This window comes from Sciurus carolinensis, chromosome 5 (assembly GCF_902686445.1).
Source record: "Sciurus carolinensis chromosome 5, mSciCar1.2, whole genome shotgun sequence".
In the NCBI taxonomy this organism is placed as follows: domain Eukaryota; kingdom Metazoa; phylum Chordata; class Mammalia; order Rodentia; family Sciuridae; genus Sciurus; species Sciurus carolinensis.
Genome location: NC_062217.1, coordinates 81,071,074 through 82,217,827, shown reverse-complemented (window position 1 = coordinate 82,217,827; position 1,146,754 = coordinate 81,071,074). Strand labels below are relative to the sequence as shown.

The following is a 1,146,754-nucleotide window of genomic DNA, read 5'->3' as shown; positions in this document are numbered from 1 at the left end:
CCCAGAATTTTTTTCTCAAAAACAGCACATTTTTCCCTAAAAGGAATTCTTGTATCGGTTGCTAATAATATACATTTTCTTCTCACATTGTTGTGTAAAGAATTTTCTTGTGACATGGGAAAATGCTTATGATAACATGAACTAAGCAGAACAAAAGCAAGACACAGTCCTAAAACTATACCTAATATAGTCTCAACCATAAACAATAGGCATTATGGGAAATTTAATCAAACAGTAGCAGTGGCCAGCTCTAGTAATAGGTCTCTGGGCGATTTTTGTTGTTTTATACATACATAGTTATTTTCCAAGTCTTCAGAGATAATGTAAATATTTAGAGCCATTCTGCATTGCTATTCAGAAAAATGTAAATATCAAGAAGTGGGGCGCAGCCAGCGTGGGAAAGCAAAGTGCGAGTTCCTCACCCGGTCTAGGCATGGGCAGCCTGGTTCCAGCTGACGTTCCTGCCCTTCTTGACTTGCAGAAGCTTGACAGATCAAATGTTTTTAAAAGGCAGATAGATCTAGCTTTCTGAATTCTCCTTAACCTGCTGCCAGACTGCCTGCAGACACACTGACAAGATTCCTAGGAGGACAGGGGAGGTACCTGCTGGTGAGTGGGGGAGGACCCTATTGCTGCAGAATGCATGCAGGGTACACCTTCTGGATTCAGGATGCTCAGAGCATTGGCAACTCACCTTCAGAGTGTTGCACCTTGAAATACAGTTTGAAATACAGAAGGGAGATGAGTGGAGGCGGGGAAGGAAATTGAGGGGGAGAGAAGAGGGACAGGAAAAAGGAGGAACTGCAGAATGAAACTGACCAAGTCATGCTGCCACGGGAGAAGAGATGTCTCTGCCAGAGTCGGACTCAGGACCCATGGGGGTTGTGGCATACCTAAAGGAAAAGAATTTCAGCACAAACCAGACAGAGGCATAGACAGAGGTTTATTTAGGAAGGTAGATACACATTCAAGGGAGAATGCAGGTTAACTCAAGAGTGAGAAGCCTGCCTTGGGTGGGGTCCAATATTTATAAAAGGGCTATATCAGGGGTCTGACTGGAGGTGGATCCAGGGTGGAGCTGCATAATTTCCCACCAGTTTTCCTGGGCTTGTGTATTTCTCATTTTACAAGGGCAGGGGCCAAGGGCATGGGTCACATGTTTTTTGCATCTCAATACCTTGATTCTGCATTTCAATGACTTAAGGGTGTTTTCCCTTAAGATTTCTCTCTCCATATTCTAAATCCATATCTCAATGCTATGTGCATATATGAATATACCATAGTGAATTCCACCTTTATGTAAGCTCCAATTAAGAAAAAAGCAATAAATAAGTAGAAGGAAGACCCATAGGATGGGAATCTGGGTGAAGGAGAGGGGAGGGAAAGAGGAAGTACTGAGGATTGAAATGGAGCAAATTCTATTTCATACATGTATGATTATGTACAAATGAACTCCAGTATTATGTATAACTATAATGTGCTAATAAAAACATTTTAAATAATATAAGTGTGTTCCCTTCTTTTCTCAGGCTAGAAGAACTAAAGGAGTCAACTGGAGAAATTGGTTTATCTTACCACCTTTGTTAAATATTTAACTTCTGACTAATCCAAAACCATTGCTCTGGATGTAAACAACACACCATTGTGCAGTTCATAGGCCTGAATTCATGAGAGGGTAGAAGGGGCGCTAATTCTTCCGCATGAAGCAATTTCCCTGCATTTTTATAGACATGCCTTGGAGTCACACACAAACCTCAGTGATTTGGGTGCCTCGGCAGCACACCACTTTGTAGGTGGATGGCACTTGAATGGGGCTCTTTCTTCTCGTCCTCCCTCCAGCAACATGAAGTGCTGGAAGAAAATGCTTTTCCCTGTTGATGATGTGCAAGACATTTCTTGTAGGTGGTGTGTGCAGACATTCTTTTTTAACTTCTTTAAATCATCATGAGATGTCGGTTCTCTGTGTATGTTGGGATGAATTCTTTCTTGCACCTGTGAAAACGACATTGTTCTGTCACTCTAACTGGATGGAATCCCTCTCATTCATGTGCGATGCATTATATTCACATGGGCATAACCCCTCCAAGACTCTCATTTTATACACAGAAGGTTAGAGACACAGGCAGACACCTGAGTGCTATTTTCTGTTTCTCCCCATTCTGCTGCTAGGTAGGAACAAACCCAGGGAAGGAGACAAGAATTGAGCAAAGTTTCCCTGGGAGAAAAAAAAAAAAAAGGGTGGGCCATGGATTCACTTAGACATGCATCCCCAGGGAGGAAGAGGGAGAAAGGCCCAGCAGGATCAGGGGATCTGAGAGTACAGAGTAGATGATGAAAAAGGGAAGAGGCAGGAGCAAGAGTGGACCTGCTGTCTGGTAGATTCCAAGCTGAGGTACCCAGAGCACATGGTCTTCACCTCTTTCTAATTCTTCCCAGTAAACACACTCTAGGAGGGGACAAATGCCAGCAGTCAGGGTTCCACGTTAGCTTACTCATCAGTAATCCCAAAGCGATTCCAGCTTTTTGTACATTCCAATTAAAACAGTGTTCTTGGAGTACAAATACAGTGTCAAATCAATTCTCCTAATCTTTTTTTCCAACCAAACTAACTCTGAGCTCTTTCTCTATAAAAATTCTAGAAGGTTCTAACAGAGAAGTGATGAGAACTGACTTATCTTTTAAGAATGTCATCTGGGTGCCCTGTGGAGATTGCATTTAGGGCACAAGATGATCATAGGGAGGCCATTTAGGAAACTGTTTTGGGAATCCAGGAAGGACTCATGTTGGTTTAGACCATGATGGTGATAACAGAAGCAGTGAAGTGCTCATGGACCAGTTCTCAGATCCCACTGTTAGTACTATTCCCTCCTAAATTAGTGCTAAACATGATGTTGGAAGAGCCACTTATAAAACTGGATGTAACATCTGTGATAACACCTTCTACATTTATTTACTAATATTCAAAAGTGTTTACTGAGTTCAGTAAAACAAAATAAGATAGATACCCTAAGTTGGGTGTTGTGATATAGCCATATGGGAAGTTAAGGTAGGAGGATTACTGCCCAGGAGTCCAAGGTCAACCTGGCCAGCATAGCAAGGCAAGGAAGAAGGAAAGAAAGAAAAGAAAGGAGGGAAGGAGAGAGATGGAAAGGGAGGAAGGACTGTAATGGTGGTCCATTTTATGCTTTGAATATAGCCCTTGCTGCTCTGCTACTGCAAGTTATTTTTACTTTTTATTTATTTACCTATTTATTTGGTACTAGGATTGAACTCAGCGGCACTCGACCACTGAGCCACATCCCAGCCCTCTTTTGTATTTTACTTAGAGACAGGGTCTCACTGAGTTGCTTAGGACCTCTAGAAGTTGCTGAGGCTGGTTTTGAACTAGTGATCCTCCTGCCTCAGCCTCCCAAGCCACTGGAATTATAGGCCTGCACTGCCATCATCACCACCACCACCACCCACCTGACCCCTGCCACCTTCCTTCCCCTCAATCCCCTGTCCCTCAACTTATTTTTTAAATGGATATGTTTCTTTCTCTTCCTCTCTCCCTGCTCCTCCCTAATTTCTCCCCCTCCCTAATCTCAGGGGAAACAGGGTTACCTTTCTTCCCCATCCTATGCAGAGTTATCTGTCCCTGAGCACACACCCACCATAGAAACAAAGTAATCCAGACTTTGAGATGGAACCAGAAGATCTCAGAAATGACTATCTCCCAAATTAACAAGTGAATTAATACTCCAACAGATAATGCGAAAAATGTAGCTTTGAGTCACCTCTTTAGAAACCCCGTGTCCCTACTGATGGACAGATCACAGCCTCTGGAACAGGAAACTCCTGTGTTTCTCCTTAATAAGCCTTCTTTTTCCTCTTTCTCAAAACCGTGTCCTCACTATTGGATTGGCACTGGGGACTGAGCTTTCTGCAACAGGAGGAGGGAAAGAGAGAGGGAGAGAAGGCAGAAGAAAGAGGGAAAGAAAGGAGAGAGAGAAAGGGAAGGCAAGGAAAAAGGGAAAGGAAAGAAAGAGTAGCTTATAAAATCCAGAATGGAAAAGTTCAGTCTGTGACAAAATGAGACAAGTGTCATTTGAGAGGTATAACACAACAGGGTTCAGCCCCTCTAAAGGGAGAAAGTGACCACAGCCTGGGATGACCTACAGCTGCTTCCAGGGAGCAGGCCTCACTGCATTGACCCACCAAGGACCAGCTGGTCTTGGTGAGCAAATGTGGACTTTCAAGGTTCAGTAGTGGCATGTGGGACAGGGTAGGGCAGGAGGAGAAGAGGGATAGGAAGTATACCACGTGCTCCAAAGTTGTGAGTGCTGGTTTTGGCTAGAGCGGGGAGATTCACGCAAAGGAGTTGTTCCTAGAAGGGAAGCCTGAAGGTAGATCAAGATGAGTATAAAGAAAGATCCAAGTGCTAGATTAAAGGGTTTCTTCTATTGGGGGAGGGAAATGTTGGAGGGTTTTGAGCAAGTGAGGGTTGGAATTTAAGAGAGATTGCAATTGTCTATAGGCAGGTGAATTGAAGAGGACAAAACTGGGACTTGGAGATGGGCCACCCATCGGGCACTAAACAAAAAGAGAGACTAGATTCTAGGAATCCCTTAGGTACAGAGGCACATGTGAATGGTAAGGGGAAGAAATAAAGGGGAGCTAATGGATACTGAAGCGTAATGACTAGGACTATTTATTTCTAATTGAATTTCAGAAACATCTGGCACAAGAGGGTAAATGTGCTCAGCAGGCATGTGAAGACACTCATCCGATGCTGAGGAAGACACCTCTCTGAGCCTTCTCCTTAAAGATGGCAGTCAGAGCAATGGGAGTGCACAAAATTGCCAGAGAGAATAATGAAGACCCCTAGAGGAGGGAGGGAAAGGGAGCAAAGGGCTAATCCTGGAGAAAATCCCCGGGGAGGAGGCAGAAGATGAAGCAGGAAAGTTGTCAAGGGCATAGTTCATATCTGCTCTGTAGACCTTCAACTTGTTGAAACTTGATGCCTTCCTGACCCCATAACTGGCTTGCAAATGTTCCAGATGACCTCTGACTTGCTTCTCTGGGAATTGTCTCTACTTCACTGGACGCCATGAGGCACAAGTAACAGAACTTACTGTTGCTGAGAAAGCCTTTTGACAGAATGTCTGTTGTAGAATTTGGTTTATGAACAAGTGTTTCATCAGACCACCATTCTGCATTTTTAGGTTTCCAGAACTCTATAAATAGTATTTATATCTTTCTGGATGAGTATCTCAAAGACATTTCATGATATTAAAATCCTAGGCTAATGTGCCTTTTGGTATTCTTTGCTTAGTAATAGTACATTTCCTTGTACAAATAATTATTATTATTATTATTTTTTTTTTTTTTGCGGTGCTGGGGATCGAACCCAGGGCCTTGTGCTTGCAAGGCAAGCACTCTACCAACTGAGCTATCGCCCCAACACTAAATAATTATTTTTATGAGCATTATAGTTACACATATGAGTTGGGTTCATTTTGACAAAATCATATATGCATGGAATTTTATTTCAATCCCCATCCTCCCTACTTTTTCCTCCCTTCCTCCTCCCCCATTCTCCTTCTACTGATCTTCTTTTTTCTTTTTAGATTTGTTCTGGTTAGTTATACATGACAGTAGAATGCATGCTGACACATGGTACACAAATGGAGCACAACTTCTCATTCCTCTGGCGGCACATGGTGCGATCACACTGGTAGAGTAGTCATACATATATATAGGATAATAGTGTCTGTCTTGTTCCACCATCTTTCCCACCTCCACACGCCCTCCCCTCCCCAGGATCTTCTTTTTTGATTGGTCCTTTCTGCATATCCATAAAGGTAAAATTCCCTGTGGTATTTTTGATATGCACATATGCATATGATTTTGTTAAATTCATTCTGCATTCCTTCCCCTTTCCTGCCCCTCCTTCCTCCTTCTCAATCTCCTTTTTCCACTGATTTTCCCTATATCTTTATGATATAGGGGTCAATCCACCCCTCCCCTGACCCCCGCAGCAGCCTTCTTTCCCTTATTTCTCTCTAGCCTCCACACATGAGAGAAAACTTAAGACCCTTGACTGTTCTGAGTCTGGCTTATTTCAGCATGATGTTCTCCATTTCCATTCACTTACCAAATGCCATAATCTCATTCTCCTTTATGGCTGAGTAAAATTCCGTTGTGCATATACATCACATTTCCTTGATCCACTTATCTATTGACAGGCATCTGGGCTGATTCTATAATTTAACTATTGTGAATTGTGCTGTTTTTAGCAGCACACACACACACATACAGATATATAGATAGATATATCTTATATAGGATATATATTGAAGTTACATATATAATGCATATAGAAGTTAAATATATATGCATATATATTGAAGTTTTATATATATATATATATATATATATATATATATATATATATCATGCTGATTTAGTTCTTTTGGATAAATACCAAAAGTGGGATGATTGAGTCTTATGGTGGTTCCATTCCTAGTTTTTTGAGGAAGATAGAAGTAGCTATTCCTACGATTTCTACATAAATCATATTGTATTTATGTACATCCAGATAAGTGAATAGAACCTTTATCTGGTAAATAATCATTTCATTAACCACAGCTAGTTGGAAATTATGGTTCAGACTGCAAAGCTGGGCTGGCTTTGTGGCATATGATGTCCAGTTTCACAAGGCTTAAGCTGGGCTAATGGCCCACTGTCGTGTTTTGAAATTCTTAATACTTTTTGAATAGGGATTCTTGCATTTTTATTTTGCATTAGACCCACAAATTATATAGCTGGTCCCCAGAGCTTAACACATGTCCAAGTAATAACAGAAAAGGTCAGCGGGGTTTCTCCTGAAAATAACGTTTGAAGTGGTTCTGTAGGTCAGCGCAAGCTGGATGGGCCCCATGGGCTTCCCCCAATCCTGATGGAGGTCAGCCTGGGGAGGAGTGGGGGCTTTCAGACTGTGGCACTACCTTTGAGGCCCGAGGTGGGGCAACAGCTGCTCACCCTGTTTGACCAAAGAATTCAGTTGCAAAAATCTAATTTGGAGCTTCCTAATTAAGCTAATGAAGTAGATCATTCTAATCTGTCCTTGGTCGAGCTCTATATCTAATCCTAGAATAAATAGATAATTGCAATTTTGTGACACATGCATCCCTTTTATTGGAATATATAAGCCTGGCAACATGTTTTTATGATTTTTTTTTTCAACTCAGGGAAGGCACTAATTTTTCTTAACCAAACTCAATGTTTGAAATAAGGCAAAATTCTAACAATTTTAAAATAAATAAAGCATGCTCCCGTTCTATAACCTTGGGCAGACTACCATAAACAAGTTGTGCCTAATAGTTCCTTATTCCTGGGGGTCCTACTTGACCCTCAGATTTTTCTTGCATATGTGTTTTTTTGTTTGTTCATTTGTTTTGTACTGGGGATTGAACCCAGGGATGCTTAACCACTGAGCCATATCTCCAGTCCTATTTTGTATTTTGTATTTTATTTAGAGACAGGATCTCACTGAGCTACTTGGGGCCTTGCTTAGTAGCTGAGGCTGGTTTTGAACTCATGATCCTCCTGCCTCAGCTTCCAGAGCCATTGGGACTACAGGCAAATACCACCATGCCCCACTCAAATTTTTCTTGTATTAAAGAATATCTATGAATACTAAGTGCTGCCACACAGAGATGTTTCCTGACATAGGCTGTGGTTGCCCAAGTACATGCCAACTTGCGTCTCTCTCTTTTGCCCCTCATTCTATAAATTAGGAAAACTACTAATTAACCTTTAAGCTATTCCTTGAAACTCATACATCTTCATAATGTTGGGAAAACTTATAAAATCCAAAGACTAAAGGGATTATTCTCTTTGATCCTTCCATCTTCCTTCCAATTCAGGCTGTTCTTTATGAAATATTTTCAGTCTTTTCAAAAACTAAAATGAAGTTGCCTTCTCATTGGAATTTATTGATTTATTCACTAAATCTTAAAAATATTAATCCAAATATTAGGCTACTTGCTAGCATTATCTTTCCTACTCTTTGAGGGGTTTTGTTTCCACCTTCCCTCTTGTAATTTAATTTGTAAACCTACCAGAAATATTTATAAATATTACACTTGGAGAGATCCAAGATGGTGGACTTAGAGGGAAGCTGTGATCCTTCTTGCTTCATAACTCGGGTTTCAAGCAGAGGAAAATCTGTTTCTCTGTGAGGCAGTCTTTGCTGCTTATTGATCTACTGTTGTTTACCACTTTTGTCCACCTCGATCACCCGCAGTCTGCCAGCATATTGACTACTTTTTGAGTGCAGATTGCTCACTGACTGCTGCCTATCATCTGCCATTTGCCCATTTGCCTGCCTGTCTCCTGCCTTGCACCTAACCATCACCCACCACCCACCACCTGAGGTCCACCTGCCAATCATCCCCTGGTAGCCTACAGCCCACCTGCAGACAGACAGCGGATCGCCAGTTACCTGCTGTTGCCTGGAAGTTCACTGTCACAGTACCTGCAGGTTTGGTTACCTGTGGCTACTGCCGTTTTGGGACAACAGCCAGACCTGCTAGACTCCAGGTCCCACTGACTGCACCCTACCTCCAGGACCCCCCCAGCCTGACCTATCGTACCCCACACAGACTCGGCACCCATGCCCCGAGCTGCAGCTCCCCATTTGCCAACACGTTTGGAAGCCAGTGTGGCCAACCTGGATTATCCTGGAAGTGGAAGTTGCCATCTTTAGGTGGGGCAAATCCCACCCTGAGATGCTTACTGGAGACTGGAAGCTCATTGTCAGGAACCTCATATGCATCAGGCTACTGAAGACTGGGAGGTTTGAATAGTACATGACTGTTATAGTGTAGCTTTTTTTTCCTCCTTTTTGAAAATTTTTAAGTGTTTCTTTGTTTTTCTTTCTTTCTCTAATTTTCTTATGTTTTCCTGTTTCTTCAGAGTCTCTTTCTCCCTTTCTCATGCTAACAACCAAATTCTTTTGATTACACTTTCAGTCCCTTGTTTTTTCTTGTTGTTCACGTATCTTCCCCTCTAGTGGTGCAGATCTGGGGTATTGCAGTTCCCTATAGGCTTATGGTGATCCTGCAGGTTCCCAAAACCTCTTCTTTAAGGGGGAGATCAATATTAGCAGTACAGATAATATGCGGCCCTAAACCAAACAGCCCCTATGAAGACGTTAACAATATTGTCATAATAAACAGAGAGGATGAGTTCAATTATTATCTATGGTATAACAAATAGATTTGCAATAAGGTCTGCAGTTTCTAATGGGGGACAAAGAGGATGGGGAGGGGTGTAGGATGTAACTGTTAATGGGATAAGAAGAGAGTATGTAGAAGTTCTAGACAAAATATTTAATTTTGAAAATAAATTGACTAAACAGAGATGATGTTAAGAAATCATGAATGGAACCTCCAAGAATTATGGGATATCATGAAAAGACCAAATTTAAGAATTATCGGGATTGAGGAAGGCACAGAGATAAAATTCAAAGGAATGAACAACCTATTCAAAGAAATAATCTCAGAAAATTTCCCAAACCTGAAGAATAGAATGGAAAATCAAATACAAGAGGCTTACAGAACACCAAATGCATAAAATTACAACATATCCACACCAAGGCACATATAATGAAAATACCTAACATACAAAATAAAGATAGGATTTTCAAGACTGTGAGAGAAAAGCATCAGATTACACATAGGGGGAACCAATATGAATATCAGCAGATTTCTCAGTACAGACCCTAAAAGCTAGAAGGGTCTGGAACGACATATTTTAAGCTCTGAAAGAACAAGGTTGCCAAGCAAGAATCTTATATCCAGCAAAACTAACCTTCAGATTTGAAGATGAAATAAAATCCTTCCATGATAAACAAAAGTTAAAAGAATTTACAAATAGAAAACCTGCACTACAGGACATTCTTAGCAAAATATCCCATGAGGAGGAAGTGAAAAACAACAATGTGAGTCAGCAAAGGAGGGAACTACATTAAAGGGAAATCCAATCAAAGGAGAAACTAAGTAAAGGTAAAAACCAAAAATAAACCAAAATGGGAATACAAATCGTATCTCAATAACCCTGAACGTTAACGGCCTAAACTCATCAATCAAAAGACATAGACTGGCAGATTGGATTAAAAAGAAAGACCCAACAATATGCTACCTTCAAGAGATTTACCTCATAGAAAAAGACATCCACAGACTAAAGGTGAAAGGATGAGAAAAAAACTACCACGCATAAGGACTCAGTAAAAAAGCAGGGCTTTCCATCCTTATATCAGATAATTGGACTTCAAGCCAAAGTTAGTCAGAAGGGATAAAAGAAGGACATTTCATACTGCTTAAGGGAACCATAAATCAGGAAGACATAACGATTGTAAATATTTATGCCCCATCCACGTACGTCAAACAAACCCTTGTAAATTCCAGGAATCAAAATAGACCACAACACAATAATTCTGGGTGATTTTAACACACCACTGTCACCACTGGATAGTTCTTCCAAACAAAAACTAAATAAAGAAACCATAGAACTCAATAACATAATCAATAACCTAGACATAACAGACATATAGAATATTCCATCCATCAACGAGCGAATACACTTTCTTCTCAGCAACACATGAATCCTTCTCCAAAATAGACCATATACTAGGCCACAAAGCAGCCCTTAGTTAATGCAAAAGAAAAAAAAAATAGAGCTACTATTCTATCAGATTACAATGGAATGAAATTAGAAATCAATGACAAAATGAAAAACAGAAATACTCCAACACCTGGATACTAAATAATATGCTATTGAATGAAGCATGGATAACAGAAAACATCAGGGAGGAGATTAAAAAAATACTTAGAGGTAAATGAGAATGATGATACAACATATCAAAATCTCTGGGACACTATGAAAACAGTACTAAGAGGAAAATTCATTGCATAGAGCACAGTTGAGTTCTACAGGACCTTCAAAGAAGAACTTATACCAAAACCCCTCAAAGTATTTCATAAAATAGAAAAGGACAGAACCCTTTCAAATTCATTCTATGAAGCTAGTATCACTATGACACCAAAAGTAGATAAAGACATATCAAGGAAAAAAAAAACTTTAGACCAATATCTCTGATGACTATAGATGCAAAAATCATTAACAAAATTCTGGTAAATTGCATACAAAAACATATTAAGGAGATAGTGCACCATGATCAAGTGGGGTTTATCCTGGGGATGCAAGGTTGGTTCAACATCAAGAAATCAATAAATGTAATTCATCATCAATATACTTAAAGTTAAGAATCATATGATTATTTCAATAGATGCAGAGAAAGCGTTTGACAAAATACAACACCCTTTCATGCTCAAAACACTAGAAATAATAGGGATAATAGGAACATACCTCAACATTGTAAGGATTAAATATGCTAAACCCATGGCCAACATTATTCTTAATGGAGAAAAATTGAAAGCATTACCTTTAAAAACTGGAACAAGACAGGGAAGCCCTCTTTCACCACTTCTATTCAACATTGTGCTTGAAATACTAGCCAGAGCAATTAGACAGATCAAAGAAATTAAAGGGATATGAATAGGAAAAGAAGAACTCGAGTTATTACTATTTGCTGGTGACATGACTCTATATTTAGAGGGTCCAAAAAACTCCACCAGAAAACTTCTAGACCTAATAAATAAATTCAGCAAAACAGTAGGATATAAAATCAACACACATAAATCTAATGTATTTTTATTCATAAGCAATGAATCATCTGAAAGAGAAATGAGGAAAACAACTCCATTTGTGATAACCTCAAAAAAAATACTTGGGAATCAATCTAACAAAAGAGGTGAAAGATCTCTACAATGAAAATTACAGAACATTAAAGAAATTGAAGAAGACCTTAGAAGATGGAATGATCTCCTGTGTTTTTGGATAGGCAGAATTAATATTGTCAAAATGGCCATACTTCCAAAGGTGCTATACAGATTTAATGCAATTCCAATTAAAATCCCAATGACATTCCTCATAGAAATAGAGAAAGCAAACATGAAATTCGTCTGTAAGAACCAAAGACCCAGAATAGCCAAAGCAATCCTGAGTAGGAAGAGTGATGCAGGAGGTATTACAATACCAGAAATTAAACTCTACTATAGAGCAATAGTAACAAAAATGGCATGGTATTGGCACCAAATAGACAGGTAAATCAATGGTACAGGATAGAAGACACGGAGACAAACCCACATAAGTATAGTTATCTCATACTAGACAAATGGTCCAAAAACTTACAATGGAGAAAAGATACCCTCTTCAACAAATGGTGCTGGCAAAACTGGAAATCCATATGTAGTAAAATGAAATTAAATCCCTATCTCTCACCCTGTACTAAACTCAAAATGAAACAAGGATCTAGGAATTAGACCTGAGACCCTTCATCAAACAGAAGAAAAAATAGGCCTGAATCTTCATCATGATGGCTTAGGACCACACTTCCTTAACAAGACCCCAAGAGCACAAGAAATAAAAGCAAGAATCACTAAATGTGATGGATTCAAACTAAAAAGTTTTTTCTCAGCAAAGGAAATAATCAATAATGTGAAAAGAGAGCCTACAGAGTGGGAGCAAATCTCTTCCACACACACTTCAGACAGCACTAATCTCCAAAATTTATAAAGAACTCAAAAAACTTTACATCAAAAATATGTAGAACCCAATCAATAAATGGGCTAAGGAAATGGACAGAGACTTCACAGAAGAAGATATAAAACCAATCAACAAATATATGAAAAAGTGCTCATCATCCCTAGTAATTAGAGAAATGCAAATTAAAACCACCCTAAGATTTCATCTCACTCCAATTAGAATGGCTATAATCAAGAACACAAACAATAATAAGTGTTGGCATGGATGTGGGGGAAAAGGCACAGTCATACATTGCTGGTAGAGTTGCAAATTGGTACAGCCACTCTGGAAAGCAGTGTAGAGATTCCTTAGAAAACTTGGAATGGACCCACCATTTGACCCAGCTATCCCACTCCTTGGCCTATACCCAAAGGACTTAAAATCAGCATACTACAGAGGTGCAGCCACATCAATGTTCATAGTTGCTCAATTCACAATAGCCAGATTGTGGAAACAACCTAGATGTCCTTCAATTGATGAATGGATAAAGAAACTGTATATATACACAATGGAGTTTTACTCAGTCAAAAAGAAGAATAAAATTATGGCACTAGCTGGTAAATGGGTGGAGTTGGAGAATATCATGCTAAGTGAAATAAAGCCAAGTCAAAAAATCAAAGGCCAAATGTTTTCTCTGATAAGTGAATGATGATACATAATGGGGGTGGGGGGTGACAGGGGGGGTGTCAAGAGAAGAATGGAGGAACTTTGGAAGGTGTAGAGGAAAATGGGGTGGGAGAGGGTGGGGGATGGAAAGGTAGTAGACTGAGACAGAGAGTATTACCCTATGTTTGTGTATGATTACATGAATGGTGTGAATCTACATTATGTACAATCATAGAAATGAAAAGTGGCACCCTATGTGTACAGTGAATCAAAATGCAGTCTGTAAAAATAAAAAAAAATTACAGTTGGATAATAATATAATAGCTAATATTTAACATTTGAAATGTTCAATTGACACTAGTAATTGTACATATTTGGAGGTATAGTGTGACGTTTCAATACGTGTACACAATGTTAATGATTGATTGCTTACTATGTATGTCAGGGACCATGCAAATGCTTCATACGTATTATCATTTAATCCTCTCATCATTGTAAGAGACAGGGGCTCCTACTACTACATATGAGAAAATCAAGACACAGACTGACCTGGCTGTTACCAGCAGTGTTGGTAAGTGGAGAGGAGGCCCTAAGCCTGAGCACATGGTCTCTCTACAACTGCAGGCAAAGCTCAGATTCTTTTGTGTAGGGAAGATCACTGCCCTATAGCCTCCAACTATACCTTTAGCTCAACTTAGTCCTAAATGTGAGGTTTTCATTTCAGAGCCACCACTGGGAGTGTGTGTATGAGCACCTGTTTTCTTGTGGCAGAGTTAGCTGCTTTATCCAGCGGATACAAGGATCAGCAAAACACAGACAGTACCTTCAGAGAACATGTGGAAATTTTATAAATTCCTCCGATGGGTACGTTCCCAGCCATCCATGTTCACTGAGATTGAGGGTCTTGCCAAGGCATGAAACTTTCAGTTTTAAAATCAGGAAAGTTCTTAGCAAACCAGAGTGGCTAGTCACTTTGCTATCAGAAAAGTAAGTAGTACCATTGTGTATTTGGAAAAGGAAATACAGTAAGTCCCCAGCTTAGGCTGGCTTAAACTATAGTGTTTCAATTTTAGGATGGTGTGAAAACAATACACACTCAGTAGACACAGTGCTTGGAGTTTTGTTTTTGGTTTGTGGTGCTGTAGAGCAAAACAAAGGTCCTCCAGTATTCTAGGCAAGTGTGATACACGGAGCTACATCCTCAAGCTCAAGGAAGTTGGAATTTGGCTCTCATGAGGTCAGTGCCGTAAGCTTCTCTCTCAGGTTGCTGGACAGTTACACAGACCACGGCTCCCAGTCAGCCCATGATCACCAGAAGAAACCCCTGGTAAGCACAGCATACTGTGCTGCTGAGCCAGGATGCTCAGCAGATTAGGTGGATTACACGCGTTTTCCACCTACCGTAGATATTTTGATTTATTAAGGGTTGATTAGAATGCAACCCCATGGTAAATTAAGAAGCATCTGTGCAAGCTCTCCTGTCTGTGAGGCGTCCATCTGAATACACACATTTTGTTGACCCTTCTATGAGGCAGAATAAGTCACCCAATTAAGCGAAGTGCTCAATACCAACATCTTGATAACTGACATCTTAATAATAGTGAAGCTTCTTATCTGTGATCATAGGTTAACTTACCATTTATTTACATTCTACTCATTTATTTTTCCAGAAATCTGGATGTGTTGTTATACTGATCTTGGTCAGACTCACATTTGTCTACAATTTCTTGGTTCTAGCAAGTGGTATTGTGCTTTGCATTTCAAATCCAAGTATTCATTCGCTGATTTACAGAAATAAAATTAAAAAACTAACATCTTGACACTTATGGATTCCCAAGGACTCCACTGTGCCACTCTAAGGACCAGCTCTAAGGACCACTTCAGGGAAAGACAGTCTCTAAGAAAGGGCCTGTGGGCAGGAGCAGACAACCTGTAGCAGCTACCCATATGGGTATGAGTGCTCTGAGAGAAGCCCTTCGGATCACCATGTGCCTCTTCTCTCCTCTCTCTCTGGACTATCCTCCACCATCCCATAATCTCCCCTAAAACACCTGACTCCACAGCAAGTGTCAGGGACCACACCGCTGCTTGATCTTCCACTGCAGCTTCCCCAGGCCCACTTCACATGTGGCAACCCAACAGCCATGTCCTACCAGTCTTGGGCCATCTCCCTCCCTACATCCTGCTATTCCACACCTGGGGCAGGTGGACAAAGCTCACTAGGGCAGACATTCTAGAGGAGGTTCATTTTCTTCCAAGACAGACACGACTGCCCCTCTCCAGAGCTTCCTCACACTGAGGTGGAAGACACTAGGTGGACGGAACTGGAAGGGTTTCAAGAAGCCTGGTGAAGGAATCCCAAGGAACCAAAAAGAACAGAGAAAGAGAAACATTGTTTTTATTTTGATATTTGTTCTTGAACAGGTCCCTTGTGTACGATCCTTTGGGCATGTGCTCAGTACTCATGATGGTGCCCATGGCAGAGCCAAAATGTGAAATGAGACTCATTGTCCACCGCAGATGTGCTGCTGGGGGCCGGGGCGGGGCCATGGCGAAGAGGGAGGTGCGGGGTCAGCTGAGCTGCAACAATGCTACGCTCTGTGTGCTGTTTACCACCATCGTCACAATAGTCCAGATGGGAAGCTTTTCATCCGAGGTCTGACTCCCTCAACAGAACAGATCCGAGGGAGAGAAGAGGGGAAAGCAGTTGCATTTGGATAGATGAACTGGGTTTGAGTTCAAAGAGAGACACTTCACTGTCATCAGCATCATTGGCCAGCAAGTACTCGCTAGACCCAGCTGTTAACACAAAACAGGGTCTTTGGGAAACAACAGATGCCCGCCACATCAGTCCTAAAGCTGATTTAAGTGTATCTTAGTTTGATTCAAATGTATCCCCCTAGAATAACATTTTTTACTTCTGTCTTAATTTCAAAGTTGAAATGGGAACAATTGCAAAACCAAGCATGAATTTAAGTTCCCTATAATCTCTCAGAAGGAATATGACATCGACATCAGAGCTTACATTGAAGAGCTATTTAACTAAAAAACAAAAAAACAAAAACAAAACAAACAAAAAAAAATGTCAGGCACTATGGTGTTACTCATGTGGAATTAACATAGGAATCTCCCAGTAATTTACAAGGAATCTCCTAGTAAAATGAGCATTCCACTTCATTTTTATTCCCTATTTAGTCATCTGTACTCATGACTAAACTGAAAATTTCAGGAGAGAGATGGGATCTGTCTGTATGCCTTGCACACTGCACAGCAAGCACAAAGTAGTTGCTCAATAAGTGCTTGTTAAACATATGAACACATGAATGAATACAGTTTATATAAGGTGGGATCTCTGCCCTCAAATTGTGCAATCTGATAAAGCAAATGCATTTAATTTTTTTTTAAATTCATACAAGGCAAATTAAACTAACTGACAATAGAGGTATCCACATTCACTCTTTTATTCAGTCAACAAATATGGTCATCTTACAGTATGTGTGGGGGATTGGTTCCAGGACCCTTTTTAGACCCCAAAATCTGTGGATGCTGAAGTCCCTTATAAAATGGCTTAGTATTCCCATATAACCTAGACACATCATCCCAAGATGCTAAATAATCTCTAGATGACTTGTAATACCTAATGCTATGTAAGCAGCTTTTACACTGTACTGTTTAGGGAATAATGGCAAGAAAAAAGTCTGTATATGTTCAATACAGATGTAATTTTTTAAAAATGTTTTTTATTTGCAGTTGGTTGAATCCATGGATGCAGAACAAATACAAAGGACTAATATACTTGTTGAGAACTATTCAGAGCATAGCACTGTTGTACTAGGGATGGAACAGCAACAAGAAGACCCCAAGTTTCCCTGCCTCTGCAGAACTTCCATTCTGATTGAGAAGATGGACGATAGCAAATAAATAAGGAGGACATAGCATGTTAGGTCATGCCACAGGAAAAGTGAAACCAAGGAAGAAAAAAGGAGGTGCTGGGTAAAGACAGAAAGAGATTTTTTAAGGAGAGACTAGGTATGGAGCAATTTGACCTTGGGTGGCAGGGGGAGGGCCAAGAAAGGTGAGTGCACTGGAGGTGGCTATAAAGGGTAGTGGGGCTTGGGGGTAGGTGGGGTGTTGTAGCATCGCTCCCTGTGGAAAGGTGGGCTCTAGTTGAAGCAGCCCAGGAAAAGAGGGGACATCCCCAGTGGGATTAACCTTCCTCTCTCTCCCCCATGAACTACAATATGACTCCATCTTTTCCCAAGATCTTGTTCCCAGCAGGGTCTAGCCTGCCCTCTGTCAAGCCCCTCACAGCCCCTGTCACCCACATTTCTCGTGGGTCTACTTCAGGAAAGGTGCTCAAGGAAGGACAGAGAAAGGAGAATAGTCATCATGTTTCTACCTGGAAGGTGTTTGTGTGTATCAGAGGGTCAGCAAGAGCAACTCTCCAGCTAGGGCTCCCAGCAGTGGAAAGGCCAGGGACCATCCCACAACCAGAGCCCTTCCCACTGCCGATGACAGCTGAACACTTCCTACCATGGAACCCAAATTCTTGCTCCACATTCTGCCATCATGGTCATGTTCCTCTGTTTTCTATATTCTATGTTGTGGACTGACACTCCACAACAGCAAGACTCACAATAGAGCTAAAATAATCAAGGCTGTATAGTTGGCAAAGAACAGACATATACACCAATAGAGTAGAGAAGAGAGACCAGAAATAGAGCCACATAAACATAGCCAACTGAGCTTTGACAAGAGTAAAGGCAGTACAATGAAACAAAGATAGTCTTTTTATCAACTGGTGCTGGAACAAGTGGACATCCACTTGCAAACTAAAAAAAATTTAGACACAGACTTTATACCTTTCACAAAAAATAACTCAACTCACGAAAATCAAAGGGAGATCAGGAAACGGACCAAGAGGTAGAAGTAAGGAGGGAGGGGGAAAGTGCTGGGGAGTGGTATTGTGATATTGCTCAAATTATATTGTTATATTGTGTATTGTGTGCATGTATAAATATGTTAACAACAAATCCCATCAGTTTGTACAACTATAATGCATCAATTTTTGAAAATAAGAAAAATAAAACTTAAAATGGATCACAGATCTCAATGTAAAACTCCTAGGAAATACAAAGAAAATCTAGATGATCTTGACTATGATTATAACTTTAAAGGTATAATATCAAAGTTCTGATTAATTATTAAGTTGTACTTAATAATTATAGACCACAGAAAATATTTACAAAAGACTATGGATATAGCTCAGTGATAGAGCACTTTCCTAGCATGTGCAAGGCCGTGGGTTTGATCTTCAACACACACACACAAAGCAAAAGACATATTGAGTAAAGAATTATTATCCCAAACACAAAAGTCTCTTAAAGCTCAAACAAGGCAATTTTTTAAAATGGTCCAAAGACCTTAATAGACCTCACCAAAGAAGACATATAGATGGTAAATAATCATAAGAAAAGTTGTTGTCCACCATGTCATTAGGGAAATGCCAATTAAAACAACAATGAGATATCATTACATATTTATTACAATGGTCAAAATCAAGAATGTTGATAGGCGATCCAAGATGGCGGCCTAGAGGGAGACTGCACCCCAAGTCGCTCCAGAACCCAGGAGTTAAGAAGGGGAGGCATTGAGAGACTCGGACTGAAATAGAGCCACAGGTGAGTCTGCCCACTGGGTAAAGCTCGGCCCGGGTGGCAGGCCCAGATAGAGGTGGCTTATTGGAGCTGGGCGGGGCAGCTAGAGTCTTCCCAAGGTAGCCTTCCACACTCCGGCAGTGGGCTCCTCCCACACGACCAGCTGCACGGCGCAGGCCCACAGTGAGAGCATTTCCGCACAGAGCCAGTTCCAAACCGTGGAACCAGTAGAGGGCTAGGGGCAGTTTTCTTCGGATGAGCTGCTTTATCAGATTCCTCCAAGACATCAGGCTACTGAAGGCTGGGAGGTGATACACTGGAAATCTACCGGGACATTATAAGCCAGTAGCGGAAAACTGCAATATCTCAGGGTCCCACTGACAACTGACCAATATGAGAAAACAAGGGAAGAAAATGTCCCAAACAAACCTAGATACTACATCAATAAAACCCAATGACAGCACAGCAGAAGAAATGTCAGAAAGGGAGTTCAGAATGTACGTAATTAAGACGATCAGGGAAGCTAATGAGGAGATGACAGAGCAAATGCAGGCATTGAAGGAGGAGATGAAAGAGCAAATGCAGGCATTAAATGATCGCACCAATCAACAATTAAAAGAGCAAATACGGGAAGCAAGAGATCATTTCAATAAAGAGTTAGAGATACTGAAAAAAAAAAACAAACTGAAATACTTGAAATTAAGGAAACAATAAACCAAGTTAAAAACTCCATAGAAAGCATAACCAATAGGATAGAACACCTGGAAGACAGAACCTCAGACATTGAAGACAAATTATTTAATCTTGAAAGCAAAGTTGGCCAAACAGAAAAGATGGTAAGAAATCATGAACAGAATCTACAAGAATTATGGGATATCATGAAAAGGCCAAATTTAAGAATTATTGGGATTGAGGAAGGCTTAGAGAAACAAACCAAAGGAATGAACAATCTATTCAATGAAATAATAACAGAAAATTTCCCAAATCTGAAGAATGAAATGGAAAATCAAGTACAAGAGGCTTATAGAACTCCAAACATACAAAATTACGACAGACCCACACCAAGGCACATTATTATGAAAATACCTAACATACAAAATAAAGACAGAATTTTAAAGGCCGCGAGAGAAAAGAATCAAATTACATTCAGAGGGAAGCCAATAAGAATATCAGCAGATTTTTCAATCCAGACCCTAAAAGCTAGAAGGACCTGGAAAAACATATACCAAGCCCTGAAAGAAAATGGATGCCAACCAAGAATCTTATACCCAGCAAAACTTACCTTCAAATTTGACGATGAAATAAGATCCTTCCATGATAAACAAAAGCTAAAGGAATTTACAAAAAGAAAGCCAGCATTACAGAACATTCTCAGCAAAATATTCCATGAGGAAGAGATGAAAAACAACGATGCAAATCAGCAACAGGAGGCGCTAGCCTAAAGGAATAGCCAAATAAAGGAGAAACCAAATCATGTCAAAAACAAATATGAGTCAATTGACTGGGAATACAAATCATATCACAATAATAACCCTGAATGTTAATGGCCTGAATTCATCAATCAAAAGACACAGACTGGCAGATTGGATTAAAAAGAAAAATCCAACAATATGCTGCCTGCAAGAGACTCACCTCATAGAAAGAGACACCCATAGACTAAAGGTGAAAGGATGGGGAAAAACATACCATGCACATGGACACAGCAAAAAAGCTGGAGTATCCATCCTCATCTCAGATAATGTGGACTTCAAACCAAAACTAATCAGAAGGGATAAAGAAGGACATTACATGCTGCTTAAGGGAAGCATAAATCAGCAAGACATAACAATCATAAATATCTATGCCCTGAACATTGGCTCATCCATGTACGTCAAACAAATCCTTCTCAATTACAGAATTCAAATAGACCACAACACAATAATACTAGGCGATTTTAACACACCTCTCTCACCACTGGATAGATCGTCCAAACAAAAATTGAATAAAGAAACTATAGATCTCAACAACACAATCAGCAATTTAGACTTAACCGACATATATAGAATATACCATCCAACAAAGAACGAATACACTTTCTTCTCAGCAGCACATGGATCCTTCTCTAAAATAGACCATATTTTATGCCACAAAGCTACTGTTAGCAAATACAAGAAGATAGAGATACTACCTTGTACTCTATCAGATCATAATGGATTGAAATTAGAAATAAATGACAGAATAAAAAACAGAAACTTCTCCAATACCTGGAGACTAAATAATACACTATTATATGATGAATGGATAACAGAAGACATCATGAGGGAAATAAAAAAATTCTTAGAAGTAAACGAGAACAAAGACACATCATATCAAAATCTCTGGGACACTATGAAAGCAGTACTTAGAGGAAGATTTATTTCATGGGGTGCATTCAAAAAAAGAAGTAGAAATCAACAAATAAACGACCTAACACTACAGCTCAAAGCACTAGAAAAAGAAGAGCAGACCAATACCAAAAGTAGTAGAAGACAGGAAATAGTTAAAATCAGAGCCGAAATCAATGAAATCGAAACAAAAGAAACAATTGGAAAAATTAACAAAATAAATAGTTGGTTCTTTGAAAAAATAAATAAAATTGATAAACCCTTAACCACACTAACAAAGAGAAAGAGGGAGAAAACTCAAATTACTAAAATTCGGAATGAACAAGGAAACATCACAACAGACACAAGTGAAATACAAAACATAATTAGAAGCTATTTCGAAAATCTATACTCCAACAAAACAGAAAACCTCGAAGACATCAACAAATTTCTAGAGACATATGAACTACCTAAACTGAACGAGGAGGACATACACAACTTAAATAAACCAATTTCAAGCAATGAAATAGAAGAGGTCATCAAAAGCCTACCAACAAAGAAAAGTCCAGGACCAGATGGGTTCTCAGCCGAGTTCTACAAAACCTTTAAAGAAGAGCTCATTCCAATACTTCTCAAAGTATTCCATGAAATAGAAGAGGAGGGAACCCTACCAAACTCGTTCTATGAAGCCAATATCACCCTGATACCTAAACCAGACAGAGACACATCGAGGAAAGAAAATTTCAGACCAATATCCTTAATGAATATCGATGCAAAAATTCTCAACAAAATTTTAGCAAATCCCATACAAATATATATTAAAAAGATAGTGCACCACGATCAAGTGGGTTTTATCCCAGGGATGCAAGGTTGGTTCAACATCCGGAAATCAATAAATGTCATTCACCATATCAACAGACTTAAAGTTAAGAATCACATGATTATTTCCATAGATGCAGAAAAAGCATTCTATGAAATACAGCATCCCTTCATGCTCAAAACACTAGAAAAAATTGGGGTGGTGGGAACATTCCTAAACATTATAAAGGCAATCTACGCTAAGCCCATGGCTAATATCATTCTAAATGGTGAAAAACTGAAAGCGTTCCCCCTAAAAACTGGAACAAGGCAGGGATGCCCTCTTTCACCGCTTCTATTCAACATCGTCCTTGAGACTCTAGCCAGAGCAATCAGACAAACCAAAGAAATTAAAGGGATACGAATAGGAAAAGAAGAACTCAAACTATCCCTGTTCGCTGATGACATGATTATATATTTAGAGGAACCTGGAAATTCCACCAGAAAACTTTTAGAACTCATAAGTGAATTCAGTAAAGTAGCAGGTTACAAGATCAATGCTCATAAATCCAGTGCCTTTTTATACATAAGTGATGAATCTTCAGAAAGAGAAATTAGGAAAACTACCCTATTCACAATAGCATCGAAAAAAATAAAATACTTGGGAATCAATCTCACAAAAGAGGTGAAAGACCTCTACAATGAGAACTACAGAACACTAAAGAAAGAAATTAAAGAAAACCTTAGAAGATGGAAAGATCTCCCATGTTCCTGGATAGACAGAATTAATATCGTCAAAATGGCTATACTACCTAAAGTGCTATACAGATTCAATGCAATTCCAATTAAAATCCCAATTATGTACCTTGCAGAAATAGAGCAAGCAATTATGAAATTCATCTGGAAGAATAAAAAACCTAGAATAGCTAAAGCAATCCTCAGTAGCAAGAGCGAAGCAGGGGGTATTGCAATACCAGATCTTCAACTCTACTACAAAGCAATAGCAACAAAAACCGCATGGTATTGGTACCAAAATAGACAGGTAGATCAATGGTACAGAATAGAGGACATGGACACAAACCCAAATAAATACAATTTTCTCATACTAGACAAATGTTCCAACAATATGCAATGGAGAAAAGATAGCCTCTTCAACAAATGGTGCTGGGAAAACTGGAAAACCATATGCAATAGAATGAAATTAAACCCCTATCTCTCACCCTACACAAAACTCAACTCAAAATGGATCAAGGACCTCGGAATCAGATCAGAGACCCTGCATCTTATAGAAGAAAAAGTAGGTCCAAATCTTCAACTTGTTGGCTCAGGATCAGATTTCCTTAACAGGACTCCCATAGCACAAGAAATAAAAGCAAGAATCAACAACTGGGATAGATTCAAACTTAAAAGCTTTCTCTCAGCAAAGGAAACTATCAGAAATGTGAAGAGAGAGCCTACAGAGTGGGAGAATATCTTTGCCAACCATACCTCAGATAGAGCGCTAATTTCCAGAATCTATAAAGAACTCAAAAAACTCTACACGAAGAATACAAATAATCCAATCAACAAATGGGCTAAGGAAATGAACAGACACTTCACAGAAGAAGATGTACAAGTAATCAACAGATATATGAAAAAATGTTCAACATCCCTAGTAATAAGGGAAATGCAAATCAAAACTACCCTAAGATTTCATCTCACCCCAATTAGAATGGCGATTATCAAGAATACAAGCAACAATAGGTGTTGGGGAGTATGTGGTGAAAAAGGAACACTCATACATTGCTGGTGGGGTTGCAAATTAGTGCAACCACTCTGGAAAGCAGTGTGGAGATTCCTCAGAAAGCTTGGAATGGAAACACCATTTGACCCAGCTATCCCACTCCTTGGCCTATACCCAAAGGACTTAAAATCAGCATACTACAGAGATACAGCCACATCAATGTTCATTGCTGCTCAATTCACCATAGCCAGATTGTGGAACCAACCTAGATGCCCTTCAGTTGATGAATGGATAAAGAAACTGTGGCATATTTATACAATGGAATATTACTCCACAATGAAGAATGATAAAATTATGGCATTTGTAGGCAAATGGTCAAAATTGGAGAATATCATGCTAAGTGAGATAAGCCAATCTCAAAAAACTAAAGGACGAATGATCTCGCTGATAAGCGGATGAGGACATATAATGGGGGGTGGGAGGGGCTAGCATTAGGTTTAGGGTTAGGTTTAGAGTTAGGCTAAGGAGAGCGGCAAGAATGAAGGAAAGAAGGACTGTGTAGAGGGAAAAGAGGGGTGGGAGGGGTGGGGGGAGGGGAAAAATAAAATAAACATCATTACCCTATGTAAATGTAAAAAAATTAAAAAAAAAAAAAAGAATATCATGCTAAGTGAGATAAGCCAATCTCAAGAAACCAAAGGACAAATGATATCGCTAATAAGTGGATGATGACACATAATGGGGGGTGGGAGGGGTTAGTGTTAGGGTTAGAGTTAGGGTTAGGGAGCGGGGCAAGAATGGAGGAAGGAAGGACTGTATAGAGGGAAAAGAGGGGTGGGAGGGGTGGGAGGGAGGGAAAAAATAACAGAATGAATCAAACAGCATTACCCTATGTAAATTTATGATTACACAAATGGTATGTATGCCATGTACAAACAGAGAAACAACATGTATCCCATTTGTTTACAATAAAAAAAAAAAAAAGAAAGAAACCATAAAAAAAAAAAAAAAAAAAAAAGAATGTTGATAATCCCAAGTGCTGACAAGGAAGTAGAGCAACAGGAACTCTCATACATTGCTGGTGGGAATCCAAAATAGTACAGCTAGTTTGGATGACAATGTTACAAAATTAAACATACTCTTACCATACGGTCCCGCAATTGTACTCCTTGATTATTTACTCAGTGAGCCAAAAACTCACATCCACATAAAAACCTGCATATGAATATTTATGGAAGCTTTATTCATAATTTCCAAAACTTGGAGACAACCAAGATGTTTTTTGGTAGATGACTAGATAATAAAGTGCAGCACATCAAACAGTGGAATACTATTCTGGGATAACAAGAAAGGAGCTCTCATGCCATAAAAAAGACATGGAGGACTCTTAAATTCATATTGTTAAGTGAAAGGAGCCAATCTGAATAAGCTATATGACATTCTGGAAAATTCAAAATTATGGAGACAATAAAAAAGATCAGTAGTTGCCAGAGCTGTGTTGGGAGAAGGATGAACAAAGGGAACACTGGGGATTTGGGGGGGCAATGAAACTATTCTGTATGACACTACATGTGATAGTATTCACACATGATGGTATATACATGTCATTATATGTTTTTCCAAACACATAGAATGTACACAATCAAAAGTGAACCTTAAACTGTTGACTCTAGGTGATAACAATGTGTCAATGTTGGTTCATTGATCACAGTAAATGTACCCCTCTGGTGAGGAATATTGGGAAAGAGGGAGGCTGTGGGTAGGTGGAGAACTCTGTATCTTCTGCTCAATTTTGCTGTGAGCCTAAAACTGCTTTAAAAAAAAATAAAGTATAGTATAGAGGAAAGAAAAAGATTCACAAGGTCAATTACATAAAATCGATACTTTCTGTTTAGACAGTATTACCAAAAAAGAAAATGTTAAATTTAGTATTTTAAAATAAAATTATATTTAAAATAAAAATGTATCTAAAAATAAAATAAAATAAAAATGTAATAAGATAAAATTATAGTATTATAACAACCTGTGTTGGTGTCCCAAGCTCACCAGGGCACTGACACAACTTCTCCTCAAATCACCACTGTCATCTGTCCCTTGTATCTCTGCAAAGAAGCGGCTAAGAAATTCAGCAGGATTTATATTCTGCCCATGCTGTCTATTCAGTCCTCGAGGAAGCACTTCCCAACCCTACAGAGCCTGATTACCCACAGGGTTTCCAATCCTCACCAGAAGGGCCTTTTACATATTGCTTCCTTAGGCTCTGGCATTTGTGAGCTTTCTGGGCATTTCTTATTTGGGAACAACAGAGACAGGTGTAGCTTCTCATTGTAGATGGCTAATAAGTTCACCTGCTTCACGTCTGCCTTCATCACTCCGAATTTGAACTTCTTACTGGTGAAAGGCAGTCAGGAAGGCCTGGGTTTTCCATGGGGAAGGCAGCTTTTTGGCTGTGGTTGCACGTGGATCACTCAATAACCAGACCCTGGTTTACTTTCCTCCCCAGTTCTTTGTACCTGGGCTCCAGACTTCCAAAGTCATAACCTACCAGGAGCATGAAATTCAATCAGAACATCTTTGTTTTCATCCCTCCCTAGTTCATCAAGGCTCTCTGATCCCACTACTCACAGGCCCCTGGGGCTTAGTAAGCTCTGCTTTCATTTCAGCTTTCCCCACAGGCTGCCAAAAAAGTTACTCATGCCTCCCACATGACAAACAGCCCTCCATCAGCAGCTCTGAAAGCTACAACTCCAGGGGTGATTTCCAAGTCCCCAATCAGAAAATTGCAGCCAGCTAAGGCAGAGATGAGCTTCTGTCTGGCATCCAGAAACTTTTGGGTTACCAAATCAATCTATTTAGCCAATCATTCCATCGTTTCTCATTCTTTGCACAGTTTATATTAAAGCAAACCACAAATGCATCATTTCTTTGCATTAAAACTTTACTGCCTTTTGTCTTATGAAGGCAGAATGTTTTCCTGGATAAATATCATTAATATGGCCACTGGTCATTCTGCACTCTGAATTCCTGTTTCAAAGATATATTGCTGCACAATAAATCACCCAAAACATAGTTGCCTAAAACAATACTTTATTATTCCTCATGGTGCTGTAGCCTGGCAGGGCAACTTGTCTTCTGGTCCTACCACAGTTTACTTACATGGATTCATCCATCTGGGAAGACTCTGTGGCCCTCCTTAATCCACTGCAGTGTGCCATGGTCCTGTTTGAGGACCATGGGGAGAAGAGCAACCAATCCTTCCCCTTTCCAGCACCCTGTATTTCTTCACCATCCCTCCTCTTGTCTCCTCATGCATTTGTGTTCAGGTCAGTGGGAACTTTAAGGACTGGAGAAGAGTTCACTGAACGGGTGTTCTTTGCAGACTCCAGTGCAGAAGCATCTTAGTCATAGTGAACTCTCAACTTCCTCCCAGCCTGATCGGAGGCTGATTCTACCTGCTTCTTCAGGTGACTGACAATTCCGCCTCACTGAAATAACAGTTTGTCTCCAGCTTGGACTGTCTTCAGCTCTGAAAAGCACTGGGTGTTATGGTTTAGATATCAGGTGACCCCCAAAAGCTTATGTGTGAGAGAAAATGCAAGAAAGGTTAGATATGAAATGATTGGTTATAAGATGTTTAACCTGACCAATGCATTAGTCCCCTGATAGGGATTTACTGGGTGGTGACTGTAAGCAGGTGGGGTATGGCTGGGGGAGGTGGGTCGATGGGGTGGGCCCTTGGGGTTCATATTTCTTTTGTGATGGGAAGCTCTCTCTCTCTCTCTCTGCCTTCTGGTATCATGTTCCCAGTCACTTTCCTCCATCACACTTCCACTGTGATGTTCTGCCTCACATCAGGCTCCAAGGAATGGAGTTGGCCATCTATGGGTCAAACCTCTGAAACTGTAAGCTCCAAAATCAACTTTTTAATCTTAAAATTGTTCTCATCAGGTCCTTTTGGTCATGGCAGTGAAAAAACTGACTAAAACACTGGGTTAGTATTTGTTCCAGGTGTTCACAGGCAGTAGAGTAGTCTGCTATGGAGACCACTCCTTTTAGTCTGTTGGCTGCCTCCTTGTTAGGGGAAGGCCTTGTGGTGGTTATATTTTATATGTCAGAACACAGAACCCAGATACAGTCATCCCGCTTATCCAAGGTGTCACTTTCCATGGTTTCAGCTATCCTCCAATGACCATGTTCCAAAAATATTTTTTAAAAAATCCCAGTTTAAATCCTAAGTCTTAAACTGCACACCATTCTGAGTAGTGTGATGAAATCTTCCAATGTCCTATTCTATTCTGCCTGAGATGTGAATCATTCCTTTGCTCAGTGTATCCACACTATATATTCTACCTTTCTGCTAGTCACTTAGTAGCTATCTCTTAGCAGATCAGCTGTCATATTATCATAGGGCTTGTGTTCAAGTAACCCTTATTTTACTTAATAATGGTCCCATGGCACAAGTGATACTGGTAATTTTATTACAGTATACTGTATGATAGCCCTGTATTATTTGTTTTTATTGTTGTTAACCTCTGGGGGCTGGGGAGATAGCTCAGTCAGTAGAGTGCTTGCCTTGTAAGCACAAGGCCCTGGGTTTGATCCCCAGCATCCAAAAAAAAAAAAAAAGTAACCTTCAAGTTAACCTCTTACTGTATGTATAGGGAAGACATAGTGTATCTGTGAGACTCAGCACTATCCAAAGTTTGAAGCTTCCCAAGAGGGTTTTGGAAAAATATATCCCCTGTGTATAAAGGGGGACTACTGTGTTTTGTCAAACAACGGTCTAAATGTTGCTCATCTTGTAGATGAGATTAACATTTAATTAGTAGATTTTGATGAAACAAATTACTCTTTATAGTGTGGGCCTCATCTAATCAATGGAGGACCTTTCGGGAAAACACTCAGGTTCCCTGAGGAGGAGGGAATTCTGCCAGCAATTTGCTTTCATACTTGAGCTATTTGTTGTTGTTGTTGTTGTTAGCTTTTCATGTCTGTGACCAAAATATTCAATAAGAGCAATTTAGAGGAGGGAAAGTTTACTTGGGGCTCACAGTTTCAGAGGTCTCAGTCTATAGATGAACAATCTCATTGCTTTGAGCCCAAGGTAAGACTGCACATCACGGGGGCCAGGGCCCAGCAGAGGAAAACTGCTCAATTTGTGGCAGGGTCAGGAAGGAGAGAAAGAGAGGGGGAGAGAGAGAGAGAGAGAGAGAGAGAGAGAGAGAGAGAGAGAGAGAGAGAGAGAAGGGAAGGGACTTCAGGGAGAAACAACCCTTCTAGTGCACGCCCCCAGTGACCCACCTCCTCCTGCCATACCCCACCTGCCTACAGGTACCACCCAATCAGTCCATTCAAACTAAGATGGACAAATTAGGTTATAGCTCTCATAATCTAATTATTCTTACTTTGGAATATTCCAGCAATAATAGGAATCCTTGGGGGAGACCTCATACCCAAATCATAGCAAGTTACAACAACTCTTGACTGGGTCTTCAGCCTGCCTGCCTACCTGGCAAATTTTGGACTTTGCAAGCCCCCACAGTCATGTGAGCCAGTTTCTTAAAATAAATAAATATCTATATCTATATGCAGGGGTAAAAATAGTCCTGATGGGAAATAGCAATACATGTAGAGAAATGTGTAAAGATGTAGATGCTCTATCTGGGATGAGAAGCTGAGAGCTAGAGGGAGGGAAGATCCCAACTCTGTCTAGACTTCAGCATCCCAGCCCACTCCTGCCCTGAACATTCTACCTTCACCTTTCATCTAATGTGCTCAGAAGACCTATATGGAAAATAAAATAATTTTTAAAGTGAAGAGAGTTTAGGAGAAAGAAGGAAGGAAGGGAAGGGAAAGAGAAAGAGAGAAAAAAGAGAGGAAAGGGAGGAAGGGAGAAAGGACAATTTTGCCTATCTGTCAAAATATAAAAATTATGAGGGTCGAGAAAGCATAGTCTGGCATCCACTCTGTGTTATTGTTGTTGTTAACTAAATGATGGGAAAGTTGTCAGAGTCAAAATGGAGTCACTGTGTCAAACCCTAACAAAAATTAATAAAGCTGGGAGGTCTTGAATAAGGGGAATTCATTTTAATGCATGGATATCTCTTAATAAGAACCATCACAAGAGACCCTGCCAGAACCTCAACCATGCACAGTGGCCACTGTAACCTTAAACCAAAAGTGTTTCTTCAAGGACATCTGCCCAGCAACAGCCCACTCAACCTTGGAATGACGCACCCTTATTATTGATCTCTATAGCCAAGGGGAGTTATTTCAAAACTACTGGCATAACCCTCCTCATTTTACCTTTAAAATCTCTTATCTCCCTTTGCCTCCCTCAATATATATAAAATTTATTATGGCACAAATATTTGTATAGAAATGTTCACTCCAAAATAAGTTCATTAGCTTAGGAGAATACTCTGTGTTATTTATCTAGGTTAACAATAACAGTACTTGTTTTCTCACCATTAACTTCCAGGCACTGTTCTGCAACACCACCATGCACCAGTGAGCTTTGCTGCAATAGCGCTTGGTAACAAACAACCACAAAACTCAGTGAACCACAATCAAAACTGTTTCTCCCTCATAGCCATGCTCCTCTTAAAATCATGTGAAAACATTCCTGGTATTCATAACTACTCTACATGCCCAGTAAACTCCCTTAATAAAAGCCAGGAATTTTATTTGTTATGTGAAGCCCTATTTGCTGTAGGTCATCTGACCATCCACATGCAACAGCACCACAGGAAGCAGTGAGTTAAATCTCAAACCTCTAAATGATCCAAACATGTGGCATTTCTTTCTTTTCTTTCACTATCCAGTGCAATCATGTGTTCATTATTTCAAAGGACTGGTTGCTAACCAGGAATTCTCGGCACAATAGTAGCAGCTCCTATGCTGGGTTTGTGTGTGATCACTGCAATTACCATTAATGACCAGTCCACTCATCTGAATGCCTGATGAGCTGTCTCATATGACTGTCCAGTCCACAGTGTGGGTGTGCTGTTGCAGAACTGTGTATTTGTGCACACACATCGGCACATGTACACAGCCAGCCCTTGGTCAGCTGTGAAATGGTTTGTACCCCGATCTGACCATCATTGTTTGAACCCTTGAGCCTGTACCTCAGACCTGGGTACCCCAGCAGGGTAGGCCTCCCCACTGCATCTCAGAGATGACAACTATCCCTACTACCCCATTGAGTGGACATGTGTCAGAGTATTTCCATATGTGAGCTCTCTTACCTCATTCTCATCATATAACCCTTCAAGGCAGGTGTTGCTAATTCTCATTTACAAATGAGAAAACCTGAGGCTACAATTTAATTCACTTGCCCAGAGCTAGATGTGGGAGTTAGGGCAGGTCCCATGACTCTCATCAGTCTCAGAAAATAGAAGTGTTTCCATCAATTTTAGCACAGTACCATTTCTGTAATTAAAAATGTCCAATTTCACATAATATTCAAAGTTCCAAATTCATTTAAAGTGAAACGTTCTCCATATAGATTTGGCCTTTAAATACCATTTCCTCTAAGAGGAACCAGGGTTCCTTGGAGAGATGACTGGCATCTTATTTGGGAGAGGAAATGTATAAATGTTAATAGAAGGCTAGGAAGTTGTCAGACCAGGGTACTTCTAAAATGAAGTACCCTGAAGGTGCACCGGGGTGCCAAAGATAGGATAATTTGAGCATCTTAAAAAGAAGATTGATGGCAATCAAATATATGAAAACTCAAGGATTTTGTAATAATGCTAAGTAGAACAAACAAAATCAACCAAACAAAAACTTACCCCAAACTTACTGGGTACCTTTGGAAGTTTCTAGGACATCAAAATGTTATTTTGAAATTCAATATGTCAAGGGGAAGAATTCTAACTGATCAATGAATCCAGATAATCCAGAAGAATTCAGATAATTAATAGTAAACTAATTATATTGTTAGAAAATCACAATTTCACAACCCCTGATGAAATGGTGGAGCTCGACAGAAATTATCAGTGTCTGTTAAAAACCATCAGGAGAAAAAGAAAGAGTTATGAGAGAGTTATGACCCAAATGGAAGGCAGGTTCTCGTGTTGTTCCCAATTTGAAAGAATGCCTGAAACATTTGTTTTTTAAGACAAAGAGGAAAATTAGAACATGGACTACTTATTAGATAGTAGATATTATAGGACAAGTATTAGTTTGGTTGGACATGATAAGGGCATTGTGGGTTTTTCTTTTGTTTTGTTTTGCTTTTAGGGTTCTCATCTGTTAGAGACACAAACTTAAGTTCATACCAGTAAAATGATACAATTTCTAGGGTCTGTCTAAAATACTCTGGTAAAAATAGTATTGGGGAAGAAGAGATAAAGTATAAAAGGCAGAATACCAATAATTGTTGAAGTAGGGAGTGAGTGAATAGGGTTCATTATCCTACTTTTGTGCATTTGTGGAATTTTCCACAATAATTTAAGTTTCTTTCTTTCTTTTTTTAAGTTAAAGTGTCTCTCCAGCTTCTTTGGGCTGGAAGTTTGTGAAGGACAGAGAGGATACCATTTTTGCATGACCTGTCCCACTTCTCCTTGTCCATGCTGCCAGAGGACAGAAAGGCAGGAATTTATCACCTTGTGATCCTGTGCCCTTCAGATGTTCAAAGCCAATTTTTCTACAGGGTTGGGGTGGGTGTTATTTTTGTAGTGACTCATCTTTGCTAGGGCTCTCCCACCCACAGGTAATTCCATTTGGGCTATGTCACTTGTCACAGGTCTGGGTTTCCAGCCATGTGCCCCACCCTGCACACACCCAGACTCTATGTTGCTGTCCCAATGTCCCTCTCTGCCGATTTCTCAAATGAAGTCCTTTTAAGATGGCTCCACGTTGCTATAGTTTGGATCTTAAATATCCCAAAGGCCTATGTGTTAAAGGCTTAATCTCCAGCTTGGCACTATTGGGAGGTGGTGGAGCTCTAAGAGGTGGAGTCTACTGGGAGGTTCGCAGTCATTGGGGGTGTTCCCTTGAAGGGGATTGTGGGACACCAGCCTCTCCTCTTCCTCTCTTTCACTTCCAGGTCATGAGATGAGTGGATTGTGTCCCACTGGGCACTGCCCATCATGATATACTACTGCCTTGCAAGAGGCCCAAAGAAGTAGGGTCAATATATCATGGCCTGAAACCTCCAAAACTGTGAGCCAATTAAAGTTTTTCTCTTTTTTTTTTTTTCTTAAATCTTTTATAAGATTATGGAGTTGAACTTCTTTTTTTTTTTTTATTGTAAACAAATGGGATACATGTTGTTTCTCTGTTTGTATATGGAGCCAGGCATACCATTTGTGTAATCACAAATTTACACAGGTAATGTTGTTTGATTCATTCTGCTATTTTTTTCCTTCCCCCCTACCCCTCCCACCCCTCTTTTCCCTCTATACAGTCCTTCCTTCCTCCATTCTTGCCCCACTCCTTAACCCTAACCCTAAACCTCACCCTAACCCTAACGCTAACCCCTCCCACCCACCATTATTTGTCATCATCCGCTTATCAGCGAGATCATTCATCCTTTGGTTTTTTGAGATTGACTTATCTCACTTAGCATGACATTCTCCAACTCTATCCATTTGCCTGCAAATGCCATAATTTTATCATTCTTTATGGTGGAGTAATATTCCATTGTATAAATATGCCACAGTTTCTTTATCCATTCATCAATTGAAGGACATCTAGGTTGGTTCCACAATCTGGCTATTGTGAATTGAGCAGCTATGAATATTGATGTGGCTGTATCTCTGTAGTATACTGATTTTAAGTCCTTTGGGTATAGGCCAAGGAGTGGGATAGCTGGGTCAAATGGTGGTTCCATTCCAAGCTTTCTGAGGAATCTCCATACTGCTTTCCAGAGTGGCTGCACTAATTTGCAACCCCACCAGCAATGTATGAGTGTACCTTTTTCCCCACATCCTCGCCAACACCTATTGTTGCTTGTGTTCTTGATAATCGCCATTCTAATTGGGGTGAGATGGAATCTTAGGGTGGTTTTGATTTGCATTTCTCTTATTACTAGAGATGTTGAACATTTTTTCATATATCTGTTGATTGCTTGTACATCTTCTGTGAAGTGTCTATTCATTTCCTTAGCCCATTTGTTGACTGGATTATTTGTATTCTTTTTTTTTTTATTGTAAACAAATAGGATAATTTTGTTTCTCTGTTTGTACATGGTGTAAAGGCATACCATTTGTGTAATCATAAATTTACATAGGGTAATGTTGTTTGATTCATTCTGTTATTTATCCCCTTCCCCCCACCTCTCCCACCCCTCTTTCCCTCTATACAGTCCTTCCTTCCTCCATTCTTGCCCCCCTCCTTAACCCTAACTCTAACTCTAACACTAACCCCCCCCCATTATGTGTCATCATCCACTTATTAGCAATATCATTCGTCCTTTGGTTTTTTGAGATTGGCTTATCACACAGCATGATATTCTCCAATTTCATCCATTTGCCTGCAAATGCCATAATTTTATCATTCTTTATGGTGGAGTAATATTCCATTCTATATATATACCATAGCTTCTTAATCCATTCATCAATTGAAGGACACCTAGGTTGGTTCCACAATCTGGCTATTGTGAACTGAGCAGCTATGAATATTGATGTGGCTGTATCTCTGTAGTATACTGATTTTAAGTCCTTTGGGTATAGGCCAAGGAGTGGGATAGCTGGGTCAAATGGTGGTTCCATTCCAAGTTTTCTAAGGAATCTATCTCCATACTGCTTTCCAGAGTGGCTGCACTAATTTGCAACCCCACCAGCAATGTATGAGTGTACCTTTCTCCCCACATCCTTGCCAACACCTATTGTTGCTTGTATTCTTGATAATCACCATTCTAATTGGGGTGAGATGGAATCTTAGGGTGGTTTTGATTTGCATTTCTCTTATTACTAGAGATGTTGAACATTTTTCCATATGTTTGTTGATTGCTTGTACATCTTCTTCTGTGAAGTGTCTGTTCATTTCCTTAACCCATTTGTCGATTGGATTATTTGCATTCTTGGTGTAGAATTTTTTGAGTTCTTTATAGATTCTGGAGATTAGTGCTCTATCTGAAGTTTGATTGGCAAAGATTTTCTCCCACTCTGTAGGCTCTTTCTTTCGCATTGCTGATAGTTTCCTTTGCTGAGAGAAAGCTTTTTAGTTTGAATCTATCCCAGTTATTGATTCTTGCTTTTATTTCTTGTGCTATGGGAGTCCTGTTGAGGAAGTCTGGTCCTAAGCCAACATGTTGAAGATCTGGACCTACTTTTTCTTCTATAATCTGCAGGGTCTCTGGTCTGATTCCGAGATCCTTAATCTATTTTGAGTTTAGTTTTGTGCATGGTGAGAGATATGGGTTTAGTTTCATTCTGTTGCATATGGATTTCCAATTCTCCCAGCACCATTTGTTGAAGAGGCTATCTTTTCTCCATTGCATATTTTTGGCCCCGTCGTCTAGTATGAGAAAATTGTATTTATTTGGGTTTGTGTCCATGTCCTCTGTTCTGTACCATTGATCTACCTTTCTATTTTGGTACCAATACCATGCCGTTTTTGTTACTATTGCTTTGTAATAGAGTTGAAGATCTGGTATTGTGATACCCACTGCTTCACTCTTTCTGCTAAGGATTGCTTTAGTTATTCTGGGTTTCTTATTCTTCCAGATGAATTTCATAATTGCTTGCTCTACTTCTGTAAGGTACGTCATTGGGATTTTAATTGGAATTGCATTGAATCTGTATAGCACTTTTGGTAGTATGGCCATTTTGACAATATTAATTCTGCCTATCCAAGAACATGGGAGATCTTTCCATCTTCTAAGGTTTCCTTTAATTTCTTTCTTTAGTGTTCTGTAGTTCTCATTGTAGAGGTCTTTTACCTCTTTGTGAGACTGATTCCCAAGTATTTTATTTTTTTCGAGGCTATTGTGAATAGGGTAGTTTTCCTAATTTCTCTTTCTGAAGATTCATCACATGTATAAAAATGCACTGGATTTATGAGCATTGATCTTGTAACCTGCTACTTTACTGAATTCACTTATGAGTTCTAAAAGTTTTCTGGTGGAATTTCCAGGTTCCTCTAAATATATAATCATGTCATCAGCAAACAGGGATAGTTTGAGTTCTTCTTTTCCAATTTGTATCCCTTTAATTTCTTTGGTTTGTCTAATTACTCTTGCTAGAGTTTCAAGGACGATGTTGAATAGAAGTGGTGAAAGAGGGCATCCCTGCCTTGTTCCAGTTTTTAGGGGAATCTTTTCAGTTTTTCACCATTTAGAATGATATTGACTGTGGGCTTAGCATAGATGGCCTTTACAATGTTAAGGAATGTTCCCACTACCCCAATTTTTTCTAGTGTTTTGAGCATGAAGGGATGCTGTATTTCATAGAATGCTTTTTCTGCATCTATGGAAATAATCATGTGATTCTTAACTTTAAGTCTGTTGATATGGTGAATGACATTTATTGATTTCCGGATGTTGAACCAACCTTGCATCCCTGGGATAAAACCCACTTGATCGTGGTGCACTATCTTTTTAATATATTTTTGTATGGGATTTGCTAAAATTTTGTTGAGAATTTTTGCGTCGATGTTCATTAAGGATATTGGTCTGAAATTTTCTTTCCTCGATGTGTCTCTGTCTGGTTTAGGTATCAGGGTGATATTGGCTTCGTAGAATGAGTTTGGGAGGGTTCCCTACTCTTCTATTTCATGGAATACTTTGAGAAGTATTGGAATGAGCTCTTCTTTAAAGGTTTTGTAGAACTCGGCTGAGAACCCATCTGGTCCTGGACTTTTCTTTGTTGGTAGGCTTTTGATGACCTCTTCTATTTCATTGCTTGAAATTGGTTTATTTAAGTTGTGTATGTCCTCCTCATTCAGTTTAGGTAATTCATATGTCTCTAGAAACTTGTTGATGTCTTCGAGGTTTTCTGTTTTGTTGGAGTATAGATTTTCAAAATAGCTTCTAATTATGTTTTGTATTTCAGTCGTGTCTGTTGTGATATTTCCTTGTTCATTCCAAATTTTAGTAATTTTAGTTTTCTCCCTTTTTCTCTTTGTTAGTGTGGCTAAGGGTTTATCAATTTTGTTTATTTTTTCAAAGAACCAACTATTTATTTTGTTAATTTTTCCGATTGTTTCTTTTGTTTCAATTTCATTGATTTCGGCTCTGATTTTAACTATTTCCTGTCTTCTACTACTTTTGGTGTTGGTCTGCTCTTCTTTTTCTAGGACTTTGAGCTGTAGTATTAACTTCTTTTGTTGAATGCGCCCCATGAAATAAATCTTCCTCTAAGTACTGCTTTCATAGTGTCCCAGAGATTTTGATATGATGTGTCTTTGTTCTCGTTTACTTCTAAGAATTTTTTTTATTTCCTTCCTGATGTCTTCTGTTATCCCTTCGTCATATAATAGTGTATTATTTAATCTCCAGGTATTGGAGAAGTTTCTGCTTTTTATTCTGTCATTTATTTCTAATTTCAATCCATTATGATCTGATAGAGTACAAGGTAGTACCTCTATCTTCTTGTATTTGCTAACAGTAGCTTTGTGGCATAAAATATGGTCTATTTTAGAGAAGGATCCATGTGCTGCTGAGAAGAAAGTGTATTCATTCTTTGTTGGATGGTATATTCTATATATGTCGGTTAAGTCTAAATTGTTGATTGTGTTATTGAGATCTATCGTTTCTTTATTCAATTTTTGTTTGGAAGATCTATCCAGTGGTGAGAGAGGTGTGTTAAAATCGCCTAGTATTATTGTGTTGTGGTCTATTTGATTTCTGGAATTGAGAAGGATTTGTTTGACGTACATGGATGAGCCAATGTTCAGGGCATAGATATTTATGATTGTTATGTCTTGCTGATTTATGCTTCCCTTAAGCAGTATGTAATGTCCTTCTTTATCCCTTCTGACTAGTTTTGGCTTGAAGTCCACATTATCTGAAATGAGGATGGATACTCCAGCTTTTTTGCTGTGTCCACGTGCATGGTATGTTTTTTCCCATCCTTTCACCTTTAGTCTATGGGTATCTCTTTCTATGAGATGAGTCTCTTGCAGGCAGCATATTGTTGGATTTTTCTTTTTAATCCAATCTGCCAGTCTATGTCTTGTGATTGATGAGTTCAGGCCATTAACATTCAGGGTTATTATTGTGATATGATTTGTATTCCCAGTCATTTGACTCATTTGTTTTTTGACATGACTTGGTTTCTCCTTTATTTGGCTATTCCTTTAGGTTAGTTCCACCCGTTGCTGATTTGCATCGTTGTTTTTCAGCTCTTCCTCATGGAATATTTTGCTGAGAATGTTCTGTAATGCCAGCTTTCTTTTTGTAAATTCCTTTAGCTTTTGTTTATCATGGAAGGACCTTATTTCGTCGTCAAATCTGAAAGTAAGTTTTGCTGGGTATAAGATTCTTGGTTGGCATCCGTTTTCTTTCAGAGCTTAAGAAATGTTCAGGCCCTTCTAGCTTTTAGGGTCTGGATTGAAAAATCTGCTGATATTCTTATTGGTTTCCCCCTGAATGTAATTTGATTCTTTTCTCTTGCGGCCTTTAAAATTCTGTCTTTATTTTGTATGTTAGGTATTTTCATCATAATGTGCCTTGGTGTGGGTCTGTCGTAATTTTTTATATTTGGAGTCCTATAAGCCTCTTATACTTGATTTTCCATTTCATTCTTCAGATTTGGGAAATTTTCTGATATTATTTCATTGAATAGATTGTTCATTCCTTTGGTTTGTTTCTCTAAGCCTTCCTCAATCCCAATAATTCTTAAATTTGGCCTTTTCATGATATCCCATAATTCTTGTAGATTCTGTTCATGATTTCTTACCATCTTCTCTGTTTGTCCAACTTTGTTTTCAAGATTAAATATTTTGTCTTCAATGTCTGAGGTTCTATCTTCCAGGTGTTCTATCCTATTGGTTATGCTTTCTATGGAGTTTTTAACTTGGTTTATTGTTTCCTTCATTTCAAGGATTTCTGTTTGTTTGTTTTTTTTCAGTATCTCTAACTCTTTATTGAAATGATCTCTTGCTTCCCATATTTGCTCTTTTAACTGTTGATTGGTGCGATCATTTAATGCCTGCATTTGCTCTTTCATCTCCTCCTTCAATGCCTGCATTTGCTCTTTCATCTCCTTGTTTGCTTCCCTGATTGTTTTAATTATGTACATTCTGAACTCCCTTTCTGACATTTCTTCTGCTGTGCTGTCATTGGGTTTTATTGATATAGTATCTAGGTTTGTTTGGGACATTTTCTTCCCTTGTTTTCTCATATTGGTCAGATATCAGTGGGACTCTGAGATATAGCAGATTTCCTCTATTGGCTTATAGTGTCCCTATAGATTTCCAGTATATCACCTCCCAGCCTTCAGTAGCCTGAAGTCTTGGAGGAACTTGATAATGCAGTGCTTTCGAAGAAAGCTGATCCTAGCCTGCTACTGGTTCCAGGGCTTGGAGCTGGCTCTGTGAGGAAAGGCTTTCACTGGGCTGTCTGCCCTGAGAAGCTGGCTATGGAAGGAGCCTGCCGCCGGAGGAAGCAAGGCTGCTTGGAGAAGTCTCTGGCTGCCCTGCCCTGGTCCCAGAGGCTGCCTGTGGGCCGGAGCTCGCCGCTGGCTCTGGGACTTGGAGCTGGCTCTGTGCAGAAAGGCTCTCACTGGGCGGCCTGCTCTGAGAAGCTGGCCATGAAAGGAGCCCGCCGCAGAAGGGGGCAGGGTTGCTTGAGGAAGTCCCTGGCTGCCATTCCCTGGTCCCTGAAGCTGCCTGCGGGCCGGAGCTCACTGCTGGTTCCGGGACCCAGAGCTAGCTCTGTGCAGAAAGGCCCCCACTGGGTGGCCTGTTCCGAGAAGCTGACCGTGGAAGGCGCCCACCGCCGGAGGGAGCAGGTTTGCCTGGGGAAGACTCCAGCTGCCCTGTCCTGCTCTGAGAAGCCGCCCCTGTCCCGGCCTGCTGCCTGGGCTGAGCTTCACCCAGTGGGGGAGACTCACCCCGTGGCTCTATGTAAGGCTTTTCTCTTTATAAGTGGATTATATCGAGTATTTGCTACAGTATTGGAAAACTAACACACATGTAGACCTCACCTCATCCCACCCCAATGACCCAGCAAGAGGATGGACTTCTGGGTCTCTTCACTGTTTCCTTCACAGATTTTCCTGAGAAATACAAATCAGTACACTTTAACTGAAGTAGCATCTGACATAGGGGTGGAGACAATGGCCCAGAGGACACCCAGAAGGTAGTGCTATTTCTTGGCTAAAGTTATCAGTAAAGGAAACTATCCATCTCCTATCCATCCTTCCTGTTTGCATTGAATGAAACGAGCTTCTCCAGACTAAATTCACTATTCTGGGCCTGTCCCAGAAGGTCCTAAGGTGACCTTGATGTGTAATAAACAAGTCAGAGAGCTTTCAGTGGAAAATAGCATACCTGTAAAAGTGGCTTAACAACGGGAGTTTATTATTACTTACAATAAATGCAGAGGAAGAAAATTCGACGTTAATCTAGTGGTTTCATGATATCAGGACTCTGGGTCAGCTTCTCTGCTTTCTCTTGACTTTTTTCTTCTTGGTCATGAGGTGGTTTCTCACAGTTTTGGGCATCACATATTCATACAATAACATTCAAAAGTAGGAAGGAAAAGTCCTACCAGGTCTCCCTGGCCAGCCTGCTTCACTTTTGACTTGACTTCCCCAGCTGGAAGCCTAAGTTTGCTTAACCCATGTGGGGATAACCCAGCTAAGAACTAACATACTTGTGATACAAAATAGAGCCAAGCCATGTTTAGGATATGTACAGAAAAGAACAGGAAGCAGAAGAGCGCTAGGACCGGCTGTGAAAATCAACCAGAACAACGAGAGTGGTGCCAGAGCATTTAGGACCCAAGGCCGAAACGGCTGCTACCATGGCCATAGGAAGAGTATGTCACCTTTAACCCTGATGGAAGTGAAAGACAGAGGGAATGGAGGTAGAGAACAGGAAGGAAACAGGAGAATGGGGAAGGAGAGAGAAAAGAGTCATTTTCTCTGGGTTTGAAGGTTAGCTTTTAGCAATTGTACTTCTGTTTCTGTTTTCTGCCCATTTCTGGTATGTAGTTAACACTTTTAACAGGCTATAGTGTGGCTTGTTTTAAATACCCATGCTCTGGGCTTGGGGGTTAATTTAATTTTTCACCACTGTGATAGCCAAATCAGACCCTCCTCTTGGGGAGTTTGAAGGTGCAATACAGAGAATTAAAATGGAAGCAAAGTGCAGAAGAATGCAGGCCACAGAGAGCAGGAGGCAGCAGAAGCCTGAGAGAACCATGGGGGAAGAAGCAGTGGCCACAAGGATCCTTGGAAAATGAAGCTGTTCCCCGGTAGAAATGGAGCCCTAGGACTGGAGACCAAGGGTGTTGTTCACAGGGACACTGAGGCTGCAGAGGAAGCTCAACCAGTGTCTGCTTCATGGGGAGGCATGACACAATCCTGTCCTGGGGGCTGCTCTGCATTTAGAAAGAGGCATTTGGCTTCACACTCTGACCTTTTAAGTCTGGGCCAGGCGACACATTCCTCATTTCTCTATTTCCTTATGTGTCCCTTTAAGCAGCTCTCCATTACTTAAAGTCACCAGATAAGCCTCTTCTTAAGCACTAAAAGAGCTCATTAAGATAATCTTTGGGTACTTACTGTTCATTAACCTTCTTCAGTTTATCACGTCTCAGTTTTGATCCTGAATCAATAAGAACATGCTTCCAGTGGTGAAATATGTTCCAATTCTCTATCTGTGAATGATGTGATTGCTGGCATATTGAAATGTGTGGGAGGTGTGTGCCAAGCTGGCCAAAATGTATTCATTCATGAGTTGACTCATTCACTGAACACAAATTCAATACGCACCAAGCCCCAGGTGATGAGGTTCCAAAGATGAATGGGTCAGCATTAAAGCACTTCAGTTCTATCCAGGAAAGATCATGGAAAGCTGAAATTTAGGACAAGAAGATTATGAAGGACCATAGACTAAAAAGATACTCACTGATGTAAGGGAGGAAGAAAGGAGAAAGGAGCACAAACCATTCCATCTCCCACTGGGGATGAGAGGGAGATGGAGAGACCATCCAGGCATGCACAGTGAATTCCCTCTGGCACATGACAGTGCCATCCCTCAATGCCACTTGGTCCTCTCCAGGCCTGCAGCTTGTCCTTGGGGATGACATGACAAAACTCCCCTGCTAGCAACCCTGAATCAGAGCACCCTCAGCTCTGGGTGCTTCTGAATCTGGAGGTCAACCCAAGGTCCAGCTGTCTGCCCTAGGGAGTATGATGATATATAAGTAGGTCACTATCCACACTCTGGACAACAGCCACCATGCGTTTGACTTTTAAAACTGATATAAATGAAGGTGTGTGAGGCCAAGAGTGACTATAACTGTTGCAATGACTCATCCCAATGAGCGTCTAACTGTGTGAGCTCTTGTGGGTCAGGGATTCAGCTCAATTCCAGAGATAGGAAACGGAACTTCCCTGTTAGATGCCAGCTTTCCTCGAAGGAGAGAATGAGCCAAAGCATCCAGTGGGTGTATTTTGGACCATCAAGGAGAAGGATCTGCTGCAGCTAATTGACTGGCTAATTTGAGGCCAAAATCAAAGGCTGCACACTAAATTCATTGCATGTTGTTTAGATGTTTTTTGTTCACAAAACAGAATCATGCAGAAGTTCAGTTGAGTTGTGTGCCTTCTCAGAATCCTGGACATGACAGATGTATTCCAAGGGTACCCGAGAATGGACTTAAGGATGATTTTCCTACTTCCTGCAGTAGCTGGACTTCACAATCAGAGAAATATTCTATGGTCATAGCTAATATTTTCATATTGCCAATTGACACTTGTACATTGTATGGAAACTGCTCAAAGACAGTGGAGACCTATGGAGTAATTTGTGAAATGCTTTATTCCACATTTCCCTCAACAACACCCTTCTTAGTACAAATGCAAACAATGACTCCAGATTGAACCTACCCATAAAGAAACATAGGCCCAGGTTAGAGTAGTGCTGATAAGAAACAGAGGCTCCACTTTTGACTCACAAGCCAAAGACTTTAAAATAATTTAGCCAAAAATCTTAATGAAATAAAAATAAAGCAAAAATAGGAAAACTTTTGGATAAAGTCTTTTTGAAGTATTTTAATTTTTCACACTGACAAAATTATCCCCACACTGAATTAACCTATTATGTTCCATTGTCCCACACGTAGGACACCTATAAAAAACTTAAATTGAAAAACAAATATACCACTTATGGTCACTTTGAAATAAACAATGTTTTTAGAGTTCTGTTCTTTTGAGAAAAATAATAGAGTATTTGAAAATAAATATATAGAATACATAAGCTCTGGGTTATAATTTCCAACCTATTTTAGTAACCTGCATCAATTTTGTTGAAATATTCACAGAATTGAAAATTTGGGGTTAATCTGACTTACACAAACTGCATAGCTTTGCTTCACTTCCTTCTAGAACATTGTGCATGTGCAGAAGGGTGTTTTTTGTGGGAAAATTGGCCTACTCCTGTTTGCCTTTATATTCTTTGTGTTGACACCAGATAGTTCTGTTAGGTGGGAAAAGCTGTTGGTTTTCAGGGACAGCAATCCCCTTTACCTCTCTGGAAGCTCTATCGATGCCCATGAGCACCCCACATAGGTCCTCAGCCACGTGTGCACTTGGGGGTCATCAAGTTTCTGGATAACAAGTTGGGGGAAAAGCACCCTCAGCCCACCAAACAGATATTCCCACTGATTCTTAAAAAGAGCTCTTACCAGACTTAGTTCCATATTAGAGTGCTGCTTAGCATTAGCAAGGTCCTCTGTTCCATATCCAGCACCACAAAGCAATCAAACAAAAAAATCATTTTTGTTTTGCCTCACACCACCACCACTCAGTGCATGGTCTTGAGAGCTTGGCCCCAGGAGGGACTTAGTAAGTGTTGGAAGAGAGACTACCAACCGCATGGCCTCAGCTCATCCACGGGTGGTCATCCTGCCCCTTTTCCCTGCATCAGCCACCTCTAAGTGAGACTAAGTGCTTCAGGCGGGTGTCTCAGGACCCTGGCCCATCTGCAGGGACAGTGGGGAAGGAAGGAAGAGAAGAGAAAGGAGCAAAAGAAGGAAGGCAGAGAGGAAAGCAGGTAGGGAGGGAGGAGGGAAGCAGGAAAGGAGGGAAAGAGGAATGACCCAGGAAGAGAGGCAAGCTCCTCACTCCAAGTTGGGGCCTCTTTCCTACTCACTGACCTCCTCACTGGTATCGCAGGGAAGGCAGGGAAGAACTCAAGAAACATCCTTCAACAGATGGCTCATTTTATTACATAGCATCCCTACAAAGAAATAGTCATTTTAGGAATCTATCTCACCAAGCTGTATTGGTTTTACCATTTTAACATTAGTCTGTTTCATTAAAAATGAATTTCTCAAAGGCTCCAGACCAGAAAAGAGCCCTAGGGTGTGGCATTGTGTTAAGCCTCTTAATAATCCATTTCGATAAGATCAATCATTCCACATACTGCTGTAGATCTTCTGTCAGAGACTGAAACCCAGACCTATTGGACCCTGGTTTTTGTTTTTGTTTTGTTTTGCTTTTTCTGTTTTTGTTGAGAGGCCACCTCCCACGTGGGCTGGCCAGGGACACAATCTGAATCTCCTGATTCAGTGCAAAGGCTAAGGGCTTTACAGAGACCGTAGGAACTACCTCCTGAGCCCTCATCAGGGGCCAGGAGAGGCAGAACAGGTGGATTGGAAGCTCTGGCATCAGTGTCCTCCTCTGTGCTGACCACCAATGACCTCAGCCAGGGACTTTCCCTCCCCTCAACCCCAGCTCCCTCCTTCATAAAGCAATACTCCAGGCAGTGCAGCAGCACATGCCTGTAATCCCGGCAGCTTGGGAGGCTGAAGCAGGAGGATCTCGAGTTCAAAAACAGCCTCGGTAACTAGCGAGGCCCTAAGCAACTAAGTGCAATCCTGTCTCAAAATAAAAAATAAAAAGGGCTGGGGATGTGTCTCAGTGGTTAAGCACACCTAGGTTCAATCCCTCATACCAAACCAAACCAAACAAAACAAAACACTAATTCCTGTTGTGAAGGGCTTAGCCAAGAAAAAGCCTTCATTGGGTTGAGTTGACTGTTCACCAAATGCTCATAGCCCCAGGGTTGGGTGTGAGCATGCACATGCTCTTGTTTATTTGCTTCTTTACTATCTTCATTGTACAAAGCAGGAAAGTGAGGTGGGGGGCAGTTAGTAAACATCCATGGGAAGTCACCCTGATAATGTCAGGTCCTCAGGGGGAGATTAGGATTCTCACCAGGTTGATTTGTCCTTTGCACCCATGCTTCAAGTCCCCCATGTTGTGATCTGGAAGGAGAAAAGAAAGCAGCCATAGGTTTGCATTCCCACCCCAGGATTTCCTTAGCCCATGTGGTGACCAGGTGTGAGGTGCCAGCAGAGCGCCTAGGTCAGCCTCTCCCAAGTCCAGGTGGTGCTTCACTTTCTCCAAAAATTAGCACCAGAGTTTCTTTATCCATTTGTCAACTGAAGGGCATCTAGGTTGGTTCTGCAATCTAGATATTGTGAATTGAGTAGGTATGAACATTGATGAGACTGTGTCACTGTGGTATGCTGATTTTAAGTTCTTTGGGTATAAACCAAGGAGTGGGATAGCTGGGTCAAATAGTGGGTCCATTCCAAGTTTTCTGAGGAATCTCCATACTGCTTTCCAGAGTGGTTGTACCAATTTGCAACTCCACCAGCAATGTATGAGTGTGCCTTTTTCCCCACATTCACACCAACACTTATTATTGCCTCTGTTCTTGATAATACCATTCTAATTGGAGTGAGACGAAATCTTAGGGTGGTTTTAATTTGCATTTCTCTAATTACTAAGGATGATGAGCATTTTTTCAAATATTCGTTGATCACCTGTATATCTTCTGTGAAGTGTCTGCCCATTTCCTTAGCCCACTTATTGATTGGGTTCTTTGTATTTTGGATGTAAAGTTTTTTAAGTTCTTTATAATTTTGGAGATTAGTGCTCTGCCTGAAGTGTGTGTGGAAAAGATTTTCTCCCACTCTGTAGGTTCTCTTTTCACATTATTGATTGTTTCCTGTGCTGAGAAAAAACTTTTTAGTTTGAATCTATCCCATTTAGTGATTCTTGCTTTTATTTCCTGTGCTATGGGGTCTTGTTAAGGAAGTCTGGTCCTAAGCTAATGTGATGAAGATTCAGAACTACTTTTTCTTACTCAGCCATTAAAAGAAGAATAAAATTATGGCATTTGCTGGTAAATGGATGAAGTTGGAAAATATCATGCTAAGTGAAATAGGCCAAGCCCAAAAAACCAAAGACCAAATGTTTTCTCTGATAAGTGCATGACAATATATAACAAGGGGGTGTGGTGGGGGGGGGGGAAGAGAAGAATGAAGGAACTTTGGATGGTGTAGAGGAAAATGGGGTGGGAGGGAGTGGGGGACAGAAAGAGAGTAGAATGTAACAGACAGTATTACCCTATGTATATATATGATTACATGAATGGTGTGAATCTACATTGTTTACAATCATAGAAATGAAAAATTGTACCCCATTTATGTATAATGAATCAAAATGCAGTCTGTAAAAATAAAAAGATTTTAATTAAAAAAAAAAAAGAAAGAAAGAAAAGAAATTAGCACCAGACAGGATCCCACCTTAGCACCAGCTCTGTGGCTTCACTTGTTGGGAACATTGTCTCATCTCTCTGAGCTTCTGACTCCTTAACTGTTAAATGCTAACCCAGATAGTCCCCTTTATCTGTGGGGGACGCATTCCAAGACACCCCTTGGATACTTGAAGCCACAAATAGTACTGAACCCTGTACATATTGTTTTTTCCTATACATACATATATAAAGTTTAATTTATAAATTATGTACAGTAAGAAATTAACAATAACTTACAATAAAAGGGAATAATTATAACAATATACTGTAATAACATTTATTTAACTTTTGAATTGTTTATTTCTGGAATTTTCCATTTAGTATTTTCAGACCTCAGTTGACTGTGGAAAGTGAAACCGTGGATAATAGGGGACTATTACTCTACTCCCTGCTGTACATCATCTAGAGTATTAAAGTGAAGATCAAATGAAATGATAAATAGAACAATCCCTTATAAAATTTGAGTTGGTACACAAATGAAGTTGGGGCTTTGTTTTGCCCAGAAATCTCTCAGGGAACTACAAGAAGCACTTACAGTCCTGGTTCCCATGCATGGCCAGAGAACCTTGGCCCAAATCCTCGGCACTTCCCAGGTTTTCCTTCTGCGTTTGGACCCCAGGCACAAGCATGCTCCTCCCTGGGCTATTATGAGGGTTAAGTGAGAAGGACTGTGAGGGGGTCTGTAAGCCAGAAAACTCTACCCAACTCTAAGATGTTATTATTCCCTTTAGAGGAAAGTGTTCAGTTTTTTTTTCCTTCATATGACTCTGTCAGTTGATTCACTGTGTGCCCTTAGGGAAGGAGAGAGAATGGTCTTATCCAAAGATCTCCTGAGAATTTCAGACTCTCTGACTTCCTCTCTCCCATGCACCATGAAGGAGAGCAGTAGCCCACTTCCTGTCCATGGCGACTCTCAATGGAGTCTTGGCTGTACATCAAACCCCTGGAATGCATGTGTCCTATGTGATCAGACTTATCGTTCTGACTTCCTAAGAGCACTTTTGGAGATAAAATATTTCTGGAAGAGTTATTCTGAAAATTTTGATATAAAATAATATTTATGAAGTATTCTAGGCTTTTGGTTGAAAGTGAAACATGATGGTCATAAATATACCATGGAGCTCATTAGGCAAGTCACAGTCCTGGTGCCACATCAAGTGGGTCTGTAGCTCTGGGCTCCATTCATCACACTATCCTGTGATTATCTTGAAACCAATAGAGAGTCCCTTTTGTGGGAGAGATGATTAAAGATGACATTTATAACTCAGAAGTACAGAAGTCCAACTATGCTGCCAATACATAAAAAAGAACTGGGTGTATGAAAACTTAGAAAATGATTTTTGATGTCCCTCAGTATATGACAGGGATTAAAAATAAATTTGGAAAACATAGCATATTGATGGCAGGTCCCACATATACCATTTCCCCCAAATAAGCAGAGAAAAAGCCTTCTGCTTTCTCCATATCTGAGTTGCTTGTCCTCAGGAGCCCCCAGCACTGCAGGGAGGAAAGGCAGAGAGCAAACTTGACTGGAATTTAGTGAGTTCATTCTGACGGAATCGCCTCAGCATTACTTTTACTTGGGTGCTCAGTTAAGTTAAAATGTTGGGTCTGTCAGAGATGTCCCTTCTTCTGGACCTTTTCCAAGACAGAAAAAGTGAGATGGAGGGTTTGTATTAGTCAGCTTTCCATGACTGTGACAAGACATCTGAGATAATCAACCTGTAAGGAGGAAAGGGTTATTTTTGGCTCATGGGCTCAGAGGTTCAGTTCATGGTTTAATGGCCCTATTGCTTTTGGGTCCATGGTGAGGAAGAACATCATAGCAAGAGCATGATGAGAGTGAGCTGCTCACCACATGATGGTCTGGAAGCCAAAAAAAGGAAGTGTAGGGAAAGGACACTAATTTCCCCATCAAGGGCACACCCCTTATGACCTAACTTCCTCCCTTTAGGCCCTACCTCCAAAAGGTCCACCACCTCCCAATAGGGCCATGGGCTGCTAATCAGCCCTCAACACTTATGCCTTGAGGGACATTCCAGATTCAAAATGTAGCAGGTGGCTTGTGACAGCACGTGGTATTGGGGAACCTCTTCTTCCCTGGTGTCTTCCAGAGACCCCACTCTACCCCAGCCATGACAGTAGAGTGGCTGATCTGATCAGGGTCACTTCAGATTTGCTGAGAAATAAATGACTGGGCCTGGCTAGATTTGGTGGGAGAAAGATGTACCCTCTGCAGGATTCCTCATTATTGCCCAAGTGCTAAGCTTCTGCCATTCCTGGGGCCTCCCCAAGTTGCAAGAACATATCTGGTGCCCTGCACACCATAGCTGAGGGGCCAGCACTGCCCCATAATGGGTCACATTTGGAATTGGTGAAAATACAAAAGACCCTTCACAAAATAGTATCTGTGTCTTAGCATTGATTATAACAAATAACATGTGCTTAGATTGATTATAACAGATAACATCTACAGCAGACAGTATCTTGTCAGAGATAGTGCCACGAGACAAGCAACAGATGCTGGGGAGCCCTGTCCCAGGTCACATTTGTGGTCTTTCAATCATGAAAGAGACGAACGATGGATTTACCACCAAAAGAACACAGCAAAATGGAGATCCCAGATATCACCTGCTATAGTTTCGGTCTGAAATATCCCCCACAGGCCCATGTGCTAAAGGCTTGGTCACCAGCCTATGGTGCTATTGGGAGGTAAAAGAACCTTTAGAATATAGGGCCCTAGTGAGAGGAAGTTAGGTCATTGTGTGTGTCCTAGAAGGGAATGGGACCCCAGTCTCTTCCTGTATCTCTCTTTATTTTCTGGCCACTGTGAGGTGAACAGGCCTCTTCTACTTTGCACTCCTTGGGGATAGATTGTGCTGCCACAGGCCCAAAGCAATGAGGCCCAAGGCCCAAGGACTGAAACCTCTGGAACCATGAGGCAAAAATAAACCTTTCCTCCTTTTAAGTTGATTTATCTTTGGTATTTGTTATAGTGACAGAAAACTGACTAACACACCAGCCCTTCTAGTTTTCCTCAGCAGGCAGTGAGAAAGTTCACACTCTCCTCTCTACTTTCTCAGCACTGGGTTCATTTTTTTTGTTGTTGTTGTCTTTTTAAAAAAATTTGTTCTAATTAGTTATACATGACAGTAGAATGCATTTTGACACTTCATACTTAAATGGAGTATAACTTCTCATTCTTCTGGTTGTTACACAGGTCATGTAATTATCTATGCATATAGGGTAATAGCATCCAATTCATTCTACTGTTCTCCCCCCATGCCCCCTCCTCTCCCTTCATTCTCCTCTGTCTAATCCAAAGTATCTTTATTTTTCCCTACTCTTATTTCCCCCACCCCTATAGCGAATTAGCATTTGAATATCAGAGAAAACATTTGGCCTTTGGTTCTTTGGGATTGGCTTATTTTGTTTAGCATGATACTCTCCAGTTCCATCCATTTACTGGCAAAAGCCATAATTTCATTCTTCTTTAAGGCTAAGTAATATTCCATTGTGTTATATATCACAATTTTTTTATCCAGTCATCTGTTGAAGGGTATCTAGGTTGATTCCATAGTTTAGCTATTGTGAATTAAGCTGCTATAAACAATGATGTGACTGTGTCACTGTAGTATGCTGATTTTAAGGCCAACCAAGGAGTGGGATAACTGGGTCAAATGGTGGTTCCATTCCAGATTTTTTGAGGAATCTCCATACTGCTTTCCAGAGTGGTTGCACCAATTTACAGTCCCACCAGCAATGTATGAGTGTACCTTTTTCCCCACATCCTCACCAACATTTATTGTTACTTGTATACTTGATAATTGTTATTCTGATTAGAGTAGGATGGAATCACAGTGTAGTTTTGATTTGCATTTCCCTAATTGCTAAAGATGTTGAGCATTTTTTCATATATTTGTTGATTGATTGTATTTCTTCTTCTGTGAAGTGTCTCTTCAGTTCCTCAGCCCATTTGTTGATTGGGTTATTTGGGTTTTTTTGGTGTTGAGTTTTTTTGAGTTCTTTGTATATCCTGGAGATTAATGCTGTACCTCAGGTTCATGTGGTTAAGATTTTCTCCCATTCTATAGGCTCTCTCTTCATATTATTGTTTCCTTTGCTGAGAAGCTTTTTAGTTTGAATCCATCCCATTTATTGATTCTTGATTTTACTTCTTGTGCTTTGAGAGTCTTATTAAAGAAGTCAATTCCTAAGCCAACATGGTGGAGATTTGGGCCTACTTTTTCTTCTCTTAGGCGCAGGATCTCTGTTCTAGTACCTAAGTCCTTGATCCACTTCGAGTTGAGTTTTGTGCAGGGTGAGAGATTAGGGGTTTAGTTTCATCCTGCTGCATGTGGATTTCCAGTTTTCCCAGCACCATTTGTTGAAGAGGTTGTGTTTTCTCCACTGTATGTTTTAGGCACCTTTGTCTAGTATAAGATAACTATATTTATGTAGGTTTGTCTCTGTGCCTTCTATTCTGTACCATTGGTCTACCTGTCTGTTTTGGTGCCAATACTATGCTGTTTTTTTACTATGGCTCTATAGACTGGGCTCATTCTTTCAGTACCAATACTCATGTGCCCCCAGGCACTATATGTCCAGCTAAGACACAGTTTATACATGTGATTGCTGTTATTACTATATTGAAATTATAAATAATTTCTGAATAAAGACTCCTCCTAGGACCAGAGGAAGGACATCTACTCCTCCAGCAATTGCTAAGTCAGGAGACAGCCAGGCTAAGGAGAGTTCGTGTCTACCCACTGCTGTGCATGCTGGCCACCTTCATGCCTTTCTTCTGGTTATCCATTGCTGTGTAAGCACAAAGACTTCCTCCTGGACAGAATTTGAGTGACCTCCTCTGGACCTTCTTTTCAATGAGGCCTTGTCCTGGACCCCATCATTGGCCCACCAGTTTAGCAAAACTTTCTTGCTAAGCTAGTTCTCTTTTTCTTTTCTTTTCCCTTTTCTTTCTTTTCTTTTCTTTGTGCTGGAGATCAAACCCAGGGCCTCATGCATGCTAAATGTGCACTCTTCCACTTACCTATAATCCTGCCCTTATAAGCTACTTGAGAATTTACTATCTTTAATATACAATCAAGCTCCTTGTTAGCCTTGCTAGCTAACCAAGCTTCTCTTGATAATTGTGCATTCATCCTACAGGTTGGCTATAAAGCCCCACTTGTCCCTACTGTATTCAAAATTGAGTTCAATCTCTCTCCTCACTTTTAAGACCTTTGACCTCAAATCCAATAGTTTTGAATAAAGGCTTTCTTGGCATTTTTAACAAATGTCAGAATAGTTTCTCCTTAACAGTTTCAAGGCTATCCTGAAACTCAGTCACTGGAAACCACAGTTAGACTTTGCTCGCAGTCGGAAGGGATCCAGTGAGCAGTCTGTCTCTGACCGGGGTGTCAGCTAAAAGCTGGGGCCGGGGGAGCCACTTCCATGATGACCTCTTCCTTCCCGGGCTCCCCTGCCTGCCCTTGTCTACCTGGCAGCTCACCCTCAGGTCCTCTCCTTGTACTTGGGTTTCAGCAGCCTGGTGGGCTCAGGCATTCTCTAAGCTTCTCGCATGGCAGCTTGCATTTCTGAATTCGTGTCCCAGGAAGACCTGAAGAAGCTATTGAATTCCTAGTAACCTGGACCTGGAAGTTCCACATGTCACACCTGTCTGTACTATAGGTCAAGCAAGTCACTAAGTTCAGCCCAGACTCAAGGAAATGGGAAGAATACACTGCTCTCAAAAGGGAGATGGCTGGCTTGGCCAGAAAGGCAAGGGATTGACGGCAACATTGTAGGGACCAGTTACCTTGCCTACTGTCAGTCATCTTGGATTGTCAGTCATCCACTCTGAGAACCTTGACTTCTCTCTTATAAACTTCACAGTTTACATTTTTTGTAGTAGACAAGTGTCCGTCTAAGTCTGTTTAATGTTGCTAAAACAGAATACCAGAGACTTGGTAATTTATAAAGAACAGAAATTAGCTGAGGACAGTGGTGTGTGCTGATAATCCCAGCAACTCAGGAGGCTGAGGCAGGAGATCACAAATTTGAGTCCAGGCTCAGCAACTTAGCAGGACCCTGTCTCAAAATAAAAAATAAAAAGAGTTGATGATGTAGCTAGTAGTAGAGTGACCCTGGCTTCAATCCCCAGTACCACAAAAGATAAAAATAAAAATAAACACATTTATTTAGCTCACAGGTCGGCTAGGAAGTCATAGAGCATGGTACCAGCTTGCTGCATCGTAACATGGCAGAAGGCATCACATGTGTGCCAGCTCATGTCGCTTCCTCTTTTTACAAAGCCACTAATGCCATCACAAGGGCCCCACTCTTATTACCTCATCTGGGATGGACTCAGTAACTTATTTCCAAAGAGCAGAATTTGAAAAGGAGAGAAAAAGCAACTGAATGGTGGAGAAACCTGAGCAACACTACCTCAGCCAGGTGATCAAGGTCAACATCAAAGGGTAAGTCATGCTGGGAGCATGGACTGTTGACAAGGTGGGAGGTCTTCCTCACAAGAACACATAACTCCAGTTGTATCATGACACAAACAGACAAGTCCAACAGAGAGAGATTCTTCAAAATTCCTGACCAGCACTCTTCAAAGCTGTCAAGGTCACAAGAAGCAAGGAAAGGTTAAGAAATACTCATAGCTCAAAGGAGGACATAATGCTTACATGGGATCTTGGAATGGAAAAAGAGTAGTTGCAAAAAACTAATGGGAAATGTGAGAAAAGTATATTTTTAGTTAATAGCAACGCACCAATGTTAGTTGTGACAAATGCACCACAATAATGTAAGGTGTTAACAGTAGGAGAAATGGGGTATGGAGTATATGGAATTTTCTAAGCCATCTTTGCAACTCTTCGGTAAATCTAACACTATTCTAGAATTTAAAAATCATCTAGAAGCCGGGATATAGCTCAGTGGCAGAGCACTTGCCTAGCATGTGGAATACCCTGGGTCTCATGTTCAGCACCACTCAAAAAAAAAAAAAGTTTATCTAAAATGTCAGATAAGTCTAAGCTAAAACAATATTAAGTCATTTATAGGAAACTAAGGAGTAGAAAATGGGGTGCGGGTGCTAAGCCTAATGACACCTGAATCTTAATGCTTCAAACAGCAGTTAAGATGACAAATGGAATCAAAAGCAGATAATGACTTTTACCAAATTGTAATTACCTCTGACTTGGGATTTAGGATTTTGAAATAATCAGTGACTATACTGAGTCATTAATTATAAAAAGATTAACTAGACAGTGATTCAGTTTACATTTGGAGTTTCAAATTTTACTCCCTTTTCTTCTGGGTAATCCCAGTCGAATACATTTCTGAATTGTAAATTGCACTGGCAATGATAGTAAAGGAATTTGAATCAGATTGTCCTCCAGTACAACAACACATTCATGAAAGGATGATAAGTCAATAGAGTCCTCTCTTTTGCATTCAGGCTGCCTGATGAACCCACCACCAGCAGCAACGAATCCTAGGTGCTGAGAGACTTGCAGGGGATTGAGAGTTCTAGAGCTTAACTCCCAAGGTGCTGGTGAAAATGATGCTGATATTGGTGAGAGCAGCCACATTTTCCCACAGCTGTTTCTCAGTGGAGATGGCCCTTGGAGACTCACTTGACCTGGCAACAGGGTTGTCAGCTTCCAATTATGCTGCCATCTGAGTGGCAGCTCAGTGGGAAGCCCAGAGGAGGCACAATGTGGGCCCGGTCTTCAAGGCTGACTCAGTAATAATTGTAACTCTTTTCCCAGGCCAAGGGTACTGTGAAATGGCCCTTATTTCCTGCATCCTACTGTTTCATTTCCCATTGCTGTCCTTTTCAATAAGCCAGCATTCATACATGCAAAGTGGTAATAGCATGGTCTCGATGGTGTATTTGATTTTGTCTTTCTAAGGGGGACAAATGTCCCTTTCATCACATTCTAGTGCTGCACACAAGAAAGAAGCTGGCAGGAGAGGTTACACATGTGGTGAGGGGGTGAAGTTTTATGCTGAGGACTCTGGGAAGTCTTTGAAAGGTGCAGTCATGCAAAGACTGTGTGCTGGGGAATTCAAGAGACCTGCCTGCAATAGGAGGGGGTAGGGGGAGGAGTTTAGTGCCTCTGTCATTGCCCTCATAATTCTTGATGACATGGCAGAAAGTTAGGATCAAAAGAAACAATTTCCCAAAGTCTTGGTCTCTGAAGAAGGTTATAAGCAGCTATCTTCTTGGGATCCCACCATACGATGGAACTGGACTTCTGGGACATCAGGAAGCTTTTTTTCATTTAGTCCAATAACGAATATTTATTCTGTACTAGCACTGTGCTAGGCAGGCAGCATGCCGGGTACCAGGAATCATATGATGTGTAAAAATCAGTCCCAACCCTCCAGACACTTATGGCTCAATGCTGCAGAGAGGCTGTGGATAAATGGACACTGGCTAAGAAAATCAGCTCCAGTTGCATGAGGCTTTTTATAAGTTTTATATACTCACCCCAAGTTTAAACATCAGAGAATTTTATATCAAATTCTCTCTTGATTGAGATCCTTTCAACATCTGTAGTGCGTATGTGATTTAAGAATTACCTTTTCTATTGAGATGAATGAATTTATGAAGGCTAATTGACATCTACTCAGAGGCCTAAAGAGTTGGGACATTGACAAAGTTGAATTTGGTGGCCTCCTGTTCATCTTTCTGTATCATTTCTGCTCTTTAGAATTCCCAAATCACTCATTTATTCTCACCCATTCCAAAATAAGATTCTCAAGAAAGAATCTAAAACTCACCCACACTGAGATCTAAGGAACTAAAGAATCTCAAAGTGTGTTCTGACAAGGGCAAGTTTCTCTTTTGGTTTTGGCTTAAGTATCACTAAATTCCATTGTAGATTGTTAATATACGTTGAATAAAAGAATTCATGAGTCAGATGCAGTGGCACATACATGTAATCTCAGCGACTTGGGAGGCTTAGGCAGGAAGATACTAAATTCGAGGCCAGCACTGGTAACTCTGTGAGATCTTGCTTCAAAATAAAAATTGAAAAGAGCTGGAAATGTAGCTCAGTAGTAGAGTACTTCTGGGTTCAAACCCTAATACCACAAAAAATAAGACTGCCCAAAGGAAAGGAAGAAGGGGAATCAGGAAGAGTGAACACTAGCATTCTACTACTGCAAATAAGTTCATTAAGCAATCAACAAACTGAAAAAAAAAGTATAGTATAAAATGTAAAAAATGTAAAAATGTAATATGGCGTGCTCTCAGAAACAAGGATTATCCATTCCAAGAGAAGATAGCTAGCAACCTGATCTCTAGATCTCACGCGGGAACTCACTACACTGTACTTTTTTTTTTTTTTTTTTGGTACCAGGGATTGAACTCAGGGGCACTTAACCACTGAGCCACATCCCCAGTCCTTTTTTGTATTTTATTTAGAGACAGGGTTTCACTGAGTTGCTGAGGGCCTTGCTAAGTTGCTGAGGCTGGCTTTGAACTAGCGATCCTCCTGCCTCAGTCTCCTGAGCCGCTGGGATTACAGGTGTGCACCACTGTGTTCAGTTACACTGCACTTCTTTGCATTTTACCAGAGACTGGAACAGCTTTACCTTGACCTGAGGTCAACAGAGACCCACAGGCTACCTGAAATCTGAACCACTGAGCTGGAAGCTGACACTAGTGACAGAAGCCCTTTCTCTTTTACTGAAAAGAAATAAAGTGTGCGGTGGAAGCCATGGAATTGTGCATCTGGTCTATGTGTTTACTTCTTTGATATGCAATGCCTGTTCCTATAAAGATAAGGACTATCAAACCCATAATCTTCTAACTGCCTTTGCTCAGAAAGAGGGTGTCACTTCCCTGAACTCTCCTTCCGTTCAGTTCCATTGCCTCTCGTGATGCATCTCCTGCCAGGGATCAATAAACTCTTGATTTATTTTTTCAAAAAGGAACACTTAAAGGCCTTAAATTATTCAACCTGCACCAATTAACATTGACTCCTTAGGCAATTCTTTTCTCAGGCAACCCTTCAAACAGCACAAAGATTGTGTTGTATGTTTCTTATCCACACAATGCCCCACGCACACACATTCACACACCTGCTCTATCCAAGCAATTCTCGCCTTTAGGGTGAATTTAAGCAAAGCTGCCCACTCAGCCCTCCAGGCCTCTGTGGGTCCGTATTGTGTGATACTTTCCAGAGGAGGAAGAAGACAAAAGCTCAATCAACTGACAATAATATTTTCTTATGGTTCTACCTCTGAATTATCAATTTTTTGATATCTGTTTTGTATTCAGTCACTTTACTGATTATCAAATGAAATTCTTTTCCCATTGATTATCTGATGTTTTTTAGGTAGACAACAATATTGGACATTTTTCTTCTTCTAAATAAATTGTTTCTTCTCTTAAATAACTATGTTTTTTTATTTCAATTTGGCATTCAATTGCATTGTGTAGAATTTCTGGGCAATAGTAAATACTAATAGTGATAGCAGACATCTTTGGGTTTTCCCTCCGATTTTAACAGAACCACTTCTATGATTTCACAATTTTATTCCTAGTGTGCACCTTCACATCCTTAGTATTTTAAAGATTTTTCTGATCTTGATAGGACAAGAGCCCTAAACTTCATAAATACTCTTTAGGCTCTATTCTTCTTTTTTTTTTTTGGTGGTGGTGCTGGGGATTGAACCCAGGGCCTTGTGCATGCGAGGCAAGCACTCTACCAACTGAGCTATATCCCCAGCCCCCTCTTTAGGCTCTATTGAGATGAATTTCACATTTTATTATCGTATTAACGTATTTTAAACCAGTATTCTCATTTTCCTGTAAGAGATCCTACATGATTATAGTCAATGATTCTTTTTTTTTTTTTTTCCCTTGGCAGATGCTAGGGATTGAACCCAGGGCCACGTACTTGCAAGGCAAGCACTCTACCAACTGATCTATATCCCCAGTCCCAGTCAGTTATTCTTTAAAAGCACTGTTAAATTTAAACTATACTTTATTGTAAGATTTTACCTCTTTGTTAAATGTGAGGGCAGAAACTACAGTGTTCTGTCCTAGAATTTTGTGGAAATTAATCTTTAAAATTTAAAGTTTGTTTTTTATTACTGTTCTATTCCAGTTTCCCATGTCATAGTTAATATTTTTCTATTTATTAGCATTTATTGTGCTTTGTAATCTGTCGATTTCTCCCTTTGTTTAACCAACATTGAGTGTGTCTGACTTTTTGGTTTCCACTCATAATGAAGTGTCTGCGTAGAAACTTCACATTCTAGGGTTTAATCACTGTACCTGGTACTGGTTTTGCTGCTGGCAGCAGAGTTGTGAATGTGGCTGGAAAAGTCCAATTCTAATAGAGCCTTCTTATATCCTAGCTGGAGTGAGGGCTATAGGAGTAGTAAACAAATTGATGTAGTCTCGGAGACCTGTGAGTGTGGCTGCCTGGGATGAGGTGGTCAGAGGTGAGTTCTCCAAGTCTTCCCAGATGGGGAGAGCAGTCAGTGTCATGGCTCCAAAGCCAGTGCAAGCACGGCAGAACAAAAAGGGTGGGAAGAAAGGGAAGGAAGGTGTCATGGTTTGGATATGAGGTGTACCCCTAAAGCGCTATGTTAACACAGGAACATTCAGAGGTGAAGGATTGGATGAGAGTTGTAACCTAATTGGTCCACTTTAGCTTGAAAGCACTAACTGGGTGGTAACTGTAGGGAGATGGGACAAGGCTGGAAGATGGTGTGTCATGGGGTGTGTCCTGGAAAGAGGTTTGTGTTGCCTGTGGTCCTTTCCTCGCTCCCTCCATTCTTCTCTCTCTCTCCCTCCCACTTCTTGGCTACCATGAGGTGGGCACCTTTTCTCTCCCACAGCCTTCCACCATGATGTTTTGCCTCACTTCAGGCCCAAAACAAAGGAGTTGGTCAACCACAAACTGAACCTCTGAAACTCTATGTTCAAATTAAACTTTTCCTCCCCTTGTTGTTTTTGTCAGGTATTTTGGTCACAGCAACAAAAAACTGACCTAAAAGGCCATAAAGGAAGTGAGGGAGAGAGACACAAATGAAATCACGAATGCCTCCAGGTTATGGTTAGATGCTGGATGTATTCAAAGGGCAACAGGAAGATACTGGAGAATTTTATGCAAGGAGGGGCAGATCCAAAGTACACTATGTGATGAGTCTGGCTGTTACATGGAGTGTTGGAGCAGTGTCTTAGTGCATTGGGGCTGCTAAACAAAATACCTTAGATTGGTAATTTATAAACAACAGAAATATATTGCTCATGATTCTGGAGCCTGGGAAGTCCAGGACCAATGCACCAGTAGATCTGGTGTCTGTAAGGGTTGTTCTCCATGGATGGTGGTTTCCTTGTGTCCTCACAAGGTGGAAGGGGCAAGGGAGCTCATTCAGGCCTCTTCTATAAGGGCACTAATCCCATTCACAGGGATAGAGCCCACATAACTTAATCACTTCCCAAAGTCTATGCCTTTTAATAACTATCACAGTAGGTATTTGGTTCCATCATATAGATCTTGAGGGGACATTGACATTCAGATCAACAGGAAAGGAACAGGACAAGCAGCTGGGAGACTAAGAGGTTCTGTGGTTGCCTGGGCAAGAGTTGGTAGTGTTGCCACCTCACTTTCTCATTTTGTTTCCATTGTCTTTCTCCCCATTGAGTAGGTATTCTGAAAGTTTGCCTCTTTGATTATTTTTCACCCAAGAAACAGCTTTTGGGTTTCTTGATTTACTCTTCTAATGTTTTCTTAGCAATAATTCAGGAGTGGTGTTTTACCTCTACACTTGCTCCCTGTCTACTCTTTGCTTTTTATGGGTTATGCTTATTTCTGATTCTTATGTTTAGCTCATTTGTTTGCTGCTTTCCTTAAAATAAAAACGATTGGGTATTTTAATATATCCTACAAATTCAATAGGTAGCAAAAACTTAGTTTCACTAGACATCAACAGTTGGAGTGCTAATTGTCTCACATCAATGACCCAAATTTTTCTGGGTCCAGGTCCCACAAGAACAATTGTAATTTTTAAAAAATCCTTTTATGTTTGAGGAACTTCCCATCATAAAAGCATAACTTGCCTACCCTATGTTAAATAAAAATCTCAGATAATTTACCAACTCCCTTTGTGCTGAGACATGGACCCTTGACTTTCAGTTAGAAGCCAGCAACAGTAAGAGCCAGTGGTCATGCAGAATCCTCCTGGAATGGGGAGCAGGAAGGGCCAAAGTCACATATTACTATGGAGTTTGTAATACCTGGAGGTCAACAACAGAAGAATTCCATGAAAGAGGGGCAGTTAAACAAGTCACACCTTCTAAATTCCAGTTAAGTGAGCCATGAAAACTGACCAAAGGAAGTAACACGGGGAGAGGGTGGAGGTGCTTTTTCCAATGACATCTCTATCCTCTTAGTGGACAATGAAAGGCAGTCATCACTTGGGAGGAAGGAGGCAGGGAGAGAGGTTGGAGGTTGGAGAGAAAGAATGCACGTGAGAATACACTGGAGGAGTCCACCAGCTACTGAGTTTGGAGGCCTTTGGAGATTTCCTGAACATTTACAACCTTTTCCAAAAAATTTTATAGCAATAAAATCCCCATAACTTGCATGCATATTTGTTTCAGAGAATGCAAGAATAAAAGTTGGAAAAACTGCATCCTACTCTGGAGCCAGTATTAGCAGGTATAAGCTCCAGGTAGCTGGAAAGATCCACTACAGCACAGAGTCTGCAGAGTGAAATACAGAACTGCTCAGGTAGACATGCTGAGCTGGTGATGAGTGCTGAGCATTGACAGCCTAGCAGGGACTGTGTGAGCCTTACATCCTATGCCCTCCTGTGTGCAGCTTTGTCTTCCATGAGAAAAATTGTACTTAATGTTTAAAATTCACTAATATGAGATATGGAGATCTCTCCCGCCTCCCCCATCTCTACACACACACACACACACACACACACACACACACACATCCTCCAATACAACCCTATAATTACAAAAGACTAGTGGACTAGTGGAGACTGTTTGACATACTCTTGCTTTCACTGAATAAAACATATATTGTCTGCTGCCTGGTGAGTACACATTTGTAGTATTCTTCATCAGGGACCTCCACTTTACCCTGTGGTCTAAATGCTTATCTTTAAATATACTCCAATTCTATGGGTGAGTTAGAAGAAGAGCATAAATATTTGACAAGGCTAAAAGCAGGCTTTTCCTGCCTAAACCAAAAGTGACTTTCAAAAGCTTCCCTTTTAGCCAATATCCCCTGACAACACTCCCAATCTTACGTTTGGGCTTTCTGATTACTGACTTTCACCTTTAAAAGAATGAGAGATCTTCCGTACATGTTCCTTAGGATATTAAGTCTCCACAGCAGACAACTGATTATAATTATGAATTAAAATTAAGTTATAATTATAAAATATAAACAAAACCTAAAAAGTATAAATTAAATCTATAAATTGAAATCTACAAAAGTTATAAATTGAGGGCCAAACACTACAAAACTAAATTAGAGAATCTTTACCCTATTTCTGTTTACAAAAGGATATTTGACTATCCAGTCCTTATCTGTTTTCATGCCAATGTTCAGGATGAGTTATAGACCTATGAAAAAATAGACACACTTTCCACATTCCAAGAATGAAATGCTCTCTTTGATTTGGGTTGTAAAGCTACACCACTGAGTGGGGATGTTTTCACTGGCTGCATTTGAGCCCTGGAATAGGAACCTAAAATAATCCTCTGAATAGCTTGTTTTATCTTTTTCCAAAGACACTAGTAAAACACTGTGAAGAACAACCAAAGATTTTACCGGTCATACTTTGAGATCAGGAAAAAAGAGAAGATAATAGACACTCAAATAAGAACCAATTCTTTTTGTTATTGTTTTTGTGGGGTTTGCAGTACCGGGGATTGTAACCAGGTGTACTCTACTTGAGCTACATCCCCAGCCCTCATTATTATTATCATTATTATTGCGGTGTTGGGAGTTGAACCCAGGGCCTTAAACTTGCAAGGCAAGCACTCTATAAACTGAGCTATATCCCCAGCACCCCCTCATTATTTTTTGAGATAGGTTCTTACTAAGTTGCCCAGGCTCGTTTTTTTTTTTTTTTTTTTAATTTGGATTTATTTATATATATTCTGTGAAAGCAAGACTTTTAAAAATTTATTTATTTTTTATTTTTTTATTTTTACAGACTGCATTTTTTTTTTTTTTTTTTTTTTTGGGTGCTGGGGATCGAACCCAGGGCCTTATGCTTACAAGGCAAGCACTCTACCGACTGAGCTATCTCCCCAGACCCAACAGACTGCATTTTGATTCATTGTACACAAATGGGGTACAACTTTTCATTTCTATGTGCACGATGTAGATTCACACCATTCGTGTAATCATACATGTACATACGGTAATGATGTCTGTCCCATTCCACCATCTTTCATACCCCTGCGCATACTCCCCCAGGCTGGCATTGACCTTGCAATTCTCCTGCTTCAGTTTCCCAAGTTATGGGATTACAGGTGACTACCTAGTACAATCTTTATAGTTTTGATTTTAATAGGGTTCATATCAACTCAAATCCATGGGCAGAAGCCTGAAGAGAGAAAATTAAGTGAAATGGCCAGTGGAAGCTAAGCCTGGTCTAGTTGTACACTCACAAAGAAAATTAACCTTTGTTCAGAAGTGGACTTTTTAATAGTGATCTGTCACCATGGAGAGGTTACCAAAATTGCAGGTTCTTATTTTCCTTTAACATTTCACATGACAGATCATTCTTGTTCCGTCTTCCCCCATCTTAACTTCCTGTATTCTCATCTGTTCAACAGATCATTGGGCATCCACCATGCCCTGAGCTATTGAGTTACATCACAGCATGGGGACACGTATCTCTGTTCTCTTGGAGCACATGTTCAGGGGAGCTGACCAGCAGTTTAACAGGATCACTCCTGACCTATGTTGGTAATGAACTAGAAAGGTGGGTAAGAGAAGCAGCCAGTGCCTCTCCATACACTAAGTTCCTTGGGCATTCCTGGAAGCTCCTGCCCTCCAGCCTTTCCACCTGATGCTAACTTCTCACTTCCTTCCTGTATTTGCTCCCACATTACCCTCTCAGTAAGGCCACCATCACCTGCCCTCCTCCTAAGCCCTATTACTCTCATTTTTTTATAGTAATTATGTTTCTACCATACAGTATAAATTTATGATATAATATAAATATAAATTTAGTTTATTATCTGTCTCCTAATTCTCTGACAGCTCTTTCTGAGTTTCTTCAGTGTCTCTTGTCCACCTTATAAATTCCCTTGAGTACGTTAAGTTCGGTCTGGAGCTGCGTCTGTACATAATGAACTGTAAGCTAACTTGATGTGTACAGAGGATAACCTATACTGGAACAAGTCTCAGCCAATCACAAGACACTAACTGTTCAGCCAATCACAAGTGATCAACTGTTCAAACTATGTTCACTTAAGACAGGAGCTATAACCAACTGGGATGTCTCCCTCGGTTCCATTTTCTGTATGTCACTTCCTTTTCCCTGACTATAAATATAACCTGCCAATGTGGTTAGGCAGGGCATTCTGAATCATTTTTGGCCTATACTGCTGCCCTATTCTAGAATCTCAAAGAAATTAAAATCTGCAAAACTAGATTTGTTGTAATTTTATCTTAGCAGATGTCACATTCAGTTCTTCTCAGGAATGATTATTGTAATTCTATAGGTTATTGAGGTTATAAAGAGTAACTAAGCCTCAATACCTGTTCTCAAGAAGCTTATGATGTATTTGAAGAGGAAAATATCTTCATTATTCTGTCCAATGCTGTGTATGTTATTTAGCTTTCTGTTAATGTGACAAAATGCTGGAGATAAACAACTTAAAATAAGGAAAGGTTTATTTAGGATCACAGAGTTAGAGGGTTTCATACATGGTCAGTTGGCTCTGTGGTTTTGGAGCCTGTAATGAAGCAGAGCATCATGTTGAGGAGCACATGGCAAAGAAGGCTACTAACTTCATGGCATCCAGGAAGCACAGAGGCAGAGACAGAGACGGGAACAGGGCAGTATAGACACACACAGGCTTATTTGATTCCTACAAGTCTATCACAATTGGACTGCCCAGCTCTGACTGGATTCAGGTTAGTTCTTCTGTTTACCAAGAATTCAAGTATTCATTGGCCTAAAATAAAATTTGAAGGACAAGTGGAATTTGGCTAAAAGGAGGGACAAGGGGGTTAGTAAGGATATGGGTGACACTGGAAGAGCTAATGAATTCCCCCAATGCCAGCAGGGTTCCTCCGTCCTCTGGTTCATACTGCAGCTTCTGGTGGCTTTCCATTGCCCTTGGAATAAACCCAAGAACCTAACCTGTGAGCATGCCTGTGTGCCTGCCTCACCTTCCTGTTTGTACTACTCTCAAAGGTAGTCTTACTGTGAGATTTAACTCTCACAGGAAGGGATGAAGTCTGAAGTTAAATAAATGATTCAGAGAAGCTGTGTTAATCAGTTTTTCATCACTATAACTAATACCTGGTATGATCAACTTTTAAGTCAAAAAGGTTTATTTTGACTCTGCAGTTTTAGAAGTTCTAGTCAGGCAAACCTGTTGCTTTTAGGTCTTTGGTGGGGGGGTACCACCTGAGGACAGGAGCAATGGTAGAGCAAAACCACTCACTGCATGGCCAGAAGTAAAAGAGAGAAAAAGAGGAAGAAGTCTGGGTCTCACAATCTCCTACAAAAATATGTCCCAATCATCTAAAGACCTCCCACCACCTCCCAATAGCACCTCTCCAGGGAGCAAGCCTTCAGTATGCAGACCTTTAGGGGATATTCAAGAACTAAATTATAGCAAAGGCGATCTGTACATACCTGAGAAGGTCCCCAAAGGGATCAAGGCCCAGTTGCCCACAGATGTGAACTCAGTAACTCACTCTCATATTGGTTTTTGCTCCTTCCTGTATGTTCATGAATCATAAAACTGCCAGGAATAAACCTCTTTTCTAAGCTCCACCCCTTCTCGCAAGTATTAAAGCCCCTGCACTTCCAAGCTGAGCATGTTCTATGTAGAACACGTAGGGCAAACAGTTGCATCCTTGAAACAAAAGCTTCAGTGTCCAAGTACATCGAAGGCACATGAGGTGCTCACTTTTAGCACGGGCACCAGAGACAACTGATGCCTGCCCAATCTAATCCATCCTCCTTCCAAAATGGCTTTGTAATATATAAATCTGATTATGTAACACACACGTGATTTAAAATCCTCCAGCTCACCAAGGCTTTCAACCCAAATAAAGTAGAATAAAAACCTGTGTTCCATCAGCCACCCCCATGGATGCACTGGGCTCCTGCTGTGTCAGAGCACCTGTAGTACCTAATTTGTCATAATTTATCTCATTCCTTTGTGTCTGACCATCTCTTCATTTTGAATGTTCCTCCTCCATCTCTGCACCTGGTCAATTTCTTCCCACTGTCTTAAAGTTCAACCCAACACTGCTTCTCCTGGTTCCTACTACATGTCCCCACTTGGCCCATAGAGAGAGCTAGAGCTCCTATCCTGTGATTCTATGACACTCATTACAAGCAAATGTTATAGGTGGAATAATGTACTCAGTTTATCAATTTTCTAGTATTACAAACCTGTTTGCCTCCCCACTATCTTATGAGACCCTCCAGGACAGGACCTACTATATCTGATTGTTTGTAGTGCTTTAAACAATGTTTGACCCATAGGTCATTCACTAAATACTTCTTGAAAAATAACAATATGAATTGGTCACTTGGTTCATAAATTAGTCACTTTGCTAAGTATTTAATGCACATATCACTTAAATGCCTAGTGGAATCAAAAACTTGTCCAAATAAAGTATGCATGAAACAAACATGTAGTCAGGCAAAGGGTTAAATGAACAAAGAATCAGATATAAATAGCTGGAGATGCCTCTCCCCCACCCACCTGTGCTGGGTATGTAACCCAGCGCTTTGTGCATGGGCACATGCTGCCAAGTACTCTACCACTGAGCTACCCCCATCCCCCCAGGTTCCATTCTTCTACCACTGACCCTTTTCTACCAGACAAAGCAGCTTTCTCTTTTCTTTTTATAATTTACCCATTAAAATATAGTCCTGGGAAGGCAACTGCCATCAATTTATTAGTTCAAATCACAATCCCCAGGAACTCGAAAATGAAATGTTGAAATTGGAGGATTTGGAGTGAGAGGCATTGGGAAAGGGTAAATGGAGACAATGACAATGCAGAGTAGAAACTGGGTCACAACGTTCAGTGGGAATAATGAAGGAGAACAGAACCAAACACAAGGTCTTCCAAAGGGGAAATCACAGCTCGAGCAGCTGCATAGGAAGGAGACCCATCAAACATTTATTAACATTGTGCATTTTCAGAAACCATTTGGCAGAGTGCCACCTGGCCTGACTCCTGGAGCCTTGGCCCAAGCACCCCCACTTGGTGCTGGGAGGCTGCTACAGAGCACAGAGACTGCTGAAGTGGAATCTTTTCTGTTGAAGGACACAGGAGCCCTCAGCAACGTTAGGTATCCCCACTAAGATCCTATGGGCGTATCATATTGAATCAACAAATTTAAAAATTCTAACTCAAATTTTAAGGGAAGAGAAAGCATTGTATCAATATTTTAACATGGTTCTTCTAATTTTTCTCTATCTTAACGTCATATGAAATTAGGGAATTTAAAAAAACCCTGAAAAGTCTGGACCTGTATAACCATCATCCATCCATTCGTTCAGTCTACTAACTTACTGTAGGGTATTAGACATTATGCTTATGTGCTGAGGATTTTTTTTTTTTTTAATTTATAAAGCTTTGTCATCAAAAGCTTTCTAGTTCAAGACCAAAAAAAAAAAAAAAAAAAAAAATCCCTGTATATTTCTTTATCCATATCCAGGCTATCAGATATACTTATTCAGCTTTTCAAATTTAATGAACTTCAATGTACTTCAATTCTTTTTTTTTGGGGGGGGGGAGGGGTACCAGGCATTGAATCCAGAGGCATTTAACCCCTGAGCTGCACCCCAACCTTTTTATTTTTTTGAGATAGGGTCTCATTATGTTGCTTAGGGACCTCACCAAGTTGCTGAAGTTGGCTTTGAACTTGTGATCCTCATGTCTCAGCCTCCCTAGGCTGCTGGGCTTATAGGCATGAGCCACTGCACACCTGGCTCAATTTTTTTAATGAATTAGTTATACAGGTAAGTTGACTTTTTTCCCATACACACACACACAAACACACACACACACACACACACACACATATATATATCTGCAGTCATCAACTGTATTTATTCATCATCCATCAGCTCATAAAACCACAGAAATCTTATGTCTGCCTCTATTACCTAATACTGAAACTGCTCTTGGCAAATGACAATGACATGAACAATTCCTGCTCTTTAAATGAAATGACTTCTAGGTGGTATTTGACATAGTTAATAACTTTCTCAAACTTTCTTCCTCATTGAAGTCTCTGTTTTTTTTTTTTTTTTTCCTCTCAGGTCTGTCTAGATTTCAGGTTTCATTTTCAGATCTATTATTTTACTCTAAAATCTCCTGAAAGCTTTTATGCATACCCATAGCTTATTTATTACTATAAATTGGTGCCTTCCAAATTTTCCTGAGGTCTATTCTCTTAATACTAGTGCCATAGTCCAATTTTTATAAAATATCTCCACTGGATATCCCAATGATATCTCCAATGTAATGCACCTAAATCCAAAAGCATCTCTCCCTCACATACCTGATTCTCCTATTTCCTGTTGAGGTGAGTGGCAGCTCATCCAATTATTCACCTTTGAGTCATCACAGATCTGTCCCTGTGCTCATGCCTGGACCCTCTAATATTAAAATCTGACCTTCTGACACTCTTGCTTAAAACCAAAGCTTCAAACTGTCCTACTGAAATTGAGGGAAAACATGAATAAATTCTGTAGCTTCACTTGCTTTTAGTTACTTGGGTTTTTTTTTTGGGGGGGCAGTGGGTATTGGTGATTGAATTCAGGGGCACTCAACCACTGAGCCACTTTCCAACCCTATTTTGAATTTTATTTTAGAGACGGGGTCTCACTGAGTTGCTTAGCGCCTCGCTTTTGCTGAGGTTGACTTTGAACTGGAGATCCTCCTGCCTCTGCCTCCTGAGGCACTGGGATTATAGGTGTGTGCCACCGTGTCTGGCTTAGTTGCTGGATTTATCCAGCAATTTCACACACGCCCATGAGCTGCCCTATAGACAGCCCTCTGATGTTAAGGGTCACAATCCTAACAGTTATCTACACAGTTTTTCAGGAACTTGGAGGCTGCTCCTATTTATCTCAAGTCAGTTGAAACCCATCCCTTCACTTGGGCCTGCACAGGGCTGACAGGTGACTTTTTGAGGTCAAAGAGCCAAAAACTCTGCTCTCAGAGCACACTAACAGAGTCATTTTCTGAAAAGGCATCCTGTGAAGAGCCAGGAGGTTTGGTTATGCTCAGACCACCAGTCACTTCACTTGTCCCTTGCCTCCAGGCACCTTTCCTTTTTTTAATCCATAAATACCCCAAAACCCAATCCCAAGGGAGGCAGATTTGAGACTAAGGATTTCCAAATCTTCACGTTTAGCTGCCTCATGAAGAAATTCTTGCAAAATTTGTCACTTTAGTGATTTGCTGCATAGCAAGTTAAAAGGGCCTCATCCAATAACACTGCCATCTTTTCTAATATAACATCCAGTATCAACTCTTAGTACTCTCTAGTTACCTTCATTATCAGCACATTCTGAAACTACTTAAGAGTTCTACCCACATTCTCCCGTACTTCTATTCCTCCATAATATCCTAACTGAATAACATTCCCCTTTTCTTTACCTGGCTAAAGCCCACCCACTCATGCAAAAAAATGAAGCTTTTCATGAGCCTCCTACAGCTGGCTTAGGACTTCTTTATGCCAGAACAGCAAAAATTTTTCAGCCACTACAACAGCAAAAAATGACAAAAAACAAAAACCTTAAATTGAAGGCTGACCAGTCACAGTGGTTCTCAAACTAAAATATGTCTAGGAATTATCCAGGAACCTGTCAAAATGCTGATATGCAATATCCACTCCAACATTCAAATTCAGGAAAACTGGGATTGGGCTTGAGAATCTACATTTTAACAATGTACGCTAAGTGATTCTGACACATTTGATGATTCTGACACATTTGATAGGGGAATCATCTTTTGTATACCACTGAAGTACATACAGGCTCTCCTCCAAGCCACTGAATACATTGCTACCAAATTAATGTTCATGAAATAGCTTTCATAATTTTTAAATATCAAGTACTTGGCACAAAACATGATTATGTGCTTCATGCTAGATAACTAACTTGAATTCAGTGGGGCCGATATTATCTTCAGACCAAAAAAAAAAAAAAAAAAAGAATGGGAGTTAGCTCTATCACACTGCTAACAGCTAGACTTAAACTTCAGCCTCCTTTTAGGAGGACACTATGTCCTGGGTCATTCTCTGCTCCTCAAAAGCAATAACCAGCAGTTTCACTGGTATCTCCATGATGGTCAACTGGCTCAGATCCCTGACCTGGACTGCAAAGCTCTCAGTTTATGTCCCTACCTAATTTCCAATATACCCCCACGATCTGATAATTTTCTATTTAATACTCCCTTCCCTTTTACATTTTTAAATGTAATACTTCCTCTTCCCTAATGTTCCCCCCAACTGCTACAGATACTTTGATCTTCATTCAGTAAAATCACAAGCAACATTTCATCCAATCAACAGCAACTTCTTCCTTCCCATGAATTCCCTTGCTAACTAATTGATGGGGGGAGTCAGATTTGGGCTCCTTTTTATCCCTAGGATTCTTTGTCCATTGGCTATGCAATAAAGCTTTTTTTTTTTTTTGTAAGCAAAAACCCAATGCCATAGTACTGACTTCTACAGATTGGGCAGTAGGCCCTTTCCCAATAACAGTTGCCCAACTCAATATTGACTAAAACTCTTAAAATGGATGAAATTTAGAATATGTAAATTATACTCAATAGAATTTTTTTAAAAATAAAATCTTGCCCTTGAAGAATGAATTATAAAAGTCAGAATGGACTCTAACACTCAACAGAGAGCAGGGCTTCATGGCAATTTTCCTCAAGGGTAGATTCACATCCCTCCTTCCCAGTTAGCCTTTTTACTTGCTGCCATTACAAGGTAAGCCTGCTGAAGACAAGACATTTTGTATTTTGTTCTCTTTTATATCCCCAGCTCCTAGAATAACAACTGGTACACAGCAGGCATGTCAACTAATGTTAAATGAATGAATTTAAAAATATGCAAACTTCCATTTTTTTTTTTTTTTCCTTTTTCTCTCACTCCACCACATAAAATCTGACTTCCTTCTCCAGGGAGGGGTTGGCCAACTTCCCCAAAGCCACAGATGCCTCAAGGCAGAGCTGGCATTGGCCATTCTCCAGAGTCTGTACTCATAACCACTTCTCAGTGCTGCCTCCCCAAAAGCATTGAAAACAAACGCTAGCTGGGATTACCATCAAATCTGCAAAGAACTAGACTACACAGATCCTAAGAAATGGTCAACTGATTTGTAGTTTCTTCACTTACAATTAGGATGGGTAAATAAAGAAGTCAGATTTTGAAATAGTAGAAAGAGTGCGGATTTTAGAATCCAAAAGGTTAAGCACTAATACAGATTGCTGGTTGTGTGATAGTGGGCACAAAACCTAACTGCTCTGATTTGGCTTCTTCACAAAAATAAGATACTGCTATCCTTGCAGGGTTACTGTGAGACTTAACCAAAATGTCTGCTACATACCCTGCACCCCACCTAGGATGCATGAGACACTCAATAAATAACAAATGACTGAAAGAAATGGGAGGACAAAACCAGAGTGGATAAAACCATACAGGAAAGAACAGGGAGAAGATAGGATGAGTAAGACGGGACAGAAAAAATAGGCAGAGAGGCTCACTGACATCTATGCGAAATTAAAACACACACAAAGTACTGGGACCTACAAGGACATATATTCAATACCTTAAATGAATGTTTTGGGAGAAGTGGAGGGAAATATAGACAAGGCAGGGGCTTCTGTGAGTTGCCACTCCTTATGGAAACACTTGAGATCCCAGACACTGGCCCTGCACCCCAATTCTCACTAACATACTCCTGCCTGTAAATAAGCAAGGACAGGCAGTGGGGGAAGAAAGGCCAACATCTCTTTTTTGTTCCCAAACTCCCTGATGTTTTGTTCTCCTATCTACCAACTGCTCAAAAAATCTACCCCCTGCCGGCTCCACTGAGCCTAAAATCCTGCACAATTCCCCTAGGTCCCCACCCGCCACAACCACTTTGCCATCAGTTATCCTTCCCCTCCTCAAATGCCAAGATGGCTTGCCAAGGACTCAGTTTTTGACAATCTGTTGAATGTCTGCTATTTCTAGAGAATACATTATTAGATAAATTAAAAACATTAGGATTTACATTTTCCTGTAGGAACTGTCCTGTATGCAGGTACACAGTTGGATTAGTTTCAAAAGAGAACAAAAAAAGCTGACAGTGTCTTCTGACAAGCTCTCAAAAACTGAAGTGAGGAACAGAGCTGGACAGGTGAGGTCCAATCGCCTACTCCACATTGCCCAGGACTGGAGACACATTCACCTGTTGAGCACTCTTAAAGTGTGCTGAGTCCAAATTGAGATGTGCTGTCAGTATATAATATAACAGATTTTGAAGACCTAGTATTAAAAAAAAAAATCACAAAAAGTTTTATGTTGATTATTTGTGGGAATTATATTTTGGATATAATGGATTAAGTAAAATTTATCATTAAATCAATTTGACCAGTTTTCTTATACTTTTAAAATGTGGTTTTTAGAAAATTTTACATTGCATATGTGGTTGCTTTATATTTAAGACTGGTCTGGACTTTCCCCACCATTGTTTTTCAGTCAGTGCTTTATCACAGGAATACCCTCTGCTGATATCTGATGATCTGGTAGTCTAAGAGCTTCTCACTCACCCAGTTTCACACTCTTGTGAAACATACCCCCAACTTCATTTCTTTTATAACATTGCAAGTTTGCTTTCAAATGGTAGAATGAATCTAAAACTTTTCATAAAGCCTGCTTAAGTTTTTTTCTTTTTTTTGGCAACCATATCAAAAGAAGAATTGGAAGATGAATTGAAAGGTGATGATTTAGTCAATGAAGCTGAGAGTTTCCCCTCTTTCTTACAGAAATGACAGGTTTTCATGGTGGTCACCTCTCCTTCAGTTTACCAACCTACAGCATGCCAACATGAAAAAGTAGTAGGCAAAAGCCAAACAAAGACCTCATAAGAAAACTATAGACCAATATCCCTTTGGAATGCTATACAAGAATCCTTATCAAAATTTAGCAAACTCAATTCAGTAATACATTAAAAGGAATTTATTCCTGAAATGCAAGGGTGATTCACATATGAAAATCAATCAGTTTTATACACCACAATAACAGAAAGGACAAAAAATAACTCTACTTGATCATCTCAATGTAGGAAAAGCATTTGACAAACTTAAATATTCTTTCATGATAAAAACACGGAACTAAGCACAGACAGAAACTACCTCAACACAATAAAGGCCACATATGAAACTCCTTAGCTAACACCATACCAAATAGTAAACAAATGATCAAGAACAAGGCAAGGACAACAGACCCCCAAGACTGCTGTGATCCTAAATAAACCTTTCCTTATTTTAAGTTGTTTATCTCCAGCATTTTGTCACATTAACAGAAAGCTAAATAACATACACAGCATTGGACAGAATAATGATGATACAACATATCAAAATCTCTGGGACACTATGAAAGCAGTACTAAGAGGAAAATTAATTGCATGGAGTGCATTCAAGAAGAGAATAAAAAGTCAACAATTAAATGACCTAACATCACATCTCAAAGCCCTAGAAAAAGAACAACAGAAGAACACCAAAAGGAGCCAAAGACAGGAAATAATTAAAATCAGAGCCGAAATCTATGAAATTGAAACAAAAGAAATAATTCAAAAAAAAATGACAAAACAAAAAGTTAGTTCTTTGAAACAGTAAACAAAATAGATAAATCCTTAGGCACACAAATGAAGGACAGAGAAAACTCAAATTACTAGAATTTGTGTGAAAAAGGAAATATCATGACAGATAAAACTGAAATACATAAGAAGCTACTTTGAAAATCTATACTCCAGCAAAATAGAAAATATTGAAGACATAGACAAATTTGTAGAGACATATGATCCTCCCAAACTGAAAGAGGAGGACATACACAATTTAAACAGATAGATTTCAAGCAGTGAAATAAAAGAAGCCATCAAAAGCCTACCAATCAACAAAGCCCAGGACCAGATGGATTCTCAGCTGAGTTCTACAAGACCTTCAAAGAAGAACTCATTCCAATACTTCTCAAAGTATTGCAGGAAATAGAAAAAGAGAAAACCCATCCAAACTCATTCTATGAAGCTAGTGACCCAAACCAGACAAAGACACATCGAGAAAATTTTAGACTGATATCTCTGATAAATATAAATGCAAAAATCCTTAATGAAACCCTGGCAAATTATACCCAAAGGACTTAAAATAAGCATACTACAATGATGCAGTCTCATAATGTTCATAGCAGCTCAATTCACAACAGTTAGATTGTGGAACCAACCTAGATGCCCTTCAGTTGATGAATGGATAAAGAAAATATGGTATATATACACAATGGAATATTACTTAGCCATAAAGAATAAAATTATGGCATTGCTGGTACATGGATGAAGCTGGAAAATATCATGCTAAGTGAAATAGGCCAATCCCCAAAAACCAAAGGCCGAATGTTTTCTCTGATAAGTACATGACAATATATAATGTTGGGGGGGGGAGTGGCGGGCGCAAGAGAAGAATAGAGGAACTCTGGATTGTATGGAGGAAAATGGGGTGGGAGGGGATGGGGGACGGAAAGGTAGTAGAATGAAACAGACAGTATTACCCTATGTATATTTATGATTACATGAATGGTGTGAATGTACACTGTGCACAACCACAGAAATGAAAAGTTGCACCCCATTTGTGTACAATGAATCAAAATGCAGTCTGTAAAAATAAAAAAGATTTTAATAAAAAAAAAAAACCCTGGCAAATCACAAACAAAAACATATTAAGAAGATATGATCAAGTGGGGTTCATCATAGGGATGCAAGGTTGTTGGTTCAACATGCAGAAATCAATAAATGTAATTCATCACATCAATAGACTTAAGGTTAAGAATCATATGATTATTTCAATTGACACAGAGAAAGCGTCTGACAAAATACTACACCCCTTCATTCTCAAAACACTAGAAAAAAATAGGGATAGTAGGAACATACCTCAACACTGTGAAGATCATTATGCTAAGCCCACAGCCAACATCATTCTTAACGGAGAAGAATTGAAAGCATTACCTTTAAAAACTGGAACAAGACAGGGAAGCCCTCTTTTACCACTTCTATTCAACACTGTCCTTAAATCCTAGCCAGAGCAATTAGACAGATCAAAGAAATTAAAGGGATACAAATAGGAAAAGAAGAACTCAAACTGGCACTATTTGCTGAGGACATGATTCTATATATAAAGGATCCAAAAAACTCCACCAAAAGCTTCCAGACCTAATAAATGAATTCAGCAAGACAGCAGGATATAAAATCAACACGCATAAATCTAAAGCATTTTTATTCATAAGTGATGAAACATCTGAAAGAGAAATGAGGAAAACAACTCCGTTCACAATAGCCTCAAAAAAAAAAAAAACTTGGGAATCAATCTGACAAAAGAAAAGAAAGATCTCTACAATGAAAACTATAGAACATTAAAGAAAGAAACTGAAGAAGACCTTAGAAGATGGAAAGATCTCCCATGTTCTTGGACAGGCAGAATATTATCAAAATGGCCATACTTCCAAAGGTGCTATACAGATTTAACACAATTCCTATTAAAATCCCAATGATATTTTTCATAGAAATAGAGAAAGCAATCATGAAATTCCTCTGTAAGAACAAAAGACCCAGAATAGCCAAAGCAATCCTGGGTTGGAAGAGTGATGCAGGAGGTATCACAATACCAGAACTTAAACTCTACTATAGAGCAATAGTAACAAAAATGGCAATGATACGGACACCAAAATAGACAGGTAGACCAATGGTATGGGATAGAAGACACAGAGACATACCCACTTAAGTACAGTTATCTCATACTACACAAATGGGCCAAAAACTTACAATGGAGAAAAGATACCCTCTTCAACAAATGGTGCTGGCAAAACTGGAAACCCATATGCAGCAAAATGAAATTAAACCCCTATCTCTCAACCTGTACAAAACTCAACTCAAATGGATCAAGGATCTAGGAATTGGACCTGAGACCCTTCACCAAAGAGAAGAAAAAGTAGGCCCAAATCTTCATCACGTTGGCTTAGGATCAGACTTCCTTAACAAGACCCCCATAGTGCAAGAAATAAAAGCAAGAATCAATAAATGGGATCTATTCAAACTAAAGAGCTTTTTCTCAGCAAAGGAAATAATCAATAATGTGAAATGAGATCCTACAGAGTGGGAGAAAATCTTTTCCACACACACTTCAGACAGAGCACCTGTCTCCAAAGTTTATGAAGAACTTAAAAAAACTTTACGCCAAAAATACAAAGAACCCAATCAATAAATGGGCTAAGGAACTGGGCAGACACTTCACAGAGGATATACAGGCGATCAACAAATATATGAAAAAGTGCTCATCATCCCTAGTAATTAGAGAAATGCAAATTAAAACCACCCTAAGATTTCATCTCACTCTAATTAGAATGGCTATTATCAAGAACACAAACAATAATAAATGCTGGCGTGGATGTGGGGAAAGAGGCACACTCATACATGGCTGGTGGAGTTGCAAATTGGTACAGTCACTCTGGAAAGCAGTATGGAGATTCCTCAGAAAACTTGGAATGGAACCACCATTTGACCCAGCTATTCCACTCCTCGGTTTATACCCAAAGGACTTAAAATCAGCATACTACAGTGATACAGCCATATCAATGTTCATAGCAGCTCAATTCACAATATCTAGATTGTGGAACCAGCCAAGATGCCCTTTAATAGATGAATAGATAAAGAAACTCAGGTATATATATATATACACACACACACACACAATTGGAATATCATTCAGCCATAAAGAAAAATAAAATTATGGTATTTGCTGGTAAATGGATGAAGTTGGAAAATATAATGCTAAGTGAAATAAGCCAAGCCCAAAAAAACCAAAGGCCAAATGTTTTCTCTGATAAGTGTATGATGATATATAACGAGGGGGTATGGTGGGAGGAAAGAGAAGAATGAAGGAAGGAACTTTGGATGGTGTAGAGGAAAAAGGTGTGGGAGGGGGTGGGGGATGGAAAGACAGTAGAATGAAACATGAGTGTATGATTACATGAATGGTATGAATCTACATTGTGTACAACCATAGAAATGAAAAGTTATACCCCATTTGTGTACAATGAATCAAAATGCAGTAAAAAATAAAATAAATAAATTTTAAAAAGGCCAGGGATGTAACACAGTGGTATATCCCCAGAGTTCAATACCCAGTACAAAAAAAAAAAAAAAATTAAAGAACCACTATTTTGTAATACCTCATGAAATAACTGACTAACAAATAGGTTGTTAGGGAATGGAATATTCAATTTGATGCCCTGAAATCACCCAACAGAGTATTTGCTAAGTGTAAAGAGAAAAAATGTACCTTTATGATGGAAAGATAAATCACATGAGTGAACTGAGAATCACTCACAATGGAACAACCTGGCACTATACTCTCCTCCAGTAGTTCAAGATCAAGTATCTAGCATCTTTCCTTAAAAAAATGGTCTGAATCTAGTGCCTCCTTGACAGAAAGCACAGCAGACAGAGGAAGTGTCAGACAAATGTAGAAAGTGGGGTAACTCTATAGCAGGTCTGGTTCAGTTAATGCAGAGCGGCGGAAAGGTGAGGGCACTGTCCAACACAGAGACCAAAGGGCTATAAGCAAATGTAATACATGACCCTCAGCTGGACACTAATGCAAAATGACAAGTCAAAGCCATTTGGGGACCAGAAGTTATCCTCTTCTCGGCCAGGCACTTTCTTCCTCATACTGACATCGGAACTGCCCCTGGATGTGCTAACCCTCCCATCTGGTTTATCTTTGAGAACAGGATGCCTATAAAACATCCTCTTCAGGTAAGTTAACCAAAACTGATTGGATCTAATATCATTGCCAGAGTAACCCCCCAAAACCTGACTTCATTATAATCCATCTATATGCTAAATGACATAACCCCCAGCACAATGACAACACCAGAAAGAACCATAAAAGGAAGAAAAAGAGATGGCACTTGAATTCCTGGAAAATCTCCACTTCTTCACAGAAAGACAAGAATATTCCACCCCTTTATTGGCCTATCCCCTCATTTCTTTTACCATATTATTAATAACCTCCCAAACCCCAACAGGTTAAGAAGTTAATTTGAGAGTTTATCTCTTACTTTTCCTATTCTTGGCCAAGAAATAAACAACTTTCTCTCCACTGCTCAGAATTAGGCCTTACAAATGATTCCACAATTTTGGGGGAAGGGGCAGTTTAAGGTCAAAAATTGGTAAAAGAATGTTTGTACTCACTGGACCCTGCCTTCCATTAACAAGGTGGTAATGGCACAATAAGTTCTAACTGTAAGACAGGCCAAGTGACAGGAGATAAAGGAAAATTTTATAAGTTATTAACTCTTATCTGGCAAGTCTTTTAGCCCATTATATTGCTTTTAAATATTGTGGGAAATATTTTTGTATATAATAGTGATTATTTACTAACAATCTTTAGGGAAATGAATTTCTGAAAACTTATACTGTCATATTACTATAATGTGAAAGACCATTTGCCTAGGTGAGAAAAAATACAACTACACACAACTCAATCCCATTTGTTTTTTCCAAAAGAAAAACATTCAAAGTAAAACATGGACATTTAATAATCTTTAAATAGTACATGAAATAATTTACATGCTATATATTCCCAAACACAATGAACATAAATCCAATTGTATAAGACATATACACAATCTACTTTTTGACAACATATATCCTCAAACTCAGGATGTTATTTGTTTCTCAGTCCATGTGTGAGAACACACACACACACACACACACACACACACACACACACACGTCTAAACTGAAGATTAAGATAATAAACCAAAGAGTAGAATATAAGAACACTGCCAAGGAAGATTCTAAAACCACAATCTGACTAGATCCAAGGCACAAAAGTTTCCCTTTGTGGTCACAAAGTTTCCTTTCCCAGTGCTTACATATGTAAATAGGATTGATTAATCACATATTATGTGTTATTTTTCTGTTTAAAAAGCAGTATTTTTCTTATTATATAAGGTATTACACAACTGCATTGGAAAAATAAACAGGATTAGGTAAGCTCACATACAATAAAGTTTTCTTTCATTTGAAAAAGATGTATACGTTCAAAGCTAATAACAGAGATGTAATAAAGAGACTCAAGAGGGATCCTATGCAAACTTCCTAGTACCCTTGAGTTGTATCTACCTCATGCCACCCATATTATTTAAATTTTTAATTTTAAAGCCAGCTAAGTGATACTGCCAACAGCAATTGATTTTTTTTTTTGTTTGCTTGCTTGTTAAAGATATGTACTAGTACATAGAATAAACGGTTAACAAGGCAAAATGAAACACTTCCAGAGTTTGAGTTGCTTTTGTTAAATATTACCTCGGCTCTCCCTGGTGTCCTTTTTTTCCTTTAAGACAGAAGAAATAAAAGTTCCACACAGAAATGACTGTTTTAGAATTCATGCAACCAAGCATAATCCACACTATCTGTACATCCATTTTTACTTACCCCAAAGTTTTTGGGTACACTGAAAGTTAAATATTTTAGGAATAGCAACTCATTGGAAGATAAGGCAGTTTAAAAATATATATATGTGTACTTCATTGTTTTTAAGAACAATTTTAGGGTTTAGCTCTTAAACTTACACAGTTATCAAAAGATTAAAGCCAACCACAAAGTAAGAATCAATAGAATGCAGTAATCCATATGTAAAAGACAGTCAGATGTGTTAATATGTATTCAAGAAATCAATAATCTAAGCTATAAATAATAAATCATCATATGTAGCACTAAACAAATTACAAACAGTATAAGACCTTCAATTTCATTAATTTTGAATACAGAAATGGGGCTGGCTAAACATGAACTAAACAGTACTTCTGCAACTGTTTACCAGGAGTATTGATGCATGCAACCCCTGCAGTAATGAGAGTGCAATTCTTTAAAAACAAAATGAGGTTAATCAAAAGAAAAACAAACAAAACAAACCCCATCTTGTTCTAGGCTATAAAACTTAAAGGTAAAGAATAAACTGAGAATTTATTTTAAGGCTCTCTTAGAAATATTTTTCATGGCACTTCAATATTAAACATCACTAAAAGGCAAAATATGTAAATATTCATAGTTGCACAGTTACATAATTGAAAGTACATGCCATGTTAATTATTAAGGGATCACTTTGTTGAGTTTTCTTACCTCACAGTTAAATTATACTTAAGGAAAGCTATTCATGTTTTGCTGTAATTAATATATAAACCATACAGAAATGTCAATTCAATAGTATACAGTGCAAATTCTGTTTTGAGTAAATATGCCAAATACCACTCATTTCTTACAGAACTGAATGTCATTCCTTGCTAGAAATCCAACTAAACTGACTTATTTCTCTTACAAGAGCAGTTATTTTCCTTTCTTCAACCATTCATATACTGTTAAACCCCAAGATCATTATTAACTCCCTTTTGGTCATGCTCACAGACCATCCTCAGCACAATCCATTTCTTGTACTATGGTCAGTCCAGAAAATACTCAAAAAGTCTTAACAGGTCATTCTTGCCACACCATATTCTAAGCTGACCACACCAGGTTCCGCTTTGGAAAACTCTTCTGTATAATCACAGTAACGATTATCTGCTGGGTTGCTGCCCTCTATAGTTCGAAGCGCATCATTCACTGGTAGCAGAGTCTGTTCTTTAAGACACAGGGAAGTTTTGAGGGCAGATGATTCAGGATGAACTGAATGCAACAATTCCTTGGTGAGGACACCATCTGATTGCTTATTTTTACATTGCTTAATTTTCTAGAACAAATAAAATTTGAAAAAATTATATAATCAAAACATGCTTTTGCAAATATTCTCCTATGTATGATACAAAATTAATCTTGAAAAATAAAATCTAGTGCACATGACACACCTTAAAATTCTGACTGTTTACAACTTTTACCAGGGAAAATACTTTTCTAAGTTTTTATATTTATTAAACAAACAATCTAGCCAGACTTGACTATAGATCCCTAGGCCTACATTTGAAAAGGGCATATATTTACCTAGAAAGTATAACAAGTAGACATTTTATAATGAAAGAAACATATATAAGACTCTGTCTTTGAAGCTGAAATTATACTAACAACCACACACTTATGACTAAAGGTCATAATGACTGTGAAGAACTTTTCTTACAGGGTCTTCTTCCCATGGTTTGTTGGGTGAATATAACAGGTTTTAGAACACAACAGAACTTATTATTGTTTTAAATACAAAAGTATCCTGTGGCATAGTATTATGCTCTCTAAACTTTGAGCTGATCTCCAGATAATCTTGTGCTACCCATATTTTGGACTTCCTCTCTTTACCATATTCTCCTACAATTTACGCAAGCCTTCTTATCTAAGAGGACTAAGGGACATCTTCCTAAAAATGGCTCTAAAATCCTAAAACAACGTCTAGGATTTTTAAAAAATACATATGCATTTTCTGATTCTTTCTGGTTATAAATGATGACAAAGAAAATATTAAAGGAAAGTCTTAGGAAGAGAGTGACTTATTTATTTTCTTTTGGGTACCAGGGATTGAACCCAAGTGTGCTTTACCACTGAGCACATCCCCAGTCCTTTTTTATATTTCATTTAGAGACAGGGCCTCGATGAGTTGCTTAGGGCCTCCATAAGTTAATGAGGCTGGCTCATGACCTCCTGTCTCAGACTCCTGAGCCACTAGGATTACAGTCACAGGCATTTGCTACCACACCCAGCAGGAAGAGAAGGATTTCTTAATACATACTCAAAAAATAAAACATAAGGATTGATCAGTCTAACATAGGAAAATTCAAAACATCAAAATAAAACATACCATATATAAAGTGGAAAATATAAGAATAAGCCGGAGAAAGCTATCTGTTAACATATATATGTAATACACACAACCAGAGAATTAGTGTCTTGTATGTAAAGCACTCTTACGAACTGATAAGAAGAAGGTAAATGAGCCAACAGAAAAATATTCATAAGTTTGAACAGTTCATTCACAGAAAAGAAAAGCCAAATGGGTAATAAACACATGAAAATTCACTCAACTTCATTTCTAATCATGGAAATTCAAAAGTGGAACAATTTAAACATAGTAAATTAAGCTAATTTAGTATTTCAAATATATTACTTTAGATACTTTAGAATACTTACAGATTCTAGGTCTTGAATATCTTTCTCTAACTGCTTATTTTGCTCATTCATGTTCATAATTATATTGAATACAGACTGCCTAGGATGCAATGTTCGATCAAACTGGTGGTACATGTTTCTCCAAAACCTTTATGACAAAATAAAAACTTCTTACCAAAACTCAAAAAAAATAAGCTCTAATGTTCTACAGTATAGCAGGGTGATGATAATTTACAATAACCTATCATTTATTTTATGAATAATTAGAAGAAAGGAGCTTAAAGGCTCTAAACCCAAAAGTAATGAGAAGATACAAACATTAGTTACTTGCTCAGTACACACTGCACTTTGCACTTCATAAATATATACATTTATTATATTTTGGGAGGGGGTTTCTTTATTTGGGGTACCAAGGATTGAACTCAGGGGCACTCAACCACTGAGCCACATCCCCAGTCCTATTTTGTGTTTTATTTAGAGACAGGGTCTCACTGAGTTGCTCAGCACCTTGCTTTTGCTAAGGCTAGCTTTGAACTCACAATACTCCTGCCTCAGCCTTCCAAGCCGCTGGGATTACAGGCATGCACCACCACACCCAGCCAATTATTATATGTTAATCAAAAAATTTAAAGTAATTGTTTAAAAAGACATGGAAATGCTAACTGCTCTGATTTGATCATTACCTATATATTATGCTGTACTCGACAAACATGTACTTAGATAATAATTAAACAATTTCAATAAACTGTTTCAGAAAAATCAAATATAAACATTTCAATGATGCCAACTTACTTAAAATTGAAAGATACGGTATTTGGCTCCAAAACTGTAAACCTCTGAGATTTGGAACTGTAGAGAGGATTTAAGTACTTCTTTAGGTCATCCAAAAGAAATGGCCAGAGGGAGTAAGTTTTCTCCTTCAACCTTAAGATAATAAAAAAACATAAAGATCTTTCCTAGAGATGCAAATTATTATTGCTAATACTCATTTTTATAAAGCAATTATTTCCAAAGTAGATTTAAGTTTTAGTTTTTCTATTTGGTGTAACATCTTGTCTTTCACTCATAATCACATAATAAATAAACCCATGTTTCTTGAACATAACACAGGTACACCATTTTCTCTATAACCATACACTTTAAACAATTCCTCTCAACTCACACAACTTTAAACAATTCCTCTCAACTTGGACAACTTCAAAAACTTGGATTTTCTTATACCTATTTCAAATCACTGAGCATATACATGTGGAACAAGGCATTACTAAAGCTCTCTATTTGGCCTTATTCTCTTAAGCCCATATCTAGGCCCTGCTGGTATCAGTGCAGGAATACATTTAATGTGGGTGGGTACAAAAAAAAGAAATAGGCAAAATTAAGCCATTATGCAAGAGTTTTTAACTCCAAATCTAAAAGGAGGTGGCAAAGGCAGAATGGTATACATTGGAATCCAGGAAGCAAAGGGAGAATCTATTTTTCCATGACACAAAGATGAGTCATTGGCATGTTCTTAAATAAAGACTACTATTAAATATACCCTTTATTTCCATTTTCTCATTTCTGAAGATGTTTGGTACTAATTGAGAATAGATTTTTCCTAAATTTGTTTTGTACTCCAAGTCACCTGCTTCGAGTTATGATTAACTCTTGTGAATAATTGTAATAGAGTGAAAGTCTTAATGTTTTTGACATGTTTGTCTCTGGCATATTTTATTTGTTATTGTCTTTACACATCTTTATAATTTTCCACATGCTCAGTTCTGCCATCAACTCTATTAGGTGCATGTGGCTGTCTTCAAACTACTACCAGATTTAGCTTCTCTAATATGTCATTTAGACATCTAGAACTTTTCTTTACTGCTACTGAAAGAAATGCAAATTCAGAAGCCAAACCTAAAAACATATATAGGCCCTTTTCAGCCTTACCCCAGATTTCACCTGCATCAAAATTTCACCCTAAATCCCCATTCTCAGAGACTGATTGGGAAAGAAAAGGAGAATTAGGGTCATACACAGTGTCTCAGAGGTTATAGGAGACCTCATACAGGAATAGACACACCACGGCCAAGATAGGTAGACTTAATTTCCCCAAAGAACTCTCTGTTTAGAAACGTGAGAAGAGCTATAAGGTTCCATCTTATCTTAAAACAAACCAGTGTTTTAAATATTTTACCACATTTTAAAATTAGTAACCAATGCTTTCTGGGAAATAATGTAAAGACCTCTCTATTCTAAAATATATATTTGAACTGAAAAGGACAATGAGGGAAGTTTCTGAACTGAAAACAAGAATGAGGGAAGTTTCTAGGGTGCAGGCTTTTCTAGGTGCTGCTTATATAGGAGAGTCTGGTAAGATTTACTGAGCTGTGCACTTATGCTAAATGGAATTTTCTGAATCTATATTATACTTCAAAATATACTTAAAGATATATTTTTACTATTAATCTGCAGGGTGGGGACACTAGGAGGATGTCTAGTTTTAGAAATATAGATAATAAAATCTTCACAATAAAATTTAGCTCTATTTCATATTGTTGAGCCATTTTATGAAGTCAACCATAATTTATAGTTGTGTGACTTCAGCTATGTAGGAAAAAAGAGGGGCTGGGGAGATAGCTCAGTTGGTAGAGTGCTTGCCTTATAAGCACAAGGCCCTGGGTTCAATCCCCAGCAGCCAAAAAAAAAAAAAAAAAAAAAAAGACGGTAGGAAAAAAGAGAGCCCATTTTCATGAAACCATCTTACTTGAGTTCTTCTCTTTCCTTCTGACAATTTCCAAGGAAGTTTCCAAATTGGCATGAATGAATGTGTTCATGAATCTGAAGAAGAAATGCTTCATTGAATTCAAAGGCTTGTGGAAACTGCTCTGTCAAATGCCACACACATTCCAAGAATTGAGTAAACACTGGTGAAACTTCCTTTGGGTCACCATCCAAATGGCCACACCTAATGGTCCCCCCCCCCCAAGAAAGCGAAAGCTTTTAAAAACACACCTGAAAATAGTCCATTGTTCAAGTACTGTTAAACATACAAACTATAATTATAAAATGCACATTAACACCAAAACTACACTTTTTTATTGAAGCCATTTATCCATGAGTTTTATAACAACAATTTTAAAGGATCTGTTACCTTCTAAATACTACAATTCAGACAAAAAGGAAGGTGATAGTCATGAAAATAACAAAAATATTAGAGTTAAAAGCCAAGACAGACAAAAATTGTATGTCTTCAAATACAATACCATGTAAAACCATACCTCTCTCACCTTCCATCAGACATATAAGTTAAACAACAGAAACATTTACAAGGAGGTAAATGTATAACTGCCACTTACCTCTCTGAAAATTTATGTCCAAATGAGATCCAATCTTTTTCTATTAAAACCTTAATAAGAAAAAGTAAATTTTATTTTGTAACTATTTTCAACTTTTTTGAAAATGGTTTAGATTCTATTGGCTTAAAAACAACATTTATACTTTTGGTTCATGGTTGAGAACAGAGCAAAAGAAAAAAACCCAAAAAACTACAGACAAAAGATGTCTAGAACCTACATTAGTGGTAGGATTAAAGAGTGAAAAATACATAAAAAGAATGGTCTCATGACAAATTTCAGTTTTATTTATTACATTTTAAGTGAATAGTGCATGTTATAAAGCAATATTACCCTTAATTTTTGTACATAGGAAGATGACATAGAAAAGGCTAGGAAAATCAGGCCACAGGCCTATAATCCCTGCTACTCAGGAAACTAAGCCAGGAAGAACACAATTTCAAGGCAAGCCTGGGCAATTTAGGGAGAATCTGTCTCAAAATAAAAAATAAAAAGGGCTAGGGATGGGTTCATTGGTAGAATGCCACTGGCTTCAATCCCCAGGACCAAAGAAAAGTAAACTAAAAAGTTAATAATGGTGAACTCTGGGTAGTAGATTGTGGTAGACATTTTAAACCTTTTAGGTTTACTTTTACATTACTTACACAAAACTTTTCTCAAGAAAAAATAAATTATCAAAAGACCAATGAAAATGGCAATTTAGATACAAAACCAAAATGTTAATATTTATCCTCCCGAATGGACTAGCTTTATTTATCTGTCTTTTCTGTCACAAGCTTCTCTATTTATCAACTCCACTGAAATGCAGACTTCTGATGTTTTCAGTCTAATTTAAACATATCTTCTCAGTACTTAACATACCTTATAATTTCATTATTTAACCAGCAAGCAAATTTTCAGTGTCAAAACTGCCACTTTCATTTCTACAATTCTGTCTTAAATTTATGTGATTTAGGCAAAAGGTTATATGTCATAAGGGTTAAGGATGAAGTTTCTGGAGTCCAAGCTTGGGCTCAAACCCTAGCTCCACCACTTCTTCATTTGTGTGACCTTGGGCAAGTAATCTTTGGGCTGGAGTCACTGATTTTATTCTAGGTCCTCTGGCATTCTTGACACATCCATTTAGACACAACCACACCTAAATCTTAGTATCTTACTGAACCTGTTCCTTTGCTCAGTGAGGAGAACCATCCATGCTGAAAACCAGTTCAGGAGCCTGGAAATCCTCCTAAAGGAGGGTTCCACTACCACACACCCAATTCTGATTCTAAGTCCTTAACATTCCTGAAACCCAATACCTCCCTATTCATTATGTGTTGCTACCTTAATTCTGGTCCTTTTTTCTCTCCTCAGTTATCATGATGGTTTCTATACTGGACTCCCAGCCTCCATTTCCTCTTCCCTCTGCTTTCAAGACACCAACCCATTTTTAACAAGAAATTTAATCTAATCAAGTTACTTGAAGTTACTGTTTTTTAAAGGTTAATGCTCAATGTCCAAAGAAGGTAAAGTCCAATTCTAGCCTTTTCTTCCTCAGGCCCTCGAGGACCCCACTATGCATTCAGGACCTCATTCAAACACTTACCCTAATCTCCATTCTTCGTGAATCATCTGCAGTCACCTAAAGGGGCAATGCTGCAGTTCACATTGTTCCTGTTACCTGGGACACCCTTGGTACCCCTGATCACTCATTACATTACTTCATTAGGATACCCAGCAAATAATTAAAACAATTAAAACCAAACATGCCAAAGAAAATATTCTTTATTTTATACTCAGTTCAGTGGTAGTATGCTTGAAATTCTACTTCTAGAAGGCTAACACAGGAGAATCACAAATTCGAAGCCAGCCTCAGCAATTTAGTAAGACCCTGTCTCGAAAATAAAAAAACAAGCCAGGCGCAGGGGCACACGCCTGTAATCCCAGCGGCTCAGGAGGCTGAGGCAAGAGGATTGTGAGTTCAAAGACAGCCTCAACAAAAGTCAGGTGTTAAGCAACTCAGTGAGACCTTGCCTCTAAATAAAATACAAAATAAGGCTGGAGGATGTGGCTCAGTGGTGGAGAGCTCCTGAGTTCAATCCCGGGTACCCCCCCAAAAATAAATACATTAAAAAAAAGAACTGGCCGTGTAGCTCAGTGGTAGAGCACCCCTGGGTTCAGCATCCAGTATCCTATTCCAGACTCAATATGTTAGCAGCACAAAACAACAGTGCTGAAAAGGGTTTGGTGATTTTAAATCTTTCCTTGCTTTAGATGACACTAATGAAAACTCTAGGGAATTGGTGATGTAGCTTAGTGGTAGAGCACTTGCCCCAGCAAGTGCAAGGCCTTAGGTTCAATCTCCAAAACTATCACCATAAAAAAAGAAAAAAAGTGAAAAATCTACAGCTGGGGGCATAGCTCAGTAGTAAAGCATGGCAATCGCCTAGCATGATTGAATCCTGAGGTCAATCTCCAGCATAGGGAGAAGAAAATTCTAAACTTATGAAAAATTTCTAGTATTTCTTCATCTATTAAATACACCATATGATGTGAAATTTGAAAGTTAATCTGATCATATGTTAATAAGCAAAAAACATGGGCCAAGATTGTGGCTTAGTCATAGAGCATGTTTGCCTAGCATGTGTGAGGCACTGGGTTCAATCCTCAGCACCACGTAGAAATAAATAAATAAAATAATGGTATTGTGTCCATCTACTACTAAAAATAAAATGTTAAAAAAAAGCAAAAAACAAAAATAAGAACAAAAAACAAAAGCCCAGAGCCAGTGCTTTATTTTCATAAAACATGAAATGTGTTCAGTGGAAACTTAATCTTTACATATAAACATGCCCAATATGTTACTACACCTACCAAATAAAGGTGTTTTAAACAGAGAGTTCCCTTCAGAATCTAATTTTTAAGTACTCTTATATGTGCATTGTTCTACCACATTACTTTTATTTTTTAGACAAAATTTTACAATATTTCTACTGTTAACATTTAAGATGGGAAAACAAATAAGCAAACTTCTAAGTCTGAAGTTTTTACCAAGGATATAGCATGAATGGAAATCAGCTGAATTCAAGATTTCTCAACCTTAATAGTACTAACATTTGGGGCTGATATTTCCTTGTTATGTGTTTGTTCTGCATGATAAGGATATTTAGCGATATTCCTGGCCTCAACCAGCTAGAGAGTTGCACAATTGTCTTGGGCACAAAACTGTATTCTAACATTGCCAAATGTCCCCTGGGGGGCGGGGGACAAAAATCACTTCTGTTTGAGAACCACTAACTGAATAAATCCTTACCATAAATCCTTTGATGGTCCTGTAGTAGGAATCCAATAAAAGTGAACCAAGGGAACAAACCTGTGAAGTTCTATCCCACCCATCAGAACAATGGACCAATACACTTGCATTTTCGACCATTATTGCCTGAAAAGAAATATCACATACTTAGTTATAGCAGAACGCCTTTTACATATATAAGAAGTTTATTTACTTGAAAACCATACTATAGCAGGTATCACATTACAAAGGAGAGATATACCTGCAATGATGTTGACACAGCATAATTAAAAACAAACCAAATAAACAACAAAAGACAAAAATGTTGTCTCAAAGTATCTGGGGATTTCTTTTAAGTATCTCCGTTGAGTGCTACATGATATTTTTAAAGCTCAAATTAAGGAGAAACTCATTAAAGAGCAAAGTAATAAAAAGTTACCTGACCAGAATATATACCAGTACCCAATAGGATAAATCCACCCTTCCTAACCATTATATATGCCAAGATCAAACATGAAAGATAATTACTTTGGCTAGAAAGATTGCAGCATCCATAACAGCTTTGATATGGCGAAGCCATCCTGAGTTTTCCAAACCAGAGTAGAAATCATTGACAGAAAGCCCTTTGGTACCATTGACTGAAAAATAGGGGGAAATTTTTTTCAGTTAAAATGGAGCTAGAATTTCTACTAGTCTTTTTTCAAGATCTTTCAAGGTGAGTTGAAAAAGGACAAAATAAATAGGCAAGACTTTTAAAAATGAAAAGATGCAATAAGAACCTTAATACATTTTGGAGTAAATTTTTCTAACATTCATGTGCTTAAAAGAAAATGGTACAAAATCTCTTTAAAATTTTTTGTAGGGCAAGTATTTAACTAAAACTAGTCTTCTATTTTAAATTTTTTAAATTTCACATTATGACTGAAAGATATATGAATATTTAAAAGAAATATTATCATAAATTAATCATTATTGCACTGACAACTCAAGAATAACTATCTAACAATTGCAATTTTTGCAAAACTATTAGAATTTTACTAATAGAGTAGTCACAACCCAGACTGGATTACTGAACACTTGAAATGTAGCTAGTCCAAACAGAGATGTGTTCTATGTGTAAAATACACACTTGATTTCTAAGACTTAATGAAAAATAAAATATTTCATTACCAATTTTTATATTGATGTTAAAAATGTTTTTGACATTAAGTAAATTTTTAAAATTAATACTGCTTGTTTCTTTTTTCTTTAAATGTCACTAACAGAAAATTTTACAATATGTGCAACTAGCATTACATTTCTATTCAACAAAGCTATCTAAAAGCAAGCAATAATCATACCTTCCAATAATTTCTGAAGGCTGGACCTCATGACATGAATATTTTCTATTCCAACAAACTGAAATCTAATATTAGAATAGTTGTCTTCATTTTCATAACCTTTTCCAGCTGCTCTGTTGGCCATTGCATTCAGCTAAAATTTAAAATTTTAGAAATATAGAAACAAATTACTTTTATCTTTTAATTTATCAAAATGTCATAAAAACATTAAATAAGTCACGTTTTATCTAGAAGAGATTTTGAAAGAACCCATAAAAAATAAATAAGCTACCATTTTTTAGTAAGCAAAAAGTCACATGTTATCAACAATAAAGAAATGTTACTATAAAACAACAATATATGATTATTACATAAAGGAAAGAACAGGACAGGAAATCCCCACAAGTTCATGAAGTTAATTCATTTATATTTAATGTTTTTTTGTATATCTGCAATACTTTAAAATTAAAAATAAAGGAATGTTCCTATCTAAATCTTAAATGACTGCAGAGCTAGCAAGCTTTTCTTTCACAGAATGAAACTATGAGATTTACTTCAGAACAAGCCTAGAGTAATTGATCATTCAGAAAGTCATAGGGCTTATGAAAATCAGATCCAAAACATGCCTCCAACTTATTGGAGGTCCTCCAAATTAGAGATTACTGGAGACCCATACACCATACAATATAGTATATGATCTGCTAGCCCAATAGAGCTAGCTCCAAGAATGAGGTTCAAAATAAACTGTCACTAAAGAGAAAACAGACTGCCCACAGATGCATAAGTCCATGACCATGCTTTGGTTATTACAGCAAATGTTATCACAGGTTCACTTAGGATTTGGATACTTACTTCCTTTGGACTAGGATTTCATATGGTATGTTACTTTACTATTCTTTCCTAATGAACTTGGATAAAAGAGAATCTAAATTGGAAGTAAAAGTAGCTTTTCATTGGGCCTCAGGTTGGTAACAAATATATTTAAGTGACATCTACTGACTCACTTGTTATTTAGGACCTATGAAGACTAAAGTAAAATTAAGAGTTAGATATTAAAAATGTTTCCATTATTACTTCTTGATTTTAACTAGCAAAGCAATTAAAGATATATTTTCTGTGTAAAAGACAATTATATAAGTAAAAGCTATCAGCGTTCTTGAGATACAAAGTCAGACATTAATCTTCAAAGTCTCATAATATCTTTTATATCTTAGATATGAACTACTTAGAATTTCTTAGTATTCTGTTTTTAACAAAATATTATCCAATTGCCAATTTCTAATTTTTAATACTTTCTAATTTACTCAAATTAATCTCATTTTCAGCATTCTCCATTATTTCTGTGAGACTGCATAATGATGAGAATTACTCTAACACAGCTACAATTCCTTTCACAAAGCTGCCTAAAATTGCTTGTTTTATATTGCTCACTCGCTTTCTCTCATCGCTTTCTCTTATTTTCTCATCATTCCAGATTTTTGAAGAAATCCTCACTATAATTCTGCCAATGTCCTTTTGTGTAGCCCACCAGCTCTGCATGCGAAGCTATAATAAAAATTAAAAGTAAAGTTAGCTATTACCACTGCAGAATTTAATTACTTTAAGTTCAGGGTCCTATGTGAATTGGCTTTTAAACTGAGCTTATAAAAAGAAAACAGGATTCTGACTCTATCCCAATGATAAAAATTTAGCCTTATACCACAGATACCTAACAGAACAATAATTTCCTATTCACTATAATTCTCTAGTCAGTGTTTCCTAAATTAGCTCATTATTTTTCCTACTTTTTGAATACTTCAGATTAAGGTCAATTATATTAACAAAGTGTTTTGTCAATTAAAAATTCTATAAGATAGAGTTAAGAATTTATAACTTTTGATAACATACACGTTTAAGTCATACACATTTAGTATTTCTTAACAATAATGTAAGACTTATACACCACCCTGAGTTCCCAGTATAAAATTCAGCTTTCCTACATTGATTAGTGTATGTGTGTATGTATGTATCAGATGCATGTGTCACATGTCAGAAGTCATAAGAAATCACCACCTGGGTTACTGAACAGGCCTTCTAAGTTGATATTCCAAAAATAGAATTGATTTCCTTCATATTATTAGCCTTGGTTAATTTAAAACCAGGATTCAGATTATTTTAAATATGGACAAGTTTATTACCTCCCCCCATTAATTAAAACAATAGAGATAAGTAAACTAACAGATTGAACTGTATTTAAGTTACATACTTTGGGCCGGGTATCCACAACATACATGTAGCGATTGACTGGATTGGCTTTACTAATGGCTTGAAGCAAATGTTCATCCTCCAGGCACCTGGCACTGAATCCTGACAGTGGTTGACTACATCGACAAATGGCAGCCTAATTTTAAAAAGTCAGAAAACATATTATGCAGAGTTCTCTCAAAACACTTATCAAAAAGAAAAAAAGCCTAAAAGAAAAAAAACTAAAGTTAAAATCAAATATGCAATCTGTTTAAAAGTTAGCAACACAATTAGAATACATTAATGTTGAAATCCAACTTTAATTAAATATTATTTCAATATCCTGATGTTCCCTAAGTTTTCCCAGTATTTTCTTCTCCTAAAGAAGCTTACCTAGTCTAAAAGAAAAAAAAAACTGAGGTCTTAAGAAAGACACAGTCAATTCTTTAACAAGTAACCTACTGTTAAGATATCTGCATCCTGTGCTCTATTTGACTTACAGGATACTTTCAACTTCAGTTCAAGAAAAGGAATAGTCAACCGTGTAAAACCTGAATTTTTGCAGTAGAAATATTTGAACATCTGAAAATCCCAAAAATTTTCAGATCTCTTTAAAAATAGCAATCTTTGTATCAAATAAGACATAAAATGAGAAAAGTGACCTTCAAATCAAATTTGGATTAAAATATAGTCAATCTAAGTTGGCAAGAATATCTTTGAAAACTAGGGAATGGCTGAATTAGATATTTACTATATTTAAAGTCCTGAATAAAATGAAAAAGATTTAGACCCATATATTTTTTTTCCAATTTCATCCATGCCAACTCTAACTTAATTCTACCTGAATATTCTACATACAATCTCATTAAAAGAAAAAAAGTAAACACAAATGTATATTTTTGCATATTTTAAATTCATATACAAAACAAAACCATGAAAACATAAAACAAGAAAATAAGAACTATCTTATTAAATTTTTTTCACACCAACTTTCTGAGTTCCATTAAGTTGGCTACTATCTATTTTCAGCCCAGCTTTCCAATAAACAATGTATGTAAACACAGGTGTGTCAAACAGAGGCCACATCCTGATAACCTCCTCACAATTTAGTAATGAAAAGTAAATTAGAAACTTTTGTTTAAATATTCACCTTTATCTCTGCTCCCTTTCAAAATGCAAATAAAATTCTAAAAAACAAATTTAAGATTATAAAGTCACAAGGACAAAAAGAATAGAAAAGGATACAATAGAGATGTCAGTAAAATTTGGGGAGATGAAGCAGGATATGATGGAGACTGAGGCAGGAGGATCACAAGTTCAAGGCCAGCCAGAAAAACTCATTGAAAATTGTCTTAAAATTTTAAAAAAGGGTTGGGGATGTAGCTCAGTGGTAGAGTGCTTACCTAGCATGCATGAAGCCCTGGGTTCAATCTCCAATACTGACAAAAAAAACGGTGGGGCCGGGGGAATAATAGCAGATTGTCAAGTGATAAATGATGTGGCAGAACAAAGAAAGCTGCCAACTCTCTTAGGTTAACAAGAAACAAAGTGGACTGGAGTTGTGGCTCAGTGGAAAAGCACTTGCCTAGCATGTGTAAGGCACTGGGTTGAATTCTCAGCACCACATGTAAATAAATAAATAAAATAAAGGTCCATCAACCTCAAAAAAGAAAGAAAGAAAGAAAGAATTTTGAGTATCAAAATCCCAGAAAAGCTCAGGGGTTGGTACCTCTGAAGGCCTGAGTAGGGGTATGACTAAACACAGGAGAACTGGTTGAATTGCTACATAAGGACTAGTTAAGATTTCCAGAATTCTCCTTACCCTGAAGACAAAGTTTATTCTATGAACAGAATTAACCTGAAGACTCTGGACAACAGGTACAGCTGTGGGTGGGGGTGAAACCATATGCTCCCCCCCCCGCAAAAAAACACAAGACCCCCAAAACACGAGAATGAAATAAAGTCTACATAAAAAATGTGAGATCCTACCATCCCTGTTACCTTGGTGTGGGTCACAGACAGAGTTACTACATACATTGGCAAAAATTAAAGATTCCTCTTTAAGGATACTGACCTACATATCATAAAGAAGCCAATGATACAGAACTTTATACACACAGTTTCAATATGAGAGGCCAGCTAAAAATCCAGATATTTGAAAGACATGAAAGACAAAAAAAAGAAAGAAAAGAAAAAAGGAACTCTAGGGAAAAGATAACATGTGGAAGCATAAGCATTCTTTTAAAAAAACAAAATCCCTTTTCTCAGAGAACTAAGACACTATATCCAACAATAGAAAACCAAGTAAAAAACTTTTAGGAAATAGGAAAAGAGCTCTTCAGTATTAAAAAATTGAAATAAAAAAGAATCAGGCTAGGGGTGCAGCTCAGTGGTGAAACAATTGCCTCTTATATATGAAGCACTGAGTTCAGCACCACATAAAAATCAGATAAATAAAGGTATTGTGTCCATCTACTAATAAAAATATTATAAAATAAATAAAGAATCCAAGAGGCAGGCTAGAATAGAGATAAGGTTGAGGAAATCTAGAAAATAGGGATAGAGGGAAAGAAGCCAAAGGAAAATGGAGATGCTAGGAAGCCCAATTGTCAATTAACAAATTAAAAAAAAGAAGAAAACTAACAGAGGAAAGAAAATTAAAATTACCAAAGAAGAAAAGCCACTTGCCAAAGTGAGATCTGAGCAATAAGCAATCCCAACTACAGCACCCCACCATAAAGATACCTCCTTCACCTTTTCACTTTACAAAATCCTTATGATTTGAAGAGTTTACTATTAAAACAGAAGCCTGAAATGTCCTTGGTCCTCTTCCTTCTCTCAGTGGTTGTTGGCTTGTCAAAATATATGGTTTCCCCAAATAAGCAGAATCAAAAGAGAACTAGAGCAAAAAGGGAAGAAACTATTTGCTCACTATTCCCCTTGTTTTTAAGTCACTAGAAAAACAAATAAAGGGATGGGAAAGGAAGATGACAGGCATGAAAAATTCTATATTTTGAGTTAGTTGTAAAATTTTAAAATTTTAATTAAATGAAAAGCCAGCATTTTTCTATTATCAACATTATAATAATGGGCTTTTAAAGTAAAAATTAGTGTTCTTCTGGATATATAAACCTGAAGAGGAGTTGCACTATGTTTATAAAATCGAAAGAAAAGCTTCCTACCTCCTTTTCTTGATGATAGTAGGAAAGAACTGGGAATCTTCCTTTGCTCCGGAATTTGGAACTACCAACAATTATTGGTTTGCTTGCTATGCGGGGAACATAAAGTTCTCTGGGGTAAGTTTCACAAATCTGTAAATATCAAATAAAACATAACTACTCTACTCACAACTCAAAAACCATGAGGTTAAAAATCCTTTAAAAACCTGTAAACGTATAAAATCAAAGAACAGCCAGCACAAAAACTTGCTACTATGACACACTCTGCCCCTCTGGTACTAACATTTTCTGAATTTCTCTAAAAGGTTGCTAAGTTACCTTGTATTCTCGGTTGGCATCAGATAACTGCCAGTGTGGATTTGGCACTCCCATCCTCTTATATTCCTCAGCAAGGTCAATGAGCTGCCAACCTTGTAATCGTTCTGAATCATTTTGTTTTGGATTATAAGAGAATGCATACAGATCTTCATATTTTGCTATAGAATACAAAATACAAAAATGTTAAGATGCAATCTGTAAGATTTAATACCTTTAAATAAAAATTATTTTTCAGTCTTTTCCTCCATTTTTTTCTTTGAAATCTTCAAAAAGATAACAATACATGAACATAACTGAACTTAGTATTTTTCAGCTTTTGTAACACAAATGATTATATCTAAAGGTGCACATATGGACCTAAGACTCAATTTATGTCCTTTGAAAAAATTAAGCTAATAAAGGCTATAGATTTTTTAAGTCAAATATAAAAACTACAAATAGATACTTCTTAGTCATCACTTTCCTCAAATGCATGTGCTAAATGACTAATGCTGTAATGAAAAACTAGAGATGGCATGGAAACCATGGAATTGCATTATACAGACTTATAGAACAGCAGGACCAAAAACAGCAAGAGTTCAGGAGAGCACTTACTTCCAAATGATAAGCATGAGGTCACAAAACCACCTTTATAAGCTCTGGCTTAAATGCGGACAATGAATGTTACAGGTTCTATGTGAGTAAACACAGACCTTCTCCTAGTCACTAGGTCAGGTTACAATTCAGGTCCACCCAACTAAAACCCAGTTCAACATGTAATCAAAGTCATGCTGGGGAAGGAAGCCTCCAGATCCCTGGGGCACAGTAATGATAATAAGCCTCTTCAGGGCCTATATCCCTCCCAAAAATCTATAGCTACTAAAGTAGGATTCACTCTCTCGTCCCTCTTCTTCCTTTTGTCCCACCCCAATTCACTAAATATTTTAGACCCACTGCTACTAGAAGACCTTGACCTTCCTTAACTTCTCATTTAGTCTTTAAGACTTCAAGAAAGTCTCCTTGGTTGTGGAGTTCCCAATTTAAAAAATACAAAATGTAGCCAGGCACAGTAGTACATGCCTATAATCCCAGCAGTGCAGGAGGCTGAGGCAGGAGGATCGTGAGTTTAAAACTAGCCTCAGCAACTTAGCAAGGCCCTAAGTAACTCAGAGAGAACCTGTCTCTAAATAAAAATATAAAAAGGGGCTGGGATGTGACTCAGTGGTAAAGCGCCCTTGGTTTCAATCCCCAGTACCAAAAAAATTTTTTAAAAATACAAAATGTGCTACCTGCTATCAAGAGACTTCAACAATGTTTAATATAATGTAGGTTTCTTCAGTTTATACTATACATGCTTTACTTTTTACTCACTATTACTTCCTCTTTGGATACCATTTTTGCAATTCACACCAGTCATTTCTAGACCATTTTGGGGAGTTAGCATGTACAAGTACCCAACTGACAGAGCAACTTAAAAGTATTTAAAAAAAAAAATGAGACATTAAAGTATCTTGACTAACCCATATTATAGTTTGAATATAAGGTGTCCCAAAAAGCTCCTATGTGAATGCAGGAATGTTCGGAGATGAAATGATTAGATTATAAGACCTGTGACCTGATCAGTGGATTAATTCATTTGATGGATTAATACTTTGAAAGGATTACTTATACTGGGTGCTAACTGTAGACAGGTGGAGTATGGCTAGAGGAGACAATTCCCTGGAGGCATGCCTTCAGGGATTATACTTGGTCCCCCTGGTTTCTCCTTTTCTCTCTGATTTCCAGTCACCAGAAGCTGAGTAGTTTTCCTTTGCTATGCCCTTCTGCCATGATGCTCTGCCTCACCTCCAGAGCAGCGGAGTCAGTCAAACATAAAATGCATCTCTGAAACTAAGCCAAAATAAACTTTTCCTCCTCTAAGTTGTTTTGGTCAGGTATTTTTGTCACAGTGATGAAAAGCTGACTAATACAACCCATCTCAAATTGAGCACTTAAGCTTTGGTCTCCTAAGAACAATACCTTGTTTTGATAGTTGTAGCAAAGAATTATAAATGTCATGGCAATCTCTTTCTCTGGGAACAATAAAATGCACAATCCTGAAGTTCTTGCACTGAATCACAAGTGGGCATCCAGAAGTAGTCAAGGCAAGTTTCTCTACTGAGGCAATATGGTGGTGCAATATCTATGGTATGAAAAAACATTAAACTCATCAGTACAGAAAACACTAAGTATTCATTCTCTTACAGAGTGCATAAATGTTAGCAAAGTCCTTCTCAAATAAATTCTCAAATAATATATGCTACACACTCAAACAAAATTTTAAACTGACTGAATGCCCAAGTCAGGAATATATGTGTCATTCCTGATACCTTCATCTATCACAATAAATGTTTACTGAGTGAATGGATAAAAAGACCCACTGTAAAATTAATACTTGATGGCATTTTAAATATATGATCATCATTCTCACCTGCAAACAATATTTTGTTTACTACTAAAAAGTTTTTTTCTCAATATCATTTCTATTCATTTAAATGTTTATAGAAAAATTTTTGGAAGAACAAAAAAGAAATTCCTGAATGACAAGAATTCAACCATGGCAAGAAATCAATTTATCCCAAATTATCTTAAAGTTTAGCAAAAATTCCACCTGCTTCTATTTGTGTATTAGAAGATAAAGGAGGTTTTTCAAGATGGCAGACTAGAGGGCAGCTGCATTTCACGTTGCTCCAGGACGCAAGATTCAAAAGAGGAGACAGTGAGAGACTTGGGACCAACTCAAAGCCACAGGGTGAGTCTCTCCCTTTGGGGAGGCATCCCGGATGGGACGGTAGCCCCGGAATGCAGGGAACTTTGGGAAGTAGAGTTGCTCGGCGAGACGCCCCTCCCCCCGCTGGAGCGGTAAACACGGACCACTGGGATCATCATAGAGGAGGCGGCTCAGCACAGCACTTGGACTCAGAGCAACCACTGGGGCTCCGGGTGGCTGTCTGAGGAGGAGCTGCGTGGCAAGCTGTTTGGACTCAGAGCGAGCGCTTCTGAACACCGGGGTGTTGCCCGGAGGAAGAGGAGTAGCGCGGCGGGTCGCTTGGTCTAGGAGTGACTGCATCAGAGCCACAGGCAGTTGCCAGAGGAGGAGGCGAGTGGTGAGTTGATTGGACTCAAAGCGACCACTCCTGAACACTGGTGGCCTGCCTGGAGGAGGAGTGCGGTGAGTCAATTGGTCTCGGAGCCACCATTCCTGAACACCCGGGGGGCTACCCCGAGGAGGAGGAGGAGGAACAGGGCGGATCACTTGGACTCGGAGTGACTGCCTAGGGCTACAGGTGGTTGGCGGGAGGAGGAGACGCGAAGTGAGTTGCTTGGACTCCTAGGGACTGCGTCTGAAACCAGGCGGCTGTCCGGAGGAGGAGGTGTGTGGCGGGTCTCTGGGTCTCAGAGCTATTGTACAGGGCTCCAGGAGGCGGCTCAGAGGAGGGGCCGCATAGCCAGGCGATTAGGTGCAGAGCAGGGTCCCAGAAGCTAGGCGGCTTCTTGCTGGAAGAGCCGCATAGAGACACGCCTAGGGGCAGAGCGAAGTTTCCAGGACTGCGGGCAAATTCTCTGAGGAGAGGCAGCCTAAGGAGACTCGCCTGCGAAGGGTGAGGCTCCCAGGCCCAGGAGGTAGGTCCGGGCCCCTGGGAACGTTGCAGAGGAAGACAGCCCAGCCCAGGCGGTAGTTGTAGATTGAGGGGAACCTCTAGGAGGGGAACTGACCAGCGAGACCTCCCCACCGGGTGAGTCTTCCCTGCCGGGTGAGGTTTTCCCACAGGGACAGTAAAACCAGAGACACAGGCACAAACAGGCCTTGCCTCAGCCCGCAGTCTAGTTCCCCTTTGGATAACCATTGGTCAACAAGTGAAGGCACCTCTGCCCACTAGCAGGGAATATACCCCACCTGAGGGTCACCGACCCTAGAGAGGCAGGTTCCTTGTGGAGCACCACATTATCAACTTCCTCCAAGACTCAGGCTACTGAAGGATAAGAGGGGATATACTAGCAATCTTCAGGGACATTATAAGTCGATAGAGGAAATCTGCAATATCTTAATGACCCACTGATTCCTGAACAATATGAGAAAACAAGGGAAGAAAATGCCCCAAACAAATCTAGATGTTACATCAATAAAATCCAACGACAGCATGGCAGAAGAAATGACAGAAAGGGAGTTCAGAATGTACATAATTAAAATGATTAGGGAAGCAAACAATGAGATGAAGGAGCAAATGCAGGCATTGAATGATCGCACCAATCGACAGTTAACAGAGCAAATACAGGAAGCAAAAGATCATTTCAATAAAGAGTTAGAGATATTGAAAAAAAAACAAACAGAAATCCTTGAAATGAAGGAAACAATAAACCAAATTAAGAACTCCATAGAAAGCATAACCAATAGGATAGAACACCTGGAAGACAGAACTTCAGATATTGAAGACAAAATATTTAACCTCGAAAACAAAGTTGAACAAACAGAGAAGACGGTAAGAAATCATGAACAGAATCTGCAAGAACTATGAGATATCATGAAAAGGCCAAATCTGAGAATTATTGGGATTGAGGAAGGCTTAGAGAAACAAACAAAGTAATGAACAATCTATTCAATGAAATAATATCAGATAATTTCCCAAATCCGAAGAATGAAATGGAAAATCAAGTTCAAGAGGCTTATAGAACTCCAAATACACAAAATTATAGCAGACCCACACCAAGGCACATTATGATGAAAATACCTAACATACAAAATAAAGACAGAATTTTAAAGGCTGTGAGAGAAAAGAACCAAATTACATTCAGGGGGAAACCAATACGGATATCAGCAGATTTTTCAATCCAGACCCTAAAAGCTAGAAGGGCATAGAACAACATTTTTCAAGCTCTGAAAGAAAATGGATGCCAACCAAGAATCTTATACCCAGCAAAACTTACCTTCAAATTTGATGATGAAATAAAATCATTCCATGATAAACAAAAGCTAAAAGAATTTACAAAAAGAAAGCCAGCATTACAGAACATTCTCAGCAAAATATTCCATGAGGAAGAGATAAAAAACAAAGAAGCAAACCAGCAAAGGGAGGAATTATCCTAAAGGAACTGTCAAATAAAGGAGGAACCAAGTTGTGTCAAAAAATAAATAAATAAATAAATAAAATTTTAAATATGAACCAAATGACCGGGAATACAAATCATATCTCAATAATAACCCTGAATGTTAATGGCCTGAATTCATCAATCAAAAGACATAGACTGGGAGACTGGATAAAAAAGAAAGATCCAACAATATGTTGCCTGCAAGAGACTCACTTCATAGAAAGAGACACCCATAGACTAAAGGTGAAAGGATGGGGAAAAACATACCATGCACATGGACTCAGTAAAAAGCTGGAGTATCCATCTTTATTTCAGATAATGTGGACTTCAAGCCAATGTTAGTCAGAAGGGATAAAGAAGGACATTTCATACTGCTTAAGGGAAGCATAAATCAGCAAGATATAACAATCACAAACATCTATGCCGCAAACAGTGACTCATCCATGTATGTCAAACAAATCCTTCTCAATTTTAGAAACCAAATAGACCATAACACAATAATACTAGGTGATTTTAACACGCCTCTCTCACCACTGGACAGATCGTCCAAACAAAAATTGAACAAAGAAACCATAGATCTCAATAACACAATCAATAATTTAGACTTAACAGACATTTATAGAATATACCGTCCAACCAAGAGCGAATACACTTTCTTCTCAGCAGCACATGGATCCTTCTCTAAAATAGACCATATATTATGCCACAAAGCTAATGTCAGCAAATACAAGAAGATAGAGACACTACATTGTATTCTATCAGATCATAATGGATTGAAGTTAGAAATCAATGAAAGAGTAAAAAACAGAAACTACTCCAACACCTGGAGATTAAACAATATGCTATTATATGATGAATGGATAACAGAAGATATTAGGAAGGAAATTAAAAAATTCTTAGAGGTAAATGAGAACAAAGAAACATCATATCAAAATCTCTGGGACACTATGAAAGCAGTACTTAGAGGAAAATTTATTTCATGGAGCGCATTTAATAAAAGAAGTAAAACTCAACAAATAAATGACCTAACACTACAGCTCAAGGCCCTAGAAAAAGAAGAACAGACCACCACCAAAGTAGTAGAAGACAGGAAATAGTTAAACTCAGAGCTGAAATCAACGAAATTGAAACAAAAGAAACAATACAAAAAATTGACAAAATAAATAGTTGGTTCTTCGAAAAAATAAACAAAATTGATAAACCTTTAGCCACACTAACAAAGAGAAGACGAGAGAAAACCCAAATCACTAAAATTTGGAATGAACAAGGAAATATCACAACAGACACGACAGAAATACAAAACATAATTAGAAGCTATTTTGAAAATCTATACTCCAACAAATTAGAAAATTTCAAAGACATCAATAGGTTTCTAGAGACATATGAATTGCCTAAACTGAACGAGGAGGACATACACAATTTAAATAGACCAATTTCAAGTAATGAAATAGAAGAAGTCATCAAAAGCCTACCAACAAAGAAAAGTCCAGGACCAGATGGGTTCTCAGCCGAGTTCTACAAAACCTTTAAAGAAGAGCTCATTCCAATACTTCTCAAAGTATTCCATAAAATAGAAGAGGAGGGAACCCTCCCAAACTCATTCTATGAAGCCAATATTACCCTGATACCTAAACCAGACAGAGACACATCAAGGAAAGAAAATTTCAGACCAATATCCTTAATGAACATTGATGCAAAAATTCTCAACAAAATTTTAGCAAATCGCATACAAAAACATATTAAAAAGATAGTGCACCATGATCAAGTGGGTTTCATCCCAGGGATGCAAGGTTGGTTCAATATCAGGAAATCAATAAATGTAATTCACCATATCAATAGACTTAAAGTCAAGAATCACATGATTATTTTGATACATGAATAAAAAGCCTTTGATAAAATACAGCACCCCTTCATGCTCAAAACACTAGAAAAAATAGGGATAGTGGGAACATTCCTTAACATTGTAAAGGCCATCTACGCTAAGCCCATGGCTAATATCATTCTAAATGGTGAAAAACTGAAAGCATTCCCCCTAAAAACTGGAACAAGGCAGGGATGCCCTCTTTCACCACTTCTTTTCAATATCGTCCTTGAAACTCTAGCCAGAGCAATTAGACAGACCAAAGAAATTAAAGGGATACGAATTGGAAAAGAAGAACTCAAACTATCCCTATTTGCTGATGATATGATTGAATACTTAGAGGAACCAGGAAATTCCACCAGAAAACTTTTAGAGCTCATTAGTGAATTCAGTAAAGTAGCGGGATATAAGATCAATGCACATAAATCTAAGGCATTTCTATACATGAGCGATGAATCTTCAGAAAGAGAAATTAGGAAAACTACCCCATTCACAATAGCTTCGAAAAAAATAAAGTATTTGGGAATCAATCTCACAAAAGAGGTGAAAGACCTCTACAATGAGAACTACAGAACACTAAAGAAAGAAATTAAAGGAAACCTTAGAAGATGGAAAGATCTCCCATGTTCTTGGATAGGAAGAATTAATATTGTCAAAATGGCCATACTACCAAAAGTTCTATACAGATTCAACGCAATTCCAATTAAAATCCCAATGATGTACCTTACAGAAATAGAGCAAGCAATTATGAAATTCATCTGGAAGAATAAAAAACCCAGAATAGCTAAAGCAATCCTTGGCAGAAAGAGTGAAGCAGGGGGTATTGCAATACCAGATCTTCAACTCTACTACAAAGCAATAGTAACAAAAACGGCATGGTATTGGTACCAAAATAGAAAGGTGGATCAATGGTACAGAATAGAGGACATGGACACAAATCCAAATAAATACAATTTTCTCATACTAGACAAAGGGGCCAAAATATGCAATGGAGAAAAGAGAGACTCTTCAACAAATGGTGCTGGGAGAATTAGAAATCCATATGCAACAGAATGAAACTAAACCCATATCTCTCACCATGCATGAAACTAAACTCAAAATGGATTAAGGATCTTGGAATCAGACCAGAGACCTTGCATCTTATAGAAGAAAAAGTAGGTCCAGAGCTTTAACATGTCGGCTTAGGACCAGACTTCCTCAACTCCCATAGCACAAGAAATAAAAGCAAGAATTAATAACTGGGATAGATTCAAACTAAAAAGCTTTCTCTCAGCAAAGGAAACTATCAGCAATGTGAAGAAAGAGTCTACAGAGTGGGAGAAAATCTTTGCCAGTCATACTTCAGATAGAGCGCTAATCTCCAGAATCTATAAAGAACTCAAAAAACTCTACACCAAGAATGCAAATAATCCAATTGACAAATGGGCTAAGGAAATGAACAGACACTTCACAGAAGATCTACAAGCAATCAACAAACATATTGAAAAATGTTCAACATGTCTAGTAATAAGAGAAATGCAAATCAAAACCACCCTAAGATTCCATCTCACCCCAATTAGAATGGCGATTATCAAGAACACAAGCAACAACAGGTGTTGCCGAGGATGTGGGGAGAAAGGTACACTCATACATTGCTGGTGGGGTTGCAAATTAGTGCAGCCACTCTGGAAAGCAGTGTGGAGACTCCTTAGAAAACTTGGAATGGAACCACCATTTGACCCAGCTATCCCACTCCTTGGCCTATACCCAAAGGACTTAAAATCAGCATATTACAGAGATACAGCCACATCAATGTTCATAGCTGCTCAGTCACAATAGCCAGATTGTGGAACCAACCTAGATGTCCTTCCATTGATGAATGGATAAAGAAACTGTGGTATATATATATATATATATATATACAATGGAATATCACTCAGCCATAAAGAATGATAAAATTATGGCATTTGCAGGCAAATGGATGAAACTGGAGAATATCATGCTAAGTGAGATAAGCCAATCTCAAAAAACCAAAGGACGAATGATATCGCTAATAAGTGGATGATGACACATAATGGGGGGTGGGAGGGGTTAGTGTTAGGGTTAGAATTAGGGTTAGGGAGGGGGGCAAGAATGGAGGAAGGAAGGATTGTATAGAGGGAAAAGAGTGGTGGGAGGGGTGAGGGGGAAGGGAAAAAAATAACAGAATGAATCAAACAACATTACCCTATGTAAATTTATGATTACACAAATGGTATGCCTTGACTCCATGTACCAACAGAGAAACAACATGTATCCCATTTGTTTACAATTAAAAAAAAAAAAGATAAAGGATAAAAAATTATTCATATATGTTAATATTACTATTTGTTAATCTAAAGTTGACATGTGAGATTAAAAGAATATAAGTAATCAAGAAAAGCCTGAGAAAGAAGTCTAAAAATTAAAACTATATATAACAAAGATCATTAACACACACATATGTAACCCACACTTATAGCTAAGATTAAGCACATTAATGTTTATATTATTTTACTTGAAATGATCTAATTAATGACAGAATCTAAAACAGAGAATAAAGGACATAAACTTAATATCATATCACTATTATGATTTTAATTAAGACCCAAATTTATTTGCAGAATTATGAGGGATCTGGTTCTACCACTACTGAGTTATGTAACCTTGAAAAAATTATTATCTGTAAAATGAGAACAAGGATAAAAGGCTGGTAAGGCTCCTTCTAGAATTAAAATAATCATTTACATGAATCTAGCATACTAATAGACTTCACTTCAGAGAGACAGCATTTTTAAGACAATAGTAGAAGAGAACAAGTTATTTTTTTGGCTGCCCCCTAAACTACTACCAATATTTGAAAAAACAGCTCTCTGCAGGAATGAACTACTGACATTGTTCAGGAATTACCCATCCATATTTCATTTATGTCTCTAGGAGATGGAATACATATAAAGAAGATATTAAGGCAGGTGAATAATGAGGAGGTGGAATGCATAATATAAGCAATAATTTTACAAGGCTCTATGAGGCAAAATTCCTGGCAGTTCTTATACAAGCATGAAGTGGGGAAGGGATCCAGTGCTTCCAAGGAATACAACTTCTCCAAGGTCAACAGCTTAGATAAGCACCTTAACTTGATACAATCATGTCAACTGGATGACCTTCCTGGGAAGATAAAGAATAGAGACAGAGAAAGAGAAGACAGCATGTGCTCTAAGGGGTGTACCCCAGAGTAAAATGGATCCCTGCACTGGGAGACAGAATCGACCTCTAATATTGGTTCTATTGCTTAGAAAAATAATAAAAGCAGCTACAATTTACTGAGCCACTGCTATACTTTAGGCACAGAAGCTTTTCCTATTTTCTCTCATTTAAGATTCACAAAGCCCTACATGATGACTAATGGTATACTCATTTTATGGGGGGTACTAAGCTTAAAGTCACACTATGGCAGACATTATGGGTCAGTTATTCCTCTCTACCTTCCTTATTGGCAATACCTAGCTCCCTAAGGAGATTTAAAATGCCAGAAATCTGTGTTCTCTGCCTTCTATGCAAGTAGCACTATCCAAGTGTTCCAATTTCCAAACAATCAGATGTTAGGGAAAGTCAGCAGGGAGCCAGCTGGAAAAACGTCCAGCTAAAGGGAGAGGAGAGTACTGAGGAGAGTCTCCCTTCTGCTTTGAAGGGTTTGGTGCCATTTTCAACCCTACAGTCAGTGACTTACAGTACAAGCACCCTGATATACTAGCCCAAGCAGTAAGCAATAGAGCTGGCATTTGAAACCAAAGTTCCCTGACTGCATTACCTAAGCTCTGTTAACTACTTTGAGATGCCTGTGTGATACTAAACAAATTATGCTTCCCTGAGCTTCTTCATTTATAAAATGGAGAGTTTAAAATCTGGCAGAGTCAATGTGGCACATAAACAAGCCCAAGTCTCTCCCTTTCAAGCACACAGACACAAAAAACTACACCTTATTTCTCTTTCTTACTTATGTCTCTTGTTTAGTGCTTATCACTATGCATTGCACTTATTTATCCTATTTATTATTTATCTCTCCCAACTAGAATGTGAGCTCCTTGAGGACAGAATTTATTTATCTGTTATGACTGGCTATTATTTCCAAAATACCTAGAATAGTAAAATAAAAAATATAGTAAGTGTTTAATAAATGTGTTAAACGAGTAAGTCTCGAGCATGTCCGACATGGGCAAGGGAAAGGGTTCCTATAGGAGGGATGGGTTGGCTGCAAAATAGAAGCTATAAAATGTATCAGGAATAACAACAGAAGACAGAATTATCTTAAAAGCAGGGGTATGGTCTGGTTCTAACAAAGAAGTCCAAGCTTGCTTTATTTGTAGAGGTACAGATCAAAAGGGGACCAGTAGGAGTTTCTTCAAGAAAAACAGGATAGGGGGTGAAGTTAAGCAAGTCATTTGCCTCTAATGGGTCATTCCCACATCCAGGGCTTGCATTTGAATTTTAGTAGTGAACCAATGCAGGAAAGCCACATGACTCAGGCAATCTCAAACCATTTTCCATAATTGTGATTTCCTGAGGCCAGATTTTCCTGTATAATAGTTCAACCAAGCTTGGTTCTCCTACAAGCCCATGGATGGCTCCCCACAAGTGAGTGAACAAATAAGGGGAAGAACAAAATAGTCATAACAAATATGGAGAACAAGCTGAGAAGATGTGCTGTACTAGATATCAAAACTTATTAAGAAGCAAGTCAATAAACCAGTGTAGTACTGGTACAGTTGTAGTCAATATTCCAAAAGAACAGAAGAATATACACATATATTCTCACATACACAGAAGCTTTTTTTTGGGGGGGGGGGTTGCTGGGGATCGAACCCAGGGCCTTGTGCTTACAAGGCAAGCACTCTACCGAATGAACTATCTCCCCAACCCTCAGAATCTTTATTTATGACTGTTCATTGTAAAGACAAAAAGAATGAAACAGTCAATAAATGATGCCAGCTGTTCATAAGAAAAAAGGAAAATGAATACCTATGTCATACCATACACCAGGGTATTTCCCAGATGTACTAACAACTTGTATGTAAAGCTTTTAGAAAAAATTATAGAAGACTCTTTATGACCATAAAAGAAAAAGTGAAAAAGTTATAGTATTAAAAATTGAAACTTTCATTAAAAGACATACATACAAAATCACACCAAAGACAAGCCCCAGGGCTAGGGAGATAGCTCAGTTGGTAAAGTGCTTGCTTTACAAGCACAAGACCCTGGGTTCGATCCCCAGCACAGCAAAAAAAAAAAAAAAAAAAAAAAAAAAAAAAAAAAAACAAGCCCCACAATGGGAAAAGCTAATGGTAATTCATGTATCTGACAAAGCATTAATATCCAGGACTCCTTTAAAATAAAAGACAAACAATCCAACAGAAAAAAAAGGCAACTCAAAGACCAAAATATTTGAAAAGGTAACTTTTTCTAATCTGCAACTTAACTGCACACCAGACAGGATATGCAAAAATCTTTGAGTTGACAATACCAATGCAGGATGCAGATAATGTGTAACACTATACTGAGAATAAATCAGAACAGCCATATTGAAGAGGTAACATTCTTAAATATGTGCTTATCCAAGAACCAGTAATACTACTCTTAGGTAAATATGCCAGGGAAACTCTGGCACATACAAAGGGAAGAAACACACACAAGATGTTTGTACAGTTGACCCTTCAACAACACAGGAGTTAGGGGCACTGAAACCTCAAAAGCCAGATATAACTTTTGACTCCTCCAAAACTTTACTAATAGCTTGCTGTTGACCAGAGCCTTACCTATAACATAAAATGTTGACTGACACATATTTGTATATTGTACATTACTTACAGTAAAAACATGAGAACCATGAAAGATCAATAATACAATGCTATTTCCTAGAAAGAAAAACACCAACTGTTTATGATCAGTGTCCCAGCGTTTTAAATGGATACTCACAACATTTGAGTTCACAGCAACAGGAGGTAGCTATGAAATTATTATAGTATTATAGTACACACTACCTTAATTTCATGCAGTTATGAGTTAATACTGAATTTTACATTTTTCTTAAATGCAAACTGTGCCATGTAAGGCCTTTAAGTGTTTGTAGGGTAAGTTTTGATAAGTGTTAACTTTTTGAAACAGAATTTGTGCAATTTTTTTTTCTTGGCAGTACTGGGGATTGAACTCAGGGCCACTCTACCACTGGGCAACAGCCACAGCCCTTTTTAATTTTTGTTTTCAGTCAGGATCAGGCTAAGTAGCCAAGTCTAACCTTGAATTTATAATCCTGCCTCCAGGGTTTATAATCCTGCCTCAGCCTCCTGAGATCTGTGCCACTGTGCCTGGAGAATCTGTGTATATTTTGTAGTAGTAAATGACACAGAATATTATCTACATATATTTTATGCATCCATGACACATCTAATTTTTCTTAATATTTATGCTACATAGTTTGTATGTTTACTCAAACTGTTACAAAAGAAGGAAGAATAGGCATATAAATAGACCTGTAAAGTTCCAACCCAACAGGTTGTTCAAGGGTCAACTGCATACTATATGCATATGTACATTTTCAAGTATATATCTTTTGAAAGTATACCTGCTACATATAAACATACTTGAAAATGTACATGCTTATGTAAGTACACATATACTACAAGGTTTATACTAACAAAACAAAATTAAATACCCTAATTGTAATATGGTATTAAAATACTGTGGAATATACCAAATAATTCATTTGATCTGTTAACATATACATATATTATTTAGATTTTTAAAAATTAAAAGGAACAAATAGATATTTTTAAACTATTATGGAGATAGTCTGGTATTCTACAGATATGAGAGATACATGATATCTATATACCTGATAAAGATATGGCACATAGGATGAAAACTGAAAAAATTTCTGGTTAAGTAACCAATGATTACAAATTATAATACAGGACTGGGGTTGTGGCTCAGTGGCATAATGCTTGCCTAGCATGTGTGAGGCACTGAGTTCAATTCTCAGCACTGCAAATAAATAAATAAATGTTCATTGACAACTAAAAAAATTTTTTTAATTATATCATATATATTCAAAATAACACAGTAATAGACCCAGTACATGGTTCTGCTATGGTCCTTCTTACCCAGGTTTCTTTTTGATGAGAGTCTATAAATAATAGATGTGTGGCCGTGAGATACAGTGTTCCTGTTAATGACTTGTTGCTGGTACTGAATCGATCAAGCAATTTTACTTGTTCAACCTGAAAAAGAAAAGGATGTTATTTTCATTTCAAAAAGTAGTATAAATAATTTTGTTGTTGTTGTTGTTGTTCCAAGGACCAATAAGCATCATTTTTGATTGTTTCCTCCCTCTTTCCAAAAACTACGAGTTCATTTAATACTCAATGTTAAGTTTCATTCATCTTTTGGAGGAACATACAAACCACAAACAACATAGGTATTATTTGGTTACAAATGTAACCAATAGGGAATAAGTTGGAAAAAACATTAACACTAATACTGACAGGAGTGTAGTATGAATAAGTGAAAACATTTTTCATAATTAAGGGTCTATTTTTACCTGAAATAGAAAAATCAATCAGGTAATAAGTATATAAAGTATTATCTAGAGTTCTAGAAGTAAACTAATAGGGAAATTAAGTCAGAAAACAATTAAATGTTGACAAACTCTAGCTTAGTCTGTTTTCCTCACCACCCCATACCAGAACAATGGTGGTTTTGTGTCCAGCTCTTAGTTTTTACTCAGACTGACATGTGTCCTTTCCTATATGGGTCTCCTCTCTTAGCTGAGTGTACAGCAGTCTTCAAGATTCACCAATAGTGATGCCCTGCCTCGTAACATGAACTCTTCTCAGAAAACTAATGTCTTAGTGATGTCTTAGCTTTGCATTCTTTATAGCTCTGAATTCCCTTGCACAGATTATGTCCTATGCTGCATCAGCCTCCTGCCTGCGCGCGTGCGCGCGCACGCACACACACACACACACACACACAGGTCACAGAGTGGAAAGTGGGATTAGGATTAGTCAGGAATTGTGCAGGAAACTACTGCTGCTTTGAAATTTAAAGTTATCTATCCTTATGGGGAAAAAAAGTAAAATAATCATTCAACTAAAAAATTTTAATTTACAGCTATGGCAGTAGGTTGTATATATTCCTTTAAATTGTGTAGGTCTTCAAAATCAGACAGCTAATCATTATCTCATTAATACATACATTCTTCTTTTCCCTTACCAACTAAAGAATATTCCCATTACAAAATTATTTATTTCCAAGGTAATCAATAACCATCACTTAAAAGGCTGATTAGCTTCTGCCTCTGTTCCTCACTTTTCAGAATTTTGTTTCCATGGAGAGTCTGCTTATAACAGCATTTGTTCAAATAAGTAAAAATTTAAACTTGAAGATAATGAATTTGTTTTGATGTAAAATTTTATTTGCATGGTTATGGCAATAAATTCAGTTTGAATATTCTCTGAAAACTTAGATATATGATCTAATTTATATAGCTCATGTCTGACAGTTGATTTGATATACAAAAACTGTCTGGTTATTATACACTGACATTTAAGAAAACAGGAAGATGTGCTAGGTCCTGGGTTTAATCCCCAGCAATGCAAAACATAAAGGAAGGCTTCCTACTAACCTGAATAAAGATTTCCTTTCTTTGAGGTCAATATTTATTTCATTGTTTAGGGACCATTTCTCCATAAAATATCTAACATCATTATACTTTCCATTGTGAATCAAAAACTTGGAACACATTTTAATACAAATGGGGTCAACAACTATATACTCTTCTCTAACTGTGCTAGACTTGGCTGGAAAGGGCACTTAGACAAACAATAGCAATTATAATTTCGCAACACAGCTCTCAACCTTACCTGCATAAGCAAGTAAAAAAAAGTGTTAAGAGCTCTATAAAAAAGGGAAATTATGAACAAACATGAAAATAATGATTATCATAAACTACTGACACGATTCAAGCTAACACGAGTGCCAAAATCATTTTTAGCCCTTCAAATAGCTATCCAACTTAGACAAAATAACAAAATATATTAGTGACTAGTTTTAACAGGGAGTTTATTAAAAATAAATAAAAATTTAAAAGGGAGTGTATTAATGAAACAGAAAAGTTTTATTTTAAAAAGAAGTACACGTGAGCCGGGTGCAGTGGTGCATGCCTGTAATCCTAGTGGCTAGGGAGGCTGAGGCAGGAGGATCACAAGTTCAAAGTCAGCCTCAGCAATTTAGCAAGGCCCTAAGCAACTTAGCAAGACCCTGTCTCAAAATTTAAAAAAATTAAAAAATTAAAAAGGGGATGGGGATGTGGCTCAGTGGTTGAGCACCTCCGGGTTCAATCCCTAATACAAACAAACAAACAAAAACCCACGTGCAGTTTTTAATTTTAAAAAAAAAATATTTCTCCAATCATAAGCCTAAAATGGAAGACAATTACACCACTTTTCACCTGGATTTTTTAACACTCTGTCTATCCCCTACTCACTACTATTTTCCCTCAATGATCCCTTCTCCATAGGAATGCTTCTCACTGTCAAGATTTTAGTCATTTATTAATGACACCCAAAACTGTATGTCAAACTGACCTCTCCTGAGTTTATACTGTCTGCTACACATGTAATAGCAATTCCTGACATTATTGAGAGCTTATTATGTGCCCAGGTCCATAATAAGTGTTTAACATGCATTATGTCTTTTCTTTTTCACAAATTCTATGTGGTAGGTACCATTACTACCCCCATTCAGCTAGCAGAAGCTAGGAAGTGGGATAGCAATTATAACCTTGTGTGGTCTGATTCCTGAGCTGGAATGCCTTTCCTGGTGCTATACCACCTCCACCTAGATATTCTCAGAGTCATATTAAACATACTAAAAACAGAACTGATTTCCACTCTTACCCCTCACAAATATGATCCTAATTCTGTGTTTGAGTGTGAGTTAATGTAACTCCTCCTCAAGTCACCCACAATGGAAATCTGGAAAACACCCTGAGTTCTTGATTCATGATATTTGCTAGTTCCTACGAATTTTGTCACCTAAATATTTCAAAATCAGCTCCTTCTACTACTATTAAAATAACTGCTAAGTTAGAATGAAAGCATCTATTCATAGGTCTGTCTGCCCCACTAAAAACCATAATATATTACAAGGTGAAGACTGTCTCTTATTTCTGAATATCTCTTAATGTTTGACAGAGTAAATGTTGAACCAAGTTGAACTGCCTCGGAGAAAATATTTCTCAAAGGGAAAAAAAATGGAAGGTGCCCACAATCCAAGTGATTCCCATTATTGAAGTCATTCATGGTATTCATTAAATAGGATTTTTCTTTATCCCACTGTACTATTCCTTATTTCTCTCAGATACCATTTCACTGTACAGTGGATGAACAGCAGATATTAATTCATGAATAAATAAGCAAAAAATGCTTAAAAAGTAGAAAAACTTTTAGTAGGACACAGTTAATATTCAGCTTGTTTCATCTACATATTTATTTATTTTGGCTATACACCTTTGGACTTTAAATTCTCTATTTCTAACCTATCACCCAATCAGGGAAAAATCACTCTTTCTTTAAAATTGTATAGTACAATTATATAGTACAGACTTGTTTTCTACTAGATCTTTATCAAGATGGGAAATTCAGACAGAAAATACTCTTTCCAAAACTCTAACCTTATTTCCTGACTCCCCCTAGTATTACATTCAATATTATCTGAAATTCCCTTTGTTAGACCCATTTGTTAATTTTGGTTCACTATATTCAAGAGTCAAACCTCATCTGAATCATCTCTAAAACTTTGTGCAAGTGGAAATTCCAAGCCTCATCTCACTTGAACTCCATTCAGTCATGTGAGAAGATAGAGACCAAGATTCTGTATTTAAAAAGTTCACTCACTCATTCTTTTTTCACAATACTGGGGATGGAACCCAGGAGTACTTGTCACTGAGTTATATCTCAACCTCATTTTTTAATTCATGAAGTGGTCTTACTAAGTTGCTGAGACTGGTTTCAAACTTATAATCCTCCTGCCTCAGCCTTCTAGGCAGCTGGGGTTATAGGCAAGCATCACTGTGCCCAGCTGTCACTTGCTCAATCTTTTTTTTGTTTGTTTGTTTTGGCGGTGCTGGGGATTGAACCCAGGGCCTTGTGCTTGTGAGGCAAGCACTCTACCAACTGAGCTATATCCCCAACCCACCTGCTCATTCTTATAGAACTGATTTTTCCCTTTAATTCCAAATTAATCCCTCATGCTCTGAATTCACATGAGCTAGCTTCCCTCTCTAGGTTCTTTTTCCAAATATTTAAGGCTCTGACATGTCTAGTTCTCCCACTTTTTAAAGGAGTTTAATACTCTGACCCTTTAAAACAACTGCATTACACACACATATACTCACATCCATAATATCAGTAATATCAGTGTGTGTAATATCAGTAAAGAGAGTTTACTAATTCACTCAACAAAAATTTACTGGCTATTAACTAAAGGACTTGTCTGGATCTCATGCTCTCATCTGTAAAATAAGGGCAATAATCTCTTCCCCAGAGGGGTAATAAGGTTGGATAATAAATGTCAGATATTTTACTCTTGCTTGCCTGATAAATATAAGCAATAAAATGCCAAAGAAGTATCTGCAAAAATTACTACAGTTAGTAACCTGGTATGGTAGGTTGTACTATTTATTCAGTTAGGTTCAAAAGGAGGAATGAAGGATATGTATGAGTTTAAAAAGCAAATTCAATATTCCAATGTGCTCTATAGCTGGAAAAAACTACTATTTCCCTAATACAAACTGTTGAAAGCAAGAATCAACAATACTTCCTTCACTAATAGGAATACAGAGAAAATACAGAATTCTCAATAGAAGAGATAAAGCATTTATATTTCAATACAGGAGGAATAGCATTTTGCCTGATGAGAGAAACATATTAATGTAGAGTCTGTGCTGTGGATAAAAGGATACAAATAGAGGTTGTTAAGCACTGTAATACATGACAGATATGGTTCTGAAAATCATTCCAGGATCACTGTGGAGAAAATGCTGGATTGGGTAGGGGTAACCAGGTAAGAGATTAATGAAGCAATCCAGGGGTGGGTAGGAGAAATATTAAGGTCTGGAGTAAGCTGTGACAAGAGAAGAAACCTGTCTCAGACTAATAATGTAACAAATGTGAAAAGGAAGAAAAGAGAAATAAAGATCTTTTAAAGATTTTAAGCTTATCAGATTGGTTACCATTCACCAAGATCAAGCATAAAGAAGGAAAAGTCTGAGGGAAAAGTATCTGAATATAATAAACTGAGGATTATTTATTACCTTACTAAATGCAAAATCAAATTCAAATCAAGAAAATAGCAGAAATTCATTACACATAACTGCTTCAGTAGAGCAATAGGCAAATGGATGTAACAGGTAATAAAATTAATCTGAAATTATTCCAAAACATTTATTCAGTATTTAAAGTTCTGGAGAAAATAAGTTTCTGAGAAAATACACTGATTATTCTGCTATTTGCTGCAAACCCTCCCCCAAAAGAGAGAAATTGGATCTTTTCTGTTACTAAAATATCAGTATACAAATTTCAGCCTATAGATTTAGTCAATTCTTAAAAGCAACTGCTTCTTTTATATTTCTTCTTATCACCAAAGAATGAAATGGAGCTCCTGGGGTCTGAATTAGAACAAGATATATTTCCATGCTAGTGTAATTAAATCAAGATGGATTCTACTCTCATGCATAACTAAAAAAGAACCAATTAAAAAAAAAAAGAAAAAAATGTACTTTACAGATGTGGCTGTAGATTTCCCCCAGGCTTTTCTTAGAAATGTTTAAAGGCAGATATTAGGAAGCAACTACAACTCCTTCAGGTCACCATTGCCAGGCACTACAAAAATAGTGTTAGGATCCTTAAAAAGGCAAAAAGTAAATGGGGAAGGGATAAAAAACTTTTATCCCTGTTGAGAAAAGACTTTTGAGAAAAGAATAAATGAAGAAAAATGGGACAAGAAGAAAGGAACTGGAAGGTGTGGTTACTTTGGTGAGGGATAATAAATGCCAACACACATTACTTTAAGGACCATTTAGTTCAAACTATGTAGGCTTCACTGAAAGGTAACTACTGAATGGTTTATATATGAAGTTCAAATTTCAGCTGTTTACAAAGTTGGAAATAGACATGGAATCACACATTCACAAAATAACATCAGAAATTCAGATACCTGGTTATCTCTACTGGGACAGGAAGGGATCCATGGCCTTCTTTAACTTCTCTGATCAACAGCTGCTAACTCTACAACTACATGACAGTATGTGTAGTGAATTCCAGGCAGAAAATACACCATCACAACTTCTGTGGCTTGTTATGTTTCCTCCCTATTGCCAGAACACTCACTTGGAACCTACAGAATCATTATTTCACGTGGACATCCTATAACAATTAGCTATCAAAAAGGAAGTGTAGCTGGAAGTGGCAAAACATGCCTGCAATTCTAGGGACTTGGAAGGCTGAAGCAGAAGGATTACAAGTTCAAGGCCAGCCTGAGCTACTTAATAAGACCCTGTGTCCAAACAAAAAATAAAAAGGTCCAGGGATGTAGTTCAATGATACAGTGCCCCTGGGTTCAGCCTGGGTACAATCCCCAGTACCAAAAAAGAAAGAAAGAAAAGAGTACATCATGAAGTAGATGTTAAGTGGAAGGCAGAGATTATCTTTTTTTTCAAACATGTATCCCCAGTTCTTAGAACAATGTCTGACTGAATAAATTAGCAATGAAATAGTTATGAACTTGAGAGAGAAAAATGTAACCTCAAATCACAGAGCCAGTGGGAAATTTTCTATCTTATGCTGCTTTTCTGCAATGTTAAACACAGCTGACACTCCATCAATGGCTTTCTAACTCAAAGAAGTAAGATTTTTAGCATACTACAGTGATGCAGCCACATCAATGTTTATAGCAGCTCAATTCACAATAGCTAGATTGCAGAATCAACCTATCCATTATGAATAGATGAATGGATAAAGAAACTGTGGAATGTATACACAGTGGAATATTACTCAGCCATAATAAAGAATAAAATTATGGCATTTGCAGGTAAATGGATGGAGCTGGAGAATATCATGCTAAGCGAGATAAGCCAATCCCAAAAAACCAAAGGCCAAATGTTTTCTCTGATAAGTGGATGCTGAAACATAACGGGGTGGGAGGATAAGGGAAGAATGGAGAAACTTTGGATTGTGCAGAGGGAAATGAGGGGAGAGGAAAAGTTGGGAAAGATGGTAGAAACACAGACTTTATTACCCTCTGTACAAATATGAATGTACCAATGGTGTGGCTCTACATTGTGTACAACCAGAGAAGTGAAAAGTTGTACTCCATTTGTATACAATGAATCAAAATGCATTCTGCTATCATGTATAACTAAATAGAACAAATAATTTTTAAAAGTAAGATTTTAAATTGGCCTTCAAAGATCTACAGTAATTTGCCCCTGTCCTCCAACTTCAATCTTCTACTCAGCTCTTCCTCACTTACTGTGCTAGGTGGTTCTTAGCATCAAGTATGCCTTACAAAAGTTTTTTCTGTCCCTGCCGTTGGAACCCTCTCTCCCTTCCCTCAGATGAGGATGGCACATTCTCTTACCAGTTTCAGATCTGAACTACCCAATTGACAACCAATAGCCCTGTAACCCCACCTGGTATGCTCCAGCCCTTGCTCACTGTATTTTTATCTACAGCATTTACCACCATACCGCATATTATCTACTTGATTTATTTATTATGTCTTCTCCAACCAGAAAATATATTTTTATTAGGGCAGGACTCTTTGTCTGACTTTCTCATCACCATTTTCCTTGTACTTAGAACAGTGACTAGTCCAAGAAGGATGAAGAATTAAGAGCAGAGAAGGGCATGAAGAAGGAAATTAGAACAGGGAAGATGGCTCTCTTCCCATTTGCAACTCACCTCTTCCAATTTTAACTGTGCTACTCTTCTGCAGCTTGCCCCCTCTTAAGGGTTCCCAGGCCCTAACTTTCCCACTCTTCTCCACAGAGTCTCAACATATTCTTGTATACACTCATCCACAAGTGAAAAACTTTAATGATTACAGACAGCTCCCAAATCTGCTTGACTGGGTCGGACCTTTTTCCTAGCTCCAATCCCTCATAATCAGCTAGTTACTAGACAAAATCTTACCACTTAAGTTTTCTCACATTCATTCCCTCCTCTCCATTCCTACTCACACTGCCCTACCTTGACACTCAAATCTCTTGACTAGATAATTATTCTGTGTGGTAGGAGAGTGTAGTGGTTAAAAGAATAGGCCTGATATCAGAAGGACCTGAATTCAAGAACCCATCTCCAGCAATTTCTTAGCTAGCTAGTTCCCAGATAGCTATGTGAGTCAGTACAACTTATTTTATTTTGCCCAGTCTCTACAAACTTCAATTTTCTCACCTGTAAAATGGGTTAATGTTAGTGACAGTCAAAATAGCACACCACTTGGGAAAAAGTGTTCAAGTACTCCTCAAAACTTTTTGGCTCTTATTACAATAATTTAAATAATACTAGTTTTTCCTTGTTGGTTTTAGTTTTATTTCTCCTTCACTCTTTGAAACAGATATCATACATTTATATAAATCTACAAATATACATGTATGATCTCACATTCTAATGACAAAAAGAAGGATCAAGCTAAAGAACAAGTTGGGCGTTACTTGAGCCCTCATAGAATCATATTTTGGGGGACATTCAATTCTTTAACAAACCCTAGGAAGCAGTCTTTCAAAAACAGCTTATATCAATTACATGAATTATATCAAGCTTATATCAATTATATCAAGTTCTGTTCACAGGCAGCATAGTATCATATCAAAATCAATATACAGTGTTAGCCAAATTACTGGAGCCTAGCAGGCAAAGGAGAAAGACAGCATAAAGAAGAACTGCCTTTACATATTTTTCATTATTTCTTAGCAGAACCACCTCATAATGGCAAAATTAGAGCTCAAAGATATAGGCAGTAGCTACAGTGTTCCTAAGTATAACTTGGAAATGCACTTTCAGAAATTCAAATTCAGGGACTTAACATATGTACTGACCCTATAAAATCAGTAAACTAAATGTGACCAAAATAGGATGATATATCTGTTACTGAGAAAGCCATTTAATTAGTACTCAGCTAAAATACTAATCTCTAGTTAGTGGTCCAGAAAACAAAGACTCTAAACAATAACATATGGGGTTTGGATTGTGGCTCAGTGGAAGAGCACTTGCTTAGCATATGTGAGGCACTGGTTTTGATTCTCAGCACCACATACAAATAAATAAATAAAGGTTCATCAACAACTAACAAAAGTATAAATAAAAATAATAATAATATATAAGTATTACTTATGACAAGAATAGGTCTGGGAAAGAAAACTTTCCGAATTATCTGTATTTATTTCTAAATTAATACAAATTTAACAATCGGCTTAAGACTAAAGAGACAATGAAAAAAGCATACCGTCTTTGGAGTTAGACAAACTTTAATCTAAAACTAACTACTCCTCATAAGCTAATTGGGCAGATTATGCAAACTCTAAGCCTATTTCTTCCTCATCTGTAAATGGAGATAATGAAATCCAATGGACAGGATTTTACAGCTATCCAAACAAAATGAATCACCAAGTAGTCATACAGTACCACGGTTAATTCTTCGTTAAACTGACTAAACTATATAAGGTTCAAAAAAAGCTAATAAACCTAGCATAATCAATTTTTCATTTTGAAATACTTACAATTATCTTTGCAGCAAATTAACTATGTCCAGGTGAAGGTTATGCATAATGGAAAGAAAAAGCGGGCTATGTTCAAATCAATTTTTTAAGAAGTTTTTACAACAAGTTAATGATTTAAGAAAACATTAGTCTATACAATAGTTATCAGAATGTCTTAGGAGGTCCACATCTAACTTGCTGTTGTATGCCCAGTGGTCTGTGCAGTGCCTGACACAAAATAGGTGCCTAACAAGTATTTGTTTAATTGCAGTCTACCTACACCCACTTAAGCAATACTATTTAGTCTAATGCTATAAAATGGCACATGTAATAAAGGAACACATGAGAAGTAATTTTAATAGAAAATTAAAAATCTCTTAATACTTAAAAAGGCATAAAGGGGCCTTAGTAAACTACCAGTAGAGTGAAAAAATGAAACTAAATCATTTTACCCCTGTGAAAAAATAAAATTAAATCAGAACATAAATTGGAGAATGTTCCATTAACTGGTAAAAAGGAACATGAGGCTCAACCGAGGTCACTAGTGACAATCTTCACAGAGATAATAAGACTGGTTATAGCTTTATGAGTAAAAACAGATATATATTCATCATAAATTGAAGGGGGAAAGACTTAACATAATGAAAGGGTTCTGAAGATTTTCCAACAGTGTTTACTCTTATCATTCACTTAGGAGCAGAGTTTTAGTTGATTAGACTCAATTCATTCTGACTGGTTTTCTACTGTGTACTATGCACTGTGGTAAGCATCTGAAACATGCAAAGATGAGGTTCAAACTGGTGTAGAAAGAAGTCATGTGCCAAAAGCCCCTACATTAGCTGACATCTGGAACATCTAGATGTCTTGACATCTACAGGACAAGACTCTGATCCCATGACTACTCTAATCCTCTTTCCACCTTTGCATCTCTTTAAACTTGGTTATTTACCCACTCACCCTTCTATTTTCAAACTTCAACTGCCAGCAACTTGAATTTTTTAGCTACTTTATCTTTCTACTCTTTAAATTTTTTTTAAAAAAATCAATGTGCATCTTATAAAGGACTGTGAAACACTTTAAAGACAGATCTCAAATTCTCTTTGTAACAGGGATGATAACATAGGTCTGCTTCTTCCTAAATGAGCTGTAACTTTTTAAGATGAGCAGCAACTGACTGATGGTTTCTGCTCTGGCAAATACAGAGTCAGCTTTCACAAAAGGTCCTTTTAACAAATAAATAAATAAATAAAGATTATGAAGGAAAAACAAAAAAGTCCTTCTCCTGAATGATGGACTGCTAGTGATCTTGTTCCTCAGTTCTGACCTCAGCATTTTACCCCCTCCAGAAGATGAAGTTTGCTTTAAATGTTGAAAAAATAACTTAGTAATAGTCTGATGTCATTTCCTTCCAGTTTTACTCTTATAACAGAATCATAAAAACTTATTAATGCACAAATCTCTCGCAAATAAAAACTGAATACAGGATTTAATAAATAATAATCTCAACTGAAGAAAGTTCCAACCGACCTTTTGAAATACAACACTTTCCCCTTATGTATAACTCCTCTGTTAAACTGACTATTGACCCTAAGAACAATGCCTAAAGTTTGAAGCACAGATACAAAAATACGGGAGACCGAGAAAGAAAGTAATACGGAACACAGTGCTGATTTGGACTCCTCTAAAATATGCATCATGAATCTGTGACACGGGACAATGAAACGTAAGGGCTACCTTACACCGCATAGTAATATTAATTTGGGAACCCACCAGTTATTCGGTATGTAAGGGGGAGAACGGCTGAATAACCCAAAGTTAAAGTAGCCCCAATTTTGCCCTAGAAATGTGTAGAGCTAAGGGGGGCGGCAAACAATTTTCCAGGACTTATCCCCCGCAGCACCCCGAGCTCCTGAGTGACCGTGCCTCCATAGGTACAGACCTCCACGAAGGGCCCCCTTAGCCAAAAATGACCCTGCAGTGCCAGTCCAGGCCCCGCCAAGTCCTCGGGCCCTACACAGGCCCCCGCCCCTCCCGTCCCCAGCCCTGCTGGGGCCAGCAGAGCCTTCGTCGCCTCCCGCCTCCGCTAGGTGGGACCTAGAGTGGCTAATGGCTTTCCCGCGCCCGGCTACCTTGGTCGTACGGATGTGCTCCATCCTGAAGAGACGTCTGTTGGCAGCCGGCGTCACAGGCGTACCATGCAGCGAAAGGAACCGGGAGCCGAAAGCGACTCTGAGCCAGCGGGAACTCCTTCAACCGGCCAGCGCCTACATCCGTCAGGCCGCCCCCGAGAGCGTCAACTGCGCAGGCGCAGTCGGCGAGCGCCGTCTCCTAGAAACACTTCCCCAAACTCGGAGGCCGCCGAGAGGGCACAGCGGGATGGGTAGAGCGTCCACCCACAGAGAGCAGCAATCTAGGCCCATCTCGGCAGTCCGCTGATTCCACAGCGCCCTCCGATGGTGAATGACTGATATAACTCGCCAACCCTTCAGGGGCAGTCCTTTGTCAACCGCAGCTAGACTAGAACCCGCAGTCTCTGTGCCCGGCGGTCAGAAGACTTCTCTGTTTAAGAATGAATCCTGTGTAAAGGGCACTTGGGGGGTGAGGTCGAGACTGGATGTCTCTGAAGTTCTTTACCATACCAGTGGACAGTTTCAGATTTAGATAAGAAATAAATTTAGTACAGCTTTATTTAAAACAATTATATTCTCTAGTACTACAGGATTCATTTATAAAATATGGTGCATTCATTCAATGTTAGAGCATTACATAACAAAAATACTGATGATGTATTACTGAATGAGGGGAAAAAGGTAGGCTATAGTACAGTAGATTCAAAGGGACATGTTTTATAATTTTTAGGTTAAGTAAAAAGTTTACATTTCTAGATGGCAGAATTAGAGGTGATTTTGTAATTCCTTTAATCCAGTAGTTCGCATGGAGCATTTTCTCATTTTCTCCCCAGGATCTCTGGTGAGATCTGGAGATATTTTTGGTTGTCCTGGCTATGGATAAGGGAAAATGCTACTGACATCTAGTGGGTCGGGATCAGATTTACTGCTGAACATCCTACCATGCCCCAGACCAGCCTACTCAACAGAGGTATCTGCCCAAAACGTCAGCAGTGCAGAGATAAAGAAGTCCTGCTCCATGTGTTCTGTACTGAAGTTTCACATTTGTAATTAGAAAATGTTATTATTATTTTTTTAAGGTTAGGAACGGGCTGGGGTGTAGCCAAATGGTAGAAAAATGTGCCTATCCTGTATGAAGCCCTTGTTCAATTTCCCAGCCTCAAAAAGTAGGCGGGGGAACCATCTTTCTTACTGTAATTGGTAGGATAAATAACTAATATCTAATTGTTACTTTCTAAGTAAAAAATTTGTTTTATTCCATTTTATTCAAGTTATCCTGGTGATTTGAATGCCTACTGTTTTTCAAATACAGTGCCAATGCAATAGAAATGCTTATTTTTCACAACAGTATTTGTGGTGGAGTTGCTGACCCCTATAAGGTAAATGTGTAATAAAAATAAGATCAAACCACCTAAAACAAGTCTTGGTATAGTTCCATACCCAAAACACACACAATTCCTTCTCTTTACAAATCTTTTGATCTTCACAGAAGATTGTTAGAGAAAACAGAAAGAAGAAAGGTATGTTGTATAACATACAAGATTTTCTTAACATAACCACTTTTTAATATCATTTTCCCTCAAAATTTTATCTTACCCTTTCCCTGTTCCTGTTCCCATACAAATCATCCATCTCTTCTCATTTATTGACATTTGTCATTTCCTCTCTTACCAACTCTCACAGAGTGAAAAATCTTAAGGATGTTAACTATCATTTACCAATTGATAATCTGGTGACAGAATACTAAATACTCTACCTATATTATGAGGAAAATACTATTATGTGCCTCATTTCAAAATTGAGAAAAGTGAAACATGATGATATAATCTACCCAATATCACACAGCAGATAAAGCCCTGATTCTTGAGAATAAAACCAGACAGTCTGACTCCAGAGTCTGTCTTAACAACTGTTTTATATTGATTCACTTTTCGAAATCCATATTAAAGTTCCATTTTTGGTAATATGATACACTAGAAAATATCCTGATTTTTAAAAAAACTAAAATTATGAACATAAAATCAAATTCTATAACGTATCAAGTAACTGGCAAGATAGTGAGAATTTAGAAAAGCAAAATATAAAGAGCATGTATACCCAGAAAGGTAAGCAGGACACTGAATTTAATGTTGCAAGAGGGCACTTCAAAATCAGGCCAATTTATATCTGTTTTAATGTCCTCTCAACACAAAGTTCAAGGCCCATTTCAAATGGGGAACCCAATGAGAGACTCTCTCTACATAAACCCAGAGCCCAAAGGAAAAAGACAATTCAACCCCCAAAGCTGTGAGAAAATTTGCCTTGATATTGAGAAAAAGTCATGGGATTACTCAGCACTATCTTGGAAATATTAAAGCCATGAGGAGGTCATTGGGCATACTTATACCTTAGATTCATATCACCTGTGTGATCCAAAAACCTCTTGGGATATGGTTTAAAGTGGTTGAAAGTAGTAGTGTCTGGGAACTTTATTGTTACGAACACAAATCCCTTTAGGTAGTGTAGCTCTATAGTAGGCCCCAAATAATTCCTGCAATTAATTTTCCATTGAAAATTAAAATAAAATCACAATAAACAACTAGTGTATAAGGAAATAATTGTCAAGATAATTGGTAGGAACAATATTATGACAATAAGAGATTTAGTAATTATGAGATTTAATTTAGAAAACAACTATGTTGCTGGGAGCAGTAGTACATGCCTGTAATCCTAGCAGTACAGGAGGCTAAGGCAGGAGGATCTTGAGCTCAAAGCCAGCTTCAGTAACTTAGCAACTCAACAAGACCCTATCTCTAAAATAAAAAAATACTTAAAAAGGGCAGGGGATGTGGCACAGTAGTAAAGCACCTCTGGTGCCAAAAACAAACAATGGAGAAAAGATAACCTCTTCAACAAATGGTGCTAGAAAAACTGGAAACCCATATGCAGTAAGATGAAATTAAGGGCCAGAATTATAGCTCAGTGTTAGAGTGCTTGCCTGGCATGTATGAGGCACGGGGGTCAATCCTCAGTACCACATATAAATAAATAAATGAAATTAAAGATCCATTGACAACTAAAAAATATTTTTTTAAAAAAATGTAATGAAACCCCTCTCTCTCACCCTGCACAAAACTCAAATCAAAATGGATCAAGGACCTCGGAATTAGACCAAAGTCCCTGCACCTAATAGAAGAAAAAGTAGGTCCAAATCTTCTTCATGTTGGCTTAGGACCAGACTTCCTTAACAAGACTCCCAGAGCACAAGAAATAAAAGCAAGAATCAATAAATGAGATGGATTCAAACTAAAAAGCTTTTTCTCAGCAAAGGAAACAATCAATAATGTGATAACAGAGCCTACAGAGTGGGCTCCACACACACTTCATATAGAACACTAATCTCCAAAATTTATAAAGTACTTACAAAACTTTACACCAAAAATACAAAGAATCCAATCAATAAATGAGCTAAGGAACTGGGCAGACACTTCACAGAAGATATACAGGCAATCAACAAATGTATGAAAAAGTGCTCATCATCTCTAATAATTAGAGAAATGAAATCAAAACCACCCTAAAATTTCATCTCACTCCAATTAGAATGGTTATTATCCAGAACACAAGCAATAACAAGTGTTGGCATGGATGTGGGGAGAAAGACACACTCATACATTGCTGGTGGAGTTGCAAATTGGTACAACCACTCTGGAAAGCAGTATAGAGAGTCCTCAGAAAACTTGGAATGGACCCACCATTTGACCCTGCTATCCCACTCCTCAGTTTATACCCAAAGGACTGAAAATCAGCACACTACAGTGATGCAGCCACGTCAATGTTCATACCCGCTCAATCTAGATTGTGGAACCAACCTAGATGCCCTTCAACAGATGAATGGATAAAGAAACTGGGGCACATATACACAATAGAATATTATCCAGTCATAAAGAATACAATTATGGCATTTGCAGGTAAATGGATGGAGTTGGAGAATATCATGCTAAGTGAGATAAGTCAATCCCAAAAAACCAAAGGCAGAATGTTTTCTCTGGTAAATGGATACTGATACATAATGGAGTGAAGTGGTGGTGGTGGAGGAACTTTGGATTGTGTAGAGGGAAATGAGGGGAGGGGAGGGGGCAGGGAAGGAAAGATAGTGGACTGAGACAGACATTATTATCCTATGTACATGTATGATTACATGAATGGTGTGAATCTACATCATGTACAACCATAGAAATGAAAAGTTGTACCCCATTTGTGTACAATGAATCAAAATGCAGTCTGTAAAAATAAAAATTTTTTTTTAAAACTGGGTCTATACTGGCCATGTACAAAATTTTTTCTTGTCATCATTCCGTAAACAATACAGTATAAGTACATCGCATTTACATTGTTAGGTATTACAAATCGAAAGATGATTTTTTTTTTTTGGGTGCTGGGGATCGAACTCAGGGCCTTGTGCTTACAAGGCAAGCACTCTACCGACTGAGCTATCTCCCCAGCCCCTCAAAAGATGATTTTAAGTGTATGGTGAAATATATACGTTACATGCAAATACTATGTTTTTTTTTTCGTTTTTTTGTTTGTTTGTTTGTTTTGTTTTGTACCAGGTTACCAGGGATTGAACTCAGGGGCTTTTTACCATTGAGCCACATCCCCAGCCCTTTTTAATTTTTATTTTGAGATGGGGTCTCAATGAGACCCTAGGTCCTCACTAAGTTGCTGAGGCTGGCTTTGAATGAGTGATCCTTCTGCCTCAACTCCTGGAGCCACTGGGATTACAGGCATATGCCACTACCCCTGGCTATACTATGCCATTTTATGTAAGGGACTTGAGCATCCTTGGGTTTTGATGTTCAAAGCAGATCCTGGAAACCCCAATAAATACCAAGGGAAGACTCCACAAAAAGTGAAATGGAAAACCCATTAGATGGGTTTGACAGATCAAATACAGCCAAAAAGAAAAAAGACAGAAAACTGTAAGCTATTAAGAAAAAATTACTGGAGTGGGAAGGGGTAGGGGAAGAAAAGATAGTGAATTGATACAGACATTATTACCCTATGTACATGTATGATTACACAAATGGTGTGAATCTACATTGTGCACAACCATAGAAATGAAAGTTGTATCCTATTTGTGTACAATGAATCAAAATGCAGTCGGTAAACATAAAAAAATAATTAAAAAGGAAAATATTGAAAAAATTACCTTTCCAGATGTGGTGACACATGCCTGTAACCCCAGCAATTCGGAAGCTAAGGCAAGAGGAAGGATGATGAGTTCTGTCAGCCTAAGCAGTTTAGCAAGGCTCTAAGCAACTTAGTGAGACCCCGTCTCAAAATAAAAAATAAAAAGGGCTGGGGATGTGGCTCAGTGGTAAAATGCCCTTGGGTTTAATTAATTCCTGGTGAAGAAAGGAAGGAAGGAAGGAAGGAAGGAAGGGAGGGAGGGAGGGAGGAAGGAAAGAAAGAAAACCTAGAAAGCAGTATAGAAAGACAAATATTGTATCTATAAGAAGTCAAGAGATATGGAGGATACAGTAAAAAGGTCTAGTAAAATTCTATTCACAGTTTTATAAGAATAGAAGAGACAGGGAGAGAGGAATGGGAGAGAGAAGAAAGAGGTAAAGAGACAAGGAGATTGGGGTTAAAATAATATTTGAAGAGATAATGCCTAAGATTTTCAAAGTGTAGGGAAGATACCAATTCACAGATAAAGCCAAACAAATCCAAGAGGAATAAATAAAAAAGAAATTCATACGTAGACACATTATAGTGAGATACAGATTCATTAGGTTGAATTTACTATGGCATCATCAAGAACAAAAATGGGTCCCAAAAACATCCAAAGTGAAATAAAACATTATTTACAGTAGATCAACTGTCAATCTTTTAACGGACTTAGCAACAGTGGAAGCTACATAACACTGGAATGGAATCTTCAATATGCTGAAAGAAAAACAATTGCCAATCTAGAATTCTTTCCAAGAAAAATACCTTTCAAGAAATAAGAGAAGGGGCCAGGCACAGAAGTGCAGGACTGTAATTCCAGCTACTTGGAGGCTGAGGCAGGAGATTAATAAGTTCAAGGCCAGCCTGGTCAAGTTGGTGAAACCCTGTCTCAAAATAAAATTTTAAAAAGGTTGGGGATATAATAGCCCAGTGGTAGAATGCCCCTGGATTTTATCACTAGTACCAAAACAAAGAACATAAAAAGACAATGAGTGGGCATATTTTCAAACAAACAAAAAACTCACGAGTTTCCCATGACTCATATTAAAGTAAATTCTTAAAGTATACTTCAGTATAAGGAAAGTGATGACAGAAGATCTAAGGTACAAAAGAAATTACATTTTTTAAATGTAAGAAAATGAGTAAATGTAATCAAATACTGACTCCATAAAACAATAATGAAGTTTTGGGAGATTGAAAAATTTTTTAAAAATCAGATCTGAGTCAAGAGTGAGACCAAGTGTTCCCGGATCCTTGTGTTGTTCTGGAACAGAACAAGTGTATTGGTTGACTTTAACCTTCAAAAACTTATGTTCATGTTTTCATTTCTAAGGTAACTGCTAACATAATAGAAATAGCAAAATAAGTTCTAAGTTCCTAGAAGGGAAAAAACAGAATTTTCACATGATATATTTGCCACACCCTAAAAAAATCAAATGTCAATGAATAATGGTCACAAAACATGCATAAGATCCTTACAGAGTATGTTACAGAAGTAGGTAGACACATAAATCATACATACATGCTCATAAAGACCCAAGTAAACAGAGATATATATATATATATACTCTATTTGTGGGTTTGAAAACTTTCTTTTAAATGTCAATTATTTCCATTATGATCTATATGTAGTTTCAACATATTCCCCATCAATATCCTAATAGGCCCATTAAATGTGTTTACTATAGTGAGGGAAGTTAACAGTGCATGTGTGTTATATATGTCTGATAAGCTAATTCTATTGATTATAATTCTTATATATATAGAAATGTAAAAAGCCAGGAATTATCTTGAGGAACAAAAGAAGGCAAGATTTATTGAAAGCAATATAAGATTCATTATAAATATAATTTAGGTGGTGTGTTGCAAGGATAGGCAAATAGGCTTCCAGGAACAGAATTGAGAGTGCAGAAATAGAACCACATACACATGATGTTTGATTTATAAGAAATGTCATATTTTGGATCAATGAGATGGGGAATACTATTTTTAATAAACAGTGCTGAGACAGTTTGGTACCTATGTGTGTAAAAAAATGAAATATGATCTTTACCCCCAACTGTGCATTTCCATGTTGAATAAAGACCTAGATATGGAAAGCAGCACAGTAAAACTTTAAGAGGATATGTGAGGATACACTTGTAACTACTATAGAGAAGAATATTTAAAACAGGGCACAAAAATTTGAGATAGTAAACTCAATTATATTTAGATCACAAGATTGTGTTCCTTCAAAAAAGAATATAACACAGTAAAGCAGTTATAAGGTAAGGCATGATATGTAAAACATTTTTAGCACACATATTATACGAACTATTCATCTTCAGGATATATAAATTCCTACCTACCAATCAATTAGAAAAAGACAAAGACTCATTAGAAAAATAGGTAAAACACTGCAGCAGGAGCTTTACAAAAAAGGATATCCAAAACTCCAATATATGTAATCTAAAAATATTTAACTTCCTTATATATCAGGAAATAATTTTTTTTTTAGAAATAAAAATTTTGACAGTGTTAAGACACTATTCCAATATCCCAAATAAAACTCTGGGTCCTTTTGAAGTAAAAGACAAAGGATTTATCTGGCCAGGACCAGGGAAGCAGAAAGCAAATAGTTCTGCAATCTCAGACACCCAATGGGGGTTGAGTGCCGCTTAAAAACTGGAAAAATGGCGGGGGATATATCTCAGTTGGTAGAGTGCTTGCCTCGCATGCACAAGGCCCTGGGTTCAATTCCCAGCACCACAAACAAACAAAAACCAAAACTGGAAAACCACAAAGGGGAGAGAGTGGGTGGCAGTTACAACCACAAGTTACATAAAACATGTTTACTCAGAAATTGTCAGTACATTTTCAGAAGGGCAAGCTTACATTCTATAAGTCAAGGATATTGTGGTCAGGGTGCAAGTGGGGGAGGGTGGAGGTATCACCTTCTATGCAAGTGAGCTCATGAAGAAATGGGGTGGTCGAGTTTACACAGGGTGAGATGTCTGAACAAAATGGCATCAGTTTAGCTTAATTTTCAAATCAGCCCATAACAACACTAAGAGGTATTGGCAAGGGTAAGTAATGACATGGACTCTCAGACATTGCCATTGGGAGTATAAACTGTTACAATGCCTTTAGAAAATTTATCATCATAAAGTTGAACATGTACATAGCCTAGGAGCTAGAAACCCACTCCTAAATGTGTAACCCAGATAATTTTACCCATATATGTAAAAGAATACACATAAAAGAATGTACATAGCAGCCTTGCTTGTAACTGTCCAAAACTAAAAACATTAAATACCAGCTGTAGAATGGATAGACTGTGATTTTGATAAAATGGAATATTATGCAGCAATGAAAAGTTTAAAAATCTTCAATTACATGTAACAACAGATAAACCTCATAAACATAATGTTGACCAAGAAAAAAAACAGTACATATAGCATGATTCTGTTTATACTGACTTTTGAATAATTCCATTTATGACATAAGACAATGTCATCCACCAACAAATCAACAAAAGATGGAGTTTCTTAACAGTATTCTCACACTGTAAGAAACAAATGAAAACCAATGGCTTACCAGAGAACTTAGAATCTTAATACTTTGCTCCATCCTTGGAAAATAGCAATTAACGTAGAGTTGACACATGGGTTCAAGTCCCATGTATAAGTAGTAACTGGAAGATCCATTGTAATAGAATTTTCTACTTTGCTACACGAGGTAAGGAAGGTCAAGTCAAATTCCAGTGCCTTAGTTTTGTGTGGCTGGGCAATCGGTTTTCGGCTAATTTGAAGCAGGCATGATGCTCAAGTGATTGCCATTTTACTGTCAAGTTTTCAGTTGACTAACCAAACAATTGAGCTTATCAAAACTGCTTTCTTGGGGTTGTGTTTCTGTGGCACATAAGAATGTAAAGTCTTATCTTTTCTCCTTGCTAACAGGGCAAACAAAAATGTATGAGATAAAGGGTCTTTGAGGTTCAGTCTCACATTCTGTGCATCTAGAGGCATGTGGGAGTTTATAACATTGTTTATGATATATTCCGGTTTCTGTCTTTGCAGTGCTCCACCCTGTGGGATTTAGGGGTCAATTGCTACTTTAGCATAACTTCACTCTACCACATACAAGACAGAAATATCACACTAAAATTTTTATAAAATAAATTCTGAAAGAATTGTCAATTTAAATATCTTCCCTCAAAGCCCAAAACTATTATCTTTTGAGTTGTATGGCCTTCAGTTCTATAAATTTATTTTTAAAGTTACAGATTTTCATCATTATAGAGTTTCCTTATACCCACAGCCAGTTTTTCCTATTATGAACATTTTATGTTAGTCTCTACTATATTTTTACTGATCTATGTCTTGTTAATTAACGTATTTCTTAAATGAGAGGTATTTTGCTCTTGCTAATTTTATGTAGGTTTTCTTCAAAAGTTTTGGAAAGAGTATACTATAGAATTAAAAGGCATACAGAGATGCTTCCTGTCTTCCCACAAAAATAATCTGGATTCATTTTTTAAAAATTATTCAGTCAAAAGGAAATATCTTAGATTTTACAACAGTTCTCTTCTGGATCATTCTATAGCCATCACTGAAAATAGCATCCTTTGGATTGTCAATGTTAAGCACACAATAATCTTTTTATTTTCTCTTGTTTAGTAACTATGAATTTTTTCTTTATGAATGAAGTTCAACCATGTCCCTTTCCTTTTTTTTAATCATTCCCACTGTGACTTCAATACTGCTTAAAGTTTTATTTATTTCTAATTATACAAACACAGGTTAGCATATTTGTGTGCTTAGGCTGCTATAACAATATCATAAACATTTATATTTCACAGTTCTTTCTGGAAGTTGAGAAGATCAAGGTTAAAGTGCTTACAGATTGGGTTCCTGCTAGGGACCTTCTTCTTGGCTTTCAGGCCTCCTTTTGCTGTGTACTTTTGTGGAGAAAAGAAAGGAGTGCAAGCTGTTTTGTCTCTTATAAAGGCACTAATCTCATCATGGGGGACCCGACTTATGATTTAATTTAAATTTAGTTATCTCTCAAAGGACCCAGGGAGGCAGGACTCGATATATGGATTTGGAGGCAGATAGAGTTTTAACATACAAATTTGGAAGCATACATAAAGCTTCAATATGAATTTGTTGTGGGGATGTGTGGCATAATTCAGTCTATAACAGGTGGCAAATATCAAACTCAATGCTGCAGAAAGCGTTGAATTAAGGGTAGCTGTGAGATAAGACGTTGGAAAGACTGGTCATGTTGAGGACTTTGAGTGCCCCTTGGAAGACACTGGGCTTTTGACCAAGGCACTATAAGAATTACACCTTAGGAGAACAAATCCGAGGGGTGCTTTTTCGGAAGAGACGCAGTAGGCAAACCATTTGGAAGAGTAACAATACCTGATGGAGAAATAAAGACCAATATTCTGATGGTTGCCTCCACATGCACAACTGCCAGGAAACTTTTTCTGATGCTCCCACCGAAGAGGGATTTCATCTCTAATCCCACATATTTCGTAGGTTGCTTAAGAAGATTTCGCCTTTATAATATTTGTTCCTGTACTTTTCTTAAACCTTCCTCTCGGCAATTCCCCTAGAACTTTGCAGCACACAGCCACGAAACAGCCGTCTGGGAAGGACCCCACACGCAGCATCTTGGCCGGAATTCCTAACTCCAGGACGCTGACATTATTATCATTGTTGTTGTTCTACCAGGATTGAATCCAGGGGCACTTAACTACCGAGGTCATATCCCGGGTCCTTTATTTATTTTGGATCGTACATGAACATACTACCTTCATTTTATTTTTTTGAGGTGCTGAAGCGCGAACCCTGTGCCTCATATATGTTAGGCAAGCGCTCTCCACTGAGCCACAACCGCAGCCTCTCGCACTCCCAGCCCTTTTTGTTATTTTGAACAGGGTCTTGCTAAGTGGCTGAGACTGGCTTTGAACTTGTGATCCTCCTGCTTCAGCCTCCTAAGCCGCTGGGATCACGGGCTTGCGCCACCGTGCCGGCCGGAGACCTGATTTGTGGACGTGACCGTACCACACGCGGGAGACCCGGGGAGCTTGGCCCAGGCGGCCTGGAGGCACCACTACCCCGCCGCTCCGCAGCCGAGGCCGCGGTGGCGCTTCTCAGCCCCCCTCAGGGCACCGACTTCGCCAAACCGACTCTGCATGCCCTGGGGCTCCCAGGTGGAGCTCGCGTCGCGGGGCGAGTCCGTGAATAACTATCGCCCGATTTCTGAATTCTCGAGGAGCCGGCGTGCTCCCTTTCCTTCTCGAGGATGGACGGCCAGCAAGGAAAGCCCGACGACCCCCTTTTCTTTACCGGAGGTTTAGGGATGTTCACTAGGGCCCTTCCCAACTCTGAGGTTCTGGGCATCCTTTTTAGCAGGAGGCAGGATAGAAGCAATAATTGAGATTCATCTGTCATAAAGTACATAACAATAAAGAAGAACTAAAAAGGAAAGAAATGGTTGCTTTAAAACTCGGGGCGCCTACCCCTTTAAGAGAGCCGGAAGCGAGCCAGAGCCACCGCAACCCGGCGTGCCTCGCGCGGCAAGTCGATCCCACTGCCGTCCCAGAGATCCCTGCGCGGCCTTCTCGCTTCCGGCGTGTTAGGAGCTCGCGGCGTGCGTTGGGCGTGTTTTAGATTACTCGCTCCATCCGTTTTGGCCTGGGTTCGCGGCCGCCGCTGGGGCTTGAAGTGCCCGCCAGGTCCGGATTGGGCGAGAACGATGCTGCTCGGTCCACTTCGGCTTTAAGGCTAGAGGAGGGTCTCTGACCTTTTTCAGCTTGCTGACGGCGTCCAGCTTGGGGCAGCCATGTCCACGGGGTTCTCCTTCGGGTCCGGGACGCTGGGTTCCACCACCGTTGCGGCCGGTGGTACCGGCACAGGCGGCGGTTTCTCCTTCGGGACTGGGGCGTCTAGGTAACCGCACTTCTTCGCCTTCCGTGGTCCGAGCTTCCCTGTGAAGTTCTTGGTGCCCCACCTTATCCCCCTGACTTCTTTTCCGGTGGGCCTGGGGGAAAGCACCAGCCCTGACGCCAGCAACATGGGCTTCCCGCTAGCTAGGTCGGTGCCTGGGCCTTGCAGGCGCCCTGGTAGAGAGGGGGGCGGGCTGTTCTATGTCGTGAGGTGTGGGAATTCACAGGTGGTTCAGGTATTGTTACAACCCAGTCTGACTAGGTTAAGGGGCCTGGAGCTTCACTTCTAAACTTTAATCAAGCGCCAGTGTTAGGCATAGGTGAAAATTGGGAGAATGAATGAAAGTATAGTTTTTTTTAGGGTTTTAGAAAGGGACAAGTGATAAAAATTGTTGAGGAGGACAATTAAAGTTTCTCCTTGTTAACTTCGATTCCATCGCAGTATTTACGGTTTTAGACACTTAGGTTTTTTTATGATTTCGTGGTAATTTTTTCTCGAGCTTTGCAGACTTTTGTGCCACATGGGACCCAACTTGTCTGGGTTAAAAAAAAAAATTCTTTTTGCAGCATTTATTGGTAGTATTTTTGTGCAGTATATGCATATTAGTATATCCTTGATAATAATGTAATGGTTCACTTTATCACTAAAGTACAAAACGTAGGTAGTATATTCACCATTTTCGTGCAGTTTACTAGTTCCGGTGGACACAAAAATATAAATAAGGGAAGTTCAGAAAGAAAATGGGGAGAGGTTATGTTAATGAAAACTTTAATCTTTAGAACTCACAGTGTAGGAGTTCATAATATTACGGAATATGTACTTTGTTGACAAGCTGTGGATATGGATAGCTTAAAGGATATGGTGGTAGATTGAAAAGGCAAAAATACCTTCAGCATTATCTGTATTTTTAAAAAGGAAGGGGAGGACTGGGGTTGTAGCTCAGTGGTAGAGCACTTACCCAGCATGCATGAGGCACGGAGTTAGATTCTCAGCACTGCATATAAATAAATAAAATAAAGGTCCATCAACAATTTAAAAATATTTAAGGGAAAAAAAGACTGGGTAGGGGAGGGAACCACATACTACACAGTCAAGCTAGAAATCTGGGAGTTTTCCTCCATACCTGTTATTCTATGCTTTTAATGTAAATCCTGATCATTTTACTTCTGCAGTGTTCATTTGTCTGTATTTCCAGTGCATCCTGCTATAAGCTATTATCCTTCATGGCACAAATACTTGTTCAGCAAATTTCTAAGTGTTAGGATCTATTTTGGATGGTAAGATAAATGAGTTGCCTTTTGACACTCAAATTCTTAAGCAAATTCCTGATTCCTGTCAGGTTTTCAACCAACCTTCACTTGTGTTGGGTAAAAACTACTGTCAAGTCCTGCATGGATTAGGTCAGTGGAGTCCCAATTGCTGTCCCAAAATCTCCTTTTACATCAGTGACTTCAAAAATCTTATAGCTCCTCCTTCAGTTATTTCCTGCCATCTCTAGAATGAAGTAAACAAAAAATAGAGAAAAAAAGATTTTTGATTTTCAAGACCCCAAGTAATCTTCAATTTCTCCAGACTCATCTTGGGCCCATTTTATCATTTCAGTGATCCAGACCCACTGTAAAAAAAATAACATTTAAGTTACTACCCAGTACATTTACACAAATAAGCAATTGAACAATCTCATAGAAACTGTTAATAATTACTTTTGCTTCATGGGATGCATTGCTATTTTCTATGCTATCCCATTTCAATTTTTAAAATGCTGTGACCTGCAAAATTAATTTTTTACTTTTCTAGTGGCCCTGATCTTAAAATAATTCTGTTCTAGCAACAGTCTTCTCAGTTCCTCAGAGGGACACGGCTAACCATTCCTACTTTAGAGTAGTTTGCTCTGTTTAGAATGTTCCTACTTCCTCTCTACCAAGCAAATCCCTGTTTATCTTTTCGTATTCAAATGGTCTTTTCCTAAGAGGCCTTTTCTAACATGTCAGTCTAAGGGAACGTTCCTTTCTCATACTATCTTGTACCTAAGGCACTTAATATATTAAGTGTATATACATATTGTAATTGATAGTTAATATTTATTTTTTTCTTGTTTGTAGTGTGACCCTAGCAGTAGATTGTAAGCTCCATGATGGTAGAGACCTTTTCATTCTGTTTTCCCAGCAGACATAGTACTTGGACCTCAGCACATATTTAGTAAATGAATGAACAATGAGTATCTATGTCTCCCACTATCTGAAAATTTCTGAGGTCAGAGTCTGAGTATTTACCACTCCATCCTCAGTTCCTAGAACAATATCTGGCATGGAAAAGATCTTTAATAAATCCTTATTGAATGAGTAAATGAATCATTAGTAATAAATCAGGAGAATTTACTCAGACTTTAGAAAGATTGGGGTAAAATAATGAAAGATAGCCAACATGTGTCAGCCAAAGTGGTGTTTGGGAGACCTGACTTTCTTAGTTTCACCTGGTGATTTGAAGAAAGTCATTTTCAGGGAATTCCTACATTTGGAAAAGGGGTATGATAGTATATTTACCTTGGAAATTTTAGTTGAAGGTTGTCAGTTTAGCATCATGTCTGGCACTTGCTAAATGCTCAGTAAGCTATTATGATAGCTCCCAAGTCTACTTAAGGCAGACTGAGAAGTTAAAATCACATTCCTAACCTGATGGAGTTTTGTTTTTTCACAGCATCTTCTGTCAAGTCATTGGCAGACAGCACTGGATTGAGTCAATAATTAGTTGGGTCTAGGATAGATTTCGTTAAAGCAAGTGAATTTCTCTGTCACAGGGAAATTTTTCTTTTGTAGATTGAGATTTTACTTTGATGTGTTCTTTTGGAAGTAATTTTCAATTTTATTTATGTAACATTCAGTTATCAGGAAATTTTACATATTTTGATTCATTTTTCTGAAAACAATTTCACCATGCATCTACTACCACCACCCTCCAATCCCCTTGGTAATAAGGATTGAACCCAGGGGCACTGTACTACTGAGCTACATCCCCAAATCTTTTTTTTTTTTTTGAGACGGTCTCGCTAAACTGTCAAGTGTCTCACTAAGTTGCTAAGGCTGGTCTCAAACTTGTGGTCCACCTGCCTTAGCTTCCTGAGTTACTGGAATTATAGGAATGTGCCCCAATGCCCGACTCCTTTTTATTTTTATTTTGAAACAAGAGTCTCACAAAGTTGCCCAGGGTGACCTTGACTTAAGATCCTCCTGCCTCAGCTTCCTAAGTAGCTAGGATCACAGGTGTGCACCAGTGCAACTGGCTAGTGCTCATCTTTTGTATACTTTTGGAATAGCAGTGTAAAAGAAAAGGATCCCTGTTTTGTTTGGGAATAAGGGGAACATAATAACCGTTTACTTGATCAAATACCATCAAAATTGACCTGTAATTTTTTTTTTTTTTTTTTAATCTGTATTGGAGTTGTGGTTCAGTGGTAGGGCATCTGCCTAGCACATGTGAGGCACTAGGTTTGATCCTCAGTACCACATAAAAATAAATAAATAAAGATGGTATCTATCTACAACTAAAAAAATATATATTAAAAAAATTCTGTAAATTTTGTAGTCCATGTTATATGTTGTTTTATATACATAGTAGATCCAAAATAACAATACTGTTAGACTACTACCAGTGAAACTATGTGTTTATGCACTGTTTTTAGTTGTACTACCTAATGCTATCTGAATATATAGTCATTGTATACTATAATATCTTTTTTTTTAACTTTCACTTAGCTGTTTTGTTTGTATTTTTTAAATTGGGTATCTCACTTAAGTTTTCATTGTGGTCAATACTGTTTCTTAAAATACTTTTTAAATTTGTTCAGTAAGCATTCAAAGATCCTTACTGAATCATCAGTGAATCCTTCTAGCCTTATTTGGCCTCCCTCCTGCCCTGCATACATCCAGGAGCACACACATACATTATTAAAGTCAGGGGTAAACTAATACACAATAGTATAATCCTCCTTTTTTCTACTCAGCATTGATGTCCTATCAAGGCCTAGTTCTTCATTAGGCTCCTCTGTCTCTGCAGCACACACTGATAAATTCTTTATCTCAAACTTCTCCATTACTTTTTGCCATAATTTGGCACTTGATTATAATCTGCTTTATTGAAGGTATACATTTCTACTGCTTGAATCATAACACTACCTTTTCCATAGGTCTCCCAATGTGTACAGAAAACTAAATGACTTTTTAGGTGATTATGGAATTGATGATGCTTGCACCTAAGTAACTTGGAGAACTGTTTTGACTTGGGTTACAATTTGTGTTATTTTATTCCTCTGGGGAACAACATCTTCCTTGAATAGGAATTACCTTGGTTATCTTTGTATCCTTTGCAATTTCAGGCACACTGTCTTGTACATAATGTTATTTAGTTGAATTTTTTTTTTTTTGGCACGGTGCTGGGGATCGAACCCAGGGCCTTGTGTTTATGAGGCGAGCACTCTACCAACTGAGCTATCTCCCCAGCCCTCATTGAATTTTTGAGTATTCCTAATGATAACAGTAATAACATTTATTGAAGTGAATTTGCCATGCACAATTTCTTAACCATTATAAATAAACCTGCTTAGTGGCTTCTGTTATGCCTGTTTTGCAGATGAAGTAATAGAAACTCAGTAGTTAAGTATTGTCACACTAATACTAGCACATGGGGAAGCTGGTACTGGAACCCAGACTCTACTTCCTCTCCTTACATTGAAACATCCTATGGATATTAAGATTTTTTGGAAAGACATTGGGTTCTCTCATGGTGATGATGTCTTTATAGAGGAGCAGAGAGGGAAGTAGTAATAAAGTTAAGTGGGAGTTCCCATTCTGTTATGCATGTTATAATATCTATTAACTCTCCCACTTTTGCGGGGGGGGGGTAGGTTCTGGGGATTGAAACGAGGGCCTTGTGCATGTTAAGCAAGCAGTTTACCACTGAGCTATAACCTCACCCTTCCTGCATAATTCTTGAAATATCAAATTGTGAAAATTTCTTGCTTATTTTCATAATTTGCCCTCCCACCAGTAGATAGCAAATTTGAGCCTCTAAGGCTTGATAAAAGCAGTTGTAAAGTTGTCAACTTTGTTCATGTCACTTGTTTTTATCCACTATTTTTAAGCATTTAAGAAGCTCTCTGAAGAGAGCTTTTGCTGCTGAGCACATAATCTTGATAGATGACAATTTTGCTTTGCAATTAATTTTTACCAGGATGTACTCAACTTCAGCACACCTCCAGCCCCCAGTGTCTCAATTTTGGTGGCAAGATATCATTCTCCCCATTTCCATGAATATGGTACTATAGCTTTAGGCACCTTAGAATAACTTGTCTATTTTTCTTTGTGCCTTCCAATTTTTTCAGATGAATTTGGAAATGTGAATTCTATTTGAGTAGTTCCAAAGGAAAGTAGTCCACATTTATAAGATTTCTTATGACCATTTTCAAATATGCTAGTTTTCAAACAAAAACTAATAGAATGTGTGTGTTCCTTTCTTTTGATTATCTTGAGATCTGAAATCCTAATTGCTATAGACTGTGCTTTTCTTAAAGTTTGGTATTTTAATACTAATATTACATTTGGCTTTATTATATTTGGAGAACAAAGATATTTGAACTTGGCTAAAGTTTTATTAGTTTCTTTTGAATATTAGGTGTATTAAATGTATAATACAGAAGAAAATAACCCAGAAGAATTAATTCTTATTTTACTTAAGTAAACATTGACTTTAACAGATTTTTAAAAATTTGTGTGTGTTTGTGTGTTTTTTAAATAAGCAACCCTTCTGTGGGGCTCAATTTTGGAACTCTCGGAAGCACTGCCACTCCAGCAACTACATCTGCTCCTTCTGGTGGTTTTGGAACTGTACTCTTTGGATCTAAACCTGCCACTGGGTTCACGCTAGGAGGAACAAATACAGGTAAGGAGGATCTTCACATTTTCAGGGAGTAGGCTTGGGATATTTCTTTTCCAGTTTTCATCTTCTGTCTCCATTTAGAGGTTGTTATTGGTAGTAGAACTTAAAATAAGAGTAAATACCAAGATGAAAAGAATTACAGGGATTTGAAAGTAAGGGCAATAGGTTGAGTTATGGACTATGACCTACTGTAGTATAAGGAAGAAAGATCTCTCTTTAAATATAGTGAATTAAAGTGATTTAAAATTTTATATTAGATTATATGTTTCTTTAATAGTGTTATTTAAACCAACTTTATCAATTTGGGACATTAATTTATAATGTATGGGACAGACACCATTGAAAAACATTTCACTGGAGCTGACCACTTAGAAAAATTTTGTGTCCTTATTTACTTCTGTCCTCAAAGCCTTCTGGCTTTGCCAAAACCTTTGGTTTGACCTACCAACTTGGAGAGCAACTTGTTTCACAGCCATACCCTAAAATGAAAGGACAACTGGGATACTAACCTGTGAACTTCTTGAGACAGTTGTGTGCCTGCATTCTGTCTGTAGTAGCTTTTTTTTCCTCTTTGCTATATTTTGTTATAAGCAATAGTTGCATTTTATAAACCTTATTTCCTAGTTAATCAAATTATGTAACCTGTAATATGAAAACCAGTTCCATAGGAAAAATCCTTGTGTTAGTGGTATGGTAGCTGATGTCATGATATGTATTGGTCTTAATAGAAATGTTATCACTCCCTGAGGGTGTTTTTCTTTTTAATTCCCTTATGATAAATAAACTGAAAGAATGCCATCTTCCTTGATGCTTAAATTTTATTTCTCTTTTTGGTCTCCAGGAATAGCAACAACTATAACTACAGGATTAACTCTGGGTAAGAATTTTTGAGGATCCCAGATCTGTGGTTGTTCTAATAATTTAAATGAATTGAGTAATCGTTCTACTCTTCTCTTTTCTAATATCTCACTGTACTGGAGTATAGAAGAAAGAATGTAAAGAACCTGAGTATAGATCCTAAATACTGACTGTTCAAAGAACTTTTCAGTGTTTGAGTACTTAAAAAAAAGAGTGATTCTTATTACTTCTAAAAATTCAGGTGAATATTTTAAATACAGAAAGGGTTTTTAAGGTGGAAGTTTATTTTACATTACTTTTTCAGTAATTTTGACTGTTCATTAAGGAAAGAGCCAGGCTGCATGCTAGAAGTCTTGGAATTAATCTCTGGTTGGCTCTAAATAATTGTGAGGCCTCAGACAGTCACATAAAGTATGTAGTAGCAAAAGTCTTAGCTATATATAGCTAAAATGACAATATTGTAGGGCTGGGGGTGTAACTTAGTGGGAAATTGCTTCCCTAGCATGTATGGGGCCCTGGATTTAATTATGATGCTACTGGACTAAAAAGTTATTTGATTCTCTTCTCACTAAGAAACAATAGTTTCTGTAGTGGTATGCTTAAGGCAATGTAAATAACTAGGTTTCAGCCTGCCTTGATGCTGACAGTAAATAATGGGTGACAGTAAAGTGAAAGGAAAGAATGAAAGGATGTTGAAAAGCTTTTAAATTGATTAAGGATTGACTATTCACTTGAATGCAGTTAACTTGTCAACAGTAAACACATCTTTTTTGTCAAATTGGACAGGATTGGCTATGAGGGCAAGTAATTGATTCCTATTATTTTCTGAGATCATAAGATCTATCTATACATGATTTTGGAGTACTGTGCTCTGGCAAGAACTTGTGATCAGGGCAATCCAGAAACATAGTTTCTGACTTCTTTTTTCTCAGTAACTTCAGGAGAAGCCTGAATGGGTCATTCATGCATTTATTGTTTGATCAGTTACCACTTCCTGTGTGATTATAAGTATGCATGGTGCCTTGAAAAGTCAACATTAGCTTGTATTTGCAGTGGTGTTTGTGAGAATGGTTTGGATGATGATGTCAGGAACTGTTGGGTGTACATGCAAAACATTGATCTAATATGAGATGAGGGGGGCACACAGATATATAACATGGTCTTTTTTTTTTTTTTTTTTTTCCGGCACTGGGGATTGAACCCAGGGCCTTGTGCTTGCGAGGCAAACACTCTACCAACCGAGCTATATCCCCAGCCCTATAAAATGGTCCTGTGTGATTTGATAAATGTCCTCATAGACATAGGAAAGATACATTAAAGGAAGAGGAAAAAGAATAGGGTTATTTGGGGTACAGGAAACATTATTCTAGACAGAAAAGGAGAATGTGCAAAGTTTGCTCAATCATAAAACAATCCAATTGAATAAGAAAAACATTTTGTTCATGGGGCTTAGGATTCAGAAGAGGAAATGGTAGGAAGAGTTGAGATTTGAGAGCTGATTGGAACGAAATTAGAAGGGTTGCTTATATTTCTGGTTTTTAGACTATTTTAGAACAATCTAGAATTAATGGGAACTATAAGTTGACAGAATCACCAGGATGTTGTTTTTAAGGTAGCTGGGATAATGCCAGGAACAGAGTTTGGAGGAGATTGGCAGAGAAATTAAAAGTCTATTGTAGTAGTTCTTGAGAGAGAGGTGACTTAATTTAAGACTTTTGAGAATGCCAATAATCCAGAGATATTTCCGAAACAGATTAGCAGGATTTGTAGCTAGTGGAATTCAGAGGAAAGAAGGGATGTGAAAAAAAATTGTGGTTTCTGGCTTTAACAATAGAAGTGATCTTGGTGGGGCTGAGGCTTTAGAAAAGTTAGATTTATTTTGTTTTTTTGGGAAAGATACGTTGAAAACCAAAGGGGCATCAAGGTAGAACCAACCAATGGGGATTCAGGTAGATGCAGATTTTACTTTCATTTATCTGAAAGTGGGTGAGATCATTCGGGACATAAAGGGAACCCTAAGGAGTATCAGGACATGAACAGAGAAAGGAAATCTATAAGACTATGGGAAAGGTGTAGCACAGAAACAGTAGTAAGAGAGCTGAGAGCTGATAGACGGGACCTAGAAAGAAGAGTATTTTAAGGATTAGAGAATGGTTGTTTGCATAGTCTTGGAGAAGAGGGACTATTTTTCTGCTGAGAGTAAAGGGAAGGAAGGAAGATAGATACTGTTTTAGGTAAATCCAGGTATTGAATTTATTGATCACAATATTACATTGATTGGGGCATTTTTGCCTTTCTTGATCCAAAGGACCATTTTTTCTGTATTCACCATGATTTACTTCCAACTTCTATTTTAATTTTCTTGTATACACATACATCCTTATTCTGTTAACACAAAATGGTATCACAAACTTAGGGATCCTGATTGAAACCAGTATAATGTATATACACTTAAAGTAAAATTGGGATTTTTATCTATTAAAACAGGAACACCAGCCACTACATCTGCGTCTACAACTGGCTTCAGTTTGGGATTCAATAAACCTGCAGCATCTGCCACACCATTTGCTCTTCCTATTACTTCTACCTCAGCAGGTGGTCTCACTCTTTCATCTGCTCTGACATCAACTCCAGCAGGTGAATAGAGAACATAAATATCCACCTTTACTATCTTATTTTATTTAATTTATTTATTTCGTACCAGGGATTGAACCCAGGGACACTTAACCACTGAGCCATGTCCCCAGCCCTTTTTTTGTTTTGAGACAGGGTCTCACTAAGTTACTTAGGGCCTCACCCTCCCCAGCCGCTGGGATTATAGGCATGTGCCACATGCCCAGCGATATCCACCTTTTTTAAACATAACTACAGTTAAAAGAAATTTTGATATTAAATTTTCACAATTTTGACCTACAGGATTATTGGTTTGTAAAGACAAGTCAGTGTTGGCCATTACTGCAGCAGGGAACATTTTGAAATATGTTCTTTATTTACAGAGTAGAGCAGGAGACAGGATTAGAAGGGTGAAATGTAGAGTTTTTAATACCTGTTTTGTTTTCAAGGAGCCATTTTGTAAGAGGGAGGGATAAAAACATTATGGAAACCTTATTTAGCTTAGAATTTGTTTAATTGTAAAAGTGGAATTGGAAGCCTGGGTTGAAAACACTAATGTGTGGAACCAGTTACCTGGTACCATTCTAATATTACCTGAAGCCCTTATTTCTCTCATAGTTTTTGCTTTGAAGCTATTATTTCTTTTGTTCTGAAGTGTATATAATTTTATCTTTAGCAAGTAGATTTTGCAAAGGGCCAATCATGAAAATCAGCTTAAAATTTTTTTTTCTTGTATTTTTCTATGTTGTTCTTGAGTAATGTTGCCATTAAAGGTTTAGTATCTCATTTTTCATAGCATCCACTGGATTTACTCTAAATAACCTGGGAGGAACTACAGCCACAACTACAACTGCATCAACGGGCCTTTCTTTAGGGGGAGCCTTAGCTGGTTTGGGAGGTTCACTTTTCCAAAGTACAAACACAGCAGCATCAGGTAATTGATGATATTTATTCTACAGAACAGTAAGTATTTGTTTTTAAATTTACTTTATCTTTATTTTGGCCTTTTGAGCAGATTGCTTTCTCTTTAATATATATGTTTTCCTTTAATGTTAAAACTGAATTACAAAATGTTTTTCATGCATAATTGGACCTTTTAGTCATATTTTAGAAATATATTTTCCTCTTTCTTAATATCGACTAATTAGATAAGGAATTGAGCCTATTTAAGGACTTAAAAACTTAAAATAAGTGACATTTAAATAGTTTGGGGGGTAATTGGAGATCTAGTTCAGTGGTAGAATTGCTTATCTAGCATGCTCAAAGGCTTGGGTGAATTCCCAAGCTAGGGAAAAAAAACAAAATGTCTTGAGTCATTTACAGCCTAACTTCACTATAAGGCAGCTTGTAAAGTCTTAATTCTAGGAATGACTTTCCATTATGGAATTTCAGGAAAGGCTATTAGCATGCCATCTACCACTTCTTTCTATTATTTTTTCATTCTACTTTTATATTAATCTTTATGAGAGATGTTTAAATATATATCCTGCAAAATATGCATGTTATGGGCATCTCATGATTTGGTTATTAGAAGAAATTTTGAATACCTCCAAAATTAGACAATAACAAAAAATTAGTTTTTGAGAGACCAGTACAAACTAGAATGGTATAATATTCTTCAGGTTATTCTGACCATCCTTTCCCTTCCACTGACCTGAATTTTCTCCATCAAATTGGTATCTGAAGAGAGGATAAAAAAGAAATATAGTATCTAGAAATAAGAGTGTCTTTAATAAGACAAAGTCAAGTCATTTTTCTTTCCTTCTCTTGTACAACCAAATGAAGTATTAGGCACAATTAGGGGCCCTGTGAAACTTCTGAAAGTAAAATAGTCATTATAAATCAGCCCAAAGTGTAACTGGAAAGTCTATGAGTTTGATACATCAGCATTTCCTAATCTGTGCATTGTTAAACAGAATTTTTTTTGTTTTTTAAGAGATGAAGTCTCATTATGTTTCCCAGTCTTGAACTTATAAGCTCAAGTGATCCTCCTCCCTCAGAGTCCCAACTAGCTGGGACTACAGGAGTGCTGCATTATACCTAGCTAAACAGAAATTCTTGATGTTACACTGCTTTGTGAAATACTTATGCAATTTCTTCAAATAGTAGAAAAGCTTTTCTCACTCCCACAAAGCCCTTGTTAACTTTTCAAAATATTCATTTCTTTATGCAGTCACTAGCTATAACCAATATTTAAAACATCTGTAGAATCCTTACCATGAGGCAAATTTCATAATAAGAAAGAAAATAGAAATCAACCTGATAAATAAAATACTAATTCAGTATTCTCTGCCACATGAATTGATACTTCAGTATTTTGCCTAATGACTTTGATGAAATTATTTAATATCTGCTTTAAAATAGTAAGAGAGGTCTGGGGAGGTAGCTTTATGGTAGAATGCTTCCTAGCATGCATGAAATCTTGGGTTCAACTCATGGCAAAGACAAGAAGTAGTCGTCATCATTATTGTCATCGTAAGAGAGACAGGGTTTTATGCTTCTTACCCAATTTTTAGATGTGTTTTGATTCTTCTCAGACTCTTAATATTTAATGCTTTTACTTATCTTAATCTAAATGTATTATTGAATTTTTTTTAATTACCATAGATTGAGTGTCCCTTTTTTGAAATGTTTGGGCCAAAAGTGTTTCATATTTTGGAGTTTTGGGTTTTAAAATATTTACATAAACTTCAGCAGTTGCAACACAATGATCAAAAAGTTTCAGATTTTTAGAGCATTTTGATTTGGAATTTTTGGATTAGGTATGCTTAACTGGTATAATAGTAGTTCTTTCTTTAGCTGTTTTCTGTCATATAGCCAGAATTTAAATCAAAATTTCAGCTAACTGGTTTATTAACTATTTTTTCCTTTTTTTAAAATAGATGGTGTCATCTTAGGAATGCATGGATTTTAGAAATATATGTTTATCAACACAGGACCTTTGAAAGTTTGCTACTTGGCTCAAATATAAGTTAGTGACTTAGAATTAACTGTAGTCCTTTTGATTTCTTTTGCCAGGGAGGTGAGATTTAAATAGGTAAAGCAATTCTTTTATAAATAACTTTTCTGGAGAGGACTTGGAAATATGCAGTTATGCTTAATGTATATTATACTCAAAGTTTATAAATTCACACTGGATTATTTTTAACATGTGCAGTTCCAAAATATGATTGAAAGGTAAGACTTACTCCCCTGAAAATAATACCAACTTAAACTGCTTTTGTAGAAAAGTTTCAAAAATAACAAAAATTGAATGTTCACTTATATTGAATTAACATACATTCTGGTCTTTTTAATAGTAAAACATCACATTATTCAAACTACATATATCATTGAAATCAAGCAAGATTGCCCAAAGCATGCTCCAGACATGTACCTTGATATTTTCCTAAATCAAATGTGAAGAAAATCTTAAAAGCATATGAGTACTTTGTTTAGTAAGGGGAGATTCTTGTAGTCTTTCCTTGAAGTTGTATGTAATATTTGGTTTATTTGCAGGACTTGGGCAGAATGCTTTAGGCCTGACTTTGGGAACTACAGCAGCTACTTCAACTGCAGGCAATGAAGGCCTTGGTGGTATAGATTTTAGTAGTTCATCAGATAAAAAGAGTAAGTAATGTTAAATTGTAATTTTGTCTTCTAACAGTATTGTTAGGCAACTTCCAGATTACTCAAAATTCCTATGTCTCAAAAATCTCTACTTATGTGTTGGTTAGTATAGTTTTAAGTTTGTTTTACATTAGCATTAATATTGTACAAATTTTGTGTATTGATTAATAAGGTTTTATTTTTGTAGCTAACTTAGATTCATATGTGCATATCTTATTTGTCCACCTTAATATCTATGTTAATATATATTTTTAAGGTGGGGTCATCATAACATACTTTTTGTAATCTGTTGTGATTCATATAACACATTAAAAGCATTTGGCAGTGTAATTCAGCTAGGTGTTTTACTCTAGAGAGAAATATGGGAAATATAAGAAGTTAATTTCCCCTCTGTACCTCTCTCCACATCATCATCCTACACTTGTAGTATGCCTAAGCTGAAGTTGAGCACAGAGAATACATAAAAATGAATATGCATAATCACATGTACCACGTTCCATTTCCCTTTAATCTGTTATATCTCTCAAAGGATTTTTGTTGTTGCTGTTAACCTACAGAATTTCTTCTTTTTCTAGTAGCTATAACAGTTATCTTAGGAACTGCACTATTGGTGGGATTTAACCAGATGTAGAGTGGTAGGAAATAATAGGTAAAGAGGGAGAAGCATGCAGTGGACTAGAATCAAGAAGTGCTTCTCTTCTGAAGAACTAATAGAAGGCTAGTACAGCCAGAGAGCAGAAAGATCAGATACCAATGATTTTAAAGAACTTTCTGTGCCACATTGAATTTTGATGAAAGAGTTTTGATGAGTTATGTATTTTAAGATTAAGAGCATTCTGATAGCCAGGTGGAAAATAATTGTAGGAAGGCAAGAAAAAGCATGGACAAGTGTTAGGAAGTTATGTAGTAGTCCAGGTATATTACTGAGGCAGAACTAGGTAGACCAGTCAAGTGTCCTTGGCAGTCTAGAAATAGGCCCAAGTTTTACCTGTTTGTGTATGCATAAATAAAAATGAAATATCAAAGAAATGGTATATTAATAAAAAATAATTGATGAATTATTTTGCAAAACAAAATCAAAGCCCTATTTTTATTTCCATTATTAAGGCATTGTTTATAGAAGAAATGTGCCAATTTCAGAAATGTCAGAAATGTTAAAATGGAAAAAAAATTTTTAGATTCAATGAAGTATTCCAAGTCTTTGTGAAAAAATAAATTAGTTAGATGAAAGATGTAAAAATTGAAACCCCATGTATAAAGATAAAAGACAAATATAAAATACTTGATTTTTAGATGCTTGCTTTTTCACACTTTTAATATCTCTGAAATTAAGATATCTTATAGATTCAGTTTTAGAAACAGACATGAAATATTTGTGAGACAAAGAATTATTATACTAAATGTTGAAATAACTCTTAGAAATTAAAAATACAATGAGAGAATTGTGCAAAAAAAAAAAAAACCCAGGAATATAGAAATTACATGAATAGGCAGTTCACAACAGAAAAAATACACTTGTCAGATGAACATTTGAAGACAATGTTGTTTCACTAGTATAAGAAATATGAGCTAAAATAAAAATAAGTAGCATTATTTAGCTGCATGACTGGCAAAGATTTAAAAATATCATGGCCATTGATGAGGGTGTGATGCAAAAGGTGCTCTCATCATAGTTGGGAAGGTACAATTGTTTTAAAGGATCGTTAGACTGGAGAAGTTCAGAATGCTAATCTGAATTAGTATTCAATACTGGTGGGGCCTTAAAAAGTGTCAGATAAAGTTACCCAGAGTTAAGTTGGTAGAAAAGAATATAAACTATCCATTCAGGTTATTTTTTATGGAAAGTAGTTGAGAAAAGAAAGCTTTTGTCCTTGAAAGAAGTAGGTGCAAATCAGTTATGTAACATCGACTCTGTATTCATCTCCTTGATAATGCTGCATACTTCTAAGTTTATGACAAGTCATTTCATTGAGCAATGTTTAAGAAGCAAGCTAAGAAATACTTTGTTTATATTTATACCTTAATTTTGTGTTCATTTAAAACGTTTGGAATGTGTTGTTGAATTACCTATTTTTACATGAAGCTTCTTGAATTTTCTAGGTGATAAAACAGGAACAAGACCAGAGTAAGTTTGTAATTTGTTTTAATCAAGAGTTTTATTAAATTTGTAGGCAGATGGTATAGTTGTAAGAAAATAGAATCAGGTACACATTTAGAAGAAACGAACACTTTTAATAAGCATTTGTCAAAAATAAAATAATAAATATATGTTCTAGAAAAATCACATCACATCTTCAATTTTTAGTCATTAAAAACTTTAAAACATATCTTTTTAGAAAGGTGATTGACATTTTCCCCAAATAATACAAATAAGTTTTAAGTTTGCCATTTTTTTGGTTGCTGTTTTCTTTTAGTTTCTGGTGCTGGATTTTGAACTGAAGGCCTTGGTACATGATAATTAAGCCCAAGTTCTACCATGAATTACATACTGTAGCCTTTTAAAAACTTAGCTTACATATGTAAATTATTATGCCAGGACTATTTCTTATTTACTGGTGTCTTCATTAAAGAAAGTAGTTTTCATATACATCATATACATACATTTGAACTTGATCATTATTTTTATTACAAATTATATTTTTTTACATAATTTGTATTAACCATTTATAAATAAATGATCAAATTTGTTGCTCTACAAACGTCTTGTGTATATTTTAGCCTAGTATACATTGAGTATCCCTTATACAAAATGCTTAGAACCAGAAGTGTTTCAGAATTTGGAGTTTTTCAGACTTGGGGATATTTGTATGGAACGTACACATTGAGCATCCTTACTCTCAAAATCCAAAATGTTCCAGAATCTGAAACTTTAAAAAAAATTGAAATGAAGAAACTGAGTCTGAGATTGTCTAAGATTATGAAATCTAACTCATGACCATTTTAGCCTGCCAAATTTTAGTTGTTTCTGTCCTCATTAATTATTTGTAGTTCCCTTAAGCTGCCCCTTTGTTTTATTTTCCCATTCCAGTACGTGTTGAAGAACAAATTGAAGTTTTAAAATAATAAAGTATTTGAGAATCTTATGAGAAGTTCTATAGACTTTCTTTAATTAATACTTTAATAATTCAAACTGAATAAAATGTCAGTCATAGAATCTTTTAGACAGAGGGAACTTAGTTCAGCATCTCATCCAGTAAGTAGCATTTTCTAATTTTTTTCCTTAGGCATTAGTTAAAAGCTTTTAAGTATATTTATAATTGCTGCCACTTTTCTTAATTAAGAAATCTCGAGTTCAAATAAATTGCTAGAATTAGGTCGGGAAGTTTTATTTTTATAAAGAAGTTTGAAATCATCCAAAGAAGCTACAAGTAGAGAACATTTGCTATATTTTCTCTATCTTAACACAGTATACTAAAATTGTGTCAACTTTCTAAAGTGTGAATGGAGTTAATATATTTGTGGCTTTTTTTTCCTTAGGGATAGTAAGGCATTGAAGGATGAAAATCTACCTCCTGTCATCTGCCAGGATGTTGAAAATCTCCAGTGAGTGTCAAATATAATTAGATAAATAATATTCAAAGAAGTCTAGAATACATTTTAGGGGAGCATCTCTTCCTTCTAAACATTTTAACTTCGGTTAAACTATTATTGTTTTTTAAAATAAGAGAAAATAGAAAAACAATTAAAATTCTGTAACTGCCATTCTCTAAAATAGTGTGTGAATTATAGATGAATATTAAATTTTTGGTTTTTTAAACCCTTAGACTCTCACAAACTTATTTTTTATTCAATTAGTCTTCTAATTGATGCATTATAATTTTACATAATAGTGGAATTCATTGTGACATATTTGTACATGCACATAGCGTAATTTGGTCAGTTTCATTCCCCACTACCTCCCCTTCCCAGCTTTATCTTCTGTTTTCATGAGAGTTCCCCAACTCCCTCCACCCACCTTTTTTCTCTGTAGCATTCACATGTAAGAGAAAACCTAAGAAACCGTGACTTTCTGAGTCTGGCTTATTTTGCTTAACATAATGCTCTCAAGTTCCATCCATTTCCCTACAGGTTACAGAATTTCATTCTTTATAGTTGAATGAAACTCCATTGTGTTTATATGCCACATTTTCTTTATCCATTCATCTGTTGGTGGACACATAAGCTGGTTCCTTAACTTGGCTATTGTGAATTTCTCTGGTAGCATCATAGGATGCATGTATTGCTGACTTTAATTCTTTAGGATAAATACTGAAGAGTGATACAGCTTGTCATATGGTGGCTCTATGCTTAGTCCTTGGAGAAATCTTTATACTGACTTCCAAAGTGGTTGTACTGATTTGCAGTTCTACCAAGAGTGTATGAGTATTTCCTTTCCCCCACATTGTTCCCAGCATTTATTGTTTGTATTCTTGATGATTGTCATTCTAACTGAAGTGAGATGAAATCTCAGTGGTTTCAGTTTGCATTTCTCTGATCACTAAAGAAGCTGAATATTTCATATGTTTGTTGGTCATTCGTGTGTCTTCTGTTTCATTCATTTGCCCATTTATTGACTTTTTAAGTTTCTTGAGTTCTTTATATATTCTGGATATTAATCCCATTAGAAGAATAACTGGCAAAATTTTTCTCCCATTTTTTAGGTTCTCTCTTCATGCTTTCCTTTGCTTTGCAGAACCTTTTTAATTGATGACATTCTATTTATTAATTTTTGGTATTATTTCCAGAGCTTTAGGGATACTGTTAGGAAGTTGTTGCCTGTGCCTTTATGTTGGAGTGCCCCTCATTTTCTTGTAGGAGTTGCAAAGTTTGTGGTCTAATTCCTAGGCCTTTGATCTATTTTGAATAGACTTTTGTGTAGGATGAAAGATTTAGGTTCATTCTATGTATGGATTATCCAGTTTAAAACTCTGTATTTCCTCCAGTGTATGTTTTTGGTGCCTTTGTCAAGGATCAAATTACTGTATTCGTTTGGGTTTGTCTTTTTGTCTTCTATTCCATTGGTGTTAATGTTTTGGTTTTTTTACAGTACCATGCTGTTTTTGTTACTATAGCTGTATAATAATTTAAAATCAGGTATTGTGGTGTCTCCAGCCTTGCTCCTTTTGCTCAGGATTGCTTTGGCTACTTAGGATCTTTAGTGCTTCCATATAAATTTTAGGACTTTTTTTTTTTTTTCTTCTGTGAAGAATGTCATGGTATTTTGATGGGGATTGCATTCAAACGGTAATAATAACAAGGCCATTTTAACAATATTAAATTTGCCTATCCATGAACATGGGATGACCAACCAATTTTAAATATCTTTTAAATATTCAGTTTTATTTTATTTTTTTAAAGGAAATTTGTGAAGGAACAGAAACAAGTCCAAGAAGAAATTAGTAGAATGTCTTCAAAAGCAATGCTTAAAGTACAAGAAGATATTAAAGCTCTGAAGCAGCTTCTCTCATTGGCTGCCAGTGGATTACAGAGAAACACTCTTAATATTGACAAATTGAAAGTAGAAACTGCTCAGGTATGCTAAATTACAGCCATTTTATCATAGAATGTTTTGCTTTGTTTTTTTCCAAAATGAAAAAGGTGATTTATTTAAAGTTTGATACACACATACTGTGAGAACCAAGTAATTCATATTTTTTGTTTAAAAAAATTTTTTGTGATGCTAGAAATTGAACCCAGGCTCTCATGTGTGCTAAACTCTAGTGCTTTACTACTGAGCAATATCCCCAACCCATCTAATATTTTTAAATTGTTGTAATAAATAATAATAGTTACTAGTTTTTATTGAGTGCTTGCTATGTATAACACTGTATCCTAAGCAATTTATTTATATTTGTTAACCTGCTTTAATTTTCATGAAGTAAGGGACTGTTATTCTCATTATGTAAATAAGAAAAGAGGCAAAAAACTTTGTTAATAAGTTGAGGAACCTGAATTCAGGCCCTGTTAACCTAGCTCAAGTTTATGCTGTTAACTACTTTGTTTGATTACATTACCTGCTGACTAAATTGGTCTGTTACATAAGAGAAAGAACACCTAGTCAGAAAATGTTTTTCACATGTCAGTTATTAAATGAAAATTATATCACACTTTATAGATTGATTTGACCGAAGACTTGCTAGTCTTGGTTATATTTTAGTTAATAAAAATAATAGTGAAGTTAGTATCTTCTGTCATTCTTGTCTAATTGCTTATACCCCATGGCATAATATACAGTACATACTAAGTAAAATATGTAGTTCTTTTCTACATCAATGAGGAAGAATGATGGTTGGTGATTTACTTGGATTTTATATGTCATAATTAGAAAACATACTTGATATTTTTGTGACAATCCAGACATCCCTTCCCTTTAAGTTGTTCCCAATCTGTTGATAAACTTCATGGGATGTGCCTTTACTGTGATCTTATCAGAGTGCTGTACTTAAGTGATGTTGTTTTAAGTAAAATTTTTAAATGTGTCTTCAGGTCAACTATTAGAGAATACTTTTGCTTTTTAAATATGTTACTTAAATAACTATTCTTAACTATTATGTTTAAAGAGAATTTGAAGACTTTATCTCAGATTTCCAGGTTATTTAGAAAATCTTTGGTTAAGTATGAATATAGTATTCCCCCATGTTTCCTCCCCCCTTATTTTATCTTTATCATCAGGTACATACTTTCTAGGGAAAAAAAAGTGTTAATTATATTGTTAGGAGGGAGAATGTTTAGACTCAGATTAAACGTTACATAAAGTATATGAAATCATAAATTTTATATGCAAAATATATGGAATCATGTAAGTTATAATTAATGAAATAATGGAGCAAAGGCAAACAGATGAATTCTATAATGGTACCTGTTGTATCATTGTAACTCTAAAAGTGAATGATTCCATTCACAAATATATATGGGGCATCTGTTGTATATCAGACTTGTTAATCCTATTTAGTAATAAAAAGACTGGGGGATAAATGAAATGGTAAAAGATTTAGGAAGAACGAAAAGTTTGCAGAGAAAAAGGGTAGGAATCAAAGTTTCCTTAAGGAAAAATGAGCTGAGTTTAGAAAACTTTGTAGGCTATCAAATAAATTTGATTTATGAATACTATTATATAGGAAACTAGTACTCCATCCAGCATCTAGAAAATTACCAGGTGAAAAAAAGTGTTCTGAATCCCTTGTGTAAATCTTGTTTTACCTTATTTAACCCCAAAGCATTTTCATCAAATATAACCTTTTTGGTAAATAGAAACAATTCTCTGGTCAAGCATGATGTGGACCAAAATTGTATGGAAGTAAATTCTTTTTAATACCTCATTTTTTGGCAAATAGCTCGAGTTTAAGTAAATGGAGTGGGAAGTTCTTTTTGATGGACTGGGTACTATGTGGTTTGTTGAAGTTATATTGCTGAGTTTAGCTGGCCAGTCATTTTGTGAACTTTTTTTTTTTAATCTCTATGTGCCAAGTAATGAGGATCAAAAGAACTGGAAGAAAGCTAAATCAATCAGGTTTAAATAATATGTTACAAGTACAAGGGTTACAGAGAGCTCAAGCGGGCACATTTATCATCTCTCCTGGGTAGGATACCTGTATATTGAGTCTAAAATGTATGTATTTCTCTACCTATGTAGGTAGGTAGGAATGAGCAAAGCCAAGGAGGCATGACAGACATGTTTTGTTTGCAAGCAGTGTAGTATTACAGATGTCTGGGCCTAGCAAAAGTCAGTACTTAGAGAGGTAGGTAGGCATCAGTATTGAATGGTCCAGACCTGTCCAGGACTTTGAGGAATAGTAGAAGGTGATAAAGAATTGAACTGCCAACATTCAGTTCTCAGGTCTTGTGGCAACATGGCATTGAGCAAGTTATAGCTCTATAACTCCACTTCTGCATCTGTTTTTAAAAAAAGCATTACCTGCTTTTACTTTTGAAGAGTAATCAAGGTGGTGTAAGCGAAGCCTTCAGCATTGATTTTTGTACATAATAAAATAAGCATTAGATGTTAATTGTTGCCCACATCAGCTGCAAATAGTAGCACAGTCTTTTCACCCTGAATTCATGAATTGTACAGAAACCCATAGTTCTTAAAATAGATCAGTTCATTTTAATCTTATAAAACTTATCAAAAGTTTAGTTGTCTTAAAAGAGGTTTTAGCATTTTCTTACAAAGCATCTTCATCCATAATATGTTATTAAAGCATACACCTCCAGCTGGAAATATTTGAAATCTTAGTTCATAAATTGTTGGCATTTTTAGCCTAACTCTAAAATGACTTTCTTGTTTTTTAAACCTTTGGCATATTAGGAGTTAAAGAATGCTGAAATAGCTTTAAGAACCCAGAAAACACCACCTGGCCTTCAACATGAAAATACAGCTCCTGCTGAGTAAGTTACTGGATTTTTATTTTTATTTATTTATTTTTCTGTTTGTTCCAGTTAGGTTATACAGGACAGCAGAATGCATTTCGACTTATTGCATTCCATACAAATGGAGCACAACTTTTTATTTCTCTGGTTATACACGATGCAGAGTCACAGCATTCATGTAATCTTCATGTACATAGGGTAATAATGTCCATCTCATTCCATCATATTTCCCATCCCCATACTCCCTTCCTTCCCTCACTCCCCTCTGCCCAATCTAAGGTTCCTCCATTCTTCCTTACCCCCCACCCCCACCCCATTATGGATTAGCATCCACATTTAGCAAAAACATTTGGCCTTTGTTTTGGTATTGGCTTTTTTGCTTAGCGTGATATTCTCCTTCTCCATCCATTTACCTGCAAATGCCATCAATTCATTCTTCTTTAAGGCTGAGTAATATTCCATTGTGTATATATACCCATCTGTTGAAGGGCATCTCGGTTGGTTCCAGTTTAGCAATTGTGAATTGAGCTGCTATAAATATTGATGTGGTTACATCACTGTAATATGCTGATTTTAAGTCCTTTGGATATAGACAGAGGAGTGGGATAGTTGGGTCAAATGGTTCCATTCCAAGTTTTCTAAGGAATCTCCATTCTGCTTTCCAGAGTGGTTACACCAATTTGCAGTCCTACTAGCAGTGTATGAGTGTTCCTTTTCCCCCCACATCCTTGTCAACACTTATTGTTGCTAATATTCTTGATAATTGCCATTCTGACTAGAGTGAGATGAAATCTTAGAGTAGTTTTGATTTTCATTTCTCTAATTGCTAGAGATGTTGAACATTTTTTCATATATTTGTTGATCGACTGTATATCTTCTGTGAAGTGTCTGTTCAGTTCCTTAGCCCATTTATTAAAATATTTTTTAGTGGAACACAATACCTTTATTGTATTTATTTTTATGTGGTGCTGAGGATCGAACCCAGGACCTCACATATGCCAGGCAAGCATTCTGCCACTAAGCCACAACTCCAGCCCCCTCCTTAGCCCATTTATTGATTGGGTTATTTGTTTTTTTGGTGTTAAGTTTTTTGAGTTCTTTATATATCCCGCAGATGAGTGCTCTGATATGTGTGTGGTAAAGATTTTTTTCTCATTCTGTAGGCTCTCTCATCACTTTACTGATTGTTTTCTTTGCTGAGAAGAAGCTTTTTAGTTTGAATCCATTCCATTTATTGATTTTTGATTTTTATTTCTTGTACTTTATGTTACTGGATTTTTAAAAACAAATGTTTCTCATTTTAAGAAAGTATAACTGTAGTAACAATATGATAAGCTGTTTCATTTATTATGTGGATATACTGTGTTAACCACTTCACATGGATTTTTAAATTTATTTCTAATAGCACCTAAGAGGGTAGTTCAGTGTTTCTTTTTTTACTTCAGGGTAAGTGAAGGCTAAGATCTGAACTTTTTACAGACTTATACACTTAAATGTTTTTGTATTCCACTTTATTAAATTTTGTGGGTAAAGGAATTTTAATTTTTCTCATTTGAACTTTTAAATTAGAATTAATTTTATTGATAGTCCTGTCCTTAAACAGGGCATAATAAATATAGTTTAACCCTTTCACTTATTTGCACAAATTTTATTTATTCATATAGCTAATAACATATTGAGGTTGAAAAATTAGAAAACATAGATAAGAGAAAAAATTCCACTGTTAATTGAATCACTTCAGATTGTGTATCCACCTAGTTTCCATACATGCAATACAGATTTTGCCTGTTTTTATGTCCTTCTGTATCAATAAAGATAATAACTGATATACACCAAGTGTCTCCTATTTGCCAAGCAGTGTGCTCAGCACTGTCTGTGCTTTACCTCATTTATCTTTCACCAAACCTGTATTGCTTTTGTTACTCCAATTTTTGTTACTCCATTGAGGAGCCAGAGGCCTGCAGAAGTGATGATCTGTTTCAGCGATGGTGTTTAGTGATGGTCTGTTTGACTCCTGGCTCCTCACTTTTTTTTTCCTTTTAACTTTTATTATGGTGTTATTTCAAACTTACAGGAAAATTTAAAGAGTAGAGCAAAATTTCCTGTATACCTACAATCCAGATCCCCTGCATTTAAACATTTTTACCATATTGGTTTTATTCCTCATTCTCTTGCTGTGTAGTTTTCTGCCCTTGAGCAGTTTGAGTTATTTGTAAACATAATACTCATTTTGCTTAAGTACTTTATAGTTCTTAAAAGTTAAGGATAGTCTTTTTTTATTAAAACATTATAGTTACACGAAGTTGGGTTCATTTTGACAAAATCAGACATGCATGGAATTTGATATCAATCTCTGGATAATCTTCTGTATAAACATATAATTATTAAAATGAGGAACCACTGACAGTGGTACATCTGTTATGTTACTCAGACTAGATTGAGTAGGCTTTCTTGCTGAACGAATTCCAGTATTTTATCCCTCTTGTCTTGTTCTTCACACTGCTGATAGAGCTAATTTTTGCAAAAAGTTTCATAATGGCCTGTAGTTTTGTTTTTATAGAAAATGTTATATTACTATAACAAATATTAAGGACTAATTGTAAAATCAGGTTGACAGTTGAGATTGGGGTTTTGATTTTTGTTTTTGTTTTATTTTAAACTTATACTTACGGAAAACTTGTGAAAATAGTATTGCAAATAATTTCCTTATTTCTCTCACCTTGTTTCCTCTAAAATTATAACATACTATGTAACTATTGTACAATTACCAACAGTAGGGAAACTGGCATTGGTACAGTCTTTTTTATGAAACCACAGAACATATTGGAATTTTACTGTTTCTTTTCCTGTTAAATGTAACTTTTTTTCAGGATCTCATTGGGAGTTCAAATTGCATTTATTTGTAATTTCTCCTTAATCTTTATCTGTAATAGTTATTCAGTCTTGTATGACCTCATTACTTTTCAAGATGATTAACTTATTTTGTAGGTGATGATTTGGATTTGTGTGCCCTGATTAGTAATGATATCTTAATAATTTATAAAGTTTGGGCATTTGTTTCAATGATTGTATCTGTGACATTATATCCTCAAACTAATTGAAAGGTTTATTTAAAAAGGGGACATTTATTATTTTGAATATAAAGAAAATAATTTTTAAAATTTGATCTGTTTTAACACTTTTTTAATAGCTACTTCAGAATTTTGGTTCAGCAATTTGAGGTACAGCTTCAACAGTACAGACAGCAGATTGAAGAACTAGAAAACCATCTTGCCACCCAAGCAAATAATTCACATATAACCCCTCAAGGTAACATGCTTACTTTGGTGATTTTTTTTTTTTTTTTTTTTGACAGTACTGTTACTTTATTTGTAGGAGAGAGATTAAACTGTGGTTGTATAGTAGGTATACAACTAATAGTTATCTTAAAGGCTTTTAAGAAAGTTTCCTTAAGTCATTAATTAGTTCTTTATTCCTTGCAAATATAAACGACTTTGTGAATTGTAACTGTGGTACCAGGGCAGAAATTCTAGAACCTTCCCCTTCCTCCCAGATTACTAATGTCCTTTTTTCAGCCTACTCAATCTGCTATCTTCTCTAGCCATAGGATCATTGATGTACCTTTTTCTTTTTATCACAATAGTTGTGCCAAAAATTAGACTTAAATAGTGGAAAAATAAAGTTGATTGTTTTATTGTATGATAATATAATTTTCTTTTATAGATTTGTCAATGGCTATGCAGAAAATTTATCAAACATTTGTAGCTTTAGCTGCGCAACTTCAGTCTATTCATGAAAATGTAAAGGTAAGTTTTCAGTGCCAATTTATCTGTTTAGATACCTAGCTCCAAGTATTTATTCATTGGAAATACATGGCCATGCTTATTACAGAAATGGCTCAGATTACATAAAAGTGAAAAGACTAAGTCTGTTGTCATCCATAATTATACACTGATAAAATTATTGATGAAATGTGTTCACATTGATAAAATCTTTTATAAAATATTCCATTATCCTCAACATTTTTTCAGCAATATATTGGAAGTAATTATTAGTACGCATATTTCCTCAACATCATTTTTTGTATTACATATATCATTGCACGTGCATTCTTTGTTTAACCCATCCTTGGTAATGTACGTTTAGATTGTTCCATTTCTTTACCACTGTAACACTACAGAAAATAAATCTTCTTAATAGAAAAGTCATATTACACTGACTTTTTACACTTAATGTTATGTGTTTTATTTTATTTATTTATTGACAATATTTCTCCCTTCTACATACAGGGAACACTGTGTTTATTCAGTAATATAAATCATTTATCACTGAATATCTCATGTAATGTTAATTTTTTAAATTTAAGTGAAATATTAGATACTTTTTCTAACTAACCAAGCCAAGTGTAATTAAATTCTTAGAGTCATATGTAGTCCAGAAGAACCTTTAAAATTCAAAGCAGCCAAAGCTGAGTCTAAATAGTGTACAAACCAGTATTTTCATGCTTAATCTAATGCATGGTAACAGAATCTTTTAAAAAGTTAATCATTTAAATTATATCATTTTTGAAATGATACCATGCTTTAAGCCTTTCTCTTTAACATTTTTAACATCCGATAAACTTTATCAAAATTTTTAAGGAAGAATTTTTATCAGATTTTCTTGAATATTTTATCAGTCTATAATGTTACTTTTAATCTTTTAAACTACTAAACAATTCTATTTTGGCACTTTGAAGTCTGTGCTGTGCTGATTTTTTTTGTCTGTCTTCTCTCCGGTTTGAAAAAATCCTTTTTGGTAATGTGACCATAAAACAGTGAGATTGAGATTTGCATAAGATAGCCCCAGGTCATGATGAATAAGCTTTACATGAAAGTTTGACTTACTCTTTCTTTAATAAATTTATTTTTAATATACTACCAAGAACCAAAGAATATTCTGTGATCAGACGTGGTAGGTTAGCATTTAGTTTTAGCTCCATTTAGTGAGCTAGCTAGCTAGCTATAAATTTAAGTAGTTCATTTCTTACAGAAATCTCACAAGGTGTTTGTTTTTTGGGTTTTGTTTTGTTTTGCTTTTTTCCTTCTATTTTCATTAGATAATCTGTTGAAACCAAACTCAAACTGCCTTCTCCAGCCAGGGCTTGGAGGCATTTGCAAATTTTGAAGTTTTAGAAATTACTTATGTAACTCATGGTTGATGTCAGTTTTTTTTTTTTTTTTTTAACTAATCGCCATTTTCAAGTCTCTATAAGGCATATCAGTATTTCCCATTATCTGAAATAGAACTAAAAATTTATGTGCTACTGATGCTGTACTTTGGGAATTGCCTGGAATTGCACAGGTAAAGGAAGGATGAATTTGGGGGAGAACAATAAGTTTTTCTTACATTACATGTCCTGCTTCTGACTTCACATTTTGCTCAATTTTTGGTTCTTAGCAGGTTCATTTTATAATCCATTATAAAGATAGCAAAGTTTGGAACTGGAGCATTAAGTACAGACATCCACACAAAAATATAATGATAATTTTTAAATACTATTAATAGCAATAAGACTTCAATATGCTGAATATGTCTCATAGTTATTTCTGTTAAGAAAGGTAAGAAATGTGAAAATTCTGTCTCTTCAAAAAGTGGTATAAAACTATCTAAATTACACTTATCTTTAATGAACACATTTAATAATTCTCATGTAAAATAGAATCATTCCTATTAATGACCTTAGTTTTATTCTGGAGTTATAAACTTAAAAACTTGAGTCAGGGAGGGATTGGGTACAGCAGCCATCATCACTATACACTAGTCAAACAATATTGGTAGAGTGGAAGTCTTGGTTATACCTACTCCAGCCTTTCTCTACTTGAGGTGTGACATTTTAGTATGTATCACCCAGACCTTTTTAAAAAATGTACATATTTAGTGCTGGCTTTTCATAAAGGTTATAGAAAGGTTGGACATTTGGGAAATTTTTCATGAAAAATGGTTCATAATTAATATTTTGTGTGAGTATACTAGGGATTGTACTTAGGGATGCTTTACCTCTGAACTAGACCCTCCCACCTTTTTTAAATTTTGAGACAGTGTCTTGCTAAGTGACTGAGGGTCTCACTAAATTGCCCAGGTTACCCTTAAATTTGCAGTCCTTCTGCCTGAGCTTCCAAAGTTAATGGGATTACAAGTATGCACTACCATTCCAGGCATTAATATTAATTTAAACATTATTCTGCTTATCTAAAACTTAGTGGACTCAATTTTCAACGGTCTCATGAAGCCAGAATCTTTTATGTGGCATATTGTAAAAGATAAATGGCGGGGCTGGGGAGATAGCTCAGTTGGTAGAGTGCTTGCCTTGTAAGCACGAGGCCCTGGGTTCGATCCCCAGCACCCAAAAAAAAAAAAAAAAAAAGATAAATGGCAAAATTGGGAATAAAATATTCAAAGAAACAACAGAACTCTGAAATTCACAGTTCCACATCAACATGCATTACAGTTTAGGTGGAAATTATAGGCAGTTTCTTAGACTTCTAGTAATTTATTTCATAGTTATAATCATTTACATATTATCATAGTCAACCAGGAACTTGATTATCCACCCCTCCCCCATTTCTTTAGGTACTCAAAGAACAGTACCTTGGCTACAGAAAAATGTTCTTAGGAGATGCTGTAGATGTATTTGAAGCCAGGCGAACAGAAGCTAAGAAGTGGCAGAATGCACCCAGAGTTACTACTGGACCCACCCCTTTCAGCACCATGCCAAATGCAGCAGCCGTTGCCATGGCTGCAACACTTACACAGCAGCAACAGCCTGCTACAGGTCTGAATGCATTCAAGTTATAGCTTCTTACTGTTCAAATGCAGAACATTTATGTGCATTTTTATAAGTCTTCCTTTTGTGTGAGCCCTGAAGAAATTTCTATGAATAGCTGTTCCAGTAGTCTAAAAATTGTGATTAACACAATTATAAACACACCTGATAAAAAATGCAGGGTAGTCTAGCAATAATTATACATCAGATATTGACTATTGTGAATTTACTCAATGTTATTTGCTGTATTGCTATAAATACCCTTTAGACTTTGGTGTTTCACTACTGAATTACATTTAAGAAAACCGTTAGATTCTAAAATTGTGATTGTATCATTTTTTTTGTTTTAAAGTCAGAGATGATCCATCCATCCGTTGCATTTTTCATATATGATACTGAAAGATGGTGCATTCTCACCTTCATGCATAATGATTGCAAAGTACCCACATTCAGGATACAGTGTGATTTTTATTGACTGAAGATGTGTTGACGTTTGCTTGTATGTACTTTGACTAGAAATAGAACACAGGTCCTCTAAGCCAAATTTTGAAGAATATACATATTAGAATTATTTGTTCCTTTTCAAAATAAACAGAACAGTAGCAACAGCAGGAAGAGGATATTTTGAGATGTGGATTTCATGTTAAGTAGGAACTGGGAAGTTGAGCAGATGAAAATAGTGAAATACTGGAAAGTAGATCCTTGTAGTCCTTGATTTAATTCCACTTCAAATCAGAAAAATTTTTGTGATGTAGTTCTACAGTGTTTCATTTGGTCTTTTGAAAGTAGGGAGACTTACTTGTTCCCTTTTGTCAGGCTTCAAGTTTGTCTTAGGAAACTATAGTCTTAGTGGGTATTGATTTTTGTTCTTTAATCATTCATTAATTTTTGAGGCTTGTTTATTCTATAGCACGTGTCTTTCTGGGAATTCCATATAGTCTGGATATGGAATTTTCCAATACAAAATAATTTTAAAAATACATATTTAGATTGCATTCAGGCTGCCTGTACTAGAGAAACATTTTCTAGTAACTGTTGGCAGTTTAAAGAATTGTTCTTCACATTTGGAGATAACAGATAATGACTTGCCATCAGTAAAGGGTTGATACATCTATGCCAAATCCTCCACGTTCCATGGCTGGACACATGTGAATAGTGGCTCACATAAGCACTATTTAGTAGCTCTCTAGCTGGCTGGAGTATAGGATTGTATTCTTAAGTTATGGAGGGGAAAAGTCATTATGGGATTGATTGCTTTGAAAAATCAACCCCCAAATTACAACTATTAGTTCTTATTATTATTTAACCAGCTAATCAGATCAACCATAGTACCAGTTTACTTTTAGAGCCAGTACTCTTTAAAGAAGATTAGATAAGCATGGGTATGGTTAAGTGTTCATTAAATATAATTGATTTCCAATATAATAAAGCTTGAGAAAAGTCAGTTATCTAAAATGACTATATTCTATGGTAAATAACTAAACTTGAAGCAAAATCACCTATCAAGGTTTTTGTTGTTCTGTTTTTTTGCTTTTTAAAATGTGGACTAATTTAAAGAAATTAATAGATTTTCACTCATACATTTTGGGCTCATGAACATAACATGTATGTTCATTCTATAAATATGAGTGCCTCCTATGTGCTAGATTTGGGGGCTATAAAAGTAGATGTAGAAATAATGATCTTCGCTCTCTGTGGTAGTAGAAATAACAGCTTAATTTGTAGTAATCATCCTGAGGAGCCTTTTGCTCGTATGCTTTAGTTTTATCTGTAAGTTTTGCCAGGTTGTTTGGTTTTTTTTGTTTTTGTTTTTTCTTTTGCCAGAGGAAATTTACTGATTTTAGTGGTATTGCAATTTTGGAGCCCTTAGGGACTGTCTAATAAGATGGCAGGAATCAGAATGTATGAACCTAACAGTCTTACAGTATTAATACTTATAGGTTGTATGAATTTTTAGAACTGAGAAGCTTAAACAAAAGTGACAATAATCTTGGATTATGTCTCTCTCTTCTGTTTCCCTAAAGGTCTCCCAGACTCTGTAGTTCATTCCTTTATACCTTCCCATTCAGTATGCCAGTGGTTTTAGTCACTAATCATGTCATCCTGATTATGAGATTTATAAGCTCTGTTAGTTAAACGTGTAACAGTTTTATGAGTTACAGCCCAATTAGTAATGTCCTTGTTTATTAGGGTTATGTTTTGTGTCCAAAGAGATATTCCTTCTGCCTTGTTCCTTTCATGAAATCTTTCATAAGTGCCAATAACAGATTCTAGACCATCTAGATGAAGTGAGATAGAACTTGTTCACTGTTTTTATACATCACTGTTGATCTGTACACACTTTGAGTTATCAGAAGATTTTCAGTTTTATTTGCATATACGTTCTTGATTTCATTAGAAATATGACATAGAGCAGATAGCTTTTCTTAAACTGCTTTCTGAATGTTTCTCTCAGAGGTAGGAGGGTGGATTTAAATGACTTATTGATCCTTCTTCAACTTTTTTTTTTTTAATGTTATTGGGGATCGAACCCAGGTCCTCATACATATTAAACACACACTTTACCACTAAGCTACACTCCCAGACTCCAATTCTTTCTTAATGAAACAATTTACAGTAGGACTTAGGCATGTGTGATTTATGGAAGTTTGTTCTGAAGGCAAAGAGAATTGCTGAAAAATCAGCAGGCTATTTATGTATGAAATGAGCATCAGTACATGGATAAGTTATATGTTAGTAGATCTTGAGTATACTTGTTCACAAATGCCTCAAGCCTCCTACAAAGACATTTGCATTAAGCTTTTCAGTACAATTTTAATTTAGAGTGGACTTTTAAAGCATTGTACTAGAATTGAATTTTGCTGTTCTGACACTTTTAAACATTCTTGATGTTTACTTCGTATGATTTTTCTCATGTGACTTAACTACTGTTTAAGGAGAGCTGAGACATTTGTTAGAAATTCCTACTTTCTAGCTTCTAGTGACAGTCTGGATATTTAAAGTGTAGTGTTAAATAGGGAACTTTGAGTATTTTATCCTAGTTTCTTGTGGTTTTGTGATTTTGTTGTATTCAACAACCAAAGGAATGTTCCCCATCAAATCAGTAAGTAAAGTTTTTCAAACTGGGGAAAAGGCATTTTGGTTTTTTAAGAAAAATTATTATTTTAAAAAAGATGACTTAGGAATTAACTGTACTAACTGCATTAGGTATTTTTAGTGACAATAGAAAATTATAAAAAAAAAAATTTAGCACTTTAGTCCTTTTCCTGTGAATGCAGTTTTTACTTTTAAGAAAGTAGAATTTATTCTGGAAAATATGAATGACAGTGCTAAATCTCATTTTGTTTCGTGTGAATATATCTTATGGTAACTTTTGTAAAATGTTACTCTACATGAAGATTTCACTTTGGGCAATCATTGGTATATATTACTATTAACTTGGTTTTATTTATGGAACTAAGAGCCTCTCATTGAATGATTATTCAGATTTTAAAGCAGACTTGAATTGTTTATGTAACTTTTGCCTGAAGGATTTTGGTTCTGCTTTCTAATAGTGAAACTAATATATATGGCGGCCAGAGTGTAATATATGCTAATACTTTGGTGTGGGAGATATTTATGATAAGTTTATACTATTAAAAAATGTTATACATTTGCCTACTAGTTTTATAAATGATGTTGCCTTCAGAATTTGTATGAAGGTCCAAAACTCACTACCATGTATCTGTTGTGCAATGGAAAGTCTTGTCATTGTTAGCTATATGAATTCTTGATAACCTAACTATTGATTACAGAAACTATTCTGTTGCTCTAAAAAACAGACCCACACACAACAAAAAAAAACATGCTATTTGAGTAACTCTTACAACTTAGAAGGCTGAGGGCTGTGGTGTGCATTATTCTTTAGGGTCTTCCACCAGCAGTGCCTCCTATTAACATGTGACACTTAAGTCTCTCAATGTTAAAGAAACTGGACATGTGTTTTCTACATATTATTTTTGTTAGAAATAAAAAAAGTAATATGCTTATTTTCTTTTTCCTATAGTAACATTTTACAAAAGAGCTGCTAGGCAGGTATTATATTCTCAAATTGATCTCAAACTGGATGTAAAAATTTAAATCCTTTTTTAATTTATTTTTTTAATAGTAGTATAAGAACTCTGGCCGCTATTAGTTATTAGTCTTTATTTTCTGGATAGAAGCTATTTGAAAAGTCCAGTTTCTGTCCCAGCATGTAGCAAAATGTAGTTCCTCATTTTTTTTTTTAATGCTTTATAGTTTTACACTACCTTTTGAATATATAAACCTCATTCTTCATTGAACAACTTGAAGGCTTTGATTTCTTTAAAAATTTAAATTTTAAGATGTGTTTTACTTTGGCATTCCCTCAACTTTGAGATGCACTGATCACTGTGCTTGAAAAAGACAAGACTGAAGATTGTACTATGAAATTTATTGAGTAATTTTCATAAATTATTTATCAACTGAGATTTTTAGATTTTTGTATTCTGCTTAGCTTAAGAAAAAACAAAAAGTAGTAGTTAAAAAGAGAGGCTAGTAAGTTTGATGCTATTTTGCCAGACAAACTCAGCCAAAATCTTTAAAGTAACAGACGGGAAAAGGATAACTAAACGTTCTGTATCTGAGTACATTTTCCAAAATGTTGGAAAGAAACTTCTGAATTGAAATCTTGAATGTATTGAATTTGTCAAGGTACACAGCGGTGCCTTTGTAAATGTTCATTACCTATCTATTTAATCAGGTGATAAGTGGTGTAATGTAGCTGAGCTGAAGAATAGAACTCAATTATCACTTTTTGTGAACAAGTTGGAATTGTCATGTTACTGTGTAATTGGTTTGCTTTAAAATGAACAATAAATTTAATAAAATAAATCATTGTCTTGTTTTTTATCTATTTATTGTATATATCATTTATATATCATATAAAAAATCATGCCTAGTTTTTTGGGTACTCTTATGAAGTAACATGATAGTTTTGCCATGTTAGTGTCAGTCTCTTTTGATCAATTGAGACTTGACTCTAACACTTAGGAACTTGTTTGAAAAAAAAAAAAAAAAAAGAATAAAAGCCTTTACTGATTATACCAGTTTTATCAGAAAACAAGTGGGGAGAACTAAAATAATTCTATAAGTAAATCTAAAAGAACTATAATTTATGATATAGTAAGACTTAAAATTATTTCATAGATATAAACTAACTTTCATTTTCGTAAGCCTCAATATAGTTTTGAGCAGGTTAATTAAAAAGATTTTTTTTGATAGTAAATCACTTTGGGCAGATAAGTTAGGTCAGAAAGACATCTCGAAAACCAAGTTTTAACAAATGGAATTGTTAAAAGTAATCACTGTTCAGTTTAAAAATTATTTCATAAAGGAATTTTAATCTCGAAAGAGTAAGGCAAATTTGTTTTCCCCCCCCATTTTTTTTTTATACCAGGGCCACAGCCATCTCTGGGAGTTAGTTTTGGAACGCCATTCGGCTCAGGTATTGGCACTGGCTTGCAATCAAGTGGCTTAGGTTCTTCAAACCTTGGAGGTACACTTTAACTTTTCTAATATTTCATTGAACTATTATACATTTGAATTTATACTAGTCTGTAAAACAATTTCTAAGGATCCTCTGCTGTTTTGCAAGTTAAGGTTCCATCTGGCAAAATGATTCTCCAAACAATCATTGCATTCTAGTATTAGATTTAGAACTTAAAAAAATCATTTCATCTTCTGTGGTAAATATTAAAAAGTATTAAAATTAAGTGGTAGGGATGTTCATATTTTCAAATCAATATGCTGATATGAACTTTAGAATTACTTAGTTTCAATAAATTTTTTAAAAATTACTTAATCTTTAGACTCCAATGGACTTCTGGATGTCATAACGGTTTCCTAATCATTATCTTTTTTTCCATGATGATGAGCACTTTAAATGGCGAATTAATCTTACTGTAAATTAAACAACTTGGCTTCCATTTCTAAGCAGTTTTGGCATACTTGTATACATAAGCAGTTGAGCTTATTTCAGTAATGATGCAAAAGCATCATACTAAATACAAATGCGTTCACATTTCTTTGAATAATTAGAAGTTGTCTTTTGAAAAACACATTGTAATGTAATGAACAAGGTTCCCTTATTTCCACTAAAATACAACAGGGAAGACATAAATTATGATTATTTAAGATAGATTGTTCTATATTAGGAATTACTGGAATCATAACAGGCAGCATAATTTCTGTGATTTATAATCCAGTTTGTCATACTGTTTCTAAGATTTGTAGATAGTGATAACTGTCAGTCTCGGCATTTTAGATAAGCTATTACAGTGTAGCCTAGAAAGAATTTGAATTTTATTTACATAGAACATCGGGGAAACTGTTCTTTAGCTACGTAAAATCTCTTCATGAACTTTGTGATAAAAGCTGTTTTAAGTTTTAAAAACTTAAGAGGAAAACTATGCTGCCCTACTTCCATTTTCCCACCGTTAACATAGACAATAGTTGACACAAATCTGTTTCAGTGAATTGTTATGTAGTTTTTCAATGTAAAGATTTTTAATTAACCAAAAGTGTTTGGTAAAGAGCAGAGTAAAATAATCTTGTGGTATTCAGTGTGTACATTGTTGTGCATGTTATACTTACTTGTGAATTTAGCCAGTTTTTTTTTCCCCAAAACAAAGTACCCCTCAAGTAGATATGTTTATAACTGTTTAAAATCATATTTCAGTGATCACATTTCTAGAACATTAAGAAGAAAAAATAATCTGTTTCTTATACTTATGCACAGGAATAAATAACAGATTTTCTTAATAAGGCCCTGTTTTTGAACAGTGTTTTTGTTAGACCTTTAATAATTTTTGGTTTTATTGTGTGTAACCTTTAACCCGTGTTTTATGTACCATTGTATATTTCTCTATTACCCTTCCACTAGGATTTGGAACTAGCTCTGGTTTTGGATGCAGCACCACAGGGGCCTCCACATTTGGATTTGGAGCAACAAATAAACCCTCAGGAAGTCTTAGTGCAGGTTTGTGTGTTTCTACCTGAATTCCAGGTGAATTTAAAGGTGGAAATTATTTAACTTAAAAGTATAAGTGTTATTTCCAGTTATTCAAAAAGATCCCTGATTCATTTTTTTACTTCCTGGATGAAGCATGCAAGCCTGACTAATTACATAGCTGTCTTTCTTATGAACTAAAGGAAAGATGTGTTAAATATTTTCTAACAAACCTTCATAGTTTGATTTAATAAGTAATTGTATCTTCTTTTACTTAAGTACAGATTCGTGGTTAAGCAGTTTTCTTTATTATTGCAGAATGAACCTATCATTGTAAAAGTTTAACCTGGTTTTTGTTTGGTTTGGTTTAGTTTTTAATCATTGTTCATCTGGGAGAGCCATTTATTCTAAAGAATTGTTCTTTAAACCCCTCCAATTTTAAGAATACCACAATCTTACAAAAACAACTAATTTTGTTCTTTGTTTCCTTTCTAAAATAGATGTAGTCTTTTGACTTTTCCAGTGGAAAATTCCAAATTTCATCTATTTTACATTTACTCTTTATATATAAATAATGGCTTGTTTGAATGTGCAGTGCTTGGGGATAAATATTATGTCCAAAATAATGACATAACACTGTTAAACATGTGTTTTAAATTCAGGAAATTTGAAGGAAATTCTGCTTATGTTAAGTAGTGTTTAAAATTAGCAGTTCCAGTAGTGTTAAGATGTACAATTCATTGCTATCAAGACTATAAATACTGTTTTAGTAAACAAGTCAGTACTAGTACTTGATCTCAATTATGCAGGACTTTGTCTAAAATGAAAACAATAAGTACTGCTCTTTGATGTGTCCTCTGTCTTGAATATTGTGAGTTTAGGCTTTCTTGGAGGGTTTGGGATCGCAGATGTTGTGAAAGTCTTGTACTTGATGACAGAGTGTTTTTGGTGGGGCTGAGGAGGAAGACACCTTAACTTATTTAATTAATGGAAAAGTTTTTGGCAACTTGAAGTTTTCTGTAGATTTCAGTTTTTTGTGCTAAGGTTTCTCCTTTGGCCTGTATTACTAAACCTCTGGCTTTCAAGATGCCACTTAGTTGTTAGCTAAATTATTTTCCCGTGAGATTCCATGGTAGAAATTCAGGGGCCTAAGATAATTTGCCGTTCTTACAAATTATGTATTTTTTCAGATAGAAGTTTACTGCTCATCCCCATTTTCTGTATTTGTGTTTTATGATTTGACTTCTGATACGAATATTTTCTTCCCTAAACATAAGGCTTTGGCAGCTCAAGTACATCTGGGTTTAACTTCAGCAATCCTGGCATCACGGCATCAGCTGGTTTGACATTTGGGGTGTCCAATCCTGCCTCTGCAGGTTTTGGAACAGGAGGACAACTCCTTCAGTTGAAGAAACCTCCAGCTGGAAACAAAAGAGGAAAAAGATAAACATATGGGTTGATGTGTTAAGAGAATCCTCAGCAGCACCGTTCATTCTGAACCTATTTTTCTAATGATGCATTAATTAAATTGCATCCCAGGAGATTTATAAAATTTTGATATTTTTCCCTACTCTGGAATTTGAACTTTGTTTGCCATACTGAACATCTTCTTTCTTGTGAATTTGAACTCCAATTGTGGTGGGTTTTGTTTGTTTGGGTTTTTGTTTTTTGTTTTTTGTTTTCCCATTATTTTTGATTCTCTATGTAAGAAATGTTGTGATTACATCACTAATAGCAGTTTAAAAAATGACCTAACGTCTATTATTTAACCTAGTGTTAATAGCAATGTTTTTGTTGATAAGGTTTACATTATGTGAATATATGCACATTGGTTTCTTATGTAGATGGTATGAACTCTAGGGCCTGTAATAGAAGTAGTTTGTCAAAGGCCTTTTGAACTACACTGCAGGGCATCTTGTGAATATGTATGTAAATATACAGAATAATACACACAGTTGTGTGTGCATATAAAATATATATTTACAGACCTACAACTTTTGCCTCAGACTGTTCCCCTTTTCTAAGGGTATTCAATTTTTCACCTAAAAGCTTCAAATCCTCACTGCTTATAGAATGATGAGCTAGAGGTACCCTGTCATTTCATTTGTTTGCTTAAAGATTTATTAAGTGGTTACTGATGTATTTTGACCAACTCAACTTCATTGCTGCAGTCTTTTCCATTTTGTTTTCTCCTTAACTTTTAGCAGCTACTCTGAATAAGGAATGCTGAAAGACTCATCAAACAGAATTTAACAATTTTTTTTTTATTACCCTGTAGTAGTCTCATATTGCTTCTATGAGATCTTTTTTCATATCTGGGATGGACCTTCAGGAGCATATTTGAACTCCAGACTGGTGTTCTGGGGGCAAAGAGCTATTAAGCCAAATTGACTCTATGCAGGTGAAGGATGCACTATTACTTTAGTGAGAACTTTTCTAGCTATTCCAATACAGAGTTCTTTCTTATAGGGCTATTGATATTGACACCAAATGGAGTGGCTTCATAGCCTCTTAATGTCTTAAGTAAGTGCTTAACTTGGAATAGAGAAACAATATATTTTAAGAAAGAAAAATATTCTTTATAGCAACTATAAAAAATCCCCAGTTTTAACAGTGAACAGAGCTCCAGGTAATAATGCATAGGCATGTCAAGTTGCATCTGTGTAATACTTGTCTATATTAGTATTAGTGGTGTCAAGTAGGTGAAAGAGAACTGCCTTAGCCATGATTTGAGAGAGAAAACATTAGGTAGACCTATTTGTCTTTCAAGTACAGTTTTCAGATGGGCTGTAAACATGGAATTTCATTGAAAATAGTTTAATTTTTTATATAGACGTTTTTGTACATAAATGTGCACCAGTGAATATTTTCAGAATCATTTTCACCAAGGCACCTTTTTTCTAAAATAGGTATTGCATATATAAATATATACACACGCACATATATATATATACACATATATATATATATTTTAGTACAATGTTAGTTGGGTTTGATTATAAAACTGTTGTCAAATCTGTTATATTTATCTGCATATAGCAATGATTAGCTTTTTTGAATTCTTTTTTTTTTTTGCATATTGCATTAAAATTAGGAAAATTATTTTGTCTCTGAGCACTAAACTTATTTTCTTGCATATTTCTCTACTACTGCAATCCCCGATCCAGATCATTGGGGAGGTTAGGAAAAAAGGTGTGATTTTGTTTTGAATTACTGTCAGATTTACATACAGTTCTCTGTAAACTTTTTTTTTTTTTTAAAGGACATCGCATTGTGTTGCAAAAATCTGAATATTTATATTTCTTGGGTTTTTTTTTTCATACATTTTACATTTTAATATGTGGAACCACTGGAAATTTGTAACAGATTAATTTGTGATGGCAGTTTTAAGTGTGTTGTCATTGTCTCCATTGTCTTCACTTTGTCTAGATCCTATTATGGAAACAATAAAATTTATTGTGTCGGTTGCTTTGAATCTTTATAGGTGTCAGTGATTGTTCTTACTATGTAATTTTATTATTTCTCTTTTAATCTCTTTAGTTGGTTTTTAGTATTTTTCTTATATTCATCTCTTTAACAAGACTAAACATGAGATAGTAAGTTTTTTCATTTGCTTTTATCTTCTCAACATTACAAAAACATTAAAATTTTAGTTATATAAAATATTGAGTAAGAAGCAAAGACTCCTTCAATTCACAGGCCTAATCCCAGTCCTTCCCCAGAACGTCTACTCTAAAGGTTTGGTGTATATCCTTGCAAATCCTTCTAAAAAAAATGCCTGTTTTCAACATATATGTATAAATGCTCTTCTTTCTCTCTCTCCCTTTTTAAAAAAAATTTTTTTTTCTTACATTTTATCATTCTTTTTCAGATCCTCCTTTTTCTTTAATCAGTGGGTTTAGAAAACCATGTATTCTGTGACTTGCTTGTTTCCCCTTAGTGGTATATAATTAATATATTTCATGTCACCAATGTAGATTTATGTTTTACATACTGTGCCCCAGTGGATGTCCAGTGATCTGTTCAGCTATTCCCTGTCAGGGACAGTTAGGTTCTTTCCACTTTCAGAGGAAGTTGCAGTGAGTGTGCTAGTTTTTGGCTTTTTGTGCTCATGTTAATGTTTCTTTGGGATGATTCTGAAAAAGGAATTGCTGAAAGGGCATATAAATTGTATGCTTTGATGTCAGGCTGCCTTCAAAAGGTACTATATAAATATACAATCCTACCATTGTATATAAGTACTCATTTCCTAGCATTCACAGTATTCCAAGTTATCAATCCTAATTTTTCTAATATAATAATCCTAATAAATACCTGTGAGGTTGAACTTTCAAATGTTTGTATATACATGTATATAAGCTATTTGCATATTAATGTAAGTGCACATTATACCCTTTGTCTAGGTTATTTAGGAATTTTTTTAATGATTTGTAGGAGTCCTGTTAATGGATATTATTTTTCCCATGAGATGTCTGCAGTCAGCTGGTTTCAGAACCCTCCCTTGTCCCTGCATGATATTGAGCAAGATAACTTTTTTAGACCTCAGCTTCATTGTCATTAAGATGAATTTCAATATCCCATTTTGTCAACTTCTATTTTTCTTTAAAAATTCTATTGATGTTGATTGGATTTACACAAATAAATTTATTAATATGATCTGGGAGAATTGAAATTTTAGTATAGCATAATATATGTACATTTTTTATTCCTTCAGCAAGATTTTGCAGTTTTTCTAGGTCCTTGGTTGGTTGTTTTCCCTAACAACATCTTGGTTTTATTTCTGAGGTGGATTTTTATCCTGCAACAAGGTCATTTACATGATTAGACCCTTCACCTCAGATTTTCTTGGACACTGGCCATATATAGAAAGCCCTAAGGTCTCTTACCCAATAAGCCTGTTTTGGTGTGTACTTCAATAAGTGCTGTGCAGCTCAACTTAATGTCCTTCTAGTCTTACATAGTGTTTTTTGTTTGTTTTTATTTTTGCAAGAAGTGAATTTGAATAGTAACTTTAGAAGTATTATATTGGGGTATTTGTCTTGTGAAGCATTTGGTGTTAGTGGTCTAGCAGAAGGTATTTTTCTTTGACAGCCTTTTTCCTCTATACCATTCCCTGTGAATAAGCCTGCCTGTACTGCACTGTTGAGTTGGAGGGCTTAGTTTAAATCTCATTCACAAAGTCTTCCTTGCCTTTTGTAACGTTGTCATTCTGAATGCATAATCTGTGTTTTATTTACTTGACTTTGTTTTATCTCAACATTGATCTATGTTAGAGGTCTCCAATTTATAGGTGAAGGAACGAAGGCTTAGGTTAAGAAACTTACCTCAGGATTACGTATCTGTTAAGTTATGGAACCAGGGTTTGAAAGAATTTTTAATTTCAAAGCACAATATGATATTGCCCTTCTGTGATCAGCAGTAGCACACTGATATCTGTACCTAACCTCTGCAAAAGCACTGAGGGTAGTGTGATCACACAATTTATATGTGAAATTACAGGTACATTGTAGACTATAGACAAAGCAAGATAAGGTAAGTACTAAGGCCTACAGGGATGGATGAAAGGAGGATGAAAAATATTTGGTGTATAAAGGGTGTTAGGAAGAAGCAAGACCTGGATTGTGTATCCCATCTCTTGACATTTTTTCCAATTTCCTATGAAGAAGGTCATTTACTAGGAAGTGTTTCATGATTCCCGTAACCCAGAGAAGTGCTGCTGTGTGCCATGACCAGCTAAGATATGGTCTTTTTCTTGCCTGTATAGATAAAGAAATGTCAGTGGGACTTTAAGCAGCCCAAGGGAACCATGAAAATAGGCAAGAAGCTTCAGGTTCTACAAGAGCAGCAGATAAAGGGAAGAGTTGGGAATTGTGGAAAAATAGGTCCTGGTGCAGAATGGTTTTTGCCTTTTCCTACTCATTCAATCTGATTTTTACTTCCTATTGTCAATTAAAACAACCCTCCCAGGCTTACAAAGATCACAGTACTAAAAAGTGTTTAACTTGGAGAGACCTCCTTTTTTGGCATACCCACCTCTTTGAATCCCTTGGTAGCAAGACTGTTGAATTTCTTCATTTGCTGTGTTTGTGAGCCAATGATAGGAAGTTAGAGGGATATAAATATAATTAGGATATTGTACACTAAGTAATGTTAGCTCACATTCAGGACTAAGTAGGGGCCAAGCTTACTCTTTTTTTTTTTTTTTTTTTTGGTATCAGGGATTGAACCCAGGAGTGCTTAATCACTGAACCACTTTCCCCAACCCTTTTTATTTTTTATCTTGAGATGGGGTCTCAGTAAGTTGCTGAGACTGGCTTTAAACGTGTGATCTTCCTGCCTCAACCTACCAAGCCTCTGGGATTGCAGGTGTGTGCCACCATGCTCAACTCTAAGGCTTTCTCCTAAGAACTTTCCATATATTAACTCATTTAATCCTCAGTCTTGTGACAGTACTATTCTTGCTTTTTAAAAGAGGAGGAAGTGGGAAGTTAAATGAGGAAATGAGAAGTTAAATAGCTTACCACTCAGCTCTCAGGCGGATGATCCACAATTCAAACTGAGGCAGTCTTATCTAGAGTTTAGGCTTTTGCTGTCCACAGCCTGTAAAATAAGTGATCTTGTTAAGTGATAAAGATAGCAAAGAAAATTCTTGAGTATGCAGAGATTAATTTGGCTTAGGGGAATCAAAACATCAATAGGTGGTTTTAAGGGATGAATATTTTAATGAAATTTACAATTTTAAAAAGTCACATTTTTTTAATTAAAAATAATCCTTGGGGCTCAGTGATAGCTACTTGCCCACATGTATGAGGCCCTCAATTCTATCCCAGCACTGGTAAGATGACACCATAATAATTTGAACAACAGAAAGGTGTTTAAAATAAAAAGCAAATAATACTTCAGAGGAAGTTCTTGTTAACTTTTAGTTTTTTTTAATTGGGATTGAACCTAGGGGCCATCAACTACTGAACCACATCCCCAGCCCTATTTTGTATTTTGTTTAGAGACAGGGTCTCACTGAGTTGCTTAACACCTTGCTTTTGCTGAGGCTGACTTTGAACTTGCGACCCTTCTGCCTCAGCCTCCCGAGCCTCTGAGATTACAGGCATGCCCCACTGTGCTGGCTTTATATTTTATTTTGAGACAGAATCTTGCTAAGTTACTTAAGACATTGCCAAGTTGCTGAGGGTGGCCTTGAATTCATGGTCCTGCCTCAGCCTCCCAAGCAGCTGGGGTTACAGTCATGCGCTACCATGCCTGGCTCTAACTTTCTTTGTATCTTGATACAGTTTTTTCTTCATTCTTTTCAATAGCTTAATATATCTGTCCATATTCTAACTGGTTCCTTTTGGTATTAGAAATAGTTCTACTGCTAGGAGAGCTGATACTGGCATCTAGTTTTATTAGCATTGTTTTGTGAGGGAGATTCTCATGTGGGTATTAGCTATTTGAGAGTTCTAATTACAATCATTTTCTATCCATAGAGATGTTTGGAAAGATTTTTAAACTCTAGTCTTGCACCTATGTTGTTTTTCAGTGAAAATTATATCCCACATCAAGTTGCTGAAAACATTTTTATATTTAAAATATTTGTCTTATGTGTTGCAAAATGTTTGTTACTTGTTTACTTCTGTTTAAGGTTTTTTGTTTTGTGTAGATGTTTTAATTTTTTTATGTAGTCAAAATGTCTTTTTAAATGATTTTTGGGACTGAGTAAAAGCTATGGGAGGAGAAAAGTATTAAGACATTCGAGATTTTTGCAGTGTAGTGTTTCATATTTGTCATTAAAACTCTATGTGAGGAAATGCTTGTAAAAGGCTCAGCTAGGTGGCTAGAGACAGACTAATCAGAGTGTAGTGGCAGGATTTTACAAAAACATGCCACTTTACAGAGCCCTTTACAGTTGAAAAGGTTCCACGAGCTTCGGGTTAAAGTGCCACAGTAAATCTAAGGTAGGTGGTATGATCCTTTCCCCTTTACAGATGAGTGAAGCAACCAAGAAATTTGCCCAGAGTCATGTAAGTACTAAGTGATGGTGATAAAATGCACCCAGATCCCAGTTGTCATTCCTGTGAAAAAAATTTTAAATCGATTATCAAAATAGTTAATGCCGTCTGCTAGATGTGGTTTTCCAAATTTAATAGCACTTTTTATTGCAATTACAATTTATGAAGTTAAGGACTGGGGATGTAGCTCCGTGGTAGAGCACTTGCCTAGCATGCGTGAGGCCCTGGGTTTCATCCCCAGTACTGCAAAAAAAAAAAAAAAAAAAAAAAATCTTGGCAGAAGAAAAGGTAAACTATTATGACCAATTAACTTTTTTTTTTTCCCTTTTGCAATTTTGATGTTGTACATAAATGTGAGGATCTGATTCAAGGGCATAGACTCCTAGATAAACAACATGAGCAAATTTTGCTGTTCTCATCTTAATTGGCTATAATCTCTGTAGGCACTACTTTGAAAATAGAAATTAACTATTTTAAGTGGACCTTTTAGATAAGTCTTTGTTAGATGTAATTATTTTCTTATTTTTTAAAATAATCTTTTGAGAAGTTAGCACTTCTACACTCCTGATTTTGTGCTGTAATGTTACATTTTTCTAAAATTATCAGTATTTATATACATATAAATATGTAAAAATATGAAGTCATTCCTATTTTTATAATTAAGATATTTCATAACTATTTCCCCCACATTGACATTAGTTTAGTGAATTTATTACTCTTGAAAAAATAACAGTTTATTTCCACTTTTTAAATTCAAGGTTGGCTTTAAAATTTTAATTTTTCAAAATATTCTTTTAGTTGTCTATGGACCTTTATTTTGTTTGTTTATATGTGGTGCTGAGAATCGAACCCAGTGCCTCACGCTCACTACGCAAGCACTCTGCCATAGAGCCACAACCCCAACTCAGATTTTAATTCTTTTTATCAGAGTTACACTGATTAAAGAGTCAAATAGTTCTGTGAGAACTGTTTAAAAGGTAGCCCTTTCTTTATTCTTTCCATTTTGAGATGACCGCTTTCACCTTTTAGGCTTTCAGTCCTGCCTTCACGCCTACTGGCAGAAATACAAATGGCTTTCTCCTTAGTCTTAATATTTAGCTCTCTGGATCTGCTAAATAAATTCCCTTTCCTTTCTGATTTCTTTGCTCTTTTTCTATTCTCATTTTCTTTGTGGTTTTCGACCACATTTTGATATTTTTTTAAAACTCTTATGCTTAAAAATTTTTTTTTAAACTTATGCTCATTTTAATACGAATTCATTTAACTTTAATTTTCTTTTTCTTTTTGGAATGCCCAATTGGTCCTTTAAAGTGTATCTAACCCCTTTTTTATGATCCCTTAAGAACTCCTAGCTTACATACCAGGAGTGGTGGTACACACCTGTAATCCCAATAGCTCAGGAGGCTGAGGCCGGAGAATCCCAAATTCTCAGCCAGCCTCAATGTCTCAAAAAAGACTGGGGATGTGGCTCAGTTGTTAAGTGTCCCTGGGTTCAATACCTGGTACCAAAAAAAAAAAAAAAAAAATCTAGCCTACACTTTCTTTTTTCTAAGCATAGCATATTTGTCATTGATAATTCCAATATTTAAAGTGATTGAAGGTCTGATTTTGTTGTTTGGGTTTTCTTTTTTTCCTTTTTGCCCACATTTATTCAGGGTGATTAATCTGTTTCCCATTTTGATTATTGTTTGTGAACGCGTTGTGTGTGTGTGTGTGTGTGTGTGTGTGTGAGAGAGAGAGTGAGTGTGAGAGAGAGAGAGAGAGTGGGGATTGAATCTGGGACCATACCACCGCTGAACTACATCCCCAGTCCTTTTTATTTTTTAATTTGAGACAGGATCTTGCTAAATTGCTGAAGCTAGCCTCGAACTTGTGATCCTCTTGCCTTAGCCTCTGGAGTTGCTGGAATTATAAGTATGCAACAATGCACCCAGCATGGGCTCATTTTAGTAGAAATTTATCTTTAGGAATTCTTTGAGTTAGAAGATGTTCCTCTACAGAGAATTTGTTATGTTTCTTTCAGGAACCTGAAAGCACTACCAACCCAGGACCATCTTAAAATAAAAATATGATCTTACTCAGGTTTTTTTGGGGGGTAGTGGATTCATTCCACAGCCTCTTCTGAGAGTCAGCTAAAAGTAATGACTTTCCAGAGTTGTAGTTTCCTACAGTTGTAGTTTCCCTTCAGAGAGCCATGGCCACAGTTTGCAAGTTTTCTTTGTGAGACACTTATTTTCTTTGGTAATGTTGTTGACAAGGAATTAGCCTGTGAGTTAAATTGAGACTCTCTCCCTATTTTTCTACATATGCTTATTGGAACACAGCCATGCCTATATGTTTATATGTTATCTGTGGTGCTTCTGGCACTACTTTGGAAGAGTTGAGTAGTTGGGACAGAGACCATCTGATCTACAAAGCCTCAACTCATCACTATTGCCTGGCGCATAACAAAAAAGATTTCTTCATTCCTAGAGAAGATCTTTGGAATCCCTATTTTAAGGGGTTCTCTATTATCTTGTATACCTTGAATTACTTCAGATACAAAGCTGTTTTATTAAGAGACTCAAATGCAGTGCTTAAACAAGATTGTTTATTTCTCTTCACATGATGATCCAAGAACAGTCCAGAGTTGATGTTGCTTCTCAGTGGAGTCAGAGGCCCTGACTCCTAATAGAATTGTTCTGCCAATTTGAGGGCAGTGCCCTTGTCTGAATGGTGGAGTATATTTGCCTTCCAGCTCATGGGAAGGAGGAAAGAGTGAAGCAAACACCCTTCTTTCCTCTTTATTTTTTTTTAGACAGGGTAGCCTCAAACTTGGGATCCTTCAGCCTCAATTTCCCAAGTAGCTGGACTTGCAGGCTTTTGCTAGCATGTTGGCCTCCTTTCCCATTAAGAGTATGATCCAGAGGTTGTATACTTCACTTCTGCTCATATCACATTGACTAGAACCTAGTCATACAGCTGTGAGTGGTCTGGGATGCCTTTTGATAGGTGGCATGCATTCAGCTAAATCTCTTCCTAGTAAAGCAAAAGAGGAGAATTTACTGGGGGGATAATTAGCCAAGGGTGCCTAGGCCTTGGCTTGTCTCCTAAACAGCTACTAAAACCTTTAAGTCTTTACTATTGGTGGTTACCTATCTAGGCATCCTGCCTTCCTCACTTTCACTTCATTTTTGTCTTCCAACAATTTACCCTATTTTCTTGCTAATTCAGCTGTGTGTTTAAAAGTAATTTTTAAAGAATTACACTTTACACTTTTTAAAGAATTACACTAAAATTATAATTTTCAAGTTTTTTTGGTAAGTGTGCATTTTAGGTTATCTGATCAAAGCAAAAGGCCTTATTTTATGACTTAAAGTTCTATGATGATACTTATTTTTTGTGGTTTTTATAGGTTTGTTAACAAAGAGTGATCAAGAATTGGCCTAAAGAACAATAGTCCTTTCAGATAATTTGGAAAAAAAAAAACAGTATGTTGAGTATTTTTTCCTTCTGGACTCAGAAAGAATTCCTTCTGTTTCTATATATTGTTTTATTTCCAATTGTTGAGAATTAGTGATTCTCTTTTTAAATTCTCTGCTCTCTGAAAATAATGGATATAGTTAGTGGGCATCTATTATAAACTAACCAGAAGAGTTGGGCAAGTCATTCTTTCTTGGGTGAAATCTAGTAATAGTCTGCATTGTCCAAAATGGTAGCCACCAACCATATGTGGCTGCTGAGCACTTGAAATATATGGCAAGTGCAAGTAGGAGCTGAACTTTTACCTTTAATCAATTTAAATTTAAAACCAGACATTCAGTTCAAATATTGGACAACATTTAAGTGTGTTTGTTATAGGAGTTCACATTTTCAATTATAAATTTTATGAAGTCTAAATGTTAAGTAGTTTCCAGGGAAATTTAGCATTCAAATTGAGAATTACTTGGTTATAAAATTCATATTGAGTTTCACAGATGTAAGAAAAAAAGAATGCAAACACTTGTTAATATGTTTACATTGATATCATGTTGATAATACACTGAGTTAAATGTTAAAATTAATTTCATGTGTTGTCATGTTAGGATGAAATTTAAATCTACAAGTGGATCACATTATATTTCTGTTGGACATTACTGCTTTAGATGGTACTAACCATGGTCTTGCGATGTCATTTGGTTTATGTACCTGAAAGAGAAACTGTAGATATTAAATTTGTGAGGTTTTTTTTGATCTCTCAGAACAATTGTTAAAACAGCCTCCAACCCATAATCCCTCCTTTCATTGTCTGTAGCTTTGTTCATCAGAGTTCTTGCAGTTATTTTTTTCAGAATACAAATAGGATCATGTCAAGCCCACTTATTGCTGCTCTTTATGCCAAACTCCTTACCATAATATACAAGGCCCCTCGCTGTCTGGCCTTTATTTCATTTACCAACTCCTTCATATGACGATCATACCAAGGCCATTCAGGAACATTGTACTTTTTCATATCACTTTGCAGTTTCATTTCATATTGCAGGTTCGTTCATTGGTTCTTTTCTCTTTCAACATTCTCTCCTTTGTTTTTAGCATGGGGTCTTGCTATGAATTTTCCACCTCAGGTTTCCAAGTACCTGGGATTTATAGATGTGCACCCCACGTTTTCTTTTGTCTGAAATAAATGTTAAACCTTCCAGCACCATCTTTGGTTGTCTTCCAACTCCTTCAGCAAAGTTAATTTGTACCTGCTCACTTTAAAAATAAACTTTAAAAATGCTAATGATCATCCAAGGCTTCAGAAAATCATCCTTTTTTGCTGGTGGAGGGTCTTGACTTGATGTCAACGGGGGTTGCTGAAGACAGGTGACTTTGGTCAAACTTTTCAAAAGCAGCTACACCATTTTACTTTCTTGCCAGTCTTTGGACTTTGGACCTTTTGGTACAGGCTGACCACATGATATTTTTTATTATTAGTATGCTTGTCTCTCACATAAAACTATGTAATCCCAGGAGCTCTGTCTTGATTTTATTTGGACTTTTGTATCTTCAAAATTTAGCATCTAATTGAATTCTGTATTTATTAATTGGATAATTAATGCAGTGGCAAAGGGGTTAATCGAGTGATCCCTCCTAACCTTTCTCCACAAATGCTTTGGAACCAGGTTGCTGGGGTTAGAATCTCAGCTTCACTACTTGGTAGCTCTTTGACATTAGGCAGGTTATTTAACATCTTTGTGTCTCATTAGCAAAATCGAGATAATATCAAAATGAGTTAGCTTATGTAAAGTGTTTAATGTTCCTGTGCAAACTAAGCATGCAATAAATATTAACTTTTATTGTCATAATGCATTCTAAACTATTTTTCTCTTTCTCTCAGGCCACAAATCACAGGTTTTAACTGGATTTCGAAAACCTAGTGTTACAGAAACCAATGAAGTAGGAAGAAAAATCCAGTTCTGAACAGTCATTGAATCACCAAATATCTACTTGCAAGGAACTTCTGACACTCATTTTGTGAATCTCATTGTTTAAGAAGAGTACTATAAGACTTAGAATGAGTTTGGTCAAGCTGCTTAGAATTCAGGAAAGAAACCTTGACCTTGATATTTAAGTATCAATTATTTAAGGCTATGAACCTAATGGATCATATAAGTAGATTCCGGGAGGGTTTAAAGAATTGAGAAGCAAGCCACTAGTTCAGTATGTATAATGGATGGTGGAAAATTCACCAAGTATAGTGAATTCATAAAATAAAATTGACCAAGTATAGTGAAATAAATATTTGGTAATTTTAATTATGTAACTCACTCTTTTTAAAAACTTGAGATATAATTCACATTTATAGTTCACCCATTTGAACTGTACAATTCAATGGTTTTTAATGTTCATGAAGGTGTTGAATATTGCCACAGTCTAGTTTTAGAACATTTTTGTCACTACAAAACAAAACCCCTTACATGTTAGCAGACATTCCCCTTCCTTACCACCACCACCCTACGTCCTAGGTAACCATATATTTACTCTCTGCCTCTCTCTATATGCCTATCCTGAATATTTCATATAACTATGACTGAATTATTTCAATTGGCATAATGGTTTTAAGAGTCATCCTTTGTGGCTTATGTCAGTACTTCATTTCTATTGTCAAATAATATTCAATTGTAAGGTTATTACACATCCATTCATCAGTTGATGAACATATGTGTTTCCCATTTTTTACTATTATGAGTAATGTTCTCTGAACATTAATGTGCAGGGTTTTGAGTGGACAAATGATTTTAATTATCTTGAGGTTTTCACCTTGGAATAGAATTGCTGGGTCAAATGATAACTATATTTAACATTTTGAGGGACTGCCAAACTTTTCAAAAGTGGCTACACCATTTTACATTCTACCAGCAATGTATGAGGTTTCCAATTTCTCTCTCTTCTTATTGCTCTTTTTCATTATAGTTATCTGCCTTGTGTGAAGTGATATCTCATTGTGGTTTTGATTTGCATTTTCCTGGTAAGTAATCATGTTGATCATCTTTTCATGTGCATATTGGTCATTTGCACATTAATGAAACTAATTATGTATAGTCATTTTATTAGCCAACAAATATTTGTTGAACAACTATCATGTGCCAGACACTTCTAAGTATTGTGATAGGTAAGTGAACACATCAAACCAAAATACCAGCCCTCATGGAACCTATATTCTAGTTGGAGAACAAAGAAAATACATGAAATAAATATTAGAATGTTAAGTGATAATAAGTGCAATGAAAAGAAAGTAAGGAAGAAGACTAAAAACTCTGGGACTGAGACTTGCATATTTAAACAAAGTACTTAGAGAAGGCCTTATGGGAGAAGATGATGTTCAGATGCAGACAGGAGATAAGGAAGGGAGACAAGGAGAAAAAGGCTGAAGAAACAATCAGCTCAAACACTGCAATACAGCAGGATCCACTGTCCCATCCAAAGAGGATTAGTATGGTTGAAATGGAGAGGAGAGCAGAAAAGATGAGATCAGAGGGGTAAAATGAGATCAGATTGTGTGAGTTCTTGTAAGCCACCATGAGGCTTTTATTCCAAGATCCTAAAGTTCCAGAGAATTTGTACAGAGAAGTGATATGATTTGACTTTCATCTTAACAGGATGTTTAAAGATTCCTGTTTGAGGAGGTAATACTGCCACAATGATGGGAGCAGGAATACTAAACATTTCGCAACACACAAAATGTTCTTATACAAAAAGTTAGTGGAAACCTAGCTAGGAAACACTGGCAAAGAAACAAACATGCCTTGGAAATATTTAAGTTCCATTCCAGACCACTGCAATAAAGCAAGTGACATGAGTTTTTTCCCAGTACATATGAAAGTCATCTTCATATTGTAGTCTGTAAAGTATGCAGTAGGTCTGGGTATATACTCATGATAAAGAGTGCTTACTCAATATTTAAGGCCCTGGGCTCAATCTCCAACACTAACAAAAACCAAAAAACTCCAGCTACAGTGTGCAACAGCATTATATCTAAAAACAGTGTGCACACCTTAATTAAAAATACTTTTTACTTAAAAAATGATAGGGGCTGGGGAGATCACTCAGTTGGTAGAGTGCTTGCCTTGCAAACACGAGGCCCTGGGTTTGATCCCCAATACCAAAAAAAAAAAAAAAAATGAATAAAATGCTAATGATCATCCAAGACTTCAGGAAGTCATTCTTTTTTGCTGGTGGAGGGTCTTGGTGTTGATGGCTGCTGACTGCCTGGGGTTGCTGAAGACAGGTGGTTTTGGCAATTTCCTAGTAATAAAACATGAAGTTTGCTGTATCCATTGACTCTTCCTTTCGTGAATGATTTCTCTATATATGTGATGCTGTTTGATAGCATTTTATTCACAGTAGTACTTCTTTCATAACTAGAATCAGTTCTCTCAAACCCTAACACTGCTTTATCAACTTAGTTTATGTCGTGTTCTCAATATTTTAGGATCATTTCAACAATGTTCACAGCTTCTGCACCTAGGGGTTGTTTCCAGCTCAAGAAACCACTTTCTCATCCATAAGACGCAACTCCTCATCCATTAAAGTTTTATTAAAAGGTGGGAGCAATTCAGTCACATCTTTAGACTCCACCTCTAGCTCCAATGCTATTTCTACTGCATCTACAGTTACTTCCTTCACTGAAGTCTTGAACCACACAAACACATTCAATCAACTTCTTCCAAACTCCTCTTAATACTGATAGATATTTTGACCATCTCCCAAAAATCATGAACATTCTTAGTGGCAACTAGGATGCTGAATCCCTACAAGAAGGTTTTTGATTTACTTTGCTCCGATCCACCAGAGGAATCACTATCTATGAAGCTATAGCCTTATAAAATGTATTTCTTAAATAATAATAAGACAATAAGACTTCAAATTACTTCTTGATCCATAGGGTACAGAATGGATATTGTGTTAGCAGGCATGAAAACAACATTGATCTCATTGGGCATCTCCACCAGCTCTTAAGTGACCAGGGGCATTGTTAATCTGCAGTAATATTTTGAAGTATTACTGAGCACATGTCTTAATGGGCTTAAAATATTCAGTTGTCATTCAAGCTTTGTTATTCCTCATTTATAGAACACAAGCATATTAGTTTTAGTATCATAGGACTCAAGGACCTAGGACTTTTGGAGAGCTAAATGAACATTGGCTTCATCTTAAAAGTCTCTAGGAATATTATCTCTAACAAGACAGTCCTTTGAATCTTTGAAACCAGGCACTGACCTCTCTAGCTATGAAAGTCCTGGATGGCATCTTCTTCCAGTAGAAATTGGATCAATATACATTGAAAACTTGTAGTTTAGTGTGGCCACCTCTAACAGTTCACCTTGCACTTTAATGCTGTGGGTACTGCTTTTTTCCGCAGACCTCATCAACCAACCTCTGCTGGCTTCAGACTTTTCTTTGACATCTTTCTCACCTTTCTCAACCTTTATAGAATTGAGTTAGGACCTTGCCCTGGATTAGACTTTGGCTTAAGGGAATGTTAACTGGTTTGATCTTCTATGCAGACCACTAAAACTTTCTCCACATCAGCAAACAGGCTGCTCTGCTCCTCATCATGTGTTCACTGGAGTAGCACTTTTAGTGTCCTTCAAGAACTTTTTCTTTGCATTCACAACTTGGATAACTAAAGAGTATCCAGGAATACTAGATTTGGGCCTGTCTCTGTTTTTGATAAGTCTTCCTGTCTAAGCTTGACCATTTATAGCTTTTGATTCAAAACAAAAGATATACAACTCTTCATTTCACTTAGAGGCCATTATAGAGTTACTAATTGGCCTAATTTCAATATTTTGCCTCAGGAAATTGGGAGACCTGAAAGGTTAGTAGAGCAATCAGAATACAGCATTTATCAATTGAATTAGCCATTTGATTTGGCATGTTTTATGATTGCCCAAAACAATTACAGTGACAATATGAAAGGTTATTGATCACAGATCACCATAACAGATATAATAAAAGTGGAAAAGTTTGAATATTGTGAGAATTACTGAAACATGACAGACATGAATTAACATGTGCTGTTAGAAAAATAGCACTAACAAATTGCTGGATGCAGCTGCCACAAACCTTCAATTTGTAAAAACCATATTCATGAAGTACAATAAAGCAAAGCACAATAAACACAAAGTATGCCTGTAACAGAAGAATAGAGAATCTGTTGCTGCAATCCAGGTGAGAAATAAGGATGACATGGATCAGGCAAGGGCTGTTTACATGATAAAGATATCAGATTAATCCAGACATTTTGAAGGTGAAAATGACTGGACTTTCTTACAAATGGAGTATAAAGTAAGAATAAGGAGAATCAAAGGTGATTTTAAGAACTGTGTTCTGAGCACTGGGGAAAATTGAGCTGGAATTGATTAAAAAGGGAAGGACTGAAGGGGGAGTCAGTAGGGAAAAGAGTGCAGAATTATGTGTGTAGTCAGACATTTGAAGTTTGAGATGATGCATACTGAGTGGGCAGTTGTAAATATAGGTCTACAGTTCAAAAGAGGTAAAAACTTGGTGATATAAACTTGGGAGTCCCATCAGGCCAGATGATCAACAAAGAGTGACTTCTAAAAGGCAAGGTCTAGGGCTTTCCAATTTGAGGAAAACAGTAATGAGTAGGAAGCAGCAAAGAGATTTAGCACGTCCACTGAGACACAAGGTGAAAGGATTAACTGTCGAGAAGAAATCTCTGGTCACCTTATAAAGCATAGTTGGGTGGAGTGTTGAAGAGGAAGCCTGACTGGAGTGGAGTCTGGCTATTATGATCTACGTCTCCAGTAATCTATCCTTGACTACAAATAAAAACAATGACTTGAAAATTGCAAAAATTCCAGAATGGAAGGCAGATTGGGGTAAAAAGTCAAAACTTGTAGAACACTGCAGGGACCCATTGCCCAGAATTATTTCCCCCAACCCTTGTGTGTGTGTTTTGTTTTCCCTCAGTTTTTTGCCTCAGTGTCTGACCGGTACAATTTGGTTGACTAAAACTCCCATTAAAACTTCAGTCTTTCTGTCCAAAAGACTAAGTAAAGGAACCTTTGTGGACTAGAAAGTGCGTGTGGTGGTGGTGGTGGGGGGGGTAGGGGAACCTGAGGAGGTAAATTTAGAGAAGGAAATGACATAACTCTGTGTATGAAACTGCATGAGTCTCAAATTAACCAAACCATGCATTGTGCAGGGCAGACCCAAGTTAGGTAGCAAACAAATGAACCTAAACAATGGATTCTTTTTTAGATTAAATTTTTAATTCTAATTAGTTATATAGGTCAGAAGAATGCACTTTGACACATCATACATAAATGGAGTATAATGTCTCTTTCTTCTGGTTGTTCATGATGTAGAATCACACCCCTCATGCAGTCATATATGTACATAGGGTAATAATGTCTGATTTATTCTATCCTTTTTACCCTCATACTCCCTCACCTCCCTTCACTCCCCTCTGCCTAATCCAAAGAAAATAATAACATGGAGAGCCTAGAGAATAAGAGAAAATCTTTACCACATACACCTCAAATAGAGCATTAATCTCCAGGATATATTAAGAACTCAAAAAACACCATAGAAACAAATAACCCAATCAAATGGCTAGAAAATGGAATCTTAGTCAAGTTCTACCAGACCTTCAAAGAAGAGCTAATACCAATATTCCTCAAATTATCCCATAACAGAAAAGGAGGAAACACTGCCGAATTCATTCTATGAAACCAGACAAAGACATCAAGGAAAGAACATTTCAGACCAATATCCTTAATGAACATAGATACAAAAATTTTTAATAAAATATTGAAAAACTGCATGCCAAAACACATTAAAAAATAGTGCACCATGATCAAGTGGGTTTCATCCAAAGGATGCAAGATTGGTTCAACATATGGAAATCAATCAATGTAATTAACCACTAGAGTTAAGAACAAGAATCACACGATTGTCTTAATAGAGGTAGAAAAACTATTTGACAGTAGAGCACCCATTCACTTTTTTTTTTTTTGATGATGAAAAGACTTATTTTTTTTCCTTTTTTTTTTTGTTTTACCCATTCACTTTTAAAACACTAGAAACTAGAGATAGATGCAACTTACTTCAACATTTTAAAGGTTATATATGGAAAACCCAATATCAAATCATACGGAATGGAAATAAAAAAGCAAAGCATTTTCTGTGAAAACAGGAATAAGAGATGTTCACTTGCACCACTTCTATGCAACGTAGTCCTTGAAACCCTAGCCAGAGCTATCAAGCAAGAGAAAGAAATGAAAGGGATACAAATAGGAAAAGAAGAGGTCAAATTATGTTAGTTTGTTGATGACGTGATCTTAAATTTAGAAGACCCAAAAAATTCCACCAGAAGACTTCTAGAACTGCTAAACAAATTTAAGAAAGTAGCAGGATACAAGATCAACATACATAAATCAATGCATTTCCTATATTCTAATAATGAATCTGCTGAAAAAGTAATTAGGAAAACCATCCCATTCACGATAATTTCAAAATACTTGGGGATTAAGCTAACAAAGATGTAGAGATAAAATGAAGAAAGAAATAAGACCTTAGAAGATGGAAGGATTGTCCCCTATATGCCCCCTCCATGTTCTTGGATAGACAGAATTAATATTGTCAGAATGGCCATACTACCAAAAAGCAATATACAGATTTGATACAATCTCCATGAAAATACCAATGACATTCACAGAACTGGAAACAGCAAACTTCATTTGGAAAAGTAAGAGACCCAGAGTAGTCAAAACAATACTTTCTGAGCAAAAATAGTGATTCTGGAGGCATTACAATACTAGACCTCAAATTTATACTACAAAGGAACAGTAACAAAAATAGCACCATATTGGCAAGAAAATAAATGTGAAGACCAATGGAATAGAATAGAAGACAGACAAACCCACATATTCGGTTAGCTGATACTAGACAAAGATTCCAAACATACACTGGAGAAAAGATAGCCTTTTTTAACAAATAATACTGGGAAAGTAGCTATTTGTATGAAAAAAGAATGAAAGTTGACCCCTATCTCTCATCAACTCGAATCACACCAGATACACTACAACAGCTAGAAGAAAATGTAAGCTGAACACTCCAACATATTTTATTCCACATTGCCAATTCAACAGGAATCAACTTCCTTAACAAGACTCCTAAGTGCAAGAAATAAAACCAAAAATCAGTAAGTGGAGTGGCAACAAATTAAAAAGCTGCTATATAGCAAGGGAAACGAGCATGAAGAGAGAGCCTACAGAATGAGAGATCTGGGCTGGGGATATAGCTCAGTTGGTAGAGTGCTTGCCTAGCATGCACAAAGCCCTGGGTTCAATCCCCAGCACCACCAAAAAAAAAAAAAAAAGACCCTCCCCAGAATGAGAGATCTTTGCCACCTGCTCCTCAGATAGGGTATTAATATTTAGAATATATAAAGAACTAAAACTTAACACCAAAACAAATAACCCAACTAATAAATGGGCAAAAGAAATAAAATCAATATATAAAAAATGTTCAACATCTCTAGCAATTTGAGAAATGCTAATCAAAACTACTCTAAGATTTCATCTTAACTCCAGCCAGAATGGCAATTATCAAGAACACAACAATAAATGTTGGCAAGGATGTAGGGAAAAAGCTACACTCATACTGCAAATTGGTGCAACCATTATGGAAAGTGGTATGGAGATTCCTCAGAAAACTTGGAAGGGAACCACCATTTGACCCAGTTATCCCACTCCTCAGTCTAAAATCAGCATATTACAGTGATGTAGCCACATCAATGTGTATAGCAACTCAACTCACAATAGCTAAACTGTGGAACCAATCTAGGTGTCCTTCAACAGATGAATGCACAAAAAAAAATGTGGGTGTATATACAGTGGAATATTACTCAGCCCTAAAGAAGAATGAAATTTATGACATTTGCTGATAAATGGATGGAGCTAGAGAATATCATGCTAAGCAAAATAAGCCAATCCCAAAAAAACCAAAGACTGAATATTTTCTCTTTTAAGGTTGGGGGGAGGCTACAAAAGAATAGAGTTACTTTAGATTAGGTTGAGGGGAGTGAAAGGAGGGGGGTATGGGAGTAGGAAGGATAGTAGAATGAATCAAACATTATTACTCTATGTACATGTATGACTACACAACCAGTGGGATTCTACATCATGTACAACCAGAAAAATGAGAAATATTACTCCATTTGTGTTTAATGAATAGAGAATTCTTCTGTTATGTATAACATTAAAACAAACAAAAAGAAAAATCTTTAAAAAAAAGAACTGTTGTCTTTTCCTTTTAAGTGCCCAGGTGTGTTTGTGTTTTTCATTATAACATTTTTTTTTTTTTTGGCTAGGTGTTTGACCTTGTTCCTATCTACTGTTAAAATTCAGCGGAGTTCCCTCAGGGGTTATTCTTGGGAACTTCTGAGAAGCCTCTTAACTCCCCTTGTGCCATCTGGCAGGATGGGTAAGGGGCTTTTTGACCAGTGGCTTCCCTTGGAAGCATCAGGGACATTTCCCTCTTCAATGAACCTCCTCTTTGCAGCAGGTGCGCTGATCAGCTTTTTCTCCTCTAGGAACTCATGGATCCTCCTAATTGCAAGGCCCTTAAAGAAGTCACCCTGTTTCCTGGGTTTGAGTTGACCTCAGAGGGCAAGAGCCAAATATTGACTATTTTCTTTTTGGCCCTTTTGCTTCCTTAACTTTAGTCTTTAAGTTTTAGTTTTAAACGTTCAACAAGCCAGTTTCACAGTCTTAAATTAGGAGTACTGGGTATTAACTTTAATGTCTATAACTTTACAGCCATTTAACCCTTCCATTTAATTGGGGTCAGTATTAGTACTGGAAGTTAGCCTTATAACTTGTCTGTCCTGTTACCTCAAATTTACTCAGGTTGTTATATTAGAAGTTGTACTTTTATAAGGCACTAATGGATAATAATTATAAAGTTTATAATGAAAATAAAAAATAAAGTTAACAAGAGTAATAACATTTAATTCATATAATAGCTATGAATCAAAAAACATTGTTTTGTTGTTTGGTGTTTTGTTGTTTGTTTGTTTTGTTTTGTTTTTGTACCAGAGATTGAACCCACAGGTGCTTTACAACTGAGCCACCTCCCTAGCCCTTTTTATTTTTTATTTTGAGACAGCATCTCACTAAGTTGCTCAGGGTCTCACTAAGTTGCTGAGGCTGACTTTGAACTCAAAATCCTTCTGTCTTAGCCTCCTGAGCCACTGGAATTACAGGTGTGTACCACTGCACCTGGTAAGAAACATAATTTTTATAATCCCAAACCTTTACTTTAAATTTTGGGTTGAAGAACACCAGCTTGGTAAAATTTTCCTCTAAACCTTATATTTGAAAGACTCATATGCTTGGAAGATATGAATACATCTAGTATACAAATAAACCAGTAACAGAACCACAATTACACTGATGTTCTATATTAACCAAGTTTAACTTTTAAAGAAAAATTCAGACTCTATAGTGTAGTATAATACTCTAAAATAACAGTTGTCTAATCAGGGTTGTATAAACCCTAATTCCTTAACAGTAGTTTCTGTAAATAATAAAACTTAATAGACACAATAAATTATCTTGATATATAAGAGCAGATTAATGTTTTAAGAAATCTTTGTTACTTCAACATATAAAGGATTAAACTTTGGTTTATATCAGTACATAAACATTTGTCTTGAGGGAAAAACCTTCAATAACTTTAATTGTGCTAATTAGTGCCCTTTTAGTTACACACAAACTTTTTTGAAATTTACCCAGTACAAACCTTATGCAACTTAGACATCCTGCAACTTCTCACTTTACCACACAAGATACTTTCTCGAATCCAGAAACATTTCTTTTTCCTTCTACTTTCCATATTAAAATATATTTCCATACCCAGAACCTTCTTGCATCTCTTTCCTAGCTGTTTACCCCTTTTTAAAATTTATATTATGAAACAATTCTTATAAATTTCTAAGTTTAGACAAACTATTTTAATAAGATGAAATATGTTGTACAGTACTTGAATTGAACCCAACTGAGACCTCATGTACTCTGTATATTGAATTAAACTGATAGAATCTTAACTCTTAGTAACCTTGTTTTTAAAAAGTGAAGACACAGAAACAAAGTAATCTCAAAATTTTTCCATTTACCAATTTATGAAAACACATTTAATGTTTAAAAATATTACCTTGTGGGATTTAAGAAGTCAAGAGTATTTGGTTTTATATTTAGCAGTTGATGTTTTAGCACTTTAACAGCAAATTAATCAGATGTCTCCTCTAACACATTTGTGAAGATTAATCCCATTTATGTTAAATCTAACCTACTCATTTTTAACTATAAAGACCAAGATATCAGACAAATGTAGTTAACAGTATTAGCCATCTCTTCCCTGTTGAAGAAAAATCCTAGAAGCAATGGTTATTACATTCTAGACATTCTATGGAAACCCACACTCTATTAATAGTCTGACCACCCAGAAAAATTTGTGAGTTAGTAATTTAAAGGCATCTTTAGCTTTTTCACAATGGGTTTGCCGCCAGAACACAGGTGTTGTGAAAACCACGGCTAAATCAAAGCAAAAATGGGAAAGGAAAAGACTCATATCAACATCGTTGTCATCGGACACATAGATTCGGGCAAGTCTACCACTACTGGTCATCTGATCTACAAATGTGGTGGGATCGACAAAAGAAAAATTTGAGAAGGAAGCTGCTGAGATGGGAAAGGGCTCATTCAAGTATGCCTGGGTCTTGGATAAACTGAAAGCTGAGCGTGAACGTGGTATCACCATTGACATCTCCCTGTGGAAATTTGAGACCAGCAAGTATTATGTGACTATCATTGATGCCCCAGGACACAGAGACTTTATCAAAAACATGATTACAGGCATATCTCAGGCTGACTGTGCCGTCCTGATTGTCGCTGCTGGTGTTGGTGAATTTGAAGCTGGTATCTCCAAGAATGGGCAGACCCGTGAGCACGCTCTTCTGGCTTACACGCTGGGTGTGAAACAACTAATTGTTGGTGTTAACAAAATGGATTCCACTGAGCCACCCTACAGTCAGAAGAGATAGGAGGAAATCGTTAAGGAAGTCAGTACCTACATTAAGAAAATTGGCTACAACCCTGACACAGTAGCATTTGTGCCAATTTCCAGTTGGAATGGTGATAACATGTTGGAGCCAAGTGCTAATATGCCTTGGTTCAAGGGATGGAAAGTCACCCGTAATGATGCAGTGCCAGTGGAACCACACAGCTTGAAGCTTTAGATTGCATCCTGCCAACTCGTCCAACTGACAAGCCTTTGCGTCTGCCCCTCCAGGATGTCTACAAAATTGGTGGTCTTGGTACTGTCCCTGTGAGCTGAGTGGAGACTGGAGTTCTCAGGCCTGGCAGGGTGGTCACCTTTGCTCCAGTCAATGTCACAACTGAAGTAAAGTCTGTTGAAATGCACCCTGAAGCTCTGAGTGAAGCTCTTCCTGGAGACAGCGTGGGCTTCAATGACAAGAATGTGTCTGTCAAAGATGTTCGTCGTGGCAATGTTGCTGGTGACGGCAAAAATGACCCACCAATGGAAGCAGCTGGTTTCACTGCTCAGGTGATTATCCTGAACCATCCAGGCCAAATCAGTGCTGGCTATGCCCCTGTACTGGATTGTCACACAGCTCACATTGCTTGCAAGTTCGCTGAGCTGAAAGAAAAGATTGATCACCATTCTGGTAAAAAGCTGGAAGATGGTCCTAAATTCTTGAAGTCTGGTGATGCTGCCATGGTTGACATGGTTCCAGGAAGCCCATGTGTGCTGAGAGCTTCTCTGACTCTCCTCCTCTGGGTCGTTTTGATGTTCGTGATATGAGGCAGACAGTTGCTGTGGGTGTCATCAAAGCAGTGGACAAGAAGGCTGCTGGAGCTGGCAAGGTCACCAAGTCTGCCCAGGAAGCTCAGAAGGCTACATGAATATTACCCCTAACACCTGCCACCTCAGTCTTAATCAATGGTGGAAGAGCGGTCTCAGAACTGTTTGTCTCAATTGGCTATTTAAGTTTAATAGTAAAAGACTGGTTAATGATAACAATGCATCCTAAAACCTTCAGAAGGAAAGAAGAATGTTTTGTGGACCATTTTTCTTTTGTGTGTGTGTGGCAGTTTTAAGTTTTTAGTTTTTAAAATCAGTACTTTTTAATGGAAACAACTTGACCAAAAATCTGTCACAGAATTTTGAGACCCATTAAAACAAAAGTTTAATGAGAAAGAAAAAAAAAAAAAGACATCTTTACTCTCATCTTTTACTTAATTTAAATTGAACTTTTTAAAAGTCACATGAATTAAATGGAATTTGGATTTATTTCTTTTAAATTTTAATTTGAGTGCTCATTTATATGCCAATTTCGATAGTATGTACATGATATATGGACAGAAGCACATATGTAGACACAACAATACAGTACACAGGTGGGCATACATACACACAACAGACAGGAAACAAAGATCTTGCAGCTTTTGTAGGTAGATCTCCATAGGTAGGAGAAAATGCTGCCATGAGCTGCACAGCATCAACAAAGGATCTTGAGTAGGGGCACAGGAGATTGGGAAAAACACAGAGACAAAATAGACATTTTTAAGCAAAGCTGGGGCCAGGTGGGACATTGCCCTCTGATGGAGTAACAGTGACCCAGAACTAACTCTGCAAATTTATTATATAGGGTCTCATAATCAGGAAGTTTAACTATAGGGGCATTATAAATTGTTCAAGTCTTCTGAGTTATTAAGAGGCTTCTTTGTGCACTAAAAAAGTTACAGAGCTAGAAACATTTTTGTAACTATCCTGCTGTTACAGCATTAGGAACATCCTGCAACTATCTTGCTATTCCCAGAAAATCCATTGTACTGGAATGTCTGATAACTATTAGTGTCAGAACTGGGGTATCAATGCTATTCACATCCTTGCCTTTTGGCAAGGAATGTTTCCCAGGCTTGACTTTTGCCTACGCCCCAGTATGAACCAATAACTGGAGCTCATCCACTCTCCACACAATGCTTCAGAGGTTCATTAAAACCTCTAAAGATTTAATCCATCAGAAATTAGAGACTTTCAGACTTTTACATTATGACTTAAATATAGGACAGTCCTGTAATGTTGGAAATGTTAGGTATAAAGTCTGACAGGGATGGTGGACACTGAAATCAAAAGTTCAGGTGGCCACTTGTCCTTGATGGCTATCAGATTTATTTCCAACATCACCATGTCTATGTCCTTCTTAGGATTTTGTGAAAGGAGATCTTTCAGCTAGTCTTTGAAAAAGTGGCCTCTGAATTAAAAGAGAGTGTAAAAACCTCTGTAGTTAGATAAGACTGATCAGAAAAATATATTAATTTATTAAGTAAATAAATTAATATATTAATTTATTAAGTAAATAAATTAATATATTAATTTATTAAGTAAATAAATTAATATATTAATTTATTAAGTAAATAAATTAATATATCACATTTAGGATCAAATGTGAATTCACCATAAATCATGAGCTCAAAAATATAGATATTTAGGGGAAAAAACAACAGGAGTTCTGAAAAAAAAATCATACGGCCATAAATCATGCAGAACATTTTTATCGGATTGGAGTGCACTTTTGGTTCAGATTAGACTCAGTCCCGATATTTAAAGAATGTGAGAGTCCTGAAATCATCAGGTAAAGATTCTCAAGGTAAAGAAGACATGTACATATGAAATCATTCTATTTTTCCTCCCTGTGCTGTAGTGTGTAGGGAGGAACTTGTTAAGAAAGTAGGTGGTAGAGTACAGAGCAGATAAGATAACCAGACATTAGGTCCCACAGCAGCTTGAATTTAAAAGAGACACCTCCCCACCCCCTTTTGTCTCAAACTGGTTTTGGATAATTGCCTCTTTAGCTTACATTTCAGATGCAAGCCTTGAAGAGCTAGAGATTGGGCAGAAGGCTAACAAGTAAGGAAAGCTGCTGTTTTGAGCATGAGAGGCAAAACCTCATGCATAGGGCCTTTTAAACATTTTTTTTTTAATTTTGTAAAATAGTCTCTTAAGTTGTGGTTTTGTAGTTTATTTTTCCTCTGGAAAACCATTTTCCATTCCCCCAGTTGGTAATGAGGCCAGGCTTAGATCCAGAAAATTATTAGACATTTCTTTACCCAACAACCATGATTAGGTCATTTCCCAAGCCTGGCAGCAGAAGAAAATGAGGTGCTCTTTTGAGCATTTGTGGGTCAAATTTATCCCAATTTTTCAGTATTCAGGCTAGTGGTGGACCTGGGATAACTGTTGAGAATGAAGCTCCCATCTGAGTCCATTTCTTTAGGGACATCTCCCTACATGAGCTTCTGATGGCCAGCAAACCTGTCTGCCGTATTTATTGCTGTCTCACCAGGGAGAAAGATCAAGGTCCCTGTTTGTCACATAACAATGACCCTGTAGGATTCCTGCCACTACTAAACTTCCAAATGTGATGACCCACAGGGGTTAAAAAAAAAAAAACAAAAAAACAACCTTGTGGGTTAGAAGAGTCTCCAGAAGATAAGGAGGACATCTAGTGGTTGTTAAATGCTTAATGTCCTTTTCTTGGAGGAATGAATTAAAAACACCTCCCTTTTTGCAGTCAAAGAAACTCATGGAGCACAGAAACAACAATGGGGAGAACCCCTACAGATTTTTAAGGGCTTAATATATGAACAAAGGGAACACAGGCAAACCATTCCATGTAAAATGTCCCTCTCTCAACAGCTAGAGTCTGATCTTCTAGAGTCTGATCAGGGAGGGGAGTGCTTGAGGGGAGTGAGCATAGGAGAGTGCAATTTGGCTCATAAAGGGGTGTATGTCACTGGAGTATTCTCCAGCACCAGTCACGTAAGATACTCTATTAAGGCTGTCAGGAGAGGTGGTCAGGGGGAGAAAACCTTGGGATTCATTGGGGAATTGTTTCAACACTTTGTACATCTCTCCATGCATTTCAAGGCAAACTGGGTCTAGGGACTGAGTATACTGCTGCCAGATATGCTCTGAGCCTGGATTGGACAGTACAAAATGGCTTTAGGAAAACCCAACTTGCCTGATCTGCAGGACATGTAAATAGGAGCTGCCAAGACTGTCAGTCCCCTGAACTGAGTCTGGTAGGATGGCATTTTGCACTAACTGCGTTTAATTAACTAACGGGTGCCCATAATTGTCCTCCAGAAAGAAATAAGGACATAGGAAGGTGCATCTCAGAAAGATGCGAGGTGCAGAGGAGCTTACCTCAGTAATGATTCTGGCTGAGCCCCCGGCTGTTATCCGTCTTGAAAATCAGAATCTGTTCTAGTTCCTCTGGTATTGAAGATTAAACACGCCAGAAATGCAAGGCAAGAACGAAAAGTAAATTTTATTTAAGAGAAAGAAGCGGGGTGGGGGTGGGGGGTGGGGAGGAGAGAGAGAGAGAGAGAGAGAGAGAGAGAGAGAGAGAGAGAGAGAGAGAGAGAGAGAGAGAGAGACTCCTTCAGAAGGGAGGGAACCTAGAGCTGGGGCTCATGGGAGTGGGGGTGTCTTGCCCCTTTGGATTTTAGGTTTCCTTTCTTCTCATGCCTACATGACCACAGGGCATGAAAAGATCAAAAGGCAGTAAAAGAGCTGTCTAGAAAGTTAGGTAGTTATCATAACTACCTATGAGGTCAATACTATGAGGTCAATACTATGATTATCACTGTCTTACAGAAGAGAAATCAGAAAGAACTATGAGGTCAATACTATGATTATCACTGTCTTACAGAAGAGAAATCAGAAAGAATTCATCTCTCCAAGATCACAATGCTAGTAAGTAACAAAATGAAAAGTCATACATGGCATTCTGTCTGCAGAGGACAGCTCTTAACTGCTGCACTGTACTGTCAATAATCGAGGCAGGTGTTTTGAAACAATATCGATGTATCTTGTCAATTTCACACTGAAGTTATTTCAATTTTTAATTATACACAATAATGCTATTCGCTTAGGTGAATTGAATCATTTATCAATAAAGAGAATGCTATTTTTTTCCTAGTACTACTTTTTATTTATTTTTGTCTCATTATCATAGTCGGTCCTGTTTTCTTTTTGTTAATATCTCCATAATATGACTTCTCCATTCTTTTGCTTCCCATGTTTATACTCTTGTACTTTTGGTCTGTCTTTTATAGATAACATTTGACTAGACAGTTTCTTTTAATTATTTCATTTTTATTGATACGATTATATAAGAATATAAATCTTATCATTATCTTTAAAGTACCTCATAGATTCTGATATCTGGTGTTGTTTTTTTAAATACCTTTGTTCTTGAGAAATTTTGTAATTTTTAAAAAATTTCTTTCACCTAAGAGTTGTTAACTATAAGGTTTTAAATTTCTAAAGGAAGGGCCTTTTAAAAAATGTTCTGGGCTCAGGGATGTAGCTCAGTTTTAGAGTGCTTGCCATGCACATGTAAGGTCCTGGGTTTTGGTCCTGGGTTCTGGTCCTGGGTTCTAGTCCCGGCACACATGCGCATGCACACACCCGCAAACATAACCTGTCAAGATCTGCGGGGATCCAGCCCTAGCAGCAGTCAGGGATCCTAGGTGGATGGGAGGCGTCAGTGCAGTGGAGAAACAGCACACAGAGACACTAAGTGTTCTGAGGCTGAATCTGAATCTTCATTGTTCACAAAATTTTTTTGTATGTTTTTCCTTTGGTATTGATTATATCTTTTCACGGTTAATACAAGGAAATGTTAAGTAAAAAATCTTTAAGAGTATAATTAATGATCTTGTTTAAGAAACATGTTCTTACTGTATGATAGGTTAAATTAAAAAAAAAAAAATCAGTTCCCAGCAAGGTAGAGGGCACCATACTCCGTTTAGTTTTAATTTCTCTGAAAGAATACGTCATTAAGTTTCTATAGAATTTACCCTTTCCAAGAACTCTAATGTTAGTTATTAACAGTTGAAAGTTTTTGTTATTACTAACAGAGAATAGAGGAATCAGCTTATAGTTAATATTTATTCTATTTCATGTACTCAATGATGTACTAAAACTATTTTGATCTTTAAAGAACTAGACGTAGGAAGAATACATATTGTACTTATGATTAACCTATTTATTTTTTATTAAGTGGGAAAAATATCCTTAAACTTAATCATAAACACCAAGAAAGCAATGAGGAACAAACACCACATCAAAGCTCAAAGGAATATACTTTCATATACCTATATATAACTTTTAGAGAATTTGTATACTAAAATCACAGGCTCCTTACAAATTTGAGCAAATCATAATTGTTTATTTATAATTTCATCTAAGTATTAATATTAAACTTTATTGTATGTTATTTTGTGTCCCAGTATCATGAAAGCTCCCCAGTATTCTCTATAATCTGAATCTAAGGATATATTGATTATTAGTATTAAAAGCAACTGTACATGGAGACATACCATGCCTATGGCCCCCAAGAGGGAGGCTGCTCTTTCAACAGAACCATGTCAAGTGTTGGATGCTCTACTCCAACAGAACCGTGTCAAGTATTGGGGTGGTAGGAAATAGATGTGGCAAAGACTCTTTAAAGGACTAGAAACACACACACACACACTTTCTCCCAAGCATGCTGATTCCAGTTTATTGACTGTGCCAGTTTGGTTGAATTTCATGAAATTTCTCAATAAAACTTTCGAAGCAAACACACACTTAGGTTTCTATCCCAGCAGGCCTAATGAAGTTTCATCTCCACAATTTCACTGGGATATGATAAATAAATTGCCAGGTGTTCTGTAGAGTAGCCAAAAATAATGGAAAGATCTTTTTAGGCACTCATCAAGTTTTCAATAAAAACTAGAATACTCCAAGTGGTTATGTAAGTTCTAAACTTCCTAGACTTTAAGTTTAGTTTTAAAATTTTTCTATACTGGGGCCAGGGCTATAGCTCAGTGACTGAGTGCTTGTCTAGCATGTGTGAGGCACTGGGTTTGATCCTTAGCACCACATAAAAGTAAACAAATGGTATGAATCTACATCTTGCCCAACCATAGAAATGAAAAGTTGTACCCCATTTGTGTACAATGAATCAAAATGTAGTCTGTAAAAAAAAATAAATCATAAAAAAATAAACAAAATATATGCATTCTGTCCATCTACAACTATAAAAAAATTTTAAATTTTTTTTCCTATACTTATAATTTTTTTTAACTCTTTGATTATGTCAAATCTATAATTTTCAATACTTATATGCTAGAGTTTATAACTAATGATTGGGTATCCACAATGAGCAAGCATGTGCTCCACGATTTAATTTAATACTATTCACTTTCCTTCAGTGTTACACATGAGGAAAAGGTTGAACAATTGCCTCAGTTTGCTGAGCAGATAAGTGGGTGATCCTGTGCTGTTAATCTCTGTGCATTTGGCATCACAGATAATAGATTCTGCTTGTGTATTTTAGCTTTCAGAGTCATGTTTAGTACTACAATTAAACTGCAGTGTTTCTCTTTTAAAATAACGTGTTACTGTGTTCATCATCTTTACTATGTACTGTGAAAAAAAAAATAACTGATATAAACAAAGCATGAGGAGGAAAGGTTTATTTTGGCTCTTGGTTTCAGAGATCTCAGTCCAAGTTTGTTTGGCTCCATTGTTTTTGGGCCTGTGGTAAAATAGTACATCAAGCCAGAGTGTGTGATGGAGCAAAGCTGCTTACCTTGTGGTAGCCAGGAAGGAAAGAAAGAGAGAAGGGGCCAGGGTTCCAATGTCCCCATCAAGGACATGCCTCCAAAGACCTATCTTCCTTCATATTCTTAAGGTGTTGCTGTTAACATTTACCATGATATTTACTTTAACCAAAATAGTATTCACATTTAATGTTTATTCTTTGAAATGAATGTATTGTTTATAACCCATAAACACACTATTAGTCTATGCATCATATTTCAATAGTACTATAATTTGTACTTCTTTTGTGAAATGCTTTCATTTTGTTATGCTTTAAATACATGTACAAAAAGATTCTGTTTGTAGCTTTGAAAATTGTGTAATATCCTAATATAAATATTAAAAAAGAAGACCTACCTTCCTCCTAGGAGGCCCCACCTCTTAAAGGCACCACCATCTCTAAATTGTGCCACAGGCCAGGAACTAAACCTCAACATATGGACTTTTGGGGGACATTTAAGATCCACATTGTAGCATTAATTAATAGCTTTTTACATTGCTATCAGAATGTTGTTTTTAATATTTTATGGAATTTACTGAGGCTTTTGTGTTGTGTATGGGGGTACTGAGGATTATTGAACCCCAGACTTGCGTATGCTGGGCAACTGCTCTTCCACTGAACTGTATTTCTAACCCTCTGATGCTTTTTTTATTACCTAATATGTGATCACTTTTTGAGATTGTTGCAGGTGTAGTTGAAAAGAAGATAAAGTCTTTATTATCAATGTATAAGATCTTATACTTACTGCACAAGCCCTACTTTACAATTATATTTTTTAGGTCTTCATTTTCCTTACTTTTGTGCACTTAACCTAATCTGTACTAAGAATGTTACCTGAAAATCTATGATTAATGTGGTGGAATCTATATCTCCTTGCATCTCCTATAGTTTCTTGCTTTATAAAGGTGATTAATGTCACTTGGTAGCTAATTTAATCTTAATTTCTGTTATGATTTTGCCTTTTGCTACAGTTTTCCTCTATTTTATTTATTTATTTATTTATTTATTTATTTATTTATTTATTTCCCATCCCGCAGTACTGGGGATTCGAACCACGGTCCTTCTGCATGCTAGGCAAGCACCCTCCGAGATGGGCTATATTGTCAGCACTCCCCCTATTTTAATCAAATTTTAATTTTATTTCTTCCTCTTTGGGAGTCATTTTGTAACTATTTCATTAAAGTTTTAATACCCAAAGACTTGAGAATATTTAATTCTGTTTGTAGTATTATATTAGAGTTTATATTAGAGTGCAGTTCATCAAGTATCAGTTGAAATGGTTTCTTATTTTCTATTTTCTTTTAGTTGTTTTGTTTAGAAGACTGTTTATGCATTTTATTTATTTATTTTTTATTGTTCTCAGTTTGTTTTATGCATTTTAAATATTATATGTTTATGGTGTGCTATCAGTTATCCATTTTATTTTATTTTATTTATTTATTTATTTTTGGTGATGCTGGGAATTGAACCAAGGGCCTTGTCCATGCTAGACGAGCACTCAACCAACTGAGCTATATCCCCAGCCCCCAGTTATCTATTTTAGTATAACAAAATACCACCATAAAAATTATTGACTTAAAACAAAAACTAATGTCTTGCATGTGTGTATTGATTGGGTGGATACTGAGTTGTCTTACCTAGATTCATCCATGCAGCTACATTTAGCAGGTGGGTGACTGGGCTGCACTAGGTTGCCCAGCTTGGCCTCTCTGTCCATATAGTCTTTCATGTTAAAGGTAGTGTCCTAAGAAGGTATCAGTGGAAACAGTGAGAGCTGTTGAGGCCTAGGCTCAGATATCACACAGAATCACTTCCGTTGCATATTACCATCAAAGGAAATCATGGAATTAGTCCAGACTGAAGGGTAGGAAAGTGCTTAAATCACATTATGAGAGGGCATATGTAGATGCTAAGAGGGACCGTTGTATCCATCTTTGTGAATGATTAAGTAGAGAAAATTCCTAGTTCAAGAGAATACTCTGCTGTTGAAGTAGCAAAGTGAATATGTAAGAAATGGCTGTCTTATTGGATGATTTTATTTATTTATTCATTTATTTATTTATTACTTTTATTTTAGGATTGAAAGGGAGACTGGGACCCTGTGTCAGCTATTGGTTCTGCTTTGTCTTTGAGGAGTCCCTCAAAGTTTTATTCCCTCTATAGTCTATTTGTTTTCCATCACCAAGTCTCCACAAGGGACCTTGCTGGTCTTGTAAGCCTCTTCACTTCAACTCTCCCTGCAATGAACTAATGCTTTTCTGTGATACCTACACATTTTAAAGTCCCTTTTCTGCACTTAGTGCTCCGAGACACTAGGACTCTTTTCATTCTCACTCTTGGGACAGAGTTTCCTTTCTTGTGGTTCTTTTAGGCAAATCCTAAACTCTTTCTTTCTTTATTTCCTTTTCCATGGAGACCTCCCTAGCTTCCCACAAAGACTGGTGGTGAGAACTTGAGATATTCTTTCCTGGAAATTGCTATTTATTTTTCTACATAGGGATAATTTAAAGTTTGTAATATCTGTCTTCTCGTTCAGCTGATAGAATAAGCTATTTTAGTTGTCCTTCTTAAATGTCACTATTTGCTAAAGGATATGTGAGGAGATTCAGCTGTAGATGGCCACCATTGCGTAAGTCACCTTAGAATGATTATTTCCATCCCCTTGTACTTCCGGATAATTTTTCAGGTTTGCTCATGAATTATTTTTTTTCAGGTGGAATTTCCTTTTCTACTTCAAGTATAGTTTTCCCTTTGAGATTTTCTCTCATTGAGAAAGTTCAAGGTTTAATGCTTCCACTTTCTATTGGGTTTCAGGAGGCAATGCTGCCTCCAGGGCAAAACCTATCTTTGATTGTTGTTTACTATTCCCATTTCAGCTTATTGTTCTTTTTAATTTTTTCCAATCTCCCTCCTGCCTATTCCACTCCACGTTCTTTGTACAGTGCTAGGGATGTAACCCAGAGCCTCGCGCATGCTGAACGAGTGCTCTTCCGCTACGTTACATCTCTAGCCCTCACCCCACATTTTTTGATGCCTTTTATGCTTTCTTGTGACTGCTAATACTTTAAAAGTTATCATGATGACCATTTACACAGCACCTGATTGTTTCTTATGGAAGCCCTAAGTTTCCATGATTTATTTTTCATTGACTCTTCTTCAGTACCACCAGGCAACTCCAGTATCTCTAGCCTGATTACATAATGATATTAAGAAGAGCAAAAGGAATTGATTGGGAAATATAGAATTATTTAAAGTAACAAAAAGATATGTATATAAGCATCACCTGTGACATGAGGCAGTCCCCAACAGGGCTTTGAATTAGAACTAGAATACACACTATGTAAAATTGTCTCTGAGGAAGTAGCAGCAAAACTTAATTAACTTTGCACATTAAAATCCTATCTGGGAATTGCGAAGGGTTTTCTTTAATACGTTAATTTGGTTTCCCAATGAGTAAGCCTAATGACAAGCATAAAGGTTCACCCCTCCATTTACAACTTCTATTTAGCAGTGATTGTGCCTTTTGTTGTTCCAACTCATAAGGCAGGAAGTTTTCAAATTCCTTCGAATTCTCACACTGAGTCCCAGGAGCCTGTTCTTTGGACTTCAGCCATTTCGTTGAGTCATATATATAAACCACCAGGTTCCTCCTAGGCTACCTAAGTACCAAGTCTTCTGATTTTCCATATTCTCAAGTTATGGTGAACATAATTTTCCTTACACAAGGTCAGATGAATGCCCTTGACTTCCAGCTTTACTCACTCTTTTGTTGACATAATATGTTTTTTTAATACTAGTACAGTCATGATTTAAACCTTATAATTTTTTTTCAGGGTAGGATGATTATCATCCTTGTTTGGATGAAGAAGAATTAAATGACTGGTCTCAGTTCACATCTGGAAGGAGCTCTGTGAGAGAGATTCAAACCTCTCACAACATTGCTCTGATAGACTTACTATACTGGAAAAACTAGAAAAGTGGCTGTAATGGGGCTTTAGTAATTGGCAGGGGGCTCTCTTCTATAAACCTGTTTTTCCCAAAAGGTCTTTAGGTAATACGACTAGCCGTGCCTTTGAATGATTCTGAGGGTTTGCAAAAATCTACTTTCTGTGGTGTAGCAGGGAAACCGGGAGGAAAAAATCTCGAAAATGTAAAACAGGCTCCATTATAGAAATTATCCTAGCAAAAAGGACAACTGAAAATGCAGGATCAGAATTGTCAAGCTGCCCATGAAGCCTTTTCATGCATATGGCCAACAAGTAACAAGTATTCCCTGCCTTTAATCTGCCTGAGTAACCCCTAGCCAGAGGAGTGTACACTTGGGTAAAAAATAGCACCTTGCACAGAGTGAGTTGCCATAACTCTGCAGTGACAGCTGCCTTGTTGAGGGTGTCACTTCAATCTTAGCTTCAGACTGAAAGACAAAGTGTCAACAATCTGTGCTGGATTATTTTCCAGAAAGGCCAGATGCACAGGTCCCTGAGAAGGCCAAACATTTCATTATTCCAAAGACAAGATCACAATTGCTGGTGATAGATACCTAGGTGGTAGAGACAGATCTGGCTTTTCACCAAGTTCTTTCCAGGGGGTTTATCAGGTTCCAAAGCACCTGTCCTTATGTTAATTGGTAGAGCCATAAATACTCTCTGCAAACAGGGTGTTATTAAAAACCAAATCTTTATAGTACCCAGGTTGACCTCTTTGTTTATATAAATCCATATTTCTTTAGCATAATTCAGAACATTTTCAGTCAGATTTTATTGGTCCTTGTTTAATTTATCCTTTCAACATTCCTGGGAGAAAGGAGCAGCTCCCCTTTGCAGTTGAATTAATTTAATATGTGAAGGAGAGTGACCTATAAAAGGTGTACAGTAGTGATCTGGGTCCAGAAAATGCATCATTGTTTTTAAAAAGAATAGTTATTCCTCAAGATCACTATGAAGCATTTAATCTCTCTTAGCCCCTGCTTATAAAATAAATGCATGCCTGTAGTAAGGATTTGAAAAACACAAAAGAAAGCCCATCACTCAGAGACAGTACATGTAAAATTTCAGTATATTTTCTTCTATTCATTTAAATTCTGCATGACAGATCTCTCTGCTTTTTGAAGTATATTTAGAAAGATACTAAATAAGATGCAAATGCAAATTTAAGATAAAATTTGGAAAGACTTTAAATTCATGCTACAAAATCCAAAGAATATGTCAGACAAAATGTGATTTGATTATTTTGAAAGAGTATGTGGATCCAACAGATTTTTTTTTTTAATATTTAGACCACAGTATAGTTAGAAAAATACAAAACACATAGGATATATTGAGGAGATTTAATATAGGGGATTGGTTACTGTATTAATCAGCTTTGTGTCACTGTGACAAAATACTTGAGGTAAATAACTTTTAAGTAAGAAAGGTCTATTTTGACTCATTGTTTCAGAGGTCTCACTTTATGTTCACTTGGCCCTGCACAGTATATCATCATGGTAACATGTAGTGTAGGAGGCCTGTTCACCTCATGACAGTTGGGAAGCAAAAAAGGAGAAAGAGGCTGTAGTCTCAGTATTGCCTCCGAAGGCAGATACCCAAAGACCTAACTTCCTTTCAGTAGGCCCCACCTCTTAAAGTGTCCGTCTACTCCCAGTAGCACCAAAAATTGAGGACCAGGCCTTTAATACACAGACCTTTTAAGGACATTCTACTATTGTTTAAGATCTAAACAATAGTAGTTACACAGATGTTGGGGGCCAAAAGAGCAAAATCCAAAGACAGTAGTAACTCCAGGTAACTCTAGCTACTGTGCCTAGATTGGGGGAGATCGAAGAAGAGATGATTCTCATCAAGCGTGGGAACTTGACAGCACCAGTCAGTGCTCAGACCCCCAGCAGGACACAGACAGCTGCAACTATACCTCAGGAACATGGAGATGAGAGTTGAGGCAAATATAATGCCCATGTGCTTTTCCTGAAATATTTACCTGTAGACACAATTCAGTCAACTGAGAAATAAAAAATGGATTATGCTCATGGTGAATTCTGGAACGTAATCATAAAACAATAAATTCAAGAAGTTAAAAGGATAAATGATAAAGTGTATGAAAACAGGAGTTAGTAAAGACAAAGACATGTATAGAGAATTATTAAAAAAACACATAAAAGTAACACTTGGAGAAGAATTTGGAAATATATGCTTAAGAACAATTTAATTCCTATGTCTGTACCCTGGAAAAACTCTCAAAATATGCATTAGGAAGGACATAAATGTTAATGTAACATTATAATGGTAAATTCTGGAAAAGGCCTAAATGTCCTTCAGTAGAAATGGGTAAATAGTAGCAGTATAGGCACAAAATGTCACATAACATTTCCATCTATATGTGTCACTAGATAAAAAAGTTACAAGGAATTACACTCCCACAAAGTACTCAGCCAGACAATTTCATGGATGAATTCTTAAACTTTCAGAACATAAACAAAAGCAAATACTTTGAAATCTTTATGAAAGCTTATGTGCTTTACATGAACTCTCACAATAGCACTATGAAATCATATTGCCGCCATCGTCATCATCATCACCATCATCATCATCATCATCATCATATTTTATAGATGAGGACACAGTGGCACAAAATGCTTACTTTGTCCAATGTCACACCAACAGGAAGTGACAGATTTGGGATTCAAGTTCAGGCAGTCTTCCTCCAGAGTCTGCACTCAAGCACTGCGTCACCTTGCCTTACCCCTCTGGTATCAAACCCTTCCAGAGCCTGACAAAATATGACCTTTTCCAAATATTTTTAAAGGTACAAAAAATTTAATTAAAATAATACACAAAAAGAGAACACAGAACAATATCGACCATAACATTAAATGTAAGTATCCTAGTAAAATATTAGCAAACAGAATTTGATATAGGACCATTCAAAGGTGCAACCAGAGCACATGGAGCTATTCTAAGAAGATATGGATTATTTGCTCTTAGGAAGTCTATTTAAAAATCTTACCAGATAAATCAGTTAGAAGGATGAAACCAGACATGCTGCTTACCCCACGACTTTTTCAGGTAATACAGGAAGACAATTCTAGTGTAAACAATTTAGCAAAGAAAATACATGGAATTAAAATGAAAACCTATGTCCTTCTTCTGCTTTTTCCCATTTTTAATTCCTTTCTCTTCTCTAAAGGTAACACCTTCAGTATCATTTCAGAACTTACTTACGAACATACCTTTTCCTCTCTTTTCTTTTTTGCATTTACATAGAGGCACATGTGGAATTAATTAGTTAATTAATTTTAGTACCAGGGATTGAACCCAGGGTGGGTTTAACCATTGAGCCTCATCCCTGACCCTTATTTTAAGAAAATATTTAATTTGAGACCGGGTCTCCCTAAATTGCTTCGGGCCTCGCTAAGACTGATTGAGACTGGCTTTGAATTTGTGATCCTCCTACCTCAGCCTCCCCAGCTGCTGGGATTACAGGCGCAGGTGCACTGCACTTTGCCTGGCTTGGTTAAAAATTTCTGCCTCAGAAAGTTGAAGGCATCACATTTCTTAGTAGCGTTATGTAAGTGAAGAGGAACGTTCTGTCTGTCTGATCTCATTTACTTCAGAGTAACATTTTTTGTGGGGGAGGGACATTCCAAGATCTTCTCTCTTTTCCCTGGTATTCTGAAATTTCACAGTAATTTGTGGAGTTTTGTTTTGTTTGTTTGCTTTTTAAATTCCCTGCATTAAGCACTTGACTGGTTCTTTTAATTAGAAAACTTGTGAAGATAACTATAGAATTTTTTTTTTTTTTTTAGTTTTTAAAAAACATTCCACCTATTAATTTTCTCTTCCTGGAACTCCTATTATCAAATTAATTTTCTAATTTTTAAAATCCTTTCTATCTTATTTCCCTAAATGTCTGTGTGCCATAATTTCTGTGCATTGGGTAGATAGATTAGTCTGGATGTGTGTCTGAACTTTGTCTGAGTTTGTATCTGTGCTTGTGTGTACATGTGTATTCAATGCATGCTTGTGTGTGTGCCATGCAAGTGCATGCCCCATGCTTGTGTTTGTGTAGGCATTTGGGTGCATACACCTCTTGACCACTCAGGGTTCCACTGACTCCCCTATTAGCAGTTCTTCATCAACCCTTTCTTGTGTGTCACATTGCTGAGCTGTGAACCTTCTCTGGGTTCTGGCAGGCAATCAAGCTCTGTCCTTGACCCTGCCTTTTCTCTGCTCCCCTGGAGGCTGCAGCTTCCTCCACCTGGAAGAGGGGACTTGTCTGTGAAGGGTGAGATAGTTCTCAGAAATAGATGAGGTCTTTGTTGGAAATCCAGAATACAATAAAGATCCACCCTAAAGGTGACATTTTCAAGTGAGGAAGAAATGAATATTTCAATAAACAGCATGAACATTCCTTCTTGCGATGAAAAAAATAAAATTGGACTCCCTGCCTTTTTTTCTAAAATAAAATTGATTCCAGATGGAATAAAGATTCAGATGTGAAAAAGGAGAACACTAAAATGCTTAAACAAATGAATCATTGTTTAAGAGTGAAATCTTGAGACAAAGGAGGCTTTCCCACACATTGTGAAATCCAGAAAGCTTTAAGGTAACGATTATAAACAACTGTACAGCCTCAACATGAAGCACTGGTTGTTAGTGGGCTTTGTGTCCAGCGTCCTTTCTCTCTTGGGAAGCGCATTACCTTCCAATCCTCACTTCTCCTGTCACCTGTCCATGCAAGCTTGGCAGCTCACAGAGCCTTAGCCACTTTGACTCTGGGGTACGGTCAGGGCAACTGAATATGGTGTTCTCCTGAGGAGACTGTCTGGTACCCGTACTTTGGAATGTCATGGGATCTGCTCCTCTTTAGGCTCTGTTGCTCCATTTTGCCATTGGTTTTCTGAGGACCTGCGTCTTTTCATAAATTCTGTGTCTGCCTAAGCTACCCAAGTCAGTGTCTATTGCTTGCACTCATAGGATTCTAACAAATAATCTGTTACCTGCCTCTCCTCCAAGGAAAAAAATAATATAAATAAGCTGAAGGAAAAGTAACAAAATGGAAAAATATTTACAGTAAGAAAAAATATCAATTAGAGAAAAAAATAGACTAAAAATTTCAATGGCTAGTTCAAGAAAGAAAAATACTAACTACCAATAAATATATAAAGAGATGATTAATCTTTTCTTTTTCCTTCCTTCCTTTTTTCATACTAGGGATTTAACTCAGGGTCTTTTATTACTGAGTTATATCCCCAGCCCTTTTTATTTTATTTTGAGACAGGCCCAGGCTGGTCTCAAACTTGTGATCCTCCTGCCTTCCAAGTAGCTGGGATTATAGGTGTGTACCACCCTGTTTTGCAATGTTTAATCTTTTAAATTAGCAAAGATATATAAACCTTAAAAGACAGATATTTAACACCTATCAATTTGCCATATTGACAGAGTGAGCCGCAAGCCAGATTTTGCAAGACCAAGCTGTCAGCTCTTGAGAATTTTTTTCTCCAGTAAAGATCTCTATTCCCTTAACCCTCCTGAACATGCTGCTCTGTTTTCCAACTCCTATCATCAGGCCCTTTTGACTTCTCAGGGTTTCCTCTTGTCTCTAAGCTGTGACATACTACGCTGACAAGATCTACTGAAAGGCTCCGCTGACCCTGAGTTGGGAACAATGTGCAGCAGGTTAACTCTGGGATCACTGTGTCTCTGCTCTGGGTCTAGAGCTCAGCAAACTAGAGCCCATCCCCGTGGCCCCTCAGTGCAGCAACACCAATCCTCAGCTGAGTCAGACACTTTGACCAGTCCACCTTCTAGAACTGCAACCCTCTGCCAGGCACTGCTGACACATGACAACTTCTGAAACAACTGCCAGCACTGCAGTAAACTAGAGAAAAGGAGGGAATGGGGCAGGGAGTGGGGGCTTAGGACCCTGCAGCCATTAGGTGTTACAACAGGTAAAGGGCTGATTCCTGGAAGAAAAGTTTGTGTGTGCAGGTGGAGGTGTGCATTCTTCTGCGCACGTTTGTACCCTCAAGTAGGAGAGTGTGGACTTGCTAGCGAGTCCGGATGAGTGGTGGTAGAGGCTGAGCTGACCTGGGCATCCTTGGGGATGCCTGTGTGGCAGTACAGATTACTATTGCAGTTGAGGAGAAAGGCAGAAGTGGGGTCAAGGGTCCTGCAGGGTCGATGTCCAGAAGAGCTAGCGCTTGATGCTTTTGACCTAACTGCTGCCGTTTCCTTCTTTCTCCATTCCTCACTTGATATTTCTCTTCTGCATGGATGCTACTATGTCCTCATTTCCTCTTTTGGCTCAGTTTGTTAGTGGTGGCAGGAAGAAGTTGGGTCACCACTATATGCATGCATGAGGATCCCAAGACTGGTGACCTTGTAGAACACCAGGGAACTGTTTCTGGAAAAATTTCCTGGGGAGACCATTGCAGCATGTATGTGGACGTGCCTGGAGAGGGGGGTGCCTCTGAGATCTGCAAACAGCTCATGAGTTTCTGATAACCTGGATAGCGTTTATTTAAATTTCTATTTTTTATTTCTTAAGATGGGCACTTCATTCTCCATAAACTGAGGGGAGAGTTTTTTGCTGGGTGAATTTAATAGATTTGTTTTTTTAAAGTTCAATCATAAGTGAAATGGTGTACATTGCCACTGTCCTTCAGGAGGACATAAATGGATTCATATTGGCAAATATTCAAATCTGTTGAACAAAAAGTGCTGCTCAAAATCACAGATGTGGGTGTAGTTAAGCTGTATCATGATCAGGAGTCTCGTGGCCTCCTGTGGCGGAGGTCACTGGTTCTTGGGAGGGCAGCAACCAGGCAGGGTGTATGGGCAGGGGAAAGGAGCCAGATCATGCCTCACCTTAGGGAGCTTGAGGGCGCTCTCTCTCTCCAAACTTTCTCCTTGCCTCCTATCTCGTGCAGGCTTGAAGAGAACAGGCTCCACTCTCCTTCCTGACTGGGCAGTATGCTAGGAACATCCTAAGTGCACTTTTGTTACTCTGCCAAAATGTAACATAAAGCATTTTGGTTATTAAATAATTCAGGAGTAGCCTCATCTGAAACATTTCATCTCCCTTTGTTGTTGCTCTTAAAACTCAGAGCAGGAAAGTAGATAGAAAGTAGAATAGTGAGAAAAAGACATCAACGGTTATTGTTACAGGAGCATTAATGTGTCTAAAATATTTTTAGCTCACGGAAGTGATGGAGCAGATAGCAAAACAAATATTAAATGTAAATTTCTCAAAGTTTTGCCTTCAGGTCATGCCCTTATAACCTCAGGACCCAAGAGAGGGATGCTTTGGTTCATTTTGTTTCCATTCCCTTTAGTGAGGGTCCCGAGCGTTGAAGCCTATGTGACAGCAAGCCTTTATATTTTTCATAACATGTTGACTGTTTTCCTTAGGGTTGCTCCATTAGGGAAGGGTGTCCAAACCTTTTTATTTTCCACAAGTGATGAGATGTCCTAAATAAAACTCCAGGCTAGATAATGGAGAGAGGAGAGAAAGAAAAGAAAGTCAGTTTAACTCATAACTTCAAGCTAAATCAACAAAGAGAAAGAAACACACACACACACCCACACACACACACACACACACACACAAAAAAAAAACAAATGAAAACAAAAACAAAACTTCTCCACATTCCTTTCCTGTGTGCTGGAGATCAGCCATCAAGGCCATGTTACATTCTACTTTTAGAACCAAGAAGCAATAGCAACTCCTTTTTATGAACTCACCCCAATCTCAGCACTTCTCCTGCTTTGCATTGTCCTGCCTTTCTTGTTCAGAACCAATGTAGATTCAGTGTAAGCAATTTATGGTTTTTCTCCCCAAAATTTCATTAAAACACACCCTGGCCCTTTTTCCAACTGCTATCTGGCTATGGTGCTTTCCACTCAAGGAATGTATCCCAGGACTGGTCCTTTCACCCCTTGACTAGCATCTGTAATATTTCAATAAGCCCTTTATTTCAGACACCTCTTAGTCTCAAAAGTTTGATTTGATAACACAAGTAAAACTGGGTACATTATTGGGAATAATGTACATATCAGGGGTGCTCCTTCATAGAATTGGCCATATCTGTATTTGGAACATGTGAACATAAATAAGCATTTATCTCCATCATTTAAAGAAGAGTCATTTAAATTCAATGATTTAAGAAAAGAAATAATAATCTATCAATCATAAAGCAAAAGTTCTATCATTCATAGCAAAAGAGTTTTAAAAATGGTTCTTGACTTCATGGACAAAGTCAGCCATGCCATGCTTCCCATGTAGTGGAAACTCCACCTACCAGAGCCCTCCACCTGTCTTCTAGTGCCCCGGGCACCTCAAATCTGGGCTGGAGGAACTTCTACATATGGCTGCTCTGGCGGTGTCCAGTTAGGAGCAGGCGAGAGACCTTCATAGGATCAGGACACCTGGATCCTATCCCTACAACTTGTTGCCTCTTGTTCCAGAAAGACTGCTATCCCCAGCTTCCAAGGTATTAGTGAGGGAAGATGTGCATATGGTTCTCAACACATAAGTAGGAGTGAAATTGTGTGTTCAACAATAATGCTCCATCACCTTTTTTTTTTTTTTTTTAAGTTGGAATGGAAATACATTCGGCCCTCTGTATTCATGGATTCAGAATCTATGGATTCATCCAAATACAGATGAAAAATACATGAAAAAAATCATATCTGTACTGATTATGTATAGATGTTTAAGAATCATTATTCCCTAAACAATATGGTATAATAACTTTATATAGCATTTACATTGTATTAGGTATGATAAGTTATCTAGGTATAATTTAAAGTCTAGGGAGGCTATGTGTAGGTTCTATGCAGATGCCATACATAGAAGTCCCTTCTTATAAGGGACTTGAGCATCTGTGCATTTTGGTAGCTATGGGAGTCCTAGAACCAATCATCTGAGAATACCAAAGGGTGACCGTACATGCTGTATGGACGTTCTACCCTGCCATGTAGGCAACACAAGCTGGGGAACCCACTGTGATGTAAAAGTCTATGATCTGTTTTGAGTTCATTTCCCAATGTGGCAAGAGGAAAGGGTCTAAATTCATCTACTTTTGTATATGGGTCTCCAATTGTTCTAGCCTCACTTGATAAAAAGTATTCTTTTTAAAAAATGTACAAAGTATAAATATCCCTAACAGTGTCCTTGCACAATATGCTAATCAACTGGCGTACCATGCAGTCTCGTTTGTACTGGAGGAGTCCCTTGTTCTAGAGAGGAAGGGTGGCCACACAGGCCTTCTTCCCTTGTTCATCTTAGACACATCATGATAGAGTGCAGTCTATGAGCGCCTGGTTATGGAGAGGTGCCACTTACGTTCTCTAACCACAATACCCTTCACAAAGTTAACAAGTTGCATTAAAAACTGAGTGAAGATCAAGGAACAATAGTTGCCTGTAGGAGTGATCAAAGTACTGATGTAAGAACAGATGAGGCTGGACATTTGAGGAATTTTCAGGAAGCAGGTTTATTTAGCTGCAGCAGCCCAGAGGGAGCTAAATGCCTAAAAATCTCTGGACCTCGGGTCCGGAAATTCTTTTAGATTTATACTCAGTGGGGTTGGTACAAGTCAGTGGGTGGGTACATAACGGTTGCTCTTTGTCCCACATTCTTAGGCTAGACAGAGGTTTCACAAGTTCAGTCTGCAAACCTGGCATTTACAAACAAGAAGAAGCTATAAACTACAATGCCCTCTGCAGAATTTTTTTCTGATATCCTGTTGACATTCTGTATAAAAATCTCTCTGACAAGAAGAGAAGCTTAATTATGGCAAAGGTTTTTTGGGTAGGGGGTACCTGGTCTGTTTCAGCATGAGTAAGTTGCCAATGCTTCTATAAACTCTGCATTAATTACCTAATTCACATTGTCCATCCACAGCACTCTCTCTTTTCTGCTGGACATTCACGCTCTCCTTTGTGTTCCAGTGGCTTGGAGTCAGAGAGGGCACATTGTGTCAAAATTGCCTTTCAGGCTATGATTATAGGTAGAGGAGGAAAGATGGCAGGGGATGCAGCTTTGTTTCCAAGTCTGCTTTTAGATTGTTTCCCAGAGGATGGGCATTCATGACTACCTCCTAGGTGGACACTGGGGCCTGAGGTCCTGGAATGAATGCTCTATCCAAGCAAACTTGCCTCCCCGCTCTGCTACCTTCCCCCTTGAAGTGGGCCCAGGTTAAAGATGGTCCCACTTCTTGTGCCTACATGTACACAGTCATACCTTACACGTATTCCCACCTCTTCATCTGAACACTCTCCTTTCTCTGGATCTCCACACACCTACCCCAGCCGCCACTCTCTCAGGTTCTTTCTATCCAAGTCCATATGTAGTTCTGATTCTCAGGTCACTGGACAGTGGCCATTGTTGGCAGCCCAAAGGTCAGGGGCCCATTCTGGGTGGATCAATGACATGAAAGTTTCCTCTGCTTTCTATTTATATAAAATATAGAAGTTGGATTGAATCTAAAGTATTTTTCTCAGAATGATGCATAGATCATATGTATATTATATATAAATTCAAATTCATATATATAAAATGTTTATAAAAATTCAGATACAACTGGCCTGTCTAAAGACTTACTGAATGAGGAGAGGAAGGAAGTAGGGGATCTGCAGTTCAATAAATGCCTCAGTTTAATTAGTGGAGAAAGTTCTCTTATAAGTGAAAGTCTGATATCTACTGGCTCAATGAATAGTAAGGAAAGGCTATCAGTTCATGGTTGACTGCTGTTAATGCTATTGTAGCACTAGATTTTTTTTTTTCAAGTACCAGGAATTGAACCCAGGAGTGCTTAATCATTGAACCACATCCCCAGCACTTTTTAATATTTTATTTAGAGACAGGGTCTCACTGAGTTGCTTAGGGCTTCGCTAAGTTGCAGAGGCTGGCTTTGAATTTGCAATCCTCCTGCTTCAGCCTCCCCAGCTGCTAGGATTACAGGCATGCACCACTAAACCCAGCAACACTGGATATTTTATACCACCTGGACTTTACTATTTTTAATATCATTGAATTTCAGAGCTTAAAGGGATCTGCTCACTAATTTACATACAGAGAAAAGAAGACCAATAGATACAATATTGATTTGGTCAAGAAATCCTGTTTTCTTTCTTTCATAATTTCTTTAATGAGATTTCCATACAAACTACCCAAATGAGAATCCTAAGGGCAATAAATCTTTTACCCAATGACAAAGTGCAATTCAGAGAAAGAAGGACTGAATGAAACCGAACAAAACAAGGAAGAGGAGAAAAAGTTATGTATCAGTTATCTTTCAAATTCATGTAAAAGTGGAAGATTAACTTCCTCTGATGATAAATAATATTCTAGGATAAATACAAATAATGATGTAAAAATTTATCTATGAAAATTGTCTCACATGACATTGTAACCCTGCTTAAGTTGTGTAATTCATTACTATGAGAAACCATGTATTTAAAAGTTTTTATAATTCTCTGAAATTTCTCCCTTTGATATTTAAAAATTTATGTTACAGGTGGAAGTCTACTGTTTATAGTCTTAGAATCCTAAACTTTCTCTAAGAAAAAGAAATAATTCAGAACACATTTGAGGAATGGAAATTAGGAAGTAGTTTATTTCTGGAAAATTATGTAAATGAGAGGAAGACACTGATGGGGATATTTTTGACCTATAGACTTTTTTGTGTTCATCATGGTCTTACTTATTTTTCCAGCATCACACACATGGAAATAACAAGGTACAAATAAATGTAGACTATAAGATTAGAGATTTTTCTTTTTTGTGATGGGACAGACAACATGGTACCCTGGGAAGCTCTTGTCTAGAATGATACTAATCTGTGCCCATTCAAGTAAATCAGTGTTTTCTGGGAATAAGAGATTTACAAGCCAATAAACCAGCTGATGTTCATGAGCACATGATAGTTTTGAAAAGTCAACAGTGTTGAAAAACATTTTGAGAAGCATTGCTGTTGCTTCATTTTTATGCTGCTATTCATTCACCTACACACAGCATCTTTTAAAAATAATAGCCTATTCCAGGTAAATTTAATGACAAAGAGAAGAGGAGCAGAAAGGATGAAGAGATTTGTACTAGTCCATACTATTTTGCTTATAAGTGGTATAATAACTAGCATCGCTCCTGGGAGTGGCTCAATGAGAGATTTAGTTCCCATTTGTCTGCTGCAGCCCACACAGTGCAGGCCGTGAGCTGGGTTGAGGAAATACACTGCTCATGACACCCATTCCCATTATTCTCCAGTATCCTTCCATAACTCTACATCGAAAGTGAAAGCAGTGCTTGCTACAGCTTTGAGATATGTTTTCTAGCTTCTTCCTTTCCTAAGTCCTTCCTACGTAAACATTCTAGAATTTGTATATAATCTTAAGTAAAAAAATGGAATTTATTCTATCATATAAAGTCCAGCAAGTAGCCTGGTCTTCAAAATGGCTAGATTAACCAGAGCAAACAACGTGATGAGAAAGTGAATCTCCTGGTTAGATAGCTAGGTCTTTCCTAAATGGTGCCAAGATGGCTTCTGGAAGCCCCAGGCTCAGACTCCTTAGAGCTCAAGCCTGTTGGGGCTTAGGCTGCTGACTCTGCCTCTCGAAAGTCCTCTGGTTGCTTCTGTTCGGAGCATGTGATGGCCTCCAGATAAAGCAGGTTTCTAGGGAGACTTGCCCTAATTGGTCAGGAGGCTCTCAGTCCATCCCTTGGACAAAGAGTTGTGTCGGTGATATTGTTAGTCCTATCCCCCAAATCACAGAGAGTGAGGAGAGCGCAGTTCATAAATTCCAAAAAAGCAACAGATATTCAGTGATCAGAAGGTTGATGAGAAATTTCGGAATTTAGTTAAATATGAGTTTTTAATTCATTTTGGGTAGGTAGGAGAGTGCATGTCCTCAAAATAGTAACTGCCTCTGTTGGTTTTTGGTCAGCAGAAGTGACAGAAAATACAGATGTTCAATTAAAGCCCTTCATGCAGTTTATACAAAAGTCTGCTTTTTGGTTTGTGCTACTGTGACTGTTGAGGAAAAACATTTTTTTTGAACCTCTTCTCTGTTGAAAGACATCTTTGGAGATGGAGGGGAATACAATAGTCACAAGATCATGAGTGTGATCACGCAACAAGAGCTCACTTCTGGTTCTACTCACTACTTACCTATTTGATCTTTTTTTTTTAAAATATTTTTTAGTTGTCAATGGACTTTTATTTTTTTTACTTCTTTATATGTGGTACTGAGGACTGAACCCAGTGCCTCCCACGTGCTAGGCAAGTGCTCTACCACTGAGCCACAACCCCAGCCCTGTTTGATCTTAAGCAAATTTTATAACTTCTCTAATTCTGAGTTGTTTCATCTGCAGAACAGAGATGATAATGTACTTTGCATTATTTTGAAAATTAAAAGGGAAACCCAAGTAATGGATTAAATGACCAATAGTGTAAATGACCAATGTATGCACTTAAAATGCTAGCTGTTGTATCATTATTATTGAATGTTAGGGAGTTTGATTTGGCAACCATATTAGTCCATTCTTTGTTGCTAATAACACATTACCTCAGATCAGATAAATTACAAAGGAAAGAGAGTTCTTGTGGCTTACAACCATGGTCCAAGGTCAGAGGATTGCATCCTGGTGATGGCCTTCTTGCTCGAAGAGTCCCCAAGTAGTGCAGGGCATCACACGGCAAGAGGTGGGAAGTACGCATGTCTCCTCTGGTGTCTCTCTCTTCTCTCTCTCTCTTTCTCTTTATAAAACTACGAGCATTCAATCATGAGGGCTCTATCCTGATGACCTTTCTAATCCTAATCTCCTCCCTAAGGTCCCATATCTAAAGACCATAGTTAGATTAAATTTTCACCCTCTTAATATCACACAATGGGGATTAAACTCCAACACAAGTTTCGGAGGTGACAAACCATATTCAAACCATAGCAGTAAGCAGCACTTGCTTTGGTCCCATGCAGACATTCATCCTGGAAACATGGTCAGCCCTGTTTTAGATGGAAGCCTTAACTTTGGGCTGACAGACTCACTGTACTTCTACACTTCATTTAAAATGACACCATTTCTTGCTTTCTTTTTTTAATATTTTCTAGTTGTAGACAGACACAATACCTTTATTCTATTTATTTATTTTTATGTGGGTGCTGTGGATCGAACCCAGTGCCTCACACGTGCTAGGCAAGCGCTCTACCACTGAGCTACAACACCAGCCCATGAATGACACCATTTCTTACTGTAAAAAAATTTGAAAGATACTAAGAGGTATAAAGAGGAAATTAAAAAACCACCATTCAGAGATGATTATTGTTAACATTTTTTGTGTGTGTGCCAGGGATTGAATCCAGGGGTACTTAACCACTGAGCCACATTCCCAGCCCTTTTTATTTATTATTTTGAGACAGTGTCTCACTAAGTGGCTTAGGGTCTTGCTAAATTGCTAAGGCTGCTTCTTTTTTTTTTTTTTTTTTTTTTTTCCTTTGTGGTGTTGGAGATTGAACCCAGGGCCTTGTACTTGCAAGGCAAGCACTCTACTGACTGAGCTATCTCTCCAGCCCTGAGGCTGCTTCTTGAACTTTCCATCCTCCTGCCTTAGCCTCCCAAATTCCTGGGATTACAGGTGCGTGCCACCACACCCTGCTTACTGCTAACATTTTAATACTTCTTTCTCTAGATATGGATACAGACATATGGTATATGTTGATAAAAATAAATTTTACATAATTTACATAAGTGTGATCAGTTGAAAAATGGATTACAAAATGCCCTTTCTTCATTGTTAATCACTATAAATATTTTCTCAATCCATTAAATATTCTTCAAAAATTGCTAATTTAAAGATAATTCATTTTTTAAAAATTTTATTTATTTTAATTTTTATGGATTGCATTTTGATTCATTGTACACAAATAGGGTACAACTTTTCTATGTACACTATGAAGATTCACACCATTCGCGTAATTATATGTGAATAATTAGGTTTTCTTAGGAAAAAAATTAATCTTTTCTCATGGGCCTAATTTCCAGATTTTTGCTATTATAAATAACATTATTATATCTTAGTTCAAGCATTTAAAAAATTAATTTATTAGTATTTTAAAAAGTGAGTTTTAGTTTACACTGAAATGCACGAATCTTAACTGTACAGTTTGATAGTCTTAACAAACATATATACCCAATATTCACTCCTTTGTCAAAAACTAAAAATTTTCCATCATTCCCCAAAGTGCCTTTGAGTTCCTTCCCTGTAAATCTCTACAATCCGATGCTTAGAGTTTATTTTTGCCTTTTCTTAAACCTCATTTACATGGACCCTACTATGCATATTCTTTTATATTTTGCTTTTGCTAAATCCACCTATGGTCTTTAGAAGTGGACACTTTGTCAGGAGATTAGAATTAGAAAAGGTCATCAGGATGGTGTCTGGTGGCATACTGGTGACTTTGTAAGAAGAGACACACACACAAACATAATGTGTATTTGTTAATTTGTTCCTTTTTATTGCTGAGTCATATTCCATTATAGGAATAGACCACAGTTTGTTTATTTATCTGTTGATGGACTTTTGTATTGTTTCCAAATTGTGTCTACTATGAATAAAGCGGCTATTAACATTACTGTTTGAATAGTTTTGTAGAATATGTGTTCATTTCTTTGGGGGAAATACCTAGAAGTAGAATTTATGAGTCACAGAGAAGGTGTACATTTAACTTTATGAGAACTACAAGTTTAAAAAATGTATAAAGCAAGACGGGTATGGTGGTACATGCCGATGACCCTTGGAGGCTGAGGCAGGAGGATTGAAAGTTTAAGGCCAGCCTCAGCAACTTAATGAGGCCCTAAGCAACTTAGCAAGACCCTTTCTCAAAATAAAATATAAATAAGTCCTGGGGATGTGGCTCAGGGGTTAAGTGCCCCTGGGTTCAATCCCTAGTACCAAAAAACTCCCAACAATTTACATTTCCACCAACAATAAATGAGTTCTGGTGTTCAACATCCTCTATAATATTTGAGTTAATCTTTTTATTTTAACAAGTGAGTGTGTGTAGAATATTGTTGTTTTAATTTGCCTATTCATGATAACTAAGGACTTGAGTACTTTTTCATGAACTGGTTGAACTTTTGTATATCTTTGTCTGTAATGTGTTTGTTCAAGTTTTCTGACCAGTTTTATTAATATTAGATGTCTTTTAATATTGAATTGCAGAAATAATTTATATATTCTAGATATAGGTCCTTTTTCATTTGTATGCATTGTGAACATCTCCTCCTAGTCTGTGGCTTCCCTGTCCACTTTCTTGGTGGTATCTTTTATTGAGCAGAAGCTTATTTTTGATGATGCCCACTTTATAAATGTTTTCTTTTACAGTTAGTGTTTTCTATGTCCCTGTATGAAATCTTTTCTCCAATGCTATTTTCTAGAAGATTTGCATGCTTGGTTTTTTTTTTTCCACTTGTAAATTTATGATCCGTTTTGAATTAATTGTATGTGATGAAGAGGTCAAAGCTCCCCACTCCCACATGGTTATTAAGCTGTTATACTCTCATTTATTGAAAAGACTACTCTTTATTAAATAGTCTTAGTGCCTCTGTCGAAATTAGACAATCATATGTGCTTGGATATACTTTAAGTCTGTCTATTATTTCGAAAACGTATTTGTTTATTTATATGCTAACACCACATTGTCTTGGTTAGCATTAGTACTACAGAAGGTTTTGGAATCAAATAGTAGAAATCCTTCAACTTTGTTCTCTAGGATCCTAAATACCTTGTTTTCAGCATAGAGGTCTTCCACATCTTTCAAGAACTTCTCCATGACTTTTATATGATTATGATATAATTATAAATTATATTTTATTAACATTAATCTTGCTTGCTGGTTCTGACAGATTGTAATTCAAAAAGTGGCTGCAACGATATTTCCAACTTTAGTTATCTTCTAGAATCTTGTCACTTTTCCACCAGAAGGCAAGTCTATTTCTTCTTCCCTTGGACAGACAGGGCCTCTGTGACTACTGCCTCGACAAACAGGGTATTGTAAAAATGGGGCTGCATACTTCCAAGGACATGCTTTACAAGATCAGCTTCCACCTGATACTCTTTCTTGGGAATTCAACCTTGGAATCAAACCACCATGTTGTAAAGGGGCCCCTGGCCGAGAGGCCATGTATAGGTAGGAATATCAGCTACCAGCCCCATCCAAAATCCCAGCTGCCAGCCACCAAATATCAGACATGAATGTGAATGAATGAATGAAATGACTGATGGTGGAGGAAGGGTCTGGGACAACTGCCCTTTTTGTCATCGGGAAGACAGAAATTTACAGTTCTTCTGAATATTTCTTCTCCTATGCGCAGTGTGGGACATTGCTCTGTAAAAACAAATGTATAAAAATAAGAAGAATTCAGAGAAGATTTAAGTAATCAAAATACATTTATATAATGCTTAACCCATTTTGCCCCATCATCCCAGAAGTGAAACACATTAAAAATATAGTATGTGATATAATTATATAATAGTAATTATATTAATATTAGCATTAGTCAATAAAATAATATATAGGTTCTAGATTGCTTATTATTTAAGTTATTTTAATACACCTATGTCAATTTCATTGAAATATTTGCAGCATTAAAACCTTGGGACTTAATGGGTTAATAAGAACATCACGGAATAAAGATTTCCATGAAACGGTCCTCCTGGGACCCTTGCCCAATACTATCAGGGTTGATTTTTAGTTCATTAGTCTGTAAATAATAACAAGGAGAGAAAAAAGACACCCAATGAAGAATGGATAAAAGGAAGTTGGTCTGGGGAACAGAAGGAAAAGAAAGGAATTAGGGAAGAATACACAAAAGTCTTCCACTGAGTCTGTATTGTGATGTTTTCTAAACCAGAGAGATGACATATGGATGATTAATATGTGCTCATAACCTTTTAACATGCCAAACATATATGCCATTTTCTTTTAAAAATGTTTTATACGTATGTGTATAAAAAGATACACATTTTTTAAAGAAACGGGGCTAGGGTTAAGGATATAACTCGGTAGTAGAGCACTTGCCTAGCATGCTGTGCCTCTGGGTTCAATCTCCAGAACTGCAAAAACTGACAAACAGACAAAAGAAATAGAACTTTTTCAGTTAGAAGAAGGGGGCGGGGGTTAAGAGATGGCTGGAAGTCTTTTTTTGTTTGTTTGTTTTTGGTACTGGGGGTCGAACCCAGGGGAGCTTACCTGTGATCTATATCCCCAACCCTTTTTATTTTTTTATTTTTAAAGAGGGTCTTACTAAATTACTGAGGCTGGCCTCTAAAATTGTTCTTGTAAATCCCTTCTCAGCCTTTTGGCTAAGATCAAGTGTAAGATTGTTTTTGTCAGGTCTTTTGGTCACTGCAGCAAAAAAGCTGACTGACACACTTAGCACAGGTTCTTTCCGAACTCTGTTCTGTCAGTCCCTGATATTTATATAAAATGAAATCATCATATCAGTATTCACAAGGTCAGACTCTTACCTGAATTTTTAACTCAAGCTAGAATTTCATCAGACATGATAAAGATTTTTTTCTCTCTCTCTCTCTCCCCCTCTCTCTCTACCAAATTTGCCTAGAGGACCGAGCAGTTTAAATATTAACTGACAAACAAAACAAAAATAGATTGAATGACCTTGGACAAGTCACCTTACCTCTCAATAATTTTGTTTCTATGGAAGAAGATGAAAAGTGTGCCTGGGGTAGGTGCACTAAGGTGTTTCCTTGGAATGTTCCCAAGGTTTCTTACAGCTCTAACATGCCACTAGTTAGACTTCTATGCAAGCTGTGGTGGGTGGGAGTCTGGGGCTGCAGACCCAGGACTTTGAGTTCTGAGGCCACACATCAAGTGTCTTGGAAATATCTGTTCCATGAAGAAACTATGCAGTTAATACCAGGCCAGACACAGAAACTACGAAAAAATGGAAGGTCAGGAGTTACATTGCCTCCACCTGCACCATATGACAACTGACAAGCAGGCAAAGAGGCAGCTAACAGGCTCAGACCAGAAGTCCCCCAGGCGCTCCCATCTTCTAGAAGAGTCTCCCTAAAGTACCAACCCAATCCTCCATCAGCCCGCACTACCGCATTCCCCACCACCTGGAAGCCCCCGGTGCTGCGCAGCGCTGCGGTCCTTCCCAGCCTCCCCAGCCCGCTCCTCCTCCTCCTGCGGGGTTCTCCGCAGCACCGCCGGTCCCCCGCCCCCCGCGCCGCAGCCCGGGCCAGCGGGGCCCGCAGCGGTGGCGTTCGCGGGCGCTGCCGCATTGGCCGTTGCGGCACGAACGGCGCAGCCTCCGCGGCTGTGGGGCACGGGCGCCGGCGGGCCGGGCCAGTCCGCAGCCCAGAGAGTCGCCGGCTCTCCCATGGCCCTCGCGCCGCGGCCCCTGTGCCCAGCCCTGCGCCCAGCCCTGCGCTCAGCCTCCTCTGCTCACCCCGGGCGGCCGAGCCCGCGACACGGGCGCGATGCTGAACAGCGCAGGCCTGGACAAGGCTCTTAAGATGTCCCTGCAGCGAAGGGCGAGGATCGGCTCCTCAGTGGGTGAGCCGGGAGGGGCGCGGCGGGGAGGGTGGGCCCGGGCTGGGGGCGGGGGCGGGGGCGGGGGCGGCGCGCCCGCTGTTATGTGACACTGCCCCGCCCTTTGCTTTGCCCCCTCCTGCCTGGGCTGCGGGGGCTGCAGGACCTACTCACGCCGCGCTCTTTCTGTACTGGGGGTGGGGTGGCGCCAATGCACCTGGGAGGCCAAAAGGACCAATGCCAGGGCAAAGGGGGCGGTGGGGGTCAAAGACTCCAATCAGCCTGGTACAGATTTGTGTGTGTGTGTGTGTGTGTGTGTGTATGTGTACGTGTGTGTGCGCGTCGCGCGCATGCCCGTGCGCCCTACGCGGTGCTGGTGCTGCTACTGACGGACGTTACTAGAGCCGCAGTTGCCGGCAGTGTCCCCAGTGGCGGTGCGCGCGGTTGGTCGACTTGGGGAACATCTCGCCTCGCCTGATGGCGACCAGCGTTGCGGTGTGCAGTATCTGCTGCAGAGTTCTATAGCCAGCGCACTGGAGTGTTTTCTACCACTTGGGGCCCGGGTCCTCGCGCTCACAGTAGCGACGTATAGTAGCTCACCATTACCTGCAGACACTGCATCCAGAAGCTCACACAGATAGTACAGGCAGACAGACAGACCCTGTGTTCAGGTTCTTAGGTGTTGGAACTGGAATCCTTGAAGGCAGTAACATTCTTGGGCACTTCAAATACAGCTTCCCCAACCACTCACTTGGTTAAAGTCCTTTGTTATATTAGAGAACATATTTAGAGAGCATGATCTTGTGGAATTGGCTAATCTGTGGTTATGACACATGATGGGTTACCTAAACGCTTAGATAATACAAAATTGAAAAAAGACCTTCCAAAGATTTGGTTTCTTACTGTTTCAGGACTCTACGCAAGAGTGTAGGGTAGACCTTTGACATAAGAAATGTTCTGGGTTTGGAGCTGGGTTCACTTGTCATCTTCCTGTTTTGAGAAAATAGGCAGAAAAATAAGTAGTTGAGTGGGAGGTAAACAAACTTATTATTAGGTAATTTTGACTAATGTTCATTAAACTTGAGGAAAGGCAGGGCACTTTCAAATTCATTTTGGGGAGACTCCCCTCCTGAAAGGACCACCAGCCTCAGGGTCTACACAGGGGAGAAAGAGTGTGGCAACAGGGAGACAGTTGAGAGGGCTTCAGTAATCTAGTGGGGGTATGTTGAACCCAGGTGGGGACACCAGGGTATTTACTCATGCTTTGGATGAGGGGCTTGTAAAGGGGGAAAATCAGAGTGGCTCCAAGGTGATTGGTCTGAGAATTTCCACGAGTGGGCCACTCAATAAGATAAGGAGACTGCAGAGGAACAGTGTTCTCTTTTGGAGTTGGGAGGGTGGGGGAGATTTGATTTTGACCATATCGCATCTGAGATGCCCACTAGAGAGCAGAGTGGGTATGTGACATCTGGGTAAGTGTTCAAGGCCAGAGATCTAAATTCAAGAATCTTCTCTGTAGGATTGACTCTAGGCATTCTTCTCCTGAAGATGGGGAGGGCCCACCTCTTGGAAGAGCCTTGCACTTGCTTTAATGTTCTACTCTTGCTGTTTTGAATTCTTAATAACTTCTAAAGAAGGTGCCCGCAAATTTATTTTGTACTGGGCCCTAAAAATTACATAACCATGCCCAGCTGTCAGTGTGTATAGATGTAGCTTAGAAAAGAAGCATCTTGAGGGGATTCTAAGCATTCCAGTATTTCAAGGTTGGGGAAATCAGGGGCAACAGAAGGTGTCTGTGAGAATGGCCTGTGTATATGGAAGCCCAGTGAGGCAGGAATGCTGCCAAGAGCTCAAGAAAGATGAGGCCTGGGCACTGGTGCTTGATTTAGCCAAGTGGAGGTCACTGTTGACCTTGAAAGAGCTGCTGTTGTGTAATTATAGGGAAGAGTGTCTGATAGAAGGGGTGCAAGAGAGAATAAGAGGACAAGAATTGGAAACAGCAAGTTCAGAAAACTACTTTGGGGCAATTTTGCAGAAAAGGGAGGGGAGGAAATCAAATTGAGTAGTAGCAGGAGGAAGACGTGAGTTCCAGAGAGAATGCTCTAAGACTGATCTTACAGTGGAACAGTGTGATGCTACGAATGTCAAAGTAAGGGGCTTTAGGAGCCGGGACAGTGGTCTGAGAGCCACAGTGAGGAGCAGGGTGCTCAAAGCAGAGCAATTAGGTGAGAAGGTTCAGGAATATTTGGAGAGATAAGGGATCTGGGAGTCTCGTTGTTGAGAGGTGCACATTCTAGAAGACAAATGAGAGATTTTATGGGATGGGGAACTATTTAGAGCATTTCCATAATGGGCAAGAGAGAAGACCTGTGGCTTTCAGGATTGACTCATAGAAACTTGGGTAAAGGGACTGCCAGTTGTGTAATCCCATAAAAATATTAAATATGTGTGATTTTCAGTGACATCTCAGGCTTCTCATTTTGAGCAGTCTTGTTGCAAAAGGATCACAGATCACAGTCAGCTTCAAGATTAGGTGCTAAGCAGAGTACTATTTAGTAAAGCAGTTCTGGGACTATTATCTCTCTGTGGAGACATGTTTGACTTCTCTTTTTATCTGGATTATTCTACTGTGCCTCTGTCAGTTCTGTCTTTGCCATCTACTGTGAGCCAGGCACTGTTCTGAGTGCTGGAGAGGGAGCAGTGCATTGAGCAGGTGTGTACTCATGGGGCTCATGGTCTAGAGGCCCGTGGTAAGGGACGACAGCTCCAATCCAACTCTGAGGTCACACTTGCCACGACCTACAGGGCTGACCCTAAAGATTGATGAGGGGCAAAGGGGGGATTAAGAAAGACACATAAACATTTACAAAGAGAAAGTTGGGACCAGGTGGGACACCAACTGTTGGTGGAGGAACAGTTACCCAGAGCTGGCACAGCATGTTTATAGGTTTTATCCATCAAAAGTTTATTTGTGGGAAAGTTTCTCCAAAGCAGGCAGGTTTGAAGGTCACAACACTAAGGAAAATACTGTGGTTGTCTTGTTATGCTCAGAAGTCTCCATCCCCAGAAGCTGGTGTCTGAGCTCAAGGTCAAGACTGTTATTGCTCCATGCCTTTGCACGAAACATGCTGCATATTTGCATGGAATTTCCTCAGGCAGGGCACTGCCATAGCTCCCAGGAAATCTCGTCCTGTACCTTTGCATAGAATATTCCCAGGGCAAAGCGCAGCCACAGCTTTGAGACAGTTAAATAACATGGTCCAAGTCACCACTCTCCACATATACTCACAGGTGATACAGACACATGAATAGGAAAGTTAAGCAAGTGCGCGAGATCACGGGTGTGTGGGGGCAGTAGGCAGTGGAAATAGGAAGGGGGAGTCGTTTTCTATGGACTACAGCTTTACTGCTGCCTAGGGCAGAAGCTTCCAACCTATCTTATTGAATTTTTGGATTTGGCTAAATGAAAGATTATCAATAAAGAGTAGGTGCACAGACCAAATACTAAATCCGACGACTGCAGATCTTCCAGAAACTGCCCTTGGAGTGCTGCTCTAAATCTCACACCTAATCCTTTCATCTCTCCTGCCCTCTCCTGGTCATGAAAGGAGTTTTTTTTTGTTTTGCTGTTTGTTTTATATGAGTTCCTACGTAGATGTGGACCTTGTTTCCCCATGACACCCTGCCCCAAGTTTTGAGAAGAATCAAGGCAGCTGAAAATACCAGGAGCTGTAACATTAGAACATAAGAGCTGGGAAATATCCTAGAGCTCATTTATTCCCTTCATTTCACAGGATGAAAAAAAAAAAAAAGGGAGAGAATTCTTTACTTAGTGGTTAATCTCCAACAGAACCAGCTGATTTCTAGGCCCAGTGAACTTTCTGCCATCTCCAACCAGCCTAGTTCAATATCACATCTAAGGTGAACGGAACAAGTTCATTTATACCACATTGTTTCCTCTTCTTTCATAGGGAGACAGACATGGGTCTAATTTCTGGCTTCTATTTTTTGTACTATCCAGTAACTACTCAGTAAATAAAGATTTGACTGAATTGTCCGGGGTAATTTTTGGACTTGTTTGAAAGGTATAGATTGTGTTTGGAAGAATATGTGTGTCAGGATCAAACTACCAAACTTTAGGGCTAAGAGAATTTGATTCAAGTTTTACACTTTCCATTATCTATATGATTTAAAATGTTCTTTTAATTCTCTTACAGAAGACGATGTAAACAAAGGGTTTGTGCCTCATGAGGTTGTGGTAGTTTTATGTGTGATGTATACACAAATGCATGTGTTAATTATTTATGTGTGATGAAGCTTATGTAGATGATTTATATTTCTCATGCTGCCTGTCGTCAACTAAGACAAACTCCACCACCAAGATATTTATCCTGCAGAATAGCAGAAAAGGTAAAAACTTCAGTTGTCCTTGTTCCCTCTAAATCCAATCATGGAAGCCTGACTAAGAGATTACTGCATAGTCATGATAGGAGAATTTAAGTGTTTTTTCAGCATCATTATCCAGGCATATGCGATTGCAGAAATGAACACTCACCAGCCACTCTGGTTCTATAATGCTTGTCCTCTGGTGTCTCTGAAGGTTATCACCTCTTGTTGGAAGTAGTGTGCCTTGTGCCTACAGGTGGCCAATATGTGCCTCACTTGATAGCTTCAGTTGTTTAATAATTGATTTTACATTTACAACAGATGTTTTATCATAAGTCCTCATCTGAGAGAGGTGCCGGCTAGACATATGGTTTAAATTAAAATTATTCTCTAAAAAGATTTTAGACTTTTATGAGAGGATGTGTGTACTGTGCCTCTAAAGACGGGTCTCTACCCTCACTGTTTGGATCTTTACAGTTACTAAATATGCCTCTGGTCAATATGACACTGATATAAGATGTTATTTACATCCTTTTAGGCCGGTAAAAGCCCTCAGAGCAAATGTTAATAACCATTAAGAAAGGCTAAAAATAAAAGTGATCTCACTTTCATACTCCCGGAATTTCTCCTTATCACTGTCAAGGGCAAACAGAAAACAGGACCTACTCCAGGCCAGGAGAGGGCTTTTGTGGGGATAGAGAAGCACTGAAGTGGGGAACAGTCATGTCCTTGTGGCTCCCTGTGACAATCTGCAGGGATGTGTCCATAAGAATGTGTGTGAAGCTGGTGGTGCACACCTGTAATCCCAGCAGCTCGGGAGGCTGAGGCAGGAGGATAACAAGTTCAAAGCCAACCTCAGCAAAAGTGAGGTGCTAAGCAACTCAGTGAGACCCTGTCTCTAAATAAAATACAAAATAGGGCTGGGGATGTGGCTCAGTGGTTGAGTGTCCCTGAGTTCAATCCCCAGTAGGAAAAGAAAAAAAAAAATGTGTGTGTGAAGCCAGACAGGATGCTTGTAGTCTTAGTTACTGTGGACCAGGCTGAGTCAGAAGATCACTTAAGCCCAGGGGGTTCAGAACCAGCAAGCAGCTTTGTCAACATAGTGAGAACTAGAAGGAAGGAAGGAAGGAAGGAAGGGAGGGAGGGAGGGAGGGAGGATGTTCATTCACCAGCTGTTGTTGGAGGGCTCACTGTGTCAACACGTTACCATACATGTGTCTTATTTTCGTGCGTGCCTCTTGCTCTGATGGTTCATCTCTTACCTTCCTCCCTATCTCTCTGTAAGAACCCTCATCTGACATACCATCATATTTCATCCTAAAAAGTGACCTAATCCTGCCCAATTCATTAATTGTTCTTTGCTCAAGTAAACTCAGTTAAAATTTTAAAAGTGACCTAATTCTCGTTTATTTTGATTCAGAAATTTTGCATTTGGAAGTGAGTTTTCCCAACGTTGTGTAATCTTATGCCAAATAACCAGCGTGTGCACATTTCATGTTTCAGAGAAACATTTGAGTGTACTTCCCCCTTTTCTATCTCCAGAGATTCAGTGTTAGCTGGATGCAGCTCCAAGGATCCCAGGATTACTGTAAATATATTAAGCACATTACAGAGACTGATTATCTGGGGAACTAGGGTAAGAAAATGACTCCATAGAATGAGGACTTCCTTAGTCTGAAATTTGAAATCTCCCAAATACTAAATTCAAAGACACTTGCTTTTTTTATGGTCATATTGCCCTAGTACAGTGGAGCAGATCATTTATATTCAATGGAGAAAACAGAGGATTGCCTGCTGGTGTATTCCGTTGGTATATCAGGGGATCAGGCCTCTTACCAGCTATTTTTAGCTGCATAATGATTATCTTTATTTAATACTCTTCAATTTTCTTTTCCTTTTCCTCATTCTAATGTGTCAAGGAGGCATAATTTTGGCTTTAAAACTACAGAATTTTTGCTTTTAGGCTCCACAGCTGTAGTTGCTGTATATATAGCAAACAAGGTGATCTTCTTTCCTCAGGAATCTCAGGAGACTTGTTCAGCAGCTGGGGTTCAGCTGAGCAGAACCTATTGCTAAGCTTTAAGAGAGTGTACTGTTTCTGCAGCGTCCCCAGCCCCACATGCCACTTCCCCAAGTTACCCTGCTGTTTGTTCATGCTGGAGAAAAATAATAGAAATACACTTGCTAGGTCTACTCTGAGTTCATTTTCATGTTGCCCTTTCTGGATGTTTGGAAATACATTTCTTCAGCTCTGTTTAATTATCACACTGTCTGATTTTCTGATGTTGGGGATTGGGCAGATTTTCTGGAAGGAAGACACCAGCACAGGCAGGCCACAGAGAAGGGTTCTCCAGTAATAGGAAATTAGACTGGACACAAACTGAAAGGATGAAGGAAGATTGCAAATGAAATGCAGAGTTAGGGCCTATCATAATATACCAGTTGGGAAATGTTCGAGGAAGTGAAAATGCTAATTACCCTCATTTGATCTTTATGCATTGTATAGGTACATAAAATTATCATACTGTTTTCCACAAATATGTATAAATAGTTTGTTTTAATTAAAATTTTTAAGTTAATGAGGCTGGAGTCAGGGCCACATCAGAGGAGAGAGAGTGCTTATGGGAAACAGCTGGGTTGAAATCCATACTCCATAGAGATGGAAATCAGGAAATGAGAGATGAGGGAGGAACTTTCATGATCATGGGCAAGTAGAAAAGTGGTATTATTTGTCTTTGAGAAAGACCAAGATCCTTTATACAGACTTAGCAATACTTAATAGAGTTCGAGGTTATCAAAATCTAAGGTAAGTTTTATAGATCTGTGTCATCCAGTGTAGTGGCCCCTAGCCTCATGTGGCTTGAGAAAAGGTGAGTCAGAACAGAGCTGTGCTGTTATTGTAAAACACACACTGGAGTTCTAGGACCTAGTACAAAAAATAAGTCTAAATTAGGTTTTAAGGAAACAGCAGTATGTTTTATATTTACTACATATTGAAAAAATATATATTTTAGATATATCAGGCTAAGTAAACTGTTATTAAAATTATTTTCTGAATGTCTTTTTATTTTTTTTCATGTGGTTACTAGAAAATTTTAAATTCCATTTGTGGCTTGCATTATATTTCTGTTAAGAACAGTATTACAAATCATCTAGTCCAAACATTTTTGATTGGCTATTCATGGAATTGCAGACTCTCAGAAATAAAATTATCTGACCACTGACCACTTCTATTTGTAGGTGGGGACACCAAGGACACAAAAGGGTAAGTTCTAGGGACTTACCCCAATGTTCCAAGGGCAGGGTCAGAGTGAAGGACATTAGACACAGTGTCTTTGAATGCCTGCAGTAGTCTTTTCAGGATTCTTTTGTCTTCCTCTTACCACATACAGAAATCTCCCTTGGGCATAATCTAAGATATTCATCTTAAATTAATTTTGAAAATGAACTGGGTCATAGTACTGTGAAATGCTAGTATTTCTTTGAACCTAATCTCTAATAAAATCCAGTTACTTGAGTCTTTGACTATTGGCTGATGTTATCAGTCAGTGTGTGTAGAGAAGATCTTCAAATAGTGTGCGCGCCTCACTTACCATTAAAGGAGCCCCTGTCTGCATGTTGCCCAGTCTGGGGAGAGCAGTGGCGATTCTTCACAGCTCCCCACCCAGCAGCCTTTAGAACTAGAAGGCATCTCAGCAGCAGTTTTCTTTTCTCGGAGACCAGACACTAATTAGAGTTGAATTGAATTTATTCTTTTCTTTTTTTTCTATCGCCATCTTCTCTCCCTTCCCTTCATTCCCCTTTGTCTCATCTAGTGAACTTCTGATCGTCCCATCACTTGTTGTGAGTTAGCATCCACTAACATTCTGCCTTTGGCTTTTGGGACTGGCTTATTTCGCTTAGTGTGATATTCTCCAGTTAGAAGTGTCTCCTCCTTCACATATATCTTCTCCATAATTTATTACTTTTCTCAAATAAGTTTGTCAGGAAAAAGGAGGAAGTAAATACAAAAGAAAAAATTCTGAATAGGTGTCGTTTGCATGGTTTGGATATGGTTTGTTTGTCACCCACAGGTTCACGTGTTGGAAGCTTAGTGGGTGCTGTTAAGATGTGGGGCCTAGTGGAGGTGTTTAGGTCACTGGGCTTCAGTCCTTGGAAGGGATTACAGTAGTTCCTGTAGGTCCCTGAGTTGTTTCTATTGAGAGGGTTTTTAGAAAGGATCAAGCTTGGCCGGTCAAGTTACCATGACTGGCTTCTTCTCTCACTATGTGATCTCTCTCCCTCACACATGCTCCCATCATTGTGATACTATCCAACACCTGAGATCCTCACCAGAACTAAACTGATGCTGGCACTATGGACTGGAAACCTCAGAACCATGAGTTAAAAAAACCTCTTTTCTTTATAAAGTTATACAGCTTCGGGTATTTCATTGTAGTCGCAGAAAATGGACTACCATTTCTGTGTTCAACCACTACTGGGTTCTTAGCATCCCTGACTCTTCTCTAAGTCTTGCTGAGAAAACAAAGGTAAATTTTATTACCAGGAGATAATGCTACACTTTTTTTTTTTTTAATTGTTCAGGACTTTGAGTTTTTAGGAATTTCTTTTAAACTGTACTGAAGAAATTATGGGCTGTAATAATACAGTGATGATAATCAAGATGATGCTTGTATGATTATTGGTAGTCTGATATCTTGTATCAATAGTGTAGTGTGCTTCTGATGGCAATCAGTGAGTCTGCAAAATGAAGAGCTAAGCTCTCTGTAGCCTAGGATATTTTTCAAAGGAGATCTTGTCTTTATTTATTTATTTTAGAGCTCTGGGAATTGAACCAGGGCCTCACGCATTCTAGGCAGGTGCTCCACCATTGAGCTACTTGTCCCAGTCCAAGATCTTGGATTTATAAACATGGGCATAGAGTATGACTGAAGGTACCCAGGTGTTTTAGTCAGCTACTTCACTGCTGTAACTAAAGGATCTGACCAGAACAATTTTAGGGGAGGAAAAGGGTCTCATGGTTTCAGAAGTCTTAGTTCATAGAAGGCTAGCTCCATTCCTCAGGGCTTGAGGTGAGGCTGAACATCATGGTGGAAGACTGTGGCAGATGGATCCGGTTCACAAGAAGATCAGGAAGCAGAGAGACTCCACTCCCCAGATACAAGCATATACCCCAAAGCCATGCCCCCAATGACCCATCTCCTCTAGCTACACCCTACCTCTTCAGTTACCACTCAGTTAACCCCTATTAAGGGATTAATTCACTGATTGGGTTAAGATTCTCACAATCCAGACATTTCTCCTGTGAACCTTCCTGCATTATCTCACATGTGAGCTTTTGGGGGACACCTCACATCCAAACCATAACACCCTGGTAGGAGAGCTATTCGGAAGGCCCAAGTTCATCATCCAGGCTTTATGCAGGATGATACACTGACAAGATGTCCCAGGGCAATGGGACATCAACAGTACCATGCTGAGGTGGTGAAGACATCTTGGAGTTGGTGAAGTCTGTGTTAACACTCTGAATTGAGCATGATAGTGTCAAACTGTGATGTCAGCACCATGATGCCAGCACTGAAGTGTCATTCTGTGACAAATTCATAATGACATGTATCCTCCATTGAAGTATCATACATAAGAATCCCCTGTCCCTGCCCACTCATTCGTCCCTAGAAACCACATCTCATTTTACTGTCTCTATAGTTTTGCTTTCCCCAGAATGTCATGTAGTTGGAATCATGTACTCAAGATTCTCCCATGAATTTCCATGGCTTGATAGCTCATTTCTTTCTATCCCTGCATGGTATTCCATCATCTGGATATATCAGTTTATTTATCTAGTCACCTACTGAAGTACATTTTGGTTGCTTCCAGTTTTAGGGAATTATGAATGAAACTGCTATAAACACTTGTGTGCAGTTTTTTTTTTTTTGAACTTAATTTTTCAACTCCTCTGGGTAAATACCAAGGAGTGCAATTGCTGGACCGTATGGTAAGAATATGTTGGGTTTTATATGAGACTGCCAGACTGTGTAAAGTAGGTGTATCATTTTGTATTCCCATCAGCAATGAGTGAGAGTTCCTGTTTCTCCACATCCTCACCAGCATTTGGTGCTATTATTTGGATTTTAGACATTTAATAGGTGCGTAGTGTTATCTCATTTTTGTTAGAATTTGCAATTCCCTGATGACATATGATGTGGAGCATCTTTTCACGCTTAATTGCCATCTGTATTTCTTCTTTGGTAAACCCTCTGTTCAGATCTTTTGCCCATTTATAAATTATTTTCCTACTGTTGAGTTTTAGGAGATATTTATATGTTTAGTGTTTTAGTCAGGTAGTTTGCCACTGTGACAAAAAAGACCTGATGAGAACAATTTTAGAGGGGGAAAAGTTTTCTAGGGGTTCAGAGATCTCAGTCCATTAATGGCTGACTCCATTGATCTGGGCCAGAGGTGAGGCAGAACATCATAGCAGAAGAGCGTGGTAGAGGAGGGTGGCTCAGGATAGGGCCACCAGGAAGCAGATAGAGCTCTGGCTCACCAGGGACAAAATATATACCTCAAAGTCATGCTCCCGGTGACCTCTCTCCTTCAGCCACACAGTACCTGCCTACACTTATCACCCAGTTAATCCCTCTCAATGGATTAATGCACTGATTATGTTAACCCAATCATTACACCTCTAAACTTTTTGCATTGTCTCATATATGTGCTTTTGGGGGACTCCTCATATCTAAACCAGAAAGTTTAGGATGGAAAGATGTGTTTTCCAAACATTTTCCCCTAGTCCATGACTTTTCTTTTCATTTACTTGACAGTAGATTTTGCTGAGAAATTTTAATTTTAGCAAAATCCAACTTATTATTTTCTCTCATGAATTATAGTTTCAATGTTTCAAATTTTCTTCAATAATATTTTTTCTTAGTAGTTTTGAAATTTATACATGTACACTGATTCTTCCAGATGATACTTGTAAATGATGAATACACGTATTTATTTATTTTTGCTCCTAATTATGTCTAGAGTTACTTAGCATATATCTCCTTTCCTGTCCATAGTGACCTCCCCCAAAGTGAAGACGGAAACCTTTGATTAGTCTTATTCCCTGCTCTCTTATTCCATTCCTTATCAAAATCACCTGAATTGATGGCTCTGGAAAATAATTCATTTTTTTTCCCAGTGTTTATGAATCTCCTTGCTCACCAGTGCTTCCTTGCGTTTCATTCTTCTTGGTGAGCAGGTCCCTGGGGATCTTTCAGGTAGCATCTGTGAGTGCTAAACAGTTTGATTATTTGTGTTCCTGAAAATGCTTCTATAGCATCGTCCCAGTTAAGTGATCATTTGCTGAATATGGAATTCTAGGCCATAAATTTCTTTCTGTCAGCACTTTAAAGATACTACTTCATTATCTTTTGGTTGCCAGATTTGCTGATAAGAATCTATGTTAATCTGATTCTTGTTCTTTTGCAGCTCTTTTGATTTTTGTTTTTTACTCATATAGTCATTCTTTCTTTGAGCTTTTTTATTTGTTCTTTTTAGTTAGATATAACAGTAGAATATATTTTGACATATTATACATACATGGAGTATATCTTCCCATTCTTGTGGTTGTACATGATGTGAAGTTACACTGGTTGTGTAGTCATATATGAACATAGGAAAGTTATGTCCAGTTCATTCTACTATCTTTCCTATTCCCATTCCCCCTCCCTTCCCTTCCTTTCCCTTTGTCTGATCTGGTGAACTTCTGTTATTCTCCCTCACCCCTACTTACTGTGTGTTAGCATCCGCCTATCAGAGAGAACATTTGGTCTTTGTTTTTTTGGGACTGGCTTATTTCACTTAGCATGATAGTCATCCATTTACTGGCAAATGCCATAATTTCCTTTCATCTTTATGGCTAAATACTATTCCATTGTGTATATATACCACATTTTCTTTATCCATTCGTCTGTTGAAGGGTACCTAGGTTGGTTCCATAGCTTAGTTATTGTGAATTGAGCTGCTGTAAACATTGATGTGAACATATCACTATGGTATGCTGATTTTAAGTCCTTTGGGTATATGCAGAGAGTGGGATAACTGGGTTGAATGGTGGTTCCGTTCCACATTTTCTGAGGAATCCCTATACTGCTTTCCAGAGTGGTTGCACCAATTTGCAGTTGATATAGTCATTACTGATGTCCTGAAATTTTAGCATGATTTATTTTCCCCCTGCTAGGTATCTGCTCAGCACTGGAAAGCCTTATCATTATGAAAATTGTATCTTTTTTCTCTTTGGGCTAGGAATTCTCACATCTAAGTCTTCAAGTCTGCCCTTCCCTGAGTCTTCCCATTCTCCCTCCACTGTAGAATTGAATTATTCTCACTGCCTTTGTCTCCTCCCTAGTTTTCTGAAATTTCCTTTCATATTCTTCATCTCCTTGTGCACATTTTGAACAAATTTCTTGGCTTTGTCTAATAGTTTAGTAATTCACTCTTAAACTTTGATTTATTTTTTTCCTCTTCAGTTATTAGTATCTATTGAGTTTTCATTTCAACAGTTATATATTTTTTATTTGATACACTTCTAATTCTTTTTTTTCATAATAACCTGGTGTTTCCTCATGCATTGACAACTCATTCATTTCCTGGAGGATATGAATGACAGTTATTTAAACCTTCTGATGGCTTTAGTATTTGTGAGTTCTGTTGTCCTTCCTCTTTTTTGAGGTATTCATACATCTTAATTGCTCTCTCTCTCTATTTTTTTGCAGCTGGGGTCATGTACACTGTGTTTAGTGAGCTCAGGGATGGGTGGAATGGGCCACTCATTGGACTACACCAAAAATGGACAGTCATTGCTTGTCATTCCTTCTACATGATCAGCTCAATATCTCTTGAACAGAGAAGCCCTCTCAAAAAGAAAACTGACAGCCTTTCTATTTCCAAAGGGCCAATGTTGTAGTGGTTTATCTCTTGCCCAAGGTGGACCATATGAGCCCTGAGAGGCATTGATTTTGCTCTTTCCTTTCTTTTGCTGAAATACTCACTGGCAGAGGAGGGGAAGCAAACAATCTATGCTATTTTTGTGTGATTTAGGCTGCAGTTGAGGCTGAATCCAATATCCTTTCTTTATGCAAAGCTATTTCCCAGACAACTCCAGTTAGACTTGTTTTGAGCATGACCCTGCTACTTACTGCCTAGGTATCCATAGGGAAGTTACCTGATTCTCTTAGCCTCATTGTCTCTGTCTATAAAATGTGGCTCATAATACTTCCCCACTGAATTATTGAGAGACTTAACATAACATATATAAAGCTCAGAACATTACCTGAAACTTAATAAGTATTACTTATCATTATAAAATTAATTATTAAAGCAATGACTATTAATGTGACATAATTATTTCCAGAATATTATACTAGGGATACAGGGACCTGGACTACCTCCATTTTATTTTGTTTATGACTAGATTGTTCCCTTCTCTCCAGATCATTTGACTTCTATGTGGATACAATGTCTTTGGAGGGTCTAATGACTACCATGGTCAGCTTAACTTTAAAGAGCATTACAAATGTCATTTGTGAAAATGTGGGAGAATTTGTCTTTTACAGAGAAACAAAACCAGTTTTCAGTGTGGTTATGGTATTTTGTGAAACTTAGAGGAGCTCTGTGGTTATGCAGCATCCTGTTAACCAACCTTGCTGCTCCCTCTCCAGAGTAGATATGGCAGCAGACTGAGTTGACCCCCATTCAAACCTGCACTTCAGCAAAACTGTGCTAAGCTCTGCGGTAGGATGAACCATGAAAAGGGATGGATGTTTCTCTCTTTGGAACCGGTTATATCCTTTCCTTTCTGAAGCACTTTAATGATGTCATTTTTTTCTTCTGCCTTGATTTCCCCTTAGAACACACCACTGAGGGACCTTCCTAACTGGTCCTGTAAATACAGGAATTGATCGCTGTCCTTCTGGTCTGTTAAGGGGATAACTTCTCCCTTCTTTAACCTTTGAAAATAAAGACAACAGCCTCATTCTGTGCTTGGAATTAAGTTTCTAAATAACCAGACAGAATTTTACTTAGGTGGCTGTGCTAGAAAGAAATTGAGGATTTCCAGGGCAGTGGTGACAGCCATGAGCCTCAGACCCCATGTATCAGCAGGAACTAAGACAGTGTAAATGGGTCTGAGCAGCAGGGTCTAAATGAACATCTTTTCCACATCCTAAACTTTTGTCTTCTCTCATTTGTGTGTGCACATTCACCTCTAAACTCTTGCTTCTGCTCTTTAGGTCACTCTTGGTGGCTGAGTCCTGTGCACATCCTGGGTTATTGTTAGCACATCCTAGTTATTGTAGGTGTTGGACTGAGCTCCTGGTGGTGTCTACCTAGTCGAGTCCATGTTTAATAGTAGTTTGCATCATCCCTGGGATGTGTATAACTGCATGGCCTCGGGTACCTCACTGGTCCCTAAAATGGGTCTTGATAACAAACCCCTTCACCAACTCACCTCATTGCACCTCTAGAAAAACAGCAGAATGTTTGAAGTCATTGAGACATTACTTAGGACCATAACTTCCTAAAACTCAAATGATAATTTTGTAATTTTAAGAGTTTTTGAGAGTGTCCTTTTGCAAGCATAAGGCCCTGGGTTCAATCCCCAGCACCGCAAAAAAAAAAAAAAAAAAAAAAAGTTTTTGATAGGTGTCTACACTCATAGTTGTTTTTCTTTAATCTGTAAATATATTTATATTTCTTAATTAAAACCTTTTATCTTTACTAATGTATTAGCTTTTTCTTACAATTAAAAATATCTGAGATAATCAACTTATAAAGAGAAAAAGTTAAATTTGGGTTCACAGTATTGGAGGTTCTTGTCCATGATCCTCCACGGATCCTTGGCCCCATTTGCTTTGGGTTCTTGTTGAGGTCGCACCTCATGGTAGATATACATGGCAGAGAAAGCCTTCTTGTCTCATGGCCAGAAGGAAAGAGAGAGGAAGCAGCGGGGTCCCACTGTCCCCTTCAAGGGCATACCCTTAATGTCAAAAAGACATCCCTCCAGCTCCAGGCCTCGCCACTGAAAGCTCCCACCCGCTCCCAATAGTACCACCCTCAGGACCAAGCCTTCAATACAGGGGTCTTTGAGACATTCAAAATTCAAACCATTGTAGTGTTTTCAGACATTTTTGTTGTCAAGGTTGTTTTTGTGGCGCTATTGTGGGATCTTTCTTATTTTGCATTGGGATTAAGAAAGGAAGGGCAGAAGAGGATGGGGGTGGGAGAGGGAGGAAGAAAGGAGGGAGAGAAAGAAGGAAGGGCACTACCCCAATGAGAAGCTGGAAAAGTGGCTGCTGGAGGACAAGTAGAGGGCTCTAGTGTGGTTTCAGTGGCCAGGAAAGCGTCCCTCTAAAGAATGGTCTGAGCACGGGAGCAAGGTACATAGGCCAACAATTGGTAGAAGGGGAAATTGGTGTGAGGGCAGGTGTGCATCCAAAAGAGCGCTTAAAAGAAATCTTGTCTGATAGAAAATAGATTCACCAAGGAGCTAAGAAACACCCAATAGGAAACCAACTAAAGGGCCTCAGGCACAGCTCCGTGATACACAAAGAACATCATTTTACAACTATGGCGGGACTCAGTGAGCACAGGACAAACTGCCTGCTCCCTACCAGGAACTAATGAAGGTTAAATTTCCTCTTAAAAGGATGCAACAGTGCCAGGAGTGGTGGTGCATGCTTGTAATCCCAGCAACTACAGGGGCTGAGACAGGAGAATTGCAAGTTCAAAGACAGCTTTGGCAATTTAGTGAGACCCTGTCTTAAAATAACAAAAACAAAAACAAAGGCTGGTAGCCTGGTGGTAGAGAGCCCCTGGGTTTAATCCCCAGTACTAAACAAAACAAATGAACAAACAACAAAAACAATAAGACAAACAAAAACTAAACTAACTCAGTTTAAATAGTGACACTTAATAAAATTTGGGGGAATACAGGAATGGAAATAGTCATCGTTTCATGAACTGATAATAGGTAAGTTTGGAATTAATAAAACCCAGCATTTTAGATGTAAAGAGGATAAAATAGAAATTGTTAGACTTTATAATATTAAAGCAGAGATGAAATTTTATTGAGTCTGATAAGTTATTTTTATAAAGTTTCCTCCCTAAAATACTGGATTAAATGTGGCCAGTAATTATCAGTCAAGGAAATAGGACTGAGAGGGAGGTATCAGAGCAGAGTCTAGCACTTTCACTGAGGCACGTTCACTGTCCCGGGGTTACCTAGAGTTTTTCAAAGTCTTAATCTTTTTTTTAATCCCCTTGTGGTACAGAGGATCACACCTGGGGTGCTTTACACTGAGTTCCATCCCCAGCACCCTCCCCCACCTTTTACTTTAAGTTTTGAGACAGGGTCTTGCTAAGTTGCTGAGGCTGTCCTTAAACTTGCACCCCTCCTGCCTCAGCCTCCCAAGTGGGTGGGATTATAGGAGTGTGCTGTCACAACAGGCTCACCTTTTATGTCAGTGATAAATCAACTTGAGAAATGCATGAATGATTGATTTAGACATTTAGACATTTGAGAAAAGTTGTGTTTGTGATTAATGGAGAAACACACTTGTGAGCTTGTTTATCATATTTAAGCATTGAAGCAGTACCCAAAATATCCTCACATAGTAAGTCTTATTCAAATCAAAAAGTATTTATGGACCATTTCTCCTAATGTGTCAAGCAGTTACCTGTATACAGAGTGTGGATGAAGGGATGCATTCTACTATCTGTTTTCTGTTTCCAAGGAATATGCCATCTGGCTGGGGAGATAAGACCTGGACATGGGAAAAGGAAGTGATAGAAAATAAATGATATTCCAAGACAATCATGAAAGTGCCTATAAGGCAGAATTAATTGTTAAAGGGGTTATGAGGATGATAAATGATTATTTACCCTCAGAATAGATGAAAGTTTGTCCAGGTGGGGTGTCCTGAGCATGGAGACCTTTTGTCTCTTGCTTTTCCATGGTTAGTCTTTCCTAGTTAATGATATTTCATAACAGCTGTGTTTTTTTTTGTAAGAGAACTTCAGAGGAAGTCTGTGTGCTTTGGGAGAGAAAAAGGATTCAGACAGGTCAAGGTTGGGGAGGAAGGGTCAGAGATAAAAAGGTTGTTCCCTTAGATCCAATTCACCATATTCTGGAGTTTGGGGTATCATTTTCTGAGCCCCAACAGTGAAATGAGAGAATGGAATGAGTCATGGAGATAATGTTCTGACTTTGGCAGAACTGGTAAATCAGAGAGGAAGAATCTGATCTGAGGTTTTGTTTTAATTTTATTATGTATAAATCCATATTAATAAATCCTGCCTCCTCCTCTACATTCCTACCTGAATTCTTATGTACCTATTCATTCTTTGTCCATAATCTTCATCTGCCCATTCATTCTACATTTATATACCCATTTCCATCATCTATCTATTTTATTTATTCATTATTTATTAATATTTGTTGAAGGCCTCCAGTGTACTAGGCTTTGAGCTATGATCAGGTTAAACAAATTAAAACTCATAATCCCTGCTCCCAAGAAGTTCTTCGGGGTCTTGTGGAAGAAACTGCAAGAAAATTGCTAATGAACGAAAGCAGTTATCATATATGGTTATAATTACTTTACATTTTTATTGACTTCCCATGTGGGTCTTTGAGGGCAGGAATCTCACCTTGCCTTGAATATCATTAAGACTTCAATGAATTTCAAAGATTAGTTTGAGTTGAAGTTCTTTAGATACCTTTTGGTATCTTGTAAGTATGCCTGTTGAAGTTCTTGCACTTGCAATTTGTCATTCAGAGGTCATGGAAAAGTAATCTTGGTCATAGTGGAGACCATCCTTAAGAGGATGCCGGGCTCAGGGGAAATGACAGCATGTAACAGTCACATTGTCCCTGTTGAGTGTTTGTGGTTTAAAGAAAATGGTTTGGAAAATGCCAGTAGGCATCAATCTGTCATAATGTGCAATAAGCAAGTACATGAATTGAAAAATAAAACTATCAAATTCAATTGCACCAAAATGGATGGTCAAAGGTGGCCAGGATGTCCCTGGATGTACCCCATTAGTGCTGAGTCCATGTAATATGAGTGCAGCATTCCCGGGTCCCCTTCTATTGAACAAAGTGTTCATCGCTGATCTCATAGACTTGATAGAAGCCAGTGACTGAGAGTAAACACCACCCCAGCAGATTCTTGATACTGCAGTCAGAAGAGGATTCTGCTTTTACTGCTTTTCCACACACCATGCCTTTCCTTTGTACACCAGCACATGTCCATCCTGGACCAAATGTCCCTTCCTCCTTGAGGCCCTTCCATGGCTGATCAAAATGGAGGACTTTGCTTTTTTTGCACCACTGTGGCACTTTGTACCATTTTTTCATTTGTGGTTGCTTTTTTTTTACCTTCTGAAAATTATTCACGTAATTTTTCACAACTCTATTGACTTTCATTGTTTTGAAGGAAGAGTCTTAGATTCATTTCCTTGTACACATGTCTTGACTGTAATAGATGCTCAATGCACAGTTATGGACAATTTAAATAAGGCAATAGGGTTAATTGGGAGAAGTTCATGCTTTTACATCAGGCAAACACTGAGGCTGAATTTCCAGATGCTGGTCATGAGATCTTGGGAAAAACTAAGAAACTTCTTAAAGACAGTCCACCAACCTATAAAACAGGAATGCGATCTCAGAATCATTGAGAGGAACTAGACAGTCTGCAAACTGCCTAGCTTTTGATAGTTCTCCCATAAATGCAGTTCTTTTTGCTTGGGTTGTCATATAATTAAGTGAATGATCAGTATAACTATCATCACCTTATAAATGCATCTTAAAAACTGTTTGCAAAGGCTAAGGGTATAGCCCAAGTATAGCATGTACAAGTCCCTGGGATCAATTTCCAGCACAAAACAAACAAACACACACCACCAGAATACAAAGGTTCTGATGGATAGTTTCTGTTTCCTAAGTCTACTTCATGGACTGTAGCTGTAGTGGGTTGTCCTTCATTGTGTGATTAAACAGGGTGTCTTCCTATCTGATCTTTGGCAGGCTAAGATATAGATGCGACCATCCCAGGGAAAAGAAGAGCTCATTATAGTTGAGCAATGATAACAGAGAAGTTGGATTCAGGCAGGCATCCTCAAGGATGTTGCTTTAGGATAATTCATTAAGCCATACATTTGCTTTGTGGTTTTCCTTCCATGTTTATATTTAATTTTAAAATAGAAAAAAAAAAGTGAAAAAAAAAAAAGTAAACCAAAACCCAAGACAAAAGAAAAATCCAGGTCTGACTGGAATGCACAGTCTTAAAGCAAACTGTGCCCCCTGAGCCTGAGAAAGAACCAGTCAGAATAGGCAGATAAAGAAAAGATGACCACTGGCCAGGCTGGTGACGCAGTTCAGGTCTAGGCTTGCCAGACCTGTGAAGAGAACCAAAATGCGTTACTATAAAATATGCCTCTTTGTCATGAAAATAATTTTGAACTGAAAGCAATTAAGAAATAGTAGATGCAGAAAAAACACTGCTCGCTATCTGGCTAAGAGCAGAACATAAATACCCATTTGTAAAGGTGCCTCCCTCTTGTACAGTGGAGAGGAGACACTCTGAATCACCTGAGACAACTGTGGACTTTTATCAGCCCAGAGCACTGAGGGGTCTGGTGACAAATTGTACTAAACAACCCTTATTTTCCATTGGTTTCCCATATATTTACCTTCCTATAATTACTGCTCTTAGCAATGCTCCCTTTCCTTTTCCCTTTGCCTAATTGAAAGTTCCACAAATTATTATTATTTGTTGAAGTGGTGTATAGCCTTTCTGGCCTATATGATTTTGAGGAATCTTCTTTATTTCATGTATATATGAAAGCCTCTGTTACACATAAAAATATTAACATCAGCTGTGTGTGGTGGTGCACGCCTGTAATCCCAGCGGCTCTGGAGGCTGAGGCAGGAGGATTGTAAGTTCAAAGTCAACCTCAGCAATTTAGTGAGGCCCTGAGCAATTTAATGAGACCCTGTCTTAAAATAAATAAAAATGGGCCAAGGATGTGGCTCAGTGGTCGAGAGTTCTGGGTTCAATTCCTGGTACCAGAGTAGGGGAAAGAAAAATAACATCAAATAAAATTGACTTCCTTTTCTCCTGTTACTCTGCCTCTTGTCAGTTTAGTTGGCAGGGCCCCAGCTGTGGAACCTCGGAGGGTAGAGGAAAAGTACTTGGCATTCTCCTGGCTGCCCTTCAGTAGGTCCCTCGGCCATCTGTGTGATGTGTCTGCTCCAGAAGCTTGTTACCAAAACAAGGGACTTTGCCTTGGGTCTGAGGGAATGCAGTCTTTTAGGACAATGACCTTGGTGGTCTGCTTGGCATCCTCACCTCCAGCTCTGTTGCTTTTGCCTCTAGTATCGTGGGATAATTTGCCCTTGAGTCCAGGTAGCCTTCAGTCACACAGGTGCCCTTGGACACATTATTACCTTCACGTTCCCAATGTTTCACTCTCTTTTGTAGCTGAAAATTTGGTGTTTTTAACACTGACTAAGCTGTAGGTGAAAGCCTGCCATTAGCAAGTCTGCATGTCCTTGTCCTTCTACTTTCAGTCCAGGTGACTGTGGAGCAGGTTCACTGTGACCCAGACTTAACACTTGGGCGGTGCCATGCAGTGATATCAGTCCCCTTGTACAGGTCTGTTGGGACAATGATCACAAAACAGGTTGAGCAAAGCAACTTTATTACTCATGGATAGGCAGCGAGGGTCAGCAGAGGTCTGAGATCCAGGGTGAGACGGTCCCCTGAGGCTCAGGAAAGCTGCCTGGGCTGATGGGGTCTTGTCTGCACCTGCCTCACTTGCCCTGACACTGACAGATCCTGAAAGGGTGCTGAACCCTGATTTTATACCCAGAGGCAACAGGAATCCCTGGGCAAAATATTGCCTGCCATCCTATCCCAGGAAGGAGAATAGAGACCATCCTATTCCAGCCAGTTCCTCCTTATCTCAGGACATTGCATTCCCAGCACATTCTTATCTTTGAGAACTACATGTGAGAAAGAGAAGAGCTTACCTCCAAGGCCACCCAGCAATGTTTCCTGCAGTAACTTTGGAAATGGCTTGTTCCTTTCTTACCAGACCTTATGGAAGCCCACTTAAGTCACCCAAACTACCAAGATGCTGATTCTTTGTATGGGATCCTAAAAACCCATCTTCTATGAACATATGGTCAAAATACCAATTTGCAGAGGTCCCTGTCAGCCTGCCTGTTGTGCTGCCATTAAAGGTTTACAACTTCCTTATCAGGGTGGAGAACGGGGGGCTGTCTCTGCTCCTCACCCATCTTGGCTCAGTACATGTTCACATGGCAGGATTAGCAACTTGCAACATCCCACTTCTAGAGACATATTTTTCTTCATCAGGATTCTTTTTTATATAACTTCCTTGAACTTTCCCTTACAATTAATCATTACACTCCTAGTGTACAATTACCTGATTGTCATCACTGTAGGGCATCAGGTGAATGAAGCAGCTCATGCCCCCTCTGCTTTACTACTATGTCCACAGTGCTTGGCATCCAGTAGATGTTCAATAAACATTGTTGGTTGATTGTCCTTTGATAAAATTTCTGGTGATACAAATTTGAGTGACACTTGCTCTCTGTCCTTAAAGAATTCAGGAGGGAAGAATTTGTTTATGTAATTACTTCCAATACAATGTGATAAATTCTCTCAAAAACTATGGATAAGGTTGAGAGGTGACAGAGAAGAGGAGAGTGCCCATTTTTCTTGGGGTGGGAGTGACCACAAAACACACAAGAGCAAGTAATGCGATCTGCCATGAAGTCATAGATTTGAAAAGAAATGACAGGTGACAGATATTATAAAACTTACGCTTTGTACATCACACAGACACACACACACACACACACACACACACACACAATTACTTTTCTTAGTCTTTGCTTGAAAAGTTTGCTGCAGTTCATAGCAGTGACCACCAAATACCAATTTGCAGACTAACTGAGGCATATGGGACCTGGGTATCTGTTCTGCACATTTAACCAGCTCCTCAGGGGATCTGACACAATGTCTAGCATGGGGACTCAGTGCACAGTGTGGTTCTCAAACTGAAACATGCATCAGAGTCACTTGGAAGTTTAATAAGTGCAGATGGCTGGGTTCTACCCTCAGGGGTTCTGAGTCAAGGAGATCTGGGGTGATACTAAGGATTTGCATTATTAATAAATTCTCAGGTGCTGCTGCTGCTGACCTGTGACCACACTTCGAGCATCATTAGTATCTAGGAAGAGCCCAATTGCTTGGCACTTCTGAGGAATGCAGTGTTCCATATGAATGACTTATCCAGATGAATGAAGCTTATCTCTCCAAATGCTGAACCTTTATTTCTTTAAATCATATTTAGAGAACCCTTTTTAAAATAAATGTTCCTTTCTTTGCTTTCTTAACCAGAGGATTCTGAATATCATTAAGCCCTTTCTTGGTGATTCAGCATTATCATAATGATAATGACTTTGTATAGAAATGTACATGGGGAGGGATGGGGTGGGTTGGTGGTGTTGGTGGTGGTAGTAGTCAAACCATTTAATCTCAGACAGCCTGAGGCTACACCAGTCAGCGCAGACTCCTCTTAGAAGGGAGAAGAAAGGTTCTGAGGGCTTCTGTGCTTTGACAGGCACTAACCTAGTATTTACTGGCTTATGAGAAAGCCTTGGGGGCCCGGGGAAGGTGTCTGAGGAGGCTGAGTCTTGGGAGACCACCAAAGTGCTTGAGATAGTGATTGTTTACCTGCTAATACAGAGGCATTTGAATACTTCAGCTTTCTATTCCTACAACAAAATACCTGAGGTCATCAACTTATAAATAAGAAAGTTGTATTTTGGTTCACAGTTTTGGAGATTTCAGTTCATGATTAAATGGCCCTGTTGCTTTTGGGCCTGTGTCAAGGCAGCATATCAATGGTGGAAGTGTGTGGTGGAGCAAAACTGTTCACTTCATGGTGGCTGGGAAGTGAAAGAGAGGAAGAGACGAGAGAGTCCCATAGTCCCTGCAGGAGTACACCCTCAATGACCTCAAATTTCCCACCTCTTAAAGTTTCCACAACCTCCCAGAAGTGCCAAGCTGGGAAGTAAGACTTTAAACATAGGCTTTGGGGGAACATTTTTAGATCTCAACTATCTCACGTACTGTGGTACTATGCTTGTCAAGAAAGAAAGTACAAAACAATAAAAATTACCTGCCATTCAAGTAGCTCTGAATAAAGCCCTGAGCTGTCATTTATCATTAACTCTTATTAATCCATAAAGTCACTGTCAGGCTTCTGGGTTTCCCAGAGCTGGAGCAGGCACGTATGAGCCTGCCTGTCTACTGGAAAGTGATGTGGGCCCTTGACTTTTCTGGGACTCTGTACTCTTTTGGTAAAATCTAAATGCATTCTTGCCTTATAATATTGTCGGATAGGGAGGATAAAAAGGACAAAGTATAGAAAACCTCTTTAAAATAGTCAAATGTTATACAAAGGAAAGGGGTTATTATTCATTCTACAGCTAAAAAGAAGTGACATTTCTTTTTCTTGTTTTCTTGATGGTATGTGATAAGAAATGTTTCTATCTATTAAGTTACAAATTTGGTCTGAAAAAAAGGCCAGCGGCAATATTCCTAATAAATGCTTGCTCAGGATATAGTTAGGTGGCTTTTGTTTCCCTTAAGTGACAGACAAAAGCATTTTTTTTCCTCCAAAAATAACCATTTTTCATTACTTTTCTCTTGCTTCAAGCTCTTCCTTTTTTTAGCAATGAATAAAATTTAGGTTAGATTGTGAGTGACAGAGATTAGTGTTTGTTGGTTCTCAGGGGAGCTGGGAAGCAGTAATGAGAGCAAGGTGTCAGCTACAAATAGGCTTTGTGATCATCAACCCTCTGTGTGTTAGGGAGCACATGTCTTTCTGCATGGATGAAACGATAGGACGGATTCAAACAAAGGTCTTTTAAAAATAACTTCTGTGCTGGTTTGCCCTGGCCCTGGCTCCTAGGTCAGCACCAGAACAAGTATATGACCTCTTGGTTCTGTCTCTTCCTTTCTTTTCCTATTTAGGAGGGAACACCTGAGTCAGGCTGGTCGCCAATGAAAAAGACCCATGGGAAACACAGCAGCTATGGTATGAATGTTTGTGTCCCTCCAAACTCATGTTGTTGAAGCTTAGTCCCCAATGCAACAGTGTTAGGAGGTGGGGCCCGTAGGCAGTGATGAGGTCCTGAGAGTGGTGTGAGTTTACTGTCTCAGTGTGTTTAGGCTGTCACGACTAAATACCTTACACAGGGTAGTCGATAAATGATTTCTCAATGTTCTGAAACCTGGGAAGTCCAAGATCAAGGTTCTGGAAGATTCCAATAGCCTATTTCCCTACCAATTTGATTCCAAACATTTGTGGAGCCATGAGCAGTGTAGCCTAGCCTCTTCCCCTGAGGGACAGTAGTACCTCCCAGTAACACTTTTGGCAAAATAGTGAGGATCTGCCCTTGAGCAACGTAGCTCAAGCTCCCAGTAATCTCTGAAGAGGAGAGGGTTCAAATGCTTGTGACTAGCCAAAGGAAACTGCAGTTAGAATATCAGGAAAAATCCCTATAATGCCTGAATCCCTATAATCCCAGGTTTTTTTCCTCTTTCCTTCCTACTGCAGCGACTACCTAAAAATGTGTTATCGAGTCATGACTCATTCATCTATTCACTCATTCTTTCACAAAAAAATATTTTGAGGACTTAGCTTCCAAGGCATGACCGGTACTAAGAAACCAAAAGTGAACTAAATGGGAGTTTGGTTCTATGGGGACAATATGGCATATGCTATAACAGAACCAGGTCCGTACATTAGTGCGAGCTCTAAAGAAGGACAAATACATCTTCCTGGGAGTGCAGCAGGGACAGAGCAGGCTCGCAGAGGAGGTGGCATTTGAGTCTAGTCTGGAGTTGACTTTGTCCAGGTGGTTAACAATGAGACCACACTGAGATCTCCTTCTGCCTCTCCCATATCACCTCCTTCTCTGAACTCTTCTTGTTCTTCAAGGGCCAGGTTCTGGGGTAAAGAGTTGATGAACCAGTTTTGCCACTTTTCTCAGAAAATATACCATCTCTTCCAACCATGGTATTTTTTATTTAAACAACACCATTGTCTAGCTAATGCCTCAACCCAAACAGTGGCGTTAAGTAATGGTGGGTTGTATTTTCAGACTGCCAGATGGTCTTGCCACCAAGGTGGTTACCCTCTCTATTGGCTCTGATCTTTTGCCACAGTTTCCAGATTCTGGGCAGCCACAGCATTGTTGAGAAAGTACACTTGCGTGGCCTTCAGGATTTTAAGGGCCTGTTAAAGATACCATAATTGGATTGGATTGGGATCTGCTGAGGGGATCATCTGAGTCTCTGTGTCATACTAATATTCTCAGTATCAAGGCAAGGTGACACTATAAAAAAGATTGTATCACTCAACCATTTCAACTAAGAAAACTGATGGTTTGAGAAGAGAACAGACATCCCATCATGGATGTATAATATTTTTATGAGGCTATTTAAAAGAAAAATAAAACTTACATAACTCTTTCTAGGAAGTCCTATTTCACATAAAAGAAGATCTTTTAAAAATTCCTATATAAGGTTTTGTTTCTAGACTGTATTTTTTGCAAGTTAATTTTAATGAGATGATAAACAGAGTTTTGCAGAAAGTACTTTGAAAGCCATGATATTTTCTCAGGCCTGTATGGATTCTAGGACATAAAGGTACACAGTAAATATATGTTAAACAAATAAATGAGAGAATGAATGAATAGAAGTTTCCCTATGATTGCACTGTCAAGTTCAACGTTATGGTGGCAGTCACAGTTCTCTGATTTTGAATTAAAGCTGGGGACTGTCTTGCCCAATCAGTACTTACAGAAGCACAAACAATAAAATTAAGGAATACCTGCTGACTTCCCCTCTTCTTAAGTTCTAACTATTCTTAGATGTAGTAGAATCTGTCTTTAGAGGCAGGATTAATAACTTTCATTACCCAGAACAATCCAGAAATCGTACATTCATATAAGTGAAGGGAATCACCTAATGAGTGATCCACAGTATTTTTCTGTCCACTTATAGATGCAACTCTGGCTCTTTCTTGCAGGCTTCATTTACCTGGTTAATCCTAGGAAGAGAGGAAGCACCCTCCTTTCCAAGGAGCTTTACTGAGCTCTGATGCCCAAAAGCTAACATCATGATCGGGTGGTAGTAGAGGGGAGGGTTCCCCATGGAACCTTGAAAGAATAAGTCTCACTTCAGCAGAAATCAGTTGACTCTAAGTTTGGAAGGCTCTGTGGGAATGTGTCACTGATAAATACTTGAGGTTGCATGGAGGGAAAGAGACAGTGTTCTTTGAGGAAGGCAAGAAAGATGCTTCCTTAAGCCTTAATAGTTTGCTTCTTTCCCAGCTTGTCCCCAGGATCTTGAGGAAAAAGAAGCCTAGTTGAGTTTATGCTCCCTAGGAGCATAACCCTAACCCTAACCTTTCCTATCATTTCCAAGGGTTTAAACCCAGGAAATAGGGAAACATTTTTTAAAAGCCAAAATCTTCCAAATGTTTGTGTTTTGGAAAGTACAATTTGCTTTAGTTATGGTAATACTGAAACATAATCTAAAAGAGAAACTTGAATCCCAAATATCCAATGAAGTTATGGAGAGTAAGAGAAAAAGCTATGTTCTCACTGCCTGTAGAGTTTTCTTTGGTATGGAGTCTAAGGAAATGGCTCTCATGTTGGCAAATAGGACTTATTAATTTAGAGAAGGATTATACAAACACATTATGAGGAAAATAGTAAGCAGCTCTTTTTTTTTATGGAAAAAATTCTCATTTTTATTATTATTATTATTATTTTTACGTTTACATAGGGTAATGATGTTTATTTTTTGGAATTTCACAGGCCTGGTGTAGCTCCATGGCAGAGTGCTTGCCCATCATGTGCATGTGCAAGGCCCTGGGTCCATGTCCAGCACTGAGAATAAAAGAAAGAAAAAGAAATTTCACAGAGGGAAAACGATGGAAAAACCTAGAAGAAAGTGGGTTAAAATGAAAGATGAGTGTCTGCCATCAGGAAGTCTTCCTGCTTAGATTTTCCTGGAAAGTTCTCTGTAGGTTCCCAAAGGAGATTGCAATCTTTCCTCCGGGAAGTAACATAGATGAGTCAGTCAATTTGCAATGGAAGGTTGGAAGATAACACATTGGTTCCAAGGGGGAGCCTAGATGGGTAGGACAGGGACTCTGACTCTATGACCTCTCAAAGACATTCACTCAGGAGAAGGAATCAGTCTTCTAACAGTTTTAAAAAATAAATGTGTTAAGAATATTCTGTCTTCACAATTTGTAATTGGCCAGCTCACATTCATTAACATCAGCCTTCTTTCCTCCTGTCCATTTACATCGCCTTTTCCTGAACTCTGGTCTCTGGAACTGAGCCTTATACCAATGTCTTCTTTTGAATTTTTATCACTTACGTTGGGGATTGAATCTAGAGGTGCTTCACCACTGCACTATATCCTCAGTCCTTTTTTATTTTTTATTTTTATTTATTTATTTTTTAATTTTGAGACAGGGTCTTGTTAAAATGCTTTAGGGCCTTACTGAAAATGGTCTCAAACTTGCAATTCTCATGCCTCAGTCCCTCAAGTCACTGGAATCACAGGCATGTACCACTACACCCAGCTCAGTGTCTTCTTAAAAAAAAAAAAAAGTCCCTATTTTAGAGTAGTTGTAAGTACACAACAAAACTGAGTGGAAAGAACAGAGTCTACCTACCCCTTGCATCCTACTCTCCCTGACAATCAATACTCCAAACCAGAGTGGTACATTTTTATTATGATCAAAGAACTAAGAGTGTCACATTCATCACTAGAGGTCCATGGTTGTCTCTTAGTTCTTGTACATTCTATGGGGCTTTTCTTGGCGGGGGTGGTGTCCCTGGGGTTGAACTCTGGGGCACTCGGCCACTGAGCCACATCCCCAGCCCTATTTTGTATTTCATTTAGAGGCAGAATCTCACTGAGTTGCTTGGTATCTCACTTTTGCTGAGACTGGCTTTGAACTCATGATCCTCCTGCCTTACTGTCTTGAGCCACTGGGATTTCAGGCGTGTGCCACCATGCCCAGCATATTCTATGGGTTTTTGACAAATGTAAGAGGACATGTATCCACCATTAAATCATACAGAACAGTTTCACTGTCCAAAAAATTGCCTGTGCTCCACCAATTCAATCCTTCCTCCTTCCTATAAACCCCAACAACCACTGATTGTATTACTATCTCTATAGTTTTGCCTTTTCCAGAAAGTCAGAGTTGGAATCCTACAGACAGCAGACTTTTCACATTGGTTTCTCTCACACCAGTAATAGGCATTATTCCATGCCTCTTCTTCCATATCTTCTAATGACTTAATGACCCATTTCTTTTTAGTGTCAAATAATATTCTAGCCCCTCATCCAGACCCTTCTCAACTCTCAGGTTGCCTCCTGATACAGAGACAGAAACACAGGATATATAGTTGCCTGGAGGGCCAATGTCCCTTGGGCACTGAATTTGAGAAAAAGTCACCCATGAAAAGCTGGTGTGGTGGTACATGCCTGTAATCCCAGCTACTTCAAAGGCTGAACCAGGAGGATCACAATTTTGAGGCCAGCTCAGCCATTTAGCGAGACCAGTCTCAAAATAGAAAATAAAAAGGGCTTGGGATTAGCTCAGTGGTAGGATTCAATTCCCTCTGAACTGCAAAAAAAGAAAGAAAAGAAAGAGAAAAAAAAAATAAATAAAGGAGTTGCCCATGGAGAAAAGCCCCATCCCTTTAAAGCTCTGCCCATGAGGACATTTTGAAGTTGTTGATCCTGTTAGGGGAAGACCTACTTTATTTGCATGATCATATTGTCCTGCCTTTGGAACAGACTGGAACAGTCTCCTGGTTTCAGACTCTGAACTCACAGGAGCAGAAGGATTGGAACTTATATCCTCTCTTGCCTCTTCCACAGCTCCTCCTCTGCTGACCTCCACTTTCTGTCACTGCTGGTGTTCTGTTGTCACTGCCACTTTCAGGCTCCCCACAAGGTGGCCTCTGTTCCAGGAGCTGTACTCTTTTATTCTTTCTTTTTTTTTTTGTGCGGTGCTGGGGATCGAACCCAGGGCCTTGTGCTGGCAAGGCAAGCACTCTACCGACTGAGCTATCTCCCCAGTCCCGAGCTGCACTCTTGTTTGGGATGATGTGGGCAGGTCTGGGCGTAGGCTGGATTTGCCCCTGTAGGATTGGTGCAGTCGGTCTAATTTTATTGATGTGCAGCTGGTGTCCTTCCTGGCCAAAACAAGAATGCTCCACTGAAGCGAGAGGAAGTCCTTTCTCCTTCAGTGTTAAAATCTTGACTCAGGATCCCAAATAAGTTGGCCATACCCTCTCAGGTTCCTGTGGGACAGGATGGAGGGCAGCCAAGACTTCTACATGGTTTGCTGTGGCAGGGTCACTCACATTGACATATTCATTTTGCTGAAAGTCATTTTTATTCTGTCTTCGATCACTGAACGTACAGGTTTTAATACAACAAAGTAAAAATTTGCAAAGTATTGTATGAGCGTCTTATTAATGAGTGCTATTTATTGGTTATGCATACTAAGCCATTGCCTTAAACTTTTCCCTTTCCCCAAATAATCTTGGACTTATTTTAAAAAACTGTTTAATTAGAGAATCCTCCTATCACTTATGCTTTGGAAGTTCTCTTTTGGTTCCTTAATGGATAGTTCAAAGAAACTAATTTTATATCTAATAATTTAAATTTCTGATTATAGATGCAGAACAATACTATGATCCTCTTGGAATGCTGTAAAAGGATCAGCTTAAATGTAGGAATAATGAGCTTTTTGCAACCCTGTGAAGAATTATAATAATACTTTGAGAAAAATTGTTATGATGCTTGATTTTAGTACCTTCAATTATAGGTTGCAAATTCATGTATTGTTTCATGGAATCATAATTCGAAAGTCTCCTCTTTATTTTCTTGTACTAGTATATGTTCTTTTCTATTTTGATCTTCCCGTAAAGCTCTCTTTTTCTGCACACAATTTCTGGAAATAACACTACTGGCTAGACCAGCAAACCAGCATTCATCTCTTCTTGGCTGTGATGCACACTATCTACCAATGTATTGACAAAGTCTGCAGGCTTAGTAATGATGTCTATTGTGTCTATTTACAGAAAAGGAATTTTCTGGGTTTCATTTCCTTTTGGGGAGGAAGGGGATGATTATATTTTTATATAACCTTGAGTGTAATTATGTTGAAGCATGAAAAATATAAAACAAAAAGACAAGATCTGGGACATCCGGGACTGAAGATCTAAGATTAAAGATTCCAAATACCATAACAAATATCCAAGCTGAAATAAGAAAAATATGGCAAAATGAATAGTCTGGAAGGGTCTATGGAATGGAAAAAAATATGATTCAAGAGAATGATAATTTCTTATTTCAGGTTCTTGAATGGATTCATCATGTGCAGAAAAGAGAAAATGTTATAGCAGGCACCATGAAACTTGACCAAATGTGGTCCCTTTCATAAACAGAGAGGAAAACTGGGGAGCAAATGGGGAAAAATTAATGTACACCAATGAAATAGAGGTATTGGGTAACAGTAAGAATGTTACGCCGTGTGTAAGTTTTGCCAACAGAGGTAATAGAACTTTTGCATTGAACCAAGTGATAATTACTTTATGGCTCATAGAAGAGATGAAGATGTAGTCTGACTCCAACTGGCAAAGAGACTGGTCTCATTAGTGTAGTGATTTTCCAAAATAAATGAAATGCAAGGTGGACTCACCCTTTTGTGCAACTCTTGTTATAGTAGTTTGGTTCACAGCACAAGCACTGTTAGCTTCTGCACTCAGCCATGGCTCTTACAAGTACAAATGAATTTGTGCAGACAGTTCTTGATGGCGGTTCCCCTCTTGGTGTAAAATGACCTCCCTCTAGTTTCTGATTATTGAATTCATGTTTCTCTTCAAGACCTTGGTCAAATGCTGTTTTATCGGTGAAGTTTTTCCTCATTGGTCCTGCAGATTGAATTTAACATTTTCTAAAAGCCCCAAAGCACAGTTTTGTATATTTATATATAGAAGCCAAATCATTATCTTGGATTATCATTTACCCACCTGTCTTTCCCACTGAATTTAAGTTATTTGAACTCAATGATCATATTTTATTCTTTTTTGTCATCTCAGTGCCCATCGACGGGACATGCAGATTTATCCTATAGAGAGTAGAAGGCCTTTTGTAAGCAGAGCCTTGTTTAGGGTCAGGTTTTCTGCTAAGCCCTTTAGGAAGGGCTGGAAGAACATGCCCAGTGCATTTCCTCATCTGTTAAGTGGGGTGGTGCTGGGTTATTCTGAAGATCCAGTCACTTGTGTGTTTAATGTCTAATACAAGAGATAATCATTGTTGCCACTACAAATTTCTCTCTACAGTTGACTGACTTCATCATCCCAGGGATCCACTTTGGGAATTTCTCTTAACTGGATCAACCCCCTTGTGGGCCTGCAGCTTGCTTCCAAGTTCTCCTGGGTTTTCTTTCATCATTTTCCCTAGTCCTTGCTATTAATACTTTCATTTCTTCAATGCTACTGGATTTATCCAGCTGCTGTTCTACTGTGTTCTTAGTGTCTCTGTTCTACTGATGGTCCTCTAGAAATTCTGGGCTCTTCATCTCCCAGTTTTCTCTTTTCCTTTCTCCTGAAAGAAATCCATTACAACATTAGCAAAAAGACCCTGGCTTTTATATAATGTCATCAAATTTATGTATGTTTAAACCCTTTCTTAATAGCTCAACTTCAAGAAGAAAAATTTCTTTTGCAAAAACTTTTAGTGTTTCCCTCTGGTGCAGCTTGTGCCGTGTCCTAGTCAGCCTCAAAAGAGTATATCACATGTGTTTCCACATTGTCACTGGTTATGCGGAAGCTGCCAATAGTCTGAGAGAAGACCTGGATGAGGGTGGAGAATCTGGTGTCAGCCTTGTGACTCCCACCACAACTCATTAACTTCTCAGGGTTTTGTCTGTAAAGCAGGAATTAAAGTCCCTATCTATATCAGGAAACTGTCACCTGTCTTGTCAACAAAGATGTGTTATCCTGTTGTGAAAAGACTTTTTTTTAACAAATTAGATATATCCATTATATGGAATGCCAAGTCATAGCTTAATAAAGTTTAATTTATAAATTAGGCACAGTAAGAGATTAACAACAACTAACAGTAAACTATAACAATATACCTTCTCACAGATTTGTGCGTTTAGGAAAAGCCTAGCATACACAGGACTCAGTATGTCTGCAGTTTTAGGCACCTATGGTGGTTCTTTGAATGCATCCCCTGTTCATAAAGGGGAAGACTGTATTAGAGCTGGAGGAACCTTGATAGTCATGGAGTCTGATATTCCCTCTCAAATTGGTGAACTGAGACCCACAGAGATCAAATACTTTGTTAAGAATCAGAGCTGTTATTAGAATCTGATACTCTTGACTCTGTGACTATCTTACCAAAGAACTATTTCTAAACAGATATCAGTCAATGCAATAAAACAAATTCTCGACTACACTGGCTGTTCTTAACTCCAGGACGTAGCCTGGAAATCTTCATAAACCAGCCTTTTGACTGGTCTTATTTACATCATTTCCCCATAAAGTGAGGGCCTCCCTACCTAATCTGGGGTTCCCACTCACCAATACCTCATCATAAAGATAATTCCATTTTGCTGAATCTCAGGACACAAATGACACCGAATTTCATTACTCAATTTGTGGCTCATGATCTAGTGGATACTTGATTCTCAGAGAATTGCTCTTGATTACTGTTTATACATAGCCCCCTCTTTTGTGCTCTCACCACTACATGACTGCTGTTTTGTGCCTTTTTTAGTTCTTTATCAGTGGCTGGTGGCGCAGGCTCCTGCAGTGCAGGGACTGTGTAAATAATTAACTAGGAGAATAGGCATATTTCAAATGTGCCCAGCAGAAGAGCATGGTACTTTTGTAGGTCAAAATGATGAAAAAGAGAGATGGTTTCTGAGGAAACGGTCACTGTAAGCAAAGACTTTGACAGATGTGATGATTTCTAAGCTTCCCACCAGATGTGCATTTTCATCACTAAAGACCCTGTAGTGAAGAATGTTATTCATGTCCATATATTTGACTGTGATTGTGTTGGACTCATTCGATGTCTTGTGGATCTCTTACATTTACTCTATGTATCTAGGGTTCTGGGAATGGAACCCGGGGCTTTGCACACGCTAGGCAAGCGCTCTAGAGTGAGCCACATCTCCAGCCAGGAATACAGTAGATCTAACGAACACACTTCTCCACGTGCCTTTTTTCTTGATAGACAGTATGACCGTGCACCCCAGTGTGGAGCCCAGCATCTCGGAGCAATGCTTGACTGCCCTTTCTCACACCCACATCTAGTCCATCTTTTCTAATTTCATTCATAGTGCTGGCTCCACCTTCACATTGTGTCCCCAGTAGACCTGCATCTCAACACCTTCACAGCTCAGGCTCTGGGCCAAGGCACCATGGTCACTCAAGTGGGGTCTTTTCTGGCCCTCTGACTCACTTCCATCTCCAACCCCTTACTCTTTAGCCCACAGTGAGATTGCACCTTTTATGATTTAATATATCAAATCGTACTCCTGCGCGAATTCTTAAGTGGCTCTTTAGTCCCACCTAGATGTACTCCAAAGCTTGTCCTAGGTAAGGGCCCTACATGATCAGGTCCCAGGGGCCTAACTGGCTTCTTCCTCCTAGTCTTCTCTTGAGATGTGCTCCGGCATGCTGGCCTACTGGCTGGTCTCACATGTGCCAACCCACTCGTCTTGGCCTTTTCAGTGGTTTGCTGCCCCATCTTGAATGTCCCTTTCTCACTGGACAACTTCTTTTATCTTCAATTATCAGCTTAAATGTCACCTCTTCAGAAAGACCCCTTGACCACCCCATCTAACACTGAATTTCTTGGTCCCCCTCTCTTCCCTATCTTTAATTTTCTCTCTAAAATCTATTATGCATGCATCTAATTTCTTTGTGTGTCCGCTGACTAGATTGCAGTCTCCATGAGATAAGACTTAGTTCACTGTTTTCTACTATAGAAAATAAATATTTGTCAAAAGGAATTGTTGGGATTATCTGAGAAGGGTATTTCAGTGATTAAAATTCCCTTTAAAGTCAGAAGATGTGCCGCCTGTGAGGACTGAAAGGGCACATGCAAACGGCACAGTTCTAGAACTTTTCACCTCATTGTCATTGGATATATGTGATGTCATTTCCTCCTGCCCCACATTGTTTTATGAAATTGAATCTCTCGATTTCATGTGAAAGTCTTTGGGAAAACTCCAGGGTGAGTCCTGGCACCAGGGTGGGAAGGTGAAAGTCCTGTGGGTGCCTTATCGTGTTCAGACAGTAAGCTGGACAGTGTGTGTGGATTCTTGGCAGCTTTGACATCTTAGTGATCATCTCCTTTACAGAAATTAAAGAATCTACATTACTCCCCACTTGTCCTCTCAAAATGTACAGATTCTGAAGCCCTCAGAAAACATGAGTCATTACTGTCATTATTTGGTTAATTTTTTTTTTTTTTTGGTATCACACAACCTGTAAGTTGCTTAGAAGAAGCATAAGTTGTCAATAGTTCTTTCAGAATGACTCTCTGTATTAATATTTATGACTTTATAATATGTCTTTCAATGGTTTCTTTTATCTTTTCTGTTAACATTCATGGGAGATTACTATAAACAACTTTTCAGGTTGAATATATTGATGCATAAACAAACTGAAGATATTTGAATAAAGTAACAAATGAAACCATGTTTTGTGCTTGTAACCTGTGCTCCTTGATAATGATGTGAGGACTCGTGGTCTTTGCTGTCTTGTGGTTTAAAACATGTATCTCTGTGGGGAAAGGATTAGGACACTGAATTCCAGGTTAATAAAGCCACTGATCAGGACTTTAATCATGGACTGTTCAGCTATTTTGTTTCTTCCCACTTGTCTGAAAAGACTGTCTTTGCTTCCTGGGACCTTCTTTTGTTTCCAGTTTTCCATAAACTCTTGGCCTTTTATGATGGTGGGTATAGTTGAGTTTCCCCTCAGTTTAGGCTGAATCTGGCATTTCCTGAATCTTGCTGGTATAATTCTCTCCATCTTTTACAAAGCTGTGTCCTGAGTGCCCAATAACTTTGACTCCATTTTATGTGATTTTCTTCTTTTCTTTCCTAATGCTTGGTTCATAAGTCCTGCCTCCTTGCTCTGGGCAAGACTTTATCCCAGTCTCCCTTTATAATCTTGGCCACGTCACTTTTACCATTTGTTACTTAGTTTCTTCAACTACAAGAAGAGAAATTTGTTTTGGACATCTGTAACTGCATTCATTAGCCAACAAATATATATGGATCGCCATCTTCTCAGACACTGGATAACTTTCATTCATTGACTTATATATTCTAATTTGTCTCAGAAGGAATTTAAGGTAAAAGGGCAGTAATTGGTATTTGCTATCATGAGCATACAAAGCACCATCACATGTATTTTCCCATTCAATTATGTGAATCCCATGAGGCAGATAATATGGATATTATTAACTATATGGTACAGAAGGTCTAGAAGCCTCTTCCCACACCTTCAAATGATGAGGCAGTCCTTCAGGTAGTGGACTGGGCAGAGGAAGGAGGAAAGATATATCAGAGTCACTTGTTGGGCTGTGTGTTTGTGTGTGCCCACATGTTGGAAAAGCTCCCCGCATCCTCATTGATACAATATGACTGTTCATTGTCCAATTGTTCAATTTAGATTAGTGAGTTTAATTATTCTGTTTCAATGATTCTCAAACTTCAGAGCATATTAATAAGACATTGGCTTAAAGTGGTGATTTCTATTCACCATATTTGGGGTGCAGTCCAAGAATCTGCACTTCTAACAAGCAATGACAATGCCTCAGATCAGGGGTCTGCTGACTGCATTTTGAGAAACAGTGCCTTCTATGCTAACACAGTGCTTGTAGTGTAGATGCTCACCAAATACTTACTCTCTTAATTTATGGACAACAAGTCTCAAGTCTGTACTAGCCAAATAGAAGTGGAATGAAAACTTTCAAGCATAGAAAAAGAGGTGACAGCCTAAGAGTGGATGCAGTTGGCAACTCAGCTATATTATGGCATCAATTAATTGGCCCTTGAGTCTGAAAGTAAAAATAGCTGGTGCTCTGTGTACTAGCTTCCCAGGTGGTCTAAATGCCCTGGACCTTCAAATTTTAGTTATATACTTCTAATAATATATGACCACATCACTTATAATTATCTCCCTCTACTCTCTCAACCTTTTTTTTTTCCTTAGATTGACTGCTTCAGGAAGCCCATGATTCCTAGCAAGTAGGAATCCAAAGTTTCCCTGCCCAGGACATATCTGCCAGTGACTTCAAGTCCTCAAATTTGCAACACTGGGGAACTGCATAAAATTCCTCTGATATTTCTCCAGAAATAAGACAGGCTCTGTATTAGGGAGATATCAAATGGTGTTTCCTTGAAGTCTTTTGGAGTTTATGGATAAATGACAGGCCCCTTCAAAAGTTAATGAACAGGGTTTTAAACTTTACAGCTGTCAGACCTCCCTGAGGAACTGTGCTCTCCTTGGGGTCCAGGCAACTGTACCTCTTCTTGGTCTGGTACTGTGCTATGTTAAAAGATAATTAAAAAAAAAAAGTTGAACTGAGGGTGTAGTTCACTGGTATAGCATTTACCTAGTACGTGTGAGGTCCTGGGTTTGATCCTCAGCACTGTAAAGAAAAAGAAAATTAAATCATGACTTTCATAGAGATGGTGTTAAGAGGGAACTCAAGATGCTACCATCTGTTCAAAGTAGAATCCAAAGAATAGGCACAATTATAGGTCATGAATATTGAACATGCAGAGGCCAAGTTAACACCTTCCATAGTACAGGGGAAGGGGATCATGAATGGAACTGAACTCTGACCACATTTCCATGTCTACAGATAAGAATGATTTTGCTTTGCCTTCTGTTATCTTTCATTCACAGAGCCCAAAGATAATTAAACACCAGAATCAAATTACACAGAAAGGTGTGAGCTCAACAAGTCATGTAGCAGGATCCCCATAATGCTGTGTGTGTGCACATCCTATGACTGCTCTGAAGCGTAGTTTCCTACCACCATCAGGTAGTGACTCCAACCACTTGTCCCCAGAGACTTTAGATCCAGTCTTGGTCAATGACTCGTGCCTCTTGGGGCTCTGGTCTTATAACCTCTCTCCAGATGTCTTCATTGATAACCTGGAGAAAGGGGGTATGAAAGATGGTGAACTGAGACAGATATCATTACCCTATATACATGTGTGATTACATGGTGTGAATTTACATCGTGTAAAACCACAGAAAGGAAAAGTTATACTCTATTTGTGTATAATGAATCAAAATGCAGTCTGTAAAAATAAAAAAAGAAAAAGAAAATGTCAAAAAAAATACTAATGTACCTACTGTGGTAAAGCAAAAATTTCTTTTCCTAACCTACCACCAGGGCCATTACTGAGACCCCTATAACAATTGACAGGTTAACAGAAAAACATACACAATTGCTTAATAAAATTTTACAGGAGACGGGAGCCTTTGAAGATGAAGACCCGAAGAAGCCAGAAAACCTGTGTGTTTTTTATGCTAGGTTTGATAAAGTTTGATTGGTCTTAGCGAGGTCTGTTTGTTCAGGTTCTTTTAGGTGCCTCAGTATCTTCAGAGATAAGGATGCTGCTTTTCTTTGGGTATTAGGCAGGGTACATCTCACATGAGGGGAGAAGGACAGGAGAAGGTCAGTGACCTTCTTGTTCTGCTGTTTTCTCAAATGTAGAAGTACCATTTGTTGAGATACTGTGTTCTTTCCTTCACCACTGTCTTATGAGGTTTGACTGAGGATCAACTCAGATAATGCATGATAAAACATTTTACATAATAATGTGCACCACATGTGTATAGCGTTCTTATTTTCATTAATGTGAGTTGCTGAGTTCCAACTGTATTGCCTTTGTCATTGCTATTGATTTTTGCCCTTCTGTTTTATCTTTTTCACTCTGTGGAGGGGAGTCAGACATCACCATACAAGCCTAGCTCTCCTTTCTACTAGCCATTGAGCTTGGACAGATCATGGAACTTCAGAGATAACAGTGTTTCCCTCCTAGGATCTTGTAAAGCTTAGATGAAATGATGTATGAAGTAAGTTGGGACTTGGTAGGTCCTTCTCAAAGGTGGGTTTGCTTCCCTTCTGCTACCTGTTTCTCCTTGGTCTACTGGCTTTCTGTTCATCTGTCATGAAGTTAAGTGAGAGGCATGTACAGTCAAATCACAGACAACCAAAGAGTTGAACTAACTCCCAGTGCACCCTCTCACTGGGCAATCTGTTCCAAGTAATAGAAGAGCTGTGATTTAAACAGGGAACAGACTCTGGGAATGAGAAGTAATGCTTTTGTTTGTTCTTATTATCTGTAATGTATTTAGTCCATGCACTAATCCTGTGCAGGTCTCTAAAGAATTATAAGATACAGTTCTTTACTTTGGGAAACTTACATTTAATTGGAAACATAACATTAACAGGTAGGAAAGAGAAAGTGCAAAAGTGGATATGTAATCAAGTGCTGTGGAGAGGTGTAATGTAAAAAACGATAAACGTTGTGGGTGGGCAGGAAAGTGTGCTCTGTGAAGAGCCCTGGGCCTCTGTTTCTATTTTCTAACAATTCAAATAAAAGCAATCTTGGCTGGATTTCTGCTGACTATTAAAAAGGAGCAAAGAATTAAACAGGCACGAGGATAGTTCTAAAAGGAATGAGACATGTGACTTATGGAAAAGTTAGTCGTGAATAAATGATCTCTGCAGCTCTCTAGGCTTTTGTTTGTTTGTTTGCTTTTTAACTGAGGAATTTCTGGAAAAAACCAGTCCTAGACACATCCTTCAAACTTCGGTCTGGGAACTCCTCAGAATCTGACACCATTTTGAAAGATGGAGAGAGGACTGAGTGAAATTCCTCCTGTTCCTTTCAAGATGTACTCCTTTCTCTCTGTGAAATTGCTTGCATTTGTCTTTCTTTAAGCCTATTTGGAAAGAACCCATTTAGAATTAATTAGCCTGGAGAGGTTGACACAGGGAGGAAGGTGGCACAGCTGGGACCGACTGGCAACAGAGACAAGAAGCAAGTGAAATAGGTGGCAGGAGTGGTTTCGCTGGAGCAGAGACACAGCCTTGGAAGAGGGGTATGCCTCTCTGGTTATCATTTTTAGCCCTGTTTTCACAAAAATGTGATAGCTTTGCGTTTATTACATTGTATAGTGAATATGCTTTTAGATGCAATCTTGGGAATACAAAACAAAATTTTGGTGATAATCAAAAGGGGTTTAGTTAAATGTTCTAATACGGTTACTTATAATTTTCAGCAAATACTTGTGGAATACCGATGATAGAAGTTGTTATATAAGCAGATGACTTGAGATACTTTAAATCGTCTTCTTTCAGTAATCTCAAGTTTCAACTGACATTAAAGTTTTGAAGTTTAGCTGGCACAGGTATGAACAGCTTGTTGAACAGTACGGTGGCACACGCCAGTAATCTCAGCGGCTCAGGAGGCTGAGGCAGGAAAATCACAAGTTCAAAACCAGCCTCAGCAACTTAGCAAGACCCTAAGCAACTCAGCGAGATGCTGTTTCTAAATAAAATATATATATAAAGGGGCTGGGGATGTGGCTCAGTGGTAAAGCGCCCGAGTTCAATCACCAGTATCAAAAAAGCAAAACAAAAAACCCCCAAAACAAACAACACTTGTTGTTTATTTTTCATTAGTTTCCATGGAACGTATTCCAGTCTCAATCATGCCTTCCCTTTATTTATAAAACTTTGATTCCAGTTCTGAGATTATGTATGAAATATTTGGGATTTTGTCAATTAAGTAGAATGGGACACAACTCTGGATCAACAGAGAGCTCAGATTTTTAGAAATGATATTAATCATGTTGGCATAGAATTGACAGATCAAAGTTCATTTCACAAGGACTATTTCTTTAAGGTTTCTGGCATTGTGGTGGATGACCAGATAATTACTTAAGAGTACATTTTGGTTTTGGGGTCCTTCTAGGACTTGTTCTGTGCTATGTGTGACCCATGGAAGCTATCCTTTTTACACTTCTTTAAAACATGTTTCTCCACAACTTTTGATCACTTTTCCTTCTGAAAGAGGAGACTGTACAACAGCTTGAAAATTGCACAAGTAATTATTACTTTTTTACCTGCATGGAACTGAAGTACACAGCAGGGAAAAAAAATAAAGCAGAGTTTAATCTGACTAACCTTGCACCGGCTCTGTTGCTGCCACAGAAATCTCTGAAGATGAAGCGTGTGTGTGTACACATTTGTTACTGAGTTCTTGGCTCCTGCAGGTATGATAGAGGCAACATCTGACCCAAATTTCTTTTGAGAATATTTGTGTGTCCTTCTTTCTTTTTTTGAAAATTTATCTTCCCTTCATCACAGGCTATCTAGAACTGATCCTCTTATTACATCCTCCCACCCCAGTCCCACAAGTTATAAAACAGGGATAAAGAATAGTTATTGAAAAGAGATGAAAAGAGGTGTGCCGTGGTGCACACCTGTAATCCTAGCAGCTCGGGAGGCTGAGGCAGGAGGATCTTGAGTTAAAAGCCAGCCTCAGCAACTCAGTGAGACCCTTTATCTAAATAAAATACAAAAAAGTGCTGGGGATGTTGGCTTAGTGGTTCAGCACCTCTGGGTTCAATCCCTGGTACCAAAAGAAAAAAAAAGTGATGAAAACAGGTATAGGACTCAAACTTTGAGTTCTTGTTTTCAGAAAAGACAAAGCAATATTGCATTAGTCTATTTTGCTAGTATAATGAATGAGGTAGGGTAATGTATAAATTTTAGAAAGAGATCTATTTAACTCATAATTTTGGAGGGTGGAAGTTTAAATAGCCTGGGGCTGGCTCTAGGTAGGACTGCCCTGGCTCTGTTACCTCATGGTGGATGGCATCATAGTGGCAGGAAGATGGACAGGAGTGAGTTTACATGATAAGACAGGAAGCTGGAGAGACTAGGGTTCCATAAGAACTACAAGAATCCCTTTCTTCCATGGGTATGTTCCCGATGACCTAATGACCTCCTGCTAGACCCCACTTCTTGAAGGTTTCAACCCCTTTCAACATCATCACGTTGGAGACCAAGCTTCTAATACCTTAACCTCTGGGGAACAAATCACTTCCAACCATAGCAAATATTATTTCTCTTTTTCTTTTCTGGCTTGTTCCTTCACTATAGTATTACTTAAACTGACAAAACACTTATGAATTGAGAACATTGAGACAAAGAATTCCTTAAGGGCTTAATAAATACATACAGAGGCATATTGATCTCAGTAATGTATTTTGGCGTAAGTATTTGTTCAGTAGAGTAAGTGATGTTTATTTATTTCTAAAGCATCAACTTGGGCTGAGGGTGCAACTCAGTGGTGGTTCCATCCCCTACGCCTGAGGCCCTAGGTTTCATCCCAAGCACCTCTAATTAAATTAATGAACAAACAAATCGATTAATTTATAAAAGCATTGACTTGTATGCAATGACTCATGAGGGTATAGATGATGTTTAGCAGTACACAATTAGTAGGATATACCAACTTGACATAGAGATTTAAAAAAAATATCTCCAGTGAGTTAAAATTCTCACTGTTATCATAGCTCTGTCAATATACACTCTTGACTTTCCTGTTTTGCTGTTGGTACAATTTTTTTTAATTACTAAGAGACTTGAACATGTTGCTATAAAATTCCATTAAAGTTCATAAATAATATACATTTCCCTATTTTTAAATGGCATAATACATTCCATAGTATGTATATATAAAGATAATGAAATGATTTCTCCATTGATAATCTCTTAGGATGTCTAACTTTTACAATGCTTGCTGAGTGATCCTTAGATATTTGTATTTTTTGTGTATATTTTAAAATATTTTTTGCATGATAGAGTCCTAGGGGTGGAGTTGAGTTTTTAATTTTGTTGTATACTTCTATATAATTTTTTCGAAAGGTGGTGCCAGTGTATATCTCTATGACAATCTATGAGATTACTCATTTCCACTTAGTCATAGCAAAACTGAATATCAGCAGTCTTAGATCATTCCACTTTAAAATATGTCAACTAGATTCTCATTCTTATAGTTTGTGTTTTACTGCTGCTAGATAGAGCACCTTTTTATATATTCATAGACTGGTTGTATTAATGAGAGATCAGGTGTTTGGCACAGATCTTTCCTTTTAGCAAGGTAATTTAAAGTCTACTGGTGGCTCACTTGCAAACAGACTTTGATGCCCCAGAGTCCTTCCAAGGTTGCCGTATTTCTCTGCTTCAACCTAGAAGGGAGGAAGAAAAGCAGAATTGATGGCTTCAACCCATTTGAACACACGTCACTTCTGTTCACATCCCCTTTCGAAGAGTTTATCACATGACCCACCAGCAAAACTGGGATACATCCCTAGCCAGGTAGCAAATGACAACTTCAGGATGAGGCTTGGGAAGAACAAAGTGGCTTCTTGTTTTGTTTTGTTTTGCAGTAATGAGGATTAAACCCAGGGATGCTCTACCACTTGAGCTACATCCCTAGACCTTTTCATTTTGAAACAGTCTTGCTAAGTTTCCCAGGCTGGCCTCAAACTCGTGATCCCTCCCAGGAAGCTAGGATTACAGATGCTGCCACCACGCCCAGCTAGCATGAGGTTTTCAATAGTGAGCTTTCCCTGCCACACTAGGGTAAGAAGAGCATTTTAGTCTAGGGAAGGCATCTAGGCATCTGTTTGGGAGGAGTCCCCAAAATTTGAAAAAATATGCCTGTTTACATCCCTTAAATATGGCTTTAGCCTTGGAATCCTCCTGCCTCAACCTCCTGAATTGCTGGGATTTCAGACATGTGCTATTGCATCCAGCTAACCTTTCCTCTTTTTAAGTTGACTATCTCAGGCATTTTGTTGTAGTTGATAGAAGTTTGACTACTGTGTGTATATGTATATGTCATGTCCATCAATAATCCCTTTGGAAGCTGTAATTCACAAAAGAGCTTTATTTGGAATCTTAGGAAATGCAATTCAGGAGATACAGATTTGGGTAAAACCTTTCGTGTATCTTGAAGAGAGAACAAAAAGCATGGGATTAAGAAGGAAAATCCTGCAATGATTGGTGCAGGCAAAGTCCATGAGTCCATGGCTGATTGATCAGCCTGGGTTATAGCTCTGATTGTATCCGCAGGTAGCTTTGAGTCAGCTTCGGTGTGGCACCTAGGATAATCTCCAGGCTTTGTTGTTGTTTCTCTGTCCAAAGTGATTCTATCCTAGGTAGGATTTTCCATGTTTTATGGTATACAGTCTTTTTTCTGGGTATTTTGATAACATGTTTGTGAACTGGTCAGGCACCTGAGAGGAAGAAGCTGCTGGGAAGAAATGTGCATCTGTGAGCTGGACTCTTGGGAACCCAGGTGATGTCTCCCAAAAGGCAGCGAGTGACCCAGCCTGCTTATTTTCTTCCTGTCAGCCTTTTTTTTTTTTTTTTTTTTTTTTTTTTTTGCAGATGACATAACCATGTTTACATTTCTCAAAAGGAAACATTCCCATCCCCTAGGGTGCACCACTAGACAGACTACTTTTGGGCATTTACATGTTCTTAGGTAATTGACATTCTTCCATGAAGTCTTACTTAAAAAAAAGTACACATTTTATTTGTTACTCTTTTTCAATGTGCACATTTATTTCTACTTGAACAGAGTTGATGGCAGAGGCAACTTGTAACTAAGGCTTTTCAGCATTCATGTTATTTAAAGAAACACAGCCAAACATGGGGTTTTCTTGGCTTGGTGTGGAATAGAGTAGTCATTTTCTCAGGATCCTTATGTACTTTTTCACAGTTTGGGGGAAAGCTAAGTTAGTCTGGGAATGACTTCTCTTTTTCCTCTTAATCTGATGTGTGGGGATGAGCTACTGGAAGGTCTGTCTGAGTTCCTAAATCTTGGCCCTGTGATTTTTTTGTGATCTTGGGGAAAGGCTGAGAGTCACATGTTCCTTCCTTGACTTGACAGTGAGAAATTGGGGAAGAGAGGGGGAAGCAGAATGGTCTATCTCTGAAAGTTTCAGGTACATCCCACAGTTCATATGCGTTCAGGTCTGCTTTTCCAGTGTTGTTTTTGGTTCTTGTGTTTGGACTGAAATACTCGATTATAAACTGTGTGCTTGTCTACAGTGGAGGGGGAAAGTGCCCAGTCCTGCTGGGTGCAAGGACTTTGATGAGATGGTTAAGACTGGGACTCTGGATGCCTGTGGATTGCATATGGGACACTTACCCATGGCATGTTGGTTATGTAGGATTCACTTGCTGCTTGCTATGGTCTGGATGTAGTTTGTCCTTCAGAGGCTCATGTGCTGGCAGCTTGGTCCCCAGCATGCTGATGTTGAGATGGTAGAACCTTTTGAAAGTGGAGCCTAGGGGAAGGGGTTGAGCCATTGGGAATGCTGCCATCACAAGGGATTAGTGTTCTTTTGGGACCCTGGTTATGTCTCACGAGAAAAGGTTGGTTATAAAGCAAGGCCATCCCACTTGGTTGACAGTTGCATGCAGCTGTTTCCCTCTCTGCTTCTGTCATGTTGAGATGTAGCCAATAGGGTCCTCAAGGGCATCAGAGCCTATGGGGCCATACAGTCTTGCATTTTCAGCCTCAAAAACTGTGAACTAAATAAACCTCTTTTTTTTTTTTTTTAAGTACTCATCATCTGGTATTTTGTTAGAACAACAGAAATTGTACTAATATACTGCCCATGTTGTGATAAGAACCCAAAGCACCTAGTCCCTTTCATTTTGTTGATGACTTGTCTCTCACTCTTTTATGTTTTATTCCTTTACCAAAATCCCATAGTATAGAAGGCAAAAAGTACAGCCAGACTTGCTGCTCATACACGTTATTTTCTCCAATATGAATGTGTTTTATTGATATGGATGTGTCCCTGAATTGTTGATGCAGGAAGGGCTTGTGTAGCATTTTATGTCTCATCTCATCTCATCCCTGGATGATGATGGGGAATTAAGGAGAAGCAGCCACACAAACGGTTCTTAACTATTGTTGGGACCCATGTTGTTCCATGCTGGGCCACCTTGAGTTCTTGTGTGCTCATCTGCGAAAGCCTGGTGGACAAGCGTTGTTTCTTGGAAGTGAAAATTAACAGAAGACATCTGAACTGTAGGAGTTCCTGGGTTTAGGGGATCTTTAATTCTATAATCAATCAAATGATGTGTGCTAGGTCTACTGGGAAAGAAAAGCACGGAAGTTTAAGTTCTGTTTTTATCAACATAGTATTTGTAGGATCTTACTTCTGGAAGCATCTAGCCTCAAGCTTGATGTAGTACTTCTCTGGTACTAGTGTCAACAAGTTGATGTTCTGGAATCTTTATAATTGATGAGATAGGTTGCTCCTTGTGTTTTGTTGGACTGAACTTTCTGTTCCTTTTGAGCCTTATTTGCACAGTTAATGGATCTTGTGGGTTCCCCCCCACTGGAACATACACTTATTGTATCATATTGATTTGTATATCTCTTCTTCTTTAAGAGGTCTGCATTAGGAAAATATAATGTAGACTATTAATTTTAGGAACTACCATTGAACGAGTATCTTATTTATTCTTCTCCTAAACTGTAGGATAAAACAGCTTCATGAAAACTCTTGCCCTAAAACAAAACAAAACAAAACAAAGCAAAACAAACAAACAAACAAAAACCAAAAAGAAAGAAAGCAGCCTGTGTGTGTGTGTGTGTGTGTATGCACATTTTTATGACTAAATCTAACCTGTTGGTGATGCTTTATTGAGTTGTGGTCAAAAAGCTTGATCTTAGTAGTGGAGATTTCAAATTTGTTTTATATCAAGTTGTGATAACATTGCTTGAAAGGCACGCCCATAACTTTTCCAGTCAGGTTCAGAATTAGTCCATTCAGAACTTAATTTGATAGTCTTGACATAGTTGCTAATAACTGCCTCAACTTTAAGAGAAATCCAGATGTTTACATATTTTTCTCCTCCCTACCCCGAGGATATGTCCATGCTAAGAAATCTGATGGCTTTTCAACAGATCAAAGTCTGATTAAAATCAGTTGTCCAAGTTCGTGAAACAGTGGTACTTTCAGGGAATCCATGAACATACTATCAATGCAATTATTTTAAAATAGCTTAGTTTTTTTTTCTGGTATTGTTGGAGATATATTAAGCATTTCTAAAAGATTCTTGATGGTAAAAACTACAACCAAACAGGATTAGAGAGACATGTACCTTTTTATTAAAGTCAGCATTACAAATGGACTTTAAAGAAAATACATTAAGGGAAGTTTCCCCTTTACCTGAAGTCTAAAAAACAAAAGGGTGAGAGAATGTTCTCTGCTTTAGAGAGGCAATGAGACATGCTTAACCAAGTTGCTATCCTGGAAGCTTTATAATTCTCAACAGGATTTTTTGCCATTGAGTGACCTCCAATTTGAATGTAGAATACTGTATGATGGTGATAAGGCAGTTGTACTTTATTAAGCCAATGTAAGGAAGGAATTTTGTTTAAAGTAAGATTTAATAGGAAACACACACCATTGTAGTCTTTTTCTAATAATGAAGTATGTTCATTTTTTAAACAATGAGAACAGGAGTAAAGAAGAAATAAGTCATTGATATTCTTAAATGCATCCACTCCTGAAAGTAATTACTATGAACATTTTCTTCTATGTCCTCTTCAGAAGAAATGAGAGTTTTCATTCTTTGTTTTTACCAGTGTGCTCTATGTATTATTTGTTGCAGACACAATGTAGTTTTAGAAATCTCAGATCCGTGATGGTCTTCAGGGCATTCTGGAATACTTGGTTTTCTTTCAACTGTGGGTTAATTCAACCTTGAAGGCAGGTGAAAAATGAGGGTTTGGATAGGAAATAGACACTCTAGGAAAGTTCAGTAAATATGAAAAACAAGAGCCCACCTCTGAAAACCACCTTCTCTTATTTTCACATGGACTTTTCAGTATGTTATCAACCTTCGTGATAATTTTCATAGAAGGATTTTCACTTTCTACAAATAACCGAAAACAGCAAAAGATGAAAATTAGAAAATACAATCTATCTCTCTGTTCTGAATCAAACTTGCTAGCTAACTCAGCCTAGTGTATGCCAGGTTTTTATTTCTATGTTGCTAATTATTTTTATTGTTTTATTCTGGTCCTTTTGGGGGAAGAATTATTTATCCCACGTGTCAATGTGGCATGGCATGTCACAAATGAGAATAAGTGCGAAAATAGGGGATAAGGGAAAATAGGATCAAGGAAAAGTAAGACCAAATCAGAGGTCAAAGAGGAAAATGTATTTATTTGGCTCAGAGTCTTCAAGCAGTCAGAGCCAAGAGAAGGCATGATCTGTCATGAGACTTAGTGTCCATTAGAGAAGAAGTCTGCTCCAAGATGCAGAGCTATTTCTGATACTGAATCCAGAATTGAATTACTCCCATCACAATCCAAAAAGGTGCTGTGATAGAGAACCACATCCCCCCACATCCCTGAAGGTAACATAATGATGGTTTGCCTGGGGGCGTGATGGCGGTCAGTTCCCCAGCCCTCCTGGGCCATGCAGGGGCAATTCCAGGGCAATTCTGCAAATGTTTCCATTTGGAGGCTGCTAGAAAGGCTGTGGTTTGGATTTGCCCTGAGGGTCCCAAACAGGAAGGAGGCCTGAAATCTCCCCAGGAGGCAGGAGATGCTTCAGGATGGAAAAACTGACAAATGGAGCTTTTGCTCACTTGTGTTGATCTCTCAATGTATCAACAGGACTCCCTGAGGCCATTTTATATAAGAAAGAGTCTTAATTATTTTGCCAGCATGTTCAAGGATAATATTCCTCATCTCCTCTGCAAGCCTGGTACTTGGCAGGCTGTGAAAATGTCTCATGGTTCTAACTTTCTACAGCTTGTTTTTAGGTTTGCACCAGACACGTTTCCCACATATGGTCTTGTTAAATATATTGAGTTTGAGGAATTATATATGTTTTCTGTATAAATGTCAACCAAAAAACGATCACACTGAGATATCTTTGTAGTTCATGCAGTTTGACTGTTAAAAGTTCAGGGGCCATTTTATGAGAGAAGTCTAACAAGGGGGCCGGTCTGGGGTGCACAGGTCACCTGCTTGCCCCTTCTTGAATGATGTGATGCTGTTGCCTGCCTCCGCCTCCGTGTAACCTGGCTCTACACAAGGATGCAGTCAGATGGAAGGCGCTCCACAGAGATGCTGGGGAAGTCTGGGTGGTGGTTCTCCTTGCACTTTGCTCATGGGATTTTGGAATGGATCAATGATGTTACCGGGAAATTAAGCAAGTCTAGGGAGGGTTCTCATTCACTTAGAAATTTTATCATGCTACTCTAGATATATCACTTGTGTTGTTTTTTTTTTTTCCTTTGCTAATTTGATAGGTGAAAAGTTTTGTTTTGTTTTTGTTAAAATAGCATAGTTGTCACCAGAGGCCAGGAAAAGGAGGTGGAAGGGACATCACTGGTTTAAGATATTAAAGCAATATTGTGACAATATTGTAACAAACAGAGCACACTGGTGAAAACAAAGAATTAAAACTTGTATTTCTTTTTAAGAGGACATATACCAAAAAGTTAATAGTAGTTATCGTCTATTAATAAGTTGACAGAAGGAATAAATCCTAATGTTCTGTAGCTTAGTAGGGTGACTATAGGTTACAGCAATTTATTAAATGTTTATGAAGAACTAGAAGAAAAGAGTTTAAAGCTTCAGAACACACAAAAAAGTTATCAACATTTAAGGAGAAGGAAATGCTAATTATCTTGATTTGATCATAACACATTGTATCAAATTATCACACTGTTCTCCAGAAATATGTATAATTTATACAACAGTTAAAACTGAATTCAATTTTAAAAGTTGCTCCATTTGATCCCGCATAACTCTCTACCCTCTATTGTAAGTTTGTGGTGCTCAAGAGCTGTTTCTACACCAGGCAAATTAGAACAGGATGGTTACAGGACATCGTATAATTCTCCCAGATTATCATGGGATCAGCCTTGAGCCCTCCTAATACATAGAAACCTGGCAACGTGCCAGCTGCCTTTGTCCTCATGTAAAGGACTGAGGGCCATGCCTCTCAACTGCGGCTGGAGAAGATATTGCTCTATAGGTAACGGACACCATATCCACAGATTTAAAAATAACCCGTGTAGCCTCTGCTGGGCCTGGGGAAGCAGGATATGGGAAAAGCAGCAATGTTTGTGGCAGATGGTCAGGCAGTAGTGAACAGTTCTTTTAGAGGTGGATTGTAGTTCCTAAAACTTATAGTGAAGCAGAAACAGTCTAGATGATTTATTTAGGGATTTCTTTGTTTGTAAATTTTTAGCCAAGTATATTTTAAATATGTTGAAGCCCTTGAAATTGCATTTTGCATTAAAATTATGTAGATGATGATTGAGATTAATTACTTCCTATGTAGACAGTAAGAAATCTGGCAGTTATATGTGAAAATGGTTTTTATAATATTCTATGGTCTTGAAATTGATTTTTTTTTTTTTGCCTGAATGACCACCAAAAGGAAAGCAGAAAATTTAAACTCTGAGCTCCTGGTTGGGATCAAGGTGATCACATTACCTTAAAATTACTTTTCCTTGGGGTTGGGTGGAGCTCAGTGGAGGAATGCTTGTCTATCATGTGCAAAGCCCTGGGTTTGATCCCCAGCACACTGAAAATAATTAACCTTTTCTTCCTCCAAATTTGTTTTGCTATCGTTTCTTTAAGTGAAATATGATGTTGAATTATTGTTAGGTATTTAATCTGCTCTTGCATCTTAGAACAGTGGTGTAATGGCTAAAGTAGAAAAATCCAAAGAACATGAATCATATGCTGAATTTCTGAGTACCTTTTACGTGGTAAAAATCATAACTGATCAAAACTCAACCTGGGAGAATCACCTACAGCACAGTCAGAGCAGATTACCTGTGGCAATTGGATGATTTTGTCCTTACCTTACAATTGGAAGAGCAGTGTCAGCAACTTGAGCACAGAAGGGTTAACAATGATCTATGCCAAACCCATGTCAGGAGAGAATAGCTTGAGGAAGTCAATGTGGCACATACATGAAGTAGTCAAGGAGAGCTTCCTTTCAGCCTGTCTGGTCTTCTTTGCCCTATTGATTCATTCGTGGCATTAACCTACCTATAATTTGGGACTGTAGGTTTCTGAATCTTTCAGATACATTTTTATAAGTGTTATTGGATTAACAAGAATATTGCCATGGTAAATAATCAATACTACAACGTCCTGCTTTGTAGACATGCTTTTTGTTCCCAGAAATAAGACTAAGCTTGATTTCCTCCCTATTTTTAAAATTGTAGTAAAGTACACATAACATAGCATTTACTATCTTAGCCATTTTGAGTGTACAGTTCAGTGCTATTAAGTACATTCACAGTGCTGTGTACCCATCATCGTCTTCCATCCCCAGAACTTTTTTCATCTTGTGGACTTGACATTCTATAGTGCCCATCACTCACTTCACACTCCCCTCTTCTTTTAACTTCTGGTCACTACCATTCTTCTGTCTTTATGATTTTGATTATTCTAAGCACCTCTTGTAAGTGGAATCATAATATTTTTCTTTGACTAATTTCACTAAGCATAATATCCTCAAGGTTTATACATGCTGCAGCAAGGGACAGAATGCCCTTCCTTTTTAAGGCTGCATGATATTCTATGGTATACACAACATTTTTGCTTATCTATTCATTTATCAACAGACACGAATTGCTTCCATATTTTAACCATTGTGAATAAGGTTTCTGTGAACATGGGTGTAGAGTATCTCTCCAAAACTTTGTATTCTGTTCTTTTGGGTATATGCTTAGAGTGGAATTGCTGGATTATATGATGATTCCATTTTTAATTTTTGAGGAACTGCCTTACTATTTTCTATAGCCGCTGATATGTTTTATATTCCCATCAACAGTTCACAAAGTTTCCAGTTTTTCTACCTCCTTACCAACACTTGCTATTTTCTGTTTTTTGATAGTAAAATTCCTACTGGGTGTGAGGGATTTTAGTTTTTGTTTGCATTGCCCTAAGATTAATGAGGTTAAATGTCTTTTCAAATGCTCATTAGTCATTTGCATATCTTCTTTAGAGAAGAGTCTTTTCAAGTCCTTTGCTCCTTTTGAATTGATTGTTTTTAATTGCTGTTGGGTTTTAGGAATTCTCTATATATTTGGATTAGTAATTCTTTATTAGATATTTGATTTGCAAATATTTTCTCTCATTTTTATTTATTTATTTTTTTATTTTTTTACGTTTACATAGGGTAATGATGTTTATTATATTTTTCCCCTCCCCCCCACCCCTCCCACCCCTCCCACCCCTCCCACCCCTCCCACCCCTCTTTTCCCTCTACACAGTCCTTCTTTCCTTCATTCTTACCGCTCTTCTTATCCCTAACCCTAAACCTAACCCTAAACCTAATGCTAGCCCGTCCCACCCCCCATTATATGTCCTCATCCGCTTATCAGCGAGATCATTCGTCCTTTAGTTTTTTGAGATTGGCTTATCTCACTTAGCATGATATTCTCCAATTTCGACCATTTGCCTACAAATGCCATAATTTTATCATTCTTCATTGCGGAGTAATATTCCATTGTATAAATATGCCACAGTTTCTTTATCCATTCATCAACTGAAGGGCATCTAGGTTGGTTCCACAATCTGGCTATGGTGAATTGAGCAGCAATGAACATTGATGTGGCTGTATCTCTGTAGTATGCTGATTTTAAGTCCTTTGGGTATAGGCCAAGGAGTGGGATAGCTGGGTCAAATGGTGTTTCCATTCCAAGCTTTCTGAGGAATCTCCACACTGCTTTCCAGAGTGGCTGCACTAATTTGCAACCCCACCAGCAATGTATGAGTGTTCCTTTTTCACCACATCCTCGCCAACACCTATTGTTGCTTGTATTCTTGATAATCGCCATTCTAATTGGGGTGAGATGAAATCTTAGGGTAGTTTTGATTTGCATTTCCCTTATTACTAGGGATGTTGAACATTTTTTCATATATCTGGTGATTACTTGTACATCTTCTTCTGTGAAGTGTCTGTTCATTTCCTTAGCCCATTTGTTGATTGGATTATTTGTATTCTTCGTGTAGAGTTTTTTGAGTTCTTTATAGATTCTGGAAATTAGCGCTCTATCTGAGGTATGGTTGGCAAAGATATTCTCCCACTCTGTAGGCTCTCTCTTCACATTTCTGATAGTTTCCTTTGCTGAGAGAAAGCTTTTTAGTTTGAATCTATCCCAGTTGTTGATTCTTGCTTTTATTTCTTGTGCTATGGGAGTCCTGTTAAGGAAATCTGATCCTGAGCCAACAAGTTGAAGATTTGGACCTACTTTTTCTTCTATAAGATGCAGGGTCTCTGGTCTGATTCCGAGGTCCTTGATCCATTTTGAGTTGAGTTTTGTGTAGGGTGAGAGATAGGGGTTTAATTTCATTCTATTGCATATGGTTTCCAGTTTTCCCAGCACCATTTGTTGAAGAGGCTATCTTTTCTCCATTGCATATTTTTGGACCCTTTGTCTAGTATGAGAAAATTGTATTTATTTGGGTTTGTGTCCATGTCCTCTATTCTGTACCATTGATCTACCTGTCTATTTTGGTACCAATACCATGCCGTTTTGTTGCTATTGCTTTGTAGTAGAGTTGAAGATCTGGTATTGCAATACCCCCTGCTTCGCTCTTGCTACTGAGGATTGCTTTAGCTATTCTAGGTTTTTTATTCTTCCAGATGAATTTCATAATTGCTTGCTCTATTTCTGCAAGGTACATCATTGGGATTTTAATTGGAATTGCATTGAATCTGTATAGCACTTTAGGTAGTATAGCCATTTTGATGATATTAATTCTGCCTATCCAGGAACATGGGAGATCTTTCCATCTTCTAAGGTTTTCTTTAATTTCTTTCTTTAGTGTTCTGTAGTTCTCATTGTAGAGGTCTTTCACCTCTTTTGTGAGATTGATTCCCAAGTATTTTATTTTTTTCGATGCTATTGTGAATGGGGTAGTTTTCCTAATTTCTCTTTCTGAAGATTCATCACTTATGTATAAAAATGCATTGGATTTATGAGCATTGATCTTGTAACCTGCTACTTTACTGAATTCACTTATGAGTTCTAAAAGTTTTCTGGTGGAATTTCCAGGTTCCTCTAAATATATAATCATGTCATCAGCGAACAGGGATAGTTTGAGTTCTTCTTTTCCTATTCATATCCCTTTAATTTCTTTGGTTTGTCTGATTGCTCTGGCTAGAGTCTCAAGGACGATGTTGAATAGAAGCAGTGAAAGAGGGCATCCCTGCCTTGTTCCAATTTTTAGGGGGAACGCTTTCAGTTTTTCACCATTTAGAATGATATTAGCCATGGGCTTAGCGTAGATTGCCTTTATAATGTTTAGGAATGTTCCCACTACACCAATTTTTTCTAGTGTTTTGAGCATGAAGGGATGCTGTATTTTATCAAATGCTTTTTCTGCATCTATTGAAATAATCATGTGATTCTTAACTTTAAGTCTGTTGATATGGTGAATGACATTTATTGATATCCGAATGTTGAACCAACCTTGCATCCCTGGGATAAAACCCACTTGATCGTGGTGCACTATCTTTTTAATATATATTTGTATGCGATTTGCTAAAATTTTGTTGAGAATTTTTGCATCGATGTTCATTAAGGATATTGGTCTGAAATTTTCTTTCCTTGATGTGTCTCTGTCTGGTTTAGGTATCAGGGTGATATTGGCTTCATAGAACGAGTTTGGTAGGGTTCCCTCCTCTTCTATTTCATGGAATAGTTTGAGGAGTATTGGAATGAGCTCTTCTTTAAAGGTTTTGTAGAACTCGGCTGAGAACCCATCTGGTCCTGGACTTTTCTTTGTTGGTAGGCTTTTGGTGACCTCTTCTATTTCATTGCTTGAAATTGGTTTATTTAAGTTGTGTATGTCCTCCTCGTTCAGTTTAGGTAGTTCATATGTCTCTAGAAATTTGTTGATGTCTTCGAGGTTTTCTGTTTTGTTGGAGTATAGATTTTCGAAATAGCTTCTAATTATGTTTTGTATTTCACTCGTGTCTGTTGTGATGTTTCCTTGTTCATTCCGAATTTTAGTAATTTGAGTTTTCTCCCTCTTTCTCTTTGTTAGTGTGGCTAAGGGTTTATCAATTTTATTTATTTTTTCAAAGAACCAACTATTTATTTTATTAATTTTTCCGATTGTTTCTTTTGTTTTGATTTTGTTGATTTCGGCTCTGATTTTAACTATTTCCTGTCTTCTACTACTTTTGGTATTGGTCTGCTCTTCTTTTTCTAGTGCTTTGAGCTGTAGTGTTAAGTCGTTTATTTGTTGATTTCTACTTCTTTTTTTGAATGCACCCCATGAAATAAATCTTCCTCTAAGTACTGCTTTCATAGTGTCCCAGAGATTTTGATATGATGTGTCTTTGTTCTCGTTTACTTCTAAGAATTTTTTTATTTCCCTCCTGATGTCTTCTGTTATCCATTCATCATATAATAGTGTATTATTTAGTCTCCAGGTATTGGAGAAGTTTCTGTTTTTTATTCTGTCATTTATTTCTAATTTCAATCCATTATGATCTGATAGAGTACAAGGTAGTATCTCTATCTTCTTGTATTTACTAACAGTAGCTTTGTGGCATGAAATATGGTCTATTTTAGAGAAGGATCCATGTGCTGCTGAGAAGAAAGTGTATTCATTCTTTGTTGGATGGTATATTCTATATATGTCCGTTAAGTCTAAATTGCTGATTGTGTTGTTGAGATCTATAGTTTCTTTATTCAATTTTTGTTTGGACGATCTATCCAGTGGTGAGAGAGGTGTGTTAAAATCGCCTAGTATTATTGTGTTGTGGTCTATTTGATTTCTGGAATTGAGAAGGATTTGTTTGATGTACGTGGATGAGCCAATGTTCGGGGCATAGATATTTATGATTGTTATGTCTTGCTGATTTATGCTTCCCTTAAGCAGCATGTAATGTCCTTCTTTATCCCTTCTGACTAGTTTTGGTTTGAAGTCCACATTATCTGAGATGAGGATGGATACTCCAGCTTTTTTGCTGTGTCCGTGTGCATGGTATGTTTTTCCCCATCCTTTCACCTTTAGTCTATGGGTGTCTCTTTCTATGAGATGAGTCTCTTGCAGGCAGCATATTGTTGGATTTTTCTTTTTAATCCAATCTGCCAGTCTGTGTCTTTTGATTGATGAATTCAGGCCATTAACATTCAGGGTTATTATTGTGATATGATTTGTATTCCCAGTCAATTGACTCATATTTGTTTTTGACATGATTTGGTTTCTCCTTTATTTGGCTATTCCTTTAGGCTAGCGCCTCCTGTTGCTGATTTGCATCATTGTTTTTCATCTCTTCCTCATGGAATATTTTGCTGAGAATGTTCTGTAATGCTGGCTTTCTTTTTGTAAATTCCTTTAGCTTTTGTTTATCATGGAAGGATCTTATTTCATCGTCAAATTTGAAGGTAAGTTTTGCTGGGTATAAGATTCTTGGTTGGCATCCATTTTCTTTCAGGGCTTGGTATTTGTTGTTCCAGGCCCTTCTAGCTTTTAGGGTCTGGTTTGAAAAATCTGCTGATATTCTTATTGGTTTCCCTCTGAATGTAATTTGATTCTTTTCTCTCGCGGCCTTTAAAATTCTGTCTTTATTTTGTATGTTAGGTATTTTCATAATAATGTGCCTTGGTGTGGGTCTGTTGTAATTTTGTATGTTTGGAGTTCTATAAGCCTCTTGTACTTGGTTTTCCATTTCATTCTTCAGATTTGGGAAATTTTCTGTTATTATTTCATTGAATAGATTGTTCATTCCTTTGGTTTGTTTCTCTAAGCCTTCCTCAATCCCAATAATTCTCAAATTTGGCCTTTTCATGATATCCCATAGTTCTTGGAGATTCTGTTCATGATTTCTTACCATCTTCTCTGTTTGTTCAACTTTGTTTTCAAGGTTAAATATTTTGTCTTCAATGTCTGAGGTTCTGTCTTCCAGGTGTTCTATCCTATTGTTATGCTTTCTATGGAGTTTTTAACTTGGTTTATTGTTTCCTTCATTTCAAGGATTTCAGTTTGGTTTTTTTTCAGTATCTCTAACTCTTTATTGAAATGATCTCTTGCTTCCCGTATTTGGTCTTTTAACTGTTGATTGGTGCGATCATTTAATGCCTGCATTTGCTCTTTCATCTCCTCCTTCAATGCCTGCATTTGCTCTTTCATCTCCTCATTAGCTTCCCTGATCTTTTTAATTACGTACATTCTGAACTCCCTTTCTGACATTTCTTCTGCTGTGCTGTCATTGGGTTTTATTGATGTAGTATCTAGGTTTGTTTGGGACATTTTCTTCCCTTGTTTTCTCATAATGGTCAGTTGTCAGTGGGACCCTGAGATATTGCAGTTTTCCACTATTGGCTTATAGTGTCCCAGTAGATTTCCAGTGTATCACCTCCCAGCCTTCAGTAGCCTGATGTCTTGGAGGAATCTGATAAAGCAGCTCATTCGAAGAATACTGCCCCTAGCCCCCTACTGGTTCCACGTTTTGGAACTGGCTCTGTGCGGAAATGCTCTCACTGTGGGCTTGCACCGTGCAGCTGGCCGTGTGGGAAGAGCCCACTGCCGGTGTGTGGAAGACTACCTTGGGAAGACTCAAGCTGCCCTGCCCGGCTCCGCTAAGCCACCTCTATCTGGGCCTGCCACCCGGGCTGAGCTTTACCCAGTGGGCAGACTCACCCGTGGCTCTATTTCAGACCGAGTCTCTCTATGCCTCCCCCTCTTAGCTCCTGGGTTCTGGAGCGACCGGGGGTGCAGTCTCCCTCTAGGCCGCCATCTTGGATCTCCCCGTGAAGAGAGCCTGCAGCCGGAGTGGACAGAGCCGCCTGAAGAGTTCTCCGGCTGCCCTGCCCTTATCCCTGAGGCTGCTTGCAGATCGAGGCTCTCCGCTGGTTCTTTGCAGGAGTACACTGCGCTGCAGCGGCTCCGGGACTTGGAGCCTGCTCTGTTCAGAAAGGCTCTCACTAGCGGGCCAGTTCCGTTCCAAGAACCTGGAGAAGCTGGCTGTGTGGGCGGGGCCCACCGCCGGGGTGCGCAGGACTGCCTGTGGATGACTCTAGCTGCCCTGCCTGGCTCCGATAAGCCACCTCTATCTGGGCCTGCCACCCGGGCCGAGCTTTACCCAGTGGGCAGACTCACCCGTGGCTCCACTTCAGTCCGAGTCTCTCAATGCCTCCCCTTCTTAACTCCTGGGTTCTGGAGCGAATGGGGGTGCAGTCTCCCTCTAGGCCGCCATCTTGGATCGCCCCCTTTTCTCTCATTTTGTGGCTTGCCTTTTTGCTCTGTTGATAGTGTCTTTTAATGCACAAAATGCATTTAATTTCCACAAAATCCAATTAGTTTAATAATAGTACAATTTTTTTGTGTGTTCTAATTAGTTATACATGACAGTATACTGCATTTTGACACATCATACATAAATGGAGTGTAATTTCTCATTCTTCTGGTTGTACATGATGTAGAATTATACGGGTTATGTAATAAAATGTGCATATAGGATAATAATGTCCAATTCATCATACTATTTTTCCTACCCCCATACCCCCTCCCCTTCCTTCACTCCCCTCTGATCCAAAGTACCTCTGTTCTTCCCTAGCACCCCCACCCTCATTTGGCCTTTGGTTCTTTGGGATTGGTTTATTTCACTTTGTATAATATTCTCTCGCTCCATTCATTTACTGGCAAATGCCTTAATTTCATTCTTCTTTAAGGTCGAGTAATACTCCAATGTGTATATATACCACATTTTCTTTATCCATCTTCTGTTGAAGGGCACCTGGGCTGGTTCCACAGTTTAGCTATTGTGAATTGAGCTGCTATAAACATTGATATGGCTGCATCATTGAAGTATGCTGATTTGAAGTTCTTTGGGTATAAATCCAGGAGTGGAATGACTGGGCCAAATGGTGGGTCCATTCTAAGTTTTCTGAAACATCCCCATACTGCTTTTCAGAGTGGTTGTACCAATTTGCAGTCCTACCAGCAATGTATGAGTGTACCTTTTTCCCCACATCCTCGCCAACATTTATTTTTGTTTGTATTCTTGATAATTGCCATTCTGACTGGAGTGAGATGGAATCTCAGTGTAGTTTTGAGTTGCATTTCTCTAATTGCTAGAGATGTTGAACTTTTTAAAATATATTTGTTGATTGATTGTATTTCTTCTTCTGTGAAGTGTCTGTTCAGTTCTTCAGACCATTAGATTGGGTCATTTGTTTTTTGGTGTTAAGTTTTTTGAATTCTTTATCTATCCTGGAGATTAATGCTGTATCTAAGGTGCATGTGGTAATTTTTTCCCCATTCTGTAAGGCTCTTTCTTCACATTATTGATTGTTTCCTTTGCTGTGAAGAAACTTTAGTTTGAATACATCCCATTAATTAATTCTTGATTTTACTTCTTGTGCTTTAGGAGTCTTGGTAAGGAAATCAGTTCCTAAATTGACACAGTGGAGATTTGGGCCAACTTTTTCTTCTGTTAGGTGCAGGGTCTCTGTTCTAGTGCCTAAATCTTTAATCCACTTTGAGTTGATTTTTTGTTCAGGGTGAGAGATAGGGTTTAATTTCATTTTGCTACATATGTATTTCCAATTTTCCCAGCACCATTTGTTGAAGAGGCTATCTTTTCTCCAATGAATGTTTTTAGCATCTTTGCCTAGTATGAGATAACTGTATTTGTGTGGGTTTGTCTCTGTGTCTTCTGTTCTGTACCATTGGTATATCTATCAATTTTGGTGCCAATACCATGCCATTTTTGTTACTATGGCTCCATAGTACAGTCTAAGGTCTGGCATGGTGGTGCCTCCTGTGTCACTCTTCTTGCTAAGGATTGTTTTGTCTCTTATTTTTCCAAATGAATTTCATGATTGCTTTTTCTAGTTCTATGAAGAATGTTATTGGGATTTTAATAGAAATTGCTTTAAATCTGTATATAGCTTTTGGTAGTATGGCCATTTTGACAGTGTTAATTCTGCCTAACCAAGAGCATGGGAGATCTTTCCATCTTCTAAGGTCTTCTTCAATTTCTTTCTTTAGTGTTCTGTAGTTTTCATTGTAGAGGTCTTTCACCTCTTTTGTTAAATTGATTCCCAAATATTTTATTTTATTTTTCTGAGGCTGCTGTGAATTGGGTAGTTTTCCTAATTTCTCTTTCAGAGGATTCATCACTGATGTATAGGAACACATTTGATTTATGGGTATTAATTTTATATCCTGCTACTTTGCTGAATTCTTTTATTAGTTCTAGAACATTTCTGGTGGAACTTTTTGGATCTTCTAAATATAGAATCATGTCATCAGCAAACAGTGATAGTTTGAATCCTTCTTTTCCTATTTGTATCCCTTTAATTTCTTTCTTCTGTTTCATTGCTCTGGCAAGAGTTTCAAGGATGCTATTGAATAAAAGTAGTGAAAGAGGGCATTCCTATCTTGTTCCAGTTCTTAGAGAGAAAACTTTTCAATTTTTCTCCACTTAGAATGATGTTAGCCTTGGGTTCAGCATAGATAGCTTTTACAATGTTGAGGTATGTTCCTACTATCCCTAGTTTTTCTAGTATTTTGAACATGAAGGAGTGCTATATTTTGTCAAATGCTTTCTCTGCATCTACTGAGATGATCATATGATTCTTGTCTTTAAGTCTATTATTAATATGATGAATTATGTGCATATATGGATTTCCGTATATTGAACTTGCATCTCTGGAATGAACCCACTTGATTGTGGTGCACTATCTTTTAAATATGTTTTTGTATGCAATTTGCCAGAATTTTATTGAGAAATTTTGCATGTATGTTCACTAGGGTATTGGTCTGACATTTCTTTCCTTGCCGTGTCTTTGTCTGGTTTTGGTATCTGGGTGATACTGGCTTCATAGAATGAGTAGGGAAGGGTTCCCTCCCTTTCTATTTTATGGTATAATTTGAGAAGTATTTATGTTAATTATTCTTTGAAGTCTTGTAGAACTTGACTGGTCCTGGGCTTTTCTTGGTTGGTAGGCTTATGATGGTGTCTTCTATTTCATTGCTTGAAATTGATCTGTTTAAATTGAGTATGTCCTCCTGATTCAGTTTGGGTAGATCATATGTCTCTAGAAATGTGTTGATGTCTTCAAGATTTTCTATTTTATTGGAGTATCAATTTTCAAAGTAGTTTCTAATTATCTTCTGTAAGTCAGTAGCATCCATCATGATATTTCCTTTTTCATCACAAATTTTAGTAATTTGAGTTTTCTTTCTTTCTCTTCCTTAGTGTGCCTGAGTGTTTATCAATTTTGTTTATTTTTTCAAAGAACCAACTTTTAATTTTATCAATTTTTTCAATTGTTTCTTTTGTTTCAATTTCACGGATTTCAACTCTTATTTTAATCATTTCATGTCTTCTCCTGCTTTTGGTGTTGATTTGCTCTTCTTTTTCTAGGACTTTGAGATGTAATGTTGAGTCTTTTATTGGTTGACTTTCTTTTAACAAATGAGCTCAATGCAATGAACTTTTCTCTTAGCACTGCCTTCATGGTGTCCCGGAGGTTTTGATATGTTATATCACTATTCTCATTTACCTCTAAGTATTTTTTTATTTCATCCCTGATTTCTTCTGTTGTCCATTCATCATTCAATAGTGCATTATTTCATCTCTAGGTGTTAGAGTAGCTTCTATTTTTTATTCTGTTGTTTATTTGTAATTTCATTCCATTATGATCTGTTAGGATGTAGGGCATTATCTCTTTTTTTTTGTATTTGCTAAGATTTATTTTATGGCATAAGATATGGTCTATTTTAGAGAAGGAGGATCCATGTGCTGCTGAGAAGAAAGTGTATTTGCTCATTGATGGGTAAAATATTCTGTATATCTATTAAGTCTAAATTATGGATTGTATTATTTAGTTCTATAGTTTCTTTGTTTGAAAGATCAATCCAGTAGTGAGAGAGGTGTGTTAAGTCACCCAGTATTATTGTGTGGTGGTCTATTTTATTCCTGAAGTTGAGAAAAGTTTGTTTGATATACATAGATGCTCCATTGTGTGGGGCATAAATACTTATGATTGTTATGTCTTGTTGATGTATAATTCCCTTAAGCAGTATGAAATGACCTTCCTTGTCTCTTGAGATTAACTTTGGCCTGAAGTGCACTTTATCTCATATGAGGATAGAAACCCCTGCTTGTTTACACAATCCATGTGAATGATAATGTTTTTTTCCCATCCTTTCACCTTCAGTCTGTGGATGGCTTTGCCTATGAGTTGAGTGTCTTGGAGATAGCATATTGTTGGGTCTTGTTTTTTAATCCCATCTGCCAGTGTGTGTCTTTTGATTGATGAGTTTAGGCCATCAATATTATTATTGAGATATGATTTGTGTTCCTGGTCATTTTCATTTATTTCTAGTTTTTACTTTGAAGTACTTTTTCCTTTGATTGACTGTTCCTTTAGTGTAGTTCCTCCCTTCACTGGTTTTCACTTGTTTTTTTTTCATTTTGTCTTCATGGAATATTTCATTGAGAATATTCTGAAGTTCAGGCTTTCTATTTATGAATTATTTTAATTTTTGTTTATCATTCAAGGTTTTTATTTCATCTTCGAATATGAAGCTTAATTTTACTGGATACAGTATTCTTGGTTGACATCTATTTTTTTCAGAGTTCGATATAGATTATTCCTAGATTTCCTACCTTTTAGTTTCTGAGTTGAGAAATCAGTTGAGATCCATATATGTTTCCCATATATGGGATATGATATTTTTCTCTCAAAGTCTTTAAAATTCTATTCTAATTTTGTATTGTTAAGCATTTTCATTATAATGTGCCTTGATGTGGGTCTGTTGTAATTTTGCACATTTGGGGTCCCATAAACCTCTTATATTGGATTTCCCATTTCATTCTTTAGATTTGGGAAATTTTCTGATGTTATTTCATTGAAAAGATCATGCATTCCTTTGGTTTGCATATCCGTGCCTTCATCTATTCTGATAAATCTTGAATTTGTTCTTTTCATGTTATCCTATAATTCTTGGAAGTTCTGTTCATGGTTTCTTAAAATCTTCACTTTGTGGTCAACTCTATTTTCAAGATTATATATTTTGTCCTTATTGCCTGAGGTTCTGTCCTCCAAGTGGTCTAATCTGTTGGTGGTGCTTTCTATTGAATTTTTAATTTGGTTTATTGTTTCCTTCAATTTGAAGATTTATGCTTATATTTTTCAGAATCTCTGCCTCTTTATTAAAGTGATCTTTCATTTCCTATGTTTTCTCTCTGATTTCATTCTTTTTTATTTATCTTTTAATTTTTTACAGACTGCATTTTGATTCATTGTACACAAATGGGGTACATAATTTCGTTTCTATGGTTGTGCACGATGTAGATTCATACCATTCGTGTAATCATACATGTCCGTAGGGTAATGATGTCTGTCTCATTCCACCATTTTTCATACCCCACCTTCCTCTCATTTCCTTCTTCATAATCTGAAGTTCTCCCATTCTTCTCTCCCTCCCCACTCCCCCCACCCCCATTATATGTCATCCTCCACTTAAGGGAAAACATTCAGCCTTTGGTTTTTTGGGATTAGCTTATTTCACGTAGCATGATATTCTCCAATTCCATCCATTTATTTGCAAATGCCATAATATTTTTCTTCTTTATGGCTGAATAGTATTCCATTGTGTATATATACCAGAGTTTCTTTATCCATTCATCTGTTGAAGGGCATCTAGGTTGTTTCCACAATCTAGCTATTGTGAACTGAGCTGCTATAAACAATGATGTGGCTGTGTTACTGTAGTTTGCTGATTTTAAGTCCTTTGGGTATAAACCAAGGAGTGGGATAACTGGGTCAAAAGGTGGGTCCATTCCAAGTTTTCTGAGGATTCTCCACATTGCTTTCCAGAGTGGCTGCACCAATTTGCAACTCCACCAGCAATGTAAAAGTGTGCCTTTTCCCCCACATCCACGCCAACATCTATTATTGTTTGTGTTCTTGATAATAGCCATTCTAATTAGAGTAAGATGAAATCTTAGAGTTGTTTTAATTTGCATTTCTCTAATTACTAGAGATTTTGAACACTTTTTCATATATTTATTAATTGCCTATATGTCTTCTTCTGTAAAGTGTCTGTCCAGTTCCTTGACCCATTTATTGATTGGGTTCTTTGTATTTTTGGTATAAAATTTTGTAAGTTCTTTATATATTTTGGAGATAAGTGCTCTATCTGAATTGCGTGTGGTAAAGATTTTCTCCCACTCTGTAGGCTTTCTCTTCACATTCTAGATTGTATCCTTTGTGGTGAAAAAGCTTTTTAGTTTGAGTCCATCCCATTTATTGATTCTTGCTCTGATTTCTCGTGCTTTGGGAGTCTTGTTGAGGAAGTCTTATCCTAAACCAACATGATGGAGATTCAGGTCTATTTTGTCTTTTATTAGGTACATGGTCTCTGGTCTAATTCCTATGTCCTTGATCCATTGAGAGTTGAGTTTTGTGAAGGGTGAGAGATAGAGGTTTAATTTCATTTAACTGCATATGGATTTCCAGTTTTGCCATCACCATTTGTTTAACAGGCTATCTTTTCTCCATTGTTTGTTTTTGGCTCCTTTGTCTAGTACGAGGTGACTATATTTATGTGGTTTTTTCTCTGTGTCTTCTATTCTGTACTATTGGTCTGCCTTTCTGTTTTGGTGCCAATACCATGCTGTTTTTGTTACTATTGCTCTGTAGTATAGTTTAATGTCTGGTATTGTGATACCTCCTGTTTCACTTTTTCTACTCGGGATTGTTTTGGCTATTCAAGATCTCTTGTTCTTCCAGATGAAGTTCATGATTGCTTTCTCTCATCCTATGAGGCATGTCATTGGGCTTTTAATTGGAATTGCATTGCATCTGTATAGTGCCTTCAGTAGAATGGCCATTTTAACAAGGTTAATTCTGCTTATCCAAGAACATGGGAGAACTTTCCATCTTCGAAGTTTTTCTTCAATTTCTTTCTTTAATGTTCTGTAGTTTTCATTGTAGAGGTCTTTTTACCTCTTTTGTTAGATTAATTTCCAAGTATTTTATTTTATTTTTTGGGGGGGCTATTGTAAATGGAGTGGTTTTCCTAATTTCTCTTTCAGAGGATTCATCACTTATGAATAGAAATGCATTAGATTTACGTGTATTGATTTTATATCCTGCTACTTTGCTGAATTCATTTATTAGTTCTAGAAGTTTTCTAGTGAAGTTTTTTGGATCTTCTAAATATAGGATCATGTCATCAGCAAATAGTGACAACTTTAGTTCTTCTTTTCCTATTTGTATCCCTTTAATTTCTTTGGTCTGTCTAATTGCTCTGGCAAGTGTTCCAAGGACGATGTTGAATAGAAGTGGTGAAAGAGGGCATCCCTGTCTTCTTCCAGTTTTTAGAGGGAATGCTTTCAGTTTTTCTCCATTAAGAATGATGTTGGCTATGGGCTTAGCATAGATAGCCTTTACAGTGTTGAGGTATGTTCCTACTATTCCTATTTTTTCTAGTGTTTTAAGCATGAAGGGGTGCTGTATTTTATCAAACACTTTCTCAGGATCTATTGAGATAATCATGTAGTTCTTAATTTTAAGCCTATTAATGTGATGAACCACATTTATTGATTTCTGGATGTCAAACCAACCTTGCATCCCCGGGATAAATCCCATTTGATCATGGTGCACTATCTTTTAAATTTATTTTTGTATGCTATTTGCCAGTATTTTATTAAGGATTTTTGCATCTATGTTCATCAGGAATATTGGTCTAAAGTTTTCTTTCCTTGCTGTGTCTTTGTCTGATTTTGGTATCAGAGTGATACTAGTCTCACAGAATGAATTTGGAAGGGTCTCCTCCTTTTCTATTTCCTGGAGTACTTTGAGGAGTATTGGTATCACTTCTTCTTTAAAGGTCTTATAGAATTCGGCTGAGAATCCATCTGGCTGGACTTTTCTTGGTTGGTAGGCTTTTGATAGCTTCTTCTATTTTGGTGCTTGAAATTGATCTGTTTAGATTGTGTAAGACTTCCTAATTCAGTTTGGGAGGATCATATGTCTCTAAAAATTTGTCAATGTCTTTGATATTTTCTATTTTGTTGGAGTATAAATTTTCAAAGTAGCTTCTAATTATGCTATGTATTTTAATGGTGTCTGTCATGATCTTTCCTTTTTCATCATGAATTCTAGTAATTTGAGTTTTCTCTCTCCTTCTCTTCGTTAGTGTGGCTAGGGGTTTATCAATTTTGTTTACTTTTTCAAAGAACCAATTTTTTGTTTTGTTAATATTTTGAATTGTTTCTCTTGTTTCAATTTCATTGATTTCAACTCTGATTTTAATTATTTCCTGTCTTCTCCTGATTTTGGTGTTGATCTGTTCTTCTTTTTCTAGGGCTTTGAGATGTAATGTTAGGTCATTTAGTTGTTGACTTTTTTTTTAATATATGAGCTCAATGCAATGAACTTTCCTCTTAGTACTGCTCTCAGAGTGTCCCAGAGATTTTGATATGTTGTGTCATTGGTCTCATTTACCTCTAAGAATTTTTTAATTTCTTCCCTGATGTTGTCTGTTATCATTGTATCATTCAATAGCATATTATTTAGTCTCCAGGTGTATGAGTAGCTTTTGTTTGTTATTTTATTGTTCATTTCTAATAGAATTCCATTATGGTCTGATAGGATACAGGGTAGGATCTCTATTTTTTTTGTATTTACTAATGGCTTCTTTGTGGCATAGTATATGGTCTATTTTGGAGAATGATCTGTGAACTGCTGAGAAGAAAGTATATTTGCTTGACGATGGATGAAATACTCTGTAAATATCCATTAAGTCTAAATCATTGATTGTATTATTTAGTTCTGTAGTTTCTTTGTTCAGTTTTTATTTGGAGGATCTATCCAGTGGTAAGAGTGGTGTGTTAAAGTTCCCCACTATTAATGTGTTTTGGTCTATTTGATTCTTAAAATTGAGAAGGGTTTGTTTGATATACATAGATGCTCCATTGTTTGGGGCATAAATATTTAAAATTGTTATATCTTGCTGTTTTATGATTCCCTTAAGCAGTATAAAAATGTTCTTTTTTATCCCTTCTGACTAACTTAGGTTTGAAGTCCACTTTATCTGATATGAGGATGGAGACCCCTGCTTTTTTACTGGGTCCATGTGCATGGTATGTTTTTCCCCATTCTTTCACCTTTAGTCTGTGGATGTCTTTTTCTATGAGATGAGTCTCTTGAAGGCAGCATATTGTTGGGTCTTTCTTTTTTTTTTAACTTTTTTTAGATGTTGATAGACCTTTATTTTATTCATTTACTTGTATGTGGTGCTGAGAATTGAACCCAGTGCCTCATACATGCTAGGCAAGTGTTATACCACTGAGCCACAACCCCAGCCAGGTCTTTCTTTTTAATCCAATCTGCCAGTCTATGTCTTTTGATTATTGAGTTTAGGCCATTGACATTCAGGGTTATTATTGTGATATGATCTGTATTCCTGGTCATTTTGGCTTATTTTTGGTTTTTAACTTGACTTGGTTTCTCCTTTGATTGTCTTTTCCTTTAGGGTAGTTCTTCCCTATGCTGACTTGTATTGTTGCTTTTCACTTCCTCCTCACTAAATATTTTGCTGAGAATGTTCTGTAGGGCAGGCTTTCTATTTCTAAATTCTTTTAACTTGTGTTTATCATGGAAAGATTTTATTTCATTGTCAAATCTGAAGGTTAGTTTTGCTGGGTATAAGATTCTTGGTTGGCATCCATGTTCATTCAGAGCTTGAAATATATTGTTCTAGGCCCTTCTTGCTTTTAGAGTCTGGGCTGAGAAATCTGCTGATATCCATGTTGGTTTCCCCTTATATGTAATCTGATGCTTTTCTCTCGCAGTCTTTAAAATCCTGTCTTTATTTTTATGTGAGGTATTTTCATTATAATGTGTCTTGGTGTGGATCCGTTGTAATTTTGTACACCTGGTTTCTGTAAGCCTCTTGTATTTGATTTTCCATTTCATTTTTCAGGTTTGGAAAATTTTCTGATATTATTTCATTGAACAGGTTGTTCATGCCTTTGATTTGTATCTCTGTGCCTTCCTCAATCCCAATAATTCTTTAATTTGGTCTTTTCATGATATCCCATAATTCTTGGAGGTTCCGTTCATGACTTCTTATCATCTTCTCAGTTTGTTCAGCTTTATTTTCAAAATTAAATATTTTGACTTCATTGTCTGAGATTCTGTCTTCCACGAGATCTATTCTGTTGGTGATGCTTTTTATTGAGTTTTTAATTTGGCTTATCATTTCTTTCAAGTATTTTTTTTCAGAATCTCTATCTCTTTATTGAAGTGTTCTTTTGCTTCCTGCATTTGCTCTTTTAATTGTCTACTGGAATGGTCATGCATTGCCTGCATTTGCTCTCTTAGCTCATCTTTTGCTTCATGGATCATTTTAATTGTGCAAATTCTAAACTCTTTTTCTGTCATTTCTACTGCCATGCTGTCATTGGATTCTATCACAATAACATCTTGGTTTGTTAGGGACACTTTCTTCCTCTGTTTTTTCATATTGTTTCCATATATTTTCCTCTAGCAGTGAAGATCAGAGATACTGAAGTTCCCCCGCTGCAGGCTTATTATGACCCTGCAGTTTTCCACTACCTCTCCTTTGAAGGGAGATCAATACCAGTAGCACCCAATACAGAGAAAATGCAGCCCTGAACCAGATAGCCCCTATAAAGACTTTAACATTATTGTAATAAACAGGATATGTTTGATTACTATTTACAGTATTTCTAGTTGTGAACAAGAGGATGGTGAAGGATGTGGGATATAAGTGAGTAAATAGAGGTACCTGTCAAAGGGTCTCCAGTCTCCTGTAGGTGTCTCAGGAAGGGAGCTGCCCTTCCAATGATGATGGTCACGCCCTCAGGAATAATTCAAAATGCCTGCACCAGCCTCTAAAGAAGCCAGGGAGCCCCAGCAAGGGTGTGCAGAGTCAGCACGGAGGCAGACGCAGTGTCCCTCAGCAGTAGGGGGGCAGTTGGGCAGGCTCAGCTACCCATCCTCAGTGTGGGGGCGGGCTAGAGGGCTCAGTGCCAGGTCCGTCCTTGGTGTGGGGGTGGGTGTCTGTCTGCAGTGTGGGGGCGTCTGACATCTGTGTGTGGGGGGAGGCAGGCTCAGTGCTGGCATCTGACCTTCTGATTCCATTCTTTATACCTACCATTCTTTACTTTGCAGATCAATTTAACTATGTATTTTCTAAACTCCTTCTCTGACATTTCTTCCACTGTGGTGTCAATGGATTCTGTTATTGGAGTATCTTGGTTTGCTTGGGGTGATTTGTTCCCTTGCTTTTACATGTTGTTTGTGTGTCTACCCATCTAACAGTGTGATCTGAGGCAGTAGTTTCTACCCTGTGGACTTGAAGTTTTCTAGTACCTCACTATTTAGGGGAAACAAATAATAACAACAACCAATGCAAGTGATATATGGCATTAAACCAAATAGTTCCTACCTCGATGTCTACAATGTTAATTATCACAATAAACAGAAATGATATGATCAGTTATTGTCTATAATAAAAAAACAGCAAGTTTGCAAAAGGGTTTACATTTTCAAATGGTGGACAGGTAGAGAACAGAAGTGATATAGGATGTGATGATTATGAGGGAGGAGGAGAGATGACAGAAGTAAAAGATTAAAGGAAGAGTGGAAGAACAATAGAGATTGACTGTTAGCGGAAGAGAATCAAGGGAAACAGGAGAAAAATATATATATAAAGCAAAAATTAAAAATAAAAATAAAAGAATACAAAACAAAACTAAAATATACTAATAAAATATCCTAGTTCACAAAAAACTAATCAATGTAAAATACCTGGCTTCAAAAATGCTACAGATGAGAAGAAAAAATATAGGAAACTGTATAAATGTCCACGTACCATCAAGGTTACAATTAAACAGTGAAAATGAATTTTAAAAAAAAAGAAAGAAAAGAAACGAAAAGAAAAAAAATCTTTATGAAAAGTCAGAGAATTCTTTCCATTGGAATTAAAAAATATTCTCAGCTTCTCTTCTCCGCAGTTTTAGGTGGGGTCTTCTGGAGCGTGGCGCTGCACACTCTGGCTTGCTGGAGTGAGAGAGGTCATCCCATGGGCAGAATTCCTGGAGGCAGGGTTCAGGCTTAGGTGGGCTCCAGGCTGCTTGCTGAGCGCTAATTGGTCTGGAGATTTTAAATCGCACACCTCTAGCGACCAGCACTTGCTGGTCCACACTGGGAGACCGTACCCCAGGGATCTCCCCTGGGTTCCAGTCATGTGGTAGGGAGCCAATTCTTGGTCCCCTACATCATCTTCAGACCCCAGTTTCCAGGTCTTGGGTTCAGTCTCCTAACAATTTCTCCTGCCCCCACTCTTCTGAGTTCTGTCTCTCCCAGTAGGTCCTGCAAGCAGTGGGATTGGAGGGGGACCGGTAGAGACAGTTGGGTTTCTGTGACCAGTTGTCCCTTGTGTAAACCTCTCTCCACATTTGATTTTCTTCTGGTCACTTAAGCTCTCTCTGTGTCACATGGCGTGTGTTTACTGGGCTTGTATTTCAGGCCAAACTCAGGTTTGCCAGGAATCAGCTTTCTCAATTGCTAGTCCTAGTACTGCAGCTCGACGTAGTTCCTTTGTCCTCTGGCCAGGAGAGATGGGGGCTTCTTTCCCCACACATCCTGCAACGCGTCCTTCAGGTGTGTTGGGCAATGCCCTTGGTCTCTACGTGCTCTGAATCCAGACATGCCCTCGACCTCCCTGTTATGCGGGTTCCTTTGATTCCCTCAATCCTCCACTGTGCTCACGGAGTACTACTCTGGCTCTAGCTTTTGGCCTGGCTGTGGCAGCGGCTGTGCCACTGGGGATTTTTTCCTTATTTTATTATATCCAATCTCCTATGTCCCTGGTCTACTTTGAATGTCCAGTTTCAAGTTCCAGAAATGTCCACCCCCACCATTTTTTTTGCTCACCCACCTTTGGAGAAGCTGCTTGTCTGCTTTTTTGGTTTCATGCCACTGGAGCAGCCAGGAACGCAACCTCCTCTATTCCACCATCTTCCTATTTTTTCTTTTGTTATCTGACCTTTTGGTGTCATAGCCAAGAAATCATTGCAATTCTAGTGAGCTAAGTTTATTTTTTTTACAACTTAATTTTACCTTAAAACTGAGGGAGATCAGTATTTTTCTTATGAAACCTAGGGAATGAAAATTTAGTTTCAAGTTGTAACAACTTAATCTTAACTTCAGATGGAATTTTTGTACTTATTTTAACACAAAGACTTCTAGGAAGAAATACTGTCATTTTCTTAAGATATACTGAAAGGCAAACATAGGCTTTATTGGCTTTCTTCCTCCTTGAGGACTTAATAGATCACAGAAACTCTACCTTACAAAGTTAAAAAGAAAAGAGCACAGTGAATTCCAAGTAAAGTTAGTGCAGAAGAGGTAGCTGTTAGTCTCCATATGTAATATGAATGAATCATACTTCACAATGAACAAATGGAAATGCAATTTAAAAAATAAACTGTACTTGAAATTTATTGTGTGTGTCTCTCATGATTTAATTTAAACAGCAACTTATGGGGTGTTTAGTCAACTTTTTCACTGCTGTGACTAAAAGACCTGACAAGCACAATTTTTAGAGGAGGAAAATTCTATTTGGGGGCTCACAGTTTCAGAGGTCTCAGTCCATAGATGGCCAACTCCATTTCTGAGAACTCAAGGTGAGGCAGAACATCACGGCAGAAGAGTGTGGCAGAGGAAAGTGGCTCACATGATGATTAGAAAGCAGAGTGGAGGGAGCTCTGCTCGAGAAGGACAAAATATATACCTCAAAGGCACACCCCCAATGACCCACCTCCTCCAGCCATACCCTACCTGCCTATAGTTACTACTCAGTTAATCCTTATTAGGGGATTAATTCACTGATTGGGTTAAGGCTCTCACAACCCAGTCATTTTACCTCTAAACCTTAACCCAATTATTCTACCTCTAAACCTTTTTGCTTTGTTTCACACACGAGCTTTTGGGGGACACTTAATATTTAAACCATAGAATGGGATCGGTGCTGAGATGGTAATACACATTTGCCATCCCTATTTCCTTTAAAATTTTTAATTACCTTACTTTTCTTCTTATAAAATATTATATAAATTATTAGTTTCTTTTGTTTACTGTCTCTCTTTCCTCCCTGGAACATAAGCTCCAGGAGGGCAGGGACTTCTGTCCACTTTCATCCATTACTATAGCTCTAGTGCCCAGAGGTGTGCAAGGCACATAGTAGATGACCAATCAATATCTGTTGGCTGATAGAATATTATAATTAAAATCAGTCACTAAAATGAGAAATGCATTTGAGATATTTTAATTTTAATATATTTTAATTTTGAGATTCCCATGTAAAATAAAGCATATAAATTCAAAGAACATAAGTCAAGGAATTTTTATTTATCTGTAACTAACACTCAAATTAGATTACTCCCATCACCCCTAGAAGATCCCTCATGCCCTTCTCACACCAGCCCCACTCCTTGGCAGATGCAATCATTCTTCTGATTTATATCACCTATAGATTGCTTTGGACTTCATAAATGGAATTTTACAGTACATGTATTTTGGTCAGGCTGTGAGATCCAGCTGCACCGGTATGGTGTTCTACTGTATGAAAAGATGGCCATTTGTTCATCGTTAACACTCCTACTGGTTGACAACTGGGTTACTTCCTTTTTTTTTTTTTTTTTTTGCCATTATGAAAAAAGTTTCTATGGTTATTTTTGTGGACTTAGCTTCTAATTTGTTTCAGAAAAAAAAACTAGGAGTAGAATTAATTTAATCATGGGGTAGATGTATACCTGATTCTTAGAAACTGCCAAAGTATTTTGTAAAGTGGTTGAACTAATTTGTATTCCACCAGCAATTGTTACTTATTCTGGTGCATAGAAGGAGGCCTGCCTACCTGCCTTCCTTTCTCCCTCCCTACTTTCCATTCTTGTAGGAAGCATAGTAATATTTGTAGGTATGTAGTAGGATTTCCTTGAGTTTTAGTTTGCATTCCTCTTATGAGTGAGCGTGCTGAATATCTTTTCCTTGCTTATTGGCTATTTGGGTATCTTTTTGTGAGATACTATTTAAGTCTTCTGCTAATTTTAGTTGTACATTGAGTTATTATTTCAATCCTTTCTTTATCTGGGATGCAAGCCTTTTTTCAGATACATACACTGAAAATATCTTTTTTTTTTCCAGTATATGATTTGCTTGTTCCTTTTTCTAATATCTTTCAATGACAGTCATTCTTAATTTTAAAGAAGTCAAATTTATTGAGTTTTCTTTAAAGGCTATTGCCTTTTGTGTCCTGTTTTAGAAATCTCACCCATCTTGAAGTGATTTTAAAGCCATGTTAAAGCAATTAGCCTGATAAAATAAGGCTAAATTAGATGCTCTCATATGGGAGGGAAAAAGAGTTATGTTTGAACAACTGCAAAATTGAAACACTCTTCCTTTATTAAGGATCGAGGGAGGCATAAGACTCTTTTTCTATGTTTATAGTTTTGCGTATATAGTTTTTTTTATGCTGTGTATTTCTCAATGTTAAGGGAGAACGTGGTCTGTTGGTTAGGAAGGGATAATGATTTGAGAGGCAATAGCTGGTTTAAGTTGGAGATAGAAACTTTGCAAATTGCTGTGCATAGCTTCCCTGTCTGTCCCTCCCCTGCCTTTGTGAACTCTCTGTTCTAAGCTCTTGTTATATAGTTTTCCCAGTGTGATAACTCAACAGCTAAAGCAAGTAGCAAATGTTTTCTTATAAATCAAAGTGCATTGAATGTTTGAATGTAGCACCTGTTGAGTACTTGTAATGGACTGGAAAATGTGAGGTTCCTGAACACTGGAGTTATGTGAAAGCAGTTTCTCAGCTTTCTCTAGTTGTGGTGTTTTTTTATTTTTTTTTATTTTTAATTTTTAAAGGGTCTGATAAGGAAGCTGCCTTGAAATTGTGCCAATGCCCTTTCTGAACCGCATCTTTCTCCTTTTAATGTGTTGTGAAGTAAATCATCTGCTATAAAGAGATTTTGAACAGTCAGATGGGGAAAGCAGTTTTCTGGGCAATATTTTATTTTTACTTATTATGCTCAGGTACATAAAAAGAACTAGTACATAAAAAGAACTAGCTCATTATCATTTTTCCTCTTTTTATTATTTCTTTTTAGTCACTTTTCCTTCTGTATTCAAGTTTTCAGGTACATGTTAGTGCCAATAAAATTTTTGTTAGTCATTGTTGGTTTTCCATTTTTTTCATTGGTTTTCCTTCATGTCTTTGTTTTTTACTTTGCCCTATTTAATTTGCTCTTCTTGCTTTAGTTTCTGAAGATAAAAGTCTAGCTCATTTTTTTTTAAGATCTGTGTTCTTTTGCAAGCATTTAAAGTTATAAATGTCCCTCTGAATAACAATGTCTGACATATCCAGCGTCAGCCCTGTTCCCCTATTTTGCAAGCTCCTCTTAATCTATCTGGCTTCATTTACCCTTTCCACAGTAGATCTGCAACCCATATCTGTCCCCAGCTCTCTGTACAAATGCCCGAATGCAACACTGAGTCTTTCCCCTCAAAGGCCTCATGGCAACTGCAAACTAGAAATGTCCCAAGTTGAGCCCTCTTCTCTCTCTAGTATCTCTTCTCGCTCCACCCCACCCAAATGTCATTATTTCTATTGCGGTTAATGGTGCTACCATCTTTTGCTCATTCCCTAAGCTATAATATTATTCCCAACTCTGTTTTCCTCTCTCTGGGGATTGCCCTGCTAATTCCAGTGACTTAACATTTTCCCCAAATTTTCTGCTTCTTTCAGTTCTGCTACCACCTAGAATGTAGGACACCCTCTCTCACCTGTCTCATCCTCAAGATGCTTTAAACTGTCCACTGCCTTCATGGCTCCCCAGCCTTTACTCTTCTCTCTCTCTAATTCAGCCAGTGGGTCTGATCACATCTCTTTTGACCTTCCCATTCTTCAGTGAGTCTCAGATGGTTTATGTCATCTAGATTGCTTCCCATGTTCTACTCCTCACACTCACCTTCTTTCACACACGATGTATACCTTGTGTTCTGGCCACATGTAAAATATAATGTTGCAGGATCATAACTGCCTTAGGGACTTAGCATGCTTTGCATGCATTTTTTATCCAGAATCATTTTGCAGCCATTACATTCATTCCTTATTCTTAAAGTAGGGGACTTGGCCATTTATCTTTTCTGGGCATCCCCCTTTCTTTCTTTTTTTAATTTTTTTTTTTTTTTTTTGGTATTGGGGATTGAACATGGGGGCTAACTACCACTGAGCTACCATCCCCAGCCCTTTACTTTTTATTTTGAGGCAGGGCTTTGCTAAGTGGCTTAGGGCCTTGCTAAATTGCTGAGATTGGCCTTGAATTTGTGATGCTCCTGCATCAGCCTCATGGGTTGCTGGGATTAAAGGTGAGTGCCAGCATGCCTAGCCATCCCTTCTGACTGGCCTGGGAGGCCACCCTCTGTGACTCATGAACCTCAGTACCTAAGCTCGTGGTAGTACTTGACATTCTCTTTGGACATTTTTTCTTTTTTTTTGTCTCCCTATCTCCTTTACCCTTGCATGGAAGATTCATGAAGGGCAGCAAGTGTCTTATTCATCTTTGTTCTAAGTGCATACACTATTTCTGGCACGAAGTGAACACTGGTTTTATTGACTGAATTGAGGTATGCTGACTTCAGTTAAGTATTGATTTTTTAATTTTAGCCCAAATCTACATCTTCATGTTCTGGTATAAACTCATACTTGTTTCTTAAACAAAAACTGTATAAGCAAAAGACCATTTGGAATCTAAAGGGGCTGCACAGAAGGTGAGAGAGGAGGACACACTGGTCTCAAACAATGAGTGAGGTTCAAGGATAGACTGGAGTGGACACAGGAGGAGCATGGGGCAGAGTAGGAGCAACAGGATAGAGGTGTGTGGGAGATTAGTGCAAAGAAACTTGATGGGCAAGATTGTGGGTGCCTGGAGATGAGAACTCACTGATGGTCATTTGGTGAGGTTACAAGATAGACAGTGATGGATGAGGAGCTTGGATGCTGCCTTCCCATCCCAGCCCTTCCACTGTACAACTTGGTGTGAACTTGAACCAGTTAGGCACGTTACAAGATTCCCATCTATAGAATGAAATTAACACATGCTTTGTGGGATTGTATAAAGAAGAGAAAGAAGAGAAGAGAAGAGAGAGAAGAGAAGAGAAGAGAAGGGGAGGAGAGTGGAGGGGAGGAAGAAAACAAGAGGGAGAGGGAGAGGGAAGGAGGAGGAAGGAAGGAGAGAGAGGGAGAGGGAGAAGATGCCTCTCTATCACAGGAAGTGCCCCATGATGTGATGGTGCCACCTGGTCCTCCCTCCTTGCACATGCTGCTCTTCTCCCTGGGCTGCCCTCTTGGTCACTTTCCTCCCTTGTTCATGTGTCCAGGCTAGTCTTCATCTTCTTCTGACCACACCCCACTCACAGGAACACCAGTTGTACTAGTTACAAAGCACTGTACATAACTCTTGTGGCACTTGTGACTCAACACAGAATGTATATTGATTGGTATTGTTCACCTTTCACTCACTTAACGCCAAGAAAAATGAGTGCAGACTTCATAGTAAATACCTTTATGTATCTACTCAGGTCACTGTCTTTTTCTGTCTCCACCCCCAAACTGCAGTATTGCTTGACTAACTGTAGTAGTCATTCAAATATGTTGAGCAAGTGAATTTATCACCTCTGTAACTGGTCAGAACAAAATGGTTCTGCCTAGCGTTCCAAAGCCCAGAACCATATTGGGCGCTGGGTGTGTTGTTTGTTCTGTTTTCCTTTAATGGAATAAACTACTCTGCAACCCCATATCTTCTATTGAGGAGACTGCAGTATTGAATGACTTGGTATTTTTATGAAGTTTCTCATTGAGCAAAATATATATCATGGGAAGAACATTACAAATGCAAAATTTATTCAAAATAAATCTGACTAAAACTGAACAAGTGTTTTGGCTTTGCAGAAAAGAATAATAAAAATACCCCTTTAAGATGTTATGAAGAAATCTTAGAAGTTCATGTAACATAAATTTTACTTTCTAGGTCTGAGGAACAGTGGGACAGTTTGGAAGTTCCTAGGTAGTTATATTAAATGTTAATTTCAAATTGCTTTTCCAGAAGTTAAACAAACTAAATTTTGATTTTTTTTCTAACAATAGCCTTTCTTATTGTTAAAAACAGCAGGCATATTTAGATTTTTGACAAATAACAAACAATTTTTTAGGTTAATCCAGTATTTGTTTTCTTGTGAAATACCTTGTTAATTAAAAAGTATTTTAATGGAAAAATTTAAAGAGAATTTTTCCCATTAAAAATTGACACAAAAATTGTACATTTTTGGAGGGTACATCAATTCATGTACACCATGTGCGATAATAGGATTGGGGTAATTGGCCTACTATGGAGGGACATTTGAAGCTTGATTTTTGTTTGGAGGTTTTGAACAGGTTAAAATTATTAATTGTATAACCTAAAAAGCATGTAAAGTCAAAAGAGAAAAATTGGAGGAGTCAGTTAAGGAAAACAAATCACTTTTAATACCTTGCCTCCCAGTACCAGTGTGGGCCCTACCTCTTCCTGGCACTTAATCTACCTAAATTAACATTAGTTCAAAACTGGGGGAAAGGGCATCATGCTTTATAGCCTGCTTTAATTGTCTAATATATCTTGAATATTTCCCCATATTACTACATACCTATTTGTAACAGTTTAAATAGCTCCATATTGGTCTCATGCAGACAAACATAATTGAAAGCATTCTCTCAGAATAATAAAATAATTTCTTTTTTCTGTTATGAACAATGACTTCCATAATATAGATCTGTAGACAAAGAATGCTGATCTTTTCACAATGAATTTTTACTTCAGTTTTCTCTATGGTTTGCCCTATTTCTTTTGAATGATTTCCTTTCTCATCTCTATTTTTTCCACTTTTACTCTACTTTGTGTTTAATTTGCTCTTCCTTTTCTAGTTTTTTAAGAAAGCACATTCATTTTGGATCTTTCTCCTTTCCTAACATAAGCATTTAAATAATAAATTCCCTTCTTAATCCGTACCACACAAAATTTGATATTTATTTTTTCTTCAGTTGAAAATATTCCCTGATTTCCCTTTTGATTTCTTCCTTTACCCTACAGTTTAGAATTGTATTGTTTGATTTTCAAGTATTTGTGGATTTTCAAAAGAGCTTTCCATTTTTGATTTCTTTTTTTTTTTTTTTTTTTCCCTCCCCCCCACCCCTCCCACCCCTCCCACCCCTCCCACCCCTCCCACCCCTCTTTTCCCTCTACACAGTCCTTCTTTCCTTCATTCTTACTGCTCTCCTTAGCCTAACTCTAAACCTAACCCTAAACCTAATGCTAACCCCTCCCACCCCCCATTATATGTCCTCATCCGCTTATCAGCGAGATCATTTGTCCTTTAGTTTTTTGAGATTGGCTTATCTCACTTAGCATGATATTCTCCAATTTCGACCATTTGCCTACAAATGCCATAATTTTATCATTCTTCATTGCGGAGTAATATTCCATTGTATAAATATGCCACAGTTTCTTTATCCATTCATCAACTGAAGGGCATCTAGGTTGGTTCCACAATCTGGCTATGGTGAATTGAGCAGCAATGAACATTGATGTGGCTGTATCTCTGTAGTATGCTGATTTTAAGTCCTTTGGGTATAGGCCAAGGAGTGGGATAGCTGGGTCAAATGGTGTTTCCATTCCAAGCTTTCTGAGGAATCTCCACACTGCTTTCCAGAGTGGCTGCACTAATTTGCAACCCCACCAGCAATGTATGAGTGTTCCTTTTTCACCACATCCTCGCCAACACCTATTGTTGCTTGTATTCTTGATAATCGCCATTCTAATTGGGGTGAGATGAAATCTTAGGGTGGTTTTGATTTGCATTTCCCTTATTACTAGGGATGTTGAACATTTTTTCATATATCTGGTGATTACTTGTACATCTTCTTCTGTGAAGTGTCTGTTCATTTCCTTAGCCCATTTGTTGATTGGATTATTTGTATTCTTCGTGTAGAGTTTTTTGAGTTCTTTATAGATTCTGGAAATTAGCGCTCTATCTGAGGTATGGTTGGCAAAGATATTCTCCCACTCTGTAGGCTCTCTCTTCACATTTCTGATAGTTTCCTTTGCTGACAGAAAGCTTTTTAGTTTGAATCTATCCCAGTTGTTGATTCTTGCTTTTATTTCTTGTGCTATGGGAGTCCTGTTAAGGAAATCTGATCCTGAGCCAACAAGTTGAAGATTTGGACCTACTTTTTCTTCTATAAGATGCAGGGTCTCTGGTCTGATTCCGAGGTCCTTGATCCATTTTGAGTTGAGTTTTGTGTAGGGTGAGAGATAGGGGTTTAGTTTCATTCTATTGCATATAGTTTTCCAGTTTTCCCAGCACCATTTGTTGAAGAGGCTATCTTTTCTCCATTGCATATTGTTGGAACCTTTGTCTAGTATGAGAAAATTGTATTTATTTGGGTTTGTGTCCATGTCCTCTATTCTGTACCATTGATCTACCTGTCTATTTTGGTACCAATACCATGCCGTTTTTGTTACTATTGCTTTGTAGTAGAGTTGAAGATCTGGTATTGCAATACCCCCTGCTTCGCTCTTGCTACTGAGGATTGCTTTAGCTATTCTAGGTTTTTTATTCTTCCAGATGAATTTCATAATTGCTTGCTCTATTTCTGCGAGGTACATCATTGGGATTTTAATTGGAATTGCATTGAATCTGTATAGAACTTTAGGTAGTATAGCCATTTTGACGATATTAATTCTGCCTATCCAGGAACATGGGAGATCTTTCCATCTTCTAAGGTTTTCTTGAATTTCTTTCTTTAGTGTTCTGTAGTTCTCATTGTAGAGGTCTTTCACCTCTTTTGTGAGATTGATTCCCAAGTATTTTATTTTTTTCGATGCTATTGTGAATGGGGTAGTTTTCCTAATTTCTCTTTCTGAAGATTCATCACTTATGTATAAAAATGCATTGGATTTATGAGCATTGATCTTGTAACCTGCTACTTTACTGAATTCACTTATGAGTTCTAAAAGTTTTCTGGTGGAATTTCCAGGTTCCTCTAAATATATAATCATGTCATCAGCGAACAGGGATAGTTTGAGTTCTTCTTTTCCTATTCGTATCCCTTTAATTTCTTTGGTTTGTCTGATTGCTCTGGCTAGAGTCTCAAGGACCATGTTGAATAGAAGCGGTGAAAGAGGGCATCCCTGCCTTGTTCCAGTTTTTAGGGGGAACGCTTTCAGTTTTTCACCATTTAGAATGATATTAGCCATGGGCTTAGCGTAGATGGCCTTTATAATGTTTAGGAATGTTCCCATTACCCCAATTTTTTCTAGTGTTTTGAGCATGAAGGGATGCTGTATTTTATCAAATGCTTTTTCTGCATCTATTGAAATAATCATGTGATTCTTAACTTTAAGTCTGTTGATATGGTGAATGACATTTATTGATTTCCGAATGTTGAACCAACCTTGCATCCCTGGGATAAAACCCACTTGATCGTGGTGCACTATCTTTTTAATATATATTTGTATGCGATTTGCTAAAATTTTGTTGAGAATTTTTGCATCGATGTTCATTAAGGATATTGGTCTGAAATTTTCTTTCCTTGATGTGTCTCTGTCTGGTTTAGGTATCAGGGTGATATTGGCTTCATAGAACGAGTTTGGTAGGGTTCCCTCCTCTTCTATTTCATGGAATAGTTTGAGGAGTATTGGAATGAGCTCTTCTTTAAAGGTTTTGTAGAACTCGGCTGAGAACCCATCTGGTCCTGGACTTTTCTTTGTTGGTAGGCTTTTGGTGACCTCTTCTATTTCATTGCTTGAAATTGGTTTATTTAAGTTGTGTATGTCCTCCTCGTTCAGTTTAGGTAGTTCATATGTCTCTAGAAATTTGTTGATGTCTTCGAGGTTTTCTGTTTTGTTGGAGTATAGATTTTCGAAATAGCTTCTAATTATGTTTTGTATTTCACTCGTGTCTGTTGTGATGTTTCCTTGTTCATTCCGAATTTTAGTAATTTGAGTTTTCTCCCTCTTTCTCTTTGTTAGTGTGGCTAAGGGTTTATCAATTTTATTTATTTTTTCAAAGAACCAACTATTTATTTTATTAATTTTTCCGATTGTTTCTTTTGTTTTGATTTCGTTGATTTCGGCTCTGATTTTAACTATTTCCTGTCTTCTACTACTTTTGGTATTGGTCTGCTCTTCTTTTTCTAGTGCTTTGAGCTGTAGTGTTAAGTCGTTTATTTGTTGATTTCTACTTCTTTTTTTGAATGCACCCCATGAAATAAATCTTCCTCTAAGTACTGCTTTCATAGTGTCCCAGAGATTTTGATATGATGTGTCTTTGTTCTCGTTTACTTCTAAGAATTTTTTTATTTCCCTCCTGATGTCTTCTGTTATCCATTCATCATATAATAGTGTATTATTTAGTCTCCAGGTATTGGGGAAGTTTCTGTTTTTTATTCTGTCATTTATTTCTAATTTCAATCCATTATGATCTGATAGAGTACAAGGTAGTATCTCTATCTTCTTGTATTTACTAACAGTAGCTTTGTGGCATGAAATATGGTCTATTTTAGAGAAGGATCCATGTGCTGCTGAGAAGAAAGTGTATTCATTCTTTGTTGGATGGTATATTCTATATATGTCCGTTAAGTCTAAATTGCTGATTGTGTTGTTGAGATCTATAGTTTCTTTATTCAATTTTTGTTTGGACGATCTATCCAGTGGTGAGAGAGGTGTGTTAAAATCGCCTAGTATTATTGTGTTGTGGTCTATTTGATTTCTGGAATTGAGAAGGATTTGTTTGACGTACGTGGGTGAGCCAATGTTCGGGGCATAGATATTTATGATTGTTATGTCTTGCTGATTTATGCTTCCCTTAAGCAGCATGTAATGTCCTTCTTTATCCCTTCTGACTAGTTTTGGTTTGAAGTCCACATTATCTGAGATGAGGATGGATACTCCAGCTTTTTTGCTGTGTCCGTGTGCATGGTATGTTTTTCCCCATCCTTTCACCTTTAGTCTATGGGTGTCTCTTTCTATGAGATGTGTCTCTTGCAGGCAGCATATTGTTGGATTTTTCTTTTTAATCCAATCTGCCAGTCTGTGTCTTTTGATTGATGAATTCAGGCCATTAACATTCAGGGTTATTATTGTGATATGATTTGTATTCCCAGTCAATTGACTCATATTTGTTTTTGACATGATTTGGTTTCTCCTTTATTTGGCTATTCCTTTAGGCTAGCGCCTCCTGTTGCTGATTTGCATCGTTGTTTTTCATCTCTTCCTCATGGAATATTTTGCTGAGAATGTTCTGTAATGCTGGCTTTCTTTTTGTAAATTCCTTTAGCTTTTGTTTATCATGGAAGGATCTTATTTCATCGTCAAATTTGAAGGTAAGTTTTGCTGGGTATAAGATTCTTGGTTGGCATCCATTTTCTTTCAGGGCTTGGTATATGTTGTTCCAGGCCCTTCTAGCTTTTAGGGTCTGGATTGAAAAATCTGCTGATATTCTTATTGGTTTCCCTCTGAATGTAATTTGATTCTTTTCTCTCGCGGCCTTTAAAATTCTGTCTTTATTTTGTATGTTAGGTATTTTCATAATAATGTGCCTTGGTGTGGGTCTGTTGTAATTTTGTATGTTTGGAGTTCTATAAGCCTCTTGTACTTGGTTTTCCATTTCATTCTTCAGATTTGGGAAATTTTCTGTTATTATTTCATTGAATAGATTGTTCATTCCTTTGGTTTGTTTCTCTAAGCCTTCCTCAATCCCAATAATTCTCAAATTTGGCCTTTTCATGATATCCCATAGTTCTTGGAGATTCTGTTCATGATTTCTTACCATCTTCTCTGTTTGTTCAACTTTGTTTTCAAGGTTAAATATTTTGTCTTCAATGTCTGAGGTTCTGTCTTCCAGGTGTTCTATCCTATTGGTTATGCTTTCTATGGAGTTTTTAACTTGGTTTATTGTTTCCTTCATTTCAAGGATTTCAGTTTGGTTTTTTTTCAGTATCTCTAACTCTTTATTGAAATGATCTCTTGCTTCCCGTATTTGGTCTTTTAACTGTTGATTGGTGCGATCATTTAATGCCTGCATTTGCTCTTTCATCTCCTCCTTCAATGCCTGCATTTGCTCTTTCATCTCCTCATTAGCTTCCCTGATCGTTTTAATTACGTACATTCTGAACTCCCTTTCTGACATTTCTTCTGCTGTGCTGTCATTGGGTTTTATTGATGTAGTATCTAGGTTTGTTTGGGACATTTTCTTCCCTTGTTTTCTCATAATGGTCAGTTGTCAATGGGACCCTGAGATATTGCAGTTTTCCACTATTGGCTTATAGTGTCCCACTAGATTTCCAGTGTATCACCTCCCAGCCTTCAGTAGCCTGATGTCTTGGAGGAATCTGATAAAGCAGCTCATTCGAAGAATACTGCCCCTAGCCCCCTACTGGTTCCACGTTTTGGAACTGGCTCTGTGCGGAAATGCTCTCACTGTGGGCCTGCACCGTGCAGCTGGCCGTGTGGGAAGAGCCCACTGCCGGAGTGTGGAAGACTACCTTGGGAAGACTCAAGCTGCCCTGCCCGGCTCTGCTAAGCCACCTCTATCTGGGCCTGCCACCCGGGCTGAGCTTTACCCAGTGGGCAGACTCACCCGTGGCTCCACTTCAGTCCGAGTCTCTCAATGCCTCCCCTTCTTAACTCCTGGGTTCTGGAGCGACCGGGGGTGCAGTCTCCCTCTAGGCCGCCATCTTGGATCGCCCCGTGAAGAGAGCCCGCAGCCGGAGTGGGCAGAGCCGCCTGAAGAGGTCTCCGGCTGCCCTGTCCTTATCCCTGAGGCTGATTGCAGATCGAGGCTCTCCGCTGGTTCTTTGCAGGAGTACACTCCACTGCAGCAGCTCCGGGACTCGGAGCGTGCTCTGTTCAGACAGGCTCTCACTAGCGGGCCAGTTCCGTTCTGAGAACCTGGAGAAGCTGGCTGTGTGGGCGGGGCCCACCGCCGGAGTGCGCATGGCTGCCTGTGGATGACTCTAGCTGCCCTGCCCGGCTCCGATAAGCCACCTCTATCTGGGCCTGCCACCCGGGCCGAGCTTTACCCAGTGGGCAGACTCACCCGTGGCTCCACTTCAGTCCGAGTCTCTCAATGCCTCCCCTTCTTAACTCCTGGGTTCTGGAGCGACCGGGGGTGCAGTCTCCCTCTAGGCCGCCATCTTGGATCGCCTCCATTTTTGATTTCTAATTGTAGTCAGAGAACATATTTTAAATAATTTCAGTCCTTTTAAATGCATTCAGATGTATATGATATAGACGACAATGTTATATAATACTCTTGTTAAGTAGTGCATATGTATTTTTATTTGTGGGGTGGATTGTTCTCGTGTCAAGGTGTATCCAGTTGCTTTATGTATTCATGTCTTGTTAATTGCTATTGATTTTTTTTCTCCTTATGTTACTTACTGAGAAAGAAGTGCAATATTGAAGTCTCCAAGTATAACTGTGGTTTTGTGTAACTCTACTTGTGGATCTATTAGTTTTTCTTCATGTATTTGTTAATAGATTCCAAAATATTTGGGATTGTTAATTCCTCTTGGTGAAGTAACACCTTATCTTTATGAAATGTGCCTTCTTACTGTGGTAATATTTCTTGTTCTTAAATTTAACTCCTCTGATGTTGCTAGATTTTCCAGATTACTTTTGGTAGTCTGCATGCTATCTTTTTTAATTTTATTTTTAACTGATGCATATTTTATATTGAAGGTGGGTTTCTTGGGCCGTGCTTTTTAAAATCCAATCTGACAGTCCCTACCTTTCATTTGCCACATTTGGACTGTTTATAATTAATGTGGTGTGTTATTAGTGTGGTTGGACCTAAATTACTATCTTGCTGCTTGATTTTCCACTTGTCCAATATGTCCTTTTACCCTTCCTTTTTTTTTCCTTTTTAATTTTTTCTTGCCTTTTTAAAAATATTAATTGTATATTTAGGTGTCCTATTTTTTACTCCACCTTAGGCTTATTAATTGTAGCTCTTTGTTGCTTTTTGTTTCTGTTTACTTTTTTGTGGTTGTTCTAGGATTTCCTATGTGCATCTTTTCATTCATTTCTCTCTACCTTCATATACAGTATATTCTTTTCATAAATAGGCATAGGATTTTATATTTATTATAAGAACCTTATTAAGATGTTTTTAATTCACTCCCTTTTTATTCTTTGCCCTATTCTTCTTACTTTCAGATGCTTTATAAGTTCCATAATACACTATTATATTAACTTATCTTTTAAATAAATTTTTAAAAATTTGTAAAGGAAATGTCTCATTTACTTGCATATTTACTATTGTAGGCATGCTTTATTTATTTGAGTGTTTGCTCTAAGTTTCTATCTCGTATTCTTTTCCTTCAGCCTGAAACACTTCTATTAATTTCTCTTAAAGTTCAAAAATCCTGTCAGCATTGTGTGAAATACAATCTTTATTTCACCTCTATTTTTGAAAGATATTATTACTTGGTATAAAATTCTAAATGAACAGTATTTTTGGTATGTGTTAGAGAGGTTGTTCCATTGTCTTACATAGCTTCTGGTAAGTCTGACATAGGTTTTTTTTTTTTTTTTTTAATTATTGCAATTTAGTTTTACATTTTAAAATTATTTGTCTCATGCTTGAGTTATAAAATCTAAGTCATGACTATGAATCCAAAGATGAATATAGGTGCTTTATTAAAAACTGACAAAATCCGTAACAATATATATTTTCAAATCAAATTTCCTATTTTTATAATACAGTAAAAAACTAAGTTCATAAAAAGATCACACAGGAAAATATAATAGTAAATGACTTCAATATTCGCTTTTCAAATATATGCTCTGAAGATAGATTAAAGTGTTCACATCACTTGAAAAAACTCCAGCTACTACATGGCATATAGATTTAAATTAAGTATAGTCTTCCTTCTGTTAACAGTTTATTCAGTGTGACTCATAGGAAGTCCACGAAGGGTCATCACTTAAGAAACTATCCAGGTTAGAATCACAACCAAAATTTGAAAGCCCGGTTAAAGAACATGGAAATGCCATGTTTTAGTCAGCTATTTTGCTGCTGTGACTAAGGACCCAACCATCACAACTATAGAGGAGAAAAAGCTTATTTGAGGGCTTACAGTTTCAGAGGTTTTAGTCCATAGAAGGCCAGCTTCATTCCTTAGGGCTCAAAGTGAGGCTGAACATCATGGCGGGGAGGTGGTGGAGGGAAGCAGCTCACATCATGGTGATCAGGAAGCAGAGAGAGAGAGAGAGAGAGTCTCCACTCCTTAGATACAAAATATATACCCCAAAGCCACGGCCCAGTTCCAGTCTCCTCCAGTCACACCCTATCACTTCACTTACCACTCAGCTAATCCCTCTCAGGGGAGGAAATCACTGGTTGGATTACAACTCTTACAACCCAATCATGTATCCTCTGAACCTTCTCTACATGTGAGCTTTTGGGGGACACCTCACATCCAAACCATAACACGCCAGGTCTTGACACAATGAGCAGATGTGAGTATTCTGCAAGGTGGCACCACTCTTACTCTTAGCTAAGCTTCTCAGTGACCTCAGGGCAAGTAGCACCTCCCTCTGATCAGAGAGAAGTCATTACTGCTGAGGACACTGGGTCTCTGGAGTGGATTTAGTGGACACAAAGAGGATAGGGTGTGATTTCTTACAAGGTTCCTTTTCCAATTTGCTTGCAGGTTCTTTCCCTTCGTTAACATCTGTTTGAAGCCTTGACTCAGCAGCTAACCTGACAAAGCTGGGCGTGTTCCTGCTTCTTTCACTTAAGGCTTGGCCCAGTTGCAAGCTTCACACATCTCTTCTTCTTTGGCTGCACTTCCATGGGCAGATTTTTGTGAGGAGAGAGAGGGGTCACAGAAGTGTTTGCAGACACTGATTTTTCTAACTCAAGTCACCTCCTGAATGGTTAGGACTGGACTGTGTCTCCTCCTGAGGTGGGAATCTAGAAATTCCTTCCCTGGCTGCACATTCATCTTCAGGGGTGGTTATATCCAGAGGTCGCACCTCCTGCATCTTTTTGACTACAGGCACTTCGATTTTCTCTTCAGGTTCATACTTCAGCTTTATTTCACCTACCTTAGCTCTTAGTTTCATATTTTCACTTTCTGAAAGCTGAAGGCATCCTTCCTTTGCAAAAAGTTTTTGCTCAATATCCAGGGCCCGCTGGCTCTCAAACAGCGCTTTCATTCACTGTATGGACAATTCACCTTTGCTGCTTTCATTTTCTTTAAGTTCTCAAACTTTAGCTGAAGTAAATCTGTATAACAGGTGTTATCTTCCAGAGCACCAGAGTTGGCTGAAGGCTTTGAATCCATACTTTCATACAAATTCTTAAATTTCTCTAGATTTCTAATTTCACCTAAAAGATGTTTTATTTCACCATTCGTCTGCTCCAACATGGCAAACAACTGTTCCTGCTGCTCAAATTCAGTTTGGGATCCTTTCATCTGTAGCAATGTGGCAATCTGTACCTCCATTCTTTGTATCTGCTCTCTATTAAATGCATTTTGCTTCTTCAGTGACTGATACTTGACTTTTATACTGATAAACTCGTGTTCTATTGCCGCCCTTCCATCTTCTACCTCCACAAACAAAGAGTTGTCCTTACAATTGGGATCCAAGATTTGCTGGAGGACCTGGTCCAACTGTACCTGGAGATCTTGATTTGCTATGTGAACTTTCTTTAAAGCATTATATTAAGAAACTGCTTCTTTCTCCTGCAGGTCTTTAAGTGGGTCTATCTGATACATTAAGTTAGTATTAAGTCGTTCCAGTTGTTCCTGCCTATACTGTTGTTCATCCACTTCTTCTTTGAGGGCGGTCTTCACACTTTCCATTTCAGTCAGCTCAAACTGAAGAGCCAGCATCTCTGAAGACATGCTTTCATGAACAGACTCAGACATCATCTGTATTTCTTCTGATTTATGAGAGAGGTTTACTTCGTGCTTCAGTTGCTTTTCACTAAGCCTCACGTCATCTAACTCTGCTTTCAGGTTTTCTAGCTTGCTTTCTAGTTAATTCACTTGTTGTCCATGGCTTCTGCTTAGCTGCTTTTCTTATTGTTCTAGCTGCATTTTTTGTTGTTAATAGCTTCACATTCACAGCTCAAACTTTCTAACATGTGACTCTTGAGCTCAACTTCTCTCTGAAGAGTGTATTTTTCTTGTTCATAACTCTCACTCATGGTCATCATTGCATTACGACATTTATCTAATTGTTTTTGCAATTCATTTTGGGTCTCCAGTAGTTGTAAACCATACCGTGCTGTTTTTAGTCACTCTTTTTCAACCTCTTTGAGCTTGCTTTGAAGATCTGCAATATCTGCCTCCATGTTCTTTTCCTGTTTTTAGCCTGCCCTATCTTCCTCACTCCTTCCCCCAGGTGCTGTGGCTGGTGGCAAGACCTGAGAACACCGCGTGTCTGGATCCTCTGGATCCATGATGCTGACTCCACCCTGTCACAGAGGGTGGTAGCTTATTATAACTTAAAAACTATTCATTTACTTAGTCCTCCTGTAAGTGCCAGGGCTTTTTGAATACAGGTCCCCTGATACAGTTCTTTTCCCCCTTCAATACATTATTATTAACTATATTCATTCATGTTGTGCAATAGATTACTAAAATTTATTCCTCCTGAGAAGTCGATATAGTTCTTTGTTCCTCAGTGTGTAATATGTCTTCTCTAGTTACTATTAAGATACTTTTCTTTACTGCTGGTTTTGCCCATTGGAATATGATGTGACTTGATGTGTTTATGTTTATCCTATTAGGTGTTCATTGAATTTCTAGACATTTGAGTTTAAAGTTTTCCTCATATCAGGAAATATTTTTTCATGTTACTTCTCAAATATTTATGTACTACCCCCCTACCTTATATTTCCCCTATAACTTCAATTATATATACATTAGATCCCTTTGAGATCATCTCATAGGTCCCTGATGCTCTGTTTTGTATTTTTCCCCAATGTTTCATTTTGGATAATTTCTACTGTTATGTTTTTGAATTCACAAATCCTCTCTTTTGCAGTGCATAATCTGCAATTAATCTTATATAGTGTCATTTTCATTTTAGATATTCTGGTTTCCTTTCTAGAAATTTTGTTTCTTACATGCACCTCACATATTTCTTCCTTACTATTGTTCTCTTTTCTCCAGATCCTTGACCATATTGAATTAGCTTTTATTAACTATTTTAGTGTCCTTTTCATGGTAATTTCACATTTCTTTCACTTATGAGCCTATGTCTGTTATGAAATTTTCCCTTAATTATGGATAATCTGTTTCATATGGATTTTCTACTTCTTTCCATGTCTAATGACTTCTGATGAATGTTAGCCCTTGTAAATTGGGTGCTGGATTTTGTTGATTTCTGTCAGCAGTTCTGGACTTTGTTTTGACTTAGTTACTTGTAGATCAGTTGCAGCTAATTCTTAAACTATAATACAGCGGGTCTGTTGCAGCTAGTTCTTAAGCTGTAATATAGTGGGACTAGAGTAGCCTTCCATTTAGATCATTGTTAACTCCACAGTTAAGGTGTGATTCCAAATGTATTCAAGAAGGTCTTTCTACTCTGATTCATGGGAATCTAACAATTTCCTGGCTTTGTGTGAACTCTGAAAATTATTTCCTGGACAGTGCTTTGGAAATTAGTCTTTCCCTGGCCTTGAGGAATATGCTGTCTATATGTGGAGATTGAAATTTAGCCTAAGATGCAAGTAAACCTCCATACAAATTTCTGGAACTTCTGATTTACATAGTCATTCATCTCCAGTTCTCTACTTTGTAAACCCTTGGCATTTTGGCCTCCCCAAATGGAGATCTCTGTCTCCTCAATTTAGCAATACTGCTAGGCTTTTGTTTAGGTCCCTCTTCTATTGAACTTTAGCCAAGAAACTGTTTTCAGGTGGAAAGATGGTGTGCTTATAATTCTCATTTTGTTTCTTTTCTCTCAGAGATTAGTTGCCTACACTGCTTATTGTTTGGTGTGAGAAAATTTGTTGTTTTTTAGCATTTTGTCCACTTTTTAATTGTTATAGTGGAAGGAGTAGTCAGGACCTCCTTATGTCTTCATAGTCAGAAACAGAAATCCCTATTAATGTCTTTTAAACTTTGTCATTTTGTGAGGTAAGATAACCTCATTTTACTTTACATTTTCTGGTTATCGATGCATATTTTTTCCTTTTAAATTAACTTAGACTTTCTAGGCCTACATGGTACAGTTTGAGGGATCCAGTTGTTTAAATATCATCTAACATGGGTTGTTTTTACAGAAGTGGAAAATCACTCCGTGCTGTGCTTCGTTTTCAAAATCTCAACATAGAGTTTAAATCCTGGAGAGGTATCCCTTCCTGTAAGCAAATCTATTTTTTCAAAAAATCTATTCTTTCAAAATGTTAAGAAGTTCATGAGCTTTAGTTAGAGAACTTAGGGGCAGTAGTTCACTATGTAGCTCAAATGTTAGCACATGAGAGACTCTTGTGACATAAGGAATGGAAAAATATACGTTTGCCTCTGGCATCTTTCCCACCATCAGGGCTACCTATATAATAAATAGATGTTACATACAAATCTTTGGGTTGTATCATCTTGATCTTTACTTCACTAAAATAATTCTATTTTGTTTATGTGTTTTTCTTTCTTTATAAATTTGTGATTGGCTTTTATGTCTACAGGCTATATTATTTTTGTGTAAGTCATATGCCAATACAATGTGCTTGAGAAAGGTGCCATTAAAAATTGATATCCTATTTAAGTTTATATTGAGTATTTGGTAGTAATTTATTGGCTACAAGAACATTTATAGACACAGATGTACTTAAGATACACTACTTCAAATTGTTTTAGATGTTTTATAGTTCCAGGAAGATCTCAAATATTTAAAACAGCAAATATCTTCTTAGCTTGATCAATAGATATGAATTAGGTAGGTAAGACTGATGCTCAAAAACGTAGTCTTGATAACTGAAGCATTTAATTTAGAAAATTTTGAATTAAAAATAATGGGGTAAAACATCAGGTCCTTTAGGAAGGCATTATATGAACTTTTCTTAATGATTTTAAGTTGTTTTGTGAACATAAGTGATTACATTGTGTCTAGTTAGGGTTCTCTTTGTGGTTAAGATTTTAGGGCCACATACTACCACTAACTTATGGCCCCAAGGGTTGCTGTGTTTGACAAGCTTGTATGTTTACTGTTCAGTGCCTATTTTTGCTATGAACTGTCATTTACAACTCGTGACTAGTGTGCCTGCCTGTAGCAGTTTTTTTTTTTCTCTATTTACCCTTTTTATTCATCTTACTAGAAACTAGGGTAAACTTAATACAGTGGTTCCTCCTGATCCATGGGGGATACAATTTAAGACCTCCAGTGGGTTCCTGAAACTGCAATATATAATATTTTTTTTCTACTCATATAGACCTATGATAAAATTTAATTCACAATTTAGGCACAATAAGAGATTAACAATAATAGCAAATAGAACAATTATAACGATTTATTGTAATAAAAGTTATTTAAGACTTTTGAATTGTTTATTGCTGGAATTTTCCATTTAGTATTTTTAAACCGTGGGTGACCACATATAACTAAAACCATGGAAAATGGAACTGTGGATAAGGGGGGGCGGGTTGTTATATGTGCTTACTTGTAAAGAAACACTAGCATTCTAGAATAAAAAGGTTTTGATTTTAGTGAAAATATTTCCAACATCAACTTGGATTTTTCTACAAGGTTTTTAATCCCTAAATCACAGGTAAGTAGGGAGTTTGCTAGAAGGCCATTATAGCTTGGTGAGGTGTTGGCACTTAACTTAAAGGATGCAGTGAATTGGATCCAGCTCTATCTTGTCTGACAGGGTTTCCTTAAGCTGGTATTGAAATTATGTTTCCTTCTTTAGATAAAAAAATGTAGGCTTTCATGAGTGGGGAGGGCTAAGAAGAGAAGAAAAGGACTGGCTTGGTAGTTGACATGTAAGAAGCCAATGAAGAATAAGGTAATTATTAATAATGAATTTGCAAGCCAGACATGGTGGCACACATCTGTAATTTTAGCTCCTCTGGAGACTGAGGCACAAGGAATCCAAGTTTGAGGCCAGCCATGGCAATTTAACAAGGCCCTGTCTCAAAAAATAAAAGGACTGGAGAGCTCAGTGGAGAGAATCCCTGGGTTCAATCCCCAATACTACACACACACACCTACACACACACACACACACACACACACACACACACACTTTGTAACTGCTACACTAGTGCAGCTGAATAGAAATATAATGCAAGGGCTGGGGTTGTAGCTCAGTGGTAGAGCACTTGCCTAGCATGTGTGAGGCACTGGGTTCGATTCTCAGCACCACATATAAATAAATAAATTCCACTGACAACTAAAAAAAATATAATGTGAGCATATTTTAAATTTGATAGTATATTTTATTTAACTCACTATATCTCCAATGTTATTTTGTCTTGCAATCAATATAAAAATTATTGTCATTTTACACTTTTTATACTAAGTCTTCAAAGTCTAGTGTGCATTCTGCATTTACAACATACTTAAATTTAGATTAGCCACATTTTACATGCTCAGTAGTAACATGTAGTTGGTGGCTACCATATTGAACAGTATATAGTGTTACTCTGTTACATAGTGTGATTAGTTTTTAAATCTGATTAGCTTTATTCTTAATATTTAAAATATACATATAAACACAGAAATTGCATTTAGTAATATGTTGATAGTTCACATTTACTCATTTTAGTGCACTTTAGATGGCTATAATGAAATGACATTTTGCAAATTTTGGCCTCTGGTAATTCACAACTATGCTTCCACTACTCTAGGTATTTATACCTGCTTGGGTTATCAACACATAATCTTTGTGGTGCTGTGCCTTCTATTGATAAAAATTTGATGACAACCTTAAATATAGCAAATATTTTCAACATGAACTGTGCATACGCAACAGGAAAACAAGAATTTGTTGGGTTAGTTAATGTTATATGAAAGTAAGATTTTGTGTGTATGCAAGAAAAATATAGGAGTTAATTTATAATTCTAAACAACAGGAGTATATTACTAAGTAGTAGAAGACAATGGTGGACATAGAGATGCCCTTTATAGCCCAAAACATAAATTGAGGTTCATAAGTGGACTGGGTAGAAAAATACCTTGTTAGAATAAAGTGCAGTGCACACAGAGAAATTCTTAGGAAAAATGAGAATTTTTTGACAAGAAGAAGATTATGTAAACTCTAGGGCAATGTGGTAGCTGAGTTTTAGATATGTTTAGCAAGTTAATTTATGGTATTGTAACTTTTTCACTTGAAAACTAAAATCATATCAGTTAACAGAAATTTTAATTTAAAAACTTTGTACTTAAAAATATAACATAAATAAATTCTATAAGCTAGCCATTTCGAATTGTTCCCAGGAGTCTATCAGTGTTTGGGTCAAGAGAAGTAAAAAATTCATTCTTAGGTTCCCTTAAGTGGTAGGATTCTGACATTAGATTAGACTTGAGTTTATTATGATATCTAGTAGAGAAGCTATGATGAACTCATTATGTTAACAATGTCAATGTCAGGTGTATGAACTTTTCCATAGAGTTTTGAACACTCATTGTAAGGTTGAGCTTTTGACCTAGGGTGCATTCATTTGACAGATGTCTACCTGGCTAAAGAGGACTGTGAGAGAACTGAATTAGGTAAATGCACTACCCATCATTAGGATGTATGGAAGATGAGTTGTTATACATGCCCTGTAATTAAAATTTATGTTTTCTACAAGAAATTCCTTGGAGAAATTGACTTTGGGTTTAGAGACCCAAACAATAAGGAACAGAGATGTGAAGTTGTGGAAGAAAGAACTTCCAGCTGGGATTGCTGTGAGCAGAAGGAATAGTAAGAGCTAAGGCTCTGAGGTGGGAAGGAGCTATACGCTTACGAGGGACAGAAGTGAAGGCAGTGTGTCTAGAATAGAGCCTTATAGCCCATGGTGGGTGTTATGGTTTCAATGTGTTCCCAAAGTTCATGCATTGGGAACTTAATCCCTAGTGCAAGAGTGTTGAGGGGTAGGACCTTTGAGAGGCAATTAGGTTAAGGGAGCTCTGTCCTCACAAATGGATTGAAGGATCGGGTTTGTTATCCTGAGAGCAAGGTCCTTATAAAGGAGGGTTTGGCCCCTCGCTTGTTCTCTTTTGCCATGTGCTGCCCTCCACCATGTTATAATGCAACCAGAAAGGCCCTCCACCAGATGCAGGTCCTTATTCTTGGACTCCCCAGCTTCCAAAACCATGAGCCAAATAAGTTTCTGTCCGTTATAAGTTACCCAGTTATCTGGTAATGCTACATCAGCATAAAACTTCCAAGTCAGTGGAGAGTTAGCTCTCCATTCAAAGTGTAATGGAAAGCTGTAATTGCAAGTGAGGATGCTAAAATATTTCTAATTAAGGTCAGTCGTTATTGGGGAGGACTCTCCCCACAGTATAGGGACAATAATCCATTTGTTCAACTATAGTACACATTAAATGCCCAAGATTGTAGGAAACAAGGGAGTTTTTGACTTCACGGACCCTAATATAAGAAGGAATTGTTGAAAGAAATTTAGACAATCTACCTATTTATAGGTATGGAGACAGCACCAAAAACAATATATAAAATGTAATATATAAAATAAAAATATATTTTAATGGACATATTTTAATTGTAAATGTCTATGGGATACAATGTAATGTTTCAATGTGATATTTCATTTTATCTTATAAACATTGAAATTTCACATTGTATCCTGTAAACATGTATAATTAATGTCAATTAAAACAAATATATTAATATGCCAATTAAATTTCGTATATACACATGTAATGTGTACACATATTGCAAAATGATCAGATATGTAATAATCATAGGGTAGTTTGCAGTTCCCATCACCTCAAGCATTTATCATTTATTTGCAATGGGGACATTTAAAATTCTCTCTATTAGCTAATTTGAAATAAGCAATTATTATTAACCATGGGTTTCCTACTGTGTTATAAAACATTAGAAATCATCCCTCCTATCCAACTGCACCCTGGTACACATTAACCATCCTCTCTTTGTGCCCACTTCCCACCTACCTTGATGGAAAAATGTTAATAGAGGAAAATACCTAGAGGGTATTAAGAATGGAAAATAGGAACCATAAAAAAAAAAGTGTTAATGGTTTCTATGAATTTCTGTCCCTTATGTCCATAGAATGAAGAATGAAGCTTTTTCAAAGCTATCATCATCATTTATCATTACCGTCATTGTTACCTGTTTGAACGATGTGTCATTAAATAAGATACCACCCCAGATCTGAAATACATACTTCAGTTACATTGCTATAGTTTGGATCTGGAATGTCCTCCATAGGGCCATGTGTTAAAGACGTGTTCTCCAGGGTGGCACTGTGGGGTGGCAGTGGAACCTTTAAGAGGTTGTACCTAATGACTGTTGGTCATTGGGGATGTGCCTTTGAAAGGGATTTTGGGATGCTGGCTTTAGCTCTTTCTCTCCCTTTTCAATTCCTATATGAGATGAGAAGTTTTGTTCTGTTATGCATTACTACCATGTGCTGGGAACATTGCCACAGGCCCAAACCAATGGGGCCAATTGGTCATGGACTAAAACTTCCAAACCATAAGTCAAAACACTCTTTTTCTATTTATAAATTGATTATCTCGGGTATTTGTTATAGCAACAAAAGCTGACTAAAGACACCTGTGATAACCCTATGGTTATCATATTCTAAGATTATCTACCCTAAGATTACCAGAGTGAGAAAGGCACTACCACCCATAGCAGAATTTCCATATATATCCTGTGGTCTAAGTGATGTTTCTAGTTATCTGAAAGCAGTTGTTCGAATCTAACTAATGCCTTATTATCCTGGGTAGTTGATGATTTTTATTTTTATTTTTTAATTTTTGTTTTGTTTTTATTTGTTCCAATTCATTATACATGACAGCAGAATGCATTTAGATTCATTTTACACAAATGGAGCACATCTTTTTATTTCTGTGGTTGTACATGATGTAGAGTCATACTATTCGTGTGATCATACATGTACCTAGGGTAATGATGTTCACCTCATTCCACCATCTTCCCCCCCCATGCCCCCTCTCTTCCCCTCGCTCCCATTTGCCCAATCGAAAGTTCCTTCATTCTTACCGTATCTCTGCTCCCCCATTATAGATCAGCATCCCCTTATCAGAGAAAACATTCAGCCTTTAGGTTTTTGGAATTGACTTATTTTGCCTTGCACGATATTCTCCAACTCCATCCATTTACCTGCAAATGCCATAATTTTATTCTCCTTTAAGGCTGAGTAATATTCCATTGTATATATCACAGTATCTTTATCCATTCATCTATTGAAGGACATCTAGGTTGGTTCCACAGTTTAGCTATTGTGAATTGAGCTGCTATAAACATTGATGTGGCTGTATCACTGCAGTATGCTGATTTTAAGTCCTTTGGGTATAGACCAGGGAGTGGGATAGCTGAGTCAAGTGGTAGAATAAAGTGTCCCTACTTTTGAAGATTTAGAGGCAACACATATAAAATTATCATTCATTTAAAAAGCATTTGTACTTTATTTGCATTTTGCTTAAAGAGTGTATCTTAACAAAATAAATTTAAATAATTTCATTGCTGATATTCTCAACCTACTTTGGTATTTGAAGCCAAGGTAGGTGGAGGACAGGCACTGAATCCAACATGGGGTTGTGTGGCAAGGGCAGGCTTCTCAGAAGAGAGAAAACCCAAACTGTGTCTTAAAGGATGAGTTGTGGCAGGCAGAGACCACAGAGAAGGCAGGCAGAGAAGATGGAACTCCAGGTAGAAGGAAGCACACTTTACATTCTGCGCTGTGAGTTATTTCTGTGCTGGTCTGTTTCCTATCAGATTACAAACTCCTTAAATGCAGGGAGAGAATTTTTGACTTTTGCCTTGTGTACATAGAATGTCCAGAATTTCTGGCAAATGGATAACTTCCTTCTGCCTCAACTCTTTTTTGCTTGCTTCCTTCATTTTTTCTGCCTAGTCTTGACTCCAGGATAGTTTCATCTCTAGTGATGGGGCTTTGGCTTTCCTGGTTTGAACTCTGGGTATGCTCACCACTTCTACTGTTCCTGGAGTAGCTGTTGGAATTTTTTCCTCTTCTTTTTTTAATGCATAGACTCTGGAAATATGCTTCTATTTTTAGAAAAAAATCCTAAAGGACAAAAGATTCATTTAGTCAATAGATATTTGTCTATTTCAGGAAGCTTCTTAAGACTCCCCCTCTCCTGAATTATTTATAATAATTATGTAAATCACTCTTATAATAACAAAAAAATTCAACCTGGATTTTGAACTGGTTATTTAATTACTCGTTGCCTCATTTTTGTTATCTTTAAAATTAAGATGCAACTTCAGATGATTGTCATAAGGATTAGAGGGATTATTACAAATAGGATGCTTAGTAGTAGGTTCAAAAACAGTTGTGCTTCTCATTATAATTATTTAGGACCTGTAAAATGATATGGCCAAGACAACAAATTGATCTGGAAGCACTGAATTGGTTGATAATGTTGGGGATTCAAATGATTCCATATGCATTCCCTTTTTAAAGATTTTTCCCAGATTTTAAACTTTTCTCACTTATGTGTCTGAGAAGAAAATGTGATACTCAAAATGTCAAATCAACTAGAAAGTCAGGAAAAGCACTCTACTGGGAAAACTATTTCATGCCAATGAATTTAGGAATAAAGGTGAATGGATTGCCCTCCATGATGAATTGCTTGAATCTGACTACACATATTTTGACATTTATGTATATATTGTTGATGGAAGCAGAATGTTAGGTTCCAATGACCAGTGATGATAAGCAAACATGACAGGCAGATATGCATGTGAAACTGGGGTGGCAGTTGAAGCAAACGAATGTACAAAACACTTGACTCTCATAGGCTCAGAGTCCCCACCTCCCTGGGAAAGATGAGAAGGGATGTCAAGAGAATTATCAAGGCATTTGCGTTGGGTGTGTTTCAAAATGGCAGAAATAGGCAAGCTAGGCTTTTGTTTGTGAGGAGACTAGATTAATTCCTCCCTTCCCCTTTCATCATATTTTTAACAGGATGACTTTGCTTTGGAGTTTTTTTTTTTTTTTTTTTTAAGCATTGTTTGGGATCTGGAAAGAGAACAGTGTCAGGGAAGTGCATTAAAAAGATTGTCTCTGCTTTTGATCTTTAGGAGGTGAAAAGGAGAGGAGGAGAAGAGAAGAAAGCAATGTGGCATGTCTTGATTTTTTTCTCTCTGGGGAAGATTTTCCCAATAAGATACAAGGCATAAGGGATAAGTAAGGATAATACTGAGAGACAACAGGTCTTGTTTTCCTAGACTGCCCACCTGTATTTTTTTAGATAGTGTGGAAACCAATTCAAAAGCCACTGGGCCTTCCAGAGGCGCACACTGCAGGACTCTGCATGGATGGCTGATGAGCAGGCAGATTGCACAGAGATGCTATGGTCTCTGCACAGGTGAGGCAGGAGCCCAGGTGAGGCAGAGTCATTAAAAGAACAGTAATGCCCTTTCATAAAGCCAAACCAGGACAGGTACAGACTGTAACCATGAATACTGGCAGGATCACCAGGAAGATCACTCTGCAGACAAGAGGAGGCAGAAGGCATTTATGCCAAGGACCCTAACTCTTCCCCAAGTCATCATCCCTACTCTCCATTTTCCCAGCACCATTTAAAGGAGTGAAGAAAGAGAAAAAGGATGTGATCTGGAAGCTAAAGCATCCTTATTCAAGAGAGATTGAAAACCATATACATAAACTTTTTCAACAGGACTAAGCTCCAAACAAAAATGGATATTTCCATTTTTTTCCCCCCAAGTACCCATTGGGTAATGACTTAGGAGGTGGTTCAGATGAGTTGCAGATTGAATTTAAGGATTTGCATTTTCTTCTGTCTACCTAAAGCAGAATGTGAAATTTTGTGTTCATTTGATTTACTTATTGAATATACCTATTTAGTGCTTTGCACATTCCATGACCTGGGGATTCAGGGGTGGTTAACATGAGCATGAGCCCTGCCCTCTTGGAGCTTATGTTGAATGTTGGAAGACATGAAATGAACAAAAAAAATTCCATAGAGTGATAAGTACAATGGATGAAAGGATGCACAATGTTAGGGAATAATTGACAGGGATACTGTAGATAGGTGGTAGTCAGGGGTGCTTCTGTGGAGAAGTGAAATTGAAGCTGGGGCCTGAGTGACAGGAAGGAGTTGACAAAAGAAAGAGGAGGGAAGAGCATTCTGGGCAGAGAGAGGGAATAAAGGTGATGCCTTTGAGGAGTAGAGAGAAGGTAACTGCAGGTGGAACTTCCAGAACATGGGGGAGGGGCCACTAATGATGTTGGGTGTTCAGCCAGATGCCATGAATTCATGTGTTATTGGACAAGGAATCATAGGTCTTCAAAATGCTTGGGACAGGCAAACCATAACTCCAGAAAACAAAACAAAATAAATAAAAAAAACAAAAAACCACAAAACAAAACAAAACAAAACACCTGTAATACTCATGGGACTAACGGTTAAAGACCATGTGCCATAAGAGCAGGTTTTGCATCGGCAGATTCAACCAACCCTGGAGGGAAAATATTGGCAAAAAGAAAAATAAATAATAATACAATGATAAAAATCATAAACTAATATAGTATAACAACTATTTACAAACAATTTAGACTATATTAGGTATTATAAATAATTTAGTGATGATTTCAAGTTGATGGAGAATGTGTGCAAATACAGTTTTATTTATTTATTTATTTTTATGTGGTGCTGAGGATCGAACCCAGTGCCTCACATGTGCTAGGCAAGTGCTCTACCACTGAGCCAGAACCCCAGCCCAATACACTGTTTTACATGCAAATAAATACACCATTTATTTGCAACTACACCATTTTATATAAATGCAAATACTGAACCATTCTATATAAATGACTTGAGCATTTGCAGATTTTGGTATCCACAGTGTGTGTGGAAGGGTGTCCTAGTCCCCTGCAGATGATTATATTCGTGCATATTGCATTAACAATGGGATTTTAAAGTTGGTATTTCCACCTTGAGCCCAGATTCAGAGTCCTAGGGGCAGTAGGGAATATCCATCCTCACAGAAAGAGTTGCTATGAGAAGTCACTGGACTTGTATTTTAAGCCTTGGCCAATCCAGCCAAATTGAGTACTTGAAACACAATCTTTAAATTTGTAGTTTTGGCTTTATATATGAAAAATATTTCCCTAAAAGCACCTTTGTTTTTACTTAATTTACATGATGAACTTTAATATAAGGAATAGAATGGGTTTCGAGGAACAGAAGTCCAGTCTGTACTGCTGTACTTATTGGAAACAAGGCTTCCAATTACTACGGCTCAGCTTTCACTCAAAGTGCAGGAGCCAACTAGATTTAAATAAAGTATCTCTGGCATGTGTCTCTGCCTGCATGCAGTTCCACCTGGAACACCCTACTCTTTCTCTGCACAGCCAAATCATACTCATTCTTACAAGCCCAGTTCAAATCCTTTGTGAAAGTATCCTCTTTTTTTAGGCCCTCTTTGAGACAAACAGTAATCCTGATGCTTCAGATTTCCATATTTCTTGGTCTGTCTTGCTACTGAAACGTAAGCTTATGCCTTCAACTATGTAACTCTCCCTTTATGCTCCCTTACACAATGCTTTGTGTCCAGGAAGCATTTAATAACAGAATGAATTCAGCTTAATAATAACTGAATTATACATTTTATATCATAAACAGTCCATGGCCTATTACTTTCTTTGTATCCTTTCTATCCCTGTAAAAAAAGAAGAGGGAAACCAAGTGTTTATAGAAATAAGAAATCCTGACCCATCAGAGCCTCTTTTACTTTGTGTCCCTTTCTTTTGAAGTCTTGGGTAGAAGTGGATCACAGATGCTATATTTAGAGAGACATGATTTGTGCAAAGTGGGGTCTTGAAAAGGCCTTCAAAATGTGTCTGCCAAGGCTAGAATGATCACAGTTTGCATTTACACAGCATTTTCATTGTGTCTGTTTGATTAGGAGAATTAATCAGCCCAAGTACTTCTCCAGCAGCTGGACTGCTTTTGATGTGTCTGTGTTCTGAACAATTATGAACCATCTTGTAAATAGGGGTAGAGGCCAGAGTTGAACTCGGAACTCTTTGAGGAAGGGAGTGTGTGTGTGTGTGTGTGTGTGTGTGTGTGTGTGTGTGTGTGTGCGTGTGTATGACTCTTGTCACAAAGCTCTATAATTACTGCACTCTCCTCCTAGAGATATACCTGGAGGCAAAGATAAAACAATCTTTACATACTTTTCAAGCATAGTACATAAAAAAGTGGGGGAAAAACATAACCAACATCTTAACTCATGCAATAAAAATTTGAATACCTATGCTTGCTATAAAATGTAAGCCAATAGAAATTTGAACAATTATCTCTTTGAAGTGGGAGTTGGAACTAAATCAGATCATTAACTGTGAGAGAACTTTGTTTATATAAGGGCTCAAGAAACTGTGGCCTATGGACCAAATCAGACCTGTGAGGGAAGAAAGACGTGTTAATCAGATTTCTTTCACTGTAAAAGGAGGAAACGCTTATTTTGGTTCATGGTTTTTGGTCACTTTTCCCTCTGGGCCTATGGCAAGGTAGCACATCACAGCGGGAGTGTGTGATGGAGGAAACTGCTCATTTCATGACAGTCAGGAATCAAGGAGAGAAAAGGGGCCAGGGTCTCAATACCTCCTTGAAGGGAATGCTCCCAATAACTTTTTTCCCCTGGGCTCCACCTTCTAAAGGTTCCATGACCTTTGGGCAACATTTAAGATCCAAACCTCAGCAGAAGATTTTTACATTTTTAAAGACATTTTTGTTTAAAAAAAAAAAAAGGAGGAGGAGGAGGGCTTAGAGGAGGAAGAGAAGAGGATGAAGAAGGAGAGGAGAAGAATATGAGACAGAGCCCAGATATGTCCCATGAAGTCTAAAATAGTTACTAACTCACACTACAAAAAGTATACCAGACCTTAATATTAACATTCAAATTTATTTTGTGGAACAAAAACCAAGGCACAGATGGTAGCTGCTTTTCTAAGGTCCAAGTATCAGCCTGATCAAGGGCGGATCTGGGCTTCTAATTCTTTCCTATGAGCCAATTAGTTTTGCGATTGTTAATAAGGTTTTCCTTTGACTCTGTCATTCAAGAGTTCACAGAGTAATGTTTGCCATGTAATTCTAACACTAACTGGCCAAAGTTAGGTTGATTTCATAGGATGAGGACATAATCCTCCATAAGACTGCATTCCCTGTAGACATCAGCCACAGACTCAAGGGTTGCCAGGCCATCTGCACTTCTGACCAACTGGAAATAAATTTTGAGTTTTCACTACACTCTCAGAGAGCTCAGAAAGATGCTATACTTATAATTAGACTTATTATAAAGAATTAATCAGGACCAGTCAAATGAAAAGACACATACATCAAGGTCTGAGAGGATCCCAAACATGCAGCTTCTGTGACCTCAGGAGATGTCATCTTCTCAGCGCATCAGTGTGGCTCATCAACCTGGGTAGCCCTCCTGCGCTCTGGGACCCATAGCTTTCCCTCCGCCCCTGGTTTCACTATGTAGGCTTTATCAGTGGGATCCATGGCAGCATAATTGAACTCAATCTCCAGCTGTCCTGAGGTTGGGTTGGTTCACATGGTTCAAAGACCTGACCCTCCAGTCGCATTTTTTTCCCCTGGCAATTTCAGACCCCATCTGAAGCTAGCTAGGGATGCACCATGAGTCAACTTTGCAGCATAAACTCAGGTGTGGACCAAGATACCCCCTAAGAATGACAAAGGTGCTCCTATCACTCAGGAAGTTCTAAGAGCTTATTAGAGGCTTCCTCCCAGGAGCCCAGGACAAGAAGCAGAGAAATTCTTTATTATACAATACCCAAGAAAGGTCTGACTTTCCCTCTACTTCTCTTTCCATTGCTTAAGGATCATAGAGCTAGTTATAGACTCTTTTAGGACAATCTGTCTGAGTTAGGAAGACTAGGGTACTTCTTTCCCAAGACTCTCTACTTGGAGTAAAACATCTTTACCATGAAAATGGACTAGATAGGTCTTGGAGCATCTTTTCAGAGTTGTGAACATTATGAGTTAAGGAAAAAATACTGCAGTTCAGAGTGAAGCATTCTGTTTCTGTATCACATAAGGAAGGAAACACTTCATAGTAATTTGCCTTATGTTAACTCACATTTTCTGTTTAATTTCTTATTTAAGGTTCTTAACTCCCAGAACCTAGTTTATTATTCTAATATTTATTTATTTACATTACATAAAATTTTAATGATAAATAATATGATAATAAACAGATACAGAATACATATTGTTTTAATATTTTTTAGGTAGGAATTGGTTTCAAAAACCTGTTAGGATTTTTCATTTCCAAAATCATTCTCATTTCCAAAATGATTTCCTTAGTTTATGTAATGGTGGAAATGAGGCAACATCCTCTTTTCCACTTTCTTACTGGCTGGCAAGATGTCTGTCATTGTTCTTATTTCTTAACCAGTGTGTTCCATACCCATATTCCCAGTGACACATTGCATGTGAGTGCAATGATGGGGGATTTGCATGAGTCAGTAAAATGAGAATACTACTACTACAAATACTACTACCACAATGACTTGAACACAGAGATCAACAGAGAGCCCAAGCTGAAGGAGGTGAGAATTGATGATGGTTCCAGAGTAGTGGGATGGGTGTTCTTGCCCTTCAAAGCTTCTTTGTACATTGCGGGAGAGGGGGCGGCCCCTAGTGGGTCTACTATACCTATTCAGCTCTCCTATTTATGCGTCCTCTTATTCATGATTTCATGGTGGGCATTCTCTGCCATCTCTCTCTTTCATAACATTCTGTTCTTTCTCCAATCATGACAGAAACTCTGAATGGAGGAGGAGAACAGATGTGCTTATTTCTTTAGCCATTCACCTTTCAGCCACTTCTAGGTTTCATCTTAACACACCAGCCCCGATGTTGCCATGGAGACTTTCCTCTATGGGATCTAGCCTCTCTGGGTTTGGGTTGTGGCATCTAATGCAACTGTGGCAGAGATATTTAAAACCTTGGCGCCCCAGTGTGATCTATAAGTGAAGAGCAATTTGTCTCTCCTCTTTAATCTTACTTGCTCTTCTATCTTACAGGGCAAAATAGATTTTCTGTGTGCTCCTTTGTTGTGTTAATAGGAATAATTGATTATGAGTGATTTACAGGATGATTAAGAGGTGGTTCATGTAAAACCAAAGATCCCACACTGCTGGGATCAAGGAGGGGACTAGAATCTGGATCCAAAAGCTGTTGAGACTCTGTGGGTCTCCCCACAGGTGCTTCATCTTTATTTCAAAAGAAATTCTTCCTTTGCCTCCTACTCTACTCTGTGAGAGGAAGATGGTCCTCCAGAGACCTGGAGAGTCTGTGTTTTATAGGTCAGCCACGTGCAGAGATGGTCCTCACTAGTTCCCAGAAGAGAGATTCTTAGTGAAACAACTTGGACCGCATCATTATTAATGGTCCAAATAGCTGTGATGAGCAAATGGGATTGCATAGTATACCTGTCTTCTGGGTTCCCTGACTTTTAGGTCAGAGAGCAAGAGTTCAGTTCAGCAGTTGGTCCAGCAGCTAGGTAGTTACTTTCAAAAGGCACTTACTATGTTAGCCTTTTATTTATTCATTTGACATATACTTACAGACTGCCTGTGGCATGCTAGTCATTATTCAAGGTGTAAGTGACAGAGCTGCAAATAAGACAAAGTCCCTTCCCTTTCTCTCATGACCTTGGCCATCAACTCTCTTGCTGCATCTTTACTGTTACAGTTTGGGTCCTAAATGTCCCTCAAAGGCTTATATATAGAACACTTGGTCCCTAGCTGTTTTAGTCAGTTTTTTCTTCACTGTGACCAAAAGACCTGACAAGAACAATGTTGAGGAGGGAAAGTTTACTTGGGGCTCATGATTTCAGAGGTCTGACTCTGCAGATGGCTGACTCTATAAGCAGAACATCATGGAGGAAGGGCATGGTGGAGGAAAGTGGCTCAGGATATGACAACAGGAAGCAGAATAACTTCCTCTGGCTATACCCTATGGCCTGCAGTTATTATACAGTTAATCTGCATTAGTGGAATAATCCACCAATTAGATTACACCTCTCATAATCTAATCATTCACCTCTGAACATTCTTGCATTGTCTCACACATGAACTTTTGGGGGATATGGCTCTATGGGGATGTGGTGGAAGCTTCAGGAGGTGGGACCTGGTTGGAGGAAGGACATCATTAGGGCCATGTCCTTCAAGGGCATGTTGGGACCCCCACCTCTTATCTTCCTCTTTGTTTGCTGTGAGCAATTTCCTCCACCATGTGCTATGGTGATCTTCTGCCTCACCAGAAGAGAAACAATGGAGCCAAATGACCATGAACCCCTGGAACTGTGAGCCAAAGTAAATTTTTCCTTTGTTAAGTTGATCTATCTCAGGTATTGTGTCACAGTGACAGAAATCTGACTAATACATCAGCTTTGCAGGGGACAAACAGTATTTATTTGTCTACTCTTGCTCTCTTGATTCTTTCTCTTCACTTATTTCTCAACTAATAGGTATTTATTGAACTCCCACTGTCTGCTGACACTGTGCCTATTTATATGGGGGAGTTGGAAGTACACACTCTCATTTTGTATGGTGGTATTTGCAAAATGCATTAACTCAGGATTGTCTCATGAGTCTGAATTTGAAACCGTAGTCATAATGTACTTCTTTTCTGCTCTTTCCCAATTTAGATCCTCAATACTGATTTTTTTTTAATTAGCCCCTGATACAATTTTGTCTACTTGACAAAATTTGCTTAAGCTCTCCTTGTCCTTACCTACAATGCCTTCCTTTTTACTAAAACAAATATTACCCATCCAGTAAGGCTTGTATCTGTCAACGGTGTCCGTATCAGCCACCTGTCTATCCCAAGCACAAAGTGGTTGATGATCTCTGATCCTCATTAGCATCATTTAGCCAGCTCTCAGTTACTTGGTCATAAATTGTCACTCACTGGTAAACAGCTAATCATGGTTATAACTTTGTGCCTTAAACTAGTAAACATTTTGGAGGGCAAGAGCCAGATCTCTTGTTTTTGCAACCCCAGCAGCATCTGACAAGTGATTCTTAATTGTGTCTACTCATTAGTATCACTTACAGAGTTTAAAAAACAAGGACAGGCAGAATCTGTAAGGAAGCTAGGAAACTGTGAGAGTTCCCTCGAGGATACTGATGCACCCTAGAGTTGAGAGCCACTGAGTGAATGCAATTCAGACAATCAACTATTTTGGTTCAGACTAGCGTGTGCATCTGTACATGTCACTGCATCTCTGCTTGGGGAATTCAGAGGCACCCTTTATATAACTCAGGTAAAAATGATTTATTCCACCAGCAAATATGATTGTCCATTATGTGCCAGGTACTGTTGTGGGTGCTGAGGTCACTGCATTGAACAAAGCATGTCCCTGGTGTCCTGGAACTTATGCTCCGGGGTGCAGGAAAAGACCATAAATAAATAATGTCAGGTAATGGGGATAAAAACGCTGTGGAGGAAAACAAAATGGTAAGTGGCAGAGAGAAAAGCAGTACTTTTACATGGGCTAACTGCAAAAATATTTTCCATCTGTCTCTTAAATCAGCAAATGCTTTAAAACCCAGCCTGGGCTGGCAGAGTAGCTCAGTGGTAAAGCACTTGCCTAGCATGAGTGAAGCCCTGGGTTCAATCCCCAGCACACCCTTGCACACACAAAACAGAACCCCCAAACAAATTCAAATCCCCCATACAAAACCTTGGTCTTGATTGAAATCCAGGAACCAGAGCTGGTAGAGCAGCCAGTTTTAAAATACAGACTCTTGCTCTCTGCTGCCCCTTGTTGATAATAAGGAGAGAACCCAGTACTGTCCAGTGGCACAGGGATCTCAGAAGGTGGGAGGTGGGAGGTGGGTGGGAAGGTGAGGGAATCAGTTCCTCACTGAGGAATAGCAAGGAGGTTGTGGACCCCTGCTAGAGGATAGGAACAAAAATGGAGTGTACCTGAACTGTGACCACTGTGAGCCCCAAAGCCGGCATACTTGGTGGGTGCTTTGCCCACTTCAGACTTAACCCTCATTTAGTATTCAGTATAGTATGTTAGCTCTGAACAACTTCATGTTTTTGTTGTGCCCCTTCTGTTAAGGATTACGATCCTTATACTCACTTTAAAAGATAACTTTGCCAAAACTTTATCTTTCAAATTTTCTCCATGACAATAACAGCATTCTTTGTAGCTAGGAAGTGGAGATTTTCTTCAGTAAGTTTTTAAAATAATATACAACATGCACTTCTGTGATATAGTGAAAAGATGGCAGGTGTGAACATATATCTAAAGGAAACAGTGTAAGGCTCCATCTGTAAGGCATTTATTTTTCCATGACCCTTTATCTCAGGTACCTCTCTCTAAAGGTTAATTCTCAAGGTGGGTGGCCCTTTCCCATGGGGGATATTGACGTGTAGTTGAAGTGTAATGATTTTGTATGTGTGTTTTAAGGGTTACATCCTTCTCCATGTTCATACCTGACAAGGGAAGGTTAGTGGGGCGTTTAGCTCACCCAGGAAGGCTTGGCTATAAGATTGAAACAAAAATAGTGGGGAGTCAGGCGGGTTCGTGTGGTAACCAGAGAAACAGTAACTTAAGCAATGAAATGAAAGCTCAGGCTTTGGTCCATAGTTGGAGTTGGTAAAGCTAAGCCCTCAGGTGACCAGGCACATATATGGAGTAAAGCAGCAGATCCCATCCCCATCACAGATATCGTGGGAGCAGGTCCTTCACGCGGGGGTGCAGGACTTTCATTTTAGAGTGCAGAGGTGTGTGTGCTTTCATTATCCCCTTCTGTGATGACTGCGTGCGGGGACGTCTTCCTATGCTGTTTGCCTCCCTGTACCTTAGCAGCAACAAAGCAGCCCAGAAAATCCAGTTCCAAAGCGCATTCCCTGGGACTGCAGGTGGCCCTCAGCAAGGTACCCTTTGGCGTTCTGCCACCCGATCCCTGGTCCCCATTGTCCTCACTATCCCGGTCGCAACCGGAAGAGGCGCGCCCCCCGCGGTGCCCGCACACCCGGCATCCCGGACACCACACGCGGCCGGTGCGCTCCGCCCCGCCCAGCCTCTGGCGCGCCCCAGGCGGCCCAGGAGTAGCGCCGGAGCCGCGGCTGCAGCCCCGGGGGGCGGGCGGGCGGGCGAGGCTGGCTCCACAGGCCCGGGGGTGGGGCGGGGGCAGGGGCGGAGCGGGGCGGGGCCAGCCGCAGTGGCCGCGGCGGCGGCGGCGGCGGCGGTGGCGGCGGCAGCGGCGTCTCCACCCCGAGCCAAGGTACATAGGCAGCGCCGGCCTCGCCAGAGCATCCTTTCCCTGCTGGCCCCGCGGGTCTGCCCGCAGCCCGTGCTTGCCGCCTCCCGCCTGGAAGCTGACTTCTTTGTTTTGTTTTCTGCCCCCTGCCTCGTCTCTGCAGGACCTGTTCGTTCTTCTGCGGGCTATAAGAAGGCAGAGGATGAGATGTCCCGGACCACGTCTGTTGGAGATCAGCTGGAGGCGTCGGCCCGCACCATTTACCTCAACCAACCGCATCTCAACAAATTCCGCGACAACCACATCAGGTAGGAGAAGGCGACTGAGAGATGCCAGAGGCAGCGGAGTTAGCTGGGGAGGGGCTCCCTGCCCCGTCGGCAGCTTTTCTACCACCTAGCGGGACCTCGCCTCATCTGCTTCCTCCAGCGCCGTGCCCCCCCATCAATTCCCTCCACCCACCCAGAGCCTAGTGGTCTGTACCAGCGCGTCCGATGGGGTCATGTGAATACATCCTCAGCCTTCTTCACCTTTGCATCTGTGTTGTATCCAGCCGTTCTGTGGGCCCTGAGGAAGTTTTATTCTGATGTCACCAACAAAAGTGAAGTCTCTTCTCTTTTCATCCCTGGGCTGCCTTTCAAGAATACCCCATAGTCTCTTTTTAACCTGATTGGTAGTTCTTCTTAGCAGTTTGCAGATCTTAATGTAGGGAAATGCTTTATAAGGGAATCCCACAGATCTCAAAGACTCTTGGGTCTTTGTTAAGAGGTCTTTTTGCTGGGAAACTTTGCCCAGAGTTAGCAGAAAGATGAATGGAAGGTAACATTTAAGTGCCTGCTTTTTGCTGGCTGCTATGTCACATGCCTCATGCCTTAGCCATACTAACTTAATGAATCTCCATCACCTCATGTGGCAGACATTATTACCTTCAGATCAGGAAGTTGAAGTATAAAGATGCTAAATAATGTACCTATGATCATGTAACTACTCAATGGCAAAATTGGAAATTGAACCTGCTCCTCTGACAAGCAAACAATTCTTTCTGCTGTGCAAGAGTAGTTTTCTTTTTTTTTTTTTTTTCTTTTGGCATGGGTGTTCATTTTCAAATTTCATTCAACTTTCAGGCGTAGACAACTTTCAGGCTTAGACAACTTTTGGTCTTGGAGTGACTTCAAGAGGATGTAGTTTTGTGAGCTGCTCAGAACACCATCCTCAGGCATAAAGGACTTCAGTGATTCATCAGATTACACATAGATTATTGACAAAACTAAATTCCAGTCCAGTGTTATTTCTTGAAAGTTTTGGCTCAAACTTTGTTGTTGTTATATGGTTAAGTATTTCACTGCTGTGGCAGTGCTCTTACTGGGTGCTTACCCTGACACCTTCATTTAGAAATGTCTAAAGGACAATGTTGAAGCTGATAGGATTTGGGATAGAATAACAGTGCATATTATAGGAGGTGATACCTTCATTTATTAAGGGAGTATTAGGTTGTGCCAGACTTGTTTTGGGTTTTAAGATTGACCATTGAACATAGGTTTACACTTAAAAAGTGAAACTTTAAAAGAATAGCTGAGTTCTCCTTCCACAATGTATGGGCTTGTTTTAAGACAACGAATTGACAGTTCACAAACTAGAGTGACTCCAGTCAAAAAGATAGCAAGCATTGGCAAGAATGTAGGGAAATTGGAACCCTTGTACATTCCCGATGAAAATGAAAAATGGTACAGCTGCTTTGGAGAGCAGTTTGGCAGTTCTTCAAAAGGTTCAGTGTAAAGTTACCATATGACCCAGCAATTCTGCTTCTAGGTATATATAACCAAGAGAAATGAAAACATATGTCTACATAAAGACTTATGTACAAATGTTCATAGCAGAATTATTTATAATGGTCAATAAGAGAAACAGAGTCAAATGTCTATCAACTGATGAATGAATAGATAAGTGTGGTATATCCATTCAATGAAATATTATTTGGTTATCAAAAGGAATCAAAGACACCTGTCACATCATGGATAAACTTTGGAAACATTATGCTAAGTGAAAGAAGTGAGTTATAAAAGACCTCATATTGTCTGAATTTATTTATATCAAATATCCAAAAGAGAGAAATCTATAGAGACACAGAGTCAGATCAATGTTTCCTAGGACTGGGGAAGGAGGAAGAGATTAGACAAAACTGCTGTTAATGGGCATGGACTTTCATTTGGGGATCATGGTTGTACAACTCTTAATATACTAAAAACCACTTGGAATCCAGCACTACTAATATAATTCTACTTTTTCACACCTTCTCATATGTTTCTATTGAATTGCTTTTATAAAGACAAAGATTATTTTTATAAAGATAAATACTTTATAAAGATATGGAAGTGAAGAATTACTTTTTTTCAACCTTTATAGTATGTTTTCAAAAAGTATTTTACTTAATTTCAATTAATTTCTTTTATTTTGATATCTATTTGTGTATACTTAAAGCTGGGAGAATAAATTAGGAGTCTTAGTGTTGGTCAAAATTTCCTAGTTTCCATTGGGGGTGTGTGTGAGGATTTCTAAGAGTTTAGGTAATGGACTCTTGATACTGTTCTGTAATGAAGACTGAAAACTGACTTTTGAGACTGATTTTTTTATTAGATTCCAAGTGGCTACTTATTGTGTGGTTTCATTTGTGCTTTTTTTAAGGTGGCAGAGAAGACTAGGAATGGGAGTGTGTAATGGGTTGGCTAAATGTAAAGTAAGCAAATATCAACTAGTCTATTTAAAACTTCATGTAAGTATATAATTGAATTTGTTAAATATATCACATTAATATGAAAATTAATACAATTTCTGAGTGCATGACTTATCCTGTGAGCATAAGTTTCTGAATGCACTGGATGGTAGCTAAGAAATTAAAATGTGACCTTTGAAATTCTATAAAATGGCCTATGAGTATTTGATTCACCTCTACTGTGTGTTTAAATAGGAATCACTGATGGTTATCAGTGACTTGTAGTTCATTAGGAATTAAATACAAAGCTTCTTAGCATTAGAGTTTAAGGATTTTACAAAACATGGGGCTGTAATGTTTCAGCACTTTAAAAGATGCTGATATCAAGTTTTTTAAAAAAATGTTGATTTTTTAAAAATAAAGATTATGTTTTAATCTTGGCCATGAATGTTTGCTGAAAATTGATAAAGGTATTCAAGGGAATATTTTTATAAAAGGAAATTGATAAAAGATTTCTTTTTTAGGTATAATTTTTCATGAGAAAAGGTTACCTGCTTTTTTTTTTTTTCTTAAGGTAGGGCCATGAAAGGTTCATCTCAGTTTGCTATCTATCTATCTATCTATCTATCTATCTACTTTTTTCCTGTGCTGGGGATTGAACCTAGGGCCTCTTGCATGCTAAGCACATACTCTACCATCCAGCCCTGTTTGCTTCTACATTGAGTTTTTTTAAAAGATGGGTCCACATGGGATAGTTAGGCTCACACTAGTCTACTGAATCAGGGGTGTCTGATTGTGAGCCTCAGGAATGCCTCACTGTAGGACAGAGTTCTCTATTTCCCCCACCTAAGCCCTTTCTGGTATGAAACCTTGTGGTCTTGGCATTTGGTCTATGGGAAGTTTGTGTTTTGAATTCAGGACAGGGATTGTGATCAAGGATTAACATTTGAAACTGGTGTGATTAGAGGCTGGGCCTGGGGAAAGCCCTGGAGAGCAGAAGTGAGCAGGTCACCCCTGGGGTTGACTAGCCTTGGCAACCCTGTAGGAATGCGCTCCATGGGAAGTCTAAATTCTGAGCAATTTCTTGAATTTCTGGGAGAGCTTGTACCTCATATGAGGGTGTCTCTCCAAATCTTGGTCTTGTGCTTAACGTTGAAAATAATACCAATGCCCCATCTGAAGTCAATGACTTTGCATTACTTTAACGGTGAATTATGATTAGTCTTTTTTTCCCCTAGGCATTGATTCTGGAAGGCTTTAACTATGAGGACAGTGACTTTCTTTACCCCCAGAAAGAAATAGTAATTAGTGGATCATTTTTAATGTTCATGTGTATGTTGTATATGTGTTCACCTAACAAAGTCTCCTTTTTTTCCCAAAATATTTAGTTCTGCCTCTTTTAATATGGTTAAGTGCATAATTCAGTCATTGAAAGTTGCAGTTCATTGGTTTTTAGCATATTCACAGAGTTGTACAATTTTAAAATATTTTCACCACCTTGAGAACTCCTTAACTATCATGCTCTTATCCTTGCTTCTCCCCAGACCCGTGCAACCACTAATTTGCTTTATATCTCTATAAATTTCCCTGTACTGGACATTTCATGTGAATAACACCATATCCTTTTGTGTGTCATAAGTTACATATTAAATGCTTATAAAAAGTTTTCTATATAGAGGAACCTGGTAGGTCAATCTTTAATTATGTATATCTAAATTTTTAAAACTATTTCAAGTTAAAATGCTTCCCCTACCAAAAAATCCTTGAAGTAGTTAACTGATGAAAGGAAGAATAATTGTGTCGTCATGATCAGGCATGTGTAATCTTTCTATGTGATTATCAGCACGTCAGTTGAAATAGTGAATTTCAAAGCTGTAAGGAGTTTCCCCCTCCCAATTTTGAAATAAGAGCTTCAGAGCAAGTTAGAAATGTTTATAGATATTCGGTTTTGAATGACTCATTCATTTCAGGTAGGCGTTTTAGCTAGCAAAAAAATCTTCATTAAAGCAATAACTTGAGCTTTGTTAAGTTACTGAATTTCTTCGAGTTATTTGTCTTAAAGGAAAATTGCTTTATGTAAATATTTTGTTGACTTTTCCAAGGCAAGTTTAAAATAGAATATTACCTTTACAGAAAAGGTAATTAAGCACTATGTGTTAAGTTTGTACAGAAATTGGGCACTATGTGTTAAGTTTTATGCAGGTTAAGCATCCCAAAATCTGGAACTTTTTGAGCCCCACATGATGCCACAGGTGGAAAATTCCACACCTAACTGCAAGTGGTTGATTGTAGTTATGCACACTAAAAATGTTATATAAAATTACCTTTAGGCTATGTGCATTAGGTACATATGAATAAGATAATTCTATGTTTAGACTGGAATCCTCTTTCCAGGATGTTTTCTTATGTGTATGGAAACATTCCTAAGTTCAAAACCCAAAACAAAACAATAGCAAATGAAATCAGAAGCACTTCTTATCTCAAGCATTTTTGTCTGGTTAAGGGATACTCAAACTTTAATATTATACTAGGATCATAAAATAGGAGATGATTTTCTTTTCTTAAAGAATGGAGAGAACAAAATAATCTTCACTAACCTGTTTGTATATGAAGAGTGGATGATAGGTGTATACAGTACCACATCCAGTGTCTTTGAGTGCTACAAAGATGAAGGAGTCAGGGTGGGGATATAACTCAGTTGGTAGAGTGTTTCCCTTTCAAGTACAAGGTCCTGGGTTCAATCCCCAGCAAGGTAAAGGAGTCTTTTTCAAATGTTTTAAAGCTACAGAATTTAGATGGAATCTGGTCTCAATGCATAAGTTTCTTAAAATTTAACAGAGAAACAATACCAAGATCCTAGAATCATTTTCTTTTGAATCATAAAATATCATTGTCTTAAAAAGTAAGTTTTACATACCTCTGTTTTGAGATAACTGTCCTTGTCACACAGTTTGGCAAAGGTAAACATTTCCCTCATCCAGAGCAATTGCTGATGTTCAAGCATTTTACCTACTAGCCTTCGGACAAACTTAAGATTTCCCTTCTGTCTATGCTATTTTTTTACCTTAGAGGCAGATATGCTTGGTTAATCTCCAAACCAGGCACTGTGTTTTCTGACATGAATGTCACAATAGATCATGAGTCCTTACTTCACAAATACCAACAGCAATTAATGCCATAGAAGAGTCTTGTAATTAGAAGTGTTATCTGACTTACACCCCTGGACAGACTTTTGCGGCATCCTGCAGATGAAAATTGAAATTGGCGGAGCCTTGGCACCAGGTGTTTCAGGTGATCATTGAATGTATGAGCTCTCTTGAACTGTATTTTTAGAAACAGAAAAGCATGTCAACCTTGGGCCAGTTTTTGTATTTGACGTTTCTAAGGAAACAGCAGATGTCTAAGAGAATAAACTTGCCTGGTAATTTTTCTTTGTCAAGTTGACCTTTGTTTGGGTGAATAATGGAACCCAGTTTGAATTTGACCAAAGAAACAACTCTACCTTTTGGGTTAGTCAACTTTACATTGTTGTGACAAACTACTTGAGAAAATCAACTTGAGGGACGAAGAATTTATTTTGGCTCATGTTTTCAGAGGTTTCAGTTCATAGTTGCTTGGCCTTATCACTAAGAGCCTGTGGCGAGGTAGAGCATCATGGCAGGGAGAATATGGTGGAATAAAGCTGCTTACCTCATGTAGCCTGGAAGCAAATAGAAAGGGGAAAAGGGGTTGGGGACAAAATATACCTTTGAAAAGCACGTCTTCAATGGCCTACTTTCTCCAGCTATTATGCCCCCATCTCCTAGGTTTCTACTACCTCCCTGTAGCTTTACCAGCTTCAACAAGTAGGTCTTTGGGAGACATTCTAGATGCAAGCTATAACACCATTCTCATTTTTACAAATAAGTGAAGGCATTGGGTTTGAGAATTTGGATCATTAACTTATTTCCCTATGAATTTTTTTTATTTATTTGTTGGTTCTGGAGATTGAACCCAGGTCCTTGCACATGCTAGGCAAGTGCTCTATCACTGAGTTACATCACCAGCCACACTGTGAACTCTTACTGCTTTCTGTGAATTTGGGAGCATTTCTGATTCTAAATGAATTAAACATCAAGGATTAATTAATGAGATAGAAGTTAAAATTTAACCAGAATTGGAAAAAACTAAGGCGAGATGACAACTAAATGCCATGTGAGTCTCTGAATTGGATCCTAGAAAGGAAAAAATACATTGGTGGAAAAGTGCTGGTGAACCCTGAATGGAGTCAGTGTTGGATTAGCTCTGTGCCAAGTGTTATCTTCTTCATTTTAATCATTGTACTAGGATGTAAGATGTTAACTGTACAGGGAAACTGGGGAAAGCTAGATGGCAACTCCGTTCTATTTTTGCAGCTCTCCTGTAAGTATGTAATTTTCTCAAGGTAAAAAAGATTCTTAAAATTAACCACAATACCTGGGAGAGTAGGAAAATGCTAAACTCTCACCTTTCTTTGATAAACATTGGATGTTTTATTGGAAACAGACATGATTTTGAAGGGATGGTGGTTAGAGAGAAAAGATCCTGTGTCCTTAATGTGATTGTTCTGTTAAGATTTGAGAACATTCCATCCCTGATGTCAAGGAAAATTCCTTAAACTTATCAACAACACGGAGAGAGTTTGTTTGCATGACAACTAGTCCAGTTGTATAGAAATTGAAAGAGTTGGTAGTCATGTGACCTACAGAGAATTCTGTTTCTGCTCAGCATTCAGTCCTGGGAGCTTCTGGGTCACCATCTAGAAAGTAGGGTCTAAGTGTTTGTTCTACCACTTATTACTGAGCCACTCAACAGAAGCAAAAGCGTACTCAGAAACGCCAATCAGCAACCCTTTCAAGAGGGACAATGCTTAGAGAGAACAAAAGGAGAGGTCCCACCATTGTTAGGATGCAGGGATGTTTTACAAAGAAATTTCCAGAAATTCATGAGGTTGGGTTTGATCATTTAAATGCTGACCCATTCTTTTCTCTTAAATGAAAGCCAGCTCTTCAAAACTTAAATCAGAGGTTTTTAGCCACTCTTACTCTTTTATGCTAGATGCAATTAAAAAGTGATTTGAAGTTGAGTTTGGGATATTGCTAGCCATTCTGATGGATTATTATATGTGTTTTTGGTATTGGTTAGAGATACTATTACTTGAAAGGCTGCTGGAGAGTGTTCATAGGTTTCAACTTTCAGGTCTGCTTGAGAAAAGACATCAGACTAAGAATGGACCTATTACTCTTTTCCTTCCAAAAGTTCGATGATTTTAGTCTGTGAAATAAACTTAGAGCAAACAAATTCACAGGGGAAAAAAACCCTCATAACAAATGTATTCAACTGCAGAAAACATGAGGGCTATAAACATAGCACAAGACTCAAGGGAGGGGTATAGATGACCTAACCTTCTATACAGCTGAACAAAGGGATAAGGACTTAGGGGCTGTGGAGGCTATGGATGGTTGAGGGGAGGAGGTGCCTGGCATGGAAAGGTTATCTGGTGATGCAGATGAAGTCTCCCAGGTAACTGCCTGCTGTTGTCATCTCTGTCTGAGCCAGTCCTTAGACTCCCAACCTCTTCTTCCTGTGAAAAGACCTTTCCTAGGCAAAAAAAGGGGTGTCAGATAAGCCTGTTTATTTATCGTGTCTGCTTATTTCACCAGTGTAGATTTCCTTTACAGATGTACATATCTTTTATAAAAGGGCAGCCTTTCAGAGTTAATCCTGGCAGCAGTTTCTCAGAATACTCATCTTTAAATATGCCAAAGAAACATATTTGGGGTACTATATTTTGGGATAGCACATGGTCATAATTTAAGTTTTCTGTCTACATCAGTGGTCTCCAAACTTTATGGATTGTATGGTCCTTTACTATAACTTTTTAACATTAACCTTTAATATGGGCATTTAAATATCTGTAGAAAAAAAAATCTGTAGATATATTATCATCATTAGTTATTATCTCAAGGTTTAATATGTATTCACCAAGATTCTCAGTTAAACTTTGAGTACATTTGTTAATAATGTTCATTACTTTGAATATTTTTGGCTGACTTATCAGGTTTGATTAAATTTTCCTAATGCTTAGCCTAGTAAAATTGCTTTGAAGAGCTCTTGTTAGAAAAGAAAGAGTCAATTCTGCTTTATAAAATTTGCCTTTAATTGCAATATTAATATAATTTTTAAAAAGGTTTCATTCCAAATTCCGAAGCCACTTGTTTATTCTGGGAGAGTTAGTTTAGTGAAATTAGATAAAGTAAACCATAAATCCATCTAGCTGGGAGACACAAACTGAACCATGTGGTAGTATTAAGCAGAGAGACAGGGGAGGGTACCACTGTTACCATGTATTAGTCAGCCAGGCTGTCATGGCAAAATGCCATAGTCTGGGTGGGTGGCTTAGACAACAGAAATTTATTTTCACACAATCCTGGAGTTTGGGAGTCCAAGATTAGGTTGACACCATTGTAGTTGGTTTCTGGTGAAATGGTAAAGTCACTCTTCCTACCTTGCATAGAGAGAGAGGGTTGTCGGGGGGCAAGAAAGAGAGGAGAGATATCTCATGTAAGGTCTCAGTCTAATAAGGGCACTGATCCCATCCTGAGGATGCTACCCTCATGACTTCATCTAATCCTTTATTTCCCAAAGGTCCTGACTCCAAATACCATCACATTGAGGGTCAGGGCTTCATTGTATAAACTTGGGGGGGCGGATACTGTTCATTCCATAACACACGCCTAACCCTTAAATCAGGGAATTGCCCCTTCAGGCACATTACATAGGACCCTGTAGGGGTACCAGTATCAATCTATTCAATAAATGTTATCAAACCTTAAGTTTTAGAGATACATGTAAATCTAAACTCTGATAACTTCCTTTCATACCCTTCTTTGGAGTCATGTGCTGTAGATTCCTGTTGAGTGGGTCTCCTCCTTTTCCTTGGAGAAGATCTAGCTGGTCAGATCCAGTCCGTCTTCTGCTTTTGATTTCCGTAGCCCTGAGACTGGTCACAATAAGGAGACTTAAGCACCATTTGTAACCCTACATTTGGTATTTGTAAGGCAAGCATTTCAGTCCCCATCTATCAAGAGGAATCTGGGATGGGTGTTTTTTTGCAATGCTTCAGAGCTAGGACAGGGAAAAGGTGCTGGTAGATGACTAACCAGCTAGGTTTGAAAGCTGAATAGAAGTCATTCTGATTGCTCAAGTGGGGTTTGTGTAGGGAGGGCATGCCAGGCATGGGGACCAACCTGTGCAAAGGTTCAGAGGAGTATAACAGCCTTTTCCGTTCTGGAAAAGATGTGGAAAAAGGATCAATGACAGGTGTGCTGGGAAAATCCCACGTACTGACAATGGGTTAGCTGTAGCCCACATATGCTCTTATGGGGGCAAGTGGCAAAGTTATCCTTGGGTTTGGGATGCTTTGGCTGTGGCATGTGTGTGAACCCACATGCTCTGCATTTTTGAAGTACATTGGACTGCTGTCATTGCCCAGGAGAGATGTGAGACTAGCTTTGGGGATAGGTGGAAATAGGGTTGGTTGTAAGTAGGTGAAGGAATACACAAAGATGTTGCTCCAAATTCCAGTGTTAGTGATGGGGAAAGTATTGATACTATTTTTCTTGTTCCTGAGTTTTTGTTTTATTTGTCACTATTTTAAACAGTTAATTGGGGGCAAAGTGATTGATCTCAGGCTAGCAAAACCCCCTGTCACTGAAGTGTTGGATCACCCCAAGGGGTCAGATGCGTGGCGTGACCTCTATCAGCTGTGTCATAAAGGAGGTATCTTCTTGTGTCCTGTCTCCAGCAAGGTGGGGATTGCATGAGCTCTACTGGAGAGATACCCCAGTGTAGGTGTGCTTGATTTCAAGATATTCCACTTAGTGAATAGGAACTAGAGTAATGCCATGCCTGTGGCATGACCCAAGAGTTAGAATAATGTCTGTCAGCCCATATGCAGAATCAGTCTTGTGGTATAAGAGAGCAAATGGTAGCTGCTCATCAACCATGGTTATTACTACTGTCACTCTTTTTGGTCACTCATGTTGTTGGCTGTCTACTCTTTGATAACCCAGACAACTGATAAATGGAGGGAGAAAAGCAAAGTGGAGTTGAGTAAGATATGTATGTTGCCTGGAGAATAAATATTGAGGCTAAAGAATAACATGGTAATCTTTGGGTGCTAGGATTATATACAGAAATAAAATTTAGTCTGAAATTGTGACATTACAAGCAGGCTGCATTGAGAGCATAAAGGCAGGTCTAAGATGTATTTAGTGTGCATATGTGCGTTGTTGTTAAATGAGGAAGTTGATTCCTCCTTTTGGTATGCCGAGAAAACAAAGTTACACATAAGGTCATATTAAATTCACTGTCACCTCCTCTTATCACCAAATACTAACTAAGATTCTTTACCATACAATGGTTGGGTCCAAATAGATAACTAGAATTGTATTGAATCGTGAATATCAAATATCTCTCTCTTTCTTTTCCTCTCTTCCCCGCGTTCCCCCTTCTTTTCTTATTTGAACCATTGGCTTTTTGGCCACTTGCCTCTGCTTTGAATATTCCTGTGTACCTTGGAACTTTGCATAATATTTAACCTGAATATGTAATTGGAGACTCAATTATATAAGGAATGTTCTTTAAATTACTAAATAAAAATATTACACTTTTATTTTTATTCCAGTAAAGGGTGGAAGCTTTGAAAGTATTACTGGCTAGCATATGTGTTCCTAAGCTCTTATAATTTAAGAATAGAGCTCTTAATTTTAAAACAGTAAGGCTATTTGCTGAGTAGTATCATAATCACCTCCCCACTATTCTGTCTTTGTTAGAACTGCCTCATGTTAATTTTTAATGAGGCCTTTACAAATTAGAGTTCATTAATCATTCTAGTGTCAGTGTACCATAGTAAATTACATTATTTCATAGAAGGGGATGCCTAGGGGAGGCAGAAACATTAACTTCTCTCATTATCACTGTTTTGCCTACCAGCTGTCATGTAATTTCATCTTCACACCTGTTTCAATAAAGACCTATTTCAATAAAGTTTTCTTCACTGTATAGGCTTAGACATTGCAGGAAAAGCAATTTTTCCATCTTCATTTCTTTCCTTTTTAGTTTCCTCCTCCTCCTCCTCCTCCTCCTCCTCTTCTTTTGCAGTGCTACAAGTCAAGTGCTCTACCACTGAACCACATCCCCAGCCTGCATAAATAATTTTAAGTATAGGGTGGAGAGAGGGTGCGGGTAAGAAGGGTGAGGGTGGGAAGAGAGAGAGGGATAGGGAATAGGGTCAGGGAAGGAAGGTGAGAAAGAAAGAAAAAAGGAGAGGAGAGAGGAGAACCACAGTTATTCTACATATGGAAGTCTTTACATGGATTGTCATATTTGTAAGCCAAATGCTATGAATATTATAGTGTTGAATAAATGTATGTACACATATGCACACACTGTGGCTCTAACGTAATGCTTTTAATTCTTATGGCCTGGACACGAACTTCTGTCTCCATGGATATATTAGTCAGATTTCATTACTGTGACAAAATGACTGAGAAAAACAATTTAGAGTAGGAAACTTTGTTTTAGAGGTTTTGTCTATGGTCAACTGGCTCTAGCTTTGGGCCCAAGGTGAAGCAGAACATCATGGTGGAAGGGCATGGTGGAGGATAGCTTCTCAGCTTATGGCAGCTAGGAAGCAGAGAAAGAGAGAGAGTGGGTAGGGGGAGGAGATATAGTCTCCACAGGCACACCCTTAAGTATCTACATGCTTCAACTAGATCTTACCTCCAGGAGTTTCCACAACTTCCCAATAGTTCATTCAAATTATGAATCCATCCATGAATGAATCCACTGATGAGGTCAGAGCCCTCGGAATCCTATCATTTCCATCTCTGAACAATGCTATCTATACTGAGGACCAAATCTTCAACACATGAGCCTTTGGGGAACATTCCAGATCCAAACCATAGCAACAGGGAACATTTTAATTAGCCTGGGAAACCATTTCAGTTCATGATTAGCTGGTTTTAAAGTTCTTCCTTAACACTGAGGCTTCCTGTGGCTCCCAGACGTCGGATCTAGGTTGTGGCCTACACATAAAAGGTAGGTGTTGGCCCAAAGGCAGCACAGACGTTTTACATTGTTATAACAAAATATTCATTCTAATATCACATTTGAATTATGATTCATGAACTGTGCTTTTAATAGTGATCTTAATGTTTATACCCATGTATAGAGACATTGTCCCAGAGAGCACATGGGTTCCTTATATATTTGGTCTTCTGGTGCATCTTTGGGCAAAAGTAAATTTTTTAATTTTCTTATTTCCCCAAGATAATTAGTGGCTACTTAAATTTACATTGCTCTTATATGCAACAAAATTTTAAAGAAGGATTAGAAATGCTTCCAGTTTTTTGTCCTTAAAATTGTACCCCAAAACTCTAAAACTGTGTGTTAACATGTATGAACTTTGAGGGAATGCTGACAAAGCTGCAGATTGTCACCTACTGACAGTAATTCATGTGCTTCTGTTTCACCTTCTGAGGGACATGCATTTCTAATTTCATAGTTCTAGAAGTTATACAGGGCCCCAGCTTGCTGCCCCATCTTCCCCATGTTCTCTTCCTCTGTACTGGATGCAATCTTTAATCATGGGATTACAGTGCTGTCTCCTTCCCTCTAAAGTGTCTCCTCCTGGTGAACTCTGTATTTTAAGAGGCTCAGGTCACATATTTCTTAAGCAGCATTTTCATCCTTGTCCCATGTCCTTGTCCTTTGCAGGCTGAGGTGCTTCCTCCATGCACCAGAGTTTTTCAGGTTTTTTTTTTTTTCCCGTGGATCCCAGCAGGTTGCCTTATGTCCATTTATATGTGTCTCTGACTCTCCTTGCTCTGCTGCATCATTCTTGAGTATGAAGTCTGTTTCTGCTTGCATCTTCCCCAGCACAAAGCACCATTTCTGGCCGATGAAAAGGGCAAACCCTTTGCTGAAGGACACTGTTCTACCAGCCAAGGTCAGAACTGTACAGAAAATAGGGACTGATTTCATACACGTACTTATTTGTCAAAACGAACCCAACTACCTTGTATAACTATAATGCTCTAATTAAAAAAAAAGGAAAGAAAATAGGAATTGGCTTAACACATTGTTCTAAGATTTTCCTTCATATTTAATTGCTTATTGAACAAATTAGAACTCCTACAGTGAGGTACAGTTGCAAAGCCTTGGAAATTGATGCATTGTGTGGTTTTGATGTGCTTTTATGTCTAAACTATTCCTGAAAGAGGGCCGCCAAGTTAAATGTTCTTAATGCCAATTCTTCAGACTTAGATTGATGTCTACCCTCAAATGAAGGTTTATTTGGGATTTAATGTGCTAGCTGGCATCCTTAAGACATTTATATAAGTTGAGGTTTAGAATTTGTTCATTCAACAAATTTATTTTTAGTGACTAGTATTATGGCAGTGTACACCACTGTGTTGGGGACACAGTGTTGGAAAAAAGAGGTCTCACTCAATCTTTATGGTTCTGATCTGTTCATACTGATTAACTTTTTGGGTGGGTTTAAGTGAGGAAGATGAAATAGGACATACACGTTGGATTATTCATTTCTGTTTATTGCCCCCTGTTATGGTTTGGATATGAGGTGTCTCCCCGAAACTCCTTTCTTAATGCAGGAGGTGAAATGATTATGAGAGCTGTAATTGAATTAGTCCCTTCTAATTTGAATGGACTAACTGCAGGTGGAGTGTGATTGGAGGAAGTTGGGTCACCATAGGGGGTGCCATTGGGGATTAATTATATCTTGTCCCCCTGATTCCTTCCTCTCTCTGCTTTCTGACTACCATGAGCAGAGCAGCACCCCTCTGTCATGGTGTGCTGCATCACCTTAGGCCTAGAGCAATGGAGTCAGCTGATCATGAACTGAACTTTTGAAACTGTGAGCCAAAGTGAACTTTTCCTCCTCCCAATTGCTTTATCAGGTATTTTGGTCACAGTGATGAGAAGCTAACTAGCACCCCCCCACACACCTCTTTTTTCACTCTGTTTTTCAACCAATGTCCTTAGTCTCTTAAAAGAGGAGTTAGTTAAAAGAGAGAGAGATTTTGAGTAGCCTTCCTGTGTGCTCTCCCTTGACATGGGTTGTACCATTCCTTAAAGGGTTGCTCACCTTACAACTTTAATTCCAGTGGCACTTTTCTCTTAACCTCTTCTTGGGGGAACAAACCACATATAGACCAGGACAGGGTTCCCTGTCCTCTGTCTTTAAGGAGCTGACTGAAGCAGGCAGAAGCACTCATAGCTCATGTCCTCTTTGCACAGATAAGGAAACACACCAAAAAATGTAATGCAAGTTGCCCAAGTTCCCAGAACCCAAGGAGTACAAAGGGCAGTGCAGGGTGTGGGGGAAGCAATTCATTTGAGGTGCAGGCAAGAGAAGGGTTCAAACAATAAAGCCACTCAAAGTTCCTCTGTTCTATTATCCCCATGCACCAGCAGTTCTATGCAATGTCAGTAATAAAATGTTCCTCAAAAAGATCTTCAATTGAATTAAATTCTCAACAATTTCTGTGATTATTATTTACTATTAAAGACTATATATGTGTGTGTGTTTATAGTATACATGAAAATTATATATACATATATGCTTCCGATTAGTACCTTTTAGTTTCTTTCAAATGAAAAGATTCCATGGAAACCAAGTAGGAGCACTTCCAGGTACCTTCCAACCTGGGTGCCCGTGGCTGAACTGTATGCATGCATTTGAGAGCAAGGGCCTAAGAGCAAGGGACAGGGATGGAACTCACTTGCACAACAACCATGATGCTCTATACTCCTGAATTAAATAAATAGCAGTTATCAAATAAGTAGTAGCTCTGCAGTATTTATAAATGCTGAGAAAATAGTTTGTACCACTTTAATTCTGTCATTAGTATTTTCTCCTGATGCTGGGATGGACCCCACGTCTCATACATGTGAGACACTTGCTCTACCACTGAGTTACACCTCTAGCCTAAATTCTGTCATTTTATGTGACCACTTGGAAATTTCTCTGTCTAAAACTTAAAACATAGAAGCAGGGAGTGATCTGTGAAGTACAACATTTTTGTTTGGTAATTGCAAATTTTAGTTCACATAAAACTTTTAGATTTAATAATCTTTTGAAAACTGAAATTTATTGATAGTTATTATTTTAAAGTTGAGGTTCAGATCAAGAAACGAAAATGTAGCATTAGTGGTATGATTTATTCGTTGTTAAAATTATACCTTTTGTAGACATTGCTTTGTTAAATTTCAATTTGTTTCTTGACAATTATTGACATAAATATTCTATCAGTCCAAAACCAAAGATCAAAGTACAAACTATTACATGGATAAAACTATTGAATAAATACTTGTGCTTTTTTCTTCTTTTTTTGGTGTACTATTCAGCTTTTTATTTTATTTACTGGCATCATATATAATTTAATAATGATAATATTTTGGGGGTGTGTGGTGGGGGGACTGAACTTGGACACACATGTGCTAGGCAAGTGATCTGCCACTGAGCTGTATCTCCAACCCCAATAAAGATAATTTTTGCTGTCTGTTTCTTTTCTGGTTAATTTCATGCTTTTATTTCATAATTGTTCCTGAAAAAAAAAATTTTGCCACACAGAGAAGGGACCTTTTTTTCTCCCAAGATGAAATTGCCTAATGATGCATTTCTTAGAGCACATGATTGCATATTGTTCCAGACAGAAGTGTGATATGGACAAGGCTCTGGCTGGATTTGATGACTACTTGATGAGCATGCTTGTGGCAATTGGAACCATGAGTAGAAAAGATGGTTCAGTACATTGAATAAAAATCAAGGGTGGAGTCTCAGGGTTGATCCCCATTTGAAGGTCAGGAAAGGGAACCTGCAGGGGGAGATTACAGAAGAGCCATAGGAGGTGGAGGTGCCAGCCAGGAAAGGAGCATTGCCAAAAAGCAAAAATGGTCCTTCGAGGAGGGCAGTGGTATGCAACAGCAGATACAGAAAGAAATCCTTTACTGTGGCTATTCAGTCACAGAAATTTCAGTTCATAGGAGTGCCAGAAGCTTGGGAAGACAGGTAGCAGGCGGTTAAAAGGTAGGTGAGTGCTGGGGAGGCAGGCACAATTGTCTTGAATGAAGTTGGCAATAAAGGAGATGAAGAGAGGCAGGCAGGTTAGGGGGCAAGTGTATTTTAATAGTATTAAAGAGTCCTGAGGATGTTTATAGGCTGAGGGTAAAGCTGTGGAGAAGGGAGATGGACAGGTTAGGCACAGGGTACAGATGATCCCAGGCCCTGAACTCAGGAGCAGTTTAATCCCAGGGCAGCAAGAAGAGAGTCTTCTTTCTAAGATAGGAGGGAAAGAGCTTAGGACAGATGAGGCAGCCAGTGTGCTCAGGACATCAAGATGAATTCCGTGGAACCAAAAACTTCTGTTTACCCCATAAAATGGGGAGGAAGCAGAGTGCTCAAAGTGAGGGGTGGAGGAAGGTGGGGGGTATGAGGGGAGAGGAGACTTTCAGCAGCCCCTGTGGTGCAAGAGGGAAGGAGCTGTCCAAGGTCTGCAGTGCAGAGTACCTAGGTGACCTCAGAAAGCATGTGGATTACTGCATATTCAGGGACCCACTTAACATTTCTGAATTGAATAATATACTTTAGCTTCTTTAATTCTTTGGTGCTTAAAAGAAAAAAACAAACAGTCAAGAGGTCAATCTGGGTCTGCTGCCTTTACTCTGGTGTGTAGTAGACAGAATCTCTAAGGGGTAGCTGGGAGGATAGAGGCCTTGAGGATGGCTTTGACCTTTCTGCCACTTTGGAGGACTCTTGTTGCTAATATCAAAACATTCATAAATATTTTATTAGGTTCCCTGGGAGCAAATCCATGCTGCAAAGGGAATGAAAGTGTTTGGCAGGGATGAATGTAAGGAGGATTATATGATAAGAGAGGAGACTGTAGGGAAGACAGCCTGTTTTTTTTTGTTGTTGTTGTAATTTGTTTTGTCTTTTAAGGGAGAAGGATCCTTGGTGTCTGCTTCCATAGTTTAGAGGAGCTTTGCTGTTTTGATATTCACAGGACTTTCATCTGTGTTTAAAAAAAACTGAAAATATAAGCATAAAAATTAGTGTGAGATTTTGGATATAATTGTTTTCCAGCACAGTTAACACCATCTTCCTATTTATTGCTGTGGATGCTTTTAGTCTAAAACCTTCTTGCTGTGAGTGTTTGACATTGTAATTGGTTTCTTTTGTCACAGTGATGTCACGCAGTCATGGGTTTAATCCATATGTTCCCCCACCCTCTTCCAATTCCCCATGGGCCCTTCTGCATTTAAGATCCCTTGGATAACAGTCTTCTTTCTTTTATCGGTCTTTTTAACATTATCCTTCTTAAACTGTCTGAATTAGGTGTTCTCTTAGATTTCTTATAGGCTACCTGTTTCTCAGACCTGACACCTATGTGAGCCCATCTTTGGTAGTATTTGTGAGAATTTTTAGGAATAAGTTTGGGCAAACACGAGAATGGGAACTTGAATATAACCCAGTCGTAATACTCCTCTTCTGCCCTTATGAGTGGTGTTCATCTGACTAATTTCACCCATCATTGTTCAGGAAAGGCCAAAAAATGCCATCCAGCTCATAAATGGCTTAAGATTGGTCCTGAGAAACAGTTTGTTTTAGGCAGCTTTTTTGCCACTGTCACTAAAGACCTGACCTGATCAGAACAATTACAGGAGGAAAAGTTTATTTTGGGGCTCACAGTTTCAAAGGTCTTAGTCCATAGGTGGCTGGCTTTTTTACCCTGGGCCCAAAGTGAAGCAGAGCATCATGGCAGAAGTGTGTGGAAGAAAGCAGCTCAGACCAGGAAACAGAGAGAGAATCCCGCTCCACAAGGACAAAATATATACTTTCCTGCCTCCAGGGACCCACCTCCTCCAGCCACACCCTACCTGCCTATAATTACCATCCAGTTAATCCCTGTCAGGGGATTAATACACTGATTACTTTAGAACTCTCATACCCAGTCATTTCACCTTTAAACTTTCTTACATTGTCTGACACATGAGGTTTCCGGGGGCACCTCGTGTCTAAGCCATGACAAAGTGTGATTGGCTTTTGAAAGGATGAATAAGTACAGGATGAGATATGGGCCAAGTGTGGGGAGGAGCTGGGAAGCTGGATGGGTCTGAGGGAGCCTTCCCTGTTTCTTTCTCCCTTCTCTTCCCATCCTGTTTTTATAGCTTGAAATCACTTTTTGTTTCCCAGTGCAGGTGTTAACACAGTTTCCTATGGTGTGTACCTTAAACTGAGCCACACAGCTCAAACCTCTTGGTTGCATGTGTTTTGTCTCCTCATCTGTATTTGAACCCTTTGAACACAGAGAGTGTGATTCTTGTTCATTTTTACTGAGGAGATAACAGCAGAGCAGTTTGTCCACCAGAACCCTCTCTGCCAGGGCTCATGCTCATTTACACTCAGTCTGATTGCTCCTTTCACCAAATGCTGTGTGAATTGCATTAACCTCTGTGGATCATCCAGGTTAATCTGACTGCCTGGTTTGATTTCTTTGAAAAGTGCTGCCCTGTGGAGGGAGTGAAAAGGTGGACTTTAACATTTTTTAAAATTAAAACTGTTGTATCCAGTTTAATTGTGGGAGACCAAATTTACAATTAATAATTTTGTGTGATCGAAATGAACAGTTGTTAAAGAGGAAACTGGATGAGGAAAAATGGATTGAAAGTATCCTGGACAGGGAAAGCAGCTGCTGCACAGCCAAATACCCGCTTCTGGATCTGCTCATCATTTGACCAGTCCCTCCTATGTGGGATGACCTCACAGTGTTCTTATTGCTTCTGCTTATTTTGAACTTCTGCATGAAATTTGCATTGAAGTGGAGATTTTTTTTTCTTTTTATATTTACTCTTGATGGGGACATTTTTTAGTTAAGGAGTTTTGAAAAACATAAGAGGTGACCTACTCTCAGTGACTTCTCCCCAGGGAAAAATGAGGAATTTGCTATCTCCTGGGAGGGGATTTCTGAAGGCTAAAAAAATGATGCAAAGAAAAGAAAAACACATGCATAGTGCCTGAAACACTTTGGGAAATGCTGTCTTATTATCAGTAAGTGGGGAGGGGACTCGATTTGGCAATCATCAGATGAAATGATCTTTGAAGGCTCTTTCTACAAAATTCTGTTTTTGAGAAGCACATTTCTTTCTTAAAATAAATGAGATGAGGTTAATAAGCCCCAGTTTACTTAGAGGAACAGTTTGTTCTCATAGACAGGCATGCATAGAGTTGAGCTTGTATGCATGTTACTGCTGGATTAATGTATTTCTGTGCTTTTGTAACAGAATATTTAATATTCTTATTAGAATAGCAGGAGAAAATTGTAAATGTCAGTGCAGTCATTCCTTGGTATCTTTCCATGAAGGATTGGTTCCAAGACCCTCTCAGATAACCCAATTCTGCAGATGCTCAAGTTAAGGTGGCATTGAATATTACATACAACCTATGTGTATCCTTCTGTATATATTTACTTATCTCCAGATCACCTGTAATACCTAATACAATGTAAATGCTATGCAAATAGTTGTTTTAGTGTCTTGCCTACAGAATAATCACAACAAAAAAAGTCTGTACATGTTCAGAGCAGATGAAATTTTTTTCCAAATATTTTGATCTTTATTTGGTTGTATACAAGAATGCAGAACTCAAGGATAGAGAGGGCGGACTCTATTATAATCTGCTTGCATGAGTTGATGTGTTACTTTGTTTTTTGATATCCAAAACCTGTCTGGGGCATTGTTTAGGTTTGATTGGTGTGGTGTTGAGTGCGTAGTGCTAATGAGAACAAGGTGTGGGTCTGACCTCCCTATCCTCACCTGCTTAGCAAACTATGGATCCCTCAGAGGACTAGTTCCTTCCTGCAGGTGCATGTTCTGTATGAAAGTCGGGGGTGGATAATACATGATGGAGCAACAAAGAAGTCTCATATTTTGAAACATTCTTTGAAGTGCCAGATAAGCTGTTAGTGTCAAAAACAAAGCGGGGAGGTGGGGTGGTGGTGGTGGAGGTGGATATTTATGTTATTAAAGTCATGGGAAGAAATTTTATTTTTGTGAAGCTTGTGGTCATCACATCTCACTCTAACAGTTATTTTAAAGTGAACTAAACCCAGAGTAACTAGGTAGTACTATTGAGGTTTGATTTAATCACTCAGAATAATGGTTTGTTTTAGGACTGATCATTTCCTAACAAACAATCCTAATTATTTAGGGAAATAAAAAGCTTGATGCTGAATGAGAATTGAATTTGTAATAAGTTAGGTTTAGACAAAATGTTTTCGGATTTGAGAGGAAAATAAGTTTTTTTGCATATAAATTCTTTTCAAATTAAATTAAATTTTAATTTATTTGACTCTGTAATGTTAGTTCACTTGTCCTTTAAATGGGAGAATTTGTGGGTATGTTAAGCCAACAAGCAAATATCAGTAATTTAGACCATTGTTTTTTCCTAGTCTCCCTTCTCTCTTAAAGGTAACAGTATAAAAATAAAATTTCCATTCTCTAACACTTGTTCATCATAATTGGTGCTCATTTCACCTAATCCATATGCTGTATACCCAAGCATGTGAACACACACACTAGATACAGGGGGAAGATTTTGGGTGGCCACTAAGGGGCAGGTGTCATTCTGTGTTGGATCCAGAGGTCAAAAAGGATTGGATTTAAGAGTGTGGGAAAGATAACAGATGCTCATACTGTCAAGTAATGTGTATTTGGGAGAAATGTGTCAGTTTTAAGGCAGCATGTGTAACAGTAGTATTTGTACACTGGCCTGGGTTTTCAGATGGTGAACTCTTTCAATAGAATTGAAATTTTACCTTTAAAATTTCTCCTTGAAGAAGGAAATCACTTAGCTGTGTGCAGTTTGTAGAGGGACTCTACTTCTTCAGAGTTCTCACATTCCAGGTGCTTTTTGTACCTATGTGTGTCTATTTCTGGTTAACACAGATTCTCTAGTGACAAATTCACTCTCCAACATGGGCTCTGCATTTTTTTTTGTAACTCATGATGTGCTTGACAGTTAAGCTTTCTATTTTGGCTGTAGGATTGACTGATGTGGCTAATCTGGCTTAATACCATAAGTTTTTTTTTTTTAATCCTATAAATGTGTTGAAGTAAAACTTTGGGGCTGGAGGTGTAGTTTAATGATAAAGCACTTACTTAGCATGTGCAAAGCCCTGAGTTTGATACCCTGCACTGTGAAAAAAAAGCTGAAATTTAAATAAAATTAGTAAGCACTAATGTTTGCTGAGAATTTACTATGTCTCAGCTGCTGTTTTTGCATTTTATTTTTATTAATTTGTGACTGCCACTTTACAGATGTGAAGATTGTTCCACAGAGTGGTAATTAACCCAGTGTCTTGTAGCAAAGCTAGCAGTCTAGTTCCAGAGCTATCAGCCATTGGACTGCATTTGTTATTGGCCTGATACTGAGTCCTGAACTCAGAGATGATTCAGTTACAGTGCTAAGTTCTGTTCAAATGGGCACCTAGGAGGAAGTGACACTTTGTCTAAGGGAAACAAGAGTGAGTTGCCTTATATTTGATGATGAAATAGAATCTCAGCTTGGCAGGGATAACTGTCCCCCAAGATCCATTCCCTGTCCCTGTGCTAAGCATTGACTCTGTATTTTGACTTGACCAGGTGGTATTATTCACTCAGGCCAGCTGCTGACAGACTCTAATATATAGTAGATTAACTACTAACTTCACTACATTGAGTTTCCACATTTTAGGAAGTCTTGGCAAAGGCCGATGTATTATAATACAGAAATAAATGCAGAAGAATATGAATCTTGATTAGGCTTTATGAACCTACTACAGACATTGCTCCTAATTCTTAACCTGTGTCCAGTGGAATGTTTAGAATATGAGATTTGGAGCCAGATACACTTGGGTTTGAACCTTAATTTAGTTATCAGTGAGCTATGTGGTCCCTTATCTGGAAATGTGCCTACCTTTGCAAGTTGGCAACCTACTAATACATTTATTTTTAAGGTTAATTGCCTGGCATGCATTATTACATTAGATGGCAATAATCCCTCACCATGGGCACCATCCTCTCTCCTGCCATTGAGGAATTATGTGACTGTCATCTCAAGCTCTGCCAAGAAATATTGGCAGAAATACTCTCCAGTATATTCTTTGATTTAACATTTGTTGGGAGTGCACTTGAACTGCTGCTTTAGTTTGAAAGAACAGACAGCAAAGACCTAGGAAACTTCTGATTACAATAGGGCTATTAAGAAAATCAACAGGAGATATAAGAAAAATTTAGGGTAAAGAAAATCAGCAAGTGCCTCTCTGTGGAATGCCAGTGTTAAGATAAATAGAAGGAGCCAGGTGTTCAGAGCAGGGAGGATATCGCAGAAAAAACAGCAAGGCAAGAGAATGTGGCAGAAGAGAGAGCGGCTGAGCCTGGTGGAAGCAGGCGTGTGGGGATCTGAGCATGTTTAAGGAAGCAGGGGCCAGACTTGGGGTCTCATTTGTAGTCCGCCTCTTTAGTTTTCAGGGCCTGTCCCTCAGAGGGACATCAGGGTTGTCAGGAACCTCCTGAGGGTGACCTCAGCGGCTGCCACAGCTGTTCAGGGCAGCATGCTCTCACTCCCACAGCCCTGGGACAGAGTCACTGACACTCCCAAACAAGAGAGACCCCACCATCCGGGAAAGTGTGTCTCATAGTGGGGGAGCATCCATAACTTCCTCACAAATGCTTCATTTTAAAGATATCAGAGAGTCCTCAAAAATGTGCAGTCTCATCCTTCATAATTCCAAGTAGAGTGAAGATCAATACGATTTCTCGTTCCCTGACTTTGGAAGGAAGGAGGGTGTCCTCTGGGGTGAACAAGATGCCACCCAAGTTTTTAGGAATTACTAGGGACTGTATCCAAGGCTCTTGTTTGCCCTGGAGAATTCAAGTGAATTCAATTTTGTTGTGATAGAGCTTTTCCAAAGGTGTAGCTGAGATATTCCAGCATACCATCAGAAGTTAGGTATGTAAGACTTATCTCATTAAAAAATGCCTTTAAACTTGTGAAAGGAATTTAAATGGCTTAGTCAATTTAAAAATTATGTTCGTGTTATACTGTGAGCATAAATCAGCTCCATGAGATTGTGGAGACACAATCTAGACACAATTCTGTAGACACAAACTAGAGTGAAAGAAAAGCTTCATATGGAGTCTTTGACAATAGTAGAGTCATAATTGAAGGCCCAATATAAAATATTGAATTAAAAGGATTACTTATTTTTATTCTTTTGAGTTATATATCGGTACTCCCTAATTTTTTAATTTGTATATTTCATGTATTTGCTTACTTCTGATAAACTAAACCTTACTGTTGCTTTGCTCTGTTTATGTTTTTGACATATTTGGTTGCCCATACTCAAATGTATATGACTTTGTTTTTCAAGTGTATCTAGGCAGAAAAGAGGAGTCATGAAGGAGATGCAGTCTTCGTGGGTTGAAAAATCTACCTGCTGTTTGTTTCAATCAAGCATGATAAGACATTCAGACAAAGGAGTGACTGTCACCAGGGAAAACATTCTTTTTACTCACAACTCCTTAGAAACAGGAGACACCCTTCAGGGCCACCTGGAAGCACCAGGTCAGCCAGGAGACAGAGGAAGCCAGGGAAAGCTTGGAAAACAACTTTTATTGTGGTTTCCATTGAAAAGGCAAGACAAAGCAGGGTGAGCAGACTTAGGATTACTAGTTTAGTTATTGATAATGACTAATTATTAATTGCTTATTACATTAGTTATTACTAATTGCTCACTAGTGTGAATAATTCCAGAGGGCTCTGGGGCATAAGGATTGCCCCTGGTTGCCTGCTGTCTGGTCCTGGGATGATCAGGGCAGGCCTAAGGTGTGGGAACTGGATAGAGAGGGTAGGCTTTGGATTGATTGGTTTGCATATGAAAGAAACTTCCTGGCAGAGTTGTTTTCTATTTCTAGGAATTCTGTAACCCTGGAGGGCTCAGCTGGTTTCAGATGCCAGAGCATCCAGGATACAGCAAACAAGAAATCATAGTTATTATATTATAGTATGTTCTGTAAAGCTCTCAGTTAGCTGTAATACAGTTGAGGCAAACACATATAGGTATGTGGAGGGTGGCATAAGACTCAACAGGCAAGGAACTGTTTTTCCCTTGGGGCTCAGAGGATGGGTTCTGACAGGTGGGTGGAACAGCCAAGGGTTTTCTAGTGGGGGACAAAAAGAGAGAGAAAGGAGCATGGTGAGTTCAGTGAATAAGGACCAAGTGTGTCTGAGGTTTGTGCTGGAGAGGGGGCAGTTTTAAGAAAGATACCCGGAAACAGAATGTTGGACTTTTTAATCACAGGCTGGGAGCTCCAGAGAGGCAGTGTGCGCTTATTAATCGTGAACTCCAGATCCATGCCCGACTTTGCTTCCTGACTTTGTTGCTCAGTAGAACCTCTGGGGTTGGGGGTGCAACCCAGTGGTAGAGTGCTTGCCTCACATGTGCCAGGCCCTGGGTTCAATCCCTAGCACTGCAAAACCAAACCAAACCAGCCCTTTGATACAGATAATATTTGGTGGAGTATCTAGCACATAGTGAGTTTTCAAATACTAACTGTTATTTGGGTCATGGTGGTTTTGAAAATGACATGTCAAAAAAGTGATCAGGTGTCATTGAATGAGATCAAATCAGGGAAGTAAATTAGGAGGTGTGGGGTGATAAGGACTTCCCGTAGGACATGATGGCATTGGGGTGGAAAAAGAAATGTGTGAGAGAGAGTTGCCTGTAACTCGATAGAAATCTTCAGGCTTTTTGGGTCTCATTGTAATAACATCAAAAATGTCATTGGAAAAATGAATTTAGTGTCAAATGATGAAGCCAAGAATGCTTTCAATGGGCAGTATGTTCATTTTCTTGCTTCTCAAATGGGACTGGATCCCAACAAAGATGATTTACAACCTAGGTTCATGCCTGTCTCACCAGCTTTTTGGGTGATACAGGACAAGCTAACTTTTTAGGCTAACAATAATAGCTATGAATAGTAATAATTGATAATATTCATAAGAGGGCAATCAGAATACTGTGTGTGTGTGCGTGTGTGTGCGCGTGCGTGTGTGTGCGTGCGTGTGTGTGTGCGCGCTAACTCTTCTATTTGTCCTATGGCCTCAAACATTACTCCCACTTGTCCTGTGGACTCAAACATCACTCTCTCCAGGTTCATGTTGCATTGTCTGTTTATCGTGGTGGTTGTCCTGATCATTGTGTGGTATAACTGTCTGTCTGCAGCTCTCTAGACTCTACAACATCCTGTGTGTTCTTGGCATCTAGTATGATAGCATGTAGAAATAGTGATATTCATGGATGTCATTCAGCTATTTCATTTAAGAGGCATTGTTGAAGAACCAAAGTGACAAGGTTTTTGTTTATTAGTTTGAGAAGAGACCTCCCAGGGAAGACCTGACTGAGCCTTTGGGCAGTGAGAAGTGTCCAGTGGAGAGCACTGTCATGGAGGTATCCACATGGGAACAGGATGTCTAGGACAATGTGATGGGATCCATATACCATCTGGGTGGAAGTGCCTCGCTATGGTAGGTCTAGAAGAGACATGAGATGCCATCTGGCTCTTCACCCCCACACCTTCTGTGCATAGTTTAAATGGAGGATGTGCCTAGAAATGTGTGATGAGTTTTTGGTGATAGCTCAACCAGACTCCAACTGGCTGCTCTGAGTCAGAAGCACCCTCTTTGGAACTGGGCACTGGAAATATATGCAAGCAGAGTGTACTCTTGGAGACTGAATGAGATAGGAAATGATTTTATCAGATGAGTAATGTTGGAGAGGGGGTCAGCATGGTGACAAAGAATGAAGCTGTGACACAGAATTCATATAGAAGCCTTCCTGTTTTCAGAGTTGTCCTGAGGTGGAAGTTTGCTTTTTGGCATTGATACTACCCTGGAGCATTAGGTGGATCCACATCTATAAGAACTAAGCATCCTTTTGTACATGGTCCCGGTCAAGGCTTCATTTGCTCTGTAGAAAGAATTAACTTCCTCTTGGAAGTAGTAACATGTTGGATAAACAAACACTGAATGATTCTCTCGTGAATCTTTCAGAATTTGAATATGCATTACTTACCCCAATGCTGAAAAGTATAGCAATACTGTATTTTGCGAAGAAAATTAAGGTCCTTGGGTTACAAAAATAAGCCATAAGGATGAAGTCTGAATATAATAGTTAATTTTAATTAACTTGTTAATAAATTTTAGAGTACCACATACCTGTGAACCTGTTGCCAGCTTTCAGCAGAGATGGGCTTAAAGACATGCTTGCCAGCACTTTGGGTGTAATATAACAACTCACAGTCAAACAGAACATCTTTTAAACTCTTTAAGACCTCTAAAAGAAGAAACTTCTCAAGAAGTATATTAAGACTGTCCCTTACTAATGATTACCCAAATGTTTAAAAGCACTGTGATGTAATGTACTCTATCTGAATTCCTCTACCTGTAAGACCAGATTATAATATTGTATACATGAGTATATAATGTGCCCAAAAGCATGTTAGAAGACATCTGATGGGTATTTGCAATACACTTGCCTCTTCCTCATTCCAATGGAAAGTTGTTCATTGGTGGGTTTTGTATCTGTAACACACACACGTGCACACACACACACACACACACACACACCCATACGCCAATACCCATACCCTGCCCCCATTAGGTTTTACACAGAATACTACCAGTAATATGTATTAAAAAGGGATAATGATTGAATATTAAATAGGTTGAGTTTTTTGGTGGATTGTTATAAAAGGTAGAACTAAATGGCACCCTATGTTTAAAAATATCCTCATCTGACATGTATTCCATGTTTTTTGGGAGTTAGAGTTGTGCAACTAATTTCTTTTTATTTTTCTTTCCTTTTCTTTTTTTAACTATATGACATTCAGGTTGAGTCACTTTATAATCTGATGGAAAAGGTCTTATATAATAACCTCTGGTTTCTTTGTTAGTAATTGCATGCTCATCAACCCAACTAACATTCTCATTACTTCTCAAATTCTTGCTAGAGGTCAGTGGACTTGAAGCCATCTGAAGCTATTAACTTTGGTCTGTATTCTCAGAATTGCACTTATAATGTAGATTGACAGTTATTGTTGAGTTATATTGAGGGAATTACACCTCTAATCCATCCTCTTCTCCTGTAGAGTGACAAGTTAACAGTCACTTTACCAAGAATAATGTATGCCTTGGATTAGAATGACTGGATTCCTGAGGTCTGATATCTTCTGCCTTGGCCCCTGGTCTCAAGTCTGCAGGTGATAAAGTTTTTGTTAGATTTAACATCCAGGATTTCTTTGGGAGGTGATGATTACAACTATTTTCTCATCATTAGAGTGGATTTTAATCTCTCTCTTGACCTATTGAATGTGTATATATATATATATATATATATATAAAATTTATATATGATATATATTTATTTTGTATATTTTATATATTTATATTTATAATATATAGTTATATAGCATAAATATATATATGATGTTATATATATCATATGTAAATGAATATGGTATACACACATTCACCTTTTCCTTTTCCTCCAGTTTCTTTCCTCAAAACCACATAAATCTCCTTGATTTATTTTTCCTTAAAGGTCATTGTTTTCTGACTTGATTTTCATATAGTCTTAATATCTGGCATTAGTTATAAAGTCTGAATAGTAAAGCCATTTGGTGTTTGTATAACTGGTTATCTATGTCAAAACACTTTGACATACACAGTTTTACCCTAGTCTCACAGACTTCTTAAAACACGACCTGATATAAATGCCTTAATGTTTTATTAGATTCACAACTCTTTATATTTTTGTTTTCCGTGTCTGATGTAGTGACACTTTATTTCCAACATATGCTTTCCTGTTTTAGCTCCTGAGGTCTGGGGAAATGCAGTGTTGAGAGACTGCCTGCTTATTTCCCTTGGGATGATGTTGCCAGGGTCTGTGGCATTGGTGCTACATGTCTTAAAATTAGTGCAATATATACTTTATTATATTTAATTTATGATAACATTATTAAAATGTTGTTTAAATATCATCACCATGCCAGACGTATTCTTGTCTTCTTTTGTGTTTTCTTGTACCAGTGTTCTTTCTTGCCCTAGAATGATAAATGAGCATAACTTCACAAGACCTTTGATATAGAAAAGAGAAAAAGTGGTCTGTGCTTACAAATGTAGAAATAGAAGCACAGAAAGTTCAACTGGCTCTTATAGGCAGCAGCTGGGAATAGAAACCAGCTTTTAATTCTCCCTGACCAGGTCTTTGTCTCTTTTATTATTCCTGGAAAACTAGATCTACCAAATGCTTGATCTCTGCTTAATATGGAGGACAATTACTTTTAGTATTGTTGAGACCTTAATTTTGTAGTGACAACGGCCAGAGTTGTTTCTGCTCTTATTGCTCGGTGTTGGTTATTTTCTAGCTCAGTGAAGTTCATGTGAGGGGTGCTGGCAGAGCTCCCGCCCCCCCCCAATTTTAGGTATTCGCTGTACAGATGCTCTGTTGTGCACATGGCTTTTGTCATGCCCCGATTATGAGACATTCATATTTCTGTTCTTTCCTAATCTATGCAGTTCAACTTGGAGCCTTACTTCTCACTGACCCCTCATGGGGATGAACTGGCGCTACGTATGCACTACCTACCCTACCTCCCATACATAAAACAAGAGGCCATATCTAGGAAATTTGTTACTTTAGAAAAAGGCATCAAGACAGATACTGCTCACTAATTTTATTCCAACTGTGCTTAGTTTTAAACTCTTGAAAGTGGAAGTGGCCGTGAGATGGGATCAGGTTGATGAGATGTGAGCTGGGGCTGCCTGGGGAAGCTCTACTTCTCTGATAGATGTGTGGAATCTTCTGTTTTCCTTCCTCCTGTGTGGATCATGGCCATGAACCTGAAGGAGGAACAGCCATTATAGAACAGTAGTGTTACAAAGCCCAATAGTAAGGCTGGTGGAGTAGGGGGAAGATGCCCAGGATGTGGCATTTGTAGTGCTGTGTATTATTATAACTGGATGATCTGTCTTTGCAATTCTCGTTCTGAGTGGAAAATAATCCTCCAATGGGTTAGATGGGAGCCATTTGTTGCCGTGACTAAATATCTGAAAAAGGAGGAAAGATTTATTTTGGCTCATAATTTCAGAGGTTTTAGTCCATGGTTGCTTGACCCCATTGCTCTGGGCTTGAGGTGAGGCAAAACATCGTGATAGGGAGGGCATGGTGGAGCAGAGCTTTCATTCACCTCTTGGTGCCTAGGAAGCAGAAAGAGAGAAAGAGAGAGAAAGAGAGTAAGAGAAGAGGACCAGGGACAAGATATATAACCTTCCTGGGCATTTCCTCAGTGAACTACTTCCTCCAACCAGGACCTGCCTCCTACGTACGGTTTCTACTGCTTCCCAGTAATGTCATCAAATTATGAATCCCTCAGTGGATTAATCCACTGATGCTGTTAGAGCTCTCATTATCCAATTACTTTCCTTAAGTTCCCACCTCTAAACACTGCTGCACTGGGAACCAGTCTTTCAGTACACAAACCTTTGTAGAACATTCCAGATCCAAACCATATGATAGTGACTCCAAATGAGTTTGTTACAGGAAAAGAATTTTGTTTCTAATTAAGACATTTTTTATTTTTTCTTATTAGTTATGCATGACAGTAAAATGTATTTTGATGTATTATACATATATGGACTATAACTTCTCATTCTTCTGGATGTACATGATGTAGAATTACATTGGTTGTGTAATCATGTATGCATATAGGAAAGTAATGTCTGATTCATTCTACTATCTTTTCTATAGCCATTCCCCCTCCCTTCCCTTCATCTGTCCTGATAAATCTTAAATTTGGTCTTTTTATGTTATCTTATAATTCTTGGAAGTTCTGTTCATGGTTTCTTGACATCTTCTCTCCATGGTCATCTCTATTTTCAAGATTATATATTTTGCCTTAATTTTCTGAGTTTCTGTCTTCCAAGTGGTCTAATCTGTTGGTGATGCTTTCTATTGAATTTTTAGTGGGTTTATTGTTTCCTTCAATTTGAAGATTTATGCTTATATTTTTCAGAATCTCTGCCTCTTTATTAAAGTTATCTTTCATTTCCTATATTTTCTCTCTGATTTCATTCTTTATGCCTAATGCCTTTACTTTGAAGATCAGCTTAATTATGTACTTTCTAAACTCCTTTTCTGACATTTCTTCTACTACAGTGTCATTGGATTCTGTTATTGCAGTATCATGGTTTGTTTGGGGCAGTTTGTTCCCTTGCTTTTTCATGTTGTTTGTGTGCCTACTCATCTAACAATATGATCTGAGGCAGTAGAGTTTCTACCCTGTGGATTAATAGGGGGAGACAAATAATAACAACCAATGCAAGCAATATGCAGCATTAAACCAAATAGTTTCTACTCTGACATCTACAATGTTAATTATCACAATAAACATAAGTATGATCAGTTATTGTCAACAATAAAAACAGCAAGTTTGCAAAAGGGTTTCAATTTCAAATGGTGAACAGGGAGAAAACAGAAGTGATATAGGATGTGATGAGTATGAGGGAGGAGGACAGAAGTAAAAGATTAAAGGAAGAGTGAGTGAAAGAACAATAGAGATTGGCTGTTAGCATAAGAAAAGAGACTCAAGGGAAACAGGTATATATATATACATTTGTATGTACATGTATATGTATACATATATAAAGTAAAAATTTTAAAAATTAAAAATAAAAATGAAAGAATACAAAACAAAATAAAATATACTAATCAAACATCTTAGTTCCCAAAAAAACTAATCCATGAAAAAAGTGGCTTCATAAATGCTAGAGATGAGAAGAAAAAAATATAGCAAACTGTATAAATGTCCATGTACCATCAAGATCACAATTAAACAGAGAAAAAGAATAAAAAGAAAAAAATATTGATGAAAGGTTAAAGAATTCTTGCTGATGGAGTTCAAAATATTCTCAGCTTCTCTTCTCCACAGTTTTAGGTGGGGTCTTCTGGAGCGTGATGCTCCGCACTCTGGATTGCTGGAGTGAGAGAGGTCATCCCATGGGCAGAATTCCTGGAGGCAGGGTTCAGGCTTAGGTGGGCTCCAGGCTCCTTGCTGAGCACTAATTGGTCTGGAGATTTTAAATCAGCACACCTCCAGCGACCAGCACTTGCTGGTCCACACTGGGAGACCGTACCCCAGGGATCTCCCCTGGATTCCACTCGTGTGTTTGGGGAACCAAATCTTAGTCCCCTATACCACCTGCATTTCCTGGTCTCAGATTCAGTCTCCAAACAATCTCTCCCGCCTCCGTCCTACTGAGTTCCTGGCCAGATGGTTCTGCGAGCAGTGGGATTGGATGGGGAGGGCTAGAGCTGGGTGGGTTTTTGCAACCAGTTGTCCCCTGTGTAAACCTCTCTCCACGTTTGATTTTCTCCTGGTCACTTAAGTGCACTCTCTATTGTGCAGTGTGTTTATTGAGCCCGTATTTCCAGCCAAACTCAGGTTTGCCAGGAATCGGCTTCCTCAGCTGCTGGCCCATGTGCCATGGCTGCAAAATTGTTCCTTCCTTTGTCCTCTGCATGCCACCTGAAGAGATGGTGGCTTCTTTCCCTGCTCAAGGACATCGTGCAGTGAGTCTTTCAGGTTTGTTGGGCAGTGTCCTTGATCTCTAAACACTCTGTACCCAGACTCGTGTCAGGCCTCCCCCAAATGTGGGTTCCTTTGATTTCCTTATCCCTCCTTGAGCATAGTGGCCCATGCTTCTGGCCTGACTTTGGTGGTGGCTGTGCCATTGGGGAATTTTTCCTTATTTTATTAAATCCAACATCCTGTGTCCCTGGTCTGCTTTTAATGTCTAGTTTAAATTTCAACAGTCACCCAACCCCCCCCCTTTTTTTTTTGTTGTTGTTGTTGACCCACCTTGCATAGGAGCTAAACTGTCTGCTTTCTTGGTTTCATACCACAGAGCAGCCAGGAATGAGACCTCTGTTGAAAATTTCCCTAATTTCTCTTTCAGTAGATTCATCGCTGATGTATAGGAACACAGTTGATTTATGGGTGTTAATTTTATATGCTGCTACTTCGCTGAATTCATTTATGAGTTCTAGAAGTTTTCTGGTGGAGTTCCTGTAAATATAGAATCCTGTCGTTGGCAAATAGGGCTAGTTTGAGTTCTTCTTTTCCACATATGACCTACCCAAACTGATCAGGAGGACATATACAATTTAAGCAGATCAATTTCAAGCAATGAAATAGCCTACCAACTAAGAAGAGCCCAGGACCAGATGGATTCTCAACTGAGTTCTATAGGACCTTCAAAGAAGAATTAACATCAATACTCCTCAAGATATTCCATGAAATAGAAAAGGAGGGAACTCTTCCAAACCCATTCTATAAAGCTAGTATCACCCTGATACTAAAACCAGACAAAGACACATCAAGGAAAGAAAACTTCAAACCAATATCCCTGATGAGCGTAGATGCAAAAATTCTCTATAAAACTCTGGCAAATCACATACAAAAATATATTAAAAAGTAGTGCACCATGATCAAGTGGATGAGATGCAAGGTTGGTTCAACATATGGAAATGAATAAACATCATTCATCATAACAATAGACTTAAAATATAAGAATCATATGATTATCTCAATATATGCAGAAAAAACATTTGCCAAAATATGACAACCCTTAATGTTCAAAACACAAGAAAAACTAGGGATAGTAGGAACATACCTCAACATTATAAAAACTAAATATGCTAAACCCAAGGCTAACATCATTCTAAGTGGAGAAAAATTGAAAGCACTCCCTAAAACTGGAACAAGACAAGGATGCCCTCTTTCACCACTTTTTTTTCGGTATTGTCCTTGAAACTCTAGCCAGAGCAATTAGACAGAAGAAAGAAATTAAAGGAATCTCCTTAAAAGCATTTTTAAAAAGTTCTATCCGAAGTGTCTGGCCATTTGTCTAATTTATATATATTTTGAGTTGTTTGCTTTCAACAAGTATTTGTTTTGCAGTCGTTGTATTCTAACTGGCTTTTAATCAGCAAGAAATTTCTTATTTATGACATATTGTGTATGTTTCATTGCAAAATCTCAAATATTGAAAAATTGACCAAAATATTGTGTAAAAAGTAATGTTGATCAGTCTTGGTCTAATGCCTCTGTCTCTCTCTCCTTCGCTGGGAATGGAACTCAGGTCCTTGAGCAGATTAGGCAAGCACTACTGCTATGTTGTACCTCCAGTACCTCCAGCCCCAGTGACTTTTGGTTTTAAATATTACCACAGCCATTTTGACACTACCTTGAATGGCTTATAATGTCAACCTCCCCCAAATTAATTCTATTTTCAAAACATCTAGTAATTAATATTATTAGTCATAATGTAAAACATTTTAGAAAAATTGCAGGTATAATTCTGATAATGATGACCTCACAATTCTCACACTAAATCTTCATCTAAGAATTTATACATTAGCATAAAGCATGTAGTATAATGATTTAAAAAATATTTAGATGAATTTAGGATGGAACCACTTTTTCTGTATTATTTTATCAAGTGATCATGTTTGAATCTGAAATAGCTATTTTTAGGTTTAGGAACTCATGTCTTTCTTTAGCATTCCTTTTTATTTGTGGTCTTAGTTTTCTAGTGAGAACTTGGGCTAAAATACACACACACACACACACACACACAAAACAGCATATAAAACGCCATATATACAAACCTATAAACAAATAATATGTGTAACTATATATATGCATAAAGATTTTGAAAAAGAATATATATATTATATATAATATATAATATATATATTATATATATGTATATATATATGGAGAGAGAGAGAGAGAGAGAGAGAGAGAGAGAGAGAGAGGTGTTACCATACCAAGAGTTAGAAGATATATAAAACTACTATAAATGGATAAAAATTGATAAAGATATCCATGGAAGTAAATACATGCTAGTATATTAACCTCAGTTAAGAGGAATTGGGTAATTGTTTATTAAACATTATGGCTGCAAGATGAAGACGAAATTGGTTTTCATTCTTCAATATATGAGAAAATCTGCTAGCAGAGATTAAAGACTAATATAAAAAATATCTTTAAATCTTAGAGACTACATATGTAATTGAGGGATGGGAAAGAATTTCGTAATACTAAATGAAGGTGTTTTAAGATATTTTTTAGCACATTTACATTGTCCAATACCTCTTTGTATGTTGAAAGTACCATTATAAAATTCATGTTCTAGAAGACTATGTAATGAAAAATAGAATTAATAGACAATGCCGAGAGTTCTTGGTATTGATTTAAAAAAAGCAGTGGAAAAATGAGTACGGTGTGCAAGAAGGTGATAATGGAGCAAAGCCATATGGCCATATGTGTATGACAGTGTGTCCAAGAAAACATGTTGATGAAACAATGATGCATTATTTTTACTGATAAAAGATAGTTAACATTGATGGCTGGCAGGGATATGGATATAGAGAATGTTCCTACTCATTGCTGGTAGAAATGTGAAGTGTAAAAATCCTTTTGGGAAACTACGATCTATTAAAATAAATAATTAATGATTCTCTTGGAAGAGAAAAAGACATTAGGTGGAAACTTAGGAAACAGGAATGAAGTGTGAACTTCCGTTAATACTTAACCAGTGTTTATGGACAGATGAACATGGATGTTTATTGTGATAGGGAAATAAGTAAATGCTCATGACAGGAGAATGGCTGAATAAATGATAGAATATTATGTAGCTATTAAAAGAATGAATTAGAACTATATATCATTGACTTGCAAGGAGTTTTTGTAATATTGTTGAATGAGAAAAGTAAAATTCAGAAAATGGCATACTGCCCCGTATTTTATGGAACACTGACAATCCTCTGATTATGTGCAAATATGTATGTAAGTCTATGAAAGATTATGTAAGTTTGGAGAAAAGTATGGGAGGGCATATAGGTTGTTATTAAAATAACCATGTGTATATCACATGATTTTTTTTTAATAGATTCTGAATATATTCTACAGAAGCAAATCTACTTCAAACTAATGGAACTTAAAATTCAGGATATTTGCCCATTCCATGGCCTTGGTAGGAATGATGTAATAAGTTCACATGGCTGTCTCAGTACAGTTTGTGCTTCTATAATGAAATAGTACAGACTGGGTAATTTATAATGAATAGAGATTTCTTTGACTTGTGGTTCTGGAGGCTGGGAGGTCCAAGATGGAGGGGCTACATCTATGAGAACCTTCTTGCTGTGCGATAACATGGTGGAAGGCATTGCTTACCATTACATTAGTTCATCCGTGAGGGTAGAGCTTTCATGGCATAATCACCTCTTAATGGTCCTTCCTCTCAACACTGTTGCTTTGGGGATTAAATTTCCAGCACATGAAATTTGGGGGGGGGGGGCACATTCAAATCATAGCAATGGTCACTTATTTTTCTTCAACTTAATAGAGTTGAACCTTGATTGGGTAAGGATGTTGTCTCTGTTGGTGCAGACCTTCCCTCTATCAACTTTCTGGTCCTATTAGGGGACTTGGGGATGGTACATTTTGGAGATTTGGTAAGGAAAAGTTGAGTTGGATTAAAGATTTAGTTTGGATGTAGGGATATTTTATGTGATGTGCACTTTTGTGAACAAGTAAATTGTTAACTATCCCAAGTGTAAGTAACAGAGTGCTCCTCCTGTCCACCACCTTGCCTGGAAAAGTGATTCAAGGATATAGAATCGCTAGAAATCTCAGAACATCAGTGTGGTATCTTACACTTAAAGTATATGAGGCATATTAGAGAAACGGTGTTGAAATGTATGGGACCAGAAGCTAGTTTTCAAAAAATGGTCCATGTTTTGTTTCATTTATGAAGAAAATTTAATAGAAATTTCTCTGAATTTGACAGCTATCATAAACATTTAAATGATATTTTTATTGACAAGTTGTGAAGCCGAAAGAAACTTTACTAAAAGATCAGTGAAAATTAATCTGTTAGTAATAGCTAGAGGAAAGAATGAATTTTCTTTCTACTTTTTCAACAAAAACTTTACAAAATTGTCATATAAGATGCTACTTAAGTAAATAAAACTGAAAATGTGTGTGTATGTGTTGGGGGGAAGTATTATAAGTAGTTTATAAAAATATTGTTTTCTGGGGTTTGCAATGTGGCATTTTTCAACTCTCCTGAATTTGTATTATGTGATATTTTTTTCATTCTAAATAAACATTCACTTTTGTGTCCAGTTTTGCTTTTGTAATTCTGTATTTTTCTTAAGGCCAGATTTGCAAATTTTATGTGTATTTTATGCAAATTGCATCCAGTGTCCACAAATCTTAATGAAACTTTGAATACACACACACACACACACACACACACACACACACAGAGTAGTAAACCAAATGGAAAGATCAAATAAAAAAAATTTTAGAATTTGTCAGTAATGATCTATAGTACTTTGTTTTTTATATGAAATGACCACAAGTGAATGAATACACAAGAACCAAGTGCAATAAAGCACCAAATTCCATGCATGTATAATTTCAAAGGGATGAATCACAAAGGGATGAATCAACTACCATGTATGACTGTAATGCTCTAATGAAATAAGTAAATAAGTAAGCATCAATTCTCTGAGGATTTGTGTTAAATAATTGCTGAAGAACTTGAACTTCCAGGGTCTGATGCCTGCTGCTCCAATGTTGTTCACCTTGAAGAAAGCGCTGCTATGCTGTCTGGCCAGCAGAGGGCACTGTGCTGCTGATCTGGGGTGTACAGTGAGCTTGAGAGGGTTAAAGAGAACAAATATTTGATGTGGTCAGATTAGAACTCAACGTATAAGAGAAGAAACTGCTTTCTTTTCAATCTGTTTCATTCTCTGTCTTTCTCTCTGTCACACACATGTGCACACACATACAATGTCAAAATGGATGGATGGATGAACACTTTGGGAAGACATAAATAGGGAAAAGCTTGATAGAGAAGATGACCCCTTGGGCTGTTGGCTCAAAAGAGGCGAAGGATGTGGTTTGAAGAAAGGAAGAGATGTTCTAGGAATTTGGCGAAGGATTAAAGGAAGCCAGAGAACTTAATAAATGCGACTGCCCTTCAGAATACAGTGATTTCGATTTAAAGGGCAAGAGCTCTGCTCTCAATTTCCCTGTGGGTTGAGTTATAGGGCAGAGATTCCTATGCTGAAAGCCAGACTGCTCATCTCAAAGGAAAATCTCAAAGGAATTCATTAAAATTATGTACCCTGAGTGCTGTACTAGTGTTGCTTCTTGTTAGACTCTTATGGGGCAAGTTAGAACTTCCCCTCCTTTTATCCACAACCTGGGACTCACTTGTTTCTGGCCAAAGGAAGTGAATGTGGGGAGTGGCATCAGATATGGGTAGTTATTAGATATTTTTGTGGTGGGAAGTAGTAGAAGAACAAATTGGGTATTTAGCCTAATTTCATGTTCTAATAAACAGTTCCTTATGTATGACCATTCCTAAAATTAGCTAAAAGAACAGACTGTCCTTTGATAGTTATATTTGGGTACTAATTTTTATTTATAATATTAAATTATTATTAGAATAACTCATGAGTGTAGTTAAAATTTCAAATAATTAGAAGAGCTTATTGTGAAAAATCAACAATCTGTAGCCCCATCTCTCCCGTTCTGGTCCTGTTCTCCAAAGGTAACCATTTTGAACTCTTTCTGTGTAATTTTCTAGTCTTTTCTCTCTTTGGTTTTTGTGGGAACTCATAATGGTTAGTTGCTGGCTCTCACATTGGTATTGTTAGGTCTCTTTTACTTTTAGCTTGTTTTGTTTTGTTTTACTTTCTGTGAAATTTTCTCACCTGTATTTCCCATCCCTTTTATTGCCTTCTTTTAATTAGTCCAGAATGCTTCAAATTCCCAGTAGCTCTGTTAATCTATTTCTTTTAAGAAATAGGGTCTTGTTTTATGTGAATGTGTCTTTGCCTTATAACTGAGGATATTAGCATTTTAAAAAGTGTTCCAGGGGAAGGACTCATACACACAGGCATGTAGAGAGCTGTTTGTGTGGTTGCCCTTGGGAACGCCCCTCTCCCTGGGCGAGCAGCCTGGTGGGTGAGTTTCTGTGCAGCCAGCCACCCGGGACCTGTGGGAGAGCAGCGGAGTTCTTTTATTAGGTCTTTTGCTTTTAGCCCTTTCTAGTTCCTCTCATGTAGTTTCTCCAGACTCTTACCCCTGATATCCGGGATCAGCTCCCCTGTGTGTAGACTTTAAATACTTCCTTTCACTCAGACTGTTCTCCATCTATCCTGTCTCCAACTCATGAGTCTCTTCAGCTCTGTAGGCTGAAGCCACCCCCCTCTCTGTCCATATCCACCCATTATCCCTGGCACACTGAGTTTGGGCCTTCCTTCGTCCTGCCAGATATGTGATGATGGTGGTTGATTTTATATTTTAATATTTAACTTATTTATTTATTTATCTATTTATTTTTGCAGTGCTGGGGACAGAACCCAGGGCCGTGCACATGCTAGGCAAGTGATCTACCTTAGAGCCACACCCCCTACCTCTGAGTCACACCCCTAGCCTTCGGTCAGTTAATTTCATGTGTTAACTTGAGTCACGGGGTGCCCAGATATGTAGTCAAACATTATTCTTTGTTTCCTTGAGAATAATTTGCTTCTGAATAATTCTGAATGAGATTAACATGTGAAATAATAGATGGAGTAAAGCAAATCACCTTGCCCAAAGTCTGAGCAGAACCAAAAGTCTGATCCGAACCAAAAGTCTGATCCTTCCCCAAGTAAGAGAGATTCCTCCTGTCCATGAACCTTCAAACTGGAATGCTGGCTTTTTTCCAGCCTTTGGACTTGAACTGAAACATTGGTTCTTCTGCATTTTGAGCCTGTTAACCTTTGGACTAGAGCTATACAATTGGGTCTCATGGGTCTATGACTTGCCAATTCATCCTGCTGATGTTAGAGCTTGTCAGACATTTTAGTTGTGTGAACCAGTTCCGTATACTAAACCTCTGTGTGTGTGTGTGTGTGTACATACGTACATGCACAGCTCCTGTTGGTTCTGTTTCTCTGGAGGACCCTGACCTAATACAATGATGCTCTTATTAGAACTGAATTACTCTTTTAAAAGATGGATCAGCATATCTTCTCAGAAAACGGTTGTGAAGGTAGAGCTTGTTCTTCCTGCTGCTCAGACCATGGCTCCTCTGCAGGCTACAGCCCCTGTGAGCTACTCTCTTATAGCAGCTCACACTGAGAAGGCATCTAGGAGGCATGCTCAACATTTTTTTTTTTTTTTTTTTTTTTTTTTTTTGGCAAAAACCAGAAAGGAGTCTATTTTAGAAAAGACAGACAAACAAACATAAACAATAATCTCATTTGCTGACAATTCCATTTCCAGCTTTTAAAAATGTGACTATATGTTCTTACTTTCCTTTCTGTTATTTTCTGGTGTCCTGGTAACTGCAAGTGGTAAATGTGTATTCATTTTGCAACTGTGAATCTTAGACTAGCTGGACCTTTATGCCATTAGAATCCCACATGTACAGACTTAGTTGCCTCATGTTTCTATGTTAACTTTCAGTTAGATGACTACATGGATATTTTCACTTATGAAATTTTGAACTACAGGCTTTCCTGTGCATTTTCCTGTATTTGCATGATAAACAGGAATACTTCAGTTGGAACTATATACATTTGCATGAAACTTGACTATTGTGTGTGAAATTCAGAAAAATAAAACATAGCTTACCTCAGATTTTGCCATCTTTATAAACTCCTTTGACTTCTTGAAACAGGGAGGACTCACAGATCTTGCTTTCTGCCTAGCCCTCAAACATTTGTGCTTTCCACATGGGAGATCACTATGTGCTGGTTTCCTCCCCTCCTTCTCTTTTCCCAACTTGTGTGCACCCCTCTCTTGCTTTTCCATCAGGATCTTGTTCTGTGTGGTAGTCCCTTAACCCTGTGTGCTTAGAAAGTGCCAGTTCTGACACTAGGTCCCCTCCTAACTAGTGATGTTCAGCCTTCCTGACTGGGAGCAGAGAAGTATGAAGTACCAGCAGTAGGTGAAGGCACTTCTGCTTGGGGAGCCAGTTTTAGAGTTCTGTCCCACCTTGTCTAATCGGTGGCATGTCAGCACTACAATAGCATGAAACCTTTCTTTTTGGTAAGATTTACTTCCCTATCCTTGGGGAAAAAAACATTAAATTCTGAACGAAGGGCCAAAGGTCATGTAATTAAATGCAGTATGTTTGTCCCTTATTCAAATGCTTGAGACCAGAGGTGTTTCCAGTTTCAAAGTTTTTTGGATTTTGGAATATCTGCCTTAACTTTATCAATTGATCATCCCTAATTCAAAAATTCAAAGTCCAAAATCCTCCAAAATCCGAAACTTTTTGAGTATTATGTTGATGCTTAAAAAGTTTCAGATTTTGCGGCATTTCTGAATTTGGATTTTCCTGTTAGGGATGCTCAATCTGTGTTAGAATTTCATCCCTTGGTCTGTTTGCTCTTTTTTTGAGATATTGGCAAAATCGAGCCTGAACTGGGATGATCCCTGTCCTTGTTGACCCTTATGTCAGATATTTTCATAGCAAATGTATCTTGTTTCTTTTTGTTGAAAATAGATTCCTTATTGAAAAGGATCCTCGATTATAATGATCATTTGAACCTGGCAGGGCAAAATGAAGTAAATCTCATGTCTATTCAATTTTATACCATAAAGTTCTCATTTTCTTGTAAAGCACTTGAGCAAAACCTTCTTTTCAGTGGTGTCACATCTAAAGATATTAGCTATAAATAGCCAATGTCTCACATTTAGAACTGGTTATCCAAGACACACTAGAAGATTTGCCTGGCAGAGTGCTCAGTGATCAAGATGTTATCTTCTTCTCAACTCATTTTTCCAAGGAAGTGTTGAGGTAAAGCATTTCACGTCCAGAGTTATTTCTTGAATAATGCATTGAGTTAATAGGACAGATTTGGAAATCAGATAGGAACAGGGCATTCATGCTATTATTTACCAGAAATTATAGGGGTAGTCTCTGCTTTAGGAACTTATGATCAAAGATGTATTATAAGATGATTAATCAGCAATAACCCCCCCATTTTTCTTATTGGATGTGTTTTATAATGAATAGACTGAGCCTATGTAAACTATATTAAGGAGCTATAAAGACTTACAGAGTTATAGAATTGGCCCAGGTTTAATTAGTACATTCTGGGAACAGACTATGAGATAAGGCAGTAGCTGGTGCTTTGTTTCTTACTGGGGACTAAGAAACAGGAAAATAACAGGGAAGGAGAGGGGAAGTGCTGGGGAGTGGCTTTGGCCAAATTATGTTGCTATGTTGTGTGCATGTATGTAACAACAGATTCCATCATTATGTACAACTACAATTACCAATAAAAAATGTGGAACAAAAAACCCACATTGGTCTGGTTACTCGAACAACAACAACAAAAAAAATTGGAAAATAAAATGTTAATATTCTCAAATGAATTTATTGGCCTTTTATTTGTAACTGATGAGATTTCAGTAGTTTAGTAAAAGCAAGTGAAAATTTTGGGGAAGGTGGTCATATCTTAATATTCTAACATTGATGGACCTTGTTTATTGGTAGGAATTCTTGTATTTGAAGAAATTTACAGAATATGATTTGGGAGGGATGTTTGGCAAAGCCGCAGGAGTCAGTGCTAGATGGGGACGGCCATGGGTTTTGCAGTCCACTGAGATGTCCTCTTGGATGACTCCCAGAGGTGCAGGTGACGTCTGTCATTCATAGATGCAGCAGAGGACCACAGAGGAGGACCTTGCTTTTAGTAGTCTTGTTCTTGTTCTCAATTGTGGTTTTGGTTTAATGTACTCCTAAGGGATAAATGAATTAAGCTACTTATACAGACATGAGCAACCTTCTTAGGATATTTAGTGTAAACCTTCTTATCTTCAACTTGCAGTAATTCAGAATTCCTTGTGGAGTGAATATTCAAAAGGAGAAAGAGGAATGGTATCTTACAGGGAGGTGGGTAGAATGCAGGCCTTCCAGAACATGAAGTCAGCATCTGTGGAGAGGTTTAAAAGAGTCCTTTTGCTCTTTCAGTAAATATTGAATATTTCCTCTCTGTTGGGCAGATACAAGAAATGTACTTCAAAATGTAACACAGAAGAATGAGGGGGTGGCTTCTGACTGTCTTTGCATGCTGATGTGGGTTTACTGTTCACATTTTGAAGATGAGTGTTAAGCCAGTTTAGTTTCTGTGTTCCTGGATGCTTACTTTAAGGGGAATTTACACTTTGAGCAGCTACTAAAATCTATATTTGCCTCTGGAGAACAGTTGTCAACTTCAGTTTTTCTCATTGCTGGAAAATCAGATCCAGCATCATGTGTGGGTTCTTGCTTTCTGCTGCATTCTGGAGTTCAGACTCCTGAAGTTCTTCATGATTTGTGAAGTCAGATAGGCCCAGGCCCATATTTTGGCCAGGCCCTGTTTTCTAATCAGTTGTTTCCCATACTTGCCAAATCCTAAGAGTCTCCAAGAGGAGCATGTGCAACGTAGACATAACTGTTCCAGCCCTGATGAGCAAGGCTCCTCACAGGAGGGGTTTGCAGATTGATGTAATTGCTGAATCTTGTCCTCTCCTTAGAACCTTCTAAAGCTTTCTGTTCCTGGAGAAAAAAAAGCTGCATGTGAACATGAGCTACTAGGACCTTTGTGTTGGCCCTTGTCACTTCAATTCCTGTGCTCTTCATGCTCTTCCACATTTGTTCACCCAAATTGGCCTTCCCACCAGCCTTCCAACCGGAGGAACATGGGAACTGTCCCATCTAAACACTTGGGCACTGGCTCTTCCCTCCCTCTGCAAGCTCTTCTCTGCAACCATGTGGCTCATTCCACTTCTTCCAGGGCCTAACTCCAGGACACCTCTGTGAAACTCCCTGATCAGGCTACTGAAGGAAACTCTACCTGACCCCCATCTGTATTCTCATTCCAAGCCATGCCTCCCTTTATGCTACTTATTGCTGTCTGTGCTTTCATGTGCTTTACTCATTAAAAAAAAAAAAAAATCAAACTTCTCATTCAGAATACAGTCTTCCCGAGGGTGTGATTTTTGACCACTCAGTTTCCTGCAGCATTGCAGGGCCCAGCACGATGCTTAGTGCACAGTTGGGGCTCAGCGTCTATCTACTGAATGGACTAGAGTACAGCTCAGTGGGGTAGCACTTGCTTAGCATGTTGAGGCTTTGGCTTCAGCCCCAACACACCTCTCCTACAAAGACAAATATCTGTTGAAGGATGGAGGGATGATGGATGGGGAGATAGATGGATGAATGGATTTGTGGTAGCGCTGCCATTCTTTGTGTCTGTTAGTGGTCTAACAGACAGTTAGGCGGAGACTGAGTAAACCACAGGAGATGTTCTGTTTCCATAGGGTCACTTCTCCCCAATTCTTCCCCAGCTCTAACACGTGCCAAATGCCTCATACTCACATGCAGCCATGTGTTCCTTGCTGTGAACAGCTGTGCAGGAGTGAGGAAGCTGACTTGTGCATGGGTGGGAATCTTTGGGGGGTGACTTAGTCATGATTCATCAGGGTGAACAAACCAGCCTGCTAGGAATCTTCTTCATTCTGCAATTTAACCCTCCTATCTTATTACATCTTACAGTATAAGATCCTGTAGTGTAAGATTCAACTACTGGACTGAATTCAAATAGGAAATTTGAACACCTTTACCTCCCCAGGACCTGCTCTCAACTCGCAGTACTCAAACTGGGGTCTTTGCACCTTCAGCATTGTCGTTACTGGGGAGCTGGTTTGTGGTCTCTGCAGGGGTTACTAGAACAAACCCCTCTGGCTACTGAGGGACAAATGTATATTTGGGTAATTATTTTATGTTAATGCCACACAGTAACCCTCTCTTGGATGAATTTTCTCTCAATTATATTTTTAATTTTTAAAAATATTTAAAATTTTTTGTAGTTGTAGATGAACAGAATACCTTTATTTTATTTGTTTATTTTTATGCAGTGCTAAAAGATGGAACCCACTGCCTCACACATGCTAGGCTAGTGTTCTGCTACTGAGCTACAGTCTCAGCCCTTCTCTCAATTTTTGATTATGATGATTCTATCTCAGATGAAAACATTTGTACTCTAGGAGAGTAAAAGTAAGTGTGTACTTCCCTTCCCCACCTCTATACCCTTGTCTTTGTTTTCCTGGATTCTGTTCCTCACCAGCTCTCCACTTTCATGATATTTAGAGACATGTGCATGCTCAGCCTTTGACTAAAGAGGAAAATGTTTACACCTAGAAGGAGCCATGTGCCAACTGTGTGTGTGTGTGTCTGTGTGTGTCTGTGTGTGTGCGTGCACATGTGCCATGCAAATGGACTTCCAGGTTCAAGTGTTATAGTCAAATTACCTTGCACAATACTTTCTATTGTCTTATCTAAGAATGTGTGAACTTTCCTGCTTCCTTTCCTACTAATGTTAGTTGCTTTATTTCAGTGGTCAGAACGACCAAAAAGAAATCAGGGGTTCCATTTGACTTTGTCCTCTACTGTGAGCTCTTTTGCACAGAAGTTTAACATGTTTTTCCTGTTCTTTGATGTGCATAATATTAGCTAGTTTATTCTGTCTGGCAGAATTTTGCAATGACATCCCAGTACACCATTGGGAAGAGGGGCTCCATCCATGCAAGCACTTTCAGCTAATTTAGTGATATCTCTTTAAGGGTCAGATTTTTAAAGTTTGAATCATTTTCAAAATGATCTTCATATACTTTATCATACATCTTGAGCTCCTAGGCAGAAGGCCAACAACGATTTTTTAAGGACAACTGTGATCACCATGAATCGTGAAATACCAGGCTGTTGTACCAGGGGAAGATTTTCTCTGAGGTGGTGGCGTGCTACATGGGGCCATTTCTTGCTCCATCATATGACCTCAATCTGCTGTATTTTTTTGAGTTGTCAACTTTGGTTTTATTTTGTCTTTCTGGGACTGGTTGCATCGGGTATTAGTGGTAGTACACATGCCTCTGGCATATGCTTTCTCCTGAGCCCTTTGTCCTTCTATTTTGATGCTTCTAATTTGTTGTGCATTTGGAACCTGGTAGATAATCTCACTAGAATATATTTCAATTAAGGATGGACTCACACTCATGCTTTTACATGGTGATCTAGGCATCAAGGAGGTACTTGATTTTCTTTCCTTCTTTTAATTTTTAAGTAGGTACTTGAATAAACCTGTAGACGGTCTATGTAGTTATGTTTCATTTTACCTCTTAGGTTCTCAGTTTCTGTCTTTAGTTTATGTTATTGTTCACTGACTCTGTTGCACTCTGTGCTAGGGAACATATGGAGATGAAGTGAACATCCTTACTGTTTCCATAATCTGTTCTGGAGCAAGAGAAATAGATGTAGCCATTTCTTGGTATCTGTGGAGGATTGGTTTCAGGGTCTCCCTCTAGACACCAAAATCTGTGGATGTGCAAGTCCCTCATATAAAATGGCATAGTATTTGCAGTGAAACTACATACATCTTCCTGTATACGTTAAATCATTTCTAGATGACTTATACTATCACAATGAAAATGCTATGTAAATAACTGTTATACTGTAATGTTTAGGGAATAACAACAAGGAAAAATGTCATGTTCAGTTCAGATGCAAATTTCTTTTTTCAGATATTTTTGATCTGTGGTTGGTTAAATCCATGGATGCAGAACCCATGGTTGTAGAGGTGTATGTTATGAATTAAAACAGACCTTACATGGACGTAGGGATAAACACCATACTGTGGGTTTGAAGAATGAACAGTCATTATGAATTTGACCAGATTTAATGGGATATATAAGACATGGGAAGATAAGATGGGAAAGAGTTTATTTGTGGAGAGGCTTGTAAGGTGGAAGGGAGAGGATGACCCAACTGAAGCAAAATGTGAGCAAAGGTGGTCAACTAATGGGTGCATAGAAGGTATGGAATGTTTAGGTATGGTTGCAGCATACAACATCAGTGGTGCGTATCCACTGAGGGACATGTTGAACTATTAGGTACATGTGTGTTGTTATAGATGGGGGGCAGATGTCCCTGCTTACACTGTGTGGAAACTAAGCAACCACATGTATATCAGAGTTTGAACACAGAGATCACATTGGAAGATTTTCTGATCAGGTGTGCCTTTCTACAAAATATAACTCTGTAAGAGAAGGTCCACACTGCAATTTCCTTGTCCTGAGTTTTGAAACATTATTTTACAAACTGGTTGTGAAATTGTTAAAACTTTTTGTTTTGTTCTTTTTTGAGGATTTATATCTATAACTAATGGTAGGATTTTTCTTTGCACTTACAGTACAGCCAAGTACAGCGTGTTGACATTTCTACCTCGATTCCTGTATGAGCAGATTAGAAGAGCTGCTAATGCCTTCTTCCTCTTCATTGCCTTATTGCAGGTAATACCTTTTAAAAAGTACCTAAAATTTGCATCCTTAATTATATGCAAAAATGAGATTTTGCTAACAGGTTTTTTAACTTGAAAAAGTGTCACAATAGTTGCCTATAGTTTGTTTTCCTAATCCAATATTGATGGGATGAACAAATGTGATCTTTGTACAAGTAGAGACTTCCTTTAGTATTGCCTTAAGGATAATTGAGTTACTAAAAGAGGCATGGAAAAAATGGTTCTGGAGGGGTGGGAACACACTTTTAACTCTTTGTGTTTTAAACACATGGGCAATGTGAGTAAAATCTAAAAAAATATTCAAAATGCATAGTTAGTTTTTAAAATAAGGCAATCATTTTTTGTATAACAGAAATGGAGCAGCACTGTGAAAGAGTGAGCTGTGAGGCCACATTTTCTTTATCATGGAGGATTTTAATGTGCTAACTTCCCTCTTGTGGTCTCTTACAGCAAATTCCAGATGTATCTCCAACAGGAAGATATACAACCCTGGTGCCATTTATCATTATTTTAACAATTGCAGGCATCAAAGAGATTGTAGAAGATTTCGTAAGTGTTTGCTTTTTGATTACAACTGATAAATGTATGTGTTGCTTTGGATGATATGTTCAAGACAGGGAATTGGGCTGTAGCTTAGCCAGCCCCTAGACTGGTGATAGTATGTTTTGGGAGATAACTCGTACTTAGTGTCTTAGACCCATATAGTGATCCTGGGGCAGTGTCTGGACCCCCTTTGATGTTTATCACAGTTGTTTCTTAACTCCTGCTTTAAAGCTTGCTAATTTGGGTAGCAAATAAAACATTATAGTACTGCCTAGAAAAGCAGCTTTGTGCTTGCTACACCTGAGGGAATTTTACAAGAATCTTCCTTCTCACAGTTAACCTGGGGCATCTCCAAGTTGCTTGGCTACAGTCACATTCCTAATTTCACTCTTCTTTTCTTTCTCTGTCTCCCTCTCCTTTTCCCTCACATGCTCACATGCACACACTTGGTCTCCTGAACATATGTACATCTTTTGAGGAGTAGGTAAATCAATTAATGTAAGTTGAAAATGAAACCAGCTGTCTGTTGTTGGGCTTATTTTATTGAATCACTCTTCTAGTTTGTTCATAAATGAAAAGTGAGCAGTTTCACACTTCAAGGAGTTTGTTGACTGTTAGAACCAAAAACATAATCATTAAGCCAAAATAGAAAACATCTAAACTTAGTAAATGATAATAGATCACCAAATCATCAAATTGAATTTTACAGCAGTTAGTTTCTTTGTTTCCAGTTCCAAACCACCCGGCTTCCTCTTCTTTTTGTTCTATGGGGCATTGAACCCAGGGCCTTGCACATGTTAGGCAAGTGCTCTACCTGTGAGCCACATCCCCAGCCCTTTTTATTGTTTATTTTGAGACAGGATCTCATTAAATTGCTTAGGGCCTCACTAAGTTGCTCAGGTTGGCTTGGAACTTGTGATCCTCCTGCTTCAGTGTCCTGAGTTGCTGGGATTATAGGTGTGTCACCACCCCAGCAACCAAAGCTGATCTCCAACTTGGGATCCTCCTGCCTTAGCCTCCCAAGTACCTGGGATTAGAGTGCACCACTGCATCTGGCCCTGCCCCTTATTGTATCTTATTTCAGTTATTCATTTGGAACTTTCGAATCTAAAAATCCTTTGTTTCTTTCGGTAACAGAAGCGACACAAGGCAGACAATGCAGTTAACAAAAAGAAAACAATAGGTAAGATACCAGAGCCTATCATTTTTTTTTTTCTACTATAAACTTAAGATCTGGATTTAAGGAATTTTTAAGTAAGTAGTTAATGGTACTGAGATAAATTAGAAAAATAATGTTCATCCTGATAATTAATATTTGAACAGGACTTGTGTATTTTAGAATTTTAGAAAAGACTGTAATTATCATGAATTTTAGACAGTGTTTATTTCCATTGAAGTGTTTATGTCCCTGGTTCATAGTCTCTCCCTGTCTCCCTTTTCCTACTTCTTATTGTTTTGATTTTTTAGCTCTGGTTCTTTTTATTGTTGTTGTATTTGTGTGTTTGACATGTGACTTTTTTTCTGCTTCTGAGAGGAATATAAGTAGATTTTTGGGGGGAGTGTGGGTAGGTACTGGGGATTAAACCCAGGGGTGCTTACCCAGTGAGCCTCATTCACATTCCCGGCTCATTTTTTTTTTTTTTTTTTTTTTAAGACAGGGTCTCCCTAAGTAACTCAGAGCCTCACTATGTTGCTGAGGCTGACTTTGAACTTGTGATCTTCCTGCCTCAGCCTCCCAAGCTGCTGGGATTACAGGCATGCACCACTGTGCCTAGCATGTAGATTTTACTTACATATAAATATAAATACTTATGTGTTTGCAGTAATGTATGTATGTTACAGCAGTACATAGATCAGGGCTCCATTTTGGAGGGTGATGGTGTTATATTTTTCTGTCAAAGGATATGTTATGTGATGTAGAATTAGTAAATAGAAGTTCAAATGGAACCTTTTGGATTTTTAGGAAACTGCTTTTATTCTGATTATAACCAATATTAACTGATCAATTATTACTTTTTTCTTTTCCAGTGTTAAGAAATGGTATGTGGCATACCATTATGTGGAAAGAGGTAAAAACTAATTTTAAAGTTAATATTGGAAAGTATTGATTTGGAGACTTTTAGTGAATAGTTGGTATTAATTACAATAAAGTTTTCATTAAGGTCAGGTCATCTCCATTTTATGTAAGTTTTCCCATTAGATTTGGTCAGAACTGATAATGTGTTTCCTCCATTTCTGGCCACTTCTAGAATGTACCTGGTTGTGTTAGCTCAAGCTGTGAACTTCATTTCTCAAATTTCAAAACATTTTCTGGTTTCTTAGCCTAATATGAGAAACATTTTCCCTGGTCTTCTGTTGTTCTCTTGACCTAAATTCAAATGTTTAAGAGTTGTTGTTTTTAAACTTTGAGATTCTCATTTGTAATATTACTGGTGAAAGGTTATCACTAAATACAGAGTTTGAGTAGGAATCCCTGTTGGTTTGGTTTGACCAGTAGTTGCTGCTTTTAACTTTATGGTATCAAGAAATGATTTTTGTCCATGTTCCTGGAAGTATGACATGGGGAATGGTGTTCTTTGGTTGTTTGTAGTAATGAACAGGAAATTTAGGAGAAATCTACTCTGTTTCATTGGTATTTTGTATCTGGTAAAATTAGCTTTTTAGGCGATCCAAGATGGCGGCCTAGAGGGTGACTGCACCCCCAGTCGCTCCAGAACCCAGGAGTTAAGAAGGGGAGGCATTGAGAGACTCGGACTGAAATAGAGCCACGGGTGAGTCTGCCCACTGAGTAAAGCTCAGCCCGGGTGGCAGGCCCAGATAGAGGTGGCTTATCGGAGCCGGGCAGGGCAGCTAGAGTCATCCACAGGCAGTCCTGCGCACTCCGGCGGTGGGCCCCGCCCACACAGCCAGCTTCTCCAGGTTCTTGGAGCAGGCCCCCTAGTGAGAGCCTTTCTGACCAGAACAAGCTCCAAGTCCCGGAGCCAGTGCAGCGTACTCCCAGCATACTCCAGCACATAAGCAACTTCAGGGACCAGGATAGAGCAGCCAGAGACTTCCCCAAGCAGCCTCGACCCCTGCGGTGGGAGGTGCCTTTCAAGGCTAGCTTCTCGGAGCAGACCGCCCAGTGAGAGGCTTTCTACATAGAACCAGCCACAAGTCCCCGAATCAACGGAGACCTTCGATCCGCAAGCAGCCTCTGGGATCAGGGCAGGGCAGCCAGAGACCTCTTCAGGTGGCTCTGCCCACTCCGGCCGCAGGCTCTTTCCACGGGGCGTTCCAAGATGGCGGCCTAGAGGGTGACTGCATCCCCAGTCGCTCCAGAACCCAGGAGTTAAGAAGGGGAGGCATTGAGAGACTCGGACTGAAATAGAGCCACGGGTGAGTCTGCCCACTGGGTAAAGCTCGGCCCGGTGGCAGGCACAGATAGGGGTGGCTTATCAGAGCAGGGCAGGGCAGCTAGAGTCTTCCCCAGGTAGCCTTCCACACTCCGGCGGTGGGCTCCTCCAACACGGCCAGCTGCACGGTGCAGGCCCCCAGTGAGAGCCTTTCCGCACAGAGCCAGCTCCAAACCCTGGAACCAGTAGGGGGCTAGGGGCAGCTTTCTTTGGATGCACTGCATTATCAAATTCCTCCAAGACATCAGGCTACTGAAGGCTGGGAGGTGAAACACTGGAAATCTACCAGGACACTATAAGCCAATAGCGGAAATCTGCAATATCTCAGGGTCCCACTGACAGCTGACCAATATGAGAAAACAAGAGAAGAAAATGTCCCAAACAAACCTAGATACTACATCAATAAAATGCAATGACAGCACAGCAGAAGAAATGTCAGAAAGGGAGTTCAGAATGTACATAATTAAAACGATCAGAGAAGCAAATGAGGAGATGAAAGAGCATATCAGGCATTGAAGGAGGAGATGAAAGAGCAAATGCAGGCATTAAATGATGGCACCAATCAACAGTTAAAAGAGCAAATACGGGAAGCAAGAGATCATTTCAATAAAGAGTTAGAGATACTGAAAAAAAAGCAAACTGAAATACTTGAAATGAAGGAAACAATAAACCAAGTTAAAAACTCCATAGAAAGCATAACCAATAGGATAGAACACCTGGAAGACAGAACCTCAGACATTGAAGACAAATTATTTAATCTTGAAAACAAAGTTGGCCAAACAGAAAAAATGGTAAGAAATCATGAACAGAATCTACAAGAATTATGGGATATCATGAAAAGGCCAAATTTAAGAATTATTAGGATTGAGGAAGGCTTAGAGAAACAAACCAAAGGAATGAACAATCTATTCAATGAAATAATATCAGAAAATTTCCCAAATCTGAAATGAAATGGAAAACCAAGTACAAGAGGCTTATAGAACTCCAAACATACAAAATTACAACAGACCCACACCAAGGCACATTATTATGAAAATACCTAACATACAAAATAAAGACAGAATTTTAAAGGCCGCGAGAGAAAAGAATCAAATTACATTCAGAGGGAAACCAATAAGAATATCAGCAGATTTTTCAATCCAGACCCTAAAAGCTAGAAGGGCCTGGAACAACATATACCAAGCCCTGAAAGAAAACAGATGCCAACCAAGAATCTTATACCAAGCAAAAATTACCTTCAAATTTGACGATGAAATAAGATCCTTCCATGATAAACAAAAGCTAAAGGAATTTACAAAAAGAAAGCCAGCATTACAGAACATTCTCAGCAAAATATTCCATGAGGAAAAGATGAAAAACAACGATGCAAATCAGCAACAGGAGGCGCTAGCCTAAAGGAATAGCCAAATAAAGGAGAAACCAAATCATGTCAAAAACAAATATGAGTCAATTGACTGGGAATACAAATCATATCACAATAATAACCCTGAATGTTAATGGCCTGAACTCATCAATCAAAAGACATAGACTGGCAGATTGGATTAAAAAGAAAAATCCAACAATATGCTGCCTGCAAGAGACTCATCTCATAGAAAGAGACACCCATAGACTAAAGGTGAAAGGATGGGGAAAAACATACCATGCACACGGACACAGCAAAAAAGCTGGAGTATCCATCCTCATTTCAGATAATGTGGACTTCAAACCAAAACTAGTCAAAAGGGATGAAGAAGGACATTACATGCTGCTTAAGGGAAGCATAAATCAGCAAGACATAACAATCATAAATATCTTTGCCCTGAACATTGGCTCATCCACGTACGTCAAACAAGTCCTTCTCAATTCCAGAAATCAAATAGACCACAACACAATAATACTAGGCGATTTTAACACACCTCTCTCACCACTGGATAGATCATCCAAACAAAAATTGAATAAAGAAACTATAGATCTCAACAACACAATCAACAATTTAGACTTAACGGACATATATAGAATATACCATCCAACAAAGAACGAATACACTTTCTTCTCAGCAGCACATGGATCCTTCTCTAAAATAGACCATATTTTATGACACAAAGCTACTGTTAGCAAATACAAGAAGATAGAGATACTACCTTGTACTCTATCAGCTCATAATGGATTGAAATTAGAAATAAATGACAGAATAAAAAACAGAAACTTCTCCAATACCTGGAGATTAAATAATACACTATTATATGATGAATGGATAACAGAAGACATCAGGAGGGAAATAAAAAAATTCTTAGAAGTAAATGAGAACAAAGACACATCATATCAAAATCTCTGGGACACTATGAAAGCAGTACTTAGAGGAAGATTTATTTCATGGGGTGCATTCAAAAAAGAAGTAGAAATCAACAAATAAACGACTTAACACTACAGCTCAAAGTGCTAGAAAAAGAAGAGCAGACCAATACCAAAAGTAGTAGAAGACAGGAAATAGTTAAAATCAGAGCCGAAATCAACGAAATCAAAACAAAAGAAACAATTGGAAAAATTAACAAAATAAATAGTTGGTTCTTTGAAAAAATAAATAAAATTGATAAACCCTTAGCCACACTAACAAAGAGAAAGAGGGAGAAAACTCAAATTACTAAAATTTGGAATGAACAAGGAAACATCACAACAGACACGAGTGAAATACAAAACATAATTAGAAGCTATTTCGAAAATCTATACTCCAACAAAACAGAAAACCTCGAAGACATCAACAAATTTCTAGAGACATATGAATTACCTAAACTGAACGAGGAGGACATACACAACCTAAATAAACCAATTTCAAGCAATGAAATAGAAGAGGTCATCAAAAGCCTACCAACAAAGAAAAGTCCAGGACCAGATGGGTTCTCAGCCGAGTTCTACAAAACCTTTAAAGAAGAGCTCATTCCAATACTCCTCAAACTATTCCATGAAATAGAAGAGGAGGGAACCCTCCCAAACTCGTTCTATGAAGCCAATATCACCCTGATACCTAAACCAGAGAGAGACACATCGAGGAAAGAAAATTTCAGACCAATATCCTTAATGAACATCAACGCAAAAATTCTCAACAAAATTTTGGCAAATCGCATACAAATATATATTAAAAAGATAGTGCACCACGATCAAGTGGGTTTTATCCCTGGGATGCAAGGTTGGTTCAACATTCGGAAATCAATAAATGTCATTCACCATATCAACAGACTTAAAGTTAAGAATCGCATGATTATTTCAATAGATGCAGAAAAAGCATTCGATAAAATACAGCATCCCTTCATGCTCAAAACACTAGAAAAAATTGGGGTAGTGGGAACATTCCTTAACTTGTAAAGGCCATCTACGCTAAGCCCATGGCTAATATCATTCTAAATGGTGAAAAACTGAAAGCGTTCCCCGTAAAAACTGGAACAAGGCAGGGATGCCCTCTTTTACCACTTCTATTCAATATTGTCCTTGAGACTCTAGCCAGAGCAATTAGACAAACCAAAGAAATTAAAGGGATACGAATAGGAAAAGAAGAACTCAAACTATCCTTGTTCGCTGATGACATGATTATATATTTAGAGGAACCTGGAAATTCCACCAGAAAATTTTTAGAACTCATAAGTGAATTCAGTAAAGTAGCAGGTTACAAGATCAATGCTCATAAATCCAATGCATTTTTATACATAAGTGATGAATCTTCAGAAAGAGAAATTAGGAAAACTACCCCATTCACAATAGCATCGAAAAAAATAAAATACTTGGGAATCAATCTCACAAAAGAGGTGAAAGACCTCTACAATGAGAACTACAGAACTCTAAAGAAAGAAATTAAAGAAAACCTTAGAAGATGGAAAGTTCTCCCATGTTCCTGGATAGGCAGAATTAATATTGTCAAAATGGCTATACTACCTAAAGTGCTATACAGATCAATGCAATTACAATTAAAATCCCAATGATGTACCTTGCAGAAATAGAGCAAGCAATTATGAAATTCATCTGGAAGAATAAAAAACCTAGAATAGCTAAAGCAATCCTCAGTAGCAAGAGTGAAGCAGGGGGTATTGCAATACCAGATCTTCAACTCTACTACAAAGCAATAGTAACAAAAACGGCATGGTATTGGTACCAAAATAGACAGGTAGATCAATGGTACAGAATAGAGGACATGGACCCAAACCCAAATAAATACAATTTTCTCATACTAGACAAAGGGTCCAAAAATATGCAATGGAGAAAAGATAGCCTCTTCAACAAATGGTGCTGGGAAAACTGGAAAACCATATGCAACAGAATGAAATTAAACCCCTATCTCTCACCCTACACAAAACTCAACTCAAAATGGATCAAGGACCTCGGAATCAGACCAGAGACCCTGCATCTTATAGAAGAAAAAGTAGGTCCAAATCTTCAACTTGTTGGCTTAGAATCAGACTTCCTTAACAGGACTCCCATAGCACAAGAAATAAAAGCAAGAATCAACAACTGGGATATATTCTAACTAAATAGCTTTCTCTCAGCAAAGGAAACTATCAGCAATGTGAAGAGAGAGCCTACAGAGTGGGAGAATATCTTTGCCAACCATACTTCAGATAGAGCGCTAATTTCCAGAATCTATAAAGAACTCAAAAAACTCTACACAAAGAATACAAATAATCCAATCAACAAATGGGCTAAGGAAATGAACAGACACTTCACAGAAGAAGATGTACAAGTAATCAACAGATATATGAAAAAATGTTCAACATTCCTAGTAAAAAGGGAAATGCAAATCAAAACTACCCTAAGATTTCATCTCACCCCAATTAGAATGGTGATTATCAAGAACACAAGCAACAATAGGTGTTGGCGAGGATGTGGTGAAAAAGGAACACTCATACATTGCTGGTGAGGTTGCAAATTAGTGCAGCCACTCTGGAAAGCAGTGTGGAGATTCCTCAGAAAGCTTGGAATGGAAACACCATTTGACCCAGCTATCCCACTCCTTGGCCTATACCCTAAGGACTTAAAATCAGCATACTACAGAGATACAGCCACATCAATGTTCATTGCTGCTCAATTCACCATAGCCATATTGTGGAACCAACCTAGATGCCCTTCAGTTGATGAATGGATAAAGAAACTGTGGCATATATATACAATGGAATATTACTCCACCATGAAGAATGATAAAATTATGGCATTTACAGGCAAATGGATGAAATTGGAGAATATCATGCTAAGTGAGATAAGCCAATCTCAAAAAACTAAAGGACGAATGATCTCGCTGATAAGTGGATGAGGACATATAATGGGGGGTGGGAGGGGTTAGCATTAGGTTTAGAGTTAGGTTTAGGATTAGGGATAAGAAGAGCGGTAAGAATGAAGGAAAGAAGGACTGTATAGAGGGAAAAGAGGGGTGGGAGGGGTGGGGGGGAAGGAAAAATAATAATCAAACATCATTGCCCTATGTAAATGTATGATTACACAAATGGTATGCCTTGACTCTATGTACAAATAGAGAAACAACATGTATCCCATTTGTATACAATAAAAAAAAAATCTAAAAAAAAAAATTAGCTTTTTAAGTGAGTCTATTAAGTGGACCTTCTTAATGGATCTGAGATGTTTTTCAGGGATACTTATCATTAGTTGTCTCAATAGTCTCATTTGAAGCTGATGATTTTAAGAGAAACAGCTTTTTTAGAAGGTTAACTAAAAATAATTTTTATTGCTAAACAATTAGCAAACAGTTGGTCTTACATATTTGAAAAAAGTGACCAGGATATGGTGACTGCAACCTTCACTTTGGTTTTGTTTACTTTTTGCTTGGGTTTAGAAGATCCACCACCTTTTAAAGAAATTTCCCCTTTGTAGTGTTTTTCATAACACCTTAACCATTATAGCCATCTAGGGGTCTGGTGCTGCCTGCAGTCATCGGCCTCCCTGTCATCTGTAAGTGAAGTGTGGTGGCTCTTGATCAAGATATTGGAAATTGTTGACTTCAGGAAGAGAAGTGCTGTTAGTGCTGTAGGAAGTCAAGGGTTCCCATGGCCCTGGGGAATTGCCTCTCTATTTTTCTTCCTCAGAAAGGCTCTGTGTTAGTCAGCTTTCCATCACTGTGACCAAAATACCCGACAAGAATAACTTAAAGGAGGAAATGTTTATTTTGGCTCATGGTTTTAGAGATTTCAGTCCAGAGTTGGCCGAGTCCATTGCTCTGTGAGGCAGGACATCATGGTGCAGAGAGTGTGGTGGAGGGAAGCTGCTCCATTCATCATAGCCAGAAAGCACAGAGAGGAAGGGCAAAGGGGCTGTGTGGAAGAGTACCCGTCCAGGGCACATCCCCAGTGATCCACCTCCTCTGGCCATGTCCCACCTGCCTACAGTTACCACCCGGTTAGTTCGTTCAAACTAGGATGGATTGATTATGTTACAGCTGTCATAATCTAATCATTTTACCTCTGAACATTCCTGTGTTAACACAGGAGCTTTTGGGGGACACTTCATATCCCTAACAGGTATTAATAGTGGCCAGAGTAAAGAGTAATTTGGATCCATAGTATCTGACACTATTTAAAACAGTAGAAGATGGGATGATGGTCACAGATTTCTGGGTTCAGAAGTTGATGACCTCAAAGGTTCCTAAATCTTGTTTCTTATTTCCCACACACATTTGGGAGAAAAATACCAACAGCAACAACACACCTGTTAAATATCTTGCCCACATGCATCTTTATTTCAAATTCTAAATGCATTTTGTTTGTTTATCTAAATGTATCCGCTAGCCCAGGAAAATAGAGTATGGTGCCTTCCTTTGTCGTGTGGTAGTCCATAAAACTTGGCCAGAATTCTATCACCTAGGAGTCTGATAAAACACTGATCAAGCCCCCCTCCAAGATTTTCGGATACACTGGGTTCTAGAATTCGCATTTTTAACAAGTTTGTGGGAAGAGGCTGATGGGGATGATGTGGGGAGCACACTCAAGAACGAGTGTAGTAGTAGAGACAGTGGCATGCTGAATCCTATAGGGTATGTGCAGATTCCTTGGGAACATCGCCAGGGGGGGCAGCTAATCTGGGGCCATTGGTTCAGGTCAGGCAAGGCTTTTCTCAAAAGATGTTCAAGGAAGAAGGTGTGAAACTGAGTTGTTTGGGAGGACCAGGCACAGCGCACAACTTAGTATAGTTCAGAGTGAGTGTGGGGGTGTGGAAGATATGGGAGAGAGCAGTGGTAACAGGAGCCAAAAGCATTAACTCTAATCCCCAATGGATTGAGGCTCAAGCAGCCAACCCCTGGGGTGTAGCAGACCAGTTGTGGACCTGGACAGGCAACCTTCAGCTGGATCTCAACAACTCTGATCGCCTTGGAAAGGGTTTTCTGCCTGCTTCATCAGGACTTGAAGAATCCTGAGGCTAGAGTGACTTTAGGACCTGGAATGGTTTCTTTCCCACTGTATTAATTCTTTCAGATAGTATCACATATGCAAGGGGCAATCATGTATAAGAACACCAAATAGAAAATCATTCAAACCAAATTCCTAGATAAGTAGTTTCTCATATACATGAAACTTCTCAATATTTGGTTACTGGGTTGTATATATATATATATATATTTATTTATAAAGTAAAGATGAGATAAAGCTGAAGAAATAGCTCATTTTGGAGAGCGCTCGTTTAGCATGTGCATGGACCGCAAGGACCGAGGTTCAAATCCTGGGCCCCTCAGACGTGAAAGTAAAGACAAGATAGAGCCATAATTTTCCTTGTGTTCCCCATTTGAATTAGAACAAAAGTCTTTTTAAAACATTTCTTGAAATCAGAACTAATTTTTCTTTCTAGTGTTTTTAAAAATCAATTGCTGCTTCTGATTCTTCTTTGTAATTAAACCAAATCAATTATTTTTAGTTTTAAAAAACACTTTCAATTTACATAAATATCCCTTGCTTATCTACTGATGGTTGTTAAAATATCTCTGTAGCAGTGATTCTTTAACTTTGCTTTATCATGGAATATACTTTAATTATATGCCTTTCTTTTGCCTTTAAATTGAGTGCTAACTTACATCTTTGAATTGGGTACTAACTGTAAGTGTACAGGGTTCTAAAAAATAATTTTTACCATCCTTGTCTGTGTTGAGCCCAATTAGACTTCCCACATACTTTATAAGCAGTTCACAGCACTAATAGAACACCTTTCAGAAAACTGTCCCTTTTCTCAATAGTAGTTTCTTTGTTTGTTTGTTTGTTTTTGCAGTTTTGGGATTAAACCCAGTGCTTGTACAAGCTAGGCAAATGCTCTACCACTATGTCACACCCCCAGCTCCCAAAAGAAGATAGACCTGGGTACCTGCTGGTTTATACAATCTAGTAGTTTTTCACAAGTATCACATCATTTGAGTTTCTAAGAGAATAATATTAAGATTAGAATAGAAAACAGAGAACATTATGTACCCATTTTGCATTTTGCGATTATTACTGTACTAGGAGTCTTCCTTTTAGATATCATCAGAGAATTCTAATTCCCTTGACTTTGTCACTGATGGTGTCCATTCAGTGACACTCATACTGAGTAGGACTACACTCATGCACCTGTTTTGTGCCAGGTGCTGCATATGCCACCTTAAGAGTCAGTGTATTGTTTTCCCATTTCAGAAGTGAGGGCTCTGGAGTCCTGGGAGGTGAAGCAGCTTTCCAGGATCATAGAACTTGAATGTGTCTCTGAATTTGGGACTTGAGCTTGTGCTTGCTTGATTGGAAAACCCACATTCTCTCTAAGCTGGTGCTTCCTCTGAAATTATTTAAGCAGTTTTTAGACACTTGACCATGATGCTGTTTGGAGACTATAGCCAATTTCCTTGGCTTGTGATCTTCTGTCCAGTGGAGACTGTTCCTTAAGGTGGTTTTGGATTCTGGTCATAACTCTTTTTCTGGAATTTTTTTCAAGGCTGTAAAAATCTGTTTCATGTGGTTTATTTCTGGGGGGACCTTTAGATCACTGTTTATGGATGAATTTAGTATTTTCTTTTAATCAGAACACTGATCTTCCAGATTGCCCAGGTTTGAATTGGGTTCAGATACACTGGTTGTGTGACCTCAGCTAAGTTATTTTGTTTTGAGCCAAAGTTTCTTTATGTATAAGTAGAAAAATATATATGTGTTAACTCAGTTGATCCTCTCAGTATTCTCATGCAATATGCTGCTGTTCTTACTGTACAGATGAGAAAAGTGAGATACATGGAGTTTCTATGACTGTCTCAGTTACACTCTATTCAGGGGTGAGTGAGGGATTCAAACCCAACATGTAGGCTGGCTCCAGAGCTGCATGGACAGTCTACTCTACCACATGCCGCTATGGAAAAGTTTGAGTATTAGTTGACATGTGGATAATTGTAAGAAAATGTGATCTTTATAGTTGTTCAGATACACTTCTTTTCTCCCTCTCCCTTTCTTTTTTTCTTTTTCATAAAACACTACTGCAAAACAGTGATGCAAATTGTCCCTCAGTATCCATGGGGATTGGTTCCAGGACGCCCCATAGATAGCCATATCCATGGATACTTAAGTCTCTGTTATAAAATAGTGTAACATTTTCATATAACATAAGTACATCCTCCCATATACTTTAGATGACGTCCCATATATATATCTCTAGATGACCTAGTAAAATGTAAATGCTGTGTAAATAGTGTTATACAGTACTGCTTAGGAGATAACAATAAGAATGATGTCTGTATATATTCAGTACAGGAACATTTTTTTTTCCAAAATTTTTTGATCCTTAGTTGGTTGAATCTGCAGATGCATAACCCACAGACATGGAGGGCCAACAGTGTTCCAGGTTGTATGGAAGCATTTTCCTTTTGCTGTTGCCGCAAAACTAATAACTATATATTAGTTATATAATAATTTTCTTCTTCATTTATTTAACCACCTTCTCACATTTGTGCTTTCTTTTCTTTTGTACCTCTGTCCTTGTCCCTGTCTCTAGGTGGCAGTGGGAGACATCGTGAAGGTCCTCAATGGACAGTATCTTCCAGCAGACATGGTCCTGTTCTCCTCCAGGTGGGGTGTGCTCGTGGGCACATTTTTTTGGAAATGAATGTTAGCAACAATTAAATATAAAAAAAACAACTGTAGAACTCTTGAGCCATCTTTTCTGTTCTACCCTGTGGGTTACCAGAGTTACCATCCCATTCTTACCATCCTGTTCTCCTGTTACAAGTTAGTACTATTCTAGCTAACTATAGTTTGAGACCTTGAAGCATTTTGGATTTCAGAATTTTGGATTAGGGATGCAGAATTGTTACAGTCACACAAACATTCCCAATTCTAAAACACTCTAAACTCAGAAAATCTGAAAATCCCAAATATTTTGGATAAAAGATACTCAACCTGTGTTTTTGTCAATTGCCTTCTCTTGCCTTGACCCTTGGTTTTGTTTCTGCCATTTGTCTTTTTAGGCTTTTTCTGAAAAAAATTTTAATAGGTTTTGACTTCTTCCTGGCCATCCTGGGGCATTCTCCTTATTAATAGGTACACTGATGCAATGGCAGTGGAGTGATACATCCTAACATCCAGGTGGCACTTATCAGTTTCCTGGTGGGTCAGACAGACAGATTGCAGTCTGCCCTGCAGAACCCAGTGCTGCCCTTGAACAGGTGTTCACAGAAACACAGGCATTGTCTCAGTATGGACATGACCTACAGATGATACTTGCTCTTTGTTCATCCACAGTTCTCACCCTATCTGCTCAAGGGTCATTACAATGTTCTCTAGGTAGATTTATGCTAGAAAGAGACCATCACTCAGTGATAAACACCATGGGACAATGCACCTCTTGGCTTGATGAATAAAAGTGCAGAGCAAAGATCAAGGAAATGCAGTGGTGGTTCCAGCACTTAGAAGGCTGAAGAAGGAGGGTCCCTTGAGTCTAGGAGTTTGAGAGCAGCCAGGGCAACACAATGAGACTATCATTTTTTATTTCTTTTTCTTTTAGTATATTGCAAAGAAAGTCAAAGTCAGAATAAGAATAAACTTCCATTCCTGATTTTAAGATTGAATTATTATAAGTTTAAGGACTGTTACTTTCTATATTTATAGGCTGCTGGACTCATAGATGCTTATGCGGTTTGCATTTTCTTTCTTTTTTCTATTATTTTTAAATTTTTACTTTTACAGACTGCGTTTTGATTCATTGTACACAAATGGGGTACAACTTTTTATTTTTACGGTTGTACACAATGTAGATTCAAACCGTTCGTGTAATCGTACATGTACATTGGGTAATGATGTTTGTCTCATTCCACCATCTTTCATACCCCCGCCCCCTCCCCCCTCTCATTTCCCTCAGTGTAATCCAAAGTTCCTCCATTCTTCTCTTCCCCCCTCCCTCCAACCCATGCATTTTCTTTGATAGCAAATAATGTTCCTAGTATTGGATTTGATCATTCTGTTTTTTTTTTTTTTTTTTTTTTTTTGGGTGATGCTGGGGATTTAATCCAGGTCCTTGTACATGCGAGGCAAGTACTGTACCAACTGCACTATATCCCCAGCCCTGGATTTGATCATTCTTTAGGTTCTAAGCCTCAGCATTTATTTACTACTAGAGATAAAATATTTAAAAATAAGACCTGAGCCGTACGGAGGTAGAAAAACACTGTCAATGGGGGATTCATGTTATGCCTTATTCATAGAAAACACAGAAACTTTTTAGACATGCTAAAGCCTTAATCACTTGGTAGTTTGGGGTAGGAGTGTTGTCTGTGACCCTCAGATGACTTAATTTTAATATGGGATGATTCGTCTGAGCTGATGTCCTGTCTTCAGGATGCTCCATGTGCCTGAGTGTCCACTTTGTGCTGAGTAGCCTGCTCAACACAGTCTCTCATTTAACCTTTCCAACTGCCCTTGATATCCTTCATTTATACTTGAGAAAACCGAGACACAGAGAGATCAAACCATTTACCAAAGCCATGTAGCTCCTCGAGATAGCACTAGGGGATTTGAATTTAGCTAGTGAGTTGTAGACAGTCCATTCTCTTAACCACTAACTATGCCAACTAACCTAAAATAAAAGGTTAGAAGTAGGAGTTTGTATCTACTATACTTATTTTCATTCTTTGGGTTCTGTCCTTAAAACTAGGTGTTAGATTAAACTGTTGCCTTTCAACCTAGTAGAAAGTGCAGGGAAGCAAAAAGGTTTGAGTTTATACCTTAATTCCCTAACTTCTGCAACTGTCATTTTTCTCAAACGAAGTATTTATTCTGGCCACTTCTTTTTGGTCAGGTGTAGGCCCAGCCTCAGCCTTTAGATTTCTCTAGTCCAGTGGTTGGGTCTTACTTGGAACATCATGTATTTTTGATAGGACACCCCTCCCTTCTCATTCACTCTGTCATTTCTGTCGCTTGAGGCTAGGGGGTCATTATGTGGGGCCTGCAAGGGTGTATTTCTTGGGCAAACAACTTTGTATTGCTGTTGAGCCCCAAAGATGAGAATGTGTCTTCCTTTATCACCAATCACTACTACTAACATGGTTGTTTATAACAGTGTATTTTGAAGGACCCATCAGCAGACATGCTTTCCATAATAGAGAATTGATGAGCTCTATGAATCTAGGGAGAGGATGTTACTAAATGTGCCCCCCCACCACCTTTTTTTTTCTCTCCTTAGTGAACCTCAGGCAATGTGTTATGTCGAAACAGCTAATCTAGATGGGGAGACGAACCTTAAAATACGTCAGGTAAAGTCACATTTATGACTCATGTTATAGAGGTTCAAGTTGCAATATGGTCCCAAATGTACCAGTCATTGTCTTTTGTGGAGAAGTTGTTTAGCCACCAAAGGATAGGCCCAAATCCTCATGGAATCTATGGAAATAATGAGTCTTTAATTATGAGGGGAACTTTTTGAGAGGGACCCAGAAAAAGTGGACTTCATCCAACTATATGTCACAAAGGGTATCATGTTTTCCTTTAGTATCTTACTGGCTTCTCTGCCTGTGATACTAAAGAGAGGGGAGTCCTCAGCCAGGTTGAGCCAGGCGATGGAAAGGGCAGCAACACTGGTGGACGAACAGAGTAGACTAGCCCTGGGTATCTCAATTTACATGGTGTCGGAATTGAGATTATAATTCTGGAGAGCGGTATATTAGACCCCAAATTCCCAAGCCTTAAATAAAATTATTCTCACTATACATTTTATTCTAACATGAGAAATAATCTTTAATGTTTAAAATGTTAACATTTTGACACTTAAAATTTTTCTGCTGCCTAAAGTTGAATTCAATAATTCTGTCTACAGATATTTGCTTTAGACAATTTCTTTTCTGTTTGGAGTAAATGAAGTTTGTTATACTGTGCTGTTTTTTTTAAATGTATGTTTGGAAATGTTCAGAATAAAATGTTTTAAAAATCAAAAAAGAATTAACAAGTGCTTGGTAGTGTAAAATATTGAAGGGATTCTTTATTCTATTTTTAGTATTAGGACTGCTTTCTGTAAGTCATTTGGATATGTTATTACTTAAGCATGGATGTTTCCAGCGTAGTGGTGGAATCTTCATCTTCTGCTACACTGAAATATTTTGCATGAGATTGTTGTGGCAAAAGCTGTCAGATGCCAGTAAGGATCTTGAGGGGCTGATATTTGCTGTGTTCAATAAGTGCATTGTAGATGGCTGGTTATATCTCTATGATTGACAGAATGCTGAATGTTGTCCTTTAAAAATGGAAAAGAGTGTTCAATTTTCTCTTTTGACTTAAATTTTAGGGTTTGACTCAAACTGCTGACATGAAGACAAGGGAGGTGTTGATGAAATTGACGGGAACCATAGAATGTGAGGGGCCTAATCGTCACCTCTATGACTTCACTGGAAACTTGCACTTAGATGGGCAAAGGTGTCAATCTTCTTTTACTTAATTTTTTTTTCTTTTTTAAAATAATGTGGAATGCAGTCTGCAAAAATAAAAAAAAATGATAAAAAAGTCATGTGACTAAGAATTACTGAAGTTTTGGAAAAGATGTTTGTTTCCTAGTTTCATAATTAAACGGTGAGATTTCTTCATATTTAGCTTAGTTCTGAGAAACTGAGCTTTTTTCCTTGAAACACCATTTCAATGTCAATTTAAAACCTCCCCTCTATTTAAATAAAGATGTGATTTTTGACAAGGGCCTCAAATGAGGTTCACAGCAGGGGCCTGTTCTTCCTGTGTCCCTGTGACCTGCTGAGCAGAAGAAAAGGGTTTTAGCTATTCAAACAGTGCAGAAAAACAGGAGAGATAGCTGACTTGTATAAAAGTCAATAAACTTGTATGAGAAATGTGTACTTTTTTTGTTTTTTTGGCTAGCTCTCTTCTAAATAGTATTTGTTTGTATTTTATCATTTTTAATTTTGCAGTGCTGTGGGTCACACCTAGGGCTTCCCACATCCTAAGCAAGTGCTCTCTTGCTCTAGACCTGAGCCAGGACCCCAGCCCTTTTGTTTTTGGAAAGTGGAATGAAATAAATGGTTACTCTTCCTCTAGAGTATTCAGTGGTGGGTTGTCTATATCCTGTTGTCCTTGTCCTGTGGTATTTGTTTTATTGTCTGGAAGTGATCTTGGTCATGACGTTGGGGTGCAGTCTCTATCTGCTGCCCATCCTTTATCTGCATGCTCCTTATCAGTGCCTCTACAGCCTGTCAGGTGTTCACTTTTATTTCAAATAGACCCCTAATGGGGAAGGACCTGTTCATAGGGATCAACCCAAAACAGATAACTAAGTGCACTTGTTTGTTGATTGTTATTTAATATGCATAGCCAGTGTACCCACCCCCATTTTGAATTTCTAAATTATCACTCATGTCTTACTTGTTCATTATGTCATCTTTGACAAATTTGGTATGATAGTTTTACTGCTTTTTTTTTTTTTTCTTATTATAGTCTGTGAAGTAAATTGGGTTTTCCAAATGAATAAGCTTTTGGTTATTATTTTAGCTCTTTCTTTTCTAGGTGTTTTATTTCATGACAGGATTGTAAGAGACACAGTTCCCTTTAACACTTCATAGAAAAAAACAGCCTTTTCTCTATAGTGATGAGTGAATAACATGGACATTTTTGTGAGTCTTTTTTTGGTAGATTAAGCCAAAGATAACATTTATTGATCAAATTTGACTGAAGGGAGCATTTGCTTTATTATGGGTTTATATTTAAGGGGAAAACTCAAGCTTGTCTGTCAGACTATCATTAAATATCAATATTATTTCTTACTTTTAGCCCTGTTGCCCTTGGGCCTGACCAGATCTTATTAAGAGGTACACAACTTAGAAATACTCAGTGGGTCTTTGGCGTAGTTGTTTATACCGGACACGACACCAAACTCATGCAGGTAAAATGTTTCTATGCTGAAAAACAATACCAGTTTTGGTTTGTTTTTGTTTTTATTATTTTCCCCTTTCTTTTTGTTTTCATTGAGTGGAAAATTTGAATATTGCATTTAGGAAACTCAAATTTGTCTTTGATTCTAAATTAGGAAAGAGAGTGCCTTAGGTAGTTTCTTCTGATTTTTATCTTAACAGATATTTGTTACTTCTTGCCTGAAACACATATGGTCTTCGTTTTCTATATTTAAGAGGGATAAATGATTCTAACTTACATTGTCTTCTGAACTTAAGTGGGATTAGCTTTAACTTTTTTTATTTCTCAACTTCTCTTTACCCCAACTAATTAGATTTCATAGCAAATTTTTATTTAGCTGAATTAAAGAACATAGGTTTAGTCTTCATATACCAAAGAAAAATACTCATTTAAAAATATTTTGCTCTTTTCGTTGTTAATTAAAAGAAAAAAACCTCATTGGTGAATTTATAGCCCAAATTATATTATGACACATTTGGTCAGGCAGATTTTGAAATTCTATATCAGTTAGTGTCCCTCTGTGTCATTTTTTACATTCCTTTGGTATCACTTGGGATTACTTTTTTGCTAATGGTAGCTGTTAATGAGAATTGACTTTTCCTCTTGTTTGCCTTTTTGTGTAACTTCTAGAGCACACATTTGGCTATGTTTCTTCATTACAAAAAATATTTGGTTAACACCGTGCACCAAGTCTTACGTTAGGCCCTATATATACAATTGTCAAAGGCCTAGTTTTACCCTCTGGGAACCAGGTAGAATAAGGAGTAGTATGGAATTACAAAAGGAAATGTAATTGTTGTAAAATGTGTCGCTACAAAATCCCACAGTTGTATATCAAAGGATTGTACGGCCCAGGTTTCAGGTGTCAGTTGACTGAGTACTGTCAATTGAATAATCCCTAGGCAGAAGCATGTTTTAAATAATGCATTGGAGGAGGGGAGACTGGTGTGTTGATCCACTGTTTGAGGTCAGATGATGGGATGAGAGCATTAAATATCAGAATGATAGACCCGGGGCCACACCGGCTCATTAATGCAGCGAAGACTGGGAAAGGAATTAGGATTAGAAAGGTGGAGAGACTCAACGAAGTTGAAGAACATTGTTGGAACTGTTGACTGACAGGTGGCTAAGTGTGTAGGATACTCATCTTCGAGTCTTTGATGCTGAGTGTTTTAATTCCTGGGACTGAATCATGGGAGTAGGAAGCTCAAGCTAGAGCTGTAGACGGTCACTCACTGCTGAGCAGTAAGGGACTGAGAGGCTAAATTAATGGGTCATGGCTGTGATTTTGAAGGTAGGATGACAGCAAGGTTGGGACAGAATGGAATTCCATGAGCCAGTTGCTGAAGCCCTCAGTGAGAGAGGAGAAGCGGGAGGTCAGTGGACCTGCTGCGGGGAGGGGCAGAAGATAGAGCAGCCAAGTGGCACGAATTTTACAAATGAATTTTTTAACATGGCATTAGAGGAATTAAGATCCAGAAGCAATGCAAGGTTTTAAATATACATACAGTAAACTCTCTCCAGATGCCAAGGGATGGGAATCTTTACTGAAGCATCTACACTTCTGGGGAGGCCTTAGTGAAGGCTTGTCCTCCACTGGGTAAGTCCAGGAGCAGGAGGAGATTTTGTGAAGCAGAAGGAGGACTTAGGGCAGTTTTGTCACAGAAGGGTAGGACCCCAGGCACAGTGGAATGCTTGCAGAGATTGTTGGACTCCATGGCAGGTAGGAAAAATAAATAGTCCGTGACTGCTGAAAGACACCTCTTGGTGGCTCAAGATTGTTTGGCATATCTGAGATGTGTCCTGTTTACCCCTCCTGCTCGGCCCTCATCCATTCACAGAGGCTGATTAGAATGCTTTCTGAGCAGTCTGTAGGCAACATCTTTAACTTGATGAGTAGCTGACTGCTGTGCCATCTAGAGAGTAGCATTGAACTTCTGCAGTCCAGTGACAGTGATCCTGGGGAGCACTGGGAACTCCACTAACTGAGATCACTATTCCTGTTGTTTTATGATGAAGTGACAAAGAGATCATGGGTGGCAGTTTAGTTTTCAGCTTATGCATATCAAATATTCAAGCACTCTCCAGGTTTCCTTGAGTACTGGGTTACTTTGTAGGGTGTGATACTGTTTTCTAGATCTTACATTGGTGATACAGCTTTATAGCAAAAGTCTAACTGTTATTTGTACTTTGAAACATTCTTACCATCTCTTGAGCTAGCAAGGTGTCCTCCAGGTGAGACCATGCTGTTTGTAGCCCATGAGTGGAAGAAGCACTTTCCTTTTCCTTCCATGTGACAGACTTCTTGGCAGGGCTTATTGCTCAAGTGCAGAATGATGGAAAGCCCCAGAAACATCTGTACTCATTTCACTGTGCCTTTAGGGTTGAAGCAACAAGTAAAAATAATGAGCTTTTTAAAAGAAATATGATATCACACACATAGCTGGAATCCGTTCTGTGTGTGTAATAACATTTTTTGTCTATAGTTGTGCTACTTGACCACAGAAAAGAAACTCAATTTCTTTAGGGTTCTTTTTTTTTTGTTGTTGTTGTTGCCTTTAAACTCTTCACTCAGTGTGTTCTACTGTTCAGGGTTCCCTCTGCTGATGCTTAGTGTAGTTCCATGTAGAAATCTTTCAATGTACCATTTTTGTTGGTTGACTTAATCAGAAAGAGAGAGAGATTATCACATTAATTACAGCAAAAATAAGTATAGATAAATCATGCATTGCTCTAAACAATTCACATATATTAACTCATTTTTCTTCAATATAAGGAAGGGAACCATCACTATTCTCATTTCATAGATGAGGAAACTGAGACACACTTGTCTAAATACTTAACCCAAGCTTAGAGATGGAGTAGGGATTTAAATTCAGGCAGGCAAACTCTGAAGTCATTGTTTCAACTAGTATTCTGCTGCCAGCTTTCTTTAGAAGAAATAAAATGTGTAAAATTCACATCTGATTTCAGCTTTTTCAAAATCTAACATTTTGACCTGTTTCAACTTGCAACTCCATTGCATCAAAGTAGCAGTGTTCTTTAAGAATTTTATAGAAGAACTTGTAATTCCATTAGGAATTAAACATTAAAAGTTTATCATTGCAAGAAGAGATGTTCAGGGTTTGGGGGTGAATGGGCAGGGCTTGGCTTTTCACAAAGTGCAGGTGTTGAAGCCTGAGGTTTTGGGGTCATTTCTGTTGTGTTGGATGAAAGATAAATTTTCCTAACCCTGTTAACTAGCTGGGGTTCAACCACTAGAAAAGATCAGAAGTCAGTAACTAATGGGGTCGTAGAAATGAGGTTAATTGTAGTTTTTTCCTTCCTGTTCATTCAATGAATGTTTATTAAAAATGATAAGATCATATTTAGTTTTTAAAAGATTGGGATAAACAGTCTTGGAATGGGTCTGCTGGCTCTTGCTGGACGACCAGATGTGGATGTGTTGTCCCTGTTGACCTTTATATGGTATTTGATTGATGATAAGATGGCCTTTACTAATGGATTTCCATTTAGATTCTAAAGGAATTTTTTGAAGTCTGTAAAGGACAAATAATTGAGAGAGCTAAAGAGAAAGAGGGGGAAAAAGTATAAATAGAGGAAATGCTGCAGTGTTATTTAGATTCCTAGAGGACTTCACTTTTCAAAATCCCAAGTATAGCAATTCCCCAACTGCCTCACCCCCAAAGAAAACTGTGGTGATGACAGTACAGTATTTCTAGGTTCAGTAGTAGAATCTAGATAAATTTCATCATGGCCTGAGAGTCTCTCTGGAGCTTAGGAGTGATTGAATTCTTGGTTTCCATTGTGACTTCACTTGTATTCTTTCCGAGATGTTTTTCCATCCTAACTCTTTCGATGCTCAGAGAAATTGAGGATATAGAGGACAGTGCTGACTTAAGTTTGATGTAAGGCACCATTTCTGCTTCAGTTAGTGCCTTCCTGGCTTCCCATCACCCAGTCTCTGCAAATCAGTGTGGCCTGTGGAAAGCCAGGGCTGAAACTCATGGAAGGAGATTTGCAGACTGAAGCTCCCACACCCTCTTTGCACCATCCAGTTCCTGCCTTCCGATTTAATGCAGAAATTGCCTCACCTCCAGGAATGGATTATCATAATTAATTCCCACCTAGATTTTTCTTTCCTCAGTGTCTCCTCAGCCCTTTGTTGTATTATTGTATTTCCTGTTTCAGCTTAACAGATTTCCACAGATTTAGTGACTTACAGCACGCAAAGTTGCTATGTTGCAGTTCTGTAGGTGAGAAGTTGGATATAGGTCTCACTGTACTAGAACTCAAGATGTGGGCTCTTCTTCTTTGCAGGCCCTGGAGGGTTCCTACCCCTTACATTTCAGCCTTTGGAGGTGCCTGTACTCTTTGACTTGTGACTCCTTCCCTCCAGCTTCTAAGGCAGCAATATTGTATCACTCTGACCATTTCTCTGTAGTCACCACTCACTTTGATCAGGAAAGGCTCTCCCTTCTGAAGACCCTTGTGGTTAGATTGGGTACATTTAATTAATTCAGGACACTCACCATCTCAAAGACCTTAATCATATGGGCAGAGTCCCCTTTGGTATGTAACATAACATATACATGTCCAAGGATTAGGATGAGGGCACCATGGGGGGCATTATTTTGCACACAACAGCTACTTTCAGAAATCATCAAATAAAATGACTACAACCTGCATAACTGTCTTGCTTAGGGTGTTTTATTGACTTTTTCACTGGAGAGAGGATTTAGTCTCAAAATTTTCACCTAAAATGAAATGATCCTTGACTCCAGTTTTAATAAATCTTCCCACACTCACCTCCCAACACTGTCCCTGGCTCTAGCTCGACTGGTTTCTCCACCAATAGTGAGACTCTCCCTTCTGTTTTACCTTCCTGTCTTGCTTATGATTCAGGTTTCTTCTGCCCGTAAGGCCCTTTCTAACTTTTCCTTCTCATTTCTTGTTCACAGTTCCCCAAGTGAACCTTTATTCATCCATTTATTTTGACACCTATTAATGTTTTATTTTGCATTATCAATGTATATGTCTTTGCATATGTCTTTTCTTTCCTACATTTTTATCTAATGGAGGGAAAATGTACACTTTAAAAATGTCTCTCTGTATATTTATTGTGGAGCTGTGTTATTACTTTGAAGGTGTTCTCTAGATTTTTATGGTATAGACTCTCTAAGTTTCTCTTGAATTAGCAGTATTCTGATTTCTTTTAAACTGGACTTAAATTATTTAGAGTCTGTTGTGTTCCATGATAATGGAAGTGGCATTTCATGCTAAGATGTAATCATTAAGAGTGCAGAATGAATCATGTGGAGTTGGAATATGTTCTTTATACTGGTCAGATATCTTCTTAAAAGTAGCTATAAATTCAAGCACATGATATGCTTTCAAATTTCATTGGTAATTGGAAATTTATTTGAAAAAGAAATTGTCTTTTATTTTTCAGTTGTTGAATTTGGTTGTCTTACTTTGTTTTTTCTTGCCCCTAAGTCTGTTGTGTGATTCTTATTGAATTTAATGCTGTTTTTACAGAATTCCACCAAAGCACCTCTCAAGAGATCAAATGTTGAGAAAGTAACCAATGTGCAGATCCTGGTGTTGTTTGGCATCCTCTTGGTCATGGCCTTGGTGAGCTCAGTGGGGGCCCTGTACTGGAACGGGTCTCATGGTGCAAAGAATTGGTACATCAAGAAGATGGGTAAGTGTTGGGGTGGGTTGCTTGTTGAAATAGGACAAAAACACCCTTGGAAAGCCCTAACAGACATGGTCAATGTTTGTTGACTGTGTCATCCCCTGTTTCCTCTGGCCCACCTGATGAAGTGAAGATGGGCACATCTGGGGTTCATTTTATACTCAAATGATTATTTTCAACAATTTAAAAGTTTATTTTCTTCATAGTTTCTCTAGGGAGTACAATGTACATCTTGACTTATTGTAATTCATTTTGGATTAATACCAACTTAATTGTAGTAAATAACAAAATGTCATGCCTAATACACCTTTGTTTCTTCCCCTTCTTGTGCTATTATTATTGCAGCTATCTGTTATCAACCCACAATACAGTGTTATAATTATTGCTTTATATAACCTCATGTCTCTTAAAGAAGCTAAAAGGAAAAGAAAAAAATAATTTTATGGAGTTGTTTTATATTAACTTACTTGCTTACCATTTCAGATACACTTCTTATGGATTAGTTATCAGCTGGTATTTCTTTATGTACCTTTGTACTTTCATATATATTCCATCTGTATATAACACCAACAATGCAATTCTATGATGAAATTTTATTTTTTAAAATCCAGAATAAATCATAAATATATGTAATTATAATCTTTTGGAACTACCTGTATAGTTTCCTTTACTGTCATTCACTGTTTCTTTATATGGATTTAATTACTGACATGTGTTATTTTTTTCATCCTAGAGAACCTCATTAAATATTTCCTTGAAGGTAGATTGATTGGCAACAAATTACATCAATTTTTATTTTAGAATGCCTTAGTTTCTTTTTTCTTGAAGGATAGTTTTGCTGGATATAGGATTCTTATAGAAATCCGATTGACATTTTTTCTTCTTCTGATACTTTGTGACTTCTCATTGCCTCTGGCTTCCATTGAACTGATGAGAAGTCTGTTGTTGATCATATTTGTGTGTGTGTCATGTTTGTGTGTATGATGTGAGTCTCTTTCTTCTGTTGCTTTTAAGATTTTGCCTTCTGTTTTCAATAGTTGTGTGTTTATTCCATTGTTTAACTTTGTTAAGCTTTTTAGAAGTGCAGATTAACTTTTTTCTTTAAATTTGGAAAGTTTTCAGATATTATTAAAATATTGCTTCTGTCACATTCTCAGTCCTCTTTTCTGCTACCACCATTATGTGTATGTTGATATCCTTGGTGTGTCTTATAGGTCTCTGAGACTCTGTTAATTTTTCTTTATTCCTTTTCCTTTTTGTTCTTCAAATTAGATAATCTGTGTTAACCTCTCTTCAAGTTTACTTATTATCTCCTCTACCAACTCAAATCTACTGTTGAGTTCCACTAGTGATTTTTTCACTTCATTTATTGTACTTTTTAACTCTGGAATATCCATTTGGTTCTCCGCTAGAAATAACTTCTCTTTATTGATATTTTTCATTTAAGCAGTTCATTGTAATCATACTTTAATTCTTTAGTTTCCTTTAGTTCCTTTGAATATATCTTTGCTTGGTCCATTATTTGAAGTCTCCTTAGTTTCTATTGCTTCTTTTTTTCCTCATTTCTTTGCAAATTTCATATTTGTTGTTGTTGTTGAAAACCACATACAGTAGATAAAATACTGTAGAAACTCTGGGTTCTGATTTCCTATTCTTTCTGGGGCTTATTGTTGCTGGTTTTTGTTTAGTTTTTAGTGACTTTTCTGAACTAATTCTGTAAAGTCTGTTTTCTCCTGCACTAGTAGTAACTGATATTACTGCTCTGTTTCATTTCTTTGTTTTTAATTTTAAATTGTTTTGAAATGTACATTGGATTTGAATACATTCACAGATTTGTGCAACTCTTACCATTACCTAATCTTAGAATATTTTCGTCTCCTCAGAAAGGAAACCCATCCTCATTAGGCAAATCCTTACCTTATTTTAAAGTCTGGATTCTCCTGGGTCAGTAGAGCTTGCTGGTCAGCCAATAATTGGTCAGAGGTTGAATATAAGTTTCTTAAGCCATCATGGTGTCTATCCTTTGTTGTTTGGTCTGTGGTTGGTTAAGGAATGCCTTTGACATTTGGGGAGATTAAAGTTCATCCTTCTTTCAGTTAGGGACTGGTAACTCACAAGTGCCCTCTTTGGTTTCTCATGAGAAGGCACAACCTTGCACATGGACATGACTTCTTACACTATCAAGGAGGAATGCACTCTTAGAAAGACTTCTTTGGTTACATTTTTTCCATGGATATTAATGCTAAGTTTCTAGCTGGTTTGCTGTTTTGTTTACCTTCCCTGATTAGTCACTGAACTCTCTGTTGTTGATAGTGCCCTGGGCATGACCTTTTACATACTCTATTTAAATAATGTCAGTTCCCTGAGTATGTTCCTGTTCTGATAGTCTACCCTAATTGGGATAGCAGCTTCCTCTGCCTTGGGATAGGATTTCTGCAGCATGGAGCTCTGGCCAGGGGAGATGGGTGCTGGTAGTCTTCCTGGTCTACCCCTACCACCCAGCTGGCATAGAACTTAAGCAACATGAATCTATAGATTTGGGAGTGGAGTGGGGAGCTACCCTCTAGTTAAATGCCAAGGTTTCTTCGGCTTTTACAGGATTTAGTTTATATTTTTTGAATACCTGCTTTTGAATTTTTCTGTACTGTATGATCCATTTCCCAAGTCTTTTTTTTGATAATTTTGTTCAGTTTATTGTTCCTTTGCTGGGGTGGGGTATCTCTGAATCTCTTTATGTGGCAATTCCAGAAAATAAATTGAACTTAATGACAAAAAAATTAAATGATAAATTAAAAAATTTATAGTTTTTTGGGTTTATTATTATTCCTATCTTTCAATATATTTAGGTTAAACTGATTAAAACAAGCTTTTCTAATTATTCACATACACTTTTAACTGCCTAGGAGAATATTTGTTGCTACTTTAAAAATGTGGGACATGTGACTGGAACTTGAGTTGTAGTTGGTTCACGATCCCTTGGTATTGTTCTTAAACTTTGGGTTTGGACCATGTTATGTATTTAGCCTCAGATGTGGAGACTGATGCTATGTGTACATATTCCACAGATGTAAGTGTATAGCATTGACACCATCTTGGTATACAGGCTTTCTGGAGACTAAATGTCATTTAAATTGCTCAGATAATGTCAAACTCCAGCACTAGCTCCATGATTTACAGTGGAACAATGGTCTTTTTGTTCATTTTTAGCACTTTCTGTCTTGTCCTTATGATAGTGTCTGAGTAACCCTGATAAAAGTCATCAGATTAACATTTGCATGGCCACTGTTGGAACTTTGACTTCAGTTTCTATTTGACACTGCCCTTTCTTATCTCCTTTTAATGATTTTGTTTGGTTTAACTTTTTTTACATACAGGTGGGGAATGTATTTTTTATGGATCTCTTCTATTTCATATCTTTGGACCAGGAGTTCTAGGGTTTCTGAAGGTTTTGAGTTTGACTTTTCCCTGAATGCACTCAACTTTTGAACACTAAGTATAACGATATGAAACACTTTTGGCTAGTGTATAAAATCAGAAAATTTTAATTTCTTTAAAATATTAAAACAAAATTAATTTTAGGAAAATTTAAAAACTTTTTAAAAAGATTTCTTAACATGAAATTTTACTGGCTGACAGATATTTGTTTCTAAGCAAATGCTGTACTTTAGGGGCATCTGTGTATTGGGAGTTAGAGATCCTATATGGTGAGTCCTTAGTTCTGTAGGAGGATAAGCTAGTGAAGGAATATTTGAGTGAAAAATGAAGGGGTGGTGGGAAGGTGAGTCTGCTGGCCAACTGGTGACTACTCACTTTATTCTTTACTAGCACTTTGTCTTTCCATCACAACCACCCTCCAGAACTCCAAATCTTAATCAAACCACCATTTGATTTAATTTCTGGGTGACAGCTCAATAACTATGGTTTGAAGTCATTACAAATTCCTAATCGTTAGTCATTGCCCTCTATCTTTCCATTAAAAACCTGCTGTTGGTGCCTACAATGCTCCACAGACTCCTCTTTAACATCTGTGTCCTGCTATGTGGTCACATAGAGGGGCTGTCTCTGCTCCATCCATCCCCTACCATCTCCGAGGAGAAGCCAGCACTTAGGGACAGGACCTGTATCTGACTCGTTTTTGTACTCATGGTTCCTGAAATAGAAGATGCACAACGGCTCTGTTAACTTGAATCTCTAAATAAACCAATGGACATTTTGTTTGTAAACATCTTTTAGAAAAATTTCAAAATAACAAAATGAAAAGAAACTCAATAGAGACTATAATTAAAGCTATACGAATACCCTGGTTTTCTTCCACAGACTCAACCTCGGATAATTTTGGATATAACCTATTGACGTTCATCATCTTATACAACAATCTAATTCCCATCAGTCTGCTGGTGACTCTTGAGGTTGTAAAATATACACAAGCCCTTTTTATAAACTGGGTGAGTATTAAGGTTTGGGATGCTGGAGAAATTCCAAATCCTGCTTTCTAATTCTCTCTCAAGCCTTTGTCATTTAATTGGGCTCCCAGAAAAGGAAGAATGGAGTCCATTTATGATTAGGTCTGAGGATTAAGCTGGCCAAACAGAGAACTGGTAAGCATGCCCCTGAGAAATGGGGAGGACAGTGTACCTACCCATTCACAGGGTGATCCTAAAGACTAAGTGAGATAGTGGAGGCAGAATGCTCAGCAGGTGCTTGGTATCTGGCTGCAACTGGTGTAGATGCTTTTAAAGTCTGATTTAGTGCCAAGGAAACACACTCTTAAATATGTGTTCATTATTCACCAAAATTCATTGTGAAACTAAACTTGGACTCGATTGGAGGGATAGAGTTGTACATGTGTATATGCTGGGCATAGAATTCAGGACCTTGTGAATGCTAAGCACTTACTTTACCACTGAGCTACACCCCTAGTCTTAGAGTTGGGATTTTTTTTACTGAATTTTCATGGCCCTTAATCATTGGACTTCAGCAGCCAGTATTTGCAGACTAGACACATTTACGTGTATTTTTATTTGATCTTCACAGGATTCCTGTGAATGAGGGACTATATTTTCCTTCTTAAATTCCAAGGTTTCTGTAACATAACATAGTCTTTGTTTTCACCTCAAAACTAAAAATTTGTGTTTATATTAAAACAGAAAGGTTTTAAGGTGCCTATTCTTAGCTTCTGTGTTAATCTGAGTAAAGAATCAATGGTACATGTTTTCCAAAGTGCACTCTCTCTCTCTCTTTCTCAGGATATAGATATGTATTATGTAGGAAATGATACTCCTGCAATGGCCAGGACATCAAACCTTAATGAAGAGCTTGGGCAGGTGAGAACCTCTTTGTGAATTTTGATAGTGGTGACAGGAGCAGGCGGGCAGATAAGTGTTAGCAGAACAACTATGGAGAGATTTTGCAAGAACAGCTGTGACTGTGGCTATGACGTCTGAAGAGCTCTATGGTATCTGAAAGTACTAATAAATATAAATTTCACTTGCCTTTGACTTGCTTTTTCCTATATTTTGTCACATAAAAGTTACCTGCAAATAGAATAGTATAAAAACATGGTAAAAAAATACAGTAGAATATCATTTCAAACCTTTTTAAAAAAGTGTTTGTCAGGAGCAAATGACAGGGAAAACAAGGCTCATATAATCAAATACTAGGCAACCCCATGAAATGTGTGGGGGCAATTCGAAGGGTGTGTATTACTCACATTTACATTTTGTTTGGAATATTCCGGGGAATCAGTGTCTTTCTTACCTTCACCCTGAACTCTTCTTTCCTCTACTGAGTTGTACTTTGACGTATGTCTGTCTCTTACATTGAAATCACTGCAGTTGGAATTTGCATGCATTGCAACTAAAGATTATGATTTTATTTTATACATCAGAAACTTCCCAACCACCCTATGAGGTGGGTGCTATCTTCATTTTATAGATGAGAAAATGAATACCCTTCTCCAGGATCCCTGGTTTAGTGAATGACTGACTGACTGGAGACTGCCAGCTGTCTCTCCAGTCGGGCATTATGCCTCCCTGCCCAGTGTAGGATGTCTCCCTCATACTTGTCTGAGAAGATGCTGGTGACATGTCTCAGTCATCCAAGGGCTAGAAAAATTCTTGAAGCCTTGATGGGAGGTAGGCTTTTTTTCTTTTTGTTCACTTTAAGGACAAAGTGAATCATACAGTAGTTTTTATAGTTTTGTTAGTGTGTTTTTTGCCAGAAAGTCAAGGCTTAAATTTGTGGGCAAAATTTTGTAATAAAGTAGAACTTTATAGACAAAAATTAAAGGTGTTCTTTGATAATATTTTCTAAATCTACTTAGAGATCACAGCAGATTTTTCTATCTTTTCTTGAATGGTTCATGTTCACATCCATACTTTAAAATTCTTAGTATAGCAGGGTAGATTGTGATTTAAGAGAACATGCTTGGTACAGAGCACAGCTTCTCCCCAGCAAGCTGGTATCTCCGCCCACCAGTGTTCCACTCACATGGGTGAGGGATAGTACCCAGAGTGCCTTTGGGTACTTAACCACTGAGACACATCTTTGGCCCTTTTTATTTTAAGACAGGGTCTTCCTGAGTTGCCTCAGACTTGCGATCCTCCTGCCACAGCCTCCTAAGTGGCAGGAATTATAGGCCTAATTGTTTGGCCCTTTTTATTTTAAGACAGACAGGGTCTTCCTGAGTTGCCTCAGACTTGCGATCCTCCTGCCACAGCCTCCTAAGTGGCAGGAATTATAGGCATAATTGTGCTGCCACAACTGACTTCTGGGTCTTGAGTTTTCACTTTTTCTTTTTTTAACTTACATTCTTTCATTCTACACTGGGTTTTTCATTAGTAAAATCATACTTTGATAAGAATCTGTGAGTTTTGGGCTCATTTCAGACTACATTTGTCTTCTTTTTGACCCTTCTCTCGTTTGCCAGGCAAATTTGTCTGTCTTCCGTATTCTCCTAACAGTCTTTCCAAAATTATATATAGTAAAATAAGAGATTTGATTAGTCATGTGGTGTCCCTTTCTTTCTGGAGACTTTTGAGCCCATTTGGGAATAGGGAATTGTCCTGCATAGTTGGCCCTCACATCCACAGGTTCTGTACCATAGATGGATCCAACCTCAGATTGAAAATGTAGTTGAGTCTGTGATGGCTGCATCTGTACTGAACATGAACAGACTTTTTTTTTCTTGTCATTATTCCCTAAATGATACACTAAAACAACTATTTACAATAGCATTTGAACTATATTAAGTAAGCCATTAAGAGATGATACAGAAGGGAAGTATACTGGAGGCGTGCATAGGTTCTATGCACACGCTATGCCATTTTATATAAGGGACTTAGTATCCCTGGGTTTTGGTGTCTTTGGGATTCCAGAAACCAAGCACCTGAGGATACCAAGGGATGACTGTATGGTCTTTAGTTGCCTTTTTCAGTTTAAAAAAGTGTTCAGAATATAATTGTTTTTGGGTGCCACGAACAGGGTCTAAAAAATGGGAGGTGCTCAAGAAACACCCAGGGTGATATAGGGAAAGTGTGCATAGGTTAGAGGTTTTGAGTTGGAACCTTTAGTATCAATTAAGACTCAGTAGGGTGAGTGATAGCAAGTCTTGATGGTTCCTTATTATGAAATTTTCATGTTTTTAATATTTTGATATTGCCTAATTCTTTTTCAAAAAGGCTGAAGGAATCACTGCTTTTTGGAGGCAGATTCTACTCTACTTTTATACCTCCAGACTTGGTCTGTGTAAAGCTTATTTGAAACTTATTATTTATGTAAGTTAATGAAATATTAATTATGTGGATTTGGTCAATACACATTGTATACATGTATTGAAATATCACTCTACCTCCCTAGATATGTACAATTATGTATGATCAAAAATCTAAAAATGTTTAAGGAGACAGAAATGCCAGCTACCTTGATTTGATCTCCTTGTACTTTCTGTGCATGTATCAAATTACACACTGAACCCCACAAATGTGTACAATTAAAATAAGGAACAAATATTAAAAAACTTACTCATGGGTGAAGCATAATTGCCCTTAGTGTACCGATTTTATATTTGGCATAACATTTGACTACTTTAGGGAGATTAATTTTTCTTTACTTGAAGTCCCTTTTTGTTGCTTTAAGAAATAATTCTCAGTTTACTTGTTTTGTCATTAAGAAAAAGTACAGAGTAAGCAATTCATATTATTAATCTCTCTTCTATAAAATAGTAAAACACTGTTTCTTAGACTTGGTTTTTCTGGATTTTCCAGGATTTCTGGAAGTTATCAATCATTCAGCAACACTCTTGACCCCTCTATAGAAAACCACTGAGAAATCAGTTTCCTCTGGGCCAATTGTTAGTCACCCTCCCTCACAAATCCATGACATAATTACCCAGAATGACGTGTAGAAGGATGTTGCAATCTTCTGGACAGACCCTTTATTTCATAGGTGTGGAAACAGAGCTAATGGGGGATAAGGTGACTTTTCCACAGTCAACATGACTTGGTAGCACCCAAAACCTGCCCTGAGCTCTTATGTCTCACAGCCGAGTTCTTCCTGCCTTTTCTATCACTGGCCCAAAATAGCCTGACCGGCCCACCACACTTGAATTTGTAATTATCTCTTTCATATTCGGTTAATCTTGCTAACATGGTTGCATCTTGTAGGTCTTGTTGGCCTACTTAGTGATTTCCCCTTTTGCCTTTGTGTTTCGAGAACATCATGTATTTGAGTCTGTAAAACATCCCATCTTGAAAAGTGATGTCATCTAAGATGCATGCTCTCTTCTTCATATGCATCTTAATTGTGATAGTGATTGAGAAGCTGCAGATTTGTCCTGTGCTGTTTCAGGACGTGCCTTCTTACTCCAGTTGCGGGGTGGAATCTTAAGATCTGCATACTGTATGAGGGCATGGCAGTATCTTCAAGAGTGAATATGTCATTGAGACAGTGTGTGGCAGGACTTAAATTTTGTTTTATAGATAGTGCCAGAGCTATTATTGAAGCTTCCTTTGCACATTTCTGTACAATTTGGCTATAGAATTAGTAACAGAAAAGGTTTGCAATTGGTCTAAACATTAAAGCTATTTTTTGTTACTAATTCACTTACTTTAAGGAAATCAACTCATTTCAATTGATACACTATGTGTGTATAATGATGTCAAAGTGGGTTCTGCTATCACGTGTAACTATAAAGAGCCAATAAAAAATAAAAAAATAAATTTAATACAGATTTTGGAACGTATGGAAGGGAAGACTTCATTTATTGCTCTTGGTTTCTTATTACTCTCCTGATGCAAATTTCTTTTTTTCTTTGATTTAGGTAAAATATCTTTTCTCTGATAAGACTGGAACTCTTACATGTAATATTATGAACTTCAAGAAGTGTAGCATTGCTGGAATAACCTACGGGTAAGTGTGTTTATTACTTACCGGAAATTTTATTTGTATTCTTCCAACAAAATCAATTCACTTCATCAAGTATCTTGACTTTCTGATATTTATAAGGAATTTAGATTTGTACTGTTAAATGTATCTAAACCTGATGGATCCCAAATGGAAATCTTAAAAGTTAAAGTAGGATTTATTTCTGTAAATATTTGCTTAGTAAGAAATTCAAGGGACTCTATAAATGTTTATATCTAATCTAATAATTATAAATTTCTTGCCCATGTTTTGATCTGAATGCCTGTCTTTTGATCACAGTGTTGTGACTGCTCTGTTTTCCCTCTCTCTGGCAGTCATTTTCCAGAATTGACAAGAGAGCCATCCTCAGATGATTTCTGGTAAGTAGATTTCAGCACTTCTTGATGCTGTAATGGAAAAGGTTTCAGAATACTTTGATATTAGAATTTCTTTTCTCCCCCCCCACCCCTCCCACCACTCTTTTCCCAATATACAGTCCCTCCTTCCTCCATTCTTGTACCCTTCCCACCCCCCATTATGTGTCATTATCTGCTTATCAGTGAGATCATTCGTCTTTTGGATTTTTGAGATTGGCTTATCTCACTTAGCATGATATTCTCCAATTTCATCCATTTGCCTGCAAATGCCATAATTTTATTATTCTTTATAACTGAGTAATATTCCATTGTATATATATACCACAGTTTCTTTATCCATTCATCAATTGAAGGGCATCTAGGTTGGTTCCACAGTCTGGCTATTGTGAGTTGAGCAGCTATGAACATTGATGTGGCTATATCTCTGTAGTGTGCTGATTTTAAGTCCTTCGGATATAGGCCGAGGAGTGGGATAGCTGGGTCAAATGGTGGGTCCATTCCAAGTTTTTTAAGGAATCTCTGCATTGCTTTCCAGAGTGGCTGCACTAATTTGCATCCCCACCAGCAATGTATGAATGTACCTTTTTCCCCACATCCTCGCCAACACCTATTGTTGCTTGTATTCTTGATAATCGCCATTCTAATTGGGGTGAGATGGAATTTTAGTGTAGTTTTGATTTGCATTTCTCTTATTACTAAAGATGGTGAACATTTTTTTCATATGTTTGTTGATTGCTTGTAGATCTTCTTCTGTGAAGCATCTATTCATATCCTTAGCCCATTTGTTGATTGGGTTATTTGTATTCTTGGTGTAGAGTTTTTTGAGTTCTTTATATATTCTGGAAATTAGTGCTCTATCTGAAGTATGAGTGGCAAAGATATTCTCCCACTCTGTAGGCTCTCTCTTCGCATTGCTGATAGTTTCCTTTGCTGAGAGACAGCTTTTTAGTTTGAATCTATCCCAGTTATTGATTCTTGCTTTTATTTCTTGTGCTATGGGAGTCCTGTTAAGGGAGTCTGATCCTAAGCCAACAAGTTGAAGATATGGACCTACTTCTCCTTGTATAAGATGCAGGGTCTCTGGTCTGATTTCAAGGTCCTTGATCCATTTTGAGTTTAGTTTTGTGCAGGGTGAGAGATATGGGTTTAGTTTCATTCTGTTGCTTATGGATTTCCAGTTTTCCCAGCACCATTTGTTGAAGAGGCTATCTTTTCTCTTTGCATATTTTTGGCACCTTTGTCTAGTATTAGAAAATTGTATTTATTTGGGTTTGTGTCTGTGTCCTCTATTCTGTACCATTGATCTACCTGTCTATTTTGGTGCCAATACTATGCCATTTTTGTTACTATTGCTTTGTAGTATGGTTGAAGTTCTGGTATTGCGATACCCCCTGTCTCATAAGGATTGCTTTAGCTATTCTAGGTTTCTTATTCTTCCGGATGAATTTCATGATTGCTTGCTCTATTTCTGTAAGGTACGTCATTGGGATTTTAATTGGAATTGCATTGAATCTGTTTAGCACTTTTGATAGTATGACCATTTTGACAATATTAATTCTTCCTATCCAAGAACATGGGAGATCTTTCCATCTTCTAAGGTCTTCCTCAATTTCTTTCTTCAATGTTTTGTAGTTTTCATTGTAGAGATCTTTTACCTCATTGGTTAGATTGATTCCCAAGTATTTTATTTTTTTTGAGGTTATTGCGAATGGAGTTGTTTTCCTCATTTCCCTTTCAGCTGTTTCATCACTTGTGTGTAAAAATGCTTTAGATTTATGCGTGTTGATTTTATAGCCTGCTATTTTGCTGAATTCATTAATGAGGTCTAGAAGTTTTCTGGAGGAGGTTTTTGGATCTTCTAAATATAGAATCATGTCATCTGCAAATAGTGACAGCTTAAGTTCCTCTTTTCCTATTCGTATCCCTTTAATTTCTTTAGTCTGCCTAATTGTTCTGGCTAGAGTTTCGAGGACAATGTTGAATAGAAGTGGTGAAAGAGGACATCCCTGTCTTGTTCCCATTTTTAAAGGGAATGGATTCAATTTTTCTCCATTAAGAATGATGTTGGCCACGGGCTTAGCATAAATAGCCTTTACAATGTTCAGGTATGTTCCTACTATCCCTATTTTTTCTAGTGTTTTGAGCATGAAGGGGTGTTGTATTTTGTCGAACGCTTTTTCTGCGTCAATTGAAATAACCATATGATTCTTATCCTTAAGTCTATTGACATGATGGATTACATTTATTGATTTACGGATGTTCAACCATCCTTGCATTCCAGGAATGAACCCCACTTGATCGTGGTGCACAATAATATGTTTTTGGATACGGTTTGCCAATATTTTGTTAAGGATCTTTGCATCTATATTCATCAATGATACTGGTCTAAAATTTTCTTTCCTTGATGTGTCTTTGCCTGGTTTGGTTATGAGGGTGATATTAGCTTCATAGAATGAGTTTGGTAGGGTACCCTCCTTTTCTATTTCCTGGAATACTTTGAGAAGTATTGGAATGAGTTCTTCTTTGAAGGTCTTGTAGAACTCGGCTGAGAATCCGTCTGGTCCTGGGCTTTTCTTGGATGGTAGATTTTTAATGGCTTGTTCTATTTCATTGCTTGATATTGATCTGTTTAAATTGTGTATGTCCTCCTGGTTCAGTTTGGGAGGAGCATATGTCTCTAGAAATTTGTCAATGTCTTCGGTAGTTTCTATTTTGTTGGCATACAGATTTTCAAAGTAGCTTCTCATTATGTTCTGTATCTCAGTGGTGTCTGTCGCATTATTTCCTTTTTCATCACGAATTTTAGTAATTTGAATTTTCCCTCTCCTTCTGTTTGTTAGTGTGGCTAAGGGTTTGTCTATTTTGTTTACTTTCTCAAAGAACCAACTTTTTGTTTTGTCAATTTTTTGAATTGTTTCTTTGGTTTCAATTTCATTGATTTCAGCTCTGATTTTAATTATTTCCTGTCTTTTACTACTTTTGCCGTTATTCTGTTCTTCTTTTTCTAGGACTTTGAGCTGTAATGTTAGGTCATTTAGTTGTTGACTTTTCGTTCTTTTCTGGAATGCGCTCCATGCAATGAATTTTCCTCTTAGTAGTGCTTTCATAGTGTCCCAGAGATTTTGATATGTTGTATCATTGTTATCATTGACCTCTAAGAATTTTTTTATCTCCTCCCTGATGTTTTTTGTTATCCATGTTTCATTCAATAGCATATTGTTTAGTCTCCAGGTGTTGGAGTAATTTCTGATTTTTATTTTGTCATTGATTTCTATTATTAGTTCATTATGATCTGATAGACCACAAGGCAGTATCTCTATTTTTTTTGCATTTCCTAAGGGCTGCTTTGTGGCATAACATATGGTCTATTTTTGAGAAGGTTCCATGTGCTGCTGAGAAGAAAATGAATCTGCTAGTTGGTGGATGGAATATTCTATATATGTCTATTAAGTCTAGGTTATTGATTGTGTTATTGAGTTTTATGGTTTCTTTGGTTGGATTTTGTTTGGAAGATCTATCTAGTGGTGACAGTGGTGCATTAAAGTCACCCAGAATTGTTGTGTTGTGGTCTTTGTGATTTCTGAAATTTAGAAGGATTTGTTTGATGTACAGGGATGCACCATTGTTTGGGGCATAAATATTTACTATCATTATGTCTTCCTGATTTATGGTTCCCTTAAGCAGTATGAAATATCCTTCTTTATCCCTCTGACTAACTTTGGCTTGAAGTCCACTTTACCTGATATAAGGATAGAAACCCCCGCTTTTTTACTGAGTCCATGTGCGTGGTAGTTTTTTTCCCATCCTTTCACCTTTAGTCTGTGGATGTCTTTTTCTATGAGATGAGTCTCTTGCAGGCAGCATATTGTTGGGTCTTTCTTTTTAATCCAATCTGCCAGTCTATGTCTTTTGATTGATGAGTTTAGGCCATTAACGTTCAGGGTTATTATTAAGATATGATTTGTATTCCCAGTCATTTGGCTTATTTTTGGTTTTTAAGTTGGCTTGGTTTCTCCTTTGAGTGGTTTTTCTCTAGGGTAGTTCCTCCCTTTGCTGACCTCCATTGTTGTTTTTCATTTCCTCCTCATGGAATATTTTGTTGAGAACATTCTGTAGTGCAGGCTTTCTATTTGTAAATTCTTTTAACTTTTGTTAATCATGGAAGGATTTTATTTCATCTTCAAATCTGAAGGATAGTTTTGCTGGGTATAGGATTCTTGGTTGGCAACCATGTTCTTTCAGAGCTTGAAATATGTTGTTCCAGGCCCTTCTAGCTTTTAGTGTCTGGGTTGAGAAGTCGGCTGTTATCCGTATTGGTCTCTCCCTATATGTAATCTGATGCTTTTCTCTCGCGGCCTTCAAAATCCTATCTTTATTTTGAATGTTAGGCATTTTCATTATAATATGCCTTGGTGTGGATCTGTTGTGATTTTGTGCATTTGGTGTTCTGTAAGCCTCTTATATTTGATTTTCCACTTCATTCTTCAGGTTTGGGAAATTTTCTGATATTATTTCATTGAATAGGTTGTTCATTCCTTTGGTTTGTATCTCTGTGCCTTCCTCAATCCCAATAATTCTTAAATTTGGTCTTTTCATGATGTCCCATAGTTCTTGGAGATCCTGTTCATGATTTCTTACCATCTTCTCTGTTTGGGCAACTTTATTTTCAAGATTAAATATTTTGTCTTCTCTTCATTGTCTGAGGTTCTGTCTTCCAAGTGGTCTAGTCTTTTGGTGATGCTTTCCATTGAGTTTTTTATTTGGTTTATTGTTTCCTTCATTTCAAGGATTTCCATTTTTTTTTTTTTTTTTGAGAATCTCTACCTCTTTGTTGAAATGATCTTTTGCTTCCTGCAGTTGCTCTTTCAGCTTATTGGTATTATCATTCATTGCCTGCATTTGTTCTCTTATCTCATCCTTTGCTTCGCAAATCATCTTAATCATGTATAATCTGAAGTCCTTTTCTAACATTTCTTCTAACATACTGTCATTGGATTCTATTACTATAGAATCTAGATTTGTTTGGATCATTTTCTTCCCTTATTTTTTCATGTTGTTCATGTATCTTCCCCTCTAGCAGTGCAGATCTTGGGTATTGCAGATTTCTCCCTATAGGCTTATAGTGGCCCTATAGGTTTCCAAAACCCTTTCTTTAAGGGGAGATCAATATTAGCGGTGCCCAATTCAGACACTATGCGATCCTAGACCAAATAGCCCCTATGAGGACAATAACAAAATTGTCATAATAAACAGAATGAGTTCAAATATTATCTTCAGTAAAACAAACAGATTTGCAATAAGGTCTGCAGATTCAAATGGAGGACAAAGAGGATGCAGAGGGATGTAGAATGTGGCTGTTAATGGGATAAGAAAAGAATATACAGAAGTTCTAGATAATAGAAAGGGTGAGAGTGTAATCAAAAGAAATTGGATATTAGCATGCAAAAAAGGGAGAAAGAGACTCTGAGGGAACAGGTAAACAAAGGGAAAAGAGAGCAAGAAAAGTAAAGAAATAAAAACTTAAATTTTTTCAATAAGGAGAAAAAAGAAAATCTATAGTATAACATTCATATAGTAATGAAACCTCCCAGAGTTCAGTAGCCTAATGCTTGAGAGGTACCTGACAATGAGCATCAAGCCTCCAGCAGGCGCCTCAGGATGGGATTTGCCCCACCTAAAGATTGGAGCTATGGCTTCCAGGATTATCCAAGATGGCCGCTCTGGCTTCAAAATGTGTTGGCAAATGGGGAGCTGCAGCTCCGGGTATGGAGGTGGTCAGCTGGAGGTCCTGGAGGCAGGATGCGGTTGGTCAGGCAGGGGTCCTGGAGGTCGGGTGTGTTTGGTGTGGTTGTGGGATCCTGGAGGCCGGGTGCAATCAGTCTGTCTGGGGTCCCGGTGATAGGACACAGTCAGTTGGTCTGGGGGTCCTGGCGGCAGGGAGCAGCCAGTTGATGTGAGGGCCTTAGAGGCAGGGAGTGATTGGTTGGGCTGAGGGATCCTGGAGACGGGCCTCAGTCAGTCTGGCCAGGGGACCTACGGGGCTTGGCTGTTGTCTCAAAATGGCGGCAGCCACATGTAATCAAACCTGCAGGTACTGTCACAGTGAACTTCCAGGTGGCAGCTGGTGCTCCACCAGCGGTGGGCGATCAGTTTGCTGACTGTTGTCGGACGATCGGGACGTGAACCTCTGCGTTGGGTGATGGATAGGTGGAAGGCAGGTGATGGACAGGTGAGAGGCAGGCAAATGGCGGATGATAGATGCCTGTCAGTGAGCAATCTGCACTCAAAAAAGGCGTCGATATGCTGGCAGACTGCAGGTCATCACAGTAGACAAGTGGGGTAAACAGCAGGGGATCGATAAGCAGCAAAAACTGCCTCACCGAGAAACAGATATCCTCTGCTTGAAACCGGAGTTACGGAGCAACAAGGAACGCAGCCTCCCTCTAGTCCGCCATCTTGAATCCCTAGAATTTCTTATCTGAATATTTTATATATAAATAAGTGATATATATTATTTCAAAAGCAAAAATTATATATTGGAATGGATCCACCATTTGACCCAGTTATCCAACTCCTTGGTCTATACCCAATGGACTTAAAATCACCATACTACAGTAAAGCAGCCACATCAATGTTTAGAGCTGCTTAGTTCACAAAAGCTCGATTGTGGAACCAACCTAGATGCCCTTCAATTGATTAATGGATAAAGAAACTATAGTATATATACACAATGGAATAGTACTGAGCCATAAAGAAGAATAAAATTATGGCATTTGCTGGTAAATGAACAGAATTGAAGAATATTATGCCAAGTGAAATAGGCCAATCTGAAAAAAACAAACGTCGAATGTTTTCTCTGATAAGTGGATGATGATACATAATGGGGGGGGGGCAATGGGGTGGTAAGAGCAGAATGGAAGCACTTTGGATTGTGTAGAGGGAAATGGGGTGGGAGGGCATGGGGGAGGAAAAGATAGTAGACTGAGACAGACATTAATATTACCCTATGTACAGTATGATTACATGAATGGTGTGAATCTACATTGTGTACAACCATAGAAATGAAAAGTAGTATCCCATTTGCATACAATGAATCAAAATGCAGTCTATAAAAATAAAAAAATAAATAAAATAATTACCACTAAAAAAAACAAAAAAATAAAAGTTATATATATAACTAATTTGTATATTAGTTCAAAAGAGAACCACAATAAGATTTAAACATAGGTACAATCACTTTGAAAGTCGATACTTTCAAAACTTTTAACAAAAATAGCCTGTCCTTGCCCAGTACTTCCCATTTTCTGGAATTGGACAGCTTCAACTTTTTAGTTTTTAAAAAATATTCCTAAATTTTAAAATGATGTGTTCATACTAATTTTTAAACTTTTTTGGACATTGTTGGAGTTTCTATCATGGGAGATGGTTCAGCACTTGCTGCTGTGTGTGCGATTTGTCACTTGCTCTCTGGTCCCTCTTTTCTAGCCTTTGGAAGCACTTAGCAATTTTTGTATATCCTTAGCATACACAGAAGGGGTCTGTATATCAACCATGACCCTTGAGGTAAGCTTGTTTTTCTTCATTATATTGAACCTTAATGGGAGATGGGTGAGCCATGTCTGTTTGTAGATTTTCCCTTATTAATTTTTGGGAAATGTCCTTGTATTGTGTCTATGATAATTTTCTTGGCCTTTGATATTTCTGTTCCTTGGGTTTCTTGTCAGGCAGATATTCAACCTCTGGGTTGATCTTCCAATTGTATCATCTTGCCCTCCCATTTTCCAATTTTTTGTAGTTTTTTAAAATTATGTTTTATTTTTAATAGAATGAATTTTGATTCATTGTACACAGATGGGCTACAATTTTCATTTCTGTGACTGTATGCAATGTAGATTGACACCACTCATGTAATCATACTGTACATAGGGTAGGGATGTCCATCTCAGTCCACTATCTTTTCTTCCCCCACTCTCTCCCGCCTATTTCCCTCTACACAATCCAAAGTGCCTCCATTCTTCTCTTACCCCACCTGAAGCCCCCCCCCCCATTATGCATCATCATCCATTTATCAGAGAAAACATTCAGCCTTTGGTTTTTTCAGATTGACTTATTTCACTTTGCATGATACTCTCAACTCCATCCATTTACCAGCAAGTGCCATAATTTTATTCTTCTTTATGACTGAATAGTATTCCATTGTATGTGTAATATATATATATATATATATACATCACAGTTTCTTTATCCATTAATCAATTGAAGGGCATCTAGGTTGGTTCCACAATCTAGCTATTGTGAATTGAGCTACTCTAAACACTGATATGGCTGCTTACTGTAGTATGCTGATTTTAAGTCCTTTGGGTATAAACTGAGTAATGAGATAACTGAGTCAAATGGTGGGTTGATTCCAAGTTTTATGAAGAATATCCACACTGCTTTCCAGAGTGGCTGCACCAATTTGCAACTCCACCAGAAAGATTTGAGTGTGCTTTTTTCCCCACATCCATGCCAACACTTATTATTGCCCGTGTTCTTGTTATTAGCCATTCTTACTGGAGTAATATAAAATCTTAGGGTGGTTTTAATTTGCTTTTCTCTAATTACTAGAGATGATGAGTACTTTTTCATATATTTGTTGATCACTTCTATATCTTCTTCTGTGAAGGGTCTGCCCAGTTCCATAGCCCATTTTTTGATTGGGTTCTTTGTATTTTTGGTGTAAAGTTTTTTACATTCTTTATAAATTTTGGAGATTAGTGCTCTATTTGAAGTATGTGTGGAAAAGATTTCCTCCCACTCTGTAGACTCTCTTTTCACATTATTGACTGTTTCCTTTGCTAAGAAAAAAACTTTTTAGTCTGAATTCATCCCATTTATTGATTCTTACTTTTGTTTCTTGTGCTCTGGGGGTCTTGTTAAGAAGTCTGATCCTAAGCCAACATGATGGAGATTCGGTCCTACTTTTTCTTCTATTTGGTGAAGGGTCTCAGGTCTAATTCCTAGATCCTTGATCCATTTTGAGTTGAGTTTTGTAGAGGATAAGAGATAGGGTCTTAATTTCATTTTACTGCATGTGGATTTCCAATTTTGCCAGCACCATTTGTTGAAGAGGCTATCTTTTCTCCATTGTATGTTTTTGGCATCTTTGTCTAGTATGAGATAACTGTATTTGTGTGGGTTTGTCTCTATGTCTTCTATTCTGTACCATTGTTCTACCTGTCTATTTTGGTGCAAATACCATACTGTTTTTGTTACTATTGCTCTGTAGTATAGTTTAAGATCTGGTATAGTGGTACCTCGTGCATCACTCTTCCTGCTCAGGATTGCTTTGGCTATTCTGGTCTTTTGTTCTTCCAGATGAATTTCATAATTTCTCTATTTTACTATTTCTGTGAGGAACGTCATTGGGATTTTAATTTGAATTGTGTTAAATCTGTTTAGCGTCTTTGGACATTTTGACAATATTAATTCTGCCTATCCAAGAACATGGGAGATCATTCCATCTTCTAAGGTTTTCTTTAATTTCTTTCTTTAGTGTTCTGAAGTTTTCACTGTAGAGGCCTTTCACCTCTTTTGTTAAATTGATTCCCAAGTATTTTCTTTTTGGAGGCTATTGTGAATGGAGTAGTTTTCCTAATTTCTCTTTCAGAGGAGTCATTGCTTATGAATGGAAATGCATTACATTTATGCATATTGATTTTATATCCTGCTACTTTGTTGAATTCATTTATTAGTTCTAGAAATTTTCTGGTGGAGCTTTTTGAATCCTCTAAATATAGGATTATGTTGTTGGCAAATAGTGATAGCTTAAGTTCTTCTTTTCCTATTCATATCCCTTTAATTTCTTTGGTCTATCTAATTGCTCTGGCTAGAGTTTCAAGGACTATGTTGAATAGAAGTGGTGAAAGAGGGCATCCCTGCCTTGTTCCAGTTTTTAGAGGGAATGCTTTCAGTTTTTCTCCATTTAGAATGATGTTGACTGTGGGTTTAGTATAGATGGCCTTTACAATGTTAAGGAATGTTCCCACTATCCCTATTTTTTCTAGTGTTTTGAGCATGAAGGGGTGTTGTATTTTATCAAATGCTTTTTCTGCATTTATTGAAATAATCATGTGATTCTTGACTTTAAGTCTATTGATATGGTGAATTACATTTATTGATTTCCAGATGTTGAACCAACCTTGCATCCCAGGGATGAAACCCACTTGATCATGGTGCATGATCTTCTTAATGAATGTGTTTTTGTATGTGATTTGCTAGAATTTTGTTAAAGATTTTTGTGTCTATGTTCATCAGAGATATTGGTCTAAAGTTTTCTTTTGTTGATGTGTCTTTATCTGGTTTTGGTATCAGGGTGATTCTAGTTTTATAAAATGAGTTTGGAAGGGTTCCCTCCTTTTCTATTTCTTGGAATACTTTGAGAAGTATTGGTATAAGTTTTTTGAAGGTCTTGTGGAACTCACCTGAGAATTCATCTGGTCCCGGGCTTTTCTTGGTTGGTAGGCTTTTGATGGCTTCGTGTATTTCATTGCTTGAAATTGATCTGTTTAAATTGTGTACGTCCTCCTGATTCAGTTTGGGTGGATCATATGTCTCTAGAAATTTGTTGACATCTTTGAGATTTTCTGTTTTCTTGGAGTATAGATTTTCAAAGTAGCTTCTAATTATGTTATGCATTTCAGTGGTGTCTGTCACGATATTTCCTTTTTCATCACAAATTTTTGTAATTTGAGTTTTCTGTCACCTTCTCTTTGTTAGTGTGGCTAAGGGTTTATCAATTTTGTTTACTTTTTCAAAGAACCAACTTTTTGTTTTGTTAATATTTTGAATTGTTTCTTTTGTTTCAATTTCATTGATTTCAGCTCTGATTTTTAATTATTTCCTGTCTTCCACTCCTTTTGGTGTTGTTTAGTTCTTATTTTTATAGGACTTTGAGCTGTAATGTTAGGTCATTTAGTTTTTGACTTTTTATTCTTTTCTTGAATGAACTCCATGCAATGAATTTTCCTCTTAGTACTGCTTTCATAGTGTCCAACAGATTTTGATATATTGTATTGTCCTTCTCATTTGCCTCTAAGAATTTTTTCTCTCCTCCCTGAGGTCTTACATTATCCGTGCTTCATTCAATAGTGTATTATTTAGTCTCCAAGTGTTGGAGTAGTTTCTGGATTTTAAAATTGATTTATAATTTCATTCTATTGTGATCTTATATACAAGGTAGTATCTCTATATTTTTGTATTTACTAAGGGCTGCTTTGTGACATAACATATGGTCTATTTTAGAGAAGGAACCTTGTGCTGCTGAGATAGAAATTGTATTTGCTCATTGATGAATGGAATATTCCATGTATGTCTGTAAAGTCTAAGTTATTGTGTTATTGAGTTCTATAGTTTCTTTGTTAAGTTTTTGTTTGGAAGATCTATCCAGAGGTGAGAGCAGTGTGTTAAAATCCACCCAGAATTATTATGTTGTGGTCTATTTGGTTTGGAATTGAGAAGGGTTTGTTTGACATACGTGGATGCACAGTTGTTTGGGGCATAAATGTTTACAATTGTTATATCTTGTTGATGTATGATTCCCTTAAGCAGTATGAAATGTGTTTTTTTATCCCCTCTAACTTTGGCTTGAAGTCCACTTTATCTGATATAAGATTGGAAAATCCCACTTTTTTACTGAGTCTGTATGGGTGGTATGTTTTTTCCCACTCTTTCACCTTTAGTCTGTGGATATCTTTTTCTATGAGATGAGTTTCTTGAAGGCAGCATACTGTGGGGTCTCTCTTTTTAATTCAATCTGCCAGTCTATGTCTTTTGATTAATAAGTTTAGGCGATTAACTTTCAGGGTTATTATTGAGATATAATTTGTATTCCTGGTCATTTTGACTTATTTTTGGTTTTTAACTTGACTTGGTTTCTTCTTTAATTGGCTTTTCCTTTAGGGTATTTCTTCCCTTTGCTGACTTACATTGTTGTTTTTCATTTCCTCCTCATGGAATATTTTGCTGAGAATGTTCTGTAGTGCCGGCTTTCTATTTGTAAATTCTTTTCATTTTTGATTATCATGGAAGGATTTTTTTTCATCCTCAAATCTGAAGGTTAGTTTTGCTGGGTATAAGATTCTTGGTTGGCAACCTTGTTCTTTCAGAGCTTGGAATATGTTGTTCCAGACCATTCTAGCTTTTAGGGTCTGGGCTGAGAAATCTGCTGATATCCATACTGATTTCCCCCTAAATCTAATCTGATGCTTTTCTCTTGCAGCCTTTAAAATTCTGTCTTTATTTTGCATGTTAGGTATTTTCTAGTTTTTGTTTTATTTTCTGATTCTTTTTGCCTTCTATCCTTCATAGTAGCTTTCATGTGCTCTCACCTTCAGTTTTAAAGAGTGTTTGCCTGTCCTTGGCCTCACAATGTCCATTTCCTCTGCTCTGCTCTTCTATGCCAACCCCCTCCACTTTTTGATTTCTTAATTTTGTTTTTTAAAGGCTTTCTTCAAAAGCCTGGTGATCATTAACTGTGTGCTCATATATATATATATATATTTTTGAACTGAAATTATCAGATTTTATTTAGTATGCCAATACAATTTATCCTGGTAATAAATTAATATGTACAGTTATAAAAATGTTTGGTGCTAAGAAAAATACTTCTGCATGTATAAAGTATACGCAGAATCCTTTAAACAGCCAACTTAATTTTCAAACTCAGAAGTGTGGTAACATCAAGTCACTGATGTAAATTGGAGTTCCCATTTCCTGTAATTCATGATTCAGACAGTTTTGAGTTTATAAAGGTTTTAATTACCCATTCTGTTCCAGTAAAGCTCCCACACCTGTAATGAGAACTGACAGTTGAAAACCTTCTGACCCCATCTCCTATACCTGTACAGGTGAGGGATCCACTGGCCTGGCTGGCCTCAGACTCCCGAGCTAACCAGAGACTGGGTTAAATCAGTTCACAGAGGTGCTCCACAAATGTCTGTGGGGCTAAATAAGGCACAAGCATCACTCAGAACTCCAGTTATACTGAAAAACCTTGGTTTTACTTTCTGCTTACTATAGGATTAATTCCTGGTATGTTTTTTCTCAAACTTAACACAGTTGCTTTAAAACAAAATCATTCTATTATTGCAGTATATCAACAATCACTGACTGCCAAAGCTATTTATATTTCTTATCTCCTGGGATATTTGAACTTGGGCAACTTATATTCCTGTTCTATGCTCACAGTAGACCTACATCAAGGATATCTGTTCATCAGCAGCAGAGAAAGTTTATATGTTAGCACCATCTATGATGAGCATGGGACAGTTCATTTCTCTTTGCAGGTCGCTGCCACCAGAATCAGCCTGTACCCTGCTGTGTTCATCTGAGCAGTCACTTTGCTTTTCAAAGAGCATGGATTATTTCTGGGCTAACAGTGTTCCAAAGAGCAGTGAGATTTCTCATTGTATCACGAATACACAATATAATGTACCAGTTACATCTAGCATACAATTTTGATTTATTACATCTCAACCTAATGTCTGCATATAGCCATGCTGCTGCAGGATTAAAAAAAAAAGTCCACTTGTTTTAATTTAAACTTCAAAAGAGTGTGTAGTTCATTGATCAATCAGTGTAGAACACTGATACTCTAGTATGCTTTTCTAATTACAGGGGCCACCCAAAACAACTTGCAGTACTGAGGAAGCAATGGATTTTCTTTAAGTTAGAATAATAAAGCTGATTCAAATTTCAAAGAAAGGGCTAATTTTAACCATCTTAGAAACTAATTAAAAATATAATCTCATTTTAACTAAGAAATCCTAATGACTGAGGTAGATGATGCTGTTATCAGATACAGAATGAGGTTTAAGGTATAAAAATGATAACTAAGGGAAAGAAAGCACTGATTTAAAATTATCTTCCTTTAAATTCAGGTGGATAATCAAGTATGCTTCCAATTCAATGTTCTAAACATGAAATCTGGGTATGACACGCCCGGGGCTCACTTCTCTATCTGAAGATGAACTCAGCAGTTGGTGAAAAGATACACATGAAAACAGAATGGCAATCCACAAAACAGCTGTCCCCTTGAAAAAACCAGTTACTCTGCATTTGATATTTCCATCTGGGCTCATTCTTAACTGTTCAGGATGTGGATTCCTGAAGGTTTCTTCAGCATTTTACTAATTCTTTGTTGGTTGAAGGGGCTGGGACTGTTTCTCCACACATAAATTGATCCTCGGTGATGGAAAAGTTATCTCCACAGGCGCAGGGCTAGAAATACGTTTCTGAGGCCTCGTTATTGGAAGTCCTCGATCTCCACCTCGTCGTGAAATACCACCATGGTCGTGGGGCCGGCAAGACACTGCCGCCGGCCGTCCTCCGGCTCCTCTAGTTGGTCTCACTTTCTCCAGGCCGCCCGGAACCGGCATCGTCACCACGCACAGGTGCAGGAACGGTCGCTTCCGGCGCTTAGATGATGACGCAACTCCATCCTTGGCCTCATATATATTTTATTCTAAATATATAGAATACAAAATCGTCCACTTTCACTATTTTTAAGACCTCTTTTAAGGGGATTTTTAGTTTAAGAACAAAATTAAGAAGGTACAGAGATTTCCCACAGAATTCCTGACCTCCCCTGTTATCAAGACCCCTCCCCTCAGCGTAGTAAGTTTATTATAGTTGGTGAACCTACCCTGACACTTTATGATCTCCCAAAGTCCATACTTCACATTAGGGTTTACTTTTGGTGCTGTGGGATTGGACAAATAAATTATGACATGTATTCATCATTATAGTATCATATGGAATATTTTCATTGCCCCAAGAATCCTCTGTTCTCCACCTATTCAGCCCTCTAACTCTCGACCCCTGACAACCTCTGATCTTTTTGTTGTCTCCATAGTTTCACCTATTCCAGAACATTAAAGTTGGAACCATATACTACTCAACCAGTTTAGATCAACTTAGTACCATGCATTTAAGATTCCTTCATATCTTTTGTGGCTTGATAGCACTAATGCTTTTTAGATCTGAATAATATTCCAGGTTCAGGGGTTCTCTAACGTATGAACTTTTCATTTCTTTCTGGTTGCATTGTCTGGCTGCCTAATGAAGGAAGGTTCTAGCAGGCTGAATCTTCAAGCAGATTTAGAACCCATCTTGTCTTCTGTTCTCCCTGTACCTTTCAGGAACCTCATGCTACCATTTTCTCATCCTTCCTGGGGCTCTGCTGTGGGGACCAACTTGCATTTTAGATGCTCTCCTTTGCAAACTGTTGGTCACTGTTTGCTGTATTAAAGTCCAATATCTGTTTGTAGTTAAGACAGACATCTACAATGTTGTAGTCTCTTTTTTTCATTGTCCATGTCTTGAAGAATTGGTTTCAAGAGGGAATGGAGATGAATGAACCCACTTAACCCATTACATGGGCTTCAGTGTGATCACACACAGCCATCATTAAGTTTCCTGACTTGTAATTGTGTGCCTTTTTCTCTCTCCTACATCTGAGCTGGCTGTCAGTGAAAGCACACCTACAACACAGCAATTCCTCTTGTTTTGTCTACTTTGAGCAGACACTCTGGAGTGTTTTCCCTGGTAGAAATTATGCTGCGATCAACTGAAATAACAGTTATAGCTTTGATCCTTTGCTTCAGTTTCTTTTCCTTATAAATATGTTATTATAATAGCATAAAATATTTGATTTCTAGTAGTGTTAAGGATTTACCATCTTGAGGTTTGAAATAGTATACAGCATTCTAAATCTTTAAATTTGAATGTAAATCTATGGGCATTTTAGGTGTTGGCCTTCTTGAAGCCAGGTTCTTATTAAGGTTTGAGTTATCTTAACAGGAACTTTTTAATTGATGGATATCCTTTTGTTCTCTCTTATAGTCGGATACCCCCAACCCCTAGTGATTCATGTGATTTTAATGATCCCAGGCTGTTGAAGAACATTGAAGATAACCATGTGAGTCTACCAGTTTACTTCTAAAACATCAAATAGTTATGTCTCACTGTTATTTATATTTTAAATATGCAGTGTCTTGAAAGTTGCTATTTTGGAGGGAAAGAGATGCAGTCTCAATTTTATGGTGTTAGGACTTTGAGAATGTGAACTTAAATACTTTGTGGTAAACACTGCATAAATTATGTAAAACTGAATTTAAGTATGTGATGAAGTGATCACAGGAGAATAGAGTCTCACCACAGGATTCCATAATAGTTCAGATTTCTGTTGCTTCATGAGACAGTTGCACTATTGTTTCTTCATAGCTGTGAATATGAGGCCACTGTCTTAGAAAGTAAATGTATATTATCTAGGATACTTTAGAAAACAAAAGTAAGAAATTATAACAGGTGGTGTTTAAGACATTCTATTGTGTACAAGGCACTTGATAATGTATTTCCTTTAGCATTTGATTTCACCCTGGGAGGGGACAAGGAAGTCACAAAGAAAGATTGAATTAACCAAGAGCTACCCAACAGACAAATGTAGAAGTGAAATTTAGAAACTAAGTCTGTTTGGGTCTTATTTGTTTGTTTTTAATTTTAAGACCTGGGTTCTTTTTGTTTCCTAGACTGGCCTCCAACTCCAGGGCTCAAGTGATCCTCTTTCCTCAGCTTCCCTAGTAGCTAGGACTATAGGTGTGAGCCACCACACTGGGCTCATGTTCAATTCTTGATTAAGATATCACACTACCTCAACTATTAGAGCCAACCAGGATTAACTTCAGGACCATATGAATTTTTTTTTATTTTTAAGACTACTTTAAAAAATTTTAACATAGAAAAGTATTCAGTGAACAAAATATTTTGGTTAGCTGGAAAGAAAACAATGTTGTTCTCTCCCTGTAACCATCACCACTTCCTGACTTCTTCTCCATGGCCATTGCCACTTGCTTCTCCTCCTCTTCTAACCCTTCTGTGTTAGTCAGATTTCTGTTACTATATCAAATAGCTGAGATAAATCGACTTAAAAAGAATAATGGTTTATTTAGGAGGTTTCAATCTATGATCATTTGGCCCTGTTACTTTGGACTTGAGGCTGCAAATCATGACAGGAGCTCATGGTAGAGGAGGCCTGTCCAACTCATGACGAGGAATGAAAGAGGGGAGGAGGAAGCTGCTAGGGTATGAGGGCACATCCCCAGTGATAGAACTTCCCCCCAGTAGGTTCCACCTCTTAAAGAGTTTCTACCACTTTCCAATAGCACCATCTGGAGGACCAAACCTTTAATACACAGGTCTTCTGGGGACATTCCATATCTGAACTGTAGCAATGCCTGAGCCAAATTTCCTTTTATTCTAGTAGAAAGGTCAGTGAGAGAGAGGGTAGATGCAGCCCTCATGTTCTTGATATGATATGAAGACATTATCATGAGCATTGAAATGCAGGGACATTTAAGGGTATTTTAATAATCTGTATGATTACAATTCAGTGAAAGAATAGTGAGGTCATTGATTTGGGAATTTATTTTCTATTTTTAAATAAAAGCCTATTTGCCTATGTTAGCATTATTCTGCTTTCTTGTATCTTTGAAACCGTCTGAGGTCTTCATCTATGCTACTGCATTCCTGAAGCCCTTTTTTAAAATATATTTTTAGGTGTTGATAGACCTTTATTTTACTCATTCATTTATGTGTGGTGCTGAGAATTGAACCCAGTGCCTCACACATACTAGGCAAGTGCTCTACCACTGAGCTATAACCCTAGACCCACCTTTTCTATAAATGATGAAGATCATATTCATATTTGTCTTTGGGAAGGTGTGGGATAGGATTCAATATACTCAACTGTTTTTCAACAGTTCAAATACAGGACCTATTGGATCACTTAATTTTGTCATAATGTGGTTGCAAAGAGAGAATAAGCATTTGAGAATTTTCTGCTATGGATGCCCCACATTTCTTCTATGTTGTTTTAGGATCATTAACTAAAACTAAAACATTTGGCTCAAGAAAATCTTTTTTTTTTTTTTTTTTTTTTTTCCTTACAAGGGAGAACTTGCATCTAATTTTCTTTTTTCCTGGGCTGTGATTTCTGACTTTCTGGGTCCTTTGGAACTGTTTCAAGCTTTGTGTGGGCTGATTGCCAGGATGGGATTTGTTTCTTTTAGGATCAACCTATGGGAAATTTCAAAGGACTGTTCATGTAATTTCTTGGCTACATTGCTAACCAGTTACTTCTGTTTGTGAGGACACTCCCAAAGACATGTAGAGGAAGCAGTGGCAACTTTTGACACACGCACACACAAAAAATATTCTTTGTATCTGTATATTATTTGTAGATCTAATTGGGCATGCAAAACAATTTAAAATGTAAAATTTTTGGCTATTTTTAAGTTTATCAAATAGAAAATATTCATTTTTAGATACATAGCATTTTGTGCATATTAAAATGTTAAACAAAGGACAGATATTGTATTGGCTCATTTATATGAGGTGTATAGGATAGGCAACTTCACAGAGGCAGAAAACAGGAGACAGGTTGCTAGGGATGGGAGAGAGAACAGAGAGTTAAGATTTAATAGTTACAGAGTTATTATTGGGGATGGTTAAAAATGGATTATGGTGTGGGTACACAGAATTGTGAATGTACACTTAAAATGGTTAAAGTGATAAATATTTACATGTATATTTTACTACAATTAAACCCCTTAACTTTAGATAAACAAATAAATAAATATGTATTCACATGGATATTTTTAGTAGACCACTAGTTCTTCAATATTATAAGAAAGTTTTTCTTTGTGGACGTTACAGAAAAAACGTTTATTTTCAAACATGGAGTGCTTGTCTGAAATATATTACAAACATTTTTCCTTAGACTGCATATTAATTTTGTCTCTTTTCCTTAATTTATTATAGAATATTAGGTTAGGTAGAAAACTAAAGGTACATTAATTTTGTCTGAGGATTTTTTTTTTGTAAAAATCTTCATTAATTTTGCATGGCACATCATTCAAGGTAGAAACTCAATTGTTGTCATGATTATTATTATTATGCTGTAATGCTAGGGTGTTGTACATGGTAGGCAAGTGCTATCACTGAGCTACACCCACAGTCCAAGACTTATCTCCAAAGTGCTCTTATAACTCTCAGAAAATATGTCACTGTTAGGCTTATTTATTTGCTAGTAAGTCAATGACCCCCACCCCTTTCTGTGGGACAAGGTTGTGTGCATCGCTGGATGGGTCTCAGATGTGGGGAGGGCAATCTTCAATTGAAGTCTGTTTCTCAAACTGAAGTGCTTTTAAGTGAAATTTCTTATCATTTTTGCAGTGTTGGCCTTAAGGGATTTGTAAATTATCTAATCTCACTTATCTGACTTCACTCAAGTATAATTTAATGTGAATTTTCTTTTCATGTAAGCTGATAAGGAGCAGCAATGTGAACAGTTGTGATTTCCTTCCATAAATTTGCCCTTAAGTCATAATAACAGGTCAGAGAAGAAACGAAAAACATCTTTGGGGCAGTCATCATCCATTTATGACTTAAAAAAACAACCTCAATGAAAAACAAGGAAGCAGCTTTGTGCTTAAATGTGAAACAAACCTATTTCAGATCTATAGCCATTTGCCTATGTAGAAGGGTCACACTTAAAGGCTTAGGCATGAAAATAACCTCAGTTAAAGGAAGCTTGTTACCACTGCTGCCTTTGAACATCATTCTTGAAGTGCTAGCTCATGCCCAAAGTGGGGAACTGAGCAGGTGTATGTGTTGGAAGGAAAAGGAAAATCATATGATTTGTGGATAATAAAATCATTTGCATTCAAACCCTGGAGAGTAAACTAAAAATCAGCTAGTAAGAACTCAGTTACATTTAGATTAAATTAATTTCCTAAAATCAATGTGTTTATTTACATCCCAATAATAAACTACTGTAAAAATATAGTGGAAATCAGATTGCATTCATAATATGAAAAGCAACTGATAAAATGCCTCATATGGTTATTAAAAGGTTATTGAAATTTAGTAGTGTCTATTTGAGCAGAGGAAAGAAGGCACAACAAAGCAAACAAATGACTCCCGAGCAGGAAGCCCCCAGAACCAGAGCAGGTTCTTAGAAATCCACTTACCACTATGATCTGACACCTGCAAAAATAGAAGTGGGTCATCAAAAACAACTGAGTTGGCTACACCTTAATCAACTTACCAGTTACATGCAACTACTCTGATTACAGTTTAATTAGTTAATTGACCATAGAACCTTTTGCAACTAACCACAGCTCAGTTGCTGAGATTAAACTTGTTATTGGTTTTGTCTGTTGGTGCTTAGTTCAGGTGCCCTGTCCAAATCCATCCCCCACTCTGACTTATTGAACACAATGCTTTGTATACAGTTGACACTCAAATATTTTTTGAGTAGATAAAAAATTTAATACGATTTATGCCAGGTCATGTGTTTAGAAGATTTAGATGCCTTTAGTGAATAGGAATACATATTGTATTCTTAGACAGGAAAGACTATATTAAGGTATCATTTTCTCTATAATTATAAATCTGTGTGATCCTGATTAAAATTACAGGTTTTTTCTTTTCAAGGAGGATGAGAGAAATTGATTAAACATGTATCCAAGGCAATTTTGGTTTTTGTTCAATTTTTTTTCTTTTATGGGCGAGGGATGCATTGCCCTACAAATGTTGAAATTATGTAGTTAGAAGATCAGACACGAGGACCTTGGGTTCCAACCCAACACCACACACCTACACAAATCAAGATTAGACATACTGTAGAACAGATGCCAGCACAGTGGATGGAAAGACAAGGGTTTTGGTGGTTCCATGTGTATTGGAGTGTTTAATCTTTCCTGGGCATACTTCTGTGAGTAAGGCAGAGAGGACAGTCCCACTTGTCCTGGGATCTTAACAGAAGTTGGGAGGAAGCCCATGAGCAACAGCAGCTTGGGAAGTGTGAGATGTGAGCGAGCCAGTGGCCATGGGACTTGCAGGAGCAGCTAGGCCACCTTGCTTCTCCCCCGATGGCATGCGCTGGCACTCCCGTGACTCGGAGACACTGAGAGAAGCAACTCTTACCCAAAGCCTGGGGGATGAATGGGCAGGAGAACCTCCTGAAAGTGGTGATGGGACACTGGGAAAGAACATGCCTTGCTTGAAAAACTAAAGGACATCAGATCATAGTGTCAGAAGGTGGACTTAATGGGGTGCAGCTGTCAGGTCCCCGGAGACCTGGGGTTCAGCTTAGTATCTGGACCCTGTGCTAAAGGGAGAAGGGAATCATTACTGGATTTAAGTAGGTAATGACTTGAATCCAGCTCCAGTATACATTAGCAGTATTGTAATTGACAGGCTAACTTGGTCTCCTGTTTGTAGCCCACAGCCCCTTGTATACAGGAGTTCCTCACCCTGCTGGCTGTTTGCCACACTGTTGTTCCTGAGAAGGATGGAGACGAAATCATCTATCAGGCCTCTTCCCCAGGTGAGGTCTCTGAGTGGAAGTGCCCTACAGGCCCCTATCTTCCAGATGGGTGTTTGCAATTACTTGTAGCAGATGCGATGGTGTAGCCTGCCCTCCAGAGACCCTGCTGTTTGATTCTGGCCTCTCACCATTTTCAGATCATGACTACAGGTATTACAACCCAAGAGAGTTGGGGTCAAACTCTCTTACTGCCAGTACATTTTGATGGCAGGTGAGGATTAGGGCCATCTTGCATTTCCCAGGAAGTTACAGGACTGGACAAAACTCTTGAGAGAGAACAGGGATGGTTTCTTTGCTCATCTTCCCTTCCTTGTGGATTTTCCAACCACTGAGGAAGCGATGTATTGGAGCAGTTACTCTTTGCCCACTTCCTAGTGCTTTGAATCCCACAGAACTACAACTGAAACACGACTTTGCTCAGAGGAGATGTTTTAGTCATTGGAAATACTAGTTAATGTCAATTAGAGAGAACTTGATACCAACCAAGAAAAGCAGGAGTGCAAATCACTCTTCTGGTGAATTGGCTTTAGGTCCACATCTTTCCATCCTACAGAAGTGCCCATTTCAAGTCCCTGGTGGTGGGAAGAGTGAGTGCTCCTATTCTGAATCCTTACTACTGTGCAGGTAACACCAGGCCTCCCTAACCATGGTGGGTAATTTGAAAAATGGTACTTATGGAATTCTATCTGATGAAGGATTATTCAGCATTTCACTGACTTCTTATTGATAGATGAAGCTGCTTTGGTGAAAGGAGCTAAGAAGCTGGGCTTTGTCTTCACAGCCAGAACCCCATACTCAGTCATCATAGAAGCGGTAAGGAACATACTTGTGCACATTACATTTCACTGTTTTGAAGACTATATACTTGAAACAGCATGTCAATGGTGAATCGAATGGCTAAGTTTCTCTTTTTATTTTGATGAAAAATTAGACTTGAAATGCTCAGTTGAAACACTGAGGTAGTAATGTAATTGTATTTGCTTATTCCCTTTATTTTGTATTGCAGCAACTTCCCCCTCTTAAAGATGCTTCTCCAGAAGTCTTTCATAAACCATTTCGAAATTGTTTGCAGGAAAAAACTTCTCAAGTCTTCTCTCTGTTTTCTAAAAGTGGGGAAAATAACTTCAAGGCCTGGCTATCCTTTTTTTTTTTCCCCTTTGGTGTTGGGGATTGAATTCAGAAGCACTCAACCACTGAACCACATCCCCAGCCCTTTTTTGTATTTTAGTTAGAGACAGGGTCTCACTGAATTGCTTAGCGCCTCAATGTTGCTGAGGCTGACTTTGAACTCTCCATCCTCCTGCCTCAGCCTCCCAAACTGCTGGGATTACAAGGCTGCGCCACTGTGCTCAGTGGCCTGGCTGTCCTTGAGGCTCTACTCCTCTGTGTAGCCCCGGTGCCTGAGAGTTCTTGCACAGCGGAGTCCTGAGTCTACTGGGCTTTCATCTCTATTGCCGTGAGGGATACAAGTTAGAAGTTAACATCTCTTCTATCTATATGACTGTTCCCCAAAGTCAAGGGGTTGGTGTATTTTTCTGATTTGAATTTCCTTCCCTGTGATGTGCAGAGGGAAATTTAGCAATAGGAAACATATTTTACAAGTTGAGTATCCCTTCTCCAAAATGCTTGGGGTACTGTAAGTGTTTTGGATTTCAGATTTTTTTCAGATTTTGGAATATTTGCATATACATGATAAGATAATTTGGAATGGAACCCAAGTCTAAACTTGAAATTTATGTTTCATATAGACCTTATTCATACAGCCCGAGGTGCTTCTGTATGTTAAGTGTGCCTGTGTTTTGACTGCAACCTGTCATGTGAGGTTGGGTGTGTGGAATTTTTCATGTGTGACATCATATTGATGCTAAAAACAGTTTTGATTTTGGAGCCTTTTGGATTTTGGAATTAGGGATGCTTGACCTTTATCAAGAGTAAGATTAGATAGGAATGCTGGAGTGAGCAACAGGTGAAAACCATGGTTGCTACTGGCGAGGTGCTGGTGGCGTTAGTGATGACCAGTTAGAAGGGCTGTGCTACTCTCTGGATGATGTCATTGCCTTCCCTACCTGTTGCCCATCCCTCGGTTTGGGGGAAATTGCATGGATTGTTACAGATTTTGACTTAATGCATCCTTAAGTCCTAAGACCTCCTTAATGCACTTTTTTAACTTCGCTTCCAAATGATATAGTAAGTTGATATTGTTCTTGAATTGGCAGTAGTTTGTTTTTGCACTTTTACTTATAAAATATCAAAACCTATAAAATACCCTACCTTACACAAAAGGCCCCTTCAGGGACCATCTTCAGTCTTCTGGAATATAGAGATCAGATCATGTTAATTTTTACTTTGTTTCTTTTAATTCACGGAGGGAATTTCACTTAGGGAAATGTGTAGTCATTAAAAGTGAAGTACTGATTGAATACAGAATTTCCTTTACAGTAACTTAAAACAAAACAAAATTAAGCAAGGTCTTTCCCTTCAGTCTGAGAAAACTTTTAAACCTAACTGTAGGATTTTCAGTAGTATGGGTGCTATTTCACGTTTCTTTATGTGTTAAAGAAATAGGGTGTAGTGTGGTGGGGGGACATGGGAAGGCTGAATGTGATGGGAGAGCAGGTAGAACAGCTGCTTCTGCTTGTGTCCCAGTGCCAGATAAGCCTGGGAAGTAGGAGCCTGTGTCATGGTTATCACAGTGCTAGATGCTGGGTTGGCACTCCTTTGTTTATTATTATTATTATTAGACAGGGGATTGAACCCAGAGGTGCTTAACCACTGAGACACATCCTCAGCCCTTTTTAATTTTGAGACAGGTCTTGCTTAGGGCCTTGCTAAGCCGTTGAGGCTGGCCTTAAACTTGCAATCCTCCTCCCTCGGCCTTCCGAACCACTGGAATTACAGGCATGTGCCACCACACCTGGCATCCTTTGTTATTTTATTGAGTTTTTCTTTTCATTTGTCTTTTTAGTTACACATGACAGTAGAGTCTTTTTGACATATTTGTACAAACATGGAGTTATGTCAGATTAAAAGTTATGTGAAAGTTATGTCAGATTAAGATTGTATTTCTGGGAGTAAAAAACTTCTAATTAGTTAGGTCTCATAAACAATGACCATCTAAAAAATCCTATTCAGCCATTAGTTCTGGGATATCTGTGAACCACAAATTCTCCAGTTAGCCACCACATATTTACTTGACATGTCCTTGCTGATCGCTTCAACGGCTGACCACATGGATGGCATGTGGCAGTGATTGGTGTTAACACTGGTTCAGAGAGGAGTCGGCTCCTAGCAGGGAGCCGGGTGGTGGCAGAGGGTGCCTTTGGGAACAGGGATCTGAGAGCATTAGGACAGGTTCAGGGGTGGAGGAGCTGGTGGATTCAGAGGGGTGAATGAAAACTAATGAAGGTTAGATCAAAGAAGTAATTAGTGTATTTTAGGATATAGCAAGACAGGATGAGAGTTGTGGTAGGAAGATGACAAAATTATTCAATCATGGACTTGGATATTTGTATGTTACTTCATTGATCATTTCTGTCAAGCCGAAGAGAAGAGTGCTATCCCCATTCACAAGAAATTCACACACTTGGTGGCAGAAACTGGGTTCAAACTCTAATCTGCTGGACTCCAAAGGCCACACTGTTTCCACTGTAATGTTTTAGGGAAATAGCAGATCAGTTGAAAAAAATTGAAAATGGCAGTCGCACAGTCTGCCATTATTTAGATGGAAGAAATTGTGAATTCTAACTTGAAAGAATCCAGGATAAAAAGGATATTTGAGCCGATGTGGTGGCACATGCCTGTAATCCCAGAGGCTTGGTAGGCTGAGGCAGGAGGGTTGAGTTCAAAGCCAGCCTCTGCAACTTAGAGAGGCCCTAAGCAACTCAGTGAGACCCTATCTTTAAATAAAATACAAGAAAGGGGTGGGGATGTGGCTCAGTGGTAAAGTGCCCATGGGCTCAATCCCTGTTACAATAAGAAAAGAAAAGAAAAAGGGTATTTGATTAATACCCTAAAACCAGATACACACTAATAATCCCTTATCTGCAAGCTCAAAATCTAAGAACATTGGAATATTAAAGTTTTTAAAGGTTTTTTTTTAAAGTTTTGGAAATAGTTATTTGGCAGCAAAACCTAATTAGAACTGATGTGAGTTTATGTAGGGTCTCCATGACTCAGTGTGATTAGTCATACATTCTGTAGCAGAGAATTGACGTGTTGTATGATAGGATGCAAACCCTACTGCAGATGTTATGGTAAATGGTCTAGGCACAGATTTTTATAAAATGTATAAAATCCTGAATTCAAAACTGGCCCCAAGGTTCTGTGCAGTTTGTCTTTTATCTTCATGACTTGGAAGGGGCTGCACCAAGTCCCCTGTGAAGTCCACGAACTGCAGGATAATGAAGCTTCTACCAGAAGAGGGAGCTATGACTCTGCCACACTTCAGGGAAAACAGTAGAGATTGAAAAGGGGTTGTGGGGGGCTAGAGGATAGGAAGTGTGTGTGTGTGTGTGTGTGTGTGTGTGTGTGTGTGTGTGTGTGTTTATGACTGGGGTACAATTGCTTTGAGATTTTAATACTTTGCACCCAGGTAAGAGGCTGTTTTTCTTCCTGTAGATGGGAGAGGAACAGACATTTGAAATCCTTCACGTCCTAGAATTTTCCAGGTATGTTTATCTTTCATGCATGTGAAATAAAATACTTTATGTATATTTTAATAACTTCATCTGCGTGTTTGCATGATTGTATGGTGTGCTTAGTACTTAACTATTTGATGTGGCAAATATACCTCCACAAGCCCTCCTTTTCATGGAATCTGTGACTTTCATTAGAAGAAATGAAGCTGACTTTTTGCTTTATTTTTATCCAAAAGAAATGTTATGCTTCCATGTCCTCCTTTTTCTCTAGCTTTCTGGAGCCTGGTGTTCTTGCACCAGCAGCTGTAGACATGTCTGCATGTTTGGAGTATGTGATGAGAGTGTTATTTTCATTGGCGTTGCCAAGGTCCCATGAGATCATACCTCCTGCTTCACTCCAGTACTCCTCCAGAGAGCTCAGAAACTGACAAATGGTGACAGATCAGATCAGATCAGTTCATCCCATCAGAGACCTGGTCCAGGCAGGAGCATTCTCCTGTGCATATTCCGAAGCATTCCTCCCCAGGGAAGTTTCTTTAAGACATAGGAATATTTGTTGGATTCTTTTATTCCCCTGGAATATCCATAATTTGTTATGAGAAACCACATCTTTTTAAAATTGGTGCATTATAATTTTACATAATAGTGGGCTCTTCATTGCTACATATTCATACATGCACACAATGCAACAATATAGTTTGGTCAATTTAGGACCAAACTTTAAAAAAAAAATATTTATTTAAAATTTTTTACAGACTGAATTTTTTTTTTTATTGTAAAAAAATGGGATACATGTTGTTTCTCTGTTTGTACATGGCGTAAAGGCATACCATTTGTGTAATCATAAATTTACATAGGGTAATGTTGTTTGATTCATTCTGTTTTTTCCCTTCCCTCCCACCCCTCCCACCCCTCTTTTCCCTCTATACAGTCCTTCCTTCCTCCATTCTTGCCCCCCTCCCTAATCCTAACTCTAACCCTAACACTAACCCCTCCCACCCCCCATTATGTGTACAGACTGAATTTTGATTCATTGTACACAAATGGGGTATATCATTTCATTTCTGTGGTTGTACACGATGTAGATTATCCCATTCCTCAGTTTATACCCAAAGGACTTAAAATCAGCATACTACAGTAACACAGCCACATCAATGTTTATAGCAGCTCAGTTCACAATAGCTAGATTGTAGGAGCCACATCTTAATGTTTATTTCTTTTTCACTTTTTAACTTTGGGCTGTCAATATAAGAGCAAAGTTTTGTTACTCCCTCAAAAGCAACTTTTCCTGTTTTTGAAATTAGATGGGGTTTCAGTAATCTTTGTTAAATGATTCACAAATTATTTGCCCTGTTTGCTTTATAAGCTGTTGGATAAAGTTTGATTTTTTTTTTTATCCTGTTAGAGAAAATATTTTCCAGGCCTAGCCTTCAGTTTTAGAACTTCAAGCTTGAGTGCTGATGGGTCAGATATTGAATTTGCAATGGGAGAGATGAAAAATGGTTGATGAAGTGGTAGTGTATGTAGGTGTGTGTGGAGGCTGGGGACATACAAGATGTCTCTTTAGACTTTTTTGTGCCTCTGAAAGTTTCTTGTTGGGAACTGTAAAGCTTTGGGGCTGCATTAACTGAGACCAGCAGTTAATGGTAAGATAAGGAAGAGAAAAGGGAGTTAGATGAAAACAGGTGGATATGGATGGAGACATGAGGATATATTTACGAGAGATAGTGGGGGAGTAAGAGGAAACAGATCATTTGTGGTTACAGTTGTGGTTCTGTTACCTTTGAATTGACTCATTTTTTTCCTGATGCCACTTAATTACATAATACTCCTTTGGAGTAATTGGTGGTAATCTGTTTCATATATTGAGAAAATGAAACACGAGTGAGATAACTTTGCTAAGAGTGCTCAATTCCTAGTAGCTGTGAGAGAATGCATATCTAGGTCAGAGAGAGACTGTGGATCAGAATGTGGGAATTTATACAGAGCTGAAGAGATGAAGTCCCCATTCTTTGGAGTTTAGATTCCAGTGGGAATCACCAAGTGGAAAGCCCACAGAAATGGGTGTCTGGGGCCCAGTTGGGGTATGTTTCAGAAGGATGGAGCATTAGCAAGGCTTAGACCAGACTGTACAGGAAGGAGAATGTTGAGTCTTGTGGCCTGGGGGCCTGGTAGGTTTTCAGAGGGTTAGTGGGAGATGAGGCAAGACTGCCAGGGTGGGTAGAGAGAAAGAAGAAGAGGAATTTAGGCAGTGGGAGTGTTGAAGCTAAGTAAGTGGGGATGGACCATGAGATGAGAGATATGTGAGGAAACATCCAGGCTTCATTGAGGAGGGGGAGAGAGACTACCGCAGTGCCAAATCAGGAGCATTCTACAAATTCATAATTTCTTCCCATTCCACTTAAAAGAAGACACATTGAGAAGCTTTTGAATTAAATTGCTCTGTATTGAACCTTCCACTTGACCTCTTACTGGGCTTACTGGATGTTTTTGAACTGTAAAATAGAAAAAGAATACTTTTAGAGAGTATTGTCAGAGCCAATTAGATACACAGAACCCATGAAAGAATTCTCCTTTTCTACCTCTCCTGCAAATAACGGTGCTAGTGAATTTTCTCAGCATGACAAGAAATAGATTTATATCCATTAGATTTAAATGAAAAGAGCAAGAGGTATACAATTAAAGTCCTATTTTGAGGGAAAAGGTCTGGAAAAATGAAGCCTGGTTAATTTTAGGACTGCCTGCTTTTGTTTTGATTGGCATTCAATCATAGGACAGAGGTCCTATAAAACAGGATAGTGACAATCTTTTTTTTTTTTTTTTTTTTTTTTTTAACTCTTACAGTGAGAGAAAAAGAATGTCTGTAATTGTCCGAACTCCATCAGGACAACTTCGACTCTACTGTAAAGGGGCTGTAAGTATCACTGGGAAGGGCCTCAGGTAGTGCGTTCTTGGTGGACATCTGGTTAGTTGTGGCTTCTCACTGCTGCCTTATCCTTCCTTGATTGTTTGCCCAGAGTTGAGAAGTTCTTTTAGGTAAAGAGCCTGACATAGTAGTGCAAGGTCACTTCTGAAGCTAATGTGCTTCAGGGAGATGTGGCAAAGATGGCTAATGAAAAGTCTCCTTTTAGTACTAGTTGGTTTCAGAAATAGCAACTCAGTGTATCACACTGCAAACATTCTTGGAGTATGAATTTTAGTTCCAGTTTTACCACCATCATTTTGTGATTCTCTAAATATCATTTGTGTGGTCTGCGAGAATCTTCTTTCAATACTCTTTGTTGGGTTTCCTAGCATCTAGTCTTCTTACCCACTGTATTTTATTTTTCATTCCTCATAGAGAGCTGTATAGGTACAGGGGTGGTATACATGTCTGACCAAATTTTTATTGTTCCTTTTGGTCAGGTTCATAGATTGGTCTTTTTGTCCTGTCTCCCTTTCAGTAACCAGACTCAAAGGTGTTGTCTCTAAGGAAAGATGTCATTGCTTATCAATTTTATTTGTAAAACTATATCCTGATAAATGATGGTCTTATGGGTTGAGGGAAAGCATTATTAAGCTTATTTTATAAAACTATGTTGAGAATATGATACTATACTAGGATCAGTGGTCTGTTGAAAATCTTTCTAATTTTTACCAACTGTCGGGGAAAGGTGATATCACTTAAGTGCACTATAACTAGAGCATTTTAAGGATGAATACTGAATGGTACTTCTGAAGGCATTGTATTTGGACCCATAAAAGAATTCTGTTTTTATAGAGCAACAATTTAAGTTAAGGTCTTTGAGGCTATGTCCTTACAAAATATTTATTTGTGGGGAAGTTACTGGGAATTGAACCCAGAGTGATCTACCACTGAGCTACACATATAGCCCTTTTTATTTTTTAATTTTGAGACAGGGTCCAACTAAATTGTTGAGGATGACTTTGAACTTGCAATCCTCCTGCCTCAGCCTCCCAAGTCACTGGTATTACAGAGAATGTGCCACAATGCCTGGCTATATGATATTCTTTTTAAACTTTGTTTATTTTTTACTGTTGTATTCTTAGTACTCCAGCAAGTTTTGGGTCAGTATGAGTTGGCAGAGAGGAAGAATATAAACATACAATAGTGTAAATATGAAAATGCTGCAAAGGTTTATTTTTATAGAATTTAATTCTTTCAAACCACTCCCCCAAACCAAACTAGTTTTTTAAAAAAATGCATGCTGAGACTATGCAATGAGTAACATATTTGATGGATTATCTATGGCATTCAGCCCTCTCCAGGGCAGATGAGCTGTGTCAAACCACATGTTTTTTAGAACTGGATTCATTGCTCCTGGTTAGGAGCATCTCTGGTGTTAGCAAGCAGGGTTGCACTTGGGTAACAGGCTGTGTATCTCACCTTTTCCATTTCTGCATAAAGATATTACAAGTTGAGCATTCCTCATCTGAAAACCCTGAATCTAAAATATGCTAAAATAAAAAACTTTCTGAGCACTGATAACTGGTATGACACAAGTGGCAAATTCCACACCTGACCTCATATCATGAGTTACAGACAAAATACAGGCACAGTAAAAGTACTGTATATGATTACCTTCAGGCTGTGTGTGTAAGGTGTATGTGAACATAAATAAATTTCATGTTTAGAGTTGGGTCTCTTCCCTGAGATATCTCATGTATACACAAACATTCCAAAATCTCAAATCTGAAACATTTCCAGTCTCAAGCATTTCAGATAAGGGATACTCAATCTATATACACTTTAGGATATGAATTTTGCAGATGTGTGTAAATGTAGGCACTCTTGTATCCTTCATTAGTCTCCTGGCTCCTAGGGTCCTCCTTAATGTGTTTTTGTTTGACTTTGAAGATACATAACAGATTTTGGTTTTGTTGGACACATCCATACCCCAATTCCCCCGCTCCAAAGCTCATGCCCAAGCCCAGCCAAGAGCTCTACACTTACTTGCCCACTCAAGTATTTTCATGCACATTAGATAAACACTAATAAAACCCAGCCATGTTTAGCACATTGACTGGAAGACTTCCTGAATAAGGGTTTGCCAGTCACAATGAATGTTTCCCTATTTTACAGGATAATGTCATTTTGGAAAGACTTTCAAAAGACTCAAAATACATGGAAGAAACATTATGCCATCTGGAATATTTTGCCACAGAAGGTAAGCAAAAACTGGAAATTTTATTTTTCACCACCAAAGCGGTACTCTCAAGCATTGGAGTCTGATGCTTGGATAAGCAGTCATGTTCCAAATAGATGTGTCTTTTTTGTGCAGTACTTGGGTTGCTTCACAGGAGACTCTTCAGGTGCCTACCCCTGCCCTCTCATTGCCACATTCTGTGCCTGTGGCAGTGACCAAATAAGTGGCAAAGTCCATACTCAGTTCTCTGTAGGTGACGCTGCTAACTTGTTAACCAGCAGCACAGCAGGAGACACAGGCTAACTCACATGTAGGACCCATCTTGTCCCCAATTACATGGCTTTATAGTTAGTTCCTTTCCAGAAAAACTCATGTGCTTGTTTCTCTGTCCTCTTCTTATCCTTATGGTACTGGCTTATCCATGACTTAAGGGAATAATTCACTGAACCCACAGTGAGTAGGAAAGGGCTCTCTAGAAGCTTTAAAAGCATGGATGTCAGATTTTCCTGCCAGTGTATGTGATGAAACTGGAGCCCTGCTTCAGTGCTGACCACTCTTTTCCTAACACAGTGTGCTCCTGTGGCCACAAGCAAGCATACACGATTGTGTGTGCACACATACATGGATGTACATGGGCATGGCTGCCTGAAAGTCTGAATCTTTCATGTGATAGCACATTGGGCTTTATATATATATATATATATATATATATACACACACACACACACTAGGGATTAAACCCACTGAACCACATCTCCAGCACTTTTTTACCTTTGATTTGGAGACAGTGTCTTGCTAAGTTGCTGAGGCTGGCCTCAAACTTGCAATCCTCCTGCCTCAGCCTCCCAAGTCTCTAGGCTTACAGGCACATGCCCCAACACACATACTGCAACCTAGGATAGTTATTTTAGCCAGTTTCCTGCCTCTCTCCTTGCTGATTCCTGCCTGTTGCACATGGATCATACATAGCTCCTATGTTCCTCTGCTGTTGAAAATTCATTTTTATGACTTCTTATGCACTCAAACTTATAGAAGAGATGGTTTGCATTACAGTATAGTAAAGTTGTTTTAAAATTTCTGTTTGTAGGTGTGCAAATTTTTAAATTTTAGTGGTTGTAAAAGAAGATGATTTCTTTAATTTGGTGGGGGCATGCTTTTATAAAAGGGAGCCACATGATATCCCCTAGCAGGTAAAAGACCCGTCTTGTCCCCATTTACCAGAGGCTGTTTTGCAGGCTTGCGGACTCTCTGTGTGGCCTATGCTGATCTCTCTGAGGATGATTATCAGGAGTGGCTGAAAGACTATAAGGAAGCCAGCATCATATTGAAAGATAGAACTCAGCGGTTAGAAGAGTGTTACGAGATCATTGAGAAGGTAACCACACACAAAATAGTCCTCATTTGCCCAATGAAGGACTTAACTACCTCCTGAACAAAGTCTTTGAGCAGGAATCTTTTTGCTGTATTGTGATGTTTTTCTCTTCTTGTGTTTTAAATGAACTAATAGCTTTTAATACTTTTTTCTTTGCTTTAAGAAGCAAAAGCAACATTTAGTTTTCATGGGTTATCTCAAAAGTCTAACCATGTCAGCTAAGCATTAATGATATCTTAAGAAATACCAGGTCAAAACACAGTATCAGTGGCTTTCTGGTTTTGTCTAAGATGAGGTTTAATGAATTAGCTCAACCTCTTGAGTTACATGAGCAATCACAATGTTCTCTAGGCTGGTTTTATGTTGTAAATATGAATACTTCTCACGCTTATTTGTTCTAGTAGCATTTACACTTTACAGTTTGACTCCATACTCACGACTTTAATTTTCTGTTGTTGCTATTTTTTTTTTCAGTTTTCTGAAGATATTAGGTAATTTTTCTACTTATTTGGATTCTCTCAAACTTCAGAACTAAGTTTTGACATTTTCTGTTTGAGCAGCTATTTGGGCCATTCATTTTGCAGTTTCTATGGCTTCCAAGCCATCACCTCTACTTTTTTCATCCCTTTGTTGGTTTTAAAATTCTCCTTTGCTGTTTTATGCTCAATTTTTGAATATTATATTCAGCTGTTTATGTTAAATTATTTTATGGAATCTGAGTAGGACTAGAACTGAATTCAAGTGTTCATTTGTCCTGGTGTACTGGTAGAAAAAAATAAACAAAACCTGAGCTGAATTAACTTTGACAGAGTTTCCTAGAGAAAGAAGAGGTTCTAGAACAGAGCAGCACTACCAGAAAAGGAGGGTTCAGAATGGCCTACTCCATCCTATGTGTAGGTTCTAGTTATACTCAGAGGAAAGGAAATGACATAGGATCAACCTGATTGATAGCAATTGGTAGTTGGCATTTGCTTTATATGGTCACATTTCAGCCCCTAATTGACTGGAAGTTCAACTGCTGTGATTGGCTGAGACTCAGTTCCTTGGTTATTAGGGTAGGTTACAGTTTACTATGTATTAAGTCTGCATTAGGCCAGACATTATCTAATCCAAACATGGAGAGAAGTTTAGGTCAAACTTATTTTAATACTGGAAATATCTAAAATTACTTTTAGAATCAGAAAAAAGTAAGTAGGTTTCATGCCCATTCAGGCATGTGGTAGATGCTCATGAGATAGTGGATTTTTCATAATCTGGTTGAGTTGCTATGTTATGGAGAGAGTCAGCAGAGGCAGGTAAGTGGTGAACAGTAGATCACACATCCACACCTATCCTCAGCGGGAGCTGACCCTTTCTGATCCTTTAAGAGGACTACAGGGGATAACAATCTTAAGATACTTTGATATTTTCTTCTCTAGCTGTTGAATTCTTAATATTACAGGTTTCTTACTCCAATACTGCCAAAGAAGTATGCCATCTAGAATCAGTTCATCTCACATATTAAATAAAACATCATACTTGGCGCATGAGCAGAGTGCGAATGGAGAACTTGTGTACTGTTAGTGTCTTCAGGCTGACTTACGCATGTGGTTTGCTGCTGGATTGTTTCTTTCATAATGCCCATGTGCCAAGAAATGAATGAATGATAGGTGCTGATTGCCTGTGTTGGAAATACCCCACACCCATATATCAGTGAGCTACAAATGTGGGTTTAGTGTAAAGGATTTAAGTTAACTGTCTCTGAACATTTAGGTTGCCTTTCTTTTGTCAGAGTTTTGTCATTAATGTTGCTCTCAAGTATGAATTAGCCTTTAATGAAGATGTTTTTCAACCTAGGATTTATTGTTGCTTGGAGCCACAGCCATAGAAGATCGTCTTCAAGCTGGGGTTCCAGAGACCATAGCAACTCTGTTGAAGGCAGATATTAAAATATGGGTGTTGACAGGAGACAAACAGGAAACTGCAATTAATATAGGTAATCAATTTTAAAAATAATTTCCGGATGCTGGTTTTTAGATTATGTTTTTTAGTGTCTTACAGACATATTTAAGTGTTGCTCAACTATATTGACAGATGATATTTTATAGAACTCTTTGTTTGCAGGGCCAGGGAAAGTTTACCCAAATCCAGTGAAGTGTTTTTAGGACCATTATCTGCTTGTTATAAACATTCAAACTATTATAACTTCCTGAAAAATTAAACACATTCATGTAGTTGAAAACTGAATTTCTTATTGCTTTCTTCACAAAATTTTAGACTGAGAGAGGTGGGTATGGCAGTGCACACCTATAATTCCAGTGACTCAGGAGGCTGAGACAGTAGGATCCCAAGTTTTAGGCAACCTGGGAAACAGCCCCTGTCTCAAAATAAAAAATAAAAAGGGCTGTGGATGTAACTCAGTGGTAGAGCATCTCTGGGTTCTATCCCCAGCACCTTAAAAAAATAAAAAAAAGACTAAGAGAACATGTTTTAACTAGATTTAAATATATGTTATTTTTATAATTATAACCAATTTTAATGATTTTAATAGTCAGTGGGTTTTTCTGAGAACATTACAGCTTTCTTTTCTCCGTTTTGACTGGTAGGAGAGCATCACAGAGATGAAAGTTTAAATCACAGGTGGTTTAAATCAGAATAACTTTGTTAAAGAAGGACATTTTAAGTTTGACAAGAAGTTGAAGCTACTAGTTTCTTAAAAATCTATAATTTTGATGATTTGAAATATATTTAAGCTATCTGATTATTTAGTCGTCAATATGGTATAACAAGACCTGGTACATATGTGATAAAATGAATACATAATGATTATGTAACTTGCAGTGTCTTTGTGGGAACAGACTGTGTCATAGTTTAGTTTAGGAGAAAAAATTTGTGAATGTATATGACTGTAGTCCTCTTCAGAGTAGTCTCCTTGGAAAATTATCAAGTTAGTCCAGTTGTGCCTCTTTCCTTAAAACCTGCTCTTTTGAATTAGTTCTCTCTCTCTCTCTCTCTCTCTCTCTCTCTCTCTCTCTCTCTCTCTCTCTCAGATAAACTTGTTTATAGACAATACCTACCCTCTGGAATGAGTTTCTTTTTTTTTTAAATAGACATGTCCTTTATGAAGGATATTGCTAATAAAATGCAATTTAGGTTAGCAGACAACTGAAGTTAAGGTCACAAGAGAGTCATATATGATTTATAAACAATTTAAAAAGCATTAGCTATAGACTTTATTCCTGAGTTTGTGCTGGATGTCATTCATATGCATGATTTGAACAAGAGCATGATGACATTTCACTGCAGACCCATTGTTGCTGCTAGGAAATAAAATACCAGGGTTATAGTCCTTTGATGATATGTCAGTAATATTTTAATAGATGAAGGATGACACATTTGCTTTTTGGCTTCTGTATTTCTGAATGAGTATATAGATCTGTTCTTCATGTGTTATTTTCTGTATAAATTTGTCTTAAAACTCCTGCTATTGATCCATGGCCCCTGTTGTTCATACACCACATGCCAAGTTGACTACTGCCCTGAAATACTTATGCTTTCTTTCTTCTTAGCAAGATGAAAAAGGTAGGTGTATTCTCTCAAGTTAAAATTGAGCAACAGTGATAACCTTTCTTAGTTTCCCAGATTTTGTGTGTTCGTGCTTGATCAAAGAACTATATTTGCCCTTAGCTTCAGACTTAACTTCCTTAAGCACTTCATTGTGTATGCTGTGGGAAGCTGGTGGTGCACCTCTCAGCCACATCACCCTGCCCTTGGGGAGCACATAGGTCCTTCCCTTGCTTGTTTGTTTTGTTATGTCTGAGTCTGTTTGGTTCTAACTCAGTTTGGAATAAACATTATGAGGAAAAAAAGGACTGAAAATCAACCCAGAAAGTACAACTTGATTATTACTTGCAAAGAAAAATTCTGCTTGTGCTTGCTGAGCTGCTCTGGTTCTTATGAGATAATTGATGCCTATTCAAACATCTTTTTTAGAGTAATGATTATTATTTTGTACTCTTGAAAAGAAGTAACATGTGTAACTGTTGGTACCAGAAACAGTCACGTCCATTAGATATTTCTTAATGGATCTTTCTTGGTGAATATTCCTCTAGACCACTAGATGATAAAACCTTCTACTTACAAGCAGATGACTCTGCCAAAGTCTTATATTTATCCTGGAAGTTTTCTATGCTCATGTTTTATCTAGTGTATCAGTCACATTCAAACTCTTCTTTGAAGTTACTCAGTATGTTTCTAACAGCTAGGGAATTGGTGTTCTTTGAAAGAACCTTGTCTGAATTATTCTTTATTCCACCTTCAAGACTCAAGCTTGTAACCCAAGGTGATGTTGAGGGATTAAGTGTCTTTTCTCATTTAGGATATCTGTTGAGCCTACAAATGATGCAGAAGTCTCAAGAAAGCATGTACATCTAGACATTTCATTAGACTATCAGTGTCAGACCACAGGTGGCAGCTATCAGCAGCATGCGGTCATGCTCTGGATGGAGGATGGGGTTTAAGCCTGATTTTTAGTCATATAGACCTTCAGCCTCTGGTAGTATCAATCATTTGATCCATCTCCCATAACACTGTATATTTTAGGGTATCTAATGTACCTTTTAGGGTGTCCATAAGGTAGTTGAGAAGAACAAGTATCTGATACTTCTATTTCCAGAACAATGTAGGGAAAGAGAGCAAATTGGAAGAGTGGCTAGTGCTATTCATGCTACCTCAAGATTTCTGAAAAACTCTCTGTTCTGTCTTTACATGTGAACAGTTTTACAGCTCACAGAAACAATTCAATCTGTCAAGGTTATACTCTACTTATAAACCAAACTAGTAAAGATTGATCATCTCTTATCCCAGATTATTGGAACAGAAGTGTTTCAGATTTTGCTTTTTTCTTCTTCAGATTTTGGAATATTTGCATTGATATTACCAGTTGAGCATCCTTAATCCAAAAATCTGACATCCAAAATGCTGTAGAATCTGAATCTAATTAGATTTTGGAGCATTTCAGATTTCAAAGTTTTGGAAAAGGTTGCCCAACCTTTACTAGATCTCAGGACTCATGATTTCTGGTGCAGGGCTTATTTAAGGGGCTTCATATAGCTTTTGCAAAAATCATTTTCTGAACTTTGAGTTGGAAGTCCTGGGAGATTGGTACTGTATTTCATTCATTTTAATGTGTGCATTGTTTTTTACATTCTAGAGTCTCTGAAATTGGGATGTTTTGTGATTGTTGATGCTTAAACTTTTAATTGGCAGCATTTTCTTAGTGACACATGTCATAAAAGTTCATCTTTAGATCTGGTGACACTTGTTATGTTTGGTGTTTGGGGTCACTGGCCTCCTTTAGCTTGCTTGTGTGTGTATAAATCAGAGTTGGAGAAGTTATTTTTAAAATGTAACTTTTCCTTTATACCTTGGAAATTAAATATGCTTAGTCACATTAAGTTCCAGGATATTTGTGTCTCTTACGAGCCAATGAGTTTTGTGTAGACAGACTGTCAGGCGACTATCATCTTGCCTGTGGGTTTTACTATTTGAAACTGGCATGTTGCCAGAATCCCACAGTGCTGTGCTTGAATTTATGCTAACGAGCCATGTTTTGGGGGAGTTGGCAATTTTCTTTTTTAGCTTAAAAATTTGGCATCCACTAGTCTAAAGTGAATTTTCAGATGTGACCTTTGTGAATCACGTAGTTGTCATTTCTTTTTTACCGCTGGATAAGACACCTGTTAAGGAATTGTACACTAGATGTGGAGTTTTCAGAGTCTATATTTCTTTCTAATGAATGTGGGATGAGTGAGAATGAATTCTTAGTGTGTATTCCATTTTAAAGTCATTAAGTTAGAAATAGCTTTCATCTCAAACCATTTCTGAGTTGGACCTCTGAGTCCTCCCAGTGTCCCTGTATTTTATTACCTATTAATTGATACTTATAAACATTTCTTATGGTCTTATATGTTTGTTTTTTAAAAAGTTTTTTGAATGAATTTTATTATTACTGTATCTAATATATTATGGTCTATATATATAGATTGGTTTAGATGTTTACTTTTGAAGAATGAGTAAGTAGGTTGCTTGCTCAGCCTGTTTTTGCCTTACTTCTTAAAAGGAAGACAAGTCCCCATTCTCAGGTGAAACTGGATTGTGTCAGTTATAACACTAGCAGTGTTCTCAGTTTTTTTTTTTTTTAATTTATTTTTTTATTATTGTACACAAATGGGATACATGTTGTTTCTCTGTTTGTACATAGAGTAAAGGCATACCATTTGTGTAATCATAAATTTACATAGGGTAATGTTTGATTCATTCTGTTATTTTTTTCCCTTCCCCCACCCCTCCTACCCCTCTTTTCCCTCTATACAGTCCTTCCTTCCTCCATTCTTGCCCCCCTCCCTAAACCTAACTCTAAACCTAACACTCACTCTTCCCACCCCACATTATGTGTCCTCATCCACTTATTAGCAATATCATTCTTCCTTTGGTTTTTTGAGATTGGCTTATCTCACTTAGCATGATATTCTCCAGTTTCATCCATTTGCCTGTAAATGCCATATTTTTATCATTCTTTATGGCAGAGTAATATTCCATTGTATATATATACCACATTTTCTTTATCCATTCATCAATTGAAGGACATCTAGGTTGGTTCCACAATCTGGCTATTGTGAACTGAGCAGCTATGAACATTGATGTGGCTGTATCTGTGTAATATGCTGATTTTAAATCCTTTGGGTATAGGCCAAGGAGTGGGATAGCTGGGTCAAATGGTGGTTCCATTCCAAGTTTTCTAAGGAGTCTCCATACTGCTTTCCAGAGTGGCTGCACTAATTTGCAGCCCCACCAGCAATGTATGAGTGTACCTTTCTCCCCACATCCTCGCAGTGTTCTCAGTTTTAACTATCTTTCTTCACAGAAAATTCAGACCTGTATTTCTTGATTACTTGTAGCTAACATTGTTGCCAATATAGGTTTGGGAATTTATATACCCCATCTGGGGCATGAGTGAATTAGAAGACAAATTAAGGAATGAAATAGATGAGAAAATAATAATTGTGTAGTTTGGCTACTGAGAAAAACTGGTTTTTATAATAGGTACTAGTAGATCTGGTTTGTAATGTGCCAGATCCTGTTTTAAGTCCTTTACAGAGGACTCTGATTGAATGCCCATGGAGGTGTACACATTATCCCCTCTCTAAAGATCAAATTGAAGCCAGAGAGATGATGTAACTTGGCATAGGTTACACAGGTGTGAGGATGCTTAAGTCAGAACACTTAACCATGACATGTGAGATCCACTTTCCAGAAGGAAAAATGTATGAGTTACAAAAGGCTTCATAGTTGAGATAGTTTTAAAACTTGAGCCTTCAAGATTTTCTAAAAAAATAAATAAATAAACAAAACTAAAAAAATAAATGGTAGAGCATAAAATGGGTCAGGATGGCCCAGTTTGGAGAGGAGTGTGTGAGGTAGGACTGAGGCAGTGTGTTCTTCTCTTTGTCAAGGGTTCTGAGAAGGGTCTGAGGATCTGGAAGGAAGGTGTCCACCAATGTGGTTTCATTGATTAATCCTTAGCTTCTTGGCTTTCTGGATAATGGAGGTCTCTGGACTGGATCTCTTTGACCCCACCTGGATTAGCCTAAGAGATCATCTTTTGTCATCTATTCATGGTGTCTGGCAATGTTTTTCATCCCTTCACACTCAAATATTGTTGACCAGATTCTCTGTGAAAACATTTAAAACAAATTGAGCATGGCACCATAGTGAATCACAATGATGGGTAGCTGGGTTGATGGGATCCCAGGATGCAGTTAGTAAGGATAAATTGTTCCTATCCTTTACAAAAATGTCTCCAGAGAAATCCGGATTTAGAGACCTTGGACAATATGAGCTTACAAAAAATATATGACACTGGTTGAGAGAGCTGGGAAATTTGATTTGGTAATATTGTGTGGTGGGCAGAATTATTTTATTGTCTTTAAATCAAGTCTTGCTCTAAGTACCATAGATTCTGTAATATTTCAGTTTCTTTGAATGTTGATTATACTCAGGTAGTAGAAAGACTGAACATTTTTGTAGTGTGCTGTTAATTTCAGCTGTGGTAAAAAGTGAAATCCCAGAGGTTCTCCTCTCAGTCATTTTATGGCCATCTTGTTAGATTGCGAGATTAAAGAGCTAGACCTCAATTTACAAGTGTGGATTGACTTTCCATATACCTGGATCTTCTCCAAGAGTTGATCTCATTTTATCCAAAAACATTAGAAATCAAGCACACCAAACTTGGATTGACATAATTTGATTTGCTACATTAGTTAAGTCGCAATTAACTGGGTTAAACTTCCATGGTCTGTCGAGGGCAAGTGTTGTATGTGATAATTCTCTTAGCAAAATCTTGATTCATTTTCCAAATTAAAAAAAAAAAAGCTTAATCTGTTTCTTCTCAGAAGCTTTTAGCTTTGTATATTTGAATTCATGAAAGTGTCAGTAGTTTTATTTATTGCCCTCTTCCTACCATGGCTAGTAACATACTTAGGGTTTTTCCATAATATCTTTGTGTAGCTTCAGTTGTCAAAAGGCATTTTGCTTAAATTGCAAAATATAAAATAAAGCAGAAAGCTAGGGCTTAAAAATTACAGCTCGCTTCTGCAGCTGTTGTTCAAATAAAATACTACCAGTAAATCCTTTTGCATTAGTTATACTAAATTTGTAACAGTCAATATTGCATGAAGTTCCTAGAAGTCTCTGGGGATGAAGAGTAAGCCTAACATAGAGGAAAATGATTAAAATTGCAATATCCCCTTTTGTTAGCGAAAATAAAAATGTAGTCCTCCCTTCTGGCTTAATCTTAGAACTTATAGGAGTGAAAAATTTTAATGGGAAACAAAGAATTTGATTATCCAGGGCTTCTATGTGAAACTTGAATGGCGTTCTGGGAACAGCTTACTTTTACTCATAACTGTTACTAAAATTGACTTGAAAATATATACAAAATGTTTCTTGTCCTCCTGCCCTTTTTAAAATCTAACAGGATTTACCCATGTAGTATGGTGATTTTACATTATTTGGTTTGTTTTAGTTTTAAAAATAACATGCGGTGGTTTCAACAAGAGAAATAATCTCATTTCTTTGACATAGCTATTGTTAAATATCCTGGATGCTTATCTTTTTTGATATGACTTTATAAAACCATATTTGGATTAAAAGTTATAATTTTGTGCTTTAAAACTTGTGTTCTGAGGTGCTTTACAAGATATTCCAAATGACAATCATGAGTGAAGGACACTGTACATTCTTAAGTAAATAAGTACAAGATTTTTATCCGCCCCCCCCCCCACCACCCCAGGCAAACAAAGAAACAGACAGACAATACCCACAAAGGATTTTCTTGGTCTTAATTTTCATCTGCCTTGAATTCTGTTTTGTACCTGCTGTTGGGTTTCCTAGAGATGAAAAGAGACCTGATGAGCAGGAAGGGACACACATGAAGACCTCGGTTTCTTGTCCACTAGTTAAATGCATGCCTCCCTTCCCCCTTCAACCCAGCATCATCTCTGAGAATGGATGTTATAGATGTTCTGCAAGGAGAATTCAGCTCCTGCCTCCCACCTTCTGCACAGGATTGGTTAAGGCCCTTCTTTGAAATCGTCACATATTTACTTGAAGGTTAAAATTCTACACTTTGGTGATTTGTTTCATTTTTCTGTAATCATCAGTATATTATCTTGAGATGTTGAGAAAAAAAATGATTGTGAGGACTGGTTTTTTAGGGGGTAGGATTCTTTTCTTGCTGTTTCTCAGTAAGCTGAATGGAGGTGGCATTTGGTAAAAGGTACCTGTCGATGCTCAGGCCTCTGAGAGTATGTGGGGAGCCCCGAGAGTCACAAGGGTCACTGTGGCATCTAGAGCCACATCATCCCATAGAGCCTGTGAATTCGAGGGGAGGAATCAGGGGAGTGTTCTATCTTGGTCTGTGAGTGACCACTGAGAAGGAAAGCGCTTCATAGGAAATATGTCATTGTCCTGGAAGGAAAAACAGAAGAAAGTATCTTTCTTAAGGTATAGAGATAACTATTTAAGAATAAGCTCTAAATTACTGATACTACTTAGGAGTACTTTTGTTTCAAACAAACCTTTTTCTTTTCTTTATTTTTTTTCAAACTCAGATTTAATTCTTGAAATGGGAATTACTTTGAACTCCTGGTAGGAAGAGTGGCTCCCCCTATGTACAATGCTATTCCTTTGAAACTTGCGAGAATTACTTACTTTTTAAAAAGGAAACAAAGGAACTTGCTATTTCAGTAGGCATGTTTACGCTGATTTAGGAGTACCATTGGATAGCATTTGTCTTCCTAAAGTGTTTTCTGTTATTTTAGATAATCTAAGGCTTATCCTGATGTTATACAAGGATAACAAGGATAAAGAGAAATCCACAGAAAATTGACAAGTATTTATTTTAGCCATTAGTTAGAAAGACCTTCTTAGTCAGTTCTATTCACACTGTCTGCAGGAATCAAATTCAATTCAGGCTATGGTTCCTTCATCCTTGCCTTAGTCCTCTGTGTGAACCAATAGGCTTAAAATGGTAATAAGGTAGACAAAAGAAGGGGGGTTGAATTCGGTCAGCCATTGAGAATTTAGGAACCCACAGGAGGAACGATAAATTCACATGTTGTCCCTTCTTCTCTTAGGCTATTCCTGCCGATTGGTGTCACAGAATATGGCCCTTATCCTATTGAAGGAGGACTCTTTGGATGTAAGTAGTTTTTTGAAAGTTGTATTGATAAAAGTTTATTAAGCTTTTTATTTTTTCTATTATGATTATTAATCAGAGATTATTCTTTTTCTAGAAAAAGACTATAGAACTACTGTGTCTGATTTCTGTTTGTATTTATAAACAGAAACATCAAAATAGTAAACTTAGAAAATTGCCTCGTGATTATATTTCATTCACCTAGAATGAAGCATTTAAAATGAGATAATTCTAATCTGGTTTATCTTTAATTGTTAAATATGAAGTGTGTACATGAGTGAATGAACCTGTATGATTTACACTGTGGTGAACTCCAGTATAGTTTACAAAGGATTTGTAGGTTGGATGTTTTTTTCTAGTAGAAACCTCAAAAAACAAATAAAGAAACAAACAAACAAACAAAAAAGGCTAATGCACAAGTATTAGGAGTTGTTTAAATTTATAAAGGACTAGGATACATAAGCCCTTAATTGCCCAGTGCTACGAGCTCATGGAGGACTGAATAGCATGGTTTTCTGAGTATTTTATGGCCATGTTCCCACCTTATCATGACCTAAAACCACTGACGAGATCAGGAGTAGGAGCTGATCTGAAGGAAATCAGTAACCTGTGAAGTGATTTGATATAAAAATAACAGTTGAATATGAGATATCACTTGTCAAGACCTAACAAGTTCCTGGTGGGCACCCACAGACACCTTCCATGCACCAGTAGATCATGAATCCTACTGTGAAGACCAAGATGCTGCCTACCCCTTTGCAATCCCAAGGGTGGGAGTCAGGGAAAGCCCAAAGTTCTGTGCATCTCCAAGGCAAGATACCATCCTTGGCACGAGTGCTCCAGAATTCATCTCACTGTGACCCTTACCCTTGCTCATATCATTGCCTGGGTATTAGTCAGCTTCCTGTCAGCATAGTAAGATGCAGGAGATAATTAACTTGTAAAGAGAAAAAGCTTGTTCTGACTCACAGTGTAAGAGGTTCCAGTTCATGATTGGTTGGTCCCATTGCTCTGGATCTGTGGTGAGGCAGCACATCATGGCAGGAGTGTGTGGTGGAGCAAAACCTTCACCTCATGGCCAAGAAGCAAGAGAGAAGAAGGGCTAGAGTCCCACCATCTCCTTTAGGGACATGTCCCCTGTGACCAAAATATCTCCTTCAAACCCTACCTGGCACAAGTTCTACCACCTCCCAATAACACAACCCTGTGAACCAACCATGGTTCTCTGGGGGTTGTTCATCATCTAAACTACAGCAGCCTACAAGAAGCCCAGAATCCCAGGTCATGCCTCTTTAGGGTCAGTCCTCTTTAGGACTCTACTTCTGACATGATCTGCAGTGCTGAGGAAACCCTCCAGTCTCCAAATGTTCTTCCAACCTCCCCAGCATTCCCTATTGTACTTGTCTTCAGTTTTCCTTGTAGAACTTTTTAACACTGAAAATACTGTGAGTGTGTATATTGTGGTAAAATACACTGTCATCATTTTAAGTGCACATATTAGTGTTATTAGTATATCCATATTATTGTACAGCCATCACCATCATCTCCAGAAATCATTTTGCTTTCCTAAACTGAGATTCTGTGCCCATTAAGCAACAGCTTCCCACCTCTACCTCCCCCATCCCTGGAAACTTTCTTCATTTATTAATCTGACAACTATAGCTACCTCATATTAATGGAATCATACAGTATTTGCTACTATTGTGATTGGTTTACTTAATTTAACATGGTAGCCTCAGGTTCATCCATGTTATGGAATATGACAGAATTTCCTTCATTTTGAAGTTTGAATAATATTCTGTTATGTGTGTGTACTACATTTCTTGATCTGTTCATATATAGTGTACTCTTGAGTTGCTTCTATCATGTGGCTGTTGTGAATAATGATGCTGTGCACATGGATGTACAGTTACTTTTTTAAGACACTGCTTTCCATCCTTCTGGGTGTGTACCAGGAGTAGAGTTGCTGGATCATGTGGTAATTCTATGTTTCACTGTTTAAGGAATTGTACTGTTTTCCACAGTGGCTGTACCATTTTGCATGCCTACCAACAAGTGGACAGAAGTTCTAATTTCTCCACATTCTTGCCAACAGTAGCTTTGTTTTGTTTTTCTTTTTGATCATAACCAGTCTCATCAGTATGAGAGTCTGATTGCATTGTGGTTTTGATTTTCTTTTCCTTCGTGATGAGCGACATTAGTGTTCTTTTCATGTGCTTATTGGCCCTTAGTATATAGTCTTTGGGAGAAATGTTTATTCAGTTCTTTGCCCATTTTTCAGTCAGGTTGTTTGGTGTTTTTTGCTTTGGGGAACACTCTTTTATCTTTCTCCTCTAGTGTCTTAGGGTGTAAGGATAAAAATCTAATTATTTATTTATTTATTTCCTCTCTACCTTTAAGACAGTGTTGCGTTGAACATATCAGGAGGTCAGTAATGGAGGGACTAAATGAACAGACTTAAGATAATTTTCCATCTATCACTAAGTACTTCTGTTTAAAAGGCATGCTGATAAGGCAGTGACATGGGCAGCCATGGTGGCCAAAAGCAGGATGACGTTAGTAGGGAATAGAAACTGGGTAAGCTGAAATAGCACCTCTGTGGAAAGGAGAGTAAGCTGTGGGTGCAGAGAGATTCCTGTGACACTTGGTGTCTTCATAGTGTCTGCACCTGGGGCTTGTTTCCTGATGACTTCTTAGTTTCAAGGAATCCACAACCTTAAACCTAAGTACTCAGAGGTACTCAGAGATGAGCCTGTATCTCCCCTCCATGTATGGTATTCTCTGGAATCCAAGAGATTGCCTTCAGCTCTAGATTACACCATTGGACTAACAGCATAGTTGGGGTTTTCTGGTCCACCTGTCCGAAGAGTGATTGTGATACTGCACTGAGAAAGCTCTACAGGTACATGCCTGATTTTCCTCAGTGCAATTTGTGAAGAGTGATTCTTCCTTAACCAGTATTGAGCTGTATCTTTTAGTATGATGACTTCAATGTGTTCAATATTTGCTGAACAAAGAGACACTTTAAGCTATTTTATTTTTTGTTGTTGTTCAGTACTCAAAGGGTATGGAATTCCTTATTTTAACCAGTGTCCGCTAAGGAGTATTCTTCATTTCCTTCTCCTTCCCCTCATTCTTTAGTTGGGTTAAAGGTATTCCTGTTCACATTAAAATTTCATTTGATCAATATAGAGTAAAAATCAGAGTCCCATGACAATTAGATGGTAGATGCCTAGTGGAGTTCCCAAGTTGCTGTTTAAGGTCTCAGGACTCTGATGATGAAGTGAACAAGACAGGGGCAAAGGAGAGAGTTTAAGAATTGGTATTATGGCTACCCTTACTTCATCTCTTGCATGTGTGGGGGAATAAGAGGTTTATCTCAAGGACCCAGAGCTGGCATCCATCATCTTCACCTATCTAATAAGTATGTCCAAGCTAGGCCTCTTGATGCTATAAACAATTAGAATTTATCTGTGTTTTGAGCTTTTCAGTTGCTGACAAAATAACATCTAAACTCTGTTATGTAGTTGTCTTTGAAATAAGGGGGGTGATGGTGTGCACCCCTGGGGGACACTAGATGATGCATTAGTTGCTGGAAAAGTATTGTGATTTTCTTGCTTTTGGTTGAAAAAAAAAAGTACTGAGAAATTAACTTTATTGATAATACCTAAAGATTGCTATTGGCACCCCTACTCCTTATTTGGTACACTGACTAGAAATGGATCTGGGAGGAATGGTCCAAATAAGTAGGGTTGTTCCTGGGGCTTGTACTCTTGTTTGCTCATGGCCCTTTGTGAGATGCTGCCATCTGTGTGTTTGGGTTAAATGGATTTAGGAACTATGTTTAGTTTTGGTGAAACTGATTCTCAAAGATGCTGGCTTAAAATATTCTGTGAAAACAGCAGTCTTGAGGATGACCGAGTGGGGCAAGCAGGAGCAGTGCTATGGCACCGCCTGACATGTGTGCTGGGTCAAGGTGTTCTTCACCTTCTGGATCAGTCCCAATAATGATCATGTAGGGCAGATTACACCAATGTCACGCTGACCCACAAAGGCTCTTGTCATTAACTAAGCATCTTTCCCTAAATGTATATGGTACCTTGAAATATAATAGCTGTTATTACATGAAATTACAAGGACTAGTGAGACTATTTAAAAACTAAGAATCCTGTGTATAACAATCTGCAACTTTATCAGCATTTTATTGAAAACTCATCATGCTCAGTTACTTTCCAAAATTTTAGAAAATCGACTGCTAATCATCAAATGATAAATGTCTTTTGATATTGTTAGTAAAAGATAAAAAGCATCAACCCATTTGGGGAACATTTGTTTTTCCTGCTGTCATAATGTAGAAAACACAATGTAGCAATGATGACATTGATTGGATAGGACCCCTGTGGAAAACCTTGCTAGAAATTTCTGAGGAAAAAGTCATTGAACAAATTATGAAATATAGAAGATTTGTTTTATATTTGGATATTAGTGTAACTGTTTGTAATATGTGTTAATTCATGAGATATACAAGTGACTATCCTTTTATGAGTCACCAAAAGAAAGATATATTGGCAAAGATGTATTTGTTTTGAGTGAAGCATTAATCTAACAAAAAACTTTTGAAAAAAGTGTGTATACTCATTGATGGGTTGGCTAGGAATGAAAATAGAATCACGTAAAATTCATTAATAACACTGATGGCAGAAACTGTGTTGTCCAGCACCCCTGTGACTGGGTATAGTCCTGCGGTTAAATTCTCCTAGTGGAATGTGAGCAGAAGTGATGTGTGAAACTTTTGTCTTACCCTTTGAGAAGGAGTCCCTTATCTGGTAGTTTCCTCAGCTCTTGTACTTTGCTGACTTAAAAAGGCAGCAGCCGGAGCCATTTTGAAAGCTGTGTTTTGAGGACAGCAGAGCCTCTCCCTTTGCTTAGGCCCCTGAATGACTTTGAGAAGCAGAATTTGCAGATTCCCTTTGGATTTTTTTGTGAGAAAAAGTTATACGGCTTGAAATATTGCACACAGGAAGGTCTTTTGGTTTATCCTCACCCTACACAAGATATTTAGAGGAGCATCAATGAGTACAGTCCCTCCAAGCACACAGCACTGTTCGGCTGTTCTCAGAAAGGAGGAGGAGGGGGCAAAGGCAAGCAAGTGAGATTTGAAGGACAAGCAATTTGATTTCTTTCACATTGACACAGATGACCCTATTCCAGTTCCTAAGGACCTACTCTTTCCCCTCAGTGTCCTAACTTCCATATAAAGACCTGATGAGTCTGTGACAACATTTGTCAAATTCAACAACCCATAGAATTATTTAAGCTGCATATGTGCAGCTGTGAGAATAGTAGTTCTCTTAGCCTGTCATAAACTCTCCCTTGTCTTCTGCCTTTGTTTTGAGCCCTGACCGTGAAATTTTCATTCATTAAGCTCCCTAGTCGATGACAAGTGGCTAATTGTACAATACTATGGTCTTGTATTCTTCCTGCCAGGTTGTCAGTTTCCTGTTGGGATTTTATGGAGATATTATATATTATAGATTTATGTATTCAAACTATAAATAAATTTGGGGCAATTTGATATTTCAGGGGCATTGAGGTTTCTGACCCACGAACATCTGATAGCTCTTATTTACTTAGGTCATCTTTAATTTTTCTCAGCAACATTTTGTGGTTGTCAGTTTGTAGAACTTGTACATGTTAAGTAATTTTCCCAGCCATAATGGTTTCTTTTAATTTTTCAATTTCTCATTATATTCATGTTTTCCCTTAAATCTTTTCATATATTTATGATAGTTCTTTTAAATTTCTGTGTCTAACTTTTGCTAACCCCAGCTTCTCCATCATTTACGTTTGTTTCTATTTGGTCATTGTTTTCTCTTGCTTAGAGGTTACATTTTGCTGTTGCTTTGCATGTTGTATTTTAAAAAAATATGTGCTAATTATTGTTAATATTTTGTTGTTCAGTGTCTGGATTCCATTACTTTCCTTTAAGGAGTGTTCAGTTTGGGCAGGTAGTTACTTATGAGCCTATAGTAACCTTTACCCTGGAACCACTTTAGCTTTCCTATCAAGGTATAACCCTTTGGAACTGCCTCCTAAGAACCTAGGTGTTCACTACAGTTTTTCCAGTGTGGATGGTTGGAACTTAAATATCTCCCAGTCTTGTATGAGCTCCAGGAATTCATTCATTTTACAACATGGAGAGTCTTTTATATATGTGTGTGTGTGTGTGTGTGTGTGTATGTGTGTGTATATATATATATATATATATATATATATAGAGAGAGAGAGAGAGAGAGAGAGAGAGAGATGCATATATATGGAGAATCTTTCATATATATAATTTTCATATATATGGAGAGTCTTTCATATATATATGAAAATAATTAATAAATATATACATATATATTTCCCCCAAATCTAATGTCATTTCACCTTACACATGAATATCTTGGTGTTTACCCGGAGACTTGAGGAGCCCTTAAAGTGCTTCAGTTCTTTCTAAGTTCCTTGGTCTCCAAGATGCTTCTCTGTACTTTCTATTCTCTATTTCCAGTCCGTTCCCTCTTATCAGTAAGGGCATCATAATCTCTTTGGGTTCCTCTCTCTGAATCATGATTTGGAAAGTACCTTCAATAAGAAAGCCTTAACTATCATGTGGCTCATCTCATTAACATCTTTTTCAAAGATTATACTGTCTGGTATCTGCAACTATTTCATATACTTTTTCCACTTTTCTAGTTTATAAACATGGTGTACCAGTTTATCATGCCTAGAATTAAAATTCAGTAAGCCACTTCTCCCTCTTGAAGACATTGGTGATAAATACTAGCTTAAAGATCATCATAGGTAACCATTTAAATAATTGTTTTGATATTACTTCCTGTGGACAACCAGTGTCTTTCTTCCACTGATGATATGATCACCAGTGCCATCAAACCAAACAAACAAAATAGTTAATGACAGTTTCCCACCTTTGGACTGTTTCTTGGATCCACTTCTGATACCAAATGTAGGAAGAGTCTGAGTTCAGGATGGGAAATGGTGACAGTAAAATTCTTTTCAGGAGATAAAAGCTACATCTGTGATTTGGGCAGTGGTTTGAGTGTAAAGAATTATTAATGAAGTACAGAATTTGTGAAGGAGAGCTCTAGAACGGGAGTTGACTTTCTGCAACACTCAGGAGAAATCTGATCTGGCTCTTGTTTCTGGAAATGAAGTTTCATTGAACACAGCCATCCCCACTTGCAGTTTGAAAGAGTGACTCTGAAGGGAATTGCACGCAGACAGGAAGCCTGCAGGAGGCAGACAGGAAGGAGCAGGTTTCTTTTTCTTCTGAGGACTTTGAACCTCTCTCCTTCTTCTCTCCTTTTAAAGCTCCCTCCACCCTCAAAGCCTAGTAGGGAGTCAGATACAAGTGGGGAAGATAGTGCCACAAGCTGAACATAGAAGGGTAGGTTTGAAGTTGAAAGATGGTAACTCAGCAACTGGCAGGGGAACTAATTTCAAATGCTAAGAAACTTAAGACAGGAAATTAGGTGTTTCCAAAATTACTAGAAAAGTTGAAGGATAGTCAGAAAGCCCTATCTAGGCTTCAAGTTCCTGCCTCTGCAGCTTCTTTTTTTATGGGGCTAGGACATTGTTGCTGCCACCCAGGAACCTTCAGGAAGTCACTGCCAATGTCCCAGCTTCCCTATACCTGTACCTGTGAAGCTGGGAAGAGATGTTGGAATGTGGAGGAATGAAGAGGAATGGCATTGCCTCATTCAGGTCTCCTCAGTCTTGACCAAATGCATGTTGTTGAGAGAATTCACTCAGAATTCTAGTATAATAAGGGAGTCTGAGAAATGTGGTTTCAAGTCTTCCATCTTTGCACTATGGGAAGAACATGAAAGAAGATGGAAATAGAGAGTCAACCAGTAAACAATATCTAGCAATGACTCATTTGTAGGTAAAAAGTGGGAATCTGGGGAACAGTATATTTTATGGATTCAGCCACATCACAGTGGATTCGTTACAGTACTTTGAATATGGGTGGACTTCTGGACTACACAGAAGTTTACTATTTTGTTCCTGTTGTTGCTTTCCTGGCAAAAAACCTTTAATAGTTGCCAGGCTTTACAGTGATGGATAGCATGAGGAAGAATAAGCATAGGATACTCTCCATCCTCTGCAAACTGTCTTTGACTCACAGTGAATTCTTATTGCAAGTCACAATGAACTATATTCAGTTTTTCTTTTATTATAAGTCTAGTTTTCTAATTTGGGCTTTTCTGTGATGACAGATGGCTCCTTGGTGAGCTACCTAAAATATGTTTAAATATGAACATGTGCATGTGAATAGGCATACTGCCATTATTTGCTGCTTTGAGATTGAGTGAATGTTTTAATGTGTGCTAGGAGATCTTTTTCAGGTTCAGAGAGACCACTTTGTAAAAACACATTTAGAATTTCTTGCATTGTCATGTGATTTTTATTGCAGAAAATGTGGGTCATATATGCTAAGCAGCCTCTGCAGTAACACAAGCTCACCTGTTGAGTACTTATTCATGAGTGCCCCTACATTAGTAAATGAGTTCTTTTAATTCTCCTAGCAGCTGTGTTTTTTGGGGGGAGGTACTGGGGATTGAACCCAGGACCTTGCACATGCTAAGCACATGCTCTGCCACTAAGTTATGCCCTCAGGCCCCCTTCTAGCATTCTTAAAGGTATGACATTTTCTTTTTTTTTATTATTGTAAACAAATGGGATACATGTTGTTTCTCTGTTTGTAAAGGCATACCATTTGTGTAATCATAAATTTACATAGGGTAATGTTGTTTGATTCATTCTGTTATTTTTTCCCTTCCCCCCACCCCTCCTACCCCTCTTTTCCCTCTATACAGTCCTTCCTTCCTCCATTCTTGCCCCCCTCCCTAACCCTAATTCTAACCCTAACACTAAACCCTCCCACCCCCCATTATGTGTCATCATCCACTTACTAGCGATATCATTCTTCCTTTGGCTTTTTGAGATTGGCTTATCTCACTTAGCATGATATTCTCCAATTTCATCCATTTGCCTGCAAATGCCATAATTTTATCATTCTTTATGACTGAGTAATATTCCATTGTATATATACCACAGTTTCCTTATCCATTCATCAATTGAAGGACATCTAGGTTGGTTCCACAATCTGGCTATTGTAAACTGAGCAGCAATGAACATTGATGTGGCTGTATCTCTGTAATATGCTGATTTTAAGTCCTTTGGGTATAGGCCAAGGAGTGGGATAGCTGGGTCAAATGGTGGTTCCATTCCAAGTTTTCTAAGGAGTCTCCACACTGCTTTCCAGAGTGGCTGCACTAATTTGCAACCCCACCAGCAATGTATGAGTGTACCTTTTTCCCCACATCCTCGCTAACACCTGTTGCTTGTATTCTTGATAATCGCCATTCTAATTGGGGTGAGATGGAATCTTAGGGTGATTTTGATTTGTATTTCTCTTATTACTAGAGATGTTGAACATTTTTCCATATGTTTGTTGTTTGCTTGTAGATCTTCTTCTGTGAAGTGTCTATTCATTTCCTTAGCCCATTTGTCAATTGGATTATTTGCATTCTTGGTGTAGAGTTTTTTGAGTTCTTTATAGATTCTGGAGATTAGTACTCTATCTGAAGTATGATTGGCAAAGATTTTCTCCCACTCTGTAGGCTCTTTCTTCGCATTGCTGATAGTTTCCTTTGCTGAGAGACAGCTTTTTAGTTTGAATCTATCCCAGTTATTGATTCTTGCTTTTCTTTCTTGTGCTATGGGAGTCCTGTTGAGGAAGTCTGGTCCTAAGCCGACATGTTGAAGCTCTGGACCTACTTTTTCTTCTATAAGATGCAAGGTCTCTGGTCTGATTCCGAGGTCCTTAATCCATTTTGAGTTTAGTTTTGTGCATGGTGAGAGATATGGGTTTAGTTTCATTCTGTTGCATATGGATTTCCAATTCTCCCAGCACCATTTGTTGAAGAGGCTATCTTTTCTCCATTGCATATTTTTGGCCCCTTTGTCTAGTATGAGAAAATTGTATTTATTTGGATTTGTGTCCATGTCCTCTATTCTGTACCATTGATCCACCTTTCTATTTTGGTACCAATACCATGCCGTTTTTGTTACTATTGCTTTGTAGTAGAGTTGAAGATCTGGTATTGCGATACCCCCTGCTTCACTCTTTCTGCCAAGGATTGCTTTAGCTATTCTGGGTTTTTTATTCTTCCAGATGAATTTCATAATTGCTTGCTCTATTTCTGTAAGGTACATCATTGGGATTTTAATTGGAATTGCATTGAATCTGTATAGCACTTTTGGTAGTATGGCCATTTTGACAATATTAATTCTTCCTATCCAAGAACATGGGAGATCTTTCCATCTTCTAAGGTTTTCTTTAATTTCTTTCTTTAGTGTTCGGTAGTTCTCATTGTAGAGGTGTTTCACCTCTTTTGTGAGATTGATTCCCAAGTATTTTATTTTTTTCGAAGCTATTGTGAAAGGGGTAGTTTTCCTAATTTCTCTTTCTGAAGATTCATCACTTATGTATAAAAATGCCTTAGATTTATGTGCATTGATCTTATATCCCGCTACTTTACTGAATTCACTTATGAGATCTAGAAGTTTTCTGGTGGAATTTCCTGGTTCCTCTAAGTATACAATCATATCATCAGCAAATAGGGATAGTTTGAGTTCTTCTTTCCTATTCGTATCCCTTTAATTTCTTTGGTCTGTCTAATTGCTCTGGCTAGAGTTTCAAGGACGATATTGAAAAGAAGTGGTGAAAGAGGGCATCCCTGCCTTGTTCCAGTTTTTAGTGGAAATGCTTTCAGTTTTTCACCATTTAGAATGATATTAGCCATGGGCTTAGCATAGATGGCCTTTACAATGTTAAGGAATGTTCCCACTATCCCTATTTTTTCTAGTGTTTTGAGCATGAAGGGGTGCTGTATTTTATCAAATGCTTTTTCTGCATCCATTGAAATAATCATGTGATTCTTGACTTTAAGTCTATTGATATGACATTTTCTTTTTTCAAGGTTGTTGCTACAATATTTGTTAGAAAATATATATTTTTCCCTACCATCCTAATAGTAAGTTCCTCATGACATTTACATGCTTGGTAAGGTCCCTTTTTAGTAAACTTGTTTTTCTTTGTTCTTTGTTTTTTTCCTTTGCTAAAAAAGAAAAAAAAAAGGTATTTTTTTTACAGATAATCTTATGTACAAATCTTCATACATTTCTTTTTAAAAAATTGTTCGTAACACTTTATTTGTGAGATTACTAAGAATAAGATTCTTTGGTCATTCTTTAATTATCTTGCATGTGATTTAAACTGGATATAGACTAGATTTTCAACTGCAAACATGTTAAGAGTTGATGTGAAAATGACAAAATTTGTGATAGAACTATTAAAATACTTGAAAATCTCCTTAATTGTGTTTATGTTTAATTTTGTTTGTTTAATTTGTTATACTAATACATATAGAGATTATAATGTTTTTAAAATAATTTCAATATTAAAGAGTAATTATAATAGTATAATGGACTCCCATTACTCTTTATCCAGCTTACCCAAAAGGTAACATTTTACTTATCATTTTTCCTCTATGTATGTTTATTTGTATGTTTGTGTCTTTTGATTCAGTCCATTTAAGAGTAATGATATCTCTTGACCCTTAAATATTTTAGTGCAAATTTTCTATAAAAAAAGACATTCCAACCATACATACAAGTGTTTATTGTATACATCAATTTATTGTTAAACAGGACAGTTTATTTGAAAGTATGGAATATATTCCTCAATTATGCCTGCTCTGATGTTTCCTCAGTTTCTGATGGTTTCAGGGAAAGTCACCAATTTGAAAATTTCCTAATGGGAAGGACTCTTCTTTCCATATTTAATAAATGAAAACTAGAAGCCCCTGATAATTTTTTTCTTAAGTAGAAGTATTAAAACAACATTAAATGAAAGAGAAAGCACAATAGAAGCTTCCTTAAAGATTAGTGGGTCTTTCTGTCTGTTTTCTTGGAGATAAACAAGGATCTTAGTTGCCGACGTCCATCATCTTGCTCTTGCTTCTTAGAAAATTTGGTTTAAGAGCTCTCAGTTCATAGACGCCTTGACTCTATTGCTCTGGGCCCCATGTGAGGCAGAAGGGCCATGGCAGACATGAAATCATGGGAATCAGGAAGCAGAGCCAAATCTGTATACATATTAACAAAAGCATTCAGCACTCATAAAAAAATTTCAGTGTTTCAATATGAAAAATTCAAATTTGCAATGAAACCACAAAAACTTATTTTTGGACTATGTGGTTATTGCACTATCTTTAATTCCTTATGCACAGTATAAGAAATGTATGCAAACACTAAAATTACACAGAAGCATCTCTACACACTCGTATCCATAATCTAGTTTGGGTAAAAATATTTTCAGTAGTTTCATAAGATTATTCCTTGGAAGAGTGATCAGCACCGGAGGAATAAGTTCCTTCTGTTTCATTAGAATTTAGAAAATGCTCACAATGACTTCAGTGTAGAATGTGAAATCCGGGGACAGTGTGTGTAGAAGCTAATGCCTAGAACCCAAACTTGTTTCTTAATCTCTGTGAGGCTAAGATTGAGATATACTAGAAATGTTGCATGAATATTTTTTTTCCTTACTTATTTTTAGTAATAATTCTTCTAATCCTTGGAAGGTACTTATATTTAGAGGACAGAGAGACTATTAAAAATAATTTTTTCTTTATTTGTCAAATAAAGTGTTATTGGGGAAATGAGGGGAACTCTGGTAGCAGGGAGTGTAGAGGTCACTAGTTAGATGATTGGGGAGGTCCTATCTCATCATGGTGTTGACATCTTGTGGGGAGTGAGCTCTGGGACTGTCTGGATGGGAGGCTGCACATTCTCTTTTGCATGGGATAGTCTTAGTTTATGTCTCTCTTCCTGGGATAATTTTTTTTTTATTGTGAACAAATGGGATACATGTTGTTTCCCTGCCTGTACATGGCGTAAAGGCATACCATTTGTGTAATCATAAATTTACATAGGGTAATGTTGTTTGATTCATTCTGCCATTTTTTTCCCTTCTCCCACACCCCTCCCCTCCCAGTATACAGTCCTTCCTTCCTCCATTCCTGCCCCCCTCCCTAAACCCAACTCCAACCCCAACACTAAAACCTCCCACCCCCCATTATGTGTCATCATCCACTTATTAGCGATATCATTCTTCCTTTGGTTTTTTGAGATTGGCTTATCTCACTTAGCATGATATTCTACAGTTTCATCCATTTGCCTGCAAATGCCATAATTTTATCATTCTTTATGGCTGAGTAATATTCCTTTGTATATATATACCACATTTTCTTTATCCATTCATCAATTGAAGGACATCTAGGTTGGTTCCACAATCTGGCTATTGCGACTGAGCAGCTATGAACATTGATGTGGCTGTATCTCTGTAATATGCTGATTTTAAGTCCTTTGGGTATAGGCCAAGGAGTGGGATAGCTGGGTCAAATGGTGGTTCCATTCCAAGTTTTCTAAGGAGTCTCCATACTGCTTTCCAGAGTGGCTGCACTAATTTGCAACCCCACCAGCAATGTATGAGTGTACCTTTCTCCCCACATCCTCGCCAAACCTGTTGTTGCTTGTATTCTTGATAATCGCCATTCTAATTGGGGTGAGATGGAATCTTAGGGTGGTTTTGATTTGTATTTCTCTTATTACTAGAGATGTTGAACATTTTTCCATATGTTTGTTGTTTGCTTGTAGATCTTCTTCTGTGAAGTGTCTATTCATTTCCTTAGCCCATTTGTCAATTGGATTATTTGCATTCTTGGTGTAGAGTTTTTTGAGTTCTTTATAGATTCTGGAGATTAGTGCTCTATCTGAAGTATGATTGGCAAAGATTTTCTCCCACTCTGTAGGCTCTTTCTTCGCATTGCTGATAGTTTCCTTTGCTGAGAGACAGCTTTTTAGTTTGAATCTATCCCAGTTATTGATTCTTGCTTTTCTTTCTTGTGCTATGGGAGTCCTGTTGAGGAAGTCTGGTCCTAAGCCGACATGTTGAAGCTCTGGACCTACTTTTTCTTCTATAAGATGCAAGGTCTCTGGTCTGATTCCGAGGTCCTTAATCCATTTTGAGTTTAGTTTCGTGCATGGTGAGAGATATGGGTTTAGTTTCATTCTGTTGCATATGGATTTCCAATTCTCCCAGCACCATTTGTTGAAGAGGCTATCTTTTCTCCATTGCATATTTTTGGCCCCTTTGTCTAGTATGAGAAAATTGTATTTATTTGGATTTGTGTCCATGTCCTCTATTCTGTACCATTGATCCACCTTTCTATTTTGGTACCAATACCATGCCGTTTTTGTTACTATTGCTTTGTAGTAGAGTTGAAGATCTGGTATTGCGATACCCCCTGCTTCACTCTTTCTGCCAAGGATTGCTTTAGCTATTCTGGGTTTTTTATTCTTCCAGATGAATTTCATAATTGCTTGCTCTATTTCTGTAAGGTACATCATTGGGATTTTAATTGGAATTGCATTGAATCTGTATAGCACTTTTGGTAGTATGGCCATTTTGACAATATTAATTCTTCCTATCCAAGAACATGGGAGATCTTTCCATCTTCTAAGGTTTTCTTTAATTTCTTTCTTTAGTTTTCGGTAGTTCTCATTGTAGAGGTGTTTCACCTCTTTTGTGAGATTGATTCCCAAGTATTTTATTTTTTTCGAAGCTATTGTGAAAGGGGTAGTTTTCCTAATTTCTCTTTCTGAAGATTCATCACTTATGTATAAAAATGCCTTAGATTTATGTGCATTGATCTTATATCCCGCTACTTTACTGAATTCACTTATGAGATCTAGAAGTTTTCTGGTGGAATTTCCTGGTTCCTCTAAGTATACAATCATATCATCAGCAAATAGGGATAGTTTGAGTTCTTCTTTCCTATTCGTATCCCTTTAATTTCTTTGGTCTGTCTAATTGCTCTGGCTAGAGTTTCAAGGACAATATTGAAAAGAAGTGGTGAAAGAGGGCATCCCTGCCTTGTTCCAGCTTTTAGAGGGAATGCTTTCAGTTTTTCACCATTTAGAATGATATTAGCCATGGGCTTAGCATAGATGGCCTTTACAATGTTAAGGAATGTTCCCACTATCCCTATTTTTTCTAGTGTTTTGAGCATGAAGGGGTGCTGTATTTTATCAAATGCTTTTTCTGCATCCATTGAAATAATCATGTGATTCTTGACTTTAAGTCTATTGATATGGTGATGACATTTATTGATTTCCTGATGTTGAACCAACCTTGCATCCCTGGGATGAAACCCACTTGATCATGGTGCACTATCTTTTTAATATGTTTTTGTATGCGATTTGCTAAAATTTTGTTGAGAATTTTTGCGTCGATGTTCATTAAGGATATTGGTCTGAAATTTTCTTTCCTCCATGTGTGTCTGTCTGGTTTAGGTATCAGGGTAATATTGGCTTCATAGAATGAGTTTGGGAGGGTTCCCTCCTCTTCTATTTTATGGAATACTTTGAGAAGTATTGGAATGAGCTCTTCTTTAAAGGTTTTGTAGAACTCGGCTGAGAACCCATCTGGTCCTGGACTTTTCTTTGTTGATAGGCTTTTGATGACTTCTTCTATTTCATTACTTGAAATTGGTCTATTTAAATTGTGTATGTCCTCCTGGTTCAGTTTAGGCAATTCATATGTCTCTAGAAACCTGTTGATGTCTTCGAAATTTTCTATTTTGTTGGAGTATACATTTTCAAAATAGCTTCTAATTATGTTTTGTATTTCAGTCGTGTCTGTTGTGATATTTCCTTGTTCATTCCGAATTTTAGTAATTTGGGTTTTCTCTCGTCTTCTCTTTGTTAGTGTGGCTAAAGGTTTATCAATTTTGTTTATTTCTTTTGTTTCAATTTTGTTGATTTCAGCTCTGAGTTTAACTATTTCCTGTCTTCTACTACTTTTGGTGTTGGTCTGTTCTTCTTTTTCTAGGGCTTTGAGCTGTAGTGTTAGGTCATTTATTTTTTGAGTTTTACTTCTTTTATTAAATGCGCTCCATGAAATAAATCTTCCTCTAAGTACTGCTTTCATAGTGTCCCAGAGATTTTGATATGATGTTTCTTTGTTCTCGTTTACCTCTAAGGATTTTTTAATTTCTTTCCTAATATCTTCTGTTATCCATTCATCATATAATAGCATATTGTTTAATCTCCAGGTGTTGGAGTAGTTTCTGTTTTTTACTCTTTCATTTATTTCTAACTTCAATCCATTATGATCTGATAGAATACAAGGTAGTGTCTCTATCTTCTTGTATTTGCTGACATTAGCTTTGTGGCATTAATATATGGTCTATTTTAGAGAAGGATCCATGTGCTGCTGAGAAGAAAGTGTATTTGCTCTTGGTTGGATGGTATGTTCTATAAATGTCTGTTAAGTCTAAATTATTGATTGTGTTATTGAGATCTATGGTTTCTTTGTTCAATTTTTGTTTGGAAGATCTGTCCAATGGTGTGAGAGGCGTGTTAAAATCACCTAGTATTATTGTGTTATGGTCTATTGGGTTTCTAAAATTGAGAAGGATTTGTTTAACATACATGGATGAGCCACTGTTTGGGGCATAGATGTTTGTGATTGTTATATCTTGCTGACTTATGGTTCCCTTAAGCAGTATGAAATGTCCTTCTTTATCCCTTCTGACTAACATTGGCTTGAGGTCCACATTATCTGAAATGAGGATGGATACTCCAGCTTTTTTGCTGAGTCCACGTGCATGGTATGTTTTTCCCCATCCTTTCACCTTTAGTCTATGGGTATCTCTTTCTATGAGGTGAGTCTCTTGCAGGCAACATATTGTTGGATCTTTCTTTTTAATCCAATCTGCCAGTCTATGTCTTTTGATTGATGAATTCAGGCCATTAACATTCAGGGTTATTATTGAGATATGATATGATTTGTATTCCCAGTCATTTGGTTCATATTTAAAATTTTTGACACATCTTGGTTCCTCCTTTATTTGACAGTTCCTTTAGGATAATTCCTCCCTTTGCTGATTTGCTTCTTTGCTTTTTATCTCTTCCTCATGAAATATTTTGCTGAGAATGTTATGTAATGCTGGCTTTCTTTTTGTAAATTCTTTTAGCTTTTGTTTATCATGGAAGGATCTTATTTCATCGTCAAATTTGAAGGTAAGTTTTGCTGGGTATAAGATTCTTGGTTGGCATCCATTTTCTTTCAGAGCTTGAAAAATGTTGTTCCAGGCCCTTCTAGCTTTAGGGTCTGGATTGAAAAATCTGCTGATATCCGTATTGGCTTCCCCCTGAATGTAATTTGGTTCTTTTCTCTCACAGCCTTTAAAATTCTGTCTTTATTTTGTATGTTCGGTATTTTCATTATAATGTGCCTTGGTGTGGGTCTGTTGTAATTTTGTGTATTTGGAGTCCTATAAGCCTCTTGGACTTGATTTTCCATTTCATTCTTCAGATTTGGGAAATTTTCTGATATTATTTCATTGAATAGATTGTTCATTCCTTTGGCTTGTTTCTCTAAGCCTTCCTCAATCCCAATAATTCTCAATTTTGGCCTTTTCATGATATTCCATAGTTCTTGGAGATTCTGTTCATGATTTCTTACCATCTTCTCTGTTTGTTCAACTTTGTTTTCGAGGTTAAATATTTTGTCTTCAATATCTGAAGTTCTGTCTTCCAGGTGTTCTATCCTATTGGTTATGGTTTCTATGGAGTTCTTAATTTGGTTTATTGTTTCCTTCATTTCAAGGATTTCTGTTTGGTTTTTTTTTCAATATCTCTAACTCTTTATTGAAATGATCTTTTGCTTCCTGAATTTGCTCTGTTAACTGTCGATTGGTGCGATCGTTCAATGCCTGCATTTGCTCTTTCATCTCATCGTTTGCTTCCCTAATCATTTTAATTATGTACATTCTGAACTCCCTTTCTGTCATTTCTTCTGCCATGCTGTCATTGGATTTTATTGATGTAACATCTAGATTTGTTTGGGGCATTTTCTTCCCTTGTTGTCTCATATTGTTCAGGAATCAGTGGGTCATTAAGATATTGCAGATTTCCTCTATCGACTTATAATGTCCCTGAAGATTGCTAGTATATCCCCTCTTATCCTTCAGTAGGCTGCAGACTTGGAGGAAGTTGATAATGCGGAGCTCCACGAAGAAGTTGCCTCTCTAGGGTTGGTGACCCTCAGGTGGTGTATATTCCCTGCTAGTGGTCAGAGGTGCCTCCACTTGTTGACCAATGGTCATCCAATGGGGAACTAGGCTGTGGGCTGAGGCAAGGCCTGTTTGTGCCTGTGTCTCTGGTTTTACCGTCCCTGTGGGAAAAACTCACCCGGCAGGGAAGACTCACTCGCTGGTCAGTTGCCCTCCTAGAGGTTCCCCTCAATCTACAACTACCGCTTGGGCTGGGCTGTCTTCCTCTGCAACGTTCCCAGGGGCCCGGACCTACCTCCTGGACCTGGGAGCCTCACCCTTTGCAGGCGAGTCTCCTTAGGCTGCCTCTCCCAGAGAATTTGCCCGCATTCCTGGAAACTTCGCCCCGCCCCTAGGCGTGTCTCTGTGCGGCTCTTCCAGCAAGAAGCCACCTAGCTCCTGGGACCCTGCTCTGCACCTAATCACCTGACTTTTTGGCCCCTCCTCTGAGCCACCACCTGGAGCCCCGTACAATAGCTCCGAGACTCAGAGACCCGCCACACACCTCCTCCTCCGGAGAGCCGCCCAGTTTCCGACGCAGTCACTAGGAGTCCAAGCAACTCACTTCGCGTCTCCTCCTCCCGCCAACCGCCCGTAGCCGTAGGCAGTCACTCCGAGTCCAAGTGACCCGCCCTGTTCCTCCTCCTCCTCCTTGGGGTAGCCCCCCGGGTGTTCAGGAGCGGTGGCTCCGAGACCAAGCGACCCACCACGCTCCTCCTCCAGGCAGGTCACCGGTGTTCTGGAGCGGTCGTTCTGAGTTCAAACAGCTCGCCACGCAGCTCCTCCTCTGGCAACCGCCTGTGGCTCTGATGCAGTCACTCCTAGACCAAGCGACCCGCCGCGCTCCTCCTCTTCCTCCGGCCAACCTCCCGGTGTTCAGAAGCAATCGCTCTGAGTTCAAACAGCTTGCCCGCAGCTCCTCCTCAAGCAGCCGCCCGGAGCCCCAGTGGTTGCTCCGAGTCCAAGCGCTGTGCTGAGCCGCCTTCTCTACCATGATCCCAGTTGTCCGTGTTTACCGCTCCTGTGGGGGGAGGGGCGTCTCGCTGAGCAACTCTACTTCAGAAAGTTCCCTGCGTTCCGGGGCTACTGCCCCATCCGGGATGCCTCCCCAAAGGGAGAGACTCACCCAGTGGCTTTGAGTTGGTCCCAAGCCTCTCACTATCTCCTCTTTTGAATCCTGCGTCCTGGAGCAACGTGAAATGCAGCCACCTTCTAGTCCACCATCTTGAAAACCCCCTTCCTGGGATAATTTTAAGAGAACCCCTATTTACTTCCCAAAGTGCATTGATCTGGTTGGTAAATGATATTGTCATCCTTTGTCTGGAGGACTCATGTTTCAGGCACGTGGTTCAATAAGTGCAAAGGTCCAAGGCTGATGTTTCCTACTGCTTTGAACTTCATGGCGGTGGAGTTTCATAGGTGAAAGAGAAAGTGACAGAGGGTGCCTGAGAAATAGCAGGGACTATATCCTATAGCCTGGTAGATTATTGTTATGACTTGACTTTTATTCTGAGTAAAATGGGAGTCATTGGTGGAGTCTGAGCAGAGTGATAGGACCTAATGTACCTTTTAAGAGGGTATCTGACTGCTGGGGTAAGTATAAACTGTAGGGAGGCACAGATAGAGGCAGGGAGCTCAGTTACCAGGCTGTTGTTCTCATTCAGGAAAGAGAATGGGGAACGTTGGAGAAGGGTGTTGGCAGTATTAGTATGAGAGTAGGTAGGTGGTGAGATTCTGGGTGTAGAGTATTTTCACAGTAAAACTGAAAGGAGTTACTGATGGATTGAATGTGGGATGGGAAAAGGTTAATATTCTTAGGTTTGGATCTGAGTAGTTGGAAGGAGCAAGTTGCTATCCCTGAGATGTTGAAGACCCTAGGAGGGGCAGGTATGGTGGGGGAATTGAGAATCTCTTTTGGGCACTTTAGGAAGTTACCCTTAGACATCTCCGGGACAGTTAAACATTTGTGTCTGGGATAGAGAGAAATACTTTGGCATGTTCAGTGAAGCATTTTAAAATCTAGGGGATGGAATAATAACCTAGAGATAGCTAAGAGATCTTTGGAATTCAACTCTGGGGGTCATTGGGTTAGGAAAAGAAAAGAGAGGTTGACATTTTGGAAACTGACTAGAACAAAATTTCAAGAAGAAAGGAAGGAGCAGCTGTATTAAATGATGCTTAAGGGTCCAGTGAGATGAGGTCTCAGTAGTAATTATTGGGTTTAACATTGTGAAGGTCTTTGGTGACCTTGTCAAGAGCTGCTTGGGGACATTGTGGGGATGATTGCCTGTCTGGCATGGGTTCAAAGGATCCAGTGGAGAAGAATGGAGAAAATTAAGTTTTCAGTGAGTTTTGCTGAAGCTTCTCATTAAGTCTTAGGTTAGCATGTTAAATAGATTTCCTTATACTGATGAGCAAACTAATGGATAACTTTATTCTTCTCTAATGCATAGTGAACCATGATTTTTAAAATAATTCAACCAGTAAAGTGAATATCCTTTAATTAACATTTTCTCTATTTATTTGTGATAAATATTGCTAATGATTTTGAAATAATTAGTTAAATTAATCAGTACTTTAAGCTTAATGCACCAAACTCCTTATAATCTAATGTATTTTTATTTAAAATTTTCACAAAACAGAGTTGGGTGGTTCTCTCTTATTCTATTACTGTAGTGACCTAACATTATTCCCACAGTGGGATTATTTATGATAGATAATTAATATCTGTGTAATCTGGCTTTGGTGGGGCTTTGATGGTAGTGAACGTAGAAGTCTTTGTCTACCTCTAGTACTAATGGTAGCCTTGAAAGCATACAAATCATATCTCGAGGCATGCATAACCTGCTGGGAGCCTGGCAACCTTTGACTTACCATCGTTGGCTTCCTCAGTGAAGAAAATTAGTAATTACATGGTGTATCATAAAGGTATATCATGAAAAATGTTTAACGTCCACAGTGGTGATGAGTCTTAGGCTGAGATAACAACCTGCTTTTCTGTGACCATGGAGCCCCAGGGAACTGTAAAAGAAAAATTATTACATCAGAGACTTAAGTCTGTGAAGTTCCTTCATCAGTTGAATTTATTCTATGGTCAAATTTCCAGGCCCTGTTGTTCCTATGTCAGGTGACTGCTATAGACCAGGACATATTTTATTTGGAATGATTTCCAAGGTGTACCTAAGACAGAGCCTTTGATGTAGTTCACTTGATTAATAGGATGAGAACCACAAGCATTGTTCTAAGGATAATCTAGATTTTCTGGCAATTTAATAGTTTTAAACCTCATTTACCACCTTTAAAAAAGTATCAAGTACACTTAATATTGAAAAAATAGGCATAAATAAGAAAACAGAAAATAAAATATTAGTTAGAACCTAACTACCCAGGAAACTACAATTAAAAATTTGTCTAAGTTTTGGGATTTTTTTTCTTGGGCAAATGGAAACATATATATATATATGTGTGTGTGTGTATATTTGCTCATTTGATCTCTTTCATTTACTAACAGAATAACTGCGTGCATGCCCTGTATATGTGTATGTATTTATGATGCCTATGCATGTGTACAAATGTGTGTGTATACATATATAGCAGTTTTTTAAAAAATGGAATTATATATAGTAGATACTCTTGTTAATTTTTTCTCTGTAGCTGAATTCTGTCTCTAGATCAATAAATATGTAATTATAGCCCCATTTTAGAAACCTACATAGATTCCATTATATATTTTTCATGATTTATTTAATCCTTTATTATTGGACATTGAAGTTATTTTTAAACCTTTCATGTCTAAGAACATACCTTATTTTGTTTTCTGCTGTAGATTCCCAGGTCAAGAGAAATATACTTTCTTAGGTAAAAATTCATTCATGTTCATGTGTCCATACAAACACATGTGCACTTTTGTATAGATATATTAACATTCTCCTCCTTGCCCTTTAAGTAAGTTTGCCAACTTAACTGAGAATTAGTTGTTGGTTAATGAAAGGAGCTTACCACAGTTTTATACTGGTAGTATAAATGTTGGAAATGCAAATACTGTATGATTTTACTTGTATATGGGATCTGAGAAAGCTGAACTCATAGAAGTGGAGAGCGGTATAGTGGTTACCAGAGGCTGGGGAGGGAAGGGACTGATGGCGAGAGGTTGACTAACAGGTACGAAGTCACAGGAGGAGTAAGTTCTGGTGTCTTTTTACACAGACATTGACTATAGTCAATGGAATTGCATCATAGGATTCATGTAATTCAAAATAGATAGAAGGGAGGATTTTTAATGTTCTCATCACAAAGAAATGATGAATATTTGAGATGCATAAGCTACATATCTTGAATTGATCATCACAACATATACATGTAGTAAAACATCACACTGTTCAATAAAGATGTACAATGGTATAAATAAAATATCCTCTTCGTTGAGATTATATTTAATATTTTTTGAATCTCCTATATTGTGGCAAAATGAATTCTTAATCATTGACTACATAGTTTGTAAATTGAAACACTAAAGGATTTTCCATTTGTGTAGCCTCTCCTGCTTTTCCTACTTGACCTGTGGTGCTGGGTCAGCTGTTGGTGGTAATAGCTATTTCTGATTCTGCTTCTATTTGAATGTGTACATGTGTGTGTGTGTGTCTGTGTGTTTAATCTTTAATATGAGAAAAATCTTAACTATATGATTTAAGAACTTGTTGAGGAAAAATAATTCATAACAGATAAAAAACAAAGCTTCATGTGTAAGTTAGAACATGATTACTATCCCTTAGAGATCAACATTCTGCTCTGCTTTCAATGGGGAAGTTCAGAGTTACCTCAGTGTTATAAGTTTGTATCTGTAATGTTCCCCAAGGGCTCATGTGTTGAAGGCTTGGTCCCCAGTGCTACTGGGAGGTGATGCAAACTGTGGAAGGTGGGGCCCTGTTAGAGGCAGGAGTTCCTACGTAGTGTGTCCTTGAAGGCTATATCTTGTCCCCAGACCCAATTCCTTCCTACCTCTGTGTCTCTCTTTGCTTCCTGGTTGTCATGAGGTGAGCATCTCTGCTATACCATGTGTTCTTTGTCATATTTTCTTCCTTTCCAGTGCCCAAAGAGATGGGGGTCAAGCGACCAGGGACTGAGACCTGTGAAATCACAAACCAAAATAATCTTTCTCCTTTACTTTGATTTTCTCAGGTATTTTGTTACAGTGATAGAAAACTGAATAACAGTCTCCTTCCTCCAGACAAACACTTTAGTTCTTCTATTTAAATTTAAATCATAAACCCAATGAAAAGTATTTTTTCCAGCAGAGCATATTCATTTGGACTTAGCGTATTCTATTCAGGTTTATTTCCTGCTTCTTGTCAGGAACTTGAATTTTAAACCAGAATGAATTAGAGCAAATTACATTCCTTACTTTTGTGATTATGTCAAGATGTATCCTAATTTTTATATAACTAAAAATAATTAAAAGAGTAAAAAAAAAGAATCTCGGGTCCAGGGTTGTGGCTCAGTGGTAGAGCACTTGCCTCCTGGCATGTGTGAGGCCCTGGATTCAATCCTCAGTACCACGTATAAATAAATAAATAAACAAAATTAAGGTTCATTGACAACTTAAAAAAAAAAAAAAGAATTTCATGTTTGAACAACAACAACAAAAACCAGCTTGAAACAAAATGATTGCTATATTGGAGGAAAGAAATAAAAAAAGAACACACATTTTCTATAAAGAGTTAGTGAGGGCCAGGTGCAGTGATGCACATTTGTAATCCCAGTGGCTCAGGAAGCTGAGGCAGAAGGATCACAGGTTCAAAGTCAGTCTCAGCAACTTAGTGAGGCCCTAAGCAACTTAGTGAGACCTTGTCTCTTAATTAAAAAAAAAAAAAAAAAAAAAAAGAACTTGGAATGTTGCTCAATGGTTAAGCACCCCTGAGTTCAATCCCTGGTACCAAACCAAACCAAACCAAACAACAACCAAAAAAACCCCAAAACAAAAGACTTAATGAGAAGTGGAAATGTTTTCCTACGCTGACCATTGTAATAGGTGCTAGCCATGTGTGATTACTAATCACTGGAAACATAACTAGTTTGAATGAGGAGATATCAATTTAAAGTAGCTTAAATTTAAATAGCCACATAGCTAGTAGCTTTCATACTAGACAGCATGGTGTAGATAATTTTCAGTTCTAGTGTAGGAGTCCAGCCAGTGGATCTATTCTAGCTAACCATCTGTTTTTATAAATAAAGTTTTGCTGAAACTTTATTTATAAAATAAATTTATTTATAAAATAAATAAAGTTTTATTGACAGCCATGCATATTCATTTGTGTCTTGCCAGTGATTGCTTCTGCTACAACAGCAGAGTTGAACTGTTGCAACACAGAAGATACGACCCACAAATTCTAAAATATTTATATCCTGTCCATATATAAAGTTTGCTGACTCCTGCCTTGCCTGATCAAATGAAACCAGCTGATTCTAGTCTCATTGTCTGCTATAGCTGCATTTCTTTAAAAAAAATGTATGTGAATATATATGTATACACACACACACACAAAAAAAAAAAAAAAAACCCACGCTCACACCCACACACACACCCATACATCTTGGGAGAAATGGAATCTGATGGGATCTGTGGCTAATTCAGAGTTATAAGTAAGTAATTTCTGCTGCTACAGGTTTTACATCATCTTTAATACTTTCCTTGTACTGTGAATCTCACAGAAGTGGATACATAGGATATTTTGGTAACTAAATTTACTTACGTATTATCTTTCTTTATTGGTGGGTAATTTGTGATAAAGAACATATTTAGAAATGGTGCTTTTAAAAGTAGTGAGTTTTCCTCTTATTAGATGATGGTAAACGGAAAAACTCATGAAAGACAATGCTTAGGCTAAGAAAGCAATGCATTTTTAACAACAGTTGTGTAATTTTGGCAATTAGCAGTTATCCACATTGAGTGAGAATCTTCTTAAGAAATGATAATGGGTACATAGGTAAACAAAGTTTAGTGCTTGCTTGGTGAATCTTCTTCTTTGTTATGCTTTGTGGACAATCACACAAGAATATGGTATGGGGCATTCCTTATTCCTTTGGCCCAGACAGCTTCATTGAGTCTGCTGCCAGTGGGCACACCTGGCATCCCCATCTTCTTCATGAAATATTTCTGGATCTCTCCGAGTACACAGGGAGCAAGGTTCTGGAAGCTCATTTCATGACTGTGCTTGTAATTGTAGATGTGTATTCTTAGGTCACCACTTGGTGGATGGCAGAAGAGCCCCTTTTCTTGCCTTCTTTCCTTGTGGGAGTCTTTCTTCTGGGCCCAGGTTGCAAAGGAAGAACGTGAGAAATTGACAAGAAATATACATATTTAATTTCTGAGTTTATACTAAACAGATATTTGAGTGCTTTTAATAGGTCAGGCAGCTTGCCAAGGTGGTAGAGATAGCAATAAATGATAGTATATTCTCTGCTATCCTAAACTGAGCAATAGCCATTAACTCTTGATTATACGTTTAAGTTCTTTTTATAACGTCACAGATAAAAAGTATGAGATGCTAAGTGTGTATATGATTTATATTATTACAATTAATGTAATAAATTAAAATTTAAAATACACTTATAAAAAGCTCATCTGTCAAAAGGAAATCATACTAGAAATTGGAAAACAGAACTGAATGATTAAAAAATATTTTGCATCAAAATTCATGGGATATAAATACCCAGAAGAGGGGAATTTATAACCTCACTGATTATATTATAAAAGAAAAAAGGTTTAAAATAATGGTTGTACATACAATTGAAGATGTTAGTAAATGAACAAGAAGTGATCAGCAAAACCAAAAGTAGTCCTCGAAAAGATGAATGAGATAAACCCCTATGAAAACTGGGGCAAAAAACAAACAAAAAGGTAAAATAAACAATTTTGGTAATGAGAAAAGAGAAATAGCTACAGATATAGCAGATTAGAAGGATATGATAGTATAATAAGCAACTTTAAACAAACTTAAAGCTTAGCTGAAATACGAAATTACCTAGGAAAAACATGTAACTTTCAAAATGAGACCTGAAGAAGTAAAAAACCATGAGTAAGTTGCAGTCATTAAAGAAGTGTTAAAATTGTCGTGGTGCTTACAGTTTAGTTTTATCTCAAGTACTAAAATAACAGGTAATTTGAATTTTTTACAAATTTTTCCAGGAATTAGGAAAAATGTCAACACTTTTCAATGTAGCTTGATGCTAAATAGATCTTCAGATTAAAACCAGGACAAGTAGGATAGCAAAGAAAAAACAACACATAGGCCAATCTCAGGTATGGATTAAGAGTGAAAATTCTTGAATAAAAGATTGGCAAACCAAATCCAATAATGTAAGAAAAGCATATGTTTGTAAGCATGCATTTCTCTTCTTTTAATTTTTTCAGTTTTTCATTTGTTCTATGTAGTTATACATGACAGCAGAATGCATTTTGATTCATTGTACACGAATGGAGCACAATTTTTCATTCCTCTGGTTGCACATGATGTAGTCATACCATTTGTGTGATCATACATGTACCTAGGGTAATGATGTCCATCTCATTTTACCATCTTTCCCACCCCCACACTCCCTCTCCTCCCCTCAGTCCCCTCTGCCCAATCTAAAGTTCTTCCATTCTTCCTTTGCCATCCCTCTCCTTTATGGATCAGCATCTACATATCAGAGAAAACATTTGGGTTTGGTTATTTGGATTGGCTTTATTTCATTTAGCATGATATTCTCCAACTCCATTCGTTTACCTGAAAATGCCATAACTTTATTCTCTTTTAAGGCTGAGTAATAGCCCATTGTGTGTATATACCAGAATTTCTTTATCTATTCATCTGTTGAAGGGCATCTAGGTTGGTTCCATAGTTTAGCTATTTGAATTGAGCTGTTGTAAACATTGATGTGACTATATCACTGTAAGATGCTGATTTTAAGTCTTTTGGATAGAGACCAAGGAGTGGGATAGCTGCATCAAATAGTGGTTCCATTCTGAGTTTTCTGAGGAATCTCCGTACTGCTTTCCAGAGTGGTTGCACCTATTTGCAGTACCACTAGCAATGTATGAGTGTACCTTTCCTCCACATCCTTGCCAACACTTATTTTAGCTTCTATTCTTGATAATTGCCATTCTGACTGGAGTAAGATGAAATCTTAGAGTAGTTTTGATTTGCATTTCTGTAATTACTAGAGACGTTGATCATTTTTTCATATATTTGTTGATCAGTTGTATATCTTCTTCTGTGAAGTGTCTATTCATTGATTACTTATTGATTGGGTTATTATTATTATTTTTTTTTGGTGTTAAGTTTTTTGAGTTCTTTATATATCCTGAAGATTAGTGCTCTATCTGGTGTGCATGTGGTAAAGATTTTCTCCTGATCTGTACACTGTTGCTTCACATTATTGATTGTTTCCTTTGCTGAGAAAAAGCTTTTTAGTTTGAATCCATCCCATTTATTGATTCTTGATTTTATTTCTTGCATTTTAAGAGTCTTGTTAAGAAGTCAGGTCCTAAGCCAACATGATGAAGATTTGGGTTTACTTTTTTTTCTATTAGGTGCAAGGTCTCTAGTCTAACTCCTAGGTCCTTGATCCATTTTGAGTTGAGTTTTATGCAGGTTGAGAGAAAGGGATTTAATTTCATTTTGCTCCATGTGGATTTCCAGTTATCCTAGCACCATTTGTTGAAGAGACTATCTTTTCTCCAATGTAGATTTTGGCGCCTTTGTCTAGTATAAGATAACTGTATTTACGTGGGTTTGTCTCTGTGTCTTCTATTCTGTAACATTGGTCTACCTGTCTGTTTTGGTGCCAGTACCATGCTGTTTTTGTTACTGTAGCTCTGTAGTATAGTTTAAGGTCTGGTGTTGTGATGCCTCCTGCTTCACCTTCTCGATAAGGATTGCTTTGGTTATTCTGGGTCTCTTATTCTTCCGAATGAATTTCATGATTGCTTTCTTTAGTTCTATAAGGTGTGTCATTGGGATTTTAATTGTAATTGCATTGAATCTGTAGAGTACTTTTGATAGTATATCTATTTTGACAATATTAATTCTGCCTATCTGAGAACATAGGAGATCTTTCCATCTTCTATTGGTCTTCTTTAACTTCTTTTTTTAGTGCTCTGTAGTTTTCATCATAGAGTTCTTTCACCTCTTTTGTTAGATTGTTTCCCAAGTTTTTTTTTTTTTTTTTTTGAGGCTCTTGTGAATGGAGTAGTTTTCCTAATTTCTTTTTCAGAGGATTCATCACTGATGTATAGAAATGCATTAGATTTATGGGTGTTGATTTTATATCCTGCTAGTTTGCTGAATTCATTTATTAGTTCTAGAAGTTTTCTGGTGGAATTTTTGGATCCTCTAAATACAGAATCATGTTCTTAGCAAATAGTCATAGTTTGAGTTCATCTTTTCCTATTCATATCCCATTAATTTCTTTCTTCTAATTGCTCTGACTAGAGTTTCAGGGACTATGTTGAATAGAAGTGGTGAGAGAGGGTATCCCTGTCTTGTTCCAGTTTTTAGAGGTAATGTGTTCAGTTTTTCTCCATTTAGAATGATGTTGGTCTTGGGCTTAGCATAGCTATTACAATGCTGAGGTATGTTCCGACTATCTCTATTTTTTCTAGCATTTTATACATGAAAGGGTGTAGGAATGCATTTCTTAAGAAAAATCTATTAATATGCTTAACCTCATTAACAGATAAAAGAAAAAGACCAAGCAGTCATCTCATTAGATGCATAAAAAATTAGCACTCATTTATCATTAACCACCACTATCAGCAAACATTGAATCCTGGAATAGGTGTGGACTTTCTTAAGTCAACAAGTTACATCTACCAAAACCTACGTTGCTCATTATAGTTCACAGTGCACTGATAGTTACTGTCACTTTTGTTTGAAAGTAAGGATGCAATAGACATGTTCCCTGTCATATTCCTCTTTTTTTAAAAAAAGTATTTTTAGTTGTAAATGGACACAATGCCTCTATTTTATTTATTCATGTTTATGTGGTCCAAGACCAAACCCAGTGCTTCACAAATGCTCTACCACTGAGCTACAGCCCCAACCCTATTCCTATTAACATTATTTTGAAAGTCTTAACTCCAGTGTGACAAAATAAGGGAATAAAAGGTGAAAGAGGAGTAAAGTAAAGAGCGATGTGTAATTAATAGCATGATAATATGATTGTCTACATGGAAGATACATGAGAAGCAACAGTGAATCATAATTTGAAGTTAAGACAGATTGCCGGAGACTATCTGAAAGAAGCAAACCATTAGGGATATTTGAAGTTCCCTTTCATCTCCTCCTTTGTTCCATTGCCTTCAAGAAATCCACAGTTCCATTTTTTATACCTTTACCATTCATGGGTAGTGTGTGTATCTGTAAGCTACATATAAACTTGTTTTGGATTTTTCACTTTCGTGTTGATGAGATCATATGTACCTTTTGTGGTTTTTACTTTTTCATCGTTTATATAGATAAATTAGCTCTAAATAATTGTACATTATTTCAAACTTGTTGGAAGATATTTTGGATTGTTATTCACTTTGCTTATTTTCACAAATGGTGCTCCTGTGTACGTATGTTGGAGTTTCCCAAGTGTGTGCCTGGAAACAGAAATTTAACCACTCAGTAAATACAACGCTATGAGATATTGCCTACTTTCTGCCCAAAATGGATTTATTACTCTCACACTTTCTCTAGGAGTATGTACAAGTTTTCATTGCTCCAGCTCCCCCTTATTGCAAAGTGCTCAATCCTTAATATAACAGGAAGTAAAATATGTCAAAATTCTCTGCTATCCACTTGCCTCACCTTTCAGTGTAACCTAATGATACTGTTTCCTGGCTGCTCAGGGGAAAGGTTTGCAGCAGCTAACTTCACAAGTTAAGTCTGTCAGGGATTGTGTGAAGAGTTGTGTTATTAATACTTGAAATATAACATCCTTTTCAAGATTCTAGGATTCAATATGCCCTATATATCTTTTTGTTTGCCTGCCCAGTTTTTCTTTATTTGTGGTTGAAATGTTTTCTAGATGGGCAGACATGAATCCTTTATTTACATCTTTTTGTGACTACTTAGTGACACCTAAATTTCAAGAGAGGTATTTGGGGTATCTTACCTTATCAGATTCCTTGGGTCCCTAATAGTTTCTTGTTTGGGGATCTACAGACATGATAATACTTCTAGGATGCTTTATCTCTGAAACATTTGTATTTTGTGTCTGAACCACACGAATCACCCTTTGTCCTTTAAAAAAAAAAATCAGCAAAATGTGATAGTTTGAATTAGGTCATAGGGTACTTGTGGCAGACTAAGTACATGTGGCTCCCATTGAACATAATAACAACCCTTTGACATGTGTGGCAGCTGCTGCCAGAATCCCCAGCCAGGATCTGGGCTAGAGGGTGGTGCAGGTGTAATTTAAGCAATAACATAGAGATTAAATATGTAATTGAAAATGATTTTGCAGAATAAAAGTGAAGTCTTGTGTATCTTGAAAAGGAAATTATTGCAGACATATAAATAGCTTACTGTATAGTTTAATTAGAGTTTAGTAGTTGACAAGATTCAACTGATAAATCTCCACAAGGAGATTCAAGTAGGACTGAAAATCCTGCTGTATTTGAATGGAAATGCAGGTTATAATGCCAAAATGAATGTGAAAATAGTTTCATTTTCTTCAATTTAATTGTTTTGACTATAATTATATGGAATTATTAGTTAATGACTATATGCAAATTTTTATCATTGTCTGAGATTAAAATTTTAATGTTTTTCCTTATTATTCATGTTCCATGTATAGAAGTTATATATTAGATTTTGCTTCTGGTAGTTGATTATTTTTATAGCTTTATTTAAATTTTGGAATTTTCAGTCTTTCCATTGAGAATTGACAGGATTGCTTTATGAGTAGAAAATGTTGTGAAGAGTTTGGCAGAATAAAACAAAAAAGCAACTTACTTGACAGAACTCTGAAGTTAGAGATGGGCAAGGGGTGTTCTTGCTGACCTGATTCTTTTTTGCTATTCTCTTGACTTAGCTGCTTATTGTGGTTTTATTTATGAATTTATTAAATTTATTAATTTTTAAGGGTTCCATCATGTAATTTACCAAATTATTTATATTTGAAAGTTTTCCCCCATGGCTTTTCTTCCTTAATGCAGAACTGGAAAACTTGGAGCAGTTCTGGGGAAACTATTTTTAAAAATCATCTTGTCTCCTTTGTTTTTTTCTTTAAGGTTCCCCTCATCAATCTTAATGTTTGCCCTTAAAATTTGCACAACAGATAAGAATAGATACAGGCTGAGAAGAGAGAGGGTTTCTTATTATGCAAGATAGGAATTGGTGATGTGATGCATAAGTTCATTTAAAATTTAATACACTAAATATTTTCCAATTTTCAGCTACTGCTACCTAATGATAGAATATTGATATTACCTAATCTATGAATCCCCATGTTTTTAGTATGAGTTTAGATAATATAGAAATTGATCCTCGGTCTATAAATTATGTACAAGTTTCCAACATATAAACATGTTACAGTTATGAGAGCAGTGCTAAAATTCATGGCTAGTTGCCCATCCGTAAAAACCTTTTTAGGAGTTGAAGGACCACATGAACAAGGTGACAACTTGAAAGGAGATTTGTCAATATACTCAAGAACTTAAAATATTGATGGCATAAATACTGTTTAATTTCACTTAGATTTCTGATTTTGTTTCATCTTCGTATGTGGTATAACTGACACTGTTTTACGATTTGGAAGTATTCAGTAAATTTTTTTTTCAATTTAAATCAGAACAGGAAGATTGATGATTCTTTAGGAGCATTTGCTTGTGTACGCCAAGAATGACCTAGTGAACTACCTCTGGCAGCTTGGGAAGGAAAGAAGTGGAAAAGTTATTGGTATATGTGGCTCTTCACTGAGGGTAGTGGCAGTGCCACAAGACTGTCTTGTTGCCATCAGGAAAGATTTGTTGGCTTGGGGGAGAGATGCTGGCATGGGGACCAGGCCTGGGTGGATAGAATGTCACTAATCCTCTGTTTGCCTTGTAAACACCCATGTTAGGTCTCTTGAAAGCAATTTCATTAGGTGGTCTGTCTGTTTTAACCTCTTGAAAATGAAGAAGTACATTAGGGGCAGTAAAAATTGATTTAAAAAAATAAAGCTGTCCTTTAGAAATAATAGGATATAAGCCTCTATTAGTAGTTAACATTTGCTTTTTCAGCAGGATCCTGACGTGTCACAGGGAGATTTCATGCTGCTGGTAGAAGAACAATGCCTAGAGTAGTTCATAGGTGCCTTAAGACTTCTCAGGGATGTACAGAATAGCACATTCCTGGTTGACATCCATGAGTCTTTTATTAGGTTCTTGGATTATGGAAAAGAACTCGCTGTATCAGTTTCTCAGCACTGAAATGAAAACAATTACCAATTGTCTAAATGATAACAATAGAACTAAAAACTTGAACATGGATTTCTGTTTTCTAGTAATGGTGGGCTAGGTTATACTCCTGCTGAAATTCAAGTGAGACCGTTGAATAAGACGTTTTAAAATATATTTTTAATAGCATTGAAGAGAAGATGAGTAGATAAAAGGAGAGCAGGAAGCTGGAGCAACAAGAACTCTAAACACAGAAGCATTTCATGTTGAGGACCCCTGCTCACAGGCACTTTTCACTTTCCATTTTGACAAGTCTGCTTTGGGAGGGGGACACCTTAAAGGCTCCACCCACAGGATAAGGTGAGCCAGCAGCAAAACGGGCTTCCTGAGGACTTGAGGCCTGGGTTATCCTCACCTGTGTGGTCCAGTGACCCGTCAGCTGTGCACATCTGAGAAACGAATGCAGATGCTCTTGTACAGAGCACTTTAATTCTAAGTGCAAATAATGAGTTTGCTTTCACAAATAGTACAGCACAAGAAAAAAAGACACCTAAAGCAATTAGCAGTATAAGAAAGACAGTAGAAATAAACTTTAAAGATTAAAGATTCTAGAATAACCAGGTATGAAACCATGCTGTGTTTACAAAATACAGACAGTAGACCTAGGAATATGTGTAGGGAACAGTAAGTAAATGACAGAATACAGCATAGCAGAGGCAAGATATGACTAAAGGGATTTCTATAAATGAAAAACACTGCAACAAATTAAAAATTCTAAGGAAGAGTTGAGCAGTGTATTAGATAACAGGAGAGAAAGAATCAGTGAAGCAGAAGATTGGAATGAAGGAATTATCTAGAACAGATGTCAACAAACATATTTTTGCAAAACACAGTGAATATTTTAAACTTTGTAGGCCAGATGTGCTCTCTGTTGCATAATCATCTTTGTTTTAAGTTTGTCTTTAGAAACCTTTAAAAATGTGAAAACTGTCCTTAGATGATAGGCTGTACAAATATAGGCCATGAGCTTGATTTGGTCCCTGGGCCATAATTTAGTGACCCCAATCTGGACATTGAGCAGAGTAACAAGAGAAAACACAGAAGAGAGATTGAGGCATACAAGGTAGAAAGAGAATATTTTCCCTGTGGGAGAAGAGGTTAAAAAGAAATGGGGGAGGGATGGAGGGAATCTCTGATGAAATAATGGCTAGGAATTTTCTCAAAGTAATAAAAAGATACCAATCTGTAGATTTGAAAAGCCTAATAAATCCAACACAGGATCAGTAAAAATATCCTTACCAAGGTTTACCATAGTGAAGCTTCAGGACACCAAACACAAAGAGAAGGTTTTAAAAACATGTGGCTAGGAGAAAGACAGATATAGATTACTTTCCCTGAGAAACAGGGACATCTCACCAGCAACAGTGAAGCCAGAATGCAATAGAATGGCATCTTCAATGTTGAAAGAAAATACCTGCCAACCTAGAGTTTTAAAGGCAGGAAAGTCTTTGAAGAGTGCTGTTAGGATCAAAAGACAAAAACAAGAGTTGAGAGTTTGCCAACAGCTCACTCTTAATAAAGGATACTTTAAAGGTTTCATTCATGGTGCACAGAAAGAAAATGAGCTTAGATGGAGGATTCGAGCTGCTTGAGGGGATAAAAAGCAAAGAGTGTGGTACAACATAATAATAATAATAGCTTCTCGAACTTAATATTGTCTATATTCAATGATGTCTTGAGGGTTTAAAAATATTGACTTGAAATATAGGATAGCAAAAGTCTATAAGTTGAGAAGAATGGGAAATATGTCAAGTGCTTAAAATCCTTGAAATGTCTTGGAAAATGTTTTCAGTCACAATTTTATAATGGTTAGAAATCATAAGACAAAAGACTACATGCTCTATGTTTAATGGGCTAATGAAGCAAACTGTTAGAAGAAATGATGGAGAATGTTGCTTGGTTCCTGTGATCCAGGGGAAAAATGGAAATCAGTGAACTAATGGTGACATGCTACTTTTTTTTCTAGTAAAATTGAGGGAAAGAGAGACTTTAATATGGAAATCCTCAACAAATTCATGATCATGGTGATGGAGAGTTAAGTTGAGAAGTGGACAGGTCCCTGGGGATGGGACTAGAAGGCAATTAATGTTGCATTTAGCACCTTTGGTATTACTTCCCAGGTCTCCTTGGCATTATTGGTCACGGATCTTCCTTTTTCATTCAGCAGCCCATGGAAGTGATCTCATCCTAGGGACCTTTGTGTCTACCTCCCATGCACAAGAAGTTATCTCAAAAATTAGGAAGGGAGCTCTTTATAATTCGTTTTGTGAAATAATCAGTATGAAATATATGTAAGTGTGCCAACCTCAGCTTATTTTTGGCCCTGGACTGAGTATTGGTGAGACATTGAAGATTTGTCCTATTCACCATTGAATCTATCCATTTTTCTCTTTTATTTCCTCAGCATTTTCTGGAACTCAGTGCTTTCTTGGGTTTTTAATCTGTGTTCTTCCCAGCCAGAGTTGTTGCCTATAGAGACTTTCTTTTTCCTTTTCTTTCCTTCCCTCCCTGTCTCTCTCTGCTTTCCTTTCCTTCCTTTTTCCTTCCCTTCCCTTCCCTTCACTTCCCTTCTCTTCCCTCCCCTTCCCTTCCTTCCCCTCCCCTCCCCTCAGCTCTCCTCTCCTCTCCTTTCTTGTGGGTGTCAGACTGTAAGCCACCCTACCTTTTAAGAGTGAGCTCAGTTAATATTAACATTTACCAGATTTAGTCCTGATTTAACTGAGAAAACTGGGTGGGTGGTGGAGTAGTATTGTTTACAAAACAATAGATTTCCCTCAAGGTTAGGAGACCTGTTCTCTTGGAATATCATAAGGTTGTCAAAATTGGAAATTGCAGAAAACAAATTTGTGCTGAATCTAGAGTAAATGTACCTCCCAATTTGATGCCATAGTGATCCCAGAATTTTGTCCTGTGCATGTGACTCAATCACACCATGTGTTACTTTTATTAATTAAGACATGCCAGGCATTTATATAACTAGTGGGAGATGCATAGAGATAAGTGGACTTTTGACAACTGCCAAAATTTAGTTTGTTAAGGAAAAAAAGGCAGGGGAGAATAGTGAGATTGAGATAGGCAGCAATCTGTGGCATGATGTGACAAGTAGGTAGGAATGTTGAGACTTAAAATTATTACATTTTGAAGCTGAGAAAAGTAGTAAGTTTTATCCCTCTTTCTCTCTCCTTACCTCCCATCCTTTGGAATCAGGTGAGATCTGAAAGAGAAATGTAGATAATATTTATTGTCAGGTCATTACATACCTGTTGTCATATTAGTTTAAGTGAAAAACATTTTCAAAGATCTAATCATTTTAAAATTAGTGTTGAGGGCTGGGGTAGAATGTTTGCCTAGCATTCGTAAGGCACTGGGTTCGATTCTCAGCATAAATAAGTAAATGGTCCATCAACAATTAAAAAATATATTTTTTTTATTGTAAACAAATGGGATACATGTTGTTTCTCTGTTTGTACATAGAGTAAAGGCATACCATTTGTGTAATCATAAATTTACATAGGGTAATGTTGGTTGATTCATTCTGTTATTTTTTCCCTTCCCCCCACCTCTCCCATCCCTCTTTTCCCTCTATACAGTCCTTCCTTCCTCCATTCCTGCCGCCCTCCCTAACCCTAACTCTAACCCTAAAACTAACCCCTCCCACGCCCCATTATGTATCATCATCCACTTATCAGCGAGATCATTCTTCCTTTGGTTTTTTGAGATTGGCTTATCTCACTTAGCATGATATTCTCCAATTTCATCCATTTGCCTGCAAATGCCATAATTTTATTATTTTTATGGCTGAGTAATATTCCATTGTGTATATATGCCACAGTTTCTTTATCCATTCATCAATTGAAGGGCATCTAGGTTGGTTCCACAATCTGGCTATGGTGAATTGAGCAGCAATGAACATTGATGTGACTGTATCTCTGTAGTATGCTGATTGTAAGTCCTTTGGGTATAGGCCAAGGAGTGGGATAGCTGGGTCAAATAGTAGTTCCATTCCAAGTTTTCTAAGGAATCTCCATACTGCTTTCCAGAGTGGCTGCACTAATTTGCAACCCCACCAGCAATGTATGAGTGTACCTTTTTCCCCACATCCTCGCCAACACCTGTTGCTTGTATTCTTGATAATCGCCATTCTAATTGGGGTGAGATGGAACCTTAGGGTGGTTTTGATTTGCATTTCTCTTATTACTAGAGATGTTGAACATTTTTCCATATGTTTGTTGATTGCTTGTAGGTCTTCTTCTGTGAAGTGTCTGTTCATTTCCTTAGACCATTTGTCGATTGGGTTATTTGTAGTCTTGGTGTAGAGTTTTTTGAGTTCTTTATAGATTCTGGAGATTAGTGCTCTATCTGAAGTATGATTGGCAAAGATTTTCTCCCACTCTGTAGGCTCTTTCTTCGCATTGCTGATAGTTTCCTTTGCTGAGAGAAAGCTTTTTAGTTTGAATCTATCCCAGTTGTTGATTCTTGCTTTTATTTCTTGTGCTATGGGAGTCCTGTTGAGGAAGTCTGGTTCTAAGCCGACATGTTGAAGATCTGGACCTACTTTTTCTTCTATAAGATGCAAGGTCTCTGGTCTGATTCCGAGGTCCTTAATCCATTTTGAGTTTAGTTTTGTGCATGGTGAGAGATATGGGTTTAGTTTCATTCTGTTGCATATGGATTTCCAATTAACTAAAAAATATTTTTAAAAGTAAAATTAGTGTTGAAGTTTGTTAGAAATCTTCAAAATTAAATATATTTAATATTTAGCTATAAAACTAAGATTTAAGTAACTGAATTTTAAAGTTTTTATTTTTTTAAATATGCCATCTCTTCAAAAGAAATTAAACTTGAACCAGAAAGCCAGGATTTTTGTGTTTTTAAAGTTTTTCTCAGGGTCAACTCAGAAGTAATGAAAGCCCCTCACCTCATTTCTGAAATTTTTTGGAAATGGGAGAGGAAAGATTTGAAAGTGTAAATAGAAAAGCCCTACAAATTCACTAAGTACGTATTTACTACATTAGTAGTTTTTCTAGTTAATTTGTCTCAGTTTCTGATTTTATTCTTATGGCCAATTTTTCTTTGTTCGGGATCTATTCCCTTCAAGAACACTGGAGATTTTCACCTTCATGGTAATACAATTGTACTGTCCCTTCTTTTATTATAGGAATCTTCCCAGAAGATCTCTAAATCTCTCACTTTTACTGTGAGATTCTGCTTAGTAGCTTTACTGAACAAACCCCTTGATGTCTCATCCATAACGTATTTTACAGTGCCAAACCTAGGATAAGTTCTATATATATTCAAAGAATGAATATCTTGTTTTGTAAGTTCTAGTCCTTGGTGCTCACTTCTAAATAGCCACAGTCTTGCTCTTGTGAACTAGTGTTTCCTCCTGGCCTTTCCTGATCTTGTCCCACTTCTCAAACTAGATTTAGATTTCCATGTATTTATTTTAGAGAGTATATTCTGCCTTCTGTCAATTGTACATATCTATCTATCTATCTATCTATCTATCTAAAATTGCTTCCCTTTTTTCCTCTTTATTTGGAATGTAAGCTTGTTTCTTAATGGTAAAGGAGACTATATTTCATCGTGTGTGTGTGTGTGTGTGTGTGTGTGTGTGTGTCCATCCACATGCATGCACTGGATATTGAACCCAGGGTCTTGCACATACTAAGCATGCACTTTTATTGCTGAGCTTCATCTCCCACCCCTACCTTTAAAACAGTTTGCACCTAAGTAGTGTTTCAGGTATTTACTGAATTGAAATCCTCAAGAAGGGTATTTTCTAATAGAATGCTATCTTGCTTTTGCATTTGTTTGTTTATTTTCTATTTATCTAGTTAGCACAGTTCATCAGGACAAGGACTATGGGCTTTTCTTTCCTTTTCTGGTCTGTACAAGTCGCTGGTAATGGCATTCAGGACTATAGAAGACACCATGGGTTAATTCAGGGACAAGAATTCCTTGGTTACCTATTGATAGCTTGCAGTTTGCAAATACAGAATAGGAAAGGGAGACAAATTGGGAGGAAATTAAGTTACAGAATCTTTCTCAGGGTGACTGAGTTATAAGCTTAACTATAATTTTTATAACTGGGCACAAATGCTTTTACCTTTTTTATTTCATCTCAGTATAATTTATATTTCAATAAATTATTAGGTGACTCAGTTAACCTTAACAAGATTCTTAATTTAATGTTAGTCTTTCTGTATATTTTCAATGGCACCTTATATTGCCTAGTATTGAGTGAAGGTTGAATGGTGTACTTACCAAGCACAAATTACAGTTTTTCTTAAATTTCATGTTGTAAAGGCAATTTAGGTACATATGCAATTATGTGTTTATCAAGTTAGTGATTTGCTATTAGTTGGGTTTGGACAAGTTGTGTAAATTACACTTGCCCAGGGGTGGTCTTGTCTCTGAGCTAATTTTCAGAAAAATTGTCAATTTACCCAAATAAAGTGATTAGTGCAATTTTCTCCATGATTAGCCCTTAAGTTTTTTACCTGTTTTTTGGCTCCTGTAAGTTTAATCAAGAATATAATTTTAAATTTCTTCCATCTGAGTAGTGGTTGCCTCTGATATACTTGAGTCAGTTGAGAGCAGCAAAGTTTTTGCATATGTCACTTCTAAATACACTAAAAGATTTGGTTTTTCTTTACTGGTGTGAGGAAAAATTCATAGCAACAATAGATTGTGCATGATCAATTTTATGTAGTCATATTTTGGAGGAAAAGAACTTTAAGTCAGCAAAGTGGTCAAGGAGAAAATGTACATTTTGTGATGGGAGGAAAAAGATATCAGTAGTGGATCCTAAGGATTGTTCTTGATTCTGCAGGTAGATTTAGAGGTACTCATCATTGAGGGTGACACACAAGTTTGAGTGTGATAATCAAAAGGCATGAGAAATTTTATTTAATCAGAGAAAATCTTTTTTTTATTTTTTTTTTATTTTTTTTATTTTTTTTCTTTTTTTCTTTTTTTTTTATATTTATTTATTTTTTTTTTACGTTTACATAGGGTAATGATGTTTATTATATTTTTCCCCTCCCCCCCACCCCTCCCACCCCTCTTTTCCCTCTACACAGTCATTCTTTCCTTCATTCTTACTGCTCTCCTTAGCCTAACTCTAAACCTAACCCTAAACCTAATGCTAGCCCGTCCCACCCCCCATTATATGTCCTCATCCGCTTATCAGCGAGATCATTCGTCCTTTAGTTTTTTGAGATTGGCTTATCTCACTTAGCATGATATTCTCCAATTTCGACCATTTGCCTACAAATGCCATAATTTTATCATTCTTCATTGCGGAGTAATATTCCATTGTATAAATATGCCACAGTTTCTTTATCCATTCATCAACTGAAGGACATCTAGGTTGGTTCCACAATCTGGCTATGGTGAATTGAGCAGCAATGAACATTGATGTGGCTGTATCTCTGTAGTATGCTGCTTTTAATTCCTTTGGGTATAGGCCAAGGAGTGGGATAGCTGGGTCAAATGGTGTTTCCATTCCAAGCTTTCTGAGGAATCTCCACACTGCTTTCCAGAGTGGTTGCACTAATTTGCAACCCCACCAGCAATGTAGGAGTGTTCCTTTTTCACCACATCCTCGCCAACACCTATTGTTGCTTGTATTCTTGATAATCGCCATTCTAATTGGGGTGAGATGAAATCTTAGGGTAGTTTGATTTGCATTTCCCTTATTACTAGGGATGTTGAACATTTTTTCATATATCTGGTGATTACTTGTACATCTTCTTCTGTGAAGTGTCTGTTCATTTCCTTAGCCCATTTGTTGATTGGATTATTTGTATTCTTCGTGTAGAGTTTTTTGAGTTCTTTATAGATTCTGGAAATTAGCGCTCTATCTGAGGTATGGTTGGCAAAGATATTCTCCCACTCTGTAGGCTCTCTCTTCACATTTCTGATAGTTTCCTTTGCTGACAGAAAGCTTTTTAGTTTGAATCTATCCCAGTTGTTGATTCTTGCTTTTATTTCTTGTGCTATGGGACTCCTGTTAAGGAAATCTGATCCTGAGCCAACAAGTTGAAGATTTGGACCTACTTTTTCTTCTATAAGATGCAGGGTCTCTGGTCTGATTCCGAGGTCCTTGATCCATTTTGAGTTGAGTTTTGTGTAGGGTGAGAGATAGGGGTTTAGTTTCATTCTATTGCATATAGTTTTCCAGTTTTCCCAGCACCATTTGTTGAAGAGGCTATCTTTTCTCCATTGCATATTGTTGGAACCTTTGTCTAGTATGAGAAAATTGTATTTATTTGGGTTTGTGTCCATGTCCTCTATTCTGTACCATTGATCTACCTGTCTATTTTGGTACCAATACCATGCCGTTTTTGTTACTATTGCTTTGTAGTAGAGTTGAAGATCTGGTATTGCAATACCCCCTGCTTCGCTCTTGCTACTGAGGATTGCTTTAGCTATTCTAGGTTTTTTATTCTTCCAGATGAATTTCATAATTGCTTGCTCTATTTCTGCGAGGTACATCATTGGGATTTTAATTGGAATTGCATTGAATCTGTATAGAACTTTAGGTAGTATAGCCATTTTGACGATATTAATTCTGCCTATCCAGGAACATGGGAGATCTTTCCATCTTCTAAGGTTTTCTTGAATTTCTTTCTTTAGTGTTCTGTAGTTCTCATTGTAGAGGTGTTTCACCTCTTTTGTGAGATTGATTCCCAAGTATTTTATTTTCTTCGATGCTATTGTGAATGGGGTAGTTTTCCTAATTTCTCTTTCTGAAGATTCATCACTTATGTATAAAAATGCATTGGATTTATGAGCATTGATCTTGTAACCTGCTACTTTACTGAATTCACTTATGAGTTCTAAAAGTTTTCTGGTGGAATTTCCAGGTTCCTCTAAATATAGAATCATGTCATCAGCGAACAGGGATAGTTTGAGTTCTTCTTTTCCTATTCGTATCCCTTTAATTTCTTTGGTTTGTCTGATTGCTCTGGCTAGAGTCTCAAGGACGATGTTGAATAGAAGCGGTGAAAGAGGGCATCCCTGCCTTGTTCCAGTTTTTAGGGGGAACGCTTTCAGTTTTTCACCATTTAGAATGATATTAGCCATGGGCTTAGCGTAGATGGCCTTTATAATGTTTAGGAATGTTCCCATTACCCCAATTTTTTCTAGTGTTTTGAGCATGAAGGGATGCTGTATTTTATCAAATGCTTTTTCTGCATCTATTGAAATAATCATGTGATTCTTAACTTTAAGTCTGTTGATATGGTGAATGACATTTATTGATTTCCGAATGTTGAACCAACCTTGCATCCCTGGGATAAACCCACTTGATCGTGGTGCACTATCTTTTTAATATATATTTGTATGCGATTTGCTAAAATTTTGTTGAGAATTTTTGCATCGATGTTCATTAAGGATATTGGTCTGAAATTTTCTTTCCTTGATGTGTCTCTGTCTGGTTTAGGTATCAGGGTGATATTGGCTTCATAGAACGAGTTTGGTAGGGTTCCCTCCTCTTCTATTTCATGGAATAGTTTGAGGAGTATTGGAATGAGCTCTTCTTTAAAGGTTTTGTAGAACTCGGCTGAGAACCCATCTGGTCCTGGACTTTTCTTTGTTGGTAGGCTTTTGATGACCTCTTCTATTTCATTGCTTGAAATTGGTTTATTTAAGTTGTGTATGTCCTCCTCGTTCAGTTTAGGTAGTTCATATGTCTCTAGAAATTTGTTGATGTCTTCAAGGTTTTCTGTTTTGTTGGAGTATAGATTTTCGAAATAGCTTCTAATTATGTTTTGTATTTCACTCGTGTCTGTTGTGATGTTTCCTTGTTCATTCCGAATTTTAGTAATTTGAGTTTTCTCCCTCTTTCTCTTTGTTAGTGTGGCTAAGGGTTTATCAATTTTATTTATTTTTTCAAAGAACCAACTATTTATTTTATTAATTTTTCCGATTGTTTCTTTTGTTTCGATTTCGTTGATTTCGGCTCTGATTTTAACTATTTCCTGTCTTCTACTACTTTTGGTATTGGTCTGCTCTTCTTTTTCTAGTGCTTTGAGCTGTAGTGTTAACTCGTTTATTTGTTGATTTCTACTTCTTTTTCTGAATGCACCCCATGAAATAAATCTTCCTCTAAGTACTGCTTTCATAGTGTCCCAGAGATTTTGATATGATGTGTCCTTGTTCTCGTTTACTTCTAAGAATTTTTTTATTTCCCTCCTGATGTCTTCTGTTATCCATTCATCATATAATAGTGTATTATTTAGTCTCCAGGTATTGGAGAAGTTTCTGTTTTTTATTCTGTCATTTATTCTAATTTCAATCCATTATGATCTGATAGAGTACAAGGTAGTATCTCTATCTTCTTGTATTTACTAACAGTAGCTTTGTGGCATAAAATATGGTCTATTTTAGAGAAGGATCCATGTGCTGCTGAGAAGAAAGTGTATTCATTCTGTGTTGGATGGTATATTCTATATATGTCCGTTAAGTCTAATTGCTGATTGTGTTGTTGAGATCTATAGTTTCTTTATTCAATTTTTGTTTGGACGATCTATCCAGCGGTGAGAGAGGTGTGTTAAAATCGCCTAGTATTATTGTGTTGTGGTCTATTTGAATTCTGTAATTGAGAAGGATTTGTTTGACGTACGTGGATGAGCCAATGTTCGGGGCATAGATATTTATGATTGTTATGTCTTGCTGATTTATGCTTCCCTTAAGCAGCATGTAATGTCCTTCTTTATCCCTTCTGACTAGTTTTGGTTTGAAGTCCACATTATCTGAGATGAGGATGGATACTCCAGCTTTTTTGCTGTGTCCGTGTGCATGGTATGTTTTTCCCCATCCTTTCACCTTTAGTCTATGGGTGTCTCTTTCTATGAGATGAGTCTCTTGCAGGCAGCATATTGTTGGATTTTTCTTTTTAATCCAATCTGCCAGTCTGTGTCTTTTGATTGATGAATTCAGGCCATTAACATTCAGGGTTATTATTGTGATATGATTTGTATTCCCAGTCAATTGACTCATATTTGTTTTTGACATGATTTGGTTTCTCCTTTATTTGGCTATTCCTTTAGGCTAGCGCCTCCTGTTGCTGATTTGCATCGTTGTTTTTCATCTCTTCCTCATGGAATATTTTGCTGAGAATGTTCTGTAATGCTGGTTTTCTTTTGTAAATTCCTTTAGCTTTTGTTTATCATGGAAGGATCTTATTTCATCGTCAAATTTGAAGGTAAGTTTTGCTTGGTATAAGATTCTTGGTTGGCATCCATTTTCTTTCAGGGCTTGGTATATGTTGTTCCAGGCCCTTCTAGCTTTTAGGGTCTGGATTGAAAAATCTGCTGATATTCTTATTGGTTTCCCTCTGAATGTAATTTGATTCTTTTCTCTCGCGGCCTTTAAAATTCTGTCTTTATTTTGTATGTTAGGTATTTTCATAATAATGTGCCTTGGTGTGGGTCTGTTGTAATTTTGTATGTTTGGAGTTCTATAAGCCTCTTGTACTTGGTTTTCCATTTCGTTCTTCAGATTTGGGAAATTTTCTGTTATTATTTCATTGAATAGATTGTTCATTCCTTTGGTTTGTTTCTCTAAGCCTTCCTCAATCCCAATAATTCTCAAATTTGGCCTTTTCATGATATCCCATAGTTCTTGGAGATTCTGTTCATGATTTCTTACCATCTTCTCTGTTTGTTCCACTTTGTTTTCAAGGTTAAATATTTTGTCTTCAATGTCTGAGGTTCTGTCTTCCAGGTGTTCTATCCTATTGGTTATGCTTTCTATGGAGTTTTTAACTTGGTTTATTGTTTCCTTCATTTCAAGGATTTCAGTTTGGTTTTTTTTCAGTATCTCTAACTCTTTATTGAAATGATCTGTTGCTTCCCGTATTGGTCTTTTAACTGTTGATTGGTGCGATCATTTAATGCCTGCATTTGCTCTTTCATCTCCTCCTTCAATGCCTGCATTTGCTCTTTCATCTCCTCATTAGCTTCCCTGATCGTTTTAATTACGTACATTCTGAACTCCCTTTCTGACATTTCTTCTGCTGTGCTGTCATTGGGTTTTATTGATGTAGTATCTAGGTTTGTTTGGGACATTTTCTTCCCTGTTTTCTCATAATGGTCAGTTGTCAGTGGGACCCTGAGATATTGCAGTTTTCCACTATTGGCTTATAGTGTCCCAGTAGATTTCCAGTGTATCACCTCCCAGCCTTCAGTAGCCTGATGTCTTGGAGGAATCTGATAAAGCAGGTCATTCGAAGAATACTGCCCCTAGCCCCCTACTGGTTCCACGTTTTGGAACTGGCTCTGTGCGGAAATGCTCTCACTGTGGGCCTGCACCGTGCAGCTGGCCGTGTGGGAAGAGCCCACTGCCGGAGTGTGGAAGACTACCTTGGGAAGACTCAAGCTGCCCTGCCCGGCTCTGCTAAGCCACCTCTATCTGGGCCTGCCACCCGGGCTGAGCTTTACCCAGTGGGCAGACTCACCCGTGGTTCCACTTCAGTCCGAGTCTCTCAATGCCTCCCCTTCTTAACTCCTGGGTTGTGGAGTGACCGGGGGTGCAGTCTCCCTCTAGGCCGCCATCTTGGATCGCCCCGTGAAGAGAGCCCGCAGCCGGAGTGGGCAGAGCCGCCTGAAGAGGTCTCCGGCTGCCCTTCCCTTATCCCTGAGGCTGACTGCAGATCAAGGCTCTCCGCTGGTTCTTTGCAGGAGTACACTGCACTGCAGGGGCTCCGGGACTCGGAGCCTGCTCTGTTCAGACAGGCTCTCACTAGCGGGCCAGTTCCGTTCCGAGAACCTGGAGAAGCTGGCTGTGTGGGTGGGGCCCGCCGCCGGAGTGCGCAGGACTGCCTGTGGATGACTCTAGCTGCCCTGCCCGGCTCCGATAAGCCACCTCTATCTGGGCCTGCCACCCGGGCTGAGCTTTACCCAGTGGGCAGACTCACCCGTGGCTCCACTTCAGTCCGAGTCTCTCAATGCCTCCCCTTCTTAACTCCTGGGTTGTGGAGCGACCGGAGGTGCAGTCTCCCTCTAGGCCGCCATCTTGGATCGCCTCGTGAAGAGAGACCAGAGAAAATCTTTTAATGTCACATCCCTTTTTGAAGAACAACAAATGCAGTCTTTGAAGATATCAAGTGTTTATTTAGAAAGGGGTGTACAAATGCAGTAGTACAAATGTGCTTGAAAATACACAGCCCTTTACTGCCAAAGTTTCTACAGAGCAGAGAGTTGTCTAAAATTACAAGTGCTACCATGGTGATTGAACTCTAGCTGCTAATTGAACCTTCAGGTTTAAAAATACACAGGCCTCAGCAATTCAAAGATTATTAAATTACACCTTCTTGTGGGAACCAGACTCAGTGTGTGGAGCAATGAGCAGTGAAGGTCTTTGGGGAAGCAGGGTTGATGGTGTCTTGTTACAGCTTTTGCCTCTGTGAGGCTCTTGTGAGTTGCTAACACTTCATTCCATAGGATGCTTTAGAAAGTGGAGGTCTATCATATCACTTGACTGCTACTCCAAACTTTGTGTTGATCTCTGAATAACTGCAATTTAAAAGTTACTTTTGAACTACAATTCATACATTGGTAATCAAATCAGTTATTTTTATTAATTCTACAATAACCCACAATGTGATGACCATATCTCCATTTTATAGATTGTCCTATTAGGCTCAGAAATGACTTCCCTAAGGCCGCACAACTAAGAAGAATTGCTGAAGCCAAACCTTCTGTCTCTGAAGTTAAGTTAGCCTCAGCTATTCTGATGGTCCAGATATCTCATAGTCCAATTGAATCTAAAGTGATTTTGATTTGCCATTCCAAAGTGAGGGAGCAAAGATTAGTGCTAATTAAAAAGCAGGTTAGTCTTTGGTTCAGCAAATGTTCTGAGGGCCCACTGGGTGGTAAGAATGATTTTGGGCAACTGGGAATACGTGATTAGAAAGGATGTAGAAGGTTCCTTAAGTAGAATTCACAGTTTAGTTGTGGGGAAATAAAAATAAATTAATGAACAATATAACAGAAGTTCTTTGTAAGACAAATAAGAGGATGGTGTATGAAGGAGTGCCTTGGGTGGTTGAAGAAGGACATCTTTAGAAAGGATGTTTGAGTCCTCTGTGACACCCCAGACCAACCTGTAAGGACACAACAAGGAGTCAACTTTCTGCACGCCAGGAAGGGAGCTCTTACCACTTAATTGCCCCATAGAACTGTGAGAAAAAAAAAAAAGTCTATTATTCAAGTCACCCAGTTTGTAGCATTTTATTTTGACAGTCCAAGCTTACAGATAATCTTAATTGCTTTTGATTGAGAGCGTGTGTGTTAATCTGCTTTCCATCACTGTGATAAAATGCCTGAGATAAATAACTTATAAAGAAGAAATATGTATTTTGGTTCATGGTTTCAGAGATTTTAGTTCATGGTCACTTGGCCCTTTTGCTTTGGACCTGTGGAGAGACAGAATATTCTAAGGGTATTTGAGATTAAGACTCTGTTTTAGTCAGCTTTTCCACTGCTGTGACCAAAATATCTGACAAGAACAATTTTAGAGGGGGAAAAGTTTATTTTGGGCTCATGGTTTCAGAGGTCTTTGTTCACAGATAGCTGGCTCCATTTCTCTGGGCCCAAGATGAGGCAGAATATCATGGCAAAAAAGTGTGGTGGAGGAAAACAGCTCAGGATGTGGCCAGGAAGAGTGCATTCTATTCCCTGGGGACAAAATATATACCCCAGTCACATGTCCGGTGACCCTCGACCTTCAGTCACATCCTTCCTGCCTTCAATTACTACCCAATTAATTCATATCAGTGGATTAATCCACTAATTGGGTTAAAGCTCTCATAATCTGATCATTTTATCTCTGAATCTTTGTCACACATGTGAACTTTTGGGGGACATCTCATATCTAAACCATGACAGACTACAACGTATCTGTTATTGTTGGACATAATTCAACCCATAACACTGTCCCCTTCTCTCATGGCTGTTCACTGTGTGAACAGTGAATTGCAAACATCCTGAGCCCTTGCTTAATACTTGGTGATGGATGACCTCTCACACAAGAGCATAATTAGCCTTCTGATAGACTAATAGGCCTATTAATCACTGTCCCTGTAACTCTTTTGTCATATTTATCCCACTGATTTGGCTGTCACTCTCATTAACCCAGAATCTCCTTGAAGACAGGGATCAAGACTGACTTTGTAGCCTGGGCACTTGGACAGGGTTCACAGAGCAAACACACAGGTATTATCCAGTAAACACATTGACTTTGGCTTGCCATACCCTCTTTGGCCATCATTTGAGTCAACAAAGTCTTTTTTAGAAACAGTAATTGAATAGCAAATAATATAACTGAAAAGTAGAGTGTTTTAAAAAATCTTCTAAAATTAAGACTAATTAAAACAGAATCCATTAAGTCTGTTATCTTGGAATAACAGACTAAAAAACGTGATTTCTGGGCTGGGGTTGTAACTCAGTGGTGGAGTGCTTGTCCAGAATGTGTGAGGCCCTGGGTTTGATCCTCAGTACCACATAAAAATAAATAAATAAAATAAAGGTATTGTATCCATCTAGAACTAAAAATATATTTTTTTGAAAAAGTGATTTCCTTTAATCAAATTTTCAATCTTATATTCTTTACATATTCCTTCCAATCTTCTTTAGAATCACTCTCATTTCTATAAATAATAACCCCAGATTTACTTGTATGAATATCTTTATTCCATTGGGTATTTGAAAAGTTGGCAAATATTTTGTGCTAGGTAACATGATGTGTATAATATGTTGCTGATTTCTGCAGCTTTTGGAAATATTATCCTGTGGTGAGGGAGATATTACAAGCCAGGTAACAGGGCCAGCAGAATGTCATCTTCCCTTCTCTTTCCTTTCTCTCAGTGGTTACCCTCTCCCCTTCCAACCATCTACCCACCAATCTACCCTTCTCCTGCTTTATCACTTTATTAGATTGGCGTGGCTTCTGTTTTCTAGCATATAAACCCTGATCTCAAAGGAAGAAATGCAGCTTCAACATATAACATAAACTATTCCACTTTCTACGGACATACATTAATATTTTTATTATTCTAGTATTTGAAAGAGGGCCTAAGATGTAGAAGAAAGGAGAAACACAATATTGCAGTTTGTATGACAGCCAGAGTTTGATTTTATGGCAAAATCAATGACTTCAGAAACTGTACTGTGGACAGTACTGAAAGCTTCAGGTTGGCAATTTCTTTCAAAGGAAGTGATTTTCGTTACTCTGTCTTAGACTTGCACACCACCCTCATGCAGTTGAAGACACTTTTGTTTTTCTTCCTCCGCCAGCGCAGAGGACTGGGAAAGGAAAGTCAAGCCTAGGATTTTGTGTGCTTACTTCTAATGTTTTATTTCTAAGTGAATTGAGAACATATGGTCAAAGAAACCCCAAAACTAGGTGGTTCAGGGATTTAATTTTGTGACCTTGAAGTGTTTCTAGTTTTGCTTGCAATTAGTGGGAAATAATGCATTCATAGAACAATTTATAACGCACACAACCCATTGGCAAAAAAAGTCCATTCCAGGTATCATAGTGTGTTCAAGAGAAGCGGCAGCATTGATCTCCATAGAGATGACTAATTAGTTGGGACTAAGCCCTTTCCGTCTTTCATATAACAACATTTATTTGTTGTGACACTAATTTCACAGTGTCAATTTTCCCTGCCAATATACCCCTGCCCTAATCCTCATTTCACTTGCATCTCTGTTCCTCCTCTCATTGATGAAACTTGGCTTGAGGCTAACAATTTTAAGTGATGGAGCTGTGGTTCACTAAATGCAACTAGCTGACGTTCAGGAACTCTTAAGAATAGAAAAACCTTCCAGATCTTTCCTTGAGGGAATGGTTCCACGGGAAATCTTGAAACAGTCCTTATGTTGATACATGTAAAATATGCTTCTTAATAATACATGTTGGTGATAATCAGATAAATGAAGTGTTGAATGATAACTTGAGCAATTTGATTGGCTAATGAGCAGGATGTTTATTCTCTCTTAATACTCTGGACATACCAAAGCTAACTGCGTCATCTATTGAAAAAAAAAGTGTACAGTTCTAGTTCTCATCCTTCATTTTAATTTAGAAGAGCAGTAACTGCTTCTGGGACTGACTTGGAGAATTTTCTGGGGATTAAGCCTGGTTCAAAGGCCTTTGGTTATGCCGGAGGCCATGTGTGAAATAAATAAATACACAGTGCCTTTGCTGTCATAGCTTAATTATAGTATTTGCATCTTGAGTTGTTGACCATGGATTTTCTGAGGCTTTGCATGCACTAAGTGTGATTTGCTTTTCAGTTTCTAGTTCAGCAAGCAAATAAGTTTTCTCAGGTAATTGCTAAATAGGGAAAACTAGACCTGTAGTTTTTGCTAGATCGGAAACTGGTCTTCAGAATTAATAGTAGCACTGTCCAGCAGGACATTCTGCAGTGATGGCAGCATTTGACTGTGTTGGAAAAGACCTTTGGTGACATGTGGCTGGTGCAACTGTGGAACTGAATTTTTTATTTTATTTAATTCTAATTGAAATGCAATTAGCCACATGTAGCGGATAGTTACCATATTAGATGGAATAGATTGAGAATATTTTTTTAAGATCCAAGGCAGTTGTATACAACAGTTCAGAACAAATTTAATATACTTAGGTTGATGCCAGGATAAATTTATATTTTGGGTTTTAAGTTGATTTGAGAAGAGGCTTATGTTTTTGAAGTCATATTAACTTTATATTTATGTAACATCATTTTGTGCTAGATAATGATTATGTCTCTCTAAGAGCCAATGCTTGCTATGTGTGTGTGTGAAGAGTGTGAAGAGTTATTTGGAGGGCATCTGCTTCTTTCACAAACTGGAAAGGACACACGGTACACCTAGCATTGTACTGACTCAGAGGATGCTAACCTACCTTTGTGACCCATGTGACCCAGTGTTTTGCAGGGGAATTTCTAATCAAATGCTGCTACTGTCAACACAAAGATCATACACCTGCTTCCTTCAGCTTTATGTGTTCTACGATATAGGCGATCACTGATTTTTCCTGTTCTTACTCACGTTCTCAGCATGACACTTGTGATACCAGTTATGCAGGGGCTTTCCCTTACACCAGCAAGCAATTCTCCAGCAGCAGACACTAATTGGGTATCCTGTGATTTAACTTAATTCTGACACTATCTACCTGAAGTTAGAGTCAGATTCCAAAGATTAAGGGCTCAGTCTCACAGGACGGTCCCCCATCTCCTCAGATGACAGTCACAAGCTCCATGTTGTGCCCTGTAATTCTAACCGATTAGTTACATAAAGTCAGGGGATTCCCACAACCCCCTCCTCTGGTTCAATAACTTGATAGGATGGCTCATAGAACTCAGGGAAACACTTTGCTTATGTTTACTTGTTTGTTATAAAGGATATTACAGAAAATACAGATGAATAGCTAAGATATAGGAGAAGGGGTGTGGAGCTTCCATGTCCTCTCTGGGTCACTGCTTCCAGGAAACTCCCCAGGATCAGCTGTCCAGAGGTTTCTGAACCTGTCCTTTTGAGGTTTTATGGAGGCCTGAGTGATTACATTGTTGGCCACTGGTGATCAGCTCAACTTTCAGGCCCTCTATTCCCCAGAGATTGGGGTGGTAGGACTGAGAGTTCCAACACTCTAATCCTGCTTTGGTGGGTCCTGAAGCTTCCTTGGGGTCCCTGCCACCAGTCATCTCATGAGCCTGAGCCTTAACACTCCAGAGATGCCAAGGATCTTAGGAGGTGTACATGAGGAAATGGAGGTAAAGACCAAATATTTATTTCACACTGTCACACACCTTATTATACAGTGTCCCTGCTATTTGCTGTATAGCTCTTTTCTTTCATCTCAAGCTTCCTATTACCTGGTTGACTGCTGTAGGCCTCAAATAAAATTGTAGTACAATTTTATATTGGGGTGGGGTGCACATCAGATAAAAGTGAAAAACCAGAGCTGCTATATGGTTCAGCTCCATGGGGGTTTTCTTTAATTTGATAGAGATTCAAAGTAAGATTGAAAGTGTGTTGAGGATGCCTTCTAATTACCTGACTAACTGGGAAGCTGCCCTTCTCAGTGGGAAAAGTCAAGCTTTACTCATCCTCTTAAGTTTTCCATCACTTCTGCAGCGAAGAGACCCTGGAAGGGGCACTCAGAGCCGTGCAGTTGTTTACTTCCGGCTCTCAGTCATGTGTCTATGCCACAGTGACAAACTGTAATTTAGTCTTGTAAGTAAATTTGCTGGTAGTATGAAAAAATGTTTGACAGAGTCCCAAAAGAAGGTCACATAGTTATGACTGTGTTTTATGTTTTATCCATGTAAGCAAAGAAAAATGAAGCAAAGTTTCTCATGAACTTGGTGATACCCTTTATAATAATAACTTTTGGAGATCATTATAGATCTGGCCAAGTATGCCTTTTACAAATAAATTGTGCACATCAGGTAAGTAACCTCCCTCTCAGAATGCCATGTCAAGAAATTTCTTTCTCTCTGGGGTATTCATTATATATTCCACATGCACTGTTGGCCAATCTGCTTTTAGGGTGATTGATCTTATATAGTGGTATGATTTCTAAGACTGTAAGGTTAGATAATATACATCATAACGTTCAGGAGAGCTTATTTGAATTTCATTCTTGCCTTCCCTTCCAGAGAGAGAGCATGAACCAGTGAGAGTGAGCACAGATATTAGGGTATGAGTGAGGGGACCACCTCTTTTGTCTTTTTAGAAATATTATATGTGACCATTGAAATTAATTTAGCATTTTCTGCTATTTCCTTTCAATACCAGTGACAAAGTAATAATGAAGACAATAATAATAATAAAGTCATTGTAAGTCTGTCTATGGGAAAGTCCTGGATTCTGGGAATTTTTGTGTGAGATAAGTTACCTGTAAAGTAATATTAAGTAAATCAAGATCATAAGGCAATAAAGGCTATTTTGCAAATTTTTTTTTTAATTTTAAAATTCTTTTTAGTCCTGTGAAACACCAGGATACACCCTGACATAATCACAAAAGCATGGAACACAAACCACTCAAATTCAGTCCCAGCACTTTTCCCCTCCCCCACCTTCCCTCCCTCCACTCCACCCAACTCTCTTCAATCCATTTACAATTTACTTACTTTTTTTTTTTTAATTAGTGTCCTGTGGGTATACCCAGTGCTGGGACCCATCATTGCAAATATTTTTGTTGATGGAAAAACCACCTAAATATTCAAAGTGACAGGATAAAAAAAATAAACTTTAAAGCTCTATCTAAAAATCTATGGAAAACCTTACCAGAAGATGAATGCATTTAAGTAGATTGAGGCTGCCAAGCTTGACACAGACACAAGCAGTCTGTACCTTCAGTTAACAGCTGGTTCAGCAGGCAGCATCTCCAAGTAAGTTGTCAGAAAAGCCATCAGATTTTCTAAGGGAACTAAAGCTACAATTGGGAATTGTTCTCCTGGTAGAGTAGGCATCAAATAAATTGAATCCATGAATATTGATAATTTCTAAAAAGTAAATCACCAGCTCTAAATCACTAGTTCTTTAAGATGGGACCATTTTACTCTTATCTGCAGCAGGTTCTATTAGGATGTGTTTTATAATCCGTCCCGTGAAGTGCTCGTCCAGAATAAAATTCCAATGTGTCATCAATTTGGCCTCAAACTAAGCTATAAAACAAATCAAAATTTCATGAATAATATTTTGTCCGAATATTTTAAGTTAGGATTTAAATCTGGGTATGATGACACTTGCTTATAATTCCAGTTACTCAGGAGACTGAGGCAGGGTGAGTGCAAGTTCAAGGTCAGCTGAGGCAACTCAGCAAAACCCTTTCTCAAAATAAAAAACAGAAAGGGATGGGAGTGTAACTCAGTGGCAGAGTGCCCCTGGGTCCTATTCTTGGTACTGCTATCTCTCTCTCTCTCTCTCTCTCTCTCTCTCTCTATATATATATATATATATATATATATATATATATATATATACACACACATACACACACATATATCATGATTTCATAAAGCTCATCTAGGAAGTTTGAACTGATGAGTTTTTTTTTTTTTTCACCCAATTCTTTCTTTTTCAAAGAGCGACATTGATAGTAAGGCTATGTGAGGATACAAAAATCAACATACAAAAATCAACAGTTTTCTTTATGAATACTAGGAATAATAATAAATTTGCTGAAAAATAAATCAGGAAAACAATGCCATTAACCATAGCCACAAAGCAAAACAAAACAACAATAAGAACAACATCTTAGGAATAAATCTGACCACAAAGGTGAAAGACCTCTACGAGGAAAATTTTAGAACACTGAAGAAATTGAAGAAGGTATTAGAAGACAGAAGGACCGCTCATGTTCTTAGATAGGCAGAGTTAACATTGTTAATATGCTCATATTACCAAAAGCAACCTACAGATTCAAATCAATCCCCATCAAAATACCAGTGATGTTCTTCATAAAACTAGAGAAAAGCTGTTCTAAAATTCATATGGGAGACTAAAAGACTCAGAATAGCCAAAGCTATTCTAAGCCAAAAGCAATGCAGGAGGCATCATCCAACTTTATATTATACTATAGAGCTATGTAACAAAAAACTGATGGTACAGTCATAAAAGCAGACTCATAGACCATTGAAACAGAATAGAAGACACAGAAACAAACCCACACAGATACAACCATTGAATCCTTGACATAAGTGCAAAAAAAAAAAAAAAAAAAGAAAAAGAAAAAAGACAGCTTTTTAAACAAATGGTACTGGGAAAACTAAATGTCTGTATGTAGAAGGATGAAACTGAATCTCTCTCACCCTACACAAAAGCCAACTCAAAATAGATCAAAGACCTAGGAATTAAAACAGAAACTGTGCAACTGCTAGGAAGATAAGCAAACAAACGCTGAAGCAACCTTCCAAAATATAGACACAGACATCATTTTCTCAATAGTACTCATGAAGCTCAGGAAATAATACCAAAAATTAACAAGTAGGATGGCATCAACTTTAAAAGCTTCTGCACAGCAAAGGAAACAACATGAAGAGAGAATGGGAGAATGGAAGAAAATCTTTGTTAGTTATTGTTCTGACAGAGTGTTAATATCCAGAATATGTTAAAAACTCCAAAAAGCCTACACCAAAAATTCAAATAACTCAATCAATAAATGGACAAATGAACCAAATAGGCATTTCTGAAAAGAAGAAATACAAATGGCCAAGAAATAAATGAAAAAAATGTGCAATCTCTTTAGCAATCGGGGATGTGCAAATTAAAACTACACAGAGATTTTAACTCACTCAGTTAGAATGGCAGCCATTAAGAATAAAAATAATAATAAAATGCTGGAGAGGATGTGGAGAAAAAGAAACACTTTTACTCTCTTGATGGGTTGTAACTTAGTACAACCACTATGGAAATCCATATGCTCACAAAGTTCAGCCTCATGGAGAATGCCCCACAATATGTTTTTAAAATGAAAACTTACTCACAAATGTAAAGAGCACTTTTAGAAATAAAAAGAAGTATAGGGCAGGAGCATAGTCAAAACTAAGCCTGAAAAATGAATTGGAGAGAGAGAATGAATGGAGAACAAGAAGGCATGAAAAGCCTTTCCTTATGGAAACTTGCCTTAGTTTGGAGCATGTTCTGCTAAATCTTTGCTCTGCAGGCTGTGTAAATAGACATTCCATGTGAAGGGGTAATTGTGGCTGAATTTCAGAATGTGACATCTTAGAAACCCCTTTTCGGAGATTCTCAAATCTCACAACCATGTTGAACTCTCTGAGTTATCCTCTGCCAAGAAACCCACTTAAATCAGTTTAATGCCGAGTTTTCCAGACTTCATTGAGCATGGAATCCTTATAGTGTTCCCTAGAATGAAATGATCTGTTTGCTGGAGGCAAAAGAGTGAATGGAGAGCTTGACCAGGGCCAGGCTGCAGGAAGCCTGACAGGCCACGCTCAAGTTTTGAATTTTTCCTCTGTGTAAAAATTTTAGTCTTCATATTCCCCATCAGAAATGGAATTGCTGTAATTAGACTGAGGCTTTCTGCTTTGGAGAGATATAAAAGGAAGCTGTGGACTCTGATCCTCAAGGGGATCACAGCTTAATGAGGAGACAGAAATGCAAACTACCAGGATGTGTGAGATAGTTGTTTAAATTTAGCCTTTGCAGGATGATTCTACAGGGAGAATGTGCTCCCTGCCCTGCTGTGGGGATTGTACTGTGGGGTCACGGTGAATTTGCACGCTCAGAAGAAGGAAGAGAGCAGTCTTGTGGAGTCTGAGGTGCCAGTTCCAGGTCCTTGGGGTTGGCAAGAGAGTTGAAGGAATGGAGCTGAAAGGATTGAGCGAGTGGATTTTGATGGTAGAAAGGAATGTTCTGGAATTCACAAAAATTTTTATCTCCAACAACTTACTATCAGATCTTCTCCCTATAGGCAAGGCTTTAAAAACAAACAAAACCAAAACCAAAACACTCTTCTGTCTCCATCTAGAGTCTTGCACTACATTGAGCAAACATTAAGAAATATGAGTTGACAGATTATGTTATATTTTACAGCATTTAAAGTCCTTATGGTGCTGTTAGCCACTACTTTTAGTCCCCATAAATAATGTTAGAGTAACATATATTTTTATATACATGTAGAAAAGCTCACAACAGAATCCTGTAGTGAGTGTTGTCATTGATACCCTCAAATGACACATAGGTTTGTATTCTTCCTTCTAAAACCCAACTTGGGAGTCTACTACACTCTCTCTCTCCACTCTTATCTTGAATTTTGTGTATTATTTTGCCTATGATTCCCTGATCTTTAGAAACAGTTTCATCCATACATTTTCCTAAACAATGTATTAGGTTTAGCTTTGCTTGTTTTTGAGATTTTAAAAATAATCATATGTGATCTTCTGAGTTTTACTTATTTTCACTCATTATTATGATAGAAAATGCATCTGTGTTTTAATATAGGTGTAGTTTCTCTTTCCTGCTGTGGATTGTTACATTGAAAATCATGTTTTCTTCCTTTTACCTGATGACATCCATTTTTGTTAGGAACGGTGTCTTTGTGACATTCTGGTTTGTGGCCCCTGATCTGTGAAGGATTCTCTAAGGCACGCATTTAGGAGTGGAATGGCTGAGTCATCAGGTTTGAGCATATATGACTTTCAGAAATGATGCCCACTGCTTTTTAAAGTGGTTGTAGCATTTTTTGGTAATGATCGCTGTTTTAAGAATTTCTGTTGCTCCGCCTCCTGTCCAGCCCTTGGTCAGTGGTAAAGTCCCCTGAATGCTGTCCACCCACATATCCATGGCATGTCCCTATGGGTTCACTTGCATTTGGATCTCCTCCCTTGTGAAGTACTTGCTGATGTCTTTTGCTGGTTTTTTATTGAGCTGTTGGCTAATTTTCTTATTACTGTGTAGGAATTCTTGACATGTTCTTAATATTAAATTTCTATGAATTTTTATTGGTAAAGACAAGCCACAAAGACAAGACAAATGGGCTTGTCTTTTCGGTTTCTCTATAGTTTCTTTGGATAAAAGAAAAATTGTGATTTTAATGCAATAGATTAATCAGTTATTTTCCCTTTTATGGCTTGTGTTTTCTGAAGTTTTTGTAAATGTTTTTTGGTGCTTTTTGTCTTTTATGTCTTAGGTCTCACATTGAATTTTGTAGAGGATGGGAAGTAGCAGTCTAATTTTTTTTTTTTTTTCTGTTAGTGTAAAGCATTGTGCCTGCCCTTAGTTGATTAGTTATCTCTGCTTTTCTTGTCATCAATGGCAACTTTGTTATCAAATGCCCACAGGGGTGGAAATGTCTGACATTTCTGTCCTTTTTCATTAGTCAGTTTGCTTATCCCTGGAACTGTGGAGCATAATCTCAGTTGCAACAGCTTAGTTATAAGTCTTGATGATCCCCCTCACCTCTTCTTTAGGAGGGGCTTATCTTTTTGCTTTTTTATATAAATATTCTGTTGAGATTTTGAATATGATTGTATCAAACCTGTGGATCATTTTCTTAAAAATTGACATATTAAGTCATATAACCCATGAACATCCTTTCTTTCAGTCCTTAATGTCTTTCAAATAAAATTTTATAATTCCTCTTAAATGTAGCACTTATATTTTAGATTTATATCTGGGGGAACCTTATGCCTTTTTATGCTATAGTAAGAATTCTTTTTAAAAATTAATTTTATACCTACACATGGCTGGTATATCTAAATGGTATTTATTTTAGTATAAAATTTATAATCTAAGAACCTTGATAAACTCTTCCATTAACTGCAATATGTAGATTTTCAAATTTAAGATGTAAATAATGATATCACTTCTGAATGACAGTGTTAGCATGTATTTCCCATCCTCATGATTTATTTTATTTCTTTTTTTTTTTTTTTTTGTCCTGGGAATTGAACCCAGGCGTGCTTAACCACTGAGCTACATCCCCAGCCCCCAACTCCTTTTTAAAATTTTTTATTTAGAGACAGGGTTTTACTAAGTTGCTTAGAACCTCACTAAATTGCTAAGGCTGGCTTTGAACTTGTGATCCTCTCTCCCTCAATCTCCCAAACTGCTGGAATCACAGGTGTGTGCCACCACTTCTGGCTTCCTTGATGTCGTACTGACTAGGCCCTCCAGGACATTGCCAAACAGAGGCAGTGGTGGGGTTCCCTTGACTTTGTTCTGATCTGAGTTCTTGTGTTTTGCCTTTAAGGGTTATGCTTGTTGTAGATTTTCTGTAGATACCTTTGTTGGGTTATCATGAAGGGATGTTGAATTGGCTCACATACTTTTTCTATATGCAGTATGATGATCTTGTGATTTTTTTCTCCTTTAATTTATGAGTTACTTTTACTAGTTTTCCATTGTTAAAAACAGTCTGGCTTTCCTGGAAATTTCAACATGGTCATGATGTCTCTCATTTTTGGATTTGTTTGTAAATGTTTAAAATTTTGTATCTATATTAGAGTGTAATTTATTTACAGTTTTCACTGTTCTCATGTCAGAGTTATGTACGCACAATGAGTTAGGTTCGTATTCCCTCGTTTTCTCTCTTCTGACCTAATTTGTGTAAAACTGGAATTATTTCTTCCTTGAATGCTGGATAGAACTCACTTGGAATTTTATTTGTGTTAAGATTTGAACTACTGAATCAATTTCTTTAAACATTATAAGCTTATTCAGGTTTTCTCTAGAAGTCAGACTTTATGCTGCACTTTTTTCTGGATATTTATTTATTCATTTAATTTTCAAATTTATTGGCGTAAAGTTGTCCATGATTATCCTTTTTTCTTTATAACTGTAGCATCTTTCATTTGCATTTAGCCTGTTATTACAGATCTTATTTAACAGAGCAATGTGATCAGGGGAATTGATTAGACTTTTTAAGGAACATATTTTGTCTTTGTTCAATAACCATTTTAGGTATATGTATTGCACATGTACATTTCCCTCATATTTATTGTGATTTTAGTACTTACCTTGTCATTTTCTTCTAACTTATATTGAAGGCACTTATCATTTGATTATAATTATAAAAAATTATCTGTTTTTTATTTTAGTTATTTTCTTTTTTTGATTTGCAATTTCTTCTCCTATTTTAAACTTAAGAATCATCTTTTATCTAGACATTAGAGATTTAAATTTTTCTTCTAAATTTATTTCTATCTCTAAAATTCCAAATAAAACTCTAACCTGTCTTGAATCCAGAATTTTTATTCTGATCCATGATGGGAAATCAGACTCAAAAATTAAGAATTCCAAATTCCAGTATCATGCTAGAATCACCTCAGTCTCTTTGTAAAGACCTTTGTCCAGACTCCTTCCAGACTTCCTGAATCCTAGATTTAGGGTGGGGTGGTAAGATCTCAGAGTGTTTGATTTTGGAAAATATCACTGATAGTTCTTGGTGGATAACCAAGATTGGGAATCATTGATTTGAACACTTATTTTCCCAGTTTGCTACTTGATTGTTCTAGTACCATTTATTGAGCAGTCTCCTCTTCCTTTCTGGTTTGAGAGTCCTTCCATACTGTGTGTTTATCTGCAGAGCTTGCTGGGGCTGGAATACAACTCCGTAACTCAGCAGTCTGTTCTTATACTGATATCACAGACCTAATGGTTGTACATTTGTAACATGCTTTAATGTCTATTAAAGTTACTGGTCCCTCTTTCTTATTTTTATTTCTTTTTTAAAAGTCCTTTAACTTTATTAAAAATATGGGGTGTTTTCCCATTTAAACATGTCATTCCAAACATGGATCTGTTATACATTATCACCCGTTACACATAATTTGCACTCCTTTTTTGTTAAGACTATTTATTCTGTGCAGGTTTCACTGCTATGCAATTTTCTTTTTTCAGTTTGTGTTAGTGAAAAGGGTGTCATTTCCTTGATTTATAACTGGCTAGTATTGGTGTAAAGGAAAGCAATTGACTTTCTTTCGGCAGGGTTTGTAAAGCACACTCTACCTTTTGGCTCTGTTCCTTCAGTTCCTGGACTGTGTTACTCAGCCTTTTACTAATGGCTGAACTGTTATTTTTATCTGGAGTATTCTGTATCACTCCCTCCACTCCCACTCCTACCTAATGATTCACTAAACTTTAGAGTTTAGCTTTGATTCTTTATCTAGGTTATGACCCTGCTATGTACTCCATAACCTGATTATTTCTTCTATTCCTGTGCTTTATTTCAGTGTAACCACTCTTCTGTGCTAAATTGCAAACTCCCTTAAACTGGGAAGATTTTGTGTGTGTGTTTTTGGTGTGTGTATGTGTGTGTGTTTGCGTGTTTTCTTTGCTGTTGTCTCCCCGGTCAGAAGATCAGGGAAGTTAATGAATACTCAATCTGTGAATGAATATATGTTAGTTAGCTTTGCATTGCTGTGCTCAAAATACCTGACAAGAACAACTTAGAGGAGGGACAGTTTATTTTGGTTCTTGGTTTTAGAGATTTAGTCCATTGCTCTGGACCCAAGGTGAGGCAGAACATCTTGACGGAATGGTGTTGTGGAGGGAAGCTGCTCCACTTGTGGTGGTCAGGAAGTAGCGGGCAATGGGGAGGGTCCCTACAGGGAAGATGAACCCTTCCAGGGCGTGTTTCCAGGGCATGTACCCAATGACTCACCTCTTCCAGCCATGACCCACCTGCCTACAGTTACCATTCAAACTAGGATGAACTGATTAGGTTATAGTTCTTATAATGTCATTTTACCTGCCTGCATTAACACAACTTTTGGGTGATGCCTCCTATCCAAACCATTATAAAATGCATGGATTTTTGTCTCAGTAATATAATATTACTAAATTGCTAAAGCAACATAGAAGTTATGGTAGAATAGGAGATAGGATATAGAAAATATAAATGAAATCTGTTACAGTTTTGCAGGCAAGATGGGGATGAGCTTATGAATTAAAGTAGATCTATTCAAGTAGAGAATAGGGATTAATTTCCAGAGTGAATAGGTGTATTTGGCATGACTTAGGTGCCAAGTGGATGCTGGTGAAAAAGAGAGATTGGGTGAATGGCAACCTTGGATGAGCTGACTTTGGAGAGAAAGGTATGTGGGGGAAAAGGTAGTGACATTTGGTTTTCTCCCCTCAATGCTCTGAAGTAAGGAGTGAGGCAATACGCTTTAGAAATTGCCTTTTACCTCAAAATCCAACAAAATTGTTTTTGGCTGTGTATGGAGAGCAGTTCTAATTTGCTGATTCACACTTCCTAGTGAACTGGTGCTAAGGACTGTAGCAGTTTTGACAGTAGTTGTTATGATGTTAAACCTCTGCATGGAATCCCTATATCATCCTTTAGCCTTATAAGACATAAAATGTGGAAGTTTGTCTGGTGGCTGGTATGGGGTTTCCTCTTAGGGTGAGCAGTGTTATAATTGGAGAGTTCATTTCTTTCCTTCATCTCTACCCCTGGACTGTAGGAATAGAAGGTCATCTCCCCTTGCCTTCTTTGTCCCCCAAGGAGAAAACACTCCTTGCTCAAGTCTCTTTATAGGTGTTATTGTGCAGGTGGTTCAATGAAATACTCATCAGTGATGCATGTTTTGATGATCTGTGATCCTGAGATTTTTGGGGGGGATAAGTTTTAGTTCTCCACTCTGTTCAAGAGATGCCTACAAATTGGCACCAATTTAGAGTTACTTTACTGAAGGGTGATGTGAACAGGAGGAAGAAGTCTGGGTTAATCTCTTAATGAACATCAGTGTTTTAAAAGTGGGTCTGAGAGTTGGAAGAATTAAAAGAGTTTTAGATCTACATTGATTAAGTGACTCTCCCCCATGGTGAATGTGTAATTTCTGTTTTCCTCACAGAGCTCCTGATATCATTCAGAACACTATTATTGTTGCAGTTGTATGAAAACCATCAGGGAGTTAAACTAGAGATAGTGGAAGGTATCAATGATTTTCATTTGTCAAATGTTCCCCCAGCTGTGATTATCCCCCACAGTAGGAAGATCATGGCGTACTGGAGGAGTTGATGGCTAGAGCAGCTGTCATATGTCTCTAACTGGGAACAGATTCACAGATTCCTTAGAGCTGGTCTGCAGCATCAGTATATTGTTTCTCAAGCTCATGACCCCAAACTAAGTCTCTAATATACTATTAAGATTTTGCAGTAGTCATTTGACTATTTTCTGTAGTTTAAGTAAACAGTTACTAAAACTTATTGTAGTGAATGTGATATAGACCCCATGTAATTTATATTTTACTTTAGAAATATTTGTATGTAGCAGTTAAGTTGTCTCATAGATAACGTGATCTTATATATAGAAAACTCCAAGAATTATTTTAAAAATTTAAAACATGAAACAAATTCAGTAAAGTTGCAAGGTACAAAAAAATCACTAATGGTTCTATAAACTAATAAAAAAAAAAGCTGTCTGAAAAAGAAATCAGGAAAGCAATTCCATTTACAATATCACCAAAGATACTTAGGAATAAATTTAACTGAATAGGCAAAATATGATTACCCTAAAAGTCGTAAAACACTGATGAAAGAAATTGAAGAAAACACAAATGGAAAGATAATTTGAATTCATGGATTAGAGGAATTGGTATTGTTAAAATGTCCATTGTACCCAAAGTGAGCTACCAATTCAGTGTAATCCTATCAGACATCCAATGATGTTTCTCACAGATTAAAAAAAATACTAAAATTGATATCGAACCACAAAAAATTCTGAGTAACCAAAGAAATATTGAGCAACAAGACCAAAGCTGGAGGCATCACTCTACTTGAAAATGTATTCTGCAAAACTGTAGTAATCAGAACAGCCTGGTACTGGTACAAATACAGAGACATGTAGATGAGTAGGACAGAACTGAGAGCCAAAAACAGATCTATGCGTTTATGGTCCCCTGACCTTTGAAAAAGGAACCAAGAGCATACAATGGGGAAGGGAGTCTCTTCAATAAATGCTATTTGGAAAACTGAATATCCACATGCCAACAATGAAATTAGGCCCATATTTAAAAACCAACTCAAAAATTTATCAATACCTTATGTAAGACCTGAAATGTAAAACTGCTAGAAGAAAACATAGGAAAGCTTCATGACCTTGGTATTAGCAGATTGTTTTGGATAAAACTTTAGGAACACAGGTAACAAAAGCAAAGCCAGATGGATGTGATCACATCAAACTAAAAAATCCTCTGCGCAGCAAGGAATCAACAGAGTGAAGATACAATCCACAAAATGGAACAAACATTTGGAAATTATGTATGTGATAATATATATATAAAGAATTCAAACAATTCAAGAGCAAGAAATCAAATAATCTTATTTAAAAATGGGTAAAGGACCTCAAAAGACATTTCTTTAAAGCAGTTATATGCATGACCAAAGGTTATAGAAGAATGCTGAACATCACTAATCATCAAATCAAATAAGTTAAAACCAAAATGAAATATCAACTTATGCGGGTTAGGATGGTTATCAGCAACAAAGAGCTAACGAATGCTGGTGAAGATATGAGAGAACCCTGCTACACTTTTGGTAGAAATGTAAATTTATTTATCCATTATGGAAAAACAATATGGAGGGTCCTTAAAAATTAAAAATAAAATTACCAATTCTACTTAAATTACCAATTCTGAGTTCAGAACATCATATTTCCATAAATTTATAAATTTTTATTTGTTATTTTTTAAAAAGAAATGTGTGCAAATTAGCAATGTGCACCAATTCTGCTTTTGGGAATATATGCAAAGGAAATAAATCAGTATTTCAAAGATGTATCTGTACTCCCATATCCATTGTAGCACTATTCATAATAGCCACAATACAGAATCAATGGTGAATCTCACCTTCATGTATTTCCACAGACATTAGTACAAAAATTATAAGTATAGGAGAAAGATCAGTAGAGTAGAGGAAAAGAAACAGGGGAGGGAGGAAGAGAGGGAAAGGGACTGAATTAGAACAAATTAAATTTCATGCTTTTATGATTATGTCAAAATGGATCCTAATGTTATGTATAACTAAGAAGAACCTATAAAAAAGAAAAAAAAACCCAGAGGAATGATAAAGAAAATGTGGTATATATACACAGAATACTGTTCTGTTTTTTAGAAAAAAAGGAAAGGAAATTCTGTCATTTCTGACAACATGAATGAACCTGGAGCACATGCTAAGTGAAATGAGCCGGCATAGAAAAACAGATACTGCAAAACAAAACCAAAAACAGCTGAACTCACGGAAAAGGAGAGTAGAGTGGTGGTTACCAGGAGCTGGGGTTGGGAAGGAGAAGTTGGGAAATGTTGCTTAAAGGCTGCAAAATGTCAGTTAGATAGGAAGAATACATTTTGAAGATCTATTGTACCACATGGTGACTCTATTTCATAAAGACTTATTTTGTACTTGAAGATTGCCCAGAGTAGATTTTAAATGTTCTCACAACACACACAAAACCAGCATATGAGGTAACAGATATGTTAACAGATTGATCTGGCCATTCCATTTATATATATATATATATATATATATATATATATATATATATATATATATATTTCTATATTCCTATATATATATATTCCTATATATATCACAATATCATATGTTCCACAAATTTATTAATTTTTATTTGTTATTTTTAAAAAAGAAATGTATACAAATTAGCAGAATGAATGGGGAGCTCAGACCACTTTGCCAGCGAGGCAGACATCCCTTGACCACAACATGTGTTGACAAACAAGCTCTTCTTTCCAAATACAGCAGCACTTGGTTTTCTAAGATTCTTTAGCCAAGGAGGAGGATCTTACAGGCAAGGTCACATTACCTGCACTGATCCTGATCACATCCTGTGTAATCAGGGACTGTACTTAAATTTTTGTGCCTCAGTTTCCTTATATATAAAATGGTGGTAACACTAGAACTCTAGGCAAGTTGTGAGGATTCAGTTTGTCATATATATGAAAGCACAGAACAGTAACCAATAAAGCATAAAAACTGGAGTGATGGCCTTCATCACTGAGGAGTAGTTATGCAAGTATAGCTTTCCTCTGTGATCAGATTGCTAACTGAAATTAAGGAATTCCTAGTGAATTTACATTCTTCAAGTGTTTTTATTTTTTTTAATTTAAAGTCCCATTGGATTCAGATCACTAAGATTGATGGTCTATTAATGAAAGTATGCTTTATTCATTCAGGATATGAATTGTCCAAGGGAGTTGGAAAAAAGCCTAGATGTGGGGGCTATACTTGCTTTATAACTCTAGAAAACCACTTAAAATGATCAGTCTTCAACGTTCAGGTCTGGAAGCCAAAGTGTGAAACAGAAGGACATGTCTGGATTGTCCAGATGCTATGTCCAGAGGCATGTGGGGCGCTGAGAACAGTGAAGAACTAGAAGCAGTGTAGTTTAAGTGTGGGAGAATCCCTTTCCCCTGAGCCAGAGCAGCTGACCTTTGCTTCTGCATCCTTTTCCATAGAGGGAATTACAAACTCAGATGTCTGGAGGGGTGAGTAGGCCACACAAATGACTGTGTAAGCTAGGTGGGGACTGTCCCCAATGGCAGAGCATGTTCCCCTTCAGACCCAATCAGTTGTTTCCTATTGGAATTTAGGCCCCATGTTCCAAAGTTCTGATTTTTTCAAGAAGCAAAAATCTGGATTTTTATATATAATCTTCCAATTTTGATATGTTGGAAACTCATTCAGAATTTAAAGGGTACTACATAGCTCAAATACATCATATCTTTGGATCAGATCCAGACTGAAAGACTGGTAGTTGCAATCTTTACAATGAGAAGAAAATATTTATTACATTTAATAAATGCTCCCTTGGAAAAGTTATGTCCTGAGTGAAAAAGAAAACATACTTTAATAATATATTGAAGATAGGAAAGTAGTGTTACAAGATTATTATGCCCACTTTCAATTATTCAGTGCATACTTAGTGTGAATTAACATATAACGTAATCACATTTTCTCTTTAGAGGGAGCAATTGATGCTGACCCAGAGTAACAAATTGCCATTCTGTAAAATATTTGGAATTTCCGTCCTTGCCTTGTAAGTTTTATTAATTCAGTGATGACCGCATTACTTTTGGTTCTTTTGTTCTATCATATTTAATTGACAGTATCACTTTCTAAAGAATTTTAGTTTTGTGGATTGGAGTCTTGAATTCCACTGGCTTGGATGCATATATGATTGCCTTAATAAGTCATAGTTGATTGAATTACTGAATGATTGTCTCAGCAGACAGATATTTGGCTTTTGCTATAAAATTCCCTAAGTTGCACAACTTGAAAAAGATTTTAAAAGATTTAAAATGTTTCTGTACAGGCAGGTATGCATTTAGAATTGCCTCTTTCCAAACCACTGAAAGGACCAGACATCCTTCTTTCCTGTCTGAGTGATTCTGTCTCTTTGTCCATGAATCAATTAGCCTCACTTTGGTTTTCCCACTTCTAGTTAAAGTTATCTGGATACCCAATCAGACTTACCTCAGCTTTTGACACCACCAACTCTGGAGCAAAACCATGCTACTTATGAACACCTAACAAGTCCCAAATATGTATCAAGTTCCTCCTGAACTTTTTCCTTCTGAGCTACCCCAAAATTTCCCATAGCCTGCAGGCTTCCTAATTGCAGAGAATAATAAATTCAACTTTGTTCTACTATAGCCTGCTCCCACTGACCTGCGGATGAAAGATTTTGATATTATTATGTAGTTGTATACTTTCTGATATTTGTGAAAACAATTAAAGGTAGGAGGGACTATCACAGTAGGCAGTTTATTAAAAAAAATGTGGTGGTAAAAACAGAATGATCCACTTACATACAAGCCACTGAGCACATAGTCTCCCTTGGAAGATTGTGTTATCTGCTGCCCCTTTAGTGTCTGGGAAAGCCAGTAAGTCAGTGTAGGCAGATTTGCAGGCATTGTTTGATTTGCATTGCAGATAGGGGAAAGAGGTGACCCTTTAAAACCTACATAGAAAAAGTTCTTTCTAAAAGCTATCGATTGCACTGATTACAATCACAGCAGGTTTCAACCTGCTATCCAAGTCTGGAACTTTAGACAAGTTAAAATCAACAAGCATTCGGTGATCAAGTTTCATTTAATTAGAGTTTGCTGCCAAGTCATGGTTTTGAGGCCAACTTCCATGCCAGGTGCCTTTCGGATGGTCTGTCTGCACTGGGGAGAACCTGCAAGGATACGCTGCCCTTTTGCCAGTATTAATCTTAGACCCAATCCCAGATTCTTACCGTGAGATAAACTATCTCTGTGCTTCTGGAAACAGGGTGCTCTGCTGATAATACATGAAGGCAAACCAAGGATAAAGACTGTGGAAGCAGGAAATCCAGTTTGGTAGGCTTTTGCCAAAGCAAGACAAAAGCATTTGTCCTGTCCTTTATCAGGACGGTAGGAAACCAAAACAGAAAAAGAAAAAAGGAAAAAAAAAAGAAAACTTTTACTTTTTCAGGTTACTTTTCTAGGTAGCACACAAGAACTGCTCTCAGCGCTGCTGTCTCCTGTTGTAAGGCAAACCTGAAGCTTTTCCTTGCCAGCTTTATTATGTCATTGAATTAATAATGTTGTAAAGACTAGATCAGAAGTCAATTTGGCAGCTGTGCCTTTGGGGAAATTTTTGGGAGAGTGACCTTCCATTTCTAATAAGCATGTTATTACATTGAGAATTAAATTACCGAGAGCCAAGCTACTCTCTTGAATTTGCTATTAGCCACTTTTTCCCCTTTTATTTTTAATGAACTAGAACGAGTTGAAGCCAGTTGTTTCTAGCAATACACAGTAAAAAAGGAGCTCCAAATCTTTTACCATCAGGCCCTTTATTTTGCATAATTTTCACTCTTCTAAATGTTAGAATATGTAAAAGTCTTCTACAAAGTATCTATTTATTTCTTTATACAGTGGAATGGGATAAACTATTACAGTTCATTCACCCATTTTATATGCCTTTTGGATGTCTCCTTGTGCTTGACTTTTCTCCCTCAAAGTAAAACCCATGGTCTTTATTGCAGTATTTTTGTGATTCTAAAATTCATGTGTGTCAGAAGGTCCCACAGACCTGGGTTCTAACAACAGACCCTGGAAGAGAGCTTAACTCCTCCATATTGGGATCCAATTGAAAACACTCAGCTTGAAGGTTCTGGGGCTGACTTAAATTATTAGAAACCTAGAGGGCAATTGAGAAATAACTAGCTAGCAAGTTGGATGTATTTTAATATCAAACAACACTTCCAAATCAGACAGAGCTTTTTATGAATAATATTCATATGGAAAGATAGCAATTTTGGGCCCAAAATTTAGATTCCCCACCATCAGTTGAAAACAGTTAGTTAGAAAAGGATATTCCAGCTTAACTAAAAATGACAAACTATCAAATTGTAAAAATCATAAGAGGAAAAACAGGACTGTGTTCATGTTTGAAACAATGAACCAACTCAGAAAGCTAAAAGTCTTCCCTTATTTTAATGAGACCTCCTTGAGAGTTGGGCCTCTTTTGGTTTCTGGCTTCTAATACACCTACTTAGTAAAATCCCATGCACTTGCTAAGGTAGGTTAATGACTGCTATAAATGCAAAAGCCAGCGCATGTACCAGCATGTGGGATGTGCAAGAGAATGTACAAAAATAAAAATAAATGCGCTGGAATGGTTATATTGTAGATATCTGCTTAGAAAAATTCTTTTTCATATTTTCATCACAATTGGGGGAAACAACAAACTTAAAACAAATGATTATATATGCTTTTTAACTTATTTAAAAATCTTTGACTCAGAAATATATTACTTTTATAATTTGTTCAGTTTAATGATAATGATGTCATTATCACAATAGACTATGTTTGTCGAGTGCTTATCATGTGCTGGATTTTTAAAAAATATTCAGTCTCATGTAATTAAAAGTTTTTTTATAGCTTTATGGTTATACATAGTAGTTGTGTCCATCCTGACAAACTCTTGCATCGAAATCAATTCCAGTTCATGATACCCCCTTTTTCCTCTCCCTTTTCCCTATCTAGATGTTTTTAAAATGACTTTTAGTTCTTTTAGCAATTGAATGAGATGTATTTTCATTAACAATAAATGTGCAGTGAAACTAATATGTAAGTATACATAGACAGATTTGTGAGAAACAGGGTCAACTTTATGTGTAGGTATGGTATTGAGAGTCTTCAACTGGAATGTGAGTCTTGAGGATTTTGTGATTCATAGGTTCTCTGCCTTAAGAACCCCCTGACCCACCTATGAGGGATTGACCATGGAGCCATCTGTTCTACTATTCCATGTCCAAAATACCTGCCATTCACTGCCTAGGACTAATCCCACCAAGTCTAGGTGTATATATTAACTTAAAAGAATGCATGGTATTAAAGATCAAAATTATTTTTCTATTTGGATGTTTGTTGATTTTATTGATAATCATTCATTCATCTATTGGTATATTAACTGGTCTCAGTCCTGGTTAGGTTACATGATTTGGGGGTTTGATTTATCATTACTGACATAGACCATTTTGAGGAACATAAGAATTATCTTTTTTTTTATCTTGCTCATTAACTTGTGGTATTTCAATTTCACACTAAAACACAAATGCGTTAAGTAAAGAATGATAGAAGGATTACAAATGTAAAGAACAAACCAATTTGCATAGCTTTGTAGAAAACTTTTTTCCTTACATCACTTTGGTAAATAAAGTGAGCAAATGACAAGGTAAAAGAATGTACAAAAATAAAAATAAATGTGCTAGAATAACTGTTGTAGATTATCTACTAAGAAAAATTCTTTTAGCATATTTTCATTGCAATTGGGAATGTAAGATCTAATATCTGATTCACAAAGGGTGCAACCTGCCCAAAACTCCTATTTCTAACACCCCCATGGGCATTGAACTCTGATTCAGCACATTCTTATTCAAATAAATGAAGATATTTCAAAAATACAAATTTAAACATGAGCAGAAAGGATGAGATTCTAATTGAAGTGATTATGTGAAGCTGATTTTGTGAAATTTTCCATTTGGAGATGTGTGGCAAGAACCCGTGAGAACAAAGAGGATTTCATGCATTGAAGATCTTTGTTTCCCAGGACTTTAGTGGCAGCATAAGGTAGTCATTAACTCAAGAGTTCAGAAGTCAGATTGCCTGAATTTGAATCCTGGTTGTACTGCTTCCAAGCTCTCTGACTGAGGGGTAAATTACCTAAGCTCTCTAATCTTAGGATTCCCATCTGTAAAATGGTGTTCATAATAACACCCATCTCATGGATTACTGTGAAGACTAATGTGCCCATGTCTTAGCAGAGTGAATACCAGATTGTAAGCACTGTTACACACATTTGCTCTCAATACATGTTGTGATTAATGGGCGAGGGCTAATGAGGCCACAGAGGAAGCTCACAGACCAGAGATGAAATTATTTTGGGACTAACTCCTTAGTAAAGTTTTATAGGCTCCCCAAGATGATTTCCCCATTTTTTAGATAGAATTTATAAGCTAAGCAAGTAATTGGTTTAAGCCTAAATGTCAACTGGCTCCCTGATTATTGTTGTAGTTTTACCTCACGAATATTTTTTTCTTAATTTTATCAAACAAGGGCGAGCTCTTACTAATTTTTTTTTTTTTGATTATTTGGTATACTAATAAGAATGTTTTTGAAATGTTCCATGTAGCTGACAAAAACCTGACGGGAAATTAGCAGTGGGCTACTCCAGACTGAAACAATTATTTGGTGAAGCACAAGTTCTCAATCACTGAACCTGAAGTGAATTAGTGATTATTAGTGTTTAATCTGGGGAGGGGGGAATGAGACCTTGGCCACAGACATTACCCTATGGGATACCTGGGTTAAATTGTCTTGAGACCGCAAGTGGTCATTGAAACTATTAGCTGGTAGATCTGAGAAGTTCCACCAAAAGGTTTAAAGAAACCAGAAATGTGCTGAAGGTATCCTTGGGTAAACTCTCATATTTGCATGTAGCATCCTTTGATAACATAGAAGAAAATCATTATGTGCAGATATTAGCTCATTTCTAGCACCCTGTCAAGTGAACAAATGGGTGGCAACAGCCTGGATTCAAAGGAAAAGGGCTAATCCAGAACTTCAATAGGAAGGGAACAGGAGATGAACATGCAGTTCCCTGCCCTGTGTATTGTGCTGGGTGCTACTTGGTCATTATCTCAGTAAACATGCACAGCCATCTGAATAGGCTGTCAAGGCTCCATTTAGTGGGTAGAGGACATTGAGGGGCAAAACAGAAAACAGTCTTGGTTAGGATCACACATAGTAAACAGCAAAGCCAGGATTCAAATTTAGTTCTGAATAATTTTAAGCTGATGCAGCTCCTAAATGTGTAAGTTGAATAAAACTCAGCCTAATGCTCTTTAAAGTTAATTCAGTGTGCGAAGATTTTTGCATCAATATTAATTCATTTTTTTCTTAGAAGTTATTTCAAGTTCATTGTATCCCTGATATTTAAACTCAACTTTTTATTCCTTTACTGGGCAAATCTCATTTATGAATTTGCCCATGAGAGAGGTATTCTTGAAGTTAGCTTTTCAATTGAAATTAAGTAATAGCATAGAAATATCTCAATTTAACCTTGCTACCTAATGGAATATTCAAATGGCCTCATAATCCATCTTTTATATTTCACTGAAGGTGAACTGGGCTACTGGCTTATACTCCATGGTCTCTGGAGTTGTATCCCACATTCTCTATTTCAAGTTTCTCAGACCCGTTGGGTTTTAAAAACTACAGTCCACTTTGTTCTAGACCTATTATCTGTTGGTAAGAAGAGATAAAGTATCTTTGAACCAATTAGTACCTAGCAGTAGGACTTTAGTGTCATTCATAATGTGTAGAACTGTACATTTTGACTATTTTATAGCCATTTGCTGAGAACAAACACACTTTTGGGGGTTTCCTTAATAGGAAATGATAAAAATGATTTAAAACCATTGTCAAACCCGTACATCTTAGGAGTTACTGTGGCAAAATAAGGGGAAGATATTCTGTAGTTTCATTAGAAACTGTAGAAGTTAGAAGATGAATAATTGTAGCAGTAACTTACTTGTCTTGTATGTTGAATGAAAGTTCTGATTAGGTTGTAGGAGAGTAAATGAGATCAGACAAAATGGTGGCAGTTTTGGAGGTTTTATCATTTCCTTTCCCACCCACACCTCTTCCCCTTCTGGAGTGGGCTGTGGATCATGTGATCCTGCTTTCCTCTCTTCACCAATTGCTTCTTGGATGTCACCATCAGGAGGTGCTGGCTACAGGTCAGCTGATAGAGGTACTGCACACAGGCTCACAGACGTTGTGCCAGTCAGAATGCCTGAAAAACTGTTGGAAACCAGCAGAGCAGTTACCATGGGGGCAGTGGTTGCTGGAGCTAGAAAGCCAAATGAAGTTTGGGTGAATTTGACTCTGATGGGTCATGTGAAGCCAAAACTAGGTAGACAGAGAAAGCCATTTGATCAAGAATATATCAAAGATAATGAAAGACCCCCAGAGACAAATGGAGAGGCCAAGAAAGTCATGAAAGCTTTGTTTACTTCCTTATTGCTACCATCAGTTAGTTATTGGATTCCTGGGCCTTGGTTTTAATTATCTTCTATGTATCTAGCAACTCTATGCCTTTTTCTTTGAGGTAGCATGTGACAACACCTGTTTTCTTGGGTGCTAGAGAACTTTAACGGGAAGAAGAATGCCATTCAAAACAAAACAAAACATCTATGGCATCTAGTCAAGAAGATGCATACTTGGGTCTAAAACATTGTTGGAATTAAGAAAACAATCTGCTGTGGCATCTGAGAGATGAATGAAGGCTTTGAGACCAGGAGCAGCCTGCCCAGGTATTCTTCCAGAACTCAGATGTACCAGACATAGACAGTGGAGCCCGGGTGGGTGGAAGACCCTGTGTGCCACATGGTGCAGCAGTGAGCAAGCACTTTGCTGTCAGGGCAGGAGAAATATAGACATTCAGGACAATGCTAACCTACCTAGAAAGTAGGACAGGATATTCAAGTTTTTGATGCATTTTAGACTGTGTAGATCAGAATGGGGTACAATGTAGAGCAGTTATGGGCAGACTTTCAGTTCCTAGTACACGACTTTCATTCTGATCTTAGCAACATGTATGAAATGTGGCCAAGAATATGGGTCTCTGAGGAAGAATACTATATGTGTTTGTACATTTGTGTCTGTGCCAGGTAAGGGCTTACCCCAACTCAGTCAGTACCTCCTGTCATTCAATCTTAAATTCTGAAAACCATGGATGTATGTAAGCACATTGGCTAGGTTCTTAATCCAGACTGTGTTTGATAAGGTTTATTATAGTCCTAAAATATGTGGTATAAGTGTTTAGATTAAGAATGCTGCTTCTCTCCTTTGGTTTTTATTGGCTAATAGAAAGGACATTAGAGGATCTTAAACCAAATGTATAAAACGTTTACCTAGGCCAACACCGGTTGCCCTCTTTAATTCAAGTATTGTTATGTAATGACATAGGGATTTAAACTTCAGGAGGAGTTTTTTCTTGCATTGTTTTAATTGTTGAATCCTAAGAGCATTAGTTTTTAAATCCATGTTGAGCTTTGCTTTCTAAAATATAGGCTAAGGACACAGGAAAAGAGAAAAACCTAGTTTCTCCTATTAAACTCTTACAACAGTCAGCACTGAATGCTTTACCTTTGCGAATGGGGATTTCTCCCCATCAGGAACAAACAATTCTACAGCAGTACCAGCTGGATGTCCTCTTATCTAATTCACTTCTGGTTCTGTGTGTATGAGAGTAGTGTTATATCCCACAGGTTGAGGGCTCAGTCCCACAGCACTGCCTCCTGCTTCAGATGCCAATCATGAATCTCAGGCTGTGACTATGCTTCTGTCAGCCTAATTTTAGGGTTCCCATGTCCCCACTCCTTGCTAGAATTGCTCACAGAACTTAGGGAAACATATTTACTGGTTCATTACAAAGGACACAGATAAATGGTCAGATGGGAGAGACGAATAGGGCAAGATAGAAAGGGGTACAGAGCATCCATATCCTCTCCTGGTGTACTACCCTATAGGAACCTACAAATGTTCAGATATCCAAAAGTTCTCTGAATTCATTCTTTGGGTTTTTATGGAAGATTCATTACATAGGTATGCTTAATTAAATCATTGGCCTTTGGTGATCGACTTGATAACTTCAGCCCCTTTCCCCTTCTCAGACATTCAGGTGGTGGGTGTGATTGAAAAGTCCCACTTTCTAATTCTGCCTTGGTCATTTGATAACCATTCCTTATCCTAAAGCTACCTAGAAGCTGCCAGCTATTTAGCTACCACTATCTGATTAGCATGCAAAAGGATATCACTTTGGGGATTCCGAGGATTTTAGGAGTTGGATGCCAGGAAACAAAATGAATACCAAATATACATTTCACAGTATCACATAGGGGTTAATTATAATAACAATTATTTGATCTGACGAGAGGGTTAAAAACGAGTATTTTTGGTGTCTCCCCCCCTTTGTTATATATGTTCAATTCTGATTCTCTTGAAGATACCAGTGGGCACTATGACAAACAGACATGCCTTTAATTCTGGTTTCAGAGACATTAGGATCAGGAAGTAAAACTCCAAGACAGATTTGCAACCGATTAAGATTTTCTGAGTACAGGCAAGCTAAGAGAATGCAAAACAACTGCTTTCTGTCTTTAGAAAGGTTAATTTTAATCAGTCCCTTCTTATAGGGAATAAGCTTTGGTTTTTTGTTTGTTTGTTGTTTTCTTTACCAATAGCAGGATGAAAACAAAATTAGAGGTAATTACTTTTTTCCTAGCGTTTTGTTATTGAGGTGAAATTCATGTAAAACAAAATTAACACTTTTAAAATGAACAAGTTAGTAATAATTAGTGCTTTTGCAATGTTGTGCAACTGTCACCTCTGTGAGGTCACTTGGTAATTAGCTTTTTTAAAAATATTTTTAGTTGTAGATGGACATAATACCTTTATTTTATTTATTTGTATGTGGTGCTGAGAATTGAACACAGTGCCTCACATATGCTAGGCAAGTGCTTTATCACTGAGCTACAATCCCAGCCCCACAATTAGTTTTTGGAGGAAGATATTCCCACTTTAAAGAAATATGAGTGCTAATATTCTATTGAAACATGCTATTATCAAGCAACTTTTCAGAACCTAAGACTGTTTTCCTGCCTGGGAATATTGAATCAAGCTGGTCTGCATAGCAGCCTCTTGCGCTATGTCCAGGCTGCAGGCCTGGCTTGAGTCTGGGGGGAATGTCCTGGTCTCCTTCCCTTTTGCTGAAGGTTTCTCTCTGGATTCTCCTTGGCATTCCACCTGCATATTCACTGTGGCTTTGGGCCCCATTCCTCTCCACACTTCAGTGTTCCATCCTGAATCGAGTTTTCAAAGAATTGCTTTGATATGGTCACCTACACACACACACACACACACACACACACACACACACACACACACACACAGATATTTTAATACTTTTAAAATGAAACCTCAACTTCTGGAACTCAACTTCAGGATGTTCCATAGTCTATCTGGGTCTACTTTTGCAGTCTCATTTCTCACCAATTCCTATTCTATTCCTTTCTGTTCCCACTAAACTGAGTCAGACACCTGACCTTGGTATAAATCAGAGGTCTTTATTCTCTGCTTTCCTTTTTTCCTTGTCCCCTTCATCACCTTATTTTCATTTTATGTTTATCTCCTGTTTCTCAAAAGGGAGCCTAGATATCAACTCTTCTAGTCCTAGGGGATTAAGAAGGAAAATACCCTTATTTTCTCATTATACAATGTATACATGTACTAAAACATCACACTGTACCCCATAAATAGATAAGATATTATGTGTCAATTGAAAGCAAAATAAACTTAAAAATTCCTTGTTACTTGACTTTACTTCTGTATTAGGTATTAACACTTTAGTTTCTTGAATTGTAGTTATTTTGGTACATGTCCTTTTTCTTCTATTAGACTTTAAGATATATGAGGATTGCATACATTGGTTCTTTTCTTCATTCTCTGAATTTCTTGGCACAATGCCTACTGTTTTAAATGTTTACTAATGTTTGCCAAGTAAGTGAGTATTTAAGTGTAACTATATAAAATGAAAGTAGTTTATCATATTTTAGAAACATAACCTTTTTTTTGGCACACCAGTATTATTAACACAAATGTGATTTTAAGTTTGAATGAATTTTACCGAGTCTGATTGGGAGAGCCCTTAGCTTGTTTTCCTTTGGCTTCCTGGAAGGAAAACAGGTAGCAACACTTCATATCTTAGAAGATGTTATTCCTGAAGCCTTAATTAGAAACTCACAGATCTCCTTGCATCCAAGTGTTTGCTTTTGTGCATGATTTCTTCTAAAGTTTCCTCTTGAAGTCACAAGTTGCTATTACCCAGCTCTCACTGGGTCACTGACACTGAAGGCTTGGCCTATGATGTGCTGATCGCTCATCAGTTTCATTACTGGAAAGTCTGTTTAATCCATTTCCTACTGACAGTTCTATTATGTGTCTTGCTGCACCTGTGCTTGTGGTCCCTGGAAAGATAAGGTAGCAGGTGCTCTTTTGCGCAGTGGGGGATACTGTAGCCAGTTTCCACCTTGCTTGGGTACTGACTTGGAGCCAGTGCCTGCCTCTCATTCTCTAATGTATTTTTTCTTTTCTTTTCCCTCTGTTTCTTTGTATACTTTCGTTTGAAGACTGGTTTTTCCTACCAGGCAATGTAGGATGCCCAGGGACATTCTGACTCCATTCAAGCTTGTCCTTCCAAGCCACTGTAGAGAAGCTGTCTTAGGTCTTGTTTTCAGCCTACGGTATCATTGGCTTTTCTCTAAACAACTACGTCTCTTGTGGCATCACTACAGTGTGTTGTCACACTAGCAGAATCTTCCCATTTCTTTCAGGACAGGAAGTTATTCTTTTTGAACACCTTTGTTAAGGGGAGTTCAATTAAAATCTCCAAGAAGTGGTTCTTTCAAATGTGTGCCTTTGTTTTTTAAACAACAGGGCACTTTCTCTTTCTCACTTCCCAAGTTCTAATTGTAGCTGCCACTTATTTTCTTCCTTCTCAGAATTGGTTTAGTCTGTAACATTTCTAGAGCTATCTCTCCCAGTGCCCAGGTGCTGGCTTCACTCCTGTTGGAGTAGTGATGAATTTGATGCTGAGACAGGGTGAGAATCTGTGCAGTACTTTTTGAGCCCAGTTCTATTTTTTTGAGCTAATATATGCCATCTAATTTTCCTTGCATATGATAGCTATTAAAATATTTTAGGAACATGCTTATTTAAGCCCAGAAGAGACTGGGTTACAGAGGAAGAAGGAGGCAATTACAGAGTGTGAGTAGATAGGCTTGAGTGGTGTGAGAGACTTTGGGAAATGTGAATAATATAAGGCATTGGTGGAAAAGAGGTAAGGAACGGCCTGAAGACAAAAGTCTTTGTTCCGTGGTAGTTTTTAATGGTCAGTATTCCTTGGAAATAATCTTTGCAGCTTCCTTCTTCAGAATGAAACTATGAATTGTATATTTGACTGAAAAATGACAGGATTCCCTAGTTACGGTTGCTTCTCCATTCCACTCTGGCCTCTTTCCTCTGAGGATGGAAGAGGAGAGAATGGAGGGGCACAATGCTGTCTTCACCTCTCACTGTTCCTGTGGTTTTTAGATTGCACTCTCAGCAGAGTTCTCTAGAAGTTATAGCAGTGAATACTGATGATATTCTATGGATTAATGTGGATTTCTACTTCATAATTCTTGCTTATGATCGCAAAGATCCTGAAAGATAGTAGAATGAATCAGATATAACTTTCCTATGTTATATATGAATACATGACCAGTGAAACTCCACATCATGTACAACCACAAGAATGGGATCCTAAGTAGAATAAGTTATATTCCATGTTTGTATAATATATGAAGATACATTCTATTGTCAGGTATAACTAAAAAGAACACATTAAAATTTTTCTAAAAAAGATCATAAAGATCCTGGATAGGTTACAAGAAGCTTACTAGGATGTAGCAAATGAGACCAACTGGTATAGTTATAAAGCAGACTGATTTCAGTCTATCACATGTGAAATTTAATCTCCTCACTCCAATCCTAGAAAATATAATACCAGTGAGATTGTAACAATAGAAGCTAAAAATATTTTAACAAATATAATACTAAAAATCATACAACCCTACCAACTAATTTACCTCAATTTTTTATTTTCCAAACTGGCATTGATTCTTCCCTGTGTATCCTGCTTTGTTCCTCTACTGAGCTTGTTTCTTTCTGCCCCAGAAACAAATCTGATCATAAACTTCCACATCTCATCAGAACAACTGTTGGTGACTAAGGAAGATGGTTTAGGCTGATAAAGGACAATTCATAGCAGTGGATGAAGACACAAGGAAAGGAGAGAGGTAGGGAGGAGACACCAAGCAAGGAAGCCATTGAACTAACTTATAAAAAGTATCCACTAATTCAGGAGATATGTTCATAATCTTGTTTGCCTGTGTGGTCCTAGTTATACTTGATTTCACATAGGGACAGGATGAAAAGAACACAATTTTAGGGGAAGTAAGTGAAAGATGGTACAGAATGTTTGGTGAAAATTAAATAGTCCATATGCTGCTTTGTCATCATTAAACTAATGCTTTAAACAAGCTATGTTTTGTGGTTCAGCAGAGGAAACTCAGTTGCATGGTTGTGATTATGGAGTCCTGTTTGGTCTTGGGTCTGCCAGGACTGTATCCTGCCATAAGCATGAAACTTAGAAATGGTCTAGGAATTTTCATGGTGTTGGTGTCTAAAGTTAAAAACCAGCCATGCAAGGATTTCTATTTTCTGGCCCAAAATAATGTTTCTGCACTCACAGAAACCGCCAGACCTGCCCCTTTTTATGTTATCATGAACACTTTCATCCTGGCCGAAGTGCCCTTTCCAGACTCCTGTTGAGGGTCCAGATGTGTGCCCACAAGACTAAATCTGTTCTGTGGGGACCTATCACATTCTCTTAGATGCTTTTTTTTTTTCTTGTCTTCAACTATGTGTGGGAGTAAGTATGCAAATCAGGTCTTTTATAAATTACGCATCTTTATGTAAGTGTTGTTCCTTTCCAGTCAGTTTCAGGCCCCCAAACCTGGTCATTTGTACTCTGGAATTAGTTGAAATGAACTGGCCTTTAATGCTTCTGAGGTTTGTTGGCCATGTCCTTTAAATATTGAAAAACTTGAAAGGGTTCCCTGTGAGGGGGTCTTTTCCATTTCTGCTTCTCTGAGGATGTGTTGAAGTTGTTCATAACTTCAGATTAATAACATTCAGATTATTTTCTACTTGCCTCCAAAAGATCACTTCTCTGGTGAGCTTTGACCATATCAAGTTCACTGGTCATGTTTCTGAGTAGTTCAAGAGCATATTGCAGTCGTCAAATGAGTATAAGACTAATAGGACAAATCCCTTGCTCTGTTTTTTTGTCTTCTCTGTTTTGTGGTAGATGCATTCTGGATACAAGTAGGGATTATCTTGCTTTTTCTCATTCCCTTCATCTCGAAGCTCCAGGCGTTTGCCTGAGTGTATTTTAGGATTGTTAGCATTGAGTTTTGTAAAGGTGAATAGATGGACTAGGTGTGGAAGAGCCTTAAGAGTCTAATAGGACAAAATTTTTGGAATGGCAGCAATGCCATTTTTATAGTATGGACTTTGTTCTTTGGATTTGCATCAAGAGACAGGTAGTACTTTCAAACAAAAAATTGGATTCATGGGACAAATTGGAGAATTGGAATTTCCAATTAAGGAGTGTGTTTCTAACTTGACCATATAAGCATGGGTATCTTTGAATGTCTGTGATGTTCACAGGTATTTGAGTATGGGAAAGCTAGATTTTTGTTGTTGTTGTTGTTGTTCTCTCTGAATTATATATTTCTATTTTTGTTATACTAGGTAGCTCTCTTCTTTACTTGAGTTGTACTGGGAAGGTTTACACCTTCATAAGAACAGGAAGATGGTAAGAAAACAACAAAGCAATTTCAGGGCTTTGTGCAGAAGTGCAGGATCTAATCTATTCAGAGAATCTGCTTCAGGATGGTCTAGTCATTGTCTGGCAGCACATTTCAGTTTACATGAACATATCATAGTACCCTCCTATCTGTACCAGCCTCTCCATGCTTCATTGGAAATCTATGGTTTTTATGTGTGCCTAAGTAAAAGGTTTGCGTTTTGCTGAAGTGGGAAGGAAAATATTGAAGTATATTAAGTTATTATTTTACATGTTGTATATTCTCTCTGAAAAGTAAATATCTTTGTGTATGACTTGATGAAAAGTGTAAACATGTTAGTAGGGGATCAAAATCTCTGGTTGATAGAGCTATTCATTAGGAAATCCCCAATTTGTTAAGTTAAAGACTTCCAAATAAAAAAGTGTTCTGTGTTCTATAATCTTGTTTTTTTTTGAAGGGATTTAGGAAATTGACTCCTTCTTTCCCCCTTTCTTTCTTTTCCTAGTCACTTGTGATAGACTAATTTCTTTCTTCTTTCCAGAAAAAGGGAATTCTCCTGCCCAGATTGCTGCCAGGGACTCATACCTGGCTTCTCTTTCTGTACACCCTCCATTGCTGTCTTCTGTCCTCCTGGATTTGACTCATCTTTGTAAAACTTTCTTTGTGACATCAACTAATCTATAACTCTGCTACCTGTTGCAATCTCCACTAGTTATGTGTGACTATTTCAATTTACATTAATTATTGTTAGACTAAGATTTTAGTTCCTTAGTTGTTTTAGCCACTTTTCAAGTGTTAGTAGCCTCCTGTGGACAGTGTAGAACATTCCCATCATTATAGAAAGTTCTGCTGGACAATGTGGATCTAGACCCTTAAACCAGTTTCCTAATTACATCAGTCAGCTTTTCATCACTGTGACCAAAATACCTGACAAGAACAACTTACAGGAGGAAATTTATTTTGGCTCACAGATTCAGAGGTTCAGTCCAAGGTTAGTTGATTCCATTGCTCTGGGCTCCGGGTTAGGCAGAACATAATGGCAGAAGGGTATGGCAGAAAAAAGCTATTTAGCTCAAGATAGCCAGGAAGCAGAGAAAGAGAGCAAGGATCCAGGAATAAAATATAATTCCCAATAGTATATCCCCAGTGGCTTACTTCTTCTAGGCATACTCCACCGGTCTATAGTTACCACCTGGTAATTCATTCAGATTATTGAACCATCAAATGAATTAACTTACTGATTAGGTTACAGCTCTTATATGATAATGATTTAATCTCTGAACTTTCCTGCATTGTCTATCACATGAGTTTTTTGGGGGACACCTCATCTCCTAACCATAACACAAATTATTTTAAGAATTTAAAGGTGAACTTCTTAGCTTGGCTTCCAATCCTCTTCAAATCTTGCTATCTGTATGGACTAAATATAATATTAAACAGAGGGGACATAGAAGGTAGTCAGAAAATACATTGTTGCTCATGGAGACTTGGGTAGTAGAAGATAGTCAGTTCCTTTCTGAAGAATGCATGACATTTAGGCACAGCACAAGGAGGGAAAAGGTAGTTCAGGAGAGCATGCAAATGTGATCTGTTTAGGGAGTTTAGAAAATCTTGGTCTTGTGAAGTACAAATTGGATAATGGGCAATGGGAGAATGACAGGTGACCTGAAGTCTCTTTTAGGTTTAGACAGGTAAGTGTCTTCTCTTGGTCTTCAGTCTATATTTGAATTCAGATATCTTCTGCTTCCTCTGTCCTCATAAAGAGAACATGAAAGAATCGATTTGGTAATTGTAAGAAAGATGGGAACAAGAGTATTAGTGAATGGTGTGGACTTCAGAGGGAGGAAAGATGGAATCTAGAGGTCAATATGGTGATGATGTGGTGCAAATGAGAGAATTGAAGAGTGGAGGGAGGAAGATAAAAAATTAAAAGGTCATAAGACAAGTTGTTTCTTTAGAAAAAGACAAATTTTAATGATTCCAAGAATGCAGGAGTTTCAGAAGTTTAAGATGAATGAAAGATGTCTCATGATAGCTTTGGGATCCCATAGGGTACAGCAGATAGTGTAATGGCAGCACAAGTAGTTTCTGATGAGAACTTAGCATTCCATTTTCCCTAAGAAGCACTCGATGATTAATAGATTCCTACTGAACATTTGTTTCCTGTGGGCAGAAGTTTGGGCTGATCAAGTTGAATTGTTATCCAGTTGGTACTTAACAGATTTCTATGCCTTGGGTGGGAATTTCAGCAACAGAATGAAAGAGGCAAAAAGTAGCTGGGGAGAAAGGCCGAGGTTCTTAGTGTTGTGCTGGCAGCAGGTAGAAGATGTGGCCAGGAGTATTGCTGAATTTATGGAAGTCAAAAGCCCTATGGGAGATCTGTTAAGTTGATTGAATTACCTTGACCCAAAGTGCCAAAGCAAATACTGCTGGGTTAGCTTCTGGCACTGCACTACAATCTGACCTGGCCCTGAGAGTAGTGCCTATGGGCATTATTCTAGGGCAAGAGGCCAGGGCTGGTGGAGATAAACAGAGGAACTTCCATGCCTCTCATCTCTGGAAGATGTTGCCCAGGTTGCTTGCTTTTGAGCACACATTTTGTGCAGACTTGGTATCTGGACTGTTCTTTGGGAAGATGACTTTGGCAGCAGTATGACTGTGGAGCTTTACATTTGAAATTATACCCAGGGAAGAATTGTAGTTACTGTATTCACTTTCTCTGTGACTTTGGGCAAGTCACTTGTAACTTCCAAGACTGTTGCTTGTTCTACCTATCACTACAGGCAAATGTAGGGATGCAAAGTTATGATTGTGAAAGCACTTAATAAGCTGTTATGTGGTATCAGAATGCAGCTTATTTGTAAGCTGAGTAGCAGCGGGTTTACATTTTTAGGTAGATAACCCAGTGAGAATGTCTTTACAATAGTCACTATGAATTGATGCAAACACTAATCAAGCCATGGGAATGAAAAAATTAGGGAGACAACAGATAGAAAGGTTTCTAGTTAGAGTTTTAAAATGACATGTTGGGGGAAAGGCAGTGAGATGGAGAGAAGGAAGGGTTAGGAAAGACACCAGGATTCAAAGTTCAAATGACTGAGAAATGGTGGTAAAATCAACTGAAGGGGGTTTATAGGGAAAGATTAGAAATCAGGGTGATGGCCTTTGTTTTATTTTTGTTGAATTCCTGATGCTACTGGAACATCCTGATAGAAAATGGCAAGAGGAAATTCCAGTTGTAATCATAGAGAAAATACTGAGGCTGGAGTTGGGAGTTAACAACCAGTTTGAGATTTTGGAATAGAATACTATCAGGAAGACAAAAGTATAGCATTAGAAGAAGGCCAGGAATTGACTCCTGGGGCATATAATGCTATTTAATTTCCTTTGATGTCAGGTCTTCCTAGATGCATCCATAGTTTCCTTACCTGCTTCTCTTATGGCCTGGGAACTTAGTAGAGTTATTTGTTCATATTCCTGAACTTATTAAACTTATTTGTTCATATTCCTGACACACTCTCAATTCTACCAGCACAGTTACATCTTGGAATCCTGAACATAAATCAAATGCCTACTAGCATGCAGTGAGTACTCCTAAAATATTCTTTGGAGTGAACAAGCAAATAAATGAATGAATGACTTCTCTGAAAGTAGGTGGTAAGTGTGAAAGATGAGAAGAGGGCTGGGTTTAGGTTACCTGTCACCTGGTCAAGTGGTATTCAGATGAGACCATTGACATTGTTAATTTCTTTTTCCTTTGATGCTCTATAGACTGAGAATGTGAGTTGAGACCATAGTGTTAACTGTGGACTTGAAAAAAAAATAGAGATCACAGAAAGTCAGGGGGATTAGGACAGTGTCAGTATATATGAACTCCAGGATGGCTAGACAGGGAGGTCAAACAAAAAAACCTGACTAGAGGGTGAGTCGTCAGTGGCTTAGGGAAAAAAACATATTTTCAGAACAGGACAGGTGTTATTAAGACAGGCAGCAATGGAAAAAGCAGGAAGTTTTGTGTGTAATCTTCTGTGTGTCACTCTGCTAATTGCATGGTTTTTGCAGGTTGAATTGTTCATGTCTCCCAAAAGATAGGCTGAATTCCTAAGTCCTGGTACTTTAGGATGTAACATTGTTAGGAAATGGAGTCGTTGCAGATTAGTTGACATGAGGACATGCTAGAATGAGATGAGCCTTAAATCCAGTGGCTGGTGTTCTTATAAAGAAGAGAAGAGATGCACACAGAGAGGGAGATGATTAGGAGATGTCCGGCAGATTGAAGACAGCGGCAGCTGCACACTGAGGAGTTGGCGGCACATCACTAGAAGTGGGAATGAGGCTAGGAAGGGTTCTTGTGTTCTATTTCAGAGGGAGTGTGGCCCTTCTGATACTTTGAATTCACACTTCTAATCCCTCAACCCTCTAGAAGTCCCACTACTAAATACTTCTGTTCTTTTAGCCTCAGGAATCTCAGTTACTTGAGCCCATTATAGTTTAATAGAGATTAACTTCTTTCAAGCCACCCAGTTTGTGTTTGTGGTTGTGTCAGCCCTGGCACACTGACCGTGGCTCAAGTCAAGATCGTCAAGACCAGGGTGGTAGGAGTCATCGATGCAGTATGGGAGGTTCAGAGAACAATGGGCAAAGATGGACAGAGGAAAACAGAGGGGAATGTTTTGGAGCCTCCCTCAGAGGACTTTCTGTATCCCTCTTTAAAAGTAAACTGAGGGGCTTCTTCTTTTGTCAGGGAGATACCTTCTACACTCATGGTTATAGTCATCTCAGCAGGCCATCTTGTTAGTTCCTGACAGTTGGGTTTAGATTGTGCTTGGTGTGGGTGCCTGGTTTCCTTGGGAGGAATTACAGAAGCGGTGGTCGGGGGGGTGTAAGTTCATCTCAGCAGCACTGAATGCTTCAGTTTGAGTCAGTTCAATGAGCCACCAGTCTCTGCCCCCAAAGAATTCTAACTGCAGGCAACTCAATCAAACCGTGCACCTCAGTATATTTTTCTGAGGAAAGGGAAATAATTGGTATTGAAGTGACTAATTCCTTTTACAAGGTCCTCCAGGAAAACTGGAAATTCTAGACTGACTTTCTGGAGAAAAGAGCCTTGGAAGGTTGGGGAACTGTTTGGAAAAGAAAAAGAAAAAAAAAATCCATGTCCAAGAAACCAGGTTTGACAATATTAAGGATGTAGGGAGTGACTCAGTCTCTGGCAGTATTTGTTGCTTTCTCCCAGAACTCCAGAAGGTTTGGGTGTGATGAAAATAAACATCTTCAAATTGTTATCCTATAACCCTTGCATTTGAAAGTGAATTTAGGATAGGTGCTAATGTTTTAGAATTTTCCCATATGAGTGCCAAATTAAATGTTTGTGGATCCCTCACTTAATATTTAATTTTTCCATACTCATAATTCTTGCAGAGGTTGACAGGTATGTATTTTGGGTGATGGCACGAGCAGTGTGTATTCCTGCACCCCTGATTGCTGAGGGTGCAGGGCAGTGGTCCCTGTTGTTCAGTCCATGCAGGGAAGTGTGCAGCAGGGAGCTGTCCTGCACAGCCCTCCATACAGCTTACAGGATGGCGTGATGGCATGTCCCTACTGCTGGAAAAAGAGAAATAGAGCCAGTATGAACCTGTGGACAGGTTTTGTTTCCTCCTTAAATTTGAATACTTAGTGCCTCTCTTTCTACCTTCTTCCTCCATACCAAACAAAGTAAACAGCTCTTTGAAAACGCCTCCAAAAGGTTTATTTGCCAAAGAGGTGTGGAAATGATGATCTTAGATGTTAAAAAAGAAAGAAACCCTAGCAGATTGCTCCATTCTGTGTACCCTTAATAGATGGGAACAGAGGGAGACTTTGGGCGGACTGCCTTGGATGCGGTCTGGTTTACCCTGTAACAGATAGAGAGGTGCTCTCCCACCAAGTGACAGTGTTGGGATATAATCCAGGGCAGAAAGAACACTTTAGTCTAGTCCTTGATTGATGTGTACAAGAAAAATGAGTCAAGTTTAGGCAAAATGACTGCATATCAATTTTTATGCATAATTGTAGCTGAAGAAAAGCAAACATTTAAAAAATTAGATCATCCTTCTTTTTAGTTTTTTTATTTGTAGATGGACACAATACCTTTATTTCATTTATTTACTTTTATGTGGTGCTAAGGATCGAACCCAGTGCCTCACATGTGTTAGGCAAGTGCTCTGCCACTGAGTCACATCCCAGACCAAAGGATCACCCTTCTTTATAACTTTTTCTTTTTATTAAAGTAAGGGGTGCCGTGTGGCTTTAGGGAAGATGGTGCTGGTTAGTGACACTGCATTTCCGAGGACTGTCTTGTCAACCTGACTCTATTTCTCTTGTTAACGGAATCCTTCCTCAAGCTGCCTCTGCAAACACCTGGTAGTTTTGAGAGATGCTAATCAGGAATAAAATCCTTTCCTGTGTCTGACTCAGGGACCCCAGTTACCTTCAAGACAGAGACTGGAACAGCCTGGCATGCTCTCTAGCTGTTGATTTTCTTAGTTGTATTGCTGCTTTAACTGGCCACAGTTCTCCTTGTCTGTCATGAACACCCTTAAAATTCACGTGAGAGTAATTTCCCCCACCTTCCTCACTGTGGGTGATTTTCTCTTGCTGGGGGCACACCACTGGCTCTCCGCTTGGCCCCTCTGCTCACTTTCTTCAGCATTCCGTCATTTGGTGGGTTTCTACAGCCCCACGATTGAGTTACAGCCTGAAGAATGTTGAGCCCAGTTCTCAGCTGCAGGATGTCTTTCCCCAAAGCCCTTGTTCTGCTAGGCCTGCCCCAAGGATTCACATGTGCATATTGGTTTACAAGAACATTAAAGGGTTCTCCCCCCAGTAGGTGGGTCAATTACTTTAGGACTATGAGGTAGTAGTCTCCCGGGGCTTGCAGCTCAGAGTTGGCCTGTGGTACAAGCCAGTTCCCTTCTGGCTGGTTTCACATCTATTTATGACTTTCTTTTACACCTAATCATCTTACTTGAGTTTTCAAGAAGAAATTTCTTGTACAATTAGAGGGAGATTCTGTGGTATTTTGCGGTAAAAGATTGAAAGCTCTACTAATGTAAAACATAAAACCGATCAAGCAAATAAGCATGGAATGAATCTCCAAATATTGTATTCTATAGGACATAAATAGAAAGTGAAAGACCATAAACAGAAAAATTGTTTGCTAGAATTACAATTTGAATATTATATATTGACTATCCAGCACTCAATTGTAATGTAACAATATTGCATTATTTTAATAATGGAGTATAGGATGACATAGAGGAGGAAACAGCTTAGAAGGAGAAGGCTTGTCTTAACACATTGCCCTAGACATTAAGCATGTGGCAGTGGCAACATCCAAGGTGAAGCTCTGTTTGAGACTGTAGAAGAATGATTCTCGTGTGGTCTCTACATCTGCTCCATCTCTGTGGGCTACAGTTGGTCCTCTTAGTTACAAGTTTTCTAGACACATATTTCTCAAAGTGCTTAGTATAGTAGTAAAGTATTATACACCTGTTAGATTTTATGTGTGTGGGTGTGTAACATCTGTAGGCTGATTTGGTGTTTCAGTCTACACATTTGTTTTTTATTCTAAGCGTTAGACCTCTGACATGATTGGAGATGTGAGTTCACATCTCACCTGAAGTGCCTGAGTTCCATTGCTTTCAACGAGGAAGAGGAGGTGGGAGGGACATGGAATTACTAATGTTGACTTCTGTGAATTCATGTTGAAATGTTGTTCAGATTTTTTTAAAAAAATGCTATGTGAACCATCCTTTTCTCTTTTCTTTTAAAAAGTCTCTGATCTCATGCTTGGTTTTGTGGCAAATTAATCATTAGCGGATCACACTTTGCCTGCAATTCCATTTTGCTTGGATAGCACTTTGACTATTGTTAGGTGGGGCAAGCACTTTGCAGGTGGCTACAGACCACATCACTCCTTAATGTCTTAATCATACTTTTATGACCTGCGTGGAACCCTAAGGTCATTTATCTACATGGTACCCAAAATACATTTTTATATTTCTTCTCCAAAGAGAAGCAAATAGATAGTAAAGCAAAACTTGCTGTACTATTGATTTATATTTTTTTTCTCCACTTGTCTTTTGATGATTTTAAAAATGAGCAGTGAACTGCTCAACAGGCTTGAGAGGAAACAAAATCTCCAAAGATCAAACTACAATGATGTAGGTCCGGGATATCATGTTGTATCATCATCCCAATGTCTGTGACATTGATCTTAATGGCTGAGTACAGCAGAATGGGAAGTTTGCATATTTCACATTTGTTGAGTGAACAGTTCGAGTATTGAATGATTCTGGTTCACCTTTTTCAGTCTTAGTGGAAACATTTTTGCTTCTAGGTTTCCCTTATTGCCCAAACATTGCTGAATTAGCATGGGCCTTGCAAAGCTTGAAAAGTCATCTCCCTTTCACATACTTCTCTTATTTTTTCTATTCAAAGTGTTGATCTCAAGACAAGCTGAAGTCTGAGACCAGTTGCACTGATCTGATTGATTCCACCGTGTGCTCTGCTCTGTGGCTAGGCCCTTCTTCTGGAAAGACCATATCGAGTTCGTCCACTGTTATGAATGAAAATAATCAGTTGGTGAAAGCACAAAATTAGAAACCTCTTGGTATATTTATTTCTGTGTCTTAAGAATTCTGATTTAAAGCAGACTTTATTTCAAGTAATGTGAACAGTAGGTCGTTCAGGAGTCTCAGATGAATCAGTGTTTTCTTCCCTCCTCTCCAAGAAAATCTATTTAAAGCAAAGGTCAAATCTGTGCTGGATTTAGAGCCTATTAAATATAAGTCTGGCAAACAGAGCCACTTCTTTTTTATTCTTTACATAGTTTGAAACACTGGGGACACTCTGGTCTTTTGCAAATCATCATTTTCCACATATTTCTGGCATTTGTGACTCTCCTTTTGTTCTGGAGCATGGTGTGAAACCTGTAGTGTATATAATACATGAATCTGAACCCTTGTGGGTCTTTGGGCTTATTAAATTTAGGAATAATTTAAACCTCGAAAATTGTCTCGGAAGAGTTTAGTGGGCTTTGAATTATACCTAAGAAGGATATATTTATATATGTATTAATGCACCTCATTTAGTTAACATGCTCAAAGATTGAACTGGCCAAACCCTCACTTTCCCTGCTTCTCTCTCATCTCTCCTCACTCTGGCCTTCTCTGTCACCATGAAGATTGTCAAGTCATTGTCCAAGCCAATAACCCCTGATACAGTCCCTCACAGGGCATCCCACAAGCCACCAACCTTGAACCGTCTGCTCCTGTGAAGTCTTCAATCCTGCTGTTCCCTCAGTCCAGGCCCCATTACATGTGTGAGTGTTGGCATAGTCTCTGAACTTGATTCCCAGTTTTCCCATTTCTCTCTTTTCGAAGTCATCCTTTCATTCTGTAGAGATTCAGATATATCCCATAGCCAGGCTCTGTGTGGGACCATGAAGATGCACCAGTTAAAGAGTCAGCCAAGAAATCCCTGGTCCCCAGGACCTGATATTCTAGCAGGGAGAGCAGGCAGGGGGCAGAAGACAAAAGGAAATGATAGAGAAGGTGGCACATGGTAACTGCCACCAGGGAAATAAAGGAGGAGGTGGGAGTGAGGAGCTTGCATGGGGGAGTATGATTTGACACAGTGAAAGGGCTTCCCTGAGAAGGTGACATCAGGAAGAGTATGTTGCAGTGGGCCAGGTGGGGAGGCAAGTGACTGTGTCCTGGTGAGATATGGTCAGGATTGCATTTCTCAGGCACAGGTGACATGATTTGCTGCTGGATTGAATATGTGAGGTGTGAGAGAAAGGAAGGAAAATGACCTCAATATTTTTGACATGAGTACCTAGAAGAATGGAGTTGTCCTGAATTAATAAGGAAGAAAGTGTCCACTGTCATGTCCCCATGGTTGCTGTTTGCTCACTGTCTCAAGTAGGAGAGAGCAGGCTGCAAGGGAGGGAACCAGGAACTCAGTTTGGGACCTGGTGTCTTAGGTTGTCTCATTGCATTACTCTGTGGAGGGTGAATTAGGTGGTTGGATGTTTGGGTCTGGAATTTGGGGTAACACTTGTACTCAGAGATATAAATCCAAGAGTCTTAACATATAGGTGGTATTTAAGGTCAGACCAGATCAGATCTGCAAAGACACAGGAGGGAAAGGTCTTTGGACTGAGCCCTGAAACATTTTTCTTATAGAATTTAGAAATGCAGATATCTTACACCAGCATCTTTGCCTTGTGTCCCCAACCCACCTTTCCAGTGCTCTAGTGTGGCTTCCACATGTGTCAGCGGGGAAAGCATGATCGTCCAGCAGCAGTTCCTTATGGAGAGCCATTTCCTTTGCTGGTGGGCCCTTTTGTGCATTTGCATGTCTCTATCACTTTCCTCATATTACTCCTTTTTAAAAGTGGACTCAGTTATAAACTAACCTCCATCATACCAGTAGTATCCTCCTGCTCCTGCTTCTCCCCTGTTAGTATTCCTTTCTTTCATTTATATGATCATTCTTCATCTTTTTTTTTTAAACAGTCCTCAGTCATAGCACTTATTCTGTTTTCTTTTATTCCTGTGTCCCTGATAGAAGGTAATTCCCTTGAGGATGTCGGCAGGGGGCTATTTATCTTTATAGCCTAGAACCTGGAGAATCACTTACATGTAACAGCCTTGTAAATATTTGTTGATCCTAGAAATTGTTTCCTAAGATTTACAAACTTGATTTTGGATATGTTTTTAAAAAATAATATATGCATATGTGTTGTATATGTATGAATGTATGTATGTGAATACCTGGAAGGATAGATGAATACTAACCTTTTAGGTAGTCATAACAAAAATATCAAAGTCATTCTTCTGTTCTCTTGCACCTATATGTATTTCCTATAGATAGATGATAAATTTTCATATATTTTATGAAAATATATTTCCTCCAGAATAATTTTTCATCTCATTTCTCAATCATTTTAGTACTGCATCTTGGAAATCCAAAGATAGGTATAGGAAGAAGGAAACTTTCATAGGGACACTAGAAGTCACTAACTCCTTTCAGTTTATTTGCCATCCTATTCAAAGTTTTAAATAGTAAAGTTGACACTTGTGTGTGTTGGGTATGTGTTCATATGTGTATGCATGTGAATATATATTAGAAGGTGAATTCTCTACACAAAGCAATTTTTAAAATCTTCAAGAAATCCTTATTCCTATGGATATACTGTGTGCATACGGTACTGGGGATTAAGTTCAGTGATTCTCTCCCACTGAACTACATCCCTAGTCCTTTTATTTTATTTAGAGAGTCTCACTAAGTTGCCCAGGCTGGCCTCAAATTTGTGATCCTGTCTCACACTCCCAAGTAGCTTGGATTACAAGTGTGCTCCACCATGTCTGGTCCTTTTTTGGTTTTTGTATAGAACATACAAAAATTAAAACTGCTTAAAGTTGCTAGTTTAATTTTGGAGGTTGAGCCTTCTGTACACTAGATGGAATATAGAATCTGGCACTGTGCCTATGTTGAAAACAGCCCATGACAACCCTGAAAAGCTCCTCAAGAGACTTGGTTTTTGGGTGACTTTTGTTCCAAGAGAGATGTAAATATACAGTGCTTACAAGATAAGCAGGTACAGGAATATAATGGTGTGCCCCGTGTGGACCTGTATTTCTAAACCCATACCTACATCTGCCTTAGTAGTATATGTTCCACTTTTATTGGTGAGACTGGCACAGAGGAACAAGCAACACACACCTAATAGCCGGTGAGACTCTGTTCCAGTATCAAGGAGGCCATGGCAACTGGGAGATGGGTGTGCAACTATTTCTTAGAGATGAGCAGACTGTTGTCTCGTGGGCACGTGGACCCAGGACTGTCAGATACTGTAATTTTTCAAAAGAAGCTGGATATCAGAGTTTTCATGTGGAATCTCCTGACTTTGTGTGATTATATTTGTAGGATTATATTTCCTAGCCACTGAAATGGTTGGGAAGTACCTTTCGTGCACCTCAGCGTACATTGTGCCTCTGCCCCTAAGTCAGAATAAGCCAACCTCAGAGAGGTCTCTGCTTCCTAAACCCTCCTTGAGTTTCCTCCCTGGCACTTACAGCTTGTGGCATTATGTTCTGTATTCGTTTCATAGTGTCTGTGTCCTCACTAGCCTTGAGAGAATCTTTGGAGTTCAGGACCCTAATACATTGTGTTAGGTATTATAAATAATCTAGAGATGATTTACAGTATGCAGAGGTATGTGCGTAGGTTCTGTGCAAATAGTACTCCGTTGTATATCAGGGACATGGGCATCTGTGGGGGATGGGAGAACAAATGCCCTGATCTAATCCCCTGAGAATACAACAAGATGACTTTGTTTCCAATTTTAAATGTGGTGACCACATAAACATGAACTGCTTGTGTCCCCATGGTCAATATTCCATAACCACTTACTGGATAAGTGACCTCCCAAGCTAACGTCTCCAATACTTTTCAAAATTTCAGTAGAAGGTCATTGTCATAACACATACAGAGGGAGAGACCCAAGCAGAGGATTGCACGGGACCCATGGCTGCTGGAGCGGTTGCTCTTCCCACAGTCAGGAGTTCAGGAAGCAGCAAATACTCACCAAATAAAGGATGGCAAGCACTTTTTTGGTATGTGCTATTTGCTGGGTGATTTGTTTGTTTGTTTGTTTTCACCCAGGGGGAATGGTAAGGAACGGCCTTACCTTTGGTTCCTTTTTCTCTTCTTCAGCCATCCCTGATTAGGAGGTTATATGAGCCACGAAGTGACAACTGCTGGATATTTAGTTGGAATTTTACAAATGTTGACTATGGGAGTAGAGGTCCAGGTAGCAGTGTCCCTTGAGAGCAACCCTGGGGTTCAGGCCTTGGGTAGACTTTCCAACCCTCACCTTCTATCATCTTGCCAGGATAAAGTTTACCACCAAGTTAAAATTCAGCATCCTCTGATCCCCATCACACACTCCCCAGCTCTTCTTCAGTCCTTCTGTGTTCCTTATCCACTATTCAGCTTCCTTTATCCACCTAGCCAGGTGCTTACTACTTATCCCTGCTTCCTCCCTGGTCCTCTGACCATTGACCAAACATTCTTTGATCTTTTTCTTAAATATGTTTTCTGGGTTTTGTCTCTTACCACAATCAGAGTTAGACTCTCAGCATCAGAAGCATTTTTAACTGATCTGTGGTCTTATTTCAGTGTATCTTCTGCACTATGATTTGGACATCTGCAAATGAATATCTGAGTACAGTATTTTTTTTTTTTTTTTTTTGTCTGTAGAAGGCTTTGCAGCTCTTCTGTAGGCTCTGGGATGAATCCACATGCTTCTCCCTGGTCTGCCAGACTCCTCACCTTCTGTCACTTTCTTGCCTCTGGCCTTTGGTTCACTCTCCTTATATGTCTCAGATACTTACTGCCTGACCATGACAGATGTGTAGTGATCTCTGGCTCCTCTGTGCCTTTGTTGTTATTCTTTCTCCCTGGGATTCTTCAGACCCTCAAATCTTGTGCACATAATAGGCCCATACTGGCTAAAGATTAATTCTAGAATTTTTAAACTTTGCTTTATATTGTAAACTTCCATTTCCATGATCTTGATTCTTTGCCAGTCTGTGTGGAGAAAAGAATGTGTAGTGTTCCAACCTGCCCCAAAGCCTGCCCTTATCTGCTCAGTTTGGTTATTGCTTCTGCACAACCAGGGGAGCCTTCTGGCCAGGAATATGTGTCCAGGGAACTCTGTCCTCATTCTTGTCTTCAGTGCCAGGGTCTGTTGGAGAAATGAGACTTTTTGTATATCTTTTGCTTATTTCTATTATTTAATTTATTTCTTTTAAAAATTTGTATAGGGATGGGAATATAGCTCAGTTGGTAGAGTGCTTGCCTCACAAGCACAAGGCCCTGGGTTCAATACCCAGTACCGCACAAAAAATAAGTAAATAAAAAATAAATAGAAATAAAAATCTGTATATAACAAGTTATGCTGCTGCCTTTACCAACAGGAACCTCATTTGGAAAGTACTGTCATCTTGCTGTGTCTGTAGATTCTGCATTCAATGTTTCAGCAAACTATGGATTGAAAATATTTGGGGGGAAAATTGTATCTGTACCAAACATGTACAGATTTTTTTCCTTGTCATTATTCCCTAAATAATACAGTATAGCAAATGTTCCCATAGCATTTACATTGTATTAGGTATTATAAATCATCTAGAGATGATGTACAGTATAGCAGGAGTATGTGCCTAGGCTCTGTGGGAATAGTACTTCATTGTATACCAGGGACTTGGGCATTTGCAGGGGATGGGGAGGGGTTCCTGATCTAATGCCCTGAGAATACAACAGGGTGACTTTATTTCCAATTTTAAGTGTGGTGACCACATAAACATGAGGTATTTTCCTAACATAGTCAAGGATTTGTGTCCACCTGTTCTTTGTTCTCACATAACTCTCTCTGTACCCCAGCTCCTGTGGGTTCGGGGAACACTGAGGAGGTACCATTAGCAGGTGCTATCTAGTACTGGGGCCACATCTGCTGGTCTGCAGTCTGGAAGCCTGTGAGTGGCAGCCTATCCCCAGCCCTTTCTGTTCTGTGCCTTTGCCTCAGTAGATGCCAAATGTGAGCCTTCACTCCTATGTTCTCCATATGACTTTGGTCTGTCCCTTCTCTGCCTGATTGCACAGCCTGCACCTACCACAAATGCATTTGGAAAACTTTAATGATCTTCCTTCACCATTTCTCTTTCAGAATTTTTTTGTAGCCATTTCCATGTGCTCTTTGCAAAAGGCTAAATACAGTCAGGGCACATTATAATTCCTCTAGGAGCCCAGGAGACTTTAGGAGTAGTGAGTGCACTAACTATATCTTTGAAATATTAAAAAATCTTTTAATCCCCAAGGGTTAGGAAATTTAATAATTATGTTAAGGTGCCTATGTTCATTTTTTTGATAGCTTCAAAAAGCTCGCATATTTTTTAAGATGGTTTATCATAAAGCAGAAAAGGGTATCAAGCATTGAAATGACTGTGGTCCTTGTTGTGATGCTTGTGCTGCTTGTGATGACATGGCAGATATTATCATTTGTCCTTGTGAGCCAAATGTAGATTTTTAATGAGATCAGTAATGCTTTACTGAAGTTTACCTGACCTACTTAATCACCTTCTTCATTAAAAGCACTCTGCATACGGTAGTCTAGAAATTAATCTCAGCAGTAGTTTCTCTTTTAATTAATAAATTCAATCCCTATTGTGTTTCCTTTGAGCTCTTGAAAATTCCTCCAAGAATCAAGAAGGCTTTAGAAATAGTAAGTTCAGTGACTACGTCATTGACATGTTCAAGTTAAAATTTTTAATCCTAAGAGGTTAGGAAATTAAGTAATTAGGCTAAAGTTCACAGTAAAATTATTCCTCATTAGTATGATGATACTAAATGTGGTAGTCATTCATTGTGTTCCCCAAAGTATACAGTGACTTTCAGACCCTGTCTGGGCAGATGTGTGACAAGCAACTGTTCCATGGAGTCATGGGGGTCATTTTATGTGTAGTTGAGTGATGGATCACAAGTGCTGATTTCACATTCCTCCTGTGGGAGGGACACTTTGAAATCATTTTCGTGCACAAAAATATTTCTCTAAGAAGAAGTCTACATTTTGAAAAGTTTCAAAAAGGACCCATAGTTGAGATTCAAATAATGAATGCTTCTTAAAGCATTTAAATTATTTTCGAGATCTTGTTATACATTGCTATTCAAGAATGTGTTTGTTTAGCCAGTGAAAGGATTCCTAATACTAAAATAAAAATGTAGTTTTGAGGAAGAAAGTAAATTAAACACATTAGGTTTGTTATTTGATATCTTTTGAGAAATAAAAAGAGGTACATGTTTTCAGGATTTTTTTAAAACCTCAATGATTTGAACTCTGTCAAAACTGCCAGTCACATTTTCTTTCAATAAATAGTGGTGATTGATAGTTTTCAAACTTTCTAGTCTCTGAAGTACATGCGAGTAAACATCAATGCTTGCATGTTAGTAACCACTTCCTGAATCTCTCCTCTCACACTGTCTGTGATGCCTCTTTAGGAAAATGTGGATCTTTTGCAGATTCCAAATGTAAAAAAGAAGAAACTGAAAATGAGGTATCCAGTTACCCTGCAAGGAGATTCTTAGGGTGGGTTCATGTGTGCAATTGGTAATTTCCCCCCACAAAATTAAAATTGTCCCTGGTGTACCACTTAAATGATTTCTTAGTTGTATGTCTTGACATCCTAGCAAATAGAAATTCATTTAATTCAGTACCCATTAAAAGAAGTTCTGTAATACATGTGTTAATTAAATTAGCTTGATGTAGACATTCTACAGTATACATTATATAATATCTATATGTGTATGTATAATATACATATGTATTTCAAAACACCATGTACAATATGCAATTTTGTCAGTTAAAATAAAAATCTAAAAAAATGTTCAACACGAGTAGTCATTTGGAAAATGCAAATTAAAGCCACTGATTCTAACTCTCCACACCTTCCAGGATGGCTAAAATTAAAAAGACTGAACATGCAAGTGTTGGTAAAGATGAAGGATAACTGGAAAACTCCCACATGACTACTTGGTACCCAAAATGGCACAACCAGTTTGGAAAACAGTCTTTTTGCGATTACTATAAAGTGAAACCTGCAACTTGCCCTATATGTGTTTATATATATAGTATCACTAGGTAATCTTATATTTCTACCTAAGATAAATAAAAACTGTTTATCTATAAAAAGACTAGTAGTACACAAATTGTTCATAAAATTATTTGTAATATACCTGAGTGTATTATAATGTGTGAATGAATGTACAAATTGTGGTATATTCATATTTTGGACTACTACTTGGCTACAAAAAGGAATGATGTATTGATCTGTTCAGAAACAGTGGTCGATCTCAAAGCATTGGCCTAAATGAATTGGCTCTTTGGAAGACACTACAAACTGATTCTATTTTATATAACAGTCTCAAAGAGGCAGAACTATAGTGATAGAAGTCAGGAGCTGGGATGAGGGGAGGGGTTTGCCTGCAGAGTGGCAAGAGGGAACTTTGGGCAATGGAACATGTTCTACATCTTAATTGTGGTGAGGATCAAAAAATACTAATGAGGAGCATTATATACATACTAGTGTGAATTTAGTAAATTGGGTTGATTTACTCTGAGACCGAATTTTTTTATATGAAATACAAACATTTTGTGGGAATTAGGGATGGCCAGTGTAGAAAAATATAAATTCAAGAAAGTAGAAGTAAAAGATAACCTTGAGAGGGTACCAGACAAGTACCTGGGTGCTCTCAGGCAAGAAGCCAAATACTTCTTTAAAATGTTGGTGTGATACCTGTAAGATATTATCTAGTATGCCCTAAAATTATTAGTATTACAGAAAGTCCTTGAAAGCATATATGAGTTATGCTCCATGTATGTATAGTATGTCAAAATACACTCAACTGTCATATATACCTAAACATTTTTTAAAAATTGAAAAAATAAAGCATACACATGAAGTGAAGATTCTCATGCATTGGAGGAAAGCAAACACCTGAGCATGAGGGTGCCCACTCTGCCTGCTGCCAGCAGCTCCTGTAGAGGTCATGTGCAATTCTTTTGTATCAGTTTTGGCACACTGTGATGGCTGACAAGGGATTAGTTGTATAAGGGTATTGTGTTAAGTTTTACGAACTTATGTTACACCCATTAAGTCTCCAAAATGAAATAGCATAGATAATATTAGTGCTGCCAAGAAGTAGGTGTGATGGTTTTAGAAGTGAAAATGATCATCAAAAAGAAAGAAAAAGTGGCAGGAATATGATGGGTGCAGTTATCTGGGGTATGCAAGACTGGGCAGTGGGAATGATCTGAACAATGGGAGCGGGCCATGGTGAGAAAAGACTCAGGGGACAGTCACCAAAGCACAGGAGTAATAGATGGGTAGAGTGGGGGATGGTGAAGAAACGCCAAAACAACCTGTGGTCTGGAGGACAGGCAGTCATTAGATACTCATTTGCCCAAGATTAATTCAGGAGCAGGATATCTGCTCCTGAACTTGAAGGCTAAGCCTGATGTGGTTGAAGTGCTGCTAATGAAACCTGAACCAGTCTGGCTTTTGGCGTGGTCAGCTCAGAGCCCCTTGGAATTTGCAGAACATCAAAGTGAGGGCTGAGGCAGCTGCTGCTACCCTGGCTTCTAAGAAATCCCTTATGGCACTGCTGAGCTCATGGACAGTAAGGGCACCTGCCTTGATAGATTTCAGAGTTGCTAGAACTATTTGATTTTGAAGAAGAATTTCTGCCTTCTTTAAATTGTTAGAAATTCATCCAGGTACTAGAAGTGTTCACTCTTCTGTTTATGGTTTTAGGATAATTTTATTTCAAACATGGGAGATGCAAAGGCCAGCACTGACCTTGAGATAAAAAATACAAGGTTTACTGCAGAACACAACTAGGAAAAAGTAGACTTTGCTCAGTATGGCTAAGGGACAGTCATCAGTTACATTTGCTTATTTTTGGCACTAAATTGTGTGTGTTTTTAATTGCAAAGGAAAATGAAATTGTAGAACATGAATGAACAGCTGGAAATATATAGTTCAATATTAACACCTAGAAGGCAAATTCAAATTAAGGATGTTGGAATGTTTCTTATCTTTCTGGGAATGAAACCCCCAGCCCCAACTCCCTATGCCCCTCATAACAGCTAAGTCCATTGTAACTTTCAGTAATTGGTTTTTTATTAAAATAAGAGACTGCAGTATAAATTTTAGCAACTGGGCTAAATAGGCATTAACAGGCCCTGGGATCCAACCACAATTTGTAACATCGTTCCTTTGGGAAAATGGATTCTAAGTGCCCAATAACTACCTTACAAATAGACTTTTGAATCATAGTCCATTTGAGAATAAGGAACTGTTTGTGATAGTAATACCTTCCATTGGCTTGCTGGAGAACTGCACAGAAGGGACCTATATTCCTCCACACGTGTGTGGTGAACCTGGCTAGTCTGGGTTTGATCAAAGATTATTGCTGAGTGGGCATGGAAAGTGTAGGAATTAAAACCAAAGTAGAGGCTGGAGACAAGTCAAGGGAGAAGTTGGAAGGAGAGATCTGAAGAGGCTTCGGCGCTAGGAAAGGTTTTCATTCTCTGAAGCAAAAGTGGGATCCTGAGCAGTTGAAGTGAAGACAGGACAGGATGGAAGGTGAGTTAGGAGTGGAGGAAGTTGAGGGCAAAAAGGCCAAGAGATAAGGAGTAAGAAGTGAGCACCCCTCAGCCATTTTTAAGGACAGTGTAATGCGGTATATGCCAGGAAGGTGAAATCGTTCATATGTAAGTCAGAAGATGCCCCTAAGACCCATAAATGATTTTTTTCTAGATATGACAAGGTGATATTTAAAATCAAGACTTAGACACATCAATTCATGTGTGAGTTCAACACATTTATTGAGCACCTGCCATGGGTTAATATGATTAGAGGTTGGCAAAGGGACCTTCCTTCTTTTTTTATCCTCTCTTTCTGCATTTTTTATTGGTGCCTTGCAGTTGTACATAATGGTGAAATTTGTCATTACATATTTGTGCATACACACAATATGACAATGTAATTTGGCCAACATCACTCCCCAGCACTTGTCCCCTTCCCTCCCCACTTCTCAACCCTGGGTCCTTTTCTTTGGACAAAGGGATTTTCTGTCTTCATTGAATTTACAATATAATGTAATTCTAGCCAACCACAAAAATGAGCCAAAGCAGGCGAGGGTCTAATGGTGGTGATAGATAGGAGATTATTATGTTTGCCTTATTTCATCCTTGTTTTTGTGTGTTTGTCACATTGATTGTTCTGTTGGATTTTAGAGTAGACTACATGAGACATGCCTGCTTGGTATTTATTTTTTATCTTCACTGGAGCTTAGTAGTTACTCCAGTAACTATATCATGGTTGGTGATTAAAATAGGTTTGACTCCTGCAACTACTTAACTGAATTAGCATGTGACTGCTTATTCAATGTTTGCCTGAGAAACCTATTAGTGTACTGTGTGAGGAAATCCCTGCTCAACAGAAAATAAATGTCAAATTTCTTTTATTACTCTAGCATAACTTAGTAAAGTTTGGCTCTCTGTTTGCAAGTGGACAGTGTGGCTCCTACGTATCTACACTTTGTGATTCAACTTAGCCAGGGAGTCAGGGAGATCATTCACTCCAACATGGATCCCAGCACCAGGAGGCCTTGTCCTTCCTGTCCATCCTCACTGTGCATTGGTGGCTGTGATGGTTTGGACATGTCCCAAAGTTTGTGTGTTGGTAACTTAGTCCTTAATGCAACAGTTTTGGAGGTGGAGCCTAATGAGAGGTAATTAGGTCATGAGGGCTCCACACTCAAGGATACATTAATCCAGTTATAAAAGAACTTGAGGTTCCATGTTTGATATCTTGCTCTTTCTTTGCCCTTCTGCCATGGGGTAATCCAGCAAGAAGGCCCTCATCAGTTGTGACTCCTTGATCTTGAATATCCCAGCCTCCATCAACATGAACCAGGAAGTTTCTATTCATTATAAATTTCCCAGTCTCAAGTAATCAGTGACAGCAGCACAAAAGGGATTAAGACAGTAACCTTCTCCCACATGTCCCTTACTGTGCAAGTATCTGTAATGGCACTTACCATGTTGTTCTAGAAGGCTCAATCCAAACAGTAAACACTGCTGTCACATTGACTATGTATCCTCCTATTGCTGTGGTCCCAATCTGTGTCCTTTCTAAGTATCCATGATGATAAGAACAGTACTGCATTACCAGTGGGCTCAAGAGCTTGACTTTTTTCCTGAGCTCCAGCTATTATAGCAACATTTCCAGGGAGTCTATGGCTTAAATGATGGAAATTGATTCTTCATGGTTCTGAGGGCTGGGAAGTCAAGATCAGGATGAAGGCACTTTTTTGAAAAAAAATATATTTTTAGTTGTAGATGAACACAATGCCTTTATTTTGTTTATTTTATTTATTTTTTTATTTTTTTAATATGGTGCTGGGGATCAAACCCGGTGCCTCATGCTTGCTAGGCAAGTGCTCTACCACTGAGGCACAACCCCAGCCCATGAGGACACTTTTTGTAGATGACTCTCCTCTTGCTGTGTCTTCACGTGGTGGGAGAGAAGTAGAACTTAATCTCAGCATGAGGGCTTCACCCTCATGACCTAACCACCTCTTAAAGACACTTCCTCCTTAAGCCATCTCATTAGGAATCAGGGTTTTGATACAGGGATTTTGGGGGAACGGGAGTAGCACTTTTGTGGTTCAACCTGAAAATATCACGCCTTGGTAGGACTTGTGTTTCCCCAGTTGTGGCTGGTTGTGCTATGGTAAAGGCTCTCAGTAAGAGTGACTGGGTGAGTTCCTCTATGTCTGTCCCTCCACCCCACTCAAGCTTCAGCCCTCTTTCAGGTCCTTTCTGTACACATTTGAGGGGTGGGTTGTACATATATGGGAGCATAGCTTTCCCAGTTACCTTGTCTTTCTCTGATTTGTGCTTCTGTTAACAGAGTACCACAGACTAGGTAAGTTACAAACGATGAGGTTTATTTGATAAGTGGTTCTGGAGACTGAGAAGACCAAGATTGAAGGGCCTTTTGGTTGTGTCATTCCATGGCAGAAGGGTGAGAGAAGGTGAGAGGATGAGAGAGAGAGAGAGAGAGAGAGAGAGAGAGAGAGAGAGAGCCAGAGCCCATGTGTGCAGGAAAGGAAGGGCTGGACTCGCTTTCAAAATTGCTCACTTTCGCAATTTTGATAGTTCATTTGTGAGGGATGAAGTTCACATCCCGTGAACTTTGGGGACATATTCGAGCTATAGCACCACATCTCTGACCCTCGTCTTCCCAGTACTCAGGCTTATTCTGATGATGCCTCCTGTTCCAGCCCCACTCACTCATCTGGGTGAGTGATCAGTGGCCCATAGCTGGGGCTTTTCTACTCCTCCTGTAGCCAAGGAAGAAGGGCCACTGGTGTCCACCCTGAGGCCAGCAGTAGCCCCAAGTATGGAAGGCGACTTTCTAATATGATTCTGTGTATCTCCGCCCCTGCTGTATTCTCTAAAATAAAAGAGAGAGAAAAAGAGAGAGAGAGAGAGAGAGAGAAAAGAGCACTGCAGGCGATGGACTCTGTAACCCAAGGACCTTCTCTGTATCTCAAGGACCTTCCCTCCTTGGATCCAGGTATCTGTCCATGGGAACGGTCAGAGAAGCAAAAAGCACTGGGTTGCACTAAGCTGCACTGGGCTCTGCTCACCTTCAGGGTGACAAATCTGTCTACTAAGCTTCATCCCTTTGGTCACATATTTCTCTGGAGATTTTTCAGTTCTCATGCATGGACCCCTGGCAGCACTGCCCAGACCTGTCCAAGTTTCCTGATGAACACACCCAGGTGTCAAACTGGGATTTTCCTAAATGGGAGGAATCTTCTCTCTACCCAAATTCTAGAGAACAGACTGTTTCATGGATTAAGAGAATATAGACATTTTCAGGATGTTTATCTGAGATCAGAAATGCATGATTATCAATGAAAGTATAAAGTTATCTTCATTTTTAATGAAAGTATAACTTTTACCTCATGGTGCATTATTCTGTTATTTGTCTATATATAATGAATGAAGCGTTATCAATGATGGTATTTATCCACTGCTGGAATATATATGTGTGTTTCCCTTAATATAGGAAATTCTTAAATGAATAAAAAGTAAGGGGGGAAAATGGGTTTTATTAAGTGTATATTATATGCCAAGTTCAGCACTAGGTCTTTTACATCAATTGGCTTTCATTCATTCATAACAAAAGTGGCACAATGTGTTCTTAGCCCCATTTTATGCATGAGAAAGTTGCAGCTAAAGGAGGTTAAGTATTTTGCCCAAGGTTCCAGAAGTACTAAATGGAAATTTGGGACTAGACCTTAGACTGCCTGGCTGCAGTACAGGGCTCTACATCATGTCCTTCCGGAACAATCTTTCTGTGTTGTCAAAAGTCTTTTGGGGGGAATGAAAACTGAACAATAAGACAATGGAAACTGTTTCTCACTAGGCAATAGCAGTGGATCCTCAATTGAACTAGGGATGGCGGGGGCAAGGTTCCTGTTTTTTAAGGATATTTCTTTAAGAAAGAAACTTGATATTATTTGATAAATTGCATGTAAATGTAACATAATAACCAAAATACCATTGTTTAGAAAGAATTTCACCAGACTTTCTACTTCCTGATAAACTTCAATTAGATATTTTTTATGAGCCTGAAATTGCATTTTTATATTTGAGCCAGATATCCTCTCCATAGTTACACATTCCTTGGGATGATCAGAATGTCTTTCTTTTTTAATCTTAGAATATTTGTATGCTTTAATTCCATGTGACAATAGGCACTACACCAGGGTGCTAATTTTAGCTGGTAGTAATGTTTTGTTAGGTTTTGGCCATTTAATCTGATTAAATTTTTTTCTGTAATGTGAAGATGATCAGATCATTTCTTATATTGATGATACATGGAAAGTGGCTTAATCTGAAGGTTTCAGAAAGAATAGAAATTATTCTTCTGTGCTATTTTTATATCCATTGATGTCTGTTGGGTGATTTGAAGATACTTAGAGCAATCTGAGAAATTGCCATTTGAGTTCTAATAATGCCATATTTTTCCCTAAAAGCTTGTTAGTTTATATAGAGTTTCCTAGTCTAGAGGCACCAAAAAATTGTGTGTGCAGTGTAAAGAGAGAAAGGCAGTCCTTAAATCTTTAGTAATTAAGCTTCCAGTGGAGAAGAATTTGGATTCCTAGATCAGTTGTAGACCCCAAACAGAGTGGATTACTGTACATATCAAAGGAGTCTCACTGTGGGCAAGTTTTTGCCCATTAAACAGCCCTAGATGGCATTCCAACAAATTTTAATGTTGGAATTTCTGAACTGTTTCTTTATTTTACATTAGAATGGGCATGTTCTCATTTGAAGGACATTGCTTTGGGGAATTCTGCTTTGCTAATGCTATATTAAACACACAGTAACTATGATCCCCTCTACTTTCTTTCAGGCCACACGGGCAGCCATCACCCAACATTGCACAGACCTTGGAGATTTGCTGGGCAAGGAAAATGATGTGGCTCTCATCATCGATGGCCATACCCTGAAGTATGCCCTCTCCTTCGAAGTCCAGAGAAGCTTCCTCGATTTGGCGCTGTCTTGTAAAGCAGTCATATGCTGCAGGTGGGAATTTGCAAGCTGTGCCTAATTTATGTTCTGACATGCCTGCCTCCTGTGCTTCTGTAAAGCAAATCGGTGTATGGGAGTTCTAGGTTTCAAGTTTTATATATTAAAAAATAAGCAAAACAAAAGTACAAGATGATCTTTAATTCTTGATTCACAGGTTTTGCAGAAGGCAGTTAGTGTCTTTTATGTTTTCCTTTTCTTTTCTGGTGGGGCAGGTAATGGGAATTGAACTCAAGGGTACTCAACCACTGAGCCACATCCCCAACCCTATTTTGCATTTTATTTAGCTACACGGTCTCACTGAGTTGCTTAGCACCTCACTTTTTGCTGAGGCTGACTTTGAACTCGTGATCCTCCTGCCTCAGGCTCCTGAGCTGCTCAGAGTATAGGCCTACGCCACTGTGCCCACCTGTTTTTGTTTTCTTTATTGCCTTCTGAGAAGACAAATGAAGAGCTTTAGGTTCCATTCACAAAGAGGGGAAAAACTGAAAAGACTCTGCCTCAAGTCAGCATGGGAAGTTACCAGGGTCCCACCTACTTGACTCCTTGTTCTGAATATATGAACTTAACTCCCAAGGCGTGTGGGGCTTTGGTGCTTCTTCCATGACATTCACTAAGTATTTCTTTTCAGTCAGTGAAGAGCTTTGGTTGGGCTTGTGTGATACCAGTTTTTGTGTTATGATTCAACTCTGGTCTTTATTGGTGCTTCGTGAAGTCTGGGAAAGCTTTTTAAGGGGGGCATCGATACATTCCGTGACTTTGGGCTGTGTGTAGGTCCAGTTCTGATAGAGATTTGGAAGTCAGATAGACTCATAAAGAAAATAAACTACTAGAAAGATGAATGACCACTAAAAGGCCAATGACATGCAGATGGCAAGAAGGGTAGAAAGAGGTGGTGGGAAACTTTTATTTTTTTTTTTCTATGATTTTCCCTTTGTGTCTATGGTATGAAGTTGCTGGGGGGTGGGGGACACCTGACTTCTATGCATTCCTCAACACTGGAAGTTGTTACTATACTGATCCCAGAGCTGCAAGTCCTGGTGAGTGGGTCACCTCTGCCAGCCAACTGCCAGTTTGGTAAAGGAGCTGCATGTCAGTGGACAGAAATGAGCAGCAGCACCAGAAACTGTGAGAAACAGCATGGAAAAGTCTGCTGACCTGTAACTTGAAGGCAAACATGCTAAAACCTTATAAAGTTTTTTTTTTTTTAAAGGGAAACCACCAGAACGCGTCCGTTTGGATTCTCAGGGGAGAGCCAGGAAAACCTTAAGGCTTTACGGGAACATGCTCTTTTCTTGCCAGGTGTTTGATACTAAAGAAAAACATCTTTTTCCCCTTCTTGCGTTGGCTGTTTTCATGGTGCTTTGTGTGACACATACGGCTGTATGCTTAAGGATATTGCAGGAAGGAGTTCAAACTACAACTGGCACAGAAACGGGAAATTTCAAATTAAATACTGTGACAGTCTACAAAATAGAAGCAGTAATTGAAAAGGAAGAGAATCCGGGATGGTGCACTACTTTCCTGCTGTTGAGATATTTCTTGACTAATCTTACACTTCAGATGAAAAAACAAACAAACAAAAAGCCTTAGAAAAAGCACTCAGACACTTCATTTGTACCAGTTCATCAAGAATTTAAACCTAAACTAACTTTAGTATGTTGCTTCAAACATGAGGTCAAACTTAATTCTTTCTTTCTGTCTTTAAAATATTATCCGCGTACAAGTTAACCTTTCTCTAATTACAGAAGAAAAAAATTTTTTTCCAGAATGTAGCTCTTCTGTGAAATCATTACACTTTCACTCAAATACAGTTACTTTGGATTAGGCTGAAGGGAGTGGGGAGGTCATGGGGTAGGAGGGATAGTAGAATGAATTGGATATTATTACCCTATATACATATATCACTAACAACCAGTGTGATTCTACATCATGTACAACCAGAAGAATGAGAAGTTATGTTCCATTTATGTATGATGTGTCAAAGTGCATTGTACTGTCATGTATAACTAATTAGAACAAATAAAAAAAATTGATTCAGAGATTGGTGAATGTTATATAAAAATGAACACATACCTTTAAACTAAAATAATACTTTAATCAGTAGAAAAGGGAACAACGCAAGATTTTATTAAATAGTTTGCTGAAATTGGAATCAAACACTCTTGCTAACTATATATTGCTGTACTTAAATATTTTCTATGTAGGTAAAATCCTGTAAAGGTCATAATACAGTCAGTGGGGGAGTTACTGGTCAGTACTCTTATGCAGTTTACCACTGTATATGACAGGGATGTGGCCACATTTTTTGTTGAAATGTAAACTGGTCCAAGAGGATTTTGATTTTGAACTTGATAATTGTGTTGCACATCCTAAATGTCATAGAAGAATAGGCAAGATATGGTTTTTGCCCTTAAGTGCAAATAATGAATAAGGGATTATGGTATTGGCCTTCTTTGTATCTCTTGTACACCCTGTCTCTTAAAGTCTGACCCTCAGTGAGGCTAGCATGCTCCATCTTTCCATCTTGCCATATGCAGTAGACTCTTTCCTTTTTTTTATTTCCAATTCCTTTTGGCATTTACTATTTATGGTTCCTCCCTTTGGGGTGTTTCTTCTCTTTCTGTGACACCTCTCTCTTCTCCCTATTTATCTGTCTTCTTTACAGGCTCTCTTTCTGGCTACCTCTGATCCTCTCTTTCTCCTACTCCATGTGTGCATTCTGTCTGTTTTTATGACCTTACCTGCCTTACACATTAATGATTCTCAGGAACAGCTTTACATAGAACCATCTGGAAAATCTTATGAAAAAAGATTCTCCTCAAAAAATTAAACATAAGAGTTCTTTATGATCAAGCAGTTCCACTTGTAGGTATGCATCCCAAATAATTAAAAATAGGTCCTCATATCAATATTTATCTGTGCATATTCATAGTAGTAGCTCTGTTTACAATAGCCAAAAATTGGGAACAACCCAGATGTCTGTGATTTCATGAATGGACAAAAAAAATGATATATCCATGCAATGGAATATTATTATAAAAAGAACTGAAGTAGTGATACATACTACAGTATAGGCAAACCATGAAAACATGCCTAGTGAAAGAAGCCAGACTGTCTTACATGCATATGCATGCACACATACAATCACACAAAAAGGCCACATATTGTGTGACTCCATCATATGAAATATTCAGAATAAGCAAATTCATAGAGCCAGAGAGCAGATTCATGGTTGCTAGGGGATTGGAGTGGGAGGACAGGAAATACTGCTTAATTGGGTATACGATTTCCTTTTGAGGATGATGAGGTATGATGGGATTAGATGCTGGTGATGGGTATACAGCATTGTAATTATGCTAAATGCCATTGAATTTCTATACTTTAAAATATTTAATTTTATGATAACTTTACCTCAATAAAAATATAATGAATAACAGAATTCATCTATTTAAATGAAAAGTGTGCTCGAATAAAATGTTGTGCTGAATGAAAACAAAAAGACTCCGATTCCCAGATGCTGTCCCAGAGCAATTAAATCAGAACTCTAGGAATTTTACACACACCCTGGTTGGTTCTGACTGGCATTCAAGATTGAGAACAAGGACTTCTACAATCTGCTTATCCATTGTGGCCCCTTCTGAGTCCAGGACTTTTTTACACCTACATTCCCTGGGCACCTTAAATTTAAGACCTGCTGGCAGAATTAGCCATAATCCCCCCACCTGCACCTGCCCACTCCTTACCTTTACTGGTCTTTGAAGTTCACTGTCCCCTTGATGACTCCACTCTCATTTGCATTCTAGAGCCTTTCAGTAACATCAGTAAGGCATTCCTGTATTAAATTGACACTAGAAATTCCAGACTTTTTATTTGTTGATCCTAGATAAGCATTGTCTTTGTTTTTATAAATGAGAAATCAGAGGCCTCATAAATTAAATTTCATTGTCTTACCCATGTTCTCAGCTTGTAAAGGAAGAAGTAGCATTTACCCTAGGTCTGAACAATGTCAGGGCCTATGCTTACCTACTTGACTGTGTAAGCTCATTCAGTCCAATTGATACTCACAATTTCATGTAAGAGTTTTTGTGTTTACTCTATTTTTTAGACTGTAGAAAATGTTTACATGTATTCAGCATAAAGGTACAGGAATTGTCATTCTCTAAAGGGATAGAAGGCATTTAGAAAATGTGTAAATCATTCTCAATATGTCCAAAAAAAGTCTCTATTTCCTCTTTCTCATTTATCCTCTTTCTTTGAAGTCTTTATTTTTGTCAAAATGGAAATAAATTTTGTAGCACAGACTACCAGCAGGGTGGACTTTGACCTCTTGAGAACATTCAGAAATCTTAAATGACTGTGTCTCATCAGGGAGAGTCATGAAAATATCATCAGTGGCCCCCATGTGAGAAAGTTGGTGATGGTCCCTCCACAGTGCCCTACAAAGTACAGGTGACTCTGGTGGCCCCCAATGCTGCCTCCTTAGTGGACATGATTTACAGCTTCATGGCCATGGGCAGGAGGAGTGGGAAGAAAACCCCACAGCAGGGACTTCCATGGCATGTGCAAATTAAGGTTTTCAGAAGGTATCATTTATTTTCTCAGATATGTTTAGACTTCTGTCTCTCAGGATAGATTCAAAGATAAACATGCAAAAACTTACTGTGATACCAAAGAATAAAAACAGTTGAGAGAAAAAGGCAGCAGGCTTATGAAATGTTTTTAAAAAACTTTTTTGGGTTTATTTTTCTAACTCTAAGAATGATTTATATCTCTTGCAACAAAATGAGAAAATACAGATAAATAAGAAAAAAATAAAATGGCATTTATAATGCTGCAAACTAGCAATTTGCTGTTAAGAAGTTGTGCTAAATCTGGACCTCCTGTGAAGATTTTTTTTTATTGGAAGAGGGATTATATATGCAATATGTGCATATTAAAAAGTCATAAGCAGTTTCTATGTCAGGTAGTAATATAAAATATTTTTAAAAACCTGATTAGTGTTCTGTTGTAGGAAAATAGTCATTAATCTATTTTTGGTCAATGGATATTCAGGTCAGTGAATTTTTTAAAAAAACATTTTGTTGTAATGAGTAGCTAAGTCTTTGCAAAGACACTGATTTCCATAAAATAATAATGGATTCATGGGTATGCACCATACATACAGCAAAGTTTGCATTCTTCATCTGAGAGGGTGAAGTTATTTGACTTAGAGTAAGAGAGAGATGGTCCACAGTTCCACCTCTGCTGGGACAAGCATGCTTCCCTCTTCGTAGTAGCACAGTTTGGACTCTGAGCCCCAGCTCTGGTTTGTTAGCCTCACTAAGAAAGGGGAGCAGTTGAGAGATTATTGTATGACAGAAAATATGTATACAGAACACCCTCCCTGCAAAAGTCACAGCACAGATTGTCCTCCTGAATAAAATTGCCTAGCATTTTAACACACTGACAGTGTCTCATTCCTCTAGCTGGCTAGTCTTCTACCTATGATCTGAACTCAAGCCTTTCACTCAGTCTGCATCCAAAACCCTGTACATCTGTCCTACTTTAGACCACTTAGTGTAGGCAAGAACTGTCTCTTCTCATTTGATCTCTTCCCTATCTTAGCTCTTCATATTGATGAGGCATGATAGATAATAGGAATTGGAAGTTTAGGCATTTTGTGTGTGGTATTTTCCAGCCTGTGAATTACACACAGAACTTTGTCAAAACAGAGTTCAGACACAGTAATTAGAATTATACCACCAATTGTGTTTTGATTGGCCTCCATGTTGGTAGGGATCCAATCACACACTTGCAAAAATAAAACTTTAGTTTCTTTCATGATGTGATGTTTCAGCATCATGCATTTTTAGTGTAAGCCAGCTTCCTATATTGACATTTTATTCCAGGGAGCATTATTAAATTGTCGAGCCTTGTTTGTATTATGGCTTAGTATATATTTGCACATTTGTTGCTTAAATGCAGTTAAGGTAGGATTCATTTTCATACCGATTTTTTTTTTTCATTTGACTCTAAAAAGAGTGCTATTATTTGAATGATTAAGGCAATTTTCTTTGGTCTTCATTGACTTTCTTGTTAATCTGCTGAGGACCAGTATTCTCAAAAGCAATGCAACATCTTGAATGACAGCAATTCTAAAATCAAAAGTTTAAAAAACATATTTTCCACCTATAGGTTTTACCATCATTTCTCTGGAATGCAGATTAGATTGATAAACATTTTTTTAGTATATAAAAAAATAGCTCATTTGAACCATTGTAGGGACCAAAATATGTTGACACTCTGGAGTATTAATCCCAAGTAGGAAAAGGAAATTATTTGTAAGCAATTGTTTCTGGCTTACAAAAAATGAACAATAACAAGAAAACTTTTTAAAATCAGAGGTAATTTTGATGGTGACATGTTCTGAAATGAAGAGCTGTTTTCATTTTAAATAACTCTTGCAGCAGATAATTTCTACCACTCTACTAGATCAAGTTTAACTATTAAGAATTTCTGATGTTTTGAATACCCTCCCCGCAAAAGTTATGGTTGTTTTATTGGTTTTCTTTGGTTTTGTTTTGTGGTACTGGGGATAAAACCCAGGGTCTCATGCATACTAGGCAAGCACTTTACCACTGAGCCATACCCCAACCCTAAAAGTTGTGTATTATCACTATATATAACTCTTTAAGGAGAGAAACAGAAGAAAAATTAACCTGTCAACCTTGTTGCTTATGTCCTGAACTGATAAAATAATTTGGTGAGGAGAGATATAGTATGTGGACAAATATTTACTGTAAATTTGAAAATACAGGAGGTTCTTCTGTAAAAAAAATATATTTATCTGCTATGAGCAAGATCAAAATGAGAAGACCTATCTACCATGGGCTAGGTAACAGGGGCTTGATCTATGATAATGTGCTACTTGTAATCTGGAATACTTTCTTAGATCTTTGTTGTTTATAAAGTCATTATAGCACCTTTCCTCTAGAGCAGATCCCACTTTTCTGTGTGGTTCTGAAACATGGTTTACATGGTAGAAGTTCCCTTCAATTGATAGTCATACTTGTGCCTCCGTATAGAAGCTCAGTTACAAACTGGGCTGTCGGAATAGTAAAGATCTTTCCTCTTTGAGAGTTCTCTAAGAATTGCTGCAACAGGGTCTCCTTGAGCTCCTGTCTGTCTTCTGTATTGTTCTCAACACATTGGGACCCATGTGAGATGCCAGAAGAGCTCACAGACACGTCACTTTTCAGGTTTTTTCCTGTGTTTTTTCCTCTCCCTGAATTCATGAATGATTAATTCATTGGTGCTTGTCATTCTTGACAGTCCTGCTTGCCAAATGAAACAGGGTGATGTGAGGCCAACTGTGGTCCAAAACTCTGAAGCAGAAGCTCATAATATTTGGCATCTTTCCTACAAGAAAAACAAACCAGAAAAAAAAAAAAAAAAAAAGTCCAGCACAGAGCTTAATTAAACATGTGGACTATGTCATGAATATTTATGCCCCCAGGTCTTGCCTTGTGATGGTATTCGTACTTAAAGTGCTTTTTCTTCTCTTTCCTGTGAAGTAGTTCTGAATGTGTTTCATTAATATAAGAAAGTGTCATGTTAACTTTCATTAGAAAAAAAAACCCTTCTCCTGACAACACGGACACCTTTCCGATTGAGAGGATGCAAAGTAGTTCATATGTTAATTGGTCCCAAAGAAAATTATGTTTTCCATTTCCTGTCTGTACATCTGACATTTTCCCTCGTTTATCACCTCCTGAATTATCAATGCTTCCCTTTTCCTGGTTTTGACAGCCAAGACTCCTCCCATGATTGAAAACTGCATGGCATACTCCATCCGGGAGCTTTGCCGTCTCCCAGTTTGAAATGAATAGCTGGGCACACTGCGCAAGAACCAGACACTTGTCAATTTTGAGCTTCTCTGATTCAGTTTCTTACTTGTTTAAAGAGGAAATAAATGAAAGGAACGTTTAAGTCTTTCACTTCCCAGAGTTCTTGAAACCCGATTTATTTTTGGTCCCATCTAGGGTCACAAGTAAATTGTCCACAGTTGCTCCATCAGACTTGATGCAGTTGTCCAAAGTTGCCAAATTCCGGAAGCCTGTGCTGGTTTGAGTTTTATGATTGGCGATTTCTAAACTTTATTACCATCATCATTCGCAGAGCAGTGCAGGGTCACCAGGGACTGAGAGTGTCTGCTGAACATTTTGGTTTCTGTTGTTTGTTAATCAATTGACTGAGCTCTGCCAGAGTTCCAGGCTCTGTTGTCTCCAGGAGTTTAGTTCCTGACAGGCCTGCAGATGACAGGGAAGCAGACAGACAGAGAGACAGACACTCCCTACCCCCACCAGCCCATCAAATTCTTGACACCTGGGTCATCTGAGAAAAACAGAGCAAGCATTTCTCCTCCTTTTAAGCAAGTATTCATACTGGTGTCTTTCACCACTTGGACACACCAGTCATTAAGGACCAAAGTAAATAGACCAGCTCGAAGATAATCCTTTCACAAATATACAAGCGCCAAGTTAAAACCATCTGTCAATCGTTTGTACATTTTTCCTTGCTCTAATTTGTTTTCATGGATGGGTGTTGTTTGAAGATGTTAGAGCTTGAGAAATTTCAAGTTCTGTGTTATCACAATATTGCCTTTTTACAGATACTTGAACCTTCATTTCTCTTTCTAAAATCATGGTGAATATATATTGATTTTTTTTCTGAAACAGGAAATAGAAGTTTCTATGTAGAAACATGTATATGTGAGTATGCATTTTAGTGTTTTTTAAATGCTGATGCTTCACATCATTGTATTCAAATTACTAAACCTGGAAATAATGTGGGATTAAGGTAGAAGGGGATGAAATCATTTTTTAAAGGGAAAAAAATGTATAGTAAATGATGTTAACTTACTTTTCTCTTTTTTAATTGATGCATTATATTTGTATATATTTATGGGTTATGGTAAAATAATTTGATACATATATACAATGTATAACTATCAAGTCAGTATAATTAGCATTTCTATCTCAAACATTTATCACTTCTGTGTTTGGAGAAACTTTGGATGCTTCTTTTCTAGTTATTTTGAAATATATCATAAAATGTTAACAGAATATAGGTACTTACCGTGCCACAGAGTGATAGAACTAAGAGCTAGGGATGTCGATCAGTGGTAGAGTGCTTGCCTAATGTGTGTGAAGCCCTGGGTTTGATCCCCAGCACCATATACACTCACAAATTTGCAAACAGGAAGCTAGAACTAATTATTCTAACTATATTTTGGTACCCTTTATCTAACCCCTCTCTACTACCCCTCCTAGTCTCTGGTGACCACTATTCTGTTTCATGAGATTGATGTTCTTAGCTTCCACAAAGGTCTTTCTGTGCTTGGCTTATTTCATTTAACATGACATGCTCCAGTTCCATCTGTGTTGCTGCAGATGACAGGATTTTAACCTTGTTTGTAGATGACTATACCGTTTCATTGTGTAAATATACTCCGTTATCTTTATTCATTCATACGTTGGTGGATGCCTTGGATGGTTCTGTGTCGTGAGTATGTGAATGGTGCTGGAATAAACAAGGGAGAGCAGGCATCTTTGACATGGTGATCTCCTTTCCTTTGGGAAATTCCTCTCAGGAATGGAATTGCTGGATCATATGGTAGTTCTCAGTTTAGCTTTTGAGGAATCTCTACTGTTTTCCATAGTGACTGCTCTATTTTATGTTCCATCAACACTGTATAAGAGCTCCCCTTTCTCTGCATCTCTGCATTTGTCATTTTTTTGTCTTTTTCATAACAATCATTCTAACTGGGATAGATGATGTCTCATTGTGGTTTTGTTAACGTCCTTTTATTGATATTGAGGATCTGAATTTATACCTAAGTACTAGTAATTGAATATCAACCCATACAAATGTAAACACAGTTACTTAAAAATAATAAACAATGAGTGCATTAAGGCTGGTACCAAACTTTCATGAAATTGTAAAATATTTATAATCAGAGAAGTTAAAGAAATAAGGTAGGATTTGTGTGTGTGTGTGTGTGTGTGTGTGTGTGTGTGTGTGTGTATGGCTATTTTATGTTTCCTTGACTTGAAAACTGCTACCATGAGTCATCAGTGTGATTCCATTATTGGGTGTGTGACATTTCCACATTTCTGCTTCAGAGCTGAAGAGTTCTTTGGTTCAGTGTCATGTGTGTTAGAGAATGTTGTGGAGAAGGAAAGGACTCCTGAACATTTTGAAGGCCTACCTCAGTTCTGGTTTGTCCTCTGAAGTGTCTGATCACTGTTTTTTGAAACGGCTTTGTTCCCATGTGGTTGAACAGGTGTCTGCCTTGCCCCCATTCGGCTCCCAGAACTGACCAGGCCCAAGGGGAGACACCTATTGATAAACGTTATTGATTAAGGACAAGGTGCACAATCTTTGCCAGCAGGGAGGTTCATCTGGTGAGAGGGCCAGTTGATTACACATGGTTTCACAATTTATAATGTGGGGTCAGGGAAAGGGAGCCTGGCTAGGGCCCAGCACAGTACAGTGTCTAGTGGGGAACACTATTGATATAGTGATGCTCACCCTCAGGCAGTCACTATGAGCAGATCATCTGTAAACACTGAGTATGTATTGCCTCTGAGAATCCTTAAACAAAGAGCAAACTTATTATCCTTAATTTATACTTTAGAGAACTCAGGCACAGAAGAGCAATGACATGACTCAGGTCCTGTGCTATTGATGAATATTTTTGAGGTTTGAACCCAAGCAGTCTCTTCTAGTTTCAACATTAGATGTCCCCCAAAGGCACACGTGCTAAAGGCTTGGTCCCCAGCTGATGGCGCTGTTGGGAGGTGGTAAAACTTTTAGGAGATGGAGCCTAGTGGAATAACCAGCAAGTACCAGGTGTTTAGTGCAGGTCTGATGGGAATTGCCAAGTCCATGTCCTCCCAGATAGTCTGTCAGTCTGTCTGAGGCTATAGAACATGCCTCCTTATTTATTTTTTATCTAGCACTTATGGAATGCCCATTTGTGGTTAGTGCACACTGTTGCAGAAGAAAACAGAGAGAGAAACAAAGACTTGAGATTACAGTCTCAGTCCTGGGCCAACCTGTTTTGCTTCAATCAGATGAATCTCCTAGACTGATGCTTGCTTTTAGGTTTATGAGCTAGGGTTGTTCAAGCAACCGGTATTATTCCCCATTAGAAAAGAATTCTTCCACCTGTCTCTCATTTGCACAGAAGCACAAGCAGCTTCCTCTACAAGGTGTCTACACTGGTTAGTGCTGCTGACTCTAGGATCCTGGGAGCCTGGGGAACAAGCCTTGTAGGAAATCCCTCTATGAGGTGCACACTCAGGACAGGGGAAAATTTCGAGGGAGGTGAAGGGATTCTCCTATAACTCAGTTCCTCTGGGAAGGTGACTGAGAGGTAGGACTTTGAGTAAAGCCAGACATTAAGCATTCTTGCAGAGTAATAAGCCTATTTGGTGTAGGATCCATATGCTACTAATGGCAAGACTGATCCTGTGGGTTTGCCATAACTCTGAGGATTTTAAGAGACCAGATGATACGTGAAAAGAATCTAATTGATTCCTCTCTTGTTTAGCGAGATATAGTGAAAGTGAGACTGATACTAAGCTTAGGTTTCCATACTGCTCAGGCTAATTAATAAACATCCTCACTGTAGTTATTTTTATTAACTGGAGTCACCTTAAGAGCTCTGAGTTTGGGTATATAAAAGGATTGGAAGGTGTAGTGGGGGTGATGGGTGGGGAGAATTTCATAAGTAGGGGATAATAGCCTTAAGAATATGTCCTATAAAATATACCTGGAAATTTCTTGTTTGAAACCATGCCATTTCAGGAAAGATAAGTTATTTCATTTGATAAAAGCAAAAGTAAAGAATAACCTCATGGAACTGAAAATGGATTGCATTTAGTTTACTATGCCACATCTTCCATTAAGACTATCCTAAGATTAACTTGATTTATTTTGTCTTGAAGTAAGTTTAGCAATTTAATCCTTAAAAATATAGATAGTGCTCATTGTGTTGAATGCTCTCCTCTCTCAAAAATGATGTATGCTTCTCTTTTACTAAATTCTTGGCTTTGTTAGACCATTTCATATTTCGGTTTTGATATAAGTTTTAAAAAGCAGAAACTGCTTCTTCTGTTTCCAAGTTGAAAGGCATTTTTACAATTCTGTGTAACAAATTTCATCATTTTTACTACATCTGTTGTTTCTGATAGGACTAAGAGGCAAGTTTATTGGCTTAGAAATTTTTGCCAGTTTATACGCATTATACTGTCCAAATTTATTTTTATGTGTGTACCAGAGGATATTGATTGAGAACAAATATATATTAACCCACTTTTCAAAATCTTAGTCAATCAGCATTATTTTTTATCCTTCAGCTTTCATGTAGAAATTATGTGGGAAAAACAAAAGTCTCTTGTGGCTCTGAACTGAGATTCTCAGTCAAGAATCTAGAAAAGTCCAATCTGAAATCTAGTACCTGTTAGTGATTCCCAGGTTTTTCTATTATAACTTAGTACTTTTTCTGTGACTGTTTTGCAAATCCAAATGTCTCCCAAGGATTATTCAAATGTAGTCCATGTTATGTTTCTTGATGAGTTTGAATTCCATTTGTATGTGTGCAGAATGAGTATTGAGGAATGTTTTACAAAGATGTTTCCTGCTGAACACCATGCCATGGGTCCTGGGGATGCAGTGGGCACCATGGATGGCAAGAAGTACATGTCCTACCTCATGGGGTCAGGGTCTAGAAGAATAGTTGGACAGCAAAATTTGTGCAGATTGGGAACTGGGAATGCAGATCAGTGGTAGAGTGCTTGCCTGTCATGGCCAAGGCCCTGGGTTCCTTTCCAGCACCACAAACACACACACACACACTCACACACACACACAAAGCATGAATGTATAATTATGAATTTGGTATTGGTTCTCTATTTCAGTATGTAGATAATTTTGACCTTGAGTACTATGAATTCTTAAACAGTTATTTGCTTCTCTAATGCCATAGGTTGACACAGATTTCTGCTCCTCCCTTGATTATCTGCTTTAATTAGGCCAGATTTAGGAGAATAACTATCTGCCTCTACCAGAATCCCTGCTAGTGGCTTTCCACCTGTCTCTGAATGAAATTCAGAGGCCTAACAGGATACTGCTTCCCCTCACTTTCCACACCCTGGGCATGTCAGATTCCTCAGGCTCTCAGAGAAGGCTTCTTGCTCAAAACCCTTCCAGGATCTTTCAGGTCACACATGGCAAACAGCCTTGATTTAGGTCTGTGCTCAAATGTTCCCTTCTCAGCGAGACTGTCTCCAGGCCTGGCTGTACTAGTGCTGCTCATCTCAGCTTTGCGTTGCTTGAAAGCACGTCTCACCACCTGTCATACTGTATTTTTGTTTAATGTTTGGTAATCTGCATCCATCCCAGATGTGATTTCATGAGAGCAGGGGTTTTATCTCTTTTGTCCTCTGTTCCATCTCCAGCAACTAAGATGATATTAGACACACAATGAGCATTCAGTCAATGTTTGTGAATGAGGGGAATGGTGTGATGCCCTACCCAAACCTTGCTTACCGGGAGTCACCTGACTCCCTTCTCAGGACAGTTGTCGAAGTTATGCGGAGAGCAATGATGATTATAACACTGACGATAAAAGTGTTTGGGACGACAGGATCAACCTGTTTCTTCTTTTATTTTTACAATTCAGGGTGGTTATTTAGTTGCTTTTATCTTCATGTTCTGGGCCAACCACATGGGAAATTGACAGCCATGTAAGAGAAAGAAAAAAGCCTTTGAAGGAACCAAAGAGCCTTTTGAATGTGAGTTAGAATATAATTCTGAGTGTTTGGATCTCCACTTGGACACTTGAGATAGGAAAAAAAATATTGACAGAAATTAGTAAATGCTTCCTTGGAAATTGCTATACTTTATTTTCTCCTTCTCCTGCTGCTTTTAAAGGGTGAAGTTGGTTTCATTTATAGCTGATACCATTTAATTGTACCATAAATCAGTTCATTTGGTTATTTTTTATTGAGAAACTAATATGTGTATATGTTATATTGAGAACAGTGATGCAAAAGGAGGCTGGAGAAGCAAGCTGAGCCAAACTGCTTAGTCCTGCAAGACTGGTTGAAATTTGCACTCAATTCTCAGCCAGCATAATGTGAAATCTCTGAAAAATTTTAATCAAGGAATGATGGAGTCATGTATATTTATTTTTAAATAAGTATATTTTTATGGAGGTGAAGACTGCCTCCCACTTTATTTTTTCCACACTTTTTATTGGTGCATTATAATTGTAGATGATGGAATTTGTTGTTACCTATTCATACATTCATATACTATACCGATTCACACATTTGAAGTATACAATTTATGTTTAGTGTATTCATACAGTTGTGCAACTGTTGCTGCAGTCCATTTAAGAATATTTTCATTTCCCCCAAAATGAAAGACAACCACTAATCTACTTTCTGTCTTTGTAGATTTTCTTATTCTGGACATATCATATAACTGGAATTTTATAAAATACAGTCCTTGTGATAGACTTCTTTTACGTATTATGTGGTTTTCAAGGGTTATCTGTGTAGTATCATTTCTTTGTATTACCAAAAGTACTACACTGTATGTGCAGAGCACATGCTGTTTAACCATTTTGTGTTGTTTCCACTTTAGAACTGTTAGGAGTGATTCTACTGTGATCATTCATATATAAGATTTTTGTGTGGATATATGCTTTAATGTATTGGCTATGTGCTAAAAAGTGGAATTTCTGGGGCCTATGGTAACTGCCTAACCATTTGAGTTACTGCCATATTGTTTTTCAAAGTGGCTACACCATTTTACATTCTCACTAGCAATGTGAAAGTTTTCAGTTTCATTCCATCTGCCTTTTGTACGCTAATCATCCTGCAGAGTGGGTAAAAGTAGTATGTCATTGTGGTTTTGATTTGCCTTTCCCTAATAACTAATGATATTCAACAACATTTCATATGTTGCTGCCATTCATATGTTGTCCTTGAGAAATATCTATTCAAGTCTTTTGCCCAATTTAAAATTAGGTTGCCTTTTTATTATTGAGTTTTTATTTGGTATATTAGTCAGGGTTCTCTAGAGGAACAGAATCAACAGGAAGTATGATTTATAAAAAGGGGATTTATTAGATTGGCTTACACAACCAAAAGCTGTATAGTCCATAATGGCCATCTGCAGGCTAGAGAGCTGGAAGAACCCACAGCTGTGCAGTCCAAGATGTAGAAGCCCCAGAACAAGAAAGATCAACAGTGCTACCCTAGTCCGAGACTAAGGCTTCTGGAAACTACCTGGAGAATCACTGGCAGAGTCTGCTTTGGAAGACTGAAGAAGGGAGAGTTCGATATTCTCAGAGGATCAAAGTAGCAATCAAGAACACGTTCAAGAAGAGCTGAGCTTGCATCTGCATTTGCTTCCTTGTTCATCCAGCTTTTTATTCCATCCTATTGGGCAGTGCTGCCAATGCTTAGGGAGGGGCTTCACTTCAGTTTACTATCCCACATTCCAATCATTCCTAGACACACCCTTATATTAACACACTCAGAGGCCTCTTAATCATCAGCATCCCTTAATCCAATCAAGTTGACAATTCAAATTAGCCATTATATTTAGCATAGATACAAGTGTTTTATTAAATATATGCATCACACCTCTTTTTCTCCCACTCAGTGGATTATCGTCTCACTTTTTGGGGGGGGTGGGGTACCAGAAATTTAACCCAGGGGCACTTAACCACTGAGCCACGTCCCCAGCCCTTTTTATGTTTTTTATTTTGAGGCAAGGTCTCATTAAGTTACTTAGGGCATTGCTACATTGCTGAGGCTGGCTTTGAACTTGTTTTCCTTCCCTAGGCCTCCCAAGCCAGTGGGATTATCAGTGGGATTACAGGTGTATGCCACAGTGCCTGGCTTTACTTTCTTGATGGTATTATTTCCTGTGCAAAAGTTTTTCACTTTGATGAAGCTCAGTTTATCCACTTTTTCTCTTATTTCTTATGCTTTTAGTGTCACATCTAGGAAGCCATTGCCTGGTCTAAGGTCATGAAGCTTTACTCCATGTTTTCCTTTTTTTTCAAGATAGCAGAATGGAGGAGGTTGCTTTCCTGGCTGCCCTGTGAAGTGAAACCAAGAAAGCAGACACAGAGCTTCTCTTACTCCACATTTTATGCTGAGTTTATAGTGTAGCTCTTACATATAAGTCTTTGATCCACTTTGAGTTAATTTTTGTATAGGTGTGAAGGACGGTTCTAATTTCAGTTTTTCCACCGAATATCCAGTGCCATTCATTGGAGAAATTGTTGTTTGCTCATTGAACGTTTTGACCAGATGTATGTTTTTTTTTTTTAAAAATTACTCTAACTGTGATGTAGAGATGGGTTTAAGGGGCAGGGGGAAGAGTAGAAGAGAGGAGAGGAAATCCATTTGACAAAATATTTATTTAGCTCTTACATGTTGAATATTATTTCAGGCACTGGAATTATGGTAATAAGAAGTTGGACCTAGCCCCAGCCTTGTAAAGCTTACATTTTGGTACGAAGGATGATGGGATGTGAACCTAACAAGAAAAAGACAAAAAGGAAATGAGATGGTTACAAATTGTGAATGAAAAAAACCAGAGTGTTGGGCATTGTAGGTTATGTGGATATTGAATATGCATGAGTTGCAGACAAATGGAGACACATTTGCACCTGGGTTAAACATGCCAAGTTATATACAAGTTGGGCAGAATGGAGCTGGTTGGGTTCACTGTCTCTTCCGGAAGCAAATTATTATTGTCTAGTTCACACTACTATCATCTGTGAGCTTTCACTTGATGCATGTATCTAACTGCTGGCAACATTGCCAGAGAGAGACAGATTGACGGAATGACCCCTCTTTCATTTATTGATTCATCTCATTCATCGGATCATCGTTGCTTAGATTAAGGAGGTAAAGGAAAATGAACAGATGTAAGGGTGGTGTAGAGGCCTTTGCAATCCAGTATGAAAGGGGAGAGTGAGGAAGAGGGAGTGGTCACGAATGGGGTTGTGGGGGTTCAGGATTTGATGGTAATGATAGCCGTTGAGTGCTGAGTATGGACTAGGCTTTCAGGCATTATTTTAAGTGGTGATCAAAACAAACAAACCAATAAGCCAAGGCATATACCACAACCAGCTTCAGAAAAGAAGTCACTTATCTAAGGTCATGAAACTGTGAAACGTGATGTAATGATGATGTCTTTTATCACTTTAGTGAACTCCTTCTACTTTGTTAGTTCTTTGCAAATGGTATCCAAAGAGTGAATGAATAAAGCACTTAACAGTTCTAATCAAATGTCTAGCAAAGAAGCTTTAGAGGTGGAAAAAAAAATCTGGTAAAACAAACTAACTTTCCCATACATAATCTCAGACTGTGTGTGATGAATGATTGATGAATGGTGGCTGTGCTTCCTTTGTGGGAGATGGGCCCTCACCTGACTGCTCTCCTGGGTACAGAGGATCCTGGTCTCGTAGCATGTGTTTGACTTCTAGTTCCTAATGTGCAAGTGCCTGATGCACAAAGAGTGATTTAAAAATTGAAGTTCAACTTGCTTGCCATTGGCATTTTAATTTCCTTCCTCTTACTACATGATGTGTTTTTTATGATAGTGCTTAAAAGTTCAGGCTAAGAAGGAAAAGGAAACCATATTATACATAAGTGTCTGGGGGTTAAATGGAACAGATGGCAGGAGGGCTCTGGCCATAGTGTGTGCTGCCTGTTCTGAAATTATGTCGTGTGTACCCCAGCACTTTGTTCCCTTGATGTTATCAATGGGTAGGCCATTGGATTTTAATTTGCGTGGTGTTGTGTTTTTAGGACGGAATAGTCACATTAGGAAAGTCCGGTTGAGATCACTTTCTTGTCATGATTTTAAAGTGGAACAGATATTTCAAAACCAAGTTCCTTGAGTTGGAGCAAGTCTCCAGTTATAAAATATACTAAGGAACATTTTGATATCTCAGAGACTTGGTCAGAAAATAATTCAAATGACTATGTAAGCACAGTTTTTCATTTACTGCTCATTTTTTGACATTATTTCCTTTTTATTGCTCTACTATTTTGAAACTCTTGGTTCTTTCTTACCTGTTGATAATGTTTTTGTTGTGGATATGAGTTGGTATTCAAAACGGAGAGCATATACTATTTTTCATTGCCATACTATTGTGTCTAGAAAAATATTTTTTTTTCCTTATGAGCTACAAAAGTCAGTATTGTACTGGGAAAAAAAATAGGAGATGCTAAAGAGCCAGCAAAAATCTAGGAAACATCTGCCAAGAGCACCTCCCAAGACAGAATGTGAATCTGGGAAAGGAAACCAGACATTTTTAGCCAAGAATAATAAAGATTAAGACACCAGTAAATTGGTTTAAATCGATTTTTTAAAAAATTTGTTAAAAGTAAAGCCTTACAGATATGTACCATTTAATGACAAATGAAGTGTGGGAGTGTTTCTTCTATTATAATTGTCTTCTGGCAGTGATTAGAACTGAATAGCACACACAGACACACAGAGAGACAAAATGTGAAAGTTCATGTGTGAAAACATACCTGGGTGCTTGTGGATACCCAGTGACATTTTCTGGGCATTTCAGGATTTCAGAAAACTTTTTGCCTGGTTTTGCCCTTCTTGAATTAGAGCTCATGTGGAAAACTCATAGGTCATCTTCGGGGGGCATTTCTCCCCCAGGGCTTCCTAAGCTGAGCACTTGGATCACATGAATCCAACTCAGTGTGAGAAAGACTTCACCTCTGGGCCTTAGACTTTTATTTGGAATGCCTTCCCATTTCCTCCCTGTAAAACGAAAATAGTTCCACAGCATCACAGCCCAGTGCTGCTTGGGCAGCCACTCATTCTTCTTCAGATTGCCCATTTTAATTAGTTGATTTTCAGAGAAGGAAAATCAGTTTACCTACTGCTTTGGCTTGACCAGCTTTCGCAAAGCCAGTGAATTGTTTTTTCTAAGAAGCCTGTAGACTTCCTGGATCTGAGTGGGCATTTAGTGAGAGGAGTGCCTTAGGCTGGAAAAGCAAGTGGACTGTTGGATAGATGGATAGATGGATGGATGGATGGAAGGATGGATGGATGGATGGATGGATGGGGTGGATTGATGGGTGGGTTGATAAGCAGGTGTGTGGGTAGATGAATGGACGGGTGGGTGGGTGGATGAGTATGTGGGCGAATGAATGGGTAGATAATTTTCATCAAGCAAACCAGCATTTGTTCCTTACCTCACTGAATTTCAGCTGTTATTATTAGGAGATGATGTGGCAGATCAGGTAGAGTGAGTCCCTTAATAGCCATTACAACCTCTGTCCTGTATCCCTTTCAGAACTGTAGACTATAGAAAACTGAAAATCATATTTCTGGCACTCAGCATTCTTTAAGTGATGAGTTAGCTAGTCAGATTCACTTGTGCAGGACTTGAATACAGAAAATAATTTAGTGCAGAGGCAAATGGTGTCAAGATCTCTGTTTGTTGGCCCAGCTGGCAAGTAAGCTATGCCCAGAGCCAGCTACAATTTGGGGCCTCTCTGATGATTCTGTGTACTGGTTCTTAGAGAGATGGAGTGAGGACAGGGCCTCCTTGGTGACTCAGTTGTCTGAGTTTGATGAAAGCAGAAGTTTATTTGGTAGACTGTTCTGTGCTGGGATTGGGAGTTATAGGGATCCCAGCTTAGTCTATTCTTCTAGTCCTCTCACTGATTTTATAAGCCCCAAATTCTTGTGTAAAGTTGCTTCTGGTTAAAATACCCATCATGGTTTCTCTTATCTCCACCTGACTTCTGATAAGCACATACTTACATGGGACAAGTTTTCAGGAATTGAGACTGGAAATATACCCATGTGTGTGGACACTGGGAAATGCCATGTGAGGTTCTTTTTCTTCAGGTTGTCTTCTTCTTATGCGTGGTGCCCTCTTCCTTTACACAGGAGGGAAGCTCTAGAATATTTGCTGATGGCAGTCTCAATTTCCCAGTCCCATTTGTTTCCATTTTTTCACCTTCTTGTCTCCTTTAACCATTTCCCATGATCAATTTTTGCCTTTTGATGACTGTTTCTTTTAAATCTAATTTTTCATTATTTTTAAAGAAAGCTCCACACCATCCACACTGTACCTCTAAGAACTTTATGTACCTCCCATTTTCTTTTTTTAAAAGACAGAGTCTTAGTATGTTGCCTAGGCTGCTCTTGAACTCTCCTGTGCTCAAGCAATCCTCTTGCCTCATCTTCCTCAGATGCTGGGACTACAGGTATGTTCTCTCATGCCCAACTCTCCTCTTATTAAATGTCCATAAAGTCCTATGGGTATTGGTTAGATGTTGTATCTCCAGACTGGACCTAGCAATGGAATGAGGGACAGAGGCCCTGACTCAGAGTAATCCAAGACATGGGCATCTTCTTTTTCAATATATTTAAATAATAATAATAATAATAATACCTTATTGAGATACAATTCACATATCAAATAATTCTCCCATTTAGGTGTGCAACTCATTAGTACACAGACATATACAACCATCATAACAATCAATTTTAGAACATTTTTATAACTTCACAAAGAAACCACGTACTAGTCCTAACCAGCCACTTAATCTACCATCTCTCTCTATCCATTTTCCTGTTCTGGTCATCTTATAGAAATAGAACCCTACAACCTGTGGTCCTTTGTGTCTGGCTTCTTTTGCTTAGCAGAATGTTTTCAAGGTCCATCCATGTCATATCATGTATTGGTGCTTCATTCCTTCTTAGGGCTGGATAATATTCTATTATATGGACATGGCACATTTTGTTTATCCATTCATCTGTTGATGGACTGTTGGGTTGATTCACCTTCTCCTGGCTATGATGCGTAGTGTTTCCATGAACACCTATAAGAAAGTTTTCTTGTGTATATGTGTTTTGCTTTCTGCCAGGTGTATACCCAGGGGTAGAACTGCTGGCTCAGTGGAACCGCAGCAATGTTTACCACAGTGGTGCTCCCTTTTACATTTCCACCAGCAATGTTTGGAGTTCCAATCTTACCGTGTCCTCTCCCATGCTGATTATCATGTGCCTTTCTGTTGTTATGTGACATATTATATCCTATGATTGACTGACTGGCCATGGCATTGTGGCCATGTGTGGTAGGATCTCACTGTGGGATCCCTGACTGTGAATCTTCTTGCAGCAATGGCCTCTGTTCTTGAGTGACTTCCTCAGGTCAGTTTCCCCTTCATCCTTGATGGCAGTATTTAGTTCCTTTTGTTTTCAGGGCCTCTGTCAACAGACGGCACACCAAGAACCTTACTAAGTACTGTTTCGTCCTAGGGCTTCCCATGGGAGTGTCTGCATTTTGCTGGGTTAGAGCGACTTCATTATTGGCCTCAGCCTTGTACTCCACTTTTCTCTTTAGACTTTCTGACCAACAAGACTGGCACATTTTTGTGTCCCACATATTCTGTGTACTTTGTCACTTCTGAGCCTTTATTCCTGTAGTTCTTTTCCAAGACCCTTTCCACCCATGCTAGTTGGAAGGGACTTCTCCCATCCCCTTAGAGCATTAATTTATTGTTTTGCATTAGTTAATTATCTATTTCAACTTTTGTCTGCACATGCCAAAAATGCATATGACACAGAAAGCCCCAATGAAATACATATTTCTTTTTCATCCCCCAACCAAGAAACCCAAACTTACTAAGGTTATTGAAGATCTCTGTGTGCCTAAGATCATATCCCCCATCTATCCCACAGAGGTAACTATTCTCATTGATTTTCTTCATATTTTCTACCTATCTGATTCATGCTGCTTTCCATTTGCTCCATATTCAAATACATGTAAATGACATTGTACCATTTTCTGTACTATGGCTTATTTTGTTCAAGGTTACTTGAGTTTAATCTATGTTAATACATGTATCTGGAATGTATTCATTCTCACTGCTGCATAAAGTTCTATTGTATGAATATTACCATGACTTATTTTATTATTCTCCTGATAATACACATTTGGCTTGTTGCCAGATTTAGACTACTACATACAGCGTGGCTACAAAAATAGTAAATGTCTCCTTGTGCAAATATTTTTCTAGCATATAATACTTGGGAGTAGAATTGCTCAGTAGTGGAGAATGTGCATTTTCAACTTCACTAAATAATACAAAGTTAATATCTTTAAGTGAATTGCCAGGAGTTTATAAAAACTTTCTTAATCTATATCCTTGCCAGGACTTGTGTTTTTAGGGTGTTGTAATTTTTACCAACATTGCAAGTGTGAGATAGTGTCTCCTTACTCTAATTTTATATTCTAGTATTTACTAATAAGATGACATTCTTCTTTGTTAGTAATGTGTGTTTGCCTTTAAGTTTCTTACTCTTTTAATTTGACTACATTCAGTGTCTTTTTATTTATTCATTTATTTATTTGCAGTGCTGGGGATTGAACCCAGGGTATTGCTCATGCTAGGCAAGCACTCTACCATTTAGCTACTCCCCAGCCCTGGTTTTAGTTAGCATTTGCCTGTCATATCTTTTCCTATTATTTCCTTTTGGGCTTTTTTCTTCTCTCTCTCTCTCTCTTTTTTTTTTTTTTTTTTTAAGAGAGAGAAGGTTTATTTTAGATCACAGTTTCAGAGATTTTAGTTCAGTCTGTTGGCCCTCTGCTTTTTTGGCCTGGAGTGAGGGAGGATTTGGTGGGGCAAAATGCTCACTTTATGGTAGATAAGTGAAAGACAAAGAGGAAGAAACTAAGGTTCACACATTCACCTTCAGTGCACACCCCCAGTGACCAGAAGACCTCCTACTAGACCCACCTCTCAAAGTTTTTACTGCCTCCTAATAGCACCATGCTGGCGATCATACCTCAAACTCATGGGCCTTTGGGAACATTTCATATTCAAATCATAGCATGCACATATATACAATGTACATATATGAAAATATACATTGTGCTATATACAAAATGAGATTTCTCTCTATATATTTTTTCACTCTTTTGGATCAGGAATATCAAATAGCTTTCCATGTTTGTGGACATATTTCTGCAAGATCATTTTAGTGGCTGTGCTGTGGCTATGCTGTATCCTATCATGTATCTAAACCAGATCTACCTCTCCTCTTACGTACTGAAGGACATGTATTGCTGGTAGATTGCTTTTCCTGTTACAAGCAATACTTTTCATCTGTTTCCTTCTGAATCATTCCTAGATATGGAGTTGATGAATCAAAAGGCATGAGAATTTTAAAATATTTTCCTATATAAGAAAAAAGTCAAAATTCTACTTGTTTACCCTCACAACTTATGAAAGGACAGTTTTCTCTACAATCTCCTCAGTTCTGGGTATTATTTCATTTTTCCAGTTTTCTAAGCAAGGATGCCATGTCATTTATCTGTCTATATTCCCCAAATATTTTTATAAGAGCATTCCCATTCCCTAAGTATAAGATTGAACACCCAACAACATAGGAGATGTCATAGAAGGGAGTAGGTGAGACCAGCTGGTTCACTACTCAGACCTGGTCTCAGAGGGAGGCTTCATTTTCAGGACTACAGGTTCTGACCAAGGGCTTTCCCACCTTTGCAGATGTAAAATCTGACTTCTGTTCACCCATTTGTGCTCTAGCTTTGGGAACAAATGTTTGCTTCACAGAATAATGACAGAAACTAGGGGACAAATTGTGGCTTGTCTTCTTCTGCTCTCTTTTCCGTTACACCCACAGGTAGTTTCTCAATACTTGAACCAAGCAATACAAAAAAGCATGACTTAAAATGTCCCAAAACTGATGTTTCTGAAATATCTCTGTGTTCCTTAAAATTATTTTTAACTGTAGGTTCAACAAGCAGATATGTTGGCTCATCTCCTGCCCAGGTTCCTTGAAGATGAGATTCTGCCAATTAAAAATTCGAGTCCAGAATTCTTCATTTAACTAAAAAATATAACTTTTTTTACAATTCTCCCTTAACCCTCCACAAACAGTCAGTTATCTCTGGCAGATGATGGTAACTATCTCTGGATGATAATACGTGATTTTCATTTCTCTATCTATCTCTTCCTTCTGTATTCTCCAAATTTCAGCTTTTGAAGTTTCTGTCCACAGTCAACTAGCTGCATTCCACTTAGGCCTGTGGCAAGGAGGAGCACGGTGGCAGGGAGGGCATGGTGGAGCAGAGTCGCTCACCTCATGGCAGCGTTTCTCTCTTTGGTAGGAAGAACACCAACTGCCAAGGCCACTAACCATTCCACCCGTCCTCGTCATTGTCGGGGACTGCACTCACCTTCCAGGACAGTTAAGGTCTTTGTTTGCCTTCTCTGCTTTGGGCTGTTTTGTATTCCCTTTAAACATCATCTGGCAGATTTCGTTTGTTTACTATTATTTTTAACTTCAGTTGGAGGGTCTGTGTAGCTAGAGAATTCTCTCCATTTCCATGGAAACTGTGGTGATTGTTTTGGTTTAGGCTGGATAGAGAAGGGGAGAAATGAGTTTGCTCACAGTCATGATCATGAGCTACCTTCCACTTACTATGAATATGATGCAATTTGCCTATATTAGATTCTGTTACATGGTACAGTTGATATTAAGAGAGGGAGATTATCTGACCTATCATCCAAGTCCTTTGAATCTGGGTTGAGAGGGTAGGGGATGTAACTCAGAGCTAGAGTGCATGCTTAGCATGTATAAGGTTCCATCCCCAACACCATGATATCAGTCAATAATTGTCCTGGGTTGAGAGAACAGAGATTTAAAAAATGAATAGGATTTGATTGCTTGTTTAAAGAATGGGGCTACATGGGATGCAGGTGACTTCTAAGAACTTAGAGTGTCCCCAAATGGCATCCAGCAAGGAGATGAAGAACTCAGTTCTACAACTACAAGGAACTGAATTCTTCCACAGCCATATGAGCTTGGAAGAGGATCCTGAGGTTCAAATGAGAACCCAGCCTGGCTAATACCTTGATTTTAGCCCTGAGAGACTTTAAGGAGAAAACCCAGTCATGTTGGACCCCTTCTGGCCTCCATAATTGTGTAAGGTCACTAATAAATGGGTGCTGTTATAAGCTGCTAAGTTTATAATAATTTGTTATGCAGCCACAGAAAATGAATACAGTTGTGTTGCATTTGAGAAGGCTCTGTGACAATATTCAGGCATTTCCAGAAGGTAATTGGATATAAATGCCTAACATTTGGGAGACAGCTGTAGCCTGGGGATAGATTTGCAATGGCTGTTGCTGTATGAACTGCAGAAACATGACCTGTGGATGAGTCAGTCAGAAAGAGAGTGAACTGGAAACCTGGAGCAACATTTCCTAATGTCAACTTGTGATTCAGCCTGAGGGGCTGAAAAGTATACTCAGGGCAACAAAAGTTATAAAATCCATAAGCTTTTATTTTATACTAACTGCTTTCAAAAAGACCCAGTGGCCTCATTTGCTGTTATTTCTCCATTTCTAAAGTTCACATTGACTTATGGTTCTGTAGCAGCATATTCAGGCTGATGTCTAGTCCTTAGGACATTTCCTGAGAGTATGGAAGGGAACCAGGTAGCTGTTGTATTTCCATCCTGGTAGGAATATCTTGTGGGGATGGAGAAGTGAATGAAAACCAGACCTGTCCTTATAATATTGTAGCACCATTGACAATAGGTTGGGTCCATGAAGAGTGTGGACAATCAGGATGTACAATCAGTACAAGGTCCAGATTAATTTCATCCTATATTAGTTCGGTGCACCATTGGTCATCCCAGTTTCTAGGTGTTTGAAAGAAACAAGAGTTCTAGGAATAAACAAGTGATTGAAGTACTTTTCTCATATTTGTTGTTACATATTCATCCATGCACACAAAATAACAATATGATTTGGTCAGTTTCATTCCCTAGTCCCCCGTTCCCTTCCCTCACCTTCTCCCTTCCCCAGTCCCTTTCCTCTACTCCACTTCTTACCTGCCAGGTCTTCTTCTGGGTTCTGAAGAGGAAATGTTATATGCTGTAGACCTTTCCCCTGCCCTGCAGAGCTGCCATCTGTCAGAGAGTATGACATTTGAGCAAGCACTTTGAAGACAGTGTGATAAATGATGATTTCTCTATTACTGTCACCTCCAAAGGCCGTAGTCACTATGGGAGAGCATTCCTTTTCCACTTACAGTAGAGAGCACAGGTAGGAAACCAGCCTGGCATTAGAAGACTTTCCCTTAATTCTTCCAGTTTCATTAACTGCTTTGCTTTCTACTTCCTTTCCCTGAGGTCATGTGTTTGGGTAAGACTTTGTGTATAGAAAGTTTCATCATTAAACCATGAGGATGGACCCAGAGGTCTGGGATGAAGTCTGAGTGTCATTCAGATCAAGGTTAGTAATGGTGATGGTTAACCATCATGGGATCCAAGGTCCTTGCCAGACTCTAGGCTAGCAGCCCATGCTTACCTGGACCATAACCCTCTGAGATGAGTGTCTCCAGACCACAGAGACTGAAGATCAGCAGCAAGCACACCAGAGAGCACTCTTTCATCAGGATGTTGGAGTGGAGGTGGAAGTAAGCCAGGATCATCTTGGAGCTCTGGTCACTTCCTACTGTGGGTATTAAATTGGTTGAGATGGCCAGGTCACCAGGAATGCTCTTAGATAAATCTGGCTGAGCAGGCTGGTGACTCCCCTGTGTCTTCCATCAAACACCGCCAAATGGCATGGTACTCTAACTGACTTTTAGTGGTGGACATTCTGACGCTGTCCTGCTGGATGCTTTTCTGAGTTTATTCCTGGAACTCTGCACTCACTCAGTTAGCTGCAGGATGTTGCTTGCAATAGGACTTTTTATTTGCCTCTTTCTGCTATTTCTTTCACTCTAATTTTGTTACAAACATTCATATAAGAACAGTTCCTCATTACTCTTTCAGTCCCTGCTCTGTAGACTACTTTCTTGTTTCTGGTATCCAGCTATGACCCCTGATGTTGGTGGCATCTCATCAAAGGGAAACTAACCAATGGGGAAATGGGCATAAAAACACAAATGGTGAGACTAACAGAAAATAAGACTGATTTCTTTTCTGACTTGCAGATTATTCTGTGGCTTTTAAATCGTATCTCCTAAAGGACCACAAAAGATCAGTTTGATGGCCTTATGGCTGGATGTCATGTGTTGTGTGATAACACTATATACTGAACACTCACAATGTCCTAGGACTTACTGGGAGTTTTATGTGTTATTTCATTCATATGGTAAGAAAACAGAAGCTCAGGATGAATGACTTAACAAGCAAACGCTGAATATATATTTATCTTTAGTATATAGATAGACATATTGAGTAGAAAACTAGGGAAAAGCATTTTGAATTTGTTGATTTCAAATGCTTCAGTGGTGTTTAGCATTTAAAGAAATCTCATTTAAGGAGAGTTATTTTGTAAATAGTAATTTTCTAATTTGTATAAAGCAGATTGTATTGTTTCATCATGCAGAAACTAAGGTACACCATGGTAGAAGGTAGAAGGGACTGGCAGAGCCACAGCAGATGTCCCTGTAACTAAACATATAAAACATATGAAGGGGAGAGTCAGGGGAAGAACAGGAGAGATGTGGAAAGGAGTGCTTTGGGTCCCTATTGGTATTGCAACAAAGCACCACAAACTTAGTGTTTTAAAACAGTATAGTTATTCTCTTACTGGAGGCTCCTAGAGAGAATCCATTTCCTTGTGCTTTTCAGCTTCTAGTGGATACTAGAATGTTGTAGATTCTAAATGTTGTTTTAAATTATAAGTGTCTTGGCATCCTCCGACTTCAACATGCATCTCTCAACTCTGCTTGTCATCACATCACCTTCTTTTCTGTAGTAAAATACCTCTCTCTGGACACTTGTGATTACATTTAGACCCTACCCAGGTGATCCCAGATAATCTGCATAGCAAGACCCCTAATATAAGCTGCAAACACCCTTTTTGCTGTATACAGGTTCCAGGTACATGGACATCTTTGGGGCTTTTATTAGGCCTACTATAATTGGCTTGAAAGGACATAGGAATTCTGTCAATTTCAAGGAATTCTTCTCGCTGGAAGAAGACTAGGGTTAAACGTGTCTGCAGGAAAAATATCCTGCAATAGGACAGAAATTCTGGGAGAGAACTCAGTAGGGAAGAGCAATTGAGAATCACCCCATGGAGAAGAGCGAGTGGATGGGTTCATGTATGTGGACATTTCAACCCTATTTTCTTTGTTTTAATTTTCAGTATAGTATCTGGTATCTGTGACATCACATCCCCATCCTTGTCCATCAAGGGCACACACATCACCTAATGGAGAGCTGGAGTAAGCAAAGCCACAGAACACCTGGCACAGGTTGACTCTGTATTATTTTCCCTCAGATATCAGAGGATAGCATTTATATGAAAACTAACTAACTATGGTACGATAGAGAAACCACAAAACTTGATAAATATGTAAGCTTAAACCTGTGTGACAAATACTGATAATCTGAGAAATATTGCTTAATGTATTGGAAGTTTGGAGCATTTTTGGTGGTATTTTGCAAAACTAAACATACACATAATGCTGTGGACAACCAGAAAAGTGATTTTGGCGACATTACTACATATGTATTTTCTTTGGTCAAGGCCAAAGGAACTGCCAAATGGTAGAACTGTATTTGCAATTTTAAAAACCAAATATCACAGGCCTTGGGACAACACGATACACCCTCACATGCCCATGAGAACCTGTGTCTGAGATGATTGGAAATGCTCATGGCTAAAATCAGCCATTATCCACAATAAACTTTTCCAGAGGGGATTTTTTAGAGCCACGCTGTGGACCAGTAATAAAACACAAACTATAAAGTGTCCTCCTGCAACAAAAACACATGGGATGTTTTTCTATATTATATTTCACATTAAATGTAATTATAGATTAACTTTTATAGAGAAAATATTTATTCAGGCCAGATATGCTTAAATCCTTTCATTTCCTCAAGTATGACAAAGCACTGGGAATATACTCCCCTTTGTAATTTCCTATCCATTTGCCCCAGTTATGGACAAAACAGTTGCTCTGCAAAATCTATACATTTGGAGAATACTCCAGACAAAAATCTTAAACTAGCCAGAACCCTGGCTCTGGAGCTCACACAAAAGTCATGTGACCAGCTTACCTTCACCTTCAGGAACACTCCTGTGTTCTCACGGCTCAAGGGGGCAATGAGGATCAGGTCACCCACAAAGTCCCTTCCTGCTCTCAACTTTCATATGGTTCATCTTTCAAAGAACCACATACTGTGTCTGAGTTAGTTAAAACCAAAACCTGTTTTTATAATCTTTATCGAATGTCAAAACTCAGAATAAATTTTAACAACATCTGAATTCCTGGTGTGAACAAACTCAGAAGCTGTAAGCGATGAAGGGAACCAATTTTGAAGTGAAACACACCTGGCTTTGAATCTTGCCGGCTGTACTTACCAACTGAGAGGCCCTTGTGGAGGAACTGACCACCATCATTTGTTTTCTCACATATGTCATGGGGATGCCCCACAAAGTCTTTGCAAATTTGTGGTGCTTAGCACAATACTTGGCTAATAGTGTTTCCTGCTTTAAAAATGGAGGTAAAGCAGCAACCATGTCTTTTTATCTACACTGAGCCCTGCATCTTGAATGGAAGCCAGAAATAAAGTTTATATTACTTTTCAGGATTACTGGTGATGTTTGATCCATTTGATGGGCAGATAAATCATCTCTATCTTAGAAAAATGGACTTTTTTTTAGGTTGCAGGGATTGCAGCACATGATTGCTGACAGGCATTTAAGATGGTTAGGCAATCCCCTGCTCTGAGAAGGAGACCCCTGCATGAAAATCACATGACTGTACTGCAAACAGGACCAGCCAAAATCCTCTATGGTGTTCTGTTTCCATGACAGTGGACTCTCTAATAGATATCCTCACTGCATCCTGGGTGTTGGGAGAATTTGGAATTAGCATATTTGTACACATGTATACATGTGTGACTGAAATTGTCATGTAACTAGTACCTCTATGTGTTCTTCTTGTGACTGCAGTGAATACTAATTCTGAAAACCATTTTGCAGAGTACAAAAGTCACTCCCATCTGGGTCCCGTCAGATGGATATTCTTCCTTTTGCATTGTAAGCTCAGGGATAACCTTGGAGACGATTTTTACCTCTCTCTCCCTTTTCTTGTGCATGGTTTCACTTGGTTTCTTGGGCTACCCTTACAGAATTATGCTTTTGAATCGCCTCTGTTGGTTCGCCTTGTGCTGTTCCTCATTCCTCACCCTCATTCTGTATTAAGAGCACAAACTAAGCGTGTTTCATTATTACCCTTGTCATTCAGAATTCAAAGGTCTTTTTGTTGTTGTTGTTGTTGGGTTGTTTGTTTGTTTTCTTTTTGTGCCAGAGGCATTTAACCACTGAGCCCATGCCCAGTCCTTTGTATTTTTTATTTTGAGATAGGTCTCGCTAAGTTGCTTAGGGTCTGGTTAAATTACTGAGGCTGGCTGTGAACTTGCGATCCTCCTGCCTCAGTCTCCTGAGCCACTGGGGTTACAGGTGTGTGCCACTGCTCCTGGCTAGAAGTTCTTGCTCTGATTTCTGAGATTCTCTCTCATCCTTCCTGCCCTCCTTGCTTCTATTTCCTGCAGAGAACTAAGAAGGGATGGAGCATAACTATGCCCAGGCACTGTGGTAGGTGCTTTTGAATGTTGCCTCAGTTAATCCTAACCTATGTGGCAAGCACTGATATTTCCATTTAACTGGAGTTTAAAGAAATTGATTCAGTTGTTCAGTCTGTCACACTTGAGAATTTTATAATCAGGATTTGGGTCTGAATTCAATGATGTTGTCTTTTATTTGAACTCTATGGTGATAACTAAATCTTTCTGTGGGTATAATATTATTAAACAATAATGATAAATAATAACAATAGTCCCCTAACAAGGCTTTCATAAAGTTGATCCTGCCTCCTCTTGCTGGTTTGTTTTGTTTGATTTCTGTTTCCTCTTTTCTTGCCTGTGACTTTGCTAAACTGGAAAACAGAACTGGTGATAAAATACAAGGTCTGCATGAGACTTTGGTTTTCATCCACTTTATAAACTGCAGTCAATGGGAAATTGTTCAGGATGCTAATGGGAGTATAAAAAGAAGAGTTTCCCCTGCACAAATAAGTATATGCGACTGCTAAAATTGATCGTGTTACCCCTGATTCTTTAATACGCTATGCGAATCCTGCTAGAGGGAATGTAGTGTACAACCCTTCCCAAATTTGTTTTTGTTCAAGTTGCATTTTTTTTATTACAAAGCAAGCATCATGTGAAGACTGGGTTGTCGTCAGCACCATCTACTGACTTTAGTTTTGAGGAACAGAAGGGAACAAGTAGAGGCTGGCAGGCTCACGTGTGAGGACTGGAGACTATTACACTGCTAGTGTGTAAAATGCAATGAACATGTGAACATTGTAGAAAACTGGGATGTTAGCTTCTGCCCTTCTTAGGGTTTTATAGTCTCAAGTGGCATAGTATCTGTCATACAAGTAGTATATAAACAGCTGATTTCTCCTATGGGTTAAGCTTCTTTATTTTGGTCTATATTCTTAGGTCAATATTCTTTTTACCATCTTTCAGGCTTAATAGACTCAACGTGAATGTCGTAAAGAAGTCCAAATGTAGACTCTGCCCAATTTACTTAAACATATAAGGAGCTTCCTATGTGAGGTGGGGGCATTTAGGAGTTCTTGGATTTTTATTAATTGTTTAAAGGAGGGAATTAAGGTAAGTATTAAAGACATAATAAGTTAATAGGGCTCTTGGGTCTGCAGTTTTTTTTTCCATACTCTTTCCAAACACATTTGGCCAGTAAATGCTTTTCATTTAAGTGAAATACTATCCAATCTTGAATTTTCTGGATAAAGGTACTGTGTCCTCAATGCTGATATAAATATCAAAGGTATAAATATCAGTCAGCTAGTTAGTGGAATGTGCCTGTTGGTATAATCAAATCTGTAGAATGTAACTCACTCTTTGGTTTTAAAAAGAAAAGTGAGCTGTGTGCAGTGATGCATGCCTGTAATCCCAGTGTCTCAGGAGGCTGAGGCAGGAGGATTGCTCATTCAAAGTCAGCCTTGGCAACTTAGTGAGGCCCTAAGCAACTCAGCGAGACCCTGTCTCTAAATAAAATATAAAAAGGACTGGGGATGTGGCTCAGTGGTTAAGTGCCCCTGGGTTCAATCTCCAGTACCAAAAAAAAAAAAAAAACAAAAACAGTGTGGCAGGTCATATGGTAGAATGCAACTAACAGGCACAAGAAATGGGGCACATGAAGTGACTAATGCAAAGGTAGCCCCCAGTACTTGGAATGCGCATTGTCACTGCACAGCAACCAGCTCATTCCTTTTCCTCCAAAGAAAGTTAGAGTCCATCACAGAACTTACGAACATCCACATCTGGAACTTTATTTCTATTACATTTGAGGCTGTGAAAGCTTAGACTCTGAAAATGGAAGTGGTTGACTTGAGCATGATGACATGAAAATGAGAGCATAGTGGACAGTGTTTTCTCTTTCTCAGAACCGAGGGGTCCTGAGTGGTCCCAGTGCCATGTTCCAGGTTTCTCTGAGTTACTAGTTTTTCATGTGCTGCCTCTTGATTTGGCCTCCTTTGCTTCTGCACCTTCTGCAAACTGCTTGGCCTCCTTTGCTTCAGTGAAAAAACCAAGTTACTGTCTTCCTTGTCCAAAGAGCTGGGTTTTTCCCTGCTCCAATCATTGTGCATAGGGAAGGGAGACCACATTCTCCCAAAAATGTTTGGAAGTTGGAGGCCAGTGATCTCTTCCAGGCTGCCACTTTGATGTCCTTGCTAGATGAGCAGCACTGTAGACAGCACTGCAGCAGCCTCTACCAGGATCCAGAAGATCCCCATGTAGTGATTCAGTTGCTACCAGCTAACAATTCTTGGAGCAAGTCTGTCACATTTTAGGCCTCCATTTCCTATCAGTGAAAAAAAGACTACATGATCTTCAAGGTACCTTTATTGTTGTACTAAAACTCTGTATATTACTTAAATTTTAACACCTCAGATAAGTAGATGAACTGTCTTCTGCATGCATTTTTTAATATGCCCTTCCTGGCTAAGAATATTCACTGATGTAAATGAATTTTTTAAAGAAGTAATTTTCTTTGGGCTTGTACTTGATGTTTTTGGTCTGTTGTGTCCTTCGTAGTGTGTTTCAGCTTGTCTGAAAGCTGAGTTGGTCTAACACACTAGTAATAACAGAATGGATTCTGTGTTTTATGAATCAATCACCTAGCTCTCAGAGGGATGACAAATTATATATATTTAAAAACCCAGTAAAAGAACTGGGTTAAACCGTTGCATTAAAAGAACGTATCATACCCCATATTATTGCTGTTTTTGTTCCACAGGTGTGAATAAACCTGGAAAGCATAAATATTTGAAACTTATTGAAAATTTATTGAAAACATAGTACAAAATTCTCACCCTTTCTGTGTTCCCACCCAAAATGAAGAATTATTGTAGTTAACTGAAATGAATTGGGAAAAAAATACATTTTTTATATATATATATATATATATATATATATATATATATTTTCTCAGTGGTGTAATTTCCACACATATAAGAAAATTCAATGTGTAGACTCTGAGAATAGAATGCTGTTCAACAGCAATTTTACATGCCTTTTTGATGAGTTATAGATGATGGGAGCTTATTTCATGGAAGTCATCAATGCCTAATAAGAAAATAATCTGACGTCAGGTATTCTGATTAACAGAGAAGTTAGTTTATGGCATAATAAAAATGGCATGAGGGAGTATATTGTTCAAAAAGATCTAGCTAGATTTGTTTTTGAAAAGAGTTTTCCTCCCCTTGTCTCTCTAAGACTAATAGATGCTAATTGTAGAATTTGCGGGGCAGGGGGCGTGGGAATGAAGGAAATAGATACCGCCAGTGGAATCGCCATCCTAAGGTGACTTCACTGTTACTTTTTTTTTTTAATTGTTCTTTTTAGATCGCTTTTCACTTTAATTGTTCTTTTTAGATCACTTTTTCATTTCATTTAGAACTCAAAATACCCTGTAAGGGAAGAGGGCAGGGATTTTTATGGACCCTCACAAAGATAAATTACTCAAGTCTGAGCCAAAATTCAAACTCAAATGTTTGCATCTTGTGTTTGTGTTGTTATTATTGTTACAACTATTTTTTTTAACTATACTTACCTGGACCTCCTGATGATTATGAGTAAGACTGTATAGAATCCAGGATGCCTTGGAGTTAGGTGGTGGGCTGGGAAGTTCCAAAGACGCTAATTGCAAATTCTGGAACACAGGTGCGAATGTTCCCTCTTGCCTTGTTTGATCAGTTTGTCTCTACCACCTCCCATCCCCCAGGCCCCTTTTCTGGTAGTGGCTGAAGTTTAATCTTTAAGAAGGCCGTAGGGCTCTGGAATTTTGTTACATCCTGTATTCTCATTCTGAGGTCTACCACCATAGCTGGGCATGTGAACTCAGCCAGCCGTAAATGATAAAAATATGTTGTGATGGGATGGAGAAAGGGAGGAGGGAGGCCAGCAGGAGGGTGCTGAGTAGGAAGCAGGAAGGGATTTGTGGTGAAGGGTGGGAAGGGGCCTGGGCCTGCAGGGCCCCACAAATGTGTCTGTGTACCCTAAACACTTCTGTTTTCAGCTGGCTTGCTTCTGCTGACAGTTTCTCAATTTACATATGTAAGAACTGCAGGCAAAATGACTGGACTCAAGGGCACATGCCACTTGGATCTGTGCCAGCTTTTATTTCAGGCTGACAACTTCTGGGATGTAATACAAGATTTAGAGTTGTTTGTTTCTTCTAATGAGGTGGCAAGATAAGTCTGCATATGTTGCAGCTGTTCAGCCTGAGATATCAGAATATTGATTTATTTTTTTAAAGAAACATGAAAACTCCAAAACTTTCAAACTCTAAAATTAGTATATGTTATGAAACTGGAAATCAGACTTATCCTAAGTAAACTTTTCCTATTTTGTTGGTGAGTATAGGAAGGAGACCTGATTGAAATACATGGATGCGTGGAACTGGTGAATAAAAGCTCTTTCATCTACAGCAGGAGAGTCACATCAGGCATTTGAGGAGAGGAAGGAAATGTCTGGTGTTTCTCTCAGGTGTCTACAGGTTCTGACCTCAGCCACAGAGTGTGAGTGCTAGAGTATTAGACCTCAGTGGCACTTGCTAATGGGTCCCAAGGCATCTTGGGGGTGCTGGGGAAAGCCAGGGAAAGCCACTATTTGCTCCTCAGAGTCTTTGGGTGTGTCCCACCTGGCCCCACTTTATCCTAAAATGGAGCTTGATCGTCTTAAGCTCCTATTTGCAGGAGAAATTCTTTTCTCCATCACCAGATGATCCTGGAACACAAAGAATGTGGAACACAAAGATTAAAAGACTGTGGGTTTTAATTGCTGTATAACTAAGTCAATGGAGAGCCTTGATAGAGCATAGACAGAGGTTTTCCTTTTCTTCTTTTCTTTCTTTTTATTTTCATAGGAATTTTTGAGCCTGTTCTTTTGTAAAATAAATTCAACTTGGTTTGGAGAAGAGCCACCCAGATGGAAAATAGTGTGAAGGTAGTAAATAAAATGTAACATAAATGACAGGGTAGCTGCTTGTAGCTTAATCTTAAAGGGGATTGTAAGATGAATCACATTTTATTTAAGGAGGAATGGATGTCACATTGATGAGGTTGGCAGATGATCCAGAATCAGGGGTGATTTCAAGAATCTGGAAGGGCAGAAATATTATAATTATACCTTAAGGAGATTAAAATATAGGCAGGAAATAACAAAATGGGATACAGCTTGGAAAATGCACACTAATACAAGTGGGGAAAATAATGTAAAATGCAGAACCCACATGGACAGAGGAAACGTGCACCAAAATGCCAAAGAAGAGCATTTGGAAGTATCTGTTGGACTGCAGCATGCTTCAAGGGGCTGACCATTAGGGGCCACCTACATTGCTCATCCTCAACAGCAAAAGAGATGAATAATTTTGTGGAAGGATGGCCAGCAGTGTTTATTTTAATTTTACTATTTAAGAGATAAAGCAGTTATAAGCCAGTCATTGGCAGAAATTGATGCAATGATGGGAGGATGGGAATGTAACAATAGGGATGATGAAGGTCTGAACTGAGATAGCCATCATGGGGTTACTCAAACAGATGGACCTGAATTACATATAGGAGTCATCATCAACAGGGTGAAAATCCGGAAAGGAGGAAGGAGAAATCGATTCCACTGTGGTGGCTTGGTGGAGTGGGTGGTCACTGTCAGTACCCATGAGATGGATTATAGATGGAAATTCAGATTTGGCAGGAAAGATAATGAATTCCATATTGGTTGAGTTGCAGGGGCTTTAGGGATCCAGCTGTAGGATTTTTTAGTATATAAATGGATGTTAAGGTCCAACTGGGTTAGTCCTAAGCTAATTTGGTATGTTAGTGACTAATAGGAAATTTGAAGTAATTATGTTGTATAAGCCTTTAATATTTTATCCCAAAGAACCGAAGAATGTGGGAATCTTACACATCTTGGACACAATTAAAGCCAATCATTTTAACATTCTTTTCTTTTCATAAGACATGCTTGTCAACCTTTCTTAAATATAGGCTATTTTAATAATCAGCCACTTAAAAACAGCTTTTAAGAACTATAATAGAAAATAAATATATTTAAGAGAGTTTACAAATTCTCACTCTGTGTGTGTGTGTGTGTGTGTGTGTGTGTGTGTGTGTGGTGCTGGGGTTTAAACCCAGGGCCTCACACATTGTCAACCTTTCTTAAATATACGCTATTTTAATAATCAACCACTTGAAAACAACTTTTAAGAACTAAAATAGAAAATAAATATTTTTAAGAGAGTTTACAAATTCTGTGTGTGTGTGCACGCGCACACGAGCACTCTGGTTTAAACCCAGGGCCTCACATATGCAGGGCAGATGCTCTATCACTGAGCTATAGCCCCAGCCCCTCAAATTTAGTTTTATAGGAAGGATCTTTGTCTTAAGAAATTAGTTTTAAAATCATCAACCACTTCCAAAAAATCTTGGAAATTTTGTGAGTACTGGATATAAATCTATTCTAAGTATGCTGATGATGTGAGGTTGGAATCAGATTGTTGCTTAGTTTCTTAAGGCATTGAGATTATCTTCCTAGTTAGTAATTGGCAAATAATGAGTTTGGTACCCAGACTAGAAGTATTTCTGAAACAGCTGAAACAAATACTCAAGCAAAATTTTAGTTACTAAATTTAGAATTTAAGAAAAATTGGTATTATTTGATTTTCCATTAAAATGTCACCTTTTAAAAATGAGAATTTGACATCATAGCATTTGGGAGGGAAAACTCTACCCAGAAATCAGGAGAGCTGAGTTCTGGGGCCAGATCTGCCCCCTTTAGATGTGTGAGTGTGGCAAGGCTCCTGAGTTTTCTGAGTTTATATCCCTGTTGCCTGGAGGCAGGCACCATCCCTTCCTCTCATGGTGGCATTGTCATTGTCCTGGACTTTCAGGAGGCACAGATGTTTATTGATGAAAACCCTAGCAACCTTCCTTGTAGGTATTTGTAAGAATCAAATGGCTTACTCTGCACATAAGGAATAGGAGATAATGCACATGTGAAAAACGTATTGTTAATGTCAGCAAAGGCCATCTGTCAGTACAGACAGTAAGCTGGTGTCCTATTCTACCATAAAAAAGTGTTTTGACAAATTAGGGGCAAATTAGAAACTGAGGCTCCATGCTTCTCAAAATGTTTTCTGCTTCCTCCTCACGACTATTAAAGTATCTCTCCTGTTTTCGTTGTTTATTTTTAATTTTCAGAAGTGGGTTATGTAGTGTGCAGTGGTTGCCAAACATATTGGACTTAGTTGATCTCCCCCCTCTTCTCAATGGTGAATCTGGGGGTCACTTATTCTGAGGACTATGTGATGGAAGCTCAAAATTAGGGATTTCAGAGTAGATGGATGAAGCAGTGGTTGGGAGGTGGACTTGGCGGTCTAAGAGAAGGCAGATCAACCTTTTGAGTCTGTTAATGATGCAGAATGTGAGCCAACGTGCAATGCATGCCAGGAGGAAAGGGCTGCTCTCTAGCACAGTCCTTCCTGAAGGAGCCAGGTTCCAGCATGGGAGGTGGGGGATTCTTTGACAGTAGTCCTCCCTCATCTGCAGCTTTGCTTTCTGTGGTTTCAGGTACATGAGTCTAACCAGTGTTACAGTACTGGACAATTAGATAGTTGGAGGGAGACCAATCACATTCATGTAACTTGTATCATAGTATATTGTTATATATGTTACAACTTTCCATCTTATCATTAGTAGTTGTTAATCTCTTACTGTGCCTAATATATACATTAAAGAATTATCATAGGTGTATATTCATTGGTAAAACAGTATATATGCTCCTTACTTTATGATGGTTTTACCTTCCAATAGACCCATTATAGGTTGAAAATATTGTCAGCTAAAACTACAGATAATTCACCTAAACTAAATACCAAGCATCCTAACTTAGCGGAGCCTGCCTTAATCATGCTCAGAACACTTCCATTAGCTTACAATAGGGCAAAAGTGGGAAGGAGTACAAATTTAATATTTAATAATAATATAAAGTCTGATTATCTCAATGTTATGTGCACGTGTGCACACACACACACACACATATACACAATAAAGTCTCGGTTGTACTACATATCTTTTTGTTGCTAGTGTACTAAAGTCTACTGTACCTCTCACTTTGGATGACTTACCCAAAGATTAAATATTAAGACTTTTATTTTATTTATATTTTCCTTTTGTGGTTCTGGGAATCTAATTCAGGGCCTCACACATGCTAGACAAGTGCTTTAGCACTGAGCTACATCCCCAGTTCTCAAATTGAAAGAAAAATAACTATTGTGGTAACCTGAAATTACTCTAATATAGAATTTAAATCCTATAAAAATTTCTAAAATTTTCTTCACATGTTACAGAAGCCCTAGGAAATCAACAACATGGGAGGTGATGTTATGAAGAGAAATCTAGAATTCTAGAATTCTAGCAGTCAAGGAAAGGAAGAAGATAAGGAGAAGTGTTCCCATTGTGGGTGGTCACAAGACTCTTGAAGCATAGCTTCACTTTTATACATGGAAATTACCAGTCACATTTTTCATTTGTAATGGTAGATGTTGCATCAGGTTCTGGCATATGTTGGACAGGAAAAGCTTAAAGAAATCTTAGACAGATGTGTCCTGAGGTGTCGAGCAGCACAATTGAAAGAGTTCTGCAGTGATTCGTTATGAAGCTTTCAACAAGTTGATCGATTTCATCCACTTCACCTGTTTCTGAGTTTTTCTTAACCTTGGCAAGAATGCTAATTAGTTATGAAAACTTATATTGATGAATGAGGTGAAGGTCCTCTGAGGAATACCCATACTATCGGTTAACAGTTGACTTATTCATTGATGGACTGTCCTTGGAAAGAGTACTTGAAGTTATAAGGAAAGTATTTTGAAATATCTAGGAGGTAAATTAGTCCTGTGACTACATCTATTATTTATGAAAGAAAAAGTACATACTATCATTTGGTGTAACAGAAACATTTAAAGCCAGTAATTGTCTAACATCATGGATCTACTTTAGTAATTTCTTACAGACTAGCATCTTCCAATAGGTACTTTGATCTTGTCAGAGAAGAAAATGGAATGCATTTATGCTGAGTGTGAATTTTCCTAGACAGTTGCCTGATTCTCTTTTAGTTTCTCCGCTTATAAACCAATGTAAATGCAGTAGATTTTACTTAACCCTGAAACTGTAGACAGAATGCTTTTTCTTCATTTGCTTGTATTTTTTCACTACTAAAATAAACTCTGATAGTTGCACTCACCATCTGGCCTGCCCAGTCCTTGCCCTCATGTGTATGTACATCACTTCCTATGAGTTAGTGGTTCAAGCTGCCCAAATATGCAAGTTTGTGAATGAGAGATGCTGTTGGAAAATGAAAAACAGTATCGATCTTGCACATTTCATTTAGAATACATTTTCCTTAGTCCTTCAAAAGTATAAAAATGGGATAAGGGATGAACTTAATTGTTATACACATGGCTTCATATTTTAAAATTATGACATTTCTATTGCACCAGTGATATTAATAATTAGGAAGCAATTGCGTGGTAATAACTAAATTGGGAATCAAGATAGTGCTATTGATCCTACTTGAGCTATGTCCTTATGTGATATTGGGTAGAAACCTCAAAAGCCATGTGGAGGACCAGAGGTGTAGCTCTGTGGTAGAGTGCATGCAAGTGCCTTAGGTGTGTGTAATCCCCAACACACTCATACACACACACACACACACACACATACATACAAAAGCAAGCCACTATGGTGATAGTCCCCTGTCTTAGGGAATAAAAAGGTCATTATGAGACATTTTACACAATCAAAATGCATTCATCCAGAGAGAAATATAATATTGGAATTTCTTATTCTCAGTTAGGTACAGGTCATTTTTAGAGAAAAGGACCTTGCTTATATTTTCAGAAGCTATAGCCCCATGTCCCACAGGTAATAAAAGGAAAATCCACACCTTTAGAGAAAATGGCAATGTTTTTGTGGTTGCATTATGGTAGAGAGCAATACAGACGAGAACAGTAGATGAGGGCCTAGCTGTAATGATTTGTCTTTGGAATTTGGAGCATGAGGGGTTGGGTGCTAATGCTGTATCATTTGCCTTCCCATTTCTTTTTCTTTTTTTTTTTTTTTTTTCTGTTGCCATATATTTTTTTTTATTGTAAACAAATGGGATACATGTTGTTTCTCTGTCTGTACATGGCGTAAAGGCATACCATTTGTGTAATCATAAATTTACATAGGGCAATGTTGTTTGATTCATTCTGCCATTTTTTCCCTTCCCCCCCACCCCTCCCACCCCTCCCCTCCATCTATACAGTCCTTCCTTCCTCCATTCCTGCCCCCCTCCCTAAACCCAACTCCAACCCCAACACTAACACTTCCCACCCCCCATTATGTGTCATCATCCACTTATTAGCGATATCATTCTTCCTTTGGTTTTTTGAGATTGGCTTATCTCACTTTAGCATGATATTCTCCAGTTTCATCCATTTGCCTGTAAATGCCATATTTTTATCATTCTTTATGGCAGAGTAATATTCCATTGTATATATATACCACATTTTCTTTATCCATTCATCAATTGAAGGACATCTAGGTTGGTTCCACAATCTGGCTATTGTGAACTGAGCAGCTATGAACATTGATGTGGCTGTATCTCTGTAATATGCTGATTTTAAGTCCTTTGGGTATCGGCCAAGGAGTGGGATAGCTGGGTCAAATGGTGGTTCCATTCCAAGTTTTCTAAGGAATCTCCACACTGCTTTCCAGAGTGGCTGCACTAATTTGCAGCCCCACCAGCAATGTAAGAGTGTACCTTTCTCCCCACATCCTCGCCAACACCTGTTGTTGCTTGTATTCTTGAAAATCGCCATTCTAATTGGGGTGAGATGGAATCTTAGGGTGGTTTTGATTTGCATTTCTCTTATTACTAGAGATGTTGAACATTTTTCCATATGTTTGTTGATTGCTTGCATATCTTCTTCTGTGAAGTGTCTATTCATTTCTTTAGCCCATTTGTCAATTGGATTATTTACATTCTTGGTGTAGAGTTTTTTGAGTTCTTTATAGATTTTGGAGATTAGCGCTCTATCTGAAGTATGATTGGCAAAGATTTTCTCCCACTCTGTAGGCTCTTTCTTCGCATTGCTGATAGTTTCCCCTGCTGAGAGAAAGCTTTTTAGTTTGAATCTATCCCAGTTATTAATTCTTGCTTTTATTTCTTGTGCTATGGGAGTCCTGTTGAGGAAGTCTGGTCCTAAGCCGACATGTTGAAGCTCTGGACCTACTTTTTCTTCTATAAGATGCAAGGTCTCTGGTCTGATTTCGAGATCCTTAATCCATTTTGAGGTTTAGTTTCGTGCATGGTGAGAGATATGGGTTTAGTTTCATTCTGTTGCATATGGATTTCCAATTCTCCCAGCACCATTTGTTGAAGAGGCTATCTTCTCTCCATTGCATATTTTTGGCCCCTTTGTCTAGTATGAGAAAATTGTATTTATTTGGGTCTGTGTCCGTGTCCTCTACTCTGCACCATTGATCCACCTTTCTATTTTGGTACCAATACCATGCCGTTTTTGTTACTATTGCTTTGTAGTAGAGTTGAAGATCTGGTATTGCGATACCCCCTGCTTCACTCTTTCTGCCAAGGATTGCTTTAGCTATTCTGGGTTTTTTATTCTTCCAGATGAATTTCATAATTGCTTGCTCTATTTCTGTAAGGTACATCATTGGGATTTTAATTGGAATTGCATTGAATCTGTATAGAACTTTTGGTAGTATGGCCATTTTGACAATATTAATTCTTCCTATCAAAGAACATGGGAGATCTTTCCATCTTCTAAGGTTTTCTTGAATTTCTTTTTTTAGTGTTCTGTAGTTCTCACCTCTTTTGTGAGATTGATTCCCAAGTATTTTATTTTTTTCGAAGCTATTGTGAATGGGGTAGTTTTCCTAATTTCTCTTTCTGAAGATTCATCGCTTATGTATAAAAATGCCTTAGATTTATGTGCATTGATCATATATCCCGCTACTTTACTGAATTCACTTATGAGATCTAAAAGTTTTCTGGTGGAATTACCTGGTTCCTCTAAGTGTACAATCATATCATCAGCAAATAGGGATAGTTTGAGTTCTTCTTTTCCTATTCATATCCCTTTAATTTCTTTGGTCTGTCTAATTGCTCTGGCTAGAGTTTCAAGGATGATATTGAATAGAAGTGGTGAAAGAGGGCATCCCTGCCTTGTTCCAGTTTTTAGAGGGAATGCTTTCAGTTTTTCACCATTTAGAATGATATTAGCCATGGGTTTAGCGTAGATGGCCTTTATAATGTTAAGGAATGTTCCCACTATCCCTATTTTTTCTAGTGTTTTGAGCATGAAGGGGTGCTGTATGTTATCAAATGCTTTTTCTGCATCTATCGAAATAATCATGTGATTCTTGACTTTAAGTCTATTGATATGGTGAATGACATTTATTGATTTCCTGATGTTGAACCAACCTTGCATCCCTGGGATGAAACCCACTTGATCATGGTGCACTATCTTTTTAATATGTTTTTGTATGCGATTTGCTAAAATTTTGTTTAGAATTTTTGCGTCGATGTTCATTAAGGATATTGGTCTGAAATTTTCTTTCCTCGATGTGTCTCTGTCTGGTTTAGGAATCAGGGTAATATTGGCTTCATAGAATGAGTTTGGGAGAGTTCCCTCCTCTTCTATTTTCTGGAATACTTTGAGAAGTATTGGAATGAGCTCTTCTTTAAAAGTTTTTTAGAACTCGGCTGGGAACCCATCTGGTCCTGGACTTTTCTTTGTTGGAAGGCTTTTGATGACTTCTTCTATTTCATTACTTGAAATTGGTCTATTTAAATTGTGTATGTCCTCCTCGTTCAATTTAGGCAATTCATATGTCTCTAGAAACCTGTTGATGTCTTTGAAATTTTCTATTTTGTGGGAGTTTAGATTTTCAAAATAGCTTCTAATTATGTTTTGTATTTCAGTCGTGTCTGTTGTGATATTTCCTTGTTCATTCCGAATTTTAGTGATTTGGGTTTTCTCTCGTCTTCTCTTTGTTAGTGTGGCTAAAGGTTTATCAATTTTGTTTATTTTTTCAAAGAACGAACTATTTATTTTGTCAATTTTTTGTATTGTTTCTTTTGTTTTAATTTCGTTGATTTCAGCTCTCAGTTTAACTATTTCCTGTCTTCTACTACTTTTGGTGTTGGTCTGTTCTTCTTTTTCTAGGGCTTTGAGCTGTAGGGTTAGGTCATTTATTTTTTGAGTTTTACTTCTTTTATTAAATGCGCTCCATGAAATAAATCTTCCTCTAAGTACTGCTTTCACAGTGTCCCAGAGATTTTGATATGATGTTTCTTTGTTCTCGTTCACCTCTAAGAATTTTTTAATTTCCTTCCTAATATCTTCTGTTATCCATTCATCATATAGTAGCATATTGTTTAATCTCCAGGTGTTGGAGTAGTTTCTGTTTTTTACTCTTTCATTAATTTGTAACTTCAATCCATTATGATCTGATAGAATACAAGGTAGTGTCTCTATCTTCTTGTATTTGCTGACATTAGCTTTGTGGCATAATATATGGTCTATTTTAGAGAAGGATCCATGTGCTGCTGAGAAGAAAGTGTATTCGCTCTTGGTTGGATGGTATATTCTATAAATGTCTGTTAAGTCTAAATTATTGATTGTGTTATTGAGATCTATGGTTTCTTTGTTCAATTTTGTTTGGAAGATCTGTCCAGTGGTGAGAGAGGCGTGTTAAAATCACCTAGTATTATTGTGTTATGGTCTATTTGGTTTCTAAAATTGAGAAGGATTTGTTTAACATACATGGATGAGCCACTGTTTGGGGCATAGATGTTTATGATTGTTATATCTTGCTGATTTATGCTTCCCTTAAGCAGTATGAAATGTCCTTCTTTATCCCTTCTGACGAACATTGGCTTGAAGTCCACATTATCTGAAATGAGGATGGATACTCCAGCTTTTTTGCTGAGTCCATGTGCATGGTATGTTTTTCCCCATCCTTTCACCTTTAGTCTATGGGTATCTCTTTCTATGAGGTGAGTCTCTTGCAGGCAACATATTGTTGGATCTTTCTTTTTAATCCAATCTGCCAGTCTATGTCTTTTGATTGATGAATTCAGGCCATTAACATTCAGGGTTATTATTGAGGTATGATTTGTATTCCCAGTCATTTGGTTCATATTTAAAATTTTTGACACATCTTGGTTCCTCCTTTATTTGACAGTTCCTTTAGGATAATTCCTCCATTTGCTGATATGCTTCTTTGTTTTTTATCTCTTCCTCATGAAATATTTTGCTGAGAATGTTCTGTAATGCTGGCTTTCTTTTTGTAAATTCTTTTAGCTTTTGTTTATCATGGAATGATTTTATTTCATCGTCAAATTTGAAGGTAAGTTTTGCTGGGTATAAGATTCTTGGTTGGCATCCATTTTCTTTCAGAGCTTGAAAAATGTTGTTCCAGGCCCTTCTAGCTTTTAGGGTCTGGATTGAAAAATCTGCTGATATCCGTATTGGCTTCCCCCTGAATGTAATTTGGTTCTTTTCTCTCACAGCCTTTAAAATTCTGTCTTTATTTTGTATGTTCGGTATTTTCATTATAATGTGCCTTGGTGTGGGTCTGTTGTAATTTTGTGTATTTGGAGTCCTATAAGCCTCTTGGACTTGATTTTCCATTTCATTCTTCAGATTTGGGAAATTTTCTGATATTATTTCTTCAAATAGATTGTTCATTCCTTTGGTTTGTTTCTCTAAGCCTTCCTCAATCCCAATAATTCTCAAATTTGGCCTTTTCATGATATCCCATAGTTCTTGGAGATTCTGTTCATGATTTCTCACCATCTTCTCTGTTTGTTCAACTTTGTTTTCGAGGTTAAATATTTTGTCTTCAATATCTGAAGTTCTGTCTTCCAGCTGTTCTATCCTATTGGTTATGCTTTCTGTGGAGTTCTTAATTTGGTTTATTGTTTCCTTCATTTCAAGGATTTCTGTTTGTTTTTTTTTTTCAATATCTCTAACTCTTTATTGAAATGATCTTTTGCTTCCTGAATTTGCTCTGTTAACTGTCGATTGGTGCGATCATTCAATGCCTGCATTTGCTCTTTCATCTCATTGTTTGCTTCCCTAATCATTTTAATTATGTACATTCTGAACTCCCTTTCTGTCATTTCTTCTGCCATGCTGTCGTTGGATTTTATTGATGTAACATCTAGATTTGTTTGGGGCATTTTCTTCCCTTGTTTTCTCATATTGTTCAGGAATCAGTGGATCATTAAGATATTGCAGATTTCCTTTATCAACTTATAATGTCCCTGAAGATTGCTAGTATATCCCCTCTTATCCTTCAGTAGCCTGAAGTCTTGGAGGAGGTTGATAATGCAGAGCTCCACGAAGAAGCTGCCTCTCTAGGGGTGGTGACCCTCAGGTGGCGTATATTCCCTGCTAGTGGGCAGAGGTGCCTCCACTTGTTGACCAATGGTCATCCAATGGGGAACTAGACTGCGGGCTGAGGCAAGGCCTGTTTGTGCCTGTGTCTCTGGTTTTACCGTCCCTGTGGGAAAACCTCCCCCAGCCGGGAAGACTCACTCAGTGGGGACTTCTCGCTGGTCAGTTGCCCTCCTAGAGGTTCCCCTCAATCTACAACTACCGCCTGGGCTGGGCTGTCTTCTTCTGCAACGATCCCAGGGGCCCGGACCTACGTCCTGGGCCTGGGAGCCTCACCCTTCGCAGGCGAGTCTCCTTAGGCTGCCTCTCCCAGAGAATCTGCCCGCCGCCCTGGAAACTTTGCTCCGCCCCTAGGCGTGTCTCTGTGCGGCTCTTCCAGCAAGAAGCCACCTAGCTCCTGGGACCCTGCTCTGCACCAATCGCCTGGCTATGCAGCCCCTCCTCTGAGCCACCACCTGGAGCCCCGTACAATAGCTCCGAGACCCAGAGACCCACCACACACCTCCTCCTCCGGACAGCCGCCCGGTTTCCGACGCAGTCACTAGGAGTCCAAACAACTTACTTCGGGTCTCCTCCTCCCGCCAACCCCCGTAGCCCTAGGCAGTCACTCCAAGTCCAAGTGACCCGCCCTGTTCCTCCTCCTCCTCCTCGGGGTAGCCCCCCGGGTGTTCAGGAGCGGTGGCTCCGAGACCAAGTGACTCACCATGCTCCTCCTCCAGGCAGGCCACCGGTGTTCAGGAGCGGTCGCTTTTAGTCCAATCAACTCACCACTTGCCTCCTCCTCTGGCAACCACCTGTGGCTCTGATGCAGTCACTCCTAGACCAAGCGTCCCACCGCTCTCCTCCTCTAGGCAGGCCACCAGTGTTCTGGAGCAGTTGTTCTGAGTTCAAACAGCTCGCCACGCAGCTCCTCCTCTGGCAACTGCCTGTGGCTCTGATGCAGTCACTCCTAGACCAAGCGTCCCACCGCGCTCCTCCTCTTCCTCCGGGCAACCCCCTGGTATTCAGAAGCGGTTGTTCTGGGTCTAAACAGCTCACCACGCAGCTCCTCCTCAGGCAGCTGCCCGGAGCCCCAGTGGTTGCTCGAGTCCAAGCGCTGTGCTGAGCCGCCTCCTCTACGATGATCCCAGTTGTCCGTGTTTACCGCTCCAGTGGGGTGAGGGGGGTCTCGCCGAGCAACTCCACTTCACAAATTCCCTGCGTTCCGGGGCTACCGCCCCATCCGGGACGCCCCCCCAACGGGAGAGACTCACCCGACGGCTTTGAGTTGGTCCCAAGTCTCTCACTATCTCCTCTTTTGAATCTTGCGTCCTGGAGCAACGTGAAATGCAGCCGCCCTCTAGTCCGCCATCTTGGCCCCCCCCATTTCTTTTTCTGATGCTAACATGAGTGACCATGTGTATTATGCTGCAAGCTGGTCAGTGTCAATGGGAAGTGACATGCTCAGCGGCAGGGAAGCCAGCCTACAAGTTAAAATCAACTTATTATTAATTTATCTCTGTATCCTGTTTTGGTTCCAAACACTGGACATGAATATTTAATTTGGCGCCATTTGCAGAATTATCTCATGAGAACTCTTGGAATATTTCACTTGTTTGGTCTTCATCCATCTGTCCTCTGGACTATGTATCTACTCTGTGACCAAGCATGGAATTTTCCTGGTGACTGGGGATGTGCTGGGGTGTTTATTTACAGGGTCAATATAATCAGCCAGATGTAACTGATACAAAGAGAGGACAGTACTGAAGAAATGAAATTAATATTGTATGAATGAAATAAATGAATAAGTCCCAGTATTAATTTCTAATGCTAGTAGACCTTCAATTGTTTATCATTTTATTGAAGTAAGATTATTTTTAAGCAACCAAACAAAAACACCTGAGTTTGTTTTTTTAAGCATTCTGTTTTCCTAGGAATATAGTATTTTTGTTGGTGGTGGTGGTGCTAAAAGGGAGACAGATTGATAGGCAGAATCTAGAAACACTAAATCCTTGTTTGTACTCTGTGTTTTTGTTTGTTTTACCACACTCTAAACCTCATACCCTTTCAGTGAGACTTTGTTAAAATGCTCTTCAAAGGTAGGTATGGCGACACACTCCTGTAATTCCAATGACTTGGGAGGCTGAGGCAGGAGGAATGCAAATTTGAGGCCAGTCCCCTCAGCAACTTACTGAGATACTCAGCAATTTAACTAGGACCTATTCCAAAGTAAAAAACAAAAACAACTGCGGATGCAGCTCAGTGGTAAGGCACCCCTGGGTTCAATCCCCAGTAACAAACAAACAAAAACAAAACGACACCAACAAAATGCTCTTCAATACTCAAGAGATCCACCACTGCAAATAATGCTTTTCAGGGAGAATTTAAAATTCAAGTAACTGCAATTCATTTTAACTCTTCCAGCTGAAATTGGTATTCTCAATGACATTCTTAGTATCAATCTCAATGAACTGATAACAAAGCAAACCCAATATGAAAAAAAAAAAAAAAAAACCTGAAAGCAAACAAAAACGCCAGTGATGAGAAAGAAGGCTTGTTCATAGCTTTCAGGCTGGCTGCAGGAATTGGGGTGTTGATGTGAACGTAAAGCAGGACACGTGACATGGTCTGGGCATCTCACTGGGCATTCAATTTGGAAAATGAGAAGAGTGAATCTAGCATGGAGGTAAATAAAGTTATGCAGAATAAATCTGATTAAAGAATTTGAATTTGAACTTGAAAGGAAATGTTTGGTCTTCTTGGTATATAGAATTGTTTTTGTAGTAAAATATTTGAGGTCACTTTGTGTATTATAGGTGTTCAAATATTTGTATTATAGTTATAAAAAAATTACTCAGGTCAAGTCTGCTATGTTTCCTGCTCATTTGACATTCAAGTACTGAAAGAAAAATTTACCAGCACTTTCCTCTGGACCAGTGTTATTTATGCCACCATGATACATTGCCTTAATAGCTAAAAATCTGACAGTTGTAACTGAAGAGTGAAGAAAACTGCTTCAAACACAGAACCGTATAAACAGGTCAGAACGAAAGCTGAATTTTGTAGAATCAAATCAATGTGGAATAATTCATAGGTCTTTCTTAATTTTTACTTTAAACACCGTGATAGCATCTCCAGCTTTTTGGCCTGCACTTTCAAAATACCCCCGTGACTGGAACATCTTAGATAGAACACATTTAGCTCTATTTTGTGGAATCGCAGAACCCTTTGAGGATCATGTTCGTTCTCTGGAGCATTCCTGCTTCCTCCGTAAGATGAGAGTCCTGCTTCCTTGTGTTTCCTGATCTCACCCAAGAGTTTTTAGATTATTTTTTAATGAGCGATGGTGTCACCATCTTTGAAAAGACTTAAAATAGAAGATTTTCTGCCTCTGCACAAGAAAAATGCAAAGTGGGGAAACTTATGTCTGCCTCATCCATAACCCATTTATTTCACCCGTTCCTTGTGATGGGGAATTAGAGTCTGTCAGAACCAAGCTATTGAGTAGGTAAATATGCCTGTGTGTACTCTTTGGCTCCTAGATCTTCATAAAGGAAACAGAATGTGGAAAGGTCAATACAAAAGTCCATTTTCATCTTTGCATTTCCAGTTTTTTTGTGGTCTTTCTATGAAAGCTTAGAATATACAGGAATTCCATTCACATTGTTTGGAAAGGGTACCAGTTATAGCAAAGGGTACCATAAAGGTCCATTTATTCATATACTTTTTTTAAAAGTTCATATGTGTCTTCTACATACCTGATAACCCTTTGTTATGGTTTGAATATGAGTTGTTCCCCAAAAGCTCATGTGTTAATGCAGGAATATTCAGAGGTGAAATTATTTAATTGTGAAAACTGTAATCTAATCAGTCCATCCTAGTTTGAATAGATTGACTTAGTGGTAACAGTAACCAGGTGGGGCATGACTGGAGGAGGTGGATCACTTGCTGGGGACATGCCCTGAAAGGGTGCATCTTCCCTGTGGCCGATCCTCCCTTTCTTTGCTTCCTCCTGCCATTTATGAAGCAGCACTCCTTCCCTCATCCTTCTGCCATGATGTTTTGCCTCACCCTGGGTCCAGAGCAGTGGAGTTGGCCCAACATGGACTGAACCTCTAATACTGTGAGCCAAAATAGACTTTCCTTCCTCTGAGTTGTTCTTCTCAGGTATTATGATTACAGCAATGAAAGCTTACTAAGACATCCTGGCAGAACAATCTCTTCCCTATCTAGCTACTTGTGAAATTACTTTTATGATACTGTATTATACTACAGAACAGAGGTGATAAGGCTTAAACATGGATGAGGAATCAGGCACATGCAGAATGCATCCCTTGTAAGGGAAATGTTCTTCAAATAGTTTAGCATAGACTAGGGGTGCTTAGCCACCTCTGATCTACAGTTTGACTTTCTACAGTTTCAGTTAATCATGGCCAACTGTGGTCCAAAAGTATTAAATGGAAAGTTTCAGAAATAAACATAAACTTTAAATTGTATGCATTCTAAGTAGCATGATTAAATATCATGCCAATCTGCCTGGAACATGAATCTTTCCTTTGTCTGGAGTGTCTTATGCTGCATATACTACCTGCCTGTTAGTCACTTAGTAGCTGTATCAGTTACCAGATCCACTGTCTCACTATGGTGGCGCTTGTGTTCAAGTAACTCTTGGTTTACTTACTATTAGTACCAAAGCCCAAGAGTTGTCATGCCGGCAACATGGATATGCCATAAGGAGCTGGCAAGTGCTTCCTTTAAGTGAAAAGGTGAAAGTTTACAACTTGATAAGGAAAGAAAAAAAAAAATGCTGCAATTGCTAAGGTCCATGGTAAAAAACAGTCTTCTATTTGTGACATTTGTGAAGAAGGAAAAAGAGAGTTGAGCAAGTTTTGCTATCAGACCCCAAAATGCAAAAGTTATGGTCACAGTACACAATAAGTGCTCAGGATGGGAAAGACATTAAGTTTATGTATGTTTGTATAGGAAAAGACATCTATAGGGGTTGGTACTATCCATGGTTTCAGGCATACAGTGGGGGATCTTGGATGTATCTATTGTGGAGTGTAGGGGGAAGAGTTTAATCTGGTAAATTTTGAGGATTTATGCTTTATAGATAATATTTCATTTATTTGTACAAAGTCTATAAAGTATGTCTTATCATCTCCAATTTATCTTATCTATAAAGTATGTCTTATCATGTCCAATTAAGACAGAGTAGTAGTGAGTCACCCAGAAATATGCCAGTATGTTGGTTAATACAAGATGGAATTACCTGAGAAATTTTCCTCGGGGACATAAAATTAGCAAATTTAGATTTTTCAATAAGCTGACATTTTTGAGCTGGCTTTGTTCCGATACTTTTCTACAAGTTTGTAAATAAATTTTGTTTTTGTTGCAAAGAAACTATTGGATTTTTATAAATGAATGCAAGTAATCACTCAGAAAATCTATGAAGATAAACTATGGGCATATTTGTAGTTCATTCCCATTTGTGAAACACAAAATGATTAAATTTCAATTTGAAAAAAAGCTTATGCAGAGTAGAGGCACACTTGTACAACTATATTGTTTTCACTCTGTGTTTTCAAAATGATACATATGGTTAGTACTGAACATTGTGAATAGGCTAAGTAGTTTAAATTAGGAAAATGTCACTCACAGTGGAAAAATTATTTTCTGATGAAAGGAGGTGGTAAGTTTTTTTTCCCTTATGCAATTTCATGTTGAAGGTATTTCAGCAGACTGGTCAGAGTTCTGCCAAACTGTTTTGAATGTTCTTTAGAACTGTTTTGAGTGACCTGATTTTTCTCCTCGTGGTACATCTGAAGTTCCTTAAGCTTTCTGGAACTTTTTTCTGTTTTAAATGTTATATAAACTCTTTGGTTTGACCATTGAATGAAATGTTATGACATTTAAGGGGAAAAATCCTATAAGCATTAATCAATGTAAGATATTTGTTGCTTTTTCATTCGACCCCATCCAGCTTTCATCCTGATGTACACCACACTGGAGGCATCGGCTCCTTGTTTAATTGTTTAGTACGGACCGTGGTTTGATGTCTTTCTTTTGCTTTCAGTACTGGTAAATTAATCAAAAGAAGTTACTGCTCTGCTGGGCATTAGCATGGGTTTAGAAGTTTCTGCTTCAGGGTCTGTTCATCAACTAAAATGCTTTTAAGCTCCAAGTAGAGAGTAAACACTGTGGCTGCGGCTGCTTTGAGGTGAGCCATTACTTGTGACCTGGTTACAGTGGGGAAGGGGCCTGTTTGTATTAACAGTTATTCTGGCATATGTGGTAGCATTTTCAAAATGGTTTTTTTCTTCCTTCTTTTTATTTAAATGTTTTCAGTATTCATGAAGAGCCACCCCTACGGCCACCACCGCAAGTACATACCATGGGCATTTCCATAGCAATACATGATAATTAAAAATAAATGAATGTTTTTCTGAACTTTACAAGCTAAAATGTGTATAGGAACCAATACTTGTTAATGGAGTGCAGCGAGGTTATAGCACCAATTGAGGTATCAGTTATTGGAATAATTTTTCCCTATATGACGTTATGGATTCTTAGGATCTTCTCCCTTTTTGCCTTCTGTTAAAGTTGACTCTTTTTTATTACTGTCAGCACCATTTGTGCTCCGCATTGTGATAGGCACTGTGGATAGGAAAGGAGACAGGGTTTGCCTTATAGAAGTTTCGTCCCTAGTGGAGAAAGATCACATGTAGGTGGTTGTTTCAGAGTGATAGGGTGGCTTCTTATGAGGTGTTAGGGGAGCTTTGGGAAGTTACAGGAGGATTTGGGGATTAGGCCTCCGGTGTGGAGGGAGAGACTGAAATGGGGGGAAGCATCAGGGACACCTTTCACAATGAAGAGGGGACAACGGAAGTAGTCTTCAAGGTAGAGTAGAAGTTAGCTGAGGAGAGACTGGAATCTAGGGAGGTGGAGGGGAGATTCTGTCATAAGAAGAAGCAGGCAGTGGGAGTGTGGGTGGGTGGGAGAAATGGGCAGTGGGTATTGGTTGTCCCAAAGAATGTATTATCAGAGAGGGAGACTATTATGGTTTAGTTATTAGGGGTCCCCAAAAAGCACATGTGTGAGACAATGCAAAAAAAGGTTAGAGGTGAAATGATTGGGTTATGAGAGCCTCAACCTAATCAGTGCTTTAATCCCATGTTAGAGATTAACTGTAGTCACTGTGCAGGTAGGGTGTGGGTGGAGGAGGTGAGTAATCAGGGGCGTGTTTTTGGATTATATATTTTGTCTTAGCTGAGTGGAACTCTCTCTCTACTTTCTGGACCCTGATTTCCTCCACCACACCCTTCCGCCATGATATTCTGTGTCATCTCACTTCCCAAGGATTGGAGACAGACATCTATAGACTGAGATCTCTGAAACCATAAACCCCCGTATAAACTTTTCCTCCTTACAATTGTTCTTATCAGGTCTTTTGGTCACAGTAGCAAAAAAGCTAACTAAAACAGAGGCAGCACAGAGAAAGAAATGAGCCAGGTCAGAAAGGTCATGGTCAGGAATCCCCCAGAAGCTCCGAAACAGACTATGCCTGGAGGTACCATTGAAAATGTTCAGTAAGAGGGTAGTGGCAGATTTGCCTGATGAGTACATCAAAACTACTGTGTAAATGAAAAGTGGAACCCATTGTGTTCACTCTGAATTCTTTACAATTGGACAGGAAAAGTAAATGGGACATCATGGTTATTATTGACTAGAATGGATGAGTTATTTTAATTGTCATGTTGTCTCCTTTATTTTGGATTGTTATCACCTGAGTCTACTTTAGAAGTAATTATTTGCATGTGGAAGATCTCCCACTTGCACCACAAAGTGCGTCTGTAGAAATACTCTGACTGCATCAATATTCATTGACCTGTTCATGTCTCTAGAAAGCCACAGTAAGGGAACTACAGTGAAGTCCTCTGTGGAGGGCAGTGGTGACACCTGCCAGTGTCAGAGAGTGGAATATGACCAAGGCCTAGTGGCCTCCATTTCTTAGTAGTTGCTTTCTGGAGTAGTTGCTACACTTTTCGTGAAAACCACAGTAATATTCTAGTTCAATACAGATGCTCCTTGATGTATGATGGGGTTACATCCCAGTAAACCCATAGTAAATTGAAAATGTCACAAGTGGAAAATGCATCTAATACATATCACCTACTAACCACCTAACCTAGTCTAATCTACTAACCACCATCAGCTTAGCCTGGCCTACTGTGAACATGCTCAGAACACTTCCATTAACCTACAGTTGGGCAAAATCTAAAATGAAGTCTATTTTACAATGAACTGTTGAACATCTCATGTGATTTATTGAATACTATACTGAAAGTGGAAAATAGAATAGTTTTATGGGTATACTGTGCACCATCATAAAAAAATATATCTTAATTCTAGGACCCACACAGCTCTGTGGTCATTAGAGGTTCAACACTTTATTATAAAATCAGCTTTGTGATAAGATAGTTTTGCCTGACTATAAACTGCTATAAGTGTTCTGGATGCATTTAAGGTAGGCTAGGCTAAGGTATGATGTGTCGTATGGTAGGTGTATTAAGTGCATTTTTGATTTAAGATATTTTCAACTTATTCTGGGTTTATCAGGACTCCATGGTATTTAAGCATCTGCAATACACAACTGTATGTAGCCTTATCATAGTCAAACATACAGGTCCTAAATATAGTTTTCCTTTAGTACAGTCTAGCCTCTTTGGTGCTCTTGCTCTCTGGAGTTCCTGCCCACTTCAAACTGTACCCAAGCTCCACACTTAGGTAATCCAAACAATTCTGCTAACTTCTTTTCCACACTTTTTTTTTTTTTTTTTTGGGGGGGGGGTGAGGGGTAACCAGGTATTGAACCCAGGGGTACTTAACCACCAAGCCACATTCCCAACCCTTTTTATTTTTTATTTTGAGACAAGGTCTTGTTAAGTCCTTAAGGACTTGCTAAGTTGCTGAGGCTGGCCTCCAACTTGCGATCATCCTACCTCAGCCTCCTGAGTTGCTAGGATTACAGATATGCACCAGGACACCCAGCTTCCTTCTTCATACTTTAAACTGCTTTGCTCAACTCCCATTCCCGAGCTCAGGTGGTTTCTACTTAGCATCAGGTAGGTATTTCCAGTTCATTATGATTCATATCACCTTGTGATATGATTTTAGAAATCAATGTTTTCAAATAATAGGGAGGGCAGGTTGGGAACCTGGGCTCTTGCCAGTGGTCACTTCATTCTTGTAGAGTTGGCATCAGTTATGTGATCAAAATTCTTGCACAGAAAAATTCTCTTCTGCTTTGTGTATATAAATTTTCTATTTTGCAAGAATGTCTTGGTAGAAGAAATAGAAATCCCTTTGGAATTATATTGATGGCTTGGTAAAGTATTCTTAATGGCAATGTATCTATTTTTAAAACCTGAGAATTTGTTATTTCATGTGTCCAGGGTCTAAATTTGAAGTGATTCTTTTTTATTGCATCACAAGAAGGTTAACTACAAAGGTCCCCATGGGCTCACAGCTAGTACCACTGTCTTCAGGGTACAAAGGCCCCATTTTCTTGGGAAAATCGAGCTTACTATATAAATGTGATTTATTTGGTGGGTTTCCTGATTTTCCTACAGCCTTCTCTGTGGTTAGTCGAAAGTAACTAAGTTAACCTCCCACACTCTTGGCTTGTTTTGAATTCAACCTCATCAACAGATGTCCAGAAAAACTATTCGGGGAAAAAAACCTGCATCTATACTAATTATATATAGACTTCTTTTTTTTTTTGGTCATTCTCTAAGCAATGCAGCGTGCCGACTATTTTCAGAATTATTTTTATTGTATAAAGTATTACTAGTAATTTAGAGATAATTTCAAGTATAGTCATCCCTCAATATCCCTGGAGGATCAGTTTCAGATACCAAGAGACAATTGCATATGAGAGTAGTATATAAGATTGCCTGTTTGTTCAGAGATCAGCATTACATAGTTTTAGTCAGTTTAGTTTTTGCCGCTTCCCAGAGTGTTCCCTCAACCTGAGCTGCTTTTCTTGCCACCTTTAGCCCTCTATCTCTATCCATGCTTTCAAAAGTGGCTCAGTGAAAGGTTTCCACGATTTTTTTTTAAAACTCTCTTCTTTTGTCCTCACCTCTCTCCAGTGTGTCTCTCACTGAGCTATTTTACAGCAGCCTTCAGTTTTGACCTTGCTGGAGTGATTTATGAACAGATCCTATCTCCTCCCCGATGGGAACCGTGGATCTGGTTACAGTAGCCCCTTCCGTGGTGCCTTTTACAAAGCTGGCCTGAAGCTCATTTGCTGAGAGAAGGGACAGAAAAGGCAGGGTGGAAGAATGAACCTGGGCACCACTACATGGAGAAAGTCTAGTCCAAAAGGCCAGCGCATGTCCAAGCACGCTGTATGAGAGGTGGGTAAATCCTTGGAAGTGGGAGCCCATAAACGGAGTGTGAACACTTGTTGGGTGTGGTCCCACAGCTGCACCTTGGCTCCACCCAAGCACATTTATAAAGCCATTTCTAGCTACTTTCCAGCCCTCAGCTCAGTGCTGATTCATATGAATGTTGGCCCGATGCTCTGGGCCATGTGGTTATTGGCTTTCTCTCTCCGATGCATACAAGCCTCTGTTTGCCTTTCTGCAGACTCTAGCAATGTATAACTCTAGATTGGGAGAACTCGCTAGCATGGTGGGTTGGTGCATATGTACTGAGTGTCAGCTTTGTGCTAGGAATTGAGGTAGACATGGCATCTGTGCTCTGAAGAACGTGAATATGGTACTGGCCTCTGGAGGCAGTGGCTGGGAAAATGACCCTCAGGTTGGAGGGATGCCCTCTCTGGTTCTGTCACTGTTTGCTAGTTTCTCAGAGATTTTTGTCATTGGAACTGGTGGCGACATGAGTCGTGACAAAGCCCCTGGATTATGTGAAGGGTCTTCTTATCCCTGGTGCTTGGGTTGCACACAAAAGACAAACACCACCTGCATCAAAACTCAGAAAAAGTTAACTCCCCAGAGCTAAGGAAAAGTCCATTTCCTTCCCTAACCTAGCATCTGGAAGAAATAGAAATTGCCTGTTTCCTAATCACCGTTGAAGTGTATTAAGCCAACATTCCTGTATATTTTTCTCTCCTTCATTTACTCGAGGAGTTGAAAAGAAATCACTCCCTTTGCACAGCATCACATCTGTGTGATTTTCCCAGTAGGCGCTGGGCACTCTGCAGATTCCGCCTGCCTCAGTCGGGATGGGTGGCTGCTTTGTCAAGGTCAGCTCCTCTGAGCAATAGGGCAGCTCAAGCTCAGCAGGTCACATTCAGTCGCCTTGTGCACTAATGTCAGTTGACTAGTTTGTTGCCATCAGCTTAGCTGATTGTTTAATATATTTTCCTTTGTTCTACCAGTGACCTGAGCTTCATAGCATGCAGATAAGGGTCCTGAAATGTACAAAGGAGACTGACAAAAAATATCAGCTCCTTGTTAAACTAACTGGCCCTGGCTGCGTCTTGGCTCTGTCAGAACAGCAGTGAGCAAGTCAAAAAGAATGGGCTCATTACCTTGTTGGCTGCCCTCCTTCTAAGAAATAGGGACTTTCTCTTCTCTTGTCAGGAAAACTTCACATTTTAAGTATTTCTGATAGGGGGGAAAAAGTATGTGATATTTTTTCCTGCCTTTCTTTTTTTATTTGACTTTTACTAATATGACTTAATGGACTACAGCTAGCTTCTTGGAAGCCAGTCAAAACTATCTTTTGATAATGCTCTAAAGTTCTTTTCTTTGACAGAAAATTAATACCTTTAATTTTAGAACTTCAGTGATAGATTTGTAGCTCAAATACTTCCCTGTATAAATAAGAGGAGCCTGATGTCAAAAAATAGGTAACAAGGCCTTAGCTCTTAAAGAGGTCTAGATCAAATGTCAGGAACAAATTCAGGTTTTAATTTAATTTCTTTACATGCTATTTCTTAATCTTTTCAGAGATGATGTGATTTTAAAGTATCTATTATTTTTTAATATATCAGCAGATCATCTCTGATGTGAAAAATAATTAAATTTCATTAAGGTTTTAGGCTAACCAAATGGTCTTGCATTGAAGTACATTGAAGTGCATTGAAGTTCTGTTGTTCACTTGTTAATTGTCTGGTATTGTTTTATATAGTTAGACTCCTTTGAAATTTATTTCATGTTATTTCTATTCTTCTTCTTAGAGAAAAAACTAGTTACAGATTTCCACTAACTAACTGCATCTTGATTGGCTAATCTACTGTTCTGGATTTTTTTAGGTTTTTTTGTTTGTTTGTTTGTTTGTTTGCTTGTTTTTTGAGTCTTGGAGGTTAAAGTAAGAGGGAAGACTCTTCCAGTACTTGAATGGAAAAGAATCACTCTGCTGTGGCTGATATTACTGGAGAAGACAATGCCTGTGACAGTTGCACATTTTCTCTTTGTTTGTAACTTAGTCTAGAACATCTGACATGTTTTGTGGAGCATGAGGACAGATTGAGTTAATTGTACCATTTTAATCATTCAAGTAAATCTATGATATTATTATACTTCTAACTCCAGAGGCAAGCCATCCCTCTGTTAGCTCCCAGCTTTATCCAGGAACAAAGCTGCTGAAAGAGAAGTATACTGACTATAGCAATCTGACTCAGACAGGCAAAATTAGCAGTAGTCACTGTGTGTAAAGTGCTTTGTTGGATGTATGGGTGATTAAAAAAGGAAGACCTTATCTTTACTCTGTAAGAAATGTCTTATTGTATTTATTCATATATAGTGTGTGAAAACATTACAGGATGAGTATCCTTCATCCAACATATTGGGACCAGAAGTATTTTGGATTTCAGATTTTTTTCAGATTTGGAGTGTTTTGTTTTTTTTTTTTTTTTTTTTTAGATTTGGTGATATTTGATTATACATGATAAGATAGATTGGGGATGGGACTGAAGTCTAAACATGAAATTCATTTATGTTTTGTGTGTACCTTACACACATAGACTGAAGGTAATTTTATACAACATCTATAACAATTTTGTGTATAAACCAGTTTTATAGTGTGGAATCTTTCACTTGGCATCCTGTTGGCATTCCAGAAGTTTGGATCATTGATTTCAGGTTTTTAAATTAGGAATGCTCAACCCACTGTGTGAATACGTAGTGGGTTGGTGTGCAGAGAAGCTCTACATAAAGTTATCTGATACATAACTTGAAGGAAAGAGATAAATTCAAACAGGGACATGTATGGAAAGACTTTCTATTCTTCCTGGTTCTCCTTCCTTCTCCATTGAAAAGTCCTTGAGAGGCTGGTTGCTTCATGGGGAAGGACATTCCCAGCCAGGATGAGCTGGAAGCCTGGATGAGTCCTCAGCAGAGGTGAAGAATGGTGCTTGGGGATACTGTTCATTGGAGGCACTTAATCCAGAACTCAGATAGAAATATAGCATGGTTTCTTCCTTCCTTTCAAATTACTTGTTCAGCTTCAGCATCTATTCAGTCTTCCTGGCTGCCTTGTGCAGCAAATGGCAGTGGCAGGTCCATCTACTCCCCACATGACAAGCAGAAAACTGAGAATTGGTGGAAAAGCTAAAACTTTATCGCGTCTTACAATGTTGGAGTAGAAGCCCTCGTGCCTGTGTTCTGCCCCCCGCCCCAGCCAAGGCCCAGTTGCTCAGCAGAACTAGGTAAAAGCTTCCAGATGTTCATTTCCACAGGAGCCAGGAATGTGCAGCATTGGTGGAGTGTGCAGACCCTGGAGCCAGACTGTTGTGTTTAGGTCTTGTCTCAGCCACTCATTAGGTTTGTGACCCTGGGCATACTGTGTTGACCTTTCTGAGCTGGTTTTTCTCACCTGAAAAATAGAATAATTCACTGATTTCATAAAGTTGTAGTGAGGATTCAATTAGTCAGTGCATGGAAAGCACTTAGTCCAGTTTCTGGTGAATAAACAGAAAGTGCTAAATCAGCACTTGCCACTGTTCCTATCGTTATTATTGTTTTATAAGCTCAAGATTTTGCTTTCTGTTTTAGTCAGATTTTTTACTGCTGTGACCAAACCTGACAAGAATAATTCTAGAGAAGGAAAAGTTTATTTGGGAACTCATGGTTTCAGAGGTCTTAGTCCACAGACAGCCAGCTCCATTTCTTGGGATCTGAGATGAGGCAGAACATCATGGTGAAAGGGTGTGGTGGGGGAAAGCAACTGGGGACATGGCACCAGGAAGTAGATACAGAGTTAATCTCAGCTCACAAAATATATATCCCAAAGATGCCCCCAGGGGCTCACCTCCTCCAGCCACGCCCTACCTGTCTACAGCTACCACCAGTTAATCTCTGTCAGGGGATTAATCCACTGATTATGTTAAGACTCTCATAATCATTCCATATCTAAACTTTCTTGCATTGTCTCATACATGAGCTTCTGGGGGACACCTAATCTGAACCATAACACTTTCTACTGAAAAACATAAGTTTTAAAACTCAAGGAATATTAGAAATTGTCCTCGTTGATTTCTCCACAGAGGAGGAAAAAGATTCAGGGAGGCCGTACATCCAGAGAAGCAGAGATCAAGGTCCATTTGCAGCCCACACATGGTTCCTTCCTGCTCAGTGCATGCATTTGCTGTCCTTCCTTCTGTTCATTTGCTCACACACATTGTTGTCCCCTTGGCTTGTCCTCCCTTCTCTGCAACTTGACAATGAGCACACTAAGGACCTTGGGGACAGACTGACTCTCCAAGGGATGGGGTGGGGGAAGTGTGGGGAACTTTCTTAGCAGCCGATTGATCCATAAAGACCCTCCTCACATGCTGCTCATCATCGCCTTGAACCTTAGATCCCAAAATCTGGTCTGGACATTGCTCAACGCTGAGAGGATGACCATATGGTAGAAAGAAAAGCCATCACCCCCCATAGCTCTGATAGACACAGTGCATGCTGTCATTCCCTTGACATCGCTGGAGCCCAAAGAAGACCCAGCTTGAGCTTGCTACTGTGCCTTGGAAACTGGGCCACTCTAGCCTAAGTATGTGGAGTATTATTGCATTTTGGGGGAACAGGTTACAGCACCAAAACTGTTTCTACTTTAGATTGTCCATATATTTGTTAAACTCACCAATGCTCTGTGTCCCTGTGTTCCTCTGGGCCCGTATGACTCCACAGAGCGTGTGCTGGTACCTGCTCCTTCTGTCACATTTGCTTAGTTGAGGCTCAGTTTGGTTGATGACTCCTATTTTCAGCTGAGAGTTGGGTGTAATTGCAGACTATTGTGGGATGAGGAGTTAAAGCCTTTTCACCATAAAGCTGGGAGCCCCTGCTGCTTGTGCTTCTAAGTTCCCCGTCCACCCCCATCAGTTTCTCAAGTTTCTTAGCTGGAGCTTTCTTCATTCTAAAACCCCACTCTGGAACCAGCCCTAATCCAGGCGGTTGTATGTCTGGCTAACTCTAGGCTTGATCTCCTTTCCAAGCTCGGTGGCAAACCTCTGTTCTGAAAGTAGGGTGTCTCCATGGCTCCCATGCTGCAGCTGTCAGTCACAGTGAATGTGGCAGGTGTTGGCAGCATCAGCTCCGCCCATCGAAGCACGTCAATGGTAAACTTGGGTTTTCGGTGGTGGCTGTTACTTACAAAAGGCAGTAACCTGAGAAACACAACTATTAGCATATTGATTTACTCTGAAAAGTATAGCTATCAGGTGGACTCAAAGGTTGAGATTGGGCCTCTCTGAACAGAGACTGTCATCAACTCAAAGCCTTCATCTTTCACTTTCTTTGATCAAAACTGCAAGATGATCATTACTCATTTGATATCATATGTGTGTTCTTGAATGTGAAATGGAAACAACAATAAGAAAAAAAGAAGAGAGCTACGTTTGAGGTCCACAAAATCTTTACAAAAACATGGATAATTTGACAAACATTTGTTTGCTGTTATATTTGATGCTAAGGAATGTAAAGATGAATAAAATAAATGCTGAACACCAAGTAGCTCATGACCTAATAATGGAAACAGAAGGACACATTTCAGATCAGACTTGTCCCAGGAAACCTTATTACAGTGGTATTAATCAATTAGAGGAACAAGTTGCAAACTAAGCTATGCAATAGATTGTTGACTGTTTAAATTAGTATTATAATTTCTTTCTTCTGTGGGTATGCAGAATTTGGGGCTCATGTCTTATTTTGGTATGCAGACCCTCATGTAGTTCATCACTATGACTGTATTGGTTCCACCCACCACTACCATGGCCTCCTATCCCATCTGCCTGGTGTCTGCCTGTTCATCCTTCCCTGTCATGCTTTAGAACATTAGCAAATAATGTAGAATCCTTAGGAGTCATTTCATGTTCTCTTTTGGAATGGGTAAATGCAAAAGCTATTTTAAAAAAAGGTTTACTTACATGTTCATGGAAAAGAAAAGCACTGTCATTCCCTGTTACTGAGATTCAGAATTAGTGGCTTATTAAACAGAGGCTTTAGGTTTTAGAAGGTGTTTATGTATATGCTACTTAGAAGAAAAATATTTGTGAAACTTACCTCCATTCCCATCCAACAAATTCTACTCTAAAACAATAAAAAAAAAAGAAAGAAAAAGAAAAAAAAAAAGAAAAGGAAAAAGGGAGAAACACATATTAATCTGGAAAATAACTGCCCAAAGTATAAGTCACATGTGGTATTGACCACTGTCCTCCCTGTGACTCTGAGGTCTCTTGGTTGCTTGGGTTAGGACTAGAGTGAAAGTCAGAATTAGACAGGCTGCCCCACCTTCTCCAAAGTTCAGGTAGTTGCTGCTTGGCATGTATATTGGACTGGGAATCAGATGACCTTTTGTTCCAGGCACAGGTGACAGGTGAAGGGCAGGTCTAATTAAAATCATTCTAAGCATCTCAGTTGTCGTTAATTTTCAGCGGTCCATGAGCTCATGAAGCCTGGTCCTGCAGGAGCCATAAGCTTGCTCTGAAACGTCAAATCTCAAACACTTCTCAGCTTTCCTCTCAGCTCTGTTTCCTATTCCCACCTTCCTCGCAGCAGAGGTCAGGCATGCTGTTTTGAAATAGTAGGGAAATTTGCAGTGGGGAACAATATGTGTATGTTAACTTCAAGGAAGGCAGACACTCCTGAGAGAGTCTTGGGGGCCTTCATAAAGCATTTCAAGGAAGCAGAGTATCGAATTAATGCATTTTGTGCTAAAAACATTAAGGTATTTAAATGTGTTATTCTAATCCCTGTTGCAGCCTGGGAACAGAAGGATCTAATATCTTTTATTTAAATCCCAGCCTTCCCAGACTGCTGCACTCTTTTCAGCCTCATACAGGAAGTGGCAGACTGTAACCAGTTGCTTTTAGTGAATGTGAACCCTGTATGTAATTCACAACATACAACCCATTCAATTTTTATATAAAGTGTAGTTGTCCGGATCTTAATCCATTCCACATCATTTCATGGACATGTTGAGTAGTCAGAAGCTCAGCTCCTGTCTGAGCATCATTGTAATTGTTCCGTTTCCTGGAGATGTGATAAAATCGTCATAGACACAAGGACAGATGCATAAATTCTGAACCTCCAAGCAGGGTGTCTTTATTTTAGAGTGAGCGCTTTCTTGGTCATGGAGTAAACTGATCTTGAGCAGACGGGGTATCCTCCCTTTTCCTGAGAGCCTCTCTGCAGAGCTTGGCTGCCAAGCCAGCTTTATAGCTATAGCACAGGATCGAGTTATAAGGGTTTTATTCAGTTAATAAAGAATATCATGTTGTACTGACTTCTCACAGCGGTGTGATGGTTGATCTGTAACTCCTAAAAGAGAATGCTCACAGGATGTTGAAAGCAGCTACCAGTCACGTAATTAAGTTCAGATAGACAGACAGCAGGCAGGCAGAGAGCCTCGTCTCCAAATCAGGTGTTAGAACTTACTCCTTTAAAACTTTTTTTTTTTTTTTTGAGAAAATTTTTAGAGTTTTGAATCAGGATTTAAATTCTATATAAGGGTAATTTCAGGTTACTAGAATGGCTACTTTAGAAATACTTTAAATTTGAGGGCTGAGGTGTAGCTCAGTGGTAAAGCACTGTCTGGCATGTGAGGCCCCAGCACCACCGAAGAAAATATAAATAAAATGAAAGTCTTAATATTTAATCTTTGGGTTAGCCATCCAAAGTGAGAGATGTAGTATACTTTAAGACACTAGCAAAAAAAAAAAAAGATCCGTATACAGCCAAGATTTTGTATGTATGGCTGTGCACATAACATTGTATTTTTATGGAATATTAAACACTGAAAATGAGTTAAATGAATCTTTTGAATAATAAGAAAATTACTGGTGAATGTTGATATATTATTGTACTAGCTTATTTATATGAAAGAATATCTTTTACCTCTTGATGTGAAGGAGAGCCCAGATCCTGTTTTTGAAAATTGAGCTCTATACCTAAAGGGTCTACTCTGGAATATGGAAACATTTTACTTAAGTATTTTCGAGAAATGGATACTTACACCCTGTTGAAAATAACCTTTGCACTTATAGAATGCCATAGGAGTGTTAAGCTTTCTACAATTTGAATTTATTATATGCCCAAATATATCTGTTAAATTCCTAAGATTACCATAGAATTGTATCACCAAGACAGGGGGTGGGGTGGGGGGAAGACACTTGCATAACTGCCTGTGTCTTGCCTTTTATTTGCACAGACTCATGGTACTATGACCATAGCAACCTTCAGTGTAATTCAGGGGAAAGGACCTTATGATTGACAATGGGGAACATAGGGGAAATGTTATAAAAACTTGGGTTACTGTTATTTCACAAAGTTGGATTACATCAGGGTTCATAGTTACTTTGGGAAAATTTTTACCATCGATAATGATAGAGATTCATCATCTTCGGTTCACGAATTAAGTGCTTATTCTACACACCGTATTGAATATTCATCAGAACTGAAGAGGTAGCTGCTGAAGCATGGGAGAGTGTAATAGAATGTGATTCTAGGCATAAATCATGCAAAGAACAGATCCATGGTGAGGTGCTTACGTGTAGGCTTTGGATGGTTTGCCTCACCCAACATGAATGAGAACATTTGTACAGACTTAGTGCTTGGTGCGCTGGTATGGGTTCAGCCTTCCAAAGGCTTATGCAAGATGATATGTGGATGCTAACAATCAGCTTATAATAGTCAAAGCATTATGACCTGAAGAGACAAGGGGGAACAAAGACCAAGCTCATGGGTTAGCCTTTCCCAGGACAGCCCTTTGTAAAGACAGAGATTGCTGCCAACCCATTTGTCATATGGAGCTGTCACAAAAAGCCTACAATGTTTTTAAGGACATTAGTAGGAAATAGAATGAAGACCACTGCATGTTGGTGAGGAAATTTTCAAATAATATCTATCCTGAGATCACTGGAAAAATGGGGTGTTTTGATCTGCTTTCCATGAATGATAAATTTGAATCTCACAGAAGGACTCAGACTCTCTTCTGTTCCTTTCTTTCTGTCCCTTTGGGAGTGGTCTTTCACAATTGCCTGCCAAAGCACATTCCTAGGTCCACTAGTTATGTGGAAGTTACATTTTGTCTAAGTCAAACTGTCTTTTTTCATTATTTATAGTTATGATTAGAAATGTAATTAGACTTGGAATCATGATTTTAATAGTTATCATTTATTGAATATGCATTGTTTGAATCCTCGAATTTAGATGAGAAAAGGAAAGGATGGAAAAAGAATGAAGAATTCCATCCCTGTTTTTTTTGAAGATTAGACTAGTGTACTCCCACAGAATGGATATAACCAATTATACTGAATAAATAAAGTGTGTAGAAATAAATAGGTCAGTTAAATAATTTTGCTCTCACTTTCTTGATACTTTGGTAGTCCATTTTACCCTATTTGTATTCCATCATTTGTCTGTTTTCTTTTTTGTTTTTGGTGTGTGTCTGTGTACACGCATGTGCACATGTGCAATTGATGGGGTTAAGAATAGAATAGAAATTTCAGCCATAGGGAATTTTTTGTTATTTCTAATCAAGAATCAAATGTAATTTTCAAATTAAGGACTGAAAGGGGTCTTTCCATGGGATGAGTTCCATAAGCACCTTAATCTTTATAGACATAATGCTAGGATAAGCTAAAACTTTTTGCTACTCAAACAACCAAAGCTGGAAACTGTCATTCCTGGAAACCTGTGCATGAGGCTCACTTAAGAATTGGGTGTGTGGCATTCACTCTTAAACTCACCATTTATGGATTTTTCTTTTCTTGCAAGCACTCATCCTAATTTTTACAATGGGTCTCACACTAGCTTTAACCCTCATGAGGCTGCCTCTTGGTCAGGCACTGCATTCTTTGTAGTGAAAACTGAACTGTTTCCACCTTTCATTAGCTGTTGCATCTTTCTGAGGCATGATCTCTTTTGACTTTTTTATTTATAATGTAGCTTACCTCCAAGTGCAAGTTTCTATAATAAGGGAACCACTTAAATCTACTTTAGAACTGAGTGAATCCATTAAAATTTCATTTCTTGTTGCTTCCACATTTGCTAGTCCTCAGGTACCTGTGGAGTTCACCTGGATCCATTCCCATGCCTCCCCACCCTACCCACACCTGAAGTCTCACCTCTGCCACTTTGCCCCTAAGGACCATTCCAAGCTGCCAAATTTATCTCATTTTAGAAACTGGGTCTATCAATTTCTAAAATGCACCAAATATGGGGACTTGAGATTACATTTTGAGAGAGCAATACATTTTGGGTCAAAGAACAAAAATAGGACATTCCAGAAGGTATGACTGTTCAGAAGACCTTTGTTTCAGTCAGCTATTTTACTTCTGTGATGAAAAGACCTGACATGAACAATTTTAGAGGAGGAAAAGTTTATTCAGGGGTTCATGGTTTCAGAGGTCTCATCCATAGACAAGTTGGTTCCATTCCTTCGGGCTCGAAGTTAAGACTGAACATCATGGCAGAAGAATATGGTGGAGGAAAGCAGCTCACATGATGATCAGAAAGCAGGGAGAGACTAAGTTTAACTCACCAAATATATACCAAAGGCACACCCCTAGTGGCCCACCTCTTTCAGTCACAGCCTACCTACCTTCAGTTACCACTCAGTTAATCCCTATTGGGATTAATTCACTGATTGGGTAAAGGCTCTCATAACCCAATTATTTCTCCTCTAAACCTTCTTGCCTTGTCTCATACATGAGCTTGGGGGACACCTCACATCCAAACTATAACAACCTTGACAACTGGTCCCATTGTATCCTGTATAAAGATAACATATGCATATAGGAAGAACTGCAGCAGAGGGGTGAGGGACAACCAGGGAAGCACTTCATAAACAGATACGTGGGAAAGTCCAATTGACTTTTGACTCATATATTATGTGTTCGCATTTTTATGACATATGAGATTTTAAAAGGTATCACAATTTTTGAAACATTTAGGAAAATTGATTGCTCTAAGAAAGAAGGTATAATTTTTTTTAGTCCAAGAAAATCCCTTTTATGTGTATTTTCTTTAATAGGAAAGACACTTTTCCAAGTGAAATATGCTATATTGGCATCACTTCATTTAATAGTACTGTGTTATAGGTTTGGTATAGATAAATTAGTTTTTGTATCCTTTTATGTATTTATATTTTGAAAAGCATGAAGTTCTGCCTGCTTTATTATGGTTAGTACATCCCCCTACCACTCAGATTGAAAGAATATTTTGAATGAAATATCAACCAAAATTTATACTTGTTAGTTTCAGGTTTAAAAACAAAGAAAAACCTATGTATATGTAAAACTTGAAAAAAGGTGATTCAATGTTTCTGCTAATTAATTACTGAATCACTATGACAATTATGTGTGGGTGATGTGCTATAATTTTAGTTCTCAAATATTTGAACTAGAAAGAACTAGTGATATTGTCTAGGCCAGTACTGACTACTTCAGTGTTGTCCTTACACCAGCAGTATCAGCATTGTGCCAAAACTGGCTAGAATTGTACATCCACAGGCCCCACACCTGGCATTCTGAATCATAGTCTGTAGTTTTACAAGTTCTCTAGGTGATTCTGATGCTCATCTAACTTTTGAGACTCATGGATCTGGGCAGGTGGTCTTCAAATTTCCTTTTAGTCTTTAGGACTGTCAAGAATAAAGACATTTTGAAGTTCATTTAATTAAAGTATTTAGTGAATCTGGTTAATTAGTGTGTGTTTGGGGTAGGGCTGACTCTCTTTTGGATGTTGCTGGGTGGAGTTTCTTGTTACTCCGCTGACTCAGGTGACCTCACTATACAAATACATAATCTAGGTCCAGACTCTCTTTGGCAAACTGGGCAGCTGGGCTTTAAAAAAGAAAGGAATTTGCTTAAGTTTGCTTAGACTATATTATAAGATCAGAATTGAGAAACTCACTCTGAGACCAAGGTTTTTATTGGTCAGATAAATTAATGAATGACCATTAATTCTATAAAAGCAGTTGCCCAGATTTTACTTAAGTGCTACCTTTGAAATAATTTTAGAAAGCTAATTTTAAAATTTTGAGATTGCAAATTCCATAAAATGAGATACTCCAGGATACTGATTTTTTTAATATCAAAAGGAAACATCTTATTTTAGAATTTATTGTGTTAGCAAAAAAAATGTGAATAGACTACCTACCTCTCCGGTTGATTGCATTCTTTGAGTATGTTTTTTATTCATAATGCACCAAAATAGGTTATAAAATACTCAAAGCATGTTGCTCAGCTCAGAAGTGGTATCTGGAGTTTTTATTTTATGGGATGAATGTATCATACCCAGGAAAGCTTATTAAGTGTGGCTTGTGATTCCAGGTCACAAATTAAGATTAAGAAAGAGCTGGTTTGTGCTTCATGGCAACTTGGCATACTTAAATACTGCATATGGCTGATGTGTAATAGTGCCTATTCAGTTCTGTAGGAATTACCTGTTTGACATCTGTTTTGAACCCCTAGTGTGTGCTAGAATTATGTTTTCTCAAGGCATTGCAGCTGAGGGCATAATAAATCCTTGATGAGAATTTCATGGTCCTAAAATGCTGGGATATGACTTGCTTTATATACCCTTTACTTTGCTCTTTGGAAAAAAGGCAGCTGTTGGATATTCATATTGTAAGCCATGGAAAACATGACTTGACTGACTTACTTGAGATCCAAATCCCAGAAAGCAAGCCTAGTAAGTCTATTTGACTTGCAACTTATCTTCAGTTGGTTAGCTTATCACTAAATTCTGTGTGTTAATCAGCTTTCTGTTACTGTAACAAATCATCTAAGATGATCAACTTATAAAGAGAAAGGGTTATTTGGCTCATAGGTTTAGAGGTTCCAGTTTGGGTCATTTAGCACCATTGTTTTGAGTCTGTGGCAAGGCAACACATCATGGTAGCAAGCATGTGGAAGACGAAAGCTTGTTCACCTCTGGACCAGGAAATGAAAACTAGGAAGAGAAGGGTCTGGGGTCCCTATTTTCTCCTTTGAGGGCTCATACCCCAGTGATCTAAAGACCTCCACTTAAAGGCTCCACCACTTCTGAGTAACTCCAAGCTTGGGTGTAAACCTTTAACACATAGGCTTTTAGGGGACACTTAAGATCCAAACTATAGCATCCCCTACTAGGAAACCTACAACTTTAACCTCAAATAATACTGTTGATCTGTTTAGCCACTTCCCTATTCCACCACCATGATTCTTCCAGCCTCCCACAGTGTGAAGCGATCAAGCTTTCTTCCCCAGCGGCTCCCGTTCTCTCCACGCCACTTCAGGTTCACTGACAAAAGTCCAGCTGGCTTGATGACTCGGGTAACACATAGGCTTGAGGAGTGGCAGCCTCAGTCCTACCCAGAATGCCTAAGTCTCTGTTCCCTGTCTTCTTGTGTTATCTTCATGGATGCAGAAATAGAGTAGAAGATTAAATGATGGCCTCATCAGACAAAGTTCCACCCCACAGGGAAATGATCATATTTAGGGTGATTAATATAATCATGGAGAGAAGTGATTTGTGCAGAGGCTCCAAGACTCTCTGGATGTACATTGTCCTTAGTAATCCCTTTGCAAGTCCTTAGGTCAAAGGAAAAAATCAAACCATGTCTGACTCTTAAGTAGGTAAGGTCAAATAATTTAAGAAGTACTTATGACCAAACAACTTAGCAGGTGTTTCAAACACTAATGCACATACATTGGAAGAAATAATCTCTATGTCCTCTATCCTTAAATAATCTTAATCACTTACCAGTGGTACATTGTGGTGGGCCCATTGAGCACTACATAGCTTCTCCATCTTAGGGTGACAGCAGATGCCACCTCCCTCATGTCCTAGTCCATGTTGATTTTTACAACATATTTGCTGTCATTACAACCATAAGAACTCAGTTTCACAAAGGTATGTCATGAAAAGAAATGTAGTATGATATAATGTTGAAACTGTGAACTACTTCCAGCTAGTTTTTTGCTCTGTTACCTGAGAGAGATTGGTATATTTTCCTGAAATATTTAAAATATCCTGCTCAGTGTCCCCCGACCCGCACACCTCGGTACCTATACACACACAGTTTGGGAACCCTAAGTCAGATGGCATGCAGTTCTCTCATGTTCGATTTTTTTCTCCATCAACTGAGGCTTTGTAGATAACCCTTTGCTAGGTGAAGTAGGAGATAACACTTATTTCACACTTACTGGTTAATGCAATTGGTTCTCATTTCCTTCATTCCATTAGTGAAAAGACAGGAACTCACAGGCTTCCTCCTGCTTGCACGGTTAGCATGGGCGAAAGAAAAGGTCATGCTCATTTAACTCTGATTCCCAGGTTGTTTTCTGCATAACATATTTGATCTCTGATTCTGTTGAGTTCAAAAATGGAATGAGAAATCTCCTTTGTGTTGCGAAGGAGAATTGTGGGCTGTCTGGTCTCCTCTGCTCCAAGTGGCACTTACACAACCTTGGAGGCAAAATATGCAACTTTTTGTTTCCCTGTGCATGGAAATTGCTTAGGTTGACTAGAGGCTCAGTGATAAGCAATAATAAAGCTTCTGGGAACTTCATTTTAGCTTACATTAAGCTCTCAGCTTCTAGAAGGTCATACTTAGAGGCTGTTTTGGGGTTCTGAAGCATGCCATTAACTAAAAGTCAAAGAACTGGAGAATATTTAGCAGAAGCTAAGCATTGGGGGAAGAATGTGATAGTTGTCTTCATATTTCAGTCTTTCAGATATATGAAAGAGAAGTTAGACTTGGTCTGGTCTACTCACAGGACAGAATTAGTACATTTAAGTATGCTCAATAACAACAAAAAAGCAACAATAATTTTTAGTGATTTCATTTACTCTAAGAAACAGTGAATTCCCACTATAGCAAACTCTTGTGAAAATTAAAAAGGAGATATTGGAATGTATGGCATGGTTTCTAAAGCCCTTTCAACTCTTAAGTTCTGCTTTTCTACCTCTCTTATTTTTATATCTGTCACTGACAGTATAGCAAAGGCTTCATGCTGTATTCCAGACTGGTAAAATTAAATGTAAGGTAACATTTAGGTTTTCTATTGGGAATGCGTACCTTTGTGGATGGAGGCCATCTGAGCGGTTATAGTCTGAGTGCCCATTCTAGTTTACATTACAGTCCACATTCAGCAGTAGACCTCAGGGAACCTGGAAGTCTTTACTTTGTGTGCATATGCCAGTGATTCAGGCGTTTTCAGTTTCCTAAGTCAAATATCAGTTTTTCAATTCTAAATTTCAAATAAATCAGTCCTGAGACACTAGTGGTTTTTTCATGCTGTTGGTTTGTGTGGTCTTGTACTCTGATTAAATGCTTCATTATAATTAATGTTGCTGTGCTTTTGAACCACAGATGTCTAGTAGGTCTTCTTCCCAGATGACCTGAGGAATTATGAAAACTACACCACCTTCTTCCATCTCTGGTAGAACAGCCTCTCTTAGTCAGGGACTTCTTTTCTCTTTCCCTTTTGGGCTGTGCTTCTACAAAGTATAGTTATGGTAGACCTTTACTCCTGAGATCTCTGGTCTTCAATCTTGCCCTGGCTGCCCATCAAAGACTTGTCCATCTCCAGGTAGAGATGAACGAGTCTTTCTTCTTTCCTCTTACTCTGGCCTTCTTCCTGCCCTTTCTTTTGCCCTGCCAATTTTCTTTGCCTTCTGTAAAAGCAGATTTTATAGAAAATTCCCTTGCCAGCCCTAGGTTATAGATGATGTGCAGCAAAGAACACATGGGGTCTGTGCTAGTGTTCTGATTTATTGGGAAGATGTTTCTGAAGACCCCTGTGACCAGTTTAACTGCCTTCATTGTTCAGCAGGGCACATGTGCCCCTGAAGAGTTTGCTCTCGGGTGGTTCCAACTGAGCAGGGCGATTGCAAAGAGGCTGGGTTTTAAGTTAGCTTCGGGTGGTATATTTCATCTGTGAAGTTGGCAAACACTTGAAAGCCACAAGCTACTGTTTTCTGCAAGCTTCTTTGAACATGAGCATAAAATGTATGTATTGGATTTGGACATTGGCCAATAACTGCCCTTTTAATGCTGCTGAATGTAGATTACAGCTGTTTCCTCTGAAAAGACAAATGTCGTCATAATTTCTCTTTCTTTTCTCACAGAGTATCTCCTCTGCAGAAGTCTGAGATAGTGGAAGTGGTGAAGAAGCGGGTGAAGGCCATCACCCTGGCCATAGGAGATGGTGCTAATGATGTTGGGATGATACAGACAGCCCACGTGGGTGTGGGGATCAGTGGCAACGAGGGCATGCAGGCCACCAACAACTCAGATTACGCTATTGCACAGGTAAGCCACGTGAGCGACCAGTTGTCCTGTCCTGTTATGGTGAAGGCAGCTGTGCATGAGAACCTGGACTTGACCTGCCTCTAGTCCCGAAGACTCTGCCACTCCTTCTGAGGTTGCCATCTAGGTGAAACTGCTGGTGTATTCAAATTTCTCCATTATTTTGATCCTGTGCAGTTTGGAGGCCCCGTTTCCTTTGTCAGAGTAGGGCTGGTCCCACTTCCTTGCCATCCAGGTGACATGTCATTCCTGACAGATGGGCTCCTGATCCTGTGAGTTATTGCCTCTCATGCTCCACTTGTTTCTTCTGCATGGGTTTTCTTGTATGCATCCCCCTGCTGGAGAACAGCTGTGTTCATAACATCCATTCTCTGTGACACCTCTCCTCTTTCAGAAGACGCTGTCATGCACTGTTCAGGTATCTAAGGTCAGGGAAAAGCAGCGATTTACAGCTGCTCCCTCTCTGCAGTCATGACAGGGTGACTGCCCAGGACCGCTACCATGAGATTAATTGTTGAGAGCATTGAGTTGGGGTTGGGCCATCATGACCCATGGTCAGTAGCCAGTGACCACCTGCAGTCAGGCCAAGTTCATTCCATTCCTCTCTGACTTGAGTATCGCATGCAGAGGTTCCTGAGGTGCTTTGTGGTCACTGCATAGGTGGCTTGAAGATGAAAGAAATGGCTATTCCTTAATGAAGTTGAAAGGTGAAGGAAAAGAGCCGACCTCCTGACTGCTAGGGCACATGTCTAAATCATCTGGCCTACTGGATCATCCAGAAAGCCTCATCATCCCAGGAACACAGACCATTTCCTCCTGTCTCCAGATCACAATATGTTGTGACTATTGGCTCATTCACTAGTTAGCAAGAGCTCTCTCCTGTTTCTGTGGTTAGACTTTTGAAGTATGTGTTAACCTTAATCACATGAACCCAAGGAATAGTGGCTTAGAGCTAAAATCAGGGGCTGCCTATAAAACACGAGCAAACTTCCTGTAGCTCCAGGACTTGTGGGCTGGTCCTCTGCAGCTTTGGGGCTCCCCCTCCCCAAAGGAGGGCTGCCTTAGATCACCGCTCAGGTTCCCTTCCATTTCCACATTCTGCAAACACAGGGAGGAATTACAAAATCCACGTGGCTCTGAAAAGAGCATGAAATCAATCTTGTTCTTTTGTTGATTTCAAATAAATCCTCAGGATGATTCCTGGAGTAGGTAAGAGAAGAAATCCTGGTTTTACATGTGGAAAAATCAAGGTTCTTTTGCATCAGGTGACCTGTCTCAGGTCTGAGTGTCCATCCAAGGTCAGAGAACTACAGACCCTGAATGAAGTTGGGGGTCGCCCTGCACACCTGCCCGATTACTTCCCGAGTCAACTACTCAGAGGCCTGGGGGACTCAAGCTTCCTGTATGCTGTCAGCAACTGTGGATGTTATACACCCCAGCATTATTAAATACTTGAGTTATAACATCATATGGCTGGAAGGGATCTTAAGAGGTTTCCTAGGAGTTCCAGGCAAATATTTGTCTGTCTTTTTCTTTAAAATGTCTAGGGAAGGGAGATTCCATGACCTGCTATGTTGAAACTGCATACTAATAGGATGTGAAATCTGGAGCAGTTGCTTTCATTAGATTAAAAGTGTCGAAGAAGGGTGGAGCAGGGAGCAGTATAACCCCACTTGGGGGTTTTCTTGCCCTCCCAGGGTAATGAGCGCCTCCGCCAAAGGAACTGATGGAGCCCACATGAGTATGTGGGCCTTTGTTTCTCCTGTCCATGGTCCTGTTCATGATTAGGCAAGGATGCTGTTATTTTAGGGCCAATTTCATGCTTAACTTTGCCTCATCTCCACCCAACATGATGTTCTTTGTACCTTAATTACTACACCAGAAATACCATGAGTGGATGAATTCCTTTGTCCCTCCCAAAAGAATGAACATCTCTGACTGAAGTTCATACTGTGTGCTTTATGTGTTCACTTTAATGTGAGTGAATACTTTTTAGATTGAGTTTTTGAGGAAGTACGGTGTAAGGTGAGGTAGAGAAGAAAAAAGATATTTAGCTTAATGACTTACCCTTGGGAAAACTGTGAAGCAGACAGAGCTCTCATTCCATTTCTTTTCCACCTGCCTCATGCTTCTATGCACAGGGGCAACCTGGGACAGACACCCATCCTCTGTCTGTCTGCCTGACTCTGGGCAGCCTAGATTGTGGGTGTAAAACTTCACCTGGAGCCCTCAGCTTCCTGTTCTCCTATGGTGAGAATCATTCCGGCCCCAACCTTCTTAATGTCTTTTGAATGACTTCAGGAAGACAGCATTTTGATTTAGGATATAGGTTTTTTTTTTTTTTTTTTTTTTCCCCTCCCTGAAAACAAATCATTGTAACGCTCAGGTTGAGGCCTTCAAGATGACTCAAGCAGATGTTCTTTGTGCCCATTGAAATTTAACACCAGGAGGTCCAGGTCAAATGCAAACTTCCTTTTTATTTGTTTAGCTAGTTATTTTATGATTCCCCATTCCCCTTTGGAATCCTTAATGAACCTTTATGAGGAGTTTTATTTTCCATATGTACCTACTTCTGACATTTTGAAGTCATCCTCTAGATTTTGATGAGTGGCCAGGAAGAACTCATTGAAATGTGACTTTGCCTTTGATATAGTGTCCTTCTTTAGTGCTAAAGGGAATTATTATGTAGTTTCCTCTGGAAAAGAAACGTTTTTTAAAATATTTTATTTTCAGTGAAGTCTTTCTTTTCTACAGATAGTAAAATTTAATTTCAGAAGTCACCTGAACTGTATAGAGGGAAAAGAGGGGTGGGAGGGGTGGGGGGGAAGGGAAAAAATAACAGAATGAATCAAACAGCATTACCCTATGTAAATTTATGATTACACAAATGGTATGCCTTTACGCCATGTACAGAGAAACAACATGTATCCCATTTGTTTACAATAAAAAAAAAAGTCACCTGAAATTGATAGGAAGTTTACAATAACAAAGGAATTTCTAATGTTCTAGGATATTCTCAGCACAGCCCAATTGTCTCTCCTAGAAGTATTGTCTTGCTTTGCCCAGGGTCAGGAACAGGGGCCTTCTGATACTATGACTTAGAATGGAGAAATTAAGATTTTCATTTAAGGCAACTGAATTAGTCTGTTTCTGTAATAGAATACTTACTAAAGAAAAGAGGGTTATTTCTTTCACTGTTTTGGAAGTCCAGGAGCATGCTACCAACATCTGCTGGCTGCGGTGTGGCCACAATGATGGGAGCTCACGTGAGAAAGAAAGATCACCATAATGAGGCAGGAAGACAGAAAGCAAGATGGAGCTAGGACTGCTTTTTTTATTCCTCTTATAGGAATTAACTAGGGAATCTCTTCTGAATGCTGTGCCCCTAGTGTCCCAATCACCTTCCTCTCAACTTTTCCTCATAAGGACCCCACCACCACCTCTTACAGTGCCACACTGTTGTCACGCTTCCAGTATAGGACCCTGTGAGGGACAGACCACATCCAAAGCACCACAGCAACCAGGATAGGGCACACTGAATGTACAGACACTATGACTTTACACAAGTTTTCCCCTAATAGTACATTCTTGCCAGAGCGTGACGTAATCTACAAAGAAACAAGTGAAAACCAACAAACAAACAACACCCTCGTTACCCTCCCTCCAGGTCAAGGTTCACACTTTTTAGGTCACGCTCTTGGACCCAGAAGGCAACACTAAGCTAAGGGGAGGCTGAGAAGGTAGACCCTTGCCCCAAAGAGGATGCATGGATTTCAATGGAATATCGCTGCCTCCCACTCAATCCGCAGGAGCCTTGGCATCACTGTCAGCTAGAACCAATCAACCGCTTTGACTGCACAGCACTCTGACAAGAGGTGCTCTGGACTAGGTGGAGTCAAAAAATGAACACAATGGGTATAGAAGTGGAGGCATTGTGTGTGTATATAAAATTTCTCTCTGTCTATGTTAATGTCTGTACGCCTCTGTGTCTGACTGTGTGTCTATTTGTGTGTATGTGTATCTTTGTGTACCGGTACATGTATCTCTCTGTGTACCTGTCTCTGTGTGTGTTTTCTGTGTGTGATTGTAACTTACAGGCTGTCAGTGGAAGCAGTTTCTGTGTATGCGGGCATACAAGCAAGGCATTATTGCATAAGTTGTCCCTGTCACTTTGTTCCTGTTGTCACCATAAAATCTGTGACTGGATTATGTACAGACATCTGATTCCCACTGTACTTTTCTTCCAGTCTGGTTGGTCACCTTCTTATAATAATTAAGACCCTTAAAAAGTGTTAGTTTAAATAGAGTTCTGTTGTTGAGCAGGGTGGCACATACCTATAATCCCCACAACTTGAGAGGCTGAAACAGGAGGACGGCAAATTCAAGGCCAACCTCAACAACTTGGCAAGACCCTGTCTCAAATAGAAAATTAAAATGTAGCTCAGTGAAAGAGCACCCCTGGGTTCAATCTCTAGTACCAAAATAAGTAAATAAATACATAGATTCTGTGAGAATCACAATAAGAAGTCCAGAAGTACATTTGGGGAAGGTATTAATAAAGTAGATTTAAGAGATTTTATTTTTCTCATGTGGATTCAAAGCGCCACCTTGGGGGAAAGTTTTCTCAGGTTACCCACAGAATCTAGATTCTTGTACCTACCTTACCTGTTTTCTGCTTATAAGCACATTTTGTGACATTTTTTCCTCTGTGACAGGCTCTTCTGAACTTTGGTATCTTCCTTTTGCAGTTTTCCTACTTGGAGAAGCTGCTGCTTGTACATGGAGCCTGGAGCTATATCCGGGTGACCAAGTGCATATTATACTGCTTCTACAAGAATGTGGTCCTCTACATCATTGAGGTAAGGAAAGGGGATTTTTTTTTCCCTTGGGGAGGAAACTAAAGTCATTTCAAGAAAGGGTTTTGTTAATGTGAAGTCAAAGGAAAGATACTTTGGGGTCTTATTAGAACTCAGGTGGCAAATAGCCTCCCTGTAAAACTGGTATACCATCCAGGTCAAGGTCCTCGAGTTGAGGAACCAAAGCCAGGGGTCTGCAGCCTTCCTTCCCTGGCCAGCCACGTCTTCCTCCCCCACCCTACGCCCCCTCCTGATTCTGTGTGTCTCCTTGCCTGCCTCTGCCTGTGTCCTTGGCTGGAGTAGGATGTTTTGCTGTCACTCACAGCCTCCTCTTCTGTACTGGTCTGAGCTGCAATGGTCAGTGTTCCAGTACCAGAAGTTCTCACATCTCTTGGTGGGCAATGAGTCATTCCTAAAATTTTTGTTTGTTGGTTTCCCCTGGCGTGAACAGGGCTTGATTTCTTGCTTGTATTTCTCTCCTGGATCTTCAAGGTTCCAGAGTCCCCATTCACTGCTCCTGGGATATTGAAATGCTAATACCTATGTGAGGAGGGTATGGGAGTAAGAGGAACAGAGGGGAGGAAACCAACAAGATAATTTCAAATATCACATGAGTTCATATTCTGTTGTGCAGCAATTTTTCAAGATGCTGATTCAGTTACAAATGAAATGAATGTGCTTGCTAGAGGGCCGGGCCCAAGAAAAAGTGGAAAATGTACTTTATGTTTGCTATCAGTGATAATGGTGGCCTCATTCTTCCTCTTTAAGAACAGCCCTGCTAAAAAGATGTGAATTTTGAAGCCGTCATGACTAATAGAAAAGAGGACATGCACGGTTGCTCTATGAAGCAATAGAAAAGCAATGTTCATTGTTCATGGTTTTTAATATCTCATTCTATCATGGTCTGATTTTTCAACTCTTGACTAAAATAATAACCATTGCAGAGATCCAGTTTTTCTGATGTAGACTCTTAAAATACTCAGTTCAGATAATTTTAAGACTGACTTGCTGATGTAACTGTGACTGTTTCCTCACCAGCTTGCTTAATCTTTCTTAATGAGTCATTCAAGTGAAACATACAGGCAGAACTAAACTACTAAAGAGTAACTTTCCTGAGTTGTATATGTTGTTCACTGCATAAGACTACCCAACCAAAGATGTAAATGGGGCAAAAATGTAGGCAGTGCTTCTCCATCCCTCATGCTGCCTGAAGCCCACCTAGAAACAATCATGCATTTTTCTAATTTGCACTATGGTCAACCTCTTTGCCCAGTTGTATCCCCACGGTGAAGAAGCTACATCTGCAGAAAGGATGCCTATCTAGTTCACACAAAATCTTCTTGGGATTGGGGAGCAGCCCTGAGTCATAAAGAATGTTATGGGCAATCCAAATAGATGTGGTTAAAGTCCTGAAACCTGACCCATTCTTCTTCATTTGAATCTTTGTGTGGGATGTTTTGTCTGCTCATATTAAACAGATAAGACTTATTTTTACAGGAAGAAAATATAAGCAGGATCTTGAGAGACTTAGGGATGAAACTACCATTTTATTCAATATATGAGATTAAAAAAAATCAATAATTTACAAAAATCATCCACCATTTGTCTGCCTGTCCTATGCTGTAACATTCAACTCTGTCTGCCCCAGGTGAGAACGTGAGATATTAGAGTAATGGTATGTTGTAGTCTCTATCTTCTTCCTGCTTTCATTTTTACAGTTCCCTCTTGGCACTTAAAGATGTTTGTGGTCCTCCTCCTGCCACGTTGTTTTGCATTCCCGATAGGAGTCACTCTTAAATGTCACTTGGGTCACAGATAATAGTGTAAAGGAGTGCTGGAACTCTTTTCTTACATGTCGTCCTGGGTTTCCCACCGTTTTGTGCTCCTGCAATTGTTGGCTCCACAAGGTTCCTTAATAATCTGGTTTTCTTCACCATCAGCAGATTACAGATAGTCTAGACTTGTTATGGAGACATTGTACATGCAGCTTCCAATCTTTTGGCCTTCCGGAGCAACCCTCCAGGGCCCTTCTTAGTCATTTACACCTACTATCTTGCTTTTTTTCCTTTTTTTTTTTTTTTTAAACTTCCAAGTGGGCCAGGGCTGAGAAGAGCTCAATTTTAGTCTGTTTTAAAAGTTCCATTTGGAAGGAGGCCCTGAAAATGCCATGTGAGTGCTACAAATTAATTTTTCAGTTATAGCCAAACAACCATAGTCAAACAGTCTTCTGAAAATGGCCTTTTCAGACATTTTTATAAAGTTTAAAAAATGTAAAATCTCCACCACTTCTTGCCCAATTTTCTATTTAGTATATCTAGGAGATATTAATTTGGCAACCAAGAAAATAAAACCAACCCTTCTCTGAGCCCTTATGTTAGGGCATAGACCCAGACCATTTTTACTGTGGCCAAATTATTTCCCTGGCTTCAGCATGCACTTCAAATATAATTTTGAAAATAGGAAGATATTACTTGCATGCTATTTCAGTGTGTTTCAAATTGCAAGATCAAAGATTGCTGTGAATTGCTTTGCTCATTTGCAAAAAATACTAAAAGTAAACGTACAATTAATTAGTTAAGTGAGAATAAATTAAATATGTTCTTTAGTTCTCTTAAAGGGTTTTCTTGTGACTCAAGGAGAGACCCTTGGCAATAGCCAATATGTTCTCATCTCAAATATCCTCTGATTATACGTAACTACCAGTCATTTAACTCTACAGTCTAAAAGCAATTTCACAAATTAAAACACATGCACACTGTTCTCAACTTTTATTATGAGGACTATTATATGATTTGAATTACCAGTAAAGACTAGAGGGAAGAGCTGTAAGACTGTGATGTAACGTAGTCTTCTCACTTGGTATACTAACCTATAAAAGTGGTTTTCCTATACAAGAAACACATGGATGTATTCTCTCATTCCTGTATGGAATACAAACCTTCTCCTCTCTCCCCTCTCCCTACCTCTTCTCTGTCCTGACCTTTTCCTCTGTAGTTAACTGAGATATTTACAAAATACACATACAAAAACACATAGATGTTTTTAGATAAATGTCATCATGCTGTGCAGTGTACTCCATAATTCCTGTTTCACTTAAGTGTATTTTGGAAACCATTCCTTGGTACTAAACTTGAACCCAGTGCATGAAATTTCACTGTTCCATATTCTGCAATCTCTAACCGCTTCCTGCACTGATAACATTTATGCCATCTCCAGTTTTCACCCAAAAGAAATCTTATGCAATATGGAATATCAACTCTTCCTCCGCTCAGGCCAGATATATTCTACCAAATTGATCCACGTAAACTTTTTTTTTCATCACATTGCCTTGAATGTAACGTGCTCAATTTGTGTTTTTCTACCTGTATAACAGATTCTTTGTTGCTGACAGATTTTATTTAGTACTTCCTGAATGTGTCACATAAAAATTTATTCAGGTCAAAATAACCAATGGTTCAGGGGATTTCAAAAGTAGGAACAAAATGATGGGATCTGTGGTTTTATGGTGGCCTTGTTAATATGTAACACTAAAACCACATACGACCTTTGCCTCCATCCCCTCTGCTGCTGCTTTGAGTTAGTACTTTTTACCTGGACAATTACAAAAGCTACTATTTGCATTCTCTAGTGCAACCAGGATAAGATTTCTGAAACATACCTCTTACCAATTAAAGTGACTGGCACAGTGCCTGGAATAGAATACTCAGAATGTTGGCAGTAAATGAGTAAATGCACTGCTGTCTTCAAACCCACCAGAGGGCTCCGTGACTTCTCTTGAAGTTCCCATCTCCCTCTCATCACCTACTCCTCTGTGGTGTGGGTCCCAGTTGTCGGCAGCTTTTTCTCTCGAGGTGTTCCCTTCCTTCATGTTCAATCATTGCTGTTAACGTATAGTTAATCGACAGCAAAATACACCCTTTTAAGTGTACTGTTCTCTGAATTAAAACTGGATTTTTATTATTAGAAATAAACCAACAATTTTCTGTCTGCTGCTCATAGATGATCCCAAGAGTGTCACAAAGAGGTCTGGAGATGGATGGGGTGATGGTTGCTCAATGATGTTGTACGGAGTGCATCATTAGAACTAGACACTTAAAAGTGGTTAAGATGGAAGACTTTATGTTATGTATATTACAGCACAATAAAAAAATGTTAGGAGGGAGGGGGAGAAGGAAGGAAAGAAGGAAGGAAGGAAGGAAGGAAAGAAAGAAGGAAAAAAAAGTCACAAGTACTTTGCTGCCTTGATCATCTTGAGAGAGATCAAATGTAACAACTTATGCTGTGGGGAGCTTATTGAAGAATTGAAAAATAAATGTCACATTTAGTTTTGTTTTGTACTAAACCAATTAAATGCTAAGTTTTGTGGTGGTCATCAGATGGACCATGTTTCTCAGAAGGTAGAGTCCTGCTAGGGGCTAAAAGTCTCAGAGATTCTGAGCCTTGCAGGGTAAAGGAGGTTGCTGAAGCCGCTGCCGGGGAAGCCTTCCCTGTGTGTCTGCACTGGGAGGTGGGAATGGGAATAAAATTAGCTGGATAGGATGTGTGAGTGGCCAAGGAACCTGATCTGAGTAACTCAGTAGGAGTTGTCTTACCATTAGAAGCTGGAATTCCCCTTCTCATTTTAGAATAGGCAAGATACATGGTAAAAGTGACTTCAGAAAGTTTGTCAATATATAGAGTAGATGGTAAGAAGAGAACTTAAAATGTAGTTTTATAATTTTAAGAATAGGACATAAGTTATGAACACTGTAACTATCTCCTCACATAAGTTGCAAGCAGAAAGCAAGTATTGATTTTTAGAAATTCTTTGATTTTGACAATGGGAGGAGTCTGCCTTAAATGCAAAATTGATTAAGAGGTTAAGGAAGGATTCCTATAAATTTTGGAAGTCCTGATGTGATATCTCTGTGGTATCTCCTAAACAAGAGATTGACAGTGAATTCTTTAAAGCTCCTATACTACCCAGCATATTAGGAGTTAATTATTCGGAGTTTCTGAATTGAACACAGCTTGAAAACAGTGTCATCAGTATTTTAAGCATTTTCTAGGTTTGTATTTGTCCATGGACTTTCTTAATCTTGGGAATATTTTATGGAACAGATAAAAAATTTTAGGAAGAGTAAAAATTAAATAGAAAACTCATAAGAACATTACTTGAATAATAATACTGTCTTGAATAGTATATATTACAAAAATTATGATATGGATCCCTCATAAACTTTGGTGTAACATAAAGAAGATACACCAAATTATCTTTGAAATAGAGATAAGACTTTGAAATTATCATGGTGATTAGTGACCATAATGGTGATCATCACAGTGATTAGTTGGTGGTTCTTAACAGGGATAACCATAACTCTGGATACTGATGCAAAAACATAGGAATTGTATACTACTTGTAGTGTCCGCTTATTTTTGGCAACCTATATATAAAATTTTAGTGTTTTCTTGGGGATCATTAAACTTGTATGGGATAAAGAACAGGAAATGGGATGCATAGTTAGCATGGAGGTCTGGAAATACTATTACGAATGAAAAATGATGAGTCAAAGACCTTAACAATTTGGGGACCCAATGAAACCTAACCAACAGAATTTAGTTGATAGCTAGTGAAAAGCTTGTCAGTATCTGACAAGCTTAAAACAAAGTAAAAACCTCTTTATAGTACTTGTAGAAAATGAGAAGAGGCTTACCAACATTTTGATTTTTGTGTCTTCAAATTTCAAAAATTGGATTATGGATTATTTGTGTATAATTTACCATTCCAATCTTAAAAGTTCTCAGTAGATAAGTACTTTGAATTTTTATTTTTTAAATATACATATTCCCTTTAGCTGTTTTATAGCTTTACAAAGTCACTGACTTTAGAGTTGATTTTACTTTAAATACTAGAATTTATAGAGAATAGATATTTTAAAACCATAGTAAAAAATTCATCTAGTGATTTTTTCCCATCTCAGATACAATGCGTGACTTACATATATCTTAAAAAATGTGTTTCATTATTTACTTGATCTTAGCCAAAAGACCAAGGAGTGATGTTTCATTCTTGATACACAAGAAATCTCATTGTGGTAGAAAACAAAATTCCCAGTCGCTAATCTTTCTTCTTATTGTCTGTGCTTCTGCCTTGGCAGAGGTGGCTTTGTTTCCTGAAAGGATTTTGGGGTCTAGATTGGCAGGTGCAAGCTTAGTGTTAACATGTTAATAGGTAAAAGGCAAATTGAAAAGCACAGTCGACATACAGGCCTTTCTGTAAATGCTGTGGCTTCATCAATGTGCAAATCATCCACCTTCTATTAAAGATTTCAATGGGCATTGACCTCCTACTCCACTGCAGATGCAATGCTAAGACCAGAGGTACCAGGACAGAGTCTTAACTAATGGGAGTGAGAAGAAAGGTGAGTAAAGCATAAGTTCCTCTCCCATGGTTGTATGTACAGGGAACTGTGTGTGCACAGGCTTGGTGCCAACCATATCCCAAGAGCACCCAGCTTACAGAGCCCATGTACTGATAATTATTGAGCAGTAATTACAGTTTTAAAATGTCAGTAGGAAAACTACTTACAGAGGCTTCCCCTTGGGCAATTGGAAAATTAACTTGAAATACAAACATTCTGAATTCTACTTTTCTGGCCTCATTCTCAAGTCCAGCACTCTTGGGCTATGGGGATGAGTTGAATGAGATCCCTGCTCTTGGAACAGAGTGGGGAATGCAGATTAACAAAAGTCCCACGGTTATACAGCATGGCAGTTGATGGCTTGGCAGGAGACTTGCAATGAGAACTCTTAGAACTGGTACATTACAGTGGTGGTGGACTGGGGGCACTGGGTCCCAGGATGAAAAGAGTTAAGACTTGAAGGATGAGTAGGAACTGATCAGGTGAAAAGGGCAGAAGGAGAGGGTCAGGTCAGTATGCCAGAGAGAGGCCAGCACCTGTCTTTCCCATTCCACGCTCTGTTTATTCCAGTCCTGTGATAAATGTCACAAGTTAGCAAGCCCTTAGTAAATAACAGGGAAGGGGTTTTATATTTCTGTTGGAAGATGACTGCAGAAGTAGTTAGACATGAGCTTAGGAATGTCCTCTCCAAGGCCAATTGGTGACTGCTAGTGGATAGGGCTTCGAGTTTATTAGCAAAAAGTGTGTGGGCAGGGTGGAGGTAGATATAAAGCCAGCGAAATACTAGTAGTCTGGAGGGATTCCCCTGCAAGAATCACAATCACTTTGAACTTTATAAAAATAGATTCTTACTGCCTTTTACATGTGACAATGTATGCTTTTTCTTTTTTTGATGTTTTTCCAGCTGCCCTAGCTAAAAGGATCATTATAAAAACCCAGCATTTTAAAAAAACATATATTTAGCATTGATTTTTTTTTTTTTTTCACTTTTGAAAATTGTCTTTGAAACTCCATAAAATGCCCTTGGAATAAAAAAGTGTAAGTCTGGAAACAAAGTAGATGTAAAAGACCTATGGTCCCGCATGAACTTGGAAAGGTTTACTGTGGGCTGGAGCTGTGCTTTATCACTGGGGTGCCACTCTCCTTCCCTACCTCGTTAATGCAATGGAAACAATAAAAATTCAACTCACTTCATCTCATGAATTAAAGTTCATGTATTCCAACTCACTCCTCTTCATATTTCATTCAAAGGCAGTGCCCACGTAGCTTAATACTGATTGCCTGTAAGAGTTAGTGTTATTTTTATTTTCCAAATTGGCTATGACTTCCCTAAGGACAGGGACCATTTCACTACTTTGCCCCTGCAGGACTAGGTACACATTGCTCTATAAACAGAAAAAGCCACTGACCACATTTCAGTAGAAACATACACGTGAGGATGATTGGGGATTTTGTTTATTTTTTAATTCTTTTTGTTTTTTTTTTGGATTTTATCTGTTTTTGTTGCTGTTGTTTTGTTTTTAATCTATAAGAGAAGATTACTTAGAAGAGAATATTATTTGTCTTTCCTTTTAGGAAATAACCCCTCCCCCAACCTTTTACTTCTATTTTCAGAGACACGGGTTCATTTAGAAAAGCAGGTACACATTCAAGGAAGAATCTGGGTCATCTCAAGGGACAGACATCTTTTGGGGCAAATTAAGAAACACAATCAAGGGAGAATGTGAGCCATTTCAAGAAGGAGAGAACTAGGAAATGCCTTTCTGGTCTTAAATCTTGCCTGGTATAATTTTCATTAAGAAAAATACTGTACCCGCCAAATACTAGAAGATAATTTTATGCTACCTTTTCCCCTCACCTCATTTTTTGAGAGAAGAAAGAATAAGTTTGATTACATTCTTTAAACATACTTCTACCCACATCTTATTTTTATTTCCAGTGAAATTCTCAAATAGATACTCGTTTTTGTGAAGTTGACTTTATTGATTAAATTTTCTCCTCATGGTTTTTCTTGACATTTTTGACTGTTCATGTTATTCTCATGTGTCTCTTCCTGTCTTTTTCTCTGCTAGTGGAGATCTAATTGCCCAAAACTTTTGATATCAGATCTCCTCTAATTTCTAAAATTAATTATGTAATAGTGTCTGAGCACAAATTCACTAGCCATGCCTGTCTATCCCTTTTTGTCTCTGGGTATGTAAATAGCACCATTCTGAGCAAGTGGATTTCAGTGATGTTTGATTGAGAATGGTAGAAATTCCAAGATCAAGAATGGAGATTCAGTTGTAGCTGGCAGAATAGACCATGTGACAACAGGAAGAACCTGTTCTGTAGTGGGTGGAGAAGATCATGGGAAAGAGGACAGGGGAATATACACATATTGCTTCCATAATGTAGGATCAGCTTGGTTTGAGTCCTGCATTTTCTTGTAGAGGAGCAAGATGCCTTCTCTTTTACTCTTTTTCTCTAAACTGGTCATCCTGACTCAAGAACAAGATATAGTTTTGAGTCCACAGTTTTCAAACATACTTATGTATGCAAGTAGAATGTAATGATCCATGTTAATGCAATTTGTCTTTCTTTTTCTTGGACTTTGTTGCCTTTGACCTCTAGTTCAGCATCTATTTATACGAAGCATATCAGGAGGCTCATCTTTCTCTAGTAAGCGTCTGTACTTTTAAGTGGTAAATAATCTCCACAGCATTCTGATGGATTTGCTTGAGCCTCTGGATTGGTTTCCCAGCAAATGATCTGGGCGTTTAGAATGTCCTCCACTTCTCAAATCCAAGATCCTAGCAATTCCAGTGAACTATTTAAAGAAGGCTCAAGAACAGGAATATGTATATACTTTCTTAACTGCATTTTTTTTCTTTTTTTTTTTTTCAAATCAAGGGGAGGCAAAGTAGATTTATCCTATTAAATGCTGCTTGTACCTCCAGAACATGCCAGTAAAATATTGATTAAAATACGGGCTTCTTTAATCCAGGGATTATAGGACAAAGTTTATTTCTGTTCCTTTAATTAAGCTGCATGCTATTCTGGTAATCATTTTGTCAGTCCCTTGCCAATTTGAAAGTTGCTTTTTCATAACATAAGCTATAAACTAAAAGCCTTGATACCTCCTTGTTAGCCTTACCTGAGAATTTCCTTGATTCCTTTGAAGGTATTTATAGTATGGTATACCACTTTCTTTCTTTATAAGGTACAATTTACATGTAGTAAAATTAACCCTTTTTAGTGCACAGTTCTCTGAATCTTTCCAGATGCCAACAGCAGTCTTGTCACCACTGCACTCAGACACAGAACCGTGATATCATCCCATAAGTACCCCATGGCAGTGACTAGTCTGTTTTCTGACCCTATACTCCTCCTTTCTCCGAATGTCATAGGAGTGGAATCACAAAATATAAGGCCTACGGATTCTGACTTCTTTCACTCATAGTGCATTTGATATTTTGTCCATGCTGTCGTGTCAGTAGTTTATCTTTCTTTTAATTGCTGAGTATTCCATTGCATGGATGGACCCCAGTTCTTTTATCCATTCACCTGTTAAACGACATTTGGGCCATTTCCCACTTTGGGTAATTATGAAGGATACCCATATGCACACTCCTTTTTTTAGGTTTTATTTCACTTGGTAAATACCTAGTAATGGGTATTTGTCTGTTTTATTTCCCCGTTAAACAATATTCCATGAACTCATTTTCTGTCTATTTATCTTCTTTGATGATATGTCTGTTCAAATATTTTATAGTATTGCTTCTTTTTCTTTTTCTTTCTTGAGATGGGGTCTCACTAGGCTAGCCTTAAACCCTAGCAGGGACTACAGGTATGTGTCACCACACCCAGCTCATACTATTGCATATTTTTTGACAATGTATTCATTCATTAGCAAGTCCAGAATTTCCCCTAAGGTCAGTATTCCACACAATGTGTGAATGACTAATAGATTCTCCCATTTAACCTTCCTGGAAGATTAGCTTTTGAAATCAAATTCTCCTTTGTAGTCAAACTCTTACTCCCACCCCCAAACTTTGGCAACCATCAGTTAGATAAAATTAAATGAATATCCATTTTCATTTCAGCAGCAAAGACCATAGTTTTGGATTTTGGAAAGTGTTCTTGTGGTCATACTGGAACTTTCTGAAACAACTAGGTCATCTTGGAAAACAGAATAAAGGGGCATCTGTTTCTGCCTCCACCCCCATTCAGTCCCCATCTCCCTCACTTGGGTTGCATGAGGGAAAAGTCCAGCATGAACTTCACCCTAAAGGCTTCCAGTTCCATGTCACAGTTGGCCAAATCCCTCTGCCTGTGGGGCATGGATTTCCGTGGTTGGGGGGTTCTGAAAGCAAGCCCCCAGAAGGTTGTGAAGCAGGGACCAGGACCACACTGTGCCCTAGTCCATGAAGAGCAGGTAAATGAAACATGAAAAGTATTGTACTTGTCCCTTTAAAGCTCCAGCCCCTAAACAATCCAGTCTTCCTGGAAGTTGCTGGAAGGAACCCATGTGAAAATGAATCCTCTGTTCCCAGAACATGCATCTTGCTGGTTTCTTTCTAAGCCAAACCATCTTTTGTTAAAAGAAACCCCTTCTCCAAGATGCACTAGGTCAAGGCATCTGCCTGCCCTCAGACCGGTCAGAGCACTGGTTCCAGAGAACTGCCTGGCTGAAAACACAATTTCTTCTCTCCCTGAGGACCCCTGGGTGGTGGTTATGCAGTAAAGAGGATGTTCGTGCTTCCAGGTGGGAAAGTGCTACTTGGATAGATCTTTTTTTTTTTTTTTAACCCAGAACAACTGCAGTGTTCCTTGGCTTGGGATGAGTTTCTTCCCTGATGAATCCATAAGTTGAGTATGTCATAAGTGGAAAATACATTTAATCTCCCTAACCTGTCAGACATTGTAACTTAATCAGCACAGCACACCAGAGTGTTGGTTGTTTCCCCTCATGATCATGGGGGCTGACCAGGAGCTGGAGTCACTGCCGCCTCCCAGCCTTACGAGAATCAGACAGCATAATGCTCATGTGGGGGAAAGATCAACTTTGGAAAACAGAATAAAGGGGCAACTTTCAAAGTGAGTTTCTACTGAATGCCTATTGCTTTTGCTCCATCGTAAATTTGAAAAATTATTAGTTGAAGCACTGTAAGTCAGGAGCAATCTGAATAGGTTCAATGTATCCAGTTCTATCAGCCACACCTCCCTTTAGGGCACTCTTTAAATCTAACCTGCATTGGAACACTCCACTCTGATTGAGCAACAAAGAGATGTATCCTGGCCACTAGTATTTGTTAATATGAAGAAGGAAAATAAACTTTCCCAGACCTTTATTGCTGTTCTCACATCTGAGTATATTTTGAATTTATAAAGCTGACTTTTTTTGGTGAGGGGGGACTTGCAAGAGAAACTTATGAAAAAAAGTGAACCTAGCTATGGTCTATTTGCACAAATGAAGCAAAACACATTTTTTTGTATTTTGAGGTGCCCACAAAAGCTCATGTGTGAGACAATGCAAGAAGGCTTAACCCAATCAGTGAATTAATCCTGATAGGGATTAACAGAGAGGAACTGAATGCATGTAGGGCATGGCTAGAGGAAGTGGGTCATTTTGGGCTTGCCTTGGGGTATATATTCTTGAGGTCTCTCTCTGCCATGTCTGAAGCCCCTTTCCTCCACCATACCTTTCCACTGTGATGTTCTGCCTCACCTCGAGCCCCAAGGAATGGAGCCAGCCTTCTATAGACTGAGATCTCTGAAACCAGGAGTCCCAAAATGAATTTTTCTCCTCTAAATTTGTTCTTGTCAGATCTCTTGGTCACAGGAATGAAAGAGCTGACTAAAACATTTTGTGTTAATTGGTATACCAGGACTAAATTGCTTAAGCTAATAACTTTTTAGAACATTATCTAGGATTCTCTCTCTATCCATAACTAAAGCTAATAAGATCAATTTTAAGAACCAGAAAAGGAAATAAAATGAATTATCCATCACCCTTGAGCTATTAAAGCTGCTAATCAAAAAGTCATGTAACCATTGCAGTGATAATCAGACATCGATTATGATCCATATGTTTTACTATTCAATTCAAGTATAAAAACCTTAGATTTTTGGCCTCCCAAATAATGAAAATAGCAAAATATTTGCTGTTTATTTCCTCTTGGTAACAGTTTTCATCAACCATGTGTAACTGACATAGCAATTCAGCCAAAGAGACAATGCTTTCCACAGCCGGTGATTGCTTTGAACGTGTCCCATCAGGTCTTTGCGTGCACATCTGTGTCAGCTACCATGTTCTCCAAGGTCCAGGTCAAGTGCTTTGATCTCCCTGAAGCCCACACTGACCCTTCTTCCCTTGATCTCTTCTTTTCTGTACTCTCAAGACCAGTAAAGTAAAATGTAGCACTTCTCTGTAACATTTCCAAAGCATTTCTTAATCTTCCTAACTAGATCATAAATTCTCTCAAAAGCCAGAACTGCATCTTTTGTTAATTTCATTGATTTGCTTCAAAGGAATCAGGAAAGTGGCAATTAGTAAATCATGATTTATTTGGCCAGTCTCTATCAGTTGGTCTAACGGCTTATTGGCCTCTTTGAAAGTCCTTGGGAGAACCTGTTGTCTCTTTAGTTAACCAGTCTTTGTCGTGACTCCTGAGAAACTCCTGGACCTACACAGCTGGAAACGACTGGATCTACACAAGTTTGAATGTGTGTCACATTCAGGCAATTCCAGCACCTCCCCTGTGACTCTGTTTTGAGTTAATATTGGACACTGTCCCTATTGTCTACATAAGAATGAATGATTCTTCCTAGTGGTCATCACACAAAGATTTCTTGTTACACCTCAGTTTTAATTGCTTTGCAGAATATCTCCTTATTCTATTCCCTAAAAAAGTCTTCAAAGTAAGTGTTGACCCAGGTCATCCCAAATATTTTACAGAGAAAACCTACTCAGCCTTTTCTATATACTGGGGTAATAAGTAGAGATAAAAAATGTATTTATCATAATTAGGCAAAATCCTGGGGCACAATAGTTTTAATGTCTTGAGTTTATTTGTATTTTGCTTTTATATTGTGTGATTATGCATATAAATCTTTGAATGTATGAGTACATATGTGTAGTATATATGTGTATACACACGCTTATGTGTCTATGTAATATACACATGTACACAGACACACACACACACACATGCAAATAAATATAGCATGCACCCTCAGGTTTTCTTAGGAGAGATTTGGTGTATCCTTTTATGAATTTTCCTGGAAGCAAATTTTGTTGGTGGTGATATAAAAAAATATTTTGTGTTAACCATTAATGAGGCAATGCTGAGAACAAGTTCTTTGCTATCTATCAGATCATAGTTAAGGCCACTGCTGTTTCTCCTGTTCTTGATCTATTCATAGTATCATTATCTGGTACAGAATATGCATTTGATTTAATAATTCTAAGTAGGAATGTTAAAAGGTATTATTATGTACTCCCAATATCTCATAACTTCAACCTTGAAAGTATCTGAAAAGATCCATGGCATATTCAGGGAAGTTCTGTAACAACTATGGTTTTTTTCTTCCCTGCTGAGTGACACCAAGCAGATGGTGATTATTTTTGCACTAGTCTGCTGGGCCCATCTTGCTAGTAGTGCCTCCTGGAATAAGCACTGCAGTGTACTTGTGAGAGCCATGTAAATGCACATGATCTTGGGAGTTTATTTTCTTTTCACTCTGTTGGCATGATGCTGTAGAAATCTGCCTGTGATGGAAGTCCCTGGGAATGCCTCCCACAGTCTTGCATCCTCTTGCCTTCATTGATCGTGGGCCCCCATCCTAGCCAACACTGGGGCTTACCTGCCATTAGCTGGATTCCTTGCAGTAGGAGTCTTGGTTGATAATTCTGCTTTTATTCTTTCTGTTTTTTCTATAGCATCTTCCATAGCATGAATCTCACAAGTCAGAATCAAGAATCGCTAATCAGGGGCTGGGGAGATAGCTCAGGTGGTAGAGTGCTTGCCTTGTAAGCACTAAGGCCCTGGGTTCGATCCCCAGCACCCCCCCAAAAAAAAAAAAAAAAAAAAAAAGAATCGCTAATCAGTGGTTCTAAACAATAAGCAGAAATGGAAAAAAACAAAACCCTAAATCCCATTAAAACAAACAATGTCTTCATTATTATTAATCAGGTTGGTAGAATGAATTCTGAAGAATGAAATTAAAATCATGTCTAAAATCAAGTTTTTCTGCCTATAAACAACTCTGAGTTAGAAAAAAACATTTAATTTGAATATTTATTAGAAGACATAATATTTAGTATGATTTAAGTTTACTAAAGCTATACTAGGAAAACTACCACTGTGAAAGTCAATGTGAATAAATAGAAGACCTACCACATTCTTAGGTAATGAGAAATATGTACACACACACACACACACACATGTGCGTATGTGTACACATACATGCATTTAAGTATTATGTAACACAATAAAATTATCAAAAATACTAATTAAACAAGAAAATGATGAGTTTCATAAGAAAATTAAATATGAGAAAATAGCATGGAAATCTTTAAAAACAAAGTGTTAAGAGGGATTTGACATATCAGGTGTTCAACACCAGCTAAAGCTATAGCAATGGAGGCAATCTGGGACTGGTATATGGGCAGATTAGTGGAACTGAATTGAGAATCCAAAGATAGATACAAATACAACTGAATCTTTGGTTTGTGATAAAGTTGGCATTTGAAACGAGTGGGTACAAGATATTTTACATAAACAGCAATGTTGCAAGAGGGTCATTCAGGGAAAATACAGCATTGAATTCCTGATCTTCACTTCACTCCTTTCACCAAAATTAATTCCAAATGGATTTGAGGTTTGGATTTTGGGTGTTTTTGTGTGTGTGGTTTGGTTTTTGCTTTTTTAATACCCCACATAAAAAGGTACTGTGTTTACATGACTGAAAACTTGAACATACTGTTGATAGTTCAACATGGCAGGGTCTGGTCCTGTTTCTGACTCTGCCTGAGGCATGTCCTCCAGTCCTCATGTGCAGCTATGGCTGGTGTGAGTGCCCCTCATTGTGCCTTCCTTTCTTCATGGATGGTTGCCCACTGTACCCCTGTTCTGCATGTTACTTATATGACATAACCACATATCCCCACAGTCTTTTCACATCAGCAATAGAGGGCCTCCTCACTCTTCCAACTGCAGAGTGTTCAGTGAGGTAAGGGTGCATTTAACCAGACCTCTATTGATGGACATTTTCGTTTTTTCCAACTTCAACTTTTTCTTGTTACAAACTGTGCTACAGTGCTGGATAAATGACCGGAAGTGGGACTTCCATGTTAAGTGGTAATTGCATGAATAATTTTGATGAATAATGCCCATTTTCTTCCTTTCCAAGTTTCAGAAGTTTTTATATTTGGGAGAAATTGGCCCATAGTCAGTGACAAGAGTGACAAGCAATTTTTATTACCCTATTATATTTGTCATTATAGTAAAAGGTTGGGAACTTCCTAAACTGTTCACTGTAGTTTGATCTCCCTGGGAAGAAGACTCTGAAATGGGGATCCATGTGTGTGAGAACCCTTGCGATCAAATCACTGGATGAGAGGAAGGGAGCATGAAGAATATGTGGCTTAGGTAAATGAATGAAAACCCTGGACCAGACAGGTGACTGGAGGAGGACACAGGTGCCTGCTCTTGTTGTAGCCCAGCTGTAAGCTATTTCCTACAGGGAGAGCATCATAGAGGAGATGTGGCTCAGGAGAAGTGATTTCATGGGTGAGAGTAAGCAGAGAAAAGGAAGAAAGGAAGACCTACCAGGAAGAAGGTGTATAATGGAGTCTGGGAAATTGTGGGCAGCCCTGAACAGCAGGAAACAGGAGTATGAGAACAGTGTCTAGAAATGCAATGGGAGAGAAAACGGAAGTGACATTAGGCCTTGGCTGTGGCATAACAGTGTATGAGTCATGCCATTTCAAGCAAAGCAGCCATGATGTGATGCAGAAGATCATTTCATGGTTCATCTTGGTGGCTTATATTTTCCGAAGAGGACTGTATTAATTGGTAAGTTCCATGCTCTTCATGCAAAAGACTGGTTTTCCTCCTACTGGGTTGGGGATCCCTTCTCTCTAAGTTCAGGTGGACCTTTGAAATAGACTTAAGGAATAGTTACCCAGTGATTCTCAAGACTGGGCATAATAAAGACACCCACTTTTTTAACCCAGCTGTGCTGTTGTAGGAAGACAAGGCCACATAGAAAAGCCACACTAGTTTTCTTGCCAACATCCCTTCTTGGATTTCAGTTTTCAACTGTGAGTGAATTTCACAGAATCCCGGCCCCAACCTTCCAGCTGATGCTGAGCAAAGCAGGCCAGTGACCCCTGTGGAGCCCTGACCAGTCCCACTCTGTGAGGAACACTAACATTGTTATTGTTTGAGTCAGTAAGTAGGAGGTTGGAAGTGGTAACTTGTGAAGCAGTCACAATCACTAGAACAAATAACTGTATTCATTTTGATTTTTAAAAAAATTGCCATCCCAGCGGGGTATACTGGTGTGCACCTTTAATCACAGCATCTCGGGAGGCTGAGGCAGGAGGATTGCAGGTTCAAACCAGCCTCAGCAACTTAGTGAGAACCTAAGCAACTTAGTAAGATCCTGTCTCAAAATTTTAAAAAATTTTAAAAAGGGCTGGGGATGTATCTCAGTGGTTAGGTGCCCCTGGGTTCAACCCCTGGTACCCACCCCCGCAAAAAAAAAAAAAAAAAAAAAAAAAAAAAAAAAAAATTACCATCCCATCAGGAGGAGCTTCTTTATCTGTTGTTTCATGCTCCTTAAGTGAGTTGCTTCTAAGGATGCAAGGATGCAGAACAGTGCTTTGTACAGAATAATGGATTCACTGTAAATTAACCTGTAACTGTCGGGATCTTTGGCCATGAAAGTTAACAACCAGGCGTCAGGTGAGCTGCCAGGACCTCAGCCCTGGTGTCCTGTTCGACTTGAACTGACCGTGACACTAAAATGATCAGCTTCCTGATAAAAGATAACTACTGAATTTTCCTTGTGTTCACACTAGGAGAACATTTTCTATTTTCTGGGCCATTTTTAGAAAATTCAAAGTGATTCTACAGGAAAAAGCAGGTTTTTCTGATGTTAGATGAATATGCAGCTGGCAGCACTTGGAATTCTTTTCACATTAAAAACAGTTCCATTTTGCTGTTCTTTAAGTAAAATTGGCCTTTGAAGACCTGTGTCCTTTTATTCACCCACTTTCCTGTGGGTCTTGGTGCTTGGGGAGTCATGTAGCCTGATTTGGGGAACTCAGACATGGAGGAGAAGGAGACCCATCTCATTTCCAGAGCTTTCAAACTCCCAGATGTGCTGGTTGGTTTGTTATGGAGACAGGAATCCTGCAGGGAGAGGACAGAGGAGATTCTTGAGTTAGTGAGTATGAAGAGGTATTCCCTTAGCCATGTTTTCAATCAAGAAAAAAAAAAAAAGAGGGGATTTACACGAAGGTGCAGTCACCTTGGTAAATAGGAGGCACTTTCATATAAAGCTGAGTACACACTTACCATACTATCTTTTGATCCCACTTGAAAGTTTCGTTCCACACAAGGATCTGTAACTGAATGAAGCTTTAAGGTGGCTTTATTTCTAATCGTCCACAAACTGAAAACACCTGGGTGTCCCTCCACTAAGAAATGAACTGGGTGGTACAGCCATTGAGTGGAATCCAACTCACCAATAAAATGGAGAATTGCTTTGGTGTGTAAATGCATTATGCTACGTGAAATAAGCCAGGCACAAAAAAATGACAAAACTTTTTTATTGTTTTATATCAATGTATCATTCTATTTATTCAATATTCTGAAAAAGATAAATCTGTGGGAACCAAACACAGGTCAGTGACTTCCAGGGACAGGAGGAAATTTTGGAGGCTGATGGAACTGTTCTGTATCTTGATTATGGTGGATACACAAGTGTGTGCAGCTATCAAAACTCAGAACTATACACTTAAAAAGTGAATTTACTGTATGTAAATTATATCTAAAACTTAATAAGTAAAAGAATATTCAAGTGAGGCTTCTTGATATTTAAGTCAGATTAAGAGTCACATTTAGCAGAAAGGTCTGATTTAAACTGAATTTTTCCCTCCCTCCTCTGCACCCCTTCCCCTATCTTGCATGTATACATGTATTTTCCCTTTCTGGTAATCCCACACACTGTCTTATAATCATTTTAGTGGGATTTATGGGTTGTTCCCAACTTGGACCCAAATGTCAGCCTCCTTTGTCATCCGAGTGGTTAGGTCAGATGAGGGTGGTCCATCCATCTGTGGCTCAGTTTTGATTCAAATAAGAGGGTTGTGATAAATATATTGATTCAATACCTTATAAACCAGGAGATCATTTGAAAAAACTAAAGCTTAGTCTTCCTCAAAACAAGGTAAACCGGAACAAGTTATGCATGTACTTTTTATATGCATATTGAATAGTGATTAGGGATTCTCTTCCATTCTGTTTCTTCATTTCTGAGACGTTAGATGGCTCAAGGTGTTGGGGCAAAGATTTTCTTTTGTACCATTGGACCATCAAGCTTCCTGTTCCTCATTATTTTTGAGTAGTAAGAAGATGATAGTTAAAATGTTCATGTTTATATATATATATGGGTATATATATATATATATGTATATATATGTATATATATTTCCTTACCCTTTAAATATGAATATCATAGTAAATTATAGACCACAATTCATAAATGCAAAGACGTTCTGTGCCCACATTTAGCATATTTAGTGAAATTCTTTTCCATATCCACTCAATGACAGCCGAAGGAGTTTCAATAGGAGACAGAATGTCAGCACATTGACATAGATTGTTTTAGAAGTATATTTTTAGGAGGAATGAGTGATTTTTAAGTGAACTGTTCTCAGAAACATAATAAGGAGAAGAAGAATTATTCCATGTGTCAAACTTACACATATTTTTTCCTTCTTGGATTATGGTCAAACTAATTAGTAATTATTAACAAGCATCTTGCAAAATAAAAGGAAATTTCAAGTTTGCCAGAAGCCTTCTTGATATCAATTAAATATATCAGTTGATAAATAGAAACTAAATTTATCTCAAATATTCTCAGCCCAAGATAGAGGAAAATTAATTTAAAATAGTCTAGAATTTTTTCTTATCTCTTAGTGCATCTTATTTGTTAAATAATCAGTCCCAAAGAACTGATCAAAACTTGAAGAAGGCATTTCTTTACATCCGTTTGTGAGATTTCAAATTACAATTTGGAATTCACAGGACAATATTCCTCTATTATAATTAGTTTTAACACTGTGATCACTTTATGGGATGCTGGTTTCTTAAGGACACTTTATCAGGAGTAGGGACGAAATTGTGTGGTTTTTGAACTAGTTTACTGCTGAAAGTACTGGAAATCATCTGACCCAGAGGCTGTGTGTGCTATTTTCTCCCTCTGAACTTTCTTGACCATCTCTTCTGTGTAGGAACTGTGAGGAGTAGAATTTGGAAGGGAGATCTGGGCATGTTAAATTCCTTTTCATATGAGGATTGCCCAAGCTGGTTCCTAGGAAGATGAAATTAGGCAAGAACCTAGCTGGGAAGAATTCCAGAAAGGAAAGAATAGACCTGTCTGCCCAAGGGACCTTCTGGAATCTTTAGTATTGGTCCAAAGCAATGCATTTTTTTTCATACTCTTTCAAAATGTTGCTACCCAACAACATTGCCTACCAAAACCCTTCCCCTGACTCCTTTTAAATGGCTAACATTTGGAAGGTGAGATCTTTAAGGATAGGAAATCCAGGGAGGAAAAGCACCACAGAATTGGGGAAGAGGGTAAATTTTAAGTAGAGGAGAATGCAGCTTTCTGTTTTCTCTGCAAAACAGTTAACAGCTGCCTCAGACCATGAGCCCTTCATCCACTACCTACAAACAGGAGGGGTTCTTTGGTGTGATCCTGGACAGGGTTTTCCAGGTGAATCCACAAATGTCCTATGGGAATGGGGTTCTGGCCTTGAAGACTGTGACCCCGGATGGCTGAACACATTCCTCAGACACCAGGACTCATTACCTTCCCCAAGGGTCCTGATGGGCACCTGGCTATCAAACAGGAGATGCTGGCCGCCTCCTCAGTAGAAGGAGGCCTGGGGCATTATGGCCACACCAATGACAGAAAATAAAAGAGGCTTGGAGTGGAGTGGTAATTTTAAAACAACAACAAAAAAGGATTAATCTGAAGGAAGACAAAAATAGAACTTCTAAAACAGAATTTCATATCCAAGCACATTCACAGCTTCTCTTCTTTTTTATTGTTTGTTCTATTTACTTATACATAATAGCAGAATGCATTTTGATTCATTGTACACAAATGGGGTGCAAGTTTTATTTCTCTGGTTGTGCATGGTATAGTCATACCATTCATGTAATCATAATTGTACATAGGGTTTGCCTCATTGCACCATCTATCCTTCCCTTACCCCCTCCCCTTCCCTCATTACCCTCTACACAATCCAAAGTTCCTGTATTCTTCCTTACACCCCCCCCCTTTATGTATCATCATCCATTTATCAGAGAAAACATTTGGCCTTTGGTTTTGGGGGACTGGCTTATCTCACGTAGCATGATATTCTCCAACTCCATTCATTTACCTGCAAATGCCATAATTTTATTCTTCTTTATGGCTGAGTAATATTCCATTGTGTATATATACCACAGTTTCTTTGTTCATTCATCTGTTGAAGGGCATCTAGGTTGGTTCCATAGCTTAGCTATTGTGAATTGAGCAGCTGTGAACAATGATGTGGTTGTGTCACTGTAATATGCTGATTTTAAGTCCTTTGGGTATAAACTGAGGAGTGGGATAGCTGGGTGAAATGGTGGGTCCATTCCATGTTTTCTGAGGAATCTCCATATTGCTTTCCAGAGTGGCTGCAGCAATTTGCAATCCTACCAGCAATGTATGAGTGTACCTTTTCCCCCACAACCACAACCTCGCCAACACCTATTGTTGCTTATATTCTTGGTAAAATCTTTTTCTAATTGGAGTGAAATGAAATCTTAGGATAATTTCGATTTGCATTTCTCTAATTATTAGAGCTATTGAACATTTTTCATATATTTGTTGATCATTTGTATATATTCTTCTGTGAAGTGTCTGCTCAGTTCCTTAGCACATTTAATTGATTGGGTTATTCATATTTTTGCATTGTTTTTTGAGTTCTTTATAAATTCTGGAGATTAGTGCTCATCTGAAGTGTGTGGAAGAGATCCTACTCTGCAGCCTCTCTCTTCACATTATTGTTTCCTTTGCTAAGAACAAGCATTTTAGTTTGAATCCATCCCATTTATTGATTCTTGTTTTTATTTCTTGCACTTTGGGAGTCTTGTTAAAGAAGTCTAGTCCTAAGCCAACATGATGAAGATTCGGGTCTAATTTGTCTTCTATTTGGTGCAGGGTCTCTGGTCTAATTCCTAGGTCCTTGATCCATTTTGAGTTGAGTTTTGTGCAGGGTGAGACATAGGGGTTTAATTTCATTTTACTGCATATGGATTTCCAGTTTTCCCAGCATCATATGTTAAAGAGGCTATCTTTTCTCCATTGTATGTTTTTGGCACCTTTGTCTAGTATGAAATAACTGTGTTTATGTGGATTTGTCTCTGTGTCTTCTATTCTGTACCATTGATCTACCTGTCTATTTGGGGGCCAATACCATGCCATTTTTGTTACTATAGCTCTGTAGTATAGTTTAATTTCTGGTATTGTGATGCCTCCTGCTTCATTCTTCCTGCTAAGGATTGCTTTGGTTATTCTGGGTCTCTGATTCTTCCAAATGAATTTCATGATTGCTTTCTCTATTTCTATGAGATGTGTCATTGGGATTTTAATTAGAATTGCATTGAATCTGTATAGTGCTTTTGGTAGTATAGCTATTTTGACAATGGGAGATCTTTCCATCTTCTAAGGTTTTCTTTAATTTCTTTCTTTAATGTCCTGTAGTTTTCATTGTAGAGGTCTTTCACGTCTTTTATTAGATTGATTCCCAAGTATTTTATTTTATTTTTTTGAGGCTATTGTGAATGGGGTAGTTTTCCTAATTTGTCTTTCAGAGGATTCATCACTTATGAATATAAATGCATTAGATTTATGGGTGTTGAATTTATATCCTACTAGTTTGCTGAATTCATTTATTAGTTCTAGAAGTCTTCTGGTGGAATTTTTTGAATCCTGTAAATACAGAATCATGTCAGAGGCAAAGAGTGATAGCTTGAGTTCTTCTTTTCCTATTCATATACCTTTAATTTCTTTGGTCTGTCTAATTGCTCTGGCTAGAGTTTCAAGAATAGAATAGAAGAATAGAAGTGATGAAAGAGGGCATCCCTGCCTTGTTCCAGTTTTTAGAGGGAATGCTTTCAGTTTTTCTCCATTTAGAATGATGTTGGCTGTGGGCTTAGCATAGATAACCTTCATAATGTTGAGGTATGTTCCTACTATCCCTATTTTTTCTAGTGTTTTGAGTATGGGTACCCCTGACCATGCTATGCGGCTGGTCTCACTTGCTTGTGTCAGAGTCCTCCTTTTCAGCATGGAGCAAAATGTGGATGGGAAGCAGTTTGAACCTTTATTTGCAGTTACTGGGCTACTGCAATTTTGTATTTTTGTAATTTTAATGACCAAGAGAAAGCTTTGTACCATAGAAATTCATATTTGTGTATATATGTATATAATAGTTTTATACCATAGAAATGTAAATTTTTATACCATAGAAATATAAATTTTTATACCATAGAAATTCATATTTGTGTATATATGTATGTAAATGTACATGTATATAGATGTATATGTGTATGTATATACTATATATGTATGTTTATACACACATATATACATATATGTGTGTTTATACACATCTATATGCACATATATATGCACATTTATATATTTACATATAAAAAAGACTAGGACAAAAAAGAATATATTACCATATTTATATTCGAATAGCACATTTGCAAATGATATTTTCTATGTGTTTTACAGATTTTTTAAGTGTTCTAAAATGATACAGTGACTTTTATAATTGGAAAATACATTTTAAAACTTCAGACATGTTTGTGAACAGATACTACAGAGAAAGGGGATACAAGAAAGGCAGTGGGAATTTATGATTGGCATGCATAGTAAAAACAATATAATCACCCTAAAAGATGATAGAAGCTTAAGTTGTCCATTGCAACAAAAATACTATATTATGAGAAAGATTATCACTTAAAGTATTAACTTTTTCAAAATAATGGTCTACCTTAGCCAGGTTTCCCCAACTATTTCTTCTGCGGTCTCTAGTGGACATTGGGTAATTTATACCTTTACGTGAGTTGGATTTATATGTACCAGAATATAATACACACCATGATACAGGATCAACAGAACAACTCTGTTGCATCATTCATATTTATTGCTGATTTCATTCGAACTTTTTTGAGTTTCAGTGCATTACTCATCAAGTATGGACACTATGTCTAAGACCAGTTAGTTCTCATTGCAGTCAGCTGTCTTGTGTTCTTCTATATCCATTAGTAACTTTTTGGTTTAAAAATGTGTTAATTCCACTGGGATACAACTCAGTGGCAGAATCCTTGCCTAGCATGCACTTAAGCCCCAGCACTTGGAAAAAGAATGTGTTTGACTACAAGTTTACACTTACATGGTAATTGGTTGTAGTAAATGACACACATTTAAGAGAGAGTTTAATCCAAATCAAGATTTATGTTAAAGGAACTGCTTTATCTGCAACTACATAGATGACAGAATCAGGCACATATATACATTTTTCTAGAAATTTGATAGATTATTGTATTGTCAGAGGCTTTATTTGGTGTATATCCTATTTTCTATTCTGTGTTTTAGAGGGCCCAGTTTAGTTCTTTTAATGGCAGGACTGTTTATAAGTGGAATCTTCTGTGGATGTTTCAATGCAAGATCAATAAGTATGATAACAAAGTTTCGAAGTGTTAATGTTTCGTTAAACATGCTGAATTAATAAAAGCTTAAGGTCTTGCTATTTCATTATAACCAAAAGAAAAATGACATAAAATTGACAGAGTGTTTCTGTTTAAAATATGAATGGTTATCCACAAGAAATCTACCTTGGTTAAATCTAACCTGTTTTTTAATATGTGAACCTTAGATGTTTAGAGAATTTGTGCAACTTAGATCTGCATCCACTAGGAATGAGTCCCTTCTTGTATTTGGAGTTAAACTTATTCAAAGAATTATTTTATACCTATGTTATTTTCCCTGTTTAGTTTTACAGAGGCTGTGACTTCCACAATGAGATCCTTTTGCTCTTGAGAGTCACCTGAGTTAGTAATAGCCACCATGTGCCTTGTAATGAGTTTCCAGATGGAAACCAAATCAAATTTGTTTCATTTGCACTGTAGGAAATACTAGTTATTCTATTACAAAGACACTTATAAAATGATCAGTGTCCCATGTAACTCTGGAAATTTCTTAGAGAAACATCTATTTTCTTGTGAAAAATGGCACCTAGTTCTCCAAGAACTTCCTCTGTTCTCTGTGTGTTTTGGGGAAGGGAACAGGAACATTGTGCTAGGGTATCTATGTTTGGCAATTTGGGGCATACAACTATCAATTTTTCACTTTAATTCTTTGATCTAATTGGCCTATTGAAAGTAAATATTTCTTTTTTTTTTAGATTTGTTTTTTGGTAACTGAGTGTCCCATTTCTCAGTGGGGAAAGACCAAACAATTTTTAAATGCTTCATAAGAAAATAATATCAAATTGCTGTGCATGACAGACAGTTCTTAAAAGGAAGGGATGTTATAAAAGCTGATCTTTAAAAATAAGAGGTTGGGAGACAGGACTCATAGTACAAAAAGCATGAGCTTTAGATTCAAGCTCAAGTTGCAACTTTCTTCAATTCAGGGCCTAATCATAACATGGAATGGAATTGACTTTTAAAGGTTATGGGGACAGTTAAATTGTGTTGGGGAAAGCAAAGCTCCACCTTTATCCTCTAAGGTCCTATCTAGGCCTGAGAATTAAATTGACAGAGTTATAAGATAAAAGCGTACAAATCTATTTAAGTTTATTTAAAAGTTTGACATGGCACGGGACTTTTATAGGGAATAAAAAACCAAGGAAGCAGTAGGGTCAATCACTTATATACAGAACTGGACAAGGAATAGTAAGTTATGAAACGTGACAAGGTAAAAGTGCTTGGACTAGGGGAGTTCATTAGGGAGAGAAGTGAGTAGGAAAATGAGAGTTGATCTAACAAGTTTTGTCTGTACAGATTTCTCTCAGGTTTCTATTTTCTATTCTTGGCAATAAGAATATTACTTTCCTTCTGGGATAGGGAGGATATATTTCACATGGGAATTTCATCTCCCACTTTTAGGAAACAGAAGGAAGGTCAGAGTGATTTTCTTGCATCTGCTATTTTTTTTAAAGTACCTTGCATTCAAAACAATCAGTATAGTACAGGAGTTTATTTCAGAGTGTGCGTTAGCTTTTAGTCACTGTGCCCAAAATATCTGAGAAAAACAACTTTAAGGAGGAAAGATTTATTTTAGTTCATGATGATATCAGAGGTTTTAGTCCATGCTTGGTTGGCTCCATTGTTTTGGACCTGAGGAGAAGCAGAACATCATGGAAGAAGGGCATGGTGGAAGATAGGTGCTCATCTCTTGTCATTCAGGAAGCAGAGAAAGGAGGGAGGGAGAAAGAGAGAGAGAGAGAGAGAGAGAGAGAGAGAGAGAGAGAGAGAGAGAGAGAGAGAGAGAGACTGCGTATGTAAGAAAGGGGCTGGAGATAAGAACACCCTTCCAGTACATACTCCCAGTAACCTGTCTCTTCCAAGTCTCTACCACCTCCCAATAATGGCATCCAGCTCTGAATCTCTCAATGAATTAATATATTATTGAGGTTAGAGTCCTCATGATCCAGTCAATTCCACAAATCCCTACTTCTGAATATTGCTACATTAGAGACCAATCCGTCTATAAAGAGCCTTTGGGGAAACATTCCAGATCCAAACCATAATATGGTGGCATAATTTTAACTCCTCTGTGTCATTAATGTACAAGCTTCTACCAGAGTCTAAATGCCTACATGCACTCACTCCTCAGATCATAGTCATTTGAGGGACCTAGTGCATCACTTGAAAATAATGTCACAGAAGTCTATCTCTTCACCAGGCAGATGTGGGCTGGAGGGGAGCCTGGAGAGAGGAAGTCTTCAAGACCTAACTTCCAAGCCCATCTATGTTCAGAAGAACCAGCTCCCAACTACTCCCCCCAACCACCACCATCATTTCCCGCCGTGTGTATTTTTAAGGCCTCCTCCTCTGGAAGCAGCCCTCAGATTCAGGCATTTCCAGTGCTCTTGCTGATGGCAGGTGAAGCTATTGCAAGGCAAAAGAATATTATTAAACAACATCTCTCTTTTGACCTAGGAGGCAAATCTGTGGCTCTTGAAACAAAATTATTTCCAACAGAGCATCCAAGTCTTTAGGAAAATTTACCATATTTTCTAAAGGACATTAAAAGGAGAAGCCTTTTCTGATGACTCAATATATTCTATAACAATCTAACAACAATTGAGCCTTTTTAATGTACCATCCACTGTTTTAAGTGCTTCACATGTACTAATTTGTGCAATACCCACAAACCCCTAAACCTCTGTGCATGGTCACTAACATTGTCCCATTTTACATGAGGAAGACACCCAGAGGTTAAGAAACTTGGCCAAGAAAACATTTTCAACCAGACCACCTGATTTTAGGGCACTGACTGCATCTAAAATGAATATTCCTGAGAATAGTGGGACCAAGTATGAGAAATCTGCACAGACCTGGCCAGAGCAACACTGAGGTCAATTATTTATTAAAAGGATGGATAATAAACACAGTTACATATTTACAAAAAACTCAAACTAGAGGACAGGTGAATCCTGAAAGGTCAAGAAAAGATGCTAAGACCTGAAATTATTATGCAGTATCTTGAATTGGGGTCAGATGTTTAATATAAGCCTCTTTTCAGTGAATTTTGAGAATCTTTTGTACAATTTAAGGTGCAGCAACTCGTTTTGACTTCAGAAGAGTTGTATGGCAGGTTTCTGAACACCTGAAGGCACTCTATGAATTTTTACCTAAAAATTTAAAAAAATTATCCCTAGGGAGATTCCCTAAACTGAACACATCATAATGAATGCACATGTCTTAGGTTAAGATATAGTATCCCAGAGATCACAGTTATACTGAGAAGTTTTCCACTTTCAAGCCCTGCTTCAGCTTGCTTCTAGATCCATGCTTGGAAAACTTAACCTTGCTACTATTCCCAGTAATTGACAGTGAGAATAGTCATAGGGTATTATTAGGAGATGGTTTCAGCAGCCAAAAGGGTCTTGTGATCCTAAGTTCTTCCTTAAAAGCCCTCAGTTACTCAGCTCTATATTAATTCTGAACTGAAGCAACAGAACACACCTTTCAGGGTCAAGAATTACCAAGATCTTTTTCCAGCCTAGTTGTCCTTCAACAGATGAATGGATAAAAATGGATAAAGAAAAAGTGATATATATATATCACATATGTGTATATATAAATATAAATATAAATATATATATATACATACATATATGATGGAATATTACTCAGCTTTAAAGAAGAATGAAATTCTGGCATTTGCTGGTAAATGAATGGAGTTAGAGAATATCATACTAAGTTAAATAAGGCAAACTCAAAAGAACCAAAGGCCAAATGTTTTCTCTGATATGTGGATGCTAATTCACAATAAGGGGGGACAGATAGGGAAGAATAGAGTTACTTTATATTAGGTAGAGGGAAGTTAAAGGAGGGGAAGGGGTATGGGAGTATGAATGATAGCAGAGTGAAATAGACATTATTACCTCATGCACATATATGACTGCATGACCCATGTGATCCTACAATATGTATAATCAGAAAAATGAGAGACTACACTCTATTTATGTATGATCTATCAAAATGTATATAATGCATTCTACTGTCATGTACAACTAATTAGAACAAAAAATTTTAAAAATTAAAAGAAAAGAATTATCAAGATCTTGACCTTCAGGAAAGGTACTTTCCCTTCAACTACAGAATCTAAAATCTGAAACCTCATCTTACTCCAGGTTGCTGAGGAAAATATTGGGCTATTGTGTAAACAACATACATCCATATTACAACCAGAAAAGAAATCCGTGATGCAGAAAGAAAATTGGTTTTTGTCTTGGTGAAATTTATGCCTTCCCGAGTGCTCTACCTCCATGCTGTAGGTGCTTTTCCAGGTTCATGTGGATGCCATGCTCCCTCTTCTGGGATGACTGTGGAGCCCAGAGCATCTCTCTCTATGGCTTTCTCCAACTCCCATGGGCTGTCCAGGCACGCTTACCTGGAATGGGTTCATGTTTTGACCCCCCCAAAAAAATCCCTTGTTTCTTAGCTTCAAGCCAAGTTCTCTAAGGCTTCATTTTTGCCCCATAGTTCTAACTCATTGGCCAAACACATAACTTCTTTTGAAACTCATACAGGTAAACTTGAACCAGTGCTGCTCTTAGAATCAGCCTCCCACTTCCCTGTCTGTGAGTGGTACCCTCCTGAGGATGGCAAGAGGCTGCAGAAGGATCAGGAAGAAATTGCTCCTGGGTATTTGTCCTTCCACTTGCCAGATTATTTTTCTTTGTTAATGGGGTATTAAACATATGCTTTGAAATGTGAAGATAGTGAAGTAGTTAGATGAGACCGTTTAAATATTAAAGGTATGATCTACTTGGTAGCCTACATTAATTAGAGATTTGTTATGTGAATAACAGAACTTTAAACATTTTTGCCTTATGGAAGAGATATCTCACATTATTGTTAAATGTAACTATACATCATCTTGGAGTGTGTCTTTACAAATATGCACAGTGAATAACTGCAGTCACGCACTTTAATATTAAGTGTTTGAAGTACAAATTCTATGTGGCAGCCTGATGGAGACCTCGAGGACTAACAGCTATGGTACAAGCATCTTCTATCTGAGGCTCTGGGGGAAGGGGACAAAAGCATCAAAAGAGGAAGTGATTAAACCTGTTAAATGCTTGTAAACTTTAAAAAATGTTAGCGAATCAACTTTAGTATTCCAAGATAGGAATTGGGTGTTTTAATTAGAAAGTGCAATTATCCTAATGAAATTTTTTATTTTCCTACATAAAATATAGGGAGATAATAAATGTTCATTGTGCCTGAAAACATTTTCTCCAATTGAAGAAGAAAGTCAGCCTGGAAAGCTGTAGGAACAGGAACCCCCAGAATCTGTTATCAGTATGTGAGTTGGTTCTGATTTGCAGGAGTTGTAAAATAGTGGATGTAGATGCTGGATATTAATTTAGCAATAGATAAGTCTGAAAATCTGCTTACCTTTAATTTCTTCATAAAAGTAAACATCCTGCCTTCCACATTTCAGCTTCTCACATCCCCTCTGGTTGTGAAAGAAGAAAAATGAAGTTCTATTTCCCTTTCATTTCCTATGCGCCTTCAGTAGTTACCACCTCACTAGGACTATTAGAACCATGTGCTACATGCTATCACATAAAATAATGACATTACATACAATGTTGAAAAAAATTTAATGAAAACTAATTTATATGCTTTGGAAACAGATAAGTTTTTGCTTTGAGTTTTTTTTTTTAACTAATTGGTTATGGGTTAGGAAATTGTGAAAACCTTCTTTAAAAATTTATCACTCAAAAAATAAAATAAAACTGGAAACATTTTGTAAACAAAATAGCATTGTTACATTGTGGTACCTGGTTGTGATGGAGAACATGAAACTTCAACCAGGAACTGTTTTTGACTGTGGAATCAAGTTTTAATGAATGAACTTACATTGATCCCATTTAACTGAAATACATTATATATCAGGTTTCACTGCTTTTTTAAATAACAGACTCAACTAAATCATAAGATGACAGGATTAAAACAGATTGGTAAAATGAGTTTAATATAAATGCATCAAAACTATAATCTCAGTGTTTGGAGAATAGTTAAATCTGTAACCTAGTAATTTAGTAGAAATCCATGGTGTCAATTTAAAGAATATCTTATAATATACAAAAATATGTATACATATGATTAAACATCATGTTCATAAAGACACGGCCTAGATATAAACTTTATTTAGTTCCAGTCATTTAATAAGTAATCTTCTCACATATTACAGGGCTGCCCTGTTCTCATGCTTTGGCTTATGTCATTCAGCTTGTGAATGCAAAATGCCACATTCCCTATCCCTATATCTTTTTTTTTTTTGGTACTAGGGATTGGACCCAGAGGCACTTAACTACTGAGCCACATCCACCGCCCCCAGCCCTTTTTTTCTTGTGTTTTATTTAGAGACAGGATCTTGCTGAGTTGCTTAGGGCTTCACCAAATTGCTGAGGCTGGCTTTGAACTCATGATCCTCCTGTCTCAGCCTCCTAAGCTTCAGTCTTGTAAGCCTCACCACCCTATTCCTGTATCTTGGTATTGAAATTCATCTTTCAAAAAGTGACTCAGATGTTACTTGTATTGAGAGGCTTTCTAGATTCTCTATGGGAAGTTGTGGTTCCCTCATGAAACATGTCTGTCAATTACATTGAATTATAATCAATGATGTCTGAGAGCTAAACCAGAACTTATATTTGTCAGTCCCCAGGACCAATCTCCAATACTTCTCAAATGCCAGCCTTTTGGAACACTGAAATAACATGAAGAGCAGCACCAAGAACTTTCACTTGCATATCAGGAGAGATGACAAATGATTACCTATACCAAAGACAAAGAGATAAATTTTTAGAGAAGAAAGTACATTAATAATAATATTCTCCTGGTAAAGTAACTACTTATGTGTCTAGTGTGTTATATACTTTGGCAAAACATCTTGTTTTAACTTAGAGAGACTTTCAGTTTTTGCCAGTATATATAAGAATGCTTGTCATAACTTTCGATCATTTTCTGGGGGGTGTGAGGAATGGCCCTTTTAATGATATTAATGTACAGTGGATTCTTGGCTGTTAAGAAGTGCTATTAAATATTATTACTTATATTAAAAGTGTGAAGATAGAAATAAGGAGTGCCTACTTGAAGAACTGTAAAATACAGACGCTTTTGCTGTAATGAAGGACCAATAAGCTAATTTTAACTCTGAAATGTAACCTTCATGTGTTTTGCCATTTAATTTTCTATGATGCTAACTGATTTTACATAATGAGTTTTATAGCTTTGTAGGTATATTGATCTAACAATTAAATAGCAACAATTCTCTCTACATTTATAGAGCTAGTGTATATGACTAGTTTCTTCATTTATGATTGGGTCACAAAAACTGTCAAGAGTTTTCTGTAAACACATTCTAAATCTAAAAATGTAAAATGAACTTTTCCCCTTTTCCTTTTAAGAAAGAGTTTCCACTACACTGACATCCGGTTTGCCCCCATGGGGCTCCCTGGGGAGGGATGCTCTGAGTCTAACGTGGCCTCACTGAGCTGCCTGCCTAGGCAACACTGGGGTCCCTCCAAAGTGACTTCTTGACTTGATGGGTAGAAAAATGAATTCTGTAAATTTAAAACTCATAGCTACTGCCCAAGGGGACTTCTGGCATTGAAGAAAAGGCAGAAGCTAGCTGAGCTTTAAGAGTTCTGCTTAGGAGAAAAATGAGGTGTTAAACAGTTAAACACTGCCAGCAGATTTTTAGCATTGTTTAATAGTTTTAAATGATCGAAGTCTTCAGTCCAGAGTGCAACAGTTATCCAACTTACTGACTTTAAACATCTGGCAGCTTCTGTTTTCTTGGCTGTTAATTTTCAGTGCATTCATTATAGGTGCTTTGCTGAGGTCCTTGTTTGCATTCTAGTTTCCTGCAAATTCTGATTTTACTTCAGAATTCACAAGAGATAGTGTTAGCTCACTTTTTCATATTGACCCTTATTTAGGAGTAATGAGGTAACATATCTTTCATATAATCATAAAAGCTGTAATATGTATAATTTACTCAGAAGCAGAGGTTGCTTTTGAAATTATTACATGCTTAAAATCTAAAGTTGTGTTTGTGTAGCCTCTGTTGGTATCCCATAGTGAAAACCATACTGTCATTCCAGGAGTAGGTACAAGGGGGTATGTATAAAATGGAACACTTAATTTTGAAAGCATAGAAATATTTAAATCATTGTCTTGATGAAAGCTTATGGACCTAAATACACTAAGTTACATTGATTTAAAGGCATCAGAGATGCTAAATGGTTGTCAATATAACTTGTTTTTTGTACACTATTTACTTCACTGTAGGTCTAGTTACATTTATAAGATGAAAACAAATATAAACACTTAAACCTCAAAGACAGTAACATTACACATTTGTTGTAATAGAACATCTGTCACCCTGGAGGCAGCTGAGAAGATCAAGGTCCTGGGGACAGGACGGGAGGTCTTTATTTATTTATTTGAGGATCAATTTCATTTCAGTTCCTGGAGATACTACATGTGCTTTACAAAGATACGTAGGGCAAGTTCCCTGCTTGAAGGGAACCTCAGGATTTACAGTGGAAGGGGATTAACAGTATAAAGTGAAGGGAGGGAAACACCAAAGACCTGGCAAGGAGAGTGGATGAGATAGGAGAAAGAGGTGGAACCTTTGGATGGGGGCATCTGAGAGAAGATGATGTAAAGTGGCACCTTGATTTTAGAGTTTAAAGTGGAGCAGAGAGGAGTTTTAGGACCAAGAAATTATTCTGAGTGACGCTGTGATAAATGACATATGATAGCATGATTTGTCCAGCACCACAGAACACAGAGTGTGCCTTAGTGTAGAATGTGGGCTATACTGAATAATAATGTGTCAATTCTGATTCATCAATTTTAACAACTGTACTAAGGCAAAATGTTAAGAGAGAAAACTATTAATATGAAACTAAAACAGGGAGTATATACAAGCTCTGTGCTTTATGCTCGGTTTTCCTGTAAACCTAAAACTGCTCTAAAAATCAAAATCTGTTAATTTTTGAATTGCAGTGATACATAAAGAAGAAGATGTTCCACAGCCTGAGTAGTTAAGGGGTGATGATAGAAAAGCAGTGTAAAAATCATCTGTGTAGGGATAGGAGTACGACTCAGTGGTACATCATGTGCTTAACATGCAAGGCCCTGGGTTCAATGGGTGCACATGCACCACCCTGCCCCCCGCCAAAAAAAAAAAAAAAAAAAAAAAACACCTATGTAAAGAGATTTTGGGGCCAGAGAAGTAGAGGAGCTCTTCACAGGAGAGTGGTAAAAGGGAGCATGTGAAGACCTGCTCTGAGCTGCCAGTATTCCTAGAGAGGGTGCCGACTCTGGACAAGGGGGTAGGACCCAAAAGGAATGGTGCTGAAAGGGTTGGAGGAGAAATGCCACATCACATCATAGGAGCCAAGAGGGAGAGGAACTTAAAAGAGACTTGTTCAGTGCCAATGCTCCTCCAAATGGTGAAGAATAATGAAGAGTTAAAATTGCCACTTAATCCAAGGGTGAGGTGTGGGGAGAGATCTGGTTGAGAGTGAACTTCAAATATGGTGGCAGAGTTGGGTTGTAGAGGTTAAGACCCTAGTGAGATGGAAATGGAACCTACAGTATAGATGTGAACAGCCAGGCTTTTAGGGGCTGAACAATGAATGGTCTTTCTTGCTTTATTTCCTTTCTTAAATTATAGAAGATGAATCAGTCCATAGGAAAAGGCTAAAGAACCAAAATTCTGATAGAGGCTAGAAATTTGGGGGCAATAGTAGAAGATGAGATATACTTAGGAATTTAGGAAGGAGCTCTGCAATCAGAAGGGACTGGGAAATGGATAAACAGAAAAATCTCTAAGGTGGTTTGGTGGGCCTGTCATTGGAGATTTTGGTTTGCTGAGGATCTGCTTGAGGAAACTGAAGTCACATCATCTCTTTATCTCTAATAAATTACTAATTGAAGTTATCCGCTAATTATTTGGTGTTTGGGATATTGAATCAATGTATTTGCTAAACTGAAGTTTTGGATCCCTTTTATTTGAAATCCCCCCAGTAAAGTGCTCTAAATGTACTACATAGAGGAGTCAAAGGGTTCATAGAAATGACCATGTTCAACTCATTCATTTCCCAAAGGAGAATGGCACAAAGATGAATTATAGGGTTGCCTTAAGTCACATGACTATTTAGGGGCACAATCAGGACCAGAGGTCTTCTCTTGGACAATCTTATTTTCTTCTACTGTGTTGCTACAGGTGAGGAGAGTTTGCACTCCTCCAATGAGATAGCTGGCAGGCAGCTGTAGAGAGCTGGTATTGGAATAAGAGGTGAGAGCTCAAAGCAAAGTTCTTTTATTAAATTGAAACATAAGTCACATACAATGAAGTTTGTCTGGAGTGACTTTAGTATAATCACAGAGTTGGGCAGCTATCACCACTATGCAGACCATTTTCAACACTCAAAAAAAAAAAAATGTCATGCCAATTAGCAGTCATTCCACCGCCTCCCCAAACCCAAGCCCCTGGTAACCTCAATCTGTGTTCTGTCTCTGGATAAATGGAATCATACTATATGTGGCATTTTGTGTCTGGCTCTTCCATTTCACATACAGTAAGATTTATCTGTTACTGTATGTTATCAGTAGTTCATTTCTTTTTATGGCAGAATAATATCCCATTATATGGACCTACCACATTTTGTTTATACATTTATCAGTTAATAGACATTTGGGTGGTTTCACTTTTTGTGTAGTGTAAATAAAGCTGCTGTGACATTCATGTACAAATTTTGTATGGATTTATGTTTTCAGTTCTCTGACTTCTGTACCTAGTGGTAGAATTGCTGAGTCATATAACAACTTCATATTTAATGTTTTGAGGAATGACCAATGGTTTTCCAAAGTGACTGTACCATTTTACTTTGTCACCAGCAGTGTACAAGAGTTCCAATTTCTTCGCATCTTCACCAGCACTTCTTATTGTCTCATTTATTTAATAGAGACAAGTGCTTGCTAAATTGCACAGGCTGCCTTAGCCTCCCCAGTAGTTGGGATTATGGCTCCCTCGTGCGTGTGAAGTATTTATGTGATTGGGTTTTGATTTGGGATTCCTTAAAGACTAATGATGTTGAGCATCTTTTCTTGTGCTTATTGGTCATTTATATATCTTCTTTAGAGCAATGTCTGTTCAGATCTTCTTTTTTTGATTAGGTTATTTGTCTTACTGAGCTAAATGGGTCCTTTTTGTATTCCAGATGCAAATCTCTTACCAGGTATATGTTTTGTAAATATTTTCTCCTATTCTGTGAGTGATATTTTCACCTTCTTGATGGCATCCTTTGAAGCATTCTAATTTTAAGGACACTCAATTTATCTATTTTTTTTCTCCTTTTGCTGTTGTATCTAAGAAGTCAATGCCTATGCCAAGATTATAAAAATCTACTTCTGTATTTTCTTCTAACATTTTATATGTTAATCTCTTAAATTTAGGACTCTTATCCATTTAGGGTAAATTTTTGCATGTGGCAAAAATTATATGTTAGATACCTAACTTCATTCTTTTACATATGGATAACCCACTTATACCAGCAAAAGACTGTCCTTTCCCCCATTAAATTGTCTTAGTATCCTTGAAAATCAAATGACCATAAATGAGTGGGTTTATTTCTGGATTTTCAGTTCCATTCCATTGATCTATATGTCTAGCCTCAAAATTCTTTCAATAAAAATGAATAGTGAACACATTATCTAAGCACCTCACTAAAACTCTGTGGAAAATAGAGAATGGAAAAGTATCTATAATCCTGTTACTGCAAATGTCTTGCTTTATTTCCCTTGAGCAAGACTTAGACCCTTTAATTTCCTTACGGCTGGTATTCCTACCTGTTTTTAAACTCATGTATCCACACCCCCCGCCCCCGCCATGTTGCTTATTTCCTTTCCTATGCATGGGATAAGACAGGAGGAGCCCTGCAAAGCAGCTTGATCCTGAGATCACCTGCCTCTCTCACAGGCACACAGGAAGGGGAAGAAATAAACATCCTTTTGTATTTTGTTGTTTCTTTTTTCTACCATAAGCTACTGATTTACTGTGTGCAAAATTGAGGCTCTCCAATATCCTTCTCTTAATCCACATATAGAGATATTTTCATTAGCACTTTGACTCAAAATTTGCCTTAATTTAAGGGCAAAAAAAGAGAGCATTATGAACATAACAAAAATGTTTTCTAACCCAGGTTCAAACTAGTTTCTTTGCTCCCCAAAGGCATTTTTACACCTGAAATATCTACTTAAAATATATTTCTATTTAAAATTTTTTTTAATCTTTTAGATAACTTTTAGAACTTTTAGAAGTCACTTGAAAACCATACTGGAAATCCATATTTTCAGAGAGCCAAGAGATTTTTTTTCCAAAGAGTTCAAAGAGATCTAGAAATACAAATCTCAGAAGGAAAGCTTTTGTCCTACTTAAAAGCTAGACATGAAAAGCATATGTAATATTTTTTAAATTTATCCCCCCATTGAATATTCACATGCTACATTTTAAATTATCTGATTTTGACTATAACTTGGCTTATAGATGAAATATTCACTTAACATTAGCAGACAGTGCAGTAGTGCTTTTAAAAATGAAGTGTCTTGTTAAAGTGAAAGCCTATGTGGTTTTGCCCTTGCAAACTTAACAAGTCCGCAATGTAGGTGTTGATTTTTTCCCACAAACCTGCTGCTCTATTCTTTCCCCTCCCCTTTGTGATCTGCCCCCACAACCTTCCAACCTGCTTATATCACTCTCCCAATTATTGTGCTCCAGTCATATGGCCCTCTTTGCTGCTACCTGAAGTAACGAATCTCCTCCTCTCCTCTCTCTGGTTGCCTTCCAAGGCTCTCCCAACCTATGAAAGTCTGGTTCACCTCCCCTCCTGCTCAACAACACCCTGTTTGTGTTCTTTAGAGCCCTGATAGTCTGTCTTACTTGTGTTTTCTTCTGTACTGCTGGTCCCACCAGTCTATAACCTTGGATAGAAGGATCTTATCTATCTTTGCCTGGAGTGGAACCTAGTCCACAGTTGGTGTTCCATAAATATGTGTCCAATAATTGGTCAAACAGTAAACCCAAGTCAAAGCCCTGGGCCATCAGGATGTGCCTAATTAATGTGTTGCCACAGACCATGCTGCTTCTTTTCTTGGGAGCCAACTTTTGGCAGCTTCAACTACTTGAACATGGTAAAGGAGAAAGTTGTTTCAGTTTTGTTTTGTTTTTGTTTTCCACTGGGTTTGAACCTCAGAAAACTCATGGCAACTTTTCTTCTACTTCTGTATTCTGTCGACTTCATTCAACATTGACAACAGTGGGGAAAGCACTTTCTCTGAATGGGGCTTCTTTCTATTTCTGAGCTTACCCATTTTTCTAATCTTATTGATTAATTTTTACAAGAGTCTGTTTCTCTGGACAGCAAGGTGAGGATGGCAGTTTGGATGCAGAGTGCTGACCCTACCCACTCTTCATGTCTCAGCTGATGGTGGTCTTTCCTGGGGGAGCCTTCCTCCAGGCCCTTAGCATACTTTACAGCCCTTAGCATTTATCACATTCAAGATGTGACCAACTGTCTAGTCTGTCATTGGTCCCAACCTCAGTCCAAAAATCTCAGGAGATTTTTCTTTTTAATGTACCAGTATCTGATATAGTAAGTGTTCAATACAAATAAATTGAATTAATTAACTTTTTCCAGCTTTACAATGCCAGTACCTCTGGTTCACGTTGCATTCCTCAGCAGTAATATGTGACTATGTCTATAATACTAAGTAAATTTCCAGAAAGCTCCAATACAGAACCATTAGCATCTCCATGAAAGAAATAGGGTATTGAGAAAGAAAGAGAGAGAGTAGGCAGGATAAGTTAGAGTCAACCTTAAATTACCGGCCAGTCATTTGTTTTTTGGGTAGACCATTTGATTCTTTGAAGTAACTGATGTGGTAATTATGGCATATTAATTTGTACCATTGGATCATTGAACTTTGCCAGGATCTTTGGAAAGTAGATATTAAAGAATAAAAGTATGATCATGTTTACATTTTATTTCATCATTTTGTGTTCAGCTCACTCTATAAATTTTGTCCATGATGTTATGGTTAAGGATCTTAAAGAACTAATCTAATACAGTTATATAAAAAATTTTGTCATTTACTTCCCTTAGAAGAAAAACATTGCCATGACTGTATTAAAAGAACCTGTCATCTTAATTAAGAGGCAGCTGTTTTCCTAGGTTTTTTCCCCTCTTAATTATATAAACTATGCTGAGTGGGATGTAATAACATGATTTAAAATTGATAATTAGTGTGTGGAATGCACTTGGCAGTGAAATACAGCAATATCAGTGGCATAACTTTGGCAATAGAAAAATAGTAAATATGATCCAAATGTCAATGTAGAAATAAACAGTACTAGGTAGTCAATGATTTATATTATATCTTTGGTTAAATATAATGTTTCATTTAACTTTTCAAATCAAAATAAAACCCATAGTTTTATTTAAATCATAGTACCTGGAGGCATAGCATGTGTGTGTGTGTATGTATGTATGTACATTGTGTGTATTAATATATTTATATATTATTAAAAAGGTAATACTTCTAGTCATAAACCCAAAAGGAAACCTCTTTTAGATATTTTTTTCTGAAAGTTATCATCATACCTCCAAATAATATGCTTGTTCTGCTACATATCAATTTGTCCAATTTAGACATTATCTTTTGACTTCTTATTTCAGTGAATAAGGATTTCCATCTCATACACTACTGCCTTATCTCCCTGTCCTCTCCCTTCCAATGTAGTTTTATCTCTGCTTTTAATTAATTCAGGATCCACGCAAGCTTCTTTAAAATTATATAAATAATGTTCATTGTAGAACTAAGAAGCATGATTATTTTTCCTTTCTTATTCAGTTATCTGTTCTTCCTGTAGTTTCTAATTGCCTTTTGTCTCTTGCACTAACTGAATTGCACATGTTTAATATTGTCCAGATTTTCCATTATAGTATGTGTTTTCTTAACTCTTCCATCTACCTTCCCTTACCTTATGAAGCCCACTCTCCTCAGATTTCCACCTAGACTACTTGCTCTGTAAGCCTCTGCTTGCTGCTAAATTTTGCTTCTCTTTGATGCTTCCAAGAGGACAGTGATTCTGTTATTTCTTGTTTTCCTTGATCTTAGTTTCCTCACACATGTTCATGAAGCATATATATTGATAGATTTGTAAGAAACATTATATGAGCAGTGTTTCTGAGACATTGGGTAATTAAAAATATCTTTCTATGGTTATATTTGATTGATATACCAGCTGGGTATAAAATTTTAGACTGAAATCTTTTTTGTTAAGAATGCTTTGCATCCTTTAGCTTGCCTCTGGGTGACTGGAGAGGCACGCAAGGCAACATTGATTTTAATCTTTTGTATTGAGACTCTGTGATGTTTTTCTGTGTTCTCTTTATACTTAATGTTCTGAAATTTATAAAAGATGTATGTATTTGTGTGGTTTTCCTTTCCTCAGTGTGCTTTTTTAACCTAGATACTCATTTTATTCAGTCTAGAAAATTTTCTCATTTTTGATAAAATTTGTTTTATATTTTCTACATTTTTTTCTTTCTATGACTTAGTCATATATTAAACTTTCTGGATTTATATCCCAAATTACTTATGTTTTATCTAACTTATATTTTTTTCACTCTCTTTGATATTTCCTTGATTCTCTACCCCCTCTCTTGAGTTTTCCTTTGATTAATACTGACTTTTTTCTTCTTCTTTTGTGTTTTTTAAATTTCTTCTTCCACACATTTTATAGTAACATTCTGATGTTAGTTTATAAATGTAGCATCTTCCTATATCTCCTTGAAAATATGAAATAAAATTTATTTGAAGTTCTCTTTTATCTTATCTTTTATTCCCTCACTAATGTATCTCGGTTGCATTTTCTGTTTTTGAAAGTTCTTAGATGCATCAGTGTTTTCAATATTTCTTTCTTAATTATGATGTTTAGTATCTAATAATGCAAACATTGAAATATTGATTAGTATATACATTTCAGGTGCTAACAAAATTAACATGTGTTCCAAGTAATTAGACTTTGTGATAAAAAGGTATGATTTTGCCATTGCTTATGACATTTATTTCCTTTTTCTGAAAGAATTTCCAGAAAAACCATGAAAATAACAGCATACATTTTAGCAAATATAGGTGATGACAATCACTATGCCTGTTCCTTCAAATCCTGTTGTGAATAGAGATATTTACATTGTCCAATTATAAAGAATACATTATTATAACTATATATGTTTATGCATATTTGTGTAGTAATCAAGAAGACATTATATGGAATGAATTCTGAACTTTTTCCAGGTGTTTATGATTAATTATGGTTAGTATACTATAGTCAGGTTAATTATACATTAATTTCTTTAGTGAAAGTCTCAGATACAGGTATCTGCAGCAAGAAATGATATTTTTGAAAATTTAACTCCTCATAAAATGCATTCCATGCTGCAATTAGTACCTTCAGGAATTGCTGGTACCCTGCCTTATTAGTATTCTTAGACTTCTCAGCAGGATTGAAAAATATTTCTGCTGGTTGTAAGCTGCTATTCTGAAATCATAAGTATATAAGGGCTTAAACTAGACAAGATGTTATATAATGCCTTAAAATTATTTTCAACAAATTATGTCCTTTTCCAAATACTTGAAGACTATAATTAAGCTTAAAGCAGTGAAATAGCCATCATAGTAGCTGGATTGCTGGGAATTTAAGGTATTATTACTTGTTCCTTCTGAAAATAAAAGCTGAAAGCCAAGAGGGGGAAGAAGAAAGGGAAAACCATTCACACATGATTTTCCCTGTGAAACTCTGAGTAGAATTCATCAGCATCGGTCTGCCCTATATTGACAAGATTTTAAGGCCTGGGATGGATCTATGTTGTTGACTGAGAGAAGTGATATCTCCCATTTTAATTCTTTCTGAGATTAGAGCTAACCCTATGGAGGCAGATCCCAGTTTGGGACCTTTGCTGAAGCTGATGCTTCTTAGTATCAGAAAATAATACAGGATGACTATCCATAATCTGAAATGCTCCAAAATTCAAAACTTTTAGAGCATCCACATGATACCACAAATGAAAAATTCCACACCTGAATTCACGAGACTGGTCATAGTCACATTGCAGGTACACTAAATATACTATAAGAAATCACCTTCAGGAAATGTACCCTAAGGCACCTATGAAACATAAATGAATTTTATGTTTAAACTTGGGTCCCACCCTCAAGATATCTCATTCTGTATATGCAAATATTTCAGAATATTTAAACATTTCAAAACAGGTTGGTCCCAAGCATTTCAGATAAGAGATGGTCAGCCAGTAGCTAGGATTGTGAGGTATGTCAACTGGGATAAAAGTAGGTAAGTGCTTTCACAGTGAGTGGCAGTTATAACTTTTTGTCATTCATGTAGTTTTTGATTTGGTGGGACAAGCAGGATTGTTTGACTGACTTGATCTCATCTACCACCTCCTTCCCCACATCCATTCTTAGTGACTGTTCTGGAAATGGCTTTGTCCTTTCTCTGGCAAGTCATGAGGTAGAGTTCTCTGCTTATGAATTTTTACTTAATGAGCTGTAAAATTTGAGTACCATTTATAAAATTTACTGCAAAGCACCTTTTTATTGCTTCTGTCTCTGGCCCTTGACCTATAAATGTGGCTGCCACCCGAGGCCCACCGTGACTTTCTTCTTGCCTCTTCTTACGGAATCTTTCATTTTTGTTGATGTGATTATTGCCTTTTTTCTAATGTTATAAATATTTTTCCTATCTGAAACTCTCCTCTAAACATCAACCTTGCACTTTGAATTTTTGCCTGGAGACATATTTGATATGCCTCCAAAATAAATTCATCCTCCACTTGGCCATTTTACCACTGAGCTTTCCCTCTGGTTGTAATTACTATTATCCCTCCAGTCTCCCTTCAGAAGACTCTCAGGGCTGGGGAGATAGCTCAGTTGGTAAAGTGCTTGCCTTGCAAGCACAGATCCCTGGGTTCGATCCCCAGCACTGCAAAAAAAAAAAAAAAAAAAAAAAGAAGACTCTCACAGTCAGCCTTTGCTTCCAACACCCTATGTTAGTTTCATTGATCAAGCTCTCTAGGAATCTCCCTCCAAAACAAATTCCAACTGGGATTCCTTTCATAATCCTCTAGTTGGCCTCCTATATTTTTCTGTTAGGTCAGTGAAATCATGCCACCCCCCACCCAAACGTGATTGCTGAGCTTCCGGTTGCTTTGAGTTCTATAGTAGAAAGCACCCCGGGGGGGCAGGTGAATTCTCCAGGGGGGTCCAGTCTCTTAATAGCCATTCACTTCCATTGGCTCTTCTGGCTCTTTTTCCCCACCTCCCACCCTACAGTCCACAGTTCTTACTTTATAAAAGGAAGGAATATATTTCATCTCTTCAGAATCTTACTGTGGGGCATTCTCCATAGTACAAAAATGTCTCCAGGACATGAACCAAAGAGACAACATTTAGTGAAAGAGATCAACACACCTCTCCTACTCCACACAATGGTCAAGGACACTCTGCTTCTGAGGAAGAGCTCAGAGAGAACTTTGGTGAGAAATACGTGAAGCAGTTGCCTCTTATTTCATGCGGGCACCAAATTTACACATAGCTCAATCTGAATTTACAATGGAAAGCTCAGAAGCAAAGTAGTCATATATGTTATTATATTAGATGTATATATTACCACTTGTCTTTTAAGTTGAAATGTGAAATCATAAATTTCTTTTTCTTAAAAAATGAAGACAAATGTTTCCTGTTAAGGTTCTGTATATATTTTGCAAAATTTGAGTGAACTAAAAATCTGCAACTTTAAGGTTGGGAAGAATACTGAAGGCATATGATATATACTCCTGAGAACCTTATAGAGAATACAGTGTGAGCAAGGTAGTCCTATGTGATGAGAGAACAATTTTATAAAATGGTAATTCAATAGCAGAAGTATTTTCCTCAAAACTTTCTGAGTGCTTTGGGTGAAAAAGATGCATTTAAAATATGCATAATTTAAAGGGATAATTCTAAATCTCAGAAACTTTTTGGTACAGACAGCCTCTGCATATACTTCCCAGAAGTTAAAAAAATAATAATAATAAGCAATTCTCATGAGTAGTTTAAAAATACCTTTGCAGGTCAATGGTTTCTGTTTCTTTACTTTCAGAAAGCTTTAAAAATGACCTAATCACCATGTCAGCAGATTGATGAGGTCAAATAACTTTAGAATTAGAGCATCAGATATTTTTGGCACATGGCACCAAAGAAGTCTAAAGTATCGATGGATCTTCTCTAATGAAACTTAAACTGTTGCTCATTATGTGAACTAGATTTGTCAAGGCTTAGATCTGTAGAATGAGCAATAGTAATGCAAATGATGCTGAAACCCTGACTCAATGTAGCAATTGATAAAGTTCTTCCACAGTTACATGAACTAATGGACCAAGAAGGATGCAGGTTCATCTGCTCATTAAGAGAGGTATTTCCAACAAAATTTTACATATTGTTTAATAATAATAATCAAAATTTGTTATTTTTTATTAGTTGTATACCACTAATAATTGTAATAAAAACTCAATCCCTAAGAACTTCAAACACCAAGAGCTGTATTCACAGAAAATTTAAAGAAAATGAATTTCATTCACTAATTTTTGTGATGTATGATAGGTCAATAAAAAACATACAAACAAAACTACATTAAATCAGTATACAGCTATGTGAGTCAAGTAGCGTGGAAAGCAAATTCAAGGTCAAAGGAACAATATAAAATTTCTGACTGTTGAAGAAATATCTGTGTTTCTTTAAAGTGGGTTATGGTGAGCATCTCTGGTATTTAGAATCCATTGAGTATATTTCTGAATATATACACAAAAGAATTGAGAATCTAGGACATAAACAGATATTTTTGTACCAATGCTCATAGCAGCATTATTCATAATATCAAAAAGGAGAGAGAACCTAAATGTCTATCTGTGAATGAATGGATTTTTTAAAAAGTGTGGTGTATACATATAATGGCATATTATTCAACCTTAAAAATGAATGAAATTCTGATACATGTTACAACATGGATGAATAAAAATGTATGCTAAATTAAATAAGCAAGACAAGACAGAAAAATGCTGCATGATTCCACTTACATGAGGTAATAGAAGAGCTAAACTCATAAAGATAGAAACATAGAATGGTGGTTACCAAGGACTAGAGAGAGGGGCTGTTGTTCAATGAGCCTGGAATTTCAATTTGGGAAGATGAGAAAGTCTGGGATTGGGCAGTGGTAATGGTTGCACATCAGTGTCAATGTACTTAACACCACTGAACTTCAGACTGGAAAATGGTTAAAATGGTGAATTTTATCTTGTGTGTATTTAAGCACAGTGAAAAGCAAAATTTACTGAGATAGTTTTTTTCAGATTTGCAGATGCATAGATATTCAAATTTCTCTTAGGGAATATATGCACAGCTGTTCACATTCACATATTTGGAGAACACCTGCTCGTATCCCTCATGGTCTGAACCCATCTCTCACTTAATTTTCTTTGTTGTAGCCACCTGGTAGTTCACACCTGCTTTGCTGGTGTACTCGTTGCTCCCTCTGCTTTCATTGCCTTTTCTTCCCACCCAGTTGATGAATGGCATTAGACCCCTCAAGATCCAGCCCAAGAGACCATCACCTTTGAAAAGCTGTGCTGATTTCTCCAGGTAGAACATGTCTCTCCCCCTACAAGGTCCCCAAAGAACTCTTCCTTGCCTCTGTTGCATTCCTTACCTGTCCCCAACCAGACTGATTGTTTGAGGACAGAGGTCCCATTTCATTCACCTTGTATTTCCTGCATTTAGCATGGAGCATAGTTTGAAACAGGGTCTTAGCAAATAGTTCAATAACTGAGTTTTTAAAACACATGTAACTCTTTCCTTATAATCCTCCTCTGAGACAGACTTTTTCCTCTACTTTCCAGAATGAAAAAATAAAACCAAAGAAAATTTGCACCTTACCCAGGCTACAGGCTCACTGGGGTTGATGCGGGGTGGAGGGACAGCATCAGAATTCTGCTTTCTTCTGATAATCCTGGTCTGTGGAGCCAGGCACTAAATCTTACTGTCAATAACTTAAGAGTGTTGCTTTATTGGTTATAAAACATATGTTCTCAAATATGTGCCATAGGTCCTGCCCATAAATGGAGTGATCTTATACATATTTCTGCTACCCCTTGCATAATAAGCCCCCCGCCACTGTTCCAACACCAGGAGGTTGGAAACAGCTGTGTCATTAATGAACGATAGCAGATCCTAACCAGTGACCTCCAGATGAAAGACTCATTATTTCCTTACTGGTCTCAGGAGCTATTTGGTCCCCTAGCATGCCAGCACAGGATTTAGACTGAGGAGTCTAAGCCTTGAACTATAAAAAAGTTTACATAGTCCTTGATACAATTTGGAGCGATTACATTCTATTGTGCCAAGAATTCCTTATTAAAAATCAATTTAATTGTACATACTCCATCTGGTGGGTATTATGGTCTTTTATGGGGGAGTGGACATGATTTTGAATTTACCTGATGTTCCCTAGTATAAGCATGTAATTTTGCAGAAACAGAGGTATTTTGTAGTGTTGAGAAATTAGTAATTAAAGCAACTTTAAAAATGTTTACCAGACTTTTTTATTAACTTTCGTGATTTAGAGCTGTGAGATTCAACTTCTTGCATTCTTTGAGATTTTAATGCGAAAGAATAACAACAACAAAAACCTAAATAAATTTATATATTCATATCCTATGCTATGTAACAGTTTCTATTTTATTTCATACTTTTCACACTGAAATTCTGATCCTTTTAAATATAACCGAGATTGTCCTATTAATTTGGGTTTGGGGTTTTTTGTATTTTGTTTTTTGTGGGTTTTCTTTCTTTTTATTTATTTTTTTATTTTTGCAGTGCTGGAGATTAAACTCAGAACTTTGCAGGTGCTAGGCAAACACTCTTGCCATTAAGCTACACCGTTATACCCTACTTGTGTTTTTAAATTCAAGAAATTCAGATAATGAAAGATGAGAAGTTTGTTTTTTATTATCTAGTGTATCAGTCTTAACCATGGTTTACAAAAGATTGTGGTATGTTTGGTCAAATTATTGCAGGAAAATATTTCAAACTAGAGTGATAATATACTTTATCACACAAATTGGGGAAGATTTTGCAGTCTTTCTTAAAATGGTTTATGCCCTAAAAAGGACCCCAAAGCTGGGGTGTAGCTTAGAGATAGAGTGTGTGCTTAGCATGTGCAATGCCCTGGGATCAATTCCTTTCATCACCAAAATAATAATAATAATAATAATAATAATAATAATAATAATAATAAATTCCTTGACTTCTTTAACATTTAAGAAGATCTGAGCAATTGTCTTAAGATTTTTGGTCTGCTTATGTGCTTATCATTGTGAAATGTTTTGTTCATGTTATAGTCTTAGAATATCAGCATAAAAAATTAGCAACCATAAATATTGATTTGGTTCTGAATTGCCTTTACTTACATGTTTTAAAAATCACATACTTTTTATGTAGAATTTGCTATTAATGGCTGTGGTCTCTTGAACACCCTTTTGATAGGAGCCACAGTATCTCTCATCTCTGTGCCCTGATTTCCTCATTTATGAAATGAAACTAAGCTTACTTTGTCAGATTGCGATGAGGTTTAAGTGAGATAATCCATTGAGAGTGTTGCAGAGTTCTTGGAACAGGCTAAGCAATAAACATGTTAGCTTTTATCATCATCAAAATGAATGGAAATAACAATTCTACAGAAATATTTTTCCTGTTTGTTAATTTAAAATAATGAAGGTTAGGAAGCAGTTAAGAGCCCAAACATACCTGTCCTATGCTTACTTTTATGTGAACTTTTATCTTTAACATTAAATTTTAAATATTATGCATGCATTCTTTTATCAAGCATCTACTGTGCAGCCAGACAGGTGCTACATCCTGGGTATGCAATAGTGAGTGGAATTTGTATGATTTCTAGCCACATGGGGTAGACAGATAACAGTGTAAGAAAATATAAAGAATATGACAAGCTGAGAGAAAAGTTAGCATGGTGCACCAGCATGATGCAGGGATAGAGAATGGCAAGTTATTTCTTTCTACGTGTTTTCTTTAACGTTGAAGTAATGCTTATCCCTTGTATAGTGAGCAATGAATAAGGTACAAATAATTTCCCCTGTCTACCTCCTTTTTGGCTCAGGTGGTCAATAGGAGCAGTCTGTCCAGCCTACCATGCTTTTCTTCCAGCTCCTACCAACAGGCAACCCTGTGGCATGTTTTTGTGTGTGGTCTTACAGAACATAATTTCATATACATTTCTATGATTTTCCTTTTTTGTTTGCTTGCCTTAGGAAGTCCTTAGAAACTTATGGGTATGTGGTGCTTGCTTCTAGCATTTTACCTGCTCAAGGCTGATTCAATGAGAGACAGCTTCTCACAGTTTATGGGTGAGGCTCTGCCTGTTCATTGCAGTATCTTATCTATTCTCCGTTGAATTCTGGTCACCAAGTTTCATAATTTATTGGACAGAAGGTCATAGGAGCAGTTTCCAGGGTATGTTACTACTACTATTATTGCTAGTTCTTCTGACAACCCTTGCTCTATGATACATCCCTACTTGTTCCCCTTGGTTTCCTGTCTACCTATTCACCTTACCTGCCTATTTACTTATTTCGTCTTTTCTTTTGTCTATCTTGTACTACTTAGGGGTTTCTTCATTTCAGTACATACAGATTTAACATTTTTAAAAGTTCTTAGTATTTCATAGATTCACCTCAGCCACGCCCTACTAAAGAACTTTAAGGTCTTTTTCTATACCTTTTGTTTTGTTTTGTTTTGTCTTCTAATACCAATAGTATTGCAAAATGAGATATGATTTTACATACTAGTTCTTTAATTGATGAGAAATGGACTTCCAGAAATAGTACTTCTAGACAACATATATGCATATGCTTTTTTACTCTTATTACATATAGCCAGATTAATTTTTTAAAAAAAGTTATTGAATTTTGAAACAAATACCTTTAATGCCAGTTAATCATCTCAGACCTGATGCACAAATTAGAAGATCAGGATATTGCTGCTTCAGTGAGAAGCCTTATGTCTTATTTAACTGTTCTCTATAAGGTACTTTTCCACTGCAGCCCTCCACCAGGGATCCTAGAAGAACAGAGTTAATGGAAGAACTGGCCATCCCTTCCCCAAATGAAACGGTCATCTGTTAAGTGTGTCTGCTGTTAGTTGAGAACCCGAGAGCAGCAACAGGTACAACCCGTTGAGGTTGTGCAATGGCAGCGGGACCTCCAGACAGAAGCCTGTGCAGTTCGCCAAGATGGTTACTGCGTTTTTGGCAGTCTAGCAGCAGTTAAAGCAAAGAAAGATCTTTTTCCAAGAAGGAAAAGCCATTTAATAAGTTTGGGTCAGTTTGCTCATAACAACACTACATTTGAGGACCAAAACCCCAGGAGCTTGGCAAGCTGCAGTGCTTGGCAGGTCTTCCCACCAACCCACCAAGTCTGAGGTTGTCCTGCCAGAACCTGGCTCTCTGGGCTTCAACTGTATTCATTTAAGAGCATTCCTAGTTAACAAGAAAGTTAAGGCAGAGGAATCTTTCCCCCCATAAATCCAAAAGAGTGAAATTTAGTGACTGTAAGCAAGCTGCCATCTAAGTAACTGCACGTCAGGGTGGGGGACAGGCCATCTGTTTGCATTGAGGACTGTGTGTTTGGTGTGTGCAGCTGGGAACGTGTTGCCCACCAAAAATGACATTCATGTTCAGGAATTGGGTGGTGCTCTTTCTTGTATATGAATTAACATTTGTATATGACTAGCTAGTGTGAAAGTCTGATTTTATAGTGTGTCAGAGAGGCACCGTGTACCTGTCTCATGAATAAATAAAATAAGAACTAAGTACATTTGTATGAATGTTTAAAAATACAGTGCGTTCTCATACTTTTTCCGTTTCACCTATGGAAGTTCTGCCAAAATGAAATCAAGATTGAGTGTTTACAGTGGAAGAAATAACCAGCTCATGGATTTTGAAATTAGGCAGTGGATTTTTTTGGTTTGTTTTGTTTATTTTCATTTTCATTTTTTTCTCTTTCAAAACATAGTTACAATCAAATAAACAGGTCTGATCATCTAATGATACATGATTTTAATGCAGATTGAAATTGAGCTGCAAATGTTGAGAATAAGCTTGTTTATACTTTTCAAAAAGCAGTAGCACCTGCAACTGATAAAAATTAGCGCGAACATATCAAAAGACTTTGAAGATACATGGCCATGCTGGTGCCAACGTGGACAAAATCAAAGCACCAGTTACTGAGAGGCAATATCCCAATACTCAACCAATCAAAAACATCAATCCAAAATGAAGAGTGAAAAGTTTTACATGGTTCAAGATTTTTTGGAAACAATGTCAACAAAGTCAATTCAGGGAAAGAGATGCTAGGTTTATTAGCATTTCTTTTCCTCCTTATGGTATATTTTTAACAACCTGGTTGTCTTGGTCATGCAAAATTCACTCTAGGTTTTTAAAATAATTTCTGACTACTCACATAAAATATACTGCTACTTCGGGGTCTAAATTTGGGAAGTTACTAGATTGACTTCCAGTGCTGCTCTGGTCTCTTAAGAATAGGGCCTGGATTCTACATGTGAGGTCAGGTACAGGAGAATTATTCAAAAAAGGGGTGAAACTTTCTGAATCCACAGCCCCCTACATACAAACAAAATCACACCTTCATACAACAGGCACACAGTAAGTATCTATTAGAACAAGCTTTCTAAGTGTTATCTGGCTGACATAATCCATTTATTCCTTTAATACAGGGTTTTTCTGCAGTAGCACTATTGACATTTGGCACCAGATAATTCTTTGTTGTAGAGGGCTCTCCCAAGCAGTGTTGTGTAGGATGTTCAGGAGAATCTTTGTCCTCTACCCACTTGATGACAGTGACATGCTCCCTCAAGCTGTGACTATAAAAAAGATCTCCAGGTATCGTGAGATGTCTCCTTGGAAGCAAAATTTCGCTCCTACTTAAGAATAACTGCCGGAAACATTATATGAGTAACATGAGCATATTTTAAAATTTCAAAGGGGTGTAAGTGAGTCTCCCTCTCTCCGTCTAGAAACATCTCTTACTATCTGGTGATAATGAATACTAGACCATCTTTTGTTATGTCCCAGAATGTTGTCGTGCACATGTATATATGAACATCTATTTTACACAGTTCCTGACCTTTCAACATATGCCTTCATTTTTTTTTCATTTTAATAATATATCTGTAAGCTTTCTGTATGACAGTGCATACATATTTGTATTACTCTTTTTAATGTCTATAAAGAATTTCATTATATGGATGAATCCTAATTTATTTAACCAGTTATCTATGTACATGCAGTAACTAATTTTTCATTTTTCCGAACAATGCCTCAGTAAACACCCTCATGTTTTTGTGTTGAATACTACATGATTATATCTGTAAGATAAAATTAATAGTATATCCTTAAAAGTGGAATCACTAGATCAAAGGGAAAGTACATTAAACATATTTGTAGACAGTTTGTATCAGCTAGTTATAAGAGTGCTAATTCCCAGGGTTATCAAACTTTTATATTTTTGCCCATGTAATAAGTAAAAGAATGATATGTATGAATGTGTGTATGATACAAATTGAGATTTTTCCATATTTCTAAGTATTTTTTACTTCTATGATCACATTGGATAGACTCCACCATTTTCCTAGCATATTATCAGTTTTCTTTCTGATTTGTAAGAGCTCTTTACATAGTTAGGAAATTAGGACTTTGGTTTCATAGATGTTGCAAGTATGGTTGTACTACTTATTAATTTTCTTTCAACTTTATTAATATTTTGTCTATAGAAATTAATGGCTCTTTCAAGTTTACTCTTCTTTTTGACTTTCAGATCTTGCATTTTCACATACAATAAAATAACATCCTTCATGTTTTTTTCCAGTTCTTTCAGAGTTTGACATTTTATGTTAAACTATTCAAGTCATCTATAGGGTGTATTAAGAGACTGAAATTCCATACAATTTTTTCAAAGTACTGTGTGAACTTACATGATAAAGAGCATTTCAAGCAAGTGAAATAAAGACAGCTTTTTAAAACAAATGCTACTGACATAATTGCCTGATATTTGGATGCAAAATAATAAAGCTGGATCCATGATTGCTGTTTGCAGGGAAGCAAGAAGTCATTGTAGCTTGCGGGGGGTGGGGGGGCAGTGTTGTCAGAAAAGGAGGAGGGATGGGATCATGGAGGGCTTTGTAAGTCCAGGTTATGAATTTGGTCTTGTTCAAATAGTGTTTGTTTTTCATCTTTCTTTGATATGTTTCTCTTGTACATAATACATGTTTGAATTTTTTAAATTTTTTTAAAAAATTTATTAAAATAACACATAATTAATGTTTTGTCATCACAGTTTATGTTATTTTTTCATCTTTTGCTGTTTCCTTTGTTTCTATCTCTTGCTAAGATTCTTGCCACACTTTATTTTCTTAAGGACTTGTAAACATTCCCTACTACATTGTGCACAACTGTAGAAACCAAATGATGTACCCCATTTGTGTACAATGAATCAAAATGCAGTCTGTAAAAATAAAAAAAAAAAATAAAAATAAATTTATAGATAAAATTTTTTAAAAAATGTTAAAAACTTACAAAAAAAAACCATTCACTACTAGCTTCTGGTATAATTCTACCATAACCATTGTATAATGCTAGAAAGAAGTATGAAAACAGCTTGATTTTTCCCTCTTGCAGATTAATTGCCTTTTCTGCCTGAATATATTGAAGAATTGATCTTATAAAATTTAAAAACTCAGACTGGAGATGTAGTTCAGCAGCAGAGCATGTGCATAGCACGTATGAAACCCTGGATTAATCCATAAATTTAAGTTAAATTTAAATTAAAATTCACTAATTCTCATTACAGGATATGCATGGGTATTGTGCTGTCTGTATCTATTGTTCACTTTCTTTCCTGAAATGAAAGATACACTCTTTTGGCTGATTAAGATTTTAGAATATTTCAGGAATTTTTCTTTTGTTATTTTTGAATATATTTTTCTAATATACTCATACTTTTATTGACAAGTCTACCTTTTTTGGAATTCTTTTCTTATCTTTGAAAGATTATTGTTTATCTTAAAAAGCAATGTTAATCTTTTGTTGTTTGCTTAGCATTGTTTTCTTAAGATCAGTCTCCTATTCCTGATTTCAACAATGTCAATTCTGGTTTTTATTTCTCTTTCTATGACTTTAATCTATAACATTGACTTTTCCCTATTTGTCTCCTTCGTCAATATCTTACACATCTTATTTTATCTCTTGTTTCAGAGAAAAATAATTGTATTTAGTTTTGTGTGTGTGTGTGTGTGTGTGTGTATGTGTGTGTAGTTGTAGATGGACAGCATGCCTTTATTTTATTTATTATTTTTATGTGATCAAAACCCAGTGCCTCACACATGCTAGGCAAGCGCTCTAGGCAAACCCCAGCCCTTCTTTAGCTTTTTTAGGCTCACAAAAATTTCTTCTGACTCCAAGGCCTGGTTCTTCTGTGGAGATTATTTCGTATGTATTTGTCTTACTCTTATTTTTTCTGCATTTTTTTTTTTAAGAAGTCTAGAGGAGGAGGGTTTCAAAGTTGTCTTCAGAACATTTTCTCATCAGATTTTCTGTTTCTTCTCCACTGGTCACCTGTCACTTTGCAGTAATAAGTACCTTTCTCATGGCCATTTCTTTCTCTTGCAGTATGCTTCACAGGGAATTTATATGTGACATGGATTTCCTATTGGATGATTTTGCATTTTGTCTTCTTCAGTTTATCTTGATTAGTGTCTGCCAAGTTGATTGTCATTTATACTTCTATTTTGTCCTGCCATTCTTCCTGCTTGATTCTTGAAAAAATAAAAAAGTTATACGTACATATATTGCTCTTTAAGTTCAATTTGCCTGCTACACTGAATGTCCAGAGATGTTAGCCACGCCTTCCTTACGTCTATATTTTGTCCTGTAATTATGAGTTGGTCAGCTATTTTTTAGTTGTTTTGCTTTTCTTCGTGGAAATATTTTACCCTTAATCTATAGGTTATGTTTGTTATTGACATTTTCCCTATCTTTGATCTAATCATATATTTATCAGTATCCTATATCATATATGGTTTTACTTAAAGACTCTCATTGGTTAATTGAAAATGGTCTATCCTACTTTCTTCTTTTCAGTTTTCATTTGTTTTTGTCATTTTCAGTTGATGGAGGGGAGGAGAAGCCTCTAGAAATATCACACTGTACCATTTCACCAAGACAAATGAACTGATGAAGCAGTACAATCAAATGCTTACTAGATGTCTTTCTGTGTTGGCTGATTGTTTGACTAGAACTCAGAGGTATAGAACAGTCTTGGGAAAATTAATTGTAAACCTTTGAAACAGTTTACACATATGTTTGAATCCTATGTGGATCCAGGTTCTCATTGTACTAAGCGTCTGATTCAAGTATTGACTGACAATGTCTTGAGTAGTGAAGAGACGACAGATTGAAATTGTAGGTTTAGGGATGGCTGAGATTTGACTAGGTGAGTGTAGAACACAGCATGATCCTTTGGTTCTTAGTTGTCTTCCAGCGTTTTTTTTCTTTTTTCTTTTTTTTTTGTTTTTTGCAGTGCTGGGGATCGAACCCAAGGCCTTGTGCGTGCAAGGCAAGCACTCTACTGACTGAGCTATCTCCCCAGCCCGTCTTCCAGCATTTCTTCGCTGAATAGCAGGGTTTCTTTGGGACTTCTTGGGATGATAGATAAAATTAAGAGCAAATAGGATTTTTGAAAATCAGCAAGCTTATCTTAGATTTAGGATTTTTAAACTTGGGTATGAGATGATGAAAGCTGTGTTTAAGGAAGATATCATCTAGCAATTGAGTTGAGGCATTTAATTTTATCCCACTGGGTCTTGGTCAGTCCCTATTTATACCAAGTGGATGTGGTTGTATACAAAGCAGCATAGGGAATGATTCCTGTCTCAATGAACTTGGACTGATAGAATTAAGAAGCTGATTCTGAAAAATATTTGACTTGGTAAAATTTCAGTGCCAGGGTTGATTTCTGCTCAGGTTATTATGGAATAGTTATTCTCTGTTTTGAATTAGATTTTACCAAAATAATGGATTTAGTCTACCATGAGTCAGCCCTGCTAAAGTAGATTCCATGATGTTTAGTCAGCTATTTCACTGAGGTGACCAAAAGACCTGATAGGATCAGTTTTAGAGTAGAAGTTTATTTGGGGACTCAGTTTCAGAGGTCTCAGTCCATAAATGACTGACTCCTTTCCTCAAGGCTCCAGGTGAGGCAGAATATCATGGTGGAGGGTGAGGCAGAGGAAAGCAGCTCAAGACAAGGAACCAGGAAACAGAGAGAGAGAGAGAGAGAGAGAGAGGGCAGTTCTCTCACCAAGAACTAAATATATACCCCAAAGGCCCCCAGGGACCCACCTCCTCCAGCAATATCCTACCTGCCCACAGTTACCACGCAGTTAATCTTCGTCAGGGGATTAATGCACTGATTAGGTACTTTCTTGCATTGTTTCACAATGTATCTCTAAACCATAACACATGATATGTATGGGATCTTTAAAAGTCTACCCCAAATCATTACCATCCTGCTGTAAAAATTTAGCTGAATTCTAATCAACATTTTCCCATATTTCTGTATTTGCTTCCTTTTAAGTCCAATTTCTGTCCACCCTCCTGATGACTCACCCCTCTTCCACCCCACTCTCATTGCCTCTGTATCTTCTCTTAATCATACCTAAGAGATCTTTCCTTCTCTAAAATTATTTTATTTTCTTGTTTTGCAGCACTAATTAATCCTTGGCACTTTGTTCTGTGGTTATTTTTATATTAGTCTCTCTAATCAATTAGAATTATAGACTATTTGTAGACATGAACAATATTCTAACATTTTATTTATTTATACATTCATTGTTGCTGCAAAAGATAATATGAGCATGTTTCTTTCATGTTCTTGTGTTTTAATCTTGGTCAAGGCAGAGGGTCAGTATTTTGTAAACTAAAAACACACATAACCAACAGAGGAGTGTTTGCTGGTTTTTTTTTTTTTTTATGACTTTTATCTATTTGAAAGTCCTACGAAGACAAATCATACTTAGCAAATCAACTTTACAGGAAAAAAAATAACATGAAGTTCCAACTCTTCCAGTCCATAAGAATGTGTTGACACAGATATAGTAGATATAAACCCAATTGTTTTGCTATAAACTTGTGCACAGTACCTTGTAAAACCAATGTGTCTTAAATATAAATTCTCCTTAAAATATTAATATTAGTGATATTGGTAATCTATATTCTAAGAAAGAACAACCACTATGGTCCTGGGGCTCATTAATCCCTTAGCAGCTGTGTCCAGCTGGTGGTCCACATTCCCTGCTACTTCTTCAGTGAATGGAAACATTTAGGTCAATATTGATATAAAACTTCATGAACTTTCTTCTCTTTCAGCTTTGGTTCGCCTTTGTTAATGGATTTTCTGGACAGATTTTATTTGAACGTTGGTGCATCGGCTTGTACAATGTGGTAAGCATTCTCCACCTCTCTCTGATAGCATGCAGGACTTCAGGGACATTCCTTCACTGTTTATGTCTAGGAAGTGTATCTAAGTCAATCATCTGTGTACTTAGCAGGCAGCACAAATATATCTTTAGGGTCTTTGTTGCTCCAGCACATCCTGCAGAAGCCCAAACTCTCCACACATGGTTTCAATCATAGCAGATCATTCTTGAATAACCCCATGAAGTTATTAACCCATATATCTTGATAATAGACCCTTGTTGCCCCCTTACAAATGCCTGCTCAACAATTCATGTTTTTAGCTCAAGTTAAATTTTCTGAACTACATCTAAACTCACTCTACTTCATAATTTTACTTCTGAATTTTTAAACATAGATACAAATATACAATATATGACCTACTGGCCTTTCTGTGCTTCCTGAAAGAGTATCTTTCCTTATAGAAGAATATTTTCTTCCACAGTTGGTGCTCAGATAATGAGTTCTGATTTCCAGCTCTCGTGGAGAATTGTAATCAACTTATTTGGTAATTTTCATGATTTTCAAGTACTTTTTACATTACTTGACTGTGAGGAATTCAAAGGCTGGAAATTAATATAAACTTTAAGCTAAAATAGCTCAGTAGCTGTTTGGCTTTCTTTTTTACTGGCAGAAAAAAACACTGAGGGGCTGGTTTCTGCATGCTTTAGAGACTCCAGAATGGTCCATCTCTTGAGTTGCTCTTCTTGCTTTGGACCTTAACCCTGGCATCCTGTGCCTCATGGGAGTTTCCTTTCTGAAGCAGTCATCACAGATAGGTGTGGATAGAAGTTACCAGACATGCAATAATATAATGTGTGATGCTGTAAATATTTGCAGTGTGTATATACTTTGGTGGCCAGATATTTATCCCACTCACCCATTCAGCCCCCTTTTTTGAGTAGCACCCATGTGGGGAACTGGGTATAAAATGCTGAATACAACATTTACCCTAATCCTGTGTGACTCATGGGTTAAGAGGGTCAGATGTGCACTTAGACAGTGGTGAGGGTGGGTTCAGATCTTGAGTTTGAACTGTGATGGTCAATTAGTGTCTGTGTTACTGGCTACAAAATGCACTATGCTTTCATTTCGATGCCTTAAAAGACAAAGACAACTGGTAATGAGAGCAGAGCTACACTGACATGCTGGAAAACCTCCTTTAATTGCTTACCCCACAATTAGGTTCTCAAGGGCTTCCTTTCTGTGTGCTAAAGGGAACTAGAGATTGTTAGCTTTGTAAGACTTGACACTATTTCAAGTAGGTTAACCCATTTTGTCCCCTCACCCCACATGCAAAACACCTGTAGAAACTTATATATAATATATAACATATAATATAATTATATAGTAATAAGAATATAATTATATAACATTATAATGTAATGTTAATATAATAATGTATATAAGCCCTAAGTTATGATTTATAACCTATTTAATGTGATTATGTCAGTTTTGTTGAAATATTAGCAGAATTGAAAACTTGGGACTTAGTGAATTAAAGTTATGCTACAAAGTATCTTAAAGTTGACATCTCATGCAAATCCATGCCACGCACCTATTTTTTATTTAATTAGTTAATTTAGGTATGGGAGATTAAACCCAGGGGCACTTTACCACTGAGCCACATCCCCCGCCCTTTTTATTTTTTATTTTGAGTCAGGGTCTAGCTAGGTTGCTTAGGGCCTTACTAAGTTGCTGAGGCCTGCCTCAAACTTGCAGATTTCCTGCCTCAGTCTCTCATGTTGCTAGGTGGACTGGGATATAACCCAATGGTAGAGAGCTTGCTTACATGAATGATGTCCTGGGTTCAGTCCCCATCACTGAACCAAAAATAAATAAATAAATAAGTTGGGTATGGCACATAACTGAGCCCTAGGAAGCCCTGCTATAGAATTAAGGAGGTCTGGAATGCATGATACCTGCTTATAGGATGAGTGGAATTTAGCCCTATTTTAATGATCAGAGCATAAGACCTAGTAGATTCTTTTCTTCCATGAAGCCTGGGGAAATTCAAATGACTTCAACAAATTTCATTAGGTTCCTGTTCTACATATAGTTCTGATAAGCTGAGACACAGTGTTGGTCAAATTTAGGCCCACAGAACACTTGTGGAAGAATAACCAGGGATTGTTTGGAAAATGAAGATTCCTGAGCTCCACAGCAACTTAATAAAGAGTGTCATAGAGATACTACCTTTTAAACAAACCTTTCTAGTGATTTTTATGTACTCAAAGTTTAAGACCCATAATGACCTTTGACTTGTACACTTGGAAATATGCTTCATGCATTTATGTGTCTCCTGAGCTATAGAGTAAAGGACTTTATGGCACCGTAGTGGATTACAAGGTGAAATGATCTTAGGTTACCTCAAAGCAGGTACTGAAATTAGCTGCTACAAAGAGCTGGTAGAAAAGTTATTTCCAGTTGGGACAGCCAAGATCTGTGAGTGACCTCCAGAGTCTCTTTTGAGAACACAGAGGTATCTTAGTCCGCTTTATATTGCTATAACAAAATATCAGAGGCTGGGAAATTTATAAAGAAAATAGGTTTATTTAGCTCACATTTGAGAGGCTGAAAGTCCAAGATCAGACAGCCCCATCTGTTCAGCTTTAGTGTGGGTCCCTTTGACTGCATCACAACATGGCAGAAAAGTAGAAAGGAAAATGACTACATACAGAAGAGACCAAGTGTATAGGGTAGACTCACTTTATAACAACCCTCTCTCAACAGAGCTAACTCATTCCTGCAAGACCTACATTAATCCCTCCCAAGAGTGAAGCCCCCTAACCTCATTACCTACCACCAGGCCAACCACTCTACATACCAAGCTTCCAGCATGTGAACTTTTGGGGGACATGCTCAAACCAAAGCAGGAAGTTTTGCCCCATGGAATTTTTTTAAATGACTTGTATATGAAATAAATTGAAATTTAGAGTAATGTTGCAAAAGAAGTACAAATAAAACCTATATGTTTTCCCCCAGATATATCAGCTATTCACATTTTGCACCCATTTTCATTGTTTCTTCACATGTGTGCACACATGCACACCACATACACACACACACACACACACACACACACACACATATTTATTTCTGAACAAGTTGAGATACCATGCTTTTTATTACCTAACACTTCATTGCATAGTTGCAAAGATCTTCTTTTGTAGTCATAGAATACTAATCAGTAAGAAAATTTTAACCTAAATATAGTATATTATTTAATCTGTATTAGTCCATATTCCAATATTGCCATTATTGTTCTAGTGGTGCCCTATTTAACAAAATTTTTCCAGAGACCTAGTACAAGAGGTAGTTTGTGACATGTAAAGCATTTGTCAGGAATCCTCTCTTCTGGGTTGGATTTCCCCTTACCATTTTATTTAAACAGTGTTTCTCTTCTACTTTTTCTTTAAATTAAAGAAATTTTTTATGTTTACTCTTCAAACCAACTAAAGGAGCAAATCATTGTTTCTCAATTTAATTCCCATAACAAGTGAAATAGCATTAAAACAGACTTGAAAATGATGCATCTCCCTAAATAGTTAGTCCCATTGAATTCTCATTACATTAGTCTTCTTATCTGAAATTTCACTTTCTGAGGTTTCACTTAGCCATAGTCAGCTACAGTTTGAAAATATTAAATAGAAAATCCTAGATATAAATAATAAGGGTTTTTTTTCTTTCTTTTTTTTCAGATATTGGGGATTGAACCATAGCCTCATACATGCTAGGCAAATACTTCATCATTGAGCCATATACTCAACCCTTTTTATTTTTTTTTTATTTTTAGACAGGTTCTTTCTGAGTTGCCCACACTGGCCTTGAATTTATGATTCTCTTGCCTCCACCTCCTGAGTAGGTGGGATTATAGACATGCACCATGGTACTCAGCTAGTAATTCATAAATTTTAACTAATTTTTATTGTGGCATATTTTAATAGTTGTTCTCTTTTATTAGTTTTTGTTGTTGACCTCTTACTATGCCTGATTCTAAATTAAACTTTATCATAGATTTGTATAAATAAGAAAAAAACCACAATATATGTAGGGTTTAGTATTCTGCAAGGTTTCAGGCATCCTCTGGGGGTCTTGGAGCTTATCCCCTGAGGATAAGGAGGGAGTACCATAGTCAAATGTCTGTGTCATCCAATTTGTGGGTTGGATGAGATGATAAAGGCCACTCAGGGACAAAAGCTAACGGGATCAGATGGATTTCAACTGAATTTTATATACTTTTTAGTGAGGAGATAACTATAATTGATTTAAACTGCTGCAGAATGTATCCTATTATTAAGCCAGTATAATTTGAAGAAGAACATTATGAGAAAGCCTCACTTATAAATGAACACAAAAATTCTAACTGAAATATCAGCTAATGGAGCTCAATAGTGTCTTAAAAGAATAAAGTATTTGACCAAGGAGGACTAATTTCAGAAAGACTGGAGGTTTGAAATAAAATTTAAAAAAAATCTTTCTATTACTATGTGGACAAAGTAAAGAAAAACATCCCATCAGTAGATGCTACAAAAACATTTGAAGCAATTCAACTGCCATTCCTGAAATAGGAACTCTAAGTAAAATAGAAATAGAAAGAAGCCAATTAACTATATTTCAGACTATTCACAAAAATAGTGAATAGTAGCATGTTGCCATAAATGGTAAAACTATTTCAGTTTTACTAAAACTAAAACTATTTCAGTTTGAATAAGAAATTAGCCAACATACCTGCCATCCTTGTATAATTCAGCATTGTTCTGAGTTTTTCAGCAATTGCCAAGATTAAATGACTGTTACAAATAGTGGAAAAACAATGAGTGATTTCTGTAATTATAGAGTATGTATACAAAAACATGGCCATGTACATATGTTGATATGTGACTGTTTATCTACCCAAAATGTTACTAATAGAGAAATACTAGAATTATAAGAGAATTTGATAAGGAGACCAGAAAAGTAATAAATATGGGAAAATCAATAGCTTATAATTATCCTAGCAGTCAGTACCCTTATTTATTTATTTTTTTACTTACTTACTTACCTACTGTAGTAATATAAAACTGTAAAGGGAGTAATAGTTCCTTTCAAAATTGCAATTAAGCTAGAAATGTAATTCAGACGTAGTGCATTTGCCTAGCATGTGTAAGGCCCTGGGTTCAATCCTGCCACTGAAATTTTTTTTAAGAAGTTGCAGTTAAAATTATACATTGCAGGGCTGGGGAGATAGCTCAGTCAGTAGAGTGCTTGCCTTGCAAGCACAAGGCCCTGGGTTTAATCTCCAGCACCGCAAAAAAAAAAAAAAAAAAAAATCATACATTGCATAGGCATAATTTTATAGTACCTTTATGAAAAAGAAAAAAAAAAAACCAAAGTCTTACTTAAGGATAAAAACAAGATTTGAACAAATGGAAAGGCATGCTATTTTCTTATATGAGAAGATTTAATATTAAAGAATCAAGTCTTCTAACTTTAACATGTAAATGTAAATTTATATAATTCCAAATAGACTCCCAACAGATGTGGGTAGAGAGAGAAGCTGCATAAAACTCTACATGGTGTAATGGAATTAATGAGTATTTTAGAATACATATGCAAAATAGGTTTTGAAAAGATCATAAGGGTAGACCTCCCTTTACTAATAGCAGACTATTCTCTAAAGTCACCATGAACAAATCAGCATGTTACTGGAATAGAATTATTCAAAGAAGTCAGAGATTCTAGAACTAGACAGGTCTAGGTTATAGAATTATAATACATGAGAACTTAATAAGCCTTAATGATAATTTTTCAATTTAAGGGAGAAATATGGATTAATGTGTTCTCACAACTCATTCATTGTCTGGGGGGAAAAGTGAACTGTGTCTTGTAACCATACAGAAAAATAAATTCCAGATATGTTGAAGACTTAAATGTAAAAAATAAAACTGTAAGAATCCCCTAAGACACTCCAGAAAATTACATGTAAGTTCCAGGGAAGGGACACAGTTGGATACTCCAAAGTTATTCTCAATGATTTAAAAATTAACAGCTTTCTGTTATGCAAGAAACCATTAAAAATTAACAGACAAATATACATTTAATTCATATCATAAAACATTAGGTTTTGTTATCTATCATACTCAAGGAATTCTTTGAAAAGGGTATAAACCATGAATAGATAATCAAGGACCTGAATAGATGATTTATAGAGTTGCAAATCCAGATGACTAACAAATAAATGAAAACATGCTCCAATTAACTGATAGTGAAAAGTAAATTTTTAAAAGTAAGAGTTAATATGATTTTTTTGGACTGGAGAATATTAAAAGATCAACATAACTATTGCTGATAGAAAAACAGGGAAAAGATTACTGATGTCCTTTGCAAGGGGAGACATAAGTAATTGGAACCTGTTTTGAAAGCAACCTGGCAAAATCTCCTAAAATTAAAAATACATGTTTGCTTTTACTCAAAAGCCTTACTTCTGGGACTCCTTTCCATGGAAATAAAAGAACAAGTGTATATGTTATATTATAGAAGTTATTGAAAAATGTTTGTGGTAATAAAAAGCTGGAAACAAAGTGAATGCCTGTCAATGGGCAAATGGTTTAAAAAAATGGTACATCCAAACTCTGACTGATTATGTGAGCATTTAAAAGACTGTGTTAGTGTCAAACCCCAGGAACTTTGGAGGGATTTCCATGATGGATTGTTTAGCAAGAAAAGTATGATGAAGAAAAATGTGTGTAGCATTCCCTTTTGTAAAACAAATCACAGTCCCCAACCAGTCTATGAATGTGAGTGCAGGGCACACTAAGTAGGGTGAAAAGTATGGTCAAACCTGTGATTGTCAGCTCAGTGATGAAGGAGGGAGGACTTGAAGTGGATGGAAGGAGGAAATCAAGAGAAGAAGGAAAAGAGAAGACATGCATGCTAGCACACGTAGGCATCAATGCCAAACAACGAGGTGAAAGTATGTACTCAGAAAGTATGCAGAGCTTCTGAGATGTTTGAAGGAGCCCTGGGTAGCCATAAATAGACAGCTTTTCTTACTTGAAGGGATGCAGGTGCCACCATCCTCAATATTCTCCTCAAAGTCTTTGTAGCTCTTTGAAATCCCAGGTTGCTTTCCATCTGCTCTCAGCTGGAAAAGGAGAATTCTGGAAGTTTGACTGGCCTTACTCACTACACCTCTGATTGTTTGATCCTAACAGACTTGGGAAAGGCTTATTTCTCTAGCCACATACCCAAGTCTCCAAATAACTGGAGTGAGCTCAGGATTCTCTTAGAGATGCATATCTGATCCCCATAGGCCAGAGAGCCTGCCGGGTTGGTAGGTAGGGATTTGATCCACTTAGATGCTAAGTAGTGAATGACTCAGTGTTTTAGTCAACTTTTTCACCTCTGCAACCAAAAAACTTGATAAGAATAATTTTAGAAAAGGGAAAGTTTATTTTGGGGCTCATGGTTTCAGAAGTCTTAGTCCATAGAAGGTCAGTTCCATTGCTCTGAACCCAAGATATGGCCGAACATCATGGTAGAAGAATGTGGTGGAGGAAGGTGGCTCGGGACATGGAACCAGAGAGAGAGCACCACTCACCAAGAACAAAATAAATACCTCAATGGCTCACCCCCAGTAACCCAACCCTACCTCCCTATAGTTACCACCCAGTTAATCCCTATCAGGGGTTTAATGCACTGATTAGGTTAAGAGTCTCATAACCCCATCATTTCACCTATGAACTTTCTTGCATTGTTTCACACATGAACTTTTGGAGGACATTTCACATCCAAACCATAACTTTCAGTCTCTCTGAACCATGTCAGAACCAACTAGAAGAATGACTCATGGGGCCACAGTGTATCCCAAACTGAAATGATATGTTTCCTCCAAATCCCTTCTTCAGCACATGGCTCTGTCTTTCCACCACCTAGAGAGTACAGGTAGGTGTCAGCATCTAAGAAGGCACCAGCTGCCCTGGAACTCAGTGTCCCAGGAACTTATTTGGTCTCCCTCCCATCCTTGCATTGTGCACTCAGCCAGCCATCATCCTGTGTCCTACAAGTTCCCCCAAAATGTGCTCAGGGATACCTTTGAGCTCTGTAAGGAGAACTCTTCTCAAGGGAATGCTATCTGGGGCATACTTCTATATCCCTGAACATCCTGCCAAATTTTGTAGGTCCAATACTGTGAAGGTCACATACTCTTTGATGCAAGAATCCTTTCCTGACTCCTCCTTCTCCTTCTTCATCTTTCCCGTGTCTCCTTTCCATGAGTAATTTTGCAGAGTGCTGCATATATATATATATATATATATATATATAAAATCTGTTGCCCTGCTGCTCTGGTCCATACCCCTGTAGCAGCCGGAGTTGCTAGAAGTCAGAGACCTGCTTCCTCTCCTTTCTTCTGTTATTAAATCTCTGTATTCCTAGAGTGCCACCGTATCTGGCCCACAGTTCATTCACAGTAAATGACTGTTAGGAGAATAAATGTATGAAGTGCCTTGTGCTTCCTAAAATTTGAGAATAAAAGCAGGATGGGGAGTTGTAAAAGTATGCATCAGCTTAATGCTAACAGAAAACACAACACTTCCCAGAGCTGCGGTGTGATCCTCCATTGCTGCTCATTCTACAAAGAAGCACCATTGTTAATTAACAAGATTTCTTGGCACATCCAATATTTATAATGTTGTTTTTACTGTTCAATGTATTCATTTTACACAGATTAAGAGTAAAAAGTGGTCCTTTGTGTATTTTCTTTGTTCAGAAGTTGTCTGGGGAGTTGTGAATCATGGAGTCTCAGGTTTGGACTTGACTGGAAATTAAGTCATCATTCCAGAGATCTGGAACACTGCTCCTGTGTGAATCGGAAGAGCAGCTCTTAATGGCTTGTTGTCTCCACACAGATTTTCACCGCGTTGCCGCCCTTCACTCTGGGAATCTTTGAGAGGTCTTGCAGTCAGGAGAGTATGCTCAGGTTTCCACAGCTCTACAAAATCACCCAGAACGCTGAAGGCTTCAACACAAAGGTAAACAATGCAAGTACAGATCTGTCCCCTCAAAAGGGTGCACCCTGCCTTCTGAGGTTCAGCTCTAGCCATCTTATACGTGACGCTTGAGAGAGAACATTTGAGAAGCAATGAGACCACGACCCACAGCCCCTTCACACAGCAAGCCCAGGGAGCTAGAGATGCCTTTCTGAGACGCTTCCCATGTTGTGTGGAGCATGTCTTTCAGTTCCAGCCAGTCTGCTCATTCCCCTCTTCTCCGTGTAGGCCCCTAATATCAGTGAGGCATTAGCACCTATTGGCTCTATTACTTTAGGGCCAGGCTTATGTTTTCAAGAGCCCTGCAGTGAGGCTGACTGGGACCTTGCCTGGCCATTGCTGCGTTTTAGTTTTAAAAGAAATACTTATTTAGTTAGAATGACTGAATACAAACACATGCATCAAGTCAGTCACGAATTTTGGTTTGGGACTTTCTTATTTTTTTGTTTGTTTTCTTCAGACTGGAGAAAAAGAAAGGGTTTAGACACAGGTTGAATATCCCTTACCTGAAATTCTTAGGATCAGATGTGTTTTCAACTTCAGAGTTTTTTGGATTTTGGAATATTTGTATGTACACAGTGACATATCTTAAGGATGGGATCCAGGTCTAAGTGCACAATTCATTTATGTTTCATATTATACCTTATACACATAACCTGAAGGTAATTTTATACAGTATTTTTAATAATTTTGTGCATAAAACTGTCTTAGGGTGTGGAATTTTAAACGTGTGGCATCATATCAGGTCTCAAAAAGTTTCAGATTCGAGAACATTTTTAATTTTTGGATTAGGGATGCTTGATCTATGTAGACATACCCTCAGAAGACCCAAGCAGGATCTGGCTTGGATATGAAAGGACCGAAAAGTCTTGAATGTCAAGGAGAGCCTGTTGCAGAGCCTGCAGTCACACCAAGAGTGGGAGAATGATCGAGTGTTGCATGCCCAAAGGGAAGGTGTGTACTTCACCTGTGGAGGAGGGAGGATGTGAGCACAGCTGCATGGCCCCAGGTCTGTGCAGGAGGGGATTAGGAAGCTGAAATAGCAGTCACTTGCCCAGTTCCGTTACAACACTGTGTGCTGGCTTTGGTTGCAATCTGCACAGGTAGCACTGGGACCTTAGTAAGAAGGACTAGTGAGCTACTTCTCCAGGTTTAGTAGGAGAACTGTCTCTGGAGGCCCTCCTTCTGAGCCAGATGTGACCCATAGCCGGCCTTCACAGCTCCTTATGCTTGGGCCAGTTTAAGAGGCATAGCTAAGACTGGAAAAAAAATTAAAAGGGATCCTGTTAACTCTACTTTCTTCCATACACAGTGAGACTTGTGTTACTAATTTTATCAGTGTTTACTATGATTCTATTTATGGGAAAATATGACCTGTTTTTGTTTTTTTTTTTTTTTTTGCATTACTTACATAAATCAAATGTGTATTGATAGAGTTTGAATTCAAAAGCCTTTTGAGGTGGGAAGTAAATAGGGAAAGGACCCACCTATAAGACAGTGATACTGAGTATGCCCTGAGACATTTGCTGGCACCTTGCTTTGGAGTTTTTTGTTTGTTTGGTTGGTTGGTTGGTTTGGTTTTGGTTTTGGTTTTGGTTTTGTTTGGTAGAGAAGTCAGGCAAAAAGTGAAGCAAAAATGAGTATTTAAAATGGGGGTACTTTATAGATAACGATGTTTTTTTTTTTTTTTTTCTGTTGTCCCACCACTACTTAGGATCAAACTCTATGAGCACTCCCAGAACAACTTTAGATCTTCAAATATATTTAGTCTGACTTTAGTTGTTCTGCTATCTCAGTAGTTAAAAATAAGACTAAAGGAGTTAGGACTACATAGCTCTATGGTGAAGCACCAGCTCCAGGGACTGAAATGCATTTAATGAAACTCTGGTTTATAATAAAATTTATATTCCTTCAGATAAACAGAATTTTTAAAATGTGTATGTATTAGCCAGATCTCAAAACTGAAAGAAAAATTAAATGGGAAGGATTTTAAGCAGAAAAACAAGAGAATGGCATGTGAGAATTTACATGTAAAATGTTTTTTAATGGTTTCAAAGGGAAAGATTTAGTCTCTTATTAGCAATTTTGACCTAATGCCCTTTTTCCAGATGTTCCTAAAATGTTTGTCTTAAGATGTTAAGAAAACTCATTGCAGCTCACTTTTCAAAAGTAGATTGTGTATTGGTCTGTATATAGGTGGATATATCCTTAGGTCTTTTTTAGTAAAATAGTATTATGTGGGGAGAGCTCAGTCATTTGCGTAGTAATATGAGGAAATAGTTGTTTGGGGGGCTTTTTTAAAATTTAGACTAGCATGCTCTTCCTGGAACCTTCACGACTTGGTTTGTTAAGAGGTGCACCACACGGGTCGAGAATCCCATCTGTGCTGACTCTCTTGGTTTGTTTTCCTGCAGGTTTTCTGGGGTCACTGCATCAATGCCTTGGTCCACTCCCTCATCCTCTTCTGGCTTCCCATGAAAGCACTGGATCACGGTAATATCTTCATGATTTCAACTGTCAGCAAGAAGCTTTGCAGTCCCTTCTATTGCCAGTGTGTTTGTGATTCCCCCCCACAACCAGTTCTGTACAACAAGTGATCATAAGAACACATTAGAGAAAAAAAAAAAAAAATATATATATATATATATATATGTATATCAAACAATAGGTAGTCCCAAGTAGAATCCTAACTTAGAAGTTTTATCAGATCAACTTTGAGACTCCAATTTCTTTTTTTTTTTTTAGTTGACTGGATAGTTTAAATATTAGGAATTCTAAACTTAATTCGTAATAACTATGAGTCTTTGACCTTGAAGAAGAATGCTATACTATCATGAAATACAGATGTCTCTTGCCCATGTGTTTGAAATTCTGTTAATTGCTTGAGCTTTCATTTTTCAAACTTCTCATACCTCTGTGCAGAATCGCTCAAATATTGTAAGCATTTAATCTACATCTATTAAGCTATACTTTGAGAACTAATTCTCCAGATTGGCATCAGTCCTTTGCCACAGGTAGAAGAGGATGAGTGAGAACCGTAACATCCTCTGTGTTTGTTCACACTTCTTAATGCCTCCAAAACGTGACCTCCCCATCAAGAGGTGAATCCCAAGTCTCAGAAAATGAAAATATATCATGAGAACACTACTTTTTCATCCCTCTTAAATAGTAATAATCCTCCTGGGAAAAATTATCTAAACATTGACTAGACAAGGCCTTTGATTGTTCAAAGAAGCAAAGAATATAAAGTTTCCAAGCATCTTTGTTTCTGTGTCAGTGCTTTCTGCTTCAAACAGCAATGATTCATCTTCACCGATATTCTTTAACCTATTAGATACTGACAGAGAAAATGCATGCACAGAAAATTGATTATGCCCTCTCACCTGTTCTTTCAGTTTCATCAGAACTCCTTTTCTGTCCAGGGACCTTTGGTCTTTAGATCAGGAAATAGAATTTGCTGCTTCTAGACCTTCCCCACCAAAGAGTATCCTAGTGAATTCAATGTCTTTTAATTCTAAGACTTTTGTGGGCTTCAACTTTCCTCAGTGCTTGATTTGTATTAAAATGGTTTTAGAAGTAAGGATTTGCCAGTAGAAGAGCATCAGGTGTGATTTTGTTCCTGAAACCGTGACATTTTGGTGGTAGAATTAGAAGTAGCCATTGTCATACCAGGATGGACCAGTGAACATTTTGTCAATTGTCCTTTTGTACCTGAGCCCAGGCTCATAGGAGGAGATAGCAGATCGTGTGGACTGGCCCCAGTGGCATCTCCAGGCCCTCTGTTCTTCTGAATTGGACACTGGAACTCTTTCCAAAAGTGTTTGCCTTTAGACTGCAAACCAGTTTTACACGACTTTTATGACTTGCTTCGACAGGAATTAATGTGGCTGCTGTGCAGTAGAAGAGAGTGGCTCCCTATTCCTGGAGTGATGATCACATGCTTGTAGTTGATGGTGAAATTGCTAGAGTTTGCCCAGATCCATTATGCAAATCCATTCTCACCTGACATGGTCTATATTAAAAAGGCAGTAGACTCCTAGCTGTTGCTGGTGTATCCAGCAGAAATCATCAAGTGAATTTTAAGTTAGGTTCTGCCTCCCTTAACTATTTATCCCAAATTGTTCTATTGGCCTAGTGGCCACAGGAGAAAATTTTTTTGTTTTAATTATTGTTACCATCATCATCAATGTCACTATTTTATTTTATTGATCCTTCACATAGGGGTTTTCTTTTAGATGTGCTGTAAACAATGTGTAAATGAGAGTGTTTTAGTTGAAATAAAGTAAAAATATTAAGCACATTGGCATAGAAGGCCATTTTTTTTTGTCATTAGTTGACTCTAACAAACTGAATGGGTATATTAGAATTTTATTAGTACAGGATAAAAGCAAAACATTATTACTTACAGACCTTGTTCATTCATGTAATACTTATGTCTAAAACACTGCATTGGATTCCAAAGCGGCCATTGAATGTATCTGTGTTGGTCTGAGAGTTTGAAGTCTGGTAAGGGAGATTAGATTTGCACATGGATAACTCTAGTACAAGGTGGGAAATAACTGATCCAAGGAAAATGCAAGTGAAATGTCACTAGATACCAGAAGGTTGGAAAATGCCTTTTATTTAGGATTTTTAATAGCTTCTTAGAGGAGGAAATATTCAGGGTTAGGTGTGAAGTTCACATGGGATTCAGATGTGTGGAACTGGCAGGAAAAGTCAAACAGTGTGAAAAATGGACTGAATGTTTTTCTCTCCTCCTAAATCTTACAATGAAATCTCACCCCCTATGTTATGGTATTAGGAGGTGGGGCCTTTGGGGTGATGAGGTCATGAGGGTGGCACTCACATGAATGGGATTAATGCCCTTATATATTAGTGCCCCAGAGAGCTCATTTGGCTCCTGTGCTACATGAGAACACAGCAAGAAGGTATCCTCTAAAATGAATAGAACCCTCCTCACACAGAGAAGCTGCCAGTTCCTTGATCTTGGACTACCCAACCTCTAGATCTATGAGAGACAATTTTCTATTGGGTATAAGCTTCCAGTCTATGGTATTTTGTTATAGCAGCCTGAACAGACTAAGACAACTCCTGTCCACATTTCCCTATCATTGTGGCACCTGTGAATCAAAACATGTCTGTATGCATTTCCAGCATTCCCTATGTGGATAGTCATCTACAGCTCCTGCCTCTGTAGCATAAAGGGGAAAGAAGATGGTGACTGCAGAGTTACATGATGGGATTTGCTGAAAAGATAAGACAAAACTGCTCTGTGGAGAAACAGAATTTGGCAAGATCATGGGTTGTTGATAATTGGGGCAGGGGATGGGGTGAATCAGTGGTGGAAGTCAAGGAAGATTGCAAGTTATAGAGGATGATTGGGTTACTTGTTTATGTGTGCTGATTTACTGTCCTGAGTACAAGTGAGTTCTTATTACATTCTTAATTGCCATTTAGAAAGATGTATTCACTCTGCTCCCAAGAGTAGAGGCATAAGATAGGAACATGGTACCAATTTGAGGCAAACAGGGATACTTTTCAAATCAGAGGAACCCGGGTCCAATACAAGAGCACCTCCAGGCCTTCCTCCACTGCCCAAGTGGTTTCTGAAGTCGTCCCTCTGCCACCTGTCCATACCCACAGCCATGAAGGAGGTGTGCTCAACCTGGGGCCGAGTCCCTTGGCTAGCTTCACACCTTCATGTGATGTTATGCTGATTGTGTCACCAAGACATTGAGTTTTCTGTAAGATTCTCTGTCCACCATGAATGGAGAGAGGCTCAGGTACTGTTCACTTTGTTCAAGGTAACATGATTATCACTAAGAAATAAATATCTTGGGAAGGTGTGGGCTGGTTTTTCTCTCCCTAGAATACTTCCAAGAATTTTTGCTTCACTTATTTTTACGTGGTTTTGGATAGACTTTTCAAAGCACTCTTTTGCTATGGAGTTTGTGATGATTCATTTCAAGCTTCAAAATAAATTTTTCCACTCCAGCAGTTCAGTAAATCAAATTTCTCCCAACCATCACAGCCTTATGCTCATGTCATGGGCTGCCTGCAGCCCCCACCCTTCCATCTGAAATGTGGCTCTTGGTTAAGACCATGCATGTCACCTTTGTAGGCACCAGAGTTCATCAAGGGCCTTAGTGCCAGGCCACTCTTGGATTTTTCCATTGGCATTTCCAGTCTGCATAGTTGAGCAACCCTCCTTGAAGTGGAATGTGGTTATTGGCAAAAGAACGTAAAATCAATTTTGATTTGAAAAAGAAATTTTCAGATTTTTCTTGAAATTTATGAGGGAGATGATGGGAAAGAAAATGTACTTACCAGCAGACAGTTTCTTTAAAAAAAAAAAAAAAACTGATTTTGATTGATTCCTGTAAGTCCACAAATTCCTTACATTTTAAGAAAATATATCACATGGATAACTTATATGTTAGCTTAATTACTAACAAAGCAACAGGGTCTTTCAACATTTGCAGAGAAGGCAATTTTATACTTTTTTAATAAATGGGCTACTGTAAGATCAGGTGTGTCTTAAATACTAAAAGAGTAATAGGGCATATGTCCAAAATAAAACTTAGCATACCTCTCTTCCCATGGCATTGTTCAGTCATATTAGATTTAAGTTTCTATGACCTGTACATTGTTGCTATAAACTTGGGTGTTTTGTATCTCATCAGTCCCAATGACTTGCACTGTTGCACATTAAGTTAAATTCGGGCAAGACCATACAAAGTGCACATAACAGATGAATTCCTTGTCCTCATGGAACTCACACCTAGAGAAGGCAGACTTGAAAGAGAAGTATTACCAAAGTGGTGGTCAAGGTCAATTGGAATGTATCCCAAAGAAACTTGAACTGAGCTGGGCTTTAAGGACCACTTCTTGGAGGATGTGGCAACAGATGAGTAGGATGTGGCAATAAGATGACCAGGAGGGAGTGAAGAAAAGAGTAAACAGGAAGGTGCCTCAACCTTGGGAATAGTGCAGGGGGTAGAGGCTGTGGTTGAAGGAAGGCATGCATGGGTGGGAGTTGAGGGTGCGATTGTGAGACAGAGTGCATTGAGATGATCAGATGTCAGACTTTTCTGGACCTTTTGGAATAATTGAGCCTTCTGGAGTATAAGTGTAAGGGAGGCCTTGACAGGTTTAGCAGGGAGCCATAGAATCTGGTTTATTTTCATATAACCAAACTGGCAAGGATGATTAGTTACTAGAGTCCATTTGGTGGGCCATTGCACAATCTTGTGTAGCAATAAAGGTGGCAGAGAGGAGTGGATGGATTGGAGGTAGAACTGGAAAGATCTAGCATTGCATTAGTTAATATTTCCCATCTCCCCCAAATTATACTATATTTAAAACCTGGAGAAAAATGTACTGTTGCAGCCACAAAGGCCAACAAAATACTGTTAGGTGCCTGAAACAATGCACTGACATTTGTTCCTCTGTAAAAGTCACTGCCAATCCTGTGTGCAGTTTAGAAAAGGTCTAAGATGAATGAAAGATTGAGAAGCAGACATTGAGTGTTTAATGGGACAGAGAAGGGTAGCAGTAAGTCAGTGTGGCCTGTACCATCTGGGAACACCTGCTGAGAGAACAGGGTGGTGGAGGGTCATAAAATCCTGAGGCATATAAATGCAGTAAATAGAACGAAGAACTAGAAAGAAAATTCTAGGAGATTTTCAGATTTACACAAAGTACAACTTATAAATCTAAGTAGCCTGTTCATTTACGAACCCAATCATAACATATTTAAAATATAACTAGGTTTCCAAATTCAAATGCAAGATTTTTTTTCCTTCATTCGAACTGCTATAGTAAAGCCCTGACATCAGAGTTTACCTTTGTACATAATGTCAGTTTTCCACCTCGCACATCCAGAAATAGAAATGGATTAGAAGGGCCTTTGTTTTCATCCAGTTAAATATTTCTTATGTTTCAGTATCTCTCAATAAACTTGCTGTTACATGTATTTTAAACACTCAGGTTTGGTATAAGAGTTTTAAGACCATGAGCCAGTGTTCCCAGACATCACCCTTGTAGATTTAGCAGAAAGTAGAACTGGAGTAGGTTAGCTACCACGGGACTAACTGCTGCAACAACAATCCCCAAATCTCAGGGACATGGCCCAGTGAAAGGTTCTCGCTAATGTCACTCTCCAGCGGAGGAATGCATTGTTTACGGGCATACTGACCACATTTTTCTGTATTCTTGGTGCTCTGGCATTTGGGGCCTTGATCCAGGAGAAACCTCTTCTCCCGGGGCTACCTGTTTCTTAAAATGACAAATGACTCCCCTGGGAGCATGTCCTTGACTACATAAACCAACCTGGGATTGAGCCCAGGGTCTATGTATGCAAAGAAAGTAGTTTCTCAGAATAATCAACTTGAACTATATTCCAGTCCTTTTACTTATTCATTTTTAAATTTCTATAGTTTAGTGACAGAGTCTTACTAAATTATGGAAACTGGCCTCAAACTTGTGATCCTCATGACTCAGCCTCCAAAGTAACTGGGATTGCAGGCACATACCACTGCTCCTGACCAGCCATCTTTTTTATATCAAACTCTAATATAGCAAATCTATATTCCTCTGCCCTAAATCACTCAGAATCAATGTACCCACAACTAGGAACCATCCCTATGGCTCAGAGCTTGCTGAAATTTTGTAGGTAGCCAATCCTAAACTTATTCAGTGTGCCTGCCCTTCCCCAACCATTCCTTTCATCAAGAACCTCAGTAAAGGCTCTGGCCTATGCCTAGTCCTCCCCTCCTTCTGCCTCCTGACAAGACTGAGGTTGGAGATTTACTGTGTGGCCCTGCATGGTATATCTGGCCTCCTGTTTATAATCATATGGAAGTTTTAAAATTTGTCTTTTCCTCTCTGAAGGTTTGATAATTATAGTTTATCAAATGGACAACAGGAAAAAGAACACACACATATTATTTTGTGCCTAAGCTTGGGAGCCACACACACACACACATACACACACACGCATATTCAATATGGAACTCAAAGAGGGTCAAGGAGGCTGAGTCTCGTGTAGAGTTTAGCAGGAGGTTGGGGAGCTTTTCATCTGCAGCAAGATCTTTACTAGGCAGATAGGAGGATATCAGGTAGAAAAGCATTGTCTGCATCTGCTGCTAACTAATATAAATTTAAATTTCTTTTTACACAATGACTTTTCAGAGCCATTCCTGTGTCTTCAGTTTCTCTGAATAACCAACTCGTAATTTAATGAAAAAAAATGTATTTAGGGCGGGCTATTTTACTCTCCCCCAGAGGAATCCGTGATATGAATGTCTTCCTTCATGACAGTTATTTCCCTCTCTACATGTCTTAGCACACCTGGCTAAAACAAAGTCTGGTCCTGTTTTATATAGGGGCCACTTTGTGACTGGTCCCTGAGTTCACCCTCAACTTCAACAATGGAAAGGGAGAGAGGAGAAAGGTCATTTGTGCTGATCTGTCTCTGGCAGGAAGGGATCCATCACTTTGCTAGAAACAGTCACGGGATCCCACCTAGATGTAGGGGACTGGGCAGTGCTGCATAGCTATGGACCCAGGAGTAAGAAGCACACTGTGGTCTCACTAGGTGACTGGCATTGGCAACTAAGTTTATTTTCTCTCATTTTTACTTCCTTTTTCAACTCTATTTTTAGTAAACAAAAGTGAAAAAAGAGATTGAAATTTGAGTTTCACATCCTTAACTTCATCCAGCTGAAATGGCAATAAAGAGGAGAAAATCCAGCAAAGGCTTATATAACCAGGAACTTAACCCAACACTGGTTGTGAATGTAATTGTAATCGCTAACACTTGTATAAACCCTACTTTTTATGAGCCCTCTCCAAGATGTTATGCCACTCTTTACAAAGAAAAAGGAAAAGAAATGTTCTCTTCATGAATACACAGTGTTGGGAGCAGAAATAATAGTGTTAATTATAGTACAGGCATGTAAACAGGTTAAGTTCTAAAAGTTTATTTTTAAATGAAATAGTATCTGAAACTTGGACTACGTCTTCACCCATGAAAAGTCTAGTAGGGGGTAGTTGGTTCTGTACCTCCTCTGAAACTTCTGCTGTCATAAGAGACTCAGAGAGGTAGGGGAACAGGGTCCCTGTTAGTATTCTGGAATCAGGGCTGCCTGAAGTTGTGCAGCTGAAAGTTCTTGAGGCAAAAGGTTGAGGGAGGGAAGTAGGATCTTGGCATCTGTTCCCTTACCAAAATGTCTTGGCAATAGCTTTGATATCAAGGGAATCCAAAATTCTCCCTACTGCGTTCCATGGCACCAAGATGCCTGCGATTGTCAATTCAGCTATTCCCTGATTCTTACTGCATCAAAATTGCACATATGAATTCCCTCCATCTGTTTTCATGATTATTAAACCCTGTCTTTTCTGACCATACAGTCCTATGTTAGAACTTTGTCTTCACATTTTGTCTTTTGTCAGAGCCATTCCTGAATGTGTTTTGTGGTTTTGCTGGGTAATGATGTAATGGTTTTAATGACCATTTAATTGAAATGGCATCTTTATAAAATGTCATCAACCTAGGCCTTTGGAATATTCTGAAATAAGTTCCTTGATTGTTCTGTCTGTTTAGAAAATGAGACATACTTTTTTCTTTTTTTTTTTACAAATTGTGGTTTTTCCCACAAGTATTTTCAAAGAGGTTTTTGCATGCAACATTTTTGGGACTGTTCCTACTAATGTGGAGGGCCCGTGTGGTTTTTGTCCCAATTGTTCACAACTGTCTGTTTTAGTGACTGTGTTTCCAGACCTCATTTGTCTAATCCTACATTATGTCAGTCCCTGGATTCAACCAAAAATTGCAAATAATTTAAGTCTGGAAGAACAGGCTCAACCACTGCCTTGGGTCAGTGCATCCTGAAGCTACAAGACTCTTATTTGTTTCTAGGAGAATGTTCTGCAATTCAGGACAGTGTTTCCACCTCTCTCATTTCCTGACTCTTTTCATGTATGTAATAAGCACCATTGCTATGTTAGTTTTCATTACATGTAATCCGGAGTCTTTCTAAACGTGGACTCTGTTTTATCAAGCAAAGCAGATGGGAATTGGTCCTTCTCTTTTTCTTCGCCCTGTAGAAATCATCCCATGGAATTCTGGGACAGGCAATGCCCTTCTCAGCTCAGCCCTCATCTCTAGGCGGATCTGACCCTAGATTTGCAGAAGTTGCACTGATCCCAGGCAGGTTCATTTAAATGCCAGCTGTTCTGATGCTGTGGGCAGGTTAATGCTTCTCACCTTTCCTCTCACTCTTTTAAGCCATTGTGTACTAATGATGGGTTTCTGTTAGGAAGAGCTCAGTTCTGTGCTACTTAGGGCAGGAAAACAAAGGTTGTGTGAGATCACATGGCTCCACGTGCACTTTGGATGATCTCTTTCATAGGGACCTTTTCAGAGTCTTCCAAGTCTTGACCCCTGCTGACCTCCCTGCCTCAACATAGGTAGATGTCCCTTTGCCAGAAATGCCCTTTACCCTCTCATTGCCCCCACATCCCCAAGGACTCATCTATCCCACCCCATGCTGCTTTTTCTGGAAACATATCCTTACTGTGGTTTACACGGATGGAGGATAAATGATGTCCTGAAGGTCACCTTGGAGAACCCAACTAGTCATTAAGTTTGGCAGATTTTTCCCCCTTTCCAACAAAATTCACTTGAGATTTTAAATATCTGACTAAAATAATGTCAGCAAAATGACCCAAAAGATGTTTTCCTGAGAGGACTGGTAGAATTGGAACAGTGCTGATAAACAAAGTAGAAAGAAATATCCTATCAGGAACCTGCATCAGAAATAAAACTGGACAATGGAGTTTCTGGTCTTGAACTGTCAGCAAGTCATGGCTTATGAATCCATTCATCCACCAATGCTTTCTTAGGACTTCTGTTTCTCAGGAGTAGCCCATTGGCAGGCTTTTAACAAGGAATATCACCTACAGGTGTTTGTCTCTAAAATGGTTGAAATGTAACATGCATTCCATGAGGATTTTCCCAGCGGGGTGTGCAGGGTGGTGACTATGGCTTCCTTGGAAGATGCCGTCACATCAGAGGTTCTTGGCAAGTCCCTGACTCTCAAGTTGGTTTGGGAGTTTTTTCCTCCAAGGGAGTCAATTATTTCCAGATGGTATTAGTTTTGACTGAGAAAAGAGATACTCTTTCCTAAAAAAATAAAAACTAAAAATGCAGTGTCGAATTATCCCACCAAAATGATGAGCTGAAATATCAAATTTATCCTATCTTCACTAAAAGTTTAATGCTCAGATTACCTCAAGTGTAAACATCTTATTGAATTCCAGTAGCGTTCACTCAGGACAAGTTAGAAAATGAATGCAACATAAAATGCTAGAAGCTCTGTGGGAACTGTCCCTCAGGTTCTCCTATTTTCTGTTTGTGCTGGATTGCCAGCATCCTGTCTGAGTCTTCACGGTCCCTCTGCATAAATCAGCACTGGGCCCTGAGTTAATCATGGAGTTTACTCCTTTGTGGAGGCCATCCAGCTTCATGCGTTGCCTCACTTTGTGCTATACCAACATTCCATTCTCTGCCTCTCCCCTGATTGAAGGGCCAATCACACCACCACATTCTCTCCTCCTTAGCCAGACTGGAGCAATGGGGTTCCCTTCGATTCTTTAGACGTTGTTAGAGTAAACTCTCGGTGCATTTTCCACCTCCTGTTATTTCTTTCCTCTAATGCAGTGGTTCCCAACCAGGGATGAATTTGCCCACAGGCAACATTTGGCAATATCTGGAGATATTTTTGATTGTCACAGCCCAGGGGAGCTGCTGGCATCTAGTGAATCTTAGAGGCCAGGGATGCTATCAGATGTCTTACCATGCACAGGACGGCTCCCTGCCCACATACACACACACACACACACACCAGAGAATTATCTGACAAACACATGGAGATACAGATGCCACATGTTCCCTCTCCTGTGTGGAAGCAGGAAGAGGTAGACCTGAGTGTGGAATGGTCATTGATGGAGGTTAGGGTTGGGGGTTGGATTTGATTGGTGCTTACTGTCGGTGTGTGTTGGGGTATCACGCTGAACCCCATTGATGTCTACAATTGGTACATGTTGATTGGGGATAAAATAAAATATTAAAGGAAAACAATTTTAAAAAGAATTATCTGGCAACTGTTTATAGTGCCAAGGTCAAAAAACTCTTGACTAAGGAAGTACACCACGCTAACTCAAGAAAAAGATCTCAAGGGGTTCCTGCTTCCGCCTGAATTGTTCACTATGTGTGTTTCCCTGCACAGTAGGAATTTCTGTCATATGAATCTAGTTTTCCATCCACCTTGATTCTCCTAGAAATTACCTTCACTTCATGCATTGGCCTCCCTTTCTTCCTCCCCTCCTTCTTTAGAAGGATCTCACTATGTTGCCGAAGCTGTCCTTGAATTCCTAGGCTCAAGTGATCCTCCTGCCTCAGAGTAGTTGACTCTACAGGCACACCACCACACCCAGCTAGGTGTTGGTATTTCGAATTAGTGACTCTTGGTCTAATTATTTTTCTCCTTGAAGTTATCTCCTTTCATTTGTGGGGTCTAGTTTTCTAACTCAGTAAATGAGAACAGACTCTCATTGAAAGCAGTTAGATTCTCATTAAACCGTGTAAACTTGGACATTTTATTTAACTTCCTTTTGCTGCACTACTTTCCTCATGACATTCACATATCATTATGTTATTTCATCCGGTCCTTGAAGTACTGAAGGCGCTAATATACAAAGCACTTGGAACTATACCTGTCATATAGTAAGTGCTTGCAGAAAATGTTTTCAAAACAGAATTTCTTATTTCTACCACTTTAATGTTTATTATGTATGTATGCACAAAACATGAAACATGCTATATGGGACACATTCTAAGCCCTCTATAGTAGACAAGTGCCTTGTATGTTTGATTTTTTTTTATCCACAAATCCGCCAACATTGGAAATATTGGTATTAAGAGGGAATTCAGGGTCGGAGGTGTAGCTTAGTGGTAAAGCACTTGCCTGGCATGCACAAGGCCCTGGTTTCCATCCCCAGTACCACAGAAGGAAGGAAGGAAGGAAGGAAGGAAGGGAGGGAGGGAGGGAGGGAGGGAATTTAAAACATTGTCAATCCGGAAGTGCAAACTTTGATATGCAGCTCAATCTCCCACCTTCTCTCCCTCCCATCTGATCAGAGTTCTCCCCAGGCCCACAGGGCTTGTGCAGGCAGTGTCAAGGCACACAGATGTTTGTTTCTCTCAGTTAACAGGCTGGGCTGCTGTCTGCTCATGAGCGCACAGGATGGGATTAACACCAGGAAATACATCCTAAACTCAGATGAGGAGGAGGAGGATCTGAGAGCCTCATGTTCTTGCCACTAAACGCATGGGGCTGATTTAGCAGCTAAGAACATCTTGAAATTTCCTGTTTGAAAGGAACCTTGGACATAGTTCAGTCACCATCATTGTTTGCCTCTCCTTTTTATAGTTAAGAGTCTTGGGACTTAGAACCTAAAATTTAAAAAAGAGAGAGAGAGAGAGAGAGAGAGAGAGAGGGAGAGAGGGAGAGAGAGAGAGAGAAAGAGAGAGAGAGAGAGAGAGAGGAGAGAGAGAGAGAGAGAGAGAAAGAAAGAAAGAAAGAAAGAAAGAAAGAAAGAAAGAAAGAAAGAAAGAAAGAAAGAAAGAAAGAGAAAGAAAGAAAGAAAGAAAGACCTAAATAACAGAGCTGGGATAAGAGAGCAGGGCTGGACAGTCTTTTAACTCTCGTTACTGGGGTTGTTTCCACTAGGCCTGGTTTCTTCTCTCCACCTCATTTTCCTAAATTTCCTCTTTCCTCTCTTGTAATACAGCCATGTTTCATTGTTAGCTGTTCTTCCTGTCATAAACTGGAAATTTTAAACACTTGGTACCAAGTCCCTGTGTGCTCCTTCTTTACCAATGTTGCTGTGTTAATATGACTAGAACCAGTGTTCTCCATGTCAAGTAAATGATACCACTGTTTACCTCAGGGGTCAGGCCAAAAGTCTGGACATCACCCTTGATTCCTCACATTCTTTTCTACCCTACATCCAAATCATGAGCAATTATTATTTCTAATTTCATAGTATATAACAATTTCTATCACTTCTTGTCACCTTGGACATAGCCACTCTGGCTCCACATTGTCCAAGAGAATTTCCATACTTGGTGATGATGGAAATGTTTTATATCTGTGCCATCCAAGCTGCACATGGCTCTGGAGTGTTGAAATGTAGCTAGTATGACTAAAGAACCAAATTTTTTTTATAATACTTTATTAAGATGTAATTTATATCCATGCAATTTATCCCCTTAAAGAGTATAATTCTTGGGTTTTTAATATATTCAGAGTTGTGCAACCATCATCTTAATTAGCCACATCTTCATTGCCTCCAAAATCTGGCATTCTGCAGTTCCCAAATGCCTCCAACCCACTGGTGTGCCTTCTGACTCTGAAGATCTGTTCTGGGATTTTGTATGAATAGAATCATACAACATGTGGCCTTTTGTATTTGGCTTCTTTCACATACCATAAGGTTTTCAAGACTTATCCATGTTGTAGCATGTGTCAGTACTTCATTATTTTTATTGCTTAATAATATTCTATTGTACTGGTACACCATTCACCAAGTGATGGACATTTATTTGTTCATTCACTGGTTGATGGACATTTGGGTTATGAATAGGCCCTTGTGAATAATGAATAATGCTTTTTATTATTTTAGGCTATGATGAGTAATTATGAATAATAGTGCAGTGGACACTCATGCACAAGTTTTTATGTGTTTCATTTGTTTTCTTTTTTCCTGGGTATGTACCTAGGACTAGAATTACTGGATCATGTAATAAATATGTATCATCTTTTGAGGAATTACCCTTCAGTTTTCCAAAGTCCCTGCACAACTTTGATTTTCCACCTGCAGCATATGGATGATTTAATTTCTGCACATCCTCACCCAACCCTTGTTATTGTCTTTTATATTATAGACATCTGGGTGGGTGTTAAATGATATTTCATTATTATTTTAATTCTGTTTCCTTGATGCCTCATGATGTTGAGCTTCTCTTCATGCATTTAGTAGCCATTTGTATATCTTCTTTGCAAAAATCCTTTGCTCTTTTTTAAACTGAGTGAATTTTCTTTTGTCTTTTTATCGTTGAATTATAAGAGTTCTTTCTGTATCCTGGATACAAGTTCCTTATCAGATAAATAATTCGTGAATATTTTCTCCATGCTTCAGGTTTTTTCACTTTCTTCTGGTGTCATTTGAAGTACAGAAGTTCCTAATTTCAATCAAGTCCCTTACATTTACTGTTTACTTTTGTCACATTGCTTTTGGTGTCACGTCTTAGAAATCGTAGCCAACTGAGGTCAAAATTGCTGCTTTATTTTATCCTAAGAGTTGTGTGTTTGGTTCTGTGATCCATATTTTGTTTATTTTCTACTGTGACTTTTTTATATACTGGACTTTGCTGTATTAAGTGTAGAATTCAGAGGTGTTAATTACATTAAGCATGTTGTGCAACATAACATCATCACTGGTTCCAAAATTTTTTCATCACCTCAAGCTGAAACTCTGTCCTCATTAAGCAATAACTCCTCATTCTCCCCCTCCTCCCTGACCCTTGGGAGGAACTGATTTTTTTTTTATTGTATTTTATTTGAATGAGTTTAAAGGTAAATGACTAAATGCAGCTAATGGCTACCATACAAGACTGCTTATTTCTAACAGCACCAGTGTCACCCTCCTGGATGGGCGGCTACCATTGTTACCAGCTGATGCAGTGTTTATTATCCCAATCTTAGTCACCATCCTTTATTGTTCTATAAAAACTGCACCGTTCCTTTAAGAGCATAGCTCACACCTCTTCATTCCCAGCTCAGAATCCTCCTTGTGGTGACCTGTCACCATTTACACAGAAGCCCAGACTCTTCACTATGCCTGTGTTGATCTGCTCCTCTGCCTGAAGACACTGTTTTTCCTTCTCCCAGTGTCTCTTGCCAGACTGGTCTCCGTTTGGTTCTCTGAGCTCACTGAATACTGTCTATATTCAGACTCTTAGCAATATCTCTTCTCTCTGCCTGGAACCCTCTCCTTCTTGAAAGTCATTAACTCCCTCCCTTATGCCATTTTTAATAGTCATTTACTTCCTTGTAGCATTCCAATCTGCTTGGATGTCACTTCCCTATCTAAAATAGCCTCCCCGGTTACTCTGTGTTCTATTATGTTTATTATGTTCTCTTATGTTTCTTCATAGCACTTATTACACCCAATATTGTATTGTATATCTATTTGTTTATATATTTATGTCCTATCTCCTTCACTATAATGTGAGCTCTAACAGGGACCTTCTCTCCCCAGTTAGATTTTAAGTAAAAATTTATTGAGAATATAATAAGGTTACTCTTTTCAAAACTATAATCTCTATTAGAATCAAAGAAATGATCCTCTGTCTAATCTCAAGTGCTTCTTTATTGAGGTATGCCTTTAAAAGTATTTATTGCATTTAGTCCAACGTGGTGGCACACTCCTATAACCTAACAAACCAAATATGTTGCACTTATTATTAAAACAATATTAGAGCCAGTTACTGAAAGGCAAATCCCCACAGTTTTGAATAGCTATTTGCTAATACAGGTTGAGTACCCCTTATCTGAAATGCTTTGGACCAGAAGTGTTTCTGATTTTGTATTTTTTCAGATTTGGGAATATTTACTCAGAGTTTACCAGTTGAGCATCCCCAATCCAAAGTCCAAAATTCTGTATCCAGATTTTGGAGCATTTCATATTTCAGGTCTTTAGATTAATGAGCTTAACTTATACATCAGTTTGTTGTCTTCTCCAGATTAATTTAGGCTGTCTTTCACTTTTTCAATTGTTTCTCCTCCTTCTGTGTCGACGAGGTCTTACTTGAGCTTTCCTTCTTGAGTTACCATGTCCCCCCTACACTTGAGGTGGTTTCCTTTTGCATGTGTGGCTGCATCTCTCTCTGCTCTCTCAGTTCAACTCTTTCCTTCCCTGTAGGGACTTCTCCATCTAGGACTGTACTTCATGCAGCCCTGATGCCACTCTGATGGTTAACCTTCCCTTATCCACAAATTTACCTCTCCACATTAGGAGAAAGCATGTGCCCTAAAGCTGGGTCCAGGGACCCATCATTTCCAGATGCCACCATGACTCAAGTTGATGATTATACTGTTTTAGGAAACTAAACAGATCTTGATTCCTTAATAAGGGTAGGATTCTTCAACAAGTAGATGAGTAAATCAGCGAGCCCAAATACATGTGGACAGCAGCTACTGGGTTGGAAATTTGAACACAAACCCCCTTTATTCCTGACCACAGATCTGAATTTGAGTATAAGGGAGAATAAAAGGAGGTTTTCAGTGTTATTTATCCAAGGGAACCATTTCTGACCTTAAAATAGGCTTTCACCTCTCAGCATAAGAGCCAAAACTTCTCAGAGCAGGACTATCTAGCTGAACAAATGAGACAATTCTAATAGAGTTCTGCCTTAGCAGTTGTTATATACCTGATAGTAGCCATCAGGAAAGGGAGGGAAGGGAAAGAAAGGGAAGAGAAGGGAAAGGGAGGAGAAGGAAGAGAAAAAAAGGAAAGGGAAGGATGTGAAAACTGGAAACATCTCTCACTGAATTGCTTATACTCCCAGCAAATGCTAGACTCCAGTTCCTGTAGCTGCAAATGAAAACAAAAGTAGTGAATATTCCCCCAAAATAGAGTTCAATCATTAAAAATTGATTTTGTATTCATGTGGTTATCTTCTTTCACTGATGCACAATTTCAATTTAGCAAAAATTAGCAATGAATAGTAAATGAAAATTTGAAAATGACATGATAGATAGATCGATATTTTCTTATTTCTGTTCTTTAAAAAAAAAAGCTGGGCAAAGAGAGATTTTAATCTTTATACAAATGTAAATTTTTGTGCAGGTCAAGACTTTGGTTGTTTGATTTGTTGGAAACCCGATTTTGTTTGTTTGCTTCATTTGGAGAGAATATAATATAAAAAATAGAGTTACAAAGAGAAAGAGCCTTAAAATCACAGAAGATTCAATTTTGAAATGCCCTCACATTTTAATATATGTTTCTAAAGTTCCATTTTTAAATTGTGAATAAAACAGCCATCCCAGCCTCCTGGAAGTTAATAGCAGCTTCTTTGTTTTTCAGATACTCCGTTTGGCAATGGTCATGCCACAGACTATTTATTTGTTGGAAATATTGTTTACACGGTAAGTTCATCTCTGTTTATTGAGCCATTCATTCCTAAATGACCCACGGCTGGGGCGTAATTATTTAATCCATTAGGTAAGTCTTTCCTCATTGTCATATTTCAAATGTTTGTATGTATAGATTCCTTCAGTTCAGAGTGGTTGAGAAATGCTTACATCATTGTTTAGCAGAGTACACTGAGTCAAGGTTTCTGGAGAGGTGACGAGTGGGATTCCCCATTCTTCAAATGACCTTTTACCTCTGTGAAAACTAAGAGCACTGAGGAAGATGGTTTCTCTCAAATCCTCTAAGAAAGGGCAGAACAATTATTTGTGGGAAGACACTACGATGAGCACTTTCCTTGAAATAAACCTGTCTATTCATTTCCTAAAATCATCCCCTAGCAAATTAGCTACCAAGATGGTACCCTCAAAGCATGGAAACCTGGAGGGGAGATCTGGGATTTCTTCTAGAAAGTAAAAGTAGCACCCTGAGAATGACACGTTTTTCCTAACTCTCCTTTCTTTTCACAGTACGTTGTGGTTACAGTATGTCTGAAAGCTGGTTTGGAGACTACAGCTTGGACTAAAGTGAGTCCTCTCTGGAATTGCTCCTCTCTCCAGTAGAGATAGTCTTCATACTATGATTTCTTTTTAAGCCTTGGGATAAGTAATATCTAGCTATATTATTTTAAGTTTTGCATGTAAAAATTATGGTTTGATCTTTTCAGGGCAAATTTCCAATCCAGTGCTTGGTACCTAATACAGCTGGCTACCTAATATGCTGGCTCACTGGAAACATACACACATGAGAAACACAGAAGAGCAAAAAAAAAAAAAAAAGCTTTACATATTTTCATATAATTTTAACTACCAAGAGATAATCATGGGCAACACTTTATTCTGCAACCTTCCATATATTCTTTTGTGTTTGTTTGTTTTTTTAAATATGATACATTGTAGAAAATAGATTTTTGTAATCTTTTTTTCTTAAAAATATATCAGGAACATTTTTTATTTCTTAAAATATACTCCTACAAAAGTCATTGTTTATGATTAAAGAATATTAAATTTCATAGATATCTCACATTTATTTAATCAGTTCCCTATTTTAGGAATTTTAGTTATTTCTAAGATTTGGAACTTATAGCCAAATTTCATGTTTGTCACTCCTGGAGTGTCATACCTAGCTGCTGTGTAGATAGACTCACCTAATGCTTTGCTAAGAAGGTGGAGTAGGGTGGGAGATCAGTGTGGAGTCAGGGAATCCATTCACAGACAATGGCAACGATTCCAGAGAGGTGATGGTGACAGCCCAGAATGTCGGAGGAGGAGGTAATGAGTCGTGGAAAGACTCTGGATGTATTTGTTAAAAAAAAAAAAAAAGAAAGAAAGAAAAAAACCCCAACTTGCTGATGGATTGAATTATGGGGTATAGAAGAGAAGAAGAGGTCAAGGACCATAATTTTAAGAGTACAAAGGAGACAAAAATAACCAACTCAGTAGATGCTTAGTGGGGTATTAAACTAATATCCAAGTTGATCTTGTAGGAATAAAGAGTAGAATAGCAGTTACCAGAGCCTGGGAAGAGTGGGGAGGGAAGGAGAGGAAGGAGAGAGGTGGTCAACAGGACAGGAGTGCAGTTAGATAGGAGCAATAATTTCTAAGTTCTGTAGCAAGTCGGTTAATTATGGTTAATAATTAGATATATATTTCAAAACAACTACAAGAAAAGATTTTGAATGTTCCCCCCCAAAAAATGATAAATATTTGAGTGGTGGATATCTTAGAGAATGGTCAGTTGTCACACAAAAGCACTTTCATCTTCAGGATAACCACAAGTTAATTTAATTCATTGTTAAAAATCCTAAGACAAGGGAATTAGAGCTCTTCAATGGCCAGAGAGTCATCATAATTTTTCCTTCAGGACACATGACCTGGAGGTGGGAATTCTGCAGCAGGTGGGGTTGGGGTGGTTCTACTGGCCAGCAGAGGGACCATCTGAGCATCTGTTTCCTTTGCAGTTCAGTCACCTGGCTGTGTGGGGGAGCATGGTGATCTGGCTGTTGTTTTTTGGCATCTACTCAACCCTCTGGCCCACCATCCCCATTGCTCCGGACATGAGAGGGCAGGTCAGTAAGAGTGCACCTCCTATTGTCAGCAGTGTTTTTCTGTATGTATGTGTGAGCAGGCTGTGTCTTGTGACAGTGAACTTCAGGAAAGGCCGTTGTTACCTGCTCCCATCAAAACTTATCAGGAGCACCAAATCAAGGCACCTGGGAGAGGCTGTCTAGTCTACACAACTGACATTATAAATTATAAATGTCTTGAAATCTTTCAACTTAAGTGATCTGACTTGCCTCACATGTTCCCGTTTCCATAATAAAGTATTTGTTCCTTACACAGAGTACCTTATGTTTATGGTTTGTGGCCCTTGGAAAACCAGAACTGTTTTGAGTTGTTCATAATCTAGTGATTATGTAGATCACATGTTTAATGTTACATGCAGGATTAGCTGCTTGATTAGTAATTGGTCATCTGTGAAAGATAAATCTCTCTCCTAACCAGACTATTAATCAACCAGAATTTCTTGTTTATATCTTTTAAGGAGGCTGAGATAGATGACTTATATTTATTTGAATGGTTTTGACATTTTCTTTTGTATTATCTTTGTCCAGTGTCTGAGATAGAACCACCAACAGTGACAAACTGGATCAGATTCACACAGTACTGAGTGTGAAGAGGAAGGAGTTTAGTAATCGTTTGGTGCAAAATTCCTCAATATACAGGCAAAGCTATGCAAGCCCATATCCCCTAGACCCACTCCACAATCTCCTCCTTGGGATTGTCCACAGTCAGTGCTGCCTTTAGACCCTGACAAGTGGCTACCCAAATCCTGAGCTTCAGGAGCAGGCCTCCATGGCTAGGGGTGTTCCTCTTTATGAACTGAAAAGCCATAGTGTGCAGAGCCAACCCCCACTTCCCGTTCATTCTCTGCATTCCCAGGACTCTTGAGTTTGCTTCTTAAACAACCAAGAGACCACTGCCAAGCCTGCCTGTGCCTCTCCCCAGATCAGACCAGCACGCACAACCCTGAGTCTCAGTCAACAATGAGATTGTCACTGTTTCTGGCTCAATCTCAAGCACTGGAAAACTGTTGGCAAGGGGTGTGCAGTGAGTCAACCAGATATTTGCACTGGCCTATCCACACCTAGGTTTGCAGGATGATGTTCATAATGCTGTGGGACAATGTCAGGGGTGGGAAGAGAAGAACTGTGGGTCAGGGGCTTCCATTGTGTTTTTGCCTCCAAAATACATACTTTAGGGGCCGATCTGGATGCTACCGCTGCCTGACTGCAGAAATGAACAAACATGCCTGGGTCTACCAAAGTCTAGATACATACCCTGTTGCTGTCTCGTGTGAGATAGCCCATGGTAGCATTGCTCACCTTTTTTTTTTTTTTTTTTTGGTAAATTGGTCAGCTACTACTGCAGGGTTTCTGCTACCTCCACAAAAATGGGAAATGAGCAAGCTGGCCCTGACCTGCAGGAGTAGGCTGCACAGGCTCAGATGCATCTTTGCATTCTGTGAGGAGAGGACAAATGCAGCACTCTTTCAGTCCTTTTCCAGTTCCAGTCAGTAGAGGAAATTGTAGGGCACTGATTGAATGAACCCACAAGATTATTGTGGAGCAGAATGAGAATTTCCCAACAAAGATACTTTGTTCACGTCAAGGCATCATCTCTATTGCAAGGCAATGTGATTTGTCCCCACAAAACAACCAAGAAAAGAATCCAGTACTCATCATTTGATAATTCATGGAAGCTTAGAATATCTGCTTTGTGTTCTTTCCTCCTGGGTAAGGGTGTGTCTACTCTGATTTCACTTGGAGAATTTTACAGAACAATAGATGGGGCTGTAGTGGATTGCCACAGACAGGCTTCTAAATTAGAGGAGAGTGACAGCTGACAGGATGAGGTCAGTCGATGTGTGACTGGTGGGCAAAGCCATTCCTTTGAAAGCTCCTCTGTGTCCTCTACAGTGCTATCCTAGCAAACCCCTCTGTGTACATTCGCTTCATGCCTCCAATTCCAATGTGCATGAACTAGGCTGGTAGCTGACTCTCGCTTCCATCAAGCCTTTGACTTTCAAACTGCAGAGGGGCCAAGATTATCATGCAGCCACTTAAGGTGTCCACAATCTTACTCAACAAGTCACATAAACTTGCCAATCTGTGTGGTTCCAAGGCTCAACTTCAGGGTGACATTTCCATACAATCATGTCAGCTGCATAATGACATTTCCACCAAAAACAGACCCCATACACTCATGGATGATTCCACACCATTATATGGCCTTGTGACATTGTAGCCATCTTAGTTTGTGTAAGTGCCTTCCATGATGATGCCATAATGGGGAGATTGCCTATCGATGCACTTCTCAGCACATATTCCCATTATTAGAAGTCTTTGTGAACTTTGCAGTAGCAATTTACTGAGCTATTCCTATTTATCCAAGAGCAAGAGTGATCTACTACTTTAAACTTTTGTTTAAAAACCATTTCCGCCCCCCTTAACTTAAACCATGACATTTTTGCCTTTTTGTGGGTGGGTTGGTTGTTTGCAACAGAAGACAAATAATGCTGTTTTGAGTCTCATAGCTGGACGAGACTAAGATTTCCATTAGGCATCTGGTGAGAGGATTAATGTAGTTTCCATCATTTAAAGAGCTGTTTATCATCTCTAGTCTTCCTCCAGAGGATCTCTGAGTGGGAAAATGGTGTCAGAAAACAATATATGACTTTCACGTCCCGACTGATTTTAGTATTTTTACCTTCTGTCTGCCACTTTATTTTGATTCAATAGTTTACTGATTCTTTGAAAAGTGATTGGAACTATTAAACATTTTAAAACTTTTTTGAAGAATCACTTGGGTGGAGAGTGGCTAAAACTAGTCTCAAGCTTTATGCCAATCTAGAAGGAATTGAATGGTGTTATAAAGAAAGAGCAACTGACCTCTGGTATAGTCAATAAAAGAAATTAACTCCTTTGGGAGAACTGTATGCCCAAGCCATGTCCATCCCTTGTGTTCTAGGTTGGTGGATGCTGAGGAGTAAGGGGTATTCTTGGACAAAGACTGCTTTTGAAAAATTACTATGTTAAAAATGAGTCTAGTGATTTTTAAAAACCATTTTTTGATTTGACAATGCAATCGATTTTGGCAAATGAAAGTGGTTCTTTGAAGCTCTAGAATTAAATAGTGTCTAAAGGCAAATGGCATTTCTCACCCAAGAGCCAGAGAGAGATTTGACACAAAAACATTGTCTATTCATAACATCTTCAACCTTGAAAAGATGCATTGTGTACTGCTGGAGTTTCCTAAACTAATGTGATTAAATATTTCTTTGTCTAGTTCATTATATTTGGAGTTTTTCTCACATGGGGGAGAATACAGGTTTTCCCTTGAGGGCAAAGGAAAGGAAGGGCTATAGAATTAAATATTTGTTCTCTACTCTTAAAGCGTTTCTATCTTCCCCAAGGCACCTCATGATATGGTATGTAAAGCCTCCAGACAAAGAGCCAGGAAGTCCCAGTGGAAGTTTCTGAAATCAAAGAAGTCATGTGCATACTTCCTGTCCTAAAACTGTGCAGCATTCATGGGATATTTCCATTTTTCTAAGCCCAGGCTGAGATCTACGGTAAATTAAAAACTCAGGTTATGTTCATCCTGGTTAATATGAAGTTCCTCAGCTAAGGAAAATAGGTGATGGTGTTTTTCCATAGGGGACCATCTGGGTTTCTTTCCCCCAGTAGCATAACCATGCCACATGGGTTTCTCCTTAAGGGTGTAAATGTCTCAAAATGGAAAATAACAATATGCTTGTTGGCATAGAGCTTTGAATTAGAGAGATAAGGAGGACTGGATGGAAAACCAGATCAGGAAATATGCTTTTTTTTTTTTTTTTTTTTCATGCATTTCCCAGGATTTCTGACTTCAGGAGTGTCTGAAGGGGTCTATCTGACGACCTCTGCTGAAAGGTCGGGAGGCCTGCCTAATACCCCAGCCAGAGTCACACACCCTTCGGCAATCACTTAACCTGTGCTAATTTCCTAATCAGCAAAGTCAGATTAAGATCACCCACCCTAATTACCTTAGAGGATTGTAGAGAAGATATCATGAGATAACCAGTAGGAAGTCGGAAAACATGCACGCTCTTCTTTTTCTTGGAATGATGAACGATTTTTGAACCTTTATACAAAGAAATATATTGCTAAGATTTAAACTTCCAATCTGGGGGGGCGGGGCAAAGAATTTTAACATTTAAACATTCAAGATGGAATATTTCTCAGTAAGGTCCATTAACCACCTGTATTGTAATCACCTAGTTGCTTATTAAAATTGAAAATTCCCCCACCAAAAAAACTCTCTCTCTCTCTCCCTAACACACACACACACACACACACACACATGCAGAATTAGACTCTGGGCATGAAGCCCCAGCACCTGAATTTTAATCTATTTCTAGGTGATTCTTTGAACTTTGAGAACCACTGCTCTAAAATACCTATTATTCCATTACAGCATTTTAGCTTGTGCTGGATATGGTAGGAGAAAATGGTCCACTGAAAATATGGACAGCTGATTGAGTTCTCCTGGTTTGGCATTAGTGTAAGATGTAGCCAGGTAGTGCCAGCATAAGGCAGCTAGCTACCTAAATAGGGAATTACACCAAAGACATTACGTCACTCACTGTGGAAAAATAATCCTCACCAACTCTGCTTTTCCTTTAAAGTTTTTTTCATTGCTATTAAAAGAGGAGGGGGGAAACTTTCGCTTCAAAGCTGACAAACTGCTAACTGTGTCTCACAGCCAAGTTCCAGGCCCAACCAGTTTCTGGTATATGACATGCTTCATTTTTTTTTAATCCCAAATTCAGGGATGCATTTACTTTTGAGCTTTATGTACACACTCATGGATACACAATGCAAATTCCAGTGGATTAAAGTGAACAGGGAGGAATTATGATGGGTTGACATTTTGCCATTCCTGAATCCAAGTGATTCATGATTCTCCTTCCCTGAGAAATTGTGTTGCCTGGATTTCTCAGTCAATCTGATAGCACGTCTAGGAATGTCCATGTGAAATATGAAGAGTGATGTTTGTTTCCAATCAGCATGCATACTAGGAGGTCAGCTGAGGAGTAAATAAAAGAGCCATGTGGACAAATCCCTTTGCTCAGCTGCAGTTCTAGAATGTCTGTACAAGACACGGGTGTAAGGGTTGGGTGAGGACTTGTCCTCAGGCTAACCATGGCAGGGGGCATGGTTCGTTGCTCCAACATCCATCCTCCTTTGTCCTTTCCCAGGTGTGCCCAGTTTGTATCACTTATGTGTTGTGACTTGCTCAAGAGGACCAATACATTAGGGGAGCTGTTTCCACCCCTAAGTACAGGGGAGAGCTTATTCCCCTCCCCTCTGCTGCAGTGGGTGACTCAGAAATTTGAAGGGATGCAAGGAGACCATTTGCTGGGAGCTTTTGGGATAGAAATGTGTTTGCTCCCAAAAGAAATCCATCAAAGAGAAGGTCTTCTCTTCCAAATGGTATGGTTTATATTGTGATCCTGCTATAGTTTTAATCTTGGATGTCCCCCAAAGGCCCATACGTTAAAGACTTGGTCCCCAGGGTGGCACTATTGGGAGGTGGTAAAGCCTATAAGAGGTGGGTCTAGTGAGAGGTCTGTAGGTCATTGGGGGCATGCCTTTGAAGAGAAATGTGAGGCTCCAGCCCCTTCCTCCTCCTCCTCCTCCTCCTCCTCTCTTTTGCTTCCTGGCAATAAGATGAATGGTTTTGCTCCACTAACCCTCTTTCCATGATGTGCTACCTTGGGGCCAGCTAATCACAGACTGGAACCTCCCAAACAGTGAGCTAAAATAACCTTTTCTCTTTATAAGTTGATTATCTTGGGTATTTGTTACAGTGACAGAAAATTAACACAGACCTCAAGAATTATTCTGCCACCTGAAAGAAAACCCTCTGAATCCTACTGCTGGTGTGAAAAACTAGAAAGACAAAAGTAATCAACTTAAAAGTCCCCAGTGAACTGTGGAGGTACCAAATGAAGCCCAACCCAGGTCAGGCTCTCCAGGAAGCAACCCATGTGTGTGTTGCCCAACCTTTGTGTGTAGATTATGAGAAGAAAAAGATTCTTTTCACATGTGAGTGTCAGTCAGATTGTTTCCCTTATATTCACAAATATATTGTCAGTCAAGAAAATAAATGATTTTTTAAAGCAGGCTTAAGGTGTAGATAGCATAGTTTACTATTTCACTATACTCCAAATTGTAGATTGATTTAAAGAATTGATAAAGAATTGCTTTATTCATGTTGACATAATATCCCAGAAACACCACATGTGAATATCTGAAGCCCATTGCAAGTGTCTTTAGCACGGAAATATTGAGTAGAATTGGTCCGTTTTCCTCAAATACAATACTTCAGAAGCCCATGTAGTGAGGAGTGGTCAGGCTCATAAGTGTACAAAATCTCATCAGCAGAGACTTGCTTTTCATTTTGAAATAATGTTCTGGAATCTTTGTACAGTTCTCTCAAGTATTTGTTGATGTACATCTTACATTTTGGCTTTTTTTTTTTTTTCTCCTTGTGGTACTGGGGATTAAACCTGGTACCTTGCAAATGCGGGTCAAGTCCTCTACTACTGAACCACACGCAGCCCACATTCTGGCTTTTAACTTGTACATTTTGTGGAATGGTAAGACTGACTTTCCAGAAGGAACACACCATATTTATGGATAGCATGCTTACCTGAATAAATAGCCATACAAGCAAAATTAAGGGTACATAAAGGTCCTTGTTTCTCATGTGTCTGTGACTGTTGTCACCAGCATCCTGTTTTTCTGGCATGTGTTTGCCCTCCTTGAAGGACCCCCATACCTATCCTTGTCTGAGGCAAGCACTCAAACTGGAAAAATAAAATAAAATCTTAACAGTGACAAAAGAAAACCTTCATTAATAATAAAAAGAAAAATCAGGAATGTTCGCTTGAGCAGAGCTACATAAGATGGGTTCTCCCAGGCTGATAAATATTTGGACTATAAAATTAGAAAATTCAGGCATCCATCCAACTGGTCTGTGAGAAAATGGATCTCATAGGTGTTAACATGGAACAACAAGTTGCCTTTGTTTTTCTTGTCCTGGCTAAGAAACAAAGGGAAAGGTGTATTTTTTAAGAAGTTGGAACCTCCTTAAAGTGGTTTTCAGATTTTTCTGTGCAGGCCTGCAGGAGCAGGGGTGTCTGTCTGGACTAAAGTGGCTGGAAACAGCTTCTTTCCTACTCGGTGTACATCCCAGTTGTGAAAATGGAACTTGATTTAAAGTAACCCAATGCCTGAGACATCCATAAAGCTAAATCTGTTGTTCACAACAGTAATGCTTGTATTATTTCTAAGTTCCAGTTTTTGTCAGGTATGTGAAGTCAATAGTGTTTATCTTTGGATTTAATAGGGAAACTACAGAAAATAAGACATGTAGGTAATAATAGGTAATGATGTTTACTGAGCAATTACCGTTTGTCAGACAAAATTCAGCTGTTCCTCGGTAGAAGACTGGTTCCAGGACCTCCCTGCAGATACCAAATAAAAGGACATTCAAGTCCCTTATATAAAATGGAGTAATGTTTGTATAAATCCTGTACCAGGCCTAGGGGTGTAGCTTAGTGGTAGATCACTTCCCTAGCATGTGCAAGGCCCTGAGTTCTATCCCCAACACCAAAAATATAAAAAACAAACAAAAAATAAACTATACACTTTTTCCTGTAAATTATATCTAGATTACTTATAATAATATAAAGTAAACGTGATGGAAATAATTGTTCTGTATTTTTTAGGGAAGGAGAACATTTTCTGTCTGGTTAGTTGAATCCACAGCTGAGTAACTTGCAGATATGGGATGCCAACTGTATACATTCATATAAATATACTCTACATGTGCAGTCTAAGCAGCAGCTCATTCAGATATCTGCAAACTTTGGAAGAGACAGAGACGTAGAGGAAAGGGTGGGTCCTGTGGTCAGGCGGACAGTGGAGGAGCTAGGACTTCCCCTCAAGTCTGCTGGACTCCAGGATATGTCTCCATGCTTTGACACTACAGAAAGCACCCAGGATGATGACAAACCAGGTTTCTAATAATAATGTCAATCATTTGTCATTAAAATGTTGCTTTTATTAAATTTTATATGAAGCAACTTACCATACAATGTAATAGAATTTTAAACACATGAATATTGAGTTAAGATAGCATAAACAGACTTTGGTTTTTGAATCACATTTCTGACTATAGATCCAGTCTCTTCTGCAGTGAAGTTTCAAACAATACAGTTTTTTTAAGTACATTATGGAAAGCCTTAATTTAGGGGAACTTAGTTCTCCCTTCCCCCCTATACAATTCTCTCCTTTTTGCCAGTTTATTTTATTTTGGCCTCTTGTTTCAAGGATACCGCGCGTTAATTAGAGGCCAGGCGGCTTTGATTGTGAGTTATTTTTCTCTTCAGTTAGAAGGTTTGTTGTGGTGTTGCCATTTGTCATTCATCCTGATGTTAATTTTTAAAATACCTGTCAGCAAATTAAAGTACACATTACATGCTGATTTTGTTTGTTTGTAATATTTATGCTCAGTGGTCACAGAGTATGTTTGATGTGGTTTTTGAACTTTTTCTCTCACGCAACATGTGGAAGTGTGTCTGTGGGCCCCTCTCCTTCAGATTCCATGCCGGAGTCTGCTTCTCTGACATCCACAGGAAGAAGGCAAACTTTCTCATAGCTGGGGACCATCTCCACAGTTCATCCCAGAGATGGTGGGGGTCTTTAGGTTTGCTCTATTTAAAAGAAATGTAGGTGCTTGAGAAAGGTCACCAAATCAAGGATGCATGTAAGAAAACATGACCAGGAAAGGTTAGACTGGAGAAGGGAGAAAATGCAACCGTAGCATGCTTTTAAGGACACATCAGGATTTTTCTGATTTGTATAAATAAATGCAAAGCTATCACTGACAGTATCTAAGAGGATCACTTTTGTGCATGAGATTTTCAATTACTGTGTTTTGCTGTTGCCATTGTAAAATATCAGTGTCCCTGGAGGAAGTTGAATGATTGTGGAACTGGATTAGCCAGCTCTTATGTAGTTGATGTTCCTTTGGCTGAAGACAGAAAAAGAGAAATCTCAGTTACCTGTGCCAGTGCCCATAGCACTTTAATTCATAACCTATGTATTTAATAACTGAGCTGATTTTGGTAGAAACTGAAAGAGTCATATTTAAGTGTGCAGATACTTCCAAGTGCAGGCAGCCCCACACACTCCCTCAGCAGCAGTACGAAGGGTATGGTGGCATCTCACCATCTCCTGCCTGCCTGCATCCATTCCCCCTTCTTCCAGTCACAGCCCCCAAACTCTTCCCCTTTAAGAACATGCTTTCAGGTAGTGCTGATTCTACCTCTGCTCCACCTCTGAGGTCTAGATCTTTGGCCCAGGATTGTGCAAGCAGACTTTTAGCTCATTGATAGCAGCAGTTGATTCAGAAATGGGTCTGGTGCCCCACACTGTGATACTTAGAAACAATGCAAAGATTTTTTTTTTTTTTTTATATATATAAAAACCAATTGCACGGGGAGCTTTTTTGGTACCAGGTTTGTTGTATGAGCCTGGAGCTGCCAGGTGCTACTGCAGAGAATGTTCTGTCTGAGGATAATTTGAGCATGGAGGGAAGTCAAATCAGGAGCTCACGGCCTTGAGTGTGCCCCTAGATCCAGCTCTGCCTGAAGTTAGAGCCATCTCTAAACGTTTAAATAGTCACAAACCACTGTATTTCTATTTTTGCATAAGGTAATTCAGGTTGGAATTCTGTTACTTCTGAGAGGAATCTTAAATTAATGGAAAGTTAATCTCTCCAGTCACAGACAAAATGTAAAATTGTCTGGGTCAGGTTAAGATAGAGAGAAATCTCCTATCCCTTTTTGGAAAATTGGACATTGTCATTATGTAGCAGCTTCTCTTTAACTTCTCCTGTTTGCATTTACCAAGTTGAGATACAAAAGGACTTTGCCTTTCTATAGCCTTCAGTGTGTCCCTCCCCCAAATCTCTACCCACCCCATCCCCTACCAAAAAAAAAAAAAAAAAAAAAAAAAAGACAGGTCAGCATAAAAACTAATTGATTAAAATAGTGGTAGAAAAAATATGAAGCTTTATTCTTTGGCAGTCAATTTAAAATGGCTTAGAATCAAATAGTCGTGAGCAGCACTGTCCAATAGAAATATAATGGGAGACATGTGTATAATTTTGAATTTTCTAGTGGCTCCACTAAAAACAAAAAGAAGTAAGTGAAATTAGTTTTATTAATGTATGTAGCCCAACATTTCCAAAATATTATGACTTCAAGAGGTAATCAACATAAAAAGAAATTGTTAATGAGACATTTTACATTCTTCTTTATGTGCTACATCTCCAGAGTCCAGCGTGTGTGTTTCACATACAGTGCTAGCCTCCAGCCACACTAGACGTCTTTCAAGGACTCAGTGGCCACATCTGGCCAGTGGCTGCTGTGTCGAAAAGTGTAGCTCTTGACCAGCAGAGATTTGGAAGCACAAATTCACTCCTCTAAGCTAAATTTAGCACAGGCAAGATCAAGAGGTAGGAAGCCCGCCTGGGAGAAGTCTGGGGTCTGGAAAAGCCTGATGCCCCAGGTTTCTCCTACACACTCAGAGTGCGCACTGTCTGACTTCTATTTTAGTCACCTTCCATTGAAAGGGTGTTGGCTCTGACACAAGACTTTCCCTAAAAATAAAATCTGGGGATAGCAGAGCTGTTAATCTATGGGCTTATTAATTGTTTTAAGCGGAGTTTATAAACCAAGATTTATAAAGTGTGGATCTGACTTCAAATATATTTTTCCAAAATGTTCGCTAATATTCCATTGATTTTATCCCAGATGTTAGAAGGAATAGGTCAGGACCTAGAGCTTTGGTTAGATTTATGTCATGCTGCAAGTGACTGAGCAATGAGAATCTATGCTACTGAAAATAAGTTAAATCTTTTCCTTCCAAATGTTTTATTCCATACATGGCAATTTCTTAAGCAAAATTATTAGGTTGTATGAACCCCTTATCCTTTTTGCCTTTTTGAGCTTCAGACCCTTCTTCCCCTCTCTAGGCTGAATCCAAGTCCTGTCATTTCTTATCTCCTAAACATCTCTTAAATGTCTCTCTCTCCTTCTGGTCATACTCTCATCCAGTTGGTTTGAAGTGCATCATTTCTCACCTGGAAGCTTGCAGTAGCTTCATGACTAGTTCTTAGCATTCAGTCTGTGCAAATGCATTCCTCTACTGTAGCCACAATGGTTTTTAAAACACAAAACTGACACATTTGTTCCCTGGTATCCTGTTGCATCTAGATAAAGTTTAATGTAAGTAGCCTGTCCCCTGAGACCCTTTCCCTGTCATATTCTTGTATGAATATTTGGCACAAGCTTAGCAAGAGATCTGCACCTAACAAGTAACTGATGAATTAATGAACTTATTGGGTTTTTTTTTTGTTTGTTTGTTTTTAAGAGAATTGTGCTCAAAAAGTCAATAGCACAAGCCAGGCATAGTGGTGCAGGCCTGTAATCTCAGTGGCTTAGAAGGCTGAAGCAGGAGGATCACTAATTCAAAGCCAGTCTCAGCAACTTAGTAAGACCATGTCTCAAAATAAAAAATAAAAGGACTGGAGATGAATTTGGTGTTAAAGTACCCCTGGATTTAATCTCCTAGGACCAAAAAAGATAGCTGAACTGTTTAGACTACCTGAGTGACATCTGTGATATAATATTCTTTGATATTTGCATTTGAAAAGAATTAGTAGTTATGTTCCATTACTTCATGGAAAATGTTTGGGAGCTGATATTAAGGAAAAGGCAAATATAGAAATGATGGGGGTTTTTTCCCTAAACTTTTAATTCCAGGAGTCATGATGTAATCATTATCCAATGGTTTTATGATGAGAGATAAAAACAAGGAAGGTAGTTTGTTGATCCCCAATGACACTAGCAGAAGTGTACATATCCTAAACTAACACATTGGGCAGCTTTTTCATTATCATATTCAAGGGATTGGTTGAAGTAATTAATATTAATTAGCATAGCTAGAGAACTTTCCATCAAGCAAATGTCAGGCACTGATGAAGTTTAGTAGCAGCTGACCTCTGATAAATCCAGGATGGTTTTCTCAGTAGATCAGGTGCTGGGGTTTGAGCTCACTGATTACCTTGCAAGAGGCTTAAAGAGATGAGTACTTCTGGCCCTGAGACCTGAACTGGTGCATAGGATTTTAGTGTCAAGTAAAGTGATACAACAAGAGAAGAAAACATCTTTAGATTGAAAGTCTGCCCCCAACATGGAATCTTAATTAAAGAAAAGATCATAAGCAGAAGTAACATGCTGTTTATCCAGCAAAGATAGAAAAGGTGTGGGAGAAAGGGAAAGGGAGGAAACAGTGATTGATATCAAGGACAAGGATGTGTGTGATAGAGAAGGCCAGGTGAGGCTGTAAGACCTAGAAAAAGAGGCTTGAAACATTGCCCTGCAGGAAATCACTGGTTCTGTGAAAACATTTCCAGGGTTTGGTGTCAAGAAAGAATAAGAATAACCATGAAAAATGTCCTGTGACAGAATTTTGCCTTTTGATGATTAATGTGGGAAAAGTAATTCTTAGAAACAAAAAGAAATAAAGGGAATACACATGTTATTTTGAACTATCTTTCTGACTACTAGATCATTTAAAATGAATCCCCCCACAGAAAAGGGAAAACGAAGAAAAAAGTTCTTATCGTATCTATTCAAAAAGTGATAATAATTTAAAAATCTGTTCATTACTTGGAATCAAATATTGCATTAGGGTAGTGTGATAGTTTTTTGTAATGTAAATAAACTTAATTATCCTAAATGAAAATTTGAAAGTCTGAGATAAGCATGATTTTGGCAAAATAGCTTATTTTTGCCAAAATAATTTGTTTTCAACAGAAAATGTAAAATCAACAAGTATTTAAGTTGTCAACTTGAGGATTTACTCACTTGGCTAAAAGAAAAATCTTCACCACCCTTGGTGGTTCAAATTTAGTGGAGGGAACTTACTGAAACAGAATTCCCATAAATAGCCAGTGTGAAACTGAATTCCATTTAAGCCTTTTACATGGTCTTTCTGGCCTAGATCATCTTAGTGACAGATGCCACCTACTATAAGTCATCCTAGGTCACTTGTTCCAAAAATACTTTTTTTCTTTTTTCTAGAAAAACAGCTTTTCCTTATTCCTGGGTGTCCTTAATATAACTGCTGGGGTCGGAAGCCTTTCTGTGGTTTGAGTTCATGTGGGCTACAGCACCCAGCTTTTTATTCTGTAAAACACTAAAAGGGTGAATGAGCTTCCAAAACTTAAAACTCTGAACTTCAAACTTCTGACCAAGCAAGTAACAAGTCTGAAATGAAACTGTGTGATTTGTAAATTCTCTACGTTGTTTCACCCAGAGTTGTTTATATAATTTCCTGTTATATTTTGCCTTCTTTAAAGTTAGTTCTCAATTGTCTGTCCTTCTGATGCCCCCTATCCTTGGCATCCCTTTCTCCTCCCTCTGATTCTAACTCCTTTTTGGGTATCTCCTCTCCTGTTCCATACAACAAGTGCCTTTGGAGACTTTTGTATGCTGCCCCAACATGTAAGTTCAAGGCTAATGACCAGTAGGACATCCCACTCTCCCTCAGTAGCCTTCCTCTGGGGCCACCACTGGAGACAGTGTCCTGGGTACTAATAAAGACTATGTCAAAGAATAACACTAGCAGATTAAGAGTTTCAGTTTTATTTACTTATTTATATATTTATTTATTTGTGGTACCAGGGGTTGAACCAGGGACGCTCAACTACTGAGCCACACCCCCAGCCCTTTTTTGTAGTTGCTGAGGCTGGCTTTGAACTCACGATCCTCCTGCCTCAACCTCCAGAGTTGCTGGGTTTATAGGTGTGTGCCACTGCGCTCAGCTTAATATAGTATTGTTGTGTATGTTAGAAACAAATTTGTTAAGAGCCATCTCTGCTATCCCAGAAACCTGTGAGAAAGGACAGAGCAGAGCAGAGGAAGGTGTCCCAGGAAAATCTCTGATGTCTCTCCCAGGTAGAGGTGGAAGAGCCCACTTCTCTCTTGATGGTCCAGGTGCCCTCCTGCCTGGAACCCATGGGGAGGTGCCCCAGGCAGTTTGCACACCTCCCTCCTGCAGCTATTCCACATAGATGAGATCCTGTGGGATCTTTTGGGTTTTGTCTGCCTCAGCTGTCCACTTTCACTGAAACCACTTTGGGCAAGCGGGCAGAAACATGACACACAGTAACATAGTCTTAGAATACAGGTGGCATTTCTCCTAGTCACCCCCTAGTCCTGATGGTTGTCACAGGAACAGTCTGTGGGCCCACCATGGGGTTGCCCAGTGGAGGGGGAGTTTTCTTCTGACAATGTACCCTGCAAGGGCTTACTGCTGTCTGCCTCACGCCCACTGCTACTCACCCAGTGACTGGGATGGGGCACAGGGCCATGCTGCGGAGCCATGCTGGGAGTGGAGGTCCTTGCCTACAGGCTGCAGTGGACAATGGCAAACATTCGGGCTCTTCTGCCACTGTTCTGTCCTGACCGCTTGTTCTTCTCAGTCAGCTGATGCTCAGAGGGCAAGAGGGGGAAAGGGAGGCTCACAGACATTCCTCATTTGGGGAGAGTAAAGGGGAAGGATCCGAGGGATGGGCAAGATCCAGCCTCCAGATTGCAGCTTAACTTGGATTGTGCAGCCTGCCCTAGATTGTCTGGTGCTGGAGCATCACATATGTAGCTGTCAGCTCATCAAATTTTCGGTTTACTGAAGATACCCAGGAATTGTACAGGTTGCAACCCATGTCAGACATGACCCTCATTATTGTGGGGTTCAGATGGTTGGGGAGTAGCACCCTAGAATGAGTGGGTGAACATTTGTCACACAGGTTCAGCCACAGGTACTCCATGATTTGGGCTGCCAGGTGCCTCTGTGTGGGGTCACCAGTCAGCAACTGACTGATTATACTTCACACTTCCACAGAAACATGCGAGGGAATGTTGTCCTTTGGGTGCAGGATCTGCTCCTCAGCAGCACAAATGTGGTCCCCTTACATGGGAGCCACCCTGTGACCATGAAATACAGAAGGACACCCAAGCTCCAGAGGTACACCATGGGGGCCATAATATTTTTTTACCCACCAGTGGAGTTCTGGGGCACAGTATGGGAGAGTGCCACAGTAAGTGTCCAGCTTCTGCCTGAATGTGATCTGCCTGAACACACTCTCTGGGCTGCCACCTCCTTCATGTCACTGGCACCCTGAATGTGGTGCCATTGTGGTCCCCCACATTCATGCTCCATCACGAGGTAGATATTCTCAGTGGTTCCCATAATGTGAAATAACTCCATTTAGGTGTTCGACAGTCTCCATTATATCCAGTTTAAATATAATGACAGGGAAGTTCTGTTCTTCCTTTGACAGGACTTTCACACCACTTCTGTTCTGGTGAGTACATAGTCCAGTTTGGCCTGGGCAGAGCAGCCCTGCCCACTGTCCTTCGGTGCTCTGTAGTGGTTCATGAGGGTATCCTCAAAGGAGGATGCTCAACCACTGAGCCACACCCCCAGCCTTTTTTTGTAGTTGCTGAGGCTGGCTTTGAACTCACGATCCTCCGGCCTCAACCTCCAGAGCCGCTGGGATTATAGGCATATGCCACAGTCATCCCCTCACAACTGTCTCTTCTCTCACTACACATCATAGTATACCAAGTATACCAACTAATGATGCTAGCTCAAAAACAAAGAACCAAAACCAAAAAAGCTTTCCCCACACAAAATGTTTTTAAAAATACAAAAACAAAACAAAACAAAAAACCACCACCACCAAACAAACTATGAGTCTGATGGGTCACCAACCAAACCAAGAGCAACTTGCGTTTAATAGGCAAAAAAAAAAAAAAAAAAAAAAAAAATCAGCCATAGCTCGGGTTTGTATAGATGGTACTTGAAATTCCCTCACACTGGCTACCTGTGAGGTCAGAATAAGAGATACCCCAGGCACAGCGGGGCAAAACACACAGTGGGTTTCTAATTTTTGGGCCTCCAGGACCTTTTCCACTTTAATAATAAGAACAGACTCCAGAAGCTTTTTGCTTCAGTGGGTTACAGAGACTGATAATTGCTTGTTTAGAAAATGAAAGCCTTTGAGATGCTTCAATGGGCTTTCAAGTCTGAAAATCTGTAGTAACTTTTGGCTTTTGAAGACCTTCTCATCTCTATACTCAAGGTATTCAAAATTCCTTTTTCTTCCAACTCAGAATGATTGGCATCAAAATGATGGTAGCACTTCATTCACATTATGATAGCACAACACAATGCTGTGTTCCCTCAGGCACTGTAGGGACACTATTAATACTTACGGGGCTGAGAGGAAAGAAGCTTTCATCATAACTTCCCCATTGGGTCCTCATCAGATTTCTCATCAGGAACCCTGAAACCCAGAAGGCAATGGGTTAATGTGTTCAAAGTGATGAAGGACAAAACCTGTTGGCAGAATCCTTTGGTCAAAAGAAGTGTCCTTCCCATAAGAGGAAAAAATGGAGGCATTCCCAGATGCCTCGGTCCCTTTGTGTTACTGTAACAAAATACGTTAGTCTTGGTAGTTTATTAACGACAGAAATTTACTTCTCACAGTTCTGAAAGCTGACAAATCTGAGGTCAAGATGCCAGGAGATTCAGTGTCTGAAGAGGACTAGAGTCGTATTTCTAGATGACTCTTTTTTGTTGTGTCCTCACTTGCTAGAAGGGGCAAAGAGGTTGGACTCACTGTGTCAAGCCTCTTTCTTTCTTTTTGTCTTCTTGATAACACTGGTGATTGAACCCAGGGCTTCATGCACATAAGGCAAGTGCTCTACCACTGATCTGTGTCCCCAGCCTTTTTACTTTATTTTGAGACAGGATCATACTGCGTTGCTTAGGCTGGACTCAGATGTGTGAATCTCCTGCTTCAGTGTCACAAATAGCTAGAATTACTGGCATAAGCCACTGCATCTGGCTTAATAAATGTACTTGTGTGTGTGTGTGTGTGTGTGTGTGTGTGTGTGTGGTGCTGGGGATCAAACTAGGACTTTGTGCACACTAGACAAGTGCTCTTTTCTAAAGCTACACATCCCGCCATGAGGTTGAAGCCTCATAGCCCCGCCACCTCCTGAAGGCCCCACTGCTCAACACAGCTGCATGAGGTTAAATTTGCATAGAACTTTTTGGAGGGACACATTTTCAGACTACAGCACCAGACCAACAAGAGCTGAGGGAGTTGGTTATTTTTACAGACTGCATTTTGATTCACTGTACACAAATGGGGCACATCATTTCATTTCTATGGTTGTGCACAATGTAGATTCATACCATTTGTGTAATCATACATGTACATAGGGTAATGATGTCTGTCTCATTCCACCATTTTTCATACCACCCCCCTCATTTCCCTCTACATAATCTTAAGTTCCTCCCTTCTTCTCTCACCCCCCACCCTCATTATATATTATCATCCACTTATCAGGGAAAACATTCGGCCTTTGGTTTTTTGGGGATTGACTTAGCATGATATTCTCCAATTCCATTCATTTATCTGCAAATGCCATGATATTATTCTTCTTTATGGTTGAATAATATTCCATTGTGTATATATACCACAGTCTCTTGAGTTTGCCTAAATTCCTATCCTCAATACCAAATGCTCTTTCCTGCCATTTCAACATGCACTGTAGGCCATGTACATGTGCAGACTGATGGTATAATACTCTAAATTCTGTAACAAACATACAGATAACACAATTGCAGAAGTGAGAATTAACGACATTGGGTCACTCTCTAGATGAGTCTTATAAGAAAGAAGAGGTGGGAGGTAGCTTAACATTTCCACAAGTGTGACTGAGGAGGTGATGGCGTTGAGCAACGGGAAACAAAAGGGGGATGCATTAGGGCGAGACAAAGAAGGGAGTTGTGCTTTGGATGTTCACTGTCTGAGGTACCAGGAGGCAATTTGCATGGATGATATGGAATTAATCAAAATGAAGTAATGTTCACTCTAGTGTTAATATCCCATAACATTAGTATCTAGTTTAGATACAGATTTTAAAAAAAATTTTTTTAGTTGTCAGTGAACCTTTATTTTATTTATTTATATGGAGTGCCTCACACATGCTAGGCAAGTGCTCTACCACTGAACTACAACCCCAGCCCCTGATACAGAAATATAAAAAAAAAAAAAAAATCACAAGCAACCCAGGATGTCTGAAGGAGCCTGATGGCTGATGGTTGGGGACAGGGCTCCTTTCTCCAAGCCCTCCCCTTCCACTTGGGTCATCCATTCCTAAAACACTTCTGTGGTGTGTTCTGCAAGCAAACCAGTAGGCTGTCTGCAAGTTTTCCGTCTAAAGGTGCTAATGGAAACCCCCTTTTTCTCCAATGTCAAGTGGAAGCATTTGGTTAAACACTCCCTATTTCACAAATTATTTTCTTGGACAACCTTCTAAGACTGACATATGCATATCAGGTCTTGAGGGTTCTCTTTTTGTATACAATGGGGGCTCTGTTAGGATTTTTTGCCAGAAAAAGGAGCATTTCCCCTTTGTCAGCAATAGAATGTAGTAAGTAATGTCCTTAATGAGTCCTTAATGAACAGAGGTACTTTCCAAGTGACATCTGGAGGCTTTGGGGGCTTATAAAATGGCTTTAGAATCCATGGTGCTGGCAATTTTGGTAGTAAACAGCTTGAGAGGGGTCTCTTGGAAGAACTGGGGTCGTCTAAAATTTTTAACTAAAATTGAAACTTAAGCTTTACTTTGTGGCAATGTACATAAGTCTCAAAAAGGTACTTGCTCTAAGGCAAAGGGGAGGAGATACCTGGAATGGGAGCAAGAATGGAGGGAGAAACAGGGGGTGCCAAGGACAGAGGACATCAGAAGGACAATCAAGAACTTATTGGATGTCAGTCAGGGTCCTTGATTGCAATGGACAAAGGGGGGGGGGAGGAAAAGAAACAAGCAAACAAAAATTGGTTTTGACTTGATAAACAGCAAAAAGAATCTAGAATGTTATTGTGCAGCAATGATCTCATATAAAAAGGCTGAAGAACTAGGTTCAGGAAGCTGGCAGGACCCAGCCACCCATTCAAGACATGACCTAGCTCTGTCACAATTGGTACACACTTCTGCTGGTGATGAATACTGGTCTCCATCACTGGGGTAGTCTTTGAGGTAGCCAGTGTGTACAGGAGCAGCTGATGGACAAGCTCAGGTCTCCTGCCAAGTCCCAAATGTTTCTTTTCTAGCATGGTAGTTCTAGCTGATTTATGTGAACCTGCCCAAATACATTCTAGGGAGATTCCAGCAATGCCCACATTCTCTTGCAAATAATAGGAGGAAAAAAATCTTTTCCATTTGGCTTCCATAGTGGGAAAGAGTTAGGAGGAACCTTCTAGACCTTTTTTGAGTCACTTCTCCCAATGAGAAGACAAAATGGCCCAGTTCAACAGGTTATTGAGGTAAGTTTGAGAAATACAGTTTTAAAAAAATCAGTCATGTTCATAGACAAAATAAAAATCACCCATGTGAGAAAATTTAAATGAGAAGAACTGGAGGTTGGCAAGAGGCAGAGTAAAGCTTGGTATACTTTTTAAAAGTAGATATAAAGAGGAAGTGACTTCCTAGATGGATGCCAGGGGACATAGGCCTCTCTATGGAATGGCCTTTTGGGGACAGAGGAATAATGGAGGATAATCAGATATCAGGTAATCCTAAAAAATGATTACATATGATTAGCCATAGTTTATCAGTGTCTAAAGCAATGAATAACGATTTTCCTTTTACTTGTACTTCAAGAAAATCCAGCAGTTACTCCGTGGAGGCAGGGGGCAGGGGGCTCTTGGCAGACTTCTTTTTTTAAGAAGTTTCCAACTATTCCATCATATTAAAAAATATAATCTTTGTTTTCTCAGGATGCTGTCAAGTCAGGAGCAATCATAAAAAGGGGAAAAAAGTGTGATTAACATTATTCCATTATACAAATGAAAACCAACAATGGTAGTTTTAATTTGAGCAAATGAATTACTACAACAAGTGAAGTTACTCCTTAATCCAGAATCCTTACAGAGAGACCTTGGAAATGAAAGTTTGGGGATGAATTTTTCTTCTTTCTTTCTTTCTTCCCTTTTTTTTTGGCACCAGGACATATTTGGGTCAATTTATATAAATATGGTGGAAGAACTTTAGCAATGTGAAAATGGTATTGGTAGGCTACCATTTTTTCCATTTCCAAAAGCTGCTATTTATTGTTATAAGTTATGTACCCCTAAATGGAAAAGGCAATCTCACCTATCTTTTTGTACCCCCACTATTCAGTATAAGTTAATCTTTTCAACAGAAGCAGCCAACTTTTCCAGCAAAGGAATTTGCAGTCTTTGTGGTTTGGGTAAAAAGGTGGCTTATTTTACTGGTTTCATGGTGAAAATTTTTTCATGATAAATTCAATCTTTCCTCAAAAAAAAATTCCTAAGTCTACTTTTCTGTGCAACATTCAACATAAAAGCCTTTTTTTTCTATGGAAGCAGCCAAAGAGCCAAAGATTGAGTTTGTGTAGACCTATGCAAACAGTTTCAGGTCCAAGGTTAGGCTATTTATTGCTGGAGGTAATACATGTGTTTGTAACCAGGAGGAACAAAATCCAACATATTGACACAGGTTTTCAAATATATTAATTTACTTTTTTTGTTTTAGAAGGAGTTTTTTTTTATCCCCCCTCCCTGCCCTCTCTTTTTAATCTTTTTCTACACGTGGTAGAATGTGGAAGGATTTTTGCCAGGGATAACTAGCAGAGGTATACAATGTGTTAATACACAGGAGATCTGCTCATTTCATTGCCCAGACTTCAGAGAGAGTTGCCTGCACTCTGACTTTGGCATAGCATGCAGGAAATTCCTCGTTGGTCTGCCCAATGCAATAAACAGACCTCCTGCATCTAACCACATCCACACTGAAATTTCTCATGTGGGGTTACTTTAGCTTTTTGTGTAAAAGTTAAGGGTCCCAGCATTCCCATTCCATGCTTTCTTTAGCTCCTAGGCTTTGGAATTTCTGTAGGACTGTGTTTAGGGGGTTAGTAGGACTTGTAGTTTAACTCTTCTACATCCTTTATGCATATAGAAAACATAGACAAGAGAAACACATCCCTTGTGCAGAGAGAAAGATGCTGTTGATACACTGTTGTCCTCCATGTCCTCAGGTTCCACATCTAGGGATTCTTCCAACCATGACATATCATAAATATTCAGGAAAATAAATTAAGTTTGCACCAAATTTCTGAAGATTTTTTTTTTCTTATCATTATTCCCTAAAAAATACAGTATATACATGGCATTTGCATTTTATTATAAGTCATCTAGAGATGATTTAAAGTATATGGAAGGATGTGTGCAGGTTCTATGCAAATCCTATTCCATGTTATATAAAGGAGCATCCAAGGATTTGGGTATCTATGGGGGTCCTAGGACAAATCCCCGCCTCCTTAGATACTGAAGGACAGATGTACCTTGCATTGTATCAACTTGATCAGATAAATTAGAACTTGCCATTTGCCTTTTGGTTCAAGGACATTACTTATGTTCTCTGCCCATTAGTTGTTCAAAAACCCCTGCTATTCAGAGTGTGGTCCCCAGACCATCATCATCAGAGGTTTGTTAGAAATGCTCAGGTCCCAACCCAGAATTGTGGACTAGAATCTGCATTTGAACAATAACCCCAGTAATTCATAGAACATTAAAGGTAGAGAAGTCCTAAGTCACGTGCCATGCTACCGGTATGTCTGAACCCACTCTAAGAAGACTGCTACGGAGGAATGTAAGGGAGAAAGCTGGCCAGCCAGTGGAGGAGGGGCGAGATTGGAGGGGTGAGGGGAGGAGAGCCGGGAAGGACATCGCCTGAGTTAAATTATGCTCATTAATTCAATTTGAGGAAAGAATGTGTGTAAATAAACGCTGGCAGCTGTAGCGGCTCTGTTTCCTGCAGGCTGAAGGAGAAATGCTGGGGCCAATGGACGTGAAAACCTGACTCGGCATCCACACTGGGAGATAGCTCTGCAACCAGGAGATAATGACCACCAAGATGGTATTATCATTATCGTATTAGGGAGGTTTTAAATGCAGAGATAAGTGCCAAACCAAGTGGAACTGGAGAGGCCGCCCTAGCAGAGATAAAATCTTCATTATTGGAAAAGATTAAACTTACTTGACCGCTCCATCCTCTTTTTTAAAAGTCAATACAGATTGGATTTCCTAGGGGTTAAAATGCATAGGACAGTACCTTGGTCATCTGCAGCCTGGCAGCCTTTGCAAACAAATAACCTGTTCACATGTGGATGTCCCATATATGGAACTAAATCTAGGAGAAATAGAAGAGAAAATTAGAGTCTATAGGTAAAGAACAATTCAGCATAAGTCTGTGAAATATTTATATGTTTAATTTTTGGCACTTCATGTTCATTAACTTTTGGGGGCAGTCATCACCAGTTAATATTTTTTAAACCCATGTGGCATGTTAGGTTCCTTTTCATACCATCAGTTTCGGGCATTCATTGAATATTAGTTGCTGATCAATGGCTATAAGCACAAAGAGTCATATATCTTTAATTTTATCAGTAACTCTTTTCCTCAGTGCCTCTGTGTCTGGGGTGATGCTGATGATGATGACTCTGATCACCAACCAAGTGATCAACACCAAATCTAGGAGTGCTTTATGTATTTAATCTTCACTGTAATTTCTACTCTATACAAGAAGCTGAGTTCCAGAAGAAGCTAAGGAACCTGCTCATGGTCATAGAACCAGGCAGGGAGCCGGAATTAGCCGTCAGGCTGCCAATAGTGCCCAGCAGCCAGCAGTACCCAGCAGTCCCTTCTCTTTCAGTCACTCCCTAACACTCCCTCCTCAAAGTCTCATATTGTGCTCTTAGAGCCTGCCAGATAATTTTCTTATGGAAGACTATTTGCATTATTATTAGAGACTATGTGTGTACAGGCCTTCCCACCTGTTAGGTTGTTAGGAATTTGAGAGAAGGGACTGGCAGAGAGCAGGCCCTCAATGAGCAATAATTCATCCCTCCTACTTGCTGGCAGACCATCATCTTCACTCCTGTGTCATGCACAAGTCTTCTGGGAGGACCCAAGAGGTGATCTGGCCTTGCCAACACAGAGTGGAAGTCTGGGGTAGAGTGGAGAATGCTTGCCACTTGCCCTTCTCTCAGCTTCTTCAAATGAATAGAGAAAGCCCTCCCCTGTAGGTGCCTGCAGGTAGAACTGGAAAGATCATCAGCACCCCATGGTCTGCCAGATAGTATGGAATGCGCATTGACATTGATGTGGCCTGTATGAATACATCAGGGCAACTTGCAGAAATATCTTGCTGATTCCTAAAGCCTTGATGGATCTTCTTGGTGGACGTGCTGCTGGTAGTTTAGGAGATACAATGTAAAATCTGGCTAAAGATGACAGAAAGCAGAGCAAGGCACTTTGGAAGAAAGGAAGTTCCCAGTGGCCAGAAGATGAGAGATGGCTTTCTTTAGATGCATTCATAGCTATATGAATAGCTGCCACTTTCAGCATTCCTCACTTGCAATGGCGTCTTAGGAGAATGGGAGGACAGTGGGGCCTTTCACCATTTCTTCCCAGGAAAGTTCACCCTCGGGAGGGTCAGAGGCCTTCAACGAACAGGACAAGTTGAAATAGTGTTGGTCTCTGTCCCCTTCTTCATGGCAGTAGTGCTGCAGAGGATTCAGCAAATTCATGCCTGTCCTTTGGGATTTAGGGTGGCAGTTGTACTTTGTTGTTGGAAGAAGGCAACCATGTATGTCCAATTCCCAAATATTCAGCGACCAGTTCATTTGCAGATTATGCAGCCCACCCCACCCCCCCGCCCATCTTTGCACCCTTTCTCTGTTCTTTCCAGCTTCCTCTGCTCATTAGCAGGCTATCGGAAGACAGGCTGTGGAAGGCAGCAAGATCATTCTAGAATCAGAACCAGCTTTGGTTTGCACTTCTTGTTTATGTCTTTGGGGAGATAAAGCACGCTGTTCCTTAAGGGAAGTCAGTGGTGAACTCTCTCTCTCTAGCGATTTTTCCTCCAACATGTGCAATCCTGGCTGCTTTGAGGGTCTTTGGGTTTTTTGGTTTGTTTGTTTTGTTCCTACCTTGGCCTGAGACTATCCTGAGCATCATTTGAAAGGTAGTGTTGGAAAATGGGGCCTAAATCCAAGCATCTGGGTGAGCAGAATTTGATTTCCTTTCTACTATTGCTTCTCTCTTACCCATGGGCCTCTGGCCGTTGGCCTCCTCTCTTGAGCTTTCCCAAATCCATCAGGCCCTTGTATATGGTTTGAGTGTGTTCCTCCAGTGTGGTGGTATTAAAAAATGGTGGAACTTTAAAGAGATGGAGCCTAGTGGAAAGTGATTGAGTTGTTGGAGCACTGATCAGAAGGGATTAATGTAGTTCTTGAAGGAACCTTGCTTAGTACTTGCGAGAGGATTGATATCAAAGAGCAAGTTCTGTTTTGCCATGTGTCTCTTCTGCATGTATTTCTGCCGTTGTGATGTCATCTTCCATGAAGCCCTCACCAGAGGCAAACAAATAGGGTGGCCTGATCTTAGACTTTCAACCTCTGTAACTGCTAGATAAATATATCTCTTTTCTTTATTCCTTAACCAACCTCAGGTATTTTGGTATAGCAATGGAAAGTAGACTAATACAGGCCCTTCTTTACCAGCTCAAATGTTGACTCTTGCCCACTCTTTTAATCTCTGCCAACTGTGGACTCTATGGGGAGCAAGATAATGCTCTACAGAGGTGAAAGGGACTTGGTAGTGTGGCCCTCACCTATGTGGCCTTCCTGGGACATCACTTTATAGCAAGGACACATGATGGATGGATCACACTCTCCTGTGCTTGCATCTACTTCCCGATATGCCAAGGAATTGCCTCCTTCCTCCAACCTAAGAGGCAGTCCCTTTCTTCATTTGCCTCTTTCATTCCATGTCCCTCTTTCTGATCCTGTCCATTTCTCCTCCATATCTCCACCTGGGATGACTGGCATGCTCCTCAAGAAGTGACCAGAAAGACTTAGTACTAGTTCTGAGTACTAGTAAGGTATACAATCTCCCCTTCCTAGCTGGTTGATAGAACAAAGAGTGGCTGGTATTAAAGTCACTAGCAGCCTGAATAGATCAGTCCTGAGCCAGAGAAATCTCCATGTTCTACTGTTTCTGATTATGCCGTTTTCTTCCCACTAATTCTGTCACATTGTTTTCCTTAGAATTAAAACAATCATAACCTGATATGAGAGGAATTCTATCAGGACAGGGTGTTTGTGGAACCCAGGCATTTATCCTTTTAAAATTGGCCTTTTACTCAGCCATCGGGGTTGTTTCCATGCATTATGCCTTAATGATGTGTTTATTTACCTAGACTGACACAATTCTCTCTGGCCCTGTGTAATCTGATATTAACTTGTAATAACCAGGATTCCTATTGAAGAGAGGAACTTTTCAAAGAAAAGCAAAGGGAATTGTGGGTTGAAACTTCCAGTGAGAGACTGAATAAAACTCAACCAAAGAGGAGGTGGAAAAGCCACTGAATCAAGAGAGGGCTTTCCTGGAGGGGATGTTACTGGCTCGCTCCATTGAAACTTCATTGTTATCCATTTACATTTGATCGAAGAAAGTTTTTCTCCTCCAAAAATATTACAGGAACTACTACTAAAATTCAGGCAGTGTTATAGCAACATTATATTATGACCTTGTTTTCCAAGTTATCTAATATAGCACCAGACTTACTCTACAAAAGGAAAGTTGGAATGTGGGGTCAGTGATGGTGGAATGAAGTACTTGCTTCTGTGATTAGTTCATAAACCTAAATTAGCTCTTGTTCTGGATGATTCTCAACATGGAAATGGTGGCATGGGGCTCTTCCTAGGCTTAACTTCATGAATTTTGTGTGCTTTTGGAATTGGAACAGGCTTGTGTACCTCTGCTGTGTGTATTGCCCCCTGTATGTTACCATCCTGTAGGCCTCCCTGTTTGCGGTCCCACCTGCGAATGGAGTCTGCATTTTGTAAGCAGGTCACTGAATCCAGACTCAGGGCATGAAATCCAGCTGCCATCACACATGGCTTCACACACTCATGCTGGATGCCAACAGCAAGCGAGGGGAAACCTTCAAGGGTTCAAACTAATGGGGCAGAGCATCTCCCAGGGCCACTTCATTGAAATTGGCTCCAAGCAGCAGCCCAGAGCCTCTGTGCCATCTGGTAGCTGTTTGGTGGCATATAGGAAAAACATTCCGAGACTCAAGCCCATCTCCAGGGTACTGCCAGAAATTTATTACCATGAGAGTGGAAAATTGTGAGAAAATATGATGAGGCTTCCAATCCTCAGCCCTTTATTATTACATAGGTTTTATATGGCCCTGCTGGTTGTTCACTCCAGAATATTTACAAAGAAAAAGGCAATCAACTCAGACACAGACACATTGACAACAGCTGGTCAACCAGCAGACACAAAACACATTTCCCTACTTAAGCTCGTCAGTGATACATAATGTCTCCATAAACATCATGCTGTATGTTTCATTTGTGTGAAGTTCCCAAACTTGCAAAACTAATTGATGGTGTTAAAGGTCAGGATAATGGTTATGCTTGGGTGGTAGGGGAAGGAGTAAGAAATGGAAGAGGGCAGGAGGAGGCTTCTGCTAAGTCCCTGGGTTTTTGATCTGAACTACATCCACAGGCATTTTTTGTAAAAAGAAAAGTCATCTGAGATGCACATGTATCATTTTTGTACTTTGTACATGTATATTGTACTTTGATAAAAAGTTTACATTAAGCTGGGTATGGTGGCATACACCTATAATCCTAGCAGCTCGGAAGACCGAGGCAGGAGGATTTCGAGTTGAAAGCCAGCCTCAGCAATTTAGTGAGGCCCTGAGCAACTCAGTGAGACCCTGTCTTTAAATAAAATACAAAAAAGGGCTGTGGATGTAGCTTGGTGGTTTAGCACCCCTGGGTTCAATCCCTGGTACCAAAAAAAAAAAAAAAAAAAAAAATTATGTTAAAGAACTTTATGTAAGGAAAAACTTCTTTCCTCAGTCCAACTTTTATTGATAAATTCAGTCAATAGGAGGAGAATAAAGGCAAGGAATGTCTACCACAAGCAGTGTCCTGAGATGGGAGCTCCTTCACATCCACCCTGTGAGCTGGTTAGCTTTTAGTAACTTTTCTTAGGAAGTTTGGTTTTGTCTATTGGGAGTTTTCAGTTTGGTTTTTCAGTTTAATTTTTTAAAAAGTAGACCAATAATAAGCACATTGATTTGTTTTTGAATCCTAATGGAATACTTTTGAGTAAATGCTTCACTTGGTTGCTCATGAAATGAATAATTAAAAAATTCATTTCAATACACTTACATGGAAATGACCACAATTTTGGATGATATTTAAGGTCTTGGAAGTAGATGGCACTGCCGATCAAGAGTGGTCAAAGAGGGCTCCTGAGGGTGTGGTTCAGTAGTAGAACACATTCCTAGCATGCATGAGGCCCTGGGTTCAACCCCCAGCACCCCCCACACACACACACATAGATTAAAAAAAAAAAAAAAGTGGGCAAAGAGACAAGAAAGCATTTACAAGGTGGATCAACAGCCTTCTGCACATCAAAGGTAGCACAAGTTAATTTGACAGAGTCCATACTACAGTGATTGCTCTGTAAGGTTGGTTGAATAATTCAATATGATTTTCTCTTTATAAAAGCAAAATGGCTTTGAGCTGTTATGAAATTCCTATTGGAATTTTTAGAATAGGACCAAGACAACCTCCTGACGGAGGATTCAGTAGCTCTGTGATTTTCTTAATTAAAGAACTTCTAAAAGATGTCAATAAATATTTTTGTATAAAATTTCTTAAATTGGGTGGTGCAGAGGATCAATTCTTTCTTGCTTCCTCCCTCCCTCCCTCCCTTCCTTCTTTCCTGCCTTGCCTCCCTTTCCTTTCTTTTTCTTTCTTCCTACATATAATTCAGAAAAGGTAAAAGAGGAAGCAGCAAGGTATAGGTACTGTGTGCAATAACTAATCAGAAGAATTGGTGTGACTTGGAAACATAATGAACTCCGATGCTTTACAGCTGTGTTATTCCGTCAGGTGGTGTATAGACTAGTATAATGTTCTTGGGGTCATTTTGCATAGATGGAAATTTTATTAGAATAGGTAAAATTTTTTCTTTCATATAAGTTTATGTGAAAATATTATTTCTAATGGCTTCCTTCTCTTTTTCACATTAATAGGGCTGCTTTTTTTTTTTCCTTTGACTTACCAAGGACTATGACAGGAAGTAATCAGAGTAAGTTATACTATTTAAGATAGGTTTCCTTTTACATTCTCTACAAAGGAAAAATAAATGTTATTTGTTTATCATCTTTAGACAGTAATTTAGTCCTGATCTTTCCCCGATTTCCTAACAGAGACCAATGTCTATTAGTTGCTATTATGTTGTTTTATTGTCATTTGTCATATATATGATTTAAATGATTTTAAATGAATAAAAAAAGATTTATGATATCAGAAAATTGAAAATCCCATAGGTGAAGGATTTTGCTAATGTTTTATTTAAATTATGTTTTTCTTAATTTCTTGGCTAGAGGACTATTTAAGATACAGCTCCACCGCTCTTAAGAACACTGTGATGCCTTCTGGTCATAACTGTTCATACTTACTTGAGGACTGATGGTGGAGTATTCTTTAAGAAGGACTATTATTTTTGGTTTGATGTTGCTTTTTATACAAACCTTAGCTCTTTTCCTGTTGGATGTTATCAGTATCACTTCCACATCATCTGTCCCAGATGCAATTTGACCTCTTCTTTACCTTCATGGTAGTTGATCTCCTGGCAGCACTGACTCTCCTAACCATCCTCCATTCCTTCTAGAAATTCTTTTGTTTATGAAACATAATTCTTTCCTCTCTCTCTCTTGACTCTTAACCTGACCAGTGTTTCACTGGTTTATTCTACTCCATATCCTGTACCTTAAATGTAACAGGTCTGAAGAGTTCTTTCCTTAGCCATCAGTAGGGGGGTTCTCCTCTCATGTCCAGCATGAATGAGGGAAAGGGTTTCTGTCAGAGGACAGTTCTGGCTATTGATTAATCACTAAGAAACTTATCTAATTAAATAAAACACAAGAGTCAATAATCTTTTCAAATGGGAGGAGGTGTGATAGATCACGCCATGCCAAAATCGGACCTCTCACAAGATGGAGAAGCCCATCTTCACTTTTTTTACAGCCATACAGGTAAAGGGAGGCTGGAAGGGTTTCTTCTGTGAGGAACAGGATTGGGTGGAGTTAGGGAAGCCATTTGCTTAGAGAATTAGTATTTTATCAAGCAGTGAGCCACCTCTTAACAGAGTCACCGTCCCCAGGCTATCTGAAACAGTCTCTCATGACTGCCAGTTCCTGGGAGTCAGAACTCTGTATCCCATGGCTCAGCCAAGCCTGATTCTGCTAGACATGGATGGCTTCCCACAGCCACCTTTTAAAAAACAAACAACAACAACAGAAAAAACTTTATATCATCAAAAGCTTCAATTCCAGGTAAAAACTAAAAACTTCCAAATGTATGTCTTTAGCACAATGTTTCAAGTTACCTATGACTCAATTGATGGTCATTTCTTTGTATCCATATCCACAGGCCCCCTGTCACACAGTGCAAATATTCCAAGGATAAATCGCATCTGTACTGAACAACTATAAAATTTTTCCTTGCCATTATTCCCTAAATAGTGCAGTAAAACAACAATTATGAAGCATTTATATTAGATTAGATGTTACAAGTCATTTAAAATGTACTAAAACTGGGCCCAATGGTACATACCTGTAATAACAGGTACTTGGGAGGCTGAGGCAGGAAGATCACTAGTTTGATGTCATTCCGGGCAACTTAGTGAAACCCTGTCTCAAATAAAATACAAAAGGTTGGAAATGTAGCTCAGTGGTAAAGCAATTTGCTTAGCATGCTCAAAGCATTGGTTCAATCCCAATACTACAAAAAATAAAAAAACAAATAAACAAAAATAAAGTACATGAAAAGATGTGTAGGTTATATGCAAATACTGTGCCATTTAATGTAAGGGACTTGAGTATCTGCAGATTTTGGTATACACAGCAGGTCCTGCAACCAATCCCTGAGGATGTTGGGTGATGATTGTACTTTGAAAGTGGACACAGATTTGCATTTTTCATCCTTTGTATCTCTTTAAATACCTAATAGAATACCTAAGTAATAAATATCAGGTGGATGAAAAACATGCTTTTCATCAATTAGAGGTTCTTCATAATTTCTATATTCAGTTTTAGAATTTTATTCTAATGAAATATCCTCTGGTGATGGAAGAATGAATGTGGCTGTTTTCTCTCCCTGATGTATGTTTGTACTTCTGTGTTGATGACCAGCCAGACCCCTGTCATGTTTGGTTCATTTTTAATTAAAGTCTCTATCAGACTTCTTGCTCAAATGACTTCCTAGGGATTAAGAGTACAATTTACTGAACAATTATTTTCCTTATTCTTGTGGGACAGTCTGATTTTCAGCCCAAGTCCAGGGAATAGAAATGCTAAACTTTTCAGGAATCCTCTTTTCTTAGTAGGAACCTTGGATTGCCAGAAGTGACTATCCCATAGAGTTGAAGAAAGACCTACAAAATTTAGCTTTTAAAATCAAAACTGTGTTTAAGTTCTTTAGAAGCACAAGGTATTGCTTTCAAATGATATAGCAGATGTTATGAAATTTGTTTTAAAGCATTACTCTCAAGTTAAGTCGTGTTTGCCTTGCTACAACCTGGAACACATTTTTACAACTCAGTAGAGCTCTGAAATCGAGGGTCTGCTGTGACAAAGAGCACAGATTGTGTGATGGGCCCTGAGCTCCCTTGTCCAGCTGATGGTAAAAAAATGAGCCTCCCATGGTTTTAGAAGCATCCCACTTCTCTTCCTAAATTGACTCAGTGAAGCCAGAGTAGAATTGAAAATGCAGGCTCTGCTGTCCTTGAGATTTACTGTTGTTTAATGAAAAGGTATTTTAACAGATACTGCTCATTTCTCTTACTCAGTTTTGGAGTTATCAGTAGTTTCCTCCAATGCATATTTGATGTTTCCTAAAGGCAAAGTTATGCTGCTTGAAAATGATCAGTTGAAAGTACATAGTATTCAGGATGGGATAGAAATCAGGTTGCTGTTTAGATCTGAATTGTTTGATTCCCTTCTTCCTCCTTATGAATGTAGAATCTCTGTATATGAGCGGCTATGTGAGGTGAGTTCTGACTAACTTTGGAGGGAATGCACTAGTTTCTGCCTGTGCACTTCCTGGTATCTGTTTCATTAGGAATGACCAGAGTGTACTGCTTTGGAAAAAGGACAAAAAAAAAAAAAAAAAAAAAAAAAAAAAGATTTCTTTTGTACAACACATTAAAAAAAAAAAAGAAAGAAAGAAAGAAAGAAAAATCCCAAGGTAACAAATCTAACAGATTGATTGGACTGGGATTTTTTTGTTGTTGTTTGCTTGATGTTGAGTCTTAAAGGAATGAATGTATGTGGTCTCCAAAGTCTTTCTCATTTGTATTAGTAGGATGTGCCTCCTATGCAGAGCCTGTCTTGACACAGGGTGGCAAGACTTCAATTTGGCTTTAGAAATGGGATTTTCTTTATACCTATGAGAAATAAATTAAAAGCAATTGAATGCTGGGTATGGTGCACATGCCTGTAATCCTAGTAGCTCCAGAGGCTGAGGCAGGAGGATTGCAGGTTTGAAGCCAACCTCAGCAACTTAGTGAGGCTGTAAGCAATTTAGTGAGACCTGGTGTTAAAATAAAAATACCAAGGGCTGGGGATGTTGCTCAGTGGTTAAGGGCCCCTGGGTTCAATTCCTTGTACCTAAAAAAGAAAAAAGAGCAATGGAAACAGCAAATGAAAACTTTCTCTCCTCCACACACACACACACTCACATTCACACACACCTTGCTGATACTCTGGGGAGGCCTCTGCATCACTCTCTTCTGACTTTTTTGATAGCTCAAGTAATTTGTGTGAGGCCAAGGCTAAATGATCTTTGTATGAAGTACAGAGACTTCATTAGAGATTTCATTTTCCATATAGGATTTTTTTTGATGAACCTTTTTTATTTATTATATGGGTGCTGAGAATCAAACCCAGTGCCTCACACATGCTAGACAAGCACTACACCACTGAGCTACAACCCCAGCCCTATACAGGATTGTTTTTTGCATAAACATGAGAACTGGATGATTCAATGGCTCCTAATAGTATTCTTCAAAGAATACACAGGGCTGAAAGCATTTAAAATTAGCACCAAGTATTAGGTAGTGCATAACATTAGACAGGCCCAAGTTTTGGACTGTTTCCATCAAACATATTGGACATGTCAATCAGATGTTGTCTTAGTATAAGTCAGGGAAGGTTATTCCTGGCAAGCATAGATGCATGCCTGCCACAGTTTGCAGTCTGGACATAGGGTCTCCATAAAGCCAGAACAGCTCCTGATAGACCACTGATGTGCTTTTGAGATCCCATAAGGAGGGGCTGGCTGTCATTTCTGCCTCTTGAGGCATGCCACAACTCATTTAGCTCCTATGGGATGCCACAACTTATCTAATGAGTGTGCTTAACAAATGGAGGCCGTAGGACCTGATCTATTAAGGATCTGTCAGATAGTACACACAGGTATCTGGTTTACACCCGTGATAGTTGCTTAGTAAATGTACTTATGGGATTTTTTTTCACTCATACTGTCAACCTATCAGAAATTGTTTGGAAGATTTTTTTGGTTTTGTTTTGTTTTTGTTTATCAAAACTATGATACATATTTATTAGATGCAAATGTATATATGTCTGCAAGGTACAGACACTGTGCTAGGACTTGGGGACAGAACCAGATAAGGACTAAGACTTCTTTTGTCATGGATTATCCATTCTAGAGAAATCAGACAGATGCATATGAATAATATGCAAACAGGAAAAATAGAGAATAAAAGCAAATAACTGCATATTTCCTCAAGATGGCATGGATATGAAGGCCTCAAAAGGGAACCATGGGGCTCATCCTGGCTGAGACCTGAGCAAGGAGCAGCAGAACTTCTATTACTGAGGACATGGGGTTTTTGTGTTCTGAGTCCAGGGCAGTGGACAATCAGGCAGGAGTTGGGGTGGGAAGGGTGGCAGAAAGGAGAGAGAGCAAGGGAATGACCAGACTACGAAGATCTTTGTAAAGGACAGTGTAAGAAACTTGGATTTTATTTTAAATGGGACAGATGTTCTTGGAGATTTTCAATAGGAAAATTATCCAAATTGATGTACATTTTAAAAGATCACCCTGCCGCTGTGTGGGGAATAGATGGTACGGTGGAAGGAGTGGAAGCAGAAAGACCAGGTTAGAGAATGATGACGTGAGTGGAGTGGCAGGTGTAATTGAGGGAAGTGGTCGAATGCAGAATGGGCAGAGCTAATACAGAGATTGAGTTAGAAGCTTATGGAAAGAGAATAATCCAAGACACCATTCAGAGTTTTGACCTGAACAAGGGGAATTTGAAAAATGGTAGAGTTCTTTACAAAGATGGAAAGCACTTGGAGAAGAGAGGGTTTGTGGGAAAAATCAATATCCGTGTTTCAGCCATTTCTGTCAGTTGCTGGTGTAGGAGGTACACAGAAGAAACAAGAGGGCTAGTGAGTATCCTCATAAGGTTTGGATCTAGGTGGGAGAAAAGATTAACTCCCAAGATAGAAGACAGTATATCTAAAGCATAGCTTATCTTAAAATCTAAGGGATAGTTATCTTAATCCATTTTCTGTTGCAATAATAAAATACCTGAGACTGGGTAATTTATAAAGAACAGAAGTTTATTTGTGTTTTAGTCAGCTTTTTCATGGCAGTTTCTAAAAGGACCCAACCAGAACCTGTAGAGGAGGAAAAGTTTATTTGGGGGCTCATGGTTTCAGCAGATTCCATTCCTCAGGGCTCGAGGGGAAGCAGAACAACATGGCAGAAGAATGTGGCAAAGTGAAGCAGTTTACATGATGATCAGAAAGCAGAGAGAGAGAGAGAGACTCCACTTTCCAGATACAAATATATACCTCTAGCCATGCCCCCAATGAACCACTTCCTCCAGTCACACCCCACCTGCCTCCAGTTACCACTCAGTTAATCCCGTCAGGGATTAATTCACTGATTTGGTTAAGGCTATCATCCAATAATTTCTCCTCCAAACCGTCATGTGAGCTTTAGGGGGACACCTCAGATTCAAACCACAACAATTTGGCTTGTGGTTTTAGAGAATGTGAAGTCCAAGAGTGTGGTGCTAGCCTCTGCTCAGCATCTGGTGACGGGCTCACAGGGTGAGAGAGACCGAGCATGCTAGCTCAGTTCTCTTTTCCTCTTCTTTTAAAGCCATTCTGGGAGCTCCAGTAGCATGTATGTTTAGGTAAAAGAAAATTTCATGTGGTGCTTGGAGTTAAGAAGTTTTGGAAGCATTTGTATGCTTTTAAAAGAATTAAATTTAAAAATTGGCAGAGGGATATTTTAATATAAAATATATCAGTTATGAATATAAATTCATAATTACATTATATGTATATCATTTGATTGATGATTTTAAGAAGAAGTTAAATCAGCTAGAAAGAACAGCATGAAGGTTTTAGTTATCTGCCTTTCCAATATTGTTGTATACAAATCTTAGAAGCAGAAGCAGAGTAGTTTCAGAGGTCAGTTTTAAAGAGGAATAAATAGTTTTTAAATTGGCATTAATAATGAGGAAACTGTCTACAGAGAATCTGAGGTTTCAAAGTTAGATTATATTTCACTCTAGAGTTTATTAACTGAGCTAATAAAGCCATGGAAGCATCCTTGTAGCCTATTGGCTAGGAAACTATCTCTAAACAGAATATGGTGATTAATCATAAATGATCATTGCTTGTTCTAATAGATCATCACTGGATGCTCAAGGGAATGTCTCCTTTTAAGCATTTAGAGAAAGATGATTTGAATGAAAAACATGCACAGCATAGAAATACTAGCTGACCTACCGAATTTGAAGATGCTGAAGTAATTGACAGTTGGTAATTGACAATGGTAACTGACAATAATGTAGCTATATTACCTAGATTGGAAGTCTGTTACAGAACTAGCTCTGCTGAGCAGGAAAGAAATGGAAAGTTACTCAACAGATCTGCAGGAAACCATTCCCCTTGCCATCATCTCTGCATTCCAGAAAGCAAAGGCAATTCCAGCCTGACTGGAGAGTAATATGCTAATTGTATGTTTGTGTGTGTGTGTGTGTGTGTGTGTGTGTGTGTGTGTGTGTGTGAACTCATACGTTGAAGCTTCAGTAATATCTCCTTGCCCCTTGGGGGATATTGCACATTACTCTGTATAAGCAGATTGGTTTATTTGCACAAATGATTAGTATTTTTGAACTAGCTCATTCAGTGTCTATCCATAGGAAACACCATATTTAGTGAATAAAGAATAGAATATAAATGTTTTAAGTCTGGTTTTTACACTTTGGAACATGAATTTTTGAAATAATCTATTGTAGCTATTCATTTGGAAGCCTTGGTCACATAACATCAATTAAAAAAAAAAAAAAAAAAGAATAGTTCAATAATGTTCACTCCATGCATGTAGGTGGAGGTATTTGGCACTTTGCTGAAAAACAACTCCTTCATTTGCCCTTGAATGCTGATCTCCCAAACATGGGTCTACAGTCTCCTGTGTCTCTCTGCTTTTGACCCTTGTTCTTTACAGTGGCCACCATTCCCCTTGCCCAGCTCAGACCTCCTCCTGAAACAAGTCCAAGCTTATTGCAAGAATTCCCCAGCCTTTTTCAAAAGATCAAGTCCTCCTAATTATCTCAGGTCTTCAGGCCCTAAAAATCAATGTCAAAGTATTCTAACTTGACACATCCCCAGTGCACGTATGCACACACACACTGTATGCAGATGCAAATGCCTACAGCTTGGGTGGAGGGATGAAGTAAAGAGAAACATGTTTCTCACACTATAAATCCTGTCTTGGTTTCAAGTTACTCTTTCTAGACTTCTTCTTCCTCCCCACAAGCCCTATACACAAACAAACATCCAGTATGGCCATTCTGGGGGCCAGGTCTGGTAATCCAACCCATAGCCTTCGTACATGGTAAGCAAGTGCTTTTCCACTGATCTACATCCCTAGCCCCTCGGGTGTGGCCATTTTAACCCTGTCATTGCCTTCTGATCATTCCTTTGCTTGGAACTTCTCCTCATCCCTAGCAATCGCCTCCTGGCAAGGCTGGCTGTCACTCTGCCCTCCTTTCCTTCACCTCAGCACTCCCTGCAATAAGTATCCAGCCTCTCCAACTTCCCACTAACCCCACCTGTTGTCCTTGCTCCATCCTGGCCCCACTAAGTCTATTCTCAGCCAGTGATCCTTTTGGAACCCAAATGATTCATGTCACTCATTCCTCTATTCCGAAGCCTGCAGTGACTTCCAGCCTCTTTGAGAGTATAAGTCTAAGGCCTTCCAGTGGCCCAGATCATTCACGATCATCCTCCATGACTGCCCTCCTCGTAGGTCGTAGGTTCTTCTCTACTGTACTGTGCTTGTTACTCACCTCCTGAGGGAGATTCTGTCTTCAGGATCTTCCTTTGCTATCAACCTTGTTTTGGTTTGAATGTGAAGTATTCTGCACACACACACACACACACACCCCAGAAAAAGCTAATCTATGAGAAAACACAAAGATGTTCAAGGGTGAAATGATTATATTATGGCAGTGGTAGCCTAATAGGTGGATTAATCCACGTGAATGGATTAACTGGGTGGTAGCTATAGGCAGGTAGGCTGTGGCTAGAGGAAGTAGGTCACTGGGGGCATGCCTTTGGGGTTTATATTTTGTCCCTGGTGAGTGGAACTGACTCTTCTTCCTGGTTGTCACGTCCTGAGCTTCTTTCTTCTGCCACACCCTTCGGCCTGATGTTCTGTCCCACTCTGCACTGGGAACTAAGGAGTCAGTCAACCATGGACTGAACCTGTGAAACCATGAGCCCAAATAAACTTTTCCTCCTCTGAGTTTTTCTTCTCAGGTATTTTGGTCACAGCAAAGCTAACTAAAACAAACTCTTCCTCAGAAATCCAAGTCCTGACCCTCTCACCTACTCTAAGTTACGACTCAGATTCTCACTACTGCCCTACATCATGGTCACAATACCCTTAAACTCCTGAAGGATAATGAGAGCACTGCTTAATACTCAATATCTAGCATATTATTAAATACAGTTCTTAAAAATATGCACAATTACTATATGTCAAAAATTTTATACTATGTATATATACACACATATGTATATTTTTATCCTCATTAAATCATTAAATCTAGTTCTCTAACTAGTATATCAAAACAAAGATTATCTTAATGATGTGAGATTCATTTTTGGGTTTTCTTGCATATTCAGTAGCTAGATACCTTAACACAAGTGTGTAAGAGTGCACACATACTCCTAAGGAGAAGAGTGTCCAGTCCTGGTCCCTTGGTCCTGAATATATGTCACCCTCCTGTGTAATAGAATACCAGAAAATTTTCCTCCTGTCTAACTGTAACATTGCACCTGTTGGTCACCCTCACCCTACCCCCTTTATTCTTCCCAGCCTGTGGTAACCACCAATCTGCTTTCAGTTTCTATGGGATCAAATTTAACTCATACATATGGATAAAATTGTGTAATATTTGTCCTCCTCTGCCTGGCTTATATCACTTAACATAATGATCTTTGATTCTATCCAGGTTGTCCCAAATGACAAGTATATGTGTGTATGTGTGTGTATTATAATACATAAATATATATACTATGTTATATATATATATTTGGTGGGTTTCTTGGTGGCAGTGGTCTTACAACTCTGTTTCTAGATTTTCTCATCTGTACAGCAAATGAGTTTATTGACTCAGCCAGTCAACAACTATTTCATGAATATGAAATAAGAGACTTCTTGATCTTTAAAGGCTCTCTTAACTGTGAAATAGCAAGGGCATTTTCTGAGAACAATAAAAAACCTTACTTGATTGCCATATCTGGTTGGGGATTTTTTTTTTTTTTTCTATTTTCTTTTTGCCATTACAAGCTTTCTTAATGCCCACTCCACCAAAACCTCCCATGGTTTTTTTTTTTTTTTTGGGGGGGGGGTGAGGGGGTATTAAATTAATCTTAATTTTTTTCTATTCCAAGGTTAAACCTCTGTGCTTTTAATTGACAAACACCATACTGTCCTCTAGAATAAGCACAGTAGAAGATAGAGTTAAAATATTTTTTTTACAGACTGACGCATGATATGATAGTCTATTCTACACAGAAGTAGAATTTTATTTTATTTTATTTATAGTGCTGGAGATTAAACTCAGGGCCTCACATGTATTAAGTATGCCCTCTGCCACTGAGCTCTACCCCCAGTCCCTAGAATTAGAATCTCGAAAGTTCTTCTCAGGAATTATAATATTCTAATCCATTGCTTTTTCATTTTAACACTGACTTATTTGTTTCCTTGACCGAATAACGATTCTCTGATGACAAATGAACTCTTTGGTCCGGTAGCTCCCCTCAGACAATCAAAGTTGAAATAATTAATATAAATACCATTATTTGAGATAAATCTTTAAAAATTTCAGTTAAAGATAGACTTTCAATGCCTGCTGATTTTCCATGGAGAACACACTTCCTTTATTCCTATATCTATTACAACAGGGTTTTCTCAATATTTTTTTAATTGTCAGTGAACCTTTGTTTTATTTATATGTGGTGCTGAGAATCGAACCCAGTCCTTCACACATGTAGGCAAGTGCTTTACCACTGAGCTACAATCCCAGTCCTATAGCAGGTTTTTAATGCAACGATTTCTATAGTTTCTCCAAGTCAACAATCATTGTGTGCCCACAGTGTGTGCAGCTCTATTCTGAGCACTTGAGGTCTGTGGTCACAGTGACTTCGGAGTGTTGGACAGTTTCACCCATCCAGCCTGTCTTGTTCATCTGGGGTTACAGGGAATTGAGAATTTCTCAATTAGTCCGTTCTTTTGCCGACCTTGGATACTTTCATCTTTTCAACTTCTTGTCTTGCATGAAAGTAATGAAGCAGCGAATGTCCTCCCTATTTAGAATAGACAAGAGTGGCCTTGAGGCCTCGGTTCCCTCCTCGGTGTCTTGTAACAGCATTCCACAGCAGCTGTTCCGTTTTAAGGCTGAGTGCACTCAACACATTCCAGACACCCCGTGGCTGCCACAGTTGCTGAACAGTGACTTTAGGCTTTGCTTGGTTAGGGCCTTGAGGGAGCTTGAGCCAAAGCTGACATGACTTACTGTTCAGGCGACAAGTTCCGAATAGAGAGAACATTTCAAATACCAGTAGACTGCTGCTTCCTTCAGAAGAAGTTGCCTTCAGAGCAGGGACTGTTCCAGAGAATCATGTTCCTGGCCCCATTTACTTCAGCAGCATTTTAGTTTCCTAGGCTGTTTGTCATGGGGGTGGTTGACCCCATGATTTTGAATGATTAAATAACAAGCCTGTAAAATAGGAAATATTATTGATAATAATAAGAGAATAAAACACCATTAAGGAGTAATTAAAAAAAAAACAATCACTTATGTATGACATTAAATTGAAACATGGTGTTAAATTTCAAGATTTTCTGATATTCACTTTGAGGATTTTTATTTACCAGTAATATCCACTAGATATTCTTTAGCTGAATATGAAACTTTGCAACTATAGTTGAGGTTTTGATTGATTGGTTTTTCTTATGATTATTTACTTCCTTGAAAAGTAAATCATGAATATTACTATGGTAATAATTAATTATTCCAAGATAATAGTTTTATAAGCTTAATGGTTCCCCAAATTATATACCTGAAAAATATATGACTATGACTGATTTTATCCATATCATATTTAACATTAAGTTTTAATCATCTTAACCATATTTAAGTTTATAATTCAGTAGCAGTAAGTACACTGTGTGACCATCGCTATCACTGATCTCCAGGATCTTTTAATGATCCCAAACAGAAAATCTGGGCCCAGTAAACAACTCCCCATCCAATCCCATTTTATTCTCTATTTTACTTTCTGTCTCTGTGAATTTGCCTATTCTAGGTAACACATGTAAATGGACTCATACAATATTTTCTTTGTATCTGGTTTATTTTACTTATCATCATGTTTATAGATCTACCCATGTTGTAGCATATGATAGAATTCCATTTCTTTTTAAAGCTGAATAATATTCCATCATATGAATATATCACACCTTGTTTTCCATTCACCTGTTGGTGGACATTTGTGTTGTTCCTACCTTTTGACTCTTGTTAACTATGATGCTATGAACATTGGTATATGTTTCTGTTGTAGTGTTAATTTATTTTTAAGTATCTTTCGCTATCTTTTTTCTTACGATAAGAAACCTTTTTGGTGAGAAATATTAAATATTTTTCCAAAAGTGGTGTGGAATTGACCCTCTTGCTCTTTTCTAGTGGAATAATACCTTCATGGATATAAACTTCCTACATGAAGTCATAGGTCAACTAGTTAGAGAATTCTTTGTATTCATGTCTCACTATTAATTCCATCTCTAATAAGCCCAGCACCTAAAAATGATTACATAAATGTAAAGAGAAGATTAATTATCTCCCTATAGGTAAGGTTGGGAGGCTTGTGAAAAAGGTGTGTGCTTTTGATGTTTTGCTGCTACGTGAAAAAAGATCCTGCTGTTTTCCAGGAAGTTTGTCTTCTAGACCCCTCAGTCATGAATCTTCTTGCAGCCTCAGTCCTTCAGGTATTGAGCCCAGGCTGTGGTGCACTCAACCAGATGACCCCCAGGAAGACATGCACACAGCTTCAGAAGTCCCTGCAAAACTGTGGTCTTGTGGAAGCTGGGCGATTATCTCTGACCCCAGGTGTGAGGTCAGGTGGGAAGCAGGTGGAGGGAAACAACAGATTCTCCCCCCAACACCCCCCCCCCCGGCTCACCCCTTAATTCCTGAATATGAAAAACATGGAGCAAAGGGTGTCTGCTGTATTTAACTTGTGCTTAGATCTGTATTGGGACTTGAATAATGTGTTTTTGTTTTCCAGTTAGGAAAAATACTGTGTTGCTCACAAGGTTGAATGAAAGTGGTGATCTCTGCTCAATATCATCAAATATGAATAGATTGATAACAGTTGAGCTTATAATAAAGAATTGTGACCTTTCAAATGATCTGAGCTGTCCGCTGTATGTCACATTTTACCTTTTTGGAGAAGTGCTAATTCATGTTAAGTCCGCCTGAGAGATTTGTTTAATGAGCAGATTAAACGGATGATTATCCCTCTCTTAATTTTTTAAAGGAAGGGCTCCTTGTGATGGCCCTCTGCTATTTGGCACAGGAACACAGAAGGGTCTTTTTAAAATTACCCCTGCGGGGTCACTGGGACCCAAGCTGTTTGCTTCATTAAACCCTGGTGGCTTCTTCAGAGCCAGCCCCCTCCAATCCGCCCTGACACAATTGTATCTAAATTAGCATCTGACTGACCCCTCCCCCCTTCCTTTCTCCTCTCTTTTCAAGCTTGGCTGACAGGGATTGGCAAAAGATGTTAATTGGTTGGGCCTGGCTCCGAACAATAGACTTGCCAAGTTGACAAAAGGACTAATGTTTCTTTCAATACGCATCCAGATTCACATAAGTACCTCTTTTAATTACCAGGAATTATTGTAATGCCTGGTCAATGGAATAATTGACCCTCAACAGCTAGTGCTCATTCCATAATAAATAATGGCACCGGCCTAGTCAGAGTAGCAGGTACTAGGGTGATTTGCGGAGACTAAAAAGCGATTTTCTCAGCGAGTGCTCTGTGATGTACCAAGGCTGCCCAGTGGGAGTGCAAGAGAGGGGACTAATTTGGGCTTGATGGGGAGAAATGTGCTGAGAGCCCTTAGAAGGTCTCCTCAGAATCATAAAGGAGTTGCCTAAAGGAATGGGAGAGGACTTTGAAAGGAGTGAGTGGGTAGCCTGTCAGCTTGAAGTTCTGGTCATGATAGGGTAGGCCCAAAGGCACAGGTAGAAACATTCCCAAGTGTTTACTTCCATCTGGGAAAACACGGGGTTCACTTCCAGCCCACACCGCAGCTTCCTGTTTTCCAAAGGGAGAATTTCCATTTCAGATGTCAGATTCAATAAGCCCCAAACCTAGTCTCAACTCCCACCCCTTACAACCAGTCATTAGATGTCTTACGAATATTTTTGCTTAGTATGGAGGCTTTTGGAAGATTTGATTTAAAAAAATCTGGCTGTGGAGAAAAGGGAACTTTGGTATGCTGTTGGTGGGAGTATCAGTTAGTTTTTGAAAAAAAAAAATTATTGTATACATTTGAGACTTACAACATACATGGAATAAATACATTTGGATAGTAAAATGGTGACTGTAGTCAAGTAGATTAACAGCTGTCATCTCATAGTTTTCTTTTTCTTTTGTAAAAAGAATAGCTAAAATCTACTTATTTAACAAAAATCCCTAATCTAATACAGTTTTATAAACTTTCGTCCTCATGTTGTACATTAGATGTCCAGAATTGTTCTTCCAATCTTTCTTTTGGTTTGCAGTGCTGGGAGTGAACGGGGCTGTGCGCATGCTAGGCAAGAACCCAGTCACTGAGGTACACCCTCATCACTACTTCTCTTCTATTCTGTATTCCACTTAGTATAATGTCTTCCAGGATTGTCACCATGTGGAGATCCAGGGAGGTCTCTCCAGAGGCCTCTTCCAGGTTCTTGAGCAATGTCTCAGAAAAGAATTTAAGAATCCATCAGGTTTTAGTAAAGAGAGAGGGAGGGCTTTATTAGAAAATGAAAGGTGAAGGTAGACACTCTCAGGGCAGATAGCAGTCTATCTCAAGAACCAGACACACCACTGGGGCTTAAGAATGACTTTACATCAGGGTACATAATTAGGTAAATTATGGACAATCCAAAGAGACTGGATTTCCTTGAGATTGGGAAATATTGAACAAGACTGTTTCCCTGTTAGGAGGTTCTGGTCTGGCTTGCAGAATTCAGGTTCAGCATCTCTGACTGTTGAGTAGTCAATCAGGTGATTGGGCCAGAGGATCATGGTCCAATCAAATGTTAGGCCCTAGCTTCAGAAGGTCAATGATCTCTTTCTATCCCTTAAGCTCCTTTGTCCAGCTCATGATTTATCCTCCAGCTGACCATTCAGCATTCTAACAGAGGCATTTCTTCTTTAGACACTCAATTTTTTTCTCTGTAGTTCTAAATTCCTAGCTCAAAACCATCTATATTGTAGCAAATGCCAAGATCTACCCCTTTTTTAAGGCTGAGTAAGAGTCCTCTGTGTGTGTGTGTATGTGTGTGTGTGTGTGTGTGTGTGACATTTTCTTTATCCATTCCCTTGTCAGTGGGCATTTAGGTTGCTGTTGTATCTTAGCTATTGTGAATACTGCTGCAATGAACATGGGTGTGCAGACATGTTTGCAAGGTGGGAATTTGACCTCCTTTGGGTTTGTATCCAGAAAGATTACTGGATCAAAAGTTAGTTCTATTTTTTTTTTTTATTTCTTTAGGAGCCCCCATATGGTTTTCCCTTTGCCTGTATGAATGTGAATTAATACAGCCATTACAGAAAACCATATGGAAGTTCTTCAAAGAACTAAAAATAGAATTGCTGTCTGATCTAGCCACCCATTTCTGGGTAATTGACATAAAGATATGAAATCAGTATGTTGAAGAGAGAGATGTCTGTACTTCCATGTTGATTGCAGCCCTGTTCAAAATAGGTAAGTCACGGAATTAATCTAACCATCAGTGGATAAATGGATAAAGAAAACATGATGCGATATTATGATTTAATATTCACACACACACACACACACACACACACACACACACACAAAGGGATATTAGCCCTAAAATATAATTTCTGTCATTTACTTAAAATGGATAGAAATGAAGAACTTTATGTTAAGTCAAACAAGCCAGGTACTGTATGTAAATTCTGTATGTTCTCACCTATGTGTAGAATCTAAAACTCACAAAAGCAGAGTAGAACCATGATTACTGAGACTGCAGGTTGGGGACATGGGGAGGTGAGGGTCAAAGGATACAAACCCTCAATTAGGAGGAATGTTTTTCCTGTCACATATATTGTTCAGTGTAACCAGATGAATATAATAAATAATAATGTGTTGTATATTTCAACCTTGCTTGGAGAATAGATTTCAAATAATCTTATCACAAACTGATCAGTATTTGAGGTATTGAATATATTAATTTGATTTATTTATTGTTATATTCATAAATAATATCACTTTGCACCCTGTAAATACATACAACTATAGTTGTATGCATTTCAATTTATTATAAATTAAAATATTTTTAATTAACATGTAAGTACAGGATGGTATGCACTACATAGTAAAATCTTACTTCAAAGTTGAGTTTCTAATTCTAATCAAGGTTAGTGTTTAAATCAAGTTCCCCCTTTCCCATGACAAAACTATCTGGTGCTCATTGGTGTATCTTATTTCCTGTGGCACATTCACTCAGTGGTTGTAACACCCCACTCTATAGGAGATATTTGTGAAGCTACCAAAATCCCATAGTGCATTGGTTAACAGCATGGCCTTTGACATCAGACTTAGTTCTTCCCAACTAAGAGACCTATAGGATTGAAAACAAATCTCTGAAATGATTAAGTTTAAGTTTCTGATTTAACAAAGGGAAAAGGAGTTTGATATGGTTTGTCCCTCGAGGGCCCAAGTGTTTAGAGCTTGGTCCCCAGGGTTGCACTATTAGGAGGTGGTGCAACCTTCAAGAGGTGAGCTAGTGGGAAGTCCTTAGGTCATAGGGACACATGTCCTGAAGGGATCGGGATATGCTCATGGGACCCTGGTTGGTTCTTGTGAGAGGGTCATTATAACAGAATGAGCCAGGCCACCAGCCTCTCTGCTCCCTGCATCACCATCTGATTCTTTCTCCCATGCTCACTCTTGCCATCCACTGTTTAGACTTTCAGCTTTTAAAACCATGAGCTAAATGAACCTTTTTTCTTAAGTTAGTCACATTGGGTATTTTGTTTTAGTGGCAAAAGGTAATACAAGGTTAAATATGGCAATTTTATCAAGTGATAAATGAAATGAGATAATCTAATATTTTATTTGATACAGGGGTGGTTGCCTAGTCGCTCTCAAAATCCCACCTCTTGTAATTATTGCCTCAAGATCATTTAGCCAGAAGATGATGGAAATATAATTTAAACTGACTACTGTTTAAAACCAATGTCTGTTTCTCCTGATGCCTCATTGGCAACTCATCTACAGAATTTGAGGGAGAAATATTAGCTGCAAAAATGTTGAAAAATGTTAATGCTTATTTCCATCTTTTAAAGCAGCAGGGGGAAAATGTCAATGAAATATAAACAAAATTCATAAGTACCATTTTTATTTTCTTTGCCAGTAAATTATTTTCCTTTAACAAAACCAAGGTTTATTTCTATTAGATTTTTCTTTGATTTCTGAAAAGTTTCCTTTGATGATTTTTTTAATTTGTTCTTTTTAGATATACAGCATAGTAGAGTATATTTTGACATATCAAACATACATGGACTATAACTTATTCTAATTAGGATCCCATTCTTGTGATTGTACATGATGTAAAGTTTCACAGGTCATGTATTCATATACGAACATAGAAAAGTTTCATACAAATTCATTCTACTGTCTTTCCTGTTCCACCACCCCTCCCTTCCTTTCATTCCCCTTCGTCTAATCCAGTGAACTTCTATTCTTCCCTCCACCCACTCTGCTTATTGTAAGTTGACATCCACATATCAGAGAGAACATTGGGCCTTTGGTTTTTTGGGATTGCTTATTTTACTTAGCATAATATTCTCCAGTTCCATTCATTTACTAGCAAATACCATAATTTCGATCTTCATTATGGCTGAGTAATATTCCTGTCTCAGAATTAAAAATAAAAAGGACTGAAGATCTAGCTCAGTGGTGATGTGTCCTTGGGTTCAATCCCTACTATACCCGTCCCCCCCAAAAAGGATTAAGTTATCTTGGGTTAATGTGAATCAACATAAAAACTGATGGGAAAAGAATTCAGTCCTACATGGTTTTCTTTTCCCTTCCTATGGCTATCTCTTCCATTCCTATGCTTTGATGGCAGTGTGTGTGTGTGTGTGTGTGTGTGTGTGTGTGTGTGCGTGTGTGTGTGTGTGTGTGTGTTAGAGATATCTAACCCTTACCTCTTTCTTGAGTACCATTCTTGCATTCTTACCAGTGAAGTATTTGCATGGTCACCTACAATTGAACAATTCAAAAATCAAACCCATTGTCTACAGAACCAAAAACAAAACAAAAAATAAGTAAATAAAAAATAAAAAATGTGCCCTTATGAGCATCGTTATTCATCTCAATGCTTAAACGTGGAACTTTTCTTATATTCTTACTTCTCCCTGTTTCCCTCCACCTCCTTTCTTTCATCTGAGTCTTACAAATGCTCTCTGTTCACATTTCTGATGCTGCCAAGTCACTTCTGTTCAGCTGTAGCAATTATTCCAAATGAACCCTATGCCAGAATCATCTTGAACTCATGCTTCACCTTACAATACAGACTGTTGCAGCTTAGAAACTTGGTCAGGGTCACAGCTACACAGAGAACAAATCCCAATCTCCTAGAAGGGTTTCAAGTGCTCTGAGATGGAGCCTCTCTCTACCCGCCTCAACCACACTTTCTTTTATTGCACCTGGACTAGAATACTGCCAATCAGAAACATGTTGTGCATCCTAATTGAATGCCCTACTTGCTCCTACCTCCCTGTTAAGATTTGTCTCACCCTTCAAGCACCAAACTCTATCATTTGTCAGGATTTCCCCCTGAAAAGTGCTACTTCCTGTCTGGAATCTCCAAACTCCCCAGTTAAATTCATGTTCCTCTCTGTGCCCACCTAAAGCTCTTAAGTATTTTAATTCCAATGTTGGAGGAGCAACTATCATATTGTCTTATGAGTGGGTTGTGTATCAGTCTTAGTTGAACCAGAAACACAGAAGCGAGGCCAGTTATTTAAAATATTGTACTTTAATTCAAGGAGTTAGTTGCAGAGCTGATAGAGAGTGCTGAGAGAGAACCCAGAGGTGAATGCAACAGAAGTCACCACCATCTTAGCCTGGAAGGACAAAGGCAGGGTACAGTATTACTGAAGCCCATGGCCAAGTTGCTCTGTGGAGGTGGAGCCCTTGTGGGCCTGTTCAGCAGGAGAGGGAGCCATAGGCAAGTAATGGCTACTTCTAGAGACCTCCAGGCATAGGGAAGGAATCCTGGCTTCTCCCTTCTTCCCTCCCTCTAATCTCTTGCCAAAGCCTCCCACTGATAGAACCCAGTTGGAAACCACCAGAAAATGAAAGCTGCCTGCATGAGTTGGCCCCTGCAGGGATGGTACAGAGTGGACTTTAGTGCAAAAGAGACCAATTACAGACACAGGTTCTATCTGTCTCCTTAATGTATTCTGAAGTACTTTAAAACAAGAACTACATCTTATTTGCTTTTGCAACCACAGTGCCTAGCACTAAGTAAGGTTTAATAAATATTCAGTGAGTTGAAATGAGCACTAAAAATTTCCTTCCAAGACTAAAATTATGTTATTCTCTACCAATGCCTGGACTCCATTTATCATAATGTTGAAACGAAAACATGAAACACTTCCACGAAATTTTTTTCTTTATAAAAATCATAGATTTTGTGTAATTATTTACTTAAACCCGTGCTTTAGTTCAATCTCAACTATTCCTCTATTAACATTAAGCCAGTGCTATTTATCAGCTCTGGCTTGGTTTTGAAAACATTTTCTTCCAACTGTGCATCAGATTAAATACCAAGAAGGGAAATGGAGACATTGATTTAATAAATACTAACAATGTGAGAGAAAAGTGGAAAATGATGTTGTGGGCATTTTTCACATAATTTATCCTAAATATGCCTTTAAAAAGCCTCTTTCCTTACTGTGTCCAGACTCCCTTGTCCCCCTTAGAACAAACCTTCAGAACTGTAGTTGACCTTGCTGTGGGCAGAGCACAGTGGATTCTGGTAGAAGTTTGGATCACCTGTCCCAGCCTTCACTTCTAAGTTGCTTTCCCTTAAAGGGACATTCCCAAGAAGAAAGGCTCTCACCACAGTGGTGCTCATGGTGCTGGTTCCCAGCTATGTACTTTCAGAGGTCACTCTCTTGCTTATGGTCAACTTTCTGCTTATGCCTAGCTGCTGCAAAATGCCACAGATCGCACCAATCAGACAGAAGTTTACAACTTAAAACGCACCATAGGACCTCATGTTTGAGGCATGTGACCCAACAAAGTTGAGAACCTTAGAGAACATCCCAAGTCCTTTGCACATGAGGAAATTGAAACTCAGGAAAAGGTGACAGAGTGACTTACAGCCATAACCTGATAGCAGCACACCTGAGCTGGATAACCCAACTTATCCCTAGCCCTTAGTTATTCTTCTTTTGCTGCACAGATTCTAGAAGTTGTTTTAAACTTTAACTTTGACAAGAGTCTTGCAGTGTCATTATTGTCCATGTTTATAAATTAGTTTGCTTTTCTTCTTTGTCTTCATCTTGTGTTACACCTAATTGGTTGGCACTAATTTTTTTCTATCTCTTTTAGTAGATTAGTTTAGGCACTTATAACTTTTAGACAGCATCCAGGGTTCATATTTCATTCTATTTTCCAGCACCTATATTTTTGCTGTCAGTTCAATCGCTTTCACTCTAAAAGCCTTAAATCTCACAATTTGTCTCTTTAGTGCATAAACAGACTCAAAATCTTTGGCTCTAGCTGTCCACACATTGGAGTAACCTCTGCAGGTTGACTAAACCTTGGAGACTTTGAACACATTCTCATTGCTTCTCTTGGCTAAGGCAGTAGTTGCCTCTCTCTTGGTCATCATGGACACAGTTATAAAAGTTGACCAAATGTTAAGCATAGTGACATTATCCTAATTTTCTTCTTTTTCCCTTATCTCTTGTTGCCGGCTTCCTTTGGTTCCCATTCAATGACTTCGTAGGGCTGGGGTGTAGCAATGGATTGAGCATGTGCTTTGCACAAGCAAGTCCCTGGGTTTGCTCCCCAGAACCAAAAACAAAACAAAAAATATATAAATAAATTAATTAATTTGAACTACTTCTGCAGGTCAGATAACTGGGTGTCTAGACCAAGTCAGATACTGTATTATTGTTTTACACTGATAATATCTACTCCTCATATTAACCCTGAAGGACCAGTTTTCATTGTCTGCATTTTATGAGGAAATTGAGAAAGAAAGACATTAAATAATTCAGTGTCACAGAGCTGTTTAGCTTCAATAATCTAGGAGTCATGCCCAAAGTCTGACTGGTTTTAGACCTCACTGTGCTGTTAGGATAGACATAATCAGCTGATGGCTATCCTAATTAGAATTCACATAATTTAAGGAATAATCACTAATTAATGTTGACACAATGCAGTAGAAAATAGGTTGGTGAAGTTTAAAAACAGGATGACTGTCACTATATCAATAAACACATAAAAGACCTCAGTCTGGAGTCTGGGGATTTAGCTTAGTGCTAAAACAATGGCCCCAGGTTTGATTTCTCAGCACTAAAATAGAAAAGAAAAAGACATGTCTTTATTTTTTCCCATTAAATATAAGAATAGTTTCTTCATAATTTTAATGTATTATTTCAAAATGATAATAGCTATACCATAGACATGAACTATAATAGAATAATACACCTTACTTAATTCTAAAATTTCAAAACACTTTTATTCTTTGAATATTAGAAGCCCCAAAAGACTGGTGATCACAAAGAAAAAAGATGAGACACAAGAAGAGAAAGTGGATATTTAAAGAGAGTAATTATCTGTAGAGGGACATATGCTTTCAGAGTCAGTGAATACATCTTCTATAAAGTGGACATCCTGGCCAAACCACATAAATGGGCTCAAACTAATGGCCAGATAAGGACCATGTTCGAAGTAAAAGGGCACTGGTGTGGTCTGCAGAGTAGCTTTCCCAGAGCATTCCAGTCAAAACAGAATGCTTCAAGATGCTAGAGGCACATTAGTGAGAGATAGGAGGTTTCTAGGGAGAACATCAATTGCCAAAATCAGAGGTAGGGAAATTTGTAACAGGAAATGAGCAAGCCAAGATGTCATAGTTGTTGATTGGACTGCATATGTTTCCAACTATTTCAGATTCCAATTACAAGGTTATACTATTTGCTGGTGGTACTTTGTTGCACAAAGAGCCAGATCTGTGGCAAAGCACAGGAATGGGACCAATCTGGCATAGAACATCCCAAAATGTAAAACGTGTATGTTACCTCTGGCACCAAAGAACCCCTCAATCCAACCAGACCCTTCATTTGAAAGGGAATGAGCAAAGTTCATGTCATAAAAACATTATTATAACTTATTATAAAGAAAATTTGCTCTAATCTGTGAAAGTTTCAGTGCCCCCCTCCTATCATGCATGAATAGGTATACAGAAAATTAGGATAAAGTGAAATCAAAGATAACTGGATTTTTTTTGTTGTTTTGTTTTTTGTACCAGCGATTGAACTCAGGGGCACTTAACCACTGAGCCACATCGCCAGAGCTTTTTAGATTTTATTTAGAGACAGAGTCTCCCAGTTACTTAGGGCCTTGCTAAGTTGGGGAGGCTGGCTTTGAACTTGCAAGCCTCCTGCCTCAGCCTGCCAAGCCACTGGGATTACAGGTATGCACCACTACACCCAGCAAAGATAATGTGATTTGGGAGTCATTTGATTGGCACTTGTCTCCCATCCCTCCCATCCCATAGGGGTTCTGAATGGATCCTATGCAAATACTCTCCAATTTTATTTCATTTCATTTTGGACCACACCTGTAACATGATGTTAGGGGAATGCTGTATTATTTACTGCCATTAATCTTTAAATTGACCTTCCATATATTCCTCCTAAATGAATTATTAAAGCAAATTATTTCCTGAAGTTTGATACTCAGGTGGAGGTTAAGTAGTAGGAAAAAGAGGTTTAAAATACTATTCCTCTTTAGCAGGTCTACTAATTTAGAGATCTACTAAAAATAAATATAAGCACCTGTGTTGCATGAAACTTTAAACTTTTAATTAATTAGAAGTCAGAGCAGACCATGATCATGGATAATGAATTTTTTTTTAAAACCTAAACTAAGTTCTGCCTGGAAAGTAACTGAAATTCATATTTAAAAGGAATGTATGTTTTTCCAGGTAAGAAGTCCTCGATGCTTTAAAATATTTCTTTCCAAAATTATACATTGTCCTTTTATAGAAGTGTTCAGGTGAGCTCATAGGAAGACTTAGACATAAAGGAAAACAGCATACATTCACCTGGGCAAACAGCAGCCAGGTCTCAGCTAAAACCTTCAGCATATGGCATTTGACCTACCCTTCTCTACTTTGACCTCATTCTTTACACTTGAACCTTGAGCCAAGAGTGTATGAGGGAAGCAGGTGAATATTTTCAAGAATATACTGTAGGATTTGAGACTATAGCCTATCATAATATCTAACTCTTGTTAAAAATTTTAGAAGTTATATTTTTATGTGATTCACATCTCTCTCTCTCTTTCTCTCTCTTTCTCTCTTTCTCTCTCTCTCTCTCTCTCACACACACGCACACACACACACAGTTGTTCCTCAGTATCTAGAGGGGATTGGTTCCAGGACCCCTGTGGATAACAAAATTCTTGGAGGCTCAAGTCTCATCTGTAAAATGGCATAGTATTTGCTTAGACCCTGCACACATCTTCCCAGATACAAAATTATCTCTAGAGGACTTATCTAAAACAATGTAAATGCTATGTAAGTAGTTGTTAACATGATATTGTTTAGGGAATGATGATAAGAAAAAACTGTATGTTCAGTACAGATGCATTAAAAAATACTTTTGATTCACAGTTCGTTGAATCTATGACTGTAGAACCCATATATTTGGAAAACCAACAATATATTTGATGTGGTTCTTTATACATAAGAAAGATAGATGTGCTGGGCTCAGTGGTGAACACCTATGATCTCAACAGCTTGGGAGGTTGAGGCAGGAGGATCACGAGTTCAAAGCCAGCCTCAGCACCAGTGAGGTGATAAACAACTCAATGAGATCCTGTGTCTGAATAAAATACAAAATAGGGCTGGGGATGTGGCTCAGTGACTGAGTACCCCTGAGTTCAATAGTTCAGTCCCTGGTAGTTGCCCCCACCACCCCCTAAAAAAAAAGAAAGAAAGGAAAGCTAGTCTATCTCCTGGGAATAGAAATGCCTTTACATGTATTTATAAAAGGTGGTCACCCATGAGGTTGGCTTCCTGGACCCCTAGAACATCATGTTCCCTAGTCCACTGGAATGCCACTTGAGCAAGCTTGAGGTTTCAGGGCTTTGGCCGTAATGGTATCCTAAAATGCACTTCAACAAATATTTAGTGAGAATCTGCTTTCCACAGGTTTCTGTGCTGTGAGCTGATTATCTACACTGATGGTTCATTTGGTCAGTGATTGGTTTTAAAATAAAAGATTTTATCTGATTAGCATTATGACTATTACCTTGAGTTTAGTTTGAATACTCAAGCATACATGTTTCAATATGTAACTTATTTTACTTTATTATGTCAGGATACACCTGATCAATTATTATTTATATGAATTAGAATTTATATAATTATAATTTCAGGAATCAATGTTGACATAGAAAATTCTATCAATGTTTACTAGACAATTCTATCTTGGTGAAATTTAAAAACAGTATATTGGGGCTGGGGAGATAGCTTAGTTGGTAGAGTGCTTGCCTTGTAAGCTACAAGTCCCTGGGTTCGATCCCCAGCACCCAAAAAACAACAACAACAACAACAACAACAACAACAAAAACAACAACAGTATATTATAAATCCTATGCTATATTGCATAAATTAAAAGAAAGTCATTAATTAGGAGAAAAGCTTTAAACACTTAGGATTGATATGATTCTTACCTAAGCTTACCACCTCCTTTTTGATTGCAGGCAGATCACCATACCCAAGAGATCCGTAGTTAACTTTTTGTTGTTGTTGTTTGTAGGACATTAGAGTATGTACTACATTTGTAAAGGACAATGGCATTGTTCAAGCCCTAAGTTGGCAGGAGGGCTGCAAGGTGGGTGGAGTAGCCTTTGGGATAATCTACCCCTCCTGTAGCCCCAGTCCTGAGAAAACCCACTGTCATTTTAAGGGAGGTTTCCCCTTACTCAACCCATGTGAGAGGACCTTAACCTGCTCAGTCCTTAACCTGGCTACTGTCCTCATTGTTCCGCTGAAACTAATCTCATCCAAGTCTACAACCAGCTTTTAATTTCAATTCCAGATTTTTCTCTTTCTTACAGACCTCACTATCATTTTGTTTTATTTTGAACTCACTCCTTTGCATCTTTGAAACCCTTCCCCTCGGATTCCTTCTATACTCCAGTAGCTCTTCTCCTTCCCTTCCCCACTTCTGTAATTTACAGAGTAATGTTCCCCAATTTCTTCCCTCAGCCTTTGGTCCACACTTCCCGGGTTGCACTAGAACCAGTGTGCTGATGACCTCCGCCTCTAAGTCTGTGAAAGGTTAGGTTACCCTTCTACATGCCAGATCCAGTGACCCAGAGCTTTCCAGACTTCTCTACATGGATGATACATGCATCCTCTGTTCAGCACACGTGCCAGAGATGTCTCCATATTCCCCTGCACACCTCCTCACCTGACTGTTTCCACCTCTGTGAATAGCTCCACCATCCAGCAGCTGGCAGAGTCAGGAGCAGTGTCCTTCCCATCAGACCATCATGAAGCCAAGTGCCCCTGCGAATCCCACCCGCTCTGCCCACCTGGCCCCCAGAATACATCCTGCATCTCTCTAGTTTGCCTGGCACCATCAAGTTCCCACACTGTTCCTTTGCCTTTGGCAGCCCCCTTTCCTGAATGCGCACAATGTTCTTATTTCACTTGTGCTCAGAGAAAAACTGTGAGCCTTCAGTGGGCAGAAACTGTCTTCCTGCCTTATCTTCTAAGTGACAGTCCTCTTTTCCCCAAGGACTCACAAAGGAGGTGTAAGCAAAATTCAACAGCAAGGCCTGAAGACTTCCTGCAACATAATAAGCCAGTCTGAGAGTCAAAGAAACTGTATCATCGAATCTTTTCCTCCTTAAATTGTGTAAGAAAACAAAAATCAGATAGTAGAAAAATAAACTGAAAACAAATTCATTTTTATGTGTTGTATTTAATGTATTGACCTATTAAATTTTGTGCTGCTCTGAAAGATTTAAGTCTAAAAGCTGACCTGTGCTATTATGTTTGATTATATGATGTAGAACAATACAATATTTATGGTTGAAAGTATAGTTTACGGTGTTTATTTGATCAAAGGTGCATAAAAATCAAACTTATTTCTAAACCAGAAATAAGTAAATAATTTTTTGAGGTGCTGAATATTTTTTCTTCTATAGTTTGTTTCTTAGACTTTTCTAACAGTGACATTCTTGTTTTACAAACTTTGAGGAATTAGCAATTTAGGAAAGTAAGAAATCAGAAGAGGGCAATCCTGGCATAGTGATTTCCTTTATCTGCATTTAAAAAAGGAAGAGGTGGAACTAAATCACACAATCAATAAGATTTCTCCCACCTCTGAAATTCTACCAGTGGACCTATCATCCTACATGTGATTTAATGAAATCTCTGTGGTCGGTTCATTATGCTTGTTAAGTTTTTATTCTGGAGCTGGGGGTACAGCTCAGTGGTAGAGTACTTGCCTCACATTTTTGAAGCCCTGGGTTTATTCCCCAGCACTGCAAAAAAGAAAAAGAAAAAAGCAGACGTTTTTACTGTAAAGTAACTCAGAATTTAATGTGAGTGAACCCGAGCAAGGCCCCTTTCGGATTTCTAGACTTCTTCAGAATAAAAGGATGAATTTACAGGAATGAGTATGGTTAGTCTTATTGCAACATTGTTTCAGGCATGAACTGTGGCTGATGACAAGATGATGAGATCTTTAGATCCTGAAATTTCAGTGAACCACAAATAGAAGGAAATAAGTTGACAACGATCACTTTATGGAATTGCAACTATTTGCAAAGATGACAGAAAGGGACATCTGTTTCCAGTCAGTGGGCAGGGCAGTTGGTTTCCTGTAGGCAGCTGCCTGCTCCTTCCATGGAAGGCCACCAAGTGCTCAGAGGTTATAAATAAGCGATTATTGGAGCCCCTTCAGAGAGCACTAAGCAGAAGGGTTAGCAGCGTTCTCACATTCTTTTTTTGGCTGGCTCTTAGAATTAGTAGCCCACATCTAATATGCCTGCATGTGTCCAAATATTCCACGCAGGGGTGAGGATTTCCAAAAAAGGGGAGGTTTGGCAGGCTGCACACATTTGTTGCTCATCTGTTTGCATCTTGGGCGACTGTGAGCCAGCCGTGCTTTCCCACTGTGACAGCTTCTAACTCTAATCCTTGTAGCCTTGTTCTTGTAATTATACCCAGAACGGTGCCTGCTAGGAAGCTTAGGGACACCTTCTTTTATGGGGAACCAGACTTTCGACTCTGTGCCATGTTAGTCCAGATTCCAGGGTAGACTGTTATCACCTCAAAGAAAGAAGGAAAAGTGAGATTAAATGAAGTCAGACTGGACTACAGTGCTTACGTCACAAAGCAAAGAGACAACCTAGAAACACGTCTTGGTGGGAACACAGAGTGAAAAACAGCCCTTCTCCTCACATCAGAGAAGATTGATCTATTCTTCTATTTAGATGAACATTAATAGTAAAATTTTCCCATAAGCAGATCCACCAGCACAGCCCTGCCAGAAGCAGCAGGGATGTACTTGCCAGTTCATGAAGTCTTTCTAAAATAGTCTTTTATTGAAGTCTTTTATTTCACTTTCAGCAAGCCTTGATTGTTTGTCTGCCACAAACCAGCACTCTGCAGGGCCCAGGGGGCAGAGGGTAAGCGTGGTCTGCAGCCCCAGAGGGCCAGCCTGAGTGTGCAAGAGTGTGCAGTACACAAGGCGTGAAATCTTTTTCTGCCTTTTACTATCTTTTTCAACTTCAGAAAAATGACTCTCTTCATGTCGATATCCATCCCAGCCAAGATTTATGCTTGCAGATTGTCAAAACTGAAATTGTAGTGATCAAGTCCAGATTCCATCCTGCCAGGCACTTCTGTGGTAGCCTGGGGATAACTCAACTTCTAGCCTCCACTTTTCTTTCATAAAATGGGTATGATGTGAAGTTCCCCTATCACCTGCAAGTTATCAGAATAATGGATGAGGGAGTCCTATGCAGTCTTCTCAATAAAGAAGCTGCCTCACCCATGGTAGGAGTGTTTTATGATGACTCTGATATTCATCTTTCTGTCAACATAGGGCTGAACAATTTAATCCTTTCTGGCTCTATTTTTCTAGCGCTTTCTGTGACATTGCTCTCTGGTTGCATAAGAACTTACAGAAAAATGATAGTATGGTTACAGACTCTGGTTTTTTACATGACAGACTTTTTCATGATTGAAGATGATTTTTTCCAAGTAGCTGACCTGGATGGGGGAAACAAATGCTAGCCAGTAACCTGCCCCTCAACCTATTTGCCTTTGTCTTTCCACATACAAGCTGGTTTGGTAATATCTGACAGTGCCCATCCCATCAAACAACCCTTTTCCCCCTAGTTGTCTACTGTGCTTCTCCCATTCAAAGCAGAGCAATTGAAGACTTGGCAAGAGCAATTAACATATGGACAATAGACCCCCAATAAGTATCTGGATTCATTTCCTAAGGCTCTAGTAGAAAGCACCACAGAGAGAGTGACTTTAACAACAGAAATTATTGTTTCACAGTACCTGGGGCTGGAAGTGCAAGATCCTGTGTTGGCAGGGCTGATTCCTACTGAGGGCTGTGAAGGAGAATCTGTTCTAGGCCTCTGTCCTGGCACCTGGTGACTTGCTAGTCATCTTTGGTATTCCTTGGTTTATAGAAGCATCGCCTTGTCTGCATGTATCCAAATTTCCCCTTTTTATAGGAACACTAATTTGGATTAGGGCCTACCCTAGTGACCTCATTTAAGCTCAACTAATTATATGTCCAACAACTTTATTTCCAAAGAAGGTAATATTGAGAAATATAGAAAGGTTGTAATGTCAACATCTGAATTCTTGTTTATTTGTTTTGTTGGTTGGTTGGGGTTTTTTGTACTACCGGAAATAGAACTCAAGACCTCACACATACCAGGCAAAAGCTCTACCACTTAGCTACATTCCCAGTCCAATAAGTGAATTTTTATGGGAAGTAATTCATTGTATAATGATATTTTAATTAATACTTTCATTGGGGTTCCTACCACATATGATCCTTACTAGATACTTATCAGATAATAGACTGGATTGTGCTTTTTTATAGTATTTTAATTTCACAGAGTAGTCATCTCAACTGGATTTGGGAGGGACAAAAGAACTTTCAAATCATGTTTTATTGAACTTAGGTTAAAAAAAAAAAAAAAAAATTGACTGAGTCTCCTTTCTTCAAGTCGTTGAGCTAAATCAGGCCCAGAATGGAAAAATGAACTATTTGGTTGTTACTCTCAAGGAACTAGTGAAGGGAACAATGTATAGCACAATATGTTCTGCATAATTACCAAGGAATTACACAGATTGAAGTATATACCTAAAATACCTAAAGACATAGTCAGCTTTGAGGTGGTGGGGGTCAAGAAAATTGTGAAGACTTCCCAAAACAGTGACACCCCACCCTTCAGAAAGATCTTGGAGGAGAACAGAGATTTTTTTCCCCTAATATCTAAGAGAAAGGACAGCATTTCAGTAGGAAAGAATAATATACCCCAGGCCCAGAAGAGATGGGAGACAAGGTAGGAAGGGAGTGACTTGTGGCAGAAACAATTAATGAACACAGAAGAGAAAGAGGTGCGATTGTGTAGAATAAAATGGTAGCTTTGAACAAAATGAGAAAGAATCTCATTTGAGATTTTAATAATTAATATAGCAGAGCTGGTAAGATAGCTCAGTGTTAGAGCACTTGCCTATTATGTACAAGATCCCCAGCAGCAGCAGCAGCAGCAGCAGCATCAGCATCATTAGCATCACTATAACAAAACAGATGTAACAGCAAATACATCTATTAAGTATAAAATCTTACATTTATAAAATGTATTATGGTTTAGATATGAGTTGTTCCCCAAAAGTTCATGTGTGAGACTATGCAGCAATGTTCAGGAGTGAAATGGTTGGATTGTGGGATTATTACCTAATCAATGGATTAATCCACTAATATGAATTAACTAGGTAATAATTGGGCAGGTTGGGTGTGGCTGGAGGAAGTAGATCACTGGCAGTGTGACTTTGGGGTTTATCTTCTGTCCCTGGTGAGCAAGAGTTTCTCTCTGCTTCTTGGCTGTCATGTCCTGAACTGCTTTCTTCTGCCACACCCATCTGCCATGATATTCTGCCTCATTTCAGGCCCAAAGCTATGAAGTTGGTCAAGTATGGACTGAACCTCTGAAATTGTGAGCCAAAATAAAATTTTCCTCTTCTAGATTGTTCTTGTCAGGTGTTTTGTTCACAGTGATGAAAAAGCTGACTAAAACAGAAATTGGTACCAAGAGTAGAGTCCTTGCGCTGACTAACCTATGTGGTTCGGAAGCCATTGGAGCTGGTTTGCAAGAAAGGGATTTTGAAAAGTTTATGGATGAAAGCTGAAAAAGTCTTAGAATGTTGTAAGAATAGTTTAGTGGGCAATTCTGGTAGGAGTTTAGAAGAACAGAATGGTGTTAGGACCATGGGCAATAAAGTCTGAGCTCATGGAGTCTCAGAGGAAAATCCCATTGGAAATTGGACTAGGGCCCAATCATGTTATCTTCTGGCCCTGCCCATTCCCTGGGACTTTTTGTGAGACTGAATTTTAAAATTATGGGCTAATTAATCTGGTAGAGATGTAATGTCAAGGCAACACAACATCCAGGCAGTGATGTGGATGTAGCTGGTAATTTTTAGCCAAGTTTACTGTGATAATCAGGAATAGAAAGATTTGAAAAATTGCAACTTGACCAGAAAAGTACAAGTAAAATGGGTTAAGGAAATTGTGATTATAAAGACATTGCAACCACAAAAGAGATGTTAAGTACTTTGCACAGAGACAACAGGAAAGATGGCTTAAGGGAATCTCAGGAATTGGCAAAACCACATCCTTCTCAGACTTGAGAGTGTAAGAGTAAAAATTTCTTTGGGAAGAGATCCTGAGGGCTCCCTGCTTGCCCAAGGAGTGCCAAGGAAGTTGTTTCACCATGCTCAGTTCTCTGGGCTCAGAGGCTGCTACCGCTGTGTTCCCAGAAGGCTTAGCTACTGCTCAAAGTAGTGGCACACACTGGCATGAACCACTTGATCCTGGTTCTGCGGGATTGCAGAAAGCTGGAGTTAGGGGATTTTGGAGGCTTCCACCAAAACTACAAAAGAAGGCCTATGTTTTAGTCAGCTTTTTCACTGCTGTGACCAAAAGACCCAACAAGAACAATTTTAGGGGAGGGAAAGTTTATTTGCTACTCACGGTTTCAGAGTCTCAGTCCATAGATGTCTGACTTTATTGTTCTGTGCCTGAGTGAGACAGAACACCATAACAGAAGGTTTTGACACAGGAAAGTAACTCAGGACATGGCACCAGGAAGCAGAGAGAACTCTACTCACCAAGGACAAAATATAATCCCCAAAGTAATGCCCTCAGTGACCCACCTCCTCCAGCCACACCTACCTGCCTACAGTTACCACCCAGTTAATCCCTATAAGTGGATTAATGGACTGATTAAAGTTCTCATAACCCAATCACTTCACCTCTAAACTTTCTTACATTGTCTCACACAGGAGCTTTTGGGGGACACCTCATATCTAAGCTATAACAGCCTGAGAGCCCAGGCATAGTATAGCAGGATTAGAGTCCCTGTGGGCTAGCTCTGACAGGGCAATGCTTATGGAAATGAGAATGAAGCCAAAGTTTCAGTAGAAGACTCCTGAGATTGAGGTGCTGGTGGTGTGAAACATCTGCCGAGGAAAGCTGCAGGAATTGAGCAGAGACAAGTCAAAAGAGACCAGGGGGCTGCAACCAGCAAGGCCACAGGATCTGTCATTTGATCAACCATGCTCATCTTTCCAGTTTCAGGGTTCTTTCCTGATTTTTTCCCCACTTGTCTCCCAACCACCGTCAACTCCCAGAGCACTCACCTTGTACTTTTCTTGGATTTATTATTCATTTAGGATCCTTGTTTTCCAGTGAACAGGATACCCTAGAGGGCAGGAACTGAATCTCTCTTATAATCCAGCATAATTCCAACCTGCCTCCAATATGCCTGTGTCTAGCATCTTGCTGGGGTTCAAGGAATATTTTGCTAAAGAATGAATGAGACATACACAACAGATGGAGCATGTCCTAAAAATCAACTTAAAGTTGGAAAATAAAAATGAGTGACATTATCAGGAATAAATTAAAATTTAAATTATTGCAGATCTATTTTTACATTTAGTTGACTCAGAAATGTTTGGAAGAATAAATTTATGAACTGAAAATGACTTGGAAGTAACTTCTCCTGATGCCCTGGCAGGACCCCAACAATAACAGAAAAAGCACTTCTGGGCTTTCCAGGGCCTTTCTCTTCTCCTTTTCCTCTTTCCCCTGCAAAATGATTTTGTATTTCCTTTTCCTGCTGCCTACTCTTCCTTGTGTCACCTTTTCCCTTCTCCTGTAGCTCAAATGCATGAAATTTTCAGATGCAAAGTACACAAATGCTAGCTCAGTATTGCCCTCCCCACCCCACCGCACCACCACAGAGCTGGTATGCTTGGGATCCCCACTGCCATCATACCCCTCCTAAGCCCCTCAACACACCAGAAAAAGCATTTATGTAAAAAAATCAAGGACTGGGTGTGTAGCTCAGTGGTACAGCTCATGCTTAGCATGCAGAAGGTACTGGGCTCCATCCCCAGCACCAGGATAAAAAGAAAAATTAAGTCTGTACTGGTTGAGCACCCCTAATTCAAAACTGCAAATTCTGAAGTGCTCCAAAATCTGAAACTTTCATAAAAAGTTTTGGATTTCAGATTTTACTCTTTTCAGATTAGGGATGCTAAATCTGGAAGTCTAAGCAAGTAGTCTAAAATCTGAAGGAACAATCTCAAATCTGAGCACTTCTGTTCCCAAGCCTTTTGGATAAGGGATACTTGACCCGTGCTTTATCACTTTATTGAACAACAGTTCATGGCTTCTCCATTTCAGGAGTGAGTTCAATGTTTGATGACTTTTGTCTTAAAAAGCAAATCAGATTTGACTCTTAGGAAGTGCCAAATCATCCTCAGTTCCAAAATAGACTATTAACTGTCTTTGTTAACATTCTGATTTTTTTTTTTCATAATGCCAGTGAATTTCTCCACCATGGGGCTGCTATTGGGCCAGAGAGTTTGAAAAGAAATAATAGGATGCATACTGTAGTGTTGAGAAATATGTCTCCATACTCGGAGGTTTAGAAGGTTTGAATATTCATAAGGTCTTATCTAAGCCACTCACTGGTTATTAGTTCTTCACATTAGGTTAAAGATATGTAAATCCTCAGAGGTTCATGGTATATCCAGGCCAAACAAATCTGAACCTTTAAAGTAGAATTGGTACACTGAATTTTCAGTAGATGTGTGCTCATTCTTTTCAAATAACAACACTGTTCTTTCTCATGTCGCCTTCCTTCCTCGGGGACAGCAAAAGCCCAGATAAAATTATGATCTTCAAAACTGTACTTGATTTAGCTTTGTGTTTATACCATTTATCTTCTTTTGCTTCAAACATTTTACATGGAGGGAGACTGCTTTGAAAGCAGAACACCCACATTTGGTACCACTGCATTCATTTTTCTTATGTTTTGGCTTCAATTATGGTGCTTTTAATATTCATGAAGTTTGAAAAAATAAACATCCTAGACTGTTTCCTCTGAATGGAAATGTTATGGTTTCAGACCCCAGAGAAAACAACTGGTGAGTTCTGCAAACCCACATTTTTCTCCCTGTCAGTTAGAAAGTGGCTCAGGGTTGGCAGGGGGAGCGACCTCTTGACACTTGCGCTTACCGGAGCAGATGGCTGGGGAACTGGGGTTGCTGTGAGGAGGAGGAAGTCAGCTGACATGCATATTTAAAGACTGCCTTTGGAATTTTCAGTTGACTCAAAATTACATAATTTCTGTCATTGAAGAACACAGAAGAATCATTTATTTGGTTTGTTTCTCTATGCTAAGTGAACATTGTTGGAAATTTTTCTCAGCCCTCCCTCCTTACTTGACATTGACGCTAAGTTGCCATTCATCCTCTCTAAAATTAGTTCAACCAGTCCCTTCAATATTTGAAGAAATATGTATTTGCATTAGAACATCGCACAAATTTGAAAGTGAACCTTTCAAGAAAAATAAAATGATTATTCTAAATCATTTTTTAAACCCTTGAAATTTAAAAGTGCTGTTTCAATAACAGAATGTTTCTCTAAGATTCTTGGACTATGGTACACCCCTATGGGTTACCCATCTTGCTGGCTTTCTCTTATTGTTGCCAAGGTGATATTCTAACTCTCTTCCCTCCCTCCCTCCCTCTCTTCCCAAGGATGGACCCTTGTCCTGAGCTTATGAACAAAACCACCTCATTCACCTTCTTCTGCATTATCTCTTTCTCAGGAACCATGTAATTTCTCTCTAACAACCTCTCCCCTATATTATATTCTGCATCTCTATGGCTGACTCAAAAGCTTCTGTGTCTGCTTTCTATCACTGTAACTAAAAACCTGAATCAATGAACTTATAAAGAGAAAAGGTTTGTTTTGGCTCCCAGTTTCAGCGATTCCAGTCCATGATTAATTGGCCCCATTGTTGAGTCCTGTGGCTAGGCAGCATATTATGGCAAGAGTGTGTGACAGAGCAAAATCATTCATATAATAGCCAGAAAGCAAAGTAAGGGAGGAAAGTGTGAGAGTTCCACAATCCCCTTCAAGGGGATGCCCAGAAAGTTCTAAGGACCTCCCATTAGTCCCCACTTCCTCAAGGTTCTACCACCTACCAATAGTTCACCCTGGGGACCAGGCCCTAACAACAAACCTTTTGGGGACACTTACCCCAACCATAGCAGCTGGTAATAACCTCTTTCATTCCTACCACTTATCATTAGGGATACTGAAAAGAATTACTGATATCCTCAACCTCCTTTGCACCCATTAGTGATCATGTGAGCCAGAATTGTCCAATGAGCACTAGAGGAAGTCACCTGGGGCTTCCAGCATGAGAGGAACTGGTTTCGGGGTGGGGAACTGCCTTATCTTTTTTCCTTGATGGCAGTTATAATGTACACCTCTACAGCAACCATCCCAGGACTGTGAGGCCACAAACAAGAGGAAAGCCAACACTGAGCATGGCAGTGCAAAGCCACCAAGCAATCCTGGGCACTTGAGAGCACCAGAAGCAAATACCTACTTCCAGAATTTATTTGGGGGGAAAGAATTTTGTTGTTGTTGTTGTACTAGTTACTGTTAGTTGAATTTTTAGTTATATACAGACAACCATAACATAATTGATGATCTCTTCTCCATTCAATCACAGATTTAAAGATTTAAAGCCTTGCCTAATCCTGGGCTTTATTGTACATGTTTAATTTCTCTATTTCTACTGGCTTTTTCCTTAATGTGGTGGAGCATCCCTAACATGAGCTCCCAATCACCTTGTCCTTGATTTTCCCTGCCTTAAATTATTCTGCACTCAATTACTCTATTGGTCCCTTGAGCCTTTTGGAAGAGCCTCCTACATTTGCTCCTCTGCTACCTCACGTTCCTGTTCTCCTTTCTCTGAACTCCAGTACCCCTAAGCCTTTTCTCTCTCCAGCCGTTAACGCCTTTCTGGTCTTTAAGACCTGGGAGTCTCCACCTTTCTCTCCTCTCCCTTTCTGTAGCTTTTGGTGTTTCTGTCTTCTCCTACCATATGGACTTTCTCCCCTGCTTCTGGTCTCCTCAGCCCCCACCTCATTGTTTCTTTCTTCCTTTGAACCCCAAGAGTTAATGTTCACCAAGATTCTGTCACACTTCTCTCTCCACTTCCTCCCTGGCTAACCCCATCAACTCTGCACCCAAAACCAAATATTATGTCCATGAGAATAATCTCCAAATCAGTTCCATTTTCATCCAGTGTCCAAACTAGTCTCGGTTTCCAGTTGCTGGATTAGAGGTCTCTCTGAGTCTTCCTCAACCTCTTCCCTCACACTCTATGTTCAAGCATCAAGTAGTATAAATTTTCCCTCAGCAGAATTCCTGACACCTTTCCTGCAAGTCTTATTTCCTGTCCTGCCCCTCTAGTGATCGCCCTAACCTTCTTACCTGGACAAGTACCTTAACAATTAAGCCCATTTGTTTTCCTATTTCAATTTATTCTGTGTAGACCACCACTCCAGCATCACCTCTCCCTAACTCCCATGCCCAATCCCTCACTAAGTCCTGTCCCTTGTTTCCCCTGAATATCTCCCCAGTCTGTCTGTTAGTTCTCATCTCTACTGCAGTCACCCTACCACAAGCTGCCGCCACTACTGTATTGTGGTTCTTGGCTTCTAGTCCCCCTACTCTGTTTTCTACGATGGCATCTGGAATATTCTTTTAACAATGTGAATCAAGTTGTGTGCCGATCCTTTTTCAAACCCTTTAGTGAGTTCGAATTATATTTAGAACCAGAGTCCTCCACATGGCATTCAAATCCTGACCCCATCCACCCCTGCCATCCTGTCAGCGAGTGTCCTGTGAAGTGCTCTCCAGCCACATGGCTCATGTTCTGCTACTTCGCCTCTCTAAGGCCTTTGCACTCAGGGCTTCACCTGTGCTGTTCCTTCTGCGCACAGCACTCCAAACCTCTTGCCAAACTCTTTTGCCAATTTCTATGCCTTTTGGGGGGCTCCTCTCAAATAATGCTTCTAAAGCCCTGAGCATCCTCGTTATTCTCTGTAAGGGCACCGAAATGTTTTCCCTCCTCCTCATTAATGATGAGAATATAAATTGTTATTTTTTTCATGATCCATTTCCCCCTCCCCTAGTTTGTAAGCTTCTTGAGATAAGGAAACTTATGTGTTTTTGTTTTTTCTTCCAGCAACCAACTCAGTGTCTTATGCATAGCCTGGGCTCAAAAGTACTTTGTAGATGAATAAGGCAGAAGGGTTTGGTGCAGTCTCACTGCTTATCAAGTAGAATCTCAACCTGTTGTTCAAGGACCTCTAGGTCTGACTTCAGCTGACCTCACCTGCCCCCTCCGTCATAGCTCCTGTCTGTATTGTGGGTGAGCCAGATTTAATTCTCCTGTGTCACCTTCTAGATACCTTTGTTGCTGCTTATCATCTACTTCAAGTTCCCTCCCATCACCATCTTTTTATACCACAACCCTACCCATTCTATACAAGTTCAACTCAAGTCACTTTATGATGTATGTTGGATTTGTCCCCAACCAGAGATGACCTCTACCTTCCCATCTCATAGCACATTGTTCTGTCTTCATTGTGGCTCATGTCCAATGCTACACAGCCTATTTCTGTTTTCTCTCTCCTGAACTAGCAAGTAAGATGCTGGAGAAGCAATTGTGTCCAGTTGGTCTTGGTGCCTCCCACACAGCTGAGCAGAGCCTTGTTTGATAGGCATATCTGATCCCAGCTGGGCCCAGGCAGCTGGTGTTCTCTGCATGCCATTGAGGCTGGGGAACTTGGACTGAGCAATCTGTTCTAAACACTTGAACCCAGCTGAGGTAAATTAGAAAAATCCTTGAGAGAAGAATCTTGAAGTTTATGGTCAACCCCAAAGGAGGACATACTTGGTAGGATGTGTGAAGTAGCATCCAAGACAGGATACAGCCAGAGAGTTGAGGTTTGGGGGCCTATCATAAACTTACCACAAGGATAGGCCTAACATGATTTCATCCCCCTGAGGCAAGAAAAAAGTGGCACTGAAGTATCTTGGCTCAGCTGGCAGAGTGGATGGCATGCTAAACGTGAATGTCAAAGAGGATCAAAAAGGAAAAAGACCTCCAGTGTGGTCCTTTGGAAAGAGTTCCCACCCCCAGTCTCTTGGGACAGGTCTAAGCAGGAATCCCCCTTCTGCCTGGGGATTCCCTGGTGCCTGTTTTGTCCCAGCTTCCCCCAAGAAAGAAGCCTTTTCAAGACTCAGGTAATCGCCATCCTCTCCCCGCAAAGGAAAATAAACAGGAAAATTTCCCTTTGGGTCAACTCTGAGCATCAGCTGTGACTGCTCTAGTGAAAGATCAAACCAGAATCCTTGCACCTTGTGGTCATCGGCATCAAAGACTGCAGGTTTTCTTTCCACCTAATTTTAATATGCTTGTGAGCCTTGGGAGGCTTAATTAAAACTGCAGGGGAGCCAAAGTAAGCATATAAAGGACTGTTTTGATGCTTCAAAAACCCAAGCAAACAGAATCTGGATTATTCAATTAAGTATGCTTATGGGATTTGTCTTGGGTGTTCTGATTGCTCAAAGCCTGTGGGGAAGTCAGTCATGGGTTTAGACCTGAAAGGAACCTTAGTCGGTGCCCGCTTTGCCAATTTCACTTTTATCTTATTGTTTAGGCTTCCCATTACCAGAGCGTTATTATGAGCTGTACATGAACTTTTACTGCCACTTTTGTTTACTCAGCTTTTCCTTCCCTTGATACCAGATTACATAGCAGGGACAGCCTGGTTGTCCATCTCAGTTTTCTGGTTTGGTGGGTATGTTCCTGGATTCCTTTCTGACTTCTCACAGGTGGTCTTTGCTGGAAGTCACAGGATTGCCTGAGGGACAGTACAGCATGGCAGTTCAGAGCACAGGAGCCCCTGGATGGATTGCTTCTTGTCAACTTAGCCTGACATGTCACCTAAGCTCTTTGTGCCTTGTATGTCACCTGCAAAATTAAGATCAGAATGGTAGAGATTGTGCCAACATCATAGAGTTCACTGTGTTATTTCCATGTTTTAAAATTAATATTCAGTGCCTGACTCAGGATGAATGTTCATAAAAGGCAATAATGATCATGATTAGCCCAAGAAATAGGCCACCACAGTTAGCTATCACCAGTGGACCAGGGAAGGGAGGATGCCTACTGTTAGTCTAATCAAAAGGGACAGGGAGGATTGTGCACATAGCTTTTCCAAAGGCATGGAATAGATCCAGCTTGGATGCTAGGCACAAACCCAGTCCAGGGCAGCCTCAAAGAGCACATGACAGACTGTGCACTCAAGCTGAGGTCAGTGGAGTGTCTGTCTATATAGGTGACTAACTAACCCACAGGCAGTTTAAATGATCAAGTTTCTTATAGTAAGTTTGGTTGCAATGGTCATTTATGTGACTCTTTCTCTCTAAAGATGGAATTCAGAGTCAGATCTCCAGGGAAATTTATTTCCAGGATCATGGCCATGGTAAGATCTAAAGGCAGTCGGCAATGAGTCACATCTCCTAGCTACCTGGTCTGATTGTGAGCACATTAGAGGCCCATCATGGAGTGTATACTTGCAACTAATCAGCTCAGAACAGACTCAGGGGCAGGGGCCTAACCAGAAACCTGACTGCTAGAAAGGCATCCAGTAGGAAAGCTTTACCGGATGCCAACTTGAGAATCCAAACAAAATTACTTGGTGTAAGTAGAAAAAAGTTTATGAATTGATGTGACCTGGGTGCTGCTTGAACACTAGGCCTTAAATAATTTTCAGATGTTTATACCCCAACAAAACAGACCATATAGAAGTTACAGTGTATGTGGGTGGCCTATGTAGAAAACAGTTTCCCCTTCCTTGTCTCTAGTGAATCCATGAATGAGTGTCTGCTTGTGACATACCAACCACTAAGGATATAGGAATGTGAGAACACATACCTACTGTTAGTCTAATCAAATGAATAGACCTACAAGCATGACTTTGAGCTTGATACAGAATCACAGGGCACAGTGACAAGAGCACATACTACAGGGTCCATGGACTTGAAGCAGGTGGTGCTTCTTACTCCTGACTAGCAGTGTGACCTTAGGAAAATTTACCTCTTTGAACCAATCTGTTTTTATCTGTCAAATGGAGAATAATGCTATTGTTGTAAACAATATACAGCATATTTGTGTATTAAAAGAAGGGGAGGCAAATCACCAACACTGTGCATAACGCATGGTCATTGTGCAGCAAATGGTAGCTATAGAATTGTTATCATCATAGAGTTGCACGGAGGAGGAAGCATGAAATTCTTCCTGGAGACGTGGAGCAGGTAATATTTGAACTGAATCTTGAAGCAGGGAGAATTTTCAAAGTCCGAACAATGGCGGAGTGGAAAACTGTCAGATGAGTGAAGAACAAGATGGACAAACACACACACACACACACACACACACACACACACACTGAGGATTTTAAGAAATTGAAGCAATTCAGTATGGTTGTATTACAGGCTGCTGGTGATCCATGATCATGAGTGGGGTCCTGGGTGATCAGGGCTGAACCGTGAGTGGCCTCAAATACCACTCCAGGGAGTTATTTTGCCAAAGTTTGCAAGAATGTACTAAAAATCCCAGCTACTGTTTATTAAGTGCCAAGTAATCCCCTGCACTATTTGTATATGCTATTTTTGCCCAAAACCACCACATAAGGATAAGATGGCTCCAATTTACAGATGTTGTCAACTCAGACTCATGAGATTAATTTACTTACTCTTCAAACTCATCATATTAAATTATGGTGGATTAGAACAGCTGCTCACCCAAAGGACATATTGTCTCACTTGATATTTCATGTTTGTTGCCTCATTTTTAAAATTCATAGTCACTTTTTGTTATTGGATACATCTGGAAAAAAGCAATCCGGCAAATAAATAAAGCTCTCTCCACTGATATCAAACTTGAATGAGTTTGGTCACCTTCTCCTGCAAAGATGTTGATTAGGTAGAGATGTGACTCACTAGTGTGGTATAATTTGCTGATAGAAGATTCACTTTTACTTTGGGTCCCATTGTTTTCCCCAAACAATTCAAGCACCATATTAAAACCTGCAGTCTATTTTTTTTCTTTTTCATGATAGGTCTTAGGCTTGAGTCCCAAATAAGGTAACCTGGGAATCTCCATAAAGTAATAAAATGCAAACCAATTTAGATGGCTCTTCCTCAATCGAAAGGTTGGAAAAGTACCTGTGAGCATCAACCCTAGAAATCTGGGGTATGTAGTGCCACCGAATACTTGGAGTTCTGCAATCCAAACCGCTGCTGTCAACCCTGACCCTACAAAATGCTCAATGCGATTTTCCTCTGGATGAGCTCTAAGCAGGTGTTTCCTCTGTGTCGCAAGTTGTCTAAACTGGAGTGGCGCTTACATCCGGCTTGTTCAGCTGAAATCATAGGCCCTGCTGACGCCCTGTGAGCACGTTTGCTCATCTGACAGCCAGTTCTTGCTGATTCCCATTGGTCAGCACTGGACATAGAACAGATGTTGGGGATTATAGGGAAGGACTGGGGGAGGCCATGGGCCTGAGCATCTGCGGAAGTAATTCATTGTGGTGACGCAGACAGGCCCTGCCGAACCTTCAGTGAAAAGTTCGATGAAATAAACCTCAGTGGGCCTGCATATCAGGACTCAAAACTAATGTTTTCTGGTGTCCTTTAATTGGAAGAAAACTAATAAAGCATTATCTTCAAGTCAAGCTAAATGAAGAAAGAAAAAAAAAATCCCAACCCTTGAATTTTCTTTTGAGTCCTAATCTATGAATAATTAGTTAGCAGGAGTTTGATATTTAAGTGTCAGAGTAGGATTCCCTTGATGATTCTGTTGGAAGACTGCAGAATACCAGAAGGTTCCCTACACCCCTGGGAAAATTCCCTTAAGACTGGGTCCATGCCCCCAATTTAACACAGGGCTATTTCTTCCTGGTCATATTTGGTTGTCCTGGAGTCCCTTTAGCCACTCTACCAATGGTATTGTCTACCCCTCAGCTCATGGTCCAAGACATTAGCAGAGGTCTGAAGCCTACAACTCTGAAGGTTAGGATAGCGTTTTACAGTCTGTTCAGTGTCCCACTTATGGTCTTCAGCATCGCACAGGTGAAAGCTAACCAAGGTCAGCTTCCTGTTTTCCCAAGTGTTTCCAAGTAGTACCCTGTAGTCTTCATGGACTAAGTTTTATACTTCTCATAGCAATACAAACGTATTGGTGAGTACATTTCGGTAAGTGCTATTGGTTTAAAAACCCAACTAGTTAAAGAATCACAAAGAAAGAGATGGTTGGATGAGAATTTTCTTGACAAGTCATTATCACTTAAGATAAATTTAATAATAAGGCTAAGTATTTAAATAAAGATTCTCGGAGGAATAGGATTCAGAAAATATCTTTTTCAGACTTTTCTCTTTCATCAATTCCTTTACCAATGTATTGGTGACTTCCTTAAGGTTGATTTGATGTTTGGGGAGTCATTTTCCCAAGGATGTATCTATGTCTTTTCCTGGAGTAAGTATAGAAATGTTTCCACTCAGGAGAAAGCAAGTTGTTAATAAGAAGAACAAAATAGTTGACACTGACTTACTAATGTTTTTAAGGAAAAAGAGATACAGAACACACAAAATTGAGTATCCTTGGCAGTAGATTCCATAGTTAGGAAGTGCAGTAGGAGAATAAATTCATTGAACTAGCTAGAAGTTTTCATCTTTCTTTTTGAAGGGCTGGGGATCTCAGGTCCTTGCATATGCTAGGCAAACACTCTACCACTGAGCCAGATCCCAGCTCATTCCACGTTTTTTTTTTTTTTTTGTTGTTGTTGTTGTTTCTGAAAAAAAAGGAGGAACATGCTAATTATTATATTTTGCTTTTCTTTCTCTGAAAACATCTTCCGTTCTCCAAAATTAATAGAGAAATAGAAGAGAACAGTCCAATAAAAGCAAAAGAAATAGCTTAGAAGGGAGCAAAAGCATGAGAAAAGTCTGGATGATTTTAGGAAGATCACATGAGGTCAACTGTCATTTACATAAGATGGGGGATGCCACAAACAGAATGCTCTCTATAGAAAGAGCACTCAAAGTATTTGTTGTTGATTGCATCTAAGAATTTTAAAACTAGAGAAGATATATGGAAAAAATAAATTGAAATAGACTGGAAAGGGAAATGTAGCTAAAGTGTTTCCTTTAGGGTATGATGGGGGAGAAAAAGTGGATCTGTTTTATGTAAATTTTCAAGAGTGACCTGGTAAAGAAAGTCAAAAGTACATTAATTAAATTTACAGAGCCAGAAAAGGTGAAGACCCAAGAGGTTAGATGTAAAATATACAGATGGACTGAGAGAGATGAGAGGAAGTGAACAAACTTTTACAACATGATATTCCACTTGGAAATATGCAAGCTAATACCATGGGGAATACTAGCCAAAGACAGATAGCTGATTTAAAGAAAAAGTTAATAATATGTTGAGTCTGAAAAACTGTACAGACCAAAGCCAGGAAATTGCAAAGTTATGAATCCCACAGTAACTGTAAATTAACCCTGCCACACATATGTAGTATTTCACATTACTGTCTGTGGTGTTAACTTTCACGCCTAAACATACATGTACGTGCGTTTTGCCTGAATTATGGTTGTAATGGGAGCCAGGGCACAAACAGGACGTGGAATGGATTGCCTGCTCCTGGGTCAGGTCACCCAGGAGCCTCCACGCCCAGGCAGCTCTTGCACCTTGGAATACAGAGAGCAGGAAGACAGGCTTTGATTCAAGGTCGGATTATTCACCAAAGGAGATAGGAAGATAAGCACATTTCTTTATGATGATAAAGAAGTCATGAGCATCATGGGAAGATGGAAGTCTCTAATGCATTCCAGAGACAATTCATTGGATTGAAATGCATCTCTCCTCCTGATTCTTCCTTTCTTTACTTGCCTCAGGTGAACTACTCTAGCTTTCACTAACATGGTCTTTTTACCTGTGTTTTTTTTTTTTTTTTAACCCACTTATTATACCATTTCTCCTTTCTGTAGACCTTTTCCCTTAGCAGCTTCATACTAGAACTCAAAAAGCGTGTTTTCCTCTTTTTTTTTGTAACATTTGATTTTTAATAAGTACTAACATAGAATATATTCATCTTTTATTATTTACATAAAATTTCCCTCTGTTTTTAATTTTATTTCTTTTTTTGATTCATTGTACACAAACGGGGTACAACTTTTTATTTCTCTGGTTGAGAATGTAGAGTCAGAATGAGACAAACATCATTACCCAATTACATGTATGATTACACAGACGGTGTGACTCTACATTGTGTACAGCCAGAGAAATGAAAAGTTGTACCCCATTTTTGTACTTGGTTTTCTTTTTAAAGCATCCAAGTCACTGATCTGAATATTTCTGTATCTGCTTTTTGTTCTGCTTTGTTATTAACATTCTTCCATCAACTTTCCTGCTATATGTTCTAACACAGCTCTCACTTTGAGACACGGGCCCAGGTGCAGGAGTCCTTGGAGTTCTTCCTGAGTCATTACTCGGGCCAGCCCTCCTATAGTTCATGGTTCTGCTCATAGCACTGCACCAGTTTTTCACTCTCCTTTCTTATCTTTGCCCCATCATCGAGGATTTTTCTACCTATGTGGACAACTCCCCTATTAGCATATCTGCAAGATCCTTGGACCTCCTTGGCTCCTGTGAGGTCCCCTCCCCATAACCACCTCCCTTCCCCAGCAAGGCTACCCCTCCACACCTCAGTCCCTGAAGCTGATTCCCCTCAGCTCTGAACAGCCCTTTTCCTGCTGCCTCCTGGCCCTTGCTCCCACTGATCCCGCACTTCCCCTTCATTGTCATTACTGAGCTCTCGACCTTACAGAGTATGAATGTACTCTCACCAGTTCTTCCAGCATCATCTTCCTTTCACCAGCAAAGCTCCAGAATCCATCATTTAAGAGATACGTTCATTCTTGTCCATATTTCCCTTGCCCTTATTGGTTCTACCCTTTCATTCCCCGCCTTTGATTGCTTAGCGCTGTGTTCTTAGACTGTGCTGCGTTTTCATGGAAAATCCAAGAATTTGGACTCTGAACACATCCATCTGTTCAAGCTGGTTGTCCACTTTTGTTTATCTTACTTCCTGTTCTCCAAGCATCAGTTTCAAAGGTCTCTGGCTTCTGTGCTGCTTTGCTCTGAACACATGATCTTGCCCTCTACCTACCCACAAAGATCAAGCCCACTCCCCATTGATGTTGTCAACATCTCCCTCAATACCCAGAAGTCTTTTCAGAGAGTCACCTACTGATGCCATCTTCTTTCTGTCTCTGAGTTAAGAACTGGCCCTTAAACTTCCGGAATCACCTCTTCCAACTTGGCTCCTGATGCCACCACTCTCATCCACATCGGGGACACTCTTTACCAGTCCCCTCTTGATTCTTTCTTTCTCCCTGTCCCTCCTTTCTCTTTCCCCATCATCTGGCCCTTCTGGCAAGCTCCCTCTGGCCTTTCCCCTGCATTTACACATACTTATTTTTACATCCTATCTCTGCCCTCCCCCATTGTCCTCCCTAAAATTTCCCATAACTTTCAAACTATAGCTCCAGCCTAGGTCTAAGACTTTCTGACTAAGACTGCCTTGAGGGATGATTCCCTTTCTCTCTCTCTCTCTCAACCTCCCAATTTAGGTATCACCCAGATTCTAGCCTCGAGCCTTTTCTTATTGTATATTCCCTTTCTTTGTGATCTTGGGTGTTTCCACGGGTTCACATGTCAGCATGTGCAAATAGAATATGGTATCAGCCTACCTCTCTGGGGAGAGACTGAGAGCTTGGGTTCTGGGGTCAGACAGCTGCTTCAAATTCTTACTCTGCCCCATCCCAGACATGTGACCTGGCCAAGATACTTGACATTTTTTGAGCAAGGGAACTCATTTGTAAAAGAGGAATCACAAAGTTCCCTACCTCCCCGGTTGTTAAGAAAATAAAATGAGCTAACTCACTGACAGGGCTGAGAGTGTTGCCTGACCCTTGGCAAGCACAGAGTACACGTAGAGAAATCTTCCCCTTATCTGTGACTCAGGAGGCTGAGGCAGGAAGATCAGAAGTTAAAAGTCAGCCTCAGCAACATAGCAAGACCCTGTCTCCAAATAAAAGCTAAGAAAGGGCTGAGGATGTGGCTCATGGTTAAGCGCCCCTGGGTTCAATCCCTGATTAAAAAAAAAAAAAAAATCCACAAGTTCTCTCCTTCTCTCTTAAAGAATGTTCCTTGAACACCAAGGCTATTATACCACAACAGTGGATCTGGAAACCAAGACAGCTATAAGAGATTAATGGTTGGGTATTGTTTATTGCATGGATACACTGAACAAAGGGAAGATTCATGTTCTGGGAGTGGTAGAGTGGGAAGGTATGAGATTTCTTTTTATCACACTACTCAGAACATCACAGAAGTTAAACTTATGAATTGTTTATTTCTGGAATTTTCCATTTAGTGATTTTGCACCACAGGTAAATTAAAATTTACCATAAGTGTGTAAGTATAGGAAAAACCATAATGTGTGTGTGTGTGTGTGTGTGTGCATGTGTGCACGCGCATAATTGTGGTATCAAGCACTCATCAGGGTCAGAGTATATCCCCTGCAGATAAGTAGGATAACTGATCTCTTCTGTCACTTTGCAGTCATCCTCAGCAGTCTCATCTTTACTGAGAACCCCAAAATTTCCTTTCCTCAGACTCTCCAAAACCAGAACCTCCTGACTCCCCAACAAACTCAGAGTCACAGAGTCTCCCAGCCCTGGTCCTCCCTCCCCCATTACTGGCTCCTGCTTCTGCAGGTGCTCCGTGCTCCCCACTGCCAGTCCAGGTTCACATGCACCCCTTGGCTGTTTCAGAAGCCTGACCTCACAGAGTCGTCCCACTCAGACAGTTCCCATAGTTGGTATCATGATTCATGTTCAGAATGGCACCTAATGAACCCCACACAAGGATCTCTTCTAGAATGTTACTCTGTTCTGCCTGAAATGTATCTCTGTCTTTCCTACCCTGACCAAGATCTGCCTGAGGACAAGCACTGTCCCTCTTACTCCCTGTGCAGTCCTGTCAATGGCACCCACGGAACTAAACCATGGTGAGTCCACACCTGTGGGCCATCCCAGCGTCTCAGGGGTTTGGGTTATGGCTCAGTGATAGAGCACTTGCCTGGCATTCATGAGACCCTAGGTCCCTTCCCCAGAATCACACAATAGAGATGCAAACAAAACACCAGCATCTATGCTGGACTTCATACCACTGGGCCATGCCTGCACTAGGGTCCAAGAATGAAACTCACCAAAATCTGTGACAAATTTCACACAGAGACAAAGGCCATGCCACTTGCTTAATGTCTTTTTGAAAATAAATGAGATATTAACCATATTGTGAGTCCTCCCCCAGCTGCCCTCCTGATCTCTCTCCCCTTGGCAGAGAAATATTCTCTTTAGAGTTGACAGTTTTCCTGTATGCATTCTATGTGTATAAACCTGTAGAAAATGTAAATAATACACTGTGTTGGCTGTGCGGGGTTTCAAAACTTTATATATATAAATTGAATCAATACCTTTCTCCTCAAGACGGGTGGACTGTTTTTGAAGTTTATCTACAGTGATATAGTTGCAGTTCATTCATTTTAATGCCATTTTCAGTTATATAACTATGCCCAAATTTGTTTCTTCTATTGATAAACATTTCAAGTTTCTTTCTCTTTCTTTTTTTCGGTAATTACCAAAAATGCTGCTGCAATCATTCTTGAACATATCCGTTTATGGACCTGGATGAGTTTCCCAAGGGTAATTGGGAATGGAATGCACACTGGCAATCTCTCAATTTGTGGCTTTTGTTTAGCTTCATTTGTGGTATCTTTTGTATAAAAGTTTTTCATTATAATACCGTCAAACTCATCTCTTCCTTTGTGGGTTTTGCTGTTTGTATATTTTCTTAGAGCTAATCAAGGTAATAAATGTATTATCCTTTATTTCCTTCTAAAAACTTTTAAATTCAATCATCCCTGTGTTCCCAGGTATTCTGCATACAATTTTTAAACTAACCATATTGATTAAAAATATTGAGAAAAAACTGCATCTATACTGAACATATAAACATTTTCCCTTGTCATTATCCCCTAAACAACACAGTATATAACAATTTACATAACTTTTACTTAGTACTTGGTAGTGTAAGTCATCTCAAGATGGTTTGAAGCACACATGAGGATGTGCATGATTCTAGACAAATGCTATGCCATTTTACACAAGGGACTTGAGCATTCATGGATTTTGGTATCTGTAGGAATCCTGGAACCAATCACCACAGACAGGAAGTGATCACCATGAAGCCTTTTATCTACCTAGAATAGATGTCTGCCTGTACTATCAAATAGGGTCTAATTTGACATTTCCCACCTGGATTGAGTAGTACCTCATATTGAGTAGACTACCTTCCTGCCATCAGTGACCAGGACACTAGACTGCTATATATAAGTCATTGTCAAGCAAATTTTTCACAGCTAGGCTGTCCTGAACATTGCATATGAAGGAAGGGTCTGAGGAGAGGTATCCATGATGCTCTGCTGGCTACAGTGAGAGGAGCAAGAGCATTGTCCTCCAAGAGCTGAACCTGGAGAGCATCAAAATGGTCTACAACCCCTGTGTGGCAGATTTGTCTCTATGGAAATTCTCAGAAGAATCCTAGTATCTCTAGGGGAGTTCATTCTGAGCATTTGCAAGTTTGAAATCCCTAGAGAAATGCTATGCTGTCAACTAGAGATGCACTCTTCTTGTACTGCCCTTTTATAAAAATGATTATTTTGGAAACTGTTGATGCCTGAAGGATGATTTGAATACTGACCATTTTGCTTCATGAGTACTAACTTTAATAGGACTTGTCCTACCAGAAATAACAAGGAGCTATGAAAGCCATCCAGTCCCACAACCTGTCCAGAGTTTCAGCCCTCTGTTAGTGGATGCGCCCCTTGGCATCTATTAACCGCACCCAAGATGGAGCAACTTTTGCTATGTTGAGTGATGATGCATGGCTGCTTGCTCAGTGCACACAGTGGCACAGCAGGGTCATAATGACAGTCTCTGCACACAACCTGGTGATTAAAATCATCATTTTAAAATAATACATTTTAGGTAGAGTAGAAAAAGACCAGTGTCAGAAATGTAGTGGAAAAAATTAATGTATATCTATTTTAGCTAGACTAGGATTTCTGGGCTAAATATGGAATCTGAATTACACCTATCTAAAGGCTTGCAACTGATTAAAATAAAAGCTGTTGAAATACTAGCAAATCATACTAAAGCAAGTGCTGGTAAATTATGAAGTAGACAGTAAAACAGTTGCCGATTAAGAATACGGATCTATGGCCAGATGTGGTGGCACACATATGTAACCTCAGCAATTAGGGAGGCTGAGGCAGGAGGATGGCAAGTTTGAGACCAGCCTTGGCAACTTAATGAGACCTAGTCTCAAAATAAAAAAATAAAAAGGATGGTGGCTATACCTCAGTGGTAGAACACCCCTGGGTTCAGTCACCTGTACCATAAAACATAACAAAGAATATGGATCTGTGAAACTATCTCTGAAATCAACACTGGCTCTAGAATCTGAGAGACCTGGATTCTGATCCTGACTCAGCCCCTTACCCTATGACCTTGGGTGGGCCACTCATCTACTGAGCCTACTAAATAATATTTCCCTTGCAGGATTTTTGTGTGGGGCTTAGACTTGATACATATGGGAGTATCCAGGAAAGAAGGGTTTGATTGAAGAGAGTAGAAGCTGATACCAAGGCCCATCTCTCACTTGTGCCTGAAGCTGGTCCTGTCGTTGGCAGAAATAAGATATGCTAGAGAAGGGGTGGGAGGAAGTAAGAGTTGGTTTTAGACAAATAGTGTCCATGTGTATTATTTGGGATGCCCTTCTTGAGAGTTTGGAGTAATTACGGGGAGTACTGTATCCAGCAGTGTGTGTATATAGACAAATAATTAGTCCAATGACATGCACCATGTTCTGTCAAATATGTGCAGATGACTGCAGGGGCTGTCTTGGGGAAATGAGCTTCCTTCGATTTTATGTCTCTACTAAGTAACAGAGAGGTTGACAACATAAGGAGTACTCCACAGTGCTGGCAAAAGGAAGGCAGGTTGGTTGTTGCTCTGAAGTTATTAGTTATTAGTTTCACGAAAGAAATAAGTGAACTTTCAACATAAGAAGGTTTTCTTTGTTTTTTGTTTTATTTTGTATATGTGTGTGCAGTACTGGGGATCAAACCCAGGTCCTTGTACATGCTACACAAGCACCCTACCACGGACTACACCCTCAGCAGAACCATTATTTTAATTTCTTAATTTGGCACCCACAATAGATAATCCAGTCTTCACTGTGTTATCATGAAATCTTTATTAAGTTTTTTGTTCCCCCCCAAACACTTTTTTTCTATTAAAAAGAGAAACATGAACTTTGGTGTAGAGGAAGAGTAAAAATAGGTAAAAAGCAGAGAAAGACCAGAGGTGGCGGGGAAGAGAGAGAGGGAAAGTATGTGGAAGGAATCCCTAGGGGCCTACAAGCTGCTGCTAAATTTCAGTTGCAGTTGTCAGAGTTAAAGAAAACATTGGAGAAAATGTCTCATCGCGGGGTCCCCGGATTGTTCTGCTGCGGGCAGGCTGGCTGAGGGATGGATGGCAGCCAGCTGGCAGGGACTCAGACGCCTGGTACCGTTAGCCAGCCTCTGAGCTCATTTGCTCCAGCTAAGTCATTTTACAGTCAGAGCTGTCTCGAGATTAGCACGAGGCACCATACAGATGTTTGGGTTGGGGGAGCAAGGTAGAATTTGAGGAAGGAAGAAGTATATGCTTATTTTTGAAGGGTTAGCCCCAGGGCTTCTTGGGGTTCTGCTGACATGGAATGTGCAGGAATAGAAACACAGCTAACTGTATGCCAGACCTGACAGCCCTCTGAGTTGGGCACCGATGCTCTTGGTTTTACAAAGGGGGAAGCTGAGGCACCGAGAGATTAATTAGGTGCTGCAGTCTAAGGCGTGGAGGTACAGTTTCATCCGGGGTCTGTCTGAAACCAAAGCCCTCACTCTACCACCATGCTCAGCCACTGGGACTGTCACTGAGAGCCCCCATGACCCTGCTGTCTCAGTCCCCGTTCACTGTCACATAGTGAGGTGACAGAAGGCAGTGGTTGTGTTCCCAAGGGCATGTCTCTCCCCTCCTGAGAGTCCTTCTCTTAGATCTCAATTGTGAGATATCAATTGAGACAACCTGAGAAGTGCAGTCAGATGGAAGGAAAAACAGCTTTGATTCACAGTGGTGACCAACAGGAGCCCAGATCTCAGAAAAATCATGATGGAAGGGTGGTTTACTCCAGGCTTTCCCTGTTCACCCCAGCTTGCTTATCTCCTGTTTACATGACCCCAGAATGTCCTACGCCATTGGTGGGCCAGCTAATGTCCACGTTATTTTCAATCCCAGATGGGCCTTCCTGACTCTTAACTCCACTGTCCTCAGACTTGTCCATGGAATGGATGCCTCCTACACGGGAAGAGAGAGAGGACACATGGGAGGTCTGGGTTCTGTCCTGTGTCATTGTACCTCAAAAGTGATAGTTATTTCAAGATCCTGGTTTAGGTAAAAAGAAATCAATCAGATGTATTGTGAAAAATGTTATTGGTTGTAAGAGAAAAGACCTGTTTCCCAAATATGTGGGTGAGTCTGAAGATCCAGGAAAATATGTCTGGTTTGTCTTGTGAATTAATGTAATGACCAGAACACTGGAGTCCTAATTTAGGATACATGAATCTCCAGATCATTTTAGCTTTTTTAAGAGTTTTATGAATGTACAAAGGTGTGATTGATGGGGACTTTTTAGTGAGATAAAATGCCTCATATTTGGAGTATGTTTGTATGTATATACATTTTATGAATTTTGTGATTTCCATCATCTACATCATCATTAATTCCAAGTAGAAAAGTAGAGACTGGGGAGATTGTCCTTCCAGGGTCACCCCTATCAAACCCCATGAGTGGCGGATTGCCTGGAGTACCTAGAAGGCCAGCTCTCAGAGTGGGAGAAGTCTCTATCACCATCAGAGACAATTACTATCTGTCTTCAGCTGTGGTTCCTATCTACAGAAAAGCCTAACGGTCCCCAGTTCTAAAATGCCTTTGCATTCCACGATAAGAATAAGATAAGCATATGGCAAAGGACTGGTTGTTCTACCACTGTTTGACTGAATGATGATGGAGACCTCACCAACATCTCAGCCCCATGGAAGTAGCTAAGGCTGTAGAACACAATTTGCACTGAAATTGCCCCTTCTCTTCCTGGGCTGTGACATTGCAAGCATCAGGCAGACTTCTGATGTGCAACTACATGGACATTTTTTGAGAGCAATTATTGCTTCCTTTTTTTCTTTTCTATTTGAGCACAAAGTTGTTGGTGAACATTCTTCATCACCAAAGAGAACCATCTGAGTGCATACTCTGCATATTGTCTTACAGAGATAAGAAGTATTGCTTGCCATGCCACACTGAGAGAAGGTTTACCTTAATTGTTTAACAAAAGCATGAGGCAGTGGCTAGGCATTAGCACAAGTGAGTAGTGCTTGTACTTGAGCATAAAAAAAAAAGATATTAGCCAGGCATGGTTGTACATACCTGTAAACCCAGTGACTCAGGAGACTGAGGCAGAAGAATCACAAATTTAGGCCAGCCTTGGTGACTTCAAAAGATCCAAAATAAAAATTGAAAAGGCCAGGTTGTAACTCATTGGTAGAGCACTTGCCTAGCATGTGCATGATGCTGAGTCCAATATCTAGTACCATCAAAAAAAATTATAGAGCAGGTTTTAACTTTCTATCTGCACCACCATCAGTGTTAACACTTTCTGTTTGTCACTAATAAGCAAATGATTAGCATTATCAATTTGGGAATTCTGAAGCAGCATGCAACTTGACTCTTCTACTTGATAATATCAGTGGAAAAATCTTCTCCTGACAAGTTGGAGCAGATCATAATCTTTTGGATCCAATTCCCAGTCAAAACTCTCTCAGGAATCATCATTAGTGCCTTTATAAGAAGGGGCATGAGAGAGCTCACTGGCACTCTTTTGTCACGTGAGCACATAGTGAGATAGGGTGTCTGCCAGACAGAGTCAGCCTCTAAGGAACCTGACCATCATGGCACTCTGATCTCAAATTCCCAGCCTCCAGACCTCTGAGGAAATGAATATCAATTGCTTAAGTCACCCATTCTGTGACATTTAAATTTTTTTTTATTTTTTATTTTTAATTATACATGGCAGTGGAATGTATTTTGACATATCAAACATACATGGAGTATAACTTCCCATTTTTATGGTTGTACATGATGTGGAGTTACACTGGTCATGTATTCATATATGAACATAGGACAGGTATGTCCGATTCATTCTACAATCTTTCCTATTCCCATCCCCCCTCCTTCCTTTCATTCCCCTTTATCTAATCCAGTGAACTTCTATTCTACTACCCCCGCAATTCTCCACTTATTGTGAGTTGGCATCCGCATATCAGAGAGAACATTCAGACTTTGGTTTGGGGGACTGGCTTATTTCACTTAGCACAATAGTCTCCAGTTCTATTCATTTACTGGCAAATGCCATGATTTCATTCTTCTTTAAGGCTGAGTAATATTCCATAGTGTATGTATACCACATTTTCTTTATACATTCATCTGATGAAGGGCACCTAGTTTGGTTCCATAGTTTGGCTATTGTGAATTTTGCTGCTATGAACATTGATGTGGCCCTGTCACTGTAGTATGATCATTTTAAGTCCTTTGGGTGTAGACCAAGGAGTGAGGTAACTGTGTCAAATCATGGGTCCATTCCAAGTTTTCTGAGGAATCTCCATACTGCTTTACACAGTGGTTGCACCAATTTGTAGTCCCATTAATAATATTGAATGTACCTTTTCCCACATCCTCACTAACATTTATTGTTATTTGTATTCTTGATAATTGTCATTCTGACTGGAGTGAGATGGAGTCACAGTGTAGTTTTAATTTGCATTTCTCTAATTGCTAGAAATGTTGGACATTTTTTCATATATCTGTTGACCAATCAAATTTCATCTTCTATGAAGTGTCTGTTCAGTTCCTTTGCCCATTTATTGATTGGGTTATTTGTTTTTTGTGTGTATGTGTTATTTTAGAGTTCTTTGTATAACCTGGATATTAATGGTCTGAGGTGCAAGTGGCAAAGATTTTCTCCTATTCTGTAGGCTCTCTATTCAGTTTATGACATTTTGTACAGTAGCCTAAGCAAATTCAAGACTATGCAATCCAGACCTTTGCAGAGCTCATTGCCCCTGAGCCTCTCTGGTCACTCTCTTTGTTCCTTTCTGATGCTCTTCCTCAGCTGTGCACACAGCAGGCTCTTTATTAGACAGCTAGGTCATCCCCCTCTCTGAAAGGATGGGTGTGCAAATCACCTCCTTGACCCCCTTTGGGAGTCTGACTGATCCACAGGTTGTGCTGCCCAGGAGTTATGCAAATACCACAGCCACCAGAAAACAAATGAGAGTGTCTATTCCAGGCCCCAAGCCCTGGGCAATGGTGGGAGGGTAAGAGAGCAGCTTTAACTGTGCCCAGCCCAGTCCCTTTGACCCTGAACCTTCTAGATGCAGCTGGTTGTGATCATGGTGTGTGGGGGGGTGCCCATCTTTCCTCTCAGGGTTCACAGTGATGAGGAGAAATGGTCGTCTGCCTCATTTTCATCAGTATGTGTTTTCATGTAAAATAGAATATTCCAAATTATCAGGGACTTTGCAGTTCTTAGACATTTCATTTTTTCTCTTCAGAAAGGTAGATAGCTTTGCTGTGTCAGCACAGTGTCTTGCCTGGTTTTCTATAAAACCACACAAAGATCTAGGCTGCAGCCTAGAAAGAATGATGGTCGGAAGTGCCTATGAGCACACAGTATACACCATGTGCCACGGATGTTCAGGGCCCAGCATAAATTTCTGGAAGCTGCAGTTTCACCCCTGCCAGAGGGGATCACAGCTGGTGCAGAGGCTTGGCATCTGGACAGCTGCCCCCACCACAGGGGTAGTAGAGACCACAGTGTGTGTTAGGTGAACATGGCTCTTTTTATGTTATTCCTGAAGTAGAAGAGACTCCAGACTGTTTGTTTTAAACTACCTAGTACCAGTTTCAAACCTGCCCATTTCACCTTAGAAATATAGAGTCATATGGCCCCAGAGCAGCAATATACTGTTTCCCTGCCTTAACTTTCCCATACTACACCCTATGCAGAATGGTGTTAAGAATTGCTGTCTTGAATCCAAATAGCCTTCCTGATCTTATCTACAAGCTCTACATCTGCACACTCAAGCAACCCCAGATGAAAATATTTGAGAAAAAAATTTGTGTTCATACTGAATATGCAGTCACTTTTTCTTGTCACTATTTCCTAAGCAGTACAATAGTATAACAACTATTTCAGAAGCATTGACCTCGTATTAGGTATTATAAGTCACCTAGAGATGATTTAAAGTCTGGAGGAGGATGCATGTAGGTTCTATGCAATTGCAATGCCATTTTATATAAGGCCTTGGTATTCTTGGCATCCTGGACCACCCCTGAAGTTCCTGAGGTGCAACTGTCATGGCTTAGCCAAGTTACTGGAAATCAAGAAAATACAAATAATACAGCTACTGGATTAGACAAACCATTTGTTCTCTAAAATTAGGTAAATCTGCTAAAGAGAAAAAGTGAAAATTTTAAATGACCACTACTTATGAAAGGAAAATCAGTTAAGAATTTGAGGAACAACCTGGTAAGTGATGCACACCTGTAATCCCAGCAACTCAGGAGGCTGAGGCAGAAGGAGCACAAGTTGGAGGCCAGCCTCAGCAACTTAACAAGGCTCTCCAGCTCAGTGGTAGAGCTCCCCTGGGTTCAATCCCCAGTACCACAGTGGGGGCGGGGAAGGGATGGGGGAGAGAGAGAATTTGAGATATATTAGGATCTCACCTTTCCCTCTGGTAAGCTGGTAAGTAGGCAAATTATAGTAACAATACTCTGCCCCTCCACATGTGTTTGGGAAATGTCTTCTCACCAGTCTAGTGAATACCCAAGAGTTTAAACATATCACTGAACTGAAAACAAAAGGTACCCCATGCTATATTCCTGTGGTAGGGTCCTTGTTTACTGCAGGGTTTTCTTCTGAGCTTTTAACTCTCTTGGGCTGGCCTGCCACTCAGTGGAGAGCAGCTCCCCGGGCCCACCTGGGGCTTCCTCTTACTTAGCACATGGGATGGTGGTAAAGTTTCTCAGTGTAGTCTGCACTCATGCATGATATCATTACCCCAGTGAACCCCAAGAGTAGCTAAAGTAAAAAAGTACTGGATGTTGGCGAGGACTTGGAGCAACTGGAATGCTCACACCATGGCTTTGTTCAAACAGCTGCTTTGAGGAACTCTCTGGCTGTTTTTAAAAAAATGAATCTTATACTTTCCATATGACAGAGCAATCCCATTCCCAGGTGTTTACCTAAAAGAAATGGAAACATATGTCCACAAAAGAAGACTTGTACAAACATGTGCATAGCAGCCTTGTTCTCAATAATAGGCCCAAACTGGAAACAACCCAAACGTCCGTCAACAGGAGACCGAATAAACAAATTGTGGTATGTTCACACAATGGAATACTATCCAAAAATTAAAAAGAATGAATTACAGGTTCATGCAACCAAATGGATCAATCCCAAAGGCATTATGTTGAGTGAAAGAAGCCAAGTTCAAAAGCATTCATACTCTGTCATTCCAATTAACTGAAGTTCTAGCCAAACTTAGCTGTAGTGGCAGAAATCAGGACCAGTGATTGCCTCTTGGGGGTGGAGAGGACTCAGTGGAGAAACATAAATGTCCTATATTTTATTGTGGGCAGTTGTTTCCCAGGTGTAGACAGCTGTCAAAAGTCTTCAGACTAAATACTTAAGATTTGTGCATTTTAGTATATTTAAATTATAACCCCCAGAAAACATTGCCTTATCTCTAGCAGGGTAGATATGATTGTCACAAGCATAGAGGAAGCCTGGGGACATAGCTCAGTGCCAGAGCACTTGCCTAGCCTGCTCCAGGCCCTGGGTTCTATCCCCAGCATCACACACACAAGAAAATAGGGAATGCTTTTGAGAAACATATATCAAGTTCTATCAAGTTACCACCCCTGACTTGAGGGATTTTACAATAGTAAGTTTTATCAATAAAGCTCCCTATGCTTAAGTCACAAAAAAAATTAGCAAAGCCCAATGTCAAAAGGAAGGTACTTGTTTTATCTGTGTTTGTACTGCTGCTACATCTGTAGGAATGGTATCTTTAGATGGTTATTTAATCTCTCCCACCTTCAGTCACAGGTAATGGTGAGGCCAAATTGGCAGATCTTTATGCCCAAAGCTATGGGTTCAAATCTCCTTTGTGTAGGTGTGCCCTGACATGCCAGTGGGGTCACATCAGAATCAGGCATGGGGGTAGTTTGTGAATGGTTGTACGTATGAAGATGCTCATGGGATCTCTGGATTGTTTGAAAATTCATCTGCATTCTCACCAGGCTTCTGACATGAGTGCTGGAAGGATCCTCTTCAGAGAATGTTGCAAAACATCCAACTGAGAGGCCTTCCCCCCTTTGCGGTAAATCTAAGCTTAAAATTGGCACCAGGCAATAGGCAGTTAGTATGGGGGAGAGTGGGCGTAAATGATTACAGGAAATGAAGAACTAGATTTCAGCCTGGGATTGCTTCCTCCCTTCTGTGGCACGTTAGTATGGTCTATGTCTGAGGACTCTGTCTGATCATGGTATTTTCCTTCTTGCTGCATCAAAAAGTTAACACTAAGCTGTCCTTCTACATGTTCTGAGAATTTGCATTCTCAACAGAGGACAGTGTGCAAGGCAAGCTTTTCAAGGAATGTACAACTCCTAACCCTGTGCACCATCACAGGGAGCCACCCTGAGCAAACAGATTCACAGCTTATGTTGCTACCTTCCCTAAAACAGTTCACAGTAAAAAGAGAAGAGGATTTACTTAAACTTTGTCATGCATATTCATAGAAAGCAAGGTTTTTAGGAAGCCAAACCTCAAATACAAAAGTGAAGCTTCTTTGGTCTTTGAATGGAAAAGAATTTTAGGAGGAAAGGTAAGGGATCCGGGAGGAATATTCTTACAAATCCAGTTATTCTTAAGGGCTTGGTCTGTATTTGTTATTGTGTTTTTGTTTGTTTGTTTGTTTTGTTTTGTTTTGTTTTTTGTGTGTGTACAGGTTGAAAGATAAACTGATCTTACACAGGAATATGTCTCTGGCTACTGTTATGGAGGTATTTAGAGGCTTGTATATGAGCAGTGACCAGTAATAACTGTGCTACCCAAGGCTGATGCCAAACTGGGTTGCACCTGGATCTCATGGCTGCAGAAAACTGTGAAAACTTGGGGTGTTTGTCTCAGGCCCACTGCAAGGCTGGAAATGATACAGGTCAAAATTCAAGTCTGTTGCAGCACCATGCAGGGCTCTGTCTCATCATTCCAGGTCATGTCTAGAGGATCTACCTGTGATCTTTGACCAGAGTATAGGGGTCTTTTATTTCTGCATGTTGCCAGGTATTATTATTATAGTGGGCCCAGCACCAAACTTTAAGGCACAGTCTTGTAGTAATTTTCCTGCCCAGCTTCCCATTCACTGCATTCATTGGATCTTGTACTTCTTCTGTTGCTCAAGGTTAAGGAATGGGTAGTAGAGATAGTCTTTTGCCACCTTGCTAACGGTTCCAGTGTCCAGTCCACAGTTATTGGCCTGGCAGTAGAAATTATGGTGCTTTGCCCAATACCAGGTTTCACCATGGTGTGTTGGATACTGAGAATCAAGTCTAAGACTTGAACCTAATTCCTAATTCCTACCTCCTCTCCCAAGCAGTAGGCCCACACATTGTGTTGCTTGGAGGTGGGTGAGGGGTGATCTGGCAAATATTTTCTTCTTCAATGCATCTTTTAGTATAAACTAGGCACTCTGGTCTCTCGCCTTCCTCCCTTATCCCTTGTGAAGGTAGTTTGGTGTGTGAATAATTGTTCAAACTTCTATATTTGTGAGGATCCTGTCACTACAGATCTTCCTCAGCTGCCATTTTGCTCTACCTATAGGACTTCTATTCCTAGGCATATATGTATTTCTTAAAGGAAATTATTTCTTTTTTTTTAATATAACTTTTTTTTTAATTCATTTTTATTGTAAACAAATGGGATACATCTTGTTTCTCTGTACATGAAGTAGAGGCATACCGTTTTTGTAATCATACATTTACATAGGGTAATAGTTTTTGATTCATTCTGTTATCTTTTTTTCTTCCCCCCACCCCTCCCACCCCTCTTATCCCTCTGTACAGTCCCTCCTTCCTCCATTCTTGTCCCCCTCCCACGCCCCATTATGTGTCATCATCCGCTTATCAGTGAGATCATTCATCCTTTGGTTTTTTGAGATTGGCTTATCTCACTTAGCATGATACTCTCCAATTTCATCCATTTGCCTGCAAATGCCATAATTTTATTATTTTTATGGCTGAGTAATATTCCATTGTATATATATACAACAGTTTCTTTATCCATTCATCAATCGAAGGGTATCTAGGTTGGTTCCACAATCTGGCTATTGTGAATTGAGCAGCTATGAACATTGATGTGGCTGTATCTCTGTAGTATGCTGATTTTAAGTCCTTTGGGTAGAGGCCAAGGAGTGGGATAGCTGGGTCAAATGGTGGTTCCATTCCAAGTTTTCTAAGGAATCTCCACACTGCTTTCCAGAGCAGCTCCACTAATTTGCAGCCCCACCAGCAATGTATGAGTGTATCTTTCTCCCCACATCCTCGCCAACACCTGTTGTTGCTAGTATTCTTGATAATCACCATTCTAATTGGGGTGAGATGGAATTTTAGGGTAGTTTTGATTTGCATTTCTCTTATTACTAAAGATGCTGAACATTTTTTCATATATCTGTTGATTGCTTGTACATCTTCTGTGAAGTGTCTGTTCATTTCCTTAGCCCATTTGTTGATTGGGTTATTTGTATTCTTGGTGTAGAGTTTTTTGAGTTCTTTATATATCCTGGAAATTCGTGCTCTATCTGAAGTATGAATGGCAAAGATTTTCTCCCACTCTGTAGGTTCTCTCTTCACATTGCTGATAGTTTCATTTGCTGAGAGAAAGCTATTTAGTTTGAATCTATCCCAGTTATTGATTCTTGCTTTTATTTCTTGTGCTATGGGAGTCCTGTTAAGGTGTTATTGTGTTATTATTGCTGAATAGGGATTGACTGGAAATTTTTTTCCCTTTTGTTCTTGCTTTAGTAACATCAAAAGTTTTCCGAATTTTCTTTTACCTAAAATTTAAGGTTGGTACAGGAGGTGTTAAATGGAAGTTAAATGCCTGCCAGGAGTACTCTGCTCTCTCTAAATTTAGATGCATTCTCTTCTCTCTCTTCTGGAGATACAGGTGCGGGGTGGGAGGGAGGCTCATTCCTCCTCTCACTTAGGGGAGGGATCAGGGTCCAAGGACCAAGGGACCTCTGTTTGGAACGGGATGACTCTCCTTTCCGGCTGGCCGCAGGTGCTTGAGGGAAATTGTGGATGGCTTTTGTTTTGTTTTGTTTTGTTTTGTTTTGTTTTTTCTGTAAAATGGGGTCCCTGGCAGATTGAGTGTGGTTCTTACCAAAAGCCTTGCCACATGGTGGTATTCAGTGAATCCTAGCCTCCTTCTCCCTGCAGGTAAACTGTTGCCTTTTCTGTCTTTATCCCATCTTTTCAAAGTCACGGCCTGACTTTGCTCCAGTCATTCCAGCTTCTTTTATAAAGCCTTTTCCAGGCTGTACCACCTTCATGGTCATGGCTGTCCTTGGGGTACTGTGGATAGGTATGTCTACGAATCCCTGATGCCCAGGTTTGTGGGTGACCTCGGTTTATGCCCCTATCTAATCCAAGGCAGAGCAGCCCAGTTCATTGGTTTTGACATCAGACAAGACTCCAGTACTGCATCTGGCTCTCATCAGCCTGTGCCCTAATTTATCAAATAATCTCCCCCACCTGAGCCTCACTTTCTTATAACTTACCTCAAGGGTCCCACACATTTGGCACCTAACTGGTTAGCAGCTGCTAGTTGAGTCATCTTAACTAAAGGTCCATTCTTCCCATCGGGACTGTTAGCACATCATAAGGATGTTTATAAAAATCTTACTTAATAGCACTGGGGGGAGGGGTGTAATTAAGGGCCATTTGTCACCTAGCCCAGCTCAATAAACATTTTAAAGCTGTGGCCTTAGAAGGGTTTCAGAACTCCAAATCTCAATTTGTGAAAATTGGGTCAGAAGCCTTTCTGAGGCACACCTTTAAGATTAGTTATATACACATTACATTCACAGCTCCTTGTTTTAAAAACCAACAACAGAAACCAGGCATGGTGGTGCAGGCCTGTAATCCCAGCTACTCAGGAGGCTAAGGCAAGAGGATGGCAAGTTTGAGGCCAGCCTTGGAACCTTAATGAGACCCTGCCTCAAAATAAAAAAATAAAAAGGGCTAAAATGTAGCTTAGTGGTAGGGCACTTGCCTAGCAAGCAAAAGGCCCTGGATTCTATCTCCAGTGTCCCCATCCATCCCCAAAGGAGAAAAATAATAACACTTTCAAATCTCCATTTAACTTTTGTTAGTTTGGAATGGGGTCTTCATGTTTCCAATAGGGATTTTAAAGTTCATTTTCCTTTCTTCCCTTAGCAACAAAAGTTCCCGGGGTTCCAGAATCTATTTTAAACAATATATTGTTGTTGTGAAATGACTGTATTCTTTGACAAATATACCTAGGGGTGACCCTGCACATATCCTCACAAATAGAGCTTGCACAGATCCCCCTTCCACGGGCCAGTCACCAGCCTGAGCATCTGTTGTGAGTGCCAAACCCCAAGTCCCACCAGGCTCCAGAGATTCTGTCTTCCAACGAGTCTATCCCACCCCTTCCTTGTGGTTTTCTTGGTTGTAGGGGAGAAGGCAAGTTTTGCTGTCACTGAAGCAATATTTATTTTCTATAAAAGAAACAGAAAGTAGAGATACAAAGTGATATGAGAATACAAATCTCTAATCGTGTCATCCAGATTCTTGTTAGATATACCATTCTGTTTTTCCAGAATACATAAGCATGTAGCTACTCAAATCTACCAAGGGTAGGCCACCCCACTGTTTTTGAAATCCCAGAGTTTTTTTAAAGGCAATAACATACTAGAACAGGACTATAAAAGTGATGGCACACAGCATTGTATATTGACATATGCATCATGCCCAACACTTAACTCAAAGATGCACTAACATGGGTATACTGGGTGGGGACAGAGGGGATTCCCCCCCACCCCACCCCCCCATTTTCATCAGGCTAGAATCTTTAAATCTACTGACATAAACTGACACGTTTATTTATGGACACAGGACATCACAGGAAGGTAAGTACCAATTAAGTCAAAGGTCTAGAAGTTCATATACTCTCTTCATAGGGGAGAGAAGTGGGCAGTTGTTGAGAAAGAATGTTAGATTTTTAGGGGACAGAATGAGGCCAAAGGGGCAACATTCCTCTGGGTTCTGGATGTGGTGTCTGATTTTCCATCACTTCCTCCATGCTATGAGTTTAATTGTCTTTGGTTACTTTAGCTAATGACATTTTGCTAAGATGATTGAAAGCACGTGTGCTCTTCTTAGTTGGATCTGTTCTTCAGTTGGATAAGGGAACTTCTGAAAAAAGAAAAAAGAAATATAATGCGTCATCTCTATTTCAAACATACAATTATATGCCTCTTTAGTGGCTGCAGAGAAGGGCATTATATGTAGGTACCACAATATATTTAATAAATCCTCTCCTTAGGCATTTATTTTTAATTTATTTGCTAGTATGGAACTCTTGGGAATATTCTTGACTTGCTTTTTCTTTATACATTTTATTCCTTTCTTAGGATCAAATGAGAGTGGCAATTCATGTGGCACAATGTTCTCAGATATTTTTAAGGTTTTAAATTTTTCTTTCAAAAGCTGGTATTCTCATTTTTGGAAAAGGGAAGCAGGTCTTCCCATGCCAGCATTGGAATTGGGCCCTTTTACCTCAAACATCACTCTTTCTGAACTGAGTTGTCTTAAATGCCAAGAACCACAAGCCCAGGGACTTGTGGAGCTCAGAAGCAAAGAGCTGTGGTTAGGTGTGGGCTTGGCCAGAAAGGCAAGCATGGGTGCTCAAGGTTGAAGGTGGGGATGCTATGAGGACACACGGTGGGAAGGCCCCGCGGGGCAGATGGAGCTACAAGGGCTGTAGCGTGTATGGCTGTCTCCTTGGAACAGAAAATGGAAATCAAAGAACGAGCTGATTCTCGGATGCCAGGCTGGGGCCAGAGTGAATCCAGCCCTCATTGTGTAGCCTAGACAGAGCTGCTCTGGGTCCTCCAAGCCCAGTCCCTGCAAGGGTCCCCACGGTTACTCATTCTCAGCCTCTCTGTTCTCATGTCCCCTATAAACCTTGTCCCACTGTGTAACAAGTTCTAACAAAACCCATTGGATCAGATGATGGAGGATGCCAGAAAAGAAAACCCACTGAGCATGAACTCACACTAACTCTGGGACTTTTCCTGCCCTGCGAAGTCAGCTTTCCCATTGCCCACCAGCTCCATTCTCCCATTCTCGGCTCATCCCAAAACAAAATTTAAGAATCTATACTCTTTAACCCCCATTTCCAAGCAAGCTCCTCTCTCCCTCTGCTTCTGTCCAGAGTTTCTCACCTAACACTGAACTCAGCCATGCAGCTTTGTCCCTCAAAACCCTCTTTCCCTGTTACCTCCCAAACTATCCCGAACTCAGCCTGCCAGGAGCAAGGAGGTCCCATGGAAAGCTGTGACCCTCCGCTGCTCTTCCGTACCATCAGAACTTCCCTTGGGATCCTTCCCTCTACCCTTCATCTGTTGAAACCCCATTTATCTTGCCAATATACACCACATTCTGTCATCTTGAAGAAGTCCACCCAGAAACCCCACAGGATATCTTTGTGATACTTACCTAATTCTATGAAATTAACTTCCTGGACACCAACGAAGGACTCCAACCTCTGAATTCTCCTCTTCTGAGTGGGGAGAATCACTAGTCTGACTCCCCAGAGTGGCTGTGACTTGGATGCCGGTCTGTGAGTGAATGAGCAGGGAAGGAAAGTGATCTGATGGGCAAAGGAATGAGAGGAGACTAGTGAAGCAGAGTGTATTCTAAAGGAGCCTATTGGCTCCAACATTTCTCTCAAAGAAGGATCTAGACAGCATTCTGCTCAGAAAGGGACTGGAAGTTCCTTAAAAAGTAGAGAACAACACAGATCCAGCTTAAAAAACAGAGGTAAAAACCAATGGAGATCCAGAAGGGAGACACCCTCTTCTGTCCCCCTTAACAGCCTTCCTAGGTTTTTGTCTTACCTTTTACAGAATTTAATAATTCCTATTGTTTGTGCGTGTGTGTGTGTGTGTATGTGCGCGCACACGCGTGTGTGTTTGTGTTGTAGGAGGTTTTATGTTGACTGAATTATGTTTCTTTTGAAAGAAAACCTGTCAACACATGTGTGTTCTGTTTCTTGTAGGCAGCTATGGTCCTGAGTTCTGCATACTTCTGGTTGGGATTATTTCTGGTTCCTACTGCATGTTTGATCGAAGATGTGGCGTGGAGAGCGTAAGTAGAAAATGAAGTTGTAGCCCTGTCCTTAACAACATCTCTCTCGTGATAATATCCCTGTCGCAGGATATTAAGGGAAATAGGAAATAACTCGGGCTCAATTTTTGCTTCTATGCTTTAAAATTCATTGTTTCCAAAATGTCTTGGGTACAATGTAAAAGAAGCAACTGAGTCCCAAGATAATGCAAATTTTAATTTCATCCAGGAACAACAAAAATCTCACTCCAAATAAGACGATATTTAGTTAGGTGTGAGTTAGCCCAACCAGTGCCTCCTACAAATAGTTGCCAAAATCCCTGAAAATTGAAACTCTTAGCTTGGCTTTCCTTTGGGCAAAGGATAATTATTTCAGGACCCTGAGGTAGAGAATCAAGACTTTAATCCAAACCTTCCAGGAAAAGACATCAGATTGCATTTTTATATTCCCATTCCTCCCACACTCAACAAGAATTATTCTTGCCTGACAGTTTAGGATGTCTTTTGAAAAAGTCTTCTTTTTGGCATTATCTTGACAACCAAGGACACCTAATGCTGCAAGAAAAGGGTGAAGGAATTTTATAGCAAATAGTTTGTTTTTGTTTTCTTTGCTTATTAAGTTTTTCAACTATTAGTAAGAATAATTTTAACTTTAGGTGTTAAAACTATGTTCTATTAATGTCAGAATCAGAATTTTTGAAAATGAAACATGGATTATGGGCAGGAAAATATTAGTTCTATTTGCTCTTTGAGCCAGTATGCCCAATGGTGGCACACAATATGTTTATTCCCTAGCCGAATTTGACAATTTTAGATAAATACAGCATGGCAGCATGGACTTAGCTACATCAGATGACTTGTTCAATTTGTAATGATTGAGAATTAGTAACATGCTTATAAATTAGTCTCAGACTGTCTTATTTCAGCTATCTTAAAGTTGAGAATGTGTTCTTGCAGTACAGGAGATTCAACCCAGGGCCTTGTGCATGCTGGGAAAAGCACTCTACTACTGAGCTATATCCCCAGCCCACCTATCTTAAATTAATGTCATGAAAACATTTGTTTTTTAATGGGATGACTTTTGCCAAATGAGATGTTAGTAAAAGAATCTTTCTTCTATTCAAAGAGAGTATTTGTAGATTACAGAGTCTCTATGCCTCCCTATCTATTCTCTGAATCCTTTCCAGTGCATTCCAAATACAAGTTCCCTGTCACCATAAAGCAAATTATTGGTTCCCTCCAATAGGACTTGTTTTGGGTTCTGTTTGTCGTACCAGCACTATAAAATTAGCACCATTTACATTTTAACAATGATAAATTAAATGACACTGCTTCCTGCTCCACCATATGGAAAGAGTAAAGTGTCATTTCCTTTCCAAGGAGTTTGCCAGCTGGGTTCAGGGCCCTGCAAAGGATGTTCCAGTGGAAGCTGGGAGCAAGCAGGGAAGGTTGACCTTGCAGGCTTCTGTTCAGTCCCAGCATTGGCCCAAATACAACTTTTCTCAGGAGTGGCAGCTCAGATCCAGGCTGAGCCAGAGAGGGCCCTTCATACTTCCAGAAACACCTCCTGAACTGTGTTTTTATCTTATTTTATTTGGACAGAATAGTGTCTATTAACTGTCTTCTGGGGCACTTGCCCAAAGAATATGCCCAATTTGTGTGTCTAATTAGTGTCTAAACTATAGTTATCCCCCTCTAAAAACAAGAATTTTGAGAATATATTTGGGCATTGTCCCTCTGATCATGAGGCCCATATTATATTCTTCTACTCCAACCCCAAAATATTTGTGCAAGCAAGTAAATTTGGAGGCTCATCCCAAGGGGAGAAATCATATTATGAATGCTCACCTCTGGGGAGGCCACAGTGCTTACCTGTGGACTGCACCTTTAGAAAACATGTTCGGTTTTTATGATATTTGTTCTCCCCTTCCCCTTCCTACGCACAGAATGAAAGGGTTAATCCTGGTTGTCCACAGCCCCTGGTCATTGGGTTTCAGTTGGCAGATATTTACTGCTATGATGTACCTTGAACCTCCAAAGAGTTTTAAATTAGTGGACAGAAATTAATAATCAGCTGGGTTCAAACCTGCACATGTGCTCCAACTCCCAGCTCTACAGAATGTGACTGACAGCTGTGCATGATGGGAGGGATCTTCCACTAGTACTGCTGGGGTGTTCCAGTCTTGCCTTGGAATATTCAGAGGATGAGTTCTTGGTCTTGTATTCTGTGGTAATGCTTGCCCACTCTCCTGCTCGTTTGCTTGCTTTTTCTTTCTTTCTTTCCTTTCTTTCTTTCTTTCTTTCCTTTTCTTTCTTTCTTTCTTTCTTTCCTTTTCTTTCTTTCTTTCTTTCTTTCTTTCCTTTTCTTTCTTTCTTTCTTTCTTTCCTTTTCTTTCTTTCTCTCCTTTTCTTTCTTTCTTTCTTTCTTTCTTTCCTTTTCTTTCTTTCTTTCTTTCTTTCTTTCCTTTTCTTTCTTTCTTTCTTTCTTTCTTTCTTTCTTTCTTTCTTTCTTTCTTTCCTTCCTTCCTTCCTTCCTTCCTTCCTTCCTTCCTTCCTTCCTTCTTTCCTTTTCTTTTCTTTTCTTTTCTTTTCTTTTCTTTCTTTTCTCTTTCTTTTCTTTCCTTTTTGAAATGAAGTCTGTCTGTGTGGTCCAGTCTGGTCCTAAACTCCTGGGCTCCAGCGGTCCTCCTGCCTCAGTCTCTGAAGTTACTGGGATTTCAGGTGTGCACCACTCCACCTGGCTGGTTATGTTGTCTTTTGAAAGGGCTTTAAAATTCCAGCACCTGGCTGCTGCCTTATTCAAATAGACTTCTATGAGCACCTAAGAAAGTGAGTGAGTTGCTCCATCTTTCCACATTTTCCCCCTCTCTTTGCCCAGTCTCTCACTTCCAATTCAGGACCTGGACTGTTAAGAAGAGAGAAACAGAATGAGGTAATTCAGTCATTTTTTCCATAAAGTCTGTCAACTTTCTGGATGAAGATCCATTATTAGACTATCTTAAGTCAGATTTGGATTGTCATAAACTGCTTGCCCTATTATCCTGTTCACTAGAATTTTTATGAGGAACCAAACTAACCTATCTTTTATTAAATAACTGATTGATCACATGTGATACCTGGCTAATGAGCAGTCTTATTAGAAGTATGAAGTGTAAATTACCCAGAACTATTTTAATACTCTTTAGCTTACACTCTTCCAAAATGTTTACCTATGACAGCATGCTTAGGTAAGCTGCCACATACAGATTCTAATCTAGGAGAAATTCGTCAGTTTTGCTTTATAAAAATAATACAAAGCTCAAGGCCGCTGAACAGAGAGGAACCAGTTTCTTTTCTTGATCTCTGTCTCCTGCTTTTTACCAGCATCACACAATACATTCCCCAAGCTCAGAATGACTTCATTTCCTTCTTACAATCCCAGATAGGCAGTTAAATGGCAATAAATGGTAATAAGCAATTTATGTATGTAAATGGGCCTCGATTGTTTTTTTAACATTCTAACTAAACTAGTTTCTCATGGAGCACATTGTATTTCCATTTTCATCCACAGTTAGAATTTAACATTTCCTTTAGACTTTCTGTCTTTATACTCAAAAAGAGTCCAGAAAAACGTTTCAAAAAGATGAAAAGAAAGTTCAAGACCCTAAACCAAGCTTTTTATTTAAGAACCTGGAGATACCCTTAACTGTATCTGAAAGCTCACAGATGAATCCTCTGTCAGTAGCCAGTCACCCCAACTCTGACCCTTCTATGGTCTCTGGTATCTTGAATGGGGTGAGACATAGCAAGCCTTGGGACACTGGGGATAACGCCTTTACAGATAATCAGGCTTATTCTCTGTGAAAGCTGCAATCCAGAACCTGGCTTATGGTGAGACCTAAATTACACATCAGTGGCTAATACTTAGAAGTCTGACTTAATAACCCATAACTGTGAAATTTTAGTCCTTTATGTAGACTCTGACAGCAAAGATTTTAGACTCATTTTTCTAATTCAACCCTTATTAGGAAAAGGTACTCCAGAAAATGGTTTCGAATTGCTAGAATCCTTTTTTTTCAAGGGCTTGTATGCATAAAGAATAGCCAAATCGTTCCCAACATTGCAATACTGTGTTCTCAAATAGCAGTTGTTTCCAGACTAGCTCAGAGGAGCCAGCCTAGTGGATATATTATCAAATTTGCTGAGGAACTCTTGGATGTGGATGGTCCAGAAGATAACAATGGGGGCCAATCTAGAGATTGACAGCCCTGTGCAGGAGGAAGGGAGGATGAGTGAGGATGGTCCTGAAAAAGTAAGACAGTGTATTTATTTTTCAGGACCAGCCAGACATGAGCTCCTGGAACTGCATATGTGGGATGATTCTGAATGGGGTGGGACATGCCATTCAGTTGGCTTATTATCAATACAGCCCCATAAGCCCAAGAGTTAAAAGGTAGAGTTTGGGATCCAGCTAGTCAGTAATATTGACCAGTACACATTTTAACATCCTTTGCAACTATCTCCTTTCCAGAAAGATGTTGGCTGTTTTCTCATTTATTGTTTAAATTGAAATTCCACAGTATCTGCATTGAACTCTGGTATTTTATCAATCCCAAGTCTCAGGACACTGTTTGAAGTAATTAAGGTATTATGTGTTAAAACTGGTGTGGTTTTCTCTTGTTTACTTTGTGGGAAAGGATGACAAGCATATACACTGTGTCTTGGTGCTAATACACCATTATAGATTAACATGGAGTGTTAGATGACTCAGTCTTATCTTAACAGGCTTTCTGTTCTTGAAGGCAGAGGACAGGCAGTGGGAGAATGTGATTCTGCAGAAATAGCCCATATCTTCAGAATGTTCCCAGGACACAGTTTTCACTTCTGTACAGATGTGCTCAATTGTTCTCATTGTATCTTGGAGTCCTGGTACCTAGCCACACTCCCCTCATTTATTTATATTGAAAAGAAAGTGATGCAAAGCTTTCCATAATAAAGAAACCTGCAAAGTGTTGCTAGCTTATGAACCTTTTCATTTTACAGTGTTTCTTTTCCCTTCTCTAGCCTGTCCTTATGAAATACCATTTTTTAAAAATCTATATCATTTCCAACCATTAGCTCAATTTTAGCTTTGTTTAGGCTCAATTTTTTAAAAATACCAGGGCACAGATGCAAGATTTATTTGATGAGGAAATAAAAGATAGTACTCTGGCATCATAAACCCCATTCCTGATGTGACAGTGACCCTTTTCACACTAAAGAAGGAACGGGCACTGCTGACCTCTGTGTTCTCTGATTGCTGTTGGGTAAGCATCAAGGAACCAGCAGGTGTCCACAGGAGGAAGACTTAAAACATCTTCTGGGGTTTCAGATCCTGCAGTGGGAAGCTTTAGGCACCACCTCCTGGGTCTTTATGGATCCTACCTAGTCTTTGGTTTGAGTGGCCAGCTCCTCAGCCTGGTCCATAGACCTTCAGCCTTTTGGGGGATGGCTGCTGAAGTTCATGCTCTGGGTCTTGTCGGCAGCCCTGGGGATGTGTTTGGACTGTGGAGGTGGAGCCCATCCATGTTGTTCACAGAGGTGGTGCATGTTCCACAGTATCCTGAACCTCAGCCTCAGTCAGAGGGCATCCAGGTATGTTAGGCAGGGAGCTACCAGTCTTCACAGATGTGTCAAGTTGACATGCCATGTTCTTTGTGTCTTTTCCTCCTGATACAGGGCCAAGCATACCTACAAAAAGACATTGCTGGAGGAGGTACAGGAGCTGGAAACCAAGACCAGAGTGATGGGAAAAGCGATGCTGCGGGATGCTAATGGAAAGAGGTGGGGTAGCTCCATCAGATTATTTAAAGGACATAGGACTTTGGGGCCTTCTCCCTACTTTTCCTTCCTGTATTTCTTCTCTTCATCTAAGTTTCTGATGAGAGCAGTGTGCTCAGATTTAAGCTTTTGGGTTATTCTCTAAGAATGTCATCATGGTGAGATTTAAATTGCACCCTCTGGCTTACCTGGCCTGGTCCCAGCTATAGGACTGGGAGTATTATTGAGTTTGGACATTGTGTCAGTCAGCTTTTTGTTGCTGTGACTAAAATACTCAACAACAACAACTTAGAGGAGAAAATGTATATTTTGGCTTATTGTTTCAGAAGTCTCAGTCCATGGTCAACCAACTCCCTTGCTCTGGGTCTGAGGTGAAGCAAACCATCATGGAAAGGGTATGGTGGAGGAAAACTGCTTAGTTCATGGAAACTAGGAAGCAGAGAAAGAGACTGAGGCACCAGGGCCAAAGACACATCCCCAATGACCTATTTCCTTCTCCCACACCCCACCTGCCTTTAGTTACCACCGTCTTGGGTCATTTGAATTAGGATGAACTCATTAGGTTTCAGTTCTCATAATTTAATCATTGCACCTCCCACATTAGCACAGGAGCTTTTGGGGGACACCTTATATACAAACTAAAACAGGCATGAGCAAAACAGCTACATGCAGAGAATTGACATTGGAGCAATGCTATTTTAAGGTAGAAGAGTGCATATTTAGCAGTCTTACCAAAGAGGATCTTAAAGTCAGGCTTTGAATTGCAGGCCCAACCATTATACTCAAGGTTGAGCATCTGTCATGAAGGTGTGCATGCTGAATAAGTGTTTTTTTACTTATTTGTGTAAATTTGTTACAGATCCCTTTAGTTGTACCTAGTGTTGGGGGTCGTTTTAATGAATTACTATTTTCTACTGAATTGAGACAGTTCATGGGAAGCTGATGCTGGCTGTCCTTACCTCTTGTGGAGCATCAGCCTGCTCTTCTGGCACTTAGCAGTAGGCTGTAGGGGTAGTGTTTATTTCACCACATAGGTTAAAATTTTGTTAGAGTGCATTTGTTTAAAATCTGTGTTGCCAAAGGAGATTTCCCTGGGACCAAGAACATCTGTGTAATAGAAAGCCACTACTCCATTAGGTATAAGGAATGTCTAGAAAGTTCTGTACAATTTTCCTTCCAAGTTCCTAAAAAGAAATCTGTAGCTAAGTGTTAATGAAATGAAGATCTAAAAGTTGAATACATCTAAGAGATTCCTGCTTTGTTTTATTTTATATTGTACTTATTTGGATATTGTACTATCTTTTAAAGAAATGAAGACAAAGCGTATTTTTTTTTTAAAGAAGGAGAATGCAAATGTTTTGAAAGGCTTTTAGGAGTATTATTTTAAATAGCTCTAGATACTTTAGGAAAGAGATTTTAGAGGATGTAGTTGATGTTGTGGTTTGGGGTTTTTATTTATGACTTGTTTTCTAATAAGTGAGTGCATTAAGCAGTTATCGTATGGCAATGCTAGTTTCCATAAGAAATTACCAGACACCAAGACAAAAATTACTATTTTCAATAAATTTAAAACTGTAAATATGTGGGATCGGGGGCTGAGTTTACAACAGGTCTGCATGTAGTTGCCTCACAGTGCAGCACAAGGCTGAGGCAATGGCAGGGCTGTTTTATCTGTCATACAGTTTTAGGCACAGAACTCAGTACCTACTAGATTTTCAGAAACTTGCATCATTCTTTTGAGACCTGAAAAAAATCACATTCATAGGTTTGAGCTGTAGGGAACTGCAGCAAATTGAAATTGGAAAATGTTTCAAAGCTCTATACAATGCATATCTGCCTTAATACCTGTTAAAAACTTAACAAGTGCAATAAGTTTTATCATATTTGGAAGAAATCTACAGCTCATCTTGCATCTCATGAATTCTTAAGCATACATAGGATTGCTAAGCAAACATAAGTAATTTAATTTTTGTTTTTGTTTTGGTACTGGGGATTGAACCCAGGGGTGCTTTACCACTGAGCCACATCCCCAGCCCTTTTTATTTTTTTTATTTTGAGACAGGGTCTCACTAAGTTGCCCAGGCTGGCCTTGAATTTGTGATCCTCCTGCCTCAGCCTCCCAAATAGCTCATATTACAGGTGTGTGTACCATTGCACTTGGCACAAGCATAAGTAATCTCTAAGTACACTGGGAACTTTAAAGCAAAATTCTAAATTCTAAATCTTAAACTACATTTTGCAGGAAAGCATTGCCTACAATGTGATAGGAGAATGTGCTTTCCACATGCTTGCTGTGAGATGGGGCAGGGCCTTTGAGGTTCTTAAAATGGGCCTAGACCTGGGATCAGTAACATTCAGAAGAGGCAGCAACAGGCCATCTGGGTGTTATGATCAAGAATGGCTTTGTGTTGAAGGTGGAATGGACAGCAGAGCTTTGAGGATGTGAAGCATTGAAGGATTGAGTAGAGACCAGCAATCAGAGTGTATTGCAGCCAGAAGGGGGTGCATGCAGAGCCACAAGCAAGACTGTGCAGAAACAAACCCACTCAGTTTAGAGGGTCACTGGCATTTCTCAGCAGTCTGGACCCTGAACTTGAATTCTGAGTCACTTAGCTGTGTGACCTTGGGCAAGATAGTCATTTAATGAGAATACTTTGCAGAGGTGGAGGTGCATAAGGCTTATGAAATAGTACACACAACACAGCAGGCTGCCTGAACCCTTACAAGGATGCAGAATGTCAGCTGTGAGTATCCAGTTTGGCTGGACAGTAATATTGAAGGGAATTCTGGGTTGTCAGTCCTGAAAGATAATATGAGCCCCAATCTTAGCTTGCTGATAAAAAGAAAGTATTTTGGCTGTGTGGTGGTGCTGGGGAATCACACCAAGGGTCTCATGCTTGCTGGGCAAGCTACATTCCCAGCCCTCAAAACTTTTTTTTTCCCCCAAGAATATGGATTCATAACTTTATTTTTTTCTGGTGCTTTAGGTTTTTTTATTGGTTCTTTATAATTATGCATAATGGTGGGATTCAGTGTTATGTATTTGTATATACACATGATATAACAATATAATTTGGTCAATATCTTTCCCTAGCATTTCCCCTTTCCCTTCCCTTCTCTCCCCCTGGTTCTCTTACCCCTGGTCTCCCTCAGAGAACATAATTTTTTTAAATCTACTTATCCTCTTCAAAATTCAGTTTTAAATGTTCCAGTGCATACCAGAAGCTAGAGTTAAATGTGGTTTCCTACCTGCTCCATTTGAAAATCTGTGTTCTGAACCCTTGGTCATTTGCACTACTTTGTAGTTGATATTATTGTGTGTGTGTGTGTGTGTGTGTGTGTGTGTGCGCGTGCTCATGTGTATGAGGGTTACGTGTGTGTGTGTGTGTGTGTATGTGTGTGTGTGTGTGCACGCCCCCACTTGGTTACAGCCTGATTCTTTTTCTCCTCCCTGTGCTGCACTGTCGGATTGCTAGCTGGAATATAGCGTGGGGACACTGTGCGGCCACCCCCTCAGCACCCCACCCTTTGTTTGTCTGCCTCCTAATTGCTCCAGATTTTCTGGGTGGTCCATCTGCAAACTAGATAATGGTGGCATGCTGCTCTCTTCAAGAGGCGATTTGTCCTGCTTGGCCTCCTGAGAGCTGCCTCACAATTGTTCTTTTATCACCTTCATTTGCTTTTTTCACACCTGCTTGGATTCTGGGAGGGGAGAGTAGGCAGGGCGAGTGGAAGAAGTTGAGAATAGAGACCAGTTCAGTTCTTGTAAAGATTTTATAGACTCCCTCTTTCGGATTCTGAGTATTTTTGTCATTTGCCTTTCCCATTTCTTATCTTTCCCATTCCTTCTTCTCCTCCTCATCTAATTTTTCATTTTACTCTCATTTTTTGGTTTACTTCAGTATTTCTCTCTGGTTGTTAGCCTGGCACATAGTGGAAGCTCTGTAAATATTTGTAACTGACCTGCTGAAAATGCAAAAGTCCATCAAGGCGGCAGCAAGGAAAGAGAGGAATCTGGTGCCTGCGATGTCCAGCTCATTCTGGAAGTGGCTACAGAGAGAAGCCGAGAGAGACGTAGTCACTGGGGCCTCCAGGGGGAGGACAGTTTATCTTATCACTTAAGAACAGAGCTAATGTAGAGGCAGAAGTGGAGAGGCAGTTGTGATGTGAGCGTTGCGCCACCCCTGCAAAGACGCACAGGCTAGGAGCGAGCCCTGCCCTGCTGCCCCAGCTCAGCCTCTACACGAGCGTCCTCGGCCTCACAACCACAGAGGGTAACTTTGCTCAGTTCCCACAGCATCTCTCAGGGCCCCAGTAAGGACATTCTGCCAACTCACAGCATCCAGGTCCCACCCATGGGCACACATTCTAATAGTGTTTCTTAGAAATGTATAGGAACTACAACAAAAGTCTTCACGTACTGATCTTTAAAAACCTTCTTATGCCAAATTGACAATTGAAATAATCACTCCGGATGAAAAGGTTCCTTTTATGTCTTATCCATTCAATAAAATAACCTAACGTTTTTAAGTACTTAACTAATTTCCCAACTTTTGCAACATTTTGAAAAATGTTAAGTTCTCATTAACCTGCTTCTGCCCTTTCTCATTAGCAAACCTTGTCTTCCAAAAATTAACCTGTGGAATTTATGCATAGGTAAGCATATTCTCACAATTTTAATAAGATAAGCTGATAATGAGAAAGGGTGAGATCAGAGAATTAGATTTCCACAAAAATGCAGAAAAGTAAAAAGTGTTTTAGGTAAGGAATAAAATGGTTCCTGCTGATTTCAGTTTGTCCTTCTTGAAGGAGTGCTTTCCTTGACATGTGCTTTGTTCATCTTATAGACACTAGACATTTGCTACTATTTGGATTGATGTGGCTACTTTCTCCAAACCATCATCCAGTTATCCTCACCCTCACTGAGGGAAAGCAGCAGGCCTGCTGCTGTGTGTAAAATGGTCTACCCTGCATATTGTCATTTTGAGTGTGTTTAAGAAATGAAGAGCTAACTGGAAGAATTACTGATTTCAGGGTTTTCATAATATATTTTTCTCTCTTTATTCCTAAAGTGTAATTTGTGGGAAAAAAAAATTTCCTGGTGGAAGAAAATCTACTAAGGGCCACTTACTTTATAGATGTACATGTAAACAAATGTCCAAGATGTCACATAAGATGACAAACTAAGTTTTTTCCCCTTAATTTTCTTTTCTTCTTTGATGTGTGGGATATGGGTATTCTGTAATATTTTAGGTATTGTGACAAGCAGGAAAAAAAGATAAGTGTATTTGATGAAAACATCTAGTTGTCGAGTTACACTTTGTCTCAATAAACAACAGGGAGATCCTTGTTTCATTCTAGATCTTTCCCTCTGTTCATCACAGTTGGTGGGAGTGGGCTCCGGGCTGATTTTCTCCAATTTCAAAGTCAGATGGTGCTGGTTGCTCTACCTGCCTTTGCCAGGAAGGGGTGGATTCTCTTTCACTTAAGTGCTTTCCCCTTGCATAAGGCTCTCTCTGCCTGTCATAAAGGTCCTGATGTGGCTGGCCTTGAGCCTTCTGCTGGGCGATTGCCTATCTCCCTTTGGTTTTGTGTTCTCTGTGAACACTGATGCGTGGCGCTGTGACTGGGGGCTGAGGCTATGGGCAGGATAACCCAGACAGCCCAGGCCTCTTGGGACCTCAGGAGAGAAACCTGATTCCCACTCTGCCTGGGTGCTGCAACCCTATGCTCTCCTGCTGTCCTGCTTCCATTCTATCCAGGCTGCCTCTAAACCTGCAGGGCCCTGGACAAGCCTCAGGCAGCAATCTGGGCATCCTTCCTAATAGAGTGTTATCTGCTGAGATAGCAGACAGTGCCTGAAACACATCAGCAAGATATTCAAACACAGCCGAAGATTACTCCTATGCTCCAGGCAGGACTCTTCTGGTGCTCTTTAAAACCAATTGCAGTTCTTTTAAAAAGCAAAAATTATCCGATACATTCTTAGTTCTCAATTGAAAAATACCCATTATGCTGTGATTTTTAAACTGAAATAATCTGTTAGGGGCAGTTATGGTTCGATAGCTCCCAGAAAAACGCTCCGCAGACACAGGTCTCACACAAGGAACTTTTATTTTATGCGGATGATTCACATCCGCTCGGCGAAAAGGAAAGAAGAAAAAGAAGAACATGGCGCATCGTTTCTCCTCAGATATTGGAATTTCGCAGGCTGGGAGGAACCAATCGTGGAGGAGAATTATTACAGACTGACTGATGGACCAATGACATATTAGAACGTAATGTGGGAGGCAGGAAGATTATGGCAACGTAAGCCGGAAATTCCTCTAACGGGAGAGGCGGGCAGAACGCAGATTGACAGGTGGTTGGGAGGCTGGATTCCTTACATAATCCATTGATATTTATTTATTTATTTACCTATTTATTCATTTATTGGTACTGGGGATTGAACCCAAGGAGGCCTTACCACTGAGCCACATCCCCAACCCTTTTTAGTGTTTTATTTTGAGACAGGATCTCACTAAATTGCTTGGGGTCTTACTGAGTTGCTCAGGCTGGCCTTGGACTTATGATCCTGCTGCCTCAGCCTCCCAAGTCACTGGGTTTACAGGAGTGCACTACCTTGCCTGGTTCCTTTGGTCTTTAAAACAGTGTTTAAGGGCTGGGGGTGTAGTTTAGTGGTGGAGTGCTAGCATGTTCAAGACCCTGGGTTCCATCCCCAGTGCTGCAAAATAAATAAATAAGTAAAATGATAACAATCACATTTAAGAAGTTGTTGTTGTTGTCATACTTTTAAGTCAAATTGACACAACTGCCAAGTGGAACTTGAATTTAAGTAAAGCTCACCTATGATATGTAGCAGATTTTTGCAGTGTTGCTCCAATTTTGACTTTATATCATTTCAGGAAAAAGTACTGTTTTTCTCAGAGTATTGGCTGTTAGCATTGCATGACTCTTTCTTCCCTTTGTTTCCCTCCTACCCCTCCTAAAATGACTATTAGTTTTTCATTGGCCAAAAGGATAGGAAATTATGGCATCATTTCAGCAAACTTCTCCAGACCAGGTGGCAAATGTCTGCTTCCAACACCTGGTTAAGATTTATTTGTCTTCCAGCTGTGTTTCTTCCATGGCTGTGTCATGAAGCACAGCACTGGGCCCCTATTAGGAGACAGGCCAGAGTTGGGCTTCAAGTCCTGCCACTTACTTATCTGTGTGACCTTGGCTGGGTTATTAACTTCTCTGAACTTTCATTTTCTCATCATAAATTTGCTTTGAGGGTTAAAAAGAATAATACATATTAAATCTATAGCATATGTGCACATTCAGAAAGTATTAATATCCATCTCATCCCCTAACTTAAGAACTGCATAACAATTAAATTTCACTGGCCATTCTTAACAGCCTTTGGTGTGTCCCAGAGTACGGAGAGAGGTTTTGAATACGGCAGGTGATGTTTTTCATCCTGTCCCCCTACTCCAGGAATCCAGCTGAATTCCAGGCACATCAGAGTAGTGTGGGCAGCCAGAGTGAGTGAATGAATTTTTTTTTTTTTTTCCCCGTGATACTGTGGATGGAACCCAGATCTGCACGCATGCTAGGCAAGTGCTCCACCACTGAGCTACAAACCCAGCCTACAGAGTAAGTTTTGGATAGGGAAACCAGGTTATCCAACAAGTTCAGACTTTCAGTGTTTTCCCAAATCACCCTTTGGATTACTGCCTCTAGGAACTCCTCTTTGCAAAAAAGAGGTGTATCCTGCCCAGGCTGCTCTCTCCTGCACTCCAGGCTCTCCTGCTGACTGCCACTGAGGTCCATTTGAAATGCAGTGTCCCTGGCCAGCACCCTGCAGGACCAGCCCTTCCTTCAGCATCCTGTGTTCTGTTTGTGAGTTGCTCCCCTACCACAGACTCCCTCCTGGTGGCCTTACCATTCTCTGTCTTTGGAAAGTTGAGAGAAACTGCCCAGTCTTCCCCTAAGGGTGGCCTTTCTGTCCCTTCAGTCGGGGCCCTTTGAGGCAATACTTCCCTGCACAGGGCCCCTCGCAGGTGTCTCTTCTCTGCAGCTTCCATGCAGCCACAGGCAGTTTCTGAAGCACAGCCCTCCTCAGGGCACCTTCTGATTTAAACTTTGGATGGTCCTGTCATCCCCTGTAGTAAGCCACAATTTGCTTCATTTAGCTTTTTTTCCCCCCCTGATTTTTTTCTTCACTGAAGCAAATAAAGCAAATATTCAGGATGCATCTCTAGATATTAGATTATATATTAAAACATCTGTTAGGGTACATCTTTTGCTTTATGTTATTAAATATAAATATTGTAACTCCAGTATCCATAATCACTCTAATAATCAGCAGTAAGTTCTTGGTGTCAGTCGAATACCCAGTCTGTAAGCAAACTTTCTGGATGGCCTCTGCCTTTTCAGGACTGGGTCGTTTATAACTGGGATGTAGGCAAGATCCACACTAATATCTGGTTTCTGTGTTTCTCAAGTCTCTCGTTATCTAGTGAAGCGTGAAGCTTCCCCTTCCTTACTTTAAATGCCGTGGACTTAAGAGACATTGTGTGGGGTTCCATCTTATCATGACATTGATCACCATGTTCTGCCAAATGAAAATGAGGGCACCAAGCCTCAGAGGAGGAGTCACCTCTTTCCAGTGTCACCCAACTAAGAAGAAAGACAAACCTATGTCTTCTTATTCCAGGCCTCTTTGCACAAAGTTAAGATACCCAAAGGCCTCTGTTGCAATTTTATCTTTATTAGAAGACCAGAAAGCCACAGAACCCCTAGGAAGTCCAGGAGGGATGCCAACCTGCCAGTGAGGTCTGATGAAAAAGGTCAAAGTCATTTGACTTCACAAAGCTTTATGCAAAACTTGAAGGAAGTGAGAGAATAGCACCCGCATGTAGTTCTTTCTGAAACCCTACCTGCAGGAAGAACATGGACTGAGCACAGAAATCGTACCCTCCCCCCACCCCCGGGATGCAGAAGCAAAGGCTCTGAGGAGTTCAGAGTAAATAAAGGTGAAAGAGTTCTGTTAACTGTTTTGACACAGTTCAGAAAAGAGAAGACTTAATTGAAGAAGATGATTTCTGTGCACAATCTCCTCCATGGAGTCTAGTGTAGTGTAGAAAAGAAAGTGATTAAATGCTTTTAATCTCTTTGAGGGAAGAATTTTAGGCAAGGCCTAAACATTTTAGTTGGGACAACGGGGTGAGTCCTTAAGAAAACAATCAGAATCAACAAAACTCCTGGGCAAGCCCAGTTAAATCTCTAGCTTGGCTGACAAATACTCAGAATAGGTGAGGAAATACATTAGTGGAACAAAGGGAGTAAATGGTCCAGGAAATCACAGAAAAGCTGACTGGATTACCCAAATGGGGATTTCTGGGAACTACACCCTAGGCACAGGAAGGCCAGGAAGAAGAGGAAAATAAACTCTGAAGGAAGTAAAACACCTCATTAGCATTTAGTTAATGCCTAAGCTCCCCGTGTCAACCAAAAATAATTGATTCTCTTGCTATTTTATGGGTATTAAATCCCAAGAGCCTTTGTTGTTAGGGACTAATGTTTAAATTTTTTAAAATTGTAAACACCAGTCGTCATTGATTATTGAAGCAAGAAAAGGACTTCCTGCTCACCTTTAAAATGGTGTGTTAAATGGTTAGAAATTGCATCAGGAGCTTAGATACTGCCCAAAACTGTGATACAGAAATGTAGCATCCTTAGGAAACACCCCCAGAGAGAATGGGAGAGAAAGAAGCATCGCTGTCTGAGGTAGGCAGGGGCATGTGGATCAAAGACAAAGGTTTGAAAGGTTTGCTCGTAACACGACCTCAGCCTGTTTCAAGCACAATTTTTTTTTCTTAAGTATGACTTAAGTTCGTTTCGTATCCACTTTCTCTATTTGCTACAAGACTTCTTTTCAGGAATCAGTGTCAGGGGCTGGGATGTGGCTCAGTGTTAGAGTGCTTGCCTAACCTTCATGAGGCTCTGGGTTCAGTCTCCAACTCTCCTGCTCCCAAATCATTTTTACTACTGAATTTAATGTTAGTACCAGACTTAACTCGTGTTGATGGTTTGTTGAGCCCCTTTTAAAGAAATAATGAAATACTTCATCCTTTTTTAAAAGTTGATTTTATTCAATCCCCTTGAGCAAAAATAGAAAGAATTTTTGTTGTTGTATTTTGTTTGTTTTTTTTTTTAATTGTATAGATCATGTTGTTTGAATAGTGATATTGTACATTCCAGGCAGGGATTAATTCTTCAGGTGGTTCTTAGAAAGTCTCTACTAATCGCTTCTGTACTTCATTATCAGTAAATTGTTTGCTTTTCCATTTGACTTCCCTTTCCTCCCTATCTTCAACCCTGATAGATCTCCTGGGAGTAAAACATTCCAGCCAGCTGAAATCAGATGACTGAGCACACCATTCTGAAGCTGAATTACAATCTGCTTACCTGGGATTAACTAGATTCAACTGTTCGTTTCTTGGCGCACCACTCCCTAAATCCTCAGGGAAACTGAGGAAAGTTGTGGTGCCTCTGGCATCCTGAGAGTCAGGGTGGGTGAAATGACTTTTGTAATGCATTTAGGTGAATCTCTTGGAGATATTGAACTGTGGGAGGAAAAAGAAAATTAAGGAAATGTGCTCGGCAATTTTGATTATATTTAAGGGCTACCGTCTTACCCCACAATGCAGAAAATGTTTACCCAGACTCCAGGACTGGTCTCTGTCATATGATGAGGAAGTTCCCTCTTTATCTGGCACTTGGAAAGCCAGGTAAGGTCCAGCTTGGTAACAGCTGAATATGATATCGTTGACTTTGTGGATAAGAATTTAGAGAATATGAAAAAGTCATCACTAGGAGACACAATCCTTGTAGTAGGAATCAATGCATTAGCTATAGATTAATTGGACCTTTGGAGAGACTTTTCTACCAATAGAAGCAGGAAAAACGAACAAAAAAATCTGTTAGGTATAAAACGCAGTCTCATGGGTCTCCTGTTTTGCAGACCAGGAGAATGTCTGCTTATCATAGAGGCTTGTTGTTAACTATTCAGAGTCCCAGTTAAATCTTCCCGTTCTGACAGGAGAGTGATAATATGATTATTCAGTGTTTATTCTCTCTCTCTCTCTGGAAATTAGGATGGGCTCAAGGCACCTCAGGTGGTGGTAACTGGGAATTCACAGTTACTAATGAGTAAACATTGCCTAATACAGGGCAAGACATTTATTGATCCATGTAATAGACATTTATCGAAAACTGAGGAAGTGCCAGGCCAGGGTGCAGCCCAGAACCAGAGAGACAGGTTTCTGCTGTGTTAGGGCTCCCATGCTAGTTGGAGTAACAACAGTGAAGGACAAGAAACGCAGCAAGAGCCATTAGAGTACTGACCTAATGAGCGAATGACGGGGCTGGAAGTGCTCTCTTCCTCACCCACTGCAAGGTTCATGGCTGAGACCCCCATAACAACAGAGAGATAAACAAAGAATAGCACAACATGACACAAGAGACTTCATGACACCATGAAGACCCAAGGATCCAGGAAGAGCTTGTATTTTTACCCTTAGGTTCTGTGAAGAATGACCAGTCATGTAGAAATGTGGACAGCTAAGTGGGTATGACCTAGTAGTCATCATCTTGAGGGAACTCAGCAAACCTTGTCTATTCAGATTCTTCTGGACCTTTCTGTGTAGTACTCCTACCACCACCACCCCACCCTGTGAGACAGAACCCCTCTGGAATGAGGGTCTTATGATCTACTTTCAGGCAAGGTGGGCCAGAGAATTCCTTTATGACCATCTTTCACTCTGAAAGGGAAGGGAAGGTCAGAGTGACCTTCTTGCTCCAGTCTCCTTTGGTTTATGATTCTTTGAGGTAGTATTTTCAGAGTCCTGATAATATTTAACCTGAGTAATAAATAAAGACTGCAGCTAACCAAGGGCAAATCCAGGGGAAAAGCATTCCAGGCAGAAGAAAGAGCTGGTGGGAAAGCCCTAGAGGGGAATGTGCTCTATCTGACCCAGTGCCTAAAAGTACAAGCAAAATCTTTTAAGAGACAGCAGGGACCAGACCACTTGGCACTTTGTAATGATGGGGATCTGGATTTTGTCTACTGGGGAAAATGTCCACAGTTAAGCAGGGACATGCATAACCCAATTTTCTAGAATTGGTGATTATCATACCATTCTAATGCCATGGAATCCCATTCTCTAAAGGTTGGGTAAAGTTCCCAAAACAGAAAACATTAATATGAATTTGTTTTACATGTCAAATTAAGGCATTTATTTGTTTTAAAGTCAGGGGTAACCATGAGGTGATTTTTCTCTTTTAAAAGGTTTTTTTTTTTTTTTTAACATATGTATATATTTAGTTGTGATGGACCTTTATTTTATTTATTTATTTTTACGTAGTGCTGAGAATCGAACCCAGTGCCTCACACATGCTAGGCAAGTGCTCTACCACGGTGCTACACCCCTCACCCTTAAAGGTTTTATTGCATTCTAATTATTCATGTTAGTGGGATTCATTGTTACTTATTCATACATGCACACAACTTAAGAGGTGATTTTTCAAAATGACAAAAATTTGAAGTTAGCATTAATGGTTTATCATACATCTTCTCTCCATCCAGTTTACTTCTGCTTTCTTCTGGGCAGAATTGAGAAAAACCCTGATACATGAAGGTTAGTTGCCAATTTTAAATGTTGTCATCATCTACCTTGTTTCTTGTTTCTTTCTTCACTGTGTCTAACAGCTGCTTAAACCTCTTATCATAAAGCAGCAACCAACAGTTTGTGTGCTAACACTCTCTGAAATAGCATCATGTGACAACTGTTTCTTGTGATACAACTCACTTATGTAGACAAGAACATGGAAAAAAAAATTAAAAAAAGAAAAAATAAATTAAAAAAAAAAAAAAAAAAAAAAGAACATGGGCCAAGTAATGCACTTTGAGCAGAAAGGCTAGTTGCCAGTTTTATTTTATATGAGTGGACACTTAAGAATTTTTGAGAAATGATAGTCTATAATCACAACCTTTCTAATCAATGAAGTATTTGATAAAAAATAAGAACATTTAAGCTGATATCCTTATTGAAGCAAATTAACTTAAAATGTTTGTTGTTTTCATTGTACTAAGATTTGATATGTATTGTATGAAACATACATGTTGCTATTTTAGTTAAATATATTTTAGATGCATACAAAATATAATTTAAAAATGAGTTGTGGAGGGCTGGGGTTGTAGCTCAGTGGTTGAGCACTTGCCCAGCATGTGTGAAGCCCTGGGTTAAATCCTCAGCACCAAGTTAAAAAAAAAAAAAAAAAATTAAATAAAGGTTTTGTGTCCACCTACAACTAAAAAATATACATAAAAATAAACATTAAAAAGTGAGTTGTGGTAAGAATAGTAAATGATGCTATAACTCCAAGTGAATGTATTAACTGTACGTAAGCTAGTTACAAAATTCACAGAGATGTAGTCCTCAAAAAATTTGAATTCTTTAGTAAAAATATATGTTTTAGAGAGAGTAAACCACATTTGATTATTTTAATATTATTTATACATTTAGTTTAGGACCATAAAATGAATAATTTAATTTTGGGGGATTTAAAATATATAATTTAAACAAGAGTATTACGTGTGCTCATTGAATTTACTGATAAATATGTAAATTCTCATTACTAGTGGGAGCCAACACTTTAAATTCTCCCACATATTTCTTTTTGCCAGTTTATCAGAAATAGAGTTTAGAGAGAAGAAATTTTGGATATTCAAGGTATTTTAGAATGTTAGTTATTTTGTTTATTAAAGCATTGATCTGTCACCCAGACCTTTTGTACCCTGCTTTTTGTCCCACCTATTCAAAAAGCATTTGCTTTTTAAGAAAGAGCTGTTGATAGGAACTTGCTGAAAACACTTTTGTCATATGGAACTTTGGGCTCATTGTCTAAGCTATCATCTTTTCACCATCCTCACAAATCTGTTGAAAATCGAAGGATTGTCCAAGTTGTCGCAGCCTGGAGACAAAACCCTTTTGCATTTTCCCAATTCATGCACAGTGCCTTTCACATGCTGCAGAAGACAACAGGCACCAAACCACTCAAAAGCAGAGAGCTGTGGACTGGATTCCACACGAGCATGCTGCCATTTTGCTGGACAAATTGCCTGTGTTCTATGACCAAACATCTGCAGATATTCTGTATCCTGGAGCATTTGGGGCACAAGCACTTTTCAGAACAAAATCCAAATAAGCTTTTTTATTCGATAACCCAGAGAAATGCTGCAGTCACACGTTTCTGCCATATTTTGATCTCTGCTTCTTAAACCAATAAACCTTGCAGTTAAAAATGCAACCAGCTAAATACAGCTCTTCTGCCATTCCTCCAAGTTTTCACTTCAGTTTCTTCAGTATTTGGAAATGAAAATACACTTATATCCTCCAAATGATTTGTATCTGTGCTCTTTTGCCAAGAATTGTCTACAAAGTACATCATCTGATTCCAGATAAAGAAATTTGTTAAGGATCTTCAGGGGACTCTTCCATTAGGCCCAGCAGACATTCTCATGTATATACTTTAGATCCTTAGTTCTTATTTTTCCATATAGGGTGACTTTTTCTGACTTTTATGTAATATTCTCAAAGGACATAACCACACCATTCCATCAGGTTTACTTCATAGCTTGTATCACACTTTATTCTTTGCATTTGATTCTTGAACACAGCAGCTTATACCTTGTGTAGGTTTCATGTTTTCCGACTTTTGTTCTTTTATAGCCCTGTTGGAACATATCCAACTTATGATGTCATTAGTAATGTTGCACAGGCTCTGGGATGCACCTTCTGTTTGTCCATTTTGATTTTCTGTGCTGCCTACATGTATTGGCAGAAAATATTTTCACATTCCTAATGACAACACATCTTCAGCAGCATTTCTCATCTACTTTTACCATTAACAAGGACAATAAATGAAAATGAAATAGTAGCAAAAGAAAAACCTGATCATAGAGTTAGAGTGAAATTTATCATTTATTCTGCCAAAACTTTGTTTCCACCCATTTAGGAGCAACACAGGCCATAACCCTCCCTTAATTATTTTTTCCTTCTATAAACCATTATCCATTTACATCCTAATCCTTACATTGTTTTACCCCTTAACACTTACTGGGCAAGTATCATTATGATTTTCCTACAAGTGGGGCAATTCCTATTGTATAAAGTTGTGTTCTAAAAATAGATTTCTCTTACAGAAACTTGGTGGGTTTTATTTCTGTTCCTCAGGAATCATAAAAGTACAGCTTCTGAGAAATGTTCCACACGTGGTTACTTCTTGGTAGTTGCTTACTTTGAAAATGCCAATACTGCTATCTGATTGTATTCATTCATTCATTTATGTAGTGTTGTTGAGGGTAAGACTCAGGGCCTTCTGCATGCTAGGCAAGCACCCTGCCTCTGAGCTATGGCCCCAATCCCTGTTGTCATCCTTTATAGTGATGTTAATCCAGACAGGTACATGTGTCAAACCTTCAGAACATGCCATAGAGTATCGAGCTGAACAATGAAGAACTAGGAAAAGAGTCAGGCGGTTGGCAGTAGATGACTAGATAGAGAATGGAAATACAATGTGAAAAATGTTTAAGAGTACAATAGACTTTGAAGAGAGCCCAGGGAAAATCAGAAGTTCTTAGCAGGTAATGAGGCAGAGGAGGGAGATCCCAGCTGCAGAGAATGACTCAGTAGATATGTTGAGTTGTCTGGGAATGGTGATGGGGCTTCATTATGATAGGGTTGAGGGTCCAGAAACATGGAAAGAAGTTAGGGTGGAGACATAGGTGACAGCAAACTCATGACCTATGATGAAGTTGAGAACTTATTCTATAAACCACAAGGAATCATTAGAAGCTTTTCTTATAAGAAATAACTGTAGAATGAGATCTTATGAGTAGAGAATATTAAAGAGTCATTTGACCTTTCCTTCATCAAGTCTCTATGGTTTGACCAGGTGACAAGAAAGTTACACGTCACCAAGATTCCTCTCCCAAGCAGGGTTGTATTAAGACACACATTGCATCTGAGAGTTGCTCCCTCTTTAAGAGCAATTTAGGTTACAGAAAGGTTTTCTTACAGTGGCTTTACACAATTTTAAGAAGAAAAGAAGAAAAGAAAATTGTAGCTTACTAACTTACTTTAAGAAGAAAAGAAAATTGTAGCTTACTCACTGTCCTGTATATAAGTACTAAGCAACCAAATGTGCAAATGTAGAATGTTGCCTCTCTGGGCTGACCATATACTATCCTTGAGCACTGGGTGGGGTGTGGGTGTTAATAACACTGAGAGTCTAGGAAATATATGTTATCATACAAGACCTAATGAGTAACTGTGTGCTGGTTACAAGAGTGGAAAAGATAATAAAAGTAAGATTACTCTTATGAATTGCATCTAAAAAGTACATTTAAAATAATTCCTAAGTATATCTCAAGGTCAGAAGATCAAGAAAAAATAGCTAAGTTCCATCTTCTTCCATTCCTTATCCTTTCACTTCACTCTCCCTGCTCTTTCCCCTGAGCATACATATGCTCTTGGTCTTAAAGTTTATCTTTGGGCCAGTGGTTCTTAATTATTTTGGAATTTACTTTTTTGTCACTAATGCTCTCAGTTGCAAGCAACAGAAAACCCAGGTCAAACTAACCTTCAAGATGTGAGGTGGGCTGGGGAGATAGCTCAGTTGGTAGAGTGCTTGCCTTGCAAGCCCAAGGCTCTGGGTTCAATCCCTAGCACTGCAAAAAAAAAAAAAAAAAAGATGTGAGAAGTACTTACCTCATTTTATTTGAACATCCCACTGGAAGGCAATCATGGTTGATGGATCCCCAGCCAGAATGTCATCAAAGACCCACCAGCCTCTTCCCATCTTTCCACTTTTTCCCAAGGCTTTATACTGTCTGCCTCCTGGCCCGTGTCATGATGACAGGGAGGCTGCCTGGAGAGTCGGAAGTCATGGGCATCCTTGTTCCCTACCAGGAAAAGAAGAGTTTGTCCCTGACACCAATTAACAGAAGTTTCTGTTGCCCTTGGCAGGGCCATCCTCAGCCAGTCCCTACAGTCAAGAAAATGCCATGGCAGGCTGGTTTAGGCTTAGATTGCCCAAAACCCATCTAGATAGGAAGGTTGAGGTAAGGAAGTTATGCTCGGAGTACTCCTCAAAGGGAGAGAGAATCAAGGGACTTTGGGAGAATGTTAACACGTCTTCAAGCCTCTGATAATCTGATTAAAGCTACACACTGTCTCCATAGTGTCAACTTTGCATTAGATGTTTAGAAAATTTACCAACCCCTGAGGACTGTCATTCTTTTTGCTTTTCAGCTTTATTGAGCCATAGTTGACATGTTCAAGATCCACAGCACAGTATTTCCATATACACTGTGAAAAGAGCACCTCCCTCAAGCTATTTAACATACCCATCACTTCACAGTTACCTTTGTGTGTGTGCATGCACATGCACTTGTATGTGTCAGCTTTTCATTGTTCATAACAAAATAACAGGTAATCAACTTACAAAGAGGAAAGATTTATTTTGACTCACAGTCTTGGAGGTTTCAGTCCATGGTTGGTTAACCTATTGCTTTGGGGCCTGTGGTGAGGTAGTATATTGTGATGTGAGTGCATGATGGAAGAAGCCTCATGACTAGAAATGAAAGAGAAGAAAAAGGATCCTAACATCTCCTTCAAAGGCATGCCCCCATAACTGGAAGTCGTCCCACTTCCTACTTCTGAAAGGTTCTATCATCTCCTAATAGTACCAAAGACTGGGGCTGAATCCTTTAATACAGGGTTTGGATACAAACACACTCTCTCTCTCTTTCTTCTCTCTCTCTCTCTCTCTCTCTCTCTCTCTCTCTCTCTCTCTCTCTCTCTCTTTCTCGTAGTTCTGGATATTGATCCCAGTGCCTCACATGTGCTAGGCAAGTGCTCTGCCACTGGTCTATACCCTCAGTCCAAGATCCATTCTCTTGGCAAATTTTATTAACTATAGTCACAAGGCAGTACATTAGATCTCCAGAACTAATCCATCTTATAACTGAAAGTTTGTACTCTTTGACAAACATTTTCCTATTTCCCTCTCTCCCTGAGTCCTGAAACCACCCTCTTCTGTTTGTTTCTGAGTCAGACATTTTTAAATTTTACATATAAGTGAGACCCTTCAATGTTTGTCTTTGTGCTTGACTTGTTTCACTTAACATATCATCCTCATTCATGCTGTCCCAAATGGCAGGGTCTTCTTTGTGTACATAAACTATGTTGTATATTTATACCACATTTCCTTTACTGATTTCTCTGTAGGTGGGTATGTAGGTTGATTCCATGCCTGGGAATTCCAATGCAAATGGTACTCCAGAGAACATTGTAGTGCAGAGGTCTCTGACATACTGATCTCCTTTCCTTTGGATCTATACCTAGAAGTGGGGTTGCTGGATCATATGGTTCTTTTTGTTTGTTTTTTGAGAACCCTTCATCCTGTTTCCTTAGTGGCTGCACCATTTTACATCTCTACCAATAGTGTATAGAGGGTCCTTCTTTATCTTAGAAAAATAATCTTGCTTGCCGAGGCAGAATATACCTTACTCCTAAATTTCAGCACTCTCCAGGACTGTTTGTCCAATCAGAAAATTTATTACCCCAACAATGAAGGTAAGTTGCGGTTTTCAGTTTTTATTTCATAGTTTTTATGGATGATCTAGAAAGAAGCCAAATGATGATATATGAATGACCAATCTCAAATGTTCATTCTTTTTAAAAATTGCATAGCTGAAAGACCTTTTTTCCATTGGGAAAGGAAAGGGATATGTTCTTTTCCTCTCCTATGCCCTGAATCTTGTTTTTTTGTTTGTTTGTTTTTGTTTTTTTCCCATGTCTTCCACAACACCATCCAATCTTTGATTGCCATGAATCTTTCCATAGACTGGGAGGGTACCAAGAGTAAGGTAATGTAGCTAGACTTGTTGGGACAGCCTCTCTTTATGGGGCCAAGGTGAGGCTTTTCAATAAGAACCCTTCTCCCAACTGGAAAATATGAACAAGCAATGATGTAGACAATTGAAATGCTACAGGAATTGGTTTGCCAGAAATCCTGGGCAGGTAGGTTCAGCAGCTCTTTCACTGGGGGAAAGCTGAGCTCTTTACTTCTGATAGAGCCCTTTAGCACTGTCTATACATGTGCCAATCAGTTTTAAGTAAACCCTGCTTTAAAAGCAATGGAAGGCCAGGTGTGATGGCACATGCCTGAAATCCCAGTGGCTCAGGAGGCTGAGGCAGGAGGATCACAAGTTCAAAGCTGGACTCAGCAATTTAGCAAGGCCCTAAGGAATTTAGTGAGACCCTGTCTCGAAATAAAAAATAAAAAAGGGCCAGGGATGTGACTCAGTGGTTAAGCACCCCTAGATTCAATTCCTGGTACCAAAAAGTAAATAAATAAACTATAAACAATGAAAGAAGTGTCTGGCAAGGTCACCTTTTTGAAGCCTTTTTTTCTCTCAAACCCAAGGCCTAGAAAGGATTCTAGACACTGCCATGCCCACAGGTAGCCACCAGGCATGTAGGGTTGAGGTCACATTCCTTAGCTCACTGTGACTTAACTACAGGCATGGTTCTTGGTCTGGACAACCTGCAGAAGGCACCAGATAACAGAATGCTTATTTTCCCTGTCCATTTACCTTCAATCTCAATAGCAACACAACTGAAAAGGACAGCGATGGTGGGCTGGGGATCCTGTTAGTTTCACTTAGAACTGTTCCCCAGGTGTGACCTCACCTGAAAAATGGCTTCATGCTTGCTTTTTTTCCCATTGCCAATTTGAACCCACTGTTCACATGTGCCTGTGGACCTTCACACCTTCAGTTAAACACTATCAGTTCTTCTTTTTTTTTTTTTTTTTTTTTTTTTTTTTTGATGATGAGGCAGCCATTTTTCAAGGTTTCAAGGGAAGTTTTCAGATATTTAGCCAAACTCAAACTACAGGGAACCAAGTCATAAGTATCCATTCCAGGTCCAGGATTACAGAAAATGAAAATTTTAGCTCTTACTACAAAGCAGCTCAGCCAGTTAACGGAGACCTGGCACAGATTGGTGACTGTGAAGGACCCAGCTGAAACCCTCAGTGTGGAGCTGTGCCTGAGTAGGTGTGTCTCCCTCAGATGGTGGCAGTCACAAGGCTCAGATGTGATGACGCTAGGTGCCAGCACCTGCAAAGGGAGTTGTTAAAAGGTCTTGAACTGCGAGTGACGAAAGTGGCAGCCATGTGCTTTTTTATTCATTCAGCTCAGCCTCCCTTCTGCTGTAATTACGACACATGGGAACGTCTACGTCCACACGACATCCTGGTTGGAATACATTCATTAAAAAGCAAGGGAAGCTCAGCTGCACACAAATTACTTTCTGCATGGCTTTTTCTGTGTCAGCCTAGGGCTGCATTGCACACGGTGCCTGCTGCGCCTGAGAGGAGGTGGGAGATGCATAATAGGACAGTGTTTCAGAAGCGCGCTCTGGTGCAGTCTGACTCCAGAGTGCACCGTATTTACCACACCTTACCTTATTCCAGAAAGGACTTCTGGCAGCTCAAGAACACAAAGAGTTAAACAGTTTCTCAAAGTCCTCTGGCTCTGTCCATGGGCTAAGCTGAACTGTGAGTGGCTCACCTGTGGTCTGAAGTCCCGTAAACAGATTCCTTCAGCTGAGATCTGCAAAATGTCCTGTCTGTAATTCTTATGCAGATAATTTATTGTATTCCCTACCCTTGGGCTGTGTGTTTTCCCAGGGAGATGGCACGAAACATCCACTGATCCCCTTCCTCTTTCTGAGTCTTGCAGGTCTTGTCAGCCTGTTCATGAACTCTGGCAGGACACTCAGGTCAGGCTGTGCCAAGCACCTTGAACCCTCATTATCTTTAATTAGCATTTAGAAGATTAATAGATAGTGAAGCTCATCTCTTTTTAATTACTTCAACAATTGAGTCAGGAGGTCCTTGAGGCCAGCTCTGATTTATTCTGTTTGTTGGGATGCTTATTTGAATTTTAAAGTCAGATGTTTACTATCCAGCCCTAGACCCAGTGTGCACTGAAGTGGGTGCTAGGAAAAGTAGAGAGACATACAGAAAGTTATTCATATTGCAATTAATTTTCAGCTTAACAGTCCTACAAAATTTGCTATTTTGAAGTGATAATATAACAGTCTTGAGTGAATGCTCGACAGTTTCAAACCTGATCCAAATCTTCTTAAGCCCCAACAAGCAAATTTGTTTTATTTTTCAAATAAGGGCAAGTTCACTTCGAAGAATTAAATTGATTAAAAAATAGAACTGGGTGTATAGCTCAGTGGTACAGTATTTGCCTAGCCTGCTTTAAAGCCCTGAGTTTGATCCCCAGCATTGCAAAAGATAAAAAAGTACTGCCAAGTTCTTACACCTTTACATAGTAGGTGTTTTGTTAATTCATGGCTTATTTTCACTGTTTGACATAATAAAGTTGTCAGGTGCATGCACCCTCAGGAAAATATATTATTGTTTTATGGCCCAGATCTCTTGAGAGGCTATCTGCAATGCTTGACTGATGTATCCCTCTGCATATTTATTTATTTGTTTGTTTGTATGTTTGTTTGTTTGTTTTGCCAAGGACAGAACCCAGAGCCTGCACATTCTAGGCAAGTGCTCTACCCTAAGCTCTACACCCCCAGCTCTGCCTTCTTCTACCATGTGCTTTCTCACCTCCTCTTATTTTATTTTATTTTATTTTATTTTATTTTATTTTACTTTACTTTTTCTTTGCACCACTAGGGATTGAACCCAGAGGCACTCTACCACTTTAATGTTTTTATTTTGACAAAGACTCTTGCTAATTCACCCAGGCTGTCCTGCAACTTGAAATCTTTCTGAGTAGTTAGGAGGTAGGATTTCTCCTCCTCTTATCTGTGACCATCGTTCATTTCAAAGGTTATCTCTGCCTTTTTATAGAAACCCTTCCCACCTTTTGGAGTTCTTTTCTTGCCTCCTTCCACTTAAAGGAGACCATTGTTCTCATGCTTCGGGAAGGGTGAACTTTGGACCTAGGCTGAAATCATGAACTGGAAAGTCTCCCTGTGCAGGTCTGAGAAGTGACTGTTCTTCGGAAAAGTTAGTATGTAGACTTGACCATCCCATGCCCTGGGAATTCCCTGTTTTTAAAAAGAGGTTCCCATACACTCGATCTTAGAAGGCCATTGGGCCAGCTCCTCCCACCCCTCTGCAGGAGGAAGGTGAGTCTAGGCTGTGATTTTGGGAGAAAGATGAAGGACCCTGTGGCCTTGCATTTTCCATCACTGTCTTTGCTTGCTTTAGTGCTTTGGCCCAGCATACATTTGTTCCTTCATCCTTTCAACTAATAGTTGTCACCCACCCCTGCTATGCTGGGGTTGGAACCTAAGAACTGGTGCTGGAGATCGAACCCAGGACCTTCCACATGCTAGGCAAGTGCTGTACCACTGAGCTACAGCCCCAATCCAACAAGTGGTTATGAACACCTTCTATGTGCCAGGCATTGCTTCTGATACTAGATACACACACACACACACACACACACACACACACACACACACAAAACCTTGCCCTATAGAATTTGTTTTTTTAATGGGGAACACAGGCAATGAATTGCAAAGTATGTAGTGAAAAATGTGATACAGAAAACAAAGCCAGTGGGTACAGAGAAGGAAAGTTACATAAGAGGCTGGTCTGAGTGAATGGAAGAAGAGATCCATATCAGTGGGAAGAATGTTCCAGGCAGAAAGCCAGTGCAAAGGTCCTGGGGTGGGACAACACTGAGAGTTCCAGGATCTGCAGGAAAGACCACATTGCTAGAGCAAAGACAGGGAAAGAAAGCAGAGTTGGAAATCTGAGCGAAAACTGGGGTCTTTGCATTTATGATTGTTTGATTTTGAGCAGTTACATGGTATGGTCCTATTTGCAGACATAGAATTTTAATAGAACCTTCAACCAATGAAGCTTCAGAGTGCTTCCCCACAATGTTGTTTTGTTTTGTCCTTTCTCCCAAATCTCCCTATTGGTAAATGAACAGAACCTAGGCTATTCCTCATTGACCCATTCCTCCCAGGTCTCTTCAACCCACCACATAGTATTTTTCCCGGGGCCTCTCCGGGTCAGCCAGGTGCCCTGCTAATTTATCTGTTCCTAGCAGCCCCATGACTCCAGGTTGACCTCCTCATAGGCTTGCCAACTGTACAGTGGAGCTCCAGCTTATTTGAGAGAAGCCTCGCCACCTCGTTGCAAGTTGTGGAATGAGGTAATGGTTTCCACATGTGCAGGGGCTGTCATTCAAACTTTCCTTTGGCTGCTCAGCTAATGAGGTCAGAATGGCTCTGCCAGGATGGCAGCCTCTCCCTCAGGTAGAGAATAGGTAGGAGACTGCCTCCCACCCTTTAAACAGAGCCTGGCAAGGCAGCACTTCTCAGCACTGCTTAGAAAGGGGATGGGGGTCACTGTAGAGAAACTAGAATGAATAAGAAAGAAATGCATAAAAACAAGTGGGGATTTTTTAAATTTTTGTTTGGAGATAATTGTGGCTTCGCATCAAGTTATAAGAAATAATACAGAGAAATATCATGTATCCTTGAACCATTTTCCCCCCAGTGATAACATCGTGGAAATTATAGTACAATATCACAACCAGGAAATTGACCTTGATACAGTCACCGTATGTTATGGCTTGGATTTTTTTTTTTCATCTTTCCTTTTTTTTTTAACCCTTGGTGGTAGTTAAAAACTACCACCCACGGGACTGAACCCAGGATCTCCCATAAAGTAGGCAAGCACTCCACCACTGAATCTGCTCCTGCAGTCCCGTGATCTGGATCTTAAATATGCCCCTAAATCTCATGTGTTGAAGGCTTGGTTCCCACCCATTGCAGCAGTGTTCAGAGGTGGGATTTTCGGGAGATGACTGGATCATGAAGGCTCTGATCTCATGAATGGATTAATCTGTTAATGGATTCATAGCTAAATGGGTTTAGGGGGAGAGTCTTTGTTATAGAAGCTAGCCCACTCTCTTTGCTTCCCGGCTGCCATGAGTTGAGCAGCTTCGCTTTGCTCACGTTCCCCCATGGGGTTCCATCTCACCAAAGGTCCAAAGCCATGAGGCCAAGCAACCATGGACTGAAACCTTTGAACCATGAGCCAAAATAAATTGTTCCAATTTTTAAGTTGTTTTTCTTAGGTACTTTGTCACAGCAACAGAAAAGTGACTAACACACCAGGCAAACACATTTCCATCATCAAGAGGATCCCTCAGGTTCTTCCACAGCTACCTCCTTAAGTCCAGGCAACTATTAATCTCTTCTCTATTTTTATAATTTTGTCATTTCAAGAATGGTGTCTGAATAGGATCATATAATATATAACCTTTCCCAGTGACTTTTTTCACCCAGCAGCATTCTCCAGCACTTCACCCAGGTTGTTAAATAAATTGCTAATTTCTTCCCTCTTTACTGCTGAATAGTGTTCAGCACATATGGATGTTTGAGTTTCCATTTGGGGACTATTGTGAATAAAGCTCTTATAAATATTTGTTTACACATTTTTTAAAAAACATTGTCTAATTTCCCTGGAATAGATGTCCAAGATTACATTAGCTGGGTATATGGTAGTTACGTAGTTTTTATTTTTAATAATAACCATCTACTTAGACCGTGATTCTGTGGGTTAGCAATTGAGGCTATATATTGGCTCTAGTTTATCTGATTTTTTTTGAGGTATAATTTAAACACAAACTTCACCATCTTAAAGTGTATCATTCAATGGTTTTTAATATTTTCACAAGGTTGTATTGTATTTTATTTTAAAGAAATTGACAAACTCTTTTTAGAGTGGCTATACTGTGCTATATTCTCACTGGTGATGTAGGAGTAAACCAGATTCTTGCTAGCATTCTGTTGTCAATTTTTAAAACCATGTGATAAGTGTTTAGTGATATCACATTGTGATTTTAATTTACATTTCCCTAATGGCTCATGATATTGAACATCTTTTCATGTGTTTTTTTGTTTGTTTGTTTGTTTGTTTTTGCCATATGTGTATACTCTCTGGCAAAATGTCTCTTCATGTCTTTTAAACATTTTCTAACTGGAATCTTTGTTTTGTATTCTGTTGAGTTTCAAGAATCTTTATATATATCTAGACATAGATATTTTATTAGATATCAGTCCTTTGTCATATCTGTGATTTATAAATGTTTTATCCCACCCTCTAGCTTGTTTTTTCAACTTCACAATAGGATCTTTCTCAGAAGAAAAGTTTTTTAATTTTAGTGAAGTTCAAATTATTTATTCTTCTTTTTGAAATATGCTTTTGGTGTCAAGTCTAATAACTCTTTGTACGGTGCTAGATCACAAAAATATTCTATTATTTTTCTTCCTGAAAGTTATGTAGTTTTATATTTTACTTTCAAGTCTGTGATCCATGTTAACTTTGTATATGATCTGAGACTTATAGATTCTTTTGTTATTGATTTGTTTAGTTTTGTTGCCTATATGTGTATATTTTTTGCAGTACCATTTGTTGAAAGGTTTTCTTCCTTTGAATTGCTTTTGCTTTTTTTGTCAAAAATTAGAAGGCTGGGGTATAGCACAGTGGTAGACTATTTGCTTAGTATGCATTAGACCTTGGATTCAATCCCCAGCACTGTAAAAAGAAGAGAAAACAAAAAATTAAATGGGAATGTTTGTATGTGTCTGTCTCTGGATTCGCTATTATATTCCATTAACCTATGTGTTTATTCCTCCACTAATGCTGTAGTAATATCATAAGTCTTTAAATCAGACAGACTGATTCCTCCATTGTATTCTTATTTTCCAGAATAGTTTTAACAATTATTCCTTTGTCTTTCCATATTTTTATAAGGATGATCTCATCTATAGCTATAAAAATGTTGCTGGTGTTTTAATAGCAATTGCAGTAAGCCTGTACTATATTAATTTGGGGAGAATTATTATATTTACAATGTTGAGTCTTGTAATACATGAAAATGGCAAGTCCCTGCATTTATTACTTATCTTCTTTTAGGGTGTTCATAATTGTTTAATGAAGCATTTTTATCACAGCTTCTCGTTTTTTAAATTTTTTTTAATTTGTTTTAATTAGTTATACATGACAGTAGAGTGCACTTTGATACATCTTATGTAATGGAGTATGATTTCTCATTCTTTGGGTTGTACATGATGTAGAATCCCACCAGTTGTATAGTTATATATGTGCATAAGGTAATAATGTCTGATTCATTGTACTATCATTCCTTCCCCATACCCCATCCCCTTCCTTCACTCCCCTCTACCTAATCTAAACTCTATTCTTCCCTAGTGCCCCCCCCACCCCCATTGTGAATTAGCATCCACATGTCAGAGAAAACATTCGGCCTTTAGTTTTTTGGGATTGGCTTATTTCACTTAGCATGATATTCTCCATTTCCATCCATTTACTGGCAAAAGCCATAATTTCATTCTCCTTTAAAGCTGAGTAATATTCCATCGTATATTGTTGCTTGTATTCTTGATAATTGCCATTCAGACTGGGGTAAGATGAAATCTTAGAGTTTTTTGATTTGCATTCCTCTAATTGCTAACGATGTTGAACATTTTTTTGTATGTTTATTGACTGATTGAATTTCTTCTTCTGTGAAGAGTCTATTCAGTTCCTTAGCCCATTTATTGATTGGGTTATTTGTTTTTTGGTGTTAAGTTTTTTGAGTTCTTTATATATCCTGGAGATTGATGGTCTATCTCAGGTGCATGTGTAAAGATTTTCTCCCATTCTGTAGGCTCTCTCTTCACATTATTGATATTTCCTTTGCTGAGAAGAAGCTTTTTAGTTTGAATCCATCCCATTTATTGATTCTTGATTTTGCTTCTTGTGCTTTATGAGTCTTGTTAAGGCAGTCAGATCCTAAGCTGACATGATGAAGGTTTGGGCCTACTTTTTCTTCTATTAGACACAGGGTCTCTGGTCTAGTGCCTAAGTCTCTGATCCACTTTTAGTTGAGTGTTTGCGCAGGATGAGAGGGGTTTAATTTCATTTTTTTTAACTTGTGGATTTCCAATTTTCCCAGCACCAATTATTGAATAGGTCATCTTTTATCCAGTGAATGTTTTTGATACCTGTGTCTAGTATGAGATAACTGTATTTATATGGGTTTGTCTTCTTGTTTGTTTTGCATATCATGTCCAGGGTTGTCAGCTGAAAGAATAGGAAAAGGTGTATGTCTTCCAGTTTTTCGAAGCAGAAGTCTTTCTGGATGGGAATTTTTAGATATGGGCTTTATTACTTTTCCAAATCAATGGCACATGATAATATAGTACTTATTTAGAGTAAGTCATTTTTATCAGTTTTACCTAGATTGATGTTTCAGGTAAAAGGATGGTATGATTGCAAGTTGATAGTTTATATTTCTTTTTGAACTTACCTCCTAGCCTCGCTGGTTTATTTTAAGTTACTATTCCAGCTATTAGACACAATAGAAAAAGATCGCATGTGTCTGTTTTTCTTTGAAAGCTTGTGAGCGTCCCTGCCCTCTTTGGTTGGGCTGTTCTGAGCTCTGACCAAAGGCCATTGTGCAGATACCATCTATTTTGAGCCTGCAAATCTGTTTTTTCTCATTGCAGATTCCTTGCCTAGCCATTTGGTACTATAACTTCTTGGACAAACTTTTCTTTTTGACAGAAAATTACCCAAACTACACTGTTAAAGAGTGAAATTACATCCGGAATCATCTCCCTGTCCCTACTGTCCCAATCCTTGACTTTGAAGGAAGACAACACTTTGCTCATACCCACACTCCAATTTTGGTAGTCAAAGATAAGTTGAGTTCTGGAAGGACTGTATTTTTTATTTTGGGAACGGGATTTACATGAAGGTTAGTTCACCTTGAACCCTTTTTGTGTCCTTAGCCATGCTGGCCCTAACTGGTCTGTGTAATCTGAATTCTTAAGAAAGTTAGTGTTTGTTTTAGTCAGTTTTTTTCATTGTTGTGACTTAAAGGGTCTGATGAGCACAGTTATAGAGGAGGAAAGGTTTATTTGTAGGCTCACAGTTTCACAGGTCTCAGTCCATAGAAGACCATCTCCATTCCTCAGGGCTCGAGGTGAGGCAGAACATCACCTGTTCTTCCTCCAGCAGTGAACTGATACGTGAATTTTTCAGGATGTAGCTTCAAAGTCAATTCCTCTGGAAACCTCCCAGAACCTTCTCTGAGTTCTTTGCTCCATTTCACAATTGTTGAGCCTAATATAATCTCTCTGAGGGCACTTAACACCTTTCATCATTGATATTTATCTACATAGCAAGATTCCTCAGAGGTTGTGCCTCCTGAGGTTGAAACTGTATCTTGGGTGACCTTGTGTCCCATGCTGGTTCTCACACACAGCAGGGGCTGCATAAATGCTGAACAAATGAAAAGTCAGGAAGTCAGGTTTTAAAAATGGGATGTATATGGATTGGCAGAAAGAAGGAAGGAGAACCATTTGCTCCCCTCTAATAGAATGAAATTTCTGAAGAGCTTGTAGCTCCAGGGTATATGAATAGTCATAACTCTTGCCTTCCTAGAATCTTAGGCTGGAAAGCCTATTTGCTTTATTTTTGTTATTTCCCCCATTATGTATTTACATTTTGTTTAACTAAGGGAAGGCTTTTGATTCTACAGAGACCTAGATAGGTCTGGGATATACTTGAGTCTAAAGCGTTCTCATTTCCTAATATTCAAATTGTGATGAGTAAACAAGTTACCAATTGAGGCTGTGAAATGTCATTCTCTAAGAATCCTTAAAAACAGGTTAGAATTTCAACATCCCCAAGGACTGGTAGACATTTGGCCTTAAACTGAAGCAAGGGAACTTTGGGAAAGGTTTGTTCTTGAGGGTCCTGTCACATCTATGCTTTGTTGTAGTTATGTTATTTATTATGCAGGGAATCAAACACAGGACCTTGCATATACGAGGTAAGAACTATACCACTGGCTATACCCCCAGCTACATCTAAGATTTCAAGACTATCCAGCAACTAATTTAAAATTGAGTTTCTAAAAATACTTACTTGGTTGTGATTTTGCTGCAGTGTCTGCTGTGATTCTATGGGAACTACTGACATCTAAAAGTCAGGCTAGATCTCCACCCTCCTGCTCTTAGACATGTGTGAGTTTTGCAGGAATCGCTTCCTAACAGAAATGTGGACATAAGAGTTTATTTTTCCCCAACATAACCCTTCTCAGCTCTCTGCTCCTTCCTAAGACTGCTCATTTTTCAAGACAAGAATATAACACCTCCTCTAGGGTATGTCAGCTTCTAAAAAGAGCCTGTTTATAAGGACTTGAGTTAGATTAGGTTTCACCATCATTATTGGGGAGGCACCAAGACTGCACGTACCTCTGGTGAATTAGTGTTTACATAACACCTTTCATGTAGGTAGATCCTAGCTAGCATACCTGCTTAAGCCAGCACAGGAAAAAAAAAAATTTATTTTTTCAAAAGCACTTTAATTGCAACAGCTCCCACCACTGGAAAAATAAACTGTAAAGATGGCATCATTGTCAGCAGTTCAGGTGGGGGGAGGGAATTTACCCTGATTTGGGATCCATGCCTTCTCCTTTCTTTTTAATTGAATTTATTTTAATTGTGGGATCATTCACATAACATAGAATTGATCGTTTTTAAAGGGCACTATTCAGTGCTTTTAGTACATTCACAGTGTTGTAAAACTATCCCTATTGTCTAGTTTTGGAACATTTTATTTCCCCAAAGGGGAACTTCATTTTCTTTAAGCAGTCTCTCCCCTCTCTCTCTACCTCCTCTCCACTCTGCAGTCTCTGGCAACCAAATTCTGCTTGGTCTGCGTATTTGCCCTTTCTGGACATTTCATATAATTATGCATGACCTTTTGGGCTGGTTATATTTTCAGAATTTATTCATGTTGCAGCAGATATCTACTGAATTCCTTCATAAGACTGAATAATATTCAGCAGTATGGATAGACCATGTTTTGTTGATATAGTTAATGGGCATGAGTTGTTTCCACTTTTTGACTCCTGTGAATAATGCTACTGTGGATATGGGTATAAAAGTATCTCTCAGAGTCCCTTTTTTTTTTTATCATTTTGGGTGTATACTTAGGAGTTGAACTTTTGGGTAGATGGGAATTCTGTATTTAATATATCAAGAAGAAATGACAGCACCATTTTGCAGTTTCAGTGATGTGAGAGGATTCCAGTTTTTCTGCATCCTTTTCTACAATTTTAAATTTTTTTTCCATATTTTTAATTAGCACATTATAGTTGTCCACAATGGTGGGATTTGTTGTTACATATGTGTGCATGCTCACCATACAACAGTGTAATGTGGCATGTATCATTCCCCAGTGTTTACCCTTTTCCTCCTCTCCTTCATCCCCTGGTTCCTTTCCTCTGCTGTACTGATCACCCTACAATTTTCATGAGCTCCCCCTCATACCATTCCTTTCCTCTTTTCCCCTCTAGTACGTTAGAGAAAACGTGTATTTCACATAACACAATGGTCTTAAGTTCTATCCATTTTTCTGAAAATGGCATTATTTCATTTTTCTTTATGGCTGAATGAAACTCCATTGTGTGTGTGTGTATGTGTGTGCGCTCGCGCATGTGTGTGTGTGTGTGTGTGTGTGTGTGTGTGTGTGTGACATTTTCTTTAACCGTTCATCTGTTGATGGACACCTAGGCTGGTTCCATAGTTTGGCCATTGTGAATTGTGCTGCTATAAACATGAGTATACATGTACTGCTACAGTAGAATGACTATAATTTTTTAGGATAAATACTGATGAGTGGTGTAGCTGGGCCATATGGTGATTCCATGCCTAGTCTTTTGATTTACACAATGGTTGTACTAATTTATAATCCCACTAAAAGTGTAAAAGTGTTCCTTTTTCTCCAGATCCTCTCCATATATTATTGTTTGTATTCTTGATGACTACCATTCTTTTCCTTTTTATTATTTATTTTTTTTAATTTTTTACAGACTGCATTTTGATTCATCGTAAACAAATGGGGTACATCATTTCATTTCTATGGTTGTGCATGATGTAGATTCATACCATTCATGTAATCATACATGTACATAGGGTAATGATGTCTGCTCATTCCACCATTTTTCATTACCCACCCCCCATTTCCTTTTACATAATCCGAAGTTCCTCCATTCTTCTCTCACTCCCCACACCACTCACCCCCTTTATATATCATCCTCCACTTATCAGGGAAAACATTCAGCCTTTGGTTTTTTGGGATTGACTTATTTCACTTAGCATGATATTCTCCAATTCCATCCATTTATTTGCAAATGCCATAATATTATTATTCTTTATGGCTGAATAATATTCCATATATATATATATATATATATATATATATATATATATCACAGTTTATCCATTTGGAGTGAGATGAAATCTTAATTGCTAATGATGTTGAATATTCTTTCATTTATTTGTTGGCCATTTGTATTTCTTCTTTTAAGAAGTGCCTGTTTAGTTTATTTATCTATTTATTACTTAAATTATTTGGGGTTATTTTGGTTTTGAGTTTTTTGAGTTCTTTTATATTTTGGATATTAATCCTCTATCAAAAGAGTAGCTAGCAAAGATTTTCTCCCATTCTGTAGGTTCCCTCTTTAAATTCTTTTTTCCTTTGCTCTTTTTTCCTTTCCTTTGCAGAAGCTTTTTAATTTGACGCCATCCCATTTCTTAAATCTTGGCATTATTTCCTGAGCTTCAGGGGTCCTAGTGAGAACGTTGTTGCCTGGGCCTATGTGTTGGAAAGTTAACCATACATTTTCTTCTAGAAGTTGCATAGTTTCTGATCTAATTCTTAGGTCTTTGGTCCATTTTGAGTTGATGTGTGCAGGGTGAGAGAGAAATAAGGGTCTAGCTTCATTCTTCTACATAGGGATAATCAATTTTAGCAGCATCATGTGTTTAAAAGGCTGTCTTTTCCCCCATGTATGTTGTTAGCCCTTTATCAAGGATCAGATGGCAGTATCTGTGTGGGTTTGTCTCTGTGTCTTCTATTCTGTTCCATTGGTCTAGGTAGCTACTTTTATGCCAGTACCCGTTTTTGTTACTATAGTTCTGTGTAATTTGAAGTCAGGTATTGTGATGCCTCCAGCATTGCTTTTTTGGCTTAGGATTGCTTTGGCTATTCTGAGTCTTTTATTCTTCCAAATAAATTTTATGACTTTTTTTTAGTTTTGTGAAGAACATCATTTGTATTTTGAATTGCATTGAACCTGTGTATTGCTTTTGGTAGTATGGCCATTTTGACAATATTAATTCTGCCTATCCATGAACATGGGAGGTCTTTCCTTCTGCATGTGTATTCTTCAATTTCTTTCTTCAGTGTTCTATATTTTTTATTGTAGAGGTTTCCACCTCCTTGATTAGAATTATTCCTAAGTGTTTTTTTTTTTTTTTTAGCTAGTCAACAATTTTAAAATTTGTTTTTTGTTTTGTTTGCTTGTTGTGTTTTATAGTCTTCCTAGTAAGTATGAAGTGGTATGTCACTGTGGTTTTGACTTTCATTTCCCTAGTGATTAATGATGATGAGCACTTTTTCCAGTACATGTTGGCCATTGTGTATCTGTTTTGCATAAATGCTTATTCAAATCTTTTGCCCATTTTTAAACTGATTGTTTATCTTTTTGTTGTTGAGTCATAGAAATTACTTATATATTCTACATACTAGAACTGAATTGAATATGATCTGTAGATCTGCATTTTCCCCCTTTTGTAGTTGTCTTTTCACTTTGTTGATTATCTCCTTTGATACTCAGAATTTTTTATTTTTATTTCTATTTGTATTTGTTCTTTGGGGGTCAGTTCTCACTGTATTGCCCAGGCTGGCCTCAAATTCCCAGGCTCAAGTGACCCTCCTGCCTCAGGACTACAGGTGTGTGCCATTACACCCATTTTAAAAGATTTTAATTTTAATTAAGTCTAACTTATCAATTCTTTCTTTTTGTACTTGCACTTTGGGCACTAAGATATATAGTTTAGGCATGAAAAATGAGGTAATTTAAGATAAAGCACATTGGACAATTTCAAAGTAGCTTAGAAAAAGCTGAAAGGAGTAAAGAAATGGACAATGTGGTGGAGTTTTGGGGATGTGGAAAATAAAATTATAAATGTGTATGTATGCATACACATATCTAACACATTTTATATATATATGTACATATATATATTTTATGTGCATGTACGTGTGTGTGTGTGTGTTAGAAACTTAAGGACGAAAAAATTGAGAATGGAGAGAGAAGCAGAATTCATAGTTTTTCCATGAAAGAAGATAAACAAATCTGAAGATCCAAGGAGCAGAGCAGGATATAAAAAGAAACTTATACCTAGTCATGCTAAGTGTTGTTTGAAACCTCAGAACATCAAAGACAGAATTGTCATAAAAGCAACCAGGAGGAAAATACAGATTACCGGCAAAAAATGGCAATCAAACTAAGTAAGCTTCAGAGCTGAACACAAACAGAGTCAGGAAAAATCAGAATTGGGGTTCTAAAGTCTTTGCATTATTCAAGAAGCCAGTTAAATTATTTTCTAACTCTTGACCTTGTCAAATATTGCAGGTTAGAATCTAAGAGTGACCACTATAATTAATAAAATTCCTCTAAACCAGTAGACAAAATAAGAAGAGAAAAAAGAGCAAAGAAAAAGCATGCTAAATAGCAAGTTTGATGAAAGTGATACCACTTGGATAGTTTATAACATAATTATCTATTAATTATGAATATATATATATATATATATTTATGGAGCAAATAATTATGAACAGCAAGGTTATTTCTAATTTTTCTTTTAGAAAGGAGAAGAATAGGACCAGGGAGGAGTATAAGGCTACTTTATATTCCAGATTTTATTATTTCACTAAAGTCTGTAGTAATGTGCCAAGGGTATAGCTTAGTGGTACAGCACATGCTTAGTATATACAAGAACCTAGATTCCAGCACCAACACCCCCAATTCTGAAGTTGTTACCAAGCCAGGCCCACTCCTGACATTTGCAGGTCTTGGTATACGAGTACAAATGGAGACCACATACCACATCTAAGTATATGAAAATTATAAATCAAGCTAATAAATAGTTCTGTGCCCAGATGATTATCCCTTCATTAAAACTAGAGAACTGCATTTCCCAGATGCTTTGAAGGTCTGAGCCAGAGATTGGTGGCATGGAGAAAAGTTAGTTTTCTTCCCAGACCCAGCTCCATTCTGAACTTTGTAGGGGTTCACAACCACAGGTGAACATCCCAGGCCACATATCCAGGCTCTGACCACACCCCATGCAGAAAGCACCCTTTGATCTTGCCTGAAGGTCTGGAGTGTGCATATGGGCTGTGTGGAATACTTTTGACTTTGGGAAGAAGTCAGATTAGCCTTGGATGCATATTTGGGAGTCATGGAGCCGGGACTTGTAGAGTCCCTGATACCTGAGGTGGGGGCCAAGCGTGAGCTATAGGTAGACGTGTTTCCTTGGTCATTTCCTCATGTGGGTCAAAAGGGTTGTGACACAGAGTGGGTCCCTCTGAAGCATGGAGTCAGATTTTTATATTTCATTTTAAAAAAAAGAGGAGAAAATATACACCACTCCACAGGAAATTAGGCGACATATGTCCAGCACCAAACAGGGTCATGTGACCTTGGTCACTTATTTGGCACCACTCGGTCTGTTTCCTCATCTGCTCACTGAGATGAACAGCACTGTGATTTCAAAGATCGCTCCCACTGCTTGGTTCAGTGACGTCTGTAATTCCCATTGCCAGGAGGAGCTTCTAAGATGACAATCACAGAGGAGGGGGGAGGTATAGAGCCCAGCCCCATGTCATCCCCCGTGTCCATGTTCAGGGGCCCTTTATACCTCCACACAGGTGCTACCTGGCAAACCTATCCTGGTCCAGGCAGCAAGAGGAGCCCCTGCTTTCATAGTGCTCTGAGCAGGGCCTGGCATTGCATTCTGTACAAAATTCTATGACTGGTGCTGAGCAGGGTCAGAGAGGACAGACCCTTGGTTACACTAGCTGCCTGAAACCAGCACAAGGAATTGCTGACAGTCTGGGGACAGTGGCTGCAGAGAGAAACAGGTGCGTTCTTGTGAGTCTGCATGTCTCTGTAGTGTAGGGCAGTTGCTGAGCTTGTCCCAGTGAAATTAATTTGGCCCATGGAAGAAAAAGAAGATAGCAGGGAGGAAAGAAAACAGTTTGAAGGAACAGAAAAAGTGTTTGTCCTCCTTAGCCATCAGTCATTTTGCCATGCTAAGGTAGCTGAGGGTCACCCTTAACTGGTGATGAATTAAACATAGTCATTTCAACCCATCAGAAAATGCTCTCTTCTAGAAACCAAAGTACTCAATAACATCAGCAAAAAACTATGAAGAGCAACCAGGACCTCCTCCTGTCTGACAGGTCCTTGGGAGAGAGTTGAAGGTGGCTGTGATCTGGAGTAGGGCCACCTCAAACTCGAGGTTCATGATTTCCTCAAAGTAGGATTGGGAGTCTGCTCAGATACTCAGGCTGCCATAACAAAGTATGACAATTGACTAAAAAGCAATTTACTCTTACAGTTCTGGAGTTTGAGGACCTGAGATCAAAGTATCTGCAGGGTTGGTTTCTCTTGAGTCCCCTCTCCCTGGCTTGTAGATGTTGCTCTTCTGTCTGTGTGTTCACAGGGTTCTCCTGCTGTGTATCTGTATCCTAATCTCCTTTTCTTATAAGGATACTAGACTTATTCAACTATACAACCTCGTTTTACCTTAATTTCCTTGTTAAAGGCCTATCTCCAAATACAATTCCATTCTGAATTGAGGATTGAGGTTCCGGAGGTTAGGCCTTCAACATGAGGTGTGTGTGTGTGTGAGTGTGGCAGAGAGAGAGAGAGAGAGAGAGAGAGAGAGAGAGAGAGAGAGAGAGAATATGTGCGCGGGTGTGTGACAGTTGAACTCAGGGCCTCAGGCATGCTAAGCATGTCCTTTCCCACTGAGCTACACCTCAACCCCTCACAGTGAATTTTTGAGGGACACAATTCAGCCCATAATAGAGGACATTGGACACCAGAAGCTTCTTTTGAAGGAAAAGTGACACCCTGGGAGTGAGAAACCAAAGCACTCTGGCCTGCCTGGGAAATTGTCAAGCATTCTCCTCTGTTTTATGGAAATGCAGTTGTCCTCCTTTATCCACAGGAGATGTATTCCAAGACCCTCAGTGCAGGCCTGAAACTGTGTTGTACCAACCCTATACAAACATGTCTGTGATAAAGTTTAATCCCTAAATTAGTCACAGTAAGAGACTAACAGCAATAAATAATAATAAAATGGAGCAGTTATAGCAATAGACTGTCATCAAAGCTGAACATGCTCCCTCTCAAAGTCTTATTGTACTGTACTCATCCTTCTTGTGATGTGAGGTAATACAAATGGTGAGAGGCAGTAGGGTGAATGACGTCTCAGAATGTACCCAATTTAAAACCTTTGAATTGTCTATTTCTGGAATTCTCCATTCAATGTTTCTACTGCCATTGACCATATATCAAGCTGTGAAAATCGAAACACAGTATGGGTTGGAACTGCTGTAAATACAGTCAACATCTGGGACAGTTCCATATTTCTTCATAGCAGTTGCACCTTGGAGGGAAGATTCAGGAAAGGCAGGGAAAGTTCCTAATTCTTGAGTTGTAGAAGAAAACGCATCTAGATTTTCATTGTGGTGCAAACTAAGCATCTGGCTGTGCAGCAAGGAACCACCTCTGCCTTGGGGTCCTGCCGCGCGTGAGCGCTCTTTCTGCAGGCACAAGGGCTTCTGAAAGGGAAGGTGGCTGCAGGTGGGGGTGAGGCGTTAGGACTTTCCTGTGGAAACACATCACTCCAGGTTCTGCCTGGAATGAAAAGGGCACTTGTAAGCACCCCTAAGTGAGGAGGGAGGCTCTGGAGCCCGAAGGGACTTAAAAGAGGGAACAGTGCACTCAGCGTGCCTAGATAGCATCTACTGTAAATAGCCGGGCAGCTTGGGAAACCGGACCTTTGCCTTGATGTGGGAGGCTTCCCGCCACCTCTGTCAGTCCGTCTGATCTTAAACGTGTTGGGCTGACGGTATTTGCTTTCCCTACAGGATGAACGAGCGCGACCGCCTGATAAAGAGACTCGGCAGGAAGACACCCCCAACCCTCTTCCGCGGTGGCTCTGTGACCCAGCAGTGTGTCTCACGTGAGTAGATGCAGACAGCGCAGGCAGGGACCTGGTTGGAGCAGGAGGGCAGCAAGCTGCAGGAACTGGAGTAGTGATAATAGAGACGGAGAAGGCTGCCAGCCGAAGATGCGCTTTGGGAAGTGGGGTTTCCATATTTGGTCCCAACTCAAATACAGCTTGAATGTAGGGAATTTCCTCGAAACCAGTCAATTGTCTGAATGACAGAATCCATAAACCGAAAATCCTGATACCGTTAAGATCCTTCTGTCAACCTCCCAGGAGAATTTAAAAAAAAAAAAAAATTTAAGTGATATATTGTTGTCTCCAATGATATCCATATGAATTGCTTTATTTATTGGCATATTAATTGGAATGATAACAGTCCCTGGGATGGGGAGATCTCTACTTTTCCCATGAAGGCTGACTCATGTCTAAGGTTGCCATGCCCACCATCACCCCCAGACCCAGAGTAGAAAATAAGCAGTGAAAGACTCCCTCCCCCAACACACACACACTTTGGAGCTCTCCAGAAGCTTCTGGGCTTCCTTTTAGCAACACACTCATTCAGCTGCCAGCGAGGAAGCCCAAGCTGCCAGGGGCCTTGGGACAAGCCTCTGTCTCTAGGGATCCTGCTTTTTTCTCCAGCCCACCCTTTCTGTCTTCTTTGAGTGCAAGTCATCTCTTTATCCCACACCCAACTCCCTGCATTCCTGTCCCTCCCTGAGAAGTTTAGAAGGAAGCATCTGGTAGAAAAAGAACACTTTATGAAACATGAAAAACCACTGAAAACATCCCAGGTATCCATGTATTTGTATGGAGTTCAGTTGTGCTCCACCTGACAACAGGGATTCTTAGACCTTCTCAATGGAAAGAGAAGGAAAGGCATAGCACATTGCCACCTTGGAGTAATCCACTCCCTCTCCCCACTTCCCCATGCAGAATATCCACATGGGATATAGGGGCTGACATCTCTCTGAATGCTCCACCATGCCAACAGATGAGGCACCAGCCCTGAGAGCACAAAGCAGAGGCTCAGTTCAGGAGAGTGAGTGGTCCAGTGAGGCCCTGTGGGACCCAGGTCACAGATCCCTGACTGAAGAGGGAGGTCAGGTTCAGAAGTTTGAGGGGTTCTTCCATGGAGTACAATCTGTAGGGCACCCCTGCTGAGTCGGGTTCCTTTTCCTCCTCTTCCACTCTTCTGTGACCTTGGGCAAGTTACTTGACTTCTATTTCTGCATCTATAAGATGAGGATAATAGGAGAACCAGGCTGGGCAATCAAGAAGATTATTTGAGATCATATACAGAAAGTGCCTAGAAGAGTGCCCAACTATAGAGAGTTAGGTATGATGATAGTGATGATAATGATGATGATGCCATTCGCTGAGTAGCTTCGGGCAACTTAAATATTTCTCTAAATTTCTTCTCTGGAAAAGAATATAGGATTATAATTAATATGCCTGCAGCCTTATGCATCTTCTCAATGGTGCATGTGAAGTACCTTCTGTATGCCACACACACAGAAAACACTTACAGGTTCCCTAAACCACAGAGTTCATGCTACAGAGCCACTCTGCTCTTCCAGTAAATGTTTCATAGTAACCATAGAAAAAACATTTGCAGGACTAGAGGGGTAGCTCAGTGGTTAAATTATTGTCTAGCATGCACAAAAACCTGGGTTCTGTCTGCAGTACTGCAAAAAGAGAGAGAGAGAAAGGATATATGCACTATGTGTGCGTGTTGCAATCAGAGATCAAGTACAGTCTTAAGCAGTCTTAAACACTAAATGTTTCTCTTACATCAACATTTTGAAGGCAAAAAAATAAATCTACTGAACAAATATAAGAAATAAGTCATCTTCTAGTATCATACTACATTTTTTAAATAATGACTAATAATAGAACCTCTTAGACAATTTAGGACACTTCTGTCATTAATACTGAGAGAGGACCATTGAGTAGACAGAACTCTGGGCTATCCCCCTGCATGTGTCCATCTGCTATTTAGGCCTCAGTCTTCCCAGGAAACTGGAAGACTAACTTGGTAGTACTTTTAGTTCCTTTTAGTCTGGATTTGACCATGTGGTCTGGTTTGAAGAAATTCCCCAAGATTCATGTGTTGACTTTAATCCCCATTGCGAGGTATTATCATGGTAGAAATTTAACCCAACTACATATTTAGAAGTGGAGTCTTTGGGAGTTGATTGGAATTAGATAAGTTCATCATGGTAGAGTCGCCATGATTGAATCCTGATGACTATAAGAAGGCAAAGAAAGACCAGAAGAGACACTGTGTACTTCCTATCTCCTGTCATGTGATGCTTTCTGCCAACCTTAGGACTTTGCTAGCAAGAAGGCCATCACCAGATGAGGTCTTGCAACCTTGCACCTCTAGAACTGTAAGCCAAAATAAACCTGTTTTCTTTCTAGTGGTCTCAGCAATCAGGTATTTCATTATAATAAGAAGAAAAGCCAGACTAACATAGTGCCTTTCAACCACCAATGAACAATATTTACAACTGAGATCAAGTATTTCCTACACAGTCTGTCATCCCCATGGTCTTCCCATTTCTGTGGCTGTTAGGAATCTTTGTCTAGACAGGAAACTGCTACTTTCCTGAAGGAGCTATCAGGTCTCTGATTTCAAGGAATGTTACTTAAGGGAAATTTATTCCAAAATAAATGAAAAGGAAAAAAAATGATTTTATGTATTTCATCAAATGCTCTACCTGGACAAGACAAACAACTAAGAAATTTACTCCTCTCGCATCTCCTTCCACCTCTCCACCCACTCCCTGGATTCTGGTGGAGGTTGATATTTAGGAACAGAGGCATTAGGAAGCCAGTCAGGGGAAGTTCACAAGTCAGGTGGTAGAGTGCTTCCTACAGGCCCGCTTTAGGACTTTCTGGCTGTCAGGCCTTTCTGAAAGACAAATGAAAGTGGGAAATACAAATTGCTGAGGGTTTCCTGTGAGCTCCTAGTTAAATACTCATTAGGCAGAACGTGGTGAGCAGATCTTGCATCTTTGTCAGGCTATAGGTACAGGCTGGGCAGGTGGAGGCTGGTGAGTGCTTCTGGGGCCTGTTGTTCCATTAAAACTTCACCTATGCGCTGGAGTTGTGGCTCAGTGGTAAAACACTTGCCTAGCATGCATGAGGCACTGGGTTCAATTCTCAGTACAGCGTAAAAATAAATTAAATAAATGTCCATTGACAACTAAAAAAATAAATAAAAAAGATATAAAAAAACTTTGCCCATTACAGCTTTACCATCCACCGGTCCTGGTTTCTAAAAGATTTTATCTGAGCAAGGGAGTATCTACCTGCTTCCCTAGGGTCAACTGTCAGACCATCTTCCCTTTACTTTTTTATTTTTGTCTTTTTTTCCCATTCTGGGGATAGAAGCCAGGGTCTCACACTTGCCAGGCCAATGTTCTACCATTGATTTATGTTCCTTGTCCTTTTCCTATTTTTTATTTTATTTCTCTCTAAATATAAGTTGCCCAGACTGACCTTGAACTTGCTATCCTCCTGCCTCAGTCTCCCAAGTCACTGGGATTACAAGCCTGCATGACTTTTTGGGTTCTCTTTAAGTCTTAGTTGAGATTAAGAATAAGAAATTCTCAGACCACAGCATTCTGGAACATGATGTTAGATCACAGTCAATGAGAACTGAGGGCAGGAGCATTTGGCAGTGGTCTTTGGGTGCTCTGCTCACCCTGGGAGAAAAGTTCTGCAGCAGGATAAGGCATTCCTATCTGCCTGCTTATTTGGAGGGAAATCTAGAAATCCTTCTCACCCCAGCATGGTTAAGTGAGCCCCCACCCAGCAACCAGGAGGCCCACCTGGCAGTGGTACTAATGACTTTTGAGCAAGTCATACAGCCATGAGCCAAAGAAACCCCCAGAGTTGGATGCCCACTAGGCCAGACCTGATGTAAATGAAAAACAGGATAAATAAATGACAAAGCTTTTGCTGCTTCCACTGGAACAGGAAGTAGAGAATTTCAAAAGCCAACTTCCTTTCCCAAAAGGACAACCCCAGTATTTATTTTAAAAATCTCAACTAGTATCCTTCATTTCCTATCCCCTCCAAAAAAGAAAGTAAATAAAGACAGACCCAAAAACAGGAAGCAATTATTCTAATTGGACTCACTGTTGAGAGAGACTCCCTTTTTTCTCTGGCTTGGATCTAGCGGCCTCCCCCACTGATGGGGAGTGTAAATCACTACTGAACAAGGAGAAGGTTCTTCCTCCTGGGTATAGTGTTCCAAGGAAGTGTCCTGGAATCCACGCAGAAGGCTGGAGCTGTGAGAGACCGTAGCCTCCACTGGCCCGGGTCATTTATTTTACAGAAAAGTAAACCAAGACCCAGAAAACCTAAAAAGTTCAAGATTGCCAAGCAATAACCAAGCAAGAACTAGATGCCCAGTAGGACCCAATATATCAGTCCCTTCAGCTCCCTGGATCCAAGATGAAAGCAGAGTGAGTGGACAAAGCTATCATCAGGGTGGAGTTTTCAGTGGTCCCCTGCTTGCCACAGAAGTGTTTATAAAGAGCATTTAGAATTATGGGAGGAAACCGGTTGTTGGTGAGAACAAACTTGGTCAGACTGAGGAGCCTCCCCTGGCAGTGGAGCACGGCTACAGCCATGGCTGGGGGCAGAACTGCCACTCCATGACACATCCCATCCAGGGACAGCTGCCACATGGCCCCTCAGAGACACATCAACTGTTTACTAGAAATGTTGCTTTTTAAAGGACCAGAGAATGGAAATTGTCCTAGTAGACCACAGTACACAGTCTTGTTACCAGAGGACACTGTTACTTGCTAGATTTTGGTTTGAAACATCCCAGGGAAAGGCGTGTCCTCTTGGACTACACTATGAATTCTTCACAAAGAGCACCTTGTGCAGGGTTTAGGACAGGCTTGTGCCAGAGGGAGGCAGGAGGTGGGGAACAGCCCCTCCCAAGTCAGCAGGGGCAGTTTCTTCCTCCTGATGAACTGAGCAAGCAACTTGGTGAAAGTCCAAAAGCTCTTAAGGGAATGAACCTGAGAGGCAGCATTTGCTCTTCAGGGCTCAGAAGCAGATCAGGTAAAGACTCTCCAGCCATGAGAAAGCAAAGCCACCAGAGTGGAGAGTGCCCTAAGCAAGTTCAGGGGCTGTGGGCTCTGGATGGAACAAGCAGAACCCCACCCCCCACCCTACCTGGGAGTTGGCTTCCCTCCTCCAGCTCAGATCTGCTGCCTGTGCCCAGCTATGTAAGTAAGGGCTCACACTGATCTGGAGACTGCTGGTGTGATTTTTTGATTTGTATGTTTTGCTTTGTTAGAAATAGTGGTGAACAAGCAGACAAAAGTCCCTTATGGAGGATTGCTCTCTGTCCTTTGTGTTCACCCTCACTCGGCTGGTTCTGCCTTCACTGTGGCCCACTCTCCTCCGTTTCTCCCCTTCCTGTAGACTCCTGGTCCAGGTCCTCCTCCCTGCTACTCAGCCTCTGTGTCCTGGGTTGATCCCCAGGCCGCCTCTGCAGTCAAGCCCTTGGCCTCCCAGGGTGGCCCACCTGGGAGCCTTTGGGCTTTCTCAGGTAGCTGCTGGCAGGCATGCTCTTCTGAAGTGCTGGGAAGCCAGCCCAAGGACAGGGACTCTGGGTTTATGGGCACACAGAGAATTAAAAAAACAACCTGGGCATTTCTCCTGCCTCCTCCTCTTTTCCGTGCCCACAAAGTCTCTCAAGCATTGCTGTGGTATGTCTTTGTGCCATGGCAACTCTCCTGCGTAAGCCAGACATCTGAGGAAATTAACAAATAACCCAGCAGCTGATGCCTGAGCATGATTTCTGATTTCTTTTTCTCCTTTTAGAGTATGAAAATAAGTGAACTTTTCCATTGACAAATTGTAAACGTGCATGAATGTTTCCTCATGATTGTTAGTTAGGCTTTGGACTATGTTGTTTTTTTGGTCAGGATGTCTAATTGAGCTGAGGGACATTTCTGTCCCTTTGCTACAGAAGGGTTGCCAATGCAGAGAGAGTCCTATCAGATGCTTTCTGTGGGAAGAACAGTTGGAAACAAAACTCCCACTTAGGCTTCTGACTACCAAGCCTCTTTCAGAGCTGTAGATGTAAGAGGTGTGGCCCACAGCACCCTGCTCAGTCCTGCTTCCCAATTCTGCCACTTACCTGGTCTGTGACTTTGGACAGGTCACAAAAAAAATCTTCTTCCCGGCTGAAAAGTGGTAACAATAGTATCACTTATGTCTTAGGGTTTCTGGGATGATTAAATGAGCATTTTGCAAATGGTATGTCTTAGACACATAGCATTTAAAAAGCATTGGTGACTATCTACTATTATCATGTAAACTGATTGTGAGAACCAGTGTTAGTGTGGCCACATGATGAGTCTGATCACTGAATTCTTCTTGGCTTTATCATGCTATCTTTCCCTTTATTTACATAGAAATAAACCTACTTCAATTACTTATTACCAGTGCAAATTAGTGCAGTTTAAACACAGGACTGCTCCTATCTCACGCACTTTGCTAGCCTTCGCTGGTAGTGTAGTATGTGTTTTTCCTGATATGTTTACAGCTTCATAAATTAGTAGGCAGCTCGCAGCATTAGGCAGATGGGAGCCTTTCTCTTGATTGGTGGTGGGTGAGTGGAGACATGGACCAGTGACCCACTGTTTATCCTACCTACAATGAGCTCAGTTAAGTCCCTTAGGAATAGGAAAGTCACCTGCTATGGTTCACCTACTATAAATCCCTCCCAAAACTTGTGTTAACTTGTATTGATTAATTTACCATTGTGATGGCATCAAGAGATGGAACCTACCAGGCATGGTGACATGTACCTGTCATCCCAACTTCTTGGGAGGCTGAGTCAGGAAGATCACTTGAACCCAAGCACTTGAACCAAGGCAACATAGAAGGATGCCATCTCAAAAGAGAGAGAGAGAGAGAGAGAGAGAAAGATGGGACCTTTAAGAGGTAATTAGGTCTTAAGGGCTCTGCTCTAATGAATGGATTAATATTGTCGTCAAAGGACTTGGTTATTGGTCATCTCAGGAATGGATTGCCATTCTGTCATGTTCTAACCCAATAAGATGGTCCTCACCAGCTGCATCCCCTCCATCTCAGACTTCCCGGCCTCTAGAACCATGAGCTAAGTAAACTTCTATTGTTTATGATTTACCCAGTTGGTAGAATTTTTATTATAGCAACAGAATACAGTCTTAAGACACTACCCTCTAAAAGGCATTCCTACCCCAACATCTGCGGCACTCTACTGCCACATGCCCACTTGCCCAGGGTCCTTTCACAATCACAGTTTCTCAGACCTCTCCATCCAAGGCTAAAGAAGCCATGTGCTGCACACAGTTCACTTGGAATCCCTCAAAAAAGCAGCTTATCTTAAACCTAGAGTGCTCTCAGTTCTGCTAACCACTTCCTTCTGCATGCTTCTCTTTCAGATGGGTATGCCTTTTCTCAAGAAGAGCATGGAGCTGTTACTCAGGAAGAAATAGTTCGTTCTTATGATACCACCAAAAGGAAACAGAGGAAGAAATAAGATACAAGTTTCTCATGATTGAGCCGAGGGAAAAGATGTGGTTTGTTGCACCAGTGTTAACACATCTTTGTTAGAAGAGACTGGCATCAGCAGCCAATTCACCAGAAAACACATTTCTGTGGCCTTAGCCAACCAGTTTGTTAGTTGTATATTCCCTCGCAAATCTGGAGTATAGACCGCAGGGGAAGCCATTTTTTCCCTCCCAATTTGTCTGCAGTGCTTGGCCTAACTTCTGTTTACGTTGTTATAAAGCATTCAACTGTGCTCCGTGAGGTGTGAAATTAAAAACATTATGTTCCACCAATATTTAAACATCAGTACTAGTTGTTCTGGGAGGAAGGGAAAGGAGTTTTATGTTGCGTGAGAGACCCATCTTTGTAATTGGAACAGGGCGCCCTTACTTCCTGTTTGGTTAATCCAACGTGGGCAGCATGCAAACTTCACTTTATGCAAGTTGCTCACCTGCTTTCATTCCTATTTTGTTTGTATGAAGTTGGCATAAACTTCTTGATTGCAATGAAATCATAAAAGTCTTTATCTGGGAGGTAAACTTGAGAACATTTATTTGGACCTTCTAGCCACATTCCCAGCAGAGTGATACAGTCAGTGTGCCGTGGATTCTTTTGCATCCTTTCCAGGTGCCAGCTGACTGATCCTACTATTGCTGTCCAGGTGTCCCTTATCCTCAGGCCTTCTGCGTGGCTGGCCACTGGGCTTGGTGCATGGCAGCTGGTAGGCAGCCGACCCTAATCTGTAATTTTCCTTGTTCCACTGCAGATTCAGACTTCCTGTTCAGACTTTTTGTTCTATAACTAAACAAAAACATAGCTATTCTGAATATATCTTAGATTTTTATCTGCCTCTTTCTGACAAGGGGATCCCACAAATCAGGATAATGGTAGAACCCCTTGCCCTGGTCAGCCTCTGAATATTCATTTCCTAATTTCCAACCACCAAGACTTTGGCAACTGCTTCAATTACAATCAATGCTTGTTTCCTTGGAAGTTCAGAGCACACTTTAGACTCACTGTTGGGAAACAAATAAGATGTCTGTACAGCGAAGGAACACACCTCTCATTCTGTAGCTATAGAATCAGAGAATTCACAAACCCAGAGGGACAGTATAGGACAGTAAAGGAGAGTAGTAAGGAAGACCACAGATGTTCTCAGAAGGTGGTGAAGGGCATACCAATGTTGGGGGCAGACACAGAGGACATTTCCACCAGATCTCTTCAGTAGGAACTCCACAGTCACATCCTGAGTCACATCCCTACAGTTGTCAGGATCAGCCTCCCATATATGGGAGCTGAAGCAAGACCTTACCATGCAGTTTAATTAAAGGAATTCCAAACATTTTAATTAAATATCTGTATTTAAAATATTGACATGATTTCCTTTCTTTATCCAATTACTTTTAGACACAGGGGCCTTCCTGAATACAGTGCCCTGAATTCTAAGACAAGGAATGGAAGACCCAGTCACTGACTCCAGTTTCACATTCTGAACTGGCATGAGATCTGGGTACCTCCAAGTATGTGTCTAAGAACCTGGAGCCCTCAATAAATGACCAGCCTGGAGGCATGTTCTCTCCTCTTTACTTTGGTTGCCAAACCAGATTTTAGGTTGGCTTAAAGTAAATACTTCTGGGTAGATATTACTGATTAAAATGACACTATTCCTCTGGGGATGGTTGTACTAACAGAAAATAAAACAACAGTGCACTTTGTTTCCTCTTTATTATTGGAACATCCACAATTAGCATTGAAAAAACTTAGAATATAATTTGCATTGATTAAGAAAACTAATTCTCCTTTATGCAATGACCAGAATTCAGAGAGGGTTTAAGAAGTAATGATGCATTTAACAGGGGAGACTCAGAAAGTTACCATTCCTTACTCCCTAAGGTGAAAAAAACATTTTTAATTACTAGAGCACCCAGCAATATGAATCTCTCAAGGACTGACATGCAGGAATGATAGCAGGAAATGTGCTTCCAATTAGCACAACAAACCAGGTGTATGTCTTTATTGCACACCCAAAAAGATGGTAACCAAAATACAGAAGAGGAAGGAAAGTTGGAATTGAATGTGTACTAGGCATCTTCACTATTTGATTTCATGTGGGAGCCAAAACTATTTGAAAAGGTTGAATTAAAACTCAATTCTTTGTCAAACCCTTAGCCCTTTCTTGAACTTGAAGTCTTGTTTGTGTTTATGGGATTTGGGGTTTTTTTATTTAATTTTTTTACATTAAAGTACAGTCGAATTTTCTGGGATTGAAGTAAAGTCGCATATCCTCCTTTTTTGAGAAGTAGACTAAACAATCTTTGCAATAATGAGGTATGCACACGGAAGAAAACATTTCTAGAAGGGATGCCTTTCTATTTATTCTCTCATGTGATTAAGCTTTCTTACAGTCAAATGACTAAATTGGGTTTCTAGGCAGGGCAGCTGTCAAGAGGTGTGATGTATAATATTTAGCTGGGGCCAACTCAGGGGCTGTGTCATTTGCTCTATCTTTAAATTGAGGTCAGAGTGTCACACACAACTCCTCCCCAGGGAGCCGAGTGAGCTGGACAAGCTTGCATATGCTGCCTGTCAGCTCAGTGGAAATGTCACATGGGACTTGTCACTCTGCCACACAGTAAGTGACTCCCAGACTAGCAGGTCAAACTTGGTCAGCACCCTAGGGCCTTAGGCAGAACTGGCAGAACCCACTCAGGTCAACCCCTGCACTAGTGCTATACACAGTGGCTCTTATTTGAGGCTATGTCCTGTTCTGGCTAACTCTGCAAACAGGCGAGACCAGCCATCCTCTAAACGGAGTTCTTGGTTCCACTGCCTGGGCACACACCTGCAACAGTGGCCGTAGAGGGCACACACCTGCAACAGTGGCCGTAGAAAACACACCTGTAAAGGGGAGAACAAAATGAACCACCTAGCTCCGCTTGATTTTCCGGATTGGCACAGCACAACTGATGGAATAGGCTTTGTAATAAGTTGAGGAATGTAGTGAATGTGTCTCTCCTGTCTCAGTGCAGAGTATTCCAGACTTCTTGACCAGTATTATTTTCTCCTATCTTCCTAAGTTTTATGTGCACATACTAAAACAAAAATGTGATGACTCTTTTGGATCAGTACCATACAACACCTGTGCTTTGGAAGAAGGGGATAGTGAACATCTGTAGAGAAATATCCTAAAAAGTGAGACTGTGGTTCAGCAGAGCTCAACTGAGAACTCTTGACATTTCCTTTTTCTTGACAAGGATTCAGGTCTGCCACAGGAAGGTGGCAGTGAAAATGAGTAATAACTTTTTAAGAAGCAGTGTATGATGGGGAAAAAAGTGAATCTAGGTAATTAATGTCTGAAAATGCATACAGACATACAGATTACAGGCTTTAAGATTTAATTTTCTTAAAAAGAAAGTTATACTCTATAATCTCCATTTGTTATAACAGTGACCCCCTCCCCCCTTTTCTTAACCATAAGGGTGAGAATTTCTATCAGTTGTCCATGTTCCTAGGAATTTATCTTAAACCACAAACTGAATAGAATGTTTGCAAAACTGTGCTGTAGGATAAGGTAGTCTTTAGTTTTGAACACATGAAAGGACTACACACATTTCAGCCAGGGTTTGAATCACTGCCTAGGGTCATTGTCCCAAAGTAATTCAAGGAATGATTTAGCTTCAGCATTTGAAATGTAGCCTTCATCTCCTGGGATCCATAAAATATGTGAGCAGGGAAACCAGCTAAGCAGTGCCTGAAATAATAACTTGGCAAAGAAATGAGTTTATCAGGTCAAGTCAAAAGGCAGCATCCCCTCCCATCTCATAAATACTTTCTTCATGCAAATGCTTAAATTAGTGAACATGATAACAATGGGAAGAGTTAAAAAAGTCTCCTCCCCTCCAAAAAAAGAAACTGTACATCAGTCAGCTTTGTTGGTGATTCTTCATGGGCTCAAGGTAGTTATCATTAACTCATGCTAGCCATTTCTCACCTTGAAGGACATAGATAGCAGCTAGATGGGCTTCCTATTAAGTACTCTTAAAAGAAATAGGAACATTCAGTTTGGTGTATTGTATTCTTCATTTATTCATTTTTTTCCCCTGAGCATCCCAAGTTGTTCAGCAGTACACATTTCCATTCCACTTCACCTTACAGGAGCTTTATTGGATATCAAACTTCTCATTAGTGCTCTATTCAAAGCGCTCAGTTTTCTTGGTATGAGGGATTTCTTGAGTGGGAAGAAAAGGGTATGAAACCAACATAAATCTAAGTGATCAGACATTACAAACAAATGGAAGCAGAAAAGAGAGGTGAGCTCACCAGTTACCCAACCCCACGTATGATCCACAACCATTAACCTTAGATGAACACTCTGCTTTCCCAATGGAAGGGAGACAAAAGGGTGATTCTTTTTACACACCAGGCTGGCTCAGTTTTAAATGACAATCTCTCGATCTAGCTGCCTCTGAGATACCTACTCTGCTCTTTCTCCCAGGCGTCAGACCAAGAAAAACATGCTCCAAGATTAGCCCATAGGCGTTTCTTCTGACCTAGCTAAAGAAAGAAAGGAGACCTGTTTGTTTTAAAAGTCAGGAACAAAGTGTCAGGTGGCTGTGATTTATGGCAGAAATAGGAAGAAGAAAGTTGAAATAATAGCACTATCCAAATAATCCTGCCCAGGAAACTCAGGGGTCAAGAGGGCTTATCAAGAGCCTTGTTTAGGTAAGCTCTTCGCTGCAAAAGTGAAAAAGGCTGGAAGGTTCTCGGACCCACTTGCCATATAGGATTGGATCCACTTGTGTTCTTAAGAAGTTTGGTATGCGGATACAGGTGAAACACTAAGCACCAATATAAAACAAACCTACTCAGTAATGGAGTTTCTTTCTTTCCAACAAGATGCCTGTGCCACATCCCTTATAGATAAAATTATTATTCATCAACTGAAAAAAAAAAAAAAAAACAGAAAAGAAAAAGAAAAAGAAGAACCTTTTGGGGCTAGGGAGGTAGCTCGGTGGTAGAGGGCTTGCCTAGCATGAGTAAGACCCTGGGTTCCATCTCCAAGACCACAAAAAGAAAAAAACATTTTTTTTTCTTTTTTTTTTTTTTTTTGCACCAGTAAAGACTTGTTTTTTCACTAATAAAATGGGTTAAGGACTGAAGTCTCTGCTGTCCTCCCCTGCACCTTCTCCCATGTTGCCAGTGATGGCCAAATCCAGGGGTGTGCCTGGATGCTTGTGTGTAGGCTCCCAGTCTGGGTCAGTGTGGCAGCACAGCAGCACCGGATGGCTGCTAGGGGTCTGGGGGGCGGGCATCATTCCTGTAGCTCACCAAATTGCCATTTGAATGCAACATCTTTGTGGTCTTCCTCATAAGAGCAAAGCCAAGTGCTCGCCTGTCTCTTGTCACAGCTGCGCTGAGATTGCTTAAATATTGCTGGTGATTGGGAGGTTTTAATCTGGTTATGCAGAGGGAAGCAGGCTGTGGGGGCACATTTAATTGGCTCCCAGCAGAGCAGTGAGTACTTCCATGTTATATGGGGGTTTTTGTTCCCTCTCTAGAAGTATAACCGTTTTCCCGTCCTATTAATGTCCCCTGGTTGTTAAATTACAGCAGCGCATTGAGTGGAGCTGGGTTCCCTCCTGGAGTGAATACAAATGAAGGGCATCTACTTGTACGTTTAGAGGTGTTTGGAGAATTTAGTGATTTGTGGCTTTGATCAATCCTGTTGACTGGTGTATGTCTGCACAAACCTGTTTCAAATAAATCTTTTGTTAAAGTAAATGATTGGACCATGTTTTATTTTGGAATTTCCTTTTCCACTAATAAGCAGTTACAGTCATAGGGACTTGGGACTATAACATAAGGTTTTGTCAGCAGATACAGACTCCTGGAGCTCAGGAGCTGCTGAGCAGGCGACACTATTCACTGGCAGGAATACAGGGAGTCTGAATTGCTGATGAACTTGAGCACAGGAATCAGAGGCCAGCTCCCTTCATAAGAGGGTCCAGGAAGTTACAATGAGTTTGAATGTGGTGACGCAAAGGAAAGAATTGTCCACAGAGGACCTTCTTCCCTCCTTTATCTCCCTCCTCCTGGTTCATCTCAGCATCCACACAATCCAAACTGGAGGCAGTTCAAATTCTACCTTCAAGCATGAAATCGTGACATTGTTATTTTATCCACCTTCCCCCTAGTGCTGGTATGAAACGCAGAGCCTGAATATTCTAGGTAAGCACTCTATTACTGAGCCACACACCTATCCTGATGTTGTTATTATTTTTTAGCTTCCCATAGAGGAAAAGAAGAAAATGATACTTTTGTCCCTTCTCTGTAGGTATAGATTGAATATCTCTAGTCTAAAACTCCCAAATCCAAAATGCACCAGAATCCAAAACTTTTTGATTGGTGACATGTTACCACCAGTGAAAAATTCCACACCATGAAAGTTTAGCTCATGCACAGTCATTTAAAATATTGCATAATACTACCCTCAGGCAATGTGTATAAGGTATATATGACACAAATAAATTTAGTGTTTAGACTTGAGTCCCCTCCCCAAGATATCTCATTATGTATGTACAAATATCACCAAATCTGAAAAAAAAAAAAAAAAAAAAAAGCCTGAAATTTGAAACACTTCTGTTTCCAAAACTTCTCTGATAAGGGATTTTGAACCCTTATTGCCAAGGAAGACAAAATCCCTTTGCCTACCAAAGCTATAAGCATCAAATACATCCTGTTCAACTCATAAGCATTAAGTTTTAGTATTTTAAAAGTAGGCAGCACATACAAATAACTTAGACTTCTTAAAGATTGACATCAAAACTCTGCCTTCAGTTGGAATCTCCTTGACTCGAGATTCCAGAGTGATAGGAATATGAAGGAAGGGTGCACAGGCTATACTCAGAGTGAGTCTTGGCCTGAGCTGTGAATTGGAATGCTGTGTTCCAGCAGTTTCTATATTATTGTTATTAGAGTTATTTACAAATTTTAGTGCTGCTAGTATTCCTCCCCACACACACACTTTAAGAAAAATGTGTTTTGATTTGAAATATTCAAAGTTAATTGCAGAGAAATGCTTCCTGATTTCCCCCCAATTTTCCAAACAGTGGTCGTGCATGCATTCCATGTGACTGAAACCTCTTCTGCCTGAGCTGGGATGTAGCTCGGTGGTGGAGTGCTTGCTAAGGCTTGCTGGAGGCCCTGGGTCCCATCCCAGGCTGATCTAATCCATCTTGCCTATGGCTGGGAGGTTGTTGCTGTTCCTACCCAAGTAGCCTCAAATGAAGGGATCAGCCAGCAGCTAAGAGCTGGAACAGGAGAGCCTATTAGCCACAAACATAGCAGTTTAACTCACTTGTTTCCCTTCCCAGGGTTTGATGCCTGCAAATACTTCCCAAGATGACTGCAGGAGAAGCCTTAGAATTTACTTCAAATTTACATTTTAAGATCGGATGGGGAGGGAACCTCGGTGAATATGTATTTAATACTAAAACTGAAAAATGTTTTAATGCCATCCTACTTTCCAATTTCTCTGGTAAAAAGCCCCAATATGGAGCCAAGAGCCCAAGGGATGCTACACAAAAGAATCTGCCCTAGTACATGAGGGAGAAATGCAGACAGACAGGATGCTTTTGCAATTGTGTGTACCTGAGCTTAGATGTAAATACCTGTTGAGAGTTTTGCAAGAGAAGATGAAGGAGACACGAATGTGCATGAATACAAAAGAAAAAAATTCATTTTTGGCTAAGGGTGCAGCTCAGCAGTAAGGCACATGCTTAGTACATGTGAGAAGCTAGGTTCATTCCCCAGAGTCCTGCAAAATTTTATTTTTTTCACCTTGGAAATTTGCCAAAGTAGTTTCTATGGTACCATGGAAGGTTTGTAAAGGTTTAAGACATTTCTTATTTTTGAAGACAAGAGAAAAGCCACTCTGGCAACTGTATGTATGTGCTACAGGGAAAGTACTCTAGGGCCTTTTCAGACCCAACTGAGCAGACAACCAGATATTATTTGTCTGAGAACCAGGAGTCTTTTTGCTAAAACTGCTGAAGCTCCTGCTTCCGAGGAGAGGCCTCAATTGGCAGGCAGAGGCTGTGAGCACTGGGATTTGCAATTAGAGCATGCTCCTGTGCTGATGTGGGAAGCAGGACTGTCCGTGGTCTCGGGTTCCCCGGTCCCAGGGAGCTACAACTTTGGGGCTGTCGGACACCTCTCCTTGCTGCTGTTTGGAATATGAATTGACTCACCAGCACTGGAGATGTCCTGGTGCTCTCAGCAAAGTCCCTGCCCTTGTGGCGCTCACATTCTAGTAGGGGAGATCAGATGAATATATGCAGACAGTCCCTGATTTCCAATGGTTCAATTTAGGATTTTTTGACTTTATGATGTTATGAAAGAAAAATTCATTCAGTAGAAACCGTATCTGAAATTTTGAATTTGGATTTTTTCCAGGGCTAGCATCGTGCAGTCTGTTCTTCTCTCATGATGTTGGATAGCAGTAACCGCCACAGCTCCCAGTAGGCCAGGAGATCATGAGGTGAAATAACCAACACTACAGTGCGCTGTGCTATAAGCCAAGATATGTAGTAGATTAGATGTAGTCAGTGCTTTTGCAACTTAACTGCATTTTCAGCATACGATGGGTTTATCCTGACATCGTAAATTGAGGAGGATCTGTAACCTGACAGTGTCCAATAGCATGAATGGTAACCAGATCCTGCAGCTGCCGGTGGAGTAGGTGGGTCAGTCTTACTCAATGAATGCCATCTTCCTTCTCTTGTCAAAAAAAAACCTCTTGAGAAGAAGGGAGGAACTTTAGATTATGTAGAAGGAAAATGGGGGAGGGTATGAAAAATGGTGGAATGAGACAGACATCATTACCTTCTGTACAAGTATGAATGTACCAGTGGTGTGAATCTACACTGTGCACAACCATAGAAATGAAATGATGTACCCCATTTGTGTACAATGAATCAAAATGCAGTGTGTAAAAAATTTAAAAATACATAAATAATTAAAAAAAAAAAAAACTCCTGAAACTTCCTTCTAACTTGATTTGTCCCTGTTGCCAAACAAATAAATGACTGGGCAAGGGGACAATACATCCTCTTTACTTTCCCATCTAATGGCAGTCTCTCTGCCCCAGCCAGACCCAGACTCTTCTAAGGTCCCCATCCTGTCCTCCTTGTACTCCCTTCTTCTTGCTGATGGCTTAAATTCTTCCTGTTCTTGGAGGCTTGGTTCTAGTCAATCCACTTGTCTAGTCACTTGGTTCTAGTGAATCCTTCTCAGGCAAATGTGCTCCCTTCTCTGCCCTGTGATGGTTTTGCCAGAGCATCTTGGCACTGGGGCTTGTACTTTTTTGTTATATGATGCACCTTACGCCCATGGGCTCCTTCTTTCTCCAAGAGGTTTATACATCTCCCCACAAGGACCTGTTACATATGCACACAGTGCAGCTTGTGTAATAGAATGAACAGTAGACCAAGAGAACACTTGGGTTCAAACTTCATGACCTTGAAGAAATCTGTTAACTTCTCTGCACCTCATTTTCTTCACCTGCAGAACTGGATGTAGATCATGCTCATATTCCTCATGAAGTGATAATAACAGGGTCGCATGCTACACCCACACTGGTACCACTGGCATACTTGTTAAAATATTGAAATACCAGTTGATCAGAAACCACCCTTACCACACCACCACTCCAGGCCTCTACAATCTAGCAGCTAAGAGGTCATGCTGGCCAGGCAGGACCTCCCAACCCAACAACTCTACAGCTCCTGACTGCTATGATTGGTCGATGCCTGATGCCTTTCAGCTTTAAAATTGGATTTTACTTGTTTGGGGTTTTCTTGTGGTACTGTAGGTTGGCAGAAGGGCACTCTACCTCTGAGCTATATCCCCAGACTTTTTAAAATTTTGAGATAGGATCCTTTTTAAATTTTGAGACAAGGACCTGGCCTCAAACTTTCAATCCTCTGCCTCAGACTTCTGAGTAGCTGGGGTTAAAGTGCCACCATACCTGCCTGAAAAGTGTTTTTAATATCACCCTGGTTATGAGTATCTCCATGCACTCACTTAGTTCATAACTATTCCAGGCACTGTGCTATGCACTAATAATATAGAAAAATAAGGCACCCAAAGAACTCAGTCCCATAGTGAGACAGATCTGTATATACACCAAAAATAGCTGAAGGCAATGAACCACCTCAAAACCTAGTGGCAAAAAATAAATAAATAAATAAATAAAGTACTGAATTTTGAAAAAAAAATAGTGGCTTAAAACAACAAGTTCTTCAAAATATTAAACAAAATTACCATATGATTCTTAAAAAGAAAGGAAATCCTGGTACATGCTACATTGAAACTTGATGAAACTTGAAGACATTTTACTAACTGAAATAGGCCAGACAAAAAATGGTAATATTATACAATTTCCATTTATGATGTACCTGGAATGGTCAAACACATAGAAGGGTGGATTCCAGGCGCTGGGGCAGGAGAGGATTGGGATACAGAGTTTCAGTTTGTAAAGTTAAAAAAGTTCTGGAGATGGATGGTGGTGATGGTTACTCAACCACCAAAATATACAGTTAAAAATGTTTGAAGTGTCCCCCAAAGCTTCGTGTGTTGAAATTTAATCCCCATTGTGAGGTACAACTCAGAGAGTGGAAGCTTAATCCAATGTGTTTAGGATTTGGGTGATGATTTAGGATTAGATAAAGTCATCAGGGTGGAGGCCCATGACTGAATCCTGGTGGCTTTATAAGAAGAGGAAAAGGGACCAGAAGACACACAGGCACACTCCTTATCTCTCACCATACAATGCTCCGCACCCCCTCAGGACTCTGCCAACACAAAGACCATCACCAGGCAATGCCTTCAATCTTGCACCTCCAGATCCATGAGCCAAAATAAACCTCCTTTCTTTATCACTTTCCCAGTTGGTGATAGTGTATTATTTGCAACAGAAGACAGACTAATACAGTATATTTTACCTCAATTTAAAAAAAAAGGAATCATTTACTTTTCTTATAAATCTGCCTTTGAGATAGGGCTCAGAGGTTGGACCCACCCCTGCTCCATGAAGTCTGAGAGCTCCATTGTCTTATGTTAGGTCTGTTTTCAGTGCTGAAACCCTGATGGGATTAGTGTCCTTGTGAAAAGAGAGAAGGCCCCATCTGCAAACCAGGAAAAGTGCCTCACCAGAACCCACCATGCTGGCTCCCTGACCTTGGACTCCCAGGCTTCAGAGCCATGAGAAATGAGTATTTATTGGTCAAGCTCTCCGGACCATGGCATTCTGTTGCAGCAATCTGAGTATGTACCACACAGGTTGTCTGGGCATCTTCATCTCTCATCTCTTTAATCTTAGGGCCTCTCCTGATGGCTTCTTCACATTGTCTTTCCTCCACGGTGGCCTCAGGGTAACTGGATGCTGTAAGCAGCAGTTGAGGGCTTTAAGACTGTTCCAAATGACAGAATTAAGAAGCTGCCAGATTTTAATGCCTGGACCCAGAAACAGGCACAGGATCACTTTCCAAAACTGTATTGGTACAGAACCTCAAAATATACCCAGGCTCAGAAGGAGAGGCCAACACCTCTACTTCTCCACAGAAGGAGTTTCAAAAAAATTGTGACCATTTTTATTCTACAAAAATGTGATAAATGATGGGTGTATAAAACACTAAGGTGGGGGAGACAAGAGGACTCAATGAAAAGGGAAAAGTTGCATCAGGCTGAGGTAACAGATGGAAAAGGTCTTGTAAAGTTAAATCCTGAAAGGTTTCACTGGTGCATTATCAATGATGGTGACAGTAAACATTAAATTAAGACCAGGTTTTGCAGCAGCTTCCCAATCCATAAGATGCAGGATGCAATAAAACACAGGCCTCACTCTCACTCTATTAAATGCCTAAGGGACTCTGCTCTGCTGATCTGGGAGTGCATAGCCAAGCTGCATGTAGCAGTGTGCCAGCATTTTGGGAAACGACTATCCCTGTGGATGATGTCCATAGACAGCACCTTGCTCTGCATTCCACTGTATGAAAAGCAAGGCCATACACACATATAGGACAGCACTATATTGCAGTACACTCCAAGGTTGCTTAAGAGGTTCCAACACCACCAACTCAGTTTTTACTAATCATAGAAATGGACATGGGCTCAAAAGCCATCAGTCAAGTGATTTTTCCTAACAGCCACATTGGAAAAAAGTTGCTGAATCTATGAGTTTCTGATGAGGTTCAATAAATGTTTGCTGAACGAATACTGATCTTAGATACTCCAAGAAGAGTATATAGAAATACTGCACTAGTTAAAAAGAGGAAATAAAACTCAGTAATACCAACTGGAAAAAAATTTACTCAAGATTATGCTTAGTTTTACAACTTCATATTGGGAGAAATTAGACTGGGGATGGTTCTGGTGATTTTAAACATTCACAATCCTCACTTGGTTCTGTCAGTCCAAATGTTTACAGTCAACCAATGACTAAAATCTAGACAGAAGCAGCAAATATTATTTGCGCAAAGGTCACTTTAGAAAGGGTCCCAGAATAAAGGGCTGATAGGGTATTTGAAAAGTTTCAAAATTGAAGAAAAGCCTATATGCTATTATGCAATGCCTACTAATATTAGATGCTATACTTAAATAAATATTGTCTTACATGTCCAAGGAATCTGGTTTTGAAATTCCTTTTGAAATACTTAAAATCTTTATGTCCAAATATTTTTTTCTACTTCCACAAATACTGTATGTCAGCAGGTACTAGAGGTTGAGGAGTTCTTTATAGAAGAAGATATCTTGCTTTCTATCCTCAAGGTACATACCTTTAAGGGTACAGGTATACCATTAAATAAGTACCAGGCAGAATGACATAAGGGCACCAACAGGTGCTATGGAAATGGGGGACAAAGGGGAAATAATTCCCAGCATATGTGGGAGAAGCACAGAGCAGGACTATCCATCCATACTGCCTCTCATTCCTGAAGATTGATTTCCTTTTCCCCCCAATGTTTCTAATTTCTTTAGTACAAACTTGAATTATAAATAGAATACTATTCCAGGTATCTGGTTGAATCTGTGGATAGATTAGAATGAGCTATAAAAATCCTGCAGCCAGCTTTCTAAGGATTGCTTTCCATGAAAACAGAGCGTGTCAATTAGCTTTCACTCACTATAACAGTCACCTGAGATAATCGACTTATGAAGAAGAGGAAAGGTTTATTTAGGCTCATTTTTTCAGAAGTTTTAGTCCATGGTTGGTAGGCCTGGTGCTTTGTGGCCTATAGCAAGGTGGTACATGACGGCAGGGAGCACGTGACAAAGTTAGCACTTTACCTCATGGCCAAAAAGAGAGAGGAAGAGAAGGGGCTGGGGTCCCAATATCCCTTTCAAGGGCACCCCCCAATGACCAGAAGACCTCCCACTAAGCCCCACCTCTTAATGTTTACACTGCCTCCCAACAACACCAAGCTGGAGATTAAGCTTTTAATACATGGGCTTTTGAGTGATATTCTAGATCCAAACTGCAGAACAGAGGAACAACACTAGAATGTGGCTAGTGAGGTTTGAAAAATGCTTTAAAGTTTAACCAAAAAAAAAAAAAAAAAAATTCCACCATTTGCCTAAAAACAGAGTCCTTGGAAAGGAGCCTATAAAAGCAGTGCCATATTAGGTGGATGCTGTGGGAACAGGCACTGTGCTCACTTTATTTGTACATCTCTGTGCAAGGGTGACTGTGAGTCCCATTTTAACCAACTGAAGCTAGGAGAGGCCTCCTGAATGTTGACACACTTGTCACAGATGGAAGATGTATTTCAATCCAACTCTCATGTCCTCCAAAGCCTGGGCTTTGCCTCCAGATGTCCTTCTAAAGAGTGCCTTGACAAAGGTGTCTGCACTACCCGAAACTGCTGTCTAGGGAGTCCTGTCAAACTCCATCCTGGTGGAATATTTCATTTTATCTTGGCATTAAAGTGAACGTATGAACAGTTTTAAGTTCAATCTTTGACTTTTGTACATACTTAAAAGTAAGGCAATAAACACTCATGTAACACACAAGTCAGAATGATGAGGAAAACCACTAGGACTAATCAGCCACAAAACAGCCAGCTCTTGAATTGCCCCGGTTACTGACTTCCAGCCCCTTCCACATAGGCTGGGCTTTGAGCAGGAACAGGCACCTTGCAGTGCCTGGTTCCACTGTACCTGATGGCGGCATGCTAAGCTCTACCCATAGGGGGCAGTAGAGGGAGGAGGGAGCTGGGTTTGCTCTTGCTGTGTCCAGTTAGTGTGATTTGTGCTGTTCCCGCTTCCAGCTTCCATCTTCACAGCCCTTGAGATGTGACTGTCCGTCCTTCCTTTCTTTCCTCACTTCCTTCCTTCCTTTCTTATTTATTTGTTATTTTTTTATTTCTTTCATGTTTCCAGAACCAACCTCACTGTGTCTCCTTGGAGCACAAGCACCAGTGACCAGGCACTTCTTCCGGATCAGGGCAGGGCCATTCCTTCAAGTTTCTACATTCTAACACCCCCAGTGGCTCATGTTTTGAGTACTCTGTGTCATTTCACTGTCACCTTTTGCTGTTTCAGTTCTCCAACACCAACTTCTTTGTCCTTTTTTTTTTTAATGGGATGGGATTTCCCTATGTTGCCCAAGCTGTTCCTAAACTTCCTGGCTCAAGGGATTGTCCTGCCTGAGTTCCCAAGTAACTGGGACTACTAGAGTGAGTCACTCTGCCTACCTTAAGCCAATCTCTTATGCAAATTTTCTTTTTGTTGAAACAACTGTGTGACTATGGTCGGACCTACCAAGGCAAATATATATACATCCTATAACACAGAAAGTCCATTCTTGTAATGCCACCTGGGAGAACCAAGTGCTTATGTTCACCTGGAGGCAGCTTTAAAGATGTTCCCAATAGCACAAAACAAAAAATAACACCAAGTCCATCAAGAGTAGAGCGGTTAAATAATTAGGATATAGTCCTACATGGGAATACGACCCAGCAATTAAAAAGGAACAGACCACTGCTCCATCCAACAATGGTCTTAATGTGAAATGAAGAAAGCTGAATACAAAACAATACTTACTGTGTGAGCCCAAAACCACTGTGAGTTCAAAACCAGGCAGAACTAATCAATGGAGGTGGAGCACTTATCTTTGAAGGGAGCGATCAACTGGATTTTTTTTTTTTTGGGGGGGGTGCTGGGGATCGAACCCAGGGCTTTGTGCTTGCAAGACAAGCACTCTACCGACTGAGCTATCTCCCCAGCCCCTCAACTGGATTTTTCCTCTCTCTTACCCTGGGTGATAGTTTATTGAGCTAGGCATCTAACAGCATGTGCTTTGTTGTGTGTAGGTTTTTATGAATTGCACAGAAAATTAAAGTAAAATGATTCAATGTTATTCAAAAAGTGAAATTAATTAAAAATAAAATATAATGTGAGTGTGTGTGTGTCTGTGTGTGTGTGTACTCATAATTTTTTCCCATTGCTGGAGAGGAAACGGATGGCCTTTCTCATGCTAGGCCAGTGCTGTACCACTGAGCCACATCCACAGCCCTCAGTCTGTATTCTTGACTGAACCCTGAGCAGGTCAGGCAGATGCCAAATGGCAGACTAGAAAGACGATGGAGGAATAGCCAAGATTCACAGAGACACAGGGATGAGAGAAACCTTGTGGATTTACAAAGCCACAGTGCAGAGAAGCCAGACAGGACCACTTGGGGCATCACAAAGAGGGATATTGATTCAAGGGACAGAAAAGGTCAATTCTGTACAAGTCTCCTAGGCACTTAAAAACAAGAAATTGAGACTAACCCAGGTAAAATAAAATGCTATAGATTTGTTATTGGAACAAAAAATAAGAAAAATCTCCTAAGCTAGTTCTAAGGATGTACTTCTCTACACTGGATAGATTAAAATGTCTGAAAAGAAGTTAAATTGTATGTTTACTGTAAAAACCCACTGGATGCTCTGGTGTTGTGCTATCGAATATCCTTTGTCCTCACACCAACCCTTGGAGATGGGTATTATTAGTTCCCTTTAACAGAAAACTCAGGTTCAGAGACACAAACCCTCATCAGAGGCCACACCACAAATGGTAGAAATGGGTTCTAACTTGGGTCTACTTCATCCAGAGGAGGTTCTACAGAAAAAACTACAGCTGAGAAAAGCAAAACTGAGCACTGCAAACAAACTCACAGTCCTGAATGTGCTAGCCCCAGATAATAAGTTCGATCTGCTTTAAATTTCCCTGTTATCATTCTGCACATTTATGCATACACACACATGGCAATTTTATATACAGGTTGCAGATGGCAATCAGTGGTCTACAGCTGTTCAGTCTCCTGAGTAATAATGTGTCGTATAAGGTGTGATTTTTCTAAATGACCTATACTTCAAGATGGTTGAAGTTAAAATGCAAGTTTTTATGTTTAAAATCGGTCTTAAGGCCACCATAAACTTTTTACCCCTTTATCATCTTTTATTTAGAAATATAAAGGAGCACTAAGTTTTAGTTTCTTATATTGATTTAGATCTAGGTCCTTCAATTATGGGTATGAACACTGAAGACATTCTGAATATTTAACTGTAAGTGACAACATGACCCTCAGAACCAAATCCCTACTCAAAAATTTATACCTTTTTCTCAAAGTTATTCTATCATGGTGGTGTAGGGTTATAAGTAGTATACAAAAGTACCTAACATCTTTAACAGAAGTAAGGGAGGGTTTTCCTAGGGTGTAAGTCTTCCATTATCCACTGATCAATGATTCTATACAGAAGAACAGAGCAAAGAAAAGCAAAAGCAAATCTACACACTAAAACAAATTCACTGAGTCTAGTGCTGTAATTTTTCAGAAAAGAGTTAATAACTTCTTCCATCATCTTTTACTTAGCCACTGGAAGACACTTGAATCACGGTAATATCTACGCTTTCAGTTAATTAAGAAAAAAGTTTCAAAAGGCAAAGAAATGCTGATTGATTTCTGGCAGGGTGCTAGGGAGGGAATGAATGGGGAAAACGTTCTTTGGCTCTAGCGGAAGACAAGTACTGAGATGGAGTGAGGAGGAAGGCTGTTTCCGGTGCACAACTGCTTCACTCCTCCTTCGACTACTTGAGCTGCCTCTTTTAAACATGCAAGGTTCTCTAAAAGTTGAATACCAGACTGTGTTGCCCAGGGGCCAGGCCCAGCCCCACTCTCAGGGCTCCCTGGCAGGACCCACAGTGTCTCATGCTTTCCTGTTAGGCTTAGTGTCACTACCCACTTTGTTCCCTGAGATTCCTCTTGCTTAAAAAGCAAGAGAAATAAGCACAAGGAAATCATCACATTTTTAAAAATGCATCAAGCTATTCCTACAAATACATCATTTACTCAGCAGTAATCTAGGGAAGTCCTGAAGGACTGGCAAGCACATGCCAAGATTGTGGTCTCTCCTAATGACTGACAGGGTCAGTCTAATTTCTGTCTACCCATTGTCACCCCTCTCCCCAGATTCCAACAAGTTCCTCATGCATGTGGCAGTCACAGAGAGCTGCCCAGGGTAGTAAAATGGTGGTAAAATACACATCACATATTTTAATGAGGCTATTCTGACTAATCGGGGGGAAAACAGATTGACTTAATGGAAGTAGCAATTCTAAAGTCTAAAATTTATTCCTTTTAGCATTTAGGAAGTTCAATCAACTAAAAGCAAACATGCTGTTTATTAATCTGCTAACCCAATTTAGTGAATCACCAAGAATATGTGTGGTAGGGATACTCACACTATAAGCAAAAGATCACTGCACTATTACTAGGTAGGAGTCAGCCTGAGAAAAGAACATATTGTTCCAATTTCTTTTCTATCTCAGTGTGGAACACCATGCAAACCTTCTCTGCAGTTCAGTCCATTTGTGAACATCTGCCTTGACTGGCATCATGAACCTTTGTGTGTGTCGTATGTGTGGTATCAAGCACAGAGCCTCAAGCATTCATGCATGCTAGGCAAGAGATCTGCCATGGAGCTACATCCCCAAGCCTGGCATCATAAACCTTGTTCTAACATTTAGGATTTCCTCAGGGTTTCTGAAGGAAACCCACAACCCACAGAAAGGCAAGTATAGATCACAGAACTCATGAAGTAAAACTGTGCAATCTTGAATGAAATGAGCTCTAGATAAATTTAATAGATAAAATAGAGCATTAGTTAAGCTTGTAGAAACTTAGAATGGGAAGGCTATGAAAAATGCCTGTTGCAGAGTGAAAATGCTCAGCCACATTTGTCTTAGTGGTCTTCTCACTACTTTGTATGTTGATAGCATTATTCAATTTATTTATCTTTTGCAGTGCTGGGGATGTATCCAGAACCTCCAGCATACTCAGCAAGTGCTCTTACATTGAGCCACATCCCCAGCTTGAGAGAGGGTATATTTGAATTTTCTTCTGCAGTAGAAATGATTTGCAATTTCCACTCTTCAGTAGACACAAAGAGTTTCCTTCTTGCAATCAAAGGTCTGATTTTTCTCTTCTAAAAGCAGAGAGATTACCCTGGAACTATCATGAACTAACTGTAAAGGTTTAGATACCTCAGAAAACGTGCAGCAACAAACTAGTTTTCCACCGACTGCAAACTATTTGAGTGTAAATTATATCTTTTAAGTTCAGATTTTTGATATTTTATGAGAGCAAGGAAGATACATTGAATCCAGGCATTTGAACTACTATTTTGCCAAATTTCTCTGGTTCTTACCAAAATTGAAAAATTCTGAGATTAATTCTCATGATGCTTTATGTTTGGAAAGACCCAGTAGTATTCACTGAATGGAAAAAACTTATTTAATTTATTAAAGTGTACTTTCACTTTAATCACACAGGAAAAGGAGGAAAAAGCAGACAATCTTGTATAAGAGTAGCATGTACTGCCCACCCCTCTGTTTTAAAAAGTCTGCCAAGCTGAGCACAGTGCACAGGCCTATAATCCCAGTGGCTTGGGAAGTTGAGACAGGAGGATCACAAGTTCAAAGCCAACCTTAGTAATTTAGAAAGGCCCTAAGCAATTTAGCAAGACCCTGTCTTAAAATGAAAAAGAAAAAAAAAAAACCTGAGGATGTGGCTCAGTGGTTTAAGCATCCTGGGTTTAATTCCCAACCAAAATTGAAAAATAATAGAAAATTTAAAAGCCTGCCAAGAACATCACAAAGGTGACTCCTTTATCCAGTAAGGGAAAGGTGTTAGCTTAAAGACTGGCCATCTATATAGTCCATGGGCCAAATATAGCTAACTGCCTGCTTTTTTAAATCTCTGGAGTTTAGAAGGGGTTTTACCTTTTGAACTGGCTGGGGAAATGTTTTATAAATTATCTTTATGACATATGACAATTCCATGACATTCAAATTTCAGTGTCTATAAACAAAGTGTTATTGGAGTTCAGCCTTTCCTATTTATTTATGTATCATCTATAGCTGCATTTGTGCTGTTACTGAAGTTGAATGACTGCTAAAAGCCTAATATATTTACTCTCTGGCTTTTCACTGAAAAAGTTCACCAAGCCCTATAGTGAATGAGTTCTAAGGTCCTTTTCTTCTAAGAATTTTACTTCCTTAGGTAAGCAGGAATTCTCTGTTGAAAACAATATTAGGAATACAAGTGAGCTTGATGACATCATGATCCCAAAAGAACTGCATCTTTTGTGTGGACAACATTTCCCACAGAATATGTAAAATGATACTCACTGACTCATAAAGAACATGCAATTAAACTTCCTACATACTGATTATTTTTAAAAGTAGGTTCTTGGTCTACAAAGCAATATTTATAATTTTTAGAAATTATATTTTATTAACAGATTTACTAGAACATCTGAAAAATCACCAAGTACAATGAAAACTTTAATAAAACAACAAACTCCCCTAGAAATTCACACCATAAAATATTTATTAATAAGTAAAATGATTTTCCCCTACCTTTGGTTATTAAAAAATTATGACTGAGTATCTTTACTGAAACCAATTGCCAATAATGGCTTAACATTATTCAGTCATGAGATAGAGAGATGACAGAATAGATGACAGGTAGCCACAGATATAAATGCATAAAAGACCACACCTTACAACGATTTGTTTAATTACAAATCTTTGTTTAACTAGCAGTTGAAAATTTATTTGCATATACTTAAAATTTTTAATAAGTAAGTAACACACAAATAAATTCACTTGAATTTGGTAATTTAAAACATTGGCAATGAATATAGTGCTTACTGAGGCCTGAGAAAGAGAAAAATAAGAACTAACTGTAGGGGAAGAAAGGGTCTTTGAAGAGTTTTTCTCTTGATTTAATAGTACTTACTCCTTGAAAAATATGCTATTTTGCTAACAAGAGTATAAAAGTCTTACAATTTGCAAAGTAATTCATGTCTGAGGTTTAAATTTCACCCCATGTCTCGGGTTATAGCTGAGAAAATGTACCAAGTATCTTTGTAAAATATTTCTTTGAATTTTTATGATTAAAACAAAAAAATGTTTTATCAGATCTAGGCAGAAATACTGATGTTCATTTATAACTATGCCCTCGCTGCTACATAGACAAGGGGATCTGAAAATCAAGCAGAATGAAGTGCCAAGTCATACTGCATGGCAAAATTAAAAGCAACACAGAGAAGTAGCAGGTGATAATTTTATGATTTCAGAATTTTTAAAAATCCAATTACTTCTTGGATGTCATAGTAAAGTCAGAAAACTGAGATACCATCAAGAAAGGGATGAATGGTTTCATTACTATACCACCCAGTACTTCAAGATTAAAATAATCCCAGAGTTCTGAAATATCCTCATTTGTTAAGTAACTATACAATTTCTTTCAGTCTCTTTATAATGTGGAAAATCATTTGGTAATAAGATCTCTACACAAGGTAAAAGAAAGCACAAAATAGGGGGGAAAAGAGCACAAAAAATAGACAAAATAGATATATCTTTTTACAATGAAATAAGATGTGCCTATGAAATACTGAGATTGATGACTAATCTCATTGAGTTCAAACTGGTTTCTTTTTATAATAATTGTATTATGTCTTCCCTTCAAACTTAGATGCTTATAAAAAATGACCCAGGTAAAAGGGAGGTAAGCATTCTGCTTTTGTACAGTTAAAACTCAACAATAACAAAAAGAAATGATAATGATGAAATAATAAAATCCCTTAATCCATCAGTGTACAAAATTCTTCTGACACCACACCTCAAGGGCACTTAAGGGCTCAAGCATTTGTCACATCAACAACACAGGCAGCAACTCCAGCGGATGTTATTTGTCCATCATGAATTGATACACTGGGATGAAACACATCCAGAAATGCTAATTCAGAGATGTCTCATACAGTTTGGGGGCACACAAAGCCACGCACAATAACTGTGCCATAAATACCACTGACATGCACAGGCTTCCATCTGGAGAATCCATCCCAGTTTTTCTGTCTTATAAAGGAATCCAGTCAGTGACTTGCGAGCTATACAGTCACCGCAGGGTACATCTTCTGTTCACTGCTGGTGTGGGGGAAGGAGGACTGAATCTGCCTGTAGCCAGGCTGTAGGCCGTCCATGAAAGGTGGCACAGGTGTCATAGGCACAGAGTCATGTTGCACTGTGTACCCCACATACGGGGGATGTAGGTATTGCCCTTGATGTGGCACAATTTGGGTGGCTTGCTGACAGTTCAGCACAGAGAAATTTGTGGGCATGTTCACATATACATTGTTCATAGTCCCCTCTGGCAAGCAACAGTTGGTCTGTGACCTTGTTGGGGGTGCCCGGGCCCCTGAGTTGGCACTGGAGCTGGAACTGGCAGCTGTGCTGGACTGGCGAGAGGATGACCCCCGGGAAGTGCTGGCGCTGGGAATCATGGGGATGGTCTCCATCAAGCGGTTGCTCCCTGGGGCTCTGCTCTGCTGGGGCTCCTGCTTCGGCCGGAGACATCTGCAGCAACAGGCTGCCACGAGGGACCCCAAGATGATAAAGGCCACAAACACAGAGCCGACGATGAGGAACGGCACATAGATGGGGACTGGAGAAAAGGACAGGAACATTTATGATTTACTATAAGAATTTACTATAAGAATGGGTGACTGGTGGTGGCAACGATAAATGAGCAACACTGGTATTCAGAATCAAGGGACCTAGACTGGACTGGTTTATTCATGATAGCAGTACATGAGAGGCACCATCTTTTACTGAGTATCAAGGAGAGGTGCCAGACCCTATAAGCATGCCAGATTGGCTCTCAGAAGGGAAACTGTTAATATTTACAGTTAGAGTCATCAATTATAATGACTGAGACATACCCAAGTTGGCAAAACATGGACAGAATGTATTAAAATTGCTGATTCTAACCTTCCCACAATAATGGAACTGCCTAAGTTAAGTCAGCCCTAGTAGACTTAGTAGGCTGTACAAAGTAACAATGAGTTCAAATTTCTTAAGTCTTTCTTTTGTTCCCCCACCCCTGGAAATTTCTTACATTCCTTGAAAATGTCTTTTTGCCATTTTGTTTTTTAGCAAGTTCTTTTTTCATAGGTAGATAAACAACAATTTAGTTCAGACTCTGAGCCACTACAGTTCCCCAAAAAAGTATAATGCATGAGAAGTCAAGGAAGGGTTTAAAAGTCTCCACAAATCTAAACAGTTCATCCCTTAGAAGCTGAAAGTAGACCAGCAGTTTCCAGAGACTAGGGTGGGTAGCAGGAAGAGGGGGATGGAAAGGCAGGTCAATGGATACAAAGTTGCAGTTAGATAGGAAGAATAAGCTCTGGTGTGCCATGTAGGGTAAGTACTGTTTTAAAATAATGCAATTTATATCTCAAAATAGCTAGAAGAGGTGATTTTTTTAATGAATTCATCCTAAAGAAATTAGTTTAAGGAGCTAATTACCCTGAATTGATCATTACCCAATTTACACATGAATCAAACATCACCGTGTGCCCTATAAATATGTACAATGACTATGTGTCAGTCGAAAATAGTAAGCAGAAACTTCTACACACTCCAGCCTGTTGAAGTGATGGTCCTTGGGTGTGGCATCCTGCCCTTAGTAATGGAACTGTGATGTGAGGGAAGTTATACGAGATCAAATGTTAGAAGCAATAAACCATTTGTTCCACAAAGGAGTCACCCACCAAGAGCCAAGGAGGCATGCAAGGAGGAGGAGGGTGCTGGATGGTGGTGTGCAAAGAACTATAGGAAAGTCTGTAGAGAACAGCGATGGCACTTATCATACTTAGCATTTATTTAGGTTTTATTCTTGAAAAATGAAACCATAAAAATATAAACTTTTAAGTTTATATAAAAATATAAACTTAAATAAAATATAAACTTAAATAAAAATATAAACTTAAAAATGAAACCATAAAAATATAAACTTTTAAGTTTATATAAAAATATAAACTTAAAACCAGTAGTGAATTCTATTTTTTAAATGATTTCCTTAAAAAAAAAAAAAAAAAAGTCTTTTGGGAATCACAGGGATGATACTTTAGAAAGTAGGCCGTTGCCGGCAGAAACAGGAAGGAGAAACCTGCAGAAGAAATCTGAGCCACTTCTGTGGAATTCCACCCCATGTTTTAGAATCTGGTATGTTCTATGATATGTTCCTGTCCCATCTTCCTGACTTCTTCTTTTTTCTTTTTTTTTCCTTCTTTTGCAGGCACTAGGGATGGAACCCAGGGCCTTGAACATGCTAAGCAAGCACTCTACCACTAGCTGCATCTCCCAGACCTCCATATTTGATTGGAAAATGTACTGGGTCTTGCCTTGACCAACCACAGTGCCAACACAGGATCAGATGGGCAACATTTTAGGAAAAAGTCCATACCTCTGAAATCAGATCTGCAAATACCTTTTAACTGTCCCTTAGAGCACTGGGTTTTTTAATTATGCTCCTTTGGCTGTTGTTGTATTCCTGGAATCAATGTTTTTAGAATCCAGTACCACCTGGAATCATTGAGAAGTAATACCTTATAAATAAAACCTACTTTCAAGTAATTTAGCCAAAGACTGGCAGTGGAAGATCTCCCTGGATTTCACTGCATATATAGTGTCCTAGGCAGAACACTGCTACAGTGTGCAGCCCAGCCTGCCTGAGGAAGCAGTACTACTCTATTACACTATCACTGCAGGCTAACAGTGCAGGGCTGGAGCAGTTGATGCCCAACTTTTTCCTACACATGCTATAAACATTTCATTCTCTACGTTAAGACACCAGTCCCAAATATGTTCTCAAGAGGTAGGTAAATAATAGTAAAAGAAAAATAATAATAGTGTACCACCAACACTATAGCAAAAACTAGCTCAAACCAGTCTCAGTCCACATAATGAGTTTTGGGGAGAAATAACTGTTCTCTTTCCAGGATTTTTAATTGGAAGTGTAAATAACTACACAGGGGTAAAGAATGCAGGGCTTCTATGAGCCCCACTTCCCCCGCCCCCCACAAGCTTAATTAGGCAGGTCGTCCTTCTCCACTGCTGAGGCTCTGTGAAAGAAACAGGATTTTAAGGAAAAAAGTTTAAAAGAGGAATGAAGAAGGCACCCATGCGCAACACAAGCATCAGGAATAGTGTGATGCCTACTGATCTGTCCAAAGTCAGCCCAACTTTTTAGAGATCATTAATGGGCCCAACTTAACAGATACCTTTTTGTAGCAGTTTGGGCTTTGGCTCATTTCTCCAGGCTTTATTCTGAGGCCACACACTTTGCAAGGCTGAGCTTGCATTTTAAGATGACACCTTTTCTAGAATTACCCTGTACTCCTCTCCTCAGATTCAAGGCAGCACAACTATAGGAGTAGCATGCTAATAAAACGCTTGACTGCAAAGAGAATGGCACTGAAAAGGGCTGCCTCTTACCAGGCCAACACAGAACCCACTTGGTGTCAATGCCCAGGCAGTTCTAATCCTGGGTGCTGGTATAAAGTCAATTAATTAACACAACTGCAGAAAAAAGAGATGCTCCCTCTGGGACAAGCTTGCCATTTGACTCTACTACCCCTCCCCAATCCCGAACTACACACTCTTTCTCTTGCAAATAGGTGCAGACCTTCCAGGGAGGCAGTCTGGGAAGGCTTCCAAAGAGTGGAGGAAATGTACCTATCAAATTCTTTTGTAGGTTTGTTTATTTTCCAAATCTGGCTTTGGAAATTAAAACACACACACACACACACACATACACACATACACATATGTGTATGTATACATATACGTGTGCATGTGTATACATGCATGTGGCTATATATATATATATGATTATATATAATTATATATATTATTTTTTTAAATTAAAGACACAAAGAGCAAGGTTGCACACAGCATCAATATCACACCTATCAAGTCCATATAGTAAAGAGAGGTCGGTCCAGGGAAAGGAAGAGAGGTACAGAGGGTTTAAATCCTCTAAGGTCTGGTAAAATGCATCACCCATTGGAAAGCCCCCAGGAGTTGCCTTCCTTCGAAGCAGCCTTCAAGGATGCGCTCACCGTGTCCTTGTGTATACCCAAGATATTAAGTCCTATGCAAAGAGGTCACACGGGAGGGGCAAAGGACCCTGGACAGAAGGAATTTGGGATGTGTCTGTGGTCCACATTGCCTTAGGTGTGTAATTGGAAAATCTAACCCTGGCCACCTGTTAGTTGACAAACGGGGAAACTGAGGCCTAGGGCAACCGATTGGTACCCTATTTCGCACAAATTAATGGATGGAAAAGAATACAGGCTCCACCTCCTGAATCAAGTCCCCTTTCTGCAATATCAGTGCTCCTAACTCCTTTTCCCTCTCCAGGTCCCTGGTCGGTGCCCTCCAGTGAGGCCAACCGTCCTCCACTATCGCTATGGGCCCCAGATCACCCTACCTGCCGAGCCATCGGGGCTGTCTTTGTCCGCCCGGCCAGGCTCACCCGCGCCCTGCTGGCGGTCGTTGTCACAGCCGCCCTGGTCCAGACGCGCCTCAGCGCTAGAACAGCAGTAGCGCAACGCGCAGCTGCCGCAGCAGATGGTGGCGTCGCCGCCGTCGAAGCGCTCCGGGCACTGGAAGCCTATCCGCCAGACGCCCTGCGAGTCCAGCCAGCCGTGGCAGTACTCGCCGCTGGCCCGCGCCCCCGCCGCCAGCAGCGCGGCCAGCAGCAGCTGCAGGAGGGAAGCTGTGTTCCGGGAGGAGGCGGCGGACGAGTGGCGTCCGCCCCACATGGCACCACCCTGGGCGCAGGCGAAGAGTCTTCAGATAACGCAGAGTATTCTCGGAGAACTGTGGCCCCCGTGAACCCCGGGACTCCTAGCTGACTGTCCCTTCCGCGGCGCTTTCCACAGAAGCCACTCCCCTCTGCCGCGACCTCCAGGAGCAGCCCACGCCAGGCTGTAGAGCTAGGGGCTCCTAAGTCATTCCCTTCCCAAGCCAGGAGACCAGGTCCCCTCCAGGATTTGCCTTCACAGTGGCACTGTTTGGGAATTCTCGAGGTGGAGAGTCAGAGGGCCTCCGGCGTTGCCGTCCCTCAATCTCTGGAGGCTTCACTCGCAACCCGACCCTCTCTCAGTGCATCCCCGAGGGGACGCTCACTGGAGCCGATGACCGCTGGGCACTCCGCTGCAGACCTAAAGCAAGGTCACTGCCCGAGGGTTTAAGCCTGGGGATCCCGTACGCGAATGAGGTGCGTCTCCCCTTCTTTATTCACCTCTCGGGCAGCCAGAAAAGGCAAAGAAAGCGGGCAGCGCGCGCAGGGCTCCGGGCAGCAAGTGCAGCGGCCGGCTGCGCTCAGTCTCCTCAGCTCCGAACTCCGTCCACATGGCTTCGGCCGCGCCGTCCCGGTAGTCCTCGGGGTTGCGGCTCCCACACTCCTCTTACGGGTCAGTCCTCCCAGCGCACGCAGCCCCGGGAGCGTCCAGGACACTGGAGAGGGTCCGGAGCGCCTCCCGCTGCAACCCCGAGAGTCTGCCCGGCTGGCGGCCGCCGCGGCTGCTGCTGGGCGCGGGTCCAAGCGAACTGCTCTCCTGGCTCCTGGGTTGTAGCGCGATCCCCCGGGCGCCAGGCAGCCTCCGTCCGGCTTTCCCTCTCCCTCTGGCTGGTGCGCCTTCGGGAGGTGAGCGCCGACAGGAGCCTCCCACGGAAGTTTCTGTCCTCGAGGGTACGGGGGAGGCCAAGTGCCGCGAACGTCTTCACACTAGCCTCGCTCGGCGCCAGGCCAGCTCCGACTCGACTTGGTGCCGCGCCGCGCTGTGCTCTTAAGAGGCCAGGGACTCCCTGGTGCGCATGCGTGCTGCGCGGGCTTCCCTCCGCCCCTGGAAGCCCGGAGGCGCCCGGCAGCCCTTCACTTTCCGACAACGAAAGGTGTAGCCAGGGGCTGGCAGCGGTTGGCAAGAATAGGCGCGGGAGAAAACAATTTAAGCAATCCAAACCTTGCTAGCACAGTAACAACAGTGGCGATAACAGAAGCAAACCAAGCTTAGTTGAATATCTTTGATTCTCAAAACTTCCCAAAGGATTATAACTACTATCCGTTTTGCAGATGATGAAGTCGGCTTTCAGATGACCTGTGTCTTTCACCTTCCAGTCGCTGATGTCCTGGCGGAGGGTCCCAGGCCTGCCGAAGGAAGCACTCAGATGTTGGTGGCAGCGTTCGCCCACCTGAGCTATGTGGGTGGACTCAAGGTTTCCACCACAAGGAGCGCCCATGAACTAAGAGACAGCCCAGATTTGGCTACCGTTTGAATGATTTGTGTCACTTTATTTTTTTTCTGTATTTGGGTGTGGCGATTGAACAGATTTCAGCAGAAAGGTGCCTCCGTCCAACATTCGGCCTCAGCGGTTTAGACAGTTGCAGCCTGGAAGAAAACGAAGTTCAAACACACCAGAAATTCGGCTTTGATGAAAGAGAAAATTAATAGCTTCTGTCTTGCGGAAGCTGGAAGAACAGGTGCCGATGCTATTAAAGCAACCGCGCTTATTTTTAAAGGAGCTAATGCCCCTTCCCACAAGGTCAGGGAGTCAGAGGATCTGAATCTTAGACCCAGCCCTACCAGTAAAGAATCCTGGGGTGTTGCTGGTCTCGGTTTCTTCATCTGTGAAATGGAGTCGAGGATATGATGAGAACTGAGGTCCCTTGCAAGTCTACGACCCCAGAATACTAAGCAATTTTATTCACAGCAAAGAAACTTGGGTTTAAACAACCACTGGACACTTAATGGAAAGCTTCAAACATTAGTAATTGTCTGTTCACCCCAACAAAGTCAAATCAAAGAATAAATCCTACCCAAGTTGCCTCTCCTTAACGCCTTATTCTTTTCTCTAAATCTCTCTCCTAGTACTGCACTTTATTTTCTTGCAGGTAATTTGTTTAATTTTTTAGCTACATACAATTATGTACTTTATATGTGCTATTTCCTAACTTTCCTTAAACTAATAAGTTAACAAAATTTCAGTGTTGCATTATTAGTCCAATATAAACAAAGCACTGTAAATGTACAGTGCTCTGTGTTGGGTGCTAGGGAGTCACCAAAATGTCAGAAATATAATGCTAATCACTTCAAAGGAACCTAAGGTATCTGGGGTAAAGCATAGAAATTAGAAAGACAAAGACTTGAATAAGCAAAGGTAAGCAAGATAAAAACTATGAGCAGTGGTGTTTAAGGTCCATATAAGGGGTTAGCTTTGGGGAGAGTCCAGAAAAACCACCAGAGGACTGGGACTTGAAATTAGGCCAGCAGAGGCCAAGGGGAGACTTTATTTTTTAGATATGTCATTTTCTTAGAAGATACTGTTAACTCTCATTTATTGAGGGCTTACTATGTTCCAGGCATTGTGCCAAGAATTTCACATGCATGATTTCATTAAATCTTTACAACTACCCCATAAAGAAGACATAATTACTGCTCCCATTTTACTAGTGAGGCTGACTTTCCTCATTCATATGGATAGAGAGTGTCAATTCACCTGAACTTGCCTACTTCTACCTGACTCCAAAGTCTGCCCACCACACTGCTGGTAGCTCTGGTGTCCACTGAAGGAAGCCTATGATTACCTGTGAGCTGAGCACCAATCACAACATGGTTAAATGTCATTTTCCTATGGCAGCTTAAATTGATCTATGTGGTATTCCAAGGGCTAATACTTTAAATGTTTTTATTTAAAAATAAATGATGCAGAAGATTTGTACGTAGTACATGCAGTACTTATAACTATACCCTCCATCCGTCCTCTTCTCCAAAATACCCACAATTTGTCAGAGATTAATTATGAAGAAAAAAATGACTGAGAATTTCATACTGGAATTGATTGGGTAACCTGATAGTGCCATCATTTTCCCCCCAAAATCTACAATTTATAGTTGATGAACTTGGAACTATGGAACTTTAGCAAATTCATCCTTTTTTGCCCTATTATTTTGTCTTTTATTCCTTAAAAGTTAAGGAAAGATGACCTGTTTCATTACTACTCCATATGGTAAACATCTCCAGCACTCAGAGTTCCCTTACATGACTCTGCCTCTTCCTCTGACTTATTATTAATTTTTCTTTGTGTATTTAGTATGTTGTGTTGAAATTTTTCAAAATAAGTTGACAATTACTTATGCACTTCTGTATGGGATCTGCTCCTGGAAGATATTAAGATGGTCTCATTCCTTGAGAGGAAATAAAAAGAAATTTCCTCAATGTCCTTAACAGACAGTTTAAACTATTTTACTAGTCTTTTCTGAGAAACTATAATACTCATAACACACAGGTAATAGTAATAATAATTTATTATACTCAAAACTAAATGTCAGGTTGTCTGCCAAATATATTTAAATTCATATGAAAGTGTTTCTCCACTTGTAAGAAGTTGAATTCCATAGATTTTAAAAGTTGTATTTTCATCATTTGCCTTTCATTGTGTTTATATATGTATGTACATATATATGAATAAAATACAATTGATCATTTAAAAACAGTCCTCTATACCTTTCTTCACTAGAGCAAGTTGAAAATTGTATAGCTAAAGAAATGTAGTTATAACTTTGCTAACTAAAGTTGATACAAATTGTATGGAGATAATCATGCATGCAGTTCTAAAAGCTGCAAGTTCTACTTTGTTTTTCTTCAAGCTTCAGCAAGATCAGAAGGTTTTTGCTATCTGCACACCCATCAGCAGCAGTCTGTTTAGGGAGAATGGCTTTCACTTTGCTCATTCATATTTTTCCTTTCTTTTTTTTCTGCAAAGAAAGGCTGCCAATCACATGAAAAGATGTTCATTTTTATCACAATCTTTAGTGAAATACAAATCAAAACCGGAAGACACCACTTTGCTCCCACCAGGATGGCAATACTAATAGAAAATGGTGTTGGTGAGGAAGTAAAGAAGTTGGTACTCTCAAACATTGCTAGCAGGAATGCAAAATGGTTCAACTCCTGTGCAAAACAGTTTGATATTTCTGCAAAAAGTTGGAAATAAACTACTATATGATCCTGAAATTCCACTCTTTGGTGTATATATAATTGAAAGAGTTGAAAACAAATGTTCATATATAGAAATATAAATGTTCATAGCCGCACTGTTCTCAATAACCATAGGTAGAAACAACCAAAATGTCTGTCAACTGATGAATAAATAGAAAAAATATTACATATCAAAACAATGGGAATATTATTTGGCCATAAAAAGGAATGAAGCATGAATACAGCTACAACATGGAAGAACCTTGAAAACATTGTGCTAATAAAAGAAGCCAGACACAAAGGGCATATATTGTATGATTCCATTATTTGAAGTGTCCAGAATAAGCCAATCCATAGAAATAGTAGGTAGGTTTGTGGTTGCCTGGTACTGGGAAAGGAAGAAGAAGGGGAAGCGAATGTTACCATAAACCCCATAGGGGCTTTTTGGAGGGTTTCAAATGTTCTGGACCTAGATAGTGGTGATGGTTACACACATTGGGGATATACCAAATGTCACTGATAAGATGTTTTATGTGATATATATTTTACTATGCTGAGGCTAGGGAGAAAAACTCAGTTTCTCCTATACGTACAATGCAAAATACTTTTGCAACCTCAGATGTGCAGGAGTTATTTCCCCTACACCAAACCAATGGTGTCCTCTGCTTCAGTTCAATTCTGCAGCTATCTACCTAGAGAGGGCATCAGATCCCACATAAAAATCTATGAAAAATAGTTAACAAATTAGGTGCAGTAAGAGATTAACAATAATAATAAAATAATACATTGATGACAATCTACTGTAATGAATTAAAACATCACTACTTTTGTGCTATGGGGCTATTGTAAAATAGGATAGAACTGCTTAAACATAAGCACTGTAGTAACACAACTTATCTGATTACCAAGATGGTTACAATGTGACTAATGGCTAGGTAGGGTATACTCTGTGGAGATGCTGGACACAGGGATGATTGGAGTTCTGTGCTGCACAGAGAGGGATAGTGTGAGATTCCATCATGCCACTCAGAACGGCATGCAATTTTACACATATGAATTTTTGACTTATGGGATTTTCCATTTAATATGTTCAGACCACAGAGACCGGGGACGAGACCAGGTTCAACAAGAATCAGGGACCGCTGTACAATCTCCCACGGCCCCATACCCCCAAACCTATATTTGAACTTAATGTGTGATAAGAGAAAAACTCTGAGAAGTCCTTGATTTAATTACAAAGGGCTGAAATAGTAGGAAAGGTGGGGGAAATGAGCCAATTCAGGCAGAAAAAATGATTGCTTCATAGTCTTGAATGTATGTTAAAGTAACTCAGATTCCATAACAAACCCCTAGACGCCACTGCACCCTGCTTTCAACACAACCAACCCAGAAGTAACAAGTATTTCTCCTTATGGATCTTCATCTATTCCAAAGCCCTTCCCAGATTTTCATTATAAAAAATGTTTTTGGGGGGTTGGGGAGATAGCTCAGTCGGTAGAGTGCTTGCCTTGTAAGCACAAGGCCCTGGGTTCGATCCCCAGCACCAAAAAAAAAAAAAAAATGTTTTTGGCTCTGGTCCAGAAGACATTTTTTCCAACTGCTACCTATCCCTGACGCTGGGGACCCAGGAACTTGTCCCAGGAATGGTTCTTCCTTTCTGGCCAGCATCTGTAATGGCTCGATAAACACTTTACTTCAGAAATCTCTGAATCTCAAGAGTTTGGCTATAGCAGGAGAGAGATCTGCAGTGAAAAAAAGATAAGAAAAAGAAACTAGCTGCTTCGTGGATGTGTCCCTGAGAAAGTGACTGGTGCCTCAGCCTCATGGGTGAAGATGGCTCCCATGTGCTGCCCTGGCAGCCTTCACTTTGGGGACCTAGTATTGGTGCACCTAGTGTTGGTGCCAGTGCTGTCCGTGTCACCAGGGTTTCTGTCCTTCAGAAAGGAGGAACCCTTGAGAGGTAGAACCAGGACAAGGAAACTGCTCAGTTTGGTGGTCACCAGGAAGATGTCTTTGAGAAACCTGTGGGTACTTCCCAGGACTGAGAGGAATTTCTGGGTGTGGTGGGTCTTGTCCCTGAAGAGCAAGAGGTGGAGAAATGTTTACTACTTGGAGAATATGAAGCCATGCTGTTTAACATCCAGGATGAGAAACTAGATTTCTTAAAGATAATTTCATATTTTTTTTTATTTAAGATGATTCAGAAGGCACTTTCGGATCCTGGGTTCCTTGAGATTCCTCATTATTAAGGCCATTGTTTTTCATGCCCAAGTCATAGGAATCAAAAAAAAAAAAAAAAAAAAAAAAAAAAGATCCTTTTATCCTGGGTGTTTAGATTTGATATAAATAAAAATTTCCTTTATCAAAGTTGTCTCACCAGTCTTCTGGTAAAAACATAAAAAGATAAAAGAACCATTGTGCTTCTTACATTAGCAGGGAAGGGAATGATGGAATTCACAGTGCAGTCTCACAGTGGTAGTAATTATCCCCATCCAAACACATTAACTTTTCCAAACCAAGCGCAACTCCTCCTCCAGTTTTATGGTCTCAACCTTAGTTTTTGTACCTTTTGGATTAGTAAAAGATTTTCTTTGGCTTTTGCAAGAAGTCAATCTCTCAGGAAACAATTGAATTAAACTCTGTGTTTGTTTAAAGAGACCTTGGATAGTAACTCACATCTGCATTTCCTCAAAAGGAAGAAATAAAAGGAGAATGTTCTGCATTGTGTGTTTTCAAATGAACGGGAAAGCAGTTAATAAATTCCATGTCCTGAAAATGCTAACATCCCAATAACACCTTAAGATTTGTTAAGTCTTTAGGACCATTTTGCAGCTTTACAGCATCCAGGACACTTGCTTCATATTGTGAATTCTTATATAACAGTTATCTGGAGAGTCTCCAACTAGTCAGCATTCATTACCTAATTAGAAGGAAAATATTATGCTTTTGTTTTTTAATGTTAGAAAATATACTCGAATAGACTGAAGCTCAATCAGTTAATAACTGCTATTTATTAAGCATCTGGCAGATCCTGGGCATTGTGCTAAATTCTTTGACATCATTATAATGTCTCTTATAATAAATACATTATTAAATAGGTTAAAAAAATGTTTGAATTTATTCCCTCTCTAAAATTTCCTAATAATTTAAAATGAAATTTCTAACCTATGTAGAATGTTATCCAAGTAACTTTAACACAGAATTGCTAGTATGCCTTTCCCAGTTTTTATTTTCAATGAACTGTTCTCTAATGTTATACAAATGAGATGATATGTCTTATCAGAAAACAAGTCTCTGGTATTCTTAATTTCTTTAACCAATTTCCTTTTTGGTGTGTAGCAGTTTGATTTTATAAGGCACACATACATTTAGTTATTTTATTCCTGGAAATGGGTCAATTTATTTTGGAAACATGAAGACCTGAAGAAAATATTGGAAAAATGGAAAGCAGAAAAGTATAGAAAGGTTTAAGATGATTGCTGGTGTGCAGGAAGAAAATAAAGCTGGTAGGAAGGGCAGAGACTGCTTCCAAATTATCTTCAACAATATGAAGAAATGGGCGAGGTCAGATAGCTCAGTGATAGAGCTCTTGCCTGTCATGCACAAGCACAAGACCCTTGGGTTGGAACCCTCATGCCTCAAACACCAAAACTAAAACTTGCCAATTAACTTCTAGCATTGGAGAGTCAGGGGTGACCATACCAGTTGACAGGACCAGGACTAGTTAAACCCTTGAGATCAAAAGTCAAGTATTCTTCAAATCCTCCTACAAAACATAATTTTTTCTCAGGTTTATAATAAAGAAAACACCAAACATGGCCCATATTTGTTCTTTTAACCTTGGGCAAACTTGGTGACTTTCTCCAAGTAAAGCATTTTTAATCAAGACAAAAATTGTAACTTCTATTAAATGTATCAGGTAACTGATTCCAATAGTATTTTAAACAAAAATTCTAGAATAACACCCACCTTTATACTTTTCTTTTCTTACAGTACTGGGGATTGAACCCAGCACCTCAGGTATTTTAGGCAAGTGCTCTACCACTGAGCCACATCCCCAGGCCTACACTTTTTGTACTTCTGAGAGTGAGAAGAAAGGTTGAATGAAAGAATAAATTATTGCCTAAGGGCTACAGGAGAGCTGGTCGCTCTTCTAGGAGTCCAAGTCCATCTGTAGAAGTCATATAATTCCAATTCATGAACACTCTAAAGCCATCCAGAGTCAGTTTCAGATGTAGGCAATTTACATTTATAGACTAGGTCAAGCAAATTGGACAGTTTAAGTGAGTTCTGAATGAATGGGAACATAAATATGTTGGGTCCAATAAATGGCCATATTTATGGAGTGTAGTAAAACCTCTATCTCTCTCCACTTGGAGAAACCTTGCCAACTGGATTGACTGCAATGGTCATGATATTGAGTGCAGAAACCACAGGAGAGGCAAAAGTGAAATTGAACTTCCAATTTCTGTAGTTCTATTTCAGATGTACTTGAATATTCAATATCCCCATGGTAAAGAATGGATAATACATGCTAAGAAACAAAGAAAAAAATAAGAAAAACAAATCCCGGAAAACAAACCACTTCCTTTTGAACCCATTCATACATTTCCAGAATCTACATGTGGCTGCCAAATTCAATCTAATTTTTGAGAAAATATTATCCATGTGCAGATTGATAGGGAGAGAAGGATTAAACTAGACTCAGAAGTAATAAAAAATGGGTAAGCAGCACCACAACACAGTTCTTTTTTTGTTTCTTCTATTTAGTCATACATGACAGCAGACTGCATTTTGATTCATTGTACACAAATGGAGTACAACTTTTCATCTTTCTGATTGTACACGATATAGAGTCACACCATTCGTGTAATCATATAAGTACATAGGGTAATGATGTCTGTCTCATTCCACCATCTTTTCCTCTCCCTACCCACTTCCCTCCCCTGATTTCCCTCTACACAATCCAAAGTTCTTCCATTCTTCCCTTACACCCCGCCCCCTCCCATTATGTATCAGCATTCACTTATCAGAGAAAACATTTGATCTTTGGTTTTTTGGGATTGGCTTATCTCACTTAGCATGGCATTCTCCAACTCCATCCATTTACCTGCAAAATGCCATAATTTTATTATTCTTTATGGCTCAGTAATATTTCATTGTGTCTATATACCTCGGTTTCTTTATTCATCTGTTGAAGGGCATCTCGGTTGGTTACACAATCTAGCTATTGTGAATTGAGTTGCTATAAACATTGATGTGACTGTGTCACTGTAGTATATTGATTTTAAGTCCTTTGGGTATAGGTCAAGGAGTCAAATGGTGGTTCCATTTCAAGTTTTCTAAGGAATCTCCATACTGCTTTCTAGTATGGAAGTTGCCTGCACCAAATTGCAATCCCACCAGCAATGCATAAATGTACCCTTTCCCCACATCCTCGCCAGCACCTATTGTTGCTTGTATTCTTGATAATCGCCACTCTAATTGGAGTGAGATGAAATTTTAGGGTAGTTTTGATTTGCATTTCTCTAATTACTAGAGATGTTGAACATTTTTTCATATATTTGTTGATCAATCGTGTATATTCTTCTGTAAAGTGTCTGCTCATTTCCTTAGCCCATTTACTGATTGAGTTATTTGTATTTTCTGTATTAAGTTTTTTGAGTTCTTTATAAATTCTGGAGATTAGTGCTCTATCTGAAGTGATGTGCACAGCCCAGTTCTGAATGCTGTTTTATTCTTTATGGTAAGTCCTAGTGTTGGAGGTGAAGTTGAAGATCTGGGCTTGGTTTACTTTGAAGTCCAAAGTATGAACTAGGCTTGATGGCATGTACTTGGAATCCCAGCTATTTGGGAGACTGAGGCAGGAGGATTACCCAGGAGTTCAATGCCAACCTGGACAACATGGCAAGACTGTTATAGAGAGAGAGACAGACAGACAGAGACACAGAGGCAGAGGAAGGGAGGGAGGAGGGGGAGGAAGAAAAAAAAGAAGATCAAGTCTGAGTTTAGATTAGTCTGCAAATTCCAGGAGGCATGACCCTCCAGTTGTTGAGCTCAGATTCAAGAAACAGCAGTGACACAGGCTGGCATTACAGTGACTGAGTTGGGACTGGGAGCAAGCTCTAACCCAGGTGATTATTTCTCAAAGATTTTCCTCAGTCTTTCCACATATCCACAGTAAATGAACTGTCACTTCCCTATAGAACTATTTTGACATTGTTTGCCATGTCTTTGAATCATTGGAAATTCAGAGACCTAAAGCTACCTAGGATAAAGAAAACTTGAGATTGAGGTAGTTCATGAACATCAACTCTTCATATTTTCTTAGTTAATGCCAATTGCATTTAATTTCACAGTCGGCTATAGATCTCAGCAAACTTCAACTTTTCCTGTTTTTATCCCCCTAAGAAGTAGGGTAAGGGCTCTAGTTTCTGCCAATGCTATGTCAGATTGACCAAAACACAGAAACCTGTTTTTTCTTAAAACTTTTTGTTTTTCAATACGGAGGATTGAAAAACCCCAGGGCCTCAGACATGCAAGGCAAACAACCTACCACTGAACTACATCACCAGTCTTTGTTTTTCTTTTTTACTTGCAAATAATTTCAGACTTAAGGGAAAAGTTGCAAGAATAAGTAGAGTACAAAGAACTCCTGTAGATCCTTTTACCAGATTCACCAATTGTTAACATTTGAAACAATCTGTTTATATCTGTACAGTGACTCATAAAAATGTATTAACTCTGCTCCTTCTGATATGGGACTGTCATATAGACATATAGACAAAAGCACCAACTTTGCTAGCTGCATATGTTTGATAAAATAGAATTAAACCCATTTTCTTACACTAGTCATTGATTTATGCTTTTTCCTTCTTTTCAACAAATTATTAAATCTGAATCATATGCTTGTTAGAACATTACTTGGGTAGCCCACTCCCAACACTTGGCTAACTTTACACATATTACAAGGCTGAACTTTGGGCTATAAGTGTTAAATTGAAGAATAAAATTCCAGTCCTTTCAGTGCAGAGTAAAATATATGAAAGTCATAAACTTCCCCAGATTTCTTTGGCTCTTGCACGCCCTCTTCTGCTTAAAGTTGGCAGTGGAACAGTTCTATTTAGCATGCGAACCTCAAAACCAGTTTTGTAACACAGAGCCTCCAGGGCACAACTATAGTTTTAAACAAAAGAGATGATACCGGTGAAAAGCAATTTAACAAGATCAGTAAGAAGCTGACTTCAACATGGAAATGGCGTACTCTGCTTACCTTTGGAATGTCAAACTGAGAAGCCAAGTTTTCATGGCCAGTGGTAGAGTCAGGAAAGGAAGAAGTGGGAGTGAAGGTTGGGGATCAGACATGGGAAACAATGATCTGCTTACCATGATTTTAATTTCTATCTTAGAAAACCTTTTTTTAAGTCACTGTCCCTGAGATCTAGTTTCCTTGAAGGCAAGAACCCCATCCAATTTATCTTTGTATTATCCATAGATTCCACATCATCTTATCAAATTTTAAGAATAGGCGACTACAACGTGACAACTATAGGTAATAAAATTCTACTCTAAATGGGACTCATGCAAAATGAGTAAATTTTAAATGTTCTTACTACAAAAAAAAAGAAAGATGGGTAATTATGTGAGAAAATGGGTAAGTTAATTTGTTCTTATAGCAAACTTTAAACTATCTGTATGCATGACATTATGTTTTACATCTTAAAAACATAATAAATTTTATTTTTAAGAACGGAGATAGCCAAGAAGAAAGGAAAAAAAAAAAAAAAAGAATGGGCAACTAATGAACTAATGACTAATGAATCTGCTTTTGTTTCACGTGTATAGTCATGCTGCTCAAACTTAATCTGAAATGCAAATATTAAAGAAATATATAACCATAGTATGTAAATAATAAAATATCTAGGAACTGACTATTAGGTTTTCAGTAGCCAAACTTAATCACATCTCTCTGGATTGTCACATTTTTCAATTTGATCCTGAAATCCAACTTATTTGCAGAAATTATGCATTTCCAACCCTAATATTCAAGCTGAAATGGCCGTAATGGCGATCCACTTCATACCCAAAATCTATAGTTATCCATCTTGTTTTAAAACATCATCCTTAATAATTCTACAGAGTCCATCTATAGAGTCCATACCTTTGGGGAACCTGTTCTGGGTTTAATCATATTTGCAACACTCTAACAGGTGAAATTATTGTTACCATGCCCTGGTACTGAGAGATGCAATAGGGTGAAACATGGAGGTTTTGGAAAGCTGAGGCAACATGGCAGAGGGACAGGCTTCTGTACGAGATTAAATTCAAATCTCTAAGGGATCAGGTTCTTTTTTCACAACTATTCCCTGTCTTTAACCCTTTTCTCTAATAGGACTTAAGAAACCTTTCTGATAAGCCTTTGTGGCAATGTAATATTATAACTAATTCTGATCAAAGGCAAAAAATAGCAGAAAGTGGTGGGCATGGTGGCGCAAGCCTGTAATCCCAGCAACTTGGGAGGCTGAGGCAGGAGGATTGGGAGTTCAAAGCCAGCCTTAGCAACTTAGTGAGACCCTGTTTCAAAATAAAACATAAAAAAATGCTGGGGATGTGACTGAGTAGTTAAGCACCTCTGGGCTCATTCCCCAGTACAAAAAAAAAAAAAAGTAGTATCTGTCATTTATCAAAGGCCTACTGTGTGTCACACATTATCTATATCCATTGCCTCATTTAATCTTCTAAATACCATAGGGATCATAGAGACACACAGAGGTCAACTTTGGTCTGGCTGTAATCCTGAAATCCTGCCATTTGCCTTTGGTTTCAGTTTTGGAATCTGAATTCAATATTTCTGGCATTCCTGAATGTGTGTATGATGGAAAATCTGCTTGGATAGGTCTCCATTGTATCTAGTCATTATGGCATCATCAGTAAAGCAAACATTAAAATTTGTTAATACTGAAATACATACAGGGTAACTTTCAAATGAAGGCAAGCATTCTACATGAAACTCAGAGTTAAAAAAAAAAATCTCCCTTCTGTGTTTAGTACTTGGAATACTATCAGTCTGTTGAAGTATGGATTTATTTTTATTATCACAAGCCAGTGTGAAAGTCATTAATTTTATGTAAAAGAAAGGATGTTGGCTTTAGGATACAGATCCTTCTAATCAACAAGTGTTCATGCAAATTTAAATAAAAATATACCTAAGGATAATAAAGATTTATAGATTGAATTATAATTCTAGACTTTGCAGAATTGTTTTGGTGTACTAGCATTCTTAACAGTTAAGTGACATTTTGGAAGTATTTTCTTCAATTTTTTAAATAGTTTCTTTAAGATCAGCAAATTAATCTTGTCACAGAATTTCATGAGGAAGAAAAAGTTCCAAATCATTCTACAACAAGGCCCATGATAAATCATCTTTAATTCAGACATAATAAAGACTATTGGGAAGAGAGAAGAATGTTTATTTTTAAATGAACTCCTTTAATATCTTGTTTTTCTAGTAATCACAGTTGAAAGTGGGCCCTACTTATTAATATGTAGGTAGCTACCATGGAAAAAAAATCCAGCAACTGACAGTGGAAAAACAATTGTTTCTTCTCCATCATGTCAAACTTACTTATAACTTTTGATTCATAAAACTTTGTCTTTTTGTTTTGATGGCGGTGATCAAACTCAGGGTCTTGTGCATGCCAAGCATGCACTCTATCACTGGGTATCATCCCTAGCTGTGACTGATAAAACCTGAATGATAAGAGCATATTAATGTGGTAGTTTGACTGCAAAAATGGCTCTAATTCTCTATCCCTCTAGTGCCTCACAACTTTGAATTTGACCTCAGAGCCCCTCCTATCAAGAGATGAATCTATTTCCCCATGCTTCAAATCTGGGCAGCTTTGTCATTTACTTTAGCTAATGGAATGCAACCCATGTGACTGAGTCAAGTCCTCAAGAGGCCTTGCACACATCCCCCTAACTTTTGGCACCTCTCATGGCATAAGAGCAAGCTCAGTTACCTGCTGGTAGCTGAGAGATCACAAGGAGCTAACATGACCTCCACATCATAGTTCAGAATATTCTACACCAACCAGTCCCCAGCCCACCTGCCAAATGACTGCAGCCACAGAAGCTGAGTAAGCCCAGAGGAGATCCATGGGGTGTGGCCCAGATCATCAGAACCACTCAGCTGACCCATAGAATGTTGAAGAATAAAATTAAATATTTAATATTAAATACTATCCAGGTTTGGGGGTTACTGGTGAAGCAGAATTGTTGTGGCAAGAGATAATGGATGTAATTAACGACAACTTTTTTATAACAATATCATGCTTATTCTTGTGATGAGAATTTTTTTTGGAGGGTGGGGTAGTATCAGGATGAGGTTTATTCTTTTATTCCAGAAATCCATGTCATTATGGGAATATTTGACTTCAACCTCAGTAAGTTTAGCACTTGGCCACCAAGAATTCAGCTAACTTGTGAATTTGGTGCATCTCTAGGAAGTAGGAATCATTATCTCCAATTTATAATCACACACACACACACACACACACACACACACACACGATGCTCATGAGGGTTTGGAGCATTCTCAGATCCAACTCCAGGTCTATCTCACCCCAGAACTGTGTTCTTTTTTTTATTTTTATTTTTGCAGTGCTGGGGATGGAACTCATAGCCTCACATCTGCTAGGCAAATACTCTACCATGGAGCAGCACCCCAGCTTTCAGAACCATGTTCTTAACACTAAGCTAAATCCTCTCTCTGATACCATCTCTGGGATGAGCTCCACCAAAAATGGAGAAGTCACTCTATGGCACAAAGGTGATTTCTTCCAGTTAAGAGGTGAAGAAATCCACTTGCATTTGAAAACAGATTATCAGTGTATTAAAACTAACTTGATTTGGGAGGGGAAAGGATGTGAAATGCAAGAACTGTCATAATCCCATCATATATGGGTATACAGATGTCTAATAAGAGCAAACTGAATTAGTGAGACCACTTACGTAAGCTATTTGGTTTAAGGAAAGACAATCTCTTAAAATTATGCTTTTACAAATATGCTCCTTTCTGTTATTCTCCTGAAACATTCTCCTGAAACATTTTACTCCAAAATTAGGCAAGAGCAATAATTTGACCTATGTGTGCTCACCTGCCACCCTCCTCAGATTAGACTAATTGACACTTCCAGGCAAGGTTAAGGGAGGGAAGCAGTGTGACTAAAAGAGACAAAGAGGAGGAGTTGGACTTGCAGCAGCTCAGCAGTAGAGCATTTATCTAGCATGCCTGAGGCCCTAGGTTCACTCTCCAGGAACACACACACACACACACACACGCATATGCACAACAACAAATATCAGTGTGAAAGAAATATCAAGTGGAAGAAAGCAATTGATTGTTTATGTCTGAGAGCAGTAGTTCCTAAGGGAGTTGCAGCAGCAGTAGCATCTGGGAACTTGATAGAAATGCAGATTCTCAGGTCTTACTCCAAACTCACTATATCTTCTAGAACTCTGAAGTCAGTTCTTAGCATGTAGTTTTTTTTTTTTTTTTTTGGGGGGGGGGGGGGTGGGGGAGGGTGCTAGGGATTGAATCCGAGGCCTTGTGTATGTTATTCAGCGCATGCTCTGCATGCTGTACCACTAAGCGCGACACAATTCCACACCCTTTACGTGACTCTAGTTCCCATTAAAATCTGGGAGCCACTAGGCAAGAAAAAAGTGCCATTCAGAGGACTTTTTTCTTTATTCACTTTAAGTTTAGGTCTTGGTCTCTGATCAGAAAGGTGAAACCAGGCAGTTCTTGCCTTCCTAGGTCTTTGCTCCCAGAGGTTCCTGGAGAAGTTAATTTCCTTGTTCCTTGACCCAGAGAAAGAAGGCAGAGAGCAGGATAGGGAAGCCAGCAACTGTGCTTGGACTGCCTGAGGCTGCCTCACCCTCTTTTAGGTCTTGGTGGCAGGTCAACAGTCTCTTCTTCTTCAGAGCTTGGCTGCTCTCACAAGGTTAGACACTGTACATGTCCAGTGCAAACTATTTCCAAGGAAAGTGCTTTGCCTCCAGCTGTGAAATTGATTAGTGACCTTAAATCCCCAAAGAGTGTCTACCAGCAGCTAGAGTTGCTATTTTAAAACCAGACTAGAGAGGAGAAGGGGTATTATTATGTGCTGTGTGTAGGAAGTTGCAGAGATAGGTACACAAGGGAAGAAATGTGCAAGGAAGTGTGATATAATTTTACTTCCTACATTAGAAAAAATTAGAATTACTTCCTATACTAAAAAAAATCAGAATTTTTTTGTTTGAACTGTAGTTCATTGGGACAAAGCTTCTTCTGAAATTAGTATCAAGAAGTTTAGCTTTCAGGCATTTAAGATATTGCAGAGTTGGGAGATAAAATCAGCCCTGCAGCCTCTTTGGAAGTTGTGTTCTTTGCTGACTGCTTGACCTGGGTGAATTGTCTACTTGTATTCAGGAACACTCCATGAAATAGCAGATGGAGATCAAAAATGCCTTATAGAATAGACACAATGGATTCTAGAGGCTATTCAGGTCTGGATTTATTTTCCTTCCAGGTTCATTGCTCTCCATAAGAAAGAATTTTAAAGGTCCAGTTAAAATCTGCCAATTGTTCACTGTGCAGGGACACTGAATCTGCAGAACAGCTCAGCCATGGCTCAATCTGTTAATGTAACCAAAACTTTATCGGGCAAACATTTATTAAGCACCTCCTATGGGGTAGACAATGTGCTAACCACTGAGGATATAAAAATAAAAAGACAGTGTACTGGAAGCAGACAAATGTAATAAATGAAGATTTCAATAACATATGTAGGGGTGGAAAGATGTGATCCCTTTCCTTCCCACCATAAGGGTCACGGTCAATACTCCCATAACAAAAAACAGGTTAATAAGAGAGAAGCATAACCAATAGATTGAACCAAAGTTTACATGAAACAAGAGCTTCAGACACAAAGACCCAGGGAGAATTATCCATGTTTATGATTAGGTTAGATGAAGAATGAATAGCTGCGTGGAAATATGATTGGACAAAAGGGGTTGAGAAAATGGTAATGAACTGAGTAAGGAAGCCCAGTAAGGCCTGTCTATTCAAATTCTTCTTGGTCTTTCTGAGTAACAACCCCTCTTCCTGTTATGCACAAGACCCTCAGAGGGTCTTCAAAGAAGGGTGAAGGAAAAAGGGAGAAAGTGATCTTTCTAGATTTTATGGCTTGCTTTGGAGAGAAGGAAAAGAAAGAGATTGTAGCTTCTATGACCCACCTTGGGGAAAAGGAATACTTGTTTCTCTGATGGACTTTGAGGGAGACAGAGGTACAGGAGACTAGAAAACAGAAGAAGGTCAGATCTCCTCTGGTTTAAAGCACTCAGAACATCAAAGCACCTAACTTGGGGTATCATGCTCTGAACCCCAAAAAGTGCAACCATGAATCTAGTTCAACCAGGGCACAGAGGAGAAGGCCACTGGATAGGATGAGAAGAGGGAGAAGGTGTTTCGGGTATGAGGAGGGGATTCTGCAAAAAGCGACCAGTCTGAAAACCCAGAGGACTAAGAAGTTCGTGCCTGAAAAGCTGCTGGAGAGTGGAGATGGAAAGGAAGGTCCCAGCCCTGTGGTGAAGATCTGGTGCCCGTGTAAGTAACCTGGGGTAGATCCTGCAGGCGAACGTGGTAATCGGCCCTCTATAGTACAGTCTGCTGCAGTTATGTTGTAGTTGGAACATAACTGTAGTGGGAGTTTGAGCAGAGAGACCCAGCAGAGAAGACAAGAGAAGCAAATGGGATGTTGTCATTTCTTTCCTATTAATTGCAGAAGTCCTAACTCTGCCCAAACTGCAGTTGATAACGCACCCAACTAAAGTAGGCAAACATTTCAGAAGTCCCACCAGGTAAAATTCATTGTTACTGGATCACTGACTACTGGGGAAAAGAAACCAACCAAACAACAGCTTCTTAGAAATTTCCAGAATCATTCAATAAAGAAATAAAGAAACCATGTTTTTAATCATTAGGTATATGTGGTTAAAAGTATTGAATTTCACAGAATCTAAAGCACCTTTTGAACATGTCCTAATGTTCTGAAGTGTAAGGATGTTCTTTGACACAAGAGGGAAATTTACCCAGAGCTTAGTCACTGCATTGGAAACAAATATACTCCTTGACCAGCAGAACCCAAATACTGTACTGTTGGCCCAGATGTTTTATTTTCAGTTGTGCGGAGCCAATTAGATGTTTACACAGAGCAGGAAAGATCAAGATTCACAACAGAAAAATATATACACCATGAAAAAATAAAGTTTGTGTGTCTGGGGGGGTCTCTTATGCCCCCTGGTGTCCATTGGCATGACTTGTAGTGTTACAAAGGTTTTGAACCATTCCAGAGAAAAGATTCCTGTAGGCATGTCCTTAACCTAGAAGAATTGCCATCAAAATGAATGAATTGTAATTATCCATTCTTATTTATGATTTTATCAGTTATTATAATAATAATAATCTAAATATATAAGTATGGAAGACAAGGAGTTTGGGTGTTTGCTGCTGGTTCTGTTTCTGAGTTGACTGCAACTGTAAAATGGAGCTAATTAAAGATGTTAAGAGGCGCTTGATAACCAGATGGCTACTATTAGTGAATAAATATGAGAGGACATATTCTGAAATAATTACTGAGAGGGGCAGGGTCGAGGACTGAGTGCCTATAAAAATGAAAAAGTAGACTTTTGGCAAACTGAAGATAAGAAGAGAAGTACTAAGCAAAGAGACCACAGCCAAGGAAGAAAATCTTGAGAACAGGAGAAGAACCAGAGGTGGGAACTGTGTGGGAAGCCCAGATGCAGACCAGACCATGAGAAGAAGAAAAACCAGAATGGATGGGGAGTTTGAGTATTGTTCCACTCGAGTTCAGAGCTAAGACACACAATAGAACACATATATCTGAGAACATTCAGAAAAGAAAAAATTCCATTTCAAAGAAACAATCAAATAATGTGATTGAACAAATGAAGAAAATGATTTGTATATATTTGCTCTTACCAGTTGTACTAGAAGCCAGTGAAAAAATTAAAATTGGACAATGCACTTTGGGAAAATATGTTTTATGCTTGTGGTTTTTGGTGAGAAGAGGAAATAGAACACACAGCTCAATGATCTGTATACTTACCCGCTTCTTTGAAAGTCCAACTTCCATCTTCTTAAGTACTGAGGCAAGAACCACTGCACTGGAACCTGGTGTGCACTAGTTCCCACTAAATGTGTGCTTCTGCACAATTTGAACCGACCAAGACAAAATGACACAGGAGCCAAACAGGTCATAGATACAATCAGGTGTCATAGACATAGACTAATGATTACTCAGTAACATTACTAAATATTCAACAACTCATTTACATCATATTGGCTATTTCTGAGAAGCCGACAACTTCTCATTGGCTGGAGTATATTTTGATGATATTTACCCTTCTACGATATTTCTGCAAGAGTAGCTATTGTCTTCACCTCCTGTCTCTTTCCCACAATAAAAGGCATTTCCAACATTTCCGATGTCCACTTCTTTCTAGATCAAATTATTATTAAAGTTTCAAAGGCACTACTTTTCAGAGAACAACTTACGTGGCTGCTCAAAAACTTTGCAAGGCATAAGAGTTAACAAAGTTTGCTAATAAAGGCATGAAAACATAATTCAATTGCATTCAAAGGAAGAAGACAGGTTCTATTTGTTGACAATACCCCTGGTTTGGCAGAAGTGCATCTAAAGATTGAAAGAAATGGAAGCAGTTTTAAGACCACAACTTCCTGCTTAATGTTTTCCTTTCCCTTTCCTTCCCTCTTTTCCTTCCCTCCTTCCTTCCTTTCTTTCCTGTGGTGCTGGAGATGATATATCCCCAGGCATGCTATGCAAGCACTCTACCACTGAGCTACATCCCCAGCACAGAGAATATATTTTCAAACCACAAGTGCCTCAGCCCTTTTGATATGCAGCAGGTGAAAATAATGGTCATGCCTTACCTTTCCCAAGAATTAAAAGAATGTAAACCGGTAAAAAACAACAACAACAACAACAACAAAAAACCCTTCAACTGTACATAGTAAATGAGGCAAGGAATATAGTTTTGGAAAGCAGAAACAATTTATTGTATTTACATCGTCAGTGGAGGGCAGCACTCTTCAAACCAGCTAAATTCCTAACCTCAATTGAGTTACCTGAACGAAATCCAAGATGCCTCACTCCACCCTAAAAAGTCCAGGGTTACAAGTGTTAAGGTGCCAAGTGCGCCCACGTGACTTCCTCAAACCAGGGGTTGACTCTCAAATAGACTTCAGGACCACCCTGGACGATGAAATAATTCAAAACCTATAAACAATTCTCTTTTGTGGTTTTTCATTAGCCAAGTTTCCGGAAATCTGGTTCCTACGTCCTGGCTATCTATACGCAGCAAGATCTTGACCTCTAAAGAGCTGGGAAACTCTTAACAAGGAAACACACGGAGATGTGACCAGTTGGTGACTCTGCGTTAGAATCCCCGGCATGTGCGCTCGGCTTTAAGAATTAACACTCAGAGAAGGCAGAGCTCTTCCCTGTGAGAGCTACTGGTGTGCATTCAAATCACCTGGAGAACCTGTTAATCAACAGACTTAAGGGGCGGGGCTAGGCCAGTTTCTGATTCTGTAGGTTTGGGGTGGTTTGATTCTGTAGACTTTTAACCACTTGCCTGGTAGCGCAGATGGGTTCAGTCCACGCTGAGAATCGCAGCTATGGGCATGAGGCTTTTGAGAAACTAGCTTGGTTTAGAAGGAAGAAAGCTGAATGTGTCAAGAACATTCTCCATGGCTCAATCTCCCTCTTAGTTCTGCAGGGAACAGCTGAGCACAATCTACCCGTCCCTAAGCCGGGACACCTGACCAGCCAGGTCGCTTCGCCGGGGTCTCTCTGCGCCCCGCCCCCTTGCTGCAACCCCCTCCTCTTCGCTGCTCCCCTCGTCGCCCCCCGCCTCCGCCCTCTGCGCCCCGCCCTCGCCCCGCCTCTCTCCTGCGAGCGCTTCCCTGGTCCCTGGTCCCTGGTCCCTGGTCCCGGCTCTTCACCCCTGCCCCGATCTGTTATCGCTGCATTACCAGAACTTGCCAGGAGGAGCAAGAAGGTGGAAGGAGTCAGTAATGAAGAGTGTGGACCGTGAGCTTGGATGGTGTGGCGCTGGGAATGGTTTGAAAGGGATCAGCCTGGCCTGGGCTTTGGGGCGCTTCAGGACGCTTGCTTCCTGCGATCCGGGCGTAGTATTGGGCAACTCTGGCCACCCGACGTTTAACCCAAGGGGAGGAATTCTGGGAAACGTGAAGGAAGCGTCAGCACCGAGGAAATGGCCCCGGACTCTGTAGTACGCCAAGGACCGTGCTGATCCTTGATCCAGCTTCCTTTTTCCTACCCGTGGCGCCTGTTCTTGGGGAGAAGAAAGGAGAGTGAAACCGCTGCTGTGATTGCAAAGATAGAAAAGGCCAGATCATCAAGGGCTTTATAAAGGATTTTGTATTTAATCCTAAGGGCAGTAATAAGTCATGGAGAATTTAAAGCAGAACAGGGCTAATCTAAATTGGATAACAATTTAATCTTTTGGAATTCCCATGGCTTATCTAAAAATTCCCTAATAGCGGCTGGAGTGCCCACTTAGCCAAATTTATACTAAGGATAAAGTCCTGGAAGTGGAGTTGATGGAGCAAGTGCTATATCCTTTCTTAAGGCATAATGTGTGTTTATTGAAATAATTTAACTAATTTAAGTTATTTTATCCTTTATTGAATTATTGGCTAGGAACAGGTGGTGTATTTTGCTATAGTTGGTGACCTCTGAGAGGTTTCCCAGACCCACTAAAACCACTTTATCTCTCTCTCTATCTATCTATCTATCTATCTATCATCTATCTATCATCTATATATCCTGGGGATGGATCACCCAGGACCTCATGCATGCTAGGCAAGCACTCTACCATCGAAAAGTACACCCTAAGACCCAATCGTGATGCTTTTATCATTTTAAAATAAGGATTTGTGAAAACTAGACAATATGTTTCATCTAAGATCTTTATCTTTCACAGAGGAAAGAAAAAAAAAAAAATAGAAAGGTTTAAATGCCCACCATGTAGCAACTGAGTATAATCCTCTTTTTTTAAGGGTCTTTCCTGGAGGCCCCAATGGAATTTCCTACTTATATCATTCAGCATAAAGTGTGTCATATGGACATGTTATCTGCAAGGGAAGCTGTGAAACTATAATGAATATAACATTTTCTAATTTAGTAAGACTGTTAACAGGGAAGACAAGGAGAATGGATGTTGAATAGACAAATGAGCTTTCAACACTCCAGAAGTGAGGAAGATTTTGGAATAACATGGGTTGCAATGGAGAATGAGAAAAATGAATCAAAATTTAGGTCTACAAATGATAAGGATATTTTTAATAGTGATCTATCACTGTGTAGCAGTTTGTTCTAAGTCTTAGAGACTTAAGAGCAACAAATATTTATCATCTCACAGAGTCTCTGGGGCAGGAATCCAGATGTGTACTAACTGGGTCCCCCTAAATCAGGGTGGCTCACAAGGCTGTAATCAAGATGGGAATTGGCACAGGCTGCAGTCCCATCTGAAGGCTCAGGTGGAGGAGAGCCCAGCTCCCACTTCAGTTATGTGGTTGTCATCAAGATTCAGCTCCTCACAAGTCAATAGTCTGAGTGCCTCATTTCCTTGCTGGAAGTTTTGGCTAGAGTTCTCCCTTAGTTTTTTGCCATGTGATCTTCCTCACACAGCAGCTTACAACATGGCATCTGGCTTTAATCAGAGTGAACAAGTGAGAGAGCCAGAAAGATTACAAATAGAATTCTGAATATTTTTTGTAACTCAATTTTGTGAGTGACATCCCATCCCTTTGACCATATTCTGAGTGTGAGAATCAAGCTGCCAAATGCAGACTAGACTTGGGGAAACAGAATATATAAGGACATGGGCATGAATACCTGGATGTAGGGGTGATTGGATACCATTTTAGAAGCTGCCTACCACAAGGTCTGTCAAAAGTCTCATACTATTTACTGGTTTGAGTGGGCTCCATTTTCCTGCAAGGCTCAGAGCATTGCTCAAGACTGAGGACAGTTTGGGCTCATCTTGCCTAATATCTGCTTGAGTTAAGTATTTCTTCTACACACACATACTCAAGTGTGCTCACGTGTGTATACACCACCTCTACTCATCTCAATTTTCCATGAATGTATTATCGTTATTAATATTCTCAGTTACTGCCATAACTATTTTTAGACCTTTATTTTTACTTGTTTATTTATTCATGTATTTATTGAGCTGGGGATTGAACCTAGGGCCCGGCACATACTAGGCAAGCTATCTCCCTATTCCCTGTCATAACTTTATCTTTTAACATTCTTTTTGTTTCATAAACGTTGGACTCTTTTTTATATGACTTTATTTTATTTATTTATTTTATGTGGTGCCGAGGATCGAACTCAGTGCTAGGCAAGCACTCTAACACTGAGCCACAGCCCCAAACCCATGGACTCATACTATAAATATGAATTCTTGTCTGTTTTCCTCCTTCTGTTCTTTCTTTATGCCTTTATGTTCTTTCTTTTTTGCCCTAGTGGGGACTGAACCCAGGAGCATCCTACTATTAAGCTACATCCCCAACCCTTTGTATTTGATTTTGACACAGGGTCTCGCTAAGTTGCACAGGCTGCTTTGGAATTTGTGATCCTTCTGCCTCAGCCTGCTGAGTAGCTAGGATTACAGACATGCACCACCATACCTGGCTAATCTGTTCTGTTTGTTTTACATTTCAAGGCTGTTAAAATTTTTATTCTGGATCTTTTGTGCTTTGTTATAAATTGAGTCTCTACACTGAAAACTAATGAATGATATTTACATTATTTCTATTATATATTTTTCCTGCTTGACCAAGTAGTACTCTAAAACTTAATTTTCTTCCCTATGGTTTTCTGTACTCAATTTTATTGAATTGTGTCTTCCTTAGTCAAACTATGACAAGTTTGAGGACAACATATTCTCTTCTTTCTGTACCATGAATATTATACAGCATTTTATTTCCTTCTTATGATCTCCTTCCATCATAATTTGGGGAGGGGGGTTTGGGGTTTCCTGTGATTTCTAATTGCCTTTTTCCCTTGTTAATAAATAAACATACATTCTTGCCCTATCTTTAATGTATTTCTACTTCTTAATCATGTTACCTATTATATGAAATCTCCTGAATTCCTTAAGAGATTATTTTCAGGACATTAACGCCTTCTGCTCTAATCTGGATTGGCTTTCTGTGGCAAAACCAAAGCTGATGCATTTGCCACACTGCTTTTCTTTGGCACACACAAAGATGGTACCTCCTAGCAGTTAGTTAATTCTGATTAGTTTCAAAATTAATTCTGTAAATCATACTGCAAATGAATACATTTAGCATTGACTCAGTGGTCAAGGGGTGAGCAGCAAGAAGACTGATATTAGACCTTAGAAAGATGGAGGTTCATGTCATGCATGTCTGACAAAACTGGTTTCTGCAATAACTCTGCAGGCATTACATGCTCAATAAGCAAGCAGTCTTAAGTCATATGGATAGAAAGAATACCATCGTTAGTGTCTATATCTGGCAAGATATTGCAAGAAAGAGGAGACCTCGGTGAGAAATGACTAATTTGTTAAGTAGAAATGAAAGAAAAGAGAAAATCCAAAGAGTCAGAATCTTCATAGACTAAAAATGCTAACCTCAAAGTGGTGAGAGATAGGATTTAAAAGGCTTTGATTGAAAGCACTTGGTGAGATTTCTCAGTTGCATGTAATGGGTAAACGTAACCAAGAACAGATTAACAGCGTGATTTTCCCACTTAAACACATATAACTTCAGGTTAGCAGCCTTTAAGAAGAGAGGCATAGGAGCTAGAATTAAAAAAAAAAAAAAAAAAAAAAAAAAAAGCACAAAACTGAAACAGATTTGGAAACTGTATCTAGGAGAGAATTTAGGTGGTCTTAAGAATTTGGAGAATCAAATTGCCTTGGAAAGTAAAATATGAAGAATTTTAAATTTATCCTAAGAAATAGAGAAAAATGACCCAGGAAAATAGTAAAACTGAGTTAGAGACAAGAAATGGGGACAGAAAATCAGCTGAATTTACTGTTAGGAACCTTAGCACCCAAGTAGGGGACTAAATAAAAGATTCTGTTAAAAGAAAATGTCAAAGGATTTATAATAAATCACAAACTACTGTAAATTTCTTGTTTCACTGGATGTAATATGGGCTATGACGTTGATTTCAGCTGACCTGTAATTGATCTGAACTGTTTTACAAAAGTGCCTGGTCAAGACATGAATTGTACAGATTAATGGTGTTTCTTTGTAAATGTACATTTATGCCAGCTTTTTGCCATGTGTATTTAAACCTTGTCTGGGTGAGACATCACCCAGGCTCCTGGTGCACTCTGCCATTGAGAGTAGTTATGTACTATATCTAGAAAGTGCCTACAAGAACCAGCAGGGCATTTTGGGCTCCCTGGTTCTGAGGTGTTCCATGCTCAAGTCAGTGGCTCCTGTGTGCTTTCACAGCCCTTCCAGGGAGAGACACCTGGCTTCTATGAACCTGCTGGTGTGAAGTGGCCTTTGAAAGTGAAAAGGATGCATACTCTTATTCTAATGTAGTTTCTATAGTGTGTTCTTTTCCAGTGATGAACTGTAACTTTGTAAGCATTTCTATTTTGAGTTCTATGCCTCTTCAGTGCTATCTTTATTTAAGATTACTAACTCATTCCAGGTTGCCTAAGACTTTTCTGGGTTTACCACAGGCACTCTCACATTCCAGAAGAAAACCTTGGTTCTTGGCAAAATGGAACAGCTGGTCATCTTCCCATTTGTACAAGTATAATTTCCCTTCTTACTCTCCCTTTATTCTCAAATATTCAGTAAAAGTTGACTACCATAATTATTTTGTGTTAGTGGGGTCTAAGGAAATCAAAGGAAAAAAGGTATGTTACAAGCTGGGGTTTAGTGACAATGGAGAAAAGGAAATAGCTGTAAAAGACAAGATGAAAAATAAATCAAGGATTTAGGTCAGATAGGAAACTGGAGCTGAGATGAACATGAGAAATGGAAGAGCTGAGAATTCTCAAAATAATTGGAGAAGGGTGGTGGATTTCCCACCATATTTTCTGTGATTCTGACAACGTTTTGGGTAAATATTAGAGGATGAAATGATTGTGCAGCTGGAGAAGGTAAGAACACCCAGGATTACAACTGGAGAATAGTGAAATGAGTACAGCCTCTTCACTCCATTCTTCACTACTGGGTCTAAGAGCAGGATACACTCTTGTGTACCTCCAATGAGCACAAAAGACTGATAACACGGTGGTTCTGTCTCGGGAGGCACAGATGTCTGGGCATTGCCGAGTCCCTTTTCTGTTACCCAGGATGGATTTAGAAGGGCAGGAGCAGGTGAACTCTGAACATCTGGTGCTTCTTCCCCACCTGGTTTGATATGGGGATATATTCCACTTATTTGCCCTTGACAAGGGAGATTTCAACTTCCTAAATGAAATGACACATATGAGAGAAGAAATACTCATTTTTCTGAGGTTTGGATATTGTTTCATATAAAGGCAAACAAACAAAAATAGTGATTGAGTTGACTTTCCAAAGTCCTTTCTGGGTTTATTTATTATTCTATTTCAGAGATATAAACTTGTTGGGGTATGATGTTTAATTTTTCAATTTGGAAATTCAATAAACTCTGCTGTCCATAAAGGGAAAGTTAAAGATGGTACTGGGGACTCTTTGGTCCTGGTCCTTTTTCAGTAAATTTTAACTAAAATAATCTATTTTCCAAAAGTGAGTTGCAAGAATATAGAAGGAACTGACAATTAAATAAAGGAGCTATTCATATAAAACTAACACCAATTAAGATGGTGAACAAGCCAGGCATGGTGGTGCATGCCTGTGATCCCAGTGGCTCAAGAGGTCAAGGCAGGAGGATCTCAAGTTCAAAGTCAGCCTAAGCAAGGCCCTAAGCAACTTAGGGAGATCCTGTCTTTAAGTTTAAAAGGCTAGCAGCTGGGGATGTGACTCAGTGGTCAAGCACCTCTGGTTCCAATTCCCAGAAACAAATTAAAAAAAGATGGTGAACAAAATAGTTTAGAATTTCTAAGAATGGTCACTAGTTAAAATACCATGTCACACAATGGCATGTAACTTATGACGAGGGGGGAGTAACTAGTCTCCCCCAAACATATTTTTTCAGTGAAAAACTGTCGCCGCCCGCGGCAACAATTGCGCAGGTATTTATCGGAGGGACGTGGAAATAAACTATTTTTCCTATATTCACTAATTCATAGAGGAAGAGCGACCCTGAGAGAAAGATAGGCTTTGCTTAGAGGAAGAGAAACTTTGCTTATCAGAGAGACTTTGCTTAGAGGAAGAGAAACTTTGCTTAGAGAAAGGTTTTAGAGAAAGAGAGGCTTCTATGCTTATCAGAGATCTATTTCTTCTTAAAGTTCTGCTGCTTCTTGAAGGTGCATCCTGCATCCTGTGAACTAAGGGTGCGTCTATCTGAGGTACTTTCTATCTGCTTGCCGCTTCTTCTTCCTTTCTGCTAGTGGCTTCTACTCCGCTTCTTTCTGCTAGCTGCTGCTCTTACTGCTGCTGCTCCTTACTGCTGCTGCTCCTTACTCTTGCGCCCCCGCCCACTGCCCATGTATATTCCCTCCAGGAGGTGGAGGGCGGGGCCACGCCAGTTGCAATCAGGTGAGGAGCCAGCTGCCCCATCACGGCAAGGGTTAAAACGAGCAGGCCCAAGCAGGCGTGCTCAGGAACACCTGTGCGCGGGTTGTGCGCGTGGACTTAACTGAATACGGCCAGTGATAAATCACCTGAGTGCGCTTATGTTAATTAGCCTCCTCACTGCCGATGTGATCAGGCGCCATTCTGGCTGGCACAGCCCCCAACAAAAAACAACACATCTGGTTACATTATACTTTCTTGATAATTCCTTAGAAATATTCAAATTGGTAGGAAAAGGGATTAAAAGTCAGATTTGAACATTTCTGAAATCCCTGAAAATTAGCAGAACTTTTAAAGAGAGGAGGCAGGGGAGAAGAGGCAGTCACAGGTCATTGAGAAAAGACAGGACATGTTAGCTTGTGTTCCACTGCATGGAGGCAGAGGTGCATCAGGGCAAAGGACAAGCTGAAAGGAGTTTCACAGGTTTTGCCTTCTCCAAGTAAACGAGCTGAGACTTCCTGGGACCAGCATCTCTGTTTTTCTAATTTACAGGGGGATTGGAGTGGGAGCCCAAATTCAGTCTGTTTTCAGGGATGTATCATTTGTCTCTCAAAATAAATTTCAGCATCAGTAACTATCACTCCAATTATGTTTTTTGGTGACTGGTAAAAGATTCAACTTGAACTTATAAAAAGAGATTTGTGACCTGGGATTATATCTCAGTGTATAGTGCTTGCCAGGCATGTATGAGGTCCTGGATTCAATTCCTAGCACTGAAGAGACAGAGATAGAGACAGAGATAGAGACAGAGATAGAGATAGAGATAGAGAGAAAAAGCCTTGCAGATCATGAACACCTATTATTGAAATACTCATAAAGTACCTTACCAATGTTGGGAATCATATTTAACATGTAGGAAATATGGAAAGTACAAAAGAAATGCTTAAATTTTTAGCATCCCAATATAATCATTGTCAATATCTTGGGGTATATTATTCCAGTCTTGTCTGATGTACCTATGGGTGTGTCAGGGAACAGACAGATGAGGTTAAGAGCTTCTGCAGCACATATACTAAAACTGGAATGAGATAGAGAAGATCAGCATGACCCCTGCACAAGAGTGACATGCAAATTCATGAAGCATTCCATATTTTAAAAAACAGAAGAAGAATTCTATAAAATGGGCCCACTGTGCTGACCCCCACATGCTTTCTTTTCCAAGAAGAAATTTATCTGCATCCCTGCCTGGCCTAAGTGAACAGGATATGTCACATTCTTCAGGAAACTATCTGTTAACTTCAGGAGAAATGCAGGCCCAAGATAATGTCAATGGGAGGAACCCCAGAGAATTTTGTGACCAGATCCTGAAACTCTGGGAGATAATGATAGGTCCCTTTAACTATAAAATCTCTAAGAATGCATGGTTAAGAATCCAATTAAAATCAGTCAGCATGGGCCACAGTGACCCAGAATTGCCATGACAGTGAGGACTTGAAAGTCTGATGTCACCTTGCTGTCAGTCAAAATTCAAGAGGTGAACCTGGGCAGAACTCTGGAAACTTCTCTGGGATCCCCAATAAAACATGGAGTGTGAGAGAGGCATATTGTCTCTCTCCTCTCTAAAAGGACCCACTCTCTTCCTTGAGACTGTCCCCTTTCCCTTTTCCTGTCCCTTCAATAAACTCATTCCTGTTATTCTAAGTGACATGTCTGAAATTTTTCTGACTTGATTGCAAGAATTGGGGTTTGAAGAGGGGGTGCTCATGCTGTCTCAGTTTCTCAGAAGACCCCAGCTCCATAACAGGTGTATAGGTACACATATATAAAAACAAACCAAGAGCCTTGAACATACTAGGCAAGTACTCTATCACTAAGCTACTCCCCCAACCCTTTCTGAAATATTGTTTTTTTCTACTAAGGTTTTCCTTATTACTTTATTTTCCTCCAAAAAGGTGTCAGGCTTTTTGGTTCATTTCCTCAGAGATGTCATTTTGGCAACACAAAAAGTAGAGGTAGCCTTCAACGACTTACGGTCTTTGCTTTTAAAAAGCAAAATAGGGTCTGTACCTGGACTAGAAAAGGAATTTGTGAGACATCTCTTCATTCCCTGGAGATGCCCCAGGAAAATGATGCATTCCAGGGGCAGAAGGTCTTTCCCGGGCATGGGGATTTCCAGTCTACTCAAAGGATCCAGTTCCTCAAACTTGCCACAGAAGATTCCCAGAACTTCCAGGCCCATAGGGACCATGTGTATTTGTGATGACCTATGTGAGCTGATGACAGAAGGCAGAGGGTGTCCCAAAGCGTGGTACCATGTGAGTCCTGGAACGATTGGTACAGCCAAAGGCAGGGCTCCAAGAATGATTGAGGTTGAATTTCCTACTAGTCCTGTCGGATGGGCAAATCAGAATGAGGATTATATATGAACCCAATGATTTATAGAAAATAGTGGAATACCTAGTAGATTCTCACATGCCTCATTTTGAGGCCTGAGAATTCACTCCTTGTGTGAGTTTATTGAAATAAAAAATGTCGTGCAAATTTTATACCAATGAACCCAGAATTATAGGTAATTGGGTCGAAACGAGGAAATGGAGGCCATCTGAATCTGGGAAGTTGGAGACTGCCCCTGAGAGAATGGAATGTCAGTGTCTCCAGACCCCTTTGTACCCCTTCCAAAAAGCTGCAAATAGGTAATGGCTAATTAATGCCCCCTGGGCCCCCACCTTCCTGAATCACTCCATTTGGCCCTTCCCTGTGCTGTCTGCTTGTCACCTTTTTGCCATCTCTCCAGCACCTTCTGGGTCTAGTAGGCAGGAAGGAGAGAGATAAGGGGGTAGAAAGCAGAAGAACAAAGGAAACTTTAGTCTCTAAGAAGGGCGGGGCACTCTCACTTCTTGGGATAGCAGAACACCAGCCAGACCCCTTCTCCTTCCCAGGAGAAGTCTGTGTTACTACCTTTAAGTGAAACCTACTTCATACGCTTGCCTCAGCATGCTTCTCTGGTGTTACACTTCAACATTTGAGGAAGCGGAACTCGTCACAGATATAAATAGTGGTATCATCAATAAAATGTGATGAAAATGACAGGAAATATTTCATGTGTTACTTCATGCCTTCAATGTGTGATTTCAAAATATGAAGTTCCTGTGCGGCTCCATTTTTATTAGGCACAGTAGCTTTGCTAGGCAACATGACATCTTTTACTCTCCCATCCCCAACATACAAAGTTTAAATTCTGTTGAAACATAATATGTTTAATTTTATACTTCAGACTGAACTGATAAATTATTTCACAGTCACAGAAAAAAATAAACATGTTGGGACAAATATTGAAGACAAATGAAGAAAACAAGTAAGGTCCCCTATCATTTATCCTCATGAATTGTCAATATAAATAACAAATAAATAACAAACTCCGTTTGGAATGGGAGTGCCAATTCACTCTGTCAGTTTCAGGGAAGGATATGAACACATAAAACATAATGATCTTGGTCTTACTCAGAAAATATTAGAAAAAATCAGAACTTCTCTTTGGATTTTTCGTGTTTTCCATTTTAGCAGTGTCATAAGCCCGGACTAGTTCTTCCTGAGTGACCACAGCTCCTTCTGTTTGGGAAAATGCATACCCATCTGGAAGGCAAACACAGGAGAACCCTTTAGGAGCAGCAATGGCCAGTGAGCATTCTGATGACAGACATTGAGACTCCAGCTAGATGGAGCACTGGATCATAGGATGAGGGCCTAATGATGAAGAAGCTTGCAAACCTGGCTGTTTTAAAACTACTTAGGAGGCCCTTGAAGCAATATCCCTTTCTGGGTCCACAGTTGATCTGGAAGTGGGTGTGTGTGTGTATGTTAAACTAAGGATGAAACGGAGGTCCTCACACATGATAGGCAATTGCTGTACCAGTAAGACACATCCCCAGCCCCCTCAGCGTGGCTTTTGAAAGCTCTCCCAAGGTTTCGAATGTGTACCATGTCTAGAAACTACTGTTCTACAAACTATGACCTGACTGAGGCTATGTCACTCTTGCCGTTTTAACTATCTACAGCACTTGCTGAGGCTGTGAGTGGGCAATCACTCCTATGCGATTGCTACTTATATGGCTAAGCCTAGACTGAGCAGCTCAGTGGCCTCTTGGGTCCCTGACTCCCTTTTTCCATTGCCATTTAAGAAGAGAGGTCCTGCAAATGTCTGAATCTTGAGGAGGACAGTTGCAACTAAAACCTACAAAAGCAATTTATGAAGCTAAAATCAGGCTGGAAGACAACATATGATGTTAATATTAAATTTGGTAAAGAATCCATCGTGCTGGACATACCCCTGCCTTAAAATTTGGCTGATTTAAATAGGTTTTCAGAATGGTTTAATCAAGTTTAAATAAATAATGTCATTAGCAGAAATTCCCAGAAGAATTAATTCATTGATCAACACCATATCCCTGGCAGGACCAGTCTTATGATCATTTCTGAAAGTTAAGCTGGCACTCAGTATAGAAAGCTAACAAGTACCACCGTCCTTCTCTAACTCTTGACCTTGATAGGGTAGACAGTAGAGCAGTCACAGAATACTACATTCAGATTAGAAGACACAGAGCCCAGCAATCACTATTTTTAATCCACATATATCTAAGGTTTATCATGTTGGCAATGGATTTACTAGTGAGAAGCCATGCTCTTTGAAAGAAAAATAAACTATAAATGGAACTTGCATTATTTACTAATCAATAGGAAATAAATGAAATGTTTCTGTGTGCAAGTAAGGTCAAATGGCTCACAACCTTCTCTATACATTAGAATCACCTTGGGAGCCAAGAAAACTTAAAGTATTCTGCCTAAATGTTATATCAGTAGTTCTCCACCTTTTATATATACCAAAATTTGCCCGATGATGCCTGGGTCCATCTCCAGAGGTCTGATTTAGTGAGTCTTTGTGGGGACCAGGAACTGGCATTTCTAACAAATTCTGTTGCTGTTTTCAGGACTATTAAGTTTGGCCTACAGCTGCCTCTTTACATTTTATTTTCACCTGAAGGGTCTTACTTAGGAAACTTCAGCCTCACTTGATGTGCATAGACTATAACCTACTTTTGTAACAAGTACCAGAGTCTCAGCCAGTCAGAAGCAGCCAACTACTCAAACCAAGTTCAAATAAGACAGGGCTGTAACCAATAGAGCAGCTCTGATTCACTTCCATTTTCTGTTTGGCACTCCCTTTTCTTTGGCTAAAATTATAACCTGCCCAAGTGGTGAAAGAGGCATTTGGAAACATTTCTGATTCAGATTGATGTGATATTCCAGAAATTGATGTGCTACTGTGGAATCTCAAATAAAGCCAATTAAATGTGCAAAGATTTAAGATTTGTTGTAATTTGTCTTTTAATAGGACTACGCATGGAGAACTACTGCTTTAGGTCAGTGTGATCACCATCTCTGGTTGGATATTGGAATTAATATTTCCCAAACTCTGAGGATTCCCTCCCTCCTCTTTTCCTTTCTTCCTCCTTTCCCATTTCAGGAATATTCAATTACTGTCTTCAGGTGGAACTTCGGAGTTGTAATAAAACCATACTGGAGCTTCCTGTGTATAGCCACAGATGGTTCTAAGAAAATATAAACAGATGGCCTTGGGAAAGGGGACAGGACAGTAATTGAATGTGGCAAGTTATCCAAGTTTTAAGCAGCCTCCCCCTTGTGAACAAAGCCCCATGTTGAGTCAGGCCTGCAAACAACCACAGGTGGAAAAGCACCATCCCTTCATCTTATTTTTAAATGCTTTGGTCATAAATGCATGGAGGAATATAGAGATGGACAGATAAAAAAAAAAAAATCCCCATCTCTTCTTAATGTAAGAGGCCTTAGCATTTCAAATGGTCTCCCCACTCAAAATGAAGAAACCAAACTTCTTTTTAAAAGGCCCATTTTCCTGTCTTATTTATTGATCTAAGAACTTCAAGGAATTGGAGGATTTCCAATGGATTGGGCCTAGAGGGAAGGTTTCACCTTGGTTCCCAACAAGATGGTATGCATACATTGAACTTTCTGGAAGCTGATGAACTTTCAGCTGCATAGTCCCAGTTCAGGCTCCAGAGGATGTTTGGGAATTTGTCAGCATTTGTATGCTAGTGGTATATTGTGCTTTATTTCTCTTTCTAAATAAATACAATATTTACTTTTGAACCTAGCATTGCATTTATAGTTCTGCATTCTTTTCCTAAGAGGTCTCTCAAAGTATACAAAGTTCTGATCTCACCAAACCTAGATCTGGCTGGGCACAGTGGCACATGCTTGTAAATCCTAGCCACTGGGAAGGATGAGGCAGGAGAATGGCAAGTTCGAGGCCAGACTTGGTAGTTTAGCAAGATCTTGCCTCAAAATAAAATACAAAGGCCTGAGGATGTAGTTCAGACATAGAGTACCCCTGGGTTAAATCCCCAGTACTGTTAAAAAAAAAAAAAAAAAAAAAAAAAAAAAACCTGGAAGCCATCATTCAGAGGCAACATTTATCTTTTAAAAACCTGATCTGGTTTTCCTCTTCACAACGCTCCCTGGAAAGAGTGACAGCTGAAGTGGGAGAACAGAAACCCAAGCAACTGATCTCCACCTGCCCAGCCTGACAAAGAGGAATGATCTGCTCACCAGGTTCTGCCTGATGAACATTTAACTACCATTTGCATCCGAATGGGGATCTCTGAGGAAGCCTCCAGCTCTTTGCATTTCTCACTTTCATTCATCTTTCAAGAAGGCTTGACTGAAAAAAGTCATCATGGGGACCTGGAGGAAGTACTCTAAGGCCTAACTCCTGAACTTTCCTTGGCTGGCTTCCTAAAGAGCCACTGACAGAATCTGGGGAAGAAATGAAAAGGAGGGAGGGCAGAAGACAAGGACTGGGAATTTTCAAATGGTTTCATTCTTTAACCTGGTAAAACATTTAGCAGATTTCATTATTAACCAAGCCATTTTCATTATTTTGGTATAACTGCCTCATTTAATTCACTTTATTATAAATTTGGGAGTCTAATAAAATCTTTTTATAAAAGGTCAGAATTTAAGCCGGGCAAGGTAACACACACCTGTAATCCCAGAGGCTTGGGAGACTGAGGCAGGAGGTCAAATCCAGCCTCAGCAATTTATCAAGGCCCTAAGCAATTCAGTGACACCCTGACCCTAAATAAAGTATTTTAAAAAGGGCTGGGGATGTGGCTCAGTGGTTAAGCAACCCTGGGTTCAATCTCTGGTACCCCATCCCAACCCCCCAACAGTCAGAATTTTCTATCTTGAGAAAGAGCTGATATATTACAATTAACAGAAAGTTTCCCCTTCTGTTCTTATTTGAATTGCTGAGAGCACTGTACAATTTCAAGTTATTATTGTGGTATAAAGCAGAAAAATATACAAGAACTAAAAAGCTATAAATTGGCTGAGGGACTTCACCTCAAGCAGTAAGTGACAATGTGAGTAGAAGAAACATATCAGAATCTCTTGTAGTCTTAAAAAAATCTCAGGGGTGGGAGGGGTGGGGGGAAGGAAAAAAAAACCAGAATGAATCAAACAACATTACCCTATGTAAATTTATGATTACACAAATGGTATGCCTTGACTCCATGTACAAACAGAGAAACAACATGTATCCCATTTGTTTACAATAAAAAAAAATGGAAAAAAAAATCTCACTATATAACAGTATTTTCTATTTTAATATTAAAAAACAATGAGTCATAAAAGTATTTTATATAATGAATGCTTCTTAAAATATTTCTCATGTGCATTCAATGATATTTTGAGGTCCTTCACACTTGATATTATGAAAAGTTCTATAGTGGTTTTAGGACTGTGTGATTCCTGGATAAAGCATTTATTTGTTTATTTGAATCCAGGTACATATGACCTCTTTCACTCTACACCACCTCTAGTGATCCTAATAGCATGGAATACCAAAAGGACAGAGACAGGGAAGCTCAGGGATGATAATTAACTTGCCTAGTTGAGTGGCCAAACTTGGATGCAGCTGCCCAACTATCTGATTTCCATGTCTCTGCTCTAGCATTGAACATACTCCAGTCAGAATTCTACCAGTTGCTAGTTGTAGAATCTAGGGCCAAGGACTTAACCTTGCATAGCCACCAAATCCTTCTTTGTAAATGTAGATTCAGTCAGTTATTATTTTGTCATTCAACAAGTATCTGACAATCATTTTCACATGATGGTTCCAAAGATATAGTGCAATGGCTAATTGTTCAACAGAAGGCCAAGCATGTGCTTAATTTTACCCATATTTATAGTTTACATTGGAGAGATAGAAGAAGGAATGGGTTTCTGTTGGTTTGTGTAATTCACCTTGAACTATTCCTTAATAAATTATTTCATTCATTCAACAAAACTTTTGTTGAGCATCTACTGTGCACCAGGCACTCTTCTATTTGCTTGGAGTTAATCATTGAAGAAACAAAGATCCTTGCTCTCATGGAGCTTACATCTTGGTGATAAAGACAGATAATAAGCAAGGACATAATAAAAAGTTAATCATATGGTACCCAAAAGGGTAATAAAGAGCTATGAACTAAACAAAAGATAAACTGGAGACAAGGTGGGGGTTGTGTGGCAATAGAGTGGTCAGGATAGGCTTCATTGAGAAGGTGATATTTAGGCAAAGACTTGAAGAAAGTGAAGGAGTGAGTGTGCAGATATACAAGGGATGAGCAGTGGAGGCACAGGGAATAGCCAGTGCAAAGGCTCTAGGACAGGAGTATTCCTGCTATGTCACAAGAAGAATGCAAAGGCCAGAGTGAAATGAGGGAGGAAGAAGAAGAGGAGATGGTAATACAAGGAAAGTGATGGGGTCCAAATCCAGTGAATCTTTGTTGATCATTGTAAGGACTTGGGCTTTGTTACAGTTTGGATATGAGGTGTCCCCCCAAAGTTCCTATGTTAATGTAGGAATGTTCAGAAGTGAAATGAGTGGATTGTGAGAGCTGTAACCTTATCAGTCCATCCTAGTTCCAACAGACTGGGTGGTAACTATAAGCAGGTGGGACTTGGGTAGAGGAGGGGGCATCACTGAGGGCATGTCCTGAAAGGGTTCATCTTCCTGGTGGCCCATTTCCCCTTCTCTCTCTCTGTTTCTTGACCCCACCATGAAACAAGCAGATTTTCTCCACTGGGCCCTTCCACCTTATGTGCTGCCTCACTTTGGATCCAGAGTAATGGAATCAACCATCTATGGACTGAGATCTCTAAAACCTTGAGCCTCAGAGAAACTTTTGCTCCTCTAAGCTGATTTAATCAGGTATTCTGGTCGCAGCAATGAAAAAACTGACTAAAAGGAGCTTTAATTTTGAGTGCGATGGACAACCATTGCAGGGTGTTGAGACAAAAATTGATGTGCTTGCTCTTGTGTAATTTTAAACCATCACTTTGGCTGTGGCAAGAGAGGTGAGGATAGAAGCAGGAACACATGTGAGGAGGCTACTGCATCTGTGCAGGCAGAGATGATGGTAGTTCAGACTAGGGTGGTGACAATGAAGGGAGAAGTGTCAGCCTCAGAATGAAATATACCAAGGGACCCAGTGCCATGGCCCTGTGTCTGAGAGGAAAAGAGAAATTAAAAATGACATCAAGGGGTTTGGCCTAAGCAACTGAAGTATGAAGTTATCATCAACTGAGATGGGTAAATCTTAGATGGAACAAGCTTGGTGGGAGAGGAAACCAGGAGTTCAGTTTAGACATGTGAAGTTTGAAATACCTATTAGATAACCAAACAGGAATGTTGAATGGATAGTTGGATACTTAAATTTGGGATTTTGGAGAGAGATTTGTACTGGACAAATAAATTTGGGGGTTATCAACATATAGATGGCATTTAAACCCTGAAATGAGAGAAGATCATCAGTTGAGTGAGTATAGAAAGAGAAAAGGAAGAAAAAATCTTAAGAATTAAACCAGGGGACATCCAAATTTTAAGAGACTGGGAAAAAAGGAAAAGTTAGTCACAACAAAAAGGAGTGTCCAACAAGGTAGGAGGAAACTCAGAGGGTGTAGTATACTGGAAACCTTGTAAAGAGCTGGGGATATAGCTTAGTTGGTAGAGAGCTGGCCTACCATGAAAAAAGACCCTGGGTTCAATCCCCAGCACCACCACCAAAAAACAAAACAAACAAACAAAAAACAAAACAAGAAACCATGTAAAGAAATATTCCAAGAAGGGCCAAGCAGCCTACCATGCCGCCGGCTTCGGATCAGCTTGAGGAGTGAGAATCAACTACTGAATTTAGCAACACAAGTTTCTGTGGTGGCCTTAACCAGAGCAATGTCAGTTGAGTGGTAGGAGTGAAATTCTGAACAGAATGGGTTGAAGAGAGAATGGGAGAAGAGGAATTGGAGGCAATGGCTGCAGATCATTTTTATCAAAAACTATTGCTGCGATCGATGGAATGCAATGAAATGAAACCAAAGCTAAGAGAATGTTCCACTTTATAAGACAACCTATAATGTGTGCTGGTGAGAATCTGTGGAAACAGATGGGATGGCCAGCCATGTGAATGGGTATGGTTGGCAGGCGAGGTGTGGTGAGGGAGGGAAGGTCACTTCTCATCCTGTGTTCTTAGGGAAGTAGAAATTAAGGTCCCCAGTTGGGAATGAAGATGGCAGAGGCATTAACTCCAGTCCTTAAAATATCTGCTCTGCTATATGTTTTCTTATCCTCATTCATTTTTATCTCCCATTATTTCTCAGCTTCTTTTTCCTTCCCCCTAAATATCTCTAGGGAGAGGGGAGAATGGGGGCTGGGCATGGGACAGGCTGAAGAAGCAGTGTGTGAGCGTGTATGAGTTCACATGTGCCCTGAATCATCCAAAGAGGATACATCTCAGAAAGTTTTAAAAAGTATAACAAGAGAACCTAGAATTCTAAAATTTCAGTGAATACGTTGGTCCCAAAGGGGCGATTAGGTCTCATTCCCAATAAATACCACAACATGTTCCCTTCTTGTTCCTACCTTTTGTTTGATATTTTTTCCTTCCCAGTACAGCATTCAGCATTAATATTGCCATATGGAGGTCACATAGGGCCTAAGTGTTCCATCCAGGCAATTTTGGATGGATTTATTATTAAAAGAGGGAGAAGTGAAATAAATTTAAGTTTTGGTTTTTTTTTTTTTTTTTTTTTTTTCATGCCTAACTGTGCTAACTCTGTACCAACAAAGGGTATACATGTTCCTTTGGGTAAAAATTATTAGACACTAATACCAATTTTACCTTTAAAATGGTGTAATGGGAATCTGTCAGAGAATCATGAAAACTTTAGGATTTATATTTAAGGATTTTATGACAAGAGACCTGGAATAATCATCTTTCAACTTGCACATGTCCCAGGCTAAACACACTAATTTCTGGAATCTATTTGAGTTTTTTTCTTGTAAGAACTATCTTTAAAAATAAAAAGATAATAATACAGGTAGTTTCCATTTATTTTTTATAATTGTGGTAAAATACACATAACATCAAGTTTATCATCTTAACCATTCTTAAATGCATAGTTTTGGGACATTATGTTCATTCCATTGCTCTACAACCATCATTATCATCCGTCCCCAGAACTCTTTTCATTTTGTAAAACTGAAACTCTGCCTGTTAGGTACAAACTCCCCATTTCCCACTCATCAACCCCTGATACCCTCTGTTCTACTTTATTTCTCTACGAAACATAAAGATGCATCTTAAGTGGATTCACACAGCATCTGTCCTTTTGTGTTATACTTATTTCATGTAGCACAATGTCCGCAAGAGGACATTTAATTCCTCACCCCTCTGTGGGCAGACAGAGTTTCAGCACCATGACCCATTTTACAGTGTGTTACTTACGTGGGGCACTTAGGTCAACAGAATCATTCCGGAATACAATCTCACAGGGCTGTGTAGTTAAGGACACTGGGAGACTTGGTGCCGTCATCCTGGGAGTAAATCAAACACAGCCTGGCATTAATTCATTGGAACAGGTCTTAAAGGAATTGACTGGGAAATATCAAGGTGTAATTGAAAGAAAGAAACTATCCTACATTTTGGTTACGTACTTAAAATAAAGCAAAATGCTCTTTCTAAAATAGTGTTTTACTGTGAACATTTCTTAGATAAAACTCTCCTGTCCTTTCCAAACAGTCGAACTGAACTGTAAGTTTCCTGCATTCCACTGGTTTCCCAGAGCAACTTAGAGATATATGGTATGTATCTTTAAAAACCTTTATCCCAACTTCCTTTCTTCATGGCAAAGTATTATGAAGAAGTTTGGTTCAAGATTCTTGACAGTGTTAAGAAGCATTGGCATAAACCTGAGGAGGACCCTTCTTCTGCAGCTCCCAAAATGTGTTGTGAGACCACAGTGGAAATCCAAGTGTAGGAATTTCTAAGTTCCAACAGGTGGGGGCATTTAATAAACTTTTGCCCTCCAAGGAGCATAATTAATGTAGTTCACGTTTCATTTTTTAATTTAAATTTTTTCCTATAACTTGAAAGATGGGGTTAAAATACCCATGTGGTCAAGCCTGGATTGTTTTCCCACATGCTGGATATTACCAGACCACAGGAGCCTTCTGCTATGTTGGATTTGCTGTGTACCTTGATATTTCCAGGGATTTGAGGGGCTTGAAGATTGTACAAGTTACAGTTGCTTTCGGTAGCCTTAACAGCACCTTTATACATGGTGTCCTCTGGGAGAAGGGCCTCCCGTAGGGCCAACTTCCCTTGTGTGACTCTGGTTCTATTTCTGAGGCTGACCACTAAGAATGAGGAACCCCTGCCTCCTGCCAAGATGGGAATCTGCCCTTCCAGCTCAGAGGAGGGTTTCTAGGGAATGTCAAAAGAAGAGAGTGAACAGTTGAAACATTCCAAAGTAATTAAAAGAATCAGATAATGATTTTAAATTTGCTCCTATATCCAGAAGTTGAAGTGCATTTGTTTCTGGGCTTTCCAGAATCCATTTATTACTATAGTCCCAGGCCAGAGACCCAACTCTTGGGATCCCACCAAATCAGTTCTGGCCACTTGTCACCGCCCCCCCAAAAAAAAAACACAAAAAACAAAACAAAACAAAAAAAAAATGAGATAAGTAGTGATGAAAAGCAGGAAAGAAACTTTAATTAAAATAGTCATACTGGGAAGACAAGTGAGATCAAGTGTCTCAGCCCTGTCTTCAGGGTACTTACATGAGTTTTAGGTTTAAATAGAGAAAGAACTGGGACAGGAGGCAAGAGGTGTGCATAATTGAGCAGCATTGGTCAAACTGGTCTGGTTGATTATTTCTCAGTTCTGGCTCTGTGAGGTTGCGCTGGAGAAGTCCTATTACCACTTGAGAAAACAACTCCCATTTGCTTTGCAGGGTATTTATCTATCAGACCCGTGATCCTAGAAGTGGGTAATTCAGTTACCCTGAGATGATTGCTCCTGCTGTGAAGGCAGTCTTATCATGGGGTGATCTGCCTGCAAGTTTCTGCTGTTCCTGGAAGGTATAGGGCAATGACTGGAGACTTCTAGGTGCTGCTCCAAGGGTCTGGAATAGGACATTGTAAAAGTTGGCAGTTGACTGTCCCTGTCAGGACCTCTTTAAAAAGGCAGCATCTCTAAGCTTCTGTAATATATTTACCCATTTATATTTCCTCTTTTCCCTCTCTCTCTTAAGTTTGTCATGGTAAAATAGGTGCATCATTATAAAATCTAAAAAGAAAGTAAATAAAGGTAGTATGATAACATTTGCCCCCCCACCTCACCCCCGCACCTCTTTCTGCCTGGTCCCTCACTTATTCCTTCCTGGTAAATCCCTCGTATTAGTTTCTTGGGTAATTTTGCAAAAGTGCCCTATCAGTGAGATCAAGCACTTTTTTTTTTTTTTTTTTTTTTGTAAAAGAGATTGAACCCAGGGACGCTTAATTGCTAAATCACATCCCCAGCTCTTTATATATTTTATTTAGAGACAGGGATTGCTAAGTTGCTTAGGGTCTCACTAAGTTGCTAAAGGTTGGCTTTGAACTTGTGATATTCCTGCCTTAGCCTCCTGAGCCACTGGGATTACAGGCATGAACTACCATGCCTGGTGTGATTATGTATGTTGATGATCTAAGTCCTTTATATAGAATTTGCATATTGTACACAGTGTTCTACATTGATTACTCCTGTTAATGTATCTCAGGGACATTTTCATCACAGTATGTAGATGTATCACAAGGATTTTATTGTCCTAAATACTTGCTATTCCAAATATTACTCTAGTACTTGAGATATCTGCAGATATTTCTGGGGCAAAGAAGAGGGATAAATTCCCGGAAATGGAATTGCTGAGTCCTAGGCTGAAAGCCATTGTTATTTCTGATAAATTTTGCTAAATTAATTGCCCTAAATCTTTCTTTTCCCATGTCATCACCAATCAAAGGTAAGCAATTCTGATAAAGAATGTTCTTCCCATGTACTTACCAGTTTTAATTTCTTATGCAATTGAGGATAAATTCATATGTTTTAAGGTCATTGTATTTTCTTCTCTATGAACTGTTTATTATTTATTCCTTTGCCTGCTTTTCTACTGCTTGGTGAACTTTTTTGATTTTTGGTTTTTTTTTTTCTGATTTCTGGAAATCTCCCAAACTTTCACTTTGTTCATTTGAGAGATTAACCCTTAGCTATAAAATCTTTGTTTTTGCACATTTACACTGTGTTTATATTTTTTCCCAATGATTCATTTTGTCTATGTTGAAATTCATAGACTTAGAAGTTCAGTTCCATGAGTTTTGACAAAGTATTTACTATGAATCTTTTTTCCAAATTAAGATGAAGAATACTTCCTTTATATCTGAAATCTCCTTGAAACTTTCCAGTCAAGACCTCAATGGAAAGTCAGTGCTGTGATGCACATAAATGTGCATATGGCTGTGTCCTGTGTCCTCCTGTGCAGGGAAGCGGGGACTGTTCTGTAGTGTGTGTGCAGGTCAAAATGCCTGTTTGGCGTGTGCTTAATGAACCTGGGGAGTAAGGGGGAGTCTGAACATTCCTGGGAAGGAAAGTCATGAGAGACAATAAGGAGAAGGTGTTCTCAACAAAAACCAAGTTGAAGAGAACAGACTCACCTCTTTTCAAAAATGTCAGTATGTTCCAATATTCTATCTTTTCTGCTTTCCAGCTCCCGAATTTCTTCAAGAAGACCTCTGTTGTAGGTATTTCTAATCCTATAGCAAGTGGAAAGATAAAAAGAACAAAGCATGTGAGCTTTACTTGCTTGAGCAACTCTTCCCTGCCGTCTTAGATGGCAGCTGGGCGTCCTCTGATGATAAGTGGCAGGAAAAAACACGACATGGAAAAACACGACATGACACCACGCCATCAGCCTCCATGTGCAACACAGGCTGCACCTGAGAAGCATTACCAAAGGGGCTCAGGGCAGCGCTGGGTAGTTGTCTGTTAGCAGCTGGTAGCACCCAAACCGCTCACTTTCCATGCAAGCCTGCAGCTCTGTTGGATGTATGTCTAGGCTGGCTATAGAAGAGCCCTGACTCTGGAGGGCAGACCTTTCACATACCAGTCACACTGTGTACTGAAGATTCACAGGACTGAGATGTGACTACTTATACCCTTTTCTACTGTGAAAACTGCTTGAGAATCTTGATGCCCAGGTTCTTATTTAGCTGTGTGCTGCCTTCTTGTACTTACTTCAATCAGAGAACCCAAGGGCTAGCTGTGTCATTTATAGCAATTATAATGGCAAAATGGAAGTCTCCGTAGAGATCAATACACTTGATTTCAAATATACAGGTGACCCAAATCGATGCTTTCCCTTTCTTTGGCAACTTGTTTGCAATGGGGTATATGTCAATAGTCTGGCATTTGTCATTTATCCACTCATGGGTTCTTAAATACACTTCTTGAGTTACAATTAGACATCATCTCTACTTCTTTCTCATAAAGGGAAGGTGGTTGCTGACATACACTGTCCAGCTCTGCCCTGCACCCCTGATAAAGGTTCTAACTGCTAGAAAAACAGTGTCTGTGGGGCATACAGAGGCTGCACATGATGCCTTCTCAGAAAGCTTCCAACACAAAGGGAGAGACTCATGACAGACAAGTGAACAAAAAAGCAAGGCCAGAAGAGACTCTGTGAGGGCTGAGAAAGAAGGTTGTGGAAGATATCAGTAAAAGTTCCTCTAAAGAAGTCAGTGGAACTGGGGTCTAGAGGAGGAGGAGGCAGTAACTAGGGGAGAGGGGAAGAACATTCCAGACAGAAGGATCATACAGAAGTCCTGCAGTGGCAGAGTGTAGCTAGAGGAGATGAAAGAAGTAGGCCATCCATAGCCCTGACAAAGATTTGACCCTGTCCCCGAGAGGAAGCCCAGCAGAGTTGTCTATCAGGAATAGCTCACTGTGTCAGCCATGGTTGTCTTTACCTCACAGAACGGTGTAAGAGAGTTTAGGATATCAGTAAAACTTGGTGGCTTATAAATTTTTGTCTGGTCAACATGGGAAAAGATGGAAAGAAAAGATAGGACTGGTGGATTGGGAGAATTAGAGGTCAACAAATTTTGGTACAAAACAAGCAAAAAAATGTGACTTTCCAAGATAACATTGTGAAAAAAAATTAACAAGCCTAAATACTAATATATACCTGAGGAAAAATACTGCTGTGTATCTTAGAGGAGTGCTTCCATTTAAGGAATTTTCTAAGACACTCCTTAGAAAATGAAACTATCATCCAACCCTCCTCCAAAAACAATCATTTCCCCAGTTTTCTGACTTAATGGCATATGATGTCACTCTGCTTTCATTTTATTTATCTTTCGCATTCCTTTCTGATCAAAGTAAAATAATGAACAACATATAAATACAATGACACTCTACCATGCTCTTCTCACAATTGACCACAGAGCTTATCGATTATCAACACTTGTCTGGGAATGACTGATGGGAAACAACAAAGCAAAAAAGGAAGGGAAAATAGCTAACAAAATGTGGCTTAGGTTTTGGAAAAGAGAAGCTCATGTTAAAGTCCATGAGCTTATTCATTGTGTAAAAGCTCTACATAGTATATCTAAGGACAATTTTGACCATCATGACCTGAAGAAAGGGCAAGAATAACAAAGGAGAGCTTTTGTAAGGCAGTTAAAGTAGAGGCACAGAATACACTTGCTGTGTATCTAAAATGAGTGGTTTTGTGTTATGGAAAGAAAGAATAGACATCTTCTAATACCTGGGAATGGACAATAGATAAATCATCAAATATGATATATGTCATTTATTCTTTCCCATAGAATAAAGAATCAAATTATAGGCTTTACGCATGAAAAACAGATAACACTATGTGAAATGCAATTTTTCTTAACACTTTACATATATTAACTGAGTTAATCACTTTTATGTAATAAAGTGCTGTCATTTAATATGTAGATTTCTACATTAATACTGGATTTTAAAAGTGTATCATTTTACATGAAATAAGATATTAAAATGACATTGAATCATACTAGTTTCCATGATCATGCATATTTGGCACTTCCCAAACTCAGAACCATTCCTCACTGTAAATCATATACAGAAACAACTGACTTAAAAATTGACTATTGTTGGGGCTCAGAAAGAAACATCCCAAAATATATCATCTTGGATGTCAAACTGAGCAGCAAATCCAAGAAGGGCTTTCCCTGAAGTTCCCTTTTCCACCTAAAGATGAGATGTGCCAATGAGAAACAAAATTGCTTTCAAATATTCTCACTGAAATGTCATTCACCAAGGAGGATTAAAGCTCACAGAATAAAAAAAGAGACTGAAAATCAAACACCACACCCAGAGCCCAAGGAACTTAAGACCCGGTCATTTTCTATTCTCCAGGCTCATTTTCTTCCTTAAATATAATTTATTGACTCTCTAAAATTTCCTACAGCACTCCACTGACCTCTTGCCTAAGAAGGGCATGGTTTGAGTTTCAACCATCCAGCCCTTCTTTGAATTTCATATTTTGTAGGCTCATATGCATACGTGCACACATTAATCAGTTTGTGTACATTACCTTGTGATAATCTGCCTGTCGTCAGTTTGTCTCAGCAGGCTCTTTTTCCAGCCCTCAGAGGAAAAGTTTGAACTTCCACATGCTGTACAGAAAGGACCTCTCAGATGATAGGTATCCCTCCAGTCACCATGCTGTCTTTAGATTGCAGGAAGCTACACCCCTGCACAGCAGTAGGGAGACTACTCACAATGACAACTATCTATTTTTCATATATAAAGTCTCTATATATGTTCTCTATTAGTTCTTTATTCTGTGGGACAGAAAGGCTGTCATATTTTGGAGGATTGTGTCAAGTCCTTGTAAAATTCCTGAAGGGAAGTCATGGATGATAGTTCTGGCAACTGATCCTGAGAGGCAGGGTCTGAAATCTCACCTCAGACAGAAAGAACAATATCTGACCTATGTATTTTTTAGCCTCCCAGTTTTAGCATAAGCATCTTGCTTTTTCAGGTCCTTCCCATCATACCGCCCTCCTCAGCAACCAGCCTTCCTTTTGTGACCTCTTGGGCTGTGCTCTAGAAAGGGAGAGATGTGTTTCAAGCACTTGTGTATTTCTTAGTTGCTGAAATACTGCTCATTTCCAACAGTAATGCTTCCTTTTTCTCTCCACTGAAATTATATTTCATCTATACTACCAAATAAATAGGCATTTGTGTGCTTGACTAACAAGAGAACAACATCAACAAAACACTGCTATCTTTGAGAAAATGCCCCCTTAATAGTTCATAGGAATATATTTATAATAGCAATATTGCCATGTGTAGAATTTAATAATTCTAAAAAGTTAATCATACCTTCAAAATTTTCCAAGATTCAAAAACTCAAGTTTTAAGAGTAACAGTGATATGCTTATCTTAAGTTTGTGTGTGTGTGTGTGTGTGTGTGCGTGCGTTTGTGTACTTTAAGTCAATCAACACTTGATTCGTTCTTCATTGTCTAAATGAAAATGTCTAGCACTTAATCAGTTACTTTGTTCCTCACCAATTATTTCTTGTAATCAAATTGAAAAGCTTTCAGATAGAATGCAGATAAGGAGACAGGAATACTTAGGAAGAAAATACTGCATGTTTTCCAAAGTTAAATTTTAATAGAACATTAAAATTGCCCTGGGTCACATACTTAATAGCAAGCTTTCTCTTCCCAGAAAAAGAGGACACTTCAGATTAATTCAATTTAATAAAGATGTTTTCTAATGGAAGATGGAATATAAGCAGTATGATTAAAAATATGTTCTATAAGCAAAAGGAAATATAGATTGAAATAGGGTCGAAACGTATTTTACCATGGAAATCTATGTGAAAAGCTTATTTTAAATTGGGAGTCTTCTGTGTATTACAGTTCCATATATATCCCACCTCTCTAGCACTTTACCTCTGCTGCCAGGAACACTTTGGTATTGAGTAAATACCTTTTAGGTAATGAATTCTTTAGCACTCAGATTGAAGGTGTCTGAATAATGGGAAATGATTCATTTGGGAGTTAGTTTGTTTTGTTTTTCCTGTGCTGGGAATGAAACCCAGGGCCTGAGGCATGAGAAGTAAGTGCTTACCACTGAGATACACTCCCAGCTATAGGTAGTTTGTGGTTATTTATTTATTTATTTATTCTACTACTGGGGATTGAACCCAGGGGCACTTTACCATTGAGCCACATCCCCAGCCCTTTTTATTTTTTATTTTGAGATAAGGTCTTGCTAAGTTCCTCAAGATCTGTCTAAGTTGCTGAGGGCTGGCCTAGAACTTGTGATCCTCCTGCTTCAGTCTTCCAAGTCGCTGGGATTACAGGCATGTGCCACCACCTAGGCCTGAGTTGTGATTGCTTTTAACAAACAAAATCTCAGATCTATTAATACAAAGCAGGGCCCATAACTGTTCATTATATTAGGAAGTTTTACCTCTTCAAATGGCAAAATTTGTCAAAATGTTTATATTTCAAAAAGAGATGAGACTTGGGCCATGGAGATACTCCAGGAATTGTAAATCCACAGACATTTGTTTTGTTGGAGACTTGTATTTACATTCAAAGGGTTAGGACTCACAATCCTTCCCTGTCATCTTCCAAGGAGAATTTGTTGACATTAAGGAGCAAAATTTCCCTCCTCTCTCTGGAGGGGCTGGGAGATAGATGCCCTTCTCCAACACAAACTCCCAGGTTCCTATTTTTGGCTTTCTCTCCATGGTATGAACTTGGAAACCTCCTGGCTGGTCCACCCTTTCCTCACTGCATCACCCAGAAGGGTGAAAATCAGGGCCAGGGGAACTAATGTGGCTACTGCTATGGTTAGGTAATAAGAGTCCGTTGCTGACCCCATGTCCACTTTTAGGATAATATGGATATATCAGAACCTTTGCCCCATTTCCACAGCTAACTTTGGTAGACAAGTTCGTACCAATGTGAAGAGTTCTTCAAAAGTTTTCTTAAACTCTCAGGCAAGATGATTCTTTTTGAAGGTGGAATGAATGAAGAGATCAGGCATGTACACACACTGAGAGAGGGAAAGAATGGGAAGGAAAGAGCAAGGGGAGGAGGAGGGAGTGGGGAGAAGGAGAGAGGGAAGAAAACCTGGTATATATTTTCTGGAAACATTGGGAAAGATTCAGTTCTCCACTTTGGACTCTATAAATAATTCTGTATGCCCTGATACATACATATTTAATTCTCAGGGAGAATTATATAACAAAATTGATATTATTCCATTCAGCAGATGCTTTTCTCTGTTCATTAATGAGTTTGAAATTTTAAATTTTAGAACTTTGTTGTTCATGTTACAGAATATGTGTTATAATTCATATTATAAACAAATTGTTTCAATTTTTAAAACTGTGTAATTTCATGAATCCTTTATGTTAATATTAGAGATTTCAGAGATTTCTAACTCCAGTCAGCTAAATAAAATTGGCATAAGCCACACTTCAAAAGAGTGAAGAAATGGGCCAGTGTTTGGAAAAAAAATCATGAGTAAGGTAATGTCACCATAGATTTCATATTCCCTCCTGAACACTTTCATTCCATGTTTTTTTCTATCTAAATTGGTTGCCAGGAAATCTCCAGTGGCAAGAAAGAAGACATTTTCTTCTTTGAAAGCCTTGTGACATAAAGTGACAGTGTGATTTGAAAGACACATACATAACTAGAAAAGGGTAGTTAAACATGACAATAACCTTTTGGTTACTACTTCCTTTTTCAACTTACGATTTCCAGAAAAAATTTTGTATCAGGCATGTAGTAGGGACTAACAAAAGTCCCAGCCAGAAGTGTGGACAAATCAGAGCCATATTGATCTGCAAAGAAACAGAGGCAAAGAACAATTAAAGAAGAATTTTTCCCTTTGTCAACATTGAGTGCCAGTACAACCACCCATTTCCCTGCCTCACCACAACTGGCGATGCCAGAAAAGATATGGAGGCAGTTGAATGAAATAAGAACTGCTAAAGCAACACCAGTGTATAAAAACTAAAAATGGTATTAGCAAGAAAAACAAGCAATCAAATAAATATTTTGATCAAGTACGTTTCTATCCCAGGAATGTATCAATATTATCTTACTAAGCAATACAACTTTAACTGCTATGTTATGTTTAAAACAATTTTGCCATTATGTTCTCCTGAGAGAAGTCACTCTTCCTTTTGCCTAGCACATTAATTGGTGGCTGACTGATCATGTTAGTTCAATTAGACACTGTGCTGAGTTGAGACTCAGTGGGACTTCCTCTATCCCTTGTTTCCCTTTGACTTTCCAAGGTTTTTTTCAACTGAGTACCTGCTGTGTTCTTTGATTTTATACTCCTAGCAGGACTCAGTCTCTAATATTTTTCTCAATGCTCTCTTATTCTCAAGTGTTAACTTCCTTCCTTATGCTGTCTCAGAATTTGCCAATTGGACTGAAGGGGAAGCTGAGTGCCTGAAGTCTCCTAATCACCTGTCAGAACCTCTTCAGGGTCTCTGGTTCTATCAGTTTTGGTATTTTGTATTTCTTGTGGATTTTACAATTTATATGAGTTTATTAATTTGTTATGGAGAGTTGCTCATAAAATCTTCTTAACGCATTTGTGATATTTGTGTTAATTTGGTTTAACCAAGAGGAAGATGCTATGACAGGTTTACATGAGGAAGAGATTCATTGGCAGAGAAGGCAGGGAAGAGGAGAGGGCAGAGAAGGCCTTCATATCCGGTTGCCAGGCTGATACCTGTGGAAGGAGAGAGGCCAGGAGAAGGTAGAGTAGAAGAACCTAGGATTTTAGCAGTGTCAAGAAATGTTTAGTTAGCCTGATGGAGACAAAGTCACCTGCTGGAGATGTTGATTTCACCATGGAGACCCACCTTAGTATCCCCTTGTCTCAGCCATTGCCTGGGAATATCCTGTGGGGCTGTTGGCCTTGATATGAACACAGAGTGACTTGAAGGACAGGAGCTAGGCCCAGCAGTCAGGTATGCTGACATTGGTATACTGACCATTGGTAATGGTGTTTTCTCTTATTCTTTCTTAAGAGTCTTGTTTAGAGGTTCATCAATTTTATGAAACTTTTCAAAGCATCAACTCTTGTTTTGTTGATTTTCTCCATTCTGCATTTGTTTCCTATTTCATTGATCTCTTGTCTTTATTTCCTGTTTTGAGTTTTCTGAGGTTTGATTCTTTATTCTTTTTTCCAGCTTTTGGAGTTGGAAGCTTAAGTTGATTTTCTTTTCAGGCTCCCTTCTAATATATGGATTTCATACTATAATTTTCCCCATTAGAAATTATTTAGCCAGATACTACCAGTTGATTATATATTTTTCTTTAAATTACTTATATTTGGGTCTTTGCCAAATGTATTTTCTCCTTCAGTGTTCTTTTTTAAATTTTCATCTTTTCCTTTTAAATTATTTTAATTATCATTTTCAGATGACATTTTAATTTCTCCTTCTTGGGATACATAATCTACTATATATTATAATCTGACTGTTTAAAAATTCTCATATCTTCAGTAGAGTTATTTTTCTTTTGTGTGACTATCTTGTACCTGAAAAAGTAAAGCCCCTGTGGTTGGCTTTATAATTATTTTGGGGGAAGAATTCAAGACATTTCCCCAAAACCTGGATGAATTTTCACATGATTAAATTTGTTTGGGATTCTTAAGCTTGAGGGAAGGTGTCTTTTTCTCACAAAGACCTAGAGACCAGGAGCCAAACAGATGACAAATATCTACGTTTGGAGTAGAATGAACAGAAATCTTCTTATCTCTTTTCAAGAAGGGGCAACACTTTGTGGCTCCTGGATTTCTGTAGAGTCTCTCTTTCATCTCCAACTCCTATAAGCCCCCCAAACATACATCCTATCCCAATGAGGTTGTTGAAATTGAGTGCCCTGTCTCCCAGTCTCATATTAAATACACCCTGGACGCCAATGTCAGCTCAAGTTTCCCCTGTCATTGAGTCTGATAAGGACTAGTCAGAGGATTGAATGTGTCATGGAGAATACCAAAAATCCTAAGAAAATAGGATGGTGTCGGAGTGAGAAAGTAGAAATCCAAGCTGAGAGATCCAGTTCTCACTGGATTTGACTGTAAGTGATTCATTGTAACTTCTGCAAAAGCAATTTTAGAAAAGTGATAAAGGCAAAAACCCAAGTTTTAATGGTTTAGGTGAAAATGTAACTTGAGAAGTGTGAATAGAAAGCAGATTCTTCTTTCCAAATATTTAGTAGGCAATAAAAAGAGCAATCAGATGTTAAATAAAACATAAAGTAAGTCAAGAGAGCATTTCTGTTTCTCTCTTGTTTCAGGTGTTTATTTTTGGATTAGGAACATTTGATAAAACATTAAGAGAGACATTAAAGTCTTAATTTAATCTTGTCCCAATCGTTTTACTCCTCAGCTTCTACCCACAAAATGTTGATAATTTCTACCCTGTCTACATTTTGGAAAAGACCAACTGATTGTGATCTTGTCTATGCAAAGGCAGCTTCCAGTAGGCACTTAGACCACTAAGACTTGTCTTGAATATATTCTCACATTATAGGTCCACCTCTTCTGTCCATATGTGATTTTTGTATCCATTGGTCCTCTGTTATAGCAGTCATGACCATAGACATTGCAAGGGTTCATTTAAATATTTTCTGGCCACAAACTGAATTAGCAATCAAACCTAAACACAAGTGAAGTGTCCCATAGCTCTTGTTCATCTTTATTGATGGATTATTCCTTATTCCTTGTGTCTCCTTCTGAAGACTAATTGGAGAAGGTTCAAAAAATCTTGGGAAAATGTGATATCCTGAAAGTGTTCAAATGAGTTCAATAGAATGGAGAATTCAGATGAGTGCCAGAGTTTAGTAGAATAATGATTTCCTTAATGAGCAGTCAGAGAGAATGAAAGCTTCACCTCTTCTTTCTGTTTCAACCTATTTGGTGTTGACTCAAATTAAAATATTCAAATATAATCCTAAGTTCCCAACTATCTAGAAGTCACAATGATCAGTAATGCTGAGATCTTTGACTTTTATACATAAAGCAAAATTAATCTAACCCAGAGGTCTAAAAACTTTCCTGTGTGCCATGTCAAAATCAGAATGTAAAACCCTTTTCTCTGAGGAGGGTGTGATAAAATCAACATATCTGTACATAATCATATGGTGTGTCTTTGCTAGCAACCCCTGGCAGTTCTGCTAAAGGTGAGAAGAGTCTTCAATGAATAGAAATAGTAAACAAGGCAAAAGAGGAAATTAAACATCTCTGAAACAAGTGTCAAGGATTATTTTGCACTCTTTCTAGATTTGAGCATATTTAATAACTAAAATAATAAATATCCTTAATACCTTAGATTCACAAACCAATAGTTCACATACACAGTACCTCAGTGTTTGGCTTTCAATAGAGAATGGTTTTCTTCTAGAAGTACATGTAGAAAGGTGCATTGGGGAAAGGATTTTTTAAAGGAATGATTTAATTTGTCATAATATGCATTTCACTGAGGATCAAGTAAAAAGAATGATATTTTATTTAATATCTAACTCCCTAATAACTGCATATTCCTTCACTGTGAGACTCAACTTATATTTAGAACATTCAGAAACACACAAAAATACATTTTTTGCGGGGGTGGGGAGTGCATCTTCTAAGTATAGGATCCTGTCATCAACAAACAGATAATTTGAGCTCTACTTTTTCTATTTTCATCCCTTTAATTTCCTTCTCTTGCCTGAATACTCTGGCTAGAGTTTCAAGGACTATGTTGAATAGGAGTGTTAAGAGAGTGGCCATCCTTGTCTTGTTCCTGTTTTTAGAGGAGATGCTCTCAGTTTTTCTCCATTCGGTATAATGTTGCCTTGGGTTTGTCATATATAGTCTTTACAATGTTGAGGTTAAGTTCCTTCTACCCATAATTTTTCTAATGTTTTAAACATGAATGGGTGCTGTTCTTTGTCAAATGCTTTTTCTTCATCTATTGAGATAATGATGTGATTATTGGTTTTAACTCTTTTTACATGCTGAACTACATTTATTGAGGTAAATAAATGTATGTTGAACCAACCTTGCGTCCCTGGGATGAAATGCACTTGATCATGGTGCAAATATATTTTTAACATGCTTATATGTAGTTTGATAATATTTTATTAAGAATGTTTACATCTATGTTCATCAAGGATATTGGCCTGAAGTTTCTTTCCTTCATGTGTCTTTGTCTGGTTTTGGAATCAGGGTAATACTGGCTTCTTAGAATGACTTTGGCAATTTTCCCTCCATTATTGTGTGGAATAATTTGAGGAGGATGGTATTATTTTTTCTTTAAGAAAGTAGAAACTTAATCCAACTAAGTAAAAGCAGGGCCTTTTGGAGATGATTAGGATTGGACAAGGTCATTAGGGCAGAACCTGTCTGGGTTCCTGGTAATTTAATAAAAAAGATAGAGAGAGACCAGAAGACACACATATTCCCTGTCTCTTGCTGTGTGGTACCCAGAGCCACCTCTGAACTTTCATCAAGAAAGATGCCTTTCATCAGATGCAACCCCTTGATCTGGCACCTCTATTATCATGAGTGAAAATAAACCTCTTATTACTTACCCAGTCTGTGATCTTGTTTTATTAACCACAACAAAAAAATACTAATGTAATATATGTCAAAACATATCAAACTGCTCACTTTAAATATGTGCAGTTTATTATATGTTAATTATACCTTAAGTTGTACAATAATGAAATCTTAAGTAAGACAATTCATAAATGTGATAGAATAAGCATGATTTTGATAGAATAAGACTTGATTTTGCTCCCCTTTTAGGAATGAATATTGATAGTATCATAAATTTCACCATAAAATGAGAATTTAAAATGGTATTATTTCTTCTTTAAAGGTCTGGTAGAACAAGTGTGAGAACCCATTAAGTCCTGGATATTTCTTTGCTAGAAGATTTTTTGATAGCTGCTTAAATTTCATCATTTGAAATTGATCTGTTTGTTTTCTATGCCCTCATGGTTCAAGTTGGGTAGGTCATGTGTCTCCAAGAATTTGTCAGTATCTTCAATATTTTCCAGCTTATTGGGGAATAAATTTCATAAATAGCTTCTGATGCTCCTCTGAATATCAGTAGTGTCGGTGGTGATATTTTCTTTTTTGTCTTGAAATTTGTTAATTTCACTGTTTTTTCTCCTTCTTTTGGTTAGTTTAGATAAGGGTTTATCAATTCTGTTTATTCTTTCAAAAAACCAACTCTTTGTTTTATTAATCTTTTGTATTTTTTATTCTCAACTTCATTGATTTCAGTTCTGATTTTAATTTTTTAATGATTTTTTAAAAAAATATGGAATGCTTCATGAATTTGTGTGTCATCCTTGCACAGGGGTCATGCTAATCTTCCATCATTACAGTTTTAGTATATGTGCTGCTGAAGCAAGCACCCTTCTAGTAATTTTGGTAATGGTTTATTATTCTTTTTCTAGTACCTTAAGATGTATTGTTAGATTATCTGTTTGGTATCTTTATATTCTTTTGGTGTAGTAATTCAATGCTATAAATATTCCTCTTAGAAATGCCTTCATCCTGTCCAAGAGATTTTGATATATCACTATTCTCATTGACTTCTAAGAATGTTTCACTTCTCTCCGATTTCTTCTGCTATCCATTCATCATTCAGAAGTGTTTTATTTAATCTTCAGGCGTTAGAGTGGTTTTATTTGTCTCTTATCATTGATTTCTAATTTGATTCAATTATGATCTGATAAAATGCAAGACATTGTCTCTATTTTTTTTTTGTATTTGCTAAGATTTGCTCTGTGACCTACAATATGGTCTATTTCAGAAAATGTTCCATGTACTGCTGAGAAGAAAGTTAATACAGTCATTGAGAGATGAAATATGGGCTGGGGATATAGCTCAGTTGGTAGAGTGCTTGCCTTGAATGTAGAAGACCCTTGGTTGAATCCCCAGCACCGAAAAAAAAAAAAAAAAAAAAAAAGCAGAGAGAATGAATATTCTATAGATGTCTGTCAAATCTGTATTATTAATTATACTTTTTAGTTATGTGAAATCTTTACTTAATTTATGTCTGGATAATCTATCTAATGTTGAGAGAGGTCTGTTAAAGTCACCCAGTATTACTGCATTGTGGTCTATTTGATTCCTAATTTTTAAGAGTTTATGTATGTATATGCTTCATTGTTTGGGCATCAATATTTACAATCATAACTTCTTGTTTAGGATTCCCTTCGACAGTACAAAGTAACCTTCTTTGTCTCTTGGCTTGAAGTTCACTTTATATTCTATGAGAATAAGCTGCCCCTGCTCATTTAGGAGTAGCATTTGCATGGTATGTATTTTCCCATACTTTTACCTTCAGTTGTGGATCTCACTGTGAGGTGAATCTCTTATAGACAGCATATTGTTGGGTCTTATTTTTTAATCCAATCTGCCAACCTGTGTCTTGTGATTGAAGAGTTTAGACCATTTGCATACAATGTTACTATAGAGAAGTGAATTTTATTTCTTGCCATTTTAATTTATTTCAAATGTTTAAATTGTACTTGATTCTCCTTTGACTATTCTGAGGGAATTCCTCCCTATGTTTGTTTTCATTCTTATTTTTATTTCTTCTTCATGAAATATTTTAGTGAGTATGTTTTATGGTGCAGATTTTCTGGTTGTGAATTCTTTTAGCTTCTGTTTATCATAGAAAGTTTTTACTTAATCTTCAATTTTTAAGCTTAATTTTTCTGAGTTTAATATTCTTGGTTGGCATCCATTCTCTTTCAGAGCTTGGTGTATAGTATTCCAAGCCCTCCTGGCTTTTAGAGTCCATGTTGAGCAATTAGTTGAAATCCAGATTTGTTTACCTCTAAATGTGACCAGTCATTTTGCTCTTCCAAGTTTTTAAATTCTATCCCTATTCTGTATGTTTAGACACTTTCATTATAATATATCTTGAAGTGAATCTATTGTAATTTCATGTATTTGGAGTCCTATATACCTCCTATATTTGAATTTCCATCTTATTCTTAAGGTTTGGGAAATTTTCTGACATTATTTCATTGAAAAGATTGTACATCAAAGTAGCAGAGTACACTCAAATCAATTGTGTTCCTATATTCCAATAAGAAAGCTCCTGAAAAAGAAATTAGGAAAACTATCCCATTCACAATAGTCTCCAAAAATATACTCTTGACAAAAGAGATAAAGGCCGTTTACAATGAAAATGGCAGAACCCTAAAGAAAGAAATTGAAGAAAACCTTAGAAAATGGAAAGGTCTCCCATGTTCCTGGTTAAGCAGACCTAACATTGTCAAAGTGTTCATACTACCAAAAATACTATACAGTTTTAATGCAATTCCCATCAAAAATCCAATGACAATTCACAGAAATAGAAAAAGCAGTTTGGAAATTCATTTGGAAAAAAAGAAACCCAGAATAGCCAAAGCAATTGTTAGCAAGAAGCACAAAGCAGGAAGCATCACCATACCAAAACTCAAATTATACTATAGAGTTATAATAATAAAAACAGCATGGTACTGGCACTCATAAGATACACAGATAAGAAGACCAATGGAATAGAATAGAAGACACAAAGACAAACGCACATAAATAGTTATCTAATAATAAACAAAGGTGCCAAAAACATACATTAGAGAGATGTATGTTTACATTTTTAACAAATGGTGCTGGGAAAATTGGAAATCCATATGTAAAAGAATTAAATATGACCCCTATCTTTCACCCAACATAAAACTCAACTCAAAGTAGATCAGAAATCTAGGAATTAGACCAGAAACCCTGCAACTGCTAGAAGAAAATGTATCCCAACACTCCAACATGTTGGCACAGGAACCAACTTTCTTAACATGACCCCTAAAGTGTAAGAAATAAAATAAAAAGTCAATAAGTGGGATGGCATCAAATCAGAAAACTTCTGCACAAGCAAAGGAAACAAGAGCATGAAGAGCATGGGAGAAGATCTTTGCCAACTGTTTCTCAGATATGGTATTAATATCCAGAATATACAAAGAACTCAAAAAATTTAACACCAAAAAACCAAATAACTCAATCAATAAGTGGCAAAAAAAAAAAAAAAACAACTAAACAGATACTTCTCAAAAGAAGAAATACAAATGACCAACAAAATGCAACTTAAAAACTACATTGAAATTTCATCTTACTCCAGTTGGAATGGCAATTATCAAAAAATACAAATAATAATGAATGTTGGCAAGGATGTGGGGGAAAAGGCACACTCATACATTGTTGGTAGGACTTAAATTAGAGCAACCACTCTGGAAATAAGTATGGAGATTTCTCAGAAAAGTAACAATGGAATGATCATATGACCCAGCTATCCCACTCCTTAGTATATACGCAAAAGATTTAAAATCAGAATACTACAGTGATGCAGGCATATTAATGTTTATAGCAGCTCAATTCACAATAGTCAAACTATGGAACCAATCTAGGTGCCCTTCAATAGATGAATGATGAGAAAAATGTGGTATATATACACAGTTGAGTATTACTCAGTCATAAAGAATGAAATTATGGCATTTGCCAGTAAATGGATGGAACTGGACACTCTCATGCTAAGTGAAATAACCCCGTTCCCAAAAGTCAAAGGTTGAATGTTTATTCTGATATACAGAAGCTAATCTTAAATAAAGGGGTGAGGGGGATGAAAGAAAGAGAGATAGAAAGTAGGAAAAAGAAGAGAGGGAATTTCATCAAAATAAAGATCAGGGGAGTAGACAAAGGGGATTGAGGAAGAGGCATGGAGGAAAAGGAAGAACAGTGGAATGAATCTGATCAAACTTTCATATGTACATATATGAATATACCATAGTGAATCCCAACATTAAGTATGTCCACAAGACACTAATTTTTTTTAAATGTTATATATAAATTACAGAAAATCAGTAGAGAAGAGGGAAGCAAACAGGAGGAGGGAGAAAGGAAAAGGGGGGAAGTGCTAGGAATTAAATAAAAGAAAATTATATTCCATGCTTTTGTGATTATGTCAAAATGTATCATAATGTTACACAGAAAGAAGAAATTTAAAACTATAGTAAACATCCTTGAAATCATTGTCCCAATCAAGAACGCATCTACCATCCCCATAACTTCCCTTAATGCTGCTGAGTAAATGCCAGTTCTTGCCCACCTATACAATTTGTTTTTTCTTTTTTCTTTCTCTTCTTTTTTCCTTCCCTTTTCTTTTTCTTTTTTTCTTGGGCTACTTTATTTCTTTCAACATCATTATTTTGAGATTCATCCATGTTGTTAGATGTGTCAATAATTTCTTCCTTTTTATCTCTGAATGATATTCTATGGTATGGAAATACCATCATTTGTTTATCCATCCACCCATTTATGGACATTTGGGTTGATTCCAGTTCTCAGTCATTACAATAAATTTGACATGAAAATTAATGTCCAAACTTTTCTGTGAATATACACTTTCATTTACTTTGAGTAAACTCCAAGGAGTGGAGTTTAGGATAAGGTGGCACCTACCTTAAAAAAGGTGTGTGAAACTTATATGAAACTGACAAGCAGCTTTCCAAGACAGTTTTATCATATATATTTCTACCTGCAGTCCATAAGAGTTCTACTTGCTCCACATCCTTACCAACATGTTGTTTGTATCATTCTTAAAATTTTATCCTTCCTAGTAGTTGTATACTGATGTCTCATATTGGTTCTGATTTATATTTTGTATTTGCCTAATAAACAATGGTGTTGAACATCTTTTCATTTATTTTGCTATACATTTTTATTCTTTGATAAAGTGTTCAAGTATTTTACAATCTTATTATTTTCTTCCTTCTTGGTTTGGTTTTTATTTGCTCTTCTTTTTCTATTTTCTTAATATGGAAGCAGAGGCTACTGACTTGAGAATGTTCTCTGTAGATACAAAAGTATAATGTTAAAAATTTCCCTTCTTCCAAGAATCATAGACCCTTGAGTATTATGTCTGTTTGTTACTTGTTAATGCTTTCAAACAATTCTTTTATTATATTTTGTCCAGGTTTTACAGTTCTTTTTCTCCATCTGTTTCAATACCAGTCATTTAGTTGTGGCTAAAGCGAGAAGCCCTTCATAATTCTTGTGTACTGGCACTGGGCTGTCCCAGGCCTAGGGGTACGGGTATCATCTCTTATATCACCAGAGAGGCAGGGGTATAAAGGATGGCTGTGTATGGAAAGAACACAGGGATTTAGCTGGTGAAATATTGACTTGCATTTCTTCACTTAATAATTGACTGGTTTTGTACCAAGTTCACCTATAATTCCTATATCATAGAATTCTGTGATTCACTTTGTAAGCATGTGGTCTAATTCCTACAAGAGGAATAAATGCAGTAGAATTTAAAAATATATAAGAAAGTATAAAATTTTTAGAAAATATGCTCCAGGGTTTCATACAAGTAAAACAACAACTTCCATGTAGGTTTATAATATTTAGAAACTTATACTATATACTCTATTTTGAGCACTGAAGAATGGCTATTCTAAGCATTTTAAATAATAATAGTTTCTTGATTACCACACAAGTACAAATAATTTGAGCACTTAGCATATTACATGAGAAAATATAATTATAATATTTATTATTTTGGATGATTCAGCCATAACTACAGCATTTATCATTATACACAAAAAAAATACAAATCTGGGGAAAGGTGATTGATATGGTTAGTTTGAAATAATGAGATTTTAGATAAAGTGATCTTTTTTATAAGTAAGCCTGAATTTAGTTGAATTAGCAACCACTTCACATTACACTTATTTTTATATCTTTTTTTCATAAATACTCTTGATAGTTGTTAACATCAGTTCATATTGTTCATGATCAATTTTCATGAGGAATATAAAGACACTCACAGTTGGTAGGACTAACCTGTCCTGTCATTTCAGGAGCAAGAGAGAAGATGGGCCAGAAGTAACTGTAAACTGAGAAAAACACCATCCAGCTTATTATGCTTCCCCAGACTGCCACATGACTAAACTGCAGAAAGAAAGTACCACAGAGACATGAGTCTTTTCTATTTATAAGGGGAGAAAGTAGTTGTATCAACTAACAGAATACATATCAATTATCTTTCAATTACTTGAAATTTAGGGTTTCTTTCCAACATTCTTTTCAGAATATTTTGCTGCACACACAGGGAACCCCTGATTGATGTATCTTAAACAATGTCACCTTAGTCTCTTAAGCCAAGTGACATTCTGTGTCTTCAGTAAAAATGGTCACCTTTCAGTCAGAATTGGTCCACAGTGATTTAATGAGACTATATGCTTTTTTTTTCTTTTATACTTTTGTTTAATACAGAACTATTGTCAGGAAAAGTAAAGTATTTGAACAGAAATCAGGGAGAGATTTTTTTTTTTAAAGGCCCAAACATACTTGTTCTGTACAAGTAGCTCTGAGACAGTGACAGAAATTGTGACTCTTAGATTGAGTGATGCAGATTAGCCTAGTGGAGACAAGGCCAGACAGTGCTAAAAAAGCGCTTCCAAGGTCTGGGTCTGGGAACTTGTGCCAGACTCTATAATGGGCTCAAGTGCTCTCATCCTGTTAGGTTTTGCTTATTGCTTAATTATGTCCAAACAACAAATATAACAAGGGAAAAAAAAACAGTCTGCTAGTTCTCAGAGTATTGGTTGATATGCGTTTAGGAGTTATCTCCAAAATCAATTTTTCACATTCTTTTTAATGGTAACGTGTTAGTCAAATGATTCCTCTTTCTGGTTAGAGTAAACAGAACTGGTCTCTAGAAAGGGTCTCCCTGTGATCACAAAGATGGTGGAAAAGAGGATCAGGTGAAAACTGGCAAATTTGAACCCTAAAAAACGGCAATGCATTTTCATAATAGTTCCCTCATCACTGACACAATGCAGTAGCTGCAATGCTGGGCATTTCCATATGGTTTAATCTTTTCTGCTGGGACAAAGGAGTTGGGGCAAGCCACCATGCTGCTCTTGAGAGGCATTTTGTTGTCTCTCTGCCCCTGCTCAGTCCCTGCACCTAAATGTTGACTTCCAGCATCCTCCTCTTCCCCATGAAGAAGCCCAGAAGCCCTTCTCCATCATCTCCACAGGGTAGACAATTAGTGCCTTCTCTTCTTTTCCTTCACCAGACTCCTTAACCTCCATGGCAAGTAGAGAGCAGGAGCCTGGGACAACCCAGACCACAAGAAAGACCTCTGTCTTTTGCTAGATTTGATATGGACAAAGAAATATCAATAAAAAAATGAGATTCGGCATGTATAGACATAAGTCATCTTGAACCTAGAAACTATTCTTATTGGAGAGGATTTAACAATTAGAATGAGAAATTAAAAAATTGTTTCCATATTGGCGTAATGGTTAATGTGGTATAGTATCATGCATATAATTTGTATGTCTTATGAGTTGCTAATGAAATATGTTTTTTCAGACCTTGTTGTGGTCAGAACTCCAAATTGATTGCATCAGAGAATATGTAATATACTACATAATCTTAGCTCTTCAAAGGTGACAAGCTAATACAAATTCATTTCCTCTCAAAAATCTTTGTTTGTTTTTGCAGTACTGGGGATAAAACCCAGGGCCATGAGCATCTACACAAGTGTTCTATGGCTGAGCTACACCTCCCAGTCCCTTCCATGAATGTTTTGAGTATTAATTGGAAAACAACTCATTCATAGTTGTGCAAATTAAATAAATGGAAAAATGTTAACTATTATTAAATGAAAAAAAGTAAATTACAATACATTAGTTACATTATTATTTTTTTTTTCTTTTTGATACTAGGGATTGAACCCAGGGGGCACTTTACCACCAACCTACACCCTAATGCTTTTTTTTTTTTTGTAATTTGAGAGAGGGTCTTAAGAAGTTGCCTAGGGTCTAAGTAGTCCAGGCTGCCCTCAAACTTGGAATCCTTCTTCCTCAGCCTCCTGAGTCAGTGGGTTTACATGTGTGCACTGTATCCCACTATGATTCTATTTTTGTTTAAAAAATTAACATACATAGAAGAAAGACTGAAAGAATAGAAACCAAAATGTCAATAATGTCATTCACATTGAAAGGCATGCAAAATATGTATTTTCTTATTTTTCTGTATGAGCTAAATTTTCTGTTTTAATCCTGAACTTGGATAATAATTGTTAATGAAGTATCTCAGTTATAGTATGCTAAATTGAATCTATTTCAAGTGTAAAACATCTAATATCCTAAAGACACTAGATGAATAACATGCCTTCATCCAATCTAAATCATTATTTGAACATGCAAAATCAAGTAAAACATGGAAAACAAACAAAAGTTTATTATTTTTCTAAAGATTAAAAGTAAATCAGCATATAGCAACTACAGTGGATTGAGCAAAACTCCTGAAGTATACTCACTGTATTCCAAGATGTTGTCTCCAATCCAGCTTTCAGACAAACAGTAACAACTACGTACTGTGAGAGGTGAGATGGGAAGGTAAACAGAATGAAAAAAATGTAAAAAACTTTCCATTGGAATTCATGTCTCCCACGCCTTTCCTGACCCTCCCCTGGTTCACCTCCACATCTGGTGGACTCTAAGATGATAAGTGTTCTGCTGGGTTTTAGTTCTGAGGAGGATGTAGTGTTTTCTAATACATGCTCATGTTTAGGAACTGTTTAACATATGACTCAAAGCAATGCTTATGTTATAAGCTCTTATATTTACTTTTCTTTATAAATACCATGGAGGGTATTCTACCTAGAAATCTGAGTGCTATTGATAAAAAATACAGTTGAGCAGGGTAAATTGAAACCATGTAAATCAAATAGTAACTTCACTATTCTTGTCCTTTTGTACCTCTCTATATATTTTAGAAATACCTCCAAGTCTCTGGGGCTTTTGATTGGCATTATAATAAATCCATATTTCAATTTTAGGAGAGTTGACTTCCTTACAGTATTGAACCTTTCAGTCAATGAACATGATATATTTCTTCATTTAGAAATTCTTCATGTCTCCAGTAAAGTTTTATCATTTTTCTCAAAGAGGTTATCATTTGTTAGATTGATTTACATATTTTTCATGTGTTTAATACTATTGTAAAATGACATGTAAAACTTTAATTTTCTAAGTACCTGATAATACAGAAATATAATTTATCTTGAAATACTGATTATTATTGTTAATTTGCCACCCTTTTTTAATTAATTATAATATTTTATCTATACAATTTTTTTCTGTTTCTGTGTAGGCACTCATAACAGCTAAGGTATAAGAAAGTTTTTTTTTCCTTCCAAAGGTGACACTTATTTTATCTTCTTATCTTATTGTACTAAATAGTAATTCTGCTGCAATGTTAAAGAGCAGTGGTAACACTGAACATCTTTGTCTTATCCTGTCTCACAGACTAAGCTTTCAGGGTTTCATTAAAACTGATTTTATTTCAGAGCAATTTCTATGCAGCAACAGGTGAGTGATATGTTGAATGTCTAAATTCCTACTTTTGAAATAGTCTTTGATTATATTCACTGCTTGGTCTCCAGTGTCCACATTCTTGGAAGTCTCCATTATTTTAGCTAACTATTCCAAAACCCTTTACCTTAAGGATTCCAAGACACTGACTCTACCGACCTCTTCAAGTTCACCTCTGCCATTGCCCACAGCCCCGCTTGCCTAAAACTTTGCTCCAAGCTCTTATTCCACAGCTTCTTCTAACTCCCTGGGATTACCAAGGTTGTTTCCACCTTGGAGGAGATTTACTCCATTATCATGGGGGCTATTTTTGGGCTCTCCAATTCACTAATTTTGGGATTGGCATATAGGGAGAGCAGGGTTAGTGATCACACCAACTAAGCCTATGGATTCTTTTTGTATTTCCCCTCGGCCATCACATTTTAAGGGTTTGTGTGTTGGTCTAGTTCTTTTCCTTCTCTAATTATTATAATATATTATTTAATTATAATTTTTGGTGGTTGTTGGTTTTACCATTCTGGAGATATATATATTTAAGACTTAGGAAGTTGAGATTCCATGAGAAAATTTACTCTGGCACCTTAACTAGTAATCTCTTAAATGTATTATGTATATATGTATTTTAAATTCTCCATGTTTAGAAACTCTTTAATAAATGACTATAATCAAAGCTTAAATCAGATGCTTTTATATGTACATTCTGTAAAAATAGCCTAGAAGTTGGGGGTTTTGTTTTATTTTGGTTTGTCTTGTTTTCATACTGGGGATTGAACCCAGGGAAACTACCACTGATCTACAACCCCAGTCCTTTCAGTTTTTATTATGAGAAAAGGTCTTGCTAAGTTGCTGAGGCTGACCTTGAGCTTGTGATTTTCCTTCCTCAGCCTTCTTGATTGCTGGGATCATAGCCATGTGCCAACTGCATATAGAACTCATCTTAGAAGATTTGATTCTACCTAGAAACCTGAATGTCATATCTCTAGAATGTAATTTTAATGAGGACTTAGTTGGATTTTCTACCATATTTTCAACATTCAACACAATATTTTGCACAAAAGTCTCAAAAAACATCTAGGGATAAATGAAATAAATAAACCAAATAAAATTTTATTTGATATTCCTTTCCTGGGGTTAAGAAAAGTTTGTTTTGTTTTGTTTTGTTTGAAAGAAGAAAACTTGCTCTAGACACATGAATATATAAGAAAACAAATATCTAACCACATTAAATGTTCAGGAATATATAATATAGTATAAAAGTACAACAAATAACATGAAATAAGTCAACCAGCTAAAGTTGGGGAAAACATGGGGAAAATGGTTTGTGATAGTTGTTAAATTAAAAAAAAAACAAGTTGCAGAGGAATATGTTTCTACTTGCACACAAAAGGACTAACACACAACCGAATATGAAATTATAATTTTTAGAATCATGAAAAATAAATTGCTAGCAGTAGTTGTAGACAAAAAACTTATAAGCCATAAAGAAAAAAAAATGGTAAATTTAACTATATAAAATTCACATACACAATATGTATCGATGTGATACAGACTATGTATGACATTTCCATTAACAGTGAAAATGTGGAACTGGGAAAATTTCTGAAACAAACATAAGAAAAAAATTAACATCTTTAATATATAAATAATTACTAATAAATAAGAAAAAACCAACATCCCAATAGAACTAAATACCATAATAAGCAGTTCATGGGAAAAAAATGGAATTCATGCAAATATGCTTACTCTCAAAGCAAAAACTGCAAGGCTATCATTTCACCTTTTGTATCAAAAACGTGATAATACAACTGCCCATGGGGATTGGGGAAACTGGTGTTCTTCTTACTAAATTTGTGCAACCTCGTTGGGGGAATATTTGGTAAAAAGTCTTTGAAAATTCATGGTAACATTTGATACAGCAATTAAGCTTCTAGAAATTTATCCTACATATACACTTACTCATGGGCACAAGACAATAATAGTCTTTGTGGTATTGTTCATAATCTCAAAGGACCTAAAACAATAGTTATGTCCACTAATAAGAGACTGGTTAAATCAATTAGAGCCAATTACTCATACAAGCAACCCTGAAAGGATGAGGTAGATATTTATGGGCTGATTTGAAATCATCAAGGCATGTTATATAGTGAAAAAAATAAGATGTTGAGAAGCATTCCCTACTTATACAAAAAAAAAAAAAAAAAAAGAGGTAGGGAGGGAGGTAACATACATTTATAATAAAGTTCACATTTCTAGAAATATATATAAACAATTGCTATAATAGTTTCATTTTGGAAAAGATATTAGAGTGTGAGAGAATCTTAAAATTCATGGTATACTGTCTTACATAATAAAGTGTTTGATTTACTTTAATTAGAAACAAGTGATTTAATGCACAAGGATGATCTTACCGTATAAATAAAATTTCCAAGAAATAAATAGTCTGTGCTGTAGCCACGTTGGAAGATCATATCTGAAAAATGAAAAAGTCATGTTTTAATTTTTATAGAGCCTGTAATACAGATTTTGGATTTGTTTTTATGAAAGAAACCCATAGTGGACACCAAAAATATTCATTGATTATTGGACATATTTCTAAATTGCTGTCAAAGACAAAAATTTTGCAACTATTATCTGTCATAATTGTGACTTTTTTTTCCATTTCTTATTCTCTCCCAAGATATATCAAGCAACAGATGAATAAACAAAGCCCAAGGAGTACATGAATGTGATTGTTAAGCCTAGTTTTATCAGCATTAAACCACTGGACAGAACCCAGAAATTAAAAATACAAATAGTCCATGAGAAACTTTAATAATTTTGTCATCATGCTTTTAATAATATTCCTTTTCTAGGGTTACTAAAGTAACAAACTTAATAGATCATTTGAAATAATGGTAGAATTTCCTAATTCTTTTCAATTTGCTAAATCTGCTGTAAGACTTCTAAATTTCATCCTATATGAAAGTCCAAGACTATCTCAAGATTAGGATGATTTCTTCAGATCTTCTTTACACGTTTTAGAATTCTCTAATACATATTGGTGATCTGTGGTCCTAACTGATGTGTAAATTTTCAAGTGCCAATTCTTGACCTTTATACCAATTCAGATAGTATACTTATGTACTTGAGCTCATTTATTGTTGATGTTTTTTGTTTGTTTCTGAGTTATAACCTGCTAAAATTTTCAAGGCCTATACCTTTGCCTAAAACTACATGCAATGAAACATTTAGGGCATCTATTTGAAGGGAACTAGATAAGTATGTGGGCCAATTTACAATTACTAGGAGAATGACAATAATGGTTCCAGAGTGTGCATTGACCTTCACTTTGTGAGCTTTTTGGGAGTGGGCTGATAGTGTAGATGAGAACAATATAACCGAGTAGAAAAGAGAAGACAGCTACTTTACGGGAGCATAATATTGGATTACATTGTCTAGAAACATGTTCATAAAGGGAACAGAGAAATTAGAAGCTATGTTGAGAAGGAAGAAAAATTCCAGTATTCCAACATCATGGTGTGAAGTAGAAATTACTTTCCTTCTGGATATTACTCAAAATTGGTAATGAAAACAAAATCTATGTCAGGGGAATAAGGAGACAAAAAAATCCACAGACTCAGAAAGCTAATGAGGGCTTCCAAGGAGCTGAGTCCAGCACAGAGGCTGAGCTTGCAACATGTAAGAGCTCCCTGATGTGAATACCAACCTGGTCTAGAGCATCAGATCTCAGGAAACATCTGCAAAACTACACTTTTAACTCTCTGGGTCAGAAACTTTAATTTCATGAAGAATTAAATAAAAGAAGTGGAAAGAGAACCCATAAAAATATTATTTTATGACTTTTGTTGTCATTCTTGATTATATTATAAATTATGAAATGTTTTTAAATGGATTGAATCAAATGAGTGGAAAAGGACAGCAAAATTTATCAGATGAAGAATGTTTACCAGGGAATTTTACAATATACAGTCAAAAACCCAATGACTGGAGAAATCAGAACAAAGAGACTTGTGTGCATCAAAATATATTGATACATACCTGATATGTTGAAGAAATAAGACTAAATAAGGAAAAACAAATGTGGTGTTAAAATGATATAGCTGATTGTAATTATCACATGCCCATATGATGTGGAAACAGTTCCTGAATACATGAAGTTACCAGTGAAATAAATGGAAAACAGCAAGTTTGCAGATGATCTCATCAGGTCAACAAACAACATTCAAAGCAAACAAATCATGTACTGGAACTGGAAGCATACTTAAGAGTATGAAGGTATGTCATATGAAAAATAATGGGGTGCTGGAGGAATGGAAAGAGACAGAAGAGAAATACAATAATTTTATCATTATTCATATCATTATGATGAAATGACTTCTCTAAAGAAATAGAGTGTTGTTTGTATAAGATTGTAATGAATAAACTAAGAACAAAATTCAAACCTTCCTTAGTATCAGAAAAGTAGACAAATAAGCAAGGAAAATCAACCAAATGATTAAAGATTAGAAAAATATATTTAAGAAAGAAATGCAAAGTCATATGGACTTCTCAAACAAATTCTATTTTTTAAAAAATGGATTTCAGATTGAATCTCAAATTAGATTCTATGCTGCATAAAAAGAATACACCTAAATAAGTAACTCATACAGTTGAAAAGTGAAGGATGATCAATGATGAGACATGATATGAACAGTAACTAAGAAGAAATTGAGACTACAAAGACTTCCACAAACAAAGAAGGGTATCTTGTAAAGCCAAATATACAAATTGCAATGAATATGCAACAGGGTATTAGCATAACAAATAATACTTTAAAATCATAAATTATGAGAACTAAAAAGGGAAACAAATATGATAGTAGTAGATTTTCACTCACCTTCCTCAGTTCATAATTGATCAAGTGACAATAAATAAATGAAGAGGCAACAATACTTTACTTCTGGATATAGTCAATTAGAAAATTGGATTAAATATATGAAATGACTTTCTTCAGACATAAGGTAAGAGACCAAACAGAAAACTTTGATCCCTGAAGGAAGGGTACAAAGTTAGATGAGTCTAGTTCCCATTTCATACCTGGAGGCAATTTCTAAACTACTGCGAAGGGAAAGAGATTCAACATTTTTGCTGAGTTAGTTAGACAAGAGATTGACAAAGTTAGTAGAAAGGACAAAGTCATTCAAATTTTCAGAACAGAACATGGGAATTAATAGAAAGAATGATCTTAAGAAAGTCATATGGTGTCCTCTTAAGTCCTTGACTGAATGCTAATCTGCAGTGTGTACCGAGAAATTCCACAATGTAGCAAAGAACAACTTCTAAGGAAAAACACATTATTATATAAATGAAGCTAAAAAAAAATGCCAGATCTAATATAGAATTGCTCAAATTCCTATAAGCCGAGTGTAAAGATAAATTTTGAGTTCTTTGTACATCCTGGAGACTAATGCTCTATCCAATCCTGTAGGCTCTCCCTTCATATTCTTGTTTCCTTTGCTGTGAAGAAGATTTTTAGTTTGATACTATCCCATTTACTGATTCTTCATTTTACTTCTAGCACTTTAGGAGTCTTGTTGAGACTATCAAGCTAAGTGAAATAAGCCAATTCCAAAAACCCATCTGCTATGGGGATGCTAGCACATAATAAGGGGGCAGGGAAGAATAGAAGTTCAGTGGATTAGACAAAGGGGAACGAAGGGAAGGGAAGGGAAGGGAAGTGAGAATAGGAAAGACAGGAGAATGAATAGGACATAACTGTACTATGTTCACATATGAATACATGACCAGTGTAACTCCACATCATGTACACCCACAAGAACTTCAGAGAAGTGAATGAAGTTAAGTAATTTGGTAGGTGGGGGTAGAAAATGTCCAACTCCTCCTTATCCGTCCCCCTGTGATATGACGGGTACAATTGAGTTCTGGTGGGGAAGGGCAGTGGAGGAAAAGGCAGAGTGAGTGATGTGGAGGAGAGAACATGGGCTAAGAACTCAGAAAGAATTAGGAGGGTCATCTGACAACCCTGTGAACAATATTTTATCTGTGGATTAGAGACGCTTGATATAATGACATATGTCGTACTACTGGCAGAATGAAGTGATGCTTATGGAATTCTGGGTATGGGTGAAGTGCCTGCTAAATGTCAGTTCTCCTTTCCCCTCTTCACTTTCCTTTTTATTTGACTTGTTTGATTGACTAGGAAAATTGTATATATTTATTGTATACAATAAGTTGGTTCAAAATATTAATATATGTACATTGTGGCTAAATCGAGCTACTTAACATATGCATCACCTCAATATTTTTTTTGTCATGGTGAGAACATAATTCTTTTAAAAATCATGTTATGTCCATATATAAATATACCACAGGGATAACACCTTTGTGTATAAGTAAAAAGAACCAATCAAATGTAAATAGATGAGCAAAAGGAAGTTTGTAGAGGAAGGAGAATGGGAGAGGGATGGGAGGTCAGAAGCAAAAAGGGGGAGGGAAAAGGGGGGAACCATGAACTAAAATTGAATTCCATGCATATATGAGTTTGTTTAACTACCATGTACAACTATAAAACTCTAATTAAAAAGTAAGATACAATTTTAAACACAAAAAACCCATAATTAAAGAATATTTTATAAATTTTTAAAAATCTACTCTCGACATTTTTCAAGAATACTTGAACTTATTCCTCCAAATAGTCCTAAAATTTTCTACCCTTCAAAAGACTTCTCCCTAACTCCCCCACTACCCACCACTCCAGCCAGACATTGATAACCACCATTCTACTCTCCTTTTGTAAGAATCCAATTTCTTTATATTCCATGTGTTTGTCTTTATGTGCCTTATTTCACTTGGCTGTCCTCCGGGTTTATCCACATGTTGCCACAAATGAAAGAATTTCCTGTATTTTAATATCCGAATAACATTCCATTGTGTATATGTACCACATTTTCTTTATTCCTTCTTCCATTAATAGACACTTAGGTTGATTCCATATCTTGGCTATTGTGAACAGTGGTGCAATGAACAAGGAAGTGCAGATATAATTTTCCCATACTGATTTCCTCTCCTTTGGCTATATACCCAGTAGTAGGATTGCTGGTATATGATGTTTTAGTTAGTTTTTCCTTGCTGTGACCAAAATATATGACAGGAACAATTTAGAGGAGGAAATGTTTATTTTGGATAAGGTTTCATAGGTTCAGACCATGATTGGTCAACTCCATAGCTCTGGACACAAGGTGAGGCAGAATATCATGGCAGTAGGTCATGGTGGAAGAAAGCAGCTCAGAACATGGAAACCAGGAAGCAGAGAGAGAGAGAGAGACAGAGACAGAGACAGAGAGACAGACAGAGACAGAGAGAGAAAGAGCGCTTCACTCACCAGGGACAAAATGCGAACTTCAATGGCATGCCCCCAGTGATCCACCTCCTTAAGCCCTTCCTGCCTGCAGTTACCACCAAGTTAATCCACTGATTAGGTTAAACCTCTCATAATCTAATCCTTTCACCTCTGAAAATTCTTGTGTTTTCTCATACATAAAGTTTTGGGAGACACCTTTTTTCTAAACCTTAACCTATAATTATTCTATTTTTTAGGAACATTCATACTCATTTTCATACTATGGCTGTATTAATTTATAATCCCACCAACAATGTACAAAGTTTCCCTTTTTTCCAGATTCTTGTCAACATTTTTTATTTTTGGTCTTTTTTGATAGTCCTTCTACCATGTGTGAGATGCTATTTCACCATGGTTTTAATTTGTATTTCTCTGGTGGCTAGTGTTGTTGAGAATGTTTTCATATGCCAGTTGGCCATTTGTATATTTTCTTTTGAGAAATGCCTATTCAGATCCTAAGTCCATCTTTAATCAGATGTGTTTTCTTAGCATTAAGTTAATTTCCTTATATATTTTGAATACTAACCCCTTGTTAGATGTGCAATTGTGCAGGAACTTTGTAGTTTGTTATAGTCCCATTTGTCTATTTTTGCTTTTGCTGCTTCTACTTTTGGATCCAAAAAAAAAAAAAAAAAGAAAAAGAAAAGGGAGGAAGTCACCACCCAAGATGAATGCCATGAAGTTTTTCCACTTTCATTTTTGTTTTCTTTTTGTAATTTCACAGTTTAGGGTCTTATATTTAAGTCTTTAATATATTTTCAGTTGATTTTGTAGAAGGTATGATTTGTGTGGATTTGAATGTTCATGTGAGTTTACTTGTTTTTAATCTAAAGAAATTCCTTTAGTATTTCTTGAAAAGTAAGCATTTTAGAAACAAATTAAATCATATTTTGTTAATATTGAAATTTTTAATTTCAACTTTATTTCTGAAAGATTGTTTTACTGAACTTAAGATTCTTCATTGATAGTTTTTGTTTTCTTTCTCAGCATTTTATCTTTCACTACCTTCTGGCTTCCATATTTCGGGTAAGAAGTTTGTTGTTAATCTTATCAGAGTGAAAAAAATCTTATCAGAGTTCCCTTTCACGTGATGAGTCATCTTTTTGTTTCTTTCAAAATTGTAACATTGTCTTTGTCTTTCAACATTTTTACTACAATGTGTGTATATAAATTTCTTTGCATATCATTTATTTGCATGGTTTCTTGAACGTATTTATAATGATGACTTTGAACTCTTTGTTAAATCCGACAACTGGGTCTTCTCACGGAGTAACTTTTCTTTCTTACCTGTTTTCGTGTATATTAGTCATGTTTTCCTGATTCATTGAATGCTGTTGAAACAGAACATTTTACATAATATATTATAACAGTGTTGGATACAGATTCCCTTACCTCCTTTTTAAGATTTGCATTTTTCATTGATGCTTATTTGTTGTGTGACTTGGCTAGGCCATTTTACTGAAGTTTATTTCTCCCCATAGGGTGAAACCTTGGTGTTCTCCTCAGAAGGCACAACCTTGGGAAATTACACAGTCACTTCAGATGGCAGTGGTTTAAGCTTGAGCTTTCCTTGAGTTAAACTATGGGCTGTCTTTTCCCCTAATTTCTCTGTTATTTGACTCATTTGATATTAAACCAGATATTTGGTGCCACTAATTGCTGGAAATTTTCTCTATTATTTTCAACAATGTCCTGAGACATAAATTTTTCAGCATCCTGTTCCAATTAAATTTGGGCAGGAAGAGTTTTGAGAACAGTCTTTGGGTTTGTTCTCACCTTACAAGGGATCTTGTGAATTCCTTCCCTGGTTCTCTCTGATAAAGTCACTAGCCTATGATTTATCTTGTTGCTGTTCCTTAAGAAGAGTTATTATTTTTGAGAGCATACTTATACTTGAAATTCTATACATTCTGTTTCAAATAAAGTCGCTTGTTGTCGGGGGAGGGCTTTGTATGGCCTCTCTCCATAGGCAAAATCTTTGAGACACTGCTGTTGTTAATAATGGGGTGGTTGTTGCTATTCTTCTTGGCTTGACTCTCCTAGCACGAAATCTTTGCCCTGTAAGCAATGTGGAATGAAAATGTTCAGGACCCCAGTATCCTTTGCCTGCTATGCCTAGGGTAGAGATCTTGTGCTACAATCATAGGTTGGTTGGTTTAAAAAAGCCACACTGATGAGGAATTTAACCTCTTCAAATCAGAGTTGAAGGGGATAAGAAATTCTGGTGGCGTTCCTCTCCTGGTGAGATATGGTAATCCTGATTAAGAGGCAAAGTGAAAATCCCATAGCCTTAACCGTATCCTTATGTTTGATGTGGAGCTTCCATCAAGCTAAGTTGTGAGGTGGGAGGAACTAGGTCAGGATTCAAATGCTAAAAACTCTTTTTCTCACCAAGTTAAAATGAATTTTCTTGAATAGACATGTCTTCATTTGTTTTTAGGACAATTCACAGAGAATTTATAGAGCTGTTTTCTTACCAGCCAGCTTTGCTTGTTTGGGTGGAAAGTGGGTCCAGGGAGCTCTTCACAGCATCATCCTGGAAGTGGAACTGAGTCTTCATAAACTTCACAAATCTTTGACTTCATTGTTGTCATTACCGGTTTAAGTTTTGCTTAATTTTACAATGGTAACCTTGAGCTATATAATGCAGATTCAGTCTTAAATATAAGCACACTCAACTTGAATTTGATTTGAGTTTAAATATATCCAAGACAAAGAACATGGTGTCAGAAATATCCAATAAAAAATCAATCGGGTTATACAAAATAATTTCACACCTTAATTTAAGGTATGTGAACCCACTGCACACCAATAACATAACTACATAAATATATCTCCTAGTTTTGGATGTCCTAACCTAAACAAGTTCAGAGAAAAATTTCACATATGAAATCATTTGGGAAATTATATAGCAGAAAAGGAGACTTGATCAAATAATAAGGTATAAGGTTAAGTTTCAATATGATCTTACCAGACTTGTATTTCTAAGTCAACGCATAGAGTTTTGTAATTGAAAAGAAATAAAGTAGACATAAATTCAGACTTACAAGAGGTATCTTTGATTCATCAGAAATGTTGTGTTTTCCATCAGACTTCCTGACTCAAATATTTACTAGAAATTAACAATAAATGGTTTGGGTCTCAATTTAAACATGCCAAAGCAAAGAGAATGGATTTTAAAGGTCAGTTGTTCAATGTTCAAACTATAATCTATTAGAGGAATGTCTTATACAAGATTTAGGTGAATATTTTTTCCTGAATTCTATTTCTATGTCCTCCAGTTCTTTCTATGGACATACACATCACATGAAAACACTAATTTCAGCAAGAGTAACAGAATATTTGAAATAATGAAGTTATTACCATGCTCCAGCATTTTCATGGGAAACCAGAAGAGAATGAAGGAGTGGATCAAAGCATCCATACATTGAATCCAAAATACCTAAAAGAAAACAAAGCAAGAAAGTCAAGATGGTAGCTTCGTCTAAATCTAAAAATATGTGACATTGTGCAGTATATTTGTTCTGTATAATACAATCACAAAGCTGAAATGTTTTTCTGTAAATTAAAAAAAGGTATTATTTCTTTATTTTTAAATGAAATTATTCCAAAATTATAAGAACATTATCTGATATGTAAAATTATAGGATAATATAAATTGAAATTATAGGATATTATTGAAATTATAACATTTAGGATATCATTATTATTATACTTTACTCTATTTAAATCTATTAGATAAAAATATATAAAACTAAAATATATTTGTCACAAAAATTATGAAGTCTTATAATATCCAATGAAATAGAACCAAAAATAATTTTCAAAAGAAAAAATTTTTTTTCAATTTTCTAGCTTATGACCTTAAATGTAATTTCTTACTATATATGATATATTCTGATCTTTTACAACTATACTCTGACCATCATCAAAATAGTTTTAACACATCATGTACAATTTTCTTAAAGGAAATCTCAACAATATTGAATATTCAGGTTCCATCGAACATATCAGTTAAATGATAAACACAGAAAAAAGAATATTGTTCTTTCAATTTTAAAGATACTAATTATTTTATACTTACCAGGAAGTCTTAAAAATAAGAACATTTTCTGGAAAAGATCAGAAGGTATTTTAGGGTTTTGGGTCATGTTACCTGTGTTGCAACCACTCAGTCACACAGGATATGTAAGTGAGTAGGCATGGCTATGTTCCAATGAAACTTGTAAAACCAGGCAGAGGACTGGATTTGGCCCACAGGTCACAGCATGCTGAAGGTCTTACTCTTAACCCACATATCCAAGAAGCTCAGTAAGCCCCCATAGTTCCAAGAAACATGAGAAAATATGATACACCCTAATAAAATGCTTATACCCAATAATAAAGAAAACAATTTTTAAAGCAACCAGAGGAAAAACACATACATAAGGATGAAGGTGACAGCAATTTCACATAAAAACAATTCAAATAAGAAGAAAATTAAAAATGCTGAAATAAAACTATCAATCTAAAATTTTAAAGAAATGAAACTATCAACCAAGTGCTATAGTTTGAATATGGTAGTGTATCCCAAAGGTCCTTGGTCTCAAGCTTGGCTTTACTGGAAAGTACTATGGACTTTTAGGAGATGAGACTTTGTGGGAAGTCTTCATGTCATTGGAAGGAACATGCTCTTGAAGGGAGTGGTTATGGGACCCTGTTCCGTTCTCTCTGTCTCTTGGCTTCCTGGCTGAAGATGTAAGCAGTTTGCTCTGACATGAACTTCCTGCCATTGTCATCCAGTTCCAAAGCTTTGGGTACACTCAATCTTGGAACTGGAACCTTCAAAATCATAAACTAAACAAGTATTTCATCTTTATAATCTCCTTAGGTATTTTATTATATTATATTATTGTAGTAACACAAAGCTAATAGACCAAACAAAAATAACTTCAAACATGAATTGAAAGAAGGACTTTTCATACACACAAAAGCTGAGCTAAGGGGCGGCGGACAGTTGTAGCTCAGTGGTAGAGCGCTTGCCTAGCACATGTTGGATCCACAGAACTACATGAAAAGAAATAAATAAAATACAGGTATGGTATCCATCTACAATTTAAAATAATTTTTAAAAAAGTTGAGCTAATTGTCAACAGATTTGCTCTCTAAGAAATGTTAAAAGGAAGTCTTCAGACAGAAACAAATAACAATAAATAATGTGATTCTACACAAAAGATAGAAAATCACTGAAAATGATAAATGTGTGGGTAAAGATAAGAGATTTTTCTATTTAAATTATTATTTAAGCAAGATATGAAATAATATCACAAGGAACTTGTAAAATAAGTAAAATAACATGTATGTCAACAATATTATACTGGAAATATAGTATATTAAGTTTTTTTTATGATATATGTGAAGTAAAATAAATTAATTATAACCTAAAATAAATTATAACCTAAAAACAAATATTATACATGCAAATACAACTTCTAAAATAAGAAAAAAAAGATTTATAACAACTAAGCAAACAAAGAAAATAAAATAGAACTCATGAAAATTAATTAATCCAGAAGAAGACAGGGGAAAAAAAAGAAAGAAAAAATTATACATAAGACAAATAGAAAATGGCAAGAACCTAATCAAATAAAGATGCATATTCAATGTAAATGCTTTAAACATCCAATTAAAAGGCACACATCAGGTTGGATAATAAGGCATATTTTCAAGCTCTCTCCAACAAACATTGAAATATGAAGAAACAAGTAGATAAAAAGTAAAAGAAGTTGAAGTGATTATATTACTAGCAACATGGATTTTAGAGCAAAGAATACTGTCAGAAATAATTAAGTTATTTCATAAATGTAAAGGGGTCACTCAAGAAAAAATGACAATATCAAACAGGACAATGCCTTCAAAATGCTTGAAACAAAACTACTAGAACTTCAAAGGGAAATAGATAAATCTACAAGATGGTTGGAGCTTTCAATATCTCTCAATAGAACAAGTGGACAGAAAAATCTGTAAAGACAGAGAAGTTTTGAACAACACGATGGACTTCACCTAGTTAATTCATTTTTGAAGAGAGAATGAAATAGAAGATAAGACTATTTTGAGCATAAAGCAAGCCTCAAATGTTTTAGCTCAAAATAGCTAAAATTTCTCCTTTAAAAGTTTATGCGTGTTCCAGGTGTCTACATTATTATTTTTTTAAGCTCCACTAATAATTGAGTTGTACAGTTAGGTTTATTCAGAATTGATGAAAGTGTGTGACATTCCTTTTGCAGACTGTAAACATTCCCACTTCCACCACCTCAAACTGAATCTCAACTTGCATGACCTCAGGAAGTAATCTCTTGGAGTCACCAGTCTCATGTGAGAATACACCTCAGTTCCTTTTCTGTCCTTCCCATCACTCAACGTGCCTCTTTAAAGTGGTGCAAAATCTGCGAGCCTACTCATGGTACCTTGCTTGTTTTTCACATGACTTTCTTTTTCTTTCTTTTTTTTTTTTTTTTTGTTTCTTTTTGTTTCTCATTTCTCATTTACTGTTATTTCTATTATTTGAACGTTTGCTCCCTAAACTAGCAGGAAGATGACATCAGATGCTACATTCCTTGTGGTTTAAATAATTTTCTTTCCTCTAAAGCATCAGAAAGGGAAGAGATCAAAGGTATCTCTGGAGTCAGATTGAGATGAAAAACTTGCAATAAATTTTCCTTTACCTTTGTGTTGAACACTTCCCCTGTCTGAGAAACTGTGTAGAGCTGTGGATACTCGAGGAGACTCTTTTGGCTGCAACATTTTTCAAAGATTCCCAGAGTTAAAGGTGGTAATGAAGTGAAAATCTACATAGATAATAAGGATTTGTTAAAAACAAAACAAAACAACAAAAAAACTTTAAGTCTGTAACTGAGTTAATGTAACTTTATCAATATCAACATCTTTGCTCTGACAATATATTGGATGATTATTAAAGTATCATCTTAAGGGACCCTGGGTGAATGATATGCAGAACTTTCAACTATTGTTGAAACTTTTGCTATGTCTTACACTACATAAAAATAAGTTATTTACAAAGAAGCTATTATTGAGTTATATAAATTCAAACAGTTCTATCAAAAACTATGACATAAATTTTCAGATTGATGCAATCCTTTAATTCAATAGCTTATAATTATGCAAACTAGGCTTTGTGTACACAAAATGTAACTGTTTATTTTATCATGTTTATGAGAATAAAATGAATGAATCAAGTATCTGGCTATTTAAATAACAGGCATAATGGCTGCAAAATGTTGCAATAATGTCATCTAACTCCTGCATAAGAACTAGCTGTTCACTTACCAGGACTTGGCACATATGTTAGACTAAACAAAAAATAATTTTACAAGAATTCTTTGTCTTGATTATTATCATCAGAAATAAAAGGAGATTTCCCATTCATTTATCTTTGAATGTTTATCATTATGCCAGGAACTATATTAAATTAAAAAAGACACATCCTTTAACAGAAAGCATGTTATATGAAAAGTGGGGAAGGAGAAAAAGAAAAGGGAGTAAAGAGGACAGAAAAGAACAGAGGACAGAGAAGGATAAGAAAATTGTGATCAGAAAAATGGAAGCACATGAGCCATATTCGCTGTCTGGTTTTTGTTTTGTTTTTGTTTTTGTTTCTGGTGCTGGAGATTGACTCCAGGAGTGCTCTACCACTGAGTGCCAGGTCTAGTCCTTTTTTATGTTTTATTTTGAGACAAGGTCTTGCTAAGCTGCTGAGGCTGGTCTTGAATTTGAAATCCTCCTGCCTTGACCTCTCAGAGTCCCTGGGATTATAGGTGGGTTTTCTGCACCTAGCTGAATTGTGATTATTTAAAATTTTTGTTTGTTTTCTGTAATACCTTTCTCTGGTTTGGGCAGCAAGGTAAAACTGAATCATAAATGAGTTGGGTTTTTTCCTCCTCTTTTCTGGAAAACTAAATTTGTTAATATTTCTGGATTTATTTTTGTTCAGATAGTAAGATTTTTAACTAAGCATTCAAAAGTTTTCATAGGCATAAATCATTTTGTTCTTCAGTGATATTTAGTAGTTTGCATCCCTGAAGGAATTTATCCATTTCATCAAGAAATTTGTCAATTTCGCCTAATATGTCATAAAATTTTTTCACAATATTTGCTTGTTTTGCATTTATTATCTGTAGGATCTGCAGTAAAGACCCTTCTTTCATACCTGATATTGTTATTGGTATCTTTTATTTCTAATTATTTAGTTTGATTTATTTGGTCAGTTTGGCTAGAAATTTAACAGCTTTATTTTATTGACCTTTTGTAGGAGACAGTTTTGATCTCATTGGTTTTCTGTATTGTTTCTCTGTCTTACATTTATTTGACTTAGGCATTTTCTATATTATTTATTTTTGCCATACTTATTTTTGGCTTCATTTATTCTTCTTTTTCTAGTATATTCAGGATGATTCTTGGATTATTGATTTTAGACCCTTATTTTCTAATATAAACTTTTAAAAATGTACATGCTTTAGCAATATCTCATACAATCTGAGAAGTTGTTGTGTCTTTTTTATTCTGTTTAGATTATGTTCTAATTTCTCTAGTGATTTCTTCTGTGAGCTATGGTGCATTTGGAAGGGTATTGTTTAATTTTCAAATATATTGGTATTTCATAATATATTGCTGCTTATGATTTTTACTTTGAATCCATTGTGGCCAAAGAACTCTGTATGATATTAATACTTCTGAGTTTATTAATTCTTATTTTATTATCCAGAATGTGATTTATTTGGTGAATCTTTCACCAAAGTAATTCACTGTGTTAATAGATTCAAAAGGAAGAAGCCCACAGTTATTCCATTTGATGTAGTCAAAACACTGGAGAGAATCCATCATTCACTTTTGATGAACACTGAGAAAAACTTCTACACAAACACTGCAGTTGATATACTTTAATGGTAAAATAATGAAGGTGTGCTCTTAAGATCAGGAACAAAATAAGAACGTGTGCTTTCACCTCTTGGAAAAAATACATATTCTGCTGTGGTGGTTGGGTGTTTTCTATAAATGTAAATTTGGTCAAGTTAGTTATAATATTGCTCAAAACCTCTGTGAACTTTCTGAAGTTTTATATATAGTTCCTATCAATTAAAAAGAGGAGTTTTAAATCTTCAACTGTATGTGTGAATTTATTTAATTTGCCATTTATATCAGTTTCTTCTTAATGTCTAGTAAGTTGCTAATATGCTACCTTAATAGCAATTACATATTTAGAATTCTAAATTATTCTTGACAATCCTTTTATCATTAAGAAATGTGCCTCTTTCCTATATATCTATTAAGTCTAAACAGACATTATTACCTCACATACACATACATATATGATTGCATGACTGATGTGATCCTATAATATTTACAATTGGAAAAATGAGAAAATATTCTCCATTTATGTATGATTTATAAAAATGCATAAATGCATTCTACTGTCATGTATAAGTAGAACAAACTTAAAACAATTTTTAAATGTTCATTTTTATCATTAGACCATTTCTTGTTCTATGGTCTCCTATAATTTATACAGTTACTCTAGTTGTTATGGTATATATTATATGGTCCCCCAGAGATCTGTGTGTTGAGGACATGTTTTCCAACGCAGTAGGGTTGAGAGAGGAAACTTTTGGGAATTGAGTGGATCATGAGTGTTCTGACCACATCAGATAGCTGAATGGACTCCTAGGAGGTAGTGGAGACTGTGGGAAGGGACCTGGTTGAAGGGTTGGGTCCTGGGTCATGCCCTTGGGGACTACATCCTATCCCCTACTCCTTCCCCCACCCCTCTTTACTTCCTGGCTGCCAAGAGCCGAGCAGCTGCACTCTTTTGCTATGTCCTTCTGTAAGGATGTTCTTCTTAACCTCAGGTCCAAAGTGATGGAGCCTGCTGACATGTATGGAGCCTATGAAACCATGAACCAAAAGAAACCTTTCCTCCTTTAAGTTTACATGGTAAATCTTTTTTTCACTTTTTTCCTTTTCAGTATCTGTGTCTTTATGTTTGAAGGTTTCTTGTAGAAATCATATAGTTTTGCATTAATTTTAAATCCAATATGACAGTCTGCTTTTTAACTGGCCACTTGTGTTCAATGTGATTATAAATATGTTGGGTTTTAAATCTTCCTATTTGTTTTGTGTTTGTTGCATTTATTCTTTTACCTCATTTCCTTAATTCTTTTTCATTAATTATTTTTAATTTTTAAATTTTATCTCCACTTTGGTCTTATTATCTATACCTTTTATTAGTCATCCATTAACATTTACATTATACATGAGTAATATATCACAAAATTCAAATAATATTATACTTTAATTCCCCTCTCATTCATTTTGCTATATTTACCATGAATTTAACTCTATATAATTGATAAGCCCTACATTATTACTTTTGTTTTAAACAAACTGTTCAATCAATTAAAGAGACTGAGAATAACAAAATTTTCCACTATAATCAACATTTTCTGATTCACTTCATTTCTTTGGAGAAATAAAAACTTCTTTTTGTGTACTTTTCCTCTTGCTTAAAGAACTTAGTTTAACACTTAAGCTATACAGGTCTTCTGTGATGAATTCCCTATTTTCTGGGTGTGTATAGATTTTAATTTCACCTTCATTTTCTGAAGACATTTTTGCTGGGTATAGAATTCTAGAATAATGTCTCTTTTTTTCCCAGAACTTTAAAGTTATTCTATTGTTTTATGCAGAGCTTGTGAGATTTCTAATGTAAAGTTTGCTTTTTTTTTACACTTATACCCTATATGTAATTTTTGGTTTTTATCTGGGTACTTTATATAATATTCTTTCAGTTGCCGATTTTCAGAAATTTGATTGTGAAGAACATATGTGGTTTTGTTTAGGTTTGTTCTTCTTGAAATTTGTTGAGATTCTTAGATCTGTGTTTTTATAGTTTACACAAAATTGTGTCATTTTCAACCAATATTCCTTAAAACATTTTTCTGCATCCTCTTTCTTTTGAAGTTCTAAATATAAGAAAGTCAGAGGGCCTGACATTCTCCCAGAGCAAAATAAGTTTCTGTCTACATGTTTTTCCCTTTTACTCTGTACTTCTCTACTGACATGCCTTCATATTTATTGGTCATGTTCTGATATTTATAATCTAATATGAATTCCTCCATATAGTTTTTTTCATTTTAGATATTTTATCTTTCATCTCATGCAGTTCTATCTGGTCCTTTTCTAGATCTTTCCTTTCTCTCATTATATTCATGCTTTCCTTTATATCCTTGAACATGTTTGTAAGAGTTATAGTAACTATTTTAAGGTCTTTGCCTACTAATTCCATTTCTGGATCTGTCCTTATTGATTTATTTTTCACCTAGTTATGAGTCTTAACTTTCTTATTCCTTCATATGCCTGATATCTTTTATTTAATGCTGAACATTACAAACTTGGTGTTGGGAGCTGGAGTGCTGATATTTGTTCTCCAAATAGTGTGTAACAGGAGGTCTCCCCACTCTGGTTGGTAAGAATGCAAATTATTCCCAGACCTGAATGAGCTCCAAAAACTTTTTCGGTCTTTTTGGTAGTTCTTTCCCCAATTTTGCATAGACTTTTTTCAATGCCTATATGAACCACTCATAAACTGAGATGGGCCCTCTGCTGTTCTTCAGAAATATTATTTTTTTTTTTGTCTGTCTCTGCCTCTCTCTAGTTTTCTCTTTTCTGGAATGCTGCCTGGCAAACGCTAGCTACCTTGACCTGCTGAACTCTAACCTTTGTGTCTTCATTTAGAAGGACACTGGACTTTCCTTTCTTTCATCTTCCTTCACTGTGGCTGGGAAGTAAGACTTCTCTCACAGATTACAGCATCTATCAGCCTGTTGCCCAATGTCTGAAAATTCTGTTTCACATATTTTATCTGATATTCTGGTTTCTTATTTGTTTTAATTTTTCTGATAAAAGTATAATTCTTATAGTAGCTGATTATACATGGGTAGAAATAATACATGACCTATAGAAATAGTATGACAATTGATGTGATTATAAAATAAGCAAACAGAAGAGTCTATCTCTGGTACTGTGAAGACTGAATGTCTTGGGCTTTTTTTTTTTTTTTTTTCTATCAGTAAAATGTATGTGTAATGGAATATTCATATCATCCATTTCCTGCTTGCCAAAACCAAGTTAATAAACAACAACAACAACAACAAAAAAAACACATCTGTTTCCTATTATAAAAATATAAGATTCCAATGATCAATATCTGGGTTTATACATTGACAGCAATTTTTCTAGGAGAGAGGAAAGATTCTGCCACTGTCTTCACCACTTAGGAACCTTTAAAGAAGGTTGATCAATATTATCTCTGTGACCAAGGGTCTAGTAAAGACAATTTTGTGCATAGCCTCATTGCTGCTATGCTCTTGTCAAATACATCAAGCCATGAGCATCAACACAAATTAATTATTCACAGAGCTAGACATTTTTATATTATTGGACATTCAATGTCTTCTGTTTAGTGACATATGCCTGTGCTGTTTCTGAATTTAAGCTCCTAGGAGAAAAATTCAGTACAAGAGAGGCATCATGTTATACTTGCTGGAAACCTGATCTCTAATCCTCAAAGTCTTAAAGTGGAATAACAACATGAAAAGAAAGGAAGAAAGAAAGAAAGAGAGGAAGGAGGAAAGAAAAAAAAGAGAGAGAGAGAAAATAATGTGGCTAATTTTTGATTTCCAAATGATTTAAATCCCAAATCATGGGATATTTTTTAATTTTAGAAAATTCAATTAAAACAGAAAATATTTAATATAAAACAAGATAAAATTTATTATTTAGTACAAATGCATGATATATTTTTCACATTAGTTTTTAACCAGGAGGTTTAAAAGGACATAGAATTACAATGTAAACACACACATATACATATATGCAAAAGTAGGTAAATCTAAATCTTATCCTTTAAATTGAATGGGTTTAGATAAAGTTTAGTAATTTTCCCTTGATTTAAAACCATGAAAAATTTGCACAGGCATAGACTAACATGCTTTCATATATTTTATCATCATAACTGTACATTTGGTACACATTTCATATACTTACTCTAAAATGGTCTGTTGTGATTGAAAATACATGTGGAGAGTTTGAACTTCTGCATGATTTGTCATGGCAACAAAGTCTCTAAAGATGTATCTGTGCTGTGTGCTAAGTACATGGATGACTTAGAAACTCTTCCCAGACACAGACAGTAAAGGAATGTCCTTGAACTTATGCATGCTATCGGAGAGAGGAAGAGGATGCTTACCACATTGTACAAGCTGATGCACCAATGCTCAAATATAATCTGCCCAGAGAATCCATTAAAAAAGGAGAACCAAAGCTGGAAGAGAGGAAAGGCAAATGAAGCATTTCATCAAGGTTTTTAAATATATCCACATATTTAAAAGAAGTGATATAGAAGATGGAACTTTATCTGGCATAGCTGTTTGGAAGACAATCACTTAGGGAGCCAAACAATTGTCCTTTCATAAACTATGAATTGTAAACACCAATCCTTCCTGATATTAAACATATTGATGTATTTGGTAACTAATGATATATATCTTAGTACTAAAATACAAACTTCTTGCAAAAGGCCAGAATTTTTGCAGAAAATCTCAAATTAAGAAACAAGGGTTACTTTGTAACAAATAATAAATTTTATTCCTTCTATAGGAATAGTTACAAAAATATTCTTTCTAAATCTTAATATGTTAATTGTAATAGCCAGAATATACTGGGATTTTAATAAACCAAACATTTAATCCTCATAGCAATATTGTAAAATAGTTATTACTATTCTCAATTGCAAAATTTTGAAAAGTGAGGTTTAGGGAGATAAAATTATTCACTAGGGTCACACAGCTAGTAAGTGGCAAAATGGGATTGGAACCCAGATCCATATAACTCATGCTCATACTCTTAAAAGCAACATTTGGGGTGATTTGTTAAAATGTATAAGTAGTTATAATACATATAGTTAACATCATATATTAGAAAAAACTTCTTCTTTGGTCATATTTCACTGTTTGATATTATGAAAACAAACCTCAATTTCCTCTTTTCAACTTTAAGAGGTTGTCTTTACGTTCATGGAATTTATTATTGATTGAAAAAATAATTGTTACATTTATGGGATATGATATGATGCTTCCAAACATGTATATATTGTAAAATTAACAAAACAGGTTATTTCAAGATGGAGGAATAGAGAAGGTCACTTTCTTGGCTTCTTCATGGTGTGAAACCAAGAAAGCAGATAGGCAGCTTCTCAGCAAGGTGGGTGAACAAAAAAATGAACTTTACTAGGATTTAATACTGGACATTCAAAGCAGATCAGGGACTCAGAAGGTTGGATACATTAAGGAAAAAAACACCTGCACCACAGCCACTGCTGTGGCTGGAGGCACAAGCCAGAGAAGTCCCTGCATGAGCAAAGTGGAGGGGTAAGGGAATGAAAGGAAACTGCATTTTTAGCAGGCTTGAGGGGTATTTGGGTACAGAAAGATCAGAGGTCAAAGACATTGCCCAACTAAACAATATCCTTGTGTAGGAAAGAAGCCACTTCTCTCTAAGCCACCTGCAGAAGACAGAGGAAGGAACCATTTTGCAGCCACAGCACAGGGGCTAGCAGCTGGGAGAGCCAATTCCTGGCAAACAGGAGTTTGGCCCAAAATACAGGCCTGGCAAACCCACACTGCACAACATAGAGTGTGCCTAAGTGGCCAGAAGAAATTCAAATGTGGAGATGGGTTTACACAGGGGGACTACTTGTCATGGAAATCCCTCTGCCTCCCTGCCCCCTGACCCCCTACCAATCCAACCACTTGTAGGGTTAATTGGGAGAGAAATGCCTGGCCAGGAATTCAAAAGGCTGGGGGTGGGCAGGAGAGACTGAGTTTGGAGATTGAACTCAAGACCAGGAAACATGGTGTCTGCAGGTGATGGAGTGAACTAAGAATTGGCTCTATCACCACATGAATAGAACCCAGGGGGGATGATCCCTGGGGTACAGTCTTCTGGAATGGACTGGAAAATGCTGGGCCCTAGAGGTGAGCTGATTTAAAATCTTCAGACCAACTGCCATTCAATAAAAAACCTGGAACCTACCTAAGCCTAAACCCCACCTCTAGGAGCCCCACCTAGGGATTTCTTCTCACACTCTAGCAATTCCATCCGGAGGGTGCAGCAAGCATCAACTCCAGGTCACCTAACTTTAAATTGCTGAGAAGGGAAGCTGAGAATCTTTTGAACTCCAACCGGAAACAATTTTTTAACTTTTCATTGAGATCTTTTTTTTTTTTTCTTCTTTTCTCTGTTTAATTGTGACCTGACTGGTTCAGGGATACATACATAATCATTTTTGCTTTTTTCTCATTTCTAGCATTTTTGAAACAAGTTATTTTTCATGAATCAGTATTTAAAGACTAGGATATTTGATTAGTATATTTTGGTTTTGTTTTGTATTCTTTTATATTCATTTTTAAAATTTTTACTTTATATATATATATATATAAAGGAATATATATATATATTCCTCTCACTTATGTTTCCCTTGATTCTATTTTTCTCTTTTCTTCTACTAACAGGCAGTCTCTATTGTTCTTTCTCTTACTCTTTCTTTAACTTTTTACTTCTATTTTCTCCCCTTCTACCTAATAATTATCACATTACATTCTGTTCTCTCCCTGTCCACCATTCAAAATTGTAAACCCTTTTGCAAACTTACTGTTTTTACTGTTGGCAATAACTGATTATATCATTTCTATTTATTTTGACAATTAGCATTGTAGATTTCATAGCATGAACTATTTGGTTTAATGCTGTATATTGCCTGCATTGATTGTTGTTATTATTTGTCTCCCCCTAACCACTGAGGTACTAGAAACTTTCAGGGTCACTATAAGTTTACAGGGTAGAAATTCTATTGTCTCAGATCCATACTGTTAGATGAACTGACACACAAGCAACATGAAAAAACAAGATATTCCAATAACAGAATCCATGGACACCACAATGGAAGAAATATCAGAGGATGTTCATAGTCAAACTGATCTGTGAGGTAAAGGACAATTTAAGAAGTGAAATCGGGGAGAAAATATAGGAAGTAAGAGATCACTTCAATAAAGAGCGATTCTGAAAAAAATTAAGCAGAAATCCTTGAAGTAAAGGAATCAATAAACCAAATTAAAAATTCAATGAAAAGCATCACTAGCAGATTGTGCCCCTTGGAAGAGAGTCTCAGGCAAAAAAAAGACAAAGTATATAATCCTAAAAATAAACTTGACCATGGCAAAAAGATGTTTTCTGAAAGAAAATGAATGCCAGCCAAGAATACTATACCCAGAAAAATTAAGCTTCAGAATTGATGATGAAATAAAAATCTTTCATAATTAACAAAATCTGAAAGAATTCACAACTAGAAAGCCTGCACTACAAAACATACTCAAGAAAATATTTCATGAAGAAGAAATAAAAATATAAAGTGAAAATCATCAAAGCAAATAAACTAATTCAAATTAAAAACCAGAAATCAAAATGACAGGGAATAAAAATGATTTTTCAATAATAACTTTGAACGTAAATGGTCTAAATTTATCAATCAAAAGACACAGACTGGCAGATTAGATTAAAAAACAAGACCCAAAAATATGCTCTCTCCAAGAGAGATCCCCTCGTAGGTAAAGACTTCCACAGACTCTAGTTAAAAGGATGGGGAAAAACAAATCATCCACATGAATCTCATAAACAAGAAGGGGTTTCTATCCTCATATTAGATAAAATGGACTTCAAGTCAAAGTTAATTAGAAGAGATGAAGAAGGTCATTTCATACTGATTAAGGGAAATATACATCAACAAGATATAACAATTGTAAATATTTATGCCCCAAACAATGGAGCATCTATGTACATCAGATAAACCCTTCTCAATTTCAAGAATCAAATAGACCACAACAAAATAATACTAGTTGACTTTAGCACACCTCTCCCACCACTGGATAAATCCTCCAAACAAAAACTAAATAAAGAAGCTATAGAACTAAAAAATACAATTAATAATTTAGACTTAACAGACATATATAGACTACCATCTAATAAGAAATATACTTTCTTCTCAGCAGCACACAGATCCTTCTCTAAAAGAGATGATATTTTCAGCCACAAATCATCTCTTAACAAACTTAAAAAAGAGAGAGATTATACCTTGCATTCTATCAGATCATAATGGGATGAAATTAGAAATCAACGACAAAATAAAACATAGAAGCTACTCTAACATGTGGAGACTACATAATATGCTATTTAATAACAAATGATTAGAAGAACAAATCAGGGATGAAATAAAAAAAAAAAACTTAGAGGTAAATGATAATAGTGACACAACATACCAAAATCTCTGGGACCCTATGAAGGCAGTACTAAGAGGAAAGTTCACTGCATTGAGCTCATTCATTAAAAGAATAAAATGTCACCAAATAACCTAACACCACATCTCAAGGCCCATGGAAAAGAAGAACAAATTAACACCAAAAGCAGAAGACAGGAAATAATTAGAGCCAAAAATTAATGAAATTGAAACAAAATACAACAAAATTTCAAAAAGTTGTTTCTTAAAAAAATAAGATTGATAAACGCTTAGCCAAACTAATGAAGAGAGAGAAAAAAGCTATAATTACTAATATTCATGATGATAAAGGAAATATTACCATAGACAGTACTGAAATGCAGATGGTAATCAGAAACCATTTTGGAAATTTATACTCCAATAAAACAGAGAATTTTGAAGACATTTACAAATTTCTAGAGACATATGACCTACCCATATTGAATCAAGAGGACATAGAAAATTTAAACAGATCAATTTCAAGCAATGAAATTGAGATGCCATCAAAAGCCTACCAACAAAGAAAAGCCCAGGATCAAATAGATTCTCAGCAGAGTTCTACCAGGACCTTCAAATAAGAACTAATACCAATCCTCCTTAAATTATTCCATGAAACAGAAAAGGAGGGAAACTTTCCAAACTCTAGCATCACTCTGATGAAGCTAGTATCACTCTGATGCCAAAATCAGACAAAGACATACTGAGGAAAGAAAATTTCAGGACAGTATAACTGATGAGCATAGATGCAAAAATTATTAATAAGATACTGGCAAATCACACAGAGAGAAACATTAAAGAGATAGGGCACCATATCAAGTAAGGCTCATTCCAGGAATGCAAGATTGGTTCAACAAACAGAAATCAATAAACATAATTCACATAAGTAGACATAAAGATAGAATCACATTATTATCTCGAAAGATGCAGAAAAAGCATTTGAAAAAATTAAGCATTCAATTTATACTCAAAACACTAGAAAAACTAGGGATAGTAGGAACATACCTGAACATTGTAAAAGTCGTACATGTTAAACCCTGGGACATCATTCTAAATAGAGAAAAATTTAAAGCATTCCCTTTAACAACTGGAACAAGACAAGGATGTCCTCTTTTACCTCTTCTATTCAATATAGTTCTTGAAACACTAGTCAGAGAAGTTAGGAAAAAAAAGAAATTGAAGGGAAAAGAAAAGAAAAAAAAAGAGCTCAAACTATCCCTATTGGTTAACAACATGATTCTCAATTTAGAAGACCCAAAAAAACCCCACCAGAAAACTTGAATCACAAATAAATTCAACAAAGTTAGACCCAAAAAACTCCACCAGAAAACTAGAACTCACAAATAAATTCAACAAAGTATCAGGATATAAAGTTAATACCCCCAAATCAATTGTGTTCCTATACACCAATGATGAATCAACTGAAAGAGAAATTAGGAATACTATCCCATTCACAATAGCCTCAAAAACAAAATGAAACTTAGAAATCAATCTAACAAAAGAGGTGAAAAGATCTTTACAGTGAAAACTACAGAACACTAAAGAAAGAAATTGAAGAAGACCTTAGAGGATGGAAAGACCTCCCTCGCTTTTGTAAAGGCATAATTAATATTGTCAAAATGGCCATCCTACCAAAAGCACTATACAGATTTAATGAAATTCCTATTAAAATTCTAATGCTGTTCTTCATAGAAATAGAAAAGGCAGTTATGAAATTCATTTGGAAAACTAAGAGGTCCAGAATATCCAAAGCAATCCTTAGTGAGAAAAAGTGTCACAGGAGGCATCACAATACCAGAACTTAAATTATACTACAGAGCTATAGTAACAAAAACAGCAGGGTATTACTACCAAAAGATACATGAAGACCAATGGAACAGAATACAAGACACAGAGACAAACCCATATAAATACAGTTATCTCATACTAGACAAAGATGCCATAAATATACATTGCAGAAAAGATAGCCTCTTCAACCAGTAGTTCTGAGAAAACTGGAAATCCATATGTAGTAAATGAAATTTAACTCCTATCTCTCACCCTGCACAAAATTCAACTCAAAGTGGATCAAGGACCTAGGCGTTACACCAGAGATCCTGCACCTACTAGAAGAAAAAGTAGGCCCAACTCTCCAACATGTTGACTTAGCAATCTACTTCCTAAAGCATGAGAAGTAAAAATCAAGAAACAATAAATAGGATGAATTTAAACTAAAAATCTTCTTCACAGCAAAGGAAACAATCAAGAATGTGAAGAGAGAGTCTACAGAATGGGAGAAAATCTTTGCCACGTGCTGCTCAGATAGAGCACTAATTCCCAGGATATATGAAGAATTCAAAAAACTTAACACCAACCCCCCCCCCAAATAATCCCATCAATAAACAGGTAAAGGAACTAAACAGGTATTTCACAGAAGAAGAAATGCAAATGGTCAACAAGTATAGGAAAAAAATCTTCAAAACCTCTAGCAATTAGATAAATGCAAATTAAAATTACACTGAGATTCCATCTCACTCCAGTCATAAAGGCAGTTATCAAGAATACAAGTAATAATAAATGTTGGCAAGGATGTGGGAGAAAAGTTTCACTCATACGTTGCTGGTGGGATTGCAAATTGATGTAACCACTATGGAAAGTAGTATGGAGATTCCTCAGAAAACTCAGGAATGAAACCACCACTTAACCATTTACTCCACTCTTCAGCATTTACCCAAAGGATTTAAATTAGCATAACACAGTGATGCAGCCACATCAATGTTTATAGCAGATCAATTCACAATAGCTAAGCTATGGAGCCACCTAGGTACCCTTCAACAGATGAATGGATAAAGAAAATGTGGTATATATACACAATGGAATAATATTCATCCATAAAGAAGAATGAAATTATGACATTTGCTGGTAAATGGATGGAACTAGAGAATATGCTAAGTGAAAGAAGCCAGTCCCAAAAAAGCAAAGGCCAAAAGTTATCCTTGAAATGTGGATGGTAACACACAATAAGTGGGCAGAGGGAAGAATAGAAATTCAGTGGGTTAGACAAAGGGGAATGTGGGTAAGGTAGGGAGAATGGATATAGGAAACACAGTAGTATGAATCGAATGTAACCTACCTATGTTCATATATGAATACATGACCAGTGAAATTCCATATCATGTACAATCACAACAATGGATCTTAATGAGAATAATTTATATTCCATGTATATATGTTAAAATACACTCTACTTTCATGTATATGTAAAAAGAACAAATAAAAACCCAGGGCAATTAGCATATCCATTGTCATCATGTACACAATTTTGAATCAGAAATCCCTGACTTTGAATGCCTGATCTATTTTTTCTAGATCTCACTGATGAGTAAAGTTAGACAAGTGAAATAGCCTCTCTGAACTTCAGTTTCTCATAGAATTTGCCAACTTTAAATAAGATAATAGGTTAAAAATGATTATCGCAGTGCCTGACACATTGATACCATCCAATAAGCATATTTTGGTTACTTAACCACATATAATAGATACATAATTTTAAAATTAAGCCTCAAATTCTTTCTAAAATATCTTGGAATTATCAACAACATATATGTGTAAGTAAAACTCATGTAAAAGCAATTTAATGGTAATGAAATTCAACTTAAAATCAAGCATATTTTTTAAAAAGTTTAAGATCAAGAAGTATCAAGACTAGATTTTAGGGTTAAGGTTGGAAAAGGAACCTTATTCACTCTACTTGTCACTTAACAGCCAAAAATGCAATAGTATTATCAGTAAAATCCTCAGTGAAATATTAGCATGTCAAATCTATCAATGTGTCAGAAGAATTATGCACCACAACAAAGTAGATTTTACTCCAGTGATACAAAACTGGTATGGTATTTGAAAACAAATCCACATAACCACATATGTTCAATTTAAATAAGAAAAGCTATGTGATTATATTATTTGATACAGAAAAGGCATTTGACAAAATCCAACAGAACTTTATTCTAAAAATGCTCAACAATCTAGAATGAGTATGATTTTATCAGTTTGATAGAGGACATCTACAAAGAAACAAAAACAACCTAATACATAATTAGTAACAAGCTAATATAATATTAAATAATGAGAAATAAGATTTCCTCCTTATGATCAGGAACAGGGCAAGGATGTCCCCTCACACTACTTTCCTTCAAGATAGTTGAATGCAATTAGAAAGGAAGAAATAAAGCTGTCCCTCTTTAGACAAACTGGATAAAATCAAAAGGAATAAAAAAAAAATTAAATACACACCTGTGACAAACATGAATTCTACAAGGTCTCAGGATGCAAGATCAACATAAAATGTAATCACATTTCTATATACTAGTAATGAACACATGGACACTGACATTAGAAACCCAAAGCCATTAATAATTGCACTGAAGAAAATGAAATACAGTTGTCTATCTATATAAAGGGGAATTGGTTGCAGGAACTTCTACCCCCACCATCTTATATATCACAATCCCCAGATGCTCAAGTCCCTTATATAAAGGCATAGTATCTGCCTATAATGTACACCCATCCTCTACTACACTTTAGTCATCCCTGTATTATTTACAAAACATAACAACATAAAAATCATGTAAATCTTTTATTATACTATTTTGTTTAGAGAATGATGACAAGAAAAAGCTTCTCTATATCTCAGTAGGAATGTAATTTTTTTCCCCAAAATTTTCAATCCATGGTTGGCTGAATTCAAGAGTATGGAACCTTCCAAAGATGGAGAACCAATTGTATTTAAGCATAATCTGAAAACGCAAGCACAGGATCTATATACTGAAAAATACAAAATGCTGATAAAAGAAACCAAAGAAAGCTAAAATAAATGAAGAGTCAGTCTCTGTTCATGGATTGGAAGCTAAATATAGTACAGATATAAATGCTCCCCAAACTGATATATAGGTTTAACTCAATTCCTGTCAAGATCCCAAGGTTTTTTGTAGACATAGATATGCTTATTTTAAAATTGAAAAGGTAAAGGACATAGAATAGCAAACACAATTTTGAAAAATAAAAGTAAAGTGAGAGGAATCACTCTACCCCATGTTAAAACTGATTATACAGTTACAGTAATCAAGAAGCAGGGTATGGGCACAGGGATATTCACATTCATCAGTGGGTCAGATTAGAGAATCTACAAATAGACCTACATAAATACGCTAGGCCAATTTTTAAATTTTTATTTTTTAATGTAGTAATATTGTGCAAGTGAGGTACCCTGGGGTTCCTTCCACTAAGAAATGTCTTTGAAATTAATTTACACTTTTACATCTTTCAACCTGCAATGGGTGGGGTTTGCTAATTCCTGAAACACCGTCAAAGTATCTTTCCTGTTGTCCTCATCTAAAGTACTTGGTTTCTTTTTAATGGCACTAGTCGGTACATGCTGATTTGTTGCAGCTTTAAACATATTCCTTTTATTGGAAACTGTGGATTATTCAGACCTTTCCACTCTGATTTGTGCTCCCAATTTTCACTGTAAATTTGGCTAATAGCTGTCAACAATATCCATCCTGTATCCTGAGATCTGTGTGGCCTTAAATTTTCACCAGATAGACTTGGGCCTTTCACAAAGTCTCACAGACAAAAAAAAAAAAATCCAAATTCTTTGCACAATGTAATATGGACAGCCTCTAATTCAATTTCCAATATAGTCATCATTCCTCTCTGAAACCTACCCAGTCTGGCCTGTATTGTCCACATTTCTATCAGCAGTTTAGTTTTTTGAGCCCTTACCAGAATTGTTCATTGTACTTTTCTTACAGCACCCTCTGTAGCACTTCTCTACCTTCTTCCTCAAACTTCCAAACTCCTGCAAATCAATCTCAAAGTTTTTTCCACATCCGCTAAGGCACAAGTCACAGCAATGACCACATTTCTCAGTACCAAATTTCTGTGATAACTTTCTGTCATTGTGACAAAATACCTTAGATGATCAATTTAAGGTGGATTCTTTTTTGTTTGTTTGTTACTTGGAATTGGACCTAAGGGCACTTCACCCTTGAGTTACATACCTAGTCCTTTTAATCTTATTTTTTAAGTTTTGAGACAGGGTTTTGCTAAATTGCCACGGTTGGCCTCAAACTTGCAATCCTCCTGCTTCAGTGTCCTGACTTGTTGGAATTATACACATGTGTCAGCATGCTCCGTGATAATCAGCTAAAGGAGAGAAAAGCTTTACTTTGGTTCATGGTTTCTGATGCTTCAGCTTGGCTTTGTGCTTTAGGCCTGTGGCAGCATATCATGGTGAGGACTTCTGATAGAAGAGGCCTGCTCATCTCATGGTGGATGGGAAGCAAAGAGGGAGAGGAAGGGCCATGGTCCCTGTACCCCTTTAAGGGAAGGCCCCTAATTGACCTAATGTGTTCCTACCAGACTCATCTCTGAAAGGTATCAGTGCCTCCCAATAGTGTCACATGGGTCTTTGGAGTACATTTATGATACAAACTATAGCAGGTAAAATTAACATCTTAATAACATTAATTCTCCCAACTCATAAACATAAAATGTCTTTATATTTATTTGTGCTTTCTTCAATTTTTTTCAGCAATATTTTTTAGTTCTCAGTATATAAGTCTTGGTTATGTTTATTCCCAAATTTTTTATTTTTTATTTTTTTGTAAATGGGATTGTTACCTTAATTTCCTTTTTGAATTGTTCATTGTTAGTGTATAGAAACACAGTTGATTTTTGTATTTTGACTTGGTATCTTGCAACTTTGCCGAATTTTTTTATTAGTTCTAATACTTTTGAGTGACGTATTTAGATTTTCTACATATACAAGCATATCATATGTTAACAGAAGATAATTTTACTTCTTTTTAAAATATTTGGATGCGTTTAATTTCCTTTTCTTGACTAATTACTCTAGTTAGAACTTCCAATACCATGTTGAATAGAAGTGGTGAGAGTGGGCATCCTTGTCTTGGTTCTGATCTTAGAAGGCTTATAGTGTTTTACCATTGACTACAATGTTAGCTAGGGGATTTTTATACGTGGTCTTTATTATTCTGAGGTAGTTTCCTTCTTTTCCTAATTTGTTGAGTGTTTTATCATATAAAGGGTGTTGAATTGTATTGAAATGATTTTTCAGCATCAACTGAAGTAATCATGTGGTTTTCCATCCTTCATTACATTAATGTAGTGTGTTACACTGGTTGATTTTTTTGCACATGGAAACATTCTTTTATTCTAGTGATAAATTTGTTGGGGCAGGCCCAAAATGGCTATAGTTAGGCTCCCTTGCTAAGGCTTCCAGCAGGTTATGATATGCTTTATGTTATGTTCTTATCATGTTGCCAAGGCCATGATTAGTGTGTAGTCAAGGTCAGAAACACTCTGATTCAGTGTATATACTCGAGGTCATAAACATGTGCTTGAGAGTACATGCCCACTGATGTATGCTGTTGGCAGTGTGCCTTCTTTGTTTGGACTGTATTCAAAAAGGGGCTAAATGGAACTGACAGAAGCAAAATGGAACTGGCTGGGGTCTAAAGCTGTAGCCAGCTAGAGGCTGTTTCCATCTCTGAATAAAGAATGACTAATATCTCAACCATGAATTGCATCTTCTTCCACCTGCCAGAATCCCAAATCTGTTTCCTGGGTCTGAGTCCCTGCATGAAAAATATCTCTGGTATTAAATATGATCTATTTAATATGCTATTGAATTTGAGTTGTTAGTATTTTGTTTAGGATTTTTACATTAACATTCATCAAGAACAGGTCTATAGTTTAGACTTCTTATAGCGTATATGGCTTTGCTCTTAGGGTAATTCTGGTTTCATAGAATTGAGTCCTCTTCGACTTTTCAGATAAGCTGAGAAAAACTAATATTACCTCTGAGTGAGTGGCAGAAATTTTTAGTGAAGATATCTGATGCTGCACTTTGTTGGGAGGTTTTGATTACTGATTCAATCTCTCCTTATTACTTATAAGTCTCTTCATATTTTTCTATTTCTGTATTATTTGCCCAACTGACTTCCAACAAAGGTGCAAAAGTGATTTAATTGAGGAAGGAAAGACTTTTCATCAAATGGCACTGAAGCTATTGGACATCCATGCACAAAACAAAGATAAGCAAAATCTCACGTCTTATACAAAATTAACTGCAATTGGATCATTAAACTAAATATGAAATACAAAGCTTTCATAAAATATATACAGCTAAATTTCATATAAAATTTATAGTTTTATATAAAATTTATATATAAAATTTTAAGATAATTTTAAATTTATTAAAAATTAATAAATAATTAAAATTCAATAAATAATTATAAATTTATTGAGATTTATATAAATTGTATATAAAATATTAAATTTATGTTTAAGATATATAAATATATATAAAAATATATTTTTCACATAAAATTTTATATTTTATAAAATATATACATGTAAAACTTTTTTTACATGATGCTACAAGATGCCACAAGAATAAGAGGAAAAATTAGAATAACTAGACCTCATCAAAATTAAAAATTGTTCTGTGAAAGACCCCTCTTAAGACAATGAAGTGACAAGTTGCAAACTAAAAGAAAATATTTGCAAATCATATATCTGGCACATATCTAGAATATGTGAAAAAGTCTCACAATAATAAAAGAACAAAAACCCCCAAAACCTAAAGATATAAAACAGACAAAAGATATGAGGACACATTTCACAAATTTTTATATATATACATATATATGGGAAATATATATATATATATATATATATATATGGCAAATAAGTACATAAAAAGTCATTCAGCATCAATAGCCAGTAGGAAAATGCAATTTAAATCCAGAATAGATATCTCTACACATCAAAATGGTTAAATAAGATATAGTGATGATACACAGACTTGCAAAGATCCAGAGAAACAGTATAATTGTTTCGTTATTGATAGGAATTTAAGATGGTAAAGCCACTCTGGAAAATAGTTTGGAAGTTTCTTGTAAAATTACATGCACTTACTATGACTCAATAATTGTGCACTTGGATATTTACCCTAAAGAAATGTAAACTTAAATTCTCCCATAATCCTAAACACAAATGTTCACAAAAAATTTTATTCATACTACTCCCAAATTAAAAACAGCTCAAATGTTTTTCCACATGTAAATGGTAAATAACTGTAAGTATATCACACCAGTAGAAAAGAACAAACTACTGCTGTTTGCAACAACTTGAATAAATCTGAAGAGAATTACACTGAGTAAAAAAACTCATCTGAAAAGGTGACATATTATTTGGTTCTATTTTTATAGAACATTATTAAAATAACAAAATTACAGTGATAGAGAACAGATTAATCATTGACAGGGGTTAGAAATGAGTAGGGAGGTAAAAAAGTATCATGAAGAAGTTCCCCGTGTGTTGATGTAATAGTTATGTATCTTAATTGCTATAGTGGTTAGATGAATCTACACATGGATAAAAGTGCATAGACACAAGTGCACACATATGCACACATAAATGCATCTAAAACGGGTGACATCTTCATAAATTCTGTGGGTGGTACCACTGAAAATGCCAGGCTCAATTCTATTCTTTAGTGAAAGGAAGCACAGAGATTTCTGGTGTGTTTAATCACTGGAAGAATCTAGAGCTAGCAGAGATGCACTATGGTTCCAAAATGTGTGTGGGGGGGATGCAGGTGGTGTGTCCGTGGTGTTTACCACAGATTATGCCCATAAGTCATCATGATATTGTAAGATGTTTAATGAACACTTTTTACTTAGTCACTTCAGTAAGCAAAAACTTAAAGCTGGATTTTGCTAACGGTACTATTAAACAAAATCTGTGTGTGTGTGTGTGTGTGTGTGTGTGTGTGTGTGTGTTTGTGTGTAGGGGGGGTGTCCATGAATTTAGAACAGGCACCTGCACTAGCCCCAGCAGACCAAACCAGAATAGAGTTGAATCACAGTAACTGAGCTTTGACTGGTTGCAGGAGGACTTGTAGACAAATAATTAATTAAGCTATAAGCAATTAATTAGTTAAGTTGTAACTCATTGACTGATTATTTAAGCTGTCATCAATTAAGTTGTTTTCTAGTCTCACTTCTGTTTTTCATCAATGCTGTCAGATCACATTGTTGATTAGAGTTCTCCCATAACACAAACACACACACACACACACACACACACACACACACCAGAGATTTTGTTTAACAGTACTGTTAACAAAATTTGGTTTTAAGTTTTTGCTTACTGAAGTGACTAAGTAAAAAGTGTTAATTAAACATCTTACAATATCATGATTACTTATGGGCTCTGGTTCTGGGGCAACTCAAGAATCAGAAAGTGATAAGGAGTTTCAAGATGGCGGCCTAGAGGGCGGCTGCATTTCATGTTGCTCCAGGACACAGGATTCAAAAGAGGAGATAGTGAGAGACTTGGGACCAGCTCAAGGCCGCCGGGTGAGTCTCTCCCATTGGGGAGGCGTCCCGGATGGGGCAGTAGCCCCGGAACGCAGGGAACTTTGTGAAGTAGAGTTGCTTGGCGAGACACCCCTCCCCCCACTGGAGCAGTAAACACAGACAACTGGGATCATTGTAGAGGAGGCGGCTCAGCACAGCGCTTGGACTCAGAGCAACCACTGGGGCTCCGGCCGGCTGCCTGAGGAGGAGCTGCGTGGCGAGCTGTGTGGACGCAGAACGACCACTTCTGAACACCGGGGGGTTGCCCAGAGGAAGAGGAGAAGCGCGCCGGGTCTAGGAGTGACTGCATCAGAGCCACAGGTGGTTGCCAGAGGAGGAGCTGCGTGGCGAGCTGTTTGGACTCAAAATCACCACCTCCGAACACCGGGGGTTTGCCCAGAGGAAGAGGAGAAGCACGGTGGGTCGCTTGGTCTAGGAGTGACTGCATCAGAGCCAGGCGGTTGCCAGAGGAGGAGGCGAGTGGTTTTCTCACAGGGACGGTAAAACCAGAGACACAGGCACAAACAGGACTTGCCTCAGCCCGCAGCCTAGTTCCCCGTTGGATGACCATTGGTCAACAAGTGGAGGCACCTCTGCCCACTAGCAGAGAATATATGCCACCTGAGGGTCACCACCCCTAGAGAGGCAGCTTCTTCGTGGAGCTCTGCATTATCAACTTCCTCCAAGACTTCAGGCTACTAAAGGATAAGAGGGGATATACTAGCAATCTTCAGGGACATTATAAGTCGATAGAGGAAATCTGCAATATCTTAATGACCCACTGATTCCTGAACAATATGAGAAAACAAGGGAAGAAAATGCCCCAAACAAATCTAGATGTTACATCAATAGAATCCAATGACAGCATGGCAGAAGAAATGACAGAAAGGGAGTTCAGAATGTACATAATTAAAATGATCAGAGAAGAAAACGATGAGATGAAAGAGCAAATGCAGGTATTGAATGATGAGATGAAAGAGCAAATGCAGGCATTGAATGATCGCACCAATCGACAGTTAACAGAGCAAATTCAGGAAGCAAAAGATCATTTCAATAAAGAGTTAGAGATATTGAAAAAAAACCAAACAGAAATCCTTGAAATGAAGGAAACAATAAACCAAATTAAGAACTCTAGAGAAAGCATAACCAATAGGATAGAACACCTGGAAGACAGAACTTCAGATATTGAAGACAAAATATTTAACCTCGAAAACAAAGTTGAACAAACACAGAAGATGGTGAGAAATCATGAACAGAATCTCCAAGAACTATGGGATAACACGAAAAGGCCAAATTTGAGAATTATTGGGATTGAGGAAGGCTTAGAGAAACAAACCAAAGGAATGAACAATCTATTCAATGAAATAATATCAGAAAATTTCCCAAATCTGAAGAATGAAATGGAAAATCAAGTCCAAGAGGCTTATAGGACTCCAAATACACAAAATTACAACAGACCCACACCAAGGCACATTATAATGAAAATACCTAACATACAAAATAAAGACAGAATTTTAAAGGCTGTGAGAGAAAAGAACCAAATTACATTCAGGGGGAAGCCAATACAGATATCAGCAGATTTTTCAATCCAGACCCTAAAAGCTAGAAGGGCCTGGAACAACATTTTTCAAGCTCTGAAAGAAAATGGATGCCAACCAAGAATCTTATACCCAGCAAAACTTACCTTCAAATTTGACGATGAAATAAAATCTTTCCATGATAAACAAAAGCTAAAAGAATTTACAAAAAGAAAGCCAGCATTACAGAACATTCTCAGCAAAATATTTCATGAGGAAGAGATGAAAAACAAAGAAGCAAATCAGCAAAGGGAGGAATTATCCTAAAGGAACTGTCAAATAAAGGAGGAACCAAGATGTGTCAAAAAATAAATAAATAAATAAATAAAATTTAAAAAATGAACCAAATGACTGGGAATACAAATCATATCTCAATAATAACCCTGAATGTTAATGACCTGAATTCATCAATCAAAAGACATAGATAGACTGGCAGATTGGATTAAAAAGAAAGATCCAACAATATGTTGCCTGCAAGAAACTCACCTTATAGAAAGAGATACCCATAGACTAAAGGTGAAAGGATGGGGAAAAACCATGCACATGGACTCAGCAAAAAAGCTGGAGTATCCATCCTCATTTCAGATAATGTGGTCTTCAAGCCAATGTTAGTCAGAAGGGATAAGGAAGGACATTTCATACTGCTTAAGGGAAGCATAAATCAGCAAGATATAACAATCATAAACATCTATGCCCCAAACAGTGGCTCATCCATGTATGTTAAACAAATCCTTCTCAATTTTAGAAACCAAATAGACCATAACACAATAATACTTGGTGATTTTAACATGCCTCTCTCACCACTGGACAGATCTTCCAAACAAAAATTGAACAAAGAAACCATAGATCTCAATAACACAATCAATAATTTAGACTTAACAGACATTTATAGAATATACCATCCAACCAAGAGCAAATACACTTTCTTCTCAGCAGCACATAGATCCTTCTCTAAAATAGACCATATATTATGCCACAAAGCTAATATCAGCAAATACAAGAAGATAGAGACACTACCTTGTATTCTATCAGATCATAATGGATTGAAGTTAGAAATAAATGAAAGAGTAAAAAACAGAAACTACTCCAACACCTGGAGATTAAACAATATGCTATTATATGATGAATGGATAACAGAAGATATTAGGAAGGAAATTAAAAAATTCTTAGAGGTAAACGAGAACAAAGAAACATCATATCAAAATCTCTGGGACACTATGAAAGTGGTACTTAGAGGAAGATTTATTTCATGGAGCGCATTTAATAAAAGAAGTAAAACTCAAAAAATAAACGACCTAACACTACAGCTCAAAGCCCTAGAAAAAGAAGAACAGACCAACACCAAAAGTAGTAGAAGACAGAAATAGTTAAACTCAGAGCTGAAATCAACGAAATTGAAACGAAAGAAACAATACAAAAAATTGACAAAATAAATAGTTGGTTCTTCGAAAAAATAAACAAAATTGATAAAAACCTTTAGCCACACTAACAAAGAGAAGACGAGAGAAAACCCAAATCACTAAAATTCGGAATGAACAAGGAAATATCACAACAGACACGACTGAAATACAAAGCATAATTAGAAGCTATTTTGAAAATCTATACTCCAACAAAATAGAAAATTTCGAAGACATCAACAGGTTTCTAGAGACATATGAATTGCCTAAACTGAACGAGGAGGACATACACAATTTAAATAGACCAATTTCAAGTAATGAAATAGAAGAAGTCATCAAAAGCCTACCAACAAAGAAAAGTCCAGGATCAGATGGGTTCTCAGTCGAGTTCTACAAAACTTTTAAAGAAGAACTCACTCCAATACTTCTCAAAGTATTCCAGAAAATAGAAGAGGAGGGAACTCTCCCAAACTCATTCTATGAAGCCAATATTACCCTGATTCCTAAACCAGACAGAGACACATCGAGGAAAGAAAATTTCAGACCAATATCCTTAATGAACATTGACGCAAAAATTCTAAACAAAATTTTAGCAAATCGCATATTAAAAAGATAGTGCACCATGATCAAGTGGGTTTCATCCCAGGGATGCAAGGTTGGTTCAACATCAGAAAATCAATAAATGTAATTCACCATATCAATAGACTTAAAGTCAAGAATCACATGATTATTTTGATAGATGCAGAAAAAGCATTTGATAAAATACAGCACCCCTTCATGCTCAAAACACTAGAAAAAATAGGGATAGTGGGAACATTCCTTAACATTGTAAAGGCCATCTACGCTAAGCCCATGGCTAATATTATTCTAAATGGTGAAAAACTGAAAGCATTCCCTCTAAAAACTGGAACAAGGCAGGGATGCCCTCTTTCACCACTTCTATTTAATATCGTCCTTGAAACTCTAGCCAGAGCAATTAGACAGACCAAAGAAATTAAAGGGATACGAATAGACAAAGAACTCAAACTATCCCTATTTGCTGATGATATGATGGTATACTTAGAGGAACCAGGAAATTCCACCAGAAAACTTTAAGATCTCATAAGTGAATTCAGTAAAGTAGCGGGATATAAGATCAATGCACATAAATCTAAGGCATTTCTATACATGAGCGATGAATCTTCAGAAAGAGAAATTAGGAAAACTACCCCATTCACAATAGCTTCGAAAAAAATAAAGTATTTGGGAATCAATCTCACAAAAGAGGTGAAAGACCTCTACAATGAGAACTACAGAACACTAAAGAAAGAAATTCAAGAAAACCTTAGAAGATGGAAAGATCTCCCATGTTCTTGGATAGGAAGAATTAATATTGTCAAAATGGCCATACTACCAAAAGTGCTATACAGATTCAATGCAATTCCAATTAAAATCCCAATGATGTACCTTACAGAAATAGAGCAAGCAATTATGAAATTCATCTGGAAGAATAAAAAACCCAGAATAGCTAAAGCAATCCTTGGCAGAAAGAGTGAAGCAGGGGGTATCGCAATACCAGATCTTCAACTCTACTACAAAGCAATAGTAACAAAAACGGCATGGTATTGGTACCAAAATAGAAAGGTGGATCAATGGTACAGAATAGAGGACACGGACACAAACCCAAATAAATACAATTTTCTCATACTAGACAAAGGGGCCAAAAATATGCAATGGAGAAAAGATAGCCTCTTCAACAAATGGTGCTCGGAGAATTGGAAATCCATATGCAACAGAATGAAACTAAACCCATATCTCTCACCATGCACGAAACTAAATTCAAAATGGATTAAGGATCTCGGAATCAGACCAGAGACCTTGCATCTTATAGAAGAAAAAGTAGGTCCAGAGCTTCAACATGTCGGCTTAGGACCAGACTTCCTCAACAGGACTCCCATAGCACAAGAAATAAAAGCAAGAATTAATAACTGGGATAGATTCAAACTAAAAAGCTTTCTCTCAGCAAAGGAAACTATCAGCAATGCGAAGAAAGAGCCTACAGAGTGGGAGAAAATCTTTGCCAATCATACTTCAGATAGAGCGCTAATCTCCAGAATCTATAAAGAACTCAAAAAACTCTACACCAAGAATGTAAATAATCCAATCGACAAATGGGCTAACGAAATGAATAGACACTTCACAGAAGAAGATATACAAGCAATCCACAAACATATGGAAAAATGTTCAACATCTCTAGTAATAAGAGAAATGCAAATCAAAACCACCCTAAGATTCCATCTCACCCCAATTAGAATGGCAATCATCAAGAATACAACCAACTACAGGTGTTGGCGAGGATGTGGGGAGAAAGGTACACTCTTACATTGCTGGTGGGGCTGCAAATTAGTGCAGCCACTCTGGAAAGTAGTGTGGAGATTCCTTAGAAAACTTGGAATGGAACTACCATTTGACCCAGCTATCCCACTCCTTGGCCTATACCCAAAGGACTTAAAATCAGCATATTACAGAGATACAGCCACATCAATGTTCATAGCTGCTCAGTTCACAATAGCCAGATTGTGGAACCAACCTAGATGTCCTTCAATTGATGAATGGATAAAGAAAATGTGGTATATATATACAATGGAATATTACTCAGCCATAAAGAATGATAAAATTATGGCATTTGCAGGCAAATGGATGAAACTGGAGAATGTCATGCTAAGTGAGATAAGCCAATCTCAAAAAACCAAAGGAAGAATGATATCGCTAATAAGTGGATGATGACACATAATGGGGGTTGGGAAGGGTTAGCGTTGGGGTTGGAGTTGGGTTTAGGGAGGGGGGCAGGAATGGAGGAAGGAAGGACTGTATAGATGGAGGGGAAGGGTGGGAGGGGAGGGGGGGAAGGGAAAAAATGGCAGAATGAATCAAACAACATTACCCTATGTAGATTTATGATTACACAAATGGTATGCCTTTACGCCATGTACAGACAGAAAAACAACATGTATCCCATTTGTTTACAATTTTATAATAAAAAAAAAGAAAGTAAAAAAAATATATATATATATATATTGACTACATAAGTAATATGAAAACAAATATTTACTTTAAAATTAAGAATAAGCAGGGGCTGGGATTGTGGCTCAGAGGTAGAGCACCTGCCTCACATGGTTGGGGCACTGGGTTCGATCCTCAGCACCACATAAAATGAATAAAAAAAAAATTAAAAATAAAAAAAAAAAAAAAAAAAAAAAAAAAGCCTACCAACAAAGAAAAGTCCAGGACCAGATGGGTTCTCAGCCGAGTTCTACAAAACTTTAAAGAAGAGCTCATTCCAATACTTCTCAAAGTATTCCATAAAATAGAAGAGGAGGGAACCCTCCCAAACTCATTCTATGAAGCCAATATTACCCTGATACCTAAACCAGACAGAGACACATCGAGGAAAGAAAATTTCAGACCAATATCCTTAATGAACATTGACGCAAAAATTCTAAACAAAATTTTAGCAAATCGCATACAAAAACATATTAAAAAGATAGTGCACCATGATCAAGTGGGTTTCATCCCAGGGATGCAAGGTTGGTTCAACATCAGAAAATCAATAAATGTAATTCACCATATCAATAGACTTAAAGTCAAGAATCACATGATTATTTTGATAGATGCAGAAAAAGCATTTGATAAAATACAGCACCCCTTCATGCTCAAAACACTAGAAAAAATAGGGATAGTGGGAACATTCCTTAACATTGTAAAGGCCATCTACGCTAAGCCCATGGCTAATATTATTCTAAATGGTGAAAAACTGAAAGCATTCCCTCTAAAAACTGGAACAAGGCAGGGATGCCCTCTTTCACCACTTCTATTCAATATCGTCCTTGAAACTCTAGCCAGAGCAATTAGACAGACCAAAGAAATTAAAGGGATACGAATAGACAAAGAAGAACTCAAACTATCCCTATTTGCTGATGATATGATTGTATACTTAGAGGAACCAGGAAATTCCACCAGAAAACTTTAAGATCTCATAAGTGAATTCAGTAAAGTAGCGGGATATAAGATCAATGCACATAAATCTAAGGCATTTCTATACATGAGCGATGAATCTTCAGAAAGAGAAATTAGGAAAACTACCCCATTCACAATAGCTTCGAAAAAAATAAAATACTTGGGAATCAATCTCACAAAAAAGGTGAAAGACCTCTACAATGAGAACTACAGAACACTAAAGAAAGAAATTCAAGAAAACCTTAGAAAATGGAAAGATCTCCCATGTTCTTGGATAGGAAGAATTAATATTGTCAAAATGGCCATACTACCAAAAGTGCTATACAGATTCAATGCAATTCCAATTAAAATCCCAATGATGTACCTTACAGAAATAGAGCAAGCAATTATGAAATTCATCTGGAAGAATAAAAAACCCAGAATAGCTAAAGCAATCCTTGGCAGAAAGAGTGAAGCAGGGGGTATCGCAATACCAGATCTTCAACTCTATTACAAAGCAATAGTAACAAAAACGGCATGGTATTGGTACCAAAATAGAAAGGTGGATCAATGGTACAGAATAGAGGACACAGACACAAACCCAAATAAATACAATTTTCTCATACTAGACAAAGGGGCCAAAAATATGCAATGGAGAAAAGATAGCCTCTTCAACAAATGGTGCTCGGAGAATTGGAAATCCATATGCAACAGAATGAAACTAAACCCATATCTCTCACCATGCACGAAACTAAATTCAAAATGGATTAAGGATCTCGGAATCAGACCAGAGACCTTGCATCTTATAGAAGAAAAAGTAGGTCCAGAGCTTCAACATGTCGGCTTAGGACCAGACTTCCTCAACAGGACTCCCATAGCACAAGAAATAAAAGCAAGAATTAATAACTGGGATAGATTCAAACTAAAAAGCTTTCTCTCAGCAAAGGAAACTATCAGCAATGCGAAGAAAGAGCCTACAGAGTGGGAGAAAATCTTTGCCAATCATACTTCAGATAGAGCGCTAATCTCCAGAATCTATAAAGAACTCAAAAAACTCTACACCAAGAATGTAAATAATCCAATCGACAAATGGGCTAACGAAATGAATAGACACTTCACAGAAGAAGATATACAAGCAATCCACAAACATATGGAAAAATGTTCAACATCTCTAGTAATAAGAGAAATGCAAATCAAAACCACCCTAAGATTCCATCTCACCCCAATTAGAATGGCAATCATCAAGAATACAACCAACTACAGGTGTTGGCGAGGATGTGGGGAGAAAGGTACACTCTTACATTGCTGGTGGGGCTGCAAATTAGTGCAGCCACTCTGGAAAGTAGTGTGGAGATTCCTTAGAAAACTTGGAATGGAACTACCATTTGACCCAGCTATCCCACTCCTTGGCCTATACCCAAAGGACTTAAAATCAGCATATTACAGAGATACAGCCACATCAATGTTCATAGCTGCTCAGTTCACAATAGCCAGATTGTGGAACCAACCTAGATGTCCTTCAATTGATGAATGGATAAAGAAAATGTGGTATATATATACAATGGAATATTACTCAGCCATAAAGAATGATAAAATTATGGCATTTGCAGGCAAATGGATGAAACTGGAGAATGTCATGCTAAGTGAGATAAGCCAATCTCAAAAAACCAAAGGAAGAATGATATCGCTAATAAGTGGATGATGACACATAATGGGGGTTGGGAAGGGTTAGCGTTGGGGTTGGAGTTGGGTTTAGGGAGGGGGGCAGGAATGGAGGAAGGAAGGACTGTATAGATGGAGGGGAAGGGTGGGAGGGGAGGGGGGGAAGGGAAAAAATGGCAGAATGAATCAAACAACATTACCCTATGTAGATTTATGATTACACAAATTGTATGCCTTTACGCCATGTACAGACAGAAAAACAACATGTATCCCATTTGTTTACAATTTTATAATAAAAAAAAAAGAAAGTAAAAAAAATATATATATATATATTGACTACATAAGTAATATGAAAACAAATATTTACTTTAAAATTAAGAATAAGCAGGGGCTGGGATTGTGGCTCAGAGGTAGAGCACCTGCCTCACATGGTTGGGGCACTGGGTTCGATCCTCAGCACCACATAAAATGAATAAAAAAAAAATTAAAAATAAAAAAAAAAAAAAAAAAAAAAAAAAAAAAAAAGCCTACCAACAAAGAAAAGTCCAGGACCAGATGGGTTCTCAGCCGAGTTCTACAAAACTTTTAAAGAAGAGCTCATTCCAATACTTCTCAAAGTATTCCATAAAATAGAAGAGGAGGGAACCCTCCCAAACTCATTCTATGAAGCCAATATTACCCTGATACCTAAACCAGACAGAGACACATCGAGGAAAGAAAATTTCAGACCAATATCCTTAATGAACATTGACGCAAAAATTCTAAACAAAATTTTAGCAAATCGCATACAAAAACATATTAAAAAGATAGTGCACCATGATCAAGTGGGTTTCATCCCAGGGATGCAAGGTTGGTTCAACATCAGAAAATCAATAAATGTAATTCACCATATCAATAGACTTAAAGTCAAGAATCACATGATTATTTTGATAGATGCAGAAAAAGCATTTGATAAAATACAGCACCCCTTCATGCTCAAAACACTAGAAAAAATAGGGATAGTGGGAACATTCCTTAACATTGTAAAGGCCATCTACGCTAAGCCCATGGCTAATATTATTCTAAATGGTGAAAAACTGAAAGCATTCCCTCTAAAAACTGGAACAAGGCAGGGATGCCCTCTTTCACCACTTCTATTCAATATCGTCCTTGAAACTCTAGCCAGAGCAATTAGACAGACCAAAGAAATTAAAGGGATACGAATAGACAAAGAAGAACTCAAACTATCCCTATTTGCTGATGATATGATTGTATACTTAGAGGAACCAGGAAATTCCACCAGAAAACTTTAAGATCTCATAAGTGAATTCAGTAAAGTAGCGGGATATAAGATCAATGCACATAAATCTAAGGCATTTCTATACATGAGCGATGAATCTTCAGAAAGAGAAATTAGGAAAACTACCCCATTCACAATAGCTTCGAAAAAAATAAAATACTTGGGAATCATCTCACAAAAAAGGTGAAAGACCTCTACAATGAGAACTACAGAACACTAAAGAAAGAAATTCAAGAAAACCTTAGAAAATGGAAAGATCTCCCATGTTCTTGGATAGGAAGAATTAATATTGTCAAAATGGCCATACTACCAAAAGTGCTATACAGATTCAATGCAATTCCAATTAAAATCCCAATGATGTACCTTACAGAAATAGAGCAAGCAATTATGAAATTCATCTGGAAGAATAAAAAACCCAGAATAGCTAAAGCAATCCTTGGCAGAAAGAGTGAAGCAGGGGGTATCGCAATACCAGATCTTCAACTCTATTACAAAGCAATAGTAACAAAAACGGCATGGTATTGGTACCAAAATAGAAAGGTGGATCAATGGTACAGAATAGAGGACACAGACACAAACCCAAATAAATACAATTTTCTCATACTAGACAAAGGGGCCAAAAATATGCAATGGAGAAAAGATAGCCTCTTCAACAAATGGTGCTCGGAGAATTGGAAATCCATATGCAACAGAATGAAACTAAACCCATATCTCTCACCATGCACGAAACTAAATTCAAAATGGATTAAGGATCTCGGAATCAGACCAGAGACCTTGCATCTTATAGAAGAAAAAGTAGGTCCAGAGCTTCAACATGTCGGCTTAGGACCAGACTTCCTCAACAGGACTCCCATAGCACAAGAAATAAAAGCAAGAATTAATAACTGGGATAGATTCAAACTAAAAAGCTTTCTCTCAGCAAAGGAAACTATCAGCAATGCGAAGAAAGAGCCTACAGAGTGGGAGAAAATCTTTGCCAATCATACTTCAGATAGAGCGCTAATCTCCAGAATCTATAAAGAACTCAAAAAACTCTACACCAAGAATGTAAATAATCCAATCGACAAATGGGCTAACGAAATGAATAGACACTTCACAGAAGAAGATATACAAGCAATCCACAAACATATGGAAAAATGTTCAACATCTCTAGTAATAAGAGAAATGCAAATCAAAACCACCCTAAGATTCCATCTCACCCCAATTAGAATGGCAATCATCAAGAATACAACCAACTACAGGTGTTGGCGAGGATGTGGGGAGAAAGGTACACTCTTACATTGCTGGTGGGGCTGCAAATTAGTGCAGCCACTCTGGAAAGTAGTGTGGAGATTCCTTAGAAAACTTGGAATGGAAACACCATTTGACCCAGCTATCCCACTCCTTGGCCTATACCCAAGGACTTAAAATCAGCATATTACAGAGATACAGCCACATCAATGTTCATAGCTGCTCAGTTCACAATAGCCAGATTGTGGAACCAACCTAGATGTCCTTCAATTGATGAATGGATAAAGAAAATGTGGTATATATATACAATGGAATATTACTCAGCCATAAAGAATGATAAAATTATGGCATTTGCAGGCAAATGGATGAAACTGGAGAATATCATGCTAAGTGAGATAAGCCAATCTCAAAAAACCAAAGGAAGAATGATATCGCTAATAAGTGGATGATGACACATAATGGGGGTTGGGAAGGGTTAGCGTTGGGGTTGGAGTTGGGTTTAGGGAGGGGGGCAGGAATGGAGGAAGGAAGGACTGTATAGATGGAGGGGAAGGGTGGGAGGGGAGGGGGGGAAGGGAAAAAATGGCAGAATGAATCAAACAACATTACCCTATGTAGATTTATGATTACACAAATTGTATGCCTTTACGCCATGTACAGACAGAAAAACAACATGTATCCCATTTGTTTACAATTTTATAATAAAAAAAAAAGAAAGTAAAAAAAATATATATATATATATTGACTACATAAGTAATATGAAAACAAATATTTACTTTAAAATTAAGAATAAGCAGGGGCTGGGATTGTGGCTCAGAGGTAGAGCACCTGCCTCACATGGTTGGGGCACTGGGTTCGATCCTCAGCACCACATAAAATGAATAAAAAAAAAATTAAAAATAAAAAAAAAAAAAAAAAAAAAAAAAAAAAAGCCTACCAACAAAGAAAAGTCCAGGACCAGATGGGTTCTCAGCCGAGTTCTACAAAACTTTTAAAGAAGAGCTCATTCCAATACTTCTCAAAGTATTCCATAAAATAGAAGAGGAGGGAACCCTCCCAAACTCATTCTATGAAGCCAATATTACCCTGATACCTAAACCAGACAGAGACACATCGAGGAAAGAAAATTTCAGACCAATATCCTTAATGAACATTGACGCAAAAATTCTAAACAAAATTTTAGCAAATCGCATACAAAAACATATTAAAAAGATAGTGCACCATGATCAAGTGGGTTTCATCCCAGGGATGCAAGGTTGGTTCAACATCAGAAAATCAATAAATGTAATTCACCATATCAATAGACTTAAAGTCAAGAATCACATGATTATTTTGATAGATGCAGAAAAAGCATTTGATAAAATACAGCACCCCTTCATGCTCAAAACACTAGAAAAAATAGGGATAGTGGGAACATTCCTTAACATTGTAAAGGCCATCTACGCTAAGCCCATGGCTAATATTATTCTAAATGGTGAAAAACTGAAAGCATTCCCTCTAAAAACTGGAACAAGGCAGGGATGCCCTCTTTCACCACTTCTATTCAATATCGTCCTTGAAACTCTAGCCAGAGCAATTAGACAGACCAAAGAAATTAAAGGGATACGAATAGACAAAGAAGAACTCAAACTATCCCTATTTGCTGATGATATGATTGTATACTTAGAGGAACCAGGAAATTCCACCAGAAAACTTTAAGATCTCATAAGTGAATTCAGTAAAGTAGCGGGATATAAGATCAATGCACATAAATCTAAGGCATTTCTATACATGAGCGATGAATCTTCAGAAAGAGAAATTAGGAAAACTACCCCATTCACAATAGCTTCGAAAAAAATAAAATACTTGGGAATCAATCTCACAAAAAAGGTGAAAGACCTCTACAATGAGAACTACAGAACACTAAAGAAAGAAATTCAAGAAAACCTTAGAAAATGGAAAGATCTCCCATGTTCTTGGATAGGAAGAATTAATATTGTCAAAATGGCCATACTACCAAAAGTGCTATACAGATTCAATGCAATTCCAATTAAAATCCCAATGATGTACCTTACAGAAATAGAGCAAGCAATTATGAAATTCATCTGGAAGAATAAAAAACCCAGAATAGCTAAAGCAATCCTTGGCAGAAAGAGTGAAGCAGGGGGTATCGCAATACCAGATCTTCAACTCTATTACAAAGCAATAGTAACAAAAACGGCATGGTATTGGTACCAAAATAGAAAGGTGGATCAATGGTACAGAATAGAGGACACAGACACAAACCCAAATAAATACAATTTTCTCATACTAGACAAAGGGGCCAAAAATATGCAATGGAGAAAAGATAGCCTCTTCAACAAATGGTGCTCGGAGAATTGGAAATCCATATGCAACAGAATGAAACTAAACCCATATCTCTCACCATGCACGAAACTAAATTCAAAATGGATTAAGGATCTCGGAATCTGACCAGAGACCTTGCATCTTATAGAAGAAAAAGTAGGTCCAGAGCTTCAACATGTCGGCTTAGGACCAGACTTCCTCAACAGGACTCCCATAGCACAAGAAATAAAAGCAAGAATTAATAACTGGGATAGATTCAAACTAAAAAGCTTTCTCTCAGCAAAGGAAACTATCAGCAATGCGAAGAAAGAGCCTACAGAGTGGGAGAAAATCTTTGCCAATCATACTTCAGATAGAGCACTAATCTCCAGAATCTATAAAGAACTCAAAAAACTCTACACCAAGAATGTAAATAATCCAATCGACAAATGGGCTAAGGAAATGAATAGACACTTCACAGAAGAAGATATACAAGCAATCAACAAACATATGGAAAAATGTTCAACATCTCCAGTAATAAGAGAAATGCAAATCAAAACCACCCTAAGATTCCATCTCACCCCAATTAGAATGGCGATTATCAAGAATACAAGCAACAACAGGTGTTGGCGAGGATGTGGGGAGAAAGGTACACTCATACATTGCTGGTGGGGCTGCAAATTAGTGCAGCCACTCTGGAAAGCAGTATGGAGACTCCTTAGAAAACTTGGAATGGAACCACCATTTGACCCAGCTATCCCACTCCTTGGCCTATAACCAAAGGACTTAAAATCAGCATATTACAGAGATACAGCCACATCAATGTTCATAGCTGCTCAGTTCACAATAGCCAGATTGTGGAACCAACCTAGATGTCCTTCAATTGATGAATGGATAAAGAAAATGTGGTATATATATACAATGGAATATTACTCAGCCATAAAGAATGATAAAATTATGGCATTTGCAGGCAAATGGATGAAACTGGAGAATATCATGCTAAGTGAGATAAGCCAATCTCAAAAAACCAAAGGAAGAATGATATCGCTAATAAGTGGATGAGGACACATAATGGGGTGTGAGAAGAGTTAGTGTTAGGGTTAGAGTTAGGTTTAGGGAGGGGGGCAGGAATGGAGGAAGGAAGGACTATATAGAGGGAAAAGAGGGGTGGGAGGGGTGGGGGGGAATGGAAAAAAATAACAGAATGAATCAAACATTACCCTATGTAAATTTATGATTACACAAATGGTATGCCTTTATGCCATGTACAGAGAAACAACATGTATCCCATTTCTGTACAATAATAAAAAAAATAAATTAAAAAAAAACAAAAACTAAACATAAAACCACTTTCAAATTAAAAAAAAAAGAAGAATCAGAAAGTACTCAAGAATCAATTTTGTTTTGATTTGCTCAAGTAAATTGCTAAATTTAGTTAATCTAAGGAATTTTTCTTTTGATAGTACTTTGAATGAGAACATTAATATGAAAAAAGTTCAAATTACCAAGTTTAACATCACAGAAAAGACCTAATTCCTCAAAGAAAGAAAATGCATCATCTTCCTTACCCCAATAATGTATAGCACTACATTCTTGTAGAAACAATACAATATGCATTTGGTCACTCGAAAATAGTTCCAAGTTCCATGAACCAACAGAAGCTTCTCCAAGTATCGAAACTGAAAATACAAAAACAACAGTCAACACAAGTTCAAAGGAACCTACCATTTAGTGTGAAACCTCACAAGGTATCATGTTCTCAGTATTTCATGGTCTTGCGGTTTCCTCTTTAGCAAATATAACATGAGAGAATGAGTATTATTCCTAAAACAATCTGACATGGCACTCAGCTATAATGACATTTTAAAAATTCTCTTGTTTCAACAACAACAACAAAAATAAATCATTAAATATGACTTTTTGTCCAGCAAATGCTTCTTTGTTAGTAATCATCACAGGCATGGAGTTTTCAAAATTAAATTTGTTTTTATGTGCCTGGATCTTAATTGAATCAGATACACATTTAGGATCTTAATCATGAGAACAAGTCAAAATTATTTAATCAAAAGAACCTCATATTGGAAACAAGAAACTCAGACTCAATCATTGAGTTTTTTTTTCTGATCAGGTTGAAGTAATAATGTCTTATAGGAATCACTTCCCTGTTTCCTCTAATAAATAAAAGAAAAATAAACAAAAATGTAACAGCGAAGCAAGGGCAGACTCTGTGACACTCCTGAGACTTCTCACCCCATCTCCTTTTTCCTGTTCTTCTAATGTAAAATGTACAGTATTTATTCATTGCAATGTTTATTTTTTTTCTACTAGAATGTAAGCCGCATAAGGGCATGTATTAGTTTTCTATTGCTGTGACCAAAATTACTGAGACAATCAACTTATACATAGGAAAGATCTGTTTTGCCTCAGGTTTTCAGTGGTTTTAGTCTATGGTGGGTTGGCTCCTTTTGTTTGGGCCTGTGATAAGACAGCACATCATGTGGAGAGTAGGAGAGGGAGGAAGTTGCTCACCTCATGGTGGTCAGAAGGCAAAGAGAAAGCTGTGAAGGCATAGGGTCCCAACATGCCCTTCAAGGACATGTTCCCAAAGAACCAACTTCCTCCCACTACAGCCCACCTTGCAGAGGCGGCTTCAGGCTGGGACCAGATATTTACCACCTGGGCCTTTGGGAGACATTTCTAAACCATGGGAGGGCAGGACTCATGGTTTACTTTGTTCACTGATTAATCCTGCACATCTAGAAACATACCCAGAAAGTGACTGACACTCAGTGAACATGTTCTGAATGAATGTGTTTTCATGAATTATTCCACAAAATGAGGCAATTCAAGGTAATTTAGTGGGTCCTCAATTTAAAGAGTGACTTCAAAATGGCAGAAGTTGGTATATATAAAAAAAATTAACTCTTAAAAAAAGATTATGAGTGTGGAACATGAATGGGCAGGATAGGGAGGAAGATATTTAAATCATAAGATGCATAACTAAACCAAAAATAAGTGAATTTTAAAAAATTTTTGAAGCCCAGAACCAGATAATAAACTTGAGTCAATGTAAACAACATTCGTATTGCCTCAGTTTTCAGTTTTGCAATAATTTATCTTCAGGGGAGAAAAAAAATTTCTAAATCAAAGTTCTATTTCTTAGGATAGTTTTAAAATATTAAGAAATTTGGGGAGTGTCGGGGTTTCGGTCGGACCCCTGGCCCTAGGTGTGGCAAGGCTAAGATGGCGCCTGGCAGTGAGCCAGAGCAGTTAACTTTTGCACAAACAACTGACATTATTTTGAGGAAGTTCCAGGGATTGGCTAAGCTCCCTGATGGACAGTACAGGTCCACTATATGCCTGCCTTTGCTGCCTGTATCTGTTAATGCTCTCCCCGCGTGCGAAAATGCTGATTGGTTACTGTACTATAGATATTGAAGTGTAAGTTCCTCAAAAAGGGAGAACAAAGAAAGAACTAGGAGAAAGTAAGCGCGCAAAATAAAGAGCTCATAAAAAGAACCAGGTTTGCGTCTCGTCTCTCTGCGGGCAGGGAGCGCGACAAATGGTGCCGAAACCCGGGATCCAAAGAACAATAATTTTTCACAGACAAGGGTAAGTTAAGTGGTAAGTAATAAAGTAATAAAATAATAAAGCAATAAAGTAATAAAGTAAGTAAGGCTAGAAAGCCCGGTAACAGAGAAATATTAATAGGCTTTAAGCCCGGTAGCAGAGAAATATTAATAGGCTTTAAGCCCGGTAGCAGAGAAATATTAATAGGCTTTAAGCCCGGTAGCAGAGAAATATTAATAGGCTTTAAGCCCGGTAACAGAGAAATATTAATAGGCTTTAAGCCCGGTAGCAGAGAAATATTAATAGGCTTTAAGCCCGGTAACAGAGAAATATTAATAGGCTTTAAGCCCGGTAACAGAGAAATATTAATAGGCTTTAAGCCCGGTAGCAGAGAAAGATTAATAGGCTGAAAGCCCGGTAAAAGTTCACAGAAGGCAGGTTCGTTGCCCGGTAAAATTAGTTAGTTTCAATTTATGAAGTGGTACCAAACTGTGTGTGTGGTGTGTTATTTTTGTGTTTGTTGTGTGGCTTGTTTGTGTGCTTGGAGCTCTTAGTGCTGTAAGATTTAATCATAGGAACAGAACTGTCTAAAACTAGAATGCAACAGCCTCTTAGGGAGTTGCTAAAAAGTCATGGAATGTTCCACAGTGGGAACATAAAATAGTAGCCATAGTCCCCACAAGTATTGGGAGATAATTGTTTCATAATTTTCTGCATTCAAACCTAACCTGATTTCTCAACCAGGTAAAAAAGGGTTAAAAAGTCCTGGGTGATCCTCCCTCCCCCTGCCACATTGGAATGTAACTACAGTCTCAAGGAGAAAAGGGGGGTAACCTAAAGATAAGAAGAAAAGAAGAAAAAAAGTGTCCGTTTTAAACTCCTGGGCCGCTACACAAAACTAACTTATTCTTCAGGATTCTTGTTTTGTTTTGTTTTTTCTTTAATGCTGTATTTTTGAGCTCATAATTTTGATCCTACATACCTAGGTTAATGATTTTATTTTTGATCAGTTCTATTTTTTATTCAACTGAAGTTTTTGAACAGCTGTTTCATTGCAATGAACATTTACCTATAAAGTTACAAGGCCTTTGATTTTGTGTTATGTGTTATGTTGTGCTGTCTAATGTCATGTTTTGTCAAAACTGAGCGCTCTTAAAATTAAAATTTAAAAATGGATCCAAATACTTTTATTCACGTGATTTAAAAAGGTTCAATTTAAATTGGGTAAACTAATGAAAGTAAAATATCTTTAAAAATAACTTACAAGTCTCCAGGTGGTCAAACTAATGAAATGTTAATGTTAAACAATGTCTAATATCAATTGCTTCTAGGACTTTTCTTCAGCAGGAAAGAGGCAACGGATCCTGTTCAGGACACTTGTCTGATATCTTGGTTTTATAAAATAAATAAATTGGAGTTAACATGTATGGGATTACTCAAATGTGTTTGTAGAGACGTCTGGTTAATTTACAAAGTTAAAATGCTAATTGTTAAATAACATCAAGTACTTTTAACTCCTTAAATTACATGGGGTATCATACTTAAACATTATTGGTGTTTTCATAGGTTGGTAAATAAAAAGGGTTTACGATTACTTTGTGTCCTCACTAAACTAAAAACAAGGTTATTAGAAGTTATGTCCTAACAAGTGGAATTCTATATATAAAGGGTCCCAAAAGTTTCAACTGTGTTTCAATTAAGAGTACTATAAACAACAAAATATTTAATCTTATTAAAATAGGGTGATTTATCTAAATTCAAAAATTTCATAAGAGTTGTTTCAGAATGTGAACAAAAAAGGGGTCAACAAATAGGAAAGAGAAAATAAAAGGTTCTGGGTATGGAAATGTATTTAGTAAAAAGAAAAAGAAAATGTTTCTGGATAAGTAAGTCTGTATGTAATAAAGGGCAAGTTTCAACAAGTCTGTGTGTAACTAAATTGGTTGTGTGTATGTGAAACAGCTAAAGCTATTTAAGGTTTTTCCTAAGGTGAAATACTAATGTTCTAATATAAACCAAAGTTTAATCTATATGGTAAAATGACATGGTAAAATGACAAAGTTTTCTTAAAAACACTAATTTACTCTTAACTTTGTGTCTCTTAAGTTTTATTCTTTAAAACAATTGTCTTAAAAATAGGGGTTTATACAATTATGGTTAAGCAACTGTTAAAGATTGTACTACGTTATAAAGTCTAAATTTTTCTTTAAAAACTAAAATTGGTAAGAACCAATTCCTCACTAAAATTAAAATAACTCTAACCACAGATGTACCTTATAACCCACAAAAACAAGGTATTGTTAAACATGCACATCTCACCCTCAAAAATGTTCTTTATAAACAAAAAGGGGGAATAGAGGAGACCTTCAGGTCCCCTAAAGATAAACTTTCTCTTTGTCTCTTTGTTTGGGGTTTTTTTTTTTTTTTTTTAACTGTGGGTAATAAGGGTAACCCGGTGCTTTACTGGAGCTGCGGCTCAGTTTGTGTGTTTCCACGGAATAAACTAACTTACTACCTCTTTTTAGTCTCTTAGGAGGAACAGTTCAACTATGTAACAAAACAACTGCTTCTCTCAATTGTACTTCAGATTTGTGCTATCTCTCAATGTTAAAATGCTTCTAGGTTCCTGCTGGCAGACTTAATGTGTGTTCCTACTTTCTTGCCCATACCAGTTTCTATTACAGATGATGAATTGCCAGTATTGCTTTCCAGAAATAGGAGAGATTTTGGAATCACCGCAGCAGTCATTACCACCATAGTTACATCAGCAGCAGCAGCCGCCGCAGCAGCTGTAGCCTTGACGACATCAGTACAGTCAGCAACTAAGCTTAATGAAGTGGTCCAGCAGACAGCTACTGCTCTGTCTACTCAACAAACAGTAATCAACACATGAAAGCGGGAATTCTCTTGGTGAACCAGAGGGTGGACTTACTCCAGGAACAAATGGACATTTTGCAGGAACTGTTAAGCGTAGGATGCATTTATCACCTAAGAGGACTTTGTGTTACACCCATAGCTTATCATAACTTCAGCTATGCAGCAAACTTGTCTAGAATCTTGTCTGCTCAGCTACAAACAAATTGGTCTTATACATTTGATAATCTTACTGCTATTCTTAGATCTCAAATTGTTAGTCTCAATGCTACTAGAGTTAATGTAGCCCCTATGTCCGAAGTGCTAAGTTGGCTATCCTCTTCTTTCAGTTTTGTAAAACAATGGGCAGGTATGGGAGCCTTTTGTATGTTCATGGTTGTTGCTGTTGTCTTCCTCACACGCTTTATCATGCGCATGCGCCGAGATCAAGCTAGAGATCGTATCATTTTCCATCAGGCCATGGCTGCCCTAGAGGCCGGCAGTTCCCCACAAGTATGGCTCACGATGCTGGATCGCTAGCCAGACGGGTAAGGAAGGAGGTGACCACCGTACCGACCTAAGACAGGAGCTGTAGCATGCTCTGCAGTTATCCGATGATGGGTAAGGACAGTGGTTGACCACTCCGCCTAAGACAGGCACGGTCCCGAGCTTTCCTTTTCTTTTTAAAGAGAAAAGGGGGAACTGTCGGGGTTTCGGCCGGACCCCTGGCCCTAGGTGTGGCAAGGCTAAGATGGCGCCTGGCAGTGAGCCAGAGCAGTTAACTTTTGCACAAACAACTGACATTATTTTGAGGAAGTTCCAGGGATTGGCTAAGCTCCCTGATGGACAGTACAGGTCCACTATATGCCTGCCTTTGCTGCCTGTATCTGTTAATGCTCTCCCCGCGTGCGAAAATGCTGATTGGTTACTGTACTATAGATATTGAAGTGTAAGTTCCTCAAAAAGGGAGAACAAAGAAAGAACTAGGAGAAAGTAAGCACGCAAAATAAAGAGCTCATAAAAAGAACCAGGTTTGCGTCTCGTCTCTCTGCGGGCAGGGAGCGCGACAAAAAAAAAAATTTCTAAATCAAAGTTCTATTTCTTAGGATAGTTTTAAAATATTAAGAAATTTGGGGAGGAGGTAGCAAACTCTCTTCAGAGAGTTTTGAACAGAATATTATACTGATGTGCTTTGGGCAAGGGGAAAGTTGTACCCAAGAGGCCACAAAGCAAAATGATGGTTGGTTGACCCAACACTGCAACTCAGGTAAGGATTAAAGGAAGATGGGGCAGAAATGGACAAATGTCCACTGCAATACTGGGGATAAGTGCCACTCTGGGGGAAAGTATAAAACATTAGACACCATGGTAGCACTATGCTTTCTATCTCCAGTATAAATTGCTGTTACTTATAAGCTGGGAAAACAAATTTATGGGGCTTAAAGTGCTTTCATGAATCTGAAATAACTTTTCAATAGGGGCCAAAGCATGAATCAAACCAATATGCTGCATTAGGGACTGAGCTGGTGTGGCAACTTGGAGGCATCCAGAGAAGGAAGAAAAGCCTGAAAAGTTGTCCTGTCTTCCTAACCACAAATGCAGCTGTGATGAGGGAGCCCAGAACAAAGGTAAAAGAGGATTCAGATGGCAGGTGCTTGAGAGTGTGAAGTGCCCTGGCTGTGAGGACAAATGCTGGACTCCTAGAACTTAAGCTCACAAAACCCTACACCCACCTCTCCTAGATTTTTCTTTAACTCCAAAGAGAACAACCTAACAATTTTAAATCCCATTAAGATTTGGTTTTAAAAGAAAAGTCTCTTCCTTAGACATACATGAGAAAATGGCAAACAACTATTCCCTTAAAATTCCAGGGTGGCTGATCCCTGACAGTACTATGCATCTATGGTGTTTAAAAGTTCAAGACTTTATCACATATAATTGTTAAGACTCTGAGAAGCATGTGTCTCAATGGTACTTAGTGCTGAAGGAAAAGATATGAATCAGTTTGGTGTGACCATTCCTGTCTATAGGCAGATGCTCTGATCCTAATCAACTAGCATGCTCCTCAACTCAGATCTCCTGGAACATAGGATTTCCAGTTTATCCCTCTGTACAACAGCACAGAGTTAATCCAAGCATATGTAAGTTAGAACTGATCTGATTCAAATATGGACCCCTAATAATGTATGCTGTACAGCTGGGGACATAGTATGATAGAAGTGTATGCTTAGCATATACAAGACTCTGGGTTTGATCACAAGCACCATATTTAAAAATAAAAGGAGAAGGGGAAGAAGAAGAGAAAGATACGTTGTCACCACTCTAGCTTCAAGAATCTACTTATCTGTGAGTGGATTACAAAATACATAGACTCTCAGAGATAACCTACAATAAGAACTGCCCCAAATAAGGATAACCTACCCAGAGTCCCGTGGGTATTCCTAGGGAACTTTTCAAAGATTACATAAAGCTTCTGAACTCATCAAGACTGAAAAGTGTTACTGCTGATTGGTGTCAAATATGATGAAAATATCAAAGTCAATATTAAATTATTATACCTTCAAAATTCAAAATATAAAGTGTTGAAACAGGAAAATGTTTTGTTAAATAGTGAATGATATTGTATGGTGCTATCTCTATCATGCTGGTGAATATTGGCCCATAGTTTTGATTGGATTTATGCCTCCACTCCCCATGATCATAAGGTTGGCTGCTTCCATATAAAAACATCAATTAAGAAATAGTTATTACTATGGTTTAGATGTCATCTGTTTTCTAAGGATCCATGTGTTGGAAGCTTGGACCCTAGGGTAGCACTGATGGAACATGGTGTAGAGCCTTCAAGATGTGGAGCTTACTGGGAGATATTTAGGTTATTGGGGCCTTGCCCTCAGAAGGAATTAAGGCAATTATCATGGGATCCTTTGGCAGTTCACTTGAGGGATTTATTATAAAGGACTGAGCTTGGCTTCAGTCAGGCTTCTTTGGCTTTCTGTACCAAGATGTGATCACATGTTCCCACATATGCTTCTATCATTGCTATACACCATAATGTGACACAACTGAAAGGGTCCTCACTACAAGTCAACCAAAGTAGGCATCATGTCCTTGAACTTCCCAAACAGAGCTAAATAAACTTCTTTTCTTCATAGGTATTTTGTTATGGCAGCAAAAAATTTACAAATACAGACATGTTAAAGGGAATTTCCTTTTACAAAATTGTGATTATTCTGCCTGGGGAAGTTGATATCCCTTAGATGATACTGCTTTATAAATCAACAAAAGATAACAATGTTCTGGTGAGTAAACTTGCTTATTCCTGGTTTCACAGGGTCATTAGGTCAAATAATGGCCACCTCACCCAGGAATTTAGCTACTGGTTACTATGTAAGAAATTCGGAGTGATTTACAACTGTCCCTATGTAAAAAATGCAGTTATAAATCATAAGTATACATTCTTCTTAATTGTCTACTTTTGGAAATAATTTGGCAGTTTCTTACAAAACAAAACATTCTATGACACAATCCAGAAATCCCACTCTTTGGTATTTATTCAAAGGAATTGAAAACTTGTGTCCATTCATGCAAAAATCCACACATAGATATTTATGGATGCTTTATGTCCAATGGCCAAAACTTGAAAGCAACCAAGATGAACTTTAGTAGGTGAATGGATAAACAAAATGGTAATCTAGAATATGGAATATTATTTGGTGCTAAAAAAAAAGAAATGAGCTGTTTAACCACTGAAAAACTTGAAGGAAAATTACATGCATATCAAGTGCAAGAAGTCAGTCAAAAAGACTATATGCTGCATGATTCCAAATACATAACATTCTGGAAAAGACAAAACTACGGTAAGAGTAAAATGATCAGTAGTGGTCAGGAGTTGGGTGGGTGGGAGGATACACTGATAGAGCACAGAGGAATTTTAGGGGAAATTGTATGATATTACCATGGTGAACACCTATCATTCTACATTTATTTGAATCCATAGAGTATACAACATCAAGAGAGAACCATAATGTAAACTATGGACATTTGGCAATTATGAAACATTGTAGATGTAGGATAACAGTTGTAACAAATGTACCACTCTGGTGGCGGATTGTTGACAATTCCTAGGGAACCTCTGTACCTTCTGCTCAGTTTTTCTGTGAATCCAAAGATGTTTTAAAAAAAATAAATTAAAAAAAAACTGCCAGTAAAAAGGAAATTAAGAGATTGTATGTCTTAAATAAATCTTTGTCAAGAGACACCACAAAGCAAAATACACATTTTTGAGGAGACAGGGTTTAGAGATTATATTAGCAGAATTACAGAGTCTTAGTGGATCAGTTTGGTCAACTTCATAGCTGATCAATGAACTCCAAAGTATGTAAGGACAAAACCTTTGAGAACCCCAAATGTGTGGTAGTTTCACTTATAAGGTAGCTTAGAGAAGTTAGGAACAACTCAGGGACAGATGGAAACTCATCAACATCTCCCATGCCCGGCTGGGGTCCCATAGCACTGACCTGAGCAATGGAGTAATCCGAGTTGTTGGTGGCCTGCATGCCCTCATTCCCACTGATGCCCACACCCACATGGGCCATCCGGATCATCCCCACATCATTGGCACCATCCCCCACAGCAAGGGTGATGGCCCCTTCACGCTTCTTAACCAAGTCCACTATTTCAGCTTTCTGGAGGGGAGATAACCTGAAAAGATAGAAAAAAAATCACTTTTAAAGATGGTGTTTGGGTTCATTTTACTTCATACTATTCTAAAAGTTTTTACAAAAAAAGTCAACAATAACCTGGACATAACTATATTTCAATGGAAGCTACTAGTAAATTTTCCAATTCTACAATGAAACTTTTTTCATATGCAAAAATGTTCCCAACACCTCCACCAATAAATAAATAAATCACACAGTAACTTCTTCAACATCACAAAATAAATTCTTACCTGTTTCCCAGTTTATATGCAGAAAGATTCCCCATCAGTCCCTCTCCTGTAATACTAACCTGCATATTAATTTACATTAGCTACCTACATGAGAGGAAGACAGATGTCTCCTATTTCTGACACTATTTAAAAGTCTTTACCCAAAGTGTAGGATATGAAGGAGCCTTTAAAAATCAAATTATGTCCTGTTGAACTTGAATTCATTCATTCAAGGAGATTTATATATATATAAATATATATAATTATAATAAATATATATAATTATATATATACATATATATAATACTATATAATAATATAGATATAAAATTATATATATAAAGAGTCCAGTTTGGACCCTGGTAACTAACAACCAACAAAAGTTAAATGATGTAACAGCATGAAATCTTGTTCCTCCTCATGCTACGTGAACAATGCAGATTAGAATATTATCATTGATTTTTTTTTCTGAGGCAAGCTACAGAAACAAACTTAATAATTCTAAATAAATTTCAGGCCAGCAGGCCTTCTCTGTGCATGAAATGTTTTCTATGATGCAAAGGAAGAAGTAGCAAAACTTTTTTTTCCTATTTATCACTCATTTTTTAGTTCACTCAATAATTTGACTTATATCTCTATCAAAAAATGATGGCTATACAAAAGATTTTATTCCCTAGCAGTGAATGACCTCCCTTGCCATTTCTTTCTCTCAAAAAGAGTTCCTAAAAACTAATAAATTAAATTAGATGAGTTTATTAAAGACTGGGGAGATAGCTGATTTCCTTGATTAGAATGCTGTTATGGTTTAGGTATGAGGTGTCCCCCAAAGCTCATGTGTGAGATAATGCAAGAAAGATTAAAGGTGAAATGATAGGGTTATGAAGCCATGACCTAATCAGTGCATTAATCCCCTGATAAGAGTTAACTGGGTGGTAACTATAGGCAGATAGGGTGTGGCTGGAGGAGGCAGGACACTGGGGACATGCCTTTGGGGTTTATGTTTTATTTGTTGTTAGGGGAACTCTCTATGCTTCCTGGGGCCTCTCTTCTGCCATGATGTTCTGCCTCACCTTGGACCCAGAGGTTATCTATGAACTGAGATCTCTGAAATGTGAGTACTAAACAAACTTTTCCTCCTTTAAAAGTGTTGTTATGTCTTTTGACTAAAAAGCTGACTAAAACAAATGCATTAGAACTTTTGCTTCATAATGAAGAGAACGTAATAAGTCAAAATCACTACCTTGTGAAATAGAGTGAAAAAGAATGAACATTTTCTGAAAAGAATGAACATTTTCTGAAGTAGATGTTAGAAATCAGGTGTGTGTTCCCACCAAGGGACACTGGTGCTTTTACTAGAAAACTTCCAGAGTTAATAACTTTACCATCTGGTTGGACCAACCACTTTCACACTCAGACTCCCAATCTGTGAGAAACACACATGGGTGTGCACGTGCACGCGCGCACACACACACAAAAACACAAAAACTCGTATCAATCCCAAATCTGACTTCGTATTTTCAAATCTTAATTCTATTCCCTGGGCCAACACAGAGCTCTCTAAATACAATAGGAGAGATATTGGGACCCTTAAGCCCTCTCTTCCTCCTGCTTAACATCAAGTTCTTATTAATTTCATGAGGTAGTTTTGAGTTCCTTCATTAAAGCTCCAAATCAGTCCTTACCAGATAAGGATAGAAATTGGATTCTCAACTGTCTGAATTTTTACACCTACCTCCCCAAATTTGTGAAAATAAAGTCTAAAATGACATTAGCCTTAATATTAAGCTTCAGTCAATAAAAACACATAAAGCTACGTTCCATGTGTGAACCTGAAGCCATTATCCCCCAAGTCTTAAAGTTGCTACATGATTGTACCAACATTGATGTTATCGCATCCATGCGATGGTCTTCACATCCATGTCTGGCAAAGTTAGTCTTGTCATTTATTAGCTGAAACAGCACAGAATTCCCACAGTGGTCCCGTTCAAGAAAACCGAAATAAGCTGGGGGCTGGGGGGTGGAATCTATGCAAGATTGTAAGGGCATAGATAAAAACAAACTCAGTTTTTCTTAATCTGTATTCAACTCACAATGCTCAATGCTGAATGCTTCTGAACACTAATGAGTGGACCAAATGAGACTGTTAGGTTTAGATGTGGTGTTCCCCCAAAAGCTCACACGTAAGACAACTCAAGAAGGTTTACAAGAGAAATGATTGGGTTGTGGCCTTAACTTAATCAGTGAAGTAATCCCTAATGGGATAAACTGAGTGGTAACTGGATGTAGATGGGGAGTGGCTGGAGGAAGTGGTTCATTGGGGGCGTGGCTTTGGAGTATATACTTTGTATCTGGCAATTCTCTTTCTCTGCCTCCTGATCACCATGTGAGCTGCTTCCCTCTGCCACACTCTTCTGCCATTATGTCCTGCCTCACCATGAGCCAGAGGAATGGAGCCTGCTGTTTGTGAATAGAGGCCTCTGAAACTGAGTCCCCAAATAAATTCTTCCTTCTCTACAGTTGTTCTGGGTCCTTTAGTCATAACAGTGAAATAGCTGAGTAAAACAGCGACCAAATGTGGTTGGGGGTATTTCCCCACACACCAAGCAACCAATCAGTTCTGCAGTGAACATCAACAGGGTGTCATGTAATACAATTCAGTTCTGAAGCTATCATCCTGGAAGTAGTATCAGATGCTACAAGTTAGGGGCTCAGTGCCCAAGGTCACCCTCACCCAACTTCTCACATTGTGATCTGTGCTTCTGAATGATCAGCTATGAATCAGTGTTCCACAACCCCCTCCACAGGTTTGTCTCATTTTCTAGAGTGGCTTACAGAACTCAGGGAAGTTTTTACTAACTTTTTTGTTGTTTATAAAAAAGGATACTACAAAGGGTACAGATGAAGAGATGCATGAGACAAGGCTTGTGGAAAGGGTGTGAAGCTTCCATGCCTTCTCCCACCCTCCAGGCACCTCTACATTCTGGCTCTCTGGAAGCTTTCTGAACCTAGCACTTTTGGATTCTTATAGAAAGCTACATTATGTTGCATTATTGATTAATTTGTTGGCCATTGGTGATAAATTTAACCTTATGCCCCTCTTGCTCCTAATAGATTGGGGGTAGGGCTGAAAGTTCCAACTCTTAAATCCTGTTTTGGTGTTTCTTGTGATCTGTCCCTGTCCTGAAGTTATCTAGGGTTTCCAACCACCAGATATCTCATTAGCATGCAAAAGAAATTCTGTAACCTTTGTTATTTATAGAAGATTTCTTTCAACTTGTCATTCATTAGCTAGCAATTTACCATTGAAAAATTATAAACTGCTTTCCTGTAAATCTTAATCCTAACAATTAGAATTGAATACAGACCTGCATTTTCCCAATAAGAAATGTTGCCTCTGAAAAAATTTTCATTTTCATGTCTATATTTTCTTCACATGAACAGTAGTAGGTATAGCAGGGAGAAAAAAGAAGAATGAAAATATTCTTACCTACAACATAATACTGCTCTACATGAAAGGGCCAAATCTAAGAACTTCCTCTGAATTTCAAACCTTAAGGCATACTTTAATGTTTCACCATCAATAATTAGGGCCAAGTCATTCTCTTTACCTAACAAGTTTCCAAGATCTCCACAGTTATAGTCAATTATTTGCTGTGTTGCCTAAAACAGAGGAGGAAAAATATAACTTTGTATTTCTCATATAAACAAAAAGATATCTGAATCAAGACAGCAGACTGAGGTACATGTTTACTTCATTCTTTGCTTCAAAAAATTTCACTGATAGGTTAGGGATGTGACTTAGTGGGACAGTATCTGCTTTGAATATACAAGTTATTGGATGCAGTCCTCAATATCGAAAAGAATAAAATGAGATGAAAAAGTAAATAATTATCAAGGAAATAAGCTTGATGCTGGGCGCCGGTGGTGCACGCCTGTCATCTCAGTGACTCCCGGGGCGGAGTTAGGAGGATCGTGAGGTCAAAGCCAACCCCAGCAAAAGTGAGGTGCTAAGCTACTCAGTGAGCCCCTGTCTCCAAATAAAAGACCAAAAAATAGGGCTGGGATATGGCTCAGTGGTTGAGTGTCCCTGAGTTCAATCCCCAGTACCAAAAAAAAAAAAAAAAAAATGCTTGACATAATTAACCATTAGGAAAATTCAAATTTAAATCATAGTGCAGTACTACTTATACCTGCTTACATGGCTAGAATCAAAATGAATAATAGTGAATATTGGTAAGGCTTTAGAGACATCAGAGCACTTATACACCACTGATGGGAAGGTAAATGATGCAGACACTGTGAAGACAGTCTGATAGTTCCTCAGATGGTTAAACTTGGAGCTACCATATGACTCAGAAATGCCGCACCTGGGTATACATCTGAGAGAAATGAAAACACATGTCCACAAAGAGACCTGCACATGAATGTTTACAGCAGCATTATTCACAATTGCTAAAAAGTAGAAATAACCTGATGACAAATAAATATGACTCAGCTATACAACACAATATTCTAGAGCCCTATAAAGGAACAAAATGCTAATACATGCTACAGCACTGGATGAAACTTGAAGACATTATGGTAAGTGAAAGAACCCAGTGACAAAATACCACCCATTACATGATATGAATCATACGAACGTCCTAAATAGGCAAATCCATAGAGACAGAAAGTAAATTAGTGGTTGTTTAGAAGTGATAGCTAAAGGGAGAAGGGTTTCTTTAAGAAGTGAGGAAATTGACCTTAAATTTACTGTGGCAATGGCTGCACATATGTATGAATATATTAAATCCATTGAATTGTACCTTGTAAACAGATGAATAGTATACTATGTGAATTATGTATCAATAAAGCTGTTTTTTAAAAGTATTCAAGAGAGAATAAATTCATATCATTAGGAAAACATGAGAGGTGCTAATAGCAAACCAGACAGGTCAGAGAATTTTTGGAAAATATTTAAAAGATGGAAGCAAAAGAATGGAGTGAATGCCTGTAAAGCTGGCTTTCAGATGTCTAGAGGCAACGTACATTGTAAAGACAGGTCGATTTCTCAACTTAAGATATGGGAATCACTTCCATGAGTATTTTTTCTCATCTCATCCTATATTTTCCTCAAAATTCTTGTAAATCAGCAAAAGTTCCAAATTTTAGAGAAATGATTTCCATGTCACCAGCAGAGTAGAAGACTCAAGTGATGGAGTACTTCATGTAAAATATGCAATAAAATTTTAAGTTACATAGATTAACACTAAAGAAAATTGCTTTATCAAACACAAGTGGAATAAAGCACACAGGGGAAAAGAAAGAGAAATATCAGTAACCACTACTATGTGGAAGCTAGAGCAAAGTAAGGAGAAAAAAGGTGTGGGGGGAGTGGGATAGCATAATGAAAGGGAACAGTGGGGTGAAAGATTGAGAGGGAGGGAAGAGGGGCAGGAAAAGGGAGGAAATGTAAAATGAATCTGACAAAATTATGATACATGCATGTGTAAATTTACCAAGCAAATTTCACCTTTATGTATATCTACAAAGCACTAGTTGAAAATAAATAAATAAGTGAAAGCAAGACAGGGGAGTAGAAAAGGGGGAACAGTGGAGGGAAGAGAAGAAGAAAAGTGGGGAGGCATCAGGCACTGATATGGAGTAAATTAAATTTTATGCATGATTATGTCAAAATGAACCCAATGATTATGTACAATTATAATGCACTAATAAAAGCATAAAAAAGAATTTGTTTTATAAAAAGAAAAACTAATGCATAAAACTGGGGGTATAGCTCAATGGTAGAGCACTTGCTTAGCATGTGTGGGGTCCTGGGTTCCATACACACACACACACACACACACACACACACACACACGACAAATGAACTAGTAAGTGTACAAAAATATTTACAGGTTGCATGTCCATTTTATTTCTATAACTATTTAAAGTGAATGTCACAAAATTACCACATTTAAATGGTCATTATTTAATCACTTAACTATAATTTGCAGTCATATTTAATGATCTATGGGAAAGCAGAAACATAGTTTCTGTAATCTGTTTTCTTTAAACTTATGAACAGATGAAATTCTAACAATGTGCCACATGGGAGAAAAGTTTAAAGCACAACTGATATCAAGCACCAAGAGCTGTAATGAAATAGTCCTCATCACAATCTTTCTCAAAAAATCTTCCTCGGACTGGGGAGATAGCTCAGCTGGTAGAGTGCTTGCCTCAGAAGCACAAGGCCCTAAGTTCGATCCCCAGTACCACACACAAAAAAAATCTTCCTCAAAAAATCTTCTTTACTCACTATGCAAATTAGGTAATTGTGTTTCCTGTAATAAAAGGTGATTTAGTACTAGTTGAATTACTGAGGCCTTTATATAAATGTGAAGGTCTAATAGCAGAATTCAATCACTTGAAAATTTTACTCCACAGCATGTAGGAATTACTATGTGTAGTAGAATGAGTATATTATATTACGCATTTCCACTTCTTTTTCCACACAGTTGACTGACTATTCCATCAAGCTTTCAAGAGATTGCAATTGTTCTGTCCCCATAAAAGGATCTGCCAAAACTGTTTTTCTTGATTTTAATAACTTGGCATGTTTCCATGGATTACTGAACTCAAAACTTGATGCAATTCTAATTATTATGTTGTCTTAAATCTTACAATTGCTTAGAAAAACTAATTTTGAGCAGTGAAAACTGTTTCTCCCTACCAGAGCTTCTGCTGACAATGTTAATGAAAGTTAAGACAATTCTTTCAATATGGTTCATCTAGAATATAGCTAACCTGAGTGACTTGCTGAAATTAATTATGCAAAATTCATTTACATGGGTTAAAAGTGATAAAGTTTTGGTAATTTGGAGCACATTATATGAGAAAATTACATGTGAGCTTCCATTATGTAAAAAAAAAAAAAGTGTGGGGGGCGGGCCAAGATGGCGGACTAGAGGGCGGCTGCATTTCACGCTGCTCCAGGACGCAAGATTCAAAAGAGGAGATAGTGAGAGACTTGGGACCAACTCAAAGCTGCCGGATGAGTCTCTCCTGTTGGGGAGGCGTCCCGGATGGGGCGGTAGCACCAGAACGCAGGGAATTTGTGAAGTGGAGTTGCTCGGCGAGACGCCCCTCCCCCTGCTGGAGCGGTAAACACGGACAACTGGGATCATCGTAGAGGAGGCAACTCAGCATAGCGCTTGGACTCGAGCAGCCGCTGGGGCTCCGGGCGGCTGCCTGGGGAGGAGCTGCGTGGCGAGCTGTTTGGACCCAGAACAACCGCTTCTGAACACCAGGGGGTTGCCCGGAGGAAGAGGAGGAGCGCGGCGGGACGCTTGGTCTGGGAGTGACTGCATCAGAACCACAGGCGGTTGCCAGAGGAGGAGCTGCGTGGTGAACTGTTTGAACTCAGAGCGAGCGCTCCTGAGTGCCGGGAGGTTGCCCGGAGGAGGAGGAGGAGCGTGGCGTGTTGCTTGACCTGGGAGTGATTGCATCAGAGCCGCGGGCGGTTGCCGGAGGAGGAGCTGCGTGAGGAGCTGTTTGAACTCGGAGCAGCTGCTCCAGAGCACTGGTGGCCTGCCTGGAGGAGGAGAGCGGTGGGACGCTTAGTCTGGGAGTGACTGCATCAGAACCACAGGCGGTTGCCAGAGGAGGAGGCGAGTGGTGAGCTGATTGGACTAAAAGCGACCGCTCCTGAACACCGGTGGCATGCCTGGAGGAGGAGCGTGGTGAGTCACCTGGTCTCAGAGCCACCGCTCCTGAACACTCGGGGGGCTACCCCAAGGAGGAGGAGGAGGAACAGGGTGGGACACTTGGACTTGGAGTGGCTGCCTAGGGCTACGGGTGGTTGGCGGGAGGAGGAGACGTGAAGTGAGTTGCTTGGACTCCTCGTGACTGCGTCGGAAACCGGGCGGCTGTCCGGAGGAGGAGGTGTGTGGCGGGTCTCTGGGTCTCGGAGCTATTGTATGGGGCTCCAGGTGGTGGCTCAGGGGAGGGGCTGCATAGCCAGGCGATTGGTGCAGAGCAGGGTCCCAGGAGTTAGGTGGCTTCTTGCTGGAAGAGCCGCACAGAGACACGACTAGGGGCGGAGCGAAGTTTCCAGGGCGGCGGGCAGATTCTCTGGGAGAGGCAGCCTAAGGAGACTCACCTGCGAAGGGTGAGGCTCCCAGGCCCAGGACGTAGGTCCGGGCCCCTGGGATCGTTGCAGAGGAAGACAGAACAGCCCAGGTGGTAGTTGTAGATTGAGGGGAACCTCTAGGAGGGCAACTGACCAGCGAGACGTCCCCACCGAGTGACTCTTCCTGGCCGGGGGAGGTTTTCCCACAGGGACGGTAAAGCCAGAGACATAGGCACAAACAGGCCTTGCCTCAGCCCGCAGTCTAATTCCCCATTGGATGACCATTGGTCAACAAGTGGAGGCACCTCTGCCCACTAGCAGGGAATATACGCCACCTGAGGGTTTACCACACCTAGAGAGGCAGCTTCTTCATGGAGCTCTGCATTATCAACCTCCTCCAAGACTTCAGGCTACTAAAGGATAAGAGGGGATATACTAGCAATCTTCAGGGACATTATAAGTTGATAGAGGAAATCTGCAATATCTTAACATCCACTGATTCCTGAACAATATGAGAAAACAAGGGAAGAAAATGCCCCAAACAAATCTAGATGTTACATCAATAAAATCCAATGACAGCATGGCAGAAGAAATGACCGAAAGGGAGTTCAGAATGTACATAATTAAAATGATTAGGGAAGCAAACGATGAGATGAAAGAGCAAATGCAGGCATTGAACGATCGCACCAATCGACAGTTAACAGAGCAAATTCAGGAAGCAAAAGATCATTTCAATAAAGAGTTAGAGATATTGAAAAAAACCAAACAGAAATCCTTGAAATGAAGGAAACAATAAACCAAATTAAGAACTCTATAGAAAGCATAACCAATAGGATAGAACACCTGGAAGACAGAACTTCAGATATTGAAGACAAAATATTTAACCTCGAAAACAAAGTTGAACAAACAGAGAAGATGGTGAGAAATCATGAACAGAATCTCCAAGAACTATGGGGTATCATGAAAAGGCCAAATTTGAGAATTATTGGGATTGAGGAAGGCTTAGAGAAACAAACCAAAGGAATGAACAATCTATTCAATGAAATAATATCAGAAAATTTCCCAAATCTGAAGAATGAAATGGAAAATCAAGTCCAAGAGGCTTATAGGACTCCAAATACACAAAATTACAACAGACCCACACCAAGGCACATTATAATGAAAATACCTAACATACAAAATAAAGACAGAATTTTAAAGGCTGTGAGAGAAAAGAACCAAATTACATTCAGGGGGAAGCCAATATGGATATCAGCAGATTTTTCAATCCAGACCCTAAAAGCTAGAAGGGCCTGGAACAACATTTTTCAAGCTCTGAAAGAAAATGGATGCCAACCAAGAATCTTATACCCAGCAAAACTTACCTTCAAATTTGACGATGAAATAAGATCATTCCATGATAAACAAAAGCTAAAAGAATTTACAAAAAGAAAGCCAGCATTACAGAACATTCTCAGCAAAATATTTCATGAGGAAGAGATAAAAAACAAAGAAGCAAATCAGCAAAGGGAGGAATTATCCTAAAGGAACTGTCAAATAAAGGAGGAACAAAGATGTGTCAAAAATAAATAAATAAATAAATAAATTTTAAAATGAACCAAATGACTGGGAATACAAATCATATCTCAATAATAACCCTGAATGTTAATGGCCTGAATTCATCAATCAAAAGACATAGACTGGCAGATTGGATTAAAAAGAAAGATCCAACAATATGTTGCCTGCAAGAGACTCACCTCATAGAAAGAGATACCCATAGACTAAAGGTGAAAGGATGGGGAAAAACATACCATGCACATGGGCTCAGCAAAAAAGCTGGAGTATCCATCCTCATTTCAGATAATGTGGACTTCAAGCCAATGTTAGTTAGAAGGGATAAGGAAGGACATTTCATACTGCTTAAGGGAAGTATAAATCAGCAAGATATAACAATCATAAATATCTATGCCCGAAACAGTGACTCATCCATGTATGTTAAACAAATCCTTCTCAATTTTAGAAACCAAATAGACCATAACACAATAATACTAGGTGATTTTAACACGCCTCTCTCACCACTGGACAGATCTTCCAAACAAAAATTGAACAAAGAAACCATAGATCTCAATAACACAATCAATAATTTAGACTTAACAGACATTTATAGAATATACCATCCAACCAAGAGCCGAATACACTTTCTTCTCAGCAGCACATGGATCCTTCTCTAAAATAGACCATATATTATGCCACAAAGCTAATGTTAGCAAATACAAGAAGATAGAGACACTACCTTGTATTCTATCAGATCATAATGGATTGAAGTTAGAAATAAATGAAAGAGTAAAAAACAGAAACTACTCCAACACCTGGAGATTAAACAATATGCTATTATATGATGAATGGATAACAGAAGATATTAGGAAGGAAATTAAAAAATTCTTAGAGGTAAACGAGAACAAAGAAACATCATATCAAAATCTCTGGGACACTATGAAAGCGGTACTTAGAGGAAGATTTATTTCATGGAGCGCATTTAATAAAAGAAGTAAAACTCAAAAAATAAATGACCTAACACTACAGCTCAAAGCCCTAGAAAAAGAAGAACAGACCAACACCAAAAGTAGTAGAAGACAGGAAATAGTTAAACTCAGAGCTGAAATCAACGAAATTGAAACTGAAAGAAACAATACAAAAAATTGACAAAATAAATAGTTGGTTCTTCGAAAAAATAAACAAAATTGATAAACCTTTAGCCACACTAACAAAGAGAAGACGAGAGAAAACCCAAATCACTAAAATTCGGAATGAACAAGGAAATATCACAACAGACACGACTGAAATACGAAACATAATTAGAAGCTATTTTGAAAATCTATACTCAAACAAAATAGAAAATTTCGAAGACATCAACAGGTTTCTAGAGACATATGAATTGCCTAAACTGAACGAGGAGGACATACACAATTTAAATAGACCAATTTCAAGTAATGAAATAGAAGAAGTCATCAAAAGCCTTCCAACAAAGAAAAGTCCAGGACCAGATGGGTTCTCAGCTGATTTCTACAAAACTTTTAAAGAAGAACTCATTCCAATACTTCTCAAAGTATTCCAGAAAATAGAAGAGGAGGGAACTCTCCCAACCTCATTCTATGAAGCCAATATTACCCTGATTCCTAAACCAGACAGAGACACATCAAGGAAAGAAAATTTCAGACCAATATCCTTAATGAACATCGACGCAAAAATTCTAAACAAAATATTAGCAAATCGCATACAAAAACATATTAAAAAGATAGTGCACCATGATCAAGTGGGTTTCATCCCAGGGATGCAAGGTTGGTTCAAGATCAGGAAATCAATAAATGTCATTCACCATATCAATAGACTTAAAGTCAAGAATCACATGATTATTTTGATAGATGCAGAAAAAGCATTTGATAAAATACAGCACCCCTTCATGCTCAAAACACTAGAAAAAATAGGGATAGTGGGAACATTCCTTAACATTGTGAAGGCCATCTACGCTAAGCCCATGGCTAATATCATTCTAAATGGTGAAAACCTGAAAGCATTCCCCCTAAAAACTGGAACAAGGCAGGGATGCCCTCTTTCACCACTTCTATTCAATATCGTCCTTGAAACTCTAGCCAGAGCAATTAGACAGACCAAAGAAATTAAAGGGATACGAATAGGAAAAGAAGAACTCAAACTATCCCTATTTGCTGATGATATGATTATATACGTAAGGAACCAGGAAATTCCACCAGAAAACTTTAGATCTCATAAGTGAATTCAGTAAAGTAGCAGGATATAAGATCAATGCACATAAATCTAAGGCATTTTTATATATAAGCGATGAATCTTCAGAAAGAGAAATTAGGAAAACTACCCCATTCACAATAGCTTCGAAAAAAATAAAGTATTTGGGAATCAATCTCACAAAAGAGGTGAAAGACCTCTACAATGAGAACTACAGAACACTAAAGAAAGAAATTCAAGAAAACCTTAGAAGATGGAAAGATCTCCCATGTTCTTGGATAGGAAGAATTAATATTGTCAAAATGGCCATACTACCAAAAGTTCTATACAGATTCAATGCAATTCCAATTAAAATCCCAATGATGTACCTTACAGAAATAGAGCAAGCAATTATGAAATTCATCTGGAAGAATAAAAAACCCAGAATAGCTAAAGCAATCCTTGGCAGAAAGAGTGAAGCAGGGGGTATCGCAATACCAGAACTTCAACTCTACTACAAAGCAATAGTAACAAAAATGGCATGGTATTGGTACCAAAATAGAAAGGTGGATCAATGGTACAGAATAGAGGACACGGACACAAACCCAAATAAATACAATTTTCTCATACTAGACAAAGGTTCCAACAATATGCAATGGAGAAAAGATAGCCTCTTCAACAAATGGTGCTGGGAGAATTGGAAATCCATATGCAACAGAATGAAACTAAACCCATATCTCTCACCATGCACGAAACTAAACTCAAAATGGATTAAGGGTCTCGGAATCAGACCAGAGACCTTGCATCTTATAGAAGAAAAAGTAGGTCCAGAGCTTCAACATGTCGGCTTAGGACCAGACTTCCTCAACAGGACTCCCATAGCACAAGAAATAAAAGCAAGAATTAATAACTGGGATAGATTCAAACTAAAAAGCTTTCTCTCAGCAAAGGAAACTATCAGCAATGCGAAGAAAGAGCCTACAGAGTGGGAGAAAATCTTTGCCAATCATACTTCAGATAGAGCGCTAATCTCCAGAATCTATAAAGAACTCAAAAAACTCTACACCAAGAATGTAAATAATCCAATTGACAAATGGGCTAAGGAAATGAATAGACACTTCACAGAAGAAGATGTACAAGCAATCAACAAACATATGGAAAAATGTTCAACATCTCTAGTAATAAGAGAAATGCAAATCAAAACCACCCTAAGATTCCATCTCACCCCAATTAGAATGGCGATTATCAAGAATACAAGCAACAACAGGTGTTGGCGAGGATGTGGGGAGAAAGGTACACTCATACATTGCTGGTGGGGCTGCAAATTAGTGCAGCCACTCTGGAAAGCAGTATGGAGACTCCTTAGAAAACTTGGAATGGAACCACCATTTGACCCAGCTATCCCACTCCTTGGCCTATACCCAAAGGACTTAAAATCAGCATATTACAGAGATACAGCCACATCAATGTTCATAGCTGCTCAGTTCACAATAGCCAGATTGTGGAACCAACCTAGATGTCCTTCAATTGATGAATGGATAAAGAAACTGTGGTATATATATATACAATGGAATATTACTCAGCCATAAAGAACGATAAAATTATGGCATTTGCAGGCAAATGGATGAAACTGGAGAATATCATGCTAAGTGAGATAAGCCAATCTCAAAAAACCAAAGGAAGAATGATATCGCTAATAAGTGGATGATGACACATAATGGGGGGTGGGAAGGGTTAGTGTTGGGGTTGGAGTTGGGTTTAGGGAGGGGGGCAGGAATGGAGGAAGGAAGGACTGTATAGATGGAGGGGAAGGGTGGGAGGGGAGGGGGGGAAGGGAAAAAATGGCAGAATGAATCAAGCAACATTACCCTATGTAAATTTATGATTACACAAATGGTATGCCTTTACGCCATGTACAGACAGAGAAACAACATGTATCCCATTTGTTTACAAAAAAAAAAAAAAGTGTGTACACCATTAAATAATGATTATTTAGAAAGCAATTTTGAAAATTAAAAGGTTTAAAGTTTACAGGAACTTAAGAAAAGTTTAGAGAGATAAAGTACCAGAATCATTATATAAAACACAATATTTAAGTGAAATAGTGCTTTCCAAGTAAGATGCACCAGCAATATTAGATTCTAGAAAATTCTAATTCATGCAAGTAATTATAATTACTCATGCAACTGAAACCAAAATATTAAAAAATTTGGTAAACATGAATTTAAACATCAATCTTAGTTTCCTTTGGTGTGTATAATTTGGAGAAATTAAAAACTATAATTTGGCCTTCATCTATTATTTAATAATGGAGGGATCTTTATAAACCGTGTAAAGTTCCATTTCATATTATATTCCTAGATCTTTGTTAATATTATAAATTCTCCACACAAAATATATGCAAACCAAACTGGAAGATAAAGAAAAATTATACTTCCTTTTATGTACTTATGCTGAATATTGAGATATAATAGGCAGGGAAACACACAAATCAAAAGGAGCAGATTAATGAACTTTTAAATATATATACACCTATGTAATTATCACCCAGATAAATATATAGAACATTTACAGGGCTTTAGAAGGTTCTGCATACCCTTTTGCAGTGAGACACCTGCACCTAGAAGGGACCACTTCTCTGATTTCTCTCTCTTGTTTTGTCTTCTCTGTTCTTAAACTACATGTAAATCAAATAATCAGAACATACTTTTGTGTTTGGCTTTCTTCACTCAACATACCCTTTAACAGATTCATCTGGGCTGCTATGTAATTTATTGATAATAGTTATTTTAATTGCTATAGGATATTCCATTATACTAATTTGTTTCCTACTGACAGACATTGCAGTAGTTTGCAGTTTGGTGAAATTGTAATACTGCAGTGTAAGCATCTAGAGTCACCGCAACACAGCATTCACAATGTTTAGGATTCAACTCCAAATTACTCAATAAGAACAAATAGGAGAAGCTCTCTGGTATTATGGGAATAGATGAGAAACAAAAGCTAACTTCAAAATTAACCCAGATGTCAAAATTATCAAACACTTTAAAGAAGCCATCATAATTATGCTCTTAGAGAATTAAAAAATTAGAAATCTTTGCAAAGAAATAGAAAATGTAAGTTTTAGAACTAAAAAATAGCTGATATAAAAATAATTGACAAATGGGCTTACTAGCAAAATAGAAAGGACATGAGCCAGTGAACTTAAGGTAGATGAATGAAATTGTCCAATACAAATAGGAAAGACAAAAGATGGGACAGAGATACAGGAATTTACAAGGGAAAAAAAAATCCCATGATCTAACCTCTAGGTAATTTAAGCTCCAGAAAAAATACTTGAAGAAATGATGACCAGAAATTCAGTGAAAAACATAAATTTATAAATTTAATAAGCTTAGTGCAACCCAAAAGAACAGTTAGGAAAAAATGCCTAGGTATATTTATCTCATACTGATTTAAACCAAATGACAAAGAAAGATATTTCAAAACCGTCAGAGAATAATACTCATTACATCAAGGGGAGTAACTATTCCAATGACTGCAGACTTCCTTCAGAAATCATGCAAACCAGAAGACAATCAAACAATAAATTTAAAGAGCTAAAATAAAAATTCAAACAAGAATTCTACACCCAGTGAAAATATTTTTTAAGGTTAAAGAGAATTGAGGACTGGAGTGTAGCTTACTGGTAGACAAGTTTGTCTACCATGCACAGACCCTGGGTTCAAACAAACAAACACAGAGACAAGCTGAGGGGTGGAGCAAAGGTTCCAGGACTGTGGGCAGCTTCTCTGAGGAGGGGCAGCCTAAGGAGACTCGCCTGCAAAGGGTGAGGCGCCCAGGCCCAGGAGGTAGGTCCGGGCCCCTGGGAACGTTGCAGAGGAAGACAGAACAGCCCAGGCGGTAGTTGTAGATTGAGGGGAACCTCTAGGAGGGGAACTGACCACCAAGACCTCCCCACCAGGTGAGTCTTCCCTGCCGGGTGAGGTTTTCCCACAAGGACGGTAAAACCAGAGACACAGGCCCAAACAGACCTTACCTCAGCCCACAGCCTAGTTCCCCTTTGGATGACCATTGGTCAACAAGTGGAGGCACCTCTGCCCACTAGCAGGGAATATACCCCTAACTGAGGGTCATCTCAGAGAGGCAGCTTCCTTGTGGAGCACTGCATTATCAACTTCCTCCAAGACTTCAGGCTACTGAAGGATAAGAGGGGATATACTAGCAATCTTCAGGGACATTATAAGTCAATAGAGGAAATCTGCAATATCTTAACATCCACTGATTCCTGAACAATATGAGAAAACAAGGGAAGAAAATGCCCCAAACAAATCTAGATGTTACATCAATAAAATCCAATGACAGCATGGCAGAAGAAATGACAGAAAGGGAGTTCAGAATGTACATAATTAAAATGATTAGGGAAGCAAACGATGAGATGAAAGAGCAAATGCAGGCATTGAATGATCGCACCAATCGACAGTTAAAGGAGCAAATAAAGGAAGCAAAAGATCATTTCAATAAAGAGTTAGAGATATTGAAAAAAACCAAACAAATCCTTGAAATGAAGGAAACAATAAACCAAATTAAGAACTCCATAGAAAGCATAACCAATAGGATAGAACACCTGGAAGATAGAACCTCAGATATTGAAGACAAAATATTTAACCTCGAAAACAAAGTTGAACAAACAGAGAAGATGGTGAGAAATCATGAACAGAATCTCCAAGAACTATGGGATATCACGAAAAGGCCAAATTTGAGAATTACTGGGATTGAGGAAGGCTTAGAGAAAAAAACCAAAGGAATGAACAATCTATTCAATGAGATAATTTCAGAAAATTTCCCAAATCTGAAGAATGAAATGGAAAATCAAGTCCAAGAGGCTTATAGGACTCCAAATACACAAAATTACAACAGACCCACACCAAGGCACATTATAATGAAAATACCTAACATACAAAATAAAGACAGAATTTTAAAGGCTGTGAGAGAAAAGAACCAAATTACATTCAGGGGAAACCAATACAGATATCAGCAGATTTTTCAATCCAGACCCTAAAAGCTAGAAGGGCCTGGAACAACATTTTTCTAGCTCTGAAAGAAAATGGATGCCAACCAAGAATCTTATACCCAGCAAAACTTACCTTCAAATTTGACGATGAAATAAGATCATTCCATGATAAACAAAAGCTAAAAGAATTTACAAAAAGAAAGCCAGCATTACAGAACATTCTCAGCAAAATATTCCATAAGGAAGAGATAAAAAACAAAGAAGCAAATCGGCAAAGGGAGGAATTATCCTAAAGGAACTGTCAAATAAAGGAGGAACCAAGTTGTGTCAAAAAAATAAATAAATAAATAAAATTTAAAAAATGAACCAAATGACCGGGAATACAAATCATATCTCAATAATAACCCTGAATGTTAATGGCCTGAATTCATCAATCAAAAGACATAGACTGGCAGATTGGATTAAAAAGAAAGATCCAACAATATGTTGCCTGCAAGAGACTCACCTCATAGAAAGAGATACCCATAGACTAAAGGTGAAAGGATGGGGGAAAACATACCATGCACATGGGCTCAGCAAAAAAGCTGGAGTATCCATCCTCATTTCAGATAATGTGGACTTCAAGCCATAGTTACTCAGAAGGGATAAAGAAGGACATTTCATACTGCTTAAGGGAAGCATAAATCAGCAAGATATAACAATCATAAAAATCTATGCCCCAAACAGTGACTCATCCATGTATGTCAAACAAATCCTTCTCAATTTTAGAAACCAAATAGACCATAACACAATAATACTAGGTGATTTTAACATGCCTCTCTCACCACTGGACAGATCTTCCAAACAAAAATTGAACAAAGAAACCATAGATCTCAATAACACAATCAATAATTTAGACTTAACAGACATTTATAGAATATACCATCCAACCAAGAGCGAATACACTTTCTTCTCAGCAGCACATGGATCCTTCTCTAAAATAGACCATATATTATGCCACAAAGCTAATGTTAGCAAATACAAGAAGATAGAGAAACTACCTTGTATTCTATCAGATCATAATGGATTGAAGTTACAAATTAATGAAAGAGTAAAAAACAGAAACTACTCCAACACCTGGAGATTAAACAATATGCTACTATATGATGAATGGATAACAGAAGATATTAGGAAGGAAATTAAAAATTCTTAGAGGTAAACTGAGAACAAAGAAACATCATATCAAAATCTCTGGGACACTATGAAAGCGGTACTTAGAGGAAAATTTATTTCATGGAGCGCATTTAATAAAAGAAGTAAAACTCAACAAATAAACGACCTAACACTACAGCTCAAAGCCCTAGAAAAAGAAGAACAGACCAACACCAAAAGTAGTAGAAGACAGGAAATAGTTAAACTCAGAGCTGAAATCAACGAAATTGAAACGAAAGAAACAATACAAAAAATTGACAAAATAAATAGTTGGTTCTTTGAAAAAATAAACAAAATTGATAAACCCTTGGCCACACTAACAAAGAGAAGACGAGAGAAAACCCAAATCACTAAAATTCGAAATGAACAAGGAAATATCACAACAGACACGACTGAAATACAAAACATAATTAGAAGCTATTTTGAAAATCTATACTCCAACAAAATAGAAAATTTCGAAGACATCAACAGATTTCTAGAGACATATGAATTGCCTAAACTGAACGAGGAGGACATACACAATTTAAATAGACCAATTTCAAGTAGTGAAATAGAAGAAGTCATCAATAGCCTACCAACAAAGAAAAGTCCAGGACCAGATGGGTTCTCAGCCAAGTTCTACAAAACCTTTAAAGAAGAGCTCATTCCAATACTTCTCAAAGTATTCCATAAAATAGAAGAGGAGGGAACCCTCCCAAACTCATTCTATGAAGCCAATATTACCCTGATACCTAAACCAGACAGAGACACATCGAGGAAAGAAAAATTTCAGACCAATATCCTTAATGAACATCGACACAAAAATTCTCAACAAAATTTTAGCAAATCGCATATTAAAAAGATAGTGCACCATGATCAAGTGGGTTTCATCCCAGGGATGCAAGGTTGGTTCAATATCAGGAAATCAATAAATAAAATTCACCATATCAATAGACTTAAAGTCAAGAATCACATGATTATTTCAATAGATGCAGAAAAAGCATTTGATAAAATACAGCATCCCTTCATGCTCAAAAACTAGAAAAAATAGGGATAGTGGGAACATTCCTTAACATTGTAAAGGCCATCTATGCTAAGCCCATGGCTAATATCATTCTAAATGGTGAAAACCTGAAAGCATTCCCCCTAAAAACTGGAACAAGGCAGGGATGCCCTCTTTCACCACTTCTTTTCAATATCGTCCTTGAAACTCTAGCCAGAGCAATTAGACAGACCAAAGAAATTAAAGGGATACGAATAGGAAAAGAAGAACTCAAACTATCCCTATTTGCTGATGATATGATTATATACGTAAAGGAACCAGGAATTTCCACCAGAAAACTTTTAGATCTCATAAGTGAATTCAGTAAAGTAGCAGGATATAAGATCAATGCACATAAATCTAAGGCATTTTTATATATAAGCGATGAATCTTCAGAAAGAGAAATTAGGAAAACTACCCCATTCACAATAGCTTCGAAAAAAATAAAGTATTTGGGAATCAATCTCACAAAAGAGGTGAAAGACCTCTACAATGAGAACTACAGAACACTAAAGAAAGAAATTCAAGAAAACCTTAGAAGATGGAAAGATCTCCCATGTTCTTGCATAGGAAGAATTAATATTGTCAAAATGGCCATACTACCAAAAGTTCTATACAGATTTAATGCAATTCCAATTAAAATCCCAATGATGTACCTTACAGAAATAGAGCAAGCAATTATGAAATTCATCTGGAAGAATAAAAAACCCAGAATAGCTAAAGCAATCCTTGGCAGAAAGAGTGAAGCAGGGGGTATGGCAATACCAGAACTTCAACTCTACTACAAAGCAATAGTAACAAAAACGGCATGGTATTGGTACCAAAATAGACAGGTAAATCAATGGTACAGAATAGAGGACATGGACACAAACCCAAATAAATACAATTTTCTCATACTAGACAAAGGGGCCAAAAATATGCAATGGAGAAAAGATAGCCTCTTCAACAAATGGTGCTGGGAGAATTGGAAATCCATATGCAACAGAATGAAACTAAACCCATATCTCTCACCATGCACGAAACTAAACTCAAAATGGATTAAGGACCTCAGAATCAGACCAGAGACCCTGCATCTTATAGAAGAAAACGTAGGTCCAGAGCTTCAACATGTCGGCTTAGGACCAGACTTCCTCAACAGGACTCCCATAGCACAAGAAATAAAAGCAAGAATCAATAACTGGGATAGATTCAAACTAAAAAGCTTTCTCTCAGCAAAGGAAACTATCAGCAATGCGAAGAAAGAGCCTACAGAGAGGGAGAAAATCTTTGCCAATCATACTTCAGATAGAGCACTAATCTCCAGAATCTATAAAGAACTCAAAAAAACTCTACACCAAGAATGTAAATAATCCAATCGACAAATGGGCTAAGGAAATGAATAGACACTTCACAGAAGAAGATCTACAAGCAATCAACAAACATATGGGAAAATGTTCAACATCTCTAGTAATAAGAGAAATGCAAATCAAAACTACCCTAAGATTCCATCTCACCCCAATTAGAATGGCGATTATCAAGAATACAAGCAACAACAGGTGTTGGCGAGGATGTGGGGAGAAAGGTACACTCATACATTGCTGGTGGGACTGCAAATTAGTGCAGCCACTCTGGAAAGCAGTGTGGAGATCCTTAGAAAACTTGGAATGGACCTACCATTTGACCCAGCTATCCCACTCCTTGGCCTATACCCAAAGGACTTAAAATCAGCATATTACAGAGATACAGCCACATCAATGTTCATAGCTGCTCAGTTCACAATAGCCAGATTGTGGAACCAACCTAGATGTCCTTCAATTGATGAATGGATAAAGAAACTGTGGTTTATATATACAATGGAATATTACTCAGCCATAAAGAATGATAAAATTATGGCATTTGCAGGCAAATTGATGAAATTGGAGAATATCATGCTAAGTGAGATAAGCCAATCTCAAAAAACCAAAGGACGAATGATATCGCTAATAAGTGGATGATGACACATAATGGGGGGTGGGAGGAGTTAGTGTTAGGGTTAGAGTTAGGGTTAGGGAGGGGGGCAAGAATGGAGGAAGGAAGGACTGTATAGAGGGAAAAGAGGGTTAGGAGGGATGGGGGGAAGGGAAAAAATAACAGAATGAATCAAACAACATTACCATGTGTAAATTTATGATTACACAAATGGTATGCCTTTACGCCATGTACAGAGAAACAACATGTATCCCATTTGTTTACAATAAAAAAAAAACAAAAAAAAAGAAAAAAAAAAAGAGTGAATGGAAATACAGATATTTCCAAATAAAGAAAAACCAAATATACTCTCTGCAGTCTAAGTCTACAAAAAATGCTAAAGAAAATTTATCACCTGAGCCAGAGAAGCTGGTGCACACCTCTAATCCCAGCAGTTGAGGATGCTGAGGCAGGAGGATCACAAGTTAAAAGCCAGTCTCAGCAATTTAGCAAGGCGCTAAGCAACTTAGTGAGACCTGTCTCATAAAAAAAAAAAAAAAAAAAAAAAAAAAGGGCTGGGGCTGTATCTCAGTGGTAAAGTGCCCCTGGGTTAAATTCCCATTTTTTAAAAAAATGCATCACATGATGCTAGAAGGAAGCTTGGATTTTCAGGAATAAATGAAGAGCATCAGAAAACATAAATCTCTAAGTGAAGTATAATATACTACTTTATCTAAATTTCTTTCAAACATGTATAACTGTATAAGGCAAAAATTATGTCCATGATTTATGAGAATTATGGCATTTAGGTAAATATATATGAAAATTAAAAAAGGCCAGTAAGCAATGTAAAATAAATTTATGTGGTTATAAGCTTTTCTACTTTTTATATGAAGTATTACTCTATTAATTTTAACTATAATATGAAAAGGTAAGGATCTATGTCACAATCTCTAGAGCAGCCACAAAGAATAATAATGAAAAACATTTGCCTAAAAGTTAATAGGTGGATTAAAATAGAATTCTAAAAACTGTTCGCACAACTGTCTCTTATCCCAAAAAAGTCAGGAAGGAAAGAACAGAGAAACAGAAATAGGGAAGACAAAGAGAAAACCAGTAATAACATATTAGACCTAAATCTGATGTAATTAATAGTTACACTATTACAATCTAAAGGCAGTGATTGTCAGAACTTAAAAGAAAAGCAAGATCAAACTACATATTTCCATAAAGGGATACATTCAACCCATTGTGTCTCAGTGTTCCATATGTAAGGCACCTATAAAAACGTAAGTTAAGCAATAAGTTACCATAAGTGGTATATTTGTTGTTAAACTTAAGATGTCCTACATATGGTATGCCAGGACATCATGAGTAGAACACAAAACAGATAACATAAGGACACCATTAATTATAATAATACTCTCAACCACCTTGATTTGACTGGTATTTACTATACACAATGACTAGGAAATACATATTACATTCAAGTGTATATGTTATGTTCACTGAGACAGATAATATAATGGATTATTAAACAAATTCCAGGGAATTTCAAAGAAAACAAGCCCAAGACTCCTAGACAGTAACAATTCCATGTGAAGGAACAGGCAAAGTAGGATGAGCAGACTTAGGACTGGCAGGTCTAACTGGCTAAGTAATTTTAGTGGGTTTTGGGGTAAAAGGGTGCCTTCTTCTAGTGCTGGGGTATTAGGACAGATAAATAGTGGCCCACAACGTGATAGTCTGCTAGAGGTAATAGAGATACGGGCTCTGGATGGGTTGGTTTGCAAATGAAAGCTATGCTCAAGGGAGAATTGTTTACTACTTCTAGAAATGGGATAATAGTGTGGGGTAAGGAGAAGTCCTTCCAGGATCATCAAAGTCCCAGATGTCAAAGCATCAGAATATGAAAAACAAAAGCCACATTTGAGTTTCACATTACAAAACACTAGAGGAAAAAATTAAAGTAAACACAAAGTAAGCAGAAGGAAAGAAAAATAAAGATTGGAGTATTAATGACATGGAAAGGAAACAGCAAATCAACAAAATCAAAATCAGGTTCTTTGAAACAATCAATAAAATTGCTAAAATTGTAGCTGTCTTGATCAGAACAAGATAACACAAATGTTCAGTGTCAAGAATTTGAAGAAATTATCCCAATAAGCCTATAAATAATGAAAGGATAGTAAGAAATATTGTGAAGAAATTTATGGCAATAAATTCAACAATTTCAAAGAAATGGACAAATTCCTTGAAGGCCACATTTGTCAAAGTTTGTTTAAAAAGAAATGCATCTCTTAAATATCTCATTTGTGTCAAATGAATTAATTGTTAAAAAACTTCTCTGAAATAAAACTCTAAATGCAGATAATTTCACTGATGAATTCTAGCAACTACTTAAGGAAGAAAAAGATACCAATCCTACACAAATTTCTGGAGAAATAATGAGAGAATATTTTCCCAACAGACTTCATAAAGCCAGCATTACCTTTATTCCAAAACTAGAAAAAGACATTATAAAGAAAAAAATCAACAAAACACCAATATTCCTCATGAAAGTGAAATATATATTTGGGCTTCCTCTCCATTTTCTGTCATATAGTTCCTGAAACTCTTGGAATCTCTAGAGTGCTAAAACTGTCTTTTTGTACATTAATGAGATACTGGTGGCTGGAGGCAGGGTGGGAGATGATAACGTGAAAGATCAAGGCATGACCAGAGGGTTGGGTCTTTCAGCACTGTCCTGACAACCTCAGGGGAGGAGAAAAGGATTGATGGTTAAGACGATGGCCAATGACCAGTGATTTAATCAACCATCTATATGATGAAACTTCCATAAATACCCAAAAAGATTTATTTCAGACAGTTTCCAGGTAGTTGGACATCTGAGAATTCCTAGAGGGTAGGGCTTCTGGGAGAGGGCATGGAACATTAATCACTCCTAGACAGATAAAACTTCATGTTAAGGGTCTTAGCCTCTCTTCCTATTGCCAGATACATCATGTTCAGTTTTTAACAAGACAATCTAAAAGGCAAGAAAAAACACCATCTGAGACACAAAGCAAGCATAAGAATCAAATTGAAATCAATGCAGACTTTGGAAATGTCAGGCAGTGAATATAAAACAACTATAATTGATATACTAATGACTAATCAAAAAGTAGAAAACATAAAATAACAGGCAAAATAAGCAGAGAGAATCCTTTCTCTAAGGAAGAATAAGAAGGAAATGCTAGAAATTAAAAGACATGGAAATGGTTATTTCCATGTCTTTTAATCAGCTCACCACTAGACAGGACACAGACAAGGAAAGAATTACTAACCTTGCAGACACATCAGTGGAAACCTCCAAAACTGAAATACAAAGAGGAAAAGAGAGTCAAAGAAATAAAGAGACTATCCAAGAACTGTGAGACAATTTTTTCAAAGTTGTGACATACAGGTAATTGAAATATAAGAAAAGAAAACAGAAAACAGAGAAGAAGAAAAGTTTAAGTGATAATAGTCAAGAATTTCCCAAAGTTAAAGACCACAGAACCATACAAAACCACAGACCAACAAGTTCAGATAAATACCCAAAAAATCTACACCTAGGTTGTAACAAATCCAAACTGCAGAGAACCAAAGACAAAAGGAAGTCTTGAAAGAAGTTAGGAGGGAAAAAAAAATCTTATCTAAGGAAAAACAAACAAGAATTATAACAAACCTCTCATCAAAAGTTATGCAGTCAAGAAGAGAGTGGATTAAAGCATTTAAAGTATTCAAACAAGAAACACCAACCTAGAATTCTATATCCAGTGAAATTCTCCTTCAAAAATGAAACAAAAATCAAGACTTTCTTGGACAAACAAAAACTGAAGGAATTTATCACCAGCAGACCTGCAATATGATAAACATTTTTAAAGTTTTCCTACAGAGAAAAAAAAAAGTCAGAAAATTCAGAGTTATATTTGTTTTAAAGAGTGTTAGAGAAGGAATAAATGAAGTCTACTTAAAACTCTTTAAAAGTCAGTTTAAGCAAAAAATTAAATAGCAAAAAATATATCTAACAGAAAATAACTGAGATGACCTATAGCAAAAATCCAGTAGAATTTGCAGAATCTTGGAAAAATATTTTTGGGAAAACCAGGACTTTCCAATGGAGCTCTTAGCTCTTAGGCAATCTCAAGTATATTTTGAGGAGGGAGATAAAACCCCTAGTAACATGTGGGTTACATTCATATTATGTATAATTTTTTAAAAATCACTTACCTCAAATGAACTTGCATTTAAATAAATACGGGGAGTGGTACCTGATATCAGTTTGCAGGAAAATGCTACAAAGAGAGAAATAAAGATATCATATTTGAAGATTCAGTACCTTCTATTAGCATTGAAAACAATCTGTTTATATTCTTCCTTCATCATACCTTCTGCTTCATGAGTATTTGAAGGCCTAGTAATCTATCACAAAAACTGAGTGGGATGTTACAGAGGGGAAGGGAATTAAAATATTGGTTCATTTTAATCTTAGCATTTGACTTACATAGAAATGACTTAGAAGATGAATATAACCAATAGCTAAATATGCATTTTAAAATTTCTGTCCATTTAAATTTGTATCATCTTTCTAGACACGAGCTTAGATTTGTACTTTAGAATTCCAAAACTGCAGAAATCAAATTCTGATTTTATCAAATTGATTTTATCAATTTGGGTCTAGTATACTAAAAAATCCTAAGTGTGGTTAAAAGAAATAAACTTATGCAATTCTCACAATAATAATTTTTGGTCTTTTGCTTACTTTTTTGAAAAGAGGTTTATTTAGTTCATGGTTTTAGAGGCTGGAAGTCCAAATTTAGGCAAATCTATTTGGCTCAGTCTCTGGTGAGGGTCTAACAGCAAATGGTCCTTTCTGTGCCTGAACCTTTTTCTGCTTTGCTCCCTGTGACCCAGGCAGAGGGAGCTATGGTTCCTCAAGTATGACAAGGCTTGTGCTCACTGTTCTCTGTGCCTAAAATGCCGCTCCCGGAGATCTTCCCAGTCCCTGCTCCCTTTTTCCTTTGGGTCTCTGTTCAAATCTCCCTCCTAGTAGATCTTTACCTAGTATTATCCCCTCCTCTCCCTTTTCACTTTGTCTTGTTTTTATTCTTAACATCTATCACAATAATATCATAATATATATTGATCTGCTTGTTAATTTTGTCTTTTCTATTTTGATATGAGCTTCACAAAGGCAGACTTTCTTGCTCAACTTTTCATTCCCATCCCCTAGAATTTCCTGGCACGTAGCAAGTGCCAACACTTGTAGAATGACATTCAAAGGGTGCCCAGTGTATTGAGTCACTTTATCATAGTCTTGTCTAATCACTGCTGGCTATTATAAGGATCATGGAAAAGAAGAGTGGTCTTTACTCCTTCTTGCCAGAAATATTTGCACATTCACAGCTAACAGTTGGTTTTTCAACTCTTTTTCTGAACCTGTGAACCCTAAGATACAATCGGTAAACTTAAAAAAACCAAAAAAAAACAAAAAAACTTTGAAGACAGGAAGAAGTGACATAAAAAACTGGAGGGGGAAAATACCAACTGGATATTACCACCAATACTTAAATGTTTATGAGTAATATATATGACATACCCAGTTATCCTACTCCCGGGTAAATATCCAAAACATTTAAAATCAGCTTACTACAGCCACATCAATATTAATAGCAGCACAATTCACAATAGCCAAGCTATGGAGTCAACCTACAAGCCCTTCAACAGATGAATGGAAAAAGAAAAAGCGATATTTATTTATATATATATATATATATATATATATATATATATAAAATTGAGTATTACTCAACCATAAAGAAGAAAGAGTTTATGGCATTTGCTGGTAAATGGATGGAACTGGAGACTATAATGGTAAGTGAAATAAGCCAGTCCCAAAAAGTCAAAGGTTCAGTGTTTTCTCTAATATGCAGAAGCTAATCCAAAATGGCTGGGGGTGGGGATTCAAAAAAAGACTAGAAGAAAGATCAGTGGAATAGAACAAGGAAAATGAGGAGGGATGAGATAAGGAAAGACAGTGGAATGAATCTGACCTAACTTTCCTATGTACATATATGAATATACCACAGTGAATCTCACCAGTATATACATCCACAAGACACTAAGTTAAAAAAAAAAAAAACTAAAATAGCAGGAAAATTAGTAAAGAGAAGGGAACAGGGGGAAGAAGGAAGGGAGGAAAAGGGGAAGTACTGACGACCAAATTAGAACACATTACATTCCATGCTTTTATAATTATGTCAAAATGAATCCTATTTTCATATATAACTAAAAAAGCAATAAAAAGATAAATAAATCATGGGGCAAAAATGTTATAATTTGAAGTTTTAAAGGAAAGGAATATTAAACTATATATTATTCATGTTACTAGTCTTCATTATAAATTTCAAGAATGTGAATGAGAACAGTTTGCTTTGCTTAGTTGGTTCAAATTCTCTGCCATGTAATGACAAGGCTCTATTGCACTCCATTTTCCCAAAGACATAAAACAATGATTTGAAAGAATCTCAACCATACATAGTAATACTGGAACAATCTTGAATGTATGTACATACATTTTTATTTTAAAAAAGTTACCTATGTTAACTGCAGTTTCTTGTTTATCTCCTGTCAAGACCCATATTTTTATGTTTGCTCTCAGTAGGGTTGATATAGTTTCTGGAACCTTTGCTTGAAGACGATCTTCTATGGCTGTGGCTCCAAGCAGCAGAAATTCCTAAATGTTTGTTGAAAGTTTTTTAATTACTAATTAAAGATTAAAATTTGGGGATGGGGGTACTGGGGATTGAACTCAAGGGCACTCAATCACTGAGCCACATCCCCAGCACTATTTTGCATTTTATTAAGAAACAGGGTCTCATTGAGTTCGTTAGTGCCTCACTTTTACTCAGGCTGGCTTTGCAAGATTCTCCTGCCTCAGCCTCCTGAGCCACAAGGATTACAGGCATGTACCATGGTGCCTGGCAAAGATTAAAATTTTTAAGATGGAAGAGAGAGAACAAATTTGGGCAAAATATATGCAGTCAAACAATTTATTATGCCAAGTCCCACATATGCAGAGACATTTTCCCTATTCTTACCATTGTTCTAATTTAGCACACCATGAGGCAGTGCAACATGATGGTTAAGAACACAGGCTCTTGAATTCATGTCTTAACTGTGTAAGTTACTAGGTGAATGATCATAAGCAAATTACTTAAACTTTCTGTGACTCAGTTTCCTCATTTATAAGATGCAGACATGGGGGGAAATTCTATTATTCACAGAATTTATGAGTTAACATTTGTAAAGGATTGGAATAATGTTTAGTGGTTTATAAACAGACAATAAATATAACCAATTATGTTAATTATTATTGCTTGAAGATAAATCTTTGGTACTAGAGATTGAACCCAGAGGTCCTTTACTGATGAACCACATCTCGAGTCCATTTTATTTTTTATTATGAGCCAGGGTCTCACTAAGTTCCTTACAGCCTCACTAATTGCCTGAGGCTGGCCTCCATCCTCCTGCCTTAGCTTCCTGAATCACTGGGATTACAGGCATGTGCCACCACACCTGGCTTCAGTCAGGTAAATTCCTTCTCTATACTATTAGTCTCCAAAAATTATCTTGATGATTCTAAGTCTACTTTGATGTCTATATCAATTTGAGGACAAGCTGGTCAAGTTCTATGAAAATCCTGTTGGGAGTTTAATGAATTCCTGCACTGCAAAGTTTCACCAGTATTATACTAGATTTTTCTCCATATTTATTATGCATACTTACCTTTTTATTTAGGTTCTTTGTTTTGTCTTTAAGTAAAAACCTCATTGTTTTTCTGTAAGTTCTTGCTCATTAAATGTTTTGGTTTAGTTCAAATTTTAATGATTTTTTAATAGTTTTGTTTCTACTGTGAATTATTTCCCTATCACTGGAGGGAGTCATAAATTTGATAGCAGACAAAACACAGGAGATTGACCCGATAACCTAAGACAGTCTGAGTATGCTTCTCAGAAGCCAGAACAATCTGAGTTTAAGAGATATGGCATTGTTATCTGTTGTAAAGTGAAATTAAGATATATGACAAGCTGATTCTATGCTGATAATCAGAACTGAAATAATTTAAGTGAAACATTTGCATGTATAAACAATAAATTAAAACTTTAACAGTCTTATTGACAAGTTGAATTTTATAAATGCTAAATATTCTAATCAAATTAATCCTACTGGGCATCTATGCACATTATTCTATTTTTGTGTCCTTTCTGCTACAATATTTTCACAATGTTTCTATATTAAAACCTTGAATTTTAATGTCTCACAACTGGAAGGAAATATTTTCAGAAATGATGTATTATTCCAGGTATAGAACATAAATTAAAATGAACACTTTAAATCTTTTCTTGGATAAAAACACCTAACAAACTAGAAATAGAATGAAACTTCCTTAACCTTATATAAGCCACAGTTATCATCATACTTAATGGAGAAGAACTGAATGATTTCCCCCTAAGATCATGAGCAAAATGAGAATTTCTGCATGTCTGTCTTCACAACCTCTATTCATATCTTCCTAGAAGTTCTAGCCACAAATTAAATAAGAAAAAGAAATAAAGGCATCCAAAATGAAAAGTTAGAAGAACACTATCTCTAGTCACAGATGACTTACTGTTTATATAGAAAACTGTGAAAAGTTCTCTAGAAAAAGTAATCAAGACAGTGTGGTAGTGGCATAAAAACAGACATAGATCAATGGAATGGAAGCAAGAGTATGAAAAGAAACCTCTGAGACTACGGTCAACTGCTTTCAATTAAGGATATCAAAACAATTCAATGTGCAAATAGTTTCCTCCAGAAGTGATGTTGGGAAACTGGATATCTACAAACGTAAGAATAAAGTTAAACTATTACCTCACACCAGATGTAAAAATTAACTAAAAAGTACCAACTACCTAAAAATAAGAACTTAAAATATAAAACACTTAGAAGAAAATATTGAAATTTTTTTGACATCGGTCTAGAAAAAACCTTTTTAGATGAAATTTGTTAAAGGTTCTCTTTGATATCCATGTCAAGAAAAAACCACCTTGTACAGAGTAAAAGTATATGCTAAATGTATTAGAGAATATAGCTAACACAGAAATTGGTTTTTCTTGGTGTAGAACAACTCAATTGACAAAGTCTAAATGATTAAAGAAGAGAACTGGTTCAGGATGAAGATTGGCTAGTTATAAAGTGATAAAGTCCTTTAAGTACTTGTTGCATTTTCAGGTTGTGAATTCAGAGAGCATCTGCTAAATTTGTTTATGACTTCTATTTTGTCTTGTTAGTAAATGTTTGTTTACAACAAAGTTTTGAAGGTGCTTACTGGAAAACAAAAACTTGGTTATTCATTGCACATTGAACCTAGAATCAAATAATTGCCTGAATATCTAACAACAAGCCATTCTTATATCAAAGATTTGAATTCCCTAATATCCCCTTGCAAGTATCGTAAAATGGAGTTTCATAGGTAGCATGAGCATCAGGAGAATAAAGAATCTTTATTTTTAACCCGATGGATGAATTTGTTACTAGGACCAGCAGTTATTGTCCACACGACTAAAACAAACTCCTACCATGTTCAAGGTGATCTCTTTTTCATTGTTGCTGAGAGACCATTTAGGTAGAGGATAGTTACACCTGAAGATTGAATATAAATCACTTAAACCAATGGTTCTCAACCTTGGCTGTATTAGAAATCACTTTGGAGTGTGTTTTTAAAAAATATGTATGCTTTCCAGGTGCAGGGGCACACAGCTGTGATCTTGACAACTTGGAAGGCTGAAGCAGAAGGATTGAAAGTTGGAGGCCAGACTCAGCAAGCGGGGGTGTGCTGGGAATGTAGCTCAGTGGTAGAGTGCCCTGGGTTCAATGTTCATTACCATAGGAAAATAAAAAATTTATTCTTGGGTCCTATATTCGAAGACTCTGATGTTGGTCTGAGATTGATCTGGCATAAAAGGTATTTTAAAACTTCCTGGCCAGGCACCATGTCGCAAACCTGTAATCTATAATCCCAGCACCTCGGGGGGCTGAGGCAGGATGATCTCAAGTTTAGAACCAGCCTCTTCGGCAAAAGCAAGTTGCTAAGCAACTCAGTGAGACCCTGTCTCTAAATAAAATACAAAATAAGGCTGGGGATGTGGCTCAGTGATCAAGTGCCCTTGAGTTCAATCCCTGGCACTCCCCCGACAAAAAACAAACAAACAAACAAACAAACAAACTTACTTCCTGGTGATTCCAGTATGCCACCAAGGGTGAGAACCATTAATCTAAAACCCACCTACTTTTCTCATCTGCAAAATAGAAAATTCTTGCTCCCTCCCTTCACTACCTTACAAGGACATTGAGGGTAAAGGAAAAAATAAGGGGAAAGTTGCTTGTGCTACGGAAGAAAGGCAAAGTAATATTTGTTGTATTTCAACTGCAACCATGATCAGGAAAAAATGTATGATTACTGTGCTGCCTAGGGTAATGGGGAGCTTTTTGGTTCTTTAATGACGTATGCAGGTGTGGAAGCAAACATTACTATTACCTTCATTCAGACGATGGTCTTCTGTCATACTTGAGATAGACTGTTTATTATCTGGTTTTACATAGGAAAGGAAGAACTATCAATAGGTTTAAAGTCTGTAATATTAATTGGCTCATAATAATTAAATTTTTTCATACAAGAAAAAAAGAAAAAACTTTTTAGATGACATCATAACAAACAATGCAATTAAAAAATAAGTCAGATTTCATCAAATTGAAAACTTTTAGGCATCGAGGGACATCATCAAGAAAGTAAATAATTAAACAAATGTACAAAATATTTGAAAATTATATCTGACTTGTATTCATAACATCTAAAGAACTCTTGCAACTCAGCAATGAACACACATCTGATAAAGGATTTGTAACAAAGAACATTTAAAAACCTCAGTAGTAAGAAAACAACATAGTTTGAGAATAGGCAAAAGACCTGAATAGGCATCTCACCAGAGAACATCTAGAGATGTTATATAAGCATGTAAAAAATCTGCCTGTTCTTTTTTTTTTATTGTAAACAAATGGGATACATGTTGTTTCTCTGTCTGTACATGGCGTAAAGGCATACCATTTGTGTAATCATAAATTTACATAGGGTAATGTTGTTTGATTCATTCTGCCATTTTTTCCCTCCCCCCCATCCCTTCCACCCCTCCCCTCCATCTATACAGTCCTTCCTTCCTCCATTCCTGCCCCCTTCCCTAAACCCAACTCCAACCCCAACACTAAGCCTTCCCACCCCCCATTATGTGTCATCATCCACTTATTAGCGATATCATTCTTCCTTTGGTTTTTTGAGATTGGCTTATCACACTTAGCATGATATTCTCCAGTTTCATCCATTTGCCTGCAAATACCATTATTTTATCATTCTTTATGGCTGAGTAATATTCCATTGTATATATATACCACATTTTCTTTATCCATTCATCAATTGAAGGACAATCTAGGTTGGTTCCACAATCTGGCTATTGTGAACTGAGCAGCTATGAACATTGATGTGGCTGTATCTCTGTAGTATACTGATTTTAAGTCCTTTGGGTATAGGCCAAGGAGTCGGGATAGCTGGGTCAAATGGTGGTTCCATTCCAAGTTTTCTAAGGAATCTCCACACTGCTTTCCAGAGTGGCTGCACTAATTTGCAGCCCCACCAGCAATGTAAGAGTGTACCTTTCTCCCCATATCCTCGCCAACACCTATTGTTGCTTGTATTCTTGATAATCGCCATTCTAATTGGGGTGAGATGGAATCTTCGGGTGGTTTTGATTTGCATTTCTCTTATTACTAGAGATGTTGAACATTTTTCCATATGTTTGTTGATTGCTTGTATATCGTCTTCTGTGAAGTGTCTATTCATTTCTTTAGCCCATTTGTCAATTGGATTATTTACATTCTCGGTGTAGAGTTTTTTCAGTTCTTTATAGATTCTGGAGATTAGCGCTCTATCTGAAGTATGATTGGCAAAGATTTTCTCCCACTCTGTAGGCTCTTTCTTCGCATTGCTGATAGTTTCTTTTGCTGAGAGAAAGCTTTTTAGTTTGAATCTATCCCAGTTATTAATTCTTGCTTTTATTTCTTGTGCTATGGGAGTCCTGTTAAGGAAGTCTGATCCTAAGCCGACATGCTGAAGCTCTGGACCTACTTTTTCTTCTATAAGATGCAGGGTCTCTGGTCTGATTCCGAGATCCTTAATCCATTTTGAGTTTAGTTTTGTGCATGGTGAGAGATATGGGTTTAGTTTCATTCTGTTGCATATGGATTTCCAATTTTCCCAGCACCATTTGTTGAAGAGGCTATCTTTTCTCCATTGCATATTTTTGGCCCCTTTGTCTAGTATGAGAAAATTGTATTTATTTGGGTTTGTGTCCATGTCCTCTATTCTGTACCATTGATCCACCTTTCTATTTTGGTACCAATACCATGCCGTTTTGGTTACTATTGCTTTGTAGTAGAGTTGAAGATCTGGTATTGCGATACCCTCTGCTTCACTCTTTCTGCCAAGGATTGCTTTAGCTATTCTGGGTTTTTTATTCTTCCAGATGAATTTCATAATTGCTTGCTCTATTTCTGTAAGGTACATCATTGGGATTTTAATTGGAATTGCATTGAATCTGTATAGAACTTTTGGTAGTATGGCCATTTTGACAATATTAATTCTTCCTATGCAAGAACATGGGAGATCTTTCCATCTTCTAAGGTTTTCTTGAATTTCTTTCTTTAGTGTTCTGTAGTTCTCATTGTAGAGGTCTTTCACCTCTTTTGTGAGATTGATTCCCAAGTATTTTATTTTATTTTCGAAGCTATTGTGAATGGGGTAGTTTTCCTAATTTCTCTTTCTGAAGATTCATCGCTCATGTATAGAAATGCCTTAGATTTATGTGCATTGATCTTATATCCCGCTACTTTACTGAATTCACTTATGAGATCTAAAAGTTTTCTGGTGGAATTTCCTGGTTCCTCTAAGTATACAATCATATCATCAGCAAATAGGGATAGTTTGAGTTCTTCTTTTCCTATTCGTATCCCTTTAATTTCTTTGGTCTGTCTAATTGCTCTGGCTAGAGTTTCAAGGACGATATTGAATAGAAGTGGTGAAAGAGGGCATCCCTGCCTTGTTCCAGTTTTTAGAGGGAATGCTTTCAGTTTTTCACCATTTAGAATGATATTAGCCATGGGCTTAGCAGTAGATGGCCTTTACAATGTTAAGGAATGTTCCCACTATCCCTATTTTTTCTAGTGTTTTGAGCATGAAGGGGTGCTGTATTTTATCAAATGCTTTTTCTTCATCTATTGAAATAATCATGTGATTCTTGACTTTAAGTCTATTGATATGGTGAATTACATTTATTGATTTCCTGATGTTGAACCAACCTTGCATCCCTGGGATGAAACCCACTTGATCATGGTGCACTATCTTTTTAATATGTTTTTGTATGCGATTTGCTAAAATTTTGTTGAGAATTTTTGCGTCGATGTTCATTAAGGATATTGGTCTGAAATTTTCTTTCCTTGATGTGTCTCTGTCTGGTTTAGGAATCAGGGTAATATTGGCTTCATAGAATGAGTTTGGGAGGGTTCCCTCCTCTTCTATTTTCTGGAATACTTTGAGAAGTATTGGAATGAGCTCTTCTTTAAAAGTTTTGTAGAACTCGGCTGAGAACCCATCTGGTCCTGGACTTTTCTTTGTTGGAAGGCTTTTGATGACTTCTTCTATTTCATTACTTGAAATTGGTCTATTTAATTGTCCTCTTCGTTCAGTTTAGGCAATTCATATGTCTCTAGAAACCTGCTGATGTCTTCGAAATTTTCTATTTTGTTGAGGTATAGATTTTCAAAATAGCTTCTAATTATGTTTTGTATTTCGGTCGTGTCTGTTGTGATATTTCCTTGTTCATTCCGAATTTTAGTGATTTGGGTTTTCTCTCGTCTTCTCTTTGTTAGTGTGGCTAAAGGTTTATCGATGTTGTTTATTTTTTCGAAGAACCAACTATTTATTTTGTCAATTTTTTGTATTGTTTCTTTTGTTTCAATTTTGTTGATTTCAGCTCTGAGTTTAACTATTTCCTGTCTTCTACTACTTTTGGTGTTGGTCTGTTCTTCTTTTTCTAGGGCTTTGAGCTGTAGTGTTAGGTCATTTATTTTTTGAGTTTTACTTCTTTTATTAAATGCGCTCCATGAAATAAATCTTCCTCTAAGTACTGCTTCATAGTGTCCCAGAGATTTTGATATGATGTTTCTTTGTTCTCATTTACTGCTAAGAATTTTTAAATTTCCTTCCTAATATCTTCTGTTATCCATTCATCATATAGTAGCATATTGTTTAATCTCCAGGTGTTGGAGTAGTTTCTGTTTTTTACTCTTTCATTAATTTGTAACTTCAATCCATTATGATGTGATAGAATACAAGGTAGTGTCTCTATCTTCTTGTATTTGCTGACATTAGCTTTGTGGCATAATATATGGTCTATTTTAGAGAAGGATCCATGTGCTGCTGAGAAGAAAGTGTATTCGCTCTTGGTTGGATGGTATATTCTATAAATGTCTGTTAAGTCTAAATTATTGATTGTGTTATTGAGATCTATGGTTTCTTTGTTCAATTTTTGTTTGGAAGATCTGTCCAGTGGTGAGAGAGGCGTGTTAAAATCAACTAGTATTATTGTGTTATGGTCTCTTTGGTTTCTAAAATTGAGAAGGATTTGTTTAACATACATGGATGAGCCACTGTTTGGGGCATAGATGTTTATGATTGTTATATCTTGCTGATTTATGCTTCCCTTAAGCAGTATGAAATGTCCTTCTTTATCCCTTCTGACTAACATTGGCTTGAAGTCCACATTATCTGAAATGAGGATGGATACTCCAGCTTTTTTGCTGAGTCCATGTGCATGGTATGTTTTTCCCCATCCTTTCACCTTTAGTCTATGGGTATCTCTTTCTATGAGGTGAGTCTCTTGCAGGCAACATATTGTTGGATCTTTCTTTTTAATCCTATCTGCCAGTCTATGTCTTTTGATTGATGAATTCAGGCCATTAACATTCAGGGTTATTATTGAGATATGATTTGTATTCCTGGTCATTTGGTTCATATTTAAAATTTTATTTATTTATTCATTTATTTTTGACACATCTTGGTTCCTCCTTTATTTGACAGTTCCTTTAGGGTAATTCCTCCCTTTGCTGATATTCTTTGTTTTTTATCTCTTCCTCATGAAATATTTTGCTGAGAATGTTCTGTAATGCTGGCTTTCTTTTTGTAAATTCTTTTAGCTTTTGTTTATCATGGAATGATTTTATTTCATCGTCAAATTTGAAGGTAAGTTTTGCTGGGTATAAGATTCTTGGTTGGCATCCATTTTCTTTCAGAGCTTGAAAAATGTTGTTCCAGGCCCTTCTAGCTTTTAGGGTCTGGATTGAAAAAATCTGCTGATATCCGTATTGGCTTCCCCCTGAATGTAATTTGGTTCTTTTCTCTCACAGCCTTTAAAATTCTGTCTTTATTTTGTATGTTAGGTATTTTCATTACAATGTGCCTTGGTGTGGGTCTGTTGTAATTTTGTGTATTTGGAGTCCTATAAGCCTCTTGGACTTGATTTTCCATTTCATTCTTCAGATTTGGGAAATTTTCTGATATTATTTCTTCAAATAGATTGTTCATTCCTTTGGTTTGTTTCTCTAAGCCTTCCTCAATCCCAATAATTCTCAAATTGGCCTTTTCATGATATCCCATAGTTCTTGGAGATTCTGTTCATGATTTCTCACCATCTTCTCTGTTCAACTTTGTTTTCGAGGTTAAATATTTTGTCTTCAATATCTGAAGTTCTGTCTTCCAGGTGTTCTATCCTATTGGTTATGCTTTCTATGGAGTTCTTAATTTGGTTTATTGTTTCCTTCATTTCAAGGATTTCTGTTTGGTTTTTTTTCAATATCTCTAACTCTTTATTGAAATGATCTTTTGCTTCCTGAATTTGCTCCGTTAACTGTCGATTGGTGCGATCATTCAATGCCTGCATTTGCTCTTTCATCTCATCGTTTGCTTCCCTAATCATTTTAATTATGTACATTCTGAACTCCCTTTCTGTCATTTCTTCTGCCATGCTGTCATTGGATTTTATTGATGTAACATCTAGATTTGTTTGGGGCATTTTCTTCCCTTGTTTTCTCATATTGTTCAGGAATCAGTGGATCATTAAGATATTGCAGATTTCCTTTATCAACTTATAATGTCCCTGAAGATTGCTAGTATATCCCCTCTTATCCTTCAGTAGCCTGAAGTCTTGGAGGAAGTTGATAATGCAGAGCTCCATGAAGAAGCTGCCTCTCTAGGTGTGGTCACCACCCTCAGGTGGCGTATATTCCCTGCTAGTGGGCAGAGGTGCCTCCACTTGTTGACCAATGGTCATCCTTTGGGGAACTAGACTGCGCGCTGAGGCAAGGCCTGTTTGTGCCTGTGTCTCTGGTTTTACCGTCCCTGTGGGAAAACCTCCCCCAGCCGGGAAGACTCACTCAGTGGGGACTTCTCGCTGGTCAGTTGCCCTCCTAGAAGTTCCCCTCAATCTACAACTACCGCCTGGGCTGGGCTGTCTTCCTCTGCAACGATCCCAGGGGCCCGGACCTACGTCCTGGGCCTGGGAGCCTCACCCTTCGCAGGCGAGTCTCCTTAGGCTGCCTCTCCCAGAGAATCTGCCCGCAGCCCTGGAAACTTCGCTCCGCCCCTAGTCGTGTCTCTGTGCGGCTCTTCCAGCAAGAAGCCACCTAGCTCCTGGGACCCTACTCTGCACCAATCGCCTGGCTATGAAGCCCCTCCTCTGAGCCACCACCTGGAGCCCCGTACAATAGCTCCGAGACCCAGAGACCCGCCACACACCTCCTCCTCCGGACAGTCGCCCGGTTTCCGACGCAGTCACTAGGAGTCCAAGCAACTCACTTCGGGTCTCCTCCTCCCACCAACCGCCCGTAGCCCTAGGCAGTCACTCCGAGTCCAAGTGACCCGCCCCTGTTCCTCCTCCTCCTCCTTGGGGTAGCCCCCCGGGTGTTCAGGAGCGGTGGCTCCGAGACCAAGTGACCCACCATGCTCCTCCTCCAGGCAGGCCACCGGTGTTCAGGAGCGGTCGCTTTTAGTCCAATCAGCTCACCACTCAGCTCCTCCTCTGGCAACCACCTGTGGCTCTGATGCAGTCACTCCTAGACTAAGCGTCCCACCGCTCTCCTCCTCCAGGCAGGCCACCAGTGCTCTGGAGCAGTTGTTCTGAGTTCAAACAGCTCGCCACGCAGCTCCTCCTCTGGCAACTGCCTGTGGCTCTGATGTAGTCACTCCTAGGTCAAGCAACCCGCCGCGCTCCTCCTCTTCCTCCAGGCAGTCCCCCGGTGTTCAGGAGCGCTCGCTCTGAGTTCAAACAGTTCACCACGCAGCTCCTCCTCTGGCAACCGCCTGTGGCTCTGATGCAGTCACTCCTAGACCAAGCGACCCGCCGGGCTTCTCCTCTTCCTCCGGGCAGTCCCCCGGTGTTCAGGAGCGCCCACTCTGAGTTCAAACAGCTCACCACGCAGCTCCTCCTCAGGCAGCCGCCCGGAGCCCCAGTGGTTGCTCCGAGTCCAAGCGCTGTGCTGAGCCACCTCCTCTACGATGATCCCAGTTGTCCCTGTTTACCGCTCTAGCGGGGGGAGGGGCGTCTCACCGAGCAACTCCACTTCACAAATTCCCTGCGTTCCGGGGCTACCGCCCCAACTGGGACGCCTCCCCAGCGGGAGAGACTCACCCGGCGGCTTTGAGTTGGTCCCAAGTCTCTCACTATCTCCTCTTTTGAATCTTGCGTCCTGGAGCAACATGAAATGCAGCCGCCCTCTAGTCCGCCATCTTGGCCCCTCTCGCCAATTCTCATATGCCATTTGGGAATTATAACTTTAAATGAGAAACTGTTAAATACTATTACAATGCAAATGGATGAAATTGGAGAAAATCATGCTAAGTGAGATAAGCCAATCTCAAAAAACCAAAAGATGAATGATCTCGTTGATAAGCAGATTATGACACTTAATAGGGGGTGGGAGGGGAGCAAGAATGGAGGAAGGAGGGACTGTATAGAGGGAAAAGAGGGGTGGGAGGGGAACGAAAAAATAACAGAATGAATCAAAAACTATTACCTAGGTAAATGTATGATTACACAAATGGTATGAAACAAGATGTATCCCATTTGTTTACAATAAAAATAAATTTAAAAAAATACTTTTTCAATGACTAAAATCCAAAACGCTGACAACAGCAGATATCGACAATGGAGCAACAGGAACTCACATTCATTGGTGATAGATTACAAAATGGTAAAGCCACTTTGGAAAACAATTTGGTGGTTTCTTACAAAACTAAATATAGTCTTATTACATGATCTAGAAATTATACTTCCTAGTATTCACTCAAATGAATTGAAAACATATGCTCCTATAAAACCCTGCACTCAAATGTTTACAGAGCTTTATTCATATTGTCAAAATTTAGAAGCTACCAAGATGTCCTTCAATAGATGAGTGAATAAACTGCTGTATTCATAGAATGAAATATTATTCAGTGCTAAAAAGAAATGAGCTGTCACATCACCAAAAAAGCCATGGGGGATCCTTTGAAGCACATTACTAAGTGAAAGAAGTCTAAAGAGATAAAAAGATCAGAGGTCTCCAGGGGTTCAGGGAGAAGGAAGAACTATAGGTGATACACAGAGGGTTTTTAGGGCAGTGAAATTATTCTGCATGGTATTGACAAGTGGATACATATTATGAATTTTTCAAAACTCATTGTTTTAGTCAGATTTTTTTGCTGCTGTGACTGAAAGATCTAACCAGAACAGTTTTAGGAGAGGAAAAGTTTTTTTGAGGGCTCATGGTTTCAGAGACTTTAGTTCATAGAAGGCTGGCTCCATTTCTTAGTTTTTGAGATTGGCAGAATATCATGGGCAGAAGAGTGTGACAGAGGGAAGCAGCTCACAGGGTGATTAGAAAGCACACAGAGAGAGAGAGACTCCACTCTCCAAATACAAAACATATACCTCATACCCACACCCCCAAAGAATCACTTCCTCTAGCCACACCCCACCTGCCTCCAGTTGCCTTCAGTTAATCCCATTAGAGATTAATTTACTTATTAGGTTAAGGTTATGACCCAATCATTTCTCCTGCAAACCTTCTTGCATTGTCTCACACATGAGCTTTTGGGGGACATCACATCTAAACCATAACAGCCATAGAACTCTACAACACAGAGATTGAACACCAATGTAAACTATGAACTTTAGTAATAATTGATATTGATTCATCAATTATAACAAATGTACCACAATAATGCAATATAAATAGGGAAAATTGATAAGGGAGAAGAAGGAGCATATGTAAATTCTTTACCTTCTGCTCTATTTTTCCTGTAACCTTAAAACTGCTCTAAGAATAAATCTGTTGATTAAAAAACTGTCAAAAGATTTGAATAGCTGGGTGTGGTGGCACACAGCTAATCCCAGTGGCTTGGCAGATTGAGGCAGGAGGATCATGAGTTCAAAGCCAGCTTCAGCAATTTAGGGAGGCGTAAGCAACTCAGTGACCCCTTTCTCTAAATAAAATATTTTTAAAAGGGCTGGGGACATGGCTCAGTGGTTAAGTGTCCCTGGGTTCAATCCCTAGTACCAAAAAAAATTTTTTTAATAGACATTTCTCCAAATATATACAAATAAAGATATGAAAAAATGATCCTTAAAGAAATGCAAATTAAATCCACAATAAGATTTTACTTCATGGCGAGAAATGGTTATAACCAATGACAGAGAATATCAAGTGTTGATGAACATGGAGAAAATGTAAAGCTCATAAATGGGAGTGAGAATGTACAATAGTGTAGTCACTTTGAAAAATAGTCCAGTTACCCTTCAAATGGTTATAAATAGAGTTACCATAAGACCTGGCAATTCTACTCTGAGGTATCTACCAGAAATAATGGAAGTCTGTGTCCATGTTAACGATTACAACTGAGTGCTCATAGCAGAATTATTCATAATATTCACAAGTGAAAACTACCCAAATATCTATAAACATATGAATGGATAAGTAAATTGCATATCCATGCAATGGAATATTATTCAGAACTGAAACTTGCTATGATTTTTTTAAAAAGAGAAAATCCCCTAACCTAAATATGATTGAGTCAAATTTCTCCAGAAATAAAATGCAGAGTTCATGGGGCCAAAGGACAAAAGACTCCAAGCCAAGAAACTAAAATTGACTCAAGACCTGTGAAATCCCTGAGGCCCTAATTGAAGTAAATCCACAATAACCCTGGAAAGAGTCTCTCCAACCCTGGGCACATGACATTCCCCTGGAGAAAAGGAACTACCAGACAATAGAGCTCACAATAAAACTATATTCATTCATACAACAAAATGCCATAGAGTAATCAAAGAAAAGAACATATAAAAATATTCAATGATGTGGAAAAGCATTCCCAATTTATTACATGAAAAATTCATGACAAGGAATATACAAAGAATGTGCCAATATTCAAGGGAAAAACTGGTGTGCATATATGTGTATGTTAAATTTATACAAAATATATCTATATGAACAAAAGGAAGAGACTTATATACCAGAGCTTATTTATTATCCCAACATAGATGATTATTTATTATTCTTGCTTACTTTTCTATAATGAATATGTGTTTCTTTTTAAATAGGAAAAGGTATAAAAAGGATCACAAAATTGAAGTGATTAGCTATGATGCAGAAGAGACAAATATTTTGTAAGACATTTTTTATGAATTTCAGCATAGAATAGGTTTATATTTTTAAAGAAAAAACCTCATACATAATTATATGTATGACATAATTAACTATAAAATATATAACACATTTTAAAAATCACATCAAGATATGAAAACACTGACAAGTGGATTTCTATCATGTATTTATCTTTGCATGCAGAGCACATGTGGGTCACATTACCTTTTCAATAATCTCATAGCATTCCTCCAGTTTTTGAATTCTGTCTTGTAAAACTGCACTAGCTCTTTGATACTTCTCCAACCAATCTTGATACTCTTTCTCAGTTAAATCAGTATAGGCAACACAGAGAGTCCTCAGACCTGCAAGCAAGAATACGATCAGCATCCAGGCACAAGTGGAGCATTAGGAAATAATATTCAGAAGCATTTTAGATGGCCTCACATGGGCCTGCCCAGTTTGCTCCTGGCTCACTTTACTTTCTTTCCTCTGATCCTCCTTACTCACTGTAGCATTCCTGCTGGTCCTTTTACTTCCAGAGTCTTCCACTTTCTCTCCCCTTTACCTAAAGTACCTTCCCTGGAAAGCCACATGGTTCTCCCTTCCTTCCTTCAGTCTCTGCCTAAATCACCCTATAAACAGAGCCCTGCATCATTCCCTACTTCCCTTTTCCTGGTTTTTCTTCATAGAACATAGAATCAGCTAACATTATCTACTTGTAAATTCCTTCAGAACTTGAGCTCCACTATTATCCTTTGAGGCTTAGAACAGTATATGGCACTTAATAGATATTCATTAACTATTTGCTGAATAAATGAATGAATGAACAAAGGTTTAATTTTTTAGTTACTGTCAAATAATCTCCAAAACAACAGAAAATTAATTTAAATCCCACTTTGTGGGCTCTTTTTTTTTTTTAATTTTTAAACCATACTATAATACTTTGCCAAGGCTGACTTGGCATCCATATACTTTAGGATCCCCTACAAAATGACTCTCTACAGAACACAGAAGTGGTTTTCCTGTTGTGTGTTCAATTATAATAGAGCTCCCATATGTTCCTATGTGGCACAGTCTGCCTACAGCACATCCATATTTTAATAGCAATAAAATGTCCAAAGTACAGCTTTGCAAAATACATCCATACTTTCAGAATGGACAAGTGCATGGCTATATGAAGTAGCAGCTTATAAACTAAAAGAACAAAGTTAGCCTCAGTTTGCCAGATATTAATAGATTTACTCTTAAATGATATTTCATCTTGCTCTTCAAAGCCTTTACCAAGTTTTAACTGAATGTTGTCCTTGCTTGAAATTCACTCATGGAATTATGTTTCCTTAAAAGATGATAAGTAACCATCAGAAAGACATTAAGAAAATGACAGAAAAATGTCAATGGGGTTGGCTTTTGAGTTCTATGTAGAAATAATTAACTAAAAAACATATAATGCATACTGGAAAAGCTTGTGTTTTTCTCCCTCTATGGGCCAAGTTACAATTAGTTAAAAGATAACACAGCTTGCAGAAAGAGATAATGATGAGCTAAACATACTGAAATACATAGTAAAAACACACATCTTACTGTTTGCTCATAAACATGAAAGTACTGGAGGGAGAAAAAGGAAATAATAATGGTGTCTTAGGATTCCTTGGAGAAACCATTTACTTTCAAACAAGCAGAAGGCATTATAAAGTCTCACACATAAGTGAGCTCCCTATGCCACCTGTGTGCCCAAAAAGCATCAATGACCTGCATTCAGGTTTTAATCTTAACCTTTAAGAACAGCATTTTCAAAGGTAAGTGGATTCTGAACAACCTTCACTTACCTTCTGTGGCAAAATATTCCAAATGTTTTAACGTATCCTCCACAAACAGAGAATCTTTTGAAAGTCTCTCAAGAATCACTGTATCCTATAAAAAAAGATTCCCTGTGATTAACATCTTATAGAAGATTTTAAGTTAACATTATAATTACTGCTTTATAATTTTATTGCTGAATCTATTAGTGTGAAGGAGTTTAAGCAGCCACAATTCCAGATGAGTTAAGAAATAAGTTTTAAAAAGTGAATCTCTGTTCACTTTGGATAAAATTAAGTCTGACTTAACATGTTGAAGACAGCAAAGCAGGGAAAGTAATGAAAGAAAAATATTGTTGCCTTACAAATCCTCAAATTTATCAAAATTTTTTTAAAATCTAAAAAAAGCACATCTACCAGAAATAATAAGAGTTAAATGCCATGTATGGTTTGAATGCAAACTAGCTTTCTTAACCTATAGAAACAGCCCAACTGGCTCTCTGTTTAACGCACACCCCAAGTGAGCAAAAACCAAGTATAGAGTAATTATCTCAGGTAGAATTTAGTGCTTCACAGATCTTCCCTGTATTGTTCTAAGATTGAGAAAAACAAGAAAAAAAATCTATTTTTATTTACATATTAAAAGAAAAGTCTTAACAAGTAGAAAACAGACCATTAGAAATATGTAACAAAATGGTAAATATTTTATTCATCAATTTACTGAAATGGAAAGACTAAGTGATTAGAAGAATTAATTCCATGGTTGAGAGGGGGAAAGCTGAGGGATGTTAGGTATCAATGGACCAATTAACTTCTGTAGAGCATTTTTCTAGCTATTTAATTATTTTTAAGAGATAATCAACTTTTAAAAAATTAATAACAATGTAGTATGAGGTTTATAACATTTGTGAAATCAAAATGTCAACCACAATAGCATAAAGATTGAAAGGAGACTGAATTATAGTATTGTAAGGTTCTTATATTATAACTGAAGTAATATAATATCAACTGTATGTAAAATATAATGAATTTAAGATGCCTAGTATAAACTAATAATTTTGTTTAAAAGAAGAGAAATTACATTAAAAAATATTCAAGTAATCAAAAAAAGGCAGGAAATGGAATAAGGGGAGAAAATAGATGGGACAGATATGAAATAAATGTCAACATGATAAATTTAAACCTAACTGTATGAAGTACAGTCTAAAAATGATCTCTACACCTCAGTTAAAGGCAGAGAATTTCAGAATGACTCAAAACTACAAGAATGGACTACCTGCTCCCTAAAAGAAACACCCTTTAGACATACTCATATAAATTATTTAAGATGAAAGAAGATATACCATATTAAAACTAATCAAATGTGGGATATATATATTAATATCAAACAGATATATTTCAGAGTAAAAAATATTAAAAAGGATAAAGAATCATTTTACAATTACAAAGAGATCAATTCATCAAAAATAAATAACAATCCTAAATGTTTATGTACCTAATAAGAGCAAATAAAAAACAATTATAGTTGGGGATTTGATTTTCCCCTCTCAACTAACTGATAGAATAAGTAGTCAAAAAGTCATTAAGTGTATAGAAATTCGAACAATACTGCCAACCAACTGTATCTAATCCATAGTTATAAAACACCACATACCAAAACAGCACAATACCTTTTATTTTAAAGTGCAAATGAAGCATTTGACAACATAGACCATAATCTAAGCCATAAAACAACTCTCAATAAAATGTAAAAGATTCAAGTCACACCAAGTATGTTCCATGAATACAATGGAATTAAATTATAAATCAAAGAAATATCTCTAGGAAATTCCTAAATATGTGAAGACAAACATTTCAGCTGGTCATGATAGGACACACATAGTCCCAACAACTTGGGAGTCGGAGGCAGAAGGTCACAAGTTTTGAGACCAGTTTAAACAATTGTGTGAGACCCTCTCTCAAAATAAAATAAAAAAAGATGGGAGTATAGTTCAGTGGTAGAGCACTTGAACAGTATGATACTGGGTTTAAACCTCAGTATCACAAAAATAAAAAGTAAAAACAAAACAAAAAACACTTAAAAATAACCCATAAATATGAATAGGAAAAGAAGAACTCAAATTATCCCTGTTTGCTGATGACGTGATTATATATTTAGAGGAACCTGGAAATTCCACCAGAAAACTTTTAGAACTCATAAGTGAATTCAGTAAAGTAGCAGGTAACAAGATCAATGGTCATAAATCCAATGGATTTTTATACATAAGTGATGAATCTTCAGAAAGAGAAGTTAGGAAAACTACCCCATTCACAATAGCATCGAAAATAAAATAAAATACTTGGGAATCAATCTTACAAAAGAGGTGAAAGACCTCTACAATGAAAACTACAGAACACTGAAGAAAGAAATTCAAGGAAAACCTTAGAAGATGGAAAGATCTCCCATGTTCTTGCATAGGAAGAATTAATATTGTCAAAATGGCCATACTACCAAAAGTGCTATACAGATTCAATGCAATTCCAATTAAAATCCCAATGATGTACCTTACAGAAATAGAGCAAGCAATTATTAAATTCATCTGGAAGAATAAGAAACCCAGAATAGCTAAAGCAATCCTTGGCAGAAAGAGTGAAGCAGGGGGTATGGCAATACCAGAACTTCAACTCTACTACAAAGCAATAGTAACAAAAACGGCATGGTATTGGTACCAAAATAGACAGGTAGATCAATGGTACAGAATAGAGGACATGGACACAAACCCAAATAAATACAATTTTCTCATACTAGACAAAGGTGCCAAAAACATGCAATGGAGAAAAGATAGCCTCTTCAACAAATGGTGCTGGGAAAATTGGAAATCCATATGCAACAGAATGAAACTAAACCCCTATCTCTCACCCTGCACAAAAATCAACTCAAAATGGATCAAGGACCTCAGAATCAGATCAGAGACCCTGCATCTTATAGGAGAAAAAGTAGGTCCAAATCTTCACCTTGTTGGTTTAGGATCAGACTTCCTTAACAGGACTCCCATAGCACAAGAAATAAAAGCAAGGATCAACAACCGGGATAGATTCAAACTAAATAGCTTTCTCTCAGCAAAGGAAACTATCAGTAATGTGAAGAGAGAGCCTACAGAGTGGGAGAATATCTTTGCCACTCATACTTCAGATAGAGCACTAATTTCCAGAATATATAAAGAACTCAAAAAACTCTACATGAAGAATACAAATAATCCAATCAACAAATGGGCTAAGGAAATGAACAGACACTTCACAGAAGAAGATCTACAAGCAATCAACAAACATATGAAAAAATGTTCACCATCTTTAGTAATAAGAGAAATGCAAATCAAAACTACACTAAGATTCCATCTCACCCCAATTAGAATGGCAATTATCAAGAATACAAGCAACAATAGGTGTTGGAGAGGATGTGGGGAAAAAGGTACACTCGTACATTGCTGATGGAGCTGCAAATTAGTGCAACCACTCTGGAAAGCAGTGTGGAGATTCCTTAGAAAACTTGGAATGGACCTACCATTTGACCCAGCTATCCCACTCCTTGGCCTATACCCAAAGGACTTAAAATCAGCATACTACAGAGATACAGCCACATCAATGTTCATTGCTGCTCAATTCACCATAGCCAGATTGTGGAACCAATCTAGATGCCCTTCAGTTGATGAATGGATAAAGAAACTGTGGCATATATATACAATGGAATATTACTCCGCAATGAAGAATGATAAAATTATGGCATTTGCAGGCAAATGGATGAAATTGGAGAATATCATGCTAAGTGAGATAAGCCAATCTCAAAAAACTAAAGGACGAATGATATCGCTGATAAGCAGATGAGGACATATAATGGGGGGTGGGAGGGGTTAGCATTAGGGTTAGGGTTAGGTTTAGGGTTAGGGATAAGGAGTGTGGTAAGAATGAAGGAAAGAAGAACTGTATAGAGGGAAAAGAGGGGTGGGAGGGGTGGGGGGAAGGGAAAAAATAATGAATCAAACATCATTGCCCTATGTAAATGTATGATTACACAAATGGTATGCCTTGACTCCATGTACAAATAGAGAAACAACATGTATCCCATTTGTATACAATAATAATAAAAAAAAATCCAAAAGATGAATGATCTCACTGATAAGCGGATGCTGACACATAAAGGGGGGTGGGAGGGGAGCAAGAATGGAGGAAGGAGGGACTGTACAGAGGGAAAAGAGAGGTGGGAGAGGTGGGGGGAAGGAAAAAAATAATGGAATGAATCAAACAATTACTCTATGTAAATGTATGAATATGCAAATGGTATGCTGTTACTCAATGTACAAATAAAAACAACATGTATCCCATTTGCTTACAATAAAAATAAGTTTAAAAAAAAGTATCAGTGTTTATAGGTATGTCTGCAAGCTCAGTAACCGGAATAAAATAGACCAATTTCTTGAAAGATGCAATCTTTCAAGATTACACAATAAGAAACAGACAATATGAATAGTCCTACATATATTAAAGAAATTTAACCAATAATTAATCTTTCAAAAGAGAAAACACTAGACCCAGATGAATTCACTAGTAAATTCTACCAATACTTAAGTATGAAATGATACAAGTTCTCTTATAATCACTTTCAAAGAATAGAAGCAAAGGGAATACTACCTAACACATTCTATGAGGCCAGACTTGTTGAAGATTCAAATGTCAATTCATGTAATTCATCACACAACAAGCTAATAAAGGAAAAAACCATATGGTATTACCAGATTTTAAAAAAAGCAATCAACAAAATCCAAAACCCATTCATGATAAAAAAAAAAAACTCAGTAAACTCTCAATAGCCACTTTCTCAACTTAATAAAGAATATCTACCAAAAAAAAAAAAACCATAGCTAACATCATACTTAATAGTAAGAAATTAAAAACTTTCTAAGATTAGGAAAAAAGCAACAATGTCACCTCTCATCACTTTTTTTCAACATGTACTTTTTTTCAACCCAATAAGACAAGAAAAGGAAATAAAAGATATACAGATTGGGAAAGAAGAAATAAAACTCTCTTTGTTCATAGATGACATGATTTTTACATAGAAAATCAATAAGAATTTATAAAGTAACTCCTAGAACCAATAAGCCATTATACCAAGGTTGAAGGACACTAAGTTAACACACAATTCAATTGTTTTTCTGTACACCAGCAGTAAACTAGTAGAATTGGAAATTGAAAACACAATGTCATTTCCATTAATACTGCCAAAAGTGGAATATTCAAGTATAGACCTAACAAAATATGTACAAGGTATATATAAGGAAAACTACAAAACTCTGATTAAAGAAGTAAAAACTAAATAAATGCAGAGATAGTCTATAATCCTGAATAGAAAGTCCCAATATTTTCAAAATGTTAGTTCTTCCCAAATTGATATACAGATTCAATACAATCTCAACTTAAATTCCAGCAAGTGATATTGTGCATATCAATAAATGCTCTCTGACGTTTATATGAAATCACAAAAGTCCCAGAGAAGCCAATATAATATTAAAAGAGAAGAAAGTTAGAAGACTGACACTACTCAAGACTACTATAAAGCAACTATAATTGAGACAATGTATTGCAGACAGCATAGCAAATAAGTTAATGAAACAGAATAGAAAGTTCAGAAATAGATTACATGAATGCATGAAAAGATCAGTCAACTGATATTTGACAAAGTAGTAATGGCAACACAATGGAACAAAGAGAGTCTATACAACAAATGGTGCTAGAAAAACTAGACATGCACATATGAAAAAAGTGAATTTACACAGACCTTTCACAAAAATTATCTCAAAATGTGCCACAGACCTGAATGTAGAATGCAAAACTATAAAATTTACATTAGATAACAAAAGAGGAAACTAAGATAACCTTAGGTATGGTGATGATTTTTTTAGACACATGACCACCATAAGGGTGACCTGTGGAAGACAAAATTTTATAAGCTGGACAGTATTAAAATTAAGAACTGCTCTGTGGAAGACAATGTCAATAGTATGAGAAGACAAGCCACAAATCAGAAGAAATATTTACAGAAGAAACGTCTAATGAAGGACTATTATCCAAAATAAACCAAGAGCTCTTAAAACTCAACAATAAGAATCCAAACAACGCAATTTGAAATGGGCAAAAAATAAAAAACCTGATCAGACACTTCACCTAAGAAGATGTACACATGGCAAAATAGATGCTTACCATAATCTGTCATAATTAAGCTTAAAACAATGATATACTATTATGCACCAATTAAAATGGACAAAATTCATTGCCTGCATTGGGAAAAGTAAATGCCGACTAGGATGTGGAGAAATTAACACTGAGTGCTTTTATAAATGCAAAATGGTACAGGCACTTTGGAAAATAGTTTGGCTTTTTTTTTTTTAATGAAACAAAACAAACTCTTACCATATGACTCAGCAATCATGCTTTCTAATATTTACCCAAAGGAGCTTAAAAATGTCTGCACAAAAACCTGCACATGGATCTTTTTTTTTTTTTTTTTTTTTTTTTTTTTTATTTTGGTGCTGGGGTTTGAACCCATGGCCTTGTGCTTGTAAGGTGAACACTCTACCAACTGAGCTATCTCCCCAACCCATGCACATGTATTTTTATAGCAACTTTATTCCTAATTGCCAAAGCTTGGAAGCACCCGATATTTCATTTGGTAAAAATATAAATGTGATACATGCAGATAATGGAAACTTAATAATAAGTACTAAAACGAAACAAGCTATAAAGTCATGAAAAGATATGAGGAACCCTAAATGCATGTTATTAAGTGAAAGAAGCCAATATGAAAAGGTCACATACTGTGTGATCCCAAGTGTAACATTCTAGAAAAGGTTTATTGATGAAGATAGTAAAACAAATCAGTGCCTGTCAGAGAATGGGAAGAAGGGAGAGAAAGGATGAGTGGGTGAAGTATAAAACATTTTTAGGGCATTGAAAAGATTATATATGATACTATAATGGTTGAATACATGTCATTCTACAGTTGTAAATCCATAAGACATATGACGTTAGGAGTGAACCCTAAACTGGGCATGATGGGATGCACCTGTAGTCCCAGCTACTAAAAGGGGAGGCTGAGGCAGGAGGATTGCTTGAGTTCAGAGGTTTGAGGACAGCTTGAACAACATGGTGAGGTTCCATCTCAAAAGTAAAGAAAGATGAAACAATATAAACTATAGACTTTGGGAGATTATGAGTTGATGTGGGTTCATCAATTGTAACAAATATGGCACTCTAGAGGGGGTTGTTAATAATGGGGGAGGCTATGCATGTGTGGGAGGAGTAATCTACATGAAATCTCTGTACCTTCCTCTCAACTTTCCTATGAAACTAAAACTGCTCTAAAAATTTGTTGTCTTTTTTTTAAACCAGGGAAGTTCAAATATTTAAGACTTTTCATCAAAGAAATAAATGACTGGTATGCAAGAAAGAATTAATATATTAGGTTGGAGACTGCTATCCTTAGAAAGACCTTCTTATGAGGTTGACCCTCAGCTGGTATGCAATTAACTAAACTGATATAAACTTTCCCTTTGTGACTCCGGGGGAATGGATTCCTCCAGATTCCACCTATGTCTTTTCCCTTAAGATCTGTCTATGATTCCTTCATGTGTTAATATCATAAATATTAGCTATGAGGAAAACTATATGATGAGTCCCATGATTCCTGCTAGTAAATCTCCATATGGATGGTCTTGGAGACCCCCAAAACAGATGGCAAATAAATACAAGAAAAGAAGCTCACTATCATATCACAGTATGCACAAAATAAAAGCCACAATGAAATAAACAATTACAAATAAAAAAAGGTTAAAATTTAAAAGACAAACCACACAAAGTGTTGACAAGGATTGCTGATAAGAATATAAGAACCATAGTTTGGTTAAACATACGTGTGCCATGTGATCCAGTCATTTTACTCCTAGGTATATAGACAATAAAAATGAAACCAATGTACAGAAAAATACTTGCACTCATAGGACTCTTATTTGTAGTAGCCAAAAACTGCAAGCAAAATATCCACCAACAGGTCAATGGATAAGCAGACTCTGATACAGCTATGAAATGAAAATACCACTCAGCAGTGCAAAGAAGTGAACTACTGGTACAAACTACAATGTGGATGAATCTCAGAATGATTAGGAGTGCAAGAATCCCAACAAAAAGTCACATATACACCCTCACTTATGTAATGTTTTAGTGAATATAAACAAATATATAGTGACAGAAAGCAAATCAGCATCAAAACTTAACAATTTGTGCACTTAAAATATATAGTTTATTTTACTTCAATAAACTTTAATCATACCTCAGTAAAGTTACATGGTGATAAGTAAGCATATAAGCACTTTAAAAAAAAAAGGTTTATAAAGGTTAAAAGAAATTCATGAGATCCACCAAACCCAGAGATGAAACTGGGATCAAAATTCCTATGATAAAATCTTGGCATGAACACTCTTATCATCAGTTCTCAATGAAACAAACAAGTGAGAGAAAACATCTCACTGACATTAAAGCTTAACAAGTATTCTGGTGTGGGACTCTAGGGAAAGTTCTTTGGCTACCATGCAATAAAGTTTCAGTCTTGGATAATGCTGTTGACAACCAATGGCAACAGGAGAGAGAAAGCACCATTAAAGATATTGTTAAGTTGTGAACAACTTTATACAAGTTGGTGCAGTAGGGAGAGAAAGAGTTCATGTGAATCATGAATTCCAACACTTACCGCCCCTTTACAGTATAGGCGAAGATGTCCCGCAGGAGTTCGGACAATTATCGACATCCTTTTTCTATTGCTAAAACAATACAAAAATTACCATTATTTTCTTTAGTACATGACACAACTAAAGTCAAAAGAATTCCAATAAAGACCCCAGCTGACAATTAATGAAAAAGTCAACATTTTTGTTCAATTGCTAGTCTCCATGTCCTCTACTTTACCTAGTTCCTAAACTAGGATCCTAGTTATGAATCTCTCCATCCTTCTACTACTACTGTTTCTCAGTTACTATCCTTTTCTAACATGGAAATTCACATATATAATGTATATATCACATGTGTATCATTTATATCATATAAAATGATTTAATATATATGTGTATAATACACGTAGACTTTATCATGTAATTTTTATTACATATATTACAATAAATGTTATGAAGTTACTATGTATCTATTAATATTTATACAGTATATCAAAGATACAAAATATGTACATATATTATAAAATATATTTTGTGTTATATATACATGTTATATATTATATGTTAATTTCTAATATTATGTAAATGTAAGTACCTAATATGATGTGATCATTAAAAAACTGATGAAGGCAGCAAAGGAAATAACATGAAGAGAGAGCCTATGGAATGTGAGAAAATATTTGCCACCTGCACCTCAGATAGAGCATTAATCTCCAGGATATAGAAAGAACTAAAAAAACTTAACACCAAAAAAGCAGATAACTCAATCAAAAAATGGGTAAAGGAACTGAATAGACACTTTGCAGAAGAAAAATTACAGTTGGTCAACAAATTTATTAAAATCAGTTCAATATCTCTAGCAATTAGAATGTAAATTGAAACTATACTGAGATTTCATCTCACTCTAGTTAGAATGGCAATTATCAAGAATAACAAGTAACAATAAATGTTGGCAAGGACATGGGGAAAAGGTACACTCATACATTGCTGGTGGTACTGCAAATTGGTACAATTTACTCTGGAAAGCAGTATGGAGATTCCTCAGAAAACTTGGAATGGAACCACCATTTGACCCAGTTTTCCCACTCCAAGGTTTATACCCAAAGGACTTAAAATCAGCATGCTACAGTGACACAGCCACATTGATGTTTATAGCAGCTCAATTCACAATAACTAAGCTATGGAACCAAACTAGATGCCCTTCAACAAATGAATGAATAAAGAAAATGTGGTACATACACACAATGGAATATTACTCAGGCTTAAAGAAGAATGAAATTATGGTATTTGCTGGTAAATGATGGAACTGGAAATTATCATGCTAAGTGAAATAAGTCAATCCAAAAAAAAAAAAAAAAAAGGCCTAATGTTCTCTCTAGTATGAGGATGCTGAATCACAATAGGTCTTGGGGGGAGAAGTAGATAATCACCAGATTGGAATGGGGAGAAGGAAGGGGGATGGGGGGATGGGAATGGGAAAGAGTAGAATGAATGGAACGTAACATTCCTATGTTCATATATGAATACATAAACAGTGTAACTCCATATCATGTATGACCACAACAATGGGAAGTTATACTCCATGTAGGTATGATATGTCAAAACATATTCTACTGTCAAGTATAACTAAAAAGAACACATAAAATTTTTTAAAAAAACTGATGAGGGAAGAAGAAAGCTGCCCTGGGCTTCATGTATTATTCAATCCTCACAACTCTTTCAAGTAGATCTTCCTGTCCCCATTTTGCTGCCCTACCCTGTCAACTTGTAGTCTCTGGCTACTAACAGGGCCACTACAAGTTCACAGGGTAGATACTCTGCTGTTGAACTAAACTCAACCAAAAGATGATGCATCTTGCTTTATGCACAAATTAAAGAAAGTCAATCTTCAGCTATATTTTAATACACAGAAAAGAAGAGACAAAAACCCAACTAACAACCAGGACTCAAGTAGAAATAGATAGGGCTAGGCCCCCTGATCCCACCTGTGGTCATTCACTACTACAAAAAAATGGAGAATTAACATAAAGGCTGTGGATACCATACCTACAAGGGAATCTCAATCTGGATCACTCTAGCAAGTGAAGACTGAGCCCTAAAAAGGCTCACACATAAGAGCTGAAGAGAAATATCTCCTATCAGATGCATAAAACACAACACAGAAATATAAGAAATATGACAAAAACGAGGTAACATGATATCTTAAGTTCATAATTCACCAGGAATGACTCCAAAGATGTTGAACTAGATTAAATATCAGATAAATAATTCAAAAAATCATTATAAAAATGATCAATGGATTCCAAGAGACCACAAAAACAACTGAATGAATTAAGGAAGTTAGTGTAGGATATGAATGAGAAATTCCATAAGAAGATAGAAATATTGAAAAAAAACAAATAAACAGAAATCTTGGAAATTAAAGATGAAATAAATCAAATAAAATGTTAAGCTGAAAGTCTCTAATAGAGTAGCCCACGCTGAAGACAGAATCTCAGAGTAGGAAGATGAAATGACCAACCTTAAACATTCAGAGAGCATTAAAGAAAAGAAAATAAGTAACCATAATCAGAATATACAAGAAATCTGGGTAGACATTAAAATACCAAAATTAAGAATTATTGAAATTGAGGAGTGTGATATGCATTCTAAAGGAACTGATAACCTTTTCAGGGAAATAATAACAGAAAATTTTCCAAAGCTTGAGAATGAGATGGACATCCAGATACAGGCTGCATTCAGAATCCCAAATAAACAAACAAACAAAAAAAAGTCTCCATGGCACATTATAATTGAATACCTAAATTTAAAAAACAAGGAAAAATTTTTTAAAACCTTCAGAGAAAAACATCAGGTCACATTTAGAAGAAAGCCTATCAGAATCACTTCTGATTTCCCAGCACAACTCTATAAACCAGAAGGACTTGGAATGATGTGTTCCAAGTCCTGAAAGAAAATAATTGTCACCTATGACTGCAATATCCAGCAAAGCCGCACTTTAAAATCAAATAAGAAATAAAACCCTTCCAAGATGAGCAGAAACTAAAAGAATTCATGACAACTGAACCAGCACTACAAAACTTACTTATTGAAATACTCCACACAGAAGAAATAAAATACAAACCTCAGAGTTCATAAAAGAAAAAACTTCTCATTTTAAGAGTAGTTAAGTAAATGATAAACAAAACCAAATTAAATATTATGAATAAATCAAAATGGCAGGAATTAATAAACATTTCTTGGTAATAACATTGAATATAAATGGTCTCAACTCTCCAATTAAAAGACATAGACTGATGGAATGGATTAAAAAAGCAATCCCCAACAATATGTTGTTTGCAAGAGATTCACCTTATAGGCAAAGACAGCTACATCATGAAAGTGAAAAGATGGAAATTGATGTCATGCAAATGGAGTCCCAAAATAAGCAGGAGTAGCTACTCTCATATCTAACAAAGCAGACTTCAAAACAAAATTAATCAGAAGAAACAAAGAAGGTCACTTCATACTGGTAAAGAGAAAAATGAAAGAAGATATCACAATAATAAATATTTATGCCCCAAATATGTGTGCAACTAATTACATAAAAGAGACACTACTCAAATTGAAGCCTCATGCCCCAGTACACAACACACTTCTCTCATCATTAAATAGATCATCCAGGCATAAAATCAGTAAAGACTCTTTGGACCTTAAAAATATTATAAATCAAAAGCACTTAATAGATAACTATAGAATATTTCATCCAACAGTTAAATATATTCTTCTCAGTGATTCATGGAATCTTCTCCAAAACAGACCACATTTTAGAACACAAAGCAACTCTTAAAAAAAAAAAATATATATATATATATATACATACATATATATTGTTTTAGTTGTAGGTGGACATGGTACCTTTTATTTTATTTTTATGTGGTACTGAGAATCAAACCCAGGGCCTCACATGTGCTAGGTGAGCACATTACCACTGAGCCACAACCCCAACCCCACAAAGTGACTCTTAGTAAATACAAAATAATGATATCATCAATTATACCTTATCAGATCATAATGGAACGAAATTAGAAATCAACATGACACAACTCTACAGAAACTATATAAATACTTGGAAACTGAACAATACACTTATAAATGATGAATGGGTGATGGAAGAAATCAAAAGAGAAATATAAAAATTCTTAGATTCAAATGATAACAGTGATACAAACTCTGGGACAGTATGAAGGCAGATCTAAGAGGACAGTTTATACCTGTGTGTTCCTACATAAGAAAATCAGAAAGATCCCAAGTGAACAACCTAATGATATATCTCAAGGTCCTAGAAAAAAAGATTAAATCAATTCCAAAACCAGAAGGAAGAAGGAAATAATTAAGATCAGAGCTTAAATCTATCAAATTGAAAATAAAAATATACAAAAGACCAATGAAACAGTTGGTTCTTTAAAAAGATAAACAAGATTGATAAGCCTGCAACCACACTAAACAAAAGAAAAAGAGAAAAAATCAAACTAATAAAATAAGAGATGAAAAAGGAGAGATCACCACAGACATCACAGAATCCAGTGGATCATTAGGAACTATTTTGAATATTTATTCTCCAATAAACTGGAAAACCTGTAATAAATGGAAACATTTCTAGACAAATATCAATCTACAAAAACTGAATCAAGATGACATAAAGAAACCAACAGCCAGATGCAGTAGTACACGCCTATAATTCCAGCAGCTTGGGAGGCTGAGGCAGGAGGATCACAAGTTCAAAGCTAGACTCAGCAAAAACGAGGTGCTAAGCAACTCAGTGAGACCCTGTCTCTAAATAAAATACAAAATAGAGCTGGAAAGGTGGCTCAGTGGTTGAGTGCCCCTGAGTTCAATCCCCAGTATTGTAAAAAAAAAAAAAAAAAAAAGAAAAGAAAAAGAAAAAGAAAAGAAACCAACATTAGCAATGAAATAGAAGCAGTAATGTAAAGCGTTCCAACAAATAAAGGTCTTGGACCAGATGGATTCTCAGCTAAATTCTATCAGACCTTCATAGAAGAACTACCAGTACTCCTCAAATTATTCACTGAAATAGAAAGGGATGAAACACTTCCAAATTCATTCTATAAAGCCAGTATCACACTCATACCAAAATCAGATAAGGACACAAGAAAAGAAAACTACAGTCCAATATCCCTGAAGTATTAAGATGCAAAAATACTTAACAAAATATTAGCAAATCATGTTCAACAACATATTAAGAAGATTTTGCACCACAACCAAGTTGATTTTATTCCAGAGATGTAAGAATGGTTTAATATATGCAAATCAATAAATGTAATTTATCATATAAATAGAATTAAGGACAAAAATTATATAATTATTTCAATAGATGAACAGAAGCATCTATTGATGCTTTAAAAAAAATCATGATTCAAAAAAAATACCCTGAAAAATCTAGGGATAAAAGGAACCTATCTCGACATCATAAAGGCTGTATGTGAAAAACACAAAGCAAACCTCATGGTAAATGGGGAAAAACTGAGAGCATTTTCTTCAAAATCTGGCACAAGGAAAGGATGCCCAATCTCATCACTCCTATTTAATATGGTGCTGGAAATTATAGCCAGAGCAATTAGGCAAGAGAAGGAAATAAAAGGAATAAAAATAGGAAAGGAAGAAGTCACATCATCACTATTTGCAGATGATATGATCCTATACCTAGAAGATTAAAAAAACTCCACCAAAAGACTGCTAGATCTAATAAACAATTTTGGCAAAGTAGCAGGTTACAAAATGAACATTAAAAAATCAATAGCTTTCCTATATACCAGCAACAAATCTGCTGATTAAAAATCAGGAAAACAATTCCATTTATAATAACCTCAAGAAAACCCCTGAGGAATAAATCTAAAACTTCCTCAGAAGATGGAAAGATCACCCATGTTCATGGTAGACAAAATCAATATCATTAAAATGACCAAACTACTAAGGCAATAGGCAGATTCAATGTAGTCCTATAAAAATGCCAATAACATGACTTACAAACTAGAAAAATAGTTCTAAAATTTGTTTGGAAGAATAAAATGCAAAAATAGCCAAAGCAATTCTAATTCAAAAGAAAAATAAATACTGTAGGTGTCAGAATATCTGACCTCAAATTATACTACAGACCTATAGTAACAAAAACTGCCTGGTACTGGCATAACAGACTCATATAGACTAATGCTACAGAATAGAAGACATAGAGACAGACCCAGATGTCTAAAATCATCTGACAAAAACACACTGGAGACAAGACAGCGTTTTTAACATTTAAATGATGCTGGGAAATATGGTTATACATATGTAGAAGAATGAAACTATACCCTTATCTCTCATGCTCCACAAAAACCAACTCAAAATGGATGAAAGATCAAGAAGTTAAGCCAGAAACTATTCACTTCCTAGAAGAAACATAGGATCAACATTCCAGCATATAGGCAAAGGCAAAAACTTTCTCAGTAGGACCCCTAGAGCTCAGGAAATAATGCCAACAGTTAATAAATGAGATGGCATCAAATTTAAAAGTTGATGCACAGCAAAGGAAACAATTAAGAATGTGAAGAGAGAAGCTACAGAATGGGAGAAAATCTTTGCTAGCTACTCTTCTAACAGAGAAGTAATATCTACAATATATAAAGAATTCAAAAAACTTGGGGCTGGGGTTGTGGCTCAGTGGCAGAACACTTGCCTAATATGTGTGAGGCACTGGGTTTGATCCTCAGCACCACAGAAAAATAAAAATAAATAAATAAAATAAAGGTATTGTGTCAAAAAAAAAAGAATTCAAAAAACAATAGTCAGAATGGCAATGATCAAGAACACAAACAACAATAAATGCTGGCGAGGTTGTGGGAAGAAAGGAACACTTGCACATTTTGATGGGATTGCAGACTAGTCCAACCACTCCATACTGTTGGACATTCCTCAAAAAGCTAGGAATGAAACCAACATACAACCCTGCTACCCCACTCCTTGGTATTTTCCCCAAAGATCTAAAATCAGCATACTACAGTGACACAGTCACATCAATGTTTATAGCAGCACAATTCACAATAGCTAAATTATGAAATTAACCCAGATGCCCATAATAGATGAATGGATTAAGAAATTGTGGTATATACACACAGTAGAGTTCTACTCAACCATTAAAAAGAATGAAGTTATGGCATTTGCCAGTAAAAGGATAGAAATGGAGAATATCATGCTAGGTGAAATTAGCCAAGCTCAAAGGTTGAATGTTTTCTCTCATATGAAGAAGCTAGAGTAAATTAAATGAAAGGGTGAGGGAAGGATAGGATAGCATAAAGAACCAAATATAAATTAATAGACTGGGAAAAGAAGTCCAGTAGGAGTAGAGGAAGGAAATGGAAGAGGGGAGGGGAAAATGGGAGGAAAAAGGGGGAAGATCATGAACTAAAATCGATTTCCACATATGTATGAGTTTGTCAGAATGAACCTAACTACTATCTATAACTATAAAACTCCAATAATAATAAAAAGATAAAAGGATATATAAAGCAAATTTCAAAACCTCACAATTCAAAAAATGTGAGTACAAATGTTTAAACCATGTACAAAAAGAAATACAAATGTTTAAACCATGGAGTTAATATACTGTAATTAATAAAAGTGGTAGAAAGTCAAAATAAAAATAAAAAAGATTTTGGAAAAAGCTCTCCAAGGTGTGTGAGTGAGAGAGGAAGTTGATAACAACTTTTCCCAAGTCTTAAAAACTTGTTAAACAACTTATTAAAAAAAAAGTCATTAGAAAGCAAGTCTTTAAAAATACGATTTAAAAAAATCATCCAGCTTTAGGAAGAGCTAATGAGTAACTTCATCATTTCCTTTCCTAAATTTTCAGTTTCTACATTAGAATGCTCTAATGGTTCAATGATGTGATTTCATGGGTCTTTCGGAAAAGCCCTATAATTAGTATTATCACCATCCTCACAATGTGCTCTGGGGAATTAGCCGTTGGTGATAGAACAACAACCCACTGAAGTATAAGAAGTAGGAAGGACTTGGATGCACATCCTTGCCCTTTAAAAAGAAAAAAAAAAATGAATTAATTTACTGTCTACTTTTAAGGAAACGTTTTGGGTTGGTGAAAATCATTTCCAACATCCATCCTTCCACCAAATATTCACTGAGTACTTCCTGGACAGCGGACTCTGCAGGAGGTGATCATTGCCCCTTGGGAGTTTATCGTCTAGTGAGATGGTAAAGTTATAACAGATACAAAGCCACAATTCTAACCTTGACAGTGCTATCAAAGAGAGGCATGTGACCTTGTACACAACCTGCAAAGGGGAGTTTGGCCTAATGAGTTCTTTGCAAAAACCAAGAACTGAGCTGAGATTTCCATGTAGAGGCTGGCAAGAATTTCATGATTCTGTATTGAAGTTTTGATTTACATTACCAAATCTCAATTGGAAAAGTTGTGGAAATAAGTCTTCAAAAATACGTGAACTTTATGAGAAGGGAGCTTACCTAGAAAACTCCAGGATGTTAAGGATTTCAAACGTGTGCATTTCTGTCATCTACAGGAAGATAAGACAAAACATTCTTAACCAAGGAAAATGCACTCATCTTATAAAATAATTCACACACCCAGTCACAAATGTTTTACCCTCCAAATACACATCTTATTCAAAATATAAATTTTCTTGCAAGTCTAATGAGATGACAATGCCCTCCTCTCATAAGAGCATTGTTTGTAACATGGACAGTATTACCATGAATGTTTCTAAGGGCACCTAATTAGAACAAAAGCATCTCTCTTTTCGATCTAAAATTAGCACTAAATACTTTTCAGGTGGCAGAGACACAAGTAGTATAAGAGAATATCATCAGACAATAATGGAACAATAAGCAAACCTTTTCAAAAAATAGCAAAAATCAAATGAAAACTTTAATAATTAATTTGAAGAGCTGGACAACAGTAAGAGGTGGTATGCTATATATAAAGATCTACAGCAATGATGAAATCTTTTCTAAGTTTTTTAGTTACAGCCTCTTGAGTTCTAGTAGCCAAGATCAATTTATCTCTGAATCTACCAAGTCCCAGCATCACCAATATGGCAATGATGTGTGGCAGAATTTCAAATAATTTCAGAGTTGTCCATGTGCCAGATACTCTAGATATAATGATTAATTAATCAGTCCCTTCTACCAAAGATTCAAACATCCCTAACCATCCCATTATCACTAGGGGAAAAAAATCAGCATGTTGGCTACTATGTTTGCATTATTTCAGTTTTCTCCAATAATATCAAAGACTTTTGATGAATGATTATCAAAACAGAAAAAGGATATATGCACACAATAAAATGAAAAATCAGCTGGGAATCTAGCTCAGTTGGTAGAGTGCTTGCCTTGCAAGCACAAGGCCCTGGGTTCAAACTCCACCGGGGGAAGGAAAAAAAGAAAAATCAGTAAATTAGCAGAATTCACAAAAATAGTTAAACAATGTTAATTCCTCATAGGAAAATCATAGTACATGTCTTGAAGGTATGATGATTTAACTCTTTGGAACAGCTCACTTGAATTGTGTACTTTCTATGTGCCAGACACTAATCTCAACCACTTTATATATATTAACTCAACTAATCTTCACAAACCCTGTGCACATGTACAATGATAAAACAGGACAAACATAGAGAAGAGAAAGACGATCCCTGAGGACAATGGCTGGAAAGGGGTGAGATCAGGAAGGAATCCCAGGAACTTCAGGGTTCCTACTCTGAACCATGGTACACCTGTACTTCTCTGGAAAAGCAGGTATATGTAAAGCATTGAAAAGTATTCAGTGTCCTACTCACAACTTCTATGGTGACAGAATAAGGTGTTCTTGTTGTGAAAACAAAGCCAAGTTTTTTTGCTCCTTTCACTAAAGCAGCTTCATCTGTCAATAAATAGTCCATATTAATAGGCATCAAGCAATATTAACACCAAATTTAATTTAATACAGATTTGCATTCTGTACTACCTTGACATTTTTTAAAGTTGACTTTTTTGATCCAAGTGTACTTATCTGTCCTTCTAGGTACTAGTGCTCATGAAGAAGAAATTTGGTTAAATAGGGCCTTTTTCTGGGCTAAGATGAATTACCCAGCTAGCAGTACTACTACACATAATGATTTTTCTTGTTCTCAATGCCATCAATAGCATTCTCATAAAATGTTGCAGGGTCTTAAGTTTACCTCTGCTCTATTTTGGTTATGACCAAACATGCTGATAAGCTCCCCAGGTCTGAGAGCCCATCTCAGTCTCTTTACAATAGTCTTTGGAAAGAGAGACAAGGAGCCCCAGGGTCATAGAGTGGCTCTAAGCTGCTATGCTCTGTGGGTCCCCACTAGTGAGAACTCCAGGAAAGAAGGAGGTAGGAACAATGAATATCAGCAGCAGTAGCAACCTCTCCTGAGGCCTCATCACCCACTAGGCACAATGAGGTGCACACTTTCTCTGTACATAACACCTACCTGGGGAGGAAGCCTGGTAGAGTATATCATTTCCATGTCTCTCAGGAATAACCGTATGGCACACACATAATAGGGTAAGGAATTCATTTATGTATTCTGCTGAGGGCTAGAAAAATGTACAGAGATAATGAGTCTCCCAAATGCCAGCAATGTGGAAATTACACAGAACCTGCAATTTGTACCAACTGAGGTTTGCTGCCTGAGATCTCAACCTCAGGAACACACAAGCCAGGCCCTAGCCAAGAAACATACTGTGGATTCAAAAATTGTTTGTGGGCTACAGAGTCGGGGACAGTGAAGGAGGCTAGGGAGACATCAGGGAAAAGGACGGCCCTGTCTTCTCAGAGCTTCTGTTCTCCTTGAGAAGACATAATTTCTCAAAGCTGGAGGAAACAAACAGGGCCTGTGACAAAACAAGAGCAGCCTATTTCAGACAGGTGGTCAGGGACTTGCTGTTAAGGGAATGTTTAAATTAATATCCAATGAAAGGTTCATTCACTCTTTGTATAGTTGTCCATTATATAGGCCTGTACCTGACAAAGGGAACAGCACTTGGAGAGGCCCTAAAGCAGAAAACAACTTTGTGTGATTGTGGTTCCCCTAGACCAGTGTGACTTTTAGTACCCTGAGCAAAAGACAATGACAAAGAATGAGGTTGGAGAGAAGACCATAGTAATGAGTTTGGATTTTATCCTTAGTGCAGTGCCAGTCCTAAGGGGGTATTTAAGCAATGAATGAACACATATGGATGTATGCTTTAAGACAACATTTTTTTAAAAATAGAAGATCAAGATTGCAAATCAAGTATATCAATATGTTGGAATAGATGATGCAGGTATTGATGGCATGCAATACAATAAAACTAGTTGAAAAATAGATAATTACATAGTAAAAGGTCTTGTATGATGTTTAAATCCACTCACAATAAAGTCAGTGTTTAGGCTCATAATATTGGTGCAAAAATTCCTTTGCACCAGAAATGTTTGGTTGGTACATCAAAATGTTTTTCAAGACTCTCTCTTCCTGAGTTCAGAAAATTATATTTCTTTTGGGAAACCATATGCAAGTTTTAAAGTTATGCAGCATTATCATGTCAATTTAAAGCGAAAATAACAGACTTACATGGCCATTCTCAAAGTTCTCCAATAATTTAGGGTCATTAAATTCACAGAAAGATGATCGACTATGAGGAAGAATAAAGAAGATTACTTTTGACCAGAAGTTCCTGGTGGCACCAGTTCTCAAAAGGAGAAGGATCCACACAGTCTATACAGCCACAGTAAACATTTAAACTTCAGTTAAACGATACAACTTCCCAGGCATCAAGTGCAAAATGGCATTAGAAATACCTATACTCGTATGGAAAACTGTATGAAAGATGAGCATCCCTAATTCAAAAATTCAAAATCTGAAATGCTACAAAATCCAAAAATTTTTTGACAACAAATGTGATATAAAATCCCAAACCATGAAAGCTTTCTTCATGCATGAAAATATTGTGTAAAAATTACAATTAAACCTGGCATGGTGGCATACACCTTTAATTCCAGTTACCCAGGTGGCTGAGGCAGGAGAATTGCAACTTTGAGGTCAGCCTCAGCAATTTAGCAAAGTCCTAAGCAATTTAGCCAAAGAATATCTCAAAATAAAAAATAAAAAGATCTGAGAATGTAGCTCAGTGGTTAAGTGCCCCTAGGTTAAATCCACAGTACCAAAAAAAATAATAATAATAAATTTCTAGTGTTGAATTTCATAACAGGGTGACAATAGCTAACAATCATTTACTGTATATTTTAAAATAGTTTAAAAAGAATATTTTGAATATTCTCACTACAAAGAAACAATAAATGAAGTGATGGTTATACAAATTACTTTGATTTGATCAACACACATTATACACATGTATGAAAATATCACTGTATACCCCATAAACACATATAATTATTATGTCAATTAAAATCTAAATATCCATGTAAAATTACTTTCAGGCTATGTGTATAAGTTGTGTATGGAACATAAATGAATTTTGTGTTTAGATTGGGTCCCATCCTGGAGATATCTCATTATATATACTCAAATATTGAAAAACATCCAAAATCCAAAACATTTGTGGTCCCACGAATTTCAGAAAAGGGATACTAAATTTGTTAGTTAAAAATAATTTCAAAGTAACTTCAAAAGCAGTGAATGAAAGGCTAAATTCTAGGTTTTTTGAATATGATATGGGAGAGATCTACCCAAGGAGCTTTCTGGAAGTTGCTATTTGAGGTCTGCACAAGAGTGAGGTGTGGCAAGCCAATACTCCAGTATTCATAAAAGTTGACTGCAGGGAAAAGGAACAAGGGCAAAGTGGGATAGAAAATTGTTTATACCTGAGGTTTTCTGGATCATCGTCATAATTGTCTGAAGGATTTCTAAGAGAAAATGAGGGAGGAAATATATATGTTTCAAAACCATTGATACAAAACTCAAAAATCCCAACCATGTATAAAAGCAAATATAAACCATATTTTTAAACAACCACAAGCTTTCATTCAGGTTCTATTAAGTTTCAATATCACTCATATACAGCATTAGTATTAGAAATAAATAAGGTAAGTCTTAGAAATTCTAAGGTAAGTCTTAGAATAAATAAAAGCTAAATCATTTTAAGAAAAAAAAATGATAGTAACAAAATAGTGCATAACAGTCTCCCACATAATGGGTGCCCCCTGTTTGGGCTGCTGGGATCCCAATTCAGGGAAACTGATCAGCAGAAGTGGAGGAATAGCGTGAGGTTTTTGTTTTTGTTGTTGTTTGTTTTTGTTTTGGTGGTTTTTGTTTTGTTTTGTTTTGTTGTTTGTGGTGTTTTTTTGTTTTGTTGTTTATTTTAGAAAAATTAGAGTTTTTTTTTTTTTTAAAGGGATGAGTATTCTACAATGCAGGGCATGCGTGGCACCTTAGTGGGGGAGGGGAAACACCTTTTCAGAGTCTGAGGGCAAAGGCGGGGAGGGGATCGTACAGATCACAAAAAATTTTCACAACACCATCATATAGATATGCTGTTTGAACATAAGGAAGATTTAAATGCAACGCACCAAACTGGGGTGGCTTGGGACCAGACCTGCTGGAGAAAAGCGAGAGGTGGTAAAAGTGAGCGCTGGAACCAGGATCCATCTTTAAAGGCACAGGCGTGTACGGTGAGAGCAGGAATCAGCACACTTTTTTGTCATACCTTTTTTCTATCCTCTTTTTAACATCCACAAGATCTAACAGACTCCATAAGTCTCCATCTTTTTTTTTTTTTTTTTTTTTTTTTTTTTTTTTTTTTCCTTTCTGTTTTCATTTTTTTCCTTCTTTCTCACTGGAAGCATAGGTTCCCAGTCCAAAAATAAGTCCAGGAACAGGACTGTCTGTGGAAATGCCCTACTGGGAGGTCTGGATCACAACAGGCTGAAAGGTTGAAGGCGGGACCATAGAATTGCCTGGCTTAGTGCCAGACAATTTCCCAAGCACAGCAGCCACAGTCTGGCAGTTTGGAAGGTCCAGAGTTTACATAGGGGGAAATTCTCGTGGAACTCTCAAGTCATATTTTCTACTTAGGCCTCTCAGGTAGAGAGAGCAAGAGCTGCTATCAACAGGGTCGCAGGCACGCACCCGCATACCAATTCATAGTGTGGGATTTTTAGAACTGCCTACCATGGGATATCTACCACAGCTACAGAGTTTTAATAGTCCGGCCAGACACGACGCCACAGCCAACCTCCCCAGATTGACTATTAGAGACTCCCAGACCCATTCTAATGCCCTGTAGCAAGAAAGAAAAACAAGCAGGAATTAGAATTAGCCTGGGGCTAGCGAGGTCTTATAAGCAAGTGAGCACACCTGCTGAGATTTACTGACTATGTGTCACCCAGGTACCCAACCAGTCTCCAGGAGATGGCTGGTGGTCTCATCAGCTGAGAAGATTAAACTGGGCAGGTGGGTCTCTCAGACCAGCAGAACTACCATCAAAAAGAGAAGGAATAATTATTTTCAGTTAGTCCCTAGGACAAGGTGTTTGCAGAACACAAAGGGTTCTTCCAGCCTGGGAAAGAGCAGGCAACAAGACTGGAGACAGTAGGGAGTATCCATCAAACAATCCTGACAGCTTTTAGATGATTAGGTACTCCATTAAAACTCTGTAGCCACATAAGTTCACACCAAAGATAGGTGGAGACTGGCATAGAAAAATGCAAGAACTTGAGTATAGGGAAGCCTTTGAAGCAAAAGTCTGATCTAATCTAGAAAGATCTAATAATCTAAGAGCTAATAATAAACAGACTGCTGAGTCACTCTGAGGTTATGCTGTGGAGGTTTGTATATCTTCTACATCTCCCAACATCAGACATACTCCAAACCAGGAAGTCTCACTAAGAACTATCTCTATCTCAGAAACATCAGCTGGGAATAATTTTTGATTCTTTACTTTAGCCTTTATTATACTGGTATAATTCCATGTATTAATTTAATGGATTCCCCGACTCTATTGGAAATTGTATTCCTTAATCCATAATATTATGTATTTTTATTGATAATGTTATAATTTGTTAATCTGACATATCCATACTACTTTTGGGGGGGTGGTTAGTGTTTGTTTTTGTACCAGGGATTGAACCCAGGGGTGCTTAACCACTGTGCCACATCCCTAACCCTTTTTATATTTTATTTTGAGACTGGGTCTTGCTATACTGCTTAGGGCCTCACTAAGTCACTGAGGCCAGTGTTGAACTCACTACCCTCCTGCCTCAGCTTCTAGAATCACTGCAATTACAGGTATGCACAACTGGGCCTGGCTGTTTTTTAATTTTTAATGTTACTCTATTCTTGCCCCCACATTTTTTCTCTCTCCTTGCTATTACCTCTCTTTCCTACCCTCTTTCCCCACTTCTTTAAAAAAGTAAAGAAAATTCCTCTGTAGTTGTTATATGATAATTGATTGTATTTTGCTTAATTTTGTTTGTGGTAAAACTAGGGATTGAACCCAGGGGCGCAAGGCCAATGAGCTGCATCCCCAACCCGTTTTGCTTTTAGTGTTGAGATTGGGTCTTCCTAGTCTTCCTAGGTAGCTGGGATGGTCCTTTGCCTTGTGATCAAACATTCTAATGCCCTGTAGATGGATCAAAATACTGAAACTCCTGTAGGAGTTCTGTGTTGGCAAATCTCAACACAGAAATATAGTAAGCAAGGAAACAAAATGCCTCCAAAAGTCTATAACCCCCCAAACAACTGAATCATCACGAAGTGAATGAAATGCCAAAGAATTTTAAAAGTTGATGAATAAAATGATCAAAGTAAAAGAAGATTTAAGAAATGAACTAAGAGAAAATATACATAAAGGGAAATCATTTCAATAAAGACACAGATATTCTGAAAAAAAAACCAAATAGATGTGCTAAAAATAAAATAATAAATCAAATAAAAAATTCAGTGGAAAGTATCACTAGTATATTAGATCATACAGAAGACAGATTTTCAGGCCTCAAAGAAAAGGTATATAATCTTGAAAGCTTAGTAATAAAGGTGATAAAAGATCATGAACAGAATATTCAGGGTATATTGGACAGCATGAACAATATACTAAAACTCTAAAACTTGCTGTCATTGAGGAAGGAAGAGAGATACAAACTAAGGTCATGCAAAGCCTTTTCAGTGAAATAATTTCAGGAAAATTTCCAAACCTTGGGAATAAGATTGGACACTCAAATACAGGAGGCTTGAGAATCCCAAATAGACAAGATCAAAAACAATCCTCTAAAAAGATACATTATAATTACAATGAGAACAAGAAGAGAATTTTTAAAGCTGCAAAAGGAAAACAGCATGTTTTGGTCAGTTTTTTCACTGCTGTGACCAAAAGACCTGACAAGAACAATTAGAGAAGGAGGACTTTATTTGGGGGCTAATAGTTGCAGAGGTCTCAGTCCATAGATAACTAATTCTGTTGTTCTGGACTCAAGACAAGGCAGAAAATCATGGTACCAAGGAATGATAGAGGAAAGTGGCTCAGGACATCACACCAGGAAGGAGAAAGAAAGACTCCACGTGCCAGGGACAAAATATATACACCAATGTCATGCCCCCAGTGACCCACCTCCTCCACTCACACCCTACCTGACTTTAGTTATGACTCAGTTAATCCCTATCAGGGGATTAATTCATTGATTGGGTTAAGTCTTTCATAAACCCAATTATTTCACCTCGAAATATTCTTGCACTATCTCACACATGAACTTTTGGGGGGATACCTCATATCTAAACCATAACACAGCAGGTTCCATTTAGAGGCAAACCAGTAGGAGTTAGCACTAATCTCTTGACCCAGATTTTAAAAGTCAGAAGAGTTTTTAATAACTTATCACAAGTTTTGAAAGATAATGATTGCCAACAAGATTGCTTTATTCAGTAAAGCTATCCTTTGGAATTGATGAAATAAAAACTTTTCATGATAAGCAGAAAATAAAAGCATTCATGACTACTAAATCAGCTTTATATATATATATATATATATATATATATTATGCAGAGGAAATGCAAAACTAACTTCAAAGAAAACAAGCAAATCTCAGTAGAAGAAATAGCTTAGAAAGGAAAACTTGAATAAAACATTTGAAATAAAGATGACAAGAAAAATAATTGTCTCTCTATAATAACTGAATGTAAATGTCAGCAACTCTTTAATTAAACATAGAGACTAACAGAGTAGATTAAAAAACAGGACTCACCTGACAAGGCAAAGGTGAAAGGTGGAAATGGAGACCAAAAGCAAGTGAGAATAGCTACTCTCATATCTGACAAAGTAGACTTAAAGTTAAAATTAATAAATAATAAATAAAATTAGAAGAGACAAGGAAGGTCGTTTCATCCAACAAAAAGATATGAAGATTGTAAATATTTATGCCCCAAATTCTAGTGCACCTAAAAATCCCTATAAAATATAAAGAATAAAATAGACTCCAACAAAATAAAAAAGGATATCCAGACATAAAGATTTTTCAGAACTAAAAATTACTATCAATCAACTTGACCTAAGCAACATCTATAAAATATTTCATTCAGATGAATTCACTTTCATCTCAGTATCACATGGCACCTTCATCAAAATAGACCATATTTTAGGACCCAAAGCAAATACATGGAGATTGAGTAATACACATTTGAATGAGGAATAGATTGGAGAAAAAAAATCAGGGCAGAAACAAAGTTCTCAGAAACAAATGAGAACAAATATACATAGAATGAACAAACTAACTCCAAAATCAGAGGACAAGAAATAATTAGGATCAAAGCTGAAATAAATGAAATTGAAAATAAAAAACAATATGAAGGAACAATGCAACAGTGTTGGTTCTTTGAAAGCAAGATTGTTAAATCCCTGGCTAAACTAACCAAAAGAAAGAAAAGATCCAAATCAACAAAGTTATAGATGAAAAAAGAGATAACACCACTGGCACTTCTGATATCCAGAGCATCATTAGAAACTGTTTTGAAAATTCAAACTCCAATAAACTGGAAAATCTAGATGATATTGACAAATACTTGGAAATATATGACTAACCCAAATCAAAACATGCAGGTATAGAAAACCTAAACAGACTAATATCAAGCAATGATATCGAAGCAGTGTTTTAGCCAGCTTTTCACCATTGCGAACAACGGACTTGACAAGAACACTGTAGAGGAGAAAAGCTTATTTTGGGCTCACAGTTTCAGTGGTCACAGTTCTAGTTCCAAGGTGAGACACAACATCAAAGCAGAAGAACATGAGTGAAGAAAGTAGCTCAGAACATGGCAAAATGGAAGCAAAGAGAGCTCTGCTCACTAGGGACAAAATATAAACCCCAAAACCATACCTCAGTGACCTATCTCTTCCAGCCACACCCTATATGCCTATATTTACCACCAGTTAATCCATATCAGTGGATTTACACACTGGTTAGGTTAAAAACTCTCAACCCAATCATTTCAACTTTCTTGTTATCTTGCACATGATCTTTTGGGGGACACATCATATCTAAACCATAAAAAACAGCAATTAAAAGCTTTTAAAAAAATAAAAGCCAAGGACCAGATGGATTTTCAACTGAGTTCTACCAGACCTTCAAAGAAGAACTAACGACAATCCTCCTCAAATTATTTCATGAAATAGAAAGGGGGAAAACACTCCCAAATTTATTCTATGAAGATAGTATCACCCTGATACCAAAACCAGACAGACACATAAAGAAAAGAAAGCTAAAGACCAACATCTCTTATGAACATAAACACAAAATTCCTTCATAAAATGTTGGCAAAGTGCATTCACAAAAGTACACCATGCCCAATTGAGTTTCATACCAGAGATGCAAGATTGGTTCATGCACAAATCAATAAATGTAATTCATCACATAAATAGAATTAAGAACAAAAATCACAAGATCATCTCAATACATGCTGAAAAAGTCTTTGACAAAAGCTAGCACCCATTTATGTTTAAAATGCTGGGAAAAAAAACAGGGACAGAAGAAACTTCCTCAACATTATAATGGCTATAAGAAAAACCCAAGGCCAACATCATACTGAATGGAGAAAAAGTTGAAAGTATTTCCTCTAAATTCAGGAACAAGACAAGAATGTTCATTCTCACCACTTCTATTCAATATAGTTTTTGAAATTCTAGCCAAAGCAATCAGGCAAAAGAAGAAAATTAAAGGGATATAAATATAAATATAAATATCCCTCCACACACACAAAAAAAACTTCACCAGAAGACTTTTGCAGCTGATAAACAAATTCAGCAAAGTAGCAGGATACAAGATCAATATACAAAAATCAATAGCTTTCTTATACTTCAGTAATGAAACTGTTGAGAAAGAAATCAAGAAAACTACTGCATTCACAATCGTCTCAAAAAAAGTAAAATACTTGGGGATAAATCTAATCAAAGAAGTGAAGGATCTCTACAATGAAAACTATAGAACACTGAAAAAAGAAATTTGACTGAGACCTTAAAAGATGGAAATATCTCCCATATTCTTGGATGTTCAGAATTAATATTGTCAAAATGATCATACTACCAAAGTGTTACGCAGATTTAACACAATCCCCATCAAAACACCAATGACCTTCTTCAGGTAACTAGAAAAAATAATCCCAAAATTCGTATGGATGAATAAAAGTCTCAGAATAGCCAAAGCAATACTGAGCAAGAACAGCAATGCTGAAGGCATCACAATACCATATCTCTTTTGTAACTAGAGCTATGGTTTCAAAAATAGCATGGTGTTGGCATCAAAACAGACATGAAGACCAGTAGAATAGAAAGGAAGACACAGAGGCAAATCCACATAGACACAGGCATCTGATCCTTGACAAGGGTACCAAAAACAGATGCTGGAGAAAAAAAATGGCCTTTTAAACAAATGATGTCAGGAAACCTGAATATCCATATGTAGAAGAATGAAAACGCAGATCCCTGTTTCTTACCCCGCACAAAAATCAACCCAAAGTGGATCCAAGACCTAATAATTAGACCAGAAACAATGAAACCGCTAGAAGAAAACAAGGTCAGCACTCCACATACTGGCGCAGGAACTGATTTTCTTAATAAGACTCCCAAAGCTCAAGAAATAAAACCAAGAATCAACAAGTGGGATGGCTTCAAAAAAGCTTCTGAAGAGCAAAGGAAGCTTCTGAATAGCAAAGGAAGCAAGAGTGTGAAGAGACAGCCTACAGAATGGGACAAAATTTTTGCCAGTTACTCCTCCAACAGGGGATTAATATTCAGAATATATAGAGAACTCAAAAAAAAACTTAACACCAAAAAAAAAAAAAAAAAAACCCAACAACAACCAATTCAACAAATGGGCAAATGAACTAAACAGACATTTCTTAAAAGAAGAAATAAAAATGACTAAGAAGTATATTAAAAAATGTTGAACATGTGTATCAATCAGGGAAATGCAAATCAAAATTACACTGAGATTCATTTTGCCCCAGTTAGAATGGCAGTCATCAAAAATATAAATAATAAATGCTGGTGAGGATGTAGGGGGAAAGTACAATCATATGTTTTTGGTGGAACTACAAATTAGCGTAACCACTTTGGAAAGCAATATGAAGATTACTCAAAAAACTAGGAATGGAACCACCATGAGACCCATCTATCGCACTCTTTGGTATTTATCCAAAAGAACTAAAACTGGCACCCTATAGTGATACATGCATGCCAATTTTATAGCAGCAAAATTCATAACAGCCAATTTATGGAACCAGCCCAGATGCCCATCAATAGACAAATGGATAAAGAAAAAATATATATACACAATGGAGTTTTATTCACCCATAAAGAAGAATGAAATTACATCATTTGCTGGTAAATGGATAGAAATTCAGAACATCATACAGAGTGAAATAAGCCAGATGCAGAAAGTCAAGGGTGGAATATTTTACATGTGGAAGCTACAGAGAAATAAGAAATTTTAAAATGGATTCAGGGGTGTCTCATGAAAATAGAAGGGAGAACAGTGGAGTGGAGGAAGAAGAATAAAGGGGAGGGGGAGGTATGGGAAAAAGGAAGAACAGCGAAATGAAATTAATCAAACTATGCCATGTGCATGTATGAACATACCACAATGAATTTTGCTTTTATGTATAACTGCAATGCACCAATTTAAAAAAGGAAAAAAAGAATTTGCAATAGAGTATGACAATAAAAACACTTACCCATAAATTACGCCTGCAATGGTACATTTCTTAAATGTCATTGAGTTGCAAGTAAGGGTTCCCGTTTTATCAGAAAATAAATATTTTACCTAAACAAAAAGCGAACATGATAAATCACGTTTAAAATGTATTTACAAAACAAAGACAACAAGATTAAATCCTTCTTTTCTAAATTCTTAAAATAAGTAAATTTTTTAGAAAGAAATGCAGTCCATAAGAATTCTATCTTAATATTTATACTTATTTTGAAGGTCATGCTCTTCTCTTTGTTTTACACTTGAGGTAAAATTTATGGTAATATGCAAAGCAAAGTTTGAGCATCAAACTAAAGAAAATCAGAAGCCCAAGTCCATTTTTCTGCCACAAATTTCATCAAAAGTATCTAGAAAACATTAAATAGATGAAAATGAAATACAAACTCTATGCAATTTTAATTTGGTCACAACTACAATGCTGGTTTCTAATGAGAAATGGAAATTCTATTGAACAAACAATACCAAACAATGTGCAGTTAAACAGTTTTAAGATCTCTATTATTTGGGAAAAAGAGAGATACTGGTTAACTTTATATTTTATTTAATAAAATAACAAAAAATAATGAAATGCAGAAGATATCATCTATGATGTATACACAGAGACATGCAAAAGCACATTTAAACAATGTAATTTTTAAAGGAAAATCAGGGATGGAAAATGATGCATTAAATGAAAGTAAAGAGCTTGCAATAACAGAAATATTAATAACAAAGTAAAAGTTAAATTTCAGAGTACAAAATGTAAAAAAGAGACATTAACTAATAAAAAAAGACAGTATTTATGAAGAAAATATGACAATTACAAACTGGTATGAGTCCAACAAAACTTAGATACTGTACATAAAACAAGAGACCTTCCAAGGTTCTGGGGAAAGTAATAATATTTCAATAGGGAGAAACAATCACAATTTCATACATATAAAACATGACCATATTTACCACCTACAATCCTTCTCTAAAGGAAACTGTAAGAACGTCCTTGAGACAGTAGATATACCATCTCAAATGACAGTTCTGAGTTATGAGAATTAAAAGTGAGACCCTGAGAGGTAAGTGGTTACATCTAAACAAGCAATGCTGTAAAAAACACAACTACAACTACAAATAATGTCTTATCTGCAAGATTAACAGATTTTATAGTCAAAATACTGGACAAAAGTACTACGTAACTAGAAAAAAAACCAACAATATTAAAGCACTGGTATTATTGTGGCAAAATATATATAAGACAAACTTTACTATTTTGACCTTTTTTGAGTATATTCACAAAATTGTTGTGCAACCATCACCACCAGTTGTGATGAACTTTTCCATCATCCAAACTGAAATCCAGCACCTATCAAACAATAACTGTATTCTCCTCTTCATTCAGTCCTTAGAAATCGCTATTCAGTTGTCTGTCTTTATGAATTTGACAATTCCAAGTACCCCAGACACATAAATAGAATCATATAATTTCTTTTTTTATGTCATATTTTACATAGCATGATGTGCTCAAGATTCATCCATGAGAGGCTGAGGATATATCTCAGTGGTAGCACACTTGCCTAGCGTACACAGGCCATAGGTTCTATCCCCAACACCAAACACACACACATGAAATCAACCTTGTGTCAAAATTTCATTCTTTTCTGGATCTGAATAATATCCCCATTGTGTGGGTATGCCACTCTGTTTATCCTTTCATCCACTGATGGTCATTTGAGTTGTTTTCACCTTTTTGCTACTGCAAATAATGATTTTATGAACATTTGCATACAATTTATTTTCAAACCCCTGCTACCAACTTTTTGTGTATAGACTGAAAAGTGGGATTTCTGGATCATATGGTAATTCTATGCATAGTATTTTGAGGATTAATCATACTGTTTTTCAGAGCAGTTGTACCATTTTATATTTTTGTCATTAAGGCACAAGGGTTGCAAAATTTCCACATCATCATCAGTACTTGTTGTTTATTGTTTTTTTTTTTAAATAACATCCATAATAATGGTTATGAAATGATATTTCATTGTGGTTTTGATTTTAATTTACCTAAAGATTAATGATATTAAGTGTCTTTTCAAGAGTTCATTGGCCATTTAAATATCTTCTTTGGAGAAATATCTGTTCAAATCCTTTGTGCTTTTTTGAATTAGTTTGTCTTTTTACTGCTGAATTTTAGGAGTTTTTTTGTGTATCCTGAATATTAAGTTCTCTATTGCCCTTCTGTTTTCAATTTCATTGTTTTTGTTCTTTTCATTAGGGTTTTACCTATATAAACAATATAATTATTTTCCAAGCTTGCATCCTAAAGCCTTCTTTTATTAAGATTAAATTTAATTATTACTCTAAAAGACTGGCACCAATTTTCTAGGTAAGGTTGACGAAATGTTACTTTTTCAACTATCAATTAAAAACACATTCTAAAATGAATAATCTGATTTTTATGAGGAGAAAAGATGCTAGAGTTAATTATGGCAGCCTCCTTCATCTTTAGTTCTTCAATGTAAAAAAGAATATTGGTGTAGTTCTCTGAACAGGCATTTCCAAGAGTCAAAATGTTTCTTAAATAAATATTTATTGATAACTCATTATTCAAATGATACCACACAATGTGATTATAAATTTAAAATTATATTTACCCAGTTCGGTTTATAGTGACTAGCATTAATGAAGTTCCTACCATACTCCAGGGACTATGCTGAGTGCTTTATATATACATTGTCCTATTCAGTTATAGCAAACTTATGACAAAGATGCTCTTATTATCCATTTTACATATTAGGAATCAAGACCAGGGAAGTCACACAAGAACCCCAAATTACTAGCTGATAAATGATAGAGCCAGGATTCACACCCTTGAAACTTAACATCCCCAATTAACTGAAATATGGGAAACTGCAATCTAATAAAAACATATTAAGGGAAAAAAGATATTTAGAAAAATCAGAATTATAAGTATTTCTTCTTTTAGCAACATCAATGGGAGTTTTTAAATATTTACACATACACAGATAAGGAAACTATGAGGCAGCTGTATGGGTTTGGCAAGTGTAAAATTCTGTAGCAACCTCTGAAATTTTATAGCAGCCTTTGGCTGCTTTTTGTGGGTCATCTGCCTCAGGGAAGGAGGGAAAAGGAAGGTGTGGGCTCTCCTCATCAAGTTCCTGACTTTGAAAACTAACTGCTATTAGCACACCTGAGAGCTAACAGCAGCCTTCCCTGTCTTCTCTTCTAACTTTTCACTCTTTCATAAACACATAATAACCTGTAGTAGGTCTGTTCTGCTTCAACAGATGCAGTATATTTAAACATGATGCAAAATTATCAATATTTCGAACAAAATATGCCTACAAATTCCCAACTGATTCCACATGTCAGTGTGAACTGTACCCTGTGCTCACTTTGGCATTAAGATTTGCAAAAGTCTTCTTCTTTTAAGCTATCTCATTGTTCATTCCCTGAAAAGTCTCTCACCTGCCCAAGCTCTTCATTAAGATTGGATGTTCTGGCCATTGCATAAAGATTATTTTGGTCATAATGCATATCTTCATCCTGCAATAAATGAAAAATAAAGTCCAAACCAGAATCAGAATGAGGTTCAGAATCTCTTCTAGAAGTCTACACTGACACTGATAGTTCTATAACCCACAAGGGAGAGTGTAGAATACCTAGAATAACCTAATATGTTAACTTCTCTTACACAACAGGAGAATCAATTTGAGAGAAGCAGCACCTCTGTATTAGTGAATAGGGATTGAAAGACTTGGCTTTCAAATTCTTGGCTCTGCCTCAGCCAACCTGTGAACTTAAATAAGTTAATTAGCATCTCTGTGTCCAGATACTACATGAAAAATAGGAGCAACCAGGAGCAGCTAAGCATGGTGTTGCACGCTTGTAATCCCAGCAGCTTGGGAGGCTGAGGCAGGAGGATGGGGGGGTTCAAAGCCAGCTTCAAAAAAAGCAAGGTGCTAAGCAATTCAGTGAGACCCTGTCCCTGAGTTCAATCCCCAGTACCAAAAAAAAAAAAAAAAAAAAAAAATAGGAGCCACAACTTGGCTTTCACAGCATTCTACAAAAGTTAAATGAGAATATGTTTAAAAGCACTTTGTTTCACTTCATGGCATTCTCTGACTGGGGACAGGGTGTAGCTTGTAGTAGAACCCTTGCCTAGTATGGTGAGATTCTGGGTTTGATCCTAGCACCAACAAAAACTAACAAAATAAAAACAATGTTCTCCTTTGATGTTTGCCAAGAATCTATCATTCTAGCCAAGATCTATAAGTCTACTTAGACTCTCCTTCTCTATTGAGTATCTTGAATTTTATTGGATTAACTTCTCTCTCCATACTTGCTACCAGGCTACTATGTCTTAAGTCTTTTTCCACAGTTAAAAACAAAAGTATGAAAAAATAGTGTCCTCAAGATTACAAAGAGGTCCCCACATTACTAAGCCATGTTGACGCTAGTGCTTGTCTTTCCTGTTGAAAGCATCCCTGGCCCATTGGCTATACTATCCCCATCACAAGGACTCAATTAGTATATCAGTTCTTAGAAATGGCTCAAGAGAGAATTTTTGTTTACATTTCTGATTTTAATACTCACCCAGTTTATAAACTGTGCCTGAATAAATTTCACAGTTTCCAGAGTTAACAGAAGACTGATGGGAACAAGGTTGTGGTACAAGATAATGAATACCACTAAATCAAACACAAAGTTGTGGGAGGGGTTATCTATGGAAGAAAATCAGAACTATGTCACAGCTTCAGACAATGATTTCATTCATCTTCATTTGAATTACTCCATTATTAGAATTGTGGACTTTTTTCCATGAAAATTATGATTAAAAGTGGACCCCAAATGAGTATTCTTTATGAAAATTAATCAAATAGTAGTCATGTGTGAGGAGTATGGGAAGCACTGAGATTCAAGATCACCCTGGCCTCAGGGAGTTCAGGATGCCACCTGAGGAAGGAAACTGTGTCAATAAAGATAGTGTGAGGAATTCTATGGTAGCACAGAGCATTGAGCATATCAACAACACAAAGAGAAAGGGCCAGCATCTCAGACAGGAGCATCTCAGAGAAGGAGATGAGCAGAATTTGAAGAAGGAAGTTTGCTAAATGCAGGAGACGAAAGGAAGGGAATGAGGAGGACCTTATAGCTGGAAATAACCGTGGGTGTGAAGTCAAAGAGATAAACGGCATTAAGGAAAATAAAATGTGTGTATAAATATGTACATATATTGTAATTATACTTTTTTAAGATTCAACAAGTGAAGTTAACAATAAATAACTAGATCAGTAGCACAGAGGAAGGGAAACAGAGAGTAAAGAGAGTAGGGAAGGAAGGACTGGGGACCGAAATGGAACAAATTATATTCCATGCATGTATAACTATGTCAAAATGAAACTCACTATTATGTCTAACTATAAAGCACTAATAAAAAAATGTTTTTTAAAATCACACACATAGGAAATTCACAATCTAGGGTTGGGGGGCAAATAAACAATAATGAAACATGGAAATGGAATAAATTCCATGATGAATATTAAAATAGAACCAAGGAGAACTCCTAAATAAAAAAAATAAAAATATTTTAAAAACTGGGAGAAGTAAGTCAGGAAATGCCACAAGAGAAGATAATGCCTCATCTTGGCCTAATTGAGGAGTGTTAGGTGAAGAGGGGCCAGAGAAGAAATTTGAAGCCTAAAGGAGCATTGGACAAAAGGCCTGGAGGCATCAACAGCCAGTTAATGTAAGGTTCCTGAAAGATACCAAAAAGCAAGCAGTACTTTGTTAATGGAGATTACATACTGAGGAGGAAGTAGGGGAATATCATACCATGGGGAATGGATAAGGTAGTGAAGGTCTTGGTATGCCATGCTGGAGGAGGTTTAGCTTGGACTCTGTATGCCAGGGAGCAGAAAACATTTTTAGTAAGAGCTAGAGGGTACATCTTTTAGTCGTGCTGCCTATACAGTCTCCTTTGCAATTACTCAGCTCTGCTATTGTGACATGAAAACATGAAACAAGTAAGCATGGCTATGTCAATAAAATTTCACTCACAAGAGCAAGTAGTGGGACATTAAGCAGAGATATGCCAATCCAGTGTAGTAAATAGAACCCCACCGAAGTAATTGTCGTGTGTACATAACTACTTTTTATATGGGCATAAGAACAACCAAGAAATAGAAACAGTAAGAGTCATCTCCTCTCTCAAGAACTCTGATTGAAAAGGAAAGAAAATGTTATTTATATGGCATACCAATCTTGACAAATTTTGTAGAACTCAAAATATCAGTAACTATTGTTAAGTTTTTATGTCCAAAATAATATGATGCTATTCTTCTGATGTAGAATGTCCGTCAAAAGCCCACGTATTAAAGGCCCAAGGGTGAACCTTTTGGTAAATGGTGGAAACATTAAAGGTGGGGATACTGGTGGGAGGTACTTAGGTAATTGGGTACATGTCTCCAAGGAGGATTGTGGGACCCTGTTCCCCTCCATCCCTCTTTGCTTCCTGGCTCTAGATGTAAGCAGCTTTGCCCTACCATGACATGCTGCTTTACCACAAACTCAAAGTAACAAAGCCAGTTGATCATGGACTGCAACCACTAAAACAGTGAGCCAAAATAAACATTTTTCTCTTTATATGTTAATTATATGGGTAATTTTATTACAGTAATGAAAAGCTAACACAGCTATTATTAACTATCTTGTGTTAGAGCAAATTGGAAAAGCAAATTTAAATCCAGATTACTTCTTAAAAATTTTTTTTAGTTGTCGATGGACTTTTATTTTATTCATTTGTTTATGTGTGGTGCTGAGAATTGAACCCAGTGCTTCACACATGCTAAGCAAGCACTGAGCTACAACCCTAGCCCCAGATTACTTTTTAAAAATCGATTACTTTTTAAAAATCTAAAATCTAAAATTCATAACATTGAAAACCAATGAACATCTGGAAATCCCTACTGTGTAAGAATAAACCTGCCTTAGGTTTTGATGCTACCTACAGAGTCTACATCTTAGTTTCTTTCTTTATTCCTAAAATGCTCCCAAACAGGTCTACACAAGGGAGATTAAAATAGTTCAAGATCCTCAAAGATAGAATATAAAAGCCAGAGAGATGTATAATGGTTTACTCTGAAACATAGAAATACATTAACAAAAAAATGCTGAACTTTCAATGCCAAGTACCAGTTCACTTTGAGACAGGAGAATGAATAGGACATAACTTTCCTATGTTCGTACATGAATACATGACCAGTGTAACTCAACATCATGTACAGCCACAAGAACTGGTACTCCAGGTATGTACAATACGTCAAAATACATTCTACTGTCACGTATAACTAAAAAGAACAAATAAAAATGCTTTAAAAATTTTACATAGCAGATCAATTTAATAACAGAATCCCCCATTTTCCTCATTTTCTCATCAATGTACATCACACACAAAGCACTGTATTAACCCAATGAGGTAGGTATTATTCCCATTTTCACATGAGGGAAGCACAGCCTAGGGAAGTAAAAACTTTATCAAAATTCTTGTAGTTACTAAGTGTTAAGCTAAAGACTTAGACCCTTGTGTATCTGGCTTACATTCTCATGCTTCTTCCCCGAGTCCTATCTCTATACTTATTTTGGAATGCCATAACTATGTGTAATTGCCACAATAATCTTTTAAATAATCTTAAACCATATGTCTCATAATTGACCAATATTGAAAATATATAAAGAATTCAAAAACCCAACAGGAAGAAAGCAACCCAATTTAAAAAATGGGCAAAGGCCACAAACAGAAATTCCTCAAAGGAAGCCATATGATGGCAAGCAGGTAAATGAAAAAATGCTCAACATCACTAATGATTAGGAAAATGTGAATTAAAACCACAATGAGTTTGCATGTTACACCTGGTAGAATGACTTTTATAAAAGAATAACAAATGTTATCAAGGATGTAGAAGAAAGGGAACCCTTGTATACCATTAGTGGGTATGGAAATTAGCACAGGCATTTTGGAAAATGCTATGGAACTTCCTCAAAATATTGAAACTAGAGCTATCGTATGATCCAACAGTTCCACTACTGGGTATATATTCTAAGGAAAGGAAATAGTGTGTCGAAGAGATAAAGGCAGTCTTGCATTTATTGCAGCAGTATTGCAAGAACCAAGAGATAGCATCAACCTAAGCGTCCATCAGTCAAGGAATTGATAAAGAAAATGTGAGGCACACACATACACACATACGCACACAGGAGAAACACTATTTGGTCTCAAAAACAAGTAAATATTGTCATATGTAAAAACAAGGATGAAACTGAAGGCTATTGTGTTAAGTGAAATAAGTCAATCACAGAAAGGCAAATACTGCAATGCTCTCACTTATGTTTAGAATCTAAAATGTCAGTCATCGCAGTAGAGAGTAGAATGGTGGTTCCCAGGGTCTGGGAGACAGTGAGAATGACATAATGGGGTTCTGTGTTAAACAGTGCAAAGTTTTAGTTAGACAGGAGGAATAAGTTCTGGAGGCTGATTGTAGAGTGGTGACCATCATTAATACTAATGCATTGTATATTTGAAAACTGCCAAAAGAGAAGTTTTTAAGTGTTTTCAGAACAAGAAAACAGTAAGTGTATGAGGTTAAGAACATAATAGATTGATTAAATCATTCCACAATGTATACATGTCAAAAATCATATTGTACTTCATAAATGCCATTATTTCTCAATTAAAAATAAAGCTTTAAAATTTTTAAGAAGGGAACATTGTTCCTAATACTAATTCTCAATCACTTTCTCAAAAAAAAAAAAAAAAAAAAAAGACACCAGTCAAAATTGTTAGAACGAGTGCCCTACCTCTTAAACAAATGTTTGGAAGTAAGTCTTTAAAGTCCCTTTTAAAAGCACAAGTTCCAAAAGTGGTTTCTTGAATACTCAAACACTTACCATTATTTCCCATGTACCAAATGTTTTCCAGGTATATTTTATTCCAGATCAGGGCTCCCACACAGCTCACTGCAGACATCAGAAAGAGGAGCAGCAACAAAACAAGGATCTGCAAGTTGGTTACTTTCTCGACCTTTGATCTCTTGAGAGGTGATTTGACAGCATTCTGCACAATAGCACATTTGTTCATGTTCACACACACATGTACACACACACAAATACCCAAAAACCAAAATACACACACACAAAGAATTGTACTATAAAAACAGGATAATTACATTTTAGGTAATAAATATCTGGTAAGAAATAACTTTGAAAATCTGAAGAAATATCTAAAACTACAGGTATAATATGAACTTGCCTTTAAATTTCAGAGAAATAAACAGGTATGAGCCTCCTGAATTCAAATGATATATACTAAACTCCCTCACTTAAAATCAGAAGAAAACATCTAGAATCAGACAATTTATCCTCACAGATGATTTTACCTGCATCAATTTGGTTTCAAATCCAGTATAAATAACGATACCAATGATCCACAGAGTATTTTTCAGCTGTGTACCTCTCAGCAACATCTGGTCAGGCCCAACTGAAACAGGACTAAAAATGAAAAAGAACATTTATAAAGTACCAAAGAAATTCTTTTCTTACAGTGTGAAAAAAAAATAGGCTTTTGTAGTTGTTGTTGTTGTTGTTATGGTTTGGATAGAAGGTGTTTTCCAAAAGCTCCTGTGTTAATGCAGGAATGTTCAGAGGTGAAATTATTGGATTGTGAGAGTTGCACCCTAATCAGAAGGTGTGTTACTGAGGATGTGCCCTGAAAGGGTTCATCTTTCCTGTAGTTCTTTTTTCCCTTCCTTCTTCCTTCTTCCTTCCATTCCCTTCCCTTCCTTTCCCTCTCTGTACTTCCTGACCATGCCACAAACTGAGATGCTTTCCTCCTCTAGTACCTACCACTATGATGCACAGTTTCACACTGAGCCCCAACCAATGGAGTTGGCCATATTTGGACTGAGACCTTTGAAACCATGAGCCCCAAGTAAACTTTCCTTTCTCTATGTTGTTCTTGACTGATACTTGGCTGCAGTGACACAGAATTTAAAACCAGTCTTCGCCTTACATATATTTCCTTTTGTCAAGTTCAACTTTGGAAGCAAATGACATTACAACAGATGTTTCTTCATAAAATCACCTATTTCTAAAAGAGCATGAAAAAAAATTTTACTTTGGTGTCCATTTCTCACCATTCCAAAGACATGATGATTATAAATTTTAGAAAGAAAATTTATCTCTTTAGGCCTAGAGTGCCTATAAAATTTGTCAGAGAGGGTTTTTTAGACAAATAACTGTGTGTCTATTTAGTAATCTATAGAAGGAAATGTGTGGGAGTAATTCAGAGCATAGAAGCAGGTAAAGCCTGCAGTATTTACTTGACCTCCTTACCTCCAGCACTAGATTGACCTGCCATATAAAAGATGTTCCTAAAAAGTGCAAAATGCATAGGACTAGAGCAAAAGTAAAGAAAACTTCTCCATTATCATCAAACCAAGTCCATTTGGCTTATTTTTGGTCACTTTCAAAATGTGATTTACTCCATGTGATATGCAAAGTGCTTATAGTCAAAGAGAACTTGGACTTCACTTCTCTATCTATAGCATTTATTGATTGCTATTGTTTAAATATGAATAATGTTCCCAAAGGACCATGTGGTGAACCCTTGGTCCTCAGGGTGGTGCTATTGGGAGGTGTTGGAACCTTTTGAAAATGGGGCTTGGTGGAAAGTCTTTAGGTCACTTGAGGCATGCCCATGGAAGCAATAGTGGAATCCTGAGATCTTCCTAACTTTCTTCTCTGTTTCCTGGCTCACAACAGTTTTCTCTGCCATGCATTCCCTCCATTATATGTCACCCTTGCCAGAGGCCCAAAGTCATGAGTCCACCCAATCTTTGGCTGGAACTTGAGCTATAATAAACTTTTTCTTTTTATAAGTTAATTGTCTCAGGTATTTCATTACAGTAACATGAAGCTGACTAACACAAGTATCCTGATTAAGAAAATGCCATATATTTTCCAAAATTTTAACATTTTCACAGGAGCATCAGGGTATTTCAAAGTCAAGGAAAATATAAACAATTATAATGCTTTCAAATGTTATTATTGACAGAACAGAAACTGCAACATATTGTGCTCCAGAAGAGGAAAAAAAATACTTGAGAAGAGAATATAATACCTTTTACCCCTTAAATACAAGGTCCCAACAAAGTTATTGAACTGACGATGAGGTCCTTCACATTCAATTTTTCCAGCTAGGTTTACCAATTGTTCTTCCTTTTGTGTTCCAGCAGTTTCAAACAATGCCTATTAAAAAAAAAAAAAAAAGAACAGAATGCAAAAAATTAGTTTAATATACTGTGGCAAAGCTTCATGTCTCCAATAGTTAATAAAAGATGATGATAAAAGTCAATAACTAAAAATATTTTGTACTTACTAGATATTAAAAGTAACATAACCAAATTTTAACATAAACTCTTCTAGAAGACTTAGACAAAGTGGAATTTAACAAATAATTTTAATAAAATTGAAAGAGGTGGGAAATTGAATTTTATCCTTTACTGAAAACTTCACTTTTGCAAGTGCAACCATCATAAATCTAACATCATATAATGTTTGATACATTTATGTATGTAGCTGATGATGCTTGTTATAGTTTAAATGTGAGTTGTCCTACCAAAAATCATATGTGAAACAATGCAAGAATTTTCACAGGTGAAATGATCAGATTATGAGAGGAGTAACCTAATCAGTGAATTAATCCACTGATGTTAATTAACTGGGCAATAGGCAGGTAGGGTGTGGCTAAAGTAAGTAGGTCACTAGGAGTGTGTGCCTTTGGGGTTTATGTTTTGTCCTTTGTGAGAGGAGCTCTTTCTGCTTCCTGGTTGCCATTTCCTGAGCCGGTTTTTCTCTGCCACGCCCTTCCTCCATGATGTTTTGCCTCATCTTGAGACTGAAGCTATGGAGTTGGTTGACCATAAACTGAATCTCTGAAACCTTAAACCAACATAAACTGTTCCTCCTCTAAATCGTTCAGTTCTTGTCAGGTCTTTTGTTCACAGCAACAAAAACCTAACTAAAACAATGCTAAATTATAGATCATATTTTGAGTAACAAGGATCTAGAACTTCAAAAAGTTCAAAACTTTTGTATGCATCAGATTCATCTATGAGGTCTGGTGAAAATAAAGGCTGCTGTATTCATCCCCAGAGTATTTTTATTTAGTGGGTCTGGGGTTGAGTGACAGAATTTGCATTTCTAACAGATCCGAAAGGATGATGATACCGCTGGTCCAGAGTTAAGACTTGGAGAATCATTGAACTTAATCCCAATAAGATTTCAATCTTCCATAGAGAAAAGAGGCAATCATCATCAAGAGATAGAATCAAATTGTCATCCATCTTGTCAACATAATTGAAAGATACAAGAAGACAGCTGGTAAGTTTAAGTATTTAAATAAAAGATTTTTAATTCCAAAATGTCACATCTTTCCAAATGTCAAACAAATGTAAAAAATGTAATACAAATATTTTGAGGCATATACACAAGATATAAACCCACACTGAAATAATTTGGGATGAACGTCTATTCATCAGAAGACACCTTAAAAAATGTTTCAGAACAAGTTACCAACTGGGAGAAGACATGTAATATATATAATTGACAAAGAGTAAATATGAAAATAAATTCTATAAATATTCCAACAGAAAAATGAGCAAAAACATCAACAAACAGTTCCCAGGAGAGAAAAACATGTACACCAAATTCAAAAACAGATTCTCAAGCATAATAATTAATAAATCATACAAGAAAGGACATAACCCCATTGATAAATGCTCAAATAATTAGTAAAAACTTTAACATGGATTATAGAAAAAGTTTCTTAGTAAGCTTTCAATACAAAGCAACTTCCCCAACTTGGTAAAGTATATCTATCAAGGCATGAGAGCAACTATCATGCCTGACTATGAAATGTTAGAACTTCATTAGTCAGAAACAAAGACACCAGTGCTAACACGAAATGTATTTTCAATTGTCTGGACTTTTAGGCAATAAAATGAAATGAGGGGGAAAAGTGATGAGGCATGGAAATGTCAAAAATGACTCTATATTTTTTTTTAAAACGAAATAGTAATAAACCTACCAGGTGGTAAATTTTATGTTAAATGTCCAGAAAGCATTAAAACCTCAAACTCTATTCTAATACTCTCCTTTCCACTCTGTGAATATGTAAAACTGATGGAAAAAATCTATTTTCTACCTTTAGAGAAATAATAGATTATTGGAAAAGTCTATATATTAGATTTTAAGATCATAAAATATATGAGAGTTTAGTATAAGGTAGTTGATGGTAAGATCAATATACAAAAATAAGTAGCAATGTGCCACAATTAATTTAACCATTCACATATTAAAAAATGTGGCTATTGCAGATAAAACTGCTATAAATATTTGTATATAGCTTTTCGTGTGACTGTGAGCTTTCATTTCCCTGAGATAAATCCCATCCCTAGGGGTGCAATTGCTGAGTCATATGCTAGGTACATTTCTGACTTCATACTAAACTGCCAAAATGTTTCCCAAAGTACATGTGCCATTATATATTCCCACCAGCAATATATGAGTTGATATAGTTTTATGCATCCTCACCAGTATTTAGTGTTGTAACTATTTTTTTATTTTGGTCGTTCTGATAGGTATTTCCCTGTGTTTCAATATGACTTTAATTGTTTTTCCTAAAGGCTAGCTAATGTAATAGAAAATATTTTCATGGGTTTATTTGCCACTTGTATATCCTGTTTAGTTAAATGTCTCCTCACATCTTTTGCCTCGTTTCTATATGCTTTGATTTTTTGTTCAGTTTTGAGATTATTTACATACTACAGATAACAATAATTTGTCAGATATGTGGTTTGCAAATATTTTTCCAAGTCTGTAGCTTGTTTTTGTTTTAAAGAAATATCTCTCTATATATATGTTTGTAATGTATGTGTAAATGCACACTCTATATGTATTGTCTTAATTTCTCTTAACATATATAATATATATATATAGTCTTTTTAATTAGAGTTTTATAGTTATACATAGTACTTGGGTTCATTTTGATAAAATAATACATATATGGAGTTTGATTTACTCCATTTCAATACAGGTTTCCCTCCCCTTTTCCTCCTGCATCCCTCCACCTATTCTCCTTCCTTTCGACCCTATAGATCTTCCTTTTACTCATTTATTTATTTATTTTTGATTAGTGCTTTCTATATGTACATTAAAGTAAAATTCCCTGTAAAAAAATATATATATATTTATATAGTACATAGTATTATTTTATTAAATTCATTCCACATTTCCTCCCCTTTCCCTTCCTTCCTCTCTCCCTCTTGATTTCCTTCTTCTACCTCACTGATCTTCCCTGTATATTTACAATATCTGACCCCCACTCTTCTTTCCCTTATTTTGCTCTGTCTTCCACATATGAGAGAATTGAATTTTTGAGTCTGTATTATTTCACTTAGCATGATATAATTGCATTCTTCTTTATGGATGAGAAAAACTCATTGTGTATATAACCACACATTTTCTTTATCCATTCATCTATTAACAGGCATCTGGGCTAGTTTCATAATTTGGCTATTGTAGATTGTGCTACAATAAACATTGAAGTGATTTATTACTACAGTATGCTGATTTCAGTTCTTTTGGATAAATACCAAGGAGTGGGATAGCTGGGTAGTATGGTAGTTCCATTCTTAATCTTTTAAGGAATCTCCATACAACTTTCCAGAGTGGTTGTACAAATTTGCAGTCCCACCAACCATGTATGAATGTATCTTTCCCCACTCTCCCTCTCCAGCATTTATTTTTATTTGTATTCTTATTCTTGATAATTGCCATTCTGACTAAAGTGAGATGAAATATTAGTATAGTTTTGATTTGCATTTCCCTTTGCTAGAGGTGTTCAAATTTTTTTTTGTATATTTGTTGGACATTTGAGTTTTTTTCTGTTGAGGAATGTCTTTTTAGTCTTTTGCCTATGTATTAATTGGATTTTGTTTTGTTTTGTTTTGGGAGTGTTAAGTTTTTTGAGTTTTTTATGTAGTCTGGATATTAATACCCTGTCAGAGGAGAAGCTGGCAGAGATTTTCTTCCATTCTGTAGGCTCTCCTTTCATGCTCTTAATAATTTCCTTTGCTGTGCAGAAGCTTTTTAATTTGATGCAATCCCACTTATCTATTTCTTGAGTTTTAGGTCATCTTGTTTAGGAAATCAGTGCCTGCACCTATGTGATGGAGTGTTGGCCCTGTATTTTCTTCTAGCAGTTGCAAACTTTCTGTTCTAATTTCTAAGTTTTTGATTCACTTTGATTTCACTTTTGTGTAGGTTAAGAGATAGGGTCATTCTTCTATATATGAATACCAGTTTTTCCAACACCAAACACAAATATTCTTATCCCTTAACACATATATATTTCATTTTTCTTAAACACATATCATTCTCTTAATTTCTTTAACTTATACATGCTTAGACTTTTTTAACCATTTTTAAAGTTTTTTTTATTATGGCATTATAAGTTATGCAAAATAGTGGAGTTCATTCTGACATATTCATAAATGCATTTAACATAGTTTACTCCATTTCAATGCCCAGTAAATCCTCTTTCTCTCCCCCTCTTCATTCCCCGATCCCCTTCTACTTTGTCTTTCTTCTATTTATGTTTTAAGTTGGTACATTATAGTTTTATGTAAAATTGGAATGCATTGTGATATATTCATACATCACATAGCATAATTTGGTCAGCTTCATTCCCCAGTTCTTCCTTTTTCCCTCCCCATTGGTCTCCACTTCTATTCTACTGATCTTCCTTCTAGTTTCATGAAAACTCCTTTTATTCCTTTTTCCTCTCTAACTTCCACATCTGAGAGAAAACATCCAACCCTTGACTATCTGGGACTGACTTATTTCACTTAGTGGAATATTCTCCAGTTCCATCCATTTACCAGAAGATGCCACAATTGCATTCTTCTTTATAGATGAGTAAAACTCCGTTGTGTACATATACCACAATTTCTTTACCCAGTCATCCTATTGATGGGTATCTGGGCTGGTTTCATAACTTGGCTATTGTGGATTGTGCTGCTATAAACACTGAAGTGATTGTATCACTATTGTATGCTGATTTTAATTCTTTTGGATAAATACCAAAGAGTGAGATAGCTAGGTCATATGGTGATTCTTTTTGAGGAATCTCCTTTCCAAAGTAGTTGTACTAATTTACAAATCCACCAACAATGTGCTAAGTGTCATTTTTCCCTATATCTTCACAAGTAATTATCACATTCATATTCTTGATGATTGCAATTCTAACTGGGGTAAGATGGAAACTCAGTAGTTTTTTTTGTTTGTTTGTTTTTGTTTTTGTTTTGTTTGCGGTACTGGGGATCGAACTCAGGGCCTTGTGCTTGAGAGGCAAGCACTCTACCAGCTGAGCTACCTCCCCAGTCCCTCAGTAGTTTTTGATCTGCATCTCCCAGATTGCTAAGGAAGCTGAACTTCTTTCATTTATTTATTTATTTATTTTGCACATGAATGTTGGTCATTTATAATTTCTTTCTTTCTTTCTTTCTTTTTTTTTTTTTAGATAGGTTCTCACTAATTAATTTGCTTAGGGCCTTGCTAAATTAATGAAGCTGGTCTTGAACTTGTGATTTTTCCTGCTGTAGCCTCCTGAGTGACTGGGATTATAGGATGTGCCATCATGCCCAACTTTGAGATATAAATAGAGAAACAGATAGATAGATCTATATCTACCAATTTCTACATACATCCTAGTTATTAGTCCCCTGACAAAGGAGTAGCTGGCAAAGATTTTGTCCCGTTCTATAGGCTCTCTATTCACACTCCTGTTTTCTTCAGAAGCTTTTTAACTTAATGCCATCCCACTTATTGATTCTTTTGTTTTGTCAGTTCCTTACACACACTCCATGTATATGTAATATGTCAAAATACACTCTACTGTCATGTATATCTGAAAAGAACAAATAAAAACTAAAATCAATAAGAAGTCTGTTCCTGTGCCAGTATAGGGAGTGTTGACCCTGTTTTCTTCTAGCAATTTCACTGTCTCTGGTCTAATTCCTAGGTCTTGGATCCACTTTGAACTGATTTTTATACAGGGTGAGAGGTGGGAATCTAGTTTCATTCTTCTACTTGTGGATATCCATCCAGTTTTCCTGGCACCATCTGTTAAAAAGACTAACATATGCTTTCAGCACCTTTGTCAAGTATCCGATGACAGTTTCTAAGTGATTTGTCTCTGTGTCTTCTACTCTATTCCATTGGTCTTCCTGTCTGTTTTGATACCAAGACCATGCTATTTTGGTTACTAGAACTCTGTAGTGTAATTTGAGATCAGATATTCTGATGACTCCAGTCTCACTTTTATTACTCAGGATTGTTTTGACTATTCTGGCTCTTTTATTTTTCCATACAAGTTTTAGAATTTTTTTCTAGTTCTGTGAAGAATGTCATTGATATTTTGATGGAGATTGCATTAAATCTGTCAATTGCTTTTGTTAATACCTATCCATGAACATGATAGGTCTTTCCATCTTCTAAGATCTTTTTTTCCGTGTTCTATAGTTTTCATTGTAGAGGTCTTTCACCTCAGATAGACTTATTCCTAAGCTTTTCTTTTCCTTTTTTTTTTAGGTTGTTGTGAATGAGATTCATTATTGGAGTATAAGAAAGCAATTAAATTTTGTATGTTGATCTTGTATTGTGCTACTTTGCTGACTTGTTTATTAGATCTATAAGTCTTCTGGTGGTGTTTGTTGGGTCCTTGAGGTATAGAATCATGTCATTAGCCAACAAAGATAGTTTGACTTCTTCTTTTCTATTTGTGTCTCTTTAATTTCCTTCTCTTCCCTGATTTCTCCGGCTAGAATTTCAAGAATTACATGGAATAGAAATACTGAGAGTGGACATCCTTTTCTTGTTCCTGATTGTAAAGGAAATGATTTCAGTATGCTATTGGCTTTGGGTTTGTCATGTATAGCCTTTATGATGTTGAGATACATTCCTTCTATCCCTAGTTTCTTTAGTGAGTTTTTTTTTTTAACATAAATGGGTGTTGAACGTTATCAAAGCTTTTTTATACATCTAATGAAATGATCAAGTGATTTTGTCCTTGATTCTACTTATGCAATGAATTACATTTATTGATTTAGATATTTATCAGGGGTCTTTCTATTTCAAGCATTTGTAGATTTTCCTGTTATTGTTCTGTTACTGATTTCTAATTTTACTCATTCTGATTGGAGAACATAGTCTTTATGATTTTAATTCTTTTACTCTTATAAATTTATGATTCAAATATTGTCTATCTCAGTGTTTCTTGGCCACCTGAAAATAATGTATAACTTCTGTTGTTGGGTATTTTTCTAGAACACTCTGTTGGTGACTGTTTCATAATTATCAATAGATCGTTTTACTTTGTGGTGTTGAGTTCTTGTATTTTCTTGAGGATTCTCTAGTTTTCTGTCAGTTGATGAGAAAGAGTTGTTGAAGTCTACAACTACAATTGTAGACATATATTTATCTTTTAATTTTTTATTAGTTTTTAGCCTCACATATTTTGCAACTTTATATTTTTGATGCATACAGATTAGAATCATTATGTATTATTGATGGGGTGATACATTTATCATTATATAATGAACTTCTCTGGTAATTTTCTTTGATCAGAAACCTGTCTCATCTGATATTAATATAGTCATTCCTGACTTCTATCAAATTTTGCATTATATATCTTTTTCCATTATTTTACTCTTAAACAACCCATTTCACTATATTTAAAGTGATTTCTCATAAATGACATACAGTTGGGTTGTGATTTTTAGTCCACTGTGCCAGCTTCTGTCTTTAATTGGTAAATTAGATGATTTATGGTTTACATATAAGTATTGATTGTTTCCTCCATTTTTTTTTGTTTTACTATTTTCTTTTTCCTTACTTCCTATGTGTTACTTGAATGTTTTTAGAATTCCATTTTGATTTTTCAATAGCATTTTTAGTGTACTTTTTCATACAGCTGTTTTAGTGGTTGCTTTAAGAATTACATAATTTACACATAACTTCTCAAAGTCTATTTGAATCATAATTTTACAAGTATGAATAAAATACAGAAGTTTTGCTTCCTTTTACATCCTTTTACTTTACCCAGTATGGTACATATTTTAAATATTTTCTCTAAATATATTTAGAACATCAGTTTTATAATTTTTCATTCATTTATCAATTTAGAAAAGTCAAACAAAATAAAGTCTATTCTATTTAGCTTTATTTTTTTATTTGCCATATTCTTTCTTCCTTCTTCCATCCTTATGTTACTTTTTAAATTGTTTTCCTTCCTTTAAATTGTTTTTGAGAGCTTCCTTTAGTCATTATTTTAAAGGAGATCTTCTAATAACGTATTCTCCAGTTTGCCTTCATTTGAAAATGTTTTAGCTTCCCTCCACTCTCTCCTCCATTCTTTAAAGATACTTTTGCTGACTATAATTCTGGTATGACATTTCTCTTTAATCCTTGAAATCTGTGTGCCACTGCCTTCTGATTTCCATGATTTTCTAGGAAGAAACCTGCTGTTATTCAAATTGCCTTTCACTTAAGGTGTCATTTTCCCTTCACTTCTTTGTTTTCAGAAGTTTGACTATAATGTGTTTTGATACAGATTCATTTGAGCCTTATTTGGTTCAGTCAGCTTATTTAACTTGTAGTTTGTGTCTTTGGGCAAATTTGGGAGATTTTTGGCCAAATTATTCTGCCCATTCTTGTTTTCTCCTCCCTCAAAGACTCTGGTGATATGAAAGTTATTCAGTCTATTTTTTCTCTGCTGTTCAAATTGAGTAATTTCTATTGTTTTATCTTTCAATTTACTGATTCTTCTATTCCTTCCATTCTGCTGTTAAGTCCATCTCTTATGGTTTGTTTGTTTTTAATTTTAGTTATGGTATTTTTAATTTCTAAAATTTTCATTTAGTTCTTTGTATCTTCTATTTCTTTGCTGAGACTTTATTTCTTAGCTGGAGAGTTTTTATGCTTTTATTTATTTCAATCATGTTTGTAATCACTCATTGAAACTTTTTATGATGGATGATTTAAAACCTCTATCAGACAATTCTAATACATTCATTGTCCTGATGTTGGTATCCATTGATTGTCTTTTTTCCCATTCAGTTTCAGAAGTTCCTGGTCTGAGGTACAATGGTGACATTTTACAATAACAACCTGGAAATTTAGGATATTATATACGGGAACTCTGGAACTTACTTAAACCTATTTTAATTATCTTTACCTGACATCACTCCAGCACATGAAATAGGTACAGCCTCATTTCTGCAAAGTAGAGGAGAAAGACAAGGTGCCCACTGGCTTCTGTTGATAGATGAAGAGGGTCTTTTCATTACAGCCAGGCAAGGGTGGGAGTTCTGGCTCATCTATGCCTTCTCTGTCGCCTTCCTGACTTGAAGGGGTTGGAGTGCCTTGTTATTCCTGTCCACATGGTCTGTCTCCACAGCCACTAAAATTCAGGAAGGACCTCATTACCACCTTGTGGGAATGAAAGTCATGGCTTCCTACTTGGCTTCTTGGACATCACCCTCATGGGGGAATTGAGCTGCTTCACTACAGTCCAGAAATCAAGATTCCCTACTTAAGCTTTGCTGGAAAGGGTGAAAGTAGAGTGAAACCATGTTTTTATTATGGTACTTGGCTAATGTAGAGTAATTGCCTAAAAGTTTTCTGTCTTGCTAGGCTGCCCCTTTCCTGGTATTTTGACTAGAAATAGTGAGTTTTTGCTGAAGATTTATTTATTTATTATTTATTTATTTTATTTTATTGTCTGTGTCCATTGTTCTTTTCAAGTTTCTGGCTTCCTCAGTTCCAAGCCTGAGATATATAAAATAAAAGGAAAACCCAGGGAATTCACCACCATGTCGTTTCCTAGTGTTTGTTTTCAATATAATCCCCAATATTGTTATTTGCACTTAACAGAAAAAAAAAATAAGTAAAGGTGTGTCTACTCCACCTTCCCAGAAATAAAAGTGTATAACTGAAATTTTAAAAAACTGGAAAGTACCACCAAATTATTATTAAGGATTACCCATGGGGATAAAAGTGGAATTTAAATAGTGGAGAGGGTTGAATAGACTACATACATTTCTGTATTGTTTTCAGTATTTTTACAAAAATGATGTGATACTTTAGTTTCTACTTTTTCCACTTTTAATAAAAATTTCCCAAAAAGATTAGCATACGAACATGTGAAAAGACAAATGTAAGACTGACAGCTTCCTTATTAAGCAAACTAATAGAACAGAGAATGAGTTATCTTAAAGTTTAATTTAGAGTAACAAAACCATTTCCTTACATTCATAATCATGCTTCTCTGAAGATAGTTTTTAAAATAGTGGCATATAAGAACACCTAGCTCTTCTCTATACCCTCCTTTAATCTAGTTACCCTAGTTAGCCACAGCAGTAGTTTTATCACCAAAGTATTAATAGAAATAACTCAAAACAATATGCATAAAAGAGTATAATTTTGTGATGTGAATTTTATAGCACATACTTTTTTTCTAACAATAACACACATCCACGTAGATCCCTGATAACAATATTACTACTTCTACTAATCCTACTAGCACTACTGTAGCTAATAATAATGCTGATAATAAACAAATACCCTTTGAATAACCTGATGTGGACCAGACAGCTGGGAACAGCGTGGAGCCGTCAATTATATCCACTCCATAGTGGTGAGAGTATTTTCTTTATGGAAAAGACAAAATATACCTGACAAAACTTGACATTGTGAGCTCAGAAGTAAAATTAGTTAAGAAAAAGTGTCTTTACCTGCCGTATCTTTAGATTTGTTTCTCCATCCAGATTAGCTGTTGCAACATAACACATCGCCTGAGGTTCGCTAAGGAAAGTAAAACAAATGTTATTGAATAAATGTCTCTTCACTAAATTGTTTTCCTAATAATGGAAAGTATGAAGTGTCACTCATTGAAAAAACTACAAGCAGCTATTTCCAGAAAATATTTGCAGATTGACCCTACCAGCCTAAAATTCATCCTATAGAATGGCTCAGTACCAAAGATCCCACCCGTACGGTCCTGTGTGGCTGCTCTTTAACCTCAAAAAGAGAAATTGCTGAGGATGAACAGATGTTATATAGTTCAGAACATCTGAGGTCAAATCTAAAATTCAGTCATTTTCTAAAATGAGTCCATCATGATTCCCAAAGACTCAATCAAGCTTGATGGCCTTTAGAATGAAGTTACATTTTCCAGGACATGTACAGAGCAGATTTGAAGTGCTGAGACTGAAATTACACTTGAGGCTTCTTTGTTACTATTAACCTCCACAGCCAGAAAACCAAGGCATTGAATTAACAGACATTTGCATTTTGAAGGAAAAGCTACAACAAATAAATTTCCACTGAAGTTTATTGAGTCTTAGGATCTGAACGTATCACCTTTGATTGTATCTCATTCAAATATCAGGTGTAAAATAAACTGTCCTGATTTAACTAGCCAAGACCATTATGGTAGCTTCTCCCTTATCTGTGGTTTGCTTTCTGTGGTTTCAGTTTCCTGTCATCCCAGAATATTACATGGAAACTTTCAGAAATAAACAATTCAAAAGCTTTCAACTGTTCACTGTTCCGAGAAGCATGATGAAGTCATCGCTCCATTCCCTCCATCTTGCTGGGTCTTGTCTGGAATGTGAATCAGCCCTTTATCCGTACATTCACACTGCATAAACTACTCGACCATTAGTGACTAAGTAGCCATTTGGCTTATTAGATCAAATGTCACAGAAGTGCTGTGCCTATGGTCAAGTAATCCTTACACAGTAGTCTAACACTATCACAAGGCCTACATCATTCACCTAACTTCATCTCATCACAGAGGCACTGTATCTGACCACATCACCACAAGAGAGATGAATATAGTACACCAAGATATTGTGAAAGACCACATTCACATAACTTTATTATAGTTTATATTTTATTGTTGCCCTATTTTGGGGGGGAGTCTAAGAATAATGATTTTTGTCCTGCCTTTCTCTGCTCCCCAAATAAGATTGATTCAGTATTAATCAGTACTTTATCCAGAGTAAAGATGAGGCAAAGGAAGTCATACCAAAAAAAAAAAAAATGACATAGATATAATAAAAACAAACCCTCTTGTGTTACATCACTGCCTCCTGAATCAACCCCATTCTCTGAGACAAATCCAAGTGGGAAACAGACATCAGTAACAGTTAAGTTCCTTTATCAATTGTGTTAATGTATTGTTTGCAAAAGAACAAAGTGCAACTGGCAGAAAGGGGAGCTTGTATAGGAATTAGTTTTTTTAGAAGTTTAGAGAATGGCTCCAGAATTAATCTCTCTCTCTTCTCAAGAAATCCGTGCTCCAAGATAATGTATGTCCAGAAGATTGTAAACATTTTTTGGATCTTTTTGAGATGATTGTGACTTCTTCTGGGGATCCAGCCTGCCAAACATGTTAAATGCAACTGTGTTTGTTACTGTGGTTACCCACCATCACCCAATCTACCACATATTCTTACTATGAACATGGGGAATAGGATCCCCCAGAGGAACTGCCATAGGAGCAAATATGGAGCTGGTCAAATAGGACCTAATGGGAAGGAAGTACCTCCTCTGGGGAATGTCTTTCTAAAGTTCCCTCCCAAACAGCTGCCAAATAAAGCAATACAGTTACACAAAAGGAGGAGACACTATATTTTAAAACTTGGGTCTAACACAAACCCACACAGTGATCCTGAGTAAATCACTTAATTTCTATGTTGAGGCTGCATGCTCTTAGAAAGAGAATACCTCACAATTGCCTTGATACTGAAATAAGTCAACATGACATTTTTAGTTTAATCAAATGTCCATAGAAATTATAGAAGGGAATCAATCTAAGCAACAGAATAGAAGAAATATATCCAAGGAAATTAAAGGTAAAAAATTGTCAGGGGTGAACAAAATATGGCCCATAGGCTACATATAGCCCCTGCCTATTTTCATAAATACTGTTTGATTGGAAGACAGTTGTACCTGGTGGTTTACATTGCCTATGGTTGCTGCTGATGTTACTTACAAAGGTGGAGTTTCAAAAGACTGCATGGTCCACAAGTTGAACATATTTACCAATTGTTCCTTTCTAGAAAAATGTTTGAAGCCACTGGTTTATCATGAGTTGAAAAGAATAAAGTAGGGGAGAGTATCCTCTGTTCTTGTTTTCTTAAAATTTCTAATTCAGAAAACAGTTCCTAAAAAGCCTTTAACAGAACTAACCTGGAAGAAATCAGGATCATGTCTGCAGGAAGGAATTCCCCATTCAAAGTCTTCACAATGTCACCCACATTTACCTTTTAAGCCAGGAGAGAGAAGAGGGAAGGGTGAACTTGAAAAGCACACATAGAACCAAAATGTGTAAATGTCCTCAAGAAAAAGTACAACATAAGAATTGTTTAGTCATCCTAATAAATTTTGACTATGTTAGAGCGATTTTATTTACTGATGAATCCATTCGTCTAAAACAGTTTAACCAAGGTTGATTCTGCCCTCCCCATCAAACTGGAGACATTTGGCAATGACTGTAGACTATTTTTATTGTCACAACTGTGGGAATAAGGGAGATGAGGCTATCAGCCTCTAGTGAGCAGAGTCCAAGGATGCTGTTAAACATTCCACCATGTCCAAGATAGCCCCACCACAAAGAATGATCCAGCTGCAATTGTGAATGGTGCTTGCTCTAGAATGAAATGTTATAAGAGATACAAAAGGGAAGAGATACTGCCTCTGCACTGATGTGTTATTCATACCCAGTCACACTGTAATGTCTTGCTTATGACCTGCTTTTCTCAGCTGTTCTGAGAGCAGAGAAAATCCCTAAAAGACAAATCCCTATGAGAATCTTCCCATAGACTTTACATCATTGCTAGATGATTTATAATACCTAATACAATGTAACACTATGGAAGTTGTTGTTACATGACACTGCTTAGAAAATGACAAGGGAAAACATCTGTACATGTTCAGTAAAGACAAAATTTTCTTTTTGAGTGTTTTCCATCTATGGTTAGTTGAATCTTTGGAAGTGAAACCTGCAGATGCAATGTTACGGCTTGAATGTGAGGTGTCCCCCATAAGCTCACATGTGAGACAATGCAGGAAGGTTCAGAGGAGAATTGATTGAGTTGTGAGAGTCTTATCCCAATCAGTGAATTAACCCCTGATGGGATTGATTGAGTGATAACTGGAGGCAGGTGGGGTATGACTGGAGGAAGTGGTAATTGGGCGTGGCTATGGGGTATATATTTTGTATCTGGAGTCTTTCTCTTTGCTTCCTGATCTCACATGAGTTGCTTCCCTCTGCCCCACACTCCACCATGATGTTTAGCCTCACCTCATGCCCCAAGGAATGGAGCTGGCATTCTATGAACTAAGACCTCTGAAACCATGAACCCTCAAATAAACTTTTCCTCCTCTATAATTATTCTGGTCAGATCCTGCCAAATAAAGCAGTATAGTTACTGCTTTATCTATTCTTTAGTCATGGCAGGAAAAAAAGTTGATTGAAACATGTGGAGAGTGAACTGTATTCCTGTTCAAGTGAGGAGACCCTTAAAAGCTACATTATGTCTTTAAAGTTTAGCAGACAAGTTCAACCTTAGAAGAAAAATAAAAATTGACAATAAAACATTCACACCCTATATAAAGTTCACATCACAGTAAATAATAAAGTATTTATAACATATAAACAACTAACTTATAGCAAGGTCTTAAAAATACTGTAATAAAACAAGTTGTAATTAAAACTAAATTATCCCACAGAAACAATATCTATGTAGAAACTTATGTACCCTAGGACCTGAGAGCAGTCCTGTGATTACCATCACATCTCTTACAAACTTTTTTCTTCTTTGTCCATGGTAACCTTTTTTAAACACCTCATGTTTAAAATGCTTCACTTGGTTATAGCACCATGTGGATGGTATAGAAAGTATTCAGAGGAACAAAAATTCTGAGTCCCTGGTTTTGACTGCCTGATTTGATCTGCCAGTGCAAGGCATTGGGGATAAATTAGAACTCAACTCTATCCTCATTGTCTTAGTCCATTTTCTATTGCTATGACAAAATACCTGAGGCTGGGTACTTTATAAAAAGAGGTTTATTTAGTCACAGTTCTGGAGAAGTTCAAGATCATAGTGCCTGCATCTGCTCAGTTCTGGTGAGGGCCCCCTGGCTGCATCAAAACATGGAAGAAGGCACCATGGCAAGAATATGTGGAAGACATCATATGTTAAGACAGGAAGGCAGAGGGATCCAGGAGCCAGACTTAATCTTTTGTAACAACTCACTTTCACATGAAATAACCAGGATCTCACAAGAACTACATTAATTCCTTCCAAGGGCCCAATCCCTAATCACCCAACCCCTTTCTATTAGGCCCAGTCTCTTATGTTCCACCACCTTAACACTAATGCTCTAGGAAACAAGCTTCCAGAAAATGATTCTTTAGGGGACAAACCACAATTAAACCAAAGAAGTCACTTCTTTTATTTGGTGCCAGGGATTGAACCCAGGGGCAGTCAACCACTGAGCCACATCCCCAGCCCTACTGAACCACATCCCCAGCCCTATTTCATATTTTATTTAGAGACAGGGTCTCACTGGGTTGTTTAGCACCTGCCATAGCCAAGGCTGGTTTTGAACCTGCAATCCTCCTGCCTCAGCCTCCCGAGCTGCTGGAATTACAGGCATTCACCACCATGCTCAGCCCATAGAAGTCACCCTTTGTTCAGCAGGAAGCCCACCCTGCAACCTCACTTCTGCTCCTCCCCCTTGGCTTCCTGTTCATAGGAATCAGAATGCCAATCGCTGATCCAGCTCTGCTAAGACTGTCCCTAGAAATGGAGCATGATCTTCGAACGGCTTATTTCTCTGAGTCCAATGAGAGGAACAAAATTCAGTCATTATTGATTTACCCATTTTACCTCACTTAGGGAAAGAAATATTTGATGATACTTTAAAAATCAAAACATTCTTAAAGTTAGCTATCCGAAGAATTTTACATGGGTCATCAATGAATTACTGATGAGGAAAAAGCCAATATTTAACCTCCAAAACAGATCGAAGCCTTTAACTTAGATATTGCTATGATTTGACTATTTGTGTCCCCCATAATTTATTATGCTGAGATCCTAATCTCCAATGTGATTGTATTAAAAAGCAGGGCCTTTGGGAGGTGATTACACCACAAAGGCAAATCCCTCATGATTGGAATTAGTGCCCTGTGAAGGGGGCATTATGAGCTGTCTCACCCCTTCCATCATATAAGGAGATGGCTAGAGGGTGACACCTGTGGGGAAATGGGCCCTCACCAGACATGGTCAGTACCTTGATCTTAAACTTCCAGACTCCAGAACTGTGAGAAATTAATTTTTTTGTTTATGGTTCACCTCATCTAAGTATTTCATTATGGCAGGGCAAATATTCATGACAGCATTCCCTGAGATACTTACCTTACAAAATCTGACTTGTGCCTCCGCACAACAGTTTTAAATTATTATCTTTAAACATTCTAAGCAGTGACACAGATAATGCCAAGGTTCATCAGAAAGTGTGTTGACTTCCAACCAGACAGAATTGAGTTCAAGTTCCATTTTCACCACTTATTAGCTGTGGGACCTGAGCAAGATACTTATTCTCTGGGGTCCTCTATTTTCTCACCTTTAAAATGGGGATAATATGTTTCTTGAAGATATGTTTCACAGATAAAGATCTATAATTTTAAATACAAGGTAGTGGCTTATTGCAAAGTTTAAAGTTAAACTACAGCCCTACCTCTTTCCACTTAATCACATGCCATGAATTCTGTCTGAACACTGAAAAAGAAATAAATATTTATTTTAATTAAATTATTGCACTAGGTAAAGCCCACCCAAAATTATTTTAGAATGCCTTTTCCCCAAAACAAAAAGTTTTCTTTATAAAATTTTATCTTTGTTAATTTAACCTTTACATATATTGCAGGAATATGTAAGTTGTGCTCAAATGAGTAACACTAAAATAGCATAATATATATTACATATTGATAGAGTGATAGAGGGACAAATAGAGGTTATATTAAGTCACTTTCATTCCTAAAGGGAAAAAAATTTGTAATTACATGCTAACATACTTGTTGATATCCTGAAAAGCAATACAATATATCCCTCATCCATTATAAAGACAGCACACATAAAAACTGAAACTAGGAGTGAATATATCACATCCAAATCTTTATATCCTGACTATTGCACCTGTCCTATAATTTTCTTACATTTTATTATAAATTAATAATTATTGATTCTAATATATGGAAATTGTGCTTCCTTCTGATTTTTGTTCTTTGTTCTATGTCTTTAAATATTTTATAAAACATTTATCTTGATTATTATAAACCATTGCAGGTATCTACTTGGCAAATTGGGTATTTTTATCGTAGTAGAGGAGTGAGTAATCCATCCAATGTCTTACTGTCATACTCATGGTTCTCCAGAGAAACAGAACCAATAGCATATGCGCATAAAGTAATTGGTTCACATGATTACAGGCTTGCACATGCCAAGATCTGCAGAGTGAGTTGGCAAGCTGGAGACACAGAAGAGATGATAGTTCCACTCTAAAGGTTGTAGGTTTGAGATCCAGAAAGAGTAAATATTTCAGTTCCAGTTCGTAGGCAGGAAAAAAAACAAAACAAACAAAAAAACACTGTCCCAATTTTGAGGCCATCTGGCAAGAACTCCCTTACTAGAGAATCAGTCTTTTTGTTCTATTTGGGTCTTCAAATAGTTAGATGAAGATTACCAACTTTATTGATGGCAATCATTTTTTCTCAGTCCAGTGATTCAAATATTAACCTCATACAAAAAAAAAAATCCTACAAAACCACCCAGAATAATGTTTGACCAGATATCTGGGGACCCCACAGTCTAATCAAATTGTCACATAAAATTAGCCACCACAAGTCCACTCCAGGTCAACCTGGCACCCATATCGATCTCCTTAAATCAAATTTAAACTCCAAACACAACAAAGTCAAAATTCTACCTAACATGATACAATATCTTGCACACAACTGAAAAGACACTAACCGCTTCTCCAGCAGCAGTTTACTCTTCTCCCTGTATCTCTAGAACTTAAAGTCTTTAATGTAAAGTTAACAATACTTAAACACTGATATAGAGTCAGCACAGCGTATGCTACATGACAAGGAAATAAGAGAGGGAAGAACACAAAGATTATATACACATAACACATATTCACAACAAAGTAAGGAGGAAATATTCAGGACAACTACAGTCCTCATTTCTGTTAGTTGCCATGTGATCACAACTGGTATTTATAACTACATTTGTTCACTACCCATTCTGTTTTTGTTTGCCTTTGGCAAACACCTCAGCTAGTTGTGGCTTGTTTTCTGGTGGGGTAATTCAAACCTTCATTCCTGAAGAATCTGGGTCATTGGTAGCCCTGCCTAAGTTAGATTATGATAGTTTCCCATTGACCATGACAGTATTCACAGGACATGAATACTAGGAGAAATCCTAAGGGATTTCCTCTATTCTAGAACTCTTAGTTCCCTCAATTGTGGAAGAATAGTCCAGTTCTCCCTTGGTCGGGATCAATCACCCCAAAGAAACCTCCTCTTTTGCCTACTGATTCAAAGCCATGAAGAGCCCAAAGTGGAAAGGTGGCACTCTTAACTTCTGATTCAATGGAATCATCATTGTGCATCTGATTTGTCACTCATTATTTCTCCAAATCTTGGGTTCTTTTTCCCTAGCAGAGCCAGTAATGACACTGGAGAACAACCAAACAGAATGCAAGTATTTGTTCAATGGCTGGTCAAGGGGGGAACAGGGAGTCTTTTCTGCCATAGAATTTTCCAACCCAATCCAAGCAAGCAAAAAGAATAAGATTATATAGATTTGAAAGTTGGGGAGGGACCAATGGGCAGATGAATAAGGGGAATATTCATCATTTTTTTTCCAGGAAGGACCACTTTGTCTCCAATAACTCTGTCTCCCCAAACCCCTCCTCCATACAACTGACCATATTTGACCAGTTCTTTTGGTTGTGGAAACAGTAAACAACCATGGCACAGGTGGGAGAGTTACTATGGAAATGCACTAAAATGAAGCTGGAAGGCAAACGCAGGTCAAGATGGCATCCAAACAAGCTCAAACCTATTCAGTTATACTGAGCCCAGCATTCTATGTGTAGACCCCTTGGTCTTATATCTTGATTTTCTGTAGAATCCAGATACCTCACATGTCTGACATAGATTAGGCATCAATACATGTGCTAATCACACAGGGGCACTGAAGGAAGAAAAAAGGGAAATTGATGATGAGGCAGATGATGAGAAACAAGATGGGCTCATAAGATACTTGGTGACATGGTAGAAGCATTCCTCCCTTTAAAACTAGGTGTAAGATTGCAGGAGCAGGAAGCATAATTTTTTCTAGCAGGTTCCTACTAATAATGAATGGTACCACTTCCATTTCCATCACTTGAACACTGCCATGACACCACATATTGGACAATGATTCAAAGTATATACAGACTACTAGAGAAATTTGCCCCAATCCCACAAGGAAATCCCACCTAACTAGTGCTGTAACTGAGTTTTCAAAAGACCACAACTTCAACAAAACTAGTTGTGTTTTCAGGATGGTAGGGAACATGGAAAGACCAAACCACCTACTTAACTGTTGCAATGAAACAAGGAAATAATAGGAATTGTTATACTTGTGTATTATGTAGCAATAATAAGCTGTATTTGGTATTTGCCTAGACTTGTAAAACTAAAATCATAAAAGGTGCCTGGTGACAAACTTGCTGTGTGGCAGGATGACACTCCTAAACAATGCTGATATGAACCTTTATCTATGATTTGAGTGGTGACTCCTTCTCTAGACGTGTTCTGGTCTTTATCAATGAAGACCATGACTGGGCTGAAAATCACTACTTAAACCCCTGGACTTTTGGAGCAAACTGTCAGCAGCACCATGACCAGTGGACTCCACATTGCTCTGTCTCTTTGACTGCCCCGGCTGCTGTCCACACTATCACTGATTGCTGATCTACTGTTGTCACTGAGGCCAGACAACTAACCACTTCTCCCGCAACGATGACTGCCATCCAGCCTGTGGCTTATCAGACACCCAAGGATATCCGAAGACATCTGAGGAGCTGAAAGGGGATACAGCTGAGAATAATCCCCTGGGTCTTATTGACTGACTTCTTGGCTAAGAGATGTTGCATGAGTAAGTCCATGGGGATTGAACCACAGGTGAATAAGGGAGTGAATCTTCAATGTATTTGTGACTTGCTATTATTATGAATGTTGAATTGAGTGTGTATTGCTTAATAAAATCCACTTGTTGGAGCTAAACTTAATTCATCTCTTACTCACTACTTGTGACAGCTGTCCTAAGATGTCATTCTCTAAGATCCATCTGTCTTCTTCATAGAAAAAATTGAAGAGTTAAATGAGGATGTGGTAGAAATAACCATCCCTCATCTTTCACACCCTCTATGGTAACACTAATATCTGTGATCCTTTAGGGATACAACATTGCTTTGGGTTTACTATTTTCCTAGAGAGAGACAATTCTAGTGACTTTCACTTAGCCTTTTCCACCATAATAGCCTTACTCTACAGGTCTGGGGACCAATGTGAGGATTCTACTAGCTATTTGAGTATACCTATTCCAGTGTGCATTGCAGAACTGGAGAAATAACCACAGGGTGAGTTTGGGGACCCACTGGGCCAACTATGAGATAGACCTGAGCAAAAACTTCATTGATTGCTGTCCTCCATTAATCCCTTGCTCTAATTGGTGGAATACAGTGATATTTGGGGATCTTCTGGAATCAGTGTCTATTTTAGTAAGCTATTTTGCTGTTGTGACTATGACCCAGCCAGCACAACTGTAAAGGAGGAAAGATTTATTTGAGGGCTCACAATTTCAGAGGTCTTAGTCCACAGTGCCATTCCTTTGGGGCCAAAGGTGAGGTTGAAAACCAAGGCAGGAGAGGATGGTGGTGGGAAGCAACTTACATCATGGGGATCAGGAAGCAGAGAAAGAGAGAGAGAGAGACAAAACTCCACTCTCCAGATAGAAAATATGGAACCCAATTCCAATCTTCTCCAGCCACACCCTACCACTTCAGTTACCACTCAGTTAATCCCTATCAGGGGATTAATTCACTGATTGTGTTAAGACTCTCTTCTTGCATTGTCTCACATGTGAGATTTTGGGAGACACCTCACATTCATACCATAACACTCTGCTCCTGGCCCCCAAAAGCTCATAACCATCTCACAATGCAAAATACTTTTTGTCCATTTCCAAGAGTCCCCATAATCTCAATAGCTCCGAGTTTGCCTAAAGCTCAAGTCCAAAGTCTTTGAGGCTCAAAGCAATCTCACATTGTGAACTCCTGGAAAATACAAAGCAATTTACAAGTATTCAATATACAATGGTACAGAGTAAACATTTCCATTCACAAAATTAGGGACACAGAAAAAAGAGATGGGACTAAAGCAAGGTGGAAATCCAGCTGGACAAACATACTGTAATTCTGTGTTCGGCACCTGAAGCACATGGCATGATGTCCTCTCCAAAGGGCCTGTGTAGCTTTGCCCTTGTGGCCTTCTTTGCAGCCCAAGTGGCCTTTCTGTTGACTTGTCTCTGCCCATTTCCTGCAGCTTTCCTACCATAATGTCCCACGTTACTGACATTTCGTAATCTTGGTGGCTTCCACTGAAGTGTCAACTTCCTCCTCATGTCTTCCCACTTGGACTTCTCAGAGGGTGCCTGCAGGGACTCCAACCCTGCTATACTTTGCCTGGTCTCCCAGGCCTTCCTTTGAAATCTTGGTGGAAGCCTCCATGACCCCCTAATTCCAGCATCCTGCATTCTGGCAGAACCAGTACCACGTGGTTGATGCCAAGGTCTGCTGCCATCCAGAGCAGTAGCAAAGACTCCAGGGTCCCTTGCTATAGCAGCTCTGAGTGTCTGGGTGGCTGAGCATGTTGAAAAAACTTCCTAGGCCCCCTTGTGCAAGAAGGGTGCCCCACTGGTCTCTTCTAAGAGAATTTTCACCTTTACACCCTTGAGCTTGATATGGGTGTGGTCTTGCCAGCTCCTGAGATGCCTTCAAGTCATCTTTATCATTGTCTCTAGGCATAGTCTTTAGCATTCCTTTAGTAGTAGTAATATCTTTAACAGATGCAACTTCCTTAGCCCTAGTTTTACTCCTGCCACCTTTTAAAAATCTTTTTGCTCTGCTTTCTGCTCCTGATTATCACAATAAATTTGGCTAAAAGCCACCAGCAGTGTCCATCCCACTTTCTGATTGCTATGCTGCCTAGACATTTCTTTTGTCAGATTAAGAAGTCCATCACTTCTAAAATCAGTCTCACAGAAAGTCTCAGGACATGGGCAAAATTCAGACAACTTCTCAGTCAGAACATAAGATGAATGGCCTCCACTCCAAATTCTAATGGAGTCCTCCTTTTCTGAACCCTCTTGAGCCAGGTCTTCACTGATCACAATCCTATCACCATTGTGGCCTTCTGAGCTCCCACCAGAATCAACCATTAATTACTGCTTATAACAATCTAAAGGATTTCCAGACTGCACTGCTATACATCTCAAAATTCTTCCCACCAATTCCAAAACGCTCCAAAATCTTCTGAAACACATGGTCAGGTTAATCACAACAATGACCCCACTCCTGGAACCAATTTCTGTTTTAGTCAGCTTTTTCAATGCTGTGACTAAATGACCTAACCAGCACAACTGTAGAGGAGGAAAGGTTTATTTGAGGGCTCACAGTTATTTCAGAGGTCTTAGTCCATAGAAGGCAGGCTCCATTACACAGGGATCAAGGTGAGGCTGAACATCATGGCAGAAGAGTGTGGCAGAGGGAAGCAGTTTACATGAGATCAGGAAACAGAGAGTCTCCCCTCTCCAGATACAAAATATATACCCCAAAGCCACACCCCAACTTCAATCTCCTCTAGCCACACCCTACCTCTTCAGTTATCACTCAGTTAATCCCTATCAGAGGATTAATTCACTGATTGGGTTAAGACTCTCATAACCCAATAATTTCTCCTCTAAACCTTCTTGCTTTGTCTCACACATGAGATTTTGGGGGACACCTCACATTCAAACCATAACAGTGTCAATTCAGAACAAGTGTCTAATAATACCCAAAACGTTCATTATTTCCTTTCCTCTAATGCACAGTATCCTGGGAAAGACCATAGATCTCTTTGGGGAAGGCTAGAGGGAATGATTAGTGGTATAAATTTTTGGCAGTGTACCCTCAAGGGTATACAGCCTCCTCCTATTCATGTATTTCTAGCATATAAATTGGCTCAAGTCAGGAAATTGACAGAGGGGACATGATTCTCTGTTTTTATTATTTTAAGTTAGACTTTTGTTCATTTGGCTTAGAACTTTTCTGCTTATACAGACCAAGTAAGAAATTAATAGGCCTCCTATCAGTTTCTCTTCAAGGAACACCAAGAACCAAGAGCCAATACCATAAGTTTCTATAATTCCATTTTAATTGCTGCTTTGACTCTGTTGTCCATTATGATAACCATACCCACCTTGTCTTTGGTGGTTGATCGTTGTCACTGCACTCTGGTTACACTGTAACCCAATTATTCCCATGGTGTTATGGTTTGGATCTTAATTGTCCCCTCAAAGGCCCATATGCAAAAGGTTGATCTCCAGACTATGGTACACTTGCACTGCAAGTCCCAAAAAATGGGACCAAGTGACCATAGACTTCTAAAACCATGTACTGAAATATATTCTCCTTTTTTAAAGTTGTTTATCTAAGGTTGTCACAGTGACCAAAAACTGATTAGCACACATTGCATTTAGGTTTCCTAATTTAATGTCTATAGCTTCTACTGCAAGGGGTGGCCTTCAGAGAAGAGTGAAAATTTAGCTCGTCAGAGATGCTAGGACTTTTTTCACAATTGTGGTAAAAGGTATATCTTTTGGACTATACCTGGGTAAGTGAATAGGTCTCATGACAAATCCACGATAACATTCCAATGGTCCAAAGTCCTTGAATTCCTTCTTCTACATTAAACCAACACACTTAAAACATTTCTAACTCACTGGATCACAGTTTGGTCCATGTTTCAGACAAGCAGTAAAAAACATATCCTTTCTAATTCCCCAAGACTCTGCAAGATTACATGCATAACCTCTACTTACTGCACCCATAACAATAAACTGAACATGACACAACTTTATATACCTCCTGTAATCATCCCATATCCTTAATATCCATTTGCATATGTTTTCCCCAGATTTCTGTCTGGGAAAGTACAAGTTAGAAAATCTGAGTAGTTATTTTGGAGTGTAGCACACTTCCTCATGGGTCACATGTTGTACTTTGCCTTTAGGAACCTGCTGTGGGGCTGGGGAGATAGCTCAGTCGGTAGAGTGCTTGCCTTGCAAGCACAAGGCCCTGGGTTTGATCCCCAGTACTGCAGGAAAAAAAAAAAAAAAAAAAAAGGAACCTGCTGTGACTTAAGTCTGGTTATATGTTAGAAGAAAAGAAGGGGGTGAGAAAGTCTCTTGAGGAGAATCAGCATTGTCCTGAAAGGTAACTGATTCAGGGAAGGCCATCAAAATTTCCTCAGGCAGGCAAGGTTAGTTCCCCTGAGATGGAAAGACTGGTGCTATCATGGTGAAAAGGATAGAAAGGCTGTGGGAGTGTCTAGGGGTAGAAAGGTTTCCACTAGGAGTGGGGAGGCTGCTTCCACTTGGAGTGGATAGCTTGTTTCCACTGTCAGAGAACAATCATCAGAAATTAGGGATTCAATGTTCCCAGCTTCCTCAGGGTCTTCACACATGTCTCAATCCCAACTTTCAGGATCCCGTCACTTCACTTCCCATCTAGAGTTCTCCTTTAACAGTAGACAACAGACCTTATTGCAAACCTGTTTGTTTTACCGAAGATAATATTTGAACTCATTTTGTTTATTATGACTATTTTGTTATTGTCCTCATAGGGGCTATTTGGTCTAGGATTGCATAGTGTCTGATTTGGGCACTGCTAATATCGATCTCCCCTTAAAGAAAGGGTTTTCGAAACCTATAGGGCCACTATAAGCCTATAGGGGGAAATCTGCAATACCCCAGATCTGCACTGCTAGAGGAGAAGATACATGAACAATATGAAAAAACAAGGGAAGAAAATGATCCAAACAAATCTAGATTCTATAGTAATGGAATCCAATGACAGTATGTTAGAAGAAATGTCAGAAAAGGACTTCAGATTGTGCATGATTAAGATGATTCGCGAAGCAAAGGATGAGATAAGAGAGCAAATGCAGGCAATGAATGATAATACCAATAAGCTAAAAGAGCACCTGCAGGAAGCAAAAGATCATTTCAACAAAGAGATAGAGATTCTCAAAAAAAAACCAAACGGAAATCCTTGAGATGAAGGAGACAATAAACCAAATAAAAAACTCAATGGAAAGCATCACCAACAGACTAGACCACTTGGAAAACAGAACCTCAGACAATGAAGACAAAATATTTAATCTTGAAAATAAAGTCACCCAGAGAAGATGGTAAGAAACCATGAACAGAATCTCCAAGAACTATGGGACATCATGAAAAGACCAAATTTAAGAATTATTGGGATTGAGGAAGGCACAGATATACAAACCAAAGGAATGAACACCTATTCAATGAAATAATATCAGAAAATTTCCCAAACCTGAAGAATGAAATGGAAAATCAAATACAAGAGGCTTACAGAACACCAAATGCACAAAATCACAACAGATCCACACCAATGCACATTTATAATGAAAATGCCTAACATTCAAAATAAAGATAGGATTTTGAAGGCCGCAAGAGAAAAGCATCAGATTACATATAGGGGGAGACCAATACGGATAGCAGCCAACTTCTCAACCCAGACTCTAAAAGCTAGAAGGGCCTGGACTAACATATTTCAAGCTCTGAAAGAACATGGTTGCCAACCAAGAATCCTATACCCAGCAAAACTAACCTTCAGATTTGAATATGAAATAAAATCCTTCCATGATAAACAAAAGTTAAAATAATTTACAAATAGAAAGCCTGCACTACAGAATGTTCTCAACAAAATATTCCATGAGGAGGATATGAAAAACAAAAATGGAGGTCAGCAAAGGGAGGAACTACCTTAGAGAAAAACCACTCAAAGGAGAAACCAAGTCAACTTAAAAAACCAAAAATAAGCCAAATGACTGGGAATACAAATCATTTCTCAATAATAACCCTGAATGTTAATGGCCTAAACTCATCAATCAAAAGACATAGACTGGCAGAATGGAATAAAAAGAAAGACCCAACAATATGCTGCCTGCAAGAGACTCATCTCATAGAAAAAGACATCCACAGACTAAAGGTGAAAGGATGGGAAAAAAACCTACCATGCACAGGGACTCAGTAAAAAAGCAGTGGTTTCCATCCTTATATCAGATAAAGTGGACTTCAAGCCAAAGTTAGTCAGAAGGGATAAAGAAGGACATTTCATACTGCTTAAGGGAACCATAAATCAGGAAGACATAACAATAGTAAATATTTATGCCCCAAACAATGGTGCATCTCTGTACATCAAACAAATCCTTCTCAATTTCAAGAATCACATAGACCACAACACAATAATTCTGGGCGACTTTAACGCACCGCTGTCACCACTAGATAGATCTTCCAAACAAAATCCAACCAAAGAAACCATAGAACTCAATAACACCATCAATAACCTAGACTTAATAGACATATATCGAATATTCCATCCATCAACGAGCAGATACACTTTCTTCTCAGCAGCACATGGAACCTTCTTGAAAATAGACCATGTTTATGCCACAAAGCAGCCCTTAGGAAATGCAAAAAAATAGAGATACTGCCTTGTGTTCTATCAGATCATAATGGACTGAGAGTAGAAATCAATGACAAAATAAAAAAGGGAAATTATTCCAACACTTGGAGACTAAATAATATGCTATTGAATGAAACATGGATAACAAAAAACATCAGGGAGGAGATTAAAAAATTCTTAGAGGTCAATGAGAATGATGATACAACATATCAAAATCTCTGGGACACTATGAAAGCGGTACTAAGAGGAAAATTCATTGCATGGAGCGCATTCCAGAAAAGAATGAAAAGTCAACAACTAAATGACCTAACATTACAGCTCAAAGCCCTAGAAAAAGAATAACAGAATAACAGCAAAAGTAGTAGAAGACAGGAAATACTTAAAATCAGAGCTGAAATCAATGAAATTGAAACAAAAGAAACTATTCAAAAAATTGACAAAACAAAAAGTTGGTTCTTTGAGAAAGTAAACAAAATAGACAAACCCTTAGCCTCACTAACAAAGAGAAGGAAAGAGAAAACTCAAATTACTAAAATACATGATGCAAAAGGAAATATCACAACAGACACCACCGAGATACAAAACATAATGAGAAGCTACTTTGAAAATCTGTATGCCAACAAAATAGAAACTACCGAAGACATTGACAAATTTCTAGAGACATATGCTCCTCCCAAACTGAACCAGGGGACATACACAATTTAAACAGATCAATATCAAGCAATGAAATAGAAGAAGCCATTAAAAATCTACCATCCAAGAAAAGCCTAGGACCAGACGGATTCTCAGCCGAGTTCTACAAGACCTTCAAAGAAGATCTCATTCCAATACTTCTCAAAGTATTCCAGGAAATAGAAGAGGAGGGTACCCTACCGAACTCATTCTATAAAGCTAATATCACCTTCACACCCAAACCAGGCAAAGACACATCAAGGAAAGAAAATTTTAGACCAATATCCTTGATGAATATAGATGCGAAAATCCTTAACAAAATATTGGCAAACCATATCCAAAAACATATTAAGAAAATTGTGCACCACGATCAAGTGGGGTTCATTCCTGGAATGCAAGGATGGTTCAACATTCATAAATCAATAAACGTAATCTATCATGTCAATAGACTTAAGGATAAGAATCATATAAGAATCAATTGATAAGAATCAATTGACGCAGAAAAAGCGTTCAACAAAATACAACACCCCTTCGTGCTCAAAACACTAGAAAAAATAGGGATAGTAGGAACATACCTGAACATTGTAAAGGCTATTTATGCTAAGCCCATGGCCAACATCATTCTTAATGGAGAAAAACTGAAACCATTCCCTTTAAAAATGGGAACAAGACAGGGATGTCCTCTTTCACCACTTCTATTCAACATTGTCCTCGAAACTCTAGCCAGAGCAATTAGGCAGACTAAAGAAATTAAAGGGATACGAATAGGAAAAGAGGAACTTAAGCTGTCACTATTTCCAGATGACATGATTCTATATTTAGAGGATTCAAAAAACTCAACCAGAAAACCTCTAGAACTAATAAATGAATTCAGTAAAGTAGCAGGATATAAAATCAATACAAAAAATCTAATGTATTCCTATTCATAAGTGATGAATCCTCTGAAAGAGAAATTAGGAGAACCACTCCATTCACAATAGTCTCATTAAAAAAAAATACTTGGGAATCAACCTAACCAAAGAGGTAAAAGATCTCTACAATGAAAACTACAAAACATTGAAGAAAGAAATTAAGGAAGACCTTAGAAGATGGAAAGATCTCCCATGTTCTTGGATAGGCAGAATTAATATTGTCAAAATGGCCATACTACCAAAAGTGCTATACAGATTCAATGCAATTCCAATTAAAATCCCAATGACATACCTTACAGAAATAGAGCAAGCAATCATGAAATTCATCTGGAAGAATAAGAAACCCAGAATAGCTAAAGCAATCCTTAGCAGGAAGAATGAAACAGGGCGTATCACAATACCAGAACTTCAACTATACTACAAAGCAATAGTAACAAAAAGAGCATGGTATTGGCACCAAAATAGACAGGTAGATCAATGGTACAGAATAGAGGACACGGACACAAACCCAAATAAATACAATTTTCTCATACTAGGCAAAGGTGCCAAAAACATACAAAGGAGAAAAGATAGCCTCTTCAACAAATGGTGCTGGGAAAACTGGAAATCCATATGCAACAGAATGAAACTAAACCCCTATCTCTCACCCTGCACAAAAATCAACTCAAAATGGATCAAGGGCCTTGAAATTAGACCAGGGACCCTGCATCTTATAGAAGAAGAAGTAGGTCCAAATCTTCACCTTGTTGGCTTAGGATCAGACTTCCTTAACAGGACTCCCATAGCACAAGAAATAAAAGCAAGAATCAATAACTGGGATAGATTCAAACTAAATAGCTTTCTCTCAGCAAAGGAAACTATCAGCAATGCAAAGAGAGAGCCTACAGAGTGGGAGAATATCTTTGCCACTCATACTTCAGATAGAGCACTAATTTCCAGAATATACAAAGAACTCAAAAAACTCTACACCAAGAATACAAATAACCCAATCAACAAATGGGCTAAGGAAATGAATAGACACTTCACAGAAGAAGATCTACAAGCAATCAACAAACATATGGAAAAATGTTCACCATCTTTAGTAATAAGAGAAATGCAAATCAAAACTACCCTAAGATTCCATCTCACCCCAATTAGAATGGCGATTATCAAGAATACAAGCAACAATAGGTGTTGGCGAGGATGTGGGGAAAAAGGTACACTCTTACATTGCTGGTGGGACTGCAAATTAGTGCAGCCATTCTGGAAAGCAGTGTGGAGATTCCTTAGAAAACTTGGAATGGACCTACCATTTGACCCAGCTATCCCACTCCTCGGCCTATACCCAAAGGACTTAAAATCAGCATACTACAGAGATACAGCCACATCAATGTTCATAGTTGCTCGATTCACAATAGCCAGACTATGGAACCAACCTAGATGCCCTTCAATTGATGAATGGATAAAGAAACTGTGGTATATATATACAATGGAATATTACTCAGCTATGAAGAATAATAAAATTATGGCATTTGCAGGCAAATGGATGAAATTGGAGAATATCATGCTAAGTGAAAGAAGCCAATCTCAAAAATCCAAAAGACGAATGATCTCACTGATAAGCGGATGATGACACGTAATGGGGTGTGGGAGGGGGGCAAGAATGGAGGAAGGAGGGACTGTATAGAGGGAAAAGAGAGGTGGGAGGGGTGGGGGGAAGGAAAAAAATAACGGAATGAATCAACATCATTACTCTATGTAAATGTATGAATATGCAAATGGTATGCTGTTACTCCATGTACAAACAGAAACAACATGTATCCCATTTGTTTACAATAAAAATAAAAAATAAAAGAAACAGTAGACACCCTGTGAAGTTAGGAGTTCGAGTTGTGTAGTGAACCAGACAATTGCATTATCATATTCTAGGTTCAGCCTTCATCAATCTCAGCCCTGAAGTTACAGGATATAAGGGTCTCCATCAGGATGCACATAAAAAGCTTTTGGGTCATTTATGTGGTGCTTGAGCTGAGAATTCAATTTCTGAGTTTTTTCTTTCTCCACTCTGTGCAGGGACATTAGGAGCAACCAGTTGAGTGTGTTATAGTGTGACAAAATGATTTAAAGTATCATATACACAGATATTTTCTTCTCATAAGTGGTTGGTTTGATTTATCTAATGGTGGTATTTTGCACATCTCTATTGCCAGATCACACCATGACCTATCAGTGTTCTCTTAGCTGCTGAACATAAAGGCAATAGTATCTTTAAATCTAATAATATTAGAGAGCCAATTCTAGCAACCCCAGAACAAATTCATAAAATTCATCCTCAAAATTCTGTTCCTCTAGAACCATTCTTTGTATCAAAATCTTTATTAGTTTATATTCTCCAGAGAAACAGAATAAATAGTATATGTCTCATACATGTATTGTGCTTAGGCATGTGTGTACACAATATATATATTGTAGTATATGTGCGTATACATATATATTTACACACACAAGCACACACAAACATATATATGTGTATATATATATATATATATATATATATATATACACACACACATACATATATTTGCCAATTCCTAATTGCCAGATTCAACCAAATGAAGATTGTTTATTATGCAGCTAGGCCTATGATGGGTGCATCTGCACTGAATATGTAGAGATAATTTTTCTTGTCATTATTTCCTAAACAACATAGTATAAAAATTATTTACATAGCATTAATGTCATTTGAGGTATGGTTATAAGTCAACTAGAGATTATTTAAAATATACAAGCTTAGGATATAGCTTAGTGGCAGAATGCTTGCCTAGTGTGTGCAAGGCCCTGAGGTCAATCCCCAGGACAAACGAAAGAATGAAAGAAAGAAAGAAAGAAAGAAAGAAAGAAAGAAAGAAAGAAAGAAAGAAAGAAAGAAAGAAAGGTTATATGAAAATACTAAGCCATTTTATATAAGAGAATTTGAGCATTCATGGATTTTGGTACCTCAGGAGGTACTAGAACCAATTCCATGGATACCAAGAAACAATATATTTAGTTTTATATATAGATGGATACAGATATATGTAAATGTATATATATATATATACATATATATATATGTATATATATATATATATGCAGAGAGAGAGAGAGAGAGAGAGAGTGCACAAGTGCAATTTACAGACCCAAGATCTGTAGGATGACTTAACAAGGTCTCCAGAGATTCAGGAGAGTCTCTGGTGTAATTCTAATCTAAAAGCCAGCAGACTTGAGACCAGGAAGAACCAACCTTTCAGTTTCAGTGTGAAAGCAGGAAAAGTTGATGTTCTGGTTTAAAGTCCATCAGACAGGAAGAATTCTCTCTTATTCAGGAGACAGTCAATCTTTCCATTTTATTCAGGTCTTCAATTGATTTAATGAAACCCACCCTCATGGAGGGAAGTATTCTTTATTCATTCTACCTTATGAAATATTAACCTCATTCAAAAACACCTCACAGAAATACCAGAAAAATATTTGACCAAATATCCAAGCATTCTGTAATCCAATCAAGTTGTCACACAAAATTAACAATTGCACTTACCTTCTGTGGTCTTTGAGTTAACTACTTTGTCTGCCATATGCCGTTTCTGTTGTTGAGGGAAAAAACTGTTACATGTAAAGTTCATAATGAATAAGGCAACTCATAGTAGAAGATATAGTAGTTTTAAGAAAGAATAAAGGCAGCTAACCTAATTATAAAGTCTTCTTTGGTTGTAACTGATTTCTATTTAATTTTGCCCTCACATGATTCCCTACGCTGAGATGTGGTCCATGGAGGAAAAGAAGGAGGAGGAGGAGGAAGAGGAGGAACTGAAAGGGAAGAGGAAGGGAAGAGGAGAGGAGGAAGTAGAAGAGGAGGAGAGGGAGGGGAAGAGGAAGAGGAGGAAAGAAGAAGAGGAGCAACAAAGAATACCTTAATAGTGCAGAGTTTTGAGAGTATTTCATTATCTAACAGAAAACTTACATAATCTTCTACAATCTCTTTGATGCCTGAAATTGCAAGAATAACCAGCAAAGGCAAAAGAGTTGTATATTTTCCTACTGGAGATACATCTGGAATTTGCTGCAAAACAATCAGAATAACATGATTAATTTGATAAATGTTTGCTATATCTTGCTTATACTCAAAGTCACAGTACCAGTCATATAATCCAGTACTTAAAGACAATAGACACATTTTATAGTTCGGATCCTTCTTCCACTTTCCCTTTCTTCTTTTTTTTCCCCTTCTCCTCCCCTGCTCCTCCTCCTCCTCTTACTCCTCCTCCTCCTCTTCTTCTTCTTCTCTTTTCTCCTTCTCCTTCTCCTCCTTCTTCATCTTCCTCTCCTCTCTCTCTATCTGCTTCTCAGCTTCCATGAGGTGACCAACCATATGCTCCCACTACAATGATGTTCTGCTTTGCCCCAGAATATCAGCAAAGGAGCCAACCAACCTCATACTGACACCTTTGAAATCATGATACAAAATAAATCTTCCTTCCTTTAAGTTGATTTTCTCAGGTATTTTGTCACCACAGCAGAAAACTAACACAACATGTTATATAAAAAGAGTAGGAAGAAGATTCTTATCATACCAAAACCACCCCTTGAGTGTAACACTATTACCCTATGGAAAAGTCACCACAGCAACTGCTCAGCACCTCAGTCATTATGTCACCTTCTTCATAGGATACTCCTATGTTTCCAAAGAAATAATTCAATGCCTAAATGTTACCTTAAAATAGCATCTGTTCAAAACAGTTACAATCAGATGGTTGGCTAATTTAACTGAACATTATTTCTGAGGCAGAGGAGAAAAATTTTGGAGGCACAGGATAATGATGCTTCCTACATACAAATTGATTGTTGTTCGTGTTCTGGGGTTACCCCCACTATTTAAACAATGATAAATAAATCAATAGAAACTGAGAGTGTGGTGGTTTTCCAGTGGATGCTGGTGAGGTACTGGGTATGACCCCTTAGCATTCTAGATTTAGACAAGTTCTTAGGCCTGTATATCCAGGCTTGGGCTTATGTATGCTCCCTCTTCTGCCTTATTATTTCTTTCTTATCATTTCTTTGACAATGTAGCAATATAGTATATATTTTGAACACCTGAAAGTTCTTATAGCAACTTTAAAAGGGATTTGTTATGGTTCGGATCTAGGATGCTCCCCATAAAACTCATGTGTTAAAAATGTGATTCCCAATGCAGCAAAGGTCATAGGTAGGGTTTTTAGGCAATGATTAGGGTTCTGATCTCATCAGTGCACTAATCCACTTTCTGGATTAATCCAGTAGAAGCTGAATAGACTGCTGAGTGGTAACTATATGCAGGTGGAACATGGGCTGGAGGAAGTAGGTCACAGAGTATGGCCCTGGACCATGTCTATTCCTGGTGTGTCTCTGTCTCTCTTTCTTTCTTCCCCTCTCTCCTTCCAGGCTGCCATGAGCTGAGCAGTTTTCCTCTGCCATTCCATTGCCCCATGATTTTCTGCCTCAACTCAGACCCAGAACAAGAGAGTCAACTGACCATGGACTAAAACCTCTGAAACCACAAGCCCAAAATAAACTTTTCTTCTTCTAAGTTGTTCTTATCAGGTATTTTGGTCACAGTGATGAAAAGCTGACTAACAGAGTTCAAGCAAAAGAGGAAGAACTTTTAGATTGCTTGAGATCTTAGTTAATTTTGCCTTTGCAATATTTCTTGACCTTCTCCCTCTTCTGAGGTTCAGCTTCAAATGGGGCATTTTGACTAAGATTCCTCCCTGTCATTTTCCCTTAACCTTTTGATAACTTGGCCTTGGCTAATATCTCTAGTGTCTTTTCTACTTTATCTATGCTACGTGCCAATAAATAAATTTTTATTCTTCTGGAATATTCCATATACTCAGGAAAAATTTAGCACTTTCAATTTGTATTTTATTTATTTTTGAATAGGTGACACATTTACATGTTTTACAGTTCAAAACAAAATTATTTACAGTGAAAATTCTACCCTTCTCCCAGTCTTCTTGGTTCCTAATCACTGTGATTTGGATGTGTGTCCCCCAAAGGTTCATATGTGAAGGCTTGGTCCTCAGAATAGCAGTACTGGGAGGTACTTTCAAAGGTGGACCCAAATGGGAGGTCTTTAAATCATTGAAGGTGTGCCTTAAAAGAGATTATAGGACCATGTTCTTCATCGCCATCATCCTCTCTCTCTGTTTCAGTTTAATATGTGGCTACTCCCTCGGATTTTCACTCCCTCCATTGTTATTCATTACTCTCCGCAGAAGCCAAACCAACAGGGCTCACCTGACCTTGGACTTTGAACCTCCAAACTGTGAGCTAAGTAGACAGTTTATCATTATAAAGTTAGTTACCTCAGGTACTTCACTGTAGTAATGCAAAGCTGACTAATACAATGATTACCCTCCTGAAAGGCAACCAGTGCTGCCGGGTTTTATGTGTTTTGCTGTACCCTGTGCCCAAAGTTCTTCTTTGTCCCCTAGGCTTAGTGTCAAATTCCTCCTCCTCTAACACCTAGGGGTCAAAATCTGGAAATAGGAAAAAAAAAAAAAAAAAAAGAAGAAGAAGAAGAAATTATCAAGAGATACCTATTTGGATTATGGGCTAAACAGGAATAAACCAGATTATGGAAAACCTTGAATTCAGCTCTTTTGAACAGATGCTATTTAAAATTATCATTTCAGTTTTCTTTCAATTATTCCTTTCAAAATATGATAAAATTATTCTATTACTGAGGTAGCATACATGACCAAATTTTCATCCACATGTTTTTCAGATCAACAATTGAGTTTCAGTGTTTCATTGAATAATTTAAACATTGTAAGAATTCTCTTCTCACGGTATTTCAATTTATCATCTACAGAAACTCTTATTTCAGCTAAATGAGCTTTTCACAGGGGTTTTCTTAGATTTTTAAGAATCTTAGTCTAATAACGTACAAAAATATTACCTGCAATATAGTAATGAACAAAAAAAATGCATTAGCAGCTTTGCTAAACTGCAGATACAAATATCGAGGGAGAAATGACCACTTGCTGTACTTAGTTGTGCTGTAGGTGAAAAGAAAACAATGTCATTATCAGCAGATATTCTGAACTCCAAAAACATTAATGGAAAACATGAAAAGTTGGTTTTAAATCAAAAGTGGATTAAACCCAAAATATGTATATAAAAACCTTTTAAAGAGTATTCACTGTTTCCTGAAAACAACCTCAAAATAAAGGAAGAATAATTTTCCCCATTTTAGGAACTAAGTGCCATGAATATAAGAAACATGGTAAACCAAGGATCAAAAACCAGGGAGCGTCATGTTGTCTAAGTGCATTAAAAGGAAAAGACGAAGAGCACCATCTTGATCTCACTGGTTCATTTATTCACTAGAAAATATTGAGTGAACATTGTGTGCCAGATGCTATTCTATTTGAGATCCATCATGAAAAACACAAATATCCTTGCTTATCTTCTGATAGAGCAAGACAAACAATAACAAATAAACATGATAAGTAAATTAGAAATAGATACATGTTAAAATGATATGCAAGACTTACTCCATGTATTATGTATGTGTGTGTTGGTGTGTGTGTGTGTGTGTGTGTGTGTGTGTGAGAGAGAGAGAGAGAGAGAGAGAGTTCAATAAAACCTTTAATGTGTCTGAGCAGAAGATGTTCCATATTTTCTAATGGCCTATAACACTAAGACAAAACTCTAATCAACCCCTATCTTGTAGGAGTAAGGAGAGCCATGAGTTCTTCTCCCTTCCTTCTCTAATATTTTATCATTAAAATATATCTAAACCCATTTGCACCAAATGTCTAGGAAATGTCATTGAGAAGATTGTATATAACAAAAGAAGAGCATTACAAATTAGTTGCAGGGGAAATGACTGAAAAATTAGGCTGGATTTCTACCTCATTCCTTACACCAAAATAACATCCATCCAGATGAAAGGCTTAAAGCTAATATAAAAAGGATTGCCTTGGGCTGGTGGGAGTGGGAGGGGAGTACTTGGGAAAATGGGAAGTGGCCTGTGTTCTGCCTCTTGGTACTTCTGTGATCCTGCATAGCATGTGGTAACCTCCTAAAACATGAGCCTCTGCTATGCCTCCTCTTATGGCTGCATCTGATTGATCATCTCATAAAATAATATAGAACATTGATTTCATCAGGGCAGAACTACTATCAAAATAATACTTATCCACTGAGGCATGTTTTTCCTCTTCCTAAGAAGAATCCTACTTCTCTCCAAAGCCCAATGGCTCACACTATTTTTAATTTTTTTAAAAATCCACTATTTTGGTAAAACCAAATATTAATATGAAACAAAATTAAACAAAATAAGATTAAGTCCATAAAAGTTAAAATACAAATCAGCCAAAACACTTGGACATGAAGAACTATCTTCAGGCTTGTCAAAAAAGTCATGAAAGTTTGTTTCATCCATGATCATAATGCTCACATACTATATTACATTGATTAAAGCTAAAAAGAAAATTTACTGATCAGTTACTTTTTAAATTACTTTTTATTGTGGACACTTTCAAATACACGCAAAGATGGAGAGACCAGGCAATGAAGTCCCGTACTTATCTGCTAGCTTCAGCAATTATTGACTCATGGCCAATTTTGTTTTGCTCATGCCTCCTACTTCCTCACACCTCCCTTGCATTACTTTGAAACAAATCCCATATATATATATCATGTAATTTCATCTGTAAAATAAATTCAGAATACATTTATGGATAACTTTTAAACTAGTTTTTCATATAGGTGGCCAGAAGTTTTTATGTTTAAAAATGAACATACTGGCAAATTCCCTAAATAAAATTCAAAAAGGAAAGTCACAAGAATAACTATTCAGACATCTGAATTTCATCACCATCTCTGGTACGCAGGCTATATCCCACTCTTCACCTCTCAACCTATCTACTTTGTGTTTCTTCTGTTCGAATCATCTGAGATCCCTCTTGCATTTTATTCTGACCCTGCCAGTAAATGGCTAGGTGACCAAGGGCAAATGATACACTTTTTTCCTGCTTTAGTTTCATCTACTATTAAATGGGTTGACAATCTCCTCCTGGGAAAAATATTATGAAAATAGCTAGAGTCGTTGTCGGAAAATTGGGCTGCCACATAATTCACAGGAAAAAAGATACTAAAATTTTCGTTTGAATATTGTAATCTAAAGAAAAAACTTAAGCTTTATTTATATTTATACACAGGTTGACACTGGAACCTTCACATGTTCTATATGCCATGTAATTAGATATGAATTTCTTTTCACTTATCATCTTGGGACTTTTTTTCCTGAATTTTAGGATTCATATTTCTAATTTGTTCTGAAAAGGTTTGGGCCATTATTTCTTTGAATAATGAATAATAATGTCTATATCATTCTCTTTACATTCTCATTTTGGAACTCTAATACAGACTAGTATTGCTAACTCTGCCATTCATGTCTCTGACCTAGTCCTTAATATTTTTCAATTCTTCATCTTTCTATATTTCCAGAGAATTTTCTCCTGTTTTATAGTACATCAAGTCTACTTTTGGTTGTGTCTCCCACTTCCACTTTTTACCCCATCCACTGAGATTTTTTTCAAAATAGATTATCGTATTTTGATTTCTCGGTTCTATTTGTTTCTTTTCCAGATCCACTCAGGTCTTTTTAAAATTAGTCTTTCATACTTCGAACACTATCTTTTATTCCTTTAAACATATTGTGCTATTGGGTTTAATAGAAAACTTTCTTATTTTATAGTCTGTACATGATACTTCTACTACCTAAAGTCTTTACAGTATCTACTTGGTTTTGTTTATTTGTTTCATTCTTTCTATTGCCCTTCACTAGTGAGAACTTGCTTTTTCAGGTGTTGGTGGTTTTTGCTCTATTTAATCAAACTTTATCTCTGGGAAATTTTTCAGGCCTGTACCATTGAATATTCCTGCAGATGTGGTTCATCTTTGTTTCTGCCTTATGCCTTGGGATACTAGCAACAGGACACCTTTTTAAAATATGTTTTAAGCTAGAGTTCTTCTGGATTGCACAAATATCAATTTAGGGATCAAAACCATGAGAAGTTGCTCAATGAGTGTTAGTAATTCTTAAAGGAATTTTTTTTCCTAAACCAAGAGCCAATTTTAAGGGTACTTGTTTTCTCACTATGTCTCTTTTTGCAAGACAGATTTTAAATTTTATTCTCTCTTCATTTAGGATGTAACCCCCCAATGTCCTGGTTTTATAAGGACAGGGTCTCTAATTCTTTAGTCTACCATGCATGGACTCTGGGCTTCATTCCTCTTCCACAACTGAGTGTTACAATTGAAACCCCAGGTCAATAGACGTAGGTAGAAGCCCCTGAGCAAAATGCACCTCAGTGTTCCCTACCTCTTAAGATCCCTCTTGTGTCCTCATTTGGGGCCTCCATGGATATATCCCTTTTCTTGCCATGTTAATGACATATATTTTTAAGTTATACGATGAGCTCATAACCAAAAAACCTACAAGATTATTAAGCTAGTATATCCAAACCCTGGCCTTAGTGCCTGGTTAAAAAAAGAGGGGGTAAGAAGCACTCGAAGAATAGTTCCTGAGGGCTGGATATACAGCTCAATGATAGAGCATTTGCCTACCGTGTGTGAAACCCTGGGTTCAGTCCTGCAAAACAAACAACAACAATAAAAAAGAGTAGTGTCTTTCAAGTTTTCATCTAATTCTGTCTCTGAAGTAAGTATGCAACTCAGCCAGCGAATTCCTCTAGAAATAGAAGCCTAATGGTGTTCAAGTGAAAGTACATGATGTTGGTGGGGAGTCCAGCAGATCTAGGAGGGTTCCTTTGAAAACACTTTGCCTCACATTTAGAGATGTTGCTAAAGAGCACTATCAACCGGCAGTATGCTGCAAGGTAATGGCCATGAACAGGAACAAGTGCTAGCAGAGGCCATTCAGAACAGGGGAGGTGAGAGGCCTAGAAGGGGAGCCCAAAGCAAATCCTAGTTTCAGTAGTGAAAGTGAGAATTTAGTTTTTCAAGGTTGAAAAAAAACTACTGTAGCCAGAAGCACAGAATTATATGATTTGATCCATACAAGGTATTGCATTTTGGAAGGAAACTTACATTTTCTTCCTCCCTTCTCCCCTCCAAGGTACATATACTCTTCTCACCTGATGGTATTTGTGCAGAAAACATTCTTAAGGGGCTCATTGATGTAAATGGTGCGGACTTTAAACACTTCTGAGCTTTGCAGAGATTGTCGGCAGCCCATCCTTTTCTCCACCTTCTGATTACCCAAGGAGAAATTAGTAGATCCTGCAGCAAGAAGAAAGAGACATAATACTGAAATGCCAAGGTAGGCACATTCATGACCTCAGTTCTGTAATCTTTAAGCACAGGATCTATGCAAAAGTATACAGCTCTTTGCCCAAAATACGAGGGATAAAGGACAAAGGAAATTCCTTTTACACTTCAAAAAAATTACAAAACAGCTAAAAATAATGAAAATAAGACATTTCCTTTAAGATAAATTAAATGTAGGCATTATTAGCATTATTAAATGAGAGCTCAAGAAAAGAAAGTCATTTTTTAAATGATAATACATCTGGAGAAATAAGATCTGAAAGAACTATGCAAAAAATGAACAATAAATACTTCAAGAAAAGGAAAACCACATTAGATGCACCTCAAATACTAGACAACTAAAAAGAGGAATGTGTTGCATAGACTACAGAAAACTAAGTAAGATGAAATGAAAAGAGCAAAGGAGATAAAGAATTGGAGAACGATTACAGGTGTGGGACAAAGGATATCCAATCAGGGCACATTTGTTGTCCTTGAAGAAGAAACAAACAGAAATATTAAAGACATGGTAGAATAAATTTTTCATTAAAGGAAGGTATTTCTTTTATGAGAACAATGTAATTCAGGAAAATGCAATTCAAAACAATCAATGCTAAGACCCTTGTTGCAAAGTTATTAGATTTTAATAATAAAAAATGCATTATTCTTAATCAGGAAACCATTAAAGTTCTTACAAAAATTGGAGGGAGAGTGAATATAAAAGCCACACTGGGACTGCACCACTGAGACTTTGAAGATACAGGTAAGAGATCAAATATCTTACCAAGAGAAGAATGAAATGAATCACTGGTAGGAAGCAGTGATTTATTTAAATACAAAAATAAGATTTTAGATCATAATTGAGCATTGGGAACAATCTTTCTATTGAAATGGCTTTAAATGCTATATTTTTAAAACTTTTAAAATCCTTTGAATAGGCAAGATAGTATCTATCATCAAGCCAAGATTTACTCAGAAGCAAAAATCCAGAGAAGCAGGTGAAGAATTCAAAAGCATTTTTTTCTTCTGAAGAAAGTTTTTCACTTAGCTAAAGTAAGCTACAGGGAGACAGGATGTAAAAGACAAGGCTTGAGTCAGGTAAGAGATGGAAAATCTGAGCGAACTCAGTACTTAGATTGTCTCAGGGTAAATGCAAACTTGAAAGATACCTGCTCCACTCTACATTCAAACAACTCCATAGTTCTTGTGGCTTTTCTAGGCACATTCGGGTCCTCTGGAAATTAAAACAGTAGCCAGAGCTCCTGCAGTATGGGACTTGCACACTTTAAATCTGCTGCTGGGTACCTGAGAAGGATGGGGTTCCCCAGATGCCATAGACTGGTCCTAAGTGGCTGTCACACACCATATTCAAGTGCCTGGATGGACTCACATCTGCAAGTTGGGCAGGTTAGACTGTCTGTTCATGGGCTCAGTCAAGGCCCCAAGCAACTGTTGATAGTTTTTCTTCTCAAATGGGTCCCAGATACAGTCGCAGTCAGCCTGACGAGGGAGATTGCGTGACGGTGTTGCTTCCGCCACTGGATCTGCCTCATTTCCAGCAGCACAGCTTTCTGGAGCTCACCCTTAACTATGCTGATTGATTTTCGAGATAAGTGAAAACTTGCATACATTCGGAAAAAAAAAAAAAAAAAAAAAAAAAGTCAAAATGAAAATGAAGACTCTGTAACAACAAATCCCTAGAGGAGAGGATGAAGCAGATGATGCTGGGGAGGAGTTGAGTCATTTACTATGTCACTGACCTCGGAGCTTTGGTCACAAAATAAAATGCTTCATCAATAGGTTATGGATCCTGGCTCAAGTCCTGTCTCAACACCGCCGGGAAGCCGTGGTGCCCGTGTACCTTGGATTAGGTCCCC

At 38.1% G+C, this 1,146,754-nt stretch overlaps 5 protein-coding genes, 4 non-coding genes and 3 pseudogenes across 10 annotated transcripts; 5 read left to right on the top strand and 7 right to left on the bottom strand.

Moving 5' to 3' along the window:
• Window positions 1-77,578: 77,578 nt before the first annotated feature.
• On the bottom strand, window positions 77,579-120,911 carry Mtmr6 (myotubularin related protein 6). 2 transcript variants are annotated; one of them, XM_047553667.1, is made up of 15 exons: window positions 120,731-120,911; window positions 108,946-109,062; window positions 96,823-96,985; window positions 94,825-94,982; window positions 94,510-94,638; window positions 91,350-91,484; window positions 90,536-90,649; window positions 89,126-89,258; window positions 88,314-88,423; window positions 87,807-87,932; window positions 84,518-84,567; window positions 83,926-84,126; window positions 81,975-82,106; window positions 81,204-81,330; window positions 77,579-79,824 (listed from the first exon to the last, which is right to left on the bottom strand). In XM_047553667.1, the coding sequence occupies exons 1-15, from the start codon at window positions 120,752-120,754 to the stop codon at window positions 79,564-79,566; spliced, it is 1,980 nt and encodes a 659-aa protein (XP_047409623.1). In that variant the 5' UTR covers window positions 120,755-120,911; the 3' UTR covers window positions 77,579-79,563. The 2 variants fall into 2 exon arrangements, with proteins under 2 accessions (XP_047409623.1, XP_047409624.1); XM_047553668.1 differs by lacking the exon at window positions 90,536-90,649 and having other exon boundaries at window positions 120,731-120,910.
• On the top strand, window positions 83,785-83,859 carry Trnai-uau (transfer RNA isoleucine (anticodon UAU)). The gene has a single exon. It is a non-coding gene; the product is annotated as a tRNA-Ile (tRNA).
• Trnav-cac (transfer RNA valine (anticodon CAC)) lies at window positions 112,962-113,034 on the bottom strand. The gene has a single exon. It is a non-coding gene; the product is annotated as a tRNA-Val (tRNA).
• Window positions 120,912-132,558: 11,647 nt separating the features above from the next.
• Nup58 (nucleoporin 58) lies at window positions 132,559-171,537 on the top strand. The gene is made up of 16 exons (XM_047553117.1): window positions 132,559-132,882; window positions 138,671-138,813; window positions 139,652-139,687; window positions 142,156-142,305; window positions 143,078-143,215; window positions 145,780-145,890; window positions 147,991-148,015; window positions 149,368-149,433; window positions 151,228-151,402; window positions 154,175-154,254; window positions 157,427-157,545; window positions 157,960-158,042; window positions 160,849-161,050; window positions 166,500-166,598; window positions 167,985-168,080; window positions 169,328-171,537. The coding sequence occupies exons 1-16, from the start codon at window positions 132,776-132,778 to the stop codon at window positions 169,495-169,497; spliced, it is 1,800 nt and encodes a 599-aa protein (XP_047409073.1). The 5' UTR covers window positions 132,559-132,775; the 3' UTR covers window positions 169,498-171,537.
• Window positions 171,538-192,116: 20,579 nt separating this feature from the next.
• LOC124985459 (elongation factor 1-alpha 1-like) lies at window positions 192,117-193,538 on the top strand (annotated as a pseudogene).
• Window positions 193,539-223,481: 29,943 nt separating this feature from the next.
• Window positions 223,482-875,080, top strand: Atp8a2 (ATPase phospholipid transporting 8A2). The gene is made up of 37 exons (XM_047553899.1): window positions 223,482-223,852; window positions 332,316-332,460; window positions 379,373-379,472; window positions 379,931-380,029; window positions 381,161-381,206; window positions 382,052-382,092; window positions 393,379-393,452; window positions 396,061-396,130; window positions 397,156-397,283; window positions 398,640-398,751; window positions 404,319-404,484; window positions 408,796-408,923; window positions 409,725-409,802; window positions 413,798-413,886; window positions 414,216-414,260; window positions 430,140-430,215; window positions 435,582-435,687; window positions 436,418-436,500; window positions 440,305-440,354; window positions 443,169-443,238; window positions 445,408-445,492; window positions 446,707-446,846; window positions 448,680-448,818; window positions 457,520-457,584; window positions 561,924-562,096; window positions 634,848-635,031; window positions 639,777-639,887; window positions 696,005-696,079; window positions 704,983-705,105; window positions 707,538-707,616; window positions 724,339-724,400; window positions 724,914-724,970; window positions 726,404-726,511; window positions 819,374-819,462; window positions 825,139-825,243; window positions 862,447-862,541; window positions 869,993-875,080. The coding sequence occupies exons 1-37, from the start codon at window positions 223,777-223,779 to the stop codon at window positions 870,088-870,090; spliced, it is 3,570 nt and encodes a 1,189-aa protein (XP_047409855.1). The 5' UTR covers window positions 223,482-223,776; the 3' UTR covers window positions 870,091-875,080.
• On the bottom strand, window positions 310,287-312,036 carry LOC124985290 (protein Spindly-like; annotated as a pseudogene).
• Window positions 428,415-428,586, bottom strand: LOC124985291 (DPH3 homolog; annotated as a pseudogene).
• Window positions 875,081-889,915: 14,835 nt separating the features above from the next.
• On the bottom strand, window positions 889,916-897,470 carry Shisa2 (shisa family member 2). The gene is made up of 2 exons (XM_047551886.1): window positions 895,982-897,470; window positions 889,916-892,150 (listed from the first exon to the last, which is right to left on the bottom strand). Exons 1-2 carry the CDS (start codon window positions 896,313-896,315, stop codon window positions 891,597-891,599), a joined length of 888 nt encoding a protein of 295 aa, XP_047407842.1. The 5' UTR covers window positions 896,316-897,470; the 3' UTR covers window positions 889,916-891,596.
• A 27,891-nt stretch (window positions 897,471-925,361) lies between these two features.
• Window positions 925,362-925,464, top strand: LOC124986095 (U6 spliceosomal RNA). The gene has a single exon (XR_007108995.1). It is a non-coding gene; the product is annotated as a U6 spliceosomal RNA (small nuclear RNA).
• Window positions 925,465-939,411: 13,947 nt separating this feature from the next.
• Window positions 939,412-1,146,508, bottom strand: LOC124985625 (phospholipid-transporting ATPase IB-like). The gene is made up of 36 exons (XM_047554330.1): window positions 1,146,328-1,146,508; window positions 1,144,706-1,144,850; window positions 1,140,496-1,140,595; window positions 1,137,520-1,137,618; window positions 1,137,097-1,137,142; window positions 1,121,827-1,121,867; window positions 1,118,272-1,118,345; window positions 1,115,808-1,115,877; window positions 1,105,073-1,105,200; window positions 1,103,331-1,103,442; window positions 1,102,843-1,103,008; window positions 1,098,493-1,098,620; window positions 1,097,365-1,097,442; window positions 1,093,871-1,093,959; window positions 1,092,119-1,092,170; window positions 1,087,528-1,087,535; window positions 1,084,271-1,084,331; window positions 1,083,149-1,083,254; window positions 1,082,489-1,082,571; window positions 1,081,158-1,081,207; window positions 1,072,664-1,072,733; window positions 1,063,918-1,064,002; window positions 1,062,314-1,062,453; window positions 1,047,863-1,048,001; window positions 1,045,496-1,045,560; window positions 1,023,747-1,023,919; window positions 1,019,847-1,020,030; window positions 1,010,475-1,010,585; window positions 980,937-981,011; window positions 974,341-974,463; window positions 971,000-971,078; window positions 962,646-962,707; window positions 959,181-959,237; window positions 956,690-956,797; window positions 945,535-945,623; window positions 939,412-939,514 (listed from the first exon to the last, which is right to left on the bottom strand). Exons 1-36 carry the CDS (start codon window positions 1,146,506-1,146,508, stop codon window positions 939,412-939,414), a joined length of 3,480 nt encoding a protein of 1,159 aa, XP_047410286.1.
• On the bottom strand, window positions 951,111-951,213 carry LOC124985967 (U6 spliceosomal RNA). The gene has a single exon (XR_007108902.1). It is a non-coding gene; the product is annotated as a U6 spliceosomal RNA (small nuclear RNA).
• Window positions 1,146,509-1,146,754: the final 246 nt, after the last annotated feature.

What these genes read in the sequence shown, in the direction of transcription:
- Mtmr6 (XM_047553667.1), bottom strand. Translation starts at nt 120,754, where the DNA reads ATGGAGCACATCCGTACGACCAAG. An exon ending in AGCACATCCGTACGACCAAG is followed by an intron (nt 109,063 to 120,730) that starts GTAGCCGGGCGC and finishes TTTCTTTTTCAG; the next exon opens with GTTGAACAAGTAAAATTGCT. An exon ending in AAAGCGATGAGAGAAAGCGA is followed by an intron (nt 89,259 to 90,535) that starts GTGAGCAATATA and finishes TTTAAATTTTAG; the next exon opens with CTGAATGCAATGGCCAACAG.
- Nup58 (XM_047553117.1), top strand. Translation starts at nt 132,776, where the DNA reads ATGTCCACGGGGTTCTCCTTCGGGTCCGGGACGCTGGGTTCCACCACC. An exon ending in TTCGGGACTGGGGCGTCTAG is followed by an intron (nt 132,883 to 138,670) that starts GTAACCGCACTT and finishes TTTTTAAATAAG; the next exon opens with CAACCCTTCTGTGGGGCTCA. An exon ending in TAGTTCATCAGATAAAAAGA is followed by an intron (nt 145,891 to 147,990) that starts GTAAGTAATGTT and finishes TGAATTTTCTAG; the next exon opens with GTGATAAAACAGGAACAAGA.
- Atp8a2 (XM_047553899.1), top strand. Translation starts at nt 223,777, where the DNA reads ATGCTGAACAGCGCAGGCCTGGACAAGGCTCTTAAGATGTCCCTGCAG. An exon ending in TTGGTACATCAAGAAGATGG is followed by an intron (nt 404,485 to 408,795) that starts GTAAGTGTTGGG and finishes TTTCTTCCACAG; the next exon opens with ACTCAACCTCGGATAATTTT. An exon ending in CATGAAAGCACTGGATCACG is followed by an intron (nt 707,617 to 724,338) that starts GTAATATCTTCA and finishes TTTGTTTTTCAG; the next exon opens with ATACTCCGTTTGGCAATGGT.
- Shisa2 (XM_047551886.1), bottom strand. Translation starts at nt 896,315, where the DNA reads ATGTGGGGCGGACGCCACTCGTCCGCCGCCTCCTCCCGGAACACAGCT. An exon ending in CAGCCCCGATGGCTCGGCAG is followed by an intron (nt 892,151 to 895,981) that starts GTAGGGTGATCT and finishes CCTTTTCTCCAG; the next exon opens with TCCCCATCTATGTGCCGTTC.
- LOC124985625 (XM_047554330.1), bottom strand. Translation starts at nt 1,146,508, where the DNA reads ATGTATGCAAGTTTTCACTTATCTCGAAAATCAATCAGCATAGTTAAG. An exon ending in ATGATCCTGATTTCTTCCAG is followed by an intron (nt 1,115,878 to 1,118,271) that starts GTTAGTTCTGTT and finishes TACTTTCCTTAG; the next exon opens with CGAACCTCAGGCGATGTGTT. An exon ending in TAGTGCTATACATTATTGGG is followed by an intron (nt 981,012 to 1,010,474) that starts GTAAGGAAGATG and finishes CCTCTCTTCCAG; the next exon opens with CTTTGGTTCTCCTTTTTTAA.